Raw genomic sequence first — 1,153,433 nt, 5'->3', positions numbered from 1 at the left:
CGCGGATCACTGCGGTGGGCCGCCGACATCGCGGGACTGCCGGAGAGTGGCCGTGCCGGGCGGAGCGGAGGTGACGCACTGCCTGGAACAGCTGAGCAGGTGTACTGATCGGGTGCCCCTGGGGGCACGTGGGACCTGGAAGCGGAGGTCCAGCGGGATGACGCGGGTGTCCGCGCGGCGACCTGGGTGTGCCTCCCTGCGGACTGGAGGCTGCCTGCTGTGGCGAGACGAGCGGAGGAGGGCCGGGCACAGCCACCGCTCAACCGTGAGGGACCCGGCTGGGGCCCAGAGGGGAGCCTGTTGCAACACCGGCGGTGGACACAGAAAGGGGGGGGGGGAGCCTGCCCACGGACTAGTCCAGTGCAGAAAACAGGCCGGGTGGGGGACAGTTCCCCCACCCCCTGGAAACAGCAGATTTGAGGGTCACTGCAGAGGCTGATGGAAAGAGGCGATTTCACCGGACCTGAGAGGGCCCTCCTATATGGAGACTTGTGGACAGCAGTGGTGAGTGGACCTGCGGTGCAACCTGCCGGCAAAGCTCCCTGCCAACAGCGGTAGACCACGCAACCCAAAATTGGATACGTACAGCCATAGAGAGTGGGAACTGAAGTGAAGTGGAAGTGCCCTGTCCACATTAAACTGTGAGGAGTGTACATTTGGACTGTCGTGTGGGTTACCAACCTAAAAGCGCCTAATCATAGGCAAGATGGGGCGCAATAAGAATAAAGCTCCTAAGGCTGGGGAATGTGGGCAGCTGTGTTCCCCACCCATAGAATCCTCAATTGCCTCCACTCCCTTTGACTTTGTTCCCCCCATGAGTGCAGAGCCCTCGGGGGACAAGCTCGATCTTATGTTGCAAGAAATATGGGGCTTCAGAGCAATTATGGAACAGAAACTCCGCTCTTTAACTACGGACCTCAATCTGTTGAAAGACGACTAGTATAAATTGGCCCATAGAATCGAATCGATGGAGCAAACATTGGCCATCTTACTACCGAAGCAAACGGAACATGACACACTGTTGCTGCAAATGCGTAAGTAAGTGGAACAGCTCCAGGATCGTGCTGAAGATGCCGAAGGAAAGGCGTGCAGAAATAACATCCATATAGTGGGTCTTCCGGAGGGAACAGAGGGAGACCGACCCACGCAGTTCATCGAGACATGACTGCAGACGTCGGTGACGCCAAAGGGCCTGTCTGCCCTCTTCACTGTGGAGCGGGCGCTTTGTGTGCCTACTAAAAGACCGGCTTGTAATGGCGAAAATATTGAACTACAGCAATAGAGACACTCTATTCCGAGCGGCGCAAGCACAAGCACCGATTGTTGTGGCTCTAGAGTGTCTCTTTATCTGGATTACATGCTGTTGGTACAGCGTCTCCGGGCCTCCTTTCAGGAAGATAAAAGATACCTCAGAATACACAGCCTTGTATATGCATTGATCTTCCCTGCAAAGTTGAAAGATCTACATGACGGACGTTCCCATTTGTTTGAATCTCCTACAGCAGCCGGAGAATGGCTAGACCAGAGTGACAGACAACAGGAGTTTGGATCCCAGCAGTCGAACCATCAGGCCCGGTGTGTTCGCCCCAAATGGGATGCCACGCACAATGGCAGAGGGGGGCCGTCCACCTGACAGGCGCAGGAGAGTCAACTGGAGGTTATCCACCTGGCTACTACGCTGCGGGACCATGGGCCCGCTCCAGTACGGAATCATCTGTGGCTGGAGACTCAGACACTGAGACTGAGGGCAGTGTAGCATTATTCCCTACTATAACGACAAAGACTGCTAATGAACTCTGAACGACCGAGGGTTTCACTCAGTGTTGCTCGTCCCCGTATTGGGGATCTTGCAAATATTGCTGGGAGGGACCTTTGTATCACACTGTCTGTTAGCCTGTTACCCTGACTCTTATATATAGATGCTGTGGTCAGCTATTATTCGTACACCTAGCACTCAACCAGCTACATGATTGTATTATTAGCTAGAAGCTGGGACTTAATATGTGAGTACTTTATGTCCTGGGTCCACATATTGTGTCAGGACTCTTGGCATGTTGGAGTATGGCCTTAAGTACCACACTAGCATAAGCAAGACAATTTTTATGTTGTCACAGTTTGGTTGTATTTGATGTACTGGTCGAGTACTGTTTTGCATGCTGGACCACGAATTGGGTAAGGGTGTTTTTTGTTGTTATAATGCTTCCGTCATCCTGGAAACACTGGGAGGATACAGCAAAGCCATGGGAACAGAATTGCTCACCATTACCCACTCTAACTGCCATGGCCACAAGCACTAAATCTTATAATATAATTACTTGAAATATTAGAGGGCTGGGGTCACACCATAAGCGACATAGGGTGCTGGCACAATTGCACAGACGACACACCCACCTTGCCTTCCTACAGAAAACACACCTTACTACACCAGAAGCCCTAAAGCTGAAGCGCAAATGGCGGGACAATTATTTTAGACGTCATTCTCGGCGTATGTTTGAGGAGCCGCCATATGGATAAGGGCGGGGATTCTATTTTCAGTGCAGGACACAAAAATAGACACACAGGTTAGATACATACTCCTCAGGGGACTACTGGATGGGGAACAAATTGTGCTGGGATGTTTTTATGCACCGCACTAAGAACAGGAGGCTTTCTATGCCCGTATATCTACCATGTTAGTGGACTGGTCTCACATTCCATGGATGTTGGGAGGGGACTCAAATGCAGTACTAGATGTTCTCCTTGACCGTTACCACCCAACCCTCCCAAGCGCGGCACCGATTCACCACGCCAAAGCATTTAGACACTGGGTTGACGGATGGGTTCTGGTGAATGTATGGAGGAGCCGTAATGCAAAAGCGAGGGAATACTCCTTTTAGTCCTACCCGCACATGCTCCAATCCAGGTTAGACCGCCTCTTGTGCACTTCCAGTCTGCAGTCGCATATAAGGCATGCTACATGCCTGGTTAAGGCGTTCTCTGACCATAACCCGCTGGAGATCCTGCTGGCCTGGGGACGGGTGCCCACCCCAATACCAACATGGAGCCTACAGCCCATGCTATTGTCGGACACGGCTTGTAGAGATAGCCTAGCCAAGACTATCGACACATTCTTTTTAGAAAACACAGGCACTACCTCTTCCCCATTGATTGATTGGGAGGCCTTCAAAGTCGCCATACGGGGATCCCTTATTTTCATGAGGGTGGGAGCACGGGCCGAAATTCTACATGACCTTACAGCTGTAGAGGAAACTTTGGGCGCTATGGAATGAGAGGCAGCCCTAGATAACACTAAGACATAGCAATCACAAACAGTGCGGATCCGTCATGCAGAGCTTCTGGATCGTTTGATGGTTGTGGATAACAAAGCTTACACCTAAAGGGCACATGCAGAGGCAGATAAACCGGGTACTCTTCTTGCTAAACTAATCCGCCCGGATCCGATAGACTACCGGTGGAATTCTATGCCACATACGCTAATCGTCTCCTCCCTCAATTAGAGAAGTTATATAATGGGTCTCTTGAGGAAGGCATGCTCCCGGTAACAAATCTTGAAGCGGTGGTGACCTCTCTTCTTAAACTAGATCGACCCCCTACACGAATGTCTTTATACAGGCCCTTGTCTATTTTAAATACCGAATATAGACTCATTAGTAAAATATTACAGCGCAGATTACTCCCACTTCTTCCGCATTTACTACACACAGAACAATGTGGATTTGTGCCCCACCGTGGCACATCGATGAATATCCGCCGTCTATTTCAATTGATGGATGAGACAAAACATAAGTATCCGCATGCCGGTTGTATCTCCTTAGATATGCGGCAAGCATTTGGCACACTCAGCTGGAACTATATGCTGGACTCTCTGGAAGCCTAAGCATACCCCCAGCTTTTATATGGTTGGTGAAGCTTCTATACACGGCACCGACTGTCAGGGCCAAGACGGGCGCACACATATCTGCCTCTTACCCCGTATGTCATGGGACTAGGCAGGGCTGTCCTCTGTCCCCCCTTTTGTTTGTATTGGCATTGGAACCATTAGCACAACACCTTCGCCATAGCGCGACCGATTGGGCATTTTGCTTCACCCCACTATCCACACGTGCTCCTTGTACGCAGATGATATGATACTATATTTTAGGGATTTGAGGCCCGACACGGAGATGGCAGAACAGATTTTTTCTAGGTTAGCCCACCTATCAGGGCTTCAGATCAGCCCCGATAAATTCTATGCATACTCCTTCCGGGGCACCTATTCGGAACCTTCGGTCCAATTTGGATCCATGACCATTGCTGTGGCACCGGTATCCTTCCGCTATCTTGGTATCCGCGTGTACCGGGACCAGGCGGAGCTGCTAGAAGGGAATTTAAGCCGGACGATAGCTTCGCTCCGGACCCACGTTGATTTTTGGATCACTCTATGGCTTTCGGCAGCAGGGAGGGTGGCACTAGCGAAAATGGTGATGTTGCCCCGGGTTTTATACCATTTTGTTAACTTACCGATCATGGTTCCACCTGGCATATTTCGAACATTGAACTCCTTACTGGTTGATCTCATCTGGGGAGAGGTCGTCGTCGCGTAGGCCTGACAAAACTGCAGCTGCCGCCAGCCATCGGGGGATTGGGAGCCCCAGACTTTAAGGCCTATTGTATAGCGGGCCAGCTCCAATGGCTGGCCTACTGGCTAGCCGGCCATAATCTGGAAGAGTACGGAAACATTGTGGGCGAAGGGCTTCATTCATAGTTTTATATGTCCTGAGTCTCCAACATTACCCTCTGGGGCTACTTTACAATTGTGAACAGTGGAGGATTACAGGAAGCTGGCGGTACACAGCCTCTGCAACCCCCTATGCACCCAACATACCACTACGTGGGCTCCCTACCCCTCAGGGACGATTACGGCAACAGTACTTTGAGCGTGGGAACAAAAGGGACCGCAGACACTAGGGGACCTATTTGAGGATGGCATGTTAATGCTGCACCCTGACTTTGCGCAAGCACAGGGGTTGCCTGACACCCTTTTTCTAACATATGTTCAAATACTGACCTATGTACCCACTCACTGGGCACCACAAGGCACTGAATCAGACATGCATGAAGTTCTACAGGCACTGCACACAATAGGACATGGCTGACATCTGATTAGATGGCTATACCGAGGGCTCTGAGCACATCTTCACACATCCTTAGATACACTGAGAACAAAATGGGTGACTGATATAGGTAGAGATATTACTGATACGGAGTGGGCATTCACATTACAGTATGCTAAAAATACTAGATTTAAACTGATACAATATTACCTTTTACATCTTTACACTTTGCACTCATGTTTTGCTTTGTTTTTGCTCGTGGGCACTGTTCTAAAATGATGACGATTAACTTATTCTAAATATTGCAAAGCAGCATTATTTCTTTGTTATATATACTTTCTGAAACTATGCTTTAGCACATAATCGTCCATTACACCCGAATCCCTCCCATCAAATCCAATCTGCCCTACTCTAATCAACGCCAGTCCACCCCACATCAGTCCACACCAATCAGTCCAATCTACCCCAGATCAACCCAATCCACCCCAGTCACCCAATCCAATCCACATCACCCCAATCCTCCCAACCCACCATACTCCAATCCGCCCACTCCAGTCTGCCCCACTCCAGTTCAAAACAATCTGCCCCACTCCAATCGAAAATAATTTGCCCACTCCAATCGAAAATAATCTGTCCCTCTTTAAAACAATCAGTTCCTCTCTAAAACAATCTGCCCCATACCAAAATAACGTGTCCCACTCCAATCCAAAAGAATCTTCCGCTCTCCAATCCAAACACATTTCCCCACCCCAGCCCAATCCAAAACAATCTCCAATTCATAACAATCTTCACCACTTTAAACAATCTGCTCCACTGAATCCAAAACAATCTGCACCACTCCAATTTGCCCCAGTCCAAACAATTTGCCTCACTCAAAATCAATCTGCCCCACTCCAATCTAAAACAATCTGTCACACTCCAATCCAAAACGATCTACCCCACTCCAATCCAAAACAATCTGCCCCACTTCAATCCAAAACAACCTGCCCCACTCAAATCTGCTCAACTGCAGTCCAAAGCAGTCTGCTCCACTCCAATCCAAAACAATCCGTCCCACTCCAATCCAAATCAATCTGCCCCACTCCGATCCAAAAGGCCTCTCCAATTCAATCTGCCCCACTTCAATCTAAAAAAATCTGCCCACTCCATTCTGAAACAACCAGTCCCACTCTAGTCCAAAACAATTGCCAACACTCCAATCTGCCCCACTCCAATCCAAATCCAAAACAATCTGTCCCACTGTAATCCACCACACTTCTGTCGACTCCATTCCAGTCTCTTACTCTCCAATTCACAACAATCTGCCCGCTCCAATCCAAAAAAAAGAAAATCATCTGCCCCGCTCCAAAAGAATCTTCCCCCACTCCAGTCTGGCCCACCACAATCCAATACAGCCTACCCTGCTCCTGTCCAAAATCATCTGCTCCCCTCCAATCCAAAACAATATGCCCCACTCCTATTTGTCCCTCTCCAAACCAAAACAATCTTCTCCACTGCAACCCAAAACAGTCTGCACCACTCCACCCTGCCCTACTCCATTCCAAAACAATCTGCCCTGCTCCAAACCAAAACAATCAGCCCTACTCCAGTCCCAAACAATCAGCCCCACTCAAATATGTTCCACTGCAACCCAAAGCAATCTGCTCCACTCCAATCCAAAAGGTCTCTCCAAATCAATCTGCCCCACTCCAATCTAAAAAACTTTGCCCACTCCATTCTGAAACAACCGGTCCCACTCCAGTCCAAAACAATTGCCAACACTCCAATCTGTCTCACTCCAATCCAAATCCAAAACAATCTGTCCCACTGCAGTCCACCACACTTTAATCCAAAACAATCCGCCCCACTTCTGTCGACCCCATTCCAGTCTGTCCCTCTCCAATCCACCACAATCTGCCCCCCTCCAATCTAAAAAAAAAAAAATCTGCACACTCCAAAAGAATCTTCCCCCACTCCAGTCTGGCTCACCACAATCCAAAACAAACCACCCTGTTCCTGTCCAAAATAACCTGCCCCACTCCAATCCAAACCAATCTGCCCCACTCCAGTCTGCCCCTCTCCAATCCAAAACAATCTTCTCCACTGCAACCCAAAACATTCAGCCCCACTCCACCCTGCCCCACTCCATTCCAAAGCAATCTGCCCCACTCTAATCCAAAACAATATGCCCATATCACTCCAAAAAATGTGCCCTGCTCCAATTAAAAATAATCTGCACCACTCCAATTCAAAACAATCTGCCCTACTCCAATCCAAAACAATCTGCTCCACTGCAACCAAAAACAATCTGTCTGACACCAATGTTTCCCACTCTAATCCAAAACAATCTGCCCGCTCCAACCTAAAAAAAAAAAATGTGTCCCACTCTAAAACAATCTGCCCCACTCCAGTCTGGCCCACCCCAATCCAAAATAATCTGCCCCGCTCCAAGCCAAAATAACCTGCCCCACTCCAATCCAAAACAATCTGCCCCATTCCGATCCAAAACAATTTGCTCCACTGCAACCCAAAACAATGTGCCCCACTCTAACCTGCCCCACTCCAAATCGGCTTAATCCACCCCACCCCACTCCAATCTAATCTACCCCATTCCACAATAAACCACCCCACTCAAATCCAGTCCATGCCACACCAAACCAGTCCACCCCAATCAAACACACCATTGTCAAATCTACCCCACTTTAAAAATTCCACTCCAATCAAACCCATCACACTCCAGTCCTCACACACCACTCCAATTCCACACCCCAATCCCATCCACCTCAAGCCAATCCAGATCACCCTAATCCAGTCCACCCCACTCCAATCCACCCAACCCAATTTAGTCCACCCCACCGTACATCAGTCTGCCCCAACCCAATCCGATTGACTCCAATCCACCCCACTCAATCCAATCCACCTCACTCCAGTCTAGGCAACCCCACTTTAATCCATTTCTCCCCAATCAACCTCACTCCACATCAATCGAGTCCACCCTAATCTGGTACAATCCAGTTTGCGTCATTCAATCCATTTCACCTCACTCAACCCACCCCACTCCAACCCACCCACCCCACTCTCCACCCCACCCCAATCCAACTCCCTGCCTCATTTCAGTGTACCCACTCCAATCGACTGCAATCCAGTCCACCCCACTCCGATTCACCCCACCCCACCCCTTACCACCCACTCCAATGCAATCCACTTCTACTCCAATCCTCCCACCCCGTTCAGTCCACCCAACTCAGTTCAATCCATCCATCCTACCCCACTCAAATCCAACCCACCCTCTTCAATCCACCTCACTCCACACCAATCCATCTCTCTCCAACCAATCCACCCCAGTCCAGTAAAATCCACCCCACTCCTGTCCAGTCCACCCCACTCCTGTCCAGTCCACCCCACTCTGGTTCAACCGACGGACCCACCCCACTCTAGTCTAATCCACCCCACTCCAGTCCAGTCCATTCCACTCTAGTCCAATCCAGCTCACTCCAGTCCAATCCACCCCACTCCAATTCAATATACCCCACTCCTCCCCCTCCAGTCCAATTCAGTCCACCTCACTCCAGTCACCCCACTCCAGATCACCCCACTGTAATCCACTCCACCCCAATCCATTCCACCCCACCTCTGCCCTATCAATCCAGTCCACTCCACCCACCCCAATCCAGAGTAATCCAGTCCTTTCCACTCCACTCCAACCCACCTCAGTCCAATCCACCTCATCCCATTTCAGTCCACCTACTAGAATCTAATCCATCCCACTACCTTAATCCACTCTAACCCACTCCGCCCTATTCCACCCTACTCCACTCTACCATATGCCACTCCACTGTACGTTACTGCAGTCTACAACACTGTGCTACTGAACTCTTCTCATCTCTACATCACTCTACTCCCCTACTCCTTTCTACGATACTATGCACCAACAAATCACTCTACTTTACAACACTTCACACCACCCTCAAGCCATGCTGAACAGCAACCGAACTGGTGTACAGCTTGGCATAACATATTGCCAAAGCCAATAGCTCTTGTATAGGCGAGAACTATTGGCCTTCCCAATGCTTGTTTTTCAGTGAGCTTTCAGGTAAATCTGCTTAGAGATGTAGACAGTGCATTGGGCCATGCTTTCATATGGCACGGTAAGGCAGCAGTCTTAGGACACCTTTAATGCTGACACCAGATAAGAGCAAATGGCCAGATAATTTGTCTCACTTCTGTGTATAAAGAGCTGTCCAGAAGCAAAATATAATTTAGCATGGAGCACATTTAATCGTTGCAGCAGTTCTGACAGTGGATCTATGAAGAGGCATGCCAAAGTTCTTTGTACATTTTCCTATCAGATATTGTTTGACGAGGAGCCAGTCATCATGCAGCATTTTAGTATGGCAGGCATTTTAACAGGTAAAATGTGGTATTGCTGGTACATTGATTACATTTATTTGGTTTGCTGTTTGGGTAAAATAGGAGTTTCCCATAATTTCTAGAGAAGCATTGATACTACCTTTTAATTTAGGGCCTTTACCTCCAGTGCCTAGAGACAATTCAGTTTAATATATGTGCTTCAAAAACAGTGTTATGTCATCTATTTTTGATCAGCGATTCCTGTTTGTACCTGTCATGGACTGCGTAAGGTGCTTGTGCAAGGTGCTTGAATGGGTGATGAAGATGGGGCTGCAGCGTGACTGTCTGTGGATGTGTTTCATTTAAAAGGGGTAATTTGATCATCCAATTCCACATCTGCCTCTTCGTTACCCAACTGATTCCATCTGGAGGACTATACACTTTCTTCCTTTCCCAGTCTCTTCCATCTTTCTTTACTTTTTCATAGCTTCAGTGCTAAAATTACATTAAAGCATTTGTATTTTTCTGATTTGGTAAATATATGTATATGGTATGTACCTATTTGGTATTTGCCATCAACCTAGCCAAAAAGGTAGCAGACTACTAGACAATGTGAAAAGCAATCGCACAGTCAGCGAGTTATAGGAGAGGTAGCTGTTACTGCATTGTGATGTAATGTTCCTAAATTGGAGCAGCACAGGGATGGTACTGATGATACAGGGAGGTTCGAGGTGAGTAGTTCCCAACCTTTTGGCTTCTGTGAACCCCCACCTTATCATTACTGGAACCCGGGGACCCACACTGAATCATTATTGGAATCGGGGTACCTCCCACTGAGTCATTAGTGGAAGCCCGGGACTCCAGCCTAAACATTGTCAATGATTTGAACCTCAAAACAATGCAAAAAAAATACAGAAACAAGCATTCCATCAAACACACACTCAAATGATAACACATTTTATTTAATTTGCAAAACAAATAAAATAAAAGCAATAACTTTTGTATTTTTATTAGGAATGTTGGAGCTTTTCTAAATTTAATTGAAGCCACACATCATCCATACTATATTCTATTTGATGCACCTGCAGTGCCCCCGCAAATCAATCTGAGGATACTAATTCATTTTTAGCCTCCAATTTCTAATTCCTTGACATTTACAGTAAGTTTTAAAAATTTCAATTGTTTCTTTAGCTACTTAATATACACTTTATGAATCTGTTAATCAGTCATAGACCGCCTGAGGAGGCTTTGCGGACCCCCCGGGGTACCCGGACCACAGGTTGAGAACCATTTTTCTAGATTCTGGATAATTCAATGGAAAAGGCCTGTTGCCTTGTTTTTTTGTTTTTTTATACTTGTTATTCTACAGTTTGATTGTGTCCTGGCAGCGAGTGTGCTGAGAACCACCAGAGAAGCTGAGCTTGTCTTCAGGAAAACAGGGGTGTCTGTCATGATGGCTCTGTAAATAATACAGTTCCTTTTGAAGATGGGGTGAGATGGGGAAGGGAGCCATTGTGGTTCCATCCGGCTGGGAGGTGTGTGATTAATTTCTTCCCACCCAGGATGAGGTGTGCTGCAGCGTGCTGGTATGTGCTGCCAGTGTATAGAGTCTGGGAGGCCATTGAGCAGAGCATTACCACTGTTCAGAAGCAAGACACTACCACATTAGTTCTGAAGTCTCTTTCTGGAAGACATCATTTCTTTTTTTAGAAGAGAGAGCTGGTACCAAGCCATCTTTGTGTTTTTTGCAATGTGTTCCAGGTGAATCCGAGTGACTTGGAATTCAGTAAAAGTTGAGGTTCAAAGCCATCAAGATTCATGGTACTGAGCCAGGTTTGTTCTAATATTTTGCTTGTTGTTCTCGGCCAAAGGAGGAATTCTGTCTTCTGTCTTAACAAATAGGATTGTTTGCAACATGACTACAGAGTGACTATTTTATAAGGCAGTGTTAAACAACTATTGTAATTTATCCTGTCACAAACAACAAAATCCTAATTACAAATGCAAAAAAGTGTTTTCAGCCCCCTCTTCACTTACAATTGGCTGGTGAAGAGGTTGGTTCTGAGAGTCATTAAAGATTTATGTAGCGTTGTTGCTGCATCTTTACAGGGAAGCCCCTAGGGAATAGGTCTAGAGATTGAACTGCATCATTACAGGATTCTGGCTGTTTCTGTGTATCCTGCCTCTAATGACCTGCAAACACTGGTGTTTCATCAAACTTAGCTTGGCCGCACGGATGCCACTGGGAACCAGGCTTCCTTTAATATAGGTTAAGCGAAATGAATGGTGGTTTACTGCACTTCATTGCAACTATTTTGTGTGTATCAGACACAAGGGTCTGGGGACTTGCAGGTGGAATTGTAGGATTTGTCATTGTGATATTGTAGGATTTGTAATTGGTGCTCTTAATGCGTGTGCTGTGCAACGAGGAACATGGTTTAGCTGAGACATCATTCTAATGTACCACCTGTTTTTAGGTTTTGTGTGAGATAGTACATGTGATTTCTGTTGCGAGATATATATTTATCTTACAGTGGGTTTATAGCCCACCCATTGCTCACCTTCAGTTCACTTTTTGAGGCACTTCTTTTTTCGTTTTGTTTAGACACTCTGCGAGAGTGCATGTGTTTTCCTACCGTCTTCTTCATGTGCTACTCCCCCGCACTGCGTGTTGCTTTCTTACCTATGTGCTTTCACCCCGCCAGCTCCATGTTGCTCTTCTTCACCTGTTTGACGCCCCAGCCGCACCCCATGTTTTGCCTACCTCCCACCTTTGACCTCATGTTGATTCTACCCCTGGTCACCATATAGCTTCTCGCCTTGTTCCCCGTATTGTTCCTCCCCCACCTGAGTACCCCTGTGTTGTTTTTGCATCAATATTATTTCTTCCCACCTACTTTAAAAAAAATCACCCCAACCTACTTGGTTGCATCTAACACTTATCCCCCTTGTTGTTTCTGCCCCACACCTGCACCACTCCATAATGCCTTCCCTCCATAATTTACATTATTAATATCAATGTGAGGCCACATTTCTGCTACTCTTTCTCTTTTGTGGGGGGGATAAAACATGTCCGCAACACGTTACAATCTTAGAGACTGAGACTGCATAGGCAAATCTTGGTCTCTTACTGCAACAGCTTCAGGACCACATAACTTCCATTTGAAAGTATATGAAATGCTGGATGAATCAAAGGGACAGGAGTACCCTTCAGAAAACAGGCCAAGTTTGCAACCCCTGCATTGCAAAGGCCATGAAGGGACACCTGTTTGCGAATCATTGAATGACTAACAGTAGTCTCACATTCACTCCCGTGAGAAAGACCTCTGTTTCGCCGTTCAGACATTTATATTCAAAGGGCAACTCCCACTCTTCTTTAATACAGCTATCGCCTAGCCGCTCGTATCTGCCCACTGCAAGATGTTTCAAGCATTTCGAAAAACTAAAAGTGGAGATGGGCAGATATATAATGCCATACACAAGCCATACTGTCGAAGAACTTTCTGCAACCGTGAAAGGTGTCTTTTCTAGCTTTTCTATGTTAAGTATGGTGAAACTTGCTTCCCTTTTAGCAATTGTCTGTTGTTTCCTGGATAAATTAAAAGCTGCATACAGGTCGCTACTGTTAATGTACTTCCATGGAATGTGGCCATTTTTCAGAATCTGTAGTGTCCAACCTAACTGCATGATGGAACACAGTTGACTTTGTCCACAATGTAAAAAGTACATATTCTGAATGATGTCTATAGCAGATGACACTACGTTATTAAAGGAATATATTCTGTTGTACACAGTATTCATGCCATTATCGACAATAGCTAAAACCTTTTCCAAATTTCCTTATCTATCTGCCTTAAACGCTCAGCTGCTTCCACTTGAGAAAGCTTCCAAATCCCATTGTATATGACTTAGATTAATCTTTTAGAGCGTGGCTTTCTGGGACCTAAGAAGAACTCTTGTTAGTCTGAGACCTCAAAAAGTGTATTAAGATGTTCTTTAACTGCTGCTAAGGTGTTCGTCTGCAACCATTGTTGGCACAGATTACCCACACTGTATGTGGTAACTATACCCGAGTGTTGACCCAAGACAAAGCGAGGGTCCGTCCAGCTAATCTTGAAACCCCCCTGAGGAATTAACAAAACGCGCCTGATACCCATTTGTGTGTATTGGCCACAATAACCACCCGCCGGGACTGGAAAGTGAAGAATTATAGGTACCAGCCTGCTCTTTTGCATCTAATTCTTCCTCGGTGACGTTCAAGAAGGACTGCCAACTACTTAATTTTGCCAGTGTGGGAATACTGGACGCATTCATTTCTTTCATTTTTGCTAAACCTAGACAGGATGTCTGTTGGATTGTGTCATTTAAAAAGATCATTTGGACAGGAATAAGGCATGCTCTGAATAAGGCTTCCCTACCCTGAATTTGCCAATCGTATGTTCCCCATACACTCTTTACATCAATAGTGTTCTTCCAGTATTTGTATCCTTCAACTGCAAGTTGGGAAACAAAGGAATCTGAATATATCAATTTTGTGTTTGTTAGCAAAGTTTTCCTAATGTTAGAAGGTGGTAACTTGAAGTAGTATGATTCTGCATTCTTAATGTCATGCCCAGAAAAATATGTGAATGTATCTATATAATGCTTTGGGCTCCCCACGGATGGAGTTGAACAGTGTTCCCACTGTGTGTAATTAAATATTGATCTGTGTCTAGTTGCCATGTGCAGGTAGTAATGTCCCCAATTATTATAACAGAACATGTCCCCATAATTATTTGTTAGTGATCATCACTTTCACATACAGTGTAATCCTGCAATTCATCAAGCATGAAATCAACTGTTTGAACATCTCAGTCATCAGAAACAACACTAGGTGTAATTACATCAGTCATTGAAATCTTAAAAACCGATGGAATTTGAAAGACCTCAGTAGGCCCATATATATCAAATGGAACTTTCTCCCAAATACTCCCATCAGGAATTGGTACTGCTGAAATGTTCACTAGGGACAAGTCTCTTCGGACCTTATGTGAGGAAAGATGTGGAGTTAAAACTTCATCCACTGGCTCGACAGAAGAGCATTCAGGAAGATAATGACCATTTATAAGGAGAAAGAAAACCGTCACAAAACCAATCCATAAAAGAAAGGCAAGCAATGTCAGAAATATCCGGAGAAAATTCCATGGATAAATTAAGTAGTTATCTTTAAGCCATATGTACAGCCTATGTGTCTTTGAAGCATTTTCGCTTGCAGGTGCGGATGAAGTCGAAGAAAAGTCATCAAGGTCGATGAAATAACCAGAAGCAGTCTCAACAAACACAGGAACCGGTGCATCACATGTGGATGGATCCACTTCGCGTGGAGACTCATAGTAGGTAATGTTGTCTGTTTGAGTTGAATTGGAGTAGAAGACAGCCACATCTTGGACAGTTGTTGTCGGTGAAATCGCAACAGGAATCAGCAAAAGCTCATTTTCCGCCCCTCCCCATGCTTGAGGAGGCATTAATAGCATTGTTGTACATGCTTGTGTAGTCAGAAGTGTTGTTGTTTCTTCTTTGAAGAACTGTGTCCTGTTGTGTATTGAGAGGGGATCGGGAAATACCCATGGGACCTCTGGGTCTGCTGTGCAGGATCAGCCACTTGGTGTCGTTTGATGTTGTCAATGGAGACAAATCTTTTCACTATGGAATCAGGCAGCAGTGGAAAGATGACAGTTCTGGTACCTTGTATTCCCAAGACTTGGACCGGTGCTCTGTAAGATGGGTCGAATTCCTTCTTCACAGCAATCTTCTCACAAACCAGATCCCCGACTTTAGGAATCCAGCCAGCAGAAGTTGTTGGCAAATCCCTTATTCCAAAGGTGGCAGCACAGGCGGATGAGTTATCATCACAAAATTTCTGAAGCTCGTGTAAGACAGTGAGGCGTTCATTTGTGTCAAATTGTGTACCTGCTGCCACCAAACCAGGGCCATCTAGATCTGGGACATAAATAGATATCCCAAAGAGAACCTCATAAGGAGTGCATCCTCCCAAGGACCGTCTTGGCAGATTATTCCGTGCTCTCTGGACCCCATATAGTGATGAAGCCAACTGCAGCCAGAACCCAATAATCAAGCTTTTAAGGACTGCTTTAGATCTCGGTTGCTCCTCTCCACAACTGAATTTTCCTCAGGATGGCATGGTGAGGAGTAATGGAGTTTAACACCCATCGTCCTCATGGTGTCCATGAATGCCTTAGAGGCAAAGGCGGGGCCCTGGTCTCAATGGAATGCTCCAACCACATATGTACAGATAAATATCAGCAAGTCTTTTATAACAGTTCGAGCGTCAGCCAACCGCTGTGGCCATACCCACAGGGATCTCAAACAAGAATCAACAGCGACTAAGATATATTTGTATGCACCATAAGGTTGTAGGGGACCAGAATGGTCTAGATACACACATTGTAGTTGCCTATTGGACACTAAGAGGGATGTCTGCAGAGGGCATTTGATGTTGGAGCCCTTAATTTGCTGGCAAATGTAACAACAAAGGACATATTGCTTGGTCTGTTTGTATAGACCTGGCCACCAGAAGCGTTTCTGTAAGAGTGATATTGTGGCTGAATCACCAGAATGAGCAGATGTGACACACTCATGTGCTGCTTTGATGAGATCTAATCGCTGGTCTTGGTTGGGGATTGCTCAATCTCCAACACCAGGAAGAGCTGCATCAGCAACGGTCTTGCACTGATGTGGTATGAATATTTTGTAGGGTATGCTTTTGGGAGATGCTTGCCTTCAGTCTAAGCTTTCACATCGGCCAACATTTCACTACCCAGTTTCTTATGGGAACGAGTCACTGCAGCAACAGAATACGTAGCTACTGTGGATTTGGCTGCTTCATCAGCTAAAGTGTTGCCAACAACTTGTACTCCTACATGTTGATGGCCTAATGTATGGACTACATGAGCAGTAAGTAGCTTATCCTTAAGATCAGCTACCCTCCCCCCAGAGTTCTGTGTTTTATGGTATTCACCTTTGAATCTATGAACAGTTCAATCGCTAATGATTAAGATAATCATTGTAAGACTGGCACAATAGTACAAATCACACACAATGTGAGTTGTCCCGTATCTGTATGTTCCAGTGCTAGGATAAGTGCTTTAAATTCAGCCATCTGAGCTGTGCAGAACCTTGTGTGGGTGCAATATACCATCCTTCATCACTCCACAGCAGCTGAGTATTGATGTTTAGTACCTACAGCTGGTTGTGCTGAACCATCAGTGTAAATGACAGTATGGTATCTATCAAGCAGCAAGATGTCTAGAGGTGCGGGGTACTTCTGTTCGTATTGGAGAAAATTTTGTGTTTGAAGTTTTGGATCGAAGATATAATCAACATCGGTGGTAGTCAGATAGGTTGCCCACTGGATCCAATGTGGATATAATGCTTTAGTGTTAGGAACGCTTGCTTTGGTGACAGCTTCTAAGGCTGGCACAGGACTAACAACAGAAATGCGTTTCCCTTGGGCAAGTGGCCTCTCCTTGATGACACCCATCTGTACAGCAGTTAGAATTTTTTCTGTGGGTTCAAAGCGTTGTTCTGCATTGGAATATAAATGTGATTTATATGCTATGGGCACCATGTCGCCTTCGTCAAAGGTGACATAAGTGAACCCAGTGGCATCAGCAATTATTCTGATGACCAAATTTGTTTTGTTATCATAAGAGTGTAAGTGTTTTGCTTCTAGCATGTCCTGTTGCAATCCTCTAAGGTTGTGTGTGTGTTCTCCTGTCCAGTGTCTGCTAGAACAATCTGGGCGTATTAAGTCATAAAGTGGCTGGATGTGTTGTGCATAGTCAGGAATGTATGTTCTGCCAAAATTGAAGAAACCAAGTAAAGACTGTAGTTTCTTGATAGTATTTGGTGGCGGGAGTTGAGCACACTCTTCTAAGAAAGTGCAGGGCCAGGCTTTTGCCCTTGTTTGATAGCTTGTATCCCAGGAACAATACATTGAGAAAAGCTATTTTAGTTTTCCTATAATTAAATTGGTAACCAAGGGCTGCAAATCCCAGAACGATCCGATCGACCCTGGCAAGATGAATGTTGAGGTCGTCATCTTTGAGATAGATGTCATCCACATAGGACAGCGTCTTGGGATCGATATGCAATGTTGATGTTACACGAGCTGAGAACAGCCCATGGCTGTTATTGTAGCCTTGGGGAAAACCACAGAGCGTTTTTGTGAGCCGAATGAGAATGCACACAGGTCCCGACTAAAGTATGCTAAGTTTTGGCAGAAAAAAAACGTTTGAGATATCTAAGGTTGTTTTGTATTTTTTACACACCATGTTGTTAATTAGTGCTGTGTGAATTTTGCAGTGCGCATGTGTGTGTATGACTGTTTAGGTGTCTGTTGTCTAAGACTATTCTATATGAATGGTCAGGTTTTGCAACGGCGAATAACAGGTTATTCTTTGCAGAGACACAGGGCTCAATTATACCCTGGTACTTGAGCTGAGTGAGGATCTCCCTCACTGGACATTTAGTTTCTTGTTTGATACTAAGGCTGAGGCGGGGTGTAGACCTGATCGGTATTACATGGTTGCAGTACAGTACAGTTGCCTGTGTTAAAGCCCAGTTCCCAGCGTAGGCTTGTTTTACCGCTTCTGGAACAAGGGCTGAGAAAGAAGGCAAAATTACATCTTCCCCAAGTCGGAGCTTACGGACATGCTCAGGTAGCCAGTCTCTTTCAGCCAATAGGATATCACAACTAAGTTCATCCCAGAATATCACGCTTATGGTGCGCTCTGTCTCCCTTGATTTGGATGTTTAAATCATAGACCCTTGTTGGGTGGGAGAATGCGCCAGTCCACAGTCTTGACTGCAATAAAGTCGCTAGTTGCTGTCGCATCCAGATGAACTTTCAGACTCTGGACATACCGTGAGTTCTGCCTAGCTGTCCAGCAGTGTCACTGCCCACCTCTTGTTCTTCAGCAATGTTCTCAAATTTACTGCCATTTTTTTAATTGAAAGTGCTGCCACCTTTTTCTTTTTAAACTGGGGCTTTTGTTGTGGGGACTTGTCTTCTTTTCTGTTTGAAGACCTAGGTGAGTCTTTCTTCTGTTTCACGTAGTCAGGACTTTGTTCTGACCGGCCCACTCTCTCGCTATGTCTATCCGGTGCATCCTGAAAGGAACGAGAGGGATATGAATCACTATATCTCTCAGGAGCTTTCATATTTTCTCTATTTCTGAGATTATGGGGGTCATTATGACCCTGGCGGAAGGCGGAGAAGCGGCGGTAAGACCGCCAACAGGCTGGCGGTCTTTTTTTGGGAATTATGACCATGGCGGTGCCGGTTTTCCGTTCCGCCTGCCAGGGCGGAGACGACCGCTGGGCTGGAGACCTGGGTCTACAGCCCGGCGGCCGTCACTGTACCGCCGGCGGTATTTTGACCCAGCTTACCGCCGTGGATTTCCTGCGGCTGGAACCGCCATGAAATCCATGGTGGTAAGCACTATCAGTGCCAGGGAATTCCTTCCCTGGAATTGATAGGGGTCTCCCCCACCACCCACTCCCACCCTGACTCCCTCCCCTACACCCCCCACCACCCCTGCCACCCCCCAAAGGTGGCAGGGCCCCCCTCCCCACCCGACCCACAACACGCACGCAGGCACCACCAACACACACACCGACATACATGCCTACATCCACACACACAGTCAGACACTCACACCCACATTCATACATACACGCACACATCCATACAGACATACCCACAGACATACATGCACTCATTCCCAAAACACGCAACACCCCGCAAGCATACACGCACTCACACACCCCCTCTACATACACAGACGCACACCCCATGCACCCACACAACACACAACACCCCCCTCCCCTAACAGACGATCGACTTACCTGTTCCGTCGATCCTCCGGGAGGGGATGGGAGCCATGGGGGCTGCTCCGCCGACACCACACCGCCAACAGAACACCGCCACGCCGAATCACAGGACGTGATTTGGTGGGTGGTGTTCTGTTGGCGTGGCGGTGAAGGTGGAGCAACCTCCACTTCCCCGCCGCCCACCAGTATGGCTGTTGGCGGCTCTCCATCTGAAAAAGGCCGGAGAGCAGCCAACAGTCATAATACGCCGAGCGACAAACCGCCACTACTGGCGGTCTTCCGCACGGCGGTGCCTCGGCGGTCTTTTAAAAAGACCACAAGGTTGTAATGACCACCTATATCTCCTTTCGGAGTTCCTCGGGTGTGAAGAGTCAGCTCTCTGAATTGCGTCTGTTTTTAATTTGCTTTTTTTTATCCCAGCGTTTTATAGAACCCTCCTGTTTAGTACCTTCCTTAGGGGTGTTCCTCTGTATTTCAGGCTTTTTTTTAACTTGGCTCTCAAACTAACCCGTCCTATGCTGGTATTGGTATCGAAAATAATTTTCGGTAGCTGTTTCTCCTGCTCCAAGTGTGGAATCTATCGGAGCTGCTGGCGTATAGCCAACGCTACCGCTTCCCCTGTAATATTACCTAGTATTATTGAGGAGACTGCGTTGAAGTTATGCATTAATTTCATCCCCAAATGTAGGGCTGGAGCAGCCCTGTGTTCGTTCTGAATTTGTTTCAACACTTCCGGTAAATTGGCAAGTATCAGGGTACCATGTGTGGTAGTATAAATCGCAGCGAAGACTGTACCCCATGTGGCACAGTCATCCACTGAGGGAACCATCCCGAAGGGCTAGCACATTGTGAGAAATCTATGTTTTTCCTGTGGTCTTGTATGGGGAAACACGGCTTCCAGCTGATTTGTTTTCTGTGCTATCCAGAACGGGATTTTCTCTTGTTCTGTGGCCACTTTGCCCATGATAGAATGTACTGTCTGTGGATTAATCCCATTAGTAGGCAATTGATATCCAGCGGGTGCTGGTAATGCTGGATGCGCTGGTGTTGTGTTCAGAGTTCGCGTTACAAACTGAACAAGTCGTCTACATAGTGTTACTAGCTCATTGTAAAGATTGATTGTGCAGATCAGCTGCCTGCATGTTTTTGTACACCGGGGTGTGGTGTATATGTGGCAAACATTGGCCACATAAGTCCGTCATTACCTAAGGGACCTAATCTCACGGGTTTACGTGTGGTAGGGTGCCATTAAACCAGTTCTGATGTTCATGTCTGACATTCTCTGGAATGTCTATGGCAGTGGTTCCCAACCTGTTTGTCCGGGGATCCCTGGGGGTCCGCAAAGCCTCCTCAGGGGGTCTGCGACTGCATAGAAAATTAAATAACATTAACAGATTAGGTCCCCAGCTTTCACTAATGACTCAGTGGGGGTCCCTAGATTCCAATAATGATTAAGTGGGGGTCCCTGGGTTCCAGTAACGATAAAGTGGGAGACCACAGAAGTCAAAAGGTTGGGAACCACTGGTCTATGGCAATAGCCATATTATGAAATTGGTAAAGAGATGGAACACCAAATGGGGAGAGAGTCCTTATAAGAGTTCAAGCTCGAACAATCTACACACTAATTAGGTGCTCCCTGCTCAGCTGAGGAGGATTATCCCAAAGACCACGGACGTCTCCGTATAATGTTGGTGGCGCCATGGACGACAGCACTTTTGTTTGTAGGCGATTAGGCCAATCCTACAACAAGTCGCAACGGCCGGCCCAACCCTTCCGGCTCACAAGCAGTACCTCACCAGAAACACAAACAGTAAGAGGGGATTTGTGATACGCATGGACTCAAGAGTGTGACATCTCAGGGGAGTCATGGTTAAACAGAGATTACCCTTTTCTCACATGAGCAACAAGTCTCAGTCACACACAGACAATGAAGGAGATGTAGTAAAGTTTCAATAGGTTTTATTCACAAGACTGCAATCTACTGTAAAATGCATGGGCTGCAGTGATTAGGATAATGAACAATGCAAGAAACAGAATTGTGAAAACAAGAGTCGTGAATATAAAAAACCCTACCATCTTGAATAAGAAGAGATGTGAAATCTGCCCTAATACCCTAGCATGAGGAATCTAATCTCTAACCTAAAGAGAGCTAGGTGTGTTAAACCTAATCTGCCAGTACCATGTCTGTGAGAAGAGCCCCCCAATCCTCGTTACCTTGGAAGGAGGTCTCTAGATCGGACTCCGTGGTGACACGAAGGCTGGGTCTGCATCACGGCAACATGTAGCATAGATAGCGTTGATGGCATCTGGTAGGAATCCCTCTGATAACCTTGTCTGTGTGAGATGTATTTATACAGATCTAGTAGGACCGCTGATGCAGGTGTGTTCCCAAACAATAGATAAAAAGGCATGCTTGGTGCGGCAATTATATAAACAATTCTCTGAAAAGTACCTTAAGTTACTGTCACACGTAAGTGGCAAAGGACATGATGTGAATACCTACGTATATAATTTGTCTTTGACGTTGATAGTGACGCCTTCACAGGGTGGCAATGATAACGTGAAATCAAAACATCTTCCTAACTATAAACATAGCAGCCATATTGGTAGAAATAATTAAATAAATGTGCTAAAACAGAGCAGGCTAAGTAGGTTAAAAGTCACTAGGTGACAGGGGCACAGACCTGCAAGCCAAAAGGCTAAGCTATCTCCTGATTCCCAATAAAACCAAATAGGATCCTTTCCCACTTTTAAACAAAAAACATACATTTTCCTTTTATTTATGGATCCAGCTTGGATGGGCAAGTAAAATGGGAAAAGCAAGTGGCTGCTTAATTTTGTATATGTTTGTTTTCTCTCTTCCCCCTCTCTCGCTTGTGTCTCCCTCTTGTACCCCCACTGTGCGTGCATTAATAAACCCCAGGGCTGAAGACTCAAATGCTTGCTTTGAACTGCTTGAGAGATGGTTTTACATGTAAATCCCTCTGCTCACCGATCCTGCTGGCTTCAATGTCCTTATGCTGCATGCCTTAGCACAGTAAGCCAGATCTTTTGGCTTTGCCAATACTCATTGAATTCCTTAATGGAGTGTAACAAATGTGCTGCAGTTCTAGCAACATCCAGTCTCTTTAAGGAAGGGTTTTGTGTGTGAATCAGCTGTGTCCTGATCATCCTATTTGCACAGTACATAATGATTCCTTACAGGTAGTTTTGATCCATTAATCCCAAAGTAACAAGGAGCCGTTACAATCCTTTACATTCTTGTACAGGTTTGTGTCGGGTCCTGCATGTGCCTGTACCTGGTGAGCAGCACTGCTTTCAGCCATAGCTACAGTGACAGTCGGAACCGAGCTGTCGACAGGATTTCCTTCCCTGCTCTGCCACCAGGGGGCAGTAGCTCTCAATAGCTTGGATGGCAGAGATTGGCGCCAATGTACTTACTAAGTGATTCCAATTACACTTTTCTTTCTGCAATGCATTAGGTGTAAATGATTACCCTTTAGTCTTAGATTTGTAAGGTATTCTGTGACCTAATAACCTTTAGCGCCGAATGGGCTTAATTTTTCCAGATCCCCAGACGACCGAAGTTCCGATTTTGTTTTGAGAGTGGTTGACAACAGTTTGTGGTCGCCTGACCCCCTGGCTCCCAAGAGAGTGTGGTTATGACAACATTGGATAGCCCTGGCTTGCTAGACAACAGCAAGTTGCATACTAAGGCTTGTAGCTTCACTTTTACTATTATAAGTGTAGGTTAACTAATCTCAGCATACAAAGGGCCTGATTTAAAAGTCGGCGGATGGATTACTCCATTACAATTATATCTAATGGAATTTAGATTTCGAAGGATGGGATATCCGTCACCGTTGTGATGGAGTAATTCTTCTGCTGAGTTGTAAATCGGGCCCAAGTGTCTCCCATATGATGGGACACTTGTCAGCTAGGTGTCTCGTCTGAGTCTTTACATTTTCACATGCTTTTTGTGTTTGCACAAAAGACGTTCAAGCAGTGCTTAATTTGAGCCATTGGTTTCCAGGGCTCTGCATCGGCACTTAATTGTTAACACTGACACTTATGAAAGTCTGCCACATAGTAGCACTGTTTCTCTGATTCAGAGATGAGCACAACAACAGTTGTTTACTAATTCAATAAACATTACAAAGGACTAATACCTGCTGCCCAACATATTCCTATAGCTTTGGGGGACTGAAATAGTTTGGACTGTCACATTTCTAGGAGTGTGATGGTTAGTAGTTGTGTTGCTACTGCCATTGGCAGTGGCCTCCTGATGAACACTTTGGCACTTATTTATTTTTACAAATTAAGCACTGCATATAGGGGAATGTGTGCCCCAGAATTGTGTGTCCTGTAGCATACAAGCAAAGTATATCACACACAGAGGTCATTGTATGTATTTAGTTGGGACCTTCAGTGGTGGACTGAATTAGAGCCCTTCATTGGCCATTGGTATGTGGCAGACATCTTCGGTTACTCCAAGTGTCAGAAACCCCATTCAGAGGGCCATTGGCAAACAGGGTATACTGGGCCCTACTGTGAGTGTTTTGGCCTTTTACTCCTGATGTCCCAGGGCCCGACCTACTATGAATCCTTAGTACTGCTCCCGTTCAGCACTTGGCCTTCAGCGGTAGTGAGGATCAAGCAGTCCAAGGCTTTTGGAGGGGGAGGTAGGTGTGAGGCATACATAGGCTCCTGTCTCATAGTACAAAGAGAAAACGTAATAAGGTAATTGTCTAGTCAAATGCTTGCTCTTATGAAAAAAGTAGTATTTTATTATTAGCACACTAAGCAAAGAGGCAAGACACTAAATATTATCTGTAGCGTCTTCCCCAGCCTGGGTACCCACCAATAAATACGCCACACATGGAGCTATGTATGACAAATCTTTATTCGCCTGCATGTAACCGTGAACTCAACATTCTAAACCTGCATTCACTTCACCATGCTCTACTGCGTACGTCACAGTTATGTGGAGTCGATCAGTGGCCAAGAGGGTTCCGTCATCGTTAACTCACATGACACTACATCTCCCCCTCTGTTAAATAGATTTTTTTTACCTGATTACTTGCCCCGATCGTGTCTTTGGAACTGAGCATCGGGAATAGAAGTGTCCATGATCTGTGTTGGTGATGCAGGAGCAACAGCACTCAGGGGTTTCTCAATTGTCCTTTCAGAACCAGTCTCTACATTGACATCATTATCTGACAAGTGGTGAGCTACATATCAGAAATGTGAGGAATCTCACCTTATGGACTTCCCAGGACATTGCGCAGTCACCATGTGTCCTTTGCACGTTACGACATGGAATGGCTCTGCATCAAATGGAGCATCAGAGTACCACTTACTTGACTGACGGACAAGCATTCAATCTCTTCTAGTGAAAACAATGTCTTTTGGATACTGTTGCTTGTCTTCATAGGCCTTCATTTTCCTCTTACCATCCAAGTCTTTGGGATGGGTTTCTTCCTCAGTACTTGATCTTCTGTTCGTCCATCGAGGTAACTTGATCGTCATGGCTCTCCTGAAAATCAGAGTTGCAAGGCTTTCACCTTTGGTTGGAAAAGGAGTCCAACGGTAAGCTCGCAAGGTAGAATTTAAGACAGTTTTAAGGTCAAGCTTTTCCAATACAGCATGCTGAACAGCTTTCTTCAATGTACTCATGAAAAGTTCAACAAGGCTATTGACCTGTGGCCAAAGAGATGTGCTCTTCTGATGCTTCGCATTAGGATGACTGAGAAAATCTCTGAATTCTAGACTGTTGAAAGGTGGTCCATCGTCAGATTTTAAGATTGCAGGCACACCCCATGGCGCAAGGATGCAGTCTAATCTCTTGATAACTCTCTCTTGAGTGATAGATGAGAGATCTTTCATCAGTGGCAAACAGGAGTATTCATGAACAATCACCATCAGGTGATGTTCATTGTCAAAAGGATTTAAAAAGTAAACAATAATTCTATCCCATACATGCTTTGGCAACTCTGACATGCTCAAGGTTTGTTGAGTGGTTTTTGATGATAGTCAATTGCATAGATTACAGGCCTTCAACTCCCTTTCAGCGCTTATTGAGATGAGTAGATCAGACTCCGTCTCGGAGAGCTTGTTTTGTGGCAGTGATTCCACGTTATCCTTCATGGGCCACTTCAGTTATCTGTTGTCGCAAATTCTCTGGAATAACAATTCTGGAACCCCTTAGAATAATGCCTTCTTGAGTCATAGACAGTTCATCTTTGACATTTTGAAACTTCTGGTATTCACCATCAATGGCATAAGGTTGAGAGTGCTGGTTCCAAGACTACTGTGTATTAATGTCTTTCAGTTTTAACATGTTAATGTCGTGACTCATGGCACTGACAATTTGCTCCAACAAAGTTGCAGCTGGTGTGTTTGATTTCACAATGAAATTTATGTGGGCTTCAGCCATCTTGAAAGGGGTACACTGACACTGTATAGGCACTATGGAGAAGTAGTCAGCAGGGTTTTGATCTTTCTCTGGATGGTGCATGATTGTGTAGTTGTGTTTAATCGTAGACCCCAACATTCAATGTGAGCAGGCATCTTGACCTTTGGATTGTCAAAGATGGTCAACAGTGCTTGATGAGCTGTCAAAAGCATAAAAGGCATTCTGTATAAGAACACTTGGCATTGTTCACAAGGCCATACCACTGCCACACTAACTTTCTCAGGTTGTGAATAATCACGTTCAGTTTGGGACAAACCTTTGCTTGCAATGCCACAATATGTCTTCAAGCACTTGCGTGTCTGCTGTGCAAGGATTGCACCTAAGCCAACTGGGCTAGCGTCAGCAACAACTTCTGAATGAAGCTTTGGATTAAATATGATATTTTAGTAGCTTTCTTGATAGCTTGTTTGATTCTCTTAAAGCTTTGCTTGCATTCATGTGACCAGTGAAATAAAACTTTATTTTTCTTCAAGTATCTCAATTGAGCACTCATGGTGACAAAGTCTTGTATGTATCCGGAACAGTAACTGGCCATTCCAATTACTGAACGCAACATGGAAACATCTTGTGGGGGACTGGCAGTTGACAACACTTGTACTTTAGCTGGATTGGGTGTCATGCCCCTATCAGAAAAAATATGGCCAAAGAACTTTAGCTTTGTCTTATGAAATTCACATTTCTCAGCGTTCAAATTTCAACCTGCATCAACAAGTAAACAACACATATGCTTGAGAGCTTTATTGCGCTCCTTCTGTGTAGCTCCAAAAATATGTCATCACTTTAGCTGAAAGCATTCATGACAGGCTGGATGATACATCGAATGACATCTTGAAAAAGCTCTGCCTTCGATGCACTGAAACTTAGTCTTTAATATCGAAATAGACCAATATGTGTAGAAAATGTTGTAATGTATCTTCAATTTTCCTTGAACTCCAACTGAGAATATCCTTCATTCAAATCAAGGCGGGAGAAGACCATCGCACCATTCAGTTGTGTTATGTCAGCAGTGTGCAGAACTGGATGTCATTCTCTTTGAGTTGCCGTGTTTGCTTTGCAGATATCGACACAGATACATACTGTTCCTTAACTGTCTTTTTTGGGTACTATAAATATGGGAGAAACCTATGGCATTGGGCCAGTAGAACGCTCAATGATAACATGTTTAAATAATGATCCCAGTTCCTTTCCAACAGTTTCTTGTAAATGAAATGCAATTCGTCTGTGTCTTTGAGCAACAGGACATACATCCTCATTAATATGCAATTGTACTTTCATAGTTTTAAGTTTTCCTAACCCATAAAACAACAAAGGGAACAGACTTACAATTTTTTAATGAGCATTCCTGTTGTAGTTCACTGAGACCAGTCCCGCATCAGCAGCAGTGCTGAAACTAAGTAAACAGGCACTTGACGCAGTACTTTGAAGCACATGAATAGGCACTTGCACTTTTGTCTTCTTGTATTTCACCGTCGCTACAAATGAACCTTGACTTTTCAATGATGTTGATGCAGCCCATGTATATACTTTAGTTTTCAATTGTGTCAGTTGTGGCAAGGGAGATAGTTCTTTATATTTCTCCTCAAGCATAATGTTTATCGATGCACCACAGCCGATAATGGAAGGTACTGAACACCTGTTTATTTTCAGTGTAATCTTCGGGAAGTGTTTGAATGACTTTAATGCTTTTTCATGTAGATGTTCCTTTTGACCGGTATTTTTCTTCACATGCAGCCAGTCAAACATGCACTCATTTTTCTGAGGTAAACATTGACATTGCACAACGATCTTCTTCACTTTCACTTGATATTGATGCTGAAGAACTTTTTGACGATAATTTAAATGACGATCGACTTTGTTTGATGTTGATTTGTCTCAGCTGGTGATGTTGCTTGGCCGTGGGTGCATGCGTCAAACGTTGTTTCTGGAACGTTCGGACGGCCATTTTGTCTTCTCACTGTGACACACTTACTTTTGCCTTCGCCGTGCAAACCGTTACAGATTGTTTCTCCTTCCCACAGCCTTTGCATATCTATCCAGTGGCAGGACATTTATCATTATGTGGCAATGAAAATCCACAACTGAAACACAACTTCTTTTTCTGTGGAGACATCACTTTGTGTCCTTCATCCTTTTGCTTCTGCCTAATTTTGTTCATGGTTGACTCACGTTGGGCACCCTCGGCCTCCATGTCAGCAGCTTTTTGGCTATCGCAGCCATGAGAGCTTGCTCCAGACTAAAAGTTTCTCTCAGCATTTGTTGTCTGAATTAATCTGACAGGCATCCATCAATAACTCTGAGACGTATTGCTTCCACATCATTAAATTCACTGAACCTACAGTGTTTGATGAGCATATCAATTCTCTCAACAAATTTGTCTAAGGTTTCACCGACTCTGTCATGCTTGACTGAAAATTGACCTTTCATAATCTACATTCAGCATTGAATTGAACTTGAGATTCAAGGCTTCTTTGATTTGACTGATTGTAACTTCGTCAGTTAGCGGCTTTTTCTTTATGACTTCTTGTTGTCTATTTCTTCTAGTGCATCAATGAAATCATCAAAAGTCTCTATCCAAGCACTCCATCTGTTGCCAATATTCTCCTTTTTGGAAGTATCAAATGGTGGTGGTGGTTTCAGGAAGGCAGCAGCATTATACCAGTTTCCGGGATTGGTTGATTCTGAGAATGGAGTTCACTCTGATACTGTCCACTAGGAGCTGCTTTCTCTGTGCCATCTCTAGGGCTCTCTGTTGAACTGCGACCTCTTTCTTGGTCTCAATTGGAGCCCTACACTTTTCAGGAGACTTCTGGAGGTGTTCTGAGCCACCACCCAACAGATTTGGTGGTGTGCCACTTCAAGTATTGGACAACTCAGTAAGCACAATCCTGTGTTTCTTCTTGGGCCTCTTCGTCCGCTGCTGAGGTTGTAGAGCTCTTTTTATCGAGGCTCTGGTGAGTGTCAGCTACCGCATTTGTGTATTCTACTCTTATCTGACTATGGTAGTCTTCAGGGCTTCTTTTCTGTATCTGTTTGTGTCCACCTTTAGAGTTATCACTCCATATTCTATATAGCTTTAGGTTGAGTAGTAGCGCAGTACCTCCCTTTAGGGCCTTCCCAGCAAGTTCTTGGCCAACTATATGTAGACTTCTCAGTGAATCTTTCATTATTTTCGAGTGCTTCACACTGGCTGGAGTTTCACTTTGACTCCAGATATGCCAGACGTCAATTCCACAATTCGATGGAGGCACACTTGGTACGCATGAGCAGTTTGCTCGAACCACTGGAAACTCTATGGGAGAGCACTGTTGATCTTCGGGTTACTTATCTCCTATCTTATCGCCAGTTGTAGCGTCTTCCTCAGCCTGTATACCTGCCAATGACTACTCCACACACAGAGCTTTGTATTACACGTCTTCATTCATCTGTGTGTAACTGCGAACTCAACATTCTAAACCTACATTCACTTCACATGCACTCAATTCATGCTCCGAAACCTACGCCACAGTTCTTCTCAGTCATTCATGAGCCAGAAGGGCTTTGTCATTAATAGCTCACACAACACTACAATATACACAGTCTCTTAAGGTTGCTATGCTAGTATCGTCCCCTGTGTATCAAGTACTGGAGGACACTTCAAACAACAAGTCAAGACACCACGGATAAAGACAGACTCAAATCTGCCCTAAGCTACTTCTGCCAGCAGATAGGGACCTCCAGGCACCTGGCTTTTGCAGACTGTATCAACAGCAGCACAAACAGCAGCAAGTAGATATTTGCCATCATCAAAGATTTCACTGCCTCTCCTACCTCCTCCAGCATCATCACCCCCTTGCAAGACTTTTACAGCAAGGTCTCTGAATTCTTCTGTAACAAAATCACCCCCATATACAGCAGATTCAACTCTCAACCAAACACCATCACTATCGCAATTCAACTTCCCGTCACAACCAAAGAACAAATCCTGACCCCGTGGCCCGCTGTCACCATCATCTAAACTGCCACTACCATGAAGATCATCTACTCGGAGGACCCATTTGACCCTTTCCCACACCACGCCTTCACCAGAGGACTCCTACTGATAAGCAAAGCAGTTATACCCACCCTCTACTCATCCATTGACCCAGCCATATTACTGGACGCCTGGAAACACACCGCCGTCACGCTCCTGCTCAAGAATCCATCTAATGACCCAGCTATGCTGCCTAACTACAGAGCCATCCCCTTCCTACCATACCCAGCAAGGACTTAGAGAAACTAATAAACAGATGCCTAACCAACCACCTCAGCAATAACCAGCTCCTTGAGGTCACGCAGTCCAGATTCAGGCCCAACCACAGTACAGAAACATTATTCATTGCCTACACAGACAACTTCTACATGATCCTTAACAGAGGAGACACAGCAGCCTTATTTTTCTGGACCTCTCTGCAGCATTTGGCCCGGTCTCCCACCCCATATGACCACTGCACAAGATTGGCATTGAAACACCCGCTCGCTGCTGGATCTGCTCCTTCTTAACGGGTGGAGCACAAGATGCCTTACAGCTTATTCCACAGAACCCCCCAAATTCATCTGCTCATCTGCGAAGTTCCTCAGTGTTCATCACTCTGCTCCACACTCATAAACATATACAATCTACATGTAGCCAATGTCATCCACACACACATCAACATCCTCTCCTGTGCCATCGACACACAACTTATACTCTCCCTCTCAGACAAGACCCCCAACACAAGAAACTAGATCACCTCTTGTATGACCAACATCGCTAACTTAATGAAAGCCAACGTATCAATCTCAACAACAACACAACAGAAGTAGTGATCTTAGGCAAGAACGCCTTGCAACAGGACTCCAACTGGTGGTTGGCCAAATTCAGACTAGCTTTCATACCAGAAACCTCAGAATCATCACCAACAGCAAACTGTACATGACTGCACAAGTCAACGCCATCTCTGCATCCTTCTTCCACACCTGAAGATGCTGAGGAGGAACTTCAAATTGCTCCAAAGCAACACCAGAAAAACTGTCACTCATACCTAAGTTACCAGCAAGTTGGACTACAAGTGCAGCCTCTATGGCTGGATCGCCAAACAACTCATCAGAAGATTACAAACCATCCAGAACTCAGCAGACAGACTCATCCTCAACCTCCCGCACAGAACTCGCTTCACACCACACCTCACAGAGCTCCACTAGCTCTTGTTACACAGACACACCCATTTCAGACTATTTACACACACATTCAAGGCACTACACAACTTAGTGAACAGTGGCATCTCTTTCCACCAACCAGACAGAAACATCTGCTCTGCAGAACTCTTACTTGCACACATCCCACGCAGAACCAAATCAGGGGGACAGACACCCTCTTACATTGCTCCTAAAGTGAGGAACGACCTCACTCTCCACATCTGAGCCACCTCCTCTCTTGAATTCCACAGAAAGCTGAAGATCTGGCTTTTCCATTGACCAACGTACCCTGTCCAGTGTTAGGCGCACACACCTGCTCAACGCCAGTGGTATCGCACCTTACAAATACACATAGCATAACAAAACATATCTCCGAGGCTCTTTCTTCTAATGTTGATTATTCCCCATTTGATACTGAAGGGAAGTTCTCAAATGCGGCCCTCGCTAGTCGACATGCAACAAAGTCAAAGTTTGGCCTTAATGGTCAACTTCTGCTACACCACGCAGTGAAATTGTGCAAATCCACAACAGGCCTGCAGCCTCGAAATATCTTACTTGACTCAGTAGTAACCTGCAAGTACGGGAGGACAGGGGAGCGTCTCTGCTGGCTACTGTCTACTGACTGTGAGGGTCCGCGACCTCTCATTGTCTTTCCCAAATGACACGCTGGGCCTCCTCAGTCTCTGGACGGCTCATGTCAGTGTTTGATGTCCTTCTCCATGGCTCCTCGCAGTCAGTAAGGGTTCCTCACAGCAGTCTGGGTATCACAGTCCAAGGCAACAGCACTGCCTATACCGTGGCCCACTTCTAGCACCAGGGTGTCTCTGATTTCCTCCAGACAAGGATGATAGCTCTTACTTCATGGTGGCGCCCACCTGGCATACAGTAGTTGCCTACTGGCTCCACACAAGGGTGATGGCCCTTACTTCACGGTCGCCCTACCTACCAAACGGAAGTTGCTGACTATGTCTGTTCAGGGGTCATGACTGGACATGTCACATATTGCTCCCTGGGATCCACTTAGTAGTTTCCACACTGGGTCTCACTTTCTTCAGGCGCTCTCCTCTTCCTCACAGGGTCCACTGTCTTGGCAGGCTGGAGAAGGCTGGGGCTGCGGGCTAAGGGCTTGTTCTTCACTTCCTTGGTGATGCCCCCTCACTTAGCATGGAGAGTAGCAGACTTCGATCCCCAGTCTTGTTTTCAGCAGCTAGAAGTCTTGGTGACCTTCTCCCCAAATGAACAGTGCTGTTCAACAACTTGTGGGCTTCATGCTCCCACTTTTATAGTCTAACTCCAGACTCAAATGTGAATTAGTGTCTGGTCCTTTGAAATTCAGGTTGTGGGTGTTGGCTTCTTTGAAGTGTCTCCCATGCCCTGTCCTTTGTCAAAGGGACAGTCTGCCACAGCAGGAGTGGCTTAATTTCTGATTCAATTAATCAATCAATCAGTGATTTATAAAGCGTGGCTAATCACCCATAGGGTCTCAGGTTGCTGTTTGTGTGGCCTGCTGCTCAGTCGAAGAGCCAGGTCTTGAGGTCCTTCTTGAACTGCTTCAGTGATGCGGTCTGCTTGAGTTTGAGAGGCTGCCAGGCAGGAGACGGATCTTCCATCTGCTGTGCTTTTCCAGATCTTGGGAACGGCTGCAAGGGCGAGCTGGGAAGAACGGTGTTGTCTGTTGGGTACATTGAAGGCGAGGCGGTGGTTGAGGTATGCCGGTCCTATGTCATGCAATGTCTTGTAGATGTGGATCAGGAGTTTGTATGTGATGCACTTGTTGACTGGGAGCCAGTGTAGGTCTCTTAGGTGGGAGGAGATGTGGCTGTGTCGGGGGATGTCCAGGATGAGTCTGGCTGCTGCATTCTGGATTCTTTGTAGTCTTGATTATAATTTCTTCGTGATGCCGGCATAGAGTGCGTGGCCGAAGTCCAGTTTGCTAGTGACAAGTGCGTGGGTGACTGTCTTCCTCGTGTCACTTGAAAATCTTTTGCAGGAGTTGGAGGGTTTGGAAGCATGATGATCAGATGCCATTGACATGGCAAGTCATGGATAGAGAGGAGTCCAGGATGATGCTCTGATTGCGTGTGTGGTCCATGGGAGCGGGAGCGTTTCCCAGTGCGGTGGGCCCCCAAGAGTTGTTCCATGTGGAAGGGGGGAGCCGATTTCGAGGACTCTCTGTCTTGTCCGAGTTCAGTTTGAGGCAGCTGACTTCCATCTAGGTGGTGACTGCTCTCATCCTGTTGTGGGAATTTCTCTTTGCCTTTGGAGAGTCCTCGGACGGGGAGAGGATCAGGTGGGTATCATCGGCGTAGGAGACTAAGTTTAGCCTGTGTTGTGTGATGATCTTGGCAAGCGGGGCCATGTAGATGTTGAAAAGCATCGGGCTGAGTGAAGATCCTTGGGGCACTCCGCAGCATGTGTCTTTGGATTCTGACCTGGAAGGCAGTAGTCTGACACTCTGTTCTTCTGGTGAGGAAGTACCTGATCCAATCCAATGCTTTATCTTGGATGCTGGCTTTGTGTAGTCTGGCACAGAGGGTTGAGTGGGAGACAGTGTCAAACGCTGCAGAGAGGTCGAGGAGGATGAGTGCAGCCGTGCCTCAATGGTCTAGTATGATGCATATGTCATCGGTGGCTGCTAGGAGTGCGGTTTCAGTGCTGTGGTTGCTTCAGAATCTGGATTGGGAGGGTCTAGGATTTAGTGTGTCTCAAGGAATTTGGTGTGTTGCTGGTTGATGGTCTTTTCCATTACAGTTGGCTATGAAAGGGAGCAGAGAGATGGGTCTGTAGTTTTTCAGCTCCCTTGGATCGGCAGCAGGTTTCTTTAGCAGCAGATTAATCTCGGCGTGCTTTCCAGTCTGATGGGAAGGAGGCGGTCTCGAAGGATCGGTTGATAGTTCGGCAGAGCTCTAAGGCTATGGTGGCACTGGCCAGGTTGAAGATATGATGAGGGCACGGATCCTGAGTGGATGGAGTTCATGAGTATTTGGGTGTCCTCTTTGGTGATGGGGGTTCAGGAGTTTAGGATCTGGTGAGGTGCTGGGGCGTTCTTGAATGGCTGTTGTCAGCGTTGGTGCTGAGGCGTTCTTGAATGGCGGCTTTTTTGGTGGCTCTGATGTTCGGGTGGTGCATGCTGACTACATTCTTGTAGGCCATGCAGTCTTCGGCTGATTTGCTGTTCCTCCATTTCCATTCCAGTAGTCTGCAGGAGTGTTAGGATTCTTGTAGGTCTTCTGTAAACCATATAGGTGTTTTGCGATGTCAGTTTCCTGCTGGTTTCCTTAGGGGGGGCTACTTTGTTGGGGCTTTCCGATAACTAGCGGTGTAGATTACGAGCAGCTTAATTCGTGTCTGCTGTGTACGGTGGGAGGGAGTGGTTGAGAGAGTTGGTGAGTTTTGTAACTTTGTCCCAGCGTCTGCCGAGGGGGCATTGTGGCATGCAGTGTTCTTTGTGAAGGTAAAGTGGACGCACTTGTGGTCAGTTCAATGTTATTCGGAGGTGTGAGGGATGGTGATGGTGATGTTGTTCCCTGCTAAGAAGACAGGGTTGAGAATGTGTTTGGCTCTGTGGGTGGGGACGTTGACTAGTTGTTTGAGGCCGAGTGTTGTGAGGTTGTCCAGGAGGTTTGTGGTGTTGGGGTCATTGTGGGTATCAAAGTGGAAGTTGAGGTCGCCGAGTAGGATATATCGGAGTAGGTGAGCGCTTCGGGTCTGACGAGGTTGGGGATGTCTTCGTAGAATTGGGGTCGGGCCCAGTCAGCCTGTAGATGAGGGTGCCACGGAGGGAGGAGTTTGGGTTGGTCTGAATCTGGAAGTGCAGGTGTTCATGGGTTGGCTGAGACTGTGACTTGTTGGTGATTGTCAGGCTTTTCTTGTAGACTATGGCAATGCCTCCTCCAGGCCGGTTGGCTCTGTCCTTGTGGATGATTTTGTAATTGTCCGGGATGGCCATGGCAATGTCTGGGGCATATGTGAGGGTGATACATTTCTCCGTGAAGAGGGCGATGTCAGGGGCTGTCGAGTCGAGGAGGTCCTAGGCTTCTACTGGGTGCTTGATGAGGGAGCGTGTGTTGAGTAGAATGTACTTGAGGGGGTCGTCCGTGCTTGGTGCGGGATTGTGAGGTGGTCTTTGGAGGGTGTGGGAGCAAGCGCGGCAAGAAAAAGGTCCATGAGTGTTACACACATTGTTGTCATCCTTCACTGAAATATACCTCATAGAGATTCAAAGTCCTAAGCATTCTCCACTTTTATGATTCTCGGTTCTTATAGTGCCAACCTTCTCAGACCAGTATCTCACTTTACTGTGAGCCCAGGGCCCACTGACCAATAACTCTTCCTGGAATCAAGAATAAATTTGATGTGGACAGAGTTTGCTCTGCTCTCTTTCCTTCAGTGTGCGTGTTCCAACCGCAGCTCTCAGGAATGTCAGCAATCCACACCTATTGTCTGGGGGTTGCAGTCCTCGCCTCTACTAACCTTTCCATGCCAGGCTATGAACTTTTAAAATGGACCCCACAGGCCTCGATGTTATGTACCGTGCATACACACACACACATGCATCCCAGAATGCACACACACATATCACACACTGTCCAGCACTACACACATTCACCATGTAGGGCAATGGTAAGTAAAGTACATAACAGATGAACTTTACATGAGTGGGCTGATAGGTACCACTTTGGTGACACAGGTAAAAGCCTTGTTCACACTACTGATCACTAACCACAAAATAGGTATGCTGCCACAACCGTGCTTGTGTTACATAACTCTAGGTAAAGGCAGTAGCCCTTTAACACTACAAGGGTAGCGCTTGGCGGTCTCCTTCCAGTCTAGCAGGACATCATTACCATGGGGCAGGCCTAGGAAATGGCAGTCACACATGACCTCACACACATCCTTGGTGAAAAATCAGTACCAGGGATCCAGGTATCCCTGCAGCTGGAGCACTCAAGGCATGGGTGCACATCCATCATTATGCAGAACATGTCTGTTCGAATTATGACGGGTGGTTTGTTACTGTGTACTGGAATAGTACAAGATGATAGGCATGACCCGGAGTGTTTCTATCTTAATTGAGAGTAATAGGCCCAAGTAGTACAAGGGGATTATTGTGCAGCCTGTTTGAACTACACTTGGCTGCATGGCAGCTGACTGTTATATTACTATTTGCAAGGGCCAGGAGGATCATGTATGAATTTTCTTTACTGCATAGCGCTCTGGATCAATACCGATCAGCCTATCTTAACTTACCTAAGCATAGAAAGCTGTGTGAGTGCTGGCCATCGTGATCAGAATATATATTGGTAAGGCTGTTGCATATTTGTGGACTTTAGATTTTACTTGATGGAGCGATTAGTGTTCTGGGTTCTGTCTCTGAGACTGTATAATTATCTTGGAATCAACCATGGTTTCATGTCTCTTCTGAAATATAACTGTTCCTGGATGCTTTGAATCTTGACTGTTGGTGAGTTGCAGAGCTTGGCGATTTGTATGAAATAGTGATGCCTTTCGATTTCTCATAGGAAAGTGGTATGTTAATCCATGATGCAAGCTATTTTGTTTGTAATGCTTGAATTTAACTTGTAGGTATATTGGTCCTTTTCTTGGACGCTCTGTGGATGATGCACAGTGCCTTAAAAATAGCTTATCTAGCTACAGGAAGCGAGTGGAGTGAATACAATACTGGTGTCATACGTTTTCTTGGGTGGAGCCAGCAAAATAATCTTGCTGCATAAGTTTTGGATTAGTTGTGTTTTGCATATGATGAAATTGGGGATGCTGAGGTATTATCTACTGATGTAGTGGAGCTTCGAAATTATGACCGTGAGTTGCCACTGTAGTTTTTGATGGTATCCAGATGTGAAGATTTTCAGTATTTTCATTATGTTGGAGGTGCTTTTTGCAACCTTGTTTCACATGTGATATCAAATGCATTGTATTTATTTTATGTACTTTCATGGCCAGAGTACCGCAATAAAGTGTTCGTGTTCTGTTCTGTTATCAAAGATAGGTCCAATTCCATAGTTACCCCTAGATTTCTTACCTCTGTTAATGAAGATGGAGGGGCATCAATTTCCTTGGAGCATATGGTGGGGGGCTGGTATTTGTGACATTGTCCACAGTTCATAATCTCTGCATTTGTCATTTTGAGCTTTAGGTGGTTACTCATCATCCATTAATTTAAGGCATGGATGCAGGCCTATAGGCCTTCTTGCCAACCATTTTTAGAATGACTTATGTATCATCCACATATTTGAAGTTAGGTAGAGGATGGATAGGAGAGGCGATACGGACCAATGAGACACACCACTGTGTTGGCTTTGAGAAGATGATACGAATGGTGATAGGTACACCAACCTTTGGCTGTCTTTGAAGTATAAGAGAATCGATATCAGAGCATTATCAGATATTCCAAGATGATATAGCCTTTGTGGTCGTGTGTCATATGCAACTGATAGGTCCATAAGCAATAGGCTGACTACTCCGTTCTTGTCCACAGTGAGTTTTTAGGTCCCTTATGGATATGACTCTGTGCTCTCTCTGGTCTGAATCCATATTGATGGTCTGACATAAAGTCATTTTTCTCAGTAAACTTTGAAAGCTGAGTGAAAAATTCTATATCAAGTATTTTACTTTACAATGGGCCATTAGCTATTAGTCTGTACTTTGCTGGATTGAATGGGTCTAGGGTCTTTTTGAGGAGTGTTCTAATGTAAGAGATTTTCTGCTCGGTGGGAAAGAACCTAGTTTCAGTGACTTGTTCAGTAAGCTTCTAGCTACCTCCACTACACGTTGTACGAAGGCTATCTTTAAAGATAATTGGGGTGATGGGCTTGAGTGTGATCCTGACAGTCTTCTTGCAATGATAATGTCATGAAATTATTTTTCTGAAATTCTGTTGAAAGCATTAAGTACTGTAAGATTGGTGTGGTCTGCTTTTGTGGCGGTTGAATCATGTCCGAGGAGTACTTGCTGTGTTCCCCTTAAGGCACTTTCTATCTTTTCAGCCTAATCAATTTCATAGAGAATCTGTCACAGAAAGCACTTGATTCTGGTGTTCATGCAGTTTGGAACTCTAGATTTCGTAATTTGCTAGAATCTTGTGGAGTTCCTTAGATTGGCAGCCCACTTCAATTATGTGTTGTGGTGTAGTGTTATCTTTTTGTGGTTCTGATGGCTGTTTTGTAGGCTCTAATAAACTTGCATAGTATGATTTTGCGGTTTTTAATCTCTTGATTTCCTCCATTCGTTTTTAATGTATTGTGATGCGTTTTCATTCTTCTTCTGGTGTTGTCAATGCTCATTTAAGTTAATTCTTGTGAATAATCATATATATGGTCTTTATTGGTATCTTGTTGTCCATTTCAGTGGCGATCCAGTTGTAGAAGGTGGGTATGTGTTGAGGTCACATATTTATTGCTGTTTTTTAAAGATTGAAGTTGAATGTATGAGGTTTACATTTTCCATTGTCTGTGTTTGTTTACTTAACGTTGCTAGTGGCTGTTGCTATCTTTCAAGTGTTGTTATTAATGGTGAAGGTGTGGTTGCTCAATATTACAGGGGACTGGTCAGTCATTGTGGCGCATTGCGGGAGCACATAAGTGTGTTTGTTGGAGTGAGTTTAGCCAGAAAAACTTTGTTGGTGTTTGAAAGCCTCACGGTTGGATATTATGGCTGCATTGTAGTTTGATAAGTCTTGTTAAACCACATGTTGATGTCTCATAGAATGTATAGGTTGGGGTTGTTCAGAGGAGTCCTTGTCACTGTATTATGTAAGGCGTCTTTGAGGTTTGCAGTGCTGGGCTCTAGTCTACCTTATTAAGAGGAAGGAACACATGAGAATTACAGTAGGGAGACATCTTACCAACAAAGATTGCAGTCCGTCGTTCATGGTGAAGTTTCCGCAGTGTTATTTTTAGTGCTTTTGTAAGGAATATTACTAGGTCTCCTCCAATTTTGTAAATACTTATTTTTGCTGGTAAACTCATAAATATGGCATGTGGGGCAGAGCCCCCATTCTGTAAGGAATGGCAGGTCTAATGTTGTTTCTGATCAAATATATTGAACCATTTCAATTCATGGACCTTATGTTGAAGAGCAAGCATTTTAGCTGTTGCTCTGTTCCCTTGACATGGTGGTGCTTTGAGGAGGTGTGGCCTAGTGTATAAGGTGAATCAGAAGGATCAGGAATGTGGGTGGGGATGAGTGGGGGGAATCCTGGCTAAGGTGGCCGTGGAGATGGAGTATAGGGTGCTGGGGTGGAGAATTCTGAAGTTGGGATGTAATTTTGGGAATTTTTTGTGAGAGCTGGCGTTGCTGTATTTGCTGGGTTGCATAGTGGATTCAATGGCATGCGGGAGGTCAGCGTGAAGGGACGATATGGGAACCTAGTGATCATGCATTCGTGCCTTCCTTAATTTTAACTTCTTCCTAGCAAGTGGCATTGTGTTTGTTAGTTGTATGGGTTGATATTGTTTTGTGAGTGTTCCGTAGATTTGGTTTGGGTGGTTGGATTTGTTGTGGATAAATCTAGATTGGAGGTGTGCCTGTTGCTGTGAGTTCTTCAACTCATAGTGAGGTGTTTGTGTTGCTTATTTAACCTGGCTAATCGTGTCCTGTGGAGATGGCACTGGTAGATCTGGGTGCCGCTGGATTACGTTGGCAGCACTGGTGCTTGCAATGTATAACAAACATATTTGACCATCACTTTGTTACCCATATGCCCAGAAGCCATCTTTAGGGTATTGTTGGTAAAAAGTGACTTTATTCAGCATTCCCAGATCTACACTAATGCGTCCTGTGCTTTAGGACAGGGACAGCACATCAAAATATGCTGATTCAGTTATCAAACATAGCAGGGGGCTTTATCATGCCCCCCCACAGTGCAGGATCAGCTGCCCTTCACCATCCGACCCCAAGGCAGAAATAACCTCCGAATTTTAGTATCTCAGAAGAGCTGGACTTGTCAACCCACTGAATCCATTCGGGTCTTCACAACGATGGACGATTGTTCCAAAAAGTTGTACAGAAATTCATTGTTTGTACAGTATTTAAGGCTGGCTAGATCTCGCTGCTGTCAAAAATGTACAAACAAATTATTTAACCTATACAGAGTATTTTGACTCTGCGGAAGAGGGCAGTTCTGTTTCATGTCATGCTATCAGTTGTTCATTGTATCATTCTGCTTCCCACGGAGAGATTGCATGAGGGGTTATTTCCAATCTCAAAAGTACACGGAATTATTACGTTACAATCTTTATGTCCTAGATGCACTTTATACAAAAAGCAAACGTTTTTCTTGTTTTTTTTTCATTGCAGTATATTTTTTAATTGTTTTTTTTCAAACACGTTTTAATGTGTTATTCGGGATTTAAAATGCAACCCAGATCAATTGGCTTTGCAGGTGCTTGTTTCACGTAGATATTTTGAGAATCCGGACTGGAGTTTATCACGAGCCCAGTTATAGACTGTTAATTCTTCCTGTTTTTTTCAGATGTTTCTCCCCTCTTGCTCTCGCCTTCATCATTTAAGACGATAAATGTTATTTCTACTTATCTTTTTTCTTATAAAATCAAAGCATCTCAAGGCTTCAGCAGATCTTTAACGTTAGCTGGTGTCCATTTTCCCTTTTTATATCCCTCCCTCGCCATGTGTAATACTATGTCATCTATTTCTACTGCTTCAAGAATGTGCCCTATGACATTGTACTACTCTTGATTTCAATCCATAAGGCCAATTCACTAGTTTTTTTTTGTTTTTATTTTTTCTCAGATCTTTTAGGAATAAAGAACCTTTCAGCACCTGACTTTGGAGACCCAGTGCAGCCTCATCCTGGAGACGTCCCAGTATTTTGGGCCTGTGGAGTTACAGGCGTCGAAGCGGTCAGCAGCTGCAGTAAGTGCACCGAACGATGAACCCGGTGGCCCCGCAGGTCCAGTTAGGCTGGCCCATGCCAGACTTTCTGGATATCTACATATTATAAATGTGCATACTGTGAATGTAAATGGAACTTAATTTACATAGTCAGCGATTATCTTGAAAATCTGAGATGGATCCGGCCCTTATGCAATTATGTTGGATATACCTGCCTTAAACTTTAGGGGCCATGGAAGTCCTAGGCCACAACAGAATTTTCAGCCCAAGGAACTTTAGAATGTTGGTTGTCTGGGTTACCATGGGTGGAGAGAGTCTGGTTTGTGCTTGTGGACCATGAGAATGAAGTGAATTTTAGGCGTGATTGCTATGTACAAACTAATAGTATAGCGCTTATGTACCCCAACAGCTGGTTCAAAGTGATGAATGCCTGTTTTAATTGTGAGTATACAGAAGTGAGGCGGTTCTGTTCTGTGTTATTCTGGTATTCTATGCAAAGCACTGAGAGAGGTGTTGGGGAAAGTGGTTTGTGGCTCTGGTGCTGCTTATTGAGGGAAGATAGTTGTTACAGACAGTCAAAATCTTTTCTCTCTTTATAATTTAAACTCTTACCATCTAGTGATGTCGCTTGGACATTAGCGCACATGGCAATGCCAACTTGTGTGTGCTGGATACAATTGTGCATTAGCCCTGGCCAGACCTGTTGTGATTCTCCCAATTAAATTTAGGCCATGCTAATTGTGGCATGCATGCACTTATTGGTTCCAGCTCACTATCATTTGGTGAAGGTATTCATTTTCATGAGCTCAAATGGTTATTGGTCCAGCGATACTTAATTTGTAATAAATAAATAAACATTTTTAAAAAGTAGGGTAGGGGCTCAAAGTTATCTTATGAACAACAAACCTGTGCGGCCGAATGCTGATGTTGCTGAATACCAAGTCTGTCTAGTCTTGATTCTACCTAATGCCTCTTTCTTCTGCCACCATAGACTTCCCGTCTCTTTAGCTCTCTATAGCAGGTTCTCCTTCCTCCCTGCTTTCTTTGTCACTGTTTTCCTTTCTTTCTAAGCTTCTTCATTTCTTCCTTCTTTGTTGTACTCTCCCTTTCCCTAGATCAAAATCTGCCGAGTTAAGATAAGTCCCCTAAAATTGTCACCAATACCCACCACCAGCAGCCACTGGCCCGAATTAAGCACTGGGAGTACCCCTTGTTTTTTTTGCCCTAATGTGCCTTCTCCCTCTGTAGAGTCTCCTCTGGCATTTACTCACTCCCCTGGCTGCATGTTCATCACCGACGTAAAGAACCAAGATGCCCAGGTTCATAACTTTGAAGGAGCTCAGCTAGTCCACTGCATTTCTATCAGTCCTCTCCACTACAGCATCGCCTCACCGCAAGCTGCAGAGAAGATCCGCACTATGGAGGCCGTGATTGGCGCAGACCCAGGTAATGTGGCCTTGCTGTCTTAGTCAAGTTCAGGTTTTCTTCATGATACCATATTTTTTTGTCTGTCCGGTCCATTGGTGTCCATTTTAAACCAGCTGTTCTAAAAACCGACAGGCTGAGTGGAGACTGAGGTACTAATAATATACAGGTATTAGGCCATTAATAAAGCACTCACTAGAAACTGAATGTTTGGTGACGTGTGACTGTAGATCATTGGTTTTCAACTGTTTAATTTCACGTCCCCCAGTGAAAAAAAAAATCATTGGGTCCCCCCTTCAGAATTTTCACAACTATTCTATTAAGATGAAAAAGTTTAAACATGTCTAGACTTATTTAAACCTTGCAGTTCAGTTATGTTACCTTTTTTTAAAATGCAAGAAATTGTTTTCTGCTTAAAACATAGCACATTTTTCTGCGTAATAGTTCTTTGAAGACCCTTGCTGTAGATACACATGATATGTATTCCCCTGCCATCTAGTGTTGAGCTTGGAGTGCTGCAACTTGTTTTTCTCAAGCAGTGTTTTTTTTTTTTCGAGTCACTGGATCGATTGGCTCCTCCTTCTCGGTGATACTGCGCATGGACATAAAGTTTATTGTTGAATTGTTTTTCTCCACCGTCGGGTTCGGACGTGTTTCTTCTCACTCCATATTCACTCACTCCGGTTCGAGACTCTTTTACCGTCTTTACTTTTTATCGTACTTATGTACTTCGATCGTGTTTCTATTACATAATCTTGATCAAGTCGGGTGAAACTTCAACCACGTACACTTTGGGCGGGCCTCGCCTGGCCGCAGGCCTATCTCCATGTGGTACGTAAGGATATGAAACCAAGATGGAATGGACTCAGTTTTGATTCTGCCCTTGGTACCATGCCAAATTTCCACACACCGATCAACATCAAGTGTGTAACCTCTGCCTTTCCCCAGACCACAACGAGGCCACCTATGATGCATGCCGATCGTTTCGGTCCACAAAAACACTCCGGGACCGAAGAATTTGCAGGCTGGAAATGGTGCACTCGACGCAAAAGCACACCCTGGATATTTTCGGGGACGAACATGTACAGGAGGAGCTGGAGCAGGAAGGGGCATTCACGATTGAAAACTCAGACCGGCAATCCGATATCGAGAGTCAGGACATCACCTTGGTGCAACCCGTGAGTATAAAAGCTATCCCTCCTCCTTCCACGGACACTGTAAAAAAAAACCTGAAAAAGGTCGCCGGACCACTACTGCCCTTGTGCCATGGTTGGTCAGGGAAGCTTGATTCGGCTGCCCTGCCCTCAGGCTTGGCACCGAAATCTAAAAAGACTGTGGCTGTGTCTTCTCTCTAGACCTCCATTGTTTCGGTCTGAGTGAAACCATCGAAAGCTTCAGAACCAACAAGTTCGGCACTGAGTAGGAGTACCACATCTGTCCCTTCGGGATCGAAAAATTTACAGCACCAGAAAGTTTTGGTGCCAAAAACAGCTGAACATACAGACTCTGCTCAGTCATTTGCTTCTCTGTCTCCAGTTGAACCAATTCTAGAGACTATGGACGCTAAGCAGCTCAAAAATCATATGGCAAAAGATGCAGGCATAATTATGGCTTCTCTGACCATTCTTGTCAAAAAGATGCTCTCATTTGAGGAGGTTCTCACCTCAACCTAAGAAGCTACATAAAGATAAGGTTTCTATTTTTGCAGCAGCAGCTCTTCTTCCAGCTCTGCCACAACCTCCTCCATCTCCACACCTCACCCTGCTCCTCATTCACTTAATTCTCATTTTGAATGAGACTGCACACCACAGGGTTCACCTGTATATGATAAGGGGGAATTAGGGGATGCACCACAAGACCCAGACCCTTAGGATTCCTACTACACTGATCCTAATATTTATACGGACCCAGATCTTTACTCTGCCCACCCTTCCCTTCCAGAGAACACCACAGGGTATCAGCAAGGTATAGCCAGGGCTGCTGCTTATCACAAAGTACAATTACACAAGGATCCCATAGAACAAGACTCTCTATTTGATACCCTCACCTCAGCACATAGGGACATACAATTTCTCCCTATGTTGCCAGGAATGCTTAGACATGTTAAAGACATTTTCAAAGAGCCCGTTTGCTCTCGTGTAATTACTCCACGGATTGAAAAGAAATATAAAGCACCTCCATCTGACCCACTTTACATCTGATCACAAGTCCCACTTCATTTCATTGTCACTACCACAGCCAGGAGAAGAGCGAATAGTCAGTCTACTGGAGCTTCTCCTCCTCCAGGAAAGCAAAAAACTTGACGCAGTGGGAAAAAGGGTAGCTGCGTAAGCAGCCAACCATTAGCATATTGCCAGTTCCCAGGCACTGCTTGCAAGATACGATAAGCCACACTGGAATGAAATGGAAGACCTTCTTCAACACCTCCCAGAAGAACACAGTAAGCGTGCACAGCAACTTGTTTCTGAAGGTCATACAATTGCAAACAATTTAATTAGATGTGCATTAGATGCAGCAGACTCAGCCGCACGTGGGGTTAACACCCTTATCCTCCTTAGAAGACATGCTTGGTGTTCTGGTTTCAAGCCAGAAGTGCAGCAAGCTGTCCTTATTATGCCTTTTGATGGGGACCACCTGTTTGGTCCACAGGTTGACTTTATCCTCAATAAATTAAAAAAAGACACAGACACTGGTAAAGCAATGGGTGCTCTACAAACTCAAGCTAGCAGGGTTTTTTAGCCACCCAATGCATAGGGGTGGCTACAAATTAACCACATCCTCTCAACATTCCACCTCACAGCAACGTCAGGTATCTTCCTCATACTCTAGAGGTTTTGTTAGAGGAACCTATAGAGGAAACAATTCCAGAGGCAGGTGAAAGACCACCATAACTCGTGGCTTAGTCTCCTCAGCCAAACATTGACTGCCTCCACATTCCTCCTCCTCATTCCACTCCAGTGGAGAGGCATCTTCAATTTTACGACAATCAGGAGACACACATAACATCGGACCTTTGGGTCATATCCATTATCCAACATGGTTATTGCCTGGAACTTACACCAACACGCCTAAACATTTTACCTTGCAGACACCAAATGTCAACAGAACAGCTCACTGTTCTAAAGGAAGAGGTTCAATCTCTACTATTAAAAGGAAATATAGAAACTGTTCCCATACAATACTAAGGAACAGGAGTATACTCTCTCTACTTCCTCATTCCAAAAAAGGACAAGACCTATTTTGGATCTCAGACCGCTAAATCAATATATTCTCTCAGTGCATTTTCACAAGATGTAATTTCATTACCACAAAAAGGCGACTTAATAATCTTTCTAGACCTAAACAACGCTTACTTTCACATTCTCATCCATCATGCACACCGCAAATATCTTTAGTTTGTAGTGGTGGGACAACATTATCAGTTCAAGGTTCTGCCTTTTGGGGTGACAACCAAATCCAATGTATTCGCCAAATGTCTAGCAGCACATCTTAGAAGACAGCAGATACATGTATTCCCTTACTTGGATGACTGACTGAGCAAAGCTACCACTTCAAGTCAATTTCAGTCTCACACCCAAATCACAGTAAACCTTCACAAGTTAGCGTATACAATCAACACCCTCAAATCACACCTACGGCCTCTTCAGATTCAACTGTGTCTAGTGGCTATTCTCAATGCACAATTGGGGTTAGTTTATCCTAATCCAGCACATGTTCACAATTTTTAGCAAACAATCTCTCAGATACAGGTTAATCAAACCTACAGAGTCAAGACATTGATGCACCTTCTAGGCATGATGGCATCCTGCATTGCCATCGTCCCTCATGCCAGACTTCATATGCGTCCTCTACAGCAATGTCTCTTTCGCCAATGGTCGCAAGCACAGGGACATCTTCAGGCTCTAGCTTTGGTAGACTGTCCAGCTAACATCTCTCTACTGTGGGGGAACTCCACCAAGCTACTAAAAGGACGCTCATTTCCAGACCCGGTTCCCCAAATATTTCTGACAATGGATGCCTTCCTCACAGGATGGGGTGCTCATTTCAACAACCTCCGAGTACAGGGATCATGGTCATCATACCATGCATATCAATGTTCTAGAACTTCAGGCAGTCTCCCTATCCCTCAAGGCTTTTCTACCTCATCTAATGCACAAATCTGTCTTAATTCGAACAGACAACATGACAGCAATGGATTATTTACAAAGCATGACGTGATCTCTCCAGTTGTCTCAGCTGACCCAAGCAATCTGGAATTGGGCCCAACATCACCACATAAATCTGGCAGATTATATCCCAGGAACAGACAAGAACTCTGCAGACCTGCTAAGCAGGACGCATCAACAAATCCATGCATGGGAACTCCACCCAACAGTCCTTCAAAAGTGCTTTTAAAAGTGGGGAATACTTCATATAGAACTGTTCGCCGCAGCAGAAAACTAAAAATGCCAAAACTTTGCATCTGGGTACTCGCACGCTCAGTCAAAAGGCAATGCCCAATGGATCACCTTGTCAGAGATATTTGCGTACGCTTATTCACCTCTCCCACTCAATCTATTTCTGGTGCGCAAACTCAAACAAACTTCTCTAAAAATGATCCTTGTAGCCCCCACATGGGCTCGCCAACATTGGTTTACAACACTACTAGATCTCTCCCTAGTACTTCATAAGGGCCTCCACAACAGGCCGGATCTTCTCACACAAAATCTCCAACAGATAGGATACCCAGATCCCAAATCACTCAACCTTGCGGTATGGCTTCTGAAGTCATAGAGTTTGGTTATCTTCTGTTACCCTCAGAATGTATGGATATTCTAAAACAGGCACATAGGCCAAACCTATAGCCTGTTATACAGCAAAATAGAAACATTTTGTCTGTTATTCTCAATCCAAACACATTGATCCATTAACACCATCAGTAGAAGATATTCTTTGTTATTTGCTTTTTGAAAAAGCAAACCTTGCTTACACATCAAATCGGTTCCACCTAGCTGCCATTGCAGCCTATTTACAAAATTGATAACATACTTCATTATTAAAAATACCAGTCATTAAAGCTTTCATGGTAGGACTTAAAAGTGAATGCCACACAGCCTACCGCCAGCGCCACCCTGGAATCTTAATATTGTCTCACTCTGCTCATGGGTCCTCCATTTGAGCCGCTTCACTCTTGGCCAATACAATTCCTTTCTTACATAGTAGCTTTTTTTAGTTGCTATTACATCAAGTAGGCATGTTAGTGAGCTACAGGTCTAAACAATAGAAGAGCCTTTCTTTCAGATCCACCAGGGTCATAATGTAGAGGCCGGACTGCTGTTTTGGCAGCGGCCCAACCTCCACCGTGGCTGTCGCAGTCTCATGACTGCCAGAGTCGTAATGAGGGCCCAAATGTTAAAAGAGCACTCATGTATTAATTTGACAGAACTAAAGAATTCTGAAAAACTAAACAGCTTTTTGTGGATTTTTCAGTGCCTCACAAAGGAAATCCTTTTACAAAAAATAGCAGAGCTAGATGGATTGAAAATGTATTCAGATATGTTATGATAAAGCTAAAAGAGAATTAACAATTACCCCTAAAGCACATTCCACATGGAAAAAAGGTGCTATTGCATTTTTGGGAAATATATTTTCTTAGCGGACATTTGCCATGCAGCTACTTGGTCTACGCCACACACATTTACAAAAAATTATTGCGTAGATGCACAAGCTTGTCAGCTAGCTAATGTAGGTCTCGCTGTCCTAAGAACACTTTTTCAGAAAACTGCAACTCCCACAGGCTAACCACCACATTTGTAGGAGGGACTGCTTTACAGTCTCTGCATAGAATGTGTATCTACAGCCACAGATGCCATCGAACAGAACATGTTACTTACCAATAGACATCTGTTCATGGCATGTAGTGCTGTAGTTACACATGTGCCCTCCCCCTTCCTCCCCGGAAATCTGTAGCTGTTCCAGTTATTTTATATTTGTATATATATGTACATAGTTGCTTATATTCGCATGGACATACTCTTTTCTAGACTTCTCTTATACTCTATCTCTCACCCGCCTGCGGAAAAACAATCTAACAAAGAACTCAATGCCCATGCTAAGTATAATCAAGAAGGAGGAACAACTCGATCTCATGACTCAAACACTTCTTGAAGAAAAAAAGTGGCACTGATAATCCCCCAGGTTTTTCTTCAAGCAGTCATTTTAACCAATCCGAAAATAAATGCAGGCACTACTGCGCTGGGATTCAGTGTAGTGACATGCGTTTGCACACACTTCTCTTGATCGTGAGCATTAACCTTCTGAGCTAACTTAACAAACAGCAGCATGAAAAAATTATAGGGATGGAAGGTTAAAGCTTTGAGAGAAAGCAGTCTTACCCAGGAGATGAAAATCTTAAAGATATGTGGTTTGCAAGGCTTGGGAGCCACTAAACATTATTCCAAACTAATTGAAAAAATGCAAAAGTCAACATGAAAATCTGCAAACAGTGGCGAGTAATAAGAAAAAACACGTCTGTAGATTAATTATTCAGGAGCGGAGACAACAATGACTTATCTTCTGAGTACAGAGTTGAGAATTACATGTTTTAATATTTTGAAGCCTTGTGCAAGTTGTTATTGAGATGTGAAGGCCATTGTTTGTAGATGGCTTACAGGCTGCCTATGTCTACAGCAAGAGATTGGGTTTCCACTGTTTACAGAGTATACAGCGCATCAAGATTAATTGCCAGACATTCGGTTCCCACTGTTAGATGACCTCTCATAAAGATCACACCCTGTGCAATCCCATCACAGCCAAAGCTGAGGTGGGCATCTTTATCAATATTTATTTGGCTGGAAAGAAGTACATTGCTACAATAAAGAATTTAAAACATGACAAGCTTAGCGTGGAAACAAATAAGTTACAAGTGATGAAAATTAAAACTGTCAATGTGCGTCACTTAAAAACCACAATGATGGACAGGGAATTAAAAAAACTAAAACAAAAAAAATGAAGTTACATTGGCCTTGTTCCAAATGGTCACTTGATTTGAGAAAGGTGACAAACAAGGGCACTTTGCTTCAAAATAAGTAGAACCTGAACAAATCGGCCAAAACTACTGTTTTAAACCTTTGACTGTTCAGCAGGTTGAATGTATATAGTCAGTGTCCTATGTATGTATCGTCTTTTTAAACATCAGTGATTCAGATATGTTTTTGCGAAACATGAAACTGTTGGTGGAGGAGAAAAAACGCTGGCAAACCCAGTTTCCTTTGGTGAGATTAGTAGCATCATTACCCGGCTGCCCCTTTTGTTGGTGCAGCAGTATAACACAGCTGAAAATTAACCCTTTGATTCTCACTCAATAAATATATCTAGGCGGATTTGTATTTCATTAATTTTTTATGTAAGTTCTGTAGAAATAAAATGAAAGCACACCTCAAAGAGTCATTGCATCGTGTTGAACAGTGCTTACAAGTAGTCTTAAATCTGTCGTTCAGTTCTGGATTTCAGTTTCAGAAAAAAACGTTTCACGAAATGTTTAAATTGTGATGGGGTTTCACTGGGCACATTTAGCATATTAAAGGAAATATAGCAAACACAAACCAAATAAGGGATGTATGATGGAACGAATGGTATATTCGTGATAAAGGCATGCGTGGTAAAGCCATATGTGATAAACGCATATGCTTTGTAAAGGCATTGTGGTAAATGCATCTCGTTGCACTTACCGAGTTGAAAGTGATGTTTCCCTCAAATAAATTTTAAACAGTGCCTTATTTGATTTTGATTGTCTTTTACGGGTCCCTGTGTACTGGTTGCTAAAAGATTCCTGGAAAGAAAGTATTATACTGCTAAGCCTTTTTGGGTACCTCCCCGCATATGACCTTCATATGGAGTTATGCTTATGTCACATTTGGGGTATCATAAGCTGTGATGCTTAACGTACATCTGTATAAAATTAATTTGATAATGTCTGTGATTCTGTTTTATCATGGCCTCTTACCATTATTAAACCCGAAAAAGTGCACAATGTAGATGTGATGTCAAGTTTTATTTATTTTGTATAGGCAGTGAGGAAAGGCATTAAATAAACACATACCTTTCCAGGAATTTTCTAGCCTCGTGTTTGAAGGCACCTACCTTTAACTTGATGTTTCTGACACCCCCTAGGTATTTAAGGAGAGTTTTGAGACATATCAGCCCTCAGGGTCAGATGTGCAAACACCGCAAAAAAACGAAAGGTAGATGTAATTGATGAAAATGGTGTTTTATAAGAGTTAGAAACTCGTCCCTTGCTAAAGTATGTTACCCCCCTCCACTTTGCATTATAGTTATATCCAGTATCATACAAGCCTATCTGAGAACCTCAAAGGACCCTGGCTTCATGTAAACGTACACATATATCCCTGCATACACCAGAGGTCATCGCTAGTCACTTTGACTAATAGAGCCAAAATAACAAGCGCTCTACGAATTTAGACTCCACGTGCAAATTATAGGTCGAGGAGATATCAGAATAGTCTTAACCTCAACCATAACCTTCTCTTTAAAAAAAAAAAAGCTTCTTGCTGTCTAAAGTCAGTCAGTTTTTCTAGTAACCGATTACCTCCACTCATGAGATAGAAATACATTTGGTATAGATTTGTTTTTACAAAACCTAATGAACGATTACAATTGTTTAGTTCTACATCGTTTGGGTGCTGTATTAAACATATTTCATATAGCTTGACTGGGGCAGAGCTTTGCATCCAGATTATTGCCAAAAACATTTTTTCAGCACGTTTTTACACCTACACTTCTTTAAGAATAGTATGTGTTCAATGATTAGTCTGAAAAAAATTAAGAGCTTGATTCAGTGTTAGGCCGGCAGTTTACTCCATCACAAAGGTGACCGATAGCAAGTGCTATATATCCTATTATAAATGAAGTTAGGCGGACACAATATCCGGAGTAACCTTCCCACCAAATTCTAAATCAGGCCCAAAGAGTTGAATTACAGGTCTGAGTCTGATCATAGCATGTCCCTTGTCTTGATTTCTAGGTGGAAGGGGAGTGAAGCATCTCTTTGTGAAGGACGAGCTCCTGAAAGCGTGCCTGTCCCTCTCTCATGCTAAATCTGTGCTCATAACCACTGGATTCCCGACCCACTTTAACGAGAATCCGCCGGAAGAGACGGACGGTCCCCCTGGAGCCATTGCAATGGCAGCCATGCTACAGGCCTTGGGGAAGGAGGTCTCCATTGTGACCGATCGCAGAGCTATAGACCTGAACCAGAGCATCATTGAAAATGCTGTTCAGGAAGGTAAACAAGCAAACAAGCATGCCTCTTATAGGTTTGGATGGTTGATTTATTCAGAAACGTGTACCTCTTCTTCGCTTAAACTGGGCCACTTCAGTGTACTTAGGGTAAGTTTATATTTGTTACTTGGTGAACTTGTGCAATACTGCAAACACATTACTCATTTAAACTGATTGCAGGTGCCTTTTTGGTGTTTATGTGTTGGCAAAGTACAGTTTATAAGGACTTAAGGATTCACTGTTGAGTCAGTGTTGAGTAAACTACTAGTGTGCAGCTGGTTGCAGATGTTAAGGGGGTGATAATGCTTAATACAAATAATATACATTTGGCACCCTCCACACATAAATATACATGTGCAACCCTATGTATGTGTGAGGATGCATATACCATGGTGTCAACGAAGGTAACACCGTTGTTGTTCTTAAGGTGCTCCGAATATATAAAATGAACTTTTTATTTTTGCTACTAGCTTTAGCGTCGTTTCACGAATCCGCATGAAATATGGCAGACTTTTAGTATGTTCTGCACCGTATCTTGGTGTTAAATTTTGTGGAGAGCAATAGATGGGAAGTGGATTTTGTTATGGCGGGTAATCCACAAGTAATATTTTCCATTTTAAGTCTTTAATAAATGTTTTCTCTTCGCTTCTGCAAAAAAACTGAATACAATTAAATAATTTTCCTCCCAGCAGACAATCCGGGATCTGCAGATCCCAAAACGCTGATTTACTCAGCACAGCAAGAAAACTTGTTGTGGCTGTCATAATGTGCAAGATATTAGAAGATGTGAAGATCCAGAATTGTGAAAAAATGTGTGGGTGCGTATGAGACCCAGGTAGCACCTCACTTCCTGGAACATGAGGGAGGATCGTAGATTGGTAGATCCTTCCCTCATAAATAGTAAGAATAACTTTGTATTGTTGGATTTTATAATCTAGCCACGATGCATGGATCAAGCAGTGATGGTGTTCACATTTACCTGACAGGATAAAGAGCGCCGCATTGGATTCACAGGCTGTAAAATGACACCTGCTTTCTCAACAAACACAAAGTTATAGGAAGCCATCAGGGTAGAATGACTGGGCATAAATGTGTAGTTGAATGCCGCGCCCAGGTCCTATATCCTACTGTGCACTGTGCACGGGTGTGCACTCGGTGTTCTGCGTGCACTAGGCCACAGCCAGAGGCGCAGGGTCTGACTGTCCTATGGGGCGATCTGGCAGTGCCCAATGGGTTAGTCTGTTAGGGCAGTGTGTGCTTCGGTTTTTTTGGGAGTTCATGGGCCTGTGTTATGGGCCAGTATTTACTGTTGATTACTCTGATATTAAAACAAACATTGTTTGCAGCAATTCCAAATCCATGCATACTTCCATTCCTTCGAATACATTTATACAACTTGTTCTTACAAGTTCAAATCTGCCGCATTTTGCAGACATGGCCCATGTTTTTAGCTTTCTAATTCACAAATGGGGGGGCACTTTTTTTTTTGGTGCCCGGACCTAATTTCTTTCCCAGTTTAAACCTGCAGAGACCTCTTGCTTAAACTGGTTGTTAGAGTGGTTAGCCTGAGGAGTGCATGAAGAGATCAAGCCGTGGGGAGAGCCTCCTTCCAGGAACTGTTGGGAGTCTCACTAGCAGTTTCCAGGCTTGATTGTTGGCCAAGGCAGATTAATCAGTCTGAGAAACACTTGCTGCCAGATGCCCTTGGAATCTAACAGTTGGATCCTTTGATTAAAACACCCATCATTAATGGTTAATGAAGTGTTACAGCTGTGCTGAGCGGAAAAACTAGAGCATTCCTACTGATTTAAGGAGCAACTTCTTTTACGTGGTGTGGAGGGAATTGCAAATTCAGGACCCAATGCACACAAAAAAACACGAACCTGGGTTGGAGTGAACCATTAGTTTGTAGCGGTTTGTAAAAGCTAATATTGGAAAAAGTGTGCCAAACTCAGTGATTTTGGCAGACCTACAAATAGCCAAAGAAAAATCCAAATACAAGGCTTACCAAATTCATCTTAAATGAAAACACTAACGCTAAGAAGTTATAACTGTATAATGCCGTACAAGAAACAACAGTCAAATGACTAGAACTATGACAGAAAAGGGGTACTACAAGTGATACTATTGTGCCTTATTATAATATAACTTGAAGGTACAAAGACAAAAATATCCCATGGAGTACATGAACAATCTGAAGTAACATAGGGCCAGATCTATGAATCTGGCCCAGTGCGATTCGGTAATTGCGACTTTTAAGAAATCGCAATTACCGAATCGCAAAGGGCCATGTATCACATTTGCGATTGCGATACAGGCCCCATTCGCAGCTATGGGCCTTTTGGTCCATAGCTGCAAATTTTTTGCATTTTCCCAAATTGCGATTTCTGAAACAGAAATCGCAATTTGAGAAAATCAAAGGGGCAGGGTGCTGGGGGCCTAAGGCCCCCTCTCCTGCACCCCAATTTTTTTTTTTACACATGTAAAGGACACACATGCCAAAAGGGCATGTGTGCTTTACATTTCAAATTTAAAAATGCAGTTTTACTGCATTTTTAAATTTTGCACCAGGTTACCACCGGGTTGCTGGACATGGTATTTTGCACTTGCAAAATACCATTCTGCGAAAATTCGCAATTTGCGATTTTTTGCAGAATTGCTTCGTGACCTGGATTTTGCGAATCGCAAATTGTGATTCGCAAAATCCAGGTCGCAACGCAGAAAATCGCAATTTTGGGGATTTTCGGTATTTGGTCTGCGAATGCATTTGATGCCGATTTTGCTGTTTGCGAGTGCAAAATCGGATGATACATCTGGCCCATAGCTTCTAATAAGATTAAAGCTCTGTCAAAAAGTTCAGTGGTGAGCTCCATGTTCGTTTTCCAAATCGTAAGCACACAATTTGAAAAAAGGAGATGGACTGTTTTATGTGTATACACAATTGGTATCCTTAAAGTGCTTAGAATATTGCTGACGAAATATGATGTGACAAAAAAAGTTGTTACATGAACCTAACCAGTAAACAGAAATGTTATCAGTAACTCTTTACGTCAGTGGTTTCTAGACCTTCATCCACAGATTTACTTTCAGTAGTGTGCTGAATCAACGGAGACCAGAATTTGAACAGTGGAGTTGGGAAAGCAAATTTATGTTAGAGAGTTGTATTATTTTCAGTTCATGGGGTGTGTTCTGTGAAGTTAAAGAGACAAACAGTGCAAGATGACAAATGACAGTATATACAGCTTATGCTGATTCCATAGCTTGTAGGATATAGGAGAATTTGATCATCAGGGTTCAAGGGACTAAATAAAGTTTTGTCAACTACATCTTTGTTGTACCACCCTACTATAGTGCGTGTATCCCATTGAGTTTAACTTACGTTTTCTATCAAATCAGACTGTAATGGAAGCACAGCAGGGAAACAGAAATATGTATAACTTAATGTAAGGTGGTCATTAATATGAGGCAGGAAAGTTAGTAAAAAAAATACCATTGATTAACCTATTAGGAAACTTCTATTTTTGTTGTAACATTTGTGATGAATACTTTAGAAAAAATATATTTTTATTGTGTTTTCTTTGTAATCGACATTGAACAGTAAAAGTAAAAGAAAGTAAAAATAAAAAAGAACATTTAACTCATGTTCACTCAATGCTTCTGGAAATGACACAGAGATGCTTGTGGTCACAACTTTTAGCCTCTGTGTTCCTGTTCTTACCTACCCTTCAACATGTATGCTGATCTATGCTCCTTTGTTTTCCAAACTCTTGAGTTTCCTAACCTAAACGTTTCCAACAGTGCACAGTATTGGTACCACCCCCAAAACAGCATGGTTTACACTGTATCTCAGTGTCACAAGCAGATGTCTGTTACGGACCTCCACAACAACTTTCTTTGGTGCCTCGGCACCAAACATGACTCCTGGTCCTGAGACAAACGTTCTCTGATGCACTTGAAGATCAATGGAGAGGGGTCTATGTCACTGTGCATAAAGAAGGAGGTCGGTCACACTCCAACTGTGAGACGGTTCTCGATCTTGCTCCCGGTCATGATCTTCAGTTAAGTCCAAGTGGGGCTCATCACCCCTCGATATTCCCTGTTTCAGGGAGAGGTCCAACAATCTGTGCTCTAAAGTCCTGATTTTTGTAACTCCGCTCTGGTTCCGGTTTTGGAGCCGATGGTTCTGAATCTTTATGGCATGTATTCAGGCCCCACAGCTCTGTCGGTGCCTCTTGTTGGATTTTCAATAGCAGGCCCTCCCTAGTGATGACTGACTCCATTCTCCCTAAGACCAATCCACTTCCTGTCCTGAGCTGCAGCTCAACCCTTTTTTCTGCAGATCCTGCTGCTTGTTCAGGTATTGTCTCCGCTCATGGCTACCAAATAGCTAGTCCTGGATTTCCGTCTGACTGTAATTGCAGATTTGGAACCAATTTCGGCTAGCGCAGGCCCCATGTCATGCTATACCAAAAACAAAGCTGACCTCTGGGGCAATATTTCAGGAATATGGAAGCTCTCTTTGCCTCGGACTCTGATGCCCCTCAGGGTCTTGAGAACGATTCCCACGATGATGAGGTGGACCCATTTTCTTCCTTCTTGTCACACTGATGCTGGCTTTTATCTTGACCTCTATAATTCCAGTGACTTGGAAATTTCACCAGAGACGGAACTGAATGCTTTATTTGTGGTCCCTACGGAAGAGCTGTGACCCTTATGGTGGCCTGGTACAAGCTTTGCTTGACCCTGCCAATAAGTTGCCTGATTGCTAGATGACTCAGACCTAGCCCAGGTGATTCAGCTTTCCTGACAGTTCTGTCCTCTATGAGTAAAGTCAATGGAAACTATTTTCTTACTACTCCAGCAGACAGAGAATCAAAGTAAATAGAATGGGCAAAAGAGTTTTCTCATCGGCTACCCTGAGAATCTGATCATTGAATTTAATTTGTCATTTGGGTCTTTGCATTCAAGACCTCTGGTACATTGGAAACAACATTTTGCCAGCTTTGCCTCAGGACTTCTGAAACTCGTTTGCACAGAAAATATAAGATAGCCACGGTGCAACCAAATATATTCTGAGATTTGGCCTGGACACCTTAGATTGTGTTGCCTATGAAGTGGGCACCACTGTTGTCACCAGACACTATGCCTTTGTATTTCCCATTTACATCCAAACCTCACTTACGGGTATGCCTTTTGATGGGGCACGATTTTTTGATGAAAATAGCAATTCTGCCCTGGAACATTTCAAGGATAACAGAACTACAGCTCGTTCCTTGGGGTTGCGTCCCTCGCCAACCCGTTCCCCCAACAGCATTGGAAGATCAGAAGATATTCAGAGGCAACCTTTGCAGACCATTTCAGGCTATTCAGCCCTTTTTGTGGCTCCATGGGATCTAGACGATTATAGGGGAACAGTAGCAACAGCCCTCCTCTTCTTCCTCGCTGGGTGCCAAGCCTCTTTATTTTCCCTTCCAGCACCCCGGCATTTGACTATTTTGGACCAGTGGGTCCTTTAAATCGCAAGTTGGGAATCCACATATTACTAAACCTCTACGACTGGTTGTTGAACTTGGCTCGCCTCACTTAGTCTCCGACTACAGTCAAACAACAGTGTTGTTATTGCTGTCTTCTTCTTGGGAACGATAACCTTCTTATCAGCTCTGGGTTTTCTACTCGATGGTGGCTTCAAGGACTGTGGAGTGTGCCCAAACAAAACTGCATCAAAGGTACATAATTTAGTAACTTGGAAATTGAAAAATTGCCACTTTTACATTCGTCTGGCCTCAGTAATACAGCCGACTACCGACACTGTTTCCTCTCTCTGCCATTACTCACTTCATAGCACGAAGACTGCTATCTGGTTATGTCGGGACTTCCACAGATGTTTGTCCTGCCTGTCCATTAACTCCATACACTGCCTCACTTAAGAGAGTAGACTTACTGGTTTGTGAGATGCAGTGCTTCTGCTCCACTAGAAGACCTTGTGCCAGCCATCTTGTATTTCTTTGAACGTGGGCATGAGTCCACTTTTGTACAGTGCCTGCTATCTCCATCCTATTGGTTCAGTCTGAAGCCGGTTTCATATAGTTCACCACTTCTTCTGCTTACAAGATCATGTCTTAGAAGTGCCCTGGAGTAATAGGAGTGCTATAAAAGCTGAGCCATTCTGGACCTTCCGCCCTGAAGCACCCTAAGAGAAACTAAGCTAGCTACACCCAATGACATATTTTTATTAACTCTACAAATTAGCCTGTTCGTAATTGTGTCTGTTTACCACACATAAGGGAAAACAATGGACCTAGTGCACAGGTTGGGGTATGTAGGCTTTTGGCTCTGATCCGAAATCACAAACAGAACCCTACACACTTGCAACGTATTAGCAAATCTCACTTCTCCAGAAACACATTTTATAGCGATTGGTTAGAAATGTACGTTCCTGGTGAAATATTTCTGCTTGTGCCCACTTAAAAAAATAACATATAGCACTGTGGTGGTTTCTCATGTTAAGTATCTGCATGTTATTATGAAGAAATAAAACTAGCATCCTTTCAATACTCACGTCTCTAAGAAGTTTATATTTGCTGTTAAGGGCATTTTAGCGAATTGTGAGTAATTTCACTGCCGTTGTTTGTTGTTTTCTGCAATTTGGCGGTGTTTGTATTTCAAGCATATTAAACTAAGTGCTAAAAACCACCGAGTCCAGCAAAACCAGCAGACTATTCTAATGCATGCTCTGGCTCCTCGAGTGCTTAAAGGAACCAATATTTTACAACAAATTGACATAATGTTTGCTGGAGTTCAGTGAAATAATTATTTTTAGCAATTAAATTAACTAGAAGATCGTTCTTGTACAATGTGTACCCAGAATGGCTGACTGGGGTGCATGGACGCTGATTCACTAAAAAGCCAGGTGGAGCAGAAATGACACCAAACACCCTTTGACCCCATTGATGTGACAGGAAATGACATCATATGACCCTTGACTCTGAATCCTGAGAAGTAACACCAGATGAAGTTGATGCCGATTATATCACAATAATTGGTGTCACTGAAGCCTAATCTGTTCCTCAAAGAGAAAAAGTGTTGATAAATCAGAGGGAGATGCAAAACAAAGAGATTTAGCATGACTACCGGCATTGATCCAGATGGACCATACATTAAATAATAACTATGTTCTTGGCTTGGTTTACACAGCATGGTTTGTTCAAACATCATTTTTCATGTATCCTCAAAAATGAGAAACCGGAAATAAGTTTAAAAAGTAGATATGCTTTTCTCATGTGTTTCATTATATGATGTATTCTAAAGAGTGTGCATTGCACTTCTGAATGTATTTATTTTACCTAACTGGAAGCGTAATATGCTAGTGGGAGCTGAAGAAGTGAACATTGCTTATTGATGCACTGATTACCTTGTGTTCTTTGTTCTGCGTTTGCCATTTCTGTGTCCATCCGTCGCAAGGGCAGTACCAGAAGTCTCAAGCCAGAGGTGGTAGCTTCCTCCTCTGGCCACCCTCTAAGTGATGTCCATGCTGTGGTGTTTTGGGGTAAAACATATATTATTTTGTGCTACAGATTGTAAAGATTGTGGACTGGTCAACAAAATTAGCCATGGCTTTTAAGGTTGGTTCAAAACATGGAAAAAAGAAATAACACTAATGTAAATGTAGTGAGAGAAGATAAACTGTTTTTGGGTCCTGCCTACAGGACCTGTTTATTGTCCAGTGCCTATTGTGTAGAGTACCAATGGTTAGAGTAGGGTTTAGCTCAGCCCATTGATATTTGTTGGCCTGCTTGTCAGTCTCATTTTCTTGCTTCTGATTTGATAGCTTTCCTTCCCCCTTTTTTGTCCCTGCCCTGTAGCTTAGCTTCTTTACACCCTTTTGAATGGGTAAGTTGTATCCTTCCACAAGTTCAATCGTGTGGTCTCACAACAAAATGTATTTTGAATCTTAAAACCACAAGGAAACTGCAGTCCTTTCTCTCTCCTGAGATCATAAAGATTATCCTGACCCCGCCGACTGGAGCAAGGCTTGATTATGATAACATTAAATTGGCATTCCCAAATGCCACATTGCTAGACTACGAAGGGTTCAGATTGTGGTACCCAGACCAGTCTTTAAGGCCGTAGTCTTTAAAGCCCTCCGTGGGTTGGCCTCGAAATTTGTAGCCAAACAAGCTCTTTCAAAAGAACTTCCTTTATACACAGCAAATCTGTTGGCCGTGCTGAAATTTCATAAAGTGAAGGTTCTCTGTGCAGGCATATATTGAGTAGGATTCCCTCCCGCCAGACTTATGGTCACTTACTGACCTAATCGCTTTCAGGAAGGCCTTAAAGATCTGGCTCTTCAAGTAATCCTTTGAATGTATTCCTCAATGTTGGTCGCATGGTGAACAACATGATGCATGATATAGAAAACCATCTGCAGGTGGTGACACATCCTACCCTGCTTCCTTATGTCTTATATCCAAACGATCCATCAGCACCCTGAGGGTTTAATTATGTTGAATTGCCAAAACCACCCCTTCCAGATCACCCTGCCCTGTTCACTGAAGTGTCTGAGCCCCAGCACGTCCCTCCCCCACAAACCCTTGGGCTCCTGATGGCGAGCCCTGGATGGAATCAATAGATCAGACAGTATGGCTGCACAAGTCTGCCAATCATCAGCAAGTTTAGTGTTCCTATGGGTCTTACGTATATAACACTCTTCAGCATTTGCCCACTCAGCTATGTCCTTCTTCCATTTGGTTAGCTTGGTGCCCAGGGGGACAGCCATCATATAGCTAATCTCCGTTTGGCAAGTTTGAGTCCCAACATTAAGAACTTCCTGCTCAATGTATTTTTATTTTTTAAGCGAGACCCGACTCAGTAAGCATTGCTGTATAGCTCTAAGAGTGGTCCAACCTGTGGCTCCATTGTGGGCAGTCAGCACATCTCATCCCAATAGCTTATCATGTCTGGGCACCATCATATGATATGAATGAAGTCCACATCTAAGTGGAGAAGAAGAGGGTCTCACAGGATATATTGCAGGATATATTGTGTGCAAGGTCTACGCGGACAAATACACCTCATGTATAATGTTAGATTGTGTCAGTTTAAAATGGGCATTAGATTATACTGGTCTAACCCCCTCATGAATAGTGACCCAGTCCTTCGTCGACAACGGGGCATCCATCTGAGCCTGCCATTTATTTTCCACTGGCAGTTCCGCGACCGGCGGGTGCTGTCTCAGTGACCTATGAAGATGTGACACTAATTTGCACCCTCCCCCTAAGTTCAACAGAGCTCCCTAAAGCCGAGACTCCTGGTGGCACCTCGGAAAACGGTGGCCCAGTTGTCTGGGCTTTCACTGACATTGTGGCATATTGGAGTAATTTCCCTGCATCTAGACTGAAAGAGGGCAGGGCGTCAGGTACAGTAACGAACTGGCCATCCGGATATAAGTCTCTAAGGGGTTCACATCCTCCTTCTTGTGACCGGACCACAGGCATTGATCTGGCTATCTGGGAGAAGGTTCTAAGGGCCGATAGTGGTGTCTCAAAAGTGAAAGGCTTTCGTCGCAGCACCCCTTTAACCGCTCGCTCCCAAGTCCCGCCAACCAGTTGGACCACGATAAGTGCCTCAACCAGGACTCCAGATCCCATCAAGAGCTCAGGTAGAGAAAGGTCGCTGCAAGTGCCCGCCACCAGAAGTGTTTTCCAATTCACACCGTCAGCAAACCAGTTTATGGCATGCTGCAACTGTGCAGCAAGTAATACAATTCCAAATGTGGCAGCTCAATTCCCCCTTTACCCCAGGTTTGCCTTAGTTTCAAAAGGCTTACCTCCTTCATCCCAGGTGCCCATTGCAAATTGGAGATTAATTTATCCAGTTCTATAAATACCTTCCTGGAGATCTCTTATAGTGGCCCCTGAAATATATATAGGCAATGGGGTAATAAAATAATTTTGAGCAGCGCCACTTTATCCATTAGCAACATGTTTAGAGGGCTCCAAATTTTAATGGAGGATTTCAGTTTGTCCAGTACCCTCCCCATATTAAGGTCCCCGAAACAGGGTGCGCAGTGGGCGAGCCTAATTCCTAAATATTTAATATTGTTGGTTGTCTGTCTGTCTGAGGGAGTGCCTCCAAGGGCCTGCCAACCCTGGGGAATAGCCTAGATTTAGCGCTGCTAGCATTAACACCAGAAAGTTCATCAAACTTCATCAGAAGCGCCAGTAGAATGGGGACAGAATATTCAGGGTGTCTCAAATAGAGTAGGGCATCATCAGCTTACAGGGAGATCACATGCATGCATTCCCCAACCTGGGAGCCCCATCCCTGTAAAGCCACTCGGAGGCGAGAAGCCAAAGGGTCCATGGCCAGAGTGAATAGCAGGGGAAACCAGGGGCACCCCTGCCGGGTACCACAGCATAGCGAGAATCTACTGGACACTGTATCCCCCCATTCAGACCCTAGCTGTGGGATGTACTTAGAGCAACTGAACCAGTCGTATGAAGGTGTCCCCGACGCCTCCTCTGCGCAGGACATCCCACAGAAAATCCCAAGATAAGGAATCAAAGGCTTTTTCTGTATCTGGTAAGGACAGGGTGTATGGATCCTCCTTAGAGGCAAGGGAATGCCAAACCAGCGCAAGTCTCAGCAAATTACAGATGGTATTTCTGAGTGGAATAAATCCACATTGATTTTGTTGTATTAGGCAGGGCATATGAGGTAGGAGGATCTTTATGTCGACACTGAGCATGGAGAGGGAATGATACGAGGCAAGCTCCTCAGGATCCCTATCCGGTTTTGGGGCATGACCACAATAGCTTCCTGCAAAGAGCTTGGGATTATACCCTTCTCAAATGCTTCCATATAGACTTCCAGAAGTTTTTCAGTCATCATCCCCACCCTTTGCTGATATAACTCCGCAGATAAGCCATCGCTGCCTGTGACTTTAGCTGTCTTCAGCGACCGTCTGGCCATCTCTTTCTCCTCTTTGGACAGGGGGGACCCCAAACCATCCCTTTCTTCCTTAGTCAGGGAAGTTAACTTCAGTCCGTCCAGATACTGTGAACTTATTTGTGCTGAACAAGGTTCTAGGCTGGCATATGCAAATGCAAGGCAAATGCCTTGGTTAGGCCTCATTGTGTAGAGGCCCTGACCTCAGACTTGTCTCAGATCCCTATCAACAGGGGAGCCCGCGTTTCGTTGCGGAGGAGAGTGGCAAGCATTCTACTGGCCTTATCTCCCTCCATATGGAGCCATTGGCAATTACTAGTGCAAATAGCTTTGTCCGGACGGTCCCAAGTTTCTAAAAGTTCCCTCATACATTCTTTCCACTCCGTTGGCGTCATCAGCAGTTCTACGACCATGTTCTCCAGAGTGCCCAATTGCTGTTCTAATGAATCTAGGGTTCTGGGCAATTGTTTCTTCACTCTGTTTTAAACACTACCCTTGCAGCACCACCTTCATAGCATCCCACTCTACTCCCTGTGTAGGTCGCACCACCCCAGTTTTCTTCGAAGTAGTGATCAATTGACTCATACACCGCCTTATTGAACACCAGATCCATAAGGGCCTCACTCCACATGTGCAACATGGGTATGCCTGGGAGTACCCTAGACAGCTTAAAAGTTATCAACAGCGAGGGTGGACAGAAATATTGCGTGCCAGGTAAAAGAGTCAGTGGTCAAAAAATAGTCTAGGCGGTTATATCTCCCAGCTGCAGGCATGTGACCTGAATACGCCTTAGCTTGAGGATTCCTCACTCTCCATAGGTCCTGGAGATCTTCCACAGCCATCCTCTCCCTGAGGGCACCCATCTTAACGGGCTTGATGTCCGCTTGAGGGGAAAGGTGGTCCAGGTCCCCATCAAGCACAAAATGAAGGTCCCCCATGAGTATGATCTTGGTGTCCATTTGCTCAGCCAGGGAGCCCAACACTTTACCAAAGAAGTCCCCATCATCTGTATTGGGAACATAAATATTCACCAGCCGGACCTCCAGAGCATCCAATGCTCCCACAGTAATCACATACCTCCCCTGAGGGTCAATCATCGTTTTCCGGGCGACAAAGGGGACACCCAGATCAGCACACCCCTGGTGTAGTTAGAATATGATGTGGCAAAGAGCTGTCCCCTCCATCTGCATCTCAGCTATGTCACGCACTTCCCCTAGGTGTGCGTTTCTTGTAAAAATGCAACAGACACTCCGCAGTGGCGCATGTATGAGTACACCCTTTTCCTTATCTCAGGCTGTTCCAACCCGCAGACATGCCAAGTCATCACCTTCCAATTACCTGCCATAGTTCTGTAAGTCTCAGGCCCCCCATCTCGCGCCTCTGAGGACCAAGCATACACTGACATACTCTCCAGGTGGCCCAGCAAGAGAACTGGGATTACATTATAGTCAATCAGCAAATACCTATACATCAACAATACCATAACACTCAACAAGAGTAGAAACGTAACCCCACCTCCTACAGGAAGTGTGTCTAAACAATTGAGGCCAAGTACCACTGCCCCACACCCCCTTGAAAGAACAAATCATATTTGCAAATGTCACGTTTCGTTGTGGGCCTTGCATCCCACTGGGTGACAATGCCAAAGGCACTCAAGCTACCAACAGTTTGACCGCAACCCACTAAGAGCCCCCACCAACAGGTTCCATACAGTCACCCCCAAATTGCTTTGCCGACTAAAAATTCATCATTGAGGCATCGTGGAGACACCCCCAATTACAAGTTGTGAATTCTGAATATACAAACAGTAGGATCTGCGCCTCCAACAGATATAATGCAGTCACAAATGCATTCTGAATAATTCAACTCCCCAGTGTTCCTATCACTCCATTGCTTTCCCAAAGGAGTCAGCTAGCAAGTCACCCGTTACCATAGTGGCACCAATTTTAATGTGTGCCATCTCTGCAGTAGCCTGCTCTGTCTCTGTGGCCCTGGGAGAATTCAACAGTGTCAGCTCACAATCAGAGTCTGCCAAGGTTCTGTCAGGGCACACCAGGACCCTCCCTGTCCATTGGCCTCCAGCACTGTGAGCGGAGTCCGAAGAGTTTTTCCAAAGCCGCATGCTTCTCTGAGGTTTCCCAGAGTCCCCGACCCAGATGTAGGCCACAGTCTAGGAGGCGTATGGCCTAGGGTGTCCAGCCAGCTCTGAACTCTCCTCAGGTGTAGCAAAGAACAATGCCCGTCCCTCAAATTGTATCCGCAGCTTGGCCAGAAACATGAGACTAAATCTGATATTTCGTTCTCAAAGCCTTTTTGTAACAGTCATGTAGTCTCTATGAAACGTTAGAACCTTGCAAGTAAAATCTGGAAGGATCATGATATTATTCTCGAAGCAGGGAGCCCCCGAGCCCCCGAGCCCTGACATGTTGTAGTATAGCGTCTCTATCCCGGAAATTAAATGAACTGGCAATGATGGCTCGGGTGGGGCCCTAGGTCTGGGCATCGGCGCCAGTGCACGATGTGCGCCCTCAATAGTGAAGAATTTAGAGAGCCTTTTGGGCTGAAGGACTTTAGTAATCCAGTCCTCCAAGAATAGTTCTACAGATTGTCCTTCAGCCCTTTCGGGGAAGCCCACAAAATGTAGATTGTTCCTCCTATTTTCCACCCGGTCATCTAGAGTAGCCACAAGCGACTGTAGGATAGTATTTTTTTTTAAGGGTTCTGACCTCTTGCTGGAGTTCAGTCAGCCAATACCAGTGACCCTCTCCGACACCTTCCTTAGATCTTCACGCAGTAGGTCCACCTCAAGCTCCACAGAATCGATCCTAGCCAGCATCTGGCCCCCTTGATTCCTGCCATAAGGTAGGTCAAAGTGGGGGTAGACGTGTCGCCAGGAGGCGCTTGTTTGTGTGAGTATCCATCCAAACCCCCTTGCAGCAAGGGAAGGGCATAATTGTTGATCTTGTTGGCTTGGACCCCTTTTTCTGTTTTATCCTTAGCCATCTCGGAGGCCTCCCAGGCTCCAACACTTCGCTGAGCAATGACCTCCACAGGGCAGTAGTCCACCAAGGTACCCCAGGAAGGATGTTAGGATGGATCTGCAGACTGGGGGCACCTCCCTACTCTTGACCCTCCAGGGAATCTGGTACTCCCTAATGCGGGATGGCAGATCAACATCCGGGCCACTCACTGCCCGTCCATTGTGCAGCAGTGTTCAATGCAAATGCCGATTAGGGGGTCCTATGACAGAATCCATGCTCCCTATCTACCTTTAATTATTAAATGGCCAGAGGGACGCCCCCGTGCATTCAAAGGTCCAGCACTCACTCAGGATAGGTGATGGGCCAGTGTGAGTCCACGAGATCCAGGGCCTACTTGCAGGCCTGTCAGATAGGTGGCTGATCCTCCAGGCAAGGGTGAGCCCTCTCCTACAGAAAGGCCTTTCCCCCGGGTGCACACAGCACCTGCAGTCACCAGCATTCACTTTTAAAGGCCTGCTCCACAGCACTAACCTCACGCAGACAGGGAATCAGATCTAGGCTGCGGCAGGCTGACTACTCTGAATCTGCGGCGGGCCGCCCGGGCCATTTACTGTTGTCTAAAATTGCCAGCAAAATTGTCCAAGAACGGCTCAAGGTCTGGCCTCCGGATATACAAATGCTATTGGATCTTCAGTTTGGTTTCCAGGCTGTATTGGCCTTGTAGAGGAGTGTCTCAGTCTTTACCTTTTGATCAACAAATACACAACAGCCAATCCACCAATATCAGGCCTTTATGGATGTTTGCTCAGCCTTTAATCATGTAAATCAGTTTTCGCATTTGATGCCCCAAGTGCGTCAGGTATGCCCAGATGTGGTTTCCGGAACTCACTGTGCCACTGAAACCAAGTGCTATACCCGGCTGAAGAGCCCATAACAAGGGTGAAACCAGCACAGGTTTGCTTGTGTTCCAGTTGAGGGAGGACCTGGCCTGGCAGTTAGGGCTATAATGTTCCCATGAGAAATGGGGTGAAGACTTATTTGCATGTGGCTGAGTGGTATAGTAGGCCAAAAACAATGGGTTGGGATGCAGCCTGAGGGATTGCCAGTGACTGAGATTAATTAAAGCATTCCATCCATCATATTGTTTTTACATGTGCATTTTGTATGGCATTTGGTTTGCAGAACAAAATGCAATATTGTCTTTTTTGTATATTTGGCATTATTGTACAGGGATATCAGCTTTTCACTTTTGACTGCTCTTCAATGAAATAGCTTTGAAGACGCTGCCAAACCTTACTGTTATATTCACATGATGAAGCACGGTTGTGGGTTTGTTAGCCTCAAGAAGGCGAATGCAGTTAACACTTCTGTGCAAGAGAGGAGGTAGCTCACAAGCTTATGCATTCTATTCATGTGAAAAGTGTGTACCCAGTATAACAAAGATACTGCTGAACTACGGCAGTTCTGTAGTACAAGGATGCAGCTGCACAATTACCTAGATGTTGCCTCACTTATTCCCCATTTCTTGCACTGTAATTAGTGCCCCTACTGGTTGATGAGAAATACAATGTGCATTACAAAGTATGTAGTTGAGTAACACTACAAACTAAAACAGCTCTGCCTCCAGAAGAAAATGTTAATAAATAAGCAACTTAGACTATAAAACACATCAACATCATCACATTGACATAATCTTTTAGTGAGAAAGAAGAGCAAGCACATAACAACTGAGCATAACCCAGTCCTGCAATTATTTTCAGCTCTACCTAGGCAGATCCAAAACAATTGGGAAGAGTAAAAAGCAGAGAGAAAAAGTAATACATTGGCCTCACCAATTAAACAAATGCAAGCTTTCCACCTCTCTTAACCATTGTTCCTGGAGGGAGGAGCCCCAGCTTACTCATTTCTTGATTCCACTCTCTGTTATTTCAAGGGATCCACCACAGGTCAGGCGATAAAAGTAGAAGAAATAAGAGAAAACGCTGACATTGCTCTTCTGAAAAATTGTCAAGGAATGTCTTGAATGACTCCAGGTTTAAGAACATGTTTTCTTAATAAACCATACTAAAGCTCATTGGTAATCCTCTGATGCTTCTAACCCTCTTCTCACCAGCGCCTTTGATGAGCCTCCTCTTCCTGGCTCAGGCATCCAGGTCTAAGTTGGGGAAGGGCAAGAATCGACTAGCGCCCAACTTCGTCACTTCCTGTTTGACCACTGGCTGCAGAGTTCTGCTCCTCCACTCTGGCGATGTTAAGGCAACTTTTACTTTCTGACTTGTCCCCTTGTTCCTTGAAGCAAAGTTGATAAGCACCAAGCTGCCCATCGCCAAATTGCCTTCCTGTTTCCCGGGGCAAAGTTGACAGTTGATCATCCTACAATGTTGTATTGATTAGTTTTCAGGACCTAGAGGATCCATCCGTATTTCTGTTATTGCTCCAGGTAGTGCCCACTGTATATATCTGTGGTGGATTTTAGCACTCATGAAAATGGAACCTTGCCACGGGTTTTATCTCTTCTCAATCCTAGAATGCACTTTGAGGATCCCAATGAGATCCCAACTTGAAGGGTATCAAATCTTTGGCTGCACCATCAATCTCAGAAGAATGGTGATCAAGAATTGAAAGCTTTTGCCCCATTTTGTAAAGTTTCTGCATCATGCCCTTAATTCTTCCTGGCTGGCCTTTTAAATTTTCTCTTCACTGCCTTCCCTGCAAACTGAATGACAGCTGTCTCGCCTGCTAGATCAGAGTGTCATGCATTAGTTAAGTGTGGGAGGGTCTTTTCTTCATGCTGGCTGTACTTCTTCATAAGGCATTGACTGCACTGTGTTCTATTTGAGTGACCCCTCCATGTGGTTGAGCAAATTCCTCAACACTATTTCTTTTCAGACTTTATTATAATAATTAAGGCATCAACATACAAGAGGGCACACTTGAGGATTCACAAATCGTCTAGATGATGCTGCCATCGGAACTTGTACTCAACAATCTCCCTTTATCTGGGGGGACCCCCCTACTAGGATCTGTGAATGGGGTCAAGAGTTGGCACCCGATGGGGATCAGATCAATATTCAAAGCAATGTTGTCTTCTACTGTCTTTGCCTACGGGGCAGTTAACACCTATCATCCTAAGGTGATTCCTCCGGTTTGCTCTTGGCACTGGGCACTATTTGAGTGCTACAACCACCTATGTTCAGCAGTGGCACACAGAAAAAGTGATTTGCTAATCCATTGGATAGTTAAGGACCTTCTACACCTCTGTCGGTAAGTTTCCCGGGTAGCAGCGTGGCATGATTTCCACCACCATATTGTTCCTATAGGGGAATACTGATGCCTTTTCACAGCATTGGGTAGGAGTGAAAGGGGAAGTTAAATGGGTGTGGAATTTAACATATTATATACTTTTCCATGGGACAGGTTGCTTCATAAATCTACATGTCCTTTAAAAAAAATCTACTTGTCCCTTTGGTGCCATGTAGTGCAGCGACATATTATGGCAACCATCTCATTATGTAAGCTATGATAAAAGCCTCTCTGATTATGCTAGGGCTAATACTATGGTAGGGCTTGAATACTAGCAAATTCAAGCCCTACTATAGCAATTTCCTTATTTGCCACCTTTCTGCAGATCTGCATACTGACGCTTGGGGAAGCAGTAAGCAGTAGTTCCAGGGTTAGAATGCGTTTAAGTCTGTGCAAACCTACTAACTTGCGTGTTGGAAGGATTTTCACCAGCTCTTCTCTAATCTTTTCCCATACTGAGAAAGATTGGAAATTTACTCCTGACAAAGGCAGAAGATGTTCTTCCAGGGTTGGGATAAAAGTGGTTGTAGGGAAAGTGAACTTGTAAACGTTCAGTATATTTTCACATGAGCAAATCTACACATGCATATTTGCTTGTACTAAAATACAGTTTACAAATAGTTTCGAGCAGTACGAATTTCTGGTCTACCTCTGTAAATGCTTGTGAATTAATGAAGGTCACATAGACATAAGCCATGGGTGCACTTTTGTGGCTTTCTTTAAGAATTGGGCTCCTAATTAAGTCATCCGTTGACCAAGACATTTTGTTTTTATCAAAATTCTGTTTCTCTCTCTACCCATCTACTGAATGGCTTTACTGAGAGTGATAGCATTCTGCTCCATCATAAGGAGCGTATTGGCACACAAGGTAGTTTTATTCAGTGCCATGACTACTGTGGCAACCTGTGCTTTTCAAGACCAACATTGCTTTTTTTGCCAATGCTTGTTACAGTGGCAAGGGTCTGGCAGCTCCCAAAACAATAACGTTACAAAAGTAATGTCAAAACAAAACACGCATTGACAAAACCAAAAGACTGAACACCACTGTTGGAACTGTTGGCTTTGCCAGTGCTTGATGGTTTTCTTGTTTCCCATAATCATGTTGAAAATGGTTACGCTGATTTCCCGTTATGAATATTTTATACTAGCATGTATCAACACATTTTAGGAAACGATTCTTCAAATAAATATTACTTAAAATTTCACAGTAAGTTAGCAAAACGTTTTTTGTCATACTTTTTTTCTGAACTTTTATTTTGCAAGCAAAGAATCATCAATCTTGCGTACAAGCTTCTGCAAACATTTACATCTAATCAGAGAGCATTGTGAGAGTGTTATACGTAGCCTCATATTGTTAAACTTTCAAACGTGTACACATGTTTTTTACTGGAACCATTGTCAATAGTACAGTGTGACCTTACAGTGTTTATTTAGAGCACTCACCCTAACAATAAAGGCTTTGCATTAATGAACCAGAAATGCAAGATGAACAGCATTAACATATGGACCCACTGATTACCTCAACTACAGAAAGTTCCCCTTCCCTGTAAACTGGCAGGCAAAGGGTTTGTGAAGCAGGGGGTTGGCCTACTTGTTCCAAGGACAAAATAAACATGAAAACCTGTTGTCCTTGACACCAAACAATATGTCCTGGGTGTTGGGGCTATAGGAATTCCACACCCCATTCCCTTGCTCGAGCATGCCTGACCTACTTGGGACAAAAGAGCAGGTGGAAGAATGGAGCTAGTTTCTGGAGATCAAGGAGAAATGGACAACTTGGCTTGATTCAGTATTTTGGATGTAACTTCCGCTTCGCAGTGCGCGCTCTGCATTAAACAGAGTAGAATAACTATCTTCCTGCACTACAAGATTAAGTAACTTTCTACTATGTCCACACAGCCAGTGACCTAGTGGAAAGGTCACTCACAGCTACCGAGAAAGTAGTACATCTGTATCTATAGGAGAGTGGGAGACTTGAGTCTTAACAGATCCACCATGCCTGCTTCTTTGATAGTCAAGATTGCTGAATACTTTAGAAGGAGGAGGTGTTTCCTCTTCAGGAGATGGCATTCCATTCAGTATGTCTAGTTATAAAGCAGGCAGATGTTTTCTAAATGTATAAAAACAAAGCTTAAACAGCAATAAGACAGTACTTTACCTAGACTTACTGGCTACTTATTCCAGGCACTCTTCTGTTCCAGTACTGGGATCTCTGGTACAACTCCAACAGGGCAACTCAGTTCTACCCTGGCGAGGTTGCTTCCTTTCCTATTCTGGGACCACACTCACACACAGTTCCTTTACACACAGTTCAATTCCAATATTCAGTCCCACTGCCAAGCCAATACTGGACCCAAAAGAGCAAAACACAGCTCAGCTAGTGCACCTCAAGTCCACACCACTATTGATGGGAACCACCATAGCTCCACCAGAATCCATCAATTCTAACATTCAGTGCACATTTCTTCTCAGTACTAAGGCTCACACACACACACGCCCTTCAGGACTCCTCGCTTCTGTGGTTCAGAGGCAATGCCACTCCCATGCTGGGCCCCACTCGCACCTTCACCAGGGCACCTCCATGCTAACACTTCGCAACACTGGCACGCCAATACTAGGTTCCACACAAAGCTCCATTAACATACCTCACTTCTGACTTTGTGTGCCCATTACTATTCTTTGTGTGCCCATTAATATTCCAGTAAGGCAGCCAACATACAACTCTGTCAGTGGACCTCAGCCCTCACCTGCAGTTCCCCATTATTCCAATACCAGAAATTACATGGCGCTTCATTTCTCATTCCTCACCCGATTCCTTTCTGTTATTCCAGCACTTGACCGGGACACAGCTCTGTCTATACCCCCATCCTGATCTGAAGTGCCCCAGTATTGCTGTATTGGGATTCACATACAACTCTGCTAATGCACCTCCTGCTGTTCTGCAATGTCCCCACATCTGTTTGAGGACGTGTGGGAGCCACTTAAATCTATTCTTTGGTTAACTTTGTTTATTCTCAGTATTTTCTTTCTCCCCCACTTTTCCCTTTCCAGCTCTTAAAATCCACTTGTTAACAGTTTTTCTCTTTCTTTCAGCTGTTTATTTCTACTCCTCTTTTTTATTTCCTACCTCCTTTTTCAAACTTGCAAAAACATGTTTATTTCTTTCCTTGTTTCGTTCCTCTCTTTATTCTTCATCAGGCATTCATTCTTTCACTATTTTTTTCTCTTCCCTTCATTCTTTCTTTGTCTTTTTATTTGCTCTTTCCTTTGACTCAGTGTGTGTCTTTTCACTTTTTTTAGATTTTTCTTTCTTCCTCCTGTGTTTTTGTTATCTTTATCTGTCAATTCACGTTTTACTATAAATCCCTCTTTTTTTCCCCCTGTATGTGGGAGCCACGAGTTACTTGTTGAGAGCTGAAGGGTCAAAAGGGTTTTCCCTTTCTGTGTCTGTGGGAAATGTCAGTACATACATGCCCCAGCTCCTTCACTGCTTGTTTCTCTCACCATCTCTCTTTTTTTCTCTAATGTTCATTTTTCTCTTTCACACTTCTTTCGTTATTTTTACTTCTTTATCTTTTGTTTGCTAGCTTCCTTCCCTTTTTTCTTTTGTCTCACTCGTTTGCTCTGTTTCTTCTCTTAGTTCTGTGCTCATTTTCTCATTCTTTCCCTTCTTCCTTTTATTTCTTGTCGCGACCCCTTCTCTTTCTTCCTTTTGTCTGTTGTATTCCTTTCTCTTCTCTTTTTCTGCCCTATACACTTTCTCTCCTGAGGCCTAGTTATCAGTGGAGCAACTGGTGCAGTGGCACCGTGGCCCAGAGACCTACAGTCCTCATTCAACTCGAATTACTGCTGTATTTTCCTACCAAAATTCCAGTCAACCATTTTCATTTCTTACTTCAGGGCCCATGACACCTTTACTACGCCACTTGTCCTCGCCAGCTTTACTCCCTACTCCCTCTTTCCTATCACTTTCCAATCCGTCCCAAAAGATACTTTTGTAATGGTGTTTTGAGCATTACACTCTAATGCCAAAAGTTTATTCCTGACAAAGGTTTATGTTAATTGTAAATGTTTTAAGATACAGGATGAAAGATAGAGGAAGTGCTTTAGTTAAATTCGCGGCCACTGGAATTATATGGTAGGAAAAGACAAAATGATGGGACTGGGTTGACCAATTTATGTGGCAAGGACCGTCCCGTTATGAATTTACAATGCTAATAACTCTAACTCAAGAAAATGCGAGACCTTTTGCATTGCAAATGCTTGTTCAATTAGGCATTTTTGTGCCAGAGTGGGTGAACAAGTCTGTAAATACTGTTCCCTTACTCATACCTGACACGTGTCAATGAAAGATCCCTGTGCGCAGATTGTTTGCATGCATGCAAGGATTTACAGAACAATCTGTGTCCGAAACAAGCGTGTCTGAGAACTCAGAAGGAAGGCAGCCAGATTGCCACAGATATCTCATTGACTGAAGCATACCTGGCATGGTTTGCCCAAGATAAAGCCTGCAGCCGAACACACAAATGGAATTTTTATTAGAACTTTTTTTTCCTTGGGCATTTGTTACCCAATATTAATAGACTTTAATTTCACAGAAGATCCCGGTGTTTAGGAGAACCTTATCCGGCAGTTCTGAAGGAGTAATACTCTTGGAATGCCGAAGTAAATATTTATAGGACGTTAAATCATCTTGACAAATAGGACTAAACCTCTTATGTCTTTTCTGGAACGGAGAGCTCGCATTCTTTTCCATCTCTCAACAAACATTTGCAATATCTGCAGACCACACAGTAGTCTCGGAGTACGATTAGCTACTGCACTAAGGGGCATATATGAGAAAGGTGGCGCTACACATAGTGCACCCCATAGCGGGCCCCCTAACACCACCATGTGTGCACAGTATTTAAAATATGGCGCACCATGGGGGTAGTTAGGGGACAAGCGTCAGAATTTTTTATGCTAGTCTGGCGCTTTGCAGGATATCGTAAAAAATGTTGACGCTAATACCGCAAAGCACCCAGAGGTTCCATTGTAAACAATGGAAGCCCCCTTTTAATGCCTGCTCTGAGCAGGCGATAAAAGTGTAGAAAAAAATGACACAAAGAAATCCCTTATATTTCTTTGTGCCATTTATTTGGCCCTGCCTAGCAGGGGGAACCCCCCCTTTGCATACATTATGCAGGCATAATTTTGAACAAAATTTTACAAAGTGACGCAATACATGCATTGCACCACTTTGTAAATATGGCTCTGCATTTTTGGCCTTCTAACGCCACATTAGCATAAAAAAATGATGCTAATATGGCGTTAGAATGGCGCTAGGGGCTCTTAATTATGCCCCTAAATTTTAGATGGATTAAAATGTCCAGAAGTAATCTTTGGCATAGTTCTTAGGTTTGTTATTTACTTATTTCAGCCCTTTTTATTCTCAATTCTAGGTGAGTATGCCAGAGTTTGTGTATAAACAGCTCACACTATACTGAGTCTTCTTTCCTTTCACAGGGATTTATCTATCTTTAAGCAGTAATACCACATTTTCCATCTTGGAAAGGTCTGCAAAATTCACCTGACTGCATTCTGTCACATCTAGAGAGTACTACCTTGTGCCACCACGAGGTGAAACATTTGTTGGCTGTACCAGCTAATAGGAAAATTAGAAAAACATGTCAAAAAATCATACAAAAGTTAAAGGGTTACAAAAAAAACATTGAAATGTAATCTGTTCTAGTTATGCTATTGTCTGTACATTTCTTCGCGTAGAATACCTTTCAAGTTTCTTGTTATTATAATCACAATATCTTCCGTGTAGATCTTTTCCACACCCCATCTTAATATCCCGCAAGATGTCTGTGCCTTGAATGCATAAATTAAATTTGAGGCTGCAGTGTTTTCAGCATAAAATATTTGTTTCTAGCTCAAAGGAATCCAAAGTTAGTGAAAACTTGGTGAAACCTAATGCTGTAGTGGAAGGCCCTTCTGAAAGGTTGAATTGCCACCTTTCTGTTGTTTATTGCTGCATTTGGGTGGTAGACTGGACCTAACAGATCGAAATCTTGGCTCGATCAGTGTTAACGTGTAGAACAAATGACGAAATAATCAGTAAATACCACCATCACATATGGCAGTTTATGCCAAATAATTTACATCTTCTTGCTGCATAATTTAGTCATCGCTGCAACCTAATTTTGACCCATAGCTGCCTAATTCCTGTGGCCCTATTTAAAATGTTGCTGCCTTGCAAATCTCCATTCAGTGTTGAGACTTTTTAAAAAAAATATCTGTTTGTAAATGGCCCTTTCTCAAATTGGTGAAACAGCCTCTTTTCCTTTTTCTTTTCAACGGCCTACTAAAAACGTGCAGGTAATAACATAAGCAAATCACCTGCACAAAATATGTGCTGAGTCATTTAGTCGTGGTGTTTTTATAACATAGCGACAGAGGAGAGAAATGCTGACATATAGAGCAGGTCCTGGACCTAACTCGGAGGAAATTGTACCTGTTGACTCATAACCGATGCTTTGTTTACAGTATACCACCATTACCTCCTCACTTCCTCATTTCAGGTACCAATACCAAGAGAAAGACACATCCGTCACACCTGTTTAATTAAACAAGGAAATGAGTAAGTCACACAACACTAATGCCATTGGACACCAATTTAGAAAAATAACCCTTATTTTTATGAATTTTTTGACACCAAAACAAACAAAATCAACTGAAGGTTTCCAGAGATATAAATATTTAAGCAAACAATAAATCAGAACTTTTCACTAGAAGGGCCAAGAAGCCTTGGCAAGGGCTGCTGTTAACAGTGACTTTTGAAACTTTGGAATATTTTGTAAATATTTGTGTTTGGGTACTCTGACCCGCTTGGGTGACCAACTCCGTCGGTAAACAAGTCTAGGGGGCCAGTGAGGAGTTGTAGTACAGTTCCCTTGTCATCAAAGCAGTCTCCAATCTAGTTCCAGGCTCTAGGGGGCAATCCATACACATGACCATGGAGAAGTCCTAAGCAAAGGGATAGGGATACAGGATGCTGTGTGGGTGCCTGGGAGGGGTGGTGCCTTGCTACTCCTCAGCCTTTGTGGGGCGACTTGGACCACAGGGGTCGATGTCTCTCAAAGTCCTGGTGGGGTCCGGAAAAAGTCTAGTTGTCACTGAACTGCTGGTCTGTGGTCACAAAGAATCCAGTGGTACCATTTGGTGGAGACTAGTGTAATTATTAGGTGACCCGTCTGCACTCCAACGGCTCTCCCAGGTTCAGTAGAGTCAGGTGCAACTTTCAAACATTGGGACTCTGTCTCCCAAGCTGCACATTGGCAGTCAATGGTGATCAAGTGATTGTGGTTATTGACTACCCAAGGTGGGCTTTTTCAGCTTTTGTTGCCCTGTAGCAAAGAACAGCAAGACCGCCAACTGACTCTTGGAGTCACCTCTGCTGTCTTGGGCTCGGGAACAACTTTTTCTTGAGTGATACACCACAGACACAGTCGTCTCTCTGCTAGTCCAGGGATCAGCAGGTGCAGTCCAGTTGGTGGTGCAGCCACTCTTTTCTAGGTTGAAGGAACCTCGTGGTAGTTCTTTTTCAGTCCTCTCTCCAGGCCAGATGTGATCTGAGGTCTGGTTGCCCTATTTATGTCTAGCAAGTGCTCTTGGGATGCAGGTGTGACTAGCAGTCCCATTAGTAGTCCCATTAAGAAGTTAGCACTACTGAGTTTTCAGCTTGTAACGTGGCACTCACCAATGGGCCTACTAGCCTTATTTATAGTAAATATGACGTTAGGATTTTTGCTATCAGAACATGTAAAATGCATGTTCTGCTTCTTAATACACTGCACCCTGCCTTAAAACTCAACAGGCCTGCTTGAAGGATGACATATCTATATTAAAAACGGAGGGTTGGGCTTTGCCATTAGTTCAAGTTGCAAAGTCGAGTTAGCAATTTGTAAACTGCTTTGCTAGCCTGCAGTGGTGGACTGGGAGTTGTGTTTTACTTTATCTCACTGGTAGTGACAAACTAAGGCGGTCATTCTGACCGCGGCGGGCGGCGGTCGCCGCCCGCCATGCGGTCACCGCCACTTGGCCGCTCCGCGGTCAAAAGACCGTGGAGGCCATTCTGGCTTTCCCGCTGGGCTGCCGGGCGCCCGCCAAAGGAGTGCCCGCCGGACCAGCGGGAAAGGCCCCGCAACAATGAAGCCGGCTCCGAATGGAGCCGGCGGTGTTGCAGGGGTGCGACGGGTGCAGTTGCACCCGTCGCGATTTTCACTGTCTACTAAGCAGACAGTGAAAATAATGCTGGGGCACTGTTAGGGGGCCCCTGCACTGCCCATGCCAGTGGCATCAGCAGTGCAGGGGCCCCCAGGGGCCCCACGACACCCGTTCCCACCATCCTGTTCCTGGCGGTAAAAACCGCCAGAAACAGGATGGCGGGAAGGGGGTCAGAATCTCAGCGCCGCCATGGAGATTCAGCAGCCAGGGGTAATCCGGCGGGAAACCGCTGGATCCCCTTTTCTGACTGCGGCTTTACCGCCGCGGTCAGAATGGGCATTGAAGCACCGCCAGCCTGTTGGCGGTGCTTCCGTGTCCCTCCACCGCCAGGGTTGGAATGAGGGCCTAAGTGCTGCAGTCCACAAGCGACACCTTAACTTACAGGCACTAGGTACAGAGGCATTTCCTTACAGTTTCCTGCACTGGTTTCTAGATAAGGCAATTTATAAGTCCATAGATTCCAGTAAATGTTGTTGGTGATAAGTGTTGAGTCTTCTGTTTTCTTTTGCAACATATTAGACTTTCCCCTGAAATCCATGCTCTTTGAAAATAATTGTTTGGGCCTTGAAGCCTTACCACTAGCAGCCTTTAGAGACACCCTTGTAGTGATTAATTTCAACATGTAGTTGGGGTTTGGCCTTGGACAAGATGATATATTGGAGTGACACCCATCTGACTTGATATCTGAACATGCATAATGCACATGCTCAGTAGACTGCTGCATACACATCACAAGTGAGGATTGCAAGACAGGTTGGACTCTGGTTTCTAAAGATCTGCATGGGCAGCAGCAAACGTTGCTCCTTTTGCATCCCTGGAAGGTGTTTCTGTTGAACTGAAAAAGTCCTATTGTGAATGGTTCCATGAGAAATGTACAGATTCTAGTTAATTTTGGTGGCTCCCAAGTAACTAATGCATTCTGATACTTTACTGTAACTTTTACCCTGCTCTGTGCCATTAATAAAATGTATTCCAGGATACATCCCTTTTAATGCCTTTTTCCTTAAGGCCTGTAGACATATTGTATAGACATATATTTGCGGCAGTCAGGAATTCATAATCCTTTCTCCATCCTATGTCTATCCTTCTTCTGACTGTCCTCCCCAAGGGTTCCTTGAATTAGGGAAACACCAGGATGAGGGAGTTATAGAAAAGGTATCCCTGGTAGACATCAACCAATATTTGCTCTTTGTGGTGAACAAGAGCATAGGAGGTGATGCTTCTTCCTTATCCTACACTTCTTCAACCTATCCATGCGAAAGAAGGCTTCTTGATTGTGATCCTGACACATTCTATTCATGGATGTTTATTCACCAAAATGCCAGTGGTAGCAGAGTGACATCATATATGCTTTGATTTTTATGATGTTACAGAAAGTGACACCATATGACCTTTGACCCTGATTCTTCCCAGGAAGAGATGTCATGTGACCTTATTTCAGATGACATTATTATAATTAACCTCGCTGTAGTTCCATAACAATTTCATGATTATTATAACAACACAAACGAATGCCTGTTTTAGATATAATCTTTATAAAGGTGTGGATGTGATATGTTAACGGAACAGTTACCTGAATTGTAGTAAGCAAGGAAAGTGAGTCTGACGTATTCTACGGGCGATCGGAGGGGGTGGAGTTCTGCCTCCTGAGAAAAGTTTGAAGAAAATGGGCTCTGATAGTGAATTTTAACACAAAATTGTCACATACATTTTCTAAAAAGCAAAGGCTCCGAAAAGACATTCATAAAATGTTCAAGTCTTTTTTGGTGTGCTTAGCTAATGAAGCCTGACAGTCCCGACAAGCTGACCCAATTATGTTTGACACCTAGGGGAATCCAGGATGGGGTGACTTGTGGGGTTCTCACCAGGTTCTGTTACCCAGAATCCTTTGCAAACTTCACAATTTGACAAAAAAAACACTTTTTCCTCACATTTCGGTGTCAAAAAGTTCTGGAATCTGAGAGGAGCCACAAATTTCCTTCCACCTAGTGTTCCCCCAAGTCTCCCGATAAAAATGGTACCTCACTTGTGTGGGTAGGCCTAGTGCCCGCGACAGGAAAAGCCCCAAAACACAACATGGACACATCACATTTTCCCAAAGAAAACAGAGCTGTTTTTTGCGAAGTGTGTAGCTGTGGATTTTGGCCTCTAGCTCATCCGGCACACAGGGAAACCTACCAAACCTGTGCATTTTTTTAAACTAGACAACTAGGGGACTCCAGGATGGGGAGACTTGTGGGGCTCTCACCAGGTTCTGTTACCCAGAATCCCTTGTAAACCTCCAAATTTGACCACAAAACACCTTTTCCTCAAATTTCGGTGCCAGAAAATTCTGGAATCTGAGAGGAGCCACAAATTTCCTACCACCAAGCGTTCCCCCGAATCTCCCGATAAAAATGGTACCTCACTTGTGTAGGAAGGCCTAGTGCCCATGAAAGGAAATGCCCCAAAACACTATGTTGACACTTCAAAATTATCAAATACAAAACTACCTGTTTTTGCTGGGGGGGAAGCAGAGGGGATGGCACCTGTGTTTTTGGTCCTGGGCTTAGCAGCCATATAGGAAAACCCACCAAACCCAAACATTTCTGAAAACTAGACACCCAAGGGAGTCCAGGGAGGTGTGACTTGCATAGATCCCCCGTGTGTTCTTACCCAGAATCTTCAGTAAACCTCAAATTCAGCTAAAAAAATCAAATTTTTACACACATTTCTGTGTGGGATCACCGCACAGGGACAGATTTCCTACCACCCATTATTCCCCTCAGTTCCCCTGCGAAAATGATACCTCACTTGTATGGATGGGCCAAGTTCCTGTGACAGTGAAAAGCCAAAAACATGTCAAAATTGATGGGGAACCAAAGGGGGTCCAAAAGAACAGTTTGAAAAAAAACAGTTTTAGGCTGACAAGTGGGGCAGAATTTTTATCGGTATAGATGAGACAATGCTGGGTGGTAGGAATTTTGTGGATTTCTGCAGATTCCGGAAGGTTCCATCGCAAAAATGTGGGAAAAATGTGTGATCTCCAGCAAAGTTGGAGGTTTGCAGGGCATTGTGGGTAAGAAAATGGTGCGGGTGCTTGTGAAGCACACCACCCTGGACTCACCCAGCTGTTTAGTTTTCAGATGTGTCTAGGTCTTGTGGATTTTTCTACATGGCAGCGTCCCAAAGTCCAAAAAGTGCAAGCCTCACCATTCCACATAGGAAGATTTTGAGAGTTTCACAAGCTCTCATGGGCCAAATGTAAAACTAAAACCCAAAATAATCAAATGTCCTCTTGCTTGCCATGGGATAAGATGTTTTAGCGTGCGGGGAGAGAGCTGAAAGACTGTTGCCCCCTTCAGTATTCAGTTGGGGTGGGGGCATAACCATGCCCATACTGTTTTTTTAATTTCCTGGCATCTAAAAGGCTTTCTGCGCCCCCTTTCCCCCCCAGGGAGTGGATCGGTGATAATTGCCCCATCTGCCCACTGGTGGGCAGAACAACTTTGGCCCCTTTTATTTGGGGTGGGGGAATAATGGGCCTTCCAAATATAGGGTGATTTGCCCCCTAAAGGGGGCAGATATGGCCAACAGTAATGTTCCCAAGGGGTTGCTCCCCTTTCATGAAATTGACGCAAACAAATTAAAATTCCTGGTGTCTAGTGGTTTCTGCCCCTTGTCTAAGGGGTCGCTCCCCACGTCTATAAAAAAAAAAAAAAAAAAAAAATCCCTGGTGCCTAGAGGTTTCTGCCCCCCCGGTCAGATCAGCCTAATTACAATAGGCCGATCTGCCCCCAAGGGGGGGCAGAAATGTCCTAAAACAAATTCCCCCACCCCCCCCCCGAGGAGGGACCCTTGCCTAAGGGTTTGCTCTGCTTGCATAAAATTGACCTAAAAAAATAATCCCTGGTGTCTAGTGGTTTCTGCCCCCCCTTGGGGGCAGATGGGCCTAATAAAAATAGGCCAATCTGCTCACAAGGGGGACAAAATGCCCTAAAGATAATTTTGCCCCCAGGGGAGCAACCCTTGCCTAAGTGGTTGCTCCACACATCTAAAAAAAAATCACAAAAAACAACAACAAAATAAAAAGATTCCTGGTGTCTAGAGGTTTCTGCAGTTTTCTAATTAGAATAGGCCGATCTGCCCCTGGGGCGGCAAAAATGGCCTAAAAATAATTTGCCCCCCTGGGGAGCGGCCCTTGCCCAAGGGGCAAGGTCCCCTTATGAGTAAATGCAAAAAAAAACTCCCTGTTGTCTAGTGGGCATTTCTACTGCCTGATCGAATTGCGATTGTGCAGCAGATATTCTGAGATAGACATCAAAGGAATGGCCTTTCCTTTCCTTTGATGCTTCTCTCGCCCCCTTCACGTGATCGGAGGAGGAATGCTTTTGCATTTCTCCTCCATTCCACTCTGGAAGCTGAGCTTCCAGCGCAGTGGGGCAGCCTTTGATGAGGTCAGTGCGCGATGCCCAGAAGGTGGCCTGGGGGGGCGGGGTGGAAGGGGAAGCGATTCCCCTTCCAGCCTTGCCCATGGGAGGGGGGTGCGAGGCCCTCGTAGGGGGTTATTAGCGCTTCCCCCGAGGGCCCATACAAGGGCAAGGTGGTTACGTCCCTGGTGCTGAGCGAGGACGAGACCTCCTCGTCCTGGGTACTTAAAGAGTAATTTTGTTTATTGATTGTTCTGATCAGAAGTGGTGACTCTTGTGGACATTATTCTTCTATATAAAGTTATACAAGGTACCATGAAGAGGCAAAGAACAGTTCACATATTAATATATTTATGTGCATAAGTCTTATTACCATAAGCTTAACTCCTAATTTTTTATGTTTTAGAAAATATTTTCTTGTCATTAGCAAGCGAGAGAGCAGTCGGCCAAGTAATAATACTGCCAGTAAAAGTTGGCGAAGAACCTAGAAGCCAAAACAATATTAATAGTAGATTTCCAATTTAACTTACGATAATAGTACTTCATATAGTTTGTAAGCATCAGCAATGCTGAAACTTGGCGACTGATTGCTGTGTCTCTTCTCTTTTCCCCCACAAGGCTGTCTACTTCAGTCTAATACTGGGATTTTGAGCCATTATGGGAGGAGGTGTGAATTATTCACCAAAACTATTGTCCTATGACCCTTCTCTTACTAGAGCTGGTTGTTCAGGGGCGTCTGAGTTTGATGTTTTTTGTGTCAGCATGCCCTCCCCCACCCCCCACTTGTACCACTATCCACCACACACGAAAACAGGGTCTTCAACACCAGAATCAAGAGGATAAATCAGGGAAAAAGGAGATCAATTCAGTCGTTCGTTGTTACTGTCACTGAAGATAAGAGGTTGAGTTGGGAGAGCTATGCAATAAAAGATGGTCTCCTTGTACACATCCTGTTCCTCTTGTTATATTCAGGATTCTGTAACATCAGAGTACCCCTCATATGGTGGAGAAGGTGCTCTGGGTCCTCTGCAAGTCCATCATTTTTTATCTGCAGTTACATCAGTGTTTTAAAATTGTAGGCAGTCTTTCCTGAGGGCGCTATCTCGAAGGGGGCTTAAGGGACTGCCCCAGACATTCCCCTGCAAGCTGAAAATGTGATATTTTCTATGTTTTTGCTAAATGTATTTTCCATTTCTTCCCATCTGATAGGCTTGGAAATCCTCCCAGAAATTTAGAGCAACTAAGCATAAGTACAAATTACTAACATGTAGTGACCTCTGTGCTTCTTATCTTGTAGCTCTGCTTCCTCTGAAAATCCAACCCATCAGCCCCTTTCTATAGTTACATGTGTTCACAATATCTACAATAGGTTTTGAGAAAAAGGAATATGCATTTAATTTGAAGATGTGCAATATAATGTGGTGGCTTCGAGCTACACATCAAACATGCTAACAAAGCTCGAATTTACTGTTCTTCAGCAAATAATCTGATCTATACTCATTGAACTGCTCAATGGCTATCTAATACAACTGACGAGACATCAACCATGTATGGTAAATAATGTGTTCTCTTGTTGTAGGTATTCTTAAGACCTCGGTCCCTCTCCTGTTTTATCAGCATGAGGATGAAAAGTCTGCTTTGAGATTTCTTTGTAAGGATGGAGATCCTGCATCACCCAGGTAGCTATGAAACGTTCTCACATTTTTTTTATCCTGTGTTGTGCCATTTTCTATCATGCGCTATAAGCATTGAACATATTATTGTAAAAAATGGCTGTGAGGTATAAATTTTGTTAGCATATGGCTCTTGTTCACTACGTTTACGATACAGCACCAAGAGCGGGCACCAGACCGTCCCTAAAATCAGGAACTAATTCACAGGTAGAGGAGGGTGGGCAGTGACAAATTGACACTTGGCATTGGGCATGGAAAATCCTATCTTCTGCCTTTGCCACCTGACAGTAACCCAAAGTGCAAATAGAGAAAATGAAAACGAGAATTAGTTGATGTGAAAAAGGGCTCTCAGACTATTTAATTGAGGTATAATGCAAAATCCAGGAAGAGCGTTCATTGAAAAATGCATTTTCAGAACCTTCTAAGATTCAAGCTCCCTTCAGCCTGTCTTGTCCCAACACAAAGATCAGTTGATTCGTAGCATGCCTGCTTTAAGGAATTTGGCTCCAGCATGCAGTGACTGATTAACAATAGTGCTATTTTTCAAATTATCTTTCTGTCACTAAGTGGCAAGAAAGTTTGCCAAATTAATTATGTAGAGTGACTCTGAAATGATCAAGTCTAACTTTGCCAAAGCTGCAGTTTGTAACCATTCGAAAAAAGCAATGCATATCTGTCGCACTTTATCTAGTCTAGCAGTCTTACAGGCATACACAGCTTAAAGAATCATTCAAGAAGGGTCATTATTTTATCAGTGTGCCATCAACTAACCCAGAAAACCTTCATAGACCTGTACATTTTCATTCTGATTAGTTTGAAGGGTCTTTATTTTATCAGTGTGCCATCAACTAACCCAGAAAACCTTCATAGACCTGTACATTTTCATTCTGATTAGTTTTTAATGAGAAAACACCAATAGGAGGTAACTTTTGCTTTAATTTTAATGTTTTTCAATGAGGCCTATTAAAAACAAATCTCTTATAATAAGATATATGTGTTTGAACGCTAGGGGCATGCAAAGTCCCCTTTTTTTGTGCAAAATCCCATGAAAATTGGGGGTGGGCGGTGAGCTCCCCTGGCGGAGTTAACACAGTTTTTGGCACTCCACTTGGAGCACGTAGTTCGGTCAAAAACTCCGCTAGCCCCGGTCTGAGGCTGTGTGTAAGTGCAGAGGAAGAGATTGCAAGGCTGGGTCAAGACAGGGGGTGTGCTTGGCCCTCTCTAGCAAGTTTGGGAAAGAGGGCAGTTGGTGGAGGCAAATGTGAAGGTGTGGTTGAGCCCAGCAGGCTCTAGGCTGGTAGGCACAAGAGAGGCCTGAAACAGCAGCTTTTGCTGCCTCCGGCATACCACCCTGGCCTGAATGCACCCAGTCTTGGCAGCACTAAGCTTAGCGCTGCCGAGATTTGGCGCATTCAGGCCAAGGTGGTGGTAGGGCAGGCGGCATTCCACTGAGTTTTTAGTCAACTCCACAGAATTCTGCGGAGTAGAACTCTGTGAGCTCTGCCCACTCTTAATAAAAAATGTTGCAAAATTAGTTTGTTGGTATATCTCATGTTTTTCTTCACATATGCGCTCCGTGTAACAAGTAGCACAAGGTACCATCACAAGATTTGTTTGAGCACAAAATGTCTCAACGTGTCTCCCGTGTTCAAAAAGTTTGTGAAATTGTGTAATGCAAAATTTGGGAGTTACACAATTTTCATTAGAGTAATTAGAATTTCGCCCAGACCTACCATAAACAGCACTGCAGAGATTCGTTTTTAAAGGGAAAAAAAGAAAGCAGGGACTGGTATGTCTCACTTTATCATGTGAGAAAATTGACACTAGACGTTGTGTTGTCCTACCCTGCACAGTAGAGTCAGTTAAAAGTTATTTTTTTGCTCGCTGAGCAAAAGCCCCTTGCCTTGACATCTTAGCATGTCTACTTTAAAACCTCTTATTTATTTCTACGGTAGGAGTTTTTTCGTCCTCCTGATGTTAATACGAGTACCACTAAATTGAGTAATTTTTAATTCCTAATTAGTAAGACACACGAATGGCAGAGTATGCATTATGTATGTAGCAAGGATTAAGAGTCTTATTCAAAAAGGATGTTGCCTAGCAATTTTGGGTTGGACTACACCTTGTGTGATGGAGCCAATTCCCAGTGCTTTAGGGATCATCCCTGTGTCTAATGGTACAAACAAGATAAAAAACAATGGAATTTAATCACACTGAGTGACTGAGTCATTATTGTTGATTTATGTTTTTCCATTCATAACTTTTGCGTGCTTTAATCAGATGCCATCAAACACCACTTAATTTGCTTGTATTTAACGTTGACCCTAGCCTGCTTTTCACTCGGGCCATCATCAAATGTTATTTACTCTTCAGAAGCCAAAATCTTTGGCTTGGCAATTCTTTTCGCAACTTACCATGAGTAAAATGTCACGGTCCTACAAGTTATGTCCAGTTTTCATTATTCATTCAATATTCCAAGCCAACCTGTGGTAATCAAATTCCCTGTTCAGTCCTTCAAAAACACAGCAGACAGCAAACAAAACAGGCAGTGTTTTGTGAAAACTCATTCCAAAGTTGTCCAAAGTTAAGGGTGGGATTCACTGGGACTGGAATTACCGTCTCCAGTTGGTATCTCCCCCCTTTCTGCCAGGATTCTGTGTTAGCCCCATGAATGGAGAATAAACTATTTGTCTCAGAATAACTGGGTCAAACATAGCAGGGTGTCCAGACTCCAGAGATTGTTCTGCTCATATTTACTACCTGCAGTGAGCAGGTGGCAAAAGTTAATAGGTGGTGGGGGGTCATGGGCTATGGAGGGCTTCAGAGACATGGAAGTCCTTCAAAGCTGCTGGGTATACATTGCATTTTCCCTTGTATCTATGAGTAGGGATGGGTGGGGCACAGTCTGAATCTCGGCTAACTTCATGTGACGTGGTGTACTGGAGGTTTTCCCAAATTTGTAACTGCTAAAATCAGGTAATTCTGTTGTGGGAACACAGGGCTACTTGGAGTCAGGCATGCGATTAGTATCCTCCTGTATATCACCGCTGTTAATACTGCTCTGCCCCACTTAGAACGAGTCCTTAATTGGATACTTAAATGGACCATTGGATGAAGAATGTCACAATGTTTCAAAACCCAAGCAGACATCACCAATCATAGGAACATTCTAGATTGCCTTTTGTTGGTAATCATTGGTGAAGCTGGACTGGGTAAACATAAATGTTTTTTCTGTATACTGTATGGTCTCTTTAAGGTCTGGTGTTTCTGAGCTCGAATTTTGGTTTTAATGCTGATATCAATGGGGCATTGGAGTGTACCATACTATAAAACTAATGGAAGAACACACCCACCCAGACAAAATGTTTTGCTACTTGATTAACAAATGTTCATGCATTAAGCTTTTGGATACAATCAACTGCAATTGGCTGAATTTTTTTATCAATTCCAGGTTTCAGCACCTGGTGGCAATAGAACGTGCAGGAATGGCTGCTGATGGTAATTACTACAACGCACGGAAAATCAATATCAAGCACTTGGTGGATCCCATTGATGAGCTCTTCCTAGTTGCTGATACCATTCCCGGAGTGACAACAACAGGTAATGTACAAGAAGCAGACACTAAGTTTATTAAATCATGGACATTTCTTAACATTGTATGTTAAGATCGGAAACAACCAACATTAGAGAATTACAATTTCTATTCACTTCAGAAATTGAGTGTGGATGATCACTTACTTAAGAATGACCTTACTTCCTTTATTAACGTCTGCAAAAAGAAACTGCACTTCAAGGTGTTATCGCCTTACAGTTATGTTTGGAAAAAGGAAAACATTTGAATATGACATTCTTGAATAATCATATGAGATTATTGGAGAATTACAAATTAGATTATCACCCTAATAAAGTCATGCCATCAAAAGAACAGCCATTTCAAGGTTAAATTGTTACAAGAGTATAATATCAAATAATCCAAAATCAAGAGAAGAAACTCACTAGAGGAAACGGTTACAAAATGAGATGGATACAAAACAGACAATCATATAATTATACTATCCAAGATCTACTACTCCAAAGATCTAATTAAGATCAGACTATCACATGATTAAGTGGATCAGTGGATCTGAAAATCACAAGGTCAAGCTATCACAGACTTCTACACTGCAGATCAAATTAGAACTATTGCACTTCCTCAAGAGTGGCCACAACACCAGATTGTCACAAGATCCAACCATTAAAAGATCAGGTCATCATAAGTTTACATTATCAAGAGATCACATAATCAATATCAAAATGTGAGCAGTGAACCAAATGCTTTAACTGCAGGGACTGACTTTGTATCAGAAGGCTCATAAGGTGACTCTGGCTCTAAACCATCACTCCCATCATGACAGCCGCATTGCTGTTAGGAATAGCTAGAGCCACAACCAAAAGAAACCCTGTCTTTTGGATATGGCGGGGGAGTGGGTCAAAAACATTACAGAAATGCATCCCTCATTTACCTGAAAAGTGTGGGGCCTTATGTACCCCATACTCAGTTTTGTTTTGATATCTGCTAGTCATAACGCATGCATAAATAGAGAGGTGACTGACAAAATCAATGAGCATGGTGCACCCTTCCGTCTAGCCACCGTTTTTTAAGATGGGAAATGTGCTGGTAGCAATAAGTCACATGACAATGATTTTAGCATGCATGTCACATCCCCCTATTTATTATTGAAAAATAGGAATGGTGACACAAACCTCAGATAATACTTTGAAGTGGACTGTGAAGAGTAGGAGTACTCCTGCTACATGCCATAGACTACATGCATATTTGAATCATACACATGTACAGGTTGCATGTTTAAAAGAAACCCATCTCTCCATCAGAAATTAAAGGCCCCAAAATTTGGAGCATCCTTTTCTGTTTATATAAAGGGATTGTGCCTGGTTTCCTCTACACACTGAAACACAGTGACACCTATGGCACATACTTCTACTAGAAGGAACAGCAGAAGGGCAACTACTGTCCTTAGTAAGCCTGTATGTCATGAACACTATTCAAGCATTGTTCTCTGAGCTCATGTCTCCAACTATACTATGTAGCATAGACCTGGATGGACTAGTGGGAGGGGATTACTATTGTATACACTATATGAACAAGATAGATCCACCACACCATTGAGTGATAACCTGAACAATAAACACTCAGAATGTTTTAAGGACTGGCTGACTCCATGGCTGTTCACTAACATATGGCGTAAAATGCACTAAGAGGCACACAAATGTTCTTCTTACTCACCAGTGCAAACCTGTTTGAATTTGTTTCTTGGTACAACAGATCTAAGGTGCTTAACATGCAACTCAGAGTACTTAAGCTGGACAATTTTACTACCCATTATTGCTTGAGTTGGAATGGGGTAGATGTACCATTGCAGTACCATCGTTGAGATTGCAACCTGGTGCTCTACAAGGTGCACCACTCCGAATTACCCTAAAAGAAGCTACAGTAACTACAAAGAAAATGAGGGTTCCTTCAAAAACACATTGGTTGAATGGGAAGGCTTTAAGGTGGTGATTTGTGAGCTATGCCATATAAATGTGTCTACCTACAGAAGAAGGCCCTCAAAAGACAATAGTCATGATTACTTGCGATAATGAAGCCAAAGCAGTTGTTTGCATGGCATGATAGAATAGAACCAATAAAGAATATTTTAAAACAATATGAATGAGAAAATCACTAGATTAAACCTTTGCAAAATCATACTTTTATAAAATCAGATTATCATTGTACTAGAGATTCAACTAAGATGAGAGTGTCACATGAGTAAGCTATCATAAAGCCAATGCTCAAGAATATATCATCACTGCTAAACATCTACAGTCTGACGTATGCATACATCCACTTCTGCTGTAGATGAATGGAAAGAAATTCTGAGTGAGTGGATAGGTTAGGACGCATTTGTACAGCAAAGGTATTTTATAAATCGCATTCCTGGGTCTAATATTGCTCTGCCTTACTCACATACATGCTAGTGTAAGGAGGCCCAATCATTTCTTCCAACTGGTGACCACTGAAATTCTTTGACTGGTGCCTGCTTCCCTAATAATTTCTTTATACTTTTTCAGGGTAGTCAAGAGTTATACTTCTCCCATCAGCTTCCCTCTTGCTCACAGTATGCCACAAATGTTGCATGTTCAGAATCTCTAAGGAGCATGGATCCTGTTGGTCCTGTTTGATTCATGCTAACCCACACCAACACTACTTGTGTGCCTGGGTTCTCACAAGTCCATGCACGTTTGTTCTGATTTTCTGCTACGACTGTTGAGAAGGGGATGAATGGGAAGAGAGGCCTCTTTTAAGATCACTTCACTGTTGACGTTTTGTGAGTTTTTAACACAGAATCCTGACACAAAAACATTGGATCTAGTAATCGTCGATTTTTGGAGAAGAACTGTCATTAATCGGGCATCTCCTTATGGAAAAGATTTCACTAGTGCTCTGTTGACATTCCTTGTCGAATAAGCCAATCTCAGTTGGCTCACAACTTGGTCGGGTGGGGTAAGCAAAATGTCAGGCATTGTATGAAAGTCCACACGTGGTTTAAGAATGGGAATCTTCACTGGATTAGAAAATTCTAACAGTGATTTGCCAGTGGTGCCAATGCTTTACAGTGTTGGGTTACGTTCTTAGAAATTACCATTATTTAGAGTTTGACAGGCTTTCCTCCACCCTGCCTCCACTGGTCCAGTGGTGGATGCCCACAATATTTAGTGAGAGACCTGATGATTTGGTGGGGATCTTTTTATCAAAATGACTCCCATCGAAACTCCCGGATCACTTCCAACAAAACCATAATGCTGGTTAGCCTCAATGTACGAGTGACTAGCCAGCATTTTTTGGTTTTGTTTTGCAGGCACAGACCCCCAAATTAGAGGGTTGTTTTTGCAATTAAGGACATAGAAAATATCAAAGTGCTCCCTTTCACTGCGAGGTTGAGCCCACCTGGTGATGATCACCTCACCAAGAAAGGACTCGGTGATGAAGCATACCACATGATTAGCATGTGGGTGAGGGCTCTATAAGAACACATGTACTGTGCTTGGTGAGCACTAAAGTGAAGAGCATAGTGACTACGTGTTTTGGGAGACACCCTCCACTTTGGTTCATGTTCAACCTCTGAACCCTACATCTAGGTACGTCTACCCAGAAGCTAGATATCTCCGCACAGAGGCCATCTTCACATCCTGTACTGGTATCATTTAGAAGTGATCTGAGAACATTGTTATTATCCACGTCCAACAACAGTATGCAAACTTTTGTAGGTGGAGACAATTGAATTAATGGAACGTGCACTGAGAAACCAGATTAATCGAAAACAAACAGTTTGTAGGGAAAAGTAAAGTAAGTGATTTGCTATTGTCTGATGTCAAGGGGCTCTCTTGAAGTGAAACACAATGGTATACAAATGTGTACAGGTCATTCTAATACTACATTCTAAGGTCATATTCTCGTAACTCATATTTTCATCCTTTTCCTTCATTAAGGCATTGGCGATGGAGGTAACGAGCTCGGCATGGGAAAGGTGAAGGATGCCGTGAAGAAGCACATTGCTGGAGGAGATGTTATTGCTTGTGATGTGGCTGCTGATTTTGCTATCACTACTGGTGAGTCTGAAATATGTGTAAAGAGCAGAGTTCTGCAACGATACAGGGAATGATCGCTGCAAAGACCTTTCTTTTTTAGATTCCATTAATTACAGATTCACATGCTCTGCATAATCCTGCCATGTATTTCTTGGGTCCGAAGTTAAACATTGTAAAATGGGTCATGGACAGTGGGCATGCCATGAGATTCCAAATGGAATTCAGTGGTGGTTGTGCCCTCTTTAGTTTTTTTATTATTACCTTCAATGGGTCACATCTTAGGCGAGAGGAGATGTGACTTTTTCACCCAAAACATCTATCACAGAAAGATACCTTGGCAGTGCAGTGATCAGCTTTCTAGTACCACTACACGGATAGGTCATATTGAGATTAAGCTTTTGGATGATTTTTAAGGCTTTCACCACTTTTGCAGCATAGAGGTATTGAAAAGGTTCCCACATATCAACTAACTCCCCATTTGTAACCTTTTCCAGGGGACCACAAAAGCGTGCATTTTTTAAAATGGAAAATGCAGAGCCAAAATCCTTCATCATCTGTGATGCCCCATTTATTTCAAGCACTTTGATTATGGTTCTGTCACTCTTGTGTATTGATAACAGTGCATCAGAAATTGATCAAGAATACTTTGAAGGCACTGTCCTTTGAGACACTGATATATCTTCTTCACCTCATAGCAGATCTCCATGAAAACCATTTAACCTGTGCTAAGACGGTTAGCATCCCTAACGCTGGCAACAGCACAAGAATTTTTCAAGAGTGTGCCATTTTAACATATACATTAATAGAGAGACTCCTATCGCCAAAGTCGTCTTTATTGCACATTTAGATGCTGCAGAAACATAATTCAGACAAAATAACACTACTTTAGTGTTACAAAGGCTTTCCTTCTTAAGTGTTTCAGGTATATGGTGACTGGAAAATAGTCATATGCCTGTGGTGTAACATAAACGCCCACACCCCCTACACTGCGGGGGCCCCTGAGCTCCACAGCACCCCCTCAACAAAAGTGATAGGTGGTGGGCCAGGGAAGGGAACCTTCATGTACTTTGCAGGAGGGCCCTTCAAGATCGGTTATGCCACTGCCATTTGCACTAATACAACAGCCAGACAGGACCTATTCTAAATATCCGACCAATCAGCTGAGGATGTGAAAGCCAAAAATTCAAGATGACAACAGAGTACCTTTGGCTAACAGAGGAAGACAACATCATGAAAACAATAGATCTAAAAGACAATACATTCAGATCCGACCAGTACCACTGCCTCCTGAAAAAAAATAAGAACACACCAGCAGACCTCATCAAAGTCAGCACAAACCACAGCAAAGAACTCTTTACAATCATGAAGGAGTTCACCAACCCAGCAGCCACCGAGAATGACATCACTCCCTCCCAGAATTGTATGACAACCTTGCTGACTTTTTCAATGACAAGATCTCGGCTATCTACGAAAACTCTGAACGCCAACCCTCCACCACAGACAGCTTCAACCAGCTTACATGCACAAACACGAACCCCAAACACCTTCTCACCCACTGGGAACTCTTTACCACACAAGACACTATCCCCATCATGAACTCCATACACTTGGGAGCACCCACAGACTCTTGCCCCCATCACGTCTTGAAACTCGAAAGCAAGACAATCCGAGATGAGCTCAGGAAGATCCTGAATACCTCCATCGCCATGGCCTCCTTCCTGGAGGTCTGGAAACAGGCTGAAGTGAAGCCCCTGCTGAAAAAAACATCTGCTGACCCAGCCGAATTGGAGAACTACCGGCCCATCTCTCTGCTCCCCTATCCAGCAAAAGTCCTCGATAAAGTGATCAACCAGCAACTCACCCAACACCTAGGAGACCCCAACCTCCTGGATCCCTCCCAATCTGGATTTCGAGCTAACCACAGCACAGAGACAGCCCTGATTGCACCCACAGATGGCATCCGAGCCCTCCTGAACTGTGGGAAAACAGCAGCCCTCATCCTCCTGGACCTGTCCGCCACATTTAACACCGTCTCCTACCACATCCTGATCAGCAGATTCCATCACATCGGGATTAAAGGAAACACCCTCAAATGGATCACCTCTAACCTCATCGGCAGAACCCAAAGAATCAGTCTCCCCCCCTTTCAACTCAGAGCCCAAGAAGATCATCTGTGGAGTCCCCCAAGGATTGTCCCTCAGCTCGCCCCTCTTCGAGACCTACATGATCCCCCCCAGCAGGTGCTACCGTCGGATCACCCAGACTCAACATCATCTCCTAAGCCAGCGACACACAGCTCATCCTCTCACTGTCCGAAGATCCCTCCACCACAAAAGCTAACTTCCACAGATGCATGATGAATGATAGTTGTCTCAAACTCAACACAGCAAAATCGGAAGTTCTAATTTTTGTGAACAACACCTTGCCATGGACTGACAGATGGTGGCCCACAGAGCTCGGAACCCCCCTCCACCCCAACAGACCATGCCAGTAATCTCATTATTATCCTGGATAGCATGCTATCCATGAAGAAACCAGTTGATGCAGTATCATCCGGCTGCTTCCACACCCTTTACATGCGCCTCAAGATTTTCAGGTGGCTTCCAGCAGACACCAGAAGGACAGTCACGCAGGTCTTCATCACCAGCAGACTTGACTACAGAAACACGCTCAATGGAGGAATCACAGCACGGCTTCTGAAGAGACTCCAGACAATACAGAACTACTCATGCTCGACCTCCCCAGAAGGACCCACGTCAAACCCCATCTCAAAAAAACACACTGGCTCCTGATTCAGAAGAGCTGCCCGTTCAAGATGCTGACCCATGTTTACAAGGCCCTACGCAATGAAGAACCACCGTACATCAACAAATTCCTGACCTTCATCCACCGACCAGACACCTCCGATCAGCTTCCCTCTCCCTCGCAGACACCCTATGGATCCATCAAGCCAACTTCAGAGGACACTCCTCGCACCTGGCAGCCAACGCTTGGAACATCCTACCCCTGTACCTCAGGACTGCACCGTCATCCAGCGATTCAGAAGAAAACTACAGATTTGGATGTTTGAATAATCATTCATCCACACCGCAGCATATAGCTCCACCGCCTCGAGACCCATATGGGTGATTTGCCGCACTCTCTAAATGTTTGATTGGTTTGATTGACTCTGACAAAAACAGATCGTCAAGGGATTGATAGTAGTTGCAAAAAAGACCCATTCAGTGTTTTACTATTGGAAGTAAAGTTTGCCTCAAAGGGTTTTGCAATAGAAATCCTATTTTATGGCAGCGCATCTCAGGGGGAAACAATTGATGTTTATTCTTATATGGACAATGAACTGAAATACCACATAGGCAATGTAGTTGTTTGCATCAGTTCGATTTCACAATGAGCATCAAGAAATCATGTCTAACTTCCGGGCAGTAGATGACATTTCTCGAATAAAAGCTATAAACCCTAATCACAGTTTCTTATCCAACACATTAAAAAACACTGACATTCAGAGATAGATTCCCCACCACCAGCTATCAGTAAGTGACTCCTGATGCATTGATCAGACTCTTCATTGTCAGGGTGGAAGAACACATATGCAACACTTGACATCATGTGACCAGTGTGTTAGAAATGGAGTCTCTAGTTGGCAGTGGGTTTGAACCCTGTCCAAGTAGGGAACCTCCCTCTAGTCAGGTAGGGGAGATAACCGCTCAGATAACCCTTGCTCACACTCTTGGTAGCTCGGCACGAGCAGGAGGGCTTATCTCAGAACCAATGTGTAAAGCATTTGCCCATAACACACAGTAATAAGTGAAAACACTACAAAAGGACACCACACCAGTTTTAGAAAAGTAGCCAATATTTATCTGTGTAAAACAAGACCAAACTATACAAATCCAACATACATTGTTAAAGATATGAATTTTGCAAGATTTACTCAAAAATACAGTTCCTTGAAGACGATAGCTTCACCTGGGGCTATAATGGTGTCGTGATCAACAAAACCAACAGTTCAGGCGGGCCGCGGCATTGAGGGCCAGCTACGGTGTCGGGGAGACCCGCAAACAGTACCTTTGTAATTGCAGGGCGTTGTGATCCTCACAGTGAGCTCCAGAGAGCAGCGTCGCCGGCTTCGCGGTGTTGGTTCCGGAGTCAGTGCAGGGATCGTCGGGCCCTTGAAGTCACACGCGTTGCAGATCGAACTCCGGGCTGATGAAGTCAGGAGCGCTGGCGTGGATGGCATCAGGGCTGTGGTGTGAAGCAGGACGATGCGACGTGGGGTGCCCAGAGGTCATGGTGCAGGCAGCGGCTTGGTGACAGCATCCAGCAGCATTGGTGAGACCAGGGCTGCGGTGTGAAGAGGGGCGGTGCGGTATCACCAGGTCACAGTGCAGGCAGCGGAGTCATCATTGCTGAAGCGCTGTCGTCGGTAGGCCCAAGCCGGCGGTGCGGGGCGGGCTCGGTGAGACCAGGGTTGTGGTGCGAAGTGGGGCAGTTGGCTCCCTGTACCATCAGCAGGTCACGGTGCAGGCCAGGGGCGTTCTTGCCGGTTTTGTGGTGGTTTCTCCTCTTGAACGGCACAAAATGCACAGTTCCCAGTGCTGCAGGTCAAGGAAACTGAAGTCTTTGGTGTCCCCGAGACTTTTAACAGGAGGCAAGCTCTACCCCAAGCCCTTGGAGAACTTTCTCAAGCAGGACACACAGTAATGTTCACCCTTTGCACTATTTTCAGGCAGACGCAACTGCAGACCAGTCCAGCAAAGCAACACAGCAAAGAGACAGTACTTCTCAAAAGTCTGGGGTTTTGGGTCTGCTACTTATACCCCTTTCTGCCTTTGAAGTTGGCAAACTTCAAAGCAAAGTTTCACATGTTAGCAGGATCCTTCCTTGTCCAGTCCAGGCCCCAGACACACCAGGGGGTTGGAGACTGCATTGTGTGAGGGCACGCATAGCCCTTTCAGGTGTGAGTGACCACTTCTCCCCTCCCTCTCAGCACAGATGTCTCATCAGGATACGCAGGCTACACCCCAGCTCCCTTTGTGTCACTGTCTAGAGGAGAGGTGTAAACAGCCCAGCTGTCAAACTGACCCAGACGGGGAATCCATAAACAAGCAGGGCCACAGAATGTTTTAAGCAAGAAAAATGCCTACTTTTTAAAAGTGGCATTTTCAAACTCACAATCCAAAAACCAACTTCGCTGAAAGATGTATTTTTAAATTGTGAGTAGTTCAGAGACCCTAACCTCCACATTTCTATCTGTCCTCAAGGGAATCTGCGCTTTAAAGTTATTTAAAGGCAGCCCCCATGTTAAACTATGAGGGAGATAGGCCTTGCAACAGAGAAAAACGAATTTGGCAGTATTTCACTATTAGGACATGAAAAACACACCAGTACATGTCCTACCTTTTAAATACACCGTACCCTGCCCATGGGGCTACCTAGGGCCTACCTTAGGAGTGCCTTACATGTAGTTAAAGGGAAGGTTTAGGCCTGGCAGGTGGGTACACTTGCCAAGTCGAATTGGCAGTTTAAAACTGCACATACAGACGCTGCAGTGGTGGATCTGAACCATGTTTACAGGGCTACTTATGTGGGTGGCACAATCAGTGCTGCAGACCCACTAGTAGCATTTGATTTACAGGTCCTGGGCACCTCTGGTGCACTTTACTAGGGACTTACCAGGAAATCAAATATGCCAGTCATGGATAAACCAATCAGCTGTACAATTTACCTATGAAGCACTTGTACTTTAGCACTGATCAGCAGTGGTAAAGTGCGCAGAGACAATAAACCAGCAAAACAGACCTGAAAAAATAGGAGGAAGAAGGCAAAAAGTTTGGGGATTATCCTGCAAAAACTGCCATTTTCAACACAGTGGATCTTGCAAATTTTTAATTGCACATGAATGTGTAAGAATTGACAACCCATGTGGGTCGCGCAATCAACCCTTAAGAACAAGGAGTACACAATGTATACCCTCCTTATACACTACAGTGGAGTGAGGCAAATCCTCTTCTGTTGCTATTTAATTAGAAAAGCCCAGTGTTGATGCATTGTTCAAGACAACTAGGTCATTAAAATGTATCATTATCGTTATGTTTGTAACTCAGTGCAAGGGAGGATACATTTGTTAATCGGCAGTCCTGATTAAACTGGCTTTGTGATGTTAAATTTGCAAATTTCTTTACGCATGAGTATGTTGTTAGATTTGCTACTGCATCTTATTGAGGGCATCATCATAAACATGACACCCTGAAAATTGGTAATTTATTTAGGGGCTTTGGAATACAAAGGACAAAATGTATGAGTGGTGTTTCCTTTGTGACATGAATTTGCTTTATGGTAACCATCTAGTGACTAGGATCTGTTGCTACAGTTAGAATGAGATTGGGTAAAATGCAGGACTTCATTTGTGAAGATGTCTGCCAGTGTTCAGCAGCTGCACTTATTTCTTAACATCTGCACATATTTATGACCCCTTCCCCAAAATGGTGGCGCTGCATGTCTGTTTTTCAAAGAGCATGTGTGTCTACCGTTTAAATATCCAATATACAATTACAACCAATATTAATACCAACGTGCTGAGGCCATTCTTATAGCTTAGGCTCACCTGGTATAGGCCAAGTTGTAATAGTTGTAGGAGTACAATGGTTAGTGGGTGGCATTGAACACTAGTTTCGTAAGCGTAGCACGCCTGTACAAGCTGTAGAGGGCTCCTGAGAAATATCTGGGCCCTGGCCCCTGTTTTTGTTTTCTTCTTTTTTTTAACACAATAAAGTAAAGGTTTCTTGGTTAGTCCGATTATAAACCGTTCCACAAAATATACCGCTCTCAATTAGCCTACCAAAAAGCATTGCTTTTTTATGAGTATGCGTTTGTATGTGAAACCGAGAAATATTCCTGAAGTGGGATTTGTTTTTATTGTTTCATGTTTTAACAGATAGTTAAGCTGTTTCAGTTGACACGCACCCCTCGTACTTTCTCCACACTTTGCGGCGAAATTATAGTTGTTCCTGTTGCCAGATGCTGTTTTTTTTGTTGACTTTTTTTTAAAAAATTGCCAGATTAAAGGTTCATACTATTCTACAGTTTCTTCGCAATCAGCTCTGTTTGCACAAGCCTGTTCTGTTGCTAGAAGTGCACCGTTTTTTTCTTTTTTGTATTTATGATTTTTTCGAGTTTAAACGATAAACACAGAAGCCAAAAGGACCCATAAGTTCTAAATCCTCCTGAAGTTACTTCACATGAGTACTCAATTCTGCATAATAGTAAGACCTGTTATGCTCATGGCTACAAAGCCACCGGGCAATGGTAAAAAAATGTTTTGTTATAAAAACAAATGATTACTATGTACTTTTTACTTTGTAGGTGTCTCTAACTGGGGAGGATATGCAGTAGCCTGTGGGTTATATCTCTTAAACACCTGTGAGATGCATGAACGCTACCTCAGAAAAGCTGTCGGATTTCCCAGTTTGTCACAGGAAGTGGTCTGGAGAAAGGCCCTTCCATCTGTTAGCAAGGTAATGAATGCTTGAACATACATATTTTGTTTCTGGAAACGTTTTTTGCTATTATGCAAATGTGTTATTTTTTCAATTTTACTGACACATTTTGTAGGAGGAACCACATCATAAAATACCTTTATACTGTACAGGATTTTCTGCATGTGGTTGATTCACAAAAGCATTTATTAGTTTCTGGAAGCTACTAATGGAGTGCTCTTTTATATACTCTTAAATGCCTTGACTCGCCCCCGAAATATTCAACACAGTAGTAGTAAAATTTACGTTAGGGTACAGTGCTTTCTATTTGTAAAAAATGCCCATGAATATTCCCAATTTAGATATTTTGTGGCCAATTTACAAGCGCATGTAGTAGTATATCATAGAATACTACAGGACCACTCTTTTATGTACTCTTCAGTGCCTTTATACGGCCCTCATAATTGGAATGATCTGGCCATTGTGGAATACAGCATCAATAGAGGAATCATTCCCATGTGTACACTGTAAATAAATTGGCTCGTTTACTGCCGTAATAAGATAATGTAGACAAAATATCATTTAAAGGATTTAGATGTTCCCTTGAATGACCAGGAATGTTAGTGCAGTAGTTCCAAGAGACGATGTCAATCCTTCTGAAAGATTGCTTCGAACTACTGTCTTTCTTCCTTCGGGGTTGCATGAATTAGTAATTACTTTCAAAGGGAACCTTAGATGGATGATTTTTTTTGTTCTAGTTTGCCATCTTAAATTGAACTCAGTTTCAAGTGGCAAACAATGGAGCTTTTCGGGATTAGAAGGTTCTGTTTTAAAGCATTTTGCTTTTTAATTTTTTTTTTTTTAACTTTATTTGATTATTCTTATTACTTTTTGATCCCTGAAAAGTGAGCAGGCTCTGCTAATTGCTTGGCTAATTGTGCAGCCTCTGCAAAGCTACATAACAGCAACATCTTAGCCACGCATGTCGCAGCCAACTGTGCAGCTCTGACCATGTTCACAAACCTCCAGTGACAGCACCACTAATGAGTATTGGGTAGTGTATTATTCATGAACATTTATAACTTTGCCTGAAATGCAACTTTAATGCTGGGAATTCTAAAGTAAATTCTAATAGGTTAGCACCAACACGCTGGCCTTGCATCGTTCTGAAGCACACTTCCAAATTAAGCGCACCCCTATGCACGAGCTCTTGCCTTCGGCAGTGGCCATTTATACTTCCTGAATATGTGGCAGAGGGGTGAGTTAAATGGGAAACGTTGGTTCCAAAAAGCACTCCAATTTTAAACCAGAAGAAATCTCAGTTTATTCTGCAGTTGTAATCTTTTATACGTGCTGCAGAGGAGTATCCTCCCTCCTGGGATTCAAACATTGTAAATCCATTATGCTTCCCACCTAACAAATAGTGCAAGTGATTTGTAGTCCATCTCCACAGTGTTGTATTGGCTACTATGGATGTGTTCCTTTTATTGCCAAAGTCCAATGAATGGCATTCTGAAAAAAAAGTACTTGTGTGTGGCTGTTATTGATGTAGCTTCGTCCTTTAATTGTGTATATCTGAAATCCATTCACTTGATATAAACAAAACATAGCTGTTCCTTTAGACCAGTGTCTTCAATGATTCAGCAAGTTGTTTACATTCCATTCAATAGGTGCCCCTATTCGTTTCAGCAAATAATGTCCTTTATCAGGAATATGTGTTCTTTATGAATTTATCAGTAAACAATATGTCATTATACCTGGATCAAGGATGGCAAGCAAGAACCTCATTCTTTTTGATAAGATATTCCCCTCACCTTACACCTATAGTGTGTAATCACAAAAAAAAAAGGTAAATTAAGTGGCATAACGTGAATACGAGCATAGCCACCATGTAAACAGGCATTCTGTGTGTGTTGTGTTATCTGCTAACCAAACATGCCTTAACACACCCAGGAATCGAATCACCTCATTGCATGCATATGACCCTTTTGATTATGGTAAAGTCATATATTTGAGAATAACAGATCCATCCCTTTGAAGCTTTAGAAAGAATATTCTCTCAAGACCAAAAGTCTTTGACCTGTCTATAACCTGTGACTAAGACAAAAAACATTTGCGCATTGCTGATATCAGGCAGTGTAAGCATGACCCAAGCATGCCTGCTTGTCACAAGCAGGTATGCTTGGTTCATGGAAGACAAATGACACAACAGGGTAGCAGTCAGGATTCGGTAATCACAAATTTGCAAAAAAAGTTGTTTCTACACAGGGATGTGCTTCAAACTAACCTGTCTACCTTATTTGTGTCTAGTGCTTGTCCTTGGTGGGTCGCACAGGAAGTTGTGCTCAGTATACCAGACAGAGTAGCAATTGTAGCTATCAAAACTACAAACTCTGTCTTATCAGTGGTCGGTAAGCATATCATAGAGACAAACGCTGGTCTCAATGGTACAGTTACAAAACAGTCACCAACTATAGTGGTAACATCAAAAATGTTAGTGGACAAGTTGTGCAAATATATATTTCTGGAGGAAAAAAACAACTGAACTACTATTGTGAAGAGATGAAGTACTGTTGTGAGCGAACAACATTACTCAGTTGAATCAACCAACTTATGTCATTGGATACTGCTGGTCATGTTATGAACTTATGTAGTATAGCAGATGCCCATTTTGCCTCTTTTGAAACATATTCAGTAAAGAACAGAAAGATTATCTAATCCATAATTAATTCTGTCTAAATAATCAATTTGATGTACTAAATCATAGAAAGCAAGACATCTCTGTTCTCTCATTAAGACTCTTAGGTTGTGATGTGTCCAGGTTTCTTATCCAAATGATTTGCCTTTGTAGTAATTGATTTCTGATGTCCTTGTCTTCTGCATCCAATACAGTTTCAAGAACTTCGAATCACAGTTGACTGATTTTATGTCTCAACTAATTGAAATGTAAAGCCAAATTTTATTTAAGATTGTTGGTCCAGATGAGGCTTTTAGGTTCAATAAGTATACATATGACTTTTCTCTTTTTTTTCACTCTATAAAACCCACATGCGCAATTCACAGAATAACTTGTAGTCTTCCTCATGTCCTGTCCACAAGTTGGTATTAGAAGTGAGTCTCTTAATCTGAGTGAGTGGTGATTAATATATGCAGTTTGAGAAATAAAGACAGCACAAATACGATGTGATATAAAATAAGTATAATCTTTACACGGGGTCTATAGTAGCATTCAGTACTAGGTCAATTAGCCCATTAGACCATAATTGTTACAAACATCAGGTGGATTATTATTTTGATATATTGAGGATCAATCATAAAGTTGTAGGTCACTATGAATCATAAGTAAATGGTAAGAATTACTTTAAATCAAATCACCTGACTTTCAAGTGATTCACGATAATGCATGTTATTTAGTGAAATGAATGTCATTGAGTAATATATTTGTGTATTCAGAAAACACTTAGTTTAATGTTTGTTTTGGTATTTTGTGTGCAAAGCATTATTTAATTTTGAATATGTATGAATTTTGAAATTATACTAAAATCATCAGTACATGCATGAGGAAAGTGTAATTATTATTGATGATAACTGAAGAGCAAGACATTTGCCTTGTCAATGAATTTAGTATGTCAGTTTTGATCATCCTAAGATGGTTGGCGATTATCTACCTCCACCATCATTGGGGTTTGGCCCTTATCTTTGTCTGTTATCGACTTGTTTCTGTGTCAGTGATTTTAGATCATGTTGCATGAACACAGTGATCAAGGCGGCTTGCCGTATGCGTCCGTGTGACTTAATGAAGAACATTTCTAGCAATCTGCAATTGTCTGTCTAATTTCTGTTTGGAGAAGCATATAAACGTGAATTCCACCTTCGCGGATGGAGGCACCCGCCCAATAGGGTCTGCAGCAGTAGTTTGGTGGTACCGGGAAATATATATATTTTGTGTGGGCTAGCATAATTTATATGTAGTTGGGTGAATATTCCCACAAGAATTATTTGCGCCCACTAGCACTGTACAAGGCTACTGTATTTCCTGCCAGCTAAGAATTTAGAATATGTGTAGTTGAATAACTCACATTTTAAATAATCGAGATCAAACTACCACTGGTTGCAGTCAGCTTCTTGAAATATATTTTGCTGTCAATTTTGTCTTTGTGGTGTATTTGAGTGCACAATAAACAATCCTATACTTGTGGTGGTAAGGTTGTTCTATACATAGTTGATAGGCTGAAGCCATAAATACTAATTTTCCTTCTCTAACATTGTCTTGAAATAAGACAACACTTCTTTAACCTGCAGGCTATTCCTCCAGTGTGCGATATTAGGGCGATATTTATCATTATTTGACGAAACGTAACATAGCAATACACTGTGCTGTGTTGTGTGATAGGGAGATGGTGGGAATGCACCATATTTATCAAGATATGGTGCATTCCTGCTCTCCACCTCCGCTGGTGCACAAACTCCTGCCTAGCGCCAACACAGCCACCCTTGCACCATGGTGCAACAGTGCTTGCGCTACAGGCAGGATTATTTTTGTGCACAAAAACAATTCTTGGAGGCGTTTTCCTCCTTCTACATGTGCTGCATAGTGCAGTACAAGTAGAAAGAGGGAAAAACGAGGAGAAATAAATATATTTCTCCTTGTTACGCCTCACCTGGGGTGGCGTAGCATTCTGGTGCATTTTCAGGTCTACCAGTCTTGGTAAATATGCTGAATGCATGGAAACACGCAAGCACCACCCATGGAACACTTCTCTGGGGTAGAGTAACAGAAACAGGGACTTTCGCTGCCTTGCATTATTCCAGATTCACCGAGCCACTTAGGGCCACGCAAGGTGGCCTTGCATGCCTTGGTAAATCTCATGTAGGTTTTGTGTTTCCCTTGTGTGGTGCAAGGGTGACGCTAACCTTTGATAAATATGGCCAATAGCATTTAATTCTTCGGAGGTTCATAAAATAAATCCTGCTGGATTGGTTGGTGTTCATATACTGTTTTATTAATTTCAGTTTTTGTTTTGTTTGCTATTTATGGTCAATAATTATTTTCAAAATGACATTCTTTGCAGGAAGATAAGATGCTGAGCATACTGGTAAGACACGGAGTCCGAAGTGGAAAAACTGGCATTCTTGGAATGGAAGTCGACGGGTTGCCGTTTTATGATGCTCACTCGAGTGTTATTCAGAAACTGCTCGGTGTCACATTCGAAGGTCTTTCTGAAACCTCGTGAAGTGGATAAATGTGATATGCCATATTTTGTTTCCAATCACGCACTGAAAATATTCACAAGCTCTGACCCACCGAGTGTGATACACTAAGGGTAGCCTTTTTGTAGCACAGGAGAAAAACAGAACCTGAGTCCCAGTTTTATATCTTTGATATATTTTTAACCATAGTAAAGGAAGGGAAATATTATCTTTTTGGTTGGCATTATGACAAAGGGAGGATATGAGGCTTCCTTTTTGGTACGGAGGGCCGCGAGCCTGTGTTGGAAGACCCGAATCCAGCCACATCAAGTCTGACTAAATTAGATCTACTTGGGCGAATTAATGTAACATTTTCTGCATTGTGACTATGTGAATGAGGTCCAGTTACAGCAATTGTGTGCAAATGTATTTTATACAGAGATCATGACAATATGGCCTGACTTCAGCACTCCTAGAAATATGTTAGACACTGAAAACATCAACAGTAAGGTTAATGTGGCTGACAGAAAGGCTGATGTATGGAGACTATGAGAAATGGCGATAGGTAACACTTCTGAAGACAAAAAAATAACTAAATTGAGCTTGTGTTCAAATTATTTTATTGGTTACTTTAAAAGTGTTAATAGGAAAATCAGAATGCCGAAATTAAAATAAGTGTAAATCTATGTATTCACGAAGAGAAATGGCAACAAAAAATATCAGTTCCCCTGGCAAAGACTTCATAAAATGGGAAAATAGAGATAACACTAAATTCACAGACTATTAAACTTGTAACTGCTATGCTGGTGTCATACTGAAATAAAATAGTTCTAAAAGTCAAAGTTGTGTTTACTTGTGGTTCTTTAGTAATTGGTAGGACGTGAGATGATGTAACACATTGTAACAGAAGTAAAACGAGTAAATATTCATACTAGCCTTATTGAAGTACATTTCTATGTAATTGTGCTTTCCTCAAGTTATGCTTCTGAGGTGTTTTCATTCCTCCAGATTTTATTTTTACTAAATCTAATTTGTTGGGTGAACCTGTTGGACAGTGCATTTTGCCATGTATTTCATCACATCCTACCATATCATAGTCCACCATATGGAATGTGCATTTCAGACCACGTGCATTCACTTTTAGATACGCACTACAAAATACCTATTTCTACCTTTTTGATATGTATTTTTTGTGGGCCGGTGTGACACTGCTACTTAATAAAGCTGTCGAGGAAAAGAGTGATATTGGTTGGTTGCCTGTAGGATTGCCAGCCCTGTGGAGGACCAGACTGGATGGTGTAGTGGGACTAAGAGTTTTCCCTTTTTTCTTTGAAATACCAGTATTCTTCTGTACTTGACTTGTACCTTGATTGCGCCCTAGAGCGTTTTATGACAAATGTGAACCTTGGTTTGAGTGAGCCATATAGTTTTGAAAGAGTTTTTAAACTGACAGAACCTTTCCCCATTCTTCCATGGTAACTTGCAGACCCAAGTGGTCCTCACAGAGTAACTCTGATACCCTGCGTGAAACTGGTTTAAAAACTTTAAATGTATGCCTCACGTAAGCTTAACAGTGGCCTAGCTTAAAGAACATGCTGCCTGCGATTTGCATGCCGCATATCTAACTACTTTAAATTTTAAAGCCACAAGTGAACTTGACTGATGTATTGAAGTCGGTGACATTCTTGTAAGTAGCTTGACTAGTATATTTGCATTAGTATGGCAACTGTGATGTATAGATGATGGAGTAGAAAGTCAGCAACTAGTTAGGAATCTTTCTCTGCTTTTAGAAGAACTAAAACTCTCACATTTTTTCGATAAATCTTCTGATACATTCCGAGAAGTGACTGGTTTAATGCTTTTGATTGGGTCATACTCAACTTTCCTAGGTTGTTTTACAAAGTAATAGATACTGCAACGACCCACGAAAATTAATTTTAGGATTTACTATGCTGTCAAGCTATGAATGTATGCATCTTTTTTAGCTTATGTTTTCGGGGTATTGTTATCCAAATCTCTTATTGCTTTGATTTTTACTATATCTATTTTGATGATGTAGCAATCTTTTTGCTTTATTAGTGTCCTGGGATATCTCAGCTTCATGCTTAAAGACACATATGCTGTCTCCTCGACATATAGGCCCTCATTCCGAGTTTGGCTGGCGGCGGTAGCCGCCAGCCAAACGGGAGCCGCCACTTGGCCGCTCCGCGGTCAAAAGACCGCGGAGGCCATTCTGGCTTTCCCGCTGGGCCGGCGGGCGCCCGCCAAAGGAGCGCCCGCCGGCCCAGCGGGAAAGGCCCTGCAACAATGAAGCCGGCTCCGAATGGAGCCGGCGGAGTTGCAGGGGTGCGACGGGTGCAGTTGCACCCGTCGCGATTTTCTGAAAATCTTTCTGGGACCCTGTTAGGGGGCCCCTGCACTGCCCATGCCAGTGGCATGGGCAGTGCAGGGGCCCCACGACACCCATTCCCACCATCCTGGTTCTGGCGGTGAAAACCGCCAGAAACAGGCTGGCGGGAAGGGGGTCGGAATCCCAATGGCGGCGCTGCAAGCAGCGCCGCCATGGAGGATTCTCCCAGCCGGGGGTAATCTGGCGGTAAACCGCCGGACCCGGCTGGGCGACCGCGGCTGTCGGAATACAAAAGGAAGCACCGCCAGCCTGTTGGCGGTGCTTCCGTGGTCGTCGACCGCCAGGGTCAGAATGACCCCCATAATCTTGTATTCAAATCGGGCCATTTTTCAAATCTGTATAGGAGACTGGCTGCGTATCCTTTTCTATATGTAATTTTAGATTCTAATTCATTTACGTGAATCCTGGTGTTTTAATATGCCCAGTAATCAGGCAACATTTCAGAGAGTTCTTAACTACTATGAATAAAATTAAATTGAGTTTCTAATTTCCTTTGGTTCGTTTTTTTGTAACACAAATGCAAAAATATTGTTAAATTGTGCGCAGTTTTGAGGTTTGTGTCATATGTGATGATTCCAACACTGTTTACATTTACAGTGGTGCTACCTGTCTTAAATTAAATGAGAAATAAATCACTGCATGATCAGAAACCAGTCTGTTCAATTCAATAATTACTCTTTCGATAGTATGGCATTTCACACCAACTATATGGATTGTGTGGGTGCAAGAATGTGTCATTCCAAGTCGTGACTAAGAATTGATTTTGAAACCTAGATTTCTTTGCTTTATGTGCTTAGGGTGGTGAGAATGTGAGAGGTGCAAATCTCTCATTCTAGGGGCCCGTAGTGATAATGAAGTCTCCCTGCCCTATGTGTGGTATATTTTTTTATACATAGAAAGTAAACATCTCACACAGTCAGTCAAAAATTGGAGACCATCATGGGGTGGTGTTATTTATGACAGTAAACATTTGTGAGTTATGTAATGGTATGGGCATTTATAAAGCGCACAAAACCCAAGGGTATCAAGGTGCTAGCAGAACCCGCACATGGTGAAAAAAACACCTTTTCATTCAAAGCCATTCTGGGTAAAAAGCCAAGTTTCAGCCGTTTTTTTAAAATAGAAAAGATTCCCTCCTCTGCCATGTGGGGTGGAAGGGAGTTCCATAATTTGGCAGCTGCCACTCAAAAGGCCCTTCCTTCTCATCTGGTTCTGTGAAATCTAGGGATAATTGCCAGTCTGTGAGACGAGGATCTGAGAGATCTTATAGGCACATCCCAGTGAAACATGGAATTAAGCAGTTCAGTGTTATTTAGATAGAGGGCTTTATGAACACAAACACAAGGCCTTGAAAGCAATTCTCTTTTTAATGGGAAGCCGGTGAAGTGTCTTCAAACCTTCCCTAGTTGAAACCTGCTTGGGAATGTTCAAGATAAGCCAAGCAGCCACATTTCGGGTCACCTGCAGCATATTAATACTTCTCTTATCCATATTAACATAGAGGGAATTACAATAGTCTAAACAGGAGGTGATGAGGGCAATGCCAATTGTTTGTTGTAGATCATTAGGGTTGAAAGGGAAAATCTTCCTCAGTACTCTGATAATATACAAACAAGTATTAGATGTGAGACTAGCTTGAGTGTTGAAACTCAAAGAATTATCAACTAAAACACCTAGATTTCTAGCAGACTCCACAGGAGTGGGAAGAGGACCACACTCCTTGGGCCACTAGTTATCAGACCATATTGATTTCTGGGCCCCAATCTGATCTACCAGACTCCTGAGAGGATTGTGATCTACGTCACAGGCCACCTCTTGACATGGGGTTGGGACTAATCCCTTAGACTGGGCTAGGCGGAAGGGCTAGGCATAGGACACCCCCTGTGTTCTCAGCACAGGTATAGGGTTTGGTAGGAGCATCTAGAACTATATGCACCATGGTTGGATTGTTTATCTTTTTCACTATGTTTGTAATGCTGATTACCTTGCTTTGTTTTGTCTGCCCAAATATCCCCCCACACTCTTTATATGCCAGATTACGATTGGTTCAACAAATGTTTTGAAAACTAATCTTGCATCTTTCGTATCTCGCCTTGTAGATACATGAAAGGGGTAAGATCTGTTTCTACGGCTTCCCTGGGGAGTCAGTGTCCTGTTCAGGTTATCATAATCACCTTCCACCCCAGTAGGTTTAGAGGTCCTGGTGAGGCACTGTGAGCTAGCCAGGAGTTAGGCCAACAGTTACTGATAGTGTGGATTGTCTCCCACACCCTGCCATTCTGCTGTGTGAATCGCGCAGTCCTATTATCTGAGTAGAAACCAAATGACATCACCACTACTTGGAATTGAACAGAAAATACCTCAGCTCAGGCTACTTGACAAGAAACAAACCTGATTATATAGAATATAAATTGTGCATTATTCATATAGTTGGAAATCAATATCAGTATTTGGTAAACATGCAGGGTGCTTCACATCAGCTATGGGTCTTTTTAAAGGTTTTGAGAAATATTTAATTGCTATAGAGAAAGAGAAAGTACGGAAAGAAGTCCTACTTTACAATGCCCTGGGGGTGGAATTAAAACTGATTTTTGATCATATTAAACCAATTGAAAGAAGTGCCTAGGAGAGGAAGGGTTGGGAAGAATACATTTAAGCAAGGAGATGGATAGAGAACCACTTTAACACAATGCTGAGTATAATAGTGGAACGACTCAGCTTATATTGCACATACCAGGTGGTTGAGGAAGATGGAGTAGGGAATGTGGCAAGTTTGCTCATGTTGGCCACTTCTTGTGCATTTACAGGCATCTATTAGAGAAGGAGCCAACTGATGATGTGTACTGTTTGTGACCACCTTTATAAAAAGTAACATCTGTCAACAAAAGTAATGAATAGTGAGGGAAATGTGTAAAACTCAACTCAGTGCAATAGAAGTAAAATATTTTCAGGAGGATAACAAGAAGTGAAAGCAAAAGTCTAAGACAGGATACACAGCAAATTATGATGGTTTAAACATAGCTGCAGACTGTACATGGAGTTAAAAAGCCATAGGGCACAGTTAAAAATCAATTTTGCTGTAACATGGACTCCTGCAAATGTAAATGAATATGATTTAACGGTTGAAATATAATATTTATTTTTCATTGTGTAGATAAGTGTGTGGGCAGGGAAGTTCACAAAAGTGTGTTGATAAGCTATACGGTGTAATGGTTGAATTTGTATTTGATATGGATTGATGTGAAGCCAGAAAACCTGAGATAATCCCGGCTTTCCTGTTTGACTAAATTGTGTGATCCTAGGCAAATATTTATTTTCACTGCGTCCTTTTTCTTCATTATCATGTATGAAATCACCTTCAATATGTGAGTTCAGGATAAGCGCTGTGCACAAAATTACCTTGTGTTTGATTCGAAAGACTACAATGCTGCTCAATGTATTAAAACAATCTAGTCCGCATCCACAAGCTGGGTGCACTTCACAACTGACCCGTCTCTTAGTTCGCTAATGACATTGTTATCAGGGTAGGGGGGCAAGAGTATTTCTAAGTTCATGTTTGAAAACCTTTAATAAATACCTATCAATGCAGAGATGAAATCTGATGTACAAAGGTGAAAAGCTTTTTCGTGCTCAAGAACTACACTTTTTATGATCTGACTTGGATGTTGGCAGCCTGGAGTACATTTTGATTGGGCAGATGGTGTGTGCTTCCGGATAATAAAGTGCTTGCCCTCCATGCGGCTGGGATCATTTTGTTTATTTATCCAGCTGCCTAAGCTTGAGCTTTCTGTCGCATGCACACATGCTATTGTAATGCTATTAAAGTGTCTTAGATAAATGGATAATTTATGTTGTTTTTCTCTGGCAGCAGCACAGATGGGAGGAGGGCATTTATTAATTTTCATGGATTTTTAGTTCTGGTTTTACAGTGCAACTGTTATCTGACCTTTTAACCTGCACCAAAGTTAGTGTACAGTTATTTGCTTCCACAGAAAAACATATTGATTCTCATGCCTTTTACTTGTAATGCTCCCCATTACCATACAGCATTCTTTTAAAGCTAGACCTATTGGCATTGCCAATGCTTGTTTGAAATTTAAAAGCAGCTTTTATCATATTTTTGTTTGATATTTGTTGCATGATTTACATATGACATATTTTCATAGCTAGGCTTGCGCACAGACTCTTGGCTCGACTCTCCATGTCAATTTGTTAGCTTACCCATCACCAAATATTCTCTGAAGCTCCTCGGTGGTCTAGAAGATGGAATACACGTCAGAGAGAGAGAGCACCTGGCTTAGAAGAATGGGGGAAAGTGGCTATGGAGAGATAGGAAACGTTTCATGGGACAAGAAGAAGAGAAGCAAAGGAGGGTGAGGAGGTGGCTTGACATAAAGCGGCAGAGAACAAACATGGATGAAAGTAATCAAGAACAATGTTTAAGTGCTGCACAGGAAGGGAGACAGAAAAGACAAATTCAGAAACTGGAAAGAGTGTAAGATGGATATGAGCCTAAAAGAACTATGAAAATGGAGACATGGAGGGCAAGGTGAAATAGAGGCACTTAAGAGGGACCGTGGCCAAGGGAAAAGAAGGGCAGGGAATGAGGCAGAAAGGAAGGGCTTGATAGGCATTGAAAGAAGGATAAAGACAAGCAAGAAAGTCATGGCTGGGTGTAAGAAATGCTTGGAAACAGAGGGGAATAAAGACTTAAAATAGTGATGGGGAAGAAAAGGATGGAAACAGGGAAGATGAGAAAAAAGGTAGGGTGTGAGAGACAAGAAGAAAAAGTGGGGGGAAGAAGGGCCATATTTATACTTTTTGACGCACAACTGCGCCAACGCAGTTGTGCGTCAAAAATTTTACCGCCGGCTAACGCCATTTCAACGCACCATGCGTGCGCCTTATTTTTGGAATGGCGTTAGCCGGCGCTGCGGACTGGTATGCGTAAAAAAAAATGGCTCACACCAGGCAGCGCCGGCATATGGGAAAATGGGGGTGTGCGTCAAAAAATGGTGCAAGTCAGGTCTGAGGCAAAAATCAGGCCTCACACCGGACTTGCGCCATTTTTGTTTTGACGCACAATCCCAATTGACATGACTCCTCTCATAGCTAAGACAGGAGTCATGCCCCCTTGCCCAATGGCCATGCCCAGGAGACTTATGTCCCCTGGGTATGGTCATTGGGCATAGTGGCATGTAGGGGGGCAGAAATCAGGCCCCCCATGCCACTTAAAAAAATATATACTTACCAGAACTTACCTTTCCTTCCCTGAGATGGGTCCCTCCATCCTTGGGTGTCCTCCTGGGGTGGGCTAGGGTGGCAGGGGGTGTCCCTGGGGGCATTGTTAGAATCAATTTGAAATGATTCGTTTCTTTAACACGTGTAAGTTTGAGCTTTTTTCTCTCTGAACGCACTGTCTATCACATATGTTATCTTATGTATATTTGTTTAAGTAAAATAAGCCTGGTTCCATACCACAGGCTTGCAGCTGGTTTCTTTCCCTAACTGGGGCACGTTACTCATTATAATCATGTGTTCAAAATAACTAACCGACCTCGGCTGTTGTATTTTGGGGAGGGAAAGGCTGATATCTATACCTTTGAACCACGCAATCCTTTGAAGGGTCTCAAGAATGTGGGGAGTCAGGCAGCTGCAGAGGGGAGGCAAGGACAAAGCTGGGAATGGAACCGGTGTGTGGAAACTGATTAACTCCTTAAAATATCTGTATGACGTATATCATTATTTACACATTTTATGTATCCTTTGATGTATGAGTATAAATATCACTGTTAAACGCTTCATGCTAGCACACTTTACTTCGGGCCTGGGATGCCAGTGGTAAACCTGTCCTCTTTGCTGCAGCAAAAATAAACAGACCTTTGGTCATTGATTTTTCACTCCGGCTCTCCGTGTCAAAACTCCTTGTAAATGCATTTGTAAGTATCTGCAAATATGTGCATTTGACAGCATCGGAGGGCACCTCTGGGCTTCTTCCGAGCCCACAGGTCCCTTAACGCCTGCCCTGACCCAGGCGTTAAAAAACGTCACCCATCAGGCTGGGCGCTGTTTTTTAAGGCCCGTCCCCTCTTGTGTGTCAAAATGACGCTGGAGTATAAATAAGGCGAACAGGCCTTAAAGTCATTTTTTGGAAGGGAACGCCTACCTTGCATATAATTAATGCAAGGCAGGTTCCCCCTTCCAAAAAATGACGCACGTGGGATTTTGACATCCGCGGGGTCGGGCGTCAAAGTATAAATATGGGGCAGGGTTTGCGCCAAATGTGCATCAAATATTTTGACGCACATTCGGCGCAAGCAGAGTATAAATATGCCCCGAAGTCTCTAATTAATAGGTGTGGATGATACAGGGCTGATCCTAAATGTATTGCTTGCTTCATGACCATCTGGCCATGCCACTTATCAGGTCCTGTGTGAAATATGATTATTTAACACACAGCACCTTTAAAGGATTCATGTAAACTCTGGGGGTAGGGTATTAACAGATTGAAATGGCATTAACACCCTTTTTAGCACCAGCACCTATTAGTAGTTAAGCACCAATTTCCCTAATCACTTTTTGTCTGAAGCGCTTGCCACCACTTTTTAGCTTGTGGGAACCGTGTTTGCACAAGTTACTTCTTTTCAGGTGTCCCCTATTACACCGCTTTCAGCATTCTGTAGGTGAAAGCCTCTTGTGGATCATAGCAAAAATGTGTCTGAGAGCCCCTACATTGCTTACTATTGGTTGGCTTAGTTGTCACTTGTTTTCTTACGTCTTATTTGATGGCTTGCCTTTATGTTCTTGTGTGTGTTCCTTCCCTGGAGCATAGTTTAGTTACAATCCTTTTGATTAGCTGAATTGCATCCTTCTACTGCTCACATTTAGGAAACATTGCTTTTCACTTTTTTTCCAGAAATTCATAAGCGAGCATATCTTTTCAGTCTTTGTCCTTCATATGCTGCTTTGCTCCCTGCCTCCTCAAATACCCACTCCCTCATGCTAGATCGCTAACCAATCCTTCCTGTTGCCCTTAAAAGCACAGCAATGGGGATGTTTTTACTAAGGTATAGTTTTAATTGTACCTCCACCAATCCACATATTGCATAAAAGCACAAGCTTTAGCACACAAAAGCTTTAGTGGCACTGGTGGAAGGGCCAATACCATTGGTGAACAGGTAAGAACGAATACATGTTTGGTAAGTAATTAATGCAAATTGGCGAAAACTTCACATAAGGTAACATTGGTGACACGATGTGTCATCATATGTCATAGTTCAAAGTCCTTTGAAGCTTTGCCGTGTGCCATCCCGGTCATGACCTTGTTACTGCAAGTCTGCCCGACTTTATGGGACAAGTCTTACCTATCCACCCATCTTTGAACTACTTCCATAGATTGATTACTCAACATACATAATTTGTTCTTACTGTTCACCAATGGACTTAAACCTTGAAGAAATCGCTTAGACGAAACACATGTTGGCTGTGTCTCTTTTCAAGAAGGCTTTAATTGCTTAAACATCTTGTTGCAGAACTGTTAAGTGTGTTTCATGAAGTCTTTGATCAAATCTGGTCACAGCACTTCATTACTGGTCCTGTCTACATACTATCTGTACTCTAAATACAGCTTCAACACCTATGGACACTGAACTTACTTAAAAACATGTTCGATTGAGAACTTGAAAAAAAGAATAAGGGCCTGATTTAGATGTTGGCAGTAACTGTCCTTTTCAACTGATAACCGCCCACCGCCGCGACGGTCTACTCGCCGTATTTAGATGTTGGCGGTCCTACAACCGAAAGACCGCATTCGAACTGCCAAGTCCGCTAAGAAACATCACCTGCATCGACCAAGGGAAAAGGGAATGCTGGCTAGACCGCAGCCAGCTTTCCTGCCGTGCAGATTTAGATGTGCCTTATTGCCAAGGAAAAAGTGGTCACCCAACCGCCAGTCCTTAGTTGGCAGATTGAGATGGGAAGGGGGTGAAAACTCACCTTTTTACTACTCCCCCACCCCTGTCTTCAACTGACCACGACTGGACAACACCTGCCTTTGCTGCTGCCACCGACCCATGGAGAAAACAGGACCGTCATTCATTGGCAAATGAATGTTTGCGCCACAATGATGGTACATTCACACCTGCCAACTGTGTCCATGTGTGCACATTGCCAGGGGACCTGTACTTGTAATGTTGTGCTGCAAGTTTTGAGTGTGTCAGCACATGTATGTGTGTATGTGTTGCAGCTGGCAGGGTGAGGTGCGTGTGTGTTTGCAACTGAGTGTGTAGTTGTTTGTTGTGGTTGTGTGGTGTGTGCGTGCAGTGTCAATGGTGTGTGTATGTTGGTTCATGGATGTGTGTCAATGTATGTTTTCAGCATGTACGGGTTGTGTCAGACTGGCAATGGGTAATTGTGTGTATGTGTTGAGAGTATTTAGTGTGGGGGTGCACCTATGGCTAAGGGGCAGTGTATGTGAGTCACCTCCCTTCCATAGCCGCTGCCTTCGTGAAGTCCATAAAGTATCGCTGCCAGTGAACCACCACCAGTACACCGCCTGCAGGGCTGTAACAACTAAAAACGGCCGTAACACCGCAAAGATCTAAATCAGGCCCTTAATCTGTATTTAACGAGTTATCTCAGTGTGATTGTGGCTTCACTAGAATCCCTGGATTTGTACTTTGAACTGTATCGCTCTCTGAAATAAGCATGATGTGAGTCGCAGGACGTGGGGGTGGTCTAAGGGGATCTGCATTGAATTGCTTCTTTGGAGGCATACACTCGGTTAAAAGGTAAATTATCAAACAATTCCTTAATTATTACTGAAAGGAGGAGCGTGAGAGTGAAGAGAGTTCGCAACAGATCCTTGGTGCGTAATGAAAGAATTTTTGTAATGTTGATCAAAACTGTCATTCTACTGAGAATGTATCAAGCTCCACCGCTTGCACGTTAACACTTTAAAATGTGCAATTGAAAGGATACAATTTGCCACAAGAGTGTGCACTTTGGCAAACATGGCTCACTGTGTAGTTATTCCCATTTTAAATTCCAACAGTGACTTTAATGCCAATTTGGAAATTTGATCAACGTTGTGTGTAGTCCTACCATGATCTTTTCTCTAGGATCTTTAGTTTCTGTCTTTTGTATGTTCGACATAAGTGTTCACTTTTCCTTTACCTTATTGTGTCTTTCTGCATTGCCACACTTTGTAAAATACTTTATGAATGAATCAATTAGAAATTTGTATTTTGTGTTTCATTGCGCATTCGTATTTAATTTTCCATATGCTTTCTTACAGCCTCTGTTTTCCCCTCCTGTTGGTTATGAAATAGTCATAATGTTTGATCCTCAAATTCTGGATTTGCAAATTGCTTCCCAGTTACAAAGCTAAAATACGGATTTTGAGTTTTGCCCCCACAAAACAGCCCTGACTGCTGCAAAAATGTACGCCTCTGGTGTTTATTTATGTTCACACTTTTTTTTATAGGCTGGAGAAGCACATGTATTCCCACTGCATTTAAACGGCATGTAACCCACATAAACACTTTTATGTGGGAGTATGATCTCACGTGATGAATCCTTCAAATATGCGTCTCTATTACCCTCTGTAGAAATATGAATAGAATTAGAGTTCGCTGCTTTTGTTAAAAGAAAGTAATTGTCGGACAAACGAGTGCAAACTCGTTACAAAATACTTTCGAGGTATGTCTCTTCATCATGATCACAGAAACAACCTATTTCCGTGCTTTCCTATATCTATGCACTTCACCCAGAATAGGTTAAGTGCACCAGATTTGACAATGCCAAGATTTGCAGTGCCAAAATTAATAATGGTTAAATCAGTTTTAACTGATGAGAATTCTAGTGGATGGCCTTGTGGCTCCATCGTTTTGTAGCTTGTGTCTCATTAGAGCAAGCATTGTTAAAGCCAGTAGATCTGGTGTTGGTTCCCATTTTAAGTCATTGCTAGTTTTGCCATGGTATTTGCAAAATAATCCTTTCTAGGGTAGCTGCTGGGCATTGGTAAACTTGAAAAACAACATTGGCCAAAATCAAAAATATATTTTTTGGTCTGAAAAACACATATCGCCAGAATAGCCGCTGGCTCTTAGGAGAACTACTTTATGTTCCCTGTGAAAGGGAAGAATGCAGTCACTCAGAGTAAAGTTAGCCAAAGGCTAAAGTGGGATGACCCATTGCCCCATGCTGTATGCTGTAGTGGGTGGACTAATATTGTGAATGACACAACAGACCACTGGATTAGGAGGGCTGTCTGAGTGCCCCTAAAAGTAAGTATAGTATACATATCATTTTAGGAAAATCTGAAGGTCTTGGCCAAAACTAGACCTAAAGGTCAAACACGATTTGCAAATCAGTCTTGAAGCAAGACCATAAGTGCAGAATAGAGATAACAGATGGGATGTAATGCTACCCAGAGCAAAACTCTATATTTAACATTAATCCAAAAATTTCCTTTCATCGCTTTTGTGGTGTCTTGGGGAGACTCCTAAAGTTTGCCTAGACATGGGCCCTGAACTCGATGTGCCATTGACATTAAGCTGTACGTGAGGTAAGAGGACTAACTAGGGCAAAGACATAATATTAATGGGTGCACCGAGATTGTATAGTGATATTCAGTATCACAAGTGGGTGTACTGGACATCACTGCACAACCTTGTGTACCTATTACAAGGTTGGCTCTCCTTTCATGTGATCTTGAGCATTCCTAGTCACATATCAAGGCTTCACCTAAGCGCCGGTCCATTGCACGCTTCTCCCTACACCTTAATGGACAAGGTATGACTTGTATTGATTTTATTCTCCTTTCATGGTATACGGCCCACAGGTTTTTAAACCGAGTGCCATTAACCTAGGTGATTCTGATAAATTATATTTACAACCCATATGGTAGAAATATAGTATGGGGTGCTATATAATAAAGGCTATTATAATACAGAATTAGTAGTAGAGCATTATCCTGGGCTGCCGTCAGCTCGCAGCTCAGCCCTACCCACACCAACTCCTTATTTATCTTCTGGGGTGGGGTAGTGGGAGAGGATAAAGCCTCAACAAAACACTGTCAGCAGATGCATTCACGTTTACAGGAGAGGGTATATTTTCTTCTCTAAAACACCTGATAAGAAACTGGCATTTTCTCAGCTGGTCTCCAGCCTGCAGCTTTCATTGGGATGTATATTTTGTTCGTTATAGTTAGGATCAGATTTTACACGCAGAAAACCATAGAAATTCAGCAGTTATAGTTATCTCAATTAAATATAAATATATATACACACACACACTTGCCTGATATATACTACCCAATTCATTGTAAAGGCATGCATGTTAAAGGCATCTGCATGGTAGAGACAATGCATAATAAAGCCATCACGTGGTGAACTCTTATACCCTCACCCAACCCTAAAACTGCCCTTATACTAATACAGTGGTCTTCAAATTATTTAGTGCTGCGCCCCCCAGCAGCAAAAAAAAAATCATTGGGCCCACCCTCAAATTATTTCACAATAAATTTATTAAACTGCCAATATTTAAATATGTCTAGACTTATTTAAACTTTACAGTTACATTATGTTACCTATTCAAAATTGCAATCGAATATGTGATTGCCAAATATATTATTCTGGTCAGGCAGGCTTTACTAATGTGTAAAAGTATCCACAGTGTGATTATTAGAAATGGGGGTGAGGGGTTTGAAGAATATTTAAAGTCCCTTCTGACACCTTCTCCCAATCAGGATAGAAATGACAAAAGATCTTAGTGATGGTCATTACAGAGCCCCTTACTGCTGCTCACTAAAACAAAACACAGTTATAAGATGAATGCTTCTTCTGTAGGAATTAGGATAGTCAGTGGTATATCAAAGTATATCAAGCAAAAACTGATATTCTGTTAAGTCTTCCTCATTCCAATAGATTGATCAGAACAATCAACCTGTCCATCATCTCCCAAATGTACACCTCCCGACCCTACTGATCTCTGAGATACTGGACTGGTAGGAGAATTCTTAGTTGCCTACAGACCTATGCCTTGCACAGTGATTTTAAAGGCAGAGTTGGGTTCTGCCGCTAAATTACTGTCCTATCTGCATCCTCGCCTCATTGGATAAGGGCTTATGTATATTAACCTTATAACACTATTGGTGGAATTACTTTGTAGCATTATAGGTGGTTCTGCTATGTTTTCTTTAAGCTTGCTGATTATTCAAGAACTCTCTGCTGCTTGAACGCCTGTTGATCAGAGAGAGAGAGAGAGAGAGTGTGTGTTCAAGAGTTAAATAGCTTGTGTGCACGATGATCAAGCTGAATTCCGTTAGTTTAATGGAACCTCTGGCAAGTGGAGCGCGGAGCTGGCAGCCGTGCCTGGGTGTACCCTTTGAAGCATTGCAGCTGCTTAGATAACGGTGTTAGGATATAATACTGAGGTCTGTGGGCTCCCACGTTAAGTGGAGAGCATTGTGTTATGTTGAAGTAATTTGTATAGCACATGTTTCTACCATTAGTATGGCCTTACAGCGCTAGTGAAGCCCGGTACCTTTTGACCTCGACTTTGATTCCATTACAGGCCACGGTTGGTTTGGCTTATTAAGATGTATAATCAGTGGTGTGTTTTGATTTTTAGTTTTCGGTAAGCGTGTCTTAATGAGCAGAGTCGCTCATGTGCAGTGATCTGTGGGTGATAAATGGAGTAAGTAGTTTCTGTGAGGGAAGTAGTAAACAGCATTTAAAATTAGGGACCATGGCCCGTATTTATACTCCGTTTGCGCCGAATTAGCGTCGTTTTTTTCGACGCAAATTCGGCGCAAAACTAACGCCATATTTATACTTTGGCGTTAGACGCGTCTAGTGCCAAAGTATGGGCAAAGAGCGTCATTTTTTAGCGTGAACGCCTTCCTTGCGTTAATGAGATGCAAGGAAGGCGTTCCCGTCTAAAAAAATGACGGCGACGCAAATGCGTCGTATTTATACTCCCGGGCAAAAATCACGCCCGGGAGGTGGCGGGTCAAAAAACCCCGCATTTGCGCCACTTTTTAACGCCTGGGTCAGGGTAGGCGTTAAGGGGCCTGTGGGCTCAAAATGAGCCCACAGGTGCCCTCCCCTGCCCCCAGGGACCCCCCCTGCCACCCCTGCCCACCCCAGGAGGACACCCAAGGATGGAGGGACCCACCCCAGGGACATTCAGGTAAGTTCACGTAAGTATAATTTTTTATTTTTTAAAATATTTTTTGGTGGCATAGGGGGGCCTTATTTGTGCCCCCCTACATGCCACTATGCCCAATGACCATGCCCAGGGGACAGAAGTCCCCTGGGCATGGCCATTGGGCAAGGGGGCATGACTCCTGTCTTTACTAAGACAGGAGTCATTTAAATGGCGTCTGGGCGTCGAAAAAATGGCGCAAATCGGGTTAAGACGATTTTTTAGCGTCAACCCGACTTGCGCCATTTTAAGACGCCCTAGCGCCATTTTCCCCCTACGCCGGCGCTGCCTGGTCTACGTGGTTTTTTTCCACGCACACCAGGCAGCGCCGGTCTGCTTGCGCCGGCTAACGCCATTCCATAAATACGGCGCCCGCATGGCGCTTCGGAATGGCGTTAGACGGCGCTAAATTTTTTGACGCTAAACTGCGTTAGCGCAGTTTAGCGTCAAAAAGTATAAATATGGGCCCATATTTATAATTTTTTTGCGCCACATTGGCGTCATTTTTTGACGCAAAAACGTTGCAAGCTTGCAAAATACAATTGTATTTTGTAAGTTTGCGTCGTTTTTGCGTCAAAAAGTGGCGCAAATGCGGCGCTAAAAATGTATAAATATGGGCCTAGGTCTTTACCACGTACGACCTTAACCATACAAGTAAGTACGTAGTATAGGTTTGTACCTTTGTCACTCAGGTAAGAATTATTTTTTCTTATAAGAATTTTATATGTTAAGTTAAAGGAAGTGGTAACGTTGCGGGCAAAGGGAGAGAAGGAAGATTTTAGAGTTAAAGGCTGGGTAGATACAGGGGTAGGTAATGGTAATTTTAGGGTTAAGGGGGAGGTAATGGTAAGTTTGGGGGTGGGTAGAGGTAAAGGAGATATGGATAATTTTAGGGTTTAGGGGCTGGTAGAGTTAAAGGCAGGTAAGGGTAAGTTTCGGGTTCAGGAAAGGGCGGTTAGGATTTTAAAAAGGCATGTTTAAAAAATTTGTGTATGAGGATTTGGGGGTGTATAGACACGTTTGTACATATATATCATACACATACACTATATATAGATATGCAAAAAAGGAAGCAGGGTACTCTGGAAAGTTTATGAGTTTAGCTTGACGAGGATGGCACTGTGCTAATCACTGCTTAATTTGTGCTTGTTGTTTCCAGTGCAGAGCACCACCACTTATTTTTGAAGGTCGGAACTTAATTTTCTGCCTCAAGCATTTACTGCAAGCAAATTACACTTATGGGAAAGACGGAGGAAGGGAAAAACGATAAGTGTCACAATGGCGGAAAGCAGAAAGCTGCAGGAGTGAGCTGAAGGGGCAGGAAGTGGCTGTAAATGGATTAAAGAGGCCTGAGATGACTTCAGTATTCTGCTGCCTCATTATTCTGTGTTCGCAAGTATATTTGCAGCAGCCGCTTGTTAAAGAGAAGGGCTTTGAGCACTGGCACATTTTTATTTACAAATTAAGCACTGGTGCTAATCCTATGCTGAGAAACTCTGCAAGAGAAACAAACATTTGAGGTGAGTGCATTCAGAGTGTCACTGGTGTTGCATGGTGCTTCATATAAAGGAGCTGCTATCTATCTAAACCTGGGAACACACCAGAGTTCCTTGCGCCATTTGTTGCGTAATTTCTGGGGTATTCTAAGCCTGAAAGGGTATTGTCTTGATAGATATTTATATATAAATAATAGTTCAGAAGTGTGTGGTAAAAGCCCACGATGTAATGCAACGTGTTGTAGTACATGCATGGTAAAGGCATGCATTGTAAAGACATACAAACAGGGGAAGCTATTAGAGGCATCTACAGGACAATCTGGACTCTGCTTTCTAGATGTTTGAAGTCTTCTCTGATGTTTCTTGTTGCACAATTGTGTGTGGCTTGACAAAAAGATGAGGGCAAATCAGTGCTCTGTTGAGAGCACTTGTGATGTTTCTCCCTAATGTGTTATGTGTTTGTTGTGTCTTGGTGGCTAGTGCTGTTGTGAGAAAAGTGATGCTAAAGAATAAGGAGCATCTATGATGTCTTACATGCATGTGTGGAGTGCTGCCTAATGCTTTCTTTAGTATGCTAAATAGTCCAGCAACAGTTCTTTAAGGAATGCTAGCTCATCACATTATATTGCTTAATTGGTTTCAATGAGCACTGAGCATTGAATGAAAACTGTACACTAGCAGTGATATGCTGAGAAAGGTCATCTGCTCATTAACTGAATAATACATTTGACTTGTTTCTTTTAAGGGCTGGCAGTTCATTTGAAGCAGTATGGTACATTTCATAATGTAGTGAAGCTTCCAAAGTGTTCTACACTATTGTTATCTTATGAATGGTCTCATATTTTAGCAGTGCATCTCTCTGAACAGGGTGTGTTACTGAGAGGTTGTAAAACATGCTGTTGTGTTGAATAACACACATAAGGCAGCAGTAGGCTTAAATGAAGATACGTTTCTTCCAAATTGGTCAGCACCAGTGTCTCCAGCAGCCTCTCCAGGCTCAGGCAGCAAAGCAACTGTCCAAACATGAAACCTCCACTGGCACACCAGCACAGAGAACAAAACAGAACAGTCTAACATGTATTGGCATTCTGACATTACATAACACACCTTCCCCCTTCACATCCCAAAAATTCAGAGCAGCCAACCCAACACAAGAACCCAAAAATGTCACTTTAAGACATTGTGTAATCATTCATTTATTAAGGTTTACTAACATTCCTCCTGAGCCTAAAAACAGTCTCATGGTGAGTACCTTCTAAAGCACAGGCATCTCTGTCAATAATTTAAACAGTAGCATCAGCAACAATTTGCCTATCAGCATCATTAGTTTGTACATTTGATCCTTCTCTTTGACCCACACCTTGTGCACAATCCCCACCTCTGGACACCCTACCACATGGATCACCATAGCCATCCTCCATGCCACTTATGGACCCACCAACATTAAACCCTGGCCCAGTGGCAGCTGCTCCAGTCTGATTCTTAAGGCAAACTTAATTTCCATTAGTAACTTTGGCAACATCTCTCTTTATTCCACCATTTCCTATTTTCCACTTTGACAGAGTGTCTGGATACACATACCTCCTTGGTATCTGAATAATATTTTGCTCCAGTGTTTCCTTTACCTTGAGGCCTTCTCACTCTAGCTCTCTCTCCCGCACAAAACTGCACATCTTTCACTCTTTTAAGAATATGATATCGCACAGTACGTGCAGCTTGAGATCTTTCCACTCTCGCCTTCACCTGACTAACATCAGGAATTCCCACATTCACCTTTCTTTCCTGCACCACCCATTTAGGTGACAGCTCATTGAAGGAATGCCTTCCTTTCGACAGTTCAAATGGAGTGACCCCGGTTGTGGAATGTGGCATTTTATAACACCAAGGCCCATATTTATACTTTTTTAGCACCGCATTTGCGTCATTTTCTGACGCAAAAGAGGCACAAACTTGCAAAATACAATTGTATTTTGTAAGTTTACGCCTTTTTTGCGTCAAAACGCGGCGCTAAAAAAGTATAAATATGGGCCCAAATTCTCTCCACCAAAACATCTTGTACCAGTCCTCCAGCAGTGTTGCCCATTTATGTGGTCTCTTTGAACATTCTATCACTCTCTCAACCAATCCGTACTCTTGCAGACTGTACAAGGCAGAAGTTAAGTGTTTAGCACTCAAAATACTCAAAAACTCAACCATCCGATGCAACACAAATTGTATTCCATTGTCCGTGACCAGGTATGCAGGAATTCCCTCATTATGGAATAACTCTTTCAAATCTTAATCATACTTTCTGTGTTAGGTTCCCTCAAAAACATGTATGTAATCCATTTGGAATGATAATCCACAGCAATCAATACATATCTCTTCCCTTCACACAGACCACCAATAGGTCCAAATAAATCCATTCTGACCTTCTCCCAAGTTCTCTCTGGAAATTACACAGGCCATAATGGCACATTTTGAGTGCAGATACCTTTGTCTGCTTGTTTACATTCACTACAATTACTCGCCATCATCTCAAACTCACTGTCCATTCATAGCCATCGCTCACAAAGCTACCCTCAAAATCCACACCCACTCGGACGACACCCTCAGGACAGCCGAACACCTCCACTTCCAGATCCACACGGACCCCAACACGACCCTCAGAGGAACCCTCATTTACCGCCCTCCAGGACCAAGAGCCCCCTTCAGCGACACCATCGCCGACCTTGCAAGCACCCACGCCCTCGCTTCCCCAGATTACATCCTCCTGGGAGATCTGAACTACCATCTGGAAAATGCCAACGACGTCAACACCGCATCACTGACCTCCAACCTCCTCAACCTCGGACTCCGCCAGCTAGTCAACACGCCCACCCACATCGCCGGACACACCCTTGACCCCCTCTTCACCTCAAGCAACCACATTTCCTTCAGCCACACCTCCGAACTCCACTGGACCGACCATCACTGCGTCCATTTCACCTATAAGAAAACCACAGAGCAACACCGCATCCAGCTACCTCCCCACCGCCGCTGGGGCAAAGTCACCCAAGACCAACTGACCAGCACCCTCATCAACAACCTTCCACCCGACGCAACCGACCCGAGCACAGCCGCCATCAACCTCCATCAATGGATCCTCGACTGCGCCAACACCCTTGCCCCTCTCAAGTAACCCACCGCCATCCAAGGAAAGAAAAAACCAGCCTGGTTCACAGACGATCTAACCACCTCCAAAAGCATCTGCCAGAAGCTCAAAAAGAAATGGATCCAAGAACGCACACCCGACAACCTCGCCGCCCTCAAAAACGCCAACCGCGAACACCACCAACGGATCCGCATCGCCAAGCGCGCCCACTTCACCGAACGCATCAACAACAACGCCCACGACTGCAAAGAACTCTTCGGCATCGTGAAGGAACTCTCCAATCCAAAAGCCAACTCCAACGACATCCCGCCCTCCCAGAAACTCTGCGACGACCTCTCCACCTTCTTCCACCAGAAAATCGCTACCATCCACGACAGCTTCAACACCGGTCCACCGCCAGACCCCACCCCCGACGTCTCCTCCCGCGACTGCCGCCTCACCGCCTGGACCCACGTGGACGAGGCAGAAACCATAACAACCATGAACACCATCCACTCAGGCTCCCCCACGGACCCCTGCCCACATCATGTTTTCAACTCAGCCAACGCCACCATCGCCCCCGAACTCCGCAAGATCATCAACCTCTCCTTCACTTCTGCCACCTTCCCGGACAGCTGGAAACACGCAGAAATCCAACCCCTCCTCAAAAAACCCAAGGCCGACCCCAACGATCTCAAAAACTTCCGTCCGATCTCTCTCCTCCCTTTTCCAGCGAAAGTCATCGAGAAGATCATCAACACTCAGCTCACCCACTTCCTCGAAGACAATTCCATCCTGGACCCCTCACAATCCGGATTCAGACGAAACCACAGCACTGAGACTGCTTTCCTCGCCGCCACAGATGACATCAGACATCAAATGGACAACGGCGAAACCTCAGCCCTCATCCTCCTCGACTTATCAGCCGCCTTTGACACCGTCTGCCACCAGACCCTACTGACCCGCCTCCAGGAAGCCGGCATCCAAGATAAAGCACCCCACTGGATCTCATCCTTCCTCTCCGACAGAACGCAGAGAGTCCGTCTCTCCCCTTTCCGCTCCAAAGCCACCAACCTCATCTGCGGCGTCCCCCAAGGATCCTCCCTCAGCCCTACGTTGTTCAACGTCTACATGGCCCCCCTCGCTCAACTGGCCCGCCAACATCATCTCAGCATCATCTCCTACGCCGACGACACCCAGCTCGTCCTTTCCCTGACCAAAGACCCGCTCACCGCCAAAACAAACCTCCACGAGGGACTAAAATCCATCGCCGATTGGATGAACAACAGTCGCCTGAAACTCAACTCCGACAAGACGGAAGTCCTCATCCTCGGGCGCACTCCCTCGGCCTGGAACGACTCATGGTGGCCCTCCGTCCTCGGACCCCCGCCCACGCCTGCCAGCCACGCAAGAAACCTCGGCTTCATCCTGGACTCCGACCTCACCATGTCCAAACAGGTCAGCGCCGTCTCCTCCTCCTGTTTCAACACCCTTCGAATGCTCCGCAGAATCTTCAAGTGGATTCCAACAGAAACCAGAAAGACGGTGACCCAAGCCCTCGTCAGCAGCAGACTTGAATACGGCAACGCACTCTACACAGGCATCCCAACCAAAGACATCAAACGACTCCAACGTATCCAAAATGCCTCCGCCCGACTGATCCTCGACATACCCCGCCGAAGTCACATCTCCCCTCACCTAAAGGAACTCCACTGGCTCCCGGTAGACAAGAGGATCACCTTTAAACTCCTGACCCACGCTCACAAGGCACTTCACAACACCGGACCCTCCTACCTCAACACCAGACTTAACTTCTACACTCCAACACGTCAACTCCGATCCGCCAACCTCGCCCTCGCCATCGTACCCCGAATCCAGCGCAAGACATCCGGCGGCAGATCCTTCTCCTTCCTCGCCGCCAAGACCTGGAACTCTCTCCCCACATCTCTTCGCCAGACCCAGGACCTCCTCGCATTCAGAAGGCTCCTCAAGACCTGGCTCTTCGACCGCTAAATCAGCAGCGCTCCCCCCCCCCCCCTCAGCGCCTCGAAACCCTGACGGGTACATAGCACGCTTTATAAATGCTATGATTGATTGATTGATTGATTAATACAAACAAAATTGTTTCCTAGTGCCAGTAATACCTACATGTTCTTTGTGAGCTAGTTTCATTAACCTACCCCTCAACTTATTAGGTGGAATCAAATTCACTCCTCTCATCACCAGTCCATCTTCCACACTCAACCCCTCAGCAGTTGCTATATAAGCTTTTGAAAAACAGACGCCGCCAAAGCTAGTCCAAACAGCATCCACAAAAAGCAAAATGCATCAAATGGTCTAATAAAGTTTTAAGAGAATTGGACTATTTACTGAGCTCAACCTTGTGGTAGGCTGCCTTAAGGACAATGGTGGAGAAAACATCAATTCCCCCCAACTAGGCCAACATGTCTTGGATTCTTGGTAATGGGAAATAATTCACTTGAATGTTCTTACTCAGAAACCTCAAAACTACTCAAAGCCTAAGGTCACCAGTTTTTGTTAGTGCCACTACTATGTGTGACACCCACTGGGATGAGTCTACAGGTTCAAAAACCACTTCAACACAAAGACTATGCAAATGCTCCTTGAGCCTTTCTCTGATACGTAGTGGCACATTGTGCACCATATGCACAACAGGAACAGTATTGGCCTTAAGAATTATTTTATGTTCATTCCTTTTCACCATCCCTAGCTTATCTCTGAAAATAGCTTTATGCATTTCAAGAACATCTGGTAATGAATCTAGTCTCACTTCAGCTTTCTCCACCAAGGTAATAGGGTGATCAGTTTCTGGTCTAAGCACCATTCCAAATTTACCTTGGTCTTTCCAGCTCAGTATGTTGTAGCCTCTCTTAGCTACATATACCTTTGTGCATATGGTCTTGTGCTGATCCTTGATTTGTTCCTCGAAATTACCCATCATATCAATTTCTTTTATCCTTCCCAAATGCAATGGGCTTAATGTCAGGAGGCAACAATGTAAAATTTTCCCAATTCAAATGATATAAATCATCAGAAACAATTGTAATGGGTGATCCTAAATCCACTGTAACTTTCATGGTCACCTCACAAATTTTCACTTTACAGCCAGAACTCTACCAGAACAAGGAGCTGAACTGTGAGGTGCATCAGGAGCAGACAACATGTTGGCTGACAATATAAGTTTCCTTCTAAAGTCTGAGTCATCAATATTATTTTGCATAAGAGGTTCTTGTAGTGACTCTACTAACATGACCTTTTGTGAGTTTTTACACTCACGTGCAAAATAACCTGTCTTCCTACATTACATGTACATTTTAACTACAGCTGGACAATTGCTGGCATTAGCTACACACAACTTGGACCACATCTAAAACTATTTATAATTCTTTTTCTTTTCCTGAATTTGGTTGAGCAACTTGTAAGTACCTTAGATTTGCACACAATTGCATTTACATTTTCCACTGGTGTAATTTTAGTTTTACTCAGTTCCTTGGATGCAAGTACAGAATGTTCAATGACCCTGGCTATTTCTAGAGCTTTATTTATTGTGGTATTCCTGCACATAAAAATGTCTCTTGAATTTGGTTACCATAGCCATTCACTACTAATTGGTCTCTGAGATATTGATCCAACAAGCCCACAAATTTACAAGTGGATACTGATATACTCGACTCAGCTATAAACCTGTCAATAGATTCATCTTGTAACTGTTTCCTTGTGAAAAAGTATGTCTCTACTATAATACTATGGTCATTCTTAAAATGATTCTCTAGTCTCTTTACTGCCTCTCTGAAAACGTCACATGCTCTGATGATGGAGAATGTAACTGAAGTTGATGGTCAAAAATTATTTGTCCTTTCACACCAAGACAATTATAAAACATTGTCTTTTTTCTGTCAGCAGAAAAATTAAACCCATCAATAGCCGCTAGATAGTTTTCACAGGGTCTGTATCAATAGTGCCATTTTAATCTGGGAACACCTGGTTCTGGTAGAAAAGCCACTGGTAGATTAATAGATTGCATGACCGCACTAATTATACTGACTCCGACAAGAAATAAAGTAATATAAGTAAATTCTAAAATTCTAATTAAATATAAAGCCTGTATGTTAAAATAATCGTATTTAAGTAAGCAAAAATTATTGCAGAATAGTACCCAATCCCTGGTTTCATTAACAATGCTGGCAATCATTCAGTCAAAAGCAGTTTCCCCCACAATGACCAATAAGCTACTAGATTGCAAATGTAAATTGCATTATTACAGAACAGCCATAGGGAATCAGTATATCACTAAACCCCACCTTTGCCCCAGAAGAGAAGACTTAGACCCAGATTTATACTTTTTGATGCAGACCTGTGTTTGCGCAGTTTTGCGTTACAAAGTATAACACCGGCTTGCGCCATTCCAGGACACCAGCCAGGTGCCAAATTTATAGAATGGCGCAAAGGGTGGGCTAACGTCATGGAAAATTACAATACCCGGGTGGGGTGGCGGTATGGGAGAATGGTGTTTTGCACAAAAAAATGGCGTTTACACTGGTTAGAGTAAAAAAAGATGACTCTAAACAGCCTAGCGTCATTTCTTGACACAAAACCATCCATACCACATGACTCCGGTCTAATAAAAGACAGGAGTGATCCCCTGGGCAGGGCTATTGCACCCAGTGCCATGTAGGAGGCCCATTTCAGGGCCCCCAATGGCACTTAAATTTTTTTTTTAAATACTTACCTCTACTTACCTGGGATGGAGTCTTCCATCCTCTGGTGTCCCTCTGTTGTGGGTGGGTGTATTCCTGGGGCTTGGGGAGGGCACCTGTGGGCTCTTTCCATGGTGTTTGACCATGGAAATGTGTCCATATGTCCCCTAATGCCTGCCCAGACCCAGGCATTAAATAATAGTGCTAAGCAGGCTTAATGTCATTATTTAGGCCCACCTCCCTCCCGTGCACTATTTTTGCACAGAAGGATAAATAAGGCACTAGGGCCTTAGAGTCATTTTTTGGATGGGAACACCTACCTTGCATCTCATTGACGCAAGGTGGGTTCAGGCATCCAAAAAATTACTTTAACTCCAATATTTTGATGTTAGATTAGTCTAGCGTCAAAATATAAATATGGAGTTAAGGGCCACATGTAGCAACTTTCAGATTTGAGACCCGCAAATTGCGAGTCAGAGCAAGTCGCAATTTGCAAGTCGCAAAACCAAATGTTGGATCTGCGATTCGCAAGGGGGTCGCAAATGCCCGCCTCATGAATAATCATGAGGTGGATCGCAATTTGCGACCCCCTTGCGAATGGCGGCCCTCAGAGGAATGGTGGCCTGCAGCGGATAGCAGACCACCATGTCTGTGACTGCTTTTCAATAAAGCAGTTTTTTTTTTTGTAATGGAGCCCGTTTTCCTTAAAGGAAAACGAAATGCATTACAAAAACTAAAAATGAAAAGTTTTCATTTCATCTGCTCTGAAACAATGTTTACAGTGACATTTCAAATGGATGCAAAATTAAATTGGTTTGCGACCGCGTTCACGGTCACAAACCAATCCTACATTGCACTGCGATTCGCAATTAGGAAGGGAAGACCCCTTCCTAATTGCGAGTTGCAAACCCGTTTTGCGATTCGGTAACCAGGTTACCGAGTCGCAAAACAGGGATTGTGCATTGCGATGTGCTTTTTGCACGTCGCAAACAGCTAAATTCGCTGTTTGCGACTTGCAAAAACCTTGCTACATGTGGCCCTAAGTTTGCTCTGAATTAACGTAAAATAAAATTACGCTAATTCAGCGCAAACAGAGAATAAATATGGGCCTTATAGTGTGAGAAATTAAGGGCCTTATTTGTACTTTTTGGTGCAAAACTGCACTAACACAGTTTTACACCGGCTTGCACCATTTTTTAGCACCAGCTGGGCACAATATTTATGGAATGGTGCAAAGGGTAGGCTAGCTTAAAAAAAAATGACGTTAGGCAGGTTTGAGTCAAAATAAATGATTCTGACCAGATTAGCATAATTTTTTGATGCTAAGGGGCATAATTATACTCTGTTTGCTCTGAATTCGCGTCATTTTTTTTTTTTACTCTAATTCAGTGCAAAACTAACTCCATATTTATACTTTGGTGCTAGACCTGTCTAGCGCCAAATTTATGGAGTTAAAGTCATTTTTTGGAAGTGGAAACCTACCTTGCCTTAATGAGATGCAAGGTAGGCGTTCCCGTGCAAAAAATGACTCTATGGCTTTAACGCCATGTTTATACTCCCATGCAAAAATGGTGCAAGGGAGGGGTCAAAAAATGGGGCAAAGCTTGCTTTGCCCCACTTTTTAAAGCCTGGGTCAGGGCATGCATTAGGGCAGTGGTTCCCAACCTTTTGATTTCTGTGGACCCCCACTTTAACATTAATAGAACCCAGGGACCCCCACTGAATCATATTTAGAATCTGGGGACCCCCGCCTGAGTCATTACTGGAAGCTGGGGACCTAATTTGTCAATATTTGTTAATATGTTTTCATTTTCTAGGCTCTCGCGGACCCCCTGAGAAGGCTTTTGGACCCCCAGGGGTCCCCGGACCACAGGTTGGGAACCACTGCGTTAGGGGACCTGTGGGCCTATTTCCATGGTGGAACACCATGGAATAAGCCCACAGGAGCCCTCCCCAGGCCCCAGGGGCACCCCCACCCACACCAGAGGGACTGTGGAGGATGGGGGACCCCATCCCAGATAAGTACAGGTAAGATTGCATTTTATTTTTGAAAGTGCCATAGGGGGCCCTGAAATGGGCCCCCACACATGGCGCAGGGTGCAATGGCCATGCCCAGGGGACCCCTTTCCTCTGTGCTGGCCATTGGGGTGGTGGGCATGACGTCATGTGGCATGGTAGGTTTAGCACCATAAAATGACGCTAATCTGGTTAGAGTCATTTTTTTTTTTTACTCTAACCTGCCTAAAGTCAATTTTTGGTGTTAAACACTCTTCTTCTATACTGCCAGCCCCACCCGACTAAAGTCATTTTTTTATTAACTCTAGCCTACCCTTTGCACCGGCTTGCACCATTCCATAAATATGGTGCCCGGCTGGTGCACAGAAATGGTGCAAGCCGGTGCTAAACTTTTTGGTGCAAAACTGAGGTAGTGCAGTTTTGCAGCAAAAAGTATAACTAATGGCCAATATTTTGTACGTTTGCGCCACTTTTGCGTAAAAAAATGACATTAATGCAGCACAAAAAAAGTATAAATCAGGGCCTTGGTGCTAGACGGGTCTAGCACCAAAGTATAAATATGGAGTTAGATTTGCACCGAATTAGAGTAAAAAAAATGACGCTAATTCGGTGCAAACAGAGTATAAATATGCTGCAGAGTATAAATATGCCCCTAAATATGGCGTTAAGGCCATAGAGTCATTTTTTGCACGGGAACGCCTACCTTGCATCTCATTAAGGCAAGGTAGGCCTCCACTTTCAAAAAATTACTTTAACTCCATAAATGTGGTGCTAGAGGGGTCTAGCACCAAAGTATAAATATGGAGTTTTGCACTGAATTAGAGTAAAACAAAATTACACAAATTTGGTGCAAACAGAGTATAAATATGCCCCTAAGATTGTTATGAAAAAGGTAAGAAATACTCTAGCATACTGAAACATAAATCAATAAAATCAAAGTGTGCAAGTCACTCATAACAGAGCCCGCTTGAAAATACGTGTGCGAGTAAACAGCACTAGCTTTGAAATATAGTGTGCGAGTCACTGTATTTGATTAAAGTGTGCGAGTCAATGAAACAGAACTCGCGTTGAACTATAAAGTGTGCAAATCACTGTACATGTGAAGCGCCGCCTTCATAAACAAACTGTATTTTATTACTCACCTGTAGCCATCCTGTTGATTCTCCAAAGTGTGTGCGATTAATTCAATCCTGCTTGTGTTGTCTCAACAAAAGAATTATCACATAGGAGCTGTCACGTGACATACACGTGTAAAGTAGTCAAGTAAACACAATGCGCTTTTCAGAGAACGCATGGAGCAAGGCTTTCTCCAAAGTGCGCGAGTCAGCTTCAGCTCGTGCTGTCTCCAAGTTATGTCACAGAGAAATTGACTTGTGGAGGCGCGCAAAATCAGCTTTGAATGTACAAAATGTGCTTTCCCTCGAGAAGCGTGAATAACAGATTGTGTATGCAGGGGCACTCAAAATGCTCCCACTAAATCTTTAATGTAGCAGAGTGCTCTGATCCCAAGAAATATGTGCAATATGTAAAATGTCAAATCTAATTAAAGTATTCACAACGCGCTCTCTTTGTGCGTATATGTTAGACCTGACAGCCTTAGGGTGGTCTTCCCCCAACTTTAAGGTGGCCTCCCTCCTTTTGTTGTTCTTGTTCTTTGATGATTTGAGGACTCTGCTCACTTTACTGCTGCTGACCAGTGCTAAAGTGCTTGTGCTCTCTCCCCTAAACATGGTAACATTGCCTCATACCCAATTGGCAGATTTAATTTACGAATAAGTCCCTAGTAAAGTGCACTACATGTGCCCAGGGTCTGTAAATTAAATGCTACTAGTGGGCCTGCAGCACTGACTGTGCCACCCACATAAATAGGCCCTTAACCATGTCTCAGGCCTGCCATTGCAAGGCCTGTGTGTGCAGTTTCATTGCCACTTCGACTTGGCATTTAAAACTACTTGCCAAGGCTTAAACTCACATTCCACTACATATATCGGGCACGCCTATGTTAGGCCCTGGGTAGCCCACTGGGCAGGTGCTATGTAAATATAAGGCTGGGCATGTACTTGTAAGTTTTATATGTTCTGGTTGTGAGCCCCCCACCTCACCCCAAGTCTTTTTTCACTACTGTGAAACCTGCTCCTCTCATACGCCAGCATTAGAAATTCAGTTGTGTGCCTTTAAGTGGTAATTTCTGATCTGAATGAAATGGCATTGTCATGTTCGGCATGGTTGGAAGAATAGTGAGAAATCCTGCTTACTGGTGAAGTTGGATTTGACATTACAATTTTAGAAATGCTATTTTTAGGAAGTACGCATTTCTCTGCACTTACTGCTCTCTGTGCCTTACAGCCTGTCTCCAACCCACCTCCGGTGTGTGCTGGTTGACAGCTCCCCTTGTGCATTCCACCCAGACAGCAATAAACACAGAACACTTAGCTGCATCTGCATTCAACTGCTTACTGGTGAGTCTTCCCGGGCAGGAACAGTGGAGGGGCCATCACTTACACTTCAAAGGCTAGTGGCCTGACCTCACACAAAGGACTGATAACACCCTGCATCTGACCCCCTCCCTCCACACACACACATACAGATCTCTTGGCAGGCAGAATTGGGTTGAAAGGGGGACTGGTGCACTTCGAAACCACTCTTTGAAGTCTTCTCCACTTCAAAGGCACATTTGGGTATATTTACTGGGTCTGTGACCCCCTAAAATCTGACACTTTTGGACCTACAACTGGATTCTCTCAGAAGGACTGCTGTGCTGCCCAAATGACTGATCTGGACTGCATTTCTGGAAGGACTGCTGTCCTGATTGTGGCCCTGCTGCCCGCTGCTCCCTCACTCTGTTGGAAGGACTTTGCCTTCCCCCACAAGTGATCTCCAGGGGCATGGACTGAGCTTGCCCCCTGTTAAGAAGTCTCAGGGCCACCAAAGACTTCACCAGAGAGAGCAAATACACTGAACTGGAAAACCAACGCAATGGCTGCAAAAATAGACACATTGCCTGCAGAGTTGATGCAGCGCCTGTCTAGCAGCTGAAAAATCACCACAGCGCCTCCTGAATCGATTCAGTGCCTATTTCATCATCGCAGCACATTTTGGATTGTCCACACATCGTTCCTGGGTGCCAAAATATCCCCACACCGAAGGAAGGAGCCAAGGCTGTGCACCCGGAAATCAATACATCACCTTGTCCGCGAGGAAAGATTCTACACATCACCTCCACCGTGTCTGACAAATTGACGCATCATTGCTTTACTTTCTGATGGATCACCTCCTCTGAGTCATTAATTTTGACACATCCAGGTACTTTATGCTAAAACAATACATCCATTGATTCCTATGGATTAAGACTTACCTAAACTTCTAAAAAGTGATATCTTGACTTGTGCATATTGGATACTTGACATTATGGTCTCATTGTATTCTGATAAATATTATCTATTTTCCTAAATGGGTCTGGAGTACTTTTTGCGGTGTTTTCACTGTGCTACTGTATGAGTTATTGCACACATATTTTACACATTTACTCCTAAGTAAAGTCTGCCTGCTCTGTGCCAAGATAATAGATGGTCAGCACAGGATAATTTAGGTTGTGTTGTGACTTATCCTGACTAGGATTGTGGTCCCTACTAGGCAGGGTGCATACTAGAGACTCAATTTTCAACACTGGTAATCAGAGGTGAGGATAGGACTTGTGTTTGTGCAGTGCCATACAATAGCTACATGTACACTATCTACCCCCATTTAAATACCATTTAGATGTATTTTTCTTTTTCTTCAATTTGTCCTGCGTTGCATTTTTAATACATCCTATACATTGTGTCTCTGGCTGGTTCTACAACTGAAGCCATGGAGTTTGAGCCGGCTAAGCTGGAGGATTACACAGTTAACAAGTTGAATAGCTTCTGCAAAGGAATGGGGGGTACCTGACCAAGGAGCCACCTAGAAAGTGGAGTTTCAAATGGCGTTGAGAAGCTGGCCAGTGGCCCGCTGCCAAGAGGATGATAATTTGAGGGAGCATGTGAATGGTTCTCCCGAGGAGCTAACTGCAGCAATTGAAGGGGATACCCCTGATTTGTGCTATCTGTGAGGCAGTGTCTCTAGTCATGGCCTGACTGCAGTGGAAAGGAGAGAGGAGAGCGAATTCCAGATGCATTTGGCAAAATTTAAAATTGAGGCTGACAGGGAAGCCAAGCGAGCTGAAGCTGAAAGGGAAGCAGAAAGGGAAGCTGAAAGAGCACGAGCAGAAAATAAACTACTTCTGCCTTATGAACCGAGTCTAAAAGAGCTGCAAATCAAGGCCAGGCAGGCGAATTCCAGCAGTAATGGTGGCAGCATACATACAGTACCTGAGGGAGACAAGAAGGTTTGTGTACCCAAGGATTTGGTACCCAGTTATGTGGTGGGAGATGACATTGATAAGTGGTTTTCTGCTTGTGAAGTTGCACTGAGGGTACATGAGGTTCCTGAAGAGCACTGGGGGCGGGTCTGTGGAAACACATGCCAACACGTGGGAGAGACACACTTCTAACAGAGGTTGGGGACTACATCAAGTATACTCCTATGAAAGATATTTTGACTGCCAAATTTGGACTGACCCCTGAGAAGTATCACCAAAGATTCAGGAACCGTCAGAAGCTCCCCAACCAAACCTGGGTAGATTTAATTGATTACTCCAGTAAGGCACTGTATGGCTGGGTGCAGGGCAACAAAGTCAGTGATTACGTTGGGTTGTACAAGTTAATCTTGAGAGAGACAACATGCTGAGTATCTGTTTTACAGAGTTGCGCCTGCACCTAGTTGACAGTAAGCTCACTCATCCCAGGAAGTTTGCTGAGAAAGCGGACCTCTGGGCTAGTACCAGAGTGTCCAAAAAGGTATCTGGGGGACACCCACAAAGGTGGTCAGGGTTCCCGCCAGAAGAAAGAGGGGGGGAAACGTAAAAATAAGGAGTTCTCTAAAGGACCCCAAAATAGTTCCTGAGGGAGTAGTGGTAACCAGTCCCAGTCTGATCCTAAAAAGAAAGGGTTCTTTGACCATAAAAAAGGGAGGTTTGTACCCCAATGTATAGAGTGCTCCAAGTATGATCACTCTAATGGTGACTCCAAATGTCCCAACCGGGCACAGCCCCAAAGTGGTGTGCAAACACCTGGGTTGGTCAGTATAGCCCTCAGGGAGGAGATACTCCCCAGAGGCAACTCTAGAGTCCTTGTGGGATAAAGAAATGCTGCCAAATGCACATGTCTGCCAAGGCTTCCAAGTACAGGCAGTGGGTCACCATTAATGGGCAACAGGTGAAGGCTCTGAGTGACATAAGAGGCAGCATGACAACTGTTAAGTGTCAGCTGGTATCAGCAGAGCAGGTCCTACTGAACACATTCCACCAAGTCAAAGTCGCCGACAATCGTGAGAGCCACCTACCTGTGGCTGCTGTTCCCTTTTTACGGGGTGGGGGGTCTCTGGTACTCTGAAAGTTGCTGTGAGCCCTGCCGTGCCTGTAGATTGTCTGTTAGACAATGACCCAGAGCACACTACCTGGAGGGAGGAGGAGTTCTGGTCTCACTTAGAGATGATGGGATTGCCGGAGTGGGTGTGTATGACCACGCAATCCATGGCTGCCCAGGAAGGGAGTCAAAGGTGTCTAGAGTCTGGAACAAAGGCCCACACAGCTTCCAAAAAGAGGGTTGTGCATGGGAAACCAGTCCCTGAAGTTCTCGCGCTGGAGGTTGTGAGGATCCCTGAGGAGGAGGCACCTGAGCCAAACTACCTGAGCTTGCTGGCTGGCAAGTTGAGGGTGGGCCCACTAGGGAGGAATTCTGTAAAGGGCAGAGAGAGTGTCCCACTCTGGAGGGCTTGAGGCACAGGCCTCAGCCCATGCAGCAGGTAAAGCCTCTGAGGATTGCCTAACTCACTGGGAGAATGACCTCCTCTGCAGTGAGCCTAAGGCTCCAGGTGCTGGGACAGCACATGTGCTGGTAGTCCCCCTGTGTTACCGGGCCTTTCTTCTAGGTTTGGCTCATGAAATACCCCTGGCAAGAAATTTAGGTTAAGACAAGACCTTCACCAGACTTGCCGCCCACTTTTGTGGGCTCAGAATGAAGATGGCCTCAGATACATTCAGCAGGTCCTGTCCCACCTGCTAGTAGGAAGTCAGGGAAAAAGCTGACAGCTCCCCTGATCCCACTTCCCATCATTGGCACCCCCTTTGAAAGGGTGGACATTGATGTCATTAGTCCATTGGACCCCAGGACAGCCCTAGGCAACAGGTTCATCTTGGTCTTGGTGGGCCATGAAACACGCTACCCAGAGGCAATCCCTCTGAGGACAGTGACTGCACCTGTGGTGACCCGAACTCTGATGGGGATCTTTACCTGTGTGGAGTTCCCCAAAGAGATAGTGTCTGACCTAGGCCCTAACTTCATGTCTCCATACATGAAGTACAGATGGGATGCGTGTAGTGTAACTTTTCAGTTCACCACATTCTTTCACCTTAAAACCAATGGTCTAGTTGAAAGGTTCAACAAGACCACGAAGGGCATGATTGTAGACCTACCTGAGGCCATGAGGTGTAAGTTGGACGTCCTCTTGCCATGCCTTCTCTTTGGCTACAGGGAGGTGCCACAGAAAGGAGTAGGGGTCAGTCCCTTCGAACTCCTCTATAGCAACCCTGTCAGGTGACCTCTGAGCATTTTCAAGGAGAAGTGGGAGAAAGCTCTCAGGAAACCCCCGCAGGATGTGGTCAGCTACATGTTGGCCCTCTGGAACCAGATGCACTGCTTCTCGAAAAAGGCCAAGAGCAACCTTGAGGCCAGCCAGGAGGTAATGAAACAATGGTATGGCCAGAAGGCCACTCTGATGGAGTTTCAGCCTGGTCAAAAAGTATGGGTCATGGAGCCAGTAATGTCCAGAGCCCTCCAGGACCGCTGGACTGGCCCATAAGAAATCAAGGAGCATAAGGGGGAGGTTACTTACTTAGTGCACCTCCAAACCACTCAGAATCCCCTAAGGGTGGTCCACATCAACAGACTCAAACCTCAAGTTGAGAGGTCTGAAGTGAGCATGCTCCATGTGCCAGATGAGGATGTGGAGGAGGAGCGTGAACCTCTCCCTGACCTCTCTGAACAGGAACACGATGGGTCAGTGGAGGGTGTCAACCTCTCTGCCATCCGGATCCCAGAACAGCAGGATGACTGTTACCAATTGCTTGTGCAGCTTGCCTCACTGTCTCACCCAGCCCTGAACTCACATATCTGTGCATCCACATTGACACAGGAGACTGTGCCCCTGTAAAGAACAGAATTTACAGGTTGTCAGACAGAGTGAGAGCCAACATCAAGGAGGAAGTCTCCATGATGCTAGCTTTAGGGGTGATTGAACCCTCTAGCAGTCCCTGGTCAAGGCCCGTGGTGTTAGCAACAAAGGCTGCCCCACAGGGTGCCCATCCAGAACTTTGGTTCTGCGTGAACTACAGAGGCCTCAATTCAGTCACCAAGACTGACACTCACCCTGTTGTATAGCCATTTTAGTGCTTCTTTTAGGCATGTTATTTTAGCAACTAGGCCTGCCGCTTGTGCTCTTTAGCACAGTCAGGGGCACATTTATTCTCTGTTTGCACCGGATTTGCATTATTTTTTTTACGCAAATCCGGCGCAAACTTAACTCCATATTTATATTTTGACGGTAGACCAGTCTTGCATCAAAATATTGGAGTTAACGTCATTTTTTACGGTGGAAACCTACCTTGCACCAATGAGATGCATGGTAGGCGTTCCCGGGTAAAAAAATTACTCTAAGGCCTTTGCGCCTTATTTATCCTCCTGTGCAAAAATGATGCACAGGAGGAGGAGGGCATTAAATAATGGTGCTAAGCCTGTTTAGCGCCATTATTTAACGCCTGGGTCAGGGCAGGCGTTAGGGGACCTGTGGACTCATTTCCATGGTCAGAGACCATGGAAGCAGTCCACAGGTGCACTTCTCTGCCCCCAGGGACACCCCCAGCCATCCACACCTGGAGGACACCCAAGCATTGGGGGGGACCCATCCAAGGTAAGTCCAGGTAAGTATTTTTTTTTAAGTGCCACAGGGGGGCCTAATTTGGGCCCCCCCTACATGGCACTGTGCCTAATGGCCATGCCCAGGGGACAGGAGTCCCCTGGGCATGGCCTTTGTGCAGGGGGGCATGACTCCTGTCTTTGCTAAGACAGGAGTCATGTCCATGGGGGTTGTGTGTCAAAAAAATGACGGTAGTCAGGTTACAGTCAATATTTTTTACGCTAACCTGACTAGCGACGTTCTGTGACGCACGACCCCCAGTCCTCCCTACGCCTCACCGACCTGGTTAGCGTCATTTATTTTTACGCTAACCGGGCATTTATCATCGGCTAGCATCATCCCTTAAATATGATGCCAGGCTGGAGTCTAGGAATGGCGGAAGCCGGCGGTAAACTTTTTGAGGCAAATCTGCGCTAGCGCAGGTTTGAGTCAAAAAGTATAAATCACGGCCCTACTTTTTCTGCTTCATTTTTATTATTTCAGCATCGGCCACATTTGTGGTCCTGTTTTATTTTCTTTATCTAGTTGTCCTTTCACCAAGACATTCTTCTCATTTTGTGCTTTCCTCAAGGCTGCAGCTAGATAGAGTTGCCGGCAAAGTGGTACACTGTGTCTCCAGCATTCACAGAAACATACGCATCCCTACATGGCGATATTTTCCCAGAACATTAGTTATTTTATTATAAAACCACTTCTCTGTCCTATGCACTTTAGAGGGAGATTCCAGCCAGATGACCACGACCGCATGCTGATTGACTTTGCTGCTGCTGCTTGCTAAGACTACCGGTTCCCTTGCCTACATGGGGATGGTGTCTCTTTAGACAACAGGCCTCCTTGCTCGGGTATGGGGGATGATGTCTTCCCAGGTGGGAAACCTGAAGGGCGGATTAGGGCTTATCATGCTGTGCTCTACGTAGCTTAGATAGGAATCAAATATATTACGCATAGTGACAGTATGGTGGGACTTTTCTTGTGTTTCACTTTCCTTGTGAACCATTTTGCTTCTAGCGTGTTTTATCATCCTAATTATTGCAATTCATGCCAGTTTATCTAAGACGCAACTGTTTCAATAAATCTTATTGAATCATTATCGGCCTCTGTCTGTCTTTGCATGTGTGAGACTAATGTGACTGAGAGGAAAGGATGGGATCTGATACACCACAATTTTCCTGCGACGTCATTCTTATCATGTGCCCGGTTGCCAAAATCATCCCTGTTCTCGGACAGAGATGAGGTGCTGCTAGTTGGCCGGAAATGGATTAGGCCGACAGTTGACACATGGTGTGGGATTGGACTCAGTTCACCACAATTCAGGTGACTGCCCACCCAAATCCAGGAGCATCATTAGGATAATGAGAGCCTACGAGACAGCCCCATTAGAGCTGATGAGCTCGTTGACAGGCTAGGCACTACCAAATTCCTCAGTACTTTTGATCTAACATCAGGGTACTGGCAGATCACCTTGACTGAGGGAGCAAAAGAGAGGTCGGCATTCTCAACTCATGAGGGCCATAACCAGTTCCGGGTGATGCTCTTTGGCTTGAAGAATGTCCCTGCTACCTTCCAATGGTTGGTTAACAGGACTCTTACTGGCAGTCACGTTACCCCCCTGTCCAAGCAAGGACCCTCACTCTAGTTAGGGTAAAAGAGAATCACCCTCAGCTAAACCCTGCTTACCCTCTTGGTAGCTTGGCACGAGCAGTAGGCTTAACTTCAGAGTGCTAGGTGTAAAGTATTTGTTCCAGCACACACAGTAACTTAATGAAAACACTACAAAATGACACAACACAGGTTTAGAAAAATAGAAAATATTTATCAAAAGAAAACAAGACCAAAATGACAAAAATCCACGATGCACAAGTCAAGTTATCAATTAAAAAGCAAAAAGAGTATTCATGTAGTTTTAAACACACACTAACGCTGTTAGCGTGAAAATGTACCTTGGGCGCGTCAAAAATAACCCCGCACGGGCGAGTGTGGGTAGAAAAGGGCTTGCGATGCGTCAATTTCACTCACGAGTAAGACCTTGCCTCGTTTCTCCTTTAGTCAGGTCGGCGTGCGTCATTTCTTCTCTCCGCAGGAGAGCGATGTGTCGATCCAATCAGCACTCTCGGGTCTGGGCAGGTCTAGTGCCGTTTTTTACATGCCCAGCAGTGTTTGCGTCAGAAATCCAGCCACACAATGATCCAAAACCCACCCAGCGGGGGTTGCGATCTCACCAGCCTCCGTCAGCGATGCTGTGCATCGTTTCTCCAGACACGGGCGTCGATCTTCCGGTCGATTTGGAGGCGAGCATCGATTTTCAGCCACGAGGACGCCAGCGCGTGGATTTTTCAGCCACAGATCAGAGTTGTGTCAATTTATTTCCTGCACGGTGGCCGGTGCGTGGATTTCTCACTCTTGGGCTGCCAGCTTCTCCTTTCAGGGTCCCAGAAACTGGATGGGCACCCCTTGGTAGAGTAGGAGTCTCAGCAGAGGCTCCAGGTGCTGGTAGAGACAAGTCTTTGCTGTCCCTCAGACTTCAAACAACAGGAGGGAAGCTCTAAATCAAGCCTTTGGAGAGGTCTTCACAAGAAGGAAGGCAACACAAAGTCCAGGCTTTGGCCTCTAGCACAGGCAGAAGAAGCAACTGCAGGATAGCTCCACAAAACACAGTCACTTGCAGGGCAGCTCTTCTTCCTCAACTCTTCAGCTCTTCTCCAGCCAGAGGTTCCTCTTGGTTTCCAGAAGTGTCCTAAAGACTGTGGTTTTGGGTGCCCTTCTTATACCCATTTTGCCCTTTGATGTAGGCTTCCTTCAAAGGAAAGTCTCTCTTTTTTGTGAAATCCTGCCTTGTCCAGCCCAGGCACCAGAAAGACACCAGGGGGTTGGATACTGCATTGTGTGAGGGCAGGCACAGCCCTTTCAGGTGTGAGTGACCATTCCTCGCCTCCCTTCTAGCACAGATGGCTCATCAGGAAATGCAGACTACACCCCAGCTCCCTTTGTGTCACTGTCTAGTGAGAGGTGCAACCAGCCCAGCTGTCAAACTGACCTAGACAGGGAATCCACAAACAGGCAGAGTCACAGAAATGGTTTAAGCAAGAAAATGCTCACTTTCTAAAAGTGGCATTTTCAAACACACAATCTTAAAATCAACTTTACTAAAAGATGTATTCTTAAATTGTGAGCTCAGAGACTCCAAACTCCAAGTCTATCCGCTCCCAAAGGGAATCTACACTTTAATCAGTGTAGCCCCCGTGTTAACCTATGAGAGGGACAGGCCTTGCAACATTGAAAATTGGATTTAGCAATATTTCACTGTCAGGACATATAAAACACATTAATATATGTCCTACCTTAACCATACACTGCACCCTGCCCTTGGGGCTACCCAGGGCCTACGTTAGGGGTGTCTTACATGTAAGAAAATGGAAGGTTTAGGCCTGGCAAGTGGGTACACTTGCCAAGTCGAATTTACAGTTTAAAACTGCACACACAGACACTGCAGTGGCAGGTCTGAGACATGATTACAGAGCTACTTATGTGGGTGTCACAACCAGTGCTGCAGGACCACTAGTAGCATTTTATGTACAGGCCCTGGGCACCTCTAGTGCACTTTACTAGGGACTTACTAGTAAATCAAATATGCCAATCAGGGATAAGCCAATCACATACACATTTTGTAAAGGAGCACTTGCACTTTAGCATGGGTTAGCAGTGGTACAGTGCCCAGAGTAACAAAAACAGAAAAAATAGAGTCCAGCACACATCAACAACCTGGGAAACAGAGGCAAAATGTTAACGGAGACCACGCCAAGGATGAAAAGTCTAACAGCCACCTAATTAGATGACATTGCTGTCTACAGTGCCAGCTGGGAGGAACACCTGCACCAACTCCAAGAGGTGCTTTACGCCCTGTAACAGGTGGCCTGACAGTCATGGCCAGCAAGTGCCAAATTGAGCAGGCTTCTGTGGTGTGTTTGGGACACCTGGTAGGTGGTGATAAGGTGCAGCCCTTCCAGGCCAGGATTGAAACCATCATGGCCTAGCAATCACCTGAAACCCAAACAGAAGTGAGAGCCTTCCTAGGCCTCATTTGCTAATACAGAAGATTTGTGAAAGGCTATGGCACCATAGTTGCCCCCTTAACTGATCTGACTTCAAAGAAGCAGCCCAGGTTGGTGATTTAGACAGAGGCTTATCTGAAAACCTTTGATCCTCTCAAGGAAGCCATGTGCACAGCACCTGTGCTCAGGGCCCCTGCTTACTCCAAGGAGTTCATTGTGCAGACAGGTGCTTCAGAACGTGGCATAGGAGCAATCTTAGGACAGCTGAATGAGGAGGGCCTAGACCAACCAGTAGCTATCATTAGCAGGAGGTTAATTACAAAGGAACAGAAGTGGAGTGCCTTTGAAAGAGAAGCATTTACTTTGGTCTGGACACTGAAGAAGCTGAGACCATTCCTGGTTGGGACTCACTTCCGGGTGGAGCCAGACCACTGGCCCCTCAGATGGCTCATGCAAATGAGGGGTGAAAATCCTAAACTCTTGGGGTAGTCCATCACCCTAAAGGGAATGGACTTTACGGTGGAGCATCGCCTGGGGACTGACCACGCCAGTGCTGATGGTCTCTCCAGATTCTTTTGCCTTAACGAAGAGAGCTCACAAGGGGTTGGGTAGCCCTCCCCACTTTCAGCTGGGGGAAAAACATGTTAGAACATTAGAACGTACAGCCTTAGGGTAGTCTTCCCCCAACTTTTTGCCTGCCTCCCTCCACTGTTCTGATCTTGTTTTGCTGGTTTTAGGACTGTGAGTAATGTACCACTTTTGACCAGTACTAAAGTGCTTGTTTTCTCTCCCCTAAACATGGTTACATTGGCTCATACCCAATTGGCATATTTAATTTACTTATAAGTCCCTAGTAACGTGACCTATGTGTGCCCAGGATCTGTAAATTAAATTAAATACTACTAATGGGCCTGCAGCACTGATAGTGTACCCACATAAGTAGCCCCTTTGTCTCAGGCCTGCCATTGAAAAGCCTGTGTGTGCAGTTTCACTGCCACTTCGATTTGGCATTTAAAACTCCTTGCCAAGCCTTAAACTTCTCTTTTATTACACATAAGTCACCCCAAGGCAGGGCTAGGTAACCCACAGGGCAGGGTGCTACGTAAGTAAAAGGCAAGACATGTACTTGTAAGTTTTACATGTCCTGGTAGTAAACCCTCCCCCCTCCAAAGTCGTTTTTCACTACTGTGAAGCCTGTTCCTCTCATAGGCCAGCATTAGAAATTCCCTAATATGGTTTTAAGTGATAATTTCTGATCTGAAAGAGTGGCATTGTCATGGTTCTAATGGTAGTGAGAAATCCTGCTTAATGGTGAAGTTGTGTTTGACATTACTATTTCAGAAATGGCACGTTTAGAAAGTAGGCTTTTCTACACTTACTTCTCTCATTGCCTGTCTTCAATCCATGTCTGGTCAATGCCAGTTGACAGCTCCCCTTGTGCATTCCACCTAGACAGCAATAAACACAGGACACTCAGCTGAATTTGCATTCATCTGCATACTGATGAGTCTTACTGGGCAGGAAGGCTGGAGGGGCTCTCACTTACACTTCAAAGGCTATTGGCCTGACCTCACACAAATGACTGATAACCCCCCACAGAGAGGAACTGGTGCACTTCAAAACCACTCTTGGAAGTCTCCTCCACTGCAAAGGAACATGTGGGTATAGATACTGGGTCTGTGACCCCTTAAAATCAGATACTTCTGGACCTAAGACTGGACTCTGTAGGAAGGGCTGCCTTGCTAACTAAATGACTCATCTAGACTGCTTTTCTGGAGGGACTGATCTCCTACTTGTTGTCCTCCTGCCTGCTGCTCCCTGATTCCGCTGGAAGGACTTTGCCTTCCCACACAAATGATCTCCAAGGGCTTGGACTGAGCTTGCCTCCAGTTAAGAAGTCGCACGGCCATCAAAAACTTCACCAGAGGAAAAAAATCCACTGCGCAGGTAAAGCGACACACCTGCAAAAATCGTTACATTGCCTGCAGAATAGATGCAGTACCTCCTGAATCCATGCAGCACCTAGTTCATCATTGCAGCGCGCTTTGGATTTTCCACGCATCGCCCCCGGGCATCAAAATATCCCTGCACTGCAGTTAGGAGCCAAGGCTATGCACCAAGACATCGCGCAACACCGTGCCCGCAAAGAAAGAATCGACGCATCACCTCTGCTGCACTGGAAACAATTGATTAATCGCTTTACTTTCTGATGCATCACCTCCTCTGCCTCGTTTTTTTGACGCATCCCAGGTACTTTGTGCTAAAATGATACATCCATTGGTTTCTATAGGTTAAGACTTACCTAATCTTCTAAAAAGTGATATCTTGATTTGTGCATATTGGATTCTTGACATTTTGATCTTGTTTTATTCAGATAAATAATATCTATTTTCCTAAACTGGTGTGGAGTACTTTTTGTGGTGTTTTCACTGTGTGAGTTACTGCACAAATACTCTACACATTGCCTTCTAAATTAAGCCTGCCTGCTTTGTGCCAAGCTACTGGAGGGTGAGCACAGGATAATTTAGGTTGTGTTGTAGGAGGCTGGCCTGGTGGGTGGTGGGTACCTATGGTACTTACACCTTATACCAGGTCCAGGTATCCCTTATTAGTGTAGTCTGGTCAGTGTCTAGAAGCCAGGCTCTCTAGAGGTAGCTGTGGATGAGCAGCCAAGTCTTATCTAGGAGATATGCAAAGCTCATGCAATACCACTGTAGTCACACAGTACTTAACACACATGAAAGAAAACACTCAGGGGGTTATTCTAACTTTGGAGGAGTGTTAATCCGTCCCAAAAGTGACGGTAAAGTGACGGATATACCACCAGCCGTATTACGAGTTCCATAGGATATAATGGACTCGTAATACGTCTGTTGGTAAATCCGTCACTTTTCCGTCACTTTTGGGACGGATTAACACCTCCTCCAAAGTTAGAATAACCCCCTCAGTGTTACAAAAATAAAGGTATTTTATTTTAGTGACACAAATACCAAAAATACCATAGCTACACTCCCTTAGAAGGTAAGTAATACACACATTATATACACTAGTATCCAGAAATAGGCATAGAAACCGTTAGAAAATAGTGCAATTAGTGAAAATCACAATAGAGTGAATTTGTACTAGGGGGAGCACAAGCCATATACTAAAAAAGTGGAATGCAAAAGTCGGTCGCCCACCTAGGTAAGTGGAGAGTGTAAAGGAGAGCTGGGAGTACCAGGAAAGCCCAAAGGTAAGTACCACAACCCACCCCAGCGACCAGGAAAGCAGGAGTAAATCACTGTCAGTTTCCCAGACCACACACAGAGAAGCGAAGACGAATTATGCAAAACCCAGAAGAGACTGCAAGACACCAACAGTGGATTCCTGGACAAGGGGACCTGTGTAAGAAGGGGACCAAGTCCAAGAAGCACAGCAGAGTCCAGAAAGGGCAGGAGCCCTTACCCTCCACACTGAAGGTGCAAGAGGTGAGTCGACATAGAAGGAGGAGAGTCAGCACTGCACCTGGATGATGTAATTGATGTCCCACATCGCAAGGCCGATTGCAGTCGGGTTTGCGTCTTTGGATTCTGTCAACAAGCCTTGGCACACGCAAAACTCGCGGTTAGCAGAAAGTGCAGCTGCCGGTGACCAGGAAGGACCAGGCTGACTCTACCCAGGAGGGGGATTCAGAGGGAGCCCTCAGCAACACAGAGAACCCACAGAAGCCCAGGCAGCACCCACACATGATGGCGACACGAAGGTCGAGGAAGGGGCCCATGCAGCACTACAGAAATGGCTCCCACGCCACAGAAGTACCACTCAGGGAGCTGTGCAGCACAGGATGGAGTGCTGGTGGCTGAAATTTCAAGATGTCTGAAGATCTGATGGAAAGGATGCCAAGAAGCCTTGGCAGCTGCAAAGGATGCGAAGCACGGGGATACTGTCCTGCGTGGGCAGGCAAGGGCTTACCTCCACGCAAGTTGGACAGCTGGGAGAGAAGACCGTTGGTACTACTTCAGTACACTACCCGTGATGCAGAATCCATGCAACTCAGTAGGAGAGAGGATCCACACAGCCAGTTGTCATTGCAGTTGGTGCCTGAAGAAGCAGGGGAGTGACTCCTTCACCCCAAGGGGCCTTCTGATGCAGGCTGAAGATGGGCTGTGCTCAGATGATGCAAGACTGGGGAAATGTTGCAGTTGCTGGAAGGAGCCTTCGATACAATGTTGCAGGAGGCGTTTTGCTTCTTTTTTGCAGCTCATCGGGTCCTGGAGTGTCCAGCTGCAGTTTCTTCGGTCAGAAATGCAAAGTGCAGAGGATTCCTGCTGGAGACTTGCAATCCCAATCTATGGAACCACCCAGGAGAGAGACCCTAAATAGCCCTGAAAGGGGGATTGGTCACCTGGCTGGGTGACCACCTATCAGGATGGGGCACTGACGTCACCTGCTGCTACTGGCCACTCAGATGCTCCCAGAGTTCCCTGCCAACCTTGAATCCAAGATGGCAAAACCAAGGGACCCTCTGGAGGAGCTCTGAGTACCACCCATGGGGTGGTGATAGACAGGGGTGTGGTCACTCCCCTTTCCTTTGTCCAGTTTCACGCCAGATTAAGGACTGGGGGTCCTTGAACCAGTGTAGACTGGTTTATGCAAGGAGGGCACCACATGTGCTCTTCAAAGCATTGCCAGTGGTCTGGGGAGGCTACCCCTCCCAAGAGTGAACACCTATTTCCAAAGGGACACCCCACTCCCAAAGGAAATACGTTGTTCTGCCTTCCTGGGCTTGAGCTTCTCAGGCAACAGGAGGCCAGACACCTGTCTGGGAGGTGGCAGCAGCTTGGGCTACCTGGATATCCTCAGAAGGCTGTAATGGCAATACTGGGGGTCCTCTAAGAAGCCCCTGAATGCCTGGAATCGTACAACCAATGCTTGCAAAAGCATTGGGGTATGAGTCCAACATGTTTGATACCAAACATGCCTATGTTCAGAGTTACCATTATGTAGCTGGACATAGGTATTGACCTGTGTCCAGTACACGCGTAAAATCGCGTCCCCGCACTCACGAAGTCTGGGAAAATGGGCCTGGAGTTCAATGGGACACCTCTGCTAGTGGGGGGGTGCCCTCACACACAGGTATTTTACACCCAGCCCTCTCAGCTGGGAGCCTGCCATAGGGGGTCACTTATAAGTGACCTGGTGCAGTGAAAAGTGGCAATGAAAGGGTGCTTGCACCTTTTCACGCAGGCTGCAATGGTAGTTCTGCAGAACCCTTTTCTTGGGCTCCTTAAGCGTGGCAAAATATATGCTGCAGCCCATGGGGATCCCCTGGAACCCCAATGCCCTGGGTTCCTAGGTACCATATACTAGGGACTTATTATGGGGCACGAGTGTGCCAATTGTGGGATTAAATACAGAGTTTTGGGAGAGACAGCATAATCACTTGGGTCCTGGTTAGCAGGATCCCAGTGAACACAGTCAAACACACTGATATCTGTCAGAAAAACAGGTAATCATGCCAAGAAAGAGGGTACTTTCCTACAGTTGTGTCTTATCCTTACTAGGATTGTGGGTCCTACTTGCACAGGGTGCAAACCTCTGCCAACTAGAGACCCAGTTTCTAACAGCATATTTAACAGATTCTGCAATTAACACACTAATCCCCAAAAATGCTCCAGCAGAGTCCCTGAAGCAACCAATACCTTCTAAATGTCCCATTTAATGTTGCCTTACCATATCTGAAGCAACACTCAGCTAAGCAAACATCTGGACGGCCTGCCCAGACACATCAAATTAAAGCAGGCACACACAGGTTTGTAGGAAGGGGCTGACAGCTGCTACCCCTCGTTGCCGATATATGCTGTGTTGAATGACACATACAAGGCAGCAGTGGTATTGCATGAAGATACGTTTATTCCAAATTTGTCAGCATTATTGTCTCCAGCAGCCGCACCAGGCTGACAGCAACGCAACTGTCAAAACATGGAACCTCCAATGGCACACCCAGAGCAAAACAAAACATTCTAACACGTATTGACATTAAAACATTACATAACACATGCCCATGGGCCTCTCTTTCGAGACGTGTCCAATTAAATTAGGACTTTCCATCATTAACAATTGGAAAATCCACATTTAACAGGATCGTAGGCTGTTCCATTCCCACTGATGCTGGTACAAACTGGCTGATGGCCTGATAGCCTTCATGGTCAGGAGCAGTTTAAAAAAAAAAAAAAAAAAAAAACACATTTGGGACCTATGGGTATAAAGGACCACTCACCTAAGACTGCTGGGAGTTTACTCTGTGTTATGAGCACAAATGGCTGAATATTCAGCAGCGCAGCAATACAAGTAAAATACATCATTCCACCAGCCAAATATGAACACCTGCATTTTGGCAATTTGTTAAGAAACAGGTTAGTGAAATGCCGTCAGCAATGAGCATGAAAATCTTGCAGCTGCATTAGATTGTGTTGTGCACCATGATGTTGCGCAGCCCCATTCATGACCCAAAGTCTTGCCCCGTTTACATAAAAGAGTGGTTGTGATCATAGAGGAGCTTGTGTTGGAGAGAGTGACTAGAGACCATTCACAGATAGTACTCTGGGATTCTTTCTGGATGGAAGGTAACAGCCTATCTTAAGAAGGAGAATTAAAATTGGCCCTCATTGTGTATGATTAGTTTGTCTTATTGCACCTGGTTCTAAGCGTATTACCACCTCCGAGAATAAGCTCTGACTCATTGACCAACCTACAAAATTAAATCAACAAAAAAGATTTTGATGACTTATTACAGACAACTGTACATTTGGCTGTGGGACGTTACCTAGAAATTACAATATCCACAAGGGTTGATGCTTAGCACCGCATTTGCGTCATTTTTTGACGCATAACCAGCGCAAACTTACAAAATACAATTATATTTTGTAAGCTTGCACCACTTTTGCGTTGAAATTTTTTGCCCAAATGCGGTGCTAAAAAAGTATAAATATGGGCCTTAGTATTTATTCACTACCGTGGGCCAGAAGAAGAGGCTTGAGCGCTGGATAAGCAAACTATCTTAATTTTAGGCCAGCATGGCAAGTCAGAAAGACAGAATTTTTTTTTTTACAGAAGTAAAGGGAAGTAGAACTAAATGTTAGGACTATTCAGGGGTGTGCATGTAATGAACACGCAGTGGAGTTAAACCGGCAGAAAGTGGACAAAGCCCTCTACTCACACCAGTCAAAAAACACATTTAAAGTGAAATGTACACTGGGACGGTGTCCTGATGTGGGACGCACAAGGTGGGGATCACAAATCTCAATGATGAGAGAATTATGCTGTCCAGCAGAGGTTGGGAAGGTACACACTGTGATTAACCACCACAAAACATTGAGAGTAATTATCAGTCAGACACGCAATTAGACCAGGGGGCCAGTAGAAGAAGCTTGAAAGGAATAGGTACAAGATAAGCTAGTTAGATGATGTTGTTGTATTAGTCTGGCTAGGTAGGTAAACATTGAGCAGCTCACAAATAATCTTCAGATGATAATAAACAAAGAGTTGGGTACAATTCGGAAAAACGAGACACCCATAGAATGAACCCAGGAAGGGCCTGTGGGCCAGTTAAGATGCCTTGTAAAATGGAAAACAAAAAAATCTGAGGACATATTCTGGCTGGGAGATTTGAGGAGCATTACGCTACCTCTGACCTTTTCAGAAGTGTGTTGGGGTGCGTCCCATGCTACCTGTCTACTGCGTTTCTTTTGGCCAGAGTTATCTCCCATTAACTATCACTCTCCCCTGTCCATTGCTTTATGTTGTATAGCCTATAACCTATGTCAGTTTAGCTGTTAATACTGTTTTGGGCAACAGGTGACTGCAATAAAATACTGAGGGAGGCCACACAACTCTTCAATGACTGGCAACTGAACGGTGATGTTCTGTGACCACAGCACGGGCACAGAGGAGTAGAGGGAAATTGTAAGGCATTAAGAAGGGGGTGGTTTCAGTGGGACTAGAGGCACCATTGTAGCATCTAGCTAGGCTCAAAGTAATTTATGTGGGGTGGCAATGTCTTTATTCATCTAAAAGTAATTGAAACCTTTCTGGAGGCAAGAAGGGGTTAGGCATTGAACAGAAGACTTGAGACTTGGGGGGGGTTCCATGAGTAGTTATGGAGTTGAATATTGTGCTATGCGTTCTGTTGTGGCCCTAATCGCTCCCACAGACGACATATGCACCATCCTCTACTGCATTCAGACTGTGGCCCTCATCCCCTCCACTGCTTTCGACACCATCTCCCACCACACACTCATCATTAGACTACACAGAGCTGGAATACATGGACCAGCACTCAAATGGATAGCTTCCTTCCTCATTGGAAGAACACAACGTGTCATGCTCACGTCATTCACATCAGCACCCAAGGACCTCATCTGCAGAGTCACACAGGCATCATCACTCAGCCCCACATTTATCAACATGAAAATGACTCCCCTGGCTAATATCATCCTCCACGGAATCAACATCATCTCCTACGTTGACGACACCCAGCTCACTTTTTCCCCTCTCAGATGACACCGACACCACTAAGACAAACTTCAAGTTGTGCATGACCAGTGTGATCAGCTAGATGAAAGAAAACTGCCTCAAGCTCAACACAGACAAAACTGAGGTGATGGTCTTCGGGAATGATAGCTCACCTTTGGACTCCACTTGGTGGCCTGCTGAACTCAGACTCACACCTACACCAACCGATCATGCTGGGAACCTAGATCTCACCCTGGACAACAACCTCATCATGAAGTCGCAGGTCAACGCCTTCACCTCGTTTTGCTTCCACATCCTGCACATGTTACGTAAAATCTTCAAGTGGCTGCCAATTGGACACCGGATGTACCATCATGCAGGCCCTAATCACAAGCAGGGTGGACTACGGCAACACACTCAGTGCCAGCATCCCGACCCATCCTCTTCACACACTTCAAACCATCCAAAACACCGCCACCAGACTCGTACTCAACCTCCAGTTCCGAACCTACACCACACCGCTCTCCAGACAGCTCCACTGGCTCCCAATCCAGAAGTGCTGCCAGTTCAATCTTCTCACACATGCATTCAAGTCACTACACAACACAGGACCCGCTTATCTCAATCACCAGCTTCACTTCCACCAACCCAACAGACAACTTTGCTCAGCATCACTCTTGCTTGCAAACATACCCCACATCAACAGGAGCAGAACAAGTGGTCGATCATTCTCCTACCAAGTCGCCAATTCCTCTAACGACCTCCCCCAACACATCCAGGCCTCCTCCTCACTTCTTGAATTCCACAAGAAGCTAAAGACCTATTTTTCAATTAGTCTTCCTGCAGGACCATCAAGACTGCCTGTTATCAGGCCCAGTCTCTCCACACACCCTACTCTCACCTACTCAGCACCTGGATACCCTCACAGGTGACAAGCAGTGTTCTATAAGTCCACTTTACATTGCTGTTCTTATATAAAAAATGAACTGCCACAGAAACTGTTTTATATGAAACGATTAAAAAAGTTTTCTATTTTAACGTGGGGTTGTCAATGTTTTAACGGACCTTAATGCGCAAAAGTATATCCTACAAGTGGTAATTCCTTTAGTGGAGTCTCGGAATACCATGTCAGCTATATTTAGCTTGGCAAGCATATGTGTAATTTGTGAAAGAAAGCCATCAGATTTGGTTGACAAGATTTATTTTTCTCAAACCTAAACTGGCTCCTGCTGCGCTAGCCTGAAGACCGTCAGATCAAAGACCATGGGTCTGATTTAGAGTTTTACGGGCACAGAAATCCATCACAAACAAAATGGAGTAATCGGTACCCACACCCTCTGTTTGCCGCCTCATTTAGAGATGGGACAATCTTACGTTTTTCATCGATGCCCAGCTTTCTCTGAAAGCCTGATGAAGTACTGGCTATCTGAGGAAGGACATTACACTACCTACCCTATTTAAGGTGAATGGTGTAATGTATTTTTTCCAGTCTGTCATGGCCAGGACAAAACTGTTGGTGAAGGAGAGAAAAAACCCTCCAAATGTCTGGGGGCCTTTGTTTGTTTTTGTGAAACAAACTCCCAGTTTTGTAGTTTGTTTCTAAAAGATAACAAAAAATGTTAAACATTTGGTGAATGGCTATCATAACTACGACAACCAACCTTTAACCACCATTCCAGAAGTTCCTTTCAATGTTCAGAGGGATCCACTAGGCCGGCGGTCATCTATAAATTTGATTGACAGTAGTCTGTCAGGATGACGGAGGTAATGTCCTACACCACCCAGACATTAAAACTAGATCAGGCCCTATATTGTTTGTTCTGGACTAGCACTAGTTGCTGAAGCCAAGGTCTTGCGGTCTAAAACATCTAGGGTCATCTTGCAGAAACTTTGAAAACAAGCCTTAGCAATGGCAATAGGTCTGCCTTAAAAGGGATGTTGTATGGAAATGTAATTTACGAGTAAAAAGTGTGGGAATGGAAGGGTATTTGTGTGGAAGCAAATAACTGTAGAGTAAAATTAGTGTAGGGTAGAAGGGCAGGTGACAGTTGCACTGTCATTCCAGACTTAAACATCCATGTAAGTTAACTACTGCCCTCCTCCCACCTGTGCTACTGTGACAGAAAAACACCATAAATTATCTAGTCTATATAAGACTCTTTAGTAGCATTACAATGTTGTGTGTGTGACCTTGAAAATTCAAGCTCAGGCAGCTGGATAAATAAACAAAATGATCATAGCTATTGGGAGGGCAGACACTTCTTTTGTGGAAACACAATCAAAACATGTATTCCTGGCTCCCAACATGTTGGCAGAGCCAAAGCCCTTCTCCTGGTGAATCTGACATAATTGTCTGGCAACAGGTGCCAGGCCATAATAGAAATGACATCCAGGTACGCTGTTTGGACTACTTGTGCAGTAGGGAATAAGGCAACTGGTCTCTGCACCAGGCCAAACACAAACTAAACAATTTTTCACAATTTGTTTGCTGTGTTTATATATTACATATTTGAGAAAATGTATTTCTTCTCCTTATACATATGAAAATGGCGCTACACAGGGCGTAAAGTAAGGTATTTCAACTTTGTATCGCCTAAATAGGAAAAGATGGGTTTGCGCAGCTTAAAAAACAGGATTATTCATGGTTTAGATCTGCTTTGTTAAATTTTAGTGCACAAGTAAAATTGTTTCTGAACAAAAACGTAGGTTGCGTTTTTTTTTTTTTTTTTTTTTTAGCAATGGCCTCAAAATCCACTTTCTTCTTTTTTGCGCTTGTGGAAAGCCCCTTTCGTAATGTGGCAAAACATTATATCTATATTGTTGCTTGTGTAACTCTAAAAGGATGTGCACAATTTTTGAAACCTGTGAAATATTTCTGTATTAAGACCCCTTGATATTTGCATGCCCTCAGGCTTTCCACCCATCTCCACCCGTTGTCAGAAATGCTTCGGTACAGTACTTTCCGCCCTGAAAAATCCACTTTCCGGTATGAATGTATTCCATTTTAGATACTGTCAAACATCTTCCAGTACTATGCTCGAGTAAAAAACAGATTACATAAACATCTACTGTAACGTGCAGCAGAAAAGATACATCTTCTTTTAGCTATCTTCATCAATATTTCCGTGTATGTCCAAGATGCAAGCAGGAGTTGAGTGCATTCCATGGAGAATCGCCCAGTACCTGGAACCGTGCCTGCGCTTTGACTCCAGGGTGGCTGTAGGGAGGGTGTGAAATGTGCAGTCTGAAGGTGTTTACATCCACTACACATTCACATTTCCCAAATTTGCCAGAGAATATAGAGAATCTGGTTCGTGGTTTCTGACACTTAAGCAGCACAAAAATCGGACAACATTCAGATAACGCCTTCAATGTTTCTAATTATGTCAAACACTCTAGACAAGTTACACTTGCTGGTGGTACTGGATAACACTTTAAACCTTCGTTTTGAATTTCAAGGAATAATGGCGTCGAATCAGCCTCGAATATGTAAACATGTGTGCTTCACGCATTCAAGGCCACGATCTCGAACGTAACAGTTGAAAATTCCAGAAATGTACTTCGTGTGAAAGAGATGGGAAAAAAGCAAGATTCATTCGCTCGTTTACCTTGAAACATTAAATAAAATATATAATACATAAATTGGCATTTAACTTGCAAAGTTATGAGCCTCTTCAGTATACCTTAACACAGCTATTTCTTTTCCACATTTAAAATAATTTTCACTGAGTAGGTTTTGTTTACGCCGTAGCTGCCCCTACGGTTGAGTGGACTGGGGATGTGATGGGCGCCTCTTGGTCCAAACAACCCTCCTTTACGAATACTACCCGTCATTTTCAGATTCGATGATGACTTTGTAATGACACGTCGTTGCAGTTGTCGACATTGTAAAGACTTGCTGCTTGCAGAAGACGTAAACATAAGGATTTGTCATTTGTAGACGTCCACCCTGTAAAGACCGATTGCTTGCAGATGACGACCTCTCATTCGTATGTAAAGGCCAGGATTCAATGACCATTTCAGGTTCAAAACGCAAAAAGTTATCTGAACAAATGCAAATTGGGACAATCCCGGGACACCTTTGAACTTAAAAAAAAAACAAAGGTGCAGAATAAGTTCAGCAAAAGTGGTGCTGGCTGATATACAGTTTCACGAAACAGTAGGTACAGTGCCCACTGAACGGGGAGGAGCGAAGCCCCCCTCCAGCTCTATACTTTAGGGGGCCTCGACATTTCAGCACCACAGCTGTAATCTTTCCCAGGTCCGGGTGTAAGTAAATTACTCAGTTCTGGTTTTAACTTTTTGCACTCTGCGACATGTATTCTCTTTATCCCATTCAATAATCATGGATTAGGAGTCCCCAGAATGAGGAGAAACCTGGATTGAATGCCCTGTTCATGCATGGACCGGGGAAAGGTACATGCTGTGTGGTACTGAAAATGTGCCTGCTGTTTGGGGTCGCGACCCCGATGCCCAAGTCTGTTTGGGGAAATTGCACCGCCCTGCAGATGCACCGACTGAATGTTTATTCTCCACGACATCCAGATACAGGCACTTTTGTGATGACACTTCTAACACCCTGGCAGAGAACTTTAAATAGGTGGGTTTTCATCCACTTGGTGGTTGAGTAAGACCAGCCACAATGTCAGGCAGCCAAACTCTTAATCAGGCCAACAGGGTTAAGTGCTTAATGTGTCTTTTTTAATTCCATTAGTGGTCTCTATAACTGAATCACCAGCTGTAAAGAGTTCAATGTAACATACATGTACCTATGGAATTTGTTGAAGAACTGCTTGGCCTCTTCTATTGAAATCATAAAACCCAGCTCCAGACTGACGCCCTACACCGCAGCTGCCATCCTCAGCCATTGGAATGTGGAGCTTTATTAACAGCGAAAACGTTGGATTTTTAAACATGTTCTGCCCATCCTTTGGCAAACTCAGAGCCCATCTAAGTTCCTTGATGGAGATTCTTGCATGTCCAAGGCTGGATGACCTGGACAAGAAATACTCTGCAAATTGAGCATTTCTGTCTCCTTTTCTGCAGTTTCCCCACATTCTATGCAGTTTTCCGGGGTGCTAAGTTCATAGGATTCCGGTTTCTCAGCAGTCTTGCATTTCAGGAAAGCCAGGCACAGGTTTTTGACTCTCCTGAAGTCCTTGTAGGTACTTTCACTCGCAAAGCAGTACAACACCGGGTCGGCAACGCAGTTCAGGCTGGTCAAAAGAAGGGAGAAGTGGTACACATTGAATATCTTGCCAGCGAAGCTACAGTCATTCTCAAACAAGCTTCGAACCACAACAAGAACGTGGTACGGCCCGAAGCAGACGAAGAATATGATGCCGGTACTAAGGACCAATTGCTTGATCTGGAGCTTTTTCTTCTTCTGAGTACCATGGCTTTTACGGACTACTTTGAGGATGCAGCAGTAGGAGAACAACAGTAGAAATATGGGGAACAGGAAACCAGCGAAGAAACGGTAGTAGTTCATGCTGTGCTCCCAGGATTTTATGGGGTAATGTTCGAAGCACACCACATGGCTCTCGGGGTCCTTGGTGATTTCGCCATGGCGCAGGAAGATAAAGCTGGTCAGCAGCTCCTTCAGCCAGATGATGCAACTGACAATGATTGCAGCCTTCATGGTCCTCAGCTGGTGGAAGTGGAAAGGATAGACCACCGCCAGATATCTGTCAATGGATATGCAACAGAGGAAGCCAATGCTGATGTATATATTCTCATAAAGCAAGATACCACAGATCTTGCACATTAACTCATTGTATGTCCAGTTATCATGCTGCAGGACATACTGCACCCAGAACGGCAGGGAAGAGATATAAAGAAGATCTGCCGCCGTAAGGTTGCAGAGGTAGATGCCCAGCTCATTCTTAGCCTTAATCTGCAAGTAGCCATAGTACAGGGAGATGCAGTTGGCTGGAAGGCCCAATGTAAACACAAAGATGTAAACGACTGGGAACAGTGTCTGATGGATGCTGTGATCAATTGTACAGTTGGAAGAACTGTTTTCCCCGAATGTTTCTGTAAAATTACCCATCCTCTGGTGGGATTAGTTGATGCTTTTCAGGTGATGAAATAAGCTTTTGTATCCATTATGTTTCTTTCCCAAATTCTTCATGTGGTTTCTACCTTCTTCCGAGGTCAAAGTCCTGAAAGTAAAGAAGAAAAGATAGCTGAACTTAAGTAAGGTTCAAAAAGTTACCACACAATAGTAACGAAAAAGGTATTTTTGCCTATAAACATTTGTAATCAAGAGCGAAGGTTGGCCAGCTGTGTATGCCTAATTCTCTTGGTTAGTGCCTAACATTATGCGATGCACACTCACTCTGGGAATGCACTAGATCATATTATGTAACTGTTCATCCCTTATAGATGCACTAAAATCTACTCCTGGAGTGGCAATCCTATTTGTAAGTCTAGGTCAGGTACCCTCCCTGGTCTGTGTGCTATATATAATGTTGGGGCGTGATATTTCTAAGTGTAGGTGCCTCCATTCTGTTCGTAGGCTAAAACAGAACCTCTTTCCTGTCTTACCCAATTAAACAGACTCACATACAGTTTTAGTGCCATACGCAGTTTATTTAAATCTCCTATCACAGCTGCGCAAAGATTCCAAGAGAGCACAACCGTAGCCCTAATTAAAATGATCCCTACTCCATTACTGGGTTCTATTTAGAACTTGCTGGTACGTGTAAACTAAAGTCTCGACTATAGCACTTTGTGGTGTACACAGGATTTTTTTCTACCACACTAAATGATCCCTCCATCATCATTTATAAGTGAATTGACGGTGATGAGGAAGAAAACTACAGATCTTTGGTGACTGGTTAAGTGTTTTCTTGTGGAGGCTGATTGTGTTAAAGGGAAAGTTGCTCAGATCAGTGGATCTCTCATAGAAGCAGTAGGGATCTCTTGCTACCCTTGCACATTTAGGATTTGCTGGGAAGTGATATTGCCTTGCATCCTTTAGACAGTAGTTCCCATCATAGTAGCAATGCTAGCTGTCAGGCAATTTGTTTTCCCTGTTACAGCCCATTGCATATCGGCCAACCCTCCACCCTACATTCTTCTTGATGAATTAGCTATCTTAATTGCTCCTTCTGTAATCTGCAGAGAGCTGAATTACTTTATTACTGTGTAAACTACACCATTTGACGAGCAAGTATGCTTTCTATTGACAGTGAGGTCCTGTGTTATATGTGGAAATCACTACAATATACTTCATTTGTCTATTTTCTAACCGTAGGTCTACTTACTGATGCAGTCATTGAATATTTGTGTCCTGCGACTTTACCTTTTATTTATGAGAACAATTCACAGAGCTTCACATGTAGAAAACAATTCTTAGGTACTTGATTTAAAAATATCAGAGTGGAAAAATAATCTAGAAATGGTAGTAGAAGACTCGAAGTTAGGGCAATCTTGAGTATCAATGTTTACTGACAAAGTGAATTTATATTTTTCAGGAAAATATATCTTTAGCAGGAGGACTGTTAACCTCCCAATGCATCTTTGCTTCATGTTTCCACTAAATATGGATTTTTTTCAACCGGCGTTTGCATACTGGACGTTAGACACTAAAAGCATGATTTCTTTTGGGTGAAAGTTGGACCCAAAGTTTGCACTGCTTCACTAAACTCTAAACTAGAAAACGGAAGCCGTGTTATATTTCTGGAAGTGGAGGGAGGGGCACGAGGGTGTTGAGTCATGGTCACAGATTTCTCCTAGTACCATAAGTAAGGCAAGCAATTCTTGACCACAGAGAAAGGAATTTTTCACGCAATGCAATGCAGTATCCAAACTTGTAGAGATAACGTGCGCAACAGAAAAAAATCAGTGCTGGGCTATCTCTACTACGATTGGCTTGCTGCTGTTGTCATTCTCGGTGCAGACGCTCAAACAAACCTGTCATGTGCGACAAACAGCCTTGTACCAAGGTGCAGATGTAAGGTGGGTTTTCTAGGATAGGATTTGTACTGGCAGCATCACACACATGCAATGCATCTTTTTTTGAGACATGAACATGTTTTCATTAGTAGGTGCCTGCTTGAAGCAGTTAGCTTTTAATGCAAAGCCCGGTCTGGATGTCTTGGGAGATTAGGCTTTGCATCAATACCTATGGGTGTTTGTGTTGATCTGCCCCAGTGATGCCCCCATGACGCAAATCGCCTCAAAGCAGCGTTGGTGCCAGTGCGGGCACCAAGCCTCAATCAATCTGGGCCAAAGTGTGCAAGAGCAAAAGAGTTTTCTATCGCAGGGAAGTGCATGGCAGGTATGTGGTGATCCATCCTTCAGAACATGAGTATAAGGTATATGTTAGAGGGTCATCCTCCTTGTCATCCCTGTCAACAAGGTGAAAAAGGAAGGAACCAATAATGCCTGACATACAAAGCAGAGTAGAAGTAAGCACTAGTTCAGCCTAATACTTTTATAAACTACTTGTGAGGGACATCCCTGTAAGTCACCGGGAATATTCTTATAGAAATTCACTGAGCTAATAGTGTAGCCAGTGCAAAGAACCAAACCCTAGAATATTTCAACAGTTCCAGCATAGGGTAGGAACTGGACAGATTTCCATTTAGTTAGCTATCCTTATGCAGGTACTGGGTTTCAGTACCAGTCAGTTGTACCAAAAGAAACCCAAGAGAGTATCATGACACATTGTATCAAGTGTCACAGCAGCAGCTGTAAGCACCTATTGTGTGCTGTGTAGAGGCTTGTGAAGCAGTTTCTGGGGAAAATGGAGGTGCAGGAAGTCAAAGGATGCATGTCTGTACACTGCAACACACTGCCTCCCATTAGACCTGACAACCTTGGCGTGGTTTCCCCTGTCTTTTTGCCTCTGCTTCCTGCATTTTTGACTGTGTGCTGGACTTCGTTTTTGCTGGTTTTTGGTACTCTGGGCAAGAAGGGTGGCGCCAGCTGAGATGACCCTTGTCTCACTAGGGGACAGTGAGATGGTCCAGAGGTCCCACGTGCCTCAGAATACTAGGAAATACAGGCAGTGGGTGACCATCAATGGACAGAGGGTGGACGCTCTGAGAGACACTGGAGCCAGTATGACTACTGTCAGGAGTCACCTGGTATCTCAAGAGCAGGTGGTCCCTAATGTACTTCACCAAGTAGTTGCTGTAGACAACTCAGGGCGCCTGTGCAAGGTGGCGCAGGTTCCTTTTAAGTTGGGGGTGTCTCAGGTTCCTTGAGGATAGCTGTGAGTCCAACCATGCCTATTGATTGTCTGCTAGGTACTGACCTGGAGGATTCCCCTTGGAGTGAGGTGGAACGCCAGTCACACTTGGAGATGTTGGGTCTGCCTGGGTGGGCATGTGTTACCAGCCGGTCTATGCAGCCCGTCAGGGTGTGATAAACACAAAATATCGGCAGGTAGGGACAAATACACTCATTAATTTAAGAAAACAGTGCTCAATCCTGGTCTCTTGGGCAAATTTATTTCCTTTGTTTATTTAAATTATTCTAAAAAAAGGTCAGCAGTGGTTTTTCGGTGAACATTCTATAACATAAATATATACATAACATAAATATATACATGATATCACAAACAATTATGACAAATGACCAAATCCCTGAGTATTGGCGGTTTATCAAAAGGAGGGTTATGCCCCACATTATTTCTTTACATTGTGGTCACTATCGTGGAATTAAAGTTGTAATCCACTGAAGAATGCAATGATTGTGGGCCTTCGCTGCACCCAGCTCTCAAATACCTATATATTTATTTCCAAAGGTATTATGTAGTGCACATCAAATTTCTTAATTGTAGTACATTAATTTGCAAGCCCTCAATCTTGCAGAAGATGTGTCAACGCGTTTCGGCCTCTTCAGTCAGGGCCTCATCAGGCCTGGAGAAGGGCAATACCGCCTCTTTATTCTGTTGGACGAAAAGCTACTTGCAACTAGCCGCATCTACTTTTGAAAGGAAACTTTGTCCTATAGTTTTAGAAGTAAGTAGAATCATGTAGAATCATCTGGCCTGGGGGGTGTTCCTGTTAGCTGGACAAAAACCGCTATTGGGAAAGAAATCCTCAGTCGGGAATAGATTGACGTGTATGAGCGTCTGTAAATCCCGTCGGCGAGGGGTTGGTTCCTTACTCCTCACGTGTGTCCAGTGTCAGCGACCCGTCAGGGTGTGATCAGAAAGCCTTGGAGCTTGTTGGAGTGGCCCAGGTGCCTGCCAGGAAAAGGAAGGGCAAGGGGCATGGGGAACCTCCCCCAGAAGTTCCCACGGTCCGGGAAGAGGCTGAACCTGAGGGGGATGCCCCAAAGCCTATAGGGGAACACGAGGCTGAACTGGGGAATGTGCCCGAGCTGACCCATTGGCAGCAGGAAGGGGGTCCCACCAGGGAAGAGTTCTGAGAGGCACAGAAGTTCAACCGCACCCTGAGGGGCATGAATATGGGTCTGTCAGACCCCATGAGGTGTAAGTGGGATGTCCTCTTACTATGCCTTCTCTTTGCCTACAGGGAGGTACCGGAGAAGAGACAGTTTTTAGCCCATTTGAGCTGCTGTATGGCCACCCTGTGAGAGTCTGGTGAAGGAGGACTGGGAGAAAGCTCCCAGTAGGCCCCCCAGATCATGTTTAGATACATGCTGGCCTTTAGAAACCAGACTGCCCGCTTCAGGAAACTTGCTCAGGCGAACCTAGAAGCCAGCCAAGAGGACATGAAACTGTGGTCAGACCAGAATTCCACTTTGGTTGAGTTTCAGCCTGGCCAGAAAGTGTGGGTCATGGCCCCCGTAGAGCCTTGTGCTCTCCAGGACAAGTGGACTGGGCCTTTTGAGGTGGTGGAGCGCAAGAGTAATGTGAGCTATCTGGTGAACTTGCAGACTCCCAGAACCCCTTTGAGTGTCCTTCATATGAACCACGGCAAGCCACAGTTTGAGAGGTCTGAACTGACCATCCTCTTGGCAACAGATGATTGGGTGGAGGAGGAGAGTGAACATCTTCCTGACCTCCTGTCTGCCCACGACAAAGATGGGTCTGTGGAGGGTGTGAACCTCTCCCCAACACTGACCCTGGAACAGCAGGGGGACTATCGCCAGTTGCTGGGGCAGTTTGCCTCTCTGTTTTCCTTGACACCAGCGGTCACTCATTTGTGAACACTGTGGACAGTCGACCTGTGAAGCATAAGAGCTAAGGGTGACTGACAAGTTAGAGCCAGCATCAAGGATGAGGTTTCCAAGATGCTGGCATTAGGGGTGATAGAGTTCTCCATCAGTCCTTGGTCCAGCTCAGTGGTCTTGGTTCCAAAGGCTGCTATCTCTGGTGCCTCTCCTGAACGTAGGTTCTGCGTGGACTCAACACTGTCACTAAAACTGACACACACCCCATCCACCGATCTGATGAGCTCATAGATCAGCTAGGAGATACCAAGCACGTTTGAATAAACATCCGGGTACTGGCAGATTGCCGTGACTGATGGTACCAAAGAGAGGTCAGCATTTTCAACACCTGAGGGACACCGCCAGTTCAGGATCATGCCCTTTAGGTTGAAAAATGCATCTGCCACCTTTCAGAGGCTGGTCAACCAGGTTTTGGCTGGGCTGCAGGATTTCAGCTCCGCCTACCTGGATGACACTGCAGTGTTCAGCTCCAGCTGGAAGGAACACCTGCAGCACCTCTGTGAAGTGTTGAAGGCCCTGCAGGAGGCAGGTCTCACTATTAAGGCTAGTAAGTCCCCACCAGAGCAGGAATCTGTGGTTTACCTGGGACACCAGCTGGGGAGTTGTCAGGTGGCCCCCCTACACTCAAAATTGATGCCCTTCTGGCTGGGAACCCCCCAAGACCCAGAAAGAGTTGAGAGCCTTCTTAGGTCTCACTGGTTACTACAGGAGGTTTGTCAAGTGGTATGGCACCATTGTTGCCCCCTTGACAGAGCTGACTTCCAGGAAGCAGCCCAAAAAAGTGATCTGGATTGAGGCTTGTCAGACCGCTTTTGATGCCCCACAGGCAGCCATGTGCACGGCACCCGTGCTGAAGTCACCCGACTTCTCCAAGGAATTCATTGTGCAAACTGATGCTTCAGAGCATGGTGTGGGGACAGTTCTACCACAGCTAAACAAAGAGGGCCTAGACCAGTCTGTAGCCTTCATAAGAAGGAGGTGACTTACCCGGGAACAGAAGTGGAAAGCAACTGAGATAGAAGCTTTTGGTGTAGTCTGGGCACTGAAGAAGCTAAGACCCTACTTGTTTGGGATTCACTTCCGAGTTCAGACAGACCACAGGTCCCTTAGATGATAAATGATGATGAGGGGTGATAACACAAAACTGTTGAGGTGGTCCATCTCCCTACAGGGAATGTACTTTACGGTTGAACACCGCCCTGGTACAGAACACGCCAGTGCTGGTGGTCTGTCCAGATTCTTCCACCTTAATGATAAGAAATCCCATGAAGTTGGGTAGTTCTCCCCACTTTCAGCTGGGAGGGACACATATTAGACCTGGCATCCTTTTGCCTCTGCTTCCTGTATTTTTGACTGTTTGCTGGACTTCGTTTTTGCTGTTTTTTGGTACTCTGGGCACTTTACCACTGCTGACCAGTGCTAAAGTGCAAGTGCTCCCCGTACAAATTGTGATGATGATTGGTTATACCTGATGGGCATATTGGATTTACTAGTAAGTCCGAGTAAAGTGCACTAGAGGTGCCCAGGGTCTGTAAATCAAATGCTACTAGTGGGCCTGCAGCACTGATTGTGCCACCCACATGAGTAGCCCTGTAAACATGTCTCAGAGCTGACACTCTAGTGTCTGTGTGTGCAGTCTTACAATGCCAATTCGACCTGGCAAGCCCAAAACTTCCCTTCTACTACATGTAAGTCACCCCTGTGGTAGGCCCTAGGTAGCCCCATGGGGAGAGTGCAGTGTATCTAAAAGGTAGGACATGTACTGGTGTGTTTTACATGTCATGATAGTGAAATCCTGCCAGATTCCATTTTCACTATTGCAAGACCTATCTCCCCCATAGGTTAACATGAGGACTGCCTTTAGATATCTTTTAAGTGCTGTTTCCCTATTGGGAGCAGATAAAGATTTGGAGTTTAGGGTCTCTGAACTAACACTTTAAAAATACATCTTTTGGTAGACTTGGGTTTGGATTGCCACTTTGAAAATGCCACTTTTAGAAAGTAGGCATTTGCTTGCTTAACAATTCTGTGCCTCTGCCTGTCTGTGAAATCCACGCCTGGGTCAGACTGACAGTTGGGCTGTTTGTGAATTTCCTCTAGACAGTGACACAAAGGGAGCTGAGGTGTGTCCTGCAAATACTGATGAGCCTCCTGGGCTAGAGTGGAGAGAGAGAGGAGCTGACACTTACACCTGAAAGGGCTGTGTTTGTCCTCACACAGTGTAGTCTCCAACCCCCTGGTGTGTGTCTGGGGCCAGGCCTGGGCAAGGCAGGATATTGTGAACAACAGAGACTTTCCTTTGACATTTGCATACTTCAAAGGCATAAATGAGTAGAAGTACTGGACCCAAAACCCCAGACTTTTAGAATACTTCTGGATCAAGCGGAACCTCTGCCAAGGAGAAGAGCTGAAGAACTGAAGGAGGAGTACTGCCCCTTTGCTGTGTGTGCTTTGCTGGGTTGGCCTGCAGTTGCTGCTTCTGCCTTGAAGAGGACCTAGACTGGATTTTTCAGTGATCCTGCTTGTGAAGATTCTCCAAGGGCCTGTTTTGTAGACTCACAGCCATCAAAGACTTCATCTGCCAGCACCTGGGATCTCTTACTGAGACCTCTAGCCTGCCAAGTGGTGGCACTCTAGTTCCTGGGCCCTTCAAAGGAGAAGCTAGTGAACCCAAGGTGAAAATACATGCACCGCAGCCGAGCAGCAGAAAAATCGACGCAGCACCTGCATCAAAAAATTGATGCACCTCTGGTAAAATGTATACGGCATCAGCTCAGCACGGATTCATCGCTGCAGTGCATCCGGATTTTTCAAATATTGTCCCTGGGCATCAAAACCTGCAACATCACTGCGCAGACCTGAGGCTGCTTGTCCAAAGATAGACGCATCTCTCCCTGCAAGGAAAGAATTGATGCATTGCTTGCCTGGAAGAGAAAGAATCGACGCACAGCCTCACTTGCGAGTAAGGAAGCAACGCATTACTTGTTTTTCCAATGCATACTCGCCTGTGTGGCTTTATTTTTGACGCTTACCAGGTACTTTGTGCAAAACAATGCATCCATTGATTTCTATGGATTAAGACTCCTTTTATTTTAAAAATTCGTACCTTTGCCTCTGTAGGTTGGATTTTTGTCGTTTTGATCTTGTTTGATTTAGATAAATATTGGCTATTTCTCTAAACTGGTGTGGAGTCCTTTTGTGGTGTTTTCACTGTGTTACTGTGTGTGTTGGTACAAATGCTTTAAACATTGCCTTTGAGATAAGCCTGACAGCTTGTGCCAACCTACCAAGGGGTGGGCAGGGGTCATCCTAGGTGTGTATCTCCCTACCCTGATTAGAGGGAGCGTCCCGGCGTGGACAGGGTGCCAACTGACTGCCAACCAGAGACCCCATTTTTAACAACTCCAGACTCTGAAGTCCATTGGGAAAACAAAGATACATTCTGCATGTCAGTATTCACGCTGGCGAAGGAATAATTCAATATCCGAAAGTGTTTTCTTTTCTGAAAAGCTGTGTGTATGTATGGTATATAAGCCTGTGTGTGCACACTATCTATGTAAGAATTGTGAGTGTAACATTGCCTATGTGAGTCTATTATTGTGATACAAATAATAAAAACTGAACTGCTTTTGCACTGAATGATCGGTGTTAATTACTACCCAACTCAATAGTAGCCATTTTATCAGCCTTAGAAGAAAAGTTTGGTTATAACCTGCAATGATTCCTGTCCATGCCTTATGGGTTGCAGACAGCTGCTTGTTGCAAGCACTGAACACACTTGGAAAGGTAACAATGTAGGAACCTGTAACCCACATTTATTATATGATTAATATATTTGCCTATGAGAATGATCTGTGTGACAAGTTTGTGCAAAAGAGGTGTTTAGCTGCTTGCTGAACCGTCTAAGGTAATTTAGTGCATGAATGGAGAATGCATCTGTCAGTCAAGTAAGATAGAGAATTGATTAGGCTGAGGTTGACCGTCTTTGAGGTGAGGTTTTGACAAAGTAATTTTTCTGCAATGTGGCATGAGGAACTACATCAAGGAGTAGCCACCAGTTAGGGAAGGAATGGGTCATACTAGTACCCGACTTGGGATCCCTGAAGCACAGTACACTTTGGGAATCAGTCCCTTTGTGAGGGCACTGGCAGGCATGACCCCTCCAGTTCCAAAAGGTGAGGTGAATCAACATCAGAAATCGTGGATAGATTATAATACAGTGGAAGACAATTTGCCTGGCCATGACAGATGGTGGGAGTGCTTCTGGGAGTGGCAAGCTATTAGCTGCAGATTTGGAGGGCTTTTTGGTCTCACATACGTTCCCGAGGGTGGTCCTTTGAATGCTTGCCATGTTTCCACACAGTAGGTTCTCCAGAGAGGTTCCTTATATACTAACCGATCTGGGTAGTTGCTACTCCTATGGACCCTGTTGAGGAGGACAAAGTGTGATTGATTACTAAAAAACCTGGACAGGGTCTCCGGAGATGAAGAAGAGTCAGGGATCTAAAGCCAGCACATAGGTCCGGAATACATCTTGTGTTCCTTGGCTGAGCAGGAATTGATTTCAGTATCTGCTATTTTTGCCAAGCATCTGATGGGCTTGCATACTCATTCATGCACTGGCATATCATACCATAACCATGGTTTTCAACCAGTGAAAGCAATTGTGATGTTTGTTCAAATCAAATAGGGTGGACTTCAGTTTTATGTGTGGACACTGATTTACATCATGCAGTGCTTACTTAATTTGAGACCGTGGTTTATGGTGATCGGCACCAGCACTTAATTGTCAACATCAGCACTTAATGACAGTCTGCCACATGATGGCACTGCTTGTCTAAATTAGAGATGAACACAGCAACATTTATTAATTTAACATTATTACTGCCCCCTAAGCTATTCTTATCGATTTGGGTCCTGGAATAGTCTGAATTGTCACACTTGTAGGGTCTGAGGGTAGATGTGTTTGCTTTTGGCAGCGCTGGCAGGGGCAATGGATGGCACTAAGCCTGATCCAGTTAGAAGAGGCCCTGTGAGGGGGAGAAACAAACAGTCCACCCCCCTCAGTAGCGTAATGCAAAATGAGGTGCACCCTCCTGTTCATCAGCCTAGGGTGAATGGGGGCCCCTGAATGGATGAAGCACCCCTTAGGGGTTGATGAGCCCTCCTGCACCACAGGGGCCTGCATTATACCACTGTGGCCCATCTGATAAACAGACACTCTGTAGAGGGCTTGGGGGAGGTGAGGCAGGGCGGGCCCCATTGCTGACTTGCACTGCCAGAGCCAGGGGCTGCTGCAAGGTAGTCCTGACGATGCGGTTGACAGTGGAGGCAGAAGTGAAACAATAGATAGGAAAATCAAGTATTTGCTGAGAGCAAAGGAGGGGAGGCAGGCGGCCAAGAAGACTAGCATCAGGAAGTGAGCAGTGGTAGAGGACTCCCTTCGAGCTACCCTCCTCCAAAAGGCTCAATATTCACTTTGAGGAAGAGAATTTCCCCCTTGTAGCACAGCCGACAACATTCAGGAGTGAAGACTGGCCCTCGATATCCCACCCTGATAGAGGGTCGTGAGCTTGGTGTAGACGAGGCCGGGACACAATATACCCACTGCAATATCAAAGGCAGATAAGAAACCAGGAGGGAAGGAGAAATTATGGTGTTGATTTTGATGGGTTGTAGGGAGAGGAGACAAGGGAAAACCAACAAGGCACAGGAGGGGACCTAGCAATGTATATGGTGCACTTTCTTGGTAGGCAGCAACTACTGAATACCTGAACTACTGTAGCCCAGAGGTAGTGGAGAAACTAAACGGACTAGAAAGCCACATTGCAATTGAATAATACAAGAGGCTGGATAAGTCATGAAACAGTGGAAATACCAGAGCAATGGGGTGAGATAAGGTGAGATAATGCCATGAAATCGAATCAGTAGAGTAAGATGGGCAGATATGCCTTCTTGTGCCTCAGGGTCATGGAAGAAGCAACATCAAAGGCTGAAAAGTATGGATCAGCAGAGACTCAGAGTCCAAGGAAGACTGTGAGCCTTCATTAAGAGCTATTGTCTTTGAGATACAAAGCCCACGCTGCAAAATCAATTCTGTTAACATAAAGGTGAATATTTTGAGATTTTACAAAAAACGCCCAAAAGTGTCACACAAACTGAACAGACAATAACAATGTTCATGTGTGAAGTAAAAGCACTTCAGGGTTTTGAGGAAAAGAGACTACTGCAATTCATTTGAGGCTGGAGGACTGAAAACGGATTATCTAGGAGTAATAATATAATAACAAAGAGTCCCAGAGCAGGCAGAAGACGGTAGCGGGATCTATTCATAGAGAACTGGATCTTGAACATGTTAAAGCCCCAAGGACTATCAGGCTTTTCTCAGTGAAAAGAGCACACCGGAAACTGATGCCTCCAATGAGGCAGAAGGCCTCCCCCAAACAATCTTAGCCTGCACTTTCGGTTATTGTCATGGAGATGCAAGCAGTTAGTAGAAGGGCAACTGCACTTTGAGAATGCAAATATCAGGATCTTTCCCGATTCCATCAAGCTAGTGCAGAGAAATATGCGCTACTTGGAAAAGGTTAAATGAGAACTCAGAGAACACAGCATCAAATATGTGATGATGACTGCATCCAATCAAAACAATAATTCCAAGGCATAGTGGGGAACATGGCGGCCGCATGAGTTCCGCGGTCGGGAGCTCACCTGTTTCCGGTTGACGAGCGGGGGTCGATGTGACGCACGGCACCCGAACGCTGCCCTGAGGAGTTGGAGCTGGATGAACCTCTTCCCTGGTCTCGGCCCCCTGCGTGAGGCAGGGCGAAGGGCGGAGACGGATCGCTGGATCGAGATGCCGAGGCTCAGCGCCTCGAACGTTGCACTGTGGGCAGAGGCTGCTCACGGCGTTTGCCGGAGGAGATGCTACCTCATTCTCTGCTGCCCTCAAGGGCCGCGCACTGCCGCTGCTCTCAGCGAACGCCAGCAGGAGAAGGAGAAGGAACCCCTGGCCCACTGTAAGTCGTATTTAGCGACCACGGTAGGGGACAGGGTTTTTATGACGCCAGTCAATTTGAAGGCCCGGGCAACCTGCAGAGGCCCCCCACTGGCACCTATACAGCAGCAGCATAGTACAGGTGTGGGTAAAGAGGTCCCTCTAGAGCCTGTTTTCGGAAATTTCACGGGGGTCGGAAAGGGGGGCACCTGCAACAAGAGAGGCCAAGGAAAGGGGGCAATTAATATTAAAAAAATGAGTTTCTCGGCATCCTTGCAGCCTGAAATGAAAACAAGAAAGAGGCACAGTAACAAAGCAGGCTCTACTTGCAATTTAAGCAAGGTCACCCTTTCTCAAGTTCACTCACTAGAAGGGTGCATGCCGGTGTCTCCACTTACTCCTTTTTTAGGAAGATTTTCTAGAAGCTCGGAGATGTAATTTGCACAGACCTCTGAGAACCTTCCCCTCTTCTCTACCTCTTCCCCTGAGAACCAAGCTATTGGGGAGCAGGATAGTGATAAAGAGGTTGCCGAAGCCCAACCTGTTTAGCCTGTAGGTGCGGATCCTCCATTGATGGATGTGCCAGAGGTGGTTATACCTTCACAGGACTCTGTGGTACAAAACCTCTTGATTTCTTTATCAAATGAGATCAGAGGAAAGTTTGAGGTTTCTGAACACAATTAAGCAAAAATTAGAGAATCCTGTGTAGCATTGGAAAGTAAACTAAACGTGTTAGCTGAGAGAATGAGCAGGTTGGAGACTGCGGTCTCCGAGCAAGAGGAACAAGTACTTTCTAACTCTCAGGATATCTCCCAGTTGATACGCAATGAAAAAGTTTTTCAGGAAAAGTTGGAATCTATGGAAAATAATTTGCGGAGGAATAATATCAGGTTGCTGAGTGTTCCTGAAGGAGTGGAAGGCGATGACATTAAAGGCTATGTAATAACGCTGCTTAAAAAATTCTTCCCGTCCATGGCACATTTAAAGCTGGAAGAGGACATTCAGAGAATTCACCGAGATACCTTTAGAAGGAAATCTGACAGGAAAACACCCAGGAAAATACCTATTAATTTTGGTACTTACTCTGTAAAAGAGAAGCATGTAGCTTCTCTATGGGCGCCTGGTCCTTTCGGATACGTTCAGACCTCTCCAAAGCGACTCTAGATATGCAGTGGGAACTGGGGAAGTTCATGCAGGAACTTAGATCTTTTGGTGCCACGGTGCAGATGAGGTTCCCGGCATTTTTAAAGATTATGTGGAATAACACAATGTACAATATCAGGGATCCTCTTGAAGTTCGGGCATTAATCGAGAAGATGAAAACACCATGCTGATGGAATATTTTTTCTTCTTAGGAAGAGTCGACAGGAAACTGAGCTCATATGGGTTGTAATAGTCACCCCGTTAGAAGGTCAGGGAGGGTTCCCACGGGTGATTGTGGCATGGGGGTTACTTGGGATATTGGTAGGTGGGTTTTTGACACTTGGTGGGGAGCATGGGAAGGAAAATCAAAAAAATATGCATATAAATGTCCTCAGTAATGTTGTGGGTGGTCTAGTTAAGGGTATAATAGATTGCCTAGTTCTCGGTCTTTTTCTTGACAACTCTGCTCTCCTAAATAATGGCTAGTCACAAGTTGGCTTTAATGAAATTTCTTTCATGGAATGTTAATGGTTTACGGGTTGCAGGGAGGAGGAGGAGAATTTTCAAGTTCTTAAAAGGGATGGATGAGAGGTGATTATCTTACAGGAGACTCATTTATTACAGTCAGAGTGGAAAGAGAGTCTTAAACATCTGAATTGGGTGGGCTTTAATGCGTGCACTAACCAATCATGTGCTCTGAAGGGTGTGGCGATCCTTATCAAGAAATCGGTAAGGGTATAGGTAGCAAATGTTATAAGGGACCCCAAGGGTAGGTGATTGATTGTTGAGGTGGGGTTGCATGGCGTCTGGCTTACGATTGCGGGGTATTATGGGCCTAATGTGGATGATCCAGCACCTTTTCAAGAACTTTACAGTCATTTATTGGTTGCCAAGTACCCAATTGTAGTAGGCGGGGATTTTTATGTTTTAGTGGACCCAATGTTAGATAAGTCCACGTCAAGACCGACGGTGAATTCTCCTAAAATTCGGTTCTGGATAAAACAAGGAATGGTAGATCTTGGTTTCATAGATATTTGGCATCAGAAAGGCGGGGAAGGTACAAGGTTCACATTTAACAACAAAAAGTACGGTCATCGTTCCAGGATAGATTTTTTCCTAAAACAGCATAATTTAAGGGATAAAGTGAGATTTGTTAGCTATGCTCTGGCCCACCTTTCGGATAATTTAGCGGTAAAACTGCATGTCTCCCTTAATATTCAACCACCTACTCCCAGGTGGACAGCCAATCGAGCTCTCCTTTTGGATGAGCTGATTGTGGACGGTCTGAGGCGGGACACAATTTTTTTTTCAAATTTAATTATGATTCTACTACATTGCAGATGTTGTCGGATATGTATAAAGCATTTATTAGAGGAAGGCTCGTGGGTTTGGCCATCTTTAGATGTAGGGCGGAAAATAATCAGTTAAAGCAACTTGAGTCCCAGGTGGCTTCCCTGCAGGAGGCAATCTCCAATATTCATTTAGATGAGGAGAGTCAGTCAGGTAATTTAAATGTTCAATTAGAATCGGCTAAAAGAGAGCTTATGTTATTCCTTGAGAGGAAAAACAGAAGGAGGTGGGATAGTTGTAGGTATGCCCATTACGAGTACGGGGAAGGCTGCGGTAAGCTTCTAGCGTGGAAAACTAAATCAGATCATCCTAAGAGCTATGTTGCATAAATTAAAACAGAGACCACTGGAGCCGTATGTAAAGCCGCATCCGAGATAGAGGAGGCTTTTGTTGCCTTTTTTCAGAACCCTTATACTGAAGATTTGAACTTCTCTGAAATGTCGGCCAGGGGCTATTTGGAGGGGTTTCATCTCCCCCAGTTAACCGAAACTGATCAGACACAATTAGCGAGGGAGACAGATTTGGGGGAGGTGAAGGCATCAATTGAGAATCTAAAGAAGGGGAAGGCCTCAGGCCCAGATGGTCTGCCTAATGAACTATATTGTGCTCTCTGTGATGAGTTTGTGCCAATCCTAGTGGAATTGTTTAATCTTCTTTTACAGGAAAGCGTTGATATGCCTAAGTCTTGGGGTGAGGCTGTCATAAGCCTTCTTTTAAAACCTGGGAAAGATCTGGCTTTATGTAGTTCATATAGGCCGATATCCTTGTTGATCTCAAATTATAAAACTCTCCACTTATGTTTTGTCAAAAAGACTACAGGATCTGACTAGCAGATTGATCCATGAGGACCAGAAGGGATTTTTTAGAGGTAGACAATTGTATGAGCTAACTCATGACTTACTAGATGCGGTGGATTTGGTGACTTCAGAAAGGGTCCCTTTAACAGTTCTCACTTTTGATGCTGCCAAAGCCTTTGACCGGGTGAACTGGTGTTTTTTACAATATGTCACTGGGGGTTTTAAGTTGGGCTCAAAATTCATAAGGGCAATTCAGGCTATCTATAAAGACCAGACTGATAGTATTTTGGTTAATGATAGAATTTCCTTGAGATTGAGGATCGAGAGAGGGGCGCATCAGGGTTGTCCACTGTCCCCCCTTCTTTTTGATTTATGAGCCCTTGGCTGCAACAATTAGGGCTGACAGCCAGATTCCATCCTTTCAATGCCTTGGTTGGGAAAAGAAGGTTGCCTTATACGCCGACGATCTGATTCATACCGGTGGTTTGACTTATGTTTTTCCTAGAATTATACAATGTTTACAGGATTTTAGTAGGGTGTCGGGCTATTCTGTAAATCCGGAGAAACTATGTGTTGGAATACCGTCTATAATAGCCCTCTTGTTAAGCAACAGATTAGATATTTGGGGATTCAAGTTACCCCTTGCCTTAAAGAATTAGCTAAGATTAATTTTGACAAGGCTTTTATGGAGACACGTAAATTGCTTAAAACTTGGGCAGGTCTTCCTTTGTCCTTTATAGGAAGAGTTAATATTCTTAAAATGATTATCCTTCCTAAATTCACTTTCTTGTTCAATGCTATCCCTCTGGAATTCAAGAAGTGTTGGTTTAAAAAGATACAGGCAGATTTCACTTTGTTTGTGTGGTCATCCGGGGGGGTCAGGATTGCTTGGCAAAAACTATGCAGGCACAAAGGAAAAGGTGGGATCGCGGCTTCAGACTTTTATAAATATTACTTGGTTTTTCACTTGAAGAATGTGGGGATTCTGTTACGCGACAGATCTGAGTACACGGCCTTTTGGTGTGCAATGACTCAAGAATTGTTAGAGGCTGGTGGGTACTTCTTGTATAAGTTTGGTCATCCCAAATACTTTAAAAAGATTTGTTTGAAGATTCTTAAGGATGCCGCCAGAGTGTGGTGGTTGGTTTGACAAGCATTAGAAATTAACTATTACAGTTCTTGGGCTCCGGTTTGGGACTCCCCTGGCACCACTGAATGTCTCTTAGACAAGTTGGCACTCCCATCAGAGGGGGTGATGTGTTGGGGACAAATTTTGGAAGATTCTAGGTTGGTGTCTTGGTCAAGGTTTGAGGAATTAACTGAGATAAGGTTTCAAAGTTTAAATACTATCAGTTAGCAAGTTGGGCGGCTACCCTTCAAGAGGAGGGGGTTGGGAATAACCTTTGGGAGGAGAAATTATGTCTGGCTCTGGTCCTTAAAGACATTTCTGTCTGGTACCAGGCGTTATCAGATGCTTCAGAGACAGTATTTCCTCTGCCTGAGAAATGGGGAGCGGTTCTACCAGCCTTAGATGTGGTAAATACCTGGGAATCTTCAGGTTCTATGCTCTGGTCTGCAACTAGATTGGCCCCTTTGAAGAAGAATCACTTGCTCACCCTGTACAGGGTCTATTGGTCCCCCCAGAAGTTATCAGCTTTAGGGAAGTCAGAGAGAAAGTGTCCACGTTGTGGTGAGGTTAATGCCAACGATATACATACGTTTTGGAGCTGCCCTAACCTTAGTGTTTTTTGGGCTACTGTTGAAAGACTACTTAAACAGATTATAAATTCTGAGGTAGAAGTAACTCTCTCATTAGTGATTTTTGGGGTAGCACCTGGTTCAGGTTGGGTCTTGAAGCTTCCTAAACCTGGTAAGCACCTGATGCTTTTATTGATATTGCTGGCTAGAAGACAAATATGTTTGAGGTGGATTTCGTCTTCACCCCCTATTGTATCCGACTGGCTGTCATCTATAAATTATTTTTGTTGTTTGGAGCACATTGGCCCGCTGGGTAACAGAGACGATTGTTGGGCCTTCTGGGAAAACTTTGAGAAAAGTGGTAACAACTCTTTTATATAGTCCAATGATTATTGGCCCCCTGGTTTCGGGAGGTTAGCTCCACAAATCTGGCTGGTCTAGACACAAGGGCTTGACTAGCATGGCCTGGAGAATAGATCACGACCGGGAGAGGTGAAAATATATGTGCCCTCTTGGGTTGATCAAACAGACGAGATCACCTTTGACGGGCACAGGTTGATGACCCTCGCGCAGAAATGCGGGCTTGTTCGAGGACAAAAAAAAAAACATTCCAAAATGATTTGCTACTTCTATGTTTGCTGCATTCTGCAGTAAACACAGAAGTGCCAAATTGCCATTGTAGATGCGGAACCAATCACACATTAAATTAACCCCCCAGTCACAGATCTGGGTTTCATCCATCAATGATTTTGCTCACCATGCCACTCCAGTTTGGACCCAACCATATGCAAGTCAGTCTTGACCCTGTTCCCCCTGGGAACAGTCCAGCCCAAACTGCCAGGCCAGGTCCTCCCGGGACCGGAAACAAGCATCCTCGGACCGGTTTCGGGGTATCACCCCTCTTCAGCCAGGCTAGCTTGAACCTAGTGGCATAGTGAGCACAGGACTCGCGTCAGGGCATACCCTTCCCACTGGGGCACCAAATGCAAAAAGAACAGTCGATGGACGGAATGTAGAGCAAATCAAACATTCACCCACAGTCACAGATCTGGGTTTAATCCTTCGGTGCAGGGGGAAAAACACAGGGTGTCACATTTTAGTGAATAAGGTGCATCCCTGTGTTTCAAAAGTGACGCGGTGCTGCAAATTTTGTTGCAGCACTGCACGGCGCCACTTTTGAGTAAATCTGGCCCATATTGTTAGAAACTGAGATGGCCACGCAGTCAGCAATGCAACATTCCTGATCCTTGCAGCAGCAGCAATGCGCCGGTCTCAACAGCGATGAGGTGTCCTCAATCGTCGCAGCAGCAGCAATGCGTGGGGTTAATGGAGATGTGCTGGTTCCTAGCAGCACAATAGCATTGATGTGTGAACTGATGAGTGAAGTAGAGCTTTATGCCCAATTGCAAGGGCCTTGGACTGGATTGGCACCACTTGGCAGGGCAAAACTCTCATATGGTATGGCCCTCACCCACACAGCAGCCACACAGAAAACGTCGGACTTCCCTGCACCTCTACACAGCACCCTGATCAACGCCCGCTCCCTTTGCAAACATGCCACGGAAACCTAGGATGCCATCTCCACCCTCAAACCTAACATCACCTTCATCATGGACACATGGCTTAAACCCTCCTCCAACCCAGCACTGACAAACATGGCGGTGGCTTTGCCATCATCTTCAAGGAATCCATCCAATGCACCAGCTCCAATGACGGCCCAACGCTCTTTGTGGAACACCTCAACTCCTGACTCCAAGCCAATGCCAACACTCAGGTGAAAGGCACCCTCGTGTACAGACCCCCAGACCGTGCCCAGCTTTCTGCAACACCATCTCCAACCTCATTGCCCCCTTGCCATTGACTCCTTTCACTACGTCCTACTCGGTGACCCCAACTTCCACCTCAACGACCCCAATGTTGAGAACTCCACTTCTCTCCTTGAAAACCTCAACAATATTGGCCTCACCCAATTTTTCATCAAACCCACACACAAAGCCAGACACACTCTGGACGCCATATTCACCTCCAGTGACAGAATCAACTTTTCACACACATCCAAACTCACCTGGACGGACCACGAAATTGTCCACTTCACCATCTTCAATGCTGAGCACCCTACCGCAAAGCCCTGCAGAGACCCCCACTGAAGCTGGCGCAAGGTAACCCAGGCCCACTGGACAAAGGCCCTGCAAACCGCTCAACCCGAACCTACGTCAGACTTCAACCAAGCTGTCCAAAACTTCACCTCCTGGATCACCAAGTGCACCGACAGAGTTGCACCCCTGAAACCAGCCAAATCCACAAACACCTCCAAATTAGCCAGCTGGTACACCTCAGAACTCAGAAACTCCAAAACAACTGCCAACAACTCGAGAAACAATGGCATGCCACCAAGGACCCCTCGGACAGAACAGTTTACAAGTCAGCCTTGAGCAACTACCACCGCATCATCAAGATGACCAAGAAAGAAGCAATCCCCACCCGTATCAACACCACAGCCAACCACATGAAAGAACTCTTCGGAATCATCAAGGAATTCTCCAACTCGACAGCCAGAGAAACCACCAACCACCCTTCACAGGAGCTCTGCGCCTCCCTCTCAGACTGCTCCCACAACAAGATCTCCATCATATACAAAGACTTTGAACCCCATCCACCCACACCCACCCCTGACAAACCCTCTCAACCAACGCACACACGCCACTCAATAACCATCTCGTCCCCCCATCACCGAACAAACCACCACGGTATCTATCCACTCCGGGACCGCCACCGATCCGTGCCCCCACCGGCTCTTTAACCTTGGATCCAATGCCATCAGCAAGGAACTAACCACCATACTCACCATCTCCAACACCATGGCATTTTTCCCACATAAATTGAAACATGCAGAGGCAAGGCCCCTCTTCAAGAAACACACAGCCAACCCCAGCGATCGCAAAAGCTACAGACCCATCTCCCTGCTCCCCTTCTCTGCGGAAGTACTCGAGAAAGCCATCAATCAATGCTCACTGGTTACCTCGAACGGAATTAGCTCCTAGACTTGTCAAAATCAGGCTTCCGAACCAATCTTAGGATGGAAACAGCGCTGATTGCAGCCACAGTTGACATCAGGACACTCCTCAACAAAGGGTAATCAGCAGTCTTGAGCCTCATCTACCTCTCAGCAGCATTCAACACAATGTCCCACCTCACTCTCCTCAACAGACTTTGCTGCATAAGCGTCCAGCAAAACGCCCTCAAAAGGATTGCCTCATTCATCTCAGGCAACACACAGAGCACCCACCTCCCCCTCTACACCTCTGTACCCAAGGACATCTCCTGCGGCATACCCCAGAAATCCTTCCTCAGCTCCACCCTATTAAACATCTACATGACCCCCTCGCATTCATCATCAGATCCTATAGACTAAAAATAGTCTCCTACACCGACGACACCCAACTGATTCTCTTACTCTCCGAGGACCAACTCAACACCAAGGCCAGCTTCCTCAATGCCATAACCAAAGTAGCACCACGGATGAGAGAGAGCTGCCTCAAACTAAACACCAACAAGACAGAAGTCCTGATCTTTGGGAAGAACACCTCCATTTGGAACAACAGTTGGTGGCCAGCAGAACTCGGACCCACACCAGCCCTATCAAACCACACATACAACCTCAGAATCATCCTCAACAACCAACTATCCATGGTGCATCAAGTAAACTCTGTTGCATCCTCCTGCTTCTACATCCTCAGCATGCTACACCGCATCTTCACCTGGATCCCCACAAACACCAGAAAAACCATTACGCATGGGCTGATCACCAGCCGTCTAGACTACGGCGAGACACTCTATGTCGGAATATCCTCCTACCTCCCCAAGTAGGCTAGCATCACGCCCAACTCAAAAACCTCCACTGGCTTCCCATCCAGAAGAGATGCCACAAGATTCTCACACTCGCCTACAAGGCTCTTCACAACATAGGCCCAGCCTACATGCACTTCCATGTCCCCTCAAGACATCTTCGCTCATTCAACCTTGCACATACCCCCTGCATCTACTGCAGTGGAGGCTGCTCTTTTTCCTACATAGCGGCCAAATCCTGGATCAACCTTCCCCGCCATCTCAGAACGCCCCCCTCCCTGGCAGATTTCAAAAGGAAACTCAAGATGTCGCTATTTGACGGAGGAGCGGTCCCCACAGAACCCAGAAACCCCTAGGGGTGACAGTGCCACGCTCTATAAATGCTTGATTGATTGACTGATTGATTGGTATGGCAGAGTCCAGGTGGAGTAGGTAATGAGTTGGAAGTCTTTTCTGTCCCTGAGACTTCAGAAGAACAGGAGGCAAGCCAGCAAGCTCTTGGAGTCACTTTGGTTCTTGGTTGGAGACATTCAGGTCCAATACTTCTTATTACCAGGCAAGGAGGACAGCGGACAGCAGGGCAGCACAACAGAGCAGGAGTCCAGCAGAGTGAAGTCCTTTCAGCAGCACAGAAGTTCTTCTTCCTGGCAGAGTATCCAGAGGTCCAGAAGTGTCAGGGTCAGAAGTCTAATTCTTATATCCAGTGTCGCCTTTAAAGTAGGAGACACTTCAAAGAGCTGCCTTGAAGTGCATATAGTCCCTGTCCTTCTTCCATACTCACTACAGGGGGTATGGAAACCATTCTGTGGGGTTAGGACACAGCCTACTCCGGTGTAACTGTCAGCTCCTCCCCTCCATCCTGCCCACGATGGCCTATCAGGCTGTGGATGGCCTATCAGTCACACCTAAGCTCCCTTTGTGTGTGGCTGTCTATATGGAATGCACAAGCCCAGCTGTCACCCCACCCCAGATGTATACTACAGACAGGCAGAAGGCACCAAATAGTTACAGTAAGAAAATGCCAACTTTCTAAAAGTGGAATTTTTAGAATTACAATTTTAAATCATACTTCCCCATGAGTTGTGATTTTAAATTGTGATTCCAGAGACACCAAACTTGGGGTTTACATCTATCTCTTCCCAATTGAAAATTACACTTATACAATGTAATAAGGTAATCCCAATGTTAACTAATGGGGGAGGCAGACCTTGCAGTAGTGAAAAACAAATTTAACAGTTTTTTCATTACCAGGACGTGTAAACATTAAAAGTTCCTGTTCTACTTTTTAAAAACACTGCACCCTGCCCTTGGGCTGCCCACGGCCTACCTAGGGATGGCTTATATGCATTAGAATCAAAGGTATGGGCCTGGCAAGAGGATTGTCTTGCCAGGTCGACAGGGCAGTTTAAAACTGCACACACAGGCTCTGCAATGGCAGGCCTGATACATGTTTGATGGGTTTCTGAAGTGGATGGCACAATCAGTGCTGCAGGCCCACTAGTAGCATTTAATGTACAGGCCCTGGACACAGGTAGTGCATTTTAATATGGACTTATAAGTAAATTAAATATGCCAATTGTGGATAAGCCAATGTTATCATGTTCAAAGCAGAGAGCACATGCACTTTAGCACTTTAGCAAAACAGGAGGTCTGAAGGTAAAAAGTCAGGAGAAACCACGCAAGGATGCCAGGTCTAACACACATCTAAAAGTGAAAAAATGTAAGATAATGGGTAGGAGGGATAATGAGTGCTGACCCACTTTGGAATTATGACTGACTCTTGGGTGTTTGCAAATTTGATACAGAAATCAATCCGCTTAAAGGAGGGGAAAAATAGATGGATGTCCAAGGGCGGTATGTAGTGGTGTCTGGAACCTGGAATGGGATACATCTCAATTTGGTCTGTGTACACTGGCACATATAGTTCAACCAGCTATGCTTGGTGAAATAGGATCACTACTGAAGGGAGGGATACTGGTGATGGTGGAGACCTGATTGTGACACTATCAGCAGACTTAGATAGGCTGCATCAAGGGTACAGGGAAATGGGATCACAGCTTGGAAGGTTTTTGGAGACCTTCAAGTTGGTGGATGTCTGGAAAGCCCAGCACAACAGAGTGCAGACAAGCAGAACTCTTTTTATTTAGGGGCCCACCACAATTTGTTGTGCATAGATTTTTTAGAATTTACACTCAATGGGAAGATTTAGCAGCGGTTGCTTTCTTGTTGCAAACACAGACTCCAGAACTTGAATGTCACAGTCTCCATTGCTGAACTTTATAGTCACAGCTTGTTATTGTCACATTTCTTACATTTCGGATCTTTTCTTGACCACCACAATAACCCTTGGTTATGCTCAATACATGTTTCTCCTGATGATGACCTTTAAATTCATGACTGGTCGAAACAGTGTCAATGCAATTGCCAATTTGATTATTTTAAAGAGGCTTTTGATATATTTGAACCATGCTTGGATATATTTGATCAATTCTGGGCCACCATTGGCAATTCTTTGTATGGTCCATTGTCATTTCTGTATTATACACTATTCGTTGTCCTTCTGAAATGTTTACACGTGATCACCTGAGCACTGTGCAGTTTCTTCATGTTTCAGATATCAGCATTAGGAATTAAGCCAAAACATTTGGAATTTCAAACATGGGTATTGTTTGTGTTCTTATATTTCATTTTGAATGCTAGATGGTTTTTATTGTTTGACTAGTGCATTTATTGCAGTTTTGATTAGCAGCTCAATAGGAGTACAAATAACCATTTTGTCATATTAATTTGCATTTTATGATGGACATTGGTGGAAGTATACCCGCAAGGTTGTGCTCCTAATTAATATTGCTTGCTTCTATTGAGGCTTATTCCTGGAGTGTGTACTGTACTTGAGTTTCACTTGCTAATGCCACTGTTTCAAGAGTCAGCATATTACCTGCTCCAGATGAAGTAGTAAATCTTGCAGCACTAGAACTAATAGCTCACAGTAAAGTACTGTTCCAGGGAAGGCAACTCAGAAGACTACCTATCTCAGCACCAGAAACCTGGATCCTAAGCAAAGCTGGTAAGATGGTACAATGCATGAGAATGGAGGTGGAAGGTACACGGCCCAATGCCATAAAACTGGAAGAAATTACACAAGCCACAGAGGGGGATGTTTTCCCTGTAGAGAGTGATCATATCTCTCCTGAATGTATTAGAAAAAACCCTGCTTGCAGATAGCAGGCAACCATTCCCCGAAGTGAGGCGGAAACAGGCCACCATGATGAATATGGCCAGGAGCTCACAGTGGCAGGGGATTGGGGACTGTTAAAAATCCCATTCACAGTCATGCCAGACCGCCTTATGACACAAACATTGCAGCTGACCCGTTTAGGTTATCAAGGAAGTGGCAAGATGAAGCAGCAAGAGAGTGGTTATCAATTCCAAGGGTGGGCATGTAAGTAGATGAAGGCATAGAGCTATAGCAAATGTGGGTCAGGGGACATGCAGAAATCTATCATTTAAAAGAAGTGCATACAAAACCATGATGACACTGGAATACCTTGCACCTCAGTCTTCTCTTCCATTGGTGCACTTCAGGAAAGGTCTCAAAACCCGCTTCTTCACAATCCTTTTGACATCCTTGAGTATATCCCTTCCTTTCCCATCCCACCCCTCCCCACAGCGATGCTGCATTCGATCTTTTCTGTATTTGTGCTCACATATTTCGTTTAGTTCACAACATATCTTCATGACTCATATATTCGATACGTAAAACGTTCTCGTCTCACACTTTATAATTACCTTCAATAAAATTAAATAAAAATATAAAGATTTGATTGTAAAACATAGTTATCTAACCTTAGTAGGACCTCTAGGAAGATGGTCTGTTTTTGAATGAGATGGCTAAAAAAAAAACATCCACCCTACCGTTTGATTATCAGATCAGTCACAATAGCCGGTCCCACGAGAAGAGGATGCTTTGGCATGCAACTCACCTAACAATCAAAGAGACTCTGGATCTCAGTAGTAACTGAGACCTCACCCTCAAAAATCCACATGGCGGATATGCTGCGAGTCTTGAATCGCTTACAAGATAGGTCACACCGATCTTCCTTCGGACTGGTCTTCAAATTTCCCCGGTTTTCCTTTAGTTTTTTCTTTTCCTTTTTAGAAGGGGTGTTATATTCAGCATAATAATGCCACTATGATCGTGGCAAGTCAAAGAAGCACCAGCAGGCACGCACAACGCTCGGTCTGAAAATGCAGGCTTGAAAAAGGAGAGTCCCACGTTCAGGTGGACACCATTGCACCAGCCCTGAGCCTACTGACATCATTAGGCCTAATTTATGTACCGTGCAGCCATATTTAAAAGAGACAAACATGCTTTAAAAGTGCACATATTCTCAGTTTTGCTAAATGTTTTGGTGGGGAAACCGCAAATGCCATCTTTGCTGGTTTTGAGAAAAAGGCTGGGCCAGAGGATCTTTAAAAATGTACCACTCAGAGAAGGACAACTCAGCCTCCTTTTGGAAGTATATGAGCATTTTAATTTATTCTTACTTTATTGTCTTTAGAATTAGTAGGAAAGGCTTTTAGGCTTCTGATCACCATAGGAATCAAATGTAAGATGGCTTCTTGGCACACACACACCCAGACTTCGTATAGGATGGGTCGAGTGCCTGCTTCTCCTTAGCGTGGTCTCTTTATGTATTGTACTGCTATTTATATGATGCTTTCCTATCTTTTGCAAGGCCCAAAACATTCACTATATTGCCCGGCAAGGACCTACTCCACCTGCATTTTTTGTATAACGCGTCATAGCTCTGACTAGGACATGAAGCACTGCAGTATGCATTAGGTTCCTCTGGGTCCTTAGTCGAAAGGGTTTTGGTTGTAGTTAGGCCCATCTGTTTTTATATAATTCAACGGCACTGAGCTCTGGAGGAACAGCTCTGGGGGTAAGGCGTACACCCACCCCTAAAGTATAGCCATGATGAGTTATTTATTGAAAATTGGCATTTGTTTGTCATTAGCAACCGCCTACGCTGCATCTCTAAATGTATGCAGAAAAAAGCATTGATTTGGTCGTCTGCAAAATGCATTTATTTATTCACGCTGAAAGGTCGTAAATTACATTTCTCAGATTCATTAACACTGTAAATAGTGAAAGATGTTTATCTTTTTTTTCTAGAATAGTACGAGCAATGGGAGTGGAAGGAATAAGAACCATGGCTTATTTGATGAATTATTCATAAAAATACATATAGCTGTGAGAAATTAAACTTCTATTTCTATCTAACTGACCATTTCTCTATAATGTGAAAGATGTTGGGTGCAAATGTATAAGTAGCTTTTGTGAATGCAAGCCTGCAAATCTGCAAAATTGATGGTTTTGCAACTGCAAAAACCTTACTTGCAATGTACAAATGGTACAATATGTGTAGCAAATATCTTTGCGACTAGCAGTCAGGGTCAGCTTTAGGGCAGTGCAACAGGTGCAGCTGCACCTGGCACCAAATTGGGTGGCTGCTGTCTTTAGAAATAACTTATGGGTTTGAAAGCACCTGTGTTCCATTTGGGGTCTCATGGGGTGGGAGAGGAGTAGGGAAAAGTTTTAACTCCGAGAGTAAAGCTTTCTTTGACACATAGGGACGGTTATGGCAAAAGGCTTTGGGTGTGGAGGGAGAGGGAATGGTTGTCTGTTGGTGTTTTGGTGGATGTCTTGGGTGCATGTGTTTGTGAGGTATTCTTGTGGGTGCTGTGTGTCTGTTGGGTGAATGAATGTGGCCATTTATGTGTCTGGGGGTGGGGAGAGATGCCGTGATGGATGGGTGACTGTCTGTTGGGGTGGTGACTGCAGGCATGGTGGATGTGTTACATGTAGGCATGTCTGTGGTTGTGGTGACTGCAGATGTGGTGACTGGGGTGGATGTCTGAGGGTCTGCTGTTGTGCTGACTGTGGGTAGGATAGGTGCTGTGGCTGGATCGGTGAATGTTGGTGTGGTGACTGCAGGTGTGTCAGGTGTTGTGTATGTGATGCTGGGAAGTGATAGGGGTGTCAGGGCAGGTAGTGACTGTTGATGTGTCTGCAGGTGGATGTTGCTTGTGTGCATGCCTGTGATGGGTCCTGTGGTGCTGGTGTTTTGTCAGCGCTACCCTTGGATGTCAAGGTGGATTCATGTTTGTCTGTTTGTGTGCTGTGGCTGGGTCGGGGAAAAGGAGTTTCGGATTGGGAAGAGGAAGGTGGAGGAGGGAAGGAAGACAAAGGGTGACTGGCTGCCATCTGTGAGGAGGCCAGAGCCTGAAAGGATCTCTGTAGGCCTGCCAGTGCATTGTGAATCCCTCCAGGAATGCATTACTCTGTTTGACCTGAGATGCCAGTCCCTGGATTGCATTCACGATGGTCAACTGACCCACAGAGATCGACTTCAGGAGGTCAATAGCCTCCTCACTGAGGGCAGCAGGGTGGGCAGGGGCAGAGTTGCATGCAACAAAGGAGATTCCCACCCTCTTGGGTGAGTGGACACGGCCAACTGGGTGGGGATCTACAGGGAGGGTGGTGGTAGAAAGGAAGGTGGAGACTAAGATGGTGCTCGGGTGGTCCCAGATTGGTCCACCACTGCCAGGGAGTGTCCACTGGAGGAGGATTCCAAAGATGATGTGCTGGATCCAGTCTCCCCATGGCACTCCCCTCGCCCTCCTGGCCACTGGGTCCCTCGCTGTCAGTGGTATCAGCACTCTGGGCCCAGTGGCCAGCAGCATCCTCACTCACCTGTGCCCCGTCTCCTTCAACTGCAGATGCTGATGCACACAAAGAGAGAGTGAGGGAGGGAAAGAGAGAGAGGGGTAGGGAGAGACAGAGAGGGAGGGAGAGCGTCATCACATTCTTCACATACACACATTAAAACATGCACAACTGTAGGTATACATCTTCTGGCAAGGTAATCCCATATTGAAACCCACAGATCCTACATCATGTCAAAACATGTTACTTCTATCTACCCCATTTGTCATCTCTCTCATCAACATCAAAATCATGTAAGGGAGCACAACTGAAGCTTACCATCAAACCACCTGTAACTCAAAGTCAGCATGCTCATCATGCCCTGGCTAAAGGTGATATATCATCCTAATGCAGCTCATAACTTTCCATATTCTTATCACTTTAAGGAAATGCAGTTGACTGATAACACCATCATGCCTAACCCGAATCTACACCTGCCCAGTCCATGAACATAAGTCATGTTCCATGCAAGTAAAGACAACTCTCTTCACAAACAACACAGCACCTCCCATTCCAATCACATGCCTAGCTGATCCCTCTGTACATATATGACACAATGGCAACAATCTCTGATGAAGACAAAACATGTGGCAGTCCCATACAGATATTGGGGTGTACAGGTAATTAATTCCTGAAACACCACCAATAACATTTTTTAATCCTGTCCAGGCTGCACTAGAATAAATTAGGATAATTGGTCAGCCTGAGTCAGTTTTATGTTTTTTTTTTCTTTTTTCTGTTGTCCGTCTCTGGTCCCTGTGCCATTATTGTTGGTCTTGTCTTATGTGCTTTTATATCCCCCCCACCCTTACTGCTCCACTCTGAAGGGGATTTATATCTCGGAGTATGTTAGCAGGGCCCTATGATGAAGCATGCCACAAATTGTGTGTGAGGGCCGTTTTTTCAACATATAAATGTTTGAATTAGTCTGGTCTTTATACCAGACTTTATTCCTTGTTCTTTTTGTGAGAATATAATTGGTTTAGGGAGGTCGGACAGCAATTCTCTCTCACCCCTTTATAGTGTTTTGAAGTCCCATACAGTTGCCATCACATTTTTACATTCCATGACTTGAGAACAGCTATGCCAATACATGTACCAAATCTTAGAGGAATAGCTGCTGTCACTTTTCATAGATATTCCATATTACACCATAAATGCATGTACTGCTACTGTGGCCTACCTAGCACCCATGAGACATCCACTGAAAATCACAGAGAGCATAGTTACAACTACTAAACAAAGGACTAATTCCTAGGAGGGCACATTGCATTTCACCTGACATGCAGATTCAGAGCCACAACATTAAAACATAGGTACACAAACATCACTCACAGCATTCCTGGTGTGATTTCCAGTAGCTAAGTCCAGACAACAAATATATATCACTGAAAAGACATGTACACATGATGTACAAATGGACCTACATGACTGCCATTGCACTGACAACATATCCTACAACAACAACCCCTATCACCTGCAGGACATGGCATGATGGCTCCCAGAGGCAGTACACAGCAGCTCACATCGTGGAGGTCTTGCTGGCAACAGTGTCAGGAGGTATGTGAGCAATAGTGCAGAAGATGGCAGTCACGGCCATCACGTACATGACCATCACAGCCAGCGAACATCGCCATTGGCCCAAGTCCACCAAAGGCAGCAATGTTTTCCAATAGCAAGTTTCACAGCGGTTGCGACCGCCATGACGACATCTGCCGGCGGACTTAGGTCACTTCCACCTGTCCTGTACAGCAGTCAGTAACCTGCCATTTTGGACACATTTAATAGATGGAAGTGTTTACTAATCTGCATCATTCACTTACTCCCCTAAAGAGCTGTATATCTGTATGTAGTGCCATCATTTGTGGTCACATATTGTGCATATGTGAAGTAAAAGCTGTGTTGAGTGAGAAAATATGGAGAAATCTATGCACAGCTACTCAGAGGTTCCTAGTCCACAGAAAAATATAGATTGATTCCAAACATATCTGTGAATATTGTGCAGGGCAGCTAAATCTTACAGGCATATACTCTAACAGTAGTATCATATGTACAATCCCATTGTCATAGTTGGCAATGTGCACCATGGAGGGAGTAATTGGATGCATATCTATGGGCTGTACTCTATATGTCAGATGTACTAGGCATCCTTTACAGATATTAGGTGTGAGGAAATAAACAAAATGTGCATGATGTGTGCACACTGCATAACTCATACTATTTTCACTTGTATTCACATAGTTATCCTGCCATGAGGAGAGTGAGACAACCACCAGTGTACCGTCCACTGGTAGACCTGGACACCATGGAGGAAAGGCATGTTATCCAGACGTCCTCTTAATCATCATACCATCGTCAATCTTTGCACTCATTTGGAGCCAGATTAGATGGCTGTCATTCGCAATCCCTATGGCATACCTCCCATCATTCAAGTATTGTCAGGGCTACACCTCCTCGCCACAGGTGTTTTTCAGAATATAGTGGCTTTAACAGCAGGGATGTCTCAGCCCATGTTCAGTCTGGTTTTGAAGGATGTACTGTGTGCATTGTTGAGACACCTGGACAGCAATATCAGGTTTCCCCACTGAGCAGATTTGGCCTACGTGAAGGCAGACTTTTATGAGATGGGACACATTCCTCATGTGGTAGGAGCCATTGATGGCACCCATGTAGCCTTGGCCCCTTCTAGTGCCAATGAACAGGTGTATAGGAACAGGAAAAGCTACCACCGAATCAACGTTCAGATGTGCAAGTATCCAGGTTCCGTGTATGATTCCTACATCATGCGGAACAGCAATGTACCACAGCTAATGACACAACTCCACACAGAGAGGGCCTGGCTGGTTGGTAAGTTTCCATTGTAGTGTGTGTTTGGGATTTATGTCTCCTGTCATTACAATATAGAAAGTCCCACATACTTGTTTGTGGTGTTCAACCATTGTGTTCACAGGTGACTCAGGCTGTCCAAACCGCCCTTGTCTGTTGATACCAGTGAGGTAACCAACCATCCAGGGGGAAACTCCATTACAATGAGGCCCAGGGGAGGACACGGTGTGTGTGATAGAGTGAACATCTGGGCTCCTGAAGGCAAGATTTAGGTGCCTGGAGCTAATTGGAGGAGCCTTCCTCCACTCGCCCCACAAGGTATGCCAAATAATCGTTGCCTTCTGCATGCTCCACAATCTATCTCTGAGACAGCAGATACAATCGATAGCAGATGAGGGGGAGCAGCTGGATCTGTGGCTGGAAATGCTGATATTGCAAGTGATAAAGAGCCAAAGGAAGAAGGAGCAGGTGACTCTAGGACAGATCTCATCAATCAGTATTTCAATTGACATAAAGGTATGTGAAGTGGACATTTTGTTGTGATGAATGTGTACAACCAGAAGTAGATGGCTGCCATTACACCTCCTTTCTTGTGTCATCTGTGGGGGTGTAATGAGCTCCAATGCCTATGTGTGAGCTGTGGGTGCATACTGATAGAATGTAATGTGTACAGGATGGATAGTTCTGCTTTTTCATGTATTGTTACAGCAGATGCTAACATACACTTCTGGTAAAGACTTCTCAGATGTGAGGTATGTTTCATGCAATCTCCTATACTCTTTTCCTTCAACTCACCTATTTAGCTAGATCCTGTTTGCCTCTGCAACCAAGGCTTGAGGTATTCTGTGTCAGTATCCAACTGACAGACATTAGAGGAGTGCTTGTCAGATAACTGGTAGAATGAGATTAGTTTCAGTGGGGTGGTACCTTGATAGTTTATCCTTCATAAACGTGGGGTGGTAAATGCTTAGTCCTTTTCCTTTAGCTCTGGGGTTGAGGAGGATGTAAAATGGTGCATAACGTGTCAGGTGAAGTTTCTGGCATATGTATGAAGGTTAGATCATGGCCTCTCGCTTCACAATGGGTGGAGAACTTTGTGATGGCCATGGGACCTAGCTGTGTTTGTGTTCTAACTTTGCAGTCCAAGGTGCATATACCTGTACCCTGGCATAGGTGAAAGAAAATCCGACAAGTATGGGGCCAATGCTGGTGTATGTGTTCAGTACTGAGTTCCTCTGTAATGTTCTTTGTGTGTTTCATGGGATATGTGATTTAGTAGCCATGTTATGGGTATGTGAAGAGCCTATTTGTGGTGATACAGAGGACCTATCTGTGTGCTTTGTAGAGAGTTTACCATGTGCCTGACTTCTGTAACCTGTGTATGTGCTTTTGTTATATCATAGCTTACATCCCGATGGTACTCTCTGTCATGCTCTCTTTCCTCAATGTAATACTGACTATTCAATAGTGTAAAACTGGATTTCAACCTCTTACATATCTGTCCTCTGACATTTCTGTAGTAATATGTCTCCTACTGAGGGAGCCTCTGTATGATGAACATTCCACTGGCTGTTCAATACGGGGGGGCATGACCAGACAACAGTTGGCAAGCATGGCTATTGTACATGGATTGTAAAGGACACATACACAGTTGCTGTGTTCAAGTGTGATTTATTGTGCTTGTCAAAAGACTATCAGTGACAAAAATACTATACTAGCTAAAGTAACATAAAAGTGATGGGTGAAGTCATGCTGGATGATTTTATCAGGGTAGCTGCTACAAAAGTTGGTTACACAAGTCCAGTGTCCTTGTACCATGGGAAAACGGAGTTGGGTTTCAGAACAGTCAACAGGGTGTATTTGTGGCACACAAGGGTGAAAATCTTGAGAGGTGCACTTCCTGGCAGTGGGTGGGGTCTTGGCTTCTGCTCCTGCTGGATGTCTGGATGGACATCCACGTTTGTGGGGGTGGTTCTTCAACTACAGAGGGAGGGATGTCTGAGGCATGGCCTTCCTCTGGCAGGGCTTCTAATCCACCAGCTTCAGCAGATGTAGGAGGGGCAGATGTAACGTTGCTAGTGGAAGGGGCCTGCTGTTATGTGGAGAAGGTAATCAGGGTGGTGTTGATGTCCCTCAGCACCCCTGCAATGGTAGCGATATGTGCATTATGTGCCTGCCACTGCTGCATGACTTCCAGGTGGTGTTCCCTCTGCAGCCTTTGATTTCCCCCCAACATGATGATGATGTGGCCCACCCTGTCTTGGGAACTTTGGTAAGCTCCCAAGACTTGGGGGATGGTTTCCTGGTCAGTTGTGTTCATTTGAGGTCCCATCCTCTCCCCCACAGCATCCCTTCCACGCACCCTAGCCCCTCATGCCTGTGCCCCTGGCACAGTGTGCCCACTCCCAGTGGTTGCAGGTCCATCATTGTCGGGGGTGGCAAGGTTAGACTCAGATACCTGTACTCTGGGGCACACAACAGATTGAACAGTCCTTGGGCCACAGTTGTGGGGGTGAATGGTTGCCTGTGAAGTTGATGCAACAGTGTTGGGCAGTGCTGATGTGGGCAGGGTGAGGCTGAGAGCCATTGACTGACCAGGTGCCCTAGATGGGCAAGGTTGTTCTTCAGTGTCCAGATATCCAAGGGTGTTGTCCTCACTGGGGCCTTCACCCTGAAGGGGACTGACCATCTCAGTTATCCTCTACATGGTGGCAATGGCAAGGTTACATGTGGAGGGAGTGAGACCCCAAGTTCAGGCAAGAAAATGTGTGAGATGTAGACAGAAGCTTGACATGAATCCCTGCAATGACAATGACAGCTGCAATGACATTAGTTGTACATATGAGTCTGTGACTCGTTTCCCTAACTCCATGTTGGGAGCGGTCATACTAATTGGGTACAAATTTTAGTGCTGGTGCAATCTGATGATGTCTGATATGTGACATGACTTCGGCTATGTTACCCAGTGTAGAGACAGGCTTGCCAGATGTCACACATTAAAGCTGCAAAATGCACAATGTTGTCCTTGTGGGAACACAGTATGTCAGTATGCAGAGGTAATTGTCCTGTAAGTATGTGTTGTACATGTGCATCGATTCTGCCTTCTTCCTTTCCAACCCAGGTCTGGCTATTTCTGGATTGGTATCTGTGATCTGTGACCATTGGGAATGGTCACTGAGCTGTAGCTGTGTTTTGCTTTCCTTGCTGTTGTGGGTGTGCCCTTGCAGTGCTGTCATTGCCATGTACTGGTCGTCACTAGAATAACCTAGATGGTGTAGCAAGTACTGTGGCTATACATGCATAACATGTGATGTGATGTGATGTGCACTATCCAGCTTTTCACAATGATGGGTTGATGCATTCTGGGAGTTGTAGTGATCTGAACAGCCTTTGGTTAATGTGCCATTTCCAAGGACTGTGAGAGCAGGCAGGCTGAGTGGAGAGGTGGCATGCAAGAGGGAGGCATCAGGTGAGAGGTGTAGTGGCTAAATTAGTTAATTATGGAGGATTGGGGTGGTGAGGAATCATGCAGGACTAGGCAATTGTGTGACATGAATGTTGCAAGTACTTACCAGACTCCAGACCCCCAGGTAATCCAGTCAGGCCCTCAGGATGCAGTATGTCCAAGACCTTCTCCTCCCAATATGTGAACTGTGGGGGAGGAGGTGGGGACCCACCGCCAGTTTTCTGCACGGTTATCTGGTGTCTGGATGCTATGGATTGCACCTTCCCCCATAGGTCATTTCACCTCTTCCTGATGTCCTCCCTTGTGCATGGATGACTGCCTACAGAATTGACCCTGTCGACTATCCTTTCCCACAACTCCATTTTCCTGGCAATAGATGTTTGTTGGATCGGTGCTCCGAACAGGTGTGAATTTCATCCACCATGACCCTCAACTCGTCATCAGTGAAACGTGGGTGTTTTTGTGGGGACTAGGTAGTGGCTGTGTAGACGTGTGTGTTGTGAGTGTAAGGGTGCAGTGTTAGGTAATTGGTGAGGTTTGGGTGCTCCGATGTGAGTTGGAGATGGTAGTTGCGGGTTGTGTGTGCTAGTGATGTGTGCGTTGTGATAGTTGTGCTGATGTGGGGTGTGTGATGAGTGATGTGTGTACAGTGTACAAGTATGAAATCTTCTCTTTTACGCTTCTCGGGGTATGTACATGGCGTTGTGGATGGAAAGGATTGTGGGTTGTGTAGGGGTGTGTTATATAGTGCAGCGAGTACGTGTGTTGGGTATGTGGATGTGTGTCATGTGTGTCATGTGTGGGGTATTTAAACTATCCAATGTGGTGTGCTGTTTTGATAGAAGTGAGTTGGCACCACCGCGGTACGCACTACCAATGGTTTTCCGCCATGGTAGAACCGCTGTGGTGATTTGTGGCTCATAATCTGATTGGTGGATTTTTGCCAGGCTGGAGGTGGGACTATCTCCTTTCCATCCTTCAGTGTCCTGGCTGTTTTGGAAATGTGGCTGTTTTTTTGCGGTTTTCACAGTGTGAGTTGTAATACGGCAGTCAGATTACTGCCAACATGGCGGAGTTTTAGCAGCCGCCACTGCAGCAGTCTTGCCAAAAGACCGCCAAACTCGAAATAAGGCCATTAGAGTCAAACCACGTAATGTTTTTGGATGCCTAGACCGACCGGTTGATATAAGCAGGTTATTGAAGGTGGTACTTATCATAGAGAAAGCATTATAAATTGAATCAGTATTTGGGTTCAAATTTAAACATTTATCAATCTCTATATGACATGTTATCAACAAATTACTAAGAATACTGAGAGGGTGGATCATATTCAAACTTAGTCTGAGTCCACCATATACCCACGGGCGTAGCTTCGAGGGGGGGATGTTTGGGGTGCTACACAACCTTAATAAATGTATTTTTTGATAACTTGTTGAGTACAAGTGCTTTGAGTCGGGTATTGTTGAGATGTTAGTCGGATTTCATCAATAATTTTTACATACACACACAGACAAAAACACAAATGCTCTTTCTCCCTCTCTGTTTTGAAAGTCCTCAAAAATATTAGTTTTTTTACAAAATTTTGTGTTTTCTCTCTTAGTATTCTTATTAATCTGCATTCCGCACCCTTTCCACTGGACCGTAGGCCGCTCTCATGCACCCTGCTTGTCATATAGGGGGTCAATATGACCCCGGCGGTCGGTGATAATGTGGCGGTAGTACCGCTAACAGGCTGGTGGTACATACCGCCACATTATGACATTGGCGGGTTGGTTGCAGCCAACCCGCCAATTTACCAATCCAACCACCATGGCGGTAGCAGCCACTGGGCCGGAGATGATAATCTCCAGCCCAGCGGCTGCTATTGTACTGCCGGTGGCATTATGACCCTGCCTACCGCAATGGTTTTTGTGGCGTTCGCAACCCCACGAAAACCATGGCGATAGGCCCTACCAGTGACAGGGAACTCTTTTCCTGTCACTGGTAGGAGGCTCACTCACCCCCGCAAAGACTCCCCAGATGCCACCCAGCCCCCCTCCATGCACACTCCCCCCATTGATCCTCCACCCCCATTCATGCACACTTGCAGGCACACACCACGCATACACACACTCACTCACACAGGCATAAACGCATTCATTCACTCATGCATCCATTCATTCTCACACACATCCGTACACACATTCACAATGACATGCAGACACGCATTCACACTCATGCATACAACACAAACAACACTATACACACAGTCGCATTCACGCACACACTCACTCATTCATGCACACAACCCCACACACAACACCCCCACTCCCCTCCTCTGTCGGAAACCCAACTTACCTGCATCCAGGGGGTCTTCCGGCAGGGAACGCGACAGGGCGCTGCTACTGCCAGCAGCGCCCATCAGCAGAACAACGCAGGCCGTATTATTTGTCATATTACGGCTGGTAGCGGTCTACTGATGTGCCGCTGCTGGTGGTAGCAGTGACACCTTAACACCATCAGCCAGTATGGCCACAGCCGGCTTTCCGCCCTTCTTGTGGCGGAAATCCGGCTGTGGTCATAATTTGGCAGCCTGATGTTAGCTATGGCGATGGTCTTTTGGCGGCCGTCGCCGCGGCATTTACCACCAATGTTGAAATGAGGGCCATAATGTATTTAAACATATGCCAGTCTGATTGTCAGGAAATCTGATGCTCACACACCAGCAATCTTACTGACTGAGCTACACCCATGCATATACATTTGCCCTTAGGAATGACAGTCCATCTAAAAAGTATTTAGACAAACAAAACAAAAAGTTACAAAAAATGATGGTTTCTTAAGCTTAACTTCAAAGTGGAGTGAGCTGCTATGCTTTCTTACTGCCCGCCTCTTGCTCTGCCTGAAGAGGAAGTAATGGTGGGAACAATATAAGGGAGAGAATGTGCCAGAGGGGCTCACTTTAGATTTGGGGCACAGGTTTGACTCGCAGCCTCAGCTTAACATTCCATGATTCTAGGCAAATTACTTAATCTCCTCGTACCTAAGAAAAACAAAAATGAAGGTTTCCTCATGTAATGTAACTTTGGGTCGAGTTCACTTTGTATAAAACTGCAAATACAAATTCAAGATGGTTTAATTTCTTTAATGCTGCGATGGCCCGTTCTAATCATTGTCTATTGTTAGGGACCAGAAGAAGCTCTTACCTCCCAAAGGGGAGTTCTAAAGCTTTCCCTTTCCACATTTTGAAAGAGGCCTAAGGGTTAAGTCGAGAAGCCTTGAGAGGTGGCCCATCCCAGCCTCCATTGGCCTTGGACGGACCCACTCTTTACCCGGGCATGACCCATGCACATCCCGCACAGCAGAGTGCACTACGTAGAATCTGTCCCAGTTCAAGTGATGGCTTTCCCTACCTGCACCTCTTCATCAGCATCATTGTGGGAGTTGCAGCCTTCCACTCCCACAGGCACTAACAGCAGTTCCACGATCTTCCAAGACTGACTCGTTTTTACTGAATACTGCAACTGCTATCCTCTTAAGGGTTGAAATGACATGATGGCATTCTGCAAATGCACAGATGTAGACCTGCTCTCCGTCCCTGCATTCACAAGCATTTGGAGGGACTCACTGATGTAAATCCTGCTTCAATAATACTACAGAATGCCATTTTTGTGATACAGCAGTCGTAGAGCAAAAATATCTCAGGTCTCTTCATAAATGCTGTACAAAATTTACTTCTGCAATGCGTCCTTTTTTATTTTATATTTTGTTCCTTATAATTCCCCCATTGTTAAGTTGATCCTCTCGTACCTTTCAAAGGGTGACTGATGTTGCCTCCAGATTTCTTCCAGTTGGTTTTCAAAAACGTTTTTGACGCAAAACAGTTAACCTGCTCCACTTTTCCAACTCTACGTCGCAAATATATTATTTAGGAACAACTAGTGTAAATCAATGTATAGGAAATGTCACTTAAGACAAAGAAGACTACAAGCTTTGATAACATTTAATACTTTACCTTTTTATGTGTGCTGTACACTGAAGCACACATGCAAATCTGGAAAGGTGTGGAGAAAATAAATATTTTCTCAACCATTACACCTGCCTCGATGAACCAAATCCCTTACTACCAAAGTCACTAAATGGGCTAATGTCAAAATTCTACAGTAGCTGCGTGGGAACGTCCATATACCACCCATGGCTTCACGTCCTTGACCGATGCTACTGTCTGTTACTTTAGGGCTAGTTTCCAAGACAATTCAAGATATATGAGGGAAAGTAAGCCCCATCCAAACACTTTGCACCAGGTTTGCGTGACTTTTGTGGTGCAAACCAGGTCCAAAGTGTGAGGAAATCCACCCGATAAACTTAGGGTTTGAAACATAACAATGACCGCGGATGCCAAAATATTACAATTGTATGACCACTCAAAGGGACCCTTTTGTAGGAATCTTAGGATAATGAAGGATTGAGGAAAAACAATAAAGTTTTAAACCTTAGCTTAAAATATGCATGCAGCGCTTTGATTCCAGTTCATAGCTCAATGTGCTATATTAATAAGATTGTAACTTATGAACTCCAAGCAACAAGAGAATCGCTGTGACAAAGGAAATACCCTGCTGAGCTATCTACAAAAAATACAAATCTGATCTTTATGTTACACATTAGGCTTAGTAGCAGGTACATTAACCACTTATGCTAATTTATAAGAAGACGAAACTGACTCGACAAATAACAGATCTCTTCATCAATCAATCAATCAATCACTTAATTTATAAAGCACGCTACTCACCCGTCAGGGTCTCAAGGCGCTGGGGGGGGGAGCTACTGGTCGAATAGCCATGTCTTGAGGCATTTCCTGAAAGTCAGGAGGTCCTGGGTCTGGCATAGGTGGAGCGATAGGGAGTTCCAGGTCTTGGCGGCGAGGTGAGAGAAGGATCTTTCTCCGGCGGTGGTGCGGCAAATGCGGGGGACAGAAGCGAGGGCGAGGCTGGCGGAGCGGAGCTGGCGGATGGGAGTGTGGAAGGTGAGTCTGTCATTGAGGTAGGCCGGACCTGTGTTGTGGAGGGCTTTGTGTGCGTGGGTGAGTAGTTTGAAGGTAATCCTCTTCGATACGGGTAGCCAGTGTAGGTCTCTGAGGTGGGCAGAGATGTGGTCGCGGCGTGGGATGTCGAGGATGAGTCGGGCGGAAGCATTTTGGATTCGTTGCATTTTCGTTTGTAGTTTGGCTGTGGTTCCTGCATAGAGTGCGTTGCCAAAGTCCAGTTGGCTGCTGACCAGGGCGTGGGTGACCGTCTTTCTGGTTTCAACGGGAATCCACTTAAAAATCTTGCGGAGCATGCGAAGGGTGTTGTAGCAGGAAGAGGAGACTGCGTTGACCTGCTGAGTCATGCTGAGTGCTGAGTCCAAGATGATTCCTAGGTTTCGTACTTGGGTGGTGGGTGTGGGTGCGGCTCCTAGGGAGGTAGGCCACCAGCAGTCGTTCCAAGCGGAGGGGTTGCTGCAGAAGATGAGGATCTCTGTTTTGTCTCTGTTTAACTTGATTCCACCCAGTTGGTGATGGCGTGAAGTCTATCGTGGAGGTTGTTTCTTGCGGTTGTAGGGTCTTTTGTGAGGGAGATGATCAGCTGGGTGTTTTCTGCATAGGATACTATGTTGATGTGGTGGGATTGTGCGATGTTGGCGAGAGGAGCCATGTAGACGTTGAAAAGTGTTGGGCTGAGGGAGGATCCCAGGGGGACGCCACAGAAGGTTTTGGAGGATTCAGACAGGTAAGGCAGAAGGCGGACTCTCTGGGTTCTGCCAGAGAGGAATGAAGAGATCCAGTCGAGAGCCTTGCCATGGATCCCGGCATTGTGGAGGCGTGTTCGAAGGGTGTGGTGACAAACGGTGTCGAAGGCTGCGGAGATGTCCAGGAGGATGAGCGCTGTGGTTTTGCCTTTGTCGAGCATGGTCCTGATGTTGTCTGTGGCAGCAATGATTGAGGTCTCAGTGCTGTGGTTCTTGCGAAATCCAGATTGGGAGGTATCAAGCGCTTTGCTGTCTTCCAGGAAGCGGGATAGTTGGCTGTTCACGATTTTCTCAATGCCCTTCGCTAGGAGGGGGAGGAGGGAGATGGGCCGGTAGTTTTTTGGGGTCATCTGGGTCCGCCTTGGGTTTCTTCAACAGGGCGTTGACATCAGCGTGTTTCCAGCTCTCCGGGAAGGTGGCTGTCTCGAAGAAGCTGTTGATGATGGCGCGGATGTGGGGGGCGATGATGTCGCTGGCTTTGTTGAAAATCTGGTGTGGGCAGGGGTCCAAGGCGGAGCCGGAGTGGATGGAGGCCATGGTGTTGATGGTGTCTTCATTGTTGACGTGGGCCCAGGCGCATAGAAGGTTGATGTTGCTTGGTGCGTTGGGTTCGTGGCTGTCTGTGGTTGGCTGGTGGGTCTGGGGTTTGAAGCTTTTGTGGATGTCTTCGATCTTTTGACGGAAGTGGCGAGGGAGTTGCAGAGCTCCTGTGATGGTGGGGGTTCGTAGGAGCAGGGCCTGGGGTTGAAGAGTTCTTTGATGATGCAGAAGAGCTCTCTGTTGTTGTGAGCGTTGGTGTCTATGTGGCTTTTGTATTAGGTTCTTTTGGTGGTGCAGATCAAATGGTGATGTTTGCGGATGGCAGTCTTGAGGGCGATGTGGTTGGATTCGGTAGGTACAAGTCGCCAGGTCTTCTCCATTCTTCGGCATTCTCTTTTGGAGGCCTGTAGGTCGGGGTGAGCCAGCTGGCCTCGGATCTGTGGTGGATGTCCGAGGGTTGTTTGAGTGGCACAAGGGTGTTGGTGCAGTCGTCTATCCATTGGTGCAGGTTGGTGGTGGCTGTGTTGGGGCCCCGGGTCCTAGGAGGAGGTGCCTGGGCGAGGGTGGAGATCAGCTGTTCTGTCGAGATTCTGTTGCAATAGCGGCGGGGGGGGTTGAGTGATGAGGTGGTGAGTGACCGGCTTCTGGAAGGAGAAATGGAAGCATCGATGGTCGGTCCAGTGGAGTTCGGTGGTGTGGCTGAAGGAGACGTGGTTGCTGGCTGAGAAGATGGGGTCGAGTGTGTGTCCTGCGGTGTGGGTGGGCGACTTGACGAGTTGCTTGAGGCCGAGATTGTCGAGTAGGTTGGTGGTGTTGATATCGTTGTTGTTTTCTAGGTGGAAGTTCAGGTCGCCGAGGAGGATGTAGTCAGTTCAGGCGAGGGCTTGGGCGCTGATGATGTCAGTGATGTCGTCGCAGAAGTGAGGTCAGGGGTCCGGGGGTCTGTACACCAGTATTCCTCTGAGGGTGGTGTTGGCGTTGACGTGGATTTTGAAATGGAGGTGCTCGGCGGAGTTGATGGTGTCGTGGGAGCTGGTGGAGACTCTGATGGTGCTTTTGTGGACTATGGCGATTCCTCCTCCTGGTTTGTTGGTGCAGTCTCTTTTAGTGATCTTGTAGCCTTCAGGTATGGCTATGGCTATGTCTGGTTCCGAGGCCGAATTCATCCAGGTTTCGGTGAGAAATGCGACGTCAGGTGATGATGAGGTCAGTAGGTCCCAGAGTTCGATTGCGTGCTTGTGGACGGAGCAGGTGTTCAGCAGAATGCAGCTGAGGTGGTTGTCTGCGGCTCTGTATCGGAGTTTGGTGGTTAGGGTGCAGGTGAAGTTGCAGGCTCTGTAGGAGAAGGGTCCTTTGGTGTGCTTCGGAGTGGACTGGAAGCAGATGGAGCAGCGTCCTGGAATGAGGGCGTGTAGGTCATTGGCTGAGTAGCGGTGATTGGTGGTGCGGGGGCGCGTGGGCCAGGGGGACTGGCACTGGGCGCGGTCTGGGCGCGGACGGGTGCAGACGGGCTTGCCTTAGGCACGCCTTTGGCGCGCCAGCGGCACGCCCACTGCACGCGTCCGTACTGCGGCTGCCATATGAGGGGAGGTGGGAGGGAGTGGCAGCAGGGAGGAGGGAGGGGAACAGCGAATGGGAGAGCAGGGGGCGGGGCCGCAGGGACGCAGCAGTGGGAAAAAGAGGTCTGAAGTGGAGGGAGGGGGCGGGGCTGTGGGGACGCAGCAGCAGGGGCCGAGGGGAGCCGAGGGGGGCGGGAAAAAAAGGAATCCAGAAAATACGGGCACTTGGATCAGAGGCAGCAGTGCAGGGAGCGACCTGACTCAAGCTGGGTCAAGGTTCATCTAGTGCATTACCCACCAGAGTTATCATGCCATTGTTATTACCCTCTGAGAAATGTAGGGCAGACAAAGATCACTGGAGGCTCCTCTTATGTCGCTTCAGCCTGTCATGCAATGGGCGACCCAGTGCAGCGGCACTGGTCGCACCGACCTAAGCTGGGACTTTGTTGCTGTACAATACTAGTAAAACACCTGAAGTGTTTAATGCACTTGTGGCAGAGATTTGTGTGTAATCTCTTGGTTACAAGCGTGAATGATTGTCATCAAGAGTGTGAATGTGCCTTCTGAAGAGCACTGAATGTGCCCTGCAGTTCAGAGATTTGAATTACAGCAAGATAGCTGGGGGAGTTAATGCGTTTGTGGTGCACAGATCATTGTACAACCTGCAGCATTCACATCAAAATAGAGCTCAGACCTCATGCGAAAGAGCACATTTTTGCTGGCAGCTTACACCTCTGCAGCCACTGAAATCTAAGCTTTGCCATGAGATGTAGCTACTGTAGAGGAGACCTGAGGACTGGCTCCTGTCCTTCAGTTTCATCTTCAGTCCCTAGGTTGCTCCTATGCCTGCCGTCTACTTTGTCAGCTCTGGCGTGGTAGATACTATGACGCCACCATTTCCAGGGGAGTATTTTTTTAACAAAGGCATATTGAACTGACTCAACAGGTCCTGATCATTCTTAAACATACATTCAAACACATAGTATGTTCCTTTAGAATCACGAGCTTCTCAGCGCTGGAACATTTCACTCTAGGCTCTGCGTAACTACTCACTAGCCCACAATCTCGCATTTTATGCTAGCATTCAGTCATCCACAACAAATATATGATAGTTCTTGTCGACTCCTGCACAGATGACCATGCTTTGACCAATATGGAGGCACCAGCATTACAGCCCCAAAATAAAAACCAAAAGCACCTTCCCTCTCACCCTAAAACCTTCCTATTTCAACATGTTACCTATAGTACTACAAGCTGATATACAGGCCTTTGCATCCATGGTGCCCTCCATGATTGTCTAGGTGTACCATTTAATGTTTTTAACATCAAATAATCCAGACGTATTCCTAGTTCCTGACAGGAAGGTTGTCCTGTTCACAGACAACACCTCTGCTCTGCTCTATGAGAACTGGGGGCAGGCGAGCGAACAGGCTCACTGGCTACATTACGGTAATAGACAGCAGTGTGTTACAACTTACAAGGCACAAAATGTTGTAAATGTTTTCAGTGCAGGACAAGAACTTTCACCTTGGTGTATCAACATTTCAGATGACCTGGTGTGACAGTAACATACTTAATCAGCCAATGCATGCAGAGCCCTCCATCTCTTAGTCAGGTGCTCATCCCCTTACAAATCTCAGGGTAAGACAGACGTGGGCAATTCCAGCTGTGACTGTAGGATACATGAATTATTTAACTGAAAAGGCTTAGAATTCATGCATTTTTCATTTCTCAGCTGTCTCATGCTGCTGCTCGCAGATTTCTTTATTATGCCATGGGAGTGATTGAGTTGGGAACCCCTTTCACTTCTGCACTGGGAGGTCTTCAGATTAACCCCTTTGTTTCTCGCTGGTAAATAGTTGGGGTTCTTAATTTGCATGCATTGCCTGTGCATAGCAGCTGGTGAAAGCGCGGGTCTTCTCATTGCTGCATGCACTGCAACCTGCAAGCAATCCAAGGCAATCCCTCTTCAGGCTTATTGAAGCAATAATCACCAAACACCTAATTTATATTCTTTAGCCTGTCACCATTAGTAAATATATGTGTATGTATCCAAGAAACAAAATCAATGTGTAGGAGACAATGATAAAGTAATGCAGCAGCCATCAGCAATACTTAAAACGAAGGCTGGGAATTGATGACCTAGATGGGAGAAAATAAATTAGATCTCCTGCTGCAAATGGTTTTGGGATATTTAGTAAATGTGTATAAGTGTTCAAATCATCCTGGGACACTTTTTGTTAAGCACCTAGAAAATTCATGACACGTTTTGAGAAAGTTCTGTAGGCATTTGTGGGTATCACCACATTGCGGGTGCAGCGGCGGCTGCCGCAAATCTCAACGGGAGGGGAGGCAGGGTGAGGGATGGAGAAGGGGGTAGAATAAAAAAAAATATATGTATATAAAAACTTACCTTTTGCCGTCGCTCCGCTTCCGTCGCTCCTCTTCTGTCCCTCGTTGTGTTGTCCCATCATTCACGGGGACACCAGCACAGCCTCCCCAGCAATTCTGTTGCTGGTTTTATGCTTTACCTAGCATGAAAGCAGCATCAGGATTGGTCTGAGTGGCTTGGACTTCCGCTCAGACACAACCCTCGGGTCTGTGCAGTTTCTCCAGCTCGGCTGTTAAACACAGCCGGGCTGGAGAAACCTAAGTGAGCATGTGTGTTTGGCCGGCCTGAGATGGCCAGCCAAACACACATGCACACTTCGGTGCACACTCTCCTCATACCCTCTCCCATCTCCTGTGGCCCACCCTGCCCCTTCCTAAACATGCTGCTACCTGAACCATCAACTGAAAGATAATATGATATTTGCAACAATATATATGTGAATTCTGTATCTTTTTGTTCTCCGTGTACTTTAGGGGCACCTCGTTGTGTATTTTCTGAGTCGTGAGGTAGTTTTGACCTCTAAGGGTTGGGTGTTTCCCTAGTGGGGTTCCCCGTTATATACTTGGGTGGATTGGGCACCCTGAGCGCCACATCTCCTCAATTTGCACCCGGTTCTTCTTATTTCTGCTCCTGGCTTAGCCAGGGGGGCGATGCTCCTTCGCCATTGAGAAAGAGCCGCCCCTGCGTGCGTGCATGTTAGTGAAAGATGAGAATGGTTCTTAGAAAGGGTGTCCTCTACATTGTGCTTGACATGAGGTTGTAGGCCTTTAGTACCATCCACACTTTGTGCAAATACGCAATGGTGCACAATTAAACCTGAAGGAATATGAGACATTACAAAGCAAGCCTTTCTCTGTGCGTGTCAGGGGTTGGTCACAAGGCCTGGCCTGCAGCCAGGCCTCGCAGCAAAGCCCTTATAGCCACCCAACCCGACACCATGCATGTCCTTTGGCTGTGGGCAACGCAGGTTGGCCACAGGGCCTGTCTCTGTCAGTGGATCTGTGAGTGAATGCGTGAGTGTTTGAATGGGTCTGAAAGTGGGTGTGTGAGTCTGAGTAGCTGTGAGGGAGTGCATGAGTGTCTGAGTGGGTGTGTGAGTGGACGCATGAGTCTGAGTTCATGTATGAGTGAATGAAGGAATGTATGAATCAGTCTGTGGTTTTCTTCCAAATTTTTCCATATTTACGAATAATACGTGAAAGTTTGCCAATTTTCACAAATATCGCGCATGGTGATGCAAAATTATTTGAAACCCATAATTTGCACCTAAAACACACCTATATCACACCCCTTGGGTCAGGATACCTTCACCCTGAGCCCATATGCCACTTTCAATTTGGATTTTCACCCCCGGGGACCTGGTCCCATGAAATAAAATGGCAGCCCCAACTTTGTATTAAGATTGCGGTCAGACAATTGCAACGCTTCTTTTTGCGCACATATTTACAAAAAATTCACAAATTTCATGAATTATTCGTGGCCAGAGATATACACATTTATTTTCCCTTCAATATCTCAAAAACTACTGAACAGATTCACACAAAATAAGAGAAAGCTTAATCTGCGTACCTACAGCTAGCTTTCTGCAAAAATGGGTGTAATTCCGTCCAGTGGTTCGTCCTGTGGTTGTGTCTAAAGAATCCCATGGAAATTACCTTGGGAAGCACAACCTTTTTTGAGCCCCCGCTTAACGGATCACCCCGAAACTTTCCATGCGCAACAAGAATCACCACAAGAAACGGTGCCAAAGATATAGGCAAGTCAAAAAATGCTTTTTCTATGGAACCATGGTCCTAACTATAACTACTTAGTGGTGCCCGCCATGAGGTAATATATATATCTCCATGCTAAACTCCTAGGATTTCATACACCGCTTTAGTCCAGAAAATGCCATAAATCATAATTTTGAAGCACGCCACCTCCTAAGCGAACCAAAAGTCACAGATAAACAAAATTACTGGAAAAAACACGAACAAGAAATCATTGAAGTTTGCATAAATAAGCAAGATTTTTTTTATAAATAAACTGTAAAAAAAAGCTATCCTGTAGCCAGTTAAGTGACACTAGATGTTATGTTAATATCATAGGGAGGCATATCATTGTACAATACAAAAATTGCAGGAGAAAGGTTTGCATTGGAAAAATAAAGGACTGATTGAACTGGAAGAATATCAATTTCTTAAGCTTAAGAAGGAACATCCTTCATTGCCCATGATCTATTTTCTACCAAAGATGCATAAAAATATGAATAAACAGGACAATTCTTTCCTCTAATGGAAGCTTGTTAGAGAACTGTTCCATTATATTGATAATTTTATAGCCACCTTTGCTAAGGGGCTGGTCTCCTATATGAGAGATACATTTGACTTTTTGTCATCAAATGGAGTATCCTTTGTGAGGATTTTGTTAGAATTAGTCACAATTGTAGCTTGGATGAGGAGTCTGAATGTGAAAAGGAGGCAGCCCTAATAAGATTTAGAGAGAGATAGAGGCTATCCAGAACATGTTTTAATGGAGGCAAAAAGAAAAATCAATTGGATCAAAAGAGAAGAATTGTTGACCCCTAAAATCAGAAAGCAGGGCTCACCATTGTTTAGGCTTACTACCATATATAGCTCACAGGCACCCTGTGTGAATAATATTTTATGGAGGTGGTGGGGAGTGTCAGGGGTTATTGGGCCCTTGAGAACTGTAATGTATAAAAGAGCAAGAACTCTGAAGAACACATTGGTACAGAGGTATCTCCCCCCTGAAATAGGTTGTGTATCCATTTCTGACCTTAAGGGCATCTTGGTAGGAGCTACCACCCTCCTGGAATAGTTTCTGTATCCATTTCAGACTTTAAGGGGTTTGGAAACTGTAGATCTTGCAGGACTTGCAAAAAGTAGGGAAGGAAGAGAAGATTGTGTAGTACAAGATACCAAACAAAAGAGAAAAATAAATGAATTCATCACTTGCAGAGCACCATATGTAGTATATGTTCTGGAATGTCCTTGCAAATTGGAATGTAGGAAGCACATTGTTTCCAGTTTAGAAAGAAATTCTAGAACATGGGAGAGCCACACAACAGGTTCATTATGCCATTTGTCAGGAATTAATTTTTTGGGATGGTCACGTGGAGCTCCCGTCATGCTGCGTGCATGTCTGAGAGCCCCACGGAGTAATGCTATGGCAGCCGCGACACGCTGCAGAACTCGCAGCTGAAAATGCCGCTGCATTGAGGAGTGCAGCTTCATCTCTGCCTGGCCTTGCTCCCCACCTGCGGAAAACGCCTGGAGGCTGGGGACGATGGAGACCTTTTTAAAGAAATTAATGGAACTCGCAGCTCGGAGCTGCACAATACCGGCCGAGGGTGCTCTGTTCCATGCGCCGCTCTGATTCATAGTGGCGCTCGCTCGCGTTCCATCTCTTCCCCCTCCCCCTCCGACCTAGGAGCCGTATGGAGGCTGGGACTGTCCTTTGGATCCAACCGACAAGTCGGAGCCTGTGGTGTGCTGGCTCCGACAACGCGCGCCGCTCCCAGTCGAGTTAAGGGAGGAGCGCGCTTACCCTGGTAAAGCGGGGATACAGGGGAGTGTCCAGTAACCGCGGGATCGCAGTTTGACGTTTTTTTCCTCAGCCTGTCGGAGTTACAGTCCCCCCACCTCAGAAATTTGTTTCAAAATACTGCTGCTACACAAGGAGAAGGAGGAAGGCGGAAGGCGACGAGGAGCAATCAAAGCTCAGTTCAGCTTGGCACAGTCTACAGATGTACACAAGAATACACAGATAAGGGACAAGTGATGGTTCCAAAGCTTATAAAAGTGTGTCAATGTGTAATGTGCGGGGGGCAGTGGAGGAGCCCCTCTTAATGTGAGAGGGGGGGCTGGTTGGAAAACCAGCGGGCAGTGTGCAGAGAAGCTTTGTGACAATTTAACTTTTGCCCTATACCGATTCAAGCCCTAAAACTGAAGGAAGAAGAAAGGGGATAAAGGGAGGAGGCTAAGAGGAAGAAAAAAAAAAAGAAGAAAGGTCAATATTTGTTGTGCACAGAGGGGACATTAAATAATGAGACTATTCATAACTGTGTGTCAGCGGTGCACGGAAGAAGAGTACCAATTTACCGAAAGGTGGGCTGTCTTGCCCAAGATTTTTTGCTGTGCGCACATTTTTTTTTTCTTTCTTTCTTTCGCTAGCATCTGGGTTCTGTTAGGGCTTAGCAGTCTGGCTCCTACCTAAGCACACCTTCCAGCCCATGTTGGGGGTTAGGTGACGGAAGCAGTTGCACACTGGTGGTGCGGCTTGTTGTCCTGCCTCCTGGCGACATCTCCATTATAAGGTCGGGACTTTCCATTTTTTTTCTTCTCACAATGAAACGCATGGCACAAGATACAGGGTATAAAGCCCGGACAATGGGAAAGATCCCGAAAGGACCTAAATCTAAGACCCTGACCCCAGCTACAGGAAGGTGCAGGCATAGTTCCAACCAACAAGTCTCTGCAAGTTCTTCAGGGGAGTTCCGTGGGATTCAGGATCTTTCATCTTCTTCCTCAGGTCTCACAGCCTTGCTGAAACCCAGTATTGAGGAGTATGTGGAACAGTCTGTCGAATGGTCTTCACGATCTACGGAGCCACTACCCAAATACGCTCCCAGCCTTCCTCTTCTCTTCCAGCCAGTGTCGCCATTGAATCTTCTTCTGTATCTCCGATTCCAGTGACACCTGGCAACCTACCCCTAGTTCGTCCTTCAATTTCGCCTCAACTCAAGGAGAAACGTTTGGAGAAACCTGCTTATCCCTTATTTTCAAATCCTAATAGCAACTTCAAAGGATCACTTAAATCGATCGAAAGGGGCACAAAAGAAGAAGGGGTTGAGAGGATATCTCTCCCAAGCGAAGCAACTTTGATGTATACTGGAGTATCTTCTGCTCTGGCTTCAAATTTTGTGTTGGAGGGGCCATGCATAAAAGTATCCGATTCACCTGCAGTCAGTTCCAATTCAAATACTGGGTCTCAAACCCTTGCTTATTCTCCTAACCTCCTCATTCCGGATTGTTCATCATGCAGGATAAAGGACACTTCAACTATGGAGGAGTGATGGGGCAGATTTTAGCTGAGCTTCGAACTATTAAGCTATCTCAGAAGGAGACTCATAGGGAGATGAAAGATCAGCTTATCCAATTGAATACTCATTTAACTTTTCTCTCTTCTTGAGTTTCACAGGTGGAACAGATGGTCTCTGACCTAGAAGATGTTGAAAATCAAGCAGAATCGACAACTTCCCGGATCCAATCTGAACTGGAGGATCTCCAGTTAAAATTGGATGAAGTTAAAAATAGGTCCTGGCGCTCTAACCTCAGATTTGTAGGGGTCCCTCAGGAGATCGAACCAGCCTCATCTGTGGCCAAAGTTGTCTCGGAACTCATCTATAAGGCCGTCCTTCCAGATAGAGATAAAATAGAAGGGGACTTCTCAATCATGAGGGCTCACAGGGTACCCTTCACCCGCCCTGCTAATTCAAAGTATCCTCATATCATTTTGGTCAACTTTGGAGACAGAATCAAGGACGTATACTCTCTCAAACTAGAAAAGTGAGGGAGTTTAAGTCTGATGATAGCTTCACTTTTTGTGTTTTTTCAGATATGTCAGTAGCAGCTGCACACCAGCGCCGCAAGTTTGTTGGATTAATTGACGACTTTAAAAGATTGGGGGCACCGGCGAGTATCGTGCAATTTGCCAAGCTCAAAGTATTTAATGAGGGTCAAGCGAAAGTATTCCTGAATGTTCAGGAAGCAAGAAAGTTTTTGGAACTCTTAAAAAAGCAAGGAGATGGTGCTTGATAAGGGGAAAAAAGGGAACAAAGGGGGGTGAAGATATTGATAGTTTGTGAAACTGTATGTTATAGGTATTTTACACATGGTATTGCCTAATATTTTGTGGCTTGCTAAGAGATTTAGGCACAAGGGAAGAAATGGGGGTGGTAGGAGAATCTGGGGAGGGAGGGGGAAGGCGGGTGGAGACGACAGGAATAACGCCGGATTTGGTATCTCATCATGAGGAGAATTTTTCCGTTTTTTAACTGGGGGGGGGTGTTTGCACTAGGGTGGAGGAAAAGTGCAGATGATAAAGTAGACAACAAACTGGATTATAATTGGGATAGAGCTCCTCTACAAAAAATTGTTATGGAAGGTACCCAAATCTGCGACATATGATGACTACATTTGATAAAAGGGGGTGAATTAAGAGTTATTTCTTGCAATATCAATGGCGCTAATAATCAAGTTAAGTTTACTGCTTTACCTAAATGGTTAAGGACCTCACAATCGCAGATTTTTCTCTTGCAGGAAACACACGTAAAGTGCCAGAATAAGCTCCCTAAGCTCCCAACTTTTATCGTCCAGGCCTAATATGCTTCGGCTTACACCGCTGTTCGGAGGTTGCCATCTTTGTGACTAAAGAATTTTTTGGGGACGGTTTATCAGGTGTATCGTGACTCACAGGTTCGTTGGGTTGTAATTAGCACTCTTATTTCAAATAATCACATCCATTTTGCAAGCTTCTATGGTCCATTAGAGGATGATCCCACTGCCCTCCGGAGCCTCTATAAGGTGTTAAGTCTACTCACTGGCCTTTTAATCATCGGAGATTTTAATGTTATTCCCGATCTTCAGTTCGATTCCTCTCGTAAGAACAAGAAGCAGAAGAAACCTAAAGTCTCTCAGTGGCTGGCCAAAATTACCTAGGACTTGACATTGGTTGATGCTTGGATCATACGCAGGATTACGATTATACGTATTTTTCAAACAAGTATAATACAGCTTCTAGAATTTACTTTCTTCTAACTTCATTCCTCCTTCCTCGTAATAATTCTTATATAAATGCCAATCCTTTCTCGGGCCACTCAGCACCCCAGGTTAACCTTAATGTTTTTGGCGAGCTGGGTGCTCGTCCGCGCTGGAGTTTTGATAAATCCTTGTTGGTAGATGAAGGATGGGTTCAGACTCTCAAAACCTCTATAACTAGCTTCCTTGAAGTCAACAAAAATTCAGCATCTCCATTTTTTATCTGGGAATCACTTAAAGCACATATAAGAGGAGAATCTATACCATATAAGGCCTTTTTGGTTAAATCTAACAAGCAAAAGGTGAATGAGCTCCAACTAGAGCTTAATCAAGCACAAAGGGCACTTCTGACATCCCAAAAACCAGAGGTTCTCTTAAGGTTAAGAAGGGCACAGGCTAAGCTCAGTGACTTTTTCTTAGTTTGTGAGATGGTTAATCAACATACATGCATGTAGAATTGGTACGAAGACAGCAAGCACGTTGGTAAATTTTTGGCCAGGTCAGTTAATAAAATAAAACCCCCGAAAAATACTATTAAATCTATCTTTGATGAGCGGTCGGATGCAATGGTAAGTCATCCAGACGATATTGAAAGAGTTTTTGGCTCTCACTATGCCAAAATATATGCGTGTTCCATTCCAACAAACGTCCAGCAGATTGAGCAATATTTGGACTCAATCACCTTACCCAGTTTAGATTCATCTGCAAGGGCAAACCTTATTTCTCTCATTTCACTCAGTGAGGTAAAGGAGGTTATAATGGCCTCACCAAACAGGAAGGTCTGTGGAGAAGATGGCATTCTGGCAGAAGTCTATAAAACCATCATAGATCAGATAGCCGGGTGTCTCGCTCTTCTGTTCAACAGTATTCTGCAGGGAGCAGACATTCATGCATCCTTTACAAGGGCCACGGTGATCAGCTTCTTGAAAAAAGATAAGTCATCAAAGAAACAGGATTCATATCGTCTGATTAGCTCATTAAATTTTGACTGTAAGCTTTTAGTCAAAATGTTGGCACGCAGATTGACACTAGTTGTACAGGATCTTATTCACGAAGATTAGTGCAGTTTTCTCCCGGGTAGGTCATTAGCCCCAACCACCAACTTTTTAATTCAGGCGATAGACTACTATTCCACTAATGTTAAACCAGCACTATTATAATGCTGGATGCTGAGAAAGCCTTCAATTGAGTCCATGGGAGGTCCTATTCCAGATCCTTGAGAAATATAAGTTTCCCCGTCAATTTATTCAGATTTTACATAACCTATACTCTAAAGCTCAAATAAAGATTCTTATCAACTCACGCATTGCTGGAACTCTTCAAGTTCAGCGGGGTATGCGTCAGGGATGCTTTTACATTATTCATCGGACCCCTAGCGGGCGCAATACGTCAAGAAGTTTCTATTCTTGCTCCTATGACTCAGGCCCCTAAATTAAAACTGTTTGCCGATGATATGATACTTTATTTGGCAGCAGATTATTCGAATATTGCTAGAGTCTTTGGCAAAATAATGGCCTTTACAGAGTTGGGGGGGGGGTATAGGATCAATCATTCTAAATCAGAAGCCTTTTTTTTCAATTCCACTGAGAATGTTCTCCCAATTGAGATGTGGGCTCAGTTTCGCCTTCATCGTCCTATAAGATTTCTGGGAATCTATGTCTCCCACGATTTTTCGGAACACTTTGGCTTAAATTATGTCCCCACGTTTAAGAAAGTGCAACATCTATTACAAAAATGAGAAGCTTCTCCACTATCAATTATGGGTTGTGTAGCTTTGGTTAAAATGATGATCCTTCCTCCTCTCTTATTCATCTTTTCCAGCGTGATCATCAAAATTCAGCAAAAATCTTTTAAAGCGCTAGAGGCACTGCTTCGGCAGTTTGTATGGCCAATAACAAAAACAAGTGCTCAGCTGGATACTCTATCCCTTGTAGTGGAAGATAGGGGTCTGGCCCTTCCAAATTTCAGGAATGATTATGATTCTGCATTTATCGATTGGGCCTCTAGAACAGACGTATTTTCCAATTCTAGCTTTTATTTCAATAAAATGTTACTTGAGAATGGCTGCCACGTAGTCTCTTTTCTTAAGTTCCCAAGGCAACCCAAACACACCATATATAAAGTCCCCATCATAATCTATGCTAGGCTTTCACATTTGAGACAAATATCATATCCCTGCACTTTTTTCCAAAATGTCTTTGACCCAGTCGGGGATGATGGGCTTAAATTTGATTCCTGCACATGTAAATAAATGGTTAATTGCGGGGTTCACATGTTTTTCAGACTTTTTAGCAGCTAATCAAGTCAAGACCTGGGATCAATGCCAGGTAGCAGCCCCTATCCCCATCTCTCTAAACTATTCTTATCTCTGGATTTGGTATTTTTTGCTCCCATTTACTCCCTTCCTAGATCAACCCCCTTCTCTTATTGGTCAGGCATTCTTTGGGACTCATAGGGGCTTAGGCAATTGGTATTGGATCCTTAACTCCCAGGAAGCAACACAAGTACGTTCCGGTCTTTTATCAAAGATTGAAAAGTCCACTGGGTGCAAAATAGAGCTGAAAACGTGGAGGTATTATAATAGCATTTCCTACAAGGCGATTAGAGGGGCTAACTTTAAAAGAATGGCTCTGTTCACAAAACTGATGCTTTATCTAACTCCTGTACAAATTAGTAGGGCATTCCGACTGTGTCAGGCTCCTGTCCGCGGTGTAACGATTCAGGGGATTGGCTGCATATGTGTTTCACCTGCCCCAATGTTGTGGACTCCTGGGGCAAAGGTCTTTAGTGGATTAGTAGGAAGACATGCTGTGTTCCCATTCCAGATACTATGTGGGCTTCGTTTGGAATTTTCGGACCATTTGAACCTAAGTGGACGGGCAAAGCAGCTGTTTTTCATAGGCTCTCTGATCGCGAAATCACTGATTTTACAAGCTTGGAAATCACCCTCTCCACATACGTTTGAAGCTTGGGAGGCGAAGATGAAGCTGGTACACAGGAAGGAAAAGCTGTATGCACAAAGAATAGGGGCAGGTCGCAAGTTTAAGGATATTTGGGGACCAACTTTTGAGGAAGAAGAGGTAATTAGGTTATGATATGTTACGAAAAGAGTTATTATAATCATAGTTAGTAGTTAATCAAGGAAACCCTGGATGAGAATATGTCCTGTTCTTTGTTTTGCTCTTAAGTTTTGTTTCTGCTCAATACAAAAAAAAAAAGGAATTAATTTTCTTTGTTATTGATAAGGTGATGATTGCTCTTAGAGGAGGAAATCATAAGCTTAAATTAAGACAGTTTGAGTCCTTCTACACTATAAAGCAAGGCACTTGTGGAAGGAATTTTTTAAACACAAAAGAAGAATTGATAATGCATTTGAAGTTAATTTAAATCTTACTGATTGTGTATATGCATAGGAATGTGATGTTTACATAGTAATTAATGTACAGGGATTCAGATTTTTTTTAAAGACCTTTTCTTTTGATTTCAGATGCATCACACATTTGGATATTCACTTCCATGAATATGAATGGAATTAAGGGCCCACTGGGGCTAAATAACAGCTGATATCAGATTGAGCAAAGTTTTTTAAGAGAGGTTATCTACTATAAATACAAAAAAGATTATATTTTGCAATGTTACGCTACACATGCATACATATAATTATTTTTTCTTATACCAAGGCATGTATTTCTCACAAATGAATATAGAGAAAATGATTTTGACAATCAGAATGATTAGCCCACTGGGGCTTAATAAGTGTTAGGGTGAATACTTAGTACAAGTATTGATGATGGTTTAAAGCCAATTATGTCAGTAAAAACAGTTCGAGTAATTGTAATGGCATCTGACAGTATACAAAGAGACCACTGTTCAATTCCCCTGTCAAGTACATATTTAATTTTCTTTTTGTTGGTCATGTTGTTGAGAGCATTTTGTAAGGAACATTAGTATGTCTTTTGTTTCTATTTGTTGATGAATGTTTGAACGGAAGTATCCAGAAGGAGAGGGTGACTCCCTGTTTGAGAAAGGCTGGTACACCAAAACGTGCTACAATCCATGTTAAAAAGAGTAAATCTTTCAGTCACATCTTCCTGGAGTGCCGAGTGTTTGTTCACGGAGGAGGCGGTGTGTTTGAAAATATTATATAAATTATATATATATATATATATATATATGTATATATATATATATATATATATCTATCGATATATATATGTGTGTGTGTGTGTATGTATATATTATTATTTATTGAAAAAAACTAAGGTTAAATACACGTTATCTTTATGTGAAAATGTCTGTTAAAATACATAGTTTTAAATCAACCAAACCACTGAAATTCAAAAGTTATAGTTAACTCAAGTAACTATATCATGCACAGTGTTGTCATCAGTGATGTCATTTCAGATATTACATGTCATGAGTGATGTAATATGTGAGGTAATTAGTAGTGCATGGTGCTTTTTTACTTCTAACCTCCTTTTACCCTCTTCCCTTCCAGAACCCTAAATTTACCCTTTAACTTTACCCACCTGAAAACCCTAAAATTGGCCCTTACCACCTTTACCGCTACCTACCCCACTCCCTAAAATTACTCTTACCACTATTTTTCTCTACAGATCCCAAAACCTAAAATGTAACTTTTACCTCTCTTTACCTCCACCCATGTCTAAAACCTAAAATCACTGTTACCTTCTTTTCCCACCATCTGCACCTTTACACCCTTTTTGTTTTAAATAACCTTAAAAATTATGTGATTTAAAATAAATTATTTGCCTGTATGGTATAGTACTACATGGTAAAATATGCATGACAAAGTTAAAAACCTATTAACTGTACTTAACTGTGAGAAAAAAACTCTTCTGTCATGGTTAGCCCCCCACTTTTGCCTGGTATATGATGTAGCCTCAAAGTTGTTAGTGCCCAAGGCCCCTGTGAGCCAGGATCCCTGGGTCAGATCTCTTTCCCTAAAATTGTTTTGATACATTGGTACCAATGGCAACACCACTACAAGTCCCTAGTAAATGGTACTTAGGTACCCAGGGAATGGGGCACTAAGGGTAGACCGCTGATGGCAGCAGCATAGATTGTGCCACCCTCTAGGGCCATGCATCCAGAAGCACCCAGCACTGCCATTGCAGGCTGAATGCTCTGATGCAATTCTAAAAGACAAACACAACATGGCACACAGCCTGAGTGCCATATCCACTATACACTGCATGCACTATAGGTAAGTCACCCCTCTGGCAGGCCTTCCAGCCATAAGGCAGGGTGCACTATATGGTATGTGTGGGCATAGATGCATGAGCAATATGCTTCTACTGTGTCCTTGCCAAACCTGGGACATAGTAAGTGAACAGGGCAGCCCTTTTAATGCATGTGCTGGACAATGGTCAGTACGAGTTTAACAGCCACATGATGGCTACCCTGAACCCTGGGTTGTTTGGTATCAAACAACTCAGAATGAAAAATCAAAACTGGTGCCAGTGTTGGATTTATTACAAAATGCATCCGGGGTCAACTTAGAAGTGCCCCTTGCAAAAGCTAACTACCCTGGCATGGTTACTGGCCGGTCACAACCAGCCTGCCACCATCAACAAGATTCTAAATCCCTGGGGTGAGAGATCCTGCTCTCTGGGATTCAGAACAAAGCCCTTCCTGGTTGGGGGTGATAGCACCCCATCCCTCAGAAATGTTCACTGCCCTCATGGCGAGCTTCAAAGGGCATACTGCCCTTGAAACTCAAACCCCAGGCCTGCTGCTAGCAGCAGATGGCTGCCCATATTGCAAACCTCCACTTTTGGCAGGAGCAACGGCAGGAAAACAGTCAAAGGGTAGGAGGAGTGGTCATTCCTCCTTGTACCACCCTGAAGATGTTGCATGCGAGATGACCTCTCTATTTCATTTTCTTCCATCTTGGAGGGAAGGAAAATAGCCAATCAGGTGTAGGGAAGTGTCTTCTGCCAGCAAAAAGTGGTCACTTAGTGGGTGTAGCCACCCTAAGGTAGATGACCCATTGGTCACTACTAGGTACCCCCTAAAACGCCCACTAAATACAGTATTTAGTGGGCATCCCTAGACCAAGAAATCAGATTCCATGAACAAAAGAAAACCAGCAACAAAGAAGACCCAGTGATCGAGAACTGAAGTCCTGCTGCACCAAGAAAAGGCCCCAAACCCTGCCTGCTGCAACCAGGACTCGACAATCACTGGTGAGGGGTTGCTTGGACATTGGATGGACTCTACAAACCGTAGGATGACCTTCACTCTTGAAAAATCACCAAAGATCTGCCTCCAGAGTGAAGGCATCACTTTGTAACACCAAGGAACCGAAGACCCAGTGAAGGCCACTTCACTGACCGGCTGTTGACGAAGGAACCGGATGCTGCAGCCACACCAAACATCATCAGTCAGATCGTGAGAACACACCCTGACAGCGTGCCAAGTTTGGTGGCACCGCCCCCTCTAGTGGCAAGACTGTGCAATAGTCTTTGGTACTAGTCACCTCACGTCAGACACCCAGTAGGCCAGTCCACTCCGGACTGAAAAGGACCAGGAGGAAGCCCCAGTTGAAGGACTTCAGTAACCACCTGGACCTCCTAACAGAGTGCCCCTGCTGACATGCAAGCGACCCTCCAAGGTACCTACCTACTGCTTCCAAGGTCACCTTTGCGCACACAACTCCTGGCTCACCGATTCGCTATGCATCTGGCCGCCCTGGGCCCTGCACCGAAGATCCAGCTGAGCCCTGCGGGTCTCCCACCCCTTGTGACCTTGACACCTCAAGGGAACCAACCAGACTTACCTTTAAGTTCGCCTGAGCAGTACAGTGCTTTTCCAAGTGGTCCACTGCAGTGACCTGGCACCAGCTCCATCGACTTTCTGCCACTGCTCCAGTCTGAACCGTGAGCCACCCAAACTTCTACCACTGGTCTAGGGTACTGATTGACGAAATTGACATATCTGCAAAAGGAGACATTGGTAAACACACTGCCTGATTTACTATGAATTTTCAAAGTATTTCTCCATTGATTTCTATGGTGCGTAAATACACACAAAAAGACTAACTTTATTAAAACGTTTAAAAATTCATACCTTAAAAAGTACTTACCCACTTTTGATGGTCTTTGCCTTAAAACATTTATAAAAATCTGAAGTATTTTTGTAAATTGGTCTCGAGTTATTCTTTTGAGTGTGTGGCCTCATTTGTTGTTACTGTGAGAACAACAAATGCTTTGCACTTCTCCAAGATTAGCATAACTGCTTGACCAAGCTACCATACAAATTAGAGCATTAGGTGGTCTAGTTTTTACCTCTGTAAACAAATGTGTTGCTGCCTAGTTTTGCACACTACAGAGAGGGCCAGCCTTCTACACTTACCTGTGTGGTAATTAACCTGAATGATAAAAACTGCATGGTAAAGCTCATGCACGGTAAAGTCAGCGTTTTAAAGGTTATTTAGGCCTGCAGTCATAATCTCAAAATACATGAGACAATTCAATTTTCTGGTGCAAATCAAAAAAACGTTGAATAGAACCAAGACTTTGTAAAGTTATAAGAAAATATTAGGGAGAAAGTCTCTGTTTAAGAGACTGTGTTGCTACTAATTATAGTTAACTTGGGCATATCTCCCCGAATGGCTACCAGTGTATAATATATGATCCTGAAAATCACCTCCAAATGGATACTGTTACCTTAATATCACTGAAAATGTTTGATATTGCCCAAAATCTCGCTGGGGACAATTTATGCAAAGACTGAGGATGGACAGTAAATTATGGGTTAACTCATTATTGAAATTAGGAAGAACCTTATTTTTCCTGCTCCAAACAAAACAATTACTCCAATCAGTGACTACTCTTCTTAATCCCCTCCTGAATCTCATGCATTTTATTATGGAATTGTTCCCACGGACAAGCTGAATGCGTTTGGAGACCAACCATAGCCTCATAGCACCCCAGAGCATACACCTGCACCCAAGTGGAGAAAAATATGTGATGTGAACAGTATGCAGTGAGGATGAGTTAGTCAGTTTCCAAATATTAAATTTGGAAAAAAATATTCTTTACACAAAAGATGTGTAATACTTGACCAAAGTAGACACATTTCACGTTCCAAATAATAGATGCTAAAGAAGGTTGACAAGGGGCTAAATGGAGTTGTAAAGACATGTAATATTTATGAGATCTAATGTAGTGGGCGTTTGACTATGTCTGCCTACTCCTGGACACACAACAGGAGAAACCTTTGTTTGCCACTTTCCCAGATATGATTAGACTACCTAAAGTCATAAGCAGAAAGAAAAAATGTTGCCTTCAATCTATTTTGTTGCATATCCCTAAGTCAATAGATGACAAGGCGTACGAAAATGGCTCACCTCAGTGTATATAAAGAAAGGCAATGTTGCCATTGGAAACGGTGAATTAGGAATGTAGACATCACTTAAGTTGGGGTTAAAAGCAGTGAACGCGATAAAGGTGGAAAACCTGTAGGTATAACAAACACAAAGGCACTTCATCAATAAAATTACAATTAATAAACAAGATGGCACTAGTTATTTCTAGCTAAAATGGAACCAACATATGTATTGTGCTTCAAAAACAGTGGGTGAAGCAGGTGAAAGATACAGCTTTGCCACTTCTGTATAACACTTGACAAAGGCGTCCAACTCAAGCTCCCCGAGAGCATGGGTAGCACAAAAGAAAACTGAAGTCTTAACTGACTGAACTGAAGTCCGAGGGGCACTAATTCCTTTTCAGCTGGTGTGCAAGGTGTGGGACAAGCTAAGGGATGGTGGGGAAACTCTGGAGGGGAAACTCTCATATTAAGGGAATATTTTAAGAACGAGAGCTTGTGTATCGGGTGCCCGCCTTTAGAGGCTGGCCTCTCCTCACCAAGTAAGGAATGGGACGAAGGAGGATATGAGGCGGTAATGAATATTTCCTGAAGTATGTGCCCCTTCCAAACTTTGTTTACTGGATGAGTCATAAGAGAGTGAGGCATGGGTGAGGTCTTATGCTGCTCTGAAGTTTGTAAAGTATGATTGTAAAGTTCCGATGAGGAAATAATTCAGATTTGGAGTTAGAGAATGGCAGATGGCTCAAGGGATGTAGTAATGAGTCAAACACTGCGAGGGATTGTTGCAGGGTCGACAGATCAGCTTCACAACAAGATGACTATAATGTAACTGAATAAAGTATATTCAGATGGCAAATAAACATATGCATAGAGTCACCTGCCATTAGACTGAGGGCTGTGTATGTTCCTGAAAAGGTGATATCAGGGAGGAACACAATGAGGGCGTTTCTCTAATTTTACCCCTAAACTCATAATAATCTGTAGACCCACTGTCACACCTAATGCCAACAACAGTTCATACCAGCTTTAGAAAATGGTTTACACATAGTTTCTATGCTTAGACGATGGACCACTGCCTAACCTCATGGAAAGCCAAAACTAGTTCTTTTGCTACATATCATAAACCTCTCATAAATTTGACAGAGCCTAGATAAGGTAATCAGCTACTACGGGGTAGATCATAACAGCCCTTCCCATACAGTACACCAAGTTCAAAATATAGAACACATTAGATGGAACATCTGACGGACCGCGTTACGCAAGACTACCAACATACATCCTTCTACCAAAGAGGACTGACCATGAAGAACAAAACATGCACACACAGTCCTGCACCTGCAACAAGGCAGCAGACATGTCTAGAGACCTAGAAGCTGTGCAAATTACTGGTACATAATCTGGTCTCAGACACCTAAGTTTAACACGCAGAGAAAAGAAAACAAGCCACCCTACTGTGAATAGGACCAAAGCACGGTACTGGTAACACATCATCACGGCTGAATTAGGCTCATGTCCGTGAGCAAATCGTTGAAGTCATGTGGAAAATCGCCATACTACCTAAAGTGGGACAAGGCCACAGTATATCATTATGTAGGCCCCAACTATCTCTTGAGAAAAATGTATTGAGGTATATTATTTCAAACTCTTTATTCGTGGTAAAATAGTTAATTTTGACAGTCACAGTTTCACGTTATGTGGAAGAGATGTGGTATTGTGGCTAAAGCTGCTGAGTTTGAAAACTAGGGACCCTAGTTTGAATCCCAGACATGGCACTTGAACGGAAATCACAAGCACGAGTAATCTGTTCCAAATGATACTATCACCTGCATATATCCGTCCAAGAGTGCCATTTCACTCTTGGTGGCCCAAAGATTCCTTTCTGGTGCTTTAGCTGGTTCTTCAGTATCCCTAGATGTCAGCCAGAGACCCATGTTATGCCCTCAGACTGCACAATGAGGCCATCAGAGGCCCTTGGGCCATAAAAATCGTCTGAGACCCCAACAAGCCTACTCTCGGCTACCCCGACCCACCCTCAGACTGCATGAACCAGCCATCTGCGATTTGCAGCCTACCTTCTGAGACCGAAGGGGTCCGTTAGCCTTCATACTCCCTTATTTGATCATTAGCTACCGCAGACAGCCCTTGGTACACCATCAGACACCCCTGCTCGTCACTATGTCCTACTAAATACCCCTCAGAGATCCTCAGCCTGCCTTGAGATATTCCCAGAGACCCCGACCCTCAGTCAGCTACTAGACATCATCACTCTTTCTTTAAGACAACCCCCGACCACAGCCTGAAACCCTTGACTGGCCCACAGAGACCAGTGGTGTACCAAAGGCCCCTGCAGGTATTGTGGTGGTGGGGGGTGGGGGGGGGGGGGGTTGCTCAAGTTTTGTTACGCCATTGAGAGAGACCCCTCCTCCAGCTGGTTGTCAGCTTGTCTGTTAGACACATGCTGTAATAAATTATAATTTAGGATATATACCAATTTTTGTATAATACATTGCATATGTGCAGTTTCCATGGCAGGCTAGGCCTGTCCCTTGGCTTCAGAGGGTCCCATCCCACCCAGCCACCTGTTGCTACAAGATCTTTAAACTGCCGGAAATCCACGCAGATGTGAGTCACGATGATACATGATGACAATAACAAGTTAAAAAGGCAACACGTCCTTAGTAAGAAAAAAGGAGAGTCTTTGCATCCTGTAGATCATAAATTCCTCGTCATTGTATATACAGCTGCCAATAAACATAGTTCAAATACGCACAAAAAAAGAAAAGTTAAATAAAACAGTTTTACTATCAAGGGATACAGTACAATGTTCAAGAATGAGAGCGATTGTTTCGCCTCTTTGTGTGGATAGGAAATGTGGAGGCGTAGGCAACAGCCCTACCACATTTCACCAACTGTATTACATCTGAAATAGAAGAGGAAATGTTTTTTTTTATGAAAACCTTATTAGGTCAGTTGGCAAGCAGTAGAACAGCCAGACAGTGTGTCTGTGTATGTTATATTTTACTTTTCAAATTGCTGCTGTCCTGAAATTGGCCATAGACCCTATTTATCAGAACAATAAACCCGACATTATATTCCAGATTGAAAGGTTTGTTGCATTTTGAATATCAAGAGCTATTTCCTTTCCACCTCCAATCCATCATCATGTGTGTCCAGATTTATGAAACAAGTTAAACACATTTTCTTTATTCTGGTCTGACATGTCTCCAAGTAAATCCTTGCAAAGCGCAAACACCGAAGTTGGAAAAATGAACATTAGACCAACCAAGATTCCCTATTGGTGCAACACGTGGGGGAACCTACGACCCCGGTGTGATAATCTTGGCAGAAATTTTGCGAAGCTCAAAAATGTCCTGTAATTGGGTCATGCACATTTTGCCTCATAAATTATACATGTCCAGGATTCGCTAGGGCGCAAAACAGCAATATCAGATTGTGTGCGGTATTACACTTAACCTCCGATGTCCTGAATATGAATACAGGATCCAGTTCCTTTCCATGAGCACACGGTTTGTTTCATGACATTTACCCGGCGCTGTGCATATCTGACCCTGCTCTGACCCACTCATATTCTGGAACTAGCACACCGATAGATACTTCTGTCAGCAGTTTGCTGCCGGAGAAAGGATTTCAGTGGAAACGATATGTCCACTGCCTGTTGCAAAACGTTCTATTTATTGATATGGATGACATGGCTGAGGCGGTAATATTACATGCTGAGCCATTTCACCCATTTTCAAGCTTGCTTTTCAACATGGGCCGCAGTCTCACGATTTACGGCTGTTGCCACTCTACTCTTGTAAGAATAGATTTAGCTTCATTATTGCCCACTCCGTTTTCTCAATTAATTTTGGGCTGTTGCCTCCTCCTTACTAATGTTTAAACATAGGTGTGTGAAGTTTTCATTGGGGGAACGAGGTATCCTGCAGAGCCCAACTATTGGCCTAGGCGAGGCTCACAGAGCTTCCCGCTTTTCCTACGTCTTTGACCAATTGTAGGTTTTTTATATGACTGGCAATTTTCCCTGGTGAGCCTTAGTTGGTGCTGAAAAGGGACGAGCTGTTATCTCAAACACTAACTTTAAAACTGCTTTTGCACATCGTTTTGAAAGCGAATGGATGTTGGCATTTTGTTTTCTCGAAACAACTTAAAAAATGTACACAACTCTCAATTTACCTTTGAAAGGCACATGCAAAAAACGTCACTAACTACGGGATGTAATTGTAATGTTTGCAAGAATTAAACGAAGTTTGAAACAGAAAGCTTGACAACTTTGCATACCCAATGCGGTCGAGGAATGCTCATTAATCCACTTTCAAGAATTCTCAGGACTTCCAAAAGTGGAAGTGTTGTATCCTTCCCCGGATTTCTGTCCCACTCCTTGCATGGGTTGTCCCCTGGTGGTGCGATTGTGAGGCAAGAGTGTGTACATACCTTCTGCTCCGTGAAAACAGCACAATGGGTCTATGCCAGACCACCCCAAAGTTCTCACTCCTATCCTGTCGCTACTTTAAAAGTGCAACATTATTCCAGCCCCCAAAACCTTGGGTTTGAGAACTCAGACAGGGCAGCCTTTTGCACCGAAATTAGAACTGGTTTTGCCGATGAGGCCTTGTGTTTCCCGAGTCAATCCTGGCAGAAAGGGTGGGATTTATTTTTTTGGTTTGGTTCCATGGGCTGCTATGGGACCAAAACAGCTCATCATTTACCCTTTCAAGCTGGAAGCTCTCCCATCTAGCAATGCCAGATTGTTGGAAAAGCCAGTACATCACTGACTATTTGTTTGGTAAAAGGCCTGCTTATTAGAAACGATGGTTTTACTCTATCACGGGAAGTATCAACAAAGAGAGGTATCATTTCTTTTAAAATGTTAAAATGTGCTGTTAGGTGATAAACTAAAGCAGCAAGGAGTGGAGGCTGTGTATGGTTAGGAGATGGAACATTCCTAAAAACAAAAGTGATATAATATTTTCTTTGGGTGACAGGTTAAAATGGTAGTGCGCAGATCACTTACACTTCTTGGTACTGGACTGCTGGCCAGTTTCTAGCTTTACGTGATAGTGAAATTCATTGCTGCTACAATTTTGTAGATGAGAAAATAAGTTCAGCAGAGACAAACTCTCAGATTCCAGGTAGTTACATAAAGGTTTATTCAGACCTTTATGTAACTTGCAATTGAATAATTGTCCTGCTCATCTCTGGTGAGCACTCCCAGCGCATTGCTTGTCCACAGAATGAGATGTCCTTCAGTGACTAACACTTTGGTCAATTCCTCCTGAGTGTTTGCCACGTCATTGATGACTCCTCTGCAAATAGAGGGTGAGGCTATGCTGTGGTGCTAGGAACGGGACCTCCAGTAGATCACAGCATACGTCGGGTACCTGCACCCCTGTTCAAATATTGGCTATCTCCCGGAAAACGTCAGTTCAGGTGGAGAGGCCTTCACTAGGACGCTACCCAAGACAGCATATCAGTGGCATATTAAGAGTGTCACCACCCCTAATGCAAAGAAGAAACGTGACCACCACTTGATCCCTATTGGTTGGTAAAAAAAAAGGCTGCTGAAATTAGGATGCAGTTGCCAATTTACACCACTGAGCCTGGTGCCACTGCACTTTCTGCGCTAACAAAAACATGTTTCACATTCCTCAGGCTGCATCTCGTTGATCCAGTTCAACAAGGCAGAATGAGGTTTGGGGTTGCCTATATAACTCTTTAGATGGGGCCCATTTAGGAAGGTTGGGCAGGATCAGTCTTATATGTATAGGGTTCTGTCTGACAGCGCCTTTTTGGCAAACAACACGACAGACTAGGATGCAGTGCAGACAGGGATTTAAGTCAGATGGGGGAGGGTCTCTAAAAGGGATGTGGCCATTGTCATTAAGGGTGTGCTTGGGCATGTAAACTACATTTATTTGATTCCCCTAGTGTGCCTCCTGACTGTCATTTTGGTGCCTGTCTAAGCTTTTCTTACGTGTATGCAGATAAATAACCCAACAACTGACATACACATAAAACCAGCCTGGGCTACTGGCTTTGTTAATGTTTTTTCGGCTCTTTAAGATAAAAGAGTAACAACAATTATTTTGTTGCATATAATTAATATTGAAAATCTTTCAATTCTAAAATTGCGATACTGTGAATTAAACATCACTATGGCTTGTGAAAAGGGTAGTGGTCTTAAGAGTGTCTCAATCACTCCTGTTATGTTCATTCTATGATATTCCATTTTCTCTCCACATCCTTTCCATCTGCATATCTTCCACCTCTTCTCTTTCTCCTTCACCACCCCCCAGACACACAACGCACCCTCTCACCTGTACACAATGTACTATCTTTTACTTTTGCCTGGGCAGTATTTAGACAACTGTGTATCTCCTTCACACACACATTAGCACAGAATCACAACTGCAACTGGAATACACGACGATTGCTCTATGATACTGCAGAGAAGCCAAGGATTGGATGACCACATATTCTGAACATCTATTTGATCTGCTGACAGGACTATGAGAAACTCACGCTGTTTTCAGTCTCGGCTCCACAGCTCTCAGTCGTGGCCCATTATAAACACCTGGAGACAACCCAGTTCAAAGAATGCACTCAACAAGAGCAAAATGATACTCGAAAAAACCCACATAATCTTGGAAATAGCTAGCACTGTTAAAAAGGTTAAGTAACACATGTGCAACATAAATACAATTAGGAACTAAATGGCTGCCATGGATAATATTGACATTTTTAACATTCACTGTTCCAACACTTTCTGTGCTTCTACCAGTAAAGTGAAGGACACGCATACAGATAGGGCCAGCTCGGGATCTGTTTGAATGGCCGTTTTTAATTACTACTGGTCTGAGACCTGAAGGGACCTGGCTGGCTTAAACCCCTATGTGCACATTAATTATTAGTGTGACATTAATCAAGCATTCCATAGACCACTTCTTAGACTTTCTAAGTGAGATGCACTGATTGCTATTCCCTTGCAGCAGACCCCAGAGGCCTCCTGGCTTCTTTTTGCACATATATAAAGACATACACATACACTTTACAATGGCCACTCATCCACCTAATCAACCAGAAACCATGGAATCTGCATACTGACATTCACATACCCAGGCTGCCTTTTAGCTTTCTCTCCATGTCCCCAAAGTAGTGCTAGGCCTATTTTGGCACTTCCCTTTGTAGGTCCAGCAAGAAGTGGAAGGGCTCTAATTGCACACCATGCAGAACCTTGCACTCTTAAGTGGGACTGAAAACGTACCAGAAAGTGGGCACTCCGCATTACGAAAGACAATTCTGGCACCAGTTAATTGATGGGTGGGTGGCTGTGTTTGAGCACAAACAAGTGAACAGTTAAGTACTGGGCCATTTTTTTGCAGATTGCAAAAGCAAAATAGCGTGCCAATTTGCGGCAATTCACTGTGTTTGCATCTGTTATTTTTGAGTAATTATGAGGGTTAGAAGTAAGAACCAGTATACAGAATTTAATGTATGGGGCAGCCAAATGGCGCAATGGAGCTACGAGTTTGAACCACAATGGAAAGGCAGATGAAAACAAGTTGGCAACTTGAAACTGACAACAAGCACAGCAACGCAGAAAACCGTTATCATCATCATTATCATGCCTCTTCCTTTCGGCTAAAAGCCATAAAAGCAAAGTACAACAACAATAAAAATCATAAATACAAAATAGCCTATAATCTATTTACAGATTAGATAAAATACATTTAGTTTTAATAAAAAAAAAAATCAATATAAATACCCTCTTCAACAAAATTAACTTCAACAATTAGATCAGACAGGAGGCAATTTATCACTGTAAATTACAAATAGTTAAAACCATTTCAGAGACAGACAACCATCAAAGTAGTTCAATATTTGCTTCTGGGGTGCAATTGAGGATCCCAATTTTCGTTTTTTTCAAAAAAACACAAACCCAAAACAATGTTTTTCTGTCTGTATTTATTTTTAAAACTGGGGAATTCAGAAAATTGGACATCTTGTGAGTGACCCGCCTCGTTATCCTTTGTGAATTCCAGGCCAACAGCTGAGCAGATAGACAGCAGGTGGAGCATGGGGAAAAACAGGATGAAATCTCCCTATATATATTGGCATATATTAACATATATTTGTATATAATGCTAGTTTTTACCTGTGGGTGTAGTGCTTTGTTGTATTTGGCTGCTTAATTTGCTAAAACATAACAAGCATCAAGGTATGAGTGCATGTTTTTAATTAAATAAATGTGGAAATATACCATTTTTACCACTCCATTTATTCTCAAAACACAAAATATTGACAAGTACCAATAAGATGTCAGAAAATAAATATGGATAAATGCATGTGGAAATGTTAAAAAAATTATAAATACCATATAACCAGGAGCCCTAGCTATGATCCACCATCTACTGTATACTTTGCGAATTCATTTTTTGCTCAACTGGATGTAAAATTACTAAAACAAATGCACAGGTGGTGCAACACAGTGGCAGTTCTCTTGCAAAGATTAACTGGTCTCTGTCTGTTGATTGCCGTAATCAGTTGTTAAACTGGTAGAAAAGAGGTGCAATCTTTACCTGGGGAGTATTAATATATATTAAAATGACAATATAAGTAATACTGCTACAGAATGTGACATATTGTGTGCATACTTTGCTTTTTCTTACTACATTTTTAGTCCCCCAGTTGCGCATTATTCCAGTGGCCCGGATCGTATACAGCCAATAGGAAGAGGCAGGACGGGGGGGGCAACGGGCATGGGGTAGAAGATGCAGTTGGATTTTCCCCTAAAGAAATACTTGTCTACATTTCTAAATTGATTTACCCAACTGTATCATCACCGAAATCACAGGGGTTGAGGAAGACAAAACAAATGGCCTTTGATTTTGAGATGTCACTACAGGTAGTAGCAACATGTGACCCAAACAGCATCACAACCAATGACCTTCTTTAGAGGGAGTAGACATTAAAACCCTACAAGAAATGAATAACTAATAGATAAATAAAAAAATCCATGAAGCAGATGGAAGGCAGGGCCAGAAGTCAAAATCAATGAGAAGGTGCCGAAGGTGCAACCCTGTCAGCAGTTCAGGTGTCACAAAATGCCTGTGAATATCAGTCTCTCATAGGTTCCTGTCACATGGTTTGGCACACATGAGCACATGTGCTGCCACTCTGCACAAGACTCAGGCAGTCTCAGGAGTACAGCAGTCGCAGGCAATGTGGGTCACAAGGGCCACGAGTGGCAGGGGATGCTCAGCCTTTGTCAAACACGGTCTGTGACCTCATCTAAATCTAAGTGATCCGAACCAGAAAGGCTCTATAGGATGAATGTGCCTCACACTTCACGGTTCGACACATCTAAAATCTATCCAGAAATCTGACTCCAAGAATGGAAGCTGTCTCACTTGCATGTAGTGACTGACACTGGCCGTATTTCTCCAGTAATTTGCATTAGATGGTAAAGCTACTTCCATGTGCTCTTCAAGTTGCCACCGCAACTATAGCCTTCATATATGTTGTACTCAGCTTTCAATAGTGCGTAGTGGGGTACTGGGGGCGTCATGGCCCCTAATGCAAGAGCAGCTCTGGGCTTCAGAGGCTGTGCCACTGACCTACTAAGTGGTGGGTAACTTTCGCATTAGGTATAGGCCAATTCGTAAATCCTCCATTCACCTTCCCTTCATCTCTAGGGAAATTATAATTACGTTTTTAATGTTAATGAATTTAGCAGGGATAAAGTGCGTGGCCAAAGCTTCGGTTGAACTAGCGTCAGAGGGCTGTAGACCACAGAATACTCCTCAACAAGACTGACAACATAGTGCTTAGTTGGTAAAAATGATAAATGCCTGGGCCCAAAGATTTTTCACACAGCCTACTGCTGTGCTGCTGAATGCCACGTTTGCCGAATACCATGGCTGCCAAGCCTTGATTCCACCTCGTGCCTTTTTCTTCCATCCAAGACTAAACCATGCACTTCTTTATCTCCTTATCTCACGTGTGCATGTTCTTTTCTCATACATGCTTCTTGCTTTTTCACTGTTTTCCTATTTTACTCTTCAACCTCCCTTGTCCGCCTCGGTGTCTTTTGCTCAGGATCACTATCTGATAATGAAATATATGCCCTGGTCGTCCATCATGAGTGCAGGTACCCACTACCTGCTGCAACCATCACACATTAGGCAGGGTCACAGTCGTTTAAATAAGGCCTCACCCATTCTGCTCATCACAAAATCACCATCATAATTGGCATTCACCTGGCCCCTCTCTTGTAAGTCTCTAATAACTGGTCATGCATAGTCTGTGTGCCCTGTTTCTTTCACACTACAGTAGGTTTATTCCCAGTAGTGTGGAGGAGAGGATAGTGCTACATCTGCACGCCCAGGCCAAAGTGCCATAAATCTGACAATCTTCAGATGCTCTCTAAATTCTCACAACACCTCGAGCAATTCCGGTTCGAGTGAGGACAAAGCATCAAAACTGACTCACTGTCATCTGCATCAACAAGTTTCAGTAAACTGAGATTTTTAAGTTGTAAACGTCAATCTGTGACTAATGCTTAAACAGTCACTGAAAGTCACGTTCAAAATTTTTGTTCAAGTTTTTAAGAATAACACACATGAATGATGTTCGTGTTTGAAAGTGTGTGAGCCATGGCAGGCTCTAGCCAGATGGCTTACCCTGGCTCAGCTCATGGTCCTCTTGGACGGTGGAGCCTAGAACGAGCCGAGCCTTCATGTGGCTTTTGCCTGCCAAACACGCTCAACTCTCAATGCCCAAGAATTCAAAACAAAGCATTAACCTTTGATGTAAAACAGGCGAGAGAAAGAGATACCCATCTTGCACAATTTGAATCCAGAAAACCTGGGATCAATCTCTTGATCCCTGTTTTCTTTTTCTTCATTATTACGTTTGAGAGCACTGATGTGTATTTCAAAGTCCATAATTCAAATCTCATGTATTGTCACGTAACAAAAAAGTTCTCTCTTAATAAATGGCGCCCAATGGAGTGATATAATATTATGAATTAAGGTGGAATGCTGCTGCATGTTAACTTTGTTTCTATTTATGTACATGACAGTCATGGCTTGGTTTGTTCCTGGGTTCATAGAGCCAAGCCAGATCACTGGCTTGGCTTTGGCTTAACTATCCCTGTTGATTTGTTTGCTCCCCCACCTGTATGTGATTCGGACTAAGCAACCATCACACTTTACTCATATCAAGTCCAAATTGCATTTGGGTCTTTGGCTCATGCACCGTTGTGAATAATTTTCATTCACAGTTGTGTTACATTTTTGATATACTATTTTTACAGCAGTGCCCAGCCTCTGCAGCTCCATTGTTCGACTTGCCCACTTAGAAGTCTATTGTGATCAAAGGAAGTCCAAGCTGGAACTGTGTCAACACATCGTAGGGCTTCCGGTGCAATTTGTCATCTGCACGCAAATGCTTAACCACACGCACCACTTAGTAAATCTTCCCCCTTGTTCCAGCACAGGCATATCCTGGGAGTTTCCCAGTTTGCTCCAGAATTTCCTTTCTCCGTAACACCATGCGCCTCAGTCCTGGAAAGTTCCTCTGATGTTTCCTTTAGAAGTTCTGATGCCAAAGCGATGTGGTTTCCTCAGGCAGCTAAGGATACGGATCTCAGTGAGATATTTTCATAAACAGGGTTATGACTTCTTTTGCATCAGCAGCAGCATGGTCAGGCTGCCGGTTAATGCAAGCAAAGAAAGGGGGCTCCCTGTCTTCTGGTCTGGGGTAAATAAAACAGTAATAAATGGGGTGTTGGTGGCCAATTAGATCCCCGAGCCAATGTACTTACTGCACTATTCATAGCTACATCCCCCCAGCCATCGCGCAACACAATATCATGCACTGAAACCAATCTAGATATATTGCTTTGCCAATGCTTGTCAACAGGGACATTATTTTAACATCGGATGAACAAGTAACAGCAGAGATACTGTAATGAATAATTAGAACTGAAAATGTTTCAATTCTGAAAATATGAGACTGAACTCAACATTACTAAGGACTGTGGTTGGAGGAATGGTCGTCTGAATGCCTCAATCACCCCTGTTCTCCCCTTGACACCCCTTTCTTCTGCTGTATCCCACTCTTTAAAAGTCACTTACAGTCTTTCTCTCCAGCATCTTCCTGAAATCACTCAATTTGCATACCTCACAATTCATCTACTTCCACTTCATCACTGTCTTTTCGTTTTGCATTTCTGCAGGTACTTCCTTATGTCACTCTCCCTTCATCATCACCACACACACAAGCACACACACACTATATATATATATACATATATATATATATGTATATATATATATATTCACCACAAATGGTGCTGCCAATATATGGCAGTTCTTGTTTGTTTTAATTTTAAGATGTCTTCTTATGGCAGATTTCTTTCCAAACATTCCCTCATATCCCACAACGCGTTTCAACTTTCGTCTTCTTCAGGTGGTTCTGATCTACGTACACACGTTGTTCCAATTAGCCTGCCTTTTATAATGACAAAAGCATCCAGATACGTGTGGTATTAGTGTCCAACATATCTAGGAAGACGAAAGTTGAAACGTGCCCAGTCCATACACGAATGCATCTGCATATTTTGTCAGGCTAAGCAACAATGCTTCAACACTATACTAATTGTAGAAAAGTGGTGTTTAAATGCAATTGTAAGAAATCGGGCTATTAGATAAAGGGGTGACTTTTCACCATAAATAATAAAAACAATTCTTGTCAGGGTGACCACTAAAATACACTAGATTAACTTGAGCTCAAACCCATGGTAGATATGGCACAGAGAAGATAGGCTTATTTTAGAGACCATATGTAAAGTATTAACACGGTACCAAAACAGTGATGAGGTGAAAACATAACTTGATAATAATCTCAAACTAATTTAGAAAAGTTGAGAATACTTTATAGTAAATAAAATTACATCAAAACGTCAAATATTCAGTTAGGGGATCTGGAGGTATTAATTTTAAAAATCTTAAATAAAAATAGCACCAAAAAAGCATTAAGTGCCAACTGTGGTCAACTGATCATGGTGGACCAGGACCTAGGAACGATTTGACACCGATGCTGAATAAGCATGGGTTAGATACCGGTTCCAGATTTGACCCGTTAGGAAGTTTTACCTTGGGACTTAGTCTCAAATATGGAAGTTCAAAATCTTCAGCAGCAGGCTGTAGCTGGGTGGGGCTTCATGACTTCAGACAGCCTTGGACTAGGTCTCAGCGAAGCTGTTTGTTTATGGTGGGAAAGCTTTGAGCGGGAGAAATTCAAATTTTGTGCCTAAGAAAGGTCCCAATCTGGACAGATGCTTTTGGCACCTTCACCCAGTGAAAATTTTATCATTTCCACTTATTGGCTTTTTTGGAGCTTAGATTTCTCCACTGGGGCAAGACCACAGGCTCCAATGAGGATTTGCTGCTACGAAAAAGCTCAGAGATGTGGAAACTTGAATCTTTAGCTCAGTGGCAATGCACCGTGGTTGGATCCGCTTGGCAGGCCTGTCCCAGTCTTTGAAAGCCAAAAAGTGTCCAAGTCCCAGTCAGGGGTGGTCGGAGACGTCCACCCAGATCACAGGAACAGCACTTGGGGGTCAGAAATCACTCCAGCAGAGGCCAACAACAGGGTCCAGGGAACGTCCAGTCGAACCTGGAAATCTTCAGAAAAGGCCTTTTGTAGCTGGTTGTTCCCCTTTACCTTGAGCAGGAGGCCAGCCTTATTATCCTTGAAGTCCACATCTTTGTACTGGATACATGAGGAAGCAGGTCCAGTCATTCAGGGCTCCTCTAATGTCTGAGAGAGAAGATTTAGTCCTCGTCTGATCTTCCTCAGGTCCAGTAGAGTGCTAAAGATGGTATTGGGGATGCCATATTTATACTTCATACCAGTTTGTGGGAGGTGTGATTCCTGTCTCCACCATAACCGATGGGGTAAAAGTGCCAAGAGATTACCCTACTTACTTTTACAGGATTTCCTATGTACTCTACTGCAGACAATCCAACAGTGTCCCTCTCTGCTTAAATCCTTGTGCAGAGCCTATGTGCCTACCCTAGAGGTGTGGCCAAGGAAATGATCACCCCTTCCATTGTGGTCACTCTAAACCAGTTCTGATGGCACCTCTGACTAGGATGGGTGGCGGCCTGACTGAGGGAACAAAAGCAGAGGTCTATCCAGGGGCCATTTAACATCTACCTGTGACAGGCGTGGCCCCTTTGTAGTAAATTGAGTTCCTAGGCACATCACAAATGGTTTTCCTGTCAGAGGAACAAAACATCTCTCTACACGCAGAGCTTTCTCTCTGCTCTGGAAGCAGGTCCCATTTCGCATTCAGGGATTGAGCAGTCATAGGGCTGCAGCTAGAAGCTAATGTAAATTAGCCTGCAGAGATTTTAGGCAGGGAAAGGCTAACTTTTATCCAATATTTATTAAAACTCCGACTTCACCATTACGTTAGGCTATCATTAAATTTTATGAAGAGCCCTGGAATGGTGTTTTTAATGGTTTCCTAGCCAAAGATAGCATTGTTGAATGGAATAGTAAATCCCAGATTTTCTCTATGGAACAGCCAGCCTTGCTACAGTAAAAATATATTTTTCGTGTCAATCACTGTTAGGGGATGTTTAACAATGACTTTCTACATGCCCTACTTTGAAATACTGTGCACCCTGTGTGATAGGCAATACAGCCTACATAGGTGTGACATTTTAATAATAAATAAAAAGTTTTTGACTTGTTAAAAGTGTTTATTTTAGCAGGTCGAATTGCAGTTTTTCCACTGCTACAGTTAGGCTGCAATGGTAGGCCTGAAGCTGTATTTACACTGACCCTGTAATGGATGGTAAAATGGGTGCTGCAGTCCACTAAAGGCATTTAACTTACAAGCTCAGGGTCAACAGGGATCATATACTAGGGACGTTAGAAAATTACATGTGCCAATGAGGAGTATACCAATTAAATCATAATAAAAGGGAGAGCACAGACATTTTGCTGCTGGTTAACAGGTGTAAAGTGCACAGAGTTCTACAGCCAGCAAATATAGAAATCAGAAAATAGACAAAAAAATCTAGGGTGACCATGCATGAAATGTAGTTTTCATACATCAATGACAACAGTAGTTAAGGTTTCTTTGACTTGCGACACCTGATGAGCAATGAAGTGTGTGCCTTTTCCAATGGTCCTTTACAAAGAAGGGATTATGGATCACTAGCACACAGATGACAGCTTTTTAAGTTTATGATAAAAGCAGATCTGTGCAGATGTGCCAAGTATAATTTGCTATTTATCATTATTGGTGAGTGTGGGAACGGGCCACGATAAAAGAGGTGGGGCCTCCAGGAGGTCATGAGTCACCTCATCTCTCTCAACTATGCTAAGAAATGCTATATTAGTCAAATTAGTCTATAGTGTGGATGTGACATAGAATTCATTTTTTACCGGGGCTAATGACTAACTTATTCATATACAGGACAGATGTTTTTCTGCAACTAAATGTAGTGTCATGTTTTGCTGGCATGTTAGGATTTGAAATTGAGCAAGTTGTTTTCCTCTAGCCCACCTTGTGAAAAGATTTTTGTTCAGGAAAATGTTAGCAAATGTGATACTGCTGTATGGTGCTTACTGTTGCAAATGTGTTTTGCTAACCATGCTACATAACGTTATCCATTGTGGTAAAAAATAATACATTCATTTTGCACTACCTCTATGTAAATATAAACATGGTAAATGCATTTCTCTTCATTTTTGCAACACAAAAAATTTGACTAAAATCTGTTCGCTCTATTTTTATTCTCATTCATAATTCAGAAGTCAATGTCAAGAATAAAACATGTTTTTTTATTTTTTTATTAATGAACTGCAGTGTTATTACACAAGTGCAAAACCTTGTAACTATTGCTTTGGGCGTGTTGCAATGGCGGTGCACAGTGTTTCATGTCCTGTGATGTCATGGAATTCTACAGGTGAGAAGACTGTTGGCTGAGGAGCTGAGCAGATGTCAGTGCCTGGTCTCCATCATTATTTTGTACTCAAGACAATAAAGCAGGGACTTACTTACAACCACAACCGCGTACTATGTTACTACTAATATGTGCCCTAGAAGATCCAGAATTAAAGCTTTGGACTTGAGACTGGAGTTGATACTATGGCCCATTGCCTCCACTGGTATGGCAGCCATGTGCGGTTTGTTCATTGAAAAGTGACATCTTACTATTTATGGCCTATTGCATTGTAGTGTCTGTCACCTGTCATATGATTGACTCTTCCCCCAACTCTACCAGCCTTTAAGAGTCACTGGCTTATTGGGAAATCTCCTGCCTCGCTATTGTACCGTAAAAATGCAACATAGTTTTCTTTATAAATCTATTCTTTCAAGCCCCTGCATGCAACTGGGCCTAAAAAGACACATTTCTGTTAGGATCTGGTGCATTCTATTTACACACATGGCCTGGAACATCTGTTATTTAACAGAGTTACTTAACAACAAATAGCACTGTCGTTCCTGATTACTGTACACTTTCTTCATTAGATGACGACATCAGACTTTAACGAGGCAGAATTAGATCCTGTGCAGATGGGAGTAACAGGCACTCCTTTTTATTTATTTTTTATTTTTTTGTGTGAAAACCAATGGGTTGTATCCACATCGATGTTCTCTGGTAGTGCTTTCCAAGGATCAGCATCCATCAGCAGTGTAAGGGAGGGAGATAGTGATTATCTGGAAATTTGCACAGTTGACAGTACACTTGAGACCCACTGGAATTAAATACATCCTCTCCAGCTATATAAACATGGGAAATGAGTTGCTGTCTGCTGTACAAAAAATATGCATGACTTGAGTGTTTTATTGTCTGGTTGTTAAAAGAAGGGGGGCGTCTGAGGTGAAATTAGAAATTAATCGGTGATTGTAATCAAATATAGTAGATTCCTAACTCCGGAGTTTAAAAAAACAACACATTTAAAGAGATGCTGCTTTTAATATTAGGGTAGTTGGTAATGGGTTATGCATGAAGTTCTTCAACAATAATATATATGGTATACATAGTCAATGACAAAAATAAAGGTTTAAGATAAGTTATAGTTAGGAAAAGTTCACTTATTATTTCTATACCAAACCGAACTTAAACTACACATACATTAGAAATTCAAAAGGTATATATATAACTTAATAGTTATAACTTACGTTTAGAATTTACATCCTTCCCAAAACTTACAAGAACTCACAGAACGCTGTACAGAGTGTTGTCAATTCGCCAGCAAGACTAAATCAACTGTAGGGAGAATTAAAGGGTTATAGACATTGATCTGTATTGATGCTTGTGGTCTTCTAAGATTGAATGTGTTTTTGCAGGTACCGCTTGTCTTACAGATGACATTAACTTGTTGACTATTCCTTCAAGTAGATTTGGTTTTGGTAATCCAAAGTGACATTTTGAGTAATATTTAGATTTTCTCCGATATTTTCTTTGCAGTATTTACCACACTTATGTTATTGAAAGCATAAAACTTGTTCATATAGTTTCTTGTTGTTCTCTTCTTTTTGGGATGTCACAAGTCACAAAAACATTTAATAAAATCTAGTACTAAATTATTAGAGTCGTATCCAAGCTTAGATGCATCTTTGATCCAGAGAAGTATATGAATGCGTGGTGCGACTCTTGCTTAATACTCTTTTCTCCAAAAGCGAAGAAGTACTTCTCCGACGGGATTTTTCTTAATGTGGGTTTTAAGTAGTGAAGCATACTTTGAAATTTGTTAATGAAAGATCTGCAAACATTGGCAGGATCTGAAGAACATAGTTCTGTGAGTGTTTCGCAGTTAATGTGTGGAATTTTAGCATTAGCTTCAAGATGAAATCGATACATATCGTCCCATCTGTACTTGGCACAGCTTATGTAATAAACCATGTAGGTGGCCCTAAATTTCTGAGCATACGTTTCCATTTTTTGTGTCTTTAAAGCAAATAGTAATTTGTCCCACATTGACATGGCATAATATTGATTAAGTTATATTCTAGATTTTCACTTTTTCATGCACCTTTTCAAAAAAATCCTTGCTGTTATATTAGTAAAGCCATTTCTAGTTCACTTAACATTTGCAACAGCATAAGAAGTGACAGAAAGTCACTTTTATATAGTAGTGTGAAAATATAAGGAATATCTTGTTGAAAGCATGGATCCTCCTAATATAATCTTGTAACTGAGTACTCAAATGTTGAAATTTGGACTGGACAATCATCATATTGTTCACCTTTTCCAGTGGGGAACAAACGTCAATAACATCTTGCTTCCTGTGTTTTTACCCAGAGACTAATGGGCTCTTTAGCTTCCTTCATCTAATAAAAATACCATATGTGATGAGTGATGCTTTAGAACTTTCTCTTTTCTTATCTGTTTTGGTTTAAACAATACAACAACATAAGAAGTATAATAGTCAGTGCATAACGATAATTCAATGAAGGGTTGGTTTCACAGCTACGTTCATGGCAGTATATTCACAACAAAAAAAAAAAGGAGAAGGGCAATACATACATCCACGGTCACATTGTCGACCGAGAAGGGCCCTCTGCACTTCAAGGCACTCAGATGCCTAGGCAACCCATCAGCATAAATGGAAAGGGACCACATAGTTACATAGTTGTCATCGGAATCACAGTGCCAAAAATACAGTAGGGCCCCACATCACTCCTCTTCACTCAAGCCTTTAGTGGAATCGTGCTCATCATCCTTTGTAAAATTATGAAGAAGGGACCCCCACAACATGATTGCCTCCGAGACCCCCCTGTCCCTGCGGGCAATACGCATATGCACCTCTTCCACTACTCCCCATTCAAGGATATCCCTCTGCCACTACAGGAACCCAGGTGCTCATCCAAGAAATGGTCACTCTTCTCTTGGCCAGCATCAAAGCCAGTTGAGCCATCCTGTGACATATCTGTTGTCCCCTGGGTCTTGACACTACTCCCAGAAGGCAAGCCAGCGGGGTCAAGGGTATCTCAATGCCAGTCGCTTCGGCAATCCTTGGCACTACAACTTCCCAGTATCTCAGAACCCCCGCACAGGACCAGGCCAGATGCAAAAACTGCCACCCAGCTCCCCACATCTTATACACTGCGCACCCCTGTCTAGAGTTATTCTATTTAGGGGTCCAGGGGTCACATAGGTACGATGTAAGAAATTAAAATGGAGCATTATGATTACAGGACACTTTCTTCACTAGCATACACGCTTGCGCCCAATCGCCATCTGTTACCGGCTCCCTCACCCACGCATCTCGTGCAGCGCACTGGGTTAACACCTTATCACTTCTGACAGCCTTATAGAATAATGAAATTAGGTGTTCCCCCTCTCCCCATCAGAGCAGGCTGTCCAACTCTATGGATGGCTGCGTGGCAGCCGGAAACCCAGCCCAGACCTCCCGCGCTACAACTACACTTTCCAGTTTGGCATATTGAAGGACCTGGGTCGGTCCCACCTCAAAAGTATCCTGAGCCTCAGGGAATGTGATAAATACCTCCCAGGGGTACAGGCCCCACCAACCTGGCAACCCCTGGCTCTCCAACAATCCATAGACAACTCAGCATCAATAGCCCTGAATGGGGTGAGGTCCCAAATACGCAGCTCTCTGTCGAAAGGTGCCCTACATAGCACTTTACCCACAAATACCTCCCAGATTGCTGTGGTCTGCTTCACTAAATAGGGAGTCTTCTCCTTAGGTTGCCCTCCCTGCATCAATAGTTGCACCAATGTATCACTACCCAACAACAGCCTCTTCTCCCAGTTGTCTGACTCTGTCAATCCTCACGCAGCATGTTGTAAATTGGCCGCATAATAGTAGTATTGCACATTGGGTATGGCAAGACCGCCATCCTCCAAATCCAAGAACTGATAAGGCCACTTAACTTCGGTGTCTGGCCCAGACCAGGGAGATTAGCAAACTGTCGGACGGAGTGGGAACATGGCATTCTGAACCAGCTAAAGGCAACGTGGGAGAAAAACCATCTTTGCCACAGCCGCCCTGCCTATCACAGACAAGGGGAGTTTATTCCAAAATGCCACGGACCCTTCAAGGTTTGTCATAACTCTGTCTTCGTTTAAGCGCTTATGGGACATCCATATACCCAGCTATCTAAAGCCTTCCATTTCCCAGCGGAGGCCGCGCTCAGGCAATCGATCGTCAGGAACCCCCATCAGGCTGCCCATCGGGAAAGCGAGTGACTTCCCAACATTGACCCGGAGGCCCAAAACAGTGCCAAAGGTCTGTAGGAGCCCCATCAAAACGGTACCGCCCGGACAGGTGTATTGACATATACCAATGCATCATCCACATACAGAGAGAGAACATGTGTTGAGTCATCAATCCTAATCCCCCACTGCTCAATCTCCTTAAGCAGGAGGATCGGCAAAGGCTCAATGGCAAGGGCAAACAGTAGCGGCTAGAGGGGTAGCCCTGCCTTGTCACCCTCCCCACTTCCCATTCCCCCGAAAGGTCTCTCCCGATCCAAACACAAACCGAGGGGCTGGTATACAAGAGTTGCACGCAGCCACAAAAGACAGGGCCAAATCCCCTTCCCTGCAGCACAGCCATGTGGTATGGCGACTCCACCATATCAAATGCCTTTTCCAAGTCGAGTCAGATTAAAGCCAATTCAGAGGCACTGCCCATTGTTTCGCGCAATCCATGTGTGAGTCTCTGAAGATTAAGAGTGGTGCTGCATGCCGGCATAAAGCCACACTGGTCTTCATGTACCAGTGTGTGGACCACTGTCGACAACCGTGATGCCAATAATTTGCATAGTATTTTAATATCAGTTTTAAGCATCATGAGAGGCCTATATGACGAAGGGTCAGTAGTATCCCTCACAGGTTTGGGCAACAGGCAAATTATACCCTCCCTCATCATGCGTGCCAGTATCCCGGTGTCTCAGGCCTCACAAAGGACATCTAATAATTTCCCTCTCAGAGTGACAGAACAGGCTTGATTAAACTCTGCAGGAAAGCTATCCCCGCCCAGAGCCTTAGATCTACTGAGGGCCTGGATAGCCACTCCCAACTCCTCCATGTCTATCTCCCTCTCCAGTTCCTGCATAAGCCCGGGGGTAGTCTGGGCAATCCGACCCCATCTAGATATTCCTCAATCCGCCCCTGTGGGCCCCCTGCACCAGCACTATATACTCCACTGAGAAGCTCCAAGAATACCCCTAGGACATCTTGACGATTAGTCACAAGATCCCCGTCAGATGTACGAACCTGCAATAAGGAAGGGAGTTCCTGCTCCAGTCATAGTATCCATGCCAGGAGTTTCCCCGAGTTGCCCCCCCCCCATGAAGTCGCTGGTGATCTGCTCTAAGTGTGCACCTAGCTAGTGAGTCCCAAGACGTCTGCACTTCCCTCTGAAGCTGAAGCAACTCCTGTCGTACCTCCTGTGATGTCTCCCCAGTGCCTTGTAGAATGGCCAATCGCATTCCTTTGCCTCCAAAGTAGCCTCCAGTTGACGCAGCACTCCACATGTCACGCTCATACAAGCCCCGCGCATGCAAGCCTTAAGGGCCTCCCAGCCTAACGCCTTGGTGGTAGCAGAGCTCCAATTAGCCTCCAGATAATTTGTAAGGGGACTCGCAAGAGCATGTGACACGCTGGGTCTGTTAAAACATCTGGGGGCATGTGCCAGCTGCATACACGTTGCTTAGGCGGACCCCATTGTAACCCCAATAATACCAGCACATGATCAGAGAGGAACCGCCTCAGATGTGTCACCTCCACCAAGGACTGCAGATCAATGCCACTTACTAATATGCGGTCCAATTGACTATAAAAGTGTTATGTGTAAGTGAATAGCATGTATAGTCATGACCCTCCGGATATAGATCCTGCCAGCTATCCCTGAACCCCAGATTACGCATAACTACCGTGAGTGAGGTCGACATCAGTGGTTTGTATCCTGTTGGGGTGGGTGCTAGGCCAACCGTCCATCTAGAATGCAAATGTAATCCCCAGCCCAGATCATCTGTGTCCCTAGACTACCCTCCAATAACTCTTGCATACGCATAAAGAATAATTTATCATCCACATTGGGTGCGTAAGTGTTAAGCAGTATAACCTCTCTGCAGACTAACATCCCCTCCAGAACATAACATCCCTCTATATCTTCCTCGGTATATATGCGTCTGAAGGGTACCCCAGGTGCGATCCAGATGGCAACTCCCGTGCATAAGAGGAGTAAGTGGCGGAGAACAATTGTCCCCTCCACTTCTTCCCCAACCGCTGAACCTCATCTCCCACAAGATGGGTCTCCTGAAAGTAGGCTATTTGTATCTTATTGCGACAGATGAACTAGTGTGCCCTGAAAAGTTTGGAGTAGCCCTTTGAACCCCGGACATTCCAGGTTAAGATATTCGTATGTTCAGCCATGACAACCTGCTACCTTTACCCAGCCCTAGAAGGTCGTACTGCCCCCCTGACCAGCTGCCCTCACGTGCCCTTCCAGCTGTCTGGTGTGTGTGGTATGAAATCACGTATGCAGTGCATGAATTCAACCCCCTTTTAAAACAAGGAGCAATATTGAACAATTCAAAACCACCAACACCCTGCGCAGGCAGTATAACAACTGAAACAACAACCACTGCTCATCCATGAAGTACCATGCTGCCAGGACCCATAGCTTTACCCCAACCATCTGAAACATAGCTACCACCTATGGTGGAGAGAGGCGTTTCTGTAGCAGATAGTGTCCAGAACCGGTAGCCAAATACATCTCAAATCAGAGTGCCCATGCCGCTCTGAGCCCCCCGCTCAGATATGATCAGAACCCCCACCTCTGCAGAGTCTGAGCGGGCATAGAGAGAGAGAGGATAGAGAAGAACATCAGAAATTAGGTGTACACAGCACATATAGCAAGAATACATTCAAGTGGCAGTGCCGTCGATGTTCGCCTCCTCTGCAACAGCTGTCCCTGTCCCAGCTGGACCAGGTGTCACATTTCGATGAGTCAGTGCCATCGTGCTGTCTTCTTGGATCTCGATTCTGGTCTGGCTCGCCCCTCCTCCCGACGACAACTCCTGCGGCCCGGCTGTCTCTCGATAGTGGTCCCAGCCTCCTTCCTCCGGGATCCCACACCTTCCCGAGGTACCTTGCCCCATACTTCCAGCCATTTCCACACATCTTCTGGTGTATTGAAAAAAAGAGACTTGCCACAATAGAGGACCTTCAGCCGGGCGAGATATCTCAGCATGTAACGGATTCTCAGTGGGCGCAACTTAGCCTTGGCCTCCAAGAATCTCTTCCAAGACCCTTGTACTTTATTAGTGTAATCCGGGTATACTGAGATCATATGATTGTCAAAGTGGTCAGACTCCATTTCCCGAATAGCCCAAAGGATGCAGTCGCTGTCTTTATAGTTGAGTATTTGGGCTATGATGGCCATTGGCGGCGCCCCGGGCCGAGGGGGAGGCACTAGCTCATGGTGCGCCCTTTCAAACGCAAACAGTGGGGCAGGCCTCCCGGCGTCATCCCAACCAGGCCAGTCGCCCGCCGCCTGGCTATCCAAGGCCCCAGCCCCCATCTCTTTTCACAATGAAGTTGTTGGTATGGAGAAGTTACCTATTGGTCAATCATTTAACTCTTTATGTATTTGTCTGTCTGCCTCTGTGTTCCCCGTTCAGGCAGTGTGCTAGCAAAGTAGGTGCAGAAAATGATTAAGGTTTGAAAGGAGAGGAATTAACAAAAGTGGAAGCGTTTTACTGTAAATGCTACTAAGTTAGAAACGACTCAAAGACATGTGAACAAGGCAGTGTCAGCATTTTTCATGATCATAAAATGTCTTCCATGTTTCATTTAAATGTAAAATATGTCAATGCAGCACGGTATCGTCCTGATAGTGTAAATTTTTCAAGTTATGGAAACCATATTTTAATTCCAAACCTAAAAACTTAGCTTGACAAATATGTATAAATAGGTTTTTTTAAAACCCTTTTAAGTGCCACCCTATATTATGTCTAACTATATTTTATCATAAATATATATTTATTTCAATAAGTACTGCAGTACTTTCTAGATACTTTCAAGAAAGTACGACAGTACTTTGTAAACATTTAAAAAATATATATATATCAATATAGATACTTTTCCCTAACTCTACAGACTTTGCTAACTGCCTCATTTTTTCCTATACCCTACATAAAGAGTGATAAGCTATATTTCACCTTAAAACATAGAACAAAGACAAAGTGTGGTCCAAACAATATGACTGCCTTTTTATTTTGCAAGGGCTTTGATTAACAAATAATATAATGTCTCGTCGGCGGCATGTACCACAGTATACTGTACACATATCACTAAGGGCCTCATTATGACCCTGGCGGCCGGCGGTAAGCTGGCGGTAACACGGCCAACAGGCTGGCGGTGTTCCGACAGCTATTATGACCGTGGTAAAATAGCCACGGCCATACCGCCGGCCCCTCCAACATAATCGGTCATAATCCCCAGGGCAGCGGTGCAAGCACTCTATTACGAGCCGGCTGCAATGTTGATGTGACTTTTCTGCTGGGCCAGAGGACGGAAACACTGTTACCGTCCGCTGGCCCAGAGGAAAAGTCATAATAGGGAGCCAGAGATACCGCCAGCACTGGTGGTATACTGGCGCCTGCAGCTTCGGAGGTCTTTGGCCAAGACCGCCGAAGTTGTAATGAGGGCCTAAGTTTTCACCCCTTATTACTTAAAAGCAACTGAACAAATTTAGATCAAATACAAAAAAAGACCCTTTCCAAACCATAATATATATTCCTGCCAAATTTCATGTAATCAGTTTGTCCATTTCGACTCCTCATACTAAATAAAAAGTCTATGGAAAATGCATTTGTGGAAAAACGTGTTTTGGGACCCCTTTTTTCTCTACACCCATTAACTAATCACCACAAAACTTTGCATCATCAGCCAATGTATGAATAAAATACGTTTGCAAAGATTCCCGGCAATTCCTCAAACACTGAAAAAGGTATTAGCAAGCAGAAATCTGAAGAATTCATATCTCTTGGAATCCTAACTATATCTACAGAGTGGCTACTGCCATACATATATGTATATATTTTCACTAAAAGTACGAAAGGTTACAGAGACGTTGTAGTTAGGTTGACATTTTACCCATACAAAACCATAGAAATTCAGCAGTTATAGTTACACCCATAGTCATACTTATGTTAAGAATGTACAACTCACTGCTCAAAGTTACTTTCCAGCATGAGTTATAGTTTCGTCAGATAAGTAAAACTATAACTGCTGAATTTTTATGGTTTTGTATGGTTATAACGTCCGTGTAACCTTTGTTTTTTTCAGTGAATTTCTATTTATTTTTTAATGCACACATTAATATTTGTGTCAGGTTGCGGCACGCCAATCATGGCCTTGCTTTTCCCCAGGATCTGAGGAGAATCCCCTGACCGATCCTCCTGAAACTTCACAAACTGCAGTTGAAGTGAGCGTCAATGTTTTTGAGAAACTTCGATTCGTCAACAGGTGTCAAAGATATAGGCAAGTAAAAAAATGCTTTTTCTATAGAAACTAGGTCCTAAGCATAACCACCACTAGGTAATATATTAACATGCCATTTAACTTGTTTTAAAATACTTCTTCAACAAATAAACAACAACTTGCGATCTTGTTGAGATGTCACCATTTTAAGCAAATTCATGTTAGACTGTTTTCACCTCTCTTCTTCTGACAGTAGTTGAAGAATGCATTTATTTTACCCTGCTAAAACACCAAAAGCAAACCCAGACAAAATCAATGTCAGCCTCACCCTCATTGGAGCCAGTGTTAAAAGCATTGGAAACAAAGGAGGCCACAAAACGCGTATTGGCTCCTTTTTATGATCTGCTCTTCTGTGTGTCTGTTTCCTGGCATAGGTAAACATTTTAATTTGGAAATGGTTTGAATACAGGAATAACAAATGGACTAAAATAATTACATGACAAAGTGCTGATGTACATTATGGTACCACATTTGATGGCTTTTGAACGCACTTTGGAACGAAAGCAGTGTACAGTGGTAAAGATCAATTTTTATATCATTCTACCATGTGTATTTTTGATTTAGAGTAATAAATATTTTGTACGAAAAGTTAAATTATGTTAAAATAATTCAGTTGAAGATAGCTCCCCAAATATTATGCTATGTATTGTGACCCAATTGGGCTATTGGCTTTGGGAATTTGGGCTTTAGCACAGGGCTGAAACACCAGCATAACCTACCTTGTTTAAGACTGGATGACACCAAACCAGGATTCAGTGTTTCATTACTGGTAATGAAGACCAACATTGCCATAAGGAAACATGCAAACATGTATAAAGTGGCAATTATAGATCCAGGAATTAACACCATTGTAGCTATTGTCAAGCAGAAATCAATGTTTCACCAAAACAGACCCCCAGATCAATAAATGTCCTTAAAATCGTACACAAGATTAAATGCAGCTAAAATATATACATAAAGTCTCTTACACCATCACTAATCTGTTATGAGTGTAACAAAGGAATTTAATTTAAAAAAAATCTGCATTCTGGGAATAAAATATGGCAATCTATTCCCTGCCAAACTGGGCATGGGGTATTTTTATTTGTCTTGCTTCCATAAGATACTGTAGAACTCCCATACATTATTTTTTTTAAATCTTATCATCTTTGCTCAAATCTAGAGCCATCACAACAATACAATTGCAAACACTTAACCTGCAGCTGTGACAATCCAGAGGGCAATATTACAACTGTAGTCTTTGTCGTCATCAAAATTCTGTTGAGCACATTAGCCATCAAGCAGCATTATTAATGACCTGTGATGAAGGGTGTTTGTCAACCCCAGGAAAAGAGGATCCACAGAAACCATCCCTGCTGAACTTGTAGGTGGCAGAAAAGCGTTCTAGTTACGTGACAATCATATGAAGGAACAGCAGGGACATTAAGGTAGAGTTGATATTAATAAGTGTGAAGAAGCAACATACAAAAAACCAATACGGATACTTCCACCCGAAGGAGTGATACATTGTAAAGTTACCACAAGAAGCTGGCTCCATATACCCCGGAAAACAAGAAGCAGTTAATGTAAATCCTAAAGAGAAAGGTTGCCAAGGAATACTCTGGAAGAAAAAAAAATAAAGCAGTAAAACTATTCTTAACAGCATCCATCAAAATAAAAGAAAAGTCCATTCATGAGGGAGTCCTAAATTTCCACACTTCCTTCATCACTCCTGTATATGAGTGCAAGAGTTGTACGAACAGCTGATTATGTGCAGGTGTGTGTGTGCTTGTGATTATAGGATTGTGTTCTGTCTATGTGCATGTGCCAGTGTAAGGGCATAGCCCTATGTATGCATCCATCGGTTTGTGGGCTTTATGTTTACCTGTGTGCAGACATATTTGCAGGTCTGCACAAATCCACTGTGTATGTGTACGCCTGTTTGCCTAACTTTGGCCCTCATTACGAGTTTGGCGGTAATCGGGTAAGACCGCTGTGTGAAATTGCTCCACCATACCGGCAATGTAGTGACCGTCGGATTACGAGTCACAAAACACAAACCGCCAAAATACAGACACAAAACCAACACCGACTGAGTGACTGATCAATCGCCGGGCCCACTATGTCGACACCATTCCAACTGTCATATTATGCATCAACCTCCAGCATAGTGGAACATGCACAGCGGACACCGTAGGCTGTTCGCACCACGGCGGAACAAAAAGGCACCGCAAAAAGTAGCCAACAACACATTGGCTAGTTCAAATATCCCACACCTGATAACCATACACACACACCTGACCATGCCACCATATAACCCCCCCCCCACACACAACAAGCCGGTGCGACCAATACAAGCAGCCAATGCCACATCCGAGACTAGGCACACCCCAAACACAGCAAACAAATATCACACAACACACATTGCACAAATCAGCACTGCAGCTCACCAGCACACACAGCCAAACACCCCCACATCACCACACACCCTCTACTTCACCCGACACGCACAACACATACCCATCCCACAACATGTCACGCCAGAAGCACCCACGGTTTACTGACAATGAGTTGCAGGTCATAGTGGGTGAGATCATCAGAGTCAAGCCACAGCTCATTGACATTTTACCCATACAAAACCATAGAAATTCAGCAGTTATAGTTACACCCATAGTCATACTTATGTTAAGAATGTACAACTCACTGCTCAAAGTTACTTTCCAGCATGAGTTATAGTTTCGTCAGATAAGTAAAACTATAACTGCTGAATTTTTATGCTTTTGTATGGTTATAACGTCCGTGTAACCTTTGTTTTTTTCAGTGAATTTCTATTTATTTTTTAATGCACACATTAATATTTGTGTCAGGTTGCGGCACGCCAATCATGGCCTTGCTTTTCCCCAGGATCTGAGGAGAATCCCCTGACCGATCCTCCTGAAACTTCACAAACTGCAGTTGAAGTGAGCGTCAATGTTTTTGAGAAACTTCGATTCGTCAACAGGTGTCAAAGATATAGGCAAGTAAAAAAATGCTTTTTCTATAGAAACTAGGTCCTAAGCATAACCACCACTAGGTAATATATTAACATGCCATTTAACTTGTTTTAAAATACTTCTTCAACAAATAAACAACAACTTGCGATCATGTCGAGATGTCACCATTTTAAGCAAATTCATGTTAGACTGTTTTTACCTCTCTTCTTCTGACAGTAGTTGAAGAATGCATTTATTTTACCCTGCTAAAACACCAAAAGCAAACCCAGACAAAATCAATGTCAGCCTCACCCTCATTGGAGCCAGTGTTAAAAGCATTGGAAACAAAGGAGGCCACAAAACGCGTATTGGCTCCTTTTTATGATCTGCTCTTCTGTGTGTCTGTTTCCTGGCATAGGTAAACATTTTAATTTGGAAATGGTTTGAATACAGGAATAACAAATGGACTAAAATAATTACATGACAAAGTGCTGATGTACATTATGGTACCACATTTGATGGCTTTTGAACGCACTTTGGAACGAAAGCAGTGTACAGTGGTAAAGATCAATTTTTATATCATTCTACCATGTGTATTTTTGATTTAGAGTAATAAATATTTTGTACGAAAAGTTAAATTATGTTAAAATAATTCAGTTGAAGATAGCTCCCCAAATATTATGCTATGTATTGTGACCCAATTGGGCTATTGGCTTTGGGAATTTGGGCTTTAGCACAGGGCTGAAACACCAGCATAACCTGCCTTTTTTAAGACTGGATGACACCAAACCAGGATTCAGTGTTTCATTACTGGTAATGAAGACCAACATTGCCATAAGGAAACATGCAAACATGTATAAAGTGGCAATTATAGATCCAGGAATTAACACCATTGTAGCTATTGTCAAGCAGAAATCAATGTTTCACCAAAACAGACCCTCAGATCAATAAATGTCCTTAAAATCGTACACAAGATTAAATGCAGCTAAAATATATACATAAAGTCTCTTACACCATCACTAATCTGTTATGAGTGTAACAAAGGAATTTAATTTAAAACAAATCTGCATTCTGGGAATAAAATATGGCAATCTATTCCCTGCCAAACTGGGCATGGGGTATTTTTATTTGTCTTGCTTCCATAAGATACTGTAGAACTCCCATACATTATTTTTTTTAAATCTTATCATCTTTGCTCAAATCTAGAGCCATCACAACGATACAATGGCAAACACTTAACCTGCAGCTGTGACAATCCAGAGGGCAATATTACAACTGTAGTCTTTGTCGTCATCAAAATTCTGTTGAGCACATTAGCCATCAAGCAGCATTATTAATGACCTGTGATGAAGGGTGTTTGTCAACCCCAGGAAAAGAGGATCCACAGAAACCATCCCTGCTGAACTTGTAGGTGGCAGAAAAGCGTTCTAGTTACGTGACAATCATATGAAGGAACAGCAGGGACATTAAGGTAGAGTTGATATTAATAAGTGTGAAGAAGCAACATACAAAAAACCAATACGGATACTTCCACCCGAAGGAGTGATACATTGTAAAGTTACCACAAGAAGCTGGCTCCATATACCCCGGAAAACAAGAAGCAGTTAATGTAAATCCTAAAGAGAAAGGTTGCCAAGGAATACTCTGGAAGAAAAAAAAATAAAGCAGTAAAACTATTCTTAACAGCATCCATCAAAATAAAAGAAAAGTCCATTCATGAGGGAGTCCTAAATTTCCACACTTCCTTCATCACTCCTGTATATGAGTGCAAGAGTTGTACGAACAGCTGATTATGTGCAGGTGTGTGTGTGCTTGTGATTATAGGATTGTGTTCTGTCTATGTGCATGTGCCAGTGTAAGGGCATAGCCCTATGTATGCATCCATCGGTTTGTGGGCTTTATGTTTACCTGTGTGCAGACATATTTGCAGGTCTGCACAAATCCACTGTGTATGTGTACGCCTGTTTGCCTTACTTTGGCCCTCATTACGAGTTTGGCGGTAATCGGGTAAGACCGCTGTGTGAAATTGCTCCACCATACCGGCAGTGTAGTGACCGTCGGATTACGAGTCACAAAACACAAACCTCCAAAATACAGACACAAATCCAACACCGACTGAGTGACTGATCAATCGCCGGGCCCACTATGTCGACACCATTCCAACTGTCATATTATGCATCAACCTCCAGCATAGTGGAACATGCACAGCGGACACCGTAGGCTGTTCGCACCACGGCGGAACAAAAAGGCACCGCAAAAAGTAGCCAACAACACATTGGCTAGTTCAAATATCCCACACCTGATAAACATACACACACACCTGACCATGCCACCATATAACCCCCCCCCCCCACACACAACAAGCCGGTGCGACCAATACAAGCAGCCAATGCCACATCCGAGACTAGGCACACCCCAAACACAGCAAACAAATATCACACAACACACATTGCACAAATCAGCACTGCAGCTCACCAGCACACACAGCCAAACACCCCCACATCACCACACACCCTCTACTTCACCCGACACGCACAACACATACCCATCCCACAACATCTCACGCCAGAAGCACCCACGGTTTACCGACAATGAGTTGCAGGTCATAGTGGGTGAGATCATCAGAGTCAAGCCACAGCTCATGGGAACCCAGGTACAACAAACATCAATAGCCAAAAAAAGTGATTTATGGCAGAGGATCGTCGACAGGGTCAACTCAGTCGGCACATACCCACGCACAAGGGAGGACGTCAGAAAGAGGTGGAACAACCTCAGGGGGAAGGTCTATTCCATGGCATCCAGGCAGAGGATAGCCAGTAATAAGACCGGCGGTGGGCCTCCCACCTCCTCCCCTCCAGCTGACAACCTGGGAGGAGAAGGTCCTGGACATCATGTATCCAGAGGGCCTGACTAGCATCAGCGGAGGGCTCGACACTGGTAAGTCAGCAATACCCCCAAAGCACCAACCACCCATGCCCAGCATGCCTCCCCATCACTCTCCAACCCACCCCACTGACCCTGTCCCAAACAACCCATGCCCCTCCTCTACATGCCACACCACCCCACTCCCACCATCCCTACTCACACATTCTGAATGCACGGATGTCAACAACCATGTGAAAAACCACAGCTCCCACAATCCAATCCAAACCAATGTATGCAATGCAGCAGCTGTCATTGCTATCACTGGGAAACAAGTCGAGCCACTGCATGCATCATAACAGGGACACAACAACAACAGTCACACAACTAACATCTATCGTACCCAACCACAGGTAACTCTGCCACTGACACCCTGCAGAGGATTCCAGGCTCAGACAGCCCTCACCAGGATGAAGGCCCCACTAGATGTCTGGATGAGGACGACTTGCCTGGGTCATTTGGGGCCACTGGGCAGTCCACCAACAGAACATCCACCCTGGACACACCGGAAGACCCTACCCATGTGGCAACAACACCCAGCCAGACCTTCAACCCCAAACCTGTGCCCCAAGGACCCATCAATCAGAGCTGTGCCCCGTAGTACAGTGGCCAGAGTCAAGGGCAGACAATGACGACCCTGCTGCCACTTAGAGTGGGCACACTGTGCTGGGGCACAGGCACAGGCACAGGGGGCCAGGGGTAGAGGGAGGGGAACCGTGACCCAAGGGTCGGGCCACCCACACCAACTGACTGCCCAGGAGGGCCTCAACCAAGCCCTGGGTGTACACCAGCACACCCAGGACACAGTGGCCCAGATCCTCACCACCGTGCAGGAGACCCAGAGGCTGCAGGGGCAATACCATCAGGAGGCCGTGAAACAGTGACAGGTCCACAATACCACCGTGGCCTCCATTCACAGTAGAGGTGCTCAAGTACCTGACCACTGGCATGCGTGATTCTACCACCCACCAGCAGGCCCCTACCACTGGCCACATCCCATCAGAGCCCTCCACGTCAGCAGGAGCCAGTGGCATGGAGGCCCCACCACAGGTCTCGCAGGGCACCAGCATCCCTACCCCTGCAGCTGAGGAACCCCCACGTAAGCAAGGATGTCCAAGTAGACATCAAGCCAGACATGAGGCCCAGACCATGACCACCGCCAGGAAGAAACCCTCTCCTGAATATTTCCCTTCTGTGTGACACCCTGTCGACAGTCCACTCCCATGTCTCCATCAACTCATGGCCAGCAGACTGTACCTGGACTACCTAAAGCTGGCCTTACCATTCTGATGATCTCCGTCGCCATGACCCCACTCATTACCCCTTACACTTGTACATCCCAAATAAATGACAACGGAGCACAATCCATGTCTACATGTTTATTTGCCATGAGTATGCATGGAACTGCCAATACGTGTACAAGTGGCCCAGCACATTCATGGGAGGGTGACAGCGGGGAGCAAAATGCCGGGAGGTTGATCATGGAACAGCCAGTGCCTGGACATATGTGTCAACAGAGGCAACAGCCCAGGCAGGGAGCACAGAACACCACAACATTGTCCTGAAAGGAGAGCAAGACAGGGACAACAATGACTGTAGGAGTCACAGATGCCAACTCCACACAAATGCACTGTAAGAACAGTAATTCAGGACAGATATGCCAGGCAGGTCCACAACCATATGGCCAGTACCAACACACATACCCAACACATACCAACCCAATGGACCCACCCTCACAGCACCCAACGCCAAATCTGGCCCATACCCAATGCCACCAACAACAATGTTGCACTGCCACCCAATGTTGACTCCCAGTATGGATGCTGCACAGATGCAACAACCCTGTGTGGCACACACATAGCACTTGAACTGGAAACTCTGAACATTTCACATACATATTGATGGCACTAGTGCACCAGCACAGCACCTACCTGACCTGTACACCGTGACTACCTCAGTCACGGGCACATGTGACACCCCCCAACCCACCCAGAGTCAGAGCTGCAACCAATACCGTCAGTGGTCAGAGACGACAGGTGGTATCAGGGACAAGGCAGACAGTTGTAGAGGACACATACCACACAGTTTGCACATACCTGCATCTCAGCTGAAGTAATGTTGAATCAGCTCCGCCCTGGAGTCAGCTCCATCCTCATCATCCTCCTCTTCATCAATCCCCATGTCCCCTTCATCAGCCACTGGCACAGCTACCCCTCCTCTGCTTCCAGCAATGGTATGTGATGCCTCAGGGCCAGATTGTGCAACATGCAGCAGGCCACAATGATCTGGCACACCTTCTGTGGGTTGTAGAGCAGGGCACGCCCGAAGACATGCAAACACCAGAACCTGGCCTTCAGCAGGCCTGAGGCATCTCTCAATGACCTGTCTGGTACAATCGTGGGCCTCATTGTAATGGTCCTCTGCAGCTGAGGTTGGATACCTCACGGGTGTCAGGAGCCATGGCAGGTTGGGAGAGCCAGAGTCACCTGTGTGCATAGAGGGAAGAGACATGTCAAGACTGGGAGGACCGTAGGGCAGAGACACAAGGGTGCAGTGAGCCGAGGAGCACACATTGGAGGGGTACATACCGATGAGCTACGCCCGGTCCCTCTGGAGTGGTGCCATCATGTGTGGGACACAGCTGTTCCGCAGGATGTAGGAATCATGCACAGAGCTTGGGTACTTGGCCATCACCTGGGAGATGTACTGGTCCGCGAGACAAACCACCTGCACATTGAATGAAAGTTGTGGTTTCTGTACACCTGTTCATTCCTCCTGGGTGGCACCAGGGCAATGTGGGTGCCGTCAATGGCCCCAACAACATGTGGAAAATGTGCCACAGCATAGTACGCCGCCTTGACAGTGGGCAAATCTGCACGTTGGGGGAACCGGATTTTGCTAGCCATATGTTTGATCAGGGCACACAGTAGATCCCTCAGGATGTTGCTGAACATGGGCTGCGACATCCCACTTGCGAGGCCCACTGTGACCTGGAAGGAGCCTGAGGCAAGGTAAAGTAGGAATGACAACACCTGCACTGTGGGAGGGATGGCATTGGGATTGCAAATGGCAGGCAACAGATTTGGCTCAAACTGGGCCACTAGATCCATTATGGTCACACGGTTCAGGCGATAGGTCTGGATGATGTGACGCTCCTCCAGGGTGGAAAGGGCTTCTAGGGGCCTGTACACTGCTGCATTCCTCATCCTCAACTGTGCATAGTACCTGGGAACAAGGTAACATGTCGTGCAGCAAAGACTTATGACGCATTAAATTTCACACACATCACACATTCTAAATGTAAAATGGTTGCTGCCTGTCTGAATGCATGGGACAGGTGGAAGTAAGATCATCCCGCTGGCGTAGCATGTCATGGCGGTAGGCGGTCACGACCGCCGTGCTACTCACCATTTGCTCACACTGCTGCCAATGGGTGTCAGAAGCCAATGGTGATCACCGCCGGCGGTGGCGGTGATGTCTGTGGCAGCCGTGACCACCATTTCATGTGCTCATGCTCACTTGACTCCTGAACCTCTTGCACTGAAGACCTCCACTACGTGTGCTGCTGTGTACTGACTCCGGTAGCCAAGATGCTGCATCCTGCAGGAGACAGGGCCCCAGCCTTCACCCAGGAAGAGTTGGAGCGGCTTGTGGACGGGGTCCTGCCCCTGCATGGACAGTTGTATGGGGCACCATGGCAGCAGGTGAGTCCATTGTCATTGTCCTGTATGTGAGTTGTGCGCATGGGGATGGGGGCCTTGGTAGGTGGCAGTGTGAATGGAGCATGGACATGGGTGAGGGGCTGAGGGCTACGTTGGCTGACGACGTGTTGGTGTGGAAGTGTGATGTGTGCTGTCCACTACTGTCCAAGGAATGCCACCCTACATGACTGTGTTCTACTGTCTGTGTTACCCATGCAGGGCAGCGCCCATCAGAAGAAGGGGATTTGGCATTCCATCGGCAAGCAAGTGCGGACCCTGGGGGTCCATGCCCGGTGGAGCACCCACTGCAGAAAGCGGTGGGAGGACCTGAGACGCTGGGCCCGGAAGACCAAGGAGGCCCAGCTAGGGACGTTCTCCCAACGAGGGAGGGGTGCCCATCGGACCCTGACCCCCCTAATGGCCCGCATATTGGCAGTGGTCTACCCTGAGGTGGGTGGGCGCTTGAGGGCAGCACAGCAGCATGGGGGTAAGTACTCACTTGTGACATGTGTTAACATGGTGGCTCTGGGTGGGCACCATTAGGTAGCTGTAACGTGGATGCTAGGTACACTGATGTATACTATGGGTTGTGTCCATCTGGACAGGATTGACATCACAGGTGTAAGTAATGCCATTGAGTCAGGGATAGAGGGGCAGACTCCTTCAATAAATTGTGTGGCCACCTACTTGCTAGATCTGCCTGCCAGCACATGGCAACTGGATCTTCAGAGCTGGGGTGTCAGGGCATTGTTATTGGTCCTGTGCCAGGGGTGTATCCATGACATCAATCACCTTGCAGGCACCGCATGTATGATGGGGTGGGTGCACCAAGTGGTGACAGTGCTTACTGACAAGGGGGCCTGCCAACTAGCCGTGCAGGATCCTGTTGGGTGTCCAGTCCTTTGCATACTTGTCTCAACGGCCATGGGTAGTGGGCAGGTGTGGAGGGTATGAAGCCCCTTATGTAGAGATATGCCTCACTCAGACCGGTGCATTGCTGCAGTTTCCCCCATGGTGTTACCAAGTAGTAGGATGTTCAGAGGTGGGCATAATGTATCATGGCATCAAATGCTGATGTTCTACCCTGTGTGACCGTTGTGCTGGCATTGACCTCTTTCTTTCTTTCTTTCTTTCTTTCTTTCTTTCTTTCTTTCTCTTTCTTTCTTTCTTTCTCTCTCTCTTTCTCTCTCTCTCTCTCTCTCTCTCGTTCTCTCTCTCTCTCTCTCTCTCCCCCTCCCTCCCTCCCTGTCCTCCTCTGTATTTGTGTGCATCACACATCTGGCAGAGGAGAAGGGGTACCGGCGAGTGGGGAAGCTGCAGCCCATGAGACCCGGGAGGCTGACACCAGCGGAGTCGAGGTAACCAATGGGACGGAGGGCTAGGGGAGTGCCACGGGGGAGACCTGATTGACCACTACATCTTCAGGTTCCTCCCCTGATGGCGGCTCCCTGGCAGTGGCGGACCCATCTGGGGCCACCCCAGCACCATCCTTGTACGCCACCCCCCTTACCAGCATCACCCTCCCTGTAGCACCCCTCCCACTTGCCCATGCCCGTTCACCCAAGAGGGTGGGCATCTCCTTCGCCGCAGGCACCTCTGTCCCTGCCCTGCCCCAGTCAGCCCTGCTGCCCTCAATGAGGAGGCTATTAACCTCCTGAGATCCATCTGTGTGAATCTACTGTGAATGCCATCCAGGGACTGGCATCCCAGATGCAACAGTGCAATGCTTTCCTGGAAGGCATTCACTGTGCCTTGTCTGGCCTACAGAGATCATTTCAGGCTCTGGCCTCCTCCTTGATGGCAGCCAGTGTCCCTTCTTCTTCCGTCCCTCCTCCAGCTACCTGTTCCCAATCCCACACCCCTATCCCCTCACCCATCCAAGGCACACCTACTGACCCACATGCATCCACATCAACAGACAGAGTACGCAAGGACAAACATAGGCACCACAGATTCCACCACCACCATGCACACACTCAACACACACATGCAGACATGTCAACATCCACATCCTGCACCGACTCCCTAACCACCTCCCCCTCACAGTCGACAACACTCACACCTGCAGTCAGCATCACATCAGTCACTGATCCTGCCAAATGTGCCCTCGTTGCCACCATCACCACATCTTCTGACCTCCATTCATGTACCCCATACACCACTGGTTCAGACACCACGTCTATCAACACACCCACATGGAGCACATCCACCCTACCTGCAGACACCACCCCAACATACACTCACACTTCCCCTCTGCCCTCTCCCTGCATCTCCTCCCCACCAATTCCCAGTACATCTAAACGCACACACTCACCCACCCAACAGTCCCCCAGCACACACATTTCATCCACCCACGCTCCTGCACCCATGGCACATCCACTTACACAACTAACAATCATACCCACTCCCTCCACTCCAAAACGTCTTTCCAGTGACCTCCCATGTGTTCCCAAAAAACACTTCCTTGAGAGTTTTGCCTGTTCCCCACCACTGACCCAGTCCCTGTTCCCCCACAAGGGCCCTGCTACCTTTCCTCTGCCCCAGCCTTCCACATCCCAGTATTCCACTTCCCCTGCCACTCCACTACCTGCCACTTCAGCCCCGTCACCTCCACTGCTTCTGCTGCCATACCAACGCCCAAGCCCACTTCCTCCTCTTCCCGGCCAAGCCCACTTCTTCCACTTCCAAGGTCAAGCCCAAACCCATACCCATCTCTCTTGCTAAGCCCCCCATCCAAGGGCAAGCCCAACCCACCGTTGCTAAGCCCCCCATCCAAGGGCAAGCCCAGGGTCCCCCTCCAGGCCCATATGGAAGGACCGCCTCTCCAAACCCAAGGAAACCCCTCCACCCCTAACCCCCACCCCTGAGGTGCCTGCATTCCCTATTGATGCCACTGCCTTTTGGAGGCCTGCACTTTGCAGTCGGAGTCAAGTTGGGGCGTCATCTTGTGCCCAGTGTGCCCGCGGTACTATGGATTTTGGACTGGCCCTTGGGCCTGTATGTACATTTGTTACTGCACATTTTTGCAATATATGGTTTTCATGCAGCACTACACCGTTGGTGTTGTTGCCTACCTAGTCCTGGCTTTCATTCACCATGTATGTGTGTGTGTGTGTGTGTGTGTGTGGGGTGGGGAGGGGTGTATTGGGGGGGTGGGGGGTTGGTGTGTGTGTGTGTGTGTGTGGTGTGTGTATGTATGTGTGGGGTGGTGTGAGAGTGTGTGTGTGTTTGTGTTTGTATATATATATATATATATATATATATATATATATATATATATATATATATACACACACACACAAACACACTAACGTCGTTCCCTCCAGTGTGTGCTAGGCTGGTGTACTTACAGTTGCTGTTGTGGTCGCCGTCGCTGGTCCGGGAGTTGCACGGCCAGGTAGAGGATTGGAAGGAGTTGCAATTTGCGTGCCAGGGGGCCTACGGACGTGCCTGTGTTCCTGAAAGTAGGTGTTCCCTTTATATTGTTCGTTTCTGCCAGCCTTTTGGTGGCGGTGGTGTGCAACCTTGTAATATGGTCGTGGCATGCTGCCTGACCGCCAGGCTGGAGATGGCTGTTGTCTGGCGCACCAGAACTTCCGCTGTGGCAGGCCGAACGGTGACTTGGCTGTGTTCTGCATGCACCTTTCTAGGACTTGAAATATGGTGGTCTTCTCTGCCAGGCCCACGGCGGTACTCCTACCACCTCCACCGCGGCGGTACGTTGACCACCAAACTCGTAATGAGGGCCTTTGTGTTTGCCTGCCAGTTTGAGTGCCCAAGGGTATGGCACATTGAAGAATATCTGTCTATGAATGTGAACAAAGGGCTTCACAGGACTGTGTTGGCATACAGCCACCACAACTGCCTGGTGATGGCTATCTTTGGCATGCAATGGCTACCCCATAAGTATGATTGCACTTTAGGGTATATAATAGGAAATACCTGGTAAACGTGATACATACCTACAGTATTTTCATAAGTACCTAGCCACTGATTACAATACCTGACACGATAGTGCAGATGTCTGACTGTCGAGCGCAATATTCAGTGAATAGTTTGAAAACTGACCTGGCAATATGTGCTTAAATTGGGCAATAGGAAACTGTTTTTGTAATGTGAAAAATTGGATGGTGTCCTTTGAAGAGCAATGAAGAAGCTGCATGGCGATATGTGGATGAGTGGAATGGGATATTATACAGCTGGCACTGCAATATTCTGGGAGCAATGGCAAGCTTACATGGGGGAAAACCAGTACTTACCTGAAACAATGAGCATAAGATTGGTGACAAAATGAGTTAGTTCATTTACTAAAAATCTAAAAGCTGGTGTTGGGGAAAATGCTGTACTGAAAATTATAGGTACACGTTAGCACACAATTACTGCATTTCCAAAATATTTCAAGCTGGTATTTAGGCGATGATGTATACAGAACTGGAGGCTTGAAGTCCAGGGACCACAAGCACACATAATTTCAGAAGAAACATGACATTCTATACCCTTGGGATATCCTTAAGTATTCCAAGAGGACAGGAGCTGTTAAGAAACCAGAACAGCATTAAAACAAGACGTAAAGTGAGTATAACGAGAGTACTTGAGGTCTTGGTTCCTAGTAATCATGAAGCCCTCTGACCAGAGTGAGGAAAACATTTCTGTAATAGTAAGAAATACAATCAGCTACTATTGAAATGCTGAAAAAAACCTTACTTTAAAAAAAGTCTTATTTTTTATATAAATGTGAGCACACATTGCAGGACTGGATATTGTGGGATTTCCATTCTTTTTCCATCAAAGAAGACTGTTTTAGTCCGTGTGTTAAGTTGAGGATGAGGTATATCATTTATTCCAACACATCAGTCATACCGTGTTTGCCATCCATAGCAGATGACCAGATACCGTATTGATATATCATCATCCAGGGTCTAATCACTCATGAGTGTGTTCAATACTATCTTCCCCCGCTGCTAAGCTGAGACTAATTTAATGCTGTTCCTCTCTGGGCCTGGGTTTGACCTTAGGCAGATACTTTGGATAGGAAAAAGCCATGGACCGGTGATGCCTTGGTCACGCCAGTCGGATCCCTGTCTCCAAGCCCTGCTCCCTCCCAGCACACACTGGTAGGTATCTATCAGTGACCTCCATTTTTCACCATATGTAACCCGTAGGGAACAATCATCTTAGGCAATAACTGTACCTCCAAAATACCTCTGCAATTCTCCTGTCTTCTAGTATCACTCTAGTAACCAACAGAGTAACTTTATGGCGGGGCCCAGAGCCAGTACCTAAGACAGTGATAAAATGAACTTTAAGAAGCCCTGTTTGACACTAAATAGGAAATATTAGCTCTTGCCGTCAGTGTGAGTGAACAGAAACACACAACACCCTCAGTTATACCAATGGGGTTCGTTCCTACCACTGCATCTGTGCACATCTGTGCGCAAATACAGGGAAATTGGACACTGGAGTTAATACTGTATTGCATTATATCGTATTAATTTTCAGACAGTGATTTCCATGGAACACATGAGGCTAAAGCGCATGCTGGGTGGTCTGAATGCATTATTTATATTGCAGTTCATGAGGTAGTGAAGCACTCCTTTTTGTATTGCGTTCCTGCAGCCTTCAGAGCATGCGGCTGAAAGGGTTTTAGTCATAGTTTGATCTACATGGGAAATGTCGGATGTGATATGTAAGGTTTAGATTACTTGGTGGTTGAATGCCATGCCTAACCTCACAGAGCACAAGTACTGGGTGTAGCGGAGAACGTGAAAATAGGCATCACACATGCAGTTACTTACCTACTAAAGGGTGAGCAGTATCAAATGTAGAACATGCTGCGGAGCTGCATCTTTTTAGTTGAGTAGAATATACGGAGCACTCTCTATTGATGGGAGGCAATGCTAAGCCATCAAAGGAAGTGCTATAAGTTGTCTCCCAGTGCCCGAGGTCCCAACCTTTATCGGAAACGAAGTTTTCTAGATCAGACAAAACCCCTGGCAACTATGGGTTGAGAGAGCACAAACTTCACATTAGCTCCTAGGGACAGAATGAGGGCAGGGTTCACTTTTGGAACAAGGGCTACCTATTCTGTATTAGTGTAAGTTACACAAATGGAGAGATGGGCTGTGTGTGATTAACAAACTGATCCATAAAGAGCCACTGATCAAAAACAATGGAACCAAAATCGAGAGATGGAATTGGAAAGGGTTGCTTTTATTGGAACTCTCTCTCTTGTAACAATCCCCACCAGTGCGAAGCTGTTAATTACGCAGCTAAGCATTGTTAAACCGAAGACCAGCACCAGAGGTAAGTTGGTCTGCATGGCAGAGACCTTTGAAACGCATGGGATGCTGAAATAATTATATATGACACTATCGAACCAGGCTTGTGTGAAGATGATGTACATTTTTCAGAAATGCAGGTAATTCACACAGGTACACCTTTACATTTTGAAACGGAGAACACAGTTCACTGGATGCCCCTACCTGCAACTATATACAGGGTTGAACATTTTGTCTGAATTAGAAACGGTTATGCTGAGGTTGCACAACGTAAATGCCTACATAAGCACACACCACCCGATAACAAAAGCATCAGTGAGTAAATGATCACTGCTGCAGTAGGCCAAGCACACTATCATCGTTCACTGTAAAATCTGATTCTGTCCTCGATCTCCTTGCAAAGTAGAGAGCTAGCTATAAAAATACACTGCATGTCAGAGATACTGATGTGAAGTTCGCTTCCCAAGAAACAAAAATCATGGTCTCCTTAGTACCTTTAAATTAAGATGTTGTGCCTACCGCACAGAAGACGACACGTTTCTGACCTATCAGAGACAAGTTGCTCACATCAAGAATCAGAATCAAATGCAAACCCTGATGCTCCTTGACATGTTCAGAACACTAACAGTACTGCCTACATGAATCTCCCACACTGAAATGAGAGATTTCAGTCTACCCTCTGTGGTCAAGTCATTCATCTGAACCCATGCTTACTATGTCAAGCCTCCCTCTTCGCTGTTCAATATCACCAACACCCACTCCCCCAACCGACGGATGCAGTCTTTCTACAGAGACCTTAAAACTAGTGTAAACATCAGACGACGTCTACTGCATTTTTGGTACGCAATATGAAAATATGAATAGCAAAATCAGCTCGGTTTCAATTAGGCCTCCTTCCCGTAAAATGTATTTTTACTGGGTTAAAACAAGTTTACCCAGCTTCCTTCGGCCACATATTTTACCTCAACTAAAGTTCCCCAAACAGCACAGGAGGAATGAAAGGAAGCTCCGAGAAATAAGAGAAATGAAAGTGGCTGTGCATGTGAATACATGCCAACCCTCCCGATTCAGGCGGGAGACTTCTGATTTATAGGCTAGTCCCTCACCTTTCGATTCCAGCATGCAGGAACTCAAATCGAATCGCCGAATCATGATCTGCTGGAAACAAGGCAGCTTGAGCTCGGAAATGTAATTCCTGAGCCAGAATGCTTTGCCTATAACTCCTGGAGGGGTAGATTAGAAGGTATGACAGGCCTCCACATTTACATTTTTGGCAGTTTTACAGCGCATGGAAAAAAAAGAGTTTAGAACTCTGTTTTTGCTGATTGTCACTATACGTGCCAATAGACCGATTCAGACAGAGTGCCTCTGCTGTAGTCTAAGTCATTTGGAAAATACATTCTCCTGACTATTTTTTTTAAATCTCCCACTTGCCTGCTCTAAAATGTTGGCATGTATGCATGTGGAAGTTCACACCATGTATTTCAAGAACATTTTCATGTATTACACTTTTCTTTTAAGTTATTGAAGCATGTTTATATTACATTCTTGTTGTTAGTATAATCAAAACCAAAGCACACAAAGTAAATGGATTTCAAGACGTTATACCTGGTATTTTACCTAATAGGCTCCACAGAGGTGGAATTAAAGACTGTAATATGAAGTGCAATACAATGTAATTTAACGAAATGTAACATGTAATACGTTTGCTATTGAAACATAAAATGTGTAGGACTGGTTTTAAGAATTCAGAGAATGCAATATGTTTGTATTTGCCTTGTATTAAGTGCCTGCTGGGGTACGTGAAATAATAAAATTTTCCTACCTGCTATAGCGCCAGTGTAGGGAAATATGTATCCAGCCTCAATGCTGTGCCATAACAACACATCACTGGTAAGAGAGATGCAGGGATGTGGTATTAAAACTGAAATATCTTTTCGGTTGCCCTTTTTAAAATCTGAAGGAAAGAAACCATTAATTGTATGGAATACAAAGTTATTAGGAAGCAGATTCGGGAACAATGAGGCAAAAATCAAGGTAAAGTGGCACCACCCACAATGGGTAGCAAAGAGCGCTGTATTGCAGTGGGAGTGTCAAGTATGGCCCTTATGCACAGGGAGGGGGCAGAGCTCCACAGGAAAAACATCATATTTGTTTGTGGTTCTGACAATCTTTGTATATTACTTTGGAAGTCTCACTCTATACTTGGGTGCCGCAGACTTCAGCATACATGCATGCTAGGAGTTATTTTCTCACAACTTACATATAAACCCCTCATGCACACTGAGCATTCCAAAAAGGAAATATGACGAATTAGGTACCTGCTAAATTATCTTCAGAATTCCAACAATTTTCTGGGCTATGACCACTCACTGTGGTCTGTATAGATTTATGACCACTCACTGTGGTCTGTATAGATTTATGACCACTCACTGTGGTCTGTATAGATTTATGACCACTCACTGTGGTCTGTATAGATTTATGACCACTCACTGTGGTCTGTATAGATTTATGACCACTCACTGTGGTCTGTATAGATTGGATAGATTGTATAGATTGGTCAGCTTCTAAAGACCATTTACAGCTGACCAAGCAAGACAGAAATTCTAAACGTAGGAGTACTAAGTGGTGTGGAGAGGGAAATAAACTAGGATTCCTGTTTTAGGAGTTTAGTTTCAGTTACCATCTAGAAGTCCATAATAATGTTCAGTCAGTCAACATGTGAAAATGTCTAGACTCCCTCTAAGAGCTTTAGGTGATCACAGTCACTCTAGAATTTTTTTCCCCATTCTCACTCTTGCGAATATGCCCCTGGGTGCACAATATCCTCCAATCAAGACCTTCAAACTGTGAGAGGGGATGCTTCAGAATTCCATACACAATAGTCATTCCATTATTGTTTTCCACATCTGCAACTATATAATTATCTTGGATACATGCTGCATTCTGTTCTATATGTGAGATTCCATCTAACGTTTTCTCTACTAGGGATGAACAGTCAGTGAACCTTGAGTTTTAAATGGGAATAGGAAATTGCTTTTTACATGGTTTCTTTTAAAAAACAAATGAACAGTCTTTAGGTAATGAAAACAAAGCAATTTTCCCCATTGTAAAACATTAAGGATAACAATTCTAGTTCAATTACATTTAGATTTTATGTCTGTATTTTTGAAAATGGTCAACAGGTTAATACTGCTGCTATGCTCAATATAAACAAGTCATATTTATTCAGAAATGTGTGCAAAGATTATATAGATACAAGTAAACTGTTAAAGACAGGCATACATTGATTTGGGTACATGCAGTGTCATGGTGAGAGGTGAAAACATATTTACAAAATATACAGTGCAACCTGTTAAAAATGAAGAGTGGCTACATCAACGTCCACTTATTAGCAACGCTCCGCCCACACTGCTACTTTGGTCTACCTTTTACCTACTGCACAGGTGTATGTAACCTGTACCAAAATCTCTGCGGAGCACCAGCTGCAGTGTGCAGTCAAATAGAGGATAGAAGAGGCGAGGCTATGTCCCAGTCAGCCAGGGTTTAAGGTGCACCCCCTCTTGAAGCTTTAACCTTATTATCATTGCAGACTCAGCATGCACTGTGTACTGAGGGAGTGGAGCAAACCCATGATTAGAGCACATTGAAGTCTACAGGCAGTCATTTACTGAGTGGCGGGAAAATACTGAACATTTTATATTTATATCTATGGGAACCTTGTCATAATACCGGCTAATGTGGCTGAATTGTTGTTTTCTTGCAAAGAGAACAAGTATAAGTAGCTAATGAGAATGTTTTCTTATGTATTAATTATCAGCCTGAGCTACTGTCTCCCTGTCTGCTATCGATTGGAGTAAAAGTAGATTGAGAAAAATATAGATGAATTTAGGAATCCATGAGATCTTTGGAATTATAAGTGCTGCCCAATGCATACTACACAGCCGAAGCGTGTTTGTCTTACTAGTGCTGTCAGATGCTGAATTTGTTCAAGTGCGGGAGTGGTAGGCAACGTGTTTGAACATAAGACTGACTCCAGACGAGAAAGTCGGATCCTAATTGGCCACCAGAGATGATCTCTGGAATTTAGCAACAATATCATTATGAGTTGTGAAGCAGAGTTGGCTGAATTCTGCAGCAGAGCTCGTTGAATTGTACAGCAGGAAAAGCACAATGTACGCTGCATAACGTGCTTTCAACTTACAGGTCGGAATATTTGGCAAGATTTTCAAACTATCATTACATTCCTATTTAAAATTAATGAAAGTTATACAAAATTGAACTTCATGCCCTCCATTTGTGAGCTATGAGCAGATGGTGTACATTTGGTGGAGCTTTATATTCTGTGTAAAATCAGTTTTTGACCACTTCGCTGCTGCACTGAAAGACAGGTATGTGCGCAGATTTGATTCTAAGGGTTCGTTTATGGTGTGGCAATAGAGGAACCCCACCACAAATCTGCATGTTCCTGCAAGCTAATCAGTTCATTGATTCCAACTACTTATTTTCAGGAAGTGAAACCACTAGGATTCCGATGGCAGAGTCTCAGATGGCTCACCTGCAGAAAATCTATGCCACGGTGCTCCCCCTGCCAGAGGGCCGCCAGAGTTCTTAGGGATCGGCCTGCATAGCCACAGTTTTCATATCCAGGACCACCATCCAAAGTAGGGTACAAGACATGAAAAATAATCAACTGCCCCTACTCACAGGGAGGAAATTCCCCGGTGTCAGAGCCACTAATATAGTTTATTTGTAGAAATAAACAAGACAAAAAAGATACCGACTCATTACAATGACACAGTAGTGAGCCGGCACTGTTGTGTTAATGAGTGTGTTGCCTGCGAGCATTTAGCAGCATTCAGGCCAGAATGTCTAATCATGGTGAGTGGAGGCGAGGGCCTCTGTTGCAACAGGACGCTTAGAGCAACCAGTAATTCCTTAACTGGGCCTCAGAGTTCGTTGGTAAATGAAAATGATCAAGTTCCTGCAGGAAACTCTAAATATGGAGCTCCATCACAGGACAGCATTACAAAGGAAATTCAGCAAGGGAATTACTCTGTATTTTCTAGACTCAACTGGAAATTACAGAATTTTCAGTTACCACTGCACAATAAATAAAGGCCTATTTATATATTAGTTTCTCACGTTTTGGTATTTTGTCTAAACGCCAAACATCAAAGTCCCATGCAAAATGTTGCAAGCAGACCTTGAGGTAGACCCATCATTATTCATGGAACCTTAAACATACACCATCATTTTCAGCACCTCATGTTACACAATAAGCACAAGGATGTTCATTGTTTATGCTGCTGCCAAGTGGAAACTTCCAGGATAGGCAAGAGAAAAGAAACCTCCAGACCTTCTTGGCAATAGCAAATTCCTCACTTAATCCCTTAAAGGTTCCATATATTCAAATCACAGCAATACCAAACCATTTCCATGTTATAGCGAAAGAAAGAAATAGGCAAACACCGTGAACTGTAATGTGCAGGAGACTTAGATTAAAGGCAATTAAAGTTCCTACTTAAATGCTTAGTACAATTTACCTTTCTTCCTCCTGAACACATTTCAAAGGATGCTTTTGTCCTAGGAGATGCTCTACCAGCTCCTCGTTATAAATATTATTGCAAGCCTGGTAGGGTCTGGAGCAGCTGCCACGGGAGTGTGCTTCACCCGGTTCCCTTTTCCCACATCTTCATGATACTGAGAAGTGATCACGAGCACAAGTCAACCTAATAATGCAGTAAGCACCCTCGGCAATACAGCGCGTGCGGCAATTAGCGCATAAAGGTCATGACTTTCTGCTGCATGGAGCAAAGGACTGACCTTTCTGTAATATGAAAGCCCTTGACCATGGGACGTAAGACTTAGAAATCATTTGACTTAGACATCAACGTTCCCATCTTTCTGCGTCAAAGGTCATCATGGACGCACAAACAGCAATTTGGAGGTAAGCAAAGCGTTGTCCTTGCCAGAGATCTCCAAGCAGACCCGCACTCTTCCGGCAATTAGTTACTTACCGATGAAGGATCACAGCAGGATTACCTTCAGCAAGCACGAGTACTTTCATGGAAAAGACGCTTAGCCGAGTCTGCCGGGAGTTTCTCTGGCATGTAATGAAGAAAAACAAATTCCCGCAACAATGTATGGAAGCTGTCCAAGGGATATGCAGTAGCAGTTGTGGCAATTAATAGAGACATATGCGAGCCTCTAGCAATTATTTGTAGAAAAATACATGGATGTCCCCTATCAACCCCCGCACCCCCAACCCCCGGTCCTCCTGCTATTGTTTATTTTACAAATTGAGGGCCTTTCTTGTGAACATTTCTAATTCTATACAATGGAATCCAAACAAGCTAACACTTTTTATTATTTAAAATATTTAAAAAATATATATACATTACTGTCTGGCACTACAATTTTACAAGATTTAAAACGTATCAGGTACAATATAAATGCTGGTAGAACTAAATAAAATGTTATGTAACTGTGAAGGAATTGTAAAACTTACGGGAAGTTCAGATTCTTAGGGGAAAATAACAAGAAATAAGACGGAATTATTTTCTGTGTACTTTATACCGCTTCTAAACTAGGCCAAATAAGACTCTATTAGGGGTAAGGATTCTTTTTTATTAATCAGAATGATTAATTTCATTTATGATTTATCTTTTAAAGTCAATATCTGCCTGTTTCAATCCCAACAACATTACCAAGCAATTACAATGGTGTACTTCCAGTCTTTTAGAGCATTTTTAAAAATACAAGAAACCCGGCAAGTCTAATCAGACCTAAACTAAAAGGGAGCATGGACCTACAAATTTCAGGTATCATGACTCCGCTTTAAAAATGAAACGTATGCAGGTGTTGTTTCAGTTATCTGCCGTTAGTAAAACCAACATGCTCTTTAACTATGTACACCATAAACATTATTTGAAGTAAAAGTTTGAAACTTTTTATTTTTTGCGTTCAGTTGTGCACAGATAATATCAAAGAACTACATATTGACTCATCAGGACTTCATTCTCTGTTATACAATAATTATTTGATTCCTGGAATATTTCCAATATTCGGATATAAAGGACCAAGGAACAGCTGAAAGAAATAGATATCTGGATAACTAATCAGAATTCTGATGATGGGGCACAGAATTGGTAAAGGCAAAGTCTGAATGTCTGAATGTACAATGGGCATTATGAATCACCCTTCAAATATTGCAATCCCTTGTGAATCGAAGAAGAAAGTGGGAGGCCAAGGTATGTTCTTTATCCCTTGTAATTTGCAAGGAAATGCACACATTAAACATGCATGGAGTGGTTGGTGCCTGCTGTCAAGGGCTGTCCTCCATTCCAGCATTCACAATTTTTCAAACGGAGTCACGACCCCATTTCTGCCACGTTAATATTAGGAGGTGGGGGGACGTTTTGTGAAAAAAACCTTTGCGTTGAGAGGGCAAAAGAAAAGGATGATGCAAACGCAATGCTAAAAATTCTTAGGAGAGCCTCTTCTCAAACGTTAACTAAGAAAAGATGGGTAAAAAAGGATTGCAGTAGCAAACACAATTTTTCATTAACTGAGGATGAAAGGCGTATAGAGCAGTATTAGTGTGGATGGAAGAAATAGAGCATTTTTTTGTTTTTTTACAAACTTTCTTGCACACCTAGGTTGAACTTAGGTGCACAAAAAGTAATATGGCCCCAAGTGCCATGATCCTAATTTACTGAATCGGGATCTGCTGACATGTATGCCTGCAGATGGAATCTACCCATGTGGACAATTCACAGGCATGGTGGATTTTTCACGCTATGAGTTTCAGGCCTTGTGGGAGAAGCAGGTGTGAGGACACAGGCAGAGGTTATGCAAAATGCATGGAAAAATCAACAAAAACTCGTGTAGGGGTACTTGTGAACATTTTACAGGTCATTTTTCACACACGATGTGGAAGAGAAAGAAAGATCCTAGATTTTATGGGAATGTAGTAAAAGGGAATACTCACAAGGATGCCAAATCCACTAAACTTATTTCTAACATTGACAGCAAACAAGAGTAAGTTTGGGAGAATACATGGAGGTATGCAGTGTTGCATGCATACTAGGGGAGTTTTGTTTATGCTCAGAAAGATGGAACTCTATGCCCAACCTCCCCCCGCCCCCACCCCGGAATCTATGTATCACGGCTCCTGTGTACTATAAGGATGTAAGCCCCATCAAACCTCCCAGCCATCCTTCTGCCCTCAACAAAGTGAGACATCTGTTCTTATTCTGGAAATCTTTTCAGCCCTGGAAATTGAATGATACAGCTTTCTTGGAATATTGTTCTATTTTTGTAACTGAGTCAGTAACAAACGAAACTGCTGCTACATTACTGTGGAAGATTCTGCTTTCTACCAGAAAAAGGCCATCATGATTCAATTTATGTCCCTAGGGAGTTGATTTCAATATCCCACATGGAGTAAAATTTTTCCTAAATGTTACTTATCTCTGCTTAAAAAATATCCACTTTATTTCTCTAATTTATTCCACAAATGGTCTAATTTGGTTTTGCAGAAATTTAATTTTAGGGTAAAAACGTGCAGAAATTCTGATTCTAAAGATTTTTGCTCTGAAACGTATTTATTAATACGTTAATACTTATTATAACTCCCATTTAATACTGGAGTCCCGTTCCATTTCCTTTGCTGTTGGTGACAGAGAGAAAAAATAAATAGATGGAAAAATGGGTTGTTAATTGTTTGCAGTTTTTTCTGCAAACGAAGCTGAAACGTGAGTCAACCAATGGTTCCTTACCAGAGACCTCAAATGACTTAACCCTGTAGGCCCCCATACACATAAAACCACATCTATTTATTTTTAACATTTTCACTATGAAGTGCTTTTTAATAAGCAAAATGTGAAGGGTCTAGGAAAAGTGGGCGTTTTGGTACAGGATGTTGGTCACGTGCTCCTATCCTGCATTACAGTACTTATTTTTGCCCTTTAAAATACCGCAGGCCGGGCCCAGAATGGCTTCAAGGACCTCGGTATTGCACACAAGCGCTAGACCAGAGTTACTAGCGCACAATATTAGGAGAACGACTTTTTAATCATAATACGGAATTTAGCTCAGGAAACTTACAATGAAGCAGAATCACAAGTCAGAATAAACAACATTACAAATTCAACGCTGGAGTGTTGGATCAAGTCCTTGCTCTCAATAGTGGGAGAGACAGAAGCCATTGAGAAGTATGTTGAATCTTAATTGAATGTAAAGAATAAAGCGGGGACCTCCAGGCCATAGATTTAATGAGACAGCTCTACCGGACCTAAATAGAACAGAAGACTGAGGAGCAGGAGAGGGGGCGATTCCAGCCATTGTAGTCATCACTGAATGTAACATGCATTGGCAAAGCCAAAACGTTTTGCCTTTGTTTTTTTATTTTGCATTCTATCTTACTAACTGGATTATAAATGTTAGAAAAAGGTTATAATAATGTTTGTTTTAAATTTGATAAACTGTTAACCCCTTCGCTGCCAGGCCTTTTCCCCCTCCTGTGCGGAGCCTTTTTTTGGCTATTTGGGGTAGTTCACGCTTGGGTCCTCATAACTTTTTGTCCATATAAGCTATCCACACTAAATTTGTGTCCTTTTGTTTCAACATCCTAGGAATTATACTGGTACCCAGAGTTTGTGGGTTCCCCAGGAGGAGACAAAGAAATTAGCCAAAATACAACTAAAATGTTTTTTTTTAACATTTGAAAAAAGGGCTGCAGAAGAAAGCGTGTGTTTTTTTCCCTGTAAATGGCATCAACAAAGGATTTATGGTGGTAAAATCACCATCGTCCCAGCTTTCAGGAACAGGCAGACTTGAATCAGAAAAAAACATTTTTCAACACAATTTTGGCATTTTACTGGGATATACCCCATTTTTACTATTTTTTGTGCTTTCAGCCTCCTTCCTGTTGGTGACAGAAATGTGTGTGAAAACAATGGTGGATCCCAGACAGCTAAACATTTCTGGAAAGAAGACAGCATTCTAAATTCAGCAAGGGGTCATTTAGGTGGACCCTGCAAAGTTTTCCTACAGAAAATAACAGTTGAAATAAAACAAATATTAAAATTGAGCTGAAAAAAACAGCCATTTCTGTCCACGTTTTCTTCTGTAACTTTTTCCTGCTATTGCAGATTTTTGAAAGCACTATACCATTACGTCTGCTGGGCTCTTGTGGTTGCAGGGATATATAGGGCCTGAAGGTTCATCAAGAACCCTAGTTAACCAGAGCGAAATGGGTAAATGAGATGCATCTTGCAATAGGTTTTCATTGTATACCGGGTATACAACAATTCATTTGTGAAATATAAAGCGTGAGAATAGGTATCAAGAAAACCTTTGTATTTCCAAAATGGGCACCAGATAAGGTGTTGAGAAGCAGTGGTTATTTGCACATCTCTGAATTCGGGGGTCCCCATACTAGCATGTAAATTACAGGGCATTTCTCAAATACACCTCTTTCTTACCCACTGCCTTACATTAGAAAGGAAAAAATGTAGAGAAAGACAAGGGGCCATAACACTTGTTCTTCTATTCTGTGTTCCCCCAAGTCGCCCGATACAAATGGTACCTCACTTGTGTGGGTGGGCCTAGTGCCCGCGACAGGAAACGCCCCAAAATAAACATGGACACATCACATTTTTTACATTGAAATCTGATGTGTGTTTTGGAAAGTGCCTAGCTGTGGAGTTTGGCCTCTAGCTCAGCCGACACCTAGGGAAACCGAGCAAACCTGGGCATTTCTGAAAACTAGACACCATGGGAAACCTAGGTTGGGGTGATTTGTGGCGCTCTCGCCAGGTTCTGTTACCCAGAATCCTTTGCAAACCTCAAAATTTGGCAAAAAAAAAAAACACTTTTTCCTCACATTTCGGTGCTGCAAAGTTCTGGAATCTGAGGGAAGCCACAAACTCCCTTCTACCCAGCATTCCCTCAAGTCTCCCGATAAAAATGGTACCTCACTTGTGTGGGTAGGCCTAGTGCCTGTGACAGGAAACGCCCCAAAACACAATGTGGGCACATCACATTTTCCCAAAGAAAACTGACCTGTGTTTTTGTAAAGTGCCTAGCTGTGGATTTTGCCTCTAGCTCAGCCTCCACCTAGGGGAACCTAGCAAACTTATATATTTTTGAAAACTAGACACCTAGGGAAATTCAGAATGGGGTGACTTGTGGGGCTCTCACCAGTTTCTGGCACCCAGAATCCTTTGCAAACCTCAAAATTTGCCTAAAAAAACACTTTTCCCTCCCGTTTTGGTGCAGCAGAGTTCAGGAATCTAAGAGAAGCCACAAACTTCCTTCCACCAAGCAGTCCCCGAAGTCTCCCGATAAAAATGGTACTTCACGTGTGTTGGTAGGCCTAGTGCCGTGACAGGAAACGCCCCAAAACTCATCATGGACACATCAAATGTTTACATTGAAAACTGATGTTTTTTGCAAAGTGCCGAGCTGTGGATTTTGGCCTCTAGCTCAGCCGGCACCTAGGGAAACCTAGCAAACCTGGCATTTTTTAAAACTAGACACCTAGGGGAATCTAGGATGGGGTAACTTGTTCTCGCCAGGTTCTGTTACCCAGAATCCTTTGCAAACCTCAAAATTTGGCAAACAAAAAACACTTTTTTGTCACATTTCGGTGCTGCAAACTTCTGGAATCTGAGGGAAGCCACAAGCTTCCTTCTACCCAGCATTCCCCCAAATCCAGACATTTCTGAAAACCAGACACCCGAGGGAGTCCAGGGATGTGTGACTTGCGTGGCCCCCCCAGTGTTTTCTTACCCAGAATTCTCAGCAAACCTCAAATTTAGCTTAAAAAAATCACATTTTCGCCACATTTCTGCATGGGATCACCGCACCGGCACACATTTCATACCACCCAACGCTCCCCTTAGTCTCCTGATAAAAATGATACCTCACTTGTGTAGGTGGGCCAAGTGCCTGTGAAAGGGAAGAGCCAGAAACGTGTTGAAATTGAGGGGGAACCAAAGCGGGTCCAAAAGGGCAATTTGAAAAAAAACATTTTTAGGTTGGCAAGTGGGGCAGAATTTTTATCGGTATAGATGCGACAATGCTGGGTGGTAAGAATGTTGTGGATTCCAACAAATTCCGAAAGGTTACATCACAAAAATGAGGGGGAAATGTGTGATTTCAAGCAAAGTTGGAGGTTTGCAGGGCATTGTGGGTAAGAAAATGGTGTGGGGTGCATGTGAAGCACACCACCCTGGACTCGCCCAGATATTTAGTTTTCAGATGTGTCTAGGTCGCATAGATTTTTCTAGGTGGCAGCATCCCAAAGTCTAAAAAGTGCAGCCCTCACCATCCAAGTGGGACGACTTTGAGAGTTAGTCAAGCTCTCATGACCCAAATGTAAAATCAAAACCCCAAATAATCAAATGTCCTCTTGCTTGCTGTTGTAATAAGATATTTTAGTGTTGCGGGGGAAGAGCTGAAAGACTGCTACCCCTTTCAGACGGGGTGGGGGCATAACCATGCCCATACTGGTTGGTAACCACCACTCCACTATTTTTTATTTGTTTTAAATTCCCTGGCATCTAGTAGGATTCCCCCCCCCCCCCGGGAGTGGATCAGAGGTAATGGCCCCATCTGTCCACCGGTGGGCAGAACAACTTTGTCCCCATTTATTTGGGGTGGGGCGTGAAATTGGCACAACAAAAAAATACCTGTTGTCCAGTGGTTTCTGCACCCCCCCCCCCTTTGGGGGCAGATTGGCCTAATAAAAATAGGCTGATGTGACCCCAAGGGGGGCAGAAATGGCCTAAAATAAATGTGCCCCCCAGGGGAGCGACCCTTGCCTAAGGAGTCCCTCCCCACCTGTAAAAAAACAAAAAACAAAAAAAAAAAATATATATATATCCCTGGTGCCTAGTGGCTTTTGCCCCCCCTTGAGGGCAGATCGGCCTAATTAAAATAGGCCGATCTACCCCCAAGGGGGGCAGAAATGGCCTAAAAAAATGCCCCCCCTCCCTTGGGGAACGACTCTCACCTAAGGGTTTGGTCCCCTTATATGTAAATTTTAAAAAAGTTGTCTAGTGGACTTTCCTGCAGCATGATCACTTTATGATTGTGCTGCAGGAATGCTCAGAGAAACATGAAAGGAAAGGAAAAGGCTTTCCTTTCCTTTCATGTTTCTCGGATCTCCCGCACTCCCCGATCGTAGAGAAATGAAAGAGTTTCTCTTCCGATCGAGCTTGAAGCTCTGTGAGCACACGATCGCGCGCTGACATCATCAGGAGTCACTGGGGTAGGTTGGAGGTGGCAGGGGAAACGCTTCCCCTGCCAACCCTGCCCATGGGAGGGGGTGGGTGGCCCACAGGGGGAACGCTAGCTCTCCCCCCCGAGTGGCCAGGTGCAGGACGAGCTAGTCTCGCACTCGGCATAGCAGCTGCACCTTTCAAATCATGCCTTTTCAACTCCAAGGTAGCCGCAATTGTGACTGCTTGTTTATTAGCAGAATATAGCAATATTTTGTGCTTAAAGGAGCTATGACAAATTTCAAATCACGACGGTAATGCCTGCAAGATAACTGCACTTGTGACTGCCTATTTAGAATTAAAATTTAGTAATAATTTGTGTTTATTGGAGTTCCTAGAGCTTGTAGGCACTATGCCACTGCACCTGCACCTGCTGCACCATTCAAATCACGACCCTAATGCCTGCAAGGTAACTGCACTTGTGACTGCCTGTTTAATATTAAAATTTAGCAATAATCTATGTTTCGAGAGGATCTAACACCTTGTGGCACCAGTGCCACTGCACCTGCTGCACCATTAAAACCATGACCTTAGTACCTGCAAGATAAGTGCACTTGTGACTGCATATTTTGAAGTAAAATTTAGTCTTAATTTGTGTTTAGTGGGGTTCCTAAAACTTTTGGGCATGGTGCCACTGCACCTGCTGCACCATTCAAATCATGACCATAATGGCTGCAATGTAACTGCACTTGTGACTGCCTGTTCAGTAGTAAAATAAAGCAATATTTGGTTTTTGGACCCGGTGCCACTACACCTGTCACACCATTCAAATCATGACCCTAGTGCCTGCAAGAAAACTGAACCTGTGCTGCATATTTAGTAGTAAAATGATGCAATATTTGGTGCTTAGAGGGGTTATCACAACTTTTGGCTCTGTTACCACTGCACTTGCTGCACTACACCTGCATGTAGTCACAAGTGCATGGTAACTGCACTTGTGACTACCTGTTTACTAGTAAAATATAGCAATATTTGGTGTTTAGAGGATTCCTAGAGCTTTTTGGACCTGATGTCACTGCACTTGCTGCACCATACAAATCACGACCCTAGTGCCTGCAAGATAACTGCACTTGTGACTGCTGGTTTAATTGTAAAATAAAGCAATAGTGAGTGATTTGTGGGGTGCCTGGAGCTTTTGTTCCCAGAAACACTGCACCTGCTGCTCCATTGAAATCATGACCCTAGTGCCTGCTAAATAACTGCACTCGTGACAGCCTGCTTAGTAGTAAACTTTAGCAATAATCTGTGTTTAGAGGGTTTCTGACACCCTGTGGACCCGGTGCCACTGCACTTGCTGCACCATTCAAATCTTCGCCCTAATACCTGCAAGGTAACTGCACTTGTTTGTTTTATACTTCTTTTTATTAAACCAAAGGGGTACAGAATCCTGACATCCCATTACACTGCATTTCTTACCATGTCACCCCATAGTAACCTTAAATTGAGGTAAATCATCTCTCCTAATCGGCCATCTTGGCGCTTGTATGGCCAAACATTGTTCCCAAAGCACCCCGTCCCCTCCCCTTTCACCCCCCTGTCATCTTGCTCCCCTTCCTATGGGCCCATCAGACCCGGACCTCTGTGTACCCTCCATGCCCCCCATACCTTGTCCCACTTTTGGGTGCATCCCCTACTCTTGTAAATCACTTTCTCTGCTTCTGGCAACTGCACTTGTGACTGCCTGTTTAGTAGTGGAATATTTCAATATCTGGTGGTTAGAGGAGTCCTGACAACTTTTGGCCTTGGTGCCAGGGTACCTGATGCACCATTCACATCATGACCCTAGTGCCTGTAAGATAACTGCACTTGTGACTGCCTGTTTAGTAGTGGAATATTTCAATATCTGGTGGTTAGAGGAGTCCTGACAACTTTTGGCCTTGGTGCCAGGGTACCTGATGCACCATTCACATCATGACCCTAGTTCCTGTAAGATAACTGCACTTGTGACTGCCTGTTAATAAGTCACTGAGAGAATAACAATTTGAAATAAAACATTGCCCAATTATGCAAATTACTTTTCTTTAAAAATGCGTGAGTGGTAATTTAAGAAACGAACACACAAATAATGTTTACAACTGTTCATCAGAAATTTAATTATTAAGTAATGAAAAACACTGCATACTGAGCCTACTCACTGCTTGTTTTACATCTGCACTTGATACTCCACTGGAAGATGGCCGTCATGATTACACACATTTCAAAATGAACTGACTTGCATTCAGTTCGGCTGTTCGCTTACAAACACTAACAAGTAACCAGTCATCTAAACCGGAAGGTGTACTTCGGCCACGCTCCACCTGATGGTAAAAGCAGAATAGAAAGCAGAACCGAAGAGCAGGAAGTGACCTGCTAGCCAATTAAAAGCAAGTAAATTCAAACGACGTTGGAGCGACGTTTGAATGAAAAAACAGGAAGTTCAGGTAAGCAAGGGACAAAGTAGGGCTGGGCTATAAGTCCCTTCAAATAACTTTTTTTTGTAACATAAGACTTCTCAAGCGCTGTGCAGGCAAAACCTAAAAACAGATGCACAAGTGGGCCTATGTCTATGGGAGTGCCTGCAAGTGCTTAAAGAGGCCAGCATAAGGCACCCTGGCCTATAGAAAGACCAGCCATGAAGTCCTCAGCATTTGCGGGCGACCTGTCATGGAGGAGAAATAGGTCCAGAATTATGCAGAATGTCATATATAGTTATTGGATCCATTATCTCTCTCGTTTTCTCCTCGCTCCTCCCTCTGATTGCTCGTTTTCTCCTTTCTCCTGCCTCTGATTGCTAGTTCTGTCCTCTCTCTGATTGCTCACTCTCTCTGTTCCCCCTCCTCACCCTCCATCCACATCTTTCCCTCTCTCACAAAGCTTCCTGCCAGTGCCGTCTGCAGTTAATTTCTGGGTCCTGGAGAAAGTGTCAGGCCACCAAGAAAATGCCTGATAGACTGGAAGCAGGGCCCAACATTGACAGCGTGAGCAGTTAAATCATTGATGTGAGTGGAGGGACACGATTAAGGCCATAAACTGTCTCTTTAAGGGAAACATGCTGGGCTTAATTTGTGCCCGTGGTTGCAGGTGGTGGGACCAGGACTTATTATTATTCATTATCTGACTTTGACCCAAAACTGAAAATAGATTGAAAAGGGAGAAAGAAGGAAGAGAAAAACTGGAAAACAATGACCAAAAGAGAAACCATAGATGAAAAAAAATCTGCGAGAATGAGATTGTGAAAGTATGTGTAGAACGGTGGAAGAAAGAGGGAAGATGTGGAATCAAGACTTTGGAGCTTTAGCATTTGGGAGGCCCAGCATTGTTCTTTATAGCCACGCATGTGACCCAACCCCTCACCCAGAGACACCACCCCAGTGCACTCATGATCACAGTCCCCATACTGTTTTTAATGCATTGCGACCACTGATAGTACCTCCCCCATGACACTGAGTTCTTTTAGCCACTAAAGGGATGTCAGGGAGCTGCCTGGGGGGTGTCACCCTCCACATTTCCTAATGAATTTGTTTGTTTACCTTTTGTTCAGGCTGTGGTTTCAAGGACAAATCCATTTCTTAATGAACAGATCTCGAAGACTGCTCTACAGACACATTTAACTTTAATCCACTTCTATAATAAATTGAATTTTCTCTTCATGCACATGCAAAAGGCTGGAGTTTTCCAAAGAATTGTTAAAAAGGCTAGAAAAAACACTAAAAAGTTTCTAAGGACATACTTTTTAAACATAACTGAGGAGTACTAACCTCAAATCCAGCTTGATAAATTTACATTAAAAAAAAAGCTGGAAAAGGGATGGTTCAAACAATGATACCTGAAAAGCGGTGCGTTGAAGGCGTGGCCGAGGAGAATCCTAGGGCAGTTGTCTTTTCAAATTGGAATTGCAGGTCTTGTAATTATCAACTCCTCCTGACGTCAGAACTAGTGTAATGTAAGAAAACAAAATAAAAACAATGAATGAAAATATGTTATAAGGTTCTATTAGTATGGTACCGTCAGGCAGGCTTGCTCTTGGCTTTCGTTCTGCTCTTGGATTTCAGTCTTTACATTGCGCATGCTTAGTAGAGCTTTGTTAGCATTTTGTGTACATCTAGATGCTGAAGACCGATGCAAATCAACAGATGAATTTAATATTTTGTAGCCAAGTAGACTCTGCATAATTTCTAGCTCAGTGGTTAATTGATAAAAGAAGGAGAGACAGTTACCAAAGCTCTGCTCAGAAGCCCACAGCTGCTGCAATTAAATGTCAGTATGCCGAATACCAAGACCACAGACTTAAATCCACCTCATGGCTCTTTAATCCACTACCAGACACTCAGTGCCCCTTTTCTCACTCTTGCAGATCCCTGCTTTCTCATTTTATGTTTGTGCACGTTTCTCTTCCTCTGCCCTTTTGCTTTGTTTGTTTTTCCTTCTCTTGCTCTCGACAAATGTCTGACACAGAAAAATAAGTGCCTTACTCCAAAAATAAGTTCCTGGGGTTCCCACGGGCAACCACTGCTCAAATTAAGCACTGCTCCAGCTCAATCTTAGTCTCACATTATAACTACTCTCCAGATTTCGTCCCAACTCTTTCGCTGGAAGGCATCCCCCTTGCATTCACCAATATTTCCATTAATCGCTCATAAGGCTGGGTCTTATTCAATGCTGGCACAAGGGAGGAAATTAAATTCCCTCTCATTCTCTTAGATCCAGGGGTTCGCAGTTCACGCTAGCAGATGGTGACAAATGACAATCCCAGATCTCTTTAAGCCAAACAGGAAATTGAGTCCGGGAGTAAGATATTACAAGTGCTCCATCTGAAGTCTCAAATTAAAGCAGCAGCCGCACCAGGAAATATTTATCAACAGCAAATTCAATTGAGAAGCCAAATTCATTGAACACTGAAAAGGCATGTTTACTTGAAGCATAACAATAAACTTTAGATGAGTAATGAGCATTGTAAATTTAGGAAATGATCTCAACATAAAATTTAGCTGCATACAGACCATCTGACTAATAACAGCCAAGGATGTTTCTCCAGCTGTTTTGTTGTAAATCCTACATTGTTTCCAGCATTACGTTAACTTCCTCACCATTATTCATTACTCAATTTGAGAAGGTAGTTGCATTTAGTAGGCACCCATACTCATTTTTGTGGATCAGAGCTTACTTTTCATCATTAGATGTTTGAACCAGAGCAAGAGAAAGAAGGGGAGAACATTTAAGAAAAGGAAAAAGAGAACGATAGGAAGAAAAACTGGTAACATGAGAAATCAGGGATGAAATAGAACCTCGAAGCATGAGATAAAGAGGCATATAATGTAGATGATGAAAGAAAAAAGGCAAGAAGTGGGATCAATAAGATACAGCCTTGATATTTGACAACACAAACATAAGGCAGTACTAGTGGCAAGCTCCTAAGAAAACCATCTGGCACTACATTTATTTATGTATTGAGAGTCCCCTCTGTGCTCCCAATGTTGCAGCACTAGTTGAACCACAAATCATAAACACATCTGGTGATTACTTGAATGTTGCAGGTAACCTAATTAACAATAGGTTCTGATGGAAGCCATTGACCCTGAGTTGTCGTGTCAGGCTGAAACATGTCGATCTTAATTTTAGTTGTATAAGATTTACTGCTGATCCACACAATGTTACCTGTTTTTAATCCTACCCCTATCCTTCTTATGGACACTAATAAATCGGAATTTAGGATTTGATGTAATTTTAACTCACATTCTTTCACTCACCTTCTCACTGAGATATCCTTCAGCTAATTTGGATAACGGGATACTGAAGTGAATGGAGATCCCGTGATGATGCTACCCATGAAAGCACCTCACTGTGGTAACATTCACTGTTGAGGGTAGAATACGTAGTTGAGGGTCTGTTGAGAGAGATCTCAGAGGGCCTAGAATTATATGGTAGGAGGGTTCACTTCTTTTGGCTATTAGTGTTTGGACAAAGGAAGCTGAGTGAACCTTAGAAACAACGTCTTTCTCCCTCCTTCACTGTTTTAAATGAATGAATAGTAAAAACATTCTTTTAAAAATACAGTATGATCATTTGAAGGAAAGTTGGGAGCTTCTGGACTCTTGTTACATAAGAGTCCTATCTATGTGAACTGTAACTCTTTTGGCTAGACAATTTTCAAGCAAAAGTAATACCCACTAGGTCCTCTTATCAGAAACCCCTCTGTACTGTCCCAGTTAGTCAGATGGAGGTGTTGCCCTGCAAACCAGCTCATACCACTACACCCATGCATCCTCCCATAGTTGGTGCATGCCAGACTCCTGGTAGCCTCAATGATGAGGACTCTGCCCCCATGTTCAATGGGACAGGCTGGAAGGAAACAACACAAAACTGGCAATGAATAATACCTTTTTTCTGGAAATCATTGTTACGTGTTAACTGCATTTTGAATTTGTAACAGGGGGGTCTGTGGCTCATGCAGTGGCTGGATACTTCAGTCACTTGGAATCCTCACTGTGAATCATTCAAGGACTGGCTCCTTCACTGAGACTGCCGGCTAAACCCCCACTCAGTTAATAATAATAATAATAATAATAATAATACTAATAATAATGAGAAGGAGAAGAAGAAGAATGGGGAAAAGGACCCTCTAGTACTCACGGGGAAAAATGAAGCATAGATCACAACTAGTGGGTCACTTTATTTCACATGTTTAATTTTTGTAATGGAATCATCGAGTTGTGGTTTAAAAGCGCAAGAAGAAATAAAAATGACCAGCCGACACCAGTATCGCTCAGGTACGTAAGCCAGAGAGCTTTTTCAACAACTAATGCTCAACATACTATTTGATTAGCATAGCACAAGGCTTAGTGTTGGACGAAGACAGAGATGGAGGATGTGGGCTCAACATCCCATTTCCTGGAATGGGTTTCTGCAATCTAGTTTTACGTACGTCTCTTTATTCTATTGACTGAGGTCCTGGGGGCTCATTCTAAACACACACACGCTCTTTTCTCCTGGCATTTCTCTGCCTCTGGATTCAGGACACTTACTCTCACATACAAAATGAGAAATACTTTAAACCAGCAGAGAACATACTGCTTAATGAAAATTAATGAAAATTAACAACGGAAGGAACAGACAAGTGTATCAACACATCAACTCATATTTGCACTGGAACATTAAAAAATACCCTGTGCTCACACTCAAGTATGTGTTATATCAGAAACGAAGATAAAAGACTAGTAGTCGTTAGATGTTCTATATAAAGCTGGTTTACATGTTAAGGCCAGTATTGAACAGAAATATGAATACCTAGTAATATTGAAATGTGTCAAAGTACAATCACTGAAAGTGAAGAGCTACATTAGAAAAAAATAAAAATTAAACGCCAGATATTATAACTGCAATCTCTTTTTATGTTCACACTGTAGCAGAACCATACTAGTGCAAGTGGGAAATATTTAAAAACACCATAAAAGAACTGCAAGTGCTTTATACAAAATCAAACTAACAGCTTCTATTTAGATGAATGGAATTCTGTAAAGAAACGTAGAACAATTTTTAAAATTATGTTGTGTTGATCGTTCAAATTGAATGTGAGGCGTTCTGTTGTGGAAAAACAATGGCTTCGTCGTGTACTAATAACACTGAAAATTGACCCAAGGGCTGAGCTTTTCTGACTGTAATTAGATTCATGTCTTCTGATGCAATGTCTGGGCGGTGAAGGGCACAACGTTTGCTGCCTTTGTTGTGCCCTCGGCTCATTCCTCCAGCTTGAGACGCCTGCATTTTCATTCACCCGAGATCGTCTTTCATTCGTAGACACTAGCAGAGGCCAAACATGACAAGCCAGTAGAGACCCACCACAAAGCCAGTTTTTAAATTTGGCTTAGGGAAAGTTTTAGTGACCTCGCCAGTCTCACCTAATAGAAAGATTGACATTAACTAAATAAATAAATAAACGTTTGGACACATTTAGGGGATTTGGGTTAGTCATCTTCCTAGAATTTGTCTGTTCATGTCATTCACATTGTGATCCTCCCACCACACCAAAGATCATGGGCAATGGTCCAGCGCCTCTTCCCAATCCCTTCTCTTGTGTCTGATCAAATAGGCACACTTGCCTAAATAGTTCACTTCAGTGCCGTGGATGGTGGACTAATGCTTTGCTTCGGCAACAATTTCCATTATTTTGCCTTTCAATTTGTCTAATCGTCTTTGTGTGTTAAAACTAGATCTTCAGGTTACCGATGTTTAAAGCCAATACTTCCTCCAACAAGAATCATATTTTGCTGTGATGTTCATTGGAGCTAAAAATTGGGTTCTATACTCGTTGTAAGTATATCTGCCTACCAGGATCCTCTCGTACTGTTCTATTCAAATGATACGCTATTTAAAAAAAAATTGTTGAAAGCATATGACAAACACGTTTAGGCGCTAGCATATTTGTTCTCTTTAACTTTATGGCACATTCATGCAATAAACAATCATTTAAAAATTACTATAGCACCATATTGCTAGGTCTATTGGCCTTCCTAATGCTCTTTGCTCCTTGTCAGTGCTGCGCACCTACAGGATCCAGCCCACTTAAGGCAGGTGTAAAGTCCATCACTCAGATCCTCTTCCCAATTAAACTGCAGGTCGGAAAAGAAGGGAAAATGAAGTGGGGAGAAACTAGACAGATAAAAAGGAACTACTTCTACCAGTTCTGTAACCAAAGAGATGCTCACTAAAATCGCCTTATATTCAAGGCCGGACCGGGCTTAGGGCACTTCCCCGTGAGGCAGGAAGGGACGGGGATGGTTTTGTTCCATGGGCCAGATTTATTAGTGGGGTCTAGTTTATTGCCGAACCAGGGGACATCTGTTTTGCAAATTGCGTTTAAAAACCCACTGCAGAGTTCCTTTTATATCCAGCAGTATTCAGGCAACAATAAAAATGTCAAGATCACTCTGGTGATTAATGTTCCTGCAGGAGAGGAATCGAAGTTTTGTCTAGTGCCAGTTTTGCCTCACCTAAAGTGACACAGAGGGCTAACATGCCTGCTGCAAAGAAAGTGTGCCCTGCACATTACATAATTGTATTGTGTGTAATAAGTAGGAGTTTTGTAATTACTGAAAATATAGTAATGGTCTCAGACTCCAAAATCTCACAATCTGTACACCAGACTGGGAGTCTAAAAGGTGAAATTGAATTCACTATCATGCAAAAGACCACAGCATCCTGAATGCAGGACCTACAGAGTAACAGGTCACTCGATTTTTTGTCTCCGTATTTGTGTGTGTGATGTAAAGTGTCCCAACACCATACACTGGTACGAGACGTGCTATAAAACAAATGAAATACATGTGTGAGAGAGGCTTTGTGGAGATGAGGGTACTGTTGGAGAGTGATTGTGGGGGAGGAGGTCTTTGGGACGCCCAAAACCATTGTTGCACCAAGTGCCACCAGGTCTAAAGCTGGCCCTGCTATGCCGCTTATTGAAGTGGCGGATACTATAATCCCTCAAAATGGTGTTTCATTGTGTTCTCAGCTTCTTGACTGTGCTTAACAGTGAATGTTACATTTATGATATATTTCAACTCATTTAATTTCCCAGGGCTGCTTTCGGTTCCCTGTCAGGCCCTGCTTATACTGGGATTATATACCGATTAGGGTAGAGGTCTGGATCAGGCCCAAAAGTACTGAGTGCTGGAAGCCATGTGGCGGGACAGGTTCCTATTGCACTTGCTATGGTCTCCCGCCCGCCAAAGTTCCGCCGTCAGAATACCGCTGCGCGGTCAGAAGACCGCTGCGGTAATTCTGAGTTTCCCGCTGGGCTGGCGGGAGACCGCCAGAAGGCCAGCCCAGCGGGAAAACCCCTTCCATGAGGATGCCGGCTCCGAATGGAGCCGGCGGAGTGGAAGGGGTGCGACGGGTGCAGTTGCACCCGTCGCGATTTTCAGAGTCTGCTTGGCAGACACTGAAAATCTTGGTGGGGCCCTGTTAGGGGGCCCCTGCAGTGCCCATGCCAGTGGCATGGGCACTGCAGGGGCCCCGCGACACCCGTTACCGCCAGCCAGGTTCTGGCAGTCAAAACCGCCAGAGCCAGTCTGGCGGTAAGGGGGTCGGAATCCCCATGGCGGCGCTGCCTGGAGGATTCCCCAGCCTGTTGGCGGTGCATCCGCGGTCGTTGGCCTGGCGGTAGTCTACCGCCAGGGTCAGAATGACCCCCTCAGTGTATTAGACTCTGGCCCTACATTGTCCTCGGGTTGGCAGACAGACTATAGTACCTTTTGTACCTCCATTCCATGGAACTGCCTAGTTACTCTTGTGAGCAGCTAAGCAGGTGTTACTGGGGCTATGGGGCAAGGCCTAGTCATAGGACTTGGTTATATTAGATTTGGGAAGTAATTGGTACGGTGAAGATTTCAATGTTCATAGAAATAAGGATTAACAGTTCGCAACAGCAGTGGCGGCCATCAGCTTTAGGAGGGAGGGGGGCGGGCGGGACACACACACACACACACTTTCTTTCACACACAGACACGCACGCACATCCATTAACAACACTCATACCATTCAAACATGCACGCACGCACCAAACATTCATTTCAAAACATCACACACACACACACTTACCTTCAGCCTCAGAGGTCCCAGGAGGGTTGGGACTGCTGCCTTGAGGGAAGGCAGCAGTCCCAGCCTCGTCACAGAGTGGGATGGGGTCAGTGAGACTGCAGACCCCACCCCACGCTGTGACGAAGTGTCACTGATTGACACTCGCCCTGGGCGCTTCAGGGCTTAAACCTGAAGCGCCCAGGGCGAGTGTCAATGGGTGACGCTTTCCTCGTCACCCAGGGGAGGGCCTCGAGGCACCTTTGCTGAGCCGAGGAGGTCACGCCCATAGGAGCTGTGACCTCCTCAGCCCTGCAAAGTTCAGCTCAGGCAGCCAGGAGTCTGCTCAAATCGCACATGTCTCACTCCTGGCTGCCTGAGCTGAACATGGAGAGTGTCTGCCAGGCTGACCTTTGTTCAGCCTGACAGACACTCTTCATGAGGGGCGAAAGTTGGGGGGGCGCGGCCCCTCCGCCCTAAAGGACGGGCCGCCACTGCGCAACAGCCTGAAATCTTTGTCTGGCCCGCCTGGCTAAAGAATATACGGAGGTTTGCTGCCCTAGATTTCTCAAGGTGTTACGCATTACAGAAACTCAGTAACTTCCACGAACACTGTCAATATCCCGAGTCAAGCGCATGAATGGGATTGGGGCTTTGAGATTTTTTAATTTCATTTCGGATTATGCACTAAAACTCAGGAATAGACGAATAAACTAGATGAAAGGGTGAGAAGTGGCGGTGGAAAGGGGATATTTGTTTTTTTAAAGTTTTTAACTTACTTCTAACAACTGTGCAGGAGACAAGGCTCAAGTCAGACTGTGAAAGGCAGAGTGTTAAGCATCTCAAGGTAAAAGATTGTCCTTCCAGCCTTTGAATGTAGGCAAAGTATATGTATATATTGAAAACAATAAAGAATTTGATATATGAAGTCCTTCAGTCAAGGACACCACCCCCAGATTTGTTCCTGCATTAGGGTTATGCATTTATTGATGGACTGCTCTTTGGGACTAGGTTGCTCCTTCTAGAACATGCCACCTAAACTAGCAATGGCTGTCTGCACAGACAAATGCTAAAAAGGAGAAGGGAAACAAAAGTATGGAGTTGAAACAGAGAAACTCAGAATGCAAGAAAGCTGCCAAGACAAATGAGAAAAGGAAATCAAATCAGAAGTGCTTTGCTGATATTTGTATATATTCCTGGCCCCGCGAAATAGCTTAATTGTGGTTTTGATTCAAGAGTGAAAAGACTCAGGGGTAAGGGGGGAGATTCTGAAAGATGAATCAAAGACCTTAAACTAGACTTGCGACCTCCTCATCAAGAAGCAGTAGAGACTGATGGTTACAGAGAGTGCCTACATATGATGGTTGGCCTGATTTGCAGTAAACTCAGTGGAGAGATACCGGGACTGGAATTAATGTTTCTAGCTGATATCTACCAATGAGTTTACAATTATGTGTTTTAATCCCTAGAATCACAAACAAACATGCTGACCTGGAATTTGAGGGTGAAACAAGCCACGTTTTCCTGGAGGTCAGGGACTTTTGCACCCACTTTTACCATCTGCTCAGAAGAGGTCATAAATGTCAGTGGGGGACCTTTGTAGGTTGTGAGTATCTAGTGGGTGTTGAGTATCATGTCTGGTTTCCGGGCAGCCTTGGGGAGCACTCCATGTTCCCTGCATCGTGGTGTAGGAGATCAAGCGAGGGCTAAGATGTGCCTCAAACTTCTGGACCTGTCCCTTTGTCCCAGCAGTTTTACCCTTACTGGAAAATGCTCAGAGGATGTTTCTGTGTTTTTCCTCTTTATTCATACCTCTCTTCACATTACTAAAGTAACCTAATGGAGTGGGAAGAGGCACCTATAGAATATCAACCTGTCTCTTCCCATGTGTTGGACTTGGCCTTTTTTGCAGGGTCATCCTAAAATGTTTTGCCCTCTCCTCCATTTTTGCTAAATTCATTTTTGTTGAGTCTAGCACTCTGTGCACTTTACCACTGCTAACCAGGGCTAAAGTGCTTGTGTTCTCTGCTTAAGACATGGTAAAATTGGCTTTTACCCAATTGGCATATTAAATTTACTTATAAGTCTCTAGTAAAGTGCACTACATGTACCCAGGGCCTGTACATTAAATGTTACTAGTCGGCCTGCAGAACTGATTGTGCAACCCACTTAAGCAGCCCTTTTAACATGTCTCATGCCTGCCATTGCAGAGACAGTGTGTGCAGTTTATTTATTTTTTTTTTTTTTTAATTCATTCGGTCTAGAAATCTGGACCATTTAGAGTAATAAAAATAACAATCATACATGATAAAAAATATATGTTAAAAAACATAATAACAATATAAAAACCAATAATAGTCGGAACAATATAGCAATAAGATCAACAGGACTAAGCTTTTGTTCATGAATATAAATACAATAAATAGGACATGGATAAAAATGGTAAAAGAGAAGAAGATAAAAGGTAAGGTATAAAACTTTTGTCTGACAAACCAATCTGTGCAGCTATTTTCCCATAAAACCTGGCCCTCGTCAATCCAAAAAACAAATAGAGTTCCCATTTGGATAAAAGATACTTTATCAAAGAACCTATCAGAGTTCAACTATGAAAGCTATAAAAAATGGCTCTATAAGCTTGTACAATCTCTATTGATCATATAGAGGGCAACAAGTACCTACTGAAAATTCCTACTGGTACTACATAGAAAATAACAGTTGAGACTCCTTCTATAGACTGATACCAGGATGGCTCAAGTGCCCTTTGATACAATAAACCTACGACGGATGTACCAAGCCTCCGATAAATATTTGGTGACTGTAATAGCTACCACGGAGGATGAATCGTATGTACAGATTCTGGTGGCGTTTGCTTTATCCTGTAATGACATGTTTTTGCAGAGGGGAATAATCCACCTCTCTCTGGGACTCTTATACAAAGGGCAGAAGAATAATACATGCTCTGTTGATTCTTTACAGTATTGGCAAGAGATACATCTATCATTTGAAGCGGTGTTAGATGGCCAGCGGGCCGTAAAACCATTGATAGGCAATGTACCATATCTTAGCTGGAGATATAGATCACGGGCATACGGAGGCATGGGAAGGTTCAAGAAATTCTCAGCCCAGGGTTCATGCTTGAGTTGAAGAAATTCCATTGTTAGCCTGCCCGCCCCCTTTTGGTGCAAGGAGTCTTCATTAACTTTCTCCCAATATCTGCTTATAACAAGTCTCCTAGCATTATCGGGAATTTGATCCGGATACTTCCAGTAATGGGGAAGACCTATTTTATGCCAGGCAGATTTCATCTCCTTCAGCCATGGAATTTTCTCCAGTGCCTGGGGGGTGGCTATGAGCTCTCTTATAGCCAGCCTATATGGTTCGAGTTCAACAGATTTCCATAGACGAATCCAATAGGAGAGAGGTCTTAGGGCCGCTGTGGTTTTAATGCTATTTAAACCTAGGTCGAGCCTTAGAGGGGTCATTGGTGTGCCCATACCTAACCGGGACACCTGCCTAAGGAAATGATTTTCCTTGGTTTGCAGAATGTCCAGGTTTTTGTGGGACCCCCAGAGTTCCGCTCCATATAAGGCCGCTGCTCTAATTTGGACATTGTAAATCTCCGCAAGTATGTTCAGGGGGGGGGGCTCGGAACCTTTCTAGATCTACGAACAAGGGCCCGCCTCTTTGGCTTATAATAAGAGCCCCTTTGTCAATGGCTGCTTTCCATTTGCCTGTGGTCGATAGTCTGAAACCCAAATAGTCGAACTCTTCTACTTTCTCCAATGGAATCGAGTTCATTTCTATGTTAACGCGCAATCGTTTTTTGGAAGTCCGGTAAATCATAAGTTTTGTTTTCTTGATGTTTACATCCAGACCATAGTCACTACAATAAACACAGAATTGATTGATCAAATTTTGGATTCCCATTGGCGATTTTGATAGCAGAATTGTATCATCTGCGTATAGCAGACACAGGATTTTTTCCCCACCCAGTTTCGGTGAGTCATTTATACAATTCTCTAAGTAGTGAATGCAATTATTAATATAGAGCAGAAAAAGAGTGGGTGCCAGAACACATCCCTGTCTAACTCCTTTTTTAATAGCTACGGGGTCAGTCAACTCACCCCCCTGGCCACATCTAATTTGAGCGAAGGTGTTTTCATGCAGTTGGGCAATGAGTTTCAGGAGACCAAGTGGCACTCCCATATTTGATAATGTTGACCACAGCAAATTCCTGGGGATCAAATCAAATGCGGCTCTGAGGTCTATAAAGACCACATAGAGATTACCCCTCCCCAGGTCGACATTCTTCCATTTTATTGACATGAATCTTAGGGCTTGGTCAACTGTACTCACTGCAGGTCTGAATCCCGCTTGTAGGTCAGAGAGAGCTTCAGACTCCATAATCCATTCCTCAAGATGGAGCAGAAGATGTTTCGCATAGATTTTTTGGGAGTTATCAAGGAGACTAATTGGACGATAGTTGGCAGGAGTATTTGGATTTCCTTTTTTAAAAATGGGTACAATTTCAGCCCCTTTCCAAGTAGGTGGAGCGGGGGCCCCCGCTGCAATTGCATTGCAGATGAGATTGAGATATGGTGCCCATACTGTATGTCGGGTCTTGATTTATATAGATCGCCTGGGATCTTATCTGGGCCAGGGGCCTTTCCCCATTTCAGAGAATCTATTGCTGCTCTAGTTTCGGTTAGAGAGAATATAATCGGGGTGGTCTCTTGATTTATTGAGTCATTAGGGGCCCACAGAGAAGCTTCAGATGGTCCTTCGTATAGTTGCCCAAAATGCTCTACCCATGATGCTGAGAGAATTGAGGAGCCAGGCGCGGCAAGGGAATCACTACAGTCATCAGCTATTAGTTTCCAAAACCTAGATGTATTGTTGGATTTGGCAGTCTCCAGAATGGTAACCCATCTGGCCTCTTCCCAGCTTCTGCGTGCCTTGGAACATTCCTTCTTGTAAGCCTTCCTGGCTGCTCTCAACAGCTCAGCATGGCCTTCTTTTATTGCTTCCAGGAGAGATAGTTGTGCCTCTCTGCAAGAATTGTCGAACCAAGGAGCGCAGTACTTTTTATTTGAATTGTTGAGAATCTTTTTTGTAAAAAGGTGTTTTAAAGATTGGAACAGATCAATGTGGGCTGCTAAAAGTCTGTCGCCCTCCCCGTTCTCATTAAGCCAGATCATACACTCCATTTGGTTGGCAAGCAGGTTGTAAATAGATGCCAGGTGTTTAGGGGAAGAAATAACAGATTCCCATTTTAGGTTGCATCTGTTATTTGTTAGGGCCAGCTGGGAGGCATGGGTCTTGGAGTGTAGTTTTAACCTACCATGTCAACCTCGCAAATGAAACCTTTTGCCAGGCCCAAACTTTCCTTTTTAACACATACAAATCAGCCAAATTGTGCTGTCTAGGGCCACAGGTAGGCCCTAGACAGCACAAAGGGCAGGGTGCAGTGTATTAACGAGTTGGACATGTACTTTTATGTTTTTCATGTTTTGGTATTGAAAATTCTTAAATTAGTTTTTCACTACTGCAAGGCCTACCTCTCCCATGGGATAATATTGGAGTTGCCTTATTACATCTTATAAGTGTAATTTCCAAACGAGGGATACTGGTTCACATTTGGTGTCTCTGGAATGCTAATTTAAAATTGGAACTTATGATGAAGTCGGATTTTAAATTACAATTCCAAAAAATACATTTTTAGGCATTTTCTTGCCTTAGCCATTTGGTACCTGCAGCATGTCTCTGGTCACATGACTGGGTGTAGTTGGCAGGTGGGCTTAGATTATTCCTCCTAGGCAGACACACAAAATGGGAGCTTAGGTGTGACCTGGTGGGCCATCCTTGGCAGGATGGGAGAGAGGAGCTGGGCCAACCCCTAGTGACACCTGAATAGGCTGTGTCCTGTCTCCACACAAAGGGCTGCATACCCCTTGTATTTAGTTTGGAGCCAGGGCAGGCAAGGCAGGGAATCTGTGCACTTCAAAGGCACAACTGTGTATAAAAGAAGGACCTCAGACACAACCAATTCTTTGCACTTCTAGACCTGCAAATACTCTGCCAGGAAGAAGAACTGCTGTGCTGCTACAAGGACTGCCACTTTGCTGGACTGCTGCTCTAAAGGAACTGCTGCCCTGCTGTGCTGACCTGCTGTCTGCTGCTCTATTGCCTGATGAAGAAGAACTGGACTAGCAACTTGTTCTTGTACCCAGAGTGACTCAAAGAGCTAGTCTGCTGGCCTCCTGATCCGAGCCTCAGAGATAAAAAAAAAAAGGCTCCACAATAGTTCCTGGACCCATCTTCATAGTGTTCCTGACCCCCAAGTGGTACCTTTCGGGTCATGGAGTCTTGGTGTGGCTCACGGGCTCTTTAAATCAAACTTCTCAGCTCTTCAAGATTATGAATGAGCACAATCGCAGAGGAACTGTGCCACTCACACCAAAAATCAGCATCGACAGCACCCGGGGGAACCCAACATGAAGCTCCAGTCCGTCCGCCCGCGATGCCTGGTCTGCTCTTTGCACCATTCCGTTTGCCACCCACAACGCTCTCCTTGTCTTGCGACCCTCTCCAATGGAAACGGGACACTGTCACAAAACTTGAGAAAGTAAAAGTTCAGCTAGACTAATTTGGGACTGTATCCAACCTGCGTTCCATCATGGTTGGCCTGAATTGTCAACTTTCACCCGGACCACGGTGACCAGATAGCCGAGGTTTGTACTTTCTGCTTTTAGGGACTATGTTGCAGTGTATTGTTTACAAATTCCTAACTCAGGTTCTACTAATTGGATTTTTTTCATTTTGGTCTTGTTTTATTTACAAAATTAAGCTCCATTTGTCTAACCTGGTGTGAGATCTTTTGTGTGACGTTTTATTTATTTGAATTGTTGCCAAATGCTTTGCACATTGCCTCTAAATTAATCCTCACTGCTCTGTGCTATGCAACTAGGGGGTGAGCACAGTTTAATTTGGGGTTTGCTTGTGCCTTACCCTGACTAGAACTGTGGTTGCTGCTGACCAGGGCTCACCCTCCAATCAACCAGTAACCCAATTTCTGTCAATTCAAACTACACTTGGTATTTTCTCTGAAGGGTGTGTATTCAAGGGAATTCCTGCTCTCTCTCTCTCTCTCTCCAGTTGCTTGACTCAGGGTTCCTTAGCATTATAACCCCCAAGAGGGGAAAGTATCCTTCTGTATAGTGCATCTCCCAGCAGCAGAATGGATACCTCCTTGAAGAACGAATGATGTCAACCACATCACCTGAGCTGGGGACTCAATAATTGCTTATTGCACGCCCTCTTTTCATACTCATTACAAACTTACGGTTGGAAACCAAGGCTTAGCTCTGGTTTATTCAACCCTTGAGTCAAAGACTAATGAGTTGACCAAGCCACATCATCCCTGCTGGGGTGTGAGGATAAAACTCTCATTGGGCACAAGGTGAGGTCACAGGACCTCTAGACATGCTTCTAAGCCATGGTTGGGCAAGGGAAGTAGCAAACACTGAGGTTGCCCTCCTACACTTCCTTGCTTGCTCATCAATACCGACATTCTAACATATGTGGCAACCTGAGAACACAGCACCCCTGCCTACAGGACACACCAGCCCTGCCAAACTCTCTACTAAAAATATGGTGACCTAACGCACCAGTTTGTGGTGCTTGACTGCAGAGGCCACATCAGGCCTGACACTAATGGGGGCCAAGGGGTTAAGCAGGGCCTTGGGTGTGCTCCAGCGTACTATTTAGCCAGCTGAAAACCTCTGCTAGCCCTCAACATGCCCTGGTGTCTTTGGCACATGGGGTGCCCAGCAGGGCCCAGCAGGAGGTTGGGTCATTCATACACTGACTGCCTCAGCCTGTGCACTGCTATGGGAGGCTAGAAGGACAACACCTCATGGTAAAGCTGCAATGATTTTATTGAGTATTTCCTCTAGCATGAGTGGTCAGGATTAAAGGAGCCTCAGACTGCGCCAGTAGTGACAGGGACAGCAGAGCCAACATGGTGACCCTATGCCAACTGGAGATAATACTAATATAACAAAATGCCACGGGTAGCAGAAGTGACATTACATAGCCACCCTTTGACTCAATTACACAACAGGAGGTGATATCATATGATCTTTGACAATGAATCCTTTCAAGAAGTGAGGTCACATGACTGTAATCCAGATGACATCACAATAACTGACATTGCTGAAATTAAGAGACATCTAACCGCACCATTACATAATAACACAAGTTACTAACACAAATGTCTATTTTATATAACACCCACATCTGAAAGAGGATATCATTCATAGAAACATTACACATTTCTACTTTTTATTGCCTAAAACTACATATTTGTTAAAAGAGAAGACTCTAGTGCAACAAACATCCTAAAACACAGTAAAGCCACAGTACTTTCTTTATTTTTTTCTTTTTTTTTTTTTTTTAAAAGGTAGGGAAGATAAAAAAGGCTTCCATAAGAACGAAATTCATAAGTAATGCTGTCATGATTAGAGATAATTAAACGCACATAGCAATACATAAACATACCTATGTTTACAAACATATATAAATACACACCAGTTTATCCCTTTTAGCCCCTCAGGACTTTTAAGGCTCAGGCCTCCCCCAGATGCTTCGATGCTTCCGAATTGCACCTGTTCTCTGAGTATAACGTTTTCTTTTGACTGGACTACTTTCATCTTGCGTTCCCAAAGTTCATATGATGGAGGTGTAACTGTTCTCCATTGTTGTAGTATTCGTGACTTTGCTATTGAAGAAGCAATAAAAAAGATATGTTTTGATTGGATAGATAGATTTGGACAGTTGAGGATTCCAAAAAGAGCCCCTAGGGGTCTGAGCTAAAGACACCTGTACTTTAACCCCTTAGCTGCTGGGCCTTCCCCCACCCCAGTGCTGGGCCCTTTTTTGGCTATTTGGGGCAGTTTGCGCTTAGGCCCTCATAACTTTTTGTCCACATAAGATACCCATGCCAAATGTGCATCCTTTTTTTCCCACATCCTAGGGATTCTAAAGGTATCCAGAGTTTGTGGGTTCCCCTGGAGGAGACCAAGAAATTAGCCAAAATTCAGAAAAAAAATCGGTTTTATTTGTTTTTTTTAAATGGGAAAAAGGGCTGCCGAAGAAAGCTTGTGGTTTTTTCCCTGAAAATGGCATTAACAAAGAGTTTGCGGTGCTAAAATCACCATCTTCCCAGGTTTCAGGAACAGGCATACTTGAATCAGAAACCCACATTTCCCAACACTGTTTTGGCATTTTTACAATTTTTACTATTTTTTGTGCTTTCAACCTCCTTCCAGTTAGTGACAGGAATGAGTGTGAAACCAATGCTGGATCCCGGACAACTAAACATTTCTGAAAAGTAGACACAATTCTGAATTCAGCAAGGGGTCATTTGTGTAGATCCTACAAGGTTTTCCTACATAAAAAAATAACAGCTGAAATAAAAATATTTGAGCTGACAAAAAACAGCCTTCTTTTACTCTGTAACTTTTTCCTGCGATGTCAGAATTTTGAAAGCAATATACTGTTATGTCTGCTGGACTCTTCTGGTTGCGGGGATATATAGGGCTTGTAGGTTCATCAAGATCACGAGGTACTTAGAGGCAATAAATGAGCTGCACCTTGCAATTGGTTTTCATTCCATACCGGGTATACAGCAATTCATGTGCTGAAATATAAAGAGTGAAAAATAGGTATCAAGAAAACCTTTCTATTGCCAAAATGGGCACAAGATAAGGTGTAGAGAAGCAGTGGTTATTTGCACATCTCTGAATTCTGGGGTGCCCATACTAGCATGTAAATTCCAGGGCATTTCTCAAATAGACATCTTTTTTACACACTGGCTTACATTTGGAAGGAAAAAATGTAGAGAAAGACAAGGGGCAATAACACTTGTTCTGCTATTCTGTGTTCCCGCAAGTCTCCCGATAAAAATGGTACCTCACTTGTGTGGGTAGGCCTAGTGGCCGCGACAGGAAATGCCCCAAAACACAACATGGACACATCACATTTTCCCAAAGAAAACAGAGCTGTTTTTTGCAAAGTGCCTAGCTGTAGATTTTGGCCTCTAGCTCAGCCGGCACCTAAGGAAACCTACCAAACCTGTGCATTTTTTAAATCTAGACACTTACGGTAAACCAAGATGGGGTGACTTGTGGGGCTTTCACCAGGTTCTGTCACTCAGAATCCTTTGCAAACCTCAACATTTAGCCCCAAAAAAAAAACACTTATTCCTCACATTTTGGTGACAGAAAGTTCTGGAATCTGAGAGGAGCCACAAATTTCCTTCCACCCAGTGTTCCCCCAAGTCTCCCGATAAAAATGGTACCTCACTTGTATGGGTAGGCCTAGTGCCCGCAGCAGGAAATGCCCCAAAACACAATGTGGACACATCACATTTTCCCAAAGAAAGCAGAGCTGTTTTTTGCAAAGTGCCTAGCTGTGGATTTTGGCCTCTAGCTCAGCTGGCACCTAGGGAAACCTACCAAACCTGTGCATTTTTTTTAAACTAGACACCTAGGGGAATCCAAGATGAGGTGACTTGTGGGGCTTTCACCAAGTTCTGTTACCCGGAATCCTTTGCAAACCTCAATATTTGGCAAAAAAACACATTTTCCTCACATTTCAGTGATAGAAAGTTCTGGAATTTGAGAGGAGCCACAAATTCCTTCTACCCAGCATTCCCCCAAGTCTCCTGATAAAAATGGTACCTTAATTGTGTGGGTAGGCCTAGTGCCCGTGACAGGAATGGATCACACAACGGTGAATGTTGGTCCTTACAGGAGGGCAACTGTTGACGCTGGGGTGATCCATTCCTGACGCAGGCACTAGGTACAGGCAATCAATTGGGGTAGTGTTTTTATCAGGACAGGTGGGGAACACTGGGTGGTAGGAATTTTGTGGATCCCAGTATATTCCTGTGGTTTGTGTGACAGAAATGCAAGAACACATGGAGTTTTTATTCAACATTTCAGCTTTGCAGGGTATTCTGGGTAAGAAACCTTTGTGGAATCCATAGAAGTGACACCTCTGTGGACTCCCCCGGATGTCTAGTTTCCAGAAATGTCTGGGTTTGGTATGTTTCCCTATATGGCCGCCGAGCCTGGGACCAAAAACACAGGTGCCTGCCTTACAAAACCAGTTTGTTTTGTGATAGATAATTTTGATGTCTCCACAATACGATTTGGGTGGTGGAATTTGGGGCTGAACTAAATTGGGGAGCTCCCAAGAGAGCACTCTCTGTGTGCTTGCCGCTGCATGCACCTGCTCTCTGGGTTAGGCTAACCTGCTATTGTCCCGTTGCACAGACTGTGCTTGCGAAGGGACAGCAGGACTGTCCTCATCACCTCCCTCATAATCACTGGAAGAGGAGTTATCGAATGGGACTCCTCCGACTGAAAAATCACTCCCAGAGTCTGCGTCATTGTCCTATACCTCAGATGCTGTCTCAGTCTCTGACCCTACTTCAGAGCTGTCCTCTATAACCCGAGTGAGGGCTTGAGCAGCAGTCATCCAACGAGGTGCCATCTCTGCTACTGGCTAAACTGTTGCTATAAAACACTAGCCTACGTAGACAGTCACAAAATTGCTGGTGGGTGTGTGTGTGTGATACGTGCAACAGTAGAGGTCACCTTACCTTCGCTTCTTCCCTCAATCAGCACATTAGTTCAAGACACTCAAAAAAAAGACACACTATTACTTCACCTTGTCACATACCAATCGTCACAGTCTTTAGCACCTTCAGAGCCCAGTCCAACAATCATTATTGGTGCTCCCACTCCCATGACCTCCTCCTCGGATTCCCTCACTACCACCCAGAAAAAGTGCCCTTCATCTCTCCATAGCCCCCGCACATACATTTCATTTGTATTATAGCGCAGGTAATGGCTGACTTTACTAATGTACTCAGCTATTTACATAAAATACAGATTTGATCTTTGCAGTAGGCATATAAACCTTCTGCGCTACTTTATGGCATCAAAACTGCCACTAGACAAAAGTCTGAAACATAATCACAAGACTTACTTGACTTGTTTATTGCTGCCTAAAAGCTACAGTTGAAACACATCAGTTGATGTATGTGCATAGCTTTGAAGATGCAAGCTGCAACTGCAAGACAACTGGTGGAATAGATCACTTTTATATGTGGGTCCTGCTTTCCTGGGGGTCGATCGCAGCCCCCAGGGAAGCCACACGCATTGACAAAAGTTATCTATATATATATATATATATATATATATATAAATATAATGCTGAGCCACTGGAACTCTCTTCCCCAAAAATCTGCTAAGAGCAGACAGGTAAAACACACATGTAGCCAATCTCCCAACCTATGTTTGCATCTAAAGCATTCCTCAGAGACGGAAGGAAACATTTTCTTGACACAAGAAGGTGTATAATAGAGCATCCATTTTACAAACAAAAACATTATTTTAAAATTAGCTCCCCTTATGGCTTTATGAGAGAATATATTATACAGCCTCCAGAACTGTGAATCAATCTTACACCCTGTAGTGGTCTCAATCCCAGTCAAAGCCTTGGGAAATTTTTTTGTTCATAGAGGTGTTGCTGCAGCACTCAATACCATTTCCCACCCATATTTGACCCCTTACATAAAAAGTGTGGGCAATAGTAGAAGCTAATATGTCTGTTGATATCCAAGTTGATTGGACGAACTGGTAGATTTGCAGGTAGAAAAAGATTAAAGAGTTTTGGATACCCGTTTTGCTCAATCTGAGCTGTTCACACCTGGAAAACCTTAGCTTTTCCCAATCTCTAATGTTGTTTGCCCCTGCCTGCAGACCCAACGCATTGGATTCGTATAGCGACATCGAGAGGTGAAACCAAGAAAAATTGAATTCTTCTTGGAGCACGACATTTCTATAGGATACTAAAGGGGGAAATTTATACCTAGTGCGCTTCGGAAGCTTAGGGAGTTTAAGGAAATTAGGAAGTTGAACATTATCCCCCAGCAGCATCAGTTTGAGATAGAAATTGTTATCAAGTTTATGGGATGTAGCTTTTCTAATAGCCAGTCAAAATATGCCACCATCCTCTATGGATAGCTGGAGTGTTTCGAGCTTGGTGCAGGATTTTTTATTTGCCCTTATAAACTGCTGCAACATCTGATCAAATGACCTAAAGAACTTCCGGGGAAGTTTCCTAAGGACATTAGAGAATATAAAGAGAAATAATGGGAGAGTCATCATTTTAAATAATGTGGCATGACCAATGACTTAACAGAAGCATCTGCCAATTGTGAAGGAGATTTTGGGCTTTTTTGAGAGTGGACAGATAATTTAATTGATAGAGGTCTGTAAAATCATGGGAAACATATACACCAAAGTATCTAATAGGACATAGGGCCCAAAAGGGTACCTGCATATCTGTTGGCAAGACTAGTTCGGTACTGTTAAACAGGAGCTCCTGTGATTTCATATGATTGATTCTGTAGCCTCCTACATCTGTAAATACTTTGATTTTAGCTAAAGGTTTTTCTGGATTCTGCCTCTGCTGCTAAATACAAAAGTATGTAGTCAGCAAATAGTTTTACTTTGGGTGTGTCCTGCACGGGTGCCTTTATAGAAGTGTCTTGTCGCAATCAGGCTGCCAGGGGCTCCATAAAAAGTGCAAAAGTCATTTACGTAGATTTTGCCACCAGAATTACCCCACTAGCCCAAGGTGTGGTCCGTACAGATTAGTGTGGGTTCCTTCCGGGAAGAACCATTTTGACTAACACCAACTTTTTACTACAGGCTGTAGATTAATTTTCAGAGAACAAGAGCAAGGCTACGATAATTATGTTGGATGCTGAAAAAGCTTTGAACCTAGTTCTATGAGAAGTTCTGTTCTCAATTTTGCATAGGTTAAATTTTCCCCCAACATTAGTTAGGCTACTCCAAAATCTATATCAGAAAGCTTAAGCTTAAGCTAAAATCTTACATAATGCACGAATAGCTGGCACTGTGTCAATATGTTGAGGGACCCGCCAGGGATGCCCCTTGTCTCCAGTGCTTTTTGCACTTTTTAAAGCCACATTACTTATACTTCAAACTGACATGATATAATGGTTTCCCTAATGTACACCTCAATCCAATAATGTATTGGGAAATTACTCAAAGACACACAAAAAGGTTTAAAGAAATGTAGTAGTTTTGTCCACCAGTATTTCTTCATGTAGACCAATGTGAAAGATGTTATTGCCATGAATAGCTCCTTACATTGTTGATACACTTTGATTAGCATTACTTTAAGGCGTTAACACATACCACAACACAGATGTGAGGTTTTTATTTAAAGACAAATTCCCATGTGCTCACGATAAAACAAATCTGCAACTTCTTGTTTAAAATGTATCTATTTTTTTATTTTGCTTTTTTAATTTAAGTGACTGAACATTACACTCATACATTTCTTTCTTTAACATTGCTAAAAGCTGAGAGCCATAGTTCCCAGGTGGATCTGCAGAAAGTAAATAGTGTGCATCACAGCACTGTATACCTTCTTCTGTTCTTGGCATTGTCTTTGGCACCTCTGAGGCCAGACGCCTCACAACCAATTCTTGGGGTCGCAGTGGGCACGCCCGGGGTTGCTGGTGACCCATGAAGCTTCTGTACCTAACCAGAATAAACCGGAAATATACAAGAAAAAATCCAACATTTGGAAAGCCTCCAAAAATGTAATTAGGTCTCAGGAAGAAAATACTGAGAGCCATAATAAACAGGCATTTTCACTGCAATAGGCCTCGCATTTACTTGAGTTAGAGCTATTGGCATTGTAAATTTATAGCTGGACTTCTTTTGTCACATTTTGCCCTGCCGCATATTTTGGTCCTGACGCACAATTGCAGTGGCCCTGCATATATAACTAAACGGCTAATAGGCCTACCAGAATATTTTTTAAACAAGGCACTTTGTACCACCTCAAAATCATGCAAAGGGGTATGCAGTCTTGATAAGGTATTACTTTCCACTGCAAAACTGTTTTTTGAGCCAGAACAGAGCCTTTTTTGTAGCACAAGCAGCAGCTTTCAGGGCAAATCAGTTTGAAGTGCATGCATGTGTCTGTCACCTCACATGGGTAGCTACCAAATGGTGCTGGTGCCTTTTTTTTTTTATTTACTGATCCAAGATAAATTGGTATATAAAAAAAATATGAAATTGAAGTACCTTGAAATCATATTATACGGTGGACGAGCTGGTAGCATTTCGCTGCCTGCCCCTTCAAAAAAATAAGGAAAAAAGGGACAATCCAGTGAGAGGGAGCAACGTGGAGCAGGCAGGGCTGGAAAGCAAAGTGGAGTTGGAGAGGCAAGCAAGCACATATTTTGCTTTTGCTTCAATAAACATATTAAACTAAAAAAATGTAGCATTTAACAATTTATTCCATTTGTCTCTGTGAACGGTGTGAGTTTTTCAGCCTAATGATGTGTGTCCTAGTGTACATTTTGCTACCTTTAAGAAGTCACATGACAGAACACAAAGGCACTTAGGGAATATTGTTACTGAGAATTTTGGATACCAATCAAAAACGTGGCTTACAGTAAATGGTCTTTGTAGCGAATCAATCAATCACGTAATTTATAAAGCGCGCTACTCACCGGTCAGGGTCTCAAGGCGCTGGTGGGGTGCGGGGGGAGCTACTGGTCGAATAACCATGTCTTGAGGCGTTTCCTGAAAGTCAGGAGGTCCTGGGTGTGGCTTAGGTGGAGCGGTAGGGAGTTCCAGGTCTTGGTGGCGAGGTGAGAGAAGGATCTTCCTCCGGCGGTGGTGCGGCGAATGCTGGGGATGGAGGCGAGGGCGAGGCTGGCGGAGCTGAGCTGGCGGACGGGAGTGTGGAAGGTGAGTCTGTTGTTGAGGTAGGCCGGACCTTTGTTGTGGAGGGCTTTGTGTGCGTGGGTGAGTAGTTTGAAGTTAATCCTCTTCGATACGGGTAGCCAGTGTAGGTCTCTGAGGTGGGCAGAGATGTGGTTGCGGCATGAGACGTCGAGGAGGAGTCGGCGGAGGCGTTTTGGATATGTTGCATTTTCGTTTGTAGTTTGCCCGTGGTTCCTGCATAGAGTGCGTTGCCGTAGTCTAGTCGGCTGCTGACCAGGGCGTGGGTGACTGTCTTTCTGGTTTCGAAGGGAATCCACTTAAAAATCTTGCTGGGCATGCGAAGGGTGTTGTAGCAGGAAGAGGAGACTGCGTTGACCTGCTGAGTCATGCTGAGTGCTGAGTCCAAGATGATTCCCAGGTTTCGTACTTGGGTGGTGGGTATGGCTGCGGCTCTTAGGGAGGTAGGCCACCAGGAGTCGTTCCAAGCGGAGGGGTTGCTGCCGAAGATGAGGATCTCTGTTTTGTCTGTGCTTAACTTGAGGCAGCTTGATCCCATCCAGTTGGCGATGGTGTGCAGTCCATTGTGGAGGTTGTTTTTTGCGGTTATAGGGTCTTTCGTGAGGGAGATGATCAGCTGGGTGTCGTCTGTGTAGGATACTATGTTGATGTGGTGGGATCGTGTGATGTTGACGAGAGGAGCAATGTAAATGTTGAAAAGTTTTGGGCTGAGTGAGGATCCCTGGGGGACGCCACAGATGGTTTTGGAGGATTCGGACAGGTAAGGCGGAAGGCAGACTCTCTGGGTTCTGCCGGAGAGGAATGAAGAGATCCAGTCGAGGGCCTTGCCGTGGATCCCGGCGTTGTGGAGGCATGTTGGAAGGGTGTGGTGACAAATGGTGTTGAAGGCTGCGGAGAGGTCCAGGAGGATGAGCGCTGCAGTTTCGCCTTTGTCGAGCATGGTCCTGATGTCATCTGTGGCAGCAATGAGTGCGGTCTCAGTGCTGTGGTTCTTGCGAAATCCGGATTGGGAGGTATTGAGCGCTTTGCTGTCTTTCAGGAAGCGGGATAGTTGGCTGTTCACGATTTTCTCAATGACCTTTGCTGGGAAGGGGAGGAGGGAGATGGGCCGGTAGTTTTTGGGGTCATCTGGGTCTGCCTTGGGTTTCTTCAACAGGGCGTGGACATCGGCGTGTTTCCAGCTCTCCGGGAAGGTGGCTGTCTCGAAGGAGCTGTTGATGATGGCATGGAGGTGGGGGGCGATGATGTCGCTGGCTTTGTTGAAAATCTGGTGTGGGCAGTGGTCCGAGGGGGAGCCGGAGTGGATGGAGGCCATGGTGTTGATGGTGTCTTCATTGTTGACGTGGGTCCAGGCGCATAGAGGGTTGATGTTGCTTGGTGGGTTGGGTTTGTGGCTGTCTGTGGTTGGCTGGTGGGTCTGGGGTTTGAAGCTGTTGTGGATGTCTTCGATCTTTCAATGGAAGTAAGTGGCGAGGGAGTTGCAGAGCTCCTGTGATGGCAGGAGTTTGTAGGAGCAAGGCCTGGGGTTGGAGAGTTCTTTGATGATGCCGAAGAGCTCTCTGTTGGTGTTGGTGTCTATGCGGCTTTTGTAGTAGGTTCTTTTGGTGGTGCGGATCAGCTGGTGATGTTTGCAGATGGCAGTCTTGAGGGTGATGTGGCTGGATTCGGTAGGTACAAGGCGACAGGTCTTCTCCATTCTTCAGCATTCCCTTTTTGGAGGCTTGTAGGTCGGGGTGAACCAGCTGGCCTTGGATCTGTGGTGGATGTCTGAGGGTTGTTTGAGTGGCGCGAGGGTGTTGGCGCAGTCGTCTATCCATTGATGAAGGTTGGTGGCAGCTGTGTTGAGGTCCCGGGTCCTAGGAGGAGGTACCTGGGCGAGGGTGGAGATCAGCTGTTCTGTCGAGATTCTGTTCCAATAGCGGCGGGGGGGTTGAGTGGTAAGGTTGTGAGTGACCGGCTTCTGGAAGGAGAAATGGATGCAGCGATGGTCGGTCCAGTGGAGTTCGGTGGTGTCGCTGAAGGAGACGTGGTTGCTGGCTGAAAACATGGGGTCGAGTGTGTGTCCTGCGGTGTGGGTGGGCGACGTGACGAGTTGCTTGAGGCCGAGGTTGGCGAGGTTGTCGAGTAGGTTGGTGGTGTTGATATCGTTGTTGTTTTCTAGGTGGAAGTTCAGGTCGCCGAGGAGGATGTAGTCAATTGAGGCGAGGGCTTGGGCGCTGATGATGTCAGTGATGTCGTCGCAGAAGTGAGGTAGGGGGCCTGGGGGTCTGTAGACCAGTGTTCCTCTGAGGGTGGTGTTGGCGTTCACGTGGAGTTTGGAATGGAGGTGCTCGGCGGAGTTGATGGTGTCGTGGGAGCTGGTGGAGACTCTGATGGTGCTTTTGTGGACTATGGCGATTCCTCCTCCTGGTTTGTTGGTGCGGTCTCTTCTAGTGATCTTGTAGCCGTCAGGTATGGCTATGGCTATGTCTGGTTCCGAGGCCGAATTTATCCAGGTTTCGGTGAGAAATGCGGCGTCAGGTGATGATGAGGTCAGTAGGTCCCAGAGTTCGATTGTATGCTTGTGGACGGAGCGGGTGTTGAGCAGAATGCAGCTGAGGTGGTTGTCTGCGGCTCTGTATCAGAGCTTGGTAGTTAGGGTGCAGGTGAAGTTTCAGGCTCTGCAAGAGAAGGGTCTTTCAGTGTGCTTCGGAGTGGACTGGAAGCAGATGGAGGAGCGACCTGGATTGAGGGCGTGGAGGTCATTGGCTGTGTAGCGGTGATTGGTGGTGCGGGGGTGCGTGGGCCAGGGGGACTGGCGGCTGCCATATGAGGGGAGGTGGGAGGGAGTGGCAGCAGGGAGGAGGGAGGGAAACAGCGAATGGGAGAGCAGGGAGGGGGGCCGCAGGGACGCAGCGGCAGGGGCCAAGGGGAGCGGGAAAAAAAAGGAATCCAGAAAACACGGGCACTTGGATCAGAGGCAGCGGTGCAGGGAGCGACCTGACTCAAGCAGGGTCTGAATCTGAAGCCTTTTTTGTTATTGGTGTTTTATACACACACCTCACAACAACACAAAACAGGGGCACCATAGAACTGGGTATGCCATTGTGTGCGGCGCAGTGTGGTACAACAACGAGAATGCATTCCTGGAATACTTCATGCCCAAAGGTACAGTGTTGTGAGCAGACATAACCGCACAATGCGGAAGACACTCAATGTGTATGTTTAAGTAATGATGGAACAGAACAGTTCCAGCAATGCTCTCTGCCTTAACTACGCATATGCAAAGTTTGGCACATGCGTGGTTAAGGCAGAGAAAAAGGCATGCGTTGTTCTAGCAAGCGTTGTTACTCTTGTGTAGGAAATGTTCACGTTGTTTGCAATGCGTTGTTCAGGACATTTCCCGTTGAGAAAGGCTTGCACGCTCAACCTAAAAATGGCTTCAAAATTAGGTATACGAGCATCTAATATGGTCAATATAGTAGTAATGTTGAAACTGAAAGACCTTCAAAACAGGCAAATGCAATGAAAGGAAGAGAACATTTTCTGAAAAATGCTTACAAAAAAATATATTTTTTTTTTTTTATTGAAACAAGAAGAAAATGAATTGATTCGGCAATCATCCCCTTTTTTCATTAAAATTAGCAAACTAAAGGTACATGTCCCCTTTCTTGGCAAAGGATTTCATACATCTGCTCAACGAAAACCAGTATATCTACAATGTGCACACTGTAAATAAAAGCGAAGCCAAATCAAAACACTGACAAGCACTGGAAGCCTCTCTAGATTTGTATCAGATTGAAGAGGAAGGAGCATCAAGCTCAGGGCTACTAAAATTGGGATACTTGAAAATAAAGAGCAATTCATTAATTTTGTCAACATTTTCAAATAGGAACTACGAACGAGTGATTAACGTGTAAGGGAGGGGGCTAGATAAAATAATGGTTTGTGATTTTATCACACCTAATTCGTAATCTACGGCAAAGAAACTGACGCAAATGCATAGAATGTTTCCCTTGAGGCCACATGGCTAATCGCAGCACCAATAACCTCAGATTAACAACTAACCTTAGGTTCCGAAGGATCTTGCTGCTCCGTTTCAAGCATTTCAACTCCTCTTCAGAGGTAGTAAGCGCTACATAAATTCAATTTAAATATAACATAACTTTTTTTTACTTTGGTGCAAGACTTTCACCACCCCAACATGCCTTTGTTGTTGGTGGAAAGTGTGTTCACCAACACAAAGTCATTTTTAGAAATGTTTGCATCTATCAGTGTTCATTGTGAAGCGCCATCCTGGTAAAGAAGACCCAGAATCCAGTTGAAATCACAGTGAGGCCTTGCTCAGCAGGACGAGCAGTATCCAAATGGCTGTAGCCTCTTTGGATGGGTGATAGTTAATAAGGGAATTCCCAAATAGAAAACTGGCTCCAAAGTAAGGGGGTTATTACAACTTTGGAGGAGGTGTTAATCCGTCCCAAAAGTGACGGTAAAGTGACGGATATACCATCAGCCGTATTACAAGTCCATTATATCCTATGGGACTCGTAATAAGGCTGGTGGTATATCCGTCACATTTGGGACAGATTAACACCTCCTCCAAAGTTGTAATAACCCCCTAAGTCTGTTTTCTTGACGATATTGAAACTAGGCCGGCTAAAATTATGTACCCTACATTTTGGTTCTGAATTTTTTATCCTTAAATAATTTCACACATAAATTGTTAATAGCTTGTACACACTTAAAATATTGTCAAATATATCCAGTCCAGGATGAGAATCGGACCCACGTTTTGCTCTAGTGCCAAGCCTGTTACTCCTCGGATTAAGTGGTTGAAGCGAATGTTGAGCATCTAGGGCAGATAGAGGGTGAAGCACGCCTGGGAGTTTTTCATTACTGATACCACAACTTTGGTACCTATTCGCCCTCTCTCGCTTTTTTTCTAGATACCTAAAATTTAAGGTGACATTTTAATACTATTAAGTCATGGAACAGGATTGGCAGGGTTTTATCAGGAAACTGGACACCTTATGAGGGTGGTTTAGCATATTGTATTTAATTTTTGTACCAGTTGATTTAACAGAGTACTTTTATTGTATGCATTTTACCTGTGCTTTAGGCTTTATGGTGAGGTCTTCAAACTGAGGGGTGGGCCTGATCTTTTGGGTCAGCAGACCATAGTCAGAGCTGATGGATGTATGTACACAACATAAGGTGATGGTATTTGAACAGGTCAGACCCTCACTACCCATGTTATGCCCTACACCTTCAACCTGTCCTCCGCTGGCTAACAATAACACTCTGCCCGCTGGGATTTCTGTAGTCATCATTGCAGTGCTAAAAGCAACTACATGCCCTAGAATGTAACTTGTTTTAAGCATAATAACAAGAGCAGTTCTAGCTGAAGGTGTCATGCATGACATGGGACCGTTCACAGCTATGCATATAACAGTCTCTTATCCCTGGTATCTGGGCTGCAAATGCTGCCTTCTGCCAACAGTGGGCCTCAGGTTGGACCCCATCATGCGCCCATGTCACCGCCTGGGTAAGTCCCTGCTCTCAATAATCGATGCCACACATGGATGTTCACTCTCAAGACTCACCCAGAAATGCCATTTCCACAGATATATTTATCCCTAGGCTGCACCTGGCCTCTAACATGCATGCTTTGATGGTCATAGATTGCATATTCTCTAGGTAGACCACACCATCTCTTCTAAACTTAGATAGGGCCAGGGCTCAATGGCACCAACAGTTCTTCACAAGTACTTTCCAAACACTACACATAGTCCTTCAGTCTTTGTGGCACTAGACTATGAGGCTGACGCTATGTCTTAGACTTATACATTGCGACAGTAGTTCCTCCTAGTTGCTGGGCCAGTAGGCTCTCAATAGTTTCGAGGAAATCTGGGTATCATTTTGTTCAAGAGCCTGTTGACCTCAAGATGTTTCAGTTCTTCCTTTCTCCCCTGTTATCTAATGGGAGTTTTCCTTTTGTGGTCTCCCACAAGTCCTTGCTGTCCTTAACTACAGAGCCAGGGCCACCGACTGTGGTGCCATCTAGATTCTATCATTCACTGGTTTACCAAAAGTGAGAGTTGATAGGGCATATTAGGTCGTGCAGCGTCAGGTGTCTTGGAAAATTCTCAGAAAATGTCAGGCCCATTCTATGTATTCTTGGTGTACGTTATCCTTATAAATCTCTCTATGTCGCTATTTATTTTGGGAAACTGGGGTGTGATTTAGCGGTGAGACATTCTGAGTCTGTTGCGGTAAGATCGGAACTATGCTGAAACGGTTTTCCATGGTCATTGAAACTCTGATGGGATGCTACAGGCTGTGATCAGTTTCTGCATCTTCGGTTGGATGCGATCAGATGCCGTACAATGGATCACCTCAAAGATAGTGTACTTGGTGCAAGAGGACTATGAGTTTTTTTTTCCCCAACAGAAAGGGCACCGAAATTGTCTCCAATGTTGGACCGGGGATAGTGCGCTTCCCAAAATTATGTGTAAAAATAGTTCACTTTCTCACTCTCTCACCAAGCTCATTTTGACATGTCCATAGTCTTGTGTTGTGGGCTGAAATGTGACCCGAGGGTGGCCACTGCTCTTTAGTAGTCTTCATTCCCTTGGATTGGCAACTTCTGAAATAGCTTGAATACTTTCTCGCTAGAAAAGTGGAAAAATAAAGATTGCTTCACCAAGTTAATCGTTTTCAGGTAACACAATTCTCTGTTTATTCTGTTCCCAAATTCGTACGCTCACAGCAGCAGGCAATGGGTTTGGGAGTTCACTGATGGTGGTGGGGCAGCCCAGTTCTTCATTTGTGAAACCATAAGTGGCAGTGTCCTCATCAGGAGCCCACTGCAGCTTGCACCAACCATTGCACCTTCCAGCAACGCCAATGACACTACCAACATAACTACTAACCATCACACTCCTATAAGTGACAATTCAGACTACTCCAGGCCCCAGAAGCTGTAAGAGTGGCTTGGGCAACAGGTATTAGTCATTTTCAATGTATATACTGACTTAATAAACAAACAATCGTTATTGTGCTCATCTCTAAATTAGATAGAGAGCACCACCATGTGGCAGACTGTCATGATGCCAGTGTTGGAAACTAAGTGCCGGTGCTGAGCACCAGAAACCATTGGCTGAAATTAAGCAAGCAATGGGGCGGCCCGATATATATATATCATTATATATATATATATATATGCTGGAATGAGCTCCATTGAATAGCCTGATCCCTTCAATGGGGTGCAATCACAGCTAGTGATGCAGCTTGGTCACCTGTTATATCCTGGGCATCATCAGCCGTGATTTAACTGCTTAGTCTCTGGATAGGTAAGTCAGATTTAGATGCGCGTTTCTCTGTGACCCCGGGGTTCAGCTGGCCTTATTTTGGCATAGATTGTGTTTGATTAGTTTTTCCTTCATTGAACGTTGTGTGAGAATATATTTTGTGACTCCACTGTAGCATTTAGCTTAGCTCTCCAGCGTACTCATCACTTACTGGGCAGAGTCACAAGTGAGAACTTTTCTTATGTTGCTTAGTCAATTATTTTTCTTCCTCCTTTTCTAACTTGTTTTTAATAGCTCCTTTCGTCTTCGGGAATTCCTTACTTTGTCGCCTTTATTTCCCCAAGTTGTCGAGCTCAACTTTTCTTTCGCTCTCCAAGCCTATTGTATGGACAGCAGGAACGACTGTCAATCAACACATGGAGGAGGAGCCACTGCTGGTATACAGGGAGTTGTTTAATGCTAAATCACTCATCCCACCCTGAGATGCCATTGGCCACAAAAGAAGCCACCGCTATCTTATCAGGCGTATGTCGGATACGTCCTGGGTCCCGACGGCAGGCTGTATTCTGGCACGTGAGTGTGCTGATGAGCTCTTTCTACACTCACAGCTGGGTGATAGCATGAAATCACTGTCAATCCCTGGTTTACTGTGTTATGGGGCAACACGGCCAGTGTCATAGGCATAGAAAAACTAGTCACCTGCACACAATAATCACAACACGCATGGATGTTCTCTCTCAGCCTGACCACCAAGCAATCACATCTTCATTCATTTTTCTCCCTCAGCCACGCCCGGCCTTCGGGGTGAGTGCTCTGATGAACATATGCTATGTAGGGGAGGGTGGCGCTCTACAGACCCCAAAGTACAGAAGGGATAGTTCTTTTTATGGTCTCCTCTGGCTGTCTGGTTCTAGGGCTTTTGCTATGGTGAACTCAGAGGCTTGTATGTGAGTAATTCACACACTTGTATTTCTGTTTTATATGCTTTGTACTCACGCATAAGTACCTAGTCTACAGCAAATGCAAGTAATTTTGGTTACCAAACACACAAAAAAGGGCTAAGCTCACACCAACACTCAGTAGCCAATCACCACACTCAGGGCCCGATTCACTGAGAGCTGCTGCAGTGATGGCGGAGGCTCCGCAGTGGTGGCAGAAACTCTGCGGAGGTGGTAGAGTCTTCGCAATGCGGGAAGAGGCTCCGGAAGAAGCTCCGCAGTGGTGGCGGAGGCTCCGCAGTGGTGGCAGAAACTCTGCGGAGGTGGTAGCGTCTTCGCAATGCGGGAAGAGGCTCCGGAAGAAGCTCTGCAGTGGTGGCGGAGGCTCCGCAGTGGTGGTAGAAACTCTGCAGCGGTGGTAGAGGCTTCGCAATGCGGGAAGAGGCTCCCAAAGAAGCTCCGCAGTGGTGGCGGAGGCTCCGCAGTGGTGGCAAAATCTCTGCAATGAGCAGTCTCATTGCGGAGATTCAGCCACGAGTGTGAAGCCTCCGCCACAACTGCGGAGGCTCTTTATGAATCGGGCCCTCAGCATTCAGGAGCAGCCCCATCTCACAGAGACACTGCTTTTCAGTGCCAGACTGTGGTTTAAAAAACAAGTGCATTCTGGGAATAGCAAGCCAAGAGCCCCTTGTCGCATGAAAAGCTGCAGTGGCACCTCTGAAAACAATGATTTGTAAAAAGAAAACCAAATGGATGACTGGAAAAGAGGTGTCTTCTAAGATGGATGCACCACAGGTCCATTCTCTCAGTTGCTCACGCGCAGGGTGTAGTGGGACACCACCCAAGTTCTTTTACTTTTGATAAAAGGCATACAACAACATCAAGTAGCATATTGCTCTGAAAATTAAAAACCCCAGCAGCAATGTGGCAGAGTTAGGGAGGGTCAGGAGAATGAACAGATTAAAAGGGGTAGGACTTTTCCCTCCTACAGTTAATGAGTTGGATTGACAGACATCTGGAACTGGTGCATCCAGGAAACGGTGCATTAATATCAAACAAGGAATAAGCGGGGTGAGACAGGTTTGTTTGTCATAGGCTCCAGTGTGTAAACAAACCTCAGAGTTAGAGAGGCTGCCACAAAAACAAGCAATCACCACAGAAGAATTTGAAACGATCTAAGCATAGGTGTGGGTGCGCAACTAAACAGTACAAGAAACAAAAACAAGCAGTGAGACAGCAGTTTGGGCTTTTGGTAAGTAAAAAGGCTGTCTCAAGACTCAGAAAGGCGCACAGAACAGGTACTGCCACAGAAGTTAAACAACAGACTCATTATGCTCTTTCCACTCCGATAAAGCACAGCATAGGACACGACGGTGATAGCTTCACTTACGCAGACGTAATACAGGAGACGTTTTGTAACAAACTAGTGTCTTTTTTCACATATTTCCGCAGCGCTGATTTCCAGGGCAGGGAACTCTGCCACAGCTTTAAGAAGGGCGCGTGGGGGGCGTGGCCAAGATGGCGACCGGAGCGGCAGCATAAACTGCAGCTCCGATCCCTGGCCCGGTAAATTATCCTGTTGGAGGCGCCCGGGCCCCCCCGAGAGCGGGTCCGTCTGCCGCTAAGAGGGCTGCCCGGGGGCGGCATCGTTAATCGCGGCCGGAGACGCGCTACTCGCATGGCTGGCGATCGGCTGGATTGAGGCCGTGATCGCGCTGCAGACAACGCGCTTGCGGCGAGCGCTACATGGAACCACCCACGACCCGGTCCCAGAACACGGGTTCGCGTTATGCTGAGGCGACATAGCACCTTCGTTTTTACCCGGTGGTGAGAGGCGCCGGGGTGCGCGCTCTGGAGGGGCGGTGCCGTCCAGGCCACCTACGGTACAGCGCCATCTTAGCGAGATAAGCCCTGCCGGAGCAGGCTTACCTGTTTTACACCCGGTGAATGGGGCTTCCCGTACTGTGACTCTCCTGCTGTTCTGCGGTAACACACCGTTCCGCGGCCGTCCTGGAGGTCGGACCGCACGGAACACGCCTCCTGTTGGTGTGGCCTGGGGATTGCGCCGCATGCACGGAAGGCGCCATCGTGAACTCTACGCGGAACTGTGCTGGCTGGAATTTATTTTATTCACTGCGGCGAAGCCCCTCGGGGGCCGAATCCTGTCAAGGTAGGCCCTCCCCCGCACCATAATCATCGAGATGAGAAGCCGGTGTGGATGTTCTGGTTTCCTCTGCCCACCCACAGCTGCATAGCGCCCCGCGCTCTGGCTACTGATTAATCCATCGCATCAACAGGCCCAACAGGCGGCGGCCAATACGTAACACCTCTGCATCCTTTGCAAACAATAGTGCCTAACTCTGCCATAAAAGGCCCGCTGGCGCGTGGGTGGCGCTGTGCAATAGCGCGTCGCATCGGGGCGCGCACCCCGTAAACTCACTCTGTGTTGTCGCTGTGGGGCGGCATCGACCTGTGGCATCCCTGCTCCCTGCACGGAGCAGTCCGGGAAAACAGGCTCACTAAATAACTGGCTCCAGTGTCGCAGGCCACGTTGGATGATAAATTGTGGCCAACTAAACGTACTGAATCAATGCGGATTGCTACACCAGCACAGGGGTCCACAGCCGCAGCCCCTACTGTACGTATCCTTGTCCTGCATTGGCCCGTGCTTCACTTCTGGGAGACCGAGGCATTAGGAAGTCAGCTATCTGGGAGAGGGGTAAACACATAATGGACCTGGCTGTTTATAAGGGAAGTGCCTATTGATGACAGTTACCGTGTGGTAGTGCGCACACGCATGAATCATCCCTCTTGGGACACTAGTTCCCATGTGCTGCTGTAACTTCTGTCACAATGCACAGCGTATTGCTCCCTATTCCACCAGTCTTATAAATTCGTACCAGCCCTGTCATTATTAAGTGACACAAGTGATAGCAAAAATACCATCCAAAGCCTTGCTTGTTCCTGGCCTTGCTCCTTTTCAACGTCTAGGCTCGAACTGGCGTGACACTTGACTAGATCGTGCATACTGCTTCGCGTTTTCTCAGCACGCTAACGTCTAAGAGCTCCTGTACTTGCCAAATGGTCAAACCAAAAACCCCACGTGCACCTCTGGGCAAGATGGAACACGCCACCTCATCCTCCTCAGAGCCCTACGCCAACACACAAGTGGCACTTCAGAAACTAGAATTGACCCTACAATCACACACATCACAATTCGAAAAGATACTACAAGCCATTCTAGACACTAAAATTACTCTGGAAGCTAAAATAGGTTCGGTAACAGAAGATCTTAACATACTTCGCACTGACCAACACGCACTAGCTGATAGGGTATCGGAACTTGAAAGAGATACTGTGGCTATCCCCCGCTCGGTGAAAGATCTCCAATCGCAACTAGTTCACTTATCGACAGAGGTGGACTCTTTAAAACGCAGAGCTGAGGATGCAGAAGGTAGATCTCGCCGCAACAATATCCGTATGGTGGGATTCCCCGAGCGTGCCGAGGGCCTCAGTGCTGAACTATTTATAGAGAAATGGCTTACTGATACTATTCTGAAGGATAATATCCCGAAGTTCTTTTCTGTCGAAAGAGCACACAGGATCCCTGCCAGGCCTCCCCCTCCTGGCTCACAACCACGTCCGCTTATAGTAAGACTCCTTAATTACCGTGACAGAGATCTTATCCTACAGTTATTCCGCAAATCTGGCCCGGTAAGCTTCGAAGATGGTGTGATTACAGCCTACCCAGATTTTACAGCAGAAGTACAGAAGAAACGCAACTCTTTCTACCATGTTAAGGCGTGTCTCCGAAAACACAACATCAAGTATGCGCTGTTGTTCCCTGCCAGACTCCGGATACAAGATGACACTCGCACACTCTTTTTTACCTCTCCAGAGGATGCCTGGACCTGGCTACATGCCAAGGGGCTAGCCGATCCGTTAGACACAAATGCTCTGGGAGCCGATAGACCCTCCTCCACGTCAGGTCGCAGACAGCGCAAGAAACAAGGCGCGAAGCCCTCGCCTGAACAAGCGCAAACTGAATGCTCCCGACTTCTGCGAGCCACATCCAGATTTGTTAACGCGTCACCTACTGCCTCCTCTACACAAGCGGACGTTGAGCAGGAACAGGATGCAAACTCTGACTCAGCTGAATCCACACGTGGCCCTACCCTCACACCACGCACAGCAGATGATATCTGCTAAACAGCTGGGCCCTACTGGTTCTTACAGATCGTGGACAGTATCACAATACTATTACACCTCCTTCTGAGCGCCATCGGCATCCACCTGCTACGCCGCGTGATTCGATTGTGCCCCTGGGCGGCACACTCTTCACCACAAGTGAACAGGGCAAGGTAAACCCTAGACTCCGTATCAATGCTGCCCGACACCCCCCTGCTCCATATGGACCATTCTCTCATGCCAGCAAATGCTGGAATAGATTTCTATTTTTCAATTCAGTTGTTATTGTGTGTTGTTTTAGTGTGCTCCCTTTTATTTAATCGTTGGTTTTATCACATGTTAGTTAATTGCAAATGCAGCAGCAAATGTACATGTCATGATTATCATAGCAATAGGACTGCAGCTCGCAATGTCGCTGGTGTGGGTCGCCCAACCTTAGTGTGCGCATGTCACAATGTTTTTATGTCATGGTCAGCAGACAATCATTCCCTTGGGCATATGAAAACCACAACAATATCATGGCCACTCAAACTCATCAGAGTATAGCAAAATACAAAGTGCTCACATGGAATATTAGAGGCATGGCAACCCCACGGAAGCGTCAGAGAGTTTACGCCTTTCTTAAGAGACATCAGATACATATAGCATTATTGCAAGAAACACATCTCTCTAAAGCTACGCTAGAAAACACACGCTCAAAATGGAAGGGGCAATTGCATGGCACAACTTCTTCATCATTTGCCCGTGGGGTAGCGATTTGGATCGCCCCCGGGGTTCCATTCACCGTGTCTCGCACACAATGTGACTCAAATGGTCGCCACGTGATAGTTGAGGGCATACTAGATGGATCCCCTTTAGCCCTAGTTGCACTGTACTCCCCAAATGCAGACCAGCGAGATTTCCTATCTACACTTTCAACCGGCAACCTTAATGACCCTACGTTGGAATGCGTTTGGGGAGGAGACTTTAACAGTGTCTTAGACACTCAAAAGGACCGCTCGTTCCCCCCGCTTACCTCAGCTCCTTCCAATCGTGCCTCTCAAGCACTAGCAAGCTGGGCTTTAAACAGTGGCCTGAGCGAAGTATGGAGGACGGCCCATCCTGCCCAACGGGAATACTCTTATTATTCCCCTGTACATAAGCTGTATACCAGAATAGATATGGTTTTTGTATCTGCAACAGTGATTCAGAAGGTGTGCGGATCTGAATACTTAGCGCGCACTATATCAGATCATAATCCTTTATGTGTAACAATAGCTTGGGGTCACATGCACACCCGCATACCAACGTGGCGTTTACAGCCGGAAGCCCTTTTAGATCCCCCCTTTCAAACAGAGATAGCTAAAATATTAGCTGATTATTTCCTGCTAAATAAAAACTCGTCATCATCCCGCTCTATAGAGTGGGATGCCCACAAAGTGGTGATAAGGGGACACTGCCTTGCAGCCACGGTAGGGGTGAGAAAAGTACTCACTAAAGAGCTACAAACATTAGAGGTAAAAATCCGTAATGCGGAGGCTGCGGTTGTTGGGGACGAGTCCATACTAACAACACTGAATTCGCTCAGGGCCGCTCATAACGAAGCAGATACTAGGCTAGGCAAACATGACTACAGACATTATATAACAAGACAGCACGCTGAAGGAGACAGATCCGGTAGATTGTTAGCTTGGCTGACTCGACAGCCCTCACAGCCAACGCCTATCGGCGCGATACGTTTAAACCCCAACGTTATCGTTAACACTCAGTCTGGCATTAATGAAGCCTTTTTCACATATTATCGTACACTTTATACGTCTCCTCCCCCTCCGCCGGAATCACACCTAACTGATACACTACAACTTGTCTCTCAAAACCAACTTATCCTCGATAACACCCATATTCTAGATGGCCCCATTACCATTGAAGAACTGTGCTCAGCTTTGGCACAAATGGCGCGCAGTAAAACCCCCGGATCGGATGGACTCCCGGTGGAATATTTTAACTCTCATGCGAGTCATCTCCTGCCCCCGCTCGTAGAAGTGTTCAATGAGGCGTACCATAATTTGCAAATGCCAGACTCTTTGCGCGAAGCTTTAATAGTGGTCCTTCCAAAAGCTGGTCGAGACCCACTTGATGTTAAATCATACAGACCGCTCTCCCTCCTAAACACAGACTGCAAATTACTAGGGAAAATATTAGCGAATAGGCTCCTCCCCTACCTACCGAGTCTGATACATCAAGACCAGTCCGGCTTTATTCCCGGCAGGAGCACCTTCCTAAATATTAGGAGACTGCTTCATATAATGCATAACAACACAAACACCGAAGCAGTCGCCCTCTCCCTAGATATTGAAAAAGCGTTTGACACACTAAGCTGGAATTATCTTATTTGCACACTCAGGGCGTTCGGCTTCAGACCTGGCTTCATAAACTGGATCAGGACGCTGTACTCTAAGCCCACAGCACGTGTAAAAAATGGTCGCATTATCTCCGAAGCATTTGCCATAAGTAGAGGCACCAGACAGGGTTGCCCATTATCCCCCTTGCTGTTTGCCATTGCCATGGAGCCACTGGCAATCAAACTGCGTAGCTTCGCGCATATGTGGGGTATCCCGGAATCTAACACCTATCATATCATATCTCTATATGCAGATGATGCCCTGATTTATCTGCGTAATCATTCTACCTCCATGTCAGAGGTGCTGAAATTGCTGGACTCCTTCGCCCTCGCCTCTGGACTTCACGTCAACTGGTCCAAATCCAGTATTTTCCCTCTTATCTCCATTCCGACTGATGCGCATATAACACTTCCGCAATATAAACTACCGTGGTCATATACAACCATTAAGTACCTCGGGGTGCAGATTTACCACTCTGTTACAGATTTAAAAGAGGGCAATATTGACAGAGTGGTGAGATCCACTCGCGGCTCGATACCATTCTGGAGCTCACTCCCTTTATCCCCGTTGGGCCGGGTAGCAATAACCAAGATGATTATCCTCCCGAGGTTCCTATATTATTTTACTGCCCTGCCAGTGTGCCTGCCACGCTCCTTCTTTAATAAATTACATTCAATATTAACTGACCTACTCTGGGGCAAAGATAGACGTAGAGTAGCGTTGACCATAACACAACATCCACAGGAAATGGGCGGGTTGGGCATGCCTAACCTCGAAAGATACTACGCGGCCGCTCAACTGTCGTGGCTGGCTGGATGGCTGCATGATGCCCCTTCCGCTGAGGGCGCACTGCTGCAGTCATGTATGGCCCCCAAGGGGCTGCTGCTCACATTGTTATCTACCCCTCACTCCTTACCCTCGAAACACATACTGATGGAAGCAGCTCGCTTTTGCTGGTACAGATATGTCCATGGCAAGTCCCCCTCCCCCCCTTACTCACCCTTCATACCGCTGTTTCAATTGCCGGGCACCCAAATTATTTCAATACATCATAACACATGGGATATAAATACACTGAAGGTGGGCGATCTATACTCCCATTCCGCGCTGTACTCCTTTACGGAACTGGTGTCTGCCGGGGTGATGCACAATGGGGCCTTTTTGACATACAGCGCCATTAAACGACTGCTAAACAAGACCTGGGGCCTCGGCAATAATGTACCCCCTGAGTCCCCATTATTCACTACTATCCTTACAATAGGTAGCGCAAAAGGTACCATAACTAAAATATACAAAATACTATTAGCAGCAGTTTGCACTACCCTGCCGCACGCTAAAGCACGCTGGGACATGGTCCTTCCTACACCATTACCACTAAAAACCTGGACCGCAGCTCTTGCAACAATCAAATCAATATCCCGTAATCCTCGCTTACGCTATACCCAATTTAATTATATTCACCATGCTTATTTATCACCAGCCCGCATTCTAAGAATATACCTGAACACAACTCCGCCGTGCCCAAGATGTGCTACCCCGGAAGCTGACTTTTACCACATGGTTTGGAGTTGTCACTCAATAAACTCAGCCTGGCACCGAGTTACAAACGTTACAGCAGACATCTCATCCCTCGCATTATCCCCCATACCAGAGTCCTGCTTACTGGGCATACGTCACCGCACTAAGGGAGATAAACAGACACACAGATTCATAGACTTAGCGTTTGTTGTCTTCAAACGTCTGATTGCAACACATTGGAAGGCTCCACATGTTCCGTCCCATTCGGTTTGGCTGCGTGACTTACATAGTCGCTCGCAGGCCGAGGCGCAGACACTTAATCTATTGCAACGTAAAGGTCTCATCGAAGTGGGCCCTGAAGTCTGGAATACCTTTGTGGTGGCAATAGAAGCGCGTGATGACCTGCACCCCCGTGAATAGTGCAACATACACAAATCTTACAGCAAGGTGGATACGATCAGCAGGATACTTGAACTGCATCAATCTTAATTATAGACATTGCTGACACTCTCATTCTAATCCTCAAAGTATTAACCTAACAAACCAGGCTGTTTCCACTGCGTACAAGACTCTACGCAGGTCAAACCCAGTTCGATCAATGCCAATTAGGCTCAGCATCCAGCTGAACCCCACAAAACACAATCCTTGCCCCACCTCTGTCCTTCGATCTAAACACACTTACATATATTAGCTGCATTCCTTCCTCTAGCCTCTCCCTACCTCGGCTTGAGGTTGCAAATATTATCAATGACATTGGTCGTGCTTAGCTGCATTGATATTCGGCAAGTAGTTGCCGCACAGTATTTAAGCTGTATGTTTCCTTTTTTCTTGCTCTGTTGGCATTATCTTATGTTTGTTTATAATTTGATTTTTCTCTTTCTCTTTCATACCAGTTAATATGCAAAGAGGCTGTGCAAGATTATTTATGCAAGCAAATAATTCGATAAATTGTAAACAGCCAATGTACTGGTATGTGAATGTTATGTTTAATAAACAGATTTAAAAAAAAAAAAAAAGAACGGCGCGTGGGCAAGGTGGTACTGAGGGTACACAGATCAAGAGTCGCAGAGGGCCCTTTGTCAAGGGGAGGCAGTGGGCACGGGTATGGTAGGGCCTGGTGGCCATGCCACTCGTCACTCCATTTCATTCTGTACGCCTCCAGGGCTGGCTGCATAACACAAAGTGCGCCCAGAGTGTAAGGGACCCGCTTTCTGCACCTCCAGGCACTTTGCTATTACAGAAGGGGCAGCAGACACACATGCAACTCCTTTTGTAACACAGATCGTGCCATCGACCTCTATGGAGTGTTCCTTCACTTGCATGTTGGCATGGCCCCTTGCAAATAAGGGAATACTTTGCCTCTGGGTCCGTGCCGATTATAAAAGTGGGTGCACAGGCAAAAGAGCGGGTGGTAAGTGCGGTGACTGTACGCTATAAAGAGGTGCACCCCCTAAAATGGGGTCCCATGGACCACCCAGACATCACCCTGCAGGAAGGTGCAGTCCTTTACTGCACTTGCCTGTGGGGTCTCTGCCCCCATGCCAGTTTTTGAAGCGCAGGCCGGACCCACCTGCAAAGTGAGAGACATACTAGCTGTTTCAAATAGCAAGTCTGCTTTTCACTAAGGCACTGCCTCCAGGGCACAGGCACAAGTTTGTGGCTGTGCTGGGATAGTGCATTAATTGTAATAGGGTGCACCTGCCTAGTCTGCACCCAGGAGCGGCTCCTCTGCTATGGCGGAGGAGCGTCGCCCCCCCTCCCCCGCCAGCAGCTGCAAACCTTTTACAATAAAACCATAATAAACTGTGTTTATTACGGTTTTATTGTAAAAGGGGTGGGGCCATGGGCATTGACAGGGACAGCACTCCCCCTCACTGCACAGGTATGCTTGCCCAGCCGTCCCGGGCCGGCCAAACACACATGCGCACAGAGCTCTCTCCAACCTAGCACTGTCCTGCCGGGTTGGAGAGAGCAGGCAGAGGCGCCCCACTGTCTTGGAGCACCCAGCCAGGGCGCTCCAACAAATCCTAATGCTGCTTTCATGCTGCCAGCAGCATGAAAGCAGCATTAGGATTGACCGCAGGGAAGGCTGGGAGCCTGCGCTTGCAAGTACTGGAGCCAGAGGAGTGGAGCGGCATGGCGTGGCGAGGAAGGTACGTTTTTTATTTTATTTTATTTTTTCTGGTCATTCCCCCCCTACCCGCCATGCCCCTTTCCCTGCCCCGTGAGCCAGGCTGTCTTGCACCTATTTAAAGGTACGCAATGGCACAGACCAAGGCAGTGCACATTATTCATAGTACAATTCCAAATGTCAAAACATTGTCTGGGTTAACAATGAACCCTTTCTCCAGGACGATGATGAGAAACTGTCATAATCTTCCTGTTAACCTCCTTAGGCGGTGGAATGCTGTTAAAATGATACTTTTGCACGTTTCCAAATTTATTTCATTCGGTTCCATTGTTAGTCCCTAACATTTTTTTCTCGGAAATTAGATTCTGCTATGAGAGTGTTTTTGAGGTCTATGAAGACTTGCAAGGCAACTAGACTCCTCAGACTGCCATTGAACAGAGAGAAGGCTGCCCCCACTCCCCTTCACTTAAAGCAATACTTTTGAGCGGTGATGGGGTTCTTCAATATTATTTGTTGCTACAGTGGACTTCTTAGAAGTATTATCAATATTTTAATTTTCTTGCAGACCAGTTAATAAGTGTTTTAATCAAAATTCATAGAACCTTGATGTGAGTGGGTTAACATCAAGACACTAGAAACATGTTATGTTTCTGGACATGGCAATATTTGTATAAAAAAGACAATCACAAAAAACAAATCACAAAATATTCAGCATAAACTCCTCTGTGCGGTGTATATGCTGCCCAAGCAGTAGGGTGTGGCATGACTAAGGGATACTTCAAGCTTGGCAAATGCTTCAGACTGATGTGCCGCCTTCTTTTCCACAGTTCCAGGCATATTATTCGATCCTCAAGTTTGATTTTTAAGCATCTACAATTTGTGATTTTCTGGCTAAAACTGGAATTTCAGAAATGCACTATGCCTGATGGATTTACTACAGGGAGAGCAGAAGCACATAATAACACATGCTAAAGGAACATGATAATATGTGCTATGTGTAGAATTTCTTGGAGGTCTGCATTTACAATCAATAGATTGTATTGTAAGTCTTTTAAATTATTTCAATGGGGTGGTTAAGTGATTCTTCCTGTCCAAGAAGTGGGGCTGATTACAATGTGGTCCACATGCTTGCTGAATTCCCCACACTTGTGGAGTATGGGCACAGATTGCTACCATTTATAGATTATGTGTGATGACCATTTATAAGAATTGTTACCTTAATCTGGTTAATTGCGTGTTTTATGTGTATATTCACCTGTGTCTAGGTATTTTCCATTATCTCACTTTCTCAATTAAAACAAGCATTTGCAATGCAATGGGTCTTGTGTTTGCTCGAGTTAGAGCTATCAGCGTTGTAAATTTCTAACTGGACTTTTCTTGCCTCATAAAATGAAAATGAAAAGTAAAACAGTTGACATAAGCAAGCAAAGCACCATGGCCACCATGAGCGCGAAGGAGAGACACAAAAGGAAAGAAAGTTTGCTTGCAGTCAAATGTATCAGCAAAGGTGCTATTATCCATGTAACAGGGTCGATGGTCAAAGGCGGTAACAAAACTGCCCCAAGGAGGGACAAACGTAGAGCATTTACCAATGATAACAAAGGAGTTTTGAAAGGCAAGCCCATGAACAAGTGATAGTGATGGGCGTGCGTTGGGCGTGGTTAAAAGCCCACAGATAGATTACAACACGTCAGAGTGCTTGCGCACTCGACGTAAAAAATAATCAGAAGGCAATCGGATTTCTTTGGTGAAGTAAAAATTACACCCAGTGAAGGTCTCAGAATCAGGCAAAAGGAACACCTGCCCATTCAAGACCCGAAACCTGTCTGGGTACTGCATGTCTGGTCTGCTTCAAGATGGCAGCGTGTTCTACAAGCTTTGTGATAAGTTTTGAGTGTCCTTGGTAATGTGTGGTACGGTTTGTGTTGTTGTGGGTTCTGCAAATCTGTAGCTGGGTTTCTGGTAGCTCACAGTCAACTCAACGGGCTCAGAGAATGCTGGTGGAACCCAGCAGTTCCTTTTAGATGGAGCCAGCAGTGTAGGGGAGAGTTCACAACTTTATGGAAACACACAAAATCTGGAAGCTGTGAGGGCGTGCCTGAGGATGGGCAACAATATAATGGTAATGTCCATAGTGGAGTTAAAGTGATACAACCTTAATGATTAGGTTGGCCACAGTTGGTCAACCAACTGGATACGAGGAAGGTCCTACGACACTACAGAGCGTGGAGACCAAGGCGCTGTAGCCACAGAGGGAGTAAGAGCACCTCAGGTAATCCACCAAAAAGCAGAAATTCACTGTGACGTCTCTTAACCTCTTACCTCTCACCTTGCAGGCAAAGCCTAGGTAATAAGAGTATGTCTCTTGCAGGGGGTCATGGAGAAAGGCAGAAAAAGGCAATAAATGTTACAATGCTGTTTCGGCAGAAACAGCACTCCAATCGCAGGCATGCTCCTTGAATGCACGGTGTAGGGCTTCACTATAGCCCTCACAGCAGCTGGACCTTTATAGTTCTTTTAGTTTTGTTCGTGCAGGTCAATAGATCACAGGGCTGTATGCCTCACACTTCTCGGGTTCAAGTGACAGCTGATTTTCCTTCCTAAGTCCTGGAGGCTGGTGCAGGAACACGGGCAGGGAAAGCATATCGGCCCCCACTCAGCAGGAACTTTTAAAATGCTCTTGTCTGGTGGGAACAGCCTTGTTTCCCTGACTGCTGTCTTGTTGGCAGGAAAACACACATTGCCCCCGCCTGGTGGGAGCAAATAAAAGCAGCTGCTCCTGCTGAGCGGAAGAAATGCCAGCTCAAGCAACAACCAGGATGGTAGCATGTGGGGAGCTGGCTGGGGCCACAGGGGACCAGGGGCTCCTCTGTGGCCCCCACATATTGTTTGATGGGTGCCCCGGGTGAGCAACGGGGCACCCACCCACAAGCAAATGAGGCCCAGGAAGATGTGGTCCCTGGGGCCACTATAGCACAGGGGGGCTATCTGCCCCCTCCCCTTTATAAAAATAGGAGGCCCTCGGAGTTGGGGTCCCTGGGGCCATTGAGGCATGGAGAGGGGGGCTGCGCACCCCCTTCCCTTTATAATAAAATGAAGGCCTGGGAATTGGGTACCTGGGGCCCATAGCGGCTTAGGGACAGGGACCGCATGCCTCCTTGCCTTAAAATATTTATTTGGCCCAGGGGGGAGGGATCCAAGGGCCACTATCCGCTTGGAGAGGCAGGGGCCTGTGTCCCCCTCACCTTAAAGGCCCCGAGGGATAGGATCCCCAGGGCCCATTGGGGCTTGGGGAGTGCGGTTATGCATCACCTCCACAATTATTTTTTGTCTCAAAGGGATGGGATCCTGGGGGTCACTACTGCCTCAGGGAGGGGGGATGTGAGCACCTTAATTTAAATTTTTTTAAAAGGGTCCCAGGAAATGGAATCCGCAGGGCCCTTTGTGGCTCAGGGATGGGGCTGCGTGCTCCCCCTCCCCTTGATACAAAAACAAAGGCCCTGCAGAATGAGGTCCTAAGGGGCCAAAGTTGGTTGGGGGGATGGGCTGTGCCGTGGGTTGGACCCAGGACCTGGCCACAGATTAAAGTGAAGTTATAGCTGGATGAACATTTCAGTGACGTTTTAAACTCAAAAAACTGTAGCACGTGCCCTAAGATAACTATAACTTGCGCTCTTGCCATGCACATCTAATTACCCCACATATTACATCACTCATGACATGATCTATAACAGCATTGATACCATCACTGCAACATTTGAGATAACATTGTTGCTGGGAAGACTGTGCATGGTGGGGGCGGGAGTTATAGTTACTAGCAATGACTATAACTGGTGAATTTAAGCGTTTTTTTTTTTTTTTTTAAACATTACGTTGTCACTGAAATGGAGACCTAACAATAATTTTAACCTTTGTTTTTATACACAGACACACACACACAGCCAGAAAATTAAAATACCCACCAGAATTGAACCATAGCTCTTATGGCACCAAGCAAACTAAGCAAGTCATCACAACCCAGACCAGCAGAGCTCTCTTGTGTCTTCTGTCCAAGCATCTATCCATTCATCCTTCCATCAACTTGCTGAGATCAACGATTTCTCCTTTACATTCTGTTGTACTCTTTCACCACTCCATCCATCCACCCATCCATAGCCAAACCTATTCATCTCAAAACTACCCACCTATCTGTTTGTACATCCATTCACTCTTTCACTCATCCATCTTTCCATCCACCCTTTCTCATTCATCCATCCTTTCAGTCACTCATCCATCAGTTCTTTCGTTCATCCATGTACCCTTTCTCTCATCCATCCACCCTCCCTTTCACTTACCCATCCATCCTTTCACTCAACCATCTGCCCTTCCACCACCCCATCCGCTCAACCACCCATCAATTTACCTTTTCACTCACCCATCCATCCACTCACTCATCCAGCCATGATTTCACTTCTCTATCCATTCATCCTCCCTTTCACTCATCCATCCATTCTTTCACTCATCTATCATCCATCCACCCTCCCCTTTCACTCATTCATTCTTATACTGAACAATACTTTCTCTCACCCGTCAATCTTTTCGCTAATCTATCAACTTTCACTCCATCCTTCCATCCACCCTCACTCCATTCGTCCATTCTCCCTTTCGCTCATCCTATCCATCCTTTCTCTTATCATTCATTCTTTCACTAAACCTTTCATCCAACCTTTTATCCATATATCCATTTGCCCTTTAATTCATCCGTCCACTCTTTCACTCATCCATCCTTGCATCCATTATTTTGCTCATTCATCCGTCCATCTTCTTATCCATCTTTTCATTCATCTATCCATCCTCCTTTTCACTCACAGATCCATCCATCCATCCTTTCCCTCACACATCTCTCTGTTGACCCAGTCATCCTTTCCCTCACTAACCTTTGTCTGCCAAGCTGCAGACAAAAGAGGCCCATCAGGAACTCCACGCCACTGTAGCTGTTAAAGCTGGTAGTTCATGATGCCCCAGCATCCATCATTTCACTCATCCATCCATTTACTCATCCATCTACCCCCTTTCACCCCGCTCATCAACCCACCCTTTCAACTCACCCATCCACTCAACCAGCCATACTTTCAATCACTCATCTGCCTATCCTCTCATCCATTCACCCTTTCATTCAATCATCCATTCACCCTTTTATCCATCCTACCTTTTTCACTCATCCATTCTTTCACTTATCATCCAGCCACCCTTCCTTTGACTCATCCAGCCATTCTTTCACTCATCCATTCTATAAAGCACTCTACACCTCGCTGTAGCTGCAAAAGCAGTGGGGGGAGGGGAGGGTTCACCACACTCCGGTCTACACATACATACACACACACGCGGGTTGCCATTGGATCGGCTATAGAACTTACCAGTAGTTGTCTCACGTCTCCTCATGCATGTTCATGTGCAACTTCTCTGTATATGTATTACATGGGTAGAACTTTTTTATTGAATGTTTGCCAGTGGTTTCAAAGCTAGTATTTCTCACAAATAAGGTATTTGAGTTATTTACCACAATTCATAGAACTTACTCGTGTGCATGAAATGTGACTTCCTTAAAGAAATGTAAAAAAGTTAAATAGGTTATTAACACAACAGTTCCTCTTTTCAGTGCTGGAAAATACATAAAAAAACTCACAGTGCAGGTGCGACTTTCAGACAATAATTGGCACACCTGACATGCTCACTTGTGGTGGCTGATTCTTGATGCCAGAATCTAAGAATGAACCCTCCCCAGTTTGTGAAAATAAAGATTGTAAATGATAAAACGTGTCAGCAAAAGGTTAAATACACTGTCCGTTACCGCACTCTGTTTTCACATTTTAAGTCTTGCTAAACCTATTGTATAGTGTCGATGTGCTGCAAAATAAAAGCATACTTTAAAATGCATATTTTAATTTCTGCACAAAGCTGTTTTACAATGAAAATGTGGCTTTAAATAACACACACTGTTGCATAGAAGCACATTTTAAATATTAGCACATTATCTATTCCCCAACAAATACACCAATGTCTCAAAACATTTACAGACATACCTGCGGTCTCAGGCAAACAATGAATACTAAAAATTAAACTGAAGATGGCTTCAAATGCTCCAAATCATTCTAATGAGTCCTAAAATTAATTAATAAACAATGTAATATAGAAATACATAATGAGCAATGCATAATATTGCCCTATGTTGCCATGTACGGATTCAGGTCACATTTATAAACCTCGCCTTTGTCACAAGAACCCCTTTATGACGAACTAGGCCTATGTTACACATTTACTGATTATGTATTCTTTCTCTACATATATTAGATCTGGGTGATATTATTGCACAGAATGCAGTAGTATAAAGCCCATGTTGCACAGCACGCTCTTTACATGCACTTTTTAGGAGGGCCGCAGAGGACAGTTAACAGGGTGGAATCAGAATGCAGTGTGTGCATTCTAGATGAGGATCTTCTTTCTGTGGTAAGACTGCTGGGCTTTGGTGTCAAAATCTATCACATATTTCTTAGTTGAATGTTCTGTGGAATATGGGTCGCCATTCTTCTCTGTATCAAAATCCAATGGACACTTCCCAATGAGACGTCCTGGGTGTGACAGGGGAAAATCTGTTCTGTTGAGGGTCGGCCACTTACATGAAAACAAATGATGGGTCTGATCAAGCTTTGCATTACTGCATTTGGTACAGGATTCTATGTTTCACGCAATGATGAAAGGTCTGAATCCTGGTGGATATAGAGTCTTTCATACGTCCCAGGTCAAGGTGATCGGGCACCACTGGTGATCTAGCACCAAGAAATCTAGTGGGGTGAATGTGTGCTTTACAAATATGCACGTTATGTTATTAGGATAATGTAAGCTTGTCCAGTGCTTAATTTGAGCCGGTGGTTTCCGTTGCGAGGCACCGGCACTTATTTTTGAGGGCTAGCATTTATTTTTCTGCCTCAAGGATTTACTGCGAGCAAAAGACACAACTGGAAAGACAGAAGAGAAAAACAAAAAAGCGTCACAAAGGGAGAAAGCTGCAAGAGTGAGCTGAAGGGGCGGGAGGGGCTGTAAATTCATTAAAGAGGCCGGAGATGGCTTCGGGATTACACTGCTTCAGTATTCAGGGCTGCACATTTAATTACAGCAGCCGGGTGATTCAGAGGAGAGCTTTGGACACTGACACGTTTTTATTTACAAATTAAGCACTGGTAATACCCTTACGCATGTCCGAGCAAATTGGGCGATTTTGACCCTTCACATGAAGGCCTGTAGGAATTGTATCCTTGAGGAAAATTAAAGGAATGTGACCGAAATGGCACATTTACCAGTATTGGCTTATTTCATTTTTTTCATTCCTTCTTTCCAGCATTCTTTCCTTCTGCCCATTCTTTTGATTTCATCTGTGCTTCTTTATAGCTATAGATTTCTGTCCTTCTTTATATTCCTGTTTAATGTTCTTCCTTATTTTCCATCTTTACGCCTCCTTCCAATTCTTCTTCTTGTGCTCTCATTCTCTGTGGCCTCTTATTCTCCTGTCCCTTCTTTCCATCCTTCTTTTTATTATCCTTTCATTCGTTAATCATCTTGTATCTTCTTTTCTTCTATCAAGCTTTCATCCGTTTTTTATTTCTTCCCATCATTTAATTCTACTTTCCTTATTTCTCTTTGCCTTTCTTTTTCCTTCCTTCTTTTCCTACCATCCTCCTTTCCAAACTTTTTTTCTTTCCTTTCTTCTCCCATCCTTTTTTCCTTCCTTCCTTCCACAATAATTCATTCTTCCAGTATTTGTTAGTTTCTTTTTCTGTCTCCGAATGACCTGCGAGTAGAGCTGAAAATGATAAAGGGACATTAAACAATGTAATTTGCCCCAGGCAGCCCCGCTTAAGCGGTGCATCACTACGCCCTTGCCCTTAGGACTGGCTCCAAACACTCACCAGTCATACGGTAGACTAGGGCCCCTGGGTAAAGCTCCCGCCGCTGCAAGGCTTTGAGGTCAATCCGGACACCACGGGAACTCCTAAGGAATCGGTATGGAAACCCCTTTGTGTGCCCACCATGGGCGTCCCCGGGAGGGTAAGAGGGGTGCTTGCCCCCCGCCCCCTCTGGGATTTAGATACAGCCTGGGGTGCAGGCTCACAGTGCAGCGTAACACTGCGACCCTCTTCGAGTTACGCTACCTGCACTAGTACCAGTGCGGACATTGTCATGGATGACTTCAAATAATGATGCCCCCACTTAGAACTAATGTCTGCAGACGCCCATGGTGCCCAGCGGATGCCATTGAGAGATCAGGGCAGCATAATCCCCACACTGCCTTGTACGTCCACCCCGGAAAAGGTGAGATGGAGCAGGAACAGGAAGTGTTGCACAGAGCTTATTTACCTCCCAAGAAATCGCCCACACAACATTCGGGTGCATCATGTAATGTCGCTGATCGGTGATGTAACCGATCAGTCGACCTTCTCTCGTAAACGGGGTTTACCCAGTTGGGTGTTCCCCGGATGTGGAGGCGGGTTTCCCCCCTCCTTGATTGTGTCCTCTTGGTTTGCCCTGCGGCCTCCGGCCCGGGGCTATAAATAAACATGGGCGTGGTCGGGGGGGGGCACTGCAGCAGGACACCGCGGTCCGCCAGCACTACGATGGACCGCGAGTGAGTGGAGCCGGGCCGCTGCCGACCACGCGGCTATTTGAAAATTAAGCAGTTGATTTGTTTTATTTAACGCAGAGCTGTGTCGGGAACCGGCGGCGGTTCCCCGACATTACACTGGCGACGAGGGAGGCGGCCCCACGTGCCAGAACTGCCCCGCAGCGGCCGCATTTCACAGTGCTCGTGCGGCGGGGGCAGTTTTGGGGTAATATACATATCTGAGCGACGGCCGCACTCCATGCGGTGCTCGTGCCGTCTCTGTGACTCCCTGCCCTGGCTGACGACCGGGCCTGATAAAAAAAAAAAAAAGAAGAAAAAAAACTGTGAGAGTTCTGACCACTGAAGCAGGATCCTGACTCCCAACAACAGGATCCCATCCACAATGCTGCACAGGGAGAAGAATTAATGTGAGTACAGTAGACCCCCTACTCCCTGCACGCATTGCAAAAAAGAAAAAAAAAAAAAAACTTCAAGAAAAGAGGGGGAAAACAACGCCTGCTTTTGACTGTTGTAACAACACCTAGGCCACCCAGCCACCATGTCTGCCATACCCCCAGTAGAGCCATTCATCGTCGAAGGGGCGCCCTCTGCTCAGGCCCCTAGATGGAAGGAGTGGGTAGAAAGAGTATTACTTTTCTTCGAAGCCACCAAAGTAGCAAATGACCAGAAGCATGCCTTGCTTATCCATATAGGAGGAAGGGACATATACAAAATATCGAAGAACCTTGTAGAAGACGCCCCAAAAACACACACAACGCTTATAGCTGCGTTGAACAGGCACTTCAAGCCCATGGTCAACACCTACTATGAGAGGTTCATATTCAGACAGGCCAGACAACAGACAGAAGAATCATTGGATGCATTCCATATGAGGCTGAGAGAATTAGCTAGCCCCTGCCGGTTCAATGATGAGACGGAGGAAGTGAGGGGACAACTCATCCAGGGATGCGCTTCCCTAAAGCTCATGGAACGCATTCTAGAGGAATCAGGAAAGCCGTTGCCGGACATCCTGCAATTGGGGCGCACAAAAGAACTATCATGGGCCCGGGCTTCCCACATGGAGGCTGCTCTACAGCGACCCATAAAGTAAGAGACAGCCAATACGATCACGACACCCACGGGCAGATTTAAACAACGGACGAACAAAACACCAACCAGGCAATGTGGGTATTGCGGGGGAGTCCTACACAAATCCTTGGAGTGCCCAGCGAGAGGCAAGATATGCTACAGCTGCAGGAAGACAAACCACTTTGCGAAAGTCTGCAGGTCCAGGAAAGCTAGAACAGGGAATGCGTCCGTCAATGCCGCAGTCGAAAGTACGACGCCCAGCAAGTCAGAGCCTGGAAGTGACATGGACGACGATGAGGCCATGATCCATGTAGTTCATGCCCTCTTCACAGTCAAACACACTCACTCTCGTCAGGCCAAACTGCCACGGTGTCAGATTCAAATGGGCACCCACGAGACAATTGCAGTAGTGGATACAGGGGCGTCCATCAACCTCCTAGCAGTGGAAGAACATTGCCGGATGATACCGAGCCCAACGCTAACCAAAGCGAATTTAAGAGTCTACGCCTACGGACAGAACACTCCACTGGCCCTGAAGGGCATGTTCCGAACCACCCTCACTCACGGATCCCGGTCCATCCCAGCAAAGGTCTATGTGACCGAAGAGGGACAAGGAATGCTACTGGGCTGCAAGGCTGCTGAGGCATTGGAGATAGTCACGTTTGCACTTAGCATCCATCACTAGTCCGTAACAGACCTGCTGGCGAAGTACCCAGGAATCTTCGAAGGGATTGGCTGCCTCCGGGACCGTGAAGTCAAACTCCACATCGACGAGACGGTACAGCCAGTAGCCCTCCGACACGTCGATTTTCACCTTCGACCACAGGTGGAAAAAGAACTGGACCATCTTGAAAAGGCTGGCATCATTGAAAAGGTGTCAGGACCCACTCCGTGGGTCCTGCCCATTGTGGTAGCCCGCAAACCCAAGCAACCAGGGGAGGTACGCATATATGTGGACATGCGCCTCCCCAATGCTGCCATCAAACGAGAAAGACATCTGACCCCCACCACTGACGACATCCTCGGGGAGCTCAGCAACTCCCGATGGTTTTCAAAGCTTGATCTCCGGTCAGGGTACCACCAACTAGTATTAGCGAAAGACTCCAGGTATATCACAACCTTCTCTACGCACATCGGGCTAAGGAGGTACAAACAGCTCAACTTTGAGATATCTAGTGCTGCAGAAGTATTCCAAAACATCATCCAGGAACTGCTGCCCGACCTGCCCGGAACCATCAACATCAGCGACGATATTCTCGTCCACACCCCCACCATTGTGGAACATCACTCTCGCCTCCAGAGTGTCTTGCAGCGCATTCAGGACTCTGGACTCACTCTCCACCACCGTAAATGTGAATTCCTCAAGGATAGGATACAGTTCTTCGGCTGCACTTTCTTGGCAGACGGTGTTGCTCCAGATCCAGCTAAGGTGGAGGACATCAAGAACACGTCACCTCCTACGAGTGCCACTGAAGTCCGGAGCTTCCTCGGCATGGTCAATTATTGTGGCCGTTTCATCAAAGACCTGTCCAACATCTCCCAACCCCTACGGAGGTTAACGAAAGCCACGGAACCCTGGAAGTGGGAAGCCGAAGAACAAACAGCCTTTGAGGCTATTAAGGATGCCCTGTCCAGCGATACCACCCTAAGGTATTTCGACCCGAAGAGGGACACGAGATCGCCGTTGAGGCAGGGCCAAAGGGGCTAGATGCTACTCCAGGAGCATATGGAAGGAATGTGGTCCCCGGTCGCATACCGAGACGGAACAGCGCTACTCCCAAATAGAGAAGGAGGCCATTGCTGTGCACTGGGGCTGCAAACACTATCATATCTACATCTACGGCCGTCCGTTCAGCGTAACCACCGACCACAAGCTGTTGCTTCTCCTTTTTAATGGTACCGCCTCCAAGCCAACACCGAGGATAGAAAAGTGGATGTTGCAGCTGCAGGACTACCATTGTCCACTGGAGTATCGTCCAGGGTCCGAGAATCCGGCAGACTACCTGTCCAGGCATCCCCGAGCAGCGTCAGATGCCGAGGTAGACGAGGCCCGAGAGACTGAAGAATATGTGAGGTATGTCACGGATCAGTCCCGACCAAGGCCTATGTCAATAGACAAAATTGTGCAGGCCACCCAAGATGACGAATGTCTGCAAAAGGTACCTGCAGCCATGAGAGACAACCAGTGGCATGTGTTGAAAAAGCAGTTGCGGTGCTAACCCGAGAGTCCCAGCGCATAATCGGGAGTCTGCATAGCGTAAGGAATGAACTCACCACTGATGCGGAGGGATGCTTACTGAGGGACACTCGCATGTAATCCCATCAGCCCTCACCACCCGGGCTGTCGAGTTAGCACACAACGGCCACCAGGGTATGGTCAAAACCAAGGGGCGATTGCGATCCAAAGTGTGGTTTCCCCTCATGGATGAACAGGTTGAAGCGCTGGTGCGATCTTGTGTGTGGTGTCAAGCCACTGGAGAGCTGAGCCGGCCCGCCCCTATTGAGACTGAATCTTCCCCAGCAGGGCCTTGGGTGTCTGCTAGCCTCGATTTCGGGAGTCTGCCTGATGGTCACCATACCATGGTCCTGATAGATGATTTCTCAAAGTATCCGTAGGTGGAGATCATACCCGCCCTCACGGCGGACGTTGTAGTGTCGGTTTTGGAAAAGGCCATGGCCACTCATGGTTTGATAGCGGAGATCAAGACCGACAACGGTCCGCCCTTCCAAAGCCATGAGCTGGCAGAGTATCTGACCGTTACTGGCACCAGTCATCGACGAATCACTCCCCGATGGCCTCAGGCTAATGGTGAAGTGGAGAGGTTCATGCGGACTCTCAACAAGGTAATCTGTATTGCCGTTGCAGATGGTCAAGCTGTAGATTATGCCATATTCTCTTTCCTGCGCAATTACCGAAAAACACCCCCACTCTACCACGAACCGGGCGCCGAGTCACCTTGTGTTTGGAAGAGTGTCTGCGGACACCATCCCTCATCACCCTTTGTGGGGCCCGCCAGCAATAGACAGTGGTCGTGCTCAGGAGAATAGGCGTGTAACCAATCAGCGGGCCTGCCTGAGGCGGAGGAGTGCTCCGTCGGACCTCACTGCTGGGGATCAGGTGTTGTTGAAACACGCCTCACCAGGAAGTAATTTCTGCACGCCTTTCGACACTGCCCCATGGACCGTCGTTCATCGAAAGGGGTCTGCTGTGGTGGCTCAGCAGGGAAGTGAGACTGTCACCCGCAGTGTATCCTTTTTCAAAAGGTATTGCCCCAGGGGTGATCTGCATGGCGATGTTGACGATGATTCACCGTTGCTGCCGGTTGACGATAGTGGTTCTGATTCTTCACCTAACTTCCACCGTGGCGAGCTGCCACGCCAGGTGCATGATGGCCCGCCAGACGCCATGTCTGCTATGAGTTCGACTCAGAGCCGATCAGAGACGTCTAAATACAACTTGTGTAACAATCCTTGCCCCTCCAGTCGTCTGCGTGACCATTATTGTGAGGTGTGAACATTTCCCGTGTTTTGTGTGTTCCGTTGACTTGTTTATAAATTTTTGCAGGAATGTAATGTCGCTGATCGGTGATGTAACCGATCAGTCGACCTTCTCTCGTAAACGGGGTTACCCAGTTGGGTGTTCCCCAGATGTGGAGGTGGGTTTCCACCCTCCTTGATTGTGTCCTCTTGGTTTGCCCCGCGGCCTCTGGCCCGGGGCTATAAATTAACATGGGCGTGGTCGGGGGAGGCACTGCAGCAGTACACCGCGGTCCGCCAGCACTACGACGGACCGCAAGTGAGTGAAGCCGGGCCGCTGCCGACCACGCAGCTATTTGAAAACTAAACGAGTTGATTTGTTTTATTTAACGCAGCGCGTGCAGCGCTAATGTGTCAGGAACCGGCGGCGGTTCCCCGACATTACACTTAGAATGGGAGGGTCATATATCTGCGCGGGTGGTGCTGGCTTTGATAATTTGTAAACATACCCCAAGATTTCATAATTCATGTTCTAAGGAGATATAGCCGTATTGAAGTATTATTATTATTTTTATAAGCGCTTTATGTTGTTTAGTACCACTCAAAAACAGCACCGTTATGGTCCTTAGAGTTAAAGAACACACAGAAAAGAAAACACTTCTTCTTCCGAGTTTTGTACATATCGAATAGACCGTACTGAAGTGTTTATATACCGCTGCATACTCCGGAAGGTGCTGGAATTTGCCTAGGAGTACGTTAAATAATCACAGGAAACTGAAGTCTCCCTCATCCATGAGTTGTACTTCTATTTTTTAACCCCTTCCCCGCCACGGACGTAATGGTTACGTCCATGGCAGCGCCCGTGTGACACCATGGAGGTAACCATTACGTCCTGAGACTGGCAAGGGCTGAAAGGGGAATCCCTTCCCCTTTCACCCCCCACCCCTCACTCCCCCCCCATGACGTCAGCGCGATTTCATGGAAAGGGGGAAAGACGTGCTGGAAGCCATTTGCTTCCAGCGCGTCTAAGAGAGAAGGTGAGTTTTTCACCATCGTGTGGGGGGGGGGTGCTCTGAGAGAGGCATCGAGGGAAAGGAAAGGGTTTTCCTTTCCCTCGATGTCTCTTTGAGCATTCCTGCTGCCCGATCGCGATGCGATCGGGCAGCAGGAATGCCCACGAGACACCAGGGATTTCTCTATGTGTGTGTGTTTGTGTGTTTATTAGTGTAGGGGAGCGACCCCTTGGGCAAGGGTCGCTCCCCTTTGGGGGCAAATGTATTTTGCGTTGTTTCTGCCCCCCCTGGGGGCAGATTGGCCCTATTTTTAGGCCGATCTGCCCCCAAGGGGGGCAGAAAGCCACTAGACACCAGGGATTTTATTGTTGGTTTTTAATTTTTGTGTTGGGGGTGGCCCCTTGGGCAAGGGTCGCTCCCCCGGGGGGCGCAATGTATTTATTGTCGTTTCTGCCCCCCTTGGGGGCAGATGGCCCTATTTTTAGGCCGATCTGCCCCCAAGGGGGTCAGAAAGCCACTAGACACCAGGGATTTTATTGTTGGTTTTTAATTTTTGTGTTGGGGGGTGGCCCCTTGGGCAAGGGTCGCCCCCAGGGGCCCACATGTATTTTTGGGCAGTTCTGCCCCCCTTGGGGACAGATAGGCCTATTTTTTTTAGGCCTTTCTGCCCCCAAGGGGGGCAGAATCCCAATAGCGCCAGAAATATTATGTTTTGTATGTGTGCTTTGTGTTGGGGGTTGGCCCCTTGGGCAAGGGTCGCTCCCCCTGGGGGGGCAATGTATTTATCGTCGTTTCTGCTCCCCTTGGGGGCAGATTGGCCTTATTTTTAGGCCAATCTGTCCCCAAGAGGGGCAGAAAGCCACTAGACACCAGGGATTTTATTGTTGTTTTTTTTTTTATTTGTGTTGGGGGGCGGCCCCTTGGGCAAGGGTCGGCCCCAGGGGCCCATATGTATTATTGGGCAGTTCTGCCCCCCTTGGGGGCAGATATGCCTATTTTTTAGGCCTTTCTGTCCCCAAGGGGGGCAGAATCCCCATAGCGCAAGGGATACTATATGTGTGTGTGTGTGCGCTTTGTGTGGGGGTGTGGCCCCTTGGGCAAGGGTCGCCCCCCCCAAAGGGTGCAATGTAATCTGGGCGATTTCTGCCCCCTCCCCTTGGGTGTAGATTGGCCTATTTTTTTTTTAGGCCCATCTTCCCCCAAGCAGAGAACACTAGACACAAGGGAAAATTAAAAAATGGTTAGTGGCGGAGTGTTTGTCAACTGGTGAAGTATTTGCTTTTATGATAATAACAGTTTTTCTCCTTTTTGTTCTAGTTCAAAGCTTTTGCTGACTTTGCTGTGGCTTGTTGCAGTTTTGGCAGTAGTTGTCCTGCAGTTTGCGTAGTTGCATGTTTTAGGTAAGCAAATAAATTTACTCCAAGTGAGTATTGTTGCAATGCATGAATGACATGTTTGTAGGTGGTGTACTGAATGCAGGATTGTGTGTGAAATTGTCCTTAAATTTATGCACAATGATTATTGTGTTGTCTTATGTCTAATTTGCTTTTTTTTTTCTCTTTTTAGTGGGATATCGTTGGTGATTGCTGTGGCTGTGCAGAGTAGTTGCTGGTGAGTCAAGCTTTTTCAGGCAAGTGAGCAGTATAGTTTTTGAGTTTATAATTCTTAGTGATAAACCTATACTTTGTTACTTATCTTACACAGTGCTGGTTGTTGGTGGTGTATTTGTCCAGTTAATTTTTGTAGGAAGGATCATGGCTAGCCGTAGGATGACCGCTCAGCAGGTTGTTAGTGTGCTTTTTGAGTCATCTTCTGACCATGAATATGAGACTGACTCTGCATCTGAGGCAGAGGAGGAAGTGCAGGATTCTGGAAGTGAATTTTCTGTCAGAGATGAATCATCTGATGATGAAGCCACTCTCAGTGCTGATGAAGGGCCTGTTTTAGAGGAGGACAGTGATGTGCCAATGGTGCAGGAGCTAGCGGCTGAAAGGCTTCCCATTGGAAGACCTGACACATGGGTTGCACCAAACATGGAGCAGCCACAGTTGCCTGCGTTTACTGGTTTTCCAGGGTGTCGAGTTAATACGGAAAACTTTTTGCCCGTCAACTTTTTTGAGTTGTTTATGGACGATATATTTTTGGAAGAGATTGTTGAGCAGACTAATTTGTATGCAGAGCAGTTTTTGAGGGACAACGCTGCCAGACTTAGGCCACACTGTAGAGCTAGCCGGTGGATTCCCACAAATCTGGAAGAGTTGAAAAAGTTCTTGGGTTTAAGTTTTTTGATGGGGCTGATAAGGAAGCCATCGCTGTCTTCATATTGGTCTACTAGTCCCTTGATGGCAACTGCTATATTTCCTGCCATCATGAGTCGTAACCGGTATGAGCTTCTTCTTCGGATGTTGCATTTTGTAGATAATGCTTTAGCCTTGCCACGAGATCATCCTGATTCTGACCGTCTTTTTAAGATTAGACCTGTCCTTGATCATTTGGTAGATCGGTTTTCAGAGATCTATGTTCCAGGGAAAGAAATATCTGTAGATGAGTCTTTGGTCCTGTTCAAGGGTCGTTTGGTTTTTAGGCAGTACATTCCTAGCAAGAGGGCACGGTATGGAATTAAATTGTATATGCTGTCAGAAAGTAGTACAGGATATGTTTATAATTTCCAGGTCTACACTGGTAGGGATTCCAATATTGACCCCCCTGGTTGTCCTCCCACTTTTGGAGTTAGTGAGAAAATTGTGTGGGAACTTGGTAGACGACTGTTTAACAAAGGTCACCATTTATATGTAGATAACTTCTACACTGGAGTTCGGTTGTTCAAGGAGTTGTTCAGAGTGGACACTGTTGCTTGTGGCACAATCCGCTCTAATCGGAAAGGCTATCCAAAAGAGCATGTCTGTAAAAAACTTGAGAAGGGACAGTGCAGTGCCTTGCGGAATGATGAGCTGCTAGCTCTGAAATTTGTAGACAAGAGGGATGTATACATGCTAAGCACCATCCATGATGAGAGTACTTCACCTGTGGCTGTTTGGGGTCAGGTTGCCGAAGTGCGCAAACCTGTGTGCATCTTAGACTATAATAAGCACATGGGTGGTGTTGACAGAGTAGATCAGAGGTTAGAACCTTACACTGCTGCTCGTAAGTCTTATGTGTGGTATAAGAAATTAGCGCTTCACTTGTTCCACTTGGCAACTTTTAATGCTTTTGTTGTGTTTAAGGATAGTTCTCCAGAGTCAAGGATGACATTTGTGAAATTTCAGGAGTCTATCATAGCTAGCCTTGTTGTGCTGGAACAGGCAAGAGTTCCTAGAGAAGCAGTGGTGGAGGATGTGGCTAGATTGAAAGATCGTCACTTTGCTGAGCACATTCCTCCCACGGCCAAAAAAAACTTTCCTGCTAAGAGATGTAGAGTCTGTGCTCGAAGAGGTATCAGGAAGGAGACTAGGATGTACTGCCCTGATTGTCCTTCAAAGCCTGGGCTGTGTGTGGGTGGCTGTTTCAGGAGCTACCACACACAGAAGAATTATTGGGAAATTCCGTGAGCGTAAACTGGTGTTTTACATTTTTATATGTTCGGTTTCACGGTTGGCATTAGTCATGTATTCAGTTAGAGCTTTTGTGTTTGTAGTTTTGTACTAATTTATGATTAGTGGTTTCTTTGTTGTTTAAAAACAAAAAAAAGGGGATGGCATGTGTAGGGTGGCGCTTGGCTGGCGGTGTGGGTGGGGTGGCGCTTGGCTGGCGGTGTGGGTGTGGTGGCGCTTGGCTGGCGGTGTGGGTGGGGTGGCGCTGGGCTGGCGGTGTGGGGGCGCTTGGCTGGCGGTGTGGGTGGGGTGGCGCTGGGCTGGCGGTGTGGGTGGGGTGGCGCTTGGCTGGCAGTGCCAGCCAAACGCCAGTCCACACACTCATCAGCTGGTGTGATTGCTGTATCAGGCATGTGGGCGTATGAAAGTGATGGGCCCTTGACTGGCGCTGTCTGTGGATGCGAGTCTTGTAATGTGCTGGGCCCGTGGCTGGCGGCGTGAATGGTCTAGTGCATGTCATGTATGAAAGGTGTGTGAATGGACTGTAAAGCGGTTGGTGCCTTGTCGTGGCTTTACAGCTCACGAGCTGTGTCATTGGTTCAGTTTTTTGGCCTTTCAGTTATTACCAGTGCATTTCACTTTTGTGAAATCTCTTGTTAATAAAATTTGATCTACTGAACCATCACTCACCCTCGTGCCAAATCCAACCAGTATGTGTGGTACAAATGACAAAACCTGCTCCGCTGTAATCAGGCGTCGCAGCACACTTGAGACACGCTAGGTGTCTCAGGTGGGACCCCGATGATGAAGCATGCCACCAACTTGGTTGGTGGGTGAGGGGTCTTTTTCACATAACCTAAGTGCGTTTCTTTTCACAATTTTAGTGCTTGGCACATCACAGACGTGTGTGGACACATCAAAATGATATATTACAAAACTACCTGTGTTTGGGGGGGAGGGGCCACCTGTGTTTTTGGTCCTGGGTGCGGCCTTCATCTAGGGAAACCTACCAAACCCAGACATCTCCATTGCAGGGAGATGTGGCTTACGTGGATCCCCCAACATTTTCTTACCCAGATGCCTCTGCAAACCGCAAAATTTGCATAAAAAAGCATATTTTCCTGAGTTTTGTTTGTACGATCACCGCTCCAGCACAAAATTCCTACTCCCCAGTGTTCCCCTCAGTCTCCCAAGTAAAATGACACCTCACTTATGTGGGTCCCCAAATCAGAGTCAGTCTAAAGATGTATAAAAGAATATGTCCTTATAAACTCCCTGTGCTATCCCCTCTATCTCTACAAGTTCTGGGCCTTATTCTGTTGCAGGCACCTGGCCCACCCACACAAGTAAGGTATCATTTTTATTGGGAGACTTGGGGGAACGCTGGGCGGAAGGAAATTTGTGGCTCCTCTCAGATTCCAGAACTTTCTGTCACCGAAATGGGAGGACAATGTGTTTTTTTAGCCATATTTTGAAGTTTGCAAAGGATTCTGGGTAACAGAACCTGGTCAGAGCCCCACAAGTCACCCCATCTTGGATTCCCCTAGGTCTCTAGTTTTCAACAATGCACAGGATTGGTAGGTTTCCCTAGGTGCCAGCTGAGCTAGAGGCCAAAATCCACAGGTAGGCACTGTTTTCTATGAAAAAATGTGATGTGTCCACGTTGTGCTTTGGGGCGTTTCCTGTCGCGGGCGCTAGGCCTACCCACACAAATGAGGTATCATTTCTATCGGGAGACTTGGGGGAACGCTGGGTGGAAGGAAATTTGTGGCTCCTCTCAGATTCCAGAACTTTCTGCCACAGAAATGTGAGGAACATGTGTTTTTTTAGCCAAATTTTGAGGTTTGCAAAGGATTCTGGGTAACAGAACCTGGTCCGAGCCCCGCAAATCACCCCTCCTTAGATTCCCCTAGGTCTCTAGTTTTCAGAAATGCACAGGTTTGGTAGGTTTCCCTAGGTGCCGGCTGAGCTAGAGGCCAAAATCTACAGGTAGGCACTTCGCAAAAAACACCTCTGTTTTCTTCCAAAAATGTGGATGTGTCCACGTTGCGCTTTGGGGCGTTTCCTGTCGCGGGCGCTAGGCCTACCCACACAAGTGAGGTATCATTTTTATCGGGAGACTTGGGGGAACGCTGGGTGGAAGGAAATTTGTGGCTCCTCTCAGATTCCAGAACTTTCTGCCACAGAAATGTGAGGAACATGTGTTTTTTTAGCCAAATTTTGAGGTTTGCAAAGGATTCTGGGTAACAGAACCTGGTCCGAGCCCCTCAAGTCACCCCATCTTGGATTCCCCTAGGTCTCTAGTTTTCAGAAATGCACAGGTTTGGTAGGTTTCCCCAGGTGCCGGCTGAGCTAGAGGCCAAAATCTACAGGTAGGCACTTCGCAAAAAAACACCTCTGTTTTCTTCCAAAAATTTGGATGTGTCCACGTTGCGCTTTGGGGCGTTTCCTGTCGCGGGCGCTAGGCCTACCCACACAAATGAGGTATCATTTGTATCGGGAGACTTGGGGGGAACGCTGGGTGGAAGGAAATTTGTGGCTCCTCTCAGATTCCAGAACTTTCTGCCACAGAAATGTGAGGAACATGTGTTTTTTTAGCCAAATTTTGAGATTTGCAAAGGATTCTGGGTAACAGAACCTGGTCCGAGCCCCGCAAGTCACCCCTCCTTAGATTCCCCTAGGTCTCTAGTTTTCAGAAATGCACAGGTTTGGTAGGTTTCCCTAGGTGCCGGCTGAGCTAGAGGCCAAAATCTACAGGTAGGCACTTCGCAAAAAACACCTCTGTTTTCTTCCAAAAATGTGGATGTGTCCACGTTGCGCTTTGGGGCGTTTCCTGTCGCGGGCGCTAGGCCTACCCACACAAGTGAGGTATAATTTTTATCGGGAGATTTGGGGGAACGCTGGGTGGAAGGAAATTTGTGGCTCCTCTCAGATTCCAGAACTTTCTGCCACAGAAATGTGAGGAACATGTGTTTTTTTAGCCAAATTTTGAGGTTTGCAAAGGATTCTGGGTAACAGAACCTGGTCCGAGCCCCTCAAGTCACCCCATCTTGGATTCCCCTAGGTCTCTAGTTTTCAGAAATGCACAGGTTTGGTAGGTTTCCCTAGGTGCCGGCTGAGCTAGAGGCCAAAATCTACAGGTAGGCACTTCGCAAAAAACACCTCTGTTTTCTTCCAAAATTTTGGACCTGTCCACGTTGCGCTTTGGGGTGTTTCCTGTCGCCGGCGCTAGGCCTACCCACGCAAGTGAGGTATCATTTTTATCGGGAGACTTGGGGGAACGCTGGGTGGAAGGAAATTTGTGGCTCCTCTCAGATTCCAGAACTTTCTGCCACAGAAATGTGAGGAACATGTGTTTTTTTAGCCAAATTTTGAGGTTTGCAAAGGATTCTGGGTAACAGAACCTGGTCTGAGCCCCGCAAGTCACCTCATCTTGGATTCCCCTAGGTCTCTAGTTTTCAGAAATACACAGGTTTGGTAGGTTTCCCTAGGTGCCGGCTGAGCTAGAGGCCAAAACCTACAGGTAGGCACTTCACAAAAAACACCTCTGTTTTCTTCCAAAATTTTGGATGTGTCCACGTTGCGCTTTGGGGTGTTTCCTGTCGCCGGCGCTAGGCCTACCCACGCAAGTGAGGTATCATTTTTATCGGGAGACTTGGGGGAACGCTGGGTGGAAGGAAATTTGTGGCTCCTCTCAGATTCCAGAACTTTCTGCCACAGAAATGTGAGGAACATGTGTTTTTTTAGCCAAATTTTGAGGTTTGCAAAGGATTCTGGGTAACAGAACCTGGCCCGAGCCCCGCAAGTCACCCCATGTTGGATTCCCCTAGGTCTCTAGTTTTCAGAAATGCACAGGTTTGGTAGGTTTCCCTAGGTGCCAGCTGAGCTAGAGGCCAAAATCTACAGGTAGGCACTTCGCAAAAAACACCTCTGTTTTCTTCCAAAAATTTGGATGTGTCCACGTTGCGGTTTGGGGCGTTTCCTGTCACGGGCGCTAGGCCTACCCACACAAGTGAGGTATCATTTTTATCGGGAGACTTGGGGGAACGCTGGGTGGAAGGAAATTTGTGGCTCCACTCAGATTCCAGAACTTTCTGCCACAGAAATGTGAGGAACATGTGTTTTTTTAGCCAAATTTGGAGGTTTGCAAAGGATTCTGGGTAGCAGAACCTGGTCCGAGCCCCGCAAGTCACCCCTCCTTGGATTCCCCTAGGTCTCTAGTTTTCAGAAATGCACAGGTTTGGTAGGTTTCCCTAGGTGCCGGCTGAGCTAGAGGCCAAAATCTGCAGGTAGGCACTTCGCAAAAAAAACCTCTGTTTTCTGTAAAAAAAATGGGATGTGTCCACGTTGCGTTTTGGGGCGTTTCCTGTCACGGGCGCTAGGCCTACCCACACAAGTGAGGTATCATTTTTATCGGGAGACTTGGGGGAACATAGATTAGTAAAACAAGTGTTATTGCCCCTTGTCTTTCTCTACATTTTTTCCTTCCAAATATAGGAGAGTGTGTAAAAAAGACATCTATTTGAGAAATGCCCTGTAATTCACATGCTAGTTTGGTCACCCCGGAATTCAGATATGTGCAAATAACCACTGCTCCTCAACACCTTATCTTGTGCCCTTTTTGGAAATACAAAGGTTTTCTTGATAGCAATTTTTTACTCTTTATATTTCAGCAAATGAATTGCTGTATACCCGGTATAGAATGAAAACGCACGTCAGGGTGCAGCTCGTTTATTGGCTCTGGGTTCCTTGGGTTCTTGATGAACCTACAAGCCCTATATATCCCCGCAACCAGAGGAGTCCAGCAGACGTAACGGTATATTGCTTTCGATAATCTGACATTGCAGGGAAAAGTTACAGAGTAAAACGTAGAGAAACATTTATGTTTTTTTCACCTCAATTTCAATATTTTTCTTTTTCAGTTGTTATTTTCTGTAGGAAACTCTTGTAGGATCTACAGAAATGACCCCTTGCTGAATTCAGAATTTTGTCTACTTTTCAGAAATGTTTAGGTTTCTGGGATCCAGCATTGGTTTCATGCCCATTTCTGTCACTGACTGGAAGGAGGCTGAAAGCACAAAAAATTGCAAAAATGGGGTATGTCCCAGTAAAATGCCAAAATTGTGTTGAAAAATTGGGTTTTCTGATTCAAGTCTGCCTGTTCCTGAAAGCTGGGAAGCTGCTGAGTTTAGCACCGCAAACCCTTTGTTGATGCCATTTTCAGGGGAAAAACCACAAGCCTTCTTCTGCAGCCACTTTTTCCATTTTTTTTAAAAAAAAACGAAATTTTCACTGTATTTTGGCCAATTTCTTGGCCTCCTTCAAGGGAACCCACAAAGTCTGGGTACCTCTAGAATCCCTAGGATGTTGGAAAAAAAGGACGCAAATTTGGCTTGGTTAGCTTATGTGGAGAAAAAGTTATGAGGGCCTAAGCGCGAACTGGCCCAAATAGGCAAAAAAAGGCCTGGCACAGGAGGGGGAAAAGGCCTGGCAGCGAAGGGGTTAAAGAGCTAAAAAGGACTAGGAATCCCAGAATGCAAATAGTCACACTGAATGGAATGAGAAACTAATGCGTGGCCCTTAAACTCTTGAGAGCTCCTTGGCCTCACATAAGAGGGGCAGAAGACCGACTGCTGGAGGCGTTGTTAAGCAACCAGAGGATAAACCTGAAAGGCAGTGTCAAGGAGCGTGGCGGGAAAGGTCACCCCCCGCAGGCGCTGCTAAACCGCCAGACTACATGCTATGCGAGTACGCTCGAGGTGAGGGAGACCAAATCCTGCAGTCTCTGTTAAGCATCCAGGACAGAACCATGCCCCTCTCACAGAGATTAATGCTTCAGTATTTACCAACCTACGCCGAGATTGCAGAGGTATGGCGTGGCTAATCTTCGTGTGGCAAATGCGTGGGGTATTTATAGACATGTTCTGAAGTAATAAACTACCCGCGCGGAGGCATTGGGGTATACATAGCTAGGCAGCCCATGGTGGGGAATGTTCTCGCTGTTTCCCAAGCCCGGCAGACAGGAACATCCGGTACCGGTGTACAAGGAAATTCCTCATGAGCGGGCATGCAGATTTAAGAAACTGAAATCCTTCTCCAGAGGAGGGAAATATCAAAGAGATGGGAGCGTTTTGGGTCAAGAATTCAATCGAATACATAGTTCTATATCACAAATCTTTAACGTTGTGTGAGGTTAAGTTTTTTAACATACAGACGACAAACTGAAGATTTCATTTACAGAATTGTGACCTACAGCTGCCGACCTCAGACTGGGGAGCCGGGTTCGAATCCCGGCCTCTGCTCAACATTCTGGGCTAATCACTTAACCTTCCAGGTGCCTAGAAAAAAATCTAACTTGTGCGCTTGTAAAATAACTGGTTCTCATGTACAGCGCGCTAATGTCCTTGGGCCAAGTTAATGCTATACAAAACCGTAAAAATTAAAATATTTAATCAAGTAACATGGCGGCGGCAAAATATAAAAAAAGAGCTCCAAAAGGGTGACCGGCAGAATGCCTGAATTAATCTCAACCACTGATAATGATTCTGGGTTGCGTTCAAGTCGAACTTATTTTTGTCTATTATGCAACTCTGCACAGATATCAAACGTGCTAATCAGGCCTGGTTCTGCTCCAATAAGAAAAGTTTAAGTGAACCTGTCAGTTTTCAGTCTTTTCGGGCCTCGATCAGTGAGGGCAAAGTGAGCACAGACTCCACATTATTTTAAAGCAAAAGCCACTTTACGCTCATAGTTGTCATACTGTTACATTATGTCATGTCAGATTGTGTTATGTTATCCAGTACGCTTTATTCGCTGGTTGGTGTACAGAAGCTGCTGATTTCTGGCTAAAACACAATGACCATTTCTGGACCCAAAAAAAAAAAGTTGTGGTAGGGCGAGAGGGGGTTTGAGGTGGAGGCTGGAAGCAGTGTCTGCCTGTGCCAATTTAAAGTGGGGGAGGTGGGTAAAGGAATGTGTTAGTTGAGTAATGATATATATATATATTTTTTAAAGTTACTTGGTGCTTCTGGTCCCGTCACCTACCGCCTCGGTGTTCCTCTCCTCCCGGCAGTCCCTGGGGCATAAAACACAGGCTCCCAATCCAGATGTTGCTCTCATGGTATAACAAGCATGAGAGAAGTGCTGGAATTGGCCTGGGTGGGCTCGTCTGAAGCTAGACCAGGCACAGGGAGCCTATGCCATTTCTTCATGTGACTGTGCAACACAGCTGGGTTGGAGAAATGTAAGCGTGCATGTCGGTTTGACCATCCTAAAATGGCTGGCCAAACCGACATGCGCCCTTACAGTGCCCACCACTCTTCCCCTTTGTCATGACCCGGTCAGCCCGGCCCTCCCTAGAGTTCATGGTTCAGTGAAAAATAAAATGATAGTACAATTGTTTTACTATCACTTTATTTTTCACTGACTGACTCTGAGCAGGGGAGCGAAGGTTCTCTGCTATTATTGAGGAGCCGCCCTGGCTGGAAGGTAGCAGAGTCAACCTTTGGGAGTGTAATAGTGGGAAAGGACAGTGTGATTTAGTGGCATTCAGGGCTGCCCAGCCATTTTTGGCTATTTACAAATGCCCTTGGAGGAGTTTTGGGAAAATGAGGACCACCGTTCACAAAGCTTAGTAACGTGGGCTTGTGGCTGCACCTTCCAGTAGAACACATAAGCGTAATAAAACTGGACAGCTACCCCTCCTGCAAAATACATGGAGCCCATCCTCCCCCCCATGTTCCAGACCCAGCCTAGAACTCTTAGGGGCCTGCCATGCTGGCCGGGCCCCCTGGAGGTCGGGCGTCCCCCGCACCGTTGGAGCTATTGTTACACCATTGGTGCAACAGTGGGGTATGAAGTCGCCGGTACCAGGATGTGCACAGCAGGGTGAGGACGTTCAGCCATTAACTGTAAACAAAAGGCAATTTTAGAACTGAAAGAAGAGAAATATATTTCAACCCCGTATTTGATGCTTAAAATGAGGAGGATCCAGGAGGATCTAGGACCTGCCCTTAGTGAAATGTGCTGCAAGCCAGTGAAATTTGCTGACACCAGGACACATTTGGCAGTGCCCATTCTTGGTGTGTTTTCCATTCACAGTTGCAACCTACAGGGGTTAGGAGGGCCTCTTGTTTTAAATTATAGCTGGCCAACCACAAATGCCTCAACGGAGGCACCATCAGCACGCCTTTTGTTTGAGCCTCATTGTGGCTTTAGAGAGAGGTCGTTCCAACAGCTTGATGCCAGGAAAGAATGACGCCCACCTTATCACTTTACAAGTGCTTAAGAGATAACCTACGATTTAGGGGCAGGTTTCTGACGTGTCCAAGCCCTGTATGTTGGCGAGATGCAAGCATGGCACGAAAGCCAGGTTAGTTAGTTTATATGAGTAATAACATGAATACAATTTTGTAAAGAGCTTGCTTTATAGGCTTTTTTAATACACAAAACAGTCTTCAGAAACCTTAGAACAATAGAAGATCGAGAAAAAAGTATGCTTCTACACTTACGCCTTGCAGTTTGTTTAAAGCTCTTTGATGCAGGTTCATTACAAAGATGATAACTTGTGACATGTAGGTAACACAAGGATCTCTGCAGCAAAAGCAGTAACCCGTCGAGCTGTCTGCAAGAAAAACACATCTGTGACCTTCGTATCACACCATATGCTTTGGTTCACGAATGTTAACCCAGTAAGTGCATTAACCACTAAAGTTAACTGTTAATATACCTTGGGACTGGCTGTGTACATCAAAAGATTTCTGCACTACGTGCCTCACCGCAAGAGGTTTTAAAATGCAGTTGGTTTGTTGCCTATTAAATAAGTAAGAACATGTTTATTGCCACATGCCCTTGTTGCCAACTTCCCTGCGGTATTGTTTAAAAAAAAAAAAAAAAGAAACGTAAATTGTCAGACCCTGCTCCTCCCCTCTTAGCTCCACCGCCTTTCTCCTGCCAACCCAGAATACTTCTTTTTTTGTATCTCCAGCACCGCAGGCATTGCACAAATTGAGCAAGGATAGGGTGTGACCCTGCCGTCTACAAGGGAATTTGGGAAGAAGGAGCTCTCGCGGCTCCTCCTAAGAGCCTGTTGGAAAACTTATGATTAAACGGTGCATTTTACATACGATTGTTATAACCTGCAGCAATCCAGTCTAACACAACAACTTGGAGGGATATTTATCCATAGCAGCAAATTATGCATGTGCCTGTTAGAACTGATACCTGATACAAAACAGTGTGCACAGCAGTTAAGTATAACCCTACAGAATAATGTGGAGCACTTATAGTACATACAAAAATTATTTATGTGAGAAATGCATGTATCAAAAGTTCATCAAGCCACCAAAAAATGAGTCTTCAGAAATCTGGTTCATCCAACGATGAGCCATGTAGTAGTATCACGACAGAACTCTATTGATTTTCTTTACATTACCATGCAGCCCAGGTGAACTTTTGAAAGTTTAATTTCTCACATAAATAATTTGTGTATGTACTATAAGTGCTCATCATCGTTCCGTGGGGTTGTGGCTCAAAGAAAGTGATCCTTGAGCACCATGTTCACGAGGTGTTGAGCACTGGAAACTGAATTTTATTGGACTTACACTGATGCGGTCTTTGGTCTACATTACTCTTACCCCAGGGAAGCAGCACCAATTAATTACAGCAATCAGATCTTTCATACCAGGAGAAATAATCTAGACCAGTGGTTCCCAACCTGTGGTCAAGGGAACCTTGGGGGTCCACAAAGGCTCTTCAGGGGTCCAAGTCAAAAGGTTGGGAACCACTGATCTGGACTGTTTAAGATACTGTCCTAGGACTAAGGCACATTGCAGCCAAAAGGAGGCCTTGGCAGTGAGTTGACCCTTTAGGAATGGACATGTTTCATGTGTCGGCTAACTGAGTCTGGAGTTCAGATATGCACTCCGTCAGTGCCCCCCAGTAAATACCCAGCTGGAAAATCCAGCCGTGATAAGGGGCAACCAAACGTGCCAGACCGGAGTGCACTATAAGAAACATGCTCAAACCTAGGCTCATAGTCACTCATTCTGGAAAGATTTGACAGACAATGGAAAGGCTCATATAGAGAGCCTCCTGAACACACTGGGAGCACTTTTCTCTCTCTCACCAGCCATGACCCTACCCCCATCAGCTGCCACCCACGAACTGTATCACAGGGGCCTTATGCCTATACACTCAGGAGAGTCCCCTAAAGCAAATAAGTACTCAAATGACAAAGGAAGAAGGACTAAAGTGGTAAAAGCTGCTGTATTAACCAATGAAGGGGCTGAAATTCCGAGAAGACGAGGCATCCGTTTGGCTACAAAGAGTCACTATGCAGTGCTCACAGCTAATGGACAGTTGTCGTGGCATCCAAAACAATCTTCTTTGTCAAAGCAATGATAAGTGAAACTTCCAGTTGCCTGCTGCGATGTGCAAAATCTTTAATAATACTACCTTAAAAGTGTATTACTAATAGTAAAAGTAAGTAAAGACAGAAAAGTCATGTTACAAATGAATACATACGGCTTTGTGTCAATCATATTTAGCACCACACCCAGGCATTTGCAGACAGTTGGAAAAACAACAAATGGACGGTATTTTTCCCTTGGAAAGTTGTCAATCCTAATTCTTATTGATAACACGAACAACATTGCCTCGATTTATACTATCTTATTAGGTTTATCTTTAAATAATATCTGCTTGCTGACCTATTGTTGCCATTTCTTAAAAAAATATCTACAGAGGGGGGTTTGACTCCATCCAGAGCAGTATGTCTCTTTCACTGCTATTGACTGTTGAGTGTATCATTTCACCTCCTATGAAGTGCATGTTTTCATGGCATGAGGGTGTATTTTACATAACATAGAATTCTTTATCTCATAAATGCATTCTCTATAGTAATCAGCGATTTCTTGCTTTCTTTTTCACTGCATGTGTTTTTTTAAATAATTTTAATCTGGGCTCAAATCAAGCCAGGCGTATTGACTTTGGGAATTGGTATATCTCATATATACTTGCAGTTATAAATGTTTGCCACCACAATATGATAGCCCCTAAATTGTGATTTAATATTCATAAATTGATGTGGGTATACAGACCTTAATTAGAGCTAAGACTGTGTTTCCTCCTTTAAGGACGCCATACCCGCGCCCAACATTTCTCTACATCCCTTGCAAGAATTGTGATTAGACTAACATACTAACAATGAGACTGTGGTTTACTGTCACTACAGGAGATCGCCACAGAACCAGGTGCGGAGTATTGGTTTTGTACTTCTTCTTTATAACCCATTTTCTCTTTAACCCCCTCAACACGCAAAACTATTCTACACTAGGAGGTGGGTAGTGTTAAGTGTTGGGACCTCAGTAATGAAGAAAGCTGTGGGGCTTATCAGTATACACATGTTGACTAAAAATGGACACATTGCATAATGTTTAGCCATAGTGTATAATAGTTTTTTTTTTTTTTTTACTGGAGGCAAAATACAATAGTCATTGTCTACCACTGGATAATGTTGGAGATACAGCTAGGGGTTCACCACAGTTTTTGAGAATTCATGAACATTGGATCTTGTGCAATAGCGAACGGTTGAGCCTCAGGAACACAATCCACAGCTGGAGATTTAAGTTCCACAAGTCTCCTACTAAGAACGCATATTCAGTAGTCCATCCTGGAACTCCTATTTAGAAGCATGCCGTTACGGCGTATGAGGGTTCACCTTTTGTTAAACAAGTGAACCCAGCCTCAATTGTAATTATGGTGTACCCCAACACTATTATCAGAGTGCTAATTCAGAATATCTAGCCTATTTTACTGTGGTGTAGAATATTCAGCCAACAAAAGTGTCAATGTGGGATTGCTGCTAATTAATTTTACAGTGTTAAAAGCAAACCTAAGTGCCTTATATGTCAAATACCAGGACTAGCTGAAGATTTCTTCTTTGAAATTGACCAACCACCAAAGATGCCTCAGTGGGGTCAGATTGTATAGTTCTAGGGAAAGTAAATATGAAACTTGGACATCATTTAGTGGTCTCCATGGATCACAGCTGTGACACGACTTACCATTTGTGATTCCTAACAGTGCCTTTCGATCCCTGGCCTCTGAGGTGGCACAATCAGTGCTGCAGCCCAACTAGTAGCCCTTTAAACATGTCTCATGCCTGCCATTGCAGCCAGTGTGTGCAGGTTTTAAATTATCATGTTGATCTGGCAAAATTTGCCAAACCCTTCCTTTTTAATACATATAAGTCACCCTTATGTTAGGCCATGAATAGCCCACAGGGCAGGATACAGTGTATTTAAAAGTAGGACATGTACTTTAAAGTTTTACATGTCCTAGTAGTGAAAAACTCTTAAATTCATATTTCACTACAATAAGGCCTGCCTCTCCTACAGGATAACATTGGAGTTACCTTATTACATTTAATAAGCTGTAACTTCCAACTAGGAGCAGGTAGACAGGTAGAGTTAGCTTTTTAAAGAATTGTAATTAAAAGCCTTCTTTGAAGGTAAAGTCAGATTTTTAGTCACAATTCTTAAAATGCCACTTTTAGAAAGTTGGCATTTCTTCTGTCCTACCATTTGGCACCTACAGCCTGTTCCAGGGTCACATGATTAGACATAGCTGGCAGTTGGTCTTTGTGTATTGCTCCCAGACAGCGAGATATAGGGAGGACCGGTGTTGGCAGGATGGGCCAATCTGATTTAATGAGGGGTAGGAGCTGTCACCTACCACACTTGCATATCCCAAAGGCTCTGTCTGGGCACTCTTACAAAGGGCTTGTCACTAGTCTTTTGTGACATTGGACAAGCTGGAGCCAGGACAGGGAGTAAGAGGATGCCTGACACCTCGGGGTAGAAACCACTAGAAGCTTCCTCCACTACAAAGTGGGCACCAGGTATAATTATTGGACCCTTAAACCCAACTCTTCTGTACAATTCTGGACCTGTGGAATCTGCCAGGAAGAAGGACTGCTGTGCTGCTGAAAGGACTACCACTCTGCTGGGCTTCTACCCTGCAGGACTGTTGCCCTGCTGTGCTGACCTGCTGCTCTCTTGCCTAAGTGAGAAGGACTGGACCTGCATCTCTAAACCCCAAGATCCCAGAGTGACTTAAAGGGGTAGTTGACTAGCCTCGTGTCCAGAAGCCTCAGGAACAAAGCAGGTTTCCAACCATCTTGAACTCAGCACCCAGCCTCTGCCATCTGCGAGTCCTGTCCTCCCAAGTGGTGCCACCCGTGTGCTGGACCCTTTTAAGTGGGCCTGAAAGTGCTCTGCCAATCTGTGGAACCAGCAGAACCGACACATCTCCTCTGTGGTGCGGAGCACCTCCCTCAGAACCAGCACAGCGCATCGCATCTGCACTTAGACGCATCGCCATTGGAAGTGATGCATCATCTCTGCTGCGCAGACTTCCTCAATGCAAGTACTTCGCATCACCATTGCAGCCCATCAGAACTGTCGCTGTGCAATGCATCTTCATGCAAGGACAACACATCGTCTCTGCTGCGTGACATATCCTCAGAGCATGACTTTGCATCTCCTTGCAACCAAGATTAAGGTACTGTGTTCAGCAGGCCTAAGTGTGTTCCTGTAGCTGGCCTGCGTTCCACCACAGTCGGCCTAAACTTGAGACTTTGTCCTGGTCTGGCGCAACCAGATATCACAGTTAGCACTTTGTGCTTTTTGGCCCTATTTTTACTGAAATCTTTAAACTTCCATATTTCAGTTCTACTGATTGGATTTTTGTTGTTTTGATCTTGATTTATTTATTAAATTGTACTGCATTTTTCTAAATTGGTGGGGGATTATTCTTGAGTTGTGTCTTCACATTATTACTGTTTGAAGTGTTGGAAACATACTTTACACATTGCCTCTAAGTAAAGCCTGTCTGCTCTGTACCAGTCTACCAGAGGATAGAGCACAGGTTGATTTGAGGTTTGCTTGTAAAGTCACCCTGACAAGGATTGTGGTTGCTGCCTGAGTCATGTTTCACACACCCTCAACCAGTAACCCAATTCCTTACAGCGTGTATATTTAAGTATGTGTGTGTGTGTGAGTGAAAATGTGTTTAAGTCAGTGACAGGTGGTGAGTGATAATGTGTGAAAATGAGTGTCAGTACATATGAGCGAGTCAGAGTGAGCATGAGTGAGTTTGTGTAAGTGGCTGCAAGTGAGGGGGAATTAAGGAGTGTGAATGAGTGTTAGAGATTGTGAGAATCAATGTATGTAAGAATGAATGAGTACAAAGTTAGTGAGAGTAAGAGTGAATGTGAGAAAGTATGAATGAATCTGAGTGATTTGAGAGGGAACGTGAATGAATGGGAATGTGAGAGTCTGAGTGAGTGATAAGTGAGACTGAATGGGAATCAGGCAGTGCAAGTGAGTGCCAGTTAGTGAAAAGTGAGTGAGATTGTGGTTTTATGCTTGCGAGTCTGCTGTTTGCCCTGACATAGTGAAGGTAATTATAGTCTGATAGAGGTATTCATGGTAAAATACTTGCCCTGGCAATCCTTTGCATGACAGCCACTTGTGACAAAAACTGGCAGGCAGGAGGTAATGTTTGTCATAATAGTAAAATACAGATACACTGGAAATATTTAGCACTGGAGGTAGTTATTGACATTATGGTAAAATACTGGTACTTCCATGCTAGATGTAATTCTAGGAAGACGGGGCACCTGTGGAAAAATGCTGGCGCTGGCATACTTGAGCAAATTTTTGCCATGGTTCACCAGTGGCAAAATGCTGGCACTAGCACATTGACTGTACTTATGTTAATGAGGAAGGCCAACATTGGCATGGGTGGTGGAACCATGACAAAATGGTGGCCTTGGCATAGTGAGGTCTTTTTTTTTTTTATAAACACATTTTTATTGTTTTTAAAGAAAAAGTGCAAGATAGTTGACACAGATTATTCAATAAGATCCGATTCCAAAGCATCATTAACAATTTACAGTAAGACATTCTAGGAGATAAGCGGCATTTCAGGTGTTGACCCCACATTAAGAGTCATAACCCCCCCTTGGCCTACCGCATCGCTCCCAGCCACCGTCCCCAAACCCTCTCATGTTTCCGAGGGCAACCCTTAGCTTCATACACCAGCTTTTCTTGGCTTGCGCACCAGTCCACTCCCCTTCTCCACTTTTGGAATGACGGACCCGCAGAAGAGTTCCAGGCAGCAGCGATAACTCTCTTTGCTACCAGCAGGGCGGTACCTGCAAGGGCACGTTTCGCTTGCGCTCCTCCCATTTCTTCCATCACCCCCAACAAGACTAGGTTTGCGGACATCTGCATCTCTTGCTCTAGCACCTCGTTCAATTCACAGACTACCTTGCCCCGATATATCTGTAGCACTGGACAAGACCAAACCATATGGAAGAAATCCGCTGGCTCCCCCGCACACCTTGGACATTGAGTTGTAGAGCGTAAACCAAGCCGGTGTAGCCTGATTGGTGTTAAATATGCTCTGTGTAAATAGTAGAATTACACTGTGCGAAGTCTCACTGACACCGCCAGCACCCTTGGCACCATCAAAGCCTCCATCCATTCTACCTCATCCAGGGCCCCCACCCATGATTCCCATTTAGTTCTTGATGAGTCCAAGTCTCCCGGAGTATTGTTAACTAACATTTTATAGACCTGGGAAACACCTTTCCCTCCCACGTTCCCCATGAGTAGATTGGCCTCAAGCGGGCTGAACTCCGGCAGAGGGCCTGTGGCCGGCAAATGCTCTCCCAGACCGTGTCGAAGCTGGAGGTATTTAAAGAACTGCGTTTGGGTTAGTTGGAAGTCTGCCTGCAGTTCTTGAAATGATTGCAATGCATTACCTTTCCACACATCCCCTACCAGTGAAATACCCGGCAGATCCCACCCCACAAACCCCTCCAGTGCCGCCGTCTCACTCAACCATTTCCCCCTCCATAACGGGGTCTGATGGGTGACAACAGCATTCCATCTAATGTGTTGTAACACAGAGCGCCACGCCAGGAAAACCACCTTAGTTATCGCTACCATGTCCCGAGGGAGGGGTGCGCCGTATAATGCGTTGAGGATACACAGGGAACCCAAGATCTCCACCTGATAAGTCGGGTCTGCCCACCCCGTGAACCAATCATGAATCACCAGCAGCAGGGCCGCCGGATAATATAGCTAAGGATCTGAGGCACCCAGGCCCCCGTCATATATTCCTCTCTGGCAGTTTTGTGCCGCCACTTGATGCCTGGCTCCCTTCCAAAGAAACAATGAGGTGGCTCTCTCTAAAGCTCTAAACCAGGAGCATGGGATCGGGAGGGGGAAATTTTGAAATACAATTCTAGGTAAGACCAACATCTTGTACAGGGCCACATGGCCCATCACATTTAAAGGCAATGCCTGCCACTTCTGCAAGTCTTTCTTGATGCGAGCCAAGAGCAGGGACAGATTTTTGGCCCGCGTCAGCTCAGGGAGAAGGGTCACCCAGATACCTAGATATTTAAAGCTGAGTCTGCGTAAGGGTATCATGTCCTCCCTGTCAAAGCAGTCACGTGAACTAGCCAGGGGGACCAACACCGACTTTGTAGGGTTCATTCTAAGTCCTGACACTTGCTCATAACTTCGTAGCAGGTGGAGACTTCTTGGGGCCGATAAACTGGGCTCTTCCATATACAACAGGACGTCGTTGACATATAAAGCTATCCTGTCTTCTCGGGAGGGCCCCCATCTCCAGCCGCGATATATTGGATCTGTCCTGATCATCTGAGCTAGTGGCTCAATCGCTATGGTAAATATAAGGGGGGACAGGGGCCATCCCTGCCGCGTGCCCCGACGAACTTCAAATACTGAGGACAGGGCCCCATTGACCAGCACACGGGCTGAGGGGTTAGCAAACAGCGCTCGGACCAGGCGGCAAAACCTCGGTCCAAAATCTGCTCGCTGGAGCACTGAAAAAAGAAAGCCCCTGTCCACCGAATCAAAGGCTTTTTCAAAATCTATAAATAGAACAGCAAGGTCTCGGGCAGTCGACGGCACTCGAACAAAGCCACATGCAGTCGGCGGATGCAGTTCCGAGTGCTACGAGTTGCTATAAACCCACATTGGTCGGGGTGTATTAGCTGCGGCAGAATTCTCTTAAGAAGAGCGGCAAGAATCGTGGCGTAGATTTTAACCTCACTGTTAATCAGCGATATCGACCTATAGTCTGCACATTGTAGCGATAGGGGTTGGGTTTTAGGAAGCACCACAATGGTGGCAACGTCCAGCTCCTCCGGGAATGACCCTCGCTGCTCCACCTCCGTAAAAAGTGCTAATAGGTGCGGCACCAAATCTTCCCTAAACGCTTTATAGTACTCTGTGAGGATTCCATCATCAGGACCTGCGTTTTCCCCGTTCCCAATGCAGAAATAGCCGCCCGACTTCCTCCGCATTAATAGGTTCATCCAGGATCTGCACCTCCGCCGCGGGCAACCACTGAAGGGGAACATCCTCCAGCAGTGGCATGCCTGGCCCGGCTCAATCAGCGTCGAAGCCCGATACAATGTCTGGTAGTACCGGGCGAAGGCGTCCGCTATTTCTATGTGACCTGCGACGCAGCCCGAGGGCATGTTTACATAAGGTTCACCAATGGTATATGGACAGCATTAATGGCAAATGTCTGGCTCTGGTATATCATAAGTAATTTTTGACAACATGCTTGCCCAGGCACAATGTAGGCCATTTATGACAAATGGGAGGGGGGGAGGTTGAGTCAACTCCTGTGGAGTATCAGGTTTCACTGGATTGGCACATCATGAAAGGGCTTGAATATTTAAGGAGTGTACCTTTAGGGCCTATGGCTTTTTAACAAATTTACATGAAAGTTGTGCTTCAAAATGCACTAATGTACTCCATGTTTTTCACAATTTTCTCTGGGGCAAGACCACTGAAATCTTTTAGAAGTGGTCCGGCACACTTACTAAACTAGTGTGCTACAATTCAAGGCTAGTATTGCTCCACAGAACTTTCAAATATCATGTCAGCACCCAATTTAGGTGGTATCTAAAATAGACATGTGTGTCTGTTGTCTGGTCATATTAATCCTGCTTCTAATATGGAACTTCAGCTATTTCATTTATTGTGATGTCATCAGAGTTGAGATCATGTGGAACGACCTTCTGGGAAATTTAGGGTGAAAGGCTAAAGGGTCATATATTGTCACTACTTGTGATGTCATGCAGGTCAAAGGGCTTGTCACTTCCGCTACCCCTTGCATTCTGGTGAGTCAACGTCTATGAAGTAATATAGTCCTAATGACCCAAATGGAATTCAGAAGAGGTGACTCCACAATGCATAAGGCGAGGGTTGCCCACCTTGGTAGACAAGCTCTTGAACATGGCTGGTTTAACTATGTCAGCTGAGAAATATTCTCCATTTCCTTACCCTGGAATAACACAAAGTAGTTGTGAGCGTTTTAAACAATTCAAAACAGGATTACGCACAGGATTTAAACCTATGACTACATGGTACAACAGATAACTTCATTGGATCCATAAGTTCACTGAGCTGTCTGCTGATTGTTAATCTTTTTCTGTCAAATCAGAATAGATCCATAGGTGCAATACATGCTTCTTGTTCTACATGCCTTGAAAATAACTTTTGGGCATTCAATCGAAATTGACAATTAAAAATTGTCCGTGGAAAATGACTAAACTGTAGGACTATGTTTTTATCTTATTTTTTAAACACTGCCAAATCTATGAAAATAATCACTCCGAGATCTACGATCAGTTCAAGTATTTACAGAAAATGAATGCTTCTATGAATCAGATTAGACTGTGATCCTGCTAAAATAGGTCTCAGAAGAATTAAAGGCAAAGTCAGTAAACTTGGATGTAACCCCGAGTCATGCTGGTCACGCAGGTAAGGTGACAAGATGGCTCCAAGGCACTGTCACATAACTTTTCCATTCCTTCGCTTCCTTCGGCATGCTATTGTTTTCAAGTTTATTAGTCCAAATCAATTGACCCAAATACAACCCTCAGATTGGAATTAAAGAAACACAAAAGCCCACGAGCGGAAAAGTTGTGTACTCTTGACACAGATTTATCTAGAAGCCATTATTACTGATCTATATGTACTGGGATACGTTATCAGTGTTTTTGTAACATGCAACTTCGCCAACTACAGGCTTCTTGGCGCTTATAGAAAGTACCATTATCAACTAAGGTGAGATGTAAACGCAGACGCTGTAACTACCTATGCAGGTACTGGTACCTGATAGAACCTGCTCATTTAAAACACTGCCTATCACCACCCGGAGGTTTGCTGGCCACAAAAAATATAGAGCCCGCTACAAGCCGCTAAGGTTAGTATTAAAAGTGGTCCATGGCTTAGCTCGTGACCACCTCTCTGACTAATTGACCCATCCTGTTCTCATTGCAAACCTACGATCAGTCTTCAAGTCTCATCCTAACCACTTACTGCTGTCGTTTGGTTCACTATTTTTCCCTTCTAAGGCACTTTCATTTGAATTATCCTCCTTTGTCAGGTGCGTAATTTCAGGGGGCATTGGCTTGTTACATGCAGACAAAAACACACACTCTCTTGGCTCTGTTGTAAAGGTCTTAAAAATGGTTATTTACCAAAATATAGAGTAATAAGTACTTCTCACAATTCACACTCCTCCACCTTCCGACTGTTCGTTATACCCCTTTCCTTCCTGCCCTGCTCCTCATATAATGTATTTTAACCAGAGTGATTGTTGGGAAATCTGAAGCCCCCCCTCCACCCCCAATCTTAATGACCAAGCTGCGCCCCTGCCCGTAAGGGCGCGCCCTCAATGCAGAACTTTAAAGTACCCTTCAAGTCCAGTCTCCTACAGTGTGAAGGCAAAATGTTTGAGCTCTCAGGTTACCCAGGTCTATGGTCAGCGGCTCATCTAGTCCAGGTTTTTTTTTATCTGCATTCTGGTTCTTGTAGTCCTGGTTTTATAATAAATAAAAGGGATAAAAACGGCAAAGAAAAATCTGGGCTGGACGAGCTACTCGTGTTAGAAGAAACATGTAGCGCTGTGAAACCTCACAAATAACTTTCACTGTCCTAATATATATATTGTATTTATTCTCTTTACCATTTTTCTCCCCGTTAACCCGTCACACACAAGCACCTTTGCACTTGACTTTAGTCACTCACTTTGGTTTATGTTAGCCCTCTCGTGCTTTGTACCGGCATTGTCCTGTTGGACAGCATATCTGTGTTAAATGTTAATGCTACTAAGTAAATAATGGCATTTATGCTGTCGTTAATGCTTAGACCTGCTGTTTGATAGTTTAGATTGTTTTTATCGGTGTTTAGTCTCCTCATTTCTGAAGCATGTTTAGTTTCGAGCAGGTCCCCAGGCCTCGTGCACCTTGCCAAGCACAACCAGAACCCTGGATCCCGTACTCTCAAAAGGGCACCCAGACTTCTGGTGCAAATCAGAGCGCTTTGCAGATTCATCTAGTGTATGACGCGCTATATAAGCGCTTCGATACTATTTAAATAATATGCCCCGGTATCGATACCAGGTTAATAATGACATGTCGTTGTTTATTTTAAAAGTTGGTAAAAGTGTTAATACTGAAAAGAAGCACATTATATAAACACTTCGAAAATAGACAAACGCATATATTCTAGAATGAAAACGCAACATCTCCCGTCTGAAGCCTGGAAATAAAGGAAACCATATGAGAGAGAGAAAGAGCTTTCTGAATACACTGTCCAGCTCTCGTTTGTTGGATGCCCTATTTGACCTAATACACTCTATTCAGCCTAGTGATCCCATTCATGGAGTTCAGGAGGCTAATTTACTTTTGTAACTCAGTCCTGGAACAATCCGATGAAAATTACAAATTACCCCAGTATTTTATGACAATTTTAAAAGTGGTAGTTTCGCATTCTCTGAAAGCAAAACAGACTAGGAATGCCATGCAAAGAAAACTGCCATTAGGGAGCGCGTGCTATTTATCCAACAGTCCAGTCCAGTGCTGCGATTCTTCAAGCCCACGTTTAAAAGGGAGAAAGCAAAAAAAACTACATGCCCCAGAATGCAAAGTGCTGGTGAGCAGAGTACCAGGACCCGCTAAATATAACGTGGGGGTGCCGAAAGCTAGGCTCAGGGAGCCACAATAACTCGAGATCATCACCAGTGGCATAATAAAAACTTGAGCACCCCCCATCCCCTCCCCGGTCCACCACCCGTCATTTTTTTATGAGAACGCCCCCGAGCCCCCACCCCCAACAGCTCCGCGGGATCTCAGTTTATGCTACTGGAGAGCCACTGTGCCTGCTGTAGAAATATTGAGAAGCCCGTGGCTGGACAAACTTTCCATACACTCCAATCAAGAAGTGATTTTTAATATGAAATAGTACTTAGAGACGCCACATCAACAAAAATAGCCAGGCTGGGTAGTTTTGTTCCGCAATGGATTAAATACGATAACAGGTGGATTGGAGAGGATAAAATAATGGTATTAATCCGTCTTGGTCTGGCTCGCACTGAACACACGTCTCCAAACTTGGGCGGTTCGCCATCATATGCCGCAACGTGGTGGAGGAAACACACAATAATCATTGCAATTCATAATTTATCAAGGCGCTTATGGCGCAGATGCCTTTTTATTTGCACGAGACGCTATGTAAGGGACCCCAGCGCCACACTCGGTGATGCTGCTGTTATGGCCGCAAAGTTTTTTTCTATTGACAATTTGATTTTTGTTACAATTTCAAGCTACTACTGCTGTAAGTGATACGCACCGCTTTATTCACACCCTCTTTAACTGTTTCACCATTAAAAGTGTGCACAGAGAGCCAATTGAAGCCTCCGAGCTTAATATATTGGTAATTTTGGATTTCCTTCATCAATCAGGCACTATTTACAGAGATAAACAAAAAAATAAGTAAGCCTGCTGAGTTCAAATCCCACAATTTTCAGATTTTGAAATAAAAAAATGAAATTCCTCACCTGAGAGCGGAGTGTTTCAACCGCTGAGGCTCCGCTGCCATTGGCGCCGCAGCGGCTCGTCTCCTTCCTTCCTCCTCCATCCGCCCCCTCGCCGCGCTGACCCCACTCCCCCTCCTCCTCGTCCAGACCTGACTCACGGGGCTCCCCAGCCACGCGGCTGCCGCTGACCTCCCTGCCAGCAGCCCAGGCAACGCGCGCAGGGAGGAGGCGGCTTCCACTGCCGGCTCCGGTCTCACTAAGGCTTCAGTAATACGGACAAACCACCCCCTGCAATAGAAGACTCCTTTGACGGGCTCCCCTCGCGCTACCTCGGTCCCGAGTTTCCACCCCAGAGCATGCACGTGCAGCAGCTGTGAGCATGTCATTTCACACTGAGGAACGCCTGCTTCCAGATTCGACGACTCCAAGCACTGGGTTCACCCAGGTATATATTCGCACATAATTCACCTGCACGCGAGATACCACACGTGTACATGTGGGACACCTTCTTGAATGCGTGGCTCCCAACTTTTGACTTCTGTGGACCCCCACTTTATCATTCCTGGAACCCGGGGACCCCCACTGCATCATTATTGTAATTCACTGACCCCCCCAGGGGTCCCCAGACCACAGGTTGTGAACCACTGACAAAGTTTAAAGGACCATCCACTGACAAGTTATGAGGAATAAAGTACCTCCTGCTGAACATTCTAAGTCTATTGCAAGCCACTGACGAGTTCGAGGTGACATGGAACTCCAAAGTGACTTGCAATACCCTTATCATATACGCTGGAGGTAATTAATCCCATATAATACATGGTCATACCATCACTTTTCCCACAAACCACAACAGTGAAAAACCTGGGTGCGTAGTTCTTTCATATGGAAGAGCGAGCATGTTTGCAAAAATTAAGAATAAAAATAAAACCACTAGTGTAAAATTAAACTCATCATCAAAATTGTTATATATTTGTTGCAAACAGATAGAAGCAGTTAAACATAAGTCAGTTTAAAAACAAAAAAAAATGTGCACTATCTCGAACACGTAGAAACATGCAGAAAGATTCTAGCTTTTCTCTACCTAATGAGTGCTGAAAATAAACATATTCTGTTGGCATGTCATCATCTCCCTCTCCCCCAAACTTACAACCACCAAAACCAACCTCCACGCCGCACTCCTCGACACCGCCACCTGGATGACAGCCAACCACCTCAAGCTCAACTCCAACAAAACCGAAATGATCATTTTTGGACCCAACAAAACCATATGGGATGACTCCTGGTGACCCACCGCCCTAGGCCCCGCTCCCACCCCTGCTAACCACGCACGCAACCTTGGCATCATCCTTGACCCTTCCCTCTCCATGACCCAGCAGATCAACGCCGTCACCTCCTCCTGTTTCAACACCCTCCGCACGCTGAAAAAAACCTTCAACTGGATTCCCTTAGAGACCGGAAAGACCGTCACCCAGTGCTCATCAGCAGCAGGCTAGACTACGGCAACGCCCTCTACGCCGGCATCACATTCAAACTCAAACACAAACTCCAGAGAATCCAGAACACAGCCGCACGCCTCATCCTGGATCTCCCACGCCATGAACACATCTCACCACACCTTAGAGCCCTTCACTGGCTCCCCATCGACAAGAGGATCACCTTCAAAATCCTCATCCACGCGCACAAAGCCCTCCAAAATGAAGGCCCAACCTACCTCAACCATAGAGTGAATTTCCACACTCCCATCCACCACCTCCGATCTGCCGACTTCGCACTCGCTGCAGTCCCCCACATCAAACGCACCACCTCAGGATGCAGATCCTTCTCCTACCTCGCCCCCAAGACCTGGAACTCCCTCCCCACCGACCTCCGCAAGACCCAGGACCTCCTGCTCTTCAGAAAAAACTGAAGACATGGCTGTTCAAACAGTAACCTTTTCCCCCCTCCCCCTCAGCACCTTGAGACCCTAGCGGGTGAGTAGCGCATTTTATAAATATTGTTGATTGATGTCATTGTAAACTAGTAAAATAGATTAGAAGATAAAAAAAAACAATGCCCATTTGTTGCTTCAAACAGCTACTTTAAGTATGCTCCTTAACCTGACCTGCCTCTCACCTTGCTGCTGGTTGTGGCAGCAGGCAGTGTGATGTTAAAACTCAGTAAAAAAAAAAAAGTATAATACCCGAGTTCTGACATCTCTTCTTTATAATCCATTCACATAGTGAATAACAAGTCTCTGATTATAAACAAATTAATGACTGACCTTTATACAGAGATTATAGAATCCCATGTATCATAAATAAATTATTCTCTTACCCAATCTGGGTTCTAGAATGTGCCTTTGTTTGAGGACGTGTGGGTGGACTTTAAAACCCATTGTGATATCAGTCACTGGATGGCCCCTTTGATGGAGTACTCAATTCATATGTTGAGATCCCAAGCTTGCCAGAAGCATCTACCAGAATGATTCTTCTCTGTGTGTTCCACAGTGACATCATGGAGCACACACAGAAGACAACATACATTAATTCCCCTTAACAAATCAGTATTGAATACTAGAAGGATATTATGATAAGCATACTGGAAATCTACTCATGCAATAAATGGAAAGGTAATAAAGTCTCCAGTTGAAAAGGGAATTTTCAGTCTTACACTTTAAGGATTATCTACGAGGACAACTGGTGTTGTCTGTTCTGCTGAAGATCATACTACCACTTTCACAAACAGCCTGACCATGTGCAAAAGCACCCGATCTGAATCCAACATCAACAATTCTCCCACTCTCTCTTTCCTTCTTGCAATCCATTTTCACCAATCTGCCAACACTCCACCATTGTTGACACAAATTTCCATTCACATCTTGGATCTGCACAGTATCACTGAAGTAGGGGAATCCTTTTTAATTTTTTAAACAAAATGGGTGCATTGACATCTACTCAATTCCATGTAATAAAAAACCACTTGGTTACCGTTTCACACTTTTATTCAATTAAGTTCTCACTTTATTGACTGCAACATCAATTTGCTCTTTTGCGTTTTTTATATATTTCTCCAACCATCCCATTAGTTCCCTAATTCAGTCTCTATCTCAAAGGGGTACAACTCCAAACAGACTCTACTCCTTATCATCTAAACAAATGGCGACACACTGTACTCATGTGGCGTTGGCCTATGGGCATGATGAAATATATGAAAAAAGTGGTTCAAAAGACTCATTTATATAACAGTTTTAAATTTTTACAGCCATAAATTTGCCCCACAGTCACCTTCATAGCCCTTATTGCATAATCTAAAGATTTTATTCATAACAATCATGAATGATGAACGAGTAATAAATCTGCTCAAAAAGTGATCACATCATGAAAATGTTCAAGCATGAGGAAATAGTGTGTTTATATAAAAGTGCAATTGATCAAGGAGTGTCATTTTGTTGCAGGATGCTAAAGGCTATGAAGTGCATTCTGTAATCTGGTTGAATATTTGGTTGTATAGTTGACAATGTTTCGACCTCCGAAATTAGTTAAAAAGGTCATCATCAGGGCTAAGGGGTTAGCGAGCAAACACATGTATTGTATTGTATTGTAATAGTATTTATATAGCGCTTACTACCCGTGACGAGGCGTCATGTCTGAAAACAGTGAAAATGCAAGATAGGAGAAGGAGTCTACTGAAAAGGGCAACTGAAATTATTGATTATAAACAAGGCCGAAACTCTGTGTGTAGTACTGTACTTAGATCACCAAGGAACCAGAAAAAGTATGCAGGGATCCCCAGCTACTGAAAAAAAAAACATTAATTGCACTTAGTAAGGTGCATTGGATGCACGATGTACAGAGATTACCAGTTACAGAAAAAAAGAAACATTCATTCCATTTAGTAATCTGCATCGAAGGGTGCAACACATTAAAGCATTGTGAGGCATGCAAGTGTATGTATGTAAAAATGATGACTACATGCAGTATACATAACGTACTAATGGGGTTTAAAAGAGGGGCGCTCGACAGTAGAAGTAACTGTAAGGCTTTCATGCATAAAGAGAAACATGAGGCAAAGCGAGTATTCATCCGGTTCAGCGATATTCACTGTAAAAAAATAAGAATAGGGGTTTCAAAGTCCAGGATATGACACATTTTATTATAGTACAATAGATTAGGAGACCAGACTTAACAGCAGATATTCAAAAAGTGCTTTGAATGGGCTACCGGACACTACCTATTAGAAGGAATACCTGTGGAATTGTCACTGTCCACTAGTTTTTCCTTCAAGGTGTGGCTGAGTCACACTGCAGATTGAGTATGGTGGCAAGTGCGGCCTCGGCAGGCTGAGGGATCCATGCTCAGAAAGAGTCAAATGTTGTACAAAGTTTCCTTACTACAGAAAATGGGGGTTGAATTGAAATGATTAAATTACATCAGCTATTGATTCCTAGAAGCAAAATCCACAGTTCTCTACTTCAGACCGTCTAGCTGAACTGATGCTACACATAAACTGTAAGCACCGACATTAATAGTTATACAGCTCTTCATTCACAAAACAATATTGCAAATAAGATACTAACGAAAGTCCTTTTTAATGTTATGAAAACTATTCTGACATTCGGTTGCCCGTTTAACATCACTAGATCAGTGTCTCTCACTGGTAGGTTGTGAACAGATTTTTGATGGGTCATAAACGTCCAGTTAATAAATAAAGATGCCTTTAAATTTAGCTTTCATCCTATTCATTTGCTGCACTTCAGATACAGAGTTTAAATATCAGGCTATGTCTTCTGCCAAATTGATGATTCTTTTACCATGGTGATCAGTGTTTACAAGCTCCTCTCACTACAGCCAGAGAAAGAAACGTGAGGTGAATTATGTGACAGTCTTGCTGGAGTAAAGTGAGTGTGAAGGAAAAGGTTGTGGGGTGTCTTTTTTGTATCAATCAAGAACGTGTTATTAGTTGTGAATAAACTGCACAAATTCCGAAGTTAGGAAATCAGAAATAAAGAACCTTTTTTGTTATTCTAAAGTGTGATGAAAAAAATGTTTTAATAGGATCAAAACAAATCAAGGCACTTTGCTTGGTGATGCACACATGATATTTTTTCACTAAAACCCAATTTCCATACATAATCATTAGTGTGCAGTATAGTTGTATCAGTAAAACATAATCTCTGTGCAAATTTAGTGGCAATTCCAATGGAAAATGTGCTGCTTGTAAATGATAGTTCCCTACGACACCTTCTGTTACGTAAAAAAATTGCCTGCACCATTTTCATTAAAGCTAGGTGGGTCGCAAAAGTTAGTCGGTCAAAAAATTGGGTTGTGGTTCTAAAACGTTTGGAAAGCTCTACTGTAGGCCAAACTGGGTTTCAGTTTACCACCTTCACTGGTCGAATATGTTACAGATATACAGTCTCATTAGACGTACAAATACCTCCGGCTGTTACGAGAGACCACATTTGGGCTTGACCAAAATCATATAACTGCTGCTAACCGTGTCCTCCACCGAGCACCTGCTTCACAGGCCACAGAGTTCCTAGACAACTCCTGGTGGTACTAGCCAGGTAGTAAAGAAGTCAGGAGCGGGAGGAGCACCAGGACATACTCTACGCACTCAGCGGCTGGGCCTGCTTTGAACTGCCGTGTGACAGTAGCATCTGCATAGTGCCGGAAAACACAGCTGGTTTAGAACTCTCTTCAATCCATGCGTCTTCCTCCAAATTCTCTTTTTTTTTTCTGTTTAGCATTGAACATGAGATCAGGGAGATTGGTTACTCAGAGCCAAGGGTATCCAAAGAAGAAGCATTCAAGGTTGACGAAGGTGCAAAGTATTAAGTTTCATTCGTAAAATCCCTGCCAAAAGTTGACCAATCTCCCTTTCATCAATAATTAAGTTTTTATCAAATAGAAACTGGTCAACCGGCTGGCGCTGGACACACCAAATGCAGTATTTATGCACGGGTAGGCAGTTATAGTACTGCTGACTGAGCTCAAAATCTACCTTACAAGAATTATTGACTGAAACAAAAAAAAATCAATTCGACCCAATCTGACATTTTTTAAGTGTTGGAAGAATTCATTGAAGGACTGCACTAAACAGGATTTTGGCAATGAAGAATTCTGACTCTCAGCCACAGTTGCTCGATGCAGCATCTCGTCTAGTGCACATGGGGCCAAGAAGCTCCTAAGCTGAAATCAACGATTGCTGTAAAACGCTTTTCACTACTTTAGATGCAGTTGTAATACCATTCTCTTTGCCATTATAGAAACTTGAACCAAATGCTGAGTACCGCATGTATTCGCTTTATATGTTTCAGCTGTTGATTGCTTGAATATATTGGTGGATTGGGCCATATTACAGAAAGTGCTTGTGCACCAGCTTTGTGCACCCTCGTGGCACTTTGGTGTTACAGAAGGGGCAACAGACACTTGTGCAACCCCTTCTGTAATACTGATAACACTAGCGCACATGTAGCCCCAGCTCTATTGTAAGAGGGAGTTTCCCAATTTGCATGCAGACGTGGCTGAGTGCAAATGAGGGAATGACTTTCACTCTGTGTCTTATTCCCAACACGAGGGAGAGGCAAACGTCCTTAGGAAGCGTGCTGAAATTGCTGTACAAAGAAGTGGCACACTGTCAGCACACCCTGTGTGGGAAGCTGCATTTAGGGCTGAAAGGGTCCCATTGAACCCCCCGGATATCCCACTCCAGATGGGTGCAGTCACTCACTGCACCTGCCTGCAAAGGAGATCTAATCCCTCTTGAAAGTGCAGGTGGGTTGCCATCTGCCCTGTGAAACACAGAGCAACTTTTAACCAGCTGCTCTATATTTCAAGGCAGCGCATTCATCACAATAGGGCACAATGTTCCTGTATGAGCCCAGTGCACCTAGTTAAAGATGCACTGTGGCACAAGTTGGGAAAATGTACCCTTTTAATAATACTGGCCCTGATCAGCAAACTTTAATTATAAAACAAATGTAGAAAAGCTAAGTTCATTGTGTCAATGTTGCATTACCTAGTGAAAGTATTTAAAGGTAGCTAAGGGAACTCTTATGAGACACTGTTCAGGTTAGTAACAAGTAACAAAAATGAAACCAGGAAAACTGTTTTAATACAATTAGTTAAATTGACAAGAGCTCTGTGAAACTGTGTTTGCTATATGTTGAACAAAGATTTAAAAACGCACAATGCAAGAACTTAGATAGTGACCATTCCCTATGATTTTTTACAGTTAAAGACAGAAAATTGTATTCAATTTCTCTAAAAAGGGAAGACCCTCAGGTTGCGACAAGATATTTCATAAGAGACAATGGGTTCCCAAACAACAGAAGTGAGTGACAATGTTCTTGGAGCAATGGTAAGGTGGAAGTATAATGGGGACAGAGTGTTAAGGGACGCTCAAAAATGGTTGTTCAAATGCAGCATGGGCAACGTCCTCGCTTCATGCTATCACTATTTTAACAGCTTCAACTCTACCCCACTGATGTAGTTAAAATAGTTCTGTAACAACATCAGTCAAGGATTATGAATGACAATTGAATATAAAATTATGTGGGGTAGGTTACTGTTCTGAAGACCTGAATGATTTTCTCACTTTTGAAAGTCTGTGTTCTAAACATTTTTGTATATGTTACATAATTATTTATCTACTGTGCCCTGGTGGACATTATCAACTCTTTCTCCTTAAAGTGCTACACCTATGCTGATTGCACACAGATCATCCTAAAGGTGGCAAACCTGAAGGCGGCAGAATGCTCTGGGAATGACCACTGCTTCTGGGACATCAATAAATGTTGCTGAGTAACCCCCCTTAAACTTAAATGTTCTGAAACTGAGATCCCAAACTGTTGAGAATGGCCAAACTACCACACTACAGCTGTCAAGCTGCAGGAACGTGATGCTCTGCCAGAGACATCCACTGAAGTAGGAATTTTAGGAGTGATCATGGACTCCAGTCTCTTTTTAGTACATCCTGTCAACCAAAACCAACACTTTGACATGTTGTCCCACATCATGATTTGCCTCAGAAGTCACAGGCTACCAGGACATTGTCATGTCTTAACTAGATCACATATATGGTCTCTGCCTTCAGGTCATGCTGTTCCTTCTCTCTACACTGCAATTGATATAAAAATAGGCTTCAAGGCAGCACCTTTCTGTCAGTGGTAATACATAACACTATGCTGTAGGGGAAAATGCAGAGAGGTGCTCCAATCACAATCAAAGTTATGTCCATTCATTGGAGCATCCAGACATCACAGCAGCCGGATTACTAGTTAAGAATGTTGAATCATTTACAAACATCAATAATCTACTGCACGAGTATAGCAGGTAAGGAGACAATAAAATATAGAATATAAATGTAGAACCATGAAAGCAACATTCTACTTACCACATACCTCCCCTCCCTAAAATAAAAAAATATTTTCTGACCCAACAACACCGCCTGACCATACCCTTACATTCTCTTGTTGCTTAGGGAAATAACAATCAATAGATTCCGTAGTAAAATCAGGTTGATTGATCAATTCCAGTTGCATACTTGGTTCAGAGATACAATGCTCTTTGTTGTTTATTTTAGCCAATCTAGCAGTACTCACAATGTATTGTTGTTCATTAAGGCTGTTGTTTTACCCAATTTTACAATTTCCCAAACTTTGGAAAATGTTTAACATTCTTTTTGTACATGTCCTGGTAATTTGATTTTGACGTTATCCACAACCTGCAATTTTATGGGTTTAGGATTCATAAAATGTTTACGCCTAGAATTTTGTGACTGAGTATTGCTGTTAGCAGTGTCATACATTTTTTTAGTATTGCAAATCTTCCTTTAGGAAAACAACCAATTAGGATCAAATTGTTGTCTGTGTCTTCTCTCTTTCAGAAGCATAAAAAGAGAAAAATGTGTTGTGTTATGTGTTATGCAATGATAAGACCATACAAATTTGGAGACATGTTTTTTTAATGTCAATGTGTGCTCTAACAACCAACTAAATACCTTCCACTAACGTTTTATTAAATCTTTCTACAAAACCATTCATGTTTGGGGAATCTGAAGCAGTTTTAATATGTTTAATACCAACACTTTTAAAATAAAATCTCTCCTAGATGAAAATTGTGGTCCGTTATCAGAGACAATGGTGTCTGGTAAGCCCTCTTTTTTTGAAAAACATTCTCAAGAAAACTGATGACCGACTCAGAACTGGGTTGTGCAATCCACTTATACTCCACCCATTTTGAAAAATGGTCAATTAAAACTAAAATATATATCTTTCCTGAAACAATTCCTTCATAAGAACCCAACAAATCGATGGCTAATTGGGACCAAGAAACCACCAGAATAATGATTTGAACTTGAGTAGGTTATTGCGTTTTCAATACTTTGTCTGAATTAAGGCACAAAGGTCAATTTGCAACCAATTTAATAATGCCACTGCCCATTTAAGGCCACCAAAATAGCTCTCTAACTTTCTTAATAGTACTTGTTATCCCCAAATGAGCAATAGAAATAAGTTTTCTTCTGATCCCTGTAGGCAGAAAAGCACATTCTCCTTTGATAATTACATCATTTTCCACAAGCAACTCATCTCTTACTTTCCAAAACACTTGGGGTTCATTGAATAAGTGTTTTTCTAAAGACCATCCTCCACAATAAAGTCTTACATTTCATTCTACACATCATCAGTTGAGCTGGCCAACATCCATTCTTCTTTTGACACACATTGACCAACAAAGCCACATCTTCAACTGTGGTCACAACACAATCTTCCTGAAACAGTTCCTCTGCAGAAACCTGAACTTCTCCTACCAACCTAGACAAACAATCCATTCTTACATTTTGGATGCGAGGTAAATACATAATGGTAAAATTGTATTCATACAATTTGGTCCATAACCTTACTAATCAAGAGAATGCTTTGCCCATTTCGTGGTTTGGGCAGTAATGCATTTAAAGGGTTGGGATCTGTTTTTAAATGGAAAGGCTTCCCCTATAAGTACATTTTAAAGTGTTCTACTGACCAAGTACATCCTAAGGTCTCTTGTTCAATAGTTGAATTAATAGATTCAGCAATAGTCAAAGATCGTGATGCAAAAGCAACAGTGTTTTTGATTCCATTTTTAATTTGTGGAAACACTATTTCTAAACCGGTGGCACTGGCATCCACTGTGACTGTATTCACGCCATCACGTGAACAAGGAAACAATGGTTTGGAAAGAATGATTCCCTTCTTCAATTTGTTGAATACCTTATAGCGTGTGCCTCATTCCAATCAAATTTGTTACCCATTTTGAGAAAATAATGCAAAAGGTGTACAATATCAGCAACATCTTTAACAAATCTCGCATGATATTCACAGAATCCCAAATACAAATTGAGTTGATTGTTGTCAACAGAAAATTGCATATCGCGAATTGAATCCAACAAATCTTTCTTAGGGTAAATGCCTTTGGTTATAATATCATGCCTGAAGTTCTCTACACCTTGAGCAAAACATACACATTTACTCAAACGGATAGTCATTCCTTTCTCCTCCAAAATACCAAAATCTTTATCTAGGATGCTAAAGTGTTGATTTGTAGTTTCAGAATATACCAAAAGATCATCCTGAAATGCCACTTCTCCATCGATATCCCAAAAAGACAAAACATCAGCTTCTGGGATACCAGTGTGGCAGAAGCAAGTCCAAATGTATTCTGACATACCTGAATGCACCATCCGGTGTGCTGAATGTGGTAATATGTTGAGAATCTTCTATCAACTTGACTTGATGATAAGCCGCTCAAATCAATAGTTGTGAAATATTTTGCTCCTTTTAACTTAGCCAGTAACTCATGTACTTTAAGGCAAGTAATTACACTCAACAACAATTTGATTATTTATTGATCTCAGGTCAGTGCACATTCGTAGCTCTCCATTTTTTATTAACAAGAATAGTGGGAGAAACCTATTCTGAAGAATTCACAGGCTCAATTATCCCTTCTTCACACATGTCCTTTAGCATGTGCAACACATCATTTTGAATAGACAAAGGCACGTCTCAATTTATGTTTGGTAGGAACAGCATTTTCTTTAAGTTAAATTTGATTTGAAAAATCTTTCACCTGACCAACTTGTATCCTGAATAAAATACTGTGCTTTTCTAAAACACTTTCCAGATTATTTTCCCTACCAAAATACTTGGTACCCTAATCATATCTTCTGCTAAACATACTCACACTTTGAAGTTGGGATTGAGGATGATATCAGATTGCCCTTGATGTCTCCAACCTAAAACTTGAAATCCATCAACTGCTACATATACGTTGCCAAAAATACTTTTATGCTTAAAACTTAACTCAGTCACAAAATACCCCATCATTTTGATTTCCTTTCCCCCAAAACCAAAAGCTCTCACGTCAGTTGGTTATAAGATTCTGAAACTGCCATTACTTTTAACTTTCTGCCCTCAACAGAAATTTCACACACAGGAGGTAAATATGGCTCTGTATCCACATTAGAACATTTTACCTCACTACTGGCAACAATATGAGTGTCCTTAACTTCAGCATCAGATCTTAAAGTAGCAACACTACACGTTTTTGTCCAAACTTCCTATTGTACTATTTCATCACAGATAGATTGTTCTTTAATACACAGCACACCATTCTCCAAAATATACATTTTATCCATAGATTCCTCTTGTACACTTGAAACCCTTTTTACAATACTCTGACAGAATGTGCCGAAATGCCCTATTTTCTCACACTTAAAGCACTCTTTTTTCTTTGCTGGACAAGCCTAAAACTGGGCACCATACATTTGCTATCCACAACAAGTGCATTGTGCTCTATTGTTAGAACCAAACAAAGATACTAGTGGTTTATTAACCTTATTTTTAAACCTAACCCTAACTGGGTTATTTGTATTGTTCATTGTTATAGCTGCTACCCCCGTTGATGTACAATCTACATTAACACTTTTAAATGAGCTGATGGATTGTTCCACATTTTTAGCAATGTCAATTGCTTCTTGCAACGTTGGATTGCGCTGACGTAGAAGATGCTCTTGTATTTTTTTTTTATTTAAATACCGAATAATCAGCTGGTCTCTAATATATGTATCAACCTGTGCGCCAAATGCACAATCTGCTGCAAGATTCCAAAGTGCAGAAACATAAGAATCCACAGATTCATCCATTAACTGATGTCTAGTGTAGAAATTATATATTTCCATAGCAATATGAGGATCTTCACTAAACCTTCTCAAGGCGATCTAAAGCTTCTGTAAAACAGTCATAGTCACCTCCGTCCACTCCTTGTGGTCTCGTAAGTGCTGGTAAGTGTTCAAAAACATCTTCTGCATCTGTACTCATTAAGTGTAATTATAGCACTTTCTTCCTTGCTGCCAGAAAATCAGTGTTAATGGCTCATAAATAATTATTAAAATGTCTCAACCATTTTTCCCATTTTATAGATGGTTGATTGGGACTATTAAAAGGTGGAGGCAGTGGATTTCTGCCTGTGACAGACATATTTGAACATTTTAGATAAGGCTATGTATGCTTTAAGCAACTTGACTAAAACTTAATCTACACATTAAAGTATTTATGAAATTACCATAACAATTGTTATAATCCTGTTTGTAAATAAATAAATAAATTAGAATTTAAAAGCCTCACAATAAGGTGTTTTTATCACCGGTGAAGTGAAACACAACTTCAGTAGAAAGGTGTGCGCATCACTGTAGTTAACACAAATGTGCTCACCATAAATGAATACTAGAAAAGAGTTAAGGTGTGTGAGTATATCACCGTGGTGAACTTACATCAGCACTTACAATTTGGTGTCCGAATCACCCTATTCCTCAAATCAAAACCAGATACTCTTCTGATGGGTTGTTTCGTTCTTTGTGCAGGCAGGTCTCAACTAGTCCAGTGCTTAATTTGTGCTTGTTGTTTCCGTTGCTGAGCACCGGCACTTATTTGTGAGGGCCGGGGCTTATTCTTACGCCTCAAGCATTTTCTGCGAGCAAAAGACACATATGAGAAAGACGGAAGAAGGAAAAACTAAAAAGCGTCATAAAGGGAGAAAGTAGAAAGTTGCAGGATGAGCTGAAGGGGCAGGGGTGGCCATAAATGGATTGAAGAGGCCTGAGATGGCTTCAGGCTTACGCTGCCTCAGTATTCAGTGCTGGCAGATTTAATTACAGCAGTCTCGTGTTTAAGAGAAGGGCTTTGAGCACCGGCACATCTTTATTTACAAATTAAGCACTGAACTAGTCACAATGTGCATATAAGCATTCCCAAGATGGCGGTATGGAAAGCTGGAATGGCCATGACACGTCGCTTAGCAGCACAAAGGCGGAGCAGTTAGTGACGTCACAGCTTAAACACCACACCACACTGCCACCTCAATAAATGTTTGATGCTGTGCACTGAAAAGAGCACAACAACATTTCCTGTCGAGTATCTGCTGATCCTGGGCTCCTAACAGCCCTTCTGGATATGCGGCGCTCCATCTCCAACAGGCTGCCTCTTAAAATCTTCCTGTCCACTCGCTGTTAAATGTCGATTGATTAGACATAAAATGCAAATGTCTGGTTGCTCCTTCCGGGCTCCAAGTTGGTCCTCTAGCTCGTCACCAAATATGACGTAGGGGGAAATGACGAGAGGTGAACGAAAACGAATCACAATAAAAGTTATGTCCATTTGTTGGAGCATCCTAACATCACAGCAGCAGAATTACAACTCTCCAAAAACACCGTTAAGAACGTTGAATCATCTAAAAACAAACCATCTATTGCACGAGTACAGCGGGTAACACGACAATAAATGACAGAATATAAACGTCGAACTCTGAAAGCAACATTCTTTTTACCATACACTAGTTCTCCAAGTGCTTCATCGAATCTTCATGGCCGAATGCCCTGCTTTCAAAGCACTCTGCAGGGCCCAGAGGTCCATCCATGGAATGCCCCATCCTTCTTTCAAGTAAAGATCCAGAGATACTCACAGAAAAGTCCCCTGTGTTTGATACTAGAGCGTTAGCGCATCTTCTACCCCTACAACAAAAATCCCATGGGTAGAACCTCATTCTTTGTGCAAGCAGTACAATTATGGAGCTTTCTCCCATGATGCAAAACATATCCCAGAACACTTGGAATTGAGGAAGTTGGTGAAGAGCTCAAACTGACCAGTCAATTGATCCAGTCTCAAACAAAGAAAGAAAGGTTATCAGAGGACGCGGACAATACCGACCCACAAACCAGAACCTATTTCCTATCCCAACAAAGATGATAGGCCTCAGTCTTGCACAACTATCTCTGACGCTTTCATTTTACTGCAAGCATAGATGGGGCTACATGATCATAGTTACACAAGTGTTGTAATTTCCTATTCAGCATGGACGGCACCCAAAAAACATCCATCTAAGCCACGCTCACAACCACCCTATTTCAACCAGTCATCTCAATATAATGAAGGTTGAGTGCTGTTTTCCTCTTCGCTCCAGTCCACGCTTAAGTGGGTATTTGATGGCATGATACAATAATCACTTTTCTTTTTACTACACCAAACACTTCTCACATGGGCTATACTACATCGCACAAAATTCCAGCCAAGCACTGCCTGTTGAGTAGCATGCAACCTATTTGCTATGGTACTTCAGTACTTCATAACGGGGTGTGAAGCACTATATAAATGCAAGTAAAATTAAATAGTTATCCCCACACTTCTAAAACACATAGACAAATGCACACCACAGTGCTTCAGACTAACACCTTGAAGCTCACACATAACCCATTCTCCTTAAGACATACACACTTCCAGACAACATTCCCCTACAAACGCACAAGCACCAACCCCAAATAAGTACCCACATCTCACTCCAAACACTGTTCCACACTGCTACCTCAATTAGAGTGACAACAGCCTACATCAGCTTTAAAATAGCAGGAATATCAATAACACAGAAACTTGTGGCTTCTGAACCAATCTACTTGCACCCATTTCAGGATCCATTTCTAGGATATCATCATGCCTCATTTCTTATTACTCAATCCCTCATTTCTCTCCAGGCACCACTCATTATTGATGTCTCATCCCTATGTACTCACTCCTTATCTATCACTGCTCACTCCTACTACTCATCAGTACTGAGACATGAGGAATGGGGAATCAGGATGTGCTAAACTGGATACTGCATCAATACCAAAAGTATGCCAAAGTGTATGTGGTATGAGAATGGCATAAAATAAGTATTTATAAGTGAATTTATGATTTTACTTAAAATTAATTGCGTTGCCCATGCTGGTCTGATGAATCAAATTAACGGGTGACACTCAGGCACCATTACAAAGGATGACAAATAGTCCTTCCTGTGATCCTCATTTTAATTTTTTTTTAGCAGAGGAAAGTGAGTCATTAATATCTACGGAAACCCGAGGAGCATGCAGGCTCGGTTGTCTTGGTTTGAGAACCCAAATAAAAAACAAAACGTGAATGGGATGCGATTTAGGTACGGAATATTCCTTTTATAGAAATAGGGTTCTTCCACAATGAAAGCATCACACTTTAGTGGTGAATTATCCGTGGCACTAGACACATGCTGATACCGCAAGCTGGTTTCCATGGCTAAATGTAATTTTTTAAATAGCTATCTTTGCACTTAGATTTCTTTTTTAAGTGGTTATTTTCGGAAGAGAGTTAGTGAAGGCTAGCCTGTGCAAAATGCTTACAGAACTAAAAACATACAACATACCCCCCAATAACTAATGCTATGCACGTTTTCTAAACTTTTTCTTTGGTAGAAAAACGTCTTGTTTCCGTCGTATTTCTATCTTTTTGATGGGCGCTTGCACTGCCAAGGTGCTCTAGGACTGTTAATAAAGACAAGCTGCCTGAAAATTGGCCTGTTGGTTGGGACATGTTTAATCACATGCGCACAATTAGGAGTGCTAGCCCCTGAAGTGAGTGTGCCTTGTGATCTTGTACATTTATTCACTGACAGAAGGGAGAATCAATACAGAGCCAGGTCGATAGAGAGAAGGTGAATGCCACTTGGTGGTTGCTAATGAGAACCACGGCTTGTGATGGATGAGCGCGCGCCAGAAGTGCAATGTGCGGCCGAGGAGGCAGTGGCAAATGTACATACGGGCCCTAGCAGAGCAAGCTGAGGGCAGCACAGAGGAAGGGAAGCGGGAGTGCATGCATGCTCTATTAGGCATGCGCGTATGAAATGATCTAAAACAACTGAAGGCAACAATGTCTCTACTCTGCTGCACATCCCTCCAAAGTTATCCAATCATTTTATGAACATTTGAGGTGCTCTAACAGTATAACACATCTGTGGCCAAGATGTGTAAACTGGAATCCGGAAAACCCAGCCCTGTTCATATCAAAACGGAATAACGCTGGAGCACATTATGGCGGTCATTCTGACCGCGGCGGGCGGCGGTAGCCGCCCGCCATGCGGTCACTGCCATTTGGCCGCTCCGCGGTCAAAAGACCGCGGAGGCCATTCTGGCTTTCCCGCTGGGCCGGCGGGCGCCCGCCAAAGGAGTGCCCGCCGGCCCAGCGGGAAAGGCCCTGCAACATAGAAGCCGGCTCCGAATGGAGCCGGCGGTGTTGCAGGGGTGCGACGGGTGCAGTTGCACCCGTCGCAATTTTCACTGTCTGCTATGCAGACAGTGAAAATCATGCTGGGGCCCTGTTAGGGGGCCCCTGCACTGCCCATGCAAGTGGCATGGGCAGTGCAGGGGCCCCCAGGGGCCCCACGACACCCGTTCCCGCCATCCTGTTCCTGGTGGTAAAATCCGCCAGAAACAGGGTGGCGGGAAGGGGGTCGGAATCTCCATGGCGGCGTTGGAGATTCAGCCCAGACAGGGGAAATCCGGCGGGAAACCGCCGGATCCCCTTTTCTGACTGCTGCTTTACCGCCGCGGTCAGAATGGGCAGGGAAGCACCGCCAGCCTTTTGGCGGTGCTTCCGTGGTCATCCACCCTGGCGGTCGATGACCGCCAGGGTTGGAATGACCCCCTATGTGTTTAAAATAAAATGATGCCACTGCCATGTTTTATTAGGTACCAATCTGAGAGGGATCATAAAGTAAAAGCCACAAACAGAAATACAAGTATCTCGAAAGCACTTTTAGGAGGATGGGCTGGCGGAAATTTTGTGCCTGGCTCCCTGCAAAATAAAATAAATGGTGGAGGGAGGGAGGACGGGCAGCAAGGAGGAGCATGCTGGTGAGGAGAGAGCAGCAGCACTGGAGGGAGGAAGCAACGTATGAGGGAGAAACACATTGGGGAGAGAGAGCAATATGGAGTGGGGTAGCGGGGGCAAGAGAAATACACAATGAAGACAACTGGAAAACAAATGTACTTTTATGGCATTCTTAACCAAAAAGAAACAAGCATTGGCAAAACCAGTTTGTCTCTCCTATACAAGAGCTGTTGGCTTTGGCAATGTGTTTTGCCATGTTGTAAACCAGTGTGGCTGTCGTTCAGCACAGCCAAACGTTAGTAGAATGGAGTGTCAGAGTGGAGTGGGGGAGCAGAGTGTCCTAAAGTGGATTTCTTGGAATGTGGGTGAGTGGAGTAGGAGGAGTAGAGTGCCATAGAGGTGAGCGGGGGGGTTAGAGTTCAGTGGTCCAGTGGCAGAGAGGGTGGAGTGGGTTGGAATGGCTTGAGGTAGTCAGGTGGATTGGATTGGAGTAGAGTGGGGTGTATTGAAATGGGGTGAGGTGGATGGGATTGAGGTGAATTTGAGTGGGGTGGATCAGATAGGCCTGGGGTGGGTGGTTGGGATTGGAGTGATAGGGCTGTGGTGGATTTGGGTGGAGTGGGTTGGATTGGACTGAAGTAGGATGGATTGGACTGCAGTGGGGTCGATTGGATTCATTTGATTGGGTTAGAGTGGATTGGAAAGGAGTGTGGTGGATTGGTTTGGAGTGGGGTGGGGTGGGGTGAGGTGGATTGGAGTGGGGTGGACTGAACTGGCCTGGGTGGTTTAGATTGGATTGGAGTAGTGGTGGATTTGAGTGGGTTGGAATAGGGTGGAGTGGATTGGAGTGGAATGGGTTGAAATGGGGTCGGTGGTGGTGGGCTGAGGTGGGGTGGTCTAGATTGGAGTGGGGTTGACTGGGGTGGGGTGGATTGGGTTGGAGTGGATTGAGTGGGGCGAGGTGGACTGGAGGGGATAAATTGGATTGGGGTGGGGTGGATTGACTTGGGTGGATTGCATTGAGGTGAGGTGGATTGGATTGGTGTGGGGTGAAGGGAGTGAATTGGATTGGAGTGGTGTGGACAGGAATGGGGTGGATCGGATTGGTGTGGATTGAGGTAGTGGGGTGGATTGGACTGGAGTAGAGTGGGGTGGATTGGGGTAGAGTGGGGTGGACTGGGGTGGGTTGAATTGGGGTGAGATAGATTGGGGTAGATTCAAGTGGAGTGGATTAGCTAGGATTGGGGTGGATGGTTTGGATTGAAGGAATAGGGCTGGAGTGGACTGGATTAGGGTGGGTTGATTAGATTGGAGTGGAGTGGGGGTGGATTTGATTTACTGGATTGGGTTGGGGTGGATTGGACTGGAGTAGGGTGGACAGGATTGGGGTGGATTGGTTTGGTTTAGATGGGAGTGGGGTGGAGGGGTGGATAAGATTGCACTGGAGTGGCTGGATTGGATTTGGAGTGGGGTCGACAGAATTCATTGGTGTGGGTTGGGGTGGAGTGGGCTGCCATGGATTGGATTGGACTGGAGTAGAATGTTTTGGGTTGGAGTGGGGTGGATTGGATTGGACTGGAGTGGGTTGGATTGAAGTGGGGTAGATTGGATTCATTGGATTGGTTTTGAGGTGTATTGGAGTGGGATAGACTGCTTTGCATTGGAACGGGGCAGACTGGAGCAGATTGTTTTGGATTGGAATGGGGCAGATTAGAGTGGGGTAGATTGTATTAGAGTGGATTGGAATGGGGTGGATTGGGTTGGTGTGGGGTGGACTGGATGGGAGTAGGGTGGATTGGGGCATATCTTTTTATTGGATTGGGAAAGACTGAAGTGGGGGTATTGGAGTGGGGCAGATTGGAATGAGGCAGTATGTTTCAGAATAAAGTGGGGGAAGATTGGAGTGAGGTGGACTATATTCAGGCAGATTGTTTTGGATTGGAGTGGGACAGATTGTTTTGGATTGGAGTGCAGCAGATTGCAGTGGGGCAGAGTGTTTTGGATTGGTATGCAACATATTGTTTTGGATTGGAGTGGGGTGGATTGGAGTAGGGCAGATTAGAGTGAGGTAGATGGAGGGGCACATTGTTTTGGATTGGAGTGGGGCACATTGTTTTGGATTGGAGTGGGGCAGATTGATTTGGATTATTGTGGGGTGAATTGGGGTTGGGAAAATTAGATTGGGATGGTCTGGGAGGATTGGAGTGGGTAGGGTTGGATTGGGCTGAGTGGTTTAGATTAGAGTGGGGTAGATTGTGTGGGGTGTACTGTGCGATTATGTGTTAAAGCATCATTTCAGAAATTACACATAATAAAGAAACAATGTCGCTTAGAAAAATTTTGAACAAGTTAATCGTCATCTTTTGAGGAGAGCACTCACGAGCATAAACAAAAGAAAGCATGAGTGGAAAGTGCGAAAAGACAAGTTGGCAAAATAAAAGAAAGTTAGCTATAAAAAAATAAAACTTTGCAGTTTTGTTTTTCCCGCTGAGTATATTTTTGCCAGTCACAAGCCATCTTTTTGCACGGCGCTAGAAGTTAAAAAGAACAAAATGGCACCTTTATCACGTTAGGAGCAGCGAACGGGCTCTGATTAAGTTGAATCAATCAGTGCTTGGTCCCTGCACCACAGAGGAAAAGAAATGATGCCAGGCCTGCAGTGACGAATTATGAGGCTGGAAAGAAGAGTGTTGCGCAAGCAAACAAATGGTGAGTGACGGGCGTGCTCCAAGATCTTTATTGTATACAACAGTGTCTCGCAAGTGTGATGTATGTGCAAGTGCATGCACTCACAGGCTCAACCCTAAAAAGTAGTGCCTGAAAAGTAAGCAGTGGAAGGACAAAAGTAACGAGTTCATTGATCAGGTTAGTTGTAGTGTCTGGTGAGATAACGATGACAGTACCCTTTTGGATCCTGATGGACTCCATAGAACTGTGTCGTAAGTGTTCAGTGTAGTGAATAGATTTTATGTTTGGAACTTTGAGTTTGCAGTTACATGCAGAGCAGTAAATATGTGTAAAACCTAGCTCAGTGTATTGTGTAGTCATTTGTGAGTACCTAGGCTCGGGAGGACACAACAACTGGTGATGAGAAAGGGGATCCATAACTCAAAGATTGACAGTGCTCTCCCTGAGAGTTTGCCGTGGTCTAGCAAACTGCTGATGCCACACGTACCTCAGTCAAAGTGAAGATCGACGTTTGGTGTATGTGGAGTCAAAGTGCCACTTCAACCAGTTTGAAGCTGTTCAAGATAACAAAAGGCTCATTGAGAATTTTATGCATCGTCGTCAAGAAACTTGCTATTAAGGCTGTGAAAGAGGTTCTGACACACTACGGAACACTGAGCTATAAATCATACACTATGACAGCAACAACCAGGTACAGAGAAACGCTAAAGGCAGTGACAACCAGGTACAGAGAAATGCTAAAGGCAATAACAACCAGGTTTGGCTTTACAATGAGCAGGGACAGCCAGATGCAAGAGAATACTGTGATTAGAGGCAAATAAATGCAGAGAAACATCAGAGGTGGTGGTTGTTAAACAGATATATAAAAGAAGAAGATCATGCTTACCAAAAAATCATGAGAAAGAACGCCATCCAACCTCAGCACCAGGTGCCTCAAACCAAACAGAAGCCTGAGGAATGTGCTTACGAGGCTGTTGAATTTCTTTGACCAATTTAAAGGCCGTGAGTGGCTGTCGGACTAGTGAACTATTTCAAAGGCTGCTGGAGAGAGCGCCAAATATGATGTCCTTGCCTTCTTGAAACCACTGCCTCAATTAGATTTCGACCAAAAAGCAAAATATTGGTGACAGATGGCCTGCCTGGATGGAAATGTTTGATAATTTCATTGATGCTCTGGAAGAAACAGACAACAAAAAGATTGTCAAATACCTAAAAAACTTTGCTGGTAAAGAAATACAAGAGGTATTAAAGAAACTACTGCTAACTGAATAAGTCACAACTCCTCAAATCAAAGAAGTGTTAATTTTAAGTTCAATCCAATGCCGAATGTCTATTACGAAAGGTATATTTTCAGTCAGGAGTGACAAAGTTAGTGAAACGATCAATGAATTTATTGAGAGACTTGACATGCTTATCAAACGCTGTAAAGTTCAATGATGAAGAAGCCACACGTCTCTGAATTATTGATGGATGTCTGTCAGACTTATTCAGATGGTGAATGGTGAGAGAAACCCTTAGTCTGGAGCGAGTTCTCATGGGTGCCAGAGCTGAGGAACGTGCTGATCAACAAGCTGCTGACAAAGAGACCAGAAATTCCCAGAAAGAGTCAGTAATAAACATGAAAAGTAAACAGAAACACAACACTAAAGGACACAAAGTGATGTCTCTAAAGAAAAACAAACTGTGGTTTAGATGTGGATTTTTGTTTCCACACAAAGGTAAATTTCCTGCCATTGGACAAGTATGCAAAGGCTGGGGGAAGGAGAACCATTTTGTAATGGTTTGCAAGGTGAAGGGAAAGCTAAGTGCATCACAACGAGAAAACCAAATGCATCCCCGAACGTTTCAGGAGCGACATACTACGTACACACATAAGGTCAAGTGGCAATATTAGCTTGGGAAAATTGACATTAACAAAGTCGACTGTCATCCAAATCTTTAACCAAGAGTTCTTCAGTTCATTGTCCAGTAACAGTAAGGAAGAAGGATGTGTAATGCCGATGTTTACCTCAGACAAAACGTGTGCATGTCGGACTCGCTGCATGCAAAGAAGAATTTGAGTTAAAGAAAAGTCGACAAGTAAAATCCTAAAAGTCATTCAAACATTGTCCGAAGATTACACTACAAATACAAGGTTGCTCCATACCTTTTGCTATTGACAGTGGTGAGTCAATAAATATTATGACTGAGGAGAAATAGAATTAATTGTCTCCTTCACTCTGTCTCCCATCGTCGAAGACTAAAGTGGATACATGGGTTGCATCAAAGCCATTAAAGAGTCAGGGTTCATTCATAGCAACCATGAGACACAAAAAGACAAAAGTACAAGCACCATTCACACACTCAAGGTACTGTGTCCAGGGCCTGTTTACTCAGTTTCAATACTGCTGATGATATAGGACTGATATCTGTAAACTACAATATGAATATCCATCACAAAATAGTAAGTCAGTTCCCATTGTTGTTTCATAGATTGGGAAAACTCAAGACCATGAACGTGAAACTGTATATCAATTAAGATGTTTATCCTGTAGCTCAAAGATATAGACAAATTGCATTTCATCTACAAGAAGCTGGTGGGAAAGAGCTTGACACATTACTAAAGCATGTTAGTATTGAGCGATTAGTAGTCCAACTCTGTAGATTTTGCCCATAGTGGTAGTGCCCAAAAAGGACAGTCAAGGAGCTGTACACATCTATGTTGATATGTGTTAAGCTAACAAGGCAATTGAAAGAGAACAATATCCCGCTCCGCACATTGATGACATGATCACACAGCTAAATGGTGCCAAAGTATTCTCTTGCCTTGATCTGAACAAAGGATATCATCAATTGGAACTCAAAGAAAATTCCAGGTACCTTACTAACTTTTCTACACATATTGGTTTGTTCAGACATAAACACATACATTTTGGTATGTCATCAGCTGAAGAACCTTTTCAAGATTACATTCCATGTATCATACAACCTGTCACCAATGCTTTCAATTACAGTGATGACATATTGGTTTTTGGGACTACTTAAAAGGGACTACTTAAAAGGAACATGATAAAGCTCTTACACATGTGTCATTTACTTGCTGATGCAGGTTTAACTCTGAATGCTGAGAAATATGAGTTTCACAAAACAAAACTCAAATTCTTTGGTCTTATCTTTTATGACAGTGGTATGATACCAGATCGAGATGGAGTACAAGTTTGTCAGCAACTAATTACCCCCACAAGATGTTAACACGTAACGTTGATTCCTGGGCATGGCCGGTTACTGATCCAAATACATAAATGACTTTGCTAGAGTAAGTGCCCCCTTAAGAGAATTAACAAAAAGAAATGCTTAATTTTACAAAATGAGAACACAGATTTAAGAAAAGCAAGGATACAATTGAGAATGCCACTAAAGTGGCCTACTTTGATCCAAAGCTTCTTACAGAGGTTGTTATTGATGCAAGCTTGGTTGAGTTGGGTGCGATCCATGCCCAACACAGTGGACACCCAAATGCTCAAAGGCAGATTGGGGCATATGCAAGTAGGAGTTTGTCATAACCTGAACATGTCTATTCACAACCAGTGAAAGAAAGTTTAGCAGTGGTGCAGACTTGTGAACATATCCACCTGTTCTTATCTGGAAAACCTTTCACGCTTGTAACTGATCACTAAGCATTGCTTACCTTCTTTGGCAATCCAAAAGCTAAGGTGCCTCCTATAATTGAATATTGGGGTTTCTGACTACAGGAATATGACTGCACTATCATACACCAACCAGGGAAAGATCAAAACCCTGCTCACTAAGTTTCATGAGTGCCAGTACCGTGACATGGTACCCCTTCCAAAGCTGCTGAAGCCTAGATTAACGCAAAAAGAACAAGTGATGAACGGAATGCTGAACAACGTCAAACAGTCATCCCCAGTACAGAGATCTGGGAACAGTCCATCCCAAGCTGCCAAGCCATGTCCTCCCTGGACTGGAAACAATCATTCTTGGGCTGGTTACAGGGTATCTTCCTTCATCAGCCAGGCTAGCTTGACTCCAGTGGAATGGGGAGCAAGGGACCTACGTCTGGCATACCCTCCCCACTTATGACAAATGCAAAACGAACAAGTGATGGACGGAATGCTGAACAATGTCAAATATTCAACCCCCAGTACAGAGATCTAGGCCTAAATCCATCGCCTAGAATAACTTCATGGTAAAGTCCAGTACCCCTGTGACTATTTCTTTAGAACAATGAATTTCTGCAACGAGTAAAGATGGTGATGTATTCATAGTAAAAGACGTTATTGTGCATCAATCCTGGAAACATCACACTCGACCTCTCATCTGTGACAGTGAATATCAGAAGTTCAAAAATGTGAAAGATAGACTGCCAGTTACTTAAGAAGGTATTGTCTCCCGAGGTTCAAGAATTGTCACACCAGAGAGTCTGCGACAACAAGTGATTGAAGTGGCCCATGAAGGACATTGTGGAACTGTTGCCAGTAAACAAGCTCTACAAGACTGAGCTTGGTTTCCTCATCTTGACGAGAGAGTTCAAAGAAAGTTGAAGGTCTATTTATTTGTGCTATTGCTTATCATGTAAAATCACTCAACACACCTTGAACATGTTGGATTTAACAAAATATGCATGGGAGAGAATCTCTATTGATTTCTTTGATCGTCTTGAAAATAAACATCTCCTGATGGTGATTATTGATGAATAATCCCATTTTCCACTAGTAGAAGATCTCTCATCCATTACTCAAGAAAGAGTATTGAGCGGTTATATGGCATTTTTGCTTTTTTGGGTGTTCCTTCAATTCTGAAGTCTGACAATGGACTGCCTTTCAGCAGTAGAGAATTCAGAGACTTTCTTGATCATCTCAATGTGAAGCATCAGAAAAGCACACCTCTTTCGCCACAAGCAAATGGTGTTGTTGAACGCTTTATGTGAACTCTCAAAAAGACTGTCCTGGCGCTAAATTGAAGAAGCTAGATCTGAAGTCAGCTCTCCATGCTATTCTGTGAACTTATCAAGCAACTCCTCATTCAACAACATGTGAAAGTCCTGACACCCAAATGTATGTGAGAGCCATGACAACCAAGTTACCACAAAGTACCAACAGAAGATCTACAACACATGGTGAACTTCGTTGAACAGACGTGTGTCATAAATAAAAGTAGAAAGTATTTTCTGACAAGCATTGATGAGCCAAGAACATTGTTTTCAGTGAAGGAGATTGAGTATTGGTGTGACAACAGAGAAAATGCAAATCGGATGACCCCTCTGATGCTGGACCATTCGAAGTTATAAGTAGCAAAGGACATATGTTGACTGTTCAACATCCTGGAAAGCACATTACGTGAGATTCTTCACACTTCAGGCATCTGCTTCATCATTCGCCAGTTCCTGATGTCCGGGATTAAACTAGTTTGATTGCGACTGCAGAGAGCCCCTTGACTGCCTCTGCCCCTGCATCATCTTCTCTCTTCAAAGCCTCAGAGGTCACTATCTGGGAGTTTAGACAGAGTTCAACAACGACTTACAGAGGAGTTGTAATATATATATATATTTTTTTATTTAACAAGGGTGGGAATGTAGTGTCTTGTGAGTTAGCAATGATGGGTCCTTTTTGGTTACTCATGGACTCAGTTGAACTGTGACGTAAGTGCTTGGATGTGGTGCATAGATTTTGTGTTTAGAATGTTGAGCTCGCAGTTGTATGCAGAGCAATAAAGACCTGTAAGATCAAGCTCCATGGTCATTTATGAGTACCCAGGCTGGGGATGATGCCCCAGTAGGGACAAACCAAAGAAGAGGCAGGAAAGCTTGCACAAGCTAACAAACAAATAGCAAGCAAATGAGAGTGACAATAAAGTCAACCAATGTTAAGGAATGGGAGGGCTCCAATCCACTAAGTTGACAGTAGATCTTTCTGCAACCAGACAGTTTACATTGCCTGGATGCCGAGACCTAAAAAGCATAGACATTTCACATTTAACACTTTATTTTGTTGTCAGGGTGTGCCATGCAGCAGTGTCAGATTTACACAGAGGCCTGGAGAAAGGGTCTGTAACTTTTAATGGTTAAAATGTAAAAAAAAAAAAAACGGTTTAAAAGAATGACAAAGGTTATCACAGTGTGTTTTTATTTCATTGCTTGTTCCCACATTACAAACATTTCTTCTGTGTAGACAGCTTAAACATACACTCAAAGTCGGAATTTTATCAGTGGCGTAACATAGGCCTCAGAAGCACATGCACTGCGGGTATGAAATCACTTGACAATTGCTCACGCCCAGTCTGGTGGCCTTTGAATATCTGTGAGGTGGTAAGAGTGAGGGAATTCTGAGTGCCTTCATTTAATTTTGTGGACAGACCCATCGCATTGCATTACATCCCTCGGTTTAATGTACCAATAAGGCCAGAGATTTATAGGGACACTTTAAGGCAGAGAAATGCCATGAATGTAAACTCTGTGAATGCAAATGTATGGGCCGGTCTGGGAGAGAGCACTGATGGCAGAGAGAAAGAATACATGTTTCTACAGTACAGCAATGTTGGACAGGCCTGTAGTCAGAGTAGATGTTTTGGGCTGTCTAGCCCCAAAGACTAATTACAGACTAAAAAGGAGTCTCGGAGTGGACAGGGATGTGGGTCCACTTCACGGCATGCTGTTTTTAAAAGTCGCAATATGGAGGGATTTTAGAACATTATTCTGTATTTTATAAAGTAATCCACTTTGGAAGCTATTTCTTGTAAATGGCATTAAATGGTGCCATTAAACCCACAAATGAACACTAGGACTTTTTAAGATAATATCTGTCAAACCTTCTTTTGAAAGCACTTGTGGACAATAAAATTGTTGAAAACTGAATATAGTATAAAGGCAATTATACCTGGGGTTGGGTTTTCTCCATCAAGGCACACTTTATGAAAAATGTGTGGCAAATGCTGTATTTCCAGGCACATAATAATAACAAGTACTGATTGCATTTAAATGAGTTTTAAAGACAGTTCTAAACACGCTGCCACGTTTTTGACTGTACAGACATGGTGCTTAAAAAGATATGGTACTATTGTGAGTCAGACCTGTGCTGACCTTACCTGGCTCCTGCGGGAGAAACCTCAATGAAACAGTCAACAGGACAGCAAGAAGAGGTAGGCAGAGGGTTTTGGGGGAGAATAGGCACAGTTCAAGGAGTGAGTGTTGCAAGTGCCAACGCCGCCCACTGGACAAAATGAGCTAGGGTAGCTAGACAGCCACCCATTCATTTTTCCTGAGCCTTAGGGCTAGTGCATAATCGGTATGGGTGGTTAGAGGTGGCAGGCACCAGCACTCATTTTTGGAGACCCAGACTTAATTTTCATCCAGACCAAAATAGAGCAAAGGATACAAAGGTCAAAGAGAAAGCTAGGGAAACCATAATGGGGATAGCAGGGATGAAAAGAAACCTGCAAGAGTAAGAAAACAATAGATAAGTATAGGACTGTGGAAGAAAGAGACACAATATGGATTCAAAGCTTGGCAGCTGTTGTTTTCAGCAGGCCTGTCATTCACTTATTTTGTGACAGCCTCCTATGAAACACATTAGGCCCCTTCACTAACATGTTGAAAAGTAAGCATTGTTTGGGAGCCAAGATGGCGGCGAGAGAAGACGTGTGGGGCAGAGCTCCGACAGAAGCCCCAATGATCCTGTGATTATTCGACAAAGCAATCAACCGATCCGGACAAGCTTGAGAGCTACGATCAACTGAGAGTAGGACCCGCGGCAGAGAAAGCAAAACCGATACACCAGCCCGAAATTAATCATAACTCCTGGGCCGGCTGAGGACAAGGAGCAGCTGCCTTGTAACTAGGTCGCAGTTGTGAAGGTTGGCCACCAAGACTGCCAACCCTGGTGAGATTTGTGGGTGACAGAAATGAGAGAATGGGTGGCAGCCGAGAAAGACCTGCTGTCCGCCCAAGAGCCACAGTCGACTGTTGGGCCGATTCAAGACCCAAAACATAGAAGGTGCGGCGGGAGAGGGGCTGCCATCTCCAGCACAAATGGTGGGCCGGCCGCTGCCCATCCTGAGGCCGTGACAGAGTGGCGGGCTGAGCCGGGACCCAGAACTCAAAGCTAAAGTGCGGGGGGCCCCAAGGACCCTGTGAAACACCAGAACATCCCCCCCCCGGGAGAGCTATGAAATAACGCACAACGCCCGCTGGCCCGCCATATTGTAACCAGCACTAGAGCAAGGGCCCCCAGCCAACAAAAGGTGAAGATAGCGGCGAGTCAAGGACAGGCCTATCACGCAGCATATATGGAGAAGAGAGCCCAGCCCTAATCCACCCAGAGGAAAGGGACGGGGTGCCTCAGGCACAAAGAGTCAGTACGCCAAAGGGGGACTAGCGGTAACAGATACAACATAGATAATCCTCTCAGGTGAAAGAGAACCCCCCCTCAAAGGGGCTGCAGCAGCCTGACCCCGTATCTACCAGACTTTGGCCCTCATTCCAACCCTGGCGGTCTCTGACCGCCAGGGCGGAGGGCAGCAGAAGCACCGCCAACAGGCTGGCGGTGCTTCCTGGGCTATTCTGACCGCGGCGGTAAAGCCGCGGTCAGAAAAGGGGAACCAGCGGTTTCCCGCCGGTTTTCCCCTGGCCCAGGGAATCCTCCATGGCGGTGCTGCTTGCAGCGCCGCCATGGGGATTCTGACCCCCTTCCCGCCAGCCTGTTTCTGGCGGTTTTCACCGCCAGAACCAGGATGGCGGGAATGGGTGTCGTGGGGCCCCTGGGAGCCCCTGCACTGCCCATGCCACTGGCATGGGCAGTGCAGGGGCCCCCTAACAGGGCCCCATACAGATTTTCACTGTCTGCTTTGCAGACAGTGAAAATCGCGACGGGTGCCACTGCACCCTTCGCACCCCTGCAACTCCGCCGGCTCCATTCGGAGCCGGCTTCCTCGTTGCAGGGGCTTTCCCGCTGGGCCGGTGGGCGGCCTTTTGGCAGTCTCCCGCCGGCCCAGCGGGAAAGCCAGAATGGCCGCCGCGGTCTCCTGACCGCGGAGCGGTCATTCGGTGGTAACCGCATGGCGAGCGGCGACCGCCGCCCGCCGCAGTCAGAATGACCGCCTTTATCCTCAGTAATATAGACAAGAATACCAAGGGGAGAAGGCGTGTTGAGATGCAGAAGACAAATAGTCCCCCATCGGAGAAGGTACAAGACCCAGATAGAGTGGGCTTGGTCACGCACACCTCCTCGTCGGTAGGTGGATGAGGCCCCCCTCTTTGCTTACTGCCCACACCGGTGGTATACTTGCTGTAGCATACTGAGAGGTGACAAACCACTGAACCTTGGGCCAGAATTCGAGTAGGACTGATTAAAGCAAACATTCCCACCAGGCGGATTCTCACCATGGTTTATTGTTGAGCAAGCCCATAGAGCTCTGAGTAGCAAGCCACGACCTGGGGCCCCACCAAGACTAGTAATAGCTAGATTCTTAAGCTACCAAGATAGAGACTTCATCCTTGCAGAAGCCAGGGAAATGTAGAAGGTCCGACACGACAACTCCCTAATACAAATTTTCCTGGATATACTCAAAGTACAAAAACTGCTTGCCCTCCAGTTGCAACATATGCTGTTACTTCCACCCAAATTGAAGGTTCTGCTTCAAGACAAGTCACAGTTTTTCCAAATGCCAGCAGAAGTTTTGGAGTGGTTGGAGACATGGTCATGCCAGCTCCAGGGGGACAAGATAGAGAGTAGGGAACACAATCCCACTGGAATTTTGCCCGTGCTGAAGAGAAATGAAGAACCAATAGAGAGGACGGCATCTCCACAGAACTGAAGGGAAGTAAGAGGAAGCGCGTGACCCAGCAGACTAGGGGACATACCCCATCAACATTGTAGTCTGAAGGGGACCCACCCACCACCTCGAAACACAGCAAACTATTTACCAAAACTCTGTCATCCACCAAAGGCGTTCTAGATTCAGAGCAAGATTCCACACCAGACTCCCTACATCCTCTGGCACATGCCATAGACCAACTGGAGTGGCAGCCCCTGAGATTGGGGGACCATCCACCAACAGATAATGCATTAGACTCGATAGCAACACTATAGAACACTGAAGTAAACAAAGCTTCAAAGGAGCACAACTGAACAGAGTCAACATATTGAGAGGCCATACCTCCTGGGACTGACCTAGTTAGAAATTGATCGGCTCAGAACCCTGAGCTGTTGCGCTCAGGAGGCACTCCTTCCCAACTGGTTGATCTAAACCACAAGTTGTGAAAGTCCTGGGGGGGTGGTGTGGGTCTGCAGACCTCTCTGGTGAGTAGTTGTAAGTTGGGGAATATGTATGCTCAGAGTGGGAATGGGGGGTGGGGGAGTTGGGGGGAAGGGATGGCATTCTTTTGAAAAGGAACACAGGAAAGATTGAAACATATGTTTAAATCTGGGCAGGGAACACATGCGGACCCAGAAACTGCAGAACCAAACAGGAGACATGCACATCAGTGGGAGGGAGGATAAGGGTCAATTCACTGCACTATCCTGGAATTTCAATGGCTTAGGCAGCAAGGTAAAGCAGGACTATGTTTGTGCCTACATACAGAGGCACAAACCAGATATCCTCATGCCACCTGCGAGGTTCGCAATGTTCATTCCTGGGTATAGGGGCATACACAATGTCGGTACATGCTGGCTTTACCATCGGCTCTCGAGGGGTGGCGGTGCTGATGAAGAAGTCGCCCCCATTTACTCCTGAGAAAATGTGCAGGGGCCCCAACAGAACATATGTGGTAGTTCAAGGCAGGTGGAGAAGGAGGGAGGTGATCATTGGGAGTGTATTTGCTCAGCCCCGTCTCCAGCAACAGACATGATAGCCTGGCAGAGATACTTACAGAATCAAATACATCCCTTCACCTAATGGAGTGAGACATCAATGATGTAATACATCCAGATATAGACCGATCCACAGACTCACTCACTGGAGCCCCCCCCTAGCAGGATTTGTGAGGGTCATGGGGTTGACAGACCTCTGGAGACGCCACCACCCAGACACCAGGCAATACTCATACTTCTCAGGGGTGCATAGGGTTTTCTCCTGCCTAGATTACATCCTCGCCTCGGCAGGTGAAGTGGGGCAGATGGAAGAGGTGGAACGTTACACCAGGGGACTGTCGGACCACTCCCCCCTCTGGGTGGCAGTGGGAACCGGACTCAGACAGAAACAGGGAGGCTGGTGATTTAATGCGTGGGATCTGAAGGACAAGAAAGTTGCACAGGAGATTCGGGCAGAGATTGAACTATACTTTAAGAAGAATAAAGACTCAGTCGCATCTGCAATTACCCTCTGGGAGGCATATAAGACTGTGCTCAGAGACAGGGCCCAGTACATTCTCCCAAGACGGACCAGGGAATAGCCAACGAGTTTGTCAGATTCTATAGGAAGCCATACAGAGAACGTAAGCTCGCAGATACCTCCTAAAAATCAGTAGATATCTATTGAGAGTGCAAATTCGCTGCCTGTCCATAGGAGAACGGGACTCCCTAGAAAGAGAGCTGGACCTAACAGATGTCTGGGAAGCCGTGGGCAGACTGTAGACAGGCAGAACGCCAGAGCCCAATGGCATCCTGGTGGAGTTCCTCAAGAAAAATGCTGGCATTCTCTGTCCATATCTACTTTACATGTGCAATGAAGCCAAGGCGCAGGGCACCCTCCCATGGGACAAGCAGAGGACAACTTTAGTGGTGACCCCAAAAACTGGGAAACCACCTACTGAATGTGGTTCCTATCGCCCAATTTCACTTCCTAACATCAAGATAAAGATATTGGCAAACATTCTGGTGACGAGACTAATCGCCATAATAGGCTCCCTGATATATCAAGACCAATCGGGTTTCATGCCCAGAGGTCAATACGACTCAATTTCTCAAAGACTCCATGACTGGCTGACTGCAGTGCGGTTGAGGACAGAACCCCATCTACTACTTTCACTAGATGCCAAAAAGGCATTTGATACGGTCCACTGGCGATTTATAAAACAAATGCTGGTGAGATTTGGGTATGGGCCAAGCTTTATGTTTGGATAACCCCACTGACGTCAGTGGTCAAAGCTGAATAAGAACAACTGGATGGACACATTAACGAACCAGTTTTCCTCCTCCACTCTTCCCCAACAATACACACCAGAGGGTTTCGACAAATGGATTCTGGAATCCCTAGATATTATTCTACCCACTAAAACTATGGTTAAGACTTTTCGGAAAAAGAATTCATCTTGGTTTACTCGTCATCTGCTGGATTTAAAAAAAGAATGTAAGCGGTTGGAGAGAAAGTGGAGGAAATCATATGATCCTAGTCTCAAAAGAGATTATAGGAATATGATTCGGTCTTTCCATTCAGAAATTAAGGCGACACAAGCCTCCCATTATACCCCCAGGATCGAACGATCCTCACACTCTCCTAGAGAAATATTCTCTAACGTTGAGGAAATGACAAAGCTTCCTCCGGTCAAGAATGTAGTAGAGTCTCTCAGGCACATAGTAATGACTTAGCCTGTTTTTTTCAAAATAAAATAGCTGACATCCGAGCCACACTTCCTAATAATTATTGCACTGAGGATGAGTTTGTCCTTCATCCTGATGATCAGCCCCCTCGAGCCTCACTATCAGCTTTCCAGCCTCTGACTAAAGATCTAGTAGATAAATATCTGGGCTCCATAAAATCCGGATCCCCTCTGGACCCTTCCCCCTTCTATCTTAGCTCTAGGATCCGAAGTTATATCACCGGTGCTAATGAACATTTTGAATGACTCGTTGTTACATGGGCATGTCCCACAACAATGGAAACATGCAGTAGTTAAGCCTCTATTAAAAAAAAAACAATCTTGACACAGCTTAACTATCTAACTATAGGTCAATTGCTCTTCTTCCCATTGTGTCAAAAATAATCGAGAAACATATCAACTCTCAGGTCTCAGGTTTATTAGAGGAACATAATCTTCTAAATAATACCCAAATGGGATTCAGACCGCTCCACAGCACCGAAACAGCCTTGTTGGCTGTCACTGAAGACACTAGACGACGTGTTGATGCTGGCGGATATGCAGCAATCATTTTATTAGATCTAAGCGCTGCTTTTGACATGGTGGATCAAAGTTCTTCTTCGCAGAGCCTCTCAAATGGGAATTGAAAATACCTGCCTAAATTGGCTTTCCTCATATCTGAGTCAAATAACTTTTCAAGTCCTGTGAGTCATGGAAGATCTCCATATGAACATGGAGAGGTGGGGGAAATTGCCACTGACACTGTTCGGCCGGGCAGCGTCATATAAGATGATCGCCTTCCCCAAATTATTTGACATTCTCCAAAATACTTATGTCAAGATTCCAGAGAAAATATTCTCCAGATTCGAGGGGTAGGTACGAAAGCTGTTTTGGAGTGGGAGACAGCCCTGAGCAACCCATATAATCCCAGGCATCAGGGCTTACTATTGGGCGGCGCATCTCATAGTAATTAATGACTGGCTACATGCGCCAGGGGATCTCCCAACATATTTACTGGAAAGGAGTCACTCTCAGCAACAAACCCAGATGCACTATCTCCACCACAACTTCTGCTGCTTTATCACTGCGCCCAGGTGGACTACAAGCTATCTATTCCGTTGTTGTGTGCCATTACTGAACCCATTTGGATTTGTTGCTATATTTGGACAAAATGTCAATAAAAATATTTATAAAAAAAGGTAAGCACTACTCGGACCTCAATCTGTTCACAGGAAGTGGCAGTGACACATTTTGGGTCCCGATCTTGACTCTGTACTGATCTCTTTTCCTACCAGCAGAGTCCTTCCAAAACGACTGGGCAGGTGGTATGCAGAGCATTTTAAACGACAAAGACCTAAACAACAAGGGAAAGAAGTGACCCTCTTCTCCTTCAACTGCAGCATGCCTTACCTGATTGAAGCCCCCTTTCATTTACTGTGGAAGCAGAAGGCATATAGCCTTCTATCAGTGATGAAAACCAAAAAAGTTAATTTCAGGAACTTACATTGGCTGTGGCAGTGTTCTGATTGTTTTGGGCAGAGCTGAAGAAGCATTCTGTTTGGAAGCTGATAGAATAAAGATCACTGATGAACAGCATTTGCAATGTTATGCCCTGTTGATTCTAAGGGCTGTTAAAGGACAACGTTGCATTGTTGGGACTGTAGACTTGTTTGCTGTTATGATCAGGCTCCAAGTGTCCATGGTCTCCCGGTCTATGTCACATGCTTAGTCTTTGTGCCCACACACTAATGTCTCTATCTCTGCATGGCACAGCCCCATTGATCTTGTGTAACTTTTGTTGGCCTTCTCTGGGACACTCTCTGCCGTCATCCCCATGTCCCAATGTCAGGATGACCATGTGTCTCCCAATGTCAGCATCAATCACAAAGCTCATGTATCAGTGGTGGTCACTGCTTTTGTTCTCTTGGAGCATGCGTCAACCTGCATTACTTGAGCTGGTGTCTTATTCCAGACTACTATGTTTATGATATATATGCTGGGTGTGCATGTACATTTAGCTATGTCGTAAAGAAAAGTGGGCACTTCATCAGTTTATTCCTGAAACGTGATTACAAATCGGTTGCAAATTGTGCCTCCTAGGGTGCTTGCCCTCCCGATTTTCATGCGGTAAAACCTGGTGACATAAATTTATCAAATATCATTATAGGCTGGTTTACAGGCCCATAGTAGGTCAAAGCATGCATAATTTGCACATAAGTCCACATTCCGAGATCTGCGCCTCGGAATTAAAAGTGCACATTGGCACAAAGAACCACTTTAACACAGCAGACTTCTCTTTGGTAATGCCACATGTTGTCAGCTGCAGTGTTTAGTGGAGCAACATGTCACTGTTTCTTCAGTGTTTTATGGAGGGAGAGTAGACGGAGGAGCCATGATACAGGATCGCCCCCTTCCTATCAGAAATAAGTACATCAGTTACCTTGTACTTGCATCAAGGTTAGCAGTCCTCGTTGTGTGGTCTACATATACATACACAAACACAATGTACATGACAGAAGCCTACATATGCCTCTCACATATGCGATGTACATATTAACATAAATGACAAGCATGCACAAGTGTGATCTATTTGTATAATGCACATGTCTACAGACACAATATACAGGCAATATGTTCGATATACATGTCCACATTTTCAATAGGCATGCAAGTTTTATCTTATAAATATACACGTGTTGGTTACATGTGCACATGTATAGCCAACATAGCCACATGTCCTTTTGGCATCCATGCGTGCATCCTCTACATGTTACCTCATGTGCTAACTGTCTGTATGTGTAGTGCACTAGCCTACACACTCAAAGTGTAACTGCCCACATGTGTAGTCTACATAGACATTGTACATGCCCACTGGCTTGATCTATGCAGCCATGTGCATGGTAAGCAAATCCAGGCGTGACGTCTAACTGACCACGTTGATTACACATGCCAACATGCATCTTTGCATGCTCATTACGAGGTCATCATGTAATGTCTACTCCCACCCATGCACACTGTAATGCTGACTATTTTTAACATGACATTCTGTTATTGACACACTGGACCAACTCCATGGTTCTGTAACTACAAGCCATTTCCATACAGGATGTGACGCACAAGTTGGAATCTGCCCCTTGACTTGGCAGGAGTTTTGAGCCATCCAAGTGGGCTCTTTGCTGCTGATTAGCCTTTTGAACCTGAGGGTACTATGAGGACATTTAAAATTATCAGTGTTTGGGCTGCCTCTGTGCATGCTGCGACTTTTTGGGATTTGGGAACTGTGAATTATTTTAGATCACCAGACTAACTCAGAAGAAGAGAGAATATGACAGAAAAAGGAGAAAGGAGGAGGAAGAAAAAAGAGGACATCAGTGACAAAGCGAAAACGCAGGGGTAAAAATGAACCTGCAACACTGAGATAAAGAAAAATGAATTGTGGGGTGGAAGAGTCAAGGAGTGGAATCAGGATGGGGAAGGTTGGGTAGTCTGTAAATAGGCATCCAGTACTGAGGAGAGGATGACTTATTATTATTTATCCAATCCTCAAATATCTTTTGGAAAGCGTGAGCAGTGCTCTACGTTTGGGCAATACGAGTTCTCATTATGCATGTATAGACAATAAAAGCATCTTGTTGTCCTCAGGTGAATCTGTTTTGATCAGCATCAAAACACACTTATAGAAACACCTTTCTAGGAACTCAAAAGGCTGTCTAAAGAGGGTTTGCGTTTTCTGATCTACGAGCCAGATGTACAAATATCGAGTCACGAAATACTGAATGAAAACTGGGACTAGTATTTTGCAACAAGTAAAGATTTTTAAGAACCAACCTAACACTAATAGGTCTTGTCTTTGAAATATGAATCATACAGGGTCGCAATGACCTACCTCATTAATATTTATTAAGTAGGGCACAGTTTGTGGATCAATACAATTAGAGGCGATCACAGGTGTGGTGGTCTGCTGGGTCCAGCAGACCACAATATCTGTGAATGCCTTTCAATAAAGTAAACTTTTTGTAATGGGTTCCATTTTCCTCAAACAAAGGCTGCATTTAAAAAGAGAACTTTAATGTTTTTTGTTTGTTTGTTGAAGAGTTGGCAGTGGCCTGTGGACTGAACAAACTTCTTGTATTAACAACTCCTTTGAGGTGTCAGTAAAGTAACAATGGTTTGCAACTTCATTTCTGTTTCAAAACATTGATACATTAAATTCTGTTTCGGCATTTGGAAGAGACGTCTACATCACGCCCCTTCCAGATACTGCATTGGTGTACATTTGCAATCCTATTTTAGGAGTCAGAAAAAGTTTTTGGACTCCTAAAAAAGGGATTAGTACTTCAGAAAAAGTATTTAAAAGGTTGTAAACACAGAGTTGGGGCTTTTCGACCGTTAAAATGCGTAATGCATCTGGCCCTCCTTTTTTGGTCAGCATAAGTGAAGCATGCACTGGGTTTTGACATGGTATGTCACAGAGTGGATTGGTTTCTTTTAGTGTCAATAAGATTCCACACTTTTAGAAATTGGGATTTAAAATTGATTAATATCTACGAAAAATGTAGTTGCATTTTGAAACATGAGTATTGAGTTGGAATCCATTCTATCTTTGCAACTAGAACACCACTTAAATAAACAAAAAATGCATTTTTTACTTCACTGCCAATGTCCGTAGTAGAACTCCCCCCATGTAGTGATATGTTTTAGTCTTTGTGCACTAACGCCTAGAGAGTGTTATAAGACTAGATATAAGATTGAAATAAATTCATCCTATAAGCCTACGGGGTAGAAGCTTTAACAAACCATCTAAAATTAACTGCAACATTAACACAGCATAAGAATGTTATATCCTACAAATAATATTACACTTCGATGAATTTCTATAAGTAGAAATATTCACAAATCTATTACCTGAGTGTACCATAAGTCGGGATTTTCTCAGTTTAGAAAATTGATTTGCAAATTTGAAAAACTCACCACGATTCCAAGGTACATGCACATATGCACCTTCATGTTCTTCTCTCAATGGATATGCTCTAACTTCTGAGTCACTCTTGCTAGCTACATTCACTGTCCTTTATCTTCTTTCTCACCTTATTTGCCCACCTTTCTTTGATCCTTTGGATATCACTCCATTTCTCAATGCTTTTAACTAACTCACTCAAGTACAATTTCAGACCAGTTGTTTGCATATTTGAAAGGGTCTCAGTCATGAACATTCTAAAGTTCTTTTGAAAAGTCTGACTTTTGGACAAATCGTCCCTATATTCTAAAGTGTTTCTCTCCAAGGCTACATGAGCCTCACATGCATGTCTAATGGGCTCTCTACACAAGAACAGAAGTTCTCCTTGTATTAATTGATAAATTCTAACTTCAAGAGCCCTTCAAGAGCTCTTCAAACTCTATCTTAGTTTTCACAACATCCAATGCTCAGAATGGAGGGCTCTTCATTTTATGGGCTGCCTGATTCCAAACTTTTGTCAATCTCTACCACAGGCATGCTCACAATGGAGTTGCCGTCTTTTGATGTCTAGCTGCTGGATCTACAATAGTACTGGTACTTGAGGTGACCGGAGCAGATATGACTGGGGGAGCAACTGTGGTTGAAACACTAGCAATAGTACTCTGGCTGTAGCTGGGGTACTGATGTAATAATGGGCAAACCCGTAGCACCGGCCAACACTTCGGGAGGCTCTGTTCAGTGAGCACCCCCACACCGGCTGTGGGTTGTTGTAATATTTTAAACAAAACAAATACTGACATTTAACAGTTGTAGTTATTTCAAGTACCTTTAACTCGCACCCCTGCCATGCACAGTGTGCCCTCAATGATATTAGTTCACGTGTAATAAGTAATGTTATCAATGATGTAAGAGAATATGTCATGAGTGTTGTAGTATGTGAGGTCATGAGCAGTGCATGTCACATATGGTAATTATAGTTACTATAACTGTTAAATTTCAGTGTTATTTAGGTTAAAACCTTGCATTTAAACTGACATTGTCACCTAACTGTAAAACCACTTTAACCTTTGGATTTTTCAGTTAATTTCTGAGTTTTTTAAATAATGCAAAGTAAGATATCATTACCATACTTAACTATAAGGTCACTTTAACCTTTGGATTTTTCAGTGAACTTCTATGTTTTTTTTATTAATGTAACATAATATTTTATTATTTATTTTACCATACAAAACGCCAACTCCACGCATGTGAGGAGTGGGTATGGTCGCAGTGTTTGGCCTGTGGCCAGGCACTGTACCCAGTCCCTGCACCTAGTCCCCTGAGGGTAGCCAGACCCTCTGCCAGGCTGGGGAAACTGTTGATGAAGGGCAAGGACTGGAATAGTCAGACACGCATCTTTTAGAATTAATCTGACCAGCCAGTCCTTAGCCTGAAGAATGCCTTGTAACAGATGAATTCCTTCCATCATGAAGTGTCTGTAGACTGTAAAGTCACTGAACTCCTGAAGGTTCAAAACCAAACTATAACCTCCACTCTTCTTTGGCACAAGGAAAATGGTACTACAAGACTCTGAATTGAGGAAGAGATGAAGATATAGCTTCTTTTCCAAAAAAGGCAGACTTTCTGCACGTATAAAGCTCTGCATGCTTGGGAAACAGTGAGAGGGCGAGCTTATACCTTTGTAGAAGGGTGCTGCAAAACCCCTCCATGTAGCCTTGTATTATATCTAACACCCATGACATGAAGACATTTTTGTACTTGTGTTTGTGCCTCCCGGTTCATCTTCTAAGAGTGTCCCATTGCATTCTTAGAGTTTATGTAGGGCACTTTATAGGAATTTTGTTAGATTTAATGATAGTTGTGCAGGCCAGTGAGCTTTCTCTGTTTTTTCCAAACTTTTTATTGTTTTTTTGTTGTTGTTACAACTGGGTAATAATCACAGACATATGTAGAGAGAGTTTAACATGTGACAGGTGTTATTCATTGGGACTGTGGTCCCTTTCCTCTCAAAGGAACCGGATCAACCTTTGAGAACCCATGTGGAGACAAGTAAGCAAAGTAGGCTTTGAAATACAGCTTATGGTGATAGTAATCATGCACTACATAACCATGACCAGTATGTCTCTGGGCCCCATTGTTACGTAGTAAGGTTATGAACTTCAGGGTGATAAGGGAGGGGGGAAAACGGAGTAATGGGAGAGAAAGGTTGCGGGGGGTGTGGGGACAACTGAGCGTTACCTTGTGTAGGTGGGGGGTCTTTTGTGGCACAATAACACCCGTGGCTCTTACGCGGCTCACCGGATCTGCTGCTTGTGGGAAAGTAGGGAGAGTGTCTCGCTGCATGGGGAGTATGTGCAAGTGAGGCTGTGGTGTTAGTATGTAGTAAAGTATATGTAAAGCCTTTGGGATTATGAGGGAGGGGTGTTCTCTTGTATCAATTCCCGAAACTGTGTATGCATAGTGTCCCAGGGTGCAGCTATGGTTCGCTTATGGAGACAACAGGCTCCTTCTCAATGCAGGGTGGTACTCTTCACTTCTCCCCACGGGAGGAGCGCATTGTGCCAGCGTGAGACTCCACTTTGGTAGCACCAGGGTCATGTTTGCAAATCGTGCTTGCACTTTTTGGTTCCTCCCTCATCTACAAATTCCCAGGGCAGTTGCTTCTCATGTGTTCAGCGTAGGTAGTTCTGTAATGGCACCAAGGGCATCATGGGCTGCGATCCAAAAGTGGGCTATAGTTGAGAAGGACCATAACATGTGTTGGAGACTGGCTGCTGGGTACTGACATCTGGGACACACATGGTGTGTTGTGGGAAATATTCATTCAGTCTTGACGGTGTGAGATAGGCTCTGTGAAGTACCATGTACTGAATATTTTTCAGTCATTATAGAAGATGTTCTGTGGGGATTCTAGATCCTTGTTCAATTTGAAGTTATGTAGGGGACGCCCACTGTCATCCTCCCACAGTTGACGAACGGGTGTCAAGGAGATCCCCCACATATTCTCCCGTAGTCTTATAGAGTGAGGTAATTAGATGGCGTCCTGCGCAAAGGGTGTATAGAGTATGTACAACAGTGTGGGTTAGAGGCTCTTCATCCACTGTGTGCTGTATGAGCCAGCATGCTGCCAGCAGTTGCCCATGTAAAAGGAACTGACCTGGATGATGTCATAGTCTTAGCACAGCAGCTCAATTGTGAGTAGCTGGAGGTCTTGGAACAAACTACCCACAGTCTCTATGGACTGAGAATGTAATGAGTAAGGTCTTCGACATAAAGGACCAGGGGAATATTGGGAGTCCTCAAAGCAGGATCATGGGAGCATATGGTGGCACGTGGCATGTCAGGTCTGTGTAAGGCACTTCCAGGCCACCCATGCATGTAAGGACCAGGAACACTGCAGTTTAACAGGAGGGAGAAGGAACTGGCGGACATCAGGGGTAGGGGTGTGTCCCCTGTGCTGGTTTCTTACCTGCACGCCAGTGGGACACCCTTTGGGGTTGATCTGCAAGGTAGTATTATTCAAATAAGGGAGTGCCCGGTCTGCCTTGGCCTACCAATAATTGCAATTTGCTTAGGGCTATCCAATGATGTTTGTCATCCCAAAGGAGTTCCCCCGAGCATTTAACCTAATTCCCAGAAAAATTGCATGGGTGGATAGACTGGCACATTGACAAAATAGTACAGTAGTCGAGGAAGGACTACCATTTTATAGAGGGCTATAATGCCCATGAAGGGAAGGGTGGGCATTTTCAGAACTGAATTGGAATTTTAGAGCTGTGAGTGCTCACTTAAAGTTGCCACCAAACCGATCTTGCTGTTAGTGGTACAAGCGGATGCCTAAATAATGAACCGTTGTATTTGCCAAGGCCAGTAGTACACTTTTGAGCTGGATCTCTTGTGGGGACATGATGAGACGTAGGGGAAAGACGCTTGATTTTTCCCCTGTTTATTCACAGGACTGCTGCCGCCACAAACCTCTGCATGGCCATGTGTATCACTTCAACGCCTGTGGTGGCATCTTGGAGATAGAGCAACAGATTGTCGCATACAGAGACACACATGTGTGTTACCGTTTAAGGGGATACACCACTGCATCCCCTCCTATCTAAGGTGGAGAGCTAAGGGCTCCATGGCGATGGCAAAGAGCATAGGGTTTAAAGGACAGCCCTGATGGGTGCCGTGGCCTATAGGGAATGAGACAGAGATCAAGCAGCCGATACACACGTGCTTGGATGGGGTTGTATATAGCAGTTTTGTATATGCTAGAAGATGCCTGCCAATTCCAATCGCAGTCATCAACTCGAAGAGGTAGTACCAGGATTGCGTATCAAACATTTTCTCCAGGTCGAGTAACAAACACACGGCGCGGGCAAACTGGAACGAGGCCTTATCCATCACATGTAATGGCCTTCTGAGGTTGTTTGACGTGCTGCGGACATAACGGTCTGTGAGCACTTTCTCAATATTTTATAGTCAGTCCCCTGGATGATGCAATGGGTCAGTAAGAGAATAGGTAGGTGGGATCCCTGTCTGGCTTAAGTGGGAAGATAATGGAACTCCCATAAGGATGCCCATAGTTCTCCAGTAGCAAGTGCCTCATTGGACATATCTGTCAGCGTAGGGGTGAAGTAGGTGGAGAAACGTTCATAGTACTCTAAAGAGAGACCAACAAGTCCTGGCAGTTTGTTGCCCACCAAGTCATGGATTGCCACTTTTCACATTGGCCATTGTGATGAAGCTCTCGAGTTCTTCACGTTCAATGGCACTGATGCTAGGTAACACTGTGAGCTTTTTCCTTAGCTATTGGATTTGATCCACTGTTGCCCTGGCTTACTCTTAGACTGGTGTTCCTCTTTCTGGGGGGACTCGGGCCAGCATACTCAATATCTGGCTACCTCTTGGATTGAGATTCAGGGAGTCCCTCTAGCTGATGTGTGATGTACGGTTACTTGGGCATCTTCTCACTCTTTTGTTCACCATTACCATTTGCAAGGTTTGAATGCTGAGGGATGTTTTTGAGTGTTGGGGTGCTATACTAGATACTGCATTGAGCCTGTTGTTCACTATTAAAGTCACTGGTTTCTGAAACAATAGAGGCCTTAAGTGTCTTTTTGGCTCTTAAAGACTGTATGCAGCTTTGGTCTGCCTCTTGACTAATGACTGGATGTACATAGGGGTAATGTCCCAATTACATTTGCTGGGTAATGAAATGAATGCAGCCAGTTGAAGCGCCTAGCATAGTGGGAGCAGAGAGGGCAGAGCATTTTTTTCAATGTATTTCTTCGTTTTCCTTTCTTGAGGTGTCAATCACCTCTTGAATAATGACGGAGACAAGGGAAATTAGAATTAACAGTAATGAAGACTACCAGTAATCAGAATATTCTAGTCTAGTGTTAATGAATGACAATGAAGAATCCGTGCGGGATAAGAAGAAAAATCTATTTACCTGTAAAACAGGCTGTCCATATTAACTATGTTCATTATGCTCATAAACAACCAACCTCCTTTCCAATACAGATTATCATGGTTTGAGGTATTCCCGTTTCCTTCATTATGCAATCACAATTAACTGAGGGAATGTAAGGCCAATGTAAAGCATGAAAGGATTGTGTTGGCCTCTGGCTACTTTAACGTGACAGAACATAGATAGAAAAGATTGGAGCAGAAATTCAGTTGCATGTAGTTTTAAGCTCATTTTTATTTTATGAAGGCACTTTAACACAATTTTTTTATTTTTCTGTGGAATGAAAACAAATTGTTGCTTCCACATAGCTCTTGCTTGTCTATTATTGGAGAGATTTAATTATCTTTAGGAAAGAAGTGCTCCTGGTCCTGCATATGCAGATATATTATAATATGCATACCTATTAATGAATAACCCATGATGAAGTCTGTATTCATCAAGGCAAACTGATAAAATGACACGTAGTGACTGGAGAAACAAACCTGTCATGTGACGGTGTCCAGGCGAAGGATGGAGGAGAGCTTTCAGCAATGAAACACTCAACATAGATTTTTAAAGAATGTATTTGGCAGACCAGAGATAAAGAGAGCTAAAGAAGGCAGCAGGAGTGCGGAACACTAGGAGGAAGAGGGCTGATGAACCAATCCCTGACAGCATTGTTAATCTGCTTTACAACTGAGATAGGGTTGTTTGCTCTCTGTTTGCTGCATTGGGACAGTCCCTAGTTTCATTTGCGGTGCCTCCACTTTGCTTCCTTATGTTTCTACTTCATCCCGACTGTTGATTTTGCCATAGAATATACATTATGTCTTTGTGTGGTTGGCATTTTCCTCTATTTGTTCAGTTGTTTTGTGTTGTAGACCAAATAGACTGCCTTTTTCCTGGCCCAGCAGCTACATGTTCTCTTCGCTCACAGCAACCTCCAACGAACAGCTCTACATGGGGTGTGGGGTATGCCTACTCCATAGAGAGTGAGTGAGCAGTCTAGCTTCTGATACGTATGCTATATGTTTTGGATAGCTCCACCACGCAAAAATGTACTAAGTAACTACACGAGCTGAGAGTTTCTGGAACACCACCTTTCCTCTGAATTCTGGTCTCAGTACGTCAGCAATGTCCAAGATTATGACACAATCGACCAATTCGTCTAACAATGAAGTATGATGTGTTCCTAAAACACAGTTTACACAAATTCAAGCACATGGATGAGTTAATGTGAGAGGCAGGAGGTTTGCTCACTTGCTTGTTCCTAAACTCTTTGCTTTCTGCCTAAATACCAGAGGGACGTGTTATTGTTAACTAAGACATTTTTGCAATAATTCATGACATTCTGATCTTGTTAATATCATCCATAAAGGATATACAATTTTTAGTCTAAAGAGGGAATGCCAACAGTGTTGGGGTGTCACTATTATCTAAAGGAAGGGTTGCTATTTAAGACCATTTAGGAAGGTTCAGACTTACGGTGCAAAATTGTAATCTGCCAGATTCAAATAACTCAAGAGCAGCCTTTCACATTGTTACATTAATGATTGGCTGTTGGCCATCCAGTGTGACCAGAGAGGTCACCAGTGTGATTATCAGTCTAAGCAGAGAGAGATCCTCGTCATTCAGAAAACTAGTGATGACAGGGGACTTTAATACACATTTGAACAATTCCTTGGATAATAATGCACCCAAATTTAAGCAATCCCTAGAAACCCATGGGCTAAGGTTGCTGGTCACAGGTGCCAAGCCTTGCGGCAGAGATATTGTAGGTTTACTACATACTCTATTTTGAACATCTTTGAAGTTCACAAGAATCAGAAATCCCTTCCCTATATTCTAGACTGATCATTTTAAATCTGAAGTCAAAACACCTTTGCATAAAGTGCAAGGACATAAAATCCTTACTTTTATTATCCACCTGCAGGGCTCCTTTAACTTTAAGGCCGTAGTGGAAAAATGCTTTGCATCAATTTATAATGGTGAATCAGATTGATCTGAATTTGATGCTGAAGATATTTGAAGATCATAGGAGAGTGAAAATATCCTCTGAGTATCATGGCTTCCAAATCTGTGTTTCTAGGCTGCTCCCCAGGAAGGTAAGCTTCGTACAAGACAAGCAGAAAAGTGATGGAGAAAGTTGTATGATTCGAGACGGAAGCCTATTAATTCCAAAGTAGGTGATACATGAATGCCTTCATGCAGGCCAAAGCTGCCTTTTTCTCCAACAAAACCTTTGAAGCACAGAACACAACTCAGCAGATATTTGCCACCATACTATGACTCTCACATCAGCACCAGACCTCAATCCCTAGACTTCTGTCACCATAAACAAAAGTATTTACAATAACATAACGTTCCTTAGGATATTGTTGAATACATTGACCCCAGACATACCCTAGGACAGTCCTTTCTGGGAGCACTTTTTCCCATCCAATTGAAGGATACTCTAGATCACCTTAACATGGCTATTTCTGGATGCCTGCTTTGCTGGTTGATTAATATCAGCTTTTCCTAGGGAGTAATAATTGATGCCTGAAAAGTTAAGTAGGAACCCCCTCTTGAAAAAGTAGAAGCTTAACCATGCAGATCCAGTGAATTATTGCCCTATTATGCCTGAGTATGGTGCTAGAGAACTTTATAGCCAAACAGCTCTTAACATTCTTAGAGCACTCAAGAGCTCATGATTCCCGGCAACAGGGTTTATACACAGGCCCTGGGACTGCAAACACATTTTTACGTAGCCCTTGACAAGTGTGGTACATTCAAGATGACAGTGACACTGAAGCAGTAAACCTGCTGCATCTCTCTGCCAGATTTTGACACCATGAATTATGAAATTCTGATCTGACGGATATCGGAATCTGGGGCACCGCACTGGCATTGTTTAAGACATTTTTATTGAACTGTGCTCAGCTTCATTCTCACCTTCCCTTCAGATCTGATACAGCATGGGGGATTCTAAGGGGTCATCCTTATCCCCCACACTCATCAGTGTGTACGTTCAGTCTTTGTTTGCACTTGTTAGATCTTTTAGGTTCAGATCCCTATGGTAATGGCTCTCATATAATCGTCAATTAGACAACCAGTCTCTGTTTTCTACAGTTACATTGAGTAACTGCTTGGCAGCTGCTCAGCGGTACATGGGCTGTAATATCTTAAAGCTAAATGCTGGAAAAGCCAAGCTACTCCTTCTAGTTCATAACCAAGCCCGTTGGGACAGCAAGTTATGGACTATGGGGGTGGGTCTCCTCGATCTGGTGCCTCCATAACTAAATTCCTGGGTATGGTAATCAACCAGAAAATCTCTTGCAAGCTGCAGGTCTGTGCACTAGTCTCTTCCTTTGAAACCTCAGAAAATGGTTTCTCCCTAAAGACAAACATTCAGCTGTAATGACAGCTGTAATGTCATTCAGCCTGGATCATTGCAACATCCTCTATTAGGCCTGTTCTGATTCTGCAGTGTATTCAGAAGCCCCGTGGTTCAAATAATTTGCAAACTTTGAAGGATCGAACATGTTTGGCTGCACTGGCTCGGGGTTGAATAAAGACTACAGTCCAAATCTCTCTGTCCCACAAAGCAAGAGTTACTGGAAGTCAAATCTGTTACACTTCTGTACCTCCAGCTCGATCACTAAGATCAGAACATCATCTCTGCTGCATGCACCTCAGATGAAGAGGACCTCTTTGGGAGACCGTTCTTTTTAGTACTCTAGAACCACCTTCCACTAGAGATTTGGGCTTCAGCAATGCACTAAAAACTGCCCTTTTTCTTTTAATTGATTTATTCAGTATATCCTTTCTGCTATTAAAGTTTTCAGTGCAATGAAGCCATTTAATGTTCATCTACTTTAGAAATAAAATAAATAATAATAAAGAAATATGTCAAAGATTGTCTAACAGATTAAACGATCTGTTTTGCAGGTCCTGCCACAGGGAGTTAGCAGAGGAGGCTGGCCCTTTGAGAGTCATGCAAAGCGCTGATGTCACAAGATTTGACTCCTCTAAATAACAAATATTTGCAATGCAACGGGTCTCACGTTTGCTCGAGTTAGAGCTATTCGCATTTTAAACTCCTAACCGGACTTTTCTTACCACATGAACTAAAAAGTAAAACAATTCCACATAAGTGAGCCCACGGCCACCAGGAAGCGTGACAGAGACACACAAAAGGAAACAGAAGTTTGCTTGCACTGAGACATCTGGGCAAAAGTGCAATTATCCATGTTACTGGCAAAAGTGCGATTAGCCATGTAACAGGGTCGATGTCATGCAAAGCGCTTTACTACTTCCCAGCGAGATCGCGCTGCCTATGAAATAAAGAGAAAAAGTAGTCCAGAAGCCATACGGAAAACATGGAGCCTCGTATGTTTTCAGTAGTTGGCCGGTGCGCTCGAGGAGGGCTAAACACCGGGAAAGGCCTTCCACTAATGAAATGAAGTGAATTGTAAAAGGCAAGCCCACGAACCAACCAAACTCGTGGGCTTGACATGGGCATGGTTACAAGCCCGTAGAGAGATAACAACAGGGAGAGAGTGCTTTGCGCTCGACCCTAATAACGAGCGTCCCTCTGATTTATCTGTGAAGACAACAGATGTGCCCTGTCAAGTAAATAGCTTTTTCATCGGTGTGATGATCTAAAGGCAGTGAAGATCTGCAGGAGCAACAATGGATGCATTAAATAAAAACTGACTGAGGACCATGAAAGAGATATTGGGTTAAACTAAAGAGTCAAGTGAATGTTTGGTATACATGATCCAGCTCTTAATACACTCTGGTAAGGTAGATGCAGGCTGACAATCTTGTTGGTCAGAGCAGATTGGCTCTGTTATGTTTGTGTTCATTTTGTTCTACCGCTGAAGCCCAGTTTGAGAGAAACTCAGTCCTACGGGGAATCAGAAAGAAAGATTGAGATCAGGAGAGGGGATGAGACCCATAGGATTTCAGAATTGTTTTAGAAGCAGGAAAGGGTAGATGGTAAAGAAAATGTGACATGACCATGGACTGCTAGAATTGTTAAATTACTAAGCGTAACACAGGGGACTCCAGGATCGGTACCAGGGTGGAAGGCCTGTGGAATTGCAAGTTGGCAAGTGACTGAGTAGTATGCCGGCCCTCCCACTGGGGAGTTGTGGGAAAGTGAAAGAATTAAAAGTACAGTAAAATTCAACATACATTGTTATGCATCTACAGAAGCACCTTCTCACAGTTTCATTTCGACAGGTTAGGGAAAGGTGTTTCTGTACTAGCTCTTACAAAAGATAGTAATATCTTGGGTTAGGTGAAACAAGTCACTGAAAAGACAATTGGAGAAAAGCTTGTATTTCTTTTAATTTTCTTGCAAAACAAAATTCGGTCAAAAACCTGTCTGTAGGGGAACTAAAGAAAGAGTTTTAGCTCGAACTTGTAACTTTGTTGCTTCTCGTGAAATTACTGCTTGCAGATTGCCGTTGTTAAATTGTAGTTAAATGCTAATTTTGAGAAAAAGCTAGATTTGTGCTCTGCGTCGCATCCACATATCGCTGACTTAAAATAAGGCTCCTAGTAACGAAAGTATGCATTTCTAGTATAACATCCCAGATGTCATAACTTTTCCCACACCTCGAGAAAGATAAGTGAATTTAAAAGGCATTAACACGAAACAGTAGTTTCTAATTCAGTTTATGTATAAGAATCTAGAAAGCTGATTATACAGAAAAGAGAGACAGGATAAGACATAAAATAAATTAAATGTGAGTAAGATGTTCACAGGCCAGAAGGTGAGGCTGATAATAAAGTGTTCTTCTAGATTAGTGTTTATGTCATGTCCTGCAAAATAAAGAGAGGACAAGCTCGCTCTCAGGGATTCAGATAAATGCTGGAAGGGATTATGCAGGCATGTTTGGAAGGTGATGTAGGTGTGCTTTGAAGTGACCAGATGTGAAACATCTGTCTGTGAAGCAGATAGCTTCTTTCCAGTTAAACGGGTAAGGGAACCGAGGTAGTCATCCTTGTACTGCCCTCCAGGACCCCAGGCCGGCCTAAACTAGGGCCTTAACTTGTACACACATGAAGGAATAGGTATGTGGATTGTTATGTCTGATTCCGGATGATCAACCTCTTTAATCTGTTTGATGAACAGGGCATGTCATCGTACACGAATGACTTGTCTAGGTGTGGGTTTAACTTGCTGTTTTATAGGGTAAGTGTTTTATTTTGTTTGGATTGGAATTAATCATTCTCTTCATTGATATGAGTTTTGCTGTACTCAGGTTTGCCTACAAAAGGACCAAAAAACGAAACCGCGCTACTTATTGTATGTCTTTGGGTGGGTGGGGAGATTGTGTGCTTGTATGAGTGCTTGCATGTCGATTTAAAAAAAGATGGTTAATGGGGCAGCTCTAGATTTTGCTGCAAGGAGTTCCTTTGTCATGTCTGTTCGTCTTTAAACATCAGCAGTGCCAATGAGTATAGCTCAAAGGAGGAAGTGGGGGTGCCGGTCAGCAAATCTATGCAGAGCCACAGCTGTACCCTCACCTGTAAGGGCTGAGTCTAACCAGTTGTGTCATAGAAAAGGGGGTATGCAGTAAAAACCAAAACACACATCCTTATAGACATTTACTCTTGTGCCAGCCTGGCCTTTGCTCCTTTTTAACAATGCTCTCATTGATGACTTGATGGAAACTGGAGCAAAACTCTATTACTGCTTACCAGTGAATAGGCAAGTGAAAAGGTGTCACGGTCCGGCTCCTGTTGACCCTGATTTGGTTACTAAACATCCCTCTGCAGATAGTCATATGGTACAGTCTTCAAAAAGTAAAGAAACTCCCTATTTATTCTCCATGACTTCTCTGGACAGAGTCCTTATGATGAGTGTATCTTTTTCTCTACCATTCTACCTAGCCGGTTAATGCTGTCTCCTGTAACTCAGACAAGGACGAATATAATATCCATACTGGACTGGTGACTACTGATTACTTAGCGAGGACATTTGGCACCAGTGTGGTCCTTCGTTCGTTGACACGTGGATGCACTTCACAGGTTTTTCCAGCAATGTACAAGAATTTCTAATCTATATGTCTTTTGATGGCTCATGTTTGGTAAAAAGGCAAATTCTGCCTTAAAGCGCTATAAGAAAAGTAATGCCCAGGCATGCTTGCTGGGCTCGTTGACCCCTGCCAAGCAGCTTTCACAGCAGTTCAAAAGGTTCAGAGGCTATTCCAGAGGAGTGGCGTTTAGGCAAAGGCTGTCACTTCAACAAGTACAGCAGTCACAACAGTCCTTTGCAATGATGAGAACTTTGGTCTGGCAGTCAGCATGCAGGCCAGTAGGGCCATCAGTTCTCTGATTCCTCCTCCCTTGCTGCAACATCCACTAAATCACTTAAGTTTGGCCTAAGTGGCGTACGCCCATATTGTAGGACAGGATTCAGCACTTCCTCCGAAGGTAGCAATCCATCACATCTCACAGATGTGTCTTGTTAGTGTTCAGCATGACTATGCCTTACTTTTTCTTTTTGCCCCATCAAATATTCCTCCCTCACATGAGAGAATTTTAGAAGAGCACCTTTCCATTCTTCTGCAGAAGGTGTGAGTATTACTCTCCCAGGGTGCTATTGAGACTGTGCCAGACTCTGAAAGATGAAAGGGTGGTTATTCTCATTTTTTCCTTGTGCTGAAAACAGAAGGGGGCGTCTGGCCTATTTTGGACCTTCAACTTTTTAATGCCCTCCTGTTGAAGAACACACTTAAAATGCAAAAGCTGGCCTAGTTTCTGTCTGGCCTCGACCTTGGTGATTTGATGGTGTCCTTGGAGCACCAAACGTGAATTTTCAACACCCTTCCTGCAATCCCGCTGGTGTTACTTGTGGTTCTAGGCCAGGAGCATTAGCGATGCTTCCTTTTGGCCTCACTAGTGCCCCTTAGTTTTTCACACAGGTGTTTGGGATAGTTGCTGCCTGTCTTAGGAGGTCCCGGATACTAGTACTCAATAATTGGCTGTTAAAGGTGGGCTCGCCACAGTGAGTCATAGACCACCTCCAGACGATGGTGAACCTCCTGACATCATTGGTATTCATTATCAATGAGCTGAATTAGTACTTTCATAGAGGCTTCCATTAAATGGAGCTGTTGCAGACTACGTGTAGTTCCATGCCTTCCCCACCACAAAGAGTCCAGGACATTCATGCTATGATCCCAATGTTTCAGACTCACTCCTAGTTCATGATGAGAGCAGCCATGAGACTTCTAGGACTCTTAGCCTCCTGCAGCCCCTCAGGCACACAAAATAACATATGCTGGTTCTGCAATGGAATTTGAAGTTCCAATGGGTCCAGCATCAAGGAAACGTGCTAGAGTGGGGCTCTGTGCCAGGACGCTCTACAACTCTAGAGTTGTTTGGCGTACCAGGGCATTTCCTCGATCATGAACCACATGTCAGGAACCCTGAATCACAGAGTGGGCTGGAAGATCAGAAGTGGGATCTACATCCTTGGGTGGCTCAGGGCATATTCCAACAGCGGTAACAAGCCTGGCTAAACATTTATCTATCATCAAGAGCGTGCAATGTCAAAACATTTAGGTGTTATGAGCTTCTGCAAGAACACTTGTTAAATATGCTTTCTAGCTGCAATGGAACACGAGACTCCTGTATGCCTTCCTGCCCCTGCTTTTTCTGCCTAGAGTTCTGAAAAAGATGAAGAATAACCAGGCCCAATTTATCCTTGTGGCTTCAAATTGGGGCAAGAGAGTGTGGTACCTGAAACATGAGCACGAGCATCTGCCCTTCTATCAGGCTATCACTTTAGGAGGATATACTGTCACAGCCACAAGGCAAGGCCCTCCCCCCATTCGGTCTAATCTACACCGACATGTGTGGAGATTGAGTGGTGGCAACTGACTGCTTTGACCTACCGCCTGAAGTGGTGGATGTCATCCTTGCCGCCAAACGCCCCTTCCTCCAAATCCATTTATGCCAGGTACTGGGACAAATTTTTGTCCTGTTGTGGCACTCTTAAGATTGATCCCTTACAAGCAAAGTTGTTGGACAACCTTTATTTGTTTTATCTTTAGTCAAAAAATACCTTGCAGTGATCACTAATAAAGGTTATTTTTGGTCCCTATTGGCCTTTGTGCGTTTACCTGACCAACCATCCTTGTGACGCTGTGAAGAGACTTATTAAATATTCCCTCCCAAGTGATTGGTGATGCCACATTAGGAACCTAAATTGGTCTTGATGTTTCTGTGAATGCCCTTTGAGCTTGATGCATAGTTATTTGCTGAATCTCCTGACTTTAAAGACTGTCTTCCTCATCACAAGTATGTTAGCTCATCGTGTGAGTGTACTCCTAACTCCAATGCAACTGCGATAACCACTTTTTCCTCTACAAGTTAGTACTGGGAATGCAGAAAGCATTGCATCGATGACCCTAAAAGAGCTTTTACATTGATTGTACCAAAGAACAACATGTGGACAATCAGCTTTTTGTAGCGTTCATTGGGGTAAAGAAAGGGAAGGCTGGGCCTAAGATCCTGTAGAGGTGGTTCGTCCTCTGCATCAAGATCTGCTATGCACTGGCTAAAGAAGCATCCCCTGGAAGGTTTGGGAGCCCATTCCACAAGGATTAAGGCTGCTACAACTGCATTGGTTTTCTGAGTGCCTGGCCTTGACAACTGACCGGATCCTTAGTGGGTATTAGCGCACACATTCACAAATCACTACAGTTTTGACAGCTGGGTTTGGGGGATGGATGTTATGCCTAATGAGCAAGACCTGAGCAACAGTTCCCTATTGGCCAGGTTGTTGTGAGTACCAATATATAAAGCCAGTTGGCATTATAAGATGCCTTCTAATCCTAAGGGAACCAGACTGACAGAGCGCTGTTGATAGCCAGATGCCAGGGAACTGTACAATACCTACAGTAAAGATACATCTCTGAATCCCTACAAAACTTGAAAGGAGTGCTGGAACTTAGAGCGGGCAGTTAATTTATTTCAAGATACAAGTTGGACCTGTAGGTCAGTTCAGAGTTCACCTGTTGACTAGCAAAAGCTCCATACAGGTGGTGAGAGAGCAAACTGGCCCAGAACCTTGATAATTTGGCTGTTTATCCCCTGATAGCATTGTAAATTAACATTTGGCTAAGGAAACAACTTCCCGTCACCACAGACTGTAAGGAGAAGGAGATGGACAAGCTGGCATGTAGGGATCCTGCCCAGTGATGACAAGGTCGGAGTTATCTAATTGTTGCCCAGCCTGACCCAAGTTTGCTAAGGGGAGAGGGTAACTACCACCCAACTCTGAAAAAAGCATTGTAGCTCTGATGATCCCAGGTGAATGTGACAACAGTAAAGAAGTGATCAAGTGGAGTGGTGTGCAAACACCTGGATTGTCCGAGGCATCCGTTCCCTTTCACATCATTTAGCAGACCCCTGTGCTGTCCCTTGAATGCAGTCGGACTACAGTGGCTTCAGAGGTTTATAACATGATTGGCCCTCAATCATCACATGCATTAACAGTGCTCAAGCACCGGCTTGCTTAAACATGCCTGTTCCTTTGACACCCATAGTTACCGTAAGAATTCTACCATAAGAGTTCCTGACTCCCCAGACTAGTCGCTTTGTCCCCTGTGAATAACTTAAACAGCAAACAACTGCAGGCTCCCATGAGTGGTACCCAGCTACCACATTCTCTGCTTTGTTACTGCACCCAAAAGACTGCAAGGCTGATACTGAATGCCAGTATGTATGTATTTGAAATTTGTAGAGCACTAAAAAACATGGAGATTGAAGAGCCATGTTTTCAGCTGTGATCTGAATATCCTGTGTTGGACTGGCTTTAGGGCGGTGCGACCAGTGCTGCCACACTGGTCGTGGCCTGGAGGGGGTGGGGGGCACAGACCTCTGGAGATGGGGAAGGGGTGCTGTGTTTAGCATAACCAATGATTTAAAAGCATCTGCTGCAGAGTTACTGGTGCATCCAGCTTTCAGGCAGCAATAAAAATGTCAAGATAACTCTTGTGATTAATGTTCCTGCTACAGAGAGATCAGAGTTTTGTATAGTGGCAGTTTTGACTCAACATCAAGTTGCACATAGGTTTAATATGCCTGCTGCAAACAACAGATTTGTATTTTATGTGTATAGTTGAGTGGATTAGTAAAGCCAGCCTTTACCAGCACTTTAAAACAAATTAAATGTATGTGAGAGAGGTACTATGGAAGGATGAGGGTCAATTTTGCATGATGGTAGTAAGGGAATCTGAAAAAGGTCACTGGGGGAAGGTGCCAAACATTATTGTCGCAGCGGGTGCCACCAGCGCTAAAGCCACCCTGATCCTGTGTGTTAGAAATGGGGTCTTTGGTTTGCAGTCAGGTTACCCTCTGTCCAAACAAGGACCCTCACTCTAGTCAGGGCAATAGAGAAACACACTTGGATAACCCCTGCTTACCCCCTTGGGTAGCTTGGCACAAGCAGTCAGGTTTATCTCAGAAGCAATGTGTGAAGTATTTGTACCAACACACACAGTAATACAGTGAAAACACTACAAAATGGACATCAGTTTATAAAAGTAGGCACTATTTATATAAATCAAACAAGACCAAAATGACAAAAATCCAACATACACAAGTTAAAATATGAATTTTCAAAAGAATAAGGGGGTCATTCTAACCCTGGCGGTAAATACCGCCAGGGCGAACGACCGCGGTAGCACCGCCAACAGGCTGGCGGTGCACCGCTGGGCATTCTGACCGCGGCGGTTCAGCCGCGGCCAGAAACGGAAAGTCGGCGGTGTCCCGCCGACTTTCCGCTGCCCTTGAGAATCCTCCATGGCGGCGGAGCGCGCTCCGCCGCCATGGGCATTCTGACACCCCCTACCGCCATCCTGTTCCTGGCGGTTCTCCCGCCGGGAACAGGATGGCGGTAGGGGGTGCCGCAGGGGCCCCCGTAAGAGGGCCCCAAAAAGAATTTCAGTGTCTGCCTAGCAGACACTGAAATTCGCGACGGGTGCAACTGCACCCGTCGCACCTTCCCACTCCGCTGGCTCAATTCTGAGCCGGCGTCCTCGTGGGAAGGGTGTTTCCCGCTGGGCTGGCGGGCGGACTTTCGGCGGTCACCCGCCAGCCCAGTGGGAAACCCAGAATGACCGCCGCGGTCTTTTGACCGCGGTACGGTCTTCTGGCGGTTCCCGCTCAGAATCACCCCCTAAGTCTTTCTCCATAGAAAACAATGGAAACAATGTTTTTGCACAAAGTACCTCGTTTGTGGAAAAGTCAGCGATGCATCGATTCCTTCCTCACAAGAGAGCGAGGTGTCGATTTCCGGACGGGGCACCTCGGATCTGCGCAGAGTTGGAGTGACTTTGGGAAAATCCAGTCGCACGGTATTAGAAAACTGCACTGCGTGGGCTTTGCACCATCGGCAGCCTCAAGCGGGTGTTTAGCGTCGTTTCTCCAGCCGCGAGCGCTGATTTCAGCTGCGTAGCCGGTGACGCGTCTTATCAGCCTCTTTGCAGATGGTGCATCGAAATTGTGTGGATTTTCAGCTCTTGTTCTGCCAACTTCACCTTTCAAGGGCCCAGGGACTGAATAGGGCACCACTTAGCAGGGCAGGAGCCTCAGCAGAGAGTCAATGTGCTGGCAGAGGATGTCTTTGATGGCCCTTAGACTTCAAAACAGGAGGCAAGCTCAGTTCAAGCCCTTGGTGATTGTTCTCAAGCAGGAATGCACAACAAAGTCCAGTCTTTGTCCCCTTTCACAGGCAGAAGCAGCAACTGCAGGATAGCCCAACAAAGCTCAGTCACAGGCAGGGGCAGTACGTCTCCTCAGCTCTCCTTGGCAGAGGTTCCTCTTGAATCCAGAAGTAATCTAATTTTCAGGGGTTTTGGGTCAAATACTTATACCCCTTCCTGCCTTTGAAGTTGGTAAACTTCAAAGGGAAGTCTCTCTTGCTTGAAAGACCCTGCCTTGCCCAGGCCCGTCCCCAGACACACACCAGGGGGTTGGAGACTGCATTGTGAGAGGGCAGGCAAGGCACATTCAGGTGTAAGTGACCACTCCTCGCTCCATTCTAGCACAGATGGCTCGTCAGGATATGCAGGCTACACCCTAGCTCCCTTTGTCACACTGTCTAGAGGGGATTCACAAACAGCCCAACTGTCAAACTGACCCAGACTGGGAATCCACAAACAGGCAGAGTCACAGAATGGTTTAAGCAAGAAAATGCCCACTTTCTATAAGTGGCATTTTCAAACAAACAATCTAAAAACCAACTTTACTAAGAGTTGTATTTTTAAATTATGAGCTCAGTGATACCAAACTCCACATTTCTATCTGCTCCCAAAGTGAATCTGCACTTTAAAGTTATTAAAAGGCAGCCGCCATGTTAGCCTATGTGAGAGATAGGCCTTGCAATAGTGAAAATTGGATTTAGCGGTATTTCACTGTTAGGACATGTAAAACACCAGTACATGTCCCACCTTTAACATACACTGCACCATGTCCGTGGGGCTACCTTGGGCTTACCTTAGGGGTGCATTACATGTAGAATAAGGGATGGTTTAGGCCTGGCAAGTGGGTACACATGCCAAGTCGAATTGGCAGTTTAAAACTGCACCTACAGACACTGCAGAGGCAGGTCCGAGTCATGTTTACAGGGGTACTCATGGGGGTGGCACAACCAGTGCTGCAGGCCAATTAGTAGCATTTGTTTACAGGCCCTGGGCACCTCAAGTGCACTTTACTAGGGACTTACTAGTAAATCAAATATGCCAATCATGGAAAACCAATTGCACATACATTTTACACAGGAGCACCTGCACTGTAGCACTGGTTAGCAGTTGTAAAATGCCCAGAGTGTCAAAAACAGAAAAGGCAGAGTCCAGCACACATCAACAGCCTGGAAAGCAGAGGCAAAAAGTTAGGGGAGACCACACCAAGGATACCAAGTCTAACACTGTGCATGACTGATCATGCGTTGGTGAGACTCACACAGTCCAGAGATTACAAACAGAGACAATTTAAAGTGAAAGGTGTTGTTAAATTCTCACTTGTACTGGATACAGCATTAAAATTATGTGTGCTACATTTTTGTGTTATCATGCTTTTACATGTAAGAGAATTAGAGTATTATTTTAATTATTCAAATATGTAAGTAGAATAGATAAGAATATGTAAGCAGTTTCCAGAATAAGTTAGTAGTTGTACACCCTATGTGCACTGCCTAATACTGATTTCTATTTTTCAGCCAACTTTCTAGAGTAAGCCTCGACTATTCTATCCTGCTATTCAAAACTAAAAACCTAAAAATAAAATACTTGGTCAAATCAGTGAGCTTGCAGCAGTAGCCATTGTGAGATACTTAGATTATCACATGGTGCGGCTGTGCGGCCCCACCATGTAAAAATACCACACACCAATATCAGGTCCAGTCAGGCTCATTTGTAAAAACCTTAGCTCAGTCCTGGGTAGCTGTGATACAGATCAGTCAGCCTTTATGATAGGAACACGTGTAAAGCATTATGTAGTACCAAAACAGTAATTAAGAAAACACATCACAATAAAAACACACCAATTCATAAAAAATAGGTTGTATTTTTATTTCTAAGTATGCACCTGAACAACAAAAATCTACTAGAGGGATCCGAAGATATGAACTTTAGAAGAAACAATAAACCACTGCTTTTTCAACACTTGCAATAAATCATTGCAATGGACCACAATAGCATTTAGGATTAGCCTCGACAAGCAAGTTCAAATCAGCTATCTAAGCACTCTTGCAGGTGCCAACTCCAATAGCAAGCCAGTCACAGGGACCAAACAGGTCAAGGGGGACAGTTACATGTCAGCTTTAGAAATCTCCAGTTCAGTTTCAAATTCTTAGGAAGGATGGTTATTGAAATCAATAGAGTGGTCTTGATGCAAAGGATACAGGATGCTGAGCTGGTGCAGTGGGGTTTCCCGTGGCCACCCCTCGAGCTTGGGGTAGGGGCAACTTTGTCCTTAGGGGTCAAATTCCCACAGTGTCTAGGTGAAGTCCAGTGCAGGACAAATTGCTACTGAGCTACTGATCTACAGTCACAGCAATCCCAGCAGTTTCCTTTAATTGGCAACAACTTTCTTACAGGGTGATCAAACTACACTTTGACAGCCTTCATGGGTCCAGCATACTCGGGGGCACCTCATGAGGGTCAGGACTTGGTCTCCCAGACTGTGCCTCGGTGTCCAGTAGTGGTTAGGCTTCTTGGCACTGGGCCTTCAAGGGTGTGTCTAAGATTCTATGTCCATGTAGCTGTAACAAAGAGTCAGCCAACGTACTCTTGGATTCATTCCTTCTATTTGGTACTAATGGGCAGCTTTTCTATGAGCATGGTACCGTAGGCACAATCTTCTCTTTGCCTATCTATAGGTGCAGTAGGTACAGTCCAGTCTTTGGTGCAGTCTTTTATTACTGGGCCCAGGGAACAGCAGGACAGCCCTTCATGGTCCTTTTTTGCCAAGAGTGTGGTGAACTGAGGTCTAGGTGCCAGGGATGCCACTTTTTATGCCCGCTACAAGATGAGAGGGCGGTGGCATCTAACTAGCTAATAGGGTACCAGATCCCCTCCCCCCTGATGATGACTTCTTAGTGAAGTGTGGCATCTAGCTGTCTCAGAGTGCACTTTTCCCTCTCTGTCTGAGATATCTGCCTGTCTGCTAAAATAAAAGAGCAGCTTTCTATTGTGACTACCATGTGGCTTTCTAAGAACGCTTCCCCTTTGAAACTCATCTTCTGGGCTCCCACACGCTCTGGCCATCCTGCAATGAGGAGTCATACTACTTCCTTAGACTGGTCCTTTGTTCCTCTTCCTGAGAGTCGTTCTCACCTATCCCTAGGAGGGCAGCAGGCTGTCTCGAGGAAGGAAGCGGTTTGAAACAGAAACAACTACTCGAAAACTTTAGGCAACAAAGTGGCAACTTTTCTAAAGTTAACATTATAAAATAATTACATTACATTTGACTTGAGCAACAAGTCGGGTTTAATACAACAATGTGTTTGGTACCTTGAAGTACCAGATTTAGCAGTCTTATTTGGAGGTTAGTACTGCTGAGTTGGTGCGCATCTCCATACAAACTAACGGTACTACTAGCCCTCCTACAGTATAAACAATAATGCAGGGTCAAGCAAAGTTATCAATTCACATGTCCTTTTTACTACAATGCATCCTGCATTCCGCGCTTGCCAGGGCTGCATTAGCAGTCACTTACAAATATTAATAAAATAAAGTTTGGGTTTTGCCATGGATTGAAATGGCAAAGTTAGGTAAGCAGTTTTAAAACAAAATACAGCCTGCAGTGGGAGACTGGGGGTCATGTTTTACTTTGTCACACTTATGGTGGCACAATCAGTGCTTCCCTCCATCAGGGACACTAACTTAAAGTCCCTAGGTACCACTGGTAACATCAACTAGGGACTTATATGTAAGTTTACTAATAGCAATTGGGCGTAAGGCAATTAAACATATACTTTTAAAGGTCGAAGCACTGGTACTGGGACCTGATTGGCAGAACTTTCAGAGCTGAAAAAGCAGCGGCATCAGTCCAAACATTTGGGAGTGGTCATGTTAAAAGAAGCATGTCCTTAAAGCCGTCTTCTGTCTTTCCATTGGCAAAGGCAGTTATTGTCAAAAGGATTATCCAGATGTCATAGATAACTAACCCGAGAGCACACGAGCCTGTCCAGCTCCTCTCTGATTTGATTGTGAGTTAATTTGTAAAACATAACAACTCATCCAAGCGCTATTGGAAAAGTAAATCAATTAAATGATAACTGCATCTTTGGCACACAAGGTTACAAATATAATTGAGTTTACACACTTTTGCTCAATTTAATGATTTCACACATCCTACAGGGAGAGAGGAAGCCTGTTCCCTCACAATGCAGTTAATATGGAAATCACTCTTCCCTTGAGCCTTGCCCATTGAAAAAGATGGGTCTTAAACTCAATGCTATTTAGCCAATCTAAATTCATGGCCTGGTCTGTACCGTTTAGCCCGAATGGATGGCAAGATGGGGAATACAGAGCTTTGCGGAGCATGCATAGTGACTAGAATTTAATTTGGTAATTCACACACAACCAATGTAGTGATGTTAAAGCTGGAGTAAGGTGTTCACAGCAAGGGAGATGCATTATAAGTCTAGCCGCCATAGTTTGGACTAGCTGAAATCAGTGTGCTTTTCTTTTAGCAAACCAAAAAAAGATAGCACTTCAATAATCCAATCTAGAGGATGAAAAGGTGGTCACAAGAGTGAATTTGTGGGGAAACCTAGAAAAACGCACCACCTATTTTTAATGTCCATAGATGCGAAAAAACAAGAACTAATAACTAAATTAAGACATGAAAGTTCCGTTTGCGGTCAATTTCCACACCCACATTTGTAGGCAGAATTAATAGTGGCTTGAGCAGTTGATCACTGCACACGAGCAACCAAAACATGTCAGTCTGCGTTTTCCTCACAATTCGCATAACCACATGTAAAGAAAGGAAGTTGGAAAAAATGTAACCGGCAAACGATTTGCACATCCGTCCATAAAGCACAGTCACAAACGAACACACACAGAAGCAGGGTCCAAAACAATCGGTTTATTTAGAGGTAGGAGAAGATGAAAAAGAAACATGCAGAAAACAATTGCAAATAAGCTTAAAATGCAAAGTGATAAAACACTGAAAAATGAAGACTCAAGGCATTACAATTCTAGACTAACAAGGTACAGAATGACATGGAGATGGACAAACACTTCCAAAAACTCGGAAAACATAGTCACCAACTTTAACACTCAAATATCTGCAAAAAAAGATTGAAATCATAGAGTCTGGCATTAAGCCTTAATCCCTAGGGGGATTTCAAGCACCAATGCGGTGACTAAGTCCAAAAGTAGGATTTGGGATCTAGGCAGTGTTAAAAATTCACCTGAGAGGTGAAGTGTCCTCTGTAGCTACGAATGTTGACTTGGTCCCCCTCAGTTTTTGGGGCCCCAACCGAAGACTTCAGTGGCCGCTTCATAATAATGTAGCCCACTTTGAGGGGCGACACCAGCTTCAGCATCCTGTCACGCTTCAGTACAGTATTTCCAGAACCAAATTAGTAACAAAGTTCCAGGGTGAAAAGTTAGATTGGTGTCACCCATTATAGTTACCCCGTTCTATTGTAGTTGGTCTGCGATAGCAGAATTTACAATCTGTGGCAGCTCATGCTGCGGTGGGTGCGGCGCAATCAGCAACCACTGGTGCAGGTGTTGCCGCAGGGTGGCAGTCATCAGCTACAGCAGTGCATGATCACTTGGGACCGCAGGCACCAGCTATGGTTGTGGTAGCTTGTCATTAGTCATCAATGTGAACACTGTGCAATAAGCAACCAAAGCAGTGGATACTGCCTTAAGGATAGGTAACACTGGGAATAGCAGTTAATGCTGCTCTTTGATTGGCAGTAAAGAACAATTTACTTGTCGTTGGTAATGCTATTTCTGGTAATGACTATTCTTGGAATATTCTCAATGAAAAAATAAAAAAATAAAACACCAAGCCTCCGATTTTTAAATACAGACATAATCATATAGCCGATCGAGGCTCAGTGGTTAATAAAAATGTTCACTCATATTTTATTGCACATTATTATCAAATATTACAAAACTCATATTCATTAAAAATCTTCAATACCATACCTCAAGTTATAACAAACCATCCACTCCTCCAGCACTATGCTCATTCTCACACATTCCCGACTCATGCTCTTTCCTCATTCCTTTTATACTGCATTCATTCAATATCACTCCACTAACAAACTCAACCTTTTAATTATCTAAAAGACTTCCAAAAATTTCCTACAAAAAGAAATCAAACGATTAAGTCAGGGATTCATTTCTCATTGTTCCATGAATCATTCGAATAATTACACCTATTAATTCTCAAGGTAATATCGGATTCAATTCCAACATGAGTCTTCTCAGTGTCCATCAGTGTGTAATTATTGACCTCCAGTAGTTTTGTTGAGTAGCTGTGGCTAATTCATTGTGTATCTTTGCGCAAATCGGTCAAACGCTTTCATCAGGATTGCCACAAGATACACATTTCCAAATTAAACCAAAACCTGCAACATAGCAAAACATGGTTTTACCCACTGAGCCCCGCATTTATTAAACCAACATCCACATAATTACACTCTATAGGGGTACTTGTGCACTACATTTCTACTAATACTAAAAACTGCTTAACATTTCTATGGAACATCCAAGAAACAATTCTCTATAACTTAACAAAAACCACTACTCCTCATAGGTGATACCGTGTATCTATCTCCTCATGGAGCTTATGAAGACGTTATGTATCCAAATGGTGGACGCACAACTTCATAACTGCACACTCTACCTCTCCAGTCTACACAGCCTTAACTCCAGCACCACAATATACCTACAGGATAAAATCAATGGCAAAACTCTTCAAAGACTTGAGCCCTCATTATTAGTTCGGAAGGAAACACCGCCGACCGCTGTGCTGGCGGCTGCCAAAAGACCGCCAGTGTCGACGGAATGCAGTCCGCCGTATTACGAGTACAAAAAGCCAAACCGCCAAAAATCTGCCAATCCTCACACACCTCCAGGTCCAACGACAGCGGAAAAGAAGGACTCAGCAACCCGTCACCACCACACCACAAAAATCCAGCCACCAAATTATGATCCACAAATCAGCCCCACGGTCATTCAAGGGCGGTACTCCATTGGCGGTACGGACCGCCGTGGTAAGTAATGGCACCCACCAACAACAACTGCACGCATTGGGTTATTCAAAAGCCCCACACCTGAGACACAAACACACACCCACTCAGACCACTATAAAACTCACACACACACATCCCACAATCCTTTGCAACACCAATTGGACAATAGCTATTGCCATGAACACCATGCACACACTCTACAAACCTATTACATAAGTCACACACACAAAACAACACGCACTACACAACCAGGACCCACACGTTAACACACACACACACACACACACACCACACCAACTCACCCTCACAACACCACGCACATCACACACCATGGCACTCCCTAAGCACCCCCGCTTCACTGACTGGGAGTTAAGGACCATGGTGGATGAAATACTCAGGGTCGAGCCGCAGCTGTTTGGGGCACGGGTACACCAGATGTCCATCACCAGGAAGAAGGAGCTATGGCAGAGAATTGTCAACAAGGTGAATGCAGTGGGAAACCATCCACGCACAAGGGACGACATCAAGAAGAGGTGGAATGACCTGCGGGGACGGTACGTTCCATGGCATCACAACATCAAATTTCAGTACAGAAGACTGGCAGTGCCCCCCTCCCCCGCCCCCTGAATACACTGACTTGGAGGAGAAAGTCTTGGCTATTCTGCACCTGGAGTGCCTCACTGGACTTACTGGCGGACTGGACTCGGGCAAGTCATATATACTCCCCTACCATGTATGCCACCTGTAATGCATGTCTCACCCTACCCTTCTCACTACCACTAAACACCCTATCCATACACATTCAACATCCCCAATACAACTGTACCCAGATTCCTTGCATGCCCACAACCCCGCATCTAACTCACAACTCATCCCTGTGAGCACAATCACCAACCCCTGCATGTAATGTATGCTGCACTACATCACCCACAATGCACCACCAATCCCTTAACTAACAATGCACCACACCTATCCCGAAGGGCCCGTGTATGCAGGTGACTGGGAATTGAAGCACACAAAACAAGTGGCTAGTGCTGCAAGGGATATGGCAATGACAGCATAGGGGGCAGAAGACAGGAGAAAAACATGACAATGGCAAAAACTATGAAACAAACACATACTACGATGAAAATACTCAGGGACAGTACTGTCAATGCCATATCCCCTCCAGCACTGCCACTGCACTATCACCCACTAGCCACAATGCATAACACATTGCAGGAAACCAAATTCTCATTTATGTGCCACAAAGGTACCACAGCCCATGCCACCCGGCCGAAGATGGCAAGAAGTGCAAGTCCCCCACCAGAAGAAGAAGGACCCAGTGAGGAGAGTCCAGCTGGCTGTCTAGACCAAGAGGAATACCCTGTCCCATCCCACAGCCCTGGGCAGTCAGCCTCCAGAAGCACCCCCCAGGACACCACTGACACCCCCCCACACAGCCACCACCATCAGCTGTGGCCCAATGTCCCCACACCAGTGCTCCAGGTCACGGACTGTCTGCCCACCTGTACAGGGACTGGAGTCACTACTCACCACCAGGCAGGATGATGAAGGTCCCACTGCAGGTGGGACTGGGCGACCTGTGGGGGGGACACAGGCACAGGGGGCTAGGTCCAGTAGGAGGGTGTCAGTGGCCCAGGGGGGTGGGCCAAGGAGGGATGCGGCTGCCCATGAGGCCATATCTAAGGTCCTGGGGCATACCACCATTCCCATGACAGGGTGGGCCAGATCCTGGCCACGTTGCAGGACAACCAGACCCTGCTGTTGGCACACCACCAGGAGGCCATGGAGCAATGGAAATAACTCAGTGCTACCATGGCCTCCTTTGCAGGGGTGCTGTAGAGGTTGCCTAACATCTTGCCAGAGTCCACCACCCACCAGCAGGCCCCTTCTACTAGCCAGGACTCAGCCCAGCCATCAACATCTACAGCAGCTAGTGGAATGATGGCCCTGCACAGGATTCACAAGGAACCAGCATCTCTTCCCCTGTAGCCCAGGAATTCCCTTGCAAACATGGCCGGAGAGCCAGATAGATTCTGCCATGAACTGTCTCATTTGTGTGCCACTGAGCCACCTTGTTGATTGTCCACTGCCATGTGCCCATTTCACATTGGCCCCATGGATTCTGCCCCTGTGCTACCAACAGCTGTGGAAATGAAACTGAGTATTCCGTTCACCATGTGCCCAATCCCTTCCACATTCCCATCCCTTTTTGTTATGCTCAAAATCAATAAGCAATACCTGATCACACCAAAAAATTGTTTATATTCCATACCAATGTATCAAATTTCAATGTATCCTACACCATCAAACATGACCTAAGTACACGCATCTTGCAGGAACACATTGTACAGAGAGGTGGATGGTAAGTATGTGACACTGCACCCTCCAGGAAATACATCCTTTCATCCTCCATGATGCAGCCATATGTCAGGGGTAGGACACCATAGCAACATCTGTCAGCAAGAGAAATGAAACACATTTTAACTTCACTGTACTAATACAACAAAAGCCACATTTGCTACCAGTCCATTTCAGCATAGAAATCTAGGTTAAAGTTAGCACCTATTACTAATGTGGGCTATGCACTACTCAGACATGTGTAAATACACATTTTCACACATATGAATGTAGAGTGGCGGATGAAAACTGAACATAGCATCACCCACTATAGTGTCTAGGTATGCAAACCTGCCAGGACAACTGTCGGCCATTGTCCCACCACAAGTGTCACATCCATGACAAATATCCGGATGAGCTCCAGACAACAGCCCTGTCAGAGATTTGTGGAGAGAAAAGCCATCACTGTGTCATGCAGGTAATGATGTTGTGTAAAACTACTGTGACCACTCTGTTCAACACTCAGCAGATGGCCAAAAGTGGATCCCCAAACATCTACACACTCCTGTCCACACAGCACTGTGGAGGTACAGTCTCCAACTGCCACTGACATCCAGCCCAGTCTAGCTAATATCACAATACAACATGTACCTGAGAGTCATTGGAAGGAGAGCTGTATTAGCTGGGTCCTGGAGTCAACTTCTTCCCCCTCATCTTCTCCATCACTGTCATCCATCCCCTGAGATCCCACGGGTGGCAGTGCACCATCCTCCTCTTCTAGTAGTGGAACATGTTTCCTCAGAGACAAATTATGGAGCATGCAGCAGGCCACTACAGTCTGACACACCTTGTCAGGGGCATAGCACAGTGATCCACTGGACATGTGCATGCAGCGGAATCTGGCCTTCAGGAGTCCAATGGTCCGCTCAATCACCCTTCTTGTCCGACCATGGGCATCATTATACTGGTTTTCTGCATCTGTCCTGGGATTTCTCACAGGTGTCAGGAGCTACTGCATGTTTGGATAGCCTGAATCCCCTGGGAAGAGGGTGTAATGATATGTGAGTTTTGACCACTGACTCCATGCTCACTTAGTCTAGCAGTACACCGTCACATTAGTAACCACAAACTTCATTTTGCCTATTGACTTTATTTTAGCATTAGCCACTGCACGTTAAAAGCTGCAAGTAATTTTCCACATTGTACAATGTGCACGTTTTATCTTTTGTGTTCCTTCCCTCGAAAGGCTTAGGCTGATAAGAATGTACTAAGATGGCAGGGAACGGTCTTGTTTTGAATTGGCACCTTGGGATTGTGGCCAAGTCCTGACGTGTTATTTTCAAAGCTGGCCTAAAGCAATCAGCATTTTTTGAATGAATAAACCTCTGCAGGGAGAGGGAGATTCTAGACTTCTCCTCTCTTGTTTGTTCAAAGTATAAGAGGCCGAGACCAGATGGACTGGGGACAGAGAGTGTTTGCAGATCTCAGGCATATTCAAGACGCTGGAGTGTGTCGTCCTTCCCGTGAGGATAATTGATCTCTCTCTCCTCGATCGATTCTGGGATCTGGCGATCTGGTGCTGAATAGGAGGGAGATGAAGCAGTGATGCCCTTGCGTCATGGGGATGCATATTTTTTAATTCATTATTTAATTTGCATTATAATATAGATACATATATTTGCTGTGTATATTGCAGTGGAGGATCACTTGTACATGTTTTGATTTCATTGCTGTGACCATTTTTAAACGTGTGCTTTCAGCATGCTAATCTCCTTTTAGGAACCTTGCATAGTGAAAAAATAAATGTCTTCTTTGGACTAAATCACATTCCAGAGATGTTTGTCAGTGCATGAGTGTTTCAGCTCGGTCATTAGTGAAGCAAAACAGAGGGGTAAAAGATAGTTCAAAACACACTTTACTGCAATGCAAACAAGCTGACAGTCAGGTATGACTGGAAATCTGAGTCATACACACCCACCTATTAGCTAGGCTCTCTCCCCCTGTAGTTGTGTCATCATGTGTGGCACACTGCTGTTCCTCAGTATGTAGGCATCATGGACAGATCCATGGAATCGTGCAGCCACCTGTGAGATATACTGATCTGTAAGACAGACCAAATGCACATTAATTGAGTGGTAGTTTTTGCGATTCCTGTACACCTGTTCATAGGCTCTGGGGGGCATTAGGGGTATGTGGGTGCCATCTATGGCACCATTCACATGTGGTATGTTGGCAATGGAACAATAATTTGACTTAATAGTAGTGAGAGAAGGGCTTTGGGGAAACTGGATGTAACTCTGCATGTGTTGTAAGAAGCCACGCAAGAAATTTGTCAGGATGTTGCTGAACATTGGCTGTGACACACCGGATGCCATGCCCACTGTCACCTGAAATGACCCAGTCGCAAAGAAATGTAGGACTGATAGTTCCTGCAATGTTGAAGGGATAGCATAGGGGTTTCTAATTGCAGGCATGAGATCAGGCTCCAATTGGGCACACAGCTCACGGATTGTGCAATGGTTCAGGCGATAATTGATGATGTGGCACCCCTCCATGGTAGCCAGATCAACCGTGTGCAAAGGGAGCCCTCCCTCTCAACATGTGTCGACAGCTGTGGGGAAAAAAGGTAGATACATGTTGTGGAGGACTAATTACTCTCCATTCATCTCTCGCATCCATTGCATGTATATTCCACACACATTACACAGTATCAGATACAAAGCAGGATCAAACCCAGAATGGGCAATGTGTCGTGATTGCTGTGGAAGGGACATTTAACAGTGTAGGCATACTTGCAACCATGATATGGGTTTAGGCATTTGTTACGGAACCTCTAGGTCCCTGACGGTAGAGGAAATGGCGCCACATACACTGCCCCAGTCCTGTTTGGGTACATGTTTTGTTCATACAATGGGAGCCTCCAGTCATGCAGGTTGTGGAGAGTAGGAAGTGACATCATCCCGCTGGTGTGTGTTGTCATGGGGACAGGCGGTGTACACCACCATGCAACTGTTCATTGGTTAACATTGGTACCTACGGGAAACAGGGGCCAATCGTGATCACTGATGCCGGTGACTGTGCACAATGCCGCAGTCTACACCGCCATTTTGGTCTGCCTATGCCACTTGACTCCTGCACCTCGAGACAGCCACTACTCCACTGCATGTGCTGCTGTGCCCGGACTCCGGTCCTGGAAATGGCGTGGGCTACAGGGGAACGGGCCCCGGCCTTCACATCGGAGGAGTTGGAGAAGCTGGTGGACGGGGTCCTACCCCTGTATGCAAAGCTGTATGGGGGACCAGAGGACCAGGTGAGTGGTATTTATGCATCCTAGGAATGTGTGCCAGTGCATCGGATGCTTGTGCGCATGACTGTAGAATGTGGGCATGGATAGGTGCAGTGTGCCAGGGCGTATGTGTGTTGGCTCATGGATGACAGTCATTTTGCATGGTACATTTGCAGGTGCTGTTGTATCCCATGTGTAAATGGTGCGCCTCCTTTCACAGCTATATTCTCGTCTGTGTGTTACAAGCAAGTTAGTGCCCAGCAGAAGAAGGGATTCTAGCGAGCCATTCCCATAAGAGGTGCGGACCCTGGGGGGTCTGCAGCTGGCAGAGCACTCACTGCAGGAAGCGGTAGGAGGACCTGAGACACTGGGCCCGGAAGACTGCAGAGGCCCAGCTGGGGACAGCCTCCCAACGGGGAAGGGGTGCCCGTCGGACCCTGACCCCACCTAATGGCTCACATTCTGGTGGTGGTCAATCCCTAGATGGATGGGCACTTGAAGGCAGCACAGCAGCAACAAGGGGGTGAGTACCACCACTGTTCAGATTGTTTTTTGCAAAGTATAGCTGTGTAAAAGGGTGGTTGGCAAGTAGTGGCTGGGTTGTACACAGGTGTGTCCATGCAGATGCCCCCTTCTCCATCAGTGGGACTGTCTGCTTGGAAGGGGTGGGAATTTTGCCCTGTAACAGGTCCCATAGGTGGGCTAGGGGGACTGATGTATGTCCTCTGAGACTAGTCACATTGTGGTGGAACAGCATGCCTCTCGGTTGGGCCAACTCAACCTATTTGGAGATGTGGGGAATGGATGGTGATGTAGTGGGCCAGTAAAGTGAAGGTAAGTCAGTGTGGTGTGGGAGCTAGATCACCAATCGGAGGTACCTACCTTGTTGTAGCAAGTGATGTTGAGGGATAGTGTCTGGGATGGTTGGGAGTGTATTTGTGCCAACATGGCATTTAATCAGGTATTGACAGCCTACTTCCTTTTTTATTTTCAAACCCCCCGTGTTCTTATGTGCATTAGCGTCATCTGGGGAAGGAGAAGAGGCAGCGGTGAGTGGGGATACTGCTGCCCACAGGACACAGGAGGGTGAAACCACCGACGCCAAGGGGACCAGTGGGATGGAGGGCGGGGGGAGCATCATGGGGGAGGCAACTACCACTGCAGGTAGTGACTCTGACAGCTCCTCCAATGGTAGCTTCCTGGTGGTGGTGGATCCTTCTGGGACCACCAGATCAGCAACTAATTCTAAAATGACCTGACTACTGAGGCTGTATTTCTCAAATACCTCTTCCACTTTGATCAAACAAGGTTACCCTAACCCTAAAACTCATCTCCTTCTTCTCTGCATACTAGCCACAATCATCATCCTCCTTACCAGAACATACAGTGCTGCCATTGTGAAAGGTCCTGCTGCATTTGGGCCAGTTTATATGAATTGCATATGATTAGCACCTGTTAGAAATTAATGGTAACTGCATTTTTTGACTAGTCGCAATTAGATGCTTCTTACATACAAATGGTGATTCACAATTTGAAAATCCCTATTTGAGAGCCCTTATTTGGAATCGCATAGATAGTGATTTCTAAAAGGAAGGGATTGCAATTTGGGTCAGCCCATTTGCCTTTTGTACTTACCGAAAGGGGCTTGTGCATTCCTAAAGAGCAATTCGGACAATTTACAGTGCAAAAACCTTTCGTACATCTGGCCATCAGTGTTATTTTAGGGTTCAAGTGATGCAGTCTCTCCTCCACCTTCTTAGAGGAGTGTGGCAGAGGACAGAACGTCAGCAGGGTGATGGCTTGACGGACTTGGAATGGCGTCACAACTTTCAGCAGGTAGGATGCCCTAGATCACAGAACCAGATTGTTTCGGAAAAAGGTGGTGTATGGTGGATTAACACTGAAAACCTGAATCTCCCTGACACGCTATGCAACACAGTCTTGATGGTAAGGAGCCATAATGGACAGCTGAGAAGCATCTCAAATAAGTGAGGACCAGATTGAAGTTCCACTGGGGCATCATAAAAGGAGAGAGGGGAAACGTGCTGTAGGCCTTTTAAAAAATGCATCTCATCAGGCGACAAAAAGGAGGGAAGATAAGGCAACCGTAGGATGGCCGTAAGAGATGAAAGATAACCTTTAACCATACCCAGAGCATGGCCCTGCCTTACAAGCGATAAAACAAATAACATAACTTAAGACAGTATGACCTGGAGATGGTGAGTTTGATGTGTGCTGCACCCAACCACAAATTTGTCCCAACGACAGGTTATACAATTTTCATAGAGGAACTTCTGTCGATAAAGATGACATCAACTGTTCCGGAGGAAGGTTAGTGGTGTTCCGCTGTCACTCCTCAATTTCCATGCATTAGCGTGAAGATTGTGAAGGCCTATGATTTCTGGATAACACACATTCTGTGCCCAATCTAGAGCCACTATATTGGCAGAAAAGGCATATAGGAGTACTGATTTCCACTCAATGTGGAATGCTCCTCCAAGCAAGAGATTATTGGAAACATCAAAGCGCAGAAGTTCTGACATTGTACATTCTCTGTGATGGTAAACAGATCCCCATTCACAGAAAAGACTTTGCGCTACCTCCAGGTGTAACCACCACTCATGATCCACTAGGCATTGATGACTGAGCACGTCTGCCCTGGAGTTCAACGATCTTGTCAGGTGGTTCAACACCAGGAAGATTCCTTGGGGGTTGAGTCATTTCCAGAGTCACAAGGCCTTTAGGCACAGTGCCTATGACCACATCCCACCCTGTTTGTTGCAGTACTACATGGGGGTGGAGTTGTTCATGAGCACTTGTACTAGGCTCCCTTTGATGGATGGAAGGAAGGCTTTAAGCACCAAGGGCCTCATTCCGAGGCCGGCGGTCGCCGCCCGCCTGGCGGGAACCGCCATATGGCCGCTCAGGCCATTCTGACTTTCCCGCTGGGCTGGCGGGCGACCGCCAGAAGGCCGCCCGCCAGCCCAGCGGGAAACCCCTTCCCACGAGGAAGCCGGCTCCGAATGGAGCCGGCGGAGTGGGAAGGTGCGACGGGTGCAGTTGCACCCGTCGCGAATTTCAGTGTCTGCTTAGCAGACACTGAAATTCTTTGTGGGGCCCTCTTACGGGGGACCCTGCAGTGCCCATGCCATTAGCATGGGCACTGCAGGGGCCCCCAGGGGCCCCACAACACCCCATACCGCCATCCTGTTCCTGGCGGGCGAACCACTAGGAACAGGATGGCGGTATGGGGTGTCGGAATCCCCATGGCGGCGCAGCAATCTGCGCCGCCATGGAGGATTCCTGAGGGCAGCGGAAAACCGGCGGGAGACTGCCGGTTTTCCCTTTCTGACCGCGGCCAAACCGCCGCGGTCAGAATGCCCTTTTGAGCACCGCCAGCCTGTTGGCGGTTCTCTCGTGGTCGTTGACCCTGGCGGTCAATGACCGCCAGGGTCAGAATGACCCCCCAAGTGTTTGACCGTCAGCTCCAGAAGGCTGATAGGGAGCAGGGAATCCACCAAAGAACAGAGACTTCTGATCTATAACTCTCCCAGATGGTTGCCCACAACCCAGAAGCAATGCATCGGTCACCACTGCCAATTTGAGGTGGGAAAGGGAACGAGGTCTGCCGCTGATCCAACTGCGGTCCAGTAAGCACCAATGCAGATCTTTTGCAGTCTCCTCTACAATCTGAACATGGTCGGAGGTCCACTTGATATTGGGCCCACTGCGACGTCAGATCCCATTGCAGAGCTCGCATATGCCACCTGGCATACTCGATTAGCAGGGCAAAGAAGCCCATCAGTCATAGCAGGCTCAAAGTTGACCTCACTGAAATACAGGACCAAGGCTAAAAAATCAGGATCATAGCCAAATGTTCTGGACTCTCGATGTGAGAAAGGTACAAAAAGGAATTGTATCTAGAATAGTTCTGGTGAAGTGGAGTATCTGAGAAGGAGTCAGGTGTGACTTTGGCACATTGGTAGTGAACCACAAAGCTTACAGGTTTGCCATAGTCTGCAGGTAGTTGACGACTGCCTGCTTTGAGCCTGCTTCCAACAGCTAGCTATAAAAAATGGTGAAGATTGGTACCCCTGCCATCCAAAGGTGTGCTGCTACCACTGCCATCACTTTTGTGAACTCTTGCTCCTGTCCCACCACCTACCACGGGTAGCACCAGTCATCTGGTACCCAGAACAAGGCTTGGCCCAAGTCCCCCATAAGGTGTCCGTCAGTGCCTCGTTAAATGAAAGAAGGGTCAGAAGATGTTTGCCTTGGATGAAGGACCTCTGGCAATATATTAATTTTAACCTACTAGGTGAGGAGCTGGAGGCCAAGAACTTCGTCCATCCTATGCAAGACCAAGGCGTAAAAGGCTATTTTCTCAGTGGCTGATCCTGGGGAGAAAAATAAGCCATCTATGGGGAGGTGTTGAGTCCACTAGCCACTGGAAAGTCCTTCTACAAATTGTCATCCTGATAGCGCTGAGCAACCTCATCACCCAGATCACAGTCATTATCGGAGTCTGTCTCAAAAAGGGAACGCAGAGAATGTTATGGCAACTAAACCGCAGAAAGCGGCTCCTCAAGCAGATTCGGGCACAATGTTGATCGAAGTCAGACCAGCGTCAATTTGGTGTAGGAGAGAACAATTGGGGCCACCTATTTAGGTAGTGAGGTCAGTATCTGGCATGCCATGAGATTGGACGCCGGGAGCAGAATCTGAAAAAGAACAGGCTTGGATGGTCCGACTGGTGCCTAGGTTGATCACTTAAGCGGTATTCCAGGTGGAAGGCATCTCATCTCCTTCGGGCCTTAAGGTACACCAGAGGAAGCAAGTAGGGATCCAAACAACCAGAGCATAGCTGCACAGAACTCTTTGATCTGACGTGGTGTAGCTGAAGGTCTAGAAACCCAGGCTGTGCCAGAACAGTATATTAATAAAGCCATGTTGTGTTTGTTTTTTGTTTGCATATTGCTGTCTTATGTTCATATGTTATGGTTATATGCATTGTGTTGTGTTTTTGTGTTTTGTTGGAAAAAGTGTTAAGATTTGTTTTAATGTGTAAATTTGGGTGACTATGATTTTAATGATGCATGTGGGTGTAACAGATGAACTAATGAAAAGGCACTTGAAACAATATTTATAAAGTGGGTTGGAAGGGTGATTAATAATGTAATGTAGTTCTGCCACATGTTGTGCAAGTGTCCATCTTTATAAAATAGATGAAGATTCTGATGGTCTGCTCATCTTTGTCCTGTTCATCCCCCTCCAAATCAGAGACCCCCTGCAAGCATTCTCTCCTCATTTTCTGCAGGGCACCCTGTGGTGTGATGTAAAACTGACTGTTTTACAAATCGTGTTCTGTGAATTAATCTTTGCACATGTACCTAACGTATCGTTTTGAAGGATTTCCACTGGAAGTTTCAATGTAAGTGCGCAGAAGAATATAATTCTAGGAGTTACATTTTTCATATTAAATTGTACATCTCTGCAGAGCAGTTGTAGAGGAAGCAAGTGGAAGATTTTATTTAGCCTTATGAAATGGGTTAGTGCTAAGAGTTTTAATTATTACGAATCTGCTTTTGATATGCCAATGTGACCTAACCATGATCATAACATGCTGAATCTGAAGTTTTGCTTATTGGTTATGCATAGTTTTAAGGTCCGGGGATGACTTCTCATTTCTTGCTGGAGACTCTGTCCGATTATTTTTAGAGTTTCTCCTTCTCCCTTAAGATGCTGTCAATACTCTTTATAGTTTGAAACTAAGGGCCAGATGTAGGAAAATAGCAAATTGCGACTTGCAATTTGCAAGTCCGTGCGACTCGCAAATTGCAAGTCGCAATTTGCTATGCAGAAAGGTGTCTCAGACACCTTCTGCGAGTCGCTATGGGGTCGCAAAGACCCACCTCATTAATATTAATGAGGTGGGTCGCAATTTACGCCCCCATAGCGACTCTGGGCACTCACGGGGATGGAGGCCTGCTGTGAACAGTAGACCTCCATGTCCGTGACTGCTTTTAAATAAAGCAGTTGTTTTTTTTTCCAAGTGTAGCCCGTTTTCCTTAAAGGAAAACGAGCTGCAGTTAGAAAAAAAAACCGAAACCTTTTGTTTCTGATTTTTTCAGGGCAGGCAGTGGTCCATGGGACCACTGCCTGCTCTGAAAAAATATTTTTGGGCCCAGCCACAAAGGGGAAGGGGTCCCATGGGGACCCCTTCCCGTTTGCGAGTGGGTTACCATCCACTTCAAGTAGATGGTAACTGTGACTCCATTTGCGACCGCGTACGCGGTCGCAAATGGAATTGCATACCACTGCGACTCGCAAATAGGAAGGGAACACCCCTTCCTATTTGCGACTCGGAAATGCATTTTGCGAGTCGGTTCCGACTCGCAAAATGCATTTCTGCATAGCAAACACGCATTTGCGACTCGCAAACGGCGATTTTCGCCGTTTGCGAGTTGCAAACAGTTTGCTACATCTGGCCCTTAGAATCTGGAAAAATATAATTGCCTAGATACAGATTTTACTATGATTTTATGATTCTGTGTTCGGTATCTGAGCCTTCATGGTACCATGCATTTTCCTGTATCGCTATATTAACTACTCTGTAATAAACCTTTTAAACTTAATTTTGATCTATAATTCAGTTACTGAGAGGTCCCAGTTTCTTTTTGAATTCTACTCTGCTAATTATACGGTTTAATGTTGGGGAGGGAAGTCTCTTGCTGCCACATCACCAAGAAATCACAAAGCCAAACTGCCGGAGGTAAATATTGGGATGCATAAAATATTGGGGCTTGGTAAATTATTGGGGTTTGGCTTGTACAAAAGCACGGATGTATTGCTTGTGCGATAAATTGTGTTGTGTGTCACAACATCAAAACATCATAACAAATCAATAGTACAACAATGAAGTTGTGTTGAATTTTGTTTTGTCTTTGTGTGTTGTATTATGTTCATGTGCTATGGGTATGTAGTGTTTTACTTTAATGTATTGATGTATTATGTTAGTAAATTCACTTCAGTGTTGCTTTTGTGATGCATTATTGTGTTGTGTGATTGTGGTGTGCAGGTGATTGTTATTGTGCCAAACTGAATTTGTGTTGTAATTTGTTGTGTTAAGTTCTGTTGTGTTATGTTCTTCTTTTCTACATTTTATCAAATGTTGCCAGTTTACAGCCTAAATCAGCACATTCCCCTAAAGTTTCAGGTGGCAACAATCATTTACCACTACCAAAGGGATAACACACCAGGGTTACAGCGCTACCACCTGACCCCTTACATGAAGAACTAGTAGGTTATAGGCTGTGTATGAGGATTTGGTATTATGCATCTTTACTGTGATATGATATGCCTCACATCCCTGTCAGCGTCTTATATGTAAATGGTTCTGACACCTTTTCCTCTGGTAAGTAGCGCCCCATAAATATGCATCATAAATATGACAGCGATCAGTCTAAATCACGGAGGACACTGTGCCTGAAAACTGTGCTCACTTTATGTGACACGGCCCTGTCTCCCACCACTTAGAATGATAATGGTAAATTGTTATTGTGAATTTTCCTTGACATTTCTAAAGTTGCTTTATGGTGCTTGCAAAAACAAATTAATGTCCTATAAGAGAAGTGTCTTTTCCATATGGGATCCCGGTGAGAGTTTACTGAAGTAAGAGGAATCCCTTTCTTTTTTTAGTATGACCCTCACACACCAAGGCCTCTAAAACACAGGATGGGTTCAACCATATTCCAGGGAGCTCTTTTAATATTGTTTCTGCTGCGGAGACTATGAATGAATAAAAATACCCCCCAAAAGATCAAGGTATCCCTTTATTAGTGGTCTTAGTGGATATGCATTAAAACATTATTATCTGTTAGTGGGATTCTTATTATATAATGGTCCTATGACCCTAAAATGATTGCTGACAATTTTCAGCCCCTATACTTAGGCCTATTGGATCCAGGGCTTTTTCAGGACATAATGGTATTAAATGCCCATTTGGTGTACATTCACTATTAATGGCCTGTACATGTAGCATGCAATCCTAGAATTGCATGCAAAGAGAGTTGAATCATTTGCCTCAATGTAGCATTATTGTTCCTGTAACAGAAATAACAAAGCAGAAATAACTTCAATACAAGGCATTTGTATTTTGTGGGAATCATTATGCAGATAGAGAAACATGAGGTAGGCCTTGTCTACCTTTTGGCACTTTCTGGTGGCTTTGTGTAGCCAACAAGGCCCATATTTATACTTTTTTAGCGCTGCATTTGCGCCGCTTTGATGGAAAAACGGCGCAAACTTGCAAAATACAATTTTGCGTCAAAAAATGAAGCAAATGCGGCGCTAAAAAAGTATAAATATGGGCCCAAATGTGTAGTGCCAAGACAACCTCAATTTACAAAGAGGTGTCCAGCAAATCCTCGCTAGATCACACAGACCTTTCGTGGTCATTGATAATCATGCCTTAATTGCAATCCATGCGTAGTGAGTGTAGTAACATGCGAAGTAAAACAAACATAAGACAAAACAGCATCTGCAGTCACACTCGGATGGAGGGGAGACAACGCCCCTCCCCGAAAGGTAAGCGTTTCTTAAAACCTTTTTCCACCTCCCCGCACACCGTCCCTCACCGCCCTGCCACCACTGCTAGTGTCTCTTCGCCACGCAGTTAAATCCACACACTTTAGGTCAAAATTTGCATTTTCACATTTGTCGAGCTAGTCTGATAATTCATTTGAAGTAGCTGATTAGCATCCAGAATCATTACACTTGTTCCAGTGAGCCAACATGTTTTCTATCCCAAACATGTTTTCTCACAGTTGCGCATTAAATAAAAATACAATTTTAACACCCTTTAGGTAATCTTTCTAATGCCCACATAATGCTACACATAGTATTTCCTAATATAGAATATAAGACAGTTATGTCACACATTTTCATCAACATGGAACTCATGTTCTGCAAAAGCAGATAAATGCATATTTGAGACCACTCGGGTATCCTTTGTGGGCTTCATATTATCAGGTCAAGGGATTGAGATGGATGCTCCCAAATCTTTTTTGAACTAAGACACACTTTTTAGAACAGCAAACTTCCAAGACCCAGCTAGCTCCAACAGACCCGAGGCTGGGGTATTGTTTGATATAATAGTAAACATGCCAAGGTTTCTGAAAAATCTTGTGGGTAATACTAGCGATTTTAGCAAATATGAAAGAAAACCTTTTTGCAGCAGAGCATGGGGTAAGGCCTCCTACCATTTATGTATATTCACTGAAAAAAAAAAACCCAAAGGTTACAGGGACATTATAGTTAAGAAATAGATTAAAAAAAACCACTGAAATTAACTTTAAAAAAACAAAGGATGGGGGGGGCGGACATTTTAGTTGGGCTCACATTTCAAATGTACAAAACCAAAAAAATTCCCCTGTTATAGTAAGTGCTATATCAATTAACTATAACTCGTGCCCTAAGGTAACTAGAACTCGCACCCCCACCATGCAGTTTGTTTGTCAGAACTTTTACTGCAAGTATTACATTGATATTATCATTGATGTTATAATGAATGTCTTCATTTGTGGGGTAATTAGCAGTGTTTCAATTACTGCATCCCTTGGTATATTGCTGGTGACTTTTTTTGCTTTTGTGATCACCCTCTCTGGGTAGTCCCTATCTCGCAGTTTACTAGAATGCGACTCAGCCTCTTACTTAAAATGTCTAGTTCTTAGCAGTTCCCCCTAATGCACTTTATGGCGCTTCCCAGTGCTCGTACAAAGGAAGGATGGAATACTCCACTTACTTCGAGTAGTTCTCTATTAGGCAAACTTAGCAGATGTGCAAGGCTGAAAGGGAAACCCCTTACACTTTGTAGATCATCTTCTCTGCCAAACCTTAAACTTTAGAACTTTCCTGGAGAGGAGATGAGCATTCCTAGAAGAAACAAGTTAAAGATAAGGCTACTTCGCAAAAGGCCGTAGCTTGTGTGGAGTGGAGCAGGGAGCAGCAAAATGAAGGAGGCTAATGCTGTGCCAAGTAATGTCTACCAGAGCATCAGTCAGTCTTGCAAGGTTGTCCCTCATTATTTCTTTCTCTTTCTTTGAGGCATCATAATGACTGGAGATTTTCAGCATGTCCATCCACAGGTGCATTTTGATGTTCAGAAACTGAACTATTGTTCTTTTAGTTCTCCTTTTGGATCATTACAAGTCACATGAGCTGTTGTTGTCCAGGCAGTATTTCTCAAAAAATGTATGGCACCTGTGCAGACACAGGATCCTCACCTACTGCAGATGTAGCCAGATGTCTTGTAACAAGAGCTCTTGCTGGACTTGCCCCATGTACGTTCTCCTTGAAGGCTGTGTCATGATGCCTCTTTGCTCAGTGTGGGTGACTGAAGCTGACACAGCAGGTGAATATGAAGTTCTGAGAGTTTGGACTAGTCATGTGGGTGATGGCTCACAGGAGGCGTTGCTGGGTCAAGCATTGCGACTAACTTGGATAGCTGTTGTACCTGGAAGGTAAGGGATACAATATGAGTTAATTAGAAAAAGGCCCTCATTATGAGTCTGGCAGTCTTGAGACTGCCACACTCACGGTGGCAGTTGGACCGCCGTGGTAGTGGCGGTCCTACCGCCACATTACGACAGTGGCAGATGCGCCACGGTTGAGCCGCCAACACTGCTAGGTTGCTGCCAGCCGGCAGCCTGGCGGTCCCAGTGGTTGTAATCTGCCAGGGAGGCGCTGGAAGCAGTGCAGCCCTCCGGATTACGAGTCCCTATACCGCCATGGAAAGGCTTTGGGAATGGGGGTGTTGGGGGCCCCCTGTTGGACCCTGCACTGCCCATGCACTTGGCATGGGCCCCCAGGCACAGTCCCGTCGCGCATTCCACTGCCTGAATCACAGGCATTGGAATGCAGGACGGGTACTGCTGCACTGACACATTGCCGCTGGCTCGATTACCAAGCCAGCTGCAAGGTTGAGGCCCTGCCCACCATAGGGCCGGTTGGCGGAAACAGACGGCCCTGCGGTGATCTCCAAATAGGCTGGCGGTGTTTGGACCGCACAGGTGGTCTGTGGGCGGTTTAAGTTTGGAGGGCGGCCTCCACCACTCGCCAAACTCATAATGAGGGCCAAAGTGTCAAAAATTATAAACTACATTTTGGTTAATTGTACAGTTGTAATTTTTCATATACAGCACAACATAACAATGTGATGATATTCTGATTTATTCCAAATTTTGGATTTCCATGGCAAGGCCAATGATGGTCGGAGTACAGGAAATAGCTTCAGTATTTCCTCATTCAGCTGGTGAGTTTTTCAATAGATTTATCATTTTCACCCATAACGTGAAATATCTTGCCTTAGCAACAATCAATCCCCATGCTGTGACATTCTTGGCTCTGTATTATTTTGGGATGGGCAGGGGATTGTGAACATGGCTAGTTCCTTACATTTTTTCTGACCTAAATGAGTTTTACCTCATTCTTTGACTGGGTTCAGCTGGAGTTCAGCCTGCGAACAGAGCAGGCTGATGTAGCCTCCAGTCCCAAGCTTCCAACATTCTTTCAGATACAACTTCTGACACCTCCAGAGCAGTAAACCAACTAGCAAATTTGATAACTTTGCATCAGCCTTCTCAAAATTGTTATTCTTTATGGCACTCCAAAGTGTGTACAAATTTGAATACATACGCAACCCCCATGTCCAACTACACCATGTGCCCACCGAAATTATAAAGTACTTGGCGTGGACACACCAGTAGTGTTGAAGAAGTTACTTGTGGGAAGGTTATTCCTGTTGTCTCTGAGGGCCTTTCTGAGCCTGTAAGCCTCCACAAGATAAAGGTATGACTTTGCACATTTTCAAGGCTGCAGCATGTATCTTCACATAATCGTGTTGTAAACCTTGCCATTTTTGGATGAATACCACAAAATAAAATTATGGACAGAGTGCTAAAACTTTTCAAACACTAATCCCCAGTCACAGATCTGGGTTTTATACATTGTTAATTTGCTTGCCACATCATCCCAGTTCGGACCCAGCCATATACGAGAAGTCCAGCCCCAACTGGCAAGCCAGGTCCTCACTGGACTGGAAACAAGCATCCTGGGACCGGTTTTGGGTATCACCCCTCATCAGCCAGGCTAGCTTGAATACATTGGTGCAGCGAGCAAGGGACCCACATCTGGGTATACCCTAGCCACTTAGGGCACATATAACAATACCCCCCAAAGAAATGATGAATGGAGTGTTGAAACTTTTCAAACACTCAACCGAGTCACAGATTTGGGTTTAATCCATTGTTATTCTGCTCACAATGTCTCTCCAGATAGGACCCAGCCATATGCAAATCAGTCTAGACCCTGCTCCCATGGGAACAGTCCAGCCCGGACTGCCAAGCCACGTCGTCCCTGGACCAGAAACAAGCATCCTGGGACCTGTTTATTGGGGTTTTCACCTGCCCGGTCCCAGGATGCTTGTTTCTGTTCAGGGAAGGACCTGGCTTGGCAGTTCAGGCTGGATTGTTCACCTGGGGAGCAGAGTCAATACTGATTTCCGCCCTCACCCCTTATTAGCTAGTAATTGCCCCAGGGAGGTGGTGGTCCCCGGGGCTGGGGGTCCGCAATGGACCCCCTTCTTTATTTTCATTCTGCCGTGGGGAGGCCACCCCCTCCACCTTATTAGCAATTAACTGCTCCAGGGAGGTGGTGGACCCCAGAGGTCGGCAACAGACCCCCTTCATCATTATCTTTCAGCCCCATGGAGGTGGCAGTCCCCGGGGCCGCACATGGGCCCCCTGCATTAATTTCATATTCAGCCCTGGGGAGGTGGCGGTCCCCACGGCTGCGGGGGAGGCTTTACAGGTCTACCCCTTAAAACAACTATTTTGCCCTGGGAAGGTGGTGGTCCCCGGGCCTCAAAGAGCCTCAGGAGGGGGTCCCGTGGACTCCCCTCCTTTTTTTTTTTTTTTAGAAAAAGCTTTTGGGACCTGTCCCACCAGGGTCTCTATTCAAAACAATGTGCTTTTTTGCCCTGGTAGGGTCCAAGGGGTCAGGATCTCCCTACCCTGTCCCCTTTTCTTTTTTTTCACTGTTTATCTGTGAGTCGGCTGACACAGAGTCCCAGGATGACTGCCAATACTTCCTGGTTGAAGTGTTGACAGCCAATCAGAGCTCTGTCTAACTCCCCATAAGCTCATTATTATTCACAAAGTCGTTGCAGCCACAGATATACAAATTTATATTTTCTTTAATCTCTCAACAATTAATTAATGGATTTACACCAAAAAAACAAAGTGTAATCTGCATAACGAAAGCTACATTTCTGCCAAATTTGGTGTAATTCCATTCACTAGCACTTTTTTTTGGAAAATTTGGTGAAGATTTGTCAAACTGTGGCAAAGATATAGGCACGTTAAAAAACGCTTTCTCTATGGCAACATGGTCACGTAGGTAATATGAATATATATTTATATGTGTGTATAAATATATATTCATTAACAAAGCTAGACCCCCCCAACTTCCCTTGCCTGCCTGCACTCCACGTCAGGTTGCCCCGGCATCCCCTCTCCAGCCCTTCATTCTCCTTGTGCATGCCCCTGCCCCATCCCTCATGCCCTCCTTGGCCCTCTGTGCTGCTGGACCCATGTTGGCCTACCCTCCCATGGTCAGTTTATTGACCTTGCCCCATTACCCAACACTCTGCACTCCATCTGCTTGTGCATGTCACCTCTTGCCTGTCCTCCATGGTCAGCTTGATGTCCCGGCCCTTCCCCTCTGTCCTTTTTGTATGCACCAGTCCCTTCCTATCTGCAGGGTCTTTAGGACCCTGTCCAGGCCCTTTGTGACACAGAGGGCCAGATTATGGAGCCCAGGTTGGGGCTTCCACCAAAGCCCAGCCGGAGCACTGACCCAGGGTCTGGTGAAAGCCTTTTCCCATGGCTAAGCAGCAGAGCTCTCCCAGGGCCAGTGGAACCCCTTCCTCCACAACTCCGTGATCCGGTGTGTAGAATACTGAATCCCAGGTTTGTGTTTTGTACCATAGGGCCAACTGGAGCTGTGTCCTAGGACCCTGTCAAAACTTTCTCAGCAGGCCAAGTAGGGGAGCACTACCTGTGGCCAACGGGATTCAATCCTGGGTTTCAGAATGACACAGCAGGCTGGGGAAGGGAGGCAGGGTGCTTTCACCTCAGGACTAGCCAGAGCTCTAACCTAGGGCTCAGCCAAAGCATTTACACCAGCCAAGCAAGGGAGTCCCACCCCCCGGGCCTGCAGCACCCCTTCCAAGGCATTTGGCAGCACAACAGGTCAGAGAATGGGTAGCTAGAGCTCTGACTCTGGGTCTAGTTTGAGATTCTTAACTGGGCAAGGCAGTAGAGCCCTGCCTGTTCCTGCCAAAACCCGTCCCAGGCTCTAAGTGATATGGCGGGCTAGGGAACAAAGTCAAGGCCAGGGGACTTCCACCTCAGGCCCAGCCAGAGCGTGGTCAGAGACTTGTCGCCTGGCCAAGTATTGAAGCCCTCCCAGTATCTGTGGGACCCTGTCCCGCACACTTTGCAAAACAGCGCACATCCTCACCTGGTGCCCACCAGAGCACTACCAATTCTTCTAATCTGTGCACATCAAGTGACAAAGTGGGACATTTGAGAGAATCTGTATGGCCTCCTTGAGCCCTGACTGGTCTTTAAATGAGTCCTCATTGGGACTTCTGAGGTAGCTGGGAATTCTGATCACCTGGTCAAGTGAAGGACCATTTTTGATATTTATTTTAAGTTTATTAATTTCAAGTATAAAATGCCACAAGTGATATTGGCATTTTATATTTTGCACCTCCCATGTAGGCGTCGCAAATTTCTCAGAGGCGATTTCACACACCACTAATTATAATTTTTAACCACCCTAATTGTTCTCCATTTCTACAAGGTTGGGTTTATATACGTTTTTTGTTCAAATAAATTTAAATTGATCCACTAAGAAGTTCTTCAGCAGTTGCCTAAATCTGTTTCATTAATTTCCCGGAGATCTTTATCCTTTTCCTCTTATAACAGTTGTTCACAAAAATAATACAAATTACACAGTTCACCAAGAGCTTCTCTTCTATTTCCTCTCTTCTGAGATTTTGTCAGATTTCATCCACTATTCCGTTTCATTGCTATATGCTCTCTTACTTTTTGATGTTTGTGGTATTGACGTAAGAGAGACTCAGCACAAGCACAACAAACAATGCACACAATAGCAATGTGCCTCTACACATAACATAGATGTTGGACTTGGACCACTCTGCAGGGTCACCCACAAACATTTTGCCTTCACACCTCCTGTTTTCTGAATTTGGTTTTGTTGGCCTTAGAACTGTGTGCTCTTTACCACCGCTAACCAGTGCTAAAGCGCTTGTGCTCTCTCCTTAAAACTGGTCTACACCTGATATGTATATTTAATGTATATGAAACCATGGGTACCCAGGGTCTGTAAATTAAAAGCTACTAGTGGGCCCGTAGCACTTATTGTTTCCCCTCTTAAGTAGCCCCTTAAAACATGTAGTCTGGGTGCAGTTTTAAACTTCCATGTTCGACCTGGCAAAAGAGAAACATGTTGCCAGATCTCAACAACCCTTTTTAATACACACATATCACCCCTGGGCAGTCCCTAAACTGTCCGTAGGGTAGAGTGCATTATATATAAAATGTTGGGCATGCACTTTTAAGTTTTATATGTCCCCGTAGTGAAAAACTCACAAACTAATTGTTTACTACTGTGAGGCATACGGCTTTCATAGAATAATATTAGTTTACTATATTACATTTAATAAGTGCTAACTTTTGACTAGGAAGAGATGGAAATTTCATGTTTGGTATCAAGAGAATTTTAACGTAAAATCCTTTCTAATGGTAAAGTCATATTTTAAGTCACAGTTTTGAAAATGCCACTTTTAAAATGTTGGCATTTTTTTATCCTAATCATTTGGTGCCTATGTCACGTGACTATTATTATAATAGCAGTTGGCCTTTGTGTGTTCCTCCCAGACAGTTAGACAAAGGGGGGCTATATCATGCCAGGATGGGAGGGGCATAGCTGTTTCCTGTCCACTTACATTTCAGAGAGCCTTCCTCTAGCACACCCACAAATAACTTGAAACTAGTCTTTTATCACCTTAGACCTCTTGGAGACTGGGAAAGAGTGGAAGGAAATTTCCAGAACCAGATGTGTGTGGGTGGAGGTATAGACGTTTTTCACACTTCAAAGGCTGGCAGAAAGTACAAATATTGGGGCCTCTTACCAACTCTTCAGTACACTTCTGGGCACTCAGAAGGCCTGCCTTGTACTTCAGAGGGCTACGCTGCTGCTAAAGGCCAGCTTTGTACCTCAGAGGACTGCCCTGCTGCTACTGGAGAACTTACCTGCTGTTTGAAGGTTGCTTTGTACCATTAGAGGGCTGCCTGCTGCTTGAGACTTGTCTTGCTACTTAAACCTAGGACTACCAGAGTTATTCCAAGGACTAGTGGCTGGTCTCCTGTCCAACCTGCCAATCTCATTATATGGCGGTATGTGCCGCCAGCTGTTGGCGGTAATATTGCCACATTAACCCTGGCAGTCAGAAGACCGCCAGGGTCATAATGAGGGCCTATAACTAAAACAATAGCACATCTATTTCCAAACTAACAATTCATATGAATAAACCTGAAATGAAATAACATGTTAGCAGAAACGAAAAACAGTTGTCACGTGGGTGAAAAAATTGAGGCATAGTCAAGTCATGTTAATAACATTATTCACTAATGCATATTCAATTTCACATTATACTGCACACTTATTAATTTCAATCATTCATGTAAATGTTGATTTCATAATTTCAGTTAAATCTTGTGTTATGTATATTCAATACAAATGCAATACTAGACTATTACACTTCATTAATATGAGGAGGGGTTTGTCAAAGCTATTAAATGATTACATTGAAACACTGTATACAAAATTTCCTAACACTATAGTGAATGCATTTTATTACTGAATTCAAGTGCATCACTTTACATTTAATCATTTTAAAAATCACACATATCGTGATATGAGTATATATGAATCAAGATTGTGACGTCAGGGGTGAAGTCAATTTACGCTGTTCCAGTCCCACCTCTCATGGAGAATCAAGCCAGCCCATCAGATTGTCATCTTTTATCAGAGAGCCCAATCAAAATCTCAGAGATTGATGCAAGAAAGAGCTTCTGGATTGCTCTAAATGCTTCATACCATCATAATGTCTGCTTTGTCTGGTTTCAAGTTCTGTGTGTTCTCTATTTCCATTTTCTCTTCTCTTCATCTGTACTCTCTTCTATCCCTTGAAAAGTCTGAAAACAATTAATCCACAAAGAGAAATTATCAACAAAGGTTTCAAGATGCTTCTAACAATTCCACTTCTTACATTTCCAAACCATTTGCCAATAGCCGACAGCCCACTTCCTATAGCTTCCCATGCACCCGCCACTTCTCTTTTTAATCTTCTTTCAAATCGGTAATGTTCTTAATGTATTTCTTCAATTCCTTACTGTAATAAGGATGCAAGTACAACATTGTTGAACTATTAACACCTGGCAGCCTCTGCCCCCTTCGCAAGAAGGATGTATAAGGTAAGTCTGTTTAAAAAAAAAAAAAAAACTTTGATCTTAAGGCAACCATCTCAGTAGCCACAATCAATAAGGCATCTGTTGTACTAGTGGAAAAATTATCTACGATAATAGATCACTTTCTTATCTTAATATTATTCAGAATCACTCCTGCAGATGGAATCAGTGAACCAAATATGTCTCCTACAAATTCTGAAACTCTAGCACCTTTTTTTGTTTGAGTATTTGTTCCCCACACAGGATCATTAAATGTTGCACATGCTAAATCTTTGGGAAAACTATACCCAAGTAGGATCTACCATACTATCCCTTTGGCGATAAAGTATCCATGATCTCCACGGATAAAATAAACTCCAGGCATAGCAGGATCTTGTCCTGACAACATAAAAGTCCATCTGCTCTTAACTTCAAATGTGTGGTCTGACTCACTTTTGCCCATGAATCATGTGTGATTTGTTGATCTTTCCCTAGAAATGCACACTTTTCCTTTATGTAATCAATATAATGTCAAGGCAACTTGACTTTTCTGCAGCTAAATGTTCATCTTTATCTGCTCTAGATTTCCTTCCTACTCTTTTATCTTCAACTAAGTTTTAGAAATCTTTCTCAACCCTCAACAATGCACATGTCAGATTGTTTCAGTGAGCACAAACTGTATCTGATTTCATGGTAGGTTTAAAGAACCCTTCATCTGCATCTATGATCTTTGCTTTGGGGTTTGTGACAGACTAACCCCATCCACCAAGATCTAAATCAGGCTCTAAGACATAACTCAAATAGAAATATTGGAAGTGTTCTTGCTCATACAGAAGGCTCATCAACAAGCTACAATTAACACCATAAACCAATTTTCAAAGGTGGTCCTTCCTCAGGACCTGCTCGTACATTGCTTGTTCCACCTCCAGGCAGCTCCTACTCAGATGCTATCAAAACGCTGAGTATTAGAGAGACTGGTGAGGGAAAGGGTGTTGGTAAGGGAGTTGTAGCGAGGGAGATCTGTAAAGGAAAAGTTAAAACACAGACACACGAACAACGATTAACATTCAGAATGTTCAACTAGTTGTGCTTTTCAAATTTCCTATAGTCACTATGGGCCGAGATCATCAGAAACATAAATATATATGAAAGTAATAATTAATATTCTTAGCTTCCAAAACAGTTCTAAGGTCACTGATCTCAAGGTTTCTGTACTTGAGGTAAAATAAGAGATAAACAAACTCCAAGTTACCTCACTAAGAGAATGTGTCCCCCCTTACTGTAAGAATTAATTGTTACAATGGAATAACATCTGCGAAAACTGCCAAGCAAGCAATGCATACAAGCAAACTTACTGCTGGAGACCGGGCCGGTCTCATGGTTGAGATGAGAGCCGGAATCTGCAGCGAGAGAGCTGCTGAACTTGAGGCTGGTACCTGGCTTTCTTACAGAGGGCGCGGACCCGCCAGGATGAAGAGCTGACGAAAGACTGAACCGTTAGGCAGGCAATCCAGAATAAGGAACACGGGTGGGGGCTCCTTTTAAAGGCTCGTACCTCACCCAATATGGCTGCCGCCCAGGAATCCTGGGAGCTGAAGTTACCAGCAGAACCTTTGTGGACAAAGTCAAAAGAAACATAACAATGCATCCTCTGCAAAACATGGTAAACTGATAACACATAATTTGCAACATAACACATCTCAGTAGCACTAGTAGGGTTATGAATCATACAAGACACTTTTCATAAAAACCTCATGATTATGATCAAGAGTACAGGAGTAATTAGCAAGGTATGGGGAAATGGGTGGGGCAGGCTCTAGACCATGCACTTCCCGTTAACAGTACTTCTTCTTCCGAGTGCAGTCTAGGGCCCTCTTATGTGAATAACAGAGTTGGAAGCACCATAAAATCTATGTAGCATCAATATTGGAAGCAGGCTCCCATGAATTATTTTCTGGGCCATATCCTTTCCAGGAAATTAAGTACCAAAGGGTGGAGCCCAGCGCTCTGGAATCCAGAATATCTCGTAGTTCGTATTCTCATGCTCTATTAACCAATAAAGGTGCTGGTTGTGTCCGACATTTTTGTGGAGCTGGTTTTAACAATGATGTATGAAATACAGGGTTAATCTGCAAAGAGAGGGTTAAAAGCTGTTTGTACGTTGAAGGATTAATCTGTCGTATAACTCTGTAAGGTCCAATATATTTGGGATGGAAGGGAGACCTTTTTACAAAAAGCGATTTTCTTGGTGGAAAGACACACTTTATCTCCAGGATGATAAATGGATCCCTCAACATGATGTTTATCGTAATGTATTTTATATTCATGTTTGGCCTTTTCTAAGTGGTGCTATATCTGTGTTTATACTTGATGGATCTGAGTTAACACGTCTTTCACAGCAGGGGTGGTCTTTACTATGTCTGGTAAGGATACAGATAGAGTGTGGGGATGCTAGCCATAAATACTAAAAAAGGCTGAGGACCCTGTAGAAGAATGGAAGGAGTTATTGTATGGTAGCTGTAGGAGGCTGGCCTGGCTTGTAGTGGGTACCAGAGGTACTTACACCTTGTGCCTGCTCCAGTTATCCCTTATTAGTGTAGAAGAGGTGCTTCTAGCAGCTTAGACAGATAGAAGGTAACTATGGCAAAGCAGCTTAGGCTGAACTAGGAGACATGTAAAGCTCCTACTATACCACTTGTGTCATATGCACAATATCATAAGAAAACACAATACACAGATATACTAAAAATAAAGGTACTTTGTGTTTATGACAATATGCCAAAAGTATCTCACTGAGTACCCTCAGTATGAGGATAAGTTATATACACAAGATATATGTACACAAACCAAAATTGTGCAGTAATAGCAAAAGGAAGTAATGCAAGCAGTGTAAAGTTACAATAGATTGCAATAGGAGCACATAGGTATAGGGGCAACATAAACCATATACTCCAAAAGTGGAATGCGAACCACGAATAGACCCCAAACCTATGTGAACTTGTAGAGGGTCGCTGGGACTGTAAGAAAACAGTGAGGGTTAGATAAATAGCCCACCCCAAGACCCTGAAAGGTAGGTGTAAAGTGCACCTACAACCCCCAGAGAGCACAGAAGTCGTGATAGGGGGATTCTGCAAGGAAAACAAACACCAGCAATGCAACAACAGTGGATTTCCAGACCTGAGTACCTTTAAGACAAGGGGACCAAGTCCAAGAGTCGCGACAGTGTCAAGAGTGGGCAGGAGTCCAGGAAATGCCAGCTACGGGGTCAAGGAAGCTGCCACCGGATGGAAGAAGCTTGGTGTTTTGCAAGAACGAAGAGGACTAGGAACTTCCCCTGTGGAGGATGGATGTCCCACGTCGTGAAGAAGCTTGCAGAGGTGTTCCCACGCAGAAGGACCGCAAACAAGCCTTGCTAGCTGCAAGGGTCGTGGTTAGGGTTTTTGGATGCTGCTGTGGCCCAGGAGGGACCAGGATGTCGCCACTTGGATGAGGAGACAGAGGGGGCGCCCAGCAAGTCAGGGAGCCCTCACAGAAGCAGGCAGCACCCGCAGAAGTACAGGAACAGGCACTTAGAAGAGGAGTGAACCGGAGTCAACGCGAAGTCACAAAAGGGAGTCCCACGACGCCGGAGGACAACTCAGAAGGTTGTGCTCTGCAGGTTAGAGTGTCGGGGACCCAGGCTTGGCTGTGCACAAAGGAAACCCTAGAAGAGTGCACAGGAGCTGGAGCAGCTGCAAATCACGCGGTACCCAGCAATGCAGTCTAGCGTGGGGAGGCAAGGACTTACCTCCACCAAACTTGGACTGAAGAGTCACCTGGACAGAGTTGCTGAGTTCCAGGGACCATGCTCGTTGTGCTGAGAGGGGACCCAGAGGACCGGTGATGCAGTCTTTTGTTGCCTGCGGTTGCAGGGGGAAGATTCCGTCGACACACGGGAGATTTCTTCAGAGCTCCTGGTAAAGAAAGGAGGCAGGCTACCCCCAGAACATGCACCACCTGGAAACAGTCGAGAAAGCCGGCAGGATGAAGCGATACAAGGTTGCTAGTAGTCGCCTGGCTACTTTGTTGCAGTTTTGCAGGCGTCCTGAGCAGTCAGCGGTCGATCCTTTGGCAGAAGGTGAAGAGGGAGATGTAGAGGAACTCTGATGAGCTCTTTTATTCGTTATCAAAAGAATTCCCCAAAGCAGAGACCCTAAATAGCCAGAAAAGGAGGTTTGGCTACCTAGGAAGGATGATTGGCTACCAAGAGAGGTACGAGCCTATCAGAAGGAGCCTCTGACGTCACCTGCTGGCACTGGCCACTCAGAGCAGTCCAGTGTGCCACAAACACCTCTGTTTCCAAGATGGCAGAGGTCTGGGACACACTGGAGGAGCTCTGGGCACCTCCCCTGGGAGGTGCAGGTCAGGGGAGTGGTCACTCCCCTTTCCTTTGTCCAGTTTGGCACCAGAGCAGGGCTGGGGGATCCCTGAACCGGTGTAGACAGGCTTATGCAGAGATGGGCACCATCTGTGCCCATCAAAGCATTTCCAGAGGCTGGGGGAGGCTACTCCTCCCCAGCCTTCACACCTATTTCCAAAGGGAGAGGGTGTTACACCCTCTTTCAGAGGAAGTCCTTTGTTCTGCCTTCCTGGGTCAGGGCTGCCTGGACCCCAGGAGGGCAGAAACCTGTCTGAGGGGTTGGCAGCAGTGGAAACCCCGGAAAGGCATTTTGGCAGTACCTGGGTTCTGTGCTAGAGACCCGGGGGATCATGGAATTGTCACCCCAATGCCAGAATGGCATTGGGGTGACAATTCCATGATCTTAGACATGTTACATGGCCATGTTCGGAGTTACCATTGTGACGCTGTACATAGGTAGTGACCTATGTACAGTATATGCGTGTAATGGTGTCCCCGCACTCACAAAGTCCGGGGAATTTGCCCTGAACGATGTGGGGGCACCTTGGCTAGTGCCAGGGTGCCCACACACTAAGTAACTTTGCACCCAACCTTCACCAGGTGGAGGTTAGACATATAGGTGACTTATAAGTTACTTACGTGCAGTGGTAATTGGCTGTGAAATAACGTGGACGTTATTTCACGCAGGCTGCAGTGGCAGGCCTGTGTAAGAATTGTCAGAGCTCCCTATGGGTGGCAAAAGAAATGCTGCAGCCCATAGGGATCTCCTGGAACCCCAATACCCTGGGTACCTCAGTACCATATACTAGGGAATTATATGGGTGTACCAGTATGCCAATGTGAATTGGTAAATTTAGTCACTAGCCTGTTAGTGACAAATTTGGAAAGCAGAGAGAGCATAACCACTGAGGTTCTGGTTAGCAGAGCCTCAGTGAGACAGTTAGGCATCACACAGGGAACACATACATGTAGGCCACAAACTTATGAGCACCTGGGTCCTGGCTAGCAGGGTCCCAGGGACACATAACAAACATACTGACAACATAGGGTTTTCACTATGAGCACTGGGCCCTGGCTAGCAGGATCCTAGTGAGACAGTGAAAACACCCTGACATATACTCCCAAACAGGCCAAAAGTGGGGGTAACAAGGCTAGAAAGAGGCTACTTTCTCACAGTAGCTCAGACAGCCAGAGTAAAACTCAGTTGCATTAGTTGCATAACACTATAAATATTGTTTAAGGGTTCGGTTTGAGCGCTTCATCTGCCTGTCAGTTTGGGGATGATGGCTTGTGAACAGAGCCGTGGACACTTGTAAGGCCTTACACCAAGTTTGCCAAAATCGGACTGAGAATTGGGATCCCCTGCCTGACAGGATAGGTAAACCATGTAAGCGGAATATATTTTTTTAAAGTAACATGGCCAGTTGACTGGAGGAGGGAAGGCCTTTACAGAGAACAAAATGGGCATATTTTGTCTAACTGTCCACAATTACCAAGATTACAGTACAATTTTTTACTTTTGGGAGGCCAGTGATAAAGTCAATTGCAATGTGTTTCCTATGGTTTTGTTAGAGTAGGAAGTGTTTGTAACAGGCCTTTAGGTTTGGAATTGTCAGCTTTTGAAAGTGCACACACTTCGCAGCTTTCAACATGTCCTGTGCATCTTTTTGCCAGGTAGGCCACCAGAAATACTGTTGTAGGAGTTCCAAAGTTTTTGGCAATAGTGTAGTTTTGTTCTGCCTCATTTAACTTGCGAGACATGTAAGCCACTGGGTGTAATTGCCCAGTCTTGGAATGGTGCTGAGATAAGACAGCTCCCAATGCCATTTTGGAGGTATCGGCTCCATCAGGAAAGGCTTATCTCGGTCAGGATGAGCTAAAATTAGTGCTCTGGTGAAGGCTTTAAGGTGTTAAATGCTGAATATCCTGCTGATGTCCGCTCAAAATGTGTCTTTTTGCATAGAAGTCTTGTGAAGGGTGCCACTATTTGCGAAAAAAGATTGATGAATCGCCTGTAAAAATTGGCAAAGCCAGAAAACATTAGATGTCTCAAATGTTCCGTGGTTGAGGCCATTTGGCCACGGCATTCACCTTTCATTAGCCATATGTATACCTGATTGAGTTAAAATTGCACCAAGGAATTCAACTTGGGTAGCATGAAACTCACATTTGCTGAGGTTACAATAGAGATGATAGTTGCCTAAGGTCTCTAAAACCTTTGTGAAGTGTTTTGTGAAGTTGCTCATTATCAGAATAAATGAGAATGTCATTTATATATACCATTAAAGAAAGATCAAGAAAGTCTTGTAATACGTCGTTCAGGAAAAACTGAAATGTGGGTGGGGGATTGCATAACCCAAACAGAATTACCAAGAATTCAAAGAGACCTTATCTAGTTTTGAAAGAGGTCTTCCACTTGTCTTCTCTCCTCTTTCGACTTGGATGATAGGCCCACTCAGATCTAGCTTTGTATAAATAATGGCAGTTTTTATGTGGTCCAATAAGACCAAAGTGAGGGAAAGAGGATATCAGTTTTTAACAGTGATTTTGTTTAGGGCTTGATAATCAATGCATGCACACAATTCTCTGTTAGCCTTAGAGTTGAATAATAAGGGAGCAGCTGCAGGAGATGTGGAGGACCAGATAAAGCCATTAGCCAGATATTGATTGAGATATTGTCGGAGATGTTGGTTTCCCGCCTCTGATAATGCATATATATGACAACTGGGAATAGTGGCACCAGGTTCTAAATTGATCTGACAATCTTATGTCCTGTGAGGGAGGGAACACCACTACCTGTTGTTCACTGAATACATTGGAAAAGGAAGCATATTGCTCAGGTAATACAATGTCTGTATCAGCAGCTGTTGAGATTTGTTGGACCAAGGTTTTTTTTGTTTTTTTTTGTAGTGCAGTTGTGAAACAACAGGAGGAAGAAAATTGAACCGTTCTCCTTTCCCAACCAATGATTGGATTATGAATTCTTAGCCAAGGCATCCCCAAAATTATCCCATACTGAGGGGCCTTGATAATATTGAAACAAATCAACTCAGAATGTTTCTCGCTGTCGGTTTGGTGTGAAATTGTGACTTTTGAGTTTGTAAAGTTACCAGACCGCCAGAGAGATTATTACCATATTCCACTTGTTCAATTCCAGGTGAATCTTTTCCCTCATATAGGATTTTCTGATTTCACATAGTATCATAGTCAATAAAAATTGCCTGTGGCAACAGAATCTACAAGAGTTTGGATTTTATATCCCTAGTTCGTTGTTTCTAATGTCAATGTAACCACAAATGGGGTGTGTATTCTCCTTCCTTTATCACTAGTGGAGGGATGGCTACGCAACCCAAGTGATCCCCTTCTGACTTGGGTTCTTTAATCTTCCTCCATTGCTGTTATGCTAGCAATATTCTTTTTGGGAGACTGAGGAGCAGAACTCTTGCCTTTGGGTTTTACAGTACATTATTTGACAAAATGTCCTTTTCTACGACAGTAAAGACATTGTCCGATTTTTATTTGAGCGTCTTTCTCATCCTTCGTCAGGGGCTGATGGGTGGTACCTATTTCCATTGGTTCAGTGTTAGGCTCTGCGTGGGTGTTCTGGAGTCTTTGCCTTTCTAGTCACCAGGGAGCCTTTTCTGTTCTTCTCTTGTCTCCTTTTCTTTTTGAGAAGCGATGGTCTAGCCTTAGAGTAAGAATAATAAGGTCCGTACAATCTGTAGGTTGGGTAACACATTAGGCAAAAACATCTTTTAGTTCTTCCTCAAGACCTTAGTAAAACAGAGCTGAATACTTTTCCTCAGGCCATGTTGTGTCAGCCACGAGACGGATGAACATGGCCAAATACAAAATCAAATCCCTATTACCCTGACGTAATTCCAACAATTATTTGTCAGGGGCTAATGATGCTGCATACCTATAAAAAACCTTTTAAAACTCTTGGACAAACATTCTCCAGTTGTATAATAGAGGCCTGTCTTGTTGCACTTGGCGTACAGCCCAGGATGCAGCATCTCTGAATAAGTAAGAGATTAAGAAGGCTACTCTCAACTGTGGGTCAGGGAAGGCTCCGGGTATGCACGTAAAGTGGAACTCTACTTGCTTTTAAAAAAAAATTGAACCTTTCCTGGATCCCCAGAAAAGCATTCAGGAGCTGCTAATGGAATTTGCTGGGGATGTGAACTGCAATGTTTGCAGATGGTTGGGGAGCCTGACTATGTAGGGGTGTGCCCCTGTGATATTTACCCGGGGGTTTGTTGCCTGATCTGAATCTCCCGTACCCAACTGAACCTGTAATTGTGTCACCTTATTCGCCAGTGCTGTAGTCATATGTTGGGACTCAACCAAGTCCTTCTGCATCTGGGTCACAATGCTCAGGAGGTCATCTAACAAGGCCATTACAAGGAATACTGAGCATATCAGGAGGAAAAAAAGTTCTTGGGCTTCTTATTCTGTCAAAGTTGCTCCTTCCTCTGGCTCTTACCGTAGATTGTTTGTTTCACCTCCAGGCAGCTCCAACCCAATTGCTATCAAAGCGCTGAATATTTGAGGGGCCAGGTGAGGGAAAGGGTGTTGGGTAGGGATCTTCTTGGAGGGAGATCTGTAAAGGAAAAGTTAAAATACAGACACATGAACAGCATTTAACATTCAGAAAGTTCAACTAGTTGTGCTTGTCAAATTTCTTATAGTCGCTATGAACCAAGATCATCAGAAACATGAATATATATATGTATGGAAGTAGTGATTAATAATCTTAGCCTCCAAAACCGTTTTAAGGTCATTCATATCATGTTTTCTGTACTTGAGGGAAGTTAAGAGATAAACAAACGCCCTGTTACCTCACTGAAAGAACATGTCTTCCTTACAGTAAGAATTTGTTGTTACATTCAAATTCCTCTTGGTTAACGCACCTAGTGAGATATAGGTGAAGGTCTGTATATTCCTCTCCAGTTTTTTAAGTGAGGACATATCTCAGTTCACTTAAAAAAATGTTGCGCCCAACCTTCTTTGTTATAGTTTGTGCTTTAAATAAGGATTTCAAAGCAAGCTGCCAAGGAACCAAAGCCGCAACTCAGAGCGAGCCGAGGAACGGAATCACTCATGTACGAAAACTGCCAAGCACGCGATTCATACAAGCGGACTTATCACTGGAGACCGGGCCATCTCCCGGTCGCGATAAGAGCCAGAATCTGCAGCAAGAGAGCTGCTGAACTGGAGGCTGGTACATGGTTTTCTCACAGAGGGTGTGGTTCTGCCCAGGTGGAGCCAATGAAGGACTGAACAGTCTGACAATCCAGAATAAGGAGCACATGTGGACGGGTGGTGCCTCCTTTTATAGCCTACCCAATATGGCCACTGTCCAGGAATCCTGGGAGTTGAAGTTCCCGGCAGAACCTTAGTGGACAAAGTCAAAGCAAACGTAACAATGCATCCTCTGCAAATCAGGGTACACAGATAACACAGAATTGACCACGTAACATATCTCAACAGCACTACTATGGTTATGAATCATACAAGACACTTTTCATAGAAAAACGAAAACCTCATGATAATGATCAAGAGTACACAAGTAATTAGCCCCGTATGGGGTAATGGGTGGGATGGGCCCCAGACCACACACCACCTGTTAACAGGATTATGGCGATACGTCATTCCTTCTGCAGCTGATGCAGATAATTGCGTACACATTTGCATCCATACTGTCAATGTATTCCTAAAACAATTTATAATACACATTTGATAATACACATTTGATGAAAGATCTTCTCTAGATGTGTCTACATGCAAATCCTTCACACTCACTGAATGCATTCAATCATCAATACGAAATTAGGTTCTAGGGGCCCTTGTAGATCTAATGTTATCTACGCTAGAATGTGTGGGTAGGCTCAATCCTGTAAGCAAAGCAATTATTACGATAACTGTTATGACTAACACTCCTGCAAGTATATAACTATGTCTACTACTAATGTTTCTAAGTGGCTTCCTGATTTCTTGCCATTCAGACATTCAATAAAATGCAACAGCAGCAACAATAGTTTCTTTAATCTCTGTCTTACGCAAAGCAGCAGCAAACAATCGTTCTTGCAGTAAAGTTTAAATGTTACTTGCAAATCTTTGTTAGTGTTCCCTAAACCTACTGCATGTCCTTCAACTGGAAACCGTATGATGAATCTGCAGACTCGGACCTTGGTGGTATTCTTTATTCTCTACAAAATCATATTTAGGCCCGTATTTATACTTTTTTTGCGCCGCATTTGCGTCGTTTTTTGACACAAAAATGGCGCAAACTTGCAAAATGCCATTGTATTTTGTAGGTTTGCGCCGTTTTGCGTCAAAAAGCGGCGCAAATGCGGCACTAAAAAAAGTATAAATACGGGTTTTAATGTCTTTAGTAAATGCACAGTTCAAAGTCACTAATAATCACATCCAGGATAAAAAGGCTCAGTCGGTCAGCTTGCAATGCAATTTCAAAGTTCAGTTCAACCACAAAGTTCAATTTAAAGAGGCTCAGCTGGATTCTTATTACTATAGCAAAAGACTCAAAATTCTCTCTCCCAGTCATTACAGTAAAATATGTCCATATGGTGAGGTGTAGCTCTGACAGGGGACTCCTGCTCTCTTTGATCTCCGGACTACTGGCCCTTCACCATCATTGTCACTTTGGCCAGATTCCTCAGTCACTTCTGGAATAGTGTGTTGCACTCTTACTTCAGGCAAAATCTGTTCTCTTGGCCACTGATCTCCAGGAACAACCTGCTTTGCTATAGCACTAGATCCATCACCAGGATCTGAGTTTGATGTAGTTAGTATCTCTGGATGCAAACCTTCTGTACATACTTCACCTGTTGACTCACTCAGACCCCCCCTTAGACTGAACATGTACTGTTCCAGGCACTTGCTCATCCCCAACAGCTTGACTAACCTGCTCCCTTCATCTCACTGTAACCATCCCTTCAGGGACAGGTGCTATGTATCGTCAAGGGGACAAGGGACTCTGAGTGTGTGCTGTATGCACCCAATTGGGGAGACCGCCACACTTCATAGCTGTCATTGTGACCAAAATAACCTAGTACGGTCCTCTCCAACGAGGGTCTTTCTTCACCATAATCCACTCAACAGGACTGAGATTGTGGCACTGTTCCTGTTGAGGTACAGCTGTGGCCTCTCCAACCCGATGAGACACAGAAATCAACACAGCCAGTCCTTTACAATGTTGGGCTAGGTTTGGGCAATTTCACAATGGGACACTCTAGCTTCCTAATCTCCATACAGTAACCATTCTCTGCTACCAGATTTGACGGAACATTTAGCTCTTCTTTTGGCGATGGGTCTTTCCTTCCCTTGTAGGGATCAACTTAGGAAGTTAAATCACATCCAGTGTAATCAATTCAGTCACACAATAAAGAGCCAAATTGGAAATAAAGTTAAAAGTTGTTTTACATATTAACACTCAGGTTAATGTAAACAAATCTCAAAACCATACTATAGAAATACAATATATTTGGATAGCCAAATCTCCTGAAGAAATGTAGACGGAGTAGCAAAAGACAAACCAAGAATTCAGTTACAGCGATACAGATTATCAGCAATACAATTTGATGTTCAGTTTTACCTCCTATTCACAGATACAATCTAAGGCCATCTACCTAAGTTAATTAATAGAATAATAAGGATAACAAATCTCAAAAAAGTCAAACAGCTATGCAAAAGCCTTCTTAGAGAGAGTCAAGTGTAAGCGCAAGTCACATTCAGCAAAGCATGAGGAGAAATTCGTAGAAATGTACCTTTCAATGTTCAGAGACAAAATGTCCCAAAGTCAATCTATGAGAAGGCTAGCTAATACCACATCATTCTGTTGAGTAACACCCTCAATCCCGCCATCACAGGTTCCATTGTATTCTTCGGTCTCATGGTATAAACTTGCAACATTCGAGAAGTATCCCAGACCAGCCCTGAGAATGTTACTGTCCTTGGTCTCCTGGACATCATTTGCAACATGCATGAAAAGGGACATTCATCGCACTCTCGGTTTCTCCATGTTCTTCCATTGAATTCTCTCTAGCACTAAAACCATAAATCATCTTTTTCCAAATTAACAATTCTTGTGAATACACCTCAAATGAAATAACATGTAAGCAGAAATTTAAAAAAGTTGTCACATTAAAGAAATATAGGCCTAGTCTAGTGAAGTTAATAATATTATTCATTAATGCATATTCAATTTCACGTTATACTGTGCACGTATTAATTTCAATCATTCATGGAAATGTTGATTACATAATTTCAATTTTCAATGTTAACTATAAACATTAGTACACACACCAACAAAGATTCTTCTCATTTCTTAAAACTAATACTCTCCATTGATATGAGGAGGGGTTTGTCAAAGCTTTTAAATGATTACGTTTCATTTAATAAGGTTAAGACACTCCATATACAAAATTTCCTAATACTACAGAGAATGTACTTCATTACTGAATTTGAGTGCACCACTTTACATTTAATAATGTTAAAATCACACATTATATCATGGTATATGTACATATGAATCAAGATTGTGACATCAGGGGTGGAGCAAATTTACACTGTTCCAACAGTTATGAGGTTTACAAATGATTTTCCTCCTGGCTTAGGATGCTCATAACACTTTAGAGAAACTTCCTCATGTAAAGACACAGGGCCCTTATCTATGAAAGGTCTTGTTCTGACTCAAGCCACTCATACAACAGTCTTCGTATTCTCTTAAAGCGGGCAGACAGTCCTGATTTATAGACATTTTAGTCCTGCCTTAAGAAACTCTCAAAATAGATTTAAGAGTGTCATTTGTAGCTTAAGACAGTTTAAAAAATGTTTTAAACCACAAAGAAAGTATTTTAATCAGGATTAAATTCCGAGCCTTAGTTCTCTCCTAATTTAAGGGAAACGTAGGTAAATCAGGAAATAAGTGTTTTAATAAGTTAATAAGAAAAGCATCACCAGTAGAAACAGGCAGAACACAGACAATGCTGGGGCATGTTTGGGTGTGATAAAGCAATCAAACAGAGCTTACAAGATTCTGTATGGAGACTTTATGTTCGAGGCCTGGAACTTTTATTTCGCAAGGTCTCATTCGGGGTGTGACACTAATAGCACACTGTTGATCTTGACAAGTTCATGGGATGACAACTGAATTCGACAATGCAGAATCTACCATCACAAGGATCTCTCACTCCAAACTTTGTGGCACAATCACAAACCATTTTGTTTTAAAGTGAAGCCACTGGACCAACACCTCAGGAGGAAGACATCAAATAAAAGGAGAAAAGGATGGGGTTTGCACTGTGCAAACTTGGGACAAATTCAAGCGTTCCATTATACCTACTCAGGTGGACCATCATCTCGAACTGAGGCCTGTCATCAACAAAGCAATAACAGTGGATCATATTTTGCCCCCACAGTAAAGACAGAGGGGAGTAGATCTGCAAACTGTAAAGTTTTATTAACTAGTTAATTAAGTTACAAGCCCAAATCAATCAATTTAATCATTAGGAAATAATCACCTGAGTACAGTATAAATTAATATAGTCCAGACAGGTCAAACAGCAAATACAAACTAGAAGTATTCAAACAGAGTGTGTAAATTTTGAATAGATTAAGTTTCTTCTAAGGGAAACTCCCTAATGCTAAACTAAAGTTGTTGGCAAAACAAAAAAATCATGAACAGCAGGTGTCAGCAGATACAGAATGTAAAATAGAACCAAATGAAGATTCCTAGAAGGTAAAGTGAACTTGTGCTTGCTTGCTAGAGTAACTATGAGCAGAAAGGAAAAGAGCATGAGGTTTGAGACTGGGAGAAGGACGTCTGCTGCAATGGTGAACAGAGGCTAATCCTAACTACTGCCAGAACACACAAATAAATCATGAATTTCAGAAGAGAGTTACAATTCCTACAGTCCTCACAGGGGTGGGGGACAATCAAATATAAATGTTTAAAATGCCCCTGGTGTTGGGCCTCCTTGCCATGGTTAGTACAATGCAGAATTTTCCATCACCATTGATTTCATGATAACGCACAAAGGAATATTCGCCTCCTCTGCCTCTCTTCTCAGGCAAGCCTAACTTGCTAAATTGCAGCATAAATGACCTTCAAACAAGCTATAGCAAGAATAACATTATTAACAAGATGACAGTAGCTCTCATTGTGCCTGTAAAAAAGAAAAAGATTATGCATAGCAAGAAAAATACGACATTTCATAAAATCAGGCCTACCTCAAAAAGATGCTAACTTAACATGAACATACCTATCTATAGTTAACTTATAATATACATTCACTCACTAGGATCAGCCTAAATGTAAAATCTCATATGCAAGATTAGGAGGATTGATAATACTTGTTATACTTTAGCATGTCATCAAATGTTAATAAAGAAAGGTGACTGTGTCACCAATTTTCCCCTTAATATGGCTCACAGAGCCATCATATAAAGCATTCAAAATCCCTTTCATGACAGGTTCAGAAATCAGTTGTTGACTGCTGTCACTTAAGTTTCGATTATACTAGTTCCTTTAACTCATCATACAGATGATAGTGCATCACCTCCAATTCGATCTCTTCTTGTTTTCTTTTCAATTCCTTACTTTCCTTTGGGTTCCCTCTTTCTCTTTTTTCTGATTCTTCCTACGCATTATCAACTTAAATCCCTTCACCATCAGAAACAAACTAATAACAATAATCAATATTGCTCTGAGCGTACTACCTAAAAACCAACTACCAAGTTTACTAAACCAACCACATGTAGGGGTGTCTCCACAGGAATAACATGGAAAAAAGATCTTCCTTTAAAAGGCAAAAGGAAGATATGTTTCCTTATTTTTCCTGTAGAGACTCCCCTGCTGCTGAGTTTTAATGTGATGTTACTTAGTTACAGGTCAGGCCCACCATTGTATCCTCCTTATCCCTCTTTTTGTTTTTGAGTACGAAACCAACCTGCCTGTAGCAGAAAAATCCTTTCTCAGTTGCCTCCCTAGCACCTTTCTCTTTTATCTCCTTCAAATCATTAGATACACTGGTGATATTTTTCACCTAATTGGTGATCTCCTTATTCTTATAGGGCACATACGGACAGCACAGTAGGGTGCATAGCATTTTGCAAACTTCGCCTTCCTTTGCAAGCAATATCTAAAGCAGGCTTATTCTGAAAAACCATTGCTCTATTAGGTACAAGTTCAGTATTACTAGTGAATTGAGTTAGGGAAATTGCACAGGACTTGTGACTCTAGAAATTAGCGACCCTGTATGCCAGGAGGGGTCACCATAGTAAAGGTGATCATATCAGAAGAGTCTGTGCCTGGATCTTGATTACCACAGCAACCCTGTATGCCAAGAGGGGCTGCCAGAACTACTTTGACCTAGGGTTTGGGTCGTCACCTGGACCGAAGGAGAACTGCTGCAACCAGCAGGTTGAGCTTGTAAGCTGTGATCTGTACATGATAAAGTTCCTGAGGTTCACCAAGATGTTGCTGAGGATGTCGCATCCTTATTGGATCCCCAGTTGGGAGCCAGTACCCCCCCCCCCAACCACCTGCTAGGGAGAGAAGCACCTTTCCTTTTGTGTCCACTGAGAGGGAACAGCTCAGATCACTGGAAACCGACCAGCAGCATTGCTTGACAGGAAGAGCCTGCACCACCAGGTGCTGCCGTGTCCGCCCATGGCCCGACTTGGCTGTACAGAATCTGGACTTTGGTGTGCCTGAGGAGAGGGCACTCTCTGCACTACTGAACACTGTGATACCACCGGAGCCAGTAAGACAAACCACAACTTTAGGGCCCTAGGGGACTTGCTGGTAATGTTGCTGCAGCACCATAGACATTTTTGACCAATTCTTAAAGAGTCAAAGGGAGAACTCTTGAGTACGGCCTAACGACTTGCATTCCCTGGTTGTGGCACCTAGTGAATGGGGGTAACCACGAACACTTCACACATCAGCTTGGGGAAGGCATTTTTTTTTGCATTTCTTGTCCTATGGTTGCTAATCAGACATATCGTTGTGAGTAAACTTCTACAGAGGCCTGCCACTAAGGAAGCATTGTGGATCCACTGACAACAGTAGCCCATCATTTCCAAAAACCTCCGGACTTTTCTCTGCGTTTGGGGAGGGTTCATTTGCAGTACATCAGTGATTCTCTCGAGACACTCTCCTTGATCCATTCTCAACATGATGCCCTGAGTAGAGGACCTCTTTCTGACAATACAGCAGTTTTTTGATTGTCGGCACTTTATGCCAGTTTTCTGCCCAATGAGCAATGGTATCTTGTATGCATGCTTCTTCTGTCACCAATGCCACCAATTGGTCATCGATATACTGTACCAAAACTAAGTTGCATGGCAACAGCAGGGTCTCCAGATTCATTTTCAGTAGCTGGTTGAAGACCAAGGGGCTTTCTGTTTACCCTTAAGGAACTCTGCACCATGCCAGAACGCTATTATGGAATCTGAACACAAAAGGGAACTGGCTGTCGTCATTCAATGGAATGAAAAAGAACGCTTGGCACAAATTAAACACCTTGATATCCAAGTCCCACATTCCAGCAGCACCAGAACTGTAACACAGACTTGCCATGTAGTAACGATTTTGAAATCCTTTCTGAGCCAACTTTGTTTGGACCAACATGAACAAATCATCACAGCAATGGTTAACATATCCCATGATCTAATCTAAAGCGTTGATTGCCAGCATTCTGCTGGACATGCAAACTGATCTCTAGTGCAAACCAAGGACAAACTGAGACACAAAATTACTAAGATTTCCATGTTTGGGGTTTGCAGTGCCACTATGTTGATATAAGTCTTGCATCAATTGTTCATAGTCAGTATGCACTGACTCTTTGGTCTCCTGAGTGGTTCTTGAGATTTTCAACCAACCAATCTCCCTCTGGGGAACCTTAGTGTTCCAGAAATTGATCACCTGATTATACTTTTCCATGCCCACCATTGATGGGGCATGTGTCTGTACATCCCTAGGTGGCTCCGCCTTTGGCCACTGAACAGAAACCTTAAATAAGCCCACAAATCATTGGAACCACAGTATAGAACAAGCACTGGCATAGAGTGGAGTGGCATAGAATGGAGTGGTTTAGAATGGAGTGGGATAGGGTAGTCTGGTCACCAGTAGAGTGGTGTACAGTGGCGTAGAGTGGAATGGAGTGGCATAGCATTGCATCACAGAGTAGAGTGGCATAAAGTTGAGTAGAGTGGTGCTGAGTGGTGCAAAGTAGAGTGGCGTGGCATAGAGTAGGGTTAAAGTGAAGTGGCATAGAGTAGCATAGCATGGAGTGGTGTGGAGTGGCAGAGTAGAGTGGTGTAGGGTAATGTGGCGTAGAGTAAGATGGTGTAAAGAAGAATGGCATAGAGTAGAGGGGCACACAGCAGAGTGGCACAATGTAGAGTGGTATAGGATAGAGTAGCATGGAGTGGCGTAGAGTGGATTGGCAGGGTGCGGCATAGAGTGGAGTAGCGTACAGTAGGGTGGCGTAGAGTGACATAGGGTGGAGTAAAAGAGTGGCATAGAGTGGGGTGACAGAATAGAGAGGCATAGAGTAAAGTGGTGTACAGTGGAGTAGCAAAGAGTAGCGTGGCAGAGTAGTAAAGTTGTGGGCATAAGTAACTAAAGCATCAATAGAGGTGTCACAAAGGGTGAAAGCAACATAACTTAGAATCTGTACGCCTGTGTTAAAAGTACATTGTTTGTCCAGCAATGATACTGAAACACTTATATTCATAAAAATAGTGCACTGCAAAAATACGAAGAAGAACAGACTAGGGAGAACACATGGACTTGGCACATGATTGAGGGAGGAGCTTACAAAAGAAAGGACGAGAAGCCTACGGAAGTAAAGCAATTTAAGGTTGCAAACGAGCACCAAAATCCACATGTGCCAGTATTTACCGAGCATTCTCTCCCAGTAAATTCGGCAGATTTTAGCCGAAATTTACATGGGGAAAACTGCAAGGCACGTAGTAACTCCCACATACCCTGCAATCCGGATTCTGGCTGGGTCCAAAATGAGGTGGCAAAGTAGGCAGCGCTTTAAATGGGCATGCACTGTCCGGTAGGGAGTACCGGCACTTTTTTATTTTTAGAGGTAGACTACCTACACTTCTCAAGAAAAACAGAACACTTTTAATTGGAGAGTACCGGCACTTCTATTTTTCCATTTCAAGCACTAATAGTAGGCATAAGAATGATGGTTTGGGATGCTGTCTAGAGCGATTGCCAGTGGGATTCATTGCAACCTGGGCGACAAAAGGAGGCTGGGGGAAAAGCCCCAGCAAACAATGCCAATGATGTTTTAGGAAAGGGCGGTTGTGTAGTTATTTGCATCGATGGTGGCTTTGACCCCCAGGTGTGTGGAGATCACTGGGGGGTCGACAGGTACTTGGATGATCCTAACTAGCTGGCTTGAGAACAAAGAGAGGAGCGTGTAGGAGGGTAATGATGAAACCTTTTCAAGACCCCCTGACATCATGGCAACGAGAGCTCACATGCTAGGACGCATTAAAGACCTTCCTAACAAAGGCAGAATGGGTTTAATGGCATTTTCATATAATATGGTGCTTCAGACAGGCCTGTTGGACTGGGGCAGGGCTGTCTTTCCAGGGGTTTGTCTAGAAAAGAGCCAGGATCGGTCATCAGGTCCATTGAGGTGCATCGCAGTATATAGGACATCCGCCTCAGTTACCTGGGCCATAATAACCTCTGAATTGCAGTCGTGGCTCGTGACAAAGAGAAGAGGTGGGGTGGCGTGCGGGCACGGGGTGTAAATAAAAATTAAATAAAAAAATAAAAACAAAAACACTTACCTCCTCTGCCGCATGTCGCTCCTCTATCCCTCATCACTCCAGGCTGCAGGCATAGGCTCCCAGCCTGCCCTGTGGCAAATCCTGACGCTGCTCAAAGCAGCATCAGAACTGGCTAGGAGCTCCCAGCCAGGATGCTCCCAGGCAGACCGGGAGCCTGTGCAGGCTCTCTCCAGCTCAATAACACAGTGCCGGGCTGGAGAGAGCCTTGTGCGCATGTGTGTTTGGCCGGCCCTAGATGGCCGGCCAAACATACATCGCAAGTGAGGGGGAGTGTTGAACACTCCACCTCGCTGCTCGTCACCCCGTGGACCCGCCCCTTCAAAAGAAGGATAATAAAGAAGTTTATTATCCTTTTATTTTAAAGCTTTTGCAGCTGCGGCTGCAGGTGCGGGGCAACACTCCTCCGCCCTAATGGAGGAGTCACCCCTGCTGAACTGTTACTTTAGGTCCCTGTCAGGGTACAGACACTGTATCTCCTGCGTCATTCCCAAATTCAGGCCCATATTTATACTTTTTGACGTAAAACTGCACCGGTGCAGTTTTGTGTCAAAAATATTTACCGCCGGCTAATGCCATTTCTGTGCGGGCATCAAATTTATACTTTGACACACGGCGGCGCAAACCACAGGTGTAAGTCTTTTTTTTACGCACACCACAGCGCCAAGTCGTAAAGCAAAATGACGTTAACACAGCAGAAATGACTGTGGGTCGATTTACGACACCGGATATGCAGCGGTTTTTGACGCAATAGCGTCGAAATTCCCCAGGAACACAGCCATTTCAGAAGAGGAGAGCCAAAATGGATCCAAATGCCTGTAGAGACCCAGGAAGATGACAACAGACCAGGAACCAGTCAGGAGGACCCACACAAGAACCAGGACAGTTTGAAGAAGAAAAGAAAGTGTCGCTTTAGTGCAGAGGAACCAGAAATTCTGGTTAAAGAGGTGACGGAACACCAGTACCAACTGTTTGTCACCTCAAAGTTGCCAATTAGTAGGAGAGAGGCAATATGGCAACAAATTGTTGACAAGATTAACAGTGTGGCAGAAGTACGCAGAACAGTCATCGAGTGCAAGAAACGCTGGCATGACTGCAATCGCAGGACCAAGGAAAAGATGGCCAGGAACAAGAAGGCAGCACTGCAGACTGGAGGTGGGAGTCCAGCACACCAGGAGGCCCTGGACCACATGGAGGAGATGGTCGCAGCCGTCATCCCTGAGGAGATCGTCACAGGGATTCAAGGACAGGACAGCGAAGACTACCAGGAAACAACGCACATGCAGGGTAAGTCGCATGGGGAATTAAAATACACAAATGTTAACTGTAAGCAGGGGGGGATACAGACCACAAAATGCATGGAAGTCATCATATACATGGAGTGGCATGGGTAAAGGGGTATGGCATGGGGGCATGGCCTGCACAGAGAGAAGCTGGGGCACACCATTACACAACACCAACAACAGTCCCATGGGGGTATGCTGCCATGCCAACGATGGAGCAAAGGTAAGCCCACGCCAGGAGGGAGGGGCACAACGTCAAACTGACATCCCGGCACACGTCAGCCACTATACCCCCTACAATAACTAGGGCCCAATTAACAACCTCTAGTCATACCGACAACTGGAATGTAACAGTGACAACAGTTGCCACTACCACCTCCGCTCTGTGTGCAGCTCAAGTAGCCAATGGCAGTAAAGTCCCCATGGATCATACACACCTTAATTAGAGGCTTGAGGATGACAACTTCAACAATCCCCTGAAACAAGACAAATGTTCCAGTCCTGTCAATTGTGAATGGCCATAGTTGCCGCTAACATCAGCCAATGTCATCAACATTGGGAGCTACACAGCACTAAGGACACACCCATGCTGCATATGTGAGGGTCCATCCTGTGCCTGGGTCACAATGCAACATCCCAAATGTCATACTGCTCAGACAACAGCATTGAGGGGGAGGACACATGTAACTGGTCACTGACATACACCTGCACAGTCAGAGGAGGAAGTAGGACACTGCTACGACTATCAGGGCAATACAATGTACCACACATTCCCCTACATCAGCTGTACACAATACCAATGCTAACATCCATATCGTGCCATAACAATGCTATGCCTAGGATACGCTACATGTGAACTACGTATAAGTGGATGTGAAAGATCAGAGAATGGGACAGGTCCAGATTGTTAAGTGTGCTGCTAGTGCCATCAGAACACCCACAGCCAGTGAAAGGCCTCACCATGAGAATGGATGTAGACGGAGGCTTGAGTAGGACAAGAAGGTGGCAATTCATTGTTTGGCCTAAAACAACACTAGAGGAGATGATGCTGACAAGTCTAATAACTTAATACAATACATGTGACGTGCAGGTGGGCCATTGGCCTGGGAGAATGCCCATCTGAAAGACTGGAGCAATGAACAGGAAACAAGATCACAATGTGAATTCATCACAAGGAAGGCATGTCACATCACAAATGCCACAACACAGACACACTAATTGTACCCTATTTCATTGCAGAGGACGATGGATCTCCTGTGGATATGCCTGTCCAGGAATACCCCGATGACATGGATGACAAGCTGACAAACATCCCCCAGCAGACCATCCAAGATGCCCTCGGAACCCTCCAGACCCCACCTTCAGTCACAAGGAGGAGCACAGAACAAGCAGCAATCACAGAGGATCCACCCACCACCCCAATTGTAAGACCTGCCAGCTCCAATACAGGGGAGGGCTCTGACGACACAGGCACCAGCTTTGAGAGGACTGTAGTTGGAGTACAGCGGGAGCTGGCCATTGAGGAGCCGGTGGGGATGCAAACTATGGCAGCCAGCCTAGAGAGGGTGCATTCGTGCATGATGTCAACTGAAGAACAGGCAGCAGCAATGCAAGGGCGAACAACTATCTTGCAGGAAGTAAAGAAAAAAGGCTGAAGGAAATCAGCACAGCTGTAATACATTTGACTCAACACCTACAACAGCAATCCTGTCAACACGTGCACAAATGCAACACTGAACCCCTCAGGGCCGACCTGGCTGCCTACCATTGTGATGTGGCTGCTATTCTTAAGAATCAGCAGATCCTCCTTGCAGCAGTACTGCCCTTAAGACCTTCACAAGTAGCAGCTACCGGGATGTCTGACTCCACGTCTTCTAACACTGAGGTGAGTGTTGCCCCTTCACAACCACCACCACCACCAAGAACAGAGGAGGCAACACACACATCAGAAGAAGAAGACATGGAACAGATCACCTTCACACGAAAAAGTACCCAGAAGCACTAGTCCCTGCCACATGGCCAACTATTACCAAGATCCAGTGCTTTGTAACATGCCAGTCTTACAACAACTGTACTCAATGACTGTTCTGCAAACCACTGATAATCTTGTCATCCTGCCCAGTGATTGTCTCTCACTTACTCATTGGCAAATCCTGTCCCTCTGCACTGTCTGACACATCACCCCAGCATGTCAAAAGCATTTTCCTTTACCACTTGTGTAGGATCACAATGGAAGATGTCACTATAATGGACTCACAATCATGGACAATGTACATATAGCACTACAGCAATTTTCAATAAATAGCACTTACACAACAAATTTGTCTCTGTGTAATATGACACATCAACTGTGCAATAGATAACTGAAATGTGACTCCTGTCAAATTACGTAGCTTGTCAATACAACTGTCCTGAAATTATGTAGTCAGATAACTTTGCACAGTGGCCAGGATTGCATCATACTCTGCCCTTCTTGAGGGTAATATCTGATGAAGAGAGAAAACATACACCGTCATGCTTTGTTGGACAGAATAATGCTTCCTCAAGTGATATCTAAGTCATCAAATAGAGGCAGCTAAATGTTGTCACCATGCAATACTAACACCTATAACAGTGCCCACAAATCTAAGCAAACACTCCAAAAAATGCATGAATGAAGGTGTCTGAGTTTCCATCCAAATAAGTTATCATGCTGAACAGTGTCACAAATGATGTCTGTGAGTCATGAAGACGATACTACAAGAGTGCTTACAACCACTTACTTTATAAGGGTGTCCTTGAACATCACACTGCAGTCAGACCTAAAACAGTTCCCCCAATACCAAATCTGGAAGCACTGTTTGTGACTTTGAAAACATACTTATTGACAAAAACACGTTGGGATCCATATTAACTGTGATTGGTGGTTGCAATGAATGGTGGAATCTTTGCAAGGTAGCTGCCAATCTTACAACTCAGTTGGGATTTGTTCGTAGCATAGGACACAAATGTTATAGAACAAAATTCATGTACACTTATGCCAAGGCCCTGATCAACAAGCATTTAACACATACTGTAAAGGGTTCACTATATATTTATTAAACGGTAATAACAGAAGGGGAAACTCTGGGAAATGTCTTACCTACCCTAATCTACCCTAACTACTCATTACCCACAACTGTCCCTAACTAACCTAAGCTAAACTTACTTGTCACATGTAACGAAACGTTCTAAACATCAACCCCCACCCCGCTTACGAGATGGGACACATGCAGGACAACAGATACTAACCTAAACACATACTATCCTATACTAATCAAATAAATATTTTTTTGTATTTTTTGATATTTTTGATTTTTTTTTTTTTTTTGTAAACACACAAGAACCCCAACATAGCCCCACACCCGCCCACCCACACACTCAAAAAGAAAAAATAGAAATAATCAGGACCCCCCACCCACTAACATTAACTAAACTAAAATCCTATACTAACCTAACACTAAACCCCGTAAGCCCACTAAGTATAAGAACAAGGAAAGAGGGGGGAGGGGAGGGAATCATGTCCATTTTAAAAGTCTAGAGGTTGGCCCTCCAGAGGGTCCGCTTTAAGGACCGCACATGCCTGTTCATATGGCGAACATCCAGCTGCAGGTGACTGATTTTCTGTAGGACATGGTCCATTTTTCTTTCCATTGCCTGAAAAGCTGCAGGGTCAACTGTAGCAGCAGGGGCAGTCTGGGTACCAGCTGAAGATGTGTGTGGGCATGTAGAGTCTATGCCTGTGGGCTGCCCTGAAGGTGTTCCACTGCTAGGGCCTGTAGGAACTGCAGATGTTGGGACAACAGTCCCAGCTGCGGGTGGTGCCACCTGGGTGGAAGTGGTGGTTGTGCTGGTGGTGGCTGTGGTGGGCAAAGTAGGGCCACCCTGTGGGAAAGCCCTCCATGCTCCGGAGGCCCGTTCATTCCGGTATCTTCGGGCCATCCGTCTGAACACCGACTCTACCAGCAGGACATGCTGGTACCTCATAGCCCGCCTCTGGAACTCACGGACCTGGATGGGGGTCGCAGCTGTGAAGACAAAGGCAAACAATTTACATTAGGAACTGCATTGTGTGAAATGGCACAAGAAGTAAATCAGACAGTACAGCCACTGTACTTGTAACAGCTCATATCATCATACAGATCATTGAATGTCCCTGAGGATGTATATGGCAGGGCAGCCTACAAAGGCCATAACATACATAGCACATGCAAACCCTACAAGATGGGTAACAACTGGCATTAATTTGGCATCAGAGTTCTGCCAGTTGTCAGCTAACAATCATGCTGCACATCCTCCGCCAATGCCAGGACTTCAAATGTCAGTGTACGGGATGGAAATCTAAAGCCACATGATCTGCAAGTTGTAAATGGACTTGCTAGTATAGTACTCATGTGCTATACCTGAGTGTGTATACTAGGTTCCGACCAAAGATTCACTGATTTACATGTCTGTGTAACATACTGGTAGCATCAGTCCTAGGTACACTATTCACAAACCCATGCCTGTGTTTGAGGTTGGGGAGGTGGAGAAACAACAAACAATTCCAAACAACATGGACACCCAGGAGTCTATAGAAAGCTGGACCTGTGTTTGGCTCTACACACACACCACAGGCAAGGTCTATCAACAAATAGGAGACAGCAAACCCTTGACCAATACTAGCGCCACACGTCAGGAAATGCAGACCTTTGTCTACATCATATACTTCCAATAAGGCATGACTTACAACAGACACAGAGTTGCAAGAACACCCATGATCATGATTTGCATGCACACCTAGGTCATTGCACTCAAGTGCCACATACTTGTAGCACTACATGTGGAGCTACATGCTGCTAGGAAGTTCAACGTACAGTTTAATAAGTAATAATAATAAGTACTTTGGTGAATAGGGAAGCAGAAGTCTGTGGGTAAGCATTTTGCAGTCCCAATCTGGGAGAATGTGGGTCTGACAAGCAGACTAAATCTGAGATGAGTTCCAGTGCGACTCTTGTTGATACAAGTGTTATACACATGACTCACCACAGTTCCCATTGCGGGCCTACAGGAATGACCTACAATCCCTAGATAATACAATAGGATAAGCATTGGCCAACTCAAAAATGGTGAGAAAATGAAATCCCATTCATGGAACAAGACAAATGATGGGCCAGCGCTTCATAACTTGCTATGTGTTCAACACACAGGAGTCCATCACACATCACCAGCAAACACAGCACATAACAGACATATCAACACTTACTGGAGTTGTCGGGGTCCTCAAATGAAGCCACCTCTCCCACAGTGTAGGGTGCCGGTCCACCTGTAAGGCATGGAAGGAAGAAATGTGCTCAAAATCTGTGCACTGACCAACAATTGCAAAGACAAAAACTATGTGTAAGATGACATAAGTAATTAAAGCCATTTCAGACATGATAATACTGCATCCGATGTAGCACGGCTAACATGTACATAGCATGGGTCTCCTTTGACAATTACAAACATATCTGCACACATGCAGTGGCCCTAACTATCATGTGGTGGCAAACACACTCCTTCATTAGTGAGCAGAAATAATAATGGTGTGTAATCGTCTCATCATGTGCATCCAAGAGAGACATCCAAAGCCTGGTTACTTGACAACTGCATTACCAGTCAAACAGCCTATGTGGCCATGACACATTTATTACACATAGGTACAATGTACAGAGGGCCAGGGACTTTTGTAAGCCCTCATGTTGTTACAGTTTCTTCATTTGATGTGGCCCAGCTATGGTGATTTGCACCAAACAGAGATATGAACCCATGTGCATACCTTTGGACTGCCATCCCTAATTGGAATGTGGCACTACAAACTCCAAATACCAGTGTAAGATGTTAGCTGAGGGCACCTTACACCTTTTCCCGATGTTTTCAAATCCAGATCTGACATGTATCCAAAATTATGAAGGACCACAATAATCCCTAACAATCATAGAACTTCTAAAAACGCTTTCCTTACACACTCACCAGACACTCATGAAACATATGTCTGGCCCACATTGCTATCATCAATTGACGTGAAGCCAGCACTCAACTTCTGCATCATGTAGTGTTTCTAAAGTCAGTCTAGCTATTGCGTCAACAAAGGTTGCCAATATTTTAGTAAATCTATACTTCACTGGCAAATGTGACCTATATAGACATGATTGGCTCCTATTTTGTGTTGCTGTCTGACACAAAGGCGGCACCAAATTACATTAAGCAAAGGTATTCAGTAAGTTTGCAGAGCATGTGCTTTCTGACAGCTAGCAATTGTGGTCCTTCACATAGTCCATCAATGACCCTGTATGTTTCCACAGCATTCCATACAGTCAGCAACTTAGCCGGCAGATAATGTACAAATCATCTGATGTCACTACAGAGCTTTTAATTGTGCAGATTTACATGATTTGTACTCACCAACAGTGCCACCAATAACTATTCCCAAGTGGTCCAGCAGATCTTGCTCCCTGGTGATGAGGTCAGCCCAGCGGTGCTTCAGCTGGTGGTCATTCCTCTGGCTCCCATACACGTGCTGCAAGTGATGCAGCAAACTTCCCCCATCGGATTCGTCGCGCCTCTGTGTGATACCCCTGTATCACCATGCCCCCTGCCTCGATCATCAGTGGGAGGAAATGGCACACCAGCCATATAAACCCCACAAGCTCCTCCTCACCCATCCTGCCAAGACGTGGCCTACCCAATATCTCAGCACCGAAAAGGGAATAAAGAAGAAGAAAGGAGAAAAGGGGGAAAGTAGAAGTAGAAAAAATAAGTAAACTTAACAATTAAAAGAGCCCAACTATCCCCAAACTAGCACTACTCACAACCCACAACAGACTCCCACAAACAACAAATACAATACAATACCGGACAATTGTAAACAAAACCAACTCAGACAATATACAACAACAATATTTATTTCACAAAGTAACAAGTAATGTAGCACACAGGACACAAAAGCACAAAATCACTGGACAACACTCTGAACACAGCCACACAGTCTAGAAGAATCACAGACTGCAAAGTGTAGGAAGTTGGCTCTGTATGTACTATTTCAAAGTAAGAAATAACATGCACAGAGTCCAAGGGTCCCCCTTAGAGGTAAGATAGTGGCAAAAAGAGATAATTCTAATGCTCTATTTTGTGGTAGTGTGGTCGAGCAGTAGGCTTATCAGAGGGTAGTGTTAAGCATTTGTTGTACACACACAGGCAATAAATGAGGAACACACACTCAGACAATTCCAGGCCAATAAGTTTTTATATAGAAAAATATATTTTCTTAGTTTATTTTAAGAACCACAGGTTCAAGATTAACAATCAATACTTCAAATGAAAGGTACTTCACTTAGGTATCATAGGAACTTGGAATCAGCAAAATAGCATATACTGTTTATTACAAAAATGGCAATAAGCTATTTTAAAACTAGACACTGCAAATGTTAACAGTTCCTAGGCGATGTAAGTATTTGTTAGTTTTGCAGGTAAGTAAATCACATACAGGGTTCAAAGTTGGGTCCAAGGTAGCCCACCGTTGGGGGTTCAGGGCAACCCCAAAGTTACCACACCAGCAGCTCAGGGCCGGTCAGGTGCAGAGGTCAAAGTGGTGCCCAAAACACATAGGCTTAAAATGGAGAAGGGGCTGTCCCGGTTCCAGTCTGCCAGCAGGTAAGTACCCGCGACTTCGGAGGGCAGACCAGGGGTGTTTTGTAGGGCACCGGGGGGGACACAAGTCAGCATAAAAAGTACACCCTCAGTGGCACGGCGGCGGCCGGGTGCAGAGTGCAAACAGGAGTCAGGTTTGCAATAGAGTTCAATGGGAGACCCAGGGGTCTCTTCAGCGAAGCAGGCAGGCAAGGGGGTGGCTCCTCGGTGTAGCCACCACCTGGGCAAGGGAGAGGGCCACCTGGGGGTTGCTTCTGCACTGGAGGTTGGATCCTTCAGGTCCTGGGGGCTGCAGGTGCAGTGTCTTTACCAGGCGTTGGGTTCTTAGAAGCAGGCAGTCGCGGTCAGGGGGAGCCTCTGGTTTCCCTCTGCAGGTGTCGCTGGGGGGGAATCAGGGGGGTCAACTCTGGCTACTCACAGGGTCGCAGTCGCCGGGGAGTCCTCCCTGTAGTGTTGTTTCTCTGCAGGTCGAGCCGGGGGCATCAGGTGCAGAGTGGAAAGTCTCACACTTCCAGCGGGAAACATGCAGTCCTTTAAAAGTTGTTTCTCTGTTGCAAAGTTGTATCTTCTTTGGAGCAGAGCCGCTGTCCTCTGGAGTTCTTGGCCCTTTTAGATGCAGGGTAGTCCTCTGAGGCTTCAGAGGACGCTGGTCCCTGGGGGACGCTTCACAGTTTTTCTTGAAGTGGGGAGACAGGCCGGTAGGGCTGGGGCCAAAGCAGTTGGTGTCTCCGTCTTCTCTGCAGGGCTTTCAGGTCAGCAGTCCTTCTTCGTCTTCAGGTTGCAGGAATCTGTTTTCCTAGATTCTGGGGGCCCCTAAATACTCAATTTAGGGGGGTGTTTAGGTTTGGGGGGTTAGTAGCCAATGGCTACTAGCCCTGAGGGTGGCTACACCCTCTTTGTGCCTCCTCCCTGAGGGGAGGGGGGCACATCCCTAATCATATTGGGGGAATCCTCCATCTGCAAGATGGAGGATTTCTAAAAGTCAGAGTCACCTCAGCTCAGGACACCTTAGGGGTTGTCCTGACTGGCCAGTGACGACTCCTTGTTTTTCTCATTATCTCCTCCGGCCTTGCCGCCAAAAGTGGGTCCGTGGCCGTAGGGGGTGGGCATCTCCACTAGCTGGAATGCCCTGTGGCGCTGTAACAAAGGGGGTGAGCCTTTGAGGCTCACCGCCAGGTGTTACAGTTCCTGCAGGGGGAGGTGAGAAGCACCTCCACCCAGTACAGGCTTTGTTACTATCCACAGAGTGACAAAGGCACTCTCCCCATGTGGCCAGCAACATGTCTGGTGTGTGGCAGGCTGGCAAAACTAATCAGCCCACACTGGAAGTCGGGTATGTTTTCAGGGGGCATCTCTAAAATGCCCTCTGGGGTGTATTTCACAATAAAATGTACACTGGCAATAGTGTGCATTTATTGTGCTGAGAAGTTTGATACCAAACTTCCCAGTTTTCAGTGTAGCCATTACGGTGCTGTGGAGTTCGTGTATGACAGACTCCCAGACCATATACTCTTATGGCTACCCTGCACTTACAATGTCTAAGGTTTTGCTTAGACACTGTAGGGGCATAGTGCTCATGCACTTATGCCCTCACCTATGGTATAGTGCACCCTGCTGGAGGGGTGACTTATCTATGCCATGGGCAGTGTGAGATTGGCATAGCACCCTGAGGGGAGTGCCATGTCGACTTAGTCATTTTCTCCCTACCAGCACACACAAGCTGGCAAGCAGTGTGTCTGTGCTGAGTGAGGGGTCCCCAGGGTGGCATAAGACATGCTGCAGCCCTTAGAGACCTTCCCTGGCATCAGGGCCCTTGGTACCAGGGGTGCCAGTTACAAAGGACTTCCCTGAATGCCAGGGTGTGCCAATTGTGAAAGCAAAGGTACAGTTGTAGGGAAAGAACACTGGTGCTGGGGCCTGGTTAGCAGGCCTCAGCACACTTTAAAATCATAACTTGGCATCAGCAAAGGCAAAAAGTCGGGGGGTAACCATGCCAAGGAGGCATTTCCTTACACAAAGTGAAAGTACACCCACTGTACATATTCTGTAAACAGGATATCATATTACATCACTTCCTGCATAAAATGGCCGCCGTTTTTATCGTTATGCGTCATATTTTTTCATGCATACAGATTGTGCGTTTTTACAATTATTTGGATGCGGCTTAATTGTCACTCCTGTGCGTCGAAAAATATAACGCATAGCGATAAAAACGTCAAATTTTCAGGGCATGAACTGCTTTTGGGTATTTTTTCCATTGTAATGTAATGTTACATTTGGGACACAACTGAGATAGGCTGATTGCACCCACTTTGGTGTTGATGGTGTATGTTCACATGTGAGACATCCTACTGCAGCGGACCATGACCCGCTACTTCCTTAACAGGATTTTGACGCTTGGCTGACGCACTAGATGGCCATATGTGTGGCCTACATATATGTATTGCACAATTTGGGCATGTTTGGCATCAGTAGAGGATAGCAAGGTGACGCACATGAGTACAATACCTCAATGTGGCTCAATGTGTGTGCAGTGGCTACTAATGTATTAGTCGACCCAGTGTGTGTGCACCACAAGATGCATTATTGCAGATATGCTTGTATGAATGTGAAGTCAATGTGTCCAAACCTTAGATGCAAGTCATTGTGGAAATAAGAGAGGACATGTGCTAATCATACATGTAACAACATCTGTTGTGTGCACTTCAAAGATTTTGGGTAACGTAGACACCACAAATGACAAAGCATGCACCAGATAGATGGCAGACACTTGTTCATGTCAATGGTCCACAAGTTGCCCATCCCATGTGTGAGAAAGTAGCCTCTTTCTAGCCTTGTTACCCCCACTTTTGGCCTGTTCGTGAGTGTATGTCAGGGTGTTGTCACTGTCTCACTGGGACCCTGCCAGCCAGGGTCCAGTGCTCATAGTGAAAACCCTATGTTTTCAGTATGTTTATCATGCGTCACTGGGACCCTGCTAGTCAGGACCCCAGTGCTCATAAGTTTGTGACCTATATGTATGTGTTCCCTGTGTGATGCCTAACTGTCTCACTGAGGCTCTGCTATTCAGAACCTCAGTGGTTATGCTCTCTCATTTCCTTCCAAATTGTCACTAACAGGCTAGTGACCAATTTCACCAATTTACATTGGCATACTGGAACACCCTTATAATTCCCTTGTATATGGTACCTAGGTACCCAGGGTATTGGGGTTCCAGGAGATCCCTATTGGCTGCAGCATTTCTTTTGCCACCCACAGGGAGCTCAGGCAATTCTTACACAGGCCTGCCACTGCAGCCTGAGTGAAATAACGTCCACGTTATTTCACAGCCATTTACCACTGCACTTAAGTAACTTATAAGTCACCTATAGGTCTAACCTTTACCTGGTAACGGTTGGGTGCAAAGTTACTTAGTGTGTGGGCACCCTCGCACTAGCCAAGGTGCTCCCACATTGTTCAGGGCAAATTCCCCGGACTTTGTGAGTGCGGGGACACCATTACACGCTTGCACTATACATATGTCACGACATATGTATAGCGTCACAATGGTAACTCCGAACATGGCCATGTAACATGTCTAAGATCATGGAATTGTCACCCCAATGCCATTCTGGCATTGGGGAGACAATTCCATGATCCCCCAAGTCTCTAGCTCAGACTCGGGTACTGCCAAACCACCTTTCCCGGGGTTTCACTGCAGCTGCTGCTGCTGCCAACCCCTCAGACAGGTTTCTGCCCTCCTGGGGTCCAGCCAGGCTTGTCCCAGGAAGGCAGAACAAAGGACTTCCTCAGACAGAGGGTGTTACACCCTCTCCCTTTGGAAAAAGGTGTCAGGGCTGGGGAGGAGTAGCCTCCCCCAGCCTCTGGAAATGCTTTGATGGGCACAGATGGTGCCCATCTCTGCATAAGCCAGGCTGCACCGGTTCAGGGATCCCTCAGCGGTGCTCTGGTGCGAAACTGGACAAAGGAAAGGGGAGTGACCACTCCCCTGACCTGCACCTCCCCTGGGAGGTGCTCAGAGCTCCTCCAGTGTGCTCCAGACCTCTGCCATCTTGGAAACAGAGGTGCTGCTGGCACACTGGACTGCTCTGAGTGGTCAGTGCCAGCAGGTGACGTCAGAAACTCCTTCTGATAGGCTCCTTCAGGTGTTGCTAGCCTATCCTCTCTCCTAAGTAGCCAAACCTCCTTTTCTGGCTATTTAGGGTCTCTGCTTTGGGGAATTCCTTAGATAACGAATGCAAGAGCTCATCAGAGTTCCTCTGCATCTCTCTCTTCACCTTCTGCCAAGGAATCGACTGCTGACCGCGCTGGAAGCCTGCAAAACTGCAACAAAGTAGCAAAGATGACTACTGCGACCTTGTAACGCTGATCCTGCCGCCTTCTCGACTGTTTTCCTGGTGGTGCATGCTGTGGGGGTAGTCTGCCTCCTCTCTGCACTAGAAGCTCTGAAGAAATCTCCCGTGGGTCGACGGAATCTTCCCCCTGCAACCGCAGGCACCAAAGAACTGCATCACCAGTCCTCTGGGTCTCCTCTCAGCATGACGAGTGAGGTCCCTTGAACTCAGCAACTCTGTCCAAGTGACTCCCACAGTCCAGTGACTCTTCAGTCCAAGTTTGGTGGAGGTAAGTCCTTGCCTCCCCACGCTAGACTGCATTGCTGGGAACCGCGTGTTTTGCAGCTACTCCGGCTCCTGTGCACTCTTCCAGGATTTCCTTTGTGCACAGCCAAGCCTGGGTCCCCGGCACTCTAACCTGCATTGCACGGCCTCCTGAGTTGTCCTCCGGCTTCATGGGACCCTCTTGTGCAACTTCGGGTGAGCTCCGGTTCACTCCACTTCGTAGTGCCTGTTCCGGCACTTCTGCGGGTGCTTCTTGCTTCTGAGTGGGCCCTTTGTCTTGCTGGACGCCCCCTCTGTCTCCTCACGCAATTGGTGACATCCTGGTCCCTCCTGGGCCACAGCAGCATCCAAAAACCCTAACCGCGACCTTTGCAGCTAGCAAGGCTTGTTGGTGGTCTTTCTGCATGAAAATACCTCTGCACGACTCTTCACGACGTGGGACATCCATCCTCCAAAGGGGAAGTTTCTAGCCCTTGTCGTTCTTGCAGAATCCACAGCTTCTACCATCCGGTGGCAGCTTCTTTACACCCACAGCTGGCATTTCCTGGGCATCTGCCCACTCCCGACTTGATCGTGACTTTTGGACTTGGTCCCCTTGTTCCACAGGTATTCTCGTCTGGAAATCCATCGTTGTTGCATTGCTGATGTTGGTCTTTCCTGCAGAATTCCCCTATCACGACTTCTGTGCTCTTTGGGGAACTTAGGTGCACTTTGCACCCACTTTTCAGGGTCTTGGGGTGGGCTATTTTTCTAACCCTCACTGTTTTCTTACAGTCCCAGCAACCCTCTACAAGGTCACATAGGTTTGGGGTCCATTCGTGGTTCGCATTCCACTTCTAGAGTATATGGTTTGTGTTGCCCCTATCCCTATGCGCCCCCATTGCATTCTATTGTGACTATACATTGTTTGCACTGTTTTCTATTGCTATTACTGCATATTTTGGTATTGTGTACATATATATTGTGTATATTTGCTATACTCATACTGAGGGTACTCACTGAGATACTTTGGCATATTGTCATAAAAATAAAGTACCTTTATTTTTAGTATATCTGTGTATTGTGTTTTCTTATGATATTGTGCAAGTGACACTAGTGGTACTGTAGGAGCTTCACTCGTCTCCTAGTTCAGCCTAAGCTGCTCTGCTAAGCTACCTTTTCTATCAGCCTACGCTGCTAGACACCCCTCTACACTAATAAGGGATACCTGGGCCTGGTGCAAGGTGTAAGTACCTCTTGGTACCCACTACAAGCCAGTCCAGCCTCCTACACCATGTCCTAGATTTTTGGTAACTGCTTCCTAGGCACTTGTTGGTGAACCCACAGTGAGTCAGGCACATGCATAGACGAAGTGGGTACGATGTCATTGACCCAGACAACCAAGGGTGAACCACAAATGTAATATTACACCATAGTTGTGGTCAGATGACGGAGCCACAACTCTCCAGTGGCAGTGGTGGACCAGCAGACGAGGCAGCACGTGTCCACATTTTTCCAGTGATCAATTGCACAGAGGTGTCTTGTTCATGTGTGTGGTCCAGTGTTGATCCTGTATATTTTTAGGGGTGTATGTTGTCACAGTTACGTCCAGGTCTCATCATGATTCAGTGGCAGCTATTCCTGTATCTACTGAGTTTCCTTCGGAGATCAATGTGAGTAAAGTCGATGAGGACATGAAAACCTACATGGGGATGGTCCCACCCTGTCACTGAAGATGTGTTATGAGACTGTCAACAGGGCAACCTTGGTGTGCTGAGTGAGATAATGTCTCAGGTGTCATGTTCCGGCAGGTGTCATAACAACTTTTGTACACAGTTTAGCCTGTAAAGTTCCCACTGCATCTGGGAACATCATAGCCTCTGTGCTGATTATTCTCACAGCTATTCACTACGCACGGCCCATCAATATGTTGTGAGCAATGTGATTCAGTGTGTGAACTGTCAGGGTCCTAACATGTGTGGACTTTTCATGCACATTATCAGAGGTAGCTGGTTCTGCTGGAGGCACTGTACCCAATCAATGTTCCCTGTAAGGCGCGCGAGCGCACGCGCACCTTTCCTTCCCCCATCGCGCAGGCACCTTCGGCAAGCGTCACAAACAGTTAGGAGCACACCTGCCTAACATCCCAGCAAATAATCAGCCCCATTGCATCATGATAAATGTAGTTTCCTCAAAAAACGAACTCAGTTACTTTTAAATATTTCACCTCTAAATAGGTGCAGCCTTTGCTGTGCATCTCTGGACACGTGTTTCTGGGTTAATCCCTTCTTCAGCAGAGAACAAATTTTACGGGGTGCTGGAAATGCTGCCATTAATCATCCGGTTTCAATACCTCTTCACTGGCATGCCGGTGCCTGCTCCAGAGCTCGTCAGCCCAGTGGCTCAAGGGAGCCTTTTTAAAGTCACAAACAGTTAGGAGCACACCTGCCTAACATCCCAGCAAATAATCAGCCCCATTGCATCATGATAAATGTAGTTTCCTCAAAAAACGAACTCAGTTACTTTTAAATATTTCACCTCTAAATAGGTGCAGCCTTTGCTGTGCATCTCTGGACACATGTGTTTCTGGGTTAATCCCTTCTTCAGCAGAGAACAAATTTTACGGGGTGCTGGAAATGCTGCCATTAATCATCCGGTTTCAATACCTCTTCACTGGCATGCCGGTGCCTGCTCCAGAGCTCGTCAGCCCAGTGGCTCAAGGGAGCCTTTTTAAAGTCACAAACAGTTAGGAGCACACCTGCCTAACATCCCAGCAAATAATCAGCCCCATTGCATCATCATAAATGTAGTTTCCTCAAAAAACGAACTCAGTTACTTTTAAATATTTCACCTCTAAATAGGTGCAGCCTTTGCTGTGCATCTCTGGACACATGTGTTTCTGGGTTAATCCCTTCTTCAGCAGAGAACAAATTTTACGGGGTGCTGGAAATGCTGCCATTAATCATGCGGTTTCAATACCTCTTCACTGGCATGCCGGTGCCTGCTCCAGAGCTCGTCAGCCCAGTGGCTCAAGGGAGCCTTTTTAAAGTCACAAACAGTTAGGAGCACACCTGCCTAACATCCCAGCAAATAATCAGCCCCATTGCATCATGATAAATGTAGTTTCCTCAAAAAACGAACTCAGTTACTTCGGCAAGCGTGCACGTTAATAAATAAGCCTTTTAGAGCGATATACGTGCTCCCCTAAGGCAGATAATGCTCATATTTGAATCTGGATTGAAGTGAATGAAAACAGCGTTTAAAGGCCCCGGGGAGTGTTTTAAACATCATTTGGCGTACTTTAGCATACAAGTGAGCAAGTGATATTTATGTTGAAAATTAATGGTTAATGAGCTAGGAAATGCTTCAGAACGGTAGGAAATGTGCTGTTATCAACTTTCCCATTATTGTCATACTTCATAGTTGTTTATATGCATTATCACTTTCTCAGCTCAAATAAGCCTTTTAGAGCAATAGTCGTGCTCTCCTATTGCAGAAAATGCTCATATTTGAATCTGGATTGAAGTCAATGAAAACAGCGTTTAAAGGCTGCGGGCAATGTTCCTCTGTTTTCTCTAACTGGGGTGTAGGTGGCACTTAACAGGTCATGTTGTTGGCGTGTGCAACCAGGTCACAAAACTGTCTTGATGCCCTATTGCATGGAGCAATGATATCCCTTTTTTGCTTTAGTGGTATGGAGAGGCTAATGCCAAAGATCTTGGCTAGTTATGCGCTGCGCGCGCGTGAATGGTCAATTTCTTGGCGCACGTATCCTTGGCTGCAGCGCACAGAGACCGCACACTGCCGCACACAGTGGAAAAAAATTAGAGGGAACATTGTACCCAATCCCTGCATACGGCCCTGGTACACTGTCACACTTTGTCGTTCATGCATCCATGAGACCCAGACAAGGAATGGGCCATGATTTTGGTGTTCAAAGACAATTTAACAAATATGGTACAATTAAAAGGCAGATGATGCTGTACAATGTATTTGGGTATGCATTGATAAAGCACATGACAAAATACCCTCTGAGGAATGTGAGGTTTGGTAAAGCAAGTGTGGTACATATGTAGCCACAAGGAATCTTTAGGGTAATGCACAGACAGGTGCCAGTCAGGCTGACAGGATGCAGGGTATATCTGGATCCAGCAATTTCACAAATTACATAATCAGTGTTCTGACTAAGACTGGTTGGAGGAAGAACAAGACAATTGACATGGAAAACTGTGTATGTCCTGTGTTTTTGAAGGTGACACATGAACCCAAGGGCTGTGTTACACGGCTTAATTACCAGCAATACATAACGGTGTGTTTGACAAAATGGCAACTTCTATGCTGTTCCAGGCATCAGCAGGGGCAGTGCATGTTCAAATGGGTGGTGTGCATGGAGATCACAGGTGTGTGCTGCATCTGTTTCTCACAAGTCATGTATGTGAGTATTGAATTCAAATGGCCAACAGTACCTTTCACATGGGAAGCAATCTACAGGTGATAACAGGGCTTAGAAACCACAAGCCAGTGTATTAATTGACCTGACGTCCATGCAGTCAGATGTACTATGACAATGGAATAGCATAGGAAAGGGTGTAGCACACAGGATTACTATTGTTTGTCTGTGTGTGTGGAGGAGGGAATATCAGGGTACACATATTACTATTCCAGGGACCTCTTCAGACATGTGGGTTGTGACTAGGAGCATGGGTGTGTCAGGTGAATGGGCTGACATGTACATGGAATGTCATGTGCGCAATGCTAGTCATAGGTGTGGCACTTGTGCTGTCTATGTTCTGCTTATATGGAACTCTAGTCACAGATAGTCCTTGCAAAGATCGGATGCAGTTGAACTTACTGCTGTCAAGGGTCTGGTCAGGCATTCCTGTTACCAATGCAATAGCATATCCACTGCCTCATGTATGAGGCTTGTTTTCCCCTTTTTGAGTGATGGTGTCTTAGTTGTGTGCCATATGCTGTGATGAACCATGTTTCCAACATGTATGTGTGAGATAGGTGTGGTCCTCTGCTATTGCCCTTCAAAGGTGAAATGTACAGGATATATGTAATTTACAGTGTTTGTGTATGTGACTGATATACGATATGCATCACAATTGCTCTGGAATTTTCTGTCATGATCGGTATATCAGCTATGCTCTATGAGGCTACACTCTTATTCTGATAGTTAGAGATAAAGGTGAGCAAAAAGGATTAGCCAGACCATGATATGGTGATTATTATCGGTGTCTATGTACATTAGTTAATACAGTGGTGATGGTGATTATTTTTTAAAGAAATTGTTCACAATATGTTGGCGCCTACGCACTCCAGCAGCCGTGTTTTGTTGTTCCCCCTCATGTTGCAGGCCACCATCCTCCTCTTCAGGCATGTGTGGCTCTGGTTCCAAGAGGGGAATGTTCCTTCTTATGCAAATGTTGTGCAGGATGGCACATGTTAGAATGATCTTACAGACCATTTCAGGGGAATATAAGAGGCTACCACCAGTGATGTCGAGGCACCTGAATCTCGACTTGAGGCTGCCGAAGGTCCTCTCGACTATGCTGCGTGTCCTCCTATGTGCGTCATTGCAGGCACGCTCTGCTGCAGTGCTCGAGTTGCCAAATGGTGTCATTATCCATGGCTGGATCCCATACCCCTGATCAGCTGCAAGAGAAAATGATTGGGATCATGTTGATGTAGCTTGCCCCATTAATATCACCTTGCACGGCAGTAGTGGTCTTGTGCTGTCTGTGACTCTTTTGTGTTATTGTGTTGATTCCTAGGCTTCTAGGATGTACCATCGGCATTGTGTTGTTTCCTTGGCAGAACGAGTGTTTGGCTGCTAACCGGTTGTCAGCAGTATGTTTTGGGATTTGCAGTACAGTGTGCACTCCCTAGCATTGTGACTTGTGATACAGGTGTCCCTGTGTCTTCACTGGGGGTGAGATGATAGTTCCATACACAGATTCATTTTGACAGTGTTGTTAACACATTCACATCTATGTACCCTGGACATCCCATACCTTTAGACTTATGCAATGGATTAATTTAAATATAATTGAGACACTTACATTTTGCAAGGTGACAATTAGACAAACCACTCCAAACGTTGTGATCATTGACGTCTTAACATTAGACTGTACACTAATTTCAGATGTGTGACAGGTTCAATGCTGACCTATGAAACATGGCTAGCGATGTTACGACCTCAGTGTGTTCCTGTTGACATGTTGCTGTTGTGGTGTATGTGTTGTGTGTCCTAGAGGGTTGCTGTGCAGTGTGTATATAAGTAGGTTTCTGTACTTACCAACAAGCAGTCCATTGCCATACCGTCCATCCTGGAAGTGTTGATTGATGGTACAGTGATGGAAGATGAATGAGTCATGTACACTCCCAGGATATTTTGCCACGATGTTGGTGATCAATCCTTGGTGATCGACAATGGCCTGCCCGTTGATGGAATGTGTGTGCTTCCTGTTTCGATAGAGGTGTTCAGTTGCAGCATGTGACACAAGGCGTACACGTGTGCAGTCGATTGCACCAAGGACGTGTGGGAAGCCACTAATGAGGTCAAACCCCTGTTTTTTTCCTGCTGCTTATGCAGTGTGTTAGGGAAGCGGATGTGGCGGGGTGTGAGTCCAATGATGGCATCCAGTACTTTGGGCAAAAAGGCAGAAAATGATGGCTGTGATATTCTGGCAACCAGGGCACCAGTTGTTTGAAAAGAGCCACTTGCCAGCATGTGAAGTACAGCTAGCAGCTTGGTTTCTGTTGGGATGGTGCAAGCAAGGTCAGCAAGGTGGGTGCCAACTGTGGCTCAATGTTTCGCAGCAGCTGCTGAATCACCTGCCAGTTCAACCTGCACCTCTGGATGATGTCATGTTCCCTGAGGCCATGACGGGTTGTTCTGGTGTGGAATATACTCTCCTGCCTTCTGCGCTGCCTTTGGGGTCCCTGCTGGTGTTGTGGTAGCTGCTGTTGTTGTTGTTGCTGGGCTCTGCATCTGGGTGCACACTGGATGAGAAGCACCTCCATGTCTCCCTTTTGCTGCTCTGCTGTTGCTTCTGTGTGTTCTGATTAAATACAGGCGTGTTTGCCCCATTTTAACGCCTGTCCTGACCCAGGCGTTAATTTTTGCTGCAAATCGGGCTGTACGTCATTTTCCAGCTCCGCCTCCCGGCCGTGCGGAATTTTTGCCCGAAAGCATAAATACGAAGCACGGGCATTTAAGTCATTTTTTGGACGGGAACGCCTACCTTGCATATGATTAACGCAAGGCAGGTTGCCGCATCCAAAAAATGACGCACACGGCGGGATTTTGACGTCCGCGGGCTCGGGCGTCAAAGTTTAAATATGGGGCAAGGTTTGCGCTGAATGTGCGTCAAATTTTTGACACACATTCGGCGCAGAAAGGGTATAAATATGCCCCTCAGTCTTTGATAGCCTAAGATTTTGGTGTTGATGTCTGTCTTTATTTGCTCTACAAGATAGCGCCATCTGCTGGCTACTGAATACACAAACATTTTCTATTCCATTGTCTAACATGCTCCCCACCACATACATCTATTCCCAGTAAAGTATTATTTAAAAGTTTTTAGTCCGCATTATCCAGAACTACTTGTGGAGGGATGACATATTTATTTGTCAGTATACTTGCTTTCAACACCTGTCCGATTCTCTGCATTGTTGAACTCTGCAATATAAACTGGTTTGTTTGTCTGTTTACATGTGGTTGGCCTTGTACATTCCTGCTAGACTTGTTCTAGCGTCTGCCATGGTACTGGTCTTGACACTCACCCCAAATCCATGTATCACAGGCGTCACCAGACAGATCACCATGCCTATAGAAGGGGTCGGGCGCATGTACACTGAGGCCAGTGACAACTGGCATAACTATGGCGCATATTTACAAGCCCCTAGCAACAATTTGCGCTGCTCTATTGTCAGTTTTTTTATGTTAAGGCGGTGTTAAGGAGGTCTTTTTCCCATGCCGTATTTACAAAGTGGCGCAATGCTTTGCGCCACTTTGTAAACCCTTTCACCACATTATGCCTGTGCCAGGTATAATGTATGCAAGGGGGTGCGTTCCGATGCAGGGAGGCCTGAAAAAATAGAGCAGTGAAATTTACATTTCTTTGTGCCATTTTTAACTCCTGCTAAGAGCAGGTGTTAAAATGACGCACCAATTTTAATTAATGTGCCTCCCTGTGCTTTACTGCACTAGCATAAAAAATGCTGGTGCAGCAAAGCACCACAAAAGCGACAAAAATTCTGATGCTGTGGTGGTAACGACCGCCATGGCTCGCCGGGTTGTAAATACAGTGTAACCATGGTGTCATTAGGTGGGGTAGGGGCGACGCAAAAAAATTGGCGCACCGGTCTCGATGTGCCACTTTCTTGTAAATATGCCCCTATGTGTCTGTGTGCGTTATTACCTTAGCATGTGGGCCCAGGGCCCACGACATTACAACACGCAGCTGGAGATTAAGGTAGTTCTGTAATACTTTTCTGCACTACTAACTGGAGCTTGGCCTCTGTGTTCACGTCGGGGTTGTGGGGTTTGATTCGGTCTTATTGTTCAAAGACAATATTTGGTGTAAACTGTTAGCTTACATGTGTTACTTACATTGCTAGAAAGCCACAAAACTCTGGTACCGAGCACTCCATAAAAACACAAGAGTGAAATCAGTACAATATGATCTATAAAATAATTGTGTTATATTTGTTTATTAACAGACAGCAATAAAGCAGGCTGATATCTGGTGATAATATGCTACAGAAGGGCAACGAATGGAAGACAATATGAAAATGAAGGGATTGGGAACAGCGCATAGCCGGCTCACTTGGTGGTGTTATGCCTCAGATATCACTTGCAAACACAGAATATGGGTTGAACATCAATTTAGCGAAAAAAACATATATATTCTCCAAGCCCTCTTCTCACTGGGTATGGGTGGCTGTGAGCCTCCATCAGACCCAGTCCAGTCCAGTGTGGTCTTCGCAATGCAGCCTGCAGGTACCCAACAACTTTTCCTAAAAGTTGTGGATACGGACTGCATGCGTTGTGTTGTAAACTGTCTTCCTAAAGTCAACGTAGTTGCAGATTGCCACCTAGTGTTGGTTTTGAGAAGGCACTTTGATAGGCGGATATATAGAACACAATATTTGCTAGCGAGACCCACAGCAGAGATCCCCAAATTTCAACTCCTTGTCATCAATATGTTTTCCATTTTTTCTTATTTAGGTTATATAATGCAAACACTAGACCCAGGGAACAACGGGCCAAGTACATAGCAAAAAAGATAATAGAGATCTTATAGAATGTATTGTATATTAAATACATGTTCATTGTACTTAATGCATTTTATAAGTTAGGTATTTGGCACCTCACTCCATTGCACATTCGATTTTTGGACCCTTAATAATTTTGACCCTCCTTTGACCTTGTGCACAAAGCTAGGAGGGAAATATATTTTGGAAGCTATTTAAGAGTTTGTCAAATTTGGTGCAAATCAGTCAAATAGTTGAAAACTTTTAAGGCAATCCCGAACTCGCTTTTTACTTGCTCACTAAAGCAGATTTCCAACCGGAGATGTTCCTGTTCTCATAACTCTGAAACCTCTGAACTGATGTTCAACCAATGTTATGGTATCATGGCCCTTCCGTGCATTTTCTTTGTTTGGTAAAAACGTTGCCAGTCGTGTTGTCGCTTTATGGCAATATACAAGGGCCCAGTCTGCGTGCCATGATATTGGTATATTGCTACAAGTTCACAAACAATGGACCAGGCATGAACAGAAATGTGTGCATTTGCAGTAAGATAAAGGATGCTGTATGTTCGTGAACAATATGAATTAGTGCCGGTTAGACAAATCAAGCACCGTTGTGAGCGTTACATGTCCCAGACACAAACACGCCAGACTGCATACACTCACACGTTCCAGATTACCAGCTTCAAACACTCTTAGCTATAAACACACAATCCCAGGTGAACTTTAAATACACTTTGCATCCTGTCAAGATCAAAATCCGTGCCAGCTACACACACTGCTAAATATACACTCACAGAGCTGACTACATACACACTGAAACAAAGGCTTCCTGCACACGTAGCCCACATTCCTGATTACACACGGACCAATATTAAGCGTCTATGCGCACACAGTAATGATTACACACTCTTGACTACACACACACACTTTTCTGTTTGCACCCCCGACAAGTTTGAGAACAGTGCAACCTACGAAACACCACGCACACACTCTCCTGATTAGAGACTCAAAACTACATATACACACCCTTACAGTTCTAATACACTCAACCCCTCCTTATTTGACGAACGCCCTAATTTAACACCCCCCTCCCCCCTCCATTATACAGCTCCCACACTCCATCCCGGTACACTCTCACAATTCACCTTTATTCACAATTTAATCTAAAGTTGGTTAGCTAATGTTTGTGAACGTTGAAAATCCCCCCCCAAAAAAACCTGATGCATGCATACAAACAATTCCAAAGGGATCCAAAACTTCCAAAGATCCAAAGACATTATTTACAGGACACTTTAAAAATACAACCAATTCGAAAGCATTTTTCACATTTAGAAAATGAATCGGTCCTATTTAAACTTACTGACTGAGTGAATTGAACTACTTTTCACTCTCTCTTACCAACTTTCCAAAAGTGTGCACAACAACATTTTGAAAACTTCTTCTGACCTGTTAGATAATTACAGCCTGTTCATTTAATGTAAGTTACTGTCAATCTAATGTTTCCTCTACTACTATAATTAGGAAGTAAATTACATACTGATACACAGTAAACTAGAAGTACAAAACACACTCAAACCATTGCACTCCACATTTACAACACAGTATGTACATAAACACATTACCACATACATATAATTCCACTCCTTTCTCTGCACCTGAAATAACCCCCCCCTCGATATTGCATAGCCGCCCAAATAAGGGGGAGAGAGTGGCCCACACTCCTTTGTCGTGTCAGCAGTGGACATCCTGAATGCTTGCCCTGAAACTGTATTCTGTCACATGTTTCAGTTAGTACAACAAAACTCACCAAGAAATGTTTGTTTATCTAATTTTATTAACTTATTTGTGTGGCTGTTCATCAGGAGTGCCAAATAAAGATTCATTAAAAAGTTACAATTGTCACCGCATGGGTACAGTTTTCTTACAGCATGGCTTTATATACACTAAGGTTCTGAGGCAGGGGGATTTTGTTATTTCATATTGCATGGATTAAAAGAACTTGAATATGAGGTTAAGAAATTTGGTCCTCAGAGGACATTAGCAGATTCATGCTTATTGAACAATTACATTGCCACACATTTTCATGTAAAAATGATTTTAAATTGCATTTAGATGTAATAACCACAGGACAGAAGATCAACATTTCACACCTTACATAATGGTTAAACAAATTTCACCTGCAAACACGGAGCAATAGTCCCAGATTACCAATCATCACCAACTGAGGCACATACAAGATCATCCTTTGCGACCAGATACCTATTTATCAATCAAGTGGACCGCCATTCTTCTGCAGTGAAGAAAGGCATTTGCTGAACGTTGGTGGCAGAAAAAACAACTCTAGGATCCATCCTGCAAGTAGGCTGCTCTCGTATTGTCCCATGTCAGAAATGAGCAGTTCTTTTATTGTTTTATATGTTTCTGGTACCTCTGGTTTTGATTCTCCCACCAGAATTGCAGGAAGAACAAAAACAAAAAACAAGGCTAGATGAGCTGGACAGGGGACAATTTAGGATGTCTGACCTAGTGTTCCCTTGGACCCGCTTTCTATAACAGAGCAGACCTTCGTCATCTTTCAGTAACCAATCAGGATTCAGTTAAGCGTGCATGCCTTTGGACCCACATAATACACATGGAACGATTTCTGCCAAGATATGGTGCCATTATTGTCTTGTCGAAATGAGACTCAATCAGGTAATAGGAAACAAAAAAAGGAACAATATCAATGCCTTCCGTCTAAGTAAGATTGCAGTTTTTATGGACTGTTTGAGATTCCTTCCTGGCAGACTTTCACCACACTGGTCGAGCACGGACTACTGTTTCTGCAAGTGCCTGCGCAATTCACTTTAACTGACCAGTTATTTACCTACACAAGCTGCACACTGATCTTTGCAATTAAGCTCCACTTTTCCTGTTTTTTTTTTTTTACTTTGAGGAACGTTGTGAAACTTTCCCTAACACAGCTTCCTGGAGCAAGCCCAGTGACTGCATTAAAGGTATCCCTTTATTTTAGCTTTATCAGACTAATGAGTCATAATCCACACACCCGCTCAGACAGCTGCTTAAAGTAAACAGATTGTTTGCAAACTAAATATACTGCAGTCAATACACAAAAAAGACTGTTTCTTTCCATGTCTCCATTTGCGTAACCCAATAGTGAGCAATGCTGTGAGCTAGACCCCAATAACTGAATCTTCACTCTTCTTTTTGTTTATAAAGTGCATTCTTGCAAAACACGCTTCAAAAACACAGACAGGAAACAAGAACAACATACATACAATTAGAAGAAACTTAGGGAAAACTGGTTTTAGGGCATTCTGCTTGATAGGCAAAGAGTAGCACAGGCTACTTTGAAATTACCCATTAGCAGGAACTAATGTACTAACAATCCTGAAGAGGAGCTAGTTCAGTAGCATCCATGTGGAGAATCCAATGGACCAGCATCCGGAAAGAAAGGGCAAGGTACCAAAATTCAGGAAGCAAGATCATTTTAACGACGTCCATCAATAGAGGCCAATTTGCCAGAATCCAGCAAGAGAGGCCAATTTATCATTGTCCAGTAACAGCAACCACTATAACAGCTCAGAGAAGGAGGGACCAATACACCAGTTTAGAAAACAAGGATTCAATTTATCAGCAGCCTGGAAGAGAGGCCAATTTACCACTCTACGGGAAACTGGACCAATTTAGCAGCATCCAGGAAGTGTAGTGTCCTAAATACAAGAGAGTGCTTCCAACTACTGCCATGCTTAGCTTAGGGATACTGGGCCCACTCACTTCCAGAAGGTTCCAACAGTCAGTTATTGAGAGTGGAGTATAGTGCTGTGTGACATCTTGAGGCACTTCCTAGGTGAGGCGAGTGGGTGTCACAAAGGCTAAAGAGGTGCCTTACTACTTTCTTTCAGGTGGTCAGAGCAGATGTCAGCAGGTCTAATGCACCACAGTCTGGCTCACTTAAAGGCTATTCAAGGTGAAGTGGCATCCATGCCTTCATCAATCGTGCTCATGAAGATACTGTATAGGTTCTTAATAATGAAGTAGAGGGAGTGCTTCCCCCCCCCCCCCCAGAGCAGCCTCCTTTACTGAGGAGTTTAGAGATAAATATTCAGGAGGCCAAGTGCTGATGTGCAATTTCAATGCTTTTTCTGCCACATAAGGGACATCGGTCATCGCCAGTGATAAAACTTCAACTCCAACGATGCCTGTCAAGATAAGAAAATAAAATATGCTGAGTTGTACACATTTATAATTATAACAATACATTCTGAAAATGCTGAGGTTAGGATATCTCTACGTAAGCAACTATGAGAGTAGTCATTTGGACAATTATAGACATAGTGCCTTCAGTAATAGGTCCTACAGTTGTGTACAACCAGGGCCGGCTTTAGAGCTGGTGGCGCTTGGAGCGACAATCTTTTTTGGTGTTCCCCCCTCCCAATGACCTCCTCCTTGGATTCCCTCACTACCGCCCAGCAAAAGTGCCCCCCATCTCTCCATAGTTCCTCTCTCACATACATTTCATTTGTTTTGAAGCACTGGTAAAGGCTGGCTTTACTAATCCATTCAGCTATCCACATAAAATACAGATTTGTTTCTGGCAGCAGGTGTTAGAACCCTCTAAGCTTATGGTGAGTAAAAACTGCCACTGGACAAAACTTCTCTCTTCCTTTCTAGCAGAAACATTAATCACTAGAGTTATCTTGACATTTGTATTGCTTCCTGAAAGCTGGACGCACAAGGAACTCTGCAGCAGGTGTTTTTAAATGTAAATTATTGCTAAACAAACCCCCCTCTTACACCCTGAGGCCAGCGCCCCCTCTTCAGGTCAGCGCTCAATGCAGCCAAGGCGCCCTAAAGCCAGCCCTGTGTACAATTGTCGACACTTGTGGTGTATTAATTACAGTATCAGGTTTGATGGACTGTGGGATATTAATGACATAATTATAAGACTACCATTCAGGGTATGACTAAGTATTAAAAGGTGGAGAGGTACTTTGTTTCGGGTTGTAGGAAGATGGGTATTGCCGGTGAAAGCGCTCCTCACCACAGCTTCTCACCTCAGTAATCAAATCAATCAATCAATCAAGATTTATAAAGCGCGGCTAATCACCCAATAGGGTAACCTAGCTCCTTAGCAAGCAATCACTGTTTCTGACTGGTGACACAATATGGCACAAGAAGACAATCTTTAGAGCGAGTTAAGGGTCCAGAAAGCACCACCACAACACATGACCTGACTAACTAAATCAGTCAATAATATGTCACTTACACTCAGACGAAACATGTGGGAAAACACGTCAAAAGGTGCGATTTCTTACACCAGATATGAACATTTCCCCAGTATGCGTTTCCTGCTTCTTGCACCCTAGAAAGTGTCATGTGGGGGCAATTCCAAGCTGCTTTGCACATCATCAGGTGCAAGTCTGTCTAAGGGCACACAGAGCATTGGCCCAGAGAGTATAAGACCCCACTGGTGGCGTGTGGTGGAAGCAGCCAGCAGTATGCAGAATTGCTCACGTTCTGGACACAGGGTCATTTCGATACATACTCGAGTTCGGCAGCCACATATCGAGCCACCCATGACGTGTGATGCTGCCATCGCTGGCAGAAAAGTTGGTTGCAAGGAGTTAAACCCAGCAGAGTTAGGAGTGGGTGTAAATGGTGTGAGCGAATGTGTATGTGTGTGAGTGAGTCGGACCACAAGTGTTCCCGAAGAAGTGCAGCGTTGGCCATATGGCATAAGGATATTGGGACAGGTATTGGCATAACATTTAAGGATGGTTATTATAAAATCTGAAAGGTGGTGAATGTAAAGGCTTTTATTGACCTGACTTGGTGTTCCTCGTATCATCTGATAGTTCCAAAATGCACGGGCCTTTATTTGCCATAATAAAGGCAATTCTGTGCTTATTTTGTGTATCTGTTGCATGCTAGTGCCCACTCACAATAATGCTTGACCTGACTTAATAGTGTTCATCAAGATAGGTATTGTGTGGAAATCCACTGCATCCAGAAGGATATCCCTGGCTTGACGGTGGCCCTGGCACAGCGGTGGTTGTTATTGGCATATTGGGTGTAATTCTGGCATAATGGTGCCCATCCCTACGATGGTGTGGTTCCTTGACATATAGAGCCCTTCTTTGGCATAATGGCGTCATCCTTGGCAAACTTCCCAGTGTAATGGTGGTGGGTGCCTCTCCATAAGATTATTGATCCAATATTTAATGGCAATCCGTGATTGTACATTGTGGGAAACATAGGCATATGTTGTCTATTATTGGCATGCTATTTGTATTATTAACTTATTTATTGCCATTCCTGAATAAATGGATGGAAATTCCTAGCAAATAATATTTATCTGTAACCCTTCAAGCCATCTCCAACAACACACCATAGCTTTACTGTCTCGGGCAGCCTCGGGGGACTTGTGAGTTGTCTGCTAGCCAATAACATTTCTGCCAGACTGATGCACTACTGTGAATACACGTGCTGTTGTCCTGAGATGGACACCATTATTCAGAATTGAAAGCACATCAGAAGCAATGGATCCTTTCAACCCTTGGTCCCTGTTGTCACTGCATGGGCTGCATGTACAGCCATGCCGCCTGTCTCAGGTATCAAGATCATTTACAGATGGTCCTTAAGAAATTGGGTTATTAGTCAAGGAGGTGACTCACCACCTTCAATAATAATCACAATCCTGGTCAGGGTGAATCTTCAGAGTCACTCAGTTAACCTCATTGCAACCTCCTGGTTGGTATGGCACAGGGCAGGCAGGCTTAACGTAGGGCAATGTGTAAAGTATTTATGTAGTACCAAAGCTGTAATAAAGTCAAACCGCAATAAAAATACCAAATTGAATTAGAAAAAGTTAATTTTAATAAATAAAATGACAAAAATCCAATAAGAAGAACCAGTGATATATTTGAAATAAAAATAGCACCAAAAAGTATTAAGAGCCAACCGCGGTCAACTAGTCGTGGTAGACCAAGATCTAGACGTGATTTCAGGTCTACCACAATGGACTGAGAGTCAGATACAGAAAACAGGCTCAACTCAGTCAGAGGTTTTATCTTGGGACTTAGGGCGTGATAAGGAGTTTGGCGAATGGGTTGCTCTGTCACAAGCTGGACGGATATACCGTCTGCAGTATTATGATTGCCATAGGCTAATATGGGATCATAATACAGCAGAATGGAATTCTGTCACGTTTGTGATGGAGTAACCCTCTCTACCAAACTCTAAATGAGGCCCTAAGAGCCTTATTTAGATATTGGCCAAGGGGTTACTCTGTCACAATGGTGATGGATATCCTGTCCGCTGAAAACTTAATCCCACAGGACATAATGGGATTTAGATGTCAGCAGATGGGATATCCATCACCGCTGTGACAGAGTAACCCTTCCACCAATATCTAAATCAGGCCCTTAGTCTCAAAAATGGAAGTCAAAAATCTTCAGTGGGTATTGGAGCAACCAAAGGGTCCGATCGCTGTTGGACATGACATTCTCAGTGAAGCCATTGTTTCTGCCGGAAAAAGCTAAGAGTGGGAGAAGTTTGAATGTCATGCCCAAAGAACTGCTCTCACTGGCCAGATACTTTTGGCACCTTTGCCAGGCCATGATTTCCTCATTGACAGTCACTTTTTCAGAGCTCGGTATCCTTCTGCGGGGTAAGGTTGTAGGCCATAGCCAAGGAGGGCTCCATAAGGCCAAATACCTTTTCCGCCAGTCCCAGTGAGTTAGAATTTCTGCTGCGGAGATACTCCGAGTGGCAGAAACTTAAATCTTAAGCTCAGCAGGAACACACCTTGGGTGGATTGGCTTGGCAGGTAAGTCATGGCGATCCGGAGGCCTTGAAGTTGAAGACGTTTCTAAGTCACAGGTTTTCAGGAAAAGGAAAACAGAATATTTTCACTGTCTCTACATTATCTTCAACTGAATGCAAAGAAGCACAAATGGCAGCACAGGATGAAAAGGGAAGTTGAAAGCTCTGGGACTCCCAGCTGATGGTAGTATAGTGGCAGTTATCTCTACATTTCTGGAGAAGTTCTGTCCTACCCAGGAAAGCTTTGACCTGGTAGAATATGAGATCCCCAAGCAATCTCTCCTGCCAGTGAGACATGGTGCATGGCTATCCTTGTGCCTCCCGGGTCCAGTCATTCCTGGACCCGAGAGGACATGTAATTATAAGGCTCATGCGTCAAGCTGTGGGCCCTAGCTTATAAGTGTCTCTGTCCTTCAGAGATGATCACAGGGCACTGCCTGTAAAAGTTCCTTCAGACACAAGTTTTGACACAACTGACACCTACTTGAAAGTTCCATTCATATTCGGCCAAACAGATGAAGTTCCACCCTAGGTCATCCCGGAACCAATTACCTCATCAGCTCTTGCTTCATCCTTCCTTCTTGCAGGAGGTATTCATAGGCTGATTCCAAACACAATCCTTGGCTGGAGTTCAGCTACCTGTACATCTTTGCAGTACTCAAGTTCTGACATTCACACTCACACATAACTATACAGAAGTTGTCACTACAATGATAACATGTAAAAAGAAAGTACACCACCATTTACATATTAAAACATATTTGACTTTCACACAGTTCTCGCCAAGTCTTAACATGTCATTATTTATTAAATAAATAGAAAACAAATTCAGCCAACCTTTGGTAGGTTTATGATGAAAATTTCACCCTGTGATTTAGTACCAAAAGGAACCTCCTTTAGCACAATAACGTGGAGTAAGCATACCCTTTGTTGTCATTGTCCCACATCCCATGGGAGGAATTCTGGTCTCATTCTCCGTACAAAGCTACTTGAACTTAGTGTTCTTTGAGAGCCTTGGTTTAACCATTGTTCTCTTAGGTCCTACCACAACATCTCAAAGAAGTTGATGTCTTGATTTGACTTGGTTGTTTCAAAATCCAGTTTATCTTCTTTTTCAGCCATAGATTTAGTCATTGGTTTTTGGTTAATGACCTATTTCATGATCCACTTTTGTCTAAGCTTTAGCTAGTGGACAGATTGTCTAACATTTTCCTCTACAATATGCTAGTATGTAAACAGATTCATCACGAACTTCATTATCTGTGAGCGATATGGGTCCCGCGACTGCAAAGCAGGTCCATATTATCATCTTCTGCACTGCCGTATTTTTTGTTGCCATGCAGCTCATGTGGAGATATGCAGTGTTTAGTTTTCACCAACATGTCATGCGTGGTAACTAACATACTCCAGTTTTGTCTCATCTGGCCAGATAGCATTTTACCAGATGTCTAGTGATTAATTTACAAACCTAAGCCATACAGTAATTTTATTTTTCGAATTTTTTTTTTTTTTCCTTTGCATACCCTTCAAAAAGTAATAATTTCCAGTCTTTTCCTAACTAATAAATAATGAACTCTAACAGTTACCATTTTGAAAGAGGTCTGTAGATTTCTGATGTAATTTTGGAATTTGTGTGATCTCTAGGAGCGGCATACAGGCTTGGCCTGAGGAGAATTTACTGGTACGCCCACTTCTAACTATGCTTGAACTTTCTCATAGTGGAAGTTGACTTATATTCTTTTGATATGGCTTTTTAGCCCTTTCCAAATAGATGTACAGAATCGAATCTTTTTGTGAGGCTATGGTTGAATTCCTTTTCACAGCACTTTTATTGAAGAAAAGTGTAAAAGAAAAATGTAATGATATAGTTAAAATGTCAAATATTTGTTCAGGGGCTTGTAAGTGACTATGGAAAACCACTATCCCTATTCTTCGTACTCTATGATTACCCTCATTTTACCTTGCTTGTGGGAGATAAGCCATGGGGCATACCCCGCCCACCAACCTTGCCCTCTTTACACTCTTCATCCCTCTTACTATACCCTGGCAAGGACCTCTCTCTTTATCCCTGTACCATTCTTATTTTTCCCAGTCTTCTAAGCCTGCATATAACTTGGAACCTCTAACTCTTCTTATAGTTGGCTACCTCTACTGCTACGTATGCCGTAGTCCATCTAACTGCACCTATGGCCTATTACTTCTATGCCAACCATACCTAACCAAACATAAGCACACTACCCCCAATTTGCACCCTACCATTTTTATTCTTGGCAATGCCCTTATTCTCAACTCATACATATATCCTAGTATCTCTATAGTGCTTCTTCTACCACTTGCACTCTATTACCCACTCCCAGTTATTCCTCACTTATTTTCTTGTGCCATTATCTTATCCACCTTGCTACACTTCTCTAGCGGACGTTTTTGTCGGAATCATTCAAACTTCTGGAGCAAAAAGGTTTTCTTCATTTTGGGAATCCATGCAGAAGTAGTTTCACCAGGATGGTGGTCTCCATTTTGTTTTTTTTCTCCAAAACGAAGTGATGTTCACGGTTAGAAATACAAAGAACATTTACCTAGCTATAGTAACATGTGAAGTCCACTTCTGGTGTGGGTGTTAGGCTGTGACCTCAGTGAGTGTTCAGCCCTAGATGGAGTGGATCCGAAGAGGACGCATGCTACATGTTGTTGGGGAGGACTTGACGTCCTTATATGTCAAGGTACACCGCTGTAAGCACTCAAGTTCAGCAGACATACACTTCATTATTGAACCCAAGGATCTAGGCTCAAGAACAGTACCAAGAGGAAGAGCCCTTTTGAGTCAGGCGGAGGTTCGAGAGGGTGCACTACTTGCTCTTTACATTTTCCTTCTCAATCCCGCTACCGCTTGAAAAGCGTATGGCTGAGAGCCTGGAAAGCGTGATGTCCAGGTATTCCGTATGTGTGGAAGAGGAGACATGGGAACCAAGGAAACCCTTGTGCTTCAGGTATTGTCAATGCCCATGAGGTTACATCTACACCTGATACTTAAAGCATTCTTAAGAGGGTTCTTCCGCGTCTGTACATTGCTAAGAGCCTTTTTATATCCACTTTCCAAGAAACGTTCTCGACGCTTTCATTTAAATTTTAGAAAGAAGTGAGGACTTAACATAATATATCAAAGTAATAAATATAACAAACGAATCAAGGCAATGGACCATTGAAACGTACATGTAATTTTAAGGCTCCTGCTTCCTAATATTTTAAATTAAACTCAGTTTAGTCCTAAATTAAGAGTACGGGGCAGCATAAGCACGAAAACCAGATGAGAACTCCATTACCTTTATAGTAAAGACAAATTATTTAGCACAACTTTTCTCTAAACAGGCATTGGCAAAGGCAATAGGCCTCATCTTTAAGACGTACTGGCTTTTCAAGTGCCTTTTGGCGACACTGAACAGCAGTGGTAGAAAGCAAAGTGTTTTTGCCAATGCGGAGCATCGTCAAAAAAACTAACAAAAACAAAAGGCGCGCTGAGGAATCTGTTGCTGTGTGCATATGTCACCACTCTTGTGGATCTACAGAATGACAGACACTCCCTTTGGTTTTACTTCTTATTAAATGATCTAATACGGCACGCACCACTTACGTTTTACTTGTGCTAAATCACTTTTATGAAATGCCAGCAGCAATTGGCTGGCTGATTATCCAACAAAATAAATATATATATATATACACACACACACGAACTGTGGGCAGGGTTGTATCAGAGGGCACAAAAGGGGATGGACAGGGAGGATACATTGAAAAATTAGGCAGGCGAAGTAGAAAGCAACATGATGAAGTCAGAAATACGGAGCACGGCCAAGGAGCATCTGGAGAGCGCAACACAAAGTGCGTGGGTTTTTGGGGGTTGGGGGAGGTCCTGTGGACATCCAAGAAATCAACCTATGGGGATCGTCTCAAATTAACGAACGGGTCCTACCCTCAGCTTGGCAGGCGTCCAGCTCTCCGCCTCAAGGGAGGCTGTAACATCACAAGTATGGTACCGGCCTGGTACAGACGATGGATGTCTACTGCAGTGCACAACACCAAGGAACGGATATGCCCATCTCCCCTTCCGCGGCCCCCAGAGGAAAAAGCCATTCCACATGTACAAGTCACGGTCACTTCATAGGTCAACAAGACCACGTCAAAACAAGACTCCCAGAATACTCCCTCCCCCACCTCAAAACGGAAAGTTGTTAAAGCACAATGTTTCCCACACACATACAAACAAGTAACGTCTGTCAAATAATACATTATATCCAGCCAGCCTTTACTGAAATCCTACAGCCCCAAACTCAAACTCTAAACTGAAATAAAAAACAGTTACTTGCCAGTAAGAAGTGCATCGCTTCCAAAAAAACACTAGAGATGTGCATGCTTTGCATGCTTCTGCCATCTGGTGGTTGGTTAAAAAAGTGCAGGTTATTTATCATAAGTAATTGTAATCATAGACAACAACAGATTGTCAGCAACTAAGCATGCCTACTGATCAGCAACCACCCACGTGTTGGCTTTCTTTGTATTGTTTTTTTATGTTCTAGTTTAATTGTGTGTGCTAGTGAGAGAACACTTTACGAGAAAGTAAGGAAGGTCGAACGGGAAACAACGACGTCTTCAAGCGGCACATCTCTTATTACAGGTAACATCGATAATTTATTGTGACAGCGTGACTTCTAGATTCACACACGTTGCAAAGAGCATAGTTCGTTGTGTTTTACTGTACCCTCTAATTGATCAAGCTTGTATAGGGCTGCCTCTCTTCTGATGTTTGTGTCAAATATTTACAGGAAACGAGAATCCCCCTTTAGTGTACATAGCACTATTTTCTCTCTACCTGAAGGGATGCATATAGTAATGCACGTTTTATATAGCGTAAACCTATCTAGGCGGCAACGGAGTGCCGTACATTACATGATGGCCTATTTACAAGATCATGCACATAATGTGGGCATTAAGCGAATACATTTCTAACATTACATTTCTCATTTTGTATCAGTGCACTGTAACATTAATTATTAAGATATAATCTCCCAATATTAATATTCAGTACAGCGCCAACAATGTATTTGAATCCCACAGCACTGGATTTTTTACTGTAGGTCTCATTCTCTTTATGGTTTGCAAGAATGTTATGTCTTGTTTGATTGGGGGAAAAACATTATGATTTATATGAGTTCCATCCTGGAATGTAGAGAGTGATGGATTGAAATGTGGGGCGGTTAGGACACGGAGCTGCCCATGATGGATTTTAAGTTGCAATAAACTTAAGTCAACGCTTCCGGTCTGATTCATGTCACTTGGGGAAGATGTAAGTTACACAAAATGGCTCAATACCCAGGAACCTGAACAATGTTCCATTACAAGAAGTCCTTCTCCGAAGCAGCTGAATTAAACCATTTCTGCTGTGCCAGGTTGTGGGATCAGATTCACTGCCTTTCTGTATAAATACATTTTCTGGTTGACCTGTATGAACTACTAGAACAGAGTAAGCTGATGCATGGGTCATACAATAGCGGTTGGAAGCCATTTCTTATTTTCTCTTGCTATAAATTTGTGTCCAGTGTACACCACCATCAGAAGACTTTTCTAATGTGTTTTTACCTCCATACGTCGAGGCTAAGGGCAGAGAGGACAAGGGCATTTGCCTGTTTAGGCCTGTACGGGACTGGTCGGATCTAGCGCCAGAAATGCTGCCCAATTTTCCATTTGCCAGAAAGGACCTTACTCCCTACACATCCATCAACATGCAAACACATTATCAGCAAAGACATCCAACTCATGCATCACAAACTTACCTCATAGCAACGTCTCATCTATCAACATAAAACCCCATATACCACACCTATACATATATCTACCACACCTACACCAGTAAAACACTTCATTCTCACAGCACACACTACTCTGTTCATTCACACTAACACAGCCTGCCATAGACCACACAGCACAAAACCACATTATACATTACTTTCAGCCATCCAGATACACACTCCCTGTTCGTACAAACCAACAGCACTATCCTCAATTTGCTCCTGCCAGAACCCCTTTTATCATGACAATACCTAAACCCAGCCTTCCAACACACTACCTACAAACACCCTTCCCCTCTCTTCACCAATTACACACAACCATACAATCCTCAAACTCCACTACACATAATACCTCTTCCAGTCATCACAGCTAACACAAACACCCCCTCTTACACACACCTCATACACTCGTCTCCAAAACACATTAACAGCCCCTGTAATACTCTACCGCTCACCAGCACTAACTCACATACAAATCCTTCACAGAAAACCACTACATCAATATCTCCTCTCACTATTCCATAGAAACAAAACAGACCACACACTTCAACACATCAAAATAACACAAACTTTCATGATACTTTCCGTCACACTCACTCCCATCCTCATGACTACATTAAGAATACAAATCCTGACCAATCTTTAACCCTTCATTCTCACTCTTCACAAACATCTACCACAAGCACCCCGACACAGCAACATCCATTCACCCGCCCCTCATCCATTGCACGATTTAGAGCCTTACATTATGATCCACATGCTCCACCACCACTCCTAACCCACACTCCTTCCACACTAAACAGACACAAACAAAATAAACAACATGCAACTCTTAACATCTTCGCATCCCCTTGTCTATTACATAATAAGGCTACTTTACAAAAAAGTACACTCTTCATCTCTCTCAGCCACCAAGTCCACCACCCACACACACAGACCCAACAAAATGCCTCTTACGCTTGCTGGAAGAGGAACACTGTAAAACAGGACTATTGTGACCCTCTCACAGTTATCACATCTAACAACACACCTGTTACAAGCTCAAAATATACTGCTCCCCCTTCTCAAAAACAAAACACCAGCACTAACACATTTTCTAAACTACCTGCTTATACAGGGAGTGCAGAATTATTAGGCAAGTTGTATTTTTGAGGATTAATTTTATTATTGAACAACCATGTTCTCAATGAACCCAAAAAACTCATTAATATCAAAGCTGAATATTTTTGGAAGTAGTTTTTAGTTTGTTTTTAGTTTTAGCTATGTTAGGGGGATATCTGTGTGTGCAGGTGACTATTACTGTGCATAATTATTAGGCAACTTAACAAAAAAAAATATATATACCCATTTCAATTATTTATTATTACCAGTGAAACCAATATAACATCTCAACATTCACAAATATACATTTCTGACATTCAAAAACAAAACAAAAACAAATCAGTGACCAATATAGCCACCTTTCTTTGCAAGGACACTCAAAAGCCTGCCATCCATGGATTCTGTCAGTGTTTTGATCTGTTCACCATCAACATTGCGTGCAGCAGCAACCACAGCCTCCCAGACACTGTTCAGAGAGGTGTACTGTTTTCCCTCCTTGTAAATCTCACATTTGATGATGGACCACAGGTTCTCAATGGGGTTCAGATCAGGTGAACAAGGAGGCCATGTCTTTAGATTTCCTTCTTTTATACCCTTTCTTGCCAGCCACGCTATGGAGTACTTGGACGCGTGTGATGGAGCATTGTCCTGCATGAAAATCATGTTTTTCTTGAAGGATGCAGACTTCTTCCTGTACCACTGCTTGAAGAAGGTCTCTTCCAGGAACTGGCAGTAGGACTGGGAGTTGAGCTTGACTCCATCCTCAACCCGAAAAGGCCCCACAAGCTCATCTTTGATGATACCAGCCCAAACCAGTACTCCACCTCCACCTTGCTGGCGTCCGAGTCGGACTGGAGCTCTCTGCCCTTTACCAATCCAGCCACGGGCCCATCCATCTGGCCCATCAATACTCACTCTCATTTCATCAGTCCATAAAACCTTAGAAAAATCAGTCTTGAGATATTTATTGGCCCAGTCTTGATGTTTCAGCTTGTGTGTCTTGTTCAGTGGTGGTCGTCTTTCAGCCTTTCTTACCTTGGCCATGTCTCTGAGTATTGCACACCTTGTGCTTTTGGGCACTCCAGTGATGTTGCAGCTCTGAAATATGGCCAAACTGGTTGCAAGTGGCATCGTGGCAGCTGCACGCTTGACTTTTCTCAGTTCATGGGCAGTTATTTTGCGCCTTGGTTTTTCCACACGCTTCTTGCGACCCTGTTGACTATTTTGAATGAAACGCTTGATTGTTCGATGATCACGCTTCAGAAGCTTTGCAATTTTAAGAGTGCTGCATCCCTCTGCAAGATATCTCACTATTTTTGACTTTTCGGAGCCTGTCAAGTCCTTCTTTTGACCCATTTTGCCAAAGGAAAGGAAATTGCCTAATAATTATGCACACCTGATATAGGGTGTTGATGTCATTAGACCACACCCCTTCTCATTACAGAGATGCACATCACCTAATATGCTTAATTGGTAGTAGGCTTTCGAGCCTATACAGCTTGGAGTAAGACAACATGCATAAAGAGGATGATGTGGTCAAAATACTCATTTGCCTAATAATTCTGCACTCCCTGTAAATGCTCGATCAATCAAAAAAGCAAGCACCACATCTATGACCCGCTCACGAACACACAACCTCACTTACTATTCATAATGGAATCATGGTTGGGAGATGACATGGCCCCAGTATTACATGAAGCCATTCCTCCGGGCTATCAAACCATCACACAAATCCGTACAGGCAAGAGAAGAGGTGGACTAGCTATTATATTCAAACAAGAAATACATCTCAGTAAAACAGACATTTCCATACAAGGCTGTGAGGCCCTGCTCACCAGATGCAACCCTACTCCAACTTCCTCCTGAAACTTTCTCCTCCTTTACAGACCTCCACCTAACATCTCAACATTCAAAGTCGCTTTTCTAGATACAGTCTCAAACCTTATTACATTATACTAAAACCTATGCATTCTTGGGGACCTAAACATTTGGTTTGACAAACCCAATATGTCCCAACCAAAAGCTATCACCATTGGCTTAGATGCATTGAGCCTACATCAGATTGTACACTATCCCACACTCATCGCTGGACACATCCTAGATGTCATTTTTGCAAAGCCTGAACTAGTTACCGTTCATAGCATCACACCAATCACATGGTCAGACCACCATCTGATAACTTTCCAACATAAACACCACAAATCAACATACCCCACAACAACTTACATACATGCATCTATCGACCATAGAGCAAACTCAATTTTGAAGACTTAGAAACACAAATAACATCCAACACAGATCTAGATACAATTAATTCTGTTCCAAAACTTTATGAGTGGCTACAGGAAGCTTTTGATATCCCAATACCACTCAGACATACTAAAAAGGACAAAAGAAAATCAACACCTTGGAGAAACACAGAACTTAAAAAGATAAAGCAACAAATCAGAAGGTTGCAGCAGACTTGGCTCAATACACACAACATTCAAGTCAAAACTGCAGCTACACAAACTTAACAGAATATACAAATCATCAATCAAAAAAAGCTAAAAGAAAAAAGGTACTACTCTGACAGAATTCTAAATGCTAAATCTGCAACCAAAGAATTTTGTAAAATTCTCAATGAATTTCAAAAACTTAAATGCATGGAAGAAAGTCATCCCACTAACCAAGATTTCACAAACAAACTGGCAACTCATTACACAACCGAAGCAGACACATTGGACTCCTATTTAAAACAGAAGAAAATCATCAGCACCAAGCCCTTTCCTAAAATCCCCTCTAAGAATAAACCAACCCAGCCTCTACACTCCTTCAAACAAATATCACAAGGAGAATTTATGGATTTGGTCAACGCAAGCAGGCCTTCCAATTACCCTTCTGACCCTTGTCCACCACACATCTTTAAGAACATTCTTTTATCTACTTCTGCTGCCACACCTATAAGAATCATCATCAATAACTCTTTAACTACAGGAACTTTTCCTGAAGACCTGAAAAAGGCATACATACGTCCGTTATTAAAGAAAACAAACCTAGACCCGCAGGACCCCAACAACTACAGATCAATCACAAATGGACCTTTCCCGGGCAAACTGACAGAAAGAGCAGCATTCGCCCAGATGTCACAATTCACTGAAGACAATTCCATACTTTTAGATTACCAAACTGTATTCCGCCCGGGAAGAGGCACTGAATTGGCACTCATAGCAATCTGGGATGATCTTAAAAACACAGTAGACTACAATGCAGTTGCTGCATTACTTCTCTTGGAACTCTCATCTGCCTTTGATACTGTTGACCATGACACCCTCATTCAAAGACTCCATGAAGCCGGAAAGAAGGGACTGCTCTCAAATGGATTACATCGTACATTCAAAACAGAACTAATATCATCTATTCTCCCCCTTCTTGTCCAAAACCTACCTCACAAAATCAGGGTTCCCCCCCAAGGATCAATCATCTCACCTTTGCTTTTCAACATCTACATGCTATCATTACTTGAACTGATCAATGATTTTCATCTCACATGCTACAACTATGCAGATGACACACAAATACTCCTTAAATTGGAATACCCCAAAGACATTGAAAACTCACAAATCTTCAGTTGCCTCAGAGCCGTTGATCACTGGATGACTCGGAGCCATCTCAAACTAAATGCTTCCAAAACGAAAATACTCATGTGGTGACTGGAAAAATTATGACCCACTGTGCGCCTGGCCCGACGATCTTGGACCACCTCCTCAACTATCCAAGGAAGTTAAAAACCTTGGCATTACTATCGACTCCAAGTTAAAAATGAATGCCCAAGTGGACAAATTAGCACCAACAAGCTTCATCACCTTGACGCATCTTCCCCCACCTCGGATTTCCACACAAGGTGCAGGCTACTATCTCTCTTGTACTATCCAAACTGGATTATGCCGCCAATGGCCTCTACCATGGATCATCTGCATCTATTATGAAAAAACCACAATGTATTCAGGACTCCACTGCCAGGTTACTATTACATGTAAAGCCACAAGCCCAGGTCTTCCCTGCCTTGAGAGAACTACGCTGTTTACCCGTTGCGAGGCGATCCACCTTCAAGCTACTTTGTATCACCCACAAAGCTATACATGGAACAGGACAGCTTTTTATCAGAAACAAAATAACCAAATACATTCAACAAAGAAATCTCAGCTCAAGATTGGCACACCGCCTTAGAACACCACCATACAAGAAAAAGGCAATAGGTTGTACATCCTTCTCCGTTCAAGCAGCAAAACTATGGAATTCATTACCCCAAATGTAAGATCCACAGATAACTATCTTGTCTTCAGAAGACAACTCAAGAGTTGGCTCTTTCCTACATAACCACCATATTCAAGCAGCAACAGACTGCATATGCCTGTGTTGATAAATATTTTTAATCTGATTATGTGTATATTCTCGATATGTTTAGTTCTTTAGGAAATGTGTATCACTACTATGTCATAACAATAAATTATACACATACTCTTTAAACCTGTTTAACAAATGTATATTTACTCACAGTTCTATGTGTGTGTGTAGGTGTGTAAGTATATATATGTGTGTATATACATAAATATGTGTATGTTATTCTATGCTTAACATGTTCATAGGTCATTGCATAGCTCCTAAATAAGTTGTTATATTTGATACTTATGAATCCCTGCTCTCGTTTTTATATGATACTGATCAAATGTTTTATTATCATAAGCATTTTGCTATTCAAAAATTGAGGAAAGATAAATTAATGTTAGAAAATTACACTAATTAACTTCAACTATTACAAGTACTACTTTTCTTCTCATACTATACCCATTATTATATTACCTTACTATGTATTTACATATCTATTTATTACTCTAGTCCTATTGTACTAGAGAAAAATTAAATACACAAATGAAATAAAATCTATAAATAAAATTCAAATTATAAAGTTTAAAAAAATGAATAAATCAGAAAAATTAAAAGCAAAATGATTGTATATACATATACAATTCAAAATAAAGAAAAATAATATAAATGTACTCTCTTGTAAGCTTTGCTTTGTCTACCCATCACACTATATCATGTCTCTATCAAGTCTATCCTCCATCCCCACTCTGGCTCACCCCAAAACCCATTTTACTACTTTCATCTCCAAAATAACCCTGCCTAATCTCTTCCCTCCTCTTCCACGTCTAGCTCACCCCAAACCTCAGTTTACTACCATGATCTCCCAAACAACCCTACTAAATTCTCCCTCATTATCTCACCTTTGACTCATCCAAAACCCCTTCTGCTACTATGATCTCCCTAACCCTTTCCACAGACTCTTCCCTCCTCCATCTCTCCTTTACTCCTTCCAAGCCTCATCCTATTACTATAAACTCCCAATTAATACTTCTGGATTCTTCTCTCCTCTATCCCTCCATTACTCTAGTCAATCCAACTAGCAAACTCACATATCATCTGCTCAAATTAACTCATTATAATACTAATACTATACTCTTATTTCCGTATGCTAATCCACCACTAATTCCTCTTGGGCTCCCGAGTAGCGTGCTATTTGCCGAAAAGCACTTTGACGCCTCGCCAGGGGTAGTAAGCGCTATATAAATACTATTACAATACTGCTGCGACTTAAAGTCCTTGCTGCATAGTTTTCTGCCCCAGGAAAATGTTGTGCCATCAGATTGACCCCTCTCTGCATTACCCAACACCATACATCAGATCCTAGTGAAAAAGCTGGGGGCAAACATGTTTGCCCACAGCTGCAGGACAAGTCAATCTGGTATCGCATTATATGACCCAGGGCCAGCACTCGGCACGGGCAGTGTGGGCAGCTGCCCAGAGCCCCACACACACAGCCCACCATCATGGGACCCCGCACCAGTATGGAAGGATGAGAGTAAATTACAGCGCTCACTATAGGAAGGTGGCCTAGGTGCTCCTAACTGCAAAATGTACTACGCAGTGGCACAATTACAATGGCTGATGCACTGGCTGGGAGATGGCCCCTTGGTGGAGTGAGCTGATGTAGCACAGGTTCTTAATGGATAGTCCACCCTGGCATGGATAATGAACCCCTCCAGAAGAATACATAAGGAGACCGTCCTCATGTTGATAGCAAGAAAATGCTGGCGTGTGAATCCCCCACAATACGCCCGCTGCTAACACTGTGGGTGATGCCCAAATTAAAATGATTTGAAACCTTGGGGTGACACCGGAATGACACAAGTCAGCAACTTATATACATTGGAAAAACTGCACATTCCACAACACATGAGACACATGGTATAGCTGCTAGACACTTAATAGCATATAGTGCAATAAAACATGCAGTACGCATTCTGTGGAGAGAAGGTATATTGTAACTGCCAACGTTGGGGCCCTTACAAGTACTGTCACACAGAACTTGCACGAAAACCATCACAGCACTCTATAATTGATTAAATACACAAAACTACACTGTATACCCAGTACTCAAAGACAAATGGGAAAAGGACTTAAGACTGGAAATCTCGACTTAGAAGCAGCAAACAATTTAAGGTCAAGAGAGTATTTTACAAACCGAGCTTTCAGTACACACAATTCAGTCATCTACACCAGACTCACTTCACCCAGAAACATATACATCTTATGTTTGAGGGAACATCCTCTGAATGCCCGAAATGCTGACAGTATGAGGCTGACTTCTACCATACGTTTGGGCATGTCTGGAGTTGCACCAGTCATAGGGGACAGTGATGGAAACAGTTCCCACGCTTGTAGATTGTACTGTCTTGAACATTTTAGAACTGTGCTTATTGGGCATTATGCCAAGACCAAAAGGGGACAAATACCTGTGCAGGTTTATTGATTAGACTCTCTTACTGTTAAAGAGACGCACTGGAATGGTGTAGAAACCTAGCAGTGCACCTGACACGGATAGCTGGCTACGAGATCCGTATAAATGGGCTAGAGCAGAAGCAGATGTTATGATACTGAGTAGACGAAGAGATGCGAGAAGGCCGCATGGAGCATTTTAGGATGACACCATCACTAAATGTAGCAAGAAAATATACAAGACCACCCTGAGCACATAAGGCGGAGCTCCTCCTCAGGGTGCAGAGTAAAGGTATATAGCCAGTATCAATGATATAAGCGGTGTCAGTGAATATACTTAATCAGTTGTCATAGCCCTGCAAGGATCCCACTGTCTGCTGTCCAGGGTCAGTGGTTTTTAGGGGTGAGCCTGCGTTGCATGCGCTTGCGCATGCGTATCGCTTGCGAGACGCTTTAGGAATTAGAAAAGGGCTCAGAGCACCGTCTACGTCACGCCAGTGTCTTTCATTGGTTCGTGGGCTTGTCTGTTAAAATCTCCTTGCTTTCATTAGTGGAAGGCACGCATACGTCAAGTCTTTTCCAGTGGTTAGCCCTCCTCGAGCGCAGCGACCAAGTACAGAAAACATGCGAGGCTCGCTGTTTTCCTTCAGGTTTGTGGACTACTTTTTCTCTATTTTCGCAGCGCGATCTCGCTTGGCAGAAGTCGAGCTCTTTGCATAATATCGACCATGTTGCATATTTAATTGCACTTTTGCCGGTTACCTACATAGTTGCACTTTTGCCCATAGGTTTCGTTACGAGTGAACTGTAGCAGCGCAATAGCACAGTTTCTTTTTTCAACGTGGCAAGAAAAATCCGGTTTGGAGTTTACAACTGCTAATAGCTGTAACTCTGACAAATGCGAGACCCTAGTGCATTGCAAATGCTTGTTATTTTGTGGAGTCTGCACCCACTACACAACAGGACTTAAGTAGCCTCCTAAGAGAGAGAGAGAAACTGTGTTTGTCTACGTAAGACATGTTCTACGCATGCATTCTGCAGAATGGATGAACATTATGTAATAAAACAGTGGAATTGGTGTTGCTATGTAAACTATATATATATATATATGGAAAATGTCACTTACCCAGTGTACATCGGTTTGTGGCATGTTGCGCTGCAGATTCACATGCTGTGCACTGTTCCTGCCATCTAGTGTTGGGCTCGGAGTGTTACAAGTTGTTTTTCTTCGAAGAAGTCTTTTCGAGTCACGGGACCAAGTGACTCCTCCCTTTCGGCTCCATTGCGCATGGGCGTCAACTCCATCTTAGATTGTTTTCCCCACAGAGGGTGAGGTAGGAGTTGTGAAGTAAGGATACTAGAGGTGCCCATGCCATGGAGTAGATGTGCATGTACATAGTGTGTAGTAAAGTAAAAAACAATATATACATATTTACAATTTTCATTCAAAGAAACAGCTAGAGGCTCCCGGGGAGGTGGGAGGGCTCATGTGAATCTGCAGCACAACATGCCACGAACAGATGTACACTGGGTAAGTGACATTTTCCGTTCGATGGCATGTGTAGCTGCAGATACACATGCTGTGCATAGACTACAAAGCAGTGATCTCCCCAAAAGCGGTGGTTAGCCTGTAGGAGTTGAAGTTGTCTGAAATAATGTTCTTAGTACAGCCTGTCCTACTGTGGCTTGTTGTGTTGCCAACACATCTACACAGTAATGCTTAGTAAATGTATGGGGCGTAGACCAGGTGGCTGCTTTACAAATTTCTGTCATTGGTATATTACCAAGAAAAGCCATTGTGGCGCCTTTCTTTCTAGTGGAGTGTGCCCTTGGAGTAATGGGTAATTCCCCTTTAGCTTTAATGTAGCAAGTCTGAATGCATTTAACTATCCATCTAGCAATGCCTTGTTTGGATATAGGGTTACCTGCATGTGGTTTTTGGAAAGCTACAAACAATTGTTTTGTTTTACAAAATTGTTTTGTTATGTCAATGTAATACATTAGTGCTCTTTTTATGTCTAATGTATGCAATGCCCTTTCTGCTACTGAGTCTGGCTGTGGAAAAAAGACTGGGAGTTCCATCGTTTGGTTTAGATGAAACGGTGATATGACTTTTGGTAAGAATTGTGTATTTGTCCTGAGAACCACTTTATGTTTATGTATTTTTATAAATGGTTCTTGAATAGTAAACGCCTGTATTTCGCTGACTCTTCGAAGTGAAGTGATAGCTATTAGAAAAGCTACTTTCCAAGTCAAAAATTGTATTTGACAAGAATGCATGGGTTCAAATGGTGGGCTCATGAGTCGTGTTAATACAATATTAAGATTCCACAATGCTACTGGTGGTGTCCTTGGGGGTATGATTCTTTTTAGTCCTTCCATAAAGGCTTTAATAACTGGGATTCTAAAAAGAGATTTTGCATGTTTAATCTGCAAATAAGCAGCTATTGCAGTGAGATGTATTTTAATGGAAGAGAAGGCCAGATTGGACTTTTGTAAGTGTATTAAATAACTTACAATGTTTTGTGTGGAGGAGTTTAATGGCATAATTTGATTAGCCTGGCAATAGCAGACAAACCTTTTCCATTTGTTAGCGTAACAATGTCTTGTTGTTGGTTTTCTTGCTTGTTTAATGACCTCCATACACTCTTTGGAAAGGTTTAGGTATCCAAATTCTAAGACTTCAGGAGCCAGATTGCTAGGTTGAGCGATGCTGGATTCGGGTGACTGATCTGTTGATTGTGTTGAGTTAACAGACCAGGTCTGTTTGGTAGTTTGATGTGGGGTACCACAGATAGGTCCAACAGTGTTGTGTACCAGGGTTGGCATGCCCAAGTTGGTGCTATAAGTATTAGTTTGAGTTTGTTTTGACTCAGTTTGTTGACCAGATAAGGAATGAGCGGGAGAGGGGGAAAAGCGTAAGCAAATATCCCTGACCAGCTGATCCATAGAGCATTGCCCTTGGACTTAGGGTGTGGGTGTCTGGATGCGAAGTTTTGGCATTTTGCGTTTTCTTTTGTTGCAAACAGATCTATGTTTGGTGTCCCCCAGTGGTGGAAGTGATGTTGTAGGATCTGGGGAGGTATTTCCCACTCATGAGTTTGTTGGTGATCTCGACTGAGATTGTCGGCTAACTGATTGTGAATGCCTGGTATATATTGTGCTATTAGGCGAATGTTTTTGTGAATTGCCCAATGCCAATTTTTTTGTGCTAAGAGACACAGCTGTGATGAGTGTGCCCCCCCCCCCCCCCTGTTTGTTTAGATTATACATTGTTGTCATATTGTCTGTTTTGACAAGAATGTGTTTGTGGGCTAGAAGGGGTTGAAAGGCCTTTAGTGCTAGAAAGACTGCTAACAGTTCTAAGTGATTGATGTGGAGTTGTTTTGCCGATTGTCCCACTGACCTTGTATGCTGTGATTGTTGAGGTGTGCTCCCCACTCAATCATGGATGCATCTGTTGTGAGAATGGCGTAAGGCACTGGGTCTTGGAAAGGCCGCCCTTTTTTAAAATGTATCTGGTTCCGCAATTGAAACGAAGAGTGTGTTTGGCGGTCTATCAACACTAGATCTTGGAGTTGACCCTGTGCCTGCATCCATTGTTTTGCTAGGCACCGGTGTAAGGGCCGCATGTGTAGCCTTGCGTTTGGGACAATAGCTATGCATGAGGACATCATGCCTAATAGTTTCATCACAAACCTGACCGTGTATTGTTGGTTTGGTTGAATGCTTGATTTTATATTTTGAAACAACTGCACCCTTTGTGGACTTGGAGTGGCAGTTGCTCTTTGTGTGTTGAGTGTTGCTCCCAAATATTGTTGTATTTGGGATGGCTGTAAATGAGATTATTGGTAATCGATAGAAAACCCTAGTTTGTGTAGAGTATCTATTATGTATTGCGTGTGAAAGTGACATTGTTGTTGAGTGTTGGCTTTTATTAGCCAATCGTCCAGATATGGGAATACGTGCATGTGATGTTTTCTTATATGACCTGCTACTACAGCTAGGCATTTTGTAAATACCCTGGGGGCTTTTGTTATTCCGAACGGCAACACTTTGAATTGGTAATGTTTGCCTTGTATTACAAACCTGAGGTATTTCCTGTGAGATGGATGGATGGGTATATGAAAATACGCATCCTTGAGATTCAGTGTTGTCATGTATTCCCCTCGTTTTAGTAACAGAACTACGTCCTGAAGTGTTACCATGTGGAAATGATCTGATTTGATGAAGAGATTTAGTGTTCTGAGATCTAAGATAGGCCTTAACGTTTTGTCTTTTTTTGGGATAAGGAAATACAGGGAGTAAACGCCTTTCCCTTTCTGGTGATAGGGTACTGGCTCTATGGCTTGTTTTTGTAGCAGTGATTGGACCTCTATTTGTAATAGGTCTAAGTGTTGTGGAGACAATTTGTGTGGTTTTGGTGGAACATCTGGAGGGAATGTTGTGAATTCTATGCAATAACCATGTTGGATAATTGATAGGACCCACGTTTCTGTGGTAATGTGTGTCCAATTGTGGTTGCATTTGGTTAGCCTCCCCCCACCGGTGATAAGTGTTGGGGAAGTGTGACATTGAAGTCACTGTTTGCTAGGGCTTGGCTTGGAGGGCTGGAATTTCCCTCTTCCTCTTGGGAATTGTCCTCTGTAGGAACCACAAAACCCCCCTCTCTGGTACTGAGATTGGTAGGTGGGTTTTGTTTGAGAGGTGGATGGTTCTGATGGCTGTTGTCTAAACCCCCCCCTTAAACTGTGGTTTCCTAAATGTTCCTCTGTATTGTGAGGAGTAGAGCGCGCCTATGGCTTTGGCTGTGTCTTTTTTCATCTTCTCAATTGCGGTATCCACTTCCGGCCCAAATAGCGGATGTTGATTAAATGGCATATTCAATACCGCCTGTTGTATTTCTGGCTTAAATCCAGAACTTTGCAGCCATGCATGCCTTCGAATAGTTACTGCTGTGTTGACAGTCCGTGCTGCTGTATCCGCAGAGTCTAGGGCAGACCGGATTTGGTTATTTGATATGGCCTGTCCTCCTTCGACCACTTGTTGGGCACATTTTTGGTGTTCTTCGGGCAAATGCTGGATGATGTCTTGCATTTCGTCCCAGTGCGCCCTGTCGTAACGGGCAAGTAAGGCCTGTGAGTTGGCAATTCGCCACTGATTGGCTGCTTGCGATGCCACTCATTTTCCCGCCACGTCGAATTTTCAACTCTCCTTATCAGGGGGTGGCGCATCCTCTGATAATTGTGAATTTGCCCTCTTTCTTGCAGCCCCCACAACCACTGAGTCCGGAGGGAGCTGTTGAGTAATAAACACTGGGTCTGACGGGGCGGTTTATATTTCTTTTCCATCCTTGGCGTGATGGCTCTCCCTTTTACAGGGTCTTGGAAGACCTGTTGTGCGTGTTTCAGCATGCCCAGTAACATTGTTAGGATGCATGCGTGGATGTCAGAGTGTTGAACAGGAAGTCATCCTCCACCGGTTTCGAGTGCATTGTTACGTTGTGGAACATAGCTGCTCTGGCTAGTACCTGCGTATATGCTGTACTGTCCTCTGGCGGTGAAGGCTTGGTTGGATAACACTCTGGGCTGTTGTCCGATATAGGTGGGTCGTATAGATCCCAGGGATCCGCATCATCTTGAGTCATCCCAGTATGTGTGGGTGACTGCGCCATTGGTGTACCCACTGGTGACAATTGTGGTGATTGCAGTGGGGATGCTTGCGGTGAGAAATGTGGTGGTGGTGACTTTTCTCTAACCACTTTGGCTTTCGGTTGCATCTCAGTCTCTTGAAAAGCCAGTTTTCTTTTTGATTTGAGTGGAGGGATGGTTTGTATCTTCCCTGTGTCCTTCTTCATTTCTAACCTTTGCTGTGTTTGATCATGTTCTTCTAAATCCAGTCCCTGCTCAAATCTGTATCTTTTTTTGAGCTGCAGAGAAAGCCCTTGCTCTTCAGTGTAGGAAGAAAGTTTCGGCTCCGAAGCTGTTTTTTTTGGTACCGAAATTCCCATCGAAATTGTCTTTTTCGGTTCTGATAAGCTCTTTCGAGGCTTTGACTCGATGCCGACTTTTTTTGGTGCTGGATTCTCGACCGGAGTTGGAAGTCTTCGGCAAGTCTTTGGCCTTTTTCGGTGCCGATGTTACTTGGTCACCATCTTTTCTGTGGGTTGAGCCATGGCCTTCTGGCAGTGGCGTCCCCGTGGCCTTGAGTTTTTTGGTGTGGGACGGGGCAGCTGTACTCACTGTTTGCCGCGCCGTCGAAAGTCGATCACAGTCGGATTCATCCGAGTCCGATTCTTGGATGGAAATTCTCATCTCTTCTTTCTCAATGTCGATATGTTGTTTCAGCTTCGATGCCATCTGTAGTCGTCTTGCGCGTCGATCCCTTAAAGTCTTCTTGGATCGAAACGCTCTGCAAGTTTCACAAGTATCCTCTCTGTGTTTGGGCGAAAAACACAGGTTACAGACCCGGTGCTGGTCTGTATAAGGATACTTGGTGTGACACTTAGGACAGAAACGGAAGGGGGTCCGGTCCATTAGTGTTCGACGACAGGTGTGGTCGAGCTGACCAGGCCTCGATGAAGAGCGGAAGCACCGAAGGGTCACCGAAGCGGTCTTGATGTCGGTGCCAATACGATAAAACTAAACCGGTACCGAACGTAAGCAATACCAACGAATTTTCGATTCTTTTCTAAGTTTCCCAATTCGAAATACGGAGCGAAGAGGAACACGTCCGAACCCAATGGCGGAAAGAAAACAATCTAAGATGGAGTCGACGCCCATGCGCAATGGAGCCGAAAGGGAGGAGTCACTCGGTCCCGTGACTCGAAAAGACTTCTTCGAAGAAAAACAAGTTGTAACACTCCGAGCCCAACACTAGATGGCAGGAACAGTGCACAGCATGTGTATCTGCAGCTACACATGCCATCAAACATATATATATATTCATTACCAGCGGGCACATGCATGCATTGTTGTAATCTTGTGGAAGCTTAATAAAGGTATACAAACCCATCCCCCCAGAACTGAATTAATGTAATCGTAATGGAAGTAAGACATTTTCTCACAGTAAAATAAATGGTGAAAGAGTTGACTGTAATGAGTTATTGAACTGAGAAACCTGCTTTATCTCCCAGTCTAACTTTAGCGTTTTTGGATGCCTGGACAATGGTTATCTTCTGACCTGGTGCCCTAGTGATGCTAGATAAATGTGTCTATGTTCACAGGGCACAAATTGTAGTTGAACAGTAGAGCAGATAGTGTTCTAAACCACAAGGGCAATCCATGTGTGAGCCAAAAGGCGCAAGCGCCCATATTTGGGCCACGCATGACCTCTTTATGCTATGCTGATCCAGTTAGCCTGGAAGGCCAGCCATATGCTGGCCCTATGCACAGCAAGGCAGCATCAGAGGCCACCTAGTGTGTATTGGGCATACTCCTTTGGGCACCAAGGCTGCTTAGATTGGTGATGAACCCATGCCATGCAAAAGCTAATAGGTACCTGGAAGGGGGAAAGTGTTGTGACGAGTACCCACAATGTTCAACAAAGCAACAAACATTAGGTCAGGGTGGCATGTACTCATCAGGTAAAGAAACGTTAAGGGAGTTTTCTCACTTGCAGAAGTATGGTCCTTGGACAGCCCTCTTTCTATTTATATTGAGAAGTAACAGAATTGTTTGTGCTCTGTGCCCTCTGCTGTCTGCCCCCATGGACTCCTTGAGCTGGATAGAGGCTTCAAAAAAGACTTGAGCAGCAGGATAGGCCAAAAGAGCTTCAACAGTGCACAAGGCTCAGTTCTAGCATTAAGGAAACAGGCACAATGCCACTTCACGTTCAGGAAGCACTGTAGCAGGGTCCACAATTGTTGATCTGCAAGCTGGATTGGGGCCCCAGCCTATCTTTACAGACCTTGACCTTTTGGCAGCATATCACTGCCAATCAGTACCAGTGCATACAAACTTCAAAGGTTGCAGGCTGTCAAGCTAATTCAAGACTGGTCACTGCAATCAGGGGTCTGCTAAGAGTATTTCTGGTCAGCAAAGTGGAGAGGGCAGTCTTGACTCTAAAAAGTAAGGTGTATCAAACAGGTGTTAAGGCACACAGACTCTTAGTCCACAAGCTCAAGGCACAAATCAACAGATATGGCTGAATAATTATTTTGATTTAAATTATGTTAATGAGAGAAAGGCAGACATGTTCAGTTCCTTTTACACCAAGATTTATGCTGCAAAGCAAGAGGGGGAAGGCTTTATACAGGAATTCTTTCTTGTACGGCATGACATTTCCCCTGCTTTACGGAGGGCCAGACAGAGGAGCTGAAACCATATGAAAGGGGGAAGAGAAAAACAGGCATTAAAAAATCCTGCAAAACAGGGAAAGCTCTGTGCCCGGATAGCTCTCCAAACCAGGAAAAGACCATTCAGAGCTGAAAAGTCCTTCAACGGGGTGGATTAGTCCTTCATTAAAACGATGATGAAGAGATTCAGGCTGGGAAGGCCCTTTATCAATATGAACCTAGTGAGCTGTACAATGCAGAGAGCTAGAGTGATAGCACCCTGGTGTAACGGAACTTTAGGTGCCCCCCCTGCAAAGTACATGGAGCCCCCCAAACTCACTCAGGAGCTCTCAAGCCAGGATACTGTGCTGAGAGGCTCCCCTGGAGCTCAAGGGCCATCTGCACCGCAGGGGCTGCGGGGGTCTTTGTTATGCCACTGAGTCAGCAGGGTGCCGCCTAAGTGCTTCAACCTAAAGAGGGAACTAAAGAAGGATGCCGCTTATCACTGTTGCTGTATGCTATGGTCATAGAATCCCTACAATGACAATCTGGGCAAATACTGTTATTAAAGGAATTACGTTTGGACAATAAGAGCATAAAATCTTTTTGGTAACATACATGAGGCTATCATTTTCTAACCCAGTTGCCTCTATGTCACTATTACTCAAAGCCCTAAGAATGCGAGAGGGACTCAAGATATAAAATTAATGAACATAAATCGAAACTCCTCTTTACAGGTCTGTCAGAAGTGCAGAGACCTGAAAATGGGCAAAGCAGTCCCCTTCAAGATCACTATCGATTCAGTCCACTAGCCAGGGGTGAACCTGACAGCCTCAGTCACAGAGCAGTCCTCTGCGAAACTCAGAACTAGTCCAAGAAAGAAAACAAACTTTGGAGACGGAGGGCTCTCCAGATTTCTTGGCTGGGCTGCACTGCAGCACATAAGATGAATCTATTTCTGAGGTTGCTGTGTGTATTCCGAGCCCTGCCAGTTAGACTATACGGGATGGCATTAGACTATCTCCAGCAGGCCCTGGGCTGCTTCACGTAGCAAGGGAGGTGTGCAGGGTATGAGGAAAATACATTCTTAGGACTCAGTGAGAAAGGGTGGTAGAGGGGCTTGGGATTCAGCAATCTTTTTAACTACTTGATGCGGTCCAGGTCATTTTTTGGGGGAAATGGTCAGAAAGCACTGGATTCAAATGGATGGGGCTGTGGGTAGGAGATCCCTTTGGATTTTGAAATGGCCGTCTAGTAGTCATAGCGCCCAAACATGAATTGCAGTGAAATGACTAGCGCACTGATTGAGGAGTGGAATAACACAACGAGGGGCAGACTGCTCACATCCCTCCGATCCACAACTACACAACACCCGGACTTCATGCCTGCCAAAGGTTGGGATGGGCAGAGCGGCCGTGCTGAATGGGGGGGAACTGGACTAGCTTCAGATATGCTTTCAAAGGGACAGATTACATCGTTTGTGGACTGCAGAAGCAAATTTAGGTTAATTAAAGGGCAGATTTTATTATCACCAGATCCAACCTTGGATGATGTACCTGTAAGTATGGCGAGCAGCTATAAGACCCATAACTTGGGGAACAACCTTTGACCTCCTACTAAAGGAACAACGGGATAGGTTTCCAACCTCTACTAGTCTCTTATAATCGCCACAGAGGGATGAAAGTATATACAGCAAGATGGGAGAAGGACTTTAGAAGCACCATTCCAATGGGGCAATGCAAGTCCTTATGGAGTGACATCTAAATACAGCCTTTCAGTGCAGCATCATGAAGTCACACTGGAAGTGATTCCTGAGTGTTAACTTGTCCTGCGAAGTCCCACTACAGATGCTCCAGCTACAACAGACACATGCTGAAGGAGTTTTGAGAAAGAGGCACATTTTTCCAAATATGGTGATCATGCCCCTGTTTAGTTAACTACTGGAAGGAGATCGGGGGATTCCCAGTTACCACAGAACCCACCGCCTGGTCTTAGACCTAAGGCCCAGGATATGTATATACCGGCTGCTATTGATCACTAGATGGGCCAGAAGGCATCACTCCCACTGACACAGGTAACTAGGGCTGGTGAAACACTGACCTCTGCTAATATCAAGGTATGCTGCCACCACTGTTGGATCTGCTATACCCAGGTCAGGGACAGCCTACAGTAAGGGCATGCTTGGTCTACCTCTTCAGGTCACAGGGCAGGTCTGGGACTATACATGGTCTGAGACAGGCTTCGGCTTCTGCTAAAACTCGAGATTAGCATGATGCCAGGGTATAAATAAAAACATACCAGATATACATGCATGTATACCAGGCAGTGGACAATCCTACCCCAACACACCTTAATCTAATAATGGGGTTTTGCAACGGCCAGTTATGAACATGTTAGCAAGTTTTTATTCACTGAGACAAGTAAGGGGTTGTTAGATTTTCACCATTGAAAATTATTTGCATATGCCTCCCTGCAATAGTGAGGGTATGTGTGTGTATAGGAAACCACATTCACTATCATTAGGACTAGGCAAGAACCATTAAGAACAAACAGGCAACCATATCTCCAAACTCTGATTGCCTGCAAAAAGGCCAACCAGAGGCAACTGCTCAGACAGCATCCAACCCATGGTTCCTTTGCCCACCACGACACCTCAGGACAGACACAGCCACATGCAGAATTGTCTTGACCCTGGCTCAACTGGGAAGAGTCCATCCTGTATTACCAGGCCAGGTCCTTCCAAAACCAGATGTCAAGCATTCACTTTTTACTTTTGTTGAAACAGTGGACTCCCTACTTTCATCCCATGAGGCAAGGTGATTTTCTGTACACAGGCAAACTGAGGATACACACCTTTGTGACTTCTTAGTGACACTATGTCAGCCCGCTACATATATTAACAACAAAGCTGAGCATGTTCATAAGAGCTAATAGAGGCCACAATCTTAAGAGTCATTCTAGTTCTTGATGGTGTCCCCAATCTTGAATCCTACTTCTCAATCTTTGGTACTCGAGGTAAAGAAATTAGTGACTTTCCCTACACAAGTGTATGCATTTATCTGATCTAGAAATTGATAACTACACAGCTGTCACAATATCGTCTATATTGCATCTGGGCTCATCTGGACGTTAAAAGCCGCAGAGACATATTCAGGAAGTCTGTATACCTAAATGTTGTAGTGCTGCCCCTATTAGGACTTTTTGTGCAGTTACTGATAAAAGTGGCCCAGCGATCAAAGCAAATGTTTAAGGCAATTCATTAAATTAACATTGTGTATTCTCCATCCCATTTGGAGCCTGCGTTCTGCTGGAAAGTTCTTCTATAATAAGGAAATGAACACAATGAAGAATAACAGTGCGTTATCGGACCAGCAACCGAGCTTTCACCGATAGGAAATAAAGGTTTTGAATGCATATCTTGCACTGGCATATTATGTCAAATGAGAGAGTCAGGATAAAAGTACTAAACTACGCAAACTGTAAACAAAAGAGAAAAGATGTAAAGTCACACACCAAGAAAAAGATGAACCTTGGACACCTTGAGGAAATAGGATTCACGGGAGAATTTGAGAGATCTGCCTCTCCCCTTAACAAGATGTTCACCAAACTCTCTAGAACAGAGTTTTCCAAACTGTGGGTCACTAAAATCAAAGTATTAACTAAAGATGTCTTTGAATTTTGCATTTACCTTGTCACATTTGTTGCGCTTCAAAGCTAGAGGTGGGACGTCAGGCTATGTATTCTGACAAATTGCTACTTACTTTGTCTTAATATGGTGATTGGTGCTTACAAACTCCTCGCACTTGGCAGTGAAAGAAAGTATAGTGAATTGTGTGACAAACACAGGGAGTGTGAAAAGGAAGGTTGTAGGATGTCATTTGTTTTGTAACACACCAAAATGTAAATTCCTGTAAATGAACTGTACACATTCGGCAGTTAGGAAAGTGTAAATTAAGCACTGTTTTTGAAATTCTGAAGTGTGATAGAAACAAAGATTTTAACTGTATCAAAAGAAATCAAGAAACTTACTCGGTGAGGCGGCAATGATAGTCACTGAAACGCGATTTCCACACATTATCATTTGTGTGCAATATACTTTTATCAGTAAAATTGTAAGTGTGTGCAAATTTGGTGGCCATTTCGGAGGAATGTGCTGTCTTCTTATAACAGTGCACTACCACACAATGCTTTAGCTATATTAACAAAAAAAACAATACTCCCGCCTGATGTCCATTAAGGAAGCTAGGTTGGTCATGAAAGTTTGTCTTGCTAAAAATTGGGCTGTGGTTCCAAAAAAAGTTTGGGTAGCACAGCTCTAGAATATGGCTGTGCAATGGCGGCCCAGAAGAGCTGGATCCATACCGGATTTTCATGTTAACCACTTATTATGTAAATGAGTATAATTTACAATCACTGCATGTGAATTTATTTTACATGGATTTCATGAAAACCTGGATTGTGTATCTAGTACTCCTAGACCTAGGTTGGAACACCCGTACTCTAGTACCACTGCAATGCTGTTTTGCAACTTGTTGCAAAAGGAACATAAATGTCTTATAAATGTGTAATCAATTAACTGCCCTTTGAAAACCTCTTCCTAAAACTGCCCTAAATTCTTGGCACTACAAGGCCAAAGAGGAATTCCAACCCAATTGTAATGAAGCACTAGCTAGTTCTCCTATGCACAACTTCTTCAGAGATATTATACCTCAGTGTGGTTCGCAAATGTGTGAAAACTTTACCTGCCTTACAAGACTTACTTTATTCATAGCGATCTGGCTCTCTGATCATCAATGGCTTTACAAGCACACATCAACTCTGGGAAAAGAAAGGTGGTGCACTGGCAACCATGCATCTTAGAAGCCTCACAAAGTCCCCTACACACATTCTGAAGCACGCTCATTGCTTGAGGTCCACAGTGGTGGCAATTAGGACAGTTTCTCAAAATGGTGGCACTCTGAAATGGTTACAGAGCTTTTTTCAAATACATTGTAGTTAATGGAGGCCTTCAAAACAAACAAAATACTTCACTGGTGCAGGATATACGAGTTCTTGCTTATATGTTTGTTTTTACAATAAAACTGTGGGCAGATGTATCTCTTTTTACCGACTGCCAATAAACTTCATCTTGAAAGCCAACTATTGTAAATACTGGTATTAAAAAATTTGGCACAAATCAACATACGAGAAAACCTCCGCGTAGCAGTAACCATTCTTTGAGTTTTCCTCACTTCCTCAGACAAGACTACCAGTGCGGCACTGCAAATACCAAGAAACTGAAACCACTATCCATTTATATCATAATTTATTAAAAACAATCGAGCACATTCCCACAACGTGATTGCTACATAATTTATAATAAAGAATAACATTTTTTATAAAAACTAAGCAGGATTGAGTTGATGGTAACTGATTTATCTCATCTAACTACATTAACCAGATTTAGTTGAGAAATCTAACAACCAAAGCACCCCCTCACAATCTTGGAGACAGAATTACAGATTGACTCATCCCCCTACAATCTGTACATTATCAGCAGCTGGCGAAATTCCTGACCAAAGTTAGGAAAAAATAGTTTAATAATTAAACATAAATAAGACACAAAATAATTCATTTTTAAATGCTGTAGTCAGGACTATTGCAAGGTTTTGCTTTCTACATAAAAACAAGTTCTTTGAAACATAAAAATGATTTGACATTAGTTTGAAGTGGTGAGGCTTCTTCTGCCTGCCACATTAGAAAATGCATGTGCAAGTGTGCAATCTCGAACATGCATTCACTCTATACTACTATTTATACAGCGTCTGCGCACACAGGCACGCACATGAATGGTACACAGACTCATTAACAAATTATTTACACATCTCCCCAACCACAGCTACAGCATTCAGTGTCCTTTGAGTGATATAGCCATGGACAGATGATGCTGGTTCCAGTGTGTTTCAAAAACAGAATTAAACAAATAGAAAAACGACATTGACATTTGTGATTTGCAGGTAAAGAAAGAAGTGTAACATTTACAACAGAATAGGAAGGTAAGCAAGGGTAAAAGAACAGGCCGTTTTATCTCGTTTTGAAGGACAAACTAACTCCCCTCTTCTCAACAGAAAGGCCAAATGTTTGAGAAAATATGACAGCAAGACTTGCGTGAAAGCAAACATGCTTCATGAGACGCAGCATATTGCTTATTTTGAATGGCCCAAATACTATGTATTGGAATACAGAGGGGAAAAAACAACATGGCAGCTTGAGGCACGGTATGTTTTTAAGGCGAGGGAACCACAAGTCGCAGGGGACACTGCATCCTGTGAGCCCCAGTGACTTCCCTTTCAGGAGGACTTGGCTGAAGGCCACTCTTTCTCCTTTTTGTGTGAGCTCTTGAATCAGCTTGCAAGTGCAAAGGGTAGAAAAATGCGGAGGAAAATAGATTCTTCTTCAAAGGGCAGGAATCCCCCACTCAGAGCAGGGGGTGTCAGAATGTTATGCGCCCGGCTAGTCAAACACTTTTAACTGCGGTTGCTATAACAGATGATTCCTCGGAGAAATAACCTGTATGTGTGTGTGTGTGTAGATATATATATATATATTTATATATATATATATATAAATATATATATATATATCTATACACACACACACACACATTTGATGTCATCAGCAGAACAGTGAAGTTTACATCCTGTGCGCAATGGTATTACAGTCCCCTACAAAAAGGGGAACTGTAAACTAAAAATGATAGGGTAATGTCTGGGCGTCAAAGGAAAAAAGAAAGATGAAATAAGTTTGAACGCATAAAAGAGCAATTCAAGGGACGTTGAATCTAAAAACATCCATTACCTTATTTAAAAAAAAAAAGTGAAAAGTCGTAGAAAAATAGAATATTAGAAAATACTGATTAAAAAAAGAATAATAGATGTTCCAAATTTATATCTTAAAAGATAAAATTTTAAAGTCACACACAGCCATACTCGTACCAGACTGACTGTGGGTCCCCACTGGAATCAGGGGATGCAGGGGTGCTTTTAGGGTTGCCCCCTCTGCTGTTTGATTCTTCAGTGCTGGCCACAGTAGTGTTGCAGTCTGGCGACCTGCTCGGAGGTTTGGGAATTGAGGTGTCACTTGGGCTCTTCCCCACGGTGCTTTCGACCTCACCAGGAGGGGCGGTGGCACGGACTGGGGTCACTAGAGCCACTTCTCCCAACCGCGCAGTTGGCCTTAGTTTTGTTCTTGCTGCAGAAAGCTGTGCTGAAGAATAGGACGGCTGTGTAGGCGCAGCATTCAGCCGTTCTTGCTGATTGTTCCCCAGACTGCAAGCTGAAGCTGCTGCAGATGCAGAAACAGGCTGTAGAGAGAGAGATCTTTCATCCTTTGGCATGGCTAAGGAAAGCCGCCTTAGATCAAGTGAACGACAGCGGAGGTCACTACCTTGAAAAGTCCCCGCAACCTTAGCAGACTGAGGTCTTTCTCTCAAGAGAACCTGAGATGTGCTTGATGGTGCAGAAGGGGGGAGGCTCTTACTACCCAAGTCCTTCCCCTCTTGGGTGTCCGATCCTGCTTTGTGTAAACTCCCAGGGCTACCAGTTCGAAGAAGGTCTGAAGAAGCCAAGCTGAAAGCTCTGCCCAGAGAGCTGCTCTTGTTGCTCATACCACCCAGTTGCTGCGCCTGAGTCAGAGGTCGAGGCCCGGTGAGTGAAAGGCTTTGCTGTATGGGTCGAAGGGATGCCGTTGAGCTGGACTGAGGCTCCACTTGCCTGAGGGTTGGCTTGACAGAGTGTCCTGGTTTAATCAATCTGCTGTCCACCGCATCAAATGTCTGCTTTACTGTTGGTGTAACATAGCTTGTAGGCATCTTGGAAGTTTCTTTTCTAATTGGCTGATTCAAGTGGTTTCCGATGGAGGGAGGATCATTAAGTTTTCTAAAATAATCACTCAGGAGATCATCTCGAGAATTTGCGGTATCCTGAAACACAGCAAAATGGGAACACAATTATCAATGTGCACGCTAATAACACAAGTACATCAGTATACATTGTTCAGTAGTACACACTTGACTTCCACAAGATCATTTGAGAGGACGTGCATCGAACAGGGACCAGAACAAATTTGCTAGGGATTCTACTTTACTAAGCCACAATGCGAGTAAAAAGAACTTCTGAAAAGAGGCCCTAATCGATTTGGAAAACAGCAAAGTATCATCATCATCACGCTCAGATAAAGAGGATAATGAGGAAGTTGATGGAGGAAAAATCGCGCAGAAGTAAGTATTATAAGAACGCTTGGGCACTTAAGGAGTGTGCATGTGTGTAACCACTCTCAGCTGCATCAGCTAGGCCGTTTTGGATTATGAGGATCAAATACAGAGTTGTCAGTGAGAACAGTGGTTGCTGTATTATTTTAGACAATGTACCTCGCTTTAATCGACATATGTACATGGGGACACAACAGAGCCAGTTTCTTCCCAGTCCTTTCTAAAATCACTGAATGACAATCTATTTAAACTAAAGCAAAGCTGACAGACCATAAATACAAAATACACTTTGTGTAGTGACAGTGTTTCTACCTGAAGACCGTCGGGTGCAAGCCCCTCGCAGACTGTGAAAGCTATTTTCACAATGGGATTTATTGAGAGAAGGAATTCTGACACACATGTGCCCTACGTCAAAGACTACAGTTTGGCGATCCTTGCGCGGGTGGTATCGCCCATATAGCAACACTAAATGGCAACTTCTACTTTGTTACATATGACGCAAACTTTGGGAGGTCTTACATTTTGTCTTTGAGAAAGACAGTTAAAAGAGTGAGAACCCTTATGTGAGTATTTGGATAAAACGCAGGATTTATGTCTTTATTAAAGTTGATTTCATGCGTTAGAGCTCTTGACGAAGAGGAAGGAGTAAGTAAGTGTATGTGGCAACACCCATTAGGGAATTCTGCTTATTTGATTTCTTTTTCATCTTTTCTGCTGCGTGTTGTACATGAGCACTGAAGCAGTGTAACCTGCTGAAGTGAGCCCAAATCAAGTTAATCGCTCGCAGGACAACAGGCATGACCAAACTGTTAATTCAGCATGTTCTGTTGCATGGTCAGGTGCAAGGTTAGACACAAGTTCCTTTTCTAAAACATACCACGTCATAAAACCCAAGCCAGAGTACTAACCAATGACACACCATCAGTCAAGCTGCAAACAATGCAGAAGAAGTCTGAAAACACAACAGAGTGACTACAAAGAATGAAGGTTAAAGAAGTCCACTATTCTGGCACATGAAGCATAAACGTGACATGGTGCAGCTGCAGTTAGAAGTTCCATTGTGGAAGGAGGACACTTTGTTTCACACATCCTATAATGTCATGTGTTATCCTGTATGTGCATGTCTTTCATCTGAAGTGCACAGACAGATGACCTGAATTACACTGTAAGAGACTTCAATACCAGAATAATAACTCAGCACTGAACAGAATGGCCAAAGATGGTAGGCAGTGACCACAGTTGAACCAGTAGACTTGTTCAACCCCTGATCACTATTTACCCAAAATCGTTGTACTAATATATGCTCACCTCACAAAACTGATTACTATTCTTAGATTTGAGGTAGTTCTTTCTTAATCGAGCCAAACACAACAGGGACATTATCTTCTCAACCTCTATATATAAAGGGGCAAGTAACCACTAACCTGTTAGACAAATGTTTAAATTTTGGCTTTTCTTTGAACTGTCATTAATTTGTGTAATATTACCCATTTTAATGGTTATCGATCCCGGATGGAACCAACAAAATCATTGCCCTCAGGGTTCTGCCAAATGGCAGCAACACGCAGGTAACGCACTAAACTATCTAGTCAGCAATGTAAAATGGGATCACTCAGGCTCCTTCGTTGTCTGTCTCTTTTCACAACAAAATACATCTATCTATCTTCCCTCATCTACAGGGACAGGTGGTTATCTCTGGTTAGGGGGCTGAAACATTTTTTGCTAAATGTAGAATGAGCTGGTGCCATTACAGTGAAAATGAAAATAAATAATTATTTTTTAAGTACGAAAGTTGGACTATTTTAAAATATTTGTTAGGATTAAAAAATCTTTAATAATGTTAATGACTGCTTTTTACGTTGTAATGCTAATGTATACAACTCCTAACCGCTGCTTTAATTATTGAAAACACCTCTAAAACCTTTAATTATTTTTTTAGCTTTAAACAAAGAGAAAAATTACAGTGTTTTACATATTTTAAAAATCGATCTTTTGCTTCACCTTATATTGGGCGGCTAATTGGAGTGTACCAAATTAATTTTCACAAATTTTTTATCTAAAAAGGTTCACCTTTTTTAAATCCCAATTAACAAGTACACACTTTATAACAAATTCAAATTTTCACAGAAATTATTCTAGCCATAAAAAATAAGGAGCAGCACGTTCTCTTTTTAATGAGTGCATTTTTAACCCAGTATAAATTTACCTTTGCAAAAATCCAAAATTAAAAAAAAAAACACGACTCCGATCAAGAGAACATTTTGTTTTTTTGCATCTTTTGAAACTGGGTTTTAACAGTTCACTTGCTGCTAATATGCCACTTCTCGTTTAACGAGCACACCATTTACCTGGTAAAGACCATAGTGCATACAGATAATGTACAATTGGAACAGAAAACAATTGTGCTGAAAAAGATACCGAGAGGTACTTTGATAATAGCGCCTGGTGCTAACCGTGCAGTTAAACATCAGTGAACAATATTCAGAACTTCAGGTGAAGGTGCTCCCACTTCATGCAGCCATTTTAGAAGTGTGTTACATGCTGGAGATGCCCACAACCCGCACTACCGTAATCTGTGCCCACACCACTGTTCACACTGCATTGCATGACTGAGTCCACACAGCACATTCCCACATGAATCTCTGGTTTCCTGAGAAAAGCCAACATCGCCTCACCCCTGGGGAGTCAGATATCACTAGTGATCTCGCAGAGTAACAGGAGGATGGCACACGTGAAGGGGTGCAAGGGTAGAAGAATGTGGAGACATCCCTGACAGGCCAGTACCTGGGCAAGGCTGGCAGCGCTGCCCTTTCTGATGCACCCGCCTGTCTGGAAATCTCTTGGTTTCATTCCTTCTCTTGACAAGGCTCGCAATGTGAGGTCATCAACAAGAGACAAATGTTTCAATGGGGGAAAAAGTATTCCGAGTTGCCAGAAGGACAGATTTACCCATAAACATGACATTGAAGTATTTTCAGACTACATTAAAGTGGAGAAGGTGCCACCGCCACCCCTTTGTGTGCTGTGCATCAGTGGCCGACAGAGGTGATCGCGACAGGTACCCTGGAGATATAGAGGGACGCTGCTCTTCTTTTGGCCCGGCCCCCTCTCACTGCGCTGCTCTCCCGTGGGCAACAAGGCAATGGTTGCTCTGGCTCCTCATGCTGGAGTCTGGAAGATGGGGAAGGATGAGCAGAGGGGTGCACAGCATCGGCTTCTAAGAGAAACTGGTGCAACGAGATGAGTTCTTTCTCATCTAAGCTGCGCCGGCGCTGAAAGGAAACATGTATGGTGAGAAGAAAATGAGTAGGCTGGACAGGAGTGAAGCAAATGCATTCAAAAGCTGAGGAATGCCTCCTTCACTCTACACCAAGACAGTCAACAACCCAAGAAACTAAAACCAGCTTAGAAGTTACCTGCAACGCTGTTTCACCAACCTAGCATCTTCAAGGTCTGAGGACAGATTGTGTAGGATGCATATGGCCTTATCAGTATGCATGGCGAGAGCATTTATGAAAGATCTTTACTCCACACCTTACTAGGTGAAATTTTTTCTGAAGAAATGGCAGAGGAAGCCATTTCTATAAGAGTTTCTATAAGAGTTAGAGAGATGCATAATGAAAATGTCACTTACCCAGTGTACATCTGTTCGTGGCATCAGTCGCAGTAGATTCGCATGTTCTGCAATAGCTCGCCATCTGGTGTTGGGCCGGAGTGTTACAAGTTGTTTTTCTTCGAAGAAGTCTTTCGAGTCACGGGACCGAGTGACTCCTCCTTTTGTCTCCATTGCGCATGGGCGTCGACTCCATCTTCGATTGTTTTTCCCCGCAGAGGGTGAGGTAGGAGTTGAATTGTAGTAATAGTGCCCATGCAATGGAGTGACTAAGTATGCACCTATTTAAGGTTGAGATGATACATATATAAATAATTGAAGGTAACTTCCAAACTGCTACAGGCTCCCGGGGAGGCGGGTGGGCACATGCGAATCTACTGCGACTGATGCCACGAACAGATGTACACTGGGTAAGTGACATTTTCAGTTCGATGGCATCTGTCGCTGTAGATACGCATGTTCTGCATAGACTAGTAAGCAGTTATTTCCCCAAAAGCGGTGGATTAGCCTGTAGGAGTGGAAGTAGTTTGAAATAATGTCCTTAATACGGCTTGACCTACTGTGGCTTGTTGTGCGGATAACACGTCTACACAGTAGTGCTTGGTGAATGTGTGAGGCGTAGACCATGTGGCTGCCTTACATATTTCTTGCATTGGGATGTTTCCTAGAAAGGCCATGGTAGCACCTTTCTTTCTGGTTGAGTGTGCCCTTGGTGTAATGGGCAGCTGTCGTTTAGCTTTAAGGTAGCAGATTTGGATGCATTTAACTATCCATCTGGCTATACCTTGTTTTGAAATTGGGTTTCCTGCATGAGGTTTTTGAAATGCAATAAAGAGTTGTTTAGTCTTTCTGATGTTGTTTGTTCTGTCAATGTAATACATCAATGCTCTTTTGACATCTAATGTATGTAGTGCCCTTTCAGCTACGGTATCTGGCTGTGGAAAGAACACTGGAAGTTCCACTGTTTGATTTAGATGGAACGGTGAAATAACCTTTGGCAAAAATGTAGGATTGGTCCTTAGGACGACTTTATTTTTGTGTAGTTGTATAAAAGGTTCCTGTATAGTGAACGCCTGAATCTCGCTTACTCTTCTCAGGGAAGTAATGGCGATGAGAAATGCCACCTTCCAGGTTAGGAACTGTATGTCGCAGGAGTGCATGGGTTCAAAAGGTGGACCCATAAGTCTAGTTAGGACAACATTTAGGTTCCATGAAGGAACAGGTAGTGTTCTTGGTGGTATAATTCTCCTAAGGCCCTCCATGAATGCTTTAATGACTGGTATTTTATATAGGGAAGTTGAATAGGTAGTCTGCAGGTATGCAGATATTGCTGCAAGGTGAATCTTAATGGAAGAGAAAGCTAGGTTAGATTTTTGTAAGTGAAGCAAGTAACCCACTACATGTTCTGGAGTTGTGTGTAATGGTTGTATTTGATTAATATGGCAGTAGCAAACAAACCTCTTCCATTTACTTGCATAGCAGTGCCTGGTGGATGGCCTTCTTGCTTGTTTTATGACTTCCATACATTCTTGGGTAAGTTGTAAGTGCCCGAATTCTAGGATTTCAGGAGCCAGATTGCTAGATTCAGCGATGCTGGATCTGGGTGTCTGATCTTTTGGTTGTGCTGTGTCAACAGATCTGGCCTGTTGGGCAATTTGATGCAGGGTACCACTGATAGGTCTAGCAGCGTTGTGTACCAGGGTTGCCTTGCCCAAGTTGGTGCTATCAATATGAGTTTGAGTTTGCTTTGACTGAGTTTGTTTACCAGGTAAGGAAGGAGAGGGAGAGGAGGAAAAGCGTAAGCAAATATCCCTGACCAGTTCATCCATAGGGCATTGCCTTGGGATTGTTTGTGTGGGTACCTGGATGCGAAGTTTTGGCATTTTGCGTTCTCCCTTGTCGCAAACCAGTCTATCTGAGGTGTTCCCCAGAGTTTGAAATAAGTGTTCAGAATTTGGGGGTGAATTTCCCATTCGTGGACTTGTTGGTGATCTCGAGAGAGATTGTCTGCGAGTTGATTTTGTATCCCTGGTATAAACTGTGCAATTAGGCGAATTTGGTTGTGAATTGCCCAATGCCAAATTTTTTGTGCTAGCAGGCTTAACTGCATGGAGTGCGTCCCTCCCTGCTTGTTTAGATAATACATTGTTGTCATGTTGTCTGTTTTGACGAGAATGTATTTGTGAACTATTATTGGTTGGAAAGCTTTTAGTGCTTGAAAAACTGCTAGAAGTTCTAGGTGATTGATATGCAGTTTTGTTTGATGTACGTTGCATTGTCCTTGTATGCTGTGTTGATCGAGGTGTGCTCCCCACCCTGTCATGGAAGCATCTGTTGTTATTACGTATTGTGGCACTGGGTCTTGGAAAGGCCGCCCCTTGTTTAAATTTATGTTGTTCCACCACAGAAGCGAGAGGTAAGTTTGGCGGTCTATTAACACCAGATCTAGAAGGTGACCCTGTGCTTGAGACCACTGTGATGCTAGGCATTGTTGTAATGGCCTCATGTGCAGTCTTGCGTTTGGGACAATGGCTATGCATGATGACATCATGCCTAGGAGTTGTAATACCATCTTTGCCTGTATCTTTTGTGTTGGATACATGCGTTGTATGATGGTGTTGAAATTTTGAATTCTTTGTGGACTTGGAGTGGCTACTCCCTTTGATGTGTCTATTATGGCTCCCAGGTATTGTTGTACCTTGCGTGGCAGAATTTTGGATTTTGTGAAATTGACGGTGAACCCGAGTTTGAAGAGGGTTTGTATGATCTGATTTGTGTGATTTGAGCACTGTATGAACGAATGGGCCTTGATTAGCCAGTCGTCTAGATATGGGAACACATGTATTTGCTGCCTTCTTATGTGTGCTGCGACTACTGCTAGACATTTGGTAAAGACTCTTGGTGCGGTTGTTAATCCGAAAGGCAGTACCTTGAATTGGTAATGTATTCCTTTGAATACAAACCTTAGGTATTTCCTGTGCGATGGGTGTATTGGTATATGGAAATAAGCATCCTTGAGGTCTAAAGTTGCCATGTAGTCGTGCAGTTTTAGCAATGGCAATACTTCTTGTAGTGTGACCATGTGGAAGTGGTCTGATTTGATGAAAGTGTTCACTACTCTGAGGTCTAGGATTGGTCTCAGCGTTTTGTCCTTCTTTGGTATCAGAAAGTACAGTGAGTAAACTCCTGTGTTTATTTGTGTGTTTGGCACTATTTCGATTGCATTCTTTTGCAATAGTGCCTGCACTTCTATCTCCAGGAGATTGGAATGGTGTGTTGTTAAATTTTGTGCTTTTGGTGGTATGTTTGGAGGGAATTGTAGAAATTCTATGCAATAACCATGTTGGATAATTGCTAGAACCCAAGTGTCTGTAGTGATTTCCTCCCATGCTTTGTAATAATGACCTATTCTTCCCCCCACTGGTGTTGTGTGGAGGGGGTGAGTGACATGTGAGTCATTGTTTAGTAGTAGGGGTTTTGGGGCTTTGAAATCTCCCTCTATTTCTAGGGAATTGCCCTCCTCTATATTGTCCCCGAAAACCTCCTCTATACTGTCCCTGGTAAGTGGACGGTGTCGCTTGTGAGGTGCTGGCTTGTGTGCTTTGACCTCGAAACCCCCCTCAAAAGGGCGTTTTACGGAATGTGCTGTAATTCCCTCTGCTCTGCGGGGAGTAGAGTGCGCCCATGGCTTTGGCAGTGTCCGTATCTTTTTTGAGTTTCTCAATCGCTGTGTCCACTTCTGGACCGAACAGTTCTTTTTGATTAAAAGGCATATTGAGAACTGCTTGTTGAATCTCTGGTTTAAATCCAGACGTTCGGAGCCATGCATGCCTTCTGATAGTTACAGATGTATTAATTGTCCGTGCAGCTGTATCTGCAGCGTCCATGGAGGAACGTATCTGGTTGTTGGAGATGGCCTGTCCCTCCTCAACCACTTGTTTTGCCCTATTTTGGAAGTCTTTGGGCAGATGTTCGATGAGATGTTGCATCTCGTCCCAGTGGGCTCTGTCATAGCGCGCAAGTAGTGCCTGGGAGTTCGCGATGCGCCACTGGTTTGCAGCTTGTGCTGCGACTCTCTTACCAGCTGCATCGAACTTGCGGCTTTCTTTATCTGGGGGTGGTGCATCTCCAGATGTGTGAGAGTTGGCCCTTTTCCTAGCTGCTCCTACAACAACAGAGTCTGGTGGCAGCTGTGTTGTGATGAAAACCGGGTCCGTAGGAGGCGGCTTATACTTTTTTTCCACCCTTGGTGTGATTGCCCTACTTTTGACTGGGTCCTTAAATATGTCTTTTGCGTGCCGGAGCATACCAGGGAGCATAGGCAGGCTTTGGTATGAGCTGTGGGTGGAGGAGAGTGTGTTGAACAAGAAATCATCCTCGACCTGTTCTGAGTGGAGGCTTACGTTGTGAAATTGTGCTGCTCTAGCCACCACCTGAGAGTACGCGGTGCTGTCTTCTGGTGGAGATGGTTTTGTAGGGTATGCCTCCGGGCTGTTATCTGACACTGGGGCGTCGTATAGGTCCCATGCGTCCTGATCTTGGTCACCCTGGCTCATGGTGGTGTGAGCTGGGGAGTGTGATGGCGTTTGTGCTGGTGAAACGTTAATTACGGGCGGAGGAGAGGGTGGTGGTGTAACTCTTTTCACCACTTTTGGTTGTGGTGCTTGTTCCGTCTGGAACTCCAACCTTCTCTTTCTCCTAATGGGGGGAAGGGTGCTTATTTTTCCTGTCCCCTGCTGAATGAAGATACGCTTTTGCGTATGGTCCACATCAGTTGCTTGTAGCTCTTCCTCAAACCTATGCTTTTGCATTTGGGAGGTTAGCGAGTGCTCTTCTGTATAAGAGCCTGAAGCTGGGTCGCTTGCAGTTTGTTTCGGCATCGAAACTTTGTCTGCGTGTTTTTTCGGCTCCGAGGTGACTTTTTTCCTTTTCGGGGCCGAAACCTCTCGGCGTCGATCTGTTTCGGTGCCGCTGTCTCGGCGTCGAGCCGTGTCGACACCGGCATCTCGGTGTCGAGGCTTGTCTCCAGCACTTTCTCGGTCCCGAGAAGGCTGCGTGCCTGTGTCTCGACCGGAGTCGGACGATCTCGGCACTGTTTGGGCCTTTTTCGGTGCCGAAGGTCGGTCACCGAATTTATGGGTCGAGCCATGGCCTGGTGGCAGTAGCGTCCCCTGGGCCTTGTAAATGTTTCTTTGTGTGGTTTTCGACGTCTTACTCACGGTTTGTGTATCGTCGAATCCTTCGGAGTCTGAGTCTTGGATCGAGAAGGAACCTTCCTCTTCTTGTTCCTCGAACTCCCGTTGGGCTGTCGGTGCGGACGCCATTTGAAGTCTTCTGGCTCGACGGTCTCGGAGTGTTTTTCGGGACCGGAACGCACGACAGGCCTCGCAGGTGTCTTCGCTGTGCTCAGGTGACAGGCACAGGTTGCAGACCAAGTGTTGGTCTGTGTAGGGGTATTTATTGTGGCATTTGGGGCAGAAACGGAACGGGGTCCGTTCCATCGGCGTTCTTCAGCACGCGGTCGGGCCGACCAGGCCCCAACGGAGGATCGAAAAACTACCCCGAAGGGCACCGGAGCTCTTCGATCTTCGATGCGGTGTGGAATCTAAGTACGCCGATCCCGAACGCAACAATACCGACGAAAATCTTCCGAAATTAACTAATTTTTTCCGTTCCGAAACTCGGAGCGACAGGAACACGTCCGAACCCGATGGCGGAAAAAAAACAATCGAAGATGGAGTCGACGCCCATGCGCAATGGAGACAAAAGGAGGAGTCACTCGGTCCCGTGACTCGAAAGACTTCTTCGAAGAAAAACAACTTGTAACACTCCGGCCCAACACCAGATGGCGAGCTATTGCAGAACATGCGTATCTACAGCGACAGATGCCATCGAACACATCTTTACTCTATTATAGCAACATATAATTTATAAAAGACGCATGTAGGAAGCTGGCTCTGTATATACTATTTCAAAGTAAGAAATAGTGTGCACAGAGCCCAAGGGTTCCCCTAGGAGGTAAGACAGTGGCAAAAGTAGATAATTCTAATGCTCTATTTTGTGGTAGTGTGGTCGAGCAGTAGGCTTATCAGAGGGTAGTGTTAAGCATTTGTTGTACATACACAGGCAATAAATGAGGAACACACACTCAAAGACTTACTCCAGGCCAACAGGTTTTTATATTGAAAAATATATTTCCTTAGTTTATTTTAAGAACCACAGGTTCAAGATTTACATTAAACACTTTAAATGTAAGGTACTTCACTTAGATACTTTTGGAACTTTGAAAGAAAACAATATAATAAACAGTCTTTGTAAAAATGGCCACAGTGCGAAAATCAACAGTGCCTGGGGGAGGTAAGTAAAGGTTAGATTAGGAGGTAAGTAAAACACTTACAAGTCTCAGTACTGGGGCATAGGCAGCCCACCGTTGGGGGTTCAAGGCAACCCCAAAGTTACCACACCAGCAGCTCAGGGCCGGTCAGGTGCAGAGGTCAAAGAGGTGCCCAAAACACATAGGCGCCTATGGAGAACAGGGGGTGCTCCGGTTCCAGTCTGCCAGCAGGTAAGTACCTGCGTCTTTGGGGAGCAGACCAGGGGGGTTTTGTAAAGCACTGGGGGGACACAAGTAGGCGCACAAAACACACCCTCAGCGGCACAGGGGTAGCCGGGTGCAGTGTGCAAAGCAGGCTTCGGGTTTTGTATAGGTTTCAATGGAGGGACCCGGGGGTCACTCTAGTGGTGCAGGCAGGCTTTTCGGGACAGCCACCACCTGGGCAAGGCAGAGGGTCGCCTGGGGGTCACTCCTGTGTCGAAGTTCGTTTCCTTCAGGTCCTGGGGGCTGCGGGTGCAGTGTTGGTTCCAGGCGTCGGGTCCGCTGTTACAGGCAGTCGCGGTCAGGGGGAGCCTCTGGATTCTCACTGCAGGCGTCGCTGTGAGGGCTCACGGGGGTCATCTCTGGTTACTCACGGGCTCGCAGTCGCCAGGGAGTCCTCCCTGAGGTGTTGGTTTTCTGCAGGTCGAGCCGTGGGCGTCGGGTGCAGAGTCTCACGCTTCCGGCGGGAAACGTGAAGTCCTTGGAAGTTGCTTCTTTGTTGCAAAGAAGTAGCTGGTTTTGAACAGGGCAGCTGTTCACGGGAGTTTCTTGGTCCTGTAGTTTAGGGCAGTCCTCTGAGGCTTCATAGGTCGCTGGTCCCTGTCAGATGCGTAGCTGGAGAAGGTTTTCGAAGTTGGAGACAGGCCGGTAGGGCTGGGGCCAAATCAGATGTCATCTTCCTCCTCCTCTGCAGGCTTGTAGGTCAGCAGTCCTTCTTTCTTCAGGTTGCAGGAATCTAATAACCTGGGATCTTTGGTGCCCCTAAATACTGAATTTAGGGTGTGTTTAGGTCTGGGAGGGCAGTAGCCAATGGCTACTGTCCTTGAGGGTGGCTACACACTCTTTGTGCCTCCTCCCTGTGGGGAGGGGGGCACATCCCTAATCCTATTGGGGGAATCCTCCAAAACCAAGATGGAGGATTTCTCAAGGCAGGGGTCACCTCAGCTCAGGACACCTTAGAGGCTGTCCTGACTGGTGGGTGACTCCTCCTTGTTTTTCTCATTATCGCCCCTGGACTTGCCGCCAAAAGTGGGGGCTATGTCCAGGGGCGGGCATCTCCACTAGCTGGAGTGCCCTGTGGCATTGTAACACGAAGCTTGAGACTTTGAGGCTCACTGCTAGGTGTTACAGTTCCTGCAGGGGGGAGGTGTTAAGCACCTCCACCCAGTGCAGGCTTTGTTTCTGGCCTCAGAGAGCACAAAGGCTCTCACCCCAGGGGGTCCGAAACTCATCTCAGCAGCAGGCTGGCACAGACCAGTCAGTCCTGCACTGAAGGATTGGTTAAAATACAGGGGACATCTCTAAGATGCCCTCGGTGTGCATTTTTTAATAAATCCAACACTGGCATCAGTGTGGGTTTATTATTCTGAGAAGTTTGATACCAAACTTCCCAGTATTCAGTGTAGCCATTATGGAGCTGTGGAAAAACTCCCAGACCATATACTTAATATGGCCACACTGTACTTACAATGTCTAAGAATGGACTTAGACACTGTAGGGTCATATTGTTCATGCAGCTATGCCCTCACCTGTGGTATAGTGCACCCGGCCTTAGGGCTGCAAGGCCTGCTAGAGGGGTGACTTACCTATGCCACAGGCAGTATTTTGTGTGCATGGCACCCTGAGGGGGATGCCATGTGGACTTTGCCTTTTTCTCCCCACCAACACACACAATCTGCAATGGCCGTGTGCATGTGTTAGGTGAGTGGTCCTTAAGAGTGGCACAACACCTGCTGCAGCCCTTAGAGACCTTCCCTGGTCACAGGGCCCTTGGTACCACTGGTAACTTTTACAAGGGACTTATCGGTGTGCCAGGGGTGTGCCAATTGTGGAAACAATGGTACATTTTTAGTGAAAAAACACTGGCGCTGGGGCCTGGTTAGCAGAGTCCTAGCACACTTCTCAGTCAAGTCAGCATCAGTATCAGACAAAAAGTGGGAGGTAACTGCAACAGGGAGCCATTTTCCTACATCTCAGCACAAAAAATACAGACATTAAAACATCACATAGCTGCGATTTTAAAAACGATCTAACAAAAAGCACATATTAGTATCATACAACATGCAGAAAAAACAAAGCGCTGGTCTAAATTGAGTAAATGTATGTTTTCCAATCACAGGCAATAATTACATTTTTCGGAATACTGACAATAAAATCTACAGACGAACGCAAAGTAAAAGCAATTGTGTAGATGTCTTGTCAAAAGGGCCCAAACCAATGGAAACGGAAACAAACTGGTCCAAAGGGAATCACAAGAGAGAAGAATGGAGGTGTACAGAACTCTGGCCAAAAGTGACCATTATCAAGAGCTACAGGTAAGCAAAACATCAGCGAAAATAAGAACATACAGACAGGCTTTTGGTGGTAGAAACATAACTTGCAGCTGCTGGAGAACACAGCCTGACAAAATATGTGGAGCCGAGTGAGGTGCAAAGCATGATTAGAACCATGTGACCTACCATACTATTTCGGCTCAAAGAGAACCGCCCTCCTCAAGGAGTTGATAGTACATGCTGCCGATGAGATGAGACTTGTGGAGTTATGCTTTTGGCGCACTATTGATGTTTCTGGAGAGGGAATGGTATGTTCTTGTGCAGAGAAAGGACCCAAATCAAGACTGTGGAGGGATGATGGAGCAGCATTCAACATTTTGCCAATTTTGAATTCCATGGAGACAATTTGATTCAGTAATAGAGGCTTAATGTGGTCAAAAGTAGCCATAGTAACATCTGTGTTTAAAGTGGCAGCTGGAACAATGGGGATTGCAGTCAAAGTGGTCTCGGGCGTGTCCCGCTGTTCTTAGCTAGATTACGTATATTGTTTGGGGCATTTGGCTGCTGGTTTACAATAATCGGCAGTACTGATGCCTTGTTGTTGGCAATCAGAGATGGTCTTCACAACAGTAACACTTAGAGCTTAGGCCTGCCCCCTGCCAACAAAAGGATCCTGGAATCCGTAGTTCTCGCTGCAACAACAGCAGAAGAAAGTCCATTGAGTGAGTCCCACACTGCAGGCCAAACAGCTGTGCTTTATAGCTCTAAGCCTGTCTCCGGCCACCAAAAGATCCTGGAATTCGTAGTTCTGCCTAACAGTTGTAGGGTCCAGTAACTATTGCACTCTGACCTATTGCACTCTGACTTGCTGAGTACCACTGAGTAGGCACTGATGAAATATATGCTAAAAGCTAGTTTAATCTGTTAATCAAGGCCATTGTCATATAGCTGAACTTTGTGGTGTGGTAATGGGGGACAAAAATCAGTGCTCTTCCAGAAATGTTTGAAACGCTCTCTACTTTTTGATAGATCCACATTTATCGTATAGGAGCGAGACGCAACTGAGTATGCATGTCAGATGAATTTGTAAAAGAACCTTACCCTAAAATCTTACAAAGTTAACAACATGCAGAAGCCATTTCCATAAGAGTTAAAATATGGCTAGGAAGGTAATGTATAGCAATAAGGTGTAAGTAGACAGATCTACAGCTGGAGCAGCAGATAACTGTACATAGTTATATAATGTAGATGAGAGCTATTGTAGCTTGCCAGGACATCAAGGACCACACACCTTTGACTGTAGCTTGTCAACTTACAGATCTGAGTTCCTTTGCTGTACTTCATATAGTAAAAACCTAGTTTTCTCCCACTACTGCATCTGCCCAGAGAGAAACAATATTGGGCATGCACACAGTAGTGCTCTGTCCAGGTGAGCCTACATATGTAGCTAATCAACTGCAATGGCCTGCAACTTACAGTGCATTTAAAAAACACAAAAAGTTATAGCCACCCAAATTACCACCTTCTGAGATATCTTAAAAACAATGCTTAATTTATAACTTTTGTTAGCGAACTAAGGGTCTGATATAGAGTATGGCAGGGGGGTTACTCCGTCACAAACATGACAAATAACCCATCCGCCATATTTCAAGTTCCATAGGCTATAATGGAATTGTAATGCGACAGATGGGATATCCTCAAGTTTGTGACGGAATAACCCCCTCCGCCATACTCTAAATCAGGCCCTAAGTGTAATTTATATCAACACAGTTTCTGAATAGAACATACTGTGATCTCCAGGAGCGTGGAAGAGGCAAACTGATCCTGATCTAACCAATTTCCCATGGAGCTATAAAACTGTCCTTTACCATACTCAGAAACTTCCTTTAGTAGATATTCTTTGCCAGCTTATTTCTTAAGAAAAGGAAGAAAGTACTTTCTTTTTAATGCTGGATTACTTTCCAATGGGTGGGTGTTTTATTTTATTTATGATTTGCTGTTTTATGCAGCAGAAACATGGCCCAATGGCATTAGCAAGCCAGGACACCTGATAACATTCTACTTTTTTGGGGCATATGAAGATTAAGTGATCTGTCATCTCTAGGGGAAGGTCTTGGGGGCATGGCGAGTCTAATCCTGACTCATACGGGGGGGTCACCCTAGTGTTATTCTTGACATCATCCTCTACATACTTTAGATCTTGCCTCCCAGCCTGTCCTGATCTTCTTCTGCTGACTGCACAATTCGTGAGTCCTGGGCCACTCTCCTGCCCATGTTTGGATAAAACGCCCCAATTTCCAATAATCCTCAACCCTAAACTACCTTTTTACTCCTGGAAAAGGAAAAAGCATGTAATTCTGGTGATATAGCCTCTTTAAATCTTAACTTTCTGTGAATGTTTAGATGTGAGTATCTATAAGGCAGCTTAGTAACAACATGGCTGGGTCAGGATCAATGTGATTAGTTATCTATTTGATCTCTATCGAGGCTGGGATGAGTAAGTCAAAAGCGCCATCAGTGTGGCCTCAGAGTTGGGCTTGCCTTATTTTAAACTTGGTCCTCTTTAGAAGGCTGACTCCCCATTCAGAGAGTATCCTCTTTGATTATTGTCCTCTTTTCAAGGCTGAACAGGGGTGGTTGCAGCTGCATCATGCTGAGCTTCACACTGTAGCTTGGGAAGAGAAGTGTTACTACAAAGTTTTGTTTTCGGGTCTTATGCTGAGCTGCTGGGGTTACATTGTAAGAACAGGAAGGGAGGTCTTGTTACATGAACATAACCTTTCTAGCTTATCTTTATGGGCAATAAGACACTTTCAGCATACTCCTTTGGTTTTAGAGGAATGCTAATAATTGCCCATTGGCAGCACAATGCTTACATCTGCATCTGAAAACCCTCTCCACCGTGAGACTTGCTAACCCTTGACTGCTTAAAGAAAAAAAGGCATAAACCAAACTGATACTAGCAGCCAGTCCTATATTTTCAGTCAATAGAATTTTGCATTCTGTGAATTATAGTTTTGCCTTTAACACTTTTTTGGCTCAAAAGTCCCAAAATACAACATGAAGTTGGCTAAAAAGCAAATACTGGCGGAAGATGGCACACGTGGCATGCAGCAGCTTTGTTTTTAATAATTTAGATACACATGCTTTGCATAGGCTGTAAAGCAGTTCCCTACTAAAAAGAAGCCGTGGCTAACCTGTAGGAGTTGTAGTAGTACACCAGTGACATCAAGGGATTTTCAAAAGGCAAGCACACAAACGAGTGGAAGTGATGGGTGTGAGGTGGACGTGGTTAAAAGCCCACAATACTCACAAAAGGACAAAGCACTTGTGCGCTCGACCTAAAAATGGAAATTTCATTGGGATCAGCTTGTTTACGAGAAGGAACTTTGTGTGAAAATGTGATTTTCCATGAACCCATTGGCTCTGTAGGAGAGATAGGAGCAGAAGACAAGGTTGGCTGAATCGATGAAAATGGTTATAACACAAGGGACGAACCAGGGAAAGCACACAGACACTAGAGAATGTGATGCCTCGGTCCACTCGGACATGGCTGGAGTAAAAACCAACATTTTAAAGGAGTTCAACCTCATGATCCAAGGAAGGTTAGCAGCACAACCAGGCAGGGGTTCACAGTGCAGCAGAGTTAAAAAAGGAAGGGGAGGAAACAGAAGAGGAACAAGAAAAACAAGCAATCTAAAAGGCTATATGGGAATACAGACAAGGAGCCAAACATCTTTAAAATAATGGATTAAAAAACTGTGGTAAATCTTTTGGAACCTGATTTTAAATGATTCCAAAATAAAAGTACTGTCACTAGGCTTCCATTTCTGCCCTACTTCATTTTTTTATTAAACACAGAGTTGTAGTGACTAGTTTCATTTTCCTAGAAAAATGAAGTTTAAAAGATGCTATGCCAGAAAGCCTCTCCGTGACAAACCTATGGTGGTTGATAATCTCTCCAACTTAAGTATAAGTGATACTGAGGTCTTACATTCACTAAGTGAATTAGATGCCAGTGAAAATACTTTATCAGATCCTATCCTTAATTTGGACAATGTTGATATTCATTTTGACATGAGCTGTCCAAGTAGGTTCAGATCTAAATCATTATTCTTACCACCTATGTCTATTGACGCAATAAACGTGTCTGAAAGAGAGGTAGTTAACTAATTTAAAAGGGGGGGGGCTCGAGTTGGAGTAATCTTGAAACGAGACTTTGGGAGACAATCAGGGAACTATAAGGGAATTGTAAAGAAATGGCTCCCTGTTGCAGTTACCCCCCCACTTTTTGCCTGATACTGATGCTGACTTGACTGAGAAGAGTGCTGGGACCCTGCTAACCAGGCCCCAGCACCAGTGTTCCTTCACCTAAAATGTACCATTGTATCCACAATTGGCACACCCTGGCATTCAGATAAGTCCCTTGTAAACTGGTACTTCTAGTACCAAGGGCCCTGATACCAAGGAAAGGTCTCTAAGGGCTGCAGCATGTCTTATGCCACCCTAGAGACCCCTCACTCAGCACAGACACACTGCTTACAAGCCTGTGTGTGCTAGTGAGAACAAAATGAGTAAGTCGACATGGCACTCCCCTCAGGGTGCCATGCCAGCCTCTCACTGCCTATGCAGTATAGGTAAGACACCCCTCTAGCAGGCCTTACAGCCCTAAGGCAGGGTGCACTATACCATAGGTGAGGGTACCAGTGCATGAGCATGGTACCCCTACAGTGTCTAAACAAAACCTTAGACATTGTAAGTGCAGGGTAGCCATAAGAGTATATGGTCTGGGAGTCTGTCAAACACGAACTCCACAGCACCATAATGGCTACACTGAAAACTGGGAAGTTTGGTATCAAACTTCTCAGCACAATAAATGCACACTGATGCCAGTGTACATTTTATTGTAAAATACACCACAGAGGGCACCTTAGAGGTGCCCCCTGAAACTTAACCGACTGTCTGTGTAGGCTGACTAGTTCCAGCAGCCTGCCACACCAGAGACATGTTGCTGGCCCCATGGGGAGAGTGCCTTTGTCACTCTGAGGCCAGTAACAAAGCCTGCACTGGGTGGAGATGCTAACACCTCCCCCAGGCAGGAGCTGTGACACCTGGCGGTGAGCCTCAAAGGCTCACCCCTTTGTCACAGCCCAGCAGGGCACTCCAGCTTAGTGGAGTTGCCCGCCCCCTCCGGCCACGGCCCCCACTTTTGGCGGCAAGGCTGGAGGGAACAAAGAAAGCAACAAGGAGGAGTCACTGGCCAGTCAGGACAGCCCCTAAGGTGTCCTGAGCTGAAGTGACTCTAACTTTTAGAAATCCTCCATCTTGCAGATGGAGGATTCCCCCAATAGGGTTAGGATTGTGACCCCCTCCCCTTGGGAGGAGGCACAAAGAGGGTGTGCCCACCCTCAGGGCTAGTAGCCATTGGCTACTAACCCCCCAGACCTAAACACGCCCTTAAATTTAGTATTTAAGGGCTTCCCTGAACCCTAGAAAATTAGATTCCTGCAACTACAAGAAGAAGGACTGCCTAGCTGAAAACCCCTGCAGAGGAATACCAGAAGACGACAACTGCCTTGGCTCCAGAAACTCACCGGCCTGTCTCCTGCCTTCCAAAGATCCTGCTCCAGCGACGCCTTCCAAAGGGACCAGCGACCTCGACATCCTCTGAGGACTGCCCCTGCTTCGAAAAGACAAGAAACTCCCGAGGACAGCGGACCTGCTCCAAGAAAGGCTGCAACTTTGTTTCCAGCAGCTTTGAAAGAACCCTGCAAGCTCCCCGCAAGAAGCGTGAGACTTGCAACACTGCACCCGGCGACCCCGACTCGGCTGGTGGAGATCCAACACCTCAGGAGGGACCCCAGGACTACTCTGATACTGTGAGTACCAAAACCTGTCCCCCCTGAGCCCCCACAGCGCCGCCTGCAGAGGGAATCCCAAAGCTTCCCCTGACCGCGACTCTTTGAATCCTAAGTCCCGACGCCTGGGAGAGACCCTGCACCCGCAGCCCCCAGGACCTGAAGGACCGGACTTTCACTGGAGAAGTGACCCCCAGGAGTCCCTCTCCCTTGCCCAAGTGGAGGTTTCCCCGAGGAACCCCCCCCTTGCCTGCCTGCAGCGCTGAAGAGATCCCGAGATCTCTCATAGACTAACATTGCGAACCCGACGCTTGTTTCTACACTGCACCCGGCCGCCCCCGCGCCGCTGAGGGTGAAATTTCTGTGTGGGCTTGTGTCCCCCCCCGGTGCCCTACAAAACTCCCCTGGTCTGCCCTCCGAAGACGCGGGTACTTACCTGCAAGCAGACCGGAACCGGCGCACCCCCTTCTCTCCATTCTAGCCTATGTGGTTTGGGCACCACTTTGAACTCTGCACCTGACCGGCCCTGAGCTGCTGGTGTGGTGACTTTGGGGTTGCTCTGAACCCCCAACGGTGGGCTACCTTGGACCAAGAACTGAACCCTGTAAGTGTCTTACTTACCTGGTAAAACTAACCAAAACTTACCTCCCCTAGGAACTGTGAAAATTGCACTAAGTGTCCACTTTTAAAACAGCTATTTGTCAATAACTTGAAAAGTATACATGCAATTTTTATGATTTAAAGTTCCTAAAGTACTTACCTGCAATACCTTTCAAATGAGATATTACATGTAGAATTTGAACCTGTGGTTCTTAAAATAAACTAAGAAAAGATATTTTTCTATACAAAAACCTATTGGCTGGATTTGTCTCTGAGTGTGTGTACCTCATTTATTGTCTATGTGTATGTACAACAAATGCTTAACACTACTCCTTGGATAAGCCTACTGCTCGACCACACTACCACAAAATAGAGCATTAGTATTATCTATTTTTACCACTATTTTACCTCTAAGGGGAACCCTTGGACTCTGTGCATGCTATTCCTTACTTTGAAATAGCACATACAGAGCCAACTTCCTACAGGAATGACCAAATTAATATCAAGAAATCTGATAATGGAGGGAACGTGGTAATCCTGCCTATAGACGTACCAACAGAAGGCCTATAGACCGGTCCAGGGCAGAGCCTATTATGAGCCCTCTAGTAAGAAGGTGATGGCAAAAGCCAACCAGAGGTATTACGATAAACACATTGATTGGAGAGACCAAAATTTGCTATAATGGGAGTACCAGTTCCTAAAATGGAAGTTCACCAAAATCCCAGCATTTTATTTTTTGCCTAAATTACATTAAAAAAAAAAAACTAATATCCTAGGGAGACCTACTGTTTCTTCCAGGGGTAGTTTATTGGAGAACACCTCTAGAAAAGTGGATTTATTTTCTACGTTTCTTTGTCAAAGCCTTACCTTTGTACATCAAAGACACTGGTTACTTTTTACGCCTTTTTGACAACATCACATGGGTGGGCAGTTTTCTGCTCATGAGTTTAGATGTCAATAGTCTTTACACATGCATACCTCATGATCTGTGATTCAGGCTAGCAAACATTTCCTCAGGGCACATGTAGGAAGTTGGCTCTGTATGCACTATTTCAAAGTAAGGAATAGTATGCACAGAGTCCAAGGGTTCCCCTTAGAGGTAAGATAGTGTCAAAAAGAGATAATACTAATGCTCTATTTTGTGGTAGTGTGGTCGAGCAGTAGGCTTATCAGAGGAGTAGTGTTAAGCATTTGTTGTACATACACACAGGCAATAAATGAGGAACACACACTCAGAGACAAATCCAGCCAATAGGTTTTGTTATAGAAAATTATATTTTCTTAGTTTATTTTAAGAACCACAGGTTCAAATTCTACATGTAATATCTCATTTGAAAGGTATTGCAGGTAAGTACTTTAGGAACTTTGAATAATTACAGTAGCATATATACTTTTCACATAAAACACAAATAGCTGTTTTAAAAGTGGACACAGTGCAATTTTCACAGTTCCTGGGGGAGGTAAAGTATTGTTATTTTTAGCAGGTAAGTAAATCACTTACAGGTCACAGTTTTGGGTCCAAGGTAGCCCACCGTTGGGGGTTCAGAGCAACCCCAAAGTTACCACACCAGCAGCTCAGGGCCGGTCAGGTGCAGAGGTCAAAGAGGTGCCCAAAACACATAGGCTTCAATGGAGAGAAGGGGGTGCCCCGGTTCCGGTCTGCCAGCAGGTAAGTACCCGCGTCTTCGGAGGGCAGACCAGGGGGGTTTTGTAGGGCACCGGGGGGGGGGGGGGACACGAGTCAGCACAAAAAGTACACCCTCAGCAGCGCGGGGGCGGCCGGGTGCAGTGTGTAAACAAGCGTCGGGTTCTCTGTAGGTTTCTATGGGAGACCAAGGGGTCTCTTCAGCGGTGCAGGCAGGCAAGGGGGGGGCTCCTCGGGGTAGCCACCACCTGGGCAAGGGAGAGGGCCTCCTGGGGGTCACTCCTGCACAGAAGTTCCGTTCCTTCAGGTGCTGGGGGCTGCGGGTGCAGGTTCTTTTCCAGCCGTCGGGACTTTAGGTTCAGGCAGTCGCGGTCAGGGGGAGCTTTGGGATTCCCTCTGCAGGCGTCGCTGTGGGGGCTCTGGGGGGACAACTTTGGTTACTCACAGTCTCGGAGTCGCCGGAGGGTCCTCCCTGAGGTGTTGGTTCTCCACCAGTCGAGTCGGGGTCGCCGGGTGCAGTGTTGCAAGTCTCACGCTTCTTGCGGGGATTTGCAGGGGTCTTGAAATCTGCTCCTTGAAACAAAGTTGCAGTTCTTTTGGAGCAGTGCCGCTGTTCTCGGGAGTTTCTTGTCTTTCTTGAAGCAGGGCAGTCCTCAGAGGATTCAGAGGTCGCTAGTCCCTTGGAAAGCGTCGCTGGAGCAGGTTTCTTTGGAAGGCAGGAGACAGGCCGGTAAGTCTGGGGCCAAAGCAGTTGGTGTCTTCTGTTCTTCCTCTGCAGGGGTTCTTCAGCTCAGAAGTCCTCTTCTTCTTGTAGTTTCAGGAATCTAAAGTTTTAGGTTCAGGGAAGCCCTTAAATACTAAATTTAAGGGCGTGTTTAGGTCTGGGGGGTTAGTAGCGAATGGCTACTAGCCCTGAGGGTGGGTACACCCTCTTTGTGCCTCCTCCCAAAGGGAGGGGGTCACATCCCTAATCCTATTGGGAAATCCTCCATCTGCAAGATGGAGGATTTCTAAAAGTTAGAGTTACTTCAGCTCAGGACACCTTAGGGGCTGTCCTGACTGGTCAGTGACTCCTCCTTGTTATTCTCATTATTTTCTCCGGCCTTGCCGCCAAAAGTGGGGGCCGTGGCCGGAGGGGGCGGGCAACTCCACTAGCTGGAGTGTCCTGCGGTGCTGGCACAAAGGGGTGAGCCTTTGAGGCTCACTGCCAGGTGTGACAGCTCCTGCCTGGGGGAGGTGTTAGCATCTCCACCCAGTGCAGGCTTTGTTACTGGCCTCAGAGTGACAAAGGCACTCTCCCCATGGGGCCAGCAACATGTCTCGGTTGTGGCAGGCTGCTGGAACCAGTCAGCCTACACAGATAGTCGGTTAAGGTTTCAAGGGGCACCTCTAAGGTGCCCTCTGGGGTGTATTTTACAATAAAATGTACACTGGCATCAGTGTGCATTTATTGTGCTGAGAAGTTTGATACCAAACTTCCCAGTTTTCAGTGTAGCCATTATGGTGCTGTGGAGTTCGTGTAAAACAGACTCCCAGACCATATACTCTTATGGCTACCCTGCACTTACAATGTCTAAGGTATTGCTTAGACACTGTAGGGGCACAGTGCTCATGCACTGGTGCCCTCACCTATGGTATAGTGCACCCTGCCTTAGGGCTGTAAGGCCTGCTAGAGGGGTGACTTATCTATACCTGCATAGGCAGTGAGAGGCTGGCATGGCACCCTGAGGGGAGTGCCATGTCGACTTACTCGTTTTGTTCTCACCAGCACACACAAGCTGGCAAGCAGTGTGTCTGTGCTGAGTGAGGGGTCTCCAGGGTGGCATAAGACATGCTGCAGCCCTTAGAGACCTTCCCTGGCATCAGGGCCCTTGGTACCAGTTACAAGGGACTTACCTGGATGCCAGGGTGTGCCAATTGTGGATACAAAAGTACAGGTTAAGGAAAGAACACTGGTGCTGGGGCCTGGTTAGCAGGCCTCAGCACACTTTCAATTCAAAACATAGCATCAGCAAAGGCAAAAAGTCAGGGGGTAACCATGCCAAGGAGGCATTTCCTTACAGCACATTAACTACCCTACCTTCTACACAAGGAGATGGTGTTAGACATGATGAGGGTGTGTTTGACAAACAATTTTTATTATCTTTGATGAACAGATTTACCGATAGACCCAGAAGACTGCAATGGGCACCTGTTTTGCCCCCACTTGGCTGGTGGGAGGAACAGGTGGTCAGCAACATCCGCCAGTTTGACAACTAAGTCATCCTGTGGGTCCAGACATCAATGACATTTTTTGTATTTGGAAGGGCAACAAGGAAATGGCCCAGAAGTTTGTAGTCACTCTTAATGACAACACATTGAACGTGAGGTTTACTAATCATCCGGACACAGGTAAAATTGATTTTCTGGCTATACAGTTATGTGTACATGACAAAAGATTGGAAAGTAGTCTGTTTAGAAAGAAGACAGCAGGGAACAGCCTGTTGCATTCCAGCAGCAATCATCCCCAGAACCTGATCCACAGTATCTGGTTTTGGGGAGCTATTGGGAGCCAGGGGAAATTGTAGTTCTGAAATGGGTTCTCAGAAGGAGTGGAAATTATGACCTGTAGATTTCTGGAGCGAGGATACTCCAAGACTTGCCTTTCTAAGGCCCTAGTGAGGGCAGGCCAAGTCAAGAAGGAAGACCTCTTAGTACCCAAGAAGAAATATGAAACTGACTCACAGTCCCTTAGATTCATCACCGCATGTCACAATAGAACGCAGGTCAAAAAGATATTTTCTAAATGTTGGTGCATTCTCCAAACAGATGACCTCTTGGCCCGACATCTAGAGGAACATCCCAAGTTCACATTTAAGAGGAGCACCGTTTTACGGGATTCCCTCAGCCAGAATCTAGTGACAATCCAGAACAAAGTCCAATATTCAGGGATTCTTCACTTGTGGCAACCGTAAGACTTGTAAATATAATGAAAACAGAAAACTGATTAATTTTCCTTCACTCCTGAAACCTTTCCAGATAAAGAAACATTTCACATGTACTTCTGATTTTTGCATTTATGCACTTTGCTGCCTATGTAATAAAGTTTATATAGGCAGCACAATATATAAAGCCAAGAAAAGAGTCATGTAACACATTTAGGCCATAGCAAAAGAGGACAAGCAATACCCTGTTCACGTTGTTTTAGACATGAGCATGATAAAAATGTAAATCTCCTTAAATTTGTCATTCTTGGCAGGATACCTAAGGAGAGAGGATGCAACAGTCCTCTCTGGAACTCAGATGATTAAATTCGAGATTTATCATTGGCTTTCGAACTTTACACCCTGTTGGTCTTAATGTACATGAGATTTTTCAGTCCATTTGGGGTGACTGACCTGCCGAGGGAGTTGATGCTGGGCTGCGCGATGTAGTTGCAATAGTAATAGTTTTAGAAACTGCTGTCAATGTTGATTTACCACCATGTATTTCTAAGTGTCTATTATTTAAGAATGTGTGACTGAATAACCACCGTTGAGGATCCCTTAACTGAGAATGGAAAATGTCACCTTTGTTTAATGTTTTTAGCAGTGTTTTTGTTTGTAGACCTTCATAGGGGTTCATACACTGTGGATGAATTTTTTTGATTGGGAATACAAATTAAGCCAATTTGTTTACCAAATTTTGGGAGGGACGAAGTTCAAATGGACCAGAGCAAAAGAGCTATTGTATCCTTTATGTTTGGGTGGGTTGGGCTTTCGTTTGGGAATGTTTTTGATTATTGAAAGTTAGTGAAGCAAGGACTTGGGCTCGATTATTTTTACTATTATTGGTAGCTGCTTTATGTTCAATGTGAAGTGAAATGAGGACTGGCCCACCTGGGCTTGATTGTCCCTGTACATCACAACAGTTACTATTTTGTTATTTGCTTTACATCTCTTTGACTTATGATCTGAAGATTATTGCGAGCTCTAATGTGAGGCGGATGTTTTTACTAGAGTATAGCCTATATTCGCCCACTTGGGCTTCATTGTGTGGTTTGGCTGTTCTTTTGCTGTGTGAGGGCGCATGTGAATCCGCAGCAGAACATGCCACCAACAGATGTACACTGGGTAAGTGACATTTTCCGTTTGATGGCATGTGTAGCTGCAGATACACATGCTGTGCATAGACTACAAAGCAGTTACTCTCCCCAATAAATGCAGAGATTAGCCTGTAGGAGTTGGAGTTGTTTGAAATAATATTCTTAAAACAGCTTGACCAACACTGGCCTGTTGCTTTGAAAATACACCTACACAGTAATGCTTTGTAAATGTATGTGGAGTAGACAATGTGGAAGCTTTGTATATGTCTGCCATTGGTATGTTTCCTAAAAATGCAATAGATGCACCTTTTTCCCTAGTGGAATGTGCTTTAGGTGTGATTAAAAGTTGTCTTTTTGCCTTAATGTAACATGTTTGTATACATTTAACAATCCATCTTGCTAACCCTTGTTTAGAGATAGGATTCCCTTTATGTGGTTGTTGAAAAGCAGCGAAAAGCTACTTTGTTTTTCTGAATTCTTTTGTTCTATCCACATAGTACATAAGAGCTCTTTTAAGATCAAGAGTGTGAAGGGCTCTTTCTGCAATTGAATCTGGCTGTGGGAAGAAGCCTGGTAATTCACTGTTTGGTTTATGTGAAAAGGGGATACCAATTTTGGCGAAATTTTGGATTAGTTCTAAGTACAACTTTATGTTTGTGTACTTGGAAAAAAGGTTCTTCAAGAGTGAACATTTGTATTTCACTAACTCTTCGTAATTAAGTAATGGCCACTAGCAAAGCACCTTTCCAGGTTAAGAATTGAATCTCACAGGAATGCATGGGTTCAAAAGGTGGGCCCATTAGTCTCCTGAGTACAATATTGGGATTTCAAGCAGGAACAGGTGGTGTTCTAGGTGGAATAATAAGTTTTAGTCCTACCATGAAGGCTTATATAACTGGTACTCTAAAGAGTGAAGTATGTTGTACAGTCTTTAAATATGCTGATATGGCAGTAAGATGAATTTTAATAGATGAGAAAGCTAAATTTGACTTCTGTAAATGAAGTAGGTAGCATACAATATATTGTATTGATGCTGTAAGTGGGTCAGGATTTCTAGATTGACAGTAGTAAACAAATCGCTTCCATTTGTTAGCATAGCATTGCCTAGTTGTAGGCTTGCGTGCTTGTTTGTGAACTTCCATGTATTCTAATGGAAGTTGTAAGGATCCAAATTCTATGACATCAGGAGCCAAATCGCTAAGTGGAGAGCACTGGGATTGGGATGTCTGACTTGTCCTTTGTTTTGTGTTAACAAATCCGGTCTGTTTGGAAGTTTGCAGTGAGGTACTACTGACAGGTCTACGAGTGTTGTGTACCAATGTTTTTGTGCCCACGTTGGGGCTATGAGTATTATAGTGAGAGAGGTCTGACGCAGTTTGTTGACCAGGAATGGAAGTAGTGGGAAAGGGGGGAAAGCGTAAGCAAATATCCCTGACCAGTTGATCCATAGAGCATTGCCCTTGGACAGAGGGTGTGGGTGCCTGGATGCAAAGTTTTGGCATTTTGCGTTTTCGCTTGTTGTGAATAGGTCTATTTCTGGTGTCCCCCACTTTTGAAAGTACCGATGAAGTACTTAAGAGTGAATTTCCCACTCATGTATCTGTTGGTGTGTTCTGCGTAGGAGATCCGCTCGCTGATTGTGTATTCCTGGGATGTATTCTGCTAGTACATGAATTTGATTGTGAATTGCCCATTTCCATATTGTTTGGGCTAGAAGGGACAGTTGAGATGAATGTGTCCCGCCTTGTTTCTTTAGATAATACATGGTTGTCATATTGTCTGTTTTTATCAAGACAGTCTTGTGTTTGAGAAGTGGCTGAAACGTTTTAGGGCAAGGAACACAGCTAATAATTCTAAATGGTTTATGTGACAATTGAGCTGTTTTGAATCCCATATCCCTTGAATGGTAAGGTTGTTGAGATGAGCTCCCCAACCTGTTATTGATGCATCTGTTGTTATTGTGGTCTGAGGCACAGGGCCTTGAAATGACCTCCCCTTCATTAAATTGCTGAGATTCCACCATTGAAGGGACTTGTGCGTTTGGCGGTCTAACAACACTAGATCTTGCAATTGACCCTGTGCTTGAGACCATTGCTGTGAGAGGCACTGTTATAGTGTTATCATGTTTAGTCTTGCATGTGGTACTACTGCTATGCAGGATGCCATAATTCCCAATAGTTTCATGATAAATCTTACAGTGTATTGTTGATTTGGCTGCATTTGTGGTATAAGATTTTGGAAAGCTTGTATCCTTTGTGGATTTGGATAGGCTAATGCTTTTTGTGTATTGGGAATAGCATCTAGGTAAGGTTGCACCTGTACTGGCTGAAGATGGGATTTTTGGTAGTTGAGAGTGAACCCTAGTGTATGTAGGGTCTCTTATGTGTATTGAGTGTGTTGTTGACATTGTATAAAATTGCTTGATTTTATTAGCCAATCGTCTAGATAAGGAAAGACATGTATGTGTTGTCTTCTTAGGTAAGCTGCTACTACCGCTAGACTTTTGTAAATACTCTTGGAGCTGTTATGCTGAATGGCAGAACTTTGAATTGATAATGTTTTCCTGCTATCACAAATCTGAGGTATTTTCTGTGAGCTGGATTGATGGGTACATGGAAATATGCATCTTTGAGATCTAATGCAGTCAAGTAATCTTGTTTTTGTAGTAGTGGAATGACGTCCTGCAGAGTTACCATGTCAAAGTGTTCTGACAGGATATATAGATTTAGGGATCTGAGGTCAAGGATGGGTCTGAGAGTGCCATCCTTTTTGGGTATGAGGAAGTATAGTGAGTATACTCCTGTTCCTTGTTGAGAAAGTAGGACCAATTCTACTGCCTGTTTTTGACATAGCAATAGTACCTCTTGTTGTAATAGAACATTGTGTTCTTGGGACAATTTGTGATAATGTGGAGGAATGTATGGAGGGTAGAAATCAATTCTAGGCAATAGCCATTGCAGATAATTGACAATACCCATTGGTCTGTGGTGATATTTTGCCATTGGAAGTGGAACTGCTGCAGCCTGCCCCCCACAGGAGACATGTGGGGTTGAGGGATGGTTAATAAGTCACTGTTCAGAAGGGGTAGTGGCTTGTTTTGAGGCCTGGAATTTGCCTCTGGTTCTAAAGTGTTGGCCTCTATAAGAACCTCCAAATCCCCCTCTTTGGTATTGCTGTTGTTGCCCTGGTTTTGCCTGGGAGGTAGAAGCCTCTGTGGATTGTGGCTTGAATCCTCCTCTAAATTGTTGCCTACGAAAGGAGCCTCTGTAAGGTGTTGTATAAAAGGCACCCATCGCTTTGGTAGTGTCTGAGTCCTTCCTGAGTTTTCTATGGCAGTGTCTACCTCAGGACCAAACAGGTGTTTTTTTTATTGAAAGGCATATTCAGCACTGCCTGCTGATTTCTGGCTTGGAACCAGATAAACGTAGCCATGCGTGTCTGCGTTTGGTGACAGTGGTATTCACGTTTCTATCTGCTGAATCTGCAGCATCAAGGGCAGAACGTATTTGATTGTTACTTATGGGCTAACCCCCCCTCAACAATCTGTTGTGCTCTTTTTTGGCGTTCTTTTGGCAGGTCCTGCATCTCATCCCAGTGGGCTCTACCATACCTTGCCAGCAAGGCTTGCGAATTGGCAATTAGCCACTGGTTCGCAGCTTGTGTTGCTACCCTCTTGCCAGCAGCATCAAATTTTCTAATTTCTTAGTTAGGGGGAGGAGTATCCCCCGACGACTGGCTATTAGCCCTCTTCCTGGCTGCACTAACAACCACTGGAAGTACTTGGTGAGTAATGTAAGCAGGGTATGTAGGTGCAGGCTTATATTTTTTGTCACTGCGTGGTGTTAAAACCCTAGCTTTGACTGTCTCACTGAATATTTAATCTGCATGCTTAATCATGCCAGGTAACATTCGGAGGCACTGATATCGTGAGTGCGTGAAGGATAAGGTGTTAAAAAGAAAATCCTCCTCTAAAGGTTCAGTGTGCATAAGCACCGCATGGTATGCTGCTGCTCTAGAAATAACCTGCATGTATGCAGTAGTGTCTTCTGGTGGGGAAGATTTTGAAGGCTATGAGTCCGGATCATTGGCAGGAATAGGATCTGGATCATAGAGATCCCAAGGATCAACTGTATCACCATGAGAATACTGTGAATGAGTTGTTGAAGGCAAAGGTGGTGGGCTAGTGGGTGGTGGCGAAAAAGAAAATTGTGGTGAATGAGGGGGGAGACGTACGGATAGGTAATGGTTTCTCCTTCCATTTGAAAATCTTTGCTGGTGGTGGAGCAGTATCTAAATGTTCTTGGAAAGCTAACTTTCTCTTGGTTTGTAGAGGAGGTGCAGTAATTATTCTGCCCGTCTCTTTATGGATATGAATCCTTGATTGTCTCTCATCCATGATTTCAAGGATGGGTTGAACCTCTGTGCCCTCAAACATGATCAGATGGTCTATATGACTGTCCATCAAGTGATTTTGAGCTCTGCTTAAGATGGCTCGAAAGTCCTTGTTCTTCTGAATAAGACTTTTTCGACTCCGAAAATTATGGGGGGGTTTTCGAGCCCAAAAATACAGCAGTTTGTTTTGGCTCCGCAGCAGGACGAAGCTTCGACTCCAAAGAGTGGAGACACCAACTCGGTTCGGAAGTTGAGCTTTTGATGCACTTGCCTGACTCTGGTATCGACGGAGGTGTGGCCTTTTTCAAAGCCGAACCCGAAGGTCGGTTGACGAGAATCTTCTTTCGGATCGAACCATGGCTCTCTGGCAGTGGTGCACCCAAGGCCTTCGAAGACTTTTTATGAGTGGGCGTAGGGGCAGTCGTACTCATGTGCTGACCAGCAGTGATGAGTCTATCTTCCTCTGAGCCTTATGGAAAGTGCCATCTGCGCCTGCTCTTCCTCTATGGCGGCGATATGTTCGGTACTCTTCTACGCCATTTCCAGTCTCCTGGCTCTCCGATCACGCAGGGTCTTTTTGGATCAAAACGATCGACAGGCCTCGCAATCCTCTTCTTTGTGAACAGGGAAAAGACACAGATTACATACAAGGTGTTGATCTGTGTATGGAAATTTTGCGTGGCATCGGGGACAAAATCGAAATGGAGTCCAATCCATCAGGGTTCGACGTGGTAGGCCCGAACAGGCCCGAGTCGGGCGCACGCGCCCTGAAGGGAGAAATTTAGTTTGACTGTACTATCGGTTCGAGTCTAGGTGGAAACGCGATCGAAACAATACCGACAGTGAAATAAGTTTTCCCAAAATTCTGATTCGAAATCTCGGAGTGTGAGGAAACACGTCCGAAACTGACAGCGGAAAGAAAACAATCTAACAACAGAGTCGATGCCCATGCGCAGTATGACCAAGAGGAGGAGTCACTCGATCCTGTGACTCCGAAAAGACTTCTTCAAAGAAAAACAACTTGTAACACTCCCTGCCCAACAATAGATGGTGGAATAATGCATAGCATGTGTATCTGCAGCTACACATGCCATCAAACATATATATATATATATATATATATATATATATATATATATATATATATATATATATATATATATATTATATATATATACACATCTCATTTTCCTCCTGCTCATTTCACTCATATTCTCTTTACATCCTCTTCTCTTAGTCTAACATCCTGCACCTTTTCATTCATACCTGCCTATCTCCCATTGTACTGTTATGCTTACTGTAGGTCACACACTTCTCATTATCCCTAATCTCACCTCTCTTATCACTCACCTTCCTCTCTTACTAATGTCCTTTCATTTCTTACTTCTATCTCAATCTTCACCAGCTCAGGGCAATGCAACAATTTTTGAAATTCAAGGTGAAGGCACAGTTTTCTGTAATACCCCCACTAGCAATTGTGCCACATGGCTGGCGCGCGCAGACACACACCCCCCGCCAATACATGACTATTCCCATCAGAAACACAAACACTAAATTATCATTTTGCAAACGTATGCTAGTAACACTGAAATTTTGCGCCACAATTAAGCAATAATGAAGTAGAAGTCCTGCTGTTGGGCTATAAAGACAAAATCCAATGCATGATTCTAGACTAATTCAAAACAGTAATTTCAAAATGAAACCTGGATATTTAGTTGTGAAAATTAAACAAAATAAAGGTTTGGGTCATGGAAACCTATTTTTTCTTGATTCTTTGTTTTTCATTAATTAAAAAGTAGCCTTCCCACCTCCTATGTAACTACACCCAAGTCAGACGCACAGGTGTCAACGTAAAGGAAAAGATCGGAGAGGAAAATTGTTCTGTTCACTCGCATCAACTGGTTATTTAGGCTGAAAAAGAAGGAGATAGTGATTGGGGTCGCTAGAAAAGGAGATTCAAATATGAGCAAAATGGTGCTTCTTCCTCCGTCTGGAAATGCAGCAGTAGATCACACAGAAACACTTCACTGCAGGTGTGTGACTCACCATTAACAAAGGGAACAATAACACTCACTTTTTGTATACAAGAATACTCTTGAAAGTCTGTCAGTGTCAGGTAATGAAAATCTAAGAAAGGCCAACTAGCAAATTCCTGGACAAAGTCTCTCAGAAATAATCATCTGAGATCTTAAGGCAGGAGTGGTTGAAGGGAGTAAGGGTTAACTACCATCAGCTAACTTTGAGCTGAAAACCTTTATACAGGAGGTATATGTATGATAGTTATTATATATGGAAAATGTCACTTACCCAGTGTACATCTGTTCGTGGCATGTTCCGCTGCAGATTCACATGCTGTGCACGGTTTCTGCCATTCTAGTGTTGGGCTCGGAGTGTTACAAGTTGTTTTTCTTCGAAGAAGTCTTTTCGAGTCACGGGACCGAGTGACTCCTCCTTTCGCTCCATTGCGCATGGGCATCAACTCCATCTTAGATTGTTTTCCCGCAGAGGGTAAGGTAGGAGTGATAGAGTGAGAATAGAAAGATGTCCATGCAATGGGATAGAAATGTATGTACAAAGTTGAGGTAAAGGATTGTTTATTTACATATGTACAATTTCTAATTGTAACTTAAATGGCTACAGGCTCCCGGGAAGGTGGGAGGGCGCATTTGAATCTGCAGCGGAACATGCCAAGAACAAGTGTACATTGGGTAAGTGACATTTTCCATTCGGTGGCATGTGTAGCTGCAGATACACATGTTGTGCATAGACTACAAAGCAGTAATCCTCCTGAAAGCGGTGGTCAGCCTGTAGGAGTTGAAATCCTGTCCTACTGAGGCTTGTTGTGTTGCTAACACATCTACACAGTAATGCTTGGTAAAAGTATGAGGTGTGGACCAAGTGGCTGCCTTACAAATCTCTGTCATTGGTATGTTTCCTAGAAAGGCCACTGTTGCTCCTTTCTTTCTAGTGGAGTGTGCCTTTGGTGTACTGAGTAGTTGTCTTTTAGCTTTCAGGTAACACGTTTGTATACATTTCAATATCCATATGGCTATGCCTTGTTTGGATATAGGGTTACCAGTATGGGGTTTCTGGAATGCGATGAACAACTGTTTAGTTTTACGAAATGCTTTAGTTCTGTCGATATAATACATTAGAGCTCTTTTTATATCTAATGTATGCAGTGCTCTTTCTGCCACTGAGTCTGTCTGTGGGAAGAAGACTGGGAGTTCCACTGTTTGGTTTGAATGAAACGGCGAAATGACTTTTGGTAGAAATGTTGGATTTGTGCAGAGAACAACTTTATGTTTGTGTACTTGTATAAAGGGTTCTTCAATAGTGAAAGCCTGTATTTCACTAACTCTTCGTAATGAAGTGATTGCTACTAGAAATGCCACTTTCCAAGTTAAGAATTGGATCTGACAGGAGTGCATAGGTTCAAAAGGTGGACCCATGAGTCGTGTGAGTACAATATTAAGATTCCACGAGGGTACTGGTGGAGTTCTTGGAGGTATGATTCGTTTTAGTCCTTCCATGAAGGCTTTAATGACTGGTATCCTAAATAGGGTTTTTGTCTGTTTATTTTGCAAATATGCCAAAATTTAAGTGAGGTGCATTTTGATGGATGAAAATGCTAGATTTGCTTTTTGTAGGTGTAGTAAATAACCTACGATGTCTTGTATGGACGCATCTAATGGTGTGATGTGTTTTGCTTGGCAGTAGAAGATAAATCTTTTCCATTTGTTAGCATAACGTTGCCTGGTGGTAGGTTTCCTTGCCTGTTTAATGACTTCCATAAACTTGTTTGGAAGATTTAGATAGCCAAACTGTAGGAAGTTGGCTCTGTATGTACTATTTCAAAGTGAGAAATAGCATGCACAGAGTCCAAGGGTTACCCTTAGAGGTAAGATAGTGGCAAAAAGAGATAATTCTAATGTTCTATTTTGTGGTAGTATGGTCGAGCAGTAGGCTTATCAGAGGGTAGTGTTAAGCATTTGTTGTACACACACAGGCAATAAATGAAGAACACACACTCAAAGACAATTCCAGGCCAATAGGTTTTTATATAGAAAAATATATTTTCTTAGTTTATTTTAAGAACCACAGGTTCAAGATTTACAAGTAATACTTCAAATGAAAGGTATTTCACTCACGTATCTTAGGAACTTTGAATCAACACAATATCATGTAAAGTTCTGGCAAAAATGGCAATATGCTATTTTAAAATTGGACACTGCAAAATTCGACAGTTCTTGGGGGAGGTAAGTATTTGTTAGTTTTTCAGGTAGAAAAGCACTTACAGGGTTCAAAGTTGGGTCCCAGGTAGCCCACCATTGGGGGTTCAGGGCAACCCCAAAGTTACCACAGCAGCAGCTCAGGGCCGGTCAGGTGCAGAGGTCAAAGTGGTGCCCAAAACGCATAGGCTTCAATGGAGAAGGGGGTGCCCCGGGTTCCCGTCTGCCAGCAGGTAAGTACCCGCGACTTTGGAGGGCATACCAGGGGTTTTTTGTAGGGCACCGGGGGGGACACAAGTCAGCACAAAAAGTACACCCTCAGCGGCACAGGGGCGGCCGGGTGCAGAGTGCAAACAGGCATCGGGTTTGCAATAGGTTTCAATGGGAGACCCAGGGATCTCTTCAGCTATGCAGGCAGGCAAGGGGGGGGGGGGGGGGTCTCCTCAGGGTAGCCAACACCTGGGGGTCGCTCCTGCACTGGAGATCGGATCCTTCAAGTCCTGGGGGCTGCGGGTGCAGTGTGTTTCCCAGGCGTCGGGTTCTTTGAAGCAGGCATTCGCAGTCAGGGGGAGCCTCTGGATTCCCTCTGCAGGCGTCGCTGGGGGGGGGGCTCAGGATGGTCAACTCTGGCTAGTCACAGGGTCGCAGTCGTCGGGGAGTCCTCCCTGTAGTGTTGGTTCTTCGCAGGTCAAGCCATCGGCGTCGGGTGCAGAGTGGAAAGTCTCACGCTTCCGGCGGGAAACGTGTGGTCTTTAAATTTTGCAGTCTTTGTGGAACAGGGCTGCTGTCCTTGGGAGTTCTTGGTCCTTTTAGATGCAGGGTAGTCCTCTGAGGCTTCAGAGGTCACTGGACCCTGGGGGACGCATCGCTGTTGCAGTTTTTCTTGAAGTGGGGAGACAGGCTGGTAGGGCTGGGGCCAAAGCAGTTGGTGTCTCCGTCTTCTCTGCAGGGCTTTCAGGTCAGCAGTCCTTCTTCGTCTTCAGGTTGCAGGAATCTAGTTTCCTAGGTTCTGGGGAGCCCCTAAATACTGAATTTAATGGTGTGTTTAGGTCTGGGAGGGCAGTAGCCAATGGCTACTGTCCTTGAGGGTGGCTACACCCTCTTTGTGCCTCCTCCCTGAGGGGAGGGGGGCACATCCCTATTCCTATTGGGGGAATCCTCCAAAATCAAGATGGAGGATTTCTAAAAGTCAGAGTCACCTCAGCTCAGGACACCTTAGGGGTTGTCCTGACTAGCCAGTGACTCCTCCTTGTTTTTCTCATTATCTCCTTTGGACTTGCCGCCAAAAGTGGGGGCTGTGTCCAGGGGGCAGGCATCTCCACTAGCTGGAGTGCCCTGGGGCATTGTAACACAAAGCCTGAGCCTTTGAGGCTCACTGCTAGGTGTTACAGTTCCTGCAGGGGGGAGGTGTGAAGCACCTCCATCCAGAGCAGGCTTTTGCTTCTGTCCTCAAAGAGCACAAAGGCCCTCACCACATGGGGTCAGAATCTCGTCTCTCAGCAGCAGCTGGTACAGACCAGTCAGTCCTGCACTGAACAATTGGGTACAATACAGGGGGCATCTCTAAGATGCCCTCTGTGTGCATTTTTTTAAAATAAATCCAACACTGGCATCACTGTGGGTTTATTATTCTGAAAAGTTTGATACCAAACTTCCCCGTATTCAGTGTAGCCATTATGGAGATGTGGAGTTCATTTTTGACAGACTCCCAGACCATATACTCTTATGGCTACCCGGCACTTACAATGTCTAAGGTTTTGCTTAGACACTGTAGGGGCATAGTGCTCATGCACCTATGCCCTCACCTGTGGTATAGTGCACCCTGCCTTAGGGCTGTAAGGCCTGCTAGAGGGGTGACTTACCTATGCCACTGGCAGTGTGAGGTTGGCATGGCACCCTGAGGAGAGTGCCATGTCGACTTAGACATTTTCTCCCCACCAGCACACACAAGCTGGCAAGCAGTGTGTCTGTGCTGAGTGAGGGGTCCCCAGGGTGGCATAAGACATGCTGCAGCCCTTAGAGACCTTCCCTGCCATCAGGGCCCTTGGTACCAGGGGTACCAGTTACAAGGGACTTACCTGGGTGCCATGGTTGTGCCAATTGTGGAGACTATGGTACATTTTAGGTGAAAGAACACTGGTGCCGGGGCTTGGTTAGCAGGGTCCCAGCACACTTCTCAGTCAAGTCAGCATCAGTGTCAGGCAAAATGTGGGGGGTAATTGCAACAGGGAGCCATTTCCTTACACAAACTCTAAGATTTCAGGAGCCAGATTCCTAGATTGAACATTGCTGGATTGGGGTGTTTGATCTGCTGTTCGTGTTGCGTTAACAGATCTGGTCTGTTTGGAAGCTTGATGTGAGGTACTACAGAGAGGTCCAATAGTGTGGTATACCATGGTTGGCGTGCCCACGTTGGTGCTATAAGTATTAGTTTGAGTTTGTTTTGACGCAGTTTGTTGACTAGGAATGGAATGAGTGGGAGAGGGGGAAAAGCGTAAGCAAATATCTCTGACCAGTTGATTCATAGAGCATTGCCCTTGGACTGAGGGTGTGAGTACCTGGACGCGCAGTTTTGGCATTTTGCGTTTTGGTTTGTGGCAAACAGATCTATGTCTGGCGTCCCCCACTGACGAAAGTGTTTGTGTAGTACCTGGGGATGTATTTCCCACTCGTGAGTTTGCTGGTGATCCGGACTGAGGTTGTCTGCTAATTGATTGTGGATTCCTGGAATGTATTGAGCTATTAGGCGAATGTTGTTGTGAATTGCCCAATGCCAAATGTTTTGTGCGATGAGTGTGTTCCCCCCGTTTGTTCAAGTAGTACATCGCTGTCATATTGTCTGTTTTGACAAGAATGTGTTTGTGAGTGAGAAGAGGTTGAAAAGCTCTTAGTGCTAGAAAGACTGCTAGTAGCTCTAAGTGATTTATGTGTAGCTGTTTTTGCTTGCTGTCCCACTGTCCCTGTATACTGTGATTGTTGAGATGTGCTCCCCACCCAATCATGGAGGCGTCTGTTGTGATAATGGCGTGAGGCACTGGGTCTTGAAAAGGACGCCCTTTGTTTAAATTTACAGGGTTCCACCACTGAAGCGAAGAGTGTGTTTGGCGGTCTAACAACATTAGATCTTGGAGATAACCCTGTGCCTGCGACCATTGTTTTGCAAGGCACTGTTGTAAGGGCCGCATGTGTAACCGTGCGTTTGGGACAATTGCGATGCATGATGCCATCATGCCTAGGAGTTTCATCACAAATCAGACTGTGTAGTGCTGGTTTGGTTGTATTTTTGGCACCGTGTTGTGGAGTGATTGCACCCTTTGTGGGCTTGGACTTGCAATCGCTTTTTGAGGGTTGAGTGTAGCTCCCAAGTATTGCTGAATTTGGGATGGTTGCAAGTGTGATTTTTGATAATTTATCGAAAACCCTAGCGTGTGTAGGGTATCTATTACATAACGTGTGTGATGTTGACACGGTTGAGTGTTGGCCTTTATTAGTCAATCGTCGAGATATGGGAATACATGCATGTTTTGTCTCCTTATGTATGCTGCTTCTACGGCAAGGCATTTTGTAAATACTCTGGGGGCTGTTGTTATCCCGAAGGGTTATACCTTGAATTGGTAATGTTTTCCTTGTATAACAAACCTGAGGTGTTTTCTGTCAGCTGGATGGATGGTTATGTGAAAATACATATCTTTTAAAGCCAGTGTTGACATGTATTCTCCCTGGTTCAGTAATGGGACTACATCCTGTAGTGTCACCATGTGAAGGCGTTCTGATTGAATCTATAGGTTGAGAGTCCTGAGATCTAATATTGGCCGTCGTGTTTTGTCCTTTTTGGGAATGAGGAAGTACAGGGAATAGACCCCTATTCCTTTTTGGTGATGAGGTACTAGTTCTATGGCTTGTTTTGTTAATAGTGCCTGCACTTCTGTTTGTAACATTGCTAGATGTTGCGACGATAGTTTGTGCGCTTTTGGGGGAATATCTGGAGGAAAATGTGTGAATTCTATGCAGTAGCCATGTTGGATAATTGATAGTACCCATGTGTCTGTTGTTATGTTTGATCATTGATTGTGGAACATTTCCAGTCTTCCCCCCACAAGGGATGTGTGTTGGGGGAAGGTGATGTCAAAGTCACTGCTTTTTGTTAGTGGCTTGCTTTGTAGATTGCAATTTTCCCCTGGATTTGGGAAATTGCCCTCTGAAGGACCCTCGAAACCCCCCTCTTTGATACTGTGATTGGTATGAGGGCTTTGTCTGTGAGGTGGATGGTTCTGATGGCTGAGGCCTGAAACCCGCCCTATACTGCGGTTTCCTAAATGTCCCTCTGTATTGGGATGAGTAAAGCGCCCCCATCGCTTTGGCTGTGTCAGTATCTTTTTTCATTTTCTGTATGGCTGTGTCCACTTGTGTGCTGAATAACTGTTGTTGGTTGAATGGCATGTTGAGGACCGCCTGTTGAATCTCAGGTTTAAAACCTGATGATCTAAGCCATGCATGGCGTCTGATTGTTACTGCAGTATTTATTGTCCTTGCGGCTGTATCAGCTGAATCGAACGCAGACCTTATCTGGTTATTCGTTTTTGTCTGTCCCTCCTCCACTACCTGCTGAGCTCTTTTTTGGTATTCTTTGGGGAGATTTTGAATGATGTCGTTCATCTCATCCCAATGAGCTCTGTCGTATCTTGCGAGGAGGGCCTGTGAGTTCGCTATGCGCCACTGATTGGCTGCTTGTGACGCTACCCTCTTTCCTGCCACATCAAACTTTTTACGCTCCTTATCTGGAGTGGGTGCATCTCCAGATGACTGCGAGCTGGCCCTTTTCCTCGCCCCGCTGACCACTACCGAATCTGGGGGCAGCTGTTGCGTGATAAATACCGGGTCAGAAGGTGGTGGTTTATACTTCTTTTCTACCCTTGGCGTTATGGCCCTTCCCTTAACCGGCTCCTGAAAAATCTGTTGGGCATGTTTGAGCATACCTGGGAGCATGGGTAGACTTTGGTATGATGTATGTGTTGAGGACAACGTATTAAAAAGAAAGTCGTCCTCTAGTGGTTCGGTGTGCATGCTTACATTGTGGAAAGCTGCAGCCCTAGCCAAAACCTGTGTGTAGGAGGTGCTATCTTCAGGTGGAGAGGGTTTGGACGGATAGGACTCTGGGCTGTTGTCTGACACATGGTCATCATAAAGATCCCACGGGTCTGTGTCTTGATGCGACTGCACAGTGTGTGTGGGTGACTGTGCAGTGGGTGTAGCAAGTGGCGAAACAGTTCTTTGAGGAGAATGAGGAGGAGAATGTGCTGGGGAAAACTGGTGTGGCGGAGATTGCTCTCTTGGCACTTTAGCCTTTGGCTGATCAGTCTCCAAACGTCCTTGGAAAGCCAACTTTCTTTTAAATTTGAGGGGAGGTGCTGTGAAGATCTTGCCAGTATCCTTGTGGATCTGCATCCTGGCTTGTTTGTCATCAAATTCCTCCATTTGCTGAAGTTCTTCCTCAAATCTGTGACTTTCTTTAAGCTGTTTAAAAAGTCCATTTTCCTAAGTATATGATGCTCTTTTCAGCTCCAAAGCCGTTTTTTTCGGTACCGATATGCCCATGGTGATAGTAGGTCTTGGTTCTGAAAGAGTCTTTCGGGGTTTCGACTCGACGACTCGGTGTCAAACTTTTTCTGAGACTGTGTCTCGACTCGAGTCCGAAGACTTCGATGCGGTGTGGCCTTTTTCAGTGCCGAAGGTGTTACTTGGTCACCGCTTGATTTTTTCGGGGTAGAGCCATGGCCTTCCAGCAGTGGCGTCCCCGGGGCCTTTTGTTTGGGCTTGGTCTGGGTTGGGGCAGGTGTACTCACATGCTGGCCTGCTGTCGGTGGTCGGTCCGCATCGGATTCATCCGAATCGGATCCTTGAATGGAGATGGCCATCTCCTCTTCTTCGGCGTCGAGGTTTTCGGTGCTCTTCGATACCATTTGTAGCCTTCTCACCCTTCGATCCCTCAAGGTCTTCTTGGAACGGAAGGACCTGCAGGTCTCACAAGTATCCTCTCGGTGATCTGGTGACAAACACAGATTACAGACCCGATGTTGATCCGTGTATGGATACTCTGCGTGGCATTGAGGGCAGAATCGGAACGGGGTCCGGTCCATGAGGCTTTGACGCTTCTTGCGGTTGTGCCGACCAGGCCCAGGATGGGCGCGGGAGCCCCGAAGGTGTGTTTCGCCAGTGCTGAGGTGTCGATGCAAGATGGGGCGCGATCAAGAACAATACCAATGAATTTCAGTGTTTTTTTAAGTTTTCCAAATCGAATAACCGGAGCGAAGAGGAACACGCCCGAACCCGATGGCGGAAAGAAAACAATCTAAGATGGAGTCGATGCCCATGCGCAATGGAGCCGAAAGGGAGGAGTCACTCGGTCCCGTGACACGAAAAGACTTCTTCGAAGAAAAACAACTTGTAACACTCCGAGCCCAACACTAGATGGCAGGAACAGTGCACAGCAAGTGTATCTGCGTCTACACATGCCACCGAACACATATATATATATAATTTGGGCAAAGTCTAGCCCTAGGTTTTCTAATGGCTTCTTAGGATACATTAAAAAAAAGTAAGCACATAATGAACAAAAAAAATATAACCAGAAATATCTATAAAATGTTGACTTACAATGTATTTTCAATCCATTACCAAATGAAATGTTATTTTTAAGCCACGTGAGTGCTGAGTGGGCTGGCTGTGTTTTACATCAGCAGTGCAGAGCAGGAGAGCTACACTTGTTGCTCCTCTATGCTCTACCGTTTTGCAACACTGCCTCTCCTCAAGAACACTTCAGACTTCACTATCTGACAACAGATCAGTGTCTGGCGAGATGGTATAGCTGCATCAGGTAATTAGCAAGCCAAGCTCCTTCTCCAATTTCAAAACAATAAAATAATTTGCTAACAAAATAATCTAGGAATTTAGAACCAATCAAAGAGTACTATCTGGACCTCAGTACTTACGCTGGGAGGGGATAATCGGTTACTCTCTTCCAGGAACTCCTCCAAAGTCACCATCTCACTGTCCGGTGAGACAACTGGTGGCCGGGTCTTTGGTTTTTGTGGGGTGTCATAGGCCATTAGCCCATTTCTGGGCAGGGAGGAGGCATGCCTCGCAGTGGAGTCCAGCATGGCAGAACTGGAACGGTACAGGAAGCTGTCTCTGGGCAAGGTACTCACTTCCCGGCTCTGAGCCATGTCTTCGGTGCTGAGGCTCTCTAACCTGCCATGAAGGCGATCTCCTGAACCTGGGAAAGTTCAAAGAAATGTATACTTACAATACTCATTTAACAGAAGCAAAATAACCAAAAAAGCATATTTATGGATTCTTTCAATACTTGAAAGTACAATTAAATATGGCAATTCCCAAATTTTTATTTTTGATATAGTACAAATAGTCCAAAGGTCAGATGGAGAAAAAACACATGTATAAATTATTTTTCTCATGGAGAGAGAAGGAGCAAAACGGATTTCAGATTATTTACATAATAAGACATACACTAATGCATGTTCTAAAATTTTCAAATCTAAACGTTCAGAGTAAGAATTTGCTCTGTTCTGGCACCTGCCACGCCACTGTGCCAGTAAAACATTTGCTCAACTTGTGTCAAATAATTTATTGCAACCTTTCTTTCATTCACCAATACCCCAAAACAGTGCATTCTTCCACTTTATTCAGCTGTGTTGGGTTCTACCTCTGATACACCCCCACAGGATTGCTTTGATACTCTGTGTTGACATGTAGGCTTTCATTTTGATCATTTACATTGTCCTCCCACAAAGGAGCTCTATAAACTCCTAAGAGATAAGAAGTATATGGCCTGCAACAGCGAGACCATATAACAACAGCTTTGAAACCCCTTGTCGGCTCCCCATCTATGTGAGAACAAAAGAACACAGTTTAGAACTCCTTGGTTCACCCTCGCATATAAGGTACTACAGTGCTGTACTCCAGAATACCTTTGCTTGAATCTGTGTACGTACACACACACACACACACACACACACATATATATATATATATATATATATATATATATGTGTGTGTGTGTCGCACGCATACACACGTGATATATATATGTATATAGATATATGGGCCATGACTTGGCATATCATACGCTGCACATCTGCATATACAATTTACACCATGGCATTTTAGCATGTGTATTTTTTTTTAACAAGTGTATTTATCGCAAACTAGGAAGCAAGTGGTTATTTTTGTGGAAAAAGTTAAAACCACACTCAAGAGATCACAATTGCTAGGAGAGCTGTTTCCACGAGTAAAGTAACTGTTAGATGCAAACAGTGAGGATGAACAGAAAGTGTTTCTCATATGTCACTTTTGCATTACTGTGGTAACAAACTCATGTTTGACCTCTACACTGTAGTTATGAATCATTGATTGCCTATCTAGTGGTACATTTGCTCTGAATATCATGTGTTATTAGTCTATATTTGTTTTTTATTGCCATGCATACACACACAAATTTTGTAATTATATAGTGATACACCACAAACCTCACTAGAAAACTACTTTACATTGGTGAGTTTTCAAAGGAAAGAGAGTCATTTACAAGAAGCAAATAAGAGGTAATTCTAGTGTCACTGGGGTAGTGCTCCCTGAGGTAAGTTCTCTAGGTAGTTTAAAGTGATGTTGTTATAGCAGGAAAGCATGGGACTGTAAAATGTGCACTGCAGGGCATGTTTGTGCTGTGGGTGACGTACATATGCGAATGCTTTGTCAATGAGGTTGTTAAAATACTGGTCCTTGACTTATCCACAAGCCTGGTGACAAGGTGTCCAATAATTTCAACATACAGAGCATGATTGACCAAACTTGGTCTACATAATTCTAGCTTTTCTGCAGAAAGTGACACGTTTGCATGGAAAATCAAGACTGAGATTTACAACATCATATTCTATGCTTAGCATAATCTTGCCATCTAGTATTGGGCTCAGATGTGTGCAAGCTGTTTTTCTATGTAGAAAGTCTTTTGGGTCACAAGGCAGTGACTCCTCTTGTTGGCAATGCAGATTGTCATTGACTCCATTGTTAGACTATTTTCCTGCAAGGCAGGTGAGGACAGAATGTGAAGCGGAACATAATATAGCGAGATGTCCATGCTAAAAAAAGTTTGCGGGATCCCATGAAAGTACTGTAACAAACACAGGTGTCCGGGGAGGAGGGTGGGCGCATGTCAATCTACAGCAGTACATGCCACAAACGGATGCTTATTGGGTAAGTAACATTTTCCCTTCAAGGTATGTGTGGCTGTAGATACACATGCTTAGCACAGACTGTAAAGCAGTCCTTCTCAATAAGAGGTAGCTAACCTTTGGGGATTGGAGTCATTTGAAATAGTGTGCATGGAACTGCTTGGCCCACATTGGCTTGTTGACGGGCCAGCACATCTAGACAGTAATGTTTTGTATATATATTTGGTGTAGACCATGAAGCTGCTTTGCATATGTCAGCTGTAGGTATATTACCCAGAAAGGACATTGAAGCCCCCCCTTTTTTTAAATGAGTAGAGTGAGCTCTTGAAAGGACAGGTAAAGTTGTTTTAGCTTTAGCACAGCACGTTTGTATGCATTTAACAATTCAACATGCAATAACTGACTTAGAAATAGCCCTTCCTTTGTGTGGTTTTGAAAACGCCACAGAGTTGTTGTGTTGTCCTAAATGTTTTGGTTCCATCAATACAATACATGAGGGCTTACTCAACGTCTAATAGGTGGAGCCCTTTCTGCAAATGAATTAGGTTGTGAAAAAATGGCTGTCAATTCAATTGATTTATTAAGGTGGAACTGAGACACTACCTTTGGAAGAAATTTAGGATTGGTACACAGTACCACCCAATCTCTATGTAGCTGACAGAAAGGTTCTTCTGAAGTTAATACCGGAAGCTCACTGACACGTCTGAGTAAAGAGACGGCAACTAGAAATGATACCTTCCAGGATAAAAACTGGAGGGAGCAGGAGTAGATGGTCTCAAATGAAGGGTCCACTAATCTTGTTAAAGCAATACCGAGATTCCAAATAGAAGCTACCAGCATTCTAGGAGGAATGATTATTTTAAGTTTCCAGGAAAGCTGCAATAACTAGAATCTATGATACTGAAGTGTGTTGTCTGTTTTGTAGATATGTGGCTTTCGCTGCTAGGTGTAGTCATATAGATGTAAAAGCTAAACCAGAGGCCTGTAAATGAAATAAATAGACAATATCTTGAACTTTGCTTTGTAAAGGATCAATCGTTTTGGAATGACAGTAACAAACAAATCTTTTTCATTTAGCAGCATAACAGACCCGAGTAGTGAGCCTGCGTGCTTATTTAAGAATATCCATACATTACTCTGGTAGATTCAAGTAACCAAAATCTAAGACTGCAGGCGCCAAATCACAAGGTTCAGAGACCCCGGGGTCTGGATGTCTGATTTCTCCATGGCTCTGCGCGAGAAGGTCCTGACTGTTCTGCATTATCTCCTGGGGAACTAAAGAGTTCTAGGAGTGTGGTGCACCATGGTTGGTGCATCCACATGGGAGCAGCTAGGATGAGGGTGAGAGATGTCTGCCAAAGTTTGCGAACTACAAATGGAAGCAGGGTAAGCGTAAGCAAATATACCAGACCAGCTCATCCATAGTGCGCTGCCCCTGGACTCGGGACGTGGGAACCTGCAGGTGAAGTCTGGGCATTTTGCGTTTTCTGCTGTGGCAAAAAGTTATTTTTCCGGTCGACCTCAATCCCGGAAGTGTGGAAGAAGCACTTGCGGGTGGAGTTCCCACTTGTGGACTTGTTGACACCTCCTGCTGAGGAGATCTGCAAAGTCGTTGTTCACTCCTAGAAGGTATTCCGCTAACAGGTGAATGTCGTACTAAAAAGCCCACCTCCAAATGGTTTGGGCTACTTGAGAAAGCTGAGAGGCCTTGGGCCACCCTGCATTTGGAGATAATACACTGTAGTCATGTTGTCTGTTTTGATCAGGACTATCCTTCTAATTGGCTGTTGAAGAAAGACTTTGAGAGCTAGGGATTTTTTCTGGCTGGGTGTCAAGTGTCTCTAGACAGTTAAATCTTGTAAATGTGCTCCCCATCCTGTGAGGGTCCGTTATTATGGTTCTCTGTGTCTGGGTCTAACAAAGGTCATCCTTTTAAGAGATTATAGGTGTTCCACCACTGAAGATAATGGCAAATTTAATGGCCGACCAATCCTAGATCTTCCATTCTACTATACCCTTGAGTCCATTGGTGCCCTAAGCATTCTTGCAACAGACGCATTTGTAATCTGCCATGAGGCACTATGGCTATGCATGAAGCCATCATACAGAGGAGAAGCATGACTGAGCACCTGGAATGATTGAATCCTTTGACACTGGGGTAAGCCATCCCCCTCTGTGTCGCAAATGGCTCCCAGGTAAAGTTGTATGAGATGGGGGTGGAGGTGGGATCAGACTGCGTTGATGGTATGTAAAGAAATGGCTCCCTGTTGCAGTTACCCCCCACTTTTTGCCTGATACTGATGCTGACTTGACTGAGAAGTGTGCTGGGACCCTGCTAACCAGGCCCCAGCACCAGTGTTCCTTCACCTAAAATGTACCATTGTATCCACAATTGGCACACCCTGGCATTCAGATAAGTCCCTTGTAACTGGTACTTCTAGTACCAAGGGCCCTGATGCCAAGGAAGGTCTCTAAGGGCTGCAGCATGTCTTATGCCACCCTAGAGACCCCTCACTCAGCACAGACACACTGCTTACAAGCCTGTGTGTGCTAGTGAGAACAAAATGAGTAAGTCGACATGGCACTCCCCTCAGGGTGCCATGCCAGCCTCTCACTGCCTATGCAGTATAGGTAAGACACCCCTCTAGCAGGCCTTACAGCCCTAAGGCAGGGTGCACTATACCATAGGTGAGGGTACCAGTGCATGAGCACTGTGCCCCTACAGTGTCTAAACAAAACCTTAGACATTGTAAGTGCAGGGTAGCCATAAGAGTATATGGTCTGGGAGTTTGTCAAACACGAACTCCACAGCACCATAATGGCTACACTGAAAACTGGGAAGTTTGGTATCAAACTTCTCAGCACAATAAATGCACACTGATGCCAGTGTACATTTTATTGTAAAATACACCCCAGAGGGCACCTTAGAGGTGCCCCCTGAAACTTAACCGACTATCTGTGTAGGCTGACTAGTTTTAGCAGCCTGCCACAAACCAAGACATGTTGCTGGCCCCATGGGGAGAGTGCCTTTGTCACTCTGAGGCCAGTAACAAAGCCTGCACTGGGTGGAGATGCTAACACCTCCCCCAGGCAGGAATTGTCACACCTGGCGGTGAGCCTCAAAGGCTCACCTCCTTTGTGCCAACCCAGCAGGACACTCCAGCTAGTGGAGTTGCCCGCCCCCTCCGGCCAGGCCCCACTTTTGGCGGCAAGGCCGGAGAAAATAATGAGAAAAACAAGGAGGAGTCACTGGCCAGTCAGGACAGCCCCTAAGGTGTCCTGAGCTGAGGTGACTCTAACTTTTAGAAATCCTCCATCTTGCAGATGGAGGATTCCCCCAATAGGGTTAGGATTGTGACCCCCTCCCCTTGGGAGGAGGCACAAAAAGGGTGTACCCACCCTCAGGGCTAGTAGCCATTGGCTACTAACCCCCCAGACCTAAAACACGCCCTTAAATTTAGTATTTAAGGGCTACCCTGAACCCTAGAAAATTAGATTCCTGCAACTACAAGAAGAAGGACTGCCCAGCTGAAAACCCCTGCAGCGGAAGACCAGAAGACGACAACTGCCTTGGCTCCAGAAACTCACCGGCCTGTCTCCTGCCTTCCAAAGATCCTGCTCCAGCGACGCCTTCCAAAGGGACCAGCGACCTCGACATCCTCTGAGGACTGCCCCTGCTTCGAAAAGACAAGAAACTCCCGAGGACAGCGGACCTGCTCCAAGAAAAGCTGCAACTTTGTTTCCAGCAACTTTAAAGAACCCTGCAAGCTCCCCGCAAGAAGCGTGAGACTTGCAACACTGCACCCGGCGACCCCGACTCGGCTGGTGGAGATCCAACACCTCAGGAGGGACCCCAGGACTACTCTGATACTGTGAGTACCAAAACCTGTCCCCCCTGAGCCCCCACAGCGCCGCCTGCAGAGGGAATCCCGAGGCTTCCCCTGACCGCGACTCTTTGAACCTAAAGTCCCGACGCCTGGGAGAGACCCTGCACCCGCAGCCCCCAGGACCTGAAGGACCGGACTTTCACTGGAGAAGTGACCCCCAGGAGTCCCTCTCCCTTGCCCAAGTGGAGGTTTCCCCGAGGAATCCCCCCCTTGCCTGCCTGCAGCGCTGAAGAGATCCCGAGATCTCTCATAGACTAACATTGCGAACCCGACGCTGGTTTCTACACTGCACCCGGCCGCCCCCGCGCCGCTGAGGGTGAAATTTCTGTGTGGACTTGTGTCCCCCCCGGTGCCCTACAAAACCCCCCTGGTCTGCCCTCCGAAGACGCGGGTACTTACCTGCAAGCAGACCGGAACCGGGGCACCCCCTTCTCTCCATTCTAGCCTATGTGTTTTGGGCACCACTTTGAACTCTGCACCTGACCGGCCCTGAGCTGCTGGTGTGGTGACTTTGGGGTTGCTCTGAACCCCCAACGGTGGGCTACCTTGGACCAAGAACTAAGCCCTGTAAGTGTCTTACTTACCTGGTTAACCTAACAAATACTTACCTCCCCTAGGAACTGTGAAAATTGCACTAAGTGTCCACTTTTGAGACAGCTATTTGTGAATAACCTGAAAAGTATACATGCAATTTTGATGATTTGAAGTTCCTAAAGTACTTACCTGCAATACCTTTCGAATGAGATATTACATGTAGAATTTGAACCTGTGGTTCTTAAAATAAACTAAGAAAAGATATTTTTCTATATAAAAACCTATTGGCTGGATTTATCTCTGAGTGTGTGTACCTCATTTATTGCCTATGTGTATGTACAACAAATGCTTAACACTACTCCTTGGATAAGCCTACTGCTCGACCACACTACCACAAAATAGAGCATTAGTATTATCTCTTTTTGCCACTATCTTACCTCTAAGGGGAACCCTTGGACTCTGTGCATGCTATTCCTTACTTTGAAGTAGCACATACAGAGCCAACTTCCTACATTGGTGGATCAGCGGTGGGGTACAAGACTTTGCATTTGCTGGACTACTCAGCCAATACCTGATCACACGACAAATTCCAAAATTGTCATTAGAAATTGATTTTTGCAATTTGAAAAGTTTTCTAAATTCTTTAAAGTCCTGCTAGGGCCTTGTGTTAGTCCCTGTTAGCATTTCTTTTAGAGTTTAAAAGTTTGTAAAAGTTTGAATTAGATTCTAGAACCAGTTGTAGATTCTTAAAAAGTATTCCAACTTTTAGCAAAATAATGTCTGATACAGAGATGAATGTGGTGGAACTCGACACCACACCTTACCTCCATCTTAAGATGAGGGAGCTAAGGTCTCTCTGTAATATAAAGAAAATAACCATTGGCTCCAGACCTACCAAAATTCAGCTCCAGGAGCTGTTGGCAGAGTTTGAAAAAGCCAACCCCTCTGAGGATGACTTCACAGAGGAAGAAATTAGTGACTTGGAGGGCAATTCCCCCCTTCCAGTCCTAAATAGGGAGACCAGGGCCTCTCAAGCCCTGTCTCCAAAAATGATAGTCAGAAATGTTGCTTCCCTCACAGGAGGGTCCAGCATTTCTGAAATCACTGAGGATGCTCTCAGTGAAGATGACCCCCTGTTAGCCAGGATGGTCAAAAGATTGGCTTTGGAAAAGCAGCTCCTAGCCATAGAAAGGGAAAGAAAAGAGATGGGCCTAGGTCCCATCAATGGTGGCAGCAACTTAAATAGGGTCAGAGATTCTCCTGACATCCTAAAAATCCCCAAAGGGATTGTAACAAAATATGAAGATGGTGATGACATCACCAAATGGTTCACAGCTTTTGAGAGGGCTTGTGTAACCAGAAAAGTAAACAGATCTCACTGGGGTGCTCTCCTTTGGGAAATGTTCACCGGAAAGTGTAGGGATAGACTCCTCACACTCTCTGGAAAAGATGCAGAATCTTATGACCTCATGAAGGGTACCCTGATTGAGGGCTTCGGATTCTCCACTGAGGAGTATAGAATTAGATTCAGGGGGGCTCAAAAATCCTCGAGCCAGACCTGGGTTGATTTTGTAGACTACTCAGTAAAAACACTGGATGGTTGGTTAACTGGAAATGAAGTGTGTGACTATGTTGGGCTTTATAATTTGTTTATGAAAGAACACATTTTAAGTAACTGCTTCAATGAAAAGTTGCATCAGTATCTGGTAGACCTAGGTCCAATTTCTCCCCAAGAATTGGGAAAGAAGGCAGACCACTGGGTCAAGACTAGGGTAACCAAAACTTCCACTGGGGGTGACCAAAAGAAATGGGTTACAAAAACTCCCCAGGAGAAAGTGGGTGACACTAGAAACAAAGAAAAAGAGTCCTCTGTAGGCCCCCAAAAACCAGAACAGGTGGGTGGGCCCCAAGACACAACCCAAAACAAAGGTGGGTACCAGGGTAAGAACTGGGATGCCACTAAGGCATGGTGCCACAACTGTAAACAGTCTGGGCACCACACCAAGGACACTTCTTGTCCCAAAAACAAACCCCAGAACAAAATTCCAGGGGTAACCAGTGTAGCCATGGGAGATGACTCCTCAGATGAGGAGGTCTTCCTAGCCTTCAACTGGAAACAGGGCCCAACAGGTGAGTTGGAGATTCCAGAGGGAAGTAGACACTTCCACCACCTACTGGTGAATGGAATCCCAACCACTGCCCTGAGAGACACTTGTGCCAGTCACACTATTGTGCATGACAGGCTGGTGCTCTCAAACCAGTACATCCCAGGTGAGACTGCCAGGGTAAGAGTTAGCCTAGACAGGGTCACTAAGAGGCCTGTGGCTTTAGTGCCCATAGAAGTGGGTGGCACTCTTAGCTGGAGAAGGGTAGTAGTCAGTACCGACCTCCCCCTTGATTGTCTCCTTGGAAATGACTACCCAGAGGTTAGTCAGAGCTCAAGAGAGGAACTGGTCCAGTGCCAGTCCTCTCCCAAGGATTCTGGAAGTCCTGCCTCTGCAGTAAATGCAAGCAGGCCCCAGAAGAAGAAGAAAAGAAAACAGAGTAGGAAGGGTGGACAACCTTTAGCCAAGGTTACAGCAAGCCAAGGAGATTCTGCTCCAGTAGGGGAGAACTCCAAAAATGGCCCTGATAAAGTCCAACCTGACCCACAAGAAGTCCTGGCTAGTCAGGCAACTGTTAAACCCGAGTGGGTGGCTCCTCAGCTAACAGAAGAAAGAGTGGAAGAAGGGTGTTTACTACAAGATGTGGTAACCCCCCACTCCAATACAGCAGACAGGCAACCTGAACCCAAAGAAGCCTGTAACTTAGCCCCTTCCCTTTTAGGTGAAGAGCTAAAGGTGTGGTTCTGGGCACTGACAGCTGTCAGTGGCCTCTGCTGGGTGTTAGCCTTTGTGGCTGCACTATCCTTGGCATGGTGGTCAGACCCCATGCCAAATAGCAAGCTAGGCCCCCTGACCCTGTTGGTCATGGTGGGGTTACTCCAGCTCTGGGTAACCTCTTTGGGTAAGCTAGGGATGACCCTGGCTAAGATAAGATTAGCAGAGGTGGATACCTCTAAACCCAAAATAAAAAGAATGGGTGGAGACATTGAAGAAGCAGACAAGAGGCAATTCAGACTAGGTCCTATCACTGTGGAAGTGGGTCAGTTCCCCAAAGGGAATGACCTGAACAGAAGGATGTAAGGCAGAGTAGGCCCTGCAACTAACCAGCCTATTTCTCCTACTCTTCCTCGCCTGACAGACTAGGAAGACTCTCCCAGCTTGGGCTGAGTCTCCTGGCCTGTGGGCTGGGGGGGGCTTGTGTAAAGAAATGGCTCCCTGTTGCAGTTACCCCCCACTTTTTGCCTGATACTGATGCTGACTTGACTGAGAAGTGTGCTGGGACCCTGCTAACCAGGCCCCAGCACCAGTGTTCCTTCACCTAAAATGTACCATTGTATCCACAATTGGCACACCCTGGCATTCAGATAAGTCCCTTGTAACTGGTACTTCTAGTACCAAGGGCCCTGATGCCAAGGAAGGTCTCTAAGGGCTGCAGCATGTCTTATGCCACCCTAGAGACCCCTCACTCAGCACAGACACACTGCTTACAAGCCTGTGTGTGCTAGTGAGAACAAAATGAGTAAGTCGACATGGCACTCCCCTCAGGGTGCCATGCCAGCCTCTCACTGCCTATGCAGTATAGGTAAGACACCCCTCTAGCAGGCCTTACAGCCCTAAGGCAGGGTGCACTATACCATAGGTGAGGGTACCAGTGCATGAGCACTGTGCCCCTACAGTGTCTAAACAAAACCTTAGACATTGTAAGTGCAGGGTAGCCATAAGAGTATATGGTCTGGGAGTTTGTCAAACACGAACTCCACAGCACCATAATGGCTACACTGAAAACTGGGAAGTTTGGTATCAAACTTCTCAGCACAATAAATGCACACTGATGCCAGTGTACATTTTATTGTAAAATACACCCCAGAGGGCACCTTAGAGGTGCCCCCTGAAACTTAACCGACTATCTGTGTAGGCTGACTAGTTTTAGCAGCCTGCCACAAACCGAGACATGTTGCTGGCCCCATGGGGAGAGTGCCTTTGTCACTCTGAGGCCAGTAACAAAGCCTGCACTGGGTGGAGATGCTAACACCTCCCCCAGGCAGGAATTGTCACACCTGGCGGTGAGCCTCAAAGGCTCACCTCCTTTGTGCCAACCCAGCAGGACACTCCAGCTAGTGGAGTTGCCCGCCCCCTCCGGCCAGGCCCCACTTTTGGCGGCAAGGCCGGAGAAAATAATGAGAAAAACAAGGAGGAGTCACTGGCCAGTCAGGACAGCCCCTAAGGTGTCCTGAGCTGAGGTGACTCTAACTTTTAGAAATCCTCCATCTTGCAGATGGAGGATTCCCCCAATAGGGTTAGGATTGTGACCCCCCTCCCCTTGGGAGGAGGCACAAAAAGGGTGTACCCACCCTCAGGGCTAGTAGCCATTGGCTACTAACCCCCCAGACCTAAAACACGCCCTTAAATTTAGTATTTAAGGGCTACCCTGAACCCTAGAAAATTAGATTCCTGCAACTACAAGAAGAAGGACTGCCCAGCTGAAAACCCCTGCAGCGGAAGACCAGAAGACGACAACTGCCTTGGCTCCAGAAACTCACCGGCCTGTCTCCTGCCTTCCAAAGATCCTGCACCAGCGACGCCTTCCAAAGGGACCAGCGACCTCGACATCCTCTGAGGACTGCCCCTGCTTCGAAAAGACAAGAAACTCCCGAGGACAGCGGACCTGCTCCAAGAAAAGCTGCAACTTTGTTTCCAGCAACTTTAAAGAACCCTGCAAGCTCCCCGCAAGAAGCGTGAGACTTGCAACACTGCACCCGGCGACCCCGACTCGGCTGGTGGAGATCCAACACCTCAGGAGGGACCCCAGGACTACTCTGATACTGTGAGTACCAAAACCTGTCCCCCCTGAGCCCCCACAGCGCCGCCTGCAGAGGGAATCCCGAGGCTTCCCCTGACCGCGACTCTTTGAACCTAAAGTCCCGACGCCTGGGAGAGACCCTGCACCCGCAGCCCCCAGGACCTGAAGGACTGGACTTTCACTGGAGAAGTGACCCCCAGGAGTCCCTCTCCCTTGCCCAAGTGGAGGTTTCCCCGAGGAATCCCCCCCTTGCCTGCCTGCAGCGCTGAAGAGATCCCGAGATCTCTCATAGACTAACATTGCGAACCCGACGCTGGTTTCTACACTGCACCCGGCCGCCCCCGCGCCACTGAGGGTGAAATTTCTGTGTGGACTTGTGTCCCCCCCGGTGCCCTACAAAACCCCCCTGGTCTGCCCTCCGAAGACGCGGGTACTTACCTGCAAGCAGACCGGAACCGGGGCACCCCCTTCTCTCCATTCTAGCCTATGTGTTTTGGGCACCACTTTGAACTCTGCACCTGACCGGCCCTGAGCTGCTGGTGTGGTGACTTTGGGGTTGCTCTGAACCCCCAACGGTGGGCTACCTTGGACCAAGAACTAAGCCCTGTAAGTGTCTTACTTACCTGGTTAACCTAACAAATACTTACCTCTCCTAGGAACTGTGAAAATTGCACTAAGTGTCCACTTTTGAGACAGCTATTTGTGAATAACCTGAAAAGTATACATGCAATTTTGATGATTTGAAGTTCCTAAAGTACTTACCTGCAATACCTTTCGAATGAGATATTACATGTAGAATTTGAACCTGTGGTTCTTAAAATAAACTAAGAAAAGATATTTTTCTATATAAAAACCTATTGGCTGGATTTGTCTCTGAGTGTGTGTACCTCATTTATTGCCTATGTGTATGTACAACAAATGCTTAACACTACTCCTTGGATAAGCCTACTGCTCGACCACACTACCACAAAATAGAGCATTAGTATTATCTCTTTTTGCCACTATCTTACCTCTAAGGGGAACCCTTGGACTCTGTGCATGCTATTCCTTACTTTGAAGTAGCACATACAGAGCCAACTTCCTACATGGTACATTCCAGTTGAGGAGGTAGGTTTATAGTGGCCTGGGTGTGTTTTATGCACTCTTGACAAGTTGCGCTTCTGTTTCACCAGTCTTCTAGATATGGAAAGACATATATGTTTTGTCTGTGCAGGTGAGCAGCTACTACTATGAGACTTTTGGGGAAGACCCCAAGGGCAGTTGTGACCACAAAAGGGAAGCAGTTTGAACTGAAAATGCTGCCCATTTATTAGAAACCTTAGGTATCAGCGTTGCACCAGGTGAATAGGAATGTGGAAATAGGCGTCCTTAAGGTCGAGTGCGGCCATGAAGTCACCTCGTTGCAATAATGGGATAACATCTTGAAGAGTGACCATGTGAAAATGCTCGGAGAGAATGTATTCTTTTAGAGGTCTTAGATCCAAGATTGGTCTTAGAGACCTGTCTTTTTTGGGCATAAGGCAGTAGAGAGAATAGATTCATGTGCCTTTCTGGTGGAGCAGCTTATAACTAGTTCTATGGCCCCTTTTTTGAGGAGAGCCTGAACTTATTCCCTGTTGACGTTCTGGTGAATGTTTGTGTTTGCGAGGTGGAATGTTTGGAGGTGTGGAAGTGAGCTCCAGACATTAACCCTGTTAAATAATATCCTACACCCACTGGCTGGAGGTGATGTTCCACCACCAGGCAGGAAATAACCCTTTTATTCATCCCCCAACAGGTGTTGAATGGTCAGGTGGTGGGGCTGGCAAGGTTTGGTGGTGGTGGTGGCGGCATAGGATTTGGTGAATACGCCTTTGCCTCTACCCGTGGAATTAATGTCGCAGTAGAAGCCTCTGTATGATCCCCTAGGCAAGGTGGTCTGTGCCTTAGGATGCTGGTAGGAGGTGGCTGTCTCAATGTCTCAGGGGAGGTGGTTATTGATTCTCCATGATAAGAGGAGCGTTAAAAGGAGATGAGTTGCAATGTTGTCTGCAACTCTCACATGGCTTTGGCCATCTCATTATCCTTTATTTTTTCAAGGAGGGTGTGTACTTGGGGACTAAAAAGGTGTTCCCTGTCGAAGGGAAGGGCCAAGAGGTTTTGCTGAACCTCTGGTTTAAAACCTGAGACTTGACGACAGGCATGTTTCCTGAATGGACTGAAATCTATGCCTCTAGCTGCAGTATCAGCAGTGTCAAGGGCACAGCGAAAAGTGGTATTGGAAAATAGCTCACCTTCAGAGGCAATCTAAGATGCTCGCTTTTTGTGCTCTTTTAGGAGATGCTGGAGGATCTTTTCCATCTCAACTCAGTGAGCCCTGTCACAGCAGGAAGGGAGGCCAATGGAACTGGCGATTCTCCAGTGGTTGGCAGACTGGGAAAGCACCCTTTTACCAACAGCATTAATTATTTTTCTATTGTTATCTGGGGCGGGGATGGGGGGCTTCAAGAGATGTTTGAGAGGTGTCCCTCTTGCGTGCTGCGGAAACTACCAGTGAATCGGTGGAAGTTGTCCCTTTATACATGTGGGTCATTGGGTGATATCTTGTACTTTTTGTCCATCCTTGGAGTAATCGCACCTTACCTAACAGGGTCACTGAAAACGTCTGGGTGTGTTGCAACATGCCTTTCAGCATCAGCAGGTATTGTGCCATGTGTTGACTGAAGGAAAGAATCTAAAAAAAAAAAAAAAAAAAATCACCCTCTAGATGCTCAGTGTTTAGCTGAACATTGTGGTAAGCAGCAGCTCCACCTATAAGGTCATGGTAGGTGGTGGTGTCATCTCAGGGGTGGCGGGGGGACAGTTTGGCGGGACACAGATCAGGGTTTGTATCGACAGGTGGTTCTGCATCATAATAGCCCCATGTGTCGGTGCGTGGTTGAAAGGAAAACTGATCTCCCTCATTCCCTGCCCCCCGTGAAGAGTGGATAGAAACCTCTGGAGAGTATGGTGCAGGAGCACCAGGTGAAGGCGATGGTGACTGTGTGTGGTGTGCAGCAGATGGTGGTGGGCTGAGAAGCACCAGACTTGTGGCCTTGTCCGCCTTCTTTCTATGCCTTGGCAGTGGTGGTGAAATCTCCACAGCTTCTTCAAATGACAATTGCCTTTTGGCTGGCTGGTCACCCGTATAAGGAGGTCTTGTGATGATACTACCTGTGTCTGGATGTATCACTATGTGTTTTTGTCTGGAGTCTACTCTTGCATCCGCTGAAGCACAGGTTCCACAAGCTGGAAACTATGTGCTTGTGTGCTGAAAGTGTAGGATTTTGACTCCAACAATGAAATTTTCGGTGCCATTGTTTTCAATGCAGAGGGTTTTTGTCCGAAGCTGGAGCTTTCGGTGCTGAGGTGCAGTGGTGTTCCAACGTCGAGGGTCTTGGACCCGAAGGAATAAATCAGTTCAGGCTTGTGCAGCTGGTGCTGTTTTCTCTGTGCCAAGACTGGGTGTGTTTGATGCAGCCACTAAGTGTCAACCATGGCACTAAGGCAGTGATAGCCCAACAAATGTTGTAGGAAGTTGGCTCTGTATGTACTATTTCAAAGTAAGGAATAGTATGCACAGAGTCCAAGGGTTCCCCTTAGAGGTAAGATAGTGGCAAAAAGAGATAATACTAATGCTCTATTTTGTGGTAGTGTGGTCGAGCAGTAGGCTTATCAAAGGAGTATTGTTAAGCATTTGTTGTACATACACACAGGCAATAAATGAGGAACACACACTCAGAGACAAATCCAGCCAATAGGTTTTGTTATAGAAAAATATATTTTCTTAGTTTATTTTAACCACCACAGGTTCAAATTCTACATGTAATATCTCATTTGAAAGGTATTGCAGGTAAGTACTTTAGGAACTGTGAATAATTACAGTAGCATATATACTTTTCATTTAAAACACAAATAGCTGTTTTAAAAGTGGACACAGTGCAATTTTCACAGTTCCTGGGGGAGGTAAGTTTTTGTTAGTTTTGTCAGGTAAGTAAATCACTTACAAGTCTCAGGTTTGGGTCCAAGGTAGCCCACCGTTGGGGGTTCAGAGCAACACCAAAGTTACCACACCAGCAGCCCAGGGCCGGTTAGGTGCAGAGGTCAAAGAGGTGCCCAAAACACATAGGCTTCAATGGAGAGAAGGGGGTGCCCCGGTTCCAGTCTGCCAGCAGGTAAGTACCCGCGTCTTCGGAGGGCAGACCAGGGGGGTTTTGTAGGGCACCGGGGGGGGGGACACAAGTCAGCACAAAAAGTACACCCTCAGCAGCGCGGGAGCGGCCGGATGCAGTGTGCAACCACGCGTCGGGTTTTCAATGGTTTTCAATGAGAGACCAATGGATCTCTTCAGCGGTGCAGGCAGGCAAGGGGGGGGCTCCTCGGGGTAGCCACCACCTGGGCAAGGGAGAGGGCCTCCTGGGGGTCACTCCTGCACAGGAGTTCCGTTCCTTTAGGTGCTGGGGGCTGCGGGTGCAGGGTCTTTTCCAGCCGTCGGGAAATGGAGTTCAGGCAGTCGCGGTCAGGGGGAGCCTCGGGATTCCCTCTGCAGGCATCGCTGTGGGGGCTCAGGGGGGACAACTTTGGTTACTCACGGTCTCGGAGTCGCCGGAGGGTCCTCCCTGAGGTGTTAGTTCTCCACCAGTCGAGTCGGGGTCGCCGGGTGCAGTGTTGCAAGTCTCACGCTTCTTGCGGGGAGTTGCAGGGGTCTTTAAATCTGCTCCTTGAAACAAAGTTGCAGTTCTTTTGGAGCAGTGCCGCTGTCCTCGGGAGTTTCTTGTCTTTCTTGAAGCAGGGCAGTCCTCAGAGGATTCAGAGGACGCTAGTCCCTTGGAAAGCGTCGCTGTAGCAGAGTTCTTTGGAAGGCAGGAGACAGGCCGGTAGGACTGGGGCCAAAGCAGTTGGTGTCTTCTGTTCTTCCTCTGCAGGGGTTTTTCAGCTCAGCAGTCTTCTTCTTCTTGTAGGTTTCAGGAATCTAAATTCTTAGGTTCAGGGGAGCCCTTAAATACTAAATTTAAGGGCGTGTTTAGGTCTGGGGGGTTAGTAGCCAATGGCTACTAGCCCTGAGGGTGGGTACACCCTCTTTGTGCCTCCTCCCAAGGGGAGGGGGTCACATCCCTAATCCTATTGGGGAATCCTCCATCTGCAAGATGGAGGATTTCTAAAAGTTAGAGTCACTTCAGCTCAGGACACCTTAGAGGCTGTCCTGACTGGCCAGTGACTCCTCCTTGTTATTCTCATTATTTCCTCCGGCCTTGCCGCCAAAAGTGGGGGCCGTGGCCGGAGGGGGCGGGCAACTCCACTAGCTGGAGTGTCCTGCGGTGCTGGAACAAAGGGGTGAGCCTTTGAGGCTCACCGCCAGCTGTTACAGCTCCTGCCTGGGGGAGGTGTTAGCATCTCCACCCAGTGCAGGCTTTGTTACTGGCCTCAGAGTGACAAAGGCACTCTCCCCATGGGGCCAGCAACATGTCTCGGTTGTGGCAGGCTGCTGGAACCAGTCAGCCTACACAGATAGTCGGTTAAGGTTTCAGGGGGCACCTCTAAGGTGCCCTCTGGGGTGTATTTCACAATAAAATGTACACTGGCATCAGTGTGCATTTATTGTGCTGAGAAGTTTGATACCAAACTTCCCAGTTTTCAGTGTAGCCATTATGGTGCTGTGGAGTCCGTGTTTGACAGACTCCCAGACCATATACTCTTATGGCTACCCTGCACTTACAATGTCTAAGGTTTGGCTTAGACACTGTAGGGGCACAGTACTCATGCACTGGTGCCCTCACCTATGGTATAGTGCACCCTGCCTTAGGGCTGTAAGGCCTACTAGAGGGGTGACTTATCTATACTGCATAGGCAGTGTGAGGTTGGCATGGCACCCTGAGGGGAGTGCCATGTCGACTTACTCGTTTTGTTCTCACCAGCACACACAAGCTGGCAAGCAGTGTGTCTGTGCTGAGTGAGGGGTCCCCAGGGTGGCCTAAGATATGCTGCAGCCCTTAGAGACCTTCCCTGGCATCAGGGCCCTTGGTACCAGGGGTACCAGTTACAAGGAACTTACCTGGATGCCAGGGGGTGCCAATTGTGGAATCAAAAGTACAGGTTAGGGAAAGAACACTGGTGCTGGGGCCTGGTTAGCAGGATTCAGCACACTTTCAATTCAAAACATAGCATCAGCAAAGGCAAAAAGTCAGGGGGTAACCATGCCAAGGAGGCATTTCCTTACAAGCCGCAATTAAGAACAATACCGATGGTAAGTCTAAGGAAGAATAGGTGACAACAGTGTTGAACTGGAGCAGATGAGCACATGTCCGAACCCAACGGTGGAAGAAAACAATCTAACAATAGAGTTGATGACCATGCGCATTGCCAGCAAGAGGAGGAAGCACTCTACCTTCAGTCTAAAAAGACTTTCTTGAAAGAAAAACAACTTGCTCACATCCGAGCCCGACACTAGATGGCAAGATTATGCTAACCATGTGCATCTATAGCCACACGTCTTTAACATTTGTTTGTTTAAAGAAGCCTCTTCATCTATAATTATTGCAAATATAACGCTATTGGTGCATTTGTCAAACCCCATTTACACACTAACCTCAATCTTTATTGACATTTGGGTAAGGTGGTGTTTAAATGGAGCACAAAATATATTGTAAACAGAGATTAATTTGAGCTGGTGGTTTCCGGTGCTCAGCACCAGCACTTAATTGTCAACACTGGTACTTATGACAGCCTTTTAAAAGGCTTTTCAGCCTATCGAATCTTAGGTAAGCTCAATTATAGTTTGAAATGACAGCCTTTCTCAGATATGTGGAAGAACGAGATCTCTGGGCATATTAAATGGTTCTATCAGATCAAGTTCAGATTACTCTGCCACTATTTTGAAATGATGAAATGCCAGCCTTTCTCTGAGAGGAGAGGTCATGTTTCAAGTTACATGGCTGCTCTGGTAGAGGTAGCTCAAATTATTTCACAACAGTTTAAAATTATGATATGTTACCCCCTTTCGGGTGACACGTGGAGAGGAGAGAAAGCCATGCATGTGAATTAGCTGTTATTTTAGTGGCAGTTCAGTTTCCTCCAGGATTGTTTGATTTGATTACAGAACAACCCTTCTACTGTGATATGCAAAGAGCAAAGGTGCAGTGCACAGTACGGCACAGCTCCTTCGTTATATGAGGATTTGTCTCATTTAGAAATGCCAGCCCGTCTCGTAGAGATGGGAACAAGGGCACAGAAAGCAGTTGGCGTTTTAAAGGGAGGTGTGGCACCCCGTGTCTTGTTTGAAATGATGAAACGTCTTCTTGGGTGTCAGGTGCCTGTAGGATTAAAGTTGGATACTCAATGCCTGCTGCTAAAAACATTCTTATAGCTTTGGGAGCCTGGCAGAGTCTGAACTGTCACTCTAGCAGGAGTGCAACGGTTAGTAGTTGTGTTGCTACTGTTCTTGGCAGGGCTGCAAGGGACAATAGGTGGGTCAAGCTGCAGTGGCATCCTGAGGAGGGCCCTGGTACGTTTTTTTAAAACATACATTAAGCAGCAATTGTAAGTGTTTATGAATTGGTATGAAATACTCTCCCCTCCCTTGAGAGCAACCACATTACTACCTTAAGTGCATAATTTCAGCCAGTGGTTGCTGGTGGAACCTACCGGTGCTGGGGACCGGAACTTATTTTTCTGTATCAGATATTGACCTCAAGAGAAAGAGAGAAAAACACAAATGGGAAAGAAGGATAAAGGGAAAGACAGAAAAACAGACACAAAGGGAGAAAGCAGGTACTGTCAAGAGTGAGCTAAAGGGGCAGCAATGCCTGGTAGTGGGTTAAAGAGGCCTGAGGAGTTCAACACTACACAGCCTTGGAATTTGGCACATTAATATTTAATTGCACCAGCTGCAAGATTTTGAGCAGAGCTTTGGGAAACAGCACTCATTCTTTTACAAATTAAGCATGCTTACTCCAGCACTAAACTTATGATGGCCCAAAAATAAGCCATTATTGCAGATATCCCACTTTCATAAGTGCTTTTTCATTTTTGTAAAGTAGCGATCATTCTGAACCTGTGAATAGGGAGTGGCCTTTACAAAACTAGCTGATGGGCTGTTGGAATGTTTTTTAGCAGTTTGTTGTCCTGTTTTATGGCCACACTGACCCATTTTTTTGTCTGTTGATTTCACGAATATTGCCACAAGCATTGCCTGCTGCAAACACATGTATGCAGTTTTTCTCACCTTGCAAAACACCATGCCTTAAGTTCAAAACGGGCATGATATGCAAATGGGGGTCACTTTTTCAGCTATCTTATACACTAATGGGGACCCCTATTATTTTGGTGCCCTGGTGTATTTTTTTCTCCCGGTCCAACCCAGAGGGTGGCAGGGAACTGGCAGCGCAAGCGACCACGGTAATTCAATGAGTGCACAAAGGCTGCTAACCAGACTCAAGCTAGGAGAAGACAGTTATGATGTACCTTTCAAGTTAAGCGGGGAGCTGTTGTTAGATGCACTTCTGCTACTTTCCAAGCTATTTGGCCTGGAAGCTGCAAAAAGAAAAAAATATACAAATTAGTAATAACAAATACGCTCCATGCTCAGTGGTCTTCAGGGTTGACCAAGCTCATATCTGGTATGAATCAGGTTTACATTATGGTCCGATATGTATGGTAATCATTCGTAGTCCGAGATATATGGTTTATTCTGACTTCTCAAAATGAATCCTCTTTTGAAGCTTTATTTCTTTGTAGAATTGCATCGTTTTATCACAGAAATATCTTATCAAATGAAAAAATATTACCACATCTCCATTTTAAAAATTAAACAAAATAAACCCATGTTACTGTTAAGTGTTATTATGCCTTGTTTGGCTCCTTAAACAATTTCTGGCTTTTTAGCACTTCTGGCACTTGTACGTTCACTTTCACTATTACTAGCATGGGCCTAAAATCTCAGCATGCAAATGCTATTGATTGAAAAGTCAGGATTGTCTGAAGGTGCAGGAGAATACACAAGTTCACTTCGAGCAACAGGGAAACCCAATCATGTTAGACTAGATATGAAAGGTGCACAATTTTCTGCTATTTTTTCACATTATCTAATTTAAGTGAGTTTTTAAAAATATATAGTCGTCCAGTGACCTCTTCTTTACAGAAAATATTTTATTAGAAAAAATATATTGACGGATTTCTGGCAGAACAAGGTGTCCGAATACGACAAAATGCTTTCGATGGATCTTTCAGAGGTCTTGCAATAAAATGGCATCAATAGTTCACGTACATCACACAGTTTGGTCCTAAACAAGCTATTTGCAACGAAACAATTAAACTAACTATACTCTGTCGTCATGTGCGAGCATGTGGGAACGCCTAAACCAAGCAAGATGTGGCGGCATTTTAGAAAAGTAATTTTACAACAGTGCGCATGGTGAGGCAGACCTTTTTAAGCCATCAGATACCAAAAAGAACTGACAGGGTCCACAGTTTTACATTTACCAAGTTTTACTAACATAAGTCTCACAGGTGCAAAGGAGGCAGCAGCAGTAAAAGTGTCCCATGATTATACATAGAGGTGGCAACAGTGGTGCAATTGTCCCTCACATGAATAAAACAGACGACAACAAACACACGGAAAACTGGTAATGCACAGGATCGATCACTGCACCCCTTGTCCTCCTTGGTAGCGATTAAAGCCTGGACAACAGCAGTAGAAACGTCATTCACTCACACAACAGGCACAGTACAGGCAACAGCAGTACACAATTCCATCTCCATAGGAACTCGAGAAGGCTTGGGCATGTTTCTCACACAAACACAGAAAAGTGATAGTAGATGAAGTATCAATACACACTTCTCTCTCACCAGAAACTGATAAAGCATGGACAATAGCACACAATTCCCTCACAAGCACAACACGTAAATCACAATGGAAACCGGTAGGAAGTTGTCTCTGTACATACTATTTCAAAGTAAGAAATAGTGTGCATAGAGTCCAAGGGTTCCCCTTAGAGGTAAGATGGTGGCAAAAAGAGATAATTCTAATGCTCTATTTTGTGGTAGTGTGGTCGAGCAGTAGGCTTATCAGAGGGTAGTGATAAGCATTTGTTGTACACACACAGGCAATAAATGAGGAACACACACTCAAAGACTTACTCAAGGCCAATAGGTTTTTATATTGAAAAATATATTTTTTTAGTTTATTTTAAGAACCACAGGATCAAGATTTACATTAAACACTTTAAATGTAAGGTACTTCACTTAGGTACTTTAGGAACTTTGAAGGAAAACAATATCATGAACAGTCTTTGTAAATATGGCCACAGTGCGAAAATCAACAGTGCCTGGGGGAGGTAAGTAAAGGTTAGATTAGGAGGTAAGTAAAACATTTACAAGTCTCAGTACTGGGGCATAGGCAGCCCACCATTGGGGGTTCAAGGCAACCCCAAAGTTACCACACCAGCAGCTCAGGGCTGGCAGGTGCAGAGGTCAAAGAGGTGCCCAAAACGCATAGGCTTCAATGGAGAAGGGGGTGCCCCGGTCTGCCAGCAGGTAAGTACCTGCGACTTCGGAGGGCAGACCAAGGGGGTTTTGTAGGGCACCGGGGGTGGGGGTGGGGGGGGGGGGGAATCCTCCAAAATCAAGATGGAGGATGTCTAAAGGCAGGGGTCACCTCAGCTCAGGACACCTTAGGGCAGAGGTCTTCAAACTGGGGGGCGGGGGGGAATCCTCCAAAATCAAGATGGAGGATGTCTAAAGGCAGGGGTCACCTCAGCTCAGGACACCTTAGGGCAGAGGTCTTCAAACTGGGGGGCAGGTCCCCATTGGGGGACCTCAAGTGATCCCAGGGGGGGCGCCAAACTCTGGCCAAAAGAAATATTATACAGATAACATACCTTTGTTTTGAGCAGAAGCATGTTATCGCAGTTTTAAAAAGGTACAAGTACTTAACTGCAATGTTTAAATACAATTAGACATATTTAAACATTGGCATCTTTCTAAAATAATTGTGAAAAATTCTGAAGGGGGGGCCCAATGATTTTTATTTTTCAGCTGGGGGGGCGCGGCATAAAAAAGTTTGAAGACCACTGCCTTAGGGGCTGGCCTGACTGGTGGGTGACTCCTTGTTTTTCTCATTATCTCCCCTGGACTTGCCGCCAAAAGTGGGGGCTGTGTCCAGGGGGCGGGCATCTCCACTAGCTGGGGTGCCCTGGGGCATTGTAACACGAAGCCTGAGCCTTTGAGGCTCACTGCTAGGTGTTACAGTTCCTGCAGGGGGAGGCGTGAAGCACCTCCACCGAGAGCAGGCTTTTGTTTCTGTCCTCAGAGAGCACAAGGGCCCTCACCACATGGGGTCAGAAACTCGTCTCTCAGCAGCAGGCTGGCACAGACCAGTCAGTCCTGCACTGAACAATTGGGTAAAATACAGGGGGCATCTCTAAGATGCCCTCAGTGTGCATTTTTTATAAATCCAACACTGGCATCAGTGTGGGTTTATTATTCTGAGAAGTTTGATACCAAACTTCCCAGTATTCAGTGTAGCCATTATGGAGCTGTGGAGTTCGTTTTTGACAAATTCCCAGACCATATACTTACTATGGCCACACTGTACTTACAATGTCTAAGAATAGACTTCGACACTGTAGGGGCATATTGCCCATGCAGCTATGCCCTCACCTGTGGTATAGTGCACCCTGCCTTAGGGCTGTAAGGCCTACTAGACGGGTGACTTACCTATGCCACAGGCAGCATTTTGTGTGCATGGCATCCTGAGGGGGATGCCATGTCGACTTTGCCTTTTTTCTCCCCACCAACACACACAATCTGCAATGGCAGTGTGCATGTGTTAGGTGAGGGGTCCCTTAGGGTGGCACAACATATGATGCAGCCCTTAGGGACCTTCCCTGGTCACAGGACCCTTGGTACCACTGGTACCGTTTACAAGGGGCTTATCTGTGTGCCAAGGGTGTGCCAATTGTGGAAACAATGGTACATTTTAGGTGAAAGAACACTGGTGCTGGGGCCTGGTTAGCAGGGTCCCAGCACACTTCTCAGTCAAGTCAGCATCAGTATCAGACAAAAAGTGGGGGGTAACTGCAACAGGGAGCCATTTCCTTACAAAACCCATATGCCATTCTTGTCCATCTTCGAGTTCTCTTGTTAAATCACTCCACAGTAGCTTCATAATATAACAAAGCCACAGGGGAGCAAATAAAGTGAGGGTGAACCAAGGGGAATATATAATAACATAACCAGAAAGGAAGTGGAATCACCAGTATATAAAACAACTGATAAAGCATCACGAGGATAACTGTACTATGTTCTGCAGGGTTCATCCAGAATATAACATCTAGTTCTTGGTACCTTACCTGCTGCATGCTAATACATTTAGAAACCATATCTGGAGGGCTCATCTGCAAAGCCAGACTAGAGTACTGCTACTACTCTTAGGAGCCGCATCTAGCATACGGTGCCCCAATCCGGAGGCAAGATCTAAAAGTCTTATCTGAATTTGTGTGTCCGGGTCTGAAGTCCAGCAGAAATTTGTGGAGTCTGAAGACAGCATGTGTACTACCATGTTCAGTGTAGGAGGCCATCTCTAGAACATTGTGTCCAGTTCTTGCCACCATCTCCAGCATATCATGCCCAGCTTTGGCGAATACCTCTAGCATGCTGTCAGTTTCTGAGGGACACTTCTGGAGCGCTATATCTGGCCCTAGGAGCACCTACTGCAATACTGATTGTCCTGAATAGAGAGTGGCAGGGCTTAAGAAAACACTAATTAAGTGTTAATACATATGTGCTAGAGTCTTACACTCAAAGCACAGACAAGTCTTTTTGTGTTGTTTGCATGCTTGTGAGCACAGCAGTTTGCTGCTCCCCTCCCTGATTAGCAGCTGCCTTCCTATTGGTGCTAAAGCGAATAGAACTTACATCAACTGCTACTGTTTCACAATATTAAGTTTCTTAGGCAAGTTATACCCTTGCCATTCATTAGGATAACACCTGCTGCTTAATGTAGGAAAGTGCCATCTTGCCTGGCATGTTACCCCCATTTTCATTGTGTGTATGTTTGTTTTTGCCCTTGTGTCACTGGAATCCTGCTAGGCAGGACCCCAGTGCTCATAATGTATGCCCTGCATGTGTTCCCTGTGTGGTGCCTAACTGTATCACTGAGGCTCTGCTAACCAGAACCTCGGTGTTTATGCTCTCTCTGCTTTCTATAAATTGTCACTGCAGGCTAGTGACTAATTTTACTAATTCTCATTAGCACACTGGTACACCCATATAATTCCCTTGTATATGGTACGTAGGTACCCAGGGTATTGGGGTTCCAGGAGATCCATATTGGCTGTAGCATTTCTTTTGCCACCCACAGGGAGCTCAGGCAATTCTTACACAGGCCTGCCACTGCAGCCTGAGTGAAATAACGTCCACGTTATTTCACAGCCATTTTTCACTGCACATAAGTAACTTATAAGTCACATATATGTCTAACCCTCACTTGGTGAAGGTTAGGTGCCAAGTTACTTAGTGTGTGGGCACCCTGACTAGCCAAGGTGCCCCCACATCGTTCAGGGCAAATTCCCCGAACTTTGTGAGTGCGGGGGCACCATTACACGCGTGCACTGAATCCGGGTACTGACAAACTTCCTTTCTGGGGTTTCCACTGCAGCTGCTGCCAACCCCTCATACAGGATTCTGCCCTCCTGGGGTCTGGGCAGCCCCGGCCCAGGAAGGCAGAACAAAGGATTTCCTCTGAGAGAGGGTGTTACACCCTCTCCCTTTGGAAATAGGTGTGATGGGCTGGGAGGAGTAGCCTCCCCCAGCCTCTGGAAATGCTTTGATGGGCACAGATAGCGCCCATCTCTGCATAAGCCAGTCTACACCAGTTCAGGGATCCCTCAGCCCTGCTCTGGCGCGAAACTGGACAAAGGAAAGGGGAGTGACCACTCCCCTGACCAGTACCTCCGAGGGGAAGTGCCCAGAGCTCCTCCAGTGTGTCCCAGACCTCTGCCATCTTGGATTCAGAGGTGTTGGGGGCACACTGGGCTGCTCTGAGTGGCCAGTGCCAGCAGGTGACGTCAGAGACCCCCTCTGATAGGTTCTTACCTCTCTTGATAGCCAACCCTCCTTTCTTGGTAGCCAAACCTCCTTTTCTGGCTATTTACGGTCTCTCCTCTGGGGTATTCTTCAGATAACGAATGCAAGAGCTCACCAGAGTTCCTCTGCACTTCCCTCTTCGACTTCTGCCAAGGATCGACCGCTGACTGCTCCAGGACGCCTGCAAAACCGCAACAAAGTAGCATTACGACTACCAGCAACATTGTAGCACCTCATCCTGCCGGCTTTCTTGGCTGTTTCCTGGTGGTGCATGCTCTGAGGGCTGTCTGCCTTCACCCTGCACTGGAAGCCAAGAGGAAATCTCCCGTGGGTCGACGGAATCTTCCCCCTGCTAACGCAGGGCCAAAAGACTGCATCACCGGTCCTCTGGGTCCCCTCTCATCCTGACATGCTGGGTCCAAGTGTCTCCCACAGTCCAGTGGCCCTCCTGTCCAAATTTGGTGGAGTTAAGTCCTTGCCTCCCCACACCAGACAGCAAACTTGTGTACTGCGTGATTTGCAGCTGTACTTTTTGCACTTTGCACTTTTCCAAGGATTCCTTTGTGCACAGCCTAGCCTGGGTCCCCAGCACTCCATCCTGCAGTGCTCAACCCGCTGAGTTGGACTCAGACGGCGTGGGACCCACCTTTTGTGACTCCGGTTTCACAAATCTTCTAAGTGCCTGCTCCGGTACTTCTGCGGGTGCTGCCTGCTTCTGCAGGGGCTCTCTGAGTTGCTGAGCAGCCCCTCTGCCTCCTCCTCCAAGAGGCAATATCCTGGTCCTTCCTGGTCCCCAGTAGCACCCAAAAACCTCTACCGTGACCCTTGCAGCTAGCAAGGCTTGTTTGCAGTCTTTCTGCGTGGAAACACTTCTACAACATCCAGCACGCCGTGGGACATCTTCCATCCAAAGGAGAAGTTCCTAGCCCTTTTCGTTGTTGCAGAATCTTCGGCTTCTTCCACCAGGAGGCAGCCCTTTTGCACCTTCATCCGGGGTTTCCTGGGCTCCTTCCCCCCCTGGACACTATCGCGACTCTTGGACTTGGTCCCCTTGCCTTGCAGGTCCTCATGTCCAGGAATCCGGCTTCAGTGTTTTGCTGGTGCTTGTGGTTCTTGCAGAATCCCCATATCAAGATTATTGTGTCTTTCTGGGGTAGTAGGGTAACTTTACTCCTACTTTTCAGGGTCTTGGGGTGGGGTATCTTGGATACCCTGACTGTTTTCTTACAGTCCCAGCGACCCTCTACAAGCTCCCATAGGTCTGGGGTCCAGTTGTGATTCGCATTCCACTTTTGGAGTATATGGTTTGTGTTGCCCCTAGACCTATGTTTACCTATTGCATCCTATTGTGATTCTACATAGTTTGCACTACTTTTCTTACTGTTACTTACCTGTTTTGGGTTTGTGTACATATAACTTGTGTATGTTACTTACCTCCTAAGTGAGGGTATTCTCCGAGATACTTTTGGCATATTGTCATTAAAATAAAGTACCTTTATTTTTAGTAACTCTGAGTATTGTGTTTTCTTATGATATTGTGCTATATGATATAAGTGGTATAGTAGGAGCTTTGCATGTCTCCTAGTTCAGCCTAAGCTGCTTTGCCATAGCTACCTTCTATCAGCCTAAGCTGCTAGAAACACCTCTATTCTACTATCAAGGGATAACTGGACCTGGCACAGGGTGTAAGTACCACAAGGTACCCACTATAAGCCAGGCCAGCCTCCTACACTTAAGCCACATGGCGCGATTCAGTCTCAGCTGTCCACTATAAGAAGGCTGACATAATGACATCTCAGTATCCACCACATGCAATGAAGATTACAGACAACTTCTCATCTGTTCTCTACAGGTAAACACTGTATAGCACAATGGGACAGGGCAGTGGTTATTAACCTGTGGTCCGAGGACCCATGGGGGTCTGCGAAGCCTATTCTGAGGGTCTGTGGCTGCTTAGAAAATTAAATATTAACAGATGAATAAAGTAAATACAAATAAAGAAGCAAAATAACTGTACAACTTTTACATTTTAAAATGTTCTGTAACAGTGAAAGAATTTGAAACTGGAAGCTAAAAATTAAATTAATACCCTCAGATAAATTTGTGGGAGCAGTGCAAGTGCAGCAGACGGAATATAATATGGATGATAAGTGGCATCAATTGAATTTAAAAACGTTTGTCCTTCCCATAAAAAAAAAAATATATGGAAAATGTCACTTACCTAGTCTAGTGTACATCTGTTCGTGGCATGTAGTGCTGCAGATTCACATGCTATGCATTGCTTCTGGCATTTAGTGTTGGGCTCTGAGTGTTACAAGTTGTTTTTCTTCGAAGAAGTATTTTCGGAGTCACTGGATCGAGTGACTCCTCCTCTCTGTCATACCGCGCAGGGGCATCAACTCCTTTGTTTTCCCGCAAAAGGGTGGAGGAAGGAGTGATACAGTGACATAATGTAAATGTGCTATAAAAATAATAAGTAAAATAGATGTCCATGCAAATGTAAATGTATACACATATGTACAAATAAGAAAACTGCAACGACTACAGGCTTCCGGGGAGGAGGAAGGGTGCACGTGAATCTGCAGCACTACATGCCACGAACAGATTTACACTAGATAAGTGACATTTTCTGTTCGATGGCATATGTAGCTTCAGATACACATGCTATGCATAGACTGAAAAGCAGTGGCTCTCCCCCCAAAAAATGCGGTGGCTAGCCTGTAGGAGTTGGAGTTGTTTGAAATAATGTTCCTAGGACAGCTTGACCAACATTGGCCTGTTTTGAAAATACATCTTCACAGTAATGCTTTGTAAATGTATGTGGTGTGGATCATGTGGTAGCTTTGCATATGTCTGCCATTGGTATGTTTCTTAACAATGCCATAGATGCACCTTTTTTCCTAGTGGAGTGAACTTTAGGTGTTACTAAAAGTTGTTGTTTTGCCTTAATGTAACATGTTTGAATACATTTAACAATCCATCTAGCTAATCCTTGTTTACAGATAGGATTACCTTTATGTGGCTGTAGAAAGGCAACGGAAATCTGTTTAGTTTTTCTAAATTCTTTTGTTCTATCCACATAATACATTAGAGCTCTTTTAAGGTCAAGAGTGTGAAGGGCTCTTTCTGCGGTTGAATCTGGCTGTGGGAAGAAGACTGGCAATTCCACAGTTTGGTTTATGTGAAAAGGTGATACAACCTTTGGCAGAAATGCTGGATTAGTTCTAAGTACAGCTTTATGTTTGTGTACTTGGAAAAAAAGTTTCCTCGAGAGTGAATGCCTGTATTTCACTAACTCTTCTTAATGAAGTAATCGCTACTAGGAAAGCAACTTTTCAAGTTAGAAATTTAATCTCACAGGAATGCATGGGTTCAAAAGGTGGGCCCATTAGTCTTGTGAGTACAATATTCAGATTCCAAGCAGGAACTGGTGGTGTTTTAGGTGGAATAATACGTTTTAGTCCTTCCATGAAGGCTTTGATAACTGGAACTCTAAAGAGAGAGGTATGTTGTATAGTCTGCAAATATGCTGACTTGGCAGTAAGATTAATTTTAATAGATGAGAAAGCTAACTTTGACTTTTGTAAATGAAGTAGGTAGCATACATTATCTTGTATTGATCCTGTATGGATGCTTTAAGTGGGTCAGTATTTTTAGATTGACAGTAATAAACAAATACTTTTCATTTGTTAGCAGAGCGTTGTCTAGTTGTAGGCTTGCTTGCTTGTTTGAGAACTTCCATACATTCTAATGGAAGTTGCAAGTATACAAATTCTATGACTTCAGGAGCCAAATCACTAAGTTGAGAGCACTGGGATTAGGATGTCTGATTTGTCCTTTGTTTTGTGTTAGCAAATCCAGTCTGTTTGGAAGTTTATAGTGAGGTACTACTGACAGGTTTAGAAGTGTTGTGTCTCAAAGTTGTCGTGCCCACGTGGGGGCTAGGAGTATCATGGTGAGAGAGGTTCGACACAGTTTGTTGACCCGAAATTGAAGTAGTGGGAGAGGGGGAAAAGCGTAAGCAAATATCTCTGACCAGTTGATCCATAGAGCATTGCCCTTGGACAGAGGAGGTGTGGGTGTCTGGATACGAAGTTTTTACATTTTGCGTTTTCGCTTGCTGCGTATACGTCTATTTCTGATGTCCCCCACATTTGAAAGTACTGTTGAAGTACCTGAGAGTGAATCTCTCATTCATGTATCTGTTGGTGTGTTCTGCTTAGGAGATCCGCTAGCTGATTGTGTATTCCTGCAATGTATTCTGCTAGTAGATTAATGTGATTGTAAATTGCCCATTTCCATTTTGTTTGGGCTAGAAAGGACAGTTGAGATGAATGTGTCCCGCCTTGTTTCTTTCGATAATATATGGTTGTCATATTGTTTTTTTTTTTTTTTTTTTTTTTAAATCAAGACAGTATTGTTTTTGAGAAGTGGTTGAAACGCTTTTAGGGCAAGGAACAAAGCTAATAATTGTAAATGGTTTATGTGATAATTTATCTGTTTTGAATTCCATTCCCCTTGTGTGGCAAGGTTGTTGAGATGAGCTCCCCAGCCTATCATTGATGCATCTGTTATTGTGGTCTGAGGCACAGGGTCCTGAAATGACCAACCCTTCATTAAATTGCTGAGAGTTCACCATTGAAGGGACTTGTGCATTTGGCGGTATAACACTAAATCTTGCAGTTGACCCTGTACTTGGTGATTTGGCTGCATTTGTGGTATGAGATTTTGGAAAGCTTGTATCCTTTCTGTATTTGGATAGGCTAAAGCTTTTTGTGTATTGAGAATAGCACCTAGGTATGGTTGCACCTGTGCTGGCTGAAGATGGGATTTTTGGTAATTGAGAGTGAACCCTAATGTATGCAGGGTTTCTATTGTGTATTGAGTGTGTTGTTGACATTGTATAAAATTGCTTGATTTTATTAGCTAATCATCTAGATAAGGAAAGACATGTATTTGTTGTCTTCTTAGGTAAGCTGCTACTACTACTACTAGACATTTTGTGAATACCCTTGGAGATGTTATGCCGAATGGCAGATCTTTAAATTGGTAATGTTTTCCCTCTATCACAAACCTTATGTATTTTCTGTGAGCTAAATGGATGGGTATATGGAAATATGCATCTTTGAGATCGAATGCAATCATGTAATCTTGTTTTTGTAGTAGTGGAATGACGTCCTGCAGAGTTACCATGTGAAAGTGTTCTGACATGATACATAGATTTAGTGGTCTGAGCTCTAGAATGAATCTGGGAGTCCCAGCCTTTTTGGGAATGAGGAAGTATAGTGAGTATACCCCTGTTCCGTGTTGAGATTTTGGAACTAATTCTATTTCCTCTTTTAGTAGTAGCAATTGCACTTCTTCTTGTAATAGAACGTTTGTGTTCTGGGGACAGCCTGTGATAACGGGGAGGAATATTTGGAGGGGTAGAAATCAATTCTAGGCAATAACCATTGCAGATAATGGAAAGTACCCATTAGTCTGTGGTGATATTTTGCCATTGGGAGTGGAATTGCTGCAGTCTGGCCCCGACAGGAGATGTGTGGGGTTGTGGCATGCTTATGAAGTCACTGTTTTGATGGGGTAGGGACTTTTTTGAGGCCTGGAATTTGCCTCTGGCTATGAAGTGTTGGCTTCTGTAAGAGTCTCTAAATCCCCCTCTCTGGTACTGTTGTTGTTGACCTTGTTTAGGCTGGGAGGTAGAGGCCTCTGTAGATTGGGGCTTGAATCCTCCTCTAAATTGCTGCTTACGAAAGGAGCCTCTGTAAGGTGTTGTGTATAGGGCTCCCATTGCCTTAACAGTGTCTGAGTCTTTCCTGAGTTCCACTATTGTGGTGTCAACCTCAGGACCAAATAGGTGATTCTTATCAAAAGGCATATTCAGTACTGCCTGCTGTATTTCTGGTTTGAATCCAGAACGTAACCATGCATGTCTGTGTATGGTTACAACAGTATTCACACTTCTAGCTGCTGTATCTACAGCATCAAGGGCAAACCTTATATGGTTATTATGGCTGGCCTTCTTCAAAAATTGGTTGAGCCCTTTTCTGATGTTCTTTTTGCAGGTGTTGTAATAGCTTCTGCATCTCGTCCCGGTGAGCTCTATCATACCTTGCTAGCAAGGCTTGTGAATTTTCAATGCACCATTGGTTAGCTGCCTGTTACCCTCTTGCCAGCAGCATCAGACTTCCTGCTTTCTTTGTCAGGGGGAAGGACATCCCCTGACGATTGACTATTGGCCCTTTTTCTGGCAGGCCAGACAACCACTGAGTCTGGAGGTACCTTATGTATAATGTAAGCAGGATCTGCAGGTGCAGGCTTATATTTCTTATCTAGCCCTTGCTTTAACAGGCTCCATAAATATCTCAGCTGCATGCTTGATCATGCCAGGTAGCATTGGGAGGCACTGGTAACACGAGTGCGTGGGGGATAAGGTATTAAAAAGGAAATCCTCTTCTAAAGGCTCAATATGCATGAGTACTCCATGGTGCGCAGCTGCCCTAGAGATGACCTGCGTGTATGCAGTTGTAGCCTCTGGTGGGGAAGGTTTTGAAGGATATAGGTCTGGGTCATTAGCTGGTGTGGGATCTGGATCATACAGATCCCAAGGATCAACTGTATCACCATGAGAATAAGTCTGTGAGTGAGTTGGTGAAGGCAATGTTGAGGACTAATGGGTGGTGGTGAAAAATAAAGTTGTGGTGAATGTGGGGGAGAAGTATGCAGAGGTAATGGCTTCTCCTTCCGTTTAAAAATATTTGCTGGTGGTGGAGCAGTATCGAGATGTTCCAGAAGAGCCAACTTTCTTTTATTCTGTGGAGGAGGTGCAGTAATCATCCTCCTAGTCTCTTAATGGATATGGATCCTTGATTGTATTTCATCCATGATTTCCAGAATAGGTTGAATGTCAGTGTCCTCAGAAATGTAGTCTGATGGTTCTGATGATTTAGAGGACTATTCATCATATGGCTTGGAGCTCTGCTTTAAGTGGCTCGAAAGTCCTTGTTCTTCTGTGTAAGAATACTTTTTCGGCTCCGAAATTTGCAATTTTTTCGGGCCCGAAGATAAAGCCTGTTTGGGCTCTGAGGCAGAACGTCGAGGTTTCGACTCCGAAGAGTGTGGATGCCGACTCGGTTTGGAAGTTGAGCTTTTGGTGGATTCACTCGACTCCAGTATCGTAGTAGGTGTGGCCTTTTTCAGCCCCAAACCCGAAGGTTGGTCGCAAAGTACTTTCTTGCGGGTCGAACCATGGCTCTCTGGCAGTGGTGCACCCAAGGCCTTCGATGATTTTTTAGGAGTGGACATAGGGGCAGTCGTACTCACGTGCTGACCGGCAGTGATGAGTTGGCTATCTTCGTCCGAGACTTCTTCGGAGTCGGTGTCCTGAATGGAAACTGCCACCTGCGCCTGTTCTTCCTCAAGGGCGTTGAGATACTCCGTACTCTTCTATGCTATTTCCAGTCTCCTGCCTCTCCGGTCACGTAGTGTCTTCCTGGATTGGAACGATCGACAGGCTTCACAATCCTCTTCTCGGTGATCGGGAGAGAGACATAGATTACATACAAGGTGTTGATCGGTGTATGGAAATTTCGCGTGGCATCGAGGACAGAATCGGAATGGAGTCCGATCCATCATGCTTCGGCGTGGTAGGCCCAAACAGGCCCAGTTGGGCGCTCGTGCCCAGAAGGGAGAAATTTAGTTTTCGACAGTACTATCGGCTCGACTATAAATGGAAACGCGATTAAAAAAAAAATACTGACAGTCAAAGAAAGTTATCTAAGGTTTCCTAATCGAAAATCTCGAAAAATCTAAACACATCTGAACCCGACAGCGGAAAGAAAACAATCTAACAAAGGAGTTGATGCCCATGTGCAGTATAACAGAGAGGAGGAGTGACTCGATCCCTTGACTCCGAAAAGACTTCTTCAAAGAAAAATAACTTCTAACACTCCGAGACCAACACTAGATGGCGGAAGCAATGCATAGCATGTGTATCTGCAGCTACACATGCCATCGAATATATATATATATATATATATATATATATATATATATATATATATATATGTAGGAAGTTGGCTCTGTATGTGCTATTTCAAAGTAAGGAATAGCATGCACAGAGTCCAAGGGTTCCCCTTAGAGGTAAAATAGTGGTAAAAATAGATAATACTAATGCTCTATTTTGTGGTAGTGTGGTCGAGCAGTAGGCTTATCCAAGGAGTAGTGTTAAGCATTTGTTGTACATACACATAGACAATAAATGAGGTACACACACTCAGAGACAAATCCAGCCAATAGGTTTTGTTATAGAAAAATATCTTTTCTTAGTTTATTTTAAGAACCACAAGTTCAAATTCTACATGTAATATCTCATTCGAAAGGTATTGCAGGTAAGTACTTTAGGAACTTCAAATCATCAAAATTGCATGTATACTTTTCAAGTTATTCACAAATAGCTATTTTAAAAGTGGACACTTAGTGCAATTTTCACAGTTCCTAGGGGAGGTAAGTATTTGTTAGGTTAACCAGGTAAGTAAGACACTTACAGGGCTTAGTTCTTGGTCCAAGGTAGCCCACCGTTGGGGGTTCAGAGCAACCCCAAAGTCACCACACCAGCAGCTCAGGGCCGGTCAGGTGCAGAGTTCAAAGTGGTGCCCAAAACGCATAGGCTAGAATGGAGAGAAGGGGGTGCCCCGGTTCCGGTCTGCTTGCAGGTAAGTACCCGCGTCTTCGGAGGGCAGACCAGGGGGGTTTTGTAGGGCACCGGGGGGGACACAAGCCCACACAGAAATTTCACCCTCAGCAGCGCGGGGGCGGCCGGGTGCAGTGTAGAAGCAAGCGTCGGGTTTGTAATGGAAGTCAATGGGAGATCTAGGGATCTCTTCAGCGCTGCAGGCAGGCAAGGGGGGGGTTCCTCGGGGAAACCTCCACTTGGTCAAGGGAGAGGGACTCCTGGGGGTCACTCCTCCAGTGAAAGTCCGGTCCTTCAGGTCCTGGGGGCTGCGGGTGCAGGGTCTCTCCCAGGTGTCGGGACTTAGGATTCAAAGAGTCGCGGTCAGGGGAAGCCTCGGGATTCCCTCTGCAGGCGGCGCTGTGGGGGCTCAGGGGGGACAGGTTTTTGTACTCACAGTCTTAGAGTAGTCCTGGGGTCCCTCCTGAGGTGTTGGATCGCCACCAGCCGAGTCGGGGTCGCCGGGTGCAGTGTTGCAAGTCTCACGCTTCTTGCGGGGAGCTTGCAGGGTTCTTTAAAGCTGCTGGAAACAAAGTTGCAGCTTTTCTTGGAGCAGGTCCGCTGTCCTCGGGAGTTTCTTGTCTTTTCGAAGCAGGGGCAGTCCTCAGAGGATGTCGAGGTCGCTGGTCCCTTTGGAAGGCGTCGCTGGAGCAGGATCTTTGGAAGGCAGGAGACAGGCCGGTGAGTTTCTGGAGCCAAGGCAGTTGTCGTCTTCTGGTCTTCCTCTGCAGGGGTTTTCAGCTAGGCAGTCCTTCTTCTTGTAGTTACAGGAATCTGATTTTCTAGGGTTCAGGGTAGCCCTTAAATACTAAATTTAAGGGCGTGTTTAGGTCTGGGGGGTTAGTAGCCAATGGCTACTAGCCCTGAGGGTGGGTACACCCTCTTTGTGCCTCCTCCCAAGGGGAGGGGGTCACAATCCTAACCCTATTGGGGGAATCCTCCATCTGCAAGATGGAGGATTTCTAAAAGTTAGAGTCACTTCAGCTCAGGACACCTTAGGGGCTGTCCTGACTGGCCAGTGACTCCTCCTTGTTGCTTTCTTTGTTCCCTCCAGCCTTGCCGCCAAAAGTGGGGGCCGTGGCCGGAGGGGGCGGGCAACTCCACTAAGCTAGAGTGCCCTGCTGGGCTGTGACAAAGGGGTGAGCCTTTGAGGCTCACCGCCAGGTGTCACAGCTCCTGCCTGGGGGAGGTGTTAGCATCTCCACCCAGTGCAGGCTTTGTTACTGGCCTCAGAGTGACAAAGGCACTCTCCCCATGGGGCCAGCAACATGTCTCTAGTGTGGCAGGCTGCTGGAACCAGTCAGCCTACACAGATAGTTGGTTAAGTTTCAGGGGACACCTCTAAGGTGCCCTCTGTGGTGTATTTTACAATAAAATGTACACTGGCATCAGTGTGCATTTATTGTGCTGAGAAGTTTGATACCAAACTTCCCAGTTTTCAGTGTAGCCATTATGGTGCTGTGGAGTTCGTGTTTGACAGACTCCCAGACCATATACTCTTATGGCTACCCTGCACTTACAATGTCTAAGGTTTTGTTTAGACACTGTAGGGGTACCATGCTCATGCACTGGTACCCTCACCTATGGTATAGTGCACCCTGCCTTAGGGCTGTAAGGCCTGCTAGAGGGGTGTCTTACCTATACTGCATAGGCAGTGAGAGGCTGGCATGGCACCCTGAGGGGAGTGCCATGTCGACTTACTCATTTTGTTCTCACTAGCACACACAGGCTTGTAAGCAGTGTGTCTGTGCTGAGTGAGGGGTCTCTAGGGTGGCATAAGACATGCTGCAGCCCTTAGAGACCTTTCTTGGCATCAGGGCCCTTGGTACTAGAAGTACCAGTTACAAGGGACTTATCTGAATGCCAGGGTGTGCCAATTGTGGATACAATGGTACATTTTAGGTGAAGGAACACTGGTGCTGGGGCCTGGTTAGCAGGGTCCCAGCACACTTCTCAGTCAAGTCAGCATCAGTATCAGGCAAAAAGTGGGGGGTAACTGCAACAGGGAGCCATTTCTTTACACAAGCCCCCCCCAGCCCACAGGCCAGGAGACTCAGCCCAAGCTGGGAGAGTCTTCCTAGTCTGTCAGGCGAGGAAGAGTAGGAGAAATAGGCTGGTTAGTTGCAGGGCCTACTCTGCCTTACATCCTTCTGTTCAGGTCATTCCCTTTGGGGAACTGACCCACTTCCACAGTGATAGGACCTAGTCTGAATTGCCTCTTGTCTGCCTCTTCAATGTCTCCACCCATTCTTTCTATTTTGGTCTTAGAGGTGTCCACCTCTGCTAACCTTATCTTGGCCAGGGTCACCCCTAGCTTACCCAGAGAGGTTACCCAGAGCTGGAGTAACCCCACCATGACCAATAGGGTCAGGGGGCCTAACTTGCTATTTGGCATGGGGTCAGACCACCATGCTAAGGATAGTGCAGCCATAAAGGCTAACACCCAGCAGAGGCCACTGACAGCTGTCAGTGCCCAGAACCACACCTTTAGCTCTTCACCTAAAAGGGAAGGGGCTAAGTTACAGGCCTTTTTGGGTTCAGGTTGCCTGTCTGCTGTATTGGAGTGGGGGGTTACCACATCTTGTAGTAAACACCCTTCTTCCACTCTTTCTTCTGTTAGCTGAGGAGCCACCCACTCAGGTTTAACAGTTGCCTGACTAGCCAGGACTTCTTGTGGGTCAGGTTGGACTTTATCAGGGCCATTTTTGGAGTTCTCCCCTACTGGAGCAGAATCTCCTTGGCTTGCTGTAACCTTGGCTAAAGGTTGTCCACCCTTCCTACTCTGTTTTCTTTTCTTCTTCTTCTGGGGCCTGCTTGCATTTACTGCAGAGGCAGGACTTCCAGAATCCTTGGGAGAGGACTGGCACTGGACCAGTTTCTCTCTTGGGCTCTGACTAACCTCTGGGTAGTCATTTCCAAGGAGACAATCAAGGGGGAGGTCTGTACTGACTACTACCCTTCTCCAGCTAAGAGTGCCACCCACTTCTATCGGCACTAAAGCCACAGGCCTCTTAGTGACCCTGTCTAGGCTAACTCTTACCCTGGCAGTCTCACCTGGGATGTACTGGTTTGAGAGCACCAGCCTGTCATGCACAATAGTGTGACTGGCACAAGTGTCTCTCAGGGCAGTGGTTGGGATTCCATTCACCAGTAGGTGGTGGAAGTGTCTACTTCCCTCTGGAATCTCCAACTCACCTGTTGGGCCCTGTTTCCAGTTGAAGGCTAGGAAGACCTCCTCATCTGAGGAGTCATCTCCCATGGCTACACTGGTTACCCCAGGAATTTTGTTCTGGGGTTTGTTTTTGGGACAAGAAGTGTCCTTGGTGTGGTGCCCAGACTGTTTACAGTTGTGGCACCATGCCTTAGTGGCATCCCAGTTCTTACCCTGGTACCCACCTTTGTTTTGGGTTGTGTCTTGGGGCCCACCCACCTGTTCTGGTTTTTGGGGGCCTACAGAGGACTCTTTTTCTTTGTTTCTAGTGTCACCCACTTTCTCCTGGGGAGTTTTTGTAACCCCTTTCTTTTGGTCACCCCCAGTGGAAGTTTTGGTTACCCTAGTCTTGACCCAGTGGTCTGCCTTCTTTCCCAATTCTTGGGGAGAAATTGGACCTAGGTCTACCAGATACTGATGCAACTTTTCATTGAAGCAGTTACTTAAAATGTGTTCTTTCATAAACAAATTATAAAGCCCAACATAGTCACACACTTCATTTCCAGTTAACCAACCATCCAGTGTTTTTACTGAGTAGTTGTAGGAAGTTGGCTCTGTATGTGCTATTTCAAAGTAAGGAATAGCATGCACAGAGTCCAAGGGTTCCCCTTAGAGGTAAAATAGTGGTAAAAAGAGATAATACTAATGCTCTATTTTGTGGTAGTGTGGTCGAGCAGTAGGCTTATCCAAGGAGTAGTGTTAAGCATTTGTTGTACATACACATAGACAATAAATGAGGTACACACACTCAGAGACAAATCCAGCCAATAGGTTTTTATATAGAAAAATATCTTTTCTTAGTTTATTTTAAGAACCACAGGTTCAAATTCTACATGTAATAGCTCATTCGAAAGGTATTGCAGGTAAGTACTTTAGGAACTTCAAATCATCAAAATTGCATGTATACTTTTCAAGTTATTCACAAATAGCTGTTTTAAAAGTGGACACTTAGTGCAATTTTCACAGTTCCTAGGGGAGGTAAGTATTTGTTAGTTTTACCAGGTAAGTAAGACACTTACAGGGTTCAGTTCTTGGTCCAAGGTAGCCCACCGTTGGGGGTTCAGAGCAACCCCAAAGTCACCACACCAGCAGCTCAGGGCCGGTCAGGTGCAGAGTTCAAAGTGGTGCCCAAAACACATAGGCTAGAATGGAGAGAAGGGGGTGCCCCGGTTCCGGTCTGCTTGCAGGTAAGTACCCGCGTCTTCGGAGGGCAGACCAGGGGGGTTTTGTAGGGCACCGGGGGGGACACAAGTCCACACAGAAATTTCACCCTCAGCGGCGCGGGGGCGGCCGGGTGCAGTGTAGAAACAAGCGTCGGGTTCGCAATGTTAGTCTATGAGAGATCTTGGGATCTCTTCAGCGCTGCAGGCAGGCAAGGGGGGGGTTCCTCGGGGAAACCTCCACTTGGGCAAGGGAGAGGGACTCCTGGGGGTCACTTCTCCAGTGAAAGTCCGGTCCTTCAGGTCCTGGGGGCTGCGGGTGCAGGGTCTCTCCCAGGCGTCGGGACTTTTAGGTTCAAAGAGTCGCGGTCAGGGGAAGCCTCGGGATTCCCTCTGCAGGCGGCGCTGTGGGGGCTCAGGGGGGACAGGTTTTGGTACTCACAGTATCAGAGTAGTCCTGGGGTCCCTCCTGAGGTGTTGGATCGCCACCAGCCGAGTCGGGGTCGCCGGGTGCAGTGTTGCAAGTCTCACGCTTCTTGCGGGGAGCTTGCAGGGTTCTTTAAAGTTGCTGGAAACAAAGTTGCAGCTTTTCTTGGAGCAGGTCCGCTGTCCTCGGGAGTTTCTTGTCTTTTCGAAGCAGGGGCAGTCCTCAGAGGATGTCGAGGTCGCTGGTCCCTTTGGAAGGCGTCGCTGGAGCAGGATCTTTGGAAGGCAGGAGACAGGCCGGTGAGTTTCTGGAGCCAAGGCAGTTGTCGTCTTCTGGTCTTCCGCTGCAGGGGTTTTCAGCTGGGCCGTCCTTCTTCTTGTAGTTACAGGAATCTAATTTTCTAGGGTTCAGGGTAGCCCTTAAATACTAAATTTAAGGGCGTGTTTAGGTCTGGGGGGTTAGTAGCCAATGGCTACTAGCCCTGAGGGTGGGTACACCCTCTTTGTGCCTCCTCCCAAGGGGAGGGGGTCACAATCCTAACCCTATTGGGGGAATCCTCCATCTGCAAGATGGAGGATTTCTAAAAGTTAGAGTCACTTCAGCTCAGGACACCTTAGGGGCTGTCCTGACTGGCCAGTGACTCCTCCTTGTTGCTTTCTTTGTTCCCTCCAGCCTTGCCGCCAAAAGTGGGGGCCGTGGCCGGAGGGGGCGGGCAACTCCACTAAGCTGGAGTGCCCTGCTGGGCTGTGACAAAGGGGTGAGCCTTTGAGGCTCACCGCCAGGTGTCACAGCTCCTGCCTGGGGGAGGTGTTAGCATCTCCCCCCAGTGCAGGCTTTGTTACTGGCCTCAGAGTGACAAAGGCACTCTCCCCATGGGGCCAGCAACATGTCTCTGGTGTGGCAGGCTGCTGGAACTAGTCAGCCTACACAGACAGTCGGTTAAGTTTCAGGGGGCACCTCTAAGGTGCCCTCTGGGGTGTGTTTTGCAATAAAATGTACACTGGCATCAGTGTGCATTTATTGTGCTGAGAAGTTTGATACCAAACTTCCCAGTTTTCAGTGTAGCCATTATGGTGCTGTGGAGTTCGTGTAAAACAGACTCCCAGACCATATACTCTTATGGCTACCCTGCACTTACAATGTCTAAGGTTTTGTTAAGACACTGTAGGGGCACAGTGCTCATGCACTGGTACCCTCACCTATGGTATAGTGCACCCTGCCTTAGGGCTGTAAGGCCTGCTAGAGGGGTGTCTTACCTATACTGCATAGGCAGTGAGAGGCTGGCATGGCACCCTGAGGGGAGTGCCATGTCGACTTACTCATTTTGTTCTCACTAGCACACACAGGCTTGTAAGCAGTGTGTCTGTGCTGAGTGAGGGGTCTCTAGGGTGGCATAAGACATGCTGCAGCCCTTAGAGACCTTCCTTGGCATCAGGGCCCTTGGTACTAGAAGTACCAGTTACAAGGGACTTATCTGAATGCCAGGGTGTGCCAATTGTGGATACAATGGTACATTTTAGGTGAAGGAACACTGGTGCTGGGGCCTGGTTAGCAGGGTCCCAGCACTCTTCTCAGTCAAGTCAGCATCAGTATCAGGCAAAAAGTGGGGGGTAACTGCAACAGGGAGCCATTTCTTTACAGTAGTCTACAAAATCAACCCAGGTCTGGCTCGAGGATTTTTGAGCCCCCCTGAATCTAATTCTATACTCCTCAGTGGAGAATCCAAAGCCCTCAATCAGGGTACCCTTCATGAGGTCATAAGATTCTGCATCTTTTCCAGAGAGCGTGAGGAGTCTATCCCTACACTTTCCAGTGAACATTTCCCACAGGAGAGCACCCCAGTGAGATCTGTTCACTTTTCTGGTTACACAAGCCCTCTCAAAAGCTGTGAACCATTTGGTGATGTCATCACCATCTTCATATTTTGTTACAATCCCTTTGGGGATTTTTAGGATGTCAGGAGAATCTCTGACCCTAGTTAAGTTGCTGCCACCATTGATGGGACCTAGGCCCATCTCTTTTCTTTCCCTTTCTATGGCTAGGAGCTGCTTTTCCAAAGCCAATCTTTTGACCATCCTGGCTAACAGGGGGTCATCTTCACTGAGAGCATCCTCAGTGATTTCAGAAATGCTGGACCCTCCTGTGAGGGAAGCAACATTTCTGACTATCATTTTTGGAGACAGGGCTTGAGAGGCCCTGGTCTCCCTATTTAGGACTGGAAGGGGGGAATTGCCCTCCAAGTCACTAATTTCTTCCTCTGTGAAGTCATCCTCAGAGGGGTTGGCTTTTTCAAACTCTGCCAACAGCTCCTGGAGCTGAATTTTGGTAGGTCTGGAGCCAATGGTTATTTTCTTTATATTACAGAGAGACCTTAGCTCCCTCATCTTAAGATGGAGGTAAGGTGTGGTGTCGAGTTCCACCACATTCATCTCTGTATCAGACATTATTTTGCTAAGAGTTGGAAGACTTTTTAAAGAATCTAAAACTGTTTCTAGAATCTAATTTCAAACTTTTAACAAACTTTTTAAACTCTAAAAGACAATGCTAAACAGGGACTTAACACACAAGGCCCTAGCAGGACTTTTAAGAATTTAGAAAAATATCAAATTGCAAAAATGAATTTCTAATGACAATTTTGGAATTTGTCGTGTGATCAGGTATTGGCTGAGTAGTCCAGCAAATGCAAAGTCTTGTACCCCACCGCTGATCCACCAATGTAGGAAGTTGGCTCTGTATGTGCTATTTCAAAGTAAGGAATAGCATGCACAGAGTCCAAGGGTTCCCCTTAGAGGTAAAATAGTGGTAAAAATAGATAATACTAATGCTCTATTTTGTGGTAGTGTGGTCGAGCAGTAGGCTTATCCAAGGAGTAGTGTTAAGCATTTGTTGTACATACACATAGACAATAAATGAGGTACACACACTCAGAGACAAATCCAGCCAATAGGTTTTGTTATAGAAAAATATCTTTTCTTAGTTTATTTTAAGAACCACAGGTTCAAATTCTACATGTAATATCTCATTCGAAAGGTATTGCAGGTAAGTACTTTAGGAACTTCAAATCATCAAAATTGCATGTATACTTTTCAAGTTATTCACAAATAGCTATTTTAAAAGTGGACACAGTGCAATTTTCACAGTTCCTAGGGGAGGTAAGTATTTGTTAGGTTAACCAGGTAAGTAAGACACTTACAGGGCTTAGTTCTTGGTCCAAGGTAGCCCACCGTTGGGGGTTCAGAGCAACCCCAAAGTCACCACACCAGCAGCTCAGGGCCGGTCAGGTGCAGAGTTCAAAGTGGTGCCCAAAACGCATAGGCTAGAATGGAGAGAAGGGGGTGCCCCGGTTCCAGTCTGCTTGCAGGTAAGTACCCGCGTCTTCGGAGGGCAGACCAGGGGGGTTTTGTAGGGCACCGGGGGGGACACAAGCCCACACAGAAATTTCACCCTCAGCAGCGCGGGGGCGGCCGGGTGCAGTGTAGAAGCAAGCGTCGGGTTTGTAATGGAAGTCAATGGGAGATCTAGGGATCTCTTCAGCGCTGCAGGCAGGCAAGGGGGGGGTTCCTCGGGGAAACCTCCACTTGGTCAAGGGAGAGGGACTCCTGGGGGTCACTCCTCCAGTGAAAGTCCGGTCCTTCAGGTCCTGGGGGCTGCGGGTGCAGGGTCTCTCCCAGGTGTCGGGACTTAGGATTCAAAGAGTCGCGGTCAGGGGAAGCCTCGGGATTCCCTCTGCAGGCGGCGCTGTGGGGGCTCAGGGGGGACAGGTTTTTGTACTCACAGTCTTAGAGTAGTCCTGGGGTCCCTCCTGAGGTGTTGGATCGCCACCAGCCGAGTCGGGGTCGCCGGGTGCAGTGTTGCAAGTCTCACGCTTCTTGCGGGGAGCTTGCAGGGTTCTTTAAAGCTGCTGGAAACAAAGTTGCAGCTTTTCTTGGAGCAGGTCCGCTGTCCTCGGGAGTTTCTTGTCTTTTCGAAGCAGGGGCAGTCCTCAGAGGATGTCGAGGTCGCTGGTCCCTTTGGAAGGCGTCGCTGGAGCAGGATCTTTGGAAGGCAGGAGACAGGCCGGTGAGTTTCTGGAGCCAAGGCAGTTGTCGTCTTCTGGTCTTCCTCTGCAGGGGTTTTCAGCTAGGCAGTCCTTCTTCTTGTAGTTACAGGAATCTGATTTTCTAGGGTTCAGGGTAGCCCTTAAATACTAAATTTAAGGGCGTGTTTAGGTCTGGGGGGTTAGTAGCCAATGGCTACTAGCCCTGAGGGTGGGTACACCCTCTTTGTGCCTCCTCCCAAGGGGAGGGGGTCACAATCCTAACCCTATTGGGGGAATCCTCCATCTGCAAGATGGAGGATTTCTAAAAGTTAGAGTCACTTCAGCTCAGGACACCTTAGGGGCTGTCCTGACTGGCCAGTGACTCCTCCTTGTTGCTTTCTTTGTTCCCTCCAGCCTTGCCGCCAAAAGTGGGGGCCGTGGCCGGAGGGGGCGGGCAACTCCACTAAGCTAGAGTGCCCTGCTGGGCTGTGACAAAGGGGTGAGCCTTTGAGGCTCACCGCCAGGTGTCACAGCTCCTGCCTGGGGGAGGTGTTAGCATCTCCACCCAGTGCAGGCTTTGTTACTGGCCTCAGAGTGACAAAGGCACTCTCCCCATGGGGCCAGCAACATGTCTCTAGTGTGGCAGGCTGCTGGAACCAGTCAGCCTACACAGATAGTTGGTTAAGTTTCAGGGGGCACCTCTAAGGTGCCCTCTGTGGTGTATTTTACAATAAAATGTACACTGGCATCAGTGTGCATTTATTGTGCTGAGAAGTTTGATACCAAACTTCCCAGTTTTCAGTGTAGCCATTATGGTGCTGTGGAGTTCGTGTTTGACAGACTCCCAGACCATATACTCTTATGGCTACCCTGCACTTACAATGTCTAAGGTTTTGTTTAGACACTGTAGGGGTACCATGCTCATGCACTGGTACCCTCACCTATGGTATAGTGCACCCTGCCTTAGGGCTGTAAGGCCTGCTAGAGGGGTGTCTTACCTATACTGCATAGGCAGTGAGAGGCTGGCATGGCACCCTGAGGGGAGTGCCATGTCGACTTACTCATTTTGTTCTCACTAGCACACACAGGCTTGTAAGCAGTGTGTCTGTGCTGAGTGAGGGGTCTCTAGGGTGGCATAAGACATGCTGCAGCCCTTAGAGACCTTTCTTGGCATCAGGGCCCTTGGTACTAGAAGTACCAGTTACAAGGGACTTATCTGAATGCCAGGGTGTGCCAATTGTGGATACAATGGTACATTTTAGGTGAAGGAACACTGGTGCTGGGGCCTGGTTAGCAGGGTCCCAGCACACTTCTCAGTCAAGTCAGCATCAGTATCAGGCAAAAAGTGGGGGGTAACTGCAACAGGGAGCCATTTCTTTACAATATATATACACACACACACACTTATGTATTTCTTTGTTAATTAAATAGAATATTCTTTGTCAGTTTTTGAAGAATGTGTTTTTTTGTCTGCGTTTTATAGTGCAAATCAGTGAAAATCACTAGTCCTGGGTCACTAGCTCCAGTAATGACTCAGCGGGGGTCCCCAGATTCCAATAATGTTTTAGTGGTGGTCCCTGTGTTCCACTAATGATTACGTGGGGTTGCTCCGAAGTAAAAAGGTTAAGAAACACTTGGAAAAGGGATGCTCACCGCGTTGTCCGCTGATGGTAAGTTCCGTTTCTGCGGCTAGTTCACAGAGGTTATCATCAGAAGTCAAACCTGTAAAGACTGAAGATTAAGATTAATATTAATAACAAGGGAGAATGGAAGCAGCAAAGTTAGCAGGCATTCTGTAAGAATCACAGACTTCACAGAGTGCAGGTCTCTAATTCCTTTACAAGGCACTAATGCTCCGATTCAACTCCGGCCAATGACTCTGATTCAGCCATAAACAGGATTGAGATTACTACCAGTGCACAATGTTTTTCCCTGCGCAAATTTCACTAGGTAACTTGTGCAGATAGACAACATTCATTTTTCCGTGTTTCACATCTCTGAATAGGAAACAAGTGGAGTACTACTCATAACACTGATTTCTGGGTTGTGCAACTAACAATGTGAAGGTAAAACAACATCTAAAAAATATCATTCACTACCAAATCAGTATTTCTCAGATGCATTACTACCAACCCAAATAACAGCCAACTCAGAATGTGGAACTAACACTTTTATAGACGTTTTGTATCCAGGACACATTTTAATATTCTCAGAATAGTTACTATTAGAACAGCATCTGACTATTTTTGACTCCCTTCCATTTCGCTTCACTTCTGTAAAACCAGTCAAACTGCAGGCACTGCCCTGTAAGAACTACAGTCACTCACCTTCAAAATCTGCCCCTTATAGTCAAGGAAAAAAAAAACACAGCCAACGTGGCAAACGTCTCGCAGCAGAATGCGTGTGCAGTTACCTTTGGATTGGCTTTGGTAGCGGGAGTTGGGGGTGGAACTGGAATTTGTCAGGTGGATAGCTGATGTTGAATATGCCCGGGATCCCATCTTCATGCGCTGATGCTGTTTCACAGCTAGATTGTCTGGGCTCTCAACGTTTTCATTGCTGCCCCCGAGATAGGACGGCCTGTTCTGCCGATGATTAAGATCGACTGTGACTGGAAGGGCAGAAAATGCATTCAGCGGTGGGACAATTTTCTTTCAGTGGAAATGACAACACATGTCAAACTGGGTCAACCGGACAAAGCAATACAAGCAAGCACATGAAACAAACAAGAAGCATATTGGGTGCAAACACACAGGGACAATTACTCTATAAGAAACCTAAAAATAGAATCAGATTGGCACATAAACATGTTTGTCCAGCATATATTTAGGAACTTAGGACATAAATACTACTTTCAAGAAACCCTCTGGTAAATGAGTAGTCAATAAAACACCCATCACATTAAACTATTCAGATCAAACCACCTTCTGTCAGAAAGCAACCCCTGTGAACAGTCCACGTCAAACAATAAGTTGTACACTAGCACCATATGCCCCTACCCTCTTGAAAAACGTGGGGCCATTCATCCAGTATTTCTCTGCCAATCCCTCACCCACCAGGCAAACTCATCTCATCTGGAAACACTCAACACTCAATACTCTTGCACAGGCACCAAAATGGGCAAGTGCTTGCAATGGAGCTGATCCTCAAAGATAATTCAAAAAGGGTTGGCTCCAATGCAGGTCCGTTCACAACATGAAGCACACCACAGTGCTTATTAGGATGACCGTTCACAAAACACACTAACAAATACTTGAGAGGTGGAACACTGTAGGAACATACATAAGTTAGCTGGAACACTGTGGTAAAGGGCCTTGATATCCAGATAGATTCAGACAAGCACCAGTTTTGCACTACCCTATAAGACTCCTACCTATAACTCGGTTATACCCTTGTCCAGTGACAAAAACAGAACTTCTGAAAACCCTACCTCAACTTGGAACAGAAGAATTTGTGCTAAAATCAAAACATCTGGAAATCAATACCACAATATAGACTAGTTCCTCCAATACCTAGCAATAGGTATATTGACATCAACTAGCATAGCCCAATGAATAGAATCAAATAACACACAACAATCTTGTATCCTAACAAAAGTAGTTTTTTAAAAATGTTTTTCAAGGTGCATGAGCCAAAGGGAATCGCCCAACACACTTCCCACTCAAGGGAGCCGAAACCAGCAGTGTTCATCAAATTAATCATAAACCTTGCTAAGCAAACTCCACAATGTTAATATGCAAGTCCATAAATCCAGTACGATTTGTAACCAGCAATGCACATCAGTCCAAATGTGCTGATGTATAACAACCTTTATTTCTTCCCTACATACATACAGCCAATTGTATGAATTCAAGTGTTGAATCAATAAAGTATGTTCCATAACAATACATGTGAACGGATGTACATTGCCTGTTATGAATAGGACTGGACTTCTGGACTTGCATGTTAACTTTGAGGAGTGTGCTCAGCAAAACTGTGTAACTGATCCTTCATGATCAATGAGTTCAGGATCTTCATAGGCCATCTTAGGCCAGTTTGTTTAAGTATCACATGGAGGTATTTGTGGTAACATTTCAGAATAGGTACAAGTACCTTCAGATGAAGACCACTGATAACTGCCTACATGCCTGTTGCAGTAATAGATACAGAATGGTTTAATGAGCAAAGTAGTGTTGAAAGGACTGATTCTTGCTTCTTGCTAGAAAACCTCAAAATAATCTGCAAAACCAATACTGAATACTGTCCCCAAAGTACAGCTTAATGGATCAAAACAAGTCATGAGTATGTCAGAATTGTCGAGCTAGTATACCCTACAGACACAAAAATATGTTTAGTTTCCAGACTTTAATTAACAAAGAATGAAATTAAGTTGTTATAATTCAGAAGGCTTGAAAATAAACATGTTTTATATTCCATCCTATTTCGGAGCACTAGTTTTAAAATGAGTAGAGGCATAATGTGTAAGCCACTACGGAAATCTGATGAACAAAATGAATGTTTGGGAGGGAAAAGGAAGCAAAGCTGCAAAGGTCCAAAACTGTTCATTTTGAATTCTGAAAGCGAAGCGAGCAGTTGTAAGCTAAGAAAACGTCTCTCAATCTCGCTTTGCTGATTTTAGGACTGAAGATTCCTGGGCAGATGATGGCAAGAACAACGATAAGAGGCACAAATGCAAACAGGATTGGATCCGTCACAAATAGGGAAAACGCCAATTTGACAATAGCAGTACACGGACGACAAGCAGGTTTAGACTGTACATGGGGGAGAATGGAAGTTGGCGGACTTTGTATAGATCTTCAGGAAGACAACAGCAGGGTACCAACAAGCGATACTATGTCTGCAGAGCTGAAGCGGGCAACAGGAATCTGTTTTTTCCAAACAGTAAACATGCGGAAGACTTCGAAGCACTCACAGTAGGATAATATACAACTAGGGTTCATTAAACATTCCTTAAAAAATGCTTCTTTAGCTGTACAGTGGTAAGTGGGATGCCCACATCTTAGTTGATGGGTTGTTTTAAAGCAAGCATCAGCCAAACAAGTACACACTTTGACTTTGGCACAGTGCAAACTGACAAAGGCAAAAAACATGTTTTCGCAGAGCGCAGCAGCTGAACTTACGTAGAGTTAGCACAAAAGCCAGTCAAGCCATGTGCACCTGGTATGCATACTTGTGTGTGTAAAAGAAAGAGGAGGTCCTGTAATATCTGAGAACACTGAAGTGCAAAGTGGAAAGGGGTCTTCTCTTGGATTGGTTAAGTCGATGTTTGGTCGCTAGTGCCTGCATGCATGTTTATTTCATTACAAACTTGACTATGTGGATAAATGTCTGTGGGAAGTTGCTGGAAGACTTGAAATGAAGGTTTTGAAAGAGATCTGAGGAAAGGTTGTGCTAAAAAACACTCGTTTCCGAAAGAGAGCCATTAGGATAAGACGTTATGTCGTAGGACGACCAGAATCGCAGGCGTTTAGACAGAGAAGGCTGATTCGACGGTGACACTGGCGCCTTTTCTTTGTCCTGGCTTTTGCTTCTGGAAAATGGAAACTTTTTGCGTGATGGTGCTAATTGAGATCACCCAGGTATACCAAAGAGAAGAAAATGAAAGAAACAAAAATAACTTTATAAATTAAAATGCAGAAGGATTTAAAACATCTAGAAACAAAAAAATAATTTGTATCAGCATGAGAAGCCTAATGTGAAACACAACTGTTGTTAAATTAAGGTAAGAAAGGGATGCTCAAATGATTTATCAACACAAAATAGTCCATTATCTTATAAACCTGAAAAAGGTAAACAAAAAAATAGTTAAGTCAGTGGTATAATACCAGCGTAATTAAGTCCAGAAGCCAATTAACAAAGACTCAAATTTACAGGTGCACTAACAGAGAGAGACACACACACAGTTGATTGAGATGGCGGCAACAGTGCCAAACATTCATAAATCGATCACATCCCTGCTTTTGTGAAGTCCATCAGGAATGGTGAGGGCACCACTACAGCAGCTTGGGATCAGGAACATAAAAGCGGAAAGGATAGAAAATGTGGATGGGCAAGTGAAAGTGAAAAGGTTCAAAGACCTGCTACCCTTGTGGCCTGTTACCTGTGCATGCCTTTGTTTAATAATGAGGTTTATTTCCATCGCCGCACGTACGCTAAAACAAACCCTCAACTTAAAGACACTACCCGTGGAAACCACAACTTTCTAATGCATTTTCTACCCCTCAACATTTAATGAAAGGTTTTGCCCCCATTTCTTATTTCAACTACTCATCATAGCATCCAACCTTTTTATACACACTTACAAAGAAAGCAGTCTGCACAGTCAATAAAATATTTATTACCACAGCTGAGGGTGGTACCAGCCTTCGCTCACTAGTGACAGAGGTATGATGAATGGTGATATAAAAGCATATTACTCTCATCTGATATGCAAGGATGGTTCATGCAATGCTGTGATTTTCTTTTAATTGATGCTGCTGCTTCCTGTGTAGTAGTTAAACAGAGGCATTTGACCAGAAACGGAGCTTAATGTGCAGTGAGATATAATCTCATTTAAAAGGATTTTTTAAGGCAGGCCCAAGTGCTGCATTCTGAAAAGTAGAATTTATTAGCATGTATCGTGGTAAGAAAAATAAAGGGTTTCCAAAGGCATGTTTGAGAGCCCACATTTCTTTTGACTGGAATGACCAAATTGTGTTGCTGTCTGGTGGGCCTGCGTGTGAAGGCTGTGTCGCCATGTTAGCCAGGTCATTTTAAGCTCTTTTTAAGTTTGTGCTGAATACACTGCTGCCGTAAAATACATATCCCAACAGCTCTTCTCATCAAACTTAATTAATGTTTATAGATTACTTTAACCACGATAGCGAGAAAAATGAGTCTTAAGTGATTAATGAAGTTAGAAAATTAAATCTTTGATTTTCTAATAACTTTGTCGATGTTGGATGAATCTGCATAACATTTTGAAGAAGCTTTGATTCTCAGGATTCTTAACTTCAAGTTTTCACCAGAAAATTGTTCTTTGGACACTTTATTCCTGAAGTATTTGTGAATGCTGACAGGATGTAAGGAAACAGAGTAAAAAAATTCAAGCGATATCTACCATTTTGGAATCCTTATATTAAAAGACAATTCCTAGCAAACTTATGTGTGTAGCCATGACTAAACAATTTTAATTGTATATTCTATTGTACGATTAATAGGATCTGTGACCTTTTCAATGAAAATTATTTGGGGACGCATAAGATGACAAGAAAAGAAATAACAGCTAAACCGGTAGAGTACCGTGTGCATGTGTGCAGGTTTAGGGCTTTGAAGGTGTGCGTGTGGGTAGTAAGGCCAGGGGCACAGGTCTCAGGCCAAGTCAAGAATGGAGGTCACCTCACTTTACTGACAGTAGAAAATAATACTTTTTAAAGAAGATAACATTTGTTATGGGAAAACAGGCACGCCTCTAAAACAATATCAGCTGAAAGGGCATTATCATAAAGTAAGACGTAAAAGTCATTCATATCTTCCTCTTATGTTGAACTATGCAACAAAGCTCCCCTAATGCACTGCTCATGACCTCCATTACACCACTGAAGTAGCTCAATATCCTTGCAACCCAGAGACCATTCGCCTTGACTTTTGTGCAGGGTCTGAGCATAATCTCCTCCATTTGCTACAGAAAACCCTGGGCAGGGCATTCTTCTGGGCCAAGTGGTCTGTGGCTGCAGGGACGGGTCCACTGTAAGGGTGGTGTACTACTGTCAGTGTCTCACTGCCATTTTTAAACCTGTATAGGGAAGACCACCGTATGAAATTGGACTCACTAGCCATGGATGTCCGAACAGACGTTAGATGTAGATGGAAGGCTGCAGTACCACCGACATGGAAATTGCGCTGGTGTTTCAACAGTCAAACAGATGTAATAAATGGGATTAATCTGTGGCTTCTGTGAGGACATTGATGTCATCAATGGTTTTGTCAAGGTCACCAGTCAAGACATCATTAATGTTATTTGCGATAGCACTTCTTCGTACGTACATATAATAAAGAAAGCTGTTATCACACTCCGTGCCGGATTCAGGGTACAGCCCTGCGTGACAGAAAGCAGCACAGTGGCTACTGGCATGTGTTTTACATTTCAATACTATTTCAGTCAGACATAAAACGCATGCAGCCACCCTGGGCCTTGGTAACGCATCCTGCAGTTGGGAACTTCTGCACGTGCCCATAACTGATAACAAATAATTTCAATGAAAACGCAGGGTACGAAGCAGTCGCCATCACAACAGCGCTCCTCCAGATTGCACCGCTTGGAGAAGGGGTGGGCCCTGCACAGAAACAACTGGCACGTGACCTGAATAGAGGCGCACCCCAGCTATTCCCCATGTTTAGGTCAAGCCTGAATCGCACTGAGCAAGCAATATAACATGCTGTGCAGAAACCCCCGCAATACAGACATTGTGCTGCACCTGCCCCTTCCCCACAAAACGCAAATGAATTGTTGAAATGAGGCCTCAGTAACAGTACATGTCCTCCCAGCTATTATTTGTAGTGGAATCCCGCAATAACGCTTTCAACAAAAGAATGTCCCTGCACACGATACACGTAGCAACCGCTTTTTAAAATCCATGCACATCACACTTTGTAGCCCCTTCTATACATTTGGTCCCCCCTGACAATTTGCACACTGCTTCCAAAAACATAAGGAAAAAGCGTTTTACTCTGTAAGCATCTATTTATAATGTGTAGTAATGTAGATACACATGCTTAGCGTACTCATGCCATTCAGTATTCGGCTCGGACGTTTGCAAGTTATTCTTGTTTGAAGAAGTTTCTTGACTCACAAGATGTGGGGTGACTCATGTCGGTGTACAACGCACACGGGCATTGACTCCATGCTAGATTATTTTTTACACAGTGTGTGAGAATATATACGGAGTGAAAGCATAAATACAGTAGCTACAAATTAACAAAATACAATATAAAACAGTACCCTCCAGAAATGGTGGCTAGTGTGTGGATGCTGCAAATGTCTGAAACACAGTCCTCATCACCCTATGACCTGCTAAGACCTGCTGACAGGCTAACAGGTCCGTACAGTAATGCTTTTTACAGGTGTATAGCATTGACCAAATGGCTGCCTTACAAATATCTGCTAGTGGGATGTTCCCTAGAAAGACCATGGTTGCTCCTTTTTTGCAGGTGGAGGGCGCTCTGGGTGGAGTAGATAGAAAACTATTTGCTTTGTAATAACAGGCCAGAATACCCAGACTATCCACTTTCTAGGACTGCCTTGGAGATGGGATGGCCTCTATGCTACTTTTCAAATGAGACACAAAGCTGATCTGAGAAACGGAAAGGCTTGGGCATAGTACATGAGCGCTTTCTTGAGAGCTTACGTGTGCAGGCTCTCTCCGCAACAGAGTCTGATTGCAGAAAGAAGACTGGGAGTTGTATGGTCTGGTTAAGGTGGAAGGACGATAGCATCTTAGGGTGGAACTTACGACTGTTCCTTGGGGACCTGGATGAAGGGGTCTTGCAAGGTGAACGTTTGAAGTTCGCTAATACAACTAAGCCAAGTAATGGCCCCTAGAAAGGCCACATCCCAGGAGATAAAATGAAGGGGGCAGGAATGCATAGGCTGAAATGGTGGTCCCATGAGACTGGTGTGGACTACACTGAAAGAGTGGGAGGCACTCTAGGGGTGCTCATAACAACTGGACTCCATTAAGGTTTTAACAACTAGAATTATGAAAAGGGAGGAGTGTTCCCTGTTTGGCATGTATAGTGCAACTGCAGCTACGCGTAGGTGTATAGAGGTGTAGGCCAAACCTGATTTCTTCAACTGTAAAAGGTAGACAATAATATTCTGAATGTTTGGCTTTTACAGGCGATAGGTTCTTGAAAATAAAGTGGGAAAGGAACCTTTTTCATTTTGCAGGGTAACAAGCCCGTGTTGTGGGCCGTCGGGCCTCCTTTAAGATGAACATATTTTCCTGGGCAGGTTGAGGTACCTGAATTCTAGGGACCTGTGGGACCCAATTGCAAGGTTGAGCTATCTGGGATCCGGATGCCTCACTGCCTCTGCGTGAGCCCGTTCTGAGTGGCATCCTCTTGTGAGGGCTGTCGGACATCTACAGGAAAGTGAAATACAAGGGTTGGCTGGCCCAGGTTGGTGCTACCAGGGTGAGGGTTAGTGATGTTTGCCTGAGCTTCCCCTTCAAGTAGGGGAAGGAATGGAAGTGGAGAAAAAGCACAGGCAAATGTCCCTGACCAATTCATCCATAGTGTAATGCCCATAGGCTGTGGTTGAGGGTAACTGGAGGCAAGGTTTGGGCATTTTGTTAGGGAGGCTAACACATCTGTGGGATGCCTATGCACTGGAAGTACCTGTGGAAGATTTTGGGCTGGAGTTTCCACTCATGGACTTGTTGATGCTTCCTGCTCAGCAGGTTTGCAAAGTTGTCTGTGATAGGGAGATGCTCTGCCATTAGGTGAATGCTGTGGCAGACAGCCAAGTGCTAAATGCCCTGTGCCAGGTAAAAAATCTGAGGGGAACGAGCGTCACCCTGCTTCTGTAGGCAATACATGGGGGTCAATTTGTCCGTTTTAATGAGCCACCTTACTCGGAATGACTTGTAAGAAGACTTTGAGAATTAAGCGAATGGCTAGCGGTTCCAAGGAGTTGATGTGGCAACAATGTTCAGAGGTCCACATACAATGGATGGTCATGTTGTTGAGATGTGCACCCCACACTGTAAGAGGTGTCAATAGTGATGTCACTGGGTCTGCAAAAGACCTGCCTTACAATAGGTTGCTGTTTTTCCATCACTGCACAGAGGAGTGCACCTAGGCATGCAGCAACACTAGATTTCCCCACTCGCCCTCTGCTTGTGACCTTGTGTGAACACTTGCATGGAGAACAAGGGCAATGTGGGAGGCATTCATCCCTAGAAGGCGCACTGTGACCTGGCAATTGCACTGAAAAAAGTAGCAGCTTCTGAAAGGCTGTGACTCTGTTTATTGTGGAGTGGTGATTGAATGTCTAAGACAGACCACAGGATGCAGGTGGGACTTGGGCACATTTATGGCAAACCCTAACCTGTGGACCTGGGACACCATGTCCAAGTCTGTGCTAGTCACTGCAGTTGCATCTACTCTGGATCAGCAAAATGTTGAGGTAGGGAAAGATGTGAATGCCCCCCCCCCCTTCGCAATATGCAGAATCCAATGCTAGGCACTTTGTGAACACCCTTGAAGCCTTAGTGACCCCAAAATGGAGTACCTTCAACTTGTAGTGTTGCCCTTTTACCACAAAACGAAGGTACTGTCGATGAGCAGGTGGAAAAGAATCTGAAAGTAGGCATCCATGGGATCAGGGCTGGAGTCAGTAGAATATCTTGTTAAGAGTGGATCTTCCAGGCAACAACTGTCCCCTCTGTCTCTGCCATGAGTGCTACTCATTATGATTACTGCACCTGGCTGTCATTAGTGACAGCCAGGTGCAGTAGTCTTAACTCACTGTGGTCAGGCTTTGAGTGCTTCAGGTGCCATTAATATTGTCACTACCTGCAGTGATCACCTTTGACAAAGAACTTGTCTGCTCTGCAGAAGGAAAAATCAAATGTTACAATGTATCTCTCCATCCTGGCTGCTAGAAAGCTGTGGGTTTGCCTGTGCCCTGGCCTGCTAAGAAAGGGAAAAGAGCACCTAACCCAGTATAAAGAGATGGCCCTAGCTCTGTGCCTGGTTTGTAGAGCAGCCCAGGAGAAACACTCTGAAATGGTGAGTGGAACCAGTGTAGGCTAAAGTCTGTAGAGGGTCTCCTGGCCTGCCTATGAGTTTCCACAACAAGCAAGCGAGCTGAATCATTCTACGACCCCCAGTGCGGGTTGGTCAGCATGACCTACACAGTGGCCAGGGAATTGGTGCTGACTTTGCGTAACATCGAGCCTTGTGATATAAGACCCAAACCAGCATCAGTAGGAGAATTTCTGTCAGTGAGGGACATTGCGTTAATGCCAGACCTGCACTCCTCTTGCATGGAGCCACTATACTCAAGCACCAATGCAAGATTCAAAGGACGTGGATCTGCAGGCCTGCTCCACTTGGCACAGAAAGCAAGACCACTCACCCCTGCTTCAGTTACCAGTTGCTGTGCACTTGTTTGTCCCAATTGTCTGAGCCACCTGGTAAATTAAGGTTGATGAACTTGAGCACTGACTGTCTTCCCTCAGTTAAAACTCCAGCAGGTTCCTCAATCTTGTGGGACAGGTTCATCATAAAGAACCTTAATAGGGAGCCATATGGCCTGACTTACGGCTCACAGAACTAGGGAAGCTGCTTCCACCAGAATAAAGTAAGCTCGAACCTGTGCCAGATTTATGCATATATTTATGAGTGTTTAGAACCCATAGCATCCAGCTTAGACCAGTTTACTTGACTGACACTTCATATGACTATTATTACACTTTGGTGTGTATGTAAAATGCTTCTATGTTTAAAAAGAAAGCATTGGGCAGGACATGCTTCTTGTGTCTGCTGTTGGACTGTGAGTTATGAGTCTCTAACACCACACTATCTCCCTGAGAAGCCTTTGATTGGTCTTCCTTGTTACTCTGAGTTAAATACAGAAAGGCTCTACTTGGCACCGTGTTTACAGTGCCCCTGGTTTGTGGCTGAGAAATGTCTGCTTGCACTTTGGCCTCCGAACATGTTCTGACACCTTGGAAGGCTGTCCATCAGCACTTCCAGCAGGATTCTTGGGCCCAAGCCTGTGCCCATGAATTGTACAGCGAGCAGTGATCAGCTGAGTGCTGCCCCAGGATCACAAGCCCTCCTGCTACACTGGTGCGAAGCTTCACGTTGGGCTGAGGAGGGTTCCAGGAAGTACTGGTCAAGCGGGTCAAGATTCAGCCCCAGGGATGGTCAATCAGCTCCTCTGCATAGTTAGGTCCCTCCTTTAATCAAATTCCGCCAGGCCGCTGTACCATCAGCTCCTGTCCGGGCCAAAGACTCCAACCAGCTCACGCTCGGTGTGGGTTTAGGCCAGAGAAAGGGACATATTGTTTAGATAGGAGGGTGGATCTGTAAGCATTCTATCGGGGACACAAAAGGCAAGATACAAAGGGAGGAATCTGACACCCCCCTGCCATTCACAATACACTGCAAACCTAATGAGCTAGACACTAGGGAGATAGAGGTATCCACATGGTGGGTTCTCAATACCAAAACGCGGTCACTTCTGCGCTCTGTGAGACATGCATTTAAGCACCACACTCGTCCAGCCCCATGCAGTGTACAAACATTACACATTATTTACGGAAATGGAAGTGAGAAATCATGAGCAATGAAGGCTGTTGCATTCTTTTAAATGGGGAAGGCAGGAGCTATCTCTCCCTGAGTGAGACAGATAAAGGCCTGTCCTTTCACTCCAAACCCAAGTAATGCGTGAAGTAGCCACTCTCTTAAAGAGCGGCACTTTGGAATCTCAACTCACAGAACTGCGCTAGAGTCTAAGTTCAAATAACGTCGATGTCCCTCTGTGATTGTGCAAGATTGTCAGCCTCACTCGCAAAATATTAAAAGCTAAATAACTGCCCAAACACAGGAAATGATTTGGGGCAAAGGAGCACGCTGTCGGGAGACATGAAGGTAAATTGCTGTCCCAACAGACATAAAAGACACATTTAACTAATGCTGCAATTCCCTTTAACTAAAATAATACTTATCATTCTCAGAAATTATGTTCTGTTACTAAAAGACTATCCCACCCTACACTAGAAAAAAAATTGATGGAGCTAACTAGTTTTTGATGTTTGCATATTTGCCACCAGCTGAACACGACGCAATATAGCATCATTCAGTCTTTAAAAAAAAAAAAAAACATGGTTTCACAGATTCAATTACTGAAAAAAGCAGCTCTCAAAATGACGCGTCCCCGATCAGAAAACAAAAGCCAAAATTGTCTAAAATATGTTTTAGAATTAGAACGATCAGATACTGGCATTCATAGAATCTAGAAGCTTCCTAAGGAAACTTAAAATAGAAGATTGTAGAAGTTACACACATATAGACTCAATCAAATAAATTTACAGTCAGTGCAATCTATACCTTCCTTGAAGAGGGTGTGTTATGAGTATTTGTGAGGTGTGCGTCTCACCAGGAAGAGGATCCTGGCACCTAAAGGAAGGGGATGTGGTCCTTGCCGAGGCCTACTGAAGGAACAGGGTTTCAGTTTCTTGTGATATGAACTGCGCTAGAGGCTCTGATGTGCAAGGGGAGGTTGTAAGAGTGACGGCTGGTTGTAGCTCTTTGGATGCAGGGGACGTGGGCAAGCGAGGCGAGGTTTCTGGTGGTTTGTGAACTGGGACTTTCAGGCGTGTGAAGATGTGAGGCGGGGTGGGAGCTTGAGCGCGAGCCTGGCCGCATGATCTTGGATGACCAGGAGGATTTTGGTCAGGTGTGAATAGATACCGACATAGAGAGTATTCCCATAGCATAGTTTCATTTACATATACATTTACAGGACTTGAAAACCAATAACGCAATTAGATATCCCACGAAAGTCCAGGACTGGAAACTGTGTCTTTGTTGAAAAGGAAGAATGCGGACACTCGATTAAGTTTAGCAAATCCACGGTCAACATCAGAACTGTGTTACTTTTGTGGAAAAACAAGTTGCAATTTAAGTCGTCAGCCTCTAGATGGCAGAACATGCATTGCATGTGAAGCTAAATGGTCGATGCTGGGACATCGATTTGCCACGAAATGGGCTCTGCTCACAATGGTAATGCGACCCAAAGTGAATGTCAGTTTTATCTGTAGCGAGAGCTCATGTGCAATTTCTGACAGATTGTGAGGCGAAGTGACACACTGTGGTATACTGTTTTTATAAAATTAATTCGGTAAGTATTCAGACTTTTGAAAATGTTCCACCATGTGAGCCTACAAAGAGAGGAAGAGCCTTGAAGGAAAGGGGGCTCTGTAGAAGGGGGTCGCGGGAGTTTTAGCCTGTCAGTGGCTGTGCAGGTATGAGGGGCTCTGGAGGGGCAATGCCAGATTGACCATTCTGCTTCGATGACACTTTCGCTTTGGGCTGGCGGCTAGGGGTGTTTCGGAGCAGCAGTGGCTGACATGATCTAACCATGCCCACATTCAGCCCATTCCTTGTATGGCCACCCAAAGTGGAGGCTGATTTAAACATGTTTGCCACGGCTGTGGGAATGGCCCTCAGGGATGTTGGGGCTTTGAGTCCAGTACTGCCTGAGCACACATCTCCACCCTGGCCCCAAAACACGGGCTTCCTATTCCACCTCCCATATCTGGGGAGGTTGCAAAACCAGTGATGTGGAACACAGGGTAGACCCTCCACACACGATCAAAAGCCTCCTCAGTGCAGGGGTTTCCAGCTCACCTTGTGCCTTCGGTGAGATACTGGCTCTTCACAAGGTGGCCGTGTGTGATGTGCCAAGACTGTGGGGAATGCTGTGGCACTGTGTGAGGTGCTAGGTGTGAATAGTTGGTGCAGTACGGGGCCACAATCTTAAAGGAAGGGCCGACATTTTGACAAATATAATGATGCGGTTATACCAATATGTTTTCCAGGGGGTTGGCTGTGTGCGTTTGTATGTGGAAGTAAGGGGTCGGGAGGGAGGGGTGGGGGGTGCAGGGAGCAGAGACAGATGTGGTATAAGTCAGAGTAAAGCCGGTGCAGAGGTAGATCGTAATTTTCATTGCACCGTTCCAACAGTGGCAGACTACAAGTAAATACACAACTGAGCTGGGAAGGTTTGAACCCTAATTGAAAGTACAAAGTGGAATGTTTTTGGCAAATGTTTACAATATCCGATTAAAAAAATACTTTGGCATCAGTAGTTTATTTGGCCAGATGACTGCATTGGCTTCATTGTAAACGAAAAAAGTAAAAAAAAAAAAAAAATAGGAGCCTTTTGAGTTCCTTTGATAACATGGATTTGAATGTGTAGCCCCACTAAACGAAACAGGTTTATTTTGGTCAACGTTTCTGTTTTATACCCGCCAAGGTAAAGTGTCAATAAAATATCAAACAATCCACAAGAATAAGAGTCACGGCTGAGGCTGCGTGTGTCACTTCTAAGCTCCATCATTACATCTGATATGAGAAGGAAGGCAGCAGCCACTCGCAGGTCTTGAAAGCCAGGCTGTCATTCCACAAGAGGGCACTTCTAGAGATGCTCTAGGGGTCAAAACAGATAAAAAAAACGAATCCCTTTGGGGCAAAGTGTAACCTCACTATCCACCTTGGGTATAAAAAACACGTTATATGCACTGGGTCCGTGGTTCTTACCCAGTGATACCCATCTTGAAAACAGACCAATGAGGTATGTATTGTAAATGTATTGTCATTGTATTGTCAATGTCATTGTAACAATCTCCTAATGTATACAGGGAGTGCAGAATTATTAGGCAAGTTGTATTTTTGAGGATTAATTTTATTATTGAACAACAACCATGTTCTCAATGAACCCAAAAAACTCATGAATATCAAAGCTGAATATTTTTGGAAGTAGTTTTTAGTTTGTTTTTAGTTTTAGCTATGTTAGGGGGATATCTGTGTGTGCAGGTGACTATTACTGTGCATAATTATTAGGCAACTCAACAAAAAAAAATATATACCCATTTCAATTATTTATTATTACCAGTGAAACCAATATAACATCTCAACATTCACAAATATACATTTCTGACATTCAAAAACAAAACAAAAAAAAAATCAGTGACCAATATAGCCACCTTTCTTTGCAAGGACACTCAAAAGCCTGCCATCCATGGATTCTGTCAGTGTTTTGATCTGTTCACCATCAACATTGCGTGCAGCAGCAACCACAGCCTCCCAGACACTGTTCAGAGAGGTGTACTGTTTTCCCTCCTTGTAAATCTCACATTTGATGATGGACCACAGGTTCTCAATGGGGTTCAGATCAGGTGAACAAGGAGGCCATGTCATTAGATTTCCTTCTTTTATACCCTTTCTTGCCAGCCACGCTGTGGAGTACTTGGACGCGTGTGATGGAGCATTGTCCTGCATGAAAATCATGTTTTTCTTGAAGGATGCAGACTTCTTCCTGTACCACTGCTTGAAGAAGGTGTCTTCCAGGAACTGGCAGTAGGACTGGGAGTTGAGCTTGACTCCATCCTCAACCCGAAAAGGCCCCACAAGCTCATCTTTGATGATACCAGCCCAAACCAGTACTCCACCTCCACCTTGCTGGTGTCTGAGTCGGACTGGAGCTCTCTGCCCTTTACCAATCCAGCCACGGGCCCATCCATCTGGCCCATCAAGACTCACTCTCATTTCATCAGTCCATAAAACCTTAGAAAAATCAGTCTTGAGATATTTCTTGGCCCAGTCTCGACGTTTCAGCTTGTGTGTCTTGTTCAGTGGTGGTCGTCTTTCAGCCTTTCTTACCTTGGCCATGTCTCTGAGTATTGCACACCTTGTGCTTTTGGCCACTCCAGTGATGTTGCAGCTCTGAAATATGGCCAAACTGGTGGCAAGTGGCATCGTGGCAGCTGCACGCTTGACTTTTCTCAGTTCATGGGCAGTTATTTTGCGCCTTGGTTTTTCCACACGCTTCTTGCGACCCTGTTGACTATTTTGAATGAAACGCTTGATTGTTCGATGATCACGCTTCAGAAGCTTTGCAATTTTAAGAGTGCTGCATCCCTCTGCAAGATATCTCACTATTTTTGACTTTTCTGAGCCTGTCAAGTCCTTCTTTTGACCCATTTTGCCAAAGGAAAGGAAGTTGCCTAATAATTATGCACACCTGATATAGGGTGTTGATGTCATTAGACCACACCCCTTCTCATTACAGAGATGCACATCACCTAATATGTTTAATTGGTAGTAGGCTTTCGAGCCTATACAGCTTGGAGTAAGACAACATGCATAAAGAGGATGATGTGGTCAAAATACTAATTTGCCTAATAATTCTGCACTCCCTGTACAGAGGCAGAGGGTAAGCTTTTTCTTTTGTTTAACGTCCTCTGGGTTTATGAAAGTGAAAAGGAGTAGCTAAAGGCTCCCAAGGTTTTTAAAGGACATGGACTGGGACACCTCAAAGCAAAGCGCTCCGTCCCATTCTGTAATCTCTCTTTGAGCTCCTAACCATGCCCATGTCACGTCAGTCACTTACATTGGTTCGTGGGCTTGCTTTTCACAAATGAAAGTAAGCGGATTTTTAAAGGCATGCATACGTCATGACTTTTACGGTGTTTAGGCCACCTACACAGCACCGGTAAACTACTTAAAACATACGAGGCTCGATGTTTTCAGCATGGTGTCCGGACTACTTTATCTGTTTATTTTCCATGCAGCGCGATCGTGCTGCATTTTACATAGTGTGATGGCGCTGCAGTTTTTTTTCCTTTACAACGTTAATAGCTCCAACTTGAGCAAATATGAGACCCGTTGAATTGAAAATGCTTGTTTTTCAATAGCGGCTCGGAACATTCAGCAGGGTACTACAAAGAAGGTTTCTGTGAAACGAATGACCGACATATCATCCATTGAACAATGAAATGTTACACGACCCAATTTGAACAAGCCCTTGCTTATTTTCTTAAGACACCAGTTTATATTCAAGTTCCTGTCACCTTTAATCCATCATTTACAAGGTGGATGGTAACTTTATTTTAATGTGGCGGATCGGCGGTACCTGCCTTGGGTTTAAACAAGCCACACCCTGAATGACTGACCCACCTACCCATTACAAAAAAAAAAACAACTGACAATGCAATAAAAAAAATAAAAATGGGGTGGGGGCACGCAGTATCAAAGTGGGGATATGCTCAGTCGAGAAGAGGGATAGGTCTCAAGTGCAGAAAATGAACTGAAAAACATGGAGCAAATAAGAGAAGCCAAACAAAATCTGAAAATACACGTACATTTTCCAAAGTTTTATATTACTGGTTTACATTCTTGTAAAGAGGACCCGCAGATGATTTGTTTGAGTAATTTTTTTGAAGGTTCGTATGGTAAGTGTCAGAGTGCATCAGTCTTGGGACAGGTCAGTTCCAGTGTTGCTTTCTCTAGTTAGCTTCCTGTGTTCAGAGGGTCAGTCAGCAATAGAGCACACACCCTCGTGCCCTGCCAGAAGGATCTACTTTTCAGAGTGGGTTTTAAGGTCCTTTGAGATTTATCAAAAATAGGACTGGCTCCCCTTTGTGGAATGGGAGGTTTAACAGTACGTTTTGGCCCCAACAGGAAATCAACCCACAAGATTTATCCGCAGGCACTACTCAAAAGTGCATCAATAGTAATAATTATTTGACCCTGAGTCACCGTATCACCCACAGGAAGCATGCATCTCTATTTTCGCCATTGGTCGATCAGGAAGTTGCCTATTTGCTCATCTTGGTCGTCAATACTGACCCACATCCCTGAATTTGTGCCTACCTTTGCTGACAGACGTCCTGGGACTCTCTTTCTCCATCGTGTTGGAGCCTTGCGAGTTGTGTTCCTGATTGTCCGACTGTACTTTGGGAGGTAAAGTGGCAGACGTCGATGCTCCTGCGTCAAGAAAGTCCAACTGACGTGCTTGGCCCTCTGCAATCGATTTGGACCGCTCCCTTGAACCCTCTTTCTTTGGCTTGATGAGCTTTGCAAGTGCTTTAGCGCCGGACCACTGGTTTTTCCTAAGTCACAGAAAATGAGCATAGAGAATACAGTATACAATGTATAAAATATAATGTGTTTCTTCAAAGCCGACTAGTGATTTCAGAAATTTTGATGCAAAGAGATATGCAATATGCATAATGTCACACAGTAGGAACCCTGGCTGCACTGAACAAGCTCTTGTGCCTTACACAGCTTCACTTTCAGAAAACCTTCTCTGTGCAAGTAGTCGTCTAGTGTCTCATATGTGACGAATATCAGACTTGCAATGCCGGAACACCACAATGAGGGCTTACCCACTCCACTGTTGCTTCCACTAGGTGGCGGAATTTAGGAACACAGGCACAGTAGGGAAGGTTCGGAAAATAATTACAAAATAACTCCATATGTTTCTCCCACACGTTGTCCTCATCAGGACTCTAACTGATTACTGACTGACTATAGTGGATGCTTCTTTATCTAAAAATGATGGCCACCACTCGGAGATTGAGGGTGCCTTTTAAAGTTGGGTTACTATGAACCAAGCTTTGATGATCAACTTGAAAGACGGTCAGTTAAATTAGTTTCTTTTCCACTATGGCTCATATCCAGCTTCATCCATCAACAGAAATGTGATAATGTTTGTGTTGATCTGTGGTGGCCTGATGTTTGCACTGACCTTGAGCAATACGAGATTTGTTTGGTCTGATCTGTACTACTATTAAAAGATTTGACAGGATGGTGTTCCCAACAAGGCAGCAAGACTCTTTTTAAGTAAGTCTCCCATAAGTGTGGGTGCAATGGCCAGAATGGGACAGCGGCTTACTGTGCTTGTGTGCTGCTTGGTAGGGGAGTCAAGCTGAACGTAACTGGCGGGGTCCAGCAAGGCCGAAAGTTGTCTGAGGTTACTTGTGTTTTGGTTTAGAGGGCGATGCAGCTTAGCAGTTCAGCCAAGTGTGCTTCGTTTGTGATGGAACTGTTTATACTGTAGCTGGTAGCCTTCAGAAATGACACGCTGGAAGGGAATGTGCCTAGTTTTACTTATCAGGGGTTTAGATTAATACACATCACATGCATCACTTTTTTGTCGTTCACATCTCTTTCCTACCACGGTGTCCTTTGGAACACTCCCCATTCCATATGGATAATCATCTTTGGGGTGTGGTTCAGTACTAGCTAATCCACCTAGTCTGCATCTTCTCCAAAACAGTTTTGCACTCGTTGCCCAATTTGTACTAGCCCTACTCACTGGAGTTAACTAGTTGATTGCAGTCAAAAAGCACTTTAATAAGCTACATTACTTTTACTACACCTGGGATACTGGTGAGTTTGCCAAGGCTGGCTTTAAATTCACCCACCATCAAAACAGAACATCTGGTGTAACACACTGCGCAAGAGCTCTGTGCATACAAATTGATGAAATGGGCTTACTTTTTTGGGGCAGGATCATAGAACTTGTATTGATCCATTATTTTTTCCTCAAGCTTTTCCTTCTGCCTCCGCAAGGCGTTCAATTTATCGCTGTGGGAATAAAGTTCAAAACAGTTTGTAGGTGTTCATGACAGTAAATGAGAATATAGTCCTTCAGTATTGCGCGACACTTCCAGCATCACATCCCACCCCCGCCACACTCCTGCAACAAAGGATCAGATTCTTCCCATCACTCAAGAACCATTCTCTGAACCTAGCACTACAGTTCTACTCTAACACTGACAAACTCCTATTGAAAGGGTTCAATGACCGTCAATGGTGGACCCCATTTTCACACATGTACTTTTAATTTAAAAAAAAAAACACAACAACAACACTGTATTCTGGGAATTGTAGCTTGAGCTCTGTTCAAAAGAGCAAGACTCACACAAGACACCAAAAAATAGATGATTTGCAAAATGAAAGTCGAGGAATTAAAACGATGTATCCCAGTGACATGGGTAAGCTAGAAATCCTATTCCAGAATTTAAGTGTATGAAAATACCATATTTCTACCCAATGGGCATGTAATATTTGGATTTGGCCAAGTGAGAACTCACTAAACTAAATCTTTCCTCATCTCCACAGCACACATCGAGGCGCTTCTTCAATTGGAGCTATTATGTCACACAGGGTCCCTATTCACCAGAACCACAACACTGTGTGTTAACTGGAGAGCTGGCAAGTCCAGCCTACAGTTAAGCTGTTCTTTACTTCCTGGTCTGTCAGACACACAAAGTTCAGCACCAGTCAAATGAAATGGCGCTCATCACTTCCCGTACATGTATTGTTTCTGCTCCTCGTGGTAGTGTTCCTTGCTTTCCATGCTCTGCTCCAGGAGCATTTGATTCTGCTGGTTCAGCATCTGGATCTGGCTTAGAAGGTGATGGTTCTCCTCCTCCAAGTTGCCCTTCAGTCGAGTCAGGAGCTGCACAAACACGAGTGAAGCACGTTATGCTGCAGGAAAAACTAGATCTTCAAAATAAATCCACTGCAAGTCATGGTACAGGCCCCAGCACTGCCATCTTTCCCAGCACTGTCAGCTCGCAGAACAGAAGTAGGAGGGTGCAATAAGGGTAATTAACTGTTTCCGAGCGAAACTGCTTGAAAACATCATGGCAAGGTGCGACTGTTAGCCAGGAGGAACTATGAAGTAACCCGCGAAAAAAGTAACTGGATTTGCCGTATTTTAGTATCAATATATTCACGGCATTGTTATTACTGTCCCAATTCAGTGGTTATGGATATAATACACAATAAAAATAAGGACAAAATCAAGAATATAATGGCAATTATAAGGATATAGAGAAGGATAGTTATCGTCTTCATAGTTACTTCCATCATATCATACTCATAGGATGGATGCAGCAAAAATAATTATGAATATGATATAATCAGAATTATTCAATACTTCTACATTTGTGTAGCATTATCTGCAGCTTACTGTGAGTTTTAAAATGCAATATTCTTACTTTCCTTATATACCTGGGAAAAATGTTAAGCAGAAATTGTCGCTTCGAGGCTAGAACCTGTAACCTCGGAAATGATGGTCCTGCAACTAACAGCACACTTTCCTACTGACACCGACAGATGTTTGGAAGAGTGCTTCAATTCTGTTATCAGATGCTTTAAAGGCAAACTGTCCCTTAAAATAAGATAAGGATTAACCCCCACCCAAGTTTCTCTCTCTTCCAATATAAAAAGGTGGAAATATTTACCTTGAAAGTTGCAGACTTCGAATACAAAATAGGAGTGTTACATTCAAGGTACTTGATGCCCACCAACCTAATTACTCCATGGCCTTAAGTGGGGGAGCGCCAATAATTTTGTAAATACAGTTGTCGATCTAACTGAAGCTTCCACAGAGTTTATGGCTTATGTCATATGTGACTAGTTTGAAAACATGCTCCACTTGGGGTGCACTATAAAACAAAAATGAGTTACCTACATAAAACAAAAAGGTAGAAATGAAAAGCTGAATGATTAACACAAAATTGCCGAGGTACCACAACAATTCAAGACATTTCCCCTAAACATGTTTCATTAGATCTCCAAACTTCACTTTAAAGCAATTGTTGTTATCCAGTGGTGTGCTGACCACTGGGCGCTTGTGATGCCTATTCCAGGGGTCCGAAGACCCTACTGAACTCTAACCATTCTTCATATAATGATAAACCTTTTGATGTAAAGAACTATACACAGGTGATTCCTCCAAGGAGGACAATGATTTCATTAAGTAACAACAATACTTCCTTGAAGTCTACTGTATTGCCTCCCCAAAATATTTGGTAATTGTTTCAAAAATAGCAATAAAGATATATTTAAAAAAAAAATAGAAGCATCTGAAAAATGTCCTTAGACAGAAGCTGGTTGCCCGTTCAGGGAGGAACATGCCTGGTAGCACAGTCACTGTTTCCCAACTTGAACTAGCAGTCAGCTTCCAATTAAAACCAAGTTTGAACTGCTTATGATTTTCAAAAAAATCATATTCATTGGTACACCTAGAAAGCCTTGTGTGTTCAAGGTGCTCAGTGATCAAAGCATGTAAGCACACCTAAAGTTGTCCTCGTCCAAAAGGCCCTCCCCATTCGCTGTTTACCATGGGCACACTTCAAGTACATACATATTTTGTATTGGAAACGTGACATGCTTGAACTTTTCAGCAGAGCTGTAATATTTTTCACAGGTAGAGTTTCGGGAGGGGGTCTCCTTTGGGACTTAGGGTCATAGGGGGTCAAGGTCCAAAGTACCACCAGTAGTTACTTGTTACCTGCCCTGGGGCGTCGGGTGCAGAGCTGGTGGTCGGGTTGGTAGGTCTGCGTGAAGAGAAGGAGAACACCAGGAAACATGATGCAGAGGTGTACTTGGGGACAAGTACAGGAGCTGCTAACAGAGGTCTCAGGTCAAAAGGGTCCTGGAAGCAAGAAGGAACAGTTGATTCTCAGGTATCCGAGATGGGGTGCGTGGGAGCAGAGCAGATAGGTCGACAGGGCTAGGTGCGTCAAAGGTCCTCATGGTTGTCGGTCTCGGCAACTGAGGGTGCAAAAAGCAGGACATCTGGGCCACTCTGAGAGTGGGTCTCTCTAGTGTGGACATTCCGTGATGTCTGCTTGGTGCAGCGGGAGTCCTGACTGGACTCGGTGCTTGGTGCAAGGGGTCCAGTACCCCAGTTGTTGGTGCTATGTGGCTCCAGTTGGTCTTGGTGTCTTCACACTTGGTGGGTCAACAGGTCTGCCTGTCTGGTACCTCTTTCTGGGTGGTTATGGCATCGGGCTGGACGGGGAGCTGCAAGATGGTGAAACTGACTCTGCTGCTTCGGTGCCTCTGGACTGCAAGGGAGTAGCTCCTGTCCTCCAAGCGAGATTGCTGGCAATTTGCGAAGGGCTGGCAGTCTACTGCAGTTCTTGGCAGATGCTCAGCTGCAGGATGAGTCACTGTCACAACTGTAGGGACTGGTGCAGACGGTTTGGTGCCAAAATTCCACAGCAAGTCTCCTGTTCTCACTTTCTCACGGCTTTTCTTTGTCATCTTCCTGATCCATCGAATCTGAGTTCGTGGCATCAGGGGTGCTTCCTAAATACTCTATTTAGGGGCATTAAGGGCAGTGATAGGTAGGATTCAATGGGCTACTTCCTGTGGGGAGTGGGCATAACCCTGACACAGTGAGCCTAATTCTACCAAAATCAAGATGGTGGAATTCTAAATTTCGTGTTCACATCCCGTAGCCCACCTTAGGGGTGGAACTAGCCTGGTAGTGTACACACCTCCTGACTAGTTAATTTTCCCCACCTGTCCTACTGCAAAATGGGCCTGGGGTGGGGAGGGTTGGCATCTCCACTGACTGGAGAAGCTGGGATTGCATAACAAAGGTGGTGGAGGCCTTTAAAGCCTCCTGCCTTGATATGCTGATAACTAGCTGTGCTGCGTGGAGGAGGTGGTAACACTGTCACCCACAGCCGGCTTTGTTTATGACCTCAAAGTGTAGGCTCTCACCTCCATGAGGTCAGAAGCTCGTCTGTGGTGGCAGTCTGGTCAGGACCAGTCAGCCAGCACACTAGTAGTTGATAGGTTTTCAAGGGGCACCTCTAAAGTACCCTCCAAGTTAACGGTAATCAAAGTACGGCCCGCGGGCCGCCCGCGGCCCCACGGACCTAGCTTGGCGGCCCGCGAGACGCACACCAAACGCCACATCATAATGGCAGTAGTATGTAAACATAGAGGAGGGCCGCGGAAGCATGCTCCCGCGGCCCTCCTCTATGTTTACATACGGCGGCCATTGTTTATGGCGTTGCCCTGACGATCCTGGAAGCCAAAGCCCCATAAAAGTCAGCGCTTGCAGCTAACTTTTATGGGGCTTTGGTCGTCTGCTTCCTGTCACCGGCTCCACGTCTGCTGCCCGCCTGCCTGCCTGCTGTTCCACATTTGTGGCATCTTTACAGTGCTTTGAGTCAGGTAAGGCTCTTTGGTTATTTATTTATTTGTTTTTAATGTAGTGTGTGTTACTGGGGTAGGCGTGAGAGCAGATTGCGCTGTGTGTGTGCGCTGTGTGTGTGTGTGTGTTACTGGGGTAGGGGTGAGAGCAGATGGCGCTGTGTGTGCGCGCGCTGTGTGTGTTACTGGGGTAGGGGTGAGAGCAGATGGCGCTGTGTGTGTGCGCGCTGTATGTGTTACTGGGGTAGGGGTGAGAGCAGATGGCGCTGTGTGTGCGCTGTGTGTGTGTGTTACTGGGGTGGGGTGAGAGCAGATGGCGCTGTGTGCAGATGGCGCAGTGTGTGTTACTGGGGTAGGGGTGAGAGCAGATGGCACTGTGTGTGTTACTGGGGTAGGGGTGAGAGCAGATGGCGCTGTGTGTGTTACTGGGGTAGGGGTGGGAGCAGATGGCGCTGTGTGCAGATGGCGCAGTGTGTGTTACTGGGGTAGGGGTGAGAGCAGATGGCGCTGTGTGCAGATGGCGCAGTGTGTGTTACTGGGGTAGGGGTGAGAGCAGATGGCGCTGTGTGTGTTACTGGGGTAGGGGTGGGAGCAGATGGCGCTGTGTGCAGATGGCGCAGTGTGTGTTACTGGGGTAGGGGTGAGAGCAGATGGCGCTGTGTGTGTTACTGGGGTAGGGGTGAGAGCAGATGGCGCTGTGTGCAGATGGCGCTGTGTGTGTTACTGGGGTAGGGGTGGGAGCAGATGGCGCTGTGTGCAGATGGCGCAGTGTGTGTTACTGGGGTAGGGGTGAGAGCAGATGGCGCTGTGTGCAGATGGCGCTGTGGGTGTTACTGGGGTAGGGGTGGGAGCAGATGGCGCTGTGTGCAGATGGCGCAGTGTGTGTTACTGGGGTAGGGGTGAGAGCAGATGGCGCTGTGTGTGTTACTGGGGTAGGGGTGGGAGCAGATGGCGCTGTGTGCAGATGGCGCAGTGTGTGTTACTGGGGTAGGGGTGAGAGCAGATGGCGCTGTGTGTGTTACTGGGGTAGGGGTGGGAGCAGATGGCGCTGTGTGCAGATGGCGCAGTGTGTGTTACTGGGGTAGGGGTGAGAGCAGATGGCGCTGTGTGCAGATGGCGCAGTGTGTGTTACTGGGGTAGGGGTGAGAGCAGATGGCGCTGTGTGTGTGCGCGCTGTGTGTGTTACTGGGGTAGGGGTGAGAGCAGATGGCGCCGTATGTGTGCGCGCTGTGTTACTGGGGTAGGGGTGAGAGCAGATGGCGCTGTATGTGTGCGCGCTGTGTGTGTTACTGGGGTAGGGGCATTGTTTTGAAAAAGGGGGTGGGGTGGTTGTTCCCCCTCTAAGCCCCGCCCCCTCTAAGCCCCGCCCCCCGCTGTCACTTCAGTGCGGCCCTCGCCCGCAAAGCATACTGCAATTTTGGCCCCCGAGAAAAAGTTTGTGAGTACCCATGCTCTAAGTGCATGAATTAATATATCCATCACCATAATCACTTTGGGCTTATTAATACAAGATGTTTGATAACAAACATTTCTGGGTTCAGTGAAGCCATCATGTAGCTGGTTAACTCTTGATTACCATTGTCCAGCAAATGGCTTCCCTGTTCACTTGTAATATCTAAGAATCAGCTTAGACGTCACAGGGGCATATCTGCTCATGAAGATATGTCCATACGTGTATCATAGTGCACCCTGCTTTAGGGATGTAAGGCCTGCTGTAAAGGTGACTTATCTAAACTACATAGTGTCTGTAGGCATGGCCCACAGGTGTGCCATGTTGTGTTTTCACATTTCTCTGCACCATGTCACACATCCTGCGATGGCAGTTTGCATGAGTGTGAGGAGGAGTCCTTTAGGGTGGCACAATACATGCTGCAGCCCTTAGGAACCCTCTTTAGCACCCCATGGCCTAGGCACCTGGGGTACCATTCACTAGGGTCTTACAGAGGTGTCAAAGGTATTGACAACGGAGTGAAAAATTGTATAGGTTTAGGGAAAGGGATCCGGCACTGGCAACCTGGATAGCAGGAACCCAGTGCACTTCGGTCAAAAGCAGATACCAGGCAAAACGTGGGGGGGTGACCATGTCAAAAAGGGACACTTAACTACAAAGAGCACAAGGGAAGGCTGTACATTTTATAGGCTCATGCTCAGGAGAGCATTAAAAAAATCAATCAGGATAACCTAAATCTGATAGGGAGAATCACAAGAAACCTACACAGAATAAGCAAGATGAAGGTGACATTGCCCTAGACTCCTCCACAATGCCCTTGATAAGTGCTGTCTATAGCTATGGTTAATGACTTGAGCAAAAAACCTTCAAATGTATATGCTAGATCCTGCCAGTGTTTGCTTCATACCTCGCAATGGTTGTCCATTTTGGTCAATGAGATGTCCATGTTCTGATGTTGATCCTTCAGTTCATCGACGCGGACCTGCCAATGGTTCACTTCTAGCTGCGCCTGGTTCAAAGATGTTTTCAGGTCCTTAGTGTGAGTGTGAAGGCCAGTGTACTCCTCCTTCAGCTGGTTGTGCAAAAAATTCAACCTAGGCAGAAAGACAAATGGAACCATCAATACTTGCAGGCCAAAATACTGAGACGTACCAAAAGACCCAATACATACATTTTGACTACCACCAGGTGCCAGAAGAAAGAGTGATTGTTTACACTGGGCCTGTTGCAGATGTATTTAATTTACAAACAGTGTCAGTGAATACCTCTTTGAATGCCTTTTGTCAAAATAAAATACGAAGGTAAACCACCTATAATTCTTCTCACTTTTTTCTTCTTTCATAGATAGGATTTCTCCACCCCCGGCGATGTTCTTTAACTTCCTGGCCTTTCTACATTTTACCACAACTCATCACACAGTTTTGCGGGTACAGAAATGAACATACTACCTATCTCAGTCTCTTTTACTTGGTGGCAATATACCTTATTCTGTCAGCTCCGGCTTACTTGTTCCCACTAGTTTGGGACACAAGGACACCCCCTTGTCCATTGGGGTGCCAAATTGAAAGACTGCAATACAACACAACAGAATTTCGACCTTTTTCTAGAGTATCATGCACAGTTTGTCGGCCACTTTGCTGGGTTTAGAGGAGGCTCTCCGTTCGAGCAAACATGAATATCACAAGTTATGGCGGCAGTCACTATTTTTGCATCAGGAGCTGTACAAGAAGCCTGGGTGCTTTTGAGATGCGTTCACCCAAATAAATTAGCAGGTATATGAATTAACACAAATGATGATTTGAAAAAACACTTGAAATTAGTTCATGCTAGGCGTTAAATGCTAAAAAAAAAAAAAAACAAGGTTAGTCTGTCCTGCATCATATTTCTGCTGAGATTTCATTACAAAACAATAGTAACATTTCCCATTCCAAGATGGGCACCAAGATCCCACATAGTGAGCTTTGTGTAAAGCACATCAGAACTACAAGGTGAGAAACAGTCAAGTGTGATTTATTTAATAACGTACGAGTAGTCCTTATACTGTTCTACATAACAAAAAAGGATTGAGTTCATAGAGTTTTACTGTTGAATGACCAGATCCCAGGAGCTCTACGTTCCCATTGGTAAGGTGAAATGATCAAGGAACTAAATTATCATTGAAAACTCTGAGCAAATTGTAAAAAAAAAAAAAAAAAAAAAGGAAACAGATTCCACCACAGGAGATGAAGCATTTGGTGGATCTTTTTTTTTTTTTTTTTAAACGCTTTGTAGTTTTCAGTTTCAGTGAGAAGAAAAAACAGCACTGGGCATATCTAAATGGATTGCATAGGGACACTCCACCTTCAATGCCTTTATAAAATTTGACAGCTGTGTCACTTACAAGTAGTTTATTCATGATCAGATATATAACAATAGCACTTATTAGTCAGTACTGATGCTCCAGTGATGGGCAGTTCAAGCTAAAGTTGGAAAACTAACAGTCTCAGGATGGGAGGCTGTCTGTCCAACATGGTCAAAAACATGCATACCTTCAGTTCTGCATCATAAAGATGTTAGAACTAGCCACTGTGAAGCATAAGCATGTTTTCTGCACAAGCAAGGCTGGGCTACCGACCCTGCTGCCTCTTATTGACTTTATCTACACTCCCACCCAAAAAGGAAAGCCACATTGGTTGATTTGAGAGTCAGGATTGATCACACAGCCAGTTATGCCGTCATTCCATGCAGGCATTCCCATTCCTTCTGCACTCATGTGTCTAGCAGTGAACGATTTTCATGGGATAAGACCCCATCCTGGAGACTTCTGACCATGCCCAATCTGTTTATCGCCAGCACCCTGAAACACCTCTTTCTGTTGTGGCAGCCATTCTGCAGACTGGGTTGACCTCCACTAGAGCATTGGTTCCTAACCTGTTGTCTGGGGACCTCTGGGGGTCCGCGAAGCTTCCTTAGGGGGTCCGCGACTGCTTGGAAAATTAAATAATAATAATAGATTAGGTACCCAGCTTTCTGTAATAACTCAGTAGGGGGTCCCCAGATTCCAATAATGATTCAGTGGGGGTCCCCGGGTTCCAATAATGGTAAAGTGGTGGTCCACAGATGTAAAAAGTTTGGGAACCACTGCTCCAGAGTGTGGATACTCCACTCCCCTCCCATCACGAACACGATCAAGAGGATTTGCAGCAGTGCAGCTAGTCTTGACTAGCACTAGCTCTGGAGACTACTGCCTACATGCCTTGTGCTGGTCTGCTACTATTCTCTGGGCCTGACATTGCCGTGGTATCCCTAGAAAGTGTTGCCAGGCAAATGGTCTTACACAGGAGCCAGCTCTATATGACAAGGAGAAGAGACACACGGGAGGGCCCTGACTTCATCTCTGTGAGTAAGAGAACAGGAACAGACACGCAGAACAGCCGCAGTCAGGCAAAACAGCCCAGCATACATTTTACACATCATATCATGAGTTACCTTGAGCCTAGGATAAAAAAAGAAATGTGCCACTGACAGTGAACCAGGTAAGAGAATGATTAACTCTGGTCAAGCAGTAACACTTCTAGCGCAGATAAGTAACAGCTGATTTCAGCTGTGAGCATTTATTCACTGGGGGAGCATTTCAAGCCTGATAGTGACTTTTCAGGAGCCTACAAAAGTTCCATTTCTCAGGCACTTCAATAGAAAGCACTTTGAGTGAAGACTGGAATGTGAGGTAACCATGGAAAGGAAGTCAAGGCCCCCTGTTAAGATGATTGTGGATGTTGAAAGTGTCTTAAAATATCAATGTGTCAAGAGGTTTTCAGCCTTATTCTTTGTAGAAGACCCACCTAGACCGACTTGGTACGCCCTTGCCTCACTCTAGAAACTGTCTCTGGTTGCAGCAGGACCAAGGACCACTGGAGCTCTCTGAAACTCGGACACATTTGACACAAATGGTTTAGTGCTCTTACCAAATGAGCACCTGCAGAGAAGCAGAATATGTGGTCAACACAAATGTTGATAGAGCCCTCTTCTTCTCTTAAAAGTAAAGTTCACATTCTATGAATAAGTGAAATGGTATTTACACTCACAAGTAAAGGCAGTTGCACAGTTGGTGTAACTTTTTCATTCTGCTGTTTTTGCTCTATTTTACTTTATAAGACTCATTATTGCCTTAAGCCGATGGGTTGGAAGGTGAGCAAGGAAATTTCATAGAGGGTTCCTGATGTGCAGCCCTATTGAACAACGTCCTCTTCCTTTCCCTGCCCGCCCACCATTAGGGAGATGAGGATAACCAGAGCACCCAGAGACAACAGATAATGCTGCGCTCTAGCAACTCAAACAAGGTGGGGGGAATAATAGGCGTATACCATTTATATGGCATAGTCCTACCGGAAATGCGCTGGCTGTTATTACATAAGTTTCCATTACTGCTGAGCTTCTATTTCTAATCTGGAGCTGTCCTATTACAGATACCTTCCTTAACAGGCCTCTGACACTTCGCAACCACCTACTGGAAAATGGGAGAATAGAATTTTTTTGTTTTTTCATCTCCCATCCTTAGAAATGACAAGACCCTTGAGTGACTTACCGGTCCAAGTCCTCTTTCAACTTTTGATTTTCACTTGCAGCTACTGCGTTCTTCCTCCTTTCCTGTTGCAGAACTTCCCTTTCAGTCCTCAGAACAATATCCAGCTCTTCCAGCTCTGCCTTGTATTTCTTTAAGCTGTTATAACTGCAAGGCATTAAAATGCATGATCAGAAAAATGCACAATCAGGGAATCTTATCAAGGTGTTTTACCCACGAGCAAAAGCTTGTTTTAAAGATGACCACCAATATACATTAAATGGAGAAATTCAAATGCTATTAATATATAACAGAGCAGAATGCTTTCTTGTTGTCACATTGCAAAAGATTATGTTCCTTTAACTTGCAATCTCTTCCATTCATTACGGTTTACGTAAAATAATTAAGGCAGTTATCCTTGATCGCTGCACCAAAATGGGAACGTCTTGGCTTGTGGATTGACTCTGGAGAGAAATGAATGATGAAAACTACCCAAAATATGGACATCACACATTCCCAAAGATCTCTTACACAGGGCAGAATTCTTATCACATGTTACTACTCCTGCTCAGACTAGCTAAAGAGCACAAGTTACATCCACCAGCATACAAAGTCACACTTAAAAGTTGCTTGCCGTATACACAGTTCTGGCCTGACCACAAATGTTTGGGCACTAAATACAGGGAACTCTTTTGGGTCGTAATACCGATAACTAATGTAGTGTGCAACTAGCGGTGATACTTCTTAAAAACAGTCACATCGAGTTTTACTACTCAGTGACTAGTTGGATCACCGACTATGAAACTTGTGGAAATTATTGCAGCCTCTCTTACGGTATAAAAAAAAATCTAAGTGAAGGGTGTCATTACATTTTTTCCCTGAACCACACTTCCCTTAGCATTTGAACTCCCCGGCCCAGTTTCAATTAAATTGACATGCAACCTATGTCCATATCTATTTGTTAGCAACTGCATCACGTTCTTCAACAGTCTTAAGGCTATTTAGGGCTAAGTGTTATTTTCATTTTGCTCAATCGGACTCACTGTAATTTTTGATATATAATTGGGTCAGCCCTGCTTGGACTCAAATCTGGGACCAGATGTTACATTGTTGCGGTGGATGTATTAACCTAGTGAACTAGCATAGTGACTCGCTAGTGACTGGCTCATTAGTGTGGCAAAATGGATCCCTAGCACTTTGGACAGACAGGTCTGTGGTAGCAATGAAGCCGATGGCCTCAACTCAGTTCAGCTCTTTACATTCATGAAAGGAAGGCGCATAAAGCTATGTCCCTCCTTCAAAGTGTGCAAACTAGTAGTAATGCTGTGGGCCGAGAATGAAAATGACTTCTGTAAAAGGAAAACTCTCTCCAGATTCTTCACCTCTCTACCTTATTGGCTTAGGGCAGCTAGGCTATTTGTCAGCCAATGAGGGCAAAAGATGGAACAAGGTATCAGTACCTCATTGTGCACGGGCTTACTAGCAGCAGGTCACCCCTACCCGAAGAGATATGGAGGAGGAAATCTAGAGTGTGATTCATATTTCTCCCTACCCATCCTGGCCTCTGCTCCCTTGCTCCTCCTCCTTGGTCCAACCGCTGGCCAGCCCTGAGCAATAGTTCTGCACTAGATCCTCCTGGAACAGGGGGTGAGGGGAAATGGGGAGTTGTCCTCTCAGTACAGATAGGCCTTGTGTGACAATGCACCTGAACTTGTCTCGTAAACACCAAGATTAGGCAGGTACTTGCAAAGCAAAGCTGCAGTGGGGTTGCCTGTAACTAGGTAAGTGGGAGAGGGCTACAGAAGTTATTCTTGATGCATATGCATGCATGCATGCATGAAAAAGAGTAGATCATTGCCCCCATAAGGGGTAACAAAGCTCATCAGAACATAACTGGTGCGTCGGCGACACTGCTACATCACAGCACAACAGGCATGTGGGAGAAATTGTCACATTTCCAGGAGTTGGGGTGGTCCTCGTTCTCCTCACCTAAGTAAGGATTGTAGGAATGAGTTGGTGCACTCTACAGTATGGGCAACGCATTTATACCACACCTGTTTCGATGTTTGTCAGATGCAACTGTAACTGGATACTGCTGGGAATGGGGCTTCGTGGGCCACTTTTCAGAGTGTGGGTGTTCAGCAAGAACCTGTACAAGGTCACGAAATGAAGTTCACAGCAATTTGCTAGCAGAACAGCTGCTAACTGTAGAGAACTTATACTGGAAATATATTTTAAAGCTTCCCTATACATCTCAACACTGGACAAGACAGGACCAACAGCTCCATGGAATTACCTTTCCAAAATAAAAATCTGTAATCCCTGGAGTCAAAAGAAAATTAAAACCACAGGTACGTTCACGAAAGAGGGACAACTCCACCTCAAAACATTTTTGACTAAGGTCCCCTTTACACTGTAAAAGAATCTTGTCAATAACATGTTTGGCGAGATCTCCAAACATACCCGGTAATCCGATGTAGCTTCTTGCTAAAATGATGTGGGTGGCTGAAACAGCAGCCCAATATTTTGGATAGGCAGAACATGCACTGTTTCAGCCTGCCCATAGGCTTTCTATTTACTCGCTCCATCGTCGCTCTCAAATCCCGTGCCCCCATTTGTCCATGGCATTAATGCATTATGCCTCGCCAGCATTTGGCCCTCCCCGGGAGCATGGACCAAGTACTAGTAAACATCAACTGCTCCCATTTTGGAAACAACTCTTTTCTTTGTTCACTCGCTCCATCCTCTGTCAACTTCTTATTTTTTAACGCAGTTTTATATAGCGCAAACACCACCCAAATGTATTATTAGAGCGCTTTATATGAGCACCGGTTACTTTACACAAGAACACGTTCATTTTTGCAGTAACAGAGAGATTAAGGGCCTGATTTAGATATTGGTGGATGCTTTACTCTGTCACGCTGGTGACAGAAATGCTGTCCACCGAAATCTAAATCCCCTTGACTATAAAGGGATTTAGATTTCAGCAGACGGGATATCAGCCACCATTAAGTCTAAATTTGACCCTGATTTAGATTTTGGCAGACAGGTTACGCTGTCACAATGGTGACTGATATCCCGTCCACCAAAATCTAAATATTGTAGAATATAATGGGATTTTGATTTCGGCAGCTGGGATTTCTGCCACCGTTGTGATGGAGTAACCTGTCTGCCAATATCTAAATCAAGCCCCAAAGTGATTTGCCCACAATCACCGGATATATTGTGCTGATGCAGAAGCTCAAACTTGGTTTCCAAGCTCCATAGTCTGCAGCTCTGGTCATAACACCACATCCTCTCCTGCTATCCTGAACCTCCAACTGCAAGGGCCCTTCAACACAATTTTTCAAAAACTTTAAAAAACAATCACTTTGAACAAGTATCTTTCAGTGCCATGCCATAATGTGTTGTATTAATACCAAACTTATCAAGTTAACGAAATACTCCCTTCGAGTATTTTATAAGTACAATCATACTTTATGTGATGTGCTGCATAATCTCCATTACAAACACTTTCAGAGCTTTGTGCGGGCTGCTAGCTCGCACATCTCCAACCATGGTGCCTAAAGCGCCTTCTGTTTAGAGCCCCATCTCTGCAGTAACTGGTATTAGCTGGGTCAACAGAAGGTGCGGTCAGCGGCATACCGGATGTAGGAAGCTGGCCTGATGTGTGGTGGGTACCCAAAGTACTTACACCTTACATCAGGTATCCCCTTTTTGTGAAGTGTAGGCAGTGTCTAGAAGCCAGGCTCTCCAGGGGTAGCTAGGATGAGCAGCAAAGGCTTATCTAGGAAACATGCAAAGCTCATGCAAAACCACTGTAGTCACACAGCACTTATACACATGAACGAAGACAGTTGTACAAAAATAAAGGTACTTTATTTTTGGTCACACAATACCACAAAATACTAGAATGGCAACCCTCCAATAGAAGGTAAGTAATACACTAATTATATACACACTAGTAAACAGCAATAGGCATAGAAAAGGTTAGAAAATAGTGCAAATGTAGATAACCAATAGTGACCCTAGGGGGAGCCCAAACCATACACTAAAAAAAATGGAATGCGAACATAGGACCCCCACCTAGGTAAGTGGAATGTGTAGAGGGGAACTGGGAGCACTAGAAAAAGCACAGAGGTAAGTAACACAGTACACCCCAGCGACCAGGAAAGCAGGAGTAAATCACTGGAATTTCCCCTAACCACCCAAAAGGAAGAAAAAGAAGAAAAGAAGACATCCAGAGAAGACTGCAAGAAACCAGCAGTGGATTCCTGGAGAGGAAGACCTGTGGAGAGAAGGGACCAAGTCCAAGAGTCACAGTGGAGTCCAGGAGGAGTAGGAGCTACTACCCAACCAGCAGTACTTGCAGGAGTTGGTCGACGGTGAGGAAGAAAGGGTCAGCCCTGGAGCCAGAGAAGAGTTCCTGAGGAATGTAGTACATGTCCCACACTGGAATGAAGATTGCAGACGGGTGTCAGTGCAGGAATTCCACCAACAAGCCTTGGCAAAGGAAAATTTGCGGTTAGTGGAAAAGTGGTGCAGGTGGGGAGCAGCAAGGCCCGGGAGGACTCAACCCAGGAGGGGATGTCACAGGGACTCTGTGTCACAGAGGGCCCACAGGAGCAGAAGAAGCACCCATAGGAGTCCCATGGGATGGGGTCACAGAAGTCGCAGAAGGAGCCCATGCAGCAATACAGAAAGGTATCCCACGCCGCAGGAGAACCATGCAGAGGGCTGTGGGTTGCAGGAAGGACTGCTTAGGGTCGGAGCTGCACGCATCCTGAAGTTCGCTTGGAGGAGATGCAAACAAGCCTTGGCAGCTGCAGGAGACGAGGTGCACAGGGGGTACTGTCCTGCTTGAGAAGGCAAGGGAATACCTCCACCAAAGTTGGACAGCTGGCAGAGAGGACCAAGAGGACTACTGCACCCCCCACTGCCCATGATGCAGCCAGTTATCGGTACAGTAGGTGCCTGTGGATGCAGGGGAGTGACTCCTTCACTCCAAGGCAGATTCCTTCATCTTCCAGTGCACAGTGAAGACACACCGCCCTGAGTGGATGCATAGCCAGTGGAAATGTTGCAGAAGCTGGCAGGAGCAGTGGAAACAATGTTGCATAAGAGTTCTTCTTCTTCTTCATGGAGGATGATTGTCGGGTCCTGAAGGATCCAGTTGTGGTTCCAGAGGCAAGAAGTAGAAGCAGAGATTGCAGAGGAGTCCTGTTGGAATCTTGCAAGCTGAATCTGAGGACCCACCCATAAGATAGACCCTAAATAGCCCTGAAAGGGGGACTGGTCACCTAGCCAGGTGACCACCTATCAGGAGGGGGCTCTGAAGTCACCTCCTTGGCCTGGCCACTCAGATGCTCCCAGGGGCCCCTGCCAACCTTGGATTCAAAGTGGCAGAACCCAAGGACCCTCTGGAGGAGCTGTGGGCACCATCCCTGAGGTGGTGATGGACAGGGGAGTGGTCACTCCCCTTTCCATTGTCCAGTGTTGTGCCAGAGCAGGGACTGGGGGTCCCGAAACCAGTGTAGACTGGTTTATGCACGGAGGGCACCAAATGTGCCCTTCAAAGCACACCAGTGGTTACCTCCCTCTCCCAAAGGAAATCCTTTGCTCTGCCTTTCTGGGCTTGATCAGATCAAGAAGCAGGAGGGCAGAAACACGTCAGAGGGGTGGCAGCAGCTCGGGCTGCCTGGAAAACCTTAGCAGACTGGTGGAAGAAAAGATGGCGGTCCTCTAAGGAAACCCCTGAGTGCATGGAATCATACTTCCAATACTGGGAACAGTATTGGGGTATTATTCCAACATGTTTGATACCAAACATGCCTAGGTTCGGAGTTACCATTATGTAGCTGGACATAGGTAGTGACCTACATCCAGTACTTGTGCAAAATGGCTTCCTTGCACTTACGAAGACCATGAAAATGGCACTGGAGTTTGTAGGGGCACCTCTGCTAGTGCAGAGGTGCCCTCACACACAGGTACTTGAACCCTGCTCTCTGGGCGAGGAGGGCCTGCCATAGGGGTAACTTATAGTGACCTAGTGCAATGACCTGGTAGTGAAAGGGTGCATGCACCCTTTCATGCAGGCTGCAATGGCATGTCTGCAGAACACTTTGCATGGGCTCCCTATGGGTGGCATAATACATGCTGCAGCCCATTAGGTTCCCCAGGTGCCCCAATGCCCAGGGTACCATATACTAGGAACTTACATGGGGCCAAATGTGGGGTGAAAAAGGTACCAGCAACCATGTTTAAAAGGAGAGAGCACAAACACTGGGGTCCTGGTTGGCAGGATCCCAGTGAACACAATCAAACCCACAGACAAAAAGGCAAAAAGTGGGGGTAACCGTGCTAGAAAGAGGATACTTTCCTACACTGGACATCTGTCTCCACATGGGGTACAGCAGCACAAGTGTGATCCAGAGTGATTAGCAACTGGATCTGAACTAAAGAGCCAGGTGTTGGGTTTCGACAAACATCATTAACTGCGACACAGAGCATTATTATGCAAGAATTAGAGACATTCTTTTCCCTCTGGATATATTTACTATCAACAGGCAGCAAAGGCGCTGGCTGGCCTGCCTATTACTTAGGCTAAAGGCATTTTGATATAAGCCTTATTTATTTGGGTCAATTCAGCTGGATTATGTGATGAGTCAAGTGTTGACCTGAGCTGGCACCAATTGGCCAAAGTTTTAGTGAGACAAGATTCGAATCCTATGTACTTGTTTTTTATTGTTTCACCAGGCACACACCAGCTCCCTCTGGCAAAAAATAAAAAAACAGGAATCAAATTCTGGCATCCTTAAGTGAACAGTTAACATGTGACCTAATTACCTTGCCTTATATCAAATTGTGTGAGAAACCTGAAAATCGGTGCCCCCCCCCAACTGCGTGACCAAAACCATGTGATCCTGAGCAGATACCATCAATGTCATGCCCCCCTCAACCTTCTGTTTTTCTTTATCATCACTCTGCGTCCCCTTTGAAATTACCATCCAGTGGATAAAATGCGCTGTGTAAAACCACTGATTACCACACTGTGCAATCCTGAACCCACGCTGTGCAAATCATCCCCTAGATTGGCTCTGCTAACTGGAATGTTGCTGCATGATTAATAAATAACCGGGTGCAAACAGGCCAACTACCTTTCCTCTCGCATCACAAAAGACATCCCCAGCCATGTGTTTAGCCCCACTGGTGCCAGGTACTGAAAACTGCCACCCTCCCACACCTCCGTTTCAGATGTTCAAGGAATCCCCTAAAAACACAGCTATTACATTTGGAGAAGGCGCTTAATTATCTTGTACAAAGTACCCAGTATTATGCCTCACAGGGAGCTTTTATGAAACAAGCAAACCATGGCTTTTAAGTAACTGTGGATGGGGTATGGCAGTCTTCGAGAAGCATCTGTGTTATCTTTCTACTCTGGAAGCCGGTGATGAGAAGGATGAAAAAGGACAGTCCAAGTGTAATGCACAAGGCATCCCCGCTGCCTAACATTTTTTTTTTTACTTACCCAAAATAAGGGTTCTGCTAGCGTTCCCACGTCTAAAACTGTAATTTGTTTTTTCATTTACCATTAGGGCATATGTAGGCGCACAGCACATCGGAATATTAGTTTTTGACATTTACCTTTCAGACAAAATGTTAAATTTTATCATGTGACTGTAGCATTTTGCAATTATTTAATACACTGATAATTGCTTCTTGCAGTGAGATCACTCCATGGGTGGGCACGGAGGAAAATGTTTTGGTTTGAAACATTTACCGTTCTGCCACTGAAACCCAGAAAAACGAGCACAAATCACAGTTTACCCGCTTAAATTGTACGCTGTTGACCTTCAAGGCTCAAAGACTTTAGCCAAGCCAATAGCTGTTGCATCGACGAGACCTATTGGCACTGCCAATGCTTATTACGCTGGCCACTAGGAATGCTTACTAACTTGACAGCTTAAGGTTTCCCCAAGCAGAGGGATGTGAGCATTGCATGAACCGCAGCTAACATTTCTCTGATCCCTCTGTTACTTATGCAAACATCCATAACAACCTAAAACGCAGATTATAACCCCTATAGGGAATCTCACAAACATCAGACGTCCACCTGCTAATAAAGGCTGTCAAGAGCATCAGCCTACAACGTAAAGTGCAGACACTGGGCTAAACAAAACCAAACTGTCAGCGGAAACAAACTTGATTGCAAATTTGTACTGTCCTGGAAAAAAAAAACTATGTTTTTTTGGAAGTAATGGAAAACATAGGGTATAAAAACATAATTAGCAAAGATTATTGATTTACTTGGGCCTATACAGTCATTAAAATGTCATCAATACCATGTGCCTTGGACATATAAATCCGACTTGCCGATGCAATGTGGATCGTTCTATTAACATTCAGAGGAGCACTTGAACTTTGAACCTTTACCTTGCACCTTGACCAACCCGATTTCAAAAGTAATTAAAAACGCATTTAGAGCCAAAGGGATTAATGTTCCCAATTCCATCTTGAGTGGAGTGAAATGTATCTCCTGATCATGAATCCTACCAAATACGTCACGGACATCGGCCCTCGACAGGTTCACTACGTAGTTGTTTGGAGGACACCCTCCAGGCTCGGCCATTTTAAACCACGCACCGGGAATGGTGCGCAACAAAAACTTGTAGCCTAATGAGACACAAGCGCGTCTTTCATTTGCCCTTGAGGGACATATGGCTGACGTAGCTAGTCAGCCGCAAGCGCAGGCTGCACCTGCTTTCCTAAGCATATCAATAATTCACACATCCTCTAGTGAACGGGACGAGAGACGCCCAAAATCGTTATCTCCGACAGGCACGGTTCACAAGCTACACAGTGCCATTGTTCGCACTGAGCCAACAACCCATAATTAGACCGAGCTTTTCACATTCGCTAATGAAATTAGACTCGGACTTCAGGAGGCGTGTCTTTTAATCAGAAAGAAAAACGCCTTCAAACAGCTTCCATTGCCACCGGATCTGCAGTCGTTCTTTGGCTCCATAGGTCTTCCTAGAACTGCTTACAAAAATGAAAGAAAGGGAAGAGAGACGTGCAATGTCGGGACACTAGGAGGAGGGCAGCACCTAAAACTGAGGAACATGTCCTGATGGTTTAACAGACTGCGTACCTCACAACATTTTAAGGCAACCGTCAGATTCAATGCAGTGAACGCAAAATTAAAGAAAACTGGAATTTAGTTAAACTATCAATTCTGCAATTTATTAGAGATTCCAATGGGGACTTGGGGGGAGTACAGGGCTTGCCCGTCTTCCCCCGGGTTTATTGGGCTGTGGTGGAACGTTCCACAGACTCGACTGGGGATTGGTTTTGGGAGGGAACTGGGGTTGTGACGTCGGGAGGGGTATAAAGGAGAGGGGCTGGGTGTGGGCGGCCTCTTTGGCCGTTGTCACACCCAGTGGGCGTTTTGGTCTTCGTGCCAGGAGATTATTCTGTGAGTTTTGTGAACTTAGAGGAGGGCCTTGCTGTTTTTGGGAGGAGTTAGTGTTTTGGTAGTTTTTTGGTCTTGTTTAATATGGAGCCTAATAAGGTTGTTCAAGCGCTTAAGGTTTTACATGATGAGGGTAGAGAGGATCTTTTGAGGGAAGGAGTTTTGGAGCAAGCGTGGGTGGGGATAAAACGTCCTAAAAGACTGTCAGCCGACGGCATGTCCGCTGCAGTTGCTGCGTGTGTTTCGCCGGTTAAGCACGGCAAAAAGTTTAAATCCAAAAGTGTTGGAGGGAGAAAAGCGGCGCGCTCACCTCCGGGTGACGATGAGATTCTTTCTTTGATGCCGGGTCCATCTGCGAGTGTTGCGGGGAAGCGGCGAGGTAGTTGCCGTTTTCCCTGTCGGCAGGGAGCGTCGTTATCTAGGCGCGTGGCAGCTGGGGGCAGGGGGGCGGACACAACAGGTGCGGTGCGCATTTCTGGGTGCATGGGGCCGCGGGCCGTTTTCGCGCATGCCCGATCGGCTCTGAAGCGTCAGAGGGTTCTACCGCCTGTAGAAATAGGCGGGGAACGGGAGAGCAGTGCATTAGAGGAAGGAGCCTTGGGAGGCGCGCCCAAAATGGCCGCCCCATTGGCGTCTGATTGGTCTAAGAGCCAGGCGTTAGAGAAAAGGCAGTTAGGAACGGCCGGCAAGATGGCCGCGTCCGTTTTAATAGAAGACGATGATGTGGTAGTAATATCGGATGAGGAGGAAGGTGAATGGAGGTGTCAGGAAGAGCTTGGGGAACAGCGTTTTGGTGTTTTTATTGGTAATAAAAGTAAAGGGGTAGGTAGAGTGAGGCAAAGTGTTCCTAGGTTGTTTAGTCCTATGGTTCACAAGGTGCAGTCATGGCATTTGGATAATGAAGAGTATAATTTGGATGACCAGGTTGAATTGGTGGGCACTAGTGGGCGCTTTTTGAGTGGTAAGGTCTGTGGTGAGACCTCCAGGTCTGGTGTAAAAGACAGGGCATTTGCTCAGCTAGATTTTTTGCAGGCGAATTTTGGTGAGGGACCCTCTGGGTGTGACACGCCTCCTGCTTCGGGCGGGCAGGGGGTGAAGGCGGTCTATCGGCCATCTGGGAGGATGGTTGGTGACCGGAGCACACCGGTGAAGGTCCGAGCGCCTTCAGCACACTGGCCAGAAGGGAGGGCGCGATCTCGAGCGGTCCGCCTGACTTCGAGGGATGCATTTAGAGTTCCCGACGCTCAGCCATCTACTAGCCAGGGCGCTGGGGATGGTTGGGAGGAGTGGTGCGACGACCTGCTTGATTATGATGAAGATTTGGACTGTCAAGTTTCTTCCAAACAGTCTGAGCGGTTTCAGAAAGAGACGCCTGGTGCGGTTCAGGGCGGCCAGGTGCCGGAGCGGTCTCATGTATTGTCAGCAAGCGGTTTTCCCAGATGTAAGGAAATGCCTCCTTGGCATGGTTGCCCCCTGACTTTTTGCCTTTGCTGATGCTATGTTTACAATTGAAAGTGTGCTGAGGCCTGCTAACCAGGCCCCAGCACCAGTGTTCTTTCCCTAACCTGTACTTTTGTATCCACAATTGGCAGACCCTGGCATCCAGATAAGTCCCTTGTAACTGGTACTTCTAGTACCAAGGGCCCTGATGCCAAGGAAGGTCTCTAAGAGCTGCAGCATGTCTTATGCCACCCTGGAGACCTCTCACTCAGCACAGACACACTGCTTACCAGCTTGTGTGTGCTAGTGAGGACAAAACGAGTAAGTCGACATGGCACTCCCCTCAGGGTGCCATGCCAGCCTCTCACTGCCTATGCAGTATAGGTAAGACACCCCTCTAGCAGGCCTTACAGCCCTAAGGCAGGGTGCACTATACCATAGGTGAGGGTACCAGTGCATGAGCATGGTACCCCTACAGTGTCTAAACAAAACCTTAGACATTGTAAGTGCAGGGTAGCCATAAGAGTATATGGTCTGGGAGTCTGTCAAACACGAACTCCACAGCACCATAATGGCTACACTGAAAACTGGGAAGTTTGGTATCAAACTTCTCAGCACAATAAATGCACACTGATGCCAGTGTACATTTTATTGTAAAATACACCCCAGAGGGCACCTTAGAGGTGCCCCCTGAAACTTAACCGACTATCTGTGTAGGCTGACTAGTTTTAGCAGCCTGCCACAAACCGAGACATGTTGCTGGCCCCATGGGGAGAGTGCCTTTGTCACTCTGAGGCCAGTAACAAAGCCTGCACTGGGTGGAGATGCTAGCACCTCTCCCAGGCAGGAATTGTCACACCTGGCGGTGAGCCTCAAAGGCTCACCTCCTTTGTGCCAACCCAGCAGGACACTCCAGCTAGTGGAGTTGCCCGCCCCCTCCGGCCAGGCCCCACTTTTGGCGGCAAGGCCGGAGAAAATAATGAGAATAACAAGGAGGAGTCACTGGCCAGTCAGGACAGCCCCTAAGGTGTCCTGAGCTGAGGTGACTCTAACTTTTAGAAATCCTCCATCTTGCAGATGGAGGATTCCCCCAATAGGGTTAGGATTGTGACCCCCTCCCCTTGGGAGGAGGCACAAAGAGGGTGTACCCACCCTCAGGGCTAGTAGCCATTGGCTACTAACCCCCCAGACCTAAACACGCCCTTAAATTTAGTATTTAAGGGCTACCCTGAACCCTAGAAAATTAGATTCCTGCAACTACAAGAAGAAGGACTGCCTAGCTGAAAAACCCCTGCAGAGGAAGACCAGAAGACGACAACTGCCTTGGCTCCAGAAACTCACCGGCCTGTCTCCTGCCTTCCAAAGATCCTGCTCCAGCGACGCCTTCCGAAGGGACCAGCGACCTCGACATCCTCTGAGGACTGCCCCTGCTTCGAAAAGACAAGAAACTCCCGAGGACAGCGGACCTGCTCCAAGAAAAGCTGCAACTTTGTTTCCAGCAGCTTTAAAGAACCCTGCAAGCTCCCCGCAAGAAGCGTGAGACTTGCAACACTGCACCCGGCGACCCCGACTCGGCTGGTGGAGATCCGACGCCTCAGGAGGGACCCCAGGACTACTCTGATACTGTGAGTACCAAAACCTGTCCCCCCTGAGCCCCCACAGCGCCGCCTGCAGAGGGAATCCCGAGGCTTCCCCTGACCGCGACTCTTTGAATCTAAAGTCCCGACGCCTGGGAGAGACCCTGCACCCGCAGCCCCCAGGACCTGAAGGACCGGACTTTCACTGGAGGAGTGACCCCCAGGAGTCCCTCTCCCTTGCCCAAGTGGAGGTTTCCCCGAGGAATCCCCCCCTTGCCTGCCTGCAGCGCTGAAGAGATCCCGAGATCTCTCATTGACTTCCATTACAAACCCGACGCTTGTTTCTACACTGCACCCGGCCGCCCCCGCGCCGCTGAGGGTGAAATTTCTGTGTGGACTTGTGTCCCCCCCGGTGCCCTACAAAACCCCCCTGGTCTGCCCTCCGAAGACGCGGGTACTTACCTGCAAGCAGACCGGAACCGGGGCACCCCCTTCTCTCCATTCTAGCCTATGTGTTTTGGGCACCACTTTGAACTCTGCACCTGACCGGCCCTGAGCTGCTGGTGTGGTGACTTTGGGGTTGCTCTGAACCCCCAACGGTGGGCTACCTTGGACCAAGAACTGAACCCTGTAAGTGTCTTACTTACCTGGTAAAACTAATCAAAACTTACCTCCCCTAGGAACTGTGAAAATTGCACTAAGTGTCCACTTTTAAGACAGCTATTTGTCAATAACTTGAAAAGTATACATGCAATTTTGATGATTTGAAGTTCCTAAAGTACTTACCTGCAATACCTTTCAAATGAGCTATTACATGTAGAATTTGAACCTGTGGTTCTTAAAATAAACTAAGAAAAGATATTTTTCTATATAAAAACCTATTGGCTGGATTTGTCTCTGAGTGTGTGTACCTCATTTATTGTCTATGTGTATGTACAACAAATGCTTAACACTACTCCTTGGATAAGCCTACTGCTCGACCCCACTACCACAAAATAGAGCATTAGTATTATCTATTTTTACCACTATTTTACCTCTAAGGGGAACCCTTGGACTCTGTGCATGCTATTCCTTACTTTGAAATAGCACATACAGAGCCAACTTCCTACATTGGTGGATCAGCGGTGGGGTACAAGACTTTGCATTTGCTGGACTACTCAGCCAATACCTGATCACACGACAAATTCCAAAATTGTCATTAGAAATTGATTTTTGCAATTTGAAAAGTTTTTCTAAATTCTTAAAAGACCTGCTAGGGCCTTGTGTTAGATCCTGTTTAGCATTTCTTTTAGAGTTTAAAAGTTTGTAAAAGTTTGAAATAGATTCTAGAACCAGTTTTAGTTTCTTAAAAAGTATTCCAACTTTTAGAAGCATAATGTCTAGCACAGATGTGAATGTGGTGGAACTCGACACCACACCTTACCTCCATCTACAGATGAGAGAGCTAAGGTCACTCTGTAAACTAAAGAAAATAGCAATGGGCCCCAAACCTACCAAAGTACAGCTCCAGGAGCTTTTGGCAGAGTTTGAAAAGGCCAACCCCTCTGAGGATGGCAACTCAGAGGATGAAGATAGTGACTTGGAGGGAAATTCCCCCCCTCCAGTCCTACTTAGGGAGAGCAGGGCTTCTCAAGCCCTGACTCCACAAATAATAGTCAGAGATGCTGGTTCCCTCACAGGAGGGACCAACAACTCTGAAATCACTGAGGATAACTCCAGTGAAGAGGACATCCAGTTAGCCAGGATGGCCAAAAGATTGGCTTTGGAAAGACAGATCCTAGCCATAGAGAGGGAAAGACAAGAGATGGGCCTAGGACCCATCAATGGTGGCAGCAACATAAATAGGGTCAGAGATTCTCCTGACATGTTGAAAATCCCCAAAGGGATTGTAACTAAATATGAAGATGGTGATGACATCACCAAATGGTTCACAGCTTTTGAGAGGGCTTGTGTAACCAGAAAAGTGAACAGATCTCACTGGGGTGCTCTCCTTTGGGAAATGTTCACAGGAAAGTGTAGGGATAGACTCCTCACACTCTCTGGACAAGATGCAGAATCTTATGACCTCATGAAGGGTACCCTGATTGAGGGCTTTGGATTCTCCACTGAGGAGTACAGGATTAGGTTCAGGGGGGCTCAAAAATCCTCGAGCCAGACCTGGGTTGACTTTGTTGACTACTCAGTGAAAACACTAGATGGTTGGATTCAAGGCAGTGGTGTAAGTAATTATGATGGGCTGTACAATTTATTTGTGAAAGAACACCTGTTAAGTAATTGTTTCAATGATAAACTGCATCAGCATCTGGTAGACCTAGGACCAATTTCTCCCCAAGAATTGGGAAAGAAGGCGGACCATTGGGTCAAGACAAGGGTGTCCAAGACTTCAACAGGGGGTGACCAAAAGAAAGGGGTCACAAAGACTCCCCAGCAGAAGGGTGATGAGACAACCAAAACTAAAAATAGTAAAGAGTCTTCTACAGGCCCCCAAAAACCTGCACAGGAGGGTGGGCCCAGAGCCTCTTCACAAAACAATGGGTACAAGGGTAAAAACTTTGATCCCAAAAAGGCCTGGTGTCATAGCTGTAAACAGCATGGACACCAAACTGGAGACAAGGCCTGTCCCAAGAAAGGTTCCACTCCAAACTCCCATCCAGGTAACACTGGTATGGCTAGTCTCCAAGTGGGATCAACAGTGTGCCCAGAGCAAATCAGGGTCCACACTGAAGCTACTCTAGTTTCTGAGGGTGGGGTGGATTTAGCCACACTAGCTGTCTGGCCGCCTAACATGCAAAAATACAGACAGCAACTCTTAATTAATGGGACTAGAATAGAGGGCCTGAGGGATACAGGTGCCAGTGTCACCATGGTGACAGAGAAACTGGTTTCCCCTGGCCAATACCTGACTGGAAAAACTTACACAGTCACCAACGCTGACAATCAGAGAAAAGTACATCCCATGGCAATGGTTACTTTAGAATGGGGAGGGGTCAATGGCCTGAAACAGGTGGTGGTCTCCTCAAATATCCCAGTGGACTGTCTGCTTGGAAATGACCTGGAGTCCTCAGCATGGGCTGAGGTAGAGCTAAAAACCCATGCAGCAATGCTGGGTATCCCTGAACTGGTGTGTGTGAAAACAAGAGCACAATGCAAGGCACAGGGTGAAAAAGTAGAGCTGGAGTCTGGAAAAATGGCCCAGCCTACCAAGAGAACAGGAAAGTCAGTTGGGAAACCAACTGCAACACAGCAAAAGAAAGGGAACCTCTCTTCTCAGGAAGAAGTTCTGCCCTCTGAGGGAACTGAGCCTTTGGAGCTTGAACCTTATCAGGTTGAGCTCTTAGGCCCAGGGGGACCCTCAAGGGAAGAGCTGTGTAAGGGACAAGAAACCTGTCCCTCTCTTGAAGGCCTTAGGCAGCAAGCTGCTGAAGAGTCCAAAGGCAAGAAAAATGGAACACATAGGGTCTATTGGGAAGATGGGCTCCTGTACACTGAGGCCAGAGACCCCAAACCTGGTGCCACTAGGAGAGTGGTAGTGCCTCAGCTGTTCAGAGAGTTCATCCTAACATTGGCCCATGACATTCCCCTTGCTGGACATTTGGGACAAACCAAGACGTGGGAGAGGTTAGTCAACCACTTCTACTGGCCCAATATGTCCAACATGGTTAAGGAGTTTTGCCTCTCCTGCCCCACCTGTCAAGCCAGTGGTAAGACAGGTGGACATCCAAAGGCCCCCCTCATTCCACTTCCAGTGGTGGGGGTGCCCTTTGAAAGAGTGGGTGTGGACATAGTTGGTCCACTGGAACCTCCCACAGCCTCAGGAAATATGTATATCCTGGTAGTAGTGGATCATGCTACCAGGTATCCTGAAGCTATTCCCCTTAGGTCGACTACTGCCCCTGCAGTAGCCAAGGCCCTCATTGGTATCTTTACCAGAGTGGGTTTCCCTAAGGAGGTGGTGTCTGACAGAGGTACCAACTTCATGTCAGCATACCTAAAGCACATGTGGAATGAGTGTGGAGTGACTTATAAATTCACTACACCATACCATCCACAAACTAATGGCTTGGTTGAGAGATTCAACAAGACATTAAAGGGCATGATCATGGGGCTCCCAGAAAAACTCAAAAGGAGATGGGATGTCCTCCTGCCATGTCTGCTTTTCGCTTACAGGGAGGTACCACAGAAGGGAGTAGGGTTCTCACCCTTTGAACTTCTGTTTGGTCATCCTGTAAGGGGACCACTTGCCCTTGTTAAAGAAGGCTGGGAGAGACCTCTCCATGAGCCTAAACAGGACATAGTGGACTATGTACTTGGCCTTCGCTCTAGAATGGCAGAGTACATGGAAAAGGCAACCAAAAACCTTGAGGCCAGCCAACAGCTCCAGAAGTTTTGGTATGACCAAAAGGCTGCACTGGTTGAGTTCCAACCAGGGCAGAAAGTCTGGGTTCTGGAGCCTGTGGCTCCCAGGGCACTCCAGGACAAATGGAGTGGCCCTTACCCAGTACTAGAGAGGAAGAGTCAGGTCACCTACTTGGTGGACCTGGGCACAAGCAGGAGCCCCAAAAGGGTGATCCATGTAAACCGCCTTAAGCTCTTCCACGACAGGGCTGATGTCAATCTGTTGATGGTAACAGATGAGGATCAGGAGGCAGAGAGTGAACCTCTCCCTGATCTTCTGTCATCAGACCCAAAAGATGGTACAGTAGATGGAGTGATCTACTCAGACACCCTCTCTGGCCAACAGCAAGCTGATTGTAGGAGAGTCCTACAACAGTTTCCTGAACTCTTCTCCTTAACCCCTGGTCAGACACACCTGTGTACCCATGATGTGGACACAGGAGACAGCATGCCTGTCAAGAACAAAATCTTTAGACAGTCTGACCATGTTAAGGAAAGCATCAAGGTGGAAGTCCACAAGATGCTGGAATTGGGAGTAATTGAGCGCTCTGACAGCCCCTGGGCTAGCCCAGTGGTCTTAGTCCCCAAACCTCACACCAAAGATGGAAAGAAAGAGATGAGGTTTTGTGTGGACTACAGAGGGCTCAATTCTGTCACCAAGACAGATGCCCATCCAATTCCAAGAGCTGATGAGCTCATTGATAAATTAGGTGCTGCCAAATTTCTAAGTACCTTTGACTTGACAGCAGGGTACTGGCAAATAAAAATGGCACCTGGAGCAAAAGAAAAGACAGCATTCTCCACACCTGATGGGCATTATCAGTTTACTGTTATGCCCTTTGGTTTAAAGAATGCCCCTGCCACCTTCCAAAGGTTGGTGAATCAAGTCCTTGCTGGCTTGGAGTCCTTTAGCACAGCTTATCTTGATGATATTGCTGTCTTTAGCTCCACCTGGCAGGATCACCTGGTCCACCTGAGGAAGGTTTTGAAGGCTCTGCAATCTGCAGGCCTCTCTATCAAGGCATCCAAATGCCAGATAGGGCAGGGAACTGTGGTTTACTTGGGACACCTTGTAGGTGGAGGCCAAGTTCAGCCACTCCAACCCAAGATCCAGACTATTCTGGACTGGGTAGCTCCAAAAACCCAGACTCAAGTCAGGGCATTCCTTGGCTTGACTGGGTACTACAGGAGGTTTGTGAAGGGATATGGATCCATTGTGACAGCCCTCACTGAGCTCACCTCCAAGAAAATGCCCAAGAAAGTGAACTGGACTGTGGACTGCCAACAGGCCTTTGACACCCTGAAACAGGCAATGTGCTCAGCACCAGTTCTCAAAGCTCCAGATTATTCTAAGCAGTTCATTGTGCAGACTGATGCCTCTGAACATGGGATAGGGGCAGTTTTGTCCCAAACAAATGATGATGGCCTTGACCAGCCTGTTGCTTTCATTAGCAGGAGGTTACTCCCCAGGGAGCAGCGTTGGAGTGCCATTGAGAGGGAGGCCTTTGCTGTGGTTTGGTCCCTGAAGAAGCTGAGACCATACCTCTTTGGGACTCACTTCCTAGTTCAAACTGACCACAGACCTCTCAAATGGCTGATGCAAATGAAAGGTGAAAATCCTAAACTGTTGAGGTGGTCCATCTCCCTACAGGGAATGGACTTTATAGTGGAACACAGACCTGGGACTGCCCATGCCAATGCAGATGGCCTTTCCAGGTTCTTCCACTTAGAAAATGAAGACTCTCTTGGGAAAGGTTAGTCTCATCCTCTTTCGTTTGGGGGGGGGTTGTGTAAGGAAATGCCTCCTTGGCATGGTTGCCCCCTGACTTTTTGCCTTTGCTGATGCTATGTTTACAATTGAAAGTGTGCTGAGGCCTGCTAACCAGGCCCCAGCACCAGTGTTCTTTCCCTAACCTGTACTTTTGTATCCACAATTGGCAGACCCTGGCATCCAGATAAGTCCCTTGTAACTGGTACTTCTAGTACCAAGGGCCCTGATGCCAAGGAAGGTCTCTAAGAGCTGCAGCATGTCTTATGCCACCCTGGAGACCTCTCACTCAGCACAGACACACTGCTTACCAGCTTGTGTGTGCTAGTGAGGACAAAACGAGTAAGTCGACATGGCACTCCCCTCAGGGTGCCATGCCAGCCTCTCACTGCCTATGCAGTATAGGTAAGACACCCCTCTAGCAGGCCTTACAGCCCTAAGGCAGGGTGCACTATACCATAGGTGAGGGTACCAGTGCATGAGCATGGTACCCCTACAGTGTCTAAACAAAACCTTAGACATTGTAAGTGCAGGGTAGCCATAAGAGTATATGGTCTGGGAGTCTGTCAAACACGAACTCCACAGCACCATAATGGCTACACTGAAAACTGGGAAGTTTGGTATCAAACTTCTCAGCACAATAAATGCACACTGATGCCAGTGTACATTTTATTGTAAAATACACCCCAGAGGGCACCTTAGAGGTGCCCCCTGAAACTTAACCGACTATCTGTGTAGGCTGACTAGTTTTAGCAGCCTGCCACAAACCGAGACATGTTGCTGGCCCCATGGGGAGAGTGCCTTTGTCACTCTGAGGCCAGTAACAAAGCCTGCACTGGGTGGAGATGCTAACACCTCTCCCAGGCAGGAATTGTCACACCTGGCGGTGAGCCTCAAAGGCTCACCTCCTTTGTGCCAACCCAGCAGGACACTCCAGCTAGTGGAGTTGCCCGCCCCCTCCGGCCAGGCCCCACTTTTGGCGGCAAGGCCGGAGAAAATAATGAGAATAACAAGGAGGAGTCACTGGCCAGTCAGGACAGCCCCTAAGGTGTCCTGAGCTGAGGTGACTCTAACTTTTAGAAATCCTCCATCTTGCAGATGGAGGATTCCCCCAATAGGGTTAGGATTGTGACCCCCTCCCCTTGGGAGGAGGCACAAAGAGGGTGTACCCACCCTCAGGGCTAGTAGCCATTGGCTACTAACCCCCCAGACCTAAACACGCCCTTAAATTTAGTATTTAAGGGCTACCCTGAACCCTAGAAAATTAGATTCCTGCAACTACAAGAAGAAGGACTGCCTAGCTGAAAAACCCCTGCAGAGGAAGACCAGAAGACGACAACTGCCTTGGCTCCAGAAACTCACCGGCCTGTCTCCTGCCTTCCAAAGATCCTGCTCCAGCGACGCCTTCCAAAGGGACCAGCGACCTCGACATCCTCTGAGGACTGCCCCTGCTTCGAAAAGACAAGAAACTCCCGAGGACAGCGGACCTGCTCCAAGAAAAGCTGCAACTTTGTTTCCAGCAGCTTTAAAGAACCCTGCAAGCTCCCCGCAAGAAGCGTGAGACTTGCAACACTGCACCCGGCGACCCCGACTCGGCTGGTGGAGATCCGACGCCTCAGGAGGGACCCCAGGACTACTCTGATACTGTGAGTACCAAAACCTGTCCCCCCTGAGCCCCCACAGCGCCGCCTGCAGAGGGAATCCCGAGGCTTCCCCTGACCGCGACTCTTTGAATCTAAAGTCCCGACGCCTGGGAGAGACCCTGCACCCGCAGCCCCCAGGACCTGAAGGACCGGACTTTCACTGGAGGAGTGACCCCCAGGAGTCCCTCTCCCTTGCCCAAGTGGAGGTTTCCCCGAGGAATCCCCCCCTTGCCTGCCTGCAGCGCTGAAGAGATCCCGAGATCTCTCATTGACTTCCATTACAAACCCGACGCTTGTTTCTACACTGCACCCGGCCGCCCCCGCGCCGCTGAGGGTGAAATTTCTGTGTGGACTTGTGTCCCCCCCGGTGCCCTACAAAACCCCCCTGGTCTGCCCTCCGAAGACGCGGGTACTTACCTGCAAGCAGACCGGAACCGGGGCACCCCCTTCTCTCCATTCTAGCCTATGTGTTTTGGGCACCACTTTGAACTCTGCACCTGACCGGCCCTGAGCTGCTGGTGTGGTGACTTTGGGGTTGCTCTGAACCCCCAACGGTGGGCTACCTTGGACCAAGAACTGAACCCTGTAAGTGTCTTACTTACCTGGTAAAACTAATCAAAACTTACCTCCCCTAGGAACTGTGAAAATTGCACTAAGTGTCCACTTTTAAGACAGCTATTTGTCAATAACTTGAAAAGTATACATGCAATTTTGATGATTTGAAGTTCCTAAAGTACTTACCTGCAATACCTTTCAAATGAGCTATTACATGTAGAATTTGAACCTGTGGTTCTTAAAATAAACTAAGAAAAGATATTTTTCTATATAAAAACCTATTGGCTGGATTTGTCTCTGAGTGTGTGTACCTCATTTATTGTCTATGTGTATGTACAACAAATGCTTAACACTACTCCTTGGATAAGCCTACTGCTCGACCACACTACCACAAAATAGAGCATTAGTATTATCTATTTTTACCACTATTTTACCTCTAAGGGGAACCCTTGGACTCTGTGCATGCTATTCCTTACTTTGAAATAGCACATACAGAGCCAACTTCCTACACCAGAGGTGAGGAAGGGTTGGGTGTTTTTGGGGTAACACAGGGTGGGATGTTTGGTCGTGGGGTTTCTGGTGGTTCAAGGGTATCGTATTTGCAGGGTGAGAAAGACATAAGTCATAAGGTGGATGCTGCAATTCAAGCAAACGTGGTTATGGAGGTCGGTAAGTTGGAGGTAAGTGCGGGGTCTGAAGGGTCATCAAATAAGGCGAAAGGGGGTGATGGAGCACAGTCGGGGTCTAAGCACATAGGTTGGGAGGGCATTGGAGGCAGCGTTAAGGCTAAAAGGTTACCATATATGGGAGTGTCGATGCCTTTGGGGGCGCATCTCACTCCAAGTTTGAGGGAAAAGATTTGGAAGGATGAATTCATTGACGTTTTTAAGTTGCTTCATCGGGAGGTTCAGGCAAAAGAAGGTTCGAAAGAGGAGGAGTGGGAACTAGCTAGGAGACCTAGAGTTCCTACCACGATTGAGAACTGGACGTCAGCTTTCCTGATTTATGCCAGCGTATATTGTGAGAAGCATCAGGATTCTTGCGTAGCATTGATGAAGTATATGGATGTTGTTCGTAGGGCTCAGATGGAATTTGGTGGTTTTGGCTGGTTTAGATATGATGAGGAGTTTAGGGCAAGGAAGGCTATGGACCCTTCTAAGATGTGGGGTGAGATTGATCAGGAATTGTGGATGCAATGGTTGAGGTCGGCGAGGAACGCACCCACAACTCATACGGCGAGCGGTTTACCAGTGCTGTATAAGCCCTTTCAGGGGCGTCCCACCCAATTTGGGGTGGGTTTTGGGCACCGAGGGCAGTTTCAGGCGAATGGGGCATGCTGGTCTTACAATAGCGGTACCTGTAATAGACAGCAGTGCAAGTTCAGGCATGATTGCTCCAACTGTGGGGGAAAGCATCCAGTTTTCCAGTGTCTTGGAGGCTTTCAGTGGACCTGGCATGGGCCGCAGGCCAGAGGCGTCGACAGAGGTAGAGGTTCTTCCCAACAAGTTACGGGAAAAGGGCCCTACGCCTATTAATTTTGAAGCTGTTGCTTATTGGCTACAATTTTATAATCTTGAGGAAGAGGCCAAAGTTTTGTTTAGTGGCTTTTTGGAAGGTTTTAGGTTGCGCTATCAGGGCCCGAGATTGAGAAGATGGGCCAATAATTTGAGGTCAGCGAGGGAGCATCCTGAGGTGGTGAGAGTGAAATTGAAGAAGGCGGTGGATTTGGGCAGGATTGTGGGCCCCTTTTCAGCTTGGCCTTTGGCAAATCTGATGATTTCTCCTTTGGGGGTGGTCCCTAAGAAGCAGGCTGGCGAGTTTAGATTGATACATCATTTGTCCTGGCCCGTGGGGGCCTCGGTTAATGATTTTATTGCAGGAGAAGATTCAGTGGTACATTATGCTTCCATAGATGACGCTATTGCATTGGTTCGGAGGTGTGGTAAGGGCGCAGAGATGGCGAAATCTGATGTGGAGTCAGCGTTCAGGCTATTGCCGGTGCACCCTGATGATTTTTCATTGTTAGGCATGCAATTTGATGATGCTATTTTCGTTGACAGGATGCTGCCCATGGGGTGCTCGGTGTCATGTAGTTTGTTTGAGATGTTTAGTTCATTTGTAGAATGGGTTTTTGTGTTTCTCAGAGGTGCTGGCTTTGTGACCCACTATTTGGATGATTTCTTATTTGTGGGAGTCGCCGGTTCGGGTGATTGCGGCAGAGCCCTTCAAGATTTTGAAGGTTTGATGTTAATGTTGGGCGTACCCTTGGCGAGAGACAAAACTGAGGGGCCTGCGACTTGTCTCAGTTTTTTGGGCATCGAATTGGATTCTGAAAAAATGGAAGTGAGGTTGCCTCGGAATAAGGTGGAAAAATTGATTGCTTTGTTAGAAGATGCGATACGAAGACCCAAGTTGGAATTGCGGCAGGCGCAATCGTTGCTGGGTCATTTAAACTTTGCCTGTAAAGTGGTAAGGGTTGGCAGAGCTTTTTGCCGCAGGCTTGGTTTTGCAATGAGGGGAGCCTTTTTGCCGCATCATCATATTCGTATGCGGGCAGGTATAAAGGAGGATTTGAAGATGTGGATAGAATTTCTGAAGGATTTCAATGGTGTGACAATGCTAGTGGATGACGATGATTGGTTTTGGCAAATTCAGATTTTTTCCGATGCGTCTGATGCGCATGGTTTTGGCCTTTTTTGGGATGGTCATTGGGCGGCGGAGGCATGGCCTGCGAGTTGGAAGCGGGCGAAGTTCAGCATTGCATTTTTGGAATTTTTTCCTTTGGTTGTAGCTTTGGCAGTTTGGGGCAGATTTCTGTCTAACAAAAAAGTGGTTTTCAATGTGGACAATCAGGCTGTAGTACATTTGGTGAATCATCAAAAGGCAAAGGATGTGAAGGTGCTTAAGTTGTTGAGGATGTTTTTGCTGAAGTGTTTGAAGTTCAACATTTTATTCAAGGCTCGTCATGTGCCCGGTGTTGAGAATGACATAGCTGATGCGTTATCTCGATTTCAGTGGCAGAGATTCCGTGGTCTGGCGCCGGGAGCGGACGCGTTGAAGACGGATATTCCTCCAGAGCTATGGGCCCTAGGAGATTGAGGATTTTAGAGCTGGTCCAACAGTCTGTAGCTCCGTCAACGAGGAGGGCTTATTGGCAAGCATGGTTGGAATTTTTGGATTCGGGTGCGGTAAGGCGTTCTGCAGGCAATGACACGCTCTATTCCAGGCAAGAGGATGCAGTGAATTTTGTGATGCAGCCGATTGAGAGGGGGTTGGCGGCAGTTACTATATCGGGTAAGTTATCGGGTGTTTCTTTTTACGGTAAGTATTTTTGGGGTTATGACCCGGTTGACGGGGAGTTGTGTAGGAGGATTTTAGCAGGATGGGCCAGGGAGGGGGGGGGGTGAGGTGCGATCGTAGGCGTCCGATCACACTTAGCATGTTGAGGGTTTTGTTGGAAGTTTTGGGGAGCGTATGTTTTTCGGATTGGGAGGTAGGTTTATTTTCACTTTGTATGTCATGGTTGTTTCATGGGGCTTTTCGTGTCTCAGAGCTTCTAGGGGTGAAGGGCAAAGAAGGTCTTATTCATAGCAATGTTCAGGTAGGTGATGGGGGTGTGTCTATATGGTTACCTTTTTCCAAAATGGACCAGCTGGGGAGGGGTCAGGAGGTGTTTTTAAAGGCAGTTTATTCTAATGATTGCCCGGTGAGCTGGTTTTCTTTTGCAGCATTGGGGTCGCATATTTCCAGGTATGTATTCGTTCATCAGGATGGAACACGGTTATTAGCTTCTCAGCTTTTAGCGGTGCTGAGGATGGCATTGAGGAGATTGGGGTTGGATCCTTCTAACTTTGGTACACATTCATTTAGGATTGGGGCCGCCACGGAGGCTCGGAAGCAAGGTAAATCTGATCATTTGATTAAACAAATGGGTAGGTGGAGATCGGGCTGTTTTAAGAGGTATGTGCGTTCCTTTAAATAGCGTTCTTGCCTAATGTTTAGTTTCTCTCTATTTTCTGCCTATGCTCTTATTTGCCTTGCTTAACTTTATGCTTTTACTGTCTAATGTTTCTGTTTCCTTTTAGTTCTGGTTCTGCAGGTTGTATATGCATCACTTAACATATTTTCTTTTGTAGGTTGTGTCGGGGGTCCTGACAAGGTGTGCGCCATATGGATTGTGGGACACTCATTTGTTCGATGGGCGGAGAAGCAAGCAGCAGCAAGACATTTTGGGAGGCAATTGGGCTTAGATAGTTCAAGAATAAGGGTTAGTTGGGTAGGTAAGAGTGGAATGAGATGGGGAGAGTTGTTATATGTTTTGGCCAAGAGAATGGAAAGGGGTATTTGCCCGGATTTATTGGTGTTGCACTTGGGGGAAAATGATTTAGTAGCTTTGTCAGGTATCGGATTGATAAAGGCCATGAAGATGGATCTCTGTCGGATTAAGGAACGTTGGGCGGGTACACACATAGTTTGGACGTGTTTGATGCCGAGAAGAGTATGGAGGGGTGCTCACTCTTTTAAGGGTATAGAAAAGCAACGGCGTAAAATTAACAGGGAGATGAAAGGTTTTTGTAAAGCTCAAGGGTTTTCTGTTTTGTGTCATGTGGACATTGGACTTTCTGACGTAGATCTGTTTCGCCAGGATGGTGTTCATTTAACGTTTTTGGGTAACAAGCACTATTTACTGGACATGAGGTTGTTGATTGCTGAGTTATTGGGTGTATGTTTGTGGGACAGATAATATTTTTGGGTGGGGGCAGGGAAACACCTTCGGGTTTCCCTGTGTGGCCTTTCGGGGGGGGGGAAGGGGTAGTTCAGAAAGAGGAGAGGGTAGGGAATTTGCACTGGTCAAGGGTAATTGGACAAGGTGACTGCAGGACAGATGGTTTAATGGGGTGGTTGGGTCAAGGTGGGGATGGGACAAAGGGTGGGGCGGTTGGGTCAGTTTAGAGGGAGGGGGAGGGGTTAGGTGATGGTTTTTGTATTAGTGAGGTTTGGGTAGTTTTGTGAGGCTATAATGCCAAGGGTTTTATTGCCAGACCTGTTCTATTAAAGCGGCCTTTTACCCCTTACAGTGAGTTTGTGGTCGTTTCATTTTCAGCCCGATGGGGACTTGGGGGGAGTACAGGGCTTGCCCGTCTCCCCCCGGGTTTATCGGGCTGTGGTGGAACGTTCCACAGACTCGACTGGGGATTGGTTTTGGGAGGGAACTGGGGTTGTGACGTCGGGAGGGGTATAAAGGAGAGGGGCTGGGTGTGGGCGGCCTCTTTGGCCGTTGTCACACCCAGTGGGCGTTTTGGTCTTCGTGCCCTCCCGCCCTCCCTTTTAGCTTATTCTATTTTACCTAAAGCTTTTTTGCTGGGTCAAATTTTTGGTACAAATTTTTCCACTGGGTGGGTTTCCCTCTTTTTTCGGTATGCTTGTTTATGGTAGCTATGTTTTAACAGGGCAGGTCTATTTGTGTTGTTTTGTGGGGTGTATAGGTTCATGGTTTAAGGGTACTAGTTAGTGGGGTTAGAGGTTGAGGGTGGGTTGGGTTTTATCATGTTATTGCCGCTGATAGTCAGGTTTGGCATGGATTGTGTATTTATTGGAATGCGCTGTTTGGCCTTTCGGGGGGGGAAGGGGTAGTTCAGAAAGAGGAGAGGGTAGGGAATTTGCACTGGTCAAGGGTAATTGGACAAGGTGACTGCAGGACAGATGGTTTAATGGGGTGGTTGGGTCAAGGTGGGGCTGGGACAAAGGGTGGGGCGGTTGGGTCAGTTTAGAGGGAGGAGGAGGGGTTAGGTGATGTTTTTTGTATTAGTGAGGTTTGGGTAGTTTTGTGAGGCTATAATGCCAAGGGTTTTATTGCCAGACCTGTTCTATTAAAGCGGCCTTTTACCCCTTTCAGTGAGTTTGTGGTCGTTTCATTTTCAGCCCGATAACTACTCTTTCGGATAGAGTGGTTTACATTTTCCCCATTTTTAAAATTACACTTTCTCTTCTCTAGAATTCATGCGTGAGGGTGGGGTGCCTGTGCTCAACCTTAAAAATAAAAAACAAGTTTGATTGAGTCACTAGACTGTAAGTAGTGTGACTCTAGTATACGTTCTGTCTGCAAAATAACAGTGTAAAACATTCTTTCATCAGTATATAAATAATGAGAGAAGAAAAAACGTCTATGAAAAGTAAATCAAGTAATGATGGGGTAAATAAATCGAGCTTTCATTTAAAAATAAATGTCAGGGCATCAAACAGAATTGCACATGAAAAACACTCGTTTTGATATATAACTTTAGTGATATTTATGACTGTTAAAAGGGAGGTTTTTCTGTGTAATGAATATCAACCGAAGATAACCTCTGGCAGCACTGCATTAAATGTTACTAGTTTTAGTAACTTTGTAAATATCTTTCGTCAATTACTGGCCATAAATATCATTAACCCTTTAAATTTCGATTTTGTGGCAGTTCCCCAATGCTATACCTTTCCTGCAACTGCTTGTGATCCATCTCCAGACTTTTGTGCACGGTTTTCAGATTGCTGTGCTGTTTGATGAGCATCTCGTACTCCGTGGACTGTCGCTCGTGCAGAGTCACCAAGTGCTCGTGGTCCCTCAGCAGCGACTCGTGCACAGCTTTCAGCTCATCACGCTGCTTCTGGATGCTCTCGATTTCGTTCTCCTTGGCAGTCTGCTGGCTCTGCAGTAAGGCATTCTGGGCCATGAGCGAGGCACTTTGAGAGCCAACTGCTGAATTTTCCACCTACAACATATATAATAGGTATGCAATATGAATAACTAACAGATATTACAATGAGACTTATACCAATCGTCTATTAGAACACCACAATGGCAAATTGATGCTGCTCCAACCACAGAAGGACATGCCATGTAAACACAATCAAACTCTTACTCCTCCCTCGGGCCCGCCCAGTCCACAGTGCAGGGCCTTCATCTTCTCCAATACTGATGGGTTATGCTCTGCACCTGTGCCTCCATGGACTACTCTAACCCTTTAAAAGCTGCCTAATTTAGCACTTCACACCACAGCAATACAAACGCAATCACCTAATCCCCCTCTATGAAGGACATGCACTTGCTCCCACTACATGCTTGCATAAAATGTTATGTACTCTGCATCATCTTCCAACCCGCCACTCTCACATTACTTCTCTAAAAAATTTTTTTGCCACGGCCAAAACTTAGCTATGTGGAACATGACCCATCCAATCGCCAAGACCAGCAACGAGAAAACAGGAAGGCAAGCCCTATGCTCTTGTGGCTCATCTTTATGGCTCAAACCACCTTCAACCTGAGACTGTCCTTTCACACTGGTCATTCAGGTGAGGTCTGTGACTTTCTGTTCAATGACCTCCATCAATTCGTCTGGTCCTCCTTCAAGGACTATTATATACAACCCACGAGGGCCTGAACTAATGCTTCTTAGTCATTCTGATGTACTTTCGCTAGCTCTCTGCATTTTTTAATTATTTCTTTCAGATTCTGTGATCTGTGCTTTGAGCCGCATTATTTCCTGGCCTATATTAAGCGCTCAACTGCCATCTTGGGCTGACTCTGTGTGTGCTAATACCCATCATGCAATAAAAACAGCAATAACAAAGTTAGGATCAGCTTAGGAAACAGACGCTATTTCACCACTGCCATTTAGGCTGTGTCGAATAACACTTCACTTTGGCAAAAAGTACTAATTGCATGTAAGAAACTCGCAGTAGTAGATCAAGGGGATGAGATCTTCATGTTTCATGACCAACTATGGCAGAGAGTTTAGGCATAACTCTAGTGTGGTTATCTGTGATTTGCATACAGTGAGGTGCACACCTGAATGTGTTTGCACCATGGATCGCAAGTAATAAAACATGCTGCTTTGTACAGTTAAGTTCCAAAGCCAGCCAGAGCCATTGATGCCATCGCTAAAATTTTAAGGAGATGAAAGAGTTGGTTGGCATACGCCATCTGGATGGAGAGGAAAAAGGAATCAGAAGTGGACCAAAGAAGGGAAAAGGACCATAAGCCACAGGTTTGATGCAGGGAGCTCTAACTACGTATGGGTGTAATGTGCTGGGAGAATACTAGGCGCTCTGGGTAACGAGGTAAATATAAACGGAGAAGGTCGATTCTCGAAATGGTGCACTCTTGAAAGACTACACCCAAAAGGTCTTAATAGATGCTAAAAGCACTATTGCAAACATAAAATACAAGAGACACTCATTGTAACATAAAACATAATAGTACTCATGAGTCAGTGTGCATAAGCAATGTTTTATCATATATTTCTGAAAATTAATAAGATTATTTCCAACATAATCCCCAATTACAGTATCACTGTCCAAATCCAAATAGAATTAATTGATCTGTTGATTCAAGTTTGCTACGATCCAAAGTCCAAGTCCAGATTTCTCCAATCAAAGTTCAATCATATTCTTCAAAAGATGATATAGCTTATTATTCAAACTTTAGCAGCCGCATCCAAATTGATAGCCAACACTTGTTTCGTCGGGAGTTTCCCAATGACTTCATCAGGGCTAAACATATATGTAGATCCGTCCTATAGCATAAGTACTCCTTACAGACGAATCCCAGGATAATTCCGTTATGCAACTTATCTGCTAATATCAGTTATATCAATCCACCTTCCAATGGGTCAAACCTTAAAGCGCGAGTACGTGTGTATATCGATAAAGTATCAAAACTTATGCAATAGGATGGATTTACATATATGTTTAGCCCTGATGAAGTCATTGGGAAACTCCCGGACGAAACACGTGTTGGCTATCGATTTGGATGCGGCTGCTAAAGTTTGAATAATAAGCTATATCATCTTTTGAAGAATATGATTGAACTTTGATTGGAGAAATCTGGACTTGGACTTTGGATCGTAGCAAACTTGAATCAACAGATCAATTAATTCTATTTGGATTTTGACAGTGATACTGTAATTGGGGATTATGTTGGAAATAATCTTATTAATTTTCAGAAATATATGATAAAACATTGCTTATGCACACTGACTCATGAGTACTATTATGTTTTATGTTACAATGAGTGCCTCTTGTATTTTATTGATGCAGGGAGCCCTGGACAGGAGCCTCAAACACAGGCAACCACTTTGGTAGCTGATACTCTGAAAAATACCAGGGGTCTCTCTCAGGCTTACCAGGTCTCAGAGGTCAAAAATGGGTTTCGTGGGACCAATATTCCCAGGGGGTGGGATGTGGACCCTGAGGTAAATAGAATTTCTGAGGATAAGACAAGATGACACAGTTTGAACATCATTGAGATAACATAGGTATTTCCCTTTTGTACACATAAGCAGAGCAGATGACTGTCCATTAAAACTGCATGTACAATGACTGCAGGGTGTGGCACTGGACATACAGAAGTTGGAAAGTTGTCTTTAGGATATCCACGAGGCAAAAACAAGATCAGTAAGGGGTGTATCAAAGTTAACCGGTTTACACAAAAACCACAGTCTCACCACAGTCGCAGGGAAAAAGATTTTTTAAAGTCTAGTATGTTTTGAGTTTTGTATCACTAAAACATGATGCACAGGTGAATAAAAGAGCCATATTATTACAAACCCTACTCAAAACAAGTTCTTACTCATGTTACTTAAGATCAATTGACGTTACCAGAAATGAGCTACACATAGATGAAACAAAGGAGAAATACACAGGACATTTTTAGATCAGAGCCTTCAACTTGATGACCTGTTAATGTTAAATAAAATAATATTCTGCATCAATATCAAAGGTGTGGGCAATGCCTTATTATAATTAGTACAATGCATTGGGCAACATCGATTGTGTAAAAGATGATTCTGGCCATCTTTCATTGAATGAGCATTTTCCCAGTCTTCACTAGGATTGTTTTAAGAGGCAAGGTGGAAACACTATTTATCCTGAAGTTTATATTTTCATCCTGTGGTGTGATCGCAGGAGCATACCTCCTATAAATCCTTTGACTGTGGAATTATCCAAGAGTTTGGGTCTCAACCACACTGTCAAGACAGAGACCACCAGGTCTTGTTTTCTACTATTCAGCACCAATATAACCAAAAGAGACTTGTTTGTTTTCCTAAAGATCAAGAACAACTTAACAGGTGTCATCCCAGCACCTAGTTGAAGGGGCAGATGTAGGATGCGGCTGCTGTATTAAGGTACTCCTGAAGACCACTAGGTTCAATATCTTACAGTGAAGCTCTCAAATGTTCTAAATGGTGAGACATGTATATAAATGAAAGAAAGAAATGCAGATCAGTCATTATTTGATAAATGGAGAAATTAATGCAGAATAGAAGAGTAGAATATGTTTTCAGTATTCAAAATAGAGGTTGTCCAAAAAAGAGCTGAGACAGAATGAAGGCCAGGAAGTGCGTGCTAATTCAATTACAAAAAGAAGAGGTCCTGTGCCTTGTATAACTTAAGATAGGAAATAAAATACTACTAAACAGACTATATATAGGGATATAAAATGGAACTCAGAAAAGTTATAACAGTACAACACAGCCCTTGTTTCTTAGACAAGAAGAATGTCCTGGAAAAATGTAAATTAGTGACAGAATCTCACTCGACAACAGTGGGAGCAGAAAATTGATAACGGCAAGCCATCATGCTACACATCCATTGGCTTTACTGACGTCTTTAAATATTGAAAGCTGTGAGTACTACAGAGAATTCAGATACATTGTTTGGAAAATGTATTGCTTGATCAACTCGTTGAAGAAACAAGATTCAAGAGTACATCTACTTTCCAGAAGGAGAAAGATGCCAAGAGCTGGGAAACAAGGAGATCTTGAGGCTAAACTGAAGACTGTGGGGTCACGGAACAAAGTGATCTAGTTTAGACTTCCTCAATTGACCACATTATGTGCTCTTGACCAAAGCACATAAGCTGTTTATGCCTCAGCTACCTCACCTCCCATAAGTCAGAGTGTTTAGAGGTAACTCAATTTGCAATCTTTAATTACAACTTGAAGATGTTGTTGTGTGCGGCAACTGGCTATTTTGGGTCAATGGTCCCCAACAACCATCAATCATTTGAAGTATGTGAAAGCCAGAGTGTTTAGATAGGTTTAACAGGATTTATCTTTGGGGTGTATTTATATAGTCATGTTTTTTCAAAAGGTTTCATAAACAGAAAATAGCCACCCCACGTGCAAGCAGCACATTTGCTTAGAGATAATTGTTAGAAGATATGTGGAATCACCTGAACAATTCTTTATGGCAGCAACATGTGCTACCCATAGTAACCTGAACAGTCAAACATTTGCTTCACATCCATCTTGAGGGATCAAATGGTTGCAAATAATCAGTCCCAGCAAAGGAATGCCTAATGTGATACCCAATTAATGTAGTGTACCGAAAATGTTAGTATGAATATGAAAGAGGACAAGCTACTAATATGTAACACTTTTTCTCACATATCATTTTCTCAGGATGTAAAACAATAACCTAAACATTCATGGTACTTGTTGGGTGATGCTGCTTCACTAGGATACATCATGCTTTCTGTTTATGAAGAACCCAAGAGGTGGTCAGGGGAAAGAGAATGTCAAAAGGAAAGTTTGTGGAAGAGAAATTAGTATGCATTGGTAAAGCTGTAACCAAGTCATGGTACAATACATTTGGTATTTCTAAGCTATAATGATGTACACAACCAAGATTCTTAAATGCATTTCAAGAATTCAACAGAGAAATGTGGTTGAAGGTGAACAACACATGCACACCAAGCTGAGGAGGGCAGATGCTAGAGCACAACCACCTCATTCAGATGGCGACCATGCAGTCAATCTCCATCTGCTCCTCTACTGAATTATATTTAAATAGGAAGTATGTCTGCCATTGTGCTGACCTGGAGTTTAGCAGTCTGTGTCTGTAAGGCAGTGTTGTGCTCCTGTAGGGAGGTGACCTGTTTGTGCAAAGTCAGGATCTGGCTGTTGAGCGAGGCATTCTGGCATTCCAAATTCTTCAACTGCTCCTTGAACATCTGTTTCTCGGCCTGAAGAGTAGCATTCTTTAAGAAAACATAAAACATATGTAAGTAAACTGAAATACCTTTGTTTTATATCCCCCTTAACCTTCATGCCTTTTTAGTTTTTCTAGCTGTATGTAAGTAAACCTTTGATAATCAGGTGTGTCCTTCATATTTTTTCTCCTGCAGCTGCATGATCTTTTATGCTCTATAAATCAGGTAGATCCATGAGGGCTTCTTTGGTTTCTCTGTGCACACTCTGCTGTTTCTAGTGCAACAGTTGAATCCACAGGAAAGCTTGTGAGGCTATTACGTGATGTTAGGAAACTGATGCTCCTATGGACACAGCAGGCAGACTGATGAGTTACTATGTAGAGATTATATATACAGTTATGAGAACAATGAGGTCAGTTGCGGTTAATTCATAACAGGACTTTGAACGTCATTTTTTTTATTTTTGATGAATAGAGGCAGTGTGGTAATATTGCTTTTTTTTTTTATAAGTCAGTGTTTAAGTTAATTTCACATGAAAAGCTAAAAGTGTGACTCTTAGCAGTACTTGTGGATTTATTTCTGAATTATACATATTTAGTAGAATTGCTTTATGCTAGTTAATGAAAAGGTTTTCTAATGCCCTTTCCCCCACTCTATCGAGTTATTTTTTCTTGCAATCTCCCCTATTGCCTCCAATGACGTATCCCAGCACTTTGCTAACAAACACAATACCTCAATAATTTGAGTAAAACCAAACTGATTTGCCTTAAGTCAGATTACACTTGCATTAACAGAGGAGGTACCAAAAAGGTGGCTGCATCAATTTATATATAAAAAAAAAAGACTGGGTAATCACTCATCTTCCATGCTATTGGAGACACTGTATGCTCCTACTTAAGTACGATACTGTTGAAGACAAATTAACCTGGGTGAATACTATGATATGTTTGTATAGTCTGCACTTGTCACTGTTTTTCCAGACGCAGCACACTATTGCACGTGTGCAAAAACAACCATGCTGTGACCTTGTGCGCATAAGAGGGTGCAACCATTAGCTGCGTTAGAAAAAAAAAAAAAGATTGACAATTGCCTACACTTTTCAGACTTATTTCTGCGGTATCCATCAGAAATGAAGTAGGCATCTGTTTGTGCTGGAAGAGAATGATCATCGGAAAAAATTGTGGCTGCTACATCATAGCTTTGGAACCTCTAAACCAGTGGTTTCCAAACTGTGTGCCGCGGCTCCCTGGTGCGCCATCAAAACTAGCCAGGGGCGCAGCACACAGTTTGGGAACCACTGGTGTAGTTTTATTTTGTCCGAACTGGAAATTGCTCAGTGGTTCCCAGACTGTGTGCGGCGACCCTGGCTAGTTTTGATGGCGCACCAGGGAGCCTCGGCACACAGATTGGGAACCACTGCTCTAAACCAATTATAACAATTAGTATGTTGAAGAGACTGGCACAAAGCAATGGGTTTAACTAGTTAATTTATGTGTGTTACATTTTGGCAAAGACATAAGAAAAGTCGAAGGGACACAGAAGAAAGTTCTAATCTTAAACCTCTGAGCTATCGCACATATGTACGCAACTTGAATAGATATATCCTTGCCTATGAAACATACACAATTATCATTACTCCAATAACAGTTCAGTGCTTAATTTTACAAATAATTTTATGTATTAAGGTAAATTAGCATTGTTCTAATGCCCCACTGTAATATATCCTTGCTCTTTAAAGCACAAGCATTAACACCATTTTATAGATATCAACCAACAAGTTACAGTAACTTACAGTACAATTTACCAAAAAGGGCCAAACTGAAAAGTATAGCTTAGTATATTATTCTATGGCCTGTGACTCTGACTGGTCACAACTGACTGCAAGGTCCATAACTCACAAGAGGTGGCTCTTGCAATGCATGGCGCTATGCTCAAGCTTGACTAGTGAGAACGTATCCCATGCCCTGCTGTTCGGTATAATCTATACCGGTGGTTCTTAACCTTTTGACTTCTGTGGACCCCCAATTAATCATTAATGGAACTTGGGACCCCGAATTCATCATTAATGGAATCCAGGGACCTGCAGCCTAACCCTTTTTGATGATCTGAACAGCTAAAGAATACAAGAAAAATACAGAAACATTCATCAAACAGATATACAGATGATTAAATATTCTATTTCATTAACAAATGAATTAAAAAAAAATAACTTTGATTTTAATGGGAAGGTTGAAGCTTCTCTAAGTTCAATTGAGGCCAATTACACTGCTCCCACGAATCAATCTGAGGATATTGACTTAATGTTTAGCCTCGAATTTCAGATTCCTTCACATTTACAGAATCTTTTAACATTTTCAGTTGCACATTTTGCTTCTGCGTTTACATACACTTTATTTATCTGTTAATATTATTTAAAGTTCTAAGCAGTCGTGGACCCCCGAGTGGGCTTTGTGGACCACTAGGGGTTCACAGACAACAGGTTAAGAACTACAGTTATGCACAAGTTAAGAAATACACAAACATGCATACAGTTTTGACACTGTAAACTTACATTTCTTTCCAGGTCTATGGCCCGGTCTTTCACCTTCAGAAGATTCAACGCTGCTTCCCTGTGCTCAGTCTCCAGTTTCTCTTGCTTTTGCCGGTTACATTGAAGTTTCTCCATAGGATGTTTGAATGAGTTCTGTACATAATTCTCATCCTCTTCATTGCAACTTTTTGCTCTAAATTCCTTTTTAACCTGAAAAAATGGAGCATTAGTCAAATGACAATTTAACTGAAAAGATGTGTACCTGTCTATCATACCTTAGGATTTCTTTCCTTCAAGCCACCATTTATTCCTCCTATTGCTTCCTCTTTGCTTTACCAATGCTCTATAAATGTTTGAAGGCCCTACTACCTCATCAATACAGCAGCCACACGCTACCTCTCCGTAAACCCTCCTATATTCTAATCACATCCGAGAGGTGTTGCAATTACTTTCGCTAATCAGGACTAGGGACATAAACAGTGTATCAAGGTATACACCTACAATATTCCTTTCCACAATACTCAGACATGATCCCAAAGTCCCATTCCACTGAATAGACTAAATAAATACGAGTTTCCACTGGACAAAGCCACTCACTTCAAAGTAGGAACTATGTACTCATATGTCCATTATGGGTTTAAAATGGTAATTTGGGAGTAATGCTAAATAAAGATGTCCGTCACTATGGACCACTACTTGTTCAGATTAAAATAACAAAGATACCAAAAACAACAACAGCACATAAAAAAAAACATGGTGTGTAGTAATATACTAATAACTACCTAAGTGTTTTCAAACAAGACGAAAGAGGCCCCAATAAAGACAGCAACAGTGAGAAAAATGAATGAGCCAGCACCTTTGCTCTTAGATAAATCAGAAATGGCCTCAGCGAGGAGTACTGCTCTACATCAGCACAATAAATGAGCAGAAGGTAGCAGCACACTTAAAGGTGTTTGTTGGTAGGTAGGAACTCAAGCCAACTTATCTCTAATCAGAGTAACAAATGCAAGCTTTACACATATTAACACCATTGTGGGTTCTTTTCATGAACAAACTCAACTTGCAGATTTTCAATTAACCAGTGTGTAAACTGTGAAAGAAAATTATGTGCAAGAACCTGATAATTGTCTTAGGAGCTCCTGGCTTGCAGTGCTAAGTGGCGGGCTGTCAAGTACCAAGGTTACCTAGACTTCACTGAACTGGTTTCTTTTTCTCACCTCTCTAAACTTCTGGTCTCTATATCATGCTTGAAGGCTCTCTTTGGTCCACGCCTTTTCCCTTGTCTCTGTTCCCCTTCCTTTAGCTTCTGCCTCCCTTTTCCCTTGTTTTGCCTTTTTTCTCTTGCACTAGGTCAAAGGCTCAATATTGAAAATTAAGTGTCAATGCTAAATAAATGTGTTGCTCCCAATACTTGTAACCACTAGCACACATTAATAACTGCACTTAACCCAGTCACATATGCAATTGAAGGTGTCAGATTCTATATCCTCTTACCATATTTAGCTCATTCTGAAGCTGCTGGTTTAGATTATGAGCCTCCTGTACTTGAGCCTCTAGTGCAGTGATCTTTTCTTCTTTAATGGTTAGTGTTGTTTTGAGGGTCGATTCAAATTTACTCTCTAGAATTTTGAACTTCCTGAAAACAAAGCGATAGGTTAATATTGTACAGTTTATTCTCAAACACATCAGAAAATGCCATTGTTCCATCAAAAACTCCCTTGCATACTGCAATTCATTCAAAGGTATGGCAGCATAAGTACGTTTGCTTTTTGAGCAGGTTTACAATCGTAAAGAACGCAAGCACAACCAGCTAAGCCACTTAAATCAGACTTGTGGTAAAATAACACGAAGAATTAGGAGTGAGATGAGGGGATACAAAATGAAGGGTAGAACAACTGAACTAATTGCTAAAGACAAGGAAACCCCAAATGATACAACAGTAAATTGAAAGGAGTAACAGCATGTACCTCTTTTTTAAACAGTTTGGGCACTAGCCCTCACCTCATAACAACTCTAGCCTTTAGCACCAGGTGCACGGCTGATGCATGGAGCTATTGCCCGGCCACAGCGAAGCTTGCCTGATAGATAGCTAACCTGTTCCAGACCTGCCGAACTCTCTGCAGCACTGGCCCATCAGGAAATCCTGCCGTCTTGAAAACTTCATGAAATTAGGGTCACTATTTTGTAGCATCCCTTTACTCACTTTTCAGCATTGCTGTTCTCATCTTGAAGCATCAGTTCCTTATTCAGTCCAATCTTCTCCAGCTCCTGGCTCAGTTTATCAAGTTCGCTGGCCTGTTGCTGGCTCTTCAGCTTCTCCAAGACTAGGTCCTGCGAGAACAAGGCATTACTGACCAGGTCTAATCAAGTTACACCCAACATACTCTTTTCCAAATTCTACCTGTTGTTAATATGAGTGATACAATTGCATCATGACAAGAATAGTAGTAGTTAGTGCTATGGAATTTCCTTCATAACTACACAGCTCTTTTTCTTGGGCCAGTGATACTGAAGTCTACTCAAGAGGGGAGTTCTCTTTTCCACAGTCAAACCAAAAATTAATAATCACAGGGTTCGGGTAACTACCAGGTGCAGCCTTAGCCTCCTATGCTAAGTTTTCTTGCTACAAATGAAGCATCATGCATCAAATATGGCATTTGTGCAGCGATGACCACACATTTTACTTCTGTACCAGCAGTTTTCGCTCTTCACATTTCTCTGGGGTTTTGATGAGAAAGAGGTGTGGGGGGAATATTGTTGTGCAGTAAATTCGGCAAAAGAACAAGCAATCTTGATTCAGATATAACCTTCTGTTTTTGCACCTGAATTAGGACTCCCAGAATAAAAGTTGAGGTCCTGCTGTAGTCTGTGCTAAATACTTAGGGACAATTTTGTTAGCAGTGTGTGCTAACCATTTTTACAAAAAAGAATAAACTATACCACGACCTACAACAGAATCCTACAGAAACCCTACATTTGCCTAAGCACTTTAAAGCTACACACACAAAGCATTTGCTTAGACAACTATTTAAGATCATTGGTTAATTCAATGCTTAATTTAAAATTATCAAAATATCACGAATGAGGTCTTGAGTAGGATTTGAAAGAACATAACAAAAAGCGGATTTTTCCTGTTTGTCCACGAAAAAGACATGAACAGGTCACTTATGTAACACACTAGAAACATGCAATTGATCTAGGATCATTCGTGTTTAGGGAGCTGAATGCATCAGGGAGACTAAAAGTGGGGCCACGAGACGAGGTTTTAAAAGCAGACACAATTAATGTAATTACTATTTAACAAGAGCTATGTGCAAAGACACCTTAATGCCTTTAACCAACATACTTTAACAGGTAATCGTAAACAGTAAGTATAGGCACATTTTAATTCAGAAAATGTAATTCTATTTCTCTTTACTTGTTATTGTAAACGTAAACTTTATTATGGCTGATATTAGCCAGTTGCTACTGCTCCATTATTCTGCCGGCCACTGCACCTTTCTTTCCCGCCTTGACTAAGCCAGAGGCCACAAGTTTCTCTATAGTGCAGACAGATGCAGCAACATAAACAAGAGGGTATCTTCAGGCCTAAAGGACTGATTCCTGCACAGTCCAAAATGATGTTCTTCCTCGGAGTCAGAAATACTGCGAAAAGCACTCATAAGTGGTTTCACATAAAGGTAGGTTAAAACAGCAAAGCAAACCTGGGGCCAAAGTCTTTACAGGAGCATAACATACAGTGATTTATATGTTGTTATAAAAGTGAAGGTACTCACTATTTAGAGTAATACTGAGAAGTGCTGCCACTCTCCTATTAAACGTTTTGTTGCAGAGCGAGAAGTGCAGGTACTCTTCCTTTCAAATTAAAGTCGTGAAAGTACTCCATACCGGACAGTATATGCCCATTTAAAGCACCGATAATGTAATAAATCAAGCAACCACACAGAATACTTAGACACATTTTGGAACTAACCACACCAAAACAGTATTCCAGAGCAGTACCTTTTCCTAGCACACCAATCTATCAAGCACATCCGAAATCATTTCAGAGCCAATAGTCTCTACAAGCTGTTTTTAAGTCCAAACTTAATTTCATGGGTCACTTAAAATATTTAAAACAAATTCTTGCCCCTCCCCAAGAACTTCATGACAATTATGCGATTATAATCTCTATTTTATTACTACTGCCAAGAGTCACCTGGTCAATTAGGACATTGATTTCATATGGAGTCTAATATATTGGATCGTGACTTCCTGCCATCGGGATGAAACTACAAGTCAAAAGACATACAAGCAGATTTCTCCCTGCGAAAAGAACCACCAAACTAATTTTGCTATTTGCAATTTCAATACCACAGCCACTTTAGCAGCAGATCTTTTAGTTACTGTCTGGTAACGGTGGAATTTACTACCAGGAAATATACTGAGCACTTGCTGAATTTAGTTCAAAGAATAAAACTCTAATCTCTCAAACATGCATTCACTACATGGAACTTTATTTGAGACCAAACCATGTGGATGCAAACAAAACTCCATTTGAGACTCCACTACTCCCATCATCTGGCTTCCATAATACGCGCAAAATAAGGGACTGAAGTTTACTACCAGTTGTATGTGAATAATTTATGAACTATGGCTCAATGAGGACACTAACTGGTAAAAACTTCAAAACAAATATATTAGTACAAACTATACAATATAAACATCAATAAAGTGAAAAAGCAATGACAAAGCAAAACAGCAATCACAACACATTCCATAAATGTTCCTGTTGTGTATTAAATATTACTTGAAACCCCTTTTGACTGGTGTGTTACCCTGGACATGCAGGATAGTCAAATCAACAGAGGGACAAATTCCATTTTCCTACCTCACGCAATGTAGCTAGTGTTCTTTTATCAATTGTAACTTGCTTTACTAGGTCTTTGTTGTCCTTTTCAAGTTCCTTCATCTTACTTGCAGACTCTCTGAATCTGGTAATCTCTTTCTCCAGTGTTCGGTTTTCTTTCTCTAAGGCAGCAATTTTAACAGTGTTATCGTCCATAATAGCATCTTTCAGTTCCACCTGCTGCCATAGTCTCTTTGTTTCCTTATCCAACATTTTCTTATCTTTCTCCAGCTGGGATACTTCATGTTCCAGCTCCTTGTTGTCCTTCTCCAATTGCTCCATTCTTTTGCTAGAGATCTTCAGCCCTTCAAGGTTCCTCTGCAGTTCCTGGTTTTCCTTCTCAGTTTCCTGCAGATCTAGCTCAAGCTGCTGTATCTTCTTGCTGCTGTTTTCCAGGATCTGTTGGAGTCTCTGATTCTCTGCATTCAACCCCTGGTAGCTCAACTCGAGCCGCTCTGACTTTTTACCCAATGCCTTCAACACATCCACGTTCTTTAGCAATTCTTCCTTCTCTTTTTCCAGCTTGCTATTTTCAGACTCAATGTGAGCCATCTTTGCACTAGTGAACCTCATGGTCTCCACGAGCCTCCGAAGCTCAAGGTTCTCTTCGTCCAACTGCTTATTGTCATTTTCTAGCACTTCCAACTTGATAGAAACATTCTGCAAGGTGTCAAGGGACTTCCTGAGCTTTCTATTCTCCACATCCAGGTTTCCAATCTCCTGTTCAAGAATCTCAACCCTATCAGTCACAATCTTCATGGAGGCGATGGTTTTGTTGAGTTTATCATTCTGCCTTTCCAGCCGATGTAACTCTTTCTCCATCTCTGTCACTCGCTCCACTTTCTCATTTACCCGCTCGAAGTCCTTCTGCAGCTGCTTCTTCTCATACTCAAGCTTACAGAGTTTACTGCTAGTCTCCGTGACAGTTCCATGAAGTAGCTTGTTTTCTTCTTCAATGTCCTTCACTCTAGCATCGGTGCCCACCTGGGCCCTCTCCCGCAGAGAAACAATTGCTTGGTTGAGATGGCTGTTCTCTTGTTTGAGCTCGGTTATCTACCATAAATTGAGAAAAATTAAAAGAAGGTAATGACAGATTCACAAAAACGCATTACATCTTAATTTAGTCAATCTTCATTCCAAACAAAATGTTGCAGTACACTGCATAAACTGTGAGCAACAGTGCCAACTGCTGGAGACATAATCAATAAATCAAGACTTTTAATGAACACCCTTACCACAGCCATTTTATTGCTTTAGTTCAAGGTATGTGTTTTAGTCAAACACCTCCAACCTGAATAAAAATACATAGTTCTGGCATGAAATATTACTGGGATAATTGAAATAAGACCTACTCAAAAAGTTCAACATTTCTTAACTAAGCAAATATGGAAAATAAAGATGGCAATATTTAAAAAAAACAAGAGCTGATTAGAATCACTCACTCCACATCACTGGACCAATACATCTGACGGATGCTCCCACGCGGCATGGCGTGGATAATTCATACCTAAAATTTTACTTTTTAGGCTATTCCACACAACTAACCGAAACCAAACCACGATTAGTAAGCAATTTATTTTCTAGCACTTTCTACCTCAATTTTTCAGATTTGTGAATTTTATCTAGCACTTTATAAAGCCAACAAGACCTTTGAAGCACTCAGGTTGACATTTTGTTTCTGTATGCCTTTTCAAAGTGCATAGTTGATATTTGTGAATTTTAGTTTGGCTTATGTGGGAGGAAGTGTTAAGCATTGTAGATGAGCACTGGAGAACTAGTCGAATCATGGTGCACTGAATAGGTAGATGGGCATAAGCATGGTGTGTTGAAAAAAATGTTTAACAAAAGATGCCATTGTTTATCTCCATGTTTACCGATGACTGGGGTCTCAGACAACACCCCTTCCCCACATAAAAGTTCTAGTCATCACACTACCACAAATACACAAACTGCCTTAAACTATTTGCACACAAATAACCAACAACACTAGCACCATAGACCGTCTACTTGGTTAAAGCAACATCTAAGTAACAGCTCATCCTACTGCAGCAGTAACAATAAGTTAGTGTTGTTTTTTTATCAGGTAAATCACAAATACTAAAAATGGAAAAACAGAGCAGAGCAACAAAAATAAAAATACTAAAGACATACGCTGGTGTAAAAAATAAAATATATTTTAAAAACCGAAACAAACATGATCGTCCTCTTCTAAACTGTAACTAAAGTAGAGATTGTTCCATCTGTGAATGTCCCTGGGGCTTTTTTTGTTTAACTAAGTACTGCATTACACATTTGATTGGAGTGCAGACTTGGTCAGATTGCCCTATTACACATAATATGGTGCTCCAGGGCAGCCGCAAACTTGCACCAATCCTGGGGGCAGCGCATTAGTGAAAGGTGGGCAGCTGTTTGAAGCAGCCAATCTGTCTTTCACAGGGCAGGAAGCAAGATGCCTGCTTTTGAAAGGGGCACAGAGATTCCCCTGCAAATTGGTGCAGGGAATAGACTGTGCCCGTTTGGCGGGGAATCTCTGGCGGGTCCATGGGATCCCTTTTCAGGAGACTCATTAACTGTGCGTCACCCGTTTGTGGTGTGTGGTGCACAACTAGTTCACCTCCTGATGGCTTCTTTGCTTCTATGCTCACATCCCTATTATAGCACAGTTGCAAAGTGTTTCCCTAATTTGCAAGGGTCCACAACCTTGGACAAATAAGCAAACATCCCTTAAGGAACAAACCAACGCGAATGTGGCCATAGTATGCGGCCCATTCTCTAATCCCAAAGTGTCTCAAAAGTGCAAAAAAAAAGGTACGAAGAACCAGGATACCTTTGCCCAGTGCCTAGATACTCTCACAGGTGACAGTGTGCTTTACAAATACACATAACATAACACGCCCAGGAGGACTATCAAGAATTTGCCCTGCACCATCCTGGTATAGACTTAGAACTTGACCAGGGAAAAAGCTCTAATATTGAGTCCTGAAGCTTACTTACCCAAACTCACCCACCTAAAATGAAACCTTTAACAGGGGCTGGGGGTTGAATATCTGCTTTGGAGGTTCCTAGAAGAAGCCCCGCCTTAAAGAAAATGAGGATGAACAGGTGTATATTGAGATCATTGAGACTGTTTAAAAAACAGGCATTTTCCTTCAAGGGACAAAAAAAACTCACCCAAAGTCAAGGGAAGGGGACTAATGAGTTTAAAAATAAATTTGGCAAGAGATTCACCTATAATTTTTTTTTTAACGAGCATGGACTCCCACTAAACAGACTACTGCTGTAAAAGACAAAGCACCTGTCTGTCCTTGTCGGCTTTGACCCCGTTGAGGACGCCTTTCAGCTGTTCCTTTTCTTTCAGAAGTTCCTCACTCAGATTCTCCAGGTCTTGACTGCTCTGCTTTTCTTTTTCAATCTGCGTGTGCAAGGTTTCAATCTGCAGATGTCAAAAAAAGAAAACAGTATGTCAGTATCTGCTCATGGCTCCACATATCCAGATGGCACCGCAAGCCTAGATGTAGGTTGGCCTATCGTGAAATCTGGGATTTCCTGGAAACACCATAAATCTGGCACGCCAATAGATAGCTGCTGCTACTACCCCAGGTCAACTAATATTTCAAATGCCATAATTAACATGCACATTATTTCCTTTCCCATACAAATGTCAGTGATCTTTTCAAACATATATGCTTTAAGTTTTTGAAAGGGCAGAAGTGCATTGAGTTTTGCATTAAAAGACCAGGTATTTTTATTAGAGAATCACTAGTTCACGGTTCCATTCCTTTAAAATATCCGTTTGTCACTGACTCCCAACGGAATAACAGTGTCCAAACGGTAGGAAAGCAGCTGATCCTTTTAGCTGAAATAATTCAGTTACTAGGACGACAGCCTGGGTTTTTCATAAATAGGTTAAAAACATTCATTTTGCCAGGCAGTGGAAAGTGATGCCATGAGAGAAGAGAACATGTTCAAATCAACAGGGAAGATGCGATGGGAGGGGGGTTATAAATCAGTAAGCAGAGGATTCAGATTATTTCACAAAAGCAGGCACGTTTAGCCTAGTTAAGAGGTTCTCAGACAGTGAGTGAGAATGCATCTTGGCCTGGGAGGAAGGCTTTCGTTAGGATGTAAAACTACTGGCTTTAGGATAAACCAAGCCAGCTTAGGGTCCATTGAAGAAATATTACACCAAGGCAGCTACTGCACCAGAAAAGTAGCCAGAGAGGGATAGTTTAATGGAATAAGTGGCAGTGAATTTTTCTTATAGAGCCTGCATACTTGTCACCACAGTTCAGTCAACTCAAAATCCATTACCGAAATCACTCTTTCAGTCAAGCAACATATGAATGCTTTTATATCCATTCTACTCCAACCTAACAAATTAACACATTTGTCTCTTCCAAGGCGGCTTTCATTTTTCACTTCTGTGATCCAACAATGATTTCATAAGTTTCAGTCTATAGTCAACATAACCTCTTCTTATTGCTTCAGAGATCTTCTCTTTGGTGTTCAATACATTCTGTGTCAAATTGACAGTTGAACAGCAGAGAAGACAATATTAAAAAGCATTTCTGAAAATTAAAGCAAAACAAACCATAGATTTTTTTAAATTAAAAGATGCTTACCTTACAGGTGGACTTACACTGAGGTCATTATCTGAATACAATGCATGCCTGCTAACACTCACTATAAGGACCCCAGTATATGGATTACATATTCCCAGTCCCCAGAATTACAGAGACCAAGGATACTTGTAACTGCGAGGGTGGGGAAATATGGCCCATTAGAAATTGGACCTTGCTTGTCCATAAGAAATATGGAATTACAGGTGAATCCATAATTCCATTTCGGATTCCCCTTATTTTGGGTCCATGTTCACAAAGAGTTTGGCTAGTTTTACCAACCAAAATCTCTGGTTGAAAGTTAAGAGAGCTGGGATGTTTCTGCAAAACTAATAATTCCTATGGGGGCGGTAACTGCAGTTACCGCCCCCACTGGCATAAAAAGGCCATTCACAACAAGGCCCCAAATGTGTTGGAGTAAAAGGGGTTGATATAAATTGATTAAGCTTCTGGGCTAGTGCGTGCACTATCATACATGATTTCTATGATACTTTTCATAGCTGATGCACTGCAGGCCTCGAAAAATCATAAAATAATTTTTTTACTAGATCTGCAGATCGAGTAACTTGAATAGTCTACTCGACCGAATTGTACTGTACTTGACCAGTAAACGGGTCTCAAAATGTGCGATCCTAGGCAAATATTTTAGTTTAAGAGTCACGTTTTTTCTTCATTATCACATGAGTGCACCATCATATATGTGAGTTCAGCATTTCCTCTGTACAAAAAAACCTCTTGTATGATTCAATTAACATTTGGCACATTTTTAATAAGAATCTAGTCCTAATATAGGGGGCATATCATCCATGACAAATTTCTTAGTTTACTAATACCATTGCCATCAGGGCAGGAGTGTTTTTAAGTTTATGTTTGAAAACTCACTTTTAATAAATATATTACTGAAGCATGACGTGGAAGCACACAGTCATTTGCAGACAGTAAATTTCCAGGAAATGTGCAAAAATCTTCCCACCAACTTGTGGCTTTACCGATCAAACAAATTAGTGTATTAACAATAATCTGTGCAAATCGGGTTTTAGGAAACAAATTTATTATTTGCACATCACCAGGTAAAGTGTTCTGATGTGTTTTCATTATATTAAAATATTTATTCATCACACAGAAGTACAAAAATGGGCTTTCTCAACTTGTGTTAGCTATAAAACAATAAGCAACAAATTAACTATAGCTGAGGATGGCCATTTTGGAAGGGTACTGTATCCTTGTTTTAAAGTTCTAACATGGCTGCCACATTTAGATGCGAAATGTTGGCAATATTGGAATGTTTAAGCAATGATACTCTATGCACAATACTATTCCAAGGTCACAGCCCAGCAACTATTACACTGGCGAGCAATGTAGGAATGGAAATGTTCTTACTTTTTATCACTGTTGTACTAAACCAACATGGCCAATAATTTGCTTCTAAGCATGACAGCCATCTTGAAGCTGTAACACAATGATACTTTAAACAGAATGCCATTTGAAGAAAGCACCCCTGTTTCGATGCACTGCACATGTAGGATGCGGTACATTGCAGATGCAATAAGTAGCAAGCAACCAGGGTAGCCATGTCAGAGGAACTGACAGGAGCTTTGACAAAAGTAAAATAAAAATGAGAAGGAAAGAAACAAAAGGGGACCTATAAAAATAGATAATGACAGGACTAGTCCAACAGTCCTGACACTGAAGCACATTCAAATTTGAAAAACAGCTGGGGTGACTATTGTAGTGTTCCAATTCAGTACTCGTTCATAAAGGTCACTTTCTGTTAATACATCACATGGTGCTTAGCAAGGACCAAGAGCGGCCACACCCATGTTCTCCAAGGTACGGAGGTAAGAGCAATATATTTAAATAGTTTTTGCAAGTACACCAAATGAGACTCAAATTTTTCTTCTTAGTTCATCAAAATCAGGTCTTCTGTATTTCAGAGTTCTCAAAATGATCCTGTTGTAGCTAAAAGATGCTTCGTCAAACAGGTGGAACACTATGACTTCTTCAAGGCTAGAAGAGATTTATACAAATATGACTCACATTTATGTGTTAGGCAATTAGCCTATACTATTTAAAGGGAAACATATTAATATCCTAACTTACTGTGCTTTGTAGAGAACCAGTTTTTGAGACTTGAGTCTATACAGTACTATATAATATTCTGTGGCTTTGGTGATGAAAAAAGGATTGGTTAAGAGGCCCCCCTCCCCCCTTAATGTGTGGGTAAGATTGATTGTACGCTTGCCTAAATCTCTTCTAGCCCTGATTAAGTCACAAGAATAGTCCTGTTTGGTGAAACACGTTGGCTAAAACAGGATGACTTTGAGAATACAAAAATAAAACTTTAGGTTGATGTGCACATGTGATCAGTCCAAGTGCCATTACTCCCTGGACAATAAACCAATGGACAGAATCACTGGCCATGTACATGTTGTCATGGGAGGTAGCAGAAGGTGAAAGACAATCAGGCACGAAGATGAAGAGGGCTGAATCAAAGACTTTCTACATATGCATATATGTATTTTTTATTATTATTATTTTTTTTACACAGGAGCCTGGCAGACAGCTAAGGTCACCAGGCAGGATCTCAAAAGTAATAAGCACACCAAAGCTAAATACTATACCAGAAATATGAAACAAATGTGTGACACTATAAATGAGTTAACACTACTGCCTTTGTTGTAAATTCTCATAATACACAGATCAGACCATTACATTTTTCCAATGGGCCAATCAGGCCTGCAGCCGTTATCATGAACCTGTCATCATACCATCTTAGGTATAATGTACTGAGCTTAAGCTTGTTTTCGAGACAACCTCCTAAGAGGGTCTAACTAGAATTCTCAGACTGCACATCCTTTACCCCCAGGGTTTGTCAGAAGGGTAACCAACACCACAACTGTTACCAATGTAATCTATGAGGTTCTGTGAAACAAAATACCAGTCTACAGGCTTCAACAGTATAACTGTTCAACCTTAAAGGCCCACTTGCTTTAACATATACTTTTCTCACTATATAAATCAAGCCTCCTGAATGGCTTAATGTCGTGTTCAGTGAACTGCATGTAAGGGCCACAGTTCATGGTGAGAACCATCCGGCATTGGTGCATGATTAGAACACCTAGGCAAGTGTGCATGAGGAGGAGACCTAGGCAAGGGCTCATCAGGAAAATATGTAGCAAGAGGTTCATGATCAAAACACCAGGATAAGGGTTTCAAGGTAGAACAGCTAGACAAGAATATATCTAAATAAGAGGACAAGAACACCTAATTGAGGGCTCATGAGACATCTAGGGAAAGGTTCATAAGCAGAGCACCTAGACAAGACGTTATGAAGAAAACACCTTGACAAGGATTCATGGTGAAAATACCTAGGTTCATGATGGGAAAGGTAGACAAGATTTATCCTCTACATACCTAGACATAGATTCACAATAGGCATCCCAGACAAGGGATCTCATTATATAGGACTGGGGAGAGGAGGGTGGGGGACCAGATCAAAACACAAGAACCCGTCTGCAAGGAAAGATTAGTTGAAAAGCACAATAGAAAAAGCACTAATTTACCAAAGACACTAAAGAAAATCATCAAGGTCAGCCTAAAGGACCCTGACTGCACCACTAGTTGGAAACATCACTAGCCTATAATGTCCATCACCGGGAGTGAGTGGACTTGAATGGGACATGCCCAGCTACGCACCTTTTGGCTGAGTTGTTGATTCTCCTTCTCTAGCTCCATCAGCTTCAGCTGGCCTTCTTCCATGGTCAGTGAGGTATCCCGGAGCTCCTGGATGGTGTGCTGGAGGCTCTGGTTGTCCTTCTCTAGCTTAAGGATGCGGCTGGATGCAGATTCATTCAGCTCGAACACAAAGGACTTCCTTACTGCAGAGTGAAGAACAATACTTAAAGGACACACCCCACTAACTGCATTCACCAGCTGACCAGCTTTACCAGCCGATGACTGGATTAACAGCACTACACAGGTTCTGCCCCTTTGCAGAATGGTACCCATATGCTTCAACACACCACTCACTTTAGAAGACATGTGTGCCTTTTGTAGCACATCCTTGCATTATTAAAGGCTGGGTGATATGTATGCATTAAGTATAAACCACCTTCCAAACATGCAGTGAATCTCTTTAAGTCCATAGTAATTATACATGTTTAAACCAAAAACTGGGATATTATCTTTTTAGAAGCAGAGCACAATTACAATAGCAATAATATCACTCACGTAGCATCATACCCACATGACATGGGCCTTCAAGCACTAGATTAAGTGTTATTAATATTACCAAACTTAGTAAGAACATTATCCTCTGAAATAAATATGGCTGCATTAGTTTTGAGTCTGTGACCTGCTGCTTTTTATATGCTATCCTTTCAAACCACTTGTGTTCACGTGGCAGATTGTACTGGAATGTGATTAGGAACGCATGTTACATTCTCCCAAACACCTGAATCAAGCACTGCATGCACAATCTATGCTACAATCAGCTTTCTCTACTGTTTAACTTTTACTCTCGCCAGCCTCACAACCAGTTTTAAAAAATATGCCTACTGCGGAGATACCAGCTGCTTCCTATCTGTGTTTTCCTGTGCCATTTGTGTCATATGGGGTCTACTGGTAGATGAAGTACTAAATCAAAGCAGTTTTTCTCCCTTTTAAAGCAATCTACTACCACACCCTGCCCCAAGACCCCTGAGTACTTTTGATACAAAACTTTTCTGCCACCAGTTTTAATTCACCAAGAATGTCAACAACCTTTCTAATGGGTCAATCCTCCTAGACCCCCAGACATCTTTCTAATCACAACAAAAGCATCATAACACTTAGCAGACAGACAGGCACCCAACCCCCTGATATAACTGTCCTGCCCCATAGAGTAAAACAATCTAGACCTTTGCAAGAAAGTGCGCCTACTAACATGGCTAAATATTTTGAAATCCCTTCTCTGGGCCTAGCTGTAAGGAGAAGTGTAGATGTTCCCACAGACCTTTGCATCACGCAACCACCTGGTCCTTGCTGCATCCATTAACCAAGGCCCTGGTATCACCTTAAAATATCCAGGCACCCTGAAGAACATTAGGCTTTCATACCCCTTAAGCACAAAAGGGTCTTCTAGCTACAGAACCTAAGCATTTTTCAGTCTAGACCGTGGGCCATTAGTAAGTACGTTGACCAACCCCAGCTGCAATGGACTCCTTGGCTTCTCTTCCCAAATTCATACATCGTAAATCTCTACCCAACTTACTGCCATGATTGGACCAATACAACAATACTCTTCAGCCAACATTCTGCCACCATTATTTAACCCTATGAGGATCTCCATTCACACAACTGTTTTATTTTATGTGTCTAGATGTAGAGCTTGAGAAAATGACCAGAATGGTGTCACTTGGAATCTGAAACCTTTGCTACAGCTGAACAAGACTGGGATTAGTGGCAGAAATTAGAAAATGAAGGGTATGACATCTGCTGCAAATCAACTTAGAAATAACTTTCTTTCCAACAAATATAATCTATCACATCACTGTGAAGGCAAACTACACCTAATTCCAAGTGCAAGTCCTGTATGCTAGAGCAGCTGAGGTACCCTTGGTGATCCCTCAGCGCAAGGATCCACATCTACACAAGAGCATGTGGTAGGCTCCGCTATCTGTTGCAACTTGAGGGCAATTGGTGTATGTGTCCGTAAAGAGAGTGAAATTCTACTTGACACAACCTGCATTAAAAAGCAAGAGAAAGTTAAATTGTTTATCCAATTTACCAAAATGAAAATGTTTTTAACTCGCTTTGCCTGCATATCACAGGAAGCAAAAACTGTAGTTCTCTAATAATCGGTAGCTCTTCACAGAGAACATGAATCTTATTTTAAAATTAAAATAAGGTAATTGTAATATATGCAGAAATGTAAGTGTTTGAAGGCTAAGTCCAGAAATGACTTTGAAATTTAGGCAAAATGACAGTAAGAATTCTTCATTTGAAACACAAAGAATTCCTCCATCTGATGTTTTGTGAGCCCGTGGCCGATGTGACATGGTTCTGGTTTAAAATACCCTCTTGTGTCAGTCGCTCTCACTTGCAATGTAGTGTTGGGGGGGATGCTGATGTGGCATGGTTATGGCCTCAATGGCTGGATAAGCCTGCCTCTGCAACAAACTGTGTGAGTGGATCGATTTATTTTGGGCATTGGTAGACCCTGATACCTTGCATGAAATACTACCACTTCGAATTGTCGGCTACCTACTGGAAGCTTGGGTGTTCAAATCAAATGTATATCTTTCCTCTGACTTGTAATAAACCTTTTTGTTGGAGGGAGACGATACTTTCTAAAGACATTCAGGACAAATAAATATTATAGAAATGTAATACTTATTTAGCACTTGCTTCTGTGGGCTTGCAGCCCTGGAAAGCAGCAAATAACCAGGATTATTAAGGCTGATTCACATTTCAACTAATTATATTAATCATTAGAGCATGAAGGTTAGTTGAGAAGATCTGCTAGACTTCAGGCCTACTGCATGCAAGGTGCACACAGACTTTAGCAGCAGTTGCTTTGCTATCAATCTGTTCCCTCTAAAAGAGCGAATGATTGTGTAGAAGAAACATAAAACAGGCCCGTACTCCAAATGAGTTCTCCTCATAGCTAAATAACAGCGGTGGTTAATTTTAAACCATTTGCACATCATGGCCACTAAAACCAGGGACTTTTCAAAATAACAAGTGAAATTGCTCATCACTTGACACGTGGGAAACATTTTGCCAGCAAGGGTCCTCCAAATAAACATCAACTGCCATGGAAGCTGAAAAGATAGGGTTTATTATAAATAATAAATCCCTATAACAAAAAAGCATAGAAATTGAAACCTGTTCTATAGGAACAAGGAAAGCCTTAGGACTTATGGCAATAAATAAAAATAAAAAAAGCAGGGACAACAGATGCCCCGATCCACCTTCATGGCAGATGAGTTATTTATAGTTTAATAATGCATTGCAAGGAACATGTGTATCGCAGAGAGAGGCAGGAGTAACCACTGGCTCCCTAGGCCTTTAATCTTTTCAAGGACAAGGTCTTCTGCGTTCGGGAAGTGCAAGTGAGTATAAAGAGTGGGGGCTCGGAAGTAGGACTTTTCAGCGTTTGTGGCCTTCAGGAGACTCACAGGAGGCAGCGCACCCACGTATGTCACCTGGAGGGTTTTCAAACATCTTTTGTAAACATACATTTCAGCCGCTTAGCATCCTTAAAGGAAGGTTGACGTCTTTTTTAAGATGAGACAATGAAACAGGGATGTTTTCTATCCAATCTTCTTTCCTCCTTCGAAAAAGCTGAAGTATGGTCCTAAAACCGGTAACTCAGGAATCTGGGCAGGTTGCTCAGGCATTTACACCACGTTAAACTACTACTACAGGTCTCAAAGGTCTTCTCCATCCACCAGGTCTTAACTAGAATTGGTACTGCGGAATCTGCCTAATCGCTTCAATCTATTCAGTAACGATTCTTGAAAAGTGTGTGGCTATATTACCATGTTGCTGCCTTCCAAACATTCCTTCTTATGGATATTAAACACCAGAGCTATGGTGGCCACCTGTAGCGATGGCGTCCACTACAAGGCTTCAAACAGCTATGCTGCCTTGTGCTTATGTGCTTCTGATCAACCCTGAACTTTCCTCTTGTGATCTTAACAGTCAGTTGTATTTAACTGACCTGCTCCATGTTCTCACTTCTGGGTTATCATTAGAGTTGTGCTGAGATTGCTGGAGGACACCTAAGTGTTAGGGGTACAGGTGGCTTCTGACAAAGATTCTGAAGTCACTGGCAGGGGTGGCAGAGATTTACTTTCTACAGGCTCCAGTCGTTCCACCAGTACCTTGTAGGGAAGCCACTCGCTGACCCTCCAGATTTTAAATGTCTGCATCCTGGATTTATTTCCTCTTGCATTTGTGGAAAACGTGGAACTATTGTACAGGGGTGCTGGATCTAAGGATTTGGTTTGCTGCAGCATCCCCCAGATAACCTTAAGGTTCAGATAGAAAAAGAGTTCAAAACAAATGCCAATGAAGTGTGCTCCTTCCAGCAGCTCCAGGAGTGATTTCAAAGACTGTCAAAGCGGGGTCTTCTGACAAACTGCTGCTAGCTATTCTAACACAAAGATTTACAGATACTTCCCCCGTTTGTGAACTTTTCAGTTTGAACCCAGCAACAATCTGCTTGTGGTACACTGGTGAGCTAAATAAAGGGACGGATATATCAAAACATTCTAGCACACATGTATGAATAAAAACATGCACTCGATTTACTTTAAAGAGTTCCAAGCAACATAGAAGCAAGCAAAGTGCACGAGGCACATTCACTCTTATTTCCGAAGTCTAATGGAGACAAAGTGGTCTCATACAACCAAAAACACATTACGTAAGTTTTATGTGATGCACACAAGGTAAAAAGTACTCTTAATTAATTTCTTAAAGGTCACGTTTGATACACTTCTCTTTAAGTAGCAGTTAGATTTCCACATCCGTAATTCTCTGACAACGTGGCTTTAGGGACACCGCCATCACTTGAAAAATTGCTACCCCTGGTAGTGGTGGTTGGGGGATGGGACGGGGGCAGAAGGGTGTGTGTGTGTGTTTTTTTTTTCATGCAATGTGGCAATTGGTGTCTATATGAGCGTTGTATGTGGTTTCCTTGGTGAAGCCTAGTTTGGCCCACAGTGCGTATTGAGGCCTATCTATTGTCCTTCCCAGGTCCCTATCCCTGAACCTGGTGTACCTGGTGAGTGAGCGGGAGGCCACCAGTCTCACTTGTAGATACCAGATTTCCCTCGGCAGTAGTGAAACACACCACCCGCACTTCCTATGGGGTTGCTGGCATCCGGGCCAGAACAGATGCAAAGGTTTTTCGGTCATGGAATCAACAATTACTAAACCTGTGCATATTAGTCGGTATCCCTCAACACTAAGGCAACAAAATACTACAGTAATAGACAAGTGTCGATTTTTGAAGCATCCCATCCTGTGTACAAGTATATGCCCATACCGCCAACAAAAATGGATTGATCTTTTAAAGAACTTTATATATTTTGTCAATTAACAACATGACTTGCAATCATTCAAAACTCAGCTTAGTCTTTGTACCAAACAACAGTCGGTGCACATCGATCAACCTATATGTTTAACATTACATCTTTTTTCAGGGTGGAGTTAATATAAGTATCAGTATATATGAGTTCATTGTTCCTGCTCCAGTTCAATCAACTGGCCAAAATCATCCACGTTCTTCACCCAATCTCTCACTCACAAATTGTGTTTGGGTGCCTTTCTTTCGAGGATTTAACACCTAAGCACACAAGTGGGATACTGTTTTTATTGGGAGAAATGTTGGAACCCTTGATGGTAATAATTTTATGGCCAACAGATTCTGGAACTATCCCTCACAGAAATGTGAGAAAAATGTGTGATTTTAGCCAAAGTTTGAGGTTTGCAGAACCTTTGTGGCAAGGAAACGTAGTGAGACCCTTACAAGTCACACCACTCTTGACTACCCTGGGTATCTAGTTTTCACAAATGTCTGGATTTGGAAGGTTTCCCTGAGAGGCAGTCTAGCCCAGTCCAAAATACCGCAGCTACACACACTACCAAAATGGGTCAATTTTAATGACGAAAATGTGATGTGTTGAATTTCATTTGGTGAATTTCCTGCAGCAGGCGATGGGCCCTGCCACACAATGGGGGCACCATTTTTATCAGCAGAAGTGTGGGAACACAGATTAGTAAAACAATGTGTTATTTGCAATTACATTTCTCTCCATTTTTGGCTTATAGATGTAAGCCAGTGTGCAAGTAAGAACACGTTTTGCAAAATTCCCTATGACTCACACAACAGTGTGGGTAACCCCAAATTCAGAATTGAACAAAATACCACTACTCCTAAACTCAGTATTCCGAGCACGTATAAAGAAACAGATTTCCTTCATACCAATTTTCTTTCAATTAGAGTTTTGTCATATGAATTAAAGCACAGTCAGTACAGAATGAAAAATCGTTATAAAATGTCACTCAGTTGCTTTCTCTGGGAAGCGTGTCTTTTTGGACAACCAACAAAAGCTATATACCCCTGTTACAATAGGGTCTGACAAACACCATGGCATACTAATTTTGTAAACCTGCCAGTGGGTCAAAAAATTACAGATGAAAACATTGTCCGCTATTTTTATGTTTTTTTCCTATTTGTTTTATATCCTTTTTTATTTAAATGATTAGTTTATTTGGGTACATCATAAGCAATCTACGTAAATGACCCCTTGCTGAATTTGGAATTCTGTCTAGTTTCCGTAAATGTTTTGCTTTACTGGGTTCACCCCCTGGTTTCAGGTCAGTTTCCATCACAAGCAGTAAGTAGACTGAAACCTCAAAAAATATGAGCAAGCATTGGCAAAGCCATTAGGTCTCACCATTGTGACCTATTGGCTTTGACAGTGCCTTCAGGCGAAGCTATTAAAAAGTTAATGGAATGACTGGACAGTATCCAATAAACTTTGGGCAAGGGTATAACTGACAAAGCTAATGACAGCACTCCTGTTCCTCAACATTAATTTTTACCGTCCGAGAGGTCTGTACTTCTCGAAAGTTGCTCCAGCTCCCATCCCAGGTGCACTGACTCATTCATGCTCTGCTTCTGAGCGATCTCCAGCATCATGTTCTCTTCCAAGAGCTCGTCAATGCGCTTTTTGTCTGTGTCCCGATCCTGTGGAATACAGCATGAAAACAGAAAAGTTAATCAATGCAAGAATTATCATCTTTCACTTGTAGGCGTGTTGATAACTGTCATAACTGGTCAGGTCAAGTATGGGAGATCATATGGAGAGAGGACTGGCTTCTATGGAGTCATCCATTTTTTTTGTAAACAAAAAACATTAATTCAGAGAGATACTGACCCTTTGCCTTTCAGTCCTACAGAGACTCAAAGAAATTTCATATACCAAATTCTAACATTAGGTTGACACAGTGTGCCATCTATCAGTTTGGGTTTCTTCTGAATCATACGGTCATACATTAGAAAGTCCTGCCACTCACTGAGTTTTCGATGCCCAGCACAATATGGGGAGCATGGCACTTAAATCAATGGAATTGGGAAGGAATACTGTAGGAAGTTGGCTCTGTATGTGCTATTTCAAAGTAAGGAATAGCATGCACAGAGTCCAAGGGTTCCCCTTAGAGGAAAAATAGTGGTAAAAAGAGATAATACTAATGCTCTATTTTGTGGTAGTGTGGTCGAGCAGTAGGCTTATCCAAGGAGTAGTGTTAAGCATTTGTTGTACATACACATAGACAATAAATGAGGTACACACACTAGGAGACAAATCCAGCCAATAGGTTTTGTATAGAAAAATATATTTTCTTAGTTTATTTTAAGAACCACAGGTTCAAATTTAACATGTAATATCTTGTTTGAAAGGTATTGCAGGTAAGTACATTAGGAACTTTGAATCATTTCAATTGCATGTATACTTTTCAAGTTATTCACAAATAGCTATTTTAAAAGTGGACACTGCAATTTTCACAGTTCCTGGGGGAGGTAAGTTTTTGTTAGTTTTACCAGGTAAGTAAGACACTTACAGGGTTCAGTTCTTGGTCCAAGGTAGCCCACCGTTGGGGGTTCAGAGCAACCCCAAAGTTACCACACCAGCAGCTCAGGGCCGGTCAGGTGCAGAGTTCAAAGTGGTGCCCAAAACGCATAGGCTTCAATGAAGAGAAGGGGGTGCCCCGGTTCCAGTCTGCCAGCAGGTAAGTACCCGCGTCTTCGGAGGGCAGACCAGGGGGGTTTTGTAGGGCACCGGGGGGGGGACAAGCCCACACAGAAATTTCACCCTCAGCGGCGCGGGGGCGGCCGGGTGCAGTGTTAGAACAAGCGTCGGGTTCGCAATGGAAGTCAATGAGAGATCGAGGGATCTCTTCAGCGCTGCAGGCAGGCAAGGGGGGGCTTCCTCGGGGAACCCTCCACTTGGGCAAGGGAGAGGGACTCCTGGGGGTCACTTCTGTAGTGAAAGTCCGGTCCTTCAGGTCCTGGGGGCTGCGGGTGCAGGGTCTTTTCCAGGCGTCGGGACTTAGGTTTCAGAGAGTCGCGGTCAGGGGAAGCCTCGGGATTCCCTCTGCAGGCGGCGCTGTGGGGGCTCAGGGGGGACAGGTTTTGGTACTCACAGTCGTAGAGTAGTCCGGGGGTCCTCCTTGAGGTGTTGGTTCTCCACCAGCCGAGTCGGGGTCGCCGGGTGCAGTGTTGCAAGTCTCACGCTTCTTGCGGGGAGATTGCAGGGTTCTTTAAAGCTGCTCCTTTGGATAAAGTTGCAGTCTTTTTGGAGCAGGTCCGCTGTCCTCGGGAGTTTCTTGTCGTCGTCGAAGCAGGGCAGTCCTCAGAGGATGCAGAGGTCGCTGGTCCCTTTGGAAGGCATCGCTGGAGCAGAGTTCTTTGGAAGGCAGGAGACAGGCCGGTGAGTTTCTGGAGCCAAGGCAGTTGTTGTCTTCTGGTCTTCCTCTGCAGGGGTTTTCAGCTAGGCAGTCCTTCTTCTTGTTTTTACAGGAAATCTAGTTTCTAGGTTCAGGGAGAGCCCTTAAATACTAAATTTAAGGGCGTGTTTAGGTCTGGGGGGTTAGTAGCCAATGGCTACTAGCCCTGAGGGTGGGTACACCCTCTTTGTGCCCCCTCCCAAGGGGAGGGGGTCACATCCCTAATCCTATTGGGGGAATCCTCCATCTGCAAGATGGAGGATTTCTAAAAGTTAGAGTCACCTCAGCTCAGGACACCTTAGGGGCTGTCCTGACTGGCCAGTGACTCCTCCTTGTTATTCTCATTATTTTCTCCGGCCTTGCCGCCAAAAGTGGGGGCCGGGGCCGGAGGGGGCGGGCAACTCCACTAGCTGGAGTGTCCTGCGGTGCTGTGACAAAGGGGTGAGCCTTTGAGGCTCACCGCCAGGTGTTACAGCTCCTGCCTGGGGGAGGTGTTAGCATCTCCACCCAGTGCAGGCTTTGTTACTGGCCTCAGAGTGACAAAGGCACTCTCCCCATGGGGCCAGCAACATGTCTCTAGTGTGGCAGGCTGCTAGAACCAGTCAGCCTACACAGATAGTCGGTTAAGTTTCAGGGGGCACCTCTAAGGTGCCCTCTGTGGTGTATTTTACAATAAAATGTACACTGGCATCAGTGTGCATTTATTGTGCTGAGAAGTTTGATACCAAACTTCCCAGTTTTCAGTGTAGCCATTATGGTGCTGTGGAGTTCGTGTAAAACAGACTCCCAGACCATATACTCTTATGGCTATCCTGCACTTACAATGTCTAAGGTTTTGCTTAGACACTGTAGGGGCACAGTGCTCATGCACTGGTACCCTCACCTATGGTATAGTGCACCCTGCCTTAGGGCTGTAAGGCCTGCTAGAGGGGTGTCTTACCTATACTGCATAGGCAGTGAGAGGCTGGCATGGCACCCTGAGGGGAGTGCCATGTCGACTTACTCATTTTGTTCTCACTAGCACACACAAGCTGGTAAGCAGTGTGTCTGTGCTGGGTGAGGGGTCTCTAGGGTGGCATAATACATGCTGCAGCCCTTAGAGACCTTCCCTGGCATCAGGGCCCTTGGTACCAGAGGTACCAGTTACAAGGGACTTATCTGGGTGCCAGGGTGTGCCAATTGTGGAATCAAAAGTACAGGTTAGGGAAAGAACACTGGTGCTGGGGCCTGGTTAGCAGGCCTCAGCACACTTTCAATTCAAAACATAGCATCAGCAAAGGCAAAAAGTCAGGGGGTAACCATGCCAAGGAGGCATTTCCTTACAAATACCTTCTGGTAAAAAGATCAACCAGACAAGTCCCTCGTGCACAGTAAAGAGCAATGGCCTTGATCCTCTCATTGACACAGCCAGTGAAGGGACTATAGCTATTTTGTTTATAACCAAATGCCTTTTTAAAAAAAAAAGACAAAACGTAAATCTTAACAGCAGACAGTCATACACATAGTAGTTAGCTGTAGTCAGTATTCATATATCTGAGCGGCATGAATTAATATAACTGGCACATGATATCTCTTAAGTACAAAGGTGAAGGGCCCCAATACAGTTGGCTGAAAAGTATCCCGCCTGCGACCCCATATTTCATTGTTCTTCTTGGGGCATTCTCTAACCGACAAGACTGCTTATTCCAAGTGTGAGCAACTGTTCATTTGTTGCATCTATTATGTTTTCAGGGCTGCTTTTTCATAGTGCCACCATCTTGCAACACCTTTCTTGCCAAACAGGAGGATCGTCCCAATAAGCTTACGGGAACTTCATCAACCTTCCATACACTCCATTATTCCCAAGTTTCAGCCAAAGTATGCTGGCCTTTGTACCACTGTGGACACTGCACATTGAATGGTTGAACCACTATTCCCGAACCAATGGGCAGTTCCAGACCATGTCAAAAAAGTTCCTGGTCTGACGATTGTATTGTATGCAGTGCAGGGTTTTACTTGTACCCTTCTTTCACAGGCTGTCTGGGGTGAAATAAACCGAATACAATCATTTAATTTAAAGGGTATGAGGAGCAAGTGAGCAGATCTAGCCAATTCGTGGGGAAAAAAATAATTCTTTGAGTATATTTAATATTAAACTTGATTGTTCCGCCCCAATTTTACAAACAGCAAGGCAACTGCATACTGTAAGTGCTGACATCAATCAACCCAGCAGTGACTAAAATGAAATTCAAAACATGACTAACAAGTTAAGACATACACTCAAAGATGTTTACAAAATAAAAAGATGACCATGATCTGCAATATCCACAATGTCTCTTCCTGCCGCTGTGCCTGAAAATAATTTTGCCAAGTTGTCTTGTGCATTTCATCAAAAAGGATCCCCCTACTGTGAAGTGGTGACACCGTGGCACTTGCATTTCCTCGTTTTTAACTGACTCCACCCCGCCCCATTTTTGGGCCTTGTTTTTCTGCGTTGGAAAATATTTACAATTGCAGGCTGCCAAATTTGTAGAAAGGGGATTGTTGCAGGAAATATATCAGCCAGTCAAAATTTGGATTCATGTAGTAAAAACAAATGTTCACCCTTTTGACTGAGTCAATCTTTTGCTTACCCGAGTTCTTAAGAGAAAAGCCAGATCCTTGTCTCCACATGTCCCCTAAATTGCACTGGAAACCATTACAATGAAGCTAAATCTTTACTCACCAGTTCCAGATCTTGAAGCTTAGATTTTATCTGCAAGTTCTCTTTCTCCAGCTCATGCACCTTGTCAGTTCGGGCCCTGGCCGTGCTCAGCTGCTCCTCCAGCAAGGCCTTCGTCTCGATCAGTATCAGGTTATCTTCCCTCAGCTCCTGCATTGGGGCATGAAAGTGATTTCAATAAGGTCTGCATCACAGAAGAAATTCAACGAGCAGTTTACATGCACCAACAATTTTGTCATTTACTTATCTCGGACAGCCTTGACAACTGCAGACTTACGAGACCCAAGTAGGATAATACTACCAGAGTGGTTTCTTCCTCAGGGCGTTGGGGCTCAGCCCCACAAATTATAAATGGCCGCCATTACTGCATTGTCAGATTATCTGTATCAATAACAGATTTCTAAACATTATGGCTTATGTGTGCAAAGTGACTAACTTCATTCAGGCTCCTTGCTTAACTGCTGCCTTTATTAATTTGTCAAGCACATGTACAGAGTGAAAGGACTTCCACCCCACAAATTACACAGCCGAGGGAGAAGGTGGAAGAGAGGATATACCCCGTGCTTAGTTGAAAGCCTTTCAGCCCTGCATCACACATCCCCACCAAGCGGCGGACCTTGTGCGTGGTGCTCACTTGTGGAAATGTAATGAAGCAAATGCGTACGTGAACCTCTGCTCTAGGCCTCATTCTGAGCTGCTGCTAATGCAGGGGTGCGTCCGAATACCTATTCTACAGAACTGACAGACAAACCTCCGAGCGTTCCCCTCACAGAAGTGACCGAAAGAGGGAAAGCAGAACTGTTTCCTTTACCACTTCCACACTGGGGGGAACAACTGTATGAGCTGCTGGTGAACACCACATTCTTAGAGAAAAGATGTTTCATGGAAGACGTATTCCAGTCAGGTCATCAACCCAAGCAGGTGAAGCATGTGGGCAGTAAAGAAGTATGTAGCCTATAATTGTACCGGTTTTTTTTCTGTGTTTAAATTGTCCATGGGCTTTTATTAGAACTTAGCTGTTGAAACACTGACACTGGTATTAGTCGTTTGGTTAGACTAGACTTGCCTTTGCCAGTAGTGAGTTGGAATGCCTGAGTTGTAGAGCTGGTTTACGCACTATTATAGGCAGTCATGCTTCCCACTAGGGGAGCTACTTTTAATTTGCTGTATACAATACAAACCTGTGCACCTAATGTGACATACCTGATCACGTGCACCAGCATGCACGTGAGCAAAAAAGAGAATGTTATTGACAGAAATGTGAATGGGTGACAGAGAAAGGGTGAGAAAAGGAATATGAGATTAAGGTTCAGAGTAAGGTTGGCTGTCAGGTGTTATAAATTAAAATGAAGAAAGAGAAAGCTTTAAAGAGGAAAAAATAGATTACGTGAATGAGGTCAAAAGGAAAAGCATGAAAAACTCAGGATCAAGAATGAACTGAGATGTTGCAGAGCGGAAAGGTTTGCAAAATAAACAGTGGTGATAAAACAGTGGTAGAGATCTACAGATCGAGAGCCAGAAAGATGTAAACAAATTGATTAAAAATAATCCTAAAACAACTGCTTCTCAAAACAGGGCCCCTTTGGGCAGGGCAGATCAGAGGCGCTATGCTCAAATGGTGAAATTGCACCATGTGTCTATGTCTCACACGTGGAAGGATCACCAACAGCCACTGCCAACACCCAAGATTACATACACTACACAACAGAGTGGTGCCCAATAAGCAAGCTTTAGAACAGCTGGATGAAACTGATATTTCAAGGTGGTTATTCTCTAACTGATAAAATGATTTCCAGATGCTCATCCAGGTAACAAAATAATTAAAAGGGGCAAGAATTCAGGGGGCTGCTGCTTAAAGGAGGTTTTAAAATTAGTTACGAGTGCCTATTTGTTCTTCTTCAGCGTTTGGCGTGGCTTTTTTTTTTTTTTAGGTAAGCTTTGAAAGAGACCTATTCCTTCCAATGGGCTTATGCTCTGCTTATTTTCAACCATTAGCTTTCATTGGACCAATCTGTTTTATCCTTTGGCTTGAGACTGTGCGTTATGGTTACGTTGAGTAAATGTACTGGTCAGTTCATGACCACATAGTAGAATGTACAACTTCTCTGCATCAGTGGTGTGGACCCAGGGATTCCATGGAGTCAGTGGACCTGGACCCTCTTCTGATGGCTAGATGGGCCTGTTGTGCCACACGTGATGATATAAAGTTACTACAAAGGCTCCTGGAGTACTTCAATCTGTTTGAGCTGTGCAACTATTCGAGCTGTGAAACTTATGCAACAATCTGGCCTTTGCTCACCCCAATACAGCATTCCCTTCTCACCTAATATTACTGGTTCTTCTTTGTGTATCTTTTCACGTCCACTCAAGTGCTTGCATTGAACTGCACGACAGACAAAAAATATAACCCTCTATCTCTGCTCCTGCTGGCTCCGCTCATTGTGTCGTGTCCGAATGTGCTAAAGCTGCATGCTTTAGCACATTCATTACCTTTACCAATGCTTTTCAGATAATTGTGAAACGGTTATCTAGACTGCCATGCCTCCTATTATTTTAGTTCAGTAAAATTGGCTTGTAAAAGGCACAAGCAAGAAGCTGATATAGCCATCCTCCACGTGCAAGAACACACAATCAATTACACATAACCATCAGACATCAGAGGAAAATGACAATCTAAGTGAACAGAGAAAGGTGGGCCTCGTGGCCTTATCCATTCCAGCACTGGTAATTACGTGACTCAGTTTTAGCGATGATATATACATTGTGTAGAACTGAACTCCAAAGGGGTGGGGTGTACATCCTCGCCAATTTCATGGAGTGCATATACTCCAACATTTCATTGGGAGAGGCACACCCAGTCTTCATTGACAGTGCTGGAGAGCAGACAAATATCCCCTGTGATCGGGACACAATAGAACAGGGTGAATACCAAGCATCTACAGTCAATGCATGTATGAGAGACATGCATGCATGAGAATGCATGAAAGATCCAATACCTCTACCAGTCATGTGAAAATGTTTGACATAGAGAATGTTTTCAAATATAGTTTTTTTTTTTCTTCGTTTGAACAGCGCTAAACCGAAGTGGTTTCCAATCGCTTGGTCATAAAGCTAAAATGGAGAAATTATCAAGATTGCTCTACCATGTACATGTAGTGTTTCGGAACTCTTGAAAACATTTTGATAAAATGAACCAGGTTACAACATTTTTGCATACCAAGTTCACCAATTACTTGATCTGTTAGAGCAGAATCGTAAATTTTCAAAAAAGAGCATCTCTGCAAAAATGATTTCAGAATGTTAGCAATGGTGGGAAAAGTCTGTCTTGCAGTATCTACTACGTTACATCTCTTGTTCTTAAATTTTCTCTCCTTTTGTGGCAGCTGTTTTTGCAGTTTTACATTTACTGGGTGACCCTAGGCAAACATTTCTTTCTCGTAGATTCAGTGTCCATACCCTAATCTGGAACAATGTTTTTGCTTCAATTCAGGAAGACCATGGGTAGATGAGAAAGAATAGTCTATGTGAAATGTGTTGTAGAAATCAGACACTGCTTTTGTCCTGGATGCCCTCTAGCATGGGTGATCTACATATCCTCTATTTTAGCATGATATGGAAAATGTCACTTACCCAGTGTACATCTGTTCGTGGCATTAGTCGCTGCAGATTCACATGCTGTGCATAGTCCGCCGTCTGGTGTTGGGTCGGAGTGTTACAAGTTGTTTTTCTTCTAAGAAGTCTTTTCGAGTCACAAGACCGAGGGACTCCTCCCACTTAGGTTCCATTGCGCATGGGCGTCGACTCCATCTTAGATTGTTTTCCCCGCAGAGGGTGAGGTAGGAGTTGTGTATGCTTATAATAGTGCCCATGCAATGGAATAAATACGTATGTACAAAATGAAGGTTTAATGTAATATATTTACAAATGTACAAATGTTCAAGATCAACTTCTAAACGGCTACAGGCTCCCGGGGAGGAGGGTGGGCGCATGTTGTAGGAAGTTGGCTCTGTATGTGCTATTTCAAAGTAAGGAATAGCATGCACAGAGTCCAAGGGTTCCCCTTAGAGGTAAAATAGTGGTAAAAATAGATAATACTAATGCTCTATTTTGTGGTAGTGTGGTCGAGCAGTAGGCTTATCCAAGGAGTAGTGTTAAGCATTTGTTGTACATACACATAGACAATAAATGAGGTACACACACTCAGAGACAAATCCAGCCAATAGGTTTTTGTATAGACAAATATCTTTTCTTAGTTTATTTTAAGAACCACAGGTTCAAATTCTACATGTAATATCTCATTCGAAAGGTATTGCAGGTAAGTACTTTAGGAACTTCAAATCATCAAAATTGCATGTATACTTTTCAAGTTATTCACAAATAGCTGTTTTAAAAGTGGACACAGTGCAATTTTCACAGTTCCTAGGGGAGGTAAGTATTTGTTAGGTTAACCAGGTAAGTAAGACACTTACAGGGCTTAGTTCTTGGTCCAAGGTAGCCCACCGTTGGGGGTTCAGAGCAACCCCAAAGTCACCACACCAGCAGCTCAGGGCCGGTCAGGTGCAGAGTTCAAAGTGGTGCCCAAAACACATAGGCTAGAATGGAGAGAAGGGGGTGCCCCGGTTCCGGTCTGCTTGCAGGTAAGTACCCGCGTCTTCGGAGGGCAGACCAGGGGGGTTTTGTAGGGCACCGGGGGGGACACAAGTCCACACAGAAATTTCACCCTCAGCAGCGCGGGGGCGGCCGGGTGCAGTGTAGGAACAGGCGTCGGGTTCGCAATGTTAGTCTATGAGAGATCTCGGGATCTCTTCAGCGCTGCAGGCAGGCAAGGGGGGGATTCCTCGGGGAAACCTCCACTTGGGCAAGGGAGAGGGACTCCTGGGGGTCACTTCTCCAGTGAAAGTCCGGTCCTTCAGGTCCCGGGGGCTGCGGGTGCGGGGTCTCTCCCAGGCGTCGGGACTTTAGGTTCAAAGAGTCGCGGTCAGGGGAAGCCTCGGGATTCCCTCTGCAGGCGGCGCTGTGGGGGCTCAGGGGGGACAGGTTTTGGTACTCACAGTATCAGAGTAGTCCTGGGGTCCCTCCTGAGGTGTTGGATCGCCACCAGCCGAGTCGGGGTCGCCGGGTGCAGTGTTGCAAGTCTCACGCTTCTTGCGGGGAGCTTGCAGGGTTCTTTAAAGCTGCTGGAAACAAAGTTGCAGCTTTTCTTGGAGCAGGTCCGCTGTCCTCGGGAGTTTCTTGTCTTTTCGAAGCAGGGGCAGTCCTCAGAGGATGTCGAGGTCGCTGGTCCCTTTGGAAGGCGTCGCTGGAGCAGGATCTTTGGAAGGCAGGAGACAGGCCGGTGAGTTTCTGGAGCCAAGGCAGTTGTCGTCTTCTGGTCTTCCTCTGCAGGGGTTTTTCAGCTAGGCAGTCCTTCTTCTTGTAGTTGCAGGAATCTAATTTTCTAGGGTTCAGGGTAGCCCTTAAATACTAAATTTAAGGGCGTGTTTAGGTCTGGGGGGTTAGTAGCCAATGGCTACTAGCCCTGAGGGTGGGTACACCCTCTTTGTGCCTCCTCCCAAGGGGAGGGGGTCACAATCCTAACCCTATTGGGGGAATCCTCCATCTGCAAGATGGAGGATTTCTAAAAGTTAGAGTCACTTCAGCTCAGGACACCTTAGGGGCTGTCCTGACTGGCCAGTGACTCCTCCTTGTTTTTCTCATTATTTTCTCCGGCCTTGCCGCCAAAAGTGGGGCCTGGCCGGAGGGGGCGGGCAACTCCACTAGCTGGAGTGTCCTGCTGGGTTGGCACAAAGGAGGTGAGCCTTTGAGGCTCACCGCCAGGTGTGACAATTCCTGCCTGGGGGAGGTGTTAGCATCTCCACCCAGTGCAGGCTTTGTTACTGGCCTCAGAGTGACAAAGGCACTCTCCCCATGGGGCCAGCAACATGTCTCGGTTTGTGGCAGGCTGCTAAAACTAGTCAGCCTACACAGATAGTCGGTTAAGTTTCAGGGGGCACCTCTAAGGTGCCCTCTGTGGTGTATTTTACAATAAAATGTACACTGGCATCAGTGTGCATTTATTGTGCTGAGAAGTTTGATACCAAACTTCCCAGTTTCCAGTGTAGCCATTATGGTGCTGTGGAGTTCGTGTTTGACAGACTCCCAGACCATATACTCTTATGGCTACCCTGCACTTACAATGTCTAAGGTTTTGTTTAGACACTGTAGGGGTACCATGCTCATGCACTGGTACCCTCACCTATGGTATAGTGCACCCTGCCTTAGGGCTGTAAGGCCTGCTAGAGGGGTGTCTTACCTATACTGCATAGGCAGTGAGAGGCTGGCATGGCACCCTGAGGGGAGTGCCATGTCGACTTACTCGTTTTGTCCTCACTAGCACACACAAGCTGGCAAGCAGTGTGTCTGTGCTGAGTGAGAGGTCTCCAGGGTGGCATAAGACATGCTGCAGCCCTTAGAGACCTTCCTTGGCATCAGGGCCCTTGGTACTAGAAGTACCAGTTACAAGGGACTTATCTGGATGCCAGGGTCTGCCAATTGTGGATACAAAAGTACAGGTTAGGGAAAGAACACTGGTGCTGGGGCCTGGTTAGCAGACCTCAGCACACTTTCAATTGTAAACATAGCATCAGCAAAGGCAAAAAGTCAGGGGGCAACCATGCCAAGGAGGCATTTCCTTACACATGTGAATCTGCAGCGACTAATGCTATGAACATATGTACACTGGGTAAGTGACATTTTCCGTTCGGTGGCATGTGTAGCTGCAGATACACATGCTGTGCATAGATTAGTAAGCGGTTATCTCCCCAAAAGCGGTGGTTCAGCCTGTAGGCGTGGAAGTAGTTTGAAATAAAGTTCTTAGTACGGCTTGACCTACTGTGGCCTGTTGTGCAGACAACACATCTACACAGTAGTGTTTAGTAAATGTATGAGGCGTAGACCATGTTGCTGCCTTACATATTTCGGTCATTGGAATATTTCCGAGAAAGGCCATAGTAGCACCTTTTTTTCTGGTTGAGTGTGCCTTTGGTGAAATAGGCAGTTCTCTTTTTGCTTTAAGATAGCAGGTTTGGATGCACTTTACTATCCATCTGGCGATACCTTGTTTTGAAATTGGATTTCCTGTATGAGGTTTTTGAAAGGCAATAAATAGTTGTTTTGTCTTCCTAATTTCTTTTGTCCTGTCAATGTAGTACATTAGCGCTCTTTTGATGTCTAATGTATGTAGTGCTCTTTCAGCTATTGAATCTGGCTGTGGAAAGAACACTGGTAATTCCACTGTTTGGTTTAAGTGGAATGGTGAGATAACCTTTGGTAAGAATTTTGGATTTGTTCTTAGAACGATTTTATGTTTGTGTATTTCAATAAATGGTTCTTGTATGGTAAACGCCTGTATTTCACTTACTCTTCTTAGAGATATGATGGCAATGAGAAATGCAACTTTCCACGTTAAGTATTGCATTTCACAAGAATGCATGGGTTCGAAAGGTGGACCCATGAGCCTTGTCAAGACAATGTTGAGGTTCCATGAAGGAACAGGTGGTGTCCTTGGGGGTATAATTCTCTTTAGGCCCTCCATAAACGCTTTAATGATAGGTATTCTAAATAGGGAAGTTGAATGAGTAATCTGCAGGTAAGCAGATATTGCTGCGAGATGTATTTTTATGGAAGAGAAAGCTAGATTTGATTTTTGTAAATGTAGTAAATATCCTACTACATCTTTTGGAGATGCATGCAATGGTTGGACTTGATTATTATGGCAGTAACAAACAAATCTTTTCCATTTACTTGCATAGCAGTGTCTAGTGGATGGTCTTCTAGCTTGTTTTATGACCTCCATACACTCTTGTGTGAGGTTTAAGTGTCCAAATTCTAGGATTTCAGGAGCCAAATTGCTAGATTCAGCGATGCTGGGTTTGGATGCCTGATCTGTTGTTTGTGTTGTGTTAACAGATCTGGCCTGTTGGGTAGTTTGACATGAGGTACTACTGACAGGTCTAGTAGTGTGGTATACCAAGGTTGTCTTGCCCATGTTGGTGCTATTAGTATGAGTTTGAGTTTGTTTTGACTCAATCTGTTTACTAGATATGGAAGGAGAGGGAGAGGGGGAAAAGCGTACGCAAATATCCCTGACCAATTCATCCATAGAGCATTGCCTTGAGATTCGCGGTGTGGGTACCTGGATGCGAAGTTTTGGCATTTTGCGTTCTCTTTTGTTGCAAATAGATCTATTTGAGGTGTTCCCCAAATTTGGAAGCAAGTGTTCAGGATTTGGGGGTGAATTTCCCATTCGTGGACCTGTTGGTGATCCCGAGAGAGATTGTCTGCTAGCTGGTTCTGGATCCCTGGAATAAACTGTGCTATTAGGCGAATGTGGTTGTGAATTGCCCAATGCCATATTTTTTGTGTTAGGAGACACAACTGTGTCGAGTGTGTTCCCCCCTGTTTGTTTAAATAATACATTGTCGTCATGTTGTCTGTTTTGACAAGAATGTATTTGTGGGTTATCATTGGTTGGAATGCTTTCAATGCTAGAAATACTGCTAACAATTCTAGGTGATTTATATGAAACTTTCTTTGATGTACGTCCCATTGTCCTTGGATGCTGTGTTGATTGAGGTGTGCTCCCCACCCTGTCATGGAAGCATCTGTTGTTATTACGTGTTGTGGCACTGGGTCTTGGAAAGGCCGCCCTTTGTTTAAATTTGTACTGTTCCACCATAGAAGCGAGATGTATGTTTGGCGGTCTATCAACACCAGATCTAGAAGTTGACCCTGTGCATGTGACCATTGTGATGCTAGGCACTGTTGTAAGGGCCGCATGTGCAATCTTGCGTTTGGGACAATGGCTATGCATGAGGACATCATGCCTAGGAGTTTTAATACCATCTTTGCGTGTATCTTTTGTGTTGGATACATAGCTTGTATCACGTTGTGAAAATTTTGAACCCTTTGTGGACTTGGAGTGGCTATCCCCTTTGTTGTGTTGATTGTCGCTCCTAAGTATTGCTGTGTTTGACACGGCAGAATGTTTGATTTTGCATAGTTGATGGAGAAACCCAGTTTGTAAAGTGTTTGTATAACATAATCTGTGTGGTGTGAACACTTTGTTAGCGAGTTAGTCTTTATTAACCAATCGTCTAGGTACGGGAACACGTGTATTTGCTGCCTCCTGATATGTGCAGCTACTACTGCTAGACATTTTGTAAAGACTCTTGGTGCGGTTGTTATTCCGAATGGCAACACTTTGAATTGGTAATGTATTCCTTTGAATACGAACCTTAGGTATTTCCTGTGCGAGGGATGTATCGGTATATGGAAATAGGAGTCTTTTAGATCTAAGGTTGTCATGTAGTCCTGCTGTTTCAGTAGTGGTATTACGTCTTGTAACGTGACCATGTGAAAGTGTTCTGATTTGATGAAGGTGTTTAGTGTTCTGAGATCTAATATTGGTCTCAGAGTTTTGTCCTTTTTTGGTATTAGAAAGTACAGTGAGTAAACTCCTGTGTTCTTTTGTGGACCTGGTACCAATTCTATTCCGTCTTTTTGCAGTAATGCTTGAACTTCTAGTGTAGAAGGTCCAAATGCTGTTTTGACATTTTGTGTGTTTTCGGTGGGACGTTTGGAGGGAGTTGGAGAAATTCTATGCAATAACCATGTTGGATAATTGCTAAGACCCAAGTGTCTGTTGTTATTTCCTCCCAAGATTTGTAGAACTGGCTTAGTCTTCCCCCCACTGGTGTTGTGTGAAGGGGTTGAGTGACCTGTGAGTCCCTGCTTGTTTTGAGGGGTTTTTGGACCTTGAAATTTTCCCCGGTTTCTTGGGAATTGGCCCCCTCTGTATTGGCCCCGAAAGCCTCCCCTTTGATATTGTCCCTGGTAGGTAGGCGGTGTTGTTTGTGAGGTGCTGGCTTCTGTGGCTTGACCTCGAAACCCTCCTCTGAAAGTAGTTTTGCGAAATGTGCCAAATGTGCCTCTGCCCTGCGGGGAATAGAGTGCGCCCATGGCTTTAGCTGTGTCAGTGTCTTTCTTTAATTTTTCAATTGCAGTGTCCACCTCTGGGCCAAACAATTGTTGTTCATTGAACGGCATATTGAGCACTGCCTGTTGTATCTCAGGTTTGAAGCCGGATGTGCGCAACCATGCGTGCCTCCTTATTGTTACAGCAGTATTTATTGTTCTTGCCGCTGTATCTGCTGCATCCATAGAAGAACGGATTTGGTTGTTGGATATATTCTGTCCCTCTTCAACCACTTGCTTTGCCCGTTTCTGGAATTCTTTGGGGAGGTGCTCAATGAGATGCTGCATCTCGTCCCAATGGGCTCTGTCATATAGCGCTAGGAGTGCCTGCGAGTTGGCGATGCGCCATTGATTTGCAGCTTGTGCTGCCACCCTTTTCCCCGCTGCATCGAACCTGCGGCTCTCCTTGTCAGGAGGTGGTGCGTCGCCTGATGTGTGCGAGTTGGCTCTTTTACGAGCTGCTCCTACGACAACTGAATCTGGTGTCAGTTGTGATGTAATAAAAGCCGGGTCTGTGGGCGGTGCCTTGTATTTCTTCTCCACCCTTGGAGTTATTGCTCTGCTTTTAACTGGCTCCTTAAAAATTTGTTTGGCGTGCCTTATCATTCCCGGGAGCATAGGAAGGCTTTGATAATTGCTATGGGTGGAGGACAGGGTGTTAAAGAGGAAGTCATCCTCAATAGGCTCTGAATGCAGCGATACATTATGAAACTCTGCTGCCCTAGCTACCACCTGTGCATATGCCGTACTGTCCTCAGGTGGTGAGGGCTTAGTGGGGTACGACTCAGGGCTATTGTCTGATACTGGGGCGTCATAAAGATCCCATGCGTCCTGATCATCTTAGCTCATGGTGGTATGAGCTGGTGATTGTGGCGGGGTCTGTGCCGGTGATATATGAGTTGCCGGTGGTGGAGAGGGTGGTGGAGTTACCTTCTTTACCACTTTTGCTTGTGGTGTCTTGTCTCTTTGTTGGAAATCTAGTTTCCTTTTCCTTCTGATTGGGGGAAGAGTGCTGATCTTCCCTGTACCACTTTGTATAAAGATCCGCTTTTGCGTGTGATCTACATCTGTTGTTTGTAATTCCTCCTCAAATCTGTGTCTTTGTAGTTGGGAGGACAGTGATTGTTCCTCTGAGTAGGAACTGGCTTTCGGTTTGGTTGCTGGGCGTTTTGGCACCGAAACCGTGTCTTTTGTTGTTTTCGGCTCCGACGATATCTTTCTCTTTTTCGGTGTCGTACCCTCTCGGTGTCGACCATCCTCGGTGCCGCTATCTCTGTGCCGAGCAGCTTCGGTGCCGCTGTCTCTGTGCCGAGCAGCTTCGGTGCCGCTGTCTCGGTGTCGACCCTTTTCTGCTGCACTTTCTCGGTCCCGAGATTGCTGCGTGCCTGTGTCTCGACCTGAGTCGGACGACCTCGGCACCAGCTCGCCCTTTTTCGGTGCCAATGGACGGTCAACCTACTTTATGGGTTGAGCCATGGCCTGTTGGCAGTGGCGTCCCCTGGGCTTTGTCTGTTTTTCCATGTGATGCTTGTTCCGACGTCTTACTCACGGTTTCTTCGATGTCGAATTCTTCGGAATCCGATTCGTGGATGGAGAATGTTTCTTCTTCTCCCTCTTCCTCGAACCGTCGTTGTCCTGTCGGCGTGGACGCCATCTGCAACCTTCTGGTTCTTCGGTCTCGGAGCGTTTTTCTCGACCGAAACGCTCAACAGGCCTCACACGTCTCTTCTTTGTGCTCGGGTGACAAGCACAAGTTACAGACCAAATGTTGGTCTGTATAGGGATATTTACTGTGGCATTTAGGACAGAATCGGAACGGGGTCCGTTCCATCAGTCTCGATGTTGCACGCGGTCGGGCCGACCAGGCCCCGACGGGGGATCGAAATTACCCCGAAGGGCTACCGGAGCTCTTCAAGATTCGGTGTCGACTCTAATCTAACCCGATACCGAACGAAACAATACCGACAAATTTTCCGTTGATTCTGACTAACTTTCCGACCCGAAACACGGAGCGAAAAGGAACACGTCCGAACCCGATGGCGGAAAAAAAACAATCTAAGATGGAGTCGACGCCCATGCGCAATGGAACCTAAGTGGGAGGAGTCCCTCGGTCTCGTGACTCGAAAAGACTTCTTCGAAGAAAAACAACTTGTAACACTCCGACCCAACACCAGACGGCGGACTATGCACAGCATGTGTATCTGCAGCTACACATGCCACCGAACATATGCATTACTTTGTGGCGCTTGCCACTAGGTAGTTATTGTTAGGACCATGTTTCCATGGAAAAAGCGTTTTTTGACTTGCCTATAACCTTGACACCGTTTGATGATTCTTCGTGAAATATTCCCAGAAATGTGCCCAGGTGATTCTTGTTGCGCACGGAAAGTTTAGGGGTGATCCATCAAGCGGGGGCCAAGAAAAAAAGGGTGGGGTCAAAAAAGTTGTGTTTCCCATCTTAAGTCCCATAGGACCAAGAACCACAAGTCGGAATTACACCAAATTTGGCAGAAAGCTAGGTTTTGGTACGCAGATGGTGCTTTTAGTTAGTTTGCGTTAATCTGTACATCAGTTAGAGATAATAATGGACGAATAAATGTGTATATCTAGGGATGCGAATCCTTTGTGACAATTTCGTAGCAATCACTGAATTCGCAAACACACGTGACAACAAGAATGCTGTGATTGGCTAGCCGCAAACTGACCAGAAAGTTGTGCCCGCCATTTTATGTAACAGGACATGGGCACCGGGGCTGAAAATAAAATGATAAGTGACATAGGGAGTTAGGGTGGAGGTACCCTGACCTTAGGGGAGTCATGTAGGAGTCTTTGTAGGTCAAATTATGACCTTACAATTCTTTTTTTTTCATGGCTAGTGATATTTGCAAATACGCCGCAGCGCTCTGTGGGCACCCACTGAAACCCTCATGCACTCACTCTCAGACCTGCACAGACACTGACACACCCACTAAGATACTGATGCACGCACTCTCACACCCAGACAGACTCTCACAGCCACTCTCACCTCCAGATACAACTTTTCACACATGTTCTCACACCCAGAGATACAGGACTTGCAGGCAACCCCTGCCGCACACTGGCGAAGGCCATGCACGGCGCAAGGTTGGGTGCATATGGGGAGTTGGCCAGGCCCTCCAGCCAACTGTGGTGGTTGGATTAACGTATAGTAATGAAAATTACTATACGTTAAAAAAAAAAACAGAAATTCAGTGAAAAACCCAAAGGTTACAGGGACATTATAGTTTGGAAATAGATTTTTTTTTAAAAACATAGCAATTCACTTTAAAAAAAAACAAAAGTTACAGGGACGTTATAGTCAGACTCATATTTTAAACATACAAAACCATAGAAATTCAACTGTTAGAGTTAACTCATGTAAACTTTAACTCGTACCCGAAGGTATCCATAACGCACGGCCTCGCCATGCACTGCTAATTACCCCACAAATTACAACACATGACATCCTTGATAACATCACTGATAACATCAATGTAATATTTGCTTTCAAAAATGTTTACATAAAAAATGTGCATGGCAGGGGTGTGAGTTATAGCTACCTTAGGGCACAAGTTATAGTTACTTGAGTAACATCAAGAACCCAGCTAGGGGCAACCGGGAACTGTATAAGGCCAGCAGCCCAAATTATTACAATCCACAACCCTTTACAAGGTGGAAGGGAGGGGGCTACTGTAGTCAGTAAAGGTAAACTAACTTTCTAAGGTGCTGCGGTGTAATTTCTTTAAAAAAAAATAAATTAAAAAAAAGTTGAGTCTTCAGCTCTTCATGAATTGTAGGAGGGTTACTTCGCTATTTTGTTATCAGCAGATGTGTGCTCTTGGCCAGCTGGCCATTCTGCTTATTCCACAGTAAGCTCCAGGCTAGGGGTTGCTTTTAGAGTGGGGAGGGCTGCCATAGCCAAACATTCCTTTGTTGCCCTATTTAACTCCCCACTTCCTGTAATGTAGGTCTGGTTTGATCATTTTTGCCCGGGATAATTTCTGTTTCCATTCCAGAGTTGCAGGCACCTGGCAGCCAACAAGAAATTGTTATTAACTTCAGTTTTGTGGAAAAGAAAAAAAAAAAAAGAAAGAAAAGCATAACATCATGGAAAACTAAGGGCGTGAACCAACTTGCACAGTTCCTGGTTCACTTAAATTAGGCACTTATCCAAGACCACCACAGTTAGCCTCCTCCGTGTCACTCAGAGACTTGTTTGTACGGCTAGAACATTATGGCGTCTATCCTACTGAGACTGAGAAAAGTGCAAATAAAGATTCTATATAATTATTCTGCTATTCTGAATGAGTCTATAAAGCTTGAACCCTCAAAAACAAAACATACTTGCAGGACTTTTAATGTGTCATAAAACAGCACTTATGATGTAATCTGCTTTCACTTCAACTCCTGTTCTTCAAATGTTTACACTGCAATCTCTTTTGTACTTGTTCTATTCTTTGGTTTCGCTCTCACGCTACACAGTTGACCAAAGAATGGCCTAGCCCAACATTAAAGTATGTTTGGGAAAGTATGTCATATTAATTAGTATATATGAAAGACCGGTTAATTGATCTCATCATCCATTTCATAATGAAAATGTCACTTACCCAGTGTACATCTGTTCGTGGCATTGGTCGCTGCAGATTCACATGTTGTGCACAGTCCGCCATCTGGTGTTGGGTCGGAGTGTTACAAGTTGTTTTTCTTCGAAGAAGTCTTTCGAGTCACAAGACCGAGGGACTCCTCCTCTTTGCTTCCATTGCGCATGGGCGTCGGCTCCATCTTAGATTGTTTTCCCCGCAGAGGGTGAGGTAGGAGTTGTGTGCGTTAGTAATAGTGCCCATGCAATGGAATGAGTAAGTATGTACAAATTAAGGTTAAGTAATATATATATATACAAATGTACAAATGTTGAAGATAACTTCCAACGGCTACAGGCTCCCGGGGAGGCGGGTGGGCACATGTGAATCTGCAGCGACCAATGCCACGAACAGATGTACACTGGGTAAGTGACATTTTCCGTTCGGTGGCATGTGTAGCTGCAGATACACATGCTGTGCATAGACTAGTAAGCAGTTATCTCCCCAAAAGCGGTGGTTCAGCCTGTAGGAGTGGAAGTAGTCTGAAACAAAGTTCTCAGTACGGCTTGACCTACTGTGGCTTGTTGTGCGGATAGCACGTCTACACAGGAGTGTTTAGTAAATGTGTGAGGCGTGGACCATGTGGCTGCCTTACATATTTCGTGCATTGGAATATTTCCTAGGAATGCCATGTTAGCGCCTTTTTTCTGGTTGAGTGTGCCCTTGGTGTAATGGGCAGTTGTCTCTTTGCTTTAAGATAGCAGGTTTGGATGCACTTAACTATCCATCTGGCTATACCTTGTTTTGATATTGGGTTTCCTGTATGAGGTTTTTGAAATGCAATAAACAGTTGTTTTGTTTTCCTACCCTCCTTTGTTCTGTCGATGTAGTACATTAGTGCTCTTTTGACATCTAATGTATGTAGTGCCCTTTCAGCTACTGAGTCTGGCTGTGGGAAGAACACTGGTAACTCTACCGTTTGATTTAAGTGGAACGGTGAAATAACCTTTGGTAGGAATTTAGGATTGGTTCTTAGTACAACCTTATTTTTGTGTATTTGGATAAAAGGTTCTTGTATTGTAAACGCCTGAATTTCACTTACTCTTCTTAGAGATGTGCTGGCAATGAGAAATGCAACTTTCCAGGTTAAGAATTGTATTTCGCAAGAATGCATGGGTTCAAAAGGTGGTCCCATGAGTCTTGTCAAGACGATGTTAAGGTTCCATGAAGGAACTGGTGGTGTTCTTGGTGGTATTATTCTTCTTAGGCCCTCCATAAATGCTTTAATGACGGGTATCCTAAACAGTGAAGTTGAATGAGTAATCTGCAGGTATGCAGATATTGCTGCAAGGTGTATTTTTATGGAAGAGAAGGCTAGATTTGACCTTTGTAAGTGTAGTAAGTATCCCACTACATCTTATGGGGATGCGTGTAATGGATGAACTTGATTATTATGGCAGTAGCAAACAAACCTTTTCCATTTGCTTGCATAGCAGTGTCTAGTGGATGGCCTTCTAGCTTGTTTTATGACTTCCATACATTCTTGAGTGAGGTTTAAATGTCCGAATTCTAGGATTTCAGGAACCAGATTGCTAGATTGAGCGATGCTGGGTTTGGATGCCTGATCTGCTGTATGTGTTGTGTTAACAGATCTGGCCTGTTGGGTAACTTTACGTGCGGTACTACTGACAGGTCTAGTAGTGTTGTGTACCAAGGTTGTCTTGCCCATGTTGGTGCTATTAATATGAGTTTGAGTTTGTTTTGACTCAATTTGTTTACTAGATATGGAAGGAGAGGGAGAGGGGGAAAAGCGTATGCAAATTTCCCTGACCCGTTCATCCATAGGGCATTGCCTTGAGACTGTCTGTGTGGGTACCTGGATGCGAAGTCTCAGCATTTTGCGTTCTCCTTTGTGGCAAATAGGTCTATTTGCGGTGTCCCCCAAATTTTGAAGTAAGTGTTTAGGATTTGGGAGTGAATCTCCCATTCGTGGACCTGTTGGTGATCTCGAGAGAGATTGTCTGCTAGTTGATTTTGGATCCATGGAATAAACTGTGCTATTAGGCGAATGTGGTTGTGAATTGCCCATTGCCATATCTTTTGTGCTAGGAGACATAGCTGTGTCGAGTGTGTTCCCCCTTGCTTGTTTAGGTAATACATTGTTGTCATGTTGTCTGTTTTGACAAGAACGTATTTGTGGGTTATGATGGGTTGAAATGCTTTTAGCGCCAGGAATACTGCTAGCAATTCGAGGTGATTTATATGTAGTTTTGTTTGATGTACGTCCCATTGTCCTTGGATGCTGTGGTGATCGAGGTGTGCTCCCCACCCTGTCATGGAAGCATCTGTTGTTATTACGTATTGTGGCACTGGGTCTTGGAACGGCCGCCCTTTGTTTAAATTTGTACTGTTCCACCATAGAAGCGAGATGTATGTTTGGCGGTCTATCAACACCAGATCTAGAAGGTGACCCTGTGCACGTGACCATTGTGATGCTAGGCACTGTTGTAAGGGCCTCATGTGCAGTCTTGCGTTTGGGACAATGGCTATGCATGAGGACATCACGCCTAGGAGTTTTAAAACCACGTTTGCCTGTATTTTTAGTGTTGGATACATGGCCTGTATGACTTTGTGAAAATTTTGAACCCTCTGTGGACTCGGAGTGGCTAATCCTTTTGTTGTGTTGATTACCGCTCCTAAGTAGTGCTGTATTTTGCACGGCAAAATGTTTGATTTTGTGTAGTTGAGGGAGAACCCGAGTCTGTAGAGGGTTTGTATGACATACTCTGTGTGTTGTGAACACTTTGTTAGCAAGCTGGTCTTGATTAGCCAATCGTCTAGATACGGGAATAAGTGTATTTGTTGCCTTCTGATGTGTGAGGCTGCTACTGCTAGGCATTTGGTAAACACCCTTGGTGCGGTTGTTATACCGAACGGTAAGACTTTGAATTGATAGTGTATTCCCTTGAATACAAACCTTAGGTATTTCCTGTGCGAAGGATGTATCGGTATGTGGAAATACGCATCTTTGAGATCTAAGGTTGTCATGTAATCTTGTTGCTTTAGCAGTGGTAACACTTCTTGTAGCGTGACCATGTGAAAGTGGTCTGATTTGATGTAGGTGTTTAGTATTCTGAGATCTAAGATTGGCCTCAGTGTTTTGTCCTTTTTGGGTATTAGAAAATACAGTGAATAGACTCCTGTGTTTATTTCTGTGCATGGTACCAGTTCTATTGCTTCTTTTTGCAGTAGTGCTTGAACTTCTATTTCTAGGAGGTCTAAATGCTGTTTTGACATTTTTTGTGTTTTGGGTGGGATGTTTGGAGGGATCTGTAGAAATTCTATGCAATAACCATGTTGGATAATTGCTAGGACCCAAGAGTCTGTTGTTATATTCACCCATGATTGATAAAACTGACTTAGTCTTCCCCCCACTGGTGTTATGTGGAGGGGTTGAGTGACCTGTAAGTCACTGTTTGGTTGTTGGGGTTTTGGGGCTTTGAAATTTTCCCCGGTTTCTCGGGAATTGTCCTCCTCTGTACTGGCCCCGAAAACCTCCCCTATGGTACTGTCCCTGGTAGGTAGACGGTGTTGATTGTGAGGTGCTGGCTTGTGAGGCCTGACCCCGAAACCCTCTTCTGAATGTTGTTTTACGGAAGGTGCCGAAAGTGCCTCTGCTCTGCGGGGAGTAGAGCGCGCCCATGGCCTTGGCTGTGTCAGTGTCCTTTTTCAGCTTCTCAATCGCCGTGTCAACCTCTGGTCCGAACAGTTGTTGTTCGTTGAACGGCATATTGAGTACTGCTTGCTGTATTTCTGGCTTAAAGCCAGATGTGCGCAACCATGCGTGCCTTCTGATGGTCACTGCAGTGTTTATTGTTCTTGCAGCTGTGTCCGCTGCATCCATAGAGGAGCGTATTTGGTTATTGGAGATGTTTTGTCCCTCCTCAACCACTTGTTTTGCCCGCTTCTGAAATTCCTTGGGTAGATGCTCGATGAGATGCTGCATCTCATCCCAATGGGCTCTGTCATAGCGAGCTAGGAGCGCCTGAGAGTTGGCGATGCGCCACTGGCTGGCAGCTTGTACAGCGACTCTTTTCCCAGCTGCGTCGAATTTTCGGCTTTCCTTATCGGGGGTGGTGCATCGCCCGATGTGTGCGAATTGGCTCTCTTGCAAGCTGCTCCTACCATGACTGAGTCTGGTGGCAGCTGAGAGGTGATAAAAGCAGGGTCTGTGGGAGGTGCTTTATATTTCTTCTCTACCCTTGAAGTGATTGCTCTACTCTTGACGGGGTCTTTGAAGATTTGCTTCGCGTGCCTTAGCATTCCCGGAAGCATAGGCAGGCTTTGGTAGTTGCTATGGGTGGAGGAGAGGGTGTTAAAAAGGAAGTCATCCTCGACAGGTTCTGTGTGTAACGCCACGTTGTGGAATTCTGCTGCCCTAGCTACCACCTGCGCATACGCTGTGCTATCCTCGGGTGGTGATGGCTTGGTAGGGTATGACTCTGGGCTATTGTCTGACACTGGTGCGTCGTATAGGTCCCAAGCATCTTGGTCATCTTGGCTCATGGTGGTATGAGCCGGTGAATGTGACGGAGTTTGTGCCGGTGATATTTGAGTTACAGGTGGAGGAGAGGGTGGCGGAGTTGCTTTCTTTGCCACCTTTGATTGTGGTGTTAGTAGTTCAGTTTGGAACTCTAGTCTCCTTTTCCTCTTGATTGGTGGAAGACTGCTAATCTTCCCTGTTCCACTCTGGATGAAGATCCTCTTTTGTGTATGGTCTACCTCAGTAGTCTGTAGCTCCTCTTCAAACCTGTGCTTACGCATTTGAGAGGTGTAAGGAAATGCCTCCTTGGCATGGTTGCCCCCTGACTTTTTGCCTTTGCTGATGCTATGTTTACAATTGAAAGTGTGCTGAGGCCTGCTAACCAGGCCCCAGCACCAGTGTTCTTTCCCTAACCTGTACTTTTGTATCCACAATTGGCAGACCCTGGCATCCAGATAAGTCCCTTGTAACTGGTACTCCTAGTACCAAGGGCCCTGATGCCAAGGAAGGTCTCTAAGGGCTGCAGCATGTCTTATGCCACCCTGGAGACCTCTCACTCAGCACAGACACACTGCTTGCCAGCTTGTGTGTGCTAGTGAGGACAAAACGAGTAAGTCGACATGGCACTCCCCTCAGGGTGCCATGCCAGCCTCTCACTGCCTATGCAGTATAGGTAAGACACCCCTCTAGCAGGCCTTACAGCCCTAAGGCAGGGTGCACTATACCATAGGTGAGGGTACCAGTGCATGAGCATGGTACCCCTACAGTGTCTAAACAAAACCTTAGACATTGTAAGTGCAGGGTAGCCATAAGAGTATATGGTCTGGGAGTTTGTCAAACACGGACTCCACAGCACCATAATGGCTACACTGAAAACTGGGAAGTTTGGTATCAAACTTCTCAGCACAATAAATGCACACTGATGCCAGTGTACATTTTATTGTAAAATACACCACAGAGGGCACCTTAGAGGTGCCCCCTGAAACTTAACCGACTATCTGTGTAGGCTGACTAGTTTTAGCAGCCTGCCACAAACCGAGACATGTTGCTGGCCCCATGGGGAGAGTGCCTTTGTCACTCTGAGGCCAGTAACAAAGCCTGCACTGGGTGGAGATGCTAACACCTCCCCCAGGCAGGAATTGTCACACCTGGCGGTGAGCCTCAAAGGCTCACCTCCTTTGTGCCAACCCAGCAGGACACTCCAGCTAGTGGAGTTGCCCGCCCCCTCCGGCCAGGCCCCACTTTTGGCGGCAAGGCCGGAGAAAATAATGAGAAAAACAAGGAGGAGTCACTGGCCAGTCAGGACAGCCCCTAAGGTGTCCTGAGCTGAAGTGACTCTAACTTTTAGAAATCCTCCATCTTGCAGATGGAGGATTCCCCCAATAGGGTTAGGATTGTGACCCCCTCCCCTTGGGAGGAGGCACAAAGAGGGTGTACCCACCCTCAGGGCTAGTAGCCATTGGCTACTAACCCCCCAGACCTAAAACCCGCCCTTAAATTTAGTATTTAAGGGCTACCCTGAACCCTAGAAAATTAGATTCCTGCAACTACAAGAAGAAGGACTGCCCAGCTGAAAACCCCTGCAGCGGAAGACCAGAAGACGACAACTGCCTTGGCTCCAGAAACTCACCGGCCTGTCTCCTGCCTTCCAAAGATCCTGCTCCAGCGACGCCTTCCAAAGGGACCAGCGACCTCGACATCCTCTGAGGACTGCCCCTGCTTCGAAAAGACAAGAAACTCCCGAGGACAGCGGACCTGCTCCAAGAAAAGCTGCAACTTTGTTTCCAGCAACTTTAAAGAACCCTGCAAGCTCCCCGCAAGAAGCGTGAGACTTGCAACACTGCACCCGGCGACCCCGACTCGGCTGGTGGCGATCCAACACCTCAGGAGGGACCCCAGGACTACTCTGATACTGTGAGTACCAAAACCTGTCCCCCCTGAGCCCCCACAGCGCCGCCTGCAGAGGGAATCCCGAGGCTTCCCCTGACCGCGACTCTTTGAACCTAAGGTCCCGACGCCTGGGAGAGACCCTGCAACCGCAGCCCCCAGGACCTGAAGGACCGGACTTTCACTGGAGAAGTGACCCCCAGGAGTCCCTCCCCCTTGCCCAAGTGGAGGTTTCCCCGAGGAATCCCCCCCTTGCCTGCCTGCAGCGCTGAAGAGATCCCGAGATCTCTCATAGACTAACATTGCGAACCCAACGCTTGTTTCTACACTGCACCCGGCCGCCCCCGCGCCGCTGAGGGTGAAATTTCTGTGTGGACTTGTGTCCCCCCCGGTGCCCTACAAAACCCCCCTGGTCTGCCCTCCGAAGACGCGGGTACTTACCTGCAAGCAGACCGGAACCGGGGCACCCCCTTCTCTCCATTCTAGCCTATGTGTTTTGGGCACCACTTTGAACTCTGCACCTGACCGGCCCTGAGCTGCTGGTGTGGTGACTTTGGGGTTGCTCTGAACCCCCAACGGTGGGCTACCTTGGACCAAGAACTGAACCCTGTAAGTGTCTTACTTACCTGGTAAAACTAACCAAAACTTACCTCCCCTAGGAACTGTGAAAATTGCACTAAGTGTCCACTTTTAAAACAGCTATTTGTCAATAACTTGGAAAGTATACATGCAATTTTTATGAGTTAAAGTTCCTAAAGTACTTACCTGCAATACCTTTCAAATGAGCTATTACATGTAGAATTTGAACCTGTGGTTCTTAAAATAAACTAAGAAAAGATATTTTTCTATAACAAAACCTATTGGCTGGATTTGTCTCTGAGTGTGTGTACCTCATTTATTGTCTATGTGTATGTACAACAAATGCTTAACACTACTCCTTGGATAAGCCTACTGCTCGACCACACTACCACAAAATAGAGCATTAGTATTATCTATTTTTACCACTATTTTACCTCTAAGGGGAACCCTTGGACTCTGTGCATGCTATTCCTTACTTTGAAATAGCACATACAGAGCCAACTTCCTACATTGGTGGATCAGCGGTGGGGTACAAGACTTTGCATTTGCTGGACTACTCAGCCAATACCTGATCACACGACAAATTCCAAAATTGTCATTAGAGATTCATTTTTGCAATTTGAAAAGTTTTCTAAATTCTTAAAAGACCTGCTAGGGCCTTGTGCTAGATCCTGTTTAGCATTTCTTTTAAAGTTTAAAAGTTTGTAAAAGTTTGAATTAGATTCTAGAACCAGTTGTAGATTCTTAAAAAGTATTCCAACTTTTAGAAGCAAAATGTCTAGCACAGATGTGACTGTGGTGGAACTCGACACCACACCTTACCTCCATCTTAAGATGAGGGAGCTAAGGTCACTCTGTAAAATAAAGAAAATAACAATGGGCCCCAAACCTACCAAAATACAGCTCCAGGAGCTTTTGGCAGAGTTTGAAAAGGCCAACCCCTCTGAGGGTGGCAACTCAGAGGAAGAGGATAGTGACTTGGAGGACAATTCCCCCCTACCAGTCCTATCTAGGGAGAACAGGGTCCCTCAAACCCTGACTCCAAAAATAATAGTCAGAGATGCTGGTTCCCTCACAGGAGAGACCAACACCTCTGAAATCACTGAGGATAACCCCAGTGAAGAGGACATCCAGTTAGCCAGGATGGCCAAAAGATTGGCTTTGGAAAGACAGATCCTAGCCATAGAGAGGGAAAGACAAGAGATGGGCCTAGGACCCATCAATGGTGGCAGCAACATAAATAGGGTCAGAGATTCTCCTGACATGTTGAAAATCCCTAAAGGGATTGTAACTAAATATGAAGATGGTGATGACATCACCAAATGGTTCACAGCTTTTGAGAGGGCTTGTGTAACCAGAAAAGTGAACAGATCTCACTGGGGTGCTCTCCTTTGGGAAATGTTCACAGGAAAGTGTAGGGATAGACTCCTCACACTCTCTGGACAAGATGCAGAATCTTATGACCTCATGAAGGGTACCCTGATTGAGGGCTTTGGATTCTCCACTGAGGAGTACAGGATTAGGTTCAGGGGGGCTCAAAAATCCTCGAGCCAGACCTGGGTTGACTTTGTTGACTACTCAGTGAAAACACTAGATGGTTGGATTCAAGGCAGTGGTGTAAGTAATTATGATGGGCTGTACAATTTATTTGTGAAAGAACACCTGTTAAGTAATTGTTTCAATGATAAACTGCATCAGCATCTGGTAGACCTAGGACCAATTTCTCCCCAAGAATTGGGAAAGAAGGCGGACCATTGGGTCAAGACAAGGGTGTCCAAGACTTCAACAGGGGGTGACCAAAAGAAAGGGGTCACAAAGACTCCCCAGGGGAAGGGTGATGAGACAACCAAAACTAAAAATAGTAAAGAGTCTTCTACAGGCCCCCAAAAACCTGCACAGGAGGGTGGGCCCAGAGCCTCTTCACAAAACAATGGGTACAAGGGTAAAAACTTTGATCCCAAAAAGGCCTGGTGTCATAGCTGTAAACAGCATGGACACCAAACTGGAGACAAGGCCTGTCCCAAGAAAGGTTCCACTCCAAACTCCCATCCAGGTAACACTGGTATGGCTAGTCTCCAAGTGGGATCAACAGTGTGCCCAGAGCAAATCAGGGTCCACACTGAAGCTACTCTAGTTTCTGAGGGTGGGGTGGAGTTAGCCACACTAGCTGTCTGGCCGCCTAACATGCAAAAATACAGACAGCAACTCTTAATTAATGGGACTAGAATAGAGGGCCTGAGGGATACAGGTGCCAGTGTCACCATGGTGACAGAGAAACTGGTTTCCCCTGGCCAATACCTGACTGGAAAAACTTACACAGTCACCAACGCTGACAATCAGAGAAAAGTACATCCCATGGCAATGGTTACTTTAGAATGGGGAGGGGTCAATGGCCTGAAACAGGTGGTGGTCTCCTCAAATATCCCAGTGGACTGTCTGCTTGGAAATGACCTGGAGTCCTCAGCATGGGCTGAGGTAGAACTAAAAACCCATGCAGCAATGCTGGGTATCCCTGAACTGGTGTGTGTGAAAACAAGAGCACAATGCAAGGCACAGGGTGAACAAGTAGAGCTGGAGTCTGGAAGAATGGCCCAGCCTACCAAGAGAACAGGAAAGTCAGTTGGGAAACCAACTACAACACAGCAAAAGAAAGGGAACCTCTCTTCTCGGGAAGAAGTTCTGCCCTCTGAGGGAACTGAGCCTTTGGAGCTTGAACCTTATCAGGTTGAGCTCTTAGGCCCAGGGGGACCCTCAAGGGAGGAGCTGTGTAGGGGACAAGAAACCTGTCCCTCTCTTGAAGGCCTTAGGCAGCAAGCTGCTGAAGAGTCCAAAGGCAAGAAAAATGGAACGCATAGGGTCTATTGGGAAGATGGACTCCTGTACACTGAGGCCAGAGACCCCAAACCTGGTGCCACTAGGAGAGTGGTAGTGCCTCAGCTGTTCAGGAAGTTCATCCTAACATTGGCCCATGACATTCCCCTTGCTGGACATTTGGGACAAACCAAGACGTGGGAGAGGTTAGTCAACCACTTCTACTGGCCCAATATGTCCAACATGGTTAAGGAGTTTTGCCTCTCCTGCCCCACCTGTCAAGCCAGTGGTAAGACAGGTGGGCATCCAAAGGCCCCCCTCATTCCACTTCCAGTGGTGGGGGTTCCCTTTGAAAGAGTGGGTGTGGACATAGTTGGTCCACTAGAACCTCCCACAGCCTCAGGAAATATGTATATCCTGGTGGTAGTGGATCATGCTACCAGGTATCCTGAAGCTATTCCCCTTAGGTCGACTACTGCCCCTGCAGTAGCCAAGGCCCTCATTGGTATCTTTACCAGAGTGGGTTTCCCTAAGGAGGTGGTGTCTGACAGAGGTACCAACTTCATGTCAGCATACCTAAAGCACATGTGGAATGAGTGTGGAGTGACTTATAAATTCACTACACCATACCATCCACAAACTAATGGCTTGGTTGAGAGATTCAACAAGACATTAAAAGGCATGATCATGGGGCTCCCAGAAAAACTCAAAAGGAGATGGGATGTCCTCTTGCCATGTCTGCTTTTCGCTTACAGAGAGGTGCCACAGAAGGGAGTAGGATTCTCACCCTTTGAACTTCTGTTTGGTCATCCTGTAAGGGGACCACTTGCCCTTGTTAAAGAAGGCTGGGAGAGACCTCTCCATGAGCCTAAACAGGACATAGTGGACTATGTACTTGGCCTTCGCTCTAGAATGGCAGAGTACATGGAAAAGGCAACCAAAAACCTTGAGGCCAGCCAACAGCTCCAGAAGTTTTGGTATGACCAAAAGGCTGCACTGGTTGAGTTCCAACCAGGGCAGAAAGTCTGGGTTCTGGAGCCTGTGGCTCCCAGGGCACTCCAGGACAAATGGAGTGGCCCTTACCCAGTACTAGAAAGGAAGAGTCAGGTCACCTACCTGGTGGACCTGGGCACAAGCAGGAGCCCCAAGAGGGTGATCCATGTGAACCGCCTTAAGCTCTTCCATGACAGGGCTGATGTGAATCTGTTGATGGTAACAGATGAGGATCAGGAGGCAGAGAGTGAACCTCTCCCTGATCTTCTGTCATCAGACCCAAAAGATGGCACAGTAGATGGAGTGATCTACTCAGACACCCTCTCTGGCCAACAGCAAGCTGATTGTAGGAGAGTCCTACAACAGTTTCCTGAACTCTTCTCCTTAACCCCTGGTCAGACACACCTGTGTACCCATGATGTGGACACAGGAGACAGCATGCCTGTCAAGAACAAAATCTTTAGACAGTCTGACCATGTTAAGGAAAGCATCAAGGTGGAAGTCCACAAGATGCTGGAATTGGGAGTGATTGAGCGCTCTGACAGCCCCTGGGCTAGCCCAGTGGTCTTAGTCCCCAAACCTCACACCAAAGATGGAAAGAAAGAGATGAGGTTTTGTGTGGACTACAGAGGGCTCAATTCTGTCACCAAGACAGATGCCCATCCAATTCCAAGAGCTGATGAGCTCATTGATAAATTAGGTGCTGCCAAATTTCTAAGTACCTTTGACTTGACAGCAGGGTACTGGCAAATAAAAATGGCACCTGGAGCAAAAGAAAAGACAGCATTCTCCACACCTGATGGGCATTATCAGTTTACTGTTATGCCCTTTGGTTTAAAGAATGCCCCTGCCACCTTCCAAAGGTTGGTGAATCAAGTCCTTGCTGGCTTGGAGTCCTTTAGCACAGCTTATCTTGATGATATTGCTGTCTTTAGCTCCACCTGGCAGGATCACCTGGTCCACCTGAGGAAGGTTTTGAAGGCTCTGCAATCTGCAGGCCTCTCTATCAAGGCATCCAAATGCCAGATAGGGCAGGGAACTGTGGTTTACTTGGGACACCTTGTAGGTGGAGGCCAAGTTCAGCCACTCCAACCCAAGATCCAGACTATTCTGGACTGGGTAGCTCCAAAAACCCAGACTCAAGTCAGGGCATTCCTTGGCTTGACTGGGTATTACAGGAGGTTTGTGAAGGGATATGGATCCATTGTGACAGCCCTCACTGAACTCACCTCCAAGAAAATGCCCAAGAAAGTAAACTGGACTGTGGAATGCCAACAGGCCTTTGACACCCTGAAACAGGCAATGTGCTCAGCACCAGTTCTCAAAGCTCCAGATTATTCTAAGCAGTTCATTGTGCAGACTGATGCCTCTGAACATGGGATAGGGGCAGTTTTGTCCCAAACAAATGATGATGGCCTTGACCAGCCTGTTGCTTTCATTAGCAGGAGGTTACTCCCCAGGGAGCAGCGTTGGAGTGCCATTGAGAGGGAGGCCTTTGCTGTGGTTTGGTCCCTGAAGAAGCTGAGACCATACCTCTTTGGGACTCACTTCCTAGTTCAAACTGACCACAGACCTCTCAAATGGCTGATGCAAATGAAAGGTGAAAATCCTAAACTGTTGAGGTGGTCCATCTCCCTACAGGGAATGGACTTTATAGGGGAACACAGACCTGGGACTGCCCATGCCAATGCAGATGGCCTTTCCAGGTTCTTCCACTTAGAAAATGAAGACTCTCTTGGGAAAGGTTAGTCTCATCCTCTTTCGTTTGGGGGGGGGGGTTGTGTAAGGAAATGCCTCCTTGGCATGGTTGCCCCCTGACTTTTTGCCTTTGCTGATGCTATGTTTACAATTGAAAGTGTGCTGAGGCCTGCTAACCAGGCCCCAGCACCAGTGTTCTTTCCCTAACCTGTACTTTTGTATCCACAATTGGCAGACCCTGGCATCCAGATAAGTCCCTTGTAACTGGTACTCCTAGTACCAAGGGCCCTGATGCCAAGGAAGGTCTCTAAGGGCTGCAGCATGTCTTATGCCACCCTGGAGACCTCTCACTCAGCACAGACACACTGCTTGCCAGCTTGTGTGTGCTAGTGAGGACAAAACGAGTAAGTCGACATGGCACTCCCCTCAGGGTGCCATGCCAGCCTCTCACTGCCTATGCAGTATAGGTAAGACACCCCTCTAGCAGGCCTTACAGCCCTAAGGCAGGGTGCACTATACCATAGGTGAGGGTACCAGTGCATGAGCATGGTACCCCTACAGTGTCTAAACAAAACCTTAGACATTGTAAGTGCAGGGTAGCCATAAGAGTATATGGTCTGGGAGTTTGTCAAACACGGACTCCACAGCACCATAATGGCTACACTGAAAACTGGGAAGTTTGGTATCAAACTTCTCAGCACAATAAATGCACACTGATGCCAGTGTACATTTTATTGTAAAATACACCACAGAGGGCACCTTAGAGGTGCCCCCTGAAACTTAACCGACTATCTGTGTAGGCTGACTAGTTTTAGCAGCCTGCCACAAACCGAGACATGTTGCTGGCCCCATGGGGAGAGTGCCTTTGTCACTCTGAGGCCAGTAACAAAGCCTGCACTGGGTGGAGATGCTAACACCTCCCCCAGGCAGGAATTGTCACACCTGGCGGTGAGCCTCAAAGGCTCACCTCCTTTGTGCCAACCCAGCAGGACACTCCAGCTAGTGGAGTTGCCCGCCCCCTCCGGCCAGGCCCCACTTTTGGCGGCAAGGCCGGAGAAAATAATGAGAAAAACAAGGAGGAGTCACTGGCCAGTCAGGACAGCCCCTAAGGTGTCCTGAGCTGAAGTGACTCTAACTTTTAGAAATCCTCCATCTTGCAGATGGAGGATTCCCCCAATAGGGTTAGGATTGTGACCCCCTCCCCTTGGGAGGAGGCACAAAGAGGGTGTACCCACCCTCAGGGCTAGTAGCCATTGGCTACTAACCCCCCAGACCTAAAACACGCCCTTAAATTTAGTATTTAAGGGCTACCCTGAACCCTAGAAAATTAGATTCCTGCAACTACAAGAAGAAGGACTGCCCAGCTGAAAACCCCTGCAGCGGAAGACCAGAAGACGACAACTGCCTTGGCTCCAGAAACTCACCGGCCTGTCTCCTGCCTTCCAAAGATCCTGCTCCAGCGACGCCTTCCAAAGGGACCAGCGACCTCGACATCCTCTGAGGACTGCCCCTGCTTCGAAAAGACAAGAAACTCCCGAGGACAGCGGACCTGCTCCAAGAAAAGCTGCAACTTTGTTTCCAGCAACTTTAAAGAACCCTGCAAGCTCCCCGCAAGAAGCGTGAGACTTGCAACACTGCACCCGGCGACCCCGACTCGGCTGGTGGCGATCCAACACCTCAGGAGGGACCCCAGGACTACTCTGATACTGTGAGTACCAAAACCTGTCCCCCCTGAGCCCCCACAGGGCCGCCTGCAGAGGGAATCCCGAGGCTTCCCCTGACCGCGACTCTTTGAACCTAAGGTCCCGACGCCTGGGAGAGACCCTGCAACCGCAGCCCCCAGGACCTGAAGGACCGGACTTTCACTGGAGAAGTGACCCCCAGGAGTCCCTCTCCCTTGCCCAAGTGGAGGTTTCCCCGAGGAATCCCCCCCTTGCCTGCCTGCAGCGCTGAAGAGATCCCGAGATCTCTCATAGACTAACATTGCGAACCCGACGCTTGTTTCTACACTGCACCCGGCCGCCCCCGCGCCGCTGAGGGTGAAATTTCTGTGTGGACTTGTGTCCCCCCCGGTGCCCTACAAAACCCCCCTGGTCTGCCCTCCGAAGACGCGGGTACTTACCTGCAAGCAGACCGGAACCGGGGCACCCCCTTCTCTCCATTCTAGCCTATGTGTTTTGGGCACCACTTTGAACTCTGCACCTGACCGGCCCTGAGCTGCTGGTGTGGTGACTTTGGGGTTGCTCTGAACCCCCAACGGTGGGCTACCTTGGACCAAGAACTGAACCCTGTAAGTGTCTTACTTACCTGGTAAAACTAACCAAAACTTACCTCCCCTAGGAACTGTGAAAATTGCACTAAGTGTCCACTTTTAAAACAGCTATTTGTCAATAACTTGGAAAGTATACATGCAATTTTTATGAGTTAAAGTTCCTAAAGTACTTACCTGCAATACCTTTCAAATGAGCTATTACATGTAGAATTTGAACCTGTGGTTCTTAAAATAAACTAAGAAAAGATATTTTTCTATAACAAAACCTATTGGCTGGATTTGTCTCTGAGTGTGTGTACCTCATTTATTGTCTATGTGTATGTACAACAAATGCTTAACACTACTCCTTGGATAAGCCTACTGCTCGACCACACTACCACAAAATAGAGCATTAGTATTATCTATTTTTACCACTATTTTACCTCTAAGGGGAACCCTTGGACTCTGTGCATGCTATTCCTTACTTTGAAATAGCACATACAGAGCCAACTTCCTACAAGAGGACAATGAATGTTCCTCTGAATATGAGCCGGTAGTGGTTTCGGTTGCTGATTGTTTTGGCACCGAAACAGTGTCCTTTTTTGTTCTCGGCTCCGAGGCGAATCTCTTCTTTTTCAGAGTCGAGCCTTCTCGGCATCGATCATCCTCGGTGCCGCTGTCTCTGCGTCGAGCAGCGTCGGCTCCGCCTTCTCGGCGTCGATTTTTTTCGGCAACACTTTCTCGGTCCCGAGAATGTTGCGTGCCTGTGTCTCGACCCGAGTCGGACGATCTGGGCACCAGTTCGGCCTTTTTCGGTGCCGATGGACGGTCACCTTTATGGGTTGAGCCATGGCCGGTTGGCAGTGGCGTCCCCTGGCCCTTGTCTGTTTTCTTGTGCTGTGTGCTTTTCGACGTCTTACTCACAGTTTCGTCGACGTCGAATTCATCCGAGTCCGAGTCATGGACGGAGAAGGCTTCCTCCTCTTCTCCTTGTTCCTCGAACTCTCGGTGTTCTGTCGGCGTGGACGCCATCTGTAATCTTCTGGCTCGACGGTCACGGAGAGTTTTTCGGGACCGGAACGCACGACAGGCCTCACAAGTTTCTTCTTTGTGCTCGGGTGACAGGCACAAGTTACAGACCAAATGTTGGTCCGTATATGGATATTTATTGTGGCATTTAGGACAGAATCGGTACGGGGTCCGTTCCATCGGTGTCGATGTTACACGCGGTCGGGCCGACCAGGCCCCGACGGGGGATCGAAATTACCCCGAAGGGCTACCGGAGCTCTTCACGATTCGGTGTCGATTCTAACTATCCCGATCCCGAGCGAAACAATACCGACGTAGTTTTTCGAAGTTTTGACTATCTTTCCGTCCCGAAACCCGGAGCGAAAAGGAACACGTCCGAACCCGACGGCGGAAAAAAAACAATCTAAGATGGAGCCGACGCCCATGCGCAATGGAAGCAAAGAGGAGGAGTCCCTCGGTCTCGTGACTCGAAAGACTTCTTTGAAGAAAAACAACTTGTAACACTCCGACCCAACACCAGATGGCGGACTGTGCACAACATGTGTATCTGCAGCAACAGATGCCATCGAACATATGTATCACAGCCAACACGTGTTTAGTTTGTCCCAGACTTTATCTAGGCACTATCATGACTCATATTTCATGCAAATTGTAATGGGTCCGTATGCTTTGCCTTTTAACTATGGAAGGGGAGGTGTTTTTGTGTGTGAGGTCATGGCCATTGACAAAGGAATGAAGATTCCTTTTGTTGCACTCTGGCTGTTCATGATGTTTGAGCACAGCATGGCTCTGTGGTCACCGGTCGTATTCTACAATGGCTTTGGATGATATGCAAGCATTACTTCGACTATACCACAATGATGCGAAGCTTTGCGAACACTAGCTTTGGAATAACATGGACACCCATAGGTCAGTAAGCAGTACTTGCGAGCCACCTTGACCAAACACGGATTCAGGATTTAAGTACCGAATGTTCTTCCATGGCCATGAATGTCTTTGCTATAATCAGTTATCGTCCAGTATAGCCTTGTGATCATCAGATGTAGCTAAACTTATCATGCTGCCTAACTGAAACAACACATACATGTTAATATACAAGTATACCTTGCCACACACCACTACAGCATACTAGGCACACCCGCTGACACCATCAACCACACATCACAGCATCAAGGAAATACAACTGGATAAGCATTGCTATCCAACAAAAAATCCATACTCACCAACTTACATCACAAACAATAGGCAGCAGGTAACTTACATATAACACAGAGATACATGCACATTGTATCAAAGCAATATAATCAGCTGTGATGCCACCAAACAGAAGAGCTACCTTAAGCCAAGCAATGAACACCTGTACACCCCAGATGAATGACCAAAGGCAAAATCTTTTACCCATACACGGAGGTAAATGCACATTCATAAATTACTATACAGGTGATTTATAGGATCGAATTGACCTCTAGCAAACATGAATCACTACATAAGAACAAATTCGTTCTAGCTGATCAACATGAGACTCAACCCATTACTAAACAATGACAATGAAAACCAAACAATACCCAGACACCACTTTGATCCCAGTCAACGAGGATCCAAGAACTGTAATGGGTGCTGAGAGCTTACATGAGGTAGCTGTATAAGTGTAGGTAACATAAGATAACATGCAATATATTTTTGATTAGTGCATGGAGTTCAGAGGGCTACGCCTGGCCACTAACTCATTAGACCTGACCATCAGATTTACTTGGTTGAGACAGTAGTGTGGAATCATGATGTGGCGTCTTTGAAGATGTGGCGTACCAAGCACCGAGGTGGGACAGATTGATAGAGAAGGATAATGTATATAGGTAAACATCACAGACACCTGAGAACTGAGTCGTCACTTGCAGCCTTTGTGAGGTTGTGGGTTGATGTTTATAACGGTCCAGGATTGAGAGCTCTGGAGCCGAGGCAGTGCGTGTTTCTCACAGTGGCCGTCAGTGGGTCATAAAGGTGTTCAGAGTATATACATGCTCATCCAATCCTTGGCCCGCTACAGAGCACACACAGCAATGGTGAAATATGCTAATTGTACTTGTGAGTCTACGCAGAAGTGTGTGAAAAAGGACCACAGTTGTTGAAGTCCTGACATGGTGAAAGTAAAAGAAAATGCAGTGCACACAGGTGAGTGGATGCTGTGTGTCCGGGGGGTTGTGAAGTGAAGGTGATGTGAGAAAGGAGGCTGTCAAAGACAATTGAGATGAGATGTGAGATATGCAGATGAAGTACTTCAGAAAGAAGTGGGAGAAGAAGGGAATAATTGTCTAAAGAAATACTACAGAAGAAAGATGTGACTGGAAGACCATGAATGGTTGACACATTCTAAAGACTTCTACCTCTTCCACAGACCTTATTATTGTTTAATACATAGACTCAAGTTTTCAAACATTTTTAACTCTAATTATTCACAACAAAATCAATGTTATTACTCATGTAGGTGATATTGCCAACAAGCATTAGCAAACCCAACAGCCTTGACTTGTTTCAGGTGCATGTCCATTACTGTGCGATATGTCTGAAAGCAATAACAGAAAGCAGGACTGTTTTAAGATATGCTTTTAATTATGCAAGCCATGTCCTCATTTACATAGGCCTTGCCGCTTGCAAATCATTCCTAGAAACGCGTCCTAGGCCATGTCCTTTCTAAACTCACCCATCACACTTTTCCATCCCACTTAAAGCCCTGGAAGTAGGATCTTCAGTTCTTCACAATACAATATGCTATAGGGTGGGAAATTGAGCCTACCTTCCAGAAGCACAAACATCCACCAAGCACTCTTAATCAGTTTGTGAAGAAGTTCTTCGTTACCTGTGGAAATGGAAATCCACATCTCACCGGCCTTAGAGCCACATGCATATTCCAGTCCAACATTATGTGGTGTATGCTTCCCGTTAGGTAGAAATAAAATGGTAGATGGCAAAAGTATGATTTATAGGTATCATGAATTGTGACTAGATCCAAAAATAATTTGATTTTCACAGAGTAAAGTTTGCCCCAGTTGTTCATAGCAAGCTAATCAATAACATACAATTGTCTGGATGAATTAAAACACTGAATGGGGAGTGCCTCATTCACGTATCCATACAAAACAAAGGTAAACCAACTCTTTCACACAATGCAGCTCCATTCATCCAACATCCACCTCTAAGCCAGGTACCAGTACATCAAAACATACATTTGATCCAAGAGCTGTCTCTCGCTCATGTCATCCCTCATAAGCCGGGCGCTCCTTGCTCTCACTACATGAACGAGAAACTGATGATAGCTTAACGAAAGATACATAAGAACCCTTTTGCAACATCAGTATCAATATTTGACCAGGTTTCCTCAAGAAGAATGCCAAGAAACAGGCCGACCAGAACAAAGAGGCAACAAGGAAAGACTTCTCACAGAAGCCCTAGTTTCTCTCCAGACAGGGACAGACAGAAGCATTCTGTAGTCTGCTGTGTGTAGATTTCGTTCTAGAAGTGAAAAACACACTATTTCGCAAACAATGAAATACAACTGCACATTTCCAACTCTTTCAATGGGAATTCAGATATATATCTTTACATCCTCAACCCTATTTCGCGGCCCAATACTTACACATATGAGGTGTTTCACCTCTGCTCAGACCCACGTGTCCTAGCCCTAACCAATCAAAAGATGTTTTTCCCAAGACACACCTTCTCTACCCACCTCCACCCTCCAATCACCCTTTCCCATATTTGGGTATAAGTGGGCCATGGAGCCCAGTAGACATTGTGTTTTCTTCTGCTCAACCACCTATGCTATCCAGTCAAGAGGTAAGCCCTGGGAGGCTGGGCCTCCTGGGGTTGGCTGTTTTCTTTATTTTTCCCCATATGTTTACTTTGCCGGGCACTGTACTTACATTTTGCTTCTTTTCTTTGCCGTCTTCTGGGTTGGCTGGGCCTTCCTGGGATGTTCCTTCTCTCTTGTTGCAGTTCCCCCCTGTCGGGGACTTGGGGGCTGCAGTTATGTTTCTTCTCCAAGCTCGTCCCGCGATGTGCTCACTATTAGGCTGGTGCTCTGTGAAGTTTCTTACTGTTTTCCGATTCCTCTCTATGCCATCCTGACCGCGGGAGCCGGTCTGATCCCCGGCGGTGTTTGGGAGCCGGCCCTTTCGGGCCTTTCGTTTGTGCCTTGTAGTGGCAGTTCCCTAGGCTGTGTTAGAGGATACCGCCGTCTGCCAGTGTGGCATTTTTTCAAAGTTATAGCAGCTCCCCAGGCCGTGTGAGGGGTTACCGTGGGTCTGAGCAGAGGTGAAACACCTCATATGTGTAGGTATTGGAATGAAAAACAGGGTATTCGGAGTAATGAGGATTAGCGGTAAGTAATGAAATCATCACTTCACAAGTCTCACTGGCCAAATTAAAAATAAATGTTCAATTTCGTACGCCAATAAGTAGAAAAGATGGAAGGACAATTACAGCTCACAAAATTAAGACGTTTGAAGACTCTAATGACAAGAGATTGCCAAGAAAATGACTCAAAAGGCACAAAACTGACTCAATTTAAGCCCAGCAAGCTAATAGGAGAGCACCAAAATCATATTCTATTCTAGAGCCGGCAGTGTTTTCTGGTGCACACTATTTCCACACACTCTTCAGTGTTACCCAATATCTACCACATTGGACATACTATATCCAACACACAACCAACCACACACTTGAAGGGGCACCCAGGGAACCTTATGTAAAATGGTACATTTGGCAACCTCGTCAGGGGCATGAAGTGCTGTGCAAATGCTGCAGTATAGGACAATATACCGAAATAAGGACAGTTCTCTGTAGGGCATTCTCGTACATCAGTAACATAGCATATGCAACACATCGAAATATGTAACTGGTAAATAATGCTTGGACACACACACACACACACACACTGACAGAGTTAGCCACCCCCATTGCTGTCCGGTTCCCTTTTCTTTCCACCACATAAGGAGTCTGTGTGGTCACTCGGGGAACCTCCAACTATGGATAGGAATGCTGCCTGCGAGTGTCATGCTGTGGTATATTCCTTCCCAGAGTCTTTAACACAAGGATTCTTTGCAGTGAATCACCTTACAATCCCCCCCATGCAATGAGTAGACTTTTTTGGCACCCAGGTCAGGATTTCTTTTTTTTCCTTTTTGCAGCTAAGTCAAGGTTTTTTTTTTTTGCAGCATCAGGAATTCTTCTTTGTGAGTCAGCCTTTCATGCTCTGCGTCTGATGCTATATATCTTTCTTTAATTGAGGGATTAGTTAAAGTGCTAGCTGTGGAGTCCGAGAATCAGACCACACATTGATTGTCTGAAACTACTTGCCTTGCTCAATATATAAAAAAAAAAATTACAAACCCACACTGGACTTTTCTTGGTTAAAACGTGCATATTCTGCATTTCTGTTTTTTAGTTTATTCTGGGAAGAAATTTCCCAACTGTGTGGGGTGTAGCTGATATCAAACAATTTGTAATTGGTAGTGTGCTTTTGTGCACACAAGTAACATCTCTCCTTTGAAATCTATTATTTGTTTATCCAGAGTGAATTTAGCCCTGGCTCGAACTTGCACATCGCATGCTGGTATAGGCAGTAAGTGTTTTAAATATAGGCTGAATCTGAGAAAACATTCTCACTACCTGTTGATTCCACATACTGTTCGGCTGACCGATCATTCAATAGTAAAACCTGAGGAAAAGGGATTATAACAGTTTGGTGACACAAAATCACAAATAAATTACAAAGCTGTATATTAAAAAGATACCACACAGCCATGATCAGGAAGGAGTGGGAGTGCTTCAAGTCTAGTGGGCATTAAAGCAGATTGGTTGCATCATCCACATGCTGTATACAGTGTGTGTGAAGTGTTATTGTATTGAATTGTATTGTAATCGTATTTATATAGCGCTTACTACCCCTGACGAGGCGTTGAAGCGCTTTTCGGTGAGTAGCACGCTACTCTGGAACCCAACAAGAACTAGTGATGGTTTAGTATCGGGAAATAATGAGTACAGTTTTAGTATTATTATGAGTTAATTTGAGCCGCGGATATGACAGTTTGTTAGTTAGATTGACTGGAGTAATGGAGGGGTGGAGGAGGAAAGAAATTCCGAAATGTTAATTGGGAGTATATCCTTCATTTACTCAACCCAAAGGCTTGGGATGAGTAAAGGGAGATGGAGGAGGGAAGAGCATGTGGAAGGGTTAGGGAGAGCATAGTAGAAGGGTGAGATAAATGCGGGAGAATTTAGTAGGGTTTTGTGGGAGGTCACGGTAGTAGAGTGAGGTTTGGTGAGTTAGTGTGGAAGCGGAGGGAAGAGCTTAGGCAGAGTTATTTAGGAGATGAAAGTAGTAGAAAGGAATTGGGATGAGTCAGAGTGAGAATGGAGGATAGTTTGATAGAGACGTGACATATGATGGGTAGATAAGTGTGATAAGATGTGAGCAGGAATTCATAGATATCTAGTATAACAACCCACCCAGGAGCCATGCAATGACCCACGAACATGCCAAGCCACAGAAACAACATATACACACACATACATACATATATATATATATATATACACACAAACAAACATGAATAAACACACATCTGCACATACAATACATAATTAGAACCATGGGTAAAATATACTTAGTCAAACAGGTTTAAAGAGTGTGTGTGTATTTTTTTGTTATGACATAGTAGCGATACATATTTTCTAAAGAACTATACATAACTAGAAATATACACATAATCTGAAAAAAATATTTATCAATATAGGCATATGCAGTCCATAGTTGTTTGAATATGGTGGTTATGAAGGAAAGAGCCAACTCTTGAGTAGTTTTCTGAAGACAAGAAAGTTATCTGTGGCTCTTATAGTTGGGGTAATGAATTCCATAGTTTGGTTGCTTGAACAGAGAAGGATGTACCACCTATAGTCTTTTTCTTTTATGGGGGTGTTCTAAGGCAGGGTGCCAATCTTCAGCGGAGGTTTCTTTGTTGGATGTATTTGGTTATTTTGTTTCTGATAAAAAGCGGTCCTGTTCCATGTATAGCTTTATCGGTGATACAAAGCAGCTTGAAAGTGCATCTTCTGGCAACGGGTAACCAGTGTAGTGCTCACAATGCAGGGGAGATGTGGGCTTGCGGCTTTACATGTAATAGTAGCCTGGCTGCAGAATTCTGGATACGTTGTAGTTTTTTCAAAATAGATAGAGATGATCCATGGTAGAGGCTATTGGCATAATCCAGTTTGGATAGTACAAGCGAGATAGTAGCTTGCACCTTGTGTGGAAATCAGAGGTGGGGGAAGATGCGTCATAAAGTCTTCAAGGTGATGAAGCTTGTTTGTGCTAATTTGTCCACTTGGGCATTCACAGTTAACTTGGAATCCATGGTGATTCCTAGGTTTTTAACTTCCTTGGATAATTGAGGAGGTGGTCCGAGATAGTCAGGCCAGACGCACATAAGGGTCATAATTTTTCCAGTCACCACATATGAGTATTTCTGTTTTGGAGGTATTTAGTTTGAGATGGCTCCAGGTCATCCACTGATCAACGGCTCTGAGGCAACTGAAGATTGTCTCATTAAGACAAAGTCAGATCTATTGCCTTTGTCGCTCTTTGCTGAACTTACCCTGGTCTCTCTTCCACTTAGAATCAATATTTTCTCAACGTACTAGGGGCTTTTCCTACGCCTAATATGGTCAGTCCAATCCTACTGATCAGAGTCACGGTAATCTGCTGCCACTGTGTTTTATCAGTGAAGTGTAGAATGGAATGTCCAATGTACAGCTTAGTGATGGTGTACTATGTGCATTAAAATGCGTAGCACAGGACTTTGCTGGATGAGTCGTACAACATGGTGGCAAGGTTTTCCATTGCATGGCCAAATAGGGATATGAATTCCCAGTTTATGGTTTAGGTCTGTAATCCTAAAAAACAGAATTCATTTGGTTTTCAGATACACAAAATATCTATTTTGCCAAAGGACTTTCAAAGTATTCTAGAAAAACAAATTGTGTCATCAGTTGTTGAGTTGAGTGTCATCTTAGTGGCCGATCATTACATTTTGGAGGAGGATTTCTCACTGGACTTCACATATATGATGTGTTCTTTCTACACTCTTCATCCTCAAAGATGTTGCTATCCTCATGAAAGCCAATAGTAAAATAGGAATCCCTCAGATACGTTTTATATCTTGATTTCCAAATTCTGGGCATCAGCTTCTTGGCTTGTGTGAAAGCACAAGAGCCTATACTGTTGAGATGGTGGAACTTTAAGGAACTATGTGAGCCAATTCAGTATGGCCACGACTGGTCCAGTTTTTTTTACCCGAACGCTGAGAACTATCTAAATGTATTTTTGAAAAGCTATTTGTTCCGCTATTTAAAAAGTCTAGAAAGGATTACTCAGGTTGATGGATATCTTGTATGCACAACTCCACCACCTATTGAGACTTCATCAGACGTGAGAAAAATACTACCCACAACACAGACGTAAAAAACTCACAAAACCCTGCCAGTAAACAGTGAGCTGCTGCACAAAGAAAATTAGAACTCATAAACGTGTGCTAAGTAACTAACGCAAGAGCACTCGAAGACTGGACCCACGTGAACAGAATATTCTGAAACTCTGGCTGCCACATTCTTCGGGGCGTACTACAACTACAAACTCAAGTAATCAGAAATGTGTCTTGTTTCAGAATAGAGACTGTGGCTTTGCATCATCCTATTCAGACATTTACAAATTCTTATTTCCTCTTCATAGATCTACCTCACTTTTGCGCTCCAGCAGTCTGCATGTACACTGCAGTGCCCAATCCATTAGCAATTGGTAAAATCAATAATCCATGGTTGCAATAAAATATGCCGGCCGCTGGTCCACGGCCCAAGTAAGGAAGACAAAGCTGCATTCCTCTTATGTTACACATGCCAATAAAATATTTATTCTACGTGTCCTGTCGCCTGGTGATGGAAGAACTGAAGATGCCTGACCCAGGTGGATACCTGACTCTTTGCATGGCAATAGCCTAGATACTTAAAAATTAACAAAATGTCGGGGCCTTATTCTGTGCTGGTGGATTAAAGAGATGGGTGCGTTTCCTTTATCTTTACCTCTTCTGTGCAGAGGTATAATGGAGGAAGCGCTTGTGAAGCAGTCAGTTATAGCACTGCTGCGCTATCTCAATGGTTCTGGAGCTACTTGTTGTCAACAGTCATTGCTAGGTGTGCAGCAGAATATAACAAGCATTTGCAATGCACTAGGGTCTCGCATTTGTCGGAGTTACAGCTATTCCCAGTTGTAAACTCCCAACCAGATTTTTATTGCGTTAACAGAAAAAAACAGCGCGATCGCGCTGCTACAGTTTACTCGTAATAATACCTATCGGCAAAAGTGCAATTATGAACGTAACCAGCAAAAGTGCACTTAACTGTAACAAGGTCGATAGTATGCAAAGCACTGTACTTCTGCCCAGCGAGATCGCGCTGCGAAAATAAAGAAAAAGTAGTCCACAAACCTGACAGGAAACAGCGAGCCTCGCATGTTTTCTGTACTTGGTTGCTGCGATCGAGGAGGGCTAACAACCAGAAAAGACATGACGTATGTGTGCCTTCCACTAATCAAAGCAAGCATATTCTAACAGGCAAGCAAATATGCCAATGAAAGACACTGATGTGACGTCAACGGGGCTCCGAGACCTTTTCTAATACCTAAAACGTCTTGCTAGCGATATGCATGCGCAAACGCACGAGGCGCAGGCTCGACCCTAAAAGGAGATGCCAAAATTCGAAGGAGAGTGAAAATATCGTATCACGGCAGGCTTTTAAGATCTTCAGAGTATATATAGGGTGGAAGAGGTGTCGCTCTGAAATTAGGGGTTGTAAGCTAAGACGGGTCAGTCAGTGGAAAAGTCTCATACATAACTTAAGTATGAACTGTACAATTGGACTTGTCTGACTTCAAGGCTCTCCAATCAAAGGCATGCACAAACAAGTAACTTTAATTCACACATGGGAATGTGCTGAAATAAGCCTGGCAGACGTACCCTTTCGCTATAACAGGAACAACCTAGCCTCACTTCAGTGGTTTTCTAAAAGATTATCTTTTTTATTCAACCATCCACTGCGTAAAAGTGTTCACATCTATCCAAGCTGAGCTATTTGTTTTTCGTTACCTGGCATTGGGAGCTGCCCATGTTTGATAGTGCAAATGACCAAAGAAGTATTAACGAACTGTACTTTCATGTTTATGTTTCCTTGACAAACACGTTGTAACTTATTTGAGGATGTTGCAATCCAACATGTTCTTTATTTAATATGAGGATAAAAGTCCCTGAAAACAAGTTCCCCTGTGGACAAGGAACCATACCTGGTGAAATTTATTTTTTCTTAAATTCAGAGCAAGTCAAAGTTGCACATTTTAATCTTAAAGACAAAAGGTCATTAAAAACATGTAAAGCTACATTTTTTGGAGATATTCTCACTTATGCATTCTGCTCCGTGATACTGATACCTCACTAAAGAGTAATGGGAAAAATGTATCATGGTAACAACTTAAATGTTTATGTGCAGGAAGGTACAGTTTGTGCAAACACTCAAAGTAAACCGCCAGACCGGGAACCCAAAGCAGCCCTGGCAAATGTTATCAGACCAGCCCCCACAGGGTGCATAGCGAACAAGCCTGACCACAAGGGGGTTAAGGAGGTTCAGGGGGCTCCCCTCCCCCGAAGATAATTTGGAAAAACATAGCAAAAACATTGCATTCTACAAAAGTTTCATTATAAATTCAAATGTATTAGTTTTTAAAGCATAATAAATGATGACCTTACAGTGCACCAAGATATGGCAATCTTTATTGGGGTTTTTCAATGATTCTCTCACCATCACCCTCTAACAGCGCTGCTCATCTCTCCATGCCCCCTCTCTCACATCAGGATTCAGAATGTAACACAGTGGTTTGGGTTTACTTTATTAATAACAACCCCTTTTTAGCAAACTTAGGGTAATAAGACTGTGAAACAAGGTAACTTTCTAACCTGTACAATGCAGCTTGCATGCAGCTCTTTGATGGCAGTTTATATCTCTCTGTGCTAGATTATGATTGAAACGTATGAACTGCACAGTAACACAAGGAGTTATGTGACAAAAGCAGTATCCCACTGAGCTATGCGCATTAAATACTGGTCTGGTATCTGCATAACACACGTTCTTTGCAGCAGGCATAAGAACCCTCCGCGCTACCTCAGATGAGTCAAAACTGGCACTAGACAATACCCTGATCTCTCTCCACCAGAGTTATCTTGGCGCTTTTATTATACTAAATACTGCTGGATATACACGGAACTCTGCAGTGCTTTTAAAACTACTCCACTACTACAAAACCGGCCTCAACCCTTCCAGCCTCCAGGGGAACGCCAGATGCCTGGTACGGCCACTGATCTTGCTACCAGCATGTACATACAAATCGAAGGCAACAAGTGCAAAGCAAATGTTTCTTTAAAATAGACAAGTAGTGTGTTTCAGTACCTGCAGAAACAGTGTATCAGTGTGTGAGCAGGTAAAATGCCTAGAAACAACAGTGTTACTAAATCGCTCTAGAAGCCCAAAACAATGGGAGTGATCTATTAAGAATGTACATATGTTGGGCTGTCGAGCAGTAAACCACAAATACTGCTAATCTTGGTTTTTAAGGTTGGTATGAGGTGTTTGCAGCAGTGCTGAACATTCAACTACCAACAGCATCACGGCACTGACGTTAAATTGAGGCAAATCCAGAACATCATTCAGCACAACAAATCAAGAAAGTTAGAGGCAAAGAGTTGGAAACGTAGCTCGAAAATTTTGGTTTAAATTCACAGCATTTGGTTTCCCACCATTTGCAGTGCAGAACATCAGCTTAGCATGGCCAGCATCAGGAATGAGATATGTCAGCCATCAGATGCATGTGAAAGCACATCCACCAACAAGACCCACTCAAAAAGAGGACATTTTATTACCAGCACTGCTTCTAGCATCCACAATGCTTCCAGTGATTCCTTTAAGTCCATGTGGAGGGATGGACAGGAGAGAGAATTCAGGAAACAGAAGAGACATGATGCACCAAGTCGCCAAACTATGCCGTGCAACATCAGATGAGGAGACAGAAGATATGGGTGAACGTGGATGCCAAGCTGCTCATTCTGACTAAGTTACAAGCAGCATCTATACAATCAGATCAGGGTCCCACTCTGCTGCATGTTTTCAGCCCCAGGTAGCGGATCATCAATAGTCCAAAATCTTGTCTTCCAAAGCTAACTTGGCTTCAGACAATTGGGAAGAAGGTGCCCAGTAGTTAATCGGATCACAAGTTACATAGAGATCCAAAATATAAAGGGCACTGACATCACTATCATTGACAGCATAGGGTGACTATGTTAACACTGCCACCTTCTGGGACTGCACTGATCCAGCTTCCTAAACCCTACTGCTGACACCAATAGTTTTGCATGTTGTGCAGTGAGCTGAAGAGAACTGTCTCGGTACTGTTCATTGCCGAGTCCAATGGGATTCCAGCAACACTGTGCTGTTTTGCAGTTGAACACTGTACAGAGTCAAAGGCCATAGGACTGGAGATTGACTGAAGAGGTGGTTGGTCTGTGAGAGTGGTGATGGGCTCTTACTTCACCATTATGTAGTGCCCTGTAGAAAGGCGCGTCAGCAGAGGGGCTGGAAGAGTCATATGGACAGTGTGAGGTTCTTCCAGATCCGGTGCATAGGTGCAGAAAGCATGTTGCTATTTTTTCTGTTTTGCACCACTTCATCCATTATCCTGAGTAATCCCATATATCCAATATACTTTACAGTTTTTATGAGTAGACTATATTGACAAAACACAACATAATTGCTTTTTAATTGTAGAATGTTGCTCTTTTAAAAAACATTTTGCAAGGATACTTGCTACTGCACTAACCCACCTTCCCTTCGTAAACTGTTTGGCCTGCCTCTCTTATTTATTGAAACAGCTAGTACCCAAAGCATTTGATGAAACAATTACGCTCTTGGTTTGCATTTGTTTCTCTGACATGATGTCCAGTTTCAACAAAATAAAAATGTTCAGACCTAGAACCTTGATCTTCTTTGGGAATATCCATTATGAACATCAACATATTTTATCACTGTTTCTCAGAAGTGCTTTTAAATTGGTAGCCTTTTTCCGTTCCAGATGTTGTCTTACCTGGACCACCTGCCATATGAACAGAAGTTTAACAAAAAAAAAAAAAAGCATTGGCAAAGCCATTAGGTCTTATCAACGGGCGAGCTACTGGCTCTGGCAATCGGTGGGGATGGCTCATGGGGCGCCGGGCTGTGGGGTTGTGGAAACAGGATACATTTAAAAAGTGCTATGAAGCAACCAGCCATAGCCTTTTTTAATTTGAGATGAAAGAGACTGGGTGGGAAGGAGGTGGAGAGGAACGAAGGACAGGATGAAAAGAAACAGGGAGGGAGGGGCTAGGGATAAGTTAAATAATAAAGAAAAGGAGGCAGCCTATTTCAGGTGTGGAGCAGCAAAGTACACCTGGATAGAAACCGTGTCGCTAGCACTAACCAGAGCAGGACAGCTAAAATGCACCCAGACTTCCTGCATAGGCACGTGTGGACTGCAGCCAAATAATACATCGGCATTACGTTCAGCGCACCAGAATTGGCTGAGATATATATATATATTTTTAAGTTATAACATGACGGCATTGACCGTGCCATAGCTCAAAAAAATAGTAGCTTAATTCCAGCGTGTGCAGCAGATGGCCAGCGGAGGGTCACTAATCAAAAAGGTAATTAATCTCTACTTGGTCTATGCGCCATGACCAGCAACGAAAGTGGCGTATGGCAAGCACTGCCAAACGAGAAGGCATCAAAGAAGAGCGACAATGCCAACGAATCCTAACCTATGGGCGGGTTGCGAGCCAGTTAACTCCAAGAATCTCACAAGCAAGGGTCATGTGATAGGACATGCTCTCACAGGCTAGATCTAAACAATGGGGTATTTGGACAGACAGGCCAAGAAGCTTGAAGCACATACACTCAGATTGGGGCACAATGAAAGCAGGTGCAAAGAGGCTGTAGCAGACAATGTGGCTTGCTTAGAATACATGAACAAACAATAAGAGGAGCCTGTGTGCATGGCAAAACAGTGCAAGGAGGTTTTAGGTACTCAGTGCGAGGAGCTTGGAGATAAGGGAAGACTGGGCAAGAAACTGAGAGACAGAGGGGCTATTTGGGTGCTTCAGACACATTAAGTTCCTATGTGAGGGACTTGGGGTATGTGGGAAGACTGTGTAAAGAGCTTGAGGGACACAGAGTGAGAAGGACCTGGGGTACATAGCACAAAGAGCGTGGGTCACATGGAGTGCCTGTCTGAAAAACCTGAAATACACAGGCCACGTGGTACACAGACCATGGGTGGAACTTGGGATACCCAGTGCTAGGAGCTTGTATCACAGAGAGACTTTGTGAGGAGCCCGGGACACATAGGACAATGTGGCTTGCTTAGGGTAGATGGAACAACAATATGAGGAGCTTTTGGCTCTCCAACCACTGTTAATTACATTACATATCGCCTCATACACTATGGCGCATGGAGAGAACATGAGAAGCTTGGAATACACTAAACAAGGGCGCTTGAGGCACATTGAGAGGTTGTGTGAGAAGCATGAACAAGTGAAGTCTGGCACAAATGAAGAGGCTACAAGGAAAGTGGAGCACATATAACCACGAGGAGAAGCGCGAGGCACATGATCAGTAACATGAGGGTTTGCTTAGGGTACAAGAAAAAAGAAGGTAAGGGCTTTGGGCACCCAGGAAAAACATGCCAAGAACTTTAGGCCCATGAACACACCCTTTTAGGAGCTCAGGCACAAAGAGAGACAGGGTGAGGAGGCTGCTCCGCCATAGAGCATCTGAAGCACCATGGCCTGCAGCAATCTGTCACCATTCACGATTAGCAATTCTAGAGCTCATAGAGACGATTCAATTTATCGTGTGCGCTATAGGAAAAGCCCACCCTGTACCTTGTACCCCTTTGTACAGTACACCAGTGACACTATTTTGTGGTGGTACAATATTCAATTAAAAAAAAAAAAAAAGATCAATATGTCTGAAACCTGCTCTGAAATGCGCCTCTTCGGCCTGTTGCTCAAGTCCTACCGAAACTGCTGCACTTCAGTAAGCTCCAGATGTTAAAGTCTTGAAGATTCGATTTACAGCTAAAAAAACTGTCATTTAGTTGCTGAAGAAACTCACTACAGGGAACACTGGCTTAATTATAGCACTAGAATACTAAAGCAGGATATCCCTTCACAAGGGACGATGGCAGCGTCACAGAGTGACCGAATCGCAGGGACTAAACGTCAAGGAGAGAGACTGAAGTTTGATGGCAGGTTCACGCAGTGGACTGAGTGGAGATAAAAAAACAAATACCCGGAGCGAAACGTTTCCCAGGTCTTGTTTTTGGCAGAAGGTGGTTCTTATAGATTGGGTTCAGTTCGTCAAGGCAATTTTCACATTCTGGAGTGCTTGCTGTCTTAGCAATATATAACAAGCAAATCTGTTGGGCAACTCGGCGATCAGTGCTGCACGAATCAAAGCACAAGTTTTTCTAACTAGGTTTCAACCAGTGACCTGCTTTCATACACATATCCCTTACCAGATGCATAGATCAGCTTCTCATCTGACACGAAAACTATGAACAATTACAATTAAAGAACAAACTGGACGCTTGGTCCACTGCTCATAAAAACCCTACTGTGTGGAAGAATGTTTGGAAAGACATTAAGATAGGGACTCCTTTCCTCCACTGATGACAAGGCACAGTTCTTTGTGACATAAAAAGACCACTCCTACCACCTACGATACCTATCCAATGCAACTACAATGTCCAACAAAGACACAGACTCCAGTTTCACCAACACTGCAAACAGAGCTTTCATGTTTCCCAGGTCCGGAGTGAGCCCCTCGGGGACCTGAAGTCAGGATGCCACGTCCAAGGACGAGAAGCAAAAACCTGGCCTAAAAGAACTACTACATGAAAAGCGTAAGAGCCATACGCCAGACCAGCATCTATGATAAACACGTAGTGCCATGAGACTATGCCAACGGGACAACTGTGCTACACTAAAGGTCACATAACAAAACATAACAGTATGACGCTGTTCCAGGAATGTGGAAACTAGACAGAACTAATACTGGCGCAGCCAGGATAACCTGCTGTTAGCCACCCCCCTTCAGGCATTGACACTGCTTGTTTTCTTTCAAAACTATATCGTTGGCGAAGCTGACACACCCTTATCAATTTAAAAAAAAAAGAAATGGATAAAAACTAAAATATGTTTTTGTTCTCAAAAAGCATACATTGACATCGTGTTTCCTGGCACTTGGTGAACTACTTTGAGAGTAGAATGGAACAATGCAGTGACTCACAGTGAAAACAACCAATCTCTGAAGTGGGCTGACCCATGCTATAGTGTTGTGGGTAGAAAAGATGTGAATGGCGGAATCACAGACCAATGGATGAAGAGGGTTTGCTAAAAATCTCTGTAAGTATATAATTTTAATAAAATCAAAGGTCTTGCTAACAGCAGACCTGAAACATGGCAAATACTATACTGTGGTATGGTACATGGGGGGGGGGGGGGACTACACCTGTGTGCTCCACACCCAACACAAAATAATCCACATTCAAGTTAGTATATTTACAGGCGGATAGAGATAACATCTCACCTAGCTATGACATAACCCACCTTTTCACAGGTAATTGTTTCCTGCATGTTCTGAACAGAACATTGTTAAATTCGGTTTCTAATTAGTCACACATCACTGCTGCTGGAAGGCAGTCCAATGAATTCATGAACCTCTTGATGCTCCCTGGCCTATCACTTTTTAGTCCGGTCTCACAATCCCTTGCTTCACATATATACAAGCTTTGCTGGAACATGTTCAATGTTGAAATTGTATGGGACGTCCAAGTGACTGACAGTGCTCCCGGTGCTAGGAGGCGGTGACCGGAGTCGAAAATGGAAGCTTGCGATTAATTCTGTTAGTACCTACCTATCTTGTCATCTGTAACTGAAAGAAAAAAGTAATTTTGCAGCACTGGCTGGAGATCCCTCTGTTACACACCACCACTCTGCTGCCCAAGTAAACACCAAAGAGGTACTGACACATCCCTGAGAACTCTACCCCACCCATAAAGAAGCAATTGGCAGCAAACAGACACAAATCGATACCCCCTAGTTACCTATCAAAATCATTTATTTACAAGCTTTTTTGATGAAATATCAGAAATAATTTAATTAAGGACGCCGTCCACAGAGGAAACAGTGATGAATCTAGACCTCTTTACAAACTGGTGTCCAGGTGCTGATTAGAGGTGGGCGAGGAACTTAAGGCTCGGACCATAGGGGCCGGCTCTGGCTCAGCAGAAGGTCCTCTTGGACCCTCGAGCCGAAATCGAGCCAAGTTTTAATGTGACTTAAGCCAGCCACCCACGCTCTCCCATTATGTGGAAATAAATATAAACAAAGCATAAAACTGTGCCATTAAAAATAAGAGAAAGAGATAGCCATGTAGTGGGCCACTTGCATAATGTGAAACCCAAAGACCAGCTCCCAATTCTGGATTGCTCGCCTGATCAAATTGTGTGATCCTAGGTAAATATATTATTTTTGATTGCCTCGTTTTTCTTCGTTATCAGATATGAGAGTAATTTCTTCTACATGAGTTTGTGGTATGAACTGCACCAAATTTACCTTATGTATTAAGGTAAAATGCTTCTGTATATTAAAGAAAAGGCTTGTAATTAATTTGAGAGAGACTAACAGAGGTTTGTTGCATGATTGAGATTAGAACTATTTTATGGGCTCGGCTCGTGTACAATTTATTAGCTCGTCCCCCTCTATTGTCAAAGTGCGTTCAGCAAAAATTAACATCACAAAACTGTCTCGGGACCTGGGGCGAACTTCCATTTGCTGTGAAGGAGTGAACGGTGATGCAAGGCTTCCTAAATATGTCCCCCGGGTCAGGATGATCAAAAGACGGGAGCAGCAGCAAAGCGAGTTACCATGGGCACCTTCGGACGCTCTCAGCCACGCCCAGGGCGGGGGCAGGACAGCCCGGCCAGCGGGAGGGCCTATTACTGTATCTGCATTGTTAACTTTTACAGCGCACGTGGGCGTGGTCTCACAGAATGTGGCCTTCTCTGCAACAACAAGAGAGGCGTCCGGTGGCTCTTACAGCCATCACTCCGCTATCATCGGTGCCTTTTGTACTGGATATGTGAGGCCCTATAATTCCACAATGATGGCATTAGGAAAATGGGGACACTCATTAAAATGCGACATTGTCAATTCCAGGCTTCAGCCGGAGGTGATTAGGTTCAGATAACACGATGTCCTGTCCACCCTCACTCCTAGCACTGCATTCTGATGCAAAACCAACCGGCTTGACCTCCAGACAGGTCACATCCGGAGATCAGGAGATAGGTGCACCATTTACAACAGCACAAGAGCTCTTCCAGGAGAGACAAGCCTCATCAAACAGCCATTTTGGAGCAGCCAGAGGCCGCACTGCAACTACCAGGTGCTCCAAACCTATATGAAAGCGGCCGGGTGCTCAGCGAATTACCGAATGATTAACAGAGTAATCTTAAACCCATGAGAGGGTTGTGGAGTTGGTTGCCAGATCCCGCAGATATTCGTGATCTCTACCCTACCCACAGAACCATTGTGCATGGTTAGGGTGACCAGATTGTGAAGAGCAAAAACCGGGACAGGTCAGACATAAAAGAAGGACCAACGACTTTACACTCACTTTTATATCTGGCTTGTCTCGTTTTTTTGCGTAGCTTTGTGAATGTGTGCCTATACATGTGTGTTTATATATATATATATATATATATATACATATATATATATACACATACATATACACACACATTTTACAAGACTATACATATAAACTTAGCTATGGCTTGACCTCCCACCCTGCAACCCCAACCCGCCCCCCACCATACCTCTCTGCCCCCCACTCCGTCTCTCTGCTGGGAGCAGACAGGGGACTGTGTTCTCTGACAGTAACAGATAAATTACTTAATTATTGCATACTTTATAGGCGTCTGTTAAAGGAGAGCATACCTTTAATTTATGTTTCCCTAGATAATCTGACCTTTGTCCCCAAAACCGGGACATTTGTTTGGAATTAAGAGAAGCGTCGAGACACCGGACCAGTCCCCTAAAAACCGGGCCTGTCCAGGGAAATCCGGGACGTCTGGTCACCCTATGCATGGTGCAAAGCACCTTGAAATGTGTCCGAAGAAGTGAGTCTGGGAACTCAGAGGTTAATCTCGCTTCACGGAACGATCGGGTGTTCCCTGCCAGGCTGGTGGCGTTGGGAGGGGATGCTGGACAGCTTTGGCGTCATGTTGTGCCCACGAGAACACGAACCATGATTTCTTCTGGTGTTACTCACGGTCACCTGTAGGTACGGGGAGTTCATATTCTGTTGGGGCATATTTGCTTTGCTAATTAAGAGGCTCTGGGTAGAGTTTCTTCTTGCTTAAAAGTCCACAGCACCAGGCCTTCTCAAATCAGTTAAAATATTATTCAAGATTCATAATGGGCTGCAAAACTTTCTTTAATGCAGTGCCTTTTTAAAAACATGTTAAAGACGTCAAAGCTCATCACAAAATTATAAATGACCGAAAATGGAAAACACAAAGTGTCTTCAGTGAAGCAGCAGATCAAGAAAAGGCCAGAAGACTGGATGGCCCATCAGAGCTGTTCATATTAGCACATTAACACGGAGGCCCTCATTAAGTGTGTCCTATGAATCCTGCGATAACTCCTGCCCCTCAGACACTAATGCACTGGTAACTCCCTGGGGCAGCGTCTGAGAGACTGCACTTGGGACCATGCAGTCATACCATAGAAACGAGAAATTACTGGAGGGTTAGCAATCTTAGGGTAGACTCTCCGATGATTTCTCCTTTCCTACCCCACATTCCAAACTCCTATTTTGGTTCCTTTTTGCAATCAAATTAACTGAGTGAAATTAAACATACCCAAGTTCCTGCAGATCTCATATTTCCGATGGGATAGGTAACTACTGTTATTGGCCCCATCAGAATGAATGGCCACTCATAATGAAGGCCTTGGAATTTACCAGTGGTCCCACTAAACACATGTGCAATATCCGCGCTAAAATCTGCAGGAATATGCTACAGTTATAAATTAAGTTTGGATAACTTGCGTATACTATGGCAGACCACACTGTAACATGAAAGAAGAGTAATGAACCTATCAAGTTTTCCAAGCCTTGGCCTACCTCCATCCGCGCTTTGTAGAAATCAACATCGTGCAGCTTCTCCTTGCACCTGGCTAGCTCGGTTTCCAGTCGATCCACTCGGTTTGCCTTCTCTCTCAAGGAGTCCAGCTCATCTCTGTAAGTGCGGGCAGATCGAGCGTCTACAGCAAGATGGATGTTCTGCGCAAAGCATGAAACGACATTGGGTGAAGTTATCCAGTGAAGGTGGACACCATGACGAAAGCAGGGGTAATGACTACAATCACAGTCTAGGTGGCTTTTACACTCATTCTTATTATCCTGGAAAATTATGCAAACACTGCAGAAAACGGTAAAAATGTAACTCGCCCGGTGGGTAGAATCATTCAAGCTCGCTGCCTGGTCTTCGTGTACAGTATGAGGCCTGAGACTGAGGTTGCGTGCACATTCTTCAGTGTTATACAGCACTACCCATTATAGAACAGTTTTTTATACTTTTTTTAAAACACATCTTGAGCACTCAAAATGAAGCCGTCTGTCACCTATTACTGTTGCATACTATCCCTGGTAAATTTTAGGTCGTTTTCAGTTTTGCGTTTGCTGAGCCAGAACTACCTTGAGCTGTGCTTGTTTCCAGTGAATTTCAGGTTTATCTTATGAAGCACTTCATTCACTTGACATATATTCATTCATAACTATGCACAGTCTTTGGCCGTACACAGAGAGGGTGGTGTCCAAAGAGCCCAGGCCAACCACTGCAGTTGGACAACTCCCGGTGCTTGCACTGTGCAGCCATGCATAGGGGGGCCTGGCTACAAGGCCAGCTCTTGTGCTCATCCGAGCAAACAACCCCACTACGCAACGCCATTTGCTCTGTGCAGTGGGAACGGGCTGCAGTCCCTGTCCTTTTTTGACTCTCCCCTTCAGCTCTGACCCCGCCTGATTTGCATGGAGCCTGATATTTTCACACTGGAATTAATTCGCTGTCTGCCAAGTAAAGTGCTCATTAATCAAACAACCCCGAGTTTTTAATAAATGAAACTTTGAATGCCTACTCATTTATCCTTGTCCCTTTAAATGATCTGCTCAAAACTTGATATACAAAACAGAAAGCTATGGCTTCTACATTTGTGGGCAGATTCATCATACAGTGCTAAAGGTATTAGCAAATTAACAGTTTATATGCCTCGCCAGACAGACCCGCATTACACTAAGAAACACCAACAGTACGTGTTACATGGTGAGACTGTGCCAAATTTTATTTAAATCTATTGAAAGGTGCCATTTATATTGGTCCCCAGTACTGGATCTGCACAGAATCTGAAACACTGCTACTTGTCATGACACTTCATGCATATTCACCACACAGTGCCAAGTGTATTAGTACATGAAATCCCCTTGTACCTTGCTCTCCCCCAATGGATTGGAGCAAAACTCACATGATCCCAAGGGTCTACCAAATTTCATGCATATTTGCAAATAGTGTAAAGTGATAAGCAAACCAAGAATGTATTTCAACTGTCAAGTTATAAAAAAGGGTCACCACTTTCATGCTCACCTGTCACCTTTTAAACCTCAAATATCTATAAAAAAAAACGACTGAACAAAGCTACAATGAACCACAACAAGCATGCTTTCGGTGTAGTGTTCTACATTCATGCCAGGTTTGGGGTAAATCTGGTTCATCATCTTCCGCTGTAGTGGTAAGCAAGGTTTCCTTTAGGAGCTAAAACAGGAAAAATATATTTTTGTCCCCTTTTTAAGTCCCCCGACAGAAATGCATGAAAACTACATGCTGGAATCTGGTTGCATACTGTAAGGGAGTCCACAATCTGGTGCAGATGCATTGATGGGGACCAACGTTATAGGCACATTAAAATTGCCTTTTCAGTGTAACTACAGTCGCTGAACCACATCTTAATAGTGGCAATGGATATATATATACATAGATCTCTACGCCATTTCTCTCTGAAAGAGAAGGTACATACACACTTGTGTCGGAGTGTAATTTTTTTTTATTGCAAATAAAAGCGTATAGCTTCACCAATGCATTTCCATCATTACTGGACTTGTTCACAGTAATGGTCCAAATACATTGGAGAATATTTGTGCTTTTATTTGAAATAATAAAAAGATTACATTCCAACAAAAATGTGTCCATACCTTCTCTTTTGCACAAAAATGTTGGTGAAAGAGTGTATGCTCCAAGAGGAGCATCAGACTGTCAGAATTTTATATATATCATCAATCATAAAGGATAACGCTGTAATATGGACCTTACATGCCATCAAAAGGTTCTTGTGACATTTACAAACCATGAGGCTAAAGGCCTAAATGGTTTATAAATGTTATCTGAAACCTGAGTTGGCAATATAGGTCCATAATGCACGTGCTACCTATCATATGTTTTAAATTACATGTTCATTTACGTATTCTGCAAGAACGATTTGGAGCATTTGTCAAGTTCTGCTTAGTATTCATTATTTGCCTAAGACTGCAGATATGTCTCTCAATGTCTAATATTTAAAATGTGTTCTATGCAATAATGTGTATTAAAAGTTAAAATGTAAACATAAAGCACATCAGAAGGAAATTAAAGACATGTATTCCAAAATATGCTTTGTAACATATTGAACCCATAGAGAGTAGGTTTAAAAACACATCTTAAAAAAATAAAAATGAAGTGCAATGCAGGACCCTGCAACTGTTTGCTCAGAGAGTTGTGTGTCCACCAAGTGTTTCCATGCACTGTGAAGAATTCATTGGTAGCTACTTGGATTAAGGAAGGGTCTGCAACAGTGAGGTTGTGCTGATTAATGCACTGAGAGCACCACTGTCATTGTGAAAGCCTTGCTTTCCCTTTTTTTCCAATACTGAAATAAAGAGAAAATGCTGTCTTAACTATCCCTTCAACTTTTTATTTGTTTAGGGAAGCTGAATACACCGAAAAAGAACTGAACAATGTGAATTACGGTAACTAATTCGAAGGCACCCTGTTCTGTCAAATATCTTTAATACCACTAAGAAACATTTTACACATATATTACACCAGCCTAGGTTTATGTGGTAAAACTAAGGGAGTTCAAACCCAGCCCATTTTCTTACCTCCTGCTTTGTTTTCTGCAGCTCCAAAATCAAGCGATCCAATTCGTTTTTTGTGTCGACCAGTTGCTCTGATTTCTCCTCCCTACATTGAAAATGACAAAACCGATTATTTAACAAAATGGAGTGCTGAGATTTCATAGATCATTTAAAGGGACCCTCTGGTTAATGATGACACAACAGATCTAAAAAACAAACCAGATAACAAATAAAGGAACATTCTGGAATGCCTGTTTTTGGTGAGGGTTACGCGTGCAGGACTGGGTAAGAGAACTGTTTTCTTTCTGCACTGGATCTCCCATTCAATGGATCAACCCTCTGTTCCTGTACAACAGAGGTGACACATAAGACATATTATATATAAATATATATATATATATATATATATATACACACATATATACACACATACACACACATTCACTGAGAAAATATGTTATAGTTCGGTGCTGAAATGAGAAAACCTAATATATAAAGATAAAAAACCACTGAAATTCACGTTTTAGTTTCTAGTTAACTAAACTTTGCACCTCGGTATGCACAGCTTATGACCCCACATATTACATCACTCATGACATTTTAAATGACATCGTCGATTTCATCAGTGATCTCTCAAATGTCTTAAGTGATGACATCATGATCATAGACAGCAGATAATTACTGTGTACACTTGTGGGTGCATAGAATAGAAGCAGAGTAAGCCGTGGAGCCAAATGTGATTGTGCATGTTGATAGAAAATAGTGAGAAAGTCCAAAGCTTGTTTTGACATTAGAGTATTCACCAGTGGAGGCCATGACCAATGCCCATTGTTAAATAGTTGTAATACAATGCTATAGAGAAATTCCATGCAGGAATAATGTATACAGTGTGGAGGTTTATTTCCAGAACTCCACCTAAGTTTTCAAGCACTGCAGATTGTAGAATAGAGTAGAATGTAGGAGTCAGCCACCTATAGATGGTTTAACTCTCACTGGAGTTGTAAAACATTGCACTAAGTTTGTAGGCCATTTCAGGAAAGTGTGTTGTGTGTTTTAGCAAACTACGGTGTGTTGTTCACTGGGCCTTGAAAGAGGGGTTCTATCAATAAATACCTGCCAATCTTTTGACTCAGAACTGCAGGTCATGTGAAGTATTTAAGAGGATGATGATGTTAAGGTGGATAGTGTACAAACTCTTCCGTGAAGGGTGCTCGAGATTTAAAAAGGGGCAACCACATTAAGGTACATGGAGGAATTTTATTAGTTAGGGGGGTGAATACTAGCAAAAAGAGGGCAAGATCCACCAAATATGGGTGATTTGATATGCTATGCATATGGTCAAATATAATGTCCATTATCATGCAACTGGTGATAGACAATTGGCCACAAGTGTAATGTGTTGAATTACATCAAGTCTACAAACCCTATAGAACACTGACACAATGAATGTATAATGTCATCAGTGATGCTATCTGACAGGTCATCAGGGAAGTCAACAATGTAATTTAACAGCATGAGTGACGGACAATGTGGGTTAGGTTAATAAGCTCTGCATGGCGGGGTGCAAGTTATAGTTAAATCAGCAAACCATAAATTGCGTATTTCAGTGTTTTTTTGTTTTTAAATAGGTTATATCTTACATCAACACATAACTATAACATTACTTTAACCCATTTTTTTCTTTCAGAGAATTTCTACAGCTTGTTTGATCAGATTCAGAACTGAGCATACACCTATCTTTCGCCGGTCCCCTGTGGCCAACATGCCATCTGTGGTTGACTGCAAGGCCTGGCTTCCGACCAGGCCCTCTGCCTAAAGCATGGCCTTTGGGCAGAGTCCAGAATCCTTCATTATCGACAACAACACTGTGCTCAGAGTTATGGCCAGTCAATGAGATCACCAGGCACTGGCACCGAACTGGCAGACAGGAGAAAAAGCTCCCTTGGCTACTCAGAAGGCCTTATTTTTATCATTTATTTGGTACTACAGAATTCCTGTGGGACTCCTGGGGACAAACCATCCAGATGTACTTAGCTTTTTTTAGAATGAACCTTTCATGCCCAAATCGTGTCCTTCTGATAAATCTAATTTCTTGAAAACGGCTGAAAGGATTAACACCAAATCTCTAGGTACACGGTCATGCCCAGGGTGAGACTTGGACAGAAAATAGGCTCATGCAACAAAAACAACTTGCCTCTATTAGTAAATCAGATAAACACACATTGGCAAAGCCAATTGGTAGCTCCTTTAGGGTGTACTGGCTTTGCCAATGGTTTTAGTCAGGCTGCACAGCATCCCCAAGGCTGCTCAGATGGCTAAAGAATGAAAAGAAAAAAAAACAACAACAAAAAAATATTTGAGGCAGATGAGTGAGTAATTTTGTTGATGAGCACACCATGCATGCGCACCTATAAAATGATGCAGGTCCTTTTTTTTTCTTCTTTTTACTTACTTGTTGGACAGGTAACAAAGAAAAACACAAGAAAGGGGTGCGAAGCAAAGTCGGTAACGGGCAGAGAAGCACCGGCTGGACAAACCAACACGGGGGAGCACAGAAGCACAAGGTAAGACAGAGAGGACAACACGGGGGATGGAACCAAGAAAGGGACAGAGAAGCACACTGAGAAAGAGCAACACAGTGACGGGCCGAGCACATAAGCACGTGAGGGAGCCAGCTGGACAGACTCATACTCATGGTGAGCGCTGCAGTACAAAGAAACAAGCAGCACTAACCAATGATCAGTGTAAAAGCAAAGAGTAACGAGTCTACGCTCTGGGAGAGGGCCAAACTCCCAATTAGCAAGTGATACCCACACAAACCATCAAACGAGAAAAAACACAAATGAGTGACAATGCAGCCAAACTATGGTAAATAATGGGTAGGCTGTAAGGCCACTGTGAGCTAATAAAATGTCTCGCAACAAAGCGGTCCACATTTCCAAATGGGGGCAGTTGTGAATTTGCAAAAACACGCTGTACAGGTGGTTTGCCAGCTATGGGAGCCTGCAAGCATATGTGCTTGCTGTAGGATACGTTTGTAGTAATAGTTGAGAAATCAACTGTAAAAACGGCCCCACAGGACCATAGAACAGGGCCAGAAAATGACAAAAAACAGCGCACACACCAGTTAGTCAGCCCAGCCCATCTGGCACAGCCAGATTGCCTTTTCGGCACTAACACGTCTCGGCATCTGAAGTGACATTGTGGACCTACTGACACCTGATGCTACCCACGCTTGAGGAGCTCTCCACAATTTGCCCCAACTGGTTACCTGGCTGGGGAATGGCGGACAACGGAAGCTCTAGAAGTTAAATGCTGCACCCTGTTCACTTCTCTTCTCCATCGGAGACCAAAGGTCTCGAAGGGTAAGCCAGGATTTGCAGATGCCGATCCTGGCTTCCACTGGCGTCCGTGATCACGTCCTTTGTACCCGTTCCAATCCTTCCTTTGTGCACTTGAATGATGTTCTCACTTTCACTTGCCCTCTGAGCAAATGCTTTGCAGCTAATGTTCAGTTTCGCATACCAGCTCCATTGGCAAACGTTCTACGGAGGAATGAAACTACAAAAGAGGCAGATTGTTCGCAGTAAGGGCCTAATGAACACCAGCAACATAATCCCATGTATTATTTCAGTGGATAGAAAGAGTTCCCAGGCTATTACATGACAAAACACAGACCTGGGAGGGCATCCCTTCACCCATGCAATGTTCATTCCTGCAGTCCGCGAGAAGGCCCAGGTAGATCAAAACTGACACATTACAATTAATCAACACATCGAGAAGGACAATTTCTTGGCTTGTAACTTTCCTTATCATGTAACACACGACTGTTACACTCCCAAAGTGCACACCAAAAAACATTTGCTGCAGGGTTTGTGCCTGATATCGGTACAGTAATCTCTTTAGGTGACCTACCTGTTAGTAAATTCTTGGCTTACAAACCATATTATGCACCAAAACAAACTCATGCAAAATATTATTTGAGGTGTAGCTATCTTTGTATCACTGGGGATTAATGGAAGGTGCGATGTTATTTCAAATGGAATTAGTTGTGTCTTATCTAATTTTAAATAAAAATGGCATTTTAAACACAATCTAATTGTGTGTGGAATATGGATAGATTATCATTTACGTAACTCAAACACAGCTGAGGCACAATGTACTGTTGTTTGGGAGATGAAAACTTGCACCAAGCGGAGTCTTATATACCTGCATTAGACATTGTGTAAAGACCTGGCAATTCTCAAACATGTGATGTAGGATTACACCGACCAATAAACAGGTCTGATCTCCCACAAAATTAGAATGTGGGCATCAGATGAGTTGGGAGCATTCCCAACCAAGAACCGGATCCTATTCTCATGAATGATGGTAGACAAAATGGCATACTCAATATATTTATTAAACTGTGGCATCACACATGGCTACAATATGAGGCACATTGTGATTAAGTGTTTTTGGTCAAGTGTGGAACCCAGAATGACAGTGCAATTCTACAGGTTCTAAAATATGCAACTCTGACTGTAGGCCACATTTTCAGTTTGTTCTGCCGTAGCTGCCTCCGGTAGGCAGAATGTCTCTGCTCTGATGATTGAAAAAAAAAAATGACAAGTCTAGTTGGCATGATTCTTTCATTAAAACAACTTACAGATCTTGCCTAATCCGTCTTAGTTTGGCTTTGGTGTCTGCCAGCTCCACGGCCATGTGCTGCTTGTCCTCATTGGATAAACGGTTGGCTCGGTTTGGAGAAGACTGAGGGCTTGAAGCTTTCACAGGGCTCGGAGGCTGCTGAGCCTGCAGGTAGTCCCTCTCTTGAGTGAGATCCACTACCATCTACAGAAATAGGAACAAAGAGACATGTGTTAGCGAAAACGTATCAATTACAGTTCAAGTAATAAGGGGTGGCAGCTGTCCAACTCCCTCTTGTGCCAAGGAAGTCTGGCTTTTCTTGCCATATGTAACCTTAAAAGGAACTCAACAGTTGTTGCAGCCTACTGCGTACAGTTAGGAATACCTGATTCGTTTACAGTACAACCCAAACTGCTTAACAGAACTGAGACAATCATGGGCCGTTAATAGTAAATTACATATTGATCGATAAAAAGGTGTACATATGTCATGCAAGACTATTGTAAATACAAAGGGTGCCATACCCGTAAAAGAAAGTGATAAAAAAAACTACAAAAACAGATCTCTCGAGAAGAGACCCAAAGTACCGGGCCGTCCTGTAACAGGTAATGGCCATCAAAACACCCATGAAAAAGAATTCCTTAACAACATAATTGGTGGTCGTCTTTACGTTTCTAGGTCCGTTCAATGATAAATCAGTATGGAGACGGTAGTAGCAAATGGGCATTGACAACCAGTCACTAAGCGCACAATCCTGAAGGGTCAAAAATAAAGGGACGTCCTCTAGGAAATATTCACTGAATTAATTGACTCTTTGAAACAGTAGAAGAGATGTTTTTATGCCCAATCTTTACTTGTATATTTTTGATATGAGAATGGTAGGGAATATCTAACCCAAGGAAGATGAAACATTTTGAATAACTTGCGATCACCATTTTTTTTTCTGCGGTTAACATGCTCTTACTTTCTAACAGCATCAGGGACTTCAAAGGCTGTGGTAGCCCCATCACTTTCACAAAGGAATGTATGGATGTACAGTAAGCTCACGATTATCCGTTTGCTTCAATCTATTTCCCGATGCCGTTGTCATCTCAATTAGATTAGTCTGTTATGACCTTCCTCCTGTGTATGCACTCCAACATTCATTGTGTTACCCATGGATTACAAGGTATTTTAACCCATTAATTGTCACACAATGGTTATTGGTCTACCTGAAAGCTAGATGCCACCAACTACATTCTCCATTGTTTTTTCTCTGCAATCGGGAGCAATTCTCCTATAATGAATCACTTAATCTGGTTTATGAGTGTTTTTGCAAGTATTTCTCTTTGTCCTATTGATGTATACTGACTGGGCTTATTGTGCTACCCACCTTAAAGTTAGTAAGCTTTGGCAAGGCTATCTTTTGTAAATGGGTTGCATACTCCTGTCCTTTATCTAGGGTGACTAGATTGTGGCCTGCCTTGGTTTTTGGTTTTCAAAATCAAACACAGAAGTAAGACTACTAGTTTTCACACCCCCTCCCCTCATGAAGAGTGTCTGTCGGGCTGAACAAAGGTCAGCCTGACAGACACTCTTCATGTTCAGGTCAGGCAGCCAGGAGCAGACATGCGTGATTTGCGCAGACTCCTGGCTGTCTGAGCTGAACTTTGCTGGGCTGAGGAGATCACAGCTCCTATGGGAGTGACCTCCTCAGCCCAGCAAAGGTGCCTCGAGGCCCTGCCCTGGGTGACGAGGAAAGCGTCACCCATTGACACTCGCCCTGGGCGCTTCAGGTTTAAGCCCTGAAGCGCTCAGGGCGAGTGTCAATCAGTGACACTTCGTCACAGAGTAGGGTGGGTTCAGCAGTCTCACTGACCCCATCCCACTCTGTGACAAGGCTGGGACTGCTGCCTTCCCTCATTGGCTGACCAACCATAGAAGGCAGCAGTCCTAACGCTCCTGGAGGCTGAAGGTAAGTGTGTGTGTATGTATGTGTATGTGTGATGTTTTAAATTGAGTGTTTGGTGCGCGCGTGCATGTTTGAGTGTTTTGAGTGTTGTTAATGGATGTGCGTGCATGCATGTGTGTGTGAAAGAATGAGTGTGTGTGATCTTTTAAAATGAATGTTTGGTTCGTGCGTGCATGTTTGAATGGTATGAGTGTTGTTAATGGATGTGCGTGCGTGCTTGTGTGTGGGAAAGAGTGTGTGTGGGAAAGAGTGTGTGTGTGTGTGTTTGCTGTCTGTCTGAGGTCACTCGTCTTCGCAAACACGGACCACAAGTGAAGAGCTGAAAGTATCATTGCTGCCAGTATGAATATTGAACAAAAATGAAGAGACCAGCCCTACATCTCTTACAGCAAGACAGTCATTACAATAAGTATTTCAATACATTTTGAATTCCTATGGAGCACACATGCAAAAAATAGCGAGAGAGTTTGCATGTGTGGGCACCAAGGGAGTCAAAGCCGAAAAAAAGTTGGGCAGGTGGCAGGCTAGTTTTTGGGGGTTTGAAAGAAAGGCTTTTAGTTTTTATTTTATAGGCCCATGAAGGTAATGGCCTCGAAGTTGGGCTGGCTCAGGCATTGTAATATGTTCCTGTCACACCACAGAGATAAACATTTCCCTGCTTCTGATGCCTTGGAATATGTTGATCATATATCAGTTTCGGGCGCGACGACTGTAGGAAAGCTGGGAGATTCTGTTCAAGGGTAGTGCCGATCATCATTTTTGGGTGAGGCTGAAGACGTTCGCCTCTCCCTATCCCGCAGGGAAACAATGAAGACTGTAGACACCTGCGGTTGTTGTGGTCTCTCCTTCCTAGCCTGGTGGTATCTTTTGCTGCCTCCTGGACTTCTGGGAGCCTCTTCTGCTCCTCAGGTAATATGGCATTGGTTTTTATGAAAATCTAGTTTTTTATTTTATTAAAAGTGAGCCTCCTATTATTGCCCGATCTTATTGAGGAATGAGGCAGTTTGCCCTAAGCAGTCGAGGTTTAGGATGGTATACATGATTACGGCATAGACTCTTAAGTGTATAGGCTAATTTTCCTGTTTTAGTGATACGTCAGTTTTTTAAGGAACTGGGTAACATGGCTACTGCCCATTCTCAGCTGTCTGTCAGCATCTAGGAGACATTAAGCAGTGGCATATGTGAACATCAGTCCATTCCTCTAGGGAGAAGCAATGCAACGAATGCCTCTACATTCAGGTTTAAAGCATTGATGAAGAGGCCATGAATTAATGACATCAAAGAGGCCTAGCTAAAACTATCTCAGCAAGCAGGTTTTTTGTAGGTGGCTCCATTTTCGCATTTGGAACGATCATGCTTTTATTAGTATGCTGAGCCTACAGAGGGTCTAGCAGGGGCATTGGTGGTAGAGGGAAGGTAACAAAACACAGCCAGAAGTCCACAGAAACCCTGAACGATAGTCAGAGCAGCCTTACCCAAGTTCGCAGTTTTTGCCTTGCCATCTTTATCTGCCACATCAAAGTACTTTTAATCGGTCTCCAACATTTGATGACCATCGGCAAGTACAATGTTCCAGGAATATGCTCAAACATTACAAAACTGAGCACCTTCTTCTTACTGACCATTACATCTATTGCACTGCAAGCAAAAGTTAGGCTGGAGTTGCAAGCAGGGATTACTGAGTAAAACAGCAGCACTGTAATGGATTGGTTTTTTTGACTGATGAAAGTGTTGCTAATATCTTGTCAATCGCTGGCCTTCACTCCTCCCGTGAGTTACTATTACAACAAAATGCACTTCTGATTTTATCTTACCGTGGAAAAAATCCGAATCTCAGACCATTCTGGAACAAAACAGTATTAAACATTTTTAGAGAAGAAACCTTTGAACCAGCTAGGACCATTTGAAACCAATAACTTCCTTCACTGGCATTCATGTTTTTCAAAACGTTGGTGACTATTGCAAGTCATTGATGCAGATAAACACCCAGAAGAGATTATGTCGATCTATTATTGTATCATTACCTAATACAGACGTGACTCTAAATGAGCATCTCGCTGCTGCTACTAACCTATGTTATTTCACCAGGCTGACAAACTAAGCAACATCACAAAACAAAATCAAATCATGGACGGAGTGTTGAAACTTTTCAAATACTCACCCCTAGTCACAGATCTGGGTTTAATCCATTGTTATTTTGCTCAGCACGTCACTCCAGTTTGGACCCAGCCATATGCAAATCAGTCTTGACCCTGTTCCCCATTGGAACAGTCCAGCCCGAACCACTAGGCCAGGTCCTCCCTAGACAGGTAACAAGCATCCGGTGACCGGTTTCAGGGTATCACCCTTCATCAGCCAGGCTAGCTTGAATCCAGTGGCGCAGCGAGCAAGGGACCCACGTCTGGGCATACCCCTGCCACTTAGGGCCCACAAAGCAACATCACAAAACAAAAGACGTGGGTCCCTTTCTCACTGTGCCACTGGATACAAGCTAGCCTGGCTGATGAAGGGTGATACCCTGAAACCGGTCCCAGGATGCTTGTTTCCAGTCCAGGGTGGACCTGGCCTGGCAGTTCGTGCTGGACTGTTCCCATGAGGAACAGGGTCGACTGATTTGCATACGGCTGGGTCCAAAATGGGGTGGCATGGTGAGCAAAAGAACGATGGATTAAACCCAGATCTGTGGCTGGGGGTGAGTGTTTGCATCGTTCAGCACTCCGTCCATCATCCTTTTGTGTTGACATAAACTAAACCTGTAATCTGTTTCAAACTAACTCTTTTACAGGCTCTGTGCTTGTTCAAGATGATAACACAACCAAAGAATGAAAAGACAACTGGGTGATAAACGGAAACCCTCTTGTCTGGATCTGTGCAGTACTTCTATCTACAGATATACCAGCCCCTTAGCCCCGGGGCATGTTCCCATTTGTCACATTATGCAAAATGTAATTGAGCTGTGTGTGGTTGAGGGGGGCTGTGTGGTTGAAAGTGGTGTGCGGTGACAGACATGGATGTGTGATTGGTGAGAGATAGGTTTGTGAGTTTGTTTTTCTTTCTGTGGTCAGCACACCAATTTCAGTATTCTTCAACCTTTCTGCATCCATCCAACAGTTACCATTTCAGAAGGTTGGTATGTTGTAAAATACTGAACATATTCAAATGCCAATAGAATCCAGGAACATGAGGTTGGTTGTTGTTCCTATCCCAATGCACTTGAAATGTTTTGAAATAATGGCTCATCGATAAAGCTAACCAGACTTTGCACATCAGTTTCTGCAATAAATGCCCCTTGCTTTGATCTCACCTCTGCGCACTCATCTCGCTCATCAATGAGCCTCTTCAGATGCAGAACTAGACTCCTGGATAGTGAGTCCAAGTCTTCTGGTGCCATGTCTGGAAGCTCCAACCACTGCAGATCAAACACGTTCTCCTGATTGTGCGTCACCTACAACATTTAACAATGCCAGGTGAAATTATTGTGATGCAATTAGTGTATTCATCTAACACTCAAAATCAAAACAGATGAAGAGTTAATGAAATGTATCTACTACCCTATCATAAACCCCTGTGGGAATGATGAAAATGTTTTTTTCTTTAAATCAAGTGACTGAAAGATATTCAGCTAAGACTACTATTAGAGGATTGATATCTATTCTTCATGTGTGTGCTGTCAAGCAGTGATGGAGAGGGTCGATTACTGGGTCCAGTGTCACATTTGCTCTGTTATAATGGCAAGATATTTGCAAAGTCAAGGCAGAGGATGTGGAATGAAATTCTAAGAACAATTTGCAAACCTCTTGAATATGTGATACTATTGCAGCTTGTGTCCCGATATCCAATTGCTTGATTTTATCGATGAATTCCTCTTTCTGCTCACACTTTAAAAAAATGGGAAAGAAAACACATTTAAAATTAGGTAAGTGTTTCATCTCATTTCAGAGACGTACACATTTTTGGCTTGAGTATCCCTACTTACAACAACTGAGAACTTAACAAAACAAAACAAGCAGTAGCAATGCCAAAAGGTCTGCATTTTATGTGCTAATGCATTCACTGTTGGCAGATTTGAAAGACAGTAGAGAGCAAGCCTGCAGATTGGACAGAGAGGGATACAGTTGTTAAGTAGTCCAAAATGAAGTTCAACACAAGCAGTTCGACACAAACACTGGAGTGGAGGTAAACGGATACATCAAGACATCCAATAGCATTTGGTGAGAAATGAAGATCCCACTATGTAGAGACGAGAAAAGAGTGATAGACTCCAGCCAACGGCTGGAAGAAGCTGATCGAAGAAAACCCAAGGTTGAACAGGGCAGACCCAAAGCAAGCTCTACATATATTGCAAGTAACACGTCTGTTTGCGTTGCTAAAACCAAGACCTACAAACCAATCTAGGATGACAAGTGAAAGGATAGTCTTTGGCCCTTTCAAGTATGATTCAAACATAATTTTAATTGACTGTAAAAAGTTACGTATAGAGGTCCCAAACAAAGAGGTCCATAGAATATGCCACAGTCTAAATCACACTTGGCCAAAATGAAAATTGGTTAACGACTCTTTACATAATTCAAATTGAGTACAGTGATAGTAAATATTTTCAGTATGTTAGTCTGGGGAGTTAAAGCACCTGCTGCTGCGATGTGTGTAACATATGCAGGGAAAGGAAGAAATCCTGTCGGGTGCACAGGACCCTTCATCTCATCAATAAAAGGAGTACTTCTGAGTTTGGTTATTTAAAGCTCTTTGAAACTGCAGGACGTGGGGCTAAATAAAATGTCCTTGTTATTTTTGCTCGAAAAATACTTGACTACTTCCACATGAGCACATCTGTGCCAAGCTTTTAGTTGCATATTGCCTCCTAAGGAAACTATTATACCAAATCGACATTGCTGTGATGTTTTTGCCATTTCTAATCAAGTTTGTTGTTAACTGCAATGAGACAGCACTGTCCATCTCATTATTATTCAGGTAACTCAAATTTCCTCGATAGAAAAGAGCCATTGTTGTTAGTACCTGCCCTTGTACATTTCTCTCTATGTCCCCTGCCTTCCGATTCAAATTCACTAACTAACCACAGAATTCCTTTTGCAATTGTAGCGTGATATGCAACCACTCGTAGCCAAACCAGAGTACCTTTCTCATTTGATAGCCAGCCTAATGCTTATAGACACTTTTCATTCTCCTGTGGTCTAGAGAAGTCTTAGAATGATGCATGTAGGTGCAGACTTGTCCCTATTTTATCCACTTAATCATTCCATGAATTTCAAATAAAGTATGGAATCTTTCTGTGGTCTGTTCCTAACACACCTCTCCACTATTTCTAGTGGACAAAATTAAGGACAGATGTGAAGGGCTTTAAGGTTAAAGGGATGACGGTATCAGATTAAATGTGTAAGTATTTATGATACAATGTTAAGGGTTAGGTGTAAAGTGTATATTACAGTTACACTGCAGACCTTACGTCAGGAGTGTTTACATCTGAAGTCATTAGACACGTCTACATTGTAGGACTTTATTTGGCAGCTAAGTATATATTACATTTTAAAATTGCATGTAATAAGTAATATATATGTATATACATATGTATTTGCATTTATGTTTATACATGTATACATTGTAGTTCTCATATGCATATATACATATATAGAATATACATGTCTAAATTTCATATACATTTAGCTTAACATGTGCGATAATGAAAATGCAATTTATGATATACGTTTCAAATTATTTTACGACTACCTAATGTGTAATTTATTTTCAAGATTAATTTATAGATAATTTTAAACTGATATAATTGTATTCATTATAATAATTTTTATGATTCAAGGGTTTGCGTTGTTTTGGTTAGTAAAGGATTTTAGGCTTCAGGAATGGGTAGTAAGGTGTGTAATGGTTCATTAAAGGGTAGTGGCTATGGTAGCAAGGGCTTTTTAGGGTTCAAGGATGGGTAGTGTTAAGGAGCAGTAAAGGTTGTTTAGGGTTCATGTATGGGTAGCACTAAATTAAATAGTTTAAATTAAAATAAATATGACATTTAAATTGTATAAAAATTACCATTACTTTTGTTTTTTAAAACAAATTTTAAATTCAAAATATGACCATCTTTAAAATATTATATTTATATATACAGATATATAGAGGGAGATTAAATATAACTATAGAAATCATAATTTTAGTCTGTTCAAAATAAAACATTTAAAGTGTCGTTTTCACAGTAACACTGCACATAATGTATTTCAGTGGAAACCAGAGTAATTTCGGAGTTAAGCTATTATAAATGTTAAAAAAGAAATTGATGCTGATTGTCATTAAAAGATTCGAAGTAACAAGGTACAAATGTCATCACAGATCTGGGCAACCGAGTACATGAAAGCAATGATAGCTTGTACCCCTTTAATTCTGCAAACGACAATCAGGATGTTAACACAACAAGGATAGATAAAAGTGGTGCAAACGCAACATACTTTAAAGACATGAAATTAATCATTTGACGGAATTTATAATTCAGACTAGCTAGTCAGTGGAGAGGAGATGAATGATGTACCTTTGGGGAAGGGGGGATCCTTGTCTCTTAAATAGATGTTGCTCTTGGTGTGCAGAGTACGCTTTTGATTCAGTTTATTAGCAGACACAAGTCATATTACGATGAACTACCTACCAATACTTTTGCAATGTGTCCCGTACATTGTGGTGGCGCACACCTGAGCATTTGGCCAGCACCAATAAAAAGGGATTATTAGTACAGCTGACCGAAAAGCGTGAAAAATGAAGCCGTACATTTATACTTTTTTTCACTAAAGCACAAAAAAGGGTTTAGCTCCAATGTGTGCCCAAGATGGCTTAAAAGTGTTGAAGGCATTGGAGGCTGCTGAGATGTGGGTTAGAACTTCCAGGATGTGAAAAATAGAACTAGTAACTGGCAAGTGAACAGCGAAACCCTGGAAGGGTGCAAGTCCATCGAGGGACAGGTAAACAGGCAACAGAGGGAAGATAGATAGAGAACATAATGGAAAATAACAACACATCTGTAAAGCTTTGAGCTTGAGTTAAGTCCATTTAATCTTGGTGCTTAATAACAGTTGTTTATTGTTGCCCAATGGAATGATACTCTAATGACCATGGCATTAACACACAACACAAACTGAATGGATTCTTGCAGTTTAGAAATATTTATTACCCAACTCTACGTTAGTCATTTTACCCCTATTGGACGGAGTGGCCTTGTTCAACCCGTCAACAGGGGAATAACAGAGACCCCCACAGTGTGGGAGGGCCTCCAGGCTTACCCATACTGGAAGGGGCCCTCTTAGCTTCTTCCTTCGTGAGTGCAGGGACCCCCTTTAGCATATCTTGCAGTGGGCCCCCTCACGTTTTGTTACGCCACTGCCCCTGACCTGTACTTTACGGATGGTTGTGAGCCCTCAACCTACTGGGTTACTTTATCAGCTTGGCTGGCAGGAAGCTGGGCAGGTAGCCCAATGTTTCCATTGTAAGAAAATAATCCAACTTCACTTTTTATTCTTCATATAGACTCTGGTATGTTGAGGAATGTCCCACTGCAAACTACAAGATGAACCTGCTCAACTTTCCTTGTCCATCAAGACTAAACAAATCTCTCCTTATGGCTCTTTGCTGCGACGCGACTAGTATCTGATGGAAAACTTTCAGCTCCTAACTTTGGACATCTTAGCAAAGTATACAAACAAGGTCAGATGAGAAGACCAAAAAAAAAGAAAACTGAGTGATGCAAACTCACCTGCACAGCACAGCCCAGCATCAGCAATAGCACTTTCTTCATTTCCTCCATACTTTTACCTGCAAGTGGAAGACAAAACAATAGTAGAATCAGCTCCAAAAGGCTATGATGGAGATACTTGGAGTACGCAAATTTCTCTGATGTATTTAAGGGCCTATGAAGAGTTTAATACAAAAAATAGGTATCTCACTTCTAATTCTTAATCGCTCTAGGTATCTTCTTGTTTTAGAAGGGGCAGACGGTATGTATTCTATCCATCCACAACTCAAGCAGCAGCCTTTAGTCTAGAGTTAGATGAAGACAGTCCTACCAAATCACTGCTTTGCCTCCGAATGAAAAGAGGTCACCTCACTAAACAGGAGCAAAAACATCTAGTCACTTTGCCAACAGCGTCCCAAAGAGATAAGAAGAAGGGGAGACCTTTCAGCGACCTACGCAGACTTCTGGAACATGCACACCTACGTGGGTAACAATCACTCAAGACCCAGACACCTATACATACCGGATATAGAATAATGGGAACACAGCAACACAACATCTCAGTGGATGCTACTCAGGACTGGCACTTCAGACTACCCTAGCTCTTAGCCTGTTTGGACTTCCTCCTCTGCTGAAGCACAATTAAGGGGGTTCATCTAATCTGTGGGTGCAAGCCTCTCATACCTGCCATACAATGAAGAGGCTATGATGTCTTCTCCAGGATCCTGACTAAGCATTCAAAATGTCTGGCCAAATACCAGAGGCCGTGCATATTCAGAACATAGGCAGGGGGTGCTATATTCTGATCTACAGTTTTGGTTGCCTCCCAACAGTGATCAAACATGTCTGCAAAATTGGTTTTCTCCTCCAGGAGTTCTAGGCACTGTCATATCAAAGGTCTCCGCTGCTTCATCTCTTAGAGTGAGAGGGGGAGCAGGGACACCCATTTGCCATTCAGAACAGGTCTAGAGCTCCCATTTCCTACTATTGGGCTGCCCCTGTGTTCTATCACCATACCTGTGGGAGTGTAAGGCATCTTTTCTTCCTTCTCAGATGCCTCGTTCTTGCACGGCTGTATTTAAGTTTTGTTACATTATATTATATTATATTATAGTATATGTATATAGCACAGCATTTGCTAATTACTTATCTGTTTTAGGGCTTTTTCAGACATTTGTCAATATAGGTTATCAACACAGAAGTGTATTTAAAGGAAGGATTGGGCTTCTGACCTTCCCACCACCTCAATGGGTAGTATTAGAGAGAGATCAGTCTCTGCGTAGTGACTTGTATTGCATATTCAGGTTGAGTCTCCCCCTAATGGGTCTGAGCTATCATTGCTGGCTTGATGCATCTACTTCTCATGAGTATTAGGGATACTGTACTCCACTATGTGTGGTTACACCACGTTTTGCTGAGCTTCAGGAAGATGTTCTAAACCTTCATGTTTCTGGAGGATGTTATTAAAGACCGGGAATGAAAACAATTGTTCTTAGGGCCTAATGTCTGGGTAACCAAAGTTTCAGGGCCCTTATTGACTAAAGGTCTTTTCGTTATTGGGGTTAGGTTCTACAGTTTTGTGTCTGGTCTTGTTGTTTCGTCGTTCCTCATCCCATGGTTTCAATTAACCAATGCCCACAACTACAGGGAGTAAGGTGAATACCCAAGGTTTATGAAGTGATACTTCCTTCTGCATACTCTTGTGTATGTTCTGGACTGGACGTTTGGCGTTGCAGGCGGCTGAGCCTCGGGGGATCTTGAAAATGGTTGCAGTACACCACAACAACGGGTTGAGTTGGACCATGTTTCACAGTCCAGATCTGTGGCTAGGATGTGGTTGTGGAGTTGCCATCAGCTTCTGTGCCAGACTAACCTAGCCATCATGGGCGAGATCAGTGGTTAGGTTTTGTATTTATCTCTAGTAACAAAGTAGGGATTTGGGTTAGGTATGAACATGAGTTAAGGTCGGTATTGGTCTGAGATACTGGTGTGAACTGATCCAAAGGGAGTGATGGGGAGAAGGGATGTTGGTTTTCGTGAGGAGTGTTGGGTGAGTAGTGCGAAGGGTTAGGAGGATAGGGCAGTGGTTGCAGTCACAGGGGTGGATGGTGAAGCACGCTATCTAGATGTGCTGGTTAATCTTATTAGCCAATGAGTCAACGTAGTGTAGTCTATGATTGTGCCCGGTGTGTTATGAGGGCTGGGGTTGTGTATTGCTAAGCAGGACTTCTAAGTTACATTCTGAGGGGTTCCTGAGACATTGGTTGAGGAGTGAACCGTCTTGGGGTGGGAAATGATGTGTGCAGTATGCACCGTAGTAGAGTGGACTGGGCTAGAATAGTGAAACTAATAGTGAATAGTTGAGCATTGTAATGAGATGATGTTGGTGCACTAGGATTCCACACCGACTGGAAGATGTAGAGTGCTCTTGTTAGCTGCTGAATTAAAACTGCTTTCTACCGAGGAGTTAAATGTGTTAAACCTACTGTAGATTGTGATGTTTTAAGCAGTGTGCAGTGCAGAGAGGGTGCAAAGACCATCATCTGGTCTGCTGTGCTGCTGACTGGAATAGTGGGTTGCGGTGTCTACTGATGTGCATCTTGCCCCACCCCAGTATTTTTCAGTCTGAGGATAACAGCCACCAATCAAATGAGATAACAAAGGTACATCCCAAAATCAGTTTCAAGCGGAACTTCTTGTTGAAGTACTCTAATGCAGTAATCAAAGTTATTACTAGTACCAAACTCAATGCTACCCCTTCAAAGGTCCGCATAAGAATAAAGGGGCGAAAACTATCCCTGATGTAACTCAAATACATGACCGATATCAAAGTTGACTTTGTGCAGGTGGAAGGCACCACCGCTCATTTCTGGAATCAAGAGTTATTTTTCGTCATCCGATTTAGGCTAAAAGCAAAAGAGGGAAATGCCGAAAAGGGAGTAAAAATGATGTACAGTAAAATAGGAAAACTGATCGAAGGGAGAATAAGGGGATGGAAACGATCTGCAGGGATGAGATAAAGAGACAGGAAGTGTTGTCTTGAGGAAAAGCAGTCATGAGGTGGAATCAAGACTTGGCAAGCCTTGTACAGCACCCATGATCTGCAGCAGCTGCGGCTTCCTAAATATTATTAAAATCAGTGCTTTAAATGGGCCGGTACTCACCGGTATTGAGTACCGGCACTTCTTATTTTTTTCACTCTGAGTACCAGCACTTCTCTGCTGCCAAGGAGAGTACCGGTACTCATGAAGAGTAGGCTCATTAGCTGCTAGTGCTGGTGAGCACTGGGCTCTCAGAGTTGAACCCGCCTCTGACAGCAAAGATGCTTCAGTCGCCCGCTGAGCTATTCAGCGGGGATTATGTGCCTAATGTCTGGGTATTTACGATCACGTTGTGTTTGTCAGAACAGGGTCCATTCAGGCCCTGTGCTGTCAATCACATTTACACACTCATGTGCTTTTGTGTAAACACAGGAATTGAGGCAGCCCTGCTGTGACAACTAAGAAAGCCATGGGAGGAAAGTTTAAAATGGCTTTGATCCCACCTGAGTCTCTTGAACAAGGGTCTGCTTATGTATGTGTGTTTGCCTGCTGGTATGTGTGTGTCTTTGAGAGAAAAACGAATGAAAGAGAGAGAATCAGGGCACTTTAAGGAGGACTGTGTGGAATGCTTTGGGTGTGCGCCTCTGCTTAATTATTTCTGTGTGTGTACGTTCAAGAATATATAGTATTGTGCAAAACGACAGCAAATATGTTTGCCAGTAAGATAAATAGCGTTGTGTTTCGCTTACATTTCGTTTAACGAGTTAACTTGTTTTGTTTGTTCAAACACATTTCGCATGGGCCTTGGCATGTGCTGCAAATGGTATATAAGTCAAAGTATCCCATGTCTTGCTCTTAGCCCCGCCCCTAGCCCCACCCACCACACTACTAGTATATTTTAACGAGTACCTGCACTTATTTTTTCCCATTTAAAGCACTGATTAAAATATTATAATAAAACCCAAAAGCTTAAACGGGTTTTAAGTGGCTGCATCAATCGGAAGAGCTATGTCACCGGCTATTAAATGTTACACGTGGCTGATCAATTTATTCTGTCAAACCACATTTACATAATAGTTTTCTTTTTTTCCGGGTGAGTCAGTGAATGTATATTAATTGAGAGGTTTCTCAGGGCATCTTTAAGCCAAAGAGAGCCTAGCTGCAGTAACCACTTTGCGAAGAAAGACCGGGCTGGCTTGTGGTTTGTCTGGCAGAATTCCATCCCAACCCATGAAACATTAAATAACATACCTGCTTCCTTAAACAAACGATCGTGTTACTGAAATCTTTATTTATAGTAAAACCTCCAAGTGTTCCTAACCCAGCACCCAGAAAAGCAAGAGGCGTGTTGGTATTTATTTAGCGGCGGGGATCGCCTCAGTAGAAAGGTCGCCGCAGAGGTCATTCCCTGCGTCGCGGGGCCTGGGCGAAGAGCCGCGGCCTGCTGGTCGATCAATGGCTGTCACTCACGAGCAGATCTCTGCGGTCCGCAACCTCGGGCGACCCTCGCAACTGGGGCAGCACTAGCCGGGAGAGCAAGGGCTACGACTGGTAAACGGAAGGGGGGCCCAGGGGGGGGTAATTATGAGAATCAGAGCAACGACGGGAAGAGGAGGGGGCAGGAGGATCCGGAAACTGCCAGGACTCAGTGCCACGCCTTGTGCACTGAGACAAAACCTCGAGCTCTAATAGATTTATCAAAACACAGAAATCAAAGAAGAGAGTGAACACGTGATTTCCAATTAACAAGGCAGGAAAAGATTTACTATTGCAAAGATAAAAAAACCATAGCCGCTAATCCAAGTTCCATGTTTGTATTAGTTCTAATAAAAGGTGAGAAATCAGAATTTAGCAAGCGCATCCCTTAAATATAAGCGAGTCGCAGCTGGTGCCCGGCCAATGCAGACATGTAATAATTTATATAGAGTAAATATACATGAAAACAATTTACCTTAGGAGTGTCTATCCTGAAAACCTGTCAATGAGTCATCTGAATCTACCTGAATACTCAATGAAAAGTCTTTGAAATGGGAAGAGGTTGTACGTTCTATGACGTAAAATAACCAACTGTGATGGTGCTCAGGTTAAGCACGTGCTCTACATTCTTAGAAAGCACGACAAAGGGATATTCGGACAGCCCTGTATTTTGGTAAAGTTTTGGGCCACCGCTTGCGGCAAAGGAAAAGTAGACAAGTCCTATGTTTATTCCCAGGGTGCAGACCAAACAGTTTCAAAGCGTGGAGATCTGGTGCAAGCTTTGGAGCCCTTTAACGTTAATTTTGCAAGGAACAGTGAAACTGGACGCCACTGTTACAAACTTCCGTACATCTTAGGGGACCTAGTGAATACGACAACTTGTACAAGACACAATATAAAGTTTTGTCATTGGCGGACAATGTGTATCCTTAAGTACGGTTATTACTTTATAAAATAAATACAAGTAAATGCTGGGACCCAGAGCTTTCCTTAGGAGTCCGCTACTGGTGCTGCCGGATGCCAAGACTGCCGACTCGATTCCACCTCATGCCGCGACCCTACACTTCCTGTCTGCCTCACTCACGCAGGTTCCTTTCACCCCTCCAATCTCACTCGCTCAATGTTTTTAGCTTGAGCGCATGCGGTCTGACCTGTTGTAAGTATTGTAGGTTTTTAACCAAGCCCACCGCATGGCCATTACTTTCACTCATTCATGGGCTTGCCTTCCAAAAATCCTTTGTTATCATTGGTAAATGCTTAACATTTGTTCCTCTTTGGGGTGGTTTTATTACAACCTGGCAGACTGCTCCTGCTACATGCATAATTGGCGATACGTTTGACTGTACGCAAACTTCTTTTTCCTTTTGTGTCTCTCCTTCGTGCTCATGCCTCTTTGTATCGGCTTACTTATGTCAACTGTTTTACTTTTCAATTCAATCAATTTATGTGGTAAGAACACTCATGTTAGGAATTTACAACTCTAATAGCGCTAACTAGCAAATGCGAGACTCATTGCATTGCAAATGCTTGTTCTATCCTTCTGTTCCTCCCTTTTCTGTCTCTCACCCTCTTACTCGGGATAAAACTCTGATGATGCGAAATAACTTCAAGGTCCCAAAACTGAGTGCCAGTGCCCACCCCTGGCATCAGCAACGACATACTAAACACTACTCGAGGAAGTATATTTCATACCAAACAAATGGTGGCCCATTGTTGAGGCACCCATGATTATGAAAGGTAAAAATTAATATGTACGTTTCTCTTTTTTGTATTTTACAAATGAATTCCTTCTCCTCTCCTTCCAGATAATAACACTGCTTCAAGTATATTTTTAACATAGTTCTTGCGATTGTACGAGGGATGGAGATGGGGTTCCTAATAGCATACATATTTCAGAGATGACAGAACTGGGCTTTAAGGGACTAGGATAACACAAACGTAATACTGTATGTAATAAATCATAGAACCTGTGTCTTTTGGTACTAAAGGCACCAATTTAACAACTAACCCACATCAACTTTAACGCGTGGGTGCAAAAGGTATACCAAAAACAACAGAGCTTGTGCAATAAAGGAACTTTTTTTGATGACCCATTTCTGCCACACAAACCTGCTCACGTCCACCTTAACAAGGACTGGTGTTATTAGCAGCAGTGGTTCAGCCGACCAACAGTCCATCCATTCCAATAGCTCATTGTAGTTATGAGAACATCTATTCAGCTAATTTGCATGAGTTTAAGTTGAGATATGCAGCAAATAGCTCACTTCCTGTACAGAACCTGAAACCCACATGTTCCTCAGACATTCAACCTCAGATGTGACACAGACCAGAAAATACAACAGGAAAGGGTACGGAAATCGGCACAACTCATAAAAAGCACCCGGAAACATTGTTCACATGGGTGTCGCTGTCAACAGTGCAGCTGGTGCAGTGGCACCGGGGTTTAATGGGCCACTGCACCCCAGTTACTAACATAACAAGGAGCCACTTACCTTGCTTGAAACCAGGCCCGAGGATGCCTTGCTATGCTACTGGTTGTGCATATTTTTCCTTTTGTTTCTCTTTTCCCACTTATCAATATTAATATGGAGCGCAGCAGGAGAGGGAAGCTTGGTGCCCGGGGACATTTCTAGTGCAGTACAAAACAATCCAATCTCTTTGTAGTAATCTAGGAATACATTATGCATGGATTTGTGGGACAAAGCTGTGAAGCAGCATCGAACTGGTGTTTGGCCGATCAATAAGGTGCGCTGGCTCAGCGTTGTATTTTTATTCAAGACTCACTGACCTAAATTATCGCCCTTGTTTAGGTTCAAAACTGGCTGATCTCGAAAAATGAGAGTGAGAACTCGGCCGCTGCACAGGGTCCGGGTCCTTCTGCAGGGAATGCTTGGAAGATTACCACATGGGATACAGAATGGCGACCATTTAAAGCTACATCTATTAGCCACAGTGCAGAGGTTGATAAATCTGAAATCAACAAGTAATACATTTTTAGTTTTGTGCTGTTCTTATTTTACAATTCCTATGCAGGTTAACTGTCAGAACCTGGCCTTGTGCCAGGTGTTTGCCCCTCCTTAGGTGGAGATACATTCTGGTACCACTCATCTCTAGTCCCCACCTTATAGTGTGCTAAGCAACATGACCAGGGTTCGTGTAATTGACTACGATGTAACCCCAAGGGCAAGGCAGGGGTACCATACACATTTTGGTTGTGGGCCATTCAAAATTCCTGTCACTTGTAACAGAGGCCACTGGAATTATAGGATAAGGATGTGGTGTTTTCCTCGTAAATGTAAATTTATTGGACTTAGTATATATGCCCCCATCTGTTGTACAATTTAAAAATTCCCACAAAATGTTGTTCCGAGCTAAAACAGATCAAAAGTTACTATGAGACACATGGCACTAGTGGTGCAATACAGTGACAAAGAACTGCAAACAGTGCAGGTTTTAGCAGTATCGGCTCGAGGGCCGTGGAAGGGGCGGGGCGGCAAGGTGCCGGGGGGCGGGAGGGAATAAACATTAAATTTAATAAAAAAAAATAAAAAAACACTTACCTCCTCCGCCCCTCCTCTGTCCCTCAACGCTCCTCTGCAGGCACAGGCTCCCAGCCTGCCCTACGCCAATCCTGACACTGCTCAGAGCAGCACCAGGATTGGCTGGGAGCACCCAGCCAGGGCGCTGCCAGGCAGACTGAGAGCCTGTGCAGGCTCTCTCCAGCACTGGAAAGAGCCTGCAGCGTGAATGTGTGTTTGGCCGGCCCGAGGTACGGCCGGCCAAACATATGCGCTGTGAAGCGGGAGCACTCCCCCTCAGTGCACGTCACCCCATGGCCCCACCCCTTTTAAAGAAAATGATAATAAACATAGGTTATTATCGTTTTCTTTAAAAGATTTTGCAGCTGACACTGCTGGCAGAGATGGGCGTCGCTCCTCCGCCAAAACGGAGGAGCCGCCACTGGGTTTTTGTATTCGGGTGCAAATGGTACTAATTAGGTAAAACTGTTGCCTAGACAGTATTAATGTCCCTATTAGGAGAACGGGGGGGAGGGGAGGGGGGGCTTTGTCGGCATCATAAAGAAAAATACATTTTAACATACAGTTCAAACTGTGTTAAATAATAATTTCTGTGTCATGGAAATGTTTTGTTTCATTATTAATGCAAACTTTTTTTCCGATCGGCAGTTATTTCAAGAGAACACTCAAGGTATAGTAACATCCAATAAGTTCTGTTTTTCTTTTCATGGGCGGATGCCTGTCGTACGTGAGTTGACGTACTAGACGTCGGGGACAGGGTTTGTCCTTCCTTAATGTTTATAGCCTCCTGACGTCGCGGCCAATCCGCATCGAGGGTAGTCGTGACGTCAGGGGGCGGCGGAGGACACAGAAGGAAAGCGGAGCGGGAAGACGCGACTCGGCGGTGCTCTCGCCGGCTCCTCGTGAGCCTTGTTGTTAGTGGCAGGAAAAGAATAAAGAACGGTTTGAACACAATGCAGCTGCCTCGCATCCTTCATTCTTGCCACTACAAATGGCGACGAGGGTCACAGCTTCTAACATGGCCCACGAGTGCAGCCCTCCATGCCTGATGGTTCCTGATGTTAATGGGGCGCGCTGATGTCTCCCCGCCGATGAACACGTGCACTGCTCTCGGTAAGCTGATGCTGGGGAGCCCCAAGCGACCGATATCTGATGATCCCTGCCACGTGAGGACCAGGAAGTAGGCCTGCGCCCCGGGGTTCCTGCCCACTTGTGCACACCGTATAGGAAGTGGCCCGTATACTGGTGGTCCTCGGCTGTCCGACGTCTTGGGGTATCATCCCGCGCTGCCCAGGAGACTTCCATAGTCGCTGCTGCACCTATATCTAGTGGTCTCTCCGGGAGCGGTGCCCGTTTTTCCGTCATGTCGCAGACCGGTCATATCTGCGTGCCTCCTCTCTTCCTGGACTCTCCTGGTAAGCCGTGCATGAAATGGAAGGGATGGCTGCGCGCATTTGAGAACTATATCGTCTCCATTGATGGTAAGGGGTATAGCCCCGAGCGGAAAAAGTCGCTGTTATTCGGACTGTTGGGGAAGGCAGGCCAGGAGGTTTTTGATAGCTTGCCGGTTTATATGAATGCCCCTGGAGCTACTACTCCTCTAAATGAATACCAGGAGGCTGTTAAGCGACTTGAGCTGCAGTATGCTGAGGAGTGTAACATCATGGTGGGGCGCCATAAATTCGCACTGCGGAAACAGGAGGAAGGAGAGACTATCGAAGAGTATATTGCGTGCTTACGAGTTTTGGCCCAAGACTGTAAATTTGCGGAGATGACTGATACGTACATCAGAGACCAGGTGGTGTTCTACTGCTATTCGAAGAAGGTGCAGGAACGGTTGCTTGCATGCAGGAATCCTTCACTGAAAGAAGTGATGGCCATTGCAAAGGCAGTGGAACGCTCCATGATGTCTTCTAAGGAACTGGCGAGCACTAGTCAGGCTTCAAATGTGTTCTATGTGCAGGACAAGCATAAACATGCGCCCAAGACTCCAGACAGGGCGTCGAGTGATAGAAGGGGAGGCAGGAGGTCGCTCGCTTGCTTTAGATGCGGGTCAAGGGACCACTTAGCGGACAGCAGGACTTGCCCTGCCTTGTCCAAAAGCTTTTCTAAATGCAGGAAGATAGGCCACTTTGCGGCTGTATGTAAAGCCAAGAAATACAGTACGGGCATGAGAGTGAGCTCGGTGAGCGAGAGTGACATGGATGCGGATGCGGACATCGTGTTGTCCATTTATGATGAGGACGGAAGAGTGAAGGGGCCCATTGGCTCTGTCATGATTGGTGCGGTTGAATTGCCATTTACGGCTGATTCCGGTTCCCCACTTACCCTGATCTCTGATAGGACATTTGATTTGAAATGGCAGGATGTACGACTGCATGAGACGGATGCGAATCCAAAGGCCTTCGGGGAACATGACATAGTGATGAGGGGGTACTTCTGGGACTCCCTCACCTTTCGAGGGCGCACGGTGAGAACAAAGATATATGTAGCTGAAAAAGGGAGGAGCCTTGTGGGGTGGAAGGACCTGGCGAAGCTGGGTGTAGTGCTAGTCCCTGGGGCAGAAGATCCCATAGTTCTGAGAGATGATTGGGTCAATTATGTGCAGCCTGAGGATTTGCATGAAGGATTAGCTGAGGTTCTCGATGAATTTGATTCCGTGTTCGAAAACAAGGTAGGGTGTGTAAGGGGTTTTGTGCATGCCATACGGTTGAAAGAGGGTGCCATACCAATTAAGCACAAGGTCAGAACGATTCCTCTTTCTGTAAGGGGCGAGCTGAAAGCTGTTCTGGATAGGCTGAAAGTGGAAGGAGTAATAGAGGAAGCAGGTGCATCAGAGTGGGTGTCCGCAATCGTGGTGTCTAAGAAGAAGAGGACAGGGGACATTCGGTTATGTGTTGACCTGCGATCCTTGAACAGAAATATCCTGGTGAATTGCCATCCTCTGCCCAACATTCAGGAGATATTAGCTTCCACATCAGGATCGAGATTTTTCACCCTGATAGACCTGAAGTCCGCATACCACCAGGTATGTCTCACGGAGGATTCCAAGGAATTGACCACCTTTATTACCCCGTTTGGAGCATACCGATACGTCCGTCTTCCGTTCGGCCTTGCATCGGCCTCGGGCGTCTTCCAAAAGCTGATGGATCTTCTATTCCGCGATATGAAGGGAGTTGAAGCCTTCCAGGACGACATTTTGATACACACGGAAGATGTGGAGGGGCACCTGGAACTGCTAGGCAGAGTGCTGGAGGTGCTAAAAGAAAGGGGGATGACGGTCTCCAAGGACAAATGCAAGTTCATGGAAGGGAAGATAGAATACCTAGGGCATGTGCTTACTCCAAATGGCATTGCGCCTAAAGATGATTTAGTGAGGGCCATACGAGATGCCCCTTGCCCAGGAGACAAGGACGCCTTACGATCGTTCCTGGGACTCAGTGAATACTATTCCAAGTTCATGCAAGGATACGCGACCACCGTGGAACCTCTAAGGAAACTGCTACGGAAGAACGAAAAGTACACGTGGGCGCAGGAACAAAATGATGCCTTTGAATCCGTCAAACAGGCAATCGCCGCGGCTCCAATATTACAGCCTTACAACAAGGATCTCCGGAACGTAATCACGGTTGACGCTAGTGCCAAGGGCATCGGCGCAGTGTTTTGCCAATTTCAAGGGAAGAAGGAGAACACAGTGGCATTCATATCCCGATCATTGAACGAAGCAGAGAAGCACTACAGCACCATCGAGCGGGAGACGCTCGCATGCGTCTGGGCCGTGGAGAAACTGAGGAACTATCTGTGGGGCAGGGAGTTCGAACTGGTCACTGACCACAAACCCTTGATATACATGATGGACGGGAAAGGACGTGGCAATGGCAAAGCCAGCTCGAGTCTCCTACGTTTACTGTCCAAGTTGCAAGAATATCACTTCAACATCAGACACATCAAGGGTGGCCTCAACTGCAGGGCGGATTGCCTATCACGCATACCAGTCACGGGTGACAAGGACGCTTCCCTGGATGACACGGAATGCGTGGTAGCAATGGTTGACGCTACAGCCATGTGCGAGGGATCTATATCGGAGGAAGAGTGGTTGACGGCTCAGGAGAAGGACACGACTATTCGAAGGGTGATGGACCACATGACGTCTCGATGGCCCCCGGTCCGGAACTTGCACGGAGCACTCAGGAGTTTTCAACAGGTCAGCCCAGAACTCACCATTGAGGGCGGCTTTGTGAAGAGGCACGAGCGGTTTGTACCTCCGGAAAGTTTGAGAGACAAGTTAATCAGGATTGCCCATAAGGGTCACCCGGGCAGTACCGCTACAAAAAATCTCCTCAAACAGTACTACTGGTGGCCAGGGATATGCAGCGACGTCTGAAGCTTCATTGATCGGTGCGGACCGTGCTTAAGGGCCGACAAGCATTGGAAGACGGCAAAAGGGGAGCTGCAACTGGTGGACATTCCTGCCGGCCCATGGAACAAGATTGCCATTGATTTCGCGGGCCCATTCACACTGCTACCAGACGAGTGTAGACATCTCATCGTCCTCACAGATTACTTCTCCAAATGGATTCACTACAAGTTCGTCAGGGAAGTTACCACTGAACGAGTGATCAAGACATTGACGAAAATTTTCGCGATTGAGGGCCAGCCAAAGATCATGGTTTCCGACAATGGCACCCAGCTAGTGTCCAGGCAGATGAAGGATTTTCTGTCCAGGTTAGGGATTAAGCAGGAGAAGACCCCGCTGTACAGCCCAAAGAGCAATGGGCAGGTCGAGCGGATGAATAGGTTCCTCAAAGAGGGCGTGCAACAGGCAGTCGCCTCCCATATGGATGTGAAAGCGTTTCTAGCAGACAAAGTACACACTTTCCACAACACGCCCAGTGAAGTTACGGGACACACTCCATTCTACTTGATGAGAGGGAGAAGATGCATGAGTGAGCTTACCCCCAAATTCAATAAGTGGTATGACATGAGGGAGGAAAATGAGGGGGTATCTGACGAGAGATTGAGAGTCAAAGAAAGAATAATGGCTAAACAGGAAAGCAACAAGCGGTATGCTGACAATGTGAATAGAGCCAAAACTAAAAATATAGTGAAGGGGGATTGGGTATTGGTGAAGAAACCTAACAAGGTAATGAAAGGAGAGTCTGTGTTTCAAACCCCTGTACGGGTGCAAGGAGTGACAAGAGGGGCAGTCTGTTTGGAAGGAAGGGGATGGCGAAGCAAGGACGACATCATCAGGCTCAAGGCTGGTCAGGAGGAAATCATCATGAGAGGTAGTTGTGCGTGTGGGACCGAAAGCACGGACGATGAGGATGAGTGGCAAGGTCGTGGAGCCAGGGATGTAGTCAGTAGTGATGAGGAGTATGTGAGTACGTCTCCTATGAGAGAGCGAATCGGGCATGGAAGTGCAGAGCGATGTGAGAAAGCATGGCGCGGCTTGACGAATGTCGAAGGACAGAATGGTAGCAGGACCGAACCTGCGAAGAGTGACAATCACAACGTGATGAGTTCTGATCAAGAGGATGCATGCGTCGTCGGGGTGGGTTCACCCCAGTATAATACTTCTAGTAGGCCAATGAGGCATATCCGAGCTCCCAAGAGGTTCGAAGATTTTGTTATGAGATGAAGCTCCATAAGTTCTAGTTCTGTTAAAAGGGGAGATGTACGTGAGTTGACGTACTAGACGTCGGGGACAGGGTTTGTCCTTCCTTAATGTTTATAGCCTCCTGACGTCGCGGCCAATCCGCATCGAGGGTAGTCGTGACGTCAGGGGGCGGCGGAGGACACAGAAGGAAAGCGGAGCGGGAAGACGCGACTCGGCGGTGCTCTCGCCGGCTCGCCGTGGGCCTTGTTGTTAGTGGCAGGAAAAGAATAAAGAACGGTTTGAACACAATGCAGCTGCCTCGCATCCTTCATTCTTGCCACTACAATGCCTTCAATGCTACAGGGACTCAAAGCAAGACACCCATTATATATTTAAAACTGACTATACAGTTTTGCAGGTCTCTTTAGTAATGAAAAGAGGTGCTTCTTTGCTAATCTTTGGAAACAGAACAAACACAAAACTAAAGACCGGTTCTAGAACATAAGACACGTAGAATAAAGGAGGCACACCTTTTATCAGAAGAAATTGCACATTGCAGCTTGTTTTCTGCAGAGTGCAGTAACACGCTCAGCTGAAAACAAGCCTACAATATACACACACTCTGTAACACACATCCTCGAGCTCGAATCGGTAGTGTTAAAATCATTCTCTGTTGGTGCACACAACTTTTAATAGGAAACCTTTGCATTTTGTATAGCGTTTAGGAGAAAGAACAATTAACAAGTTAATACAGCCACAGAATGTGCCCCATGGTTTGCCTTTTGTTGGCACATGACTTAGCTAGCCCGCCACATCATTTGAACCCAATAAGCCTGTTGCATCATTTTGCACATAAGTCCAGTGGCCTTCGCTCTAACTCGGGAACTTTTGGTTATGGGTGCTCTGCTAGGCCCCCCAAACATAAGGCCTTGACTAAACCCCCAGCACTGCTCATTACCCCAAATGGTGTTGTACCTGTGCAAAGGCGGTGGCAGGCGAATACCATAGGCTCACGGAACACATCACTCGGTCATCCACAATACAAGTCATCTGTATATCCGAAAGGAAGCGAGCCGGGTGACAATTTGATAGCCATCACCACATTTTGTATGGGGGTCTCATCACTGCCTTCCCTAAAAAGGTTGGCAGGTGGTGAAGAGGAATTAACGTTCTACATGGGTGGAGGATTCGTCCCAAGCATTTTAGAACAAAAATAATACACGTTGGGAATTAAAAGTATTTTGTCTTAAAGTGCTAAGTGGCTAAGTAACTGGCGGATGTATACAATATAAATACCATTAAAACATTACATCAAAATACAGGACACATTTCAGGGTCTGTCATTTTATAACCTCTTGGAAATCATTTCTTCCAAATCCGTGTTTTGATTATTTATTTATACCGTTCCTGAATGTGACTTTTACAGTGATTATTATTAAAGGGAGAATCCCCACCACAGCACTGCTAACGGTAAAAATGCATTTTGTTTTTTTCCAAAGTGCTTCCGTAATACTTCCAAGTACCCAATTTGGCTATGTTCCATCAAGAATGAAATTATGCTCTTTTACAATACTGCTGGTTTCGTATTTTTCTCAGAACAGCATACTTAGCTATTTTATTTCTGAGGGGTCTTAGGTGTGAGGCTGTAACCAGATCCAAGGGTGGGCTGTTTGATAGTACTCCTCCTAAAGCAGTCGCCATGCTGCTAACACAGAGAGCAGTACCTATCAATCAGTAAATCCTGGGCGTGGCTATCATTGGTCAATGAGGGCGAGTTGCACTAGGGCCCTGCCACCCCAGTTACACCACGGAGGGCACCTCATTTGGCTACACTCAGTCGGGCTACAGCTATTGGATGATGGCCGCCTCGGTGTCAGAGGTACAGTGAGTTTCCTTATCAGAAAATGCCTCAGAGACGAGATAGTAGCACATGACCAGATCAAGATCAACATTTAATCAAGCAGGCGACAGACCGCAGCCCGCCCCACTGCTTGCAGTTCTTCTTAGCGGATAGCACCTCATACAGCCCCACCCAGGGCAGGATTGGGCAGTCGGGCATTAGGCGATGGGCCAGGGCCTCTGGGCCACCTGAGGACCAGTTTTTTAGGGCTTCTGTAAACCGGCCCACAGAGGCTTAATGTCTTCCCTGGGCCCTGCCAGACCAGTTTAATGTGTTGCCAGTATCATAGGCACTGCCATGCTGTCAAACTGGTCTGGGGGGCATTCTCACTTCAGCCCCCGGCCTTGTGCCGCTAACCCAGTCCAGAAGCAGTGTTGGCCCTGGCCATGGTGGCGTGGGGAGAGTGGGACTATGTAAGGGCTACTCTGGGGGGCTATTCTTACCTAAGCCCCCCTGGAGTAGCAGCAGCAGCAGGTCTGTGTTTTTCTTGCTCACCTCCTCTCCCCAGTGGGCTGGGGAGGGGGTGACAGAAGTGGCTCGCCAGGTGTTGTCACCTTTTCGTTTAGGGCTTGGTGGAGGGGTGTGAGTGTCTGCATAGGCCTCATTGTGAGGTCACCTTTACCAGCAAAAAAAAAAAAAAAACTTCGGAAACTAGGGAAGTACGTTTGAATTCTGGTGTCCAGTGATTTAAATCTGGGCGAATCACTTAATCTCCCTAGCTAAAAAGAAAAAAAAAATGTAATTTGATCTTGTACAGTTTACCTAGTGCTCATGGTAATTGCTCCAATGCCTTTGGGGCGAGTTCTCGCTATATAAAACTACAAAACAAAAATATTAATGATTTGTGGGCCACTTTTCTTTTTTTTAGGTAGTGCTTGGCCCACACTGCGATTTCTGTCCCCACCTAGAAGACAGCAGTCTAGCTCAGCAGACACAAGTCCCGCCCAGAAGACAGAAGTCCTGCAGACAGAGACCAGCGCGGACTGAAGACCAGCTCAGCAGACGTTTCCCACAGTCAGAAGCCTCATGAATGGATATGCTTTATAATACTACCACAACTCTCACTCTATGGAAAGTGTTGTACACCATATACATAATACACACTTCGGAACTTTCCTTTCAGAGTGCCTACCTCATACACAATTTTGGAGAGATCTTATGACGAATTTCTCTATTTCTTTCATATTCCCTGTTCTTTTTCTTACATGTTACAAAGTCCTACAATTAGGACCTATCATATGATCTTTATTCTACTGCGCTTCTGATCAAGTATTTGACCAGGTCTCATTCAAATCTCGATCTACGATACGTGCAGCCCGCTGCGTTATCCTGCCACATATTCAATTTAGACACTTCTTCCTATGTTTACTCACTTTTCATTTTTGTTCTAATTTTCCTGGAAAACAAAATAATTTTCCTTATTTGAAAGTGGCCTCCCCTTTGATGCAAACCTCCCCGTGAGACAGCAGCCCCCCTGAATTCCAGTCCCCACAGACAGCAGCCTCGGGGAAGACATAATCCTCCTCCTTGGACTGCAGCCTCCCTATTAGTAAAGTGTCCCAAGCTGGCAGTAGTCCCCATCAATCAACAGCTCATCCATCAAGTGGCTGTGCCCTCCGCCGGGCAGCTGCCACCCGAGGGGGCAGAAGTTTCTCCCACCTCCCACACAGATTTGCATACGGCTGGGTCCAAGCTGGGATGGCATGGTGAGCAAAAGAACAATACATTTAACCCAGATCTGTGACTGGGGGGCAAGTGTTTGAAAAGTTTCAGCACTCCATCCATCATACTTTTGTGTTACCACATTTCATCATCATCCTCATACATGTAATGTCCAAGTAAGCAAGGCAGAGAAGACCACCACCATGTCTCAGCAGGCTCCAGGGCTGACGTAAAACATCCACAAAGCTCTCTATAGAAGTTTCATGGTTGCGATTATCTTCTCATTAATGCTGAATTAGATATATTGGGCCTATTTCCTTCAACATCCTCTTTTTGTAAAAGGCAATGATTTAATTGGCTTTTTAATGGTCATACCTGCGGATTCATTGCTCCATTCATGAAATATCTACCAGTGAGCTAGCCGCTTCCTTGACAGAGGCATACAGAGTTTACACTTCCAAAATGCGTATGACAACATCAGGGCTGTGCCAAGTAGGGTTGTACTCCCTTAAGAGCTCTCAACTGGAGAGAGAGGTAATGAAAGGACTTCAAATCTGGAATAAAGGTTCTATCTTCAGCTACAAATTTGTGATTACATGACCTCTTTTGGCTTGAGTAAATATACTCGCATTTTCCTGTACTTAGTGGCACTTGTGTTTATTGACTACAGTATTGTCTAAGAAAGCTTGAGTAACTCCGCAATCCACAGGGAGGGAGGAGGAATTGGAACCAGGGGTAAAGGCACGATTACTGTTCTTACCAGCAATCTACAATAGAACTGTGCCCATTTCCCACGTCCCATAAATTACATTAATCCCAACCACTGGCATGAACGTCACTGCACTGAGCTGTCTTATGTTTTTTTTTTTTTCTATAAGGAGGATTGTAAAAACATGGCTGACTTTATTTATATTTACTCCCTAAAGTCTGAGCGGCACATGGGCATCATTAGAGAAATCTCAGAAAGAATCAAGGTACAACTCTGAGCTGTGGTAAGTAAAAGAAAAAACCTTTGGGTAGCATTACTTGCACCTTCACCTCCAGAAGAATTTGGTGCCTTGTAAGCATAGAGTTAACGCCACCCTGCTATGGGATACAAACACTGAATGTGGCAACCCAGTAATTCACTAATCCTGATCTCATTGCAACCGAGCCAGCAAGGCAGAAACTAGAATTTATTAATTCAATGGCAAAGAAATAGAGGGATCAAGTAGCCCAAATCGACTATTTCACATAATACACCCTACAGAAAGAATTCTGTAAACTAGTTAATTATCACAAGAAACCAAAATGCACAGTCTTCGTGCTTTGAATACCCCAACCTTCGAGTGATACTTAATAACCTAACCCATTTGAGTACCTGTAACCAAAGCAGGTAACTTATATACTGTAATTACAAATACTTGTCCTCTTTTTGAAGCAGAATACCTGTTGGAATTTTGATTCCTAAATCTAGTTTGTTTAGGATTTTTCAGCACAAACAGTATTTTCAGTGAGACTCTACTACAGAGGTAAATTGAGGCAAAGAAATCGCTACAGAAAAACATCAGATACATTTGTTATTAACACTAGGATTCTTCAAACCAAACCAAAGCATCAAATTACTTTACACCAACATGTTTCCATCCGTCTCCTGAACATAACCTTACCTTTAATTAAGCTAAGCTTATACTAACATATACTGTAATCCTAATGCTACCCTAACCCAAACCCTAACTCTTCATTAACCCTCCACTAAAGATGGGAAGCCAGTAAGATGGCTCATTTCAAATATGGAGAGACCCCAAGTAAACTTTTGGCCTGGAAAGCCAAGACAGATAGGACAAAAAATGAAATCAGAGAGATTTTTGATCAAAAAGGAAGCAGACAGTCTAGTTCTCATGATATAAGGGATGCTTTGCAATTTTTATTTCAGATTTATATAAGGAAGATACTGTGATAACAAATGAAGAGGTTTGAAGTTGGTCCCTAAAATTACAGACATAGAGAAGGAAATGATAAATCAGAAAACTACGATGGAAGAGATTAAGTCAGCAATTATATCAAGTAAGGGGGGAAAAGCGGCAGGCCCTGATGGTATTCCAATTGAATTATATAAAATGCTGGGGGATGCTATTATCTCGATAATGTTGGCTTTGTTTGAAGAGATATATCATAAGGGAGAGGAACTTCCAGAATCTTGGAATAGCACTATAATTACGGTGGTTTTGAAGCCAGGCAAAAGTCCAGTTAGGTGCGAGTCTTATAGACCAATTTCTTTATTGAATGCTGATTATAAGGTTTTTGTTAAGGTTTTGGCAGATAGATTGAATAAAGTGGTGGGTGGTCTCTTACATAAAGATCAGAGAGGATTTATGAAGGGGAGGTATTTACACAAATTGACAGGGAGTTTAATAGGGACCATTGATATACCTACAACATTTAGCCTCACCTTAGCTGCAGTAATCCTGGATACTGCAAAGGCGTTTGATAGGGTGAACTGGGTCTTTCTGTTTAATATTTTAAAAGAATATGGTTTTGGGGATAAACTTTGCCGGATGATGCGCCAAATTTATTCAAAACAGGCAGCTAGGGTTTTAGTAAATGGAAGTTTGACTTCTCCGATCCAAATATTTAGGGGTACGAGAAAGGGATGCCCACTTTCCCCATTATTGTTCAATTTATATATTGAACCTCTTGCCAGAAGAATTAGACAAGAGCAGAAAATTCCACCTTTTGTATCTGGTGAATGGGAGAAAAAGCCTCCTTCTATGCAGATGATTTGTTAGTTTGTACATCTGACTTACATATAGCATTACCAGCAGTTCTGGATATAGTTGAGAATTTTGGTAAGGTATCGGGCTATCAGATAAATGCTGATAAGACAGTTATAATGGCATGGAATCAGAGCACGGGAAATCTTTTAAGAAAACGTGAAATGAGGTATCTTGGTATTAAGATACTTCAAGATATTGAGCAAATCACGGATGTTAATCTTAGTATGCTACGGAGGGAGTGTTCTAATTTGATGAAAAATTGGATGTATTTACCTTTGTCAATCTTGGGCAGAATAAATCTAGTCAAGATGATAATTTTACCTAAAGTCACTTTCCTATATAACTCAATCCCTTTACAGTTCGATAAAGTTTTGGATTGGCAAATTTCAGCAAGATATAAATTCATTATTTGGGTGCAGAAGGGAGTGAGTTTTTTTTTGGGAAAAAGTTGCAAAGGAAAAAGGAAAGAGGCAGATTAGCGTTACCTGATCTACAATTATATGGTTGGGTGTTCAAACTTAAAAATGTTAGGATTTTGGGCTCTTCTTTAGATACCACAGAGATGGGGTGTATGTTTAAGGCTATGTTAGCAGAAGTAAAGGAGGGTCCAAACCATTTTCTTTAAATTTGGAGATGCCAAATTAAAAAAAAAATTAAGTTAAAACTCCTGCGGGATGCCGCGCAATTATGGTTTAATGCTAGGTCTCTGCTCAGGATTGATTATTATAGTAATTGGTCACCTATCTGGGATTCACCAGGTACCCCTTGAGTGTCTTAAGGATGTTTTGGCTATTCCAATCAAGAAGGAAGGTTTTAAATACTGGGGAGAGCTAGTTAAGGAAAGGGACTTAATATCTTGAGAGGAAATTTGGCAGAAAACAGGTGGGGCCTTGTCAAGGTTAAAATATCTTCAATTGAAAGAGTGGATAGCTAAGGATAATAAGGGATGTGGTTGGCAGTTTCAGATAGAAGATAAGATTTTGGAAGATCCCCTCCCAAAAAAAAAGTAGTGGCGAATAGGTATTGGGAGATAGTGGAGGCAGAGGATGGTGAATTTAATCTGCCCAAAGATTTATGAGGTGATTTTATTCCGGAAATACAGCTCGGGGAGGTTTGGGGGGCGTCTATGCTCCGTTTAGACAAAACCATAGATTCACACTACACAGAGCTTTTTTCTCTCCTTACAGACTTTCAAAGATGGGGAAAGGCGAGGTGATCAAATGTGGAAAGTGTGGTATGGAAAAGGCTTCGGATGTCCATGTTTTTTGAATGTTCGGCGATTCAACTTTTTTGGGAAGCAGTGAGGTATACAATTTCTAATGTATTGGGGGGTTGAGATTAAGATCACCCTACAATTAGTTATTTTTGGTAGATTGGAACAGATAGTAAATTTAAGGGCGGACTTGCAGAAGTGGTTAGTTTATGCTGTTTTATTAGCTAGAAGAGAAATCTCTAGGAAATGGGTAGAGGCAGGGTTATTCTCTCCAACAAAGAGTGGCTGGATCAAGTGAAATATGTATTTAAAATGGACACGGTACTGGGTATCACTAAGTCAAGGAAATTTGGTTACCTTTTAAAGCCTGGTTGGAGGAACAATTGGTGAATATATACATTTTGTCTGATGATTATTCTTCCTTTGTGTCTCTCAAAATTCTTACCTCTACCTTTATTGTGAGGTGGACATGTTGAGAGAGAAGGAAGGAGCCCCTCCCTCCCCGGTCAAGGAGGACGGTCGATCACAAGAGTGAAGAAAAAGACCTGGTGCCTGGGATGAATGAGGACAAAAAAAAAAAAAAACTCCACTAACCGTCAATCCTTTATGTAAATATTTCTTGCTTAAAAAAAATATATATTTTTTTATGGTCTTTATTGGTGAAGCAAAGTATTTTTTTTTTTCTAAAGAATTTTCTCGGAAGTGTTTTTTCTGTAAAGTATTTCTCTCTTACTCCTTTTTGTGTAATTATTTATCTGTAAAGATATTTCTACAGTTAGGTTACTCTGTAATGACAATCCCATTTGAACGTTCTTAAGTGAAAAAAAGACACGTTGGCAAAGCCAACAGGTCTGACCTTTTGATAGAAGTGTTTGTTACTAGTTTGGCAACCGTATGCCGCTGCCTCTAGCCTCCATAATGAAGCAACATCCTGGGCTACAACAAAATGGAAACTGGGAATAGGGCCAATTACCTGAGCGGACTTAAAGTGTGCCGTCAAAGAAGAGGCATACACAACAAAATATTTCAAAGTAGATATATTTGAGAAAGAGCCTGTATTTTCCTTGCTTCTTTAGGTACATGCACATCTTCACTTAGTGAAGAAAAATGTTGATAAAGTGTTGTTGGATTTACGTGACCGCAAAATAAAAGAAATGAACAGGCAAAGGCAATTAGTGAACGGCACTGCAACTTTATAACAGGATAAAGCACAGAAACAGCAGAGACTTCGCAAAGAAAAAAGAAAAGAAACTGGCAACTGAAATGTAATTGTGTCAACCACTTAAACACATCAGGTAGCAGACACTGGCTCTGGCCGTACAAAAGGACTATTTGAGTTCCTTCACCAAGATCTACGGGAACATTAATGGGACAATAAAACTAGAACGGGGCGGAGGTTTCAATTCTGCTGGCGGAATTGGAGGAATTTTAGTAATTTTGTGTTACTTTTGTGAGGCGGAATTACCGATTAAACAAACTTCTGCCGTTCCACCGGCAGAATAAAATTATGCAGTGGTTTCTAAAGTATAGAAACCACTGCATACCACCCACGCACTTGCATACTCTCTGCAGTGATTGCAACTTTTAATTACTGCAGTGTATGTAAGGGTGCCAAATGATGTATGCAGTGGCTTCTAAACTTCAGAAATCACTGCACACCAGCCACTCGGGGCCCTTACATACGCTGAAGTGCTTGAAATTGCAAAGAATGCAAGGGCACCGAGTGGTATTTGGCTGCGCTATTAACACAGCGTACAGTGCGCACCACTGCATCCATTTTTGGACGTGAGGGTGAATTTTGCACTATGAAAATAGCACCAAATGCCCACTCTGCCCTGTTGCGGAATTCTGCTGAATTTTAATGCAATTCTGTAGAATCAAACTCCACCCACTTTTAATTAAAACTATCCACAAAATGTCACTGTGCTACTGGACAAGCCATCCAATCCATGGCAAACCATGACAAACACAGGAAACCCCAAGATTGTTGGCAGCTGGCCCAGAGCCCACTATCTCCCTCCCTGTGTACTTCGTATTGTTCGTTTTGTGACAAACAAACGAAAGGGGGGCTGCCAGCAAGCTAGAACAACTAAAAATTGAAGGCCTGGTTTATAGGCTAGAAGGTTTGAATCTCCTTGATTTTTTTTCTAAAGAATTATGAAATACATTTCACACCAAAGATTTCAAGAGTCACAAACGGTTCTTTCTATTGAAAGACAGGAAGAGTGATTTTTGTTCATGAACCAGTAAAATGCTTGGGACATTTCAAAGTATAGTTATTACCGAACCAAAGTCAAATGAATAGTTAGAAAATATATCGCCATAAAGATTTTGTTGTTTTTTGCTAAAATAATTTCATTGTAATATGAGAGTACGCATGCTTACTATCTTGATGCAACAACTACCAGAAACAACGATTCGCATGAAACGACCATGTTCGAGGTATTCTGGAAGTGTGGCTGGAGGAGGGAAGGGAATGTGCTGGGACTTGTAAAGGAGCACTTCATGAAATACCAATACAGAACTTATGCCATTAGTGTGCCACAATGCCAAAATGAAAGGTCCACCTACAGAGTGACTTGCCACCATCTTCTCCAAGGCAGGACCTCCTGGGTGTCGTGTTAGCACAGGGACATGCAGAAGGAGGCTGCCAGAGCCCTCCAGTAGCGTTGACATCGCCATCACGTATAATGTGAGGAGCATCACAGGATCCCTCTGTCAGATCATTCACCCCCATTGTGGCTGCTTTACACTACGATGGCCCTGTATGGCTTTAGGCTCCCTCTCGAACAAGCAAGTCCTTTACTGCTCATCATCATGATCTGTGATCCTTATGAGTACATATTTAACTTTCACAGTCATAGATGAGGCAGTGTTTTGTTCTATGACCCTTTCAGCATGGCGCTTTCATCTTTTATCATCCGCTTGTGTTTTCCGCCTATTGGTCTCCATCCCGCAGAGCTCTAAACTACTGCTGGTGGCAGTGTGGCAAATCCTTTGCCACTAAGGCAGCATTCTCCGTTAAGTACATTTTTGTAGCTCGCCACACCTGTGCACATGATCTGCCATGGACCACTGGAGGAAACACTTATGCCCATACAAGGAGTCGCTGGTCTCTGTCTAGAAGGTGGCTGGAATGCATAACCTTATCTCCAATATGCACCAGAAGGACCTGGGAAAAATATCATATTTCTTGAGCAAAAGCCTCTGATTTTCATACAATGCCATTTCGCAAATGTGAGTTGAACCAAAATCTGGCTGCAAAAAAACAGCATTGTAAGCATGACCCTTTAGTCAATAATGTAAATCAAAATCAGGATGCAAGGTACTTAACAGAACCTCTATTACGTGGACAATGAGACACCTGCTTTTTCCACGCAGGGCAAGATCAATAAAGTTCTCTTCCTGGACAACTACATAGACTGTCTATCTCACTACAATGATCGATCTGAGCGAAGTCGTAGGAGAGCGAACCCAGCCTGAGAACCATGGAGGCTTCCACTGGACAGGCAGACGAGTCGTGGACTGGTGAAGACAGAGCAGATGAATAAGGAAAGCCTGAAGCCAGGTTTCAGTGTGCCAACGGATGGTAACTCCATGCCTTGAATAATGACCTTCACCAGACCAGGGAAAACTAATATCTAGGGACATGATCCCACCCACCACCTGCCAGCGAGCTGAGTGTGTGTCCTTGGACACTGTGACTCCAAATGAGAGCTCGGCCTGTAGTGTTGAAGCCAGGAGCTCCTTTACTGTAGAAAACTACAATTTGTAAACTGTCTGCATAACGTGCCACGTACCCACGTGTGTCGGCAGCCTGGACGTTAACAGCAAATAGAGAAAAGTGGGAAAAAAAACAGCCAACTCGTAAATATCTAAACAAAACATACAACCTCTAAAAAATGGCCTCCAGCTGAAAGCTGAAAAAGCTCAAAAAAGCTCATGGATATTCAGTAGTGTTAAAAGTAGAAACTGAACCATAGGCCCAATTTGCTGAAAACTGTTTTCTAAATGTGAAGTACAAGAATGCCCCCCACCCCCAAAATGTCACCAGAAAATCCTGACTACAAAAATAAGGAATCCCTAAACAGACACATATTGCTCGTAGGTACCTCATAATTGTGAAACACCAGCAAACAGGTCCCTCTGGGTACCAGAATATCCTGACCGTGACCACCAGCTTCTGAAAACCAGCCTGTTTCTCTGTCAGGTGCCGAGTATGACTTTTATAACACTATTCTTATGCTTGGATGTGTCGTTTTTGGGAGAGCTGTGTCTGAGCCTGTTAGTATCAGCATTCAAAAGTTGTACGCCGCCGGTATGATTTGGATACAAATCTTTCCATCTGTATCTGGGACGCCATTTCTACAGCAGAGGAGATGCCTAGTACGGGAAGCATAAATATTTTCTGCTTAAAAGTACACTGCTCAAATGAAATTAAGAAGTAAGGTAGTATGCCTCCTGCACGCTGCATTCCCATGGGCTGGAGTACTGTGGAGCTGGCAAAGGGCACGTGTTTGCAGGTAGCGACCCAGTTTCTCTAGTGCCACGAAGTACTTTGCAAGGGGCACCAGCCACAAATATCACCGTGGGCCAAGATTCACAATGTGTCTCTTTAGTACAAAGAATGAATTGGTACCCCACATCCAGTTTAGCTACCTGAAGTGGCCACTGTGTAGAGACACTGTGCATCACTGCCACGCCAGTGTCCTCATAAGAAGTGGTTCTAGTTTTTGCCTTGAGTGATGTCCTCAGAGAAGCAATGGAAATTTTTAATTTTGCAAGCCATTTTTTTTAAAATACCTTGATTTTGTTGTTGTTTAACTTTCACCAAAACAGAGATAGAATAGTACATTTACTTTCCCAGTGCCCACAAAGGGCCCAGCAGCCGTGAGTGCACAACTGAAAGCAAGCAGAGACTGGGAAATGGTTGGGTCTTGTATAAAAATACAGAGTTGCCTTCAACAGGTGGTGGCCACGTGTGGGACTGGGCATGACCCCCCGGGCAGAGGGTACACTGGTGTTCACCTGGGAATGGGCGATATCTGTTCACATTATAGCGTCCACTCTCAAACCCTCTAAGCACTCTGTGGCAGCTTCAGGGCTGCAGTAAGCGCTGCACAAGAAGACAACATAGTAAGCGCCTTACTGCCAAACTCAGTGGTACTCCTTTAATCAACATAGGAAGGAGTAAAGCGTGAGCTGGCCATGAAGAGATTGTCCCGGGGACCAGGAGGTTACGCTGTAATGCACATACAGTACACCGCATAGTTTACCAGTTACAAACCGCCACTTGATTTGTTCTTCCTGAATTTCAGGTTCTACTGTTAATTTTGACAGTAAAGTAATTAGATCAGGATTTATGAGGTATTTGTCTGCATGAATGGAAGGAAAACAAATATTTCTGCGGTACAGTAAGTGAAGGTCAGTGTCCTGCTGTGGCCTTGAACAACACTCACGCAGAACACCATGTAACAATGTTCACATAACCTTTCCCAGTAAAGGTCATTTGTTTGCCCTTGAATCTTCACTGTGCGATAAATAAAGCACGTTCCCTCGGATTTCTTCTTTGTAAAGCGGCACCAACGAATTCGAACCAAGTCAGGAAGCTGGTGTGAAATATTCAATTGTTACCAGCTACATAGGACGTTCTTACTTGGCGGACACTGCACACCAATCTACGCAGGCATGCAACGTTCAAACAATGCATGGATTTGGACCTTTATTTGATTCGTTGGCAAAAGTGCGTGGCAATTTCCCATCATCGGCCAAACTGGCACTGGCCACATGCTAGGTAAAAAAAAACAAAAAACACTGTTTGGTTGTTAGTAATGTGTTTTTTCCAGGGGCCGCTCCTCTGCTATGGCGGAGGAGCGTCAATACCACCCCCCCACCACCCCTCAATGCCAGCAGCATCTGCAATACTTTTACAAGAAAACAATAATAAACTGTGTTTATTATTGTTTTCTTGTAAAAGGGGCCGGCCCATGGGCGATGACGGGGACTGAAGGGGCGTGCACAGCACTTCCCCTCAGTCAGCATGTATCTTTGGTGGCGGTCTTGGGCCAACCAAACACACATGCGCACTAGGCTCTCTCCAAACCGGCACTACGTTGCCGGGTTGGAGAAAGCATGCAAAGACTTTCCATTCTGCCTCAGAGCACCCTGGCTAGGTGCTCCATCCAATCCCACCGCTGCTTTCATGCTGCCTGCAGCATGAAAGCTGCGCTGGAATTGGACGACGGGCAGGGTGGGAGCCTGTGCCTGCAGTGGGGAGGACTGGAGCAGCACATAAGGTATGTTTAAAAAAAATATATTTATATATATATAATTTTTTTTGGTTGCCTCACCACGCACTGCACTTCCCCACCCCTTTTCCCTCCCATGAGCAGCCACTGTTTTCTGCTCCGGTTGGTCGATACAAAATCAACCCTGCCCCAATGCAAGATTCTGTAACGTGTCTGCGGCATGCAGGCAGAGCTAAGAAATCCTTTTTACCTGAGATGATTACTTAGAGCAGCAGAGGGGAGCCTCTGAAGGACGGGTACTTGCACTTCGGCAGATTTCTCACAATTAAAACACCATCTTGCAAGATTAATCTTACAGTACAAATATTCAACGAATAGCCCGAACAGGAGAAATTTACATATTCATGTGAGGTGCTATTGAACTTATAATAATATATCTACTTTATGATGAGCATGGAGCTGTGAGAGGACACAGCAGGATATTTACTGTTGTAGGTCAGCATGCTTTAACAGGATTTAGTCTTGGGCTGTGAAGGACATGTTGACTTAATTTTATTTTTTAGGTAGAGCGCGCAAGTGCTTCCGACCTGCTTACATCTTTCTGTTGGTCTTTGACCACACCCATCATTTTCATTTGTGGGCTTGCCTTTTAAAATTCCCTTATCGTCATTTGTCAAAGACATTCATAAGTCATGCTGTTTCGGTATTTACCCCTCCTCGAGAGCACTGGCCAACTACTGTTAACATACGCAGCATTCATGTTTTATGCATAGTTTCTGTACTACTTTTTTATTATTATTATTTCTAAGTCGAGCATCTCTCTTGTCTCCCCCCTTTGCGCTCTATGGCACTTTCAACTATTAGACAGTGCAAACTTAATCTGCAGTTTTGGAGCGCTTTGCATGACTACTAGGTACTTCTCATTGTTTATCCTTCACTCCATGCCGCTTTCAAATCTTACACAGTGCGAACTAGATGAGTAGTATTGGAGCGCTTCGCAGGACTACTAGTTACTTCTAATTCTTTGTTTTATTTTTCCTATGTACTTATGGTGGCAACAGCGCTTTCAAGTTTTACACAGTACAATGGGCAGTATGGAGAGCTTTGCATGACTCCCAGTTACTGCACACTGTACATTGTTTATTTTGTTTCCCATTTGCACTCCATGCCGCTTTCAAGTTTATTACAGCGTAAACTCAGTGGGCAGTATTGGAGTGCTTTGCATGACAGCTCAAAGCTTCTTTAACTATAGCTAAGCACTTTCATTTTCATCATCATTGAATACAGCTGCGATACCCTGTCCTTGACAATTCTTGTTTCACTGTTTCTCACTAAAAGGTCGCTTTTGTCACACATGGTCTTGCAGAGCTGATTGCTCAGTGGAATTATGTGGCAAGAAAGGAAAAAAGTTATGAAGCAGGGTTTACCAAGTTATGTGGCAAAAAAAGTCCACTTATCCATTTACAACTCCAACAGCTCTAACTCTCGCAAATGTGAGGCCTATTGCATTGTACATGTTCTGGCAGCAATATTTTTGCAACATTTCCTCTTTGAAGAAGCAGCGCAGAATTAAAACATAGAATATCTAAAAGAGGAAAAAAAAAAAAACAGTATTTTGCTCTACTTAGTGGTGTTGTCACTTTAGATACACCAAGAAGAAACAGATTTATCCTTCAGATTTAATATTTAAAGTTTCTTGTTATAGTAGAGTGGCTTTAGGGATAAAGCAAGAGCCCCGGATGCCTTCCTCTTGAGACGGTTCTGCAGTGTGTGCTTGTTTTTCAATCTGTTTCAGTCAGTGGGACTAGAGTCCACCCTATTCATAAGGACAGTGTATAATTTGCAATGGAATGTAAGGTGACGCCCAAAACTCTGGTCGGAAACCTGCGGCTGATCAATTAAATGTTGACATGCCGAATACCAAGGTTGCACAGTCTGAAATCTACTTCATGCCTTTAAATTCACTACCACTCCCTCCCCTTTACTTTACTCTTGCAGGTTCCTCCTTTTTCTCTTTCTGATGTTTTTTCTATCTTTCACTTTCTCCACCTTTCAGCATTCCTTGCCTCAGTAAATATTTGATGTGACAGAGTAAGTACCGGTTCCCCAAAAATTAGTGTAGGAGCCCTCCAATGGCAATCATCGGCTCACATTAAGCACTCAGTAAGGACATAACTTGTGTTTGGATTTTGAAGGAACTTAAGACTCACAATGGTGAGGTCTGGGTAGGACAGAAGGGGGCTTAGCAAACCCTTCCGCATACAGACTAAGTTAGGCAATTAATTGAAACAAGTGCTCTAATGGGTTAACAGATTTGCCAATGTTTATTTATAAAACAGTTTAAAAAAATAAATTAAAAGAAAACACATTTGAGAATACTGGATGAAAACCAAACATGTATTAAGATGCTTCTAATCTGATCATTGAAGTCAGTATCTCCTATTTCTATAAATGGAATGGATAATTTTTCAAATCTCATGCAGGAAACTATGTACAGAATTTAAAAGGCCTGCTGCACATGATCAAGCTGAAAAATACCACAGAAGACAAGCTGCAGGTACTTAAATGAACCTAACAGTTGTCTGAAGCAGTGTACAATTTAAAAGAAAACCTTTGTTCTTTAATTTTCAAGTAACTTGGAACTGAAGAAAATGCTCTTGCCATTTGATCCCTACCACAGCCAGAGTTAAGGCTCTCCAGGAGAAGAGTCCTCTCCTAACCAGCCACAGAACGACCCTTTCTGCTCAAATGCAGGCTGAATGCGGCTGCCTGATCCTCCCCCAGTGCTATGAACAGTGTTTTTGTGCATCACTTCAATGCAACAAGTGACAGGTGTAAGGAAATGCCTCCTTGGCATGGTTGCCCCCTGACTTTTTGCCTTTGCTGATGCTATGTTTACAATTGAAAGTGTGCTGAGGCCTGCTAACCAGGCCCCAGCACCAGTGTTCTTTCCCTAAACCTGTACTTTTGTATCCACAATTGGCAGACCCTGGCATCCAGATAAGTCCCTTGTAACTGGTACTTCTAGTACCAAGGGCCCTGATGCCAAGGAAGGTCTCTAAGGGCTGCAGCATGCCTTATGCCACCCTGGAGACCTCTCACTCAGCACAGACACACTGCTTGCCAGCTTGTGTGTGCTAGTGAGGACAAAACGAGTAAGTCGACATGGCACTCCCCTCAGGGTGCCATGCCAGCCTCTCACTGCCTATGCAGTATAGGTAAGACACCCCTCTAGCAGGCCTTACAGCCCTAAGGCAGGGTGCACTATACCATAGGTGAGGGTACCAATGCATGAGCATGGTACCCCTACAGTGTCTAAACAAAACCTTAGACATTGTAAGTGCAGGGTAGCCATAAGAGTATATGGTCTGGGAGTTTGTCAAACACGAACTCCACAGCACCATAATGGCTACACTGAAAACTGGGAAGTTTGGTATCAAACTTCTCAGCACAATAAATGCACACTGATGCCAGTGTACATTTTATTGTAAAATACACCACAGAGGGCACCTTAGAGGTGCCCCCTGAAACTTAACCGGCTGTCTGTGTAGGCTGACTAGTTCCAGCAGCCTGCCTCACCAGAGACATGTTGCTGGCCCCATGGGGAGAGTGCCTTTGTCACTCTGAGGCCAGTAACAAAGCCTGCACTGGGTGGAGATGCTAACACCTCCCCCAGGCAGGAGCTGTAACACCTGGCGGTGAGCCTCAAAGGCTCACCCCTTTGTCACAGCCCAGCAGGGCACTCCAGCTTAGTGGAGTTGCCCGCCCCCTCCGGCCACGGCCCCCACTTTTGGCGGCAAGGCTGGAGGGAACAAAGAAAGCAACAAGGAGGAGTCACTGGCCAGTCAGGACAGCCCCTAAGGTGTCCTGAGCTGAGGTGACTCTGACTTTTAGAAATCCTCCATCTTGCAGATGGAGGATTCCCCCAATAGGGTTAGGATTGTGACCCCCTCCCCTTGGGAGGAGGCACAAAGAGGGTGTACCCACCCTCAGGGCTAGTAGCCATTGGCTACTAACCCCCCAGACCTAAACACGCCCTTAAATTTAGTATTTAAGGGCTACCCTGAACCCTAGAAGATTAGATTCCTGCAACTACAAGAAGAAGGACTGCCTAGCTGAAAACCCCTGCAGAGGAAGACCAGAAGACGACAACTGCCTTGGCTCCAGAAACTCACCGGCCTGTCTCCTGCCTTCCAAAGATCCTGCTCCAGCGACGCCTTCCAAAGGGACCAGCGACCTCGACATCCTCTGAGGACTGCCCCTGCTTCGAAAAGACAAGAAACTCCCGAGGACAGCGGACCTGCTCCAAGAAAAGCTGCAACTTTGTTTCCAGCAGCTTTAAAGAACCCTGCAAGCTCCCCGCAAGAAGCGTGAGACTTGCAACACTGCACCCGGCGACCCCGACTCGGCTGGTGACGATCCAACACCTCAGGAGGGACCCCAGGACTACTCTAAGACTGTGAGTACAAAAACCTGTCCCCCCTGAGCCCCCACAGCGCCGCCTGCAGAGGGAATCCCGAGGCTTCCCCTGACCGCGACTCTTTGAATCCTAAGTCCCGACACCTGGGAGAGACCCTGCACCCGCAGCCCCCAGGACCTGAAGGACCGGACTTTCACTGGAGGAGTGACCCCCAGGAGTCCCTCTCCCTTGACCAAGTGGAGGTTTCCCCGAGGAACCCCCCCCTTGCCTGCCTGCAGCGCTGAAGAGATCCCTAGATCTCCCATTGACTTCCATTACAAACCCGACGCTTGTTTCTACACTGCACCCGGCCGCCCCCGCGCTGCTGAGGGTGAAATTTCTGTGTGGACTTGTGTCCCCCCCGGTGCCCTACAAAACCCCCCTGGTCTGCCCTCCGAAGACGCGGGTACTTACCTGCAAGCAGACCGGAACCGGGGCACCCCCTTCTCTCCATTCTAGCCTATGTGTTTTGGGCACCACTTTGAACTCTGCACCTGACCGGCCCTGAGCTGCTGGTGTGGTGACTTTGGGGTTGCTCTGAACCCCCAACGGTGGGCTACCTTGGACCAAGAACTAAGCCCTGTAAGTGTCTTACTTACCTGGTTCACCTAACAAATACTTACCTCCCCTAGGAACTGTGAAAATTGCACTGTGTCCACTTTTAAAACAGCTATTTGTGAATAACTTGAAAAGTATACATGCAATTTTGATGATTTGAAGTTCCTAAAGTACTTACCTGCAATACCTTTCGAATGAGATATTACATGTAGAATTTGAACCTGTGGTTCTTAAAATAAACTAAGAAAAGATATTTTTCTATAACAAAACCTATTGGCTGGATTTGTCTCTGAGTGTGTGTACCTCGTTTATTGTCTATGTGTATGTACAACAAATGCTTAACACTACTCCTTGGATAAGCCTACTGCTCGACCACACTACCACAAAATAGAGCATTAGTATTATCTATTTTTACCACTATTTTACCTCTAAGGGGAACCCTTGGACTCTGTGCATGCTATTCCTTACTTTGAAATAGCACATACAGAGCCAACTTCCTACAACAGGCAAAAATAAAAATAAAAAATAAATCCAGATACGTTGGCTTTTTTACTCAAACCAGGTAGAACGTACCTGTTGCAGCGCTTTAACGGATGCGCTGTGAGGGATGGGAAGCAGAAAGGAAAGCACAAACACATTCGCTAAGCGCAAAAGAATAAAGCAGCTCTCTCAATGTGAGCAGTGGAAGGATAGAAGTCACCCAATTAAAAGGTTGATAAAAAAAAGCTAGGCACTAAGGGAGGTATCAATACAAGAAGAGGAAGGTAAGCCACTGAATAAGTAAGCAAGCAAAGCACATTAACAAGAAAGCCAACAAATCTTAAACAACAGGCTGACCCGTATTGGTATTGTCAGCTATATGCCTTCGACAACAGACACCTAAAAGCCGCCTGTAGGCGAGGCCTAAAAGAAGGTACCAGCCCTGTCACATTCACACATTAAAATGCATGTGTTTTAACAGATAGATTTTTATTTTTCATACACCAGCCCTGCTCAAACTGCACATTTTTTAAAATTAATAATACCTACCAGAAAGAGGATCCTTGCCAATCAGCAAAACGTCAGGCAAATTCATTACGATCAGCTGTTGGAGAACCTCCTGAAATGACAAACCAGAAACACATATTGAGACTTGACAGTGTCAGATTTGAATGGAACACGTTTGGTATAATGCCTTTTGAGGGTTGCATACTTAAATGTCACTGTCTACTACTGTATAAGCTATTCAAATTTTAGGAATTCAGCTATTGCAGGTCAGGTGCTTCTCTATTGGCTTTCTACTGTTCGCTGCCTGGGGTAATCCAGCAGTCTATTTCTATGCTTCTTACTTCTGCACCTTTGGTGGCAGTATCAATTTACAGGTGTTCCAAAAAAGCATCCGAAGACTTTTCGCCCAATGTCCAAGAGACGACAAGAGACTACGATCCCGTTCACATTTACACAAAACAGCTTGTAATGCTCAGAGGTGATGTTGGAAATGGCCCTTTCTGCAGGGGTATCTCCAAACTTTTTGCCTTCCTCGTCCTATTTTTCTGACCCTCTTTCTGTTGGCTTTAGGACTCTGCGCAACTCTGGGCACTTTACTACTGCTAATCAGTGCTAAAGTGCATGTGCTCCCTCTCCCCCCAAAACATGGTATGTTTGGCATATTTAATTTACATGTAAGTCCCTTGTAAGGTGGTATACCATATACCCAGGGGCTGTAAATTAAATGCTTCTAGTGGGCCTGCAAAGCTGACTGTGTCACCACTAGAAGTAGCTTTTGAAACCTGTTTCAGGACTGCCACTGCAGGGCCTGTGTGCGCAGCTTCTTGCCACCTTGGCTTAGCATTTCAAACTGCTTGCTAAGGCCTACACTCCCATTGTACTACACCTACGTCACCCCTAAGGGTAGTTCCTAGGTAGCCCTAAGGGCAGGGTGCTGGGTATGTAAAATGTGGGACACATACTTTTATGTTTTACATGTCCTTGTAGTGACAGCCTATTTCTTTTTTCACTACTGTGAGGGCTGCTCCTCTCGTAGGCTAGCATTGGGAATTCCCTTATATTTGTTGTAAGGAAATGCCTCCTTGGCATGGTTACCCCCTGACTTTTTGCCTTTGCTGATGCTATGTTTTGAATTGGAAGTGTGCTGAGGCCTGCTAACCAGGCCCCAGCACCAGTGTTCTTTCCCTAACCTGTACTTTTGTATCCACAATTGGCACACCCTGGCATCCAGATAAGTCCCTTGTAAGTGGTACCCCTGGTACCAAGGGCCCTGATGCCAAGGAAGGTCTCTAAGGGCTGCAGCATGTCTTATGCCACCCTGGAGACCCCTCACTCAGCACAGACACACTGCTTGCCAGCTTGTGTGTGCTGGTGAGAACAAAACGAGTAAGTCGACATGGCACTCCCCTCAGGGTGCCATGCCAGCCTCTCACTGCCTATACAGGTATAGATAAGTCACCCCTCTAGTAGGCCTTACAGCCCTAAGGCAGGGTGCACTATACCATAGGTGAGGGCACCAGTGCATGAGCACTGTGCCCCTACAGTGTCTAAGCAATACCTTAGACATTGTAAGTGCAGGGTAGCTATAAGAGTATATGGTCTGGGAGTCTGTCTTACACGAACTCCACAGCACCATAATGGCTACACTGAAAACTGGGAAGTTTGGTATCAAACTTCTCAGCACAATAAATGCACACTGATGCCAGTGTACATTTTATTGTAAAATACACCCCAGAGGGCACCTTAGAGGTGCCCCCTGGAACCTTAACCAACTATCTGTGTAGGCTGACTGGTTCCAGCAGCCTGCCACACTAGAGACATGTTGCTGGCCCCATGGGGAGAGTGCCTTTGTCACTCTGAGGCCAGTAACAAAGCCTGCACTGGGTGGAGATGCTAACATCTCCCCCAGGCAGGAGCTGTCACACCTGGCGGTGAGCCTCAAAGGCTCACCCCTTTGTGCCAGCACCGCAGGACACTCCAGCTAGTGGAGTTGCCCGCCCCCTCCGGCCCCGGCCCCCACTTTTGGCGGCAAGGCCGGAGAAAATAATGAGAAAAACAAGGAGGAGTCACTGGCCAGTCAGGACAGCCCCTAAGGTGTCCTGAGCTGAAGTGACTCCAACTTTTAGAAATCCTCCATCTTGCAGATGGAGGATTCCCCCAATAGGATTAGGGATGTGACCCCCTCGCCTTGGGAGGAGGCACAAAGAGGGTGTACCCACCCTCAGGGCTAGTAGCCATTGGCTACTAACCCCCCAGACCTAAACACGCCCTTAAATTTAGTATTTAGGGGCTCCCCTGAACCTAAGAATTGAGATTCCTGCAACTTACCTGAAGAAGAAGACTGCTGAGCTGAAAAACCCCTGCAGAGGAAGAACAGAAGACACCTACTGCTTTGGCCCCAGTCCTACCGGCCTGTCTCCTGCCTTCCAAAGAAACCTGCTCCAGCGACGCTTTCCAAGGGACCAGCGACCTCTGAATCCTCAGAGGACTGCCCTGCTCTAAAAGGACCCAGAAACTCCCGAGAACAGCGGCCCTGTTCAACAAAGACTGCAACTTTGTTTCCAGAGGAGCAACTTTAAAGATCCCTGCAATTCCCGCCAGAAGCGTGAGACTTGCAACACTGCACCCGGCGACCCCGACTCGACTGGTGGAGAACCAACACCTCAGGGAGGACCCTCCGGCGACTCAGAGTCCGTGAGTAACCAAAGTTGTCCCCCCTGAGCCCCCACAGCGACGCCTGCAGAGGGAATCCCGAGGCTCCCCCTGACCGCGACTGCCTGAACTCCATTTCCCGACGGCTGGAAAAGACTCTGCACCTGCAGCCCCCAGCACCGAAAGGAACGGAACTCCTGTGCAGGAGTGACCCCCAGGAGGCCCTCTCCCTTGCCCAGGTGGTGGCTACCCCGAGGAAGCCCCCCCCCCTTGCCTGCCTGCAACGCTGAAGAGATCCCTTGATCTCTCATTGATTCACATTGAAAACCCGACGCTTGTCTCTACACTGCACCCGGCCGCCCCAATGCCGCTGAGGGTGTACTTTTGGTGTGAACTTGTGTCCCCCCCAGTGCCCTACAAAACCCCCCTGGTCTGCCCTCCGAAGACGCGGGTACTTACCTGCTGGCAGACCGGAACCGGGGCACCCCCTTCTCTCCATTGCAGCCTATGCGTTTTGGGCACCTCTTTGACCTCTGCACCTGACCGGCCCTGAGCTGCTGGTGTGGTAACTTTGGGGTTGTTCTGAACCCCCAACGGTGGGCTACCTTGGACCCAAACCTGAGACTTGTAAGTGATTTACTTACCTGACAAAACTAACAAAAACTTACCTCCCCCAGGAACTGTGAAAATTGCACTGTGTCCACTTTTAAAACAGCTTATGGTGTTTTATGTAAAAAGTATACATGCTAATGTAATGATTCAAAGTTCCTAATGTACTTACCTGCAATACCTTTCAAATGAGATATTACATGTAGAAATTGAACCTGTGGTTCTTAAAATAAACTAAGAAAATATATTTTTCTATAACAAAACCTATTGGCCTGGATTTGTCTCTGAGTGTGTGTTCCTCATTTATTGCCTGTGTGTATGTACAACAAATGCTTAACACTACTCCTTTGATAAGCCTACTGCTCGACCACACTACCACAAAATAGAGCATTAGTATTATCTCTTTTTGCCACTATCTTACATCTAAGGGGAACCCTTGGACTCTGTGCATACTATTCCTTACTTTGAAATAGTGCATACAGAGCCAACTTCCTACATTTGTTTAATTGGTAATTCCTGATCTGAAAGGAGAAGCACTGCCATGCTTGATATGGTTGGAATGGTATTGAGAAATCCTGTATAGTTGGATTTTACATTACTACTTTAGAAAGTATGCATTTCTCTGTGCTTTGCAGCCCGACTCCAATCCATGTTTAGGGCTGAGTGAAAGTTACAATTTGTGCATACTTTCCAGACAACTACAACACAGGAAGGGCTGGGTGTGACTGGAGAGGCTTCTGCATCCATCTGCATACTGATAGCCTCCATGTGCTTGGAGAGGAAGAGGAAGAGGTTGTTCATACCTTACATGTCAATAGGCTGTGTCCTGTTGTCACACAAAGGGCCCCCTACTGAGGTCTAGAGCCAGGGTGGGTTGAAAGGGGTTGTGTTACACTTGAAAGGGTTCCTTTGAAGTCACATCTTAATTCAAAGACATTTTTAAATATGAGTACAGGGGCTCTGTCCCTATATCTTCAGAGGACTTTTGGCACTGGGACTGAATCTCTGTCCGAAGGACTGCTGTGCTGCACAAAGGACTCATCTGGACTGCTCTTCTGCTGTTGCCGGGCTGCATGATACTTGCTAGGTGGCCTAAAGGACTCACTGAATTGCTTTGCTGTTTGTTGCTCTGCTGCCAGCTGTTCCCTGATTTGGTTCTGTCAAGGCACTGTGGTGCTACAAAGATAGATCGCCATCATGATTACTGGCTGTTGTACTGGCTGTTGTGCTGGTCTGCCTGCCTACTACTGCATGCTTTGTGACCCTCCCGAGGGTTCTCCTGGAACTGGGCTGCCCTAGAAATGGCCATGGGACCCCTAGATCAGCCCTCTCAGTTCTCTCAATGAGCGCATGACAAACACTCTATAAATTCAATTTATTTGTATTACTAGCATGTAGTTAGTGCTTTATTTCTCCAAGTACGTGGTAAGCACTGCTTGGCTGCTCCCTATTTTGACATTTGTAGCGTGGGCCCCAGCTATTTACCCACGGAGCCTGTGTTTGCGCCCAGTGTGGGAAGAGAGTGCATCTAGTGCTCCAGATACCTTCAGGACAGTGACATGTGGTCTCCAATACAGCCCCCCCCCACTCTCCTCCAGCAAGAGGACTGCGACATGCAGAATAGGGAAGAGAAGTGCCAGCCTGTGGCACCAATGCTCCCCACCATGAAGCAGCACCACCAGCTGTGAGGAATGCTCCCTGGCTGCGCCCCGCGTCTGCGGGAGGCACGACCAAGTAGAGCTGTGTCAGAAGCTCTCCCTGCGGCGCTGGGGGATACCATAGGGTTCTCGGAGGGAGTCCCACCGGTCCGCGCTCGGAGTCAAGAGGTACACTTATGCCAGTAGTTGCGCTGTGCGCTCAAGGCGGGTGCCTTAACTTTGGAACCTTACACATGACGAGGAGAGGTCTTTCCACCAATACGAACGGTGTGTGCAGCACTGGTAGGACGTGCCTTGCGGCATTTCTGTACGTCGTGGTTCTGGACCTTGCGAGAGAATCGTCGATGGAGGCCCCCACTTTGAACCTCGACCCTGTCCACCTGAGCTCTACAGGAATATTGAATCACCCCTTCCTAGGCTGGCACCACAGAATTACCGCAACTCTGCTAATAGTGGTGCAGGGGTCGCGGTGTCTATGTGACATGATAATACTGATGATGACATGTTGAGATTTGAATATTCTTCACAGTTCCAGGTGGTTCAGGGGATTTCTCACCAAAACTGCTAATTTGTTTAATGCCAGAGGGTATATCACATTAACTTGCCTTTCAGGAATACTGTGTATGTCCTATGTCACTGGGGTCCTCTAGAGACTAGGACAACCAGCGTTGCTTCAGTATCTACCTAATATGCATAACACTTGTGATTTGTGCCGCATATGTTCTATGATGTATATATGACCTATATTTGCAAAAGATATATGTATTTCTTATATAACCCTGTGTGGAGTCTTTTTTGTGGTGTATTTATTGTGTCACTGGTGTGAATGTGTTGGGCACGTGCTTTACACATTGCCTCTAGCTGCCAAGCTACCAGGGGGTGAGCACATGTTATCTTTGGTGTGTAACTTACTTGCCCTGATTAGAATGGTGGATTCTGCCTGGCTAAGGTAAATACCCTAGCCAAACAGAAACCCCATTTCTAACAGGCGGCTAAAAGCAGTAGGCACGACAGACAAAAACAAGATAATAAACTAAATGAATAAATACATGGAAAAGTAATCATAGCATCTGTAGACTGTTAGTTCTAAATTATTTATCAAAAACCCCATTATAACGTTGAGTACACCCTGAGGAGCAAGGGGCCACTTTACATTCATAATACAAAAATATTGAACCCGCTTGGCAACGGATCATACAGTTAAAGACCCTGCAGTACACATTACTTATTTAAAACCCCTTCATGCACACACAAGTGCAAATAGATCTGTGTGCAGGAAATGTACGAGGCGGTTAATGAGGTGGACACTTCTGCAAACATCTGGTGCTGCTCTCGCAGATTTACTCCCTACAAAAATGAATTCTGAGACTGACTTCCTAAAGAACCTGCATACGCATGGAGTGTGGGTGTTTTTCAAGGGTGGAGTGTGAGCAGAGGTTCCTTGTGTGTACATTCCTCTAGGGTGCATATAGTACATTTTGCATGTGTACGTTTAAAAGAAAAGTATGTGTAAACATTATCCTTAATGTGCTCATTAGCAAACTGAATACCTAGAGAAATACTACGTACCGTGTACAACATTTTGGTCCTCAATACAAGCCTGACGATCTTCAGAACGCCAGCCTTGCGGTCCGACCGCCACCAAAGCGGAAGTCCGACCACGATATTATGACTGTGGCGAACGCACAACGGTCCTACCACCGGCACCCCCACGTCGCCACCAGCTGATGGTGCGGAGGTGCCGGCGGTCATAATCCACCAGGGCAGCACTGCACGTAGCGCTACCCTGGGGATTACGAGTACCATCGCTGCCAGTGGTTAAATGGCGGTTTCACCGCCACGTAATTGCTGGTGGTGCTGGGGTGCCAGGAGGCCCCTCCCCTGCCCATGCAATTGGCATGGGCAGGGCAGGGGCCCCCATTGGCAGCCATGTCGCTCTTTTCACTGTCTGCACAGCTGCTGCTGCACCTGACGCACCGCAACACTGCCGCCGGCTCAATTATCAGCCTGCATCAATGTTGTGGCTTGTTTCCCACTGGGCAGGTTTTCTGACTGCACGGCTTCGGTGGACAGCGGTTGCCGTCCGCCAAAGTCGTAATGAGGGGCTTGGTGTCTAAGTGTGAATAGAGCCCATGGTATTATGAACCCCAGCAGAAAATTACCATCTCAAATCCCCTGGCACGAGAAATAAAAACAGTTTAAAAATTTCAAAATCTATAATGCTTACTACAGCTCCCTGCAAGCGAACATCTCATCAGAATTTCTGCCACCACTGCCTTTTTGTCATGTTTGTCCTAAATAAGTACCACCTAGCGAGATAGTCCGAGATTAAGCACAAAGTTGCAGTTGGGACCACCGTGAACCCTTAAGTTCTGATTATGATGATAAGCATCTTGTGAACAGTTACTGCAAAAATCCCTGCTTTAAAAAAGGACAAGATACAAGAAAAGTGACTTAGCAAAGAGCCGAGAATCTCAGAAGTCACACAGGCTAACACTGCACTTGCAAGGGGGTACACTGGGTTTGAAGTGGTGGGCCTTCCTGACCATAAATGCTGCCCCCGCCTGCAAGTGTGTGCTTGTTTAAAAGAATGTGACTACATGCTCACTTCCGTGCTTTTGTGTTTGTGTATGGTACTTATAAAGGGAAATATATGTGACCATGCAAAATGCTTTCCTGGAGTTCATGTGCCTCTGTATTTAATCATGTGTTGGTGCCTGCATCCATGTGTACTTGGCTGGGTATTTCAGTGGGTTAATTTTCTTTAATAACAAAACTGAAAAATCAGTAAAACTGTGCCAATGATGTATTTTAAGCTACAATGCAGTGCCCAATGTAAATACAAGTATAAGCTAGATTGGCATATTTAATGACGTAAAGACCAAACACAAACTGCAAGACCACTTTTGATGCTTCTGCAAACTCACTTTGTGACAGGTATGCTAGGAGTTGTCCACATTCTTCTTGAAACTCCCAACCAAATGTTATATGTTTATTACTTGAGTGTCCAATACATAACAACGGAGCCAGCTCCATGTCAGTTTTCAGGTAGCAGCCTACTAGACAGCACAGCTGTCCGGTTTGCAAAAGACATCTTGGGGATACTCCGAAAGCGGACCTAGGAATGCATTCTGACCATTGCTTGCCATTGGCTTTGTAGTTTGTAACTCAATTTTCTGGCTTTCTATTTGATAGATTTATTTGCTTTAGGATGTCCCCCTTGAATTTGTTCCTTCCCTTTCCAAACCTTATTTACGGTATCCTTCCAAGTGCTCCCTTTCTGTATGCAGGCCTATAAATCATGTTCATATTTCGTCATATTTGCTGTGCATTCAAAGGCCGAGATCAAATGCCAGGTGCTGTCTCCTGAGGGCATTTGTTTACTTTTCTTTCTCTGATTTCAAATTGAGGTGATTTATGTGACAATCTTGCTATCAAGATAGGAAAGAGTTTTTCTAGCAGACAACAACATTTAAATGAACTGTGTAAGTATTTCAGAGTACATCAGAATTAGGAACACAAATGAAACCCATTTTTGTTATTTCTAAAGTGTATTGGAAACAAATACTTTAAAATTATCAAAACAAATAATTACACTGGAGGATGCAATTTCCAAACATTTTCGTCTGTGCAGTGTATAATATTATTAAAACTGTATGTCTGTGCAAATGTAATGGTCATTTCAATTGGAAATGTGCTGTCTGTAATGGCAGTGTGCTACCACACCATGAATACTCCACTCTACACCACTCCACACACATCTTCACTCTACACTACTCCACGCCACTGCATGCTGCACCCCTTCGTTCTACGCCACTCCACTCTGCGTGTGTTGCTATGCCTCTACTCTACCCTTTACCACTGTACTCCATGCCAATGCAGGGCTCAGAAAATCCACTCGACCACTCACATTGGCGAGTCTTATTTGATTAGGTTGAGCTATTTTTAATACTTACTCATCCCTTCTGGCCAGTTGACACTGAACAGGTGTTCTGTTCAGCTGAAAAGTGGAGGGGCAATAAAAGATGCCTTTAAATCCTCATGGGTACTTGGGCTAGATTCTTGTGATGCATGCAACAAACTTTAGTCTACTTAAACAAAAGAGGTTTTTTGTACTGCAGAAATGCTGAGCTCTCATATTTGAAGGTGCAACCATATGTGAGAATTAAGAAAAAGGCAACTCTGTAAACTATTTGCCTAGGATCACACAATTTGAGACCCGTTTATGAGTCAATTACTTTACAATTAGGACGAGTAGATTATTTAAGTTACTCGACCTGCAGGTCCAGTAAAAATTGTATGATTTTTCGACACCATTGCATGCTTCGCCACTGCACTCTACACCACTCCAGTCTAGGCCACACCAGTCTACTCTGCACAACTCCACTCTTCACCAATGTGCTCTATGCCATTCTACAACACTGCACCCTACGCCACTGCACTCTACACCAATCTACTGTCCGCCACTGTAATCTTCTGTGCACCACTGCACTCTACAGCTTTTTACTCTATGCCATTACACTCTAAACTGCACTCTACCCTGCACCACTCCACTTATCTACTCTGAAACAATCTACTCTATGCTGCTGCACCCTGCATCCCTGTACCCTGTGCCACTACTTTCTACACCACTGCACTCTTGACCCTCTACTCTGCATTACTCCACTCTATGCCACTCGACTCTACTAGGAGCCATTGACCTCTGCATCACTCAACTCTGTTACTGCACTTTATGCTGCACAACTCTAAACTATGCAACTACATTCTACGATGCTGCACTGTACCCTACTGAATTCAGTGTCACTGCACTCTATGCCTCTGCAACACTGTAAGCCAATGCACTACACCAGTTCAATTTAGTGTATGTTATCTACACGACTCCGCACTATGCCACACCAATACAAGACTCTCTGTACCACCCCACTCCACAGTACTCCTTGTTTTTCCACACTTCGACACTCAACACCACTAACTTTTAGCCACACTGAACAGCAGCCACCCTGGTGTACAACATGGCTAAGACACACTGACAAACCCAATAGCTCTGGCATAGCAAGACCTACTGGCTTTGCCAATGTTTGTTTAAGACTGCCACTTATTTAGCAAATGATTGCCATTTAAATCAATTTCTGTAGATATATCTTGCAACGTACTCTACTGACATATAGCAGTGTACCATTCTTAATGTTAAAGAAAACAGCTTCACAAAACCACTCTTCCAATCAGACCAGTTAACCAACCATTCAGTCGCAGGACTCAGTCAACCGCTGTGACACTCCATCAACCAGTTCGGTCACTCACAAAACTACGTCACTCAATCAAGTCACTGAGCTAAATAAAATACATGACTTAAGCACCACTACAAACTGACTCAGTCCATCAGGACTCGACTACCTACCTAGAGGCCATGAAACCACCAATTAAGTCATGCACTGAATAAACCAGTTATAGTACTCGATCAAATCAAGCAAGCTTACAGATTACCACAACATACCAGCGAGTTCTTCCTATCTTTATAAGACTACTGCCATTTTTTACAGCTTTTGTACAAAAACTGAAGGACTTCACCTTCTTCCTTATGCAAATCACATCCCTCCAAAGCAAGTTCTCTGGAAGAGTAAGTTGCCTCCCTGTTGTTTCTTTTGGAATTTCCCCAGACATTAAACCTCAGATCCTAGTTAGGATGCCCTGGAAGTATTCGGCTACACTGTAGAACATCCGTGGTGTGTATCAGTTGTGCAGCCCTGTACCCCTTTCCAGAAGTTAGAGTGCAACACAGCATAGCGACTTAACTAAGGATGAAAGTCCCACGAGCACTACCCCGGTCTGCGAAACTTGCAGCAATTCACAAGAGCCGTAGTTTGGCTCCTGGACACAACAAGCACTGGCAACCAACAACATTTCAAATAAAAACCACTACATAGGTTTTAAAAAGGAGAATCATGCTGCTCCCTTGCAGGTCAGTGCACTCAGAACAGGCATATTACCAGGTATGCTATTAAAGTACCATTAGCTTTGAATACCTGTCAAGCTGAAGCCAGTGTTTAAACAAAAAGGTGACAAAAAAATAAAGGAAGGATTAAAGAATAAAGAAAACAAAATAATGACAAAGTATTGTCACACCGGCACTGCCACTGAAGAGCACTTTTTTTTAGGCAAACGTCCACGTGTGATAAGACAAAATGTCCTCACTTACACTGCAGGACAGCCATTTTCCAAAGTGGCCCACTGTCCCATGCTGTATGCATTGAAGAACCGAAGCATACCGTGAAACAGAGCTTAACAGATCAATTGTTGGAAAAAGCTGACCATAAACCATCTATGTATGGATATGTTTTTTTTTTTTTAATACATTTCTTGATTACATGAGGCTGGTGAGGCAGATAATTCTGTCTCTAGGCACTCCTAAGAAGCCGTGTATGAACAGCTGCAGATGAGACCAGATGCTATCCACTCAACTTCAATGCGCAAATGAAATAACTGTTAATTAGCGATAAGGAGATGCCAAAATCCAGCATGCATTTATCCAGCAGGCAGCTCCAGACAGAACATAAAATGGCAGAGGAGAGAAATTTACTTTCTGCTGCTGTAATTATTGTCAACTGTCTCACCCATCAAGTTGACACATTAGATTATCCTCAATTACCCTGCCCAAATTCCCGCAACAAAAGGCTGCCAAGAGCCCTGCGCTCCACACAAAACCCAACAGGGCAGCGAAGAGGGGTGCAGACAAAGCATGGGGTGTCAGTGCACAAGATATAGCTGATGTGAAGAGAATTTTTATTTTATTTTAATAACTCTCCACTAAACCCCCTTCTTGTACAAGACTCAAAGTTCATGATAATGTCATCAACATTTAATATTTTAAGTTAATATTTTAACATGTATAGTGACTAGAACGGTTTGCGACTATTTGAATATCATTTGTACTGTACTTATAGTTGTGAAGGTTTTAAAAAACTATACCATAAAGATTGGCCTGGTTACCAAAATGTTTTGAAATGACGGTCACATGCAGGACCAATCACTGCAGGAGGAAGGAGAAACGGACTGATACCCAGTGGGGTGCTGAGGCCCGTCAACATGGGAGCTATTCCTGAGCCACTGCACCAGCTGCACTTAGGCTGGGGAGAGGGGAGCACTGACAGAAGAGTGGCTGTGACCAGATGGGTGGGCTGTGACAGGAGAGGTGGGTTAGGGGAAGTGAGGGAGGAAGGAACAGGGAAGGGCAGTAGGGCCAAGCAAGAGACGCTAAGAGCAGAAGGGGCAGTTGCTGAAAATGTAGGCAGTAGCTGCAGATTTGTTTACCAAGTGAGCACTGTCAGAAGAGCTTGGTTGTGACTGGGAGGTGGCGTGTGATATGAGGCAGCACTGACTGGATAGGTGTGACACGAAAGGTGTCACGAGACCCGTTTCCAAAACCACCTAACACGCGCGCCTGACGCAGAGTCACCTCCATCTCAGGAGGTCAGAATTTTCATTTAATTGTATGTGCAGTGGACAGATCCAGCCATCGTCTTCAATACTCTGCTGCTTTAGTGAGCATGTGACTTAGCATGTATACGTGTTGTGCGCATGCATTTACTGAGCATGTCAGATACCACGTGTACAGGTTGTGCGCGTGCCTTTACTGAGCTTGTGACATGCCACGTAAACGAGCTGAGTGCAGGCGTAGGGAAGTCCGAGGAGCACATGGCACGGGAAGGAGTCCTTGGTAGACCGAGGACAGTGGCCTGCAGTAGGAGGGGCAGAGTTAAAGACTTAAAGCGGTTGTGGCCATTCGTGTGCAGTGGGCATCAGGGACATTCTAGCAGCGCAGCGGGAGCCGCATTCTTCCGTACATAAAGGGGGCACCCTCAGCGTGTCGAGGGGATGGGTATTTTGAGGGCCTTCCTCCCCATTCCTTGCAGGGGACCCCAGGGTTTCCTTACGATGCATCCTTGCACTATCATTGTCAGCTGGTGGGTGATTCCACCATTCCTGGTGGAGTGAGTCTCTTCTTGTTCCAATACGGCAAGAAATTATTTTGCATAAAGCGGGTGGCTGCTCATGGTTAGACAGACTAACAGGCATTTTGGCATGAATGCCAGCAAGGTTATGGCAGCACCAGGCTGACGAACGTGATGGAGCAAAATTATGGTGATCTCGTTTATCACTTACCAGGATCTCCTTCATCAAACACGTCTGCTACCCTAAATATTAATAAATATTTGCAATGCAATAGGTCTCGCATTTGCTCGAGTTAGAGCTACTAGGGTTGTAAATTCATAACTGGACTTTTCTTGCCACTTAAATTGAAAATGAAAAGTAAAACAGTTAACATAAGCAAGCCGATTCAAAGCACCATTGACGCTATGTGCATGAAGGAGAGACACAAAACGAAAGAGGTTCGCTCGCAGTCAAACGTCTCGGCAATCATGCAATTATACATGTAACAGGGGCAGTCCGCAAGGCGGTAACGAAACCACCCCAAGGAGGGACAAACGTAAAGCATTTACCAATGATAACAAAGGATTTTTAAAAGGCAAGTCCAACGACGAATGTAAGTGATGGGCAAGCGATGAGCTTGGTTAAAGGCCTACAATACTTATAAGGGGTCAATGCGCTTGCACGCTCGACCTACACATGGAGCCTGGATCCAATTCACATGCTTTTCCAATGCTGAAACGGAAGCATCATTTTTCTCTGCCTCATGCTGTAAACACAAGGCTGAGTATTAAGGTACGAGCTGTGGGGGGAGATTTGCATTTGCGTTTTCTTCATACTTCTGCTTAGCTTATCTTTGCAAACACATATTGTCATGTTAAATCCAAGAATACAACTTTTAATATATGAACAATTATTTGACATGGATTACGAGACATCTCTTGTAGTGTGGCTGACGGCGCAAGGATTTAAGGCAGGTACGAATCCGCAAACCATTGCACATACCTCGAACGACAATTCCTGCTTCACTGACACTTTAATATCAAGACAAAAGAGGCAGAACGTGTTTGAATATTCATCAAAATCACACAAATGGAGCTGAGAAGCCCATTTAAAATCCGATGTCAAGCCAATTTTCTGTGGAAGATCCGTTTTCGAAATGACGGTTCTTCCTCCGGGGGGGCCCTGTCCCACCGACATGTGGTCGCATGTCATTTACTGTCACAGGTTACTTGACTGTATGCTGGATGACCTTTCTCGTTGTTTACTGTAAATCTCTTGCTCCGAAATGTGCAGCTGATTATTTTCACCTTATACCGAGCGGTTTCTTTAAAGAAAATACATTTAAAAAAAATCAGAAACCTCATGTTGTCTTTAAAACGACGCCCCAATTCGTGCATATGTGAAAAACGTGTATTAAGGAGGTGTCCTGGTTGCATTGACTTTAGGTTTTCGAGTGCTATGATGCTCACTCTTGTGTGGTGCCAGCGCCTTGAGACCCGCACGCGTGAGTAGTGCGCTTTTCAAATACTCTGATTGATTGATTTCTGTCGCATCCACAACCAGTTCCTTACACGGAATCTGTGCCCTGAAGGCGAGGACCGTCAATGAAAAGAAAGAAAAAAACCGAAGGTCTTTTGTCGCTGTTCGATCACTAGGGTCTCCCACCCTGCACGCTCGTTTCTGCCGCTCTGGGCTTCACTAGAATAAGGTCCGCAGCAAGGAGCCTCCATTGTCCACTCCTCTACCAGCTTTTACTTCGGGCGAGAACCCTGAAAACAGTAAACATTAAAGGATTATGGGTAAACGCACAGAAGCTTGCGTTCCGATTATGCGTCATTTCCATGGTTTCGAAGTAACTCTTTCTGATGCCCAGCCTCTTGGAAACCCTTCGAGGCAATCTGCAAACTATACGGATGAGCCTTTAACCCGTCTTCACTGCCCGAACTCGGGGAGATAAGATTCTGTCCATTTCTAGGATGAGGTGGAACCCACAGGACTCACCAGAACCAATGTTAACGTAAATCACCATCTTGCAGCTAACACGTGGGGTTGCTTACATGCCACACGCTTCCAAGAAGGAGAAATGTCGAAATAAAACGCAGTGTGCCGGGCGCTGAATCATAGCACCTGGCCTGCGGATCCCCAGAAACCGACTCTTACTTCCATCCTTTTGAGGTTCAGATTAAATACTATGGAGGTGGACACAACGTTTAGGGGGCAGGCTATATGAATGATCAATATTAAATTGTTATATCTAGCCTGATTTATGTGAAGCCCCGCGCTACCCGCTTGTTACACACAGATTAAGTGTAATGTTTTAACTGTAGTTCAACCGTGCTGTCCCAGGCGACATCAAATGAACACTCTAGACTTATGTTTAATTCACATTTGCCCCACTTGAATAAATCGCATCCAAAAATCTACTGATTTTGCTAATCTCCACTGAAAGGTCCCCTGCACCCTTCTGCTCTGTGCGGGCAGCTGGACAGCCTGAAGGCCGGGGCTTTACCGAAGAAGAGCAAAGTGATGCTCTGGAAATAACAACTGGTGTGGACCCCTCGGGTTAACACAGTTACTGGTGTTTTACTTGGAATGTTTCTTTTTGTTGGCTGGTGGCATCAGTTGGTGTCACCTTACCATCAGGAGGGCTTTGATTGACAGTGCCGTCAGTACCTGTTACTCTGTGGGTAACGTTTCCTTTTGGATTCAAAAAGAGACAACCTGGTGTGCAGTGTGGAAGGGTAGAGGCTGCGCCAACTCGGAGATGTGACCCTGTGTGCTGGAGGTGTCAGACCCCTCTGGAGGAAACACTGCATCAGGGGTGCTGCTGAAGTCTTAAAACCTAAGGATGAGAGGGTGAAGCTCCATTCTCTTGATAACCACGATCTTTTCTTCCTTGCACATTTAACCCTCACAAATATCGTGGACAAGGCACTCTAGAAAGTAGGTCTAGAATGCAATTACATTGTGAAAACTAGGAATCTCCTGAGATCTCAGGAACAGACTACAGGCCAAGCAATGTTTAAGGACTAAAACATGGGGTGTGTACTATGAATGCAAGGCCCAAAGCTCTTGAGAACCTTACCCTAAACCTTTAGCATGCATCTGAACTACCGCTCTTCAGAAACTCCATGCAACCGAACTGATTACCATTACTTATGCTATGTAGCCGAGTTAAGATGCTAGTCCCGAAGTATTCTGACCTGTAACACTGGATACCAAGGCTCCAGCAGAGACCATCGTATATGAACATGCCCTCCCCAGGGCCTTCAAACCCACACTACTTCCAACCTCTGAACTACCTGAGCCAGTTTACCTTCATAACCCTGCTGAACGTATCGTGTTTCCTGGTGACTGCGGAATGCCGCTCTACCCCTTTCCCAACACTCACAAAAAGGATGGACTCACGAATGGCAATCACCATCTACTGTGTGTGTTGTGCTCAGAAGCGGCTGATAGGAAGCATGTTGGTACAACACAACACTGAGAAAATAACATATATAAATACACAAGCCGAGCTCTGCTTCCTTCCACTTTTTAAGATGGGGCTCCAGAGCCTAGCCTGCCAAGTCCCCTGTGCTTGGCATGTGGAGGGCATCTTCTGCAGGATATGCAAGCGGGCTGCCCCTATTTACTCTAACGCTCAGCTACATCTTTTTTGAGGCACCTTTTCTCTCACAGGGACATTCTGCGACAATGGGGCTGAGATTTAGTTAAAAATAAGATAACGTCGTTGTTGTGAAAAAGAAAGCTGAAAAACAAAGATCAGAGCAAGGGATCCAATTAAGGTAAACAAAAAAAAAAAAAGGTTTGTTTACATACAATCAATCTCTGTTTACATAGTGGTAATCCAGATCATCTGGTACATAGTTTCAGCCCCATGAATCAACATTGCACACCATTGGATTAGAACCAGCTGGTTTTGCCAATGAGAGAAACACCTACACCTTTTAATCCCAGAATCTGCAAGATTTGCCTATCCTTTCGAGGGGGAAACAAAACAAATAAAGTAGGGAAGCCTAGATAATGGTAATCTTTCCGTCAATCTGGATAACTGGCCATTAAACCAACGCCTCAAGCAGTTATGTCTCTAATTCGGGTCTCAATAGAATAGACTGGATGGGAAATCAGGGTTTACACTGTTTTAGCAGCCTTCCAACAAGGAGGAAACACGGTGCCATGTATGAATCCAAATCCAAGTAAAATCACTCCACGGGACACAGTGCCATTGCATCTTTCTGGACAGGAGGGCCCTCTACTCAGCCAAAAGTTCTGAAAGCCCTTTAGCACCCATTACCTTTACAAATGTATTAAAACAATTAATCTACTAACGCAGGGTATATCATACCCAATCCATTCCGACCACTAAGAAAACGTAATCTTAACAGGGGGTAGTGCACCAACTTCAATGTAAAGTTGCCACATACACCCTCCGAGAGTGTAGATGTGCTGAGCAGAGACAACTGCTTGAAACTTCTGCGCGTTTAGGTACATTTATGAGCTATCGCTGCCCATCAAGATTGATTGACAGTGCTTATAAACAGATTTGTGTTTTTTACTGCTAAAATGGTTTAGATTCGATCAAATTTAAAACCCCTTTTCCTCACACACAAGGGCATAGAAACTCAGCCTTTATTACATCTACAGCTAAAGACCGGGACTGACACAGGCTATGAACGATCAATCCCCCTCCAGGTCAGCAGGTGTGGCTCAATGGAGAAGTGTGGCTCAATGGTTAGAGCGGCAGACCCTGAGGCAGAGATCTGGCTCAAGACCAGGGTTCAAGTCCCGCTTCGGCAGGTCTTGGGCTCAATTCCCCTTGACCAGATAATTCTCGCCTCGGTGCCTAATCTAATTCATGGGTCCCACTCTGCAACTCTGGGCAATAGCTTGCTTAATCTCCACAACGGCCCCAACAGCGCTTGGATGCCTGGCTTCACCCTGCTCAGGAGTGGGCGCCTCACAGGGAAAAGCCAGGAGGGGTTCCATAGCGGTATGAGTACAGCACCTTGAGACCCTAACGGGTGAGTAGTGCGCTATACAAGTGCTAATTTACATTTACATTTACAGGCAGGATCGATACTGTGCTGTGCAAGCGACTAGACGCAGAAACAGCCTACCCACAGAGGATCATGTTCCTCCCAAACCTCACCGCCTTCAAGAAGATTCTCATAACCTTACTGTTCACTAGCTTAGAAGCGCTGTAGCATTCCAGAAGCGCTATAGCATTCCCCGCCACTGGTGGCAATTCTGAGACGCTCACCCAAGGTTTGACAGTGCTCTCTAAACTTTTAAACCTGCGCCCTCCCTAGTTGAAATATAAAAATCATTGAGCCCCCCTCAGAATTTTTCACAAATATTTTATAAAGATAGCGATGTTTAAATATGTCTAGACGCATTTAAACATTGCAGTTAAGTACTGTCACCTTTTAAAAGTGCAATAACATGTTTCTGCTTAAAACAAAACACTTATCTGTGTAATGCTTCTTTTGGCCTGAGCCTTGCGCGCCCCCAGTTTGAAGGGCCCTGCACTGAGGGATTGTAAAGGCGGAAGCCGACAGGCTGCAGGCAACAAACAGAAGTAAGTAAACTCAACCCCGTTTTGATGTGTAAATGAATGCGCTTACAACTGGAACACCAGCACACCACGTGGAGGATCACGGATCTCAACGAGCCGCTAGTATACACACGAGGATCACAAATACCCAGTTGGAGAGTACACTAAAAAAAAAAAAAAAAGGGTGGGAAGGACCTGCTAAGAGAAAGGTCTATCTTCTAACCACGATGTCATGAAAGGCTGATCCAATTTTCCAATTTTCACCACTTTCTCTCCAACACATTGTCAGAAAAATGTATATTCACTAGGTCGGTTTTATTTTTTTCAAAGAACTCCTTTGCCACATAATTTGCAGCCAAACATTTTGTTTTTACTTAATTTGTGAATTTCGCCTTCGGTTTTAATAAAATACATTTCGTCCATTTGACCGTCACTCGGGGTTTTTGAGCTTTGTGAGGGCACTTTGATTAAAGAGAGGGAAGAATTTGTTTAAAGACTCAAACTCGGCAAGACGTCATATCTTATCAACTTCTGTAGAGTGCTAGCAGGTTCTACTTTGCTGGTCAGATTTCAATCACTCTACAGCCAATCTACTAAATGGAACCCTTGGCCTGGAGTCAGGGAGGATCAATTGAAAAGAAACATTTTTTAAACACGAGTCTTCCTTTACCTTTGAAGTACTGCGAACCGTGCACAGCTTGTTTCAGTTGCTTTCGGCCATATCACAGCTCAAGAGGAAAGAAACACCATTTGGCTATCAAAGCTAGCACTGACTGCTATCAATGTGTTCTTTTTTATTTCCATGGTACATTTCAAAGTAAACTTCGCATATTCAGCTTCTTGACTACTTTTCAGAAAATTCGAGATGGTGACTCTTATTTCGAGCACAAATATTTTTACTTTGTTTTCTATGAAAAAAAATACTTAATACATAATGCATTTGTGACCCAATACTCATGAAAGGATACAGTCCTGAGTATTGTGATAATACATGGTTTTAAACTTTTGGCCACTATATCCAAGAAGGGTAAGTTCTAATGAGATACTAGATTTATTGAGGTATACTCCTTGTTGTGTGCAGCCTGAAGGTCACAGCGTGAATCCCGACTTAGTCAACTCAAGTCCTTCATCCTTGCATGTGAAGTGATTACCCTAAGGTCTGATAAACAAGAAGAATTGTGCAGCGCCAAGGACAGAGTCACTTTCTCCAGAACCTTTTAACAATAGCAATCCTATTACTGAATAAGGCTAACATGATTATTATAAGCCACACTCTACTAAACTCTCAGACAAATTGAACAAGCATATCTGTCGACATGTAATATAGTTTGACAGGCCAAAGTACATTTAAATTACCACAATGGTCCAATTTATTGATACAAAGTGCCCAATATTTATTTACTGCTGTAACCAGGCATCAGGAAGTACCCACGGCTGATGGCTGCAATCAGCCATACAGAACTATGTACAGACAGATCATTAAGTGGCATGGAAAAAGTGGGGTCTCTCTAAAAAGGAACATGCTAAATAAATGTCCGTGATTCCCATAGTGCACCACCCAGACTGTATTTTGATTTCTCTTTGAAATGTTATTGCATCCAAAAATACAACACAATAGGGACACACCTAAAACCTGTCCATACTGTTGGCTTTGTCAGTGGTTGCTGGCTCTTTAAGATAAACAAGTAACAACAATGATTTGTTATAAATATTTAACATTAGAAATGTTTCAATTCTGAAATTTAGAGACTATGAATTAAATATTATTGAGGCCTGTGAAAGGAGAATGGGCTTCAGTTATGTGCGCTTTATGTTAGATATGTATGCCCATTTCTCTGCATATCTCATTCATCTGCATGTTTTCAACCTCCTCTCTTTCCTCTTCAGCACCCCTTTTCAATGTCTCCTGAATGCACTTCCTCGCATCTCCCTCATTTTACCATCCCAAACACACACTGCACTCATACACATTTAAGCACTTTATTTCCTTTTGCCTTCTAAATATTTTGACCACTGTGCACCCCCTTCACACACATTTACACTGAATTTCAATTGTAACTGGAACACATGACCATTGTTCTGTGTGCTCTTCAGAAACGTCAACACACTGACAGGCACTTTGCTTTACCTTCAGCCTCAGCACCAGTGCTCTCAATCAAATCCCCTCAAACACCTGGCAAAAGTCAAAGTGTGCATTATAAAAGAGTAATAAAATGCACAAAAAATACTGAAGGAGCATGATGAAACAGCTAACTCTCTTGGTGAAAGCAACATTAAGTAAAACGTGAAATAAGAGGAACTGAATCGCTTTTTAACATTCATTGTTTGAATATCAATCCATGTTTTTGGCATTAATGCTAACAGCATAAAGATTGGGCCAGTTTTAAACCATACAGCAGATCAGTGCCTTTACTTATTATAAGCACATATTTCTCCCTTTGCGCTCGAGTCCGATTTTTGGATAAATTTCACAGCAGACAAGAACCCTGCTCGTCATTTGGACCAATTTCCTGCAAGAACAAATGCAGCAGCTCCACTTCTGAAGAAGCCAGCATTTGCAGCCAGAGTCTGGGGTGTCACAGTGGGGGAGGTTAGCATGATTTAAGGTCTCAGTCCAATAAAAATAACGCAAGTTTAGCATTATAACACTTACCATTACAGAAGCCAAGGAATTAAATCGCACGTGCTTGCCTCCACTCCTATGGTGTGACGGACGGGGAAAGGGTGGGATCTAAGTCTGTGAATGACAGACAGCTGCCCTCAATGCAGTTATGAAGTCTCTGACGACAAAAATCATGATACAAAAAGCGTCACTGGCCTATAGTGAATACTGCCATAGACCACAATGGAAATGAAGGGTTTTAAAGCAGTCAGCCCCGCGTTGTACGTCACAGTGTAGAAAGTTGATTTACTGCCTGGCTTCTGTCTCCTGCTTCAAGGTAAGGCGGGCCAGGCAGCCTGGGACAGACAGCCCAGACTTAAATGAATTGATTTGTTAAGAGTTACGAAAATCGTTCTATGTATAGTTTTTTGTGATAAATGTGTAGGAAGTTCAGAGGGGCACAGCCCCTCAGCCCTAAAGGAGAAACCTCCCCCGCTGACAGACAACAGGAGCTTATGGTTGCACAACTCAAAGGGGCTAAACGTTCGACCCGTATAGAAAGACTGAATGGATCCTTTGGGATTGAACCTGTTGCCCCACTTGGCCAAATACAGACCACTGCAGTGTGTGCATTAATCCACTGAGCCACCAGGCCCAGACAGGCCATCTGCAGATAGATGCCTCCTACCAACATCTGTGCAGAACCTCGACGCCACAAGACCACATCTGACCATGAAAGACTCTTCCCTTCAGCCATGTGTGGTTGACTAAAAAATATTAATGTTAAACTGGGTGCACTAAGATGTTTTGGATGATAGTGGAGAGAAATGAAGTCTCTAGAGCCGATCTGAATGCGTGCTCTGGCTGCTAGTAATTGGATACATTTTACTAACTCTGACATTATGTGGCTTAGGTGGCACAAACTGCAGCCATCAGTACATGGTATCACTTCTCCAGGGTCGCATGGAAGATGTGCCGGGTGCTATACGGTTGTTAAAGGCAAGTGACCTTCCCCTTGGGAGCTGATCATCAGTTTAAGTAGGAGCCGTGCTCAACGGCCACATTTCTGGATCAAATGGCCATTATGTGAGAGCAGCCGAAGTAAGAGAGATGAGGCTGACTGAACAAGTGTGGAAGCCTTTGGATCAGCGCATCTCCTCCATTAGGGCGGAGGAGTGTCCCCCCCCTCCCTTCCCCTCCCCTCGTCTCTCCACCCCTAAAAAGCACTGCAAACCGCTCCTGCTTTGGAGGTTCCATGAGACCCACGAACATGTGTATTTAATAGCATTTACGACAGGCAGGGAAATATCATGAAAAAAAACTGGCCTATGCCAGCAGGTGGCGGCTATTATTACACAATAATACCATCTGCCTTGTTACTAACGCTGTTACAACCACATTGTGACTTCTAGTGACGTTTACAGAGTGGCAGAAAGTGAAGGATGGCCAGCTTTGCTCTTCTGCACCTACATCTCTGTTTTCCCGGTTCAGCCTAATATTCTGCCCTCAATGGTTGGACTGTTCTAAATCTACCGAAGACTACTGTGGACGTTAAATGTCCTCACCTAGATTTGTGTTCTTTTTGTATCACTGTACGAATAGCCAAAAGCATTACTGAAGATAGAGCTCATCGCAGGCTCCAGCCTGCAGGTTTGATCGATAACTGGGGAGAAGGCCTAAAATAACCAGTATAGCCCTTGGCAGCAGGCTGTGACCCTATAATAGTCAACCCTGTGACACAGAATCTGCTCATCGAGAGAACTGGAATGCAGGAAAACAACAGTATGTTAACTCCGACATTCTTAAGTATAGCTACAATGGGGTGCAGACATGTGAAGGTCATGGAGGCTGGGTGCATAGGTGCATCAGACCTGCGTGGCAAATGTTACAAGGTCACGAAAGAAGCAGGTACGGGCCACGATTAAGGACATTGGCATTCACTGTCTGTACACTTTAGTTGCCAAGCCCAACACTTCTAATCGACGAAGTCCAAAGACCTTTAAAGCCAATGATTAACAGAGTTTCATTAGGAAGCCGGCTGTTCACTCCGGAGGCCCCAACATTTGATCCAAACTAAGACACATGTCCAGGGAATCTCACCAACCTAAAAGGAAATATGACAATTCCGGAAGACGAAAAGGCAGCGGCTCATCTGAACAGATAGGCAAAGTGCTGAGATTACTAAAGCGCCCAAAGTTTCATTCAAAAGCAAGGAAGCCCTTCGAAATAAATCTCTGTCCTGACGTAATAGCAATGATGGGCAAGAAGTGATGAGAGGAAGCAGGTCTGAACAGAGGCCAAAGACGTAAAAGGTCCACTGATGGTGTCGCTGTAGGATGCAGATCATCACATTTCCGTGCGGGCTCTACTGCTGAGTTTGGTAGAAAGAATTCTACCTTCAATCTCGTTTTGAACTCTTGTTCTTTGAGTTCACCTTCGAGTTCCTCGTTTATTGTAAAATTAGTTCAAATCTAAAAGCTCTTCTGAAACCAACCACAAAAACACCCTACAATATTTGAACTGTGCTTTCTCAGCCATTAAGTCTATTAGCATTCTGTTTTTCCTTTCATTTTCCTCCTCTCTTTCTTTTCCCCCATCACTAATGACTTTAGAACAATATTTTTCTTGCTAAGGTCCCTGCCAGATTTCACTGTTGGTCTGCATTTCTTTAATGTCTTGGCAGGAAAGGCTCAAACAGTCGAATATGTTAAAGAAGCACTGAATTGCTGAGGCGGGAGGGAGAGTGCCTTGGACACCCACTTATGGCACCCTCACTGCACTGTCTGTTAATAGGTATCTCCTCCTTAACATGCAGCCTTGGCATGGGCCCATAGTTAAAGACTAGGTCATTAACAGCAGTTAAGGCCTTAGCAAAGTTTAATAAAGAACACTTGGATGCTAGAAGACATTATACGTGCTCAATATAAATAGTCACTATTGGGCATTCCTTCCATAAAGCCAGAACAATTTACAAGTATGTCTCCGGCACAAATATAATATTATATATATATTACCTAGTGGCAGTCGCCGCCAGGTAGTTATAGTTAGGACCATGCTTCCATAGGAAAAGCGTTTTTTGACTTGCCTATATCTTTGCCACTGTTTGACAAATCCTCACGATATTTCCCCCCCAAAAAAGTGTAGTGGTGATTCTTGCGGCACATGGAAAGTTTCGGGGTGATCCGTTAAGTGGGGGCTGAGAAAAAGGAGGTTAAAAATGGGTTGCGTTCCGCATGTTAATTTGTATAGGATTCTTTAGACATGACTACAAACCTCTGGACAGAATTACACCAAATTTGGCCGAAAGCTAGCTGTCGGTACCCAGATTTCGCTTTTGCTTATTTGGTGTGAATCTGTTCAGTGTGTTTTGAGAAATTGAAGGGAAAATAAATTGGTCTATCCCTGGCCGCAAATGATCTTCAAAATTGGTGAATTTTTCATGAATACGTGTGCAAAAAGAAGCGATGCAACTGCCTGACTGCAACATGACTACAAAGTTGTGGATGCAATTTTATTTTATGGGAGACGGTCCCCGGGGGTGAAAATCGAACTTGAAAGTAGCATAAAGGGTCAGGGTGAAGGTACCCTGACCCCAGGGATGTGATATATGTGTGTTTCAGATGCAAATTATGTGATTAAATTTTTTTTGCATCACCATGCGCTATATTCATGAAAATTCATGAATATGGAAAAATTTGAACATAAAATTACAGATTCACTCATACATTAATTCATTCTCTCATACATGCACTCAAAGACTCATGCGTCCACTCACACACCCACTCAAACACTCATGCATACCCACTCACTCACACACCTACTTTCAGACCCACTCAAACACTGAAATAACGTATAGTAATTCAAATTGCTTTACGTTAAAATACCATAGAAATTCACAGCAAAAAAACAAAGGTTACAGGGACATTACAGTTAGGATCTGAATTTACTCGTACAAAGCCAAAGAAATTCAGCAGTTATAGAGTTTGTTTAAGTAACGATAACTCGCCCCCTAAGGTAATTGTACCTTGCGCCCTCGCCATGCAAAGCTAATTACTCCACATATTATAATCACTGATAAAATCTTGTATGGCATCTTTGATATTATCACTGCAATATTTCCAATAAAATTATTGATAAGAAAACTGTGCATGGCAAGGGCGCGAGTTATAGTTACCTTATGGTGCAAGTTATAGTTACTTAAAAGAACTCTAACTGCTGAATTTCTATGGTTTTGTATGAATAAATTCAGAACATAACTATAACATCCCTGTCACCTTTGTTTTTTTCAGTGAATATATATATACACACACACACACACACACACACACACACACACAGTGGGCACTTTGCAAACCTAGTAAATACATTTAAATCTGCACACTAAAAACACCACCAAAAAAAAATGAGAAACAAAATATTAAAAAGTCAGACTTCTCATTAGATACAGAGGCTGTGCTCGTACTCTGGCAAAGGTATGCTGCATTAATAACGAGTAAACACACAAAAAAACACAACACGCTGTAACATCAACATTTGCAAATCACTTCCAAAACACACAGGAATGAGAACAAAGACACACCATTCCATCTTGATGCGACTGCCTTTGGCCGATATTCGCTTTTGGCTGCGCTATAAAGTCCCTTTGGTTTTATTTTCCAATATATGCTCACCCTTTGTCTGAAACCAGTTCAGCAACTCAGAAACGGCGACAACAGCAGATGTGCGGTTGCTGCGGATACTAAAAGTGGCACACCTGCCACATTCCGACGAAAATGTTTATTCAATACAAAAGCTTGATAGGAATTTATTACCTGGCCTCAAAATCAGATTGCAGTAGGAATTACTGGGTACGACTCCGTTCACCCTACAGCGCGATAACTACAAACATGTAAATAACTGACCTCCAATCTGAAAGATGTGTTATCGTTTCCTGTCCTGGGCGGCTGGGATCTTAGCCTCCAACCACTATTATCAGGTATGTTTGTCTTATCTGTTCCATGGAAACAAACCAACACTACAGCGCGCAGAATACATTCAGCTGCCACTTAAAATCCCAGCAGTGAAGGGGCACCCCATCTACAACTGCCACCATTGACTTACATTAAAACCACTCATGGACACTTCAAATACCACCGTCTGGAGGTCAGCAGCTCCGAAACCCACCTCTGTGCAAGCTAGTCTCACCCTGGGTGTCTCACTTAAATGTAGGGCTTCATTCCAAGCACAGGAAATTGGTACCAAAATTGCGACTAGGTGTAGTGGCTCCCTGTCCGTTTCTCTGGTACAATGACAAAGGGGTACAGCCATCGCACCTTACCATAGGCCAAGAAGGTCAACATGCATCTCGGGCTGTTTGTGTTCCAATGCAGAGGGAAACAACAGTAATTCGACTGCAAGAATATGAAGGGTTCATGAGTCAAGACCAGTCAGAGGAACAGGCAGGCCGCCTGAGCCTGGGTGGCAGGCCCAATCAGATATCAATGTCTGGGTTTTTACTTTTCAGGTACATAAGCAAAGTACGTTTTCATTTATAAGAATGCAGTGCATGTGACAGGTGCATGACGTAAACTCTTGGGAACGGATATCCTGTACTGTTCCTATAAAGCACCGAGGTGCTACTGCAAGATTTCATGCAGCGACCCATTCACTTTTCCAATATATCTTCCCTTGAGATGGAGAACTAGGGATTCACCAAGAGTGTATCCTCCCAACCTACAGTAAAGGGTGGCTACTGCCCACTCACCAGGCTATAGCCATACATATAGTTGGTAGCTATAAGTTTTTAGTAAAGGCACTAAACATTTTAGCTGTATCCCCGGGAGAGCAGTTTATTCAGCCATCCTTGGTGTGGATGGGTATACATCTGCAGTGTGGATGGTGTCCTTTCGCAAGGACACAGACTACAGCATAAGTTGGGGTGTCTACTCCATGTTACATGGTGGCTATGAGGTTGCTCATTTAGCTACCACTTATTACTGAGCCTAGATTACTTATGGAGTGGAGGTTAGAGAATCCACAGACAGCAATCATAAGAGAAAGATCTCCTAAACTTATTTTTGATGCTTAGGAAACTCACCCTGAAAATCGGCCTATTGGCATAGCTAAACTTGAGAAGGCCCCTTTGTAAAAGACATAGAGGCCCCCCACGCCCTAGCGCACCACCTAAGAACTTCTAACCCAGTCAGTGCACTGAGGGAGGAGGGGACTGGAACTCAGGGCTCACCGAGGGGGGTAGTGGGGGTTAATCTTACACCACTGGATCGGCCCAGAGTTAGGTTATCTTGGGAAGCAGCCTGAACAATGGCGCAGGAACAACGAGGGTCGTTGTCCACGAAAGCAGAACAAAGCTTTCCTGAACAACAACCCTGTTTTCCTCAGCCTTAACCACGGATGTCTGAACAACTAACATGCGTGGTTAAGGCAGAGGAAAACAGTCTCGGATCGGAAAGGACGCGGTCAGGTAAGTGGGGCTTGGGAAGGGATGGGGTAGTTTTAGGTGTGGGGGTAATTTTAGCTTTTAGGGGTGGGGTGGGGAGGTCGGGTAGTTTTAGGGGCGGGGTTGGGGGATTGGGGTAGTTTTAGGGGGCAGTGGGGGGTCGCAATAGTTTTAGGGGTGCAGTAGTTTAGGATTTATGGGGTGGGGGTTGGGGTAGTTTTAGGGGAAGGGTTGGGGGGTCGCTGTAGTTTTAGGGGCGGGTTGGGGGTCGCAGTAGTTTTAGGGGCGGGGTAGGGGGTCAGGGTAGTTTAGGTTTTAGGAGCGGGGTGGGGGGTCGGCTTAGTTTAGGTTTTAGGGGCGGGGTAGGGGGTTCGGGTAGTTTTAGGTTTAAGGGGCGGGGTAGTTTTAGGGGCAGGGTGGGGGGACGTTTAATTTTAGGGGCAGGGTGTGGGGGCGGGGTTGTTCTGGGGCAGGGCGGGGGGGGTCGGTAGTTTTAGGTTTTAGGGTTGGGTGGGGTGGTCACAGTAGTTTTAGGGGCGGGGTAGGGGGTCAGGGTAGTTTAGGTTTTAGGAGCGGGTGGGGGTCGGGTTAGTTTAGGTTTTAGGGGCGGGGTAGGGGGGTTTGGGTTAGTTTTAGGGGTGGGGTCAGGGGGTCATGTAATTTTGGGGGGGTTGTGGTAGTTTTTAGGTTTTATCGGATGGGTCGCGGTAGTTTTAGAGGCAGCCATAAGCAGGGGTCGCATGCTGGAACCATGCATGCCGTTCCACGAATGCCTTTACAACGAAAAATCGTTGTTAAGGCATTCCTGGTAAAGGCATTAATGGTAACAGCACGGTTGTTGTTCTGACTGCGAGGTTCAGGCATGCGTGGTTCCGACATATATTCTGTTATCTTTGGTTGTACGTCTGGACCACCACTGTTCTAATATACGTTCCTGTGGCCTCCCCGTTCGACTTGCAATGAGAGTGATTTGGAAATCTGAAGACCCCAACCCTGGAAGTCAACACTGTCTGCCTTGGAAACGCAATTCTTTAAACATCTCTTCTCTGTGTACAAAGCCAGGGAAGATGGACCCCTCTCTGGGCAGCCAGAGTACTGGAGTTGGAACTTGGTTGACCTTTGAGTCCTGCATTTCGTCTTCGAGACCTGTGCCAGCCCTACCTGGGAAAGCCCAGAGATTTAACAAACATCTGATCAGCGATGTCAAAAGAAGGCAGGCGCCATGGCCAGAATAAAAGGCGTCTCTGTTTTATTTAGCTCCTGGCAATATAAAGTAATATGCAAACAGTGAGGAAAAGGACATCAGGGCAGGTAAGGTAAAGAACTGAGATAACGAGCATCTGGAAGCAGCCAAGTCTTGCAGATTGCCAAATTTAGGGGCATCAACAAAAAATCACATTTACTAAAGAACAACAAGGAGAGACTACCATTGATCAAACCTACTTTTATTACCGTCAATGTGTCAAGTAAAGTAAACCCACCCAAGGCAGGCCTTTCGCAGAGAGGGTTTGAACCTGTTGAGCCACTTCATCCAGCAAACAGGCCTCCTCGTGGACAAGCTGCGACTTGCCCTGTTCGACCTACCTCCCTTTGTGCAAACAGGGCGGCTGGTGCCAAAGTCCACGATGCCTGTATCCACAGGTGGGGAGCTATCGTACAGGGCATTTATCCTTGGGGCACTGAACTCCGGAAGCAAATCAATAAAAAGGATCACAGTGCTAATGCACGCGCTGCAGAGATCAGAGTGTAACTTGCATGTCACAGGTTCGAATCGCTTTGGTGTCCTTACATGCCTTGAAAACAATATTGGGTTTTAGCGCCATAAATCTATATCAATAGAAGCTTTTCATAAGCACTAACTAACTCAATCGGTATGACTTTTAGATGAAAACATTTTACAGGGCTCCACTAAGACTCACAAGCACGGGTACTGCAAGGACTGAGCATCTGCAAGCTTCCCTAAGACAGAGCACACAACAGTGGCTCCAAGGGCAACTAAAATGCATGCGTCATTCTCCCACACACGACAAATGCAACAAGGACATCAGCAATGCAAGCTTCCCTAACACAAAGCAGACAACAGTGGCTACAGGGGCAACTGAAATGCATGTGTCATTCACCCACACACGACAAATGCAACAAGGACATCAGCAATGCAAGCTTCCCTAACACAAAGCAGACAACAGTAGCTGCTGGGGCAACTAAAATGCATGTGTCATTCACCCACACACGACAAATGCAACAAGGACATCAGCAATGCAAGCTTCCATAACACAAAGCCGACAACAGCGGCTGCAATGGCCGCACAAGAGGCATTTTTCCTTCACGTACACAGAAAAACCTCAACAAAGGCTTCAGCAGCAATGCAAGCTTCTCTGACACAGAGCAAACCCAGCCACAGATGGAAACAATACATTCACAAAGGCATATGTTCAAATACACACCACTTACATCAATGAAAGCAGCAGCACAACCTTTACACATACACACAATGAACAACAAGATGTTAGCTGTTGGTTGGATAATGGGTGGTATGATGGCAAATGCAACTGCAACCATACCAGCACTGTAAGTACATCCCCAGACCTCATTTCAAAACGAAAGGTAACAAGCATCTTCCAGTTATCAACTGAGTTAAAAAACAAGTTAGATAGAAATTAATAAGGGGACTCCCAGCATATATTGTAACAGCCCGTATGACTGCACCATTCACGGATCCCCATCTTCCACCATGACTCACTGGAGTCCTAAGACATCAATTCTCACAAACAGCAACATTACAGGAACCGGAAGGGCATGCTGCTGCCAAGACCCAGTGGATATTCCCAGCAGGGCTGGTGGCCTACTCCCATTTCATTTAGACACTGAAAACAAGTAGCCCTGCCCCTGAGAGGCACATCTGCCGCGAGGCACCTGTGAGGTAGTTTATGTCTATAAACAGTTTTAATAAAACACGAGCAGTTTCGCAACCAAGAGTTGATGCTTGCAGACATCTCTCCAACCTATTTCTGCTCAGACCCCTGCTTCACAGGCTGCTTCGCGACTACAGGGCCAGGCCCCTATGATCCCCCCTGGTGTTATACCGAGAGGCTAAATAGCAGTTTTGACTCTAAGGATGATGGTTTACTCACTCCCAGAAAACTTTATCCATTACAGACTGTTGAAAAAACGAATATATTCATTGTTCCACAGCATCTAATTTTTCGATTTGTGTACAGAATCTTCCATAACATCTACGGTCCATTCTTAGTTTAAGTTTGATGAGTCAGAATCTACTTGGAAACGGCAGGGTCACCCTTAGAAGATCACCAGTCGTAGATGCCCAGGAGCCAGAGTGTAGGAGTGGTACCCTGAGAATGCCTGGTCAATAAAGATGAACCACCGACGCACAATAGAAATAACAAGCACAAGCAATTCCAATAGGCCTATCTTATGAACGCACTGTCCAGCCTGCCTAAAAAAAATGTAGGGTCATGACTGCCTGCCCCACCTATGTGTGTTGCTGCGAAAGAAAAAACACCATAAATGAATCTACTCATCTAAGACACCTTAATAGCATAACAGTGGCATGTGTGCGCCCTTTAAGGCTCAAGCTCGGGCAGCTGAGCTTTAACAATGATTAACACTCCTGCTCACCATGAGCTTCATTACGCAATCAAAGTGTGTTTAAGGTACCCCTTCGGGCGCTCTTGGAGGCAGCAACTCCAGAACCTAGCCTGGTTCTTGTAATAAAAACCTAGAGCTCGTCCTGGTTGTAGCTATTTTCCAGGGAGGCAGATCAGACACCAGCAGGCTCTAAAATATAGAGAAAAAAGTTGATATATATGAGGGATTTACACAGATTACACAGATCATTTTTAACGATGCGTTTGAAAACCATCCTTTTGAAGGCTGCATTCCTTGGTCCTAACCCGCATGAAAACGAATTGATCAGGAACGCGTTAAAAAAATCTTGTTTTTGGCCACACCAGAGTTTAACAAACATCAGTTTACATGTATTCCATTTCCATCGGTTACATTATAACAGCTTTACTATTCTTTTCAAAACGTTTTTTTTTAAAAGGTCTAAACTGAACTTTCTTAAAGAAGACATATTAATGTGTTGGTAGCTCAGTAATTTGGTGCTCCTGTTTCAGAGCTGTGTGTTCAAACGGGTTAATAGAAAGTAATACTAGCGTGGTTACCAGTAACAACTAATGTTTAACGCAGAGCTTTGTTAACAAGGGCTTAATGTACAAAAACATAGAATAAAAATCCAAAGGCCGAAGCCTTCTCATTCGAAGTTATTGAAGTCTTCGCTTTACTGGCTAACTATGTCAATCACTGCCAAATGGCCAGAACGGAGGAGAGTAAAGGAAAGCAAACACTGCCGTGAGACGGAAGAAGGCTACATTTAGAATACGATATCCTAATTTGTCACAGTAAACTGGTGTACTTCTGGGCCATGCTGTGCGACACAGCGGGAGCCGCACCCATGCACTAGCTGGCACACTAGTGGAAAACATTAAAAGTCCTCAGCTACGTACAAAAATCAATTTTTGGCTACACATTACGAAGGAACCAAAAAAGAAAACGGAAATTTCGTGAAAAATAATGAAGTTGTTAACTAATACAGTGCTGCTAAAAGGCATGACTTTTAAACAGAACTTCTAAAATTACCAAACACAATGAACAACATGACGCGGGGTGGACAGCGATGTCCAGTCTACTACAGGCAAGCACCTAAGAAACATTCTGAACATAAGGATTCTTTGCAGGAAGTCCTATACACAGTAAGGTAACTCATACAGTAAATTGCAAAACAGATCACGAGTTTTGCAATGCTGTCACACAAGGACACTAGTTTTTCAGAACAACTGGCAGGAATCATAGTACAGAACCTTATGTATGTTTCATAATGGCCGGAATAGGTATCCACTGACCAGTGTAAACCTTGGAATTCTTTCTTCTGTGTTTCAATTCCGCTATAGGGGGTTGTAATTCTAAAGACCACTCACCACTGTGTCTTAAATACTCTCTTGCAAGAATCAACTCTGGGTAGACAAAGATGTTGTTAGAGACTATCTATCTATCTATCTATCTTCTAGTGGCGGTCACCACTAGGTAGTTCTAGTTTTGACCATGTTTCCACGGAAAAAGTGTTTTTTAACTTGCCTCTACCGTTAGCACCATTTGACGAATAGTCATGACATTTTAAAAAACAATGTGTGCGGGTATTTAGTTTTGCGCATGGGAAGTGTCAGTGATCTGTTACGAAGAAAGGGTGGAGGGGTCACAAAAAAATGTGTGTTTGCCATGGTATGGTAACTCCCTGAAGTGTTTTGAGCATGACTGCAGTCCAAACTGTTGGCCAGAATTACACCAAATTTGACAGAAAGCTATAATTTCTTCTACAAATTGTGATTTTGGTTATTTGATGTAAATGTGTTCAGTAGTTTTTGAGATCTTAAAGGGCAAATAAATTTGTATTTTTAGGGCTGCGGATCCTCCCCGACGACTTCGCAAATAAGAGCCAGTGCACGGAGCTGCATAACACTGATTGGCTGCCAACCCTTCAAACCAGGAAGTGTTGGCAGCCATCTTGGGACTCGGCTTCAGCCAAGTCCCAGAAAAAAGGGGAAAAAAAGGGAAAAAGTAAATAAATAAGAGGAGCCAGGGTAGAGATACCCTGACCCCTTAACTCTGGTGCTGGGGTCCCAGAGGACCCTCGCTAAAGCAAAAAAAGCACTTTTGAAGAATATATATTTTTGCCGCAAATTTGTGACATCCCAAATTCACAACATAAAGCACGTGCTTTTATGAAGCCCCTGGCCGGGCCAAGTCCTGGGGGCATATGGACATAAAGGAGGGGGGCGCAATGGGTCACCCTCCTAAGGCATTTAAATGTGCCGGGGACTGCCTCCTACCTGGGTCTTTTTTTTTTTTTTTTGTTTAAATAATGAATGATGAATGCGGAAAACTGCGCGCCTCCCTATTCTCCCCCCCCCCCACTGCAGATCTGGGAAACCACCATCTCCCCAGGGCTTTAATCAAATATTGCACAGGGGCAGGCCCCCCGCAGCACCTGGGACCACCACCTCCCTGGGGCTTTAATCAAATACAATTAGGGGGCATGCAGCCCCATCCGGGGACCACCACCTCCTTGGGGCTATTTTACATTGGATGGGGGCCTCAATGACCCACGGATGGCCCTGGTGACCACCACCCCCCCCTGGGTCGGCTTTTGCTATGTCTGGGGGTGCCAACCTGTGGGACATAGCTATTTGTTGTGACTTGGCAAACAGCTCTCACTTGCCGAAAGTGAAGTTTTCATCTGGTTCCCTGCACAATGTGTGCAACGAAACAGGTGAAAACACTGCTCCCGCAAGCAGGGAGCTGCTATTTAAAGCAGTTCCCTGCTTGTGGGAGAAATTCCAGGTTCCGCAAGACACGCGGATCCGGCTTGGACCGCGGGGGTCTTGAGGCTCCCCTGCTGGCCTGTCACTCTCTCTTTCTCTCTTCATCCCATTATGGGATGGAAGAGAGAGAGACAGCAATTGTTATTGTAATGGTCACTCCATGCAATGAATTCAAAGCATCAAATTAGCAAGATGTTTGGTTCAAACGTTATAGTAACATTTTGATGGACATCAGACAATGGTCACTTCTGGCCTAATGGTAAAGCTCTTGAACTGTCACTCACTAGGCTGGAGGTTCAAATCATTGTATCTCATTGCAGTGTCTGTTTATTTTCCAGTGTTTTGACTGTTAAATATTCCCAATGATGTAATATTGAAGTCCTTTTCCCCTCAAAATCTGTGGGTTCACTTCACAGCTAAGTCTGCACACTGCACAGTACTGAGTGACCGCTGGCTTAGTCGTTAAGGTTTCAGATATGAACACTGAAGGTTAATGGTTTCAGTCAAGTTGAGTCTGTGGTCATTTCCTACTTTAGTTTAGTGTCAACTAAAAATATTTAAGTTACATACGGAAAGGTGATCTCACTCTTTTGAACTGACAAAAACATTTTTCTTTTCAATTTGTCTGGAAATATCTCATTCTAAGCATATCATTCATCAAGGCCTAAATCACTTCTCTCTCTATCTCTCTCTCTCTCTCTCTCTCTCTCTCTCTCTCTCAATCTCTCACTTTCTCTTGGGGTTGGGTGGCTAGGGGGTTGGCTGCAGGGACTAGCCGCAGGCCAGTTCCTGCAACCAACTTCACCACGCACAGTGTTTGGCCATACGTGCCACAAGGTTGGGTGGTTATAGGCGGTTGGTCACAGTCGCAGCGGCGGTGGTTGAATTAACGCACAGTAATGAAAATTACTTCACGTAAAAAAAAAAATATATAAAAAAAAATAGAAATTCACTGAAAAAAAAAACAAAGGTTAAGGGGCATTCTAGTTAGGCTCCCCTTTTAAATGTACAAAACGACAGAAATTCGACTGTTATAGTTGGTTATCTCCAGTAACTATAACTCACTCCTTAAGGTAATATAACTCGAACCCTCGCCATGCACTGCTAATAACCCCAAAAATGAAGGCACTCATGACATCTTTGATAACATCATTGATAATATCTGTCATATTTGCAGTAAAACATTTGACAAAAAAACTGCATGGTGGGGTCACGAATTATAGATACCTTAGGGCAAGTGTTATAATTACTTGAGATAACTAACAGATGATTTTTGATGGTTTTGTACATTTAGAATGTGAGCCTAACTATAACCTGCCTGAAAAGTATTGTAAATTTTAATTAAAAAATTTATCAGATTAAGGGGTCGAGCAAAAGAAATTAAACAATTTATAGACATGCATCAGTATCTATGTTCTGAGGCATTTGAGTTTTGGTTATGTAGCAGGTTCTCAGTTTTTGGTCTGTTTTTGTAGGTACATGGATGTTTGCCTCTATAGTACTTGGAGGAGTGTTCCATTGGTTTAGAATGGACACACACAGCCTTAGATAATCGTGCTGAGATTTATTCTCTAGTTAGACCAAAACACAGATGCTTCATGAGTTTATCTCAGCTTACTTTCTCCTTTTCATTTTCCTCCAGAACCTAGTTAAGTCTTCTTAGAAGCCCTCTGGCAACCGGGCGGCAACTTGGATTGCTCTATTTTCAAGCTCAATACCTTCTTTTTGCACTGGACAGCCGGTGATTGTTTACATGTTTACTGCAGGGTTCGTCGGTAAGAAAATTGTACAACAGAAGTGAGGTTGCTTTAGGGACATAGTTATGAGGGACGATTCAGTGTTTTCAGCATTAAAACTAGGCTATCTCACATCCACCTAGTATATTATTTATTATTAATTCAGTAAGGTCCATTAGGGTGATTGGGTCAAAGTGGCTGTTCTCCGGAGATCTTTAAGAATATTAATGTACCCTGTGCTTACATTTGCAAGTTTATGCCAACTCCCTTAAGTTGTATGAGTGATACATGTATATACTGAAGGTGAGCAAAACTGCCCCCCATTTTTGGAAGCCTCTATGCAGTCATTGAATAGGAGCCAACGTAAGATCGCCCAACAGGACAAGCTAAATACTAGCATGATGACTACCTCTCTGACAGGTGAAACGAGTAAACAGAGGGGTATTTGAAGGAAATCTTTAAAACAGGTAACCTGACTATCTATTAAAGTGGACAGCTAAGTAAAAGGGCAGATCAAGTTTAGTTGGGTTTTAAGGTCACTTTAATTCGAATTCGAGGCAGCGGTGGCTTGTGAGTGCACAGATGAAAATGTAAGGGGCCATCCAGTATCCATGAATAAACAGTTGTGTACCCAGACCCGCACTGCAAACAATTATAACAAAAGTATTTCTACAACGTCCCTTTGATGATGTCACCTTGGGTTTTGAGATATATCGTGACATCACTCATTAGATGGCCTCTGAAAGAATAGCGGCAGCACCCCGTGTACATCTACAACTACTTTGTTTCCAGCGATACTTTTCGTTTCTGTGTGTTTTCTGAACTCTCAGACTGTGATCTCCCCGACATTTGTGCCCAGAAGTATTCCCATGCGGACTGCGGGAGGGAGAGGATGATGCAATGGCCGCAGCCCACCTTCCTGAACAAGGACACAAATGGAACTGCAAGCGATCTATCAAACCCCAACAGATTGCACAACTGCTGTCAGCCCCTCCGTCTCACTCCAGGCTATTAACGAGCTACTACGGGTAAGATCAGACATGAATTCTTCCATTCGAAGTCAGTCAACCATATCTGACTTCTAGCCTGTTGCAAGGCAAACGAGACCTCAACCTGGACAGACACCGGAGACGACTGTTCCTCTGATAAATGGCTCCACTTTCAGTTCAAGGCGACATCCTATCTCTACTGGAGATCATTACATGAAACCGTGGGGTGCGTCGTGTGGGTCAACCCCATGTGTAGCTCTTTCCTGTAGCTCATGTTCAAATGGGCTGCAGTCGGAAGGTCTCGTTTCCACGCCCTCTCGGTTTGTTCTTCAAGTCTGTCAGTGCACTGGGAGAGCATGTACAGCTCAGCAGACAAAGTGTCCACTGCCAGAATTTGTGGAAACCTGCAAGTCACAGGTAAGAAAATCAGCAACAAGAAGTGGGGCAATCTTAACTGATGGCACCTTGAGTATAGTTATTAGATTGGCTCAGATACTCAGAATGCAGACACTTTTATATCCTCACTGGTCAATCTCAGGCGAGCCAACCAGCATGAAAAGGCCTGCCATTACGCGACACGCAGACCATTAGAGGAGTCACCACATTGCTTGCCTCCACCTCCTCGCTCTCCATCTTGCAGTGAACTGTACAACTGTAACAAAGAAATGTAGGGTGTGTCCAAGGCAGAGGAGGGCAGGTTCGTGCACGGCTTTAACAATGTTGGTCCCTAAAGGCGGTCACAAAAGTAAACCTAGATAGATTTAAAAAATGGCACCATGATGGTTCTGGGCTGCCTCTCAGTGCACTTGGAGGTGAACGACTGTGGGATTAAACAGACGAGAGCTGCTAGGATTTTAACCCTCAAGGACTCCACCCAACCCCTTAGACGATCCAACACCTCGCCAACTTCTGGATTTGCCCCAACATGGGCACCAATCCGTATCCACCAAAAACAAGCATGGACATTACAAACAGATCTGGCTTTAAAGAACTGTGTATGGTAATGTGAAGAATTACAATTTGATAGCTTGGGAATGGATGTCTATTTGTGTGGAAGCAAATAACGGTATAATAATATGAGTGTAGGTTAAAAGGTAAGGTGACAGTTGCCCTGTCAATCCAGAACTCAAAATCCACGTAGGTTAAGGTCTGCCCTCCTCCCTTCGGTACTGCTGCGAGAGAAAAACACCATCATTTATCTAGTAATCTAACACACTTTAATAGCAATGCGATATCACGTGTGCGCCCCTGAAAGTTCAAGCTCAGGTAACTGGATAAAGAAATCAAATGAACACAGCTGTGTTTAGGGCAAGCACTTTTTCATGGAAGCACAAATCTTCTGCGCAATCAAAACAGGTACTCGTGGCTCCCAAAATGATGTTGGCAGAGCCAAAGCTTGTTGAGTTTCACTTAATTGTCTGGTAACAGCTGCACCATCAACCCAAATCATAAAAAGTGGTGGGTTCACCTGCTTCAAAAGTTCTGCTCCACATTTTGAGGCGCATACTTTTCATTACTCGCAGATAAGTTGGCAATGTATGCCTTCATTCTCACTCCCTCTAACACAGATGGACCTTGATACTCATCTGCTTGTGTTACCGTTCACCACCCCATAAAGACACCTGCGTCGCTCTATTCTTCCACAGTCTAAAGTGATCTAGTAAGAGGCGGAAGGTGTCCACAGAGCACAACTCTTAAAATGTCAGCTCGTCTAAGTGATCACAGAAGTACCTCTCTGCCGTGGGCAGACCTTTCTTTTCTCGCAGTGGACCAGGTACGCAGCAATAACCACGGCTTTGCTCGCCTGCCCTAAATGCTATATCTGGAAACTGAGGTCAGCCACTCATACAGGTCACAGAGGAGGTTCTGATCTACCTTGGACATAGCTGTTTTTTCAGCCAGAACCTGGCAGGGTGATGAAAGCCCTCGGGAAATAAAATAGTGGCCCCTCTCCTATGGTTCAGGCCCATCTTTATATCAGTAATAATTAACAGTGGTTTGTGCCCTCAGGCAAATAAGCTTACTTATTGCCCTGAATGTACTATTAAAGTTGCCTCAGCCACAACGCTGGTCTCAACTACCGCCTGACATTGCTGTAGCTTGAGCGAGTGAAGTAGAGGCCTTGAGCACCCAAGGGCAGTCCGCATGCTTGTCTGCCTGTCTTGGCTGAGACTAAGGGGCCGGCGCTAACAGTCTTCTTGTCCACATGCAAAAGGTATTAACAACTGGTCATTTTCCTTTCTTCACGTTCCCCTCTGTAGCTCATACAGCGAGGCGGGCAATTAAGAGTGGTTACCCGCCACTGTTAATGCCCTGAGCTGAGAGCAATTATGTATAGATAATTTGGTGCCAAGAGTATTAATTTGTCAAGAAAGCTTTTATAAATGGACCCTATTGCAAGAAGGATGGCGTATCCGTTTCGAATAATAGAATGCACATGAGGGTGGGTATCGATGAACACAATACCTGGAAGGCAGTCAACACCTATTCAGCCTTAGGCAGTTTTAACAGAACATCAAGAAAACAAAGGACCTGGTCATGCTCCTCGCTGTAGAAAGATAACAATTTTTTTTATTTATTTGCATTTATTTCCACATTGCTTCTCTGCCTTTCCCGTTTCAAGGCGCCAGAGGCATTTCGGGTTTCCTACATGGATTGCCAAGTTATTTTTGTTGTAATGTATTATCTGTGTGCCGTTTCAGCGGGGACACCACCTCAAACATACTAGATTTAAAAACACTACACCAAGCTATTTCTCAAGACTTCACCAGCAGAATTGCGGAGCTACAAATAAGGGGTTTACTTACCACTTTGAAAAAGGCCAAACTATCCTGGACAGTTGGTCTCTATCAGGACATATATTTTAAAATTGTCGTCTTTTTTCATTTGACATGAATGAGAACTTTAGATGCGAGATTCTGCTGTCAAGAAGCTCCATCATTCTGCCACTCATCAACTCACGCTGCTCAACCCACAGGAACCTTCTACTTCTCACCACTAGTAAACAGAAGGTGTCAACATTCTCCAAACGTTGAAATCAGGGCTGTGTCTATTATATTTGTGTTTCCATTTGTGAAGCGCATTCCAAAGCGCTATAGAGCGAGCGGGGCAGAACAGAATAAGCAGGAGCAGAAATTACTGGGAGAATAGCTAGGTTTTAAGATGCTTACGAAAAGATGTATAAACCTCCAGCCTCCAAATATGTACTGGAAGGGAATTTCAGAGCCTTGCTGCAGCAACCCAACAGGCCGTCTCCCCCTCTAGCTTTTTTACAGCAGGAGACAAGGACCTTACGGAGGCCTGCTGATCTCAAAAGCTGGCTCAGAGTACACAATCTTATTGTGGATTGGAGATATCCAGATCCCTGGGCGTGAAGAGCCTTATGTGTAAGGCAAAGAGCTTGAAGGTGATACGTTTAGAAAGCCAGTGGAGCGGTCTAAGACTCTCACTAGCTTAAGCAGACCTGGGCAGACCGAAGACTAAACTAGCTGCAGCATTTTGTATAGGTTGAAGCTCATGAAAAGAACATTGATTAATATTCAGCAGTAATGCATTACAGTAGTCCAGTCTAGAAATGATAAGAGCTAGGACCACTGGGAGTCTGAGCTCGTTGGGAAGGAACGGTAAAACTTCCTTTAAAGTTTTAACCATCCAAAAGCAGGCACTTTATAGTTCGGTTAATCAGTAGGTCGAAAGTCAGGGAACTATCAAGCAGAATGCCTACCATTTTTCACTACTGGCATGGGGGATGGTAGAGTCCCACAGAATTCTGACCACCAGCAGTTGCCCCAAATAGGCCTGTTCGTTCCTAATACCAGAACCTCAGTCTTTTCTCCATTTATTTTTAGCCAGTTTTGGCTCATCCATCTGTTAACTTCCCTCATACAATTAAGGAACCTATCAGCAACCTCTTCCCAGTCCCTACTTATGGACACGATAAGCTGTGTATCATCTGCATACGAAGAGACCTGGAAACCGTATGAATGAACCAAATTTCATCAGGGGTGCCACAGATAAATTAAAAAGGGTTGGGCTTAGCGACAACCCCTGAGGAACACCACAAGGGAATTGAAAAGGGGTAGCTCTGTAGTACCCACAGCTCGCGACAATAGGTATCGCACTCAAACAGGACTCCAAGATACATAGTGCAGCTTCTCTCATCCCTGCCTGTTGTAATCACTGCACCATCAGCTGCAGGAAATTGTGTCAAATGCCGCTGAGAGATCCAATAGTACCAGGAGGCTACCTCTCCCTGGGATCGAGGCAACCCTTCTTTAGGAGATAGTTGGCATGTTCACCATTGAGATGCTTTTCAAGAATTTTAGATGGAGCAGGCAGGAGGAAGATCTGGAGTAAATTCTTCAAATCGCCAGGATCACCCCCAGTTTTTGTTTTTTCCAGTGGTATAACAATCGCCCCTTTCCAGGGAGCTGGAAATACCCTAGACTCTAACACCTCTGCAAAGGTAGTTTCAAGTACCTTGGAGATATGATTCAGGGCCAACTGTAAAACCTTAGGCAGACAGGGATTATCCAGAGAACCGGAAGTGATCCCAGCAAGAAGAGACTTAATCCTATCAGCAGAGAGAACCTGGCTAATGAGGTCTCATTATCAGCTCCTGCGTCTGCCACAGAATTTGTTAACAAGATCTGAGAAATGCTAAGGAAAATTAGAATGAATCTGTAAAATGTTGTTCTTAAAAACTCTACCACCTTATCACAAAAAAAACTTGTGAATTCTCTAAATCTTGAGAAATAGAGGGAGATGCCATGGAACGTACCACTTAAAAAAGTTCTTAAGGGACATTGACAGCTGCCTTAATCTGTTGAGCACAGAAATCTGCTTTAGCTTTTCTGATGGCCTGTTTATAATCACAAAGAATTCCCCTAAGCTTAGCTCTCTCTGTCAAATCTTGATCCAATTTCCATTTGCGCTCCTGGCTTCTATACAATCTTTGAAGCTCCTTAGTATACCATGTGGCTGAGGTTCTCCTACTGCAAACCGATCTACCCTCTCAGTGAGCTTTGACACCCTCTTTCCAGAACCCATTGTCTTTCAAGAGCCCGCATGAAGGCTTGTCCCCCAAGTTTACCCCAATTTCTAACCTTCTTGGAGGTCAGAGGTCTATACTTTGTGCCTCCTCCACCTCAAAAGATAATAGACTATGTCCGTTAAGTCAAGAACTTGGGTCCCATAAAGATAAAATCCTCATGCCTGGAAAAAATCCAGTCCAGGGTGTGTCCAGCCATGTAAGTGGCAGACGTGACCCCTAAACTCCAGCCCAAACTGGCCATTCAATCAAGAAGGGTATTAGTATTGTTTTCCAACTTATCCTTCAGATGAAAATTAAAGTCCCCGAGCACTATGCATTTGCATTTGTTAGCCAAGGTGCTCTAAGACTGAGTCTAAGAGTATCCCTTGAACTTGAGGCAAGAACGTCATGAAAGCAACCTCAACCTTGTCTTTCTTTAAAGAGAAAGCAGTTTAAGCCCTGCGGCAATAGAACACTAAAGCCCTTTCACAAATCTTTCTGCAGAGGCCTTATTACTTAAAAATGGAAATGGTAGTCTGCCACATCCTCGTTCACCTTTAGGGAAGCTTGAACCTGAGGAATTATGGGAAACAAGTCCCATCAACGAAACAATACCATGTCTGTGGACAAAAGACAACTCTCTGTTATGCTTAATACCCATCAGCCTCCTTCCACATGGTGGATGACCCAATTCTGTGGGACAGTCTATATGCCATTGGAATAATTTCTGTGTAAGCTTCATTTTTGGGCAACTGATTGATACAACTATGTTAAATTGAATTCCTCACCCATAAATCTAATTGAGCGCATGCTTCACACCACTCATAGAAGTGTTCTGCAGCAACAGGCACTATGCTTTTATTATTTTGGATTATACCCCACGAGTCCTTGGGAATTTAAGTCTGCATGAGGGATACTATGGAACTTCAAAAGTAATAGGTAGATGTAGTAAACATGGTGAACATCTGAGGGAAAATTAGTTCAGTTAAGATCATCGGCACCACCAAAAACCTCCAAACAATCTTCAGCAAAAGACTAAATTTGCCATTCTCACAAACACATTGAAGGAAACTGTAAGCACCTAGCTATTTCTAGTTTACCTTTTACTGATATTATAGTCTCACTTCTGACCACCTTTGAATATCTACTGCTACAAGTGAAGAACATATTGTCATAAAAGAATGGCCCATCATATTGCATGTTAATCTCCAACTATGCAAAGAACGTGGATTGGATGAACTTTTGAAACATTAAAATGCTGATGTGCCATCAGGCAGCCAACCAAAACCTACCTGCATCTAAGGTGAGTGACGTAACTTAATTCACATATCATGTCACTTATTGTGGGAGGATGAAAGACTGCTTGGTGAACATGGGAGGGTACTTTCAGCACTAGTCAACAGCAATGCAGAAAGTGCAATAGGGAACGGGCTAACAAAGAGGTCTTGTGGCATTAATGACTTAGTAACACACAGCAGCATGTTTTTTTACAGGCTCTGTAGTAGGAGCAAACACTTTCTTCAGGAGTTGGCTGTAGAGCGGATGGGTATTTCCTGTTCACCACTATGCAGTACTCAAACTCATTTGTCATGTACTAGTAACCCATGCAGTGCAGGCTCGGCTAGTGAGAAGTGAGGCTTCAGTGCACTTCAGGAGGGGTTTGGGCAACTACAATTTATAGGAAACCCGCTCTCCTAGGGTGCCCTGAAAACGGAGCATAAACTATAAAGCTGGGCTGGCCTGAGCAACATAAGGAGAAAGCCTGTTTAGGGTTGGGTTCAGTCAGTCACCTGTCAAGCTAGAAATGAGGTCACTGTGGACATAAAGGTTGAGTTATTATGCCCCAACCTTCACGCCATCATTTTGTTCCTTTTCAGTAACCGGTTAAGGCACTTACTTGAATGTAAATAAGGAACATCAGCACAGCGTTCTAACGGAGAATGCCAAGACAGAAAACAAAGGGATGTATTACTATGACACAAACATGAATTGTGATAGTTATTGTCAAATGTAAGCTTTTTCTGGCTCCTGAAACAAAGGTGAGAGAGCAGATAAAATGAAAATCAAATGAGACAGGTAACACACACAATAATGCCTCCTGATTAGTAACATTACACGCATCTAAACGTGATGCAGCTTCCCCCCTTCAGCACAAGGCAGCGAGCTCTAAATTAAACATGAAAGGGGCCTCGAGGTCTCTATGACAATAGCACTGTAAATTAGACAGTCATTCTATGGCCTGTCTGCCGCCTCTTTAATAAGTTATGGACAAGCCCTAATTACTCTGCTGTTTTGTGGCGAGCAAGGCCGCAAGGAACCGTATATCAAACGTGGCGCTGAAATGAGCAATATCACGACACGACCAAAGTTGGCATCTAGTTTCAAGGCGCCCCCAGCACAACTGATGAAAGTGTCTCCGAGCCCCGCGCACACAACCACTCATTACCCCGCCCCCGTGAGACCGACCATCTGAGGCAGCAGAGGTGCAGAGTTACAGGCTGGCCCTGGTCGTCAGGAGTACGAAAGGGTCGATTTACTCTTTAAAAAAAAAAAAAAAAAAAACATGCGAAATCTATCGTATTTCTCATTTGTTGGGTTCTGCCTGTTTTTGCTGACATGGTTTTTAACTCCTGTTATATTTGCCATAGCTTTCACCAATGGAATACTGGGCCGAACAGAGAAGGTCTCTAAGGATCTGTTAAACCGTTGTGTGGCAGTCTCCCACTGGTGTCTTGTGCAACATGCGCGTGTGTTATGCCCTCGTGTAGAAATGTGACTAGCGAAATGTGTTTCGCATACGACGAATAGTCTTATCAAAAACTACGCATAGCTCACCAGCAAAAACACATATTGCAATTACAATCACCCCAATCACTAGCTACTTCCTCTGTCCCGGCCTTTTTTCTCACCTACAACACTTTGCATGCTGTGACCGACAACTATGATTTTCATTACAAGCACGGGCGTACAATTCACAACATGCAAAGTGCTGGTGTCTAAAAACACATCTCTGGATAAAGGTGCTACTGACAACATGGAATCAACGACGTACGGGTGTGATATTGTGCCCTTGTCTTGCGCCTCAACCACGCTTTTCAATATTAAGACTTGGGAGCGAGATGTTTATAGTGAAAACAAAAATGGCCCAGGGCTGTAGGCGGCCACTATCCCGATGCTAAACTTGCATTAGGCAGTATAGTTAGGGGTTCGGCTGAGTCATGACCAGGGACACTCATATGCTATTTTGGGGTCAAGGCCTTCTCACAGTTATGAATTTGCAGTATGCCACATAATCCATCATTTGCTGCACAGTCTGCTGATTTTAGGAACAGAAAAAAAAACGTTTCTACATGAAACTGATCAGAGGTTACTAAAAACGCAAAAACGTGTTGAAAGGCAATGGGGCCCTTTGCATAGGTTGATCAGTCAGCTTTCTTTTGCTTATTGCTATATTTGGGCGTTAAACCGGTACTAATGAGGTAAAGCCTTTGCCCAGCCAGCGTTAACTTGTGTTAAAGATAAAAAGTAAAAGAATTAGGTAATACCACAAAATGAGTGCATTCCACCGCATAATTTGCCTTTTGCTGCTGCATAAAGTAGCCAACACTGCCACATAATTAGGTCATTGTCCTACTGGATAATTCCAATGGCGCTGGCCATAACATATCGTAGCATTTGTCCGTTGGTCCACCCTTTAAAATTACATTCACATCCGTTTTATAAGTGAAGCTTAACTCTGAACAGATTGTGTGCACCGCCTCGTGCTGTCATAAGCAGTTAGAAACAAAAAGCCACATTCTTCCAACATTATCGGCATCTCTATGCGGCTTGCAAGCATGCTGCATAAATGGGTTCAGTCCCAATATTGATGCGGCCCATCAAAAAAATCAATTGTGGTATTCTAGGGAAACCCCCTCCCTGTCACTCCCACCGGTGAATCGATGAAAGTGCAGCTGAAGGGCGTGCCGATCGACTGCTCTTCAGTTCATGTCTACAGTGTGAGAGGTGCATCGCATGGCAGAAGGATTGCAGAAGAGGCCAAAATGCATCCGTCCATCGCCACACGCTACTGCAGCATCAGCACCGGCGCTTGTAGTGCCATTGAGGTACATCTATAAATCTTTATTTATCAGCAGTTTTAAATAGTGCATATCAGACCTACCAGAACAGTAGTGCACCTTCCAGTGGAGGCTGATGTGTAGGAGAATAAACATACAGAGAGCAACAAATCACAGACTAGTGTTAGGAACAAAAATATTTAAGATAAGAGTATGCAGTCCTAACATGGAGGAATCAGCAGACATCTGTGCAATCTAGTTCCTTAAGGGAACGGAATCAATGAGTGCAGATGCAATAATTCGTAGTCGCCACCTATAATACTGTAAACACAAGATTCAGGAAACATCATCCTTCATAATTTCTTCTGTACATCTCAAACATAGTCATTTGCTGCGGTAAGCTTGAGCCTGGTCGAGCTTGGAAAAGACTCTGGATAAAGCATCTCCACTAACTTAGGAGCATACTTTGTGGCTATTGTCATTAAGCTACTATGTAGGGGGGACCTGCCCTTGCACAGCAAGACCCAGAAAGCTCCCCGGAACTGGTGGAGGAGGCATCAACTCTTGGAACTTTCCACTTATTCCAAAGTTCACACAGAAACCATCCTTCTGGCCCACAGTATGAGTGTACGGCTCCAAGAACAATGGTATCTGGAGAAGGAGGCATTTACCCAACAAAAAGTGTCAACACTGCACTTTGCAGTGTGACAGGAGGAGATTAGAGCTCATTTATCTCGCTATACGGATGAAACAAAGCACTGCTCGTCAGTGTGCATGCGTGTCAACTCACTGATTTTGTGCCTGAGACACAACCTATGAAATTTCAATATCTTACATCGAGGTGTGAAGTTTCACCATTTTACTCCAAAATATGCTTCATCAATAGAAGCATTAATTTATATTTAAACTTGATCTTGCTAATTCAGTTTAATGGGCTATTTTCTTCAACCAGGAACTGGACTTCTTTCCAATGTGTGAGGCTCACTTCTAATGAGTAACACTTATGAAGTAGGGGAGGGTCTGAGAATGAGATGCAGACACCTTATTGATGTGATTCCCACACTATGCTTAACTTCCTTCTGTTAACTTTGTTCTAAAGGGCTCTTGTAAGTATACTTTAAACATGGCCTATGATACTGCAAGACTGTCTATGACACGCCTTATTACAATCCCCTGTCACCTTTACCTCAACACTTGCATGTGAATGAGAACCCTCTGGTCTGGAAGTGTTCTGAGGCATGTACTTGTGTCTGAGCAGATCATAAAAAAGCAGATTTTTTAGGATGGGGTATTGTGCTTATAAGGACTTGGAGGTTGCAACAAAACAAAAGGATGAAATCAAGTAACTTGGAAGGTAAGATGAAGTAAGTTCCACTGGAAGACTGTAATATTATGGCTACTGCAATTGTTAATGCTACGTGGATGATCCATTCCACTCGACCACATTGGTCTCCTACCTATTTTACGTCCGGTTGCAGGACTACTCCAAAATGAATCAAAAGACACAGAATAAATACATTTTCTACACACGCTCATGAAATGCTTATTATTTCTGTTATAAATAAGGACGGAATTTAGTGTGCTAGATTTGCGTAAAAACATGAACAAGAAAATCAACCAAAAATAAATATTTCCATCTCAGATTACATTGTAGAAGTGGATCCCCATTCTTTCTCACAATGGGCAATCACAGTCCCATCATTTTACACAACATAGATTTATTTTCCCCTAAAAATAAAGACTGAGGACTGAGCTTTCTGTACAGCAGACTCAAGAATGCATACTATGCAGCATGGGGAAAACTCGACAGACTAAGTGCAAAATATTTAAAAAATAACACGCTGTGCAACAAACTTAAGAATTGGCTTTCTGTGCAGTATAAGAAAAGTAAGAGGAAAACAGACACACAGTGGAAGATGCACCGGAATGAACAGGCCAGAGGATGGGCTTACTCCTTGGCGTAAATAATATGTTCAGTGAAGAATGTTCAGGGTATTCCGTATATGATGCTCGTTTAGGGGCTGTACCTTGTAGTGTACTGAAGGATGCAAGTAGTGTGAAGGATGCTTGTGAAAGGACATACGCTGGTGAAAAGGCATACTGAGAAACCATGAATAAAGGACAGAGCTCAGAGGTTAGAGAAGGAATTGAAGTAGATGTCTGTCAGAGTTGCTTATTCTCAACTCCTAGCAGCACAACAAGGCCCTATCCAGGGGTGGTAAGCTGGAAAGCATGGTGCCCGGTCACAGAATGTCAGATGGGGATCTTCATGAGTACCACCAACACTCTACAACAAAATAGGAGGCTCTTCAGTTGGTGATTCGTACTGCAGGTTGTTAGGGTCTAGGTGTCTGACTTGCCACACATTACTGTGAGTAGCACCTATCCATCTTACACCACTAGCCCATCTCAGACTGCAGCAGCAGGACTTCAAGTGGCAGTCGAAACATCATGTCAGGATTAAACCGGGGCTAGGAATAGCAGTTCGACCAGGGGTGTGGTGGAAGCTAAGCGACCCTGTTCATAGAGGACTGCCACAGGTAATCTGCTGGTCAGAGTGTATACTGGCAAAGGGTAAGGGGTGCAGTAAGATGGGGAGAGTTCCAAATGCCAAAGAAGGAAACGCATACTCTAAGCTAGTGGGAGATGGGGGCACCCAGTGGGATTTCCTTTCTTTCAAGAGGCGTGCTTTAACAAAAACTGCATTCTACTGCACACTTGACCCTTGATGGCCAAGGTTCCGAACACTAGGGCTACAACTGCCTCTACCAAACCCAATGATTGGCCTACACTTTACTCTCGCAACTCAAGGGTTAACACCAACTTAAGTTTTAATACAGAAGTCTCATTACCAGACATGAAACCCCACATTTCCACTAACTAGCAACTGACTCACACACTTAACAGCACAACATCAATCTGAAGCCTTTCCCAGAAGGAATAAACCACTTAAGCTTTGTGACAAGCACTACTCACTGTGGGAAGTGCCATGAGGAGGCCAAGATGAAGTAAGGGGACGTGAGAGGCAGCATGAGACACAAAGGTCTGGAAAACGGGTGTCCAAATGCCTAACTGTCAAGCTGCACTCGCACATACTATCTAAATGGAAGCCCTCTTTAACTTACAGTGTGACACCACTGGAATCTAAGAAAACATCAACCAACTCATAACAGTAATGAGAATAATAATGATAGTAACACAAACCGATAACAGTGATAACAGTTATAGCAGTAACAAGAATCAAAACAACAACATCAGCACTAACTAAACAAATAACAGCAATAAAACAGCAGTAATGATATTTAAAAATCACGCCTGCATTTGCATTACACAAAATAATCTCTAGAGTATGTAGGCACTATTTATTTTGCACCAGCAACGATACTCTCAGCAACAATTAAATCGTCATAAAACAGAAGTGGGGCTGCTCCAACTCGCTGATCTGTTAACCTTCGACCATTAGCTTACGCCTGATACATTAACCTATGACCTTCTGGTTACACAGAGGTCTCAATCATTATTATTACAAGCTGTCGTGAAGTATCTTTATATTGGTTTTGTCAAACTGAAACACAAAATGAAGTATCCCCAAGCCGCAGAAACATTACATAATTCCAAAAGTTATGGCATAAACGATATAAAAGTGTACCACTTCGTGTACGCGTTACGCACTTCTAAATAAACTTATTTCATATATTATATTGTACTTTAAAAAAAATGGGGCGTATCAATTAACTTGCCATCCACAATTCCCCCGTTACTAAAGTCAGGTCGCATCATGTCCACGGCTTGCCCCGTGCCCCATACTCACAGCTTACAAAACTCGAGGTTTACAGTCCTCGGAAATGACAAAGTGCCCGCCGCCATCTTTGTTTGAAGCCACAGCAATTCAAACTGCTTCAATGTATTACTCACTTACAACTGCAGCTGTCAATCACCTAGGGACCTCACACAGCTGAGTTATCCCTTTTTAAATCAACCTCCTTAACTCAGTACCTCCTATACCTACCATTCTGCTCTGCGAGTAGCGGCCTCAAATCCAACATGTTAGCATGTTATTTGCAAGCCGGAGGAACAAAACACTGCCATGTTTCTGTGACACCTTCAGGCGCACATCCGTGTTTAGCTGCTGTGGTTTTATCTCACCTATGAACTTGCTATATGTAATGAGGCGATTTCAAACGTGTTGGGTTGTATAGTAAGCCCCAGCCCTTTTTGTAAAAAAGACTTAACATTGACATATTAGGCGATAGCCACGACAATAGTTGCTGCGTTGATCCCCACAGCTGCCCGCTGCCTCTTGGCGGGATCTGTCAGCACGGAGATGACGTCATGAGCACGAGGAATTCCTTCACTTGAGCTCCGCAGCAACCCTAGACGAGGAATTACTCTTAACTACTCTTATATTTACATCCAGTGAAAGCCCTCGTGGCAGGTGCTTGCCAACTGGCTCTCGGATGGCCCGCGGCTTCAAGCCATAATTATCTACAAAATAATTAGAAGATTTTACTTGAAAAAGAGCGGTTTTAAAGTAGTAGTCTTCTGTTTTAGCGCCGTGAAAGTGAAGCCCTGGGTTGAGTACTTTAGGTACCTGTAAGATGCCTTTTGCTGGCACGACGCCTGACAAATATATAGTCCTATGAAAATTATGCACTTCATTTCTATTCTTGAATTTTAGAGACAAGGTTTTGGGTTTTAAATAACTGCCTTCACCTTTTGTTCACAAGAGAAATGGACACACTGGTGTGAGATAAAATTAAAAAACAGACTGAACTGGGAAAAGTTTTTAAAATGAAGGTTTTTCAACTCTGCATTTGTTGGCTAAACTACTGGATTCAGAAGTGTCCTCAAACTACACCAAGAATATTAGAGATTGCTGTTGTCAATATTATTTGATGGCCCAATACTGCAGTTCACTATATATATATATATATATATATATATATATATATATATATATATATATATATATATATAAATAAACAAACACAGACACATATATACACACACACACACTTAAAAAACCTAGGGTTACAGGGATGTTCTAGTTATGTTCACGTTTTACTCACACAAAACCATAGAAATTTAGCAATTATAGTTAAGCTTATCTCAAGTAACTATAGCTCGTGCCCTATTTCAGGGGGAATTCAGGCTCCGCGGGGAGCCTGAATTCCCCCACGGTCATAGATGGCTCTCAGCCGTCTGTGGGAGCCAGCATTGCTCCTGCACACAGAGAGCTGCATTTCTTGCAGCTCCCTGCATGCGGAAGCAATACTTTTATCATTTTCCCTTCCCTCAAATAGCTTTCTCCAGAGGGTGGACATTTCTGGAAGTAGCAGGAGCCGGCCCTGGTCCCCTAGGTGGTTGTCCCCAGGCCGTATATGGCCCGGTGTTGGGCCACGTGGCCCCCACTCCCAGTTTTAATGTTTTTCACTTGGGAAGGTGGTGGTCTGCGCAGCCCCTTCAAAAAACCTTTTCAATTTAGCCCCAGGTAGGTGGTGGTCCCTGAGGCTTCTAAAAGAAGGGGGTCCGCGTGACCTTCCCTCCATTTTAAAGATCAAGACTCAGGGAGGTGATGGTCCCGTGAGCCTCCCTCTGCTTTTCTACCCTGGCAAGATCCAAGTGGGACCCCAGCACCAATCCTAGGGGTTCAGGGTATTCCTATCCTGCCCACTTTTTTTTTTTTTTTTTTTTAACTCTGCAGAGGCAGAGTCCCAAAATGGCTGCCAACACTTCGTAGATCCCCCAGACCTTAGATATACAAATTTGGTTTTCCTTTAGATACTCTAAAACTATTGAACGGAAGAAGGGCCTTCTGGTCCAGGAGCTACCTTTCTGCAAAATTTAGTGTAATCCAGTCCAGCGGTTCAGGCTGTAGTCATGTTCAAACTCCCTATGGGAAATTGCATGGGGAAAAAGCGTTTTGGGCCCCCATCTTTTTCTCAGCCCCGGCTTGACGAATCACCTCGAAACTTTCAAGACAGCAGCTGAACTGACTGTCGTACTAATTTTGAAAGGTTCATGAAGCTTCGTTAAATGGTACCAGTTATAGGCAAAACAAAAAAATGCTTTTCCCCACAAAAGCTAGATGTGTATATATATATATATATATATATATATATATATATATATATATATATAGAGAGAGAGAGAGAGAGAGAGAGAGAGAGATAGAGATATAGATATATGTGTGTGTGTTTTATGTGGTGCAGAGCCAGCACAATTGGCATTGAGAATGCAAAAGGTCAAATCTGCAGTGCCTAAATGTTTTCTGTGATCGCAATACACACATTTGAGCCATTACAAGGGAAACCGGGAGCCCAAGGTGCTTCCCTCTGTACAGCAACAGGTAATTATATGCAGAAATGCTTTGCAAACATTTCTAGAGTTGCAAACGTTTACCGAGAGCAGGCGGTAACTATTTCCTAATTGAAAGGTGTCATTACAGGACAGCTTAAACTGTGCTTGTACAGGTTAGGCGTATCAAGTCGTGCAGACAGTGGTCCCATGCACCATTGCAGCCAATGTGAAATTCAACATGCGACACCATTGTGTATTGTGATCCCTGTCACTTTAAAAGACTAGTGTCGCAATCGAGGCATATTGTAACTGTAAATGGTGGGATGGAGGTCTGCTGAGCCACGCAGGACCTCACTGCAATATTCTCTAATTTTCGTAGTCGCGAAGCCATTTCACACTTCATAAATATTACAGAGGTGGAATATTTGTAGCTTTTTGCAAAAAGTCCTTTTGTACTGCAAGGAATATGGGCATCGCTTGCACCAAGGATAACGTGTGTTGCAGCACAATAGAGAAGATGGCTCTGTCACCAGCTTCTGTGCATAAAGTCTTAGATCTCATACATATAAAAAAAAAATGTCTAGTAGACATTTGCTGTAGTATCATTAGCCATCAAACAGGTCACTGGGAGAGTGCACTTAGTATGGCTCATTATTACTGGCCAATCACAGCTTAGAATTCATCACCAGCGTTTATTATTTTAGCAGCCTTCGGGTTGTACACAACATAATAGAAGGGGTAGAGCGTGGTGCGAGATTGGGGGCATGAAATCAACACCATACATTGAACTGGGAGGAGTATTTGTCTGGTACGAGTTTTAAACGAGGCTTTTAAATCCTCGATGACAAGTAGTACTGAGGAAAATAAATGTATGTAGAAATCTTACCCACTTATGGGACTAGCACCGTTTACTGGCCCAAGTTTCCATGTATTACTTAAACGGAGAAAAATAATTGTGCAAACAAACTATTTTCTTAACTGCGATAGAGTCTACTCAAAAAATTCAAACGTTTAGCATATTGTTTAAGGCCCACCCAGAGATGCTCAACACTAGCAGAGGTTTCATGGAGGTAGGTCTGTGCAAAAAAACAGGTGCTTTCTAAAAAAGAAGAACCTGTTATGCTGCATTAGGATTTTAAAAATAGTATGGCAAGCGTTGTAAGAAATAAGTTAACACACACAAAATGTCCCTTCTGAAGAGTAAATATACGCAGGTAGGTAAAATTCTCTATAAAGTATTTTCCTTTTTTGATAATCATTGAGGAACAAAAAAAATAGACGTGGGAAAAAGAAGGAAAGAAAAACAACCAATGGCAAAAATGCAGAATTGTCTGCTGCCCTTTTGCCTTTGCCAAAATCTAGGTTGTTTGTGAATGACTTTATATGAAGGCACACATTGTAGGAAAACAAGGATTGTCTAAATGACAAGATGTTTATTTATATCTTATGTAAAAGCACACATTGAACCAAAAGTCCTTGCCCATGAATAGGATTACTTATTGTGCGGGTGTGCACATTGTGCACAACAGAATGTCATAACTCAGTCAGGTAAGCCAATGGCTGAAGTGGGTTGAACCTGTGCTCTGGTAGGCAAAATCAAAATGTGAATTACACTAGTACAGACCAATGGATGAAAAGGGCTGCCTGAAAGCTACTGTAACTGTGTATATTATATATATCTTTTTTTATTTTATTTTTATAAAGCCTTGAAGGCTCTTTTCTGCATGCCATCAGTAGAAGCTCCCGCTTGGAAGCCTCGAGACAAAAAGTATAGCGAAGAGTTTAGAATCCGGAGACCGCCAGCAAGCCCTCACCCCCACACCACCAGCCGTACGTAGACCTACAAACTTATTGGTTGGAAGAAGTTTTTATTACAAGTTATTTATGATATTTTTACATACAACTGCACCATAAATCACTTCAAATAAACTTTTTCATATTTACAAAAACATAAATCACATCCATAAGATATATACAGTAACCATAAATCATTTACTTATGACAGGATCCCTTCCTGTCCTGAACCACCATTGGACCACACAAGTGAGCCGAACCTCACCTGTTGCCCTGACTACACCGTTCCTTGTCCACACGCTCAGGGTTCCGCCCCCCCCCTCCAAACACCAATTTGCCTAGGGGTGTAACGGGGCGGCCAAGAGCGGGAGCCCCATGGCCCCCAGCGATCTGGGCTCCCTACCCCTTAATCTGGTGTGTACATCCGAAGGTTGGCTCAGGACTTCAGGATCCCATCTCTGGTGTTAACCCAGGGCCCCAGCCTTGGGGACCCCTCTGCTGCTCCTGGTTACTTTAATACCTCACTTACTGGCCAATACCTTCTACACAACCTAAATTAAGGAGAGGGTGGGTGGGACACCTGCGAGCCGACCGACACTCCAGCCGCCAGAATGCAAGAAGGCCGATCCTTCCTGGGGGGGCGCTTATGTAGCCCCCCACTGGCATGCAGCGGCTGGAACCGGCCGGAGCTGGCGCAGCCAAAATGTTCACCTTCCTAAACTTCCGCCCCCACACCTCGCGAGGCGTGGGGGCGGAAGTAACAGGCCAGCCCATTGCACCACGAGTGCAAAGGGCTTCTTGGGCCTCGGCGGTCCCGTCTTCTAAGGGGCCGCGCTCCCCCATACTGGGAGGCGCTCGTCCATAGAATCCGGAGACCGACAGCAAGCCCTCACCCCCACACCACCAGCCATACGTAGACCGACAAACTTATTGGTTGGAAGAAGTTTTTATTACAAGTTATTTATGATATTTTTACATATAACTGCACCATAAATCACTTCAAATAAACTTTTTCATATTTACAAAAACATAAATCACATCCATAAGATATATTCAGTAACCATAAATCATTTACTTATGACAGGATCCCTTCCTGTCCTGAACCACCATTGGACCACACAAGTGAGCCGTACCTCACCTGTATCCCTTGGAGGGGCGGTTGCCCTGACTACACCGTTCCTTGTCCACACGCTCAGGGTTCCGCCCCCCCTCCAAACACCAATTTGCCTAGGGGTGTAACGGGGCGGCCAAGAGCGGGAGCCCCATGGCCCCCCCAGCGATCTGGGCTCCCTACCCCTTAATCTGGTGTGTACATCCGTAGGTTGGCTCAGGACTTCAGGATCCTATCTCTGGTGTTAACCCGGGGCCCCAGCCTTGGGGACCCCTCTGTTGCTCCTGGTTACTTTAATACCTCACTTACCGCCACGAGGGCGACCAGGGCCCCACAGGTCCTTCGCCCTCCCCACCCGCAAACAGACTGCGACGCAATTGGGGAGGTGCTCTGCCACAAAACCCGGATGCCACCAGCAGGTCCCTGCCCCAACCCCGCCAAATGTAAGACGACATCCCATCCTGTCCTAAATCATGATAAAGGCAAACCCAAGGATCCTCCTGCGACCCGAACACCGTTGGACCACACAGGTGACCCATACTTCACCTGTATTCCTTGGGGGGGCGGTTCCCAACACCTCACTGTCCCTTGTCCCCTGAGCTCAGGGTTCCGCCCCCACCCCAACACTGAGCTGCAGAGGGGGTGCAAGTGGGCTGGCCAGGAGCAGGAGCCCCGTGCCCACCCCACGATCTGGCACCCTAACCCCCAAGCTAGTATGTACATCCTCCGGTTGATTCAGGACTGCATGATTCTACCTTCTGTGTTATCCAGGGTACCCTGCCTTGGGTATCCCTCTGTTATTTAGGGTGCATTTATTATCTAATCTCACGCCACGAGGGTGACCAGTGGCCCAGAGGTCCTCTGCCCCCACCACCCTTAAACGACTGTGGAAAAAAGGCCCAATCACTTCAATGCAACGGTCTGTGCCCACGTCGGAAAAATGCACCCTCTTCTTAGCATCGGTCTGTACCTTCAACAGACTGTGTAGGGTATTCCCTGCACGCCCTGAACCGTGGCATTACCACATAAACTTGCCTAACCCATATCCAGGTCACACCTCAGTCAGGCAATGAGGTCTGGGAACAGAAGTCCCCCACACCCCTTCACCCTCTGGTTCAGTCGCTGTAGCTGAGTGACCCACAGTCGCCTGCCGGACAAAGGAGTGACTGAGCACCCATAACACGTCCTGCTACTGAAACATAAGAAACAAGCATGAGTATGTTGTACCGAAGTGAAGCATAAGCAAAGCAAAATTGGCTTTTGTTATTGCAGCACAGGCCGATTATACCGTCAATAGCAGACAGGGGACCACCGGCTGCTCCTAAGTGCCTTGCTTGCAGCCACCCTAAATGAGAGTGCCACCAACACAGGAAAACCTCAGCCCGAACGTTGTTCTTCCCTTAGGACAAATGAGCTGCTCGCCATGGACTCAGCAGAAGGTTTTGGCTGGCTCAGGCCTCCTAGGAAGTAGGGGCCCGGGAAGTAGCTCGAGGCATGTGCCTGTCATATCTAACAGTGCAGTCACTGTCTCAATGGGCTCGTAGATGCATGTTTTTAAAAGGCTCTACCCACAGGCCGCAGAAAGAACAAAGGGGCTCCCAGCACATCTGTGTTCCACAGGGGTCCCAACCCCATGGAACCTATGGCAGCATCTCCTGCGAGACGTGTTCTGGGGGTGGGGGGGGGGGAGGGACTAATGCGTGTTAATTATTCTGTGCCAGGTAACTCTACTGCGTGGCTCTCGAGCAACTGAGCTTCCTTGCCTGCCCCATAAGTAACTCTCCTGTGTTTAGGCAGACCTACCAAGCTGACTAACGTAGGTCTACTGGCACAAATGCATTTGTCCCCTTGAGGTGTCCCAGTTCCCAGCAGGTAGGACTATCCACCACTCCCCTTGCTGCTAGTTACATTCTTAAAGACCTCCTTCCAACAGAAGGAGAGATTTGAACTGAAGAGTACTGATTGAGAAGATGACTTGGGGTAGTGATTCTTATTAATGATGTCAATTGAAGAGTGGCCCCACTTTTAAAATTACAAAATGGACTAAACCCATTCAACAGGGCTGCATATAGGCCGGAATTTTTACTCAGACAAGTGGCACTTCAGGAGACCACCCAATGGCTATTCTCAAGGCCCAAATGTTATTGCCTGGTGTGGTGCACGTCACCCATGGTCAGCAAGCAGAACCGCGTACAAACTCAGCAAAGAGCCCCATAAAACAAGTTTCAGGAATTTTCGAGACAATGCAAAAGATAAGCACTTTTCGAACAATAGCACAAAACCATTCAAAACTGCACGGTCACATGCATCAGCCATCTTTTGTAAATAAGGCTCTCACTAGGGGCACACCGCTTGTGTCAGGATCTATGCATCCTAAAATCCAGTGCACAATGGCTGCCATCGTGTACATTTCCTCTCAAAAGGACTTGATACAGCGCAGACAGAATGCTGGCATGCGTCAGGATGTTGAGCGTGAAGGGCAAATGGTTATTTTATTAAAGGCGTGGCCCTCTTGGTAATGACAGGGGGTGTGAGGATGACCATACTTAACACTAGCAGGCCAGGCTTTTGCGGTGAGAGCAGACCTTTCAGTAGCCCATATCACATGTACATGAAGTCTGAACACTTGTATAACCCACTCACAAGCCTAGTGCGGAATTCACACAGACTCATCTCCAGAGCGCTCACTCATAGCTCATCATGAAAGCTCACCCACAGCCAGAACTAACCCAGCAAACAATAAGAGTAAGAAACCCACAAGCAGGAAAGGAGTGCACACCCAGAGAGTGCCAGCATAGCCCAGAGCGAACAAAAAACCCACCCCCAGCGTGCCCTCTAGCTGCAGATATCCACGTCAAAATGGTTTGAAAAGCCAAAACACACGAATCCCAAGAACTGGATAGCATCCAAGACCCCCTTGGCGCCAAACGTGAATCTATGTCCAGTACACCCTAGGGCAGCAAGTGCTCCACGCCTAGTACACACAAAACAGGTTAGCACCTAGAACTGCTTAATATCACTAGTCGTGCCAACCAATCCTTCATCTGGATCCTGTTTTCAACCTTCCGCCTCCTCTGCCGCATATTCATACAAACATTAATATTTCAAGATAAATTAATGTGTTTGTTTGTACTGTCCTGTGTAGCCTCAAGCCCTGAACAGGGACATTATTTTGTCCACCTTAGCCACCAAACTATCTAGTTATGTAAATAGAAAATTGTCGCTATGGACATTACTTCTTGCTAAAGAATTATGCAGTGCTCGAGTCACGTGGGAAACAGCACAACAGCACGCCCCAGGCTGGGAATGTAGGGCCTCACCACAGCACCATCTGGGGTATCACACTACAGCAGAAACTAAGGCTTCACACCGGAGACTGGAGGTTGTTTCACCCCACCAGAGACTGGAGGGCGCATAAAAAGCCCACAAACAGAAAACTGACACCACAAACCGGGGGTCTTGTGCTGCCGCACAAATTGAAATCACACATCCCAGCGTGAGCTGAAGTTATCAGACTGCAGCCCAAACTGAGGTTATTAAATCACAGCAATATTTGAGATTATCCCCTAGGGGGTCCCGGGAACAGCAATCAGACTTATCCAGTGTGTGGTTTATCCATGTTGGACACATGTATGTCTACTCCACTCGCAAAAAACAATCACAAGCAAACAATCAGATGAACGTATCCATGAGCCATAGAATTTGTTCTAATGGTAAGTAAATTAGAGTGTTGGAACTGTGTCAATGTTTCGGCGTCTATAGTTTTAAGTATTTCAGACCATCCTCAGGAGTAATTGCATTTGTGAAATCTGAGGTCCTCTAAAATGCTTTGTTCTTCGTATTTGCATTATATTTGAGAGTGGAGTTGGCATACGTTTATCTCACGCGTGATTACTGCCACAACATGGACAAACCACACACTGGAACTATTGTCCGATTGCTGTTCTCTGTACCCCTACTGAGTATATTTTGTTTTATGAATGACTCCCTTGGTGGAAATCGAGTCTGTTAGCCGTCTTATCTGTTAATCAGTGAAAACAGGGGCGCTGTGCCACACCTGCCAAATAGAGCATAGCTATCCATCACATTTTACATTGAGAGGCAGTAGAAACTTCTCTGCTGACTGAATCCTCCATCAGTGCAGACAGCAAAGCAATCCCTCAACCGCCACAGACAGCTCAGCGAGGCCTTGCCCTGTTGATTTATTCATGGGTAGATATTTAGATGCATATTCTGCAAAAAAGGGCCTTTCAAGGGCACCCAGAAGGGAAAACTGTTCTCGAAACACAATTATTAAGAACCCACAGAATGGCAAACTACAGTGAGTTGAAAAACAGGGTCATTAAAAAAAAAAAAAAGGGGTGTGGTTAACAGGCACTGTAACACACTTATGAGCAAATTCTTGAAAAAACATGATCCACAAACTAGCTGCAGATGCTTCTGCTGCAGTTGCTAAAGTCTGCAGTACTTCTCGTGAACGGCCATCGCCGGGATGGACTAGCACTGAAGACTACGTTTTCTTAAACAACGTCATTATGATTTAATCGGACACAGAATGGCCTGCTTTGGATGCAGGCTGGGGAGTTTTTGCACATCCGTTCTGCCTGCTTACGTGGTTCTATTTTATTAAAATAAATAGGATTTCTGCGTTTAATCGAGAAAAAAAAAAATGACAGATTTGCACGTGTGCCCTTAAATCATAATAGTACACATGTCACTGGTCAGAGGACGTTTTTCCTTCAGCATCAGATGTGTCACAGATTTCCCTGCTTGGACGGGGCCTTGACACAGTCTGAAGCCCCTTGGTGTGGAAAAAAAACAACAGAGTTCAATTCTCAGATTCCCCGGTCGATCAGTTTCGTGTGATGCTGGACAAGTCACTGCACCTCTGTTGCCGCATATGGTAAAACAGAAAGTGCTTAGAAACAGACAAAGCCACAGCTCCTGCCGCTCTATAAAACCTGTATGTTTTCGTCGACTCCTTAGAAGATTATTTTTGACAAACAGTGAATTTATTGTCTCTTTGGATATTTGTGACATGAGAGGCACCGACTATGTTTAAGGGTAATATCCAGCGGCTGCTCCTCTGCAATGGCAGAGATGCGTCGCCCCACCGGCTCACAGCCAGCAGCTGAAAAATACAATAATATTTTATTATGGTTTTATTTTTCAGCTGCTGGCTGAGCCAGCGTGTGCAGGGATCGGTGGGGCGGGCCATTGGGAGGGGGGAGGAGTGGTGCGCACTTAAGAGGGCAAGTCAGTGTGGCTGGCCGTTCTAGGCCGGCCAAACAGACATGCGCAGTTAGATTTCTCCAACCCATCTGTATCGCACAGCCTGGTTGGAGAAACAGCACAGACTCCCTGCGCCTGGGCAAGCAGTAAACCAGCCCGCTCAGGCCACTCCTCACGCTGCTCTCATGCTTGTAATACCATGAGAGCAGCGTGGGGATTGCTCAGGGAGTCTTTGATGCTGCCCCACAGATTGCTGTGATGAGCAAGCAGAGGAGCATGAGGCAGGCGGCAGCACCAGGTAAGTGTTTTATTTTTATTATTAGCCCCCTCCCCCCACCGGGCCTCCTCCACATGCCCCACCATTTTTAATTTGTTTCGCCCGCCACTGGTAATTTCAACCTATGCTCAGCCTGAGGACCATTTGTTTGAACACCATAAAGTGCACACACAAGCACTAACACCCTTGTTGGGACTAGCACCAATAGACCGTTTAGCTTACGCTGTGCTCTTCACAAACTGATATTAAATTGTCTACTTATTTGCGAGTTTTCCTTAGAGGTGGGCTAGCCGAGAAATTAACAGGGACAGCGGAATCAACTGTCGGCTCTGGCTCCAAGAGCCTGTGCTCGAGCAGAGCCCTGGAAATATTTAACATGTACATAATGAAACAAACGTCACATTACAACATGATCAGTTGTGTCCAAAATTCAAGAAACTCTCATCGATCTGGGGGCTTACACATGTAGGAACTTACTCAATTATTGTCAGTGCTTTAAACTATCCGGTACTGAGTACCGGCGCTTTTTTTTTATTTTGAGAGGGAGAGTACCTGCAAGAAAAACGCAATACTTTTAAAAGGAGAGTACCAGCACTTCTTAGAAACAAGCATGTTCTCTGTAGAGAACCTGCACTTCTATTTTTCCATTTCAAGCACTGGTTATTGTGACGTACTAGGTTAAGAGCTTTCATGCCCTTTGACAAGGGTTCTATGGAGCCACATCCTGAGTTTCCTTGTTGGGGATACGGAGGATGTGGGTGGTCCTAGGGGAGACTGAGCTTCGGTGAAGCCGGGCGCGCTCATGGCCACGCGAGACTGGAAGCACTGAGTCCCGGCACCAGCGTCCTAAAGTCAGCTGCAACCCTGCATCTACACTGCCAACCTGCGGATCGCTGCTATCACTGGGACACCGCCATGTTACCAGTCCTATGCTTTCCTTTTACAAGCGAGTCATTTCTGCCAGCTGTAGGTTTGGTTTGCTCCAACTTAACGAAACTGAAAATAATGGTTTGAAATAATTAAATAAAATGCCTGAAACGCGCTGCGTTTGAGACATGGCGTGCGTGATCTTGGAAGCTTATCTACTGGTACGAAGTTCCATTTCCCATCACGGGTGACTCACTATTCAATGACTGACAATTCTAGTTCGTTTAGTACACCACCTATGACTATAACATACAGAACTACGAAGCCACACGGCTGCGACCTGTATCGGAAAACTAATATTTTGCACAAGAGCAGCGGGAAATCTGCCCGAAGGACATCTGGAGGGGAGCAGGGCCTGCGCACTCATTGCATCACAGAGAATGAATGGACGTGGCCTCCTCTCCCCCCGCTGATGCCCGCTTTCACACGCATCTGTCCCCTTGTTCGCCGTCAACAAAGGGTTGCCATGGCGCCCCCATGGATGGGGCATACAGCTGGCACGAGCTGGGCCCTGAAACAGACCGGTGGTCGCTGGGTGGCAACCTGCTGAGCTTCCCCGCACCAGCACTTCCTGGAACCAGTGCGTGCTCGGGGTCAGCCCGCCCACCCCCTCGCAGCGCTACACGGAAAGAGAAAAGAGCTCCGGGTACTATAGAAAGTGTACGTTAGAAACGATTGTCATGCGCTTTGTGATCGAGCACCGCTTCAAACTCGACCCACAGAGATGGAAATTCATTAGAAATCCAGACCCGTGTTTTTGATCGTGCCTATAATGCAGCGGTAACGATTTTTTTTAATGTAATACACTGGAGGTGATATTTAAAGAGAGACTCCAGAGCTGTCCAAGAACACTTGATACTAGATAACAGATTACAGAAAGTTTTCACCCGAAGCATGTTTCAAATGCTTTTAGCCCCACGGCATAAACAAATTGTAGAATCATTGCTGAACATGTTTTTTTACACATGAATTTCCTTAACAATAATGTTATGTCTGAATTTGACAGAACAAAACTCGGAAGTGCCACACACAGACGTACGATGATTCGGTCTGGTGTGGGAAGAAACCTCAAAACTGTGTGAATACGCGTCATCTAAAACAGCTCAGAGTGCTACAATGTCGCACTGAAGGCAGAGATGTGCTGTACAATTTCTCAGAGTCTGTCCTGCAAAGAGTTTTCTGAAGAAGTGCGGCCGAGCACCCCTAACACCTGTATGTAGCGCCCAACTCCCACATGAAACGTGACACCATCAGGACTCCTGGAATGTCAGTCAACAATACTTTCTTAGGAGTTAGACTTTCCCTTTTTAAGTCACAAGCTTAAAAAAAAAGTCGCAAATTGTTTACGTTTAAATACACAACATGAAATTACAAGCTTTAAATTGTAAATACGTGATTATAAATAGATAATATAGTAGAGTAGAGCATGCAGTTCCAATTTCTGGCTCTCCCCCTGTACATCCCACTGCGGGATATATTACAAAAAGGGCTCAGGTGTGCAATGGGCATGCGCATCCACTTTCTGCACCCCAAAGGGACATAGGTATTACAGAAGGGGCTGCAGATGAATTACGAAGGCGCACGTGTACTGCTGGCATAATCTCAAGAGGGCGTAACGCCATGCAAACAAGGCAACGCTTTGCTCCGCAACGCATTATAGACATGGGAGCACAGACAAAGAGGTTGTCCGTAAATGCACTGACTGTGTACCACATAGACCTGGGCACACAGCCAGCGCTTCAGCCGCAGGCACCCCTTGAGAAGGGAAAGTGGTCCTATGGACCGCCGTCTGCGGGCAGGTGCAGTTCTGTGCTGCACTCGCCTGCAGGGATCTCTGCCCACCTTTTAAATGCAGGCCTTGATGCTGCCCGCATTCTGGAAGGTCGCCTGGTTAATTCAAACAGCTGATCCACCGTTCACTAATGCACTGATAAAGACTGATTTGCATATGGCTGGGTCCAAACTGGGGTGGCGTGGTGAACAAAATAACGATGGATTAAACCCAGACCTGTGCCTGGGGGTGAGTGTTTGAAAAGTTTCAGCACTCCATCCATCATCCTTTTGTGTTGCTAAAGGTGGAGGCCATAGCCCATGATGATGAAGCTGCTCTGCTAATGTGGTCACCATGAGCGCATGGAGATGAGACACTGGGGGGAATCCTGGAAGGTACCATCCATAGGGACAGGCTACGTAAGGCAGAAGAATATATACAGTGGTTACAGAATCACTGTACTGTGCAACAGCAATGGAAATACCATGTAAAGACTCGGAGGCAAAATCTTACTGTCATTTGTATAGCACACATTCACCTTTCATAAGTTCACACTTATTCAAACATGCAAGTCTGTTCTTAGAGATTGGACACACAACCCAGTCCTAGAAGCGCACTCATCCCATTGCCCAGTCCCAATGGCACTATGGTTTTCATAAAGTCACACTCTGGGTACCAGTATTAAATAAACATTACCTAAAGGCTTGAAGTATTTCTAGAGCACAAACCTAGCTGCACAGCATGAAGCACAGTATAAAACAGGGGCACACAAGACTGGGATTAACAGGCTCGTTCATTCAACAACCACAAACTGTTTACAGTTTTCTGATTCCGTGAAGTACTACAAAATCTCACTGGTTCTTGCTGGCTCAGTGGTTCGTGGCTGGGAGATGGTGACAATTCAGCAGATATCGTCCAATGAATCCAGTCCAACAAAAAAGTGAAAAATTAATTAAGCGAACACATTTTTTTACACAGCAGAATTTCATTAATTTTCATAATGTCTCTTAAGATAACCCACCGATGAGTATCCAGTCCCGTGTATTAGATGGAGACAAGGATTAATGCTCAAGTGTGGGGACTGGGCAATAAGCCAGAAAATGCCCAAATGCAGGCCCAGTTGACGCTCTACCTCAAATGGGTGTGTCAGAAGCTGATATTTCTCCTTTCTCAGAGAAGATGACAAACATTAGAGGTATCCACGTTTCATGGGGCGTATATGTGGGCAAAGCTCCCTCACAGAAGGTAGAAAAAGGAAAATGTTCAGATTTTGCAAAGCAAACTGTAACCACGCGTGAAATGTACCTAGGGCAATTTATGTGATGGCATTCCATATACTGGGATGAGCAAACAACTCAAAAGAAATAGGGCCAAAACCTTTAGGGGAACAGATCAAATAGGCCATTCAAGAGGTGTGAGATTCCTCTCCTTGTGACTATTGTCCCCTAAATCAATCATTTAGCAATCCTTTATGGCCAGTTACAATTACAGTCACACATATAAGCACGGAAAGTTAAATGCACACTAAGTTCTTACTGGACCAACAGAGACTTGCGTACCACTAGAACAGGTATGACATAACGAACAATGGCCTGTCATCACCCTGCCTGACCTTGGGCGAAAGCTCACGGAGATTGTTTTTTGTAGATCATGACAAGCACTTTTGGAAGACTTGACGACTGCCAATATCAAGCAGAAAGACTGACTCGGGCAATAACTGCTACCCACTGCATGTATTAAGACACACAGAGCTGACACTGGTCGCTGTGACCACCAGTCTATGCCATTTCTGTATTTTTACAGTGTTTTCTAGCGCTATTAGCCATAAAGAAAACGTTAGTATGCTATAAAGAAACACAAACCGTAATAACCCCCTGCAAACATGGAGGAACGACTGCCTGTGAACGTGGTTGAAAAATGGCTGCTGGAAGGTCTTGACAGGTTGGTTTTGCCAACGAGTCGCTGACTCGTTCTTGGCACAGCCTGGATGGTGTGGCCTACATCGTGGTCAGGTTGGACAGTGATTGCGGAATGCTGCTGAAATGACAGAAGAGCACAGTATGTGCAGCAAGGGCTGTAAGGGCTGTAAGGGCTCCAGTCAGTGAACCATGAGTACCAAAAAGCCGCCAGTTTAGGGAACAATGATGATGTCACACCTGCTGCGGCAAAGTCTGCAACTTGCTGGGGTCCAAAAAGAATTCAGAGGGTCTGAAGTGTCCTGGAATATGATTTATTCATGGGTAGTGGGCAGGTGCCCAGTGTGACAGAGTTCGATAACTCTGCCAACAACTCTTACGACAGGCTTGCCTCTTGAGGGGCTTGTCTTCCGCCCAAGGCTGTCTTATGGGAGTATTTTCTCCAGGGATCTAACTCTGTCATGAAGGGTTGCCCTTCCAGGTGCACACATGACCATTTGACAACAAAACTGCGCTAGTTAACGCTTGCAAGGTCAGCGGTCTAGTCCATTGGTCGGCCTCTGACACTTAATGAGCCAAGTGACGCAGACGCGCAGCGGGTGCACCAAAGGTAAGCCCATATGCACCCATCTGCGCCAAGCCTGCGCCTAGCGCCCAGACGCCTGGCCAAATCTCTTCATCTATAAAATATTCCAGCGATCAGCTGCTAACGCTTAACGTGGGTGAAACATTTTATGCAATACTATAGATTGTAGCCAAATTCATGGTTATGTTCTTTGCAGTCACTGCAAGCCGGTTGCCCAGATGGAACAAACACCATCCCCAATGTCACTCCATACTTTAGACACGTTACACAGGATGTTTAATTGTATGCTAATAAATACTCGGTCTCTTATTAATCATAAACATTCATTTTTTTGTCATTTAGAAACACATACCCCAACATGGCTTTTATAAAGGAAACTTGGGACGATGAAAGCTCAAATCCAGATTAAAAAGATGCTTTACCATCTGGATTTGCCATCTCTAGGATAGATCAAAGTAAGAAAACTTGGAGGGGGTCTTACTGTGGTTTTTCTTGACCATCTTGAAGTATCAATTGAATCTGTCTCTTTGACAGATAGCCAGGCAATGCTTTTCAGTTGTAAATAAACAGGGAATAGCTGTTATAAGGGACGCTTGATTTACAGGCCGCTGGGTCCCAAAGCAACATTTTTGGATGGCCTTGTTGGCATAGTTGAATCATGTATGCAATTTTCTAAGCTTAGGATTTTAAGTGATTTTAATTTTCACCAAGAGGATGGCAATAATAAAGATTCTGGGTGTCTTATCGACATACTAAAAGGGTTTGGTCTGGGTCAGCGGGTAAATGCTTCTACACATGTTGCTGGACATACACTTCATGGCATTTTTTTCAATGGCCCAGATCTAAAAGTTACTGACTTATTGCCTGTAGTCTGGTCAGACCATAAAGTCATTAATTTTTACTTAAAATCAGCAACGCCAATTTCTTTTAGCAATAAGAATACTAAAAAAAAAAAAGTACCGAACCTGGAGTAAAATTAATCAACCTGAATTAAGTGAGGTTTTAGAGCAGACACAAACCTCAATGTTGGAAGATGCCAATCCAACTGTGGGCAATTATACTAAGTGGCCAAAGAGCAGCTATTAATGAGTTGGCACCACAAAAAAGTATTTTAAAAAATCATAGAAATAGGCCTTTAGAGCCATGGTTCTCCTCTCAGCTCAGGGAGCTTAAACAGAAATGTATAAGACAGGAAAGAATTTGGAGAAAAGACTATTGTGAGGAAGAAAAAGTAAAAATTTAAACAACTCATTTCTGAATATAGAAATCAGATTGTTAGGGAAAAAATATTTTTTCAGAGAAGATTCATTCAGTAAAATATTAAATCAAGAGAACTTTTCAAAGCAGTGCAGGTCCTGTCTTTATCTTCAACTAGCCTCACAGCTTCTTCCGGTCAGGATTTTTGTAATAAGTTAGCTGACTTCTTTAAAAAAAAAAAAATAATAATTTTTTTTAAAAAGGTGGGAAGATAGGTATGATAAATTAAACAACAGTGGTAGGATTTGCTCCTCCTGCTCAGATATTGCCATAGCTCAGGAGGTAGATTCCTTTGTTGAATTTCCTCCCCTTATGGAAGCCAAGGTTATGGAGCTTGTAGTTCAAACAAAGGCAGGAGCACCAACTGATTCCTTTCAGCCACATATTGATCACAAAATTGCGGAAACGATCGTTCCTTCTCTAACTTTGTTACTGAATTCTATTATGGAATCTGTTAACTTCCCTAAGGATTGGAAGAATGCTTCTATTTGTCCACTACTGAAAAACCTACCCTAGACCCTAAAGAAGTAAAGAATTATCAACCTTTATCGCAGCTGTCTTTTCCAGCGAAGATTTTGGGAAAACACATGACTAGCTCGCTCTCCAAATACCTAGAAGATAATGACATCTTGGATTCAGCACAATTTGGGTTTAGATCAAATCATAGTACTGGGTCAGCACTGGTAGTAGCAACTGATGAGCTGAGAAATATCCTTGATAAAGGTGGAAAGGCAGCAATTATCCTTTTGGATCTATCGTCAGCCTTCGATATTGTAAATCATGAGATTCTGGCAGACCGTATGAAGGAAATTGGTAACAAAGTTTCAGTGCTCAATCTATTTTGTTCCTTTCTCTCTGACAGAGAGCAATCAGTACTCTTTCGCTACCATGTGGCGTTTCCCATGGCTCTTCACTGAGCCCAACACTTTTGTAATATTTACATGGCTCCCTTGACTGTACTGATTTGCTCCTTTGGTTTTTACGCTGGTGGCCTACACCGATGACACATGTCTTCTTGTGTCAATTTTTGAGGAAGTTGATTAAACTGTACATCGTTTTAATAACTGCTTAGGTGCTGTAGTAGGCTGGATGAATAATACCTGAACTCTGACAAAACAAAGTTTTGCTTTTTGGCAAAGATACTACAATTTGGAATCAATCATGACGGCCACAATCGCTCAGCTCTCTTCCTCCCCCAGTACCTTTGGTTAGAAATCTGGACATATTCTTTGATGCCCGTCTTTCTTTTAATGCACAGGCTTCTTGCCATTTTCTGCTACGAGTTCTAAAAACAGCTCAGTTGTTACTGCTTTAATACTATCAAGATTGGATTACTGTAATGTCTTATATTTAGGCATTTAACAGCACTCCCTTAGACAACTTCACAGAGTGCGCAGAATGCAACAGCATGACTTTTAAAGAAAATCCCGAAGTTTGAATCGGCGTCTGAGGCATTGCAGGAGCTTCCCTGGCTTCCTGTAAGAAAGAGTTGTTTTTAAAGCTGTACACCTAGCACACAAATCACAATATGGCAAAGGCCCAGTCTATTTTGCAAGACATTGTATCTGGTATGTTCCCAGGAAAACCCTCCATCCAGCACATTCCAGGTTTGTTAGTGGTTTCAAATTTAGAAGAAGCTGATTGAGAGGTAGAATTTTGTTCTATATCACGTCACAAATTTGGAACAAGTTAACTTTTTAAGTCAGCTTAATCATCTCAGCTTTAGGAAACATGGCTGTTTTCTCATTCTTAAATAATTGTGGGTGGGCGTTAGTAGCGCGCTTTGTTTTTACTGATCTTCTCTCTATCTGTGGAATTAGCTCCAAGGTGCTGTTTTGGCGACTGGGCTGAGCTAAGACGTAGTTGACAGTCTCAAACACATGTTTGGAAGGGGTAGGCCCAAACCCCATTAAATGTATATTGTTAGTAAAAAGTATGTTTGTCGGCTGCACTGTCAAAACTTAGACCTAAAGGCAGAAGGTGCTTCTTAAAACAAACGAACACCACGCCACAAAGAAGTGGGATAGATGAACCCCTGTATTTTACATACCGAACATCTTGCAAGTTTAACATCTACAGCCAAGAGTTGAGTTTCCAGGCTTCATAAAAGAATTTTGTTTGCCATGTTTACATCACAAAACAAAAAGAAATCAAAATGTCGGGGTAGTAACCACATTAAAAAAAAAGGCATTGTAGATTACTAAACACAAGTAGAAGCAGTGGTCTTAGTGCCTATCATCTGCAGTAGGTGTGGTCCGCAATCTGTTTTTAGGACTAAGCACAGAGCAAAGTTCCTCAACAGGCCCACTGTGAATTTAACCTAGAGCCTTGAAATGAAAAGCCACAAACCAGAAATCCACAAACCCATGTATGGATGAGAAGAACAAAAAGACCTGATCCTGCCACAACTTCAACCACACAAGACATACGTTGATCAGCCTATCTACACTGGTGTTACTTCTGATTGATGGCATGTTAGTTTCACAGAACTCCAGCACTTGGTGGAATTAGGCTGCAGCATCAACACATGCATAGGGCACGGAATCAGGACTTGTCAACCAAAGATTCAAGCACATGAATCTACCTAGCTGAACTCGAGAGTGGCCAATTTTAAGCTTTATACGATTTCAAACCTCCCATTAACGTTCTGAGTTAGCGACAGCAACGCACTCACTGAGACTTTTCAAGCCACAGACTAATACCTCAAAGATCTTAGCAGTCACGAACGAAGTTCCATCTCTTTGAAGTTGCCACCGAGATGGTGCTGATGTACATTCATAGTAAAGTAGCTCTGAGCTAATGCCGAGCAACCTTGGAGAGGGCGCTTAACTCTCTAAATGCCTCGAACTGACTGCGAAATCTTGATTTATGAAACTATGGTTTCTTCACAATTTCAACAAAGCAAACACTCTTCTCCAAGAAAGCTGAGCCTTTGATTTCCATAAAATGCCCTACAAAGCTGCCTAGTTTTGGCATCAACATGAACTTAAGTGCCGCCAAATGAATGATGAAGAAAAAAAATATCAACACACCTAGTCGGCCCATGTTTTTGTCTGCTGAGTAAAACCATTTATTTTAAGAATGGCGGCCACTTTTAAACCACTAAAAAAGGTTTTAGACTCTTTTTCTTTTGTCTCGCCACCTGTGGCAGAGTCCCAGGTATAAGACCCAGCACTACACACATACCAACAGTCGTGCGGATTAGCGAGTTAGTCTGGCGCTTAGACACAGACGACTTAAAGGCCTTAGGTCTTCTTTAAAGTCACAAGCTGGTTGTTTACGCGATTACATTAATCGGCTGACCAGACAAGACTTGTCATTTGGATGCCATGAAGAATGTGTAACCATAGTACCTACAATACTGGAAGAATATCAGATCACACCACCTGTTCGGAGGAAAAAAACACAAAAAAACATCTTGTTGCAGCAATGCGCCTTCCAGCACATAGCCAAACCCTCTTGCGAGCAGGATCACTAGGACAGAGCAGCTGCAGCGACGGAAAGGAGGGGGGGCGCTGGGGGTACGTATGTACCAGAGACAGGGCGACCAACCCCTTTCAAAACCCATAACACGCAGAACATTGATCAAATGTGTGGTTGTGATCTTCGCGATCTGAAGAACCATGACACTTGCGGGCATGCACTCTTAGAAAGCGCTTTTCCAATGTAGCGCTGCTGACGCCCAAAACAAGGACTTGGTTATGTCTCTTTCCCATAGCACAGTCGAGGCACAAACTCCCCCTCTCCCGTTGCCTGTTGTACGGTTTACTACTTTTCCAAAAAAACTGATCACCACCAGCCACGTGTCATCACAACGCGCATTACACCTCCAAAGACCATAAAGGAGATTGATTATTTTTAAAGAAAAACAGGTCTGTTTTAATCAGCTTTATTTTATACCACTTTTTGTGGCTTAAAGCCTCCATAGAACACGGGTTCCGAGACCGTAGTGGAAATGCTTGAGATTAAATCACTGTGAATCCCCCAGGGCAGCATGAAATAAGAAAAGAAACCCATCCCCGTGCGCCCCCGAACACAACTCCCCTGCACAGGAGGCTGTCTAACGGTACAGTGAACAAAGGAGATTAAAACTATAGGTCATAAAGTGGTGCATATAACGAAAAAAACGTTTTTATTTCTAGGTTTGAGCGACAGTAATAAGACATTGTGAGGAGTTGGCTCAGTTTTCTTTCTAAACTTTTCGTATCGCCGCTTGAGAGGATGGTTTCAGCAAGAAATCGTGCAATAGTAGGTCCCATAGGCTGAATTGTTCTGAGACTGTTATTTCTGCAGTTTGATGTTTTTCGGTCTAAGAAAACCTGCACCCCTGCAATGGGTTTATCCAGGTGGTGTGCCATGATTTAAGGGGCTGTGCATGTTCTTGGGAGTCTGACTAGTGTACCTTGCAGGCGATGCACACTAATCTCAACAACCCTGATCTTGTCTCAGTGTGAGCCAGCGGAGATCTTCCATGGCTAGCTTTGTGTGGTCACCCACACCATTCTGGCTGTGTAGTTTTTAATGTTCAGAGGTGTCTTCTGGTTCTTCTTCTTAGGCGTAAGGGTACAGAGAGATGCTGCACTTCAGAAGGTAATACAAGGATGTCACAAGGCTGGAAGGATGTGGTGTGCTGCCCTTGGTTCCTCTGTCCTCTGAGAGGGGATTAAATACTCTACCAGGACCCATCTCCTGGAGGAAGGTTCAACAAAGCGGATGAGACAAAGATTCTGAGCAGATGTTGACATGCAGGAAGAAGCCATGTCATTACCAGCGCACTACCCAGAACAACAAAACAACTAAGGTTTAAGCAGTCAGCCAATCGAAAGGATTAGCAGATTAGACACCTGCTGCTGGAAGACGGCTGGTTCCAAGGAATCATAGTGGCACAAAACCTCACAAAGTGTAAGAAGAAATCTGAAAGTTAAGAACGTGGAATAGATGGAAAGTAATAATCACTACAACCACAAGTCCTTTGCTTGAAAGTAAAGAATGGAGCTAGGGGGTGAAAACAGCAAATCCGGCTTCTGTCTTAAAACACTTTACTTACACTGGTTTATTCTAATCGTGAATGTGTCTGTAGGGGAGTAGTTAAACAGTGGCAGCCATTTAACTGCCTAGGTATATTTGAGTGAGATTTCTTTGCATCTTAAACATGTAGCAAAAAAAGTGATTTCCAGCAGAATGGCTATTTAAATACAGAAAGCGATTGGTTTAACTTCCCTGGTTCTATTTTCGAAATGTCTGGCTCTGTCGGTTGATAGGACAGCTCAATAACTCTTTCGGGCCACTCCACATTTAGCCACTGGGGGAGGCTTCATGTGTGACATCACTATGGTTCCAAGAGGACATCTACTGCTCACATTATGTGTTAAGTGGGGGTGGGTGGGGTCCTCTGATATAATCTTCCAGTCCCAGATTGGTCTCACAATCTCCATACACTCAATATCAATGGAGCATACACTACCCTATTAGCAACAACCTCTCGCTCCACTTCACGCCTGGTAGAGCAGAATAGCGATGAGACTCAGATTATACTACCTCTATTTCATTTAAAGTGAGGAATTAGATCATTACGTTTTATAAACAAATCCCCATGCCATTCTTATCAGGCTGCTAAAAGTAATAGTCCCTAGCACTAGGCAGTGCACTTAAAATAAAAAAAATAAAAAAACAACTGATCTCGGGCATTTAGGCCCACAACTGCCCCAGGTGTTAATCTAAATATGAACTCTGACTGAAGTTTTCCTTCAATGTCCGTTTCACAGCTATAAACCTCAATTACATCCCCACAAGTGGTAACTAGCTTGAAGTATTTCACTGGGTGTCTCTTGACAATCCACAGAATATTTACATTTTTTGACTGCTGAGAGGAGATACTTTAGATGCTTATATTGTGTCATCCTCATCAAGGTGTGAATTATTTCAAAAGGAAAAAAAGACCACTCCAGTCTGCAAGGAGTCCAGACTGCTAAAACCTCAACCTAACCCTCAGATATCCATCCAGCCTATAATGGGAGCCAAATCAGACCACCAGGTAATTACCCAAACAAGGGATGTCTGTAGCAGTAAAACACCTGCCTAAATTACACAAGCTCAATACCAGGGAGGGCATAATTTGCTGTATTGTAACAATTACACATGATTATGTGAAATTACAAATTTGCGTAAACTGCATTCAGCACCATTTTCTTAGCACAAAATGTACCCTCACGTCCAAAGTGCACCCCAGGATGCATTTTTTGCACACAAAAAAAAAAAAAAAAAAAAAACTGTTCTACGTGCATTAATAGGAACAGCAGCAGCAGCTGCTGCTTGGGCTTTTGGGTAGGCATTTTTGACCAAAATTACATAAATGGGTGTATTTGTGTAATTTTTCGGTAATTTTACATCACAAGAGCAACACAAAATGACTCTGATTACTCTGGCATAGTTGAAATTTCGCCCAGGCCCACTCTCAACATTATCATAGCCCTTCAGAAATGTACTGCACCTCAAGACGCCTCCCAGTGCCCTCTTGCACCCTCCACACACAAAAGACTCACTCTCCAGTGTGCTAGGTGACCAGCGGGCAGCCAGGAGCTCAGCCAAACCATTCAAATGCCTCTTACAGCCCACCTGCAACTAACCAATCACAGTACACCCCCACAGCATTAATACTAGATGGCCGCACAGTCCTCAAGAAGGTAGTGCGCATACACACATGTTGGACCTGGTTCTCTCTGCAGGTTCACCCCAAAACATTTTGCCTTTATTCCTCCTATTTTTAAATTCCATTTTGTTGGCCTTAGGACTCTGTGCACTTAACTTAACCACTGCTAACCAGTGCTAAAGTGCTTGTGCTCTCTCCTTAAAACATGGTAGAATTTGCTTAGACCCAATTGGCATATTTAATTTACTTGTAAGCCCCTAGTAAAGTGGTACTAAATGTGCCTACGGCCTGTAAATGAAATGCTACTATTGGGCCTGCAGAACCGGTTGTGCCAGCCACTTAGGAAGACCTTTAAACAGGCCTCCGGCTTGCCATTGCAGCATGTGTGTTTGGGCAGTTTTAAGCTGCCATTTCAACCTGGCAAAATAAACCTTTTGTAGGGCCCCAATCATCCTTTTCTGGGCAGTGTATAAGGTATTTGAAAAGTAGGACATGTAATATTAGGTTTTGCATGTCCTGGTTGTGAAAAACTAAAATTCGCTTTTCACTACTGCAAGGCCTACCTCTAACATTGGAGTTACCTTATTACATTTAATATGCTGTAACTTCCAAATGGGAACAGGCATCCTGTTCATTATGGTGTCTATGGAATTGTAATGAGAAATCCTAACTTACGGTGAAGTTGGATTTTGAACTACAATTCTGAAAATGCCACTTTTAGAAAGTTGGCATTTTCCTGCGTCAGCCATTTAGTGCCTGTATCCTATACTTGGGTTACATGACTAGGCGTAACTGACAGTTGACATTTGTGTATTCCCCCTAGACAGCCACACATAATAGGGAGCTTGGATGGGCAGGATAGGAGAGAGGAGTTGGGCAAAGCCCCACTTACACCTGAACACGCTGTGTCATTCTTCCATGCAAAAGGCTGCATATCCCTACTAGTTAGTCTGGAGCCAAGATAGGATGCCTTTTGACTTCAAAGGAAAACTTCTAGCAGCTTCTGCCCACTCCAAAGGCACAACTCAGTATAAATACTGGACCTTCAGTACACTTCTGGAACTGCAAATACTCTCCCAGGAAGATGGACTACTGTGCTACTGAGAGACTGCCACAATGCTGGTCTGCTGCCGTGCTGGACTCCTGCCTTGCTGTGCTGACCTGCTGCCCTCTTGTCTGGGTAAGAAGGATTGGCCCTGCATCTCTTGAACCCAGAAACCCAGAGTGACTCCAAAGGCTAGTTGGCTGGCCTCCTGATCTCAAGCCTCAGGGATATAACAGGCTTCCAACAATCTTGCCCCCTCCACCTCGACTCTGCCATCTGTGATTCTATCCTACAAAGTGGTGCCACCTCAGCCCTGGACCCTTGGAAATGGGCCTAAGAAGCTCTGCCAGCCTCTGTGGATCCGGCTGAACCAACGCATCTCCTCTGTCGCACAGTGCAAACCCGAACAGAAACGACACATCACCGCTACTGAGTGGATCGGAACCTCCACAAAGACCCACATAACATTGCAGCCCATAACTGCATCAGAACTGCTACTGCACGAGGCATCCTCCGCGCAGGCCCTCGTATCCCTTGTCGACGACGTTTGACTTCACAATGCTGGTCTTCATATCGCAAGCCTTGGCAGACAAGATCCTTGATGAGAAAGCAGGACTTCACACCCCAGCCTCACTGCATCTCAGAACCAACGCATCGCTTTGGCAGTGCAACGCATCTTCAACATGGCTCCTCGCAACGCTCTGGAAACCAGGATTTAAAGTACTCTGTTCGGTGGGCTTAACTGGGCCCCTGAAACTGGTCCAAACTCCTTCACAGTTGGCATGAACGTGTGACTTTGTTCTAGTACGACGTGACCAGATAGCCACAGTTGTCCCTTTACGCCTTTTGGCACTATTTTTACTAGTATCTTTAAAACTGAATCTCTCTGGTTCTACCGATTGGATTTGTGTCACTTTGGTCTTCTTGTACTTATTACAAATTACTCTGTTTTTTCAGCTCTGTTGTGGGAACTTTTTGTGGTGTGTTTTCACTGTGTTACTGTTTGAAGTGTTCCAAAAATACATTACACATTGCCTCTGAGTTAAGCCTGACTGCTCCGTGCCAAGCTACCCAAGGGTTGCGCACAAGTTAATTTAGGTTCTGCTTGTGACTTCACCCTGAGAAGAACTGAGGTTTAGGGTTTAGGCTTGAGAAGGGTTTCACCCCTTCAAGCAGTGACCCACTTTCTTACAACATTAATTCAGACAAGGTATCTTCAGCCTGGGGTAAGCATAAGGGCGGAGCCGGAAATAACACCATGAATCAAAGAAAAAAAAAAATCACGTGGTATGCTTTGAGCATGTGAGAAGATAAAGGAAACACTGTACAGCCATTTGCTTTACAGTTCACGTAATAATAAAAAAGTCCAGTTTTGCTTCAATGTCATATGTTTCCTAACAAATACAAATCAGAAGTTGCAGGTATGCTACCAAGAAGAAAAAAAAACACCAGTGGTTCAGATGCCCCTTTAGTGAGTGGTGCAATATTTAAATTTAACAACATTGGCTCTTGGGATTTCCCAGCATTCATTAAATCGAACTGCACCCACTGTGAAAGGAGGAACGGCTTAGACATCACTCCCAGGCTCTGAACCAGAGCACCTGTTGCAAACCGATCACTACACAGGCAACCAGGCCCCCTTCAATTCAAAAGACAACACTCCCACCCTTATCGTTCTCAGCAATCCAGTGCGAGTAATACGCATGTGAATATTTTAAAAGGCGATCCCCACCCACATTTTTTACGGGTTATCTCCTGCCCTTCCCTGTTCCAGTACTCTGTGGAATGCGCTGGCTTTGCCTTTCATCAAGAGACCCCCTTCTTTTGTTCTAAAGTAGCCACGGTTTGATCCAGAGGTAGGTCCTGCCTCCTGCAGGCAGGCAGGCTCCCACCAAGACAAATCATGCATTAGTCCGTCTTTAGAAAGTTGTCACATGGTAGAAGGGATACTATTTTTATTTAATGGGGGTCCTCCATAGGGCCACAGAAAATTGAACACCCAGGTTGGGCCGGAGCCTTATAGCTACAACAGATATTATAGAGACAGAGTTTGCTTTAAAACATATTTTCATTCCTGATGCAAGGAAACATATCATCCAGTATAAAGCATTTGGGTAATTCTACTTCGAAACAAAAGCATTCAAAACGGTTCCAGGGTAAGATTTCCATCTGCCGGGCCACATTCGTGAGCCCAGTTTTGCGACAGAACAGATCCTGCGAGTCTTGCACTCAGGAGTGGCGGCAATACCAAGCAGCAAGAGTGCAGGCCCAAGGATGATATGGTGGGTGCCACACGAATTTCACATTTTCGTGTGACCTCAGTGACAATGGGATGCAGGTCAGTGATAGTGCTGAACCAAGGCTGCATAGCCCCCGTCCTACAAGTCATGTTCCACTAAGCAACCTCTTACAAGAGGCTGGACGCCGAAGAGCACACGGCGTACGCAACGCGGCATTGGGACAGAAGCTACGCACAATGCAGACCACCATCTGCACCAGAGCACCGGCACCTCTCTTGAACATTGAAGGATGAAGCACTTGTGCTGGGCGTGGGCCTGGGCTTTTGAGAAACACTTAAGTCTCGGTTCAGAGATGGCCCCAAGCAATATGAAGCCCAAAGCAAGAATCTGTGGCTTGGCACACACCAGCAGTCATCACTGGACAGCATTGAAGCCCTTTTACCCACAATGCTGTGCCATACCATCTTTGTTCAGTAGGACTGAGATGCATTTGAAGTTTTAGTAGCGGATTTGATCTAGAGAAGACACTCGCATGGCAAGCCAAACTGGAATTCTGTGTAGATATGGTAATGACACATGACCGACTTTATCCTAATGATGTTACATTTTAGGGACATTGGCCTATCAGGAAAGGTACTGATTTTCTGGAAAATCCCAGTCAGTCATTTGTTAATAAATAACAACGTGCAAGAAGCTGGAACCAATCTACATAAACAGCCCTAAAACCAGAGTATTGTAGATGAGTTCCGGTCTTTCTGTACCTTTGGCAGAAAGTAATAAGACTATATATAGGTCGAACACTTGGAACAAATCCCAAAAAAACAAACCAAAAAAAATAATAACAAAGGGTTTTTATTAGTTGAGCTGAACCAACATCTCAAATAATTAAACCTTTTTTGTAGTTCTTTACAAGTGCGCTGAATAGGGCTTGGTGTATTGTTTTACCTCCCCAAACCGGTTTTCGGTTTGGAATACGATTAATAAGCTGACTCTGGTGGATAGCTAATCAGAAAGTGGACACCTGTGGGAACCAGCACAGTTTCTTAAGAAACAAAGTGCATGGCAACAATCAAAAAACATCTGCATACCTATCAGGTGGACAAACTGCAAACTGTACTTCTACGCACCGGTGGCGAGGTGGTGAGTGTTTAACCAATTACCAGTGCAGCTGCCAAAGTTGTTTCATAGGACCCAAAGGACAGCGTTCGATGCAGTTTGTTGGCCTCCCCTGAACTTGTTAACCTTGGTAGCCTTCCCAAAAAAAATATTCACATTACCACCAACACAGTTCAGAGTAAACCGCATGCAGGCATTAGATGAAAACAAGTTACCTGAAAATGTCTCGCCCTCGCAATATCGTGTACTAATCAATACAAAATGAAGCTCAGCACTGTTTGGAAGTGAAAACAGCTGTTGAAATACGATGACCAGGTATGGTGGACCCCTCTAAACTAGAAGTTAAAGACTGCTGTACATTACAGACTCAGATTCCTTTAAGAAGTTACGAAGCAACCCTTCGATACTGGTTTCTAGAGAAGGTTTAGGAAACCTCTACTTTGGGGACTCAGCCTTAAAGTTAGTTGACAGGGTGGTGTGTGCCTACTTTAGGAACTTGTGTCTAACAAAGAGGTGATGGGTTCAAATCCTAGTAAGGTTGTCTTAGCTTTTAATAGAGGGATGTCCAAAGCTTATTCACAGTGGCTGAATCAGTCTAAAACTTTGAAGACAACCACAGAAGAAGCTAATGAAATACATTTTGGTTGATTCTATAAATACTTACCATGAAACTCTGCCATGGATCCAGACCCTCTCGGCCAAAGTGAGCCATCACTGCTTTAATCCTTCCCAGGTCAAAAACATAAGTGTCACCGAGTTGGACAATTGTTACATCAGGCCATAAATACAAACAGACAGCCTTTCTGTTACTTTGAGGCAAATGGTTGTCCTCAACCAAATGAGCCAGATTAGAACCAGCAGGGGACGTGGGGCAGCCTGCGACAGGGCAGGGAGTAGCGTAGTCTATCATGCACAGCAGGATTAGAGGAGTTTGTTCAGAGAGCAGTTAAATAAACAGTACTAGAATTTGTGTAGGTGTACAGGGGTAGGTCTGAGGGCATGGTCCCTGCTACAGCAGGACAACTAAGCCTACACACAGAAGGCGAGACACAGATGAAACACTAAGATCTAGTTTGCCTTTGATAACTACATACCATAATCTAGTTCACCAGTCAAAGGCCTTTTTTAGCACACAATGCAAACACATCTGTGAGTTAACACAAGCATATTTTGGATTGTTATGATAGGACAAAGGGAACGAAATTGCAGTGTACAGAGTGCTAGAGTATTTTGCTAACAACGATTAATCTGGTTCTTCCTTTGCTGGTGGGTTTTTTGTATAGCATCTCGTGCCACTATAAAAGGCAGCTCTGAGCCCCAAAAAAACCCTAGAGTACCTCTTAATGCCTTCTGACTGAACAATGCTTCTAAAAATAAAAGTGCAGGGCCATTTTAATTTTCACCTTGATCAGCATATGCAAATAGTTCTGGATGGAATGTTGCGTTTATCTCCAGTACACAAGTTTGCGATAGTTTCAAAGAAGATGAGTCATGTGTCAAATCGTTCAAGACCCTGGACTTTGACTTCGTTAATCATCAGCCAATTTTCAGACTGGAATTTAAGGGCAAGTAATGGTTGCAAACTGTTTCTTGATCTGTGTCAGGCCCAGTGCTGTACACAGCGTTAGGTGCAATTTTCCAGGGAAATGAAAGTGGCACTGACAATAGGTATATCGAAGGTTCCGTCAGGGTGATGGCCTATGTGACAAAATGAGACGCTCTTTAACAGGACCCATAATTATTGTTTTTTGGATGAAGAATGTAATCCGGTTTCCTACAACCGTTGCAGGCACCAATAATGGATCAAGGAGAACTGAAATACTATTCCTTTCCTCTAAAAGGTTGTGCCCTTCTTCCTCCAGCTACAATCACCTGGCCTCCTCCTATGCACCCATCTTCCTGAAACCTTAAGGTCTTTTAGACTTTCACTCTTCTTGTTGAAACACACCTCCAACATTTACCTATGTTACTTTGCACAGAAACGTGCCAATGCTGTACCTGCTACACATTCCATATCAGCAAAGTCTCCTTCCCACATTCTGATGGATTTTCCCTGCCACCTTCAAAGCTTCCATCCATCTGCTTTTCATTCTCCCTCTCACTCCACTATCTCATCACTCGAACCCACGAAATTGGCTAAACCTACAATGGCATCTCATGCTTTGTGATCTCATTTTGTCTACGTATACACATAAAGTGTTTATTTTCCAATACTGGCAACTTAAAGGACACCCAAATGCCTTCTGGTGCCCCCACTGCTCCTGCACTCAGCAAACTCATGCCTAATGTTTCAGTTTTTGCCACCTTCTCCTAACGCCCAAAATCTTTGCTGTCCCCTTACTTTGTCCATCCATTCTGCATCCACTATTTACACAGATGATCCATAAGCTGAGAGGTTTTGCTCATAACCTGGGTAACTACCACAGAACAGTTAGTACAACTAACTAAAACATTATTAAATAAACATAAAGTACCGGATTAAAGCGTTGTATAATAAATAAATAAAACTGGCTACTTCTATATACACTTGTCTTTTAACCTAACGGTATCCCTTCTTCCCTGAACGAAAGTCGAGAGATATCGCCAGCTTCCGGTTTACTCACAGCCCTTTAATGGGGCTTTGGCAGACAGCAGCTGATCGCCGAGCCTCGAAGTTTATTTGGGGCTCCCGGCATGGTGCCAAGCTTTATTAAAAGCAGGGCCTGGGCTCGGGCTAATGCCTCGGGGCCCTCAGGCTCTCCCTCGAGGGTGGTTAGCATGCTAATCATGTCGGAAAACCACTCAAGGCAGATGAGGGTGCGGAAGAACAAACGTGCTCCGAATACAGCACATTGGGCGGATTGCCGCCAGCTGGTGCCAGGCGTGAATATTTAACGAGGGCCCACTTGTGGAAGCTGCGTCACACGGATGGGGTTTCCACAGGCGGCCGCCATGTGTCTCCTCGGACAGCTGAGGGACCGCCGCCCACGCACACGTGGCGGCGCTGTGCGAGCTAGGTTGTCAGGTCAACTCAAAACGTTAAAGACAGCATTTTTAAATAAGCGTTTGAGAGCCTTTCCGTAGAGTTCCCAACTTTCGAGCCTCCGAGGGGGATGTTGTTTGAAGATTTTAGGCGGCTGTGTCATTGCAACTATAGGAGGTTTAGGAAAAGGCGCTTTGCTTGAGTAGAATTAGATCTCTGCTAACCAGGCCCAACTTCTGCTAAGCAGGCCCAGCCAAACAACCATAGGCAACCCATAAAAGGAAACCACAGCATCCTATGCAAGGGCCGTCCGGATTAGGAAAGTGCTACAGCACGTAATAATCCAAGAAGGCGCTGTATAAATACTGATCATTTTTTTGGAAGGTGAAGAGGGATTCTGCAGGGCGGTAATCTATGAAGTCGCTGGTAAGAATGTGGCCTGCTGGTTGAGTAGGAATGTTTCCAGGGTGGGGGAGAGGGCGGGGACACATTCCATACGACAGGACGTGGAGTGATACGGTCTCAAAACATTTGGGACAGTTAGACAGTTCATAATTGCAGAGTATTTCCTTTCTACCATCTCACAGTGTTAGTTTATCAACACTAGAAAGGTCTTCTTTAGAGTAGAACATTTATTATTCCAGCAAGGGTTGGACTGTTATTCAGTCAAAATTCACATATTCCGCGTTACAAACTGGCTTATTCATGTTCCGATTTACCAACTTGAAGCAAATGAGTAAAACTTTGTTGATTCAGTTTTTTTGTGTTAAATCACTCACTCCAATTCCTTTCAAGAACTATGGATGAAGTTGTTGGTTGCTGGTATACAGACATATGCTGGATTTTTTTCTTTTAATTACCCTAGTTCTGGTTAAGGAAATAAGACGAATCACGGCAAACAAAATTTAGGAGGCGTTTTTCGTCTTGCTTTTACAAAGAGAGCTAACCAGGTTTGTTCTTGGTAAAGACGCCCTCCTTTTTACGGTTTTTGGTATTGTAGCTCTTGTCATCTATAAAACCCCAGGCTACTTTAAATTCCTTTTTGCTTCTAATGGGGACACAGCAGGCGGGCATGGCTGAAATCATATTTAAGACAGTGAAATACTGGTAGCATAAGGAAAGCCCATCAACAGAGCCTGGAGCCTCAAGGTCCCATCTGGCATTTTTAATTCGCCCATCATCTCTGCAAGGCGGAGCTGGTGGTATTTTAAAATGATGCCTTAATAGGGCTCCACTGTCAGAGCCATTCTCAGCGTACCATTAAATTATTTTCATGGCAAAAGCCCCGGCCCTGAATTAAAGATCTTCCCCCCCTTGACTACTGTATGGGTGAGTGGCGACTTTACACTAAAATACATTTACCATTTCTGAATATTATAAATAACAAAACTTGTGCAGTTTCCTAATTATTACTATAATATTTTAATTATTCATATTGTCACTCTTGGCAAACAAGACATTTTTTTTTTTTTTTTTTTAAATCTGTTTATTGAACATAACACACGAACAGCAGTACAATTCACTTAGCTTAGTAAGAGAGTAAACATTTTCTCTTTTCATGTACCTCTACGCGTACTTGTAATTTCTATACAATACAGTTACATTTTAATGTGCTAACATACAACTTAACTTGATGCATTTTATAACAGTAGGCATATCTATAGTTTTGCTTAAGTATGTTTAATGGTATTCTAAGTGATAACTGTAGCATTCGGTTGTGTGGGCGTGAAATATATTAATGCTTTGCTTGCATATTGTGCGATTTGCAGTGGGACGAGTGCAGGACTAACGGAGCAGCAGGAGCCACTCACGACTTCCATGTTCACATCTGGGTGGAATTTCGCTTGTTGTCTACCTGTATGTTTTGGTCTAATATGACAAAATCAACTAGGGTATTACAGCAAGCGTGGTACGACCCCTGTCGCAATTGCTAAGTATTTACCAGGAGGGCTTTTTTTTTTTTTTTTTTCCTGTCACGTGCTTCAAGGGGGATACTTATCGTCTCTAGACTCTATGTTTACTGCAAAGTGATCCCAGTGTTCAGCGCCCTCTTGTATCTGGCCCCTAAGTTGCAGCTGCCTTAGTGTTAGGCTTCTGCTAGTGTAGAGCTGTGCAAGGCTGCAAGCCAGGTGGAATGGGGGGGGCATTAGGGGCCTTCCAGTGTGTAGCGATCAATCGCTTGTATATTACAAACGCAAGATCTATAAACTTGTGAGTGTGTCTTTCATTCTTACCCCGATATCGTATGCCCAGCAAACATGATTCCGGTGTGGGTGCGAGCATGTTATCTGTTATGTCTGCTAACGTCTCGGTAGTGCGGTACCAGCCAGTATTTATTGTGTGGCATTCCCAAACCATATGGTAGAAATTAGCAGCGGGGGTAGCGCATCTAGCGCATTCTGGTTTGGAATTTGGGTATATTTTATTAATACGGGCCAGAGATAGATATGCTTGGTGGATGTAATTAAATTGAGTGTATCTCAGTCTGACGTTACGGGATACGGATTTAATCGTGGTGAGGGCAGCTTCCCAGGATTTTTGGACGATTGGTGTGGGGAGGACGTCATCCCAGCGGCTTTTGACTTGGTTCAGAGCTGTGCTGGTATTTGTTAGGAGTATTTTTTATAATTTAGTAATGGTGCCCTTTGTGTTTCCTATTGTGAGTAATGAGGTGAGTAGAGGGGATTCGACGGGTTAATTGGGTTGCGCCCCCAAAGGTTTTGTAGGAGTTTGGTAATGGCACTAACTGTTAAGAAGGCCCCAGGTTGCATGATACAGGTAGACACAAGCTCTGCAAAAGTGCTTGCTTTAGAGCTCGAAAACAGGTCCCCCGTGTTCAGTGTTTTGGTTGCCCGTGTATCATGATGATAGGAGAGAGCTTGGACACCTGGTACCTGAGCCAGTGGTATTGCAGGTGAGTAAGGGGGGATTGAAGTTTTGCCCTGGACATATCTCCGCCAGCAGTATCTGGCTGTATCCAATAGGGGAGTTTTATAAGGCGTGTGAGGAGACCTGGACATAAGAGATGTCAATATCGTTTGTGGTGCCGTATAAGCAGTTATCGCTGTACACTCTGGGGTAGACAGTTCACCAAGCCACGTGGTTACCCATTGAAGTTGGGCTGCTGCGTAGTATAATTCAAAGTTTGGCATGCCGAGCCCGCCCTCCTCCTGTGGGTATTGTGTAATGACTAGTGCTACCCTACGTCTGTCCCTGACCCATGACAAATCCGTTAGCAGGGAATGTAGTTTATGAAAGAACGAACGTGGTAGGGATATCGGGAGCGCTGTGAAATAATATAAAAATCTCGGTAATATTAGCATTTTGGCTATGGCTGTACGGCCCATGGGTGATAGTGGAAGGGAGCTCCAAAATGACATAGATCCGCGAGTTGAGCGCAGTAGTCTATCAAGGTTGCCCTCCCGTAGGTCTGTCATGGAATGGTATACATGAATCCCTAGATATTTAAAGGTCTGATATGCCCATGTCAATTGGTGTAATGGTAATAACGTTTGCTGCTCAGCAGGTATACGCGTAAGGGGGAAAATGCATGATTTTGCCCAATTGACGCACAGACCAGAAGAGAGAGCGAAGTTATCCAGGATTTGTATAACCCCTGTAAGGGAGGAGGTATAGTTACGCAAGTATATTAAGGCATCATCCGCATATAGGGATATAATATGGTGTGTGTTGAATTCTTGGATACCCCATTTGTAGGCGCAGCTACGGAGTTTGATTGCCAATGGCTCCATAGCTATTGCAAATAATAAGGGGGATAGAGGGCATCCTTGCCTAGTGCCTCTACCAATGGGGAATACCTCCAATATCACTCTGCCCGTTTTGACGCGAGCTGTTGGTTTGGCGTAAAGCATGGCAATCCAGCTGATGAAGCCGTTTTGAAAGCCGAACGCTTTCAGAGTGCGGAAGAGATAATCCCATCCGAGCATATCAAATGCCTTCTCTATGTATAATGATACAGCCACTGCCTCCGCTTCTGTAGTACTATGTAATATACGGATTAGACGTCTTATATTTAGGAAAGTGTTTCTCCCCGGTACAAATCCAGATTGGTCATGGTGTATTGGCAAAACAGCCATCTTAAATTTAAAAGTGGAGACTATTGCTTTGATTGAAAATATAGGAGATCACATGAGAACCTTCTGAGCATCATTCATTATGGTCACCATGATGGCACATACTTCTAAAGGGACTACATCAGGGCACGTAACTTGAGCTAATCATTCAAACTACATACTTGTTACTATGCTGTGCTATGTACACTCCTGCTGACATATGAAATAAAGATCAGCATTAACCTATCAGAAAAATAATTTTCAACTTTAGAGTCTTTTTTCAAATAAAGTATTTTTCCTCTTAATGCATCAAGTAAGAGCACAGTTCTTCCCTTCATATTGGAGATGAACGGTTCAATGTTGAGTTTTCAGTCCCCTCTCTAACACCATGAGCAGTAGTCAAGTATGTTACAGGACCAGTTAATCGAGTCAGAACTATTGAGTAATGTTCGTCTAATATGGCTCCCATTCCTTGACCTTTACTTAATTAAAGGCCTGTTTCTTGCATTGCTTCTTTTGTCAGGAGATATTTACTATTTTTTTCCTTTAGTTAGTTAATTTTGAATCTATGTTTCTCTATCATTTCTAAAGTCTTAAAACAACCTCAAATAGACTCAATGTGTGCTGACTGAGTTCTGGTTTTGTATGTTTTCCCTCCAACAGATGCGTGCATGTCCAAATGTTCAACGAGGGCACCCACGGTAAGGTCCAAGATTTGTAACTTGAAGAACATACACAAGAGCTGACATAATATCTCTGGTAGAAGGAAGAAACATTTCTACTTCGTCCCACACCATACAAAATTCTGCAATCTCTGGAAAAATCGCTCCATATTTTAGAGCCCCAGTTAGCACATCTGTTGAAATTTGGAGTGCTTAGAAATAGGCTAAATGGTATTAAGCACCATCAGCCTGAGCACAAAGCTTCATTTCCCTGAGTATGCGTAGCTTACTGATGGAAATTTAACAATAAGTCACACCTACGTTATGAGGTGGATACTGCGACTCGTAGAAAATTCTTTATTAATCATGTCCTATATATAAACCATAAGTACTATTTCATCAGTACACCACAGGCTAACTACTTTATCATCAAAGAACTGTGCAATTACCCAATTCCTACCACAAACTGCCAACACAACATTAACCAATGCAATTTACATTTACAGACAGCATGTGATTTGAAGGTAATTAGGAATTAGTGTCAATCACACCATGTCTAACATATAAAGGTAGAATTACGTCCATATGTGTGAGTGCTCTGCAAAGGAGGATAATGGTATCTAGATAAAATAAACGTTGTGTGGTGATGGAAACAGGCATCTCATATTTAGAATCCAATACCTATATTTTAGATTAATTTATTTATAAACAACATACTTTAGTAATAGTTCTAATGCTGGCACATGTTTAGCCCTTAGTGGCATTTGCCTCTGGGTTTCTCAAGGCTGCAGCCACAGACAGCAGCCGTATGGACAAGGTGGCAAACCAATAGGTCACGCCTATGCAAGATCTATTGGCTTTGTCATTTTTTTTAATCATGCTGTACAGCAGCACGACTGCTGTGTAGCATGGTTGAAAGTTGGAAAAAAAAAAAAAAAAAAAGCATTTTCAATGCAACAGGTCTCGCATTTGTTCGAGTTAGAGCTATTAGCGTTGTAAAGCAACAAAATTTTTAAAAAATGCAGCACGATCGCGCTGCATGGAAAATAAACAGATGAAGTAGTCTGAACTCCAGGCTGAAAACATCGACCCTCGTATGTTTTTGGTACTTTACCGGTGCTCTGTAGGTGGGCTAAACACTGGAAAAGGCATGACGTATGCATGCCTTTCACAAATGAAAGCAAGCGGATTTTAAAAGGCAAGCCCACGAACCAATGTAAGTGACTGACGTGGCATGTGCGTGGTTTGAAGCCCAAAGAGAGATTACAGAATGGATGGAGAACTTTGTGCTCGCCCATAAAAAGGGGCATGGACACCGTCAATGCTGGCTGCGTCATAGTACATTTTGTTTTCACTTTCAACTACACTGCACAACGGCATGGTTAACACACTGATATAGCCAAATAGTTTTTGCATATGATAGGTAAGAAGGAATGGGGTGGGTGTCATGAGGCAAGCAACAATGGGAACGAGGGGGTGGACAATGAAAGCAACAAGGCCAGCAGCAAAGGGGCACGAAGCGAAGGGGTAAACAACAAAGCAGAAAGGGCATGTATCAAGCAAAAACGCAGGAGTGGATAGGGGAAGCAACAACAATGGAGCAAACGTCAACAGGAAACCAACAGCACAGGTGGTAACAAGAACCAAAGTTCAAGCAACGACGCAGGAAGAGGGATGGGGAACAAGCAACAACAATGGAGAAGGATTAAAAAATAAAATAAAAAAAGTACCCTTGTCCTAAAAAGTGGGGGAAAAAGACTGAACATTAATACTACAAACAAAATAACTTGCTCTTGCTTTAATGAAAAGCTACCCTTTTCAGCATTGCCGTCTAGGTAACTATTTGGAGAATATGATTTTGCCAGAACAGCTTTCGGAAATATAATTAGCCTTTGTCACTTTTGTCTGATATCAGCACAGGCCTTCTGCATTCCCATTATTGTAAGGCTTTCGTGCACATGGCAGATAAACGGCACCTACAAATCATGTCCAAAAGAAAACAAAGAAACTACAAGCTGAGAGTTATTTTGGGTCAGTATGGAAGAAATAAAAATACATGAGGGATTTGATCACCCTGCCAACAAATATCGCTTAGTAGAAGGTGGTTTGTGCAGTCTGGGGAATTGCGGGGGGAGGTCTGAAGTGGAGCACTGCGTGATTTTCTGAGGTGGTTCTTCTAAAGCCCTGAAAGTGTCCAAGGTGAAGGCTAGTGATGCCATTTGATTAACACATTGGCAGCCGGATGAACTCAGGCATTTCCATCATAATGTTCACTTACAAATATACACGGTTTGTTAGCATTAATCCAGAGAGGCGGGGGGGTTTGGGGGGGAAGGTGGGGAGAAAGTAAAAAGTAGTGCCTCGTTCAGCCCAACTATTTGTTACTATTTAAGATTGATAGATGGCTAGTAGGGGGGGAGGTCAGAGGGTGACGAATATGCCACTACAAATTTTGTCATGGAATGTCAATGGCTTAAGGGTGCGACGAAGAAGGGAACGGATACTACAGTATTTGAAGGACTCTACGGCACAAATTTTAGTTTTGCAAGAAACACATCTTACTAAGGCGGAGTGTACTAATATAATAAAAAAATTAAGATGGGTGCGAGCATTTGCATGTACAGAATACAGCTATCATAATAAAGGAGTGTTGATTTTAGTTAAACATGTACAGCAGGGGGGTGTAGCAATTTTGGAGTCTAAATCAGATTTAGCAGGGCGATGGGTAATAGTAAAAATGCAATTTGGAGCTCGGAATTTGATATTAGCAGGATACTATGGGCCCAATTACGATGATATAGAACCCTTAAAGCAGCTTTTTTCTCAGCTTTTGGAATTTTCGGATCCGGTTATTTTGATGGGTGATTTTAATGTAGTTCTGGATAATGAGTTAGATAGGCTTAACTCCAAATCACGAGGTACACCTAAATCGCAACAGTATCTGAGGAGGATGATGAAGGAATTGGGTTTATGTGATATTTGGAGGGACAGGGCGGGGAATAGTAGGGACTTTTCTTTCTTTAATAAGAAATATAGACACGCCTCACAAATTGATTATTTTTTATTGGACATGCGGTTGAGAGAGGAGGTTGAGAATATTACGTACTTGCCCTCGCATTTATCAGATCATTCTGCGGTGCAGTTAAATTTGTGCTTTTGTCAGATTAGTTCCAGTGGTCGGTGGACGATTGATCGAACTCTGTTATTAGATCAAGAGGTGTTGTCAAACTTGCGTAACGAAGCTGAATTCTTTTTTAGTGTAAATATGGGCTCTGCTCCTCTATCGGTAGTATGGGACACGTTTAAAGCAGTCATTCGCGGGGGATTAAGGAGTTATTCCATTCAGAAACATAAACGGTATAAGGAAGAGATTTTTGTATTGGAGCAGGAAATGCGAAAATGTAAAGCTAAAATAATTGAGGTAGGGGAAACGGCAACGGTGAGGTCCAGCAGGGAGAGGCTGAGAGGTCAGATGGAAAAGGTACTACAGGGAAGAATTCAAAGCAAATGGGAAGCAAGCAATTTGGCTCATTTCGAGTATGGGGAAAATGCTGGGAAGTTGCTAGCCTGGAAAGGTAAAGCGGACCGTGTCAGGAACTACATTAAGGAGGTCGAAGTGGGGCATTTAGGTGAAAAAACAATAGAAGGGGCGGTAATAGAATCGGCTTTCCGGGATTTCTTCTCGCAACTGTATTCTGAGAAGTTGGAGGTGGATGAAGGTATGATATCAGATTGGTTAGGGGATGATGCATTCCCTGGATTATCGCGGCAGGAGAAGGAAGTATTGAATGCCCCGATAACAGCTGAGGAAGTTAGGAAAATCCTGACTAGTAGTAAATCGGGAAAAGCGCCAGGCCCGGATGGTATTCCAGTGGAAGTTTATAAGGTACTAGAGGATTTAGTTATCCCAGTGCTGACAGAATTGTTTGGAGGGATCCTGGAGTTTGGTAACGATATTCCTCTTTCATGGAATGAAGCTGTGATTTCCCTAATCTTGAAACCGGGCAAAAACCCAGCAAAGTGCGCCTCATACAGGCCTATATCTTTGTTGAACAGCGATTATAAATTGTTAGCTAAGATTTTAGCGGATAGGCTTAGTAAGACACTGAATGCTTTAGTACACCCCGATCAAAAAGGGTTTTCAAAAGGTAGATATTTGCACGAATTAACCTTCGAACTGATCGGGGCAATAGACAAGGCCACAACGTTTGGCGCACCTTTGGCGGTTATGATGTTGGATGCAATGAAGGCTTTTGACCAAGTTAATTGGAAGTTCTTGAAATCAGTTTTAAGGCGGGCCAATTTAGGTCCAATGTTCTGTGGTATAATCAATCAGATTTACACTTCCCCTTACGCTAAGATTTTGGTGAATGGTAAACTTACTGGCCCTATCTCCATTTCAAGAGGTACAAGGCAGGGTTGTCCCTTGTCTCCGGTATTGTTTAATTTATATATTGAGTCATTTGCTAGAAAAATCAGACAAAACCCTCATATCCCACCCTTTCGCTGCAATGGTTGGGAAAAGAAAATCTCGTTATATGCAGACGATGTATTAATATATACTAATAACCTAACCCTTGCTTTTAATACAGTTAAAGATTTGGCTGAACAATTTGGAAGGATATCAGGGTACCGGATCAATGCGGAGAAAACGGAAATTATGAAGTGGAATATGGTAGGAGGGCTATCGACAAATAGACAGGGAATACGGTACCTGGGTATTTCAGTGACTGAAAATTTGAAGGATCTAGTAGAGAAGAATACTCGTAGGCTATTAGTCGAATGTAAAAGTATGTTACAAAAATGGGCTTGTCTTCCTTTGACGATTATTGGGAGGACAAATTTAATTAAGATGTTTATTCTACCCAAATGGAATTTTGTGTTTTCAGCTATTCCTTTGGCAAAGCATAAAGCACATTTAGATAAAATGCAGCAAGCAATAAGTAGTTTCATTTGGAACTCAAAGGGGCCGAGGATATCATGGAAAAAGCTCCGTAGAAGAAGGGAAAAGGGAGGACTGGCTCTTCCTGATTTGACATATTATGCGTGGGCTTTTTTGTTTAAGAATTCAAGTATGCTGTTTAGATCCCCCAGACAACTCTACAGTGGGTAGAATGTATAAAGCTATGGTGTCGTCTGAAAAAGGGGGCTCACAGTCATTTCTATTTAAATTTGGTGACCCGAAATTTTTCAAAAAAGTTAAACTAAAAGTGCTGCAAGGGATAGCAAGGAGCTGGTACCAGTTGAGGCGGCAGTTGGGTGTACACTATTATAGTTATCAGGCCCCTATTTGGGATTCCCCGGGTACTCCAGTATGCTTCCAGGATATTCTTGTACTACCACTTAAAAAGGCTGGTGTGGAAAGGTGGGGGGAGATTGCGCGAGAAGGTACTCTACTTTCTTGGGATGAATTGGTAAGAATAACGGATGGTTCTCTGTCCAGGTTAAAATATCTACAGATAAGACAGTGGGAAAAAGTAACTAAGGTGGGATTAGGGGCGGTAAATGTTTTGGAGGACTCTTTTTTAGACTTGACAGTCTCGGCTGGGGGGAAAAAGGTGGCAGCTTGGTACTGGGAAATCTTAGAAACTCTGGACGAGAATTTTGACTTACCAAGCAAGTTATGGGGCAAGGTGATGTCAGGGGACAAGATTGGGTTGTGGTGGAGGAAGTCGTGTATGACTTTATATGAAGTAATAAAGCCGGCTCCACTAAGAAAAAATCATCTTTATACTCTACATAGAACATACATATCTCCAGCAAAACTCTCTAAATTTAAGAAGGGGGAAGAGATTAAGTGCCCGAAATGTGGTGGGTTAGGAGCAACGGATATACATATGTTCTGGGACTGCCCTTTGGTACGGTTGTTTTGGGAGGAGGTCTTTAGGGCCTTGTCGACTATGTTGGGTTGGAAAATCAATATATCACTCCCACTAATTATTTTTGGGCAGCCCCAGGAGGGGGAGATATGGAAAACAGTGAATAAAAACAGTTGTGCACTTTTGTTTTTTGTAACGGTGTTGGGACGGAATGAAATCTGCAAAAAATGGCTGAAGGAGCACCCGCCGAGCTTTACAGACTGGTTGAATGCTGCTCTTCGGGTGGCGAATTTGGACCTTAATGTGCAGGGCCCAAAGAAAAGTGTAGAAATGTGGGCACCTTTATTAAAATGGGTAGAGCGTTGTCAAATTTTGTCTTCTTGAAAAATTGTTTTTGTTAAAATTTTCACGGAGGGGGATTTAGGGGGATTTATGCGGAATTGTAGTTTGGAGTTTTCCTTTGCCCCAGTCCAATGATTAAGCACCGAGTGAAGCCTTGGCAGGTCGGTCTAGGCGGACCAAGAGAAACAAAGATGCACCCCTGACTTGACTATCTTTTCTTAGGTAAAAGGGCGAAGAGGTTACAGGAATGAAGAGAGATTTCAAGCGGGGCTGAATGAGGACAAAAAAAATAAAAAAAATAAAAAATTAATCCAGAGAGGCGTGCTATATGCATTTTTTTCTGTCGTGGTATGTATTTAACAAAAAAAGATGATAGCAGCGGGCCCAAAAGCTGTCTGAACGCGCCTGGAGGCACCAGGTCTATGAGATGTTATCTCACCGTGCAAGTGTAACCCTTTGTGCTCAGCCTGAGACCACCCACCAACACAGCAAATGTTGTTCTTGCATCGGCCCTTGAAGTACAAGTATTCGTTGAAAATGGCAACTCTCTGTTTTTCCACCATACCTACTAACCTCACACAACCAATGACAAGAACCCATTGTAGGTGAAGTGACAAAAATATGTTTTTGATGCGTAGACCACCCTGTATATAATAATATTTGTGCAACCAAAGAAAATCTCTTCACGCAATAAAAAATAAACCGAAGTCAGAGTTCATCGTTACGTTTCGCGCGTGCCCTTTCGATACCAATTTAGATCACGGTTGCCATGCACCCTAATAACACTAAGAAGCCGTACAAGAAGCAGAACGCTGTCAAGAAACATCACGCCGAAAAAAGCGGAAAAAAGGGAAATCCGACTAATTAGTGTGGCTTGTGGTCTCAGCGAACGGGGGAGGTGGGGGTTAACTCAGCTGCAATAACACAGCTGTTCCGAATAAACACCATTTTAACCTCAATTGAACCAATCGAGCCCTCGCCTTCCTCCCGTCTGCTCTGGATCTGCAGATGTGGAAAGTCCAGGGCCCCCTTCTCGCCTGGCTACAGAGGCGCGCGCCGTCCAGGGCCCATTTACTGGCAGACACTAAGCGCAGGCGCGAGCACCACCCTCAGAGCGGGACAATACTATACCTTGCAATAAAGCAATCGCACGTGAAGGGCAGGTCAAACAACTTTGGAATGTGGCACGAGGGAACCTTAAAGTTCAAGGCAGAGCAGTGACAGGAACTAGATTTCGGGGTGCACATGGTAGGGGGGTGCACATGGTAGGGGGTTGCATATGGCTGGAGCTGCCCTCAGTGTCAGTCTTCCCAAGGTTGGGGGCAAAACCAATGGCCAAATGAAGTGGACAGACTGGATATCAAAGGCACTAAGTTTTGTTCGATTACCAAGATCGTACACAATGCAACACTTTCTGACGGTATGGCCTCTTGCGTCCGTAACTGCCGTATTTTGCTGACCTCTTTTAATACCTCCTCCATAGCCTTTTGCCAGCCACTCCTGATGCAGTGAGGCAAACTGAGGAGGCGCCCTCTCGACCTATGGAAACCCTTTTAGGACACATTGCCCACCCTATCTAGCAGGAGAACCCCACTTTTTTTTTTTTAGCATAATGCAGCATTATTATTCATACATACAATTAGCAACGATTCATTTAATCCTTAACGAACCGGCCTAACGATACACGATGAACAGTTCATAAATTCGTAATTCATTCTTTCGAAAATTAATGCATTCAGGCAATTCTTCCCTAAGCAATCCTGAAGCAGCATGAGAACCCACAGGGCAGCCCCACCAACCAAGAGCTAGACCCTCGCTGCACCCATAGCTTTCTGCCAACCAATCAGTCAAAGGAGACCAAATCGTCGCCCCCGCCTCCTATCAGACTTCCCCTTGCAGCTGTAAAAAGTGCCTTCTCCATATTATAAATATTAACCAACCTAAAAAAACATTGCTGTGCTGTCAGAGTCCTTCGAAGCAGTGGTTATTGTTAAACGTGCCATAGACAAATATAAAATATAGTTGCCCAACGTCCCCCTTGAGGGAGGAATTAACTCCACATGGCATCAGCAGCAGGTTAAGATAAACCTTCTTCTTGAACAACTTACTCCACCATTCCTCCATGCCCTCCCTTAGTGTTAACAGTTTGACACACTCAAAGAACATGTGTCCCAAATCAGCAGGGCTGTACCCGCATCAGGGGCATTTAACATCGGCCCTTCTGCCCCAGCTGAATAACTTGGCAGGAATATAGTACAAACTAAAGATCGTTTTTTAATGCTGAACTCTCAAGCTTGTAAATCATTAACACTTTCTTTGCAAGCTCTATTGACTTCCGAATATCAAAGCCCTGGCTCCCCACCTTAACAGCCCAATGTTCCCCTTGATAGTCTATATCATCCCTTGCCACATAGTCCCATGGCGGATTTTAACAACCAGGCACCGCAGCAAATCTGTAAGAGTGAACCTCTCATACCACACTTGATTATCCGCCAATTTCAACAGACAATCGCTAATCTGTAGATATTTAAAGAATGATGCTTTTTCAAGGCCATAATCCTGCTGAAAATCGGAAAAAGAAGACATATGGACTTGACAGTATAAATCACTCATCCGTTCTATTCCCGCCTTCTCCCACCTGCTACAAGTGCTGTTGTGAAAGACTGCTGGAAATAACGGGGAGTGCCACAGTGGAGTATATGGACTGTATTTGGGGATTTCCTTTTTTTTTTTTTTTACCTTGAACCAGACCTTCACAACAGCCCCCATCATCTTGAACTTTACCTTTTTAAAGCTGCGCTCAATCTGTCTCTGAAACCACCCAGCCCCGATTCATATATACTCTGGGGGATGTATGGCCTCCCATGTGTACTAGTCTGTTTTTTTTTTTTTTTGTAGAAACAAGGCCTCATCTATGTTTCAATAATGCTGTCCAATAGTACAGCCTAAAGCAGGGTACCGCCCAGCCTCCCCGATCCCTTGGAAGTACCATATATTACAGAGCCCGCCTAGCCCGTGAGTACTGCCCCAGAAAACTCTTACTCAGAGCTTCCAGCCTTTTAATCCACTGTCCCTTAAGCTCCAGTGGGATAGTTCCAAATAAGTGCTGAACTTTGGGCAGGATGATCATTTTCCTGACATTACATCCTCTAGCAAGAGTCAGATATATAATCCATTGATCCTTCTTAAGTCCTGACTAATTTTCCGTAGCAGGGGCTCCATAGTCAATCTATACATGGAACCTACTGGTGCTGAAATATTCAAGTCCCAGATAAATGGCATTGTTCACCAGGCGACTGTCTACCAAATCGACATAACTAGTACAAATCAGGTGGGTCTTCCCCACTATTAAGGAAGTTCAGAGACAGTGCTCCAAACTCTTCCGCTAGGTTTTCTACCTCCTGAAGTGCTATCTGTGGCTCGGGTGTTAATAGCTCAATGTCATCAGCATATGGTAATACCTTTGTTTGAAACCCATTCAACCTAACAGGTTGAAACACCTGATCATAATTATCCGTCTTAATAAGGGGTAACAAGGCAGACAAAATGGGGGAGCACGGACAACCCTGCTCGTACCCCACAGAATCTGAGTTCTTGCAGACTCTTGTCCCATAATCTGAAGCTGCGCATGGGGTAGTGATACAAAGCCTTCAGTGCCTTCCCCATGCCAGACCTAAACCTTTTATGCTCCAAAACCCTCCAAAGAACCCCCCCCATGCCACTTGATCAAACGCCTTCTCAGCATCAAAAACAATCATAGCCAATGGAGCCCCTGCAGTTGCTGCACTATCAAACAAAGTAATATCACGCCTCACATTGTCAGCTGTACCCCTCCCTCAGATAAACCCATGCTGTCCAGGTGAAACAAGCCTACCTATAACCCTCCCCAGGTGTGCTGCCATTATCTTAGGAGTATACCTTTGTGCCCTCGTTCATTAACGAAATAGGCCTATACGACCCAGGTTTTTTTGGTGGTTTCCCTTTCTTTCTAAAAACAATAATATTAGTTCCCTGCCGACAGCCTGGAGGAGCCCCTTCCTGCTGAATCCAAAGGATCAGGTTAAATTTTTTTTAGCAAGCACAGAGAAAAATGTTTTGTAGAACTCTACCGGGATTTGATCCGGGGCAGCCGCCTTCCAAGAGGGCAACATCCTTACTGCATTCTGTACACCCTACATTGTGAGATTTGCATCAAGAAACTCCGCTTCCCCATCATCTAAAACAACAGATTTCCTCAATGTATAAAAAAAAGATTACCTACTTGCTTTTCAGAGGGTTGTATATGTCCTGTATATAGCTTTGCGTAATACTCCTCGAACACCTTTGTAATACCTTCCGGTGTAGTAGCCCTATGACCATCACCGCCTTCTATCACCTTTATTGTTTGGTCCACCTCCTACTGGCGGACACGGAAAGCCAGCATTCTCGCACCCGACTCTCTGTATTCATATGCTTCAGACTTGTAAGACTGACATTTTCGTGCCAAGATTTCTGAATAATAATCACTAATCTTAGCTTTTTTGACAGCAATCGCTTGCTGGGTCTCGCTCCCATCTTGGGCAGCTTGAACCAATGCCACATGCTGCGTCTCTAAACACGCTAAGTCAGTTGTAAGTTCCCTTCCCTCTATCTGTCTACAAGAATGAGAGACAAAACTGTCTCACCTCTAACAGCTGCTCTAAATTAGCCCCAAACCACGCATTCCAGAGCGTTATGCTTATTTATATTCATGAATTCCACTATCTACTTCTCCACGTGTTCTACATAATTCACATCTAAAAGCAATTTGCGTTCAACTGTCCATCTGCCCGGGCGTGCTCTATGTGCAGCCCTGCAATCTCCAAAACTAGCGGAGTATGATCCAAGAATACCTTTGGAACTTTTGTAACTATTGTCTTGGTGACCAGCCCTGCAGGGACCAAAAAAACAATCCAGCTGAGTATATTTCAAGTGGGGATATGAAAAGTATGTATAACTGAAGGGATTCTCTTTCTCCCAAATATCAATCAGGCCATGAGTTTTCATCAGCTGAGTAACCGCTCTAAACACCTGCTGCTTCCTCCTTAGGTACCTTTTTTTGTGACCCCACCAATCATGCCTATTTCCAAATTTATATTAAAATCCCCACATAATATCAAAGGCACTGGCCTCTGAGCTAATTCAATAGTGAGTTCCTCCCATACCTTAGTCTAATCAAAGTTGGAATGATAGATCGAGCATACAGTGAGACTAGTCCCCAGAAACCAACATTCCAGAAACACCCATTTCCAGCCTTTCCACATTAATATGCCACTTCCTAGCAGTAATGCTGTGTGAAGTGCAGGCGACCAGGGAGTACCCTCTAATATGCAACAGATCTTTCTTAGCCCAAGGGGTGATTTGCGAGTCTCCTGCTCACATATAATATCCGGCCCCCAAGAACTGAGCATCTCTGCCACCTTTGCCGTCTTAGTCCTATTGTTTGGACCACTTACATTAACTAAGTAAATGCTCAATTTATCCATTGGCATTGAAAAGAGATCACATATTGCTCATCCTGGTTAACCAAACCATGAATTGGGCGTTCCCCCGCTGTACCACCCAGCCTTCCTGCCTGCTTATGCTCAAATTGTTTTCTCCCCTCCTCGAACCCCCTCCTTCCCCACCCACCCCAACATGCACCCAACATCACCTCCTTCTACAACCCATACCCCAACTGCCCTCCCCCTTCTCCCTCCCCCTATGTGAAGCAATCAGACCAACCATGATCTGTGACAGATTGGCTGGGCTCCCCCTGGCCGCCCCGTGAAGAACCCTGTACCATATCCCTCCATTTTAATATCTCAGCTGTATCTTTTCAACCAACTATGTGTTTTCTATCAGAAAACTTTCACCTTCATTACCACTACACAAATACCAAGGGTTTACCAAGATCACCTATGCATTAGACAGTACAACTCATGGGCCCATCACCCTACATACAACACTGTAAAAAACAAAAAGGCTGTGCAACAATGCCAGTCCCTCGCACCCTCCCCACAATTCACCCTCATTATACCAACTACCAACTGACTACATCACTTAATTATCATGAAATCTGATTCTCCAAAAATTCCTTAGCCTTCATTTCTGATGTGAACACCAGGGTTCCGTTATTCCAGATAACTTTCAACCTTGCGTGGGCAATCAAGAAAGCTTGTGCCCCTTTACCCTGCAGAGGCTTGAATGGCTGGTGAAGACTCCACCATTGTTTCACAGTTGCATGACTGAAATCAGGCCGAACAAAGAAAGAACAACCATCCACTTTTTTTTTTTAAGCTTCTGGGTGTGCTTTCTCAAAAATTGCCTGCTGCAGTAGAAAATTACAGAAGAAAAGCAATATTGCCCTGGGTTTTGTCTGGGCCTGATGGGAATGCTTGGTTGTCATAGGAAAGCGATGTGCCTTCTGTATTTCACATGCCCATTCCCAACCCTGGAGCTCTGGAAAGGCCTTCTGAAATAAATCGATCACACACCCTCTAGCATTCGCCACTTTTCCCTCTGGCACCCCAAGAACTCACAGGTTATTCCTCCTTTGCCGATTTTCTTGATCTTCCAGCTTCCACTGGATATCCACCAGCCGAGACTCCTGTTCCTCTGCAAGCCTTTTAGTCATGCCTACATCGGTCAACAGAGACGCAACCCTCAGTTCCAGATTGATTAGTCTGTCTGTGATAGTAGAGCACACTTTGGACATCTTGAGTAATGCATATGAACATAGAGAGGGAAGCGAGTTGGTGGGCGACTGAGACGTCTGAACGGAGCTCCCCCTGGCTAGCCCACACAGAGTCAGCTGTACAGTATGTTCTCTGCCTGGAACGGGAACATAGGAATTCAGAGGGAGGCTTAGACGGTCTACGAGCTGAAATGGCTCCTGGGGGCTCGGGAGCTGCTGACGAGTGTTCTGCCAAATACTTGCTAGGGGCGTGGCCATTGGCGACATCACAGATAGGGCCTAACCCTGCTGGGGTAGGTGATGGTGGTGTGAACGGTGGTAAAGGTAAGCCCCTACCTTACCTCCACGCCTTCTCAACTTTGAGCGGATGTGCGTACGGGCAGCCCAACCCCGGTGTGACAGGTGAAGTCAGGCACAAAGGTGCCCTGAATCAAGCTGGAAGGCGGGGACAGGCTAGATCAAAGATGAAGATTGCGAAAAGGAAGGCTCAGGGTGAGAAGGTGGAACCAGTGTTGCCCGCATCTCGGTGTACCCCACTCCTGTCTATTGTGGAGCCATTGTGGCACCCCATTGGGTGGAAGAAGCCAAATTAAGGATGACATAGGAACCAAGGCAGAGACCACGGTAGCGGCTACTGAACAGCCAGGGAGCCAGGAAGGAGCCAAACGAAGTAAGAAAAAGTTGAAGAGCCAGGTGGGCAAAGATGGTGGCATGCAGCCCCCCCCCCCTTGGTGCTGGTGCAATGGAGCCGACTGACTCAGAATCGGAGGTACTGCACCCTGCTTCTGATTTTTCTGAGACTGTAGATAACATGTGCTACTCTAGCAATACAGAGGGTTGGCGGGGGAGGGGAGCTGCAAGGCGGCAGACTTGGTGCTTTTGAACTGCTGGGCAGAGTTGGTATATAAGGCAGAGGGGACCGTGCTGGCAGACCCAGCGGTGACTAACTTGGCCATTACCCACGAAGAACCTATGCTACATAGACGGGAACCCAGCACAACACAGGGTAAAACTGGTGTATCTCTGGTTAAACTCGGAGGCCAGAAACTGAGGGCATGGAACACTTTTTTCACTTTCAGACAGATCGCAGGAGGATGAGGAATAAGAGTGATTTAGATCTGGGGGTGAAGGGCTAAAGGGGCATTGGTAGTGAGACTTGTGATACCATTGAGTTTAGTGATTTGGCAAATTCAGGTAGTGGCCTGCAGGCATCCCACAGTGCTTCAAAGAAAGAAATCAAAAGAGGAACAGGTTGGATTTAAAGTGTGATTACGCCCACAGTACACCACCCCTCAAGGGTGAGGGCACAGGAAACTCTGGGTCGCTAGGGGTGCAGATACGCCCATGTTGGAATTCATCTATGAAACCCTAATGGTGCACAGTAAGGAATTGCAAACTGAAAGTCGGAAAGCTAGACTCGGAACAACACATTTGATTTGCTCTCTAGGTCGCCCGCAGGTGAGGTGGGCAGCTGCAGCCAGATAAGCCCCTACTATACGTAAGCTGTGCCATGCTTGTGGAATCAGCCCGGTCTTGTTGGCTTGACAGTGGTCTCGGACAACTTAACCCTGCTCACACACTACACAGTGGCCAACGCATAGGACTTAAAATGGTGCTCACCATGCAATTAGGCGACAGTAGAGCAACCAAAGAGCTGTAGCACGCCTCATTACCACAACATATTGGAGGATTTTACACTTTGAAATGACTCTAGTATATCTATTTAACCACAACATTGGTAAATATAAAGAGCACAGCAGTTCTATATGGTTGAATCCAGGTCGAAACTAAACTCTGGGGTGTTTTGTCGGTCACCTGATTTTACATCTCCTTCTGGTACTTAATCATCCTTTTTTATTTCATTGAATTAAAAAATGGGATTTAATAATGATCTAAAAATATATTCCACCTGGCTGACAGTACAAACAATTGCTTTGAATTAATGTAATCCTGCACATCTTAAAACCACAAAGCTTTAAAAAAAAAACAATTAAAACACAAGAGGGACATGTAAAATTAGGCAACAGAGAGACAAAAATGATCAGGAGTTTGATTTTGAGCACGATTCTTCCATACAGAATTGTAGGGCTCTTAAAATGGTTGAGTGCTACTCTAATAGTAATATTCACTCATGGTCCAATCAAGATGATCTGAAAGAAGAGACATGTCTCTGCAGAGCTTGCAAATCATAATGACTACACTTGATGTCAGCAATGAAGGCCACAGCAAGGTAGTGCAGATAACCAAGAGATAGGGTGCTATACTCAAGTGGCAAATTGGTCCCAGACTGAAGGGATTGTCTTGAAGCGTATCAAGTTCAAGGAACCGTGCAATTTTTTAATTTATCCACGCTCGAGGAGGATCTTTAACCTTGATACTTCACAATCGGGTGCAAACAGAGCTTGCACACAATTTGACATTCTAGGCAGGTGGCAATTTCTCTCTAACCTGAGGTTTATACTTGCACAAGTACCTCTATGTTGTACCTTGAAGAATTTGCATGGTTGAAATAGGTCCCCATTTGGAGTTTTACTGGTCCGTTATGGCGAAAATATAGATTTTACCGATCTGGTACTATAAAAAAATGCATGTTATGCACATTAAAACTGTTGGTACTCACCATGCAGAGGTAAAATTGCCCCATGAGGAAACCACAAGCAGTGGTAATGTTTCTTCCTGGAGTGATTTTACCACCCTGTGTGGCCCAAAAATGTGGCCCTTAGAGTTTCACAAAAAAAAAAAAAATAGTTCTCCAAGACTGGTCGTATTACCGCCTCTGGAGCATAGCACTTTAGAAGGCAAAACATTAGAGCCTAGTGACTTTTGCTGTAACTTTTAGGTCAGAAGTTTGATTACTGGCAGGGCAAACTAAGGCTTACGTCCTTGCAATGTCATTTTAAGGCAGCTAAGGGGCAGAATCGTGATTGAGAGCACTATGGTAATATGTCACAATCACCACAGTCTCGACTCTCAAAAGATTCACTTCAATGAATGGAGATGTGTTAAGTTCTCCTACTATGCAGCTTTAAGTGTTCAGATTTTATACAGAACTTCGTTCCAGATTTTAACCAGTTTATCAGTGTTTCCTATTTTTCAGGCAGACAGGGGTCCCACGAAAGCAAATTAAATTGGTGTAGACCGCAGACCCCAAAGTCCTTTTTATAAGCAACTTGAAAGGTTTTGCACTTCTTTACAATTAGCACATTGCTTACCCAAGATGTAGTTATTTTCAGGAAGGTCGGCTAATTTAACCACTCTAAAATTCTGGTAATGAATGCTCTTCACCTATTCCGTTTACTGGGATTGCCAATTTTGCCCTCCTTGTAGAACCCCAAAACCTGCAAACTCCCACTCCATATACTATTGCTAACATTGTTGCCCTAACAAGAGCTTTTAATCTCATAAAACACGAGCTGACTTCCTAGCTTCCTTTCACAACCATTGTTATGTTCTCCAAAATATAAAATCAATTGTGTGTTCTGTTATTAAATGAATAACTAATGTTTGTGTTCCCTCATCCAAACTGGTGTGGGATGGGTTCAATATCCTATCTGCTGTGCCAGTCCAGCTGCTGGGCACTCTTTACCCACAGCCTAATGACTCACACTATAGGCCAGATGTACTAACAGACAGGTCGTAAAGAGTGGGTGCAAACTAAACACCATTTTTTTTTAAACTTTTTTTCATTGTGATCTATGTTGTGACAGGTACTGTCGCAAAATGTCCAGACACATGGGATAAGAGATCATCCTCCCTAATGAATATTAATTAAGCAGCTGCTTTTTGCAATCCCTTACAAACGACTATAAAAAGTGATGGAGGCCTGCAAGGGACAGCAGGCCACCATCCTTGCATTCCAAAGTGTAAATATTTTTATAGAAGACTGTGTTCTATAAAGGAACAGATATTGCATTAAAAAAATCCCATACGGTAAGACATCAGGGGAGTAGGGAGTGATCCCCTGTAACTCAGCCCCTCTTTAAAGCCGCACAACACAATTCCCAAAGGGGTAGCTGTTTAATAAGTGCAGCTTCCCGTTTGCAAATCAATTATCACCCCCTTTAGAGGAGTCAGTACTATTTCCATGGTTTCCATCTGAGTCACAAACTATTGATATATTTCACTGCAAATCACAAACAGGTGGGGATGCCCAGTTCAAACCCACTCCAAATTGAGAATCGGATTGAGTCACAAAACCCCTACTGCGATGATCAGATAGGGGATTTAGTAACTTATAAAATCAGTATGCAGCCGCAAACTCTATGATTTTGTGAACTGCATCGTTTGCTACTGCAGAAGTGTTTCATACATCTGGGTCTATGACCCCCCCCCGCTGTGAAGTTGAGGGTTGACGTGGCACCCATAAACCAGCATGCGCTTTAAAGCTTAGTGACCACCTCTGACGAAGCCCTGCAGGCCTGAAGCAAGTTCAGGACTGATCGATTGCTTACAACATTGGAGCAGGCGTGATTTGTTTAGTGAGGTCACTTGTTTTCCTACATTTCACAAGAAAAGGTCGGTGGTATGGTTTCAATGACTCACTGAATGGTCAACACAGGCTAAAATTGAGCAAGGTGGGTCTTACTTGAACAGCCACACCTGCTGATTGGTTAGATCCTGATCACAAATCATGAGCCAGTAAAGTAAACAAACTGTCATCAGGGACGTGAAATGCAACAATAATCTGCTTAAAGCTGGGTTTCCTTCAACAGAGTATTAAAGTGCCTTCTCACATGATTCTCTAGTAGTCCAATAATAACTTTTTTATGGTACTCAGTTTACCAACCGGGAAAGAGCTTCTTGTTTTTATACAAACCTTCAAGGCGTGCTTATGCGGTTTCTAAGCACTGTAAGTAACAAATGTACCCCATCAACACTTTATGGTACTCAATTTACTGACTTCGGCAGGTTGTAGGCAGAGTCTGCTATGCCAGGATTCACACCTCTGACCCTCGGATCATCACATTTGTAAGTTGCATTCACTGAGCCATCCTTCCAACCAACAAATGGGAGTGGGACTGGGAAATGAAAAACTAAAGGGAACTAAACTATCTCTAGCCAGCAGCATACTGGACAGCGGGGAGTGTCCTGACAGTCCGGTCAAACTGGGGTACAGCTGCTGGCAAGATTTCTCTGCAGACTTTCTGGAGGATCGAGAGACAAACTCCGATGGTTAAGTCATGAGAGGGCTGCCTGTAGAAACTCCCATTGGGAGCTGCAGGGTGTATCTAGACTTTCACTGATTCTGAAGGTGCAGGCACCATACTCCTATTGATCACCCTACCCATCTTTCTCAGATAAAATACTGCCATTTTAAAGTTTGCTCAGGGTCTAAAACTTAACTTTGCCACTGTACCGTTCTGGATATTGTTTCTGGTAATTATAAACATCTTTGCTTCACTGGCGCTCAAACAAAATTTTAACCTATCTACTGATGGACAAACAGTTGAGGTAAACTATGAACATCTGCAGGATACAATGTGCCATTATTCACCTACAGACTGTTCATCTATCTCTTAATAAGCACATTGATACATTTAGTACCCGTGTGTTATTGTCTAGCAAACTCTCTTGAATCTCATGCTAGGACTTCTACCCCATGATCATCCCTTGGTTACTATCAAATTAGGTTCACTATATCCATTTCTGTACGTGTGTGTTACTTTTATGTCACAAACCTAGCCAGACGGCAGCAAAGCGATGTACAACAACAGATATCTCAATTATAATATCTGTACAGTACACAAATATCACTATATATACAAGCGAATCTAGTAAATTCAATGACCTGGAAGCCTTTTGCACAATCTCAATCTCACCCTATCCTGCTAAACCTTATGTCACATGTCAATGCTGGTCCTATTTAGAGTCTAACCACGACCTACACCCTCTTTAAGCAAGGTAGGTAGCAGGGCACTGCACCCGTTTTGACAATCTTGTGGATACATAATTGAGAGATGGACAGAGCAGCCTCTCTATGTACTTGTGGCACGACCAATGTCTCCTGCAGAGCCTGGCTCTATCCAAACCTTATCTCCACTCTCTTTACTGCTGTGACTTACTCACTCGGCTACACTTTTTCAGCTACACCCATACTCTCAAATATTCTTAATGTTCATGATAACAGTATACTGCTCCAAGTAATTTTAATTCATCTCTTACGTCATTCAAACCACAAAACGCAATCCAGTTTCTTAAAGTTCAATGGAAACAAAACCAAGGGCCTCCTTCAAATAGGGTACAAATCACTGTGTCCCAAAGTTATGTACTCGCATCCTGGGTTTCAATCTTGGTGAGCAAAAAAAGTGAAAAGCCATCCACTGCACTGCTCACAACAGAGAAAAAAAAAAACACTCCCCCCTTGAGTAGCTAGACACCACTGAGCGATTTACAGTTGTAATCCTCTATGGAGAAATTTTACTCCAGCCCAGGTCATCGACTGAAAAGAGCAAGTATGCAGATTTTAAGCGCAACAATCATTTCTGAGCTACTGCGTATGATTCTTGCAACTTCAACATTTTCACAACCTAAATACTAACTTTATACATTTTCTTTGGTACTGTTAAACAACTCTCAAAAAAGTTCAACAAACACAGCCATGTTTGGAACTCAATGTCATGTCGCTGACCAGCTTTAAAAGTATAGGTGGCTAAAATGTGGCTAATACCGAAGCATTTCAGTGTGATGTAAAAAAAAATATATATATATTTTTTGTCTGAGAAGTTTGGCCTCAAAATATTAGCAAAATAAGGTCAAGAATAGCCTTTCAACGTCACTAACACAGGTATATTTCCATAAAGCAACTCTGGGTGGGAACGGAGAACAGGGTCCACTAGGGTCAAAACTGGCAAAGCTCTCCGGGAGACTGGCACTGGGCCAGGCAGGTTGCTGCCGTTTTGCAGGAAATGTTTGTCTGCATTTCTCATAAATTAAACAGCCAACAGGAAACTCTCAAACGCATGTATAACTGCTGACTAGTACAATACTTGTTTTCCACAAAGATGAAGATTCGCCCCAGATAATTCACACACTTAGCAGCAGCCATCTTACTGCCCAGAAAAGCGAAGGTTACCATTATGAATTCTGGTAAGGATAATTCAACCATTTACATTCAGTGGTCAATACGTAAGCAGGACCGTACTGAGTTTAGTTTTAAGCAGCAAGATTTTAGTGTGCACCATACAAGTAATCATTATCATCACGGATACATTGCAACGGAAGAGCTCCCAAAACTCACTCATTGGGAGTGGGTGTCACACATTTTGAGGTCTGGTTCAGCTCTACCTCACAGCAGGTTAAATGTCAAAACTGGTGATAAGGACAAGCACCTGGACTAGAAATGCGACTCTGGGGATTGCTCTGCAGAGCACCCCCTGAGAGCTGGAGAGGTGCCATAAAGCTAACTCACCAGAGGGCAAATCTTCACAAGGACAACATTCGCTGTTGGGAGTAGTGCTGCAATACTGATTTTTTAAGAAATATGGCTTACTTTACAGAGGTTTGGGTTTTGTTTGATTACTATTTCTCCGTTTTATGAATTTACCGGTGTCACTATTGTTGCCATTGTTAACAATGGTCAAGTCAGAACACTTTCTGCAATCTCATACATGATAATAACTTCTCTAATAAATGTTCAACACTTGGGAGCACTGGGCTAGGTGGAGGGTCCACATCTAACAGCTGCCTCGTGAATCCGGTTGCAAAATTCTAAAGTGACAGCACCTTTGTAATTATTTTCGTTATTTAAGAAGTTTGAACAGATATCGGTCTGCTTTTGATAACACAGTGTCACAGACACCTTGCTTTCGTCCTTCTACCCATGATGCACTGCAGCTGAAGACATTTCACTGCGCACCGAAGAGGGGGAAGCCAGAGCTATAAAACCGGCCACAAAGCGTCAGCACGTTCCTGGATAGCAAGTAGTAAAGTTTTAGTGATCAGCTGCTGACAGGGAAACTGAGCCCTTTAAACGTAATTGGCAGTTACCATGACCAGCACTTTTAACGAGGTCTCAGGGCCCAGGAGAGGGCAGCTGTGAATAGTTTCCCACCTGGTATAATCTACCTTGCGACGCTAGAGCTCAGGTGTACAGTCACAGGAAGAACCTGTCCCTCTAGGAAATTTAAGCTAATAATTGAGTCTCAGCACCTGCCTTTTCGGCCACTGAAATAACGCGGCAATGTAAACCCAGATTAGGCATTTGACTAAATTGTGCATCAAAAAACACATTATTAGCTACATTCGGAGATACAAGCATATTATATAGCAAAAGCTGTGCCGCTATCATGGTTTTATTTGGACATTTTTACTCAAGTTCGTGCTGATGCACAATTTGATCCCAGTGCTTTAGAATACAAAGAGGTCTCTAAAGAAAGAGAACTAATCAAATGCCACCTACTAGTCAACGTGCTATTCACCATGACAAGTAACTGACTATGTCTAGCATGGAAGCATGGGGCACCTATTTGGAAATACTGCCTTATCGTGCTTCCAGAGTAAAACATTGCAGAACACACACACACACACACACACACACACACACAGACGTAGTACATATGCAGAGTGTAATTTGACTTTTATTACCGTAACTGGGTGTACGGCGGGGGCCATGGCACATAAGAGATGTTTGAGTTTGCCATGATGCCCAACCCATCCCACAACGATGATGATAAATAGCTTATAACACACCCAGCATATCTGCATACATGGTTTATGCATGTTATTTTTTCATGTGTATGCGTTTTAAGAAAAGGTTATGAACCACAACCAGAACGCAAAGGGTTATATTTGTGCATTGAGAGTGAATTACGTTGAAGATGGCTCTGACTATTAGGAAAGTTGTTTCATGTGTGATGTAATTCTTACATGCAGTCTGTGAGGCAGTAGAAGGTGTTCTCTTGTCAATATCTCTCTATTTTGGTAATAAACTGAATTATGACCTTTGCACTGTACAAATAAATACGTGACTGGGCGTTCATTAATACTGTTTTTCCAAATACCGCATGCTAGTGGAGAATAGATATGTAAAATAAAACATTTTAAGATACGTTGTATGTCATGGATCAGTGGGAATTGAGATATATAATAAATATAAACATGTACACACATGCCACATAAAGAACGCTGCACCTCTTTTATTCTGCACATCCAGGCTGTGCTTACAACTATTCCATGGAGATCAACTTGCACTTGAGGCCCTTCTCCATCTCTGGCATCCGACCAGTCGCTCAGAAGCTAAAATACTGCCATCCTATCCCTGATGGACCAAACTATTTTATTTAAAAGCTAACAGGAATCCCCCAAACTCTCCTTCAAGGCTGACCTGGAATTCCCGATGACACGACCACATGAAAGCGGTAGGGAAACCCTTCACTGGCTCCATTTTAATGACTGAAGTTCACGGTCTGCGCCGTCCTCCACAAATTGTTCACAAAAAGGCCTGAAGACCTTTCTGACATCTCTCCCACACCATCCTTTTCTCAGCCACCACTCATCTGGAACCTGCTCAATATCCTCACTTTCAAGACGTCTGCCTTTGCCACGCACACGTTTCGAGAGTGTGGTATAATTATTGGGGGGCTTCTTTTCCACAACCCCTTCTAAATACCCAGTACTTGCTCTTTGAACAAGCCTCTCTAAAAACACCTCTCCTAAGTACGTACAATTGCATACATCTTGCAATGTTTACAAAGAAACCCTAGTCTGATGCAGCCAAGAAAATGCCTGTTTATTCTCTTTAACTTCTTTAGCGTGTAACTTCTACTAAACAGGACCTCCTTTGCCCCTGGCCTATCTACAACAAAAAGAGGCTTTATAGACGGAGTGTCCAATCAATGCAAACAAGATAATATTTGCTGTCACGTTCAAAAATGACCATTGTGACAGTGCTCACAGGATGCATGTGAAATGTTGCTCCTTAAAAATGGTCAAAATAAGTAAGCCAAAAAAACTGTGTTTCCCCACTCTGGCTTTCCTGAGCATTGCTTGGAAACTATTTAACAATTTCTACAATATATGCCTATTGTGCAGGCATCTCCCTAGGAAGCATTTCAAGATTGAAGACTCCAGGCTTTAAAAAGATGCAAAATGTGTGGGGTTTTAGTAATTTCTGACCACCCACTTGAAATATTTGCTATTTTGAAACACTGAACTGAAACATGACTTGGCAGCTCAATGAAAAAAAAAAACACTGAACTGAGAAAGAACAAACCACTCTTCACATACTGTGGCAATATAGTTAACAGTCTTGAGCGCTTCTTTATACCAAAGACAAAACACACACTACTTGGCCCTGTTCCATTAGGAAGTAGAATCTACTAAACATAAGCATTCTGCATAAAATGTTCACCTATCAAGTGGCACATTTTAACAATCAATAGATTAAAATTGGCCACCATAGTTTGCCAAGTATCAAGAGCTGCGTTACGATTCATATGCAGTGGCCTTAGTGACTTCTGAACTGTCAGAACTAGGAGCATTTTTTGCTGAAATCTACAGATTATGCAATACACAAATGTGCAAACAACAATTTTGCAGAATTTGCAAAAGTGCTGAATTACAACTGACTCAGACCATTTGCCACCATGATATCCTAGTTTAGAAAAAAACTTAGTATATATTTTTTTCTTTCTGCTTGGAAGAAGATGGCAACCGAATGTATTGGATATGGGAGTTTTACAAGTAAGCATACTGCTTTAATAAACAAGTATTTGCAATGCATTAGGTCTTGCATTTGCTTGAGTTAGAGCTATTGGTGTTGTAAACGCAAAACAGGACTTTTCTTGCCACATAAATTGGTCAACCCTGCTGCATAGTTTGGCTCTTTGCCACATAATTCCAGTGGCACTATCTATAATGAAAGCACTTCCATTTACCTTCATCCTCTGTATGCAGCAAAACATGAAAATATTGTCCTTCTTTAGTATATTTATTTATATTATTTTGTCCAACACATACACATCAAGTGTGGGGACCCAGGAATCACCTAGACAGAAATAGCACATTGTGCTGCGAGTTATGGGCAAAAAAGTTGACTACGTTTCTCTCATACCTAAACGCCAAACAAAATATTAAGAGGTTAACTAAGAGCCTTTAAATAACTGTTCCACTAAAGACAGACGAATGCAGCTGGTTGTGTTGTTTTTGGCATAATGGAGGATTCACAGGCACCTGCTAGGTAGTGTCAATGCCAGCTAGCCAAAGATCTGAGGACTTGAGAGCCTGGATATATTCAGGGGGCTTTGGGGGAATCAGTTAAAGAAAAGTAGAGGCAGAGAGTGGGAAAGTTATCTGCAACTTCAGGTGAAAAAACGTGTATCTTAAGGGAAAAGGAGGAGAGATATGGAGGCAGGTGGAGAGAGAGAGAAAGAACGAGAGCAGAAGGGCAAGGAAGTCCAAAGACAAGATGGAGGGAAAACAGTGTTACAAGCTGAAAGGGAGGCAGTGGTACAAAGGGAGAAACAAACAGAAATAAAAAGAGAAGCTATGGAGGGTGAAAGGAGAAGAGGAATGCGCAATGGCATCTAATAGAGGAAGATGAGCAGACGAAGGCAGAGAGAGGGAGGGGCTAAGTGAAAACAAGGAAAGGACTGGAGAGGGCTGAAGTTAGAGATAAATGGCCTTAGAGGGACGGTAGGAGGGAAAAAAGGAGCATAGAATAGGACAGAATAGGCAAAATCCACTGGGAGTGACGAGCAGAACCCAAATTGTTCAGTGGGTAAAGGCGGTAGGCGTCGGCGCCCACACTGAACGGGACTTGAGCCAGCGTTAGTTGAATCAGAAGGGCACTGCGGTAGGCATGTCAGAAACGTTTGGCACTGAGTTGTCGCCACAAGCACGTCTAACTTGAAGGTGACGGTTGGGTGGGAAATGTGCAGGCAATGGCGAGCGCCGTCTCTACTTAAATCCTTGGGTGGATTAAAAATGGTGGACAGTCACACCTTTGATCTCTAAGACCCAGTGAGAAGGGCGCTGGAGGGTAGAGGTGGACATTATGTGTGAAAGTAGGTCCTTGCCCGCCTTCCTTAATATTCTTTGTGAGCAGAGCATGATCATGTTCTGGTTTGTGGTTCTATTTGTATTAAGAGAGCAGCTAAATTGGTTAGTGTGAGGTGTGCGAGGTGGTGAGAGGCGCTGGTGGTCAGTCTGAGCAGTCTGTCCTGCCCCGAAAGATGACGAAGTAGCACCTATTTCTCTAGCGAGATTGTAACAAACGATAGAATATAATTATTGTGCTTTATTCTTATATGTTTTAATAAAAATTAAGAAACTGCTGTGATACGAAGCGGGTAGTATATATAGGTCAGTCTACCAGTAGGTAGAATTGGAATGAGCAATAGTTCACCGTTGATCAAGAAGTCGCTCTCTCAGAAGGTTAAGGTGCCACGATTATAGAGAACGGTCTATGTGTATGTGAGGCACATTTACAGTTGAGAGTGTACGTATTGCTTCGGATGATTTCCTTTTAGGTACTACGCAGTGGTCTCATGCTGCCTTTCTCACATGTAACCATAGCCCCCAAGAATGACACAGTCATAAAAACAACTGGTTGCCATGAGGTGGGGAGGAGTATTTGGAACTTTATTTAAGTGTTGGTATATTATTCTAAAATGTAAAATGTTAAAAGCCAAATACATCTTAAAAGCTTAACCTCACCTTTTACACACTGCTTTTCTGGCAGACCTGACCTATCAGCACTGTTGGAACCAAGAAATAAGAAGCAAAGCAGAACAAGCCACATGGAGAAAGAATCGTGGCTGAGGTGAAAGGCAAAACCGAAACCACACGGGAGGAGGGAGGCAGGGGCATCACACGCTGTAACAGGTGAAAGCGTGACAGAGTGATGGCCAACAAAAAAGTTCTCCTAGTGAAAGTTCCCTGGGCAGACAATTTAGCACGCAAAGGAGGGCCATATAGCACAATGCACCAATAAAAGTGAAGCATTAAAAAAAAGCACAACATAGAACGATTGGCAAGAGTGGGTGTGGGTAAAGCCCATATATTGAACACAGCATGTCTCGCAGAGACAGCGCACGCACTGCCTAGGCTCGACCTAAAAACAGGGATTGTTCCCAGGTCCGAGGAGTCATTCAAATCTAAGAGACCAATGGCCCCTTTGGACAGTACAATTGCACTCCAGCTTGACTCAGGCCATTGCGAATAGTTAGACTAAAATATTCTGATCTATGTCGAATTCACTTTCTCGCAGACGATAACGTGCAGTTACTAAATATACAACTTTTGAAACTTTAGCATCAATTAATTGATATAATAAGCGTACAAAAAAGGCAGCGCGAGCACCCACAGAGAAAGCAAAAACATACACATTTAAATAAACTGTGCATCTAGCATGCTGGAAATGGACTACTTACCATCTGCTTCAATGGCTGGTCTGCCACCAAACCACTGAATCCAAGCTAGGGCTTTAAACTAATCCTTAATGAGAAGCCAATCAAGCTGCCAAGGGATTTTTTTTTTACATGATGTGACTGCTATATCAAATTTCCTCACGGGAACAAGCCATCACCTTCTTAGTACTTTCCTGCCCCCCAAAACATCTCATAAGCCTCACCACAACACACACCCTTGGCAACCAAGCACTTTGAAAACAGCGACCACAAACTCAATGCAAATCAACGCATTTTACTGCTTTGACGAAGATAAGAGCTGTATGAATGCTACAAAACTATACACTTTCTAATTTCTGCTAAGCATTTGCCCAATTTATCACAAACAGTATATAAGTGTTTTTTTAAGGCAGTGATTAAACAAAAACGAACGTTTCACCTGTCCATCAGTATTTTCCAAAATGAATACTACCCTACCAAAAGTTCAAAATATTTGAAAGGTAAATCAACATTGGAAACCTCTTGCTGTTTGGCCTCCAGCTTCACCTCTCCGGTCATGCCCCGTCCTCCCAGCACCTTTTTAAGTCTGATGTATTCGACGCCTCACCAGTAATGGTAAACTTTTTGCAACCTATACTACCTTTAATGGCCGTTGTGCCAGTCTCCTTGGTCCATTGGCTGCTTTTGTCCCGGAACCTTCAACCCCTGGATTATGACAATGTCATAGAGAGATCTTGGACCAGCCAACAGGAGTATTTTGGTGTCAATATTTTTCTGTTCCCTATCTAGGTATATGTTTCCACCTCTAGTGGAATGTAACTTTATTCCAATAGCGGTGGAGATAAAGCATTGATAAAAGCATACAGAGAAAAAAGAAATATCAATGCTACAGAAAAGCCACATCCATATTTCAAATGCATTTGTCTTCACTTGCTTTCCAGTACTCAAATTAACACTGGCAAAACGAATAGTGCAATACAAAGGTCAAACCTATTGGCTTTGCCATTTCTTCTAAGGGTTTAAATGCAGTTAGAAAGCAAATAATAAGCACAGGGCAGTATAACATGGCAGATAATCAAAGTTCCGAGCCACCCACACAGTACATTTTAAAATCATAATTCCTTATCCTTTCCGTGTTAGTTTGAACATATATACATTTTTCATTGTCATAGCTCTTTCACGTGAACATTTCAGAGTATAGAGGACATGGTATGTTTATGAAATGCTGAGTTAGCAGTGGCGGCTCCTCGGCTATGGCGGAGGAGCATCCCCCTGCCAGCAGAAACCGCTTCTGCAAACCCTTTAACAACGAAGGGATAATAAACTAAGTTCATTATCCTTATGTTGTTAAAGGGACGGGGCATTGGGGATGACGAGCACTGAGGGGAGAGCACAGCACTCCTGCTCACTGCGCATGTATGTTTGGCCGGCTGTCTCAGGCCAGCCAAACACACATGCATACTGTGCTCTCTCCGACCCGGCACTGGGCTGCCGGGTTGGAGAGAGCAGGCACTGGCTCCCAGACTGCCTGGGAGCACCCTGGCTGGGCCATCCCAGCCAATCCTAACGCTGCTCTGAGCAGTGTCAGGATTGGCCGCAGGGCAGGTTAGGAGCCTGTGCCTGCCTTCTCCTGAGGAGACGGAGGAGGTGAACGCAGCGTGCAGGTAAGTTTTTTTTAATAATTTTTTTAATAATATCCCCCCACACATCCAGCACGCCGTCCCGACCCCTGTAACCGCCACGAGCTGCGACTGTGAGTTAGGTTATAGCAATCCAATGATGTACTGTGTAACCCCTATATGAAAGCTGTGCAATGCTTTCATTGATAAAATTTAATAAAAAGAATTTGGATTAAAAAAAAATCATCACTTCCATGTGTGTACAAGCGCCAGGCTTTGCCAATGTTTGCTGACTGAATTTACAGTTTTCGTCTTCATCCGTTCTTCCGGTACTCTTTCCCTTCGCCACTAACCTTTCATTAAAAAATATTTTTCCAAAACTGTCTCAGGGTTATTTTCTGCAGTATTTTTCTCGGCCAATTCACAATATGCCAATATTTTACCAGGGCGCAAACATAGAAACATCGACAAAACGTGCATCAGCTGAAACTGAAGAGGCCGGAAATGTCAGACGCAGACCCCCTGTCAAACTACACAGGCAGCAAAACAGATTTACAATGAATGACTCCTGCAAAGGAAATGCAGAGTACAACAAGGCAAGGGAACATTCCCGTGTAATTAAAGGTCATTCTGAGCCAGGAAAAAATATCTCCAAAACAGCAGAAGCTGAAGCCCGTCAAAACACAGGCCGCAGCAACCAGCAATGTGTCTACCGAAGACACACCCCAAAGCCGTGGAAACAGACAAAGTTCACTTCTTTATCAAGAGTTACAACGCATAGTTTCGGACCATCCTTCACACCTGTCATGGCGCCAAACATCCGTATTGTATATAAAGGGCTAAGCACACAGTTGCAAAACCTATAAGTTTTTGTTACAGTCGTAAGCCAGGGAAAGTGGTGGATTTGGAAGCTGTCATGCAGCAGATATTAACCCTCCAAAGCAATGACTTGTACCCACGGAGGGGTCGGGTGAATTATGCTGAAGGCCCCACACATTTCACAACGGATCAAATATGGCTGCCTTGCGAAGGGAGGGAGCAAACTGGCCTTTTGCCTAGGGAGCCAAAAGTACTTATAAATATTCTCTACCATCAACAGGAACCCAGGGCGCGGCCCATCTACTGCAAAACACAACTGCAAGCAACAGAATCAGCAATACATTTTTTTTTTTACGTGAGATAATTTCTGACTACAATGTGAGGCTGGCCCGGGTAACGAAGGGTGGCCTCCAGCAAAGAGACAGATTTGTCTTATTATGTCTCAGACAACAATCATTTTGTCCACTGATGGATTATCCTCAAGGCAGGATTTCGCTGCATGACGATTCTGGGCCGCAACACTCTGAAAGACACCGCCCCAGCCCGCCAGGAGCTTCTCCACCCGCAGAAAGGGGAGCTCACTTTCAGAACAATCCTGGAAAGAGAGTTAAAGGAGGGAGGGTCTTCAATCGTAACCTGCACCGCCTAACCAGGCGGAACCAAGGTCAGGTGGCAGTCTGGAAAAAGATGGACACATTGTAGCAAAAAAACACAAACACGAACGGTCATGCCCTTTAAACATAACCCTTTCGGGTTTCAAGGAAGGAGTTTTACTTCCGGTATGCACACGGCAGTGTTGGGACAGCTACATTGCCACCTGCAGGCCTGATTGTTTCTTGAGTACGCCAAGCACTGCCATATGGCAGCTAGCACGCAAAAAGCGCAGCACACGTGGCTTCCGGCCACTTCCGACCTGCATACCTGGTAGTAGGTCTTGATGTGTCGCACCAGAATAGCGAGGTTCTGAATCCGGAAGTTGATATCATTGTTGACGTGCTTGTTCATCCGCTGATTACTTGGCCGTGGATCTCTAGAAAGAAACATATAGTATGGGTATGCAAGAAAGGCAGATGACGTTTCATCACTCATTTTGACAAACATTAGCTCTCCGATCTTAAAATATATTTCCTTCCTTAACCATGTGTAGGAGTAAAGCCTTCTGTATCTCCAGCTTTACACACTTTCTGCAATGCCACAGTTTTCATTTCAACATTTTTCATTATTTTACCGATTTACCTCAAAGCTTCTGCTAGGCAGTGGCATAACGAAACTTCAGGGGGGCCGCCTGCAAAGTACGCGAAAGGTGGGGAGGGGGCGGGGGGCGGGGGGCTGGCTATCCTCCTCGATCGAGTCAGGCGCTCTCAGCCCAGGGCCCTGCCCCCCAGTGTACTGTGCCGAGGGACCCCCTGGGCCCCCCTAACCCCACCCGCAACGCGGGGGTAATGGCATGTCACTTCTGCTTGGGAGTTCAAAGCAAGTGCTTTTTTTTATTCAGCCCGCATCTCACAAGCAGTGTCATTTCATAGGTGCCGTTCGGTATCCATCTCTGTAAACATATGTACATTCTTGAGCTGCTCTTAGGACTGACGTGCTGCATTCTTATCCACTTCAGGGAGTGTATATATGGTCCAATAAACTGGAAATGGTAAGTTAATGTAGGCTGTGGATGTTACATCAGGGCTTTGTAGGAATAAAAGATACTGAAATAGCGAAAAACCATGATAAGGAATGGAAATAGAAAATATATCAATGTCCAAATTTGCAATAAACATTAACTGTAACTCCAACAATGAAACCCTTTAAGAAATCGTCCTATCGCAAAAATGCATTTTAACACCCCTTCCACATCGATAAACCTATTACACTCTTAACTCTCTCCTTTATCTTGACCCTTTTCCCTGTCACCATGATGCAAACGTAAACCCATAACACAATCCTAACCCTGCCTCCAACTCCTTTTTAAGCCCTAATCTTTTTTGTGCGCATTTGTTTTGAGTCAGGAGGTAAAACAAACACAAATTAAACATTGTTGTTTTGTTATAAATATCTTAAAATTATACCTTGTCATTTTGGTATAAATAGTTTAAAAGTTGAATTGTACTTATTTTCTTTATATTGTGGCTGCCGAGAGATACTATTTTTAAGTTTCTTTCAAGTTACACAATGCTGTTTCTATCACGTGTGCAAGAGGTGCCATGAGGCGGCAAGAGGTGCCATGAGGCGGCTACAGGTTTGTTAGATCTTCCTCCAAACAAAGGGATTCTCTGGCGGCGGATAACGAGCCTCTGTTACAATTAGGGCAGAGAGGGTGCAATGGTGGGTGTAGGAGAACTGCTTGAACGAGGCGGTTTTCACACGTTCTCTGCCGTAAAGCGAACGTCTCTGTGAAACAGACGCAGGGGTCAGAGTCCAGTTGGGAGTGGGGTGGGACCAGTGACTGGTAGTTCATCAGTCGAAAGTAAGACCGAGTAGTTTCGCTTTCAAGCAGTTTCCGAACATATAGTACTGCTGTAACTCGGGGCCAGGCTCAATGCAGCCCACACATTAAAAACCTGATTTCAGAGACACCTCCTCCATATCTGAAGAGCTTGTAGGCTCAATCAAGTGTGCAATCGACGCCCACAAATTAAGAGAAGAGTCACAGTAAGGCATACCTGGTACCTCTGCCTCACCAGGCTTTATGCACACTGCAAAGGACGTTAACCTCGGTTGTTGAACCCTCTGTGAGTCACTGCAGATAATCTGTTGTGGTGCTTTGTAGTGCGAAACACATTCTACTTGAACAGATGAATAATTTTTTGTAGCCTGTGGATTTTCTTGGGTAGCCCAATTCACCCACGGCTCCAGATCAGGCTTCATAACCTTGAAGGATCTGCACACATGCTGTCTGCGTTTGAACTTAGCCTTCCAGACAGTCAAGGAATGGATGATCCAATAATTCTGACATCCAGGGAGTGGGCGGTAGGTAATAGAGGGGTGGTAAGGACGTTATGAGGCAACGGTTAAGGTCTGCAGATGACTAGGACCCGGTCCGTGCATGGCAGTGGTCTGAATGCTATTCTGGCCTGCACTCCTAGCTGGACGGATTTTTGCCAGGTACACTGCCCACAGAGTTACAGATACCGGGAACATCAGTTACACTGGGTGGAAAGGTGGGCCGAGGTTGAATACTTTTAATTATGGAATTGTGAAGAATAACGTTCATAAATCTGTGTTTCTACGCCGGAAAGGCCATGTCTTAGTCAATATTTCACGCAGAGATCTCGATTTAAGCACCCTAAAGTGTCTAAATGAAATTCTCCATAACATAATCTGGCCCTTCTGATTCACCGGAGCACCCGGAATGAGGGACTCTGTGTTCATCCGCAAGTTGCTCGAGCATTTTTAAAGGTAGGTTTTTTAGTGTTTAGTCTGCATATTCAGTAGCCATTCCAAGATCAGGACAATTTTTGACACCTGCTATTGTGTTCTTTAACAGTTTAAGTAGATTTGTGTATTATGATAGAGCCCAGGTGAGCAGAGACTAGAGAGCTATTCAGCTCCTCCTGATGGCTGCACCCGAGAAAGAGGGATCATCTTTCTTAATGTGTTCAACTAGAAGAGGGTTCCTTTAATGGCAATGTTGACATGGGTGGGGATAAGGGTGTCTCTGGATCCAGCAGGACCCTTCAATCAGTATGTACAGTTATAGCAGAAGCAGCTTTGGTTCATTCTGAAGTAAATGTGCCTGAGCACTCTCTGCCAGTACAACAATCCTATAATGATCAAAAGATAATCTGGGTGCACCTGCAGACACTTAGAATTGTAGGTTTTGCTGTTCTACTACCCCAGGCTACGGGAACCACAAACATGTTCAACGGCTGAGGTGGTCTAAAACATATTTAAGAAACCTGTATTTTACTAATTTCTTGGGGAATCAGAAAGTACCCACTCTCACCACAATAGGAAAATTCGTCCATTGCCCCAATCATCTCCCAGGTGTTAAGGCTTGAAATCACGGCCACCATTTCGTGGGGATGCAGAAAGGTTGAGGAGTCAGTGTTGCTGTGTGGTCCTCATGTTGAAAAGTGAAGTGATCCTCTTTGGTGCCTGGCCGAGTGGTATCATTCCAAACTAACCGTATGAACATGGAGACTGATTCCTGAAAATGTCAGCCTTAGCACAACTGATATCATGTTCTCCCAAATAACACCATCACACAGTAGACTTTTTGTCCCACCGTAGTTCTTCAGCAGCCTTCTATCTGCTGCTAATATTTTACTACTAGGATGAGGAGTGTGAACAATAACATGTAAACATGGATTAAAGAGCCCTTATTTACTTGCAATACTTTTAGTTTTTTTGCACAACTTAAAACCAGGAGTACAAGGGCAGTGCCTAGGGTACCATAGGGCAATCCAGGGGTAGCAAGCTTCTACCATGATCACCCTTAATTGACGTCCCCAAGTCTGAGGACAGGTAGTCATCATGAAACAGGCTACTGGATTCAGTGTTCTCTGGAGGTCTTTTGAAAACCTGTATGGTGTATGTTAGTCTTCTTGTCAGTGTACTGAATTTGGGGTAGGATGGCAAGTTTCTTTAGTGCTTCAATGGCATGCGTCTGAACCAAGAGCAACCTGCATGACGAACAGTTCACTGGTGTCTGGAGTGAATGCTGGGATGTACTTTTTAAAGAAGGTGAAGGCATACGTTTGATATAGTGCTTTCTGGACTTGGCTTAAGCTTTACAGCTTCACCAAACTTGGACGGTAATGAAAATTAAAAGTTGTAGAAGACCATCATGGGAGGAATAAACGGGGTTATGCGAGTGTCTGCTCTGGCCCCACACACTTCACAGTTTGCACTTTATGTATCGCACTAGTCTCTAGCACCTTAGGTGCTCGCTTATTCAGCCAGTAAATTTGGACTTTTCTTTAAGCATCGTTCTCAGCACTTTAGCTCACTTATCAAATGTCATAGGATTGTGTGTTTATAAAATTGATGTTATTTGGCAGCTTGTTTAAGCATATTAGTCTGTGGTTTTAACTAATCTGTGGGTAGTCATAAATTTATTCAATGTTATATTTTTAAAACTGTCAAAAGTACACTTCTAAATTGACTTTATAGGTGCATGTTCATGTATACTATGTCATGTTTATGGTTTATTTGACTAATAAACTACATTTTTGTTTGATTATTAACACATTAAGGCACTTAAGTAGATAGGTCTTGATAGTTACTACCTGCACATTAAAAAGGCACTGCCATTATATGCCAAGAACGCAACCAGAATTACATTGAAGTGCGCTATCACGTAGCCACGTTCAGCCATCACATGAAAGAAACAAATACAATAAAATATGGCCAAGAACAGTCTTAAATACACCTACTCTGCCTCAACATAATACCCTATGCAGGTGACACCAAACTCACCCTCTCACTCACAGACATCCTCTCCACAACCAGAACCAGCTTCCACAGAAGCATGACAAGCGTTGCTGATTGGATAAAGAACAACTGCCTGCAGGCAGCTGGACACCGACAAGACGGAAGTACTGATTTTTGGCAACAGCAACAATACTTGGAATGACGCCTGGGGGCCATCAGACCGAGGACCCACACCCTCCGACCATGCCAGAAACCTCAGAATCATCATTGACAACAAGATCACAATGAAATCACAGATAAAAGCAGTCTCCTCCTCCTGCTTCCTCACATTGCGCATTTAGATCTTCAAGTGGCTACCTCTACACACAAGACGCACCGTGACACAGGCCCTCATCGCCTGCAGACTGGACTATGGAAACGGCTTCTACGTATGAATCGCTGCATACCTCCTACAGAGACTTCAGCCCATACAGATCACTGCAGCCAGACTCATCCTCTGCCTGCCCAAACAAACCCATATCACACCCCACTTCAGGCAACTCCACTGGTTCCCCATACAGGAGATATGCCAATTCAAGCTGCTGACCCACGCACACTAGGCTCTACACAATGAAGGACCCACATACATTAAACCATCATCTGAACTTCCACCGACCACTGAGAAGACTGCGCTCTGCCTCCCTCTCACTTGCCCATACTCCCCGCATATACCGAAGAAGTGGAGGGCGCTTCTTCTCTCACGGTGCATCAAAAACCTGAACAGCCTCCCCACACACCTCCGGACCATCACCTCACTTCCTGAATTCCGAATGGCCCTCAAGACCTGGCTGTTCAAAAAAGCCTCTGGGACATGCAAGCGCCTGGATACCCTATCGGGTGATTAGCCGCACTTTATAAATTCAGATTGATAGATTGATTGATTGAAATACCCAGGCACCACCTCAAATGTAGCCTCCATTCGCTCAATGTAGCTCCATACGTTTGGCGAGTGACCCATAAGGCTTAATAAAGCTCAATGTGTGCAACTAAATAGTCTTATATGCCAAGTACAGGCCTATATACATGGCTGTAACCAAATATATTCTGTGCAGCCCATTTGTGAGGGTATGGATCCATAAGTACTTAAGGTACACATATATCCCTATCTATGGCATGCAGTTACATGCACATAGGTACATTAAACTCATGTCCCAGCCACAAATTACCATGAAATGGGCTCCTGCAGAGTAGCATGGCAGGATGATGTAAGTGGGCAGCATAGTGTTCAGGTCCGTGTTTTGAAGGTGTGGGTTGCCTGGTGCATAGTTTGGGGAGAGAAGGATCACCACAGCTTGAAGGAGACGGCCGTTCCCCAAGGGCTTTCCTTACCTCTGGTATGGTTGTCACACTTGGGAAGCGGTGTCAGGCAACCTGAGGTAGTCTGCTCTGCTAGTTGGCAGTAAGGTTGTTTGTTGCCCACCTTCTAACTCTAGTGACGTTAGGCAGTAAAATAATCTTGCTTTTATTGTCCCACTGCTACTCCTCCATCAAATAGTACCCTACTCAGGCGCTGAATGGTGGGCCAGGTCGTGACCTCTGCCTCACTCTTAGCCGCTATAAACTAGCCCCTCAACAGTTACTACTTCCTTGAGGACGGTGATGATGGGACATAGGGTGGAATTAGAGACCCATTCTATTCTTGGCGAAGCCCCTCTGACCGCTGACTCGGAGACCACAAGGGTGGGACCTGAGGTAAAAAAGGGAAAATTATGAGTAGCAACTGCTACCCCTAGTGACCACTAAGTGACATCCATGATTTATAATACTGATAATCATGCCTCATTACTCGGTCACCTATCATAAATTCCAAACCAGTAATGAGACCACTTTGTCCCAGGTAAATTCCCACCATTAAACCACAGATGTGCCAGTAATCCACAAATCAGACATTTATCCAGTAATCAAGCCTCCATCAAATTATTTTATCCGTGTTCAACTGCACCCTTTGGCCAACTCTCATCTCTATAACTAGGTTCAATTAGCACCCACAGCAAATGTTTGTCGGGAGACAGCAAATGTTGAGAATAACAATACGTGCTTTTAATAATAACCAGATAATGCGTGAGAGACAGTTGCATTTATTTCAGTGGAACAGACGTTCAATAATACAATTTGATCTAGTAATACAGTTCGGTAATACTGACGTGGTCAACAAGAACACACATGTACATCCAGAACATTTGATTACATACATGATCGTGAAGAAATGTAGCTAGTTTCCAATGATTGTGCCACCCAGGCAAATATACAGGTACCATAGCTGATTTGTGTTTTGTGACAAAGGACTTTTTCAAAGCTAATAATACTGAAAATGTATGCTGTCCAAGTCTCGCTGAAAAAATAGTCATAATGGTAACAGATCGCACCAAATTGCACGTAGAGCATCTGTAGATGTGTTAAATGCCCAGCCGCATGAGCATATGGTGAGGGTAATACTGAAGAATCAACTAGCGCAGGTTATCGGTATGGCAGTCTTCGTCTAGTGCAGGGGTCTTCAAACTAGGGGGGCCTCAGGTGATTCCGGGGGTGCCAAGCTCTGAACAAGAGAGGCATTATGTAGATAGTGCAGCTTTTTTTTTTTTTAAGCAGAAAAACATATATTGCATTTTTAAAACGGTAACAGAACTTAACTGCAATGTTTAAATAAGTCTAGACATATTTAAACATTGCCAACTTAATAGAATGTGAAAAATTCTGAGGGGGGCGCTAATTTTATTTTCCTCACTGGGGGGTGCGAGGCATAAAAAAGTTTGAGAACCACTGGTCTGGTGTGACTATTCCAATGGACGGCCTCGGAATCAGTGGCAATGAAGTCGGCTTGGTCTGGTCTTCCCATTGAAACCAAGATTTAAGAAGAGGAAAGAGAGAGGTTTTAAAAAAATATAATCGGGAAAATGTATTTCCCCCACTGCCTTCTTTTGAAGCAGAGGCAATTTCAACCGGGAGACATCCAGATTGAAGCCATTTTTGGCTCCAAAAATGGGGAGTCTCCTGGCCGAATCGGGTCTATTGGCATGTTTGTCTTCCCACCACTCCAGAGGCACTCTTTTGGTATCTCAGTACATCCTGATGTAGCACCTTTTCTACTATTATTGTTCTTCGTTGTACTCGCATTACTGTAAATTAGACCATCCCAGTGTGAGATGGTGGGTTGGCATTTTACACCGCTACTAAATAGCATCAAATTCATGGCAAATGTTGCACACAAGGCTATGTTTTGCCTTTATTTTAAAATACTGACAAAGCCAGAAGATGCCTTTAAATGTATTTGTGTTTAAACAGAAGCTAGGCTAGGTGTGGCTGGGTGGGGCCATTCAGGACCAAAGATGGCCACTAGTCCTTCGAGCTCCGACTCAGCCTACTGTTACTCATGGTGATAGTTCTGAGGTTCAGGGGGAAATGTTTGGGAACAACAGAGTGCCTTGACAGAGCCCTTAGCAAGTGGGGGCAACAACATTGGACCCGTGGGCCCTTCTGGGCTGGCACAATGACACGCATAATGCGTAAGCAAACAGTGCCAGTACTCATCCGTTTCTACGCCGAGTGACGCTGGACTGGGGAAGCATCAGAGACTAAGTGACCATTTGGTCCTAGTGTTGTGGGCCCTTTGACATACTGTTGCGGTCCTGGAGCCAGAGTTGGGCTTAGCGGAACTGTGGGTTGTCTTGGACCACGGAAGGTGGTGCAAGACGTCGCTGGCATCACACCAGGGGCCCTGCCCTGCTAGCGGTCCAGGAGGATGTTCCTTGGAAAACTATTATCCTGCTAAAGCTGAGAGGAGCGAGACCGGTAGAGGGCACAGGCCTAGGAAGGGCTAGCTTACTGAGGGCTCCTGAGCGATCATCAGGTCTTGCCATAGCTCTGGAGAACAGAAGGGAGGATTTCATTGCCCTTCGAGGTAGAACTTCTAGAAGAGGCAGGAAGGCAATAAGAAGCCCGCGTGGGCTCTCGTGCTGAAAGGGTGGAGCAGGCCCCTCTATGTTTAAAACTTGCTTTGCACACGGATCTAGAAGCGAAACCTTAGGAGGAGCATCACCTGCTAAAGCTTCCCTCTCTGCCTTCTCTTTCACTTATCGCTCCTAGGAGCTTCAATGCTTTGACTGCTACTCTTGGTGTTGACGTCTATTTGAACTGGGGTGCGCTTTACTTCCATTTTAGTTCACAGACTTGTAAAACCAGTTTTCCATTTTCGTAGTTCTAAATGCGTGTTTAACCTAATAGAGACAGATAACCTAAATATGACCCGGAAGCCTTTCACAAGCGCAGCGTTCGGTGGTGTGCTGCGCGCGCTGCTCTCAGATGGCAACCAGAAGCACCCAGGTAGCTGCCAGCACTCGAGTTTGTTTTAAAAAGTCACATTTTATCTCCATTTTCAAGTACTTGAACATAGCCAGTCCTCAGAATCTATCAACAAACACAACCTACGCTCGTCCATCAAACGAGAGGTGGTGTAAACCAGCGTGAAGCATGTGCACTTGAGCAGCTTCTATCTGAAAAGATAGAAACTTCGACAGTTTTAAATCAGCCTCGGAGAAGGCCACTGACTCATCAGCTCGGGGCAAGAGGAGCATTAATCTGGGTGAATCGCGATGTAGCGGGAACCACTGAATGCACCACTAACGAGATGCACGCCTGAGCACCCAAAGGCGGACAGTGTAGCGGGAACCACTGAATGCACCACTAGCGAGATGCACACCTGAGCGCCCAAAGGCGGACAGTGTAGCGGGAACCACTGAATGCACCACTAGCGAGATGCACGCCTGAGCACCCAAAGGCGGACAGTGTAGCGGGAACCACTGAATGCACCACTAGCGAGATGCGCACCTGAGCGCCCAAAGGCGGACAGTGTAGCGGGAACCACTGAATGCACCACTAGCGAGATGCGCACCTGAGCGCCCAAAGGCGGACAGTGTAGCGGGAACCACTGAATGCACCACTAGCGAGATGCACGCCTGAGCGCCCAAAGGCGGACAGTGTAGCGGGAACCACTGAATGCACCACTAGCGAGATGCACGCCTGAGCGCCCAAAGGCGGACAGTGTAGCGGGAACCACTGAATGCACCACTAGCGAGATGCACGCCTGAGCGCCCAAAGGCGGACAGTGTAGCGGGAACCACTGAATGCACCACTAGCGAGATGCACGCCTGAGCGCCCAAAGGCGGACAGTGTAGCGGGAACCACTGAATGCACCACTAGCGAGATGCACGCCTGAGCGCCCAAAGGCGGACAGTGTAGCGGGAACCACTGAATGCACCACTAGCGAGATGCACGCCTGAGCGCCCAAAGGCGGACAGTGTAGCGGGAACCACTGAATGCACCACTAGCGAGATGCACGCCTGAGCGCCCAAAGGCGGACAGTGTAGCGGGAACCACTGAATGCACCACTAGCGAGATGCACGCCTGAGCGCCCAAAGGCGGACAGTGTAGCGGGAACCACTGAATGCACCACTAGCGAGATGCACGCCTGAGCGCCCAAAGGCGGACAGTGTAGCGGGAACCACTGAATGCACCACTAGCGAGATGCACGCCTGAGCGCCCAAAGGCGGACAGTGTAGCGGGAACCACTGAATGCACCACTAGCGAGATGCACGCCTGAGCGCCCAAAGGCGGACAGTGTAGCGGGAACCACTGAATGCACCACTAGCGAGATGCACGCCTGAGCGCCCAAAGGCGGACAGTGTAGCGGGAACCACTGAATGCACCACTAGCGAGATGCACGCCTGAGCGCCCAAAGGCGGACAGTGTAGCGGGAACCACTGAATGCACCACTAGCGAGATGCACGCCTGAGCGCCCAAAGGCGGACAGTGTAGCGGGAACCACTGAATGCACCACTAGCGAGATGCACGCCTGAGCGCCCAAAGGCGGACAGTGTAGCGGGAACCACTGAATGCACCACTAGCGAGATGCACGCCTGAGCGCCCAAAGGCGGACAGTGTAGCGGGAACCACTGAATGCACCACTAGCGAGATGCACGCCTGAGCGCCCAAAGGCGGACAGTGTAGCGGGAACCACTGAATGCACCACTAGCGAGATGCACGCCTGAGCACCCAAAGGCGGACAGTGTAGCGGGAACCACTGAATGCACCACTAGCGAGATGCACGCCTGAGCACCCAAAGGCGGACAAGTGTGCGTACTGTGTAAAAACATAACCATATAATACAAATCACACAAAAAACTAGGACTGGTTACAAAAAACATCAGCACACAAGATTAAACCGATAAATAATTCAAATAAAATGTACTTATTATGGATTTCCTCTAAATGTGACCATCAAATTGTGGCTGACACACTGCAAAGGTTTAAGCAGAGAGAGCAGTGGCGATGCAGGTCGGGATGCGGGTGTTCTGCAGCACCCCCGGGTTTCCTTGATGGATTTTAGTTGGAGAATTAATAACAGATCATTACTGGTCTTGCGCATTTACTGTGCACTCAAGTACAGGCCGCCACATGACAGGCAGACTTTTTCGACAAAGTGCTGCTAATTCCTTGAACATGGAAAGCTGTATTTATGGTCCTTTCTCTGAATGCAAATATAGGGCATTTTACAATTTTACGTACTGAAACTCTTGCGGAGGTAGAGGTCAAATAATTCCAGAGATTAAATAATGGCACATACATTCTTTACAAACCAAAGAAATATCTTAAAGTATAGATCAGTAGCCTGGAACACAGATAGCAAGGATGCCACAGGCCCTAATGGGTGCAGAAGGAAGGCCGTGCTCCTCACCCACGCTCACAAAGCAGTACACAACACCGGACCAGAATACCTCAACAGACGACTCTCCTTCTACACCCCGACCCGGCATCACCGCTCTCCCGACCTCGCCCTTGCAACCGTCCCACGCATCCGCAGAACTACAACCGGCGGTAGATCATTCTCGCACCTCGCCGCCAAAACATGGAACACTCTTCTGACCCACCTGCGCCAGACCAAAGACCTCCTTACCTTCAGGAAACTTCACAAGGCCTGTCTGTTGCAACAGTAGCAGCACCCCCCTCCTTCTCACCCCTCCCCAGCGCCTTGAGACCCCTCACAGGTTAGTAGTGCGCTTTACAAATTCCTGATTGACTGATTGATTGGTAATAAAAACAAAAAAGTGCTGTAATTGGAGTGTAGAGTGCCCCTCATCAACCTGGGCTCTGGTGCTCCACTGTTGATAACTATAGCTTTGACAACAAACCACAACTGAGGGACTTAGATCTGAGAATGACTGACACATGCAACAAGAAAGGATTAGGAAACGCACCGTGTATCTACAGAAAGGGCACTTAATTTGATGAGGTTTAGTCCCACCTCTGGCTTCCGGATTACACTAAAATCATTAATGCCTCATAGGGCCGTGGTTTACATCCTCTATATTAATAGCGGCAGAGAATATACAAATCCTATTTTACCGACAGTTTAGAGGCGAATTTTAAAGTTTCTCTAGGAGTGTATGGGGGCCGCCATCTTGAACTTTTAGTGCTGGCCATGTGGTGCTGTAAACATACTCGTTCTTAAACATCCTCGTGACCAAAAAGGCAAAAACACAGACCCCCCAATAGGTCCTTAGGGGAAGAACTACAAATAACATTACAATCTACAACGTGTCGTTAATTACCCTTCTACCCGGTGCACGGACTGCTTAATAAGAACAGATTGACCTGTGACCCTCTACTTCCTTGACAAATGACTGGATTTGTAATCAGTGATCTGCTTTCAGGACTGAAGCATGGGAGGCACACAGCTACCTGGCGTTGAAAGGGCCACCCAACGAGCGATAACAACAGTGGTGATGCGACTGACGCACACACCAGTGCCCCGTCTCACCTCTCTTAAACCAACAAGAGCCAGCAACATAGCCTGTTATTTATGGCTCTGCAACAAAGTTTAGTGCATAACCATGGATATGTGTCTTAGTGAAGGACAGGCTGTGTTTGTAAAGCACAAACAGAAGAAGTGGGAGACCAATGCATGTTCAACTGAGCGGAACACCACTTCATTCCCACACAGTAATGAGTACCGTCGCTGCCAGGAGGATGTCAGCTAGATAACACGTCATCACAAGGAGAAGCCAGGTTATTCACTTACACTTCTGGGTAACAACAAGACTGTACACAGACAAACAAACCTCCAAGGGCATAAAACATGAAGGTCATGGCTACCTGGAACCAAACTAAGCTATGGACAGTGTATACGGGTTAAAATAATACTGCCCACTTAGATGACACTCATCCCAAACTGAATTGCCTCTGCACCCAAATAGGCAGCATTACCATTTGCCAGGGTGTTAACAGTGGTTAATCAGTGTTACTTGCCAGGCTGATGATTACGCGCCCAGGCCAATGTTAAGGACACATAGTGAGGGAAAGGGCAATTAACCAGTTAATGCCTGATGGAGGGATGTTGGCAAAAAAAAAAAGATTGTTGTTGGTTATTCACCTAATCCCACCCAACACAGGCAACCACGCCTATTGTTTGTCAGCTTCACATCCCTCATACTGAACCCTGAATGCAGGCAAACAACAGCAACTAGTGCCAGCAATCTACGCCAGTCACAACATCACATCCAGGGTGCCCACAGGCAATATTAAACAAACCAAGGGTACTTCTTTCTTGGCAATGATAGGATTTAAAGCAATACCTGAAGGTTATGGGCAGGTATCTTGACAATGCACTTGTGTGACAAAGCTATCTTATCAGTAGCGTCCTGGTACTTACACTTCACATACACTAAACTAAAAGTGCTCTTTTAGCTTTATAGTATTCAACAGCTTGAAAATAATATTAACCAACGTCTGAGTTCGCAAGAGAAGCTGTTCAACATGGAATCGACCGTGCAGATAAAATGGCCTGGGGACGAGAAGAATACAGTCTACTCAAAAAGAACCCTGGAAGCGCTTTACTGATTACTGGTCGAACCAAGTGTGGCCTTGCAAGGCGAATCACTCTCTTTATTATATTAAATATAAAAAAATAAAATAAAAAATAAATGTACTCCACTTCCATGGACATCAACAAGAACCAGTAAGCTGCCTTGGTTTCCCGTCTACCTTTTTCATATATTGCTTAATCTTGCAGCCCTAGCCAATATCATGTTCATGAATCCAGCTGGATCACCCAGATCTATCATCTCTACATAAGTAAAGCACAACTATGTATCAACCGAGATGCCCAGAGAGCAGAGAAAGGAGTACGCCCCTAGAGGTGGGAAGTCATTTGGAATAGCAGATGGTAATGCTACATAGAGTGTCAGTGTTCGATGTTGCACTAGTTTCTATCTTCTTCTATTCAGTTGTTTGTTGTTACGGTGTGGCCTAAATGTACATTACTAGGTAATGTTTGCAATCGTTAGTCGCATGCTGATTATTTTTGCTACGTGGCCCGCCCTTCTCTCCGTGCTGGGCCTTTTCTCTTGGTCAGGCACAAATCCAACAGTAAGGTGATGGACCCCGTGCAAAGGCTCCTGTGGGCAGTAAACATCCTCCCCCTAACGCCACAGCTCAGTACACCCACCTCTCTCTGGTGGGGCAGAGGCTGGTGCACTCCATCAGTGGCTAGCAAGATCCTGCAATTCTGGTCACATGCTCTACAAAGTGACATAAGTGTGCTTATTTTAAATTGCACATTCGGAAGCGAAAAGGAATGTTTTTTGTTCCTAAACACAAGTTGTTTAGGAAGGAGGTGCATGGTCCCGTTTTATACTGTAAGTTTATTCTAAATATTAAACACTGTTCTAGAAAGCTCAATCACTGTCCTATTTACCACTGCAGGCGGAGGGGCTGTACTCTACACTAGACTACTCCGAACGAGTACATAGTAAGGTCTCATTACCAGCACTTAACAGAGCAGTGCCTGCCTCGAAAGAAAAGCACCAATTCCCAATAAAATATCATATAGCTCCCACCATAGTCGACACCATCCTGGATGCAGTTCATCTGTGTTTCTTAAGTTTTCATAGCAAAATAATGCCCACATGATATGTATCTATATGCAGACGCGCAACGTGTAATATGCTATTTATTATCATTGTTGGTGGGACCAAGACTCACGAGATGGAAAGATTCAAATGAGTCATGATACCCTTCCCCTCCCTCATATTAAACTGCGTGCATGCGCACATATGATTTGTGTCATGGCTCTTTTTCTTGTATATTTGTTATTTAGATTTTTTTAAAGATAGTTAACCAAAGCCAGCATGCAAGGGGTTACATTTGTACAGTAAGGTAAAATCACACTGAAGAGACTTACTAATAGGACAGGTATTTCCCTGCACCACTTACAAGTTACATGTAATCTGCGAGGAAAGGTTCAGTGTTTTTCTAAATTCCAGTTTTCTGTGCTGTTGTAATATAGTTTATATTTCAGCTGCTCTACAGAAAGTGGTAGGGGCAACATTTATTTTCACCGCTAGTCGACACCTTAATTAGGCTAACTAGATTATATATTAGCAAGCTTTCATGAAAACATTTCACTGCACTGGAAATCACTGACAAAGAAGCAATGAAAGGGTTAAACACTTTCTCCAGGAGGCCTTGTGGGAGGCATTTCCTCGGTCTACTGTTGGAAACAGAGAATCCCCTTATGGCGACCACTACCCGACTACAACGGAGAACACCTGTGAACAAGGCACCTGTGAAACATGAGGTTGCATCACTTACAGAACAAACAGGATGATGAAACTGCTACTTATTGAAGGTGTTCAGAACCTTAGACGAGCCCACCATGACGCTGACATGCCTCAGCACATATTACTCAAAGACTGCCGGGGTGGCAGTGCTGACCACCTTAATGCTCAGCCACTGGACCGACTGCCCTTTCCACAGCTACTGCCTTTATAACCACGACGCCCCTTCTGAATATCATTCACTCTGTTGTGGGCAGGAACTGGGGGCTTTAAAGTGAAGATCTGAAAAAGTGGGGCTAGAGGTTGTTTCTCTAAAAGTTTTTTTTTTTTTTTTTTTTAAAGGATCCAGACCACCTGCATGTCCACGACTTAAAACATAACAAAAACGAACAGTTGAGAAAAAATGCAGGGCTTAAAATGTCAGGGTCTTGGGTGTACCAGCAGAAGTACAGGATGCAGGAGTATATTTGGTAACATTTCTGGGATAATTGATCACTGAGCCAGCGAGGCCTACAGAAAGGCACGGGGAGTGAACAGCAGTGCTTTCAGGCTGGAAGAGTGATAGCTACAGTAGAGGACCACAGTCTCAGAAGGCAAGATAGAGACTGAAACTGTAGAAAGACTAGACAGAGGGTAATAGGTGTGAACGCTTCCATTACTGGCTCCCAGTCGAGCAGTTCACAAGAAGAGGGCTGCGCATGTCCTCAGGCTGTACAGGCCAGCGAGTCGGCAATATCAAAATGGGACAGTCAAAGGTAAAATACACCAGAAGAGGTTTAGCCTTTGTGGAAGCAGTGGAGGTAGAAAGCTTTGGGGACAAACTGATATAGGAGAACATGGAAAAGAAGGGATTCACTCCATCCTACCTGCACCGGCCTGACCGCGATGGACATACCTTTTACTTCAGCCTCATACATAAGGCAAAGGATTAGGACTGTTGCACACATACTTTTGAGAAGGCCATTGGTCAAGCATTTTTAGTTTCCACATATGGATGGCCCGCGCTCTGTGCCGATTTTAAGGAGTTGTTCTTTGGTGAGCTCAAATAAGGTACATAAAGTTAACTGTACTTTCAGGAACAAGGAACTGCTTAAAAATAAAGCATCAGCGTGTACTTTAGGAGAATACAAATCTCTGCCTGTTTCGTCAAACCAAGTAAAGAAATCGAGAAGAACAAGAGAATGGCATCTTTACTTTTCCAACGTAAGTATTTAAGGGACTGACAGTAAGGTCACGCATGAAAAGCTTTGTCTAGAAGGTTAACCCGCAAGAGCCCACATGCCTGCAATGTTTGTATAGCGATGGTACCCTAGAGCTCCTAAGTGCAGTGTATAACTGTAATCCTGTGAGTATCAGGAACCCTTCAGAAAGTGACCACAGCAGGATGTGGCACACCAGAATCCAGCCAGCGCACTGCTGTCCAAGCTGTTCAGATCATTTCCTCCCTGCCAAGTGGAACTGCTTCACTGCAGGTGACTGACCACAACATGTTTGAAAGCGCGCGCACACTTAAACAGCCCCAATTCTGCACTCCCAGCCTGCACCATCTCCCCATCTCCTTCAGCATTCCTTATTATCAGGACACGGTGTGAAGAAGCCAGGGACACCTGAGCCCCACTGGTTCCACACCGCAAACATTCACAGTGCTGGTTCTTTTCTTGATGCAGTTCTATTACAAGTAGGCAAATTAAATAGACCTTCAAAGTAACTCATTTATACCGGTTGGACTAACTTGCATCTCATATAAAGAAGACAAAAGTAAAAACAACTTAGAGGACCCATGGGCTAACAATCAGACCTGGAAAACTGTCACTCATGCCCTGTTAACAAGCAAGCTGGACTACAAAACACACTCTATGCTGGCATCAACAAAAAAACTCACCAGATGACTGCAGACCATTCGGAACTCCGCAGCCACAATCCCTCTTAACTGCCCACACTGCACTAACATCAAGCCACACCAGAGGAGCTGCACTGGCTCTCCCATTCGCAAACAAGCACAATTCAAACTCCTCACCCACACTTTCAAGACACTACATAACATCGGCCCTGCATAACAACAATCACATTTACTTTCACAAACCTGTGAGACACCTCTGCTCGTCCGGACTTCTACTTGCGCAATCACATGCATACAGAAAACCAGAGCCGGAGGTCGGGCCTTCTCCTACATCACTCCTAAAGTGTGTAAGGACATGCCACTAAGCAAAAGAGCCTCCTTCTCACTTCAAGAAGCTGCAGACCTGGCTTTTTGAATAGTCCCACTAGGCCCTTGGTGTGCCTAGACTCACGCCTGCTCAGCATGGAGGAGCACCCACAGACCAGCAGTGGAAATGACTGTCTTACACGCTTGTCAATACACAGCCTATTGACAAATCTATTCATTTGCATAGTAAAATAAGAAAAAAAGTTGTAGATGTATTTTTAGCCTTTTTATTTAGCGGTAATTTAGCCTGAGGTGCTTTACATCAGCACCATATTACCCTGGATCAGAATATATTTTCTCCCTCCCGGGTGATGGTCCGTTCTACAAATCTGCATAACCTAACGTAATATAACCCATTCTGCAGCATCCTCGTCTACCAGATTTTAATGCTAATCTGCTCTTTAAACCCCACAGATGTATTTCTTATCTTCCTGCATCCCCCACTGAGCTTCCATTCACGTATCCTTTTTTAGGTTATTGTATTATGATCATTTTCCAAGAATACCCATCAGGGCTGAACTGGCTGCTAAAAGCACTACTGAAAATGTTCCGATACGGGCCCACCATTGCACAGAGCAAGCAAGCAGGCAAGCAAGCAAGCAAGATTGGTGCTCTCTAATAAGGTCTGGGAGTAAGAGCGATTTGCCTGCCAATATTTTCTAAAGGGACAGAATATTACATTTTATAACACGATAAGAAATATATTGGTTAAAAGCCACAGGTTCTACAGTCAACTCTTAAAAGAAAGCCATGAAACAGACAATTAAGGGAGTGTCTGAAAACAGCATTATTTATCCACTGATGCAAATCACGTTTGCACCTATAAGGACACAGTATGAGGCACTGTGTGGTGCTGGAATGGGTTGAGGAACCTTTAGCACACCCAGCACTTGCAGAAACTCATTGGTCCTCGACATACTAGTGGAGGGGTAAGTTAGTGAGGGTTTCCTGGGTCCACTAGGACAAGCCAGGTCAGATTGTCCAGAGTTGGCTATCCACACCTTTCTCACTGTATCACGTCCACTACCTTTGGAAGGCTGAAGTGCTTAATTTGTAAAAGAAAGGGTCCAGGCATTCATAGTTCTGCTCAGATGCTCACGGACCATGCTATTGAACATTGGTGTGCTGAATACCAAGGCTGGTAGTCTTAAATCCACTTACGTCCTCTTTAATCCACTACCAAACTCTCCCTGACCCCTTATCTCTCATCTCAGTCTTGCAGGAGACTGCATTCACCCTTTGTGATGGTTTTTCCATCTTTACCCCCCCTCCATCTTTTAGATTTGTGTGTTTTTCCCTCTCTTTCACTCGGGAAGTACCCGATGGGGGAAAATATGTGCCAGTCCCCAAATATAAGCGCCGGTGCCCCACACCAGCAATCACCGGCTCAAATTATGTGCTGGAAGGCTGGCAGTTGGTTGCTCTCAGTAGCTGCCACTCCCACTACCATTTAGTATCTGTAAATAACATGCCATATTTTTTCCTTAAACACTCGTACCTGGCATGCATCAACTTTACATTTTATTTAATCCTACAGAACCTCAATCATTCAACTGTCACTTTAGTGACTTAGTTTGCAATCATTTAAGGGCACTGGGCACCAGCACTCCTCTACCTATCCCAGCAAGTAGTAGCACCATTGATATAGTTTTTGAGCCAATTCTGGTATTCTGTGACACAGGTGACCTTGAAAGTGCAGTATCGATACTTGCATACAATTATACAACCACAAGGTCCGGTTGCCACTGCGCCTGCTGCATTACTGATAACTACACCCATGGCCACCAGGTTCCCTTGTATGCCCATTGCCCTGCTTGGCATCACAGACTGCCCCTGCTGTATCACTGCTATAGAACTAAAATGACTCCAGGCTGTTTCACAGACACACATACCCTCCAGCGGGCAGTTTAATACTATATCATCCCTCGCGGTACAACCTGTGATCTTCACCAGACAGATCTGATGGCATGGCCCACGGTTCTAGAATCACACCTCTACTGCAGTTAAACCCCTGATTCATTTAAATGTATTAATCAGTTCCCACCCTCTGTTCTGCACACTAACTACTTCCACATGAGGTTTCTGATGCAGACGTTACAGTAACCGGTAATCCTCTATTAAGCTGTACCTGTTCAGAAACAGGACTTCCAGAAATTAACATAATATTTATTACATACTTTGTTCTCCAAGGGGACACTTGGACTAGGGGTGAGTGGAACTCAGAGTTTCACTGTGGAAATCTGTAGAGTTATATAAAAACTCCACAAGATTCCACATAGTTTCGTGAGTGGGCAAAAATCTGGTGCTGATTTTTAGCACCAGGAGCTTGTTCCGCGCTGCACAAATCAGCATCAAAGGCACCACAGAGCGCACCAGAGGGCGATGCTTCTTTGCCACTACTCGAGTAGGTTTGGTACTCGAGCAGCAGCCATCTCACCGCACATGGTCGTTACCCCCGCATTTAGTAAATATTGCCATGTGGTGTTCTAGAGCCCGAAAATGACGCTCGGGATGCCAATTCTTGCTCGCACTCATCAACTTAACATTGGCAAACCATGTGCAAGAAAAACTTCTGTTACATGGCAGATAGTGAAGTTTTGGCAGAACTTTGCATTACAAGTGTAACGCGGAGTGGGCAAAACTCAGTAATCTCTGCCAGCAGAGCGGAATTTATCACCCAGCCCCTAATTATGACATACACGATCTCTTGTGAGCAAATTATAAATATTGTACTTGCTACTGTGGTCTGCCAAAATGAGGTATTGACTGCTTCTCATCGGGTCTCAGACGACAATGCACATCACTAACAAGTACAATACATTTAAAATACTAAATTCATGGGCACGTGGTTAACATGACCAAGGATAACAACGTGTACTTATAAAGTATACAGGGAGTGCAGAATTATTAGGCAAATGAGTATTTTGACCACATCATCCTCTTTATGCATGTTGTCTTACTCCAAGCTGTATAGGCTCGAAAGCCTACTACCAATTAAGCATATTAGGTGATGTGCATCTCTGTAATGAGAAGGGGTGTGGTCTAATGACATCAACACCCTATATCAGGTGTGCATAATTATTAGGCAACTTCCTTTCCTTTGGCAAAATGGGTCAAAAGAAGGACTTGACAGGCTCAGAAAAGTCAAAAATAGTGAGATATCTTGCAGAGGGATGCAGCACTCTTAAAATTGCAAAGCTTCTGAAGCGTGATCATCGAACAATCAAGCGTTTCATTCAAAATAGTCAACAGGGTCGCAAGAAGCGTGTGGAAAAACCAAGGCGCAAAATAACTGCCCATGAACTGAGAAAAGTCAAGCGTGCAGCTGCCACGATGCCACTTGCCACCAGTTTGGCCATATTTCAGAGCTGCAACATCACTGAAGTGCCCAAAAGCACAAGGTGTGCAATACTCAGAGACATGGCCAAGGTAAGAAAGGCTGAAAGACGACCACCACTGAACAAGACACACAAGCTGAAACGTCAAGACTGGGCCAAGAAATATCTCAAGACTGATTTTTCTAAGGTTTTATGGACTGATGAAATGAGAGTGAGTCTTGATGGGCCAGATGGATGGGCCCGTGGCTGGATTGGTAAAGGGCAGAGAGCTCCAGTCCGACTCAGACGCCAGCAAGGTGGAGGTGGAGTACTGGTTTGGGCTGGTATCATCAAAGATGAGCTTGTGGGGCCTTTTCGGGTTGAGGATGGAGTCAAGCTCAACTCCCAGTCCTACTGCCAGTTCCTGGAAGACACCTTCTTAAAGCAGTGGTACAGGAAGAAGTCTGCATCCTTCAAGAAAAACATGATTTTCATGCAGGACAATGCTCCATCACACGCGTCCAAGTACTCCACAGCGTGGCTGGCAAGAAAAGGTATAAAAGAAGGAAATCTAATGACATGGCCTCCTTGTTCACCTGATCTGAACCCCATTGAGAACCTGTGGTCCATCATCAAATGTGAGATTTACAAGGAGGGAAAACAGTACACCTCTCTGAACAGTGTCTGGGAGGCTGTGGTTGCTGCTGCACGCAATGTTGATGGTGAACAGATCAAAACACTGACAGAATCCATGGATGGCAGGCTTTTGAGTGTTCTTGCAAAGAAAGGTGGCTATATTGGTCACTGATTTGTTTTTGAATGTCAGAAATGTATATTGGTGAATGTTGAGATGTTATATTGGTTTCACTGGTAATAATAAATAATTGAAATGGGTATATATTTTTTTTTGTTAAGTTGCCTAATAATTATGCACAGTAATAGTCACCTGCACACCCAGATATCCCCCTAACATAGCTAAAACTAAAAACTACTTCCAAAAATATTCAGCTTTGATATTAATGAGTTTTTTGGGTTCATTGAGAACATGGTTGTTGTTCAATAATAAAATTAATCCTCAAAAATACAACTTGCCTAATAATTCTGCACTCCCTGTATGTTAAGCAAGAAGGTTGGCGTTGAATTATCGATGTTTATTAAATAGTTACTCAACTCAACGGTACTCGTTTAATCGACCTCGGAAGGATGAAAAGTTTGAAGGATGAAAAGTTGAAAGGCTGGGATTTGAACCTGTGACCACAAGGTCCAACAGAGGACCCTGCAGTGAGACCACCGAGCACCTTAAGAGTCTCGGAATCCCACTGAGGGGCTGGGGCGTCTCTCCATTGTTTGCCTAGACCCACCCCTCCAGGCCTGAGAGACTTTGCGTCAGATCTATATTGGTGATAAGAAGTGAACCATTTCCGGCGGCCCCTCAACAAGCCACCGCCCCAGCCAAGCAACCAACTCATCTGCAGGGAGGATGTGGTCAGACAGAACTGCGCTGAAGAGACAGGAGGGTGGAAACCGAACCTTTCGTGTTTCAGGCAGGGGGAAAACACACAGTACCATTTTGAAGTCCACACGTTTTTAAATAGGTTTTAAAGCGTCTCGCTTTAAACTAAAGCGGCGAAAACATACTCAGCTGACCGAGCAGAGGTGAAACCCTCTGTGGAACTTGAGTACCTGCACCAATAAACCCAAGCCGAGTCCCTGTGTGGAAAATAAGCCGCTCACTGTTATTAAACTTTAAAGGCACATGTAGGCCGGAAGGGGCGCGCTTCGGCTGACTGGGCCCCGTGCAGGTCGCTAAGCAGTGGCTCCGGTATGCGAAAGGAGTGGGGAGGCAACAAGAAAGGCGAGAACCTGCTAAAAACAAATGCTGTCACGCTCGAGTGGCAGGCCAGTACCTACGCAGAATGATAAGTGTTAAAAACCAAAAAGGACGCGCTTTAGTAATTAAACTCTGAACAGCTGAAAGTTTGCATGTGCTCTCGCTGCAATGGGAACGTCTTCAGCAGAGTGCATTGTACTTGAGTGGTGTATTAATAATATATACGTGCCTTTTACAGCCAAAAAATCCACCTGGCATCCAAGGGCACGTGCATATATGTTAAATAATTGTGGAAGTATAGCAGCTGCAACTTCATTTTATCACAAACCACAACATAAATATGGATAACATACAGACTGAATGATCAAAAAATAAATATAAATAAATGCAGGCAGAACTGCTTCAAAAAATAGCATAAAATAGGGAGCCCTCATTATTAACCGTGACATATTCCTGTGCACGCCAACAGGAAATGCATTACCCCACTGAGTCATCTCAGTTTGAATTTAGAAACACAGGTCACTTACACTAAACTAGTGTTGTGGAACAGGGGTGAGGAATGCGGCTTGAAAAGTGTGCATAGGAGCATGTTAGCAATACTGCTGTGCCAAATAAAATGGATGCTGAAGGCATGCCTCGCGATGACCGGAGAAACAACTGGCTCCCATCCCACAGCGGAACACAAACGCGAGCAGCCCCTCCAATGAAGGACCATATTGATTACCACGACAGCTGTACTGGACTCCAAGACCATAAGTAATTTGTAGGTGTCAGGAAGTAACATGTAGGTGAAGCCAGAGGAACTCAAAAGGAAGTAATGCTACCTCCTGCCAAAAAGCTGTTCAGTTAAAGGGATCCCAGGGCAAAACGCATAGAAGCAGTGGTTAGTGCTTCAGTGAAAAAACTAGTACCCTGAAAACCAACTACACAGGAGTAGGTGCTCCTCTCCCTCACCCTTTAGCAAGTTATCTTTTTGGTGGAACTACCTCAAGCTTCTGTCTTTCCAAGGTCACCACAAGGGAAAGCCTCAGAGTAGTGTTTTAATGACACCCAGGACGTAAGTTCAGCCTTTGATGTGTACTCTGTATATTACTCCTTCTGAAGAGGGCAAGAATGCAGCACTTATGGGACGTGTGTGAATCTAAGCAGGACCAAATGCTAGAAGGCCACGAAATACTCAGTGGCCGTCATTTTCAGCGCAGTTCCAGGGACATTTGTGCTTCTCATGGAAGTTCGTGGCATACAGCCTGCTTGCTCATCTAAACGGCAGACAAAAGCTGAGCCACGCCAGCCATTTTGTATGTCGTGTGTGGCAGGAAATGGCAAATGGTTGAAGACTAAGACAGTAACATGGCGTTCTTGTCCTGTACAAGTGGCCCCGGGTCTGCAGCCCAAGCTCCAGGAGCATCTAGGCCAGTGAAGGTAAGAAGCAGAAGAAAGGTCAGGTATGAGTAGGAACCTCTGTGGTTGTCCTAACACAATGAAAATCACATGGTTGTCCAGCATCTCTTCCTCTACATGTGAAGGAACAAGATGTTCACTGCTGGCGTTCGCTCGATTCTGCATCTCTTTAGGAGAGGTGCAGAATCCTTTGGAGAAGGTCTGACATTTTATCTACTTCCCACTATAGAACTTGTCTGACGCTGCTGTTGCTCCCACCAAAAACCGTGAGCCACGTAAGCTCTGTTCGCAGTTGTGGTACCTCTACCCTTCTCCCTTAGGCTTTGACAGTATAGAGAACCACTTGGTTGTGATGAGAGCACGCTTCTTTGCTCTTGAAAGGGTAAAGTTGATTATTTCCTGAGAGGGAAGTCCAGTAGGCAGCCCCCAGACAAGCTTTCCTCTGCGTGTTAAGCAGGGATATTAGGATATTGACTGCCATGTCCATTTCATAGAAAGAATAGTCCATATCAAAGTCAGTAGGAGTCATCTAGATTGCCCAATGTTGGCCATAACTGCAGCTCATCAGAACTGCATGTGCATAGGCCTGACATACATGGAAGTGGACATTTTGTTACAATATTTTGCCCAAACAGCCTATATATTTAGCCTTCTCGTAAGAAGAACTGTCAGGTGAAGAAGTCAGAATTCAGTCCCAGGTAAGGGGCAGCCAATACACTCGCACAGGAGAGGGAGGGTAGATGTACACCGTCGTGTTTGTGTACCTCTCTGTACGTATTGTGGTCTTCTCTACTGGCAACATCTGTGGCAGTCTGTAGTTACTGTTACTCTTTGAATAAGGCATCCACTACCGCCCTTCAGCAGGGGTATTTTACTACGTCAAAGTTCATTTGATGCACGTATTTTCTTTATCACTTCCCACTTCATAAATTCTTGGTTGTGGTTCGCTGTTTCAGATCGAGGTTTTCACACAGTCGCACTTCTGTCATCTCCCAAGGTTGTACCTTCTTTCACTAGTTCATTTTACCCCCCCCCCCCCCAACCCCGGAAACACAGACTGCTCAAGCATTACAAGTGTGCGTAGTGACGGATACTCAGGAAGTGGTGTGAAGCTGGCACTCCCTGGACCACTGAAAAGACAGATCTTTTATTTTCTCAGTTTATCCAGGTTTATATTTTTTTGTGCACTTGAAAACATAGCAGCTTAAGACATCCCAATCAGAAATGCTGTACATTAGGACAAGTTATCATTCAGTCCTTAAACCAAAAAAACGGATAAGGTAGAATCACAGGAACAGTGCAGTTGAAAATGGTGAATCACTGTGTGAGAGCAGCGCCAGCATGCACGAACATCTCAAAACGGTGCAACGCCAAGCATATACAACCGACTAGCATAATGGGCAGATAACTGCCCACACGGAGATGTACAGATAACAATGATATTTTTATAATGTTCGTGCACTACGTGAGATAGGTTCCATCAAGTTTTTAAGCTGCGAGTTTTACTACTGTTCAAAGTCTAGCGTGGGTCTAGTCCCAACTGTTCAGCTTTTCCAGTTGGTGGGCCTTAGAAGGAAGAAAGGCCTGAATGTGGAAGATGCACAGGGTGATTTGGGAGGGGGGGGGGGGTTAGGAATTGCTGATTCAGTCACACTGGATTGTTGGATGTTAAGTGCTTGGATGTAGTTATGGTCACTGCAACTGTGTAGCAATGTAGGATCATTTTTTCTGGCCAATTTGATACTATTATACAGCAAAAAAGACAAATAATGAGGCACAAACTGTGGCTGTATGCTGTTATTTTGTCATTTTAACTGGCTATTATTTCAGTCTGGGCAAGGATGCATCAGGCCCGTTTAACACACCTCCATATACGGCTACCAGTTAAACTTTGCAAAGAAAGGGTATAAGAGTGCACTTTTTAAAGTTATTTTATGGTTTTGACATAGAAACGTTTTTGTTTCATGTAGCAGATAGTGGATTTTGCGACAAATGTAGCAAATCTATAATTCTGTGTAAAATGCCACGGACCCCCAAAAGTCCAGGGGGCTTGCACATAGTTCAAGAAAGGTAGCCTTTGGATGTGCCCCGAGTGGCTTGAATACTAGATAAATTTGTAGAGGGCATGGTCCAGTCAGCCAGGCTATATGGAAACGCCCCAAACTTCCTAGAAATCTATTTTAAAGGCAAAATGTAAACCTTTAGCAACAGACAGAAAGGGAATTTACGGAAAGACCACTAGAAGACTGTTGCAATAATTCAACCTACTACATGCCTGTGAGCTGATCAGGGCCCTGGCCCGCCAAAGGCGAGAGGACAATTATTCCGCGTAGAATTCGATTTATTCTTGCTGTGGTGCAGAAGAAAGATTTCAAATCCAAGCAGGAATTGGAACGAAGACTGTCTTTTCTTGCATGAGCTTTAAAAGTCAGGGTGTCACGAGTCAGGAGTACATTTAGTAACACATCTCTGACATAGAAAAGTTGAGCTGTCAGCCACTGATGAATGGCAGTAAGACAGAAACATGCGACTCCACAAGCAGGAGAAAGTAGGCTAATGAGAACTTTTGGGTGTCATCTGCACATAAGCAGTAAGACACCATAAAGTAGATTGTCACCAACTGAGGTGGTATAGAAAGAAAAAAGGGACAGGAACTCAGAAAGAGCCCTAGGGTACGCCAACAGGTAGTGGCATGGGTGGCGATCCACTGGACTTCCAGGTAACAGTGGGCAGAGGTCACAAAGGTGAGATGAAAAAGAGCTAAGAGCAGAGCCTGCCATGCCAAGTAAAGTAGGGTGGTTAAATCAAATCAAATTATACTGGATCTTTTATATTCTGTGATATTTCTATTCATACAGCATCACATTATCAGAAACCTCGAAAAACGTACGTACATCTGAAGCATGATTTTATGTAAAAAGACGCCATCCACCAGATCCATGTACAGCCCCAGTTTATCTTCATTTTCGGATCCGCATGGGCCAAATGTTTTCACCTATTGGGGAAAAAAGAAAGAAATATTATTTAGGATGAAAGTGGCTCCCTGGATGTGCTCTAAAAGCTTAGTCACCAGCTAGTAAGAAAACATCCCCCCCCCCCCTCTAAAATCTACTTGGCTTCTTGGAAAATAAAACGGAAATACATATTTACAAAAAGCGCATTGAACTCGGAGGCTTTTGTGCTTCTGGAGCCAGACAATGCCCGCACCTGGCGGCTGCTACCGCCTGTTTTTCAAAGGCCAACTGCTTTCTGTTTCCTACACATGTAATGCTTGCATTTTAATTTTACTGAAAGCTCCCACGGTCTTTATGAAGACTTTCTTGAAAAAAACAGATACCCTTTGGTACGTAAAAGCAGTTTCTCTTGTAACTAGGGCCGGTATCCGGTGTCTGAAACTGGCACCTAAATACGCCCGACACCCAGCACAGGGAATGTGATGAACAAGTAATTGACAGGACATCAGCTAAGCAATCCACTGTTTACGTTGTTGCAAAAGAGCAGCTCCCATGATTATTCACACACATTCTTTGCAGCCTTTCACAAAGTTTTCAATTCGAAGCATCGCACGGTGCAGCGAGGCTTGAATGATGTTACTGTTATTCACACTGTTGGGACCACAACTATTCTAGTCCCTCAGCACTTTGGTTACCCTGTCCGAGTTTCTTGCAGGCCAGAACAAGTACGCTCTCTTGAGCAAGAGTGGTTGAAGGGTGACCAGTGTTTGCTGTTGTGTGGGAGGTTCCTAAGTGCTTGGAGTCCTGTACACAGACTGAATGCATAAGTGTGCTTGTACGAAGAACATGTGAGGCAACCCGCACGGTTGCAGAAAAACAGGGAGATTAGGACACTAAAACACACCTATCACTTCTCCTGGTCTGTTTATGCATAAAAGCCCTTACAGGTGATACTGTGGTGTTGCATTTGTAAAGCACTTACTACCAATGATGTGAGGCACTGACGCACTTGACCACATGAATAGCACACTATATTGTGTGGGGCGTGTGGATGGAGGGTATGGTCTTTCCTTTGAACCTAATGGGAAGTGTTTCCATCTCATGTGTGATGACCACCCAGGTGCAATTCTCATGGGATGTGGCGCTTGTAGTTGTGATGGATTAAGTTTTAGGTCTGGCCTTTGACACAGCCTTATATGACTCAGACTGCTTTTAAAAAAAAGTCATACGTAGTATACATTGAGGGTCTTTTCATCCACAGTTATGTTTGAATTGTCATTCATATTTTTGCTTCACTCACTGCAGCAAATAGCATAGGCAATGGGCCACCCTTTTTATCTATTCGCTACCTGCGCAAAGCCCGTGCACAATGTTCACAACTCCCTAAAAATACTGCTTTTCTCTTCAATGACAAAGGTGTGCTTTTTTGTATTAACTTTGAATTCCGGATGGTTATTGTGTCTGAACTTCATTGAAATATTGTAGATGCCTATGATTAGAGAGCATGGTTACGGGCAGAGTTATTCGTGTCTCCTTCGCAAAGAAGGATAGTAAAATGCAATGTGCAACTGAAAGGGTGTTAAAACAGACACATCAATGAATGTTTCTTAAATGTAAAATGTATATTCTAAACATATAACAGCCACATTTAGGCAGCAGCATATTTCCCAGTTTATTTTGTGCCATATATGTGCAATAAAAATGCCAGACATATTGTCTTTGCTAGTTATAGCCTGTAGTATGCTAGCAGCTCTGCAGGTCAATCATGGTGTTTTAAATTCTTGTTATTCTTGTTTTATGTTTCAATCCACTTGCCTAGGTTGGCCATCTTAGGCGGACATCACTCTGAGATCTTATGGATCTGTGAAGGAAACCGGGTGAGAGTGAAGGGTAAATGATCTGCCCAAGTAAACTGTGTTACAGTCTTTCTGGAAAGGTTTTGATACATCATTGTTAATTTGAAAAACTCATTACAGTATGTAACTACATAATCAACAATAAAAATTAACTAATATGCAAAAGGCACGAACAACACGCAAAAAGTAAAATTAGGTTGGACAGAAAATTGTGCAACTTGCCCCTTCTGTAGAAAACAAAGAATCACAGGTGCACAGCAGAAGCATAGGAAGACACAGGCAACAAACTAATGACATTTGAAATAAGCGATGCAGGCAAAACGCAACAGTTGTCACAGTCAGAATGTCTATGGTTGCTACAAGCTATCCAAACGTGGGAAGTAGAAAAATAGCCCAGAAACTAAAGAAAACCCAACCTCCTAATTTTGATTACCCACCAGCTAATGTGGAAAACCACCTCAAACAAAGCATTTGCCGACACTGTGGAGGATTAATCTCACTTCCTCGTTCGGCGCAGAACAAGCACAAACAAGGTTAGAGACTCTAATCTGTGAGTAAATAAAGGATGGATGGATGGAATGTGAGACAAAAGTGGTTTTCTGGGTTTACTAAATTAAACTAGAGGAATCTGCAAAAGCCCCACAGAGTGAACTTGCTTTCAGTCCTCGGAGACATCGTTTCACATATCCGTGAAGGATGCTCCCGCCTTGAGAACCTGAAATAAGCCCGCAGCGCTTCCCGTCATCGTTCCAAAGGGTCTACCTGTCCCTTCCACTCGGGATCCGGGCCAACTTCTGGAAACCCCGGCAACAAACATGAGAACCCCACTGCGCCCTCATCTTAGGACAGTTATAATAGGGGAGGGAGAAAACATAACGAGGGAGTGTCCTATGAGCTCATTCGCTTATACTGCTGTGCTGAACAGGCCCGTGGGGATTTACCAACTCCAATGGAAACATGTTTCTTCGCACAAGGAGAGGCATTGTCCCACCTGGTAAAGGCCCTCTTCAGTTCATGGAGCACTGTACACAACCTCAATATACAGTATCTGTTACATAAATACTCCCGAAGGAAAAAAGTACATTTGATAATATAATCACTATTTTACTGAAAGGAAACACCACTTTCAGTCCAGAGAGGTGACCTGGTACCTGGACGGAGAAACCGACCATCTCTTCCCAGAGCAAAGCTTACACCGCTATCAATGTGAACACTACTATGCATTTAAGAAAGAGTGTCAGATGAGTTAAGCAACGAGTAACAGGATAACCACCAAGAAAAAAGCTGCGAAATATATGGTACACACAAACACACACATTAGTCAAAGATCCGACCAATCTGACCTCCCTTATCTTCACTGGACACTTGACACTCAAAGTGGGAGCTTAGCTGACAGCAGCGTTGAAGGGAATTTGAGATCTCAGAGGTGACAAATGAAGTGAGAGAATACACCAACAATGTAACTTTGCAGAAGCAGAGACATCATGCTCAAAAGTACAATACACCACACCTTTATAAATCACCTAAATCAACTACTAAATTTTGTGACCTAACCACAAACTGCCTCTTTCACATCTTCCAATTTTTGGAAACAAAAGCTGTGCATCTTTGCTTATTTCAATCAGAAAAGGAATCCCATCTTGTAGTGCAATAAACATCAACCCAAGCAATGCCTGCACACCCCACCGAATCGGAATATTAACCATTTTTACAAAGTAATGATACAAATTAATGACAATGCGCTGATCTGCCAAGAACAAGTATCAGCATCTCTCCTTTAAGCTAGGCAAACCAAAGTCACCAAGGCAGCCAGCTTCCAAATCTAGTTACAAGTCCATTCCCAGCTTTTTGGTTCTGACTGTTCTTCTCAAAGGCCCTCACACTATGTGCAACTCTGCATTCACATATTTTAATGGACTGACATCACAACGACAATCACCTATTTGGGCCAACAGGCCTCTATGTGGTCTCCTCACATTCTCCTGTGTTGAAATGTCATCACCTATGAAGTCTTGACGTCCTATCGACATCTCCCACACCTTACATCTGCACACATAGCTTTTCTTTACTGTCGAAGATAAAGCCAAGTCCATGCTAGAACTCATACAAGCACTTTTTACCAAAACGCAGCATCGGTAAAGCTCTTTACTGGTATGTGTGGCAAAAAATTCACTGACTCCTTTCCAGAAAAACTCTTAGCTTCTTTCCAGCCTAGCTCCTAAAAGCGAAAGCCAAGGCTGACACTGTAATGGAAATTTATGCGATATAAAAAATTTGGTAGACAAGCACTCAAATGTTTATAAGAGGGAGTAACCAAAGATATAGATTCCATCATCCTCATCCTTCAGCCAAGGAATCCCACTGCCTTTGCCTGTCAAAGCTGGGATCTTCATATTGATCTCTCGTGATAGATCTCTCATCTGCCAAGACTCCCCCTTGCAATGGGCCAAACACGGCCGCATCTGTCTCAGCATCCTCAATGAAACAGTCACGTTGTAACACCTCATGTCTTATCAAAGATCGCACCCATCAAACCATAATATCTAGAAAAGGAGCACCCAGCCAACTTCTTACCAGCACTACCCACTTATGGAAAAACTCCATCAGGTATCCTTGCTGGAACAAGGCTCGACTTTTCAACCAAGCACTTTTTCCTATAAACATTGCAAGGCTTCATCCTCCAAGTCCAATAATGGCTCACCGACAATCCAACAAGGATACATTGTGGAAAATATTTTTAAAGAAAATGGGGGGAAAAAAATCAATGTCACCTGCAGACTGAGTGGAAGTTCAAATCTCTCTCCATGAGTTCAAGCAAAGTCCAACTCGACAAGGAAACTATTTTGTCTTATACTTAATCAAAGAAGACACCACTTTGAAAGAGATTTTGAGAAATAGGGGTAACGGGTTACCTCTTTCTTCCCTGCTTACACCACCAAGAGTCAGCCACCATCTTGGCTTCTAAACAAGGCCTTTAAACAACAAGAACACCACTATGTGCACGAATATTGCCAATCCAGCCTAGTAATTTCCAAACACTTCAAAACATACTTGAGTCCTGCAGTTTTCCGCTAACTTTTCCTAATCTCCAAATAATCATATCGTAAATTCTTTGAACCTTCCTTTCCACCTCACAAACAGAGAAGTAATGAGAAGGGATACAACTTAGGCTGATATTCTCTATCCTCAACAAAGTGCATGAACTAATTGCTCACAGAACCGTGCCTCACCAGCTCACAACTGCCACCATCCTTAAATTACAGGTCAAACACCCACATATGCAACTGCAGCCCATTTCTTTGCATGATTCAAGTTCTCTGCTTGAAACAAAACAGTCTCTCTGAACCCCTTAAATACAACAGAGGAACAGCTCAAAACTAAGTACCAAGACTAAGAAAAAGTCCTGATCGCATGACACCCACCTGCAGTCATGACACCAAGTATCACAATATGACTCAGTATTATCTAGAAACTGAAATGGATGTAATCCGAGTGAACCAAGCTTCAGGGATTCCTTTCAGGTCACCCTCCTCAGGGCCAACTCTTCTCCCCTGCATCAGCAGCCATAATCATATGCTAGTTTGTGCTGACCGGTTTCCTTTGGAGCAGGGTTGAGTATGATTTGCATATGGCTAGGTGGCATGATGTGCAAAATAACGATGGACTAGGATGCAGCCTGAGTAATTACCAGTGGCGAAGATCAATTCAAGCATTCCATCACTTTTTGTATACTCCAGGGTGTAGCCACATCACCATTCCTCAAACCCGATATTTATGGCAAAACAATCAAAAGTAGGTTGACACACGTAGACATCTGTCAATCTGAAACTCCTTGAGCAGACAAAAAAAAAACTGAAAGTCAACTAGTTGCAGGCTGGTGCTTACCAAAAGCTGTAGGCAAGATACAGGACTGCTTATATTTCCATTCCCAAAGTCCTGCAAATTGGGCTAGGAAACAAATTATCAATCCTCTCAACTAGCTGAACAAACAGGGTCTTCTCTTTCAACCAAAGAGAACGTTTACCCAATGGCCGAAATTCTGGATTCCTCCCTGTCCACTATTCCCCAATGTGAACAACAACAAGGAAGGCATTCCACTCAATGCACGCCGTACAGGACGTCCTCCAGCTGCTCCAGTCACACGGGATAACAAGTCCTTCCAGCAGTCCTGACTAGTCTCCTTAAACACCCACCTCTGTGGTCAGTAGAGGACCAACCATATTACCACTGCCAATCATAACTATGAAAAAACTCCTGAATAACCAAGGGATGAACTTCAAGATCTCAGACTAGTACATACAGTTTACAAGGTCAGGACCCCAGGTACGATGCCAATCTGTTCTTGCCCTCCAAACAAACTCTTAAGGTTGGCTCCTGAGCATATATGTTAACCCTCCTCAGGCAAATGATTATATTTTAGGGGGAATCTATTATGCAAATAAGGGGGACATTTCGGGGTGCTGAACACCACTACAATCAACTGTGAGTGTAGACAATCTCAACTTCCCCAAAATCTTTAGAGAGTGTTGGATATGGTTCACATTTCAACAAATAAAGTTCACATGCTTGTATTTATGGTCAGACATAGTTTAGATCTTAATTACTGGATACACATTCTTTTCCACCATAAGCCACACACTTTAAGTCAGCATAAATTTTGCAATTTGACGGCTTCTACAGAGCTCAGTAATTAATGAACAGCAAGTGCAACTGTTGTGTTTAGAAAGCTCGGTCTTCATACAAGAGTCTAGAGGTATCCTGGTATGAGGTATGTTCTTGATATAATGTTCGGCCACAAGGTTACTGCCACAGCCTAACTGCTCCGGTCAGGCATCCATTTTCCTTCAAACTCTCTCTTCTCCTACCTCCCTTTCCAGACCACACATCATCATCGACTCTCAACATTCCAGACACCATCTCGGACATACAGGGAATGGGCACACAAGGGATACTAGACACTCTCCTCAAGACTGTTTTAACACAGACTTTCCCTGCTCTTTTCCACTGATTACTTGATAACTGACCGAAATGCAGCCCAAAGTCTCCCCCACATCGATGAATCCCACAAAAGGATCTGAACTTTCTGAATTTCTCCCGGCACAGCTCCCCTCGCGTCTACGGTATGCTTCTTAGACCTCCTTTTCTCTCCAGGCATTTGGAAAAGGTCTTGTGGTGGTATAACTGAAATACACAATCTAATAAACATCTGTTTTGCATACTTCTGCAACCACATGAATACTAATACACCGTGTGTACCGTGTACAAACACAGACGGTGCACACACTGCACTTCTTTGCATCGCTATAAACACAGATTGCAAACCATTACCCCTTGTGCTATCGGTGCATAGTCATGTGAAGCCCACGTGGCATATGAACACTGCACTATTCCTACCATGTGACTAGCAGTCTCAAGGACAGACTGTGAACGTGGCATCATGGGCGTAGTGTATAAACAAGTAGGAAGCACCCCTGTATCAGGACTTCCTGGTAGGTGAATAGTTGACCTTTAAGGGCTTCCTGCCGTAAAACAGGCCATTCGTGTGAGACCCAGTGAGTCTTACAAGCCTTTTTTTTTTTTTTAAATCAATCACCTGTGAAAGCCAAGACTGTTTCTAGCCAGAACTAAATACCATAAAAGTTTCGAGGAAATGGATCTCGGTTGTTAGCGTTGTACATTGTGTCACATCAAAAGTGGATGATAGCTGCACAACAAAGGATTACAGAGGTTATTGACTGAAAATCCAACAACAAGTATTAACCAACTTTCATAGGCACTTTATATTGTAAATGTCAACGACGTGAACCACCTTCGTCACTCGTGACCGGGCACAAAACACTGATATGGGCAGGCACAGAAGGTGTTGAGCAAACATGCAATTCATAACGTCATGTTTCTGAAGCCACCTGCATGGGTTTGATCAGGCCCCACTGCAGAGATTGCACTGTTACACAACCAGCATGAAGACCAGTGGTGTAGCTAAGTTGCCGTGGCCACTAGTGTAAACAAAATAACTGGGACCTCGCACTAGGGTGACATCTCAGCCGGTCAGCTGCCACCAACACTCTGCAACTTCCTCGACAGTCAACATCTACCATATCAAAGCTCACTACCATTCTCATAAACATTCTATTGTATTTTCACTCCCTGCACTGCATTTCAGCAAGTCAAAGCCATAACCCTGAAAAGCATTACCAAAGTCAATAGTTTTGGCCCTTGTGAAGTGCATGCACACAAAGACATAATATGCAGGGGCCCCACACTCAAACTGCTGCCCTCACAAAAGCACATCCCACACATGCAAATGCCTAACTCTGCAATCAAACAGGCACAGCTTTCAAGCTGTAGACCACTTACTGCACTCACAAAAGACAATGTTTACCCTGCATTCATGTAGGCACACCCCTCATAATCCACTTAACGCAGGTGGCTATCCCGCACTCTCACAAAACAGTGCTCACACTCAAGTACACCGTTCACCAGGAAGGAGCAAAGTTTGGACAGAGCGTAGCGTAGGTGAGACAGGTTGAACATGTGATGTATCAACCCACTAGTGCAATTCAAAGCTCTTTAACTCCACTGATGACTGGATTCCACTGAGGTTATCTAATCTCGCATCAGCCACAGGTGGGCCAGCACTACAGCCTATGCGCGTCTGATGTTTGTGGTCCTTTGCAGGAATGTCTTGCCATCGGAAAAAAAAAGTTCCACTTGCATTTTAAAATAAAATTGTGTTTTTCTTTGTAGTACAAGCATATGACAAAGTAAATTAAAAAAAGAAATAAAGAAAGACAAAGAGAAAAAATATGCCAACTGAATTTGGTCGGGTATGTGTTTCACTATAAAATAAAAGTAAAGCTTTACACTGGTCTTCCATCTTGGAACAGTTAAATATGATAGGGTTAGCAGAATACCATTTCAAGATGAAGGCATGGTTTTGAAGCTTCCAGCTGTGTTGCCTGGTGTTCTGTATAAGAAAGTTGTGGCCCAGTGGCAATTCCAGCAGAGCTGCTGGTACTTTTATTACTCAATTATCACTAGTCTGCATTTGCAGGTGAGCTGTTGTGAGGTGAACTCAAGGACATATCTCCTGAGGTTGGATTCCTCAGTATACAGAGTAACACTGAGTAAACAGGCAAATACTGTTGCTTGGACTACCTGACAACCTAAAGACCAATTGTCATCTACTAGGCAGAGCCAAATATCGTCAAAAAAAGACAGTGGCTGAAGATGGCTGATCCGTTGTCCCATTGCATCTATGCTGTTCCGAAGGGCTGAACTAATATGTGAATGACACTGTGTCTGGGAAACACCCGAAGTGGGCTTACTTGCAGAGCCACTGCAAGCTTCCTTCAATGACATGGAAAAGTGTGGTACTTAGGGCCACTGCGAGCTTCCTTCAACGACATGGAACAAGTGTGACACTGGCCGGCACCATTCAATGCCTCCCGTAGGTGCACCGAACAAGAAGCATTTCACATTTGGCAGATGTGTAAGGAACAGCACTAGGGTGTATTTGAGTGCAAGCTCAACTCGCACACATAGCAAGATTTCCACACACTAAACAGGTACATCACCAGGCAGGGATACACAGGACCTACCAATCCGATCAGAAACAATGCAAGCTTCTCTCGCATTCACAGAACATGGACAGCATCTGCAGCAGCAGTCCAAGTACATGTGTAAACACACAACGTGTAGCATTTTGCAGCAATGTAAGCACAGCCTCAAGACGGTCACTAGCAGTGCAGGCTGGACTATCTTCACATACAAAACAGATATTACACTGGCAGCAGCATATAAGGTTATTTCAGGCACAAAATACTCACAGCTAAATGAACCACTGAAGGCTCGAGCAAGATGCTAGGCTTTGGTTCAGTTCGATGTCCTCTTGAGTCCTCGACCCCAAAATGATCTGAGATTTATTTCGGCTTCTCTGTTATACCCACGCTCTAACCTCACTCAACAAGAATGAAAGATAAAGCATTTAACTTTGTTGTTAAACAGGAGCAAGAAATGGATACCAATCTTGTTGCAGAATTACACAATGTAAAACCAGAAAACGTTGGATCAATCCAGACTTGGCCACTTGCCCACCTTTATAATTCTAGGCAATTATTTTATTGTGCACCCTATTTTTTTTGTTGCGTTTGAGAAAACCTTGAAAAACTATTAGGAACTATTATGTTGTTCCATGTAAAATAAGAAAATAGCCCACTAAAAGGTGTACATGCCTCTTAGTTCACTAATGGTCTTGTCGTCAGAGTTGGGTGTAGCTGCATACATGTTTCTAAGTTTATGTTTAAAAACTATCACTTTTAATTAACTCTTTTCAATGCAGACACATAGCCTGATATACTGAAGTGAGACCCTTGTCAAAGAAATATAACCTTTTGAATTTTTTTTAAAGACATGTACCATACTTTTACATAATAGTTGTTCCACAACTTCCATACCAAATTTTACAGATTTCCATGTTAGTCTGTTGGGTAGCCCACCTCTACTACAGCACTGGGTATAAAAGTTACTCAGTTCCCTCTCTTTCAGTGTCTCGCTTTGGGGAGCAACATCTTGTTTTCCTGAGATTCTAGTCGGCTTCCAAGGGTCTCAGAAGGATAACTATTCCTATTTCTGGTTTTAATAAAGAATTATGCATTAGCAACTCGAATAAGTCAGTCACTTTTCCATTTTCCGTATTCTGCACTATGCGAGGCTACGTTTTTTTACTAACTGCCATCCATCCGTCAGGCTGAACGCAGTGATTACTGTGATTGCCTTGTCTTCAGAAGCCATCCAGCTTCTTGGGCATAACTTGTTCTTTGACCTTTGCTGTCCTCAGGCAGCCAGGGCCGAATGGTGCATTTACAAATGTGAGCATGTGCACTGCTCGGATATTCAGTGCGTGCACAATGAGGCCTTCGCAGTGCCCTCGCAGGTGCTTCAGAAGATTCTACTGCTGGAGTCTGACTCTTGCAGCTGACGAAATTGGACAGGGTTAACAGCAAGATACCAGTGCTGTAATAGCTCCTGTTGCCCTAGTAGGAAGTGGTCCTCCCATGCATCAATGTTACATCATTGAACTCATAGGGATTCTGAAAAATCCAAGCATCACACAACGAACAAGTGTCTCAAATGAGCCACGCCCATTCAGCAGGAAGTGGAAAGGGTATATCATGTATCTGGTGTTGCATTTAGGAGCCTACTGTCACAAATATATTATCAAACCATGGAGTGACAGCCACTGTCATTTACAGACAGCACATTTTCTATTGAAATAACCACAAAATTTGCAAAGGCATACAGTTTTATTGTTACACTTCACAACACACAAACGGAAATTTGAGGAAAATGGACTTCAGCAAATATTTGTCTTTTGCACATCCCCAAATAAAGTGTCTTGATTTGTTTTGATCTTATTAAAATCTTTGTTTCCATTGCACTTTAGAATAAGGGAAAAAAGAGCTTCATTGGTGATTTCCAGTTTTTTTTTTCCTTTGAAATAATTGTACAATTCACTTAAAGCTATTTAAATTGTGTTGTGTGTTGGAAGAAAACAACATTCTACTGCCTTTCTTTTCACACAAGCAAGATTTTCACATAGTTCACTTTACTTTTTTTCTCTACTGCAAAGTGTGATGATTTTGTAAATACCAGTCTCCATGTTAAAAGAATAAGGTGACATTTGTCACAAGAACAGAGAGATATGTGACCCCTTTATCTGACTGCAAACCAAATGTGACACGATTTAAAAAAATAAATAAAAAACAACAACAAAAAACGTAGTCATCCTAAATGGTCGTACACCTATGGAACTCCAGCATGGTTATTTTGGTGCCCTCTCCTCTCAGGGCTCACGGGGCTGTTGTATTTAGGCTCCGTCCCACAGTGCTTTGCCCCAGCTGCACCATGGGTAGCAAAGTCTCTGAAATTTTGATGATTTTGAAGAGAGAAAGAATGTACACAAACAAAATACCTGAGGTTCGCTGTACTCATTGGAGACAAATTGAAATGAGAGGTGACGCGCATCTCTGAGGAACAGGTTTTGAAGAGTAGGCCTTGCTCTTTTCTTATCCATCAGAACTATGCCACGTCATATTGTCTGCTGAATTCTTGGAGGAAAAGTGCTGAATAGAAGCCATACCCTTGACAGAAACAATACTTTTCAGTCAGGTGCAAATGCTCAGTCCAAGGGTATGAGTGATTCACCGAGCGGTAAAAGACTTGCGTTCCCAGGGAACGGCCTGTAGGTAAAGTGGAAGTTAATATAGAACAGACTGACGGGGCCCGGATAGTGTCAATGGCATGTCGGTCAGGCTGAACAGATCTCCGAGGCACACAAATACCAGTCTGACTCTGCTAAACGTCTTTTGTGTTAAGAGGAAACAGGAGTAGGGCACGAAACAAAATTTACAGTATAGCGCTTCTCAGCAGGGCACAGTTTCATGAGGTGAGATCTTGTTCTGCTGCTCCCCAACCAGCAGCCCTCAGCAGGATCAAGTTCCATCAGCAGAGCCGGTGCACAGAGGCCACCGATCTAACAACCAGCGCAGACACTGGTGACTCTTCAGACGTACCTAGGGGGGCATTCTAGAGGGAGGAAGCAGCAGAGGGGCTCCTTTGATCGCTTTCTCCTCACAGAACATAGGAAGAGGCTCGTCCCTCAATGATAAATATCTCAAATACTCAGAAAATTGCAGTTCTGGGAGAAATATTTAGCCCAAACTGGCAAGAAACTGCTTCAATTCTGTGTAGGGTGCCAATTAAATGAAGGACTCCACTCCTTATATGATATGGCATGGCACCATAGGACGCATTTTTTTTTTTTTTTTAAATCTACTCAAAGAGGCTTTTAAGACCATCAAATCACTTCTTTCAGTAAGGAGCGGCTGAGTTAAAATCTTCCCTCAAAAATGAGAAGCATTAGACAACAGCTAGTCTAGTCAAAACATAATAAAAATACATGTTCATTGTCAAAGTAGATACCATTAAAAAGACTAAATTATAACAAAAGTATGTGCCAAAAGACCAGAAATCGAGGTGGGGATTGTGAGGGATTTTTTAAAAATAAAATTATATATTATATGCACAATATATTTACTTATGAGGGCTTTTGGTCAGTCCTTGCAACCCATTAGTCTGATATTGTGTCATTCACATGTTTCTTCTGCCCACTACAGCATACACTTGATTTAATCATTATTTTTAGTCTGGTGAGGGCCCAGGACTGTCCCCAAGAAAGGTTTGCAAAAATCATGGTAAAACAAAACAAGCACTGACGAAGTCAAACGTTATGACAACCAATGACAGACCTATTGGCTTGCCAGTGATGGTTAGGTCTGCAAGACCTATTGCTAGCAATTCTGTAAAACGAATACATAGTATGTGATTCCAGAGGAGTATTTCCTTATCACCTCATTTTATTGTGTGTTTGGTTAATCTTTCCACCGCCTACAAAAGTGCTTGCACACTGCAATGCATGAGGGCTATTTTACCATCTCAAGAGTATTCTGAACCATTACACATGAAATGCATTATATCTCAGAGATGCACTGTATAAGGAACAAGATCATTTTTGCTTTTAAACTGCAACAGGCTTGTTTAATGTTTTACTATGGAGTCAAAATGCAAGTCAGGCTTTTGCCAATGCGTGTTCTTATATGTTGTCTCTCTGTTATACAACTGGGCTCAGTTTAGGGCTGTCGTGGTTGTTCTGCGATTGTCATATTGGGAAATTGCTTAATTGAAATCTGTGGTACCTCCCTTGAAAAGGTGACTTCTTGACTCATCTGGCAGATATGGGGTTTTCCCCCTTTTACCTAGTTACTTGATGGGGCTAATAAAAAACATTTAAACCTAAAGCCAGGAAGTCCCTTCTTCCTAGAACAATAAATAACGGCACGAAATACTGTTTTTTTGCAACTTTTCAAGTAGTGCCTCACTGTGCTCTTCCTGTGTGGGATCTGAGCAGAGGCTGGAGACAAACTGAGGCGAGTCAACCACTGCACAAGTAGGTTAGGGGTACCTCACCTGGTCAGTAATGGAATGGGAAAGGATGGATGGATGATATACTTCCAGGATCTTGAACTAAATCAGCCAAAGGTGCTTTTTGGTAATCAGGTAGTGATGAACAGGCTCGGGCTGAGGCACATGATACTGCAGTAGGCAGAATATCCACAATATTGTATATCGGATGTTGTCCTACGGATAGCGGAAGATAAAATGCAGATTTCTCGCTTTAGGAGTCTAGTCATTTGCAAGGTCCGAAAGAGTACCCCAAAGGAATCAGTTCTGGGGTGTGAAGTATAAACATAAGCTCACGCAGTCTCCAAAATACACAGGGACTCTGGATCCTCAGGCTGTCAGGTACCAGAGAGGCTCTCCCGTGACCCAGTTTGAAAATTGGGCTACCCTTATCCCGCAGCTCAAGTGTTACCTGTGCAGATAGTCAGGCATGAGCCACAGAGATTGGTTGAGGAACAAAGGAGAAGGGAGACACCTTGCCAGGCATGGTGCTTCTAGGTGGGGTAAGGATTCCTCCTGGACCTACAGAAGCAGACATGTGGGCTTCGTATGTTCTGTGAGTCTGCTACCTCTTGACGCATGGCCCCGTACAGCAGATTAAAGGCAGGGTCACAGGCAGCATGTCAGGCTCACGCAGCCCATGTGGCATAGGAAGAAACTTGGCTGAAAACTCCAAGGTAAGCTCTGCGCGTTGCATCTTGTTATTAAATAAAAATGCTCAATGTAACGCTACTTTCTAAAGCCCAAAACCTCAAGCCTTGAGTAGATTACAGCTCGCAGCTTTTTTTTTTTTTTTTTTTTTTTTTAAGCTTTGTTCTTACTCAGTTCGTCTAGTTCCACCTCTTTCCATTTTGGCTCTTATCCTAAAACACCCTCAACAAAGGCCTTCCGCTCTTGGTATACAGCAGAAGCCCCGTGCTTCTGTTTGCTGGGGTAGTAAGGGTCCGTTTCTGCTTAAGCAAACACCTCACCTGCAGCAGAGATGCCACCCACCGGCAGTTTATTGCTTTTTGCTGCCAGTTGTACTTCGAGGTGATGCACATGGTGCCCCTTCTGAAAAAAAACAAGCAACTCCTCATAGGACCACAACAAATGCATGCTGCAAATGGCTGCTGTACGTGTAGTGACACTGCTCACTTTTGTGGGTCCCAAAGCATGTCATACATGGGAGACAGGGTCACCTTGTACCCTGCCAAAGAATCAATGACAAGCCAGATACCGCCCTTGTGGAGTTGTTTTCTCCTTTTGCAAACAGGGCTATTCGGTTGAATAATGAATACACAAACTTTGTCACCTTAAGAATGCATTAACGTATTTGCCCACAAAGTTTTATCCGGATACATTTGGCCTCAAGTGGCAACAGTCCTAAGATTTGAAAGCATGATCTTGGCTACTTGGGGATACAACCCCAAAATCCCACGGATATGGAGCTCGCCGCCCTTCCAGCAGGGTCAACGCAGGCCCACAAGCCTTTTTCAGACCGACTCCGCCTTCTTGCCGGATCCAATCAAAGAACAGACCTGGCAGCAAAATGGAGCCGCTTCCCAAAGCAGGAGCCACTGCTTGTCTACCTACCTTCAGGTGCCATAGAGCCAGTCCCTCAAGTACCTGGGTATCACAGATGCACCTCAGGGATCAAGTACAATGACCAGGTGAGCAGAGGGTGGGTGATTTCTGGTGAGGCAGATTCACCCACTCAATCCACTAGTATAAGGGACCTTGCATTCAGACGGTGACTCCAGGTTCAGCATCAAATATCAAACACGGCCTTTCCACGCAGTTCCTGATCTTTCTAGTACAGTGGCTCCTTAACCCCTGCACCAAATACTCAGGATCACCATATGGAAGTCCAGAGTTTTGAACCCTCGTGTGATACTAGCACACTCCGTACCCATATCTTACAATGACCTCTGTTCCATCTGTAGGGCCAGCACCATAATCCCTTATTGCCCTCAAACAAACTTCACAAGAATGTGCGTCCTTTCATACAGGTGCTTGCAGGTGTCTCAAAAGAGGGCAGGTGCCCTGCACTGTCTGTGGCTGGTGGCTCAGGATTCTAGCCCTTGGCTTGAAAGATCAGGACTGTTGTCCCCGATGGATCACAAGGGCCTCCTGCATGCTACAAGCTCAAATGTAGCCCTGGCAATTTTATTGCACCAGCCTGTGGGTGGGGGCAAAATTGGCACCCATCCTACCTGGGAAACACCCGATGCTCACTACGGCCAGTCCGACCCTGAATGTCCTGCAAAACAATTTTAGAGAGTCTTCCAAAAACTCTCTTTTTCTCATCCAATCGAGAGTTATCTTTCCAGGAAATGCATTGATATTGTTTCATGACACTTTCTCATGGCATGTCAACGTGACTACAAAGCAATATTTGCAAATGTATTGCAATAATTGACTAGTACAATATTATCAGAGCTGTTTTGTTAAACTTCTTGAGAGATATATAAAATACAATGTTATCAAACATTTACATTCATAACGGAATATTAGGTAAACGATTTTGATATATATTCAGATGTCTAAGACTAGATTTAACTTTAAATATACAATTATGGGAGGTGTTTCCATGAGCACATGCCTTTTAAAAAGTTTAAAACCTTTAGTAGCCAAACACTTCTTACTGTTGGAAATGTGTTGGCATCAACCATCTAATGAGTTCCTACAGGGTTTGGCTCTCTAATGCATCTTTCACTGGTGTGTCATGGAAGCTACAGAGTTGAGTTTCATCACCTCCTCTAGAATACCCTGCATCCCAGCAAGCTGAGAACATGTGCTCCTGCATCACCTTAGATCATGCCAGGTACGAGCTGACTGGTGCTAGATCTGGGGGAAGGTCTGCTTAGCCACCATCTCCCATACACCTTGTACATTTTTCCTCCAAAATTCTAAAAATCCATGCGACATAATCGGCACTGGTTTCATCTCTGCTCTTCTTCAAATTCAGAGTGTTGCAATAAAAAGTAAGTTCATTCTGCATAGAACCCCAATATAAAACAGACCAATGGGTGGATGTAGGAGGCTGGACTGGCTTGTAGTGAGTACCCAGGGGTACTTGCACCAGGCCCAGTTATCCCTTATTAGTGTATAGGGTGTCTAGCAGCATAGGCTGATAGATAATGGTAGCTTAGCAGAGCAGCTTAGGCTGAACTAGGAGACGAGTGAAGCTCCTACATTACCACTAGTGTCATATGCACAATATCATAAGAAAACACAATACACAGATATACTAAAAATAAAGGTACTTTATTTTTATGACAATATGCCAAAAGTATCTCAGTGAGTACCCTCAGTATGAGGATAGCAAATATACACAAGATATATGTACACAATACCAAAATATGCAGTAATAGTATTAGAAAACAGGGCAAACAATGTATAGTTACAATAGGATGCAATGGAGACACATAGGGATAGGGGCAACACAAACCATATACTCCAAAAATGGAATGCGAACCACGAATGGACCCCAAACCTATGTGACCTTGTAGAGGGTCGCTGGGACAATTAGAAAATAGTAAGGGTTAGAAAAATAGCCCACCCCAAGACCCTGAAAAGTGAGTGCAAAGTGCACTAAAGTTCCCCAAAGGACATAGAAGTCGTGATAGAGGAATTATGCAGGAAAGACACAAATCAGCAATGCAACAACGATGGATTTCCAGTCGAGGGTACCTGTGGAACAAGGGGACCAAGTCCAAAAGTCACAAGCAAGTCGGAGAAGGGCAGATGCCCAGGAAATGCCAGCTGTGGGTGCAAAGAAGCTGCTACTGGACAGTAGAAGCTGGAGATTCTGCAGGAACGACAAGGGCTAGGAACTTCCCCTTTGGAGGACGGATCCCCCACGCCGTGGAGAGTCGTGCAGAAGTGTTTTCCTGAAGAAAGACCGCCAACAAGCCTTGCTAGCTGCAAATCGTGCGGTTAGGGTTTTTGGGTGCTGCTGTGGCCCAGGAGGGACCAGGATGTCGCCAATTGCGTCTGGGGACAGAGGGGGCTTCGAGCAAGACAAGGAGCCCTCTCAGCAGCAGGCAGCACCCGCAGAAGTGCCAGAAACAGGCACTACGAGAATGCGTGAAACAGTGCTCACCCGAAGTCGCACAAAGGAGTCCCACGTCGCCGGAGGACAACTTAGGAGGTCGCGCAATGCAGGTTAGAGTGCCGTGGACCCAGGCTGGACTGTGCACAAAGGATTTCCGCCGGAAGTGCACGGAGGCCGGAGTAGCTGCAAAAGTCACGGTTCCCAGCAATGCAGTCTGGCCTGGGGAGGCAAGGACTTACCTCCACCAAACTTGGACTGAAGAGTCACTGGACTGTGGGAGTCACTTGGACAGAGTTGCTGGATTCAAGGGACCTCGCTCGTCGTGCTGAGAGGAGACCCAATGTACCGGTGATGCAGTTCTTTGGTGCCTGCGGTTGCAGGGGGACGATTCCGTCGACCCACGGGAGATTTCTTCGGAGCTTCTAGTGCAGAGAGGAGGCAGACTACCCCCACAGCATGCACCACCAGGAAAACAGTAGAGAAGGCGGCAGGATCAGCGTTACAGAGTTGCAGTAGTCGTCTTCGCTACTATGTTGCAGTTTTGCAGGCTTCCAGCGCGGTCAGCAGTCGATTCCTTGGCAGAAGGTGAAGAGAGAGATGCAGAGGAACTCGGATGAGCTCTTGCATTCGTTATCTAAGGAATCCCAAGAGACAGAGACCCTAAATAGCCAGAAAAGAGGGTTTGGCTACCTAGGAGAGAGGATAGGCTTGCAACACCTGATGGAGCCTATCAGGAGGAGTCTCTGACGTCACCTGATGGCACTGGCCACTCAGAGCAGTCCAGTGTGCCAGCAGCACCTCTGTTTACAAGATGGCAGAGGTCTGGAGCACACTGGGCACCTCCCAGGGGAGGTACAGGTCAGGGGAGTGGTCACTCCCCTTTCCTTTGTCCAGTTCCGCGCCAGAGAAGGGCTAAGGGGTCCCTGAACCGGTGTAGACTGGCTTATGCAGAAATGGGCACCATGTGTGCCCATGAAAGCATTTCCAGAGGCTGGGGGAGGCTACTCCTCCCCTGCCTTCACACCATTTTCCAAAGGGAGAGGGTGTAACACCCTCTCTCAGAGGAAGTCCTTTGTTCTGCCATCCTGGGCCAGGCCTGGCTGGACCCCAGGAGGGCAGAAGTCTGTCTGAGGGGTTGGCAGCAGCAGCAGCTGCGGTGAAACCCCGGGAAAGGCAGTTTGGCAGTACCAGGGTCTGTGCTACAGACCACTGGGATCATGGGATTGTGCCAACTATGCCAGGATGGTATAGAGGGGGCAATTCCATGATCATAGACATGTTACATGGCCATATTCGGAGTTACCATTGTGAAGCTACACATAGGTAGTGACCTATATGTAGTGCACGCGTGTAATGGTGTCCCCGCACTCACAAAGTCCAGGGAATTGGCCCTGAACAATGTGGGGGCACCTTGGCTAGTGCCAGGGTGCCCACACACTAAGTAACTTAGCAGCCAAACTTTACCAGGTAAAGGTTAGACATATAGGTGACTTATAAGTTACTTATAAGTTACTTAAGTGCAGTGTAAAATGGCTGTGAAATAACGTGGACGTTATTTCACTCAGGCTGCAGTGGCAGGCCTGTGTAAGAATTGTCAGAGCTCCCTATGGGTGGCAAAAGAAATGCTGCAGCCCATAGGGATCTCCTGGAACCCCAATACCCTGGGTACCTCAGTACCATCTACTAGGGAATTATAAGGGTGTTCCAGTAAGCCAATGTAAATTGGTAAAATTGGTCACTAGCCTGTTAGTGACAATTTGAAAGAAATGAGAGTGCATAACCACTGAGGTTCTGATTAGCAGAGCCTCAGTGAGACAGTTAGTCATAACACAGGTAACACATTCAGGCACACTTATGAGCACTGGGGCCCTGGCTGGCAGGGTCCCAGTGACACATACAACTAAAACAACATATATACAGTGAAAAATGGGGGTAACATGCCAGGCAAGATGGTACTTTCGTACAGTGGACCATGGATATATGCAGCCCATCAGCTGCACAAACCGTGCCTACTGTCTGTTCAACGTCAAAGGAGTTAAGAAGTTTGTCATTTGGACATTTTATTAGCAATTGCTGGGAAATGAGTCTCAGAAACAACTGGATATTAAGCAGGACTACTTCATCAGATGTCATTCAGAGCAAAAATCACAGGGCTTTCTCGCACGAGATCAGCCCAGCAAGGATACACCTTACCACCTAGGACAGTAGTTCCCAACCTGTGGTCCTTGGAACCCTGGGGGTCCGCGAAGCCTCCTAGGGCGACCCGCAACTGCTTAGAAAATTAAATGATATTAATAGGTTAGGTCCCCAGCTTTCAGTAATGAGACTGTGGGGGGGTGCCCGGATTCCATGAACGATTCAGTGGGCGTACCCAGGTTCCAGCAATGATAAAGTGGGGGGCCACATAAGTCAAAAGGTTGGGAACTACTGACCTAGGATACAACCCTTAGTATACCTCCCCATAACCAGTGACCTGTGTTCCCCCTGCTCTAACAAAGCCCATGAAAGACAATAACGTGTGCTGTCGGGTACACAAAAAAAAAAAAAAAAATAACGTTGGCCCCATGGATTTCAACATTAACCCCAGACAGCAGTCGGATTAACCTGTAGAGAAAGTGACCACCTCCTGCCATTACCAATGACCCGGATACAGAATGGAACACAAAATGGCACGTGGTACCCGGAGCCAGTCAGTGTGACAAACACAGTGAAACTCGTGCAGTCCAGAATGTCTACGCGCTGACTACCGAAAATCAATCAGAGGGAAGGATTCATTCAACCTGGGGGTTCATTTGATAGAAACCCGGGAGTCCTTAACGCAGTAAGCCATCAGCCTACGAACCTGCAGACCGGCACGGATGTGGGAACGTTCGACAAGAATGCATGCCACTTGTAGTTTAATCCAAGGCCCACTGGCGAGTGGCCTCAAAATCTTCGCTCCTAAGCAGGTAAGCATGTATGCTTCTTCTACACCTAACCAACTACGGAACAAGTGAAAACACAAAATCTGCTTTATTTATGAGCAGATTTTAAACGCCACACAACGACTCGTTCGGTCAATGACGTCTTACAAGTAATTGTTTAATTAGCACATCTAGTCCACCGGCTTGTTTTATTCATTGCGGAAAAACCAAGGAGACCCAAAGGCTGTATTAAGTATGGAAAAGGAGCATTTTCACAAATTTAAATAGCAGAGGTAAATACCACGAACTTTATTTCACAGACGTCTATTTTCTGTAACTTGCAACTGTGGCGTCTGAATCAGTAATGCCAGCTGTCTCTTAAGTAATGTCCTCCTGTATTCCTGTATATAATAACTGGAAAGCAGGCTGAGTCAAGGTCGCTGGCCTGTCAGGAGGAATAATATATGTGACTCAATGCTCATTCTTAATAGAAACGTCAGACTGCTGTAGCGCATCTAGATTTCCATATAGATCGATATCCTCAAAAATACGCATCGTCGACATTACAGAAGAGGACACGTTTCCTCGCTTGGGAGGAGGCAACGGAAAATACAGTCTGCAGCGTGTGCATTAGCCCACTGAGGTATCTCGCAGACATCACTCAAGTTAAGAACGCGCCGTTAACGTCAGTGGAGATTCCACACGCATAAAGCCCCCTCCTTCCACCCCAACCAGCGGAATATTGATTCAGGCTAGAACAGAGCAAGGCGGCGGTTGAGAAGGAACTATTAAGTGACTAAATAGAAACGCTCTCACTGACTTATCAACCTCAACCCTCCCCCTTGCTTCTAAGTCCCTTTTATAACACACCCTACATCTGTTAACAAGGCCGCAGGTGTTCAGTAACGTATTCTGTCTGTGCATATTTGCATCCGCCCACAACTAAGCCAGAAATGTATTTTAACCCAAGACGTGTCAAGCTCGCTCCTCCCCAACTCGAGGGCTTCAAACAGAAGCGCCCGGCTGCACTACAACCCCTGTTGGCATTCCCCATTTGCATTTATTTTTGTTTTGAATATCCCCCACCCGCCACCCCCGGACGCCCTCCAACTCCCACACAGCCATGTATCTCCTCACCTCACAGCTGTCCCTCCCTGGGGCCCTTTTTCAGGACAGTGAGGGGCCACGTGCTCCTTGTGTGCCAGGACCTTTGGGACACGGGTGTATAGGGTCAACTCAGCTATGCACATTACAATGTGTCTGACGTCTATTTAACCAAAAACAATTCGCTGAAGGCATTTCACTGAGGAGCTTTGTGTTGGAAACAGTCTCTCTTTCCATCCAACCACGTTTCCGGCGAGGATATTAATTCTTTATTTAAGCGTTGTGAGTTAGTGACATGTTAAACACGTAGTTTGATGTCAGTTTCATCTCTAAACTACTTTTTTTGGCAGCAATACTCTTGTGAGTGTATCATAACTTCAAACGGTGTTCATCATTTAACCAGGTCAATGTCGCATGTTACCGCCCGCCGGACATTAAGCCCGATAACTTCACAACAAATCTAACCGATAGAAACCATTAGTAACTGCCCAACAAAAACGCTAAGGTTGCTCGTGTCAATAAAAATATTCTAGGCTTAGAAGATTCTCTTCCACAAAAATAAATCTGGAGTAAAATCGAGAGCCCGTAAAACAACTCAATCTGCTGTGAAAGTATTGTCATCTATACACTGTTACTGAAATGTGCCAAGAAATGGCAGATTAACACTGGATTGAAATGCGCAAAAACGTGAATTACCAAGAAAAGCTAAAAGCATACGTATAAGAGCACCCCCACAGACAGCAAGGCATCAATCACCATTTCATATTTCAAGGTGAACAATCACTTTCCCTGGACGCAGTTCACATGGAACAAGGTGCAAAAAGTCCGCCTGACTGCAGCCGCCCCTCTCTCCCATAGCCTGAGAACTGCGGAGCCCCGCCACACACAGACACAAAATACGAACACAATACCTACCCACGTGACCAGGGGGCACCCCAGAAAGGAGTCCATGAGTTCCGAGATGGTTACATCCATGTTCTTCAACTATCGTGGGGTCCTGGGTGGTAGTTTAAGGGCGTTTGTCTCATTCCATGCACAAAGGGTAGCGGACCGAGCAGCCCATGCTTCGCGGACCAGCGTTCCCCCCTTCTCGGGAGCTGGTGCTGCCCTCCCTAAGGGGTGAGGCGGACCATCTCTGCTCCTGGAGGGGGAGGGGCGCCTTCGCTGCTGCTGGTGGGGTATGAGGGGTTCCTGTCGTTCACACCCCGGTAGAAGCAGAGGCCTTCCCTAGGGGAAAAAGGAATGCAGAGGACGTACACAGGTTCCCAAGAAATCCTCAAAAGATTTTTAAAAAAAATAAACTCCACGGAAAAATAAACACAGATAAAACGATTTAAAAATCCAAGGAAAGTTGCTGTTTATCCAAACCCAGGGACAGAACAGACGCTTATCGTATGATAATAAATGTTTTTGTTTTTTTTTAAAGTACCGAAGCAAGTCCAGAGTTTGGGAAGCCCCTTTCAGGTCTCCGAAAGTGGAAACATTTAACGAGGAGTCGGTAGTTGCCAGTTTTCTCTGTTTGTTCTGAAGTTGTATCTGTGAGCTGGAGGGAGGCGGCGCTGGGCAGAGCCCGGAGTAACACGGGGAACGCACTCCACTGAGCACAGCAGACTACCTGGGCAACGTGCACAGCCTCGGGCGACGGACACCGGAGCTGTCCAATCGGAGACGGGGAGGGCCTGGGTCTGCCAATAGGAGCGCACCCTTACAGGGTCGCACTGCTCCTCTGTGAACAAAGCCCCCGAGACCAGCAGGGGCGGGGCCAGTGAGGCGGGCGCGAGAGGCTGTCTCTTGTTGTCCGCTAAGGGACAGAGAGAGGCTATTGTGTGAGGCGGGAGGAGCCTAAAGTTGGTCGGGGGGAGACAGGACAGTGAAAGTGAGAGAAAGGGTTGTGTAGGCAAGTGCATATGAGACTTCTCAAGGAAGAGGGCGATGCTAGGATGAGATCATGGTACTGCGAGATTAGTGGGGACGCGTTTAAAAGAACAGTTTATGTGAGAGGAGGCGTCATTTGGGAGTATCTGAGCCTGAGTGGAAGGCGGGCTCGAGACCGGTGTGCGCTTGGCAGTCTTGAATGGCCGACGAGATTTCACCTCACGCAGCCCTGCACACTGTGAGGCGGTGTGTTTTCCAGTGCAGTGCAGAAACTAATAGGGGCCGCCTCCATTCCTCTAATGTAGCCCACCCCACTGACATCAGCCCTACCGGGTTACTGGTCAGCAGGTCCCCGCTGCAGAGGAAGCCTGACGGTTGCACCTGCTCACCAGGATTCCAAAGTCGCATCCCCAAAACAATCTCGCAGTAGTCTCAGATGAATGCAAGTGTTTAGTATTCAATATATGCTTATTGGCTTTTCTGAAAGGAATGCAATATACGTCCAATCACCTCTCCAGCAGAGGGTCCCGCCCCTAAAACCTACTCTTTATCCCGGCTTTCAAGCAATCACAACAGGTAACACCATTTAAAATACTTCCTGCGACCTCCGAAGATTCACCTGATGCGACTACTGATTCAAACTTTTTTGGACATGAAACACTCCAAGTGCAATGATTTTTCCTATGAAGTTCGCTTTCTTTCCTTGAGGAACACCTTCTAAGATTAAGGAATTCTTTGAAATCCCTCCGTTCTGACACCTCCGCTCACCTACTCTGGGAAAACACAATGAGGTAGACTCCTTCGACGCTATCACTATAAAAGTATAACTCAGTACAAACATAAATAAGGATATTAGGGGCAGGGGCCAGGTAGGGAAAAAAGGTTTCTGCATCTGTGTGTATTATGTTATGTTACTGTATTTCTACAGTTTGTCTGGTAATACTTTTGGAATCTTGCCACTGTACATGGTTCTGAAGTTTTCATTCACTGCAGTGAGTGTGGTCTATTCATAGTTTTCAACCAGAATATTGACTACAGAATATCGTGGAGCCAAAATATCATGGCAAAAATATCTAGGACCAAAATATTGTGAAGGTCAGTTTATATATGTAAGCAAAAGTTTCCAATACTTAACTCCATAAATATGTACCTTGACAATATCTATATCTTCAAGATAAGTAGATGTGGAGTTAAGAATAGTAAACCTATAATTACCTGTGTTCACTTACATTCTCAATATTTTGGCCCTTGATATTTTGGCCGCAATATTTTGGCTCCACAGTATTGTTGTCTTCGATATAGTGTGACTCAACCCTATCAATATTATATTTGGCTCTGCTATGTAGTGTTTAGAGCTGCATCATATTGGATAGGGGCTACCCTGGTAGGAATACACTTATATATTGTTTAAAGTTGGAGTATTTTGGGAGCAAATGCGTTACCTAGAAGTTTGCGAGGGGACAACCACCTGAGTTTTAGAAAAAAAAATGAAAGACCTTCCTTTTCCTAAATCCTTTTGTTGGCTTTGTACTCCATCCTGTCGGATAGTGCTGGGAAACCAGAAATGCGGTCTGGAATTTGGCTAGAGTTTAATATATATCTGTGTGGACCACTGTATGTGTGCTAAAGTACTTTGCCGTTTGTTACACTCTGTTGGTATCAGAGGCAGGTGCTGAAGGAGGGGTATCAAGGTTGGGAGACACAGCTGATAAGAGGGTACCAGAGGCTGTTTGAGAGCATGCTCTTGCAAAGTTAGGGTGTGTAAAGCTGGAAAAGAGAAGATGAAGCCTGCCACAGTGGAATGGTGTGCAATGCTAGTGAGAGAGGCAACTCATGCCTAGGAAATGGTTTATGAAGGCTGATTTCCCGGAAGTGCAGAGTGTAAGGCAGTGAAATGCTCTACATCCTACAGCAGAAGTTTAAGTGGTTCAGAAAACACCTGATACTGTGGTTTCAACTTAACTCTGCAGCTCATGGGTCAAAACTGAAACTTATCAGACTAGGTTCCCCACCCACCCTGTTTGGATTTTATCCTGTCTGTTCCTGCTTGAAGCTGAGTTTTGCAAATATGTGTTAGTTCCCTGAAGTAAGTGAAAGGTAATATGAAGTCCTAAAAAAACAACTAAACAAATTAAGTTTTACTTCCCCCCTATAGGAGAGAGAAAGCAGTTGCTGTGGTAAGTATTTGTGCTACTGGAAGGTAATATGTTTGGGGGAAGGCTGTGTGATGCTGGGTGGTAGGCAGCAGCTTCTAAGGAAAGCAATGTGAGAACGCGGGGAGCTCAGGCTGCTTCTGAGGATGTGCAAGGCTGCTTTTGCTTAGGGGATGTGCAAATGAGGCTGGGGGAAAGGTGGCTACTGCTGAAGGAGAAGTGGAACTGGGTTAGAAGCATAGGAAATACCTGAAGTAGCAGACTTGACATCAGAAACAATTTGGCACATCTTAATTACATCACAGCTCTCTTTGTCCTATCCCTTTCCCTTCTATAGTCTTCACTTTACTTCTAAGATGGAAAAGGAAGGGCAAGGTGTGCAAACTGAAGAAAGTACACATAGTCCATGGATGTTTTTCTGTAGATGAGGTCTTATCACTGAGTCTAGGGATAACAAGACATGGAGTAGACATAGAGAATTCGGGGGTATTAGTGAATACTCCTGGTTCCCCTGAATAGATGATCTTGTACGTAAATGGTATTTGTATAGCGCAAATCTAGCCAAAAGGCAGTGGAGTACTGTAAATGGTCAAAGGCAATCATAAAGTCAGTAATAATAAGAGAAGGAGCTGAGTTGTGGATGGTTTATGCATTGTGATGTACTCTGAAGAGGAGAGTCTTCAACTCTTTCCTAAATTGCAGCAGCATTTGGATGATCCTAATGGATTTGGGGATGTTGTTACAGATACTGGTTGCGTAGATGGAAAAGGCCTGTTGTCTTGTTTTTTTTCTTTTTTACACATCTTAGTCTGATGGTGTCCTGGCTGCAGGTATGCCAAGAACCACCAGAGATGGTGAGCTTGCTTCCAAGATAAAAGACGATGCTGCTCATGATGACTTAAATAATGCAGCTAGATGTGAAGACGGTGCAGGCCCGCAAGGTAAGCTAGTCGCGTCCCATCAGGGTGATGCAGTTCGAGGGAAGGATGAGGGAAGTGTGCCGAATTCAAGTAAAGGAGGTTGTTTAATTTATATTAGTGAGAGTGGAGGATAGGAGGCTGTTGCAGGGCAAGTGTGCCTCAGAAAATTAGGCTGGTGCTGATGGGGGACATGTGAGGCTGAAGGGAGGAAAACTGCCTCTGAAGGGCGTGTGTGAAGGTGAGGTAGGGTCAGTGCTTAATTTGTGCTTGTTGTTTCCGGTGCTGAGCACCGGCACTTATTTTTGCGTGCCAGTGCTTATTCTTCTGTTTCAAGCATTTGCTGTGAGCAAAAGACATATGGGAAAGACGGAGGAAGAGAAAAACGAAAAGGCGTCACAATAGGAGGAAGCAGAAAGCTGCAAGAGTGAACCGAAGGGGCAGGGAGTGGGTTTAAATGGATTGAAGAGGCCCGAGATGGCTTCAGGTTTATGCTGCCTCAGTATTCCGTACTCGCACATTTAAATGCAGCAGCCGCGTGCTTAAGAGCAGGGCTTTGGGTACCGGCACGTTTTTATTTACAAATTAAGCACTGGGTAGGGTATGCATTCACTGCAGAAGATGTGTGAGGCTTGGAGAGAGGACTAAACCTCCATGAAGATTTTAGTGTTGTACTGCTTCTTGACAGAGAAGAGGATGATGAGGGTGTTTTTGTCAAGTTGGCTTTTGATGAGGGAGCCGCTGCTTTACTGGTCAGGAAAGGCTGCGGCTGAGTGAGGGTGAGCCTGTGAGGCAGGAGGCTCTTTAGAATAAGACTCTAATGCCCACTCGTGAGAAGTGGAGGCTGCTGAACGGGGAGGTGCCTACGATTGTATTGCAGTCTACTGGAGGAGAGCGGAGAGGTTGTTTTGCTTCCTGTTAGGGGTGTGTTTGAGGCTAGGCTGTTTCTTCTCTGGGCGGAGGAGACAATTGCTGAGACAGGTGTGTGAACTTTTGTTTTTGCTCCACGCTAGGCGAAGAGAACTATTGCTGAGTGTGTGTGTGTGTGAGAGGCTAGACTGCCCTCTGCTGGCCTTGCACAGAAGTGGCTGCTGAAGTTTTCATTTTTCGCATCACTCCAATGCTATCACAAAACCCGTGTCTCTTAATACAAGTGCTAGAACTGCCGGTCAGAATACTGCATTAACTCGTCCCCAGTATAACTATATACTTGATCAGCTTTCCAACAAACTTTTACCTTGTCGCTATTTCGGGACGTTAATATTGATATTATTGTTGTAGATATTTTTGGAATGTCAATTTATGAGCGAGCATCTACTACCCTCTGCTGGTACGAAGAGACATCTGCAGCTGCATTCCTTGTTTGTGCAGCTGCCAAAGGTTCATGTCTGCCCACACTGCACTGCTGCACAGTGAATGCGACTGGTTTGTCGACGCACGTGAAACCCTCTAACATTCGGGAACCCCTACTTTATGAATATTAATTGTTCTGCGTTGCGGATACCTTCCTGTAATAACACGCACCCCAAAATCCTTATGATTTCAATTAAATGTTATTTCAAAAGTGCTGCTTTGGAGTTTGGTCTAGCGCAGGCTTCTCCAACGAGTAGCTCGTGAGCTACTAGCAGCTCCCTGCAAGTAGCTCTCATGTGTGCAGTCCACTCTACTAAATTAGAAGCTTTTGCTTGGCTGAATTAATATATGTACATAGAAAGTGAAAAGGGTGTGTTCAAGAAGAAAACGAGTGTACTTTTAGAAATCATAAGCTATGATTGGAGAAAAATAGTTAAACTTCCAAAATACATTTAAAATAGATATTTGAGGGATAAACCGTGATGCACTGGTGAGGCATAGAACTAATATTACTGCCCAGGTCCATTGTCATTGGAGCTACGGCCTCTATCTATTACTCATGTAAAGATGTTTTTAATATACTCTTTATTGTTTCTTAACAAAATTAACATAGCAGTTTGGAAAATCAGTAGTTTTGTGTATGTCACATTAAAAAAGAGTCCAACTTAATGAACAGTTCCCCACATTACTCATGTAAAGATATTCCAAATTGATAACGCTTTCTTATGTATACTCCTGATAGCCCTGCCGGGTGCACTGAGATGGTCACTATTTAAAATATTGCTTAGGGCAGTCACTTTATATAATCTTGCCGGATGTGGTTGTGATTACAACTTATTATAATATCTGGAGCTTGGACTGACTTTCATTGAACATAAGTAGCTCCTATTATAGAAAAGGTTGGAGAGCCCTTAGCTAGTCTAATATCACAAACAAATATGTGTGAATTACTTTTACTTACAGAGGTTTATGTATTTATTGGAACATTTTACTTTTTAAACAGCCCGAAGCCCCTTTCGAATTTGCATTCTGAAAGTAAAATATTACAGTAAATAAACAAACAAATCTCTTCAAGAACAATAAATTCACACATATCCAATATTTTGTATTTTGCGATGTGAGCAAATCACAGCCTACTTTGCAGCTCCGCCATGGCTCTGGTCCCCATGTATTCAACTCCTGTGTCTTTTGGTGAACCCAAGCCACACCACCCAAACTAGATCACTATCCTACTCTGCACACCTGTTGTGTCACCGAAGTGCGAGTCCTTGAAACGGGAACACTAAAGATGATGGCTGTAAACCCGGATTTCCAGGGCACTGGACTTTGAATTCACAACAGTTTCGGAGTAACGCAAGCCAGAAACACACCTCAGATCAGTAATGCAGAGCTACATACTTCATGGGTGGGACAATAACAGAACACGCATGTTGGACCTGGCACTTTTTGTAGGGTTATCCCCAAATGTTTTGCCTTCCTCTGCCTGTTTTTCTGTCCCGCTTTTTGTTGGCATTACAACTCTGGGCACTTTACCACTGCTGATCAGTGCTAAAGTGCATGTGCTCACCGCTTTAAACTTAGAATGATTGGCTTACACCTATTTAGCACATTTCATTTACCCGTAAGTCCCTTGTACAGTGGTATTCCATATACCCAGGGCCTGTAAGTTAAATGCTACTAGTGGGCCTGTAGTGCAGCTTGCGCCACCCACCAAAGTAGCCTCTCAAACCTGTCTCAGGCCTGCCACTGCAGGGCCTGTTGTGCGCAGTTTACTGCCACATTGATTTGGGATCTAAAGTTATTTGCCAAACCTGAAAGACCACTTTTTCTACACATAAGTCACCCCTAAGGTAGGCCCTAGGTAGCCCTATTGGCAGGGTACAGTGTAGGTAAAAGGAAGACATGTGCTAGTAGTGACAAACAGCCTATTTGGTTTCTCACTGCTGTGAGGCCTGCTCCTCTCACAGGCAAGCATTGGGAATTGCCTTAAAGGTACTTAAGTGGTAATTTCTTATCTGTGAAGAGTAGCGTGGGTACGTTTGGTATGTTTAGAAAGGTAATGAGAAACCTGCTTATTTGTTTAGGTGGATTTTTTATTACTATTGTGGAAATGCCACTTTTAGAAAGTGGACATTTCACTGTGCATAAGACTCCTGTGCTTTGCAGCCTGACTCCAATCCATGTCTAGGGTAGAGTGACAGCTGAGCTTTGTGCATACTTTCCAGACAGCCATCACACAGGCAGGGTGAAGGTGTAACAGGATTACATCTGCATACTGAATGGTCTTCCTCGGCTGGAAGAGAGGGAGGCGGACACACTTAAATCTGTATAGGTTGTGTCCTGCCCTCCCACAAAGGACTTGTTTACCCCCTACTGATGTCTGGAGCCAGGAGTGGGGTTTTGTGCACTTCTAGGGCTCCTTTGAAGAGCCCCCTACATCAATGACAGTTTGAATATAAGTACAGAGGCTGTACCCCCAGTTTTTAGGCACTGCATGGGACTTGTAACCAAAGGGTGCAGGCTCTACATGCTGCACATTGCCACAAATTGTTGTGCTGCCAGAAAGGACCGCCATTGGGACTACTTACCTGTTGGGCTCAAGGAAGGACTGCCTTTCTGCAAAGATATCCTATGTGCTGGCCTGCTGGCTGCCCCCTTGCCCTGAGCTTCCAAATTGCAGCGAGTGCCTTGCCCAGGAGGAAGTTGTGCGGGCTGAACAGGCTTTCCAAAGCTGGACTGACCTTAGGGCTCTCTCTAAGGACAGTGTGGGGAGCAATGTCCTCATTATCTCTTAAGCGCAAGGTGTGGACCCAGCCGGGTTTTGCGAGTGATGCAAGACTGCACCATTGGACTTGGATTTCCGGAGATTCGCGTGGCCAAGCAGGAAGAGCCACAGGAAGTACAACTGCTGCGCCGCACATTTGCGGGCAGCTGCCTTTGAGCACTCTAGTTGTCTCGAAGGGCTCAGTTGTGGGTTAGCAGTGGTCTGAGGAGCCCCAGAGGATTCCAGACATGATGCGGCTGCGGAGCAGTCCTTCCCTGACTGGGGAGGACTGCAGAGAGTTTGCTGGGCATGTGGGGGACCCAGCAAGGCCTCCCCACCAAAACATACAGTGTGGCGTCTTCCCACTCCCTGCTGGCCATACCTTGAAGCCACTAGACTTCGTTGGTTGGACAGGACGAGTCTTCAAGTAGGCCCTTGTAGGAAGTTGGCTCTGTATGTGCTATTTCAAAGTAAGGAATAGCATGCACAGAGTCCAAGGGTTCCCCTTAGAGGTAAAATAGTGGTAAAAAGAGATAATACTAATGCTCTATTTTGTGGTAGTGTGGTCGAGCAGTAGGCTTATCCAAGGAGTAGTGTTAAGCATTTGTTGTACATACACATAGACAATAAATGAGGTACACACACTCAGAGACAAATCCAGCCAATAGGTTTTGTATAGAAAAATATATTTTCTTAGTTTATTTTAAGAACCACAGGTTCAAATTTAACATGTAATATCTTGTTTGAAAGGTATTGCAGGTAAGTACATTAGGAACTTTGAATCATTTCAATTGCATGTATACTTTTCAAGTTATTCACAAATAGCTATTTTAAAAGTGGACAGTGCAATTTTCACAGTTCCTGGGGGAGGTAAGTTTTTGTTAGTTTTACCAGGTAAGTAAGACACTTACAGGGTTCAGTTCTTGGTCCAAGGTAGCCCACCGTTGGGGGTTCAGAGCAACCCCAAAGTTACCACACCAGCAGCTCAGGGCCGGTCAGGTGCAGAGTTCAAAGTGGTGCCCAAAACGCATAGGCTTCAATGGAGAGAAGGGGGTGCCCCTGTTCCAGTCTGCCAGCAGGTAAGTACCCGCGTCTTCGGAGGGCAGACCAGGGGGGTTTTGTCGGGCACCGGGGGGGACACAAGCCCACACAGAAATTTCACCCTCAGCGGCGCGGGGGCGGCCGGGTGCAGTGTTAGAACAAGCGTCGGGTTCGCAATGGAAGTCAATGAGAGATCAAGGGATCTCTTTAGCGCTGCAGGCAGGCAAGGGGGGCTTCCTCGGGGAAACCTCCACTTGGGCAAGGGAGAGGGACTCCTGGGGGTCACTTCTGCAGTGAAAGTCCGGTCCTTCAGGTCCTGGGGGCTGCGGGTGCAGGGTCTTTTCCAGGCGTCGGGACTTAGGTTTCAGAGAGTCGCGGTCAGGGGAAGCCTCGGGATTCCCTCTGCAGGCGGCGCTGTAGGGGCTCAGGGGGGACAGGTTTTGGTACTCACAGTCGTAGAGTAGTCCAGGGGTCCTCCCTGAGGTGTTGGTTCTCCACCAGCCGAGTCGGGGTCGCCGGATGCAGTGTTGCAAGTCTTACGCTTCTTGCGGGGAGATTGCAGGGTTCTTTAAAGCTGCTCCTTTGGATAAAGTTGCAGTCTTTTTGGAGCAGGTCCGCTGTCCTCGGGAGTTTCTTGTCGTCGTCGAAGCAGGGCAGTCCTCAGAGGATTCAGAGGTCGCTGGTCCCTTTGGAAGGCGTCGCTGGAGCAGAGTTCTTTGGAAGGCAGGAGACAGGCCGGTGAGTTTCTGGAGCCAAGGCAGTTGTTGTCTTCTGGTCTTCCTCTGCAGGGGTTTTCAGCTAGGCAGTCCTTCTTCTTGTAGTTGCAGGAATCTAATTTTCTAGGGTTCAGGGTAGCCCTTAAATACTAAATTTAAGGGCGTGTTTAGGTCTGGGGGGTTAGTAGCCAATGGCTACTAGCCCTGAGGGTGGGTACACCCTCTTTGTGCCTCCTCCCAAGGGGAGGGGGTCACAATCCTAACCCTATTGGGGGAATCCTCCATCTGCAAGATGGAGGATTTCTAAAAGTTAGAGTCACCTCAGCTCAGGACACCTTAGGGGCTGTCCTGACTGGCCAGTGACTCCTCCTTGTTATTCTCATTATTTTCTCCGGCCTTTCCGCCAAAAGTGGGGGCCGGGGCCGGAGGGGGCGGGCAACTCCACTAGCTGGAGTGTCCTGCGGTGCTGTGACAAAGGGGTGAGCCTTTGAGGCTCACCGCCAGGTGTTACAGCTCCTGCCTGGGGGAGGTGTTAGCATCTCCACCCAGTGCAGGCTTTGTTACTGGCCTCAGAGTGACAAAGGCACTCTCCCCATGGGGCCAGCAACATGTCTCTAGTGTGGCAGGCTGCTGGAACTAGTCAGCCTACACAGACAGTCGGTTAAGTTTCAGGGGGCACCTCTAAGGTGCCCTCTGGGGTGTATTTTGCAATAAAATGTACACTGGCATCAGTGTGCATTTATTGTGCTGAGAAGTTTGATACCAAACTTCCCAGTTTTCAGTGTAGCCATTATGGTGCTGTGGAGTTCGTGTTTGACAAACTCCCAGACCATATACTCTTATGGCTACCCTGCACTTACAATGTCTAAGGTTTTGTTTAGACACTGTAGGGGTACCATGCTCATGCACTGGTACCCTCACCTATGGTATAGTGCACCCTGCCTTAGGGCTGTAAGGCCTGCTAGAGGGGTGACTGACCTATACTTGCATAGGCAGTGAGAGGCTGGCATGGCACCCTGAGGGGAGTGCCATGTCGACTTACTCGTTTTGTTCTCACTAGCACACACAAGCTGGCAAGCAGTGTGTCTGTGCTGAGTGAGAGGTCTCCAGGGTGGCATAAGACATGCTGCAGCCCTTAGAGACCTTCCTTGGCATCAGGGCCCTTGGTACTAGAAGTACCAGTTACAAGGGACTTATCTGGATGCCAGGGTCTGCCAATTGTGGATACAAAAGTACAGGTTAGGGAAAGAACACTGGTGCTGGGGCCTGGTTAGCAGGCCTCAGCACACTTTCAATTGTAAACATAGCATCAGCAAAGGCAAAAAGTCAGCGGGCAACCATGCCAAGGAGGCATTTCCTTACACAACCCCCCCCAAACGAAAGAGGATGAGACTAACCTTTCCCAAGAGAGTCTTCATTTTCTAAGTGGAAGAACCTGGAAAGGCCATCTGCATTGGCATGGGCAGTCCCAGGTCTGTGTTCCACTATAAAGTCCATTCCCTGTAGGGAGATGGACCACCTCAACAGTTTTGGATTTTCACCTTTCATTTGCATCAGCCATTTGAGAGGTCTGTGGTCAGTTTGAACTAGAAAGTGAGTCCCAAAGAGGTATGGTCTCAGCTTCTTCAGGGACCAAACCACAGCAAAGGCCTCCCTCTCAATGGCACTCCAACGCTGCTCCCTGGGGAGTAACCTCCTGCTAATGAAAGCAACAGGCTGGTCAAGGCCATCATCATTTGTTTGGGACAAAACTGCCCCTATCCCATGTTCAGAGGCATCTGTCTGCACAATGAACTGCTTAGAATAATCTGGAGCTTTTAGAACTGGTGCTGAGCACATTGCTTGTTTCAGGGTGTCAAAGGCCTGTTGGCATTCTACAGTCCAGTTCACTTTCTTGGGCATTTTCTTGGAGGTGAGTTCAGTGAGGGCTGTCACAATGGATCCATATCCCTTCACAAACCTCCTGTAGTACCCAGTCAAGCCAAGGAATGCCCTGACTTGAGTCTGGGTTTTTGGAGCTACCCAGTCCAGAATAGTCTGGATCTTGGGTTGGAGTGGCTGAACTTGGCCTCCACCTACAAGGTGGCCCAAGTAAACCACAGTTCCCTGCCCTATCTGGCATTTGGATGCCTTGATAGAGAGGCCTGCAGATTGCAGAGCCTTCAAAACCTTCTTCAGGTGGACCAGGTGATCCTGCCAGGTGGAGCTAAAGACAGCAATATCATCAAGATAAGCTGTGCTAAAGGACTCCAAACCAGCAAGGACTTGATTCACCAACCTTTGGAAGGTGGCAGGGGCATTCTTTAAACCAAAGGGCATAACAGTAAACTGATAATACCCATCAGGTGTGGAGAATGCTGTTTTCTCTTTTGCTCCAGGTGCCATTTTTATTTGCTAGTACCCTGCTGTCAAGTCAAAGGTACTTAAGAATTTGGCAGCACCTAATTTGTCTATGAGCTCATCAGCTCTAGGAATTGGATGGGCGTCTGTCTTGGTGACAGAGTTGAGCCCTCTGTAGTCCACACAAAACCTCATCTCTTTCTTTCCATCTTTGGTGTGAGGTTTGGGGACTAAGACCACTGGGCTAGCCCAGGGGCTGTCAGAGCGCTCAATTACTCCCAATTCCAGCATCTTGTGGACTTCCACCTTGATGCTTTCCTTAACATGGTCAGACTGTCTAAACATTTTGTTTTTGACAGGCATGCTGTCTCCTGTGTCCACATCATGGGTACACAGGTGTGTCTGACCAGGGGTTAGGGAGAAGAGTTCAGGAAACTGTTGTAGGACTCTCCTACAATCAGCTTGCTGTTGGCCAGAGAGGGTGTCTGAGTAGATCACTCCATCTACTGAGCCATCTTTTGGGTCTGATGACAGAAGATCAGGGAGAGGTTCACTCTCTGCCTCCTGATCCTCATCTGTTACCATCAACAGATTTACATCAGCCCTGTCATGGAAGAGCTTAAGGCGGTTCACATGGATCACCCTCTTGGGGCTCCTGCTTGTGCCCAGGTCCACCAGGTAGGTGACCTGACTCTTCCTTTCTAGCACTGGGTAAGGGCCACTCCATTTGTCCTGAAGTGCCCTGGGAGCCACAGGCTCCAGAACCCAGACTTTCTGCCCTGGTTGGAACTCAACCATTGCAGCCTTTTGGTCATACCAAAACTTCTGGAGCTGTTGGCTGGCCTCAAGGTTTTTGCTTGCCTTTTCCATGTACTCTGCCATTCTAGAGCGAAGGCCAAGTACATAGTCCACTATGTCCTGTTTAGGCTCATGAAGAGGTCTCTCCCAGCCTTCTTTAACAAGAGCAAGTGGTCCCCTTACAGGGTGACCAAATAGAAGTTCAAAGGGTGAGAATCCTACTCCCTTCTGTGGCACCTCTCTGTAAGCGAAAAGCAGACATGGCAAGAGGACATCCCATCTCCTTTTGAGCTTTTCTGGGAGCCCCATGATCATGCCTTTTAATGTCTTGTTGAATCTCTCAACTAAGCCATTAGTTTGTGGATGGTATGGTGTAGTGAATTTGTAAGTCACTCCACACTCATTCCACATGTGTTTTAGGTATGCTGACATGAAGTTGGTACCTCTGTCAGACACCACCTCCTTAGGAAAACCCACTCTGGTAAAGATACCAATGAGGGCCTTGGCTACTGCAGGGGCAGTAGTCGACCTAAGGGGAATAGCTTCAGGATACCTAGTAGCATGATCCACTACTACTAGGATGTACATATTTCCTGAGGCTGTGGGAGGTTCTAGTGGACCAACTATGTCCACACCCACTCTTTCAAAGGGGACCCCCACCACTGGAAGTGGAATGAGGGGGGCCTTTGGGTGCCCACCTGTCTTACCACTGGATTGACAGGTGGGGCAGGAGAGGCAACACTCCTTAACCTTCTGGGACATATTGGGCCAGTAGAAGTGGTTGACTAACCTCTCCCACGTCTTGGTTTGTCCCAAATGCCCAGCAAGGGGAATATCATGGGCTAAGGTCAGAATAAACTCTCTGAACGACTGAGGCACTACCACTCTCCTAGTGGCACCAGGTTTGGGGTCTCTGGCCTCAGTGTACAGGAGTCCATCTTCCCAATAGACCCTATGTGTACCATTTTTCTTGCCCTTGGACTCTTCAGCAGCTTGCTGCCTAAGGCCTTCAAGAGAGGGACAGGTTTCTTGTCCCTTACACAGCTCCTCCCTTGAGGGTCCCCCTGGGCCTAAGAGCTCAACCTGATAAGGTTCAAGCTCCAAAGGCTCAGTTCCCTCAGAGGGCAGAACTTCTTCCTGAGAAGAGAGGTTCTCTTTTTCTGACTGTGTTGCAGTTGGTGTCCCAACTGACTTTCCTTTTCTCTTGGTAGGCTGGGCCTTTCTTCCAGACTCCAGCTCTACTTTTTCACCCTGTGCCTTGCATTGTGCTCTTGTTTTTACACACACCAGTTCAGGGATACCCAGCATGGCTGCATGGGTTTTTAGTTCTACCTCAGCCCATGCTGAGGACTCCAGGTCATTTCCAAGCAGACAGTCTACTGGGATGTTTGAGGAGACCACCACCTGTTTCAGGCCATTGACCCCTCCCCATTCTAAAGTTACCATTGCCATGGGATGTGCTTTAGTCTGATTGTCAGCGTTGGTGACTGTATAGGTTTTTCCAGTCAGGTATTGGCCAGGGGAAACCAGTTTCTGTGTCACCATGGTGACACTGGCACCTGTATCCCTCAGGCCTGCTACACTTGTCCCATTAATAAAGAGCTGCTGCCTGTATTTTTGCATGTTAGGCGGCCAGGCAGCTAGTGTGGCTAAATCCACCCCACCCTCAGAGACTAGAGTAGCTTCAGTGTGGACCCTGATTTGCTCTGGGCACACTGTTGATCCCACTTGGAGACTAGCCATTCCAGTGTTACCTGGATTGGAGTTTGGAGTGGAACCTTTCTTGGGACAGGCCTTGTCTCCAGTTTGGTGTCCAGGCTGATTACAGCTACGACACCAGGCCTTTTTGGGATCAAAGTTTTTACCCTTGTACCCAGGATTGTTTTGTGAAGAGGCTCTGGGCCCACCCTCCTGTGCAGGTTTTTGGGGGCCTGTAGAAGACTCTTTACTATTTTTATTTTTGGCTGTCTCACCACCTTTCCCCTGGGGAGGTTTTGTGACCCCTTTCTTTTGGTCACCCCCTGTGGAAGTTTTGGACACCCTAGTCTTGACCCAATGGTCCGCCTTCTTTCCCAATTCTTGGGGAGAAATTGGTCCTAGGTCCACCAGATGCTGATGCAGTTTGTCATTGAAACAATTACTTAACAGGTGTTCTTTCACAAATAAATTGTACAGCCCATCATAATTACTTACACCACTGCCTTGAATCCAACCATCTAGTGTTTTTACTGAGTAGTCTACAAAGTCAACCCAGGTCTGGCTCGAGGATTTTTGAGCCCCCCTAAATCTAATCCTATACTCCTCAGTGGAGAATCCAAAGCCCTCAATCAGGGTACCCTTCATGAGGTCATAAGATTCTGCATCTTTTCCAGAGAGTGTGAGGAGTCTATCCCTACACTTTCCTGTGAACATTTCCCAAAGGAGAGCACCCCAGTGAGATCTGTTCACTTTTCTGGTTACACAAGCCCTCTCAAAAGCTGTGAACCATTTGGTGATGTCATCACCATCTTCATATTTAGTTACAATCCCTTTAGGGATTTTCAACATGTCAGGAGAATCTCTGACCCTATTTATGTTGCTGCCACCATTGATGGGTCCTAGGCCCATCTCTTGCCTTTCCCTTTCTATGGCTAGGATCTGTCTTTCCAAAGCCAATCTTTTGGCCATCCTGGCTAGCTGGATGTCCTCTTCACTGGAGTTATCCTCAGTGATTTCAGAGTTGTTGGCCCCTCCTGTGAGGGGACCAGCATCTCTGACTATTATTTGTGGAGTCAGGGCTTGAGAGGCCCTGTTCTCCCTAAATAGGACTGGTAGGGGGGAATTTTCCTCCAAGTCACTATCTTCATCCTCTGTGTTGCCATCCTCAGAGGGGTTGGCCTTTTCAAACTCTGCCAACAGCTCCTGGAGCTGTAGTTTGGAAGGTCTGGGGCCCATTACTATTTTCTTTATTTTACAGAGTGACCTTAGCTCCCTCATCTTAAGATGGAGGTAAGGTGTGGTGTCGAGTTCCACCACATTCATCTCTGCACTAGACATTATGCTTCTAAAAGTTGGAATACTTTTTAAGAATCTAAAACTAGTTCTAGGTTCTAATTCAAACTTTTACCAAACTTTTAAACTCTAAAAGAAATGCTAACAGGGACTAACACAAGGCCCTAGCAGGACTTTAAAGAATTTAGAAAACTTTTCAAATTGCAAAAATCAATTTCTAATGACAATTTTGGAATTTGTCGTGTGATCAGGTATTGGCTGAGTAGTCCAGCAAATGCAAAGTCTTGTACCCCACCGCTGATCCACCAATGTAGGAAGTTGGCTCTGTATGTGCTATTTCAAAGTAAGGAATAGCATGCACAGAGTCCAAGGGTTCCCCTTAGAGGTAAAATAGTGGTAAAAAGAGATAATACTAATGCTCTATTTTGTGGTAGTGTGGTCGAGCAGTAGGCTTATCCAAGGAGTAGTGTTAAGCATTTGTTGTACATACACATAGACAATAAATGAGGTACACACACTCAGAGACAAATCCAGCCAATAGGTTTTGTATAGAAAAATATATTTTCTTAGTTTATTTTAAGAACCACAGGTTCAAATTTAACATGTAATATCTTGTTTGAAAGGTATTGCAGGTAAGTACATTAGGAACTTTGAATCATTTCAATTGCATGTATACTTTTCAAGTTATTCACAAATAGCTATTTTAAAAGTGGACACAGTGCAATTTTCACAGTTCCTGGGGGAGGTAAGTTTTTGTTAGTTTTACCAGGTAAGTAAGACACTTACAGGGTTCAGTTCTTGGTCCAAGGTAGCCCACCGTTGGGGGTTCAGAGCAACCCCAAAGTTACCACACCAGCAGCTCAGGGCCGGTCAGGTGCAGAGTTCAAAGTGGTGCCCAAAACGCATAGGCTTCAATGGAGAGAAGGGGGTGCCCCGGTTCCAGTCTGCCAGCAGGTAAGTACCCGCGTCTTCGGAGGGCAGACCAGGGGGGTTTTGTCGGGCACCGGGGGGGACACAAGCCCACACAGAAATTTCACCCTCAGCGGCGCGGGGGCGGCCGGGTGCAGTGTTAGAACAAGCGTCGGGTTCGCAATGGAAGTCAATGAGAGATCAAGGGATCTCTTTAGCGCTGCAGGCAGGCAAGGGGGGGCTTCCTCGGGGAAACCTCCACTTGGGCAAGGGAGAGGGACTCCTGGGGGTCACTTCTGCAGTGAAAGTCCGGTCCTTCAGGTCCTGGGGGCTGCGGGTGCAGGGTCTTTTCCAGGCGTCGGGACTTAGGTTTCAGAGAGTCGCGGTCAGGGGAAGCCTCGGGATTCCCTCTGCAGGCGGCGCTGTGGGGGCTCAGGGGGGACAGGTTTTGGTACTCACAGTCGTAGAGTAGTCCGGGGGTCCTCCCTGAGGTGTTGGTTCTCCACCAGCCAAGTCAGGGTCGCCGGGTGCAGTGTTGCAAGTCTCACGCTTCTTGCGGGGAGATTGCAGGGTTCTTTAAAGCTGCTCCTTTGGATAAAGTTGCAGTCTTTTTGGAGCAGGTCCGCTGTCCTCGGGAGTTTCTTGTCGTCGTCGAAGCAGGGCAGTCCTCAGAGGATTCAGAGGTCGCTGGTCCCTTTGGAAGGCGTCGCTGGAGCAGAGTTCTTTGGAAGGCAGGAGACAGGCCGGTGAGTTTCTGGAGCCAAGGCAGTTGTTGTCTTCTGGTCTTCCTCTGCAGGGGTTTTCAGCTAGGCAGTCCTTCTTCTTGTAGTTGCAGGAATCTAATTTTCTAGGGTTCAGGGTAGCCCTTAAATACTAAATTTAAGGGCGTGTTTAGGTCTGGGGGGTTAGTAGCCAATGGCTACTAGCCCTGAGGGTGGGTACACCCTCTTTGTGCCTCCTCCCAAGGGGAGGGGGTCACAATCCTAACCCTATTGGGGGAATCCTCCATCTGCAAGATGGAGGATTTCTAAAAGTTAGAGTCACCTCAGCTCAGGACACCTTAGGGGCTGTCCTGACTGGCCAGTGACTCCTCCTTGTTATTCTCATTATTTTCTCCGGCCTTGCCGCCAAAAGTGGGGGCCGGGGCCAGAGGGGGCGGGCAACTCCACTAGCTGGAGTGTCCTGCGGTGCTGTGACAAAGGGGTGAGCCTTTGAGGCTCACCGCCAGGTGTTACAGCTCCTGCCTGGGGGAGGTGTTAGCATCTCCACCCAGTGCAGGCTTTGTTACTGGCCTCAGAGTGACAAAGGCACTCTCCCCATGGGGCCAGCAACATGTCTCTAGTGTGGCAGGCTGCTGGAACTAGTCAGCCTACACAGACAGTCGGTTAAGTTTCAGGGGGCACCTCTAAGGTGCCCTCTGGGGTGTATTTTGCAATAAAATGTACACTGGCATCAGTGTGCATTTATTGTGCTGAGAAGTTTGATACCAAACTTCCCAGTTTTCAGTGTAGCCATTATGGTGCTGTGGAGTTCGTGTTTGACAAACTCCCAGACCATATACTCTTATGGCTACCCTGCACTTACAATGTCTAAGGTTTTGTTTAGACACTGTAGGGGTACCATGCTCATGCACTGGTACCCTCACCTATGGTATAGTGCACCCTGCCTTAGGGCTGTAAGGCCTGCTAGAGGGGTGACTGACCTATACTTGCATAGGCAGTGAGAGGCTGGCATGGCACCCTGAGGGGAGTGCCATGTCGACTTACTCGTTTTGTTCTCACTAGCACACACAAGCTGGCAAGCAGTGTGTCTGTGCTGAGTGAGAGGTCTCCAGGGTGGCATAAGACATGCTGCAGCCCTTAGAGACCTTCCTTGGCATCAGGGCCCTTGGTACTAGAAGTACCAGTTACAAGGGACTTATCTGGATGCCAGGGTCTGCCAATTGTGGATACAAAAGTACAGGTTAGGGAAAGAACACTGGTGCTGGGGCCTGGTTAGCAGGCCTCAGCACACTTTCAATTGTAAACATAGCATCAGCAAAGGCAAAAAGTCAGGGGGCAACCATGCCAAGGAGGCATTTCCTTACAGCCCTGATTTAGGTTTTTCCTAGATGTTGTTTGTGTTACATGTAATAGGCACACAGGTGTCTTTGAGCTCTTCAATTGTTGCTGGGTTACCGTATTCCTAGGAGTAACAGTGCAGGGGGCCCTCTACGCTACGGTGGGAACCTAAGTTACCAGATAACTTGTGGGAGAAGCGCAGGTGCGCTGTCTGTAAGTGTAGACTGCAGTCATGATAGCACTTGGGGATTCACCTGTGGTATAGTTCTAACCAAAGCACCACACATTTTGGGCCCTGGTGTATTGCTGTATGTTGTGTTTATGCCTTTTACCAACAGGATAACAAATACCCTCTCAAGAGCTGTATATTATGCACAGTAATGTTGTCTTTCATTATGTTTTTGCAACATAACAGCCACTCTTGTGTATGCATTATGAAGTTTTTTTACATTTGCCTAGATGGCAAAGTAATCACTGATTTCTGATGTTTGGGTCTATGGTGAATATATAATATATCTTATATTTTTATATATAATCTTGTATGGAGCCCCTTTTGTGGTGTATTTATTGTGTCACTGGTGTGCGTGTGTTGTGCAAATGCTTTACACATGACCCCTGAGTATAAATCTGAGTGCTCTGCACTAATGTACTGGGGGCGAGCACAGGTTATCTTTGGTGTGCAACTTACTCATCCTGACTTGAGTGGTGGTTTCTTCCTGGCTGAGGTGCATACCCTAGCCAATCGGAAAACCCACTTCTAACAATGCAGGACACAACGTTCTGTGCACAAGGTTACAAATACATGCTTGCAGCATCCAGGAACATCCAAACTTGCTCACACAAAGCAGACTCTTAAAGTATAATATCTCAGCAGCCACTACACATATTTAGATGCAGTCTGCACAGTCAAGTCACACTAGGAACCTCAGGATGACTCACACTCAGGAGGTAAGCCAAGTGAAGCCAAGTCTGGTGGAACCACTATGAGGCTGACACAGTGAGGTTCAAGGACAGATGGTGCTCTACACAGTGGATTCAAAGCTAGTCCTCCTCTAGGGCTCTGTAGCGTTATCTGTAGCTGTGTTAAATTCCCCTTGCACAGCTCCCTTACTTCATGGGCTATTGGTCTGTTTTCTCCTTTTCTTGCAGACTTCTCCTTCAGCAGGACACTCCAGTGCTCCTCACCAGCAAACGTAGGCCTTTCTCCCTAAAGGGCAGAATCAACAACACTTCTAGTAATGTTCTTGGATTCTTCCAGGGTGGTTCTGACTTTCCACAGAGCCTGGCCTTTTCAGACACCTGTCCTAGCACTCAAATACCACTCAAGTACACAAGATGTAATTCCGTTCTGGCCACAAGTATCCTGGAACAAAGTTGCTGAGTTTGTGCCCATTACTTCTACCTGACTAACAGTCACAAATAGGGTTTCCAGTAGTCTGTAAAACTTTGAGCTGCAAAACCATGTGGTAGTGGAATTACTTTTGTCATGCCAAAGAAAAAGAATAATGGCCACAGAAGGAATGGAGAGCAAGCCTAGATACCCTCTTAACAACTCTGTAAAGGTGACATTCCTGGAGTAGGGAAGTAAAAGCTAACTGGAAGGGAACACCTTTAAGATCAAAGGGAAGTGTCTTCCTACTAACCAGTTACAAAGGTCTGGTGCACTGCAAAGGACGGAGGCTGAGGAATTTTCAGACTACCCCAATGCACAAAGTTTTCAACAATGTCCCCATCCTGACTCCACATTGCATGCAATACATAACCAAGGGTTCCAAAATGGATTCCTACCTCCATACACTGTGTGCGCAACGCACACTTAATACACTGCCCACAGCACACGTGAAAAGAAAATGGACATCCTTCACTATGTCTCAGAACCTTTCAAAGGCGATGATCACCACACACGTGCATGATTTTTGTGTGTGATGGAGCAAAAAGTAAAAACAGGCAGAGACTCATTAACATGGAGCATGAGCCAGGAGGCCGGCTGCTCGGAGCCAGGCTGCGAATGGCCCACACCGACAGATGTCTATGTCTATTCATTTTTCTACATTGGTCGCTGAAGTAATACTTTCTACGGCACTCCAGAACCTTATGTCAAAGTTACCAATTAGGTAAATTCATATAGTGAGTAAAAGAATCCAGTGCCCTTTCAGTGTGGGTAGAAAACATGCTCCTCCGACCATCAGATATTACCAGCTCGTTGGTGGGTGCTTGATAGAGGTGGGATTACGCAACCTTCATGCGTCTCTCCAAGCTGTCTGTTTCCTGTTGCTCCAGCACCTTTCCCTACGAGCACAATCACTGTGCCTCATTCCAAGTGCATGTCCTGGTCTCAGCGTTTATAGCCCATGATTAAAGTAACTTGGATTTTGCTGGGCTGCTAAGCTGCTGCACACTCTCTTTTGGCCTTGGAGCATCCATTCCGCATCATTTCCAGTCTCATATGCAGTGACTGGAATGGATTCCACGAGCCGTGAGGTGTGTCCCATACCACCGCACTGATAAGTCGTGATGGTGAGAACCATCTGGAATCATGGATAAATAAATAATGTTCGCTGATCTGGCCGCTTAAAAAAGAAAAAGTATTGATCTGAGTAAAATGAGTTTTAATACTGATTTGATATCGGATTTAATATAGAACCCGAATGTGAGACCGGTTGGTTTTTGAAAAGTTTATTTGGCCAGCTAGAAGAAACAGAAAGTTTTACTAGAATTTCTGGTAAATGGTTGAGGGAGTAAATTGTTAACATAACAGAAGACAAGTAGAACAAAATTAATAAGACACATTTTTCAGCTTTAAGGGAGGCCCATTATCATAAAATGTCGTTTTATGTAAAGTGGTTAATTTCTCATAAGCCAATGTCTTTAAAAAAAAAAAATATAATAATAAGAGTAACCCAGGCCCACCAGTTAATTATTTGAGATTCATGAAAAAAGGGAATTTGGTCCGATACTGTATTGCGTTATTCTGTATTATTACACTTCTATTGGAAAGCTCTCTTTGAATACTGTGGAAACAAATTCGATGTTAAATTACCGTATGGCCCTGCAATGATTTCACCTGGGCTCAGACAAGTGTAGCAAGCTGATAAACATCTCTATGCTCATAGCCCCAGTCATTACTTTTTAAAAAGTGGAAGACTAAATCAATGCCAACATTTCAGGAGTGGCTGGACAAGATGTTCAGCAGTATGCGATCAAGTAGGAGTGAGCCAAAACTTTCTAAGATTGTGGGACCATTTTATCTAAGAGCTATTGTGATAAGGTGTTTAGTGAGATGAAATTTGATTCAATTCATTACATTAACATTAATTGCATTTTGCTTTAATTGTATTTTTGTAAATTACCTTTCATATTTCTTGCAGTTGGTGCTATATTGATATGCCTATTGATTTATTACTGAATATATTTTATATCCTCCTTAAAAAAAATAATGTAAAAAGATGTGACTAATCCACCACCATTACATAAAACTACCTATGAACCTGGCCCGTGCTGCAGTGTTGTGCAGCCTGCAGGGAGGAGAGTTAAAAAAAACAGAATACGTCACTCCCAACGCGTTCCACACAAATAGCGTTTTAATCTCCCGTTCTCTACCCCTCTTTCAGCATGGGAGTGTGCCCCCTCCGTGCAAGATGCCATTATTCAGCGCAAGATAGAATTGAGAATATAGAGGTGGCACTTCAAGCAGGGGGGCCTTTGTAGGTTGAAGGAGAGCACCTTCTCGATACAGTGGTACCAAGCAGCAAACTGTGACGGCAAGTGCTACATAAAATAACAAGGTATCTGTGAATAAAATATAGAATTTTGATTAAAAAGGGAGCTTCTTGGCCAATCTGAACATTACCAGTGAACAACCCACTTTCTGATTTTTTCTTGTACTCGACATTTATAAGTTGTCCATTGTTCCTTTGTGTACGGAAGCAGTTACGGGAAACCTTTGATCAGAAGAATGCTTTTAAGTTCGAGCATCTGCTATATGGAGAATATTCGAGTTGATTCTAATGCATCTGTTGATTCTAGTTTTTATTTTTAACTAGGCAACATCATTTTTTCTGTGTTCTTTCTGCTGCCCGAGTGTGTGTGTGTGTGTGTGTGTTAGGAATCTTGTTGCTTTGGTTACCTTTTTTTCACCACAGGGTGGTCCTTTAATTCTATGTCAGGACCGGAGGCTCTGATTATGCTTTCTCTTTCTTTACTGACTTAAACAGCAGCCAATCAAATACAAGTAACAGAAAAAACGACACATCCCAAGATGCCTAACCTATCATATGGTCCAATCACTAGCCATGTCCTCTGCCATAAGTCCTTTGACCTTTGATGTCACTTCCTCTTTCTTTGCTGCTTCGCAGCAGATAAGTACACGTTTTGATTCTCTCTTATACTTTGTATGTTTACTTAGTGCTAATAACTGTAAATATTGTTTGTATAAGCGTCGCGATTCAGCGAGCTGTTATTATATGTATTTTAAGCGCCCGTGCGCTTTGTTTCTTGGCATTTTGCCAAAGTTTGAGGCCCGTTTTTATGTGGAGCAGGAGCGGAGCTGCTCTCCCGCAGTCTCCTTTCTATTTTTAACTCTCGCGCGCGTCTTAACGAGCCGATTCCTTTCCAATTTTGGAATCGATCGGCTCGTGAGGGTGCAACGAGTGCGTCCGAGTGCCCCCATTGTTATTTCAATTGCTCCCTGACACCCAGCAGATCATAAACTGACTGGGTTGTAAAATTAAAATAGGCTTTTGCCGAGAGTGCCTTTCAGGCAGCTCCCTCCACACTTTAATAAAGGGCTCTTTATCACTTGCCTGAATTGGGTTTTTTGCACTCCCCCCTTTGATTCCAACATTACCTACTCATTTTACATTACTCTTTAATACACTGGTCATGGCTCAGTGGGATGACCAAGAAACAGAATATTATACAGAGGAGTTGGGCAATCAACTGGAGGTTGATCTAGTGGAAGCCCTTGATACCAGGGTTCAGCAATCTGTAAATGATGCCCTGGTGAGAGCTCTGGGTCCCTTTTCAGGGCAACTATTTGACTACGCTCGATCACAGGGTTGGATGCAAGGGCAACAACCACAACCCGAGTCTAAAAAAGTAAAGGACAAGGCGACAAATTTGGAATTTAGAGCCGAGGTTACTGGTATTCACGCAGACGCATTCGAAAAACTGCGTAAGAAACGTAGTGGCGAACATAATTACAGCTCTAAAAAGGAAGCCTCCTTTTCTACCTCTTCCTCTGATAAAAATTCCTCCTCTGATGATTCCGATGCTCCTAGGCCTAGTAAAAAAGCTAAAAAAGCGCCCCCTCCCTGCCAGGTTCTGGACTTCGATCCCACAGAAATCATAAACCCCAGAGCTTCCAATTGGGTTCCTCCACCCGAAGTGGCTCAATATGTCCAATCTAATTTACGGAAAAGCTTCGATAAGGAAGTCAGGTCATGCTTAAAAGCAGCAGAGTGCCCCAGACCTGACCTAGAGGGCAAGGTTTCTGATACCCCAGAAATAGACCCCACCATGGTCACCTTTATGAGGAAATTTGCTAAGGACCCCAAAAAAGGTTTGGATCGATCCTGGCGTAATTGCCAAGACAAACTGTTGGATCTTTCACGACCTTTGACCAAGATCCTTGAGATGACGTATGTAGCTAAGGAATCAGGATCCCTGGTGGACACAGATGTCCTTATCGGTTGGGTACAAAGATCCATTTGCCTGCTAGGAAACTCTAATTGTGCTATTTCTGCAGAACACAGAAAATCTGTTCTTAAGCGCATTGATCCTAAGTTGTCAGATCTTGCGACCTCGGAAGCGGGCCCTTCGGCTGAAGGACTTCTTTTTGGATCTTCTTTTATCAAAGACTTGGCTAAGTTCTGCTCCACCTTTTCTTCGCTTGACAAGGCCCAAATGTCTCTCAAGAAGGTTTTTAAACGAGGCCTTTTTGGTCAGGGCCGGTCGTTATGGGAGACGTATGCCCAGCCAAGGAACATACAACAGTCCCCAAAACTACTACCCGAGAGGCAGAGGTGGCTGGTACGGGGAACAAGACCCCACCTTCTACCCCACACGCCCCAGGGGAGGAGGTCCCCGTTTCCGCAGGGGCCGTCGCAGAGGGCAGCACGGAGCCATACAGGACTCAAGTTTCACAGGTGAGCATTATTCATTTCTCTCAGGTCAGACTTGGGGGCAGAGTGGCATCATGCTTGGCAAATTGGAAACGGATTCCCGGAGATCCATGGATTCTCCAAACGGTTGAGGGATTTCAACTGGAGTTTATCAGTACTCCCAAACAACTCTCCCTTCCGTTACAAATGTGTTTTTCCCTAGCAAATCAAAATTTTATAGACAAAGAAGTGCAAGCTCTATTAGACAAGGGAGCCGTCCAGTTTGCCTCTCCTCATCCTTACGGTTTCCTCAGTCCTATTTTCGTAGTAGACAAGGAAGGAGGAGGTCACCGTTTAGTCTTGAACCTAAAGGATTTCAATCATTGGATCCTATACAGGCACTTCAAGATGGAGGGCATCCACATGTTAAGGGATATCCTTTTGGAAGAGGATTGGATGGTTCGACTGGATCTAAAAGATGCCTACCTGTCGATTCCAATTTTTCCTCCTCACAGGAGATTTCTGCAATTCCAGTGGAAGGGACAGTGTTTGGAGTTTCTTGCCCTTCCATTCGGTCTGTCGTCAGCCCTTTGGTGCTTCACGAAGCTTCTGAGACCTGTGATGGAATGGCTCAGAGCCAAGGGAGTCAGATTGATTATATATCTGGACGACATTCTGCTGATGGCCCAATCCCCTCAAATCCTACTATCTCGTTTGGACTGGACCATCACCCTTCTGCAAGACTTAGGCTTCCTTATCAATGTGCAGAAGTCATTGTTGAAACCCTCTCAGGTGATAGAGTTCCTGGGGTTCCAGATAAATTCCATTCTATGTCAACTCCTCCTTCCCTCTCAGAAGATCCGCAACATCAAGAGGGAATTGAGATCGGTTCTGTCAAGTCAGACCGTCTCATTGAGGAATATAGCCAGAGTAGTGGGCTTACTAGCTTTGTCTATTCAGGCGATCTTCCCTGCACCCCTACATTATCGGGCACTACAGAGACTCAAGATCAGACATCTACAACAGGGTCTGAGTTATTCGGAACAAATCCCATTGACTGCCGAAGTAAGATCAGAGATTCAGTGGTGGCTCCATCATATGGAAGCTTGGAATGGCAGGGCGATTTTCGGGTCTCACCCAGAGGTGGTGATAGAATCCGATGCCAGCAGATGGGGTTAGGGAGCACGTTGCAACTCCCTAGTGATGGGGGCAGATGGTCAGAATGGGAGCAAACCCTTCATATCAATTGCCTGGAACTTCTGGTGGGATCTTTTGCCATAAAGAACCTCTCCCGCAGAAAACAGATTGTTGCATACTCTTACGGATGGACAATGTCTCAGCAGTGAGGTATGTCAACAAATTAGGAGGTACGAAGTCCCGAATTCTGGCGGAGATTGCCAAGGATTTCTGGCACTATTGCCTAACTCAACGTCTAGTGGTCATAGCGGAATACCTTCCTGGGGACCAGAACATCATAGCAGACTGGAACTCCAGATACCTGTCGGATTCCAGCGATTGGAAATTGGACCCTTTGATTTTTTTCTCAGATAGTCAGGGAATGGGGCAATTGCGAAGTGGATCTGTTTGCCTCACAACTCAATTGCCAAATTTCAAAAATGTACAGTTGGCGTCCAGACCTTTGTGCGTTAAAGACAGATGCCTATCTTCAGGATTGGTCCCAATTTCGAGGTTATGCTTTTCCTCCATTCCTGATGATTGCCAGGGTTTTGTCTCAGGTGCGGAGACTGAAGACAGAGATTGTTCTGGTGACACACTTTTTGAGAGCACAGCCTTGGTTCCCCATAGCTCTTCTTTTAGCTTGTGCCTCTCCTCTTCTAATTCCGCCTCGTCCGAATCTTCTATTGAGTCCGGAGGGCCTTCAACATCCACTGGTCTTGTCAGGGAAGTTGACTCTGCTAGCCTGGTTAATTTCAGGTCTAGATGGAGTACCCCAGACGTTTTGAAGCAAGCTGCGGAATACATTAAGCAGGCCTGGGCCGGTAGTACCCATAAAAGATATGACTCAGCCTGGCGCAGATGGTCTAGTTGGTGTGATGGAAGGGGTGCCAATCCAGTGGAGGCACATATTGGTATGATTGTTAACTTTTTTAGCAGAGCTAGCTAGTTCTGATTTGGCTTATCGGACGATCAATAACTTTAGATCAGCTATTTCAGCTGTACACTCTCATCTAGAAGGTAAACCCATTGGAGAACATCTGTTAATTTGCAAACTTTTGAGGGGTATACATCTTTCTAAACCTCCTCAAGCTAAATATTCTGTATTATGGGATGTTGGCATTATTTTAAAATTTTTGGATTCTTGGCCTACCAACAGGTATTTATCTCGCAAGCAGCTTTCAGCTAAGCTGACCATGCTTTTATGTCTTATCTCTTGCAAAAGGGTTTCAGACGTCAGAGCTTTGGATTTAGCTGGTAGAACCTTTTCTCCAGATGGAGTCACTTTTTCAGTGACAAGAAGGACTAAAACAAATTACAGGTCAGTATCCTATCCAGTTTATACTGAAAATTCGAAATTATGTGTAGTCCAATGTTTAAAGGATTATGAAGTTGTCACAGAAGAATTTCGACAGGATGTTAAAGGACAATTATTAATTTCTTTGCAAAAACCTTTTAAACCAGTTACCTCAGCCACTTTGGCCAGATGGATGAGATGGTTGATGAGTGAAGTAGGTATTGATACCTCTATATTTGGGGCTCATTCTGCTAGAGGGGCTATGGTTCTAAATCTTTTGCCTTGGGTTCCCGGTTAGAAGCATTATGAAGGCAGCAGATTGGTCTTCAGAAAATACTTTTCGTAAGTTTTATCACAAACCAGTATTGGACGTAGCTACTGTAGTAATGTAACAGCTTTAAACTAGCATAATCGGAGCCTCCTGTCCTGACATAGAATAAAAAAAATTCTAGCTATCGCATCAAGAATTTTCAATTCTATTAAGGACACGGAGGCGAGGATTATCCCTCCCTTAAACACAATGAATATTGAATATCAATTATTGTGAATATTTATGATTTATTGTTATTTCTCCCTCCCATTTTATTGTCAATTATAGAAACATCAGTTTATTGAGACATTTTCAATTTTGTTGGGATAATACGTGCCTGTTTGTTGTTACAGGCTCTGATCAGAAGAATTCCTGAAATTCTTATCTTCATGGAAAAGTTTGGTTGTATCGTTTTGCCTCGGTTGATTCTCCGGTGTTGAGCTATCCAGGAGACAAATATCCAGTAAGAGAAGATGTTCATGACTCCGGATTTCGAGATGGAGTAAGAAGTTTCGTTTTCGAGTTGATCTTATCTGTTCTGATCAAAGAAAGAGGAAGTGACATCAAAGGTCAAAGGACTTATGGCAGAGGACATGGCTAGTGATTGGACCATGTGATAGGATGTTAGGCATCTTGGGATGTGTAGTTTTTTCTATTACTTGTATTTGATTGGCTGCTGTTTAAGTCAGTAAAGAAAGAGAAAGCATAATCCTCGCCTCCGTGTCCTTAATAGAATTGAAAATTCTTGACGCAATAGCTAGAATTTTTTTTACTCTGGTTCCTGTCTCACTTAAGTGAAGGATTGCTTGCAGCCAGGGGTCAAATTGTGAAGAACCACGTTTTAGGTAGCTTACAGAATAGCATTTATTGAGATACACACCACAGATGGGTAGGAAGGTCATTCCACCAGACTGCTACTTGTTAAATCAAGGAACAGTCATTCAGAGAAGTACAATAAAGGCCTATCACAATCCTCAGAGTAGGTAGGTCAGTGTGAGTTAAAATTGTGCGAGGGTTGGTATATAGGCTTTTGGGCTAGATTTACTAACATTTTGCGCTGGGTTAGCGTCACAAAAGTGATGCAAACCAGCATAAAATGTTTTTTCCTAATCTACTTTCCAGTGCAAAACTTGTTTTGCGCTGGAAAGTACTTTAAAAGTAAGACAAAGTAGCGCAAAGCATTGATGTGCGTTACTTAGCACCAAGGAGGCGTTACATGGGTGGTACATGGGTGTTCCCATGCAACCACCCATGCCCTTTGATGGAAAACCCTATCTACAAACAATAGTAGACGGGGTTTTACACCATTTGAAAGGAGGCATTAAAAGGTGAAATGTTTTTAATTTTTATGTTAGGAAAAGTTTTAAATTATGTCTAAGTATAGTATCTTGTACTGGAAGGGTACCCTTCTGGTACAAAACCAATGCTAGACTCATGCACACAGCTTTGCACTATGACGCAAAGGGTTGGGCGTGGTGCACGGCAACTAAAATCTGTGCCGGCGCTAGGGAGAGGAGAGGAGAGAGCCATATCTCTGCAGATATGGCGTTCCTCTGCTCTCTCCCTGTCAGGCAATACAGCGCAGCATTTTTGGATGCTGCGCTGCTTTCTGTGAATGTTTTCCAAATCTGGACCTTTGTATGCTAAGAAGAAGGGGCTATTTGTACGCATGACCCACTAGACCATGCATAGTCTTCAATCTCATTTCCTTATCCAAAAGCAGCACTGACAGTAGTCTCAACACAAAAGAGCATGGTCCCTCAAAGATGTTATATACAGTGATAGTACTGGTGAGTTTTGAAGGTCCATAGGCTGCTTGTTAGCCACAAGGAGATTATGGGATCGGTGCCCGTAGGTGTGGTCAACACTCCACAAAGCTAGTCATATTACAGATTGGATCTGCAGAGAAAGATCGAAGTGGGAAGAGATTATTTTTCAAGGCTGCAAGGTAAAAAAAAGCATACTCCTACTGCAGGCCTCGGAATTTATGTGTAACGGAGGATCAAATTATGTGGCAAGAAAAGTTAAATTATGCAGCACATTTTATGACAATATTACTGCATTATTTTGTCATTTGTACCCATGTTAATTCTACGCAAAAGGTCATCGTCACTAGTATCCATTGAACACGCAAATACAGCAATTGGGAATTGAAAAATGACCAGTCTACTTTTGTGAAGGGCCATCCACTGCACTGCAACACTTCACTGTGTTTTAGTAACTTTTGAGCCGTTTGAGCTACAATGTTTTGTGTAAAATCTGCAAATTATAGAGTCAATGATGGATTCTGTGGCAAATGGAACAAATCCATAATTATGCTGAAAACGCAGCAGACGTAGAATCACAAAATTCTAGCGAGCCAGCCCTACTGCCAGAGACGCTTCGGAATCCAAAAATATTGAGGAGTCAGATTATCAAGATCTGTACTTGTAGGTGAGAGTGAGGGGCATAATTACAGAATAAAGAATTGTTCGTTCTCAATCAAAGGAATCTGTTTACAGATTAATCTTCAAGACAGTTTCCACAGATTTCGACTGAATTACAAAAAAACAGAAGGTGCAACTAGATATTGGAAACCCTTTGTAACTAGTCCCCTGGAATTTCCACTAGGATATATTCGGATAGCAGTGAATTAAAAAATAAATACATAGGTGACAGGCCCCAAAGCTTCTCTTATCTAGACCCCAGTTCACTGCCATCACTAATGCCAAGCTTTTAACCCTGCTAGTGCCAGGCCACCGCCATTATAGCTGCCACCCAGTAACTTTAGAAGTAGGGTACTAGCAACGCTCTCTTGTTGTGGCAACAGGAGGGCTAAGGGTAGCCTTTTATTTTAATGTTTAGTGTCGTGAGTCTTGTTCCACGTGTTCATATTTTTAGTGAGACACAAATAAACCTAAAATTGTTTAAAAACAAAACGCAACCACATTCTCAACTTCCAGAAAATCAGTGCAGGCAGAATTACCCTGAAGAAAGGCATATCACCTAGCATTTTCATACTAACAAAGGACAATATTCAGAACAATACAGAACTGAAGACTGTGAGAAGGTAAAACATAATTATAATTGTTATTTTTATTTCATTCAAAGGCACCTAGGGCTGCGAAACAACAGGATCCTTTACTGCAAACATTGTTTTTGTAGCAGGAGAATTTTGTAATTTGATGCTGTACATCTTACTGTATAGTGTGTTGAGTTTGGTAAAGACCACGTTATAGATGCCAATAGTGATATACAGGGAGGATGGCCAGGTAACTGCAGCGGCACTAGACGGCATACAGCACAGCAGAGTTTAGTTTTGTGGCTTAGGGAGTTAAACTATCACCCAACATTTTGTCACATGCTGAAACTCGCAGTAGGCCTCAGACTTCCGAGGTGCGAGTTCAGTAGTGTAGCAACTGTACTTTACCACATAAGCTAAGTAAAATGAAAAAAAACTTTTCTTGGTCAGACCGAGTCACAATTCCAGTGGACCAGCTACAAATGATTTCCACAAAATCCAGTTGCAGCCTGTGCGGTTTTTGGAATCATAACACTTCTACGACAGCAGACCAGCTCAAAGACTGGTGAGGTATGAATAAAGCCAAGTCACAAATAAGGCATGTAAAGGACAGGTGGCCACTTACGACCAATGTATGATCCATGTTCATGTCCATGGATGCCTTGCCCATCACATCCATGGACTGCTTTTCTCTCTATGGGCCAAAGTGGTATCTCTGGTTCCACTTAGGCCGGCATAGCTATGGCTGCTGCCTCACCATTGATTCTGGTTCCTTCCCCCATCAAAAGTACGTCTGAGAGGGGCTCTGAAAACTTCCCACCATGATGAAGGATTTCCCACTCCAGTATTTCTTAAATCCTATCCAACGTAGACTAGAGCACATCCATCCACGAGTGAACCCACTGGATGAGCTACAGCTTTCTTCAAGGTCTCAACTTCATGAAGGGCCTAGGAACTGCTCATCCTCATTTGAAGCTGTGTGTGGCACAGAAGGAGGACTGCATGCTTACTCTGGATTCACCTCTGGGGTTAGGTGGCACAGTGACCTTATGATTAGGCTCCCAGTTTTCCCTGTTTACAGATTTTTACAGATATGGACAGAAAACCATCTATTTTCCGGTCTGTATTAATTTTTAAATATGTACATATATTTGAAACAGCTTTTCTTTTGGATGTTTCTCACTACTGTCAATCAACGGTGCTAGGTCAATAGTTGTGCAGATTGACAGGTAGGAAAGTTAAAAAATAAAAAGCTTTACTAATGAAGCTTAAATAAATGCAGTAGTAAGCTGTTTCGGCTGTGCATACAATGCAAATGGTTTAAAATTACAATTGTACTGTATATGGTTGAAACCCATTGGACGTTCCAACATCAGTAAACATTTGTTGGTTAAATAAACATGGAATAATACCCATTGCTGCTTCATTTTGTATACTAAGGACGTAATAAATATGGATACATACAGATAAAATAAGAAAAAAACAAATATGGATAAATACAGACAGAAATGTAAAATAACATATCATAAAACCGAGAGACCTACTTGTAATATTCTTCCAGAACACAGGAGGACCACCCCATAGTGAAGTCAGGTAGCCTGCTGACATCACTGTAATCTTCTGGGAAGGAGGAGGGAGCTAAGATATGCTGGTCAGACTCACATTGGATTGAAGACCTCCCTTTCTCGAGTACTGGTTGTTTCGTACAGAGAGTCATCCCCAGAAGGAGAAAAACTCCCGAGGACCCTACTGCCCTGAGTTCACTGTCTTCTTCTGCTGGTGCACCTGGAGTGAAGACCTGAAGAGAGCTGCAGCTCTTCAGAAAAAGGACCACTAAGTGGGGCATATTTGCCCATGCACCTAGGACCCCTCTGTGCTGAGAATCCAGGGATGAAATATTATACATTGCATTGTGTGCCATTCATTTCCGCAGACCTTGCACAGTCTCAGCAGAGACCCATGGCTCTGATCTACTGGAAAAGTAAGACTGTTCTCCATTTCCCCCTGTTATTAATGAAAGCCAGGCAGAATCTTACACTGCATGCCTCAGCGAAGGTATGGGGTCAACCACCTAAGTGAGGTTTCCAGAAACTCAGTCTGCACCTCAGAATTAAGTGCATGTTCAGTCTCGGAATCAGGGTGGGAAAGTCACCTTTGCTTCTAGCCAATTTCTCACCTGCTGTGCCCCAGTTATTTCCCATGGCTTGGACCTTGTGTCATGTCTCATTTCTTCAAAGGGGCTTGTCAAGCCTGAGATTTGCAACATGTACATCACTTTTGGACTAACATTTGCCTCACTACAAGAGCAGACATAAATCCTGTTTGTGTGTTCTATGCATACATTCTTTATGTGTCTCGTGCCACATGTCTTGTTTTATTGAGTTGTTCCATGGGTGTGTCCCATGCAAGGTACTGTACTGCCTTTCAGATGGCGTTGTCGTTGGTAGTAAGGCATACTGTCCTCACATATCTAACACCAAGTTGGAGAACACTGCACTCCATTATTATATCTGTTCCTTTCTTCATGATTCAGAGTTCCTATCTCTTGCCGAGTTATAGCCATCCGCAGAAGGTCGGACCAACAGAGTCACCTGATCACCCATAAACCTTCCAACCCCTACTGTAGGCGAAAGACAGTGATCGCCATAGTCTGTCCGATTTCTTTCTGAAACAGCTATAGATAAAAAGGAACGAGGCAAATAGACCCCTTTATTAGTTATCCTTTGGATTTTCAAAGTCAAAATCCAACCCTCCAAGTGTGCAATGATGAAAATTAAGTCACTAACCATTGAATTTCCCAGCTAATTGAGCAAGTAATTAGTGCTTGTAAAAAGTGTAGCTTCCAGGTCATGGGCTGTGAGGTCCTCTATGGCAATACAAGTAGAGGTGGAGTTCAACATGCTTCCTCAACAAGCACTGGCAAAGCCAAAATGTATTGCCTATGTGAGAGCTATTAGCTTTGCCAATGTTGTTTATCCACGTTGTATAGCAGCGTGGCTGCTGTTCATCATGGCTGATAGTGATGTGGCACAGAGTAAAGTGGCATAGAGGGGAGTGGAGTGGAGTGGCTTAGAGTGGAGTGACATAGAGTGGTATCGGGTAAAGTGGCATAGAGCAGAGTAGAGTGGAGTGCATACAGCAGAGTGGCCTAAAATAGAGTGGTGGAGAGTAGAGTAGCAAAGAGTGGAGTGGTAGGGTAGAGTGACGTAGAATAGAGTGGAGTGGCATAGTCATGTAGAGTAGAGTGAATTACAGTAGAGTGGTGTAAAGTAACAGAGTGGAGTACAGTGGCGTGGAATGGAATGGAGTATCATAGAGTAGAGTGACAGAGTAGAGTGGTGTAGAGTAGATTGGCATCAAATGGAGTGACATAGAGTGCCCTTGTGTGCAATGGAGTGGCATAAAGTGGAGTACAGGAGCATGGAGTGCCGTATAGTACAGTAAAGTGGCACAGAGTAGTGACATAGAGTAGAGTGAAAGAGCATAGAGTGGAATATAGTGGAGTAGAGTAAAATGGAGTAGAGTGGTGTAGAGTAAAGTGGCATAGAGGTGGTTGGAGTGGAGTAGAGTAGAGTGGTGTGGAATGGCATAGAGTGGTGTGGAATGGCATAGAGTGGAGTGGCAAGGGGTGGAGTGGCATAGAGTAGCATTGTGTGGAGGGAGTGGCATAGCGCAGCGTGACTTAGTGTGGAGCAGCATAGACTAGAGGGGAGTGGCTTAAAATAGAGTTGCATGTGTGGAGCGCTGTAGAGTGGAGTGGCATAGAATAGTACAGTCGCGAGTGTAAGAAACTAAAGTGTCAACATAGATGACAGATAGGGTGAAAGTTGATATTGAATCCCTTTCTCACTGAGGGATCGTGTTTCCACCTACTGCACTGCTGTTTGGGTATCAATGATCTCCTTATGATAAACATTTATTTAGTATGATAAACATAATTCCTCCTAGAAATAAATCATCTTATTAGCAGTTTTGATTCAGTAGTTCTTCATTCATTTAAAGTAATCGTTAACCATGAATCCTGTCTGGTGATAAGTGCATTTCAGGCCAACCCGCCCTTCGACAGTGCGTGGTCTCTGTGGAACATAAGAAAAGCTTACTGTAGAGCACAAATAGCAAGTTGGATATCTATAGTCATTCATAAAGGCTGTGGGGAGGATGGGCAATTAAACATTGCTCTCCGTGATATAGCAAGAACAATATTAACCACTTGGTAAAAACCCAGGTAAGAGTTAAACAACAAACGACCATTAAATAACGACGATATCGAGGTTTAATTGGCATCTCACAAAACACTCGATAATGGATAACTTCAATCACCTAAAGCATGCTGGAAGTAAAAAAAAAAAGAAACCTGATGTGATGTAAAAACATGAATGTTATGCATCAAGTTAATGATGTTTGTCACAAAACTGCATTTACCAAACTTTGTGATTACATCTATGCTGAGATACATCTAGATTAGGTGGCTTTTGTGCATGAGGTATTGTGAAAGCATCACAAATAAGAAGCTGTATGCCTGTGCTAAAAGTAGGAAAGCACTTAGCACATCCAGGATTGATACTGAAACGCTTATTAAATAAAAGAAATAATGCATTACAAAAAGACGAGGAAGAACAAATGTACGTGGCTCATGCTCTAGGGAGGACCTAACACAAGAAAGGAATGGAAGCCTAGGGGGCGATAAGCAGTCAAAAGATTGCAAATGAGAGTGACAACGAAAACAGCTAATGGTATGCTGGGGGCTTGTTGTAGCCCCCCTGAATTGTAAAGAATACATCTTGCAGCACAGCACATATGCTGTGCAGGTGATACCTGAAAGTGATTTCTAAAAAGTGAACTTTCAGGTTTTTTTGGTTGTTTTTTTGCTAGTTGCTTCAAGAGAAGCAATAAAATACGTGGTGATTAAATTTCAGGTGCAAAGGAACAAAGGGGGCTAGTGAATATTGTGTTCTGTGGGCCGGGCACATTTTCTGTTGTTTTTGCATAACGTAGGTGCCTTTCCGTTTCGCATGGAGTTTGTTTTACAGAATATTGAAAAAAGACTCAAGCTCTGAGAGTTTTTTCCCAACAGGGCTGAAAACTGTCAGTGTTGTGACAAGTGAATGGTGGTCAAACAGCAGTGCATTTGCTACATTTATCCTATAATTGAACGTCAATGGTCTTTTACCACATTTAGAGTATAATAGATGCCTTACACAACTGTAGATAGTGGAAGAAACACATACGGAAATGAGGAGAGGCCGCTAAAGCCTTGTACGACCTCTTGTAAGGCCTTACATTGAAAATAAAATACTGAAATCTAAGCACTAGAGACATGACAACTGTGTTTGACTATGACTCCAAAAATGAATAACAACTTGAAGGGGGGGGGGAGGTGAAGCACTAAGCGAAATGCTTACCTTAAATTCTGAACCTAAGTTTAGTACCTTAAGGATTAACCTAACTATAGCATGATTGAGCTAAAGTCTCAAGTTAAAATCCCACCTAACCTTTAACATAGCACCTTAAGCATTAACATAAGCATAGCCTGGAAATGAAGTCTAAATTGAACTCCATGACAAACCCTAGACTGACCCTAGGCCTAATGATCATCATACAAGTAACCCAAGCCCTATGCTTTGACCCTCACTAATGCTATTTCTAATTCCTACTCCTAAGGATAAGGCTAAGATTAACCCTTAACCCGAACCCAAGCCTAACACTAACCTATGCCTAACCCTATTCCTGAGCATAATGTATGCTAAATCTATGCCTAAACGTAACCCAGAACACCAAACCTAATTCTATGAAGATATTTGACCCGAGCATAAGCTTTGTACCAATCCTGTGACTAATGCTAACCTTAGCACTAATGCTCATCCACGACCTAACCCTATGCCTAACCTTAGCACTAATGCTAATCCACTTCCCATGCCCTGGCGGTAATTAACGCCATTTCCAATCCAAGGACCAGGGAGTTAATGCTAATCTTAAACCTAACCCTTGTTTTGAGCCTAAGACTAGCGCCTTCTCTGTGCCTAACCCAAACTATCGGCCTAAAGCTAATTCCAACTCTATGTCCAAATCACTATCGGCCTAAGCCTAATACCTTAGAACTAACCCTAGCCTTGTGCTTTGGCCGTAAAACTAGCACCAACCTGGCCCAGAATCTGAGCCTACTGTATACCGTGATTACAACTCTCGCTACTGCTGATCGGTGAAAGGCAGACGTGTTGTTAACATAAAAACACTTAAATTCAAAGCATTTTAACACTATTTTTTCTGTGCTTTAGGTGCTCTCGTGTTCACCTACTCTGTCTACAGACAACCACCGCAAAGGATGCAGCAGAGTCAGTCTCATGGCTAGAGAGGACACTGCCTCTGAAACACGACTGTGCCTTTGTGCCTCGGATGTGACTGAATTTGCCCCAGGCCCACCGGCATTTTATGAGGCACTAATGTGCCTGCAAAACTTCCACGTTTAACCTGCATGTCGATCGGTTTGTAAGTACCCAGCCTCTTTGAAATGCCGAAAAGACCTCGTGACTCCTGGACTCAACCCGCCTATAGCTCCTATGAGAGGAATCGGAGCACAGCCTGGGATCGGTTGGCCTCAGCACTACGGGCAGAGTAAAGTCGGCCTCCCTGCATCTGATCTCGGCATTTCATTTGGGGAGCAGTTCTGAGCACGTGTGACATAGCACCCTACGCCCTGCCCTCGAACAGCTGCGCGCTTCCTGCTGCAGCTGAACATCTGCAGTCCATGCAGCTCCCTGCAGGAACAGTCGGTGTGTTGTTCCTTTGGTCCGGAGAGCACTTTGACCCTTGACCGAGAGATGAAGTCTAGCATTGATCCGTCCACTCAACCCCAGCAGGACCTGGGTACAAATCACTCCTGTACCCAGGGCCACGACAGGACCACGGGCTCAGAGAAATTGACTGTTCCCTAAAAGCACGGCGTCAAGAAGACGCCCGATTTACTCCGTACGTAAAAAATAAATAAGTCCAAATAGATAGAATTAAGAATAGTGATATAAGGGAAAGCCACTACAAACTGAATCCACAAAAGCGTCCACGGTAACACACAAAATTACTTAAGGAACCATCGTCTACGGACCCATCAATCAGTGGTCACAGAATGCCCCTACTTCATGCAAATTTGCCGCATTCTCAAATAACTCCAGATAGATGAAAGTAAAACAAGGATGAAATGCAAAGCTGACACAACTTAATCCATAAAAACATTCAAGATCACTCGCAAAGCTACTTAAAAAAAGAATCAACCGACATGCGCCCATCAGTCAAAGTCAATTTGCTTCTGAAAGAAAAGACACAAATCCTACTTGTTAAAAAACATACCTATGGGGACAAGAAAAGTAGTAGCAAACATGAGAATAAGTAACCTCTGCTACTTTCCATCTTAGCTGAACTCAACCTGTTTTGAAAAACCCTATGATCCCACAACTCTTCGCAAACAACTAAAATGTAACACACCCCCTATCAAAATTAAGAGGAAAACAAAACATTCAGAACTTTTTTTTTTTTCTTTTTTTTTCCTCATAGGCTGTCCCACCTCATTGCACGAGGGTCATCAACCTGCGTCCATTAAAGGTGATCCCATATAAACGAATCAAACCCAGACGAACACAGCTATTCACCTCTCCCGGGTAAAACCTTTGCTCAAAGGCATGTTAATCCCAGCCCGAAGGGAGGAGTGGGCGAGGGGGAAGGGGGGCGGGAGGCAAAAAGAGAGGTGATAATAATCATTGGACTGTAAATGAAGTGGCCCCATATTGCTGGAAGTTTTCCTAGATGGCCCAAAGTTCGTCTCTATTACCCAAAGGGCTAATCCATTCTAAACAAAAAAAATAATTTACAGATGTAAGCCAGTCAAATTCATTCGGAGGAGTGGACTTAATCCAATTCAAACATATTTGTCTCCTAGCCAACAATATCAGTAAAAACAGCAAACACTTGTGTGGCCTAGAAAGCTTCGAGCCCCATGTAGAGCCCGAAGAGACCCCAAAATCCACTAAGGGAATGGCCACTTCCACCTCGGTGCTGATGACCTCTTTAAGGAAACCAGTAATCGAGGACCAGAAAAGACTGAGATTGGGGTAACTCCAAAACATATGTACATCATCAGCATTAGACTCCGCACAACGTGGACACTTTCTTTCTGTCTTCCCTAAGGCGGATAATCTATGGGGAGACCAATAAACCCTTTGAATTGTAAACAAATGATTCTTTTTCAAAGCAACTGATCTAGTTACCGACCAAAGCATAGCGTATGAAAACTCCCAGATGTGTGCTATGTCTAGGGCTGGCAGGGCCTTCCCCATTTCTTCTCAGGGAGAAAGTCCTCTACATCTGAGGATTCGAGTAACGCCTGATACCAAACAGTGATTTCTTTAGAAACCCGACCCAATAATAGTCTCTCCTCCAAATAATTCCTGGCACCCCCTTCTCTTGGAGGGACGCCACCCAGCTCTGTAACTGCACATATTTAAACCTGGAAAGCCTATAATCTACAAGTTCCCCTAGCCTAGACCAAGAAACCAACTTAGACTCCTCCAAACTTTGTCCCCATCTAGTCACACTCCTCAATGGAAGAGCCAATTTATCCAAGAGAAGCTTGGGGGTACCAGGAGACTCCCAAATCGGGGCCCTGAAACTATAATAGTGAATACCTAGTGTTTGCCGTGCCAGCCACCAGACTCTAGCTGCATCCTTGAGAAGCTTCAATCGTATTTTTTTGAAAAATTTAGGATGACCAAACTTATACAAAAAGATACTTCCGGCCGCCGGAAGCTCCTGAGTCATTACCCCCCACAAAAAAGGGTATTCTGAACTATCACGAAGCAAAATCCGCACATGTTTAAAATGAAAAGCCAGGTAGTATTTGTAAAAATCTGGGGCAGCAATCCCCCCCTTTCCCTTAGGTCTACACAATTTGTGCCAAGCAATCCTGACCCCTCTAGAGGACCATACGAATGAGATCAAATCCGTTTGGATCTTTTTAAACCACCACTTTTTAAATTCCAGGGGGATAGCATTAAACAAAAAAGTGAACTTAGGAAGGATAATCATTTTTAAAACATTGGCTCTTCCTATAAAAGAGAGAGGGAGCCCTGCCCAGATCTTTAGCAAAACTCGTGTCTCCTTACAAAGTTTTTCAAAATTAAGACTTGCTAATTCATTCAGATCTGGAATAATTTGGACCCCCAGATACCTAATCTGCTTCTTAACCAAAGGGCTATTATAGGTAGTATTCCAGCACATAATTTCGGTTTTCTCACGATTAACGGAATAGCCAGACATTGCACCAAAATCATTTAAGTGTTGAAGAATTCTGGGAAAAACATGCGTTAGATGACCAGTGTAAATCATGAGGTCATCAGTGTACAAGACAACCTTTTTTTCCCAACCCAAGCACTGAAAAGGGGGAATCTCACTATCTACCCTGATTGTTGCAGCCAAAGGCTCAATATATAGATCATAAAGAAGGGGAGACAAAGGGCAACCCTGACGAGTCCCTCTCTCAATCCTAAACCTAGAAGAAATCCTGTCATTAATTAGAATGCAGGCAGACGGGTCTTTTTAAATAGCCTGGATTGCCCCAAAAATGTAGGGCCCAACTTAACAGATTGCAAAAAGCGCCAATTCACACGGTCAAAAGCTTTGGCCGCATCAAAGGTAAGAACAGACTGAGGGGCCTTTTCAGACACCGCCAAATCCAATGCGCCCAATAAGTCATGAGTCAACTCATGCAGTTGCCTACCTCTGATGAAACCTTTTTGATCCTCATGAATCAGCTTGCTAATCACATCCTGAAGCCTTTTAGACAAAATATGGGTATATAGCTTATAGTCCGAGTTCAGCAAAGATATCGGCCTATATTAACTACAAGAGGCCGGATCTCTCCCAGGTTTCAAAAGAAGACTAATGATGGCCTCGTCCCAGGAGCTTGGCTTAGCAGCCCCTTCCTGTAGAAGAAAATTAAACAAATCTGTCAGAATTGGCACTAACTCCTCGCAAAGATTACAATATAGTTCATTAGGCAGGCTATCTGGACCAGGTGCCTTCCCCTTCTTTAGGTTCCGAATTGCTGCCTCCACCTCCTCACAATCTATCTCCCTGACCAGTTGTTTCTGGTCCTCCTCTGTTAACTGAGGGAGATGGAGAATATCCAACTAAGAACTTGCAGATGATTCAGAAAAATGCAGGTCTTCAGTGTAAAGATTCTGAAAGAAGCCTAAAAAAGCTTCCTCTAACTTGGCTTAGGTAGTAAATAGGGCACCAGTGGTCTCTGATCGAATTGCAGAAATATAATTCTTGGAGCGCTCTGATTTAACTCTCCAGGCTAAAAATTTCCCACAACCTTCCCCATATTCATAGTGGGCAAACCTGCTACAATCCCATGTCCTTCTGACTTTCTTCTCAAGATACAACCCCAGCTTTGATCTAGCCGATTCCAACTGAGCGTTCAGGGAGCCCAGCTGTCTCTCCTCAGCTATTAAGGTAGCCTCCTGCAAGGTGGTAACCTGAGACTCAAGCTGCTTAAGTTGATTCTTGTCCTCCCTATAAAGATGGGTGGCCAAAGCCACCAGCCTGCTTTTCATGAACGCTTTATAAGCATCCCACATCAACTGTAATGTGGTGGATCGGTGGTTAAATTAAAGAAACTCTCTAGTATCCCTCCACAAACTCTCAACAAGCAACGCATCCATAAAAAGGGCCGAATTAACTGTCCACCTAGAAATAACTGGTGAAATATCAAGGGAAACCTGCATTCTCACTGCTGAGTGATCTGAGAGGTGTACCGGAGCCTGGCTCACCACTCTCACCATATCCCTCAACTGTTGCTGTATTAGAAAAAAAATCAATCCTAGAATGATGGCGGTACTTTTTATCATTAAAAGTGAACCGAGGACCAGCCCCACCCTTCTGGCGCCAGATATCTATTAGACTGAGATCTAGCATACCCTGTTTTATACTTGACCGAGTTTTAGGTGAATTCACCGTAGGTCTCAATGTAGATTTATCTAAGGTCGGGTCCAATAAAATATTGATGTCTCCACCAACTAATATTGGATACTTGGCAGCCAGTAAGTGACTATAAAGATCTTGAAATGGGGAGGGGTCATCCGTATTAGGCCCATAATACCCGACAATGGTGAGCCAAAATCCCTGTAAACCAGCCTCCACAATCAAACACCTGCCTTTAGGGTCCATTATAATGTTTGCCACTTTCAAAGAAACCGACTTCTTAACAAGAATAGCCACCCCCTTAACCACACAAGATTGATTGGTACATGCACAAAAGTGCACCCAGCTCATATGTTTAAGATACCGTTTCCATTCTGATTCTAGCAAATGAGTTTCCTGTAGAAGAATCACCTCCTCCTCCACCCCTTTTAAAAACTCAAAAATTCTCCTCCTCCTCCCCGGAACCCGCAGACCATTAACATTCCATGATAAAAATTTCATCAGAACCTGCATTCGACAAGCCATTGTAAAAAAACAAAAGCTCCATAGAAAAAGTACCATAGGCATAACAAATAACAAAAGACACCCCCCCCCTCATAGCACGAACCAGCCTATTGAGGACATTTAAAAAAAGATGCATATGCCCCCAATCGCCCACCCATGACACATACCCCGTGAAAAAAACCAACCGACCTAAAAAACAAATAAACCCCCAACCCACCACCACCCCTGGGAACCCTCCCTTCCTTTCCAGTTAGGTGACTATAACCACCCTAATGAGCTCCATAACCAGCCGGCTATAAAACAAATAAAGAGATAAACCATCAACAAGAGGACTTCATCTTCTCAAGTAGGGCCTGAAACTCTACAGGATCTCTAATATTAAACATAGTGTTATTCCACATAATCTTCAAAAATGCAGGAAACCTCATCTTAACCGTGGCTCCAAAAGACCTGAGATCCTCAATGTATTTCCCCAACTCCCACTGCCTGTCGCGCGTTGCTTTAGAAAGGTCTGAGCGTATCCTGAAAGACCAGTCACCCATTGAAAAAGTGCCTGCCTTGAGAGCTTCTGACAAGACTTTCTCTTTGATAGAATAAGTACCAAAATTGATAAGTATTTTCCGAGGTGTCTTCCTGTCTGGCTTTCTTCTAAAAGGGTCACAATGGATTCTCTGAATATCTTCTTCCAACTTTGCATGATCCATGGAGGGAAAAAAATTCTTGAACAGCGTCATTACATAGGCCTTAATATTATCCCCTTCCAACCCTTCGGGGACATTCAATAACCTGACATTGTTCCTCCGCAAATTGTTCTCCAGAGATTCCAACTTCTCCTGAAGCACCTCGCCCTTACGTGCCAACAGGGAGATGTCTTGAGAATGAGATAGCACTCAGGCCTCTTGCTCTGAAACTACCAGCTCCAAGTTGCTCATCCTCTCCTCAGCGCATTGAGTTTGGATTCTAGTGCAGCACAACATTCTCTGATTTTAACTTGATTGTGCTCGGATACCTCAAATTTGCCCCTAATCTCTTCTGATAATGATATCAAGAGACTCTGCACGGTGGAGTCTTGTGAGGGGGAAGGGCCCAAAACTGCTTCCTTCATTAAGTGGGGGCCCTGTGATTCACCATTCTCTGCAGATGGAGCATGTGTAGCCTCTTTCTAACTGGCCGATTCCCCCTGCCCAGGGGGAAGAACCGGGGAAGCCGGGGTGGGGGGATGGACGGGGGGGGGGTAGAGAACAGCATCCCAAAACTGCATGTAGCTCTCCTCAAAAAGGGCATAAGAGGAGATACCAACCTGCCCGCATCCACTAGCTGAACCTGATTGGAACGACCAGAACAACCCTTTTTAGTACTATGGCTCCCTGATGATTTAACGCCAGGCTGAGAAACAGTAAAAAGCCCTTTCCTGGGTTTTATAACCCCCTTCCCTTGTCCTTTGTTATTGCAAGACCCCACATGACCAGGTACGATGGACTGCTACAGCTTCCGTGCCAGTGAAGGGCCTTTACTAGCTCCCCAGGCCCTTAACTGCACTGGCGACATAAACAAGATTTCTCCTACCGTGCTGGGCGAAAGGGTGACAGCCTTGCCGTAAATTGAGGATCTCTTCTCTGCATCTCTCCTCAGGACGCCGAAAGCCGCTGCACCATTTGACCCCCGAAAGGGGCACAGAGCAAGAATGCACCTCCCCTGGTGAAGAGCCTGGACCCCCTCTGCCCAGGGCCAAACATTCATAGCACTGACCCTCGGTAACTCGGGGCCCCCGTTCAATGCTGCGCGGCACCCAGCCGCACGCTCTGCCGTGCACCGAGGGCCTTAAGGAAGGCTCATCAGGCAGGAAGATGCTTCCCCTCACTCAAGGGCAGCTCTGCTGTTCCTCTCCGTGCGCATGCCTGGCCGGAAACCGGAAGCTCACGACCACGGAGTTACGCGGCAGTCATGTTTCCTTGGCCCAAAACATTCAGAACTTTTGAATAACATTGCTAACCAGCCAGAACAAGCATTGGCAAAGTAATTGGCCTGACCTTAGCAAGATTGTAATTTTTATTCTTGTGCAAACATACAGGATGGTCATTAAAAGTCTAAGGGGCATATTTATACTCTGGTTGCGCCGGATTTGCGTCACTTGTTTTGATGCAAATCCGGCATCAAAACTCAACTCCATATTTATACTTTATACTTTAAAATCCATGGAGTTTGAGTAATTTTTTAGCGTGGACACCTACCTTGCGCTAATGATATGCAAGATAGGCGTTCCCGTCCAAAAAATGACTCAAAGGCATTTGAGGCTTATTTATACTCCTGCGTCAAAATGACGCACAGGAAGAGGCGGGCCTTAAAAAATGGCACCCAGTCTCTGACCATGGAAACAGTCCACAGGTGCCCTTCCCTGCACCCAGTGACACCCCCTGCCACCCTAGCCCACCGCTGGGGGACACCCATAGATGGGGGTACCCATCCATGGTGAGTGCAGGTAAGTATAACTTTTTTTTTTTTAAAGTGGCATGGGGGGCCTAACTTGGGCCCACCCTACATGCCACTGTGCCCACTGGCCATGCCCAGGACATGCTATGACAGGAGTCATTTCCATGGGGATTGTGCATCAAAAAATGGTGCAAGTCAGGTTAGAGCCAATATTTTTGACTCTAACCTGACTTGCACCATTCTTTGACGCACAACCCCCATTCTTCCCTACGCCTCCGCTGCCCGGTCAGCGTAATTTATTTTGACGCTGGCCAGGCCTCAGCGCCGGCCAGCGTCATTCATTAAATATGACGCCCGACTGGGGCGTTGGCATGGTGGTAGCCGGCGTTAAACCTTTTGATGCAAACCTGCGCTGGGCCAAAAATTAATAAAAATTTAAAATACATCAGACTAAAGGTGCTGTACATGTTTACAAGAAAGGGCACATTGTAAACATAAATACAAAAATATATATATGAAATGGAAGCAGTGATTGGATCCCTAGCCTGGGAATTGAAATAGGCTACTTTTTCATGTGTAGATGCACATGCAAAAGGCCATCACTCACAGTAAAAAGAGCCAGTGGCTGAATTTGGCTGACCGATTACCCCTCAGACATGCTGTACTTGGCTCAAGCAAAATATAAATGACACTTGCACAAATAGATCAATGGATCAGAAGGCTTACGGAACGACCCTACATGTATTTTTATTTTTATTTTGTTTCAAATAAAACATAAGACAATGCGGTGATGCAGATTACACCTGAACTGGGTGTTCCATATGTTTTTAACCTGATGTACAGATTTGGGCTTATAATGGGCAGCAAAACAATATTTCTGCTCCATTTTTTATGTATGATCAAGCATATGACACTGCTGGGAGTGGGTCATTTTTACTGGGTGTAAATCCATGCAAACAAACTACATAAAGTCCCTAACATCCGGCTCCATGCCAACCAGGCCCCAATTCCATCTCGGACAACACTTCTCCAAAATTCTGACAACTCACCATCATATCTGTTATAAGCAACAATACCATGAATGCTGTCTGCCCTTATCATTCGTAGAACTGAGAGAGCTTCAAGCCATTCCGATAATGACTTGGATACTGATGTGACACCCAGTCTGTAACAAATTTTCTGTTATGAATACGTCAGGGCCATCCAGAAACATTCCTAGATACTTAATCAAAGAGATGTGGTCCTTATTGACATCCCCTCCTTTCTGTTTTCCTAAAGATATGTCTAGAACCTTTCCTCTGGCGTCTATAATCTATGTACTACATTCCTGAAATTATGTCAGAGGTTTTCCTCCCTGATTTTAATTAGTATATAACCACTACCAATGAACCCCTTACATAGGGAGATCCTTTGCCCCAGGCTATCCTGCAAGAGACTGTCCAAGAGGATCTTGGTTATTGCTGGAACTCAGGGAAAAGGATGCATCTTGCAAAATGCTGATAAAGCCAAATACCTGAGGGAGGCTGCTACCGCAGCACATATGCCTTTTGCAGGGAACACTTCCTCCACGGCTCCTCTGATAATGACAGCCTGAGCTATCAACAAGGTATGCAATCCACCATATTTCTGTTAGAAACTCTAGACTGCAAGTTACTCTTGTATATATGTTCTTCTAGGGCAGCTCATAGAAGTAGGTTTTAGGGTGTTGGGCTTTTAGATGACATTTGAATCATGTTAGAATTTTTTATTTTATATTCCTTGTTTACAATATGCCTTCTTGCTCTTTTCATGATATCCTGTGTGATTATTTTAATGTGCTAAGAAATAGGTTCACCCTGTTGTAATAGATACTTTTAGTTAAAAGTGTCTGTTCTTCTTAGGGCTGTGAGTGTGATACTATGAAGAATGATATATGTTTACTGTTACCAGGGTGCCCCTAATCAGTGTCCAGGGATTGTTAGTAACCCAAAAGCAATAACGTCACTTCCACTATGCATTGGATGGGGTTCTGTGGTACTATAATAATCTGCATTGAATTAAGTTCACCTTTGTCACCTGTGGGTGGGAAAGAAAACCTTGTAGAACTACACCAGAGTCATAGTTTACACAATACAAGAGTGAGCACTATATGTGCTCATTTAATCGGTGCTAATGCTAAAAGAGGCAGAAACTACATTTGCCCCGATTTTAATTCAATCACAGCCTGCTGTGTCTAACTGAAAGGAGTTTTTCTTTTACATTAAGATGTTTGCAACAATAATAAATGAACTTTCCCAGTCATGCACATTTGATCTTCACTATCAGTGGAAACTTTCCACAGAGGTGTGATGGAATAAAACAAGTATGTTTTTTAAGGTCAAGCATGCAAGAGCATGCACACGCTCATGGGTCTCGCTAACAAGACTCTGTTGTTTTCTAAAAAAGGCTTGAAGCCTGCCTGCTGCTTACCATTTGTTAGCTTGTGTGGCACTCTTCTTTAAAGCCTCCGAATTGTCACTGCAGGCCTAGCTTCATTTCAATTCCTGTCTGTGGATCAGGAACCAAGCACTGATTGATTCAACCTGTCAGTTCCTGTCCGTTGCTCCTGACATGATTGAGGTACTTCTTTTTAACTTCTAGGGTTCTGCAAACAGAAGGCGTCTGGCTGGCATACACATGCCCAGCAGGACAAACAAAATTGCAAAGTTTTATTTTCTAAAGTTATCTCTTTTCTTTAATTTTGCCAAGTATTATTTTCTCACTTTTCACCCATGTTTTGTTTTGTTTTTGTTTGTGGGTGCCGTTCACAAAAAATGACGATTATCTTGTTCTAAATATTACAAAGCGGCATTGTTTCTTTATGTGTAACGTCTGAAAGTATGCTTTTAGACATAATTGTGCAGTACAGCCCAATCAACCCTGCACAAATCAAGTCTGCCACACTCCAATACAAACCAATTGACCCCACCTCACCCCACAACTATCCACCCCACTCAATCCAGTTCACCCTAGACCAATCCAATCAACTCCCACTCGGAAGCAAGCCACTCACCCAAGTCCACTCCAATCCACCACTCTTCAGTCTTCTCTACCCAGTCCACTCCAATCTGCCCCATCTACCCCACTCCTATCTGCCCCAATAGAATCCAAAACAATGTGCCACACTCCAATAAAAAAACAATCTGCCACACTCCATTCCAAAACAATCTGCCCCACTCCCATCTAAAACAATCTGCCCTACTCCAGTCTGCCCCTGTCCAATCTCAAACAATGTGCCCCACTCATTCCGCCCTATGCCAGTCCAAAACAATCTTCTCCACTACAATCTAAAACAATCTGCCCTACTACAATATGCCTCACTCTAATCTAAAGCAATTGGACCCACTTCAAACTGCCCCACTCAATCGAAAACAATCTGCCTTTCTCCAATTCAAAACAATCTGCCCCACTCCAATCCAAAACACTGTGGCCCATTCATTCTAAAACAATCTGCCCTACTCCAGTCGGCCCCACTACAATCTGTCCCACTACAATCTGCCCCACTCCAAATCAAAACAATCTTCCCCACTTAAATCTGCCCCGCTCAAATCCAAAACAAACTGCCCTCTCCAATCCAAAACACTCTGCTCCACTCCAGTCTGCCCACTCCAATCCAAAACAATTTGCCGCACTCCAATTTGCCCCACTCCAATCTCCCCTATTCCAATCTGCCCCACTCGTCTGTCCCACTTCAAACTAAAACAAGCTGCCCCACTCCAATCTGCCCCATTCCAATCCAAAACAATCTGACACAGTTCAATCTGCCCCACTCCACTCCAAAACAGTCTGCCCAAATCCAATCTGTCCTACTCCAATCCAAAACAATCTGCACACTCCAATCTGTCCTACTCCAATCTGTTGCACTCCAATCCAAAACAATCTTCCCCACTCCAGTTACAAACAATCTGCCCCATGCCAATTCAAAACAGTCTGCCCAGTTCCAATCTAAATAAATCTGCCCACTGCAACTTAAACTGTCTGCCCTACTCCAATCTGACCCACTCCAATCCTAGACAATCTGCCCCACTGTAATCCAAAAAATCTGCCACACTCAAATCCAAAACAATCTGCTCCACTCGAATCCAAAACATCTGTCCCACTTCACTCTGCCCCACTCCAAAACAGTCTGCCCAACTCCATCTACCCCACTCGAATCCAAAACAATCTGCCCCACTCCAATCTAAAACAATCTGCCCTACTCCAGTATGCCCCATTCCAATCTCAAACAATGTGACCCACTCCAGTCCGCCCTATACCAATCCAAAAAATCCTCGCCACTCCACTCTAAAGCAATCTGCCCTACTACAATCTGCCCCATTCCAATCTCAAACAATTGGCCCCACTCCAAACTGCCCTCCTCAATCCAAAACAATCTGCCCCACTTCTGTCTAAAACACTCTGGCCCACTCTAATCCAAAACACTGTGCCCACTAATTCTAAACAATCTGCCCTACTCCAGTCGACCCCACTCCAATCTATCCCACTACAATCTGCCCCACTCCAAACCAAAACAATATTCCCCACTTAAATCTGCCCAGCTACAATCCAAAACACTCTGCCCCACTCCAATATGCCCACTCCAATCCAAAACAATTTGCGCACTCCAATTTGCCCCACTCCAATCTCCCCTATTCCAATATGCCCCACTCAAATCTGTCCCACCACAAACTAAAACAAGCTGCCCCACTCCAATCCAAAAAGTCTGACACACTTCAATCTTCACCAGTCCACTCCAAAACAGTCTGCCCAAATCCAATCTGTCCCACTCCAATCCAAAACAATCTGCCACACTCCAATATGTCCCCTCCAATCTGTTGCACTCCAATCCAAAACAATCTGCCACACTCCAATATGTCCCCTCCAATCTGTCCTACTCCAGTCTGTTGCACTCCAATCCAAAACAATCTGCCCCACTCCAATCCAAAACAATCTGCCCCCACTCCAGTTCCAAACAATCTGTCCCACACCAGTCCAAAACAGTCTGCGCAGCTCCAATCTAAATAAATCTGCCCACTGCAACTTAAACTATCTGCCCCACTCCAATCTGACCAACTCCAATTCAAGACAATCTGCCCCACTGTAACCAAAACATCTGCTATACTCAAATCCAAAACAATCTGCCCCTCTCCAGCACAGTCTGCCCAACTCCACCTGCCCCACTCTAATTCAAAACAATCTGCCCCATTCCAAGCTGGCCCACTTCAGTCTGTCCCAACTTCAATCTGCCCCCACCTCCAATCTTTCCCACTCCAGCCTGTCCCACTCTAATCCAAAACAATCTGGAACATTCCAATCTGCCCATTTCCAATCCACAAACAATCTGCCACACTCCATTCCAAAACAACCTACCCCACTTCAATCTGCCCCACTCCACTCCATTCTAAATCAGTCCGCCCAACTCCAGTTTGCCCCACTTCAATCTCAAACAATATGCCTCACTCCAATCTGCACCTATCTGTCCCACTCCAATCCAAAACAATCTGCCCCACTTAAATCCAAAACAATCTGACCCCACTCTAATGCCAAACAGTCTGCCCCGCTCCAATTCAAAATAATCTTCCCCACCCTACTCCAAAAAATCTGCCCTACTCCAGTCCAAAAATATCAGCCCAACTCTAATCCAAAAAATCTGCCCCACTCCATTCCAAAACAACTCCAATCTGCACCATTCCAATCCAAAACAATCGGCCCCACTCCAACCTAAATCAGTCTGCCCCACTCCAATCTGTCCCACTCCAATCCAACACAATCTGCCCACCTTTAATCCCAAAAAATCTGCCACACTCCAATCCAAAACAATCCGCCCCACTCCAATCCAAAACAATCTGCCCAACTCCAATTTGCCCTACTCTAATCCAAAACAATCTGCCCCACTCCAATCTGCCCTAATCTGTCCCACTCCAATCTAAAACAATCTGCCCCACTCCAGTTCCAAACAATCTGCCCCACACCAATCTAAATCAATCTGCCCCACTCCAATCCAAAACAATCTGCCCCATGCTAATCCAAAAAATCTGCCCCACTCCAGTCCAAAACAATCTGTCCAACTCTAATCCACAAAATCTGCCCCACTCCAATCCAAAACAATCTGCCCAACTCCAATCTAAATCAATCTGTATCACTCCAATCCAAAACAATCTTCCCCACTCTAATCCAACAAATCTGCCCCACTCCTGTCCAAAACAATCTTCCCAACTTTAATCCCAAAAAATCTGCCCCACTCCAATCCAAAACCATCTGCCCCACTTCAATCCAAAACAATATGCCCTACTCCAATCTACCCCACTCCAGTCCTAAACAATCTGCCCCACTCCAATCTGCCTGACACCAAAAAATCTGCCCCACTCTAATCTGCCCCACTCTAATCTGCCCCACTCCAATCTGTCCAACTCCAATCCAAAACAATCCGCTCTTTCCTATGCGTCCCACTCCAGTCTCTCCCATTCCAATCTGCTCCTTTCCAATCCAAAACAATCTGCCACAATGCAATGTGCCACACTCCAATTTAAAACAATCTACCCCACTCCAATTTTAAACAATATGACCAAATACAATCTGCTCTACTCCAATCTGACTCACTTGAATCCAATTGTAAATTTGAAGGGGCAACCCAGCAACCCTTGAACCTGTGCAAGATAAACAAAAGACAAAACTAAAATGGTCCTAAAATGGGGAAGCATATACCTAGACTTCCACAACAATAGATGTTCAAAGACTCACAAAAATTGGATTCAATTTACAAAAGTTTATTAACAAAATGCTCTTGATTCTGCTACAAATTCATTTTGGATTTCAGAGTATAGGTACCTTAACGCTAGTATTTATGGTTATTGGGGTTTTCTAATGTAACCACAAAGGCCTTTACAATAATGTTTGAATCTATAACAATGTATGCTCTGGGATAGCACTTCTATTTGGGGTTTCTCAGAAAATCTCAGTAGTGACCACCAGCAGCCGTGTTCCGTATCTCATCAGACTGGTTTGTCAAACCATTTTATAAGATAGGTCAACCATGCTTGGACTGAGTTTGTTCTCATGGTGGAAATGGTCAGCCACCCCTCCAGTGACAGTGACCTTTTTAGGGTTGAGCACGCAAATCATTCTGTCCCTGGTGTAATCTCTCTATAGGCTTTTAACCACGCCCATTTCACACCCATCAGTTTGGTTCGTGGGCTTGCCTTTTAAAATTTGCTTGATTTCATTAGTGAAAGGCATGCACACGTCATGCCTTTTCCAGTGTTTAGCCCTCCTTGAGCGCACTGGTCAACTACAGAAAACATACAAGGCTCCATGCTTTCCATATGGTTTCTGGACTGCTTTTTCTTTTTATTTCGTAGGCAGCGGGAACTCGCTGGGCAGAAATCGGGCGCTTTGCATGACATCAACCCTGTTACATGGATAGTTGCACTTTTGCTAGTTACATGGATAATTGCACTTTTGCCGATACGTTTCACTGCAAGAAAACTTCTGTTTCCTTTTGTGTGTCTGCTTCGCACTCATGGCAGCTGTTGGCTCACTTATATGAAACCGTTTTACTTTTCAGTTTATGTTGCAAGAAAATTCTGGTTAGGAGTTTAAAACGCTAATAGCTCTAACTCGAGCAAACGCAAGACCCATTGCATTGCAAATGCTTGTTATTAATGAAGATAAGCCCAGCCTCCATGCAAGGTAAACTAGGCAAGTGGAACCAACTGTGTATTAGGCATATTTTATGGTTGCTCCTGGGCCATGAATCTGCGAGAGACTACAGCTGCCTGTCTCTTGCAGACTCATTCCCCATGAGGGTCAGTTACAGTTTGCACACTTACAAACCCACTGTCATTCATCTTGCATCCATTTACACCGGTGTTGAGAATCAGGGGGCTAGGGAAGGGTGAGAGGCATTACAAGAGGGGATTTTTCTAAAAAGGGCACATGAGCACTTGACTCATACCTCTAGGTAATGCTTTATGAGATTTGTGACCATCCCTGTGGCTAAGACTTGGTGGTGAAGTACGAGGGACTAGAATTGAAGGGGTGTGAAAGTCATACTGATAAGACAACCTCAGAAGAGAATCCTATGATAGAGAGAGGCATGTTTGTCAGTATTAAAAGGCCAAGCACAAGGATTGAGATTTAAAATAGCCAGTCATTCACTACAGCGCACGCAATTTGTTGGAAATGGAATGATACACCAAAGAGTCAATGGCTTGTCTCTACCAGACGGTATACTTTAAAGAATTGTTGGCAATAGGTCAGGGACACACCTGCACTTTCAAGCACGCCCTAAAATGTCTGTTTTGCCTGTCTATCACTAGTTGGAGCTGCACCACAACATCACAGAAGTCTCCTTTGTGAGACGGGAATGAATCAAAAGATGGAAACTGTTGTTTGCCATTGAAGTCATAAGGCCACAAATACTATTTCATTGCAATTCAGTAACAAAGTTATGCTCTTTGTACACTTGACTAAGGATAGCACTAGCAAGCACTTAAAACACCTCTCACTTTTAGATTTACCTTGTTAAGCCTCTATTGTTTGTGGTCCAGAATGAAATTGTCTGCATAAGTTGTCAGTCGTTGTCCAGCTAGACTTTATTTACGAACTTGTCAAGCACGGGTTTCAATTATAGATGCATTAACTAGGCCATGTCTGTAATCACATAGGCCACTCCTATTGTGGGGAGTTGCTAAGATATGCTTCTTAGACTACCCTCTTTTTACATCTTCCCCACTTTACCATCCCACCAAAGGCACTGACTGATGGGCTGATTCAGGTGAACATTAATTGGTATCAGCAGGCGCAACCAGCAGATTTGGACTCATAGAGGGAGGATCTGTGAGTGATTAGCCCACCCGCAAACTGAAGTTACAACTGAGAACCTGTGCAGCAGGTTGTCTGCAGTTACGATGTAAAGGTTAGGGGATGGAGCATGAATGTCCCTAATGTAGAGGAGGTTTTGGCCAAGGCAGTAGACACCTGCTGAAGCTTCTTGGGTATCGCCATGACTTCCCAAAGGATTTTCAACTCCAAATCTCACACCTACCTGTCGTCCCTGATCACAAACCTGATCCATTCACATAGTGACTGGGGAGCACACTGCAATGGACACCCTGTAAATGTGTCCACTTTGGTATTACATGGATGCCGACTTTGATCCTGATTCCCTTTAAGCTCTGCAATGATGATTAATGCGCTAATAGCGCATGTTAGCTCCCATTGCATGGTGCACAAATACCGCAGGTAGTATTTTTGCAGTGTCCATAGTACTTGGTCTGACCAAAGGAAAATTGGCTCAGCAAAAGCAACTGGGGCCTAGGGATTTAAATGTGCCAGGTCCCTCTGGGTCTCAGATCCAGCAATAATTAAGAAGTGACGTTGAAACAAGCCCCTATTGGGCCTTACATCGCTTTCCTTTCCATGAAGAATACTGATCAATATCTCAGCAATGACTGTAAAAACCATCAAGGCAATCCATATGAATGCATTCACATTTCACATGTTTTACTTAATTTATTTCCCTAAGGATATTTGCTTGTTCCTCAATGCTGCTTTTTTAATAGATTTTCATCACCTCTGGGTGTCTGAAAGTTCAATTTTATGGGTGGGTGTTTATAACAGGCCACGACTCAGAGCTGTGGAATTGAGGCTGAAGGCAGGCAAGGTTCCCCAGTGCCTGTTTAGTGGATAATGAGGTTACACCTCATTATCCTAATCCAGTCTTTAGATCTAATGTAGAGCACAGAGTGCAATGGTGACATGTGCCACTTGTAAATGTAAATAAATGCAAAAGTGTGTCAAGGGGGGTACAAAGCTTTAGAAATACTGACGCCGAAAGTAAAAGAAAATGAAGTGCTTAGAGGTGGATGTGGTTGCTTGTGGGATTTGCTGTGGTGAAGGTGATCCAGGTTACGTGCAGAAGGATAGAGTGAGAAGAGCGTGTGGAAAAGGAAAGAGATGATGTAGGAAATATGCAGAGGACGGATTTAAGAAAAATGTGGGGAGAAAAAGGATGGACGTGTGTCACGGAGCGGCTGCAGAGGAAAGTAGGTGAAGGGTAAAATAGGAGTGTATATGGCATTCTGCAGACCACCTTTTCTTCCACAGACCTCAGTAATGTTTTATGCATATCCTCACATTTTCAGAAGTGATTTTCAATTCTAATTTTTAACACCAATATCATTATTTGTTAATCTGACATTTATAACAAACTTTGGCAAAATCAATAGGTTTGCCTTGTTATTGGTGCATGTCGTTGATTGTGTGATGTGTCTGGGTGCAATAACTTTCACAGACAAGGCTGGCTTTAGCGCTGGTGGCACCCTGTGTGACAGTCTTTTTTGGTGTCCCCCGACCACATGAGTAGCCTCTCGGATTCCCTCACTACCACCGGGCAAATTTGCCCCTCGTCTCTCCATAACCCCTTTTTCACATACATTCATTTGTTTTAAAGCCCTTGTAAAGGCTGGCTTTATTAATCGACGAAGCTATCCATATAAAATATAGTTCTGTTCTTTGCAGCAGGCTTATTAACCCTCTACGCTGCTTTATGGCGAGTCAAAGCTAGACAAAACTCCCATCTTTCTCCCAGGCAGGAACATTAATCACAAGAGTTATCTTGACGTTTAATTGTTTCCTGAGGGCTGGACCCACAAGAAACGTTTCAGTAGGTGCTTTTAAATCACAAGTTTCATAAGTTATTGCTAAACACAGCACCCCCCTGAGGTGACCGCCCCCTAATACAGGTCAACACCCGGTGCGACCGCACTGCTCACACCGCCCTAAAGCCGGCCCCTTTCACAGAGGCACTGAAGTACTAGTCAGGTGGCATCCTGTGTGAAGCACAGGATTTTAGTTCACGTTTTAAGAAACCACCTTTATTTATGTAGGCCACGCCTCTTGGAGAAAATTCACAGCTATGTGTGTTTGGCCCCTTTTTGACAACCCACCCCACACACCATTTTCATCCCACTTATAGCCCTGCCGGGCAGAGACGTTTTAAGGCATGGGCAAAGTGGGCTCTGGCTAGGGTCCTAGCCTGTCAGGGGCCCTTTATAGAGCCAGCTCTGTTTTGCAGAGTCTTGCCTTGATGACCTTGAGTAATTCCTAAACAAATTGTTTTAGATACCGTTTTCCTTTAACTTATTTTTAATGTGGGAGATGTGTGAGTTTATTATAGACATTTTGAAGAGAAATGCTTTGTTTTCGTTTAACGCAGCACTCATAAAATAGTTTCATATAAATCACAACAGGAGCTCACACATGAGAAATGGAAGGTGCCACAGAGATGAATTGCTGTAATATTAGTGAGCTGTTATTGTGCTAAACACTGAAAACGCAGGTCACTCTCCCTGAATAATAGAGTTAAACACATTTAAAATGTGGACAAGTGTGCCTTCTGCTCTGATAGTGGCCTGGCCAAAGAGGGCATGGAAGAGATGAAATTGCATCTTAAACGCTAAACTGCTCTGAACAAGGGACCTCAAAATCCGTTTGACACAGTTCCCGCAAAATCCTTAAAATGTCTCTGCTCCGGTGGCCTGACCATGACGGGCCGTTTTGGCTCAGGGCAGAGACGATAGTCTGCTCCATGCGCCTCCTGCGTGTAAAGTTCATTACTTTAAAATGATATTTCTCAGAATAGGGGCTGAAGTTTCATAAAATACAGCTTAGGAACATTGAACAAAGTTTGCCTCAGTGTTTCTGAGCTGTGCTGTCTGAAATAATCTACTAACTAGGAGAAATATCCGGTTAAATTAGTTTACTTTACACACTGTAGGCGCATAAAAGCTGGTACTCGGCTCTGCACCGAGTCAACAGAGCCCATCACGTCTCGTGCCCGGTGTGTGCAATTTGTTAAGAGTGTAATGCTATGTCCGGCGGAATCAGTAGTTTGCACCCGAGATGGAATTATTGCACAGATTATGGTCCTGACATGCAGTAGCAAAAAAAAGCTTGGAATAAGTGAATTTTCTACCCTGAAAAACACTCATATACCCTACATTTACTGAGCGCGAAGAGACTTCCCCATCGTGAAAAACATTTTGAAAACATTAAGCTATAGCTACAGGTGTTGCTCACGTCCCCTGTAGTAAGTCCCAGCCCTAAATATTCGGCAGTAGAATTACTCATGGGCATCTAACATTTGTGGAACTTTCTATGTGTACTTGTGCAGGTTTTAGTGTAAATCGGAAATCTACACAAAGTAAACAGTAGGGAGAAATAAAATGTAGATACAAATCTTCCTTGATGTTTCACGTCACCCTTGTTTAGAAGGCAACTATTTCCACCTAGCGGCTACAATAGTGTATAGCAATAATTCATATATTGTAAACTATTACAATTAGGAGAGTCCGCAGCTGTGCAGCAGATTTATTCATACATAACTGTGTACACTGATAGATGACGGGCCAATTGGAATGAGCTATTTTCCAACAGATTTATAACAATGCATGAAACACTGGTTCAGGTGGGGTCTCTGACCGTGAGGTAGTTAATAGTAAAGTTTTCTGTTATCCCTCTGGGGGAGGATCTGACAGACACTGTATGTACCCTTCAACACACATGCCATGTCTCCAGACATGCCCGGCCTGAGCTCCTGCGCTTCAGTCATGTCCACTAAAGGGTCCCGTGTAGAGCAACAGGCGCAACCTAGTCTCTCCACGGGATTCTTTGTGACGTGGAAAGCGTCTTAAGGACAGAATTGATGGGTGTGGGGTATAGGGGCGGGGTAGAAATAGCGAGGGTGGGGAGGGGTTGCCCTTTTCCTGGTGTGATGTTCTTGCACTGTAAGAACTTTTTGTGGGTTAGGAATTTTCTGTGCCAATTGTGCCATTTTCGGCAGGTGTAGCGGTGTGGCCCTGCTATGGAGGGCGGCGCGTTGGTTGAGGCAGTGCGCGCTGCGCTCCTCATGGTGGAGGAAGCAGGTAGGGAGGACCTCCTCAGACCTGGCGTTCTCGACCAGGCCTGGGTGGGAATGACGCGCCCTCCACAGGCAGTGGCAAGTGGCATGGCGGCGGCGATTGCTGCATGCCAGTTGTCACATGCTAAGAGTGTGGTTTCAGACAAGGCTGGGAGGCGGGGATGCAGCGCTTCCACACCCCCAGCCTTGTGCAAAGCCCCGGGGAAGCAGAAGGGCAGCTGGAGGTGTCAGGAGGCAGACAAGGGCGGCCCTGCAGGTTGGTGAGACTGTGTGTAAAGGGGGGAGACAGGGTTTGTTGGAGGAAGCTGCCCAGCCCTTAGACCTGTCAGCTGGGCCAGGTCTCAAATGGCAAATGGCAGGCCAAAAGTGTAGGGCCACAGGGGAAATCTGGCATACAGGAGAGGAGGCAGAGGCCCAAAGGAGTACATTGACCAGGGTTGGGGGGAGCTGGACGCGCAGGGAGGCCACATGCATGCAAATGGTTCAGGCACAACAGTGTCAAAGGACACAATGCCTACAGGCACAGATTGGTCAAAGGTGGACATTGAGGCCAGAATACGCGAGCAGCGTAGCCTGGTGGCAGAAACTGGGGACCGGTGGGAGATACTTTGTAGGGATAGGGACAGCTCTGCGGTCTGGGTAGGACAAATGAAGAGGAAGAGTAGTGCGGAGGGCCTACGAGCAGAGGACGACACTGTGGGACAAGCAGGGTCAGGGGGCGTTGGGTCTGGGTGCCACAGGAGGTTGGAGGAGAGGAGCAGGAGGCTGGTGCGACCTATGGGGCCTGCAGTGTAAGCGACTCTCCTGGCAAGAGCAGCCAGGTAGGGCGAGGAGTGGCGACCCCAATCGGTGAGATTGGTAGAAATGTAGCAATGCCAGCAGGGTACACAACAGCCCCTAGACTATGGTCCGGAGAACTTGGGGGAGGGGGGCAACAGAGGCCTTCTCTACAGCGAGGGAGCATTCATATGCACAGGATGGCAGGCACCATGTGGGGAATGGAAGGGAGGCACAGGATGGGGTACTGAATGATGAAAATGCGAAGGTGATGCATGAATGGGAGGAAAGTGATGCAGTGGAGCTTGATTACGATAATGACAGCGATGAGTGGTAGGAAAGGGAGGTGCAGGATGCAGTGGTTGATATATTACAGACATCCAGTAAGGCATAAGGAACCAAAGAAACAACTGCAAGGATGATCGAGGAAATGGCCGGATGGGGGCAAAGGAACCTGGGGGACGCTTTGAAATGTAAGGAGGAGTGGTGGTCTACGTGGGAGGCACCACAGAGTGGCACACATCATGTTCAGTACAAATCTGTGGGTGTGGGCGATGGAACAGTACTGGAGGAGACAGATCAAAAGACAGTTGCTGGAGTACTGCCAGGACAAGGTCAAGGGGCAGCTAAAGTGAAGAAAGGGACAGATGCTGAAGCAGTGGACAAGGCAAAGGAAGGGGACATGAAGGGCGAGGAAAAGGAATGGGGGAGCACAAGAAGCGGCTCCCCTAAATGGGGCTTGCAATGCCACTCTGGTCTCATGCCCCGAAAAAACAAAGAACAGGATATGGAAGCATGAATACATGGATGTGATTAAGCTGGAACTCGGGGATATACAGGCGAAAGAAGAGTCTAAGGAGGTAGACTGGGAATTAGCACGCAGGTCCAGAATGGAGAATTGGACATCTGCGTTTTTAATTTATGCAAGCATTTATTGCAACAAATATTCATATAGGGCAATTGCTCTGTTCAAATACATGAACATCATCTGGAAGACGCAAATGCACTTTGAGGGCTTTGTGTGGCTTAGTTGTGATGAAGAGTTTTGTGCACGGCTGAGTGTGAATCCAGATAATCCTTGGGGGGATGTAGGTTCTGAACTGTGGATGCAGTGGATGTCGTCATCGCAGTCAGTGGCACCGATGCATACAGCAAGTGGCCTCACAGTGATTTACAAGCATATTCAGCCTTTCCCCATCAGGGGAGGGTAGTACACAGCGACACCTGGTGTCTAACCAGAGAGCCTGCTGGAATGGCAATAAGGGTTTCTGCTCGTGACACCCCTGCAAATCTAAACACGAATGCTTAAAGTGTGTGGGAGGCACCCGGTTATGCAGTGCTTCTCGTTAACCAGTCCAGCAGAACAAATGCGGGCATCTAAGGGATGAGGTTATCAGGGCGCTCATGGGCAAAAGGGTGCTTAAGCCAATCAAGCTTCACAAGCTACTGCTTTGGCTGAGACAATACCGTGATAGAAAGACAGTGTTGAATTGGAGTGGGGTTTGAGAGAGGGTGGGTTATCAAGAGCCAAGAGTGAGGCATTGGGGCAACAGTTTGTGGTTGGCCAAAGAGTCCCCTGGTGTGGTGGCTGAAAAATTGTGTGAGTAATTCAGTGAGGGGAGCATTGTGGGCTCTTTTTACAGGTGGCCCATGGAGGATTTGATGATCTTGCTGTTGGGAGTGGTGCCTAAGAAAAAGAAAGGGGAGTTTTGCTTTATCCATCATTTTTTATGGCCAGAAGGTGCAGTAGTAAATAATTTCATTGCTCCAGAGGACACGCAGGTGGTTTCTGGATGATGCCATTCGCTTGATTCAGAACTGTGGCAGGGGATCGGAGCTGGCAAAGTGTGACATTAAGGCGGCTTTCAGGCTGCTGCCCATTCACCCAGCTGATTTTTCTCTCTTGGACCTCCAAATGGATGAGACCATATGTGTGGACAGGGTCCTTCTCATGGGGTGTGCTTTTTCCTTTGCCTTCTTTGAAGCTTTCAGTACTCTTCTGCAGTGGGTTTCCAGACATCGGCAGTGTATCATTATCTGGATGATTTCCTGTTTGTGGGCAAGGATGGGTCTGGTGCATATGCCAGGGCGTTGAGGTGTTTTGAGTCATTGTCCTAGCAGGGTTTTGACCTTGTTTTGGCATCGAGTTGGACACAGTGGCCCTAATAGTGAGACTGCCTGCAAAGAAAGTGGAGGAGATTGTGTTTTTCCTGCGACAAGTCCTGGCCTTGAATAAGGTGGAGTTGATAGTGGTGTAGCAATTGCTTGGCATGATGGTCGTTAGGCTGGTCGAGAAGTCTTTAGCTGCATCCACTGAGAAGAGCACCGTCTGGCCTGGTTGGAGTTTCAGTCATTTGAAGGGATCAAGGAGGAATGGTGGAGTCAGGATCAAGGAGTGCTAAAGGCTAGAGTGTTGTATTTTGGTGCTGTTTTTGTTTCATAAAGGTTTGTCACCTGCGACAACAGCGGGTAAGTTAGCTGGTTTATTGTTTTATGGTAAGCTGTTTCTAGGTTTTGATCAGCCAAGGGATGACCTCTTGATAAAAATGTTGAAAGGGGGGGGAAGGTACGGTCAGGGCAGACCACGGTCTTGAGGGGGGGTTTTACTTTTGAGCTGCTTTTGGAGTTGTTGCATGTCCTGCCAGTCTGTTGTATGGATGATTATGAGGTGGCACTTTTCAGGCTCTGCATGGTATGGATGTTTTTTGGTTCGTTTGGAGTGTCTGAGTTGTTGGGTGTGGGCAAGGCTGTTGGCATGCAGCATGGAGAAACAAGATTGGAAAAGGATAAATTGGGCATCTGGTTGAGAAAATCCAAGGCAGACCAGTTGGGGACAGGAAAATGGGTATGGGTGATGATGGGTGGGGATGGTGATGTGTGCCCGGTCTGTGAGTGGTGCAGTTTCAAGAAAAGGATGGTAGCTATGACTGGGGCAATATTTTGTCATGCGAATGGAGTGCAGCTTATGGGTTTTCAGTTGTTAGCTGTGTTGAGAATGGCTTTGCGTAGGGTTGGACAGGAAGCGGGTAATTTTGGGACTCATTCGTTCAGGATTGGGCAGCAACTGAGACTGCTCACCTGGGTTAGGACTGGGCACAGATTTGGAGAACTGGTAGGTGGCGCGCTCGATGCTGTGAAATATACGTGCCCAAATGAACCGGTGTGATAGTTGGGTGAGGGGATGTTGCAGCGCACTACTAATTTTGCTTCTTTTCACAGGCTGTGTGAGTGGCCCCGAGCGGTCTAAGGTGTTCACTTGGCTGGTGGGGCATTCCTTTATCCATTGGGCGGCGAAGTATGAAGAGAAGCAGATTTATGGACGCTCGCTCGGATTGCCTGCTAGTCGCTATGAGGTTCAGTGGTGGGGAAAGAGTGGAATGCAATGGGGGAACTTGCTGCCTTTTTTGACATCTGTAATCCCAAATTGGGGCTGTCATGATGATATAGTTATTCACCTGAGGGAGAACGATCTGGTGCGCTTATCGGGGCTCATCCTTCTGTAACACATGCAACAGGACCTTTCGTTACTGTGGCAAAAAATTTCAGGGGCTTGTTTAGTATGGACTGAATTTGGTCCTCATAGGAAATGGAGGAGGGCAGTGAAGCATGGGGGAACTGACAGAGCTCAAAGGAAATTGAACCGGGCAGTGAGGGTGTTTTGCTGGGCTCACAACATCAAGGTGTTGACGTATGAAGGGATTTTTGAGGAAGAAGCAATACTCTTTCAGGATGATGGTGTGCATTTGTCAGATATGGGGAATGCATATTACATAGTGGAATTGTGGGACATGCGTGGGGGGCAGGGGGCAAAGAAGTTTGGTGCAAAGGGGATGATTGAAGAGTGCAGTGTTGAAGAGGGTTCGCTGGTGGGGCAGTGAAATGCCCTCTGGGGTTTCACCGGATGGCATTAGATGGGGGTGGGGGGAGTGTACAGTCAGATGCAGACCTGTCCACCCCTTGGGTGGGGGCGGGAGGAACACAGGTGTAGGATGACAGTGGTTGGGATGCCTGAATGTGGCCGGTTATGGAAGGAGAGTAGGAACAATTGGTGATTAGAAGGGGGAAACTAGATGTATGGAGGTAAAAGTGGGTAACGAAAGTGAAAGGCGCTGTTAAATGGGGTGGTGCAAAATGGACAAAGTGTAAGTTAAAGGTTAATGTTGAAGTTACTTGCAATCCTGTCCTAGTAAATGGTCTTTTACACTATACTGGACTGTAGTAATGATTGTGTCACAACGTACATATGTGACCCCTGGTGTGGAGTGCCACCTAGCCTGCCTCTACTATACACTGTTTCTAAGTTCACATCCCAAGGGCAGGACATGGCCCGAGGTTATAAATAAATGGAGGAGCTACAGCTCAGGGTCACTCATCGGAATTAAATTATTGGTGTATGTATCCTGTATGATATAGTGGGGTGTATTGCAGCATATAGCAACTGCAAGTCCCTCCCCGTCTATGCTGGTGAGGAGGATGGTGACTGCATGTGGCCCTGCCCACAGCACTCACTACGGCATCAGAGGCTGCTGAAGGAGGTCGAGGCCATACGTCTCAGCATGCTGAAGCGGGTCACTGGGCCCTGCCAATGTGTCACCATCCCTACCACTCTGCGCCAAGGGCCCGCAGTGATCACTTCAGACATGTGCATGTCGGCTGAGAAGCAGGTTGATTTGAAGACTGCAGTGGTCTAGTACAGAAGAAACCATGGCAGCAGTAGCATCAACATGCGTAACAATAATCCTGTGGGCTCAGAAGAGAGGCGAGCAAGGCAAGCTCCACGTGGCTGACTAAGTTGTGGAATCTTCCCCCCATGCTCGCATACGGTTAGGGTGAGGTTTTCATTGGCCAACTGTACATCAGGGCTTGCTGCTAGGGGATAAGAAGACACAAGGCCTGCGGTGAAAACAAAATCATGATTCAAGGGAAGATAAAACTTTGGTGAAGAGAAACACAAGCGTAGAAGAAGTCTAGCTGAGAGGGACATTTACACAGGAAATTGAAAGAAGTGGGTCTGGAAAAGGAAACCAGACGTTTGGAATATAGTACAGGAGGCCCACGTCCAACAGATACAAAGTGTCCAAAGGCAATAGCACCCTGTGCTGAAAGGATGCTTTGCAGTAGGGGCACTACATAAGCTGAGTCAGAACCATACAAGTGCCCAATGATACTGACTCCAATCATCTCCGTGCAACAGCAAGACAAGCACCGCCTCCACCAGCTACCCGCCCTATCACACAGTGCTGCCGCCCTTCAGTGGGCTGGCACACCGCGCAATCTCTGCACCACACTGGAGGCAGTGGGTTGGATACCTGCAGCACTACTTTGTGCCACACGAGAAACAGATGGTGCAGCCAAGAGGTTACTTTTGCTTCATTTTGGTGAGACAGCACTGTATGATCTGTTTGAAATCCTACCCAACACAGGGGATGATACAGACCTTGATGCTGCAGTTGCGGCCTTAATAGACATTTTCATTTGCAACTCACCTCCGACTAAGAACGTTTCAAATTGCATCAAGCCAGGCAGCAAGAGGATGAGTCAGTAGACGTATTCCACGCACAGCTCTGGATGCTAGCGAGCATATACATAGACATCAACCAGCCGGATGAAATTAGGGCACAGCTCTTACATAGCAGCAAGATGGCAGCCCTTCGACTGTTAATCATGCGCCAACCTGGAATTACCTTAGACTCAATAATGGTGCTGGCGAGGTCACATGAGTTGGCCGACGAGATGGAGGTAGTCCTGGCAAGGAAGACAGCCCAAACAAGCACGACTCACAATGTCAAGAAGAAGGAAGAGAAAGTGGATACCATACAAAGATGAGCTGCAAGACCCTGCACACCCAATGGGGCGATGCCATTGGACGAACAGTGCAGCAACTGCAGCATAGAGTGTTGGGTACCGAACACCTGTTCCACCCAAGATCAATCCTGCTCCAAGTGTGGGTGCACGAATCACTTTGCCAAGGTGTGCCGCAGCAGCAGATAAGGGCCCCGCTCTAGGAACAAAGGCAAAATGAAATCTACCCTGCAACAACTGACAATTGAGGAGGGCAAAACTGAAAGGCCACCAATGGGTTGCAGCCACAGACCATAAAAAGATGATGAAGGCAACAATGAGGTATTCACCCTCTCATTTGCTGAGAGAGAGCGCCAGCTGAAGAGGCCCTTGCCTATGTGTAAGGTAAAGACTGGCTGCACCTTTGTGAGAGTACTGATTGACACGAGGGCCTCTGTCAACATCATAGACTCTTCCCAGTTTGACAGGCTGGTTCCTCGCCCAAAGTTAGCACCACGAAAAGTGAGAATCTAAATGTATGGCAGCACAGAGCCACTGTCTTTATAGGGGCTTGTGAAAGTTACAGTGGTGAGCGAAGGATGAACAATGCAGGCCCGGTTCCACATAACCAAAGGGGACAACAGTACGCAGTTAGGTTGCCACACAGTAGAAGATTTGGGGCTTATCTTTTTTGCCTGGCAAGTCCATGAGTCACATGCTGCTGGCATAATGTTGGAATACCCTCAGCTGTTCTAAGGGCTGGGATGACTGAAAGGCACCAAGGTTCATTTGCACATTGACAAGACCGAGAGACCCACATAATTTCAACACCAGAGGGTTCAGTTCCTCAGATGACCGCTGGTGGAAGAAGAACTGAGGAACACGAACCAACAAAGGGTGATTGAGAAGGTCACAGGCCAAACCCCATGGGTCCCACCCCTGGCGATTGCCCCATGGCTTAGACAGCCAGGAGCCATCAGACTGTGTGTAGACATGAGGCTTCCGAATAAGGCCACCAGGAAGAAACAACACAGCACTCCCTCAGTGGATGACATTGTGGCAGATCTGAATGGAGCCCAATGGCTTTCTAAACTAGACTTAAACACTAATTACCGTCAGCTGGAGTTAGATCCCCCCAGCTGTTACATCACAACTTTTTCGACTCACTTAGATCTCTGAAGTTATCAGATGTTAAACTTCGTAATACCATCAGCAGCAGAGTTGTTTCAGACCACCATCCACAAAACTCTCTCTGGCCTGATGAGTGCCCTGAATATCTGTCAAAATATTTTGATATTCTCCAATACCCTGGAGGAACACCCTGTGAGACTCAGAGCCATGCCCCACTCTGTGTTGACGCTCCGTTGCCAAAAGTGCATGTTCTAAAAAGAGTTGACAGAATGCTTTGGATACATCTGCTCAAGGGAAGGATTGTGCATTGACTCAAAGATGGTGGAAGCAATAAGATCAGCAGCTGTTCAACACAGTGCCACCGAACTGCAGAGTTTTCTGGGAATGGCCACTTATTGTGGGAGGTTTATCCCAAATTTGGCTGTTCTGTCCAAGCCATTGAGGAAACTGACAAGAGCTGACACCGTGTTGGACTGGGACTTGCAAGTCGACTTAGCATTCCTACTGCTACAGGAAAAGAGTGAAGAATTCTGGGCCCTGATCACATACACCAGCAGAGCATTACCAGACACAGAGACCAGGGGGCATATTTATACTCTGGTTGCGCCGGAATTGCGTCGTTTTTTATTACGCAAATCCGACACAAAACTAACTCCATATTTATACTTTGGCGTTAGACCCGTCTAGCGCCAAAGATCTTGGAGTTTGCGTCATTTTTTAGCGTGGACACCTTCCTTGCGTTAATGATATGCAAGGTAGGCGTTCCCGTCTAAAAAATGACTCCGAGGCATGTGCGCCATATTTATACTCCCGGGCAAAAATGACGCCCGGGAGTTGGGGGGTCAAAAAAAATGATGTCCAGCCGCTTTAGCGTCATTTTTTAGCGCCTGATCAGGGTAGGCGTTAAGGGACCTGTGGGCTCGGAAGGAGCCCAGAGGTGCCCTCCCATGCCCCCAGGAACACCCCCTGCCACCCTTGCCCACCCCAGGAGGACACCCAAGGATGGAGGGACCCATCCCAGGGAACTTAAGGTAAGTTCAGGTAAGTATTTTTTATTTTTTTGTGGCATAGGGGGGCCTGATTTGTGCCCCCCTACATGCCACTATGCCCAATGACCATGCCCAGGGGACATAAGTCCCCTGGGCATGGCCATTGGGCAAGGGGGCATGACTCCTGTCTTTGCTAAGACAGGAGTCATGTCATTGGAGGGTGGGAGTCAAAAAAAAATGGCGCAACTCGGGTTGAGGCAGATTTTTTGCCTCAGACCGACTTGCCCCATTTTTTGACGCCCAAGCTCCATTTTCCCCTACGCTGGCGCTGCCTGGTGTAAGTCATTTTTTTTACGCACACCAGGCAGCTCCGCCGGCTAACGTCATTCCATAAATAAGGCGCCCGCATGGCGCTTTGGAATGGCGTTAGCCGGCGTTAAATTTTTTGACGCACAACTGCGTTGGCGCAGTTGTGCGCCAAAAAGTATAAATACGGCCCCAGGTACGCGCAGATTGAGTGTGAGGTGCTGGCTATCAGGTGGGCCTTCTACCACTTCCACCTATACTTCTGTGGGCAACGGTTCTGGGTCATCACTAAGCATAAGCCTGTGGTTTCTCTGTTTGCAGGAACATCCCAGCACGTCCCACCTCGCATCGAGTGGTGGGCTATGCAACTGCAACATTACCAATTTGATGTATTGTACCCCCTGGTAGTCAACCACCCAGCTGACTATTTGTCAAGACACCTGCAGGGACAGCCTGGGCTAGAGATGGCTGAGGAAGATAAAGGGGCAGAAGATATTGTGAGGAGGGTGGTACAGGTTGCGTATCCAAGTGTAAGAAGGGAGCCTCTTTCTAGCCTTGTTACCCCCACTTTTGGCCTGTTTGTGAGTATATGTCAGGGTGTTTTTACTGTCTCACTGGGGTCCTGCTAGCCAGGGCCCAGTGCTCATAGTGAAAACCCTATGTTGTCAGTGTGTTTGATATGTGTCACTGGGATCCTGTTAACCAGGGCCCCAGTGCTCATAAGTTTGTGGCCTATATGTGTTCCCTGTTGGTGCCTAACTGTATCACTGAGGCTCTGCTAACCAGAACCTCAGTGTTTATGCTCTCTCTGCTTTCTAAAATTGTCACTGCAGGCTAGTGACTAATTTTACCAATTCTCATTGGCACAGTGGAACACCCATATAATTCCTTTGTATATGGTACCTTGGTACCCAGGGTATTAGGGTTCCAGGAGATCCCTATGGGCTGCAGCATTTCTTTTGCCACCCATAGGGAGCTCAGACAATTATTACACAGGACTGCCACTGCAGCCTGAGTGAAATAACGTTCACGTTATTTCACAGCCATTTTTCACTGCACATAAGTAACTTATAAGTCACCTATATGTCTAAACCTCACTTGCTGAAGGTTGGGTGCCAAGTTACTTAGTGTGTGGGCACCCTGGCACTAGCCAAGGTGCCCCCACATTGTTCAGGGCAAATTCCCCGAACTTTGTGAGTGCGGGGACACCATTACACGCATGCACCACACATAGGTCACTACCTATGTGTAGCGTCACAATGGTAACTCCGAACATGGCCATGTAACATGTCTAAGATCATGGAATTGTGACCCCAATACCATTCTGGTATTGGGGGGACAATTCCATGATCCCCCGGGTCTCTAGCACAGAACCCGGGTACTGCTAAACTGCCTTTCTGGGGTTTCCACTGCAGCTGCTGCTGCTGCCAACCCCTCAGACAGGTTTGTGCCCCCCTGGTGTCTGGGCAGCCCAGTCCCAGGAAGGCAGAACAAAGGATTTTCTCTGAGAGAGGGTGTTACACCCTCTCCCTTTGGAAATAGGTGTGAAGGGCTGGGGTGGAGTAGCCTCCCCCAGCCTCTGGAAATGCTTTGATGGGCACAGATGGTGCCCATCTATGCATAAGCCAGTCTACACCAGTTCAGGGATCCCCCAGCCCTGCTCTGCCGCGAAACTGGACAAAGTAAAGGGGAGTGACCACTCCCCTGACCAGTACCTCCCTGGGGAGGTGCCCAGAGCTCCTCCAGTGTGTCCCAGACCTCTGCCATCTTGGATTCAGAGGTGTTGGGGTACAATGGACTGCTCTGAGTGGCCAGTTCCAGCAGGTGATGTCAGAGACCCCTCCTGATAGGTGCTTACCTCTTTCAGTAGCCAAGACTCCTTTCTTAGTAGCCAAACCTCCTTTTCTGGCTATTTAGGGTCTCTCCTCTGGGTTATTCCTCAGATAACGAATGCAAGAGCTCACCAGAGTTCCTCTGTACTTCCCTCTTTGACTTCTGCGAAGGATCGACCGCTGACTGCTCCAGGACGCCTGCAAAACTGCAACAAAGTAGCAAGACGACTACCAGCAACATTGTAGCGCCTCATCCTGCCGGCTTTCTCGTCTGTTTCCTGGTGGTGCATGCTCTGAGGGCTGTCTGCCTTCACCCTGCACTGGAAGCCAAGAAGAAATCTCCTGTGGATCAACGGAATCTTCCCCCTGTCAACGCAGGCACCAAACTCCTGCATCTCCGGTCCTCTGAGTCCCCTCTCATCCTGACGAGCGTGGTCCCTGGAACACAGGAGCTGGGTCTAAGTGCCTCCCACAGTCCAGTGGCCCTTCTGTCCAAATTTGGTGGAGGTAAGTCCTTGCCTCCCCACGCCAGACAGCAAACCTGTGTACTGCGTGATTTGCAGCTGCTCCGGCTTCTGTGCACTTTTCCAGGACTTCCTTTGTGAACAACCTAGCCTGGGTCCCCAGCACTCCGTCCTGCATTGCCCAACTCGCTGAGTTGAAATCCAACGTTGTGGGACCCTCCTTTTGTGACTCTGAGTTCACAGATCTTCTAAGTGCCTGCTCTGGTACTTCTGCGGGTGCTGCCTCCTTCTGCAGGGGCTCTCTGAGTTTCTGAGTGCCCCCCCTGTCTCCTCCTCCAAGGGGCGACATCCTGGTCTTTCCTTGTCCCCACCAGCACCCAAAATCCTCAACTGCAACTCTTGCAGCTAGCAAGGCTTGTTTGCGGTATTTCTGCCTGGAAACACTTCTGCAACCTCCAGCATGCTGTGGGACATCTTCCATCCAAAGGAGAAGCTCCTAGCCCTTTTAGTTGTTGCAGAATCTTTGGCTTCTTCCATCCAGAGGCAGCCCTTTTGCACCTTCATCCGGGGTTTAGTGGGCTCCTGCCCCCCCCGGACACTTTCATGACTCTTGGACTTGGTCCCCTTCCTTTACAGGTCCTCAGGTCCAGGAATTTGTCTTCAGTGTTTTGCTGGTGCTTGTGGTTCTTGCAGAATCCCCTATCACGACTATTCTGTTTTTCTGGGGTAGTAGGGTAACTTTACTCCTACTTTTCAGGGCCTTGGGGTGGGGTATCTTGGACACCCTGGCTGTTTTCTTACAGTCCCAGCGACCCTCTACAAGCTCCCATAGGTCTGGGGTCCATTCGTGATTCGCATTCCACTTTTGGAGTATATTGTTTGTGTTGCCCCCTAGACCTATGTCTACCTATTGCATCCTATTGTGATTCTACATTGTTTGCATTACTTTTCTTACTGTTACTTACCTGTTTTAGGTTTGTGTACATATCATTTGTGTATATTACTTACCTCCTAAGTGAGGGTATCCTCTGAGATACTTTTGGCATATTGTCACTAAAATAAAGTACCCTTATTTTGAGTAACTCTGAGTATTGTGTTTTCTTGTGATATTGTGCTATATGATATAAGTGGTATAGTAGGAGCTTTGCATGTCTCCTAGTTCAGCCTAAGCTGCTTTGCCATAGCTACCTCTATCAGCCTAAGCTGTTAGAAACACCTCTATCCTACTAATAAGGGATAACTAGTCCTGACACAAGGTGTAAGTACCACAAGGTACCCACTATAAGCCAGGCCAGCCTCCTACACCAAGGGCGCTGTCTATCATAGAATTCAAGGAAGCAACCATGGCTGACCCGAGCCTCGTAAAGGCACAAGAAGCACTCCTAAGGAAGCGCGGTTAAGAGACAAGGTGTGTCTCCCCAGCATGGACAACATAGTGGACAAAAAAGTAAATAGGTGCAATTGCTGTGCAATCACAAGCAGAAACTAAGCCCCAGTACCAGTTGTCACAGAGGAACCCTGTCTGAAACTATGGTCCAAAATAAGCACAGACTTCGGGAGTTTTCAGGACGGGTGGCTTACAGCTGTAATCATTGACAGCCACACTGAGTATCCAGTGGTTAAGCTTATACAATCCACTGCATTTTCCAAAGTGAAGCCAGTATTGGATAAAGTGTTTACCATGGTGGGACCCCGAGATGAAGTAAAAGTAGACAATGGGCCCCCATTTCTAGGGCAGGAGTTCAAGGAGTATACAAAGTTGCTGAACATCAAGCACCAGAAAGTGACCCGTCAGTGATCCCAGGTCACCAGGGAGGTGGAGCGCTTCATGGGCACGCTGAATAGAGCCCTCAGAATAGGCATAGATAAATGATGAATACCTGGAGTGCTGTTTGCATCGGATTCTATGAGCCTAACGACAAGCTCCTCATAGCACAACGGACAGTGCGCCGATGGGTCTGTTGATGTGGCTGGCCACCCGAGACTGCAACCTCAATGGGCCTCTGTGGGAACCGGATGTACTGGGTATACTGGCCACTCAGAAAAGAAGGCGACACATAAACGACAAGGCCAGTCTGGCTTGTTGAGCAGCAACATCCGACCTATCAGTGGGTGATCTTGTCAAAATGCGTCACCGTCACTCAGGCATGCCATTTGAGAGAGAGGTGTGGAAGATTCTGAGCATCCAAGGTCTGATGGTCACTGTACAATGGGGCTTTACTAGCACAGCTCGCAACATATCTTGGTTTAAATGAGTGCAGTGCCCTGCTGGGGATGAAGGTGAGAACCAGGATGGAGAAGAAATCACTGTCAATCCTGGCATACGGGCACCAGGCCGCTACCTTAGGAATGCCCCAGACAACATCGACATGTCCACTGAGCCAGCACACACATCAGGTGGGTGCCCCGGACAGTTCATGTTGCCCCTGCACTGGCTGATAGCCAGGATGGAGGAAGTCAGAGCCAGAAGTATGGGCTGTGTCTCTTCCCGGTGCCAATTCAGATACTGAGAGAATATGTGTGTACTGAGTAAGAGCCGAGTGTCTTCATTTAATAAAAGTTGGAAGAGGTGTAGAGTGTCACCCAGCCTCTACTATACACTGTTTCAAGGGCAGGGCGCAGTCCGAGGGTATAAATAAATGGAGGAGCGACCGCTCGGGGTCACTCCTCGAAACAAAATTATTGGTGTTTGTGTCCTCTATGATATAGTGGGGTATATTGCAGCATATAGCAACTGAAAACTCTCTCCCTGTCTACACTCAGCACAGCTGCAGGTCATGTTTACAAACACTAAATATACATCTCTAAATGTAGAGAGGAAGAAGACACTTTTGGCCATTCAGGATGGTCTTGTGTATTCAGGCGATGGTGGACAAACATAGCGCAACAAATCACTGACTGGTCTGGCTGGGGTGCCCTAGCTAATCCTAAAATGTGCTTGCTGGCTCATATGCTGGGACCGAACCTAGATAAGTCTAATAGTAAATTTCTTGATCCGACTTTAGTCCTTGTGAAGAGGCTGATTGCAATGAATTAGAGATTCTCACAGCCGGCGGTTCCTGGCAGATGGAAATGTGATGTGTAAATTTGCACAGTCTGAAATGGATGTTAGTCGCTGTTGGACCCACTGGGCCGGTAGACTGGAGGTGGCTTTGATTTGGGAACCCTTGCTATGAGTCTGGGTAGAACACAAGTCGAGGGTCGAGGGCATCTACTCACTCTTTTCTCAGGGTGGACACCGTCTCCCCTGCCAAGAATTTGGACCCCATAGAACTCTACTGAACTTTGTTGTGAGGTTCAGCTTGGCCTATTGGGCCCGAAGTGCTGGTCAGACAGGTCAATGTCTGAGGCATGTTTTTAGCAGTTTGTGGGCCTGTTCTATCGCCAGGTGTGCTAGTGTTTGCTGTTGATTGCCACAAATAATGCCTGCAGCAAACACAAATGCACTCGGTCTCTCATACATCGCTAAACATTTAAAAAGCGTGTCCTTACCAGTTTAAAATCGGCCTGATTTGCAAATATGAACCACTTGTTTTTTAGCTATCAAGTTCTCTAATAGGGCCACTTTTATTTTGGTGCCCAGGCCTATTTTGTGTCCCAATCCGACCCTGCTGCCTGTTTATGCGAGTTGTAAGTTTCTCTTCATTTCTCTTCAGTAAAGATGATGCTTTTATGATTGAAATAAACTTGTAATACACATATTTAGCAACAAAATTTCATATCATGCATCACAAATACCTGGCTACAATGAATTGTTGTCAATAAGTAATCCACGAGGTAGAAAGTGTATTAGATTGTTTGAAATGTGAATAAACATCAGTTTAAACAGGTTTTGTTTTATCAATCCTGCTGGAGCCATATTTCTCAATTTTTAGCATCTTTGCAAACAAAAGAGCAAAACTTTATTTTGCATCATTTTCACTGCATGCAAAATAAGACATGGGGTGAAATGATTATATCCCAAATTCAGATAAGGCATACTTCATAACGTTCTACCCTAAGATTAAAGAAAAACAAACTCATATTACACTATCTTTATAGGTAATAGGAATTTGAGTAGTTTATTTAGACTGATATAGAACTTGACTCTTTCAGCATAATAGGTTTAAGTAGTCCAAGGCTTACTCTAGTTGATGATGTAGGGTAAAACACTGAGAAATAGGGTACAGAGTGATAACAGATATTAGCGTACAGGAAGTTCTTTAGTTTGTTAAAGAAAAATAAGTTATTACAATATGGAATAATAGTCTTCTTTTAAAATTAAGCTTTTATTGCTATTTTGGTGGATGCGGTTTCAGCGGAAAAAAAATTATCTTCTGGGTGGAGACCTCCTAATATGCTAGGTAGGCTTTGGTACGCCAATGTAGACTCGCCTTTGCTGCCCAAGCCATATGGCAAGTCCTTTGTCGAAATCTAATAAAGGGCCCTTAGTAAGCAAAGTTAGAGAGTCCTGAAGAAACAGTAGACTGGAAGGCCTTAAACGCATTGTGGTACAATTCACAAACATGCCTAAAACCTATGCAGCAATAGGTAAACGCCTACAGCCTGTTAAAACATCCTACTTTTCAGGGATATTGTGTTTCTGGCCTACCCCTCTTCAGCATAAATCTTTGTTCAGGGATTGTTCACATTGTGAAAAATCTGCAGCCCAGGGCCATGGTTAATATGAAATTTCAGTTCATGATTTTATTCACATGAAAACTTATTTTTCTTGTGAAGACTTTACTTCCCCTACAGCCGAAGCCAAAAAATGGGTCTGCTCGGTGCTGTAAGCACTTTCCGACGCACTTACTGCACCACATACACCTAGCCTGATTAGTTGTTAGTTTAAAGTGCACAGAAAAGTGGGAAAGACATGCAAATACTAAACACATCAAATGTAACTATTTTTAGACACACCTTTCCCAGGCTCTCACCTGTTATCTGGCGCAAGCACCAAGAAGGCTTCCCCATTCAGTTCCTGTCAGAAGGATGCAAGGTCAGAGAAAGGACAGGCATTACAGCATCTTTCCCGCAATGATTGCTGCATTGCTAGCAGGCCCATCGTCAGAAGTATATTTTTAGGAGGGCATGGCCTTTATCTCTGACCAAACATTAAAGCTATGCTCCATAGGCGCATTCTTTTCCCAATTACTGTTTTTTGCTGGAGGATTTTGTACCTGGGACATTCTGCATCAGAAAATAAATCATCACACCTGGAAGGCCAGAAAGGATAAAACGTATCTCAAACAAAGTTACTAAACTCCATCTGCTGCGTAAAGTGTTGAGTTTCCTAACTCTACCTAACTTCGTAACTGAACTTTTAATTTGACGGACCACTAAATTAAAATAACTACAGAGAGCTTGGAGCATATCCATCAAGAACATTTTGGAAAATTAGAAGTGAATGGTGTCTTTTAAACAATTTTAGGGATGCAACAATAGTGAAAACTAAATAGAATTTAGATGTGATTTTACAGGGGAAGTTAGGGCGGTCCTAAAATTAATTTCATCATCAGTTTGTGACAAAAGATCAATAGTTAAATTACATTTTATCAAAAGCACCAGTCAAAACTGCATAGACTTGAAGAAGGCTGGTTGTGCAAAATGTATTGTGCAAAAGGAGACCTTTGTTAGATATCGAACAGCAAGACATGTAAAGGTTAGGGGATTGTGTGAACCCAGGATGGGTCCATTAGAGGCCTGTGGCTTGGATGAGAACATTAGTTCCATCTCCAGTTAGAGGGGCCGTAGATGGGCAGGCAGCAGCATGCCTCTAAGGATCCAAGTCATGGTTCCGCTGTTTGCATCTAGAATCCTGCTCTGTGATAACATCTCTTTTTGATGTTGCTTGCATGTACCTCCTCCGTGAATGCTACAGTGTACTTCAAATCTGAAATTATGGACATTATCCACTCATTGACATGAAGCAGACTCCTTGCATAATATCCACAAGGTGGCACCCTCTATTTGGCTGACATGCACGAGCATGCACTTTGCTGAATTGTTGTGAATGTAGAAAGCATGGAAGTCTACCATGTGTACTAGAAATTGAAAATATTTACTTGCAGGGGGATTGTTCAGCATTACTGCAGGTGCAGATAAGTCAAGCTTGGTGTTATGAAAAAGTTAGGAGATTGCCATATTTAAAGGTACACTAGAAAATCAAATCACCTCCTTGATAAAACTTGGATTTCTCAGCAAGCAGGTTGTGCTTTCCAGCGACTTTACCAGCAAATGTAGACATGGCTGATATGCAGTAAAAGAGAAGGCATCAGCAAGATAATGCAAGAGCATATAGGGGGTCATTCTAACCCTGGCGGTAAAAACTGCCAGGGCGAATGACCGCGGTAGCACCGCCAACAGGCTGGCGGTGCACCGCTGGGCATTCTGACCGCGGCGGTTCAGCCGCGGCCAGAAACGGAAAGTCGGCGGTGTACCGCCGACTTTCCGCTGCCCTTGAGAATCCTCCATGGCGGCGGAGCGCGCTCCGCCGCCATGGGGATTCTGACACCCCCTACCGCCATCCTGTTCCTGGCGGGTCTCCCGCCAGGAACAGGATGGCGGTGGGGGGTGCCGTGGGGCCCCTGGGGGCCCCTGCAGTGCCCATGCCAATGGCATGGGCCCTGCAGGGGCCCCCGTAAGAGGGCCCCAAAAAGAATTTCAGTGTCTGCCTAGCAGACACTGAAATTCGCGACGGGTGCTACTGCACCCGTCGCACTCCAGCAACTCCGCCGGCTCCATTCGGAGCCGGCTTCATCGTTGCTGGGTCTTTCCCGCTGTGCTGGCGGGCGGCCTTTTGGCGGTCGCCCGCCAGCACAGCGGGAAAGCCAGAATGGCCGCCGCGTTCTTGTGACCGCGGTGCGGTCATTTGGCAGTAACCGCATGGCGGGCGGCGACTGCCGCCCGCCGCGGTTAGAATCACCGCCATAGTAACAAAAAACAAATGTCATTGTTAAGCAATTTGCAAAACACAATGTAGATCAAGTAAAAATGTTTAAATCCTAATAGGACTTTGAAGACCACTATGCAAGCTGATTTTTGGATCTTCCTATGCATTGAAATCACACTGGGCTGGATTTATTGACCAAAACATGATAAGCTATAAAATCTCTCAATCTCCTCTCCTTTTATAGAACATCTTCTCTCTGTCTTCTCTTCTATCTTCTTTGTACTTCTCTATATTTTTCATTCTGCCTGAAGCTCTGTTCTCCATAGACCATGTATGGCAACTGAAATGTATTCTTGACTGTGCATGGCCATTAACAGCACCTGTCACCTTTCCTTGACCACTGCGCTTTTCACTGTGACCCAGTGCCAGTAGCCTACCATCCCGGTGGCCTCCTGGAATAGGAAATGTCCCTTACAATCATGGTACAGAGTAGTGTAATGTGGCCATTATATCCCTGCAGTTTGTTGTCAATTCTTGTTGGACAGGATAACATCTGCTTGGATTTGGTAGGTTTTTACTGATTCAGGGCAGACACCCACCCATTGACATCCACCACTCTACCTTTACAATGAGGTGGACATCAAGATGTCGTCCACAGTATTGTAAAAGTAAATGTTTCTGGTAAAAACAACCAAAACATTTTCTTTTCCAAAATTAGTCTGGAGGCCAGGAAAATGCTTCCCACAAGCCCAGAGGTTTATTTTTTTGTTTTGCTGTATTGCGTAGCATGCTGTGTGTGCTCGCGTTACACAGCAAAACAAAAGAAAAGGCAGTCTGTGCTAAAGTAATCTGTAGGGATCCACAAATGTTGTACCATACAGTGTTCCTACACTTCTCCTAATGACAACAGTACCTCACTTGTGTGATTACCCTATCACCCGTGAATGGAAAGGCTCCCTAAGGCCCCTAAGAAACTAGGAAACATTAAGATTTTACTCATAATTCTGCAGAGGAAAATTTCAGAATCTGTGAGGATCAAGACAATTCCTACCACCCAGCATTCCCACACTTTTCCCAATTACAATGCTACCCCAAATGTTCAACTAGTTTTAAGCATTTAATATATTAGTTACATAGGACCTCATAACAGCAGTTTATGTGCTATGTGTATAGACTTGATAAAAAAGAAAGCAGAATTTCAAAGGAGTCAATACATTTCAAAAACAGATTCATACTACACAGATTTTAAATTACACTATGGCAGTCATTATGAACATGGCGGGAAAGACCGCCGACCACCGTGTCGGCGGTGAACAGAATCCCGCCGTTGGCGGTGAATGGAAACCGACCATATAATGAACGAAAAACCCAACCCCGCCAAATATTCCCAGACCACCACTCCCCGCCATGACTCTGTCGGCGGGAATCCTGGCCCACCCCACCCTGCCACCGCCAAGCACACCCACATCACGCCCTCCATATAATGATGCACAAATCACCTCGGCGGACAGTGGAGGCCGGACGACCATTGGCGGCTGCGACCGCCACGGGCGGCAAGTGGGCTCAACAGCAAGAAGCGCACACATTGGATAGGCGTATCACCCACACACATGACACACATCCAGAACCCCATAAAACACTCCCAGACACACACCCCAATCCCTTGCAATGAAAGCAGGACAAGAAGACGGAGAGCACCAGACCGTGAACGCCAGCATACAGGAGACGCACACCCACTCACAGAATAGCACCCTTACCTCGTTCCCAGTCCCGACACCATCCACCACACTCACCATGTCCCCCCAAAAAAATCCACGCTTCACCGAAAGGGAGTTAAGGACCATAGTGGGCGAGATCCTGAAGGTGGAGCCACAAATCTTCGGGGCCGAGGTGCAGCACACACCCATCGCCCGGAAATTGGAGCTGTGGCAGACCATTGTGAACAGGGTAAATGTAGTGGGACACCATCCACGCACCAGGGACGACATCCGGAAGAGATGGAACATCCTGCGGGGGAAGGTCCGTGGCATGGCATCCAGGCACCACATCGCAGTGCAGAAGACTGGGGGAGGACCGCCACCAACACCACCCGACTACACCGACTGGGAGGAAAAGGTACTGGCCATCCTGCACCCAGAGGGACTCACTGGAGGAATGGACTTGGGTAAGTCATCTATAATTACCCCATATACACCACACCTGCAATGCATGCACCACCCCACCCCACCCCACCAGGACCTACACCCAGCCCAGCCATTACCCACCACATCCACCCCCCCTGCATGACCTCACACCCACTAAGAGGGCCACATCACTCCTGCTGTGCACAGCCACCCACCCCTGCACGTAACCACAATAGAACAATACACCCCACCACAATGCAACCCTTCACTGGCGCTAAATGCAATGTCAACCTCACAAAGGCACCCTGGAAGGCCACTGAAAGTAACACCAGCACAAAATAGCCCAGTCCTGTACACCTCAAACTTACATGCATATGTAACATGTCTATGTCCCCCAACAGGCACCACCACCCATGCAACCCTAACAGACAGGACAAGGAGTGCCACTGCCCTCCAGGGAGACAGAGGCACCTCACAAGACACTGGCGAAGGATCCCTGGACACTGATGAGCAGGCAGGCCCCTCACACAGTCCTGGACTCTCACCATGCAGCAGCCCCACCCAGGAAACCACTTTCACCCCTACCACCCAGTCAAGACCAGCATCCCAGGGCAGGCATACCCGCACCACTGTACCCATGGCACAGACTGGTGGAACACAGCTACAGAGGCCACAGTCTCCCACTCCCAACATGCAGGAAGGCGAGGGCCCCAGTACAAGTGGCACTGCCAGACCTGTGCAGGGGACACAGGCACAGAGGGCTAGGGCAAGTTCAAGGGTCTCAGTGGGCCAGGGGGAGGCCAAAGGATGGATGCAACAGCCCAGGACGTTATTTCAGAAGTATTGGGGGCCTACCAACATACCCAAGACAGGTTGACACAGATTGTGTCCACCCTGGAGCAAAGTCAGAGGATGCAGAAGGAACATCACCAACAGGCTATAGAGCAGTGGAAAGAGTACAATGCCACAATGGCCACCATAGCAAGAGCACTGCTGCAGTTGGTCAAAAACCAGTCTGACAACCACACCGGACAAGAGGCCCCCACAACAGCCAATGGACAACCAGCATCAGATGACCCAAGCAGCAGAAACATCCCAGGAAATACCCTCCCAGGTGCCCAAATCGTACTCTTAGGCCAAGATATGGCATTGGAAACCCAGCTAAGAACAAGGCCCCCTCCAACAATTGACTCTGCTACAAATGCAAAGCAACCATCCTACCCATTCACCAACAACATTTAGCTGAGGGCAGTTTGAAGTACTGTTCAACAAAATGGACCCATCAATACTATCCAACAAGGCTGCCACCAAGTTGGTTTTGAGGTCCCCCCACCCTTACGACTCCCATCACTGTAAATAGCACAATTCACTTACTTCTACCAATAAAACACATTTCACACCTGTTACACTGCTCCCTGTCTTAAATTGTGAACAAATTGGAGTATGGATGCAACTGGCAGAGAAAAACGTTATTGTCAATTGTGTGCATGGTGGTATTCCTGTGTGCCCAAATGGTGGCAAGGAGGGAATGGATATATTTTCAGTCAGTACCATGCAGAAGTGGGCCATGTATCGCCTATCATGACCGACACCCCCTATATGACAGAGCACACTGACAGTATTAGTCACCTACCACAATGAGATGCATACGTCCCACACAGTCATTAGAAGTAGAGTTGTATCAGTTGGTTCCTGAAATTGACATCTTCCCCTTCCTCATCCTCACCATCACGCTCCTCACCTCTCTGAGGTAGCTGATCAGGACCTATAGCACCCTCCACCTCCAAGAGGGGGATAGAATTTCTCACTGCCAGGTTGTGCAGCATGCAGCAGGCCACCACTATTCTACACACCTAATCAGGCCCATAGGCCAGGGAACCCCCAGAGATATGTAGACACCGGAATCTAGCCTTCAGGAGACCTATAGTTCGCTCTATTACCCTCCTAGTACGTCCATGGGCCTCGTTGTAATTCCTCTCTGCATCTGTCCTGGGATTCCTCACTGGTGTCAGGAGCCAACGCAAGTGTGGATAGCCAGAATCACCTAGTAAATGGTGCAATACAGACTTGTCATTGGAATGTCCCTTAGTAAGACAGGGTGGTTTTCTGCAATGTGTCAGTTGGTGACAGGCAAACTTACCTAGGATCCACCCTCTGTCCTCTTGTAGTTGTTCCATCTTCTGTGGCACACTACTGTTCCTCAACACAAATTAATCATGGACTGAACCTGGAAACATGGCATTCACATGGGAAATGTACTGGTCTGCAGTACATACCAATTGGATGTTCATGGAGTGAAAGTTGTCCCTGTTTCCGTACACCTGTTCACTCACTCTTGGGGGGATAATAGCTATGTGTGTGTCATCGATGGCACCTATGACATGGGGAATGTTGGCAAAGGCATAGAAGTCAGACTTGATGGCAGGGAGGTCAGTACTTTGGGGAAACCTCACATAGGATTGCAGATGTACACATGCATTCAGAAATCATGTCAGTACCTGGCTGAACATTGGATGTGAAAATCCAGCACCCATGCCCACTGTCACTTGAAACTAGCCCGTGGCCAGGAAATGGAGAGCAGAGAGCACCTGCACTTTAGTTGGAATGGCATGCTGATTACGATTTGCCGGAGTTAGTGCTGGATCCAGTAATGTACAAAGGTCCTGAATAGTTGCACGTGAGTCTGTAAGTGATTATGATCTGACGCTCCACCAAGGTCCCCATATCCACAAGTGGTGCCCTTCCTCATCACAAGGGTCAGTACCTACGAGGGGATACAAAAGGGAGTGATGAAAACACATACATTGGCACACTTGTCATCCTATGTGCAAGGCATTGTTCATTGTGGTGTCTCTACAATAACTGCTACCTGACAGATATACATGTACATCACAATGAGGGAACAGAGTATTTCATGTTGACTACAATACGGAATGGACAGAGGCCTAGGTGCTTCATGTGGCTATTAGGGCCTGCATTGTGAGTATTAACTAATTGTAGATGCGTAGGTAAAGGCAAAATGTCTGCCCACTGTTGTTCTGCCCTTTCGTTGTGAAAGTCACCTCATACCGCTAGCGGTTGACGTCACAGCCTAAGGCGTGGTTTACTGCTCTTTGCACCCTCATTGGTTAACATGGATGCCAATGGGGAATCCTGGCGTATCATGATCGGCGGTGAGGGTACACACCGCCGCAGAACGTACGCGCGTTTGTCATCGTTTGATCACTTGACTTCCTGATCTTGTGCGGACTGGTACTCCACTCTGTGTACTGCTGTGGACTGCCTCTAGCTATGGATGTGCCACGTGTTGCAGGGGAAAGGGCCCCGACCTTCACCCAGTAAGAACTGGAGAAGCTAGTGGACGGGGTCCTGCCCCTGTACGCGAAACTGTACGGACGGCCAGGGGTACAGGTGAGTCTGGGTTTGGTGGGCACTGTGTGTGTGTAATGGATGGTGTAGATTGGACATATGTGTGCACCTCTGAGCCTGCATGGGCCACGGTGCACTGCATGCTGCGTGCAACTGTCCTGTATGTCTGAGAGTACTGTCTGTCCCACAGTGGACGATTAGCCAGCTGTTCCTATCGTGCAAGTGCCTGACACCTCTGTGTACCATTCCTCTGTCGCCCTTATAGGCCAGCGCCCACCAGAAGAGGGCACATTGGCTTGCCATCGCCAAAGCGGTGTGGACCCTGGGGTCTACAACCTGCGGAGCACCCACTGTCAAATGAGGTGGGAGGACCTGCGGCACTGGGCACAAAAGATCAGTGAAGCCCAGCTGGGGAAGTCCTCCCAACGTGGAAGGGGTGCCTTTCAGGCACTTACTCCCCTCATGCGACGGATCCTGGCGGTGGCGTACCCAGACCTGTATGGGCGCTTGGAGGCTGCAAAGCAGTCACAAGGGGGTGAATACTCATTGATCATACTTCAGTCTGGAAGGATGTCTGGGTGTGCAATAGGGCTCATGCTGCTTAGAGGCAGGGGAGTTGACTGGTGTCCATCTACTGTATGTTCCCCAAAGGGTATAGGGGTGTCCCTGTCAGGTTTCACCTACTTCTGCTCCTAAGGTATTTCAGGGGATGGGCGTAGAGCAGTATTCTGGTCAGTAGTCAGGGGCATGGCCATGGGCATAGTGAACAGTGCTGCCTGTTGGGTGTGTTTTCTGGGTGGGTGCGTGTATGACCATTATGTACCTGCATTCAGCTATTTACAAGTATCTCTCCGGTTTTGTTTCCCCATCCGTGTCCTCTTGTGTTGGTTTGGTAAAGCATCAACATCAGGTGAGGGAGCTGAGGCACCGGCACATGGGGAGGCAGCGGCCCACGGATCCTCCGAGGCAGAGACAACCGACACCCAGGGGACAGTGGGTGGGAGGGCGAGGGGACTTCCACAGGGGAGGCTACTACCACAGGAGGTAGTGACTCTGAGGCCTCCTCCGATGGGGCCACCCCGGCGGTGGCGGACCCTAGTGCACACACCACTACCGTTACATCTTCCGCCACCCCCCATTCCTTCACCCCAGGAACCTCCTCCCCTTCCCCAGTCAGCCCTGCTGCCCTCACAGAGGAGGCTATTGACCTCCTGAAAACCATCTCTGTAGGGCAGACAACCATCGTCAATGCCATCCAGGGGCTAGCATCAGAGGTGCAGCAGACAAATGCCTATCTAGATGGCATTCACGGTGCCATGTCTGCCCTACAGAGATCTTTTCAGGTTCTGACCATTCTGTCCCCCCTCCAACCTTCTTTACCCCTTCCAGCACCCCACTCCCTTCACCTGTCCAAAGCACACATTCAGACATGCGGACAAGCACATCAACACACAAGAAACACACTTCCAAGCACAAGCACCACACCTCCCACCACAAGCATTCACACAGCCAACAAACATCTGCACACACAACAACGTCCACTTCCCCCAGTGTGCCCACCTCTTCCGCCTCCCTGTCTGTCCCCTCTACATCCACACCCTCATGCACTGCACCTTCACTCACTGTTACTGCTCCTCTTCCTGCACTCACCACAATAGCAGCCACCCATACATGCACCCCATACACCACACCTGCACTCACCACCTCTACTGTAGTTGACACATGCAGCACACTCACCAGACTTGCAGACACCCACGCAACATACATCCACACTAGCTGTCTGTATTATCCCACTGTGTCCACCCCCCCACCTCCCAAAACACACAAACGCACCAAGACACCCACCCATCAGACATCCACCACACCACAGCATACTGAGCAGTCACCTGCACCCACTACACGCCACCCTAAACCCCATACATCCACTCCCTCTGCCTCCACTCCCATGCCCTCATCCACGCCCACCTCAATGGCTCCAAATGTATTTTTCCTCTCCTGTGCTGACCTCTTCCAACCCACTGGCCCACCCCGTCTTGTCCCCAAACATGCCCACCTCCCTGCCCTTTCCGCTCCTTCCACATCACAGCCCACCCCTGTCCGCCCTTCACACTCCCGTGCCCCTTCTCCAGAGAAGAAGAAGGGCCGGACAGAGCTAAGGACATCCAGCTCCACCCGAGCCAAACAGCCCCCACCCCCTTCAAAGGAGAAGCCCACCCCCCTCCACCTTCCAAAAGAAAGTCAAAGGCCCATCCCTTCAAAAAAAACCACCACCCCCTGCCCCCCTTCCATGAGGTGCCTGGATGCCCATATGGTGCCCCATTATGTGGAGTACCAAGCACTTGTGGGAGTCAGGTTGGGCCCGTTGTGGCCCAGGACAATTGGGAAAATACGGACTGGCCATTGGCCCTGTTTGCGCTGTTTTGCTCTGTGAGCTTGTGAATAAAGTTTCTGTGTGGCCTGTGTTTGGGGTGCACGCCATTGAACCCTGGTAATTTGTTTCACTTTTTTATGGGTGTGGGGCTTTTGTATGTACTATGGCCAAGTTGCATTGGCCTTGTGTCGGGTAAGTACCTCTTGGGGTGTATGACTTGTGCTGCTGGGAAGGGTTGGTGGGGTGTTGCAGTATGGGTGGAGTGGGTGGGTATGTAACTGTGCCCTTTCCTCCCTTGTGTCGTAGGTTGCGGTACTTACCGTTGTTGTCTTCGTCGGCAGTCTCGGTCGTGGAGGTTTATGGCAAGGAGCAGGGCTGGCATGATCCGCAGCTCTCTATCCATGGCTGCCCCAGCACGTTCTGTGGGACTCCGGTGCGTGGTTCCTTATATTTGGTTTATTTCTGCCTGGCTGTGTGTGGCGGTGGTTCCTGCCCCGGAACTGGCGGCGGAATGGTGGTTCATAATTTGATGGGCTGGTTGGGCCTTTCCGACGGCCTGTGGGTGGACTCTGCCGTCGGCGGCGGCACTCCTCTCCTGGCGGTGGGTGGTTCGCGGGATGCCTGTGTTTCATTTGGATCATTATTTGGAGGTCCGGACACCGCCGGCGGAGCGGAATGGACCGCCATGTTCATAATGAGGGCCTATATATAAATCAGAAAATGTTAGTCGTTATTCTGTGGAGATGTCTAGAGAGGTCAATTATAAGCCTTGATTATAGTTTGCACAATATTTGGTTCAAGGAGATGAATCCTTAACTTTTGACCCTTGCAGGGTTAACTAGATATTAAACTATTTTTGAAAGATAGATAGTCTGTTATAGCAGCCCTTTGTGACGTGGAAGGCGATATTGGTTCATTTCATATTCACACTACTCCTAGTAAGGATATTTGCTGTCCAGTGCACCAAGAACATTAACCTAGCAAACTACCTTTCTACTGAAGAAAAAGTACACATCTCTAGAGCAGACATGTTTTTTCACCAGGCTATATTTCACCACAGGCCAGTGTAAGCCAGAGCAACGTCAGTCAAATGTAAGTCAAATGTAAGTCATGCCTGACTTGTGGTGAATCGGAGTCAGCACAGTAGGCTAATCAAAGCACTATCCCCTGTTGAAATTTGGAGTTTCCTGATTGGACATTGCTACTGAACGACTGATACTTTTAGGTAGTGACAACCACTTATGTATCTGGAATAGGGAAGGTTATGAAAGTTGGTGAATTAAAAACAGCGTGACTCAATATCCTCTATAGTTGTGCAGTCTTGTCACAAGGCAAATTATTTTTTGACATACCATATGTGAAAGGTGAGAAGGTAGTTCAGCGAACGCCCATTTAATTCTTGGCCTCTCAGCTATAACTATGAACTAGTGTTGGTTATCAATTTTCACACCAGCTCCTGACGCACAGCACTGTGGCATCCCTCAGGGGTCCGTCATAGCCCATCTTTTATTCAAAATCTACTTAACCCCCTTACCAAACTCAATTAAATAATTCAACCTCACCTGTTACAGTTTTCAGATGAGACCCAAATCATTATTAAAATGGATGGTCTGGAAGACCACTACATAAACCTGATGGCTGCCTTCGAATCATAAACACATGGATGATGAATAACCAGCTAAATGGTGCAAAGGCAAAGATTATGACTTACAGACAATGACAAAAATACCAGCCAACCGCGATATGGCTTACGGCATATAAGGCCCCTCCAACAATATCAAGAGGAGTCAGACACCTTGGAGTAACCATGAATTGAGAGCAATATAATAGATACTATGTGTTAATAACATCAGACTGCTTTTTATATAACAAAAACAAAACGTTGCATCCTCCCTTACCTTGGATACCAATAGAAACTGCAAGCCATCCTCAAACTCAATCTCTAAGATTGACTATTCCAAAAGCCTATACCTTGGCACACCCACATTCATCATATGCAAAATACAGCTCATTCAAAATGCTGGTGCAAGCCTTCTTCTCCACTTTCACACCAAGAGAACACATGACTTCAGTCTTGCAATCACCACACTGTCTAGCTAGAGCACGAAGGGCAACCTTCAAGGCACTTTGCATTTCCACAGGACCTCTAAGGAAAAGGACAGCTAGACCGACAAGCTTGATTCAAGCAATAAAACAAAACTGGACACTGCCCCCCAGGCTTGCACCACTTATCACCATGCCACCTTACCGTAAGAAATCCTTAGGAGGCACTGCTTTCTCAGTACAAGTCACCAGGGTCAGAAACTCACTACAAGCCAGCATTCAAACTATTGAGTAGCAAATATCAAAAGACAGATGAAAACATGGCTATTTCCAAGACAACCACACCACCACACATTATGGCACAGAAACTGGAAAGACAGTTACTCCTTCGAGCGCAATCTTCATCTTACAAACCACAGACTTGAACCCACCATCAGGCTACATTCGATAGGCGGTTAAGTTAAGGAGGGCAGATCTATGGTTCACTGCAATATTATGTAATCAGCTGATTTCATTTATAACATTTATGGCTCACACTAACACTAATATCATAACACTCAGCAGCCAACTGTATCTCATACCACTTGCATTTACATAAGACATATCTGCTGCAAGGGTTGTCCATCGCAGATACTGTGAAGCCACTAAACCAGCCATCACTAAATTAACATGCTTGGAGTAACTGAAGACATCTGTCACCCACTGCAGGCCAATCGTATAAATTTAATCTAGTCCACAACTGCAGGCTGCAAATATCCAAACACTATGGCTGCTTTTTTAAATCTCACAATGACACTCAGATATGGGATGATATTAACAATTCATATCCCATCGAATCTCTCTACTTCTCTCTCTCTCTCCAACCATTCCAACTCAGGTGCACAAATATACACAAAATCTATGCTTCTACAACATAGTGTAGTAAACGCCGAAGCAGATTATAGAAATAGAAATATCATAAAGTACCCTGTGGAGCTGCTCAAAGCTACCAGCGTAATGAAAACCATGAACTGCGCATCCGTGCCTCTCCCACCTCCTTATCAACTACATTAATATGAGCAGCATTCCATAACATGATTATCATATTATCATGCGTTGGGGTTATCACACAACATGGAAACACTTCCCACATAGGATCATAAAACAAAGACACCCTTCCAACCACACACCACCCTATAAGGCATAGCTTGCTGCCCGTGCATGTAAGCACTTCAGTGCCACACACAGGGGAAGTAAGCACCACACAAAATGCTGCAATACAATACAATATTTATCATCTGTACGTCACCAAGATGTGTTTTGAGCCTATTCCAATCTTTGTTTCAGAATTACAAAACAATTACAAAACAGAATGTGATTTATGTTTGCCTTCATAACTGCTGATATATGTTGAAATGTTTGTACATATCATTTGCTGATATTTACATTTTTTGTGTATTAGAAACAATTAAACATCTTACAGTCATTCTTTTCACACACCCTGTATGCTTGGCTACTGGAATTATGCAATTCTGTGCCATGTTCCACATAATTATGAATTTGCTGCATTTGCCAAATAATCTGCCATCTGTTGCATAGCCTGTAGGTTTCAACAAAAAGTTTGGTTCTAGCTCAAACGGATCAAAAGTTACTAAAAACACTGCAACATCCGCTGCAGCTCAGTGGAAGGTCCTTCCCAAAGATTTGCTGGTCACCTTTCAGATACTTAGAACTGTATTTGGGTGTAGAACTAGTACTAATAAAGTGAAACCTTTGCGTAGACTGTGTTAAAGTGTAAAAAATGACAAAATAATGAAATAATACTACCACAAAATGAGCACTGTCTTCATTAAACTGCATAATTTAGTCAGCCTACCACATAATTTGGGCATCCCCTACCGCATGATTCCAGTGACCCTGTCCATACTTCAGTGAGATTGTCACATAGTTCACTTTAAAATTCCTCTCACTTTTCAGAGAAAGAAGAGCAAACATCTCCTAATTAAAGGAATACACAGTGGTATGTCAGAAGACATAGCCTGACATTTAGCCTATCTCTTTGAAACCGCAACAAATGCAGCAAGATAGAAAAAGGGATTCTTATTGCTTATTCAGCTTCTGAACTCCAGTATGTTTTTTTTTTATTAGCCTCTATGTATTCAAATAAGAAGGAAGTTTAGATAAACTGAATTTTATCTGTATGTGTATTTTATAAATACTGTCTCATCAGCTGCGGTCATTTGGTGGGGGCGTGGGGGAGATTAATATGGGCTGGCTCTGCCCTCAAAAGCCCCCCACCCACGGCTACAGCCCTGTAAACACCATCTATAAATCAAGACCACTATACCCATCTACGTTGAGACTCACATCCCCGGGTGCAACGCCCGGCGTAAAGAAAAACCTGCTAAAAGTCTTGAAAACTCAATCACTTTGCAAGGGCAAGCAGAGGAAGGAATCTTGGCCCATGAGTATCACGATCATCACCCACCACACCACCCATGCATTCCTTCATGAACAATGCCATGAAGCTGGTGGCCATGTGTTCTACAGAGCTAACTACACCAGACATCAAGGAAGAGGGAGAAGATGCCTTCCTAACTGTGTACACAGGAAACTCTATTTTAAAAAAATAGCTTTTTATTGGCAGCTTTCAAACGGATACAGCTTGCAATATTAACTTGATAGTAGACAAACAAGGCAACTAGTGCTCCAGAAGACAGAGTTTCAGGCATGCCACTATTATTGTACACGTCCCTCCTTCTATTACAAACACCCAAAGTCGGCCCTCCCTACCACCCCAACTAGTGGCATCTTCCCCACCCCAACATGTTCCTTACAACACTCGTATAACCCGCGGGGTAGTAGTCTTTCAGAAATGTCAGTTGCCAGCACCTGAGTCTCACCTAAAAAAATAGCTTTAGGCTGCAATGCCCAAAATATAAACCGTGAAACTATCTACACTGGATAGAAACTGGCAGAGCAAGAGACCAATGATAAAGTGTAACTGTAGGGGGAATGTTCAAGGGGATATGAATCCTAAGCCTGCTCTCTCTTCCCTTTGAAGGTGGTAGGTTCTCTCTTCCCCTTAAAGGTCGTGGGGTAGGATCCTTTCAACGTTTCTTAACATGGTTTTACGCTAACCGCAGGGTAAGATCTGACAATTTAGTCAAGGCCTTAACCGAGTCTGGGTGAGAGAAGAGGCCCAGTTCCTCCAGGGAATTATTCAACCAATGCCCTGTAGCCTGGTAAAATAGATGAATGATCCAAGCTCAATAGCCGGTCGGTGACCAACACAACCATAAGACGTGGGGCAGGTCCATGTCTGGAGCAATGAGAACAAAGTGAAGACGCTCCCTGGTAGATCCTCGCGATGCGACATGGAGTAACATACTCCCTATTAAGGATGTTGAACCATATATACTTGAAGCGTGAATTACGAGACACCCTAATAGGGTATGATCAAATTTGGTGTGACTCCGAATCATGCAATGAGCAGCCTATGCCACCTTTCCACTTTACTCATAGGGAATTTCTGGCCTGATCCCAGTGCCCAAGGTGTGCTTGAAAAAGCCATTGGACAAGATGTGTACTGTCCCCCAAGGTTTCGAGCGCTTGAGTTACTGCATTAACTGTAGTCTCTGAGTCCCGAATCAAAAACAAAGCTCTCAGCGATTGCTTAATTTGTGCATAAGTAAGAAAGTGGCAGGGAGGGATCGCAAATTCTGCCATGCATGTGTCAAATGTTAGCAGTTCATGGGCTGTAAATAATTCGGAGATGATAGAAATTCCCCGTTCAGCCCACAGTTCCAGATGGATCTGGGGAATAGAGTAGTTGAGGGCTACCAACCCAGTTAGGGGGTTCACAGAAGCATAGGGGAACCGATGTCTGTGAAGTGCACGAGTGCCGGAGTCAGTAAAACACGGTGGATAACAGCGGGCGGATGGAGGCAACAGAAAAAGGAGTTGTCAGAGGATGAATAACAGAGCTCAGCTGACCCGATCTCCAACTCTTGTGCTCAGGCCCTTCTCAGAGAGGGAGCGGCCTGCAACCAGTGAGCCTGGCATTGAAGGTTTGCTATGAGATAATATTGTTCAAAGTCAGGGAGTCCCAACCTACCAGCTTCAGTTAGGTGTTGAAAAGTAGCATTTCATCTAAATTTCTAAAAAGAAAATAAACCAGAAAGTGACAAAGGGAGATTAACAGAAAAATAAGAGACATAAGAGCACAATCATCCTAATCAACGCTATCCGACCTATGAGCGAGAGGGCAGTGTTGCTCAAAAAGTAAATTATTCCTTCAGCGACCAAAGTATTCTCCCCAGACTGTCGTCCCAAAGATCCACGGATGAATGAAATACGTAATCCCAAGGTACTTGAACACAACCATTTCTTGGTGAAGCCGAGTGTCCATCTGGAGAGGATGCGGAAGCCCATAACCAGCACGGAGAGGGAAGATACAGGATTTGGACCAGTTGACCTTAAGTTCAGAAACAGCCACAAAGTCGGTCAGGAGAACAGCTAAAGAGGTGAGTTTCAGCTGAGCAGCCCAGACATAAGGAAGGATATCATCAGCATGTAAGGATGCTGCATGAATAAAGGCTCTAGTCCTAATCACCATTGCTCACCTTGTTGTCTCAGTTTGATTGCTGTCAGTTCCATCATGATTGAAAAGAGTAATGGTTAGAGAGGACTTCCCTGACTTGTGCCGCTACTCACTGTGAAAGAGCACAAGATACACTGTCCCCTCCTGACCCTTGCCACCGGAGCCACATATAAAAGACTAATCCTTTTACACCAGATGGGGCCTGCACCCATCTCTGCCTATGCTCACAGCATATAATCCCAGCGAAGAGAGTCAAAGGTGTTCTCCAGATCTAAGGCAATGCACACAGCTTTCAGTAAGGTGTCCAAGGAACTGGGCATGTTACCACAAAGCCTTCTATAATTATGTGAGGTATTAAGGCTTGTAATAAGTCCTGATTGGTCAGAGTGTATCAATAGTGGGAGAGTCAAAAGTAATCGGTTAGCCAGCAGTTCAGTAAGAATTTTAAAGTCAGCATTAAGAATCGATAATGGACAATAAGAGGACATATCCATCAATGTCTTTATGTGGGTTTGAGCATTGTAGAGATGATAGTTTTATTTAAAGAGAGGCAGAATAAAGCTGAAGCAGCGGGGTGCCAAGTGGGGCCAAAGAGAGTATAAAATTTCAATGGAAGACCATCGGATCCAAGAGTCTTCCTTGAGTCAGATCATGCAGGACCGATCTGAGCTCCTGAAATGAGAAAGGTAATAAAGATCTTGATACAGTAAGATGGGGTAATGCTAATGGGCTAAGGAAGGTGTCAAGCGTTGAAGCAGAGTGGACAAGTAGAGGTTTATACAGGTGTTCGTAATAAGCAAAAAATGCATTATTAATGGCATACAGACTACTCAATATCCCTCCTGTATGGAGAGCCTAACAGAGTGGGATAGGACTCAAGGATAATGGCATGGCAAGATGCGTTAAGAGCCAATCCTCTCTATCATCCTCGTTGTCAGTCTTGGCTAGGTAGCAAGCGCAACTGAAGCAATGCAATCACTCTAGGCTGTCAAAGAAGGGGATACTAACATATTGAACTTCCATTGCTTAGTCTAGGTTAGTAGGGAGCACCCGCTAAAGAATCTGCAGCGAAGTTTTTAGTTGAGTGAGCTCCCGAGCTAACACTCTCTGTACCCCAACTACAGACTTAAAGCAGAACTTAGGAGTGACAACATTAAAGGCTTCCCACTCCACTAGGGGGCAAGGCAGTGCCCTTGTTGTCAGCAAAAAAGGAATCAATGTGGTCATGCAGAAACTGGTGAAATACCATGACCTAAAGTGCCATCATCTACAGATTCCAGGTCGGGATCAACACCAGCCACCATACCCAGGCCAGTTCAATTTAAAGAAGGTTACGAGTCAACACTGTCTTGGCATAATACAACATAGACACGATCTATGAATGAATGTCAGGGGAGTCCACAAACCTGTCTACAAAAGAAACTGTATGAACATGAGGGAAACACAGGGCATCTAGAAGTAGATATCTCATGGGTAGGCATCCCTGTACTTATGCATACAGGAACTTTAGTGAACATAATGGACTATCTTAAACTACAAGCACTCAGAGCCCGCCAAAAGCTGTACCTCTCCAAAATCAAGAAATATGCCTATGGAGGTCTTGTGCCACTGCCCCTAGTGTGGACATGTGAGGCAAACATGCAACACCATATGTAGGAAGTTGGCTCTGTATGTGCTATTTCAAAGTAAGGAATAGCATGCACAGAGTCCAAGGGTTCCCCTTAGAGGTAAAATAGTGGTAAAAATAGATAATACTAATGCTCTATTTTGTGGTAGTGTGGTCGAGCAGTAGGCTTATCCAAGGAGTAGTGTTAAGCATTTGTTGTACATACACATAGACAATAAATGAGGTACACACACTCAGAGACAAATCCAGCCAATAGGTTTTTATATAGAAAAATATCTTTTCTTAGTTTATTTTAAGAACCACAGGTTCAAATTCTACATGTAATAGCTCATTCGAAAGGTATTGCAGGTAAGTACTTTAGGAACTTCAAATCATCAAAATTGCATGTATACTTTTCAAGTTATTCACAAATAGCTGTTTTAAAAGTGGACACTTAGTGCAATTTTCACAGTTCCTAGGGGAGGTAAGTATTTGTTAGGTTAACCAGGTAAGTAAGACACTTACAGGGCTTAGTTCTTGGTCCAAGGTAGCCCACCGTTGGGGGTTCAGAGCAACCCCAAAGTCACCACACCAGCAGCTCAGGGCCGGTCAGGTGCAGAGTTCAAAGTGGTGCCCAAAACACATAGGCTAGAATGGAGAGAAGGGGGTGCCCCGGTTCCGGTCTGCTTGCAGGTAAGTACCCGCGTCTTCGGAGGGCAGACCAGGGGGGTTTTGTAGGGCACCGGGGGGGACACAAGTCCACACAGAAATTTCACCCTCAGCAGCGCGGGGGCGGCCGGGTGCAGTGTAGAAACAAGCGTCGGGTTCGCAATGTTAGTCTATGAGAGATCTCGGGATCTCTTCAGCGCTGCAGGCAGGCAAGGGGGGGGTTCCTCGGGGAAACCTCCACTTGGGCAAGGGAGAGGGACTCCTGGGGGTCACTCCTCCAGTGAAAGTCCGGTCCTTCAGGTCCTGGGGGCTGCGGGTGCAGGGTCTCTCCCAGGCGTCGGGACTTTAGGTTCAAAGAGTCGCGGTCAGGGGAAGCCTCGGGATTCCCTCTGCAGGCGGCGCTGTGGGGGCTCAGGGGGGACAGGTTTTGGTACTCACAGTATCAGAGTAGTCCTGGGGTCCCTCCTGAGGTGTCGGATCTCCACCAGCCGAGTCGGGGTCGCCGGGTGCAGTGTTGCAAGTCTCACGCTTCTTGCGGGGAGCTTGCAGGGTTCTTTAAAGCTGCTGGAAACAAAGTTGCAGCTTTTCTTGGAGCAGGTCCGCTGTCCTCGGGAGTTTCTTGTCTTTTCGAAGCAGGGGCAGTCCTCAGAGGATGTCGAGGTCGCTGGTCCCTTCGGAAGGCGTCGCTGGAGCAGGATCTTTGGAAGGCAGGAGACAGGCCGGTGAGTTTCTGGAGCCAAGGCAGTTGTCGTCTTCTGGTCTTCCGCTGCAGGGGTTTTCAGCTGGGCAGTCCTTCTTCTTGTAGTTGCAGGAATCTAATTTTCTAGGGTTCAGGGTAGCCCTTAAATACTAAATTTAAGGGCGTGTTTAGGTCTGGGGGGTTAGTAGCCAATGGCTACTAGCCCTGAGGGTGGGTACACCCTCTTTGTGCCTCCTCCCAAGGGGAGGGGGTCACAATCCTAACCCTATTGGGGGAATCCTCCATCTGCAAGATGGAGGATTTCTAAAAGTCAGAGTCACCTCAGCTCAGGACACCTTAGGGGCTGTCCTGACTGGCCAGTGACTCCTCCTTGTTTTTCTCATTATTTTCTCCGGCCTTGCCGCCAAAAGTGGGGCCTGGCCGGAGGGGGCGGGCAACTCCACTAGCTGGAGTGTCCTGCTGGGTTGGCACAAAGGAGGTGAGCCTTTGAGGCTCACCGCCAGGTGTGACAATTCCTGCCTGGGGGAGGTGTTAGCATCTCCACCCAGTGCAGGCTTTGTTACTGGCCTCAGAGTGACAAAGGCACTCTCCCCATGGGGCCAGCAACATGTCTCGGTTTGTGGCAGGCTGCTAAAACTAGTCAGCCTACACAGATAGTCGGTTAAGTTTCAGGGGGCACCTCTAAGGTGCCCTCTGGGGTGTATTTTACAATAAAATGTACACTGGCATCAGTGTGCATTTATTGTGCTGAGAAGTTTGATACCAAACTTCCCAGTTTTCAGTGTAGCCATTATGGTGCTGTGGAGTTCGTGTTTGACAGACTCCCAGACCATATACTCTTATGGCTACCCTGCACTTACAATGTCTAAGGTTTTGTTTAGACACTGTAGGGGTACCATGCTCATGCACTGGTACCCTCACCTATGGTATAGTGCACCCTGCCTTAGGGCTGTAAGGCCTGCTAGAGGGGTGTCTTACCTATACTGCATAGGCAGTGAGAGGCTGGCATGGCACCCTGAGGGGAGTGCCATGTCGACTTACTCATTTTGTTCTTACTAGCACACACAGGCTTGTAAGCAGTGTGTCTGTGCTGAGTGAGGGGTCTCTAGGGTGGCATAAGACATGCTGCAGCCCTTAGAGACCGTCCTTGGTATCAGGGCCCTTGGTACTAGAAGTACCAGTTACAAGGGACTTATCTGAATGCCAGGGTGTGCCAATTGTGGATACAATGGTACATTTTAGGTGAAGGAACACTGGTGCTGGGGCCTGGTTAGCAGGGTCCCAGCACTCTTCTTAGTCAAGTCAGCATCAGTATCAGGCAAAAAGTGGGGGGTAACTGCAACAGGGAGCCATTTCTTTACACCATACTAAAGAACCTAAGGCCTACATCACAAAAGCATAGGAGTCATCTCAATCAGCTGCCAAACTGTGGAGGAATTAGAGCTTATCTCCTTTGCTCGTCAAGTCCACAGCTGTCAGGTACAACAGATTCTAAACTACATTTAGCATGCCTTCACTGGCCTGGAGTGCCAAAAAAGCATCAGGAAAAATTACACATCAACAAGATTGTAAAACATATCACCCTGTGCCACCGCTAAGGGCAGTTCCACCTATGATCCCTGCTAGAGAATAAATTAGAGCGATTTAAGCTGTTCAACGTCATAGAGAAGATATCCAGCCTAACGCCCTGGGTGTCACCCATTGTGATCACATCCAAACAAAAGCATCCAGCCACCATTTGGCTCTGAATAGATATGAGGGTGCACAATCTAACTATCAACATGAATGGCACAATAACCAGACTATAGATGAGATCATCATAGACCAAAGAATTGATTAAAAACTCACATCAAGCGGGTGTGGGGTGAGCTCCAAGAACAAACCTTCAGAAGAATTAAAGCAGCACTTCTCCATTATACAACTATGAGAGCTACTATGAGCTACTTTGCCCCAACCTAGAACAGTTGATAGTAGACAGCAGCCTCGTGGGGCTAGACGGCATCTTTGTGCAAGAACAGACCCCAGCCCAGGTATATGGAATTTTGCCAGCCAAGCCTGCACCAATAGCGAGATTCATTACACTCAAATTGAGAGGGAAGCACTAACCATCAAATGGGGATGTGGTCACTTCCACTTGTACCTCTACATCAAGACATTAAGGTCCTGATTTATACTTTTTTTGCACCACATTTGCGTTGTTTTTTGATGCAAAAGCAGCACAAACTTACAAAATATAATCGTATTTTGCGCCACTTTTGCATCAAAAAATTATGCATATGCGGTGCAAAAAAAGTATAAACCAGGGCCGAAGAGTTATACGGACTACAAACCCCTAGTAAACTTATTCCAAAGGCACTTCCTAACACCCTCTGCTATGAATTGAAAAGTGAGTTGTGCAGCAGCAACAATATCAAATGGAGGTTATCTTCAGGCTTGACACAGATAATCCATCTGATTTCCTCTCATGACAGCCACAAAACAGCACTACCACAGTGATCTGCCTAGCGGAAGATACAGAAGAGTACATCAAATACATTGTGTATGTAGCCTTCCCACGAGCCCTGGATCTCAATGACTTTGCCGGAGAAACCGAAAAGGACGAATGTCTGGAGAAGTAAACAGAGGCACTTCAGCTGCAGACCTTTCTGAGTCAATTGCAAACCTACAACATGAAAGCTAGAGAAACCCTGAAATAGTTGTGGAGGACCAGGTCCAACCTCAGTTCCATGGATGAAGGTATTGTTTTGAGACGTCAGTGAATTGTTGTTCTCAGAACCATGCATTAAACAGTTGTTGTACTTGCGTACCAAGGTCACCAGGACATCAGGAAAACGAAATCTCCCCTGTGAGAAAAGGTGTAGTTTCTAGAAATGGATCAATATGTGGAAGACCTTGTCTAACGGAGCTATGCGTGCATCATGGACAGAAACCCAGAACAGCACACCCTGATCATCACTGAAACATCCAACGATCCATCCTTTGTCTGTCTGCGTACAGATTTGTGTAGTTTCCTGGATAGGCAGAGCATTCCAATCTCCGTCAACACTCCTGGTTCCCCACTGTGATACTCCTGGAGACGACAGCGTTTGAACATGTCAAGCCGAAACTAGAAAAATATTTACAATGTTAAGTTGCCATGTGAACTAAGAACTGGCAATGACCTACCATTTCAAGTATATAACTTTCAAACACACCTTCAATATTTCAATGTTCACAACAGATGAATCACACCCCGGTGGCCCCAGGCCAAGACGGATGTGGAGAGGTTCATGAAAGCACTATGTTTTGGAGTAGACCAGAATGAAGACTGAAGTGTGTGCCCCATAGCTTTCTGAAAGCTTACTGAAGTACCACACACTGCGTGGCTCACTGCTTGCCTGTGTCACTGATGTTCAGCAAGTTTGTGAAAGATGCAATTCCAGCTGCTCTCCAGTAGTGGCCTCCCAGTCTTGATGTGAGTGCCAGTCAATAGAGGGGGGTGCAGCTGAGAAGTACCTAACACAGAGTGCTGAGCCATGGGGACTTGGTAATACTAAGAGACTGTTACCGAAGATGGAAGGGATGCATGGAACAATGGTCCCCACTCAGTAGGGCTCCAAAGGACAACCCAAAATATATCCTGGCTCAAGCAGGTCTCCTAGTACTTAGGGGAGTCGAGGATTCTCAAACTAGACGATATCAACCAAGGGAGAGAACAGGAGGAAGAGGACAGCATGATGTGGCCCTCTCCAGTTTCACCCACCACATAAACACCAGGGATGGAAGATGGCCCCTCAGGTACAATCTTGTGAGCTCGCTAGACCCCCAAGCGTGGAATGACTCAACTCAGACAGCAAGAAATAAAAAGCCTGCTACAATCTTCAGTATCTGCTCCAGCCAAAGCCTACACAAGTCCAAACCTGAAAGAGTGTAGCTCCCAAGAAAAGAGAAGGGGCACCCAATAAGGCATACAATAACAACCCTAAGTGGGATGGGATGTAGTGTGCCACCTGGCACGTGTAACACTTGTGCCATGACTGCACGCAAACCGTAACCAGGCGTAGGCAAGGGTTTAAATAAAGAGGGCCTCAGACCATTTGTGGTGTTAGCCCCTAATGCAAAGCTGGGGTCCCAGTCTTATTTGGCATTGCACGTTGCCCCCATTGCCGGGCCTACTGATATAGCACACGTGCTGGGCATATGTTTGATTCATCCTCCACTACCAGCCGGCTGCCAGAGAGAAACTGTTTAGACCAATAAAATTATCAAGGTTACCTTTGGCCCAGTCTAATCAATTATCATGTTATGTAACCGCTATAACTGTAGTTCCAAAATGGTTTGAAATTTGTGTTCCTTTAGGAGGTTGAAATTTAACTTCTCTTGATGAGCGTCTTGAACATTTAGTGTAACCATACAGGTATTTATTTACAAGAGGCCCAATGTGAGTTTATTGCCATCAGTAGACAGGGCAGGATCAGATCTTTCTTTCACCTCAATTGGTTTTCTTAGCTTTGTTGCATATATATAAGTTCATGATGTTCCCATAGCTCCTGGATCCAGACATATTTTAACAGGAACTATGAAGAGTTAGAATTGTACAAAACTGGAACTGGGATAAGTATTTTGTTGGCTGATTTTGACCAAACATAGTGATGTGCGAAAATCATTTTCTGATTCTTCCTAAACCACTGGACTGTCTCTGGATTAGTCCTAGGTAAAGTGCAGCTTGCTTTTAAAAGGTGTTCACTCGTCCCACAACATAAACACAACCTCAGGTTTCGCCGATGCTCCCTCTCCATCTTGTTCAAAGACCCCCTTATTCCATCACTTTACACTGGTTCACTTTCATCCAAATTCTTGGGTGTTTTTCTTTTCTTGTCTTCTATTACTACTACTTAATGCTTAGTCTTTACTCTTATTGTTGTTCCAAAGGCCTATGGTCCAGTTTAACCACTAGGTCAAGCAGCTATTCACAATCTGCGAGTAGATCGATTACTTGTGCCAGCAACATCCTTAAGCTTGTCTCTCAGACCCCCGTAAAATAATGACACTCTTTTTACCCCCACCAGTTGCTTTTAGAAATTGTTGATTAAATATTGTTAAATAAGTTACTGGCTCGCAATTCCCCAAAATGTTAAATTCAAAAGCTCTGTATGAACAGATGTACAAATGTATGTTTATCAAGCCGTTTTTCATTTCCTGCCTAAAAGCAGTGAAACTGTACCGAAGGGAATCATTTTGCTCCACTAATGGTATGGGCAAGACTACTGCAAGTCCTTCCGAATATAAAAGGTCAAAGGCCGCCCTTGATTGTTCATGTGGACAATACATTGGCCTAAGCAGAAAGTGCAGTTGGAACGGATTCAGAAATGTACATTTTACACCTTCCCCTTAGAACTATTCAGGGGAAACCAAATGCACAGAGTAATTACACGGATCACCAAATTTGAGGAGTGACCCTCACTGGAGTTCAAGAAAATGTAGCAGTTCGTAAAATAGGCTGTGGTCACGGACTATTTAGGCATGCCACCGTCCAAGTCCCTTTTCCTTTCACTTGGTTCTTTAGACTATTTGTTGTGGTAGATCGGAAGTTTCCAATTTGTGATCGGGATATAGTTAATATTTTCTCCTTATTGTCTTGTTGCAGAGATGCTAGCTAGTTTGTTAACCCCTAACGTGATTTTCTCTGGATTCATATTGCTCAGATAGGCGTTATCTGTGGTCTTACTATCCCATCACAATCCCAAGGCACTATCTTCTCTCTTCTACACGTGATGTGGACTCACTGGGAAGCTTTCAACCACCCACCTTCTCCAGCAACCTCTAAACTATAAATAATTACACAGACCCGGATATGGTGAAAAGGGAGTGGATGAGAGATGGAGAATAGTGATTCTCCAAATTAAATGACAAGAGAATCTGAATTTCACTAAAGACACAAAGGCTAACATTATGCATGTATCCTTTAATGCCACTCCATGCAGCATTTTATAGACATTACTTGATAAACAAAGTCAATCTAGAATAGAACAATAGCAACACATAAATGGTCTACGCACATAGAGATCTGCCTCTTTAAAATGCATGAGTCGTAGCTCCAACATAGTTCCTATCCCTCCGGTAGTGGACCAAAGTAGCATCCAAAAAAAATGCACTTCTTCGCCTGAATACCTCCACGACATTGACCTATTAGTTATTATCTGTAAAGATAAATAGAATTAGAAAAAGGACAAATCCTGGAGAATAACATTTTCAGATAAAAACTATTTCAATTTAATTGATTCTCCTAAAATTCCAAAGAATATTTATTCCGTACAAGAACACAATACAGAAAATTCTTCCCCCCTTTTTTTTAATGAAACCCAAAGGTTTTGGGAGAGCAGAATATTGTTAGCCTCTGTGTCTTCAATGAAATCCAGATTCTCTAGCCATTTAATTTAGATAATCGCTATTTCATTACAAGACCGAAGGCTACCATTATGCAAATTGGTTGCCCTCTATAACCACATCAGACATATACTTGATTGGTTTACAATAATGTTTAGCAAACATGGTTGCATTAGACCATTCCTCAGCTTTCATGATGTCTTCTAATCTTCGTCATTTCCAGAAGGCTTGACTGGCCATTGCACCTCTTATGGAATGAGCACAGAACCTGGACAAATCAATACCAGCTTCCTGCATTGTGCATTTTACCCACCTAACAACAGTAGCAGTACTAATTGTTTTAAATGGCTTGAAAAAAGAAATCAGCACTTGATTATTACCATGTGGACAAAATTAATTCATCCCAGAATTGTATTCCTTCATACAATCCACCCCACACAGTTTTTTACATGAACCAAATCTTGGATAAAAGATTGTATTTGACATACTTTTGGTTCTTCTGTAATTTCAAAAATCATCCCCAATAGGTCCTAAGGGCTGTTACTTACCTGTAATGCTTTAACATCTTTAAAGCAGCCAGTTTCATAGAGAGTTTATTTAGCTCCAAACCCCTATTCCCTGGCCATGAAGAAAACATGTTTAATACCAGATTAACATCCCATAAAGTTTTATATCTCGTTCTTGTTGGTCTTATCTGTAGGAAGATGGCCTCGAGTGTGGTGAGTAAGGTGTTTCAACCTTATACCAGGTCGAGGTATTCCCTATTAGTGACGTGTAGGTAGTGTCTAGGAAGCCAGGGCTCTCTAGAAGTAGCTGTGGGTGAGCAGCCAAGACCTATCTAGAAGACATGCAAAGTTTATGCAATACCACTGCAGTCACACAGCATTATCACACACGAAAGAACCAGTGTTACAAAAAGAAAGGTACTGTATTAGGGTAAAACAAATACTAGAATACTAATAGGAAGTCCCCCAAATGGAGGTAAGTAAACACACTATTATATACACATTAGCAACCAGTAAAGGACATAGAAAGCAATAAGCATTGGCAAAAGCAACTGAAAATAGTGAAAGTCCTAGGGGAGTGCCAAACCATATACTAAGAAACTGGAATGCGATATACAGTTCCCCACCCAAAGATGTGGAATCTGTAGAGGGGAGCTGGAGGAACTAGTAACCCCAAGAGGTCAGTACCTGAGTGACCCCCAGGGACCAGGAGAGCAGATGTAAGTACCTTATTTTCCCCAAGCCCAACAGGAGGACTTAGGAAAAGGATTGTGCAAGACCCAGACAAGTCTGGAAGAACCCAAAGGTGGTTTATGGCTGGAGTCACTACCCACCCTTCTGTGGATGCAGGACCAGGTTGACGAGGGACGAAGAAGACCAGCTGCAAGCACATGAGATGAAGAGCAGTTCCTGAAGTGATGCAGATGGTGTCTCATGTCAGCTGTTGGGTTTCAATTCATCAGCATTGCTGGAGAACCACAAACAAGCTATGGCAAATGCAAAAGAGGAAGCAGACAAATTGCAAGGCTGAAAAGGACAAGCAAGGCCCAGGAAACTTGACCCAAGCAGGGGAGTCCAGGATGATCCTCAGCAGTTGGAAGAGTCACAAGAGGAGGAGGCAGCCCACACAGGCAACCCACTGGCAGCAGCCACAGAAGTCGCAGTGAGACCCACTCAGCACACCTGAATAGGAGTCCCACGTCGCTGGAGCAGCAGAGAGGAGACTGTGCTTGGCAGGAAGAAGTGCTGGGGGCCGGGGCTACAAGAAATCTGAAGATCCCTTGGAGGAGGAGCAAAAAAGTCTTGTTAGTTGCACGAATCGCTGTGCACAGGGGTACTGTCCTGCAAGGATAGACAAGGGTTTACCATTTCCAAAGTTGAAAAGCTGACAGAGATGACCAGAGAACCACTTCAGGATACAACCTGTGATGCAGGATCCATGCAGTTCTGGAGGAGAGCAGATCCACGCAGCCAGTCGTCGTTGCACTTGGTGCCTGTAGATGCAGAAGAGTGATTCCTTCACTCCAAGGGAGAGTCCTTCTTACTTCTTGGTGCAGGCTGGACTGTCATTGACCTCAGAGGATGCACAGCCGGAGAAATGTTGCAGTTGCTGGAAGGAGCCAGGGAAACAATATTGCAAAGTGGAGTCATCGCTGGAGTTGCAGATTGTTGGTTCCTGAAGACCCCAGTTGCGGTTAAAGTGGCCAGAAGATGAAGTAAACATTGCAGAAGAGTCCTGCTGGAATCTTGCATGTCGAATTTGAGGAGCCACCCAAGAGGAAGACCCTAAATAGCCCCGGAAGAGGGCTTGGTCACCTAGCAAGGTGACCATCTATCAGGGCAGGCTGTGACGTCACCTACCTGACCTGCCCACTCAGATGCTCCCAGGGGCCTCTGCACATCTTGGATTCAAGAAGGCAGAACCAAGTGGCCACCTGGAGGAGCCCTGGGCACCACCACTAAGGTGATGATGGGGAGGGGATTGGTCACCCCCTTTCCTCTGTCCAGTTTTGTGCCAGAGCAGGGACCGAGGGTTTCCTGGACTGGAGCAAACCGGTTTATGCAAGGATGGCACCAAATGTGCCCTTCAAAGCATACCAGTGGCTTGGGAAAGCTGCCCCTCCCAAGCTATGTAATACCTATTTCCAAGGGAGAGGGTGTTACCTCCCTCTCCTGCCACGGGAAATCCTTTGTTCTGTCTTCCTCTGACTGAGCGGGTCAAGCAGCAGGAGGGCAGAAACCTGTCTGAGTGGTGGTAGCAGCGCAGGCTACCCAGAAACCAAAGCAGACTGGTAGGAGCAGTGCTGGGGGTCCTCTAAGGAGCCCCCCCAGAATACATGGAATCAAACAACCACTACTGGCAACAGTATTGGGGTATGATTTTGACATGTTTGATACCAAACATGCCCAGGTTCGGAGTTACCATTATGTAGCTGGACACAGATAGTCTGCAACTGCCCTTGTAAATAATTGTAGACCACCACATGTCACAGGAACTGACACCGAAGTGGCCAGTCTTCCTTCTGAAATGTGACTGCCACCGCGAGTCAGACACGATCGCGGCTGCTCTTCATTGTAAATAAACAGTCAATGCGGACCCTTCACAGCAAACAAGCAATGCAGTCCCTTAAGTATCCGGTGCTAATGTCATAAACATATTGGAGAATGTTTCCATAAATTTGAAAGGTAAATAGCTAAGCTAATCAAACTTGAACTAATCTTATTAAAGGCAATAAACAATTAACATTATAAGTAAACAATTCTAAACATTTAAATAATATTTAATTAATTAAATGAAACACCACAAACAGCAATCTTGTAAGCAATAAGAACAAGTGCTACTTATGAGACGAGCAGCATTTAAAGAAGGCAGATCTCTACGCACATAGACTATATATGAGTTGCTATTGTTTTATTCTATATTGACTTTGTGTATGATGTAATGTCTTTCAAGTGCCGCATGGAGTGGCATTAAAGAATAAATGCATTAATGGTACCCCCCAGGTCTTGTAATGAAATCTGTTACTTGAATTGTGAAGTATCTCTCTCTGGAAGGCCTGTCTTTCGCCAAAGTCTTCTAGGCATTCACAATGCTCTGCTTGACCCATCTGCTCAAAAGGCTTGCTGTCAGCTCCTGGCAGCTGATTCTGTAATAGATAGTGACAATGTGTTTCTCTGATGGTAGATCTATCAACTCTGTTAGAGACTTACTGCAGCTCCCCATATCCCCAAATTAAAGTTACTGAAACTGGGCTCTTGGGATCTATCTAATCATTTCATTATGCACTATATTATGTCAACATTTACCTTTCTTTAGTGAATGAAGTGCTGAATTTCAAAACCCTTCAATGACACAGAATGTATTACGAATCTCAAAGTTATGCAATAGTTGATTCTTTTCACACAGATTGCCATTTTAAACATATGTTTAACACATGAATTAAAAAACTAAATAATTGTCCTTAAATATTGTGCTTAGCCTCTTGGTCTTGTTAACAGTTTCTAGTCTTACTCTTATTGGCTAATAATTGCTTTTTCTCTTCTGGCATGGATCCCGCATCATTATCCCTTTCTTGCCGTACAGACATTTTAACTTTGACTAGGCGCCCTACCTCAAGTGTACTGATAAAGGCCCCAAAAACGTTTTCTATTACGATTGTTTCTTTCTTCTTCCAGGTTCACAAAGTTTAAGATCTCCACCAACATTACAGAGAGGAAATCGGGAAATGAAAGGGGCCCAAGAACACTGCACTCATGCCAAAGGACCCGGAAGACAAACAAGGTTTACCAATATGGCATTGACCTATATACTAAGCCATGCACAAATTGGCACCCATAATAGGAATTTGAAATCCCACAAGAACTTTCCAGTCTCAGACCTGCCTTGGGATTCTCATGCAAGTGTACAGGAAAGCCCTAAATAGCGCTTGTCACATTAGCGTTGGAATGGTTCTCTTTCAGGGCGAAGTGCCCTGTTTTTTTTTCATGTTCCGTCACCAAGTCATTTTGGGATCCAACATCGATTTGGGCCCTTTCTATTTTTTGGCCACAATGCATGCATACAGCCCTTTTTTTTTAGAGCTAACCGGGGCCTGAAACTCTGTTATATGTACTTCGGCTTTGGTATTTCTGGGGGTTCTAGATTTATGTTGGGAAGGTTCAGTGGGTGACAGTTAGGACATTTGTGAATGAGGCTCACAGTGCAATGCAAGCTAAATGTTGATCATACAAGAAACTCCATTCACTTACCTTGAACCCTGCGGTGATTACTCCAAAATAATTCTGGCGACCAGGACAGGATGACCCTGCTGGGTTACCATGGTTGGTGAGACCGAGGGCATTCGGAGTTCAAGTGGTGTGCCATCTGTGTGCGAGCCTGGAGTGCGGAGAACACAGAGAAGAACGTGCTGCCCGTCTCCCACTGTGTGTTCCGTCCACACATGGAAACCACTGCTGGGCTCTAAATACTGATATTCTAATGGCAATTTGTGTGGCAGACTGTTGTGGCTTTGTTTTAAGAGTGAGGTAACGCTATTGCCTCAAGACACATGAGCTGCCTCAGTCTATAAGCCTCTCTCATACTGATTAGCAAGTTGGAGGAGAGATCAAGAAGAGACCTGGGCGGGTGTTCTCAACAGCATCCTGCTGTTGCAGGAGGGAATGAAGGACGTTTTGGCTGGGCATTCTCATTGACGTCATGCCAGAGAAATGTCCACATATAAAGCGTGGCTCCAAGCATCACTTTAATTTCGGATACCATTTTTAATTGCTATTAATTTCCATTGTTTCTTGTGTCATACTGTGGAGTGCACGTATTGTGGCTCACTGTCTTCATGAGCATCTGCCTTCCTTCAGTTGCTTTGACTTTCATATTGCTGAGATTAATTCTTCACAAATTAGGAAAATCTAAAGGATTTGTTCATAAGATCTGACAACGAAGGTAATATATCTGCTTAGCAGAAATTGAGAGATGTGTCCATATGTGTGCGTGAGGATCTGCAAGATTTAATTGATTTCCTCCAACATGATAACATAATTGAGGAGGCCGTTTTGTTCTTGGAACATTGGCTAATGGCGACAGTGCTCAAGGACAGAGTCCCTAAATTCTTCCCAGTGGAAAGGGTGCACCGTATACCAACCAGACCACCTTCACCAGGGGATAACCCTCACCCACTGAATGCTCGCTTTCTTAACTACCGAGGCTTAATTTTACAATTGTTTCACGCTAAGGATGCTTGGCGCCATGAGAACCACATGATAACAGCATTTCCTGATTTTACCACAGAAGTGCAGAGACAGCACAATTCATACAACGCAGTGAAATAAAAGTTTTGTGACCTATCGCTGACGTATGCCCTCATCTACCCGGCCAAGCTGAAAGTAATACACGGAGAGACTTCACATTTCTTCTTGTCCCCAGAAGATGCTTGGTCTTGGCTCCACGTCAAAGGCCAAGAGGACACAAAACATGTGGATCAGGTGGGAGAGGGGTGGTCTTAACCCCGCCAAAGCAAAAAAAACAGCACTCCGTCCGGATCGGATACAAGTGGCGAGGGAACAGGCCAAAACAGTGGAGGAGGTGTCACTTCTTAGCATAACCTCGTTTGCACCACTTGACTCACCTCACCTATTGGAGGTCGGCTCTGCGATGGACCAGTCGGAATCTTCATCGAATCACGATCTTCGAGGACCAGACCTGACACCCCGAATGGCAGATGATTTGCTTTGAATAAGGGACACTGCATACAACTTTATGTCTTTTCTAGACTGGCAGGGAACTTGGAGAGCACAAGGACAACCAGGCAGTGGAATACAAGAATGGGGACGAGAGACTGGGGAAGCACAACTATAGGAGACGGCTGACAACAGCTCACATGGAAGGGGACCGCTCTGGTCGAATATTAGGTTGGTTGATTCAGAATGACAGCCCTAGACATCCCATAGGAGCAATTCGTCTTAATGACGGACAGCTCGCGAACACTGATACTGCTATAAATTCTGCATTTTGGGCATACTATCAGTCGCTATATTGTGCATCGAATCACTCACAATTATTTAAAAGCTTTCCCGCTCGCCAACCTTTCACCAACACATAGAACGGACTTAGAAGTGCCAATACAACTGACTGAGGTCCAACTGGCAATACAGCAGACTGCCAGGATCAAGACCCCTGGGACCGATGCCCCCCCATCGAGTATTATGCTCAATACACAGCAATACTGGCTCCCAAACTATTAGAGGTCTTTCACGAGGCCCAACAAATTGGTCAGCTACCCAGAACTGTACGGGAGGCATTGATGGTGGTGCTGCTTAAGGATAACAGAGACCCACACGATGTCCGTGCCTATATGCTCCTGTCCTTACTAAATCAAGACTGTAGGATACTGGGCAAATACTATCCAACAGGTTTCTCCCTGTGATTGGCGAAATGGTGCATCCGGACCAATCGGGCTTCATTCCAGATCAGAACACCTTTATCAACAGACGAAGACAGCTTCACCTTATGGATGTTCTATCAGCTCTTGGGGGCGGGGCGTGCGCAGTGTCCCTGGACACCGAAAAGGCCTTTGACACACTAGAGTGGGGGTTTTTATGGGCCACACTCGAACAGATGGGTTTTGAGCCAGTATTTGTAAGATGGATCAGAACACTATGGGGGTCATTCCGACCCCGGCGGTCAAGGACCGCCGGGGCCGGGGTCGGTGGGAGCACCGCCAACAGGCTGGCGGTGCCCCGCAGGTCATTCTGACCGCGGCGGTTTGGCCGCGGTCAGAACAGGAAAACCAGCGGTGTCCCGCCGGTTTTCCGCTGCCCTGGGAATCCCCAAGCTGCACCGCCATGGGGGATTCCGACCCCCTCACCGCCATCCTGTTCCTGGCGGTTCCGACCGCCAGGAAGAGGATGGCGGTGAGGGGTGTTGTGGGGCCCCTGGGGGCCCCTGCAGTGCCCATGCCAATGGCATGGGCACTGCAGGGGCCCCCATAAGAGGGCCCCACTTTGTATTTCAGTGTCTGCTTTGCAGACACTGAAATACGCGACGGGTGCCACTGCACCCGTCGCACATCCTCCACTCTGCCGGCTCCATTCGGAGCCGGCATCCTCATGGAGGGGTGTTTCCCACTGGGCTGGCGGGCGGCCTTTTGGCGGTCGCCCGCCAGCCCAGTGGGAAACCCAGAATACCCGCGGCGGTCTTTTGACCGCGCAGCGGTATTCTGGCGGTTCCCTCCAGGCGGGCGGCTCCCGCCGCCCGCCGGGGTCAGAATGACCCCCTATATGCCGCTCCAATGGCGAGAATACACAGAGGCTGCGTCATATCGGAGGCATTTCCTATCGCCAGAGGCACTAGACAGGGTTGCCCACTATCGCTGCTGTTGTTTGCGCTTGCCATGGAACCACTGGTATGCAAGTTGGGTATTGGGGCGGCGCAATGGGGCATCCAGACACGGGGAATCCCATGTGATCTCTCTGTAGGCGGATGACGCACTGATATATTTACGCAATGCCCACCTTACGGTCCCGCAATTAATGTCTCTGTGTGTGCAGTTTCACTGCCAATTCGATTTGGCATTTAAAAGTACTTGCCAAGCCTAAAACTCCCCTTTTTCTACATATAAGACACCCCTAAGGTATGCCCTCAGTAACCCATAGGGCAGGGTGCTGTGTAGGCAAAAGTCAGGACATGTACCTATGTAGTTTACATGTCCTGGTAGTGTAAAACTCCTAAATTCGTTTTTACACTGCTGTGAGGCCTGCTCCCTTCATAGGCTAACATTAGGGCTGCCCTCATACATTGTTTGAGTGGTAGCTTCTGATCTGAAAGGAGTAGGAAGGTCATATTTAGTATGGGCAGAATAGTGATATAAAATCCTGCTGACTGGAGAAGTTGGATTTAATATTAATATTTTACAAATTCACTTTTAGAAAGTGAGCATTTCTGTGCACTTAAATCTTTCTGTGCCTTACAACCCACGTCTGGCTGGGTTTAGTTGACAGCTCCTTGTGCATTCACTCAGACACAACCCCAAACACACGATTACTCAGCCTCACTTGCATACATCTGCATTTTGAATGGGTCTTCCTGAGCTGGGAGGGTGGAGAGCCTGCTCTCACACAAAGGACTGCCACACCCCCTACTGGGACCCTGGCACACAGGATTGGACCTGGTGCACTTTTAAGCCACTCTTTGAAGTCTCCCTCACCTCAAAGGCACATTTGGGTATATAAACAGGGCATCTGCTCCTACCAACTCAGACACTTCCTGGAGACAAAACTTGCAACCAGAACCTGCATCCTGCCAAGAAGAACTGCCTGACCACTTTCTGTGAAGGACTGCTGCCTTGCTGTTGCCCTGCTGCCTTGTTGCTCTCTGGCTGAGCTGAAGAAGTGCTCTCCAAGGACTTGGATAGATCTTGCCTCCTTTTCCCTGAAGTCTCAGGACCAAAAAGAATTCATCTCTTCAAGAAGGACTCCTTGTGAGGCGAAATTCGATGCACAGCCTGCCAGAAACGATGCACAGCCTGCACCGCTGTGAAAATTTCACCGCACGCCGAATCGGAATGACGCAGCCCGACTTCGCAACAAGAAGATCGATGCAGTGGCAGCGTAGCGACCGGAAATTCGACTCACGGCCCACTGGATCGACACATAGCCGAGCCGGAACGACGCAACCCGACTTCCCGAGAGGAATTGACGCAGCGAATAAATTAGACTCAACTCCCACCGGATCGACAAAGCTCCTGTGACTTCATCCTGCCAGTGCAGCAAATCTACGCACCGTCCCCGGGGCGTCTGAAAACCCGGCAACCCAAAGAGGATCCACGACCGAGCGTCGAAAATCTGCGAGGAAACTAAATGATGCATCGCCGTGTGCAGCCCGAGAAATAGACGCACACCCCTTTGTTTCCACGCTTCTCCTCCTCTGTGGCCCTTTGTGGAGATATTCCACATGACCCAGGTACTTTGTGCTTGAAAGAGACTTTGTTTGCTTTTAAAAGACTTAAGACACTTTGGCCCTCATTACAACCCTGGTGGTCGGTGATAAAGCAGCGGTAATACCGCCAACAGGCCGGCGGTAAAAAAAATGGAATAATGACCATGGCGGAAACTGTCAACACAGACAGTCACTTTAACACTCCGACCGCCACGGCGGTAGCAACAAGCATCGGGCAGTAACCGCCAACAGCCAGGTGGAAGACAATGTACCGCCCACCATATCACAACAGACCAATCCACCAGCTTTTCCGGGGTGGTACCAATGTCATCAAAAGCACAGCAGAAACAGTACACTGAAGAGAAACAACTCACCTCTCGACACTCAACGAAGAACCACGACGCCATGGAGCCCGAACTGCACATTTTTCCAATGCTGGTGTACCTCCTCATTCACCAGGAACACAGACGCCGGCTAACACGACCACGGTGAGTACCTCACCTAGCACACAAGGGAGGGGGGGAGGAAAAAGAGAGTGATACACACACGCAACACGCATCACCGCCACCCCCACCCTCACCCCCAACACCATACACACAAACAGATACAACAACATTACATATACACCCTGTAATCATCAGGAATAACGCAAGGGCAAAAGGAATGGATTAAAATTAGTGTAATAGTACAATTATAGATAAATACGTCCTGAAATCAATAAACAGTATGTACAATATATATAAAAGGAGGGGCAATGCCCACTCCAAAATGTCCATGGCCCACACTTGACTCTTGCCTCAATACGGAGAGAACACTGCAGGGGCATCAGGTTGAAAACACACAGGCACCTCAGGGGGACGGGGAATGGGGGGGGCACCTCAGCCGGAAGATGGTACAACGCCACTGCTCCTGGAGGGGGCTACATGCCCACTGCTTGATCCTGGGGAGCGCAAAGCCACAGTCTCTCAAGTGGGTGGGTTGCCCACTGCTTGGTCCTGGGGAGTGCAAGGCCACAGTCTCTCAAGTGGGTGGTTTGCCCACTGCTTGATCCTGGGGAGTGCAAAGCCACAGTCTCTCAAATGGGTGGTTTGCCCACTGCTTGGTCCTGGGGAGTGCAAAGCCACAGTCTCTCAAGTGGGTGGGTTCCCCACTGCTTGGTCCAGGGGAGTGCAAGGCCACAGTCTCTCAAGTGGGTGGTTTGCCCACTGCTTGGTCCTGGGGAGTGCAAAGCCAAAGTCTCTCAAGTGGGTGGTTTGCCCACTGCTTGGTCCTGGGGAGTGCAAAGCCACAGTCTCCCAAATGGGTGGGTTGCCCACTGCTTGGTCCGGGGGAGTGCAAAGCCACAGTCTCTGGAGTAGATGCCTTCTTCCACTGGATCTGGAGGGGGCTCTGAGCCCAGTGTGCTTCATCCTGTCAAGAAGGGGGTGAGTGGATGTCTTCTTCCACTGGTTCTGGAGGGGGCTTTGTGCCCAGTGTGCTTCATCCTGGATGGTGCAAGGTCACAGTCTCTCACCTGGGTGTCACACCTACAGGTGTTGCAGGGGCCAGGACATACTGCAGCCCATGTCGTCAGGACTACACACTGCTTGCCGGAGGTGATGGCTGTTGCGGTGCAGGTGGCGGTGCTGTCAGTGGTGGGGGTGTGGCTCCAGCCCTTCCCCTACAGCCTTGGATGGCTGCCCACTGGGGCTGCTGCTGGCGGTGCAGGTGGCAGTGCTGGCCACGGTGCTGTCAGTGGTGGGGGAGGCTCCAGCCCTTCCCCTGCAGCCTCGGACGGCTGCCCACTGGGGCTGCTGCTGGCGGTGCAGATGGCAGTGCTGGCGGCGGTGCAGGTGGCGGTGCTGGCCGCGATGCAGGTGCTGGTACTATCAATGGTGGGGGGAGGCTCTAGCCCTTCTCCTGCAGCCTCAGATGGCTGCAGTGCCATGGCTGGTGTTGTGTGCCCCATTCCTGCCCTTGGCAGATGTTGGTGCCTCCTTGCTTCTGCCAGCTGGTGTTCCTTTCCTGCCCTTGCTGGCTGGTGGTGCCTCCTTCCCCTTGCTGGCTGGTGGTACCTCCTTCCCCTTGCTGGCTGGTGGTACCTCCTTCCCCTTGCTTGCTGGTGGTGCCTCCTTCCCCTTGCTGGCTGGTGTCCCCTTCTTACCCTTGCTAGGTGGCGGGCCCTTCTTGCCCTTAGCAGGTGGTGGTGCCTCCTTGGAGCCTCTCACACCTGCAGTAGCTGCAGAAACCACAGTGGCCATGGACTTGGTGGCTGAGGTGCTGGGCTGGGTTCTGGCCACCCTGGCCTGAAGTGAAGGACGGTGGGGGAGGGGTGGGGAATAGGTCAAGGGTGGCGAGGAAAAGCTTCTTAGGGACACGGGCAGGAAGAGGGTGAAGGTTTGGGAGTGGAGGAAGAGGGAGTGGTTGTAGGAGGTGTCTGTCTGCTGTGTTTGGGTGCAGGGGCATGGGCTGGATGCTGTTGTGAGGTGGATGGCTGTTGGGTGTCTGAGTGCTTGCTTTTGGGTACTTTGGGAGGAGGGTGCACATACACAGTGGGAGAGGACATAGGGGGCGTGTGCATGGATGTGAGGGTGGTGACTGCCAGTGAGGGGTGTGTAGTGATAGATGTACTGGTGATGGAGGTAGTGGATGAGGATGTAGTGCATGCAGGTGTGAGTGGAGACGCTACTGGGAGGGAGGTGGACGACGAGGAGGAGGCGGACACAGTGGAGGCAGTGTATGTTGGTGTGTCTGCATCTGGATGGTGCCTGTGGGATGAAGTGTGGTGGTGCTTGTGTTCATCTGTGTGTTGATTAGGGTGAATACAGGTCTGAAGGAGTGCTTAGGATAGGTTGGGGTTGATGGTATTGGGACTGGGTAGAGGAAGTTGGAGGGGGGAGTCTGGAGACAGGGACAATGGCTGCCATCAATGAGTTGGCCAGAGCCTGGAATGCTCTCTGTTGGGCCGCCACGCCAGAGAGAATGCCCTCCAGGTATGCATTTGTTTGTTGCAAATGCCCTGCTAGACCCTGGATGGCATTCAGTATGATTGACTGCCCAACAGCGAGAGATCTCAGGAGGTCAATAGCCTCCTCACTGAGGGCAGCAGGGCTGCCTGGGGCAGGGCCTGAGGTGCCTGGGGCGACGGAGATGCCCACCCTCCTGGTTGAGGAGGCGCGGGAAACACCCTGAGGGGCTGCTAGGAGGGTGGTGCTGGTACGGGGGTGGCGGCTGTACCTGTAGTTGGGGCGGGCACAGAGGTGTCTGCCCCCACCAGGGAGCTTCCATCGGAGGAGGAGTCGCTGTCAGTACTGTCCCCTCCTGTCTCCGTCGTGGTGCTCCCTCTCGCCCTTCGTCCCACTGGTGCCCTCACTGTCGGTGGATTCGGCCTCCAGGCCCATGTGGGATGCAACTTCCTCCATCGCCGGTGCCTCTCCTCCTCCGCCAGATGATGCTGATGCACACAAGGACAGGGTGACAAAACAAAAGGGGGGGAGAGACAGAGGATTCACTTGGTCAATGCCAACAACAACCAACACCACCGTTGGCATACACAACTCACAGGGAACAGCCCTGTGCACTAGGTCATACACTACCAGTTACAATGCTAGTCACCAGCCCATGGGGTACAATGCCTAACGCCATTAGCTGCACAACTGAAACCCACAGGACCCTGCCCAGTAGTAGATGCCCACTAACATTATTGGGGTTGGAGTGCATCTGAGCTTGCCCATCATGGAACCTACCATGCCATGTTCGCCGTGGCCTAGGGGCACCCACAGCCCACATCCCCCACCCAGGTAACACCTTAACGCGCGCAAAGTCATGAATCTGAATCTGTACTCACCCCCTTGTGGCTGCTGTGATGCCTTCAAGCGCCCATCCAACTCCGGATAGGCCACGGCCAGGATGCAGGACATCAGGGGGGTCAGGGTACGATTGACACCCCTTCTTCGCTGGGAGGCCAGCCCCAGCTGGGCCTCCATCATCTTCCTTGCCCAGGGGCTGGGTGCTGACCTGCAGAAAAAAATACAGCAGAAAAGGTATTATTCATACCGTCCGGACTGTCATACTCATGGCCCAACATATCCCTCCCATCCCCTTACGCACATATATTGACCACCATACATGCAGCACTCTGCCCAGGACCCCTCAGCCCACCCACACGAGGCTTACACACACAGCACTAGATACATTCATGCCTCACGCATCATGCTCACAGTGTACTCACCTGTTGGTCTGGAGGACCAAAAAGTAAACGGTACTAGGGTAGGACCCCATCCACCAGTCTCTCCAACTCCTCTGGAGTGAAGGCAGGGGCCCTTTCCCCAGACACTCGAGACCTGGTCGCTTCCAGACACAGGTCACAGCAGCACTTGCAGTGTAGGTCCTCTCCTGTTGAAGGTCAGGTAGCAAGTGAGTGAACAGATAGAAAATGTTGGTCACATCCACGGAGGTGCGTACCATCTCCGCCGGCGTACATCACCATTGGCTCCTGGAACCCATAGGCCCCAATGATAACGAATGCGGTGTAGCACGGCGGTCATCGACCACCTCCCACAATGGCGCACAACGCCAGCGGAATTACCTCATTTTCACTTGTCCTCCTCACAGGTCAGGCGGCAGCCATTTCAGGGGGGCACAGGCCATGGCACCTAACTGCGTCACACCAGATATAGTCCCATCAACTGACTTACAAGTTCACATACTGTTTCTGTAAAACAAAAATAGCTTATTAATCTGAGTATATGTTTGAATATGACCTTCTGCTCACCGTTTTTCACCCTAGAGTTCAACCACTGAGGATGAATAGGAGATGGAGACATACCCCCGTGTACAGACCCCTGGTGGACCTGGCTACAATGGAGGACAGGCACATTATCCTAACCTACAGACTTGATAGGGCCACAATCCAAGAGCTGTGTGCCCAATTGGAGGCAGACCTGATTTCAGCTATCCGACACCCCACAGGTATCCCCCTCTAGTGCAGGTCCTGTCAGTGCTCTATTTCTTGGCATGTGGTTCCTTCCAAACGACAGTTGTAAGAATCCATTTTGAATTGCTCCTTTTCCTTTAACACGTGTTGTTTGAGCTCTTTCTCTCTGAACCCACTGCCTATCACATATGTTATCTTATGTATATTTGTTTAAGTAAAATAATCCTGTCTCCACACCACAGGCTTGCAGCTGGTTTCTTTCCCTAGCTGGGGCACGTTACTCATTATAAGCAGCGAAAGGAACCGGTGTGTGGAAACTGATTACCTCCTTAAAATATCTGTATGATGTATATCATTATTTACATACTTTCTGTATCCTTTGATGTATGAGTATAAATATCACCATTAAACGCTCCCTGGAAGCACACTTTACTTCGGGTCAGGGATGCCAGTAGTAAACCTGTCCTCTTTTGCTGCAGCAAAAATAAATAGACCTTTGGTCATTGATTTTTCACTCCGGCTCTCCGTGTCAAAACTCCTTTGTAAATGCATTTGTAAGTATCTACAAAAACGTGGCTTACAATTTGGCGCCCGGACAGGGACCTTCTAGTGGATGTCTTCAGTAGCGCTGTCACGAGACGTGCTGCCAGTGGGGGGATTCCGTTCCGGAGGTGTAGATTCCAGGGGCCCCTGCACAAAGACTTAGGGGGTCATTCTGACCCTGGCGGTCGACTACCGCCAGGCCAACGACCGCGGATACACCGCCGCGATCAGAAACGGAAAACCGGCGGTGTCCCGCCGGTTTCCCGCTGCCCTGGGGAATCCTCCATGGCGGCACTGCAGGCAGCGCCGCCATGGGGATTCCAACCCCCTTGGGGGCCGCTGCAGTGCCCATGCCACTGGCATGGGCACTGCAGGGGCCCCCTAACAGGGCCCCACCAAGATTTTCAGTGTCTGCCAAGCATCCACTGAAAATCGCGACGGGTGCAACTGCACCCGTCGCACCCCTTCCACTCCGCCGGCTCCATTCGGAGCCGGCATCCTCATGTAAGGGGGTTTCCCGCTGGGCTGGCGGGCGGCCTTCTGGCGGTCGCCCGCCAGCCCAGCGGGAAACTCAGAATTACTGCGGCGGTCTTTTGACCGCGCAGCGGTATTCTGACGGCGGTACTTTGGCGGGCGGCCTCCGCCGCCCGCCAAGGTCAGAATGAGGCCCTTAGTTTCAAAGCAGCTCCATCTTATCCACCGGGCAGGCCTCTCCCCGCTTTTCACGACGTCCCAGCGAAGACCCTGAACATCGGTTTTTAACTTGACTGATTAGTCTGACACGGGCGGCCAGAAAGAAATCCAGGAAAAGCAGATAGTCAGGCAAGACTGTTCCTCGCTGGCTATTTGTCTGCTTTAACTTGCATTTGAGAGAATAATTGTGTTGGATAACTGTTATCAATTTTGGGAATGAATTGTTTTGGATAACTGTTATCAATTTTGGGGATGATTAGTTCTTGGTAAATTTGCATTTGTACAAGGTACCATTTGACAATTTGTAATACACGTGTTTTGTTAATTTTAATTAATTTGCCCAGGCCTGGACCACTTTGTAAGTTGGTAAACATTTGATAAAAGCGGTTTAAAAAAAAAAAGTTTCTTCGTTGCATGTTACATTTTGAAATTTAAAAGGTTAGATATGGGAAATAAAAAATACTGGCAAGGGCTATGTCGTTGTTTTCGCCGAAATCATGTTCCACGTTTAGATAAAAAACAACTGATCCCAAAAGAGGAAACACCAGGGTGGGACATGTTAAAGGATTATGGTTTAAAGAATAATTTGTATAACAGTATATGGCGCAGATATACTAGACATTGTCCTGACCTCCAGTGGCCGGAGGATGGTTCTTTTGATTTAAAGAAAATAACCTACCTACAGGAATGTTTGTTTCATAAAAAGGCTAGACAACACATGTTTGAGGTATACAGAAAATGGGAAACGGAGGCCACCAAAAGAAAAATTAAGACAGATAAACTGATAGAGAAAGAGCAAAGGAAAACCATCATGCAAAAAGCCGCACAATACCACCATTGCCAAACCCAGAAAAGAATTGAGTCTAAAGATAGAGTCCATAGAGCCCAGGTGGAGGAAAGTTATGTATCAAAGCCAACAGAATCCAAACATGCATTAGAGGAAGATGAGGTATTGCTACAGATATTAGATAATAGCCCCACTGCACCTCCACCTTACACACCCCCTGCAGTAGCCCAACCTATCATGGGGGCACAGCAACAGCAGCAAGGGCAAGGGCACAATTTGGGAAATCCAGGTGCACCACCACATCAGCACGTGGCACAGCAACCACAGACTCTAGCCCAAGTCCAAATCCCTCCGCCACCTGCTCCACCACTACCAGCCAGCACTTCAAGTTTACCAATAACGTCCTCTGCCCCTAATACCCCAAATGGACAACGCCGACGATATACAGCCATTCATCCACTTTCACCAATGTGGAGCACAACTATGAAGTCGATTTCACCCCCTAGTACCTGCTCCACTATTGGGGAGGAGGAAAAACAGGTTATCAAAAATCAGTCAGAGACCTGGATGGCACATCCTATTTACACTCACACCGATATTATGCACACAATACAACAGATGTCACATTTTGGACAGCAATTAGCAATACAGTACATGATTGAAAAATTGGAAAGAGATTGGAATTCTTGTATTAGCGACTCTACCCCTCTCCCTTATGAACAGGAATTACACCAATTTTGGCGGGACAGTGTGGCTTGTAAGCTTAATAGTAAGGGCATAACTGAGGGAGTACGCATTTGCGTTATAGCCAGAGAAGATGTTCTCAATACATATGACAAGGAGTACCCAATGAAGGAAGTACACCCTGATCTTCCCACTGCGGCTGCAATTGCAGCGGCAGCTGCCGCCCAACTACCACCTCCTGTACCGGTGGCCCGATTTGTCCATATCCCATGGAAAAGGGAAGCGGTAATGGCTATAAAAAAAAGACTTGCCAGACCCTCGAAAGAATCCAGCTGGATTCTATCGGGACCTTAGAATTGCTATTTCCACCACCACCATGACACTCAAAGACATTGACTATTTTTTTGGTGTCTTATTGGGCCCTGAAGTCTGGCATAAAATTCGAAGAGTAGATGATGCGCCTACTTTGGGAGCTACATGGGGGTTTTTAGAAGCACATGAAGCATGAAGGGCACCAGGATCCCTGCCTCATCAGGATATTTTAAATTTACCTAACCGGATATTGACTAAATTAGAAACTGTTATTCCCCTTCAGACTGTGGATTGGGGGAAACTTGCCACTTATAAAAAGAAAATAGGTGAAGATGTCCCAGATTATTTTACTAGAATTGAACAAGCTTTCATAGATTTTAGCGGTCAAGACCTCGCCACCGTAACAGGTGTCACGCTATTTGTGGAACGCTTTGTTAATGGCCTTCTACCTGAAATATCACAAAAATTAAAAGCAACAGAGAGTTCGTGGATGACGAAGGGACAGGCAGAGATTTTATAGATGGCACAATATTATGAGAGCAGGTATAAGGAAGAATTAGAAAAGAATGAGAAGTCAGTAAAAGAATTGAAGAAAAAGGTACTATTACAGCAGGCATATCCCCAGCGGGACACAACCCCTCAGCCAAGGGGTGGTCCACCAAGGGGACGGGGAAGGGGTCGAGGCCGAGGTGCATCTGCACCACCCCAAGACCGCCGATTGAATATCAACCAATGTGCCTACTGTAAACAAGATGGCCATTGGCGTGATACTTGCCCATTACTGGAAGGAAGACAAAGTATGTCACGTGATAGAGGGAACGTGTCAGGCAATACACGAGGGCGAGGAAGAGGTAGAAATGGTCAGAATTTGCAAAATGAGAACCAGGTCCGCATAATACTAATATTTTTGACAATGCATTTGAACGACAATATTATGCTGATGATTCCTTTTCTGAATCCTACAATTATTAGGACAGACAGGGCCAGGGGCGAGTAAGTATTCTTGTAGATCAGAGTGGTCCCTATATCGATGTAAAAATCGAAGGAGAGGGCCAAAAGTTTCTCCTAGATACTGGTGCCACCAGAACATCTATTGCACATTCTGCAGTCCCTGGGGTTCCCTTGTCTGGGCTTCATACCACGTCAATTGGGATTTCTGGGATCCCCGTGGTGAGCCCCATCTCAGCACCTATGAGAGTAACTGTAGGACCATTTACAGTACACACGCCACTCTCTTTAACCTCAGTTTGCAATGAAAACTTGTTTGCATTAAATATGTTAAAGAAATTAAATGCAGTTATTCACTGTTCAATGGATGGTGTCTAGGTAACTATGGATAGTGTTGCCCCTACCCGGTGCATGTTCTCACAGGAATACGACTTACCCCCAGAGCTAGCGGAAATAGACCCTTGCTTATGGGCCAAAGGTAAAAATGATGTAGGCATTATGGATATCGACCCTATTGTAATAAAAATCAAACCAGGTGCCCGGTTACCTCGTGTTCCTCAATACAAATTACCTAAAGCAAGGGAAAAAGGGCTCAAGGCAGTCATTTCTGATCTTGTGCATGCAGGTGTAATAAAGGAAATAGTGAGCAGCCCCTTTAACAGTCCAATTCTTCCTGTTGTCAAGAAACAAAATGATGCTAATAGATCAGATGATGAGCAATCAGTTACTGATAACACATTATATCGATTAGTTATTGATCTCCGAGAAATAAATAAAATAGTAATTCCCCAGTTTCCTGTGGTCCCAGACATGAATAATATTTTCACCATGGTCCCACCGTCTGCGTGTTATTTCTCAGTCATCAATTTGAAGAATGTGTTTTTCAGTATTCCAATTGCCGAAGAAAGACAATATTTGTTCAGCTTCGCAATATTTGGTAGATCATTTTCACTGCCAAGAGCTCCACAAGGGTTTGTGCAGAGTCCTAGTATATATAATCAGTGTCTTAAACGTCAACTAGACCAATTCAATCCACCTTCAGGCTCTACGCTGTTGCAGTACATTGACGATATTTTAATTGCCTCAGATTCCATGACACAATGTAAGACTGATACTGTTGCATTATTACATCATTTAGCATCTCTGGGCTCGGGTTATGAATTAACATTGTTCAGTCCAAATATTACTTTGAAGCTGTGCAATATCTTGAACCAAGCTACGTTACTACCCCTCCCTCAGGACAATGTGGAATTTGATCACAATTGCATTTTTGCCACTAAGGAAGAAACCAAGGGTAGACTTACCAGATACTCCCCTATCTGACCCACAGGGAGAGCTGTTTGTAGATGGGTCTTGCTTCAAGTTACCAGACGGTACAACCACTGCAGCCTATGCCGTCACCACATTAAAAACAGTGGTTGAATCTCATAGAATCACGCAAAATTCGGCACAGGCTGCAGGATTAATTGCCCTCACCAGAGCTTGTGAAATAAGTGAACATCTTAGTGTTAATATCTACACTGATAGCCAGTATGCGTTTGGAGTAGCTCATAACTTTGGGTGACTCTGGGCGAATAGAGGCTTTATCACGTCACATGGCATACCATTCAGCATGGCAACTTGATTGTGGCACTTTTGAATGCTCTCAGCTTGCCCAGTCGGGTCGCAATCATTAAGTGTAGTGTCCACAAGAAAATTACTGATAATATAGGACGAGGTAATGCTTTTGCAGATTCTACTGCAAAAGCAACAGCACGAGCACCATTTGACAATGCATACGTTGAGAGTAGTATCAGGGGGGAGCCCAAGAACAATTAGAAAATACCTTGCAGTGTGTGAGAGATATTCAAGCAGAAGCAACAGGTGAGGAAAGGGAACAGTGGGAGAAGAACGGTAGACTAGACAGTGAGGGCTGTTACACAGATGACACAGACAGAAGAAGATGGATGTCACCTAATTGTTATGTACACGCTATGGGTACTATGGCTCACAGTCCTGCACACATCAGTGCCCAAGTCATCAAGACAACTTTGGACCACATTTGGAGTAACCCCATGATATCCAAAGCTGCAAATAACCTGGTCAAAAGTTGTATGGTGTGTGCAGTACACAATGCAGGAAAAGGGACCCCTGCGCCCCCTGGCCATTTTGCCCATCCTGACCTCCCCTTTGAGGCTATACAGATGGATTTTATCCACATGGAACCATGTAACAAACTGAAATACGTGTTAGTGGTAGTATGTATGTTTTCAAAATGGATAGAGGCCTACCCATTAAAAGACAATGGTGCCCTCTCTACCGCCAAGATATTACTCAAAGAGTACTTCCCTAGATACGGATTGCCAAGATTAGTCTGGAGTGACAATGGCTGTCATTTTGCTAATGAGGTACAATGTGTTTACACTTTGTTATTTGATATTAAAACAGGGAATTGGGATCTTGAAGGAGAGGAGAAAATAGACAGAAATTGGACTGCATTAACTAATGGGACTCAGCAAAATTACACTGTAAATTATTGGAACCTGACGGTGGGAGGAAATGAGGTTCTGGTAGATCCAGAAGGATTGTTATATGATCGAGATAGAAATGGGAAGAATTCACCTGTAATACTGTCCCGGGTTTTCCTAGGCCCCCTCTGGACGGCTAGATGTTCTTATGTTACACCCTGGGCAAATGTATCATTGCTAAATGAAATTTGGGCGGATTATAAGTATTGTAATAGTTCTGAGCATGACACACCCGAGGGTGTGGGTTTGCCCCAAATAAAATACAGCGTTATAAATTCTCAAATCCAGGGAGGCATGTATTTTGTATGTGGAAGAACTGCATATAAAATACTCCCTCTAAACTGGGATGGGATATGTTCACTGGCATACTTGGCACCCAACATTACTGTGATATCAAATATCCACCAACAGCACCCAACTTCATCATGACCATGTTGCCCATCATCTGCCTTAGAGTTTAATAAAATATGAGCTTGGTCAAGTGACACCTTCACCAGATGACGCCTTTTCCATAATCCTTTATTATCAATAAGAACTACACCTTTGGAAACCTTGATAATTCCTTTGTGTGACATACATTTGGATTCTCCTTTCCTAATTCTGTAGGGTTTTCTTAATGAGTGCCCAATCTCCCCCCATAAGCGCTATGTCTTTGACATTATTTTTCATATCAAACAATTCTTTAGACTATTTTTGTTGAGACTGAACCTTGACCATTACCTTTCTGTTTACATAATTTTCCCACTCCTTTAATGTGACATTTCCTTTCATCCAATCAGGACATAATATGGACATAGGTCTGCTTTTCCTTAACAATATAAATGGAGACACACCTGTGGTGGTATAAGGTATAGTTAAATAAATCCAATTTTTTTGTCTCAGGAATACTTCTACATCAATACCTGTAGCCAATGCAGGTTGGATCCCTTCTTTCAAAAATCTATTCATCCTCTCCACAAGACCGTTGGATGTAGGTGAGTATAAGGCTACCTGAAGATGAATGATATTGTGATATTCGATTGATTGTTTCGTTAATGATGATGTGAACTGTGCTCCATTGTCAGTGGCAATAGCTGAAGGTGCTCCTTTTACTTGGAGCACTTTCTTCAAAAATGAAATCATAGACATTGTATTGGGACTAGCCACAAACTCAAAATACATCCACTTTGAGAAGTAATCCACTAGATCAATTAGAAATCTTTTATCAGGAGTTAATATTTCAAAAGGTCCGGCAAAGTCTAATGCTATCTTTTCCCAGGGATTCTGGGGTAGAGGAACATATGCAAAGGCGACTCTACAGTTTCCCAATGTTTATCAGAGTTCAGACACACTTTACAAGAACTGATCCATTAATTTACGTGACTGTCCTTTGAAGGCCACCAGTAATACTTTTTCAAATGTTTGCATGTACAGCTGATGCCTAAATGTCACTTATGTGCTAGATTAATGAGTTTGGGCCTAATGACAGAAGAAGGAACACATAGATCTTCACCCATCAAACAACCATTAACAACAGCAAGTTCACCTGAGATTTTAGCATTTGGTCTCACACCACCATCTACATTTCTCATTTGAGGCCATCCTTCCTTCACATGTTGCATGACTTCTTCAAAACTTGATCGTAATCAAGTGCTTGCACCCAATCAGATCTGGAAATCATCCCTTTTTCTGCCACCACCAACAAGTCTTCTATTGATGCCATCACACATTCAACATTATCATCCTGAACTAATGTTTCATCAACCTCCATTGGCATTCTGAAAAGACAATCAGCCCTACTCTTTCTACCTCCAGGAATGTATTTGATGGTGAAATTGAACTCATGTAGGCATGATAATAGTCTAACCAACCTGGCAGATCCACTACCCATGCTGTCTCCATTCAACAAATGAATAAGAGATTTGTGATCTGAAAAGATTTCTAAATTTGTACTCTACAAGAAAGTTCTAAACTTCTCTACAGCCCAACAGCACGCAAGCGCTTCACGCTCTATGATACTGTAATTTACTTCAGACTGTTTCAAGGTCCGAGACGTAAATGCCACAGTGCGTTCTTTGCCCCCCACCCATTGAGAGAGGACAGCGCCCTGTCCAATTTGGCTGGAGTCAAATGTTACAAATCACTTATTGTTCAGGTCAAAAGGGGCTAACGCAGGGGCAGAAGTGATAAGTTTGTTATTGTGGAAAACGCTTACTCACTCTATACAAATTTAACTCCCTTTTTTAATAGGCAGTGTAAGGGTTGGACAATGAAGGCATACCCTTTAAAAAACAAGAATAGTATTCACTCAGCCCGAAAAAAGACTGAAGAGGGTCTTTATCTTTAGGGGGAACTGTATCAAGAATTGCCTGCACCAAAAAGAACTTGGGTTTAACTACTTCACCAGAAATGTGATGGCCCAAATAATTCAGCCGTTGAACTAGAAATTGACACTTTTCCATTCTCAATGTTATACCAATATTTTTGAAAATGTAAGTACCTTTCTTAAAGTTTAATTATGTTCCTGAATGTTTTCCCCAAAAATAAGAACTTCGCCTTGGAAAGCTTGTGTGCTCCCAACCACCTCTAAAAGTACATCCATGAATTTCTGAAATGCTCTAGCAGCAGAGGCTAACCCGAAAGGGAGCCATAGAAATTTAAATGTTCCAAAAGGTGCAATGAAGTAGTTACATCCAGAGATTCCTTTTCTAATGGAATTTGATGGTATGCGGATCGTAAATCGATCAGCGAAAATAATCTGGCGCGCCCCAAATTGGCTAGTAATTCCTGCACTTTAGGGAGAGGATGTCAGTCAATGATGATGTTCTTGTTTAGTGTATGTAAATCTACACATAAACAGAGTTTTCCAGACTTCTTGCGAATTACCACAATGGGGCTCACCCATTCAGCAGAGTCTGTAGATGTTATAACTTTGAGCAACTAACTTTTGCAACATTGCTTTTAGGTCGTATCGAACACTCAATGGGACTGGTCTGAGTTTGTGAACTATGGGTTCAGCATTAGGCTTTAGTTTAATTTTGTGTTCAAAGCCTTTGATGAACCCACTATTGTCACAGAAGACTTCTGGGAACTTTTCCAAAATTCATTTGATAGTCCGGTCTGTATTTGGTGATGATATGTTGGCTTTGGATGATGGGGTGTGTACTAGAGAAAGAGACGTGTCCCCTTGTGACTGTTTGAGACCCCTTTTGGCTAAGAAAGACTCAATGGTTACCACTGGTGTTTATGAACCTGGAATTATCATAAGACCAAGCTTGGCTAAATCTTGCCACGCAACTACATTTCTGCCTTTAATATACTTTTGTAATAGTTGTTCTACCAAGATGTGTAATGGATTCCAGAAAGTATCCTAGCAAGTCAATGTCATGTTCCCCAAATGCTTTGGGTTGTACATCTGGTTTTTGGAGATGCATATCTGTACCCCAGTGTTGGTGAAAGCACACATTAGATAATATAGTAATAGGAGCTCCAGATTCAGCCATCATTTTGATGTTAATTATACCAATTTTGATTTCACACCAAGGTCCTTTGGCACTTCCACTTATCATATTGGTATCAGAATTTTCCAATGAAGTGTTAGTGTGAACAGATAATATTACTTTGGATAGATTAAAATCACATTAATTTATGCCTACATCCACACTATTAATCTTGAAGAACATGTTGCCCCCTTTGCAAACTGCTTGAAAGTTGCCTACTTTTTTACATTTATTACATCTTTTACCTAATGCTGGACAATTAGTATAATTACTCAAATGTAACTTTGAACTGCATCGAAAATATATCTTCTAGATAGATTTATAGTCGCTTTGGCTTTGGCATACACAGCACTGATGAGTTCTCCCTCTGAGCATGAGTAGATATTTGTAAGTGACCTGGTTGAGGTTTCTATAGCCATCAGTTTACTTGATATCATTGAACGCTCTATGGCCTTTGCTAGATCAATAACTTCAATCAAAGTGGGATCTTTGCTACTCAATAAGTGTTCTTGTATTTTCTTGGAGTGACATGCAAAAACAAATTGATATCTGACTTAGACGTCTATGGCATTGACAAAGTTACAAGTGGAAGCCAATTCTCTAGGCCAGAGATTAACTTTTCAATACTTTTCTCAGGTAACTGTTTCCTCTTTAAAAAAATTACATCTCTCAATACGTTAGGTTCTTCATACAATTTGTTATGTAGGTGTAAGACTGCTTCTGAGTAAGCATCCAAGCCTTCACCATCACCTCCTTGAGCTGGCTATTCTGGTAGATTATCAAATACCTGTTGTCCCTCATGCCCAAGGTAGCTAAATAACAAAGCTGCTTTCCTTACAGGTTCAAACTTGGTGGCATCTATGACAGCTAAATAATTTTCAAAGATGCAGAGCCAATGTTTCCAGGTGATGGGAGGTTTTCCGGGGTTTTCTAAAATGGTGGAATATGAATAGGCAGCTGCCGATTAGCAATTGTAAGTCAATTATCCTGTGTACATTAATAATTGATAAAAATCAGCAATATCAAAGGTGTTCTCAGAGTTAAATGGTACATGGTGTTATTTCTCCAAATTATATAGTTCAGTTTTGTGCTTAAAAGGCACTAAACAGCTTTTGTTGTTGCTGCAATGGGATAAACAGTGTCAGAAACAAAGTACAACAAATTAAGGGTAAAATTAGTTTCAGCTTGCCGGCAGAACCTGCGTGCCGGTTCCAACTTCAGCTCCAATTTTGTATCAATGCTAGCTCCCTGAGCTAAGATGGCTGCTTCTACGTGTATGCTGTGCGATGACAAAGCAGTGTCGAAGAATTTGCGCTCTAGTGGGCAGCTGAGATGGGCAGTGTGCTGTCAGGCCACTCACTTGGAGAACTTGTCCACAAAGACGAAATTGGACCCTACTCTCCCAACACAAGCCCGACCAAGGAATGATAACCTCAAAAAAGGCGCTGTCCTAGGGGGAAGGGGTCGGTACAAAATAATAAAAGAGAAAAAGACTTGCGCCCTCTGTGTGGTGTCTTGCTTGCTATCCTGTTTAGGAATGTGCCAAGTGTCTTTATCTTTTGGGGTGTGCAGGAGAGTCAACTAAAGGGAAGGAACACATACTATATTAGCATTGGCATGTATTAACACATGTAGTTCAAATAACTTTGGAGCAATTAAAATACATACACTCAGAGATGCTTATAACAACACAGAAAATATGTGCTTCTTTAGTTCTTGTGGGATAGAAATTCCCAATCCTTTCGTGAGCTTCAGTTCAGTTTTTTCCCTTGGCAGCATATTACATCATATGCTCTTGTTATGTGACTGTTCTTTATTTTTAATTCTTTTTCTCTTTAAACGTTTGCACATTGTCTCTTGAACTTGCAACAGATAGCGTCAGAATCTTATGCCTGGATTATTCACAGGTCTTGAAGTCTTTTTATTTTTGTACAATTGTTGCAGACGCGAAACAAATAGTGCACTTGTTTCCTCTTCCTTTGCCTTGTCCTTCCTTTCACTGTAGGTTACACCCTTATATGTCAGAATGACCAACAGGCCAGTTCGTGAACAGCTGCAGCCACGAAGAGGATTCCCCGCCTTCACTCACGGAGGTCTTGTCTGGAATACAGGGATCGGAGAAGTTCGATGAGCTGCTCAGCTATGTCTGGCGGGGTGCAGATGTCGCCAGGTCAGGCTGGAAAGCTTGGCTCAGGGAGAAGAGGGGGTGATGACCCAGGAGGGTGAGAGGATAGATAAGAGTTCTTTTTCAGGGAAGAAAGCCAAGCACACAACTGGTGTTTGACTGAGTATTTATAGATATATAGTACTTTCTAGAAGGGCATGTGAATCACTCTGGAAAGTACCTGACTGGAAAATCCCCATATTGGTGGCACATAAATCCCTCTTGAAAGTATCCGACTGGAAAACCCCTGTCTGCAGGCACATGGATAATGATCAAGCATGTGAATAATTGCAATAACAGAACAAAGGTCATCATTGAAGCAAGACTTGTACAAGCATGTGGAACAAAAACATGAGGCCTTTTAGTCAGATCTAGGGATAATTACAAGCACATGGAACATTGTAAACATGAAGATAATTGAAAGGTTTGGTATATGCAACAGTGATACCACACTTAGCGCAAATACTTGAACTAAGGTGTGTGAGATTGAGGTGCGGTTATATGATTTATAAAGTGATGGGTTGCACAACATAAGGTACATGCTTCAACACAGGAATTAGTGATTGTAACACACACAGTGGAGAATATCACGCATGGTCTTGAATGACAGCACAGCCCGAGTGCAGCTCCAACAGCAGTCAAAGAAAAAGTGTCTATAGACACCACTGAACTCCAAACCTTGTGTGACGAGTCTCCTTGTATAGCATGGTCCTCAACCAAACAGGCGCAGCAAGAGACGACTTAATCAGGTAGTAATATGCTACATAGGAATGTGGGCTCCCTAGGGGAAATTGAGCCTTATTGCCAAAACTAAGAATTAAGGTCCAAGGAGGCAGGGAAGTTATCAACGTAACTTTTATTCCATAAATTAAGGGAGCCTACGTCTGCTGCGAGCAGCTAGCGCAGCTCTGAACTCCAACTGACAGCATTGGTATCAGCACAACACCAGAACGTGGAGCTTAGAGAAATAATAACATCTGTACATTGTGCACATGAAGGAAAACATCAACATGGCATTACATCTACTCCCATCGTCAAGGGTAACATGTCGCCTATCTGCCTATTTGGGCCTTTTCTCCTCCCGCCGATAAATCAGAACCGCACCATAAGCAGTATTTATCTTCTGCGCTGGGCAATGTCCATACGCGTCACCCACTGTAGCGCGAGGTGCCACGTCATTCTTAGGCCCATATTTATACTTTTTTAGCACTGCAATTGCGTCATTTTTTTACGCAAAAGCAGCGCAAACGTACAAAATACAATTGTATTTTGGGCTACTCGTCACGTTGCTTCTAAATAAAAAATTGAAGGTTGAAAGACAATCTGCTATAATTTTTCTAATACATGAGGTTATGTTACCAGGAACCGTGTGCCTTAATCTTCTTGTGTCCTTTATTTCTTCATAGTTTTTTGTGTGTGGCTTCCATTAAGACATGACCAAAACACGATTAATGAACATCATAATTGTCCCGAATTATTCAGAGCTCACTCTCAGTATATAATGAGAAAAGAAAAGCAGACCATATTGGGTCTGCAACTGTTGAACACACACAACTTGTAAGTGATTTTAACTTGTCCACTCTGGACAATTATGATGTTCATTAAACATGTTTGTTCATACAGAAAATCTTTGAGCTTTGTGCATAGGCAAATATGGCATTATTACCTTCAGAATTTGATCAGACTTCATTTGGATTTATTGTGGTATTCGATTCGGTTGAAACCAGAGGCAATTTTAATAGGTTGGTTCTTTGTGACTGTCTCTCGCTGGACCATGCTATGGGAAACATCCTTTTTTACGACTTTTTTATTACGAAAGTCGTGGTTAACGAAAGCGTAACAACGCTTTTTTTAACCACGACTTCGTATTTTTGTGCCTTAACTACGTATGTTCTGAACAACGAACATGCGTGGTTAAGGTACAAAGAAGGGAGTTGGCGAAGGTAAGTGGTGGTTTTAGGTTTTGGGGTGGGGTTGGGGGGGTGGGGCGTTTTTGGTTTTGGGGAGGGGGTGGGGAGTCAGGGGGTTTTAGGTTTTGGGGTGGGGTTGGGGGGTGGGGCGTTTTTGGTTTTGGGGAGTGGGTGGGGGGTCAGGGGGTTTTAGGTTTTGGGGTGGGGTTGGGGGGGTGGGGCGTTTTTGGTTTTGGGGAGTGGGTTTTAGGTTTTGGGGTGGGGTTGGGGGGGTGGAGCGTTTTTGGTTTTGGGGAGTGGGTGGGGGTCAGGGGGTTTTAGGTTTTAGGGTGGGTTTGGGGGAGTGGGGCGTTTTTGGTTTTGGGGAGTGGGTGGGGGGGTCAGGGGGTTTTAGGTTTTGGGGTGGGGTTGGGGGGGTGGGGTGAGGGATGTAGGGTGAGTGGTGCCTATTGCTAATGATTTTATCAGGAATGCCTTTACAACGAAATATCGTTGTTAAGGCATTAGTGGTAAAATCATTAGTAGTAAGGACGAGGTCGGTGTTCCGACCTCGTTGTTAAGGTTAGTAGTTGTTTTTAATTCGGTGTTCCGTCATATAATCCCATGCTATGCATATCCCTTGGCTAAGTTATATTACAAAAATTTCCTTTGCTTGCATAAGCCTGAACTATTTGAGGAGCTCAAATCCAGTAATACTCTCACCAGAGGTGATATTAAGGCCTTATTTCTCAAATATTTCTGAGGAGAGTAGGGCTATGAGGGTAGGAGGGTGATAAACCCAGACTAGAGCAAATTTGTTGTTGCTAACAAAAGAGGTGGTGTAACTGTATTTGGAAAGTGATGCGCTTGCAACACAGATTTATGTTGATATGTTTCCGGCTTAACATTGCCCATATTTTGGCTGCTTTCCTTAAGATGGGTACGTAGTCTATGGATCCTGTCCGTGGTCCAAGTGGTGTTGTTACAAAGGGGCCAATGTTACGTGCAGTATTTGAAACAATTGCTTTTAAAGCAGAACTTTAGACAGTACAATCTAGCCCTTTTACTTCTCCAACAATTGCACTTGGTGGAAATACATGTAATGCATGTTTTACAAAAGGCAATAAAGATAAGAAAATACTACGGATGACACAGTAAAACACTAAGGACCAGAAGTAGAAAAAATCTGGATTGCGACTCGCAAATTGCGAGTCAGACCGGCTCGCAATTTGCGAGTCGCAATCCAGAATGTAGGATGGTGTCCCTGACACCATCTGCGACTCGCAAGGAGGTCTCAAAGGCCCACCTCATTAATATTAATGAGGTGGGTCACAATTTGCGACCCCCTTGCGAGTGGCGGCACTCACAGGGATGGTGGCCTGCTGGAGACAGCAGACCACCACGTCTGTGACTGCTTTTAAATAAAGAAATGTTTTCCTTTTTGTAATGCAGCCCGTTTTCCTTAAAGGAAAACAAGATGCATTACAAAACGAAAAAATTAAACATTTCCATTTCATTTTTTCAGAGCAGGCAGTGGTCCATAGGACCACTGCCTGCTCTGAAAAAATGTTTTTCATGCCATTCACAAAGGGGAAGGGGTCCCATGGGGACCCCTTCCCTTTTGCAAATGGGTTGCCACCAGTGTGACAGTGCGTTCGCGGTCACAAAACAATACAGCATCGCGCTGCGAATCGCCCCTTCCTAATTGCGACTCGCAGTCCCGTTTTGCGAGTCGGTAACCAGGTTACCGACTCGCAAAACAGTGAATGGGCATCGCAAAGTGCTTTTTGCACGTCGCAAACAGCGAAATTCGCTGTTTGCGACGTGCAAAAAGGATTGTACATCTGGCCCTAAATTCTATATCTAGTAAAGTATGTAGATTTTCTGCATGTATTAAAGGTATTGGATGAAATTAAATTTTATGTAATGCATTTTAATATTTTTTATTATGATTATAAAATGTATCTTTAATGGTTTGTGTAAAACAGAATAAAGACTGGTTTGATTAATTAAGAAGGCAGCATGCACAAGATACGCATCTATTCTCCCTCTTGAATTGCAGAAATTATGGTGTGGTACCAATGAACAAGTTACTTACCTTCAGTAACAAACTATCTGGTAGAGACATATTCTAGTTGCAGATTCCTTACCTTAGAGGTTTCCCCAAGGCATCAGTCTGGATCCGGAGATTTTTTTCGAGCAGTACTCTTATGCACTGTTAGGTGGCATCGGTTGACTCCACCACCCGTTGTTGGAATCGTGATCGCCAAATATGACATTGCGGGTCATATATAGGCTTCACCCCAGTGCACTGACATCAGTTACTTTTCATGACTTTCCACCCCAGAAGCGTGAAGCCATGAAGAACACTGACCCTGGTGTGCCAGAACTAGAGCCCTGAAAGGGAACTCCTTGTCCCTGGAAATCAGTTCACAGAGTGGGGAGGATGAATGGGTCAGTAAGGAAACTGCAACTAGAATATGTGTCTACCAGATAATTTGTTACCGAAGGTAAGTAGCTTGTTCATCTGATAGAGATTTATAGTTGCAGATTCCTTACCTTAGAACACATACCCAAGCAATACCATCCCCGGAGGAGGGTCTGTGAACCAAGATCATACTAGGGAGTCCTGCAGGACCAAATAGGCAAAGTACCCGTCCCTTTGGACCTGACTGTACAGGCAGCAGTGTTTGGTAAACAGTGCAAGGATGAACACGTTACTGCCTGGCAGATGTCCAGGACTGGAACTCCGCGTGCTAACACAATGGTTGCTGCTGTGGTTCTGGTAGACTGAGCGCGCAAGCCCTCAGGGGTTGCTTTTTAGCCAAAGCCTAGCCCATGTTAATGCAGAGGACTACCCATTTAGAGATGGTTCTCTTCTGCACTGCCTGACCTTTCTTCACAACCACGTAATCCACGAAGAGTTGATCATTGTTAACCAGGACCCCAGTGATTGTGCTCTCACCCTCTAAATTTGGTTGCTTAGGACTTTTCACAACCCACAATTGGCATACTGGTGCCCCCATATAAGTCCCTGGTATATGGTAGCATGTATTGTGCCACCCATGGAGCCCATGTAAAATGTGTCTGTAGGCCTGACATTGCAGCTTGTGTGAAAAGGTGCATGCATCCTTTCACTACAAGTCACTGCACCAGGTCACTGTAAGTCCCCCCTATGGTAAGCCCTCGTAGCCCACAGCTCAGGGTGCAGGTACCTGTGTGTGAGGGCACGCTAGCATGAGCAGAGGTGCCTCTACGAACTCCAACTCCATTACGCGGGACTTTGTAAGTGCGGGAAGCCATTTTACCTGTGTACGGGACACTGGCCACTACTTGTGTCCAGCTACATAATGGTAACTCCAAACCTAGACATATTTGGTTTTAAACATGTTGAAATCATACCCCATTACTGTTGCCAGTATTGGCTGTATGATTCCATGCACTCTGGGGGCTTCTTGGAGGACATCGGCGGCACTGACCGGGCTGCAGGGCTTCCCAAGGCACATCAGACACCACACAGATGACTAGAAGACGCAACAATTATCCCGCAACAGCGCGGTGTCTGTAAAGACACCACATAATGCACCGTGGTTGTTCACATCAAGCTTCGCACCAAATATTCAATGCTTGTAAATAACCTACACCTCGTGGAGCACAACTGCGAGCCCCTCCAGCGGCACTGAACGGACCCCAAGGCCCCACAACGTATATCAGACACCATAAAATAAAAGTACACCGTGTGTGCAACATTCAAAAGCATCAAACATTCTACGAGGGACAGGCTCTGAAACACACCCTGGATGCCCCTGAGAAGCGGTGTTGTGATTGCGGAGACAGGCGCGGTGGCCAATCGCTAAGACAGGCAGCGTGGCCACACGAGGAGCCGGACTCCGTGGCCCCAGCGCCCCGGACGGAGGTGGAGCTGAAACGAGGACAGAACCCGCGTGCGGGCTAAGGGATCTGGCGGGGAGGCAGAGGCGACAGGTGAGAGAACCCGGCGAGGAGAGACCTCTGAGGCCTCTCGGACAGGCCGTGGCAGCCTGTGATGGCGGACCTGTCCCCAGCCGCCCAATACATGCGGGTTCTGGCCTAGCAAGCGGAGCACCCGACCCACAGTTGGTACCAGCGACGTAGCACGGACATAGAGGCAGGCAAGAGAGGCCTGAGCTACGCATCAAATATTAAACGCTTGCAAAAGTTCTTCACTCTGCGTACCATAACTACGTGCCCTATCGGCGGCATTGACCGAGCCGCAGGGCCCCCCAAGGAGCATCAGACACCACACAGATGACTAGAATAACTATCCCGCAACAGTGCGGTGCCTGTAAGGATACCGCATAACGCACCGCGGTTGCCCACAGTAAGCTACACCTAGTAGAATACAACTGCAAGCCCTTTCGGCGGCACTGATTGGACCCCAGGGCCACATAACGTATACCAGACACCACACAAGTGCCTAGAAGACGCACCAACTGTCCCACAGCAACGGGCTCTCCACTAGGGCACCATACAGCGTACTGCGGCTGCCCACATCAGGCAGCTTCCAACAACTACCGCTCGCTACGGAATAAAAGTACACCGTGTGTGCAACATTCAACAGTATCAAAATCTCTACGAGGGACAGGCCAGATCATCATTGCTGAAATAGAAACCTGAACATAACGGAACTAGAAAAACATAGACGAATTCGATCAATACTGCTCTCGGACCGACCTATAAGTGCCGGGCCAATTCACTAGCAACGAATTAAACTATACTCGCTACCTTAATGGGCAAACCAAAGACCCCGCGAGCGCCACCAAGCAACATGGAATCAAACGAGCCTCCTCCACCGCCGGAGTCCTCGGTCACACACCAGGTACTTCAGAAGCTTGAGACAACCCTACAGTCGCACACTACGCAATTCGAGAAAATATTACAAGCCATCCTAGATACCAAATCTACATTGGAGGCAAAAATTGGAGCGATCACAGAAGATGTTAACCTTCTACGCACGGACCAAAAAGCATTGGCGGAAAGAGTAACAACGATCGAAAAAGAAACGGCATGGTTAACGCCATCGATAAATGACCTTCGACAACAACTAATGACAGTAACAACGGAAGTTGAAGTCCTAAAGCGCAGAGCCGAGGACGCCGAAGGCAGATCACGCCGGAACAATGTCCGATTCGTGGGATTTCCAGAATGGGCAGAAGAACCCTGCGCAGAACTATTTATTGAACAATGGCTAACGAACACAATATTACAAAATAATATTCCAAAATCCTTCTCAGTGGAAAGAGCACATAGAGTGCCTGGAAGAACACCCCCTCCAGGGGCCCAGCCCCGTCCGCTTATTGCAAGACTCCTTAACTTCCGTGATAGAGACCTTATCCTGTAACTGTTCCGTAAATCAGGCCCTGTAAGCTTCGAAAATGCAGAGATCACGGCCTACCCAGATTTCACTGCGGAAGTGCAGAAGAAACGCAACTCCTTTTTTAAGGTCAAGGAAAGACTGCGTGAAGATAACATAAAATATGCCCTTCTGTTTCCTGCAAAATTGCGTATCCAAAATGACAATCGCACTCTCTTTTTCAATACTCCTGAGGACGCCTGGACTTGGTTACACGCTAAAGGCCTGGCCGATCAAACGAATTTGGGAAACACAGAGGAAAAATGGTCATCACCTAAGTCTAGGCGCAAGCCGCGAAGGAAACAGGATGTTAAACCTTCACCTGAACAATCCCAAGCAGAACGCTCTTCATTATTACAGGCCACAACACGCTTCATCAACACATCCCCAACATTCCCAGTCCATCCAAAACGAAGGCGAGCCAGACCTCGAAACACAATCTGATTCCACAGACTCCAACCGCGGCCCTAGCCTGACCCCGCGCACAACAGATGATATTTGCTAAACAGGAAAGTCCAAAATAACTTTACAGTCAGGAACAGCTTTCCTCACAGTGTAAAAAACCCACCTAGCCTGATGACTAGCAAGGAAGCGGAGAATTACCAGGCCTGGACCCGCAGCCGCCGGAGGTGCCCGAAGGGACGCACCAGTACAGGGAGCAGAACGGGCCGAGAAGCTCGACAACTCGGATACATTTGTCCACAGCGCCCCCCACTCCATATGGACAGATTCTTTAAGAAGGCAGACACAGGCTTTATTTCAGCTGTGTTGTATGCACAGTTACAGTTATATATAGTTGTTGTTTCAAACTTTATTAGATGTGATTCACTCAAGGCACATATCGTAACCCATGATTGTAGCAATAGGCGTGGTAAACAATCATACAACACAAATATTGTACTCGTTGCTAAAGTCGGTAATATCCTAATTATAAAGCACAGTTGGAAATACTGGGTAGAGCGCAACACACAGACAATACATCCCCCTAACTTAGCAAAACAACACACATACCATGGCACACCAACACAACTTAAACACTCCACAATATAAAATAATCACATGGAACATCAGGGGCATGGCAGCTATATGCAAACGGCAACAAATGTATGCGTACCTTAAGCGACACCGGATACACATGGCCTTGCTGCAAGAGACTCACCTCAACGGGGCCTTACTAGAAAACCTGCACGCAAAATGGCGGGGCCAAATATATGGCACCATTTTTTCATCCTACACCCAAGGGGTGGCGATATGGATGGCACCAGGGGTCCCGTTTGTAATATCCTGCACGCAGATTGATCCAAACGGAAGGTATGTGATACTGGAGGGGGAACTAGATGGTCAACCATTAGCAATAGTTCTCTATACACCCCGAACACAGGCCAACGCAAATTTTTATGGACACTCAACAACAGCAAACTCAGAGACCCATTTGAGCCTAGTATATGGGGTGGGGATTTTAACTCGGTGTTAGATATACACATGGATCGATCAATTCCCCCACTGATCACTGCACCAGCCAGGCGCACAACTGCCGACCTAGTAGAATGGGCTGCAAATAATGGCTTGAAAGAAACATGGAGGGCGGGACATCCCACGCATCGCGAATACTCTTATTACTCATCAGTAAATAAAATACACACAAGAATAGACATGCTATTCGCAACACCTGCCATAATTCATAAAATAAATAAATCAGAATACCTAGCTCGCACTATTTCGGATCATAATCCACTGCATGTCACAATAACATGGGGACGCACACATGCCCGTATTCCAACTTGGCGCTTACAATCAGAAGCCCTCACAGACCCCCCCCTTCAAAGCAGAGTTATCCAAATGCTTATCAAATTATTTTACGGTAAACAAAGACACCGCCTCAACACGCGCTACTGAATGGGATGCCCATAAAGCTGTGACCCGTGGCCACTGTTTAGCGGCCACAGTAGGAGTCAGAAAAGTGCTCACTAAAGAACTACAGGAATTAGAAATTAAAATGCGCAAGGCAGAGGTCGAGCTCTCAATAAATCCATCCATACTGCAAACACTGAGTGATCTCAGAGCAAACTATAAAGAAACAGACACCAGACTATGCAAACATGATTACAGACACCTACAGGCGAGACAACACGCAGAGGGCGACAGATCAGGAAAATTATTAGCTTGGTTGGTCCGTCAATCAATACAGACAGCACCCATAGGAGCAATTAAACTTCACACAGGCCGTGTCGTCAACACCCAAGTCGAAATTAACACAGCCTTCCATACATACTATTGCACTCTTTATCAAACCTCTAATCCCCCTCCTAAACAACAGCTTTCTACACTATTAACATTGATTCCCTAAAACCCACACATAATAAGCAACCCAGAAATGCTAGACGGCCCCATCACAATAGAAGAGCTACGAACTGCTCTTTCGCAAATGGCAAGCAACAAGGCCCCAGGCCCTGACGGATTGCCAGTAGAATACTATAAATCATACCCTAACCATTTATTACAACCCCTTCTTGAGGTTTTTAATGAAGCACACAACAGAAAGCAACTTCCAGATTCCATGCGAGAAGCACTAATAGCCGTTCTCCCAAAACCAGGCCGTGATCCCTTAGACGTCAGGTCATACAGACCCCTATCGCTTATTAAGTCTGATTGTAAACTCCTAGGGAAAATCCTGGCAAATAGACTTCTCCCTTACCTGTCGGAGCTAATACACTCAGATCAATCAGGGTTCATACCAGGTAGAAGCACCTTCTTAAATATTAGAAGACTGATTCGCTTAATGCATGGCACTAACGGGATGGAAGCAGTAGCTGTGTCCCTAGACATAGAAAAAGCTTTTGACACACTCAGCTGGGAGTATCTCTACAGTACATTAGAAGCATTCAGATTCCAGCGTGGCTTCATAAACTGGATTAGGACGTTATATCACAAGCCCATAGCAAGAGTCAAAACAGGTCAAATTATATCCGAAGAAATCCCAATAGGCAGAGACACCCGGCAAGGCTGCCCACTGTCCCCCCTATTATTTGCTATTGCAATGGAACCACTAGCAATTAGACTTCGTAAAGACGCTCACAAATGGGGCATACTAGAGGCGGACCAACATCATATTGTGTCACTATACGTCGACGATGCCCTAATCTATCTACGCCAACACACAACATCTATCACAGAAATAATGCTAATACTAGATAGCTTTGCACGGGTTTCGGGACTACATATAAATTGGTCCAAATCATGTATCTTTCCCCTAACACCCATACCAAATGAACAGCACAGCAGTTTACCCCAATATCAGCTACCCTGGGCTACTTCAACCTTTAAGTATTTAGGCGTACAGATCTATCACTCTATGAAAGACCTAAAGGAGGGTAATCTAGACCGTCTACTTAGATCCACCCGGAGCTCCCTGACATTCTGGATATCGCTCCCACTATCCCCCATGGGCCGTACCGCAATAGCTAAAATGCTAATCCTACCGCGTTTCCTGTACTATTTCACAGCCCTCCCGCTGACATTACCACGTACATTCTTCCATAAACTGCATTCCCTGCTAACTGAATTGCTATGAGGCAGAGATAGACGAAGGGTATCACTGACTATTGCACAACACTCACAAGCGGAAGGTGGTTTGGGTATGCCAAACCTGGAACTGTATTATGCAGCGGCCCAACTACAGTGGATGGCTTCATGGTTTAACAACCCAACGTCCCCAGAAAGCTTAGCAATGAAGGGATACACAACATCGCAAATGATATTAACAACATTGTTAGCGGGTGCTCCCTCTCTGCCCAATAGATCCCCAATATTGGAAGCTGCTAAATTTTGCTGGAAAAGATATGTTCAGGGCAAGTCCAACCTTCCCCCATATTCACCTACAATACCCCTATCACAGATCCCGAAAATACAGAATTTAGCACTACACCATGATATAGGGAAACTGCAACCCTAAATGTGGGCGATCTATACTCTGACTCCCACATGAAAACTTTTGCGGAACAGGCGGAGTTGAGAGTAATGCACACCAGAGCTTTTTTAATGTATGGGGCCATCACCAAACTGATACGTGACCTATGGGGCAATAGTAATAACGAACCCGATGAATCCGGGTTGCTCACAACGCTCCTGACAATAGGCTACACTAAGGGTACTATTTCAAGGATATACAAAGACCTAACAGCAAATGCCCGTGTAGACCTAACACCAGCTAAATCTCGATGGGACACCGCACTAGCTGATCCAATCTCCCAAAAAACATGGGAAATCATTCTAGCCACAGTCAAAATGGTATCACGAAACACCAGACTGAGATACACTCAATTTAATTATATTCATCAGACGTATTTATCCCCAGCACGCATCAACAGAATTTACCCCAATGCCAAATCGGAATGTGCTAGATGTGCAGCATCCACTGCCAATTTCTACCACATGGTCTGGGAATGCTCCTCAATAAATGCAAGCTGGCAGAAAATCACAGAAACTACCTCAGAAATTGCTGATCATGCACTCACCCCCTCCCCAGAATCATGTCTCCTAGGAATCCGCCACCGCACCAAAGGTGATAAACACCAACACAAATTCATAGATCTGGCACTTGTAGCGTACAAACGCCTGATCGCTATACATTGGAAGGCGCCCCAAACTCCTCCTTACATAACCTGGCTGCGCGACCTATATAATCGTACACAAGCAGAAGCCCATACACTGAAACAAGTACAACAGACGGGCCAGCCAAAGGAAGGAATCGAAATACGGGACAGCTTTGTGGTTAAAATAGAAACTAGAGCCGACGTGTTCCCCCCATGATTCCCTACATTTCCTTCACTAATAAGCACCCACAATAGAACATTCAATGGTCACATAACCTAAAGAACTAGCTAGACTCATCAAGACAACATGGCCATAAACTCCCCCAAACGAACATGCATATGCCATGCCCACGCAAGAACATGCACCTTTATTTAAAACCTGTACCCACATCAACTGTGCACCTTCACCCCCCCAGGCAACCCAACGACAATCCTAATGTTCAAACGCCATCATGCACACATGCAAAAAGATATAACCAGAGTGATCACAGTTATATAATGTATAGTTCCTTTTTTCTTTTTTTTCTTCTCTTCTTGTCTCTTCTTGGTTACTTTTTTGCTCTCTTTTTTTATTTGATGCACATTATTAAAAGCTTCTTATTGTATGAGCTAAGAAGCAGCATACTCCTTTGAAACAGCTGTATTGTATTGACAGTTTCTATATCTTGTTAAATAAACAGATTTAAAAAAAAAAAAAAGTTCAGGGAAACCAAAAAGGGGTCCTCCCAAGCTTGGGTAGATTTTGTGGACTGTCCAGTTAAATCTCTGCAAGGCTGGTTGTATGGGAGCAAAGTGAGTGACTACCACGGCTTATACAATTTGATTCTAAGAGGGCACATTTTGAAAAACTGTATATCTGATCAGCTGCTTCACTACCTGGTGGACTCTGATCTGACCTCTCCCCAAGAACTGGGAAAGAAGGCAGACAAGTGGGTCCGCACCAGGGTGAGTAGGAAAACTCACAGGGGGTGACCACAAAAAGAAGGAAGGAAGCAGGTATGTATCAGGACAAGGGTGGGGCCAAAGACAAACAAAAAGAGTCTCCCTCAGGCCCACAAATCTCCTCTGGGGGTGGGAATAAATCCTCTTCCTCTTCCAACAAGAAACCTTGGTGCTTCATTTATAGGCAACCAGGCCATATGGCAGGTGACAGCACTTGTCCTAAAAATATCACCAAGCCTGCAACCACTACTACTACTACTACTACCACTAGTACCCTTGGCACCCCTAGTAGTAGCAACAACAGTGGTAGCAGTAGTCTGCCAAAAAGTGTAGTTGGGTTCACTTTTGGGACAGTAGTGGGACCTGGGGTAGACATAGAAACTCCTGAGACAGCTTTTGGCTCCAAGGGTGGCACAGGCCTTACCACCCTAGCTGATTGTCTCTTTAAAGTGGGTAAGTAGAAGCAGCACCCCTTGATTAATTGTGTTATGGCTGAGGCCTACAGGGAAACGTGCCAGTGTCACCATAGTAACTGAAAAACGGGTGTCACCTGAACAACACCATTTGGCCATAGGTACCAAGTCACTGATGTGAATAACTCCACTCAATGCCTCCCCATAGCTAAGGTAGAATTTAGCTGGGGTGGGGTTACTAGCCCTAAACAGTTTGTAGTGTCCTCTAACTTACCTGTAGAGTGCCTCCTGGGTAATGACCTGGAGACCTCAGCTTGGGTTGAAGTAGAGTTTTAAGCCCATGTAGCCATGTGGGCATTCCTAAACACCTCCTTGTCTTTACCTCAACACAGGCTAGAGAGCAAGGAGAGCCAAGAGCCCTGGACCCTGGAATAATGGCCCAGGACACTCCTACCAACAGGGTCAGGCAGGCTACAGTGTTACCTCCTGTCCAGTCTTTAACAGCTGAACTCCTAGGGGTAAAATAATCCATTGGAAAGGAACCTAGAGTAGAACAGCAACGCTGTCCTACTTTAGAAAACTTGGAGCAGCCACCTTGTCCTTCCATGGAAACTTTGGGGAAGCAACTCTGCTCCACCCCAGAAAACCTAGGACAGCAATCATGTCCTCCTCTAGAGCCTTCCGGACAGCAACCCTGTCCTGCTCTACACCCTTTAGGACAGCAACCCTGCCCTACTATAGAGCCACAGGGACATCAATCCTGCCCTGCTCTAATACCCTTAAGTCCACAACATCCAACTAGGGAACTAGAGGGCCCACAATGTAGGTACATTTCAGGACAAAAACCCAAACTGATGGGGTGGCCCACCTCCCAACAGGGAAGTGGCTATACAGTGGAAAATAATACTGGGAGTTACAACTCCAATGCAGAGGTAGTGTCCAGATATTTCCACTCAGACAAAAATAACTCATCTGACAAAGGTTAGTCTTATTGTCCTTCATTTGTGTGTGTGCTTGTGAGGGTGGGAGGGGGTGGGTAATGTAGGAAGGTACCCTCTTTTTTGGCATGGTTACTCCCACTTTTTGCCTGCTGTCAGTATGTTTTGACTGTTTTTAAAGGGATCCTGCTAACCAGGACCCCAGTGATTGTGCTCTCACCATTTAAATTTGGTTGCGTAGGACTTTGCACCCCCCCAATTGGCATACTGGTGCCCCCATATAAGACCCTATTATTTGGTGCCTAGATGGTCAGGACATTGGGGCTCCAGTGGGTTCCCTGTGGGCTGCAGCATGCATTGTGCTACCCAAGGAGCCCATGTAAAATGTGTCTGCAGGCCTGCCATTGCAGCCTGTGTGAAAAGGTGCATGCACCCTTTCACTACAGGTCATTGTACCAGTTTACTGTAAATCACCCCTATGGTAAGCCCTGTTAGCCCAGAGATCATGGTGCAGGTACCTGTGTGTGAGGGCACCCCTGCATGACTTCGTAAGTGCAGGGAAGCCTTTTACCTGTGTACTGGACACAGGTTACTACCTGTGTCCAGCTACATAATGGTAACTCCGAACCTAGGCATGTTTGGTATCAAACATGTCAGACTCGTACCCCAATACTGTTGCCAGTATTGGTTGTATGGTTCCATGCACTCAGGGGGCTCCTTAGAGGACCATCAGCATTGCTCCTACCAGTCTTCTCGGGTTTTCCGGGCAGCCTGCGCTGCTGCCACCCCTCAGACAGGTTTTTGCCCTCCTGCTGCTTGACCAGCTCAGGCAGATGAAGTCAGGCAACGGATTTACTGTAGGAGAAGGAGGTAACACCCTCTTCCTTGGAAATAGGCATTACATGGCATTGGAGGGATAGCCTCCCCAAGCCACTGGTATGCTTTGAAGGGCACTTTTGGTGCCCTCCTTGCATAAACTGGCTTGCATCAGTACAGGGACCTCCAATCTCTGCTCTGGTGCGAAACTGGACAAAGGAAAGGGGAGTGACCACTCCCCTGTCCATCACCACCCCAGGGGTGGTGCACAGAGCTCCTCCAGGTGGCAATTTGATTCTGCCATTTTGAATCCAAAGTGGGCAGAGGCCTATGGGAGCATCTGAGTGGCCAGGTCAGGTAGATGATGTCACAGCCCCTACTGATAGGTGGTCACCTTACTAGGTGGCCAATCCCCCTTCCTGGGCTACTTAGGGTCTTCCTCTTGGAAGATTCCAGCAGGACTCCTGCAACGTTTACCTCATCTTCTGGCCAGTGTAACCGCAACTGGACTCTTCAGGAACCAACAATCTGCAACTCCAGTGACGACTCCGCATTGCAACATTGTTTCTCCAGCTCCTTCCAACAACTGCAACATTTCCCCAGCTGTGCACCCTCTGAGGTCCATGAGACTCCAGCCTGCACCAAGAAGTAAGCAGGAATCTCCCTTGGAGTGAAAGAGTCTCTCCCATGCCATCTCATCTGACAGGTGGGTTTTGCAAATAGTCTGAAGGGGCTACTCCCTCTTCTTTGAGGCTACCCCTCCTGCCATGCCGCCATCCTATGATCGCATGATGGAGGATTACCTGCCACTTCTCTGGGAGGAGGTTACGGCTCCCTTGGCCAAGAGAAACTTTCAATAATGTCATGCTTAAGTAACAATTCAAGTTCTTTTTCAACAGCTTCTTATAAATGAAAAGCAACTCATCTATGTCGCTGAGCAATAGGTCGGACATCCTCATTAATATACAGCTTTACTTTCAAAGTCTTTAACTCTCCTAAACCATGAAATAATGAAGGGAATAGACTCACTATTTCACGATGAGCATTCATGTTGTAATCCATATAAATCATTCCCATTTCAATAGCAGTGCTGAAACTGAGCAAGCAGACATTTGCCGCTGTACCTTTAAGCATATGGATCTGTGCTTGTACCTGCTTTTTTCTTATGTTTCACTGTCACTACAAATTAACCTTTACTTTGCACATGGGTGTCAATGCGCCCCAAGAATACACTTTGGTCTTTGACAACATAAGCCGCAGTAATGGACAATCAATTCTACTTTTCTTATATTTAATGCACCATTGTCGATAATGAAAGTTACTGAACATCCTTGTATTTTCAATGTAATCTTTGGACACTGTTTGTATGATTTTGTTGCTATGACATGTTGAATTTTCTCTTAAAGGCGACCAGTCTGACATGCACGTTTTCCTGAGGTAAGTATTGGCTTGGCACAATCACTTTCTTCATTTTTACTTATTATTGAAGTGGAAGAACTGTTTGACGATGCCTTAGGTGATGATCAACTTCTTTTAGTATCTGCCAGATCTGATGCCACCGCTTGACCTTATAGCCCCACGTCAAGCGTGGCTTCTCAAAAGTTCTGGTGGCCATTTTGTCTTCGTGCTGTGATGCACTTACTTTTTCGTTTGCTCTGCACAAGGTCACAAAATGGTTCTCTTTACCACAGCCTTTGCTTATTTGACCAATGGCGGGACACTTAACTTCATGTGGAAATGCAAATCTGTGGAATTACATTTTATCTGGAATCCCTCTTGGGCCTGCTAGGCCCTGTGATACTCAATAATGGCAAGGCCTGTTTGACGAACAGCTCATGACCCAAGTGAACTGTGTTTACTGTTCTTCTCTTCTTGCTTGGAAAGCATTATAATGCAAGGCTTGCTATCAGGACAGCCCTTATGAAATACAATTGCATGCTAGCTGGAGCAATATGTATTAAGAAATATACTATCCTGTGTAAGTGCTGCCCATGCCGGGTTGAAGATTCCACTTTACAATATGAGACACATCGGTCATGTTTTGTAATTTCCTTTACTGTATGTTACTTGACCTTAGATACTAAGTTAGGAAAGATTAACAGTAACACCTTCTGTGAGAAATGATCACATGTTAAGATAGAGAATTAATGAGCTGCACAAGCATGCCTTGTGGTTTGCAGAAATAAAAGATCATGTATGACTTCCTTAATTTGGACTGCTTTGACTTGGCTTCTCAAGCCAGTAGTCTGTGCACATAAATAAAATATGTTTCTTTACTCTTACTTGGCTGGTTTGTCTTTGGATTTTTCCTGAATCTTAAAAGCTCTGATGTGTGGTGAAGAATGCGGTGCTTGGATTGACAGTGCTCCCCTGCTTGGCTCCCGGCTGCTCAGCTGGGCCCCTGCACCTCTTGTCCTTCCCCTCCATGCTGTGTGTGGCCCTCCCTGGTAGGAAGCCAGTGCTGAGGTGAGTATCGGCCACTTCTTGGTCACATCTCGCTTTTGTTTGTGTTTGACTCCGAGGGGGAGTTCGGACTGTGGGTTTAATGGATTCTGTTTTTGTTCTGATTTTTACTATCGCCCTCCCTCCCTCTGATCGGTGCCCATTTTCTGGCTCTTTTTCTCTTCTGCCTTCGCTGTCATGCCTGTCCAGCCCCTCTGTTCAGGTGGCTGTTCCTAATTTTGCGCTGGTGGCCACCGCCACTCGTCAGATCATGTATTAATGTACTGCTCTCCCTTTTCATCTATCATTTCCTTTCCCCTTTTTTTCTGGGGTAACAGTTGCATTTCCTTTGTTTTTGTGTTGTGAGCGAGTGGTGCTCTTTAGTGATATTTGCAGCCGGTGGGGCTGTGCTTTTCTGAACAACTGGAGAGGATGTCTCTGGTCACTGCCGGAGGGGCTGTGACAGTCGTGTCCGCAGCAGGTGGGTCTGAGGTGCTTATTTTTCCTGGCAACCGGAAGGGTTGTTCCTGGTACAGCCAGAGGGGCTGTGATGGTTGTATCTCCAGCCAGTTGGTCTGGCCAGAAGGGGTGGTAGTGGTCAGCCCCATTCAGCAGGCAGGAAGTGCTCTGCTGGTTTGCCTTCCTCCACCTCAGGCTGGTTCTTTTCAGCTCCTGTCTTCCAGATGTCTGCTTCCCAGGGGACCTCTGGTTTGTTCCCATGGACCTACTTGTACCCCGGGAACAAGGGGTGGGGAGGCGGTTGGAGATTTGGACTACTGTTTGTTACAGTGTAGATTTTATGATTCTTTCACTATTTGCTGTTTATAGATTCCATGTTTCTTTGAACGTCACCGGCAGATTGCATGTAACATTGGATTTTGTGTGACATTGGATGGCTATTGAGACAGCATGCCTGTGGTTTGGATGCTTGCGTGATTCTGGTAAAGACCCTATTTCAACTTTAGGGGTATATTGACATTGTAGAGAAACTGACGGTACCTATCCTTACCAGAACAGTGTTTTCCTTTTATTACCTTGACACACATATAGACCACCAATGCCGCCAGACAACAGGCCACCAGCAGTTGCTATATTTTTCCTTACTGCCATCATGTGTGCCGACTGCCTCATCACCTTGCTCATACTATGGCTCCTATTTAATTCATTGGGCAGGTAGGAACATCCAGTGCAAAGGGTAGGACTCACTGGTATAGCTGAGGGATAGTTCCCCGCTTCTTGCATGGTATGTGTATGAATGTAAATGCTTGCAGGGCTCACCACGTTGCCTCACCTGTATGCTGCTGGCTGTGGATACAGCTGGCTTCTATTCCATTCATCCGCACTCTTCCTATGGGAAGGAACACAAGGAAGTGGAAATTCTTGTTCTCTATCCCTTCTTTTCTGTCATCCTCCTTTCTGGTCACCTAAGGACGCCAGTAAAACAGCACCTTTGACCTCTGCCTACTTCCAACTGGTAGATGCTTAGGGTGAACAGGTACCAAGAGCAATGTGGCCAGATTTAGATGGTTCCTTTGCTTTTACTAACAACATAGACTGTTGGCTGCTAAGGGCTTGACTGTTGGTAGTATCCAATGTTTGTGCACCAAAGTTCCACAGGGAATAACCAATAGGGATAGCCTGTCGACACCCTCTTGTTTCCCACGCTAAGTACAGCTGAACTGTCTGTGTCATGCAACTAGGAAAAGTCATTTCCCCTACCATTGGCAAGGCCTTTATCAAAAGGGATTTGGATACCAGTCAGCCTGTACCCCCTAGAGGTTCACCTGCGCACCAGGTCTCAATTAGACAAGGCTACAGCGCACTACCCTACCTTGAAGTGGCACACATTGAAGGCCAAAAGACCAGACTTGCAATTCCCACCGACTGGTACCTATGACATGACAAAATTGTCCTGTTGGCAGCAGATTCTGATCCTTAAAGGGAGGAAAGTTAGGCCTCTGGAATGGGAAGCATTCTGGATGTGGGATGCTGTGTTGCGTGACTTGGGTGCAACTAGTGATGTGAAGGAAAAAGTGAATAAGGAATTGTTGGAACCAAAAAAGGTATTCTAGAAGGAGAAAAAAGAGAAAGAGAAAATGGAGGGTTGGAGAGAACATACTCTTGAGGTAGTTGAGACCTTTCCATCTCTTCCTGCGATGGGTGCACAATCACAGGAACAAGGTGCAGAAGGGGAGGAGGGATAAGACCAATTGATAGAAGACATACTTTGGGGGAGAGTGGGAAATACACCTCAAGCCGCTGCCCCTACTAGAAGCACTTTCCTGATGACTCTGCGTCAGTGATTCAACCTCCTCAGCTGTCTTCAGCTTAGAAGGCAGACTGCCGTGAACTGGCACGACGGCCTGGTAAAGGAGGAAGTACAGAGAGCAGCATTCTACACTGTGTTAGCCACACCATCGCTGAAAGAAATAAAAGAGGAAGTAGCTCACGCTGCAGGGAAACTCAGTGACATAAGAATGTGAAAAGAAGGGGGGTAAAATACCTCTTCTGATCAAGAATCACTGGGCACAATTTCCAAGATGACTCTGGGGATCATACTATGGAGGTCAAGGGGATGCGACAACGGATATGGGATATATACATTTATTCACATCACACCAAACACAACATAGACACGTTGACTCAGGCTCTACAGGGCACAACAACGCCAGGGAATAGGAGCGATAGTATTGCACAACCTCTATCTAAGAAGTCTACCCCTCGCAGTACACCACGCAGCTCCCCTGTGACGCAGAAAGATGATTCTCAGGACAGATAGCGCCAAGTGTCGTTCCTTACTTACAGACCTGGTTGACAAAAGGTTGATGCTGAAGGATCTAAATGAGAACCATAAAGACCACATAGGGAGGCAATACTAACATCAGAATTTGCTGATCTAATGGACAGGTATCCCGCCATACACCTCAGTTACGTACAGCACTTCAAAGGCACATCTTCTCTACCACAACCCTATACTTGGGACACATACCAACTCAGCTTCACAGACAGCGATTTGCAGGTCTGGGATGATGCTAAACTGACGAACAAATTGCAATATGACATACAGAGGTTGCAAAAGTGTTAATAATTGTTAGGGAGCATCACAACAGCTCAGGTTATTAATGACATTAACACCACCACCTACCTGGGGCTAGACGTAGAGGCAGGAGCCGGCAGCGACAATCACAAAGTGCACCACCACCTTGCACTGATAATGTAGTTGATGCTGCCACCGATGCCGCACAGTCCTGTCAGGGCCAAACACTGGTTCCCCAGCCTCCACCACCACGAAGAAATGGTGGTGGACACTGGACACGAGAGGAGGATGGTGGCAGGGATTACTCACCTTACCCACCACCCCCACCACCAGAAACATACTTCCATGGGTGCATCACAAAGAAAGAATACCTGACGGCTCGAGTAATACCAGAGGATCAAGAAGGTTCATATGTGGAGGGGGACTGTGATCCTTCCTGGTTGACACAGGTGCAACAAGATCGATGCTCAATGCACCTGACATATCCGAAGCACCATTATCAGCAATACAAATAACAGCAGTGGGTATGACAGGAAAACCGGTTGATGAATATTTGTCACAGCCCCTGAAGTTAGTAGTTGGCCCCATTTCTGCTGACCACCAATTTGTCTTAAGTAGATACTGGCCAGTTAATTTGATGCGTAGGGACTTGCTATGCAAATTGCAATGAACCATCCGCTGCTCATCCGTAGGGATATTCCTGGAAAGCAGGGCAAATGGACTATTGCTACATGCATTCATGAGGTGTGGTCCCCAGGGGAAAGCACAGAGAATTCCCCCAGAACCGCAGGACTCCATCCCTAGCGAGGTCTGGGCACAAGGAGCAAATGATGTGGGACAGGTATTAGATTACCCTCCCAGTACAGATAACATTACAACCCGGCGCTCCATTGCCGCAAGTCCCACAATACAAAATTTAAAAGGAAGGAGAGGGTGAGGATAGCTCCAGTAATACAGGATATTCTGCAGCAAGGGGTATTGACAGAAATACGGGACAGCCCCTGCAACACTTCTAAGCTTTCAGTAAAGAAAGCCTCCAAGGGCCCGGATGGGCCCCAGAGTACAGATTCACACAAGACCTCAGTGAACTAAACAAGGTGGTGGTCCCATCATTTCCAGTGGTATCAAACCTGGCCACCATCTTGTCCAGTATTCCAGTAACAGCCACCCACTTCTCAGAACTAGATTTAAGCAATGACTTATTTTCCGTGCCCCTCTATAAGGATTCCCAGTACCTTTTACCCTTCACATTCCGCAGAAGGAGACTAACGTGGGAAAGAATGCCAGAGGGGTTCTGCGACTCTCTTTCCATCTTTTCCAATGCCTTACAGACAGATCTGGTATCCCTGCAGCTACCCGGAGGATCTAACCTAAAACAGTACATTGACAACCTGCTGTTGGCCTCACCGTCTTGGACAACTTGTACCCAAGACACCATAGCACTATTATGCCACCTAGTGAGGAAAAGCATAAGGTCCCCCCCCCCCCCCCCCCCCCCCCCCCCCCCCCCCCCCCACAAAGAAATTACAGTTTTGCCGACAAAGGGTGCGGTATTTAGGCCACAAACTCTCTCAGGGGACTCGAAAGTTGCTGCCCGATAAGATAGCTGTCATCACCCAGTTCCCTAGGCCGCACACGCAGAGGGAGGTGAGGGCCTTCCTTGGAGTAGCAGGCTACTGTAGACACTGGATACCCAATTTTTCCTTAATAGCACACCCACTCCAGAACCTCACCCACAAGGAAGTGCCAAAGTCCCCTGGTTCCCAGACTGTGAGAAAGCTTTCCAAACACTAAGAATATTACTGTGTACAGCACAAGCGCTAGGTCTCCCAGATTCTACCAAAGATTTTCACTTACTCTACCACAAGAAAGGGGGCTGCTCCTTTGGAGTGCTAGCCCAGAAGCACAGCTCTTTTTACCGACCAATGGCCTTTTACTTTGCCACTTTAGACCCTGTTGTGGCGGCACATCCACCATGTTTAAGGTCTGGGGCCTCCGCGGCCCTAGCAGTAGAGTAGTCCAAAAGTGTAGTGCTGGCACACACTTTAATCTTGCATGTTCCACATGCTGTGGACACATTATTGACAAAGACCCAACACCTCACAAATGCCCATCTCTCCCAGAATGAACTAACATTGCTCACACCACACATCATTATTAAAAGGTGCACTACACTGAACCCTGAGTGACCATGACGACCCCTCAATAGACAACTCCTTCCGTGTCTGCATATTGGTGGTCAACAGGCACACCAAAGTGAGACCAGACATCAGAGATACCCCACTCCCGGATGCTGAAGGAGAATTGTTTGTCCATCGGTCATGCATTAGGGACAACACCGGAACGCTTATGCCGTGGGCACAGTCAAAAGGTTGCTAAAAGGGGGAAGGCTAACTGTAAAAAGCGCCCAGGCAGCAATACTAGAGGCACTAACAAAGGCTATCAAAATGGCAGAGGGAAAGTCAGCAAATATTTACACCGACAGTCAGTACGCATTTGGAGTCACCCATGACTTTGGCCAGTTGTGGGCAACGAGGGGATTCCTCACCTCAGCTGGCCAACACATATAGCGTGCATCATTGATTGCTGAACAATTGCAAGCATTGCTTTTACCAAAAAGGATTGCTATTGTTAAGTTGCAGCTCATACCTCTGCCAAAGATAATGTTTTCATAGGAAATACGTTCATTGATGGGGAAGCCAGGAAAATAGCTCTAAGTGGGTGCGAGCACGCAGTGCTGCAGGTAACATCTGTCCCACTGGTTAAAGACGAATGTACATATTTTGACCCCAAATGTGTTCAACAGGCCAGGAAACAGGAGTTGGAGGAGTGGAAAAGGGGAGGTTGTAGGCAAATCAGGAAGGGGGTTTGGGTAGCCCCAAACGATAGAATATGTCTGCCATTAATGTTGCTCCCCTACATGGTCTGCCTCTTCCACAGTCTCTTGCATGTGGGGTGAGATGGAATGATCCATCTGCTATCCCAATGTTGCTGTAGCACAAAATTTCGCCAGTATGCCGAACATTTATATAAGCAATGCACTGTTTGTGCTCAGTACAACACAGACAAGGGTACACCCACTGCACCAGGCCACTTCCCACTGCCATATGAACCCTTTGAGATCCTGCAAATAGACTTCTTCCAAATGCCCCCTAAACACAAGTACAGATACGTTTTGGTCATTGTGTGCATGTTTAGCAAATGGACAGAAGCTTATCACACAAAGAACTGTGATGCACAGTTGCCAAGTGTTTGTTGAAGGAATTTATTCCACGGTTCGGGTCCCAGTACTCCTGAGCACTGACAATGGACCAAGGTTTCACTCTCACGTAATGCAAAGTACTGGGGGTTACCCAGAAACTGCACTGTGCATACCACCCAACTGCAGCGGGATTGCTTGAGGGGAAGAACGGGGACCTTAAGAATAAGATAGGGAATATCTGTGCATCTACTGAACTCTCTTAGATTGATGGGTGCACTGCCATTGGCACTGCTCATCATGAGCAGCACCCCCAACAGAGTGACAAAGTTGAGCCCTCATGAGATACTATTCGGCCATCCAATGCACCTTCCCGGCCATGTCTGTGGCACCACTAGAAGACAATCTATTGTTACAATAATGCAAGAAACTAACAGAGACGCTATGTTAGCTTCACCACCTTGTACTGCAAGCCTTACCGGAAGCAGAAACTCCACCAGAACACAGACTGCAGATAAGCGTCTGGGTGTGGGTGTGAGACGGCATTGTCTCCAGGCCCGGTGGAAGGGGCCCTTCGAAGTCCTTCTGACAGCTGCTACAGCTGTCAAGTGTGAGGGGCTAACTTTCTTGACCCACAGCTCCCACACCATGAGGGAAGAGGGACCAGCAAATCTGCAACAGCCACCTGGGACGCCACCACCACCAAGATACAACCTCCACTCCACGAACAAGGCAAGTGGTCGCTGACAGGACTGCTTGTGCAGCACCTCTGTGAAAGTCAGAGGGTTCTAGGGGGTCCTGAGGTGACCCTTCATAGGACTGCTCGTACGAGGAATAGGGAAGATATATGAACAGAAAATAAAAGGACAGGTAGCGTGGAGGACCAGGAAATATACACTGGGAACACGTTTGTGTAGATGGTAAATATATATGTGTGTGTGTGTGTGTGTGTGTGTGTGTGTGTGTGTGTGTGTGTGTGTGTGTGTGTGTGTGTGTGTGTATATGTGTGTGTGTGTGTGTGTGTGTGTGTGTGTGTGTATATATATATATATATATATATATATATATATATATATATATATATATATATATTTATATATATATATATGTGTGTGTGTGTGACAAATGTATCAAAATGCTATGTCTGCGCCCAATTACCAAAACCATACCAAGAGGCAATGAACTACACAGACGTCCCACTCAGCAAATATGTAGGCTGTACAGTGGTAAATAAGTTAATTCAGCAGAACCTTAACACAACTGTTAAATACACCAAGTGCACTACGGCAGGCACAGGCCCTGAAATGGTACATCATGTGGCGAACTTGAACCCCAGGTAGAGGATAAGTTGCTACTAGACCAACATGGGGAGGGGAAGTGGCTAGTTGGGGGGGGGGGGGGGGGTGAGAATGGGGAACAAGAAGGCTGGCAAACACCAGGAAACAGGACTGCAGCAAGTGCGGGTATTCCATACCTGAGAACTAGCAGGAAAGAAGACGCATCATGGTGCTTAAAGTACACCAAGGGTAGCGCACCGGTTAGGAAGGAGGTCAATAAGGACCTATGCCCCATAATGAAGTTCCTCCTCCCTTCTGATGACCGCTTCTTACCTGATTGTGAGGAGAGTACCACTGATGCTATGTTCAACATATATGTGGGCACTAGCACATGCTGTAGCTACATCAACTTAGATAAGATAAGGGATGGCCCAAAATGACTGCCAGTGAGCTTATTAGGGCCTAGGAGGTTCTTCTTCATATGTGGGAAATCCGCATACTTCAGAGCACCAACCCAATGGTATGGTAGCTCTTATCCCGCCTTAGTTCTGCCACAAATCATCCATGTAACTAGTATATCAGAGGTAAGTGACATAGCCGATCACAGATCACTCAGTAGGAGGGCCCCTACTTCGATAGATAAGGCAATGGAGGTTAAAGGGGAGTAATGGTGCCCCCAGTTGGGGCAGTTTATTCCACATCTAAAATACACCAACTGGCAGGATTAGTGGAAAGGTTGGCAGACTCAACAGCAGCGGCCTTAGGTAATATTACAGAGGAGCTCACTGACACAAGGGCTGTGGTAATTCAGAATCGTATTACACTAGACATCATCTTAGCAAAAGATGGTGGAGTATGTCACGTGATCCATCAAGACTGCTGTGTATATATACCGGATAATTGTGGTGCTATTAACAAAGCTATAGGGAATATGAAGGCGGTCCAGAAGGAAGCCAAGAATGTGCAGGTCTCCACAGACCGAGGGAAATTTGGGGGACGCTAGGCGCTTGGTTCCATGGTTGGGGATCTTGGTTAATAGAGGCCCTAGTAATAGGAATGCTGGCATTGATAACTGTGTGTGCTAATACAAGCAGGCCTCACCTGCATAAGGATAGTGTTGGAAGGATGCTTCAGCGAAAATGCTTCATATCACCAATGCCTCCAAAGACGAGATACCCCCAAGGCAGACGGCACAGGAGGCAGCCCTGCTACTAGAACGTGTAGATTGTCATTGAGTATCTAAGGGCAGAATGTGGAATTGCATTTTATCTGGGATCCATCTTGGGCCTGCTAGGCCCTGTGATACTCAATGATGGCAAGGCCTGTTTGTTGAACAGCTCATGATCTAGGTGAACTATGTTAACTGTTCTCTTCTTGCTCAGAACGCATTAAGATGCAAGACTTGCTATCAGGACAGCCCTTATGAAATACCATTGCATGCTAGCTGGAGCAATATGTATTAAGAAATGTACTATCCTGTGTACATGCTGCCCATGCCAGGTGGAAGATTCCACCTTACAATATGAGGCACATAGACATGTTTTGCAATTTCCTTTATTGTATGTCACTTGACCTTAGTTACTAAGTTAGGAAATTGTAACAGTAACACCTTCTGCAATGTTCGAGAAATGATCATGGATTAAGATAGAGAATAAATGAGATGTATGAACACGCCTTGTGGTTTGCAGAAATAAAAGATCATGTATGACTTCCTTAATTTGGACTGCTTGGACTTGGTTTCTCAAGCCAGGAGTCCCTGTGCACGTAAATAAACTAACTTTCTTTACTTATACTTGGCTGGTTGGTCTTTGGATTTTTCCTGATTCCGAAAAGCTTCAACAAATGTACATCTGAAACACAGCTACTTTTTGCGTGTAGACATCACTTTGTGTCATTCAGTCTTTTGCTTCAAATTACTTTTCGCTCTGGGCAGCTTGTATTTCTGCACCTTTCCCAGCTCTGGCATCCAGCAACATTTGCTTTAGACTAAGGGCCTCATTAGGAGTTTGGCAGACGGTTTGAACCATCCGTTGAATTTTCGACGGGGAGGTTGCCGCCACACTGGCTACCTTCCTGCTGGACCCATTAAGACTTTCCAGCTTTACAGAGGTCCCCCCCCCCCCACCAGCCTAGCGTGAAACAGGCGGCTGCACTGCCTCTTGCTCATAATCGAGCCAGTGCCAATGCTGCAGCCGCAGGGTGCAGCAGCACCTTCTCAATGTTGACTGACTGCACAGCAGACAGTGAACATTTGATGGTGCTGGGCAGGTGGACCCCTGCACTGCCCATGCCAAGTGCATAGTCAGTGTACAACACTTCCCCCTTGGATCCCTGTACCTGTTCTCTGCCAGATTTTTCATGGCGGTAAAACCACCATAAAAAGGCTGCTAGAGAACAAGGTCGTAATCAGCAAGGTGGCGCTGCATGCCGCACCTCTCTCGATGATTGCGATCTCTGCCACCGCCAACCCATTGGGATCATGGATCCCAGCGGTGCTGGCAGTACCCTGGAAGCCTAACTGCCAGAGTCTTAATGTGGCGGTCGGACCACCACAGGAGCGGCGGTCCTGACTGCCACCACGAGGCTGGCGGTCACAAGCACGGAAGCATCATAATGAGACCCAACTTTCTCTCAGCATTCATTGTCTGAATGAATTGGAAAAGCATCCATCAATCACTCTCAGCTGCTCCATTATTAAATTCATTGAACTTACAATGTTTAATGATTGTGTAGAGTCTCTCCATTAATTCATCAATTGTTTCAACAACTCTAACGTTCTTGACTGAAAAAAAATCTTTCATAGTCAATGTTTGGTACTGTATTGAACTTGATATTCAACACATTCTTAATCTGACAGTAGAACAAGTTACTTACCTTCGGTAACAATATATCTGGTAGAGACATTCTAGTTGCAGACTCCCTACCTTAGAATTTCCCCCAAGTGTCAGACTGGATCTGGATGTAGCAAGGTGGCCTTAATAGCAGATTAACATCCCATAAAGTTTAATATCTTGTTCTTGTTGGTCTTATCTGTAAGAAGCTGGCCTCATATGAGGTGAGCACCTATTGTGTTATAACTTTATACCAGGTCCAAATATCCCCTAATAGTGAAGTGTAGACAGTGTCTAAGAAGCCAGGGCTCTCTAGAGGTAGCTGTGGATGAGCAGCCAATACTTATCTAGGAGACGTGCAAAGCTTATGCAATACCACTATAGTTATATACACATTAGCAATCAGGAAATAGCATAGAACGCTATAGGCATTGGTAAAAGCAAGAGCAATCAATGAGTGCCCTAGCGGAGGGCCAAACCATATACTTAAAAATGTGGAATATGAAAGGTAGCCACACACCCAATTAAGTGGGATCAGTAGAGAGGAGGTGGAGGAACTATGAATCCCAAGAGGTAAGTACCAGGGTGCCTCCCAGCAACCAGGAGAGAAGAGGCAAGTACCTGTTTTTTCCCAAAACCAACAGGAGGACTTTGGAAAAGGACTGTGCAAGACCCAAACAGGACTGGAAGAAACCAAAAGGTATATCCTGACGGAAGAGGACCTGCAAAGGAAGGGGACCAAGTCCAGTTCATGATGGCGTGTCCAGCTGTGGCAGGAGCCACTATTCACCCCTTCTGTAGATGCAGGACCAGGCAGACGGTGGATGAAGAAAGTCAGCAATGCAGCACAGGAGCAGCAGAGGAGTTCCAGAAGTGATGTCCCACGACGGCGGTCGTGATGCAGTCAGTCAGTGGTGCTGGAAAATCACCAACAAGCCTTGGCAAATGCAAGAGTCAGAGAAGGTGGTTTTGCAAGGCTGAAGAAGAGGAAGCAGCCCCCACAGGAGACCCACGGGCAGCATGCACAGGAGTCGCAGGGAGGCCCACTCAGCACACCTCAAGGACTCCCACGTCGCTGGAGCAGCAGGCAGGAGAATGTGCTTATCAGGAAGGAGTGCTGGGGGTCGAGGCTACACGGAGCCCAAAGACCCCTTGGAGGAGGAATAAACAAGCTGTGATAGCTGCAAGAGTCACGGTACACAGGTACTGTATTGCAAGGAGAGGCAAAGGCTTACCATCTCCCAAGTTGGACAGCTGGTACAGAGGACCACAGAGGACCAACGAGACCACTTAAGACCACTTCCTCTGATGCAGGATCCACACAGCCGGTCATCGTTGCACTTGGTGCCTGCGGATGTAGGGGAGTGACTCCATCACTTCAAGGGAGATTCCGTCTTACTCCTTGTGCAGGCTGAAGACTTGTCGACCTCAGAGGATGCACAGCCAGGGAAATATTGCAGTTGCTGGAAGGAGCCAGAGAAACAATGTTGCAAAGTTGAGTCGTCACTGGAGCTGCAGATTGTCAGTTCCTGAAGGGTCCAGTTGTTGTCCTGGTAGCCAGAAAATGAAGTAAATGATACAGAGGAGTCCTGCTGGAATCTTGCATGTCGAATCTGAGGAGCCACCCGAGAGGGAGACCCTAAATAGCTCAGGAAGGTGGATTGGCCACTTAGCAGGGTGGCCATCTATGAGGAGGGAGCTGTGACATTACCTGCCTGACCTAGCCACTCAGATGCTCCCAGGGGCCTCTGCCCACCTTGGATTGAAGATGGCAGAATCAAGTGACCACCTGGAGGAGCTCTGGGCACCACCCCGGGGTGGGGATGGACAGGGGAATGGACACTCCCCTTTCTTTTGTCCAGTTTCATGCCAGAGCAGGGAATGGTGTCCCCCGGACTGGTGCAAACTTTTATGCAAGGAGAGTCAAATGCAGCTTTCAAAGCATACCGGTGGCTTTGGGGAAGCTACCCCTCCCACACCATGTAACATAGTTCCAAAGGAGAGGGTGTTACCTCCCCCTCCCACAGGAAATTATTTTTTCTGCCTTCCTCTGCCTGAGCTGGTCAAGCAGCAGGAGGGCTGAAACCTGTCTGAGGGGTGGCAGCAGCACAGGCTGCCCGGAAAGCCCCAGAAGACTGGTAGGAGCAATGCTTGGGGTCCTCTAAGGAGCCCCCAGAGTGCATGGAATCATACATCCAATACTGACAACAGTATTGGGGTATGATTCTGACATCTATGATACCAAACATGCCTAGGTTCAGAGTTATCATTTTATAGCTGGACACAGGTAGTGAGTGACCTGTGTCCAGTACAAGGGTAAAATGGCTACCCCGCATTTACACAGTCCAGTGAAATGGAGCTGGAGTTCGTAGAGGCACCTCTGCTCATGCAGGGGGCCCTCAAACACAGGTACCTGCACCCTGCCCACTGGGCTAGGCGGCCCTTACATGGGGTGACTTACAGTGACCTGTAGTGAAAGGGTGCAGGCCTGAAGACACATTTTGCATGTGTTCCCATGGGTGGCATAATATATGCTGCAGCCCATGGGGATCCCCTGGTGCCCCAGTGCCTTGTGTACCCAAGAACCATATACTAGGGACTTACATGGGGGCACCAGTATGCCAATTGTGGGGTGTGCAATGTCTTAGACAACTAATTTTAGAGGGAGAGAGCACAGTCACTGGGGTCCTGGTTAGCAGGATCCCAGTGAACACAGTCAAAACACACTGACGGCAGGCAAAATGTGGGGGTAACAAAGTCAAAAAGAGGGTACCTTGCTATACCAGAATTTTTCTTTGAGCAGTACCTATGCGTGCTGTCAGATGGCATCGGTCGACTCCATGTGCGTCATTGGTGTTGTTGTCGCCGTGATGACGTTGCGGTAGTATACAGGCTCCACCCCGGGGTGCTAACGTTAGTTTAATTTCGCTACTTTCTACACAAGTAGCGTGGAGCCAGGAGGAACACTGAGAATGGTGTGCCAAAACTAGGGCCCTTAAAAGGAAGTTCCTATCCCTAGAAATCAGTTCATAGAGCGAGGAATTTGGGTGGGTCAGTAAGGAATCTGCAACTAGAATATTTGTCTACCGAAACTATTGTTACCAAAGGTAAGTAACTTGTTCATCTGATAGAGACTTCTAGTTGCTGATTCCTTACCCTAGAGTACATACCCAAGCAAAACCATCCCCGGTGGTGGGCTGCGAACTAAGATCACACCAATAAGTCCTGCAGGTCCGAACGGCCTGATTTTCCAGGCAGTAATGTTTAGTGAATGTGTGCAGGGATGTCCACGCCGCTGCCGGGCAGATATCCAGGACTGAGACTCCACATGCTAACGCTGTGGTAGCAGAGGTTGCTCTGGTGGAATGAGCATGCAAAACCTCAGGGGGTTGCTTTTTCGTCAAAGCCTAGCACTTTGGACTTCTGCACTGCCTTTCCTTTCTTCGCACCCACATAACCCACCAAGAGTTGATCGCCCACCCAGAAATCTTTGGTACAATTGAGGTAGAACGGCAACACTCTTTTTTTGGATCCTGGCAGTGGAGTTGTGGTGGAGGGGGGGGGGGGAGGTTTAAAAAGAAGGCAAGGTGATTGATTGGGCTACAAGAAAAGGTGTCACCACTTTGGGAAGGAAGAGAACCCAGGTATGAAGCACCAGTGTCGGGATGAACTGCTAGAAATGGTGGTTTCTAAGAGAAAGCCTGGAGCTTACTCACACTGCGAGCAGAGGGGACGGCAATCAGGAAAGCAGTTTTAAGAGTCAAGAGCCACAGGAGACAGTTGTGGAGCAGCTCGAAAGAAGCACAAAAGATATGTGATGACCAAGTTCAAATCCTACTGGGGCATTATGAACTGGATAGGAGGGAACAGGTGGGTGAGTCCATTAAGAAACTTCCTAACAATGGGAGATTTGAACAGAGAAGGTTGGTCTGGCAGCCTTAAAAAGGCAGAGATGGCAGACAAATACCCCTCAAAGGGGGCCTAGAGCAGAGCCCTGCTGGGCAAGAGAATGAAGAGGAGAACCTCTGAGAGAGGTGCAGAAAGGGGATAAACAGATTTGTTGATACACCATGCCACAAATTTGTTCCAACGACAGTGTATAGTGTTTTGGTTGAGGGAAGCCTGGTTGCCAAGATAACATCACAGACTTCAGGCGGAAGGTCGAAACCTGTCAACTGCCACCACTCAATCTCCACACAAGGAGGTGGAGACTGGACAGGATCGGGTGAAGGACCGTCCCCTGCTGCTGCGACAGAAGATCCACCCAAAGAGGCAGGATCGATGGCCATGCCCAACAGCTCGGGATACCAAACTCTTCATGCCCAGTCTGGAGCCAGCAGGATTACTTGGGCCCAGTCATGACTGATCTTCTTCATAACTCCGGGCAGAAGTGGTATTGGCGGGAAGGCATAAAGGAGTCCTGAGATCTACTTGTGACAGTGTCACCGCGTGAGTGCCACCATAGAAACTCCAACACGCAAAACAGGTGGCATTGCCCATTCTCTGCGGAGGTGAGTAGTTCTAACCAAGGCTCTCCCCACTGTTGAGAGACCTTGTGCCACCTCCGGATGGAGACACCGTTCATAATCGACTATGCATTGACAGCTCAGTTTGTCTGCTCTGGCGTTCCGAGATCCCACCAGATGTTGAACCACCAGAAAAATGCCCTGGCGTTCCAGCCATGTCTAGAGGAGACAGAGGGTCGACGACCCCACTCCACCCCGCTTGTTTCAGTACCACATAGCGGTGCTGTTGTCTGTGAACACCTGCCCCACTTTCCTTTTGAGAGAGGGAAGGATTGCTTTTAATGCAAGTCGGATCACCCAGAGCACCAATAGGTTGATGTGAAGCCCGGACTCTGCCAGAGACCAAAGGTCCCTAACTCTCCCATGTGGCAGCCCCATCCCAGGAGTGACTACTGTAAGATCTGGTTGGGGAAGGGAGAGAGATTTGCCCATGACCGTATCTGGATTTGCAGCCACCACTGCAGATCTAGTGCAGTCCCCTCTGAGATCTGGACCATGTCTGAGAGATTCCCCTGATGCTGCGCCCACTGGAACTTCAGGTCCCACTGCAGAGCCTGCATATGCCATCTGGCATGTTGGACCAGCAGGAGGCAGGAGGCCTTGAGGCCCAGCAGCCTCAGTCATTCTGAACCAAATCCAGGACAGAGGTTGAAACACTGGAATCCTAGCCGAATATCCTGGACTCGCTTTTCGGGAGGATAAGCCCAAAACTGCACTGTGTCCAGAACAACTCCGATGCAAGGGAGCGCCTGAGAGGAAGTCACGTGTGACTTCGGCACATATACAGGAAACCCCGTGAATGCAGGTGGTTTGCCGTAGTCTGGAGGTGGGAGGCGACAGCCTGGGGCGAGCTCGCCTTCAACAGCCAGTCACTGAGGTAGGGGGATGACTGAAACCTTTAACCTGTGCAGAGGAGCTGTAACCACTACCATCACCTTCGCAAACACCCGAGTCACTGGTAAGGCCAAAGGGAAGCACGGTAAATAAAGTGCTCGTGACCTACCACAAATCAACGTCTGTGGGCTAGCAGGACAAGAATGTGGAGATAGGCGTCCTGCAAGTCCAACGCTACCTTCCAGTCTCAAGGGCAGTGAGGACCTGAGCTAGATTTAGCATTTTGAACTTCTTCTTGAGGAATAGATTGAGGGACAGGAGATCTAAGTTAGGGTGAAGGCCCCTGTCCTTTCTGGGCACCAGAAAGTAGAGGGAATAAGAACCACAACCTACTTCTGGCACAGGGAAACTATGCCTCCCTTCGCCTCACAGAGAAGTTCCAAATGATCCTCCGACAGATGATCGTAGGGTGGTGGCATTGCCGGAGGGGGAATAGATATTTCAGCTGCCAACTAGTCCAGGATGTTCCAACGGACTAGGAAGTCTTGGAGGCGATGGCGGACTGGGTGGAGTGCTCGCTCCCCGATTCACCAGAAGGTGGGATCCTGCGTACACTGAGAGGCTGTGGAGGTCAGTGGCAGGGTGGAAATGGACGCATCTGGGTGCCCCTTCCGTAGTCACGAAAGGGGCAAAAAGCAGATTGTGGGAGACGGGGAGCAGCTACGAGGCCAAGGGACCAAGCCATAGCCCAGGAATCCTTAAAGCGCTTGCGTGCCGAGTCAGCTTTGTTGCCGAAGAGACTGGTGCCATCAAAGGGCATGTTCATTAGAGATTGCTGGACATCCCCTGGAAAGCCAGATGTCCTCAACTAGGTGTGGCACCTCAAAGCCACTATCGATGCCACCGATCTGCCTAGTGAGTCGATCGTATCCAGCTCACAATGAATCAAGAACTTTGCTGCATCTCTTCCATCTGTAACAGCTTGGGAGAGAACTGCCAGGGCCTCCTCCAGAACTCGAGGCACCGCCTACGCGACTGCATCCCAAAAAGTATGGGAGTATCGGCCCAAAAGGCACTTGTTCATGGACCGCAGCTCTAAACTGACGGAAGAAAACAATTTCCTCCCAAAGTTATCCAGTCTTTTTGATTCCCTATCCGGGGGAGTGGAAGAGATTGTGCCAGAAGAAGGGGAAGTCTGGGTTACAAGGCTCTCAGACGTAGGATGTTGGGTCAGGAATTTTGGGTTTGTCGGCGCAGGCTGATGGCGGCGGGCATCTGTCCTATTCACAGGAGTCCCTGTGCTGGGTTTGGACCAGATACCCAGTAGGACATCCATAAGGGCTTCATTAAAGGGTAGAAGGGGTTCCGAATTGGAAGCCCCAGGTTGAAGCACCTCGGTCAGGAGGGTAGTCCTGACCTCCACAAAAGGAAGCTCGAGTTCCAAAACCTCAGCAGCCCCTCTTACCACTAAGGAGTGTGAAGCCCCTTCCTCTGAAGCAAGGGTAGGGGGATAAAGCATGCCAGCGTCATGAGAGGTATTTAGTCCACTAGTTTCGCCCAAATCCTGAACCCAGTTCATGCCAGGGTCACGCTTGTATTCTAAAGGGTCTAGTGTTAGAGGGAAATCTGTTAATAAAATAAGACAGATCAATTTGACACAATAATATAGGTTTAATCGATTTTCAGCTGGGAACAACAGGCAGTCTCAACATAGAGGCCATGACTGAAGTTCAAAGTTCTGGCTCAAACACCAGTAGCATTTATACTGTAAAAACCACAAAAAACTGTGGTCAAGAGTTCAGCATTGACGTAAGCAACTACAAGCAGTACAGATAAGATAATGAGGTGCATCTGGAAAGAAGCACGTGCACTTGTTGGCCTCATGGGTGGGTAAGTTACACTGACGTCATTCACCATATCTATCTTTCTGTACAACAAGAGATTATATGTTGCGTGCTGCTCATGGTAGCCCTGCCTTGCAAATACTTATCTGACCCTTACACAGTTCCCCTTACCACAATATGAATGACTTGTGGTTTTTAGGACCCTTGTGCTAAGGCAGGATACACCCTTTTCTTTCACCCTGTTCGTGCTAAGTGAACATTTTGAAAGCAACAGTTGGTGCAGCTTTGAAGAAAACTCTCATTCTAATGTGGCTTGGGCCTCTTGTGTGTTTCAGCACAGCTAACTTAACAATGCAGCATGTGTATAAGTTTCCTAAGTAATAAGTGTTTGTTTGTCCTAAATATGACCTGCCTTTTCTATAGAACCCACAGGCTGTCTTCTTTTAACATGTCATGTATTAAGCCTTTCACTACTTACATTGGTTTACAACTATCTCTAGCCTAAAATGTTTGTATTGGGATTTGGGAACTTATGTTTGTTTGTATGTGATGTATTCCTATTCTTCCTACATCATTCCCCCCTCTAGCTGATTATTCAACTACTTTTCCTACCTTCCCATCTACTAATGAAACTAGTGGAATCACCACATACCCACTTACTCTGTCCCTCACAATTTAGCTGTCATCATTTTGCAACATGCTATTATTACCTGAAAAATAAGACACATCAAAAGCAACAACACAATCAAAGGCAACAAGGCCTTGAACAAACCCGACATCCAGGACGGCACCCATTCGAACCAGCCCTCAAACCACCCATCAGGGGCACCCCCCTCATCGATCATTTTCTTTTGTAGATCATGCAATGTCTGAATGTCCCATTGTCCGCATCGTTGGCCGCCACATAAGTACAACAGGCCGATCCAATCTTCTTACACACCCCTCCTTCCATGGCTGTCATTAAATCAAGTACATATCTGTGTTGCATTACCATCAGCCTAAGGGCTCGGAGTTCTTCCTTGATAGCATTGAACCCATCTTCAGTTGCATTTATGGTCTTCATCAATTCAAAGCGCGTGATCTGCAGCCTTCGTGCAGTTGCCTTCACCTGAATGAATGGTAGGATGCTACCAAAAAAGATTTGGGCATCATTAAATAGTCTATGTTCCTGTGGAACGTCTTTCCACACTTCAGTACCAAGAAACTCAGCAGCTCGTTTTGTCCGGTAATGGTGAAGCAAGGTTGTTGGACGGCTCATGGGATGGTCATGTAACAGATGTCCACACCTGGTATCACCAGGGAGGGTGTGTGCAAAGTCACTAGGGAGCAGAGGCCATTCCAGTTCGGGGGTAGTTGTATGTGGAGCAGGGCCCCACACATCCAGTAGTGATCCATCAGGCTGGAGGTGCCGCCCTGCATATCAGCGTTGTAGGTGGTGATGTTGCAGTTGAGGTTACTCCCCACCTTTACTGTCCCTTTCCCTCTGAAACAGAGAAAACTGTTAATTTCATTGCTATTCTAGGGTGTATGGTAGTCCCTGTCCATGTATATCTCTGTATGTTCGCATCCCATATTTCTGGACATTGGCCTATTATCTTATTAAAGCTTAGTGGACCTTGTGTCTCGGTACCATTCTATAATGATATTGCTCTACGTGAGAACTTGGCCTCGGTATGCCATTTATCATGGGCAAATGCTGATCCTGTGATACTAAGAACGGGCGTGCCTGCACAATCAGTGGGCAGGGGTTTAGCTAAATAGTTACTACATTCAGATGATGGGTAAGACCTTCCAAAAATACCTCAACGTAATACCCATTTTTCCCAATCTGGGTGAAACATTGTTTGCCCTGCTTCCTTCATTCTTGATATCTCTTCCATTATCTCTTATTTTTCTGTCAGGACTTGTAGGACTTCTGGGGTGGTGTCAAATCTAGTTGTGTTAACTCATGCAGTAGCAGGACGAACGTGAGTTGGCTGTAGCTGTGCTCTCATTCTGCATAAAAATAGGTGCAGGAGACAATGTGTGATGTTTGGGGATACCTCTTTAGGGAGATGTAATTTATCTACTCCAGCAGCATGGGGGATGAGAGAGCATACATAACTGGTGTTGGATGTGGATGTGCCTATACTGTGCATGTGCTGATACCACACATTGTCAAACAAAGCAATATGGAGAGGTTGATGGTCGGTATCATTATCAACAGTTCTACGCATGCGTGTAATAATTGATACAGGATCAAAAAAATATATATATCCAAAGGCTAAAAGCAGCAATATCAGTGCAACGAGGAGGAAAAACAAACATAAAATACATAACTTAAAAGAAGAATTGTCTAAGATTGAAGCCTTAGAGGGAGGCTTTACTCCGGTTGCTTCTCCTGTTCTCCCCCCTCTTTTTCCTGCTCTGTGTCCAAAGGGATGGACGGCATGATTGGGGTCAGGCGAATATCCTGGAGGTGGTACCATGGTTTGTGGCCTTGGACTGTCACTGCTGTAGGCGTGCTGTCTGTCACTGGGAAGGGTCCATTGAATTTGCAGTCCTTCCACTTTCTGACAAAATTGAAAATATATAGTAAAGTTCATAATGGTGTTTGTTGATCCTTTACAGGAGATGGGTTGGCGCGCTTCTTGGCTGCACGTGTAACCTGTTTAGAGAAGAACTTTGGTTAGCTCAGACTTGTATTCATTCATTTCAGTTTGTACAACTTCAGGTGCACTCTCAGTCTCCAATTTATGTCTAGTTGATGGCACAAATGTGCTCATTGTTCTACCTGTCACTATTTGATGGGGAGTTAAATGATGGGGTATTTCTCAAAGCAAAGAGGGCTAGTGGCAGACAGTAGAGACATTTTTTTTTCAATGTCACACATAGTTTACTTATTCTGTTCTTGAGGAGGCTGTTAAGGTGCTCCACAATTCCATTGCTCTGCAGATGATAAGCTGAGGACAATTTGTGTGTTATTCCTAACAAGGTGGTGAGGTGAGAAAAGATATTATTGACGAAATGGGTGCCATTGTCGGATCTGATCCCCTCAAGGACACCCCACCGCGGTATTACCTCACGGATCAAAAAATTAGCAGCAGATTTGGCATCACAGTGAACACAAGGTCCTGCTTCAATCCACCTTGAGAATGGGCAGACTACAACTATAAGATAGCGATAATGAATGCATCTGTCTGTCAATCATATCAATGTAGTCAATGTGCAGTTCCTTAAAGGGACCTTGTGGGCGAGGTATTGTAGAAGCTATTACCATAAAGGTGGGATTTGGTGAATACTGCTGGCACACTGTGCAGGTGTGTATGTACATTGTAATAATCTCAGGTAAGTTAGGGACAAACCAATCCTGACGTATTTGGAGGGACATTTTGTCTCTAGAAGTATGTGAAGGAAGATGTAGCTGGTTTAGAGCTATCAGTAGCAATGCTTGGGGCATGACAGGCTTCCCTGTTGATATTTGTCTGTATATTAAATCTGTTCCTGTCTGTGTGCATCCTCTGGCATCCCACAACTGTTTCTCATGCTCTGGTGCATGTTCTTGTATCTCACTTATATGCAGGTGAGCTGTCTCTGTGTAATGTCTGGATGCATTCAAAGGGTCTGAAGATGTCAATGTTTCACTAGCTAACAAAACTGTGGTATGTGTATCACTAAGAGGGCGTGTTGCTGCATCTTTGGCTGCCCAATCAGCCAGGGCATTTCCACGGGACACAAAATCCTGAACATTAGTGTGGGCTGCACATTTCACTACTGCAACTGCATGTGGAGGTGTTAAAGCTTGTATCAAGTCCTCTAAAAGGGGGCGGTGCATGACAGGGCTTCCATCAGACTTGAGAAATCCCCGTCTATTCCACCGCATAATGCTGGAATGTACTGTTGTAGTGACATAGGCTGAATTAGAGTATATTGTTAATGTTTCTCCTTCCCCTTGTTTGAGGGCTGCCACTAAAGCTACTAATTCAGCAGCCTGGGCTGAATTTTGAGATGGCAAAGTTATCTGTTCAGTTATCTGCAGTGTGTCTGAAGAGTTGTGCTGCATTGCTCCGACCACTGCAGCACCTGTATCTCTTACCCCTGTGTCCTGATCTATTGTGGAAGATCCATCCACAAAATATACAACACTACCTGGAATGGGGTCTTCTGTTGCTTGGCTACACTCATCTGGAGTATATGTGGCACAATCATGGGCATCATCATCAGTGTCTGAAACGGGGTGTGCAAAGAAGGTAGCAGGATTGACTGTGTGGCATTTAACCACCTTCAAGGATGTTAGTGATAATGTATCTCATAGCCTGATACTCTCTGGGTTGTTGGTGTTGTTTTAGCTTTCTGAATTATTGCAAACACAGCATGTTCAGCATACAGTGTCAAGGGTGCACCCATGACAATGGGAGCACTTTTCTCTACTGCAAAGGCTGCTGTGGCTAGTGCTTGTTCGCAAGGGTAATGGCTTTTCATGACAGAATCAAGTAGGCCACTAAAATATGCAATTGGTTTGTGGCCTAAAGGATACTTTTGGGTGAGGACAGCCGTCATCACCTGGCCATTACAGTGGTAAAAAAGAAAAAACTCTTTGTTATAGTCTGGTGTTCCTAACACTGGTGCATTTGTTATCTCTGTTTTTATCTTACTGAAGGTTTGTTTCATGTCCGTAGTCCATGCTATCCTGTCTTTCTGTGTTTTCGCCTGTTTGATAGATGCAAGCAGTGGGGATATTAAGGTACTGTAGTCAAAAACCCATTGTCTGACATAATTACATAAGGCTAGGAACTTCTGCATTCCTTTCACCGTCTCAGGTTATGTCATCTGCTGAATGGATTCTGCTCTCCCGGGCATAACTCGGCGGCCTGATGCTGACAGTAGTTGCCCCAAGTATTGAACTTCTTCCTGGCAGTACTGTAATTTGTCCCTGTCTATCTTGTAATATCTTTGAGCAAGGGTGCACAACAGGGACACAGTGTCCTTTCTACACTGCTCTTCTGTTGGACTACAGATCAGTAGGTCATCAACATACTGCAACACTGTGCTGTCACATTGAAAATTGGTGAGGTCATTCTTGACAGTTCTGTCAAAGACACTAGGGGACTCACAGTACCCTTGAGGTAATCTGGAATACAGGTACTGTGAACCGCAATAGGAAAATGTAGTCAAATAATGACTGTCTTGGTGCAGGGGAATGCTGAAAAATGCATTCTTCAAGTCTATGACTGTAAAGTATCTAGCAACTTGGGGTATGTTGGTTAGGATGATGGAAGGGTCAGGTACTACAGGGAATTCTGGTATCACTATGTCATTAAGGGGGCACAGGTCTTGAATCATGCGCCACAAATTTCCCTTAGCCTTCTTTATAGGGTAAATTGGGGTGTTGCAGGGGGATACACCTGGGTGTATGACTCCCTGCTCCACCAATGCCTGTATAACAGGTGCAATGCCCTCCTCTGCTTCTTTGATAGAGGATATTGTCTCACTCTTGGCAGTATTACTCCTTCCTTCAAAGTTATTCTGAATGGTACTGCTGTGGGGACGAGGCCTACATTATAAGGGCCTTTTGTCCATAAGTTAGAGGGTACCTGCGCAAGGTCATTATCTTTGATAGGACTGGAGACATTTATTGGTATCACAGGCCTTGTCTCCAGTGTGGTGCGTAAAGGTACACTGTTTTGAAAAACAATCTCTGTCCTTCTAAAGTCATCAGCAAACAACTGGTCATCTGATATGTTGCCCACCTGCATGTTGGGATCATAAAAGATGACACATGCCCACATTGCACCAGTGTGGTCACTTGCCATCAGTGTCCCATAGGCGGGGAACACTTCTAGAGCCTCTATTTCCAGAATGAGGTTTTTGTCTAATGTTTCAAAATAGGGGCCCTGTCGTCTAAAGAGAAAGTTTTTGGGTAATTCAACTAGTTTCCCTGTCAGTTCCGGTGTTTCTGCTATGGTGGTGTACACTGCTCTAGTAAAGGCTAAAATGTCTACAGGTCTGGCTCTAACTTGGTTACCATCTAGGGGTGTGTAACCATTGTCATGATGTGTACTAGATACTCCAGGTGTTGAACAGATCATAGTCCCATCCTCTTCAAAGTGAATAGTCATATTTAATTTTGCCATGAAATCACGTCCTAGCAGATTAGCTTGTGCATTTGGGGAGAATAAGAAACATCCATCAACGTCCCCCCCCCCATTTCCATCTCCACAGGTTTAGTGAATGGAACCCTCATTACAGCCCCGGAGAACCCCTTTGTGTCCATTGATAAATTTGACAATGGCAGTCCTCTCTCACGGATACAGGACCTAGTGGCCCCAGTGTTGATGAGAAAGGTGTACTCCTTGTCATTTATGGCTACCATCACAGTGGGTTCCTCATCTGGCCTGTGGGTTACCGATAAGACTGGACACATGAGACTTCTCCTTGGGCACCTTCATTGGGCATATCCTTCCATGTAGTTTTGCCGGAATGGGTTCCCTGCCCTGACAGTTACCCCTCCTTGTAAGTTCTGGTGCTGCAAGGTGGGCTGCACTGTCTGCTGTGGCCCATACTGTATTTGGGGCACTGATTGCTGTAACTGCTGAGGCTGCAGTTGTATTTGGGGCTGTGGGAGATATATCACTTGGGGACTCGTGGCAGGTTGTGCTATAATGCCACCAGGCGTTACCATTTGTTGGCAATAATTTGCCCTTGTCTGGTTGCTAAGTTCATCTTCCTTTTTAAACCTACAGTCTCTAATGAAATGTCCTGTCATTTTGCAAAAGTGGCATGTCTGTCCACTCTGGAATGTGTTTACTCTATTTCCTCCAAACCTTCCTCGTGCCCTCCTCTTCCATTATTCCTGTTATTGCTTCTCTGGGCATACTGGCAGGGTTGCATTGGAGTGCCTGAAGGAGGCATTCCCAGGAACACTGCAGCTAACTGGGTGGTGGCAGTGGCAATTCCTTCCTCTGTTTTCTTGGCGAGTTTCTGCTGGACCAATTTAGCTGCTGCTTTCTCTATTTTATCTTTCTCGCTCTTTTCCTTTTCTTGTCTCTTCTTACAAAAATGTATTATGTGTGCTTGTATCTCTGTCCATGGTTTTGCCTCCAAGGCCACTATATTATCTAATTTATCCTGCACTTCAACTGGCAGACCCTTTTTCACTATATTGAAAAATAGTATTGCATTCTGTCCAGTTACATCCCAACTCTCCCCTACTTCCTGTGTCCATTTTTCCTTCATTCTGTTAAGGAACTGGGCTGGGTCCTCATTTGGCTGCATTGTTTGTGCCATAAGGGACCCAACATCTGGCCTGTCTGGATACATGTTCCTCAGTTGTTTCCAAACAATTTCCCTTACTCTATTAAAGGGTGCCCCATCACATTTTGGGTTAGTCAATGCCACATTCTTTACTCCGGCCTTCGTGAACAGTGGGTCTGTCTCATCTCCTATAAGGGAACTTAGTACTCTTTATGTCCCCTATTGCAAGAGTAATCCCTGCAGTATGTTTCTCCAGAGCTGCTATCCATTTTCCAGCGCCCTCAGCAAGTTGTGGCAACCGTTTTTTAAGATTTTCTTTGTCCATCTTGGGCCATGGTATATATTGAGGCGCCCCTGGGCCCTTGATTATCAAGGGCAGTTGTGACAGGACTCTAGTCCTATTGCCAGTAGGGTGACGCAAGTCATACTTACAAGCATATCTCTGCCACACCCTTAAACTTTTCTGCATATAGGGATAATCCCAGTAACGATCCCCTGCACCCTGAAAAATGCACATTTCTGCATTAGCCATGTCTCGGGGTTAAAAGAAACCCTCTCGCGGCCATGGTGTCATCTGTGATGCCAATCCTTCTGTCCAACCTGCTAGATTGTCAGTAAAAGAGACAACATTATACCAACTATTTTCATACTGAGCTACTATTTCATTGGGCATCAAATTATTGCCAGACATACAGGGAATGCATGTGCCATGTCTTTCCTCAGTGTCATTTTTCCTGCCATACCAAATGTTCCCTTTCCCTCATATGGGTGTGATGCGCCCCATCAAATACTAATCTCTGTCATTCTCTTGTCTTCTTTTGTAAAGTCTGTCCTGTCCTACTGTTTTCTTCTCCCTCACAGGCATATTGTGACTGTTCCTTGTTATGGTCCTCAAGAAGGGACATTCTTTTAACATGTTCAGTGATGTCATCTAATGCCCCTTCTGATCTTTTGTAGGATTTTTCTAAACCCATATCTTCTTCACCTAAGCTGCTATGTGTGGAGACTGTCATCTAGTCCTTCTTGCTCAATTATTTGTGGCCTAGTGATGGCCCTTGACTGCCTCAGGGGCCCTTCCTCCTTTTCCCAAGTCGCTCTTTGGTCTACCCGTCCATCTTCCTGCTCTGTGACCCACTTGCCTACCCTATTCTCTTCTGCTCCTGAGTGCATGAACCTCCAGCACTCTGTGGGATGACTTTCTGGTATGAAGGCTAACCACCTTGTCTCATTTATAATATTGGTACTCTGTTTTTTCAAAACACCTTCCTTTTTTCTAGCCCTCTCCATTCTCTGTACACCTCTTGATCCCTCATTAGATATACCTTCATTCTTCCTAGTGGGGGACATCTTGTCCTCTAAATGAAGTGTAAATGTGGCATCTACTGTCCCTATGTATTTAGTACTGTCCCCACCTGACATTTCCCGTGGTGTACTTGCCATTTGAGGACATGGAGATGGGTGAACATATTCTGTATGTTTAGAAAAAGATTCTAATGGTGGGCTATACTCTGGGTCTGTATATCCCACAGCAGGGGGATGTGAAGAGGTGGGTAATGAGTGTGGGGCACCAGGTTGCAATGTATACATGCCCTGTACCTTTGCACTGCCTAACCTTAAATGCTCATCTTGATAGGGGGGTGGAGGAGCCGAAGGGAGGGTTTGAGGCTTTGTATTTGACTCATTCATATTTGTTTCACAAAAGACCCTCCATTGGTCTAGTGTGATCTTCCTTTTCTCTAGTTTATTTCCCTTGTATTTACTCTGTGAGAAGGTGGCCATGTGTTCTATTATTGTATTATCAAATGTGCCCTCTTTGGGCCATGCATGTGCAAGTTTTAATGTTGCTTTGTACCATTCCTTACAGTATTTTCCTATCCTGTCCCTGTCTCCTGAGAACACTTTAACCATGTGTTCTAAAGGAGACCCCATGTCTGTTTAGTGAACTTAATCTTTTGTACTATATGTTTTACACTCTAAATGGACTTCTATTTACTTCCTAGGGTATTTCCAGACTTCACATAAACTTATTAGGCTGTGAAGGTGAACATCATATATATATATATATATATATATATATATATATATATATATGGAAAATGTCACTTACCCAGTGTACATCTGTTCGTGGCATTAGTCGCTGCAGATTCACATGCTGTGCACATCCCGCCATCTGGTGTTGGGCTCGGAGTGTTACAAGTTGTTTTTCTTCGAAGAAGTCTTTTTTCGAGTCACGAGACCGAGGGACTCCTCCCATTTCGACTCCATTGCGCATGGGCGTCAACTCCATCTTAGATTGTTTTCCCCGCAGAGGGTGAGGTAGGAGTTGTGTTTGCTAGTAATAGTGCCCATGCAATGGAGTGAATACGTATGTACATAATGAAGTTTAAAGTAATATATTTACAAATTTACAAATGTTCAAGATCAACTTCTAAACGGCTACAGGCTCCTGGGGAGGCGGGTGGGCGCATGTGAATCTGCAGCAAATAATGCCACGAACAGATGTACACTGGGTAAGTGACATTTTCCGTTCGATGGCATGTGTAGCTGCAGATACACATGCTGTGCATAGACTAGTAAGCAGTTATCTCCCCAAAAGCGGTGGTTCGGCCTGTAGGAGTTGAAGTTGTTTGAAATAATGTTCGTAGTACAGCTTGACCTACTGTGGCCTGTTATGCAGTTAACACATCTACACAGTAGTGTTTGGTAAATGTATGAGGCGTAGACCATGTTGCTGCCTTACATATTTCGTTCATTGGAATATTTCCTAGAAAGGCCATGGTAGCACCTTTTTTTCTGGTTGAGTGTGCCTTTGGTGTAATAGGCAGCTCTCTCTTTGCTTTAAGATAGCAGGTTTGAATACACTTAACTATCCATCTAGCAATGCCTTGTTTAGAAATTGGATTCCCTGTATGAGGTTTTTGGAAAGCAATAAATAGTTGTTTTGTTTTTCGAATTAGTTTTGTTCTGTCAATGTAGTACATTAGCGCTCTTTTGATGTCTAATGTATGCAGTGCTCTTTCAGCTACAGAATCTGGCTGTGGGAAGAACACTGGTAATTCTACCGTTTGATTCAAGTGGAACGGTGAGATCACTTTTGGTAAAAATTTTGGATTTGTCCGTAGAACTACTTTATGCTTGTGTATTTGAATAAATGGTTCTTGTATGGTAAATGCTTGAATTTCACTCGCTCTTCTTAGAGATGTGATGGCAATCAAAAATGCAACTTTCCATGTTAAGTATTGCATTTCACAAGAGTGCATGGGCTCAAAAGATGGACCCATGAGTCGTGTTAAGACAATGTTGAGGTTCCATGAAGGAACTGGTGGTGTTCGTGGTGGTATAATTCTCTTTAGGCCTTCCATAAACGCTTTTATGACTGGTATCCTAAATAATGAAGTTGAGTGCGTAATTTGAAGGTAGGCTGAAATTGCGGTAAGATGTATCTTTATTGAAGAGAAAGCTAGCTTTTACTTTTGCAATTGTAGTAAGTATCCTACTATATCTTTGGCAGATGCGTGTAAGGGTTGAATTTGATTATTATGGCAGTAATAAACAAATCTTTTCCACTTATTTGCATAGCAGTGTCTAGTGGTAGGTTTCCTAGCTTGTCTTATGACCTCCATACATTCTTGTGTGAGGTCTAAGTGTCCGAATTCTAGGATTTCAGGAGCCAAATTGCTAGATTCAGCGATGCTGGATTTGGATGTCTGATCTGTTGTTTGTGTTGTGTTAACAGATCTGGTCTGTTTGGTAGTTTGACATGAGGTACTACTGAGAGGTCTAGTAGTGTTGTGTACCAAGGTTGTCTTGCCCATGTCGGTGCTATTAGTATGAGTTTGAGTTTGTTTTGACTCAATTTGTTTACTAGATATGGAAGGAGTGGGAGAGGGGGAAAAGCGTAAGCAAATATCCCTGACCAGCTCATCCATAACGCATTGCCCTGAGACTGATCTTGTGGGTACCTGGATGCGAAGTTTTGGCATTTTGAGTTTTCCTTTGTTGCAAATAGATCTATTTGTGGTGTTCCCCACATTTGGAAGTAAGTGTTTAGTATTTGGGGTGAATCTCCCATTCGTGGATCTGTTGGTGATCCCGAGAGAGATTGTCTGCTAACTGGTTCTGAATTCCTGGAATAAATTGTGCTATTAGGTGAATGTGGTTGTGAATCGCCCAATGCCATATTTTCTGCGTTAGGAGACACAACTGTGTCGAGTGTGTGCCTCCCTGTTTGTTTAGGTAATACATTGTTGTCATTTTGTCTGTTTTGACAAGAATGTGTTTGTGGCTTATTATGGGTTGAAATGCTTTGAGCGCTAGAAATACCGCTAACAGTTCTAAGTGATTTATGGTAAACTGTTTTTGCTGTATGTCCCATTGTCCTTGGATGCTGTGTTGATTGAGGTGTGCTCCCCACCCTATCATGGAAGCATCTGTTGTTATTACGTATTGTGGCACTGGGTCTTGGAAAGGCCGCGCTTGGTTTAAATTTATACTGTTCCACCATTGAAGCGAGATGTATGTTTGGCGGTCTACCAACACCAGATCTAGAAGCTGACCCTGTGCTTGTGACCATTGTGATGCTAGGCACTGTTGTAAGGGCCGCATGTGCAACCTTTCGTTTGGGACAATGGCTATGCATGAAGACATCATGCCTAGTAGTTTCATCACCAGTTTGACTTGTATCTTTTGTTTTGGATACATGGTCTGTATTACATTGTGAAATGTGTGAACTCTTTGTGGACTTGGAGTAGCAATCCCTTTTGCTGTGTTGATTGTTGCTCCTAAGTATTGCTGTGTTTGACATGGCAGAAGGTGTGACTTTGTGTAGTTGATTGAGAAACCTAGTTTGTGGAGGATTTCTATGACATATTTTGTGTGTTGTGAACACCGTCTTAGCGTGTTGGTTTTGATTAACCAATCGTCTAGGTACAGGAACACATATATTTGCTGCCTTCTGATATGTGCAGCTACTACTGCTAGGCATTTTGTAAAAACTCTTGGTGCAGTTGTTATTCTGAATGGCAACACTTTGAATTGGTAATGTATCCCTTGGAATACAAACCTTAGGTACTTTCTGTGTGAAGGATGTATTGGTATTGGTATATGGAAATATGCATCCTTTAGGTCTAGTGTTGTCATGTAGTCTTGTTGTTTGAGCAGTGGGATTACGTCTTGTAATGTAACCATGTGAAAAAGTGATCTGATTTGATGTAGGTATTTAATGTTCTGAGATCTAGTATAGGTCTCAGACTCTTGTCTTTTTTGGGTATCAGAAAGTACAGGGAGTAAACTCCTGTGTTTATTTGTTGTTTTGGTCCTAACTCTATTGCTTCTTTCTGTAGCAATGCCTGAACTTCTAGTCCTAGAAGATCTATATGTTGTTTTGACATATTGTGTGTTTTCGGTGGGATGTTTGGAGGGAATTTGAGAAATTCTATGCAATAACCATGCTGGATAATTGCTAAGACCCAAGTGTCTGTTGTTATTTCCTCCCAATGTTTGTAAAACTTGGTTAGTCTCCCCCCCACAGGTGTTATGTGTTGGGGATTTGTGACCTTGAAATCACTGCTTGTTTGGAGGAGTTTTGGGACTTTGGAACTTTCCTCTATTCCTTTGAAACTGTCCCCCTCTATATTGTCCCCGAAAACCTCCCCGCTGATACTGGCTCTGGTAAGTGGGCTTTGTTTGTGAGGTTGTGGCTTCTGTGGTTTGCCCTCGAAACCCCCCTCGAAATTGTGTCTTTCGAAATGTGCCTCTGCTCTGTGGGGAGTAGAGTGCGACCATGGCTTTGGCCGTGTCAGTGCCTTTCTTAAGTTTTTCGATCGCAGTGTCCACCTCCGGCCCAAACAACTGCTGTCCGTTGAATGGCATATTCAGCACAGCTTGCTGTATCTCTGGTTTAAATCCTGATGTACGCAGCCATGCATGTCTCCTTATTGTTACTGCTGTGTTGACAGTTCTAGCAGCTGTGTCTGCAGCATCCATTGCTGACCGTATCTGATTATTGGAGATACTCTGTCCTTCTTCTACTACTTGCTGCGCTCTTTTTTGGAACTCCTTGGGTAAATGTTCCATAAAGTGTTGCATCTCATCCCAATGGGCCCTATCATATCTGGCTAGCAAAGCTTGCAAATTTGCAATACGCCACTGGTTTGCTGCCTGTGCCACCACCCTTTTGCCTGCAGCATCGAATTTTCGACTTTCTTTATCTGGAGGTGGTGCATCTCCTGAAGTATGAGAGTTGGCTCTTTTGCGCGCTGCTCCCACTACAACAGAGTCTGGTGTTAGCTGTTGTGTAATGTACACTGGGTCTGATGGTGGCGGTTTATATTTTTTATCTACTCTTGGAGTAATGGCTCTCCCTTTAACAGGCTCCTCAAACACTTGTTTGGAGTGTTTTAGCATTCCGGGTAGCATAGGAAGACTCTGATATTGGCTGTGTGTGGACGACAGTGTATTAAAAAGAAAGTCGTCTTCAATGGGCTCTGAATGAAGGCTGACATTATGAAATGCCGCTGCTCTTGACACCACCTGTGCGTAGCCTGTACTATCCTCTGGTGGTGATGGTTTAGCTGGATAGCATTCTGGACTATTATCTGACACTGGTGCGTCATAAAAGTCCCATGCGTCAGGGTCATCTTGACTCATTCCCGTATGAGTTGGGGATTGCATCATTGGTGGAGTGGCTACCGGTGATGGTTGCGGAGAGTGATGTGGGGATGGTGGCGGTATTACTTGTTTAGCCACCTTTGCGTGTGGCTGTTTGTCCTTGTCTTGGAAGGCAAGCTTGCGTTTCATTTTGGCTGGAGGAAGAGTGCTGATCTTCCCTGTATCTTTTTGAATAAAGAGCCATCTTTGTGTGTGATCTGGCTCTATTGCCTGTAATACCACAAATCTATGTGTCTTCATTTGTGTGGACAGTCCTTGTTCCTCAGTGTAGGAACTTGTTTTCGGTTCCGAGGCCGGATATTTCGGTACCGAAACCTTTTCGGCTGCTTTTTTCGGCTCCGCCGAAACCTTCTTTACTTTCGGCGTCGTGCTCTCTCGGTACCGACCTGTTTCGGTGCCGCTGTCTCGGTGCCGAATCTTCTCTGAGCCACTATCTCGGGCCCGAGATTGCTGTGTGCCGGTATCTCGACCGGAGTCGGATGACTTCGACACCAGCTCGCCCTTTTTCGGTGCCGATGAACGGTCACCTATTTTTCGGGTTAAGCCATGTCCTGTTGGCGGTGGCGTCCCCTGGGCTTTAGCGCTTTTCTCGTGAGTTCTTGGTTTCAACGTCTTACTCATGGTTTTCGGCGTTTCCTCAGGATCGATCTCCTCAGAGTCCGAATCTTGGTTAGAGAATGTTTCTTCCTCCTCCTCGAAACGCTCTTGTCCTGTCGGCGCAGATGCCATTTGCAGTCTTCTTGCTCTTCGGTCCCTGAGTGCCTTCCTGGACCGAAACGCTCGACAGGCCTCACAAGTATCCTCCTTGTGTTCTGGTGACAAACACAAGTTACAGACCAGATGTTGATCTGTATATGGATACTTGTTATGGCATTTTGGACAGAAGCGGAATGAGGTCCGTTCCATCAGCCTTGAAGAGACACGTGGCCGGGCCGACCAGGCCCCGACGGGGATGGAAAAAAAACCCAAAGGGCCACCGAAGCTCTTCTTAATTCAGTGTCGATCTGTTGTAACTAACCCGATACCGAACGCAAACAATACCGACGATTTTTCCGAGATTCTAACTAACTTTCCGACCCGAAACACGGAGCGAAAAGGAACACGTCCGAACCCGATGGCGGAAAAAAAACAATCTAAGATGGAGTCGACGCCCATGCGCAATGGAGTCGAAATGGGAGGAGTCCCTCGGTCTCGTGACTCGAAAAAAGACTTCTTCGAAGAAAAACAACTTGTAACACTCCGAGCCCAACACCAGATGGCGGGATGTGCACAGCATGTGTATCTGCAGCTACACACGCCATCGAACATATAAATATATATTGGGTAGGTGCATTTATGTGTGGCCTAAGTGGTTTGTTTGCCTGACACAACAAACAATAATGTTGTGATATATATATACATGTTTATAAATTACTCATATCCTAAATTCCACACTGGGAGGTCCCTAATAAATGCATACAGTAGGAGGTCTAATACTAAATATGAGTGTTATTTCAGGGAATTCACATGACTGTTGCCCATGGTTCAACTGAAAAATTGCAGTAACTTCAATATATTCACTTTTCGGCCACAAGGTGGCACCAGTGTCACACATGAAAAATTAAAACAATTTAAAAAATAAAAATTATAGGCCTTCAAAGGGGTACTTTACTCTTGGAAAGACAACTGCAACAGGTTTTGTAGATTTCAAAATAAACTCTCTTATTCTAATTATGCGAAGATCCTGTTCACATCTATCTGAAAGGTAGTTAAATATATTTGTATGTATAGTAGCTGATAAGTCTCCTTCTATTTGTATACCTTCAATATATGTGTGTATGTCCCAGTCTATACTATTTGATAATTCATCTAGCCTCCAATCTTGAGGCTCTATAGTTTCATAATGGGGATAATAGTAGTGTAAATATTTGTTATGGGGTTCATGAGGCTACTACACTACTTTTAGCTTGGAGGATAATGTTCTTGTATTAGTTCTTTTAATAATTTGTTATAATTGTCTAACAGGCATTTCTCTTATGTCAATGAAGGTTGTTTTTAGGCCTAGGGGTGATATACTATAAATACCTAGGCATTCATAAACTTCTGACTTAAAAAATGATTCTATGGTATTGATATTGCTGATCTACTAAGGTCAGTTCTGTTGCAGAGGGCGACAGCCTGACCGTTATAAAAATGAATAATTAATTCAGGGATGTGGAATTAATTAGTTGACTTTTTTGGGACATTGCTTCACTTTTGAGTATACTGTTCTAACTTAACCTTCATAAGAATAGGAGGTCTGATACTTATTCCTAAATTATACACTAAATAACAAACATATATTGACATTATGTGGCCACATTTCTATCTATACATGCATATACATACACAGTAATCTCAATTTCATACTAGGGCAAACAAAATACTACTGGTCACTTCCCTCTGGATTCATAGAGGGGACAACTTTTCACTATTTGCAACTACAAATTGTGACTTCCAGACTTAAGGTCTGGGTTAGGTTGACATGAGTGTTCTTTAGAACATACACTGATTGCTCAGCCCCAAGTCCACCACTACTCCTGATCACTTTTGACTTACTTAGTCAAGCTCCCTGTATCTTCCGGACTTACCACCGGGATCCCTTAATATTATCTCAATTCATACACAATCTTGCATGCAAACACAAAAATGACATACATTACAGTGTCAAAATTGTAAATGTCTTTATAAAATAAAAGGAACAGACCTCGTACTTTGTCCACTTCACTACCTTCCACTGAGACCCATCAGTCCCCACGAAATCAGAGATTTTTACATAAATGTTGGCATCTCCCTTACCTCTTTAAAAAGTGCGCAAATCACCTAGTGGAGACAGGCAGGGCCCCCAGTCCAGCAGTTGGTGAGATCAAAGTAGAGCTCCTGGCTTAGCTGGCCAATATGTTAGAGGGAAATCTGTTAATAAAATAAGACAGATCAATTTGACACAATAATATAGGTTTAATTGATTTTCAGCTGTGAACAACAGGCAGTCTCAACATAGAGGCCATGACTGAAGTTCAAAGTTCTGGTTCAAACACCAGTAGCATTTATACTGTAAAAACCACAAAAAACTGTGGTCAAGAGTTCAGCATTGACGTAAGCAACTACAAGCAGTATAGATAAGATAATGAGGTGCATCTGGAAAGAAGCACGTGCGCTTGTTGGCCTCATGGGTGGGTAAGTTACACTGACGTCATTCACCATATCTATCTTTCTGCACAACAAGAGATTATATGTTTTGTGCTGCTCATGGTAGCCCTGCCTTGCAAATACTTATCTGACCCTTACACAGTTCCCCTTACCACGATATGAATGACTTGTGGTATTTAGGACCCTTGTGCTAAGGCAGGATACACCCGTTTTGTTCCACCCTGTTCGTGCTAAGTGAACATTTTGAAAGCGACAGTTGGTGCAGCTTTAAAGAAAAACTCTCATTCTAATGTGGCTTGGGCCTCTTGTGTGTTTCAGCACAGCTAACTTAACAATGCAGCATGTGTATAAGTTTCCTAAGTAATAAAGGTTTGTCCTAAATATGACCTGCCTTTTCTTTTGAACCCACAGTCTGTCTTCTTTTAACATGTCATGTATTAAGCCTTTCACTACTTACATTGGTTTGGGAACTTATGTATGTTTGTATGTGATGTATTCCTATTCTTCCTACATCACTAGCGACCCATAGAAAGAAGGGTCAGTATCTTTCTGGGCCCAGTTGAGCCAATGGAAAACTGAATCGGCATTGAGCAATGCTGTTTCGGCTCAGAGTCGTCAGGGATGAGTATAGATTTGACGTAGATTGAGGGCACAACCGACATCAGGAGCATTGATGTCTGTCCCAACGCCTGGGAAGGTTGTGCTGGCATGACCGGCGACCATCCAGATCAAAGAGTGGATCCAGAGGTACTCCCCCAGAGCTGAGACTGAAGCCACTGGGGAAGAACTTGAGGGGGCCCTCACCGACTCTCCTGGGCCTGAAGGCGCAGAAGATGGGTCGGTCTGCCCAAAGATGAAGCACATGGCCTCATAGAACTCTAAACTGGGCAGGGGTGACACCAGCTCCTGGAAAATCGGGGAGGCACGGAGCTACACCGACACAGGCTCTGAAGACGGAGGCCTAGAGTGTTGACGCTCTTCCCGCTTCGAGTTGTCCGAGTGACGGGGTGAAGAATCCTTGTATACTTTCCAATAATGATACTTAAATTCAGGCTTTGCTCCACTGTCCCAATTCCTTTCCGGAAGCCATACTGTACTGAAGATAAAGCGCTCTTTTCTTCTTCCCATATTTGCAGTCTATTCAGAATAATTCTCCCTGCTAGTTTAGCTGTTGTACCCAGCAAGGAGATTGGCCTGTAGCAAGCTGGATTAAGGCGATCACCTTTTTGTATATTGGGATAATATTGGAGTCTCGCCAAGATGGTAAGGATCCGCATGTGCAAATGGCCCTCAACGTCTGCGTCAATACAGGCCCCCGTAGCTGTATATTGGCCTTGTATAAATCTATCGGAACGCCATCGGGGCCCAGCACTTTCCCTGGTTTACTTAAATTTATGGCTTCCTCTACCTCCTCTAGGCTGAATTGAGGGGTTATGATCAGGCGTAGGCCTTTCTGGGGGCCTAGGCCATGTGTGGGATCTGTGGACTTTGTATCACTGGCCTGCGAATATATTTTGGAAAAGTAAGCAATCCAGTCCTCTTCAGAAATCGCAATTTCCATCCTAGGGGTATCTCTATCCCCTAACACAGGAGAATTTATTGTTTTCCAGAAGAGGATATTATCTTTCGTACAGCTATAATGCACCAACAGTATAACCCAAGTGGAGAAATAAATTCAAAGTAAAAAAACACTGGTATTTGATTGGTTGAGGTTTATTCCTTTTAGTGGGTAGTACACCCAACAACCAACCAACACGGGTTTCGTCACATTGACTATCAAGGCTAAGGACATAGTTGTTTGGATGAAACAGTTCAGGAAAGGGAATAGTCAAATGGGTTCCCGTTTCCAGTTGAAGAACAAAATATATATATTTTTAATTTTGGGGTCCGTAGCGGATACTTCTTAAGGTTTTCAGAAGTCTATACGAAGTTGTCTTTTATAGAGTAGGTCTACAGGTTGTGACCATGATAAGCCTTGTAGCTGGTGTTGTCAGTATGTCCGGTGTCAATCGTATAATCTTCAAACGTCTCTACTCAAATCATTTATCACCAATATTTTGCATTTTGTCAGGATCAAAATGTAGGGGACATGGGGGTTCAGGAAGGCGGTATAATTGTAACTGTTCATGGGAGTGGCTGACGTTGAGGGTGGAGGTCTATCAGGTGTTTGCGACTGCCCCTGGGAATCCACATCATCACTGAGGCTCAACGATGGTTCAGCCTCTGGGTCATCCAGGACAACCTTTGAAGTTCTGCCCACCTTTTAGGTCTCCATCCGAGCTCCGTCATTCAAGGAGACCTCTGGAGTTATTCTGAGCCACCACCTGGCAGCTTTGATAGTGTGCCATTTCAGGTATTGGACAGCTCGGCAAGCACAATCTGAGTGCTTCTTCTTGGGTCTCCCCGACCAGTGCTGAGGTCATAATGCGCCACTTATCAAGACTCTGGTAAGTAACAGCAGCAGCCTTCTTTTTTACTTGTCGTGTCAGCCAGCGCTGTTATTTGTAATGATATAAAGCAAGGTATAATGGTCTTCAACTGCGCTTTGTAAGCCTGGTTAAATCTGCCTTCAGCATTAATGCTCAGTACAATGTAGAACTTTATTTTGCATGTCAGCTCAGTACCTTCCTGTATGATCTTGGTTGTAGCTTCTTGACCAACAATGCATAGACTTCTTAATGAATTTCTCTTTCCATTCACCTGCTTCTCCCCAGCTGGAGTTGCGTTTTGACACCACATAAGCCAATCTTCGACTTGGGACTCCGACGAAGGCACATACTGCACGCACAAGCAATTTACTTGGACCAAGACAAACTCTCCAGGAGCACACTTTCTTCTTTGGGTTACTTATCCCCTATCCTGCCAGTTGCATCATCTTCCCTAGCCTGGTACCCGCTGAATGACTAGGCCACACACAAATCTGTAAATCACACCTCCTTATTTCGCAGCGTGTACCTGTGAACTCCAACATCCCAAGCCTTCATTACATTTTATTCTAGCAATAATATCACTTTGATATAGAGTCCTCGGTGAGCCAGAAAGGTTCCATTTTAAATCATGTAGACACTACACCAGGTTAGACTTCAGCTGGTACGCATCTCGTAGTGAGGGCTCTTGCAGCAAATTCAGTGTGCTACATTTTTTTAAGCTGTGCGTTGGAAAGCGGTCATAAGACTGATCCAGGGTTCCCCCCACTGCCAAAAACAACCTATATCACTTCAGGTTGTAAGCTTCATTTGTGGCCTGCCAAGTGTCATCATCTGATCTTGTCCACTTTGGCATTCAAGGATCCTTCCAAGTGGTTTGCAATAAGGAAAATGCCCTGATGCTCCAACCAACTTGAGAGGCACAGAGCCTACTGGTACAGGACCCAGGATTCTAATCTGCCTATTGCAACACCACATGGTGGTGGTAACCGTGATAACCTGCACCAGCATCCTTGTCAGATGGTATGAAATCCTTCAAGACCAAGCAAATGTTTGTAACTACAGCAAACTGATATGGGGCTTTCATCAGGAACCAGAGTCCTTTATTCTCCACATCACCCAGATGACCTCCCAACAGAGCAGTGGCACGTCTCACCACGATTACTTCTGGGGAGAGGGTCATGGCACTGCTCCAAGTGTGATTGAGTAGCCACCAATGCAGATTGTGTGCAGCCTCCTTTGAGATCTGACAGATAACCAATAGTTTTCCTTGTGGCTGGCCCTACTTGAACTTTAGACTCCTTTGTAGGGCCCCTATATTGATTACGCTGCCTGGCATAATATTCAAGGAGAATGAAGGAGACGAAAAAGCTAAAAAGCCTCAGAGCCGCTCTCACCAAGATCAAGGACCGAGACCGAAATATAGGGGTCCTAAAGTATGAATTATTCTTAACATTGCAACAGGGAAAACACTGCCATGACTTTTGTGAACACCCTGTGGCACTGTTAAGCCAAAGGGGAGCCAGACAAACTGAAAATGCGACCCTACTACCTTGATTCACAGGTAACATCTGTGTAACTGCAAACGGGTATATGAAAATATATGTCCTGCAGGTGTGGGAATACCATCCAGTTGCTCAGGTCCAGAGAAAACATGCTCTGGGAAAGCCTGAACATTCTTAATTTGTCCTACCAGAGGAAGGCATTTGAAGGTTGAAGGTCTTAAATGAGAAGAAGGCCCAGTCTTTCAGCAAAGGACATTGGAGAGTAACCACCCTCTTCAATTTCAGAGGCCATAACCCTCCCAATAACTTCTTTCGCAAGTAAAACCAGCACGTCTTGTTAACAAAAAGACAGTTATCATGAGATTCCCTTTAATCAAGAGATGTGAAGAGGGGATTAGCAGAGCAAAAAAAATGGTATGGAATAGCCATGCTCAATGTTTCATCTGTCAAATGTGATGTAATGGTGGCTCTTGCCTCACGTAGGGTGGGTGTGGGCCACTAATAGCAAACAAAGGTAAATTTGTAGCTGATGTTCAAGGAGAAGGGGCCTGATGCCCTTGCAGGTCTGCATGTTGCCCTTAACATCCATGTCTCTGGCCTTAAAAGGAGTGGGGTGATTGAAGCTGTGGGTGTAGTGACTAGAATTGCCTATACACTAGCACTTCAGTGTAACCTGAGTTTACTAAACTGATCAAGGAACTGTTTGGAAGGGGTCAAACGGGACCCAGGGAGCTTACCATGGTGCTACTTTCTTTGAAATGTCCCAGAGCAGGTTTGGCTTTTTCACCAAAGAAGCATGAAAAGCATATCAATGGGAAAGGGCTTGTGTGCCTCCAGAAAATCCTGTGGAACAAATTCACACATCAGTGGAGCACCAAACCGTTGCCAAATGCCCTTTCCAGACAATCCGTAGTATTGAGACCAGCACAAATCCTGTATTTACCTGCATCATGACCATCCTGAATGGTTTGAGTCAGTGAGATCTTAAGAACTTCCAAAACAGCCCGTAAAATCTTGCTGCGATGTTTCAAAGTGCGTGCATATTTCGCCCATTAACCAGACTGCATTGACATTTCAAAGCTAGGCTAGCTGCAGAGAACATTTGTTTTCCCGAATGCCTCAATCCTCCTGGACTCCGTATCAGAATGATTAATGGGGAATGAATTGGGGGAGTCACCTTGCTAGTTGAGGCCTTAACAAGAAACTCAGGAGTAGGTGGTTTCATAAGAAAATGAAGGTCACCACAAGCTGGTCTGAGACGTCTAGTCACCTGTCTATTCTCCGGTGGGCAAGAAAGGGCTTTGACAAGGTGACCATAAAAAGTGTCTGTGAGAGCCCCATTGAAAAGGGAACAAGGGCTCAGATGCGGCTGGCCCTGGCTGTAACATTTCAATAGGAACACCCATCTTTACTTTGAGGGCAGTTGCATGTCCAAGGCCTGAGCTGCTCGGTGGATTACCACTGTAAGTGATGCACTCTTGTTAATGGTCCAAATGGAGAATTCCATCTTGTATTAGAGGGGGTATCAATGCCACCGGCCTCCTGAGACCTGTTAAAAATACTCATCCTTATCGTGATGGTGAGGCCATCCCCATCATCTTCTCTGGGTGGTGGCAGGCTATGGTCAGAATCCAAGCCAAAACGATAATGGAGCCTCAGTGGTTCCTCTAGTTGAGGAATAAGATCAGAGTCAGTCTGTACGACGACATGTGTTCTAGTAGTTGTGTAGCACTGTGCCGGTTGGCTCAAGACTGTTAAGGGTCAGACATCAGAACCAGTGCTGTTGGTGTTGACAAGGGAGAGCCCAGTGTAGAAAAATGAGTCAGGGTAGAAGTCGGTACCTGTGTCAATAAGAGCCCGTAACTGGTCAAAGTGGGTCAGCGGACACCAAAGAGGGATCTGAAGGCTGTAATCCAATTTAGGGACCCTTTACAACATTGAGGCCCCCAGGAGGCAATAGAGAAAGCTGGAAGACCGCCAAATATCTGCAGCATGGTCTCCTTAAAGGCTTAAATTTGGTGTGGCGTCGCTGATGGCCTCGCGAATTTGGGCGCAGTGTGACCAACTGTGGAATTGGCTTTGCAACCAGTGATCTGGAAAGAGACTAACATTGTGAAGCTCTTGCATCTTCTCTACAGCTAGAGTAGGATGATGGAATTGAGTCCTGCTTCGCTGTGTGTATTTGTAAACAGGTCACATCACTTATGGGCAGAACGGTGTTAACCTGGAACTGAATGTGGCCATCTTGAGGCATGCAGGAGCATTACTGGCAAAAGTTTTCTGGATCCAGTCTGGTTCCTGGGGAGTAATTTTAAAGTGCGGAATCTGCAGTTAGAAGTATCCATCAGAAACCGTATTTGTGCCAGGAATGGTGCTCTAGTTAGTGAGCAGAATACGTTAATTACCTCATCTTTTTTGTAAATCACGCACATCTCTTCAGGATCAAAGTTTAAAGATTAAAGTTTTTTTTTTCTGCTCCAGCTCTTGAGTTTAAAAGTTCAAGGTTTTATCATTTTCTGTGCAGGAAATGACAGAAAATGTGCACCATTCTTGTGCATGTTGGTTTCTTAGAAACCATGGAAAGTGTCTAAGCAATCGGATTTCAGAATACAACGTTCTATAAATAGAGACTCAACTCAGAAAAAATTCCTCTGCAAACTAATGTGTTTTTTTCAAATTACAGTGCCACAAGACAGCCCTAGCAGACCCCAAGTGTGTACTATTTTGCATGCTCTGTTTTCAAATTCAGTCAAAGACCTTCCTCTCTTGGGTAAGTGCTTCTGAGCTGGAACCTTTTTCTAGGACTGCTCAAGAATAGTAAGCAGTGCAATCTTGGGCATGGCTCCATTATATCTAGACCACATCCAAGATGGCTGCCACTCCTAACCAAAACGCCAATGATGCTCAGCGCTACTTTAAAGTCTTCTTTGCTAGAGAAATCCAAAGTCTCAAACACTGCCCCCACACATCATCCAGACCTGGATGCCCATTAACTACCTCAACGCAATCAAGTCAGAGTTAGTTATTTGCCAAGAACAAACAAGAAACAGCACAAACTTGGGTCAATAACATGAACCTTGACAGCTTAAAACCCTAACTTTCACTGAATGCCCAAAACAAAAAAAAAACAAAAAAACAGCCAGAAACCTGTTCTCTCTTCCAAAAAATATGGTGAATGTTTGTTTTTACAGAAATCAGCTTTAGAACTGCTGTTCAAGCCTTCATATCTGGATCCATGGCACTCCAACATGAAGCAGCAAATCTATTCTAAAACCCAAATAAGTATAATCACATCACCCCTATCCCGTAGGAATGCCACTGATGCCACTTGTAAGCCAACACCTCTTCAAAACAAGCTGCATAATTCACTAAGCTAGCACGACCACCACCCACATTTGTCTTACAAACAAGCTCACCATCACTGATGGTTCTCGGCCCACTTGCAACCAGGACACCATCAGACTAAGAAGTGTAAAAAAGAAAACAAGATAGCAGGACCTTTTGATCTATGCATCCAAGATCTGGATCAACATCCCATAACCATCAGGACCACCCCCAATTCTCCCCCACGTTATCAGAGTTGATACACTACATCACAATGCAATAACTGTTCATAAAACAGCTACATCTCCCAACATTCAATGATTTTATTCTATTCTGACCCTTTGCAGTGTTCTGCACCCTTCTGATAGGTTCACACTATAGAAGAGGTTACTTACCTTACCTTATCTGGTAGAAACTATCTATCCACAGATTCCTTACATGACAATAGTCCCCAGTTTTCTGTGCAGTCCCCTTATGCGCTATTAGGTGGTGTCATTCGGCTCTGCGTAGGTTCGTACATGCAGAAAGTGACGTGACTAGTATCTGAGCCAGGGGAATGGAGCAATTACTGAGGTACTGTGCACAAAAGAGGTTCTCAAGGATCTCTTATAATGGGAACCATAGTTCACTGAGTGAGGAGGATGGGAGGGTTGGTAAGGAATTTGCAGCTAGACAGTCTTTAACACATAGGGTGTTACAGAAGGTAAGTAACATGTTCGTCTGATACAGAGTTCTAACTGCATATTCCTTACCTTAGAATAGATATCAAAGCAGTATCTCCCCAGAGGTGGGTCTGCAGACTGTTGACACGAAAAAGTCCTGAAGGACTGTCTAGGCAGTAGTGTTTGGCAAATGTGTGCCGTAATGCTCACGTAGCTGCCTGACAAATGTCCACGACTGGGAATCTGCGGGCTAACACAGTGGTCACAGTCTTGGTTCTGGTCAATGATTCTACAAAAAGACACAGGGTTGCTTCTTGTGCAAGTGCATAGCTGATTTTGATGCGGAGGATCATCCATCTGGAGATGGTTCTCTTTTTCACTGCTTTACCTTTCTTCATTCCAACAAATAGCTGATTGTCCAGCCGGATGTCTTCACTCCAATCAATGTAGAACGAGAACACTCTTTTTGGATTCAGGTAGTGGAGTCTTTCCTCGTCACTGGAAGGGTGAGGAAGCAATTAATGTCAGCATGATGCTCTATCGGGCATGAAAGGGTGTCACGACCTTGGGAGGGATGGATGTGTGGGTCCTAAACACTAGCTTGTCCAGGAAGGTGTTCTACAGGTGGCCAACCGAGAGTGCATGCAACTCACCCTCTTGACGGATATAATAGCCATAAAAATGACTGTTTTGATGGTGAACAATGGATGAGGCCAGCTACGCATGAGTTCAAAAGGGGAACCCATCAGAAATCTAAAAACTAAATTTGAGATCCCACTGGGACATAATAAAAGGTGAGGGGGAGCATGTTTTTAGGAAGCAGGTTTCAACAGATGACCTGAACATGGACAATTGATCTGGCAACTGCAAGAAAGTCAAGATGGCCAAAGGGTACCCTTTAAAGCGTGCTCAAAGCAAGTCCTTGCCAGGCGAGGGACAATGCAAATAACTAGATAAAGGTGCATCTAGAGGATCAATAGATAGCACACAAAGCCACAAAACTATCCCTCAATAGAAGTATACACGGTTTGTTGTAGGATGCCTGGCTGCCAGGATGTCACGTACTTCTGGAGGCAGCTCAAATACTCTCAAATGTCCCCGCTCAATATCCTTGCCTGCAGGTGGTGAGTGTGCAGGTGTGGGTTTAGAACTCTGCCCTGCTGCTAGGAAAGATTTTCCAGAAGAGGCAGCCTGATCGGAAGACCAATACTCATGCACAGAAGTTCAGGATATTATACTCTTTGCCAATCTGGAGCCAGAAGAATGACTTGGGCCTGGGCGGTTCTCATATTCTTCAGAACTTGGAGCAATAGTGGTATCGGCTAGAAGGCTACAGGAGCTCTGAACTCCACTTGAGATGAAATGAGTCGCCAACCGACATCCGCCTTAGAAACTCCACAGCACAGAAGTGCTAAAATTGCACATCTTCTGGTTTGTGAATATATCTAACAAAGATTCTCCCCAGTCTTGGAGGGCTTTGGACCACTGTGGGTGAAGATGCCATTTGTGACCTGTGAGTCATCGCCAGCAAAGTTTGTTCACAATGGCATTTAGGGATCCAGCCAAGTGCAGCACAACCAGGAAGATGTCCTGACATTCCAGCCACATCCAGAGGCACAGTACCAGGGTCCAGAACCCCACTCTGCCCTGTTTGTTGCAGTACCACATAGTGGTGGTGGTGTCGTCAGTGGATACCAGAATCAGACTCTCCTTGATGGATGGAAGGCTTTCAATGCCAAAGGTATCACTCTAAATTCCAACAGACTGATGTGGAGCAGAGATTCTGATGGAGACCAGTCTTTTGATCTCCACCTCTCCTAGATGGCGGCCTCAAAGCGGGAGAGGGGGTCTGCCAATTATCCATTCATGATTCGTAAGCCATCACTGCAGGTCTTTAGTAGTTACTCCGATATCGGAATGAGGTCAGAGAGATTTGCCCGGATGCTGAGTTCACTGGAACTTCAGGTCCTCTGCAGAGCCTGCAAATGCCAATGGCCATGTTTTAAGAACAGGATGCAAGAGGTCAAGAGGCCCAAGCAGCCTCAAAACCAGTCTGACTGAACCCCAGGGCAGAGGCTGAAACATTGGTTTTATAACCTGAATATCATGAAGGATAGGTGCAAAATTGCACTGTGTCTAGAACAGCTGATGAAAGGGAGTGTCTGAGAGGCAGACAGTTGTGACTTCTGCATGTTGACAATAAATCCCAGCAAATGCAGGTCTGTAGTAGTCTGGAAGTGGAAGACAACCAGCGCTACCACCCAGTCTCCAGGACCCAAAGCAGAAAGGGCCTGAGCTACAGTGAGCATTTTGAATTTTTCCTACTTCAAGAAGTAGTTGAGAGGGCCTAGGTCTAAAATAGGAAAGTAGCAGGGGTAGCAAACATGGCTTGCTTCTGATGTCCGCACCTTCTCGAGGACTCCTTTGGCTAAAAGAGCTTGCATTTTTTGTCGAAAGAGTGAAAGATGGTACTCCGTCAGCTAATGCGAGGATGGTGGCAAAGGCAGTGGGTTTCTTTGGAAAGGAGGGGCATAACCAAACAATCTGAAGCACCTATTTGTCTGAAGTAATCATTTTCCATTGGGGCATGTGGTACCAGATCCTGCTGCCAACAGACTGTCCATGGTGTTTTGAGGACATATTAAAAGGGCTTTGAGGCTGTCAGGAGTTGGTGGCGGGCACACCTCTGGCCTTGGATCCCACGAGGTCTGTGGGAATCACGTTCCAAGCCCATGAAAGTATTGAAGAGCCTATTGGCAGTGGTGGCCAGGAGTTAAAGGACGTGGCTGATAACCCCTACCATATCCACAGCAGTGAAAGGCAGAATGCGGCTGTCGTGGGGCCATGATAAGTACCAACGACGCTAGACCTAGTCAGTCTTGTTGCCAAAGAGATGAGTGCTGTCAAAGGGCATGCCCATAAGGGATTCCTGGACATGCCTCTAAAAGACAGTTGATCCTAACCAAGCATGGAATCTGAGTGCCACTGATGATGCAATCGCTCTGCCTAGCGAATTGATTGCATCCAGTTTGCAGAGTATGGTGAACTGGGCTGAATCTCTACCATAAGCAATTGCTTGGGAGACTATGGCTCAGGCAACCTATGAGACCACAAGCAGCACCTGGGTAACCAAATTCCACACAGTATGATAGTAAGTGGCTCAATAAAAACAGGTGTGCACCGACCGCTGTGAAAGTTTGGTGGAAACAAAAAATACTTTTCCCAAAGGTGTCCAGTCTTTTGGATTCCCTATTCAGTGGTGTGGTAGGGAACGCCACAAGGTTAACATTGGAAGTAGAGGCCTAGAAACAATAGGCTCTCAGGGATAGGGTGCTAGCTGAGGAAGACCAGGTTTCTGGGAGTGGGGCATGGCAGCGGTTGATGGTCCTGGACACAGGACTGCCTGTACAGGGCTTGGCCCAGGCCCAGCAGGACATCAGTGAGAGACTTAATTAAAGAAGAGTAGGGGTTTGGAGGGGGTAATGCGGTTGAAGCACCTCCATCAAGACATTGGTTTTGACTTCCACTGTGGGGAAAATAAGGTTCAAGACCTCAGCTGCCATTTGGACCACCATCGCAAAGGAAGCCCCACCAGGCGCTAATGTACTAACTCTAAGCTCTGCAGGAAAGGTAATTTCACCCACTGTGCTTTGCAGGACCTCCTGGTGTGAAGTTCACTCAGACAAATTTGGGAGGGTACTGCTTTGCTACTGATTCAAAAGGTGATTATCTGCAGTTAGAATTATCATTCAGAAGAACAAGTTACTTTACCTTCAATAATGCTTTTGGTGCTGGGTATTCTACCTGCAGATTCCTCATGACCTGGCCACCTGTTCTGTGGAGTGAACTTCTTGTAGATTGTAATGTAGAAATCACAGTCACATAAATAATCTGTTAATAAACTGACATAAGTATGCAGGGCTGGTGCCTATTGAAGGCTCCATGTTGTCTCTCCCAGGGGTTAGATGAAGCCCCTGTTGAGTTCGATAAGCCCATCTACCAGATAATTTTCTAGATGCACCTTGGATAATTCAAAAGATGAGGAATCTACAGTTAGAAGTATCCATCAGAAATATGATTGCACTGTTTGACTCTCCAATAAGCTATTGAATGCACCTTTCATTATTATATTTCATCATCAGCATTCACAAAGATGAATCAGTGAAAGGAGGATCAAGACCATTGACAATTGAGATGAGCGCATACGAATGCCTCAAACAATGGTGATAATCTGTTGTGGAAAAG

At 44.8% G+C, this 1,153,433-nt stretch overlaps 3 protein-coding genes across 13 annotated transcripts in view; 1 reads left to right on the top strand and 2 right to left on the bottom strand.

The window, feature by feature from the left end:
• DGLUCY (D-glutamate cyclase) overlaps positions 1-104,284 on the top strand; it is a 396,105-nt gene extending 291,821 nt beyond the window's left edge. For all 5 annotated transcript variants that reach the window (XM_069208180.1, XM_069208181.1, XM_069208179.1 and 2 more), the window contains 8 exons: positions 40,756-40,878; positions 42,106-42,303; positions 51,305-51,565; positions 83,052-83,151; positions 86,597-86,745; positions 90,676-90,795; positions 98,140-98,291; positions 103,325-104,284. In XM_069208180.1, the coding sequence (XP_069064281.1) occupies positions 40,756-40,878; positions 42,106-42,303; positions 51,305-51,565; positions 83,052-83,151; positions 86,597-86,745; positions 90,676-90,795; positions 98,140-98,291; positions 103,325-103,486 (1,265 nt within the window). In that variant the 3' untranslated portion in view covers positions 103,487-104,284. The remainder of the gene's footprint in view (positions 1-40,755; positions 40,879-42,105; positions 42,304-51,304; positions 51,566-83,051; positions 83,152-86,596; positions 86,746-90,675; positions 90,796-98,139; positions 98,292-103,324) is intronic.
• A 44,092-nt stretch (positions 104,285-148,376) lies between these two features.
• Positions 148,377-356,153, bottom strand: GPR68 (G protein-coupled receptor 68). 4 transcript variants are annotated; one of them, XM_069208176.1, is made up of 4 exons: positions 355,761-356,153; positions 342,311-342,423; positions 275,003-275,109; positions 148,377-157,161 (listed from the first exon to the last, which is right to left on the bottom strand). In XM_069208176.1, exon 4 carries the CDS (start codon positions 157,047-157,049, stop codon positions 155,937-155,939), a length of 1,113 nt encoding a protein of 370 aa, XP_069064277.1. In that variant the 5' UTR covers positions 157,050-157,161; positions 275,003-275,109; positions 342,311-342,423; positions 355,761-356,153; the 3' UTR covers positions 148,377-155,936. The 4 variants fall into 4 exon arrangements, with proteins under 4 accessions (XP_069064277.1, XP_069064276.1, XP_069064275.1 ...); XM_069208175.1 differs by lacking the exon at positions 342,311-342,423 and adding an exon at positions 290,335-290,524; XM_069208174.1 differs by lacking the exon at positions 342,311-342,423.
• A 131,472-nt stretch (positions 356,154-487,625) lies between these two features.
• CCDC88C (coiled-coil domain containing 88C) lies at positions 487,626-963,897 on the bottom strand. Of its 4 annotated transcripts, XM_069208171.1 has the most exons (32): positions 963,072-963,897; positions 940,174-940,274; positions 913,430-913,538; positions 798,338-798,407; positions 764,879-764,937; positions 760,914-760,997; positions 760,424-760,564; positions 755,188-755,372; positions 750,564-750,645; positions 747,501-747,659; positions 696,731-696,877; positions 692,125-692,269; positions 685,225-685,406; positions 680,205-680,342; positions 676,892-677,962; positions 674,225-674,352; positions 673,516-673,657; positions 672,043-672,231; positions 669,378-669,539; positions 663,992-664,269; positions 636,695-636,838; positions 633,038-633,224; positions 627,032-627,177; positions 626,211-626,300; positions 624,582-624,820; positions 607,567-607,764; positions 606,807-606,884; positions 581,985-582,053; positions 561,928-562,211; positions 524,730-524,939; positions 520,394-521,379; positions 487,626-487,762 (listed from the first exon to the last, which is right to left on the bottom strand). In XM_069208171.1, exons 1-32 carry the CDS (start codon positions 963,129-963,131, stop codon positions 487,747-487,749), a joined length of 6,279 nt encoding a protein of 2,092 aa, XP_069064272.1. In that variant the 5' UTR covers positions 963,132-963,897; the 3' UTR covers positions 487,626-487,746. The 4 variants fall into 4 exon arrangements, with proteins under 4 accessions (XP_069064272.1, XP_069064273.1, XP_069064271.1 ...); XM_069208170.1 differs by lacking the exon at positions 487,626-487,762 and having other exon boundaries at positions 520,225-521,379; XM_069208172.1 differs by lacking the exons at positions 487,626-487,762; positions 524,730-524,939 and having other exon boundaries at positions 518,708-521,379.
• Positions 963,898-1,153,433: the final 189,536 nt, after the last annotated feature.

Source organism: Pleurodeles waltl, chromosome 9 (genome assembly GCF_031143425.1).
Source record: "Pleurodeles waltl isolate 20211129_DDA chromosome 9, aPleWal1.hap1.20221129, whole genome shotgun sequence".
Lineage (NCBI taxonomy): Eukaryota > Metazoa > Chordata > Amphibia > Caudata > Salamandridae > Pleurodeles > Pleurodeles waltl.
The sequence above is the reverse complement of the archived record's forward strand: the minus strand, read 5'-3'. Positions and strand labels throughout refer to the sequence as shown.

Bases quoted from the DNA above. Each gene is read 5' to 3' on its own strand.
- GPR68 (XM_069208176.1), bottom strand. From the start codon at position 157,049: ATGGGTAATTTTACAGAAACATTCGGGGAAAACAGTTCTTCCAACTGT.
- CCDC88C (XM_069208170.1), bottom strand. From the start codon at position 963,131: ATGGATGTAACCATCTCGGAACTCATGGACTCCTTTCTGGGGTGCCCC. The intron at 750,646-755,187 runs GTAAGTTGTTTT...TTTTCAATGTAG, and splicing joins AGACGGATTAGGCAAGATCT to GGAGGAGAAATCAGAGCAAC. The intron at 685,407-692,124 runs GTAAAAATTAAT...TTCACTCTGCAG, and splicing joins AAGTACAGACCTCTCGGACG to TAAGGAAGTCCTTTGTGTTC.